This window comes from Rousettus aegyptiacus, unplaced genomic scaffold (genome assembly GCF_014176215.1).
Source record: "Rousettus aegyptiacus isolate mRouAeg1 unplaced genomic scaffold, mRouAeg1.p scaffold_m13_p_5, whole genome shotgun sequence".
Lineage (NCBI taxonomy): Eukaryota > Metazoa > Chordata > Mammalia > Chiroptera > Pteropodidae > Rousettus > Rousettus aegyptiacus.
Window position 1 is genome coordinate 94,009,238 of NW_023416308.1, and position 1,153,433 is coordinate 95,162,670.

Here is a 1,153,433-nt window from a genome sequence, read left to right on the forward strand (position 1 = left end):
ATAATTGGTTTATATTCTTTATACTCTTGAAATCTATAGGTTCCATCTAAATTTCAGATAAATGATCTCCCTACAATATTTGCATAAGAACAAGGAATGAACAGATGGATGTTTGCCTCAGTGTCTTTTGTATTCTGAATGTAGATATAATTCATCATCATGTATAGACTCTTATAGAAGCTTCAAACAATACAAATTGAGAAGACAAAAAACAGTCTTTGAACACTATATAGCTGTTAAAGTTTTTGAATTAAATTAAACAAATATTTATTGGTGGATAGATATTCTAAAAAGATACTAAGGAAAATTGAAAGGTGCAGAAATTTATGTGTAGTTAGTATGATAACATTCATGCACATTAGAACAATTCACAGAACCATACTTCCCTATGACTAAACATGTGGACCAAAGATATAAAACATGAATGGTAAATATATACTTTACTTTAAGGTCAGTGCTTGATTCTAGAAAAGGATTCTGAAGAAGTATAAAGAGGATTGAACTGTAACTGTATTATTTTATCTCTGAAAGAAAATATCTTTAGTGAAGATGACAAATATATTAAAATGTTAGCATTTCAATAACATAAACTTGTTAGTTAAAAAATATCTATATCTTGACCTAGTAATTTAACTCCTTGAAATTTTTACCATTAAAAGAGTCAATGCATCAATACTGAATTGACTCAACAAACTATGTTAATATCGATACTATATAATGAATTTTTAAAATATCAGATGACTTGGAGTGATTTCCATAACAAATCATGATTTTCATATTGAGGAAAAAAATCAAAAGTTTGACCAGTATGTATATGATAATCTTTTTCTTTAAAGTAATTTCAAGTATACAGTACATGTATATTATAATCTTTAAATCTGTCAACTTCTTCCTAGCCATGAGGCCTTTGAACCTGCTATTATTTTGCCTAAAAGTTATTGCAAAGCATAATTATCAGAGATAATTAAATTAACAGGTTTATGATAAAGAGATGTATATTGATATGTAAACAAAGGAAAATGAAAAAAAAAGCAACCTTAAATAGATAAGAATTTGTCTTGTATAGTAAGAAATCTGGTAATGTGTGGTCCAATGCTATGACAATTACTCAAAAATGTCATAAAAAATCCAGACGCCATCTAATTTTCTGCTCCCAAATCCTTAACATATGACATTTATTATCATGTATTAGGATATATGCTGTCATCTCCCAAAAATGCAATGTGTAAGTCATATAGTAAAAATGAATAAGGGTATAAAGGGCAATGTCAAATGCAACTTTCCTCAGATACTTCTGACTACATTACACTTGCCAGCACTTATTTATGATGAATAACTTGGCAATACCCAGCTGCAAAAAAGGTAAATAAATTGAGTATTTTATATTTCCAGGCTTTATTGTAGAAATCAAACAGAAGGTTATCTTTGGATATCTTTTGTTGTAGCCAATAGAAGAAAAACCAAGAAGGGGAAGAGGAAAGTGAAAAGAATGTGATGTCTTTACAAACAAACAAAAAAAACCATTTTCAAGATTGATAATCAATAGTATTTAAAGTTGCTGAAAGTTTAAACAAAACAGTAATTAAAATTACCTATTGCATTCAGTGACAAAAAGGCCAATGGAGATACATATTAGAATTGTTGGTACAGAGTGACAGTGAAGCGGTCAGACTGGACTGAAGAATAAGAGATTAAAACAGAAGTAGTAAGTGTATGTAATCCTATGTACGTAATCTCCTTCACTGGCAAATTGGCGGTGAAGGAGAAAGGATTATAATTTGGGATCAAAGGGAATTGAAGAGGTTTTTCTTTTTATTGTCTTTTGATCCATTTGCATTTAGTATGTGCGATACAAGCATGTTTGCATCCTAATATTTAACTCCATATGGATTTTCACAATGGAGAAGAAGAGGCTGACAATACAGGGGAAAGAGAATGAGCAAAACATATTTTTACATCCTTTAAGTGATGAAAAGATGTGACATTCAGAGCAGGTGGATGAGAGACTAAATTATGTAGACAGAGGACAGCTCCCCGCTCCTCCATTTAAAAAGTAAGGAAAAAGAAGAGTGTGAGCCCAATTTCAGTCACGTATGTAGGTTTAATAGTAAAAGTTGAGGATTCTACTATCTGATTGATAGCTAATTACTCTAGGAATAGAATATGGGATTTTCTACTAAGACTGTAGAGAATAATGTGCAAATTGGGAGGGAGAAAACATAAGCATTTTGAGAAGATAAGAGAGTGGTTAAAGCATTTGTTGAGCAGTAAAACAGGTTTACTAGAAAAAGTAATAGAATGTAATAAGATGGTACCAAACTAAGGCACCACAGGGATTCCTCCTTAATGCTGGGGATAAACTAAACAAAATAATTTAATTTGGCATGTTTTGTTATTCAAAAGTAAACTAAAATCCTGGGCTTTTTTTTGGTGTGTGAATGCGGGTAAAGAACATCTACTCAGTGGGGAATTAAACTGCTCAGTGTAACAAGTTTGCCTATTTTAAATAGCCATGGTATTGTGGAGAGTGACAATCATGATGACTGTGATGATCATATTTCTAGGGAAACTTGGAGCCTGGATGCTTGAAGCATATGTATGTTTGGCAGCATTTACATTCAAAAATAGGAATATTTTTCTGAACCCAGCAGCAGATTCAAAATGGAGGTGTTAAGGAGTAGTCAGTATGGATTCCTTACTCTGTAAAGGGACATGTCACATGGACTTGAGAACGAGTGATTTCTGATATCCAATTTTACATTTACTTTTTCTGTGTTTTAATTATTAGCTCTTTCTTTAAACAGTGACTTATTATTAGCCTACTATGTGAAAGGAACTTTTTCGACAAGGTGCTGGGATGAAGTCAGATGATTTCCTGAAAATTTAACAGTATTGAAGCTTTGAGGCTGCTCACTTAGATGGACCTGCTCTGACAGACATTAGGACTGTGTTCATATGGTCACCCTTGTGAGGTAATCATGTGTAAAATTTTGAAAAAAATGAAGTTATTTTTAATATAATTGGTTAAGACTCTTTCTCTTTCAATTACAACTTCCCCTGCATCATACCTCTCATCCTATACGTTGATTATAAAACAGCCACAGACATTTTTGGGATCGAATTAAGGAAAAGTTGAGTCTGGGCTTGAAGTGTTAATTTAGTTTGGGTTTAAAGGAGTACATTTTATAGTTAACCAAAATTTTCATATATAGTTATCTAAGAATATGTTTAACATGCAACTGAACTGAGGTAGCTTTATGTTTAGCTCCAAGGGATGTTTAAAAGTCTAACACTGACTCTTGGCCAAAGTAGGAATGAAATATGCTAGCTATTGACTTTTAATATGTTGTTGAAACCATATATATATATATATATATATATATATATATATGTGTGTGTGTGTGTGTATATATATATATATATAGTTTGTACTTACATAGCCTAGGTTTAGCCACATGACCAATAGAGTATAATAGCTCCTTCGGAGAACTCATACCTTTATTTCCCTTAAAGCAAGGTGCCTTTCCCATATTTTAGTGTTGGTAATCTAAAAACAGTACATGCCCTATAAGATTGTAAAGAACCCTTAGAGATTAAGCCTGGAAATCTCAGGACTACTTGACTATTGCCTGCACTCTCTCCTGCTATAATATTTTCTTTACCTTTATTAAATCCTATGCCCTAAATAGTCTCATAATTCCTTCGATTATTCAACTCTGTACATTTTAAACTATTTATGACAAAACACATGTATATCAAAATGACATCTGATAGTCAGACATCGACTGTGTTAATAAAATAAACAAAAATTTTGTGCTTTGTAGAACATCAAGAAAGTGAAAAGACAAACCACTGCATGGAGAAAAATATTTTGAAATAATATATCTAATAAGGGACTTATATCCAGAGTATACGTAGAATTTTTAAACTCCACACATACATATGCACAAAATATAACAACCCAATTTATAAAAATAGAGAAAAATTTGAATAGACACATCTCCAAAAAATATATACAAATAATAAATATGTGCATGAATAGTTGATTAACATCAGTAGTTAGAGAAATGCCAATCAAAACCACATGATACACCACTTCATAGTCACTAAATGGCTAAAATAAAAATTAGAAAAAAACAGCAATCATTAGTGAAGTTGTAGACAAATTAAAGCTTTCATCCATTGTTGGTCAGAACGTAAAATGTTGCAGCCACTTTGGAAAACATTCTGACAGTTTCATGCAATATTAAACATAGAGTTATCATATGACTCAGTAATTCCACTCCCACATATATCCTCCAAATAAACGAAAACCTACATCTACACAAAAATTTATACATGAATGATTCATAGTGGCATTATTTATAATAACCAAAAAAATTGAAACAGAACAAATGTACATTAACTGATGAATGCATGGATAAAATGTGGTATATCTATATAATGTAATATTATTCAGCAGTAAAAAGAATATAAAAAGATATGTTGCTAGTCTTTGAAAATATGGTAAGTGAAAGAAGTTGGTCACAAAATATCAAATATTTATGATTCTGTTTATATAAAATGTCCAGAATAGATAATATTATAAAAATAGGGGGTGCCAGGAACTGGGAGGAGGAGGAGAGAAGGAGGACTATTCATAAATCTGAGATTTCTTTATGAAGCGATGAAAATGTTCTAAAATTAGCATAATGATTGCCCAACGGTAAATATGCCAATAGACACTGATTTGTATAGTATAAAAATTTTAATGTTGTGGTGTTAGAATTGTAATTCAATTAAGTCTTTTTTTAGTTGGCTGTTGTTAGATTAATTTTATGGAATTACTGGAGGAACCTGTGTAAATAGTTTATAGCAAACCAATACCAGAGAGCTACAGTAGCCTAGAAAAGCTGTTAAATTTGATGGTGAAATTATGGATGATCAGGAGATATAGTCAAGAGCAGCAGTATAAAGTAACATTTGGTAGACGAACAATTAGGTAAATTCATCTTTGTTTACTTCGGTCTTTTATTTACAAAATGCTTTAATGAGTTGATAATGGAAAAATTTAAAAGGAAATAAGCATTGCCAAGAGTCATTTAAAATAGAGTCAGGAGGCTATTAAGGAAGTAGAGTCTATACAGCTTATGGACATATTGTGCCTCAGTCCTCAGAGCTGCTATTAAGTTACTAAATCTGTTAATAACTCAACTCAAGGCTGAGCCATAAACATCCTGAACAATAACTGCTGTAAGGACACATACCTCCATACAGCAGTCACCTCCCCCTGGGAACCCCCATGTTTACATACTGGAACTAACCAACCCCCGTTAACCTAACTAGCAACCCTTCATAATCATGAAAGACTTACACTTTGTGCTTTTGCCTTTGGAAACTCTGCTTTTCTTCGTTCTCTTTAGAGTGTAGTTTGGGTTGCTACCTGAATCTATGTCTCTTGGATTTGAACCCTTTAAGACTCCAGATTACCTTTTGCTTTACAGCCTCAAATCTTTATTGGTCAACAGAATGTATAATGGATGAAATGGAATTTAGTAAGTAGCTAATTTTCTCCTGTTTTCTCTGTTTTGTCCTGTTTGTGCATACAGTTGTTGTAGAATAAAAATAATAAGATTAAAACATTGATTCATCCTAGGGTAACAATAGAAGAAACTGAAGATTGCCATTGTCATTAAGAAAAATTTGTAAGAGGACATTATCTTACCTAGTTAATCAATTAGTTAATACACTTCGCAAAATTTAGAGTTAAAAAGTTAAGGATTTCTATAACACTCATATGACCAAAATCACACATCTTTACCCTAAAGGCACTTTTCTTTATAGAAGTGAAATTGCAAGACATAGTTTTTCAGTTTTCCTTGCTCTCATATGTCTACTTGTGAAAACGAATCAGTAATCACTAACTTTAGGGGGTATCTTGCTCACTGCCCAGATCACATTCCTATTTCTTAAGTAGTATTCCTTTCTTGTGATCATTCTACTGCTTGCAACATATAAAATATCTCTAACTGCCAGATGTCAGGATAATCTCACTTTGAACTGACTGTCCTACCGAAACAGCAGTAAAGCTTTCTCTTTCCTCATCTGTTTCTTAGTGGTTTTACTTTATAACTTTCAACAAAGAGAATGGTAGAGTATCCTTTCATCCTGATGATCACAGGACTGAAAAGTACGGTTGGAGTGCAGCCAGAGAGATTGAAGGTCTTTCTAAGTTTAAATCTGTAAATGCCTACTATTTTCTTGTTGCCATAAAGTTAGTCTTAACTAAAAAGTTTTATTCCTCAACGTATGAAATTTTAATGTATATTAAATGCTCACTGCCCAGATCACATAATGACCTAACACTAGTAAAATATCTTTGCTATAGGAAACTGCATCCTTGATTTAGCTATATGTTTTGTTTCAGGAAGTTGTATTTGTACTTTTAAACTGCAAACATTTTCACCACATTTGTTATAATTTACCCAATATTGAAGGGGATCTAATTATCTTTATATACTTGGCCCACCATTACATCTAGCTTCTCTTATTATTAGAAAGCATTTTCTTTCTTTTCTCCCTTCTCTCTCGCCTTCCTTCCTTCCTTCCTTCCTTCCTTCCTTCCTTCCTTCCTTCCTTCCTTCCTTCCTTCCTTCCTTCCTTCCTTCCTTCCTTCCCTCTCTCCCTCCCTTCTTTTTTTCACTTTTTTCCTTTACTTTCATCCTAGAGAATAAGATAATTTGAGTCCTTCTCCCATATTCCAATCCAAACACTTGAAACTCCATATCTGTATGAGAAGAGCAGCAGTTCAATCTGCATTAAGTTAAAAATTTGTAAATACTCAGCAAGGGGTTAGATCTTTGATGGACAAGGCAGACTCTGGGACCACTGGAACTTTGATCTGCAACTCTTCAGAAATTACTTGCTAAATTTATTGTCTAGATTCTGAAGAGTATCTGTGCTTCCCAAAATAAAAATTATACTGTTCTAGAGAGTATTTCAATACATTATTACAACAGTGGTGGTGTTGGTAATGGTGATGGTAGTATTCTAGAAAGATGATTCTCTAAACCTTATATTATATCATGACTGATGTCGTATGTCTGAGCTGAGGCTTTGGAATCTGTTATAAAACATCCATGGAGTATTTTCTTGCAGCCAGTAAGTAAACTAGCAATTAGGAACAAACCGGCTAGATCTTACTACACCAATAACCAGGAGTCTCTTATTAGCTTGTATGTATTTTAGCACATTTATTGTATAATTTCTAAAGAAATTGTATACTCTGTAGGAATTAAGATTCACTTATAGCTTCTACTATAAAATGTTTTCTAGATCATCACAAATATAAAAGAAGACTCAAAATAAAGACTACATCATCTCGTATGTATTTTTTAAATTATTTTTCTATCTGAACCAGTATCTTTCAAGAACAAGTTATAAAATCTGTATTAATCAAAATTGAAACTAAAACCATTGATATGATTTAACAGTGCCTATTTAGAAAAATTTACAAATCAGCAATGGGGTCAAGAGAAATTATATGACTTTTCCAAAGTCACTTTCTTGGTTTCGGAATTGGGATTTTAACTCTTGAATTTCTCTTAATGTACCATAGTGTTTCTTATATAATTTAAGAATTAGAAATTTATTTCTTGAGTTATTTTCTGATATAAAAAAATCCAGCAACTTCTTTAAAAAAAAACAAAACTTGTCATAAATATCATATCCACAAGGAATAGAAGAGTCTGCACATTTAATAAATCTGTAATAATGCAAGGTTTTCAACCTTCGCTATTTAAGTTTCCTTCACAACCTCTCCTGACATGTTGTCCTAAGACCCATCAACACTGTACTTTAAAGCTCCGGAATAATTAATTTATATTATTATGAATTAATTGAACGTTAACTATCTTATGCCATTCTTAGTCATTTAGAAATGGCTTGTCATTTTTAGTAAGACTGTATAAGAAATAAAACTTTTTCAAAAGTGATGACATATTTATAACATAAAAAGATATGTATACATATGTACTCTAATGCTAGTATTATTAAAACACAATATAAATGCATTTTATGAAAAAAGTAGTTGCTTGGAAAATGGGCTTTAACTATTGCAGACAATAAATCTTGAAGGTGGGAGTTGGCCCACTAGAAGTATTCAGTGGGCCTCTCCAAATAAACATTCAACATTTGTTACTTTAGTCTGAGTCTGTATGAAAACATCAGCGATTCTCTGGCTTCAGGCTTCTGTTTAGATATGACAAATGGTGAGTACTAAAAATAAATAGAGAGAAAAAAAATAAGACCAGCATATTTATTTCCTAGGCTTCCTTCCTGGAGGGCTACCTGGTAAACCATGATCAAAGCTTGATCATTCCTTTCAGATGGTTCTCACCACAGAGGTCTGTCTCCACATTCAGTTAGTATCTGCCTGCCTTTATGCATAGGGGTTGTGACCATGGCTTGCTGTTAAAAACCCATCGGTAACTCACTGTAGCTTATGACTTATCTACAACCTACCCACCCCTTTGTATATTGTTTATTGTAAATTAGCCTTAAATTACCTGAATTTGAGTATGCCTTCTGTTTCTTGCAATGACAGTGAATGATACAATGCATATCTTTTGCTTTGCAAAACCCCTAAATGGAGCACATTATGTTACTCATTTTCCTGCCCTTCCCTCCCATTTCTGTTCCCCTGTTTATGCTGTTTTATCGCTTCATTATCCACAGAAAGTCTGAAACTGAATGTCATTCTAGACAGTTCCCTTTTTTCTCTTCCATCTACTACTTATCCACTTATGATTGATACAACATATTTTAATGCTCATTATTCATCTTAGATATTACTCATCTTAGAACATCTTCTTTGTTTTCTTGGAAACTTACTCTTTTAATTTTAAATACAACTTTGGGTAAAGTGTCAACCAGAGAGTTGATCCTGAAACACTCATGCATGCCAGGTCTAAATGATGGCTCCCATTGTGCTTCAGAACCCCACTCTTATTTCTATATTTTATTGGTTTGCATTTTATTTGCATAGCATTTTTCCTGAACCACAGAACTCCCTGAAAACAAAAATCATGTCGTATTCACTTCCTCTCTCAGAGGTGTATCAAAGTACTTGGAAAGAATAATTACTCAAAGAACATTTATTAATTAAATTAGAGTCACATCGATAGCTGGTTAATTTTTTTCCATGCAACATTCTTCAGATGTTGGAATTCATGGGATCTAGTTTCTATAGATGAAGGAATATCTGGATATTCACTTCTTGACCTATGGCTCATAGTGGGAGGGTGTTTACTAAAAGGAGGCAGAGATACAAAAACGCAGGACTTAAGGATTACTCTAACATCTCCAACTGTGACAAAACTTGAATAAATAATGTTATAAACAATTCTTGCAGATAGTATCCTAACCATCATTTCAATATCACTGTCAGTTTGTTCTCAGAATAAAACTCCGGTACTTCAAATGATGTTACCTTTATGAATAAGGTGCAACCAAGTGTACAGATAATAACTTGTCACAGTTTCCACTTGATTTCACTGGGTCCTACCTCTCATGCTACTTTGCTCAAATATTACAGGCTAAGTAAATGTCATATTTTGACAACTACATAATTTATTTTGGCAGCGTGCTCTCTCCCTTGATGCCGTGTTCTGACAGGCTCTACTTAGATGATGTGTTCATGGGAAAAAAAACATTTTACAGTCAAATTTACCAGTCTTTTTGAGGTTTTAAAATATAATAAATAGCTCTACATTTTAAACAGTGTTCTATTTTTAGCAACTAAAGTAAATACTGTCTAGGGCACTCTGGCATTCCAGAACCATAAACCTAAGTAAAACGTTCAAAATCATCCATGTCCAAGCAGGGGTAGCATTTATTTGTGACCATCTGCCCCCCTCTCCCATTTACACCCAGGCCTATGCATTTTAATATTGACCTGTAAACCATTTAATCATTCAGTTATTATTCAGTTACGTTTATGTGAAAGTAATAAAAAGAAGGACTTTCTATAAACTCCTTACTTTACATTCCTGATCTAGGCTAGATACTGTGAGATCAGGAGTACTCACTTCTAATCTATGAACAATTTTTAGAAATAATGTAGTATCATAAACTAAGAATGCTTATTCCAGTGTATAATTTTCCCTTTGTTATATGATTTCAAAGGAAACATTTCTTTTTTATCATAGACAGCTTAAGTAGCAGCCTAATTTAAAATGACATTTTATGATTTTTTTCATATTAAAAAATAACAAAGTTAGATGCTTTCTCATGCTCTTTTATATTTAGTGAAATGAAGATGAAAATGACCAATTAAATGCTTATTGAAACAGAGAGAGGGGCTTTTAACTAAACTCTACAATCTGTCTCCACAAAGACATACAAAACTTACTTTGTAAATAGAAATAAAGTTTACTGGAGTCTTTACCTGACTTGTCTGCATATTCTCTTTACTTAATGAATTCAGTTGTAAATTTTTATTCTTATACTGTTTTCCTCCGAAGCTCCTCTTTCCTAGGCCTCTCCAACTTTACTTTTCATAAAATCTTGTTTTTTTTAAAAAAAAAAATCTATTTAATATCCATAATTTTTTTCATGACTCTAGGTTGCAAAAGCACTATTCTCTTTTGTGTTCTTCAGAAAATAAATGCAGATATTGATTAATAACATTTTCATACATGATATCTATTGTTTAAAATTCTAAAGAAAAGACCTCTTATGTCGTGAGAAATTCCATGATAAAAGCTTATAATAGGAAAGTAGAGAAAGATGAAAAAATAGATGGATAAGTGGATAGACACATAGATAGATGATAGATATGATATGATATGATATGATATGATATAGGGATAGATATAGACAGATATACATATATATACAGTATATATACATACATTTATTTCTATTATTTATTTCTGAAAGGACTTGTGAAGAAAAATTAAAGAATATATCATGCCTAACTATGATGCATTTAATGAATGTGTAAAAGGGAAAAACTAACATCATTTGAATGAACTCAGAATCCCTTTGGATTTTAATATCAAGGTAATTGAGTTTTCACCCAAAATGAGAGATGTGTCATAATAAATTCATGAATCAAACACCAATTCCAAATTCAAAACAATAAATCAATAATGGAGAATTTAATAGTAGAAATCAACAATAGTTTTTTTGACTTTCAGTCCTTATGATAACACATTTAAAATATTCCTTCAGTTTTTGATGATGATGATGATGATGATGATGATGATGATGATGATGATGATGATAATGATGATGATTAAATTCAGGAAGCTCCTGAGAGAGGATTAACTAAGAAAGATCATTGGTTTTATGCTGGAAAGAAATAAAGATAGAAAAAAACTTGCTATCATTCCCTTTGTGAACTATATTTTTGTTAATAAACGATACTCCCAAGAATGAGTTGACAAAACAATTTTAAACAGGATAATGCTATTTTGCAACCAACCACTAAACTATACCTTCCTTCTCACATACAGGTAATTTCTTCTGCTTTTTCCTCCACCAGAATGTCTTTCCACTTATTCTACTTATCTGGATTCCATTAATTCTTCACAGTTCAATAAAACTTTATGTAATACAACTTATTACTTGATTCATAAATTTTCCTCATGTTATCTCTTCAAAAATTAGATTTATAATATTCAAATGAATTTTCAAAACTGTAAATTCTTTGAAGACTGAACTTTCATCCATAATTATCCTTTATGCTAACATTTTTTCATCCTTCAGGGTCCATCGACATACTATAAACATAAACTTACACACAGGAAATCATACTCTAAACCACATGTAGGTGTAAAGCACCTCACAAAGTAGCTACTGTATATCAATCAAATACTTTCTTAAAATAAACATCATGAAATTATAAATAATATTTACTTAACACAGAAAGAGAATAAGAATGGTGGAAATGTAACAAGGTCAGATTTTGACACATGTCTTGTACATTGAGACAAAGTTTGAGATGAGCGTGAAGACTACAGGACCCCCAAAAGGTCTTCATTTTTGGCTAGGTTTGATTTTCTCTTTAGGAAGATCACCTTGAGTCCTATGTGGTGAGTAGATTCATGGGACATTTAGATGGAGGAGATAGAGACCAAAGAGATAATTATGATAGGATAAAAATAAAATCAGAAAATCTTGAATTATAGGAAATGGCAATGAATGGTATTGGAAAAGAACGAAAGGATATCAGAAATTTTGAAAAAAACAAAACCAATAAAATTTAGCAACTGATTGGATATAAAGTTATGACGGGAATAGGGAAATTTGAAATAACTTTTAGGGTCCTGATTTATGTGGCTCACTTAACGTTATACAATCCTGTAATAAAATTCTAGAACTTTAGTGAGAAGGAACATTTTCCTGAGGAGCTAAAGATGTATACTGAGTGACTCCATTCTTATCCCTTGAAATTCTTGTGGATTCTAGTTCAGGTTGAAAGCTACTGCCCTTGGTAGTTTAAGATGGTATTTACAGTTAATTTTCAAGTCCAATATTACAATATATTTCCTAAATGTGGATTGTAATTCCAACATTGGCTATGCAATTTTGGGATGGATTACTGCCTGCGTTTTTTTTTTTTTTTTTTAAAAAACAAAAAACATATATACCTATACTCTGAGACTGTAAAATCTTGCAAAGATGACAGGTAAACAGTGAGGCTCTTAGATAATTAAAAAAGGCAGTAAGTAACTAAATGTCAATGTTAATGGTTGTAAATCATGAAATCTACCACTATCACTGGCTTAAATGACTAAAATGTAAATGATAAGGACTGTCCTCCCAAATATATTTTCCTGGCCTATGGTTACTGAGCTCAATAAAAATCATGAAAACATTTTGGCAGTCTTAACGCTATTTCCTTTTTGAGAAATAGAACTTATCTTCTCAGTAAATAAATATTGATTCCACTTTCTATTTTGTTTTTGTTTTACTTTCTAAAATGCATAGGCCTGCCATGTAGAAACAAACCCATGCCTAAATTAAAATGAAGATTTGTGCTTATTAATACCTGCTGTTTCTGAATGATATATCATCAAGCTTTCATTCTTTAATTATTACTTTCAAACACAATAAGGACTAACATTATTTACAGAGTTGTTTTGTAGACATTTCTGTGTAACATAGTGTAATTACTAGAGATGAGCAATCCTGTTAAGCATATGAGTAAAAATGAATAATAGCATTATCGGTTTTTCTGGCAATCTAAATGGCATCCATAGAGAGATTTTGTTTTTCCTGGGATTCTCTATAAGGGCTGATGAGAATTTTAGTGTCAGACAAATGTCTGCTAGAATCATAAGAGCATTTCATCATTATGGTATTCTGTTATGACTCCCTAGATAATCAACCCACATCACCTCTTTAGAAAACAAATGGGAGCATTGGTGATGAAGTTCATCTTATTCAAGAATAGACCTTTCTGATAAGTCAAATGTTATGTGACAGAAGCCTCACTTGAATACAATTTAAATAGATCAGGTGTCTCATAAAGCTCTGAACAAGACAGGTCGTTGCTATGAAAGAGGTGTTACAAAGTTGCTGAGCGACTCGAAGAATTTCCTTAACTCTCTTCAGATAGGACTATTATGGGCTGAAATGTGTCCTCATAAAATTCATATCTTAAAGTCCAAATTCCTAGTACATCAGAATGCCGCAGTTTGGAGATAGGGCCTTTCAGAAGTTAATTATGGCGAAATGAAGTCATATGACTGGATCCTAATACAACAGGACTGGTATCTTTTTAAGAAGAAATTAAGACCCACACATATACAGAGAAAAGACCATGGTAAGACATAAAGAGAAAATGGCTATACAAGCCAAGGAGAGAGGTTCTCAGAGGAAATCAACCCTGACTGGACTTACAGCCTCCAGAATCTTTAAAAAATAAATTTCTGTTGTTTAAGCCACCCAGTCTGTGGTATTTTGTTTGGCAGTCCTCACAAAGTCATACATGAGCGTAAGCTCTAGCCCAGGTGGAACTTCATGTTGTCTGTCATTTAACCAGATCTTTATAGAGTATGTCTCCTAAGGAAGCAAGGACGTTGCCTCGAGTTATAGGACATTTGGTGTGACTCATTTAATTAAAACCATATGTCAGTGTCCTTAAATGCCTTTGCCAGTGCTGGCTAGGCAGTGACTGAATACCACCTCGTTTTTGACATTCTGAAACAAGAAAAACAGTCATCCTTTGGTTTTAATTGTAATTAGCATACCTTTGGTCTTTTAGACCTAACCAATGATGCTGTATATCTTGGCAACCAAACCAGTCTTGGAATTTAAGAATAAATTGCAGTACTGTGTTTTTATCAGCAAGCAAGTGTCCAAGAAAATTAACCTCATTTTGATTTATAAGGATTTGGAAGAGTATATCCCATAGATATGAGGAGAAAATAATAAATTCAGTGGAAGTTGCCAAATCTGTAGAATGAAGAGTAGGTATTAAAACACAGATGAGGAAGCTAAGGTACATTTAAGGAAGAAGCGTGTCACAATGCAGAGGTGAAAAGCAATGGGATTTAAGGAGTAGTATACGTAGAGAAATATGATTTTTAAAAAAATGTGTAATCACTTTCCAATGGTATTTCTACATTGTTTATATGAATCCAATTTTACATCTAGACTTATTTTCTTTCACCTGAACACTTAGGGTTTTTTGTTCGTTTTGGTTTTTGTTTGCTTATGATTTCTTCTATTGTAGATGTGCTGGTGAAAGATTTTGTCGTTGAAATATAAATTATTTTTGTCAATTTAGAAAAATAGTTTTACTTGATATAAAATTCGAAGTAGACTGTTTTCTCTCAGCATATTAGACAGGATGTTTCAATGTCTTTTGGATCGTGTTTTTTTTCCTAATGATAAGTTATTCGTCATTATTATTTGGTTCTGGTATTCATAGCCTACATTTTTTCTACTGCTACTTTTTTTTCCTATCATTAATTTAACAGTTTGGTTGTGAGATTTCTATTTTGTGGTTGTCTTTTTATTCTGGTTTGGATTTATTCAGTTTCTTAGATCCATGGCTTACTATTATTCATAAAATCTGGGATTTCTTCTGCCATTAGTTACTTAAATATCTTTTCTGCTCTTCGCTTACCCTTTTCTTCACTTTGAAAATCATTTTAAATGTTTGGTTTCTAATCCTGTCTTCAATTCATGAATCTTTTCACTAGAGTTTAATTTGGTATATGTTCCATTCAAATATTTTTTTACTTCAGACATCTATTTTAGTTTCTAGAAATATTTTTTTTCTTTTTCTTCATTATGCTGTTTTCCCATTTTTGCATGTATTTTCATTTATCTTTCAAACTCTTTGTCTTCTGATTCCGTTATCTCTGTCATTTCTGGTTACATATTATTATTATTATTTTTTGTCTCTGCATGCCTGGTAATATTACATTATACCCTGGATGTTATAAATGCTGTTTTTGATTGTCTGAATTTTGTTTTTTTTAAAGAGAGTTTTGGGAGTTGTTCTGCAAAGAAAACTAGCTTGGACCTTTCAAGGCTTATTTTTGGTTATGTGGTATTTATTTATTCATGTATCTATTTACTTATTTTTACAGCTTTATGTGAGGGGGTGGAGTTGTTAACTAACTTTATTGTAGTAATCAAGGTTTATTTTAAAGCTTTTTATAAGACCAGAATAGCCTATATTGTCAGGTTAGAATACTCTTGTCCTCAAGTATAGTCTTTATTTGTATTCTGAACACCGAGTGTTCCATGAAATCTCACCATTCAGATTGTTTAGAACTTGAATATTTTTCAACCCTATATTAGGGTCTAGGAATTTTTACATGCACTAAGCCTCAGCATTTTCCTCTCCTAGGCTTCTTCCAATGATCCTTCTACCAGAGCTTCATCTTATTGCCATAATTCGACACATTGGTCATGTTGCTACCCAAGGTGTTTTTTATTTCTTGTGCCTGGAATGCTTTTCCCTAGATATGACCTTGCCTTATTACCTAAGTATTTCAGGATTTTACTTAACTATCACTTTCCAAGTGAAAATTTTCCTGAATACTCTACTCTAAATTGGATTTCTCTTCCTGCAATTCTATAGCTGTTCCCTGATTTGCTTTTCTTTATAACATTTAAAACTTCCTGAAATAATATTTATTTCATTTATTTTGTTTTTGTCCTTTCTCTTTCTCACTTTCCTAGTTTCTTGTGACTCACAATGTGATTCCTGATCAGACCAGCAGCATTATTACTGGTTGGGGGTTTGTACTAATGCCGGATACCAGACCACATGCTAAGCCTACTGAATCTGCATTTTAACAAGATCCCAAGATAATAAGGGGATCACGGGGTGAACATATTTGTCTATTTTGTTTTTTTGTATGGCATATAGACAGTGCTAGTTCAATATCTGTTAAGTGAATGGATGAATTCTTAGTTCTCATAACATATGAGTATTATCAAATTTCACATTCTACTCTAATAGGAAGGATGAACTGAAAGGACAAGAAATGATGGTACTGAGCCAGGTAGGGACAGAAGGAGAATTATAAATCGAGCATTCTGTCAAGTTTGATGTGGCTTGGCCTTTTGTATATTGAAAGTGAAATTCTAAAGTGCATTCTCCAAACTTTAAGATCAGCATTGTACCCTGATGCAGTCAACCCCACATTATTTCTCTGTACCATAACTAAAATTGTAGAATTCATAAGCACATGAGCTGAGGTTGCAATCAAAAGAAAAAAAAAATCTAAAACAGAAATAAAGTATTCTATACCAAGACTGCTAAGCCCAAAGTCAACAAAACTGCGAAAGGCAAAGAATAATTTAAAAACAGTTTGAGCCTTAGGAGAAATGTATTGCTTTACATACTTAAAACTGAACCTAATTATCTTATAAATAACCAAGCATGTAAACACAAGCAGTGATCAATTTAGGCCAATAATAAAGTGGTTCAAACAATTATATTAAAGGAAGCAATACACCTATAGGTTTGTTTTCCAAAGGTACCTATCTGAACTTTTCTCCTAGGCTTCTAGTAATACATTTTTTACTTAGTGAGATTTTCATACCGTGTAGAATTTATTGTGTTCCTCTCCATCAAGTTTGCTAATTTTGGTCTGTTGATAATTTGCATTTTATTTTGCTGACGGCTTGGAAATTCTGCATGTGTGGTTGATACAGGATTCTAATAATTGCTCCCTCTTAGCATAGCACTGGCTTCAACTGTGAATAAATCGCCATTACTTAAAAGTGGGTCAACAATGGGCAGGAAATGAGATATTTCTAAATTGTCACTACCCAATTAAAATTAGATTTGCATATTTTCCCACCATTATTAAGAAGTAATATTTTTTAGAATTATAAGCTTTTTCAGCTATAGGAAAATTAAAGCATAAAAAGGCTTGGTTCTAACTTTCAAAATGTGTTGATTTTGATTATATACTATAATTGGTGGGAAACAGGAAATTGAAATTATTGATATCAAAATTTCAGTGTGCTGACACTGAAAATATTTATAATTATATTTTGATTGGTATTTATATCATTCAGAACAATACAGCCTAAAAAAGAAAATAGAGGAAATACTACTCCCTGTAGAATTGCAAAGTAACATTTAAGAAAATGAGAGGATAAAAGTAAAAATAACCAAAAAGGACGAAACATTTTGCCAGATAATGTATGAAAGTACTTACTGAGGAGAAGCTAATTGTGAACTTAAACAGGGAGATAGCAGTATCTGGTCTAGATTAGTGAGTGAGGTTAGAGGCTGAAATTCTATTCTGTAAGACACCTTTGCTTATTTTATCACATGGACTTATTTCTTAACCATGTCATCTTCAATTTCCTTTTCTCTAAAATGTGGGATAAAAACTCTACTCATTGACATTTATAAAAGTAAATGAACTATGAAAAGTTGTTATTGAAAACTAGACAGTACTAAGCTCATAAGGTTGTAACATTCAGGTTAAGGGAAAACTGAAGTTGAAAAGACTTTATGTTCAGTGCCTTTGTATTATCTGAGTTGTTATCCTTTGGAAATGACGAAGGTGAGAAGTTGCATAACAGAGAATAAGGGTTATCATAGAAACAAAGGACTGGAGCAAGAGGTGATCAAGAGAAATAAAAATGCCATCAGAATTTCCTGAACTATGGAGAGAAATAGAGTAAGAGCTGCAATGGGATGGGAATCTGACCCTATTTTTGAGCCATTATTACTCTATTATGTCAAAGGTGTTAAGTACTTCTAGGCAACAATCATTTAGGCCAACTTCTGATTAATATATAAGCCCCTATCATGCTACCAAATATTTAAACAACTAATCAAATAAACCAGATGAAAATAGTTTCAGTAAGCAAACTCCACACATACTTATAGAAGCACTTCTCATCTGACTACTGTTTACGGTTTTAAAATAATGTCTTCCGTTATCCAAGCATAAGGGAGAATGTTTCAGTATGTTTCACACAGAAGAATTGATAGCTCTGTGAAATTCTTATGCTACCTGTATGTTTATTAAAATTGGTGTTATTCTACTTAAGATACTTAACATTAGTATAAACTTAAGAGTGTGTAAAGACCTTTCTCAACTTTCATCTTGTCCACAAGGTAGGTTTTGCTATCCTCATTTTACATGTAAGGGAATTGGGACTCCGATGGTGAGATGACAGGTCCAAGAGTTATCAGGTAAAAATGTAAAACCAGGATTCACACATGGACCTTTTTACTTATATTAGTCTACAAATATTTTTTTTTTACCACTCGATTCATTTTTCCTTTGATTAATGATAAATTTCTGATTTTTACCAAAGTTAGTGCTGCATTTTTTCCTGAAATTATGGTTTATAAAGAGTCAATTTGATATTGGGGGAGACAGAGTGAGAACTTCAGAAAACTTTGTGAGTTAAAAATTCCAAATACCAGTAAAACATACTATTTTTTCCAAAAAGACAGTAAATTCTAATAGACAAAAAAAGTGAAACTATATACAATAAAACAACAGTTAACTTTATAGAGGAAAAAGAAGTTCATTGGATATGGATATTGTATGTTTCTTTAGACTGACCTCAGTCTGCCTTGCTGGGTACATGATTCAAATTCATTACAAGTTGAAAATAGTACATGCAATAAATTGTATTCTCTACAACTTCTACATGATGTTGTCACTAAACTCATGTTTGGATACTGATATATTTTTTTAATAATTTCATTCCCTCATTGTATCTTCTGAATAAAATGATATTTATTTTTATATTTTATCGAAATCTGTATCTTTGTTCTTCTCATTTAGTACCTTAATCAAGTCTTTCTCTAGTGTACATTTCTATTTTGCCTGAAAAATAAAAAAATAAATAAGTAAAACAATTGAGAGACATATAAACATTATATCATATTTATTTGCCCAATATATTTGCTAATTTTTTGGTTTAATCAAAAGAGAATATCCTACAGAATCCAAGGAAATATATTGCATTGTACACTCACGTTATACTATCATGAGAAATAGTTTCACCATCCTAAAAATTTCTTATGTTCCACCTATTTCTCCCTTCTTTCCTACCTCCTCATGTTTTTAGTGTCCCCAAAGTTTTGCCTTTTCTAGAATGTCATATATTTGGAACCATACGGTATGTAGCCTTTCCAGATTGACTTCTTTTACTTAGCAATGCACAAGTTAGGTTCTTCCTTGTTTTTTCACAGTTTAATCACTCATTCTTTTCATTATTGAATAATATTCCATTGTATGGATGTTCTGTAGTTTGTCTTTCCATAACACTTTAATAGTATTTATTATTCTATTCTTTAACATGGCACAAATTTGCATTTATTCAGACATTCTATAACTGCCCAGGGCAATAGTTTGTATTTTCAGTGAAATGTCTTGGATATCCTTTTTAAGAAATATTCATTGCTAAGGACTTCATATATTTTATCTTGTGAAGTGTGTTTTTAAATGTTTATCCCAATTTTACTGAGAAATGGTTGACATACATCATTGTATAAGTTTAAAGTGTATATAGCAAGATGGTTTGAATGATAAATTGATATTATGAAATGATTACCATAATAGGTTCAGCTAACGTCCATCTTCTCATATAGACACAATAAAAAGAAGAAAAAAGGAAAAGAACATTCTTGTGATAAGAACTCTTAGAATTCAGTGTTTTAACAACTTTCTTTTACATTATACAGTAATGTTAGCTATAGTCATTAGGCTGAACGCTATATTCCTAGTATTATTTATATGATAAATGGAAGTTTTTGTCTACCTTCTTCAAATCTCCCCTCCTCCACCCTCCTGGTCTGGTAACCACAAGTCTGATTTCTTTTTCTGCGAGGTTTTTCCTTATTTATATTTTTACTTTTTTTAGATTTTAAATATATGTGAGATCATAAAGTATTTGTTTTTCTCTGTCCGACTTATTTTACTTAGCATAATGCCTTCAAGGTGCATCCATGTCATTGCAAATGGTAGGATTTTCTTATTTTTTTATAGCTGAATAATATTCCATTATACATATATGTGCATGTGTGTATAGATGTTTATATATATGTGTGTGTATGTACATATGTGTGTATGTGTGCGTGTGTGTATGACTCACAACTTCCTTAATCATTTATCTATGAACACTCAGGTTGTTTTCATGTCTTGTCTATTGTAAATAATGCTGCTATGAACATGGAAATACAAATATTTTTCTGAGTTGATGTTGTTGTTTCCTGTGGATATATTTCCAGAAGTTAGAATTGCTATATCATATGATAGTTCTATTTTTAATTTTTTGAAAATCCTCTATATTGTTTCCATATTGGCTAAACCAATTTATAACCCCACTAACAGTGCACAGGAGTTCACTTTTTTCCATTCCAGCATTTGTTACCTCTTGTCTTTTTGATAATGGCTATTCTAACAGATATGAGGTGATATCTCATTGTTGTTTTAATTTGCATTTCCCTAATGATGAATGATGTTGAGCATCTTTTCATGTACCTATTGGTCTTTCACATATCTTCTTTAGAGGAATGTCTGCTCAAGTCCTTTGCCTATCTTTTCTATTGTTTTTGTTTGTTCGTTTGTTTGTTCATTTTGCTATTGAATGAGTTCTTTTTAGATATTAACCTCTTACCAGATATGTGCTTTGCAGATATTTTTTTTCCATCTCATAGGTTGTCTTTTTAGTTTGTTGATGGTTTCTTTTGCTTTGCAGAAGTTTTTAGTTTTACAATTATTTAAAACTTTTCTTAGTAATTGTTTTCTCACACAATAAGGTCTGCAATGAAGGTTTTAAAAAATACACACACACACACACACACACACACACACACACACTGCAAGGAAATCTAGCAAAATAATCTTAGCTAATATAAAAAAGAAATCCTGGCCAGAAAGGACAAAAAAAATTTTTTAAGTAAAATATAATTTCTAATATTATTGAAGTAGATATAAGTGAAGCATATATCTTGTAAACAAAAATGAGGCTACTCCTAGATTGTCATTTTGTGATGCATGCTTTTCCCAGAATACACACACACAGAAAAACACTTTCCTAAAAAGAGCAGTGGTGAATATTTTTCTCTTTTATCATCTTTCAAAGACATTTTATACCTGATTACCAGAAGAAGGCCATCTGAAAACTGAAGTAAATAGAACAGTAAATTATAAGAGTTTTTTGGGCATAAAAATTTTTAACTATGGAACAATGATATCAAGTTTATTTTAGTTACTGTTGAATTAAAACTGAAATATTTTTCCTATAAAAATTGTGAAATAATTTTCTTGGCATAGTAAATGATTAACACTGCAGCACTCTTTGGGGGCTACAAGCTTCTTTTGCTGTAGTTTGGAATGCCACCCATAAAGTCACTTCCAATGCATTCTATCAGCATCAAATTACTAAGCAGATGGAGATACAAAGAGAGAATTTAAATCCTATCTCTTAATAAGAGTATTGTCAAATAATTTTCTTCCATCTTAATTTACCATAGTCATATTTACCATATAACTAATAACTTTTACATTTAACAGTGTAGTATATTTTAATCATGTCCCAAAGTATTCCTACTATGATCTGTTTTGAAAATAACCTAGCATTTCGCAAGAAAGAGATAAATCAGGGAGAAAACCTTAATGTCAGTGAAAGTAATAGAAAACAGCAATAACAATCACAAAATCTTGGTACAAAGTATTGAATACTGCCTAGAAACTAAAACTTTGAAGAGAACAGGTACAGAAGAATGATAAATACCCTGTCAATCACATCTTGAAGGGGGAAAAGAAGCAAAAGCAAGCAGAGGCTCATATACCAAGTTGTTTATATTCCTGTTCCTCTCACTGTACATTGGATTAGAACACAATGTCTGGACATATTGGTTTTCGAAATTTTAGTGTCATACATCCTGTGATGGAGTGAAAAAGAGCTTATATAGTGCTTGGAAAAAATTATATGCCAGTGTAGTTGGTAATGACAAACTACCTCACCATCCTTCTCATACAGTAATTACAGATTTGTGTGGCAGTATTTCAAAATTGTGGATAGACTCAGAAACATAAGACACTGTGTCTCCTTTAAACCAATAAATTAATGAGTAAGAGAAAGATGGAGTACCTAGACTGTCTTTTAGTTAAGCTGTCTAACTAATCGCTTTGAGTAAATTCCAAAAAGAATACTCATATGACTACTTTAAACTATCTCAATGGCTATCTCCAAAAATACAAAGGAAAAAAGTGAGAAAGTGTATGGAAGAAATGCCTGATATAAGACCAGACACAAAATAAGTGATGTCAGCGGGAGCTGTTGCTTTGGAACATCTTTGAAAAGTCACTGATTTTAGATACCGAAACCAAACTCTTGTTGAATGAGATATCTGTATTATATTATGGAAATGCTTTGCCGCACTATGTAGATCAACATAAAAAAATAACAGGAGAGTTATAGTTTTATAACTTCTAAAACTATATGATCAAATAAATTATCCTCATTAAAATAGCAAAATCATAGATTTTTTCCCCCTAATGTTGACTAACTGAAGAAACTAGACAGCCACCAAGCATTTACTCGGTAAAGTAGTAAAGACAGCAACTAGCACTATTATTAACACTGTGATTCCAAAAGAACTAGAGGATTCAGTTCATCCTTACAAAGATTTCACAGTCTATTAGGAGGGAAAATAATTATAAGAGGAATTCTTAAAGATCATTTAGAATACCTGAAAAACATAGAATCTTGGAGTAAGGGAACACTGTAATGTACTTCAGTCATTCAACAAGCATTTGGGAAGTGGAGATACATATTCAGAGAGACATGGTTATGATGAAAGACAAAATACTCCCATGGATATTTTCACATTTCTGCAAAATCTGGGCTTTATGAGTGAATATCAGACATGCTTTGGAAGGTAGAGATAATATATCGCTCTAGAGGGATTTAAATCCATACCTCTCCTGGAGCATTTGCTTACTTCCGGAGTAGAAATGTTTCCTCGTCACAGAGATGTTTTGTTAATATTCCAAGGCAAAGATGTATCTTCTTTCTCTGGAAGAGAGGAGGGAAAGATGCGCTAGTGCCCTATATGTAAGCTGCTGAGTTTTATACTTTAAGTGTCTCTCTCCTCCTATGGTACATCTGGCTCTCACTGGGTCACCTGTAGTGAATTGGGAGTGGGAGAATGTCACAGGGCACAACGTGCTCTGTGATTAAATGATCAATTCTTTTGTCTGTATATACAGGCATATACGGCATAGTATGTATACATATCTATCACAAACATACATCACACACATACACACACACTACACACTATGGCAGGCTAACTTATTGAAAGTAGGATAATATATGTGAATCTTCACAGTTTCAAACTTACCAAGTTATCTTCCTCAGAGCTTACTGTTTGGTGGGGTTTAGGTACACGTGAATATCAAGGTAGCTAAAAGATTCATCAGCATTTGCTATGAATTCTGATAAGTGCCTTGGCAGAAATAAATATTCTACAGAAGGACAGGTAACACACTAATAATTCCAGGAGTAATGAAATTTCCTGTTTTTGTCAGTTTATTTCCTGAAGATTAAAAAATAAATAAGAGTAAAGAGCAATAAAAAGGAAAGAAGGCTTTCCTAATAAAATGAAATTGCATGCATAAAGGTAGGGAATGATTGTATAATTCCTTCAGATAACACTAGATATTAATTTTCTTCTCCTGTGGCCTGTGCTTTAGAGAGATACTTATCTTCAGTTGTCTAAGTGGAGTCAGATTGCATCACAAGGGAAAGAGAACATGCTATTTTCTGCTGATGTTTGCTTAGAAGAAAAGAAGGTTTTAGAAAAGGGAGCAAAAGGAATTTTCATTTTTCCTAAATAATTTCACTCACAACTTACTAGAGTAAATGGCTTCATATATATTTGAGACAAATGAGAGAAGAAAAAGCACATTTTGCTATCATTGTATATCTTATCATGATCTTCTAGGGGGAAAAAAAAAGGTAGATGGTTTTTATCTCAGCAAATATTCCTAGTTTCATGCCATCCTTAATAGAATACTCTTGTGTAGCTTAGTTCTATAACAATCTGTCCACTAAAGGAGATAATCATGGCTCCTCCCTCTTGAGATTTGTTGTGAAGATTAAGCTTGTGCCTACTACAGGATGAGTATGAGCTATTAAAGATGCCGAGCATATAGAAGATGCTCACTAAGGTATGAGAGGCCATTATTTTAATTGTTACTTTCCCTTGGAAGTTATTTCCAGATTCTACCTTCCAAACTGTTACTTTGTCTTTCCTGTATTCTATTTCCCAGATGCTCCTCCCTAGATGTTAGCATTATCTATCCTTTGTTCTACGTATAAATTCCCTAACTGGACCTGACTTCAGCCTGGGTAAAGAATAATACTTTTTCTCTTCTATCCACCCTACCACATTTCCACTAAAAATAAAACAAAAATTGAAATTAATTTTAATGAAAGTTATCTAAATTACTAAAAAAATCGATTTAGTCAATTTATACAACCAAGTTACAGAATGCTAGTTAAAAAAAAATGAGTTATTTTACTCGTTTTCCATGTTTGCATCTTGATATATATGTAATTCTCTACTTTACTTGAGCAGAACACTAAAATGACAATAAATACATTTATTTATAATATTTATAATTTTTTATTCAATAATGACCCATTGAACACTTGCTAGGTCCCAGATATTATTCCAAGTATGTGACAGATTAACATACAAGTTGGACAAGGTCCCTGTGTGTGGAGTTTCCTTCTAGTACTGAAAAAAAAAGTGTAATAAATAAGTGAATTAATATTCAGCACTGATAAGTGCCATAAAGGAAATATTAGTAACTTAGAGATGACGGCTGGAGGTGGGAGAGGATGGAGTGGACTTCTTTAGATGGGGCATTCAGAAAGATCTCTCCATGCGTGCATATGTCCTTGACACAACGAACTGGGGACATAGTAGTTCTGACAAAGGGAAGAGTAAGGAGAAGGGGAACACCTTGAGTTGGAGGAGTCCTTGACATGTTTGAGGAGGAGAAGGAATGTCAGTGGGAGGGTTGGAGAGGGAGTGGTTAGTAAAGTAGTAGAGATGAAGGGATCAAGGAAGGCAGAGTTTAGATCACAGAGCACATGGTAATGCAATGTTTCACTGTAGAAATTTTACACATATATATATAGAAGAAACTAAAACAGAAAAGAAAGACACACACACACACACACACACACACGCACAAAGAGAGAATAGAAAGATGAAACTTCACTATTGGGACAACTAGTAGCATCTCAACATATATTCTTCCAGTCTCCATCTGAGAATATTATTATGTTAATGTCTTCTCTAATTCAAACTCTTTTTTTTTTTTCTGTCTATCTCTTTCCCCATACGTACTTTTGGATCATAAGTTCCTCAATTGTTTTCTCTGACATCCTAACTTTTCAATGCCTCTACACTTTGTCTGTATATGAAACACAGAACTTCATGACTCTCCCCTAGAATCTCCTAGTTTAAAGCTCTAAATATAGATTACCAGTCATGTGCCTGAGCTAAGTTGTCTGAACTATACAAATATCTGAGACACCATTGTTGCCCTCAGAAGCTCATTTCTAGTTATTTATCTCTTTCTTTTAGGCATAGCCCTTACTTCAGACTCTACCAATGCTGGCATGAGCCAATGGCTTGGGCTTCACATATTCCCTTATTTCAGCCTAAAAGACAGGCCTAGATGGTATTGGCTTTATCAGATCATTAAGGACTTTAATTATATATACATCATGGTTTTGAGGGAGAAAACTCCAGAGAAGCATGGATTTTATCCTTACATGGCATTCAAATAAAATATTAAAACTATTATAAAATGATGGGTGTTATAATCTGTCACTTTTTTTACAGCTCATTTTGGACCTGTTTATAAAAGTATTTACTCTTTTAAGTTACTACAGACAGTTACTATAGAGCCACATCAGTTGAATATAAGTGTTTTTTATGTATTAAGTTTGAAATTTTGGGACTACATACTCTTCTTTGCAGATTCTGACAATTTTGATGTTACAGAAAGAGTATAGCATTAAACTTCCTTTTCAATTGAAGGTCGTTTACCCCTGCATTCCATCTCCACTTTCAACATTATAAGACTTTTCAAGTAATAAAAAGTGAAATGACAGAATCATTAATTTTAAGACGTAGAAAGGCTCTTAAAGGTCATATTGCCCTATGTTTTATGTGTTGGGTGAATATCTTCTATACCATAAAAATTCAACACAGTCAACTGGATGTTGGCAAAAACTTTCACTCTTACACCTTGTGATAGAAGTAAGGCATTAGAAAGACAACTTCTCTGAGAACTGTTAAATTATGTTAGTGTGGTCCTCATCTCCATCTTATCAGTATACCATAAATACAGGACAATTAACTTTGTTCTGAAATTTTTGGGTAATGCAATCTAACATGAACAAAATGGAATAAACTAACTATAATTTATAGTCATTTCTTTGGGGCTATAGAAAGATACTATTCCCTCAAATCTTAAAAACAAATTGACAGAAATAATATTGTTCTCTACCAGGTAAGTTGCAAGATCAATATATAATTGGGCAACTACTAATCTACTTTCCGACTCTATAGATTTGCTTGTTTTAGATATTTCATAAAAATGAATCATATAATTTATGGTCCTTTGTGACTAGCTGTTCTTACTTAGAATAATGTTTTGAAGGATTATCCTCGTTCTATCATATACAAGTATTTTATTTATTTTCATTGTCACATGATACCATACTGTATGATTATGCTGCATTTTGTTTATTGATTTATCAGTTGATAGATAATTGGATTGTTTTCTTTATTTGGTTACTATGCATAATGTTGCTAAGAACATTCATGTACATGTTTTTGCATGGATACATGTCTTCATTTATTTTGGGTATGTATCTAGGCATTGCTGGGCCCTAGAGTAAGTCTATGTTTAAGCATTTGAGAAACTGTCAAACCGTTTTCCAAAACTCCTGTATTATTTTACATTCCTTCCAGCAAAGTATGAGAAGCTTCCACTTTTTCCACATCTTCACCAACAATTATTATTTTATGTATTTTAAATGCTGTAACTTCAAAGACAAGTTTCGGGACTGAATTCACACTTATTATGATTTGATTCATAAAAGTTGATTTTAGCAAGAACAATCACAAATAATTCTGATTGTGTGTGTGTTTCAATCTAGACATAAAGACAAAACAAGTCACCAAGGAGCCATAATCCCATCTCCTAGAAAAACTTCGAGGATGTTGGTGATTTGAACATTTAAAGAAAATTAAAAATTGTTATGAAAAGTAAACGAGTCTACAGCAATGCCACCCTGAACAAGCTCGATCCCATCTGATCTCAGAAGCTAAGCAGGGTCGGGCCTGGCTACTACTTGGATGGGAGACCACCTAGAAAGATCAGGTGCTGTAGGTGTAAAAAATAAAAAAATAAGGGATTGTAAACTGATAAGGTCCTTGTAATCTGTAAGGTCAACCAAGGGTTGTATTGCCTAAAAAGAAAAAAAAAAAGTAAGCGAAAGCCCTTCTATAAAATATTAGTACTTTTATCTCAAAAGCAATCCCAATAAAGTTATTGTTTCTTGCTTTCAGAAGTATTCTGGTGTACATACAACATGCATATATAACACACTACCATACACATATCTACATTTTTCTCTTTTGTACAAAATATATCATGCTTTGCATACTCTTATGCCCCCTTCATTTTTTTAACTCAATAATATTTCTTAAAATGTATTTACTATCTATACAGAATGCTCTAGTTCACTTTTAAACTGTTGAGCTTAAAAGCTTTCATTGGAAGAATATATCATACCAGATTTAAACGGTTCTCTTTTGATGGACATCTTGGTTGTTTTAACTATTTACTGACAAAAAGAATGCCCTAATAAAATCCTTGTACCTATGTCCTGGATGTGTGAGAATGTATCAGAAGGGTAAATTTCTTTCAGTGGGGATTGTCAGGCCAAATGATATGAATATTTTAATTTCAGATATATAAAATTATTTTTTTCTTTCAGATACAATGTCTCAATTTATAGTTCAACTTTCTTTCCTTGATTATCATGAAAGAATATTTATAATGTTTGTAGTTGGCTTTACTGTTTAATTAGAGGTTTATAGTCTTTAAAGTGACACATTGAATAGAGAAGTATTAATAGTTCTATGTCTTTTTCTTAAATGGAAACTGTAAGATAAAATGTCAAATAGGATAAAGGCTTTATTAAAATTAATATTGGAACAAGAAGGATTTATAAATTCCATTTAACCACTTCCTAAAATGCATGGATTAAATCAGGGGTGAGAAATTTACCTTCCGCTTTGATCTTTATTTGTACACTTTGTTTAGTTATTTTCAAGCTCCAGCTGATTGGCACATTGTTCCAAAAATACTTTACATGGATTAAACAGCCATCATACAAAACATATATTTCTATAATTTGAGTAGATTAACCAAGAAACACAGAAAAATAGCAATGGTAAACATATAAATGCACACCTGGGGAATCATGGAAACTCAACTTGAGCATTCCTATAATGTGTGTAAGCTTAATAGGTCCCTTCTCCTCCCTGGTCCTTAATTTCTTCACCTTAAGAGAAACAGCAGATATGCATAACTCTTTCCCATCCTCATTATGACTCTCACAATGAGAAAAGGATATTCAATAATATTAGACTCTCGGCCACAGAGAACTGCTCTGGAATACACACCAGCCCTACTGCCACCATTTCTACCACCATCATCTTTTAAATATAAATGAAATGTAAGAAGATAATACATTTGAAGATTTCTTTGTCCTCCTAGGATTGGCAGCTTTAAAAGAAGATTTCCACTATGAAACAGACTTTAATCCTGCTGACAATTTGTGTGCTATTTTCTCCATATTTTTAACGAAGAGGAGAAAACAAACCCATTAATAGCCATGGCAGTAAAGATGGTGGTATCGGCATTCAAATGTGTGTCTGTCTGACTCTGGTCGCTTAAAAATCTGGCGTGTATAGCAAGACAATTGAGATCCCATCCCATCAATCTATGTTTTAGCTCAAAAATCAATCCAAAAATTTCTGACATATATTTATACAAAGTGCCGTCTTTGCTAGCTATACAAAAATTTGTTGGAAGTGATAACTAGAAAGATTTAGGGATAGAAGAAAAATACTTAGTCACATTAGATAGAAAAATTAACTGAAGTACATCTATCTATTCCACATTTCTTAGGAGTGTGTTAGCCACAGTGGTGGTATCAAACTGTGCAGAGTTTTTTTTCTCAGCCAGAAACAAACTGTGCATGGGGTTTTTCTCAGCCCTAGGAAGACTTCTTACTTTTTTAAAGTATTCTTTCAGGTTTTACCTTTTGCTTTATATTATAGGTATCAGAAAAGCATGTTTAATTATGATGATATAAAATTACACTCTGGGATCATTAACCTGTGAGAGTTTCTCATTCGGATATGTTATTTATCTTTATAGACACTACTACTAGTGGTATAAAGGATAATTTAAATGAAGGGTCTATAATTTCTTTAACGACTTATACCAAAATCCCATTCGCACTTTCTTTTTATGTCTCTCTTATTTTGCTAGTCTTTTGATTTATGTTTTCCTGCAAATGTTGCAATCAATTACATTATAAAGTGGTTATCTATGTTATTTGTGTTATATGCTCAGGAGAATTATTGTCTGTTTTTTAAAAATGTGTGTTTCAGGGAAATGGAACCTGTTTTGTTCCTTGATTTCTTTTTAAATGGTAGTGTTTAAGCTTTACCCTTTCAATTTTATTCTACCTTTTAAACCTTTTAAGCCCTCTCTAGAAGGCCATTTTATCTGAGGAGCTTCTGGAGTCATGGAAAATCCCAACATCTTCTAAGAAGTCTGTACAACACTCCCAGAAATCTTTCAAATCTCTGGCATCCTGTCATTATGCATCATTCATTTGAATAGATATATCAAGTCTGCACATGGAAATGCCAAGTCAATTCTTTTTTCTGTTTAACTGTTGTAAGCAGTTCATAATAACCAGATTACAGAGTAAATGTCTACATGTAATCTCCCACATTTGGTGCTAAAATTTGAAAAGTTAAATAAATGAAAAATGGCCCATTAACCTAAAAAAGGCAGATAGTAAATACACACAGTTAGAATGTTCACCTTTGAGAGTGACAATGTGTGTAAATGTACATGTCAAAGAAATATGTGTAAGTGCTATTAAGGCATTGATTTTTATACTAACAAATTGTAAAAAAAATATAATTATAGTGTCCATTGCTAGTGAGATGCAATAAAATTGAAGCATAACTATACTACTTTTTTAATTGTAAAGTTCTATAAACTTTGAAAAAAACAAGGCGATGAATATCAATAGTTCTAATTACTTCATAATCTCTTCCTAGGGATTTAAATTCAACAATTACGGTTCAACAGAAGCAGAAAGCTTAAAGCTCAGAATTGCTCACTACTTCATTATTTATTGTTTAAGAAAATTATGAAAAATTAAACTGTAGAATAGCACTGAAATCATATACACCTGACATTGCATGTCTATTAAATTGTAATTATTATAAAGAATAAAGAACGCCATGAAGGAAATGTTTTATAACGTTATAGGAAATCATAAAATAGTTATAATTATATAATATTACAATTGTATGTATATGCATGTGTATATATCTACATTTACACCTATATAATTGCATATTTTTGCATCTGATCTTCCCCATCAGAATGGATATAAAATACTATTTACCTCATAATTGTGTTGTAAAGCTTAAATGTGATAATGTAAATAAAGTGCTCAGAGCAGTTCCTACCTCATAATAAGCTTTCAGTAGATAATCTATTATGTTTGTTTGTTATAAACTGATAGAAGTCAATTTGAATTTCATCATTGTGAGTTATTTTGGGTAGATGTGCCAGACAAAGTCAGCCAGACTGCAAAATCACATAGACTACATGACAGATATTAATTTTTAATTTTAGTTAATTTTAGTTCATTTATATTTAAATAGCTGTATGAGGCTAGTTTCTATCAAATTGAACTGCATGGCTCTGCACAGGGTGTGCGACACAGGATCAAATCTGAATCCAAGGCTAAGAGTTTCACCTGGGAGAAGTGGCTGCTAATCTCACCAGATTTTTGTATTCTTAGTAATATCAGAGTACAATATGTTTAATTAATTCTCATATCTTAATAGCGTTTACTTCACCAATGTATATTTATCATCTCTTACGGTAATTAGCAAACAGTCTAGTGAAGACCATCCAACCATAATAAAGCAATAGCACCACTGGAGGGTACATTACTGATTAGAGAACTTCCAAAATTAACTATCCCGCGGTGAAGATGAGAACTATCATAAACAGGCATTTCACATCGCTTATATTGAAATGGCTTAAAGCAAATTACAAATAACATAACAAACACAATTATTGTTGTCATTTGCAATTTCGTTTCATACAGAAGAGTAGAAACAGTAAATAAACAACAAAATCCTGGGCCATTGTGGTGAGGAGAGACTTGATATTATAATATATGAAGTAATAGTGTCAGTAACTTCTGAGCAGAATGAGGTCATTTTATACAGATAATTCTATCTAGACATGATCCCTGTGTTAACTATTAGCTTCTTTTATATTTCCCAGTGCTGCTGAGCTGCAGAGCAGGTGCGAAAGGCACTTTTGAAAGGAATACTCTCCTAAGCTTATGCTTTATCAAATCTGCACAAAAGTTAATAAAGACAAGACTAGATAAGTCAGCATAAATAGCTACTGGAGACCTTGAGTAAACTACTATACACAGAGAGACGAATCTCTTTACAATTAATTCAGACACTCCAATATAAAAAAAAAAGCCATTTTAATGCAAAATAATGTGAGAGTCTGATTATCAATGGATGACATAAAACTATGATGAGTTAGAAAAGGATATGGGTAGCATGAACTTTATGCTATTTTCCTTTGTTGTATCTGCATAATGGTCTTAGCAATTATCTAGTGAGATTGTACTAGATATTAAAATAAAGACTTATTGAATATTATATTTAAAATTGAAGGTCTCTCTTTGCACATATGAACATACAGATATATACATACATACTTATATAAGAATTAATACAAAAGTATATAATATAATCATTACATGTGCTTGTATATGTTTGCATTAATTCTAATTTCACAATGGGAGCTCCAATTATTTTTATTTGCCTGTTCTAGTGATTTTATTATTTATTTATTTTTCTCCTCTTTAATTACACCCTCCCCCCAACACACACACACACACACACACACACACACACACACACACACACTTCCACCCCTGATCTAGGGATGTGCCATTTCTCTTTTTTTTAAAACTGGGTCTCTGAAGGTGGGGTGTCTCTTCTCACGCGCAGGCAGTGGGAACTTAGGGCCTGGCACCCCCAGGGCCCTGCACCCTCGGTGCACTCGGGGGTCCCGGCTCACTTGGGGGTCCCGGCGCACCTGGAGTATGGTCCGTAGCTCCATCTTGGGCTTGAACCCAGCACCTTCTGCGTGTAAAGCAGAAGTGTTAACCACTACACTATGGAGCCACCCCTTTAGAGATTTTTATATAGCACTGAACTAAATCACCTCTTTTGGTATTTCTAAACATATGTTAAATTTGCTGCCTACCAAAGGCAGAAAGATTGTTCTACTGTCAAGTTGTCTTATCTGTAAGTTGAGGATAATAATGATGCCTACTTTATAAGGCTGCCATTAGAAACAAGTGATATAGTATATGCAAATTGCTTGACACATAATAAGTGCTTTGTGAAGAATAGCTAATCTTCACAAAACATGATCATTACTTATTTGACTAAACTGAAAACATGTTACATGTTCAGTAAACACATTTGATTTTCTACTATGAATACTTTGTGTTAAAAGCATATACTTTATTACCTATAATAACTGTGATGTCTAAGTATAACTTAACTTCAATGTATTGACCATAGACTATTGATAAATGTTAGGGTATAATTTTATAAAACGGATCGCCTTTAACCTTGGTAGTAAAATGCTGTACAATAAATAAACCATTTTATTTAATTTAAATTTGTTTTATTAGGAAATAGTTAACTAGTGATATTCAACATTAATAACAAGAGCTTATTTTCATGAAGGTGAATGCCTTTTTCTAGTCTTATGCACAGAAAAATGACATTTTAAACAATTTTTAAAATATGCATTAGTATAAATTAAACATACTGTCAATAAAGGAATAACATCTCCAACTCTACTTGAATTTGTAAAAAGCGTGCCTTTACTTAGGGCAACTTCAAGGCAAACCTACGATAATGTTAATCAGTCAACTGTTTTGGAACATTTAGTGGAAAACGCTTCTGCTATTTTGGATCTGTTTAATAAGGACAACCAAACTGCAGAAGAAAGATTAAATAAAGTTTACTAGGTCTCACTACTCATTAACTTTCACACAATCTCACAATTCACAAAACATGCCTCTGCTCAATAATTCTGGATAATAGGAAGCTAAACTCATTTTCTATTTCAAACATAATGCATAATTATGATTATACATGCTTAGTATTTATACCTCATTTTCTCCAAGTCAAAATAATTTGGAGCAGACTAAACGAAAATCAAAATGCAAAATAGGGCCATTAAAAATAAAAGTCCAGATAAATAATTGAAATTGAGCTGAAGAATCAGAAGGAACAGATAAGTGGCTAATACCTTGTCCCAGGGGAAACTTGTGATTACAGTTTAGCACAGGGAACCCACTTCACACTTTCCTGGATGCTGAAGTAGAATTGTTAGATTGTAGTATATTGTCTGTATTGTTTAATTAATAATATCGTCTGAGTAATTTTGGATAGAAGAAAGCCAAAAGTCATTTAGAGCAGGGTTTGGCGTGAAGGAAGTGGACTATCAGGTAGTAATCCTCACACTTACCCACCATCCACAGACCTGGTTGAAATTACGTTTTCTAAAACTTTGTAAGCGGGAAATTATCATAACCATGTACTGAGCACCTACTGTGTATCAGCTATTTGGAGTTGGCTGGCCATTGTGCGTGTTGTATACTACACAGCTCTAGAGGACACCATTCACATATTGATCACTAAAATGATTTCTTATAACAATTTACTGAAAGACGGCAGAGGATGCTTCTTCTAAACAATAGAAAGGTACTATATAGGCCACTAGTTCCCTGAGCTGTGCTTAAATGTTACATACATTATCATGTTACCTTTAAAATATCCTTATAATGAAGAAATATTAAGGTTACTTTCTGTATTTATATATGTATTTATATAGTCATATATATATAAATAGTTGGTTACTTGACATAGCTAGGATTTGAAACCAGGGCATTGTAATTCCAAAGCCCATACTTTCAACTAAAGTTTGTAATTAAAAGGATGGATATAGAAGTTCCCAGCTATAAAATATTTTAGTATAAATGAAGGGTCTAGGATTATATTTAGAATATATCTGGTAGCATGTACCAAGGTACTTGGTACATAAAGAAGTTGGGAAGAGCATCGGCCATGGTGCAATATGGTGCTTTGTCATTCTAATAATAAGGGAATATCCACAGCAAGGTGGGGCGCTCTCTGTCTAGAGAAATAGATTGTTTCACATGGATTATTCTGAAGACATAATATTCTGAAAGAAGTCAATATGTGAATGAACATCATATTTACTTATCCAATATGACTATCTGTTCCTAACCTATATACACAAATTAATCCACAAGAGCTTTTGATAGAAGTAATAATTGTAGTTGCTGTAAGGAATGCTTTTCTTAGTATAGGTATCCTCCACTTTTTGAAAGTTTGTATTATGCTACTTCACTTTTATGAAAAACCTACATTTGTGCTTGTTTTAGCTAACTGAAAGAAATCCGGAAGAGAATATTCACTTTCATGGGGAAAAAAAAGGCAAAAAAGCAAAAACAGCATTTTGCATGTGTTTTGCAGCCAGCCTTTGCAGAGTCAGCATGGGCCCGAACACCCAGAGTGGCACCATCAAGCTCTTTCCCTGGAAACTACAACCAGGATCTCAGCATCAAGCTGCCAGAGCTTTGAACTGTGTCTGTGAGCATCTGTGCTTTCTACTGATTTATTCTGTGCATCCGTTGGCAAAATGTGTCCTAAGATAATTGCTTCTTCACGTTACATCATGTCAGCTTACCAGAGGTTTCATAGCAACACTCTACTTTCCGATAGCGGGGGAAACCTGCAGTTAAGGATTCCTGAACTACTGAAGGCTCAGGTTGCCAGAATGTTTCTGTAAGCATAAAGTGTATATTTAAACATTAAATGTGACCTTCATGTTCAAATCACATTGTAAGCAGATTGAAGAATAATGTAATTCTCAGTTACTATGATTCAGCTGAAGAATGATCTGTATTTAGAATTTCTAGAACATATTTATCCTTCATAGCCATTATCTGATGGTATTTATTACATAATGATGAACATTACGGTATTATGATAAATCATATTTCCTGAAATATAATTATTAAAATTTTTTAAATATTCCTAGGTATAGTAATTTGTAGCATCCACTCTGTCCACTAAGTACTCCATCAGATTTATTTATTTAAAAAGTGAAAACAAACCTAGGCTTGGTACTGATTAAAATTTTAATGATGAGGAAATTAAGACAGAGAGAAATGTGTAACTTAGTTAAGATCCCAAAGCTATTAAACGCTGGAGGAAACAAATATGATGTTTCATCATTCCAATACCCTTGTTATTAAACATTACTTTATGGTGTTTATATTTGCTTTCTATTTCATTTATCTTTTATTTAGATATCAAATCATGTAGAAACAGGTTTGAAATGTAACTTGTGCTTCCGTTGTTTCAATAATTCCCACATTAACCACTTTGTTTTAGGCCAGCATCATTCTTGCTGAGATGCAACTTCCTTTTCAAACTTTCCAAAGCATGGCCAATGAGTTGTTATTCTGAAAACACAGCTCTAATCACACATAATTCCCTTGCTCAAAAGATGTCTCTCGATTATCTGTTTAATAAAACTAACATCCCTAACTTCATGGTTTCAATCCTTCACTGTCTAAATATTGTCTAAATACTTGTAGGTAATGTAGAATCCCAAGCCATGTTCCTAGAATTTATGTTCAAGAATTTGTATTTTTATTTATTTATTTTATTTTATTATTAGTTTCACATATACAGTACATTGGTTAGACATTTATATAGTTTATGAAATGACCCCCCTGACTACTCTCCCGCCTCTGGCTGTACACCTAGCTATTACATTGCTGCTGACTGCATTCCCTATGCTCGTGACCATCTATCAGCTACTATTTTGTAGTTCTTTAACTCTTTACCGCTTACTCCCAACCGCCCTCCCCTCTGTATTTTTAAAAAGCAACCTTTTAAGGAACACTGCCCTAGCCTGGCATTCATTAATTTTTACCTAAACATCTACTTCACACATCTGCCTCAACTATATATCTTTTTTTATTATACAGTTTTTATTCCATCCTGGACTTTGAGGAGAACAATCATAAAAGGTAGATAGGGTTCTGGATTCAACGTCAGTTCTGATATAAGACATCAGCCAAAAAGACCCATTCCAATACTAGCTCTTCTCTCTTTCTCTCATTCTTCAGTGTAAACTTTGTAGCTTTCTTTTTTTGCTTGGCTTGAATAATTTTTTTGAATAATTTGCCACTTAAACATGCCCACCCCAAAGAAGTAATAATTTGTGCAAAACCTTTCACTCCATACTTTCATGGCCACCTGTTAACCTAACTCCCACATTATCTGCTCTAATGCCACTCCATTCAGATCCCAGAGCATCCAGTGGTCTCTTGATTCCTAATTTCTGTTTTCAGGAATACTCTACCATCTTATAGCTCCTCTAACATGATGTGTTTGTAGCTTCCTAACTAGCTTAATCTAAAAAGTTACTAAAAGGACTGAAAACTATAATTCATATAAGCCACCCTGCATATTGCTGCATTTTCTGCAATAATGGTCTACTATTTGAAAACAATGAAAATAATGGTTTTCATTGCTAATATCTCCACTGTAGATTTATAAAAATGAGACTAAGATATAAGGACTATAAGAATTTGATTCTTTGTGTTAATTTGTATACCCCCTTCTTCTGGACAACAAGCCTCAGGATTAGGTTTAGGCAAATAAGTGGAAGTAAGAAGAATTAGTAAGAAAAAAGTAAAAATATATTGAGTAATATCACTAATAATGCATCAAAAGTAACAATCTATGAACAGGGTCATAGAAACTATTTATGAGACTTGGAAAATATCTACTCTGAATTTATAAATTTTTGTTTATTTGTGTTAGGGTTCATTCAATGAAGGGAATCACTATAAATATTAAGGAGATAGTGGATTTATATGAGAATTAGATCTTATACACAAGTGGGAGTTGATAGGGAAGTGAAGGTCTGAAATAAAGAGCTGGAAGATAATGGACAGAATCCTTAAGTGCAGCACTGGCTTGGTTGGACAAGTTGGAGCCTGCAAAGAAATCTGAAAGAGAAAGGTGAACTATCGAATAACATGAAATCACAAAAGGGGAGTTTGGTACAAATCTGGCAAGCTGTTCCCTCTATGCAGGTGCTGCCTCTGTGGGTCTCTAGCCAAGCATCTGGTGGTGCACCTGGGGCTGGTATTCCTGAAGATGAGAAGATGAACTGGGTACAAAGCCAGGAAGTATGACTACAAATGGAAACTAATGAGCATCTCTGTGCTTGTCAGCTCTGTATCCAACTGCAATAACCTTCCAAATGTAATTCTCCTGCTTCACTTCTGCCTTCCAAATCTCATGGAAGTTCCTTTCTTTTTGGTCAACATAGCTTAGAACCATAAGGCAAAGTTGGTACCAGGAACAGTCTCCAGCTTCACAAATTGACACTGTGCAATCCATCAAAAGAACACCATAATAAAAATTCATCATGAACAAAATCATTTACCATAAGACCAGTAAAACCAATAAGTTATGGTTAACTATTGAAGGGTCTATGATATGGAAAGACTATGAACATAGATTTATATATGGATTTATTTTTTTATTTAATTAAGAAAGAACTGTGAAAAGGAAATAATATTTGTTGAATTGTGAAGTAGATGTCAATATACTAGATTTGCATATATTATCTCCTTAAAATCTAAAAAGAAACTTTCACAATTTGGTAGTAACATACCTTTTTAAAATCTGTCAAAATGAAACCAAAGAATCACATATGAACTTTGTTTGTTGTGAGATGACCTAGGCAAAACAAAATTGAAAACATTAAATTAAACATCAATAGCTTATTATGAATCCTCCTTACCTAAATAATGACAAAAAATAGAATTGTAAAACTTGTTTGTTATGTAGTTCAATACTATTATGCACAGTCTTTATATAATTCATCCCCAATGGATAGAAACTCAACTGTGACAACAAAATGATCTGAATTCATAAACTGCTTTTGACCTTTAGACATCTTGTAAAGTTACACAAACCTTTAGAAATCTCTATTTCCTTATCTATACAAAAAGGATAATATCACCACACATCTCATATCTGCCATGTGAATTAAATGAAAGAATGATAATTTCTCACAATATTAAACATTCAAACAATGCCATCCATTGCAAGTAAAATAAAAATATTAATACTTCATCTATCTATCCATTCATCCACCCACCCACCCTACCACCTACCCATTCATTCATCCTTGACTGCCAAGTAGCTCAGCAGGGGTAAGTGTAATGCCAAAATACAGTTATAATATCAGCCCAGCAGTTTCTGGAATAACAACACTCACATATTCTCTATGTCTTTTTATTTTATCTCTCTCTCACCCTCTCATCGGTACTACCCTACATATGTTTTATGATAAACTCTTTCTAAAAGTGTTGGAAAGAAGCGTGGTAAAATATCAGTAATTAAAGAAATACCATTAGTCTTGTCTTTAATGGGCAATAATTTTTCCCATTGAGCATATCGCAACTATTTTTAATTTGGAATATTTCTTGTGCTTGGGATTTATCATGCAGTCAAAGTGTTAGAAGCCTTCATAACTCTCTGAACCATATAACATCCAATGATGCATTTCTCATAATGGCAAGGGCAATGTTTTGTGACTCCCTCACTCACATGACTTAGTAATAATTTGCCTGCCTTCTTAGAGCTGATCTAAGCGGCCTGGGCATATCAAAACTTTGAATTGTGATCATTTGGAGCAACATAACAAGTCAGCGATGCATGCAATGGTGCCAATAGTTCCCGAAGCAAATTTGATTAAACCAGGAAGAAAACCTGGATGATCTAGTAGTGATGGTAGGAACTGCTTTTCATTAAATGCAATATCAGACAAGATTGATTTTATTTGTAATCATTAAATAGACTAATTTTCTATAGTTTTCTAGAATTCCTTGATCTTTAATTAAGCAACACAGTGGAAAAACAAGTCATACCATTTTATGGCTCAGTGCTACAAAATTGCTACACGTAATGGAGTAGTGACTGAGCCAAGGAGATATACAAACAGTTGGGAACAGTTTCAGGACACCCGAGGACTTAAGTGGTATGACACTCTAGATTTTTGCAAAGTGTGCAGACAACTCCCTTAAGAGTTACTGTCACACATCTAGCAGGCAATCAAGAGTTCCTGGGAACAGAAGTTCTTCTGGTTTTAACAGAATCAACACAATATCAAGTGACTGTTTTGGAAAGACTTTTGTCTAGCAGTTTATGGATAAAATACGTCTTTCTGGTTGCTTTCTATTGCGTATGCTCTACATAAGCTATTTCCTTGATCATCTCTTCAATATTGACTATTAATTTTCTCTTGTATAAAATGAGAATAGAAAAGGCTAATCTAGACATTTATGTCAATAATTAATTAAGCTAAATTTTTTTAATGTTAACTTTTTGTGCTCAATAAATAATCACTTATAATTAGCTGGGTTTCTTTTAAGATTGTTTTAAATCATAAGACAAGTTCTTTTCTTTTTTCATTTCTTTCTTTTTTTTTTTTTTTTTTTTTTTTTTTGCTTATCAGTGATTCATGAAAACAAGGAAACTTCTGGAGACAAATAAAGCAATTTGTTGAAGAAAGCAGAAAAAAAATAATACACCTTTCCTCACATAAGGAATTGTCAACAATCTGATATTATAGAAATGTAAAATAAGACTCATAGATACTAAATTGCTCTTCCTGAGTAACTATAAGAGACATAACTAGAATAACTACCTTCTGATTACTAATTATTATATTGGATATTCAAATGCTGATAATGTCAGATTTTGTACCTAGTGTTTCATATACTTTGTTAAATACTTAAGATTGTAGTCTGCACAACCCCATTTTAAATAATCATTTAAAAATTGTATAGTCCACATTTTCTGAGTTTAAGTACTCTAGCATTTTGAGATCCCCTTTTCCTTATTGTTTAGACAACACAAAGTTGTGGAGAACCATTTCCAATTTGATAGTAATTCTAGGTCTTTGCCAAGATATCTATAAGTTCCCAAAGAGGATACACTGGACAAATCTCACTCTAGTTCTATGTTATTTTTGAGTTAGTCTTTTTTTCCCCTCAACTACTCTATATGTTATCTTCTCTCTGCCTATTAACACAAAAGTAGATTTCCTTTAATGACTCCTCAAAAGCTCAACTCAGTAGATTTGTAGGTAGCCAATTCTACTGAAAGTTTAAAGTCATGATAGAGTTGAGATAGACATAGCATTATTAAATCATTTAATATGAGTATATAACAGAGATCGAGGTAAATTTATATAGGTATATATGAATATATACATGAGTGTGTGTGTGTTCATCCTAATGATACTCCTGCCATGACAGTTTCTCACTTGTCCACTTTCTCCAACATATCCCTAAGCCTCCATCATTACTATGATCGTGATCCTCACTCTCTCATCTCATCAGTGAACACTGACTTTACAATGCCGCAATGAAGAGCACTGTAGCATGCAACTTTGTTCATGTAATTCTTAGTTAAAATGTTTCAAGATTCTTCACTGCTTTCAGAATAATATCTACATCTTGCCTAACACACAAAACAATCTCGAATGATAACTCTGTGTGGTAACTATCTCAATTCCAGTAACTCTTATCAGAATTAAGTTCCTTTCAGTTAATACTTTTATCTAAGCTTAAAAAAAAAATCATATGAGTTGTGTTATATATTGAACATAGAATTTTAAGTAAGTGAATCATAACTTCTCTGCAGTCCCTTGGAACTGGGGCTTTGTGCCTGCCTCAGACCACAACGGAAGTCACAGTAGGGCTTGGCCATAGCAACATGCCGAGATTCCAAAAGGAGTATTTCATTTTATAGCAATTTAAACAGGCATTTTTCTTTTAGTATCAAGGAGCAAAGTGACCCACCTTAATACGTGAGTTATTAGAATTAATTGCTAAAAATTAAACAGGATGAGAGCAGCTGTTCATAAAGTAATATATAATGAGGACATATGAACACAGTTAAACATGCTAAATTGGTTATGAAATTAGACTTGATTATACTTAAATAAAACTGTGACAAAAAACTGTAATTAGTTATATAAAAAATGACAACATAATCATAATCAATAGTAATATCTATGTCCATTTTATCAATATGCCACATTTTATGTTTTTGATATTTTCTAACAGTAGAAATAATATGCAGTCCAGACAGGGACATACAGAATGCAAATGTTACGTTATGGAGTAGAAGGGATTCACAAGGCCTTTGAAGTAAACTTAGCTCCAAAAACTACCCACTTTCATTGTGCTATGTATATCAAACAACAGTGTAATTACTAATAGTTCTTTTTAATTGCTTTGTTTTTAAGGTCATCTCAAGTCACCAAAAGGGAATATCCTTTCATTTTTTTTTTTTGGTTAACATTTTTACTGAGGTTTAATTTATACATAACACATTATATATAAAAAGTAGAGACAGAATGCCTTGACATATGTTGGTTTCAGTGGAGCTAAGTTCTGTCATCCGTCTGAAGAGGCCATATCCTTGTTTTCATGAATCACCACACTTAAGGAAATGAGCATATGTGTCATCCGAAAGTTTCCCCGTGCCCTTTGCAATCCATTTGTTCTGTCCCTACATGGATTCTCAGCTCCATGTTGTCAATTCGGGGAGTCCACTAACTCTACCTGTGCTCCCATTTCCTAAGCATCGACATGGAAATTTTCTCAAGGCAGAAATATGGAACGCTTTAGAGATTTCCTCATTTGTTTCCCATCTCCTTGGGATTGCTGTTCTTTAAGATAGTTTTTAAGATAGTGGACATCTTGAAAACTAGTGTTTAACTTGTCTTTTTTTTCATTGCTATTAGTGGTAGTGGTTTGTTATTGCTTCAGATGGGAGCTTAAATATAGTCCCTGTTACCTTATCTTGTACAGAAGATATTTTGAATTAATTGAAGTCTTTTAGTATTTTTAGACATGTCACTTTATATAGGAGCAAAAACACTTCCATCAATCAGAAAATTACAAGGTCACAGAGATGACATTTCTCAGTGTTTGAGCTCCAAATATGGTTTCTGTAGGTACCGCATATTGACTGCCTACTCTGTAACTGACACAGTGTTGTGCATCCCCCAACATACACAAGTGCACACACTCATACCCATACACATTCACACATAAGCAGCCCAGTGCAAGGAGATCCTTCCTGTCTATGTTCATTGCAAACTGACCATGTCGCAGTTACCAATTCTGATCATTAAGATTTTAATCCAATTTAATCATGACTCGAGGTTATCTGTAATGTCATTAATGACCTTATTCAAGTTGCTTATGATTTATTGATATATGGTCCATATTTTAAACAACATTATGTATAAATTATGCAATAGATATTATGCAGTATATTTGTGAATGCAGTGTATTTAATTTCTTTATTTGATAGTAATTATTAAAATGTTTAGCCACTACTATAGAGAGAATTAAATCTTTTATGCCTGCCCTATAGTTGTATTCTAGTTTTTATAGATACTCTTTTAGTCTCTTACAATTCTTGTTCTACATCATTTTGTACTAAAATTCTTAATATATTTTAATTCAAAAAATATATTATTTATAATTCTTCACAAATTAATAATGCTCAGAATTCAATGAAATAAAGTTTTGATAAATAGATATTTTAGAAATTTAATATTTTATAATTAAGAAATATATAAAATACACAATTATCAAAAAATTAAAACCATAGCCTATATATACTTTTACTTCAGTTAGTAATTGCTAATATAACAGCCATATAATACACCCTATATGATTTCAGTTCTTTTAAACTTTTTGAGATTTGTTTTGTGGCCCAGCATTTATCTTATTTTAGTAAATAAAACATTTGCATTTTTAAAGAATGTGTATTCTTCTGTTTTTGTGTGAAAGTTCTACAATTTTTCATGAGGTCAAGTTGCTTTATAATGTTTTTGAAGTCTTTTCTATTCATACTGATTCCGTATACTTTTTCTACAACGAGAGAAGAGTTTGCAGTCTCTGTTAAAATAGAGTATTTGTCTGTTTCTCCTTTTAGATATCTAAGTTTTGCTTCACCTATAGAATAGCTCTTTTATTTATGTCCATGTAAGTTTGTTATGCAGTTACACTGAACTCACTCCATCATTTAATATGGCTCTCTTTACCATTAAATTATTCTTTAATTTGTAATACTTTTTGTATCATATTAACATTCCGCTGCATTTATCTTTGGTTTAGAGTTGGGTATTTCTCTTTGAAATAATTTGATATTCTCTGATCAGTTTTGTGATTGAATCACAAGTTTTGTTACCATACGTCACCTGTGTGGACCTCTGGGCTGATTTTGGAAATACATTTAGATAATACTCCTCTCTGATGTGACAGTAGGTCACATTTTGGCAACTATGCTATAATAAGTTTTTAATTTAGAAATACATCTAGCGTATAATTTCAGAAAATAAAACCCAAACTAAGATGTTACAGGGGTTAACATTTTGTCTTTTGCTTACAGACTTAAAAAAAAAAGTTAGAAAACTAGCTGAATTCTCCCATAATCCTTTCCTTCTCCCTTTCGAATATAATAAGCACCATTTTGAAGGAAATGAGAAATATAAAATTCAAAAGCCAGTTCTACAGTAGGAAATAGTTGGTTTCACTGGAGCTAAGTTCTGTCATCCATCTCAAGAGGCCATATCCCAGTTGCTTTATTGTGATACAATAAATCTGGACTAATTCCGTAAGTTCAAAGAGAAACACAGGCCAACAGAGGAACATTTACTCACTCAATGTCATCCAATCAGTGACAAATTAGAGACTAGACCCCAAGAGTTATAAGAACTGGTCAATGTTCATTGCCGTGATCACCATAGATGTGTGTGTTATGGTTAATAATATTCTAAGCAGCATTCTTAGTCTGCTTCCAACAAAGAGTAATCATTTTAATTGGGGATTTCCTTTTATCTCCTCTCTAAAGAAAATGCAGCAAACTTCGAAGTTCTGTGCTCTGAGGGTTGGATTAGTAAGCAGGTTGGATTTATAAGCCCCTAGGAGACGGTGCCGTGGTGAGAGATCAACACCATTAAGTCCAGCCTAGGCATCACTGTTCTGAGGTCAGATTTGACTTGGTGGCTCAGCTAATACCCACAATTCCAGTTTTCCCAGGTTCTAGCGCCATATGTGCAATGTTTATGTCTGCAAAACTGCTCCTCCTTAGAAGTTTCTCCTTCCTCATTTGGACCCAACTGAACCTTTTTCTAGGATCCTCGTTTATGAAGAAAAAAGAAAAGATACAGCACATGCCAGCTATCAAAAGGCTTTTTCCTTCTTCCAGTTGCACGTGTACTTTCCCAGGTCTTGCCAGTGTACCTTGGCTAAGTCCCTTACAGCTTTGGGTTGATCAGCCTTTAGATAAGCACTACCTTTAGGCGTAGTGATGTCTGCACATGGCCTAAATTCGGCTTCATGAAAAGCAATGTAATAATTAAAAGGAAACAGAATAAGTAAATCAATATAAATATCTGGTAATCATGTTTGAGTTACTATAAACAGAAGTTGACATTTACTTATAATTAATATAAAGGCCTAGTAAAATATATAGACATATCAACACAAAATGATTTAAAATCAGGAGATTGAGGATAGTAAGGAATAAGGAAAAATCAGAGAAAACATAATAAGTACATGATCAGCTTCTGCTGTTTTCCTCAGCCATATCCACCTGATAATCTCAATGAAGTTCTAGGGAAAAAGCATAAAGCAATAATTTCAGAACTATACTTAAAAAGTAGATTCTTTTTCTCTTCCCTGCCCTCTGTGCGTGTGTTCATGTTCAAATCATGTAAAATATATGCTTGTATCAACTTAAATTCCATAGAGTAGATTATTATTCTCCTAGTCCATTCTTGTGATTTTGTGTAATATTGAATTTAAAACCCCTTTTTAATGTAGTTCAAATACATATTTAAATTGCTGACCACCAACGGCATCAACATTTCGATGTCTCCAGTGACAAAACAACTGACTGCACTCACCACCTGCAAACTGTTGCTCCATCAGCCATTTTCTTTCTGGTTTGTCTCTTATTACATGGTCATAACAATAAGATTAGAATGGTGCCCTTCAATTGGCCTGTGAAAGGGAGTTTAATCTCCATTACTTGTGGAGCATTCTAGAACTGCACCTGTCTTGACTCTTTCTCTCTCCTTCCTGAGGTTCAAGTATATCACTCCAATCCTAGTGAGGTGGAGGCAAGGATGAGAATATTATTAGAATCTCAGCGTCTGTGTAGAATACTTGAAATTATGCAAATTTGAGCTCTTACTCTAAGGCTTTCTTTACTATAATTTTTTCCTTAAGATAATCTTTCTAAATTATAAGGACAACATAATATTATTAAAAGTTATATAACTCTCTGCAACAGAGTAGAAGGTAAAAAATCCTTAATCAAAAACATGTTTTGCTTCCAACTATATGAGGTTATAAATGATTTCATTCTTTTGAGTGGTGATACTTCAACTCAGAAGCAACAGAATTCTCAGACTTTGGTAAACTTCGTCATAACTTTGGTGATGAAGACATTTGGATTAAAATCTGGACTCTTTCACTTAGTAGTTATGTGACCTGAGGAAAAATTACTTTCTTTTTTGTGCCTCTGTTTCCTTATCTGTAAATTAGGGATTAAAAAAACAAAACAAACAAAAACCTGTCACATAGGACTACTATGAATGAAATGAGATAATGTATATCATTGTTTGATATATAGTAATTCTTTTATAAATTATAGCTTTACTATTATTTTGTGTGATTAAACTGAGATATTATATTTATAATGAAAAATATTTCTATGCTGATTTTATCAGACTCTGAATGTGATAAAAATGCACACATAGGTTATTTCCTAATACATTGACTGCATCAATTTAGTCATTATAGTTGGCATTAATAATAACTGATTAATAATATATTCTCACAGTGATTAAACACTAAAAGAAATTTTATAATAACTTTAAAGCTGATTGCCTTTAAAACTTTATACTAAATGTAACACAATGAATTGATCATATTAATTTTTATTAATTTCAATAAGATGTGGCTAGCATAAAATCTAATTTTAATTAAAATAAATTTTATCTTTATACAGTTAAATGAATTAATCTAAAGTTTGAGAAAAATAACTACAATTATCAATTAACTTTCTAAAGAGATTTAAGTTTTATAAAAAATGCTAGGCCAAAAAATATTCCCACTTTGCATTTTTGAATTTTATTGAACATGTCTTTAGTCTATATAGTTACAAAGTAACTATATGATTATATCAAACAAAATATTAATTTCATGTCATTCAAAGGAAACTACATCTACTTATTCCTGAATCTCAGCGTCAGAAAGTACAGGGAACCTAACTGTGGGGGGAAGATAGACTAGTTCGCTGAGTCCAGCTATTGCATGAGCATTTCTATACTCCACAGTTTCACGATTCATATAATACGTAAGTGCTAAAAAACTTCAGAAAATATGAAACCTCATTTATTTTTCACTTCAAATGTAATTTCTGTTTGTTGGTGTATTTATTTAGGATTTATACCACATTTTCTCTAAATCAAAACTATTTGAAGGAGCTTACAAGATAAACATAATGCAAAATAAAACAATTAAGAATAAAAACCAAATGGAACCTGGAAACGTGAGCTGAGGCTGCCTGCCTACTTCCTTGGGAAAGGCTCTGCTTACAAAGTTTGGCACTGGGAATCCACATGATTTAAATGACCTAACAGTGAAAAACTGAACACAAGAAATTTGAGATTTGATGAAGGAAGAGGAAACTGGGAACACCGAGTGTGTGCTGCTCTCCTGTACTCCGGAATTCTCCCATGCACTGGAACTGTAGTGTCGCTAATTCCTGCCACTGTTCTACAGCTTTCGTCACTAAGAATTGTTATGTGATGACACATTTGCATCTATTTTATGCCAGATATTTAATGTTACTACCTACATTTGGAAGAACATGTGCCCCACGTTACTGATGGTATCGTTCTCCTTGAAGTCATTATAAATTTATTCATTATGACATTTTTCTTGTTGATGGCAGAAAAGTGTTTTGGGAAAGAAAAATGTATTTTTTGTACTTACAGAAAAATATCATATGGTCAAATCATGACTCTGAATTATGTTTGAAGTGTTGAAAGTGGTACTATTGATTTTGTCTTTCATTTATGAGAGAATATTATCCTAATTTTCATATGAATAAATTGAGGTTCCCACTGTTTGATCTCAGACAAGTTTCAAATATACACAAAATAGAGAATTGTATTATTTACCCATGTACATGCACTTATTTCAAGAATTATCAATATTCTGACATTATTGTCTTATCCTGACCTCTAGTCATCAGTAGTTTTTAGTCATTTATATACTGAGCAGATAAAGATTGCACAATTATTCGTCTTTGACATTTTAGTGTGAACAAAAGCTTACCATTATATTTGTATTGTAGCCTGGAAAGTACATGAAGACTCTTCTTGATATCCAGAAAAACCAAGTGAAACATCAGTAATGATGATTAATGATTCTCTGTCACACACATGGCACTATCTCCAATAACAAGGTAGAGATTTATTAATAGATATTATTTTTTTATATAATTTATTTTAAAAAATATAATAATCTTAATAGGGCTCAATGTGAGAATACATGACAGTTATTTGTACAACAAAGGCGTGTATACCTAAACTACATAGAGGAATCAGTCCCACTGAGCTGAAATGGCAAATTATTTTATTTCATGGATATGCTATCGGATAAAATAATTTCAAATAATTTTTGATGCCAGCATGGAGTTCCCAAGTTTCAAAATTTATCTTTCACCCCCGTCCTAAGATTCATTCCTACAGTAACTGTTTTAGTTTAGGCCAACATCAGCTTTCACTAAAACATACACAGAACCTCCTAAATGATGTCCCTACTTCCATTTGATTTCCCTTCCAACGGTCCTGAAAGTGGTCAACAATTATTATTCCTAAGCCTAGCTCCGATCGTCACATGCCTGCTCAAAAGCCCAACTCTCATTGCCTACTGAATAAAATCAACTGCCCTTAGAATAAAATCCAGTATCTCTTACTATGCCTTTCACAGTTCTTCTTGATGAAGCCTCTTCCTACACTACAACCTCACTTCACTCCCTTTTTAATCCAGAATTTCCCAACCTTCTCTAAATAATAAAGTTTTAGTCTCCATCTGTAAATGGCTTCTCCTCTCATATTAAATGTCATTTGCCCATTGACTGGAATCAAGCTGAGGGAGGGACTCTTCAGTGTTGGACTCCTTGGAGTGGAAGTAAAGTGATGCTGGAGATTGGGTACAAACCTGAGATTTTTAAGAAATGATGCTAATTCCTCTGGTCTGTCTGGCTTTGTTCCTTTTGTTGAGGATACACACACACACATACATACATACATACATACATACATATGTACATACACACACGCATACATACATATAGGGCCGTATTCCAAGGAATATTTGCTTTCTGAACTCCTCCCCTAATCTCACATTTTTTTTCTGCAATTATTCATATTCCTGCTATTAAAGAAACTTTGACTGTATTTCTTGTGAATTAGTATCTCAATCAGTATTTACTGTGATAAGAGTGAAAATTAGCTCTGCTTACCCTGAGTTACATTACAAAGCCTTTAAAATTTAGGCACCTGCTAATGTTTCCCTCTGGCCATTTTATGTCAGGCAACACCAGGAAATCACCTCCAATCATCAGCAATAAAATCAAATAATCTTTGACATGTGTTGTTGTTTGTTTATTTGTTTTGGTAAAATACTCAAGTAAATTATCTCTGAGCAAAGGGGCAAAAATGAGTATGGCGTGTACATTTTATACGAAATTTCCTTTCTTCTTTCACCTGTTCTATCTCTGCCATTATGCTATGTTATGTATCGATTATATTTGGATAAGATAGAATAAGGGGCTGAGGGCTGAAAAAAGGTGAAGAGAAATTCAATCTATTTTGAAAAGCTCCCATCACCATGTAGAAAACCTCTTTCCTCAAAGCTGACCTTACTGACAGAGAACATTTCTCATGTCTGCATGCTACCCAGGCAATGTTCTATGATAACACTGTAGAAAAATCACAGAAAACCGTGACTTTAGGATGATGTTAATTTATTAGTGACTTTCAATGCCTAGACTAAGGAAAGAATTTACTGTTAATGGTGGGATTGTTTTTTTCTTAAATTTAATATAGATAATATTGACTTTGACCACAATAATCGAAGAATTTAGAAAACTGACTCAAACAAAATAAGGTTTTCAGGAACTATACCAACAGAACCCAAATAGTTTGAAGAAAAATCCACAGATCTACTCACATTCATGATGAAAATAACTTCTGGGGTCACATAGTCCAGCTATTGAATATCGTGCTCTACTTTGCTTCACAATTTATTTACCCCATTTGATTTACCATATCAGACAATGTGAACAGACACAGCTTAAAATGGCCATCAGAGGGCACAATCTGCTCTACACCAGGGCTCAGTCCCCTCAGGGTCGGCTCAGTGAAGAGTTCCTATAAATATCAGGAAATCATTCAGTGGCCGTAGAGAAGTCACAGAGCAAACAAAAATTTTAATTTTGGCAAAAAAGAGAGAAATAGATGTATGCCCAGCTCTAACATTTCTTTACCTCTTCCTTAATTTTTAGTAATACTTTAAGTTTTATAGTTTCTGTATAATATTGCATCTCAATAAATGCCTTCTAATAACAAGGACTTTCTCAATGTCAGTAATGTACTTTTTCCATAGGATGATCTTGCTACTCTGTTTCTGCGAAATCCTCCTTGATCTCCTGGATAAATATTTACTATATCCTTTTAAAGTACAGTATTTCTGATGAAATGAGTATAGATTTTACATACAGCTTCTTCACTTTCGCATCATTTAGTGTCTCTAGGCCTTAGTTCTCCTTTTATCATCCTACGAAAATATAAAATAATAATATATTAATTAGAAATGTGGTTAGCTACATGTAGCAACAAAAAGCTATCACTGACTTAAGCAAACAGGTCAATTTTCTTATAATAAACCTAGAAGTAGAGCATTGCAATTGTTGATTCCGCTTATTTTTGATGCAAGCAGAAATTCAAACATTTTGCAATCTTACCCTATCATCCTTAGTGTGCTATTTTATCCAAATATTTGTTGTTTCTAAGTCACCAGATGGCTTTTGCCACTCCCCATTTATTATTAGGGTTCAAGGTAGGAAGGAGAAGAAGAGAGATAATGCCAAGTTTGTCTGTTTCTTCTCCTTTTACTAGGAAAGCAGAGGTTTTGTCAAATTCTCCCTACCACTTAGAAGTTTTCCCTTACTTATCACTGCCCAGAATTTAAACATGTGACCAGCCTCTAGCTTCAAGGAAAGCTCAGAAATCACAGAACTTGACTGTTTTGACCAATCATGATATATCACAAGACTAAACAAATTGGAAGAAGGAACATATGTGAAGGTTAGTAGCAGTATCTGCCCTTTGTAGACTTTGAAGAGTCATTGCGAGGATTACGTGAAAATGGCAATACCATTCCAAAGTTAATACTAAATAAATGGTAGGCTCATAATATTACTTATCGTTGTGTACCTGCTCTGTTCTACCATATCTTAGAGTATTAATTGCTCTGTGAGGATAGAAAGCATATTTAATTTACTCACAGGTATCACATACTATCTAAAATAGTGAACCTGGAAATAATATCTTGGGAATTAGTGCATTTACACTTAAGCATTTAACTTCTGTGGTTGTCATTATATATCACTATATGTGGAATTTATTTGAAAATGCTTCAATTAGATTGTAAGCCTGTGAAGCCGGGAATACATGAGTTATTCTCTCAGCTGTTCCAGGTTGTGAATCTATAGATATCATTTGAATAAAATATTAAGTGCATGGCCAGCTATGTCTTATAATCAATCTTAAGTGATACTTGATACGATTAGATTTCAAAAAGTCTTTAATACACATAACCTTTTGTTTCTTGCTGAACTAATAATGCACTAAACTTCAGGTTCCCTACTTCTAATATCATCTTCATATGACCTTTCTGAGATATTTTAAGAAAAAAATCAATAATCCTGTAACTGACATAGATATTAATGTAATAAATTAAAATTAACAGTGATGTCTGCAGCCATGCCACCCTGAACAAGCCCGATCCCATCTGATCTCAGAAGCTAAGGAGGGTAGGGCCTGGTTAATACTTGGATGGGAGACCACCTAGGAAGATCAGGTGCTGAAGGTGTAAAAAGTTTAAAAAAATAAGAAAAGAGATTGCAATCTGTGAGGTCAACCAAGGGTTGCCTCACCTAAAAAAATAAATAAATAAAAATAAAAATTAACAGTGACTTTTATATCTTTAAGGTGATAACTACTACCACCGTTTTAAAGTATTTTTATCCAAGAATAAATCCCAATAGCAAGATATAAGTAAAACTGTAATTTCCCTGAAATAAAAATAAAACTGTAAAAACTGTACAACTGCATTAAAAAAGAAATGAGCATCAAAATATGTCAAATGACTCAATAACACAAAATATTAGACATGAGTATTTTCTAAACTCTAACCACTGAAATTATAAGAGATGTCATCCATGTTACATTAAACATTTATTATGGTCAATTAATTCTAGAAAAAATTATTGAGACAACGTTACAAAGATTTTTTTGTTTTTTTTTTTTGTTTTTTTTTTTGGTGTTGTTTTGTTTTTAAATGACAACCAAATCCTTTAATATGTTAAAACACTGAGAGTTTTTGGAGGAAGTAAGGGCATACAGTATTCCCTAAATTTATTCTGTCAAAGAAATCCTGCACAAATAAATACTGTACAAGACTAGTGCTTAGAAGAACACTTTTTGGAGAATATTGGCTGAATAATTCTGTCCAGAAATACTACTGCCTGAAAAACATTGCTTGCACTATTGAGCAAAAAAAGGATCCCATTTTCGATTATGGCTGTAAGCAAATGGGGTGCTTCTATACAAGAAAAATCCCATTATGTGGACCAAGAATATGAAATCAACTAACATCGGAGCAGAACATCTGATCCTATAGAGAACCTGCAGCCCCTGGAGTTTAGCGAGATTACTTTTCGAGTAGAGGACAGAAATTGCAGCAGCACGATGCTATTACCTGGATAATAAATGTTGAGAATTGTCTGGAGTAAGAACCCTAAAGTGAGAAGTGGGCCCTCAAATATAGAGTAGAACTTAAGAGATAAGACTATACAGTCTCTATGGGTCAGATACACAGACACAGGTTTAGACTGAACTAAATAGTTCTTTATCCGAAGCAGTTAGGACATGCTGGAGACATGTCTTAACTGCATACTGTTATCACTGTTGTTTTAGTCCATTGTACATTGAGTAGGATGGTTTATATGTTTCTTAATATGAAATGTGGATTCAAACATTTTTATAAATTCTTTGACTAGTATCATAAAATATAAGTTTAAACACAATCTCGAAATTGCCATTATAGACTGTGTTGATTTTACTTGGTTATAATATGTAAGATCTTGCATTTTAAATGTGCAAAACTTAATAGAGCCTCTCACAGAATTTTGTCTGCATTTCTAAACATTGCATCAATCCTGTATAGGTCATTATTTCTCATTAGAAAAAAATATATGTAAGTATTTAGGTAATTTCGACATTTCTTTCTCTCTATAATCCATGCAATCTACTAGGATAGAAACAACATAAGGTCATATACCTTTGCTGTGCTCGCTAATTCCATTCCAAATATTTAGAACAGAAATATTCAATGTTTTTGTTAATGAGTAAATTAATAAAATTTTAATCACGTGCTTAATAACAAGTAAACACAGAGGCACACAGACACCCATGTTTACACAGTTGAGAAAATTCCTGTTTTTTTAGATCCTTATTTTCTAGATCTTCAAATATACACATGCAGTTAATAAGCCTACACTAAATACTGTCACATGCAAATGTTTGGTAATTTGGGAAAAGTGCCAACAAAATTTATAAAATAAAAAGTATCTGCTTTCAGAGAAAACAGCTTTCATATTTGCTCATATTTAAACTTAGGTAATCTCAAGTAAATCTCAAGTAAACGAATTTAGGTAAGTTTCTTATTAACTCAGAAGTCAATTAACAAACCTTAATTACTGAATTGATGACAATCATTATACAAAGCCGGAAACTCTTAGTGTAAAAAATCCAACGTTCTCCATGAGCTTTAAAGAAGAGATGATCTCCAGAGTTATCAATTTAAATTGAGTTGTGGGGAAAAATAAATGAGATTTCAGATAGCTATTAAATTAGTGATTTTCCTTCTTGGAACTGCCTTAGAGATCACTTAGGATTTCTAGCCCCATGATATGCCTGAATTCTATCTGTGACATCCTTGACAAATAAGCCACTGACTCTCTATTCAAATAGTATGAGTGAAAGGTTATTGAGTCAAGTATTACTTGAAAATCTCTACGTCTTTTACTTGAATTTGACACTTAAAGTCAACCCTAAAGATGAATAAAATTCTATAAGAAAGCCACTTCACAGAATCATTTTTGCATGTGTTACAAATAATACACTCACATACATAAACATTTCACCCTCAAAATACTGAAATTAATTAGATGATTTTTTAAAGTTATTTTTACATTAGTTGTACAACATTCTAATAAGTATAGTAAAATAATAAAGGAAAAAACCCTGAATATTTTACTTCCAAGAGATTCTTGGTCTTCAAAGGGGCCTAGACAGATCATAAATCAAAAGCTTTCACTCCTATGTAAACTTTTAGCTTTCTGGGATAATTGCCAAAGAGAGAGTTCAGGATAGTCATTTTTACTACAGTGCAAACGTACTTCATATTTTCACATTTTAAGCATAAGTAGTCACCACTAATAACCATTATTCTCCAAAACAACCTCATAAATATGAAGACAATTATAAATATAAATTGATAAAATAATGCATTTATCAAAAAAGTCAAAAATCTCTTGATGAAAATAAAAGCAAAGACTCCAGTGGGCTTTACAATTCTGGATACCGATATAAAAATACATCACTAAATTATGGAATCTAATAATGAAAAAGACTGCTGGATATGATCCAGTCTACCTTTAATAAAACACTTCAATCCTGTCTCTAATCTACCGGACATATGATCATCTAGCCCTTATAAATACTCAAGGTGTGTTCTATAGTGAAAAGATGATCAAAAAAAAAACAGAAGAAGAGGCAAAGTTCATATTAAAGACATATCAAAGTTCAAAGGCAGTGAATATTAGAGTGGTATAACAAAAAGGAACTTTAATACTATTTTTTTTTTCAGAAGCCTTGATTAAAAAATGGTCTTACCAAGTATTTTTAATTTTTAAGACTGGTTTTCAATTCTCAATGTTCATTTGAATATATAAAATGAGTAAACACATTTCAGAAAATTCAATTTATAAGAAGGGATGGTGGTATATTATTTTAACTATTACTAGTTTTCTTTCTAAAGAAATAATTTTCAAGTAAAAATAACAAATTTGAAAGTAGTGAGAAGAATGTTGCACAAAATGTCAAGTCTATCAAAGAAAATCTTGCAAAAATTAAGAGATACTTCTAAATGTACTTATAGAGCCATGAAATAATTTGACCACACACACATACGCATATACACATGCATGCATGCACACACGTCACTAGTATACTCTGATAATTCTATAAAATAATAAGACCATATACAGTCATGCTTGCGCAATGACAGATAGATATATACATATACATACAGACACACACACACATATTGTTCTGTCATCTGCCAATACTGGTACTACATTTTTTATTTTAAAAAAGTAATGAATATTGTCAAGTACGTGGAAAAATTGGAATAATTTTACACTGTTAGTGGGAATGTAAAATAGTACAGCTTGTATAAAAATAAAAATTGCAGTTCATCAAAAAATTAAAAATAGAATTACCACAATGACTCATCAATTTTACTTCTGGGTATATATCCAAAAGAACTGAAATGAGAGACTTGAAGAACCATTTGTACACTCATGTTCACTGCAGCATTATTCATGGTAGCTAAGGAGTGGAAGCAATTCATTGGCAGATGAATGGATAAATTATACACACACACACGCGCGCGTGCACACATATATGTATATATGTATATGTATATATATACACATACGCAGATAGAATATTCTTTAGGCTCAAAATGAAGGAAATTCTGACACATGCTACAACATGAGTGAACCTTGAGGGTATTATGTTAAGTAACATAAGTTAGTCACTAATGGACAAATACTACATGATTCCACTTATATGAGGCACCTAGAGTAGTCAAATTCATAGAAGAAGAAAGTAGAATAAGGTCGATAGGGGCTGTGGGAAGGAGTAAATGTGGAATAACTGTTTAATGTGTAGTTTTAGTTTTGCAAGATGAAAAGAGTTCTGGAGATGAACGATGGTGATGGTTTCATGACAGCATTAATGTACTTAATCACTGATCTTCATACTTTAAACTGGTTAAAACTAAATTTTATGTAATGTGTATTTTACCACATTTTCTAAAAGGAAAGGAAATTAAATTTGGGGTTCCATAGAAGGCACGTATTTCCTCTGCTGCAACTCGATGTAGAAAGAGATGTTTATTTTCTACTGCCAGTTACTGCTTCCCACAGGCTGTGCAGCATGTAACACATGCATGTGAGGCAGCGTACACAATACTACAAGTACTTTAAGTTCATTGCTTTATTAGCTGGAAAACTTCTGAGTTATAATGCTGTCTCTATTAGAATGTATTTGTGCTGAGTTGTTTTTAATTTCACTCCATAAATTAAACATCTGCCAGGACTCTTCTCAGTGGAGTATTTTCCCTACTTTTATGAATATATACATTCATGTATATCCTATGTACTTGTCAATGTGACTAGTACTTTCTTTGATCTAAAAATATATATCTTTTTTATTTTAATTTTATTTTATTAGTTTCAAGTATACAGTACATTCATTAGACATTTATATAGTTTATAAAACGATCCCCTTAATTGCTCCTTCTCTACTCTGGCCCTCCACCTGGTTAATATATTAGTGTTAACTGCATCCCTTATGCCGTGCTCCCCATCTCTGTGACCATCTATCAACTACTAATTGTACTTCTTTAACTCTTTACCTCTTTCTCCTAGCCCCCCAACTCATCTCCCTCCTGTCCATCACCAAACTGTTCTCTATATTTGTGAGACTGTTTTTCATTAGTGTGTTCTCTTTGTGCCTTAGAGTCCACACAGTATATTTCTAATTCAAATTAGATGGAAATATCTCATTGATAGAGTTAATATATTTAAGAGAATTAAAAAAGATCAAAAATTGTAAAAGCAGATGGGAGACACACCTCTGTAACTTTTAATAGTCCTTTTGATTTATGCCATAATCATGCTATACTAAGGAAATAACTTCTAGCATTTCTGAATGATAACAAAAATAATTTATATTGAAATGATATATTGTTTCTTCCTGTTGGGAAACAATGGCAAGGAAACAAAATTACATCCTTATTATCAGATAAAAAGAAAATTTAAACTAATTTTATCACTTTTATTATCAGTACTGTGAATAACATCATTTATATCATAAAAAACAATAAGGAATCAAACAGATGTGTCTTTTTCTGTATGGTCCTATTTTGCAATTTTGTTTTCTAAATCAGTCACACCTTGAGCATTAAAAGATGATTAAATATTTAATCCTAGAAGCCACAAGGCATTAAAGTGGCTATTGGATTTTAAGCCATTTTGGAATAACCTCAATAATATCATTAATAAAATATATACATTAGCCTTAACTATGGGAAAAAAATGCATACAGTTTTTATCTGCTAAGCAAGGGAATTATTTCAAATCCTGTATGACCACTCTACAAAATGTAGCACATTTTCATAAAAAAATTTTTGAACTGCTTCCAAGTACAAAATATGTATGCAAATCCTTCTCACTTAATAAAAATTTTATTAAAAGCTCCTGGAGGTGGCTTATTCTCCTTTCAATCATACATTCTTTGTTGTCCCATAGCCATTGCTTCTTCTATTATATAACTGCATATAATAGGTACATATGAGTGCCATTCATTTATTTTAACTTGTAGAAAACAAATCTTTAACTATTTAAGCTAGTACCCTGTCAAAAGTAAAAACAGTTAAATAGCTGGAATAATAATAAAATAACTGTATGATTTTCATATAAATCAGTAACTCTCAACTTATTTGGGAGTACTGGACTCTTGATAATCTGATAAAAACTATAATTTTCTTTTGAGAATATATGTATACCCATATATGCGTTTGTGTGTATATATATATATATATACACACAATATATATATATATATATACACACTATATATACTATATGTATGTGTGTATGCACATATATGTGTGTGTGTGTGTGTGTGTGTGTGTGCGCGCGCATCCACATACCATCTCAGAAGATTCTGAGACACCCTGAAACTCAAAAATTGTCTCAAGGTTATCAACTTCTGATGTTTAAAGTTATTTATTTTCCTATTTACATGAGCATAAAGTTCTACACCCAATTTATCTAATAAGTAGCAGAACATGAAAGTATATGTTGAATGGAAGAGGTATGAGAAAAAATAACCTTATTTATTTATATCCCTGGACAATTTGGAGAAATGTTTGATTTATTCTATTATGTAAAAGTACTAAATTTAGGCTATCAACTAGAATCAAGTATAAGAAACTTGTGGCTACATGCCTTCTGCTAATTTAATTTATGAAATACTTAGTTTAGTCCAACGCTAGTGAGACTGAAATGAACAAAGCAAATCTGGCCACTGATATCATGATCCTTGAACTAAAGCAGAGATGTTAATTAGCAAATAAGCAACTGAATAAATTAGTAAGTTATTTATTTATTTTTTAATTACAAGTTCTATAAATAAAAGATAATGATGTGAGAGAGAATGACTGGTGGAGTTTATATTAGATCAAGTGATTAGAAAGGGGGTTTATAGAAGATGATGATACTTGAACAAGATCTGATGGATGAGAAAGCCAGCTGTGATATTATGATATAATAAAAAATACATATTTTGGTCTTTGCCCCAGCTCTTGGCCAGAGCTACTAAAACTTTTATAATTGTTTAAACAATGAAGATTCTAGGAGTACCTTTTGTTTTAACATTTGGTCTCTAACGCCATTCCTGACACAGACTTAGAAATTCCTTGGAATTTCACGGATAATAGGAGCATATTTTGTTTAAAAAAGTGGCTCTAGTTGGGCTTCTGGATAGCTTCAGGATGGGGGCGGGCACCAGAGAGACAAAGCCATGATTATAAGCTTGGAACTTGCAACCCTACCCTTCTTTTTCTTGGAAGGAGAGAAGGATTGGAGATTGCATTAATAATACATTATGTCTACCTAATGAGGATCCCATAAAAATCCCTAAACTCTGGGGTTTAGAGAGCTTCCTGGTTGGGGATCATATCTATATACTCCAACTACTGCAACATAAGTAAGCTCTTATGCTCAGAACTGTTTCAGACCTCACTTTATGTATCTCTTCATCTGGCTGTTCATTTGTATCCTTTAAAATACCTTCCATAATAAATCAACAATAGAAAATAAACTGTTTTCCTGGGTTCTATAAGTCACTCTAGCAAATATCAAACCCAAGGAGCAACTCATAGGAACCCTGATTTAGAGACAGTCAGTCAGAAGTACACGTGCCAATCTGGACTTTTCGCAGGCATCTGAAGTGGAGATGGTCTTGTGGGATTGAGCCCTCAACCTGTGGAGTCTGCACTAACTCCTGGTAGACAGTGTCAGAGCTGAATTGAATTACAGTGCACTCATCTGACGTCAGAGAGTTGGTCAGTGTGGGAAAACACCCACCAGTCTGGCGTTACAAGAGCTGTGAGTGTGAGAGTAAAGGAAAACACAGGAGTTTTCCCCAGACACCAGCCATACACGGATATCACAAAAAGTGTCCAGGCAGAGAGAGTATGTACAAAACTTTGAGATGAGGATAAGTCCAGTTTCAGTTACAGAAAGAAAGCCAATGTGACCACACATGGTTACCACAAGTACAGGGGCAAAGTGAGGCCAGAGAGAGAGGCAGAGCCAGATCATAATGTATCATTATAAAGAGTTTAATGCTTGAGAACCTGAATGAGGCAATAATAAAAGAACTGGCCTGTTAGCAGTGGGACTTGAGGTTAAAAAGTCCTTGTATTACAAGTTTTCATAATGAACCATGTGCAAACTCCAAATACTAATGTGAAAGAAAGGAACTGATCAGAAGAGTCAGAAAAATGGACTGGACCACAGGGAGAACTAAAGACACTGACGTCTAAGCCATATTACAAATGAAGGAAAAGTCATGAGTAATATGTCTCTAAATCTACCCTGGGTCTTGCCAGATTTTCTTTTCTGATTCTAATTATCATGCATCTGTATGGGGACAAACATTTGCTCCTCTAATTTAAAGTGAATAAATATGTAAGGGAGGACAGAGGGCACAAGTAGGAAGGAGTATTCCAGCAGTTAGAGAGCTGTGCTGATGAAGAGACAAAAAAGGCTGAGAATAAACTGCCAGAAAGAAAGAAAGAAAGAAAGAAAGAAAGAAAGAAAGAAAGAAAGAAAGAAAGAAAGAAAGAAAGAAAGAAAGAAAGCCTACAAAATGGTTTTGCCATGATAGCCAAAATGAAATTTTTCACTCAAAGAAAACTTCCAAGAATTTCTCCAAGTGGCAACTCCACACACTACCAAAGAAGACTACTTACTAAGTGCACAGTTCTATTTCAAAAGGATACAAAGAAATAACTAAAATATAAACCCTAGAAATCAAATTTCAATGCTAAAGTTGAAAGGGAAAAGAGAAATGTGATCTTCCAAGAGGCATCAGTGCATGGTAAATTCACTGCCCTTAGGAGTCTGTCTTACAGTCTTTCAAATTTTGTCAATATCTCTAAAGGATATTTACCTCTCAGGGACAAGCTAACATTGACCAAGATTCTGAGAATGTGTTAAACTTATCCAACCGTCAAAGGAAACGTCTTTAAAATATTAAATGCAATTACACCAAATTCTCTTTAGCAATCTATATCAGAGAATTAAAACAGAGTGAGAAAAGTGTGAGTTATGTATTTTACATTACAATGCATTATTGCCCACTCTTTAACAGAGGAAGATATTTTCAATCTTAATGAAAACATCCAGATAGCAAAACAGGGCACTTGCAATTTTATTTTGTATTTATACTTTCTGTATCAGAATATTTTGAAAACATATGTTCACAGGACTCTTGGGAGGTCAGTCGTATATAATTTTAGTTTAGAGAGGCAAAACCTCACATGACCAAAATATCTCACGAATTATTACTACATGACTGCAGAGGAGATAACCATACTTGTTAAAAATTTAAGCACATGATCACAAACTAAATTCTGAAATAAAAAAGTTAGAAATCATATGCCTCTAATAATATTTGGTTAGGGATTTAGCACAGAAGTAAGCCAAAGAACAAAACCATCACATGGCAATTAATTTTGAACAAATGTTAATGACCCAATTAGTTAAATGTAAAAGCCATTTAGGAAATTCTGTCATGATTTAAAAATCAAAGAGTTAGTCATCAAACCGTTGCTGGATGACAGACTGTTTCCGGCAGAACAGCAAAAAAGCAGCAGACATAGCATTACATCATGAATCATCCATCATCATTAAAGCGCACACATTTACAATTTTTCATGGCTACAAGAATTGAACATCAGGGTATTGCAGCCCAAATGCCTTCACTTTTTAGGAATGAGTAGTGAAAAGGGAAAGACTAATCTTTTAAACATTGACTTTGAACTAATAAGCAATATAATAGACTCCTTAAATACGTTATCTTATTTTTTATATGTTGGATAATAGAAAGTTTTAAGAAAAGGAAAACTTACAGCAAATATCTAGGTCTTCTAAGAAATAATACGTAATTAAACACATTAACTATTTAATTAAGTAGAGGTTATAAGATAATTACAGTCTCAGCTGTAAAAGGTTATACTTTTATCCTAAAATGGTTGATTGTTGGTTGGGTATCAGCTAAAACATTAATTTCTTAGAGAGATTGAATTTTTGGCAGTTGTTTAGTGAGAAAAAAAAGGAAGGTGGGGTATCTAAGTATCAGAAGTTCCCAAAACTTTGCTCTATATTAATCCAAATAATCATTCACAATTTTCTTAAGCCATATTGAATAAATCTATTTTTCCTAATGTATACTTTTCACTGGATTCTGCCAGTTGAAAACTTAGTAAAAGAACAAGCTGATCTTTAAGCTCCATTTACAAGCATCAGATTTATACAGTTCTAGCATGCATGGATCTGCTGTCTATTTCTTCTATATTGAAATACAAATTGCTATGTCTGAGTTCTCTGGCAATAGTTCCAAAAGCAAAGACAGTCTATAAAATTCATATATTTATGTTATGGTTATTTTTAGAGCAATTGAAATAACAAAAAAAATGACATTATTTTTCCAATTTTTTCTTGACATATTATTAGTTAAGGAATCCTATAATTTCCCAGCACCCTAGAAATATTCCAGGTTTGGACTTTATATGCATAACCAGGTTTTTGAAAGTCCCACCTTTTTAGTTCAATAATTAATTTAGCATGTGTAGATAGAATAAAGTGAGAAATTAAGAGACATAACCTAACGCTGTCATGAGCAAGATTAACTAGAATTCTATATGTCTGATGCCAATATGTCTACAGGGTAATTCCATTCACCTGTGCCTTGCCACATTCTGCTTTACATCTTCCAACACAGTCCATTATCCTTCCCTGCCTGATCAGCATAATGCAGCTTTTAAGACTCAGTTCAAACTACTATCCTTATTATTATAGACTTTGTGCTTGTTCATCCTACCACTAGGATTCCACATTACTCGATATAACTTTAGACCCAATAACTACCATTTTTATAACAATTACTTATGCCAGAAACCATGTTTCCCCTCAACTATGTTACCTGGGAATAGAGATCACCTTCAGTGACTAGCAAAGATACTGGCATACATCATGACCAAGAACTATTTCTTTTAACCATACAAGGGATGTTTCATCACAAGTGATTATTAGGCTCAGAAATTATATTCGAGCCTCATCTACGGTTATGTTCCCTAGAAGAGAGAGAAAATTCCTTTTAACTCACCTTTAAGCAGTTATTTCTTTTCTTTGTTTAAACCACTACATACGTCTTTCAATTGTTCTTGATTATTAGGCCATCCCTTCTCTGCAAAAGCAAGACAATAATAACAAATAATGTAGAATTACTCATGAGCTCATTTCTCAAAACACAAATATAGTGAATTTCCTAAACTTTAAAAACAAAAAACACAGGGGCCCTTCATGAAACAGCATACGTTAACAAGCGTATGTAAACTAGAGCCATTGATATTGTGAAACATAAATGATTGCTTTATTTGTCCTATGAAAATATAAACTTGTCTTTTTTTCAAGATGGAGGACTTAAAAGCAGAGCTAAGCATGTATATACTATGTTAACAATAAAGTTAACTTCATCACATCAGATTGTGCTTTCCTCTACCACTCCCTACCCCCACCACCACACACACACAAAAAAATGATAGACTATTTCTGTTGAGGGATAACTTGTGTCATGGTCTTAATTCCCATTCTCCTCTCACCCAAATCTATGGTTCCATGTGCCTGTGCTCAGCTTTTTAGAGTTCAAGTTTCCAACTGTACATGAAACCAACAGGGTATATCTACCTAGAACAGAATAAAAGTCTATAGAATTTCATTTGGAGCAATCATGTCTGGGTTAATAATTAGATTTTGTAGTGTATAGTCCATCCATCAAAACTCCAGACACAGACAATAAAGCAAGACCGAATTTGGGGTCTAAGTCTGGATAATACTAAGAGCTGCCAAGACTAGAGTCTGTAGTACACCAGTGGCAGCAGAGCGGAAATGAAGTCAGAGTCACTGGGGATCAGCTGCATGGCCTAAGCTAGCCTGATGATGTAAGAAATGGTAGCAAACTGTAGGTAATAATAAAATAAATCATCCTCAAATTCCAGTGATGCATAGATGCCTGGGAATATGAGCTAATATTTTCTCCTCGTAAATTAACTCATTTTATACATACGAAACTCTGTAAGTTAATTATTTAATTACATTTCTTTGTACAGATGAGGAAAAGACACAGAGATTGTCCTAAAAAATTACAGTCAATAAACAAGGGCAGAATGTTTCCAGAACCCATGCAATTTTACATTATGCTATGTCATAACTGGCCTGAATGGTATAAAGCTATGCTTATTTGCCCTTCCTGTAATTGATAATGTAAAGTTGGCAACCGGTTTCTGGAGAAATATAAATATTGCCTTACAGTGAAAAGAAGGAAAGAGATTTTTGGAGAGAATTAGGTGTAATAGAAGGGCTTTCAAAACCTACTACCTGAGCAACCAAAGAAAGTATACATAATTTACTGTTTCTTAATAGATAAGTAGCATGTCATGGGGCTAACTTAGCCGGTATGTAGACCCGGGTTCAAAACATGTATCTTTTAGTTCCTTGAGATCCAAGAAAAGTAGTCACCTTTAAAATTCACTTTACAAAATTTCAAGGATAGCATCATCTACCTTTTACCGTAAGGAAGATTTATTTAGAATTTATGTTAAATTTATTTAGAATTTATGTTAAATATCTTGCAAATTCAAATTTTCCAAGAAATAATTGTTTCTTCCTTCAAAGTTGTTGTCATTGTAATAATTCCATGAAGTAAAATAATAAACTGTCTTCGCATGAACTCAAATTTTCATTAATATTAAAAGATACTAACATGGATGTCAATAGAAAATACAAAATTAGTCACGAATATTTTAAATTCACTGCTTTAGAACAGATAAGAAACAACATTTTACTTGAATTTATTATACATAGAAAACAGAGGTAATTATTACTTACATTTGTGCAGTTATGTAATAGAATTCTCTGACACCAACAACAAACAGTGTGGTGGAAACCAGAGGGGAACGGTGGTGGAAAGGCAGGTTTAAGAGGGTTGATGGGATCAAATCTATGGTGCCCGAAAGAAACTAAACTTTGGGTGGTGAACACACAATGCAATCTACACATGATGTGTTATAGAATTGTACACTTGCAACTTAATTATATAATCTTATTAACCAATGTTACCCCAATGAATTTAATTTAATAAAACAGAAAAAACAACAACAACAACAAAAATTGAGCCAAAAAGAAACCCATGCAATTCATAGAGTACACCTTAAGTTAGTAACCGCAGTTGCTTCTGAGGAGGGGTCGAAGAAGACAGGATGGTTTGTTTTTTATCATGTACATCTATGATGCATGAAAAATAAAATAAAAAATTATAAGCACAAAAAATAATAGAATTCAGACCTAAACCTTAGAGTCAATATCTTATATAGAGGAAGATACTGAAACCTAGAGAGGTTAACTAACTTCCTGAAAGTCTTATAGCCGATTAGTGATAGGTCAGGATTTCTCTTTGTTTTTGTGTCCAGAGTTCACATCAGAAGAATAATATCTTTGGGGTAAAACTAATAGCAGCAAAAGAAGATGGATTACAATACATAAAAAAAATAGAAAAAAAGGAAGTGCAAATTTAAAAAAAAAACTTCCTTTCAAATGTGGAAATTTATAGCATGGAGTAAGAATGCTCATTTTCTCCAATAAAGTTTTAAATAAAGGTTATTTTGTTTATAAATGTTCGGTGTAGTTCTGACTCAATCACTTTAGATATAGAGATAATAACATGTACGATAATTTGAAAGAATAAATCAGGTCAGCAGCTAAGCAAGATGGATGAGTCTTAATCCCACAATCTACTACGTTGCACTTAAAATAGAGAAAGGAGAGGCTGAGGGAGAGAGGGCACAAAGATTGAGAGAGAGAGATCGAGGGAGAATATTTCTGTGGTTGTACATATTTCTCTAAACTGCTCACTGTTTGAAAGTGTAGTATGTGTGAGTGCCATGGTACATAGCGTTCCACTGACAGAATATCCTACCCATTTAGAGAAGTTTGTCCCCAGTTGTCCTTTCACATCCAGCTAAAAATCCCCTCCTCCTTGTGGTATTACTTACCCCTAACTTCCAGGTGAGCACTTGAAGACTATGGGGCCTTTTATAATGAATATTAAAGTTCTCTACCCTTATGGCCTGGTTTGTCTAAATACAGGACACACCAAAACCTTTCTAATTAATGTGCAAGCAGCAACATATTTTATTTTAGGGTGAAATTTAATATATTAAACATGTATATCATTTACAACATATTTGGTTATGACTATCTGAAAGAGCAGCATGGATTCACACATCATTCTCAAACTATACAGAGCAGCTGCAGAATGCAAAAAAAAAAAAAAAAAAAAAAAAAGCTCCTGTATTGAAGCTAGGTAGACTCTAATATGAGTATTCTGAACATACTTATTTTACATGACAATTTCAGTCCATAAAAATTTAAAGCTGAATTTCTGTTCTATATTCACTTCTAAGCTCTCACTTCTAAGAAGCACATTCATCCACTATTCTATATAAATGCTTCATATTCCATTCCCGCAAGGAGGAATTATTTCACTTGCTCCAGTCTCAACAAATGCCTCCACTAAAGAATGAGATGATTTGCTTATCGTTAAAACACAATTCCTCATATTGTGCACTTTCTCATTAAAGGGGACTTATCTCTACAGAACTTAAAAAAAAAGGGGGCATTAAGGAATACACGAAGACTAATTCTACCTAAAACATCAAGAAATATTTTACAGGTATGCATTATTCTTTTATCACTTGGAAATGAGTTATATTCATTCGGCTAAGTTTTTGAGCACTAGATGAATAAGAACAATTCTCTGGGACTCCATAGTTTAAATAAAACCGGCAGTTTGCTTGTTCAAAAAACACTAATTATGAATATATTAATAGATGTGCAAATGTTTTATCTAAAATACAAGATGCCATTTTCACAGCAGTTTGATGGAAAAATGTTATTTGGATATCAGTAATAGTCCCAAATTAATGTCAGAGTTGCCTTTCACTTAAGTTTGTCTTGGCTCTATTTAATTATGAATAGTTTATGGTATATGAGCCATAGGGCTAAGAAACATTTAGAAGATTTATCATTCACAAGGATCTCCTGAAAAATAATAAAAGTTAAAAAATATATAAAATATCCTATTAGGATTTATTTTTTCTGTTTTAAATGAGGTCTGAATATTGTCTTTCTGAGGAAAACTATTTAGGCCAAGGAAAAGTATAACATTAGCATCTTTATTTTTAATAACCGATAAGGATTTTGCTAGGGAGAGATATACTTGTCACTAATAATAAATTAGTTTGTCTAAACTGTCACAACTTTTCAGGGGTAGTCACCTTAATGTCATCTTATACTACATCAGTGTTATAGACAAGGAAACTGAAGAATAGGGAGTTAAAAAATTTGCTGAGTTAGGCTATAGTAACATCATTAATCTCTCATATCACATAGAATGCAAATACTTTGTATATGACGATGTAAGATGCTTTTCTACCATTTTCAGTGTGTGCTCTGTCATGCTTCTTCAGCCGGTAGTATATATAATCTGCAGAGCTTGGACCAGAAGTCTGTTTCTTCTATCTTTTTCTTTTTACTTGTAAAAATAAAAGTGAGACTTGAAATTAAAGGTACAATTTACCTTTATTTTTCTTGATTCATGCAAATAGGTATCCCTTCAATTGTCTATCAAATGTGGGCTTAGTTATTCTAGAGAAGAGTTTTCTCAATGTTTTTTTTCTTTCAGATAACATTCTTTTTTTTAACTTCCAGTTAAAAATGAATAAAGTAGTGTCACATACATACCATTTCTCTGCTGCAATTTTCAAATAAATTGGTTCCATAAAATTCATTCCAAAAACAAATGGCTGTATTTTTTGCAAATCAGCCTACATACAGTTTAAAAATACACTACCTGTCTCTCATTGGTTCACATCTGGAGTGACATTTATAGCATCTCCCACTTATTAAACCTTCACTCTCTAGCAATTTCCGGCTCCTCTGTGTGGAATTATAGTGATTAATGGCTTCATTCTGACATGAACCTCAACCGTAATGAAACAAAGTTCATTAGCTGTAAGAAACAAATTCTACTTCAGTACAGAAGTAGAATTAAAGTATCTTTCAAACAAACTTTACTCAAACATATTGAGCTTTATTATATGCAAAATCTAGTGGAATATTAGTCAACACTATAGCAGCTAAGCTACTTCATGTCATATTAAAAGAAACATGGTATTTGGAATAATAAATTCTGCCTTCAAATAGTAGTTTTGTCACCTGTAATATTTTGACCAAAATTCATTTGCTGCCTATAATTTCAGGTTTATTTATAAAAAGTAAAGGTATCAACATTAAAATGAAAGATACACAATTAAGTGATATCATTAACAAAATATAAATATAGTCTTCAGACTATATAAAATATGCCTAGCAAAGAAAAGTTGCACAATAAGTAAAACCTGATAACCCAGCAAGGATCACAAAATATATATTCAATTACTCATTCATCCATGACTGTTTAAAATACTATCATTGTCCTCAAGGGGCTGATGTAAAATAGTTCTCACCTAATAACAATTATTATAAACTAATGAGATAATACCTCACATCTTATGGTATCAGTATTCCAAGACATAAAGTTAGAAATAATTATGAAAGTGACTAGATATAAATGAGGAAAAAAGGGGAGGGGAGAAGAGAGAAATTCATAGCAGATGAAGAGTAAATATTTCCATTGTAGTAAAAAAGAGCTAAAGGAAGTAGAGGAAAAATCCCATAACAATCCGAAATAAATCTTAGACTATTAGTTCCTGAGAGTTGGCACTTGTGTGTGAGAATCTAATGTTAGAACAATGTGGTTAGCTCTGGCATGGCAGTAACAGGAGGAGTGCTATGGAGATATATACATATATAGCTGTATAATGTGTAAGGGATGGGATTTAGGACTGCAGTTTTCGGAGAGAAAGAGAGCCCACTTATCTAGACTTGGGAAATGTGATAAGTTAGATTACTACATAAAATTATTAACTCAGTAATCTTAAAAGTATATACTCTATTGAAAATATATAGCATAAGTAATAATTCCCTTTATCCACAACTTTGCTTTCTGAGGTTTCAGTTACCTATAGTCAACAGGGTCCAAAAATAATAAATGAAAAATTCCAGAAATAAACAATTTATAAGTTTTAAATTGCGTGCCATTGAGTAGCGTGATGAAACCTCGTGCTGTCCTGCTCTATCTTGACATGAATCATCCCTCTGCCCAGTGCATCCACGCAGAATATGCTACCGGCTCATCAGTCTGTTAGTAACCATTTGGTTATCAGATTGGTTGAGAGGGAGAGAGAAAGAGAGGGACCATATTCATATAACTTTTATTATAGTATATTATAATTATTCTATTTTATAATTAGTTATTACTGTTAATTTATAACTGTGTCTAAAATTAAACTTTATCATGGGGATGTATGTAGAGGGAAAAATATAGTACATAGAAGGTTCAGCACTATCTGTGGTTTCGAGCATCCACTGGGGATTCCTTGTGGATAAGGGGGGACTACTGTATATTTGACAGATGAACGATACTGGTTAGGGAAAAATAGGGATATTGATACTCACACTTGACACTGCCATTCTCTTCCTGTGGATGTGACAGTGGCTATATTCTAAAGTATCAACTCTGTGAAATTGCCTAGATAAGGTATCAGTTTCCTGATGTGGTTAATCTGTGTCTGCCTCACCTTTTTTTTTTTTTTTGAACTTTTTTCTGTCTATACCTCTGTAAGATGCCCTAAATCAAATCTTTAACCATGATCTATGTTCCTTATCAGAACCCCTACTTTTACATAAATCAATCAATGAAGTTTTCTATGAACTCAAGATTTTTTTCCCACTAATATTATTATTATTTTTTAAATTTCTATGTACCTTCCATCTAGACTAAAATTCCTTTAGAGGGATAAAGATTTCAAGTATTTTATTTTTAAATAAATACATTCAGCTATAAGATAATTTACTTAAATTATGAGGTCCTTGAAAAACGACAACGAACCTAGGATTGCTGAAACTGTAGACAATGAAGTTAGGTAAATCTAGGGAATTTCTAGTTTCCTCAGAGGAATTTTCCTTCTTAATTATTCTACTTTTTATACTATTATACTTTTACAAACAGTATCCTTGAATTGCTTCAATTATTCTAATTCACAGATTCATTGATTATCAGAACAGGAAGGGGCCTGTCAATTCCTAGCAATCAGGAGAGACTAAAAAACAAGTACAATTTCCACAAAAGAAAAATAAATGAACTTGTAATTAAGAATTGTTTGCTTGTAAATAAGGTGTCTATTTTAAGCCCATGTTTCTGAAATACTACCATTGTATACTAAATGGATATCTTATTTATTAAAAAGTGCTCATTTAGCATCATTTTGATATTTTTTTAAATAAAAAAAGTTTACTGATAATAGAAGAGAAAAAGAAGTTCCAATGTGAAACATAGGCTTTCTAATGAAGGTGAGGCCTCTCATTCCAGTAGATGTAGTGGAGGGAGTATCAGACTAGGAATTGGTCCTTATGAAGGTAATGTTCCCTAACTTACCATCCTGGGCAAATGACGCTCTTCACCTCTCTTTGAAACTTAGCAACTTCACCTATAAAGCAAATGAGTTACAGTTATTAAAATGTATAGTCCCATCTATCCTGAAAATTTTGTATTTTGATTTGAAAAATATTAAGCTCTCAATAACAAGTATTTTGTGAGATGCCACGGGTAATCCCAAGAGTTTAATTGTTCCTTTTCTCAAATTACTTAAAACCTGTTGCATAAAATATAAGTAATAGCAATTGCAGAATAGATTGTGGTATAGGCTAAAATATAAATCCTATGAGGATCACAGAAGAAAAAGCTAACATTTTTCTTAGGGTAGGTCACAGAATTAGGATATCTGCATTTGCATGTCATTGATTTGGTAACCTCAACTAAAGTAACTTTGCATCGTATTCTCCATATTAATAAATTGACCTCCAATCTTTACAAGTCCATAAGATTAATTTTAAGAAAATACAATGTGTCACATTATCACAGACTCTAAAGCCAGGTATTTTTACATGATAGCTATTTAATAGGCATAGCAGCCAAGTGGACTTAAAGTGTGAAAACTAGTTACCAAGGTCTTCAATATCTAGAGGCACGACTGCTTCTTTTTAAAAATACCACACTAATGAGAAAGTTTTATATGAAGCAACCTCTTAAGATTGTTTAGTGTAGTGCAGCCAGAGTGATGTTTCTAGAAATGTGTTCTCTGGGTCAAATTACAGCAGAGCACAGTTGACCTGGAAAAAAATCAATCAAGCTTCTGTCAAAAACTCACGGAAGCCTGCAATCGTGACACACACTCTAACTATTGGGAATAAGAGCAAATGAGCATTTCACAAGTCCCTGAAAAAAAATCGGTTTTAACTTATAAAGCTTGGCATAATTTTCTCTCCTTCATTCCAGGACTTAAATTTTGCATTTTTTTTTCCTTACTGTCTCTAGATAATGATTTGCTGTGGAATAACTCCCTCTGCTAAGGGGGATGTGCACGTGAATATAACAGCAGGAAACCAAATGAGGCCTCCCGGTGGTTTCCATTTTTCTTTCCTTTCCCTTAGCTCATTAAGAAAAAGTGAATATTTGTGACACACAGGAGTTGAAAACATTGGAATACACATTTACATTGAGCATTAAGTCCTAATTCCTAAGTGAAAATTAAAATAAAATCACAATTTCTTTAATTTGTGCTATACTATTAAATGATATGAAACACAATTTAAAGCTGTAAGAAAATGGGATGGAGCAGGTATATCCTTTATTTTCTCCATGGGACTCCAATATTATTCTTTAAGAAAAGCTGCTGAAAATAACCAGTCATTTAAAAGTAATTTAAACATACCCCAAACTGAAAATTCAATATGCCCCTGAGGTCTCCATGATCAATTTCAAGTTTTCTAAGTCTATTTGAAAACTACCAAGGAATCCAAAGGCCATTTCCTAAGTGGCCCCACCAGACACACAGGGGTTATATGCAACGTGTGGAATGAAACCCAAAAGATATCGCAAAATAAGCACAACATTTGAGGCAAACCTTGGCTGTTGAAGATTCAGAAATCTAGAAAAACTGCAGAACAGTTTTTTGAGAAGTTACTGATAAGGACACTGATAATTATAATATTTATTTAAAATGCTATTATTTACCATTTATTATAAGTGACTGAATCTACAAGATAGTAACATCAATTTTTTCAAGTGTGGAAAAACATGGAGAGCAGGCACATAAGTATAAACACAAGTTTAGAGTGTATTTATAATTCATCCTAAAACTAAGAACATTAATCTACATTTTATGCATGAGGAAGCCTATATACAGAATAATAACCACTGTCCAAAGGACAAGCAAAGTCAGGATTCTAAGTCTATTTAAATTCAAGGCTTTCTCTCCTATATGACTTGGTCTCATATGTAACCCACATGAATCAAAACATCTCTCCTTTGCTATTTATTCACTAAAATATCAAGTGTGCTCCTACAACTTTCACTGAAGTCTCTCCAGGTCATTGAATCTTGGAATTGAAAGGAACTCTAACATCACCTAGTCTCTATATTACTGATCCTTTACAGGCCCACTGCGTTGAATATGAGTGAACATATTTTATTCAATAATACAATTTACTACCTCTGTATGTGGCTCCTTTTATTTCTAGATACATCTCAAAGGAGTTAATTTTATATTTAATTGAAATGTTCTCCATGTTGCTATTCCCACTGGCTAAACTCAATTCAGCTGTTAAGGTGTATCATATATAGTTCTACAATACCACCTGTATCACCTACTATATTTAAACTGATTTTAACATCTAACTTCTCCACCGGGGAACTGGATGTCTAGCATCCAGTGTTGTTACTGTAGGAGAGGAAGAAACTTTTCTCTAGCCTTGGGGTTCTCTCAGATGGTCTAAAAATTAAATCTACATGAGACAGACCAATAAGAAAAAATAATCAAATTTAATATATGTATACACATGTGAACCCCACATACATGAGAGAATCAAGAGATCACACATGCATGAGAGGTTCAGGGACCAAAAGTTAAAATGAGGTATACATGGCATTCTGAGCTGAGAATAAAGTAAGGTGCCTTGGGGCTTCAAAGGGTCATTGCAGGATAAAAGCAAAACTCCAGGAATTAGTAGTTTGCCTTGCCATATAGCTTATTATGGGCAAGGCTCTGAATTCAAATTCTTCTAGGTAATGAAAAGGGGGCTCAGAAGTTTCTCTTGAGCCCTCAGGGTCTCAGTTGCCTTGAGCTCCAAATAATCTACATACCATAGAAGTACATCTGGACTTATTCTGAACCCATAAATTACTGATATATGACACTAAACTAATTGAACTGAATTAATGCATGTGTCCATTGTTAAGTAGTAATTCAAACAATGCTACTATTCACAAAATAATAAGAATCTTATGAGGTTTAATGATTCTGATGTAGTCTTTGAGAATTGTGGAGGATGTGGTCATTGAGAATCTACTCCCACCATCCCAAATAAGTTTAAATTATGTTAGCTCTTTAACTGATTATTTCATCTCTCTGATGCACATCTCAAAAATGCTCAGGTTGTACACTACATATTACAGAGACCCAATAATAGTATCACTGGTTAAGTATATAAGGAAGAACGGAAAGATTCAATCTGACTCATCTAAGATCTCACCTTAGGTCCAATAGTACACTAAAAACTGCATCTTTGATTCTTGTAATATTTCCAAATGGAAACATCTCTGAGTCTTCGAAAATTTTTATGACTTCCTAAAGGCTTTTTCTTTAATCTCATAGTCCTCGAACATTTTTTTTTAAAAAACTATAAACTGGTATTCTGTATAGACTTGCCTTAAAAAGAATAATACACTGATTACTTTGATATTTTGGTCTAAGTACAGGTCTTTTTACAAGTAATGATTAATAATTTTGAGGTATTCATAAATTAGTATTTTCTGTTATTAGGAGCCATAGAAATATTAGAAAATCATATAAAAGAAGTGGACCATTTTTTTTCCAACAAATGAACTTATACATGCAAATCTATGTACAATGTTAAGAAAATTATAACCTTCCAGAAATATTTCCATGGATAGTAAGTAAAATTAATTAGAAATAAATAGATCTAACATGCAATGTGGTGACTATAGTTAATAACAGTGCATTGAGTAAAATTCGCTAAGGAGAATGTTGGATGGGTTGATGGCAGAGAGTCTTAAAATATACTATTTTAGGTGTATCTGTTTCTAGGGTACCACTTTCTGTGTAGAAGACAGACCAAAAATTAATGATTTAATTACTGCTACTTTTTTCTATTCAAGGCTGGTTACATAGTGACCATTTAAAAGAAATAATAATAATGATGCATTTTAAGGTTTAATACTATATAAAAGTTATAAAAGTAGGAAGGACAAAAGATGCAATAGAAGAAAATGAAGTATGTTGTTGCAAAATCCTTATTCTATGTGTGCAGTGGTATAATATTATAGAACATTGGGCTCAAAGATTTCCTAGGAGGACTCACAGGGCTTATTTAGCATGTGGTCAAATCTTGCAGCTTATTCTCTGCCAGACAGCAAAAGGGCCATATTTAGACTTGATCCTGTAGCTCAATATTAGTCAGGTTCACAATTATAAACTACAGGACTTAGATTCATGATTAAGAAAGGACGAAGCTGGTAATGTAGAGGAGACTGGGTTGAGGCAAGAGAGCAGAAGCACAATAACTAAGTGGGGAATATGGGACTAGATGAAATAATTGATGATTGGGGCTGAAGTCAACTCTTGGCAATTGGAACGCAAAGGCCAAAATAGATAAAGAGAGTCTATTTTGATCATAAATTATCAAAGCAACTTTCCTCTGAGATAAAAAGAAAATCCTTTGAATTTCTACTTAAAAGATAAAGAAAATAACAAATGTGCATTCCTAAATTAAAGTTGCTTTTCTCTCTAATCACATTTCAGTCCCACTCTTTCAGAAACTTCTAAATTAAACTGGGGGGGAGGGGAAAGCCTTATTTATCATTTCCAGAGATCTAAGAGGAAAAAAAATTAGGGGTAGCTTTTTATCCAAACTGGAAGATATCTTTTTGAAGTGAAGATAAAGTGAACACTGTTATTTTAGATTTAGTGTGTTTATTATTTGATCATTCAAATGTCATCTCCCTCCTTCACAGTTCTTAAGAACTGTCTGAGCAGTCTAGAATCAACAGAAACATTACCTCCCAAGTTACTACTTCAACATCAGAAACGAGTCTTTGTAAGGAAGCTGTACCTGACGTATCTGGGATTTCATTATCCAAGAAAATGCAAGATGGTGTTTAGAGATACTGATCTTTCAATGCTGAGCTTTTTATTATTATTATTATTATTATTATTATTATTATTATTATGTGTGATAAATTAGTACCATGTAGTGATTTGCCATCACTCTCTGTATATATCCGAAGCCTAGTGTGAAATCTGGCCTGTACTCTGAATATTTTACAGGAGTGAATTCATACTTTAGAATAAAAATACATATTAGAGAGAAAGAGAAAGAAAAAAAAAACTAATTGTCCATATTTCTTTCTCTTCGGTGTCTACTTCTCTGCTCATGGTTTGCGATGAAGTTAGATAACTATGAAAGCTACAGTATTCTCAAGAGACTAACTGAAGGACCACAGATAATTAGGGTAAGAATATAGGTGAACATCACCAGGTAGAAAGCATTAAAAATGTTTACCTTCATCATATTAGAAACATGTTAGGGAACTAAAGGCTGTGTGTCACTAATTGTAATTACTACTAAATAATGTATATCCTGAATTTGGTGAAACAAATAGTGCTTTTAATAAATTAAGCTATGATTATTTAATTTTTTTTTTCTTGAAATAAAGATGGTCGAGAGAAATGGTGGCAATGATAATGAAAATGCAGTTTAATTTTCTCAGATTTGTGAGTGTGTGTGTGTGTGTGAGAGAGAGAGAGAGAAAGAATGTTTAAAATGTTATGACTGAGGGCCTTCGGCTTCTAAACACGTGGAATAATAAGGAACAAATTATCCTCATTTTGTGGCTAAGTTCTAATAATAGAACCTATTTCATATGGTTTTTGTGGTAATATTTGTAAAGTTCTGGGACCAATGCCTGCCATTTTGTAAGAGCTCAATTAATGTTAGCTTTCTTGTTTTGTTTTCTTCTAACCTGCTTTTATCCTGTTAATTCCCAAGGCATTATTTAATATTCTGATAGGAATCAACCATCAAAGAGAATCTGCAAGCTTTTAAAAGTGGCTGCTATGTAAGATTAGAAATCTTCAATTTAAATAGTGCACAGAGAATTACGAAGGTGTGAGGAATTTACATGCTCTCTCTCAGCGCTGTGCCCCAAAGCCAGCAAACCTCACGAAGTTTTTGTAACTAACAGCTTTCTTTGTCCTTGTCTTCAAGGAAAAAAAGGTAGGCACCAAAAACAATGAAATAAAGTCACGGGTTTTATAGATAAATAGTCTTGGTTACCAAGTCTAACTTGTTAGCTATGTTATAGAAAGCAGATTACCTAAACTATCTGAGTTCCTAAACTATAGGGGAAATAAAACTTATTTGGGGCATATGAACATATATTTTAAATTTTAGCACAATTCTTAGCATATAAATATAATAGTACATATATGTATGTGCATGTATATATGTGTGTGTATATATGTTAGTCTAATTACTATGCCAAAGAACAATAGTCTCTCATATTGTGCTTGTTTAATGCTTAATTGAGTCTTACCTGAATCTTAAGTTTGAATGCTTGGGCATGCAAATCTTATCACTTGCTGCTATGAGACAAAGTTCCAATTCTATAATAAAGTTTCCTAATGTGTAAATTTATTTTCCTGAAATATAAGGTTTACATTATAAACCTACTTATTTTCCATTGTGATGTATATTAAATCTCACAGTCTCGCTGAATCCAAAGTAATTTATAGAATTTTTGAACCCAAGATAATCACATTTATTTATTACTAATTGTTCCACAAAGTCCTGAGTGTTTTAGTCTTCCCATGATGGCAAATAAATAACCAAAATTTTTTATAAGGGGTCTGGGAGTCTTGTGTAACTTATGACTTAACCTTGACATGTTAACTACATCCTCTAAGTAGTGCTTCTTTTTCGAGATACCTATTCTAGGCTCCTGAAACTTTACTTTAGTGGTCAGGTTGTGGGCATCAAACACAGGTTATCTGTATAGATTCTTTACCTTTGAATTTAATAAGAGTAGTAAATAAATTTTTCATAGTGATTGAGCCCCCGAAACAGCTTCATATGCAGTTGCACAAGGTCCTACACTTAGAAGAGCCCCATACTCAGTTTAATGATCTTGAAGGCCTTAATCATTTTTTAATAAAAATTTTACATTTTCAGTTTGCCCTGGGCCTGTTGAGCCCATAATCCATTAACACAAACTATTTGTATTCACTGTATATATTCGAAAATAGTTGTAATCCATCCAGATTAGGTCTTCTTGTATGTGTTCCATGTTATTTAGTTCTCTTAAAACTATTAAGCAGTGTTTCTGGTGAGTTATTATCCTTTGATTGTTTTGAAAGCCTTTTCTTCTCCTTGAAATACTAAGCACAAAATCTTTGCTCTGGGTCAGCAATTACTGTCTATTTTTGTGTTCTCATTGCCAGCTGTTATCTAAAATATTAAAAGTTCTGCTGACAAAAGTAATAGGAACATTGCTTTTAAAACTTTTTTGTTGTGTGTGTGTGTGTGTATGAAGAGTGATGTCTATTCTAAGTATAATCTAAAAATAATCCTCGTTGAACAGAAAATATGAATTGCATGGTAAGTATTTAACAATATATGAAAAGCCTACACCACAGAAGTTATCACTGAGAAATAACTCAGGCTTTGTTGCTGATTGTACCAATGGTTAGGGAGTACTATTTTTTTTAACCCATGATCCATTCCCTTTGCCAAGCAGTAGTATACCAACTTTCTTATGGGGTTCAACCCTTCCCCTAAATTTTATATTATTTGGTTCAGTTGAATCCCATCCACATATGGAGGTGACTATGTTAATGTGGAAACAATCTGACCCAATCCTAGAAAACTACCATAATCCCAGACGTCTATTCATGACAATTATTCTAGACCTGATTCTTGACTAATGTTGGTTCAAAGTGAACCCAGAGATGTATGCAGAAGTTATCATAAAAAGATTTTCTTTTCGTGTCAAACTGTTGGCAGTGAGGATGATGTAAATTGAAAATGTTCGAGGTCACTTTATAAGGCCTGAAAATAAAAACAACATGCTAAAGTGTAGGAATGCCATTGTTTAGTCCCCTGGATCATGGTGCCCTGATATTTTTATATGAAATTTAAACTGTTTACAATTTTATACACTCAACTTTTAGTTGTCTACTGTAATCAAATGAATGACTTCTAAATAATAACTGGTTAATCAACCCAACTCCATTTTGTATACATTGTTTTTGTTCGTATTTAGTTTATATCTTCTATTTTTACTGAGTCTCCCATGTCTGAATTCACTGTTTAATTTAATAGAATTAAAAAGAGGAAAACTTTTTGGTAATTCCAAGAATATTATTCTCCACAATCTATAATAATAATATAGTTTATTTTATTTGTGTAGTTGTGAAATTATCATTCTGATCTACTGAAGGTAGACTTAACATCTACCACTTGTTAGTCATTCGGTAATTTATTATCGACATGTTTGCACCTAGTACAGTTTTATAAGCCCTCAAAAGAAACTTTTTTCTAATCAGTCTCATCACACATACCCTTATTATAATCCTTGTTATTCCTTCTAAGTAGCTTTTTATTATGTAATATTTCTCAAATTTTATTTATTTTGGCAGCATATTATCTACATAACATCTGTGCTAGGTTTTAATATTTTTCTCTAAGCTGATTAAAATTGTAATATATCTAATTATATTTCCTTAATATATGTATTTAAAATAGATATATAGACCAAGGACAGTGGATTAGTGGTTACCAGAAGGTAGAGAGGAAGGGAGGAGGTAGAATGGGATACTGCAGGTCAAATATATAGTGCGAGAAGGATATTTAACTATAGTTAGTGAACACACAATGCAATAAACATATGATGTATTGTTGAATTGTATACTTGAAACCTACTTGATTTTATTAACCAATGTCACCCCAACAATTTTAATAAAAAATCAAATTGATGTATAACAAATTTTTAAGTTATTCTATATATCAAAAATAATTACCGTTATACAGAGATATAGGTGTGGATCTGTGACACATTCTCAAGTGGGAAATGATAGTGTTATTTTAAAAAAGTTTCAATTTTGATGCTCAGTGCCCCACATCAGCAGTTTGAGTTGATATATATATGTGTGTGTGTGTGTATGTGTGTGTGTGTGTGTGTGTGTGCATGTGTGTGTATACACACATGCACACACACACACACATATTTCTGTGGGGAGAAAGTTAATCTTTATAAGAAAGTATGTAATAGTTTCATAGTTTCCCAGTTTTAACCAGGTCTTTAATAGTGCTAGACATAAAGTAGATATTGAATAAATGATGTTGGATTGTTTTTATCACCTCACTAAATTATAGAAACTTTTTTGGGAATGCCTTCTGAGAATCATATTTAATTTTTCAAGTAGATAATAATGATCCATAAGAGATAAAAATGTATTTGCTAAAGTGACTTATATCCAAACCTGTTCTTTTTATCTTCATTCAATTATACAACAGAAAGCATGAAAAGAGACTGGCATAATAAGGTATCCTATGCAGCACTGTCTCGGACAGTTCATTTCAAATTGCAGCCTATATATGAGTCACCAAAGATAGAGCAATTTCAGTAAATTGATGTAATTTTTGTGCCCATCTTGCCTGATTGTTTTTCAAGAAATCAATATAAGACACTGTCTCTGACAAATGACACTAAAGCTTATTTATACTGCAGAACAGCTCTCATAGGATGCATGAGAATCTGTCTCAGTTACATAGTTCCTAGACTGAGACACAAAAAGTTTCAGAGTTTGAGAGTAAATGAGAATTATTTAGCCTGGTTCTCAGTAGCTGAAGCTTCATATCCAAGAGCAATTTATTCTTTTTGTTGATGTTGGCAGATACTGTGCTCATAAGGGAAAGATGATTGTGCCATGAGTATTTTGTTAGTTCTTCTAGATCCATTTTCCATACTGTCTACCTTTCTCTATAGATCAGGAATGTCCCAGAAGTAATTGTACAGTTTCTTTGTTCTCTTATTTCTATATGGTCTCGACCAATGAAAAGTACTCGAAAAAGACTGAAGAGTAGAATACATAAAAGGGGAGGTTCTTCTCTCCTTTTGGGGCTCTAGCTGGCAGTGAACAATTTCCACTATTAAAATTCATTTTTTTTTTTGACCGATGGTTCTTATCTACAGCTAGATTGCTCTGAGGTTCTGCTAAAGCCCTCACCTCCTGTTTCATTAAAACTAAAGGCAGCACTAGTTGCTTCACTCTGCTGCTAGCCCCAGGGTGTTGTACCAACATCCTCATAGTAGCCCTTCTATTAAACGCTGTTTAATAACCCCTTTTGAGCCCGCACTTTTTTTCCTGCTGGGATACTGATACAGTGATATCAGGAATAGACCCAAGAAACAGATTCTCAAAATGAGAATATGGGATTGGATTTATCACATATTTCACAACTTCATGAATATCATGAATGATCAGGGAAAATTGGACTCCAGTAATATATGAAGTGCAATGGCATCATGATTAGAAAACTTACAGTGATAGTGGTATGGAAAGTAGTGCATATAGAAGGAGTTAGAAGGAGTTAGTAGTGCAAATAGTGGGAGTTAGAGCATCTTTGACAACTCAGTGAGTATGACAATAAATAATAAAGGAAAACTGTTATATAGGATGCTGCTTCTGACAAAACTAAAGGCGCGCGCGCGCACACACACACACACACACACACACACACAAATGGACAAAGTAAGGGCTTTTATTGCCCAATTCAGGACAGGAGAGGAATGACAATTTACTAATTTTAATAACTGTGGACCAATCTCTGGTTCTGAATATAAGAGTAGTAAAGTTGCCAAATCAATTAAGTGTTCAATCTACCCAAGAAGAACTGGGCCTCTGAAATACAGGATGGGACATTTAATCTGACACAGTTAAGGATTTTAGTAATCTAAATCCTCTCGAAAGAGAATGCACGCATACCTTCTCTCATGACCTCTAAGCCCATACTGAGATCTAGATGCCAACAGAATTGGCACAGAAAAACAAGACCTGGTCCACAAGTAGTTAGCTTATACATAAAACAGAAGAATTACAAGATCTTGCAAATTTAAATCAGAAGGATTTAAATGTATGAAACTTTCTTCTTTCTTTTACTTTCCTTCCTTCCTTCCTTCCTTCCTTCCTTCCTTCCTTCCTTCCTTCCTTCCTTCCTTCCTTCCTTCCTTCCTTCTTTCACTTTCTTTTCGCTCTTTCTCTGAAACCCACTGAATACCTTGGGAACCTTCTTCACACTTTCTCACCAGAAGTACTACTTAATGGAAATCTGTGTTATACAAATAAAGACACAACCACCAAGGACTCATATTAAAAACAAATGAAGATTTACCATGTGTTATTTTTTCTTTGAACCCTATTCAAACCTCTGTAAACCTTCCATTCACTGAACACTTGTTTTTGAGTGTGTTGTCTCTTCCTTTTAGGGCCCATAAATTACGTAATGGCTAATGTAAGAATTAATGAAATCTAAGAGATAACAAAGTATGACATAGAATAATCCTTTCATGATTTAAAAACAAATGAAAAATAAGATTATTTCATTCTCTGCCTCAAATTGTTCAAAGTCCCTAAAGGCCAAGGATGATTTGGCTGCTGCTGCTTTCTCTGACCCCAATTCCTATCATTCCTCCCCTTTGCTCACTCTGGTTCAACTACACTGGTCTTGCCATTCCTGGAACATACTAAGCTCATTCCTACAAGGATGTCAACCTAGAAGCACTTATGACTTCTCATAACTTCCTACTTCACATTCCTTGAATAATGCTCAAATCACATCTCAGAAAAGCTTTGCACAGCTAAACTAAAATATGAGCCCCTCTGTTCATCAGGATCTATCCTCTCTTCCAGCTTTTTTATGCCATAGCACTCACCATTCTCAAAGTTATGCTAGTTATTCATTTGACTTTTTTATTTCCCGCTTCTTTGGAAAAAAATTAGTCTGTGGAATCAAGAACTTTGTTTGCCTTACTAACTTAATACTAACCTCTGGAACAATGTCTGGTACTTCACAGACACTGTTACCATTATAAATATCTTACTGCCTCTAAAGGTTCATAAGACTTTCCTTACTTCTTGTTTGGCTTGGCCTAGGGGCTTAAGTATTCTATAAACCTTTTGCCTTATCTATTAAAATTTGGAAAATTAATATAAGCCCTGACCATCTGTGATGATGCATGTGGAAGTGAATAAATACAAAAAAAAATCCTGCTTTATAATTCTCAGCTTCCTCTCTGTCCATACCTAAACCCTGAGGCTTGATTAAACCATAATATGCACCACTTCTGGCATATTATCTAGTTCATGCCTTTTTATGAGTAACCAGGGCTGTTTCAATATAAGCACTGAATTATGTTTAAGTCTAGTGTTTATGCTGTATAAAAATTCATATAGCCTATTATAATTGGAAATAAAAGTTGTAAAAAATCTCTGCCCTCCTCATTATGTTTCCTTACTACTATGCTTTCTTTGATTTTCTTAGGAATCAATATTTTATATCCAACAATGAATGATTAATTTTTATTGTCCTTGGGCAATGCTATATAGTACATTGATTACTAAGAAATCGGGGTTGAATCATTGTAGATTAATATAATTAGTGAGAGTAACTGCCACTACAATTTGGGTAACTGTCATAATCAATTGCATTTAGAGTGCATATATAAACAGGATTAGTTAAGAAGAGTTTTAAAAGGAACTCTAGTTTAAACTAGATCTATCCCTTAAAACCAAAATGTTAGAATTATGTTATATCCTGGTTTACTAACTATTCTAGGCCACCACACATATGAGGAAAGCAAGGGTTTTAGGGTTAGACTTAACTGAAATTTATTAAATGCCTATTATAAATGTCCTAATGTGCAACTTAACATACATAATCACTTAAAACCAAAATGTTGAAATTATATTGTGCCCTGCTTTACTAATCACTCTAGGCTACTACACATATGAGGAAAACAAAGGTGTGGGTGTTAAACAAAATAGAAATTTATTAAATGCCTATTATAAATGTCCTGATGTGTAACCTAACATACATAACCACCTTTAAATCTCCACAAGAGTCCAATGAGACAGATATTACTATACACATTGGAAACAGTAACTTACAATAACCTTTTCCAGGGGGCAAATCTATAGTAAGAAAAGGGCCTCTCTGATTCTGGAAATCAATTATATTCTCTCCATCTGAGATGACTTTCAGACTCTTTCCATTCTTGTTTCCATTTTAGACAAAGATACTAGTGATTAATCCACTTGTCCTGTGAAGAAAAGGCTCACCAATCCTTTTTGGCATCCCTGCCTTCATTCTCACTGTGTAATCTCTCGGCGATACAGAGATTCCTATCTTCATTGCATAGCGTACTAAGGTCAATGTAGCTAGTCTTTTCTCATCTTCTTATTCAGCTATTCAACAAAGTACAAAACAGATTTGGACTGCACTGTTGATCTTTATCAGCATCTGGTATCACATCATAATATTCACTGACAGGAAATCTTTTCATTTAATATCTGCTATTCAGTTAAACTTAATGTTTCCTATTTTATCAGCCATAAATTAGCAGTGCCTGCATTGTTGTACTACTTTCTTTTTACGGTTTTCCTATTTTCTTTTTAATATAGAGAATACATATCTCAGTGCCTTATTACTGAACAATTATTATTTGTAACATTTGCATGGTACTTTATGATTCATAAAATAGTTTTACCAAATTATCTCATGTTATCTCTGCCTATTACTATTTACATGCAGCAAATACTTATTCAGAAGTTATAACATCTTTGCACTTAAGGCTGTCACACTAGTTGGGGAAAACTGAAAAGTAGGAAAAAGAAATTGAATTACAGTGTAATTCAGGCTGTTAACACTGATTCCCATGACCGCTCAGAGAAGCCTAGGGTGAAGGAATTGAGATCTTACCTGAAGAGATCCTTAAAATGAGACTAAGAATTAAATTCAGGAAGGATGCAAGACAGACGTTTTTACCAGACCTAGATTCAAGTTTAAAGTCTTAAGAGATATGAATCAGGACAGCACAGATAACAGATTTAAGACTACAGGTGTGGAACCAGATGGTCTGGTTTCATGGAACATCTCTTCCCCTTACTCATTAAATGTAGAAATATGGGCAAGTTACCTCTCTGTGCCTTTGTTTTCTAATCTGTACAATGTGGATTATCATATTATAAACCTCACAGAATTGTTATAAGAAGAGTTAACACATGTAAAACACTGAGAAGACTTCTTGGCACATATTAAGCCAAGATAAAAATCAGCTACTATTTATTATGACTGGATTATACATACATATTAAGGTAATGGAGAGGAAGACGAGACTCCTAGCAGGGCAAACACTGTCTCCATTTTACACATGCAGAAACTAAAGCTCAAAAGTTCTAAGTAGAAGGTATGTAATTCATTCTCTTTTTGGTACCTTTTATTGCTATCTGTACTATTTCAGGTCACTTTTTTTCTGAAACATACAACAAGTATACTTTGTTTTATTGTGCTTCGCTCTATTGTACTTCATAGATATCGTGGGGTTTTTTTACAAACTGAAAGTCCGTGGCAACCCTGTATTGAGCAAGTCTATTCGTGCTATTTTCTAACAGCATTTGCCCACTTCATGTCTCTGTGTCTCTTTGGTATATCCGAACAGTTTAGCCTGAAACACTCATCATTTACATCACTATTTGTGAGATTATTTAATGTTTAGCTTTTCCTACTAGACTAATCACCCATCAGATTAGAAATTATGACACTTTTTTCATCTATATATTCACATTGCCTGACAAATGCTTGATCCATAGCAACATGTGATAAAATTTGTTGACTCCAACAAATTGGGTCAGCCTCTTTTACACTATCAGCCCTCTTGCCTTCACAGTTGGAGTGCAGATCCACACTGCCTGTGTGTGTACAAGTTTGCCTTTATTTTTTCCAGAATTAATGGACAAAAATATTTATTTACTCTAATTCTGTGATTCACATCCACTTCTTCAATATTCCTGTCCCTAATTTTTTTTTTAGCATTATATTACTGGTATCTCAAATGATTTCCAAATTATATGGGAATAAACTAGATTAAGCTACTAGAATATGGTCTAATCCAGAGTTCATTGTATAAACAAAAGTATTAAGAAAAATGTATTGGTTATTTGCCAGGCTGGGATGTTAGTATTTGGAAATTTGATAATTGTATCTCAGGGCAACAAGTAAATGCGTAGATTTTGTAGAACAGTTTACCATCTTTATCTCTTAACGGATTCTTAAACTAAAGTCAGAGTTATCCAGAGCTGCTATGAAAGCAATATGTCTCCCCAGCTCGAAAGAAAGGCATTATGGTGAAACAAATAAATTTCTTATTGTGTACTGAAAACAAAGGGTACAGTGGTTATAAGAACACAGGCAAAATGAAATTGTGCAACAAAGATAAGAAGACTTAGGTTACCTTCAAAAATCACTAGCCTTGGATCATTTAAAGCTTCAATAGCAGCATGGCAAAGCACAGTGAGGAGGCTGGACTGAATGAGCACTGCCACTGCCCCACACTTTCTCTTTTGTAGTAGAATCTCAACATCTGGGTCTATCAGTATCACCATCAATTCTTCTCTATGTGGATCTTCATCTTTACTGGGTCCTTGAATTTATTTCTTGTTTAGTGAGTACTTAGAGCATATGTAGCATTGTGAAGCACTGTGGTAAAGATTACTAACAACTATCTCCCAGTAGGAACTCAAGATGCGAAGAGGTGCATGTGTGCGCGTGTGTGTGTGTGCACACGCGTGTGTGCATGAATGAAACGATGCATGTTGTGACTTATTTTAGAGAACAACTTGTCTTTTTTCTTAAAACGAACAAACAAACAAACAAACAAAACTTGCAACATAGCATTTGATTTTGCCAAACTTTGTTTCTTCTTTTTAAATAAGATCTCTATCCTGGGTAATGCCAAGAGGACACCCTGAAAATAGGTTTATTTTCAGAGACAGAGGTAGAAATGATACATTCCCTGCTACTGAGCAAATCTGAGGCCAGCGGCACTGATTGTTGCTGGGTTTCCTCCTGAGAGCTCCATCTGGGCAATCTCCTCCACTGTATTACCAGTGGAAACAAATCACCGATGCATTGAATGTCAGGGTTTGGACTGCAAAGCTTTATGACTTCTAATCTTTCACAAGCTGTTTTATTACCCATGTCTTGACACTTATTGCGATAGTATTTTGTGAGCAGTGACTATAGTGTTCAGTAATCTGAGTTGTTTCTGTGGTTTGTCACAAGGATTTCTATCTGTATTGGTGGGGATTATACACAAGGTGTCGAAATGCAGCTGTCCTGACAGAACAATGAATCTTTCAGGATATGGGGCTCCCTGCATTTCACTGGACAGAAAATATCTATTATCTTTTGTTGCTTTTATTCATTAAGTGATAGAGAAAGGAATATTCTGAGGTTGTTTCAGTTCTCTTGAGGATTTCTAGATGTTATTCTAGGTGATTTTTGTATCAACCTGAACAGCCTAATATCTTTCTATCAATTCTTTCTTCATTCCAAACCATAATTAGCAGTAGTGAATATTAAACCAAGGTTTATAGTGAAATCTTCATCTCATATCCTTCACTAATCTCTAAAATTATTGGCCAAAGGAAGACTGATCACTGCTAAGAAAAAAAGTAATATGTTTACTTTCCTAATGCTGCATTAAATATATTTCTTCTATCTACTCTTTCTCTCCATTAATCTAAGTTTTAAATGACCATCACGATCTTTTCAGGTTCCACCTCCTGCAAGTAGTCGCCAAAAGATGTGATTTAAAAACTGGCTTTGAGTTTCTGTGTTTTAATTCACTCAATTACCTTCAGGTGTCAGATAAGCTTATATTGAAATCTTTACTCTACTTATTATTAGCTGTGTGACTTGAACAAGTTACTCAACTTCTCTAATCTGAAATGTTGACCCTCAGAGGCTTTCTGATAAGGTTGTTATGAGATTGTTACACAAAGTATCTAGGACAGTTAATAGCCCATTTATTAAATGCTGAATAAATCTTAGCTATCATCATCATCATCATCATCATCATTATCATCATCATTATCACCATTCTTAAATTCTATCTTTAGCTCCTATTATTTCCACCACTCTTTAGTTCATTCTTGCATTATTAAATTCTCTGTATATGCCCATTTTTTCTCTTTATCAAATTTATAACATCCTTAATAGCACGAACTGGATTTGTATGTATTACATGTCATGATCACGGAAAGGACAATACAGACAAAAAGTCTGTAAAGTCACTGGAGAAGAGGCTTCAAATGAATACAGAAGTTGCACTCTGTTTAAAAGAACAAATTTGCAAGTGCATGTATATCTACACGTACATACAAAAAAGAGAGAGAGGAAGGCAGTGGGATGCAGAGGCTATTGAATTATCTTCCATTGTATATCAGATTATATGAAAGAGAAAACAATTAAAACTATAGAGCATAACCTATGGAAAGAGGAATAAATCTAGTCTTCAAAAAGATGGGCATTGATGATGTTGATAAAGTAAACTGAGGCCACATTATGTGGTCATGAATGCTTCAAAGAACTCATTCACAATTCAATTTGGGACTGGAGTCACATTTCTGAGTAGATATTCAATCTGTACGTTATTGTTATGGATGCATCAATTAATCTGAATATTACAGATATGAATCCGAAACCCATAGTTGTCACTTATTAGTTATGTTTTCCTCATCTAGTTACTTAATTTCCTCAAATATTATTTATCTTAACTCTATACACTAAGTGAGATATTTTTACTTACCTCCGGTGAATCTGGTGAGGATAAAATAAAGTTCAAGATTTCAAAACACTTTTAAAGCTAATATAGAGGACAATCTGGTGACAGAAGGGAGGATGGTTGGGGACTGGGAGAATGGGGTGAAGGGTTAGAGAAATACAAATTAGTAGTAAATAAATTGTCACAGGGATGGGGAGCACGGCATAAGGAATCCAGTTAGGGTTAATGTAATGGCTAGGTGGAAAGTCAGAGAAGAGAAAGTGCAATTAGGGGAATCGTTTATAAACTATATAAATGTCTCACCAAGTACTGTATACTTGAAACTAATAATAAAATTAAATTTAAAATAAAGAAAAGAAAAATTAAAAAAAATAAATTAAATTAAATTAAAAACTAATATAAAGCCCTTAAACATAATTATAACACTGTTATTATCTTTTGGTGCTGCCAATGTTGTTATTATAAAACTATTATAATTAATCTGAGAATGAGCTAACAGATATACTGGAAAGAATAGTAAGTAGTGATAGAAAATCTGTAGCCAGACTCCTAGAGTTCTGTACATGTGGAGAAAGAAAGGCTTTGATTGAGTTATTGAGCCTTGAAGTAGCTAGCTTGCAATTGTCATTCACTACAACTGTACTGCCCTGAGATTGAAGACGCTACAAAGATGCTACTAGCTTCATTTATATTCTTAACATATCTAAATCACAAATTTTCTTATAAGAAGCATGTGGTTCAATATCGATCTGGAAACTATACAAATATTTCAACAAATGCAAACTAATACAGGAGTATTAATTTAGTTTTCACTCTACTTAACAATATTTATTGACCACTCGATGTAGCTACTACTCTATGCTAAGCACCGATAAGTTCAATGATAAAATATATGGTATATGTCACTATTCTTAGCCCTATAAAACCTAGAATGTATTGGAAGATATACATATTTTAATTAAATAACTGTGTAAATATGCAGATTCAAATTATGGTAAATAATATCAGGAAAAAATAGTGTGTTAATATGGTAGTTAATGGAAGGCCTGTCGAGATATGAAGGCTAAATAGGAAATGACTAGACGAAGAGGCAGAGAGAACAGCCTTGAGTCATAGTCTAGAAAGAAAGAGGATGTATTTGAGGAATTTAGAAAAGTAAAGCAGGGACAAAATGTAGAGAAATGCAGGATGTTTCTGAGGAACATTGAAGGGAATATTTTCTCTCGGTTTCATGTCTTTATAAAAGGAGACATAGAGTATCATGGACTAATTAAACTCTTGCAGAAGGAAAAAGGAACTGGCCTGAACCAATCTCTTCCTTTCTCCTTATTTCTGGGATTACTTTCAAGAAGTACACAATTTCCCATGTTCTTCCATGCTAAAAGTTTCACAAGCTGGCTTTTGATGGGTTTTGGCCTGCCATTTATAACTGAGCATATGTGGTTAAGTGTAACTTTGGAAGAAAATATTTGGATAACAGATCTAAACCATATATAGCAATTCAGGCATTATCAATAATAATAAAGGTGATAATTTAATCTCCTTTGCACTTATTTTATCTCTCTCTTTTGAGAAAAAAGTGGGGTATTAGGTATTGACTACTCAGATTAAAATGTAGATATAAGACCTGGTGTATGTTGGGCATTTTAGGTCATAGTAAAATTTTAGGTCTTCATTATAATTGCAATAAAAAAGGTAAAGATTAGTAAGAAACAAAATGACATGATTAAATCCTATAATTATTAACATTTACGCTGATCTGCAGAAATCAGTTTCAAAAAAAATGAAGTCAAAGTTATTAAAATAATTTTGGTAAGATGTTTATTGTGGCCATATGTAAGAAGAGCAATATTCTGGAAATTAAGATTATATGAATATATAAAAAAGCTGCCCATCATTATCATAGTTACCCATAAGGCATTTAAAATTCATTGTCTGATCAAAGTGTGGCACCCAGAAAGTTCTCAGCAGATATTGATGAATGAGAAAATGACAGTTGAGTATTTCCTGCAAAATGACATACATGGTATGAAATGATCATTGAAAAAGTGATTTAAAATAAAATATATATCAATGTACTTTTCATCCTTCACTCTATAAAATAATCCTGTTTTTCATTGCCAAATTTTATGCCCCCAATAAAATATAAACACTCCAGTAAAACTCAGCTTTTATAAGAGAAAGTTTTTGTTCCATAAAATAAATTTGATTAAAGAGAAATTTCCCTTTCGTTTTACCTTATAAAGACTTTAGATGACTTAATCTGAAAGGTTTAGAGATTATAATTTCTTAAATTTATTTCTTAAAACAGATAAGAGACATATATATACTGAGAATACTCTTTTCAAATGTGTATAGACACACACACACGTATATATATACACACATATACATAGATATCTGTGTGTGTGTGTGTACGTATGTATAAATATATACGTGTGCATGTGTATTAAAAAAAAATCTGGAGCACCATTTTGGAGGAGAACCAGATAGTTAAAGTGAAGTTGCCCCTCCTTTTATAAGGATATTGTCAGACTAAGGTGCCAGTGGAGGGACAGGGTAATAGATTGCTTATAAATTAACATCAAAGTTTTGATATCCAAAGTCATTTGAAGAAGAAGAAAGTCTCATAGAGCATGGGTACTCTACTGTGATCTATTTAAATATGCAAATATAATTAATAAAACATACAATCATAAGGGAGTTTGGCTCATCCAAGAAGGAATACACAATATATATTTTTGAAGAAAATGTGATCAGTTTTCACCTTAGCACCACAAAATATTTATCTTAACTATAGAACTTTGGGTTATTTCATGTCCTAGAGACATATCAACTCTAGAAAAAAGAAAACTAAACAAATTATAATTAATCGACTGAGTATTTTTTATACCATTGTTGAGGACATTTTTATATAGCGCAGTCTAGTAATATCTCTTTATATAGACAAATCCGGACATTATTTCTCACACGCTTGCTATCAAACTTTGAGAAAATTACTTTCTTAAGTCCCTCTGTTTGTTTCATTTGAAGAATGGAAATACTGACGAAAATAACATATTTCCTAAACTTGAATTAGCCTGTGTAGATGGGTTATCACAATATAGTGGTTCAAAAGCATGCAAAAGAGTTCTTATTATTAATTAGTTTAAAAATATGTTAATCAAGCTAATACAAGTGATTCTAACATAGGAATAAAGTTACAGTTGGTCCTCGAATAACACAGGCTTGAACCTTGCAGGTCCACTTGTATATGGATTTTTTTCAATAAATACCAGTACTGTTTTTGATCCACAGTTGGGAGTCTACAGATGCAGAAGGCCAATTGTATGCATTTTATACAGGTGAATGAGGTGCTGGTATCCATGGGAGTCCTGGAACCAATCCCCATGGATACCAAGATTAGTTAAGTTTTGAGGGAGTCAAAATTTATACATGGAATTCTGACTGTGTGAAGGTCAGTGCTTCTAAGCTCCACATTGTTCAATGGTCAACTGTATTTAACTTTTATAAATAAATAAATAAATAAATAAATAAATAAATAAATAAGAATTCAGGTTTCTACATTAATCGATAAACTATGGGCACAGGCTACTCAGTTATTTTAGAAAATAAAATATTAATCTGTTATTTAAGCAGAATCTATAAAACACTGGTATCAGAGACTCTCTGTTATAGAATAATAAAAATTTTATCTTACTCCTGGATGATCCAAGGTTATAATATTAAGAAATGTATCACAAAGATATTTTCAGTAAAAGAAAAACTTTCATCTAAAAGGAATACATTACATTATTTCACTTTCAGGAGATAACTGTGTGAACTTATAGGAATGAATCGCCTTTGAATGAGAATCAATTAGTTCTGTATGAAACAACAGACTTTAACCCTGACCTTTACATTCCACACTGAGAATGTACTATAGAATCTCTTCCAGGTGGGCGTGAAACAATTCACTGTGTAAATGCTAATGGGCACAAAAATTTTCATTGTTTAGCAATTTTGACAATCATATATATTTTCTGGAATGACTATTTTGTTTTGTTAAAAGAAAAACATGTTCTTATGTTAAAGCTGGTAGAAAAATAAAATCCAAAATTTGAGGATGATTTGAGAAATCATTTTCTCTACATTGAATCTAATTTCAACTCACAGACTCATTAACACTGTAAAGTGCCATGTCCAGAAAATTCTGTATCAGTTGGCCATGAAAACCTAATAAGAATAATCACAATTTATATATGGCAATAGCTACTGGAAAACCATACATCAGTTAGTAGGAGTGATAGATTATTGAAATCCTCACCATCACAGTGACAGGGTATGGGGCAATAAAGAAAAACCTGTAAAACAAAAACAAATTAAAAAAATAATAATAACTCTGTGGCAATGTTGAAATAAATATGTTCTAAACATAGTAGAATTATAAAAGTTCTCCAGTGTAGTTCACATGACCTCAGACCTCAGGGGATTATATGCTTATTTTCAAATTTAATTGGATGAGAATGTCCTTTACCACATTTTCCATGTCCTTCGAGCCAATATATTTTTTTTAACTTGACTCTGTAATTATCATCTTTGCCAACAGAAATAGTTCTGCATTAGCAAACTCGACATGCATCACTAAAGTATATAACATTTTATTTTAATGTATACTTTATTATTCAAATAAAATGCATTTACACCTTCCAATGAGTGTTTTTAATTACTTTATCTTGGCTTGTTGACATGTTAACACAGGCTATGCTTTTTCAATTAGACCTATGATTTCTATATGAACTGCTTAAGAAACTGCAAGACTCTGCAACTAGGATAGGCAACGAAAGCATACTAACTAGACCTATTGGGGATGCATTCTTGGCTACCAATTACTATGTCACTGTGGCTTTTAATAAGATAAAATATTTGAAAGGTGATTTAAACATGGACAATGGATAAATATTGCTCCTTCTTTCAATCTATCTCTAGTAATTATTTAGTACCCCTGTTCTATTCTGTTATTTTGTTTTGTTTCCACAAACATTTGCCACCATCTTTCTTTGGAGAAATTACTGCCTCCATGTTGTGTTGCCTTGGGGGGGCTGGGCAGGGGGAGAGCTAGTGTGTTATTGCATAAACCAATTATCTAATTTCTTCACCCCATTACTTGACAAGGAAAGAGGATGAGTTCTAATCTAAGCTTTTTAAATCATATATGCTCTACCTAGAATTTAAATCTTGAAACAGAAGCATGCAAAGATGGAAGAATATTTGCAATCCATTATATTTATCTATACCATTATATTCATCAATACCACCATAGTCAGATAATTTCTTTAAAGAAACCATTTCTGTAATTTCTGCTTCCTAAATTTCTGGAGCTTATTTTGGTTTTGATCATTTCTCTAGCCTTTATGTTGATAGTGTGAGGTAACAATATCCTTCTAATACAGTCCTTTTTGGAAAAGTTTTTTTTGGTTTTTGTCCTTCCCCCCTCTAAAACAAACAAACAAACAAACAAACAAACAAACTTGTTTCTGTAGCCAGTATATTGCAATAATGAGGGGGGATTTTTGTTACTTCACCCTAGAATTGTTTACCAATAAAAAAATTAAAAATAGAGTCCATAAGAATTCCATATTATGATCTATCAACATTGGGTACTACACACTTCTCTCTGAGTTTCCTAAAAAAATGAACTGTCAACTAAATTTCAGTGCTTATACCTTTAAGTAATCTGGAGACCTTTAAGTAATCTGGAGAGGAAAGAACAATGGAAGTTAGCAGTGACTTTGGCCTTTACAGAGATCGGGGTTCATGGGAAAGAGATCTTGCCTACATTCCCTGTGGTTCCTTGAACTTCACAAAGTGATGTAAGGGGGTACTCAAAAAGAATTATTCACAGAGATCAAAGGTCTGCTTTATGTACTAAACTATGGCCTGTACAGTCCAATCCATATGTTGAAGTCCTAATCCCCAGTACCTCAGAATGTGACTATCAGGAGAGCATCATTAAAGAGGTGATTAATTTTAAAAATGTCACTAAGGTAGACCCTGACTAATTTGAACAGCGTGCCTACATGATGAGGAAATTTAGACGGATACATGCGAAGGGAAGAAAATGAGACAGAGAGGAGACAGCTATCTTGAAGTTGAGGAGAGAGGCCTCGGGAAAGGCCAACTCTGCCAATACTTTGATCTCAGATTTCTAGTTCTAGAACTGTGAGAAAATAAGTTTCTGCCATTTAAGCCACTTTTTTTTGTGGCCGTCCTAGGAAACTAACAGTCTACAAGAAAGGGAAACTATCAGCTTACTCTCTAGTTGACTCACACAAGTCATGTTACTGAAGCATAGTGGACTATGGTGAGGGAGATCTCAGGAGAATTTTGATGTATCCCCAAGTAATGTTATTGTCTCACGGAAACATAAAGCTTGAGGCTTGGTCTTCAATTGAAGTTCCCGGCAGTAGGAGACTTATGATAATAAACAGCAGCAGAAAAATGATATAGAAATGTATATCTGAGAGAGAGGTGCACCCCTGTAAGTATCAAGGATATTCCCCAATCCTTAAAGATTTCATGGCACCACATGAGGAAGCACAAGGATTGCAAGGAAAGTCAGAGTATATCATTAATATCTCACTTGGAATTGGCATGGACTATGGTAAGGCTACTGGTAGATAAAGCTAGTATTCTTGGAATTGGCCTTTTTTTTTCATTTTAAAGTCTTTTTAAAAAAATTTATTAGGGCGATACTGGTTAATAAAGTTATATAGGTTTCGAATGTACAATTCAATAATATGTCATATGTATATTGTATTGTGTGTTCACCACCCACATTTAAATTTCCTTCCATCACCATATATTTTAATTGATGTCAGGAAGCAGGGCAGGTCTAAATGCCATCTCCCATCATCTACACAGACACCATCACACCAGAACAGATCAGAGAAAGACCAGAGTAAATGTTCTGTAGCCCTATCACCTGTGTGTAATAAGTTGTATAAAATATCCCTTATTTTCCCTATTCATTTTTCTTTCCCTAAACAAGAAAAATCTTGTCCAAAGACATATCGAAGACATTGCCTCAGATCCTGACTCTATCCACACCTACAATCCAAGGTGGTAGGAATGAGAGGAGAGTAAATGAGCATTCACCCTTTCAAATCCCCAAAGCCTGACAGCAATAGAGAAGAGTTAGAAAGATAACATTTAACTTTGTTATAGCTTTTTAATACAATAAAGTAAGGTAAAACTATAGGCTCTGCCTAGCGTATTTTTAAGGAACAGAGTGAGGAATTCAACAAAACAGCTGAAGGTAAGAATTATTTAGAAAGTTGTACACCACTTTAATAGAATCCCAACAGATATAACATTTTGACACAGTCTACAAGAACAATCTTTCTTTAAAATGATAAATTTTCATTTGTTTCTATTGCCTACTGGATAGAACATAAGGGTTTTTAATATCTTTCTTAAATATTATTTTGAAATATTCTTTAGGACACATTATTATTTGGTCTTAAAAAATTGCTGATGTAAGTATTTTGAGTACTTAGTATATTAAATAAGAACAAAAAACACTGTTAAAAGTTGTGAACAGCAATTGAAAGGAAATATTTAATTCATATCTACAAAGGCTTGATCTCTTTTATAGTTTACCAAGAAGAATCTTCTTGAGATCTTCTTGATATTTGAAATACTTCTCGAGAATATAATCTCTAGTATTAACTCATATGATGACTGCAACTAATTTTACTCAAGATAAATCTCTAGAATATAAATTACGAAATGAATTTACAAAGTATGTATATTGTAGAAAATTAAATTGTACGTGGAAGTCACCACATTTATTTTGGTCATTCCAGAATTATATAAATTTTTAAAGTTCTATGAGTCAAAAAGTTCCAGACTTTCCAGGATTAGATTATTTATTTCAGATTCACCAATAATAAAATTTTCTTAGAGAATCATCACTAAAATATACAAATACTGATTTAATTAATACCTGGTATAACCTACCTACTTAATTTTTATATCCTAAACATTGCTATACAAATTAAAAACCTGAAAACTCTTAGCAACCTACAATATTATATTTTTCAGAGCAGTAATACTTCTACTTCTATAATCTCTTTTTATGGAAAAAATAGGATAAATTCAAAAATAAAAAAGTAAAATGAAGTAAAATAAAAGTAGGATCATATCTTTACAGTTAAGGACTGCCATGGCAACCTGCCTAGCACCAGTTAATAATTACTTATAATGTAATATGTTTTGTGAGTGCTGAAAGCATATAAAAGTTAGAATAATGAATTATCTGCAGATAAAATATGAACACTAGCTTCTAGGTTGAAGATGAGCACTAAAGTTTAGGTGGCACAGAGTTAATATGTGTCAAAGCAAATCAGAAAAAAAAAAAATGATTCACTGAGAGACAGTAGTTGAGAAAGCTGCCAGGCTGGTTATTCACCTGGGATTAGAACTCATACAAAATGAAAACAGAAAAGAAATAAGCAAAAAGCTAAACATCTAACATGGAGAAAATCTGATTGCAAGTTTTTATACACAACAATGATGCCTATTAATTGGGGAAGTTGCAGATTCCTTATCCTTTTTGTGTAGTTTATCCAAAAAGATTTTTTTACACTTAAAAAATTTATTGTGAAACATAAATATGAAACAAAATCATAATTAATTATGAAACAAAATCATAAAATATATGTTCAGTTTTAAATAATTATAAAGTAAATACCTGTATAACTACCACCTAGCTCAAGAAATGAAAATAAATGCCAGCATACCAAAAGCCACCCCACTCATGGGCCCCTCTCTTGTTATAACTCCAATCTTCTCCTGTGGTAATTACTAAATTAAACCAAAGGGATTAATTTCTAAAATTTTTATTTTAACCAGTGTACACATATTAAAATAATCATTTTTCATAATTATAGATATCAGTGCCATTACACCCCATTTGGCAGGGGCATTAAGTTCACTGAATTCCCAATAATAATGCAAACTAGAATCTTTTGATGTAACTCTATTGGCTCAAAAAAGCAGAGCATCTTAATATTAGCATAACAATCAGATTGGTGATTTTTAAGCAAGAGAGTGAGAAAGTTCACATAACTTTCTATATACGTATATATGTATTCAGATACAGGACACCTGTATAAGTATGTGCATACAGACATTTATGTATCTATCCCCTTTCTACATGTCAATGAATACATAACTGTATGTGTGTATAACCCACACAAACATACACTTTAACACACAATTTTCTTTGTTTTATGAAAATATCAGAAGCTACTATTTGAAAATGCCAAAATATTTTTAATTCTTTATTATAGGTGGTTATAATTTTTTAGATCTTTATTTATAGTCTAAAATAGGCATAGATAATTTTTTAAAAAGAAAAAAATATCCAAAACACTAAATTTATTCACAAGAGTCCCAACATCATAAGTTTAAGTGTCTTTCTACTGTTTTCCCTAATATTGATTCTGAGCTATCGTTTGATTAAATCACAAAAAGTACTTCAAAATTAACTGTATCAACTACTGGTTTCTGGTTTCAGATTACTAAAGAGTAAACTGAATTACTGACCTTTATATATATATATATATATATATATATATATATATATAATCCACTGAGACTGTGCTGTACAGGTTTTTATTGTTAAACCTTGTTAAACTTTGCAGCATTATTTAAAACTAGAGATTTAATAAGTATTAGATAGAAATCTGTGAAGGTTTTGGTTCTGTTTACTGGATTATAAGCAGTAAATATTGATCAGGGAAATATTGCTATTTCTAATCCCTCAAAACATGGAAATGGAAAGAAAATGTCAAAGTAAAATGAAGATTTTTATTAAATTTAATGGAAGAAAGGAGGAATTGATTTTTATTTAATGTTAACTAATAAGAAAATTACCTTCTGATCTTTGTTTCTGGAGTCTGTTTAGCTATAGGCAAATTCTAGCTGACTATCATTGGGGTTTTGTTCACAATTTTTTAAAGATGATTTAACAAGTCAGCCAAATATAAATATATTCCCATTAGCAAAGCAAACCGAAGATAAATAGTGAAGGCAAATGAAATATCTAGGACACTAACACACAAATCGGGAATAATAAGAATATTAGCAATTGTACACACATAGAAAAGAAGATTCTTAAGATGACACATGTGCCCCTTAGCATAACAAGAAATAGAACTCAAGCTTTGCTCTCAGCAAGTCCCTTACCTCTCTGGCCCGCTGTTTCTTCATCTGTAGAGTAAGAAGGCAGATCTGCATATCCTCTTCCCATTCTGACATACTATATGCAGTCTCATAGGAAAGTATTTGGTCTTTGTCCCTGGTCCCTGGTCCCTGACACAGAGTTCCTAAAGCACTTGGAATATCCTAAGTGATAAGGGTGATAGAAGCACCTTTTGTTCTAATGAGCTATTGATGATGGGCCCCTAGATAGCCTCAGGATGGAGGTTGTTCTCCAGAACCTAAGCATATTTAGAGGTTTAGATCTTTTAGCCCCATTCCCTGACCTCCAGGGAGGGAAGAGCGGCTGAAGGATGAGTTAATCACTAATGGCCAATGATCCATTCAATCGTACCTACTTAATAAAACCTCCATAGAAATCTCTAAACTTGAGGATTCTGAGAATACATTGAAATGCTAGGAGGGTAGTGTACCTGAAAGGGCATGGAAGCTCTGTACCTCCCCTCTATACTTTGTCCTATATATCTCTTACATATGTCTGCTTCTGAGTTGCATCCTTTAAAACAAACCAAATAAATATAAGTAAAGTGTTTTATTGAGTTTTGTGAGCACTTCTTACTAATTATTGAACCTAACAAGGGAGTTGTAGGAAGCTTCAATTTGCAGTCATCAGAGCAAAAGTATGGGTAGCCTGGCACTCCATTTGTGGCTAGCATTTGAAGTGAGGGCAGTCCTATGGGACTGAGTCCTTTAACTTGTGGAGTCTGACTCTAACTCGGGGTAGTTAGTTGGAATTGAATTAAAATGTTGGGAACTAGGTATGACAGAATCAGAGAATTAGAGAATTTGAAGAATAGCTGATTGATGTTAAAAAAAAAATCCCAAACTATGAATCTTATAAGGAAAATATTTTACATGTTTTAGGACTCTTCAGTCACAGAAAGCAACTGTCCTTGAAATACACAGGAGTCATACTCTACTACTACCACCTATATCCTCTAGAACATATATGAAGAGGAAGGAAACATTGCATTTTAAAGGTCCCTTTTCCTGTTTTGGACAAGGCTTTTTATTGGAAGATTTCCATATAGGAACTCATTTTAATCCTCCCAACAATACCATGTAGCATAAGATGAGACCCAGAAAAATTGAAGAAATATGTAACCAAGAATAATGAAGTTGTGATTTGGATTTGCTTATATCCAATGCCAATACAATAAAAGATTGTGTGGCAGGATAATGGAGTACCTATCCCACCATTATCTCTTCTTTCTCGAAATGGTAGCCATAGAATATCCTAAAAGTATTCCTTTATCTATAGAACTCATTTATTAATAGTCATAAATGTCCTTACCTGCTTTACATCAATTGAAAAGGGGATGTGACTTGACAAACCTAAGGAGAGAAGACATTATACACTTTAGATGCATGATAAAAACAGGAGTGTCATACCTGCTCCTTATCCCCAAAGAACATGTCAGCTTTGTTTCAATAGAAGAGTATAACTGCAGACTGTAGTGTGTGTGTTTTATTAATTAAAGTGAGAGACCGACCTGTGGGCATTTCCACTCCTTTATAACATTCCTTCAGCATTTAGTGTTTACCTTACATACAACCATAGAGAAACATGCTAAATCATGACCAAATTAAAATTATACTGTAAGTTAATATATAGTTAAAATACAGTAGGCCAGTCAAATGTGTAGGGAATCTCCTAAGTATAATATTTATCAATTCTGGGACTAATGTTTAAAGGCTTTGGCAATAATCTGTCTTGGAAAAACAAGTGAGGCATTTAAAAGAATTAAGAATTCAAGATGTATCTTCATTTTTAATATCTCAGAATTAATTTTTCTGTTTCTTTCCATATGATTCACCCTGGTCTCTTGATGTGTATTTTCCTGTAAATAGCACAACCAATTCAGATTAAGGTCAACATCTATGTTATTTGTATTGCGTATTTCAAGAAAATTAAAGCCAGTCTTTTAAAATTCAGTTTTGAATGAATTATAACTTATTCTGTTTTTTGATTATTTTTTCCTTTTAAATGCTAGTTTAGTGCATTTTTTGCTTTTTTTCCTCCCTTTTAGTCATTTTGAGCACAATCAATAAGGCAGCTTTGGACAAAGAGCATCTGATACCATGAAAACTCTAAACAAGCTTTAGTGAGTTTTCTTCTCCAAGTTTTTCAGTCACCTATCAAATAAGGAGTTATTGTGTAATGATGTGCTACTCATCTTAATAGATTCACCGATGTTGTAAATAAAAATGTTAAATTAAACTGCTTTTATTTTTTTTTCACTTTTGGAACCAATTCAAAATTAAGCACTAAATATATCCTTCTATATTTAGTATTTTTTAAAAAGTTTAATGAATGTAGACAGGTAAATTAACAATGGATAAATGCAAAAAGGAAACACACTAAGAATATATTTGCCTTTTGTGTTATCAAAGAAGTATTTATTAAAATGACCTTGAGTTAACAATATTACAATAAAAATACTAGCAAATATTGTATTTATAATACCCATTGCATAAATTTGCAATAAAACTGAAGAGTAGATATACTACTATTAATGTTATAAAGTTATATAAATGAGGTACTATATATTCATGGCAATATTCACAAAGAATTTCCCCATGGAATTTACTATAGGGTTATAACTCAGAGGAATCCAAAATATTTGATGCATGGAGATGTTTATCAATGTATTATCTATAGATAAAAGGTAAGAAAAATAACTGAAATCGGCTGAAGTGCACAATATTAATAAAATAACACACCATTACTCTTCACTATATAGTCATTAAATATATAAGTATTATGAAAACTAATGGTACCCTCTCGGGAAAAAATCATCCTTGAAATGTTACACAAATCATAAAATTATAATTATATAACATAATTGTACAATGATATCATCTACAGAGGCTTCCCATGAACCAGACGTTTGAGCAATTTATGTAGATAATCAAAATTAATCCTTACAACATGTCCATGATATTTTGTCCCTATTTATCAAATGATAACTAGTATAGTTGTTGTGAACTGAACTCAGCCAAATTCGCTTTCAGAGATATTGGGTTCTTTTGGGAAGAGATTGTTGACTTCTTATGATTGTATTTTTCTGTGGGCAGTTTCACTACCATGTAGTATGTGTTGATGAGAGTTAACTCTCGGCTTGAATTTTGCTGCCCATGGCAACATTTATCAGTAAGAAAGTACACACATGTACACAAATGCACACACATAAAAGTTGCACATTCTGATCTTATAAAATAAGTAAAATCTCAGTTCTCTTTTTCAAAGAACTCTGAAAAGCCCTTTGAATGGTTTCTTTTAAGCAGATGCAATAATAATGTAATGTCGAGTTTAGCAAATTTTTTGGCCTAATCAGGGAAAAATCATCTGTTAGGTATAGATACACAGGACCCCATCTAAGCCCACAGCTAAGATCTCCACTCTGAAGGCACAGGCAGTTAAATCTTTCAGATTTTTATTACAGAAAGGCACTTTTAGAATCTTTATAAATAATCCACATACCCTGACTATCATAAATTTCCCAAAGAAAATTATTTTTAATGCCACTTAGTAACTAAAGAATAGTCAAGTGAAGATCATATAGTCAATGTTGAAGCAAGTTTAGTATGCCATTCTAAAGAATGCAAAACTGATTAAATAGCTTCAAATATTAACTTCCCTGAAGAATTGATTGGAACTAGTATGCATATATATTCTACACGAGCAAAAACGTGTCATCAGAGAACAAGACTAAGATCATCTACACCTTCGTATTTCCAGTTACTATGTGCAGATATAAAAGTTGGGCAGTTAAGATGGCAGCTAGGAAAAAACTTATTCATTTAAAATGTTGGAGGAGAGCTCTATGGATACCCTGGATTACCATAGAGATGAACAAGTAGGTCCTAGAACAAATTAAGCCTGAAACATCATAGAAGGCAAAAATGACAAAACTGAAGCTGTTCTACTTCAGACACATCATGAGAAGACAGGGTTCCTTGGAAAAGACAATAATGCTGGGAAAAATAGAAGATAGCGGGGAAAGAAAGGAACCAAATATGAGATGGATTGACTATAAAAGAAGCCATAGGCATGAAATCTACAGGAGCTGAGCAGGGATGAAGATAGGACACTGTGGACATCATTCATTTATAGTTTCTCTAGGAATTGGAGCTGACTCAAAGGCAAATGACACACAGATTTATATTAACGTGTTTTAAAACAACACTTTACAATTTAACCTGAAAATTATTTTGATTTATAATTATTAATGTGTATATGATGCATAAGAAATCCTAGGTTGTTGCATCAGGGAAGAGGGAGTGTACCTTTTTTTAAAAAAAAAAACTAATTTAATATTTTAATTGTAATATCAGTATGGATCTCTTTAGGTTCATCTTATTTTGGATTCTATGGACTTCCTGGATCTGGATGTCTGTTTCCTTCCCCAGGTTAGGAAAGTTTTTAGCCATTATTTCTTCAAATAAGTTTTCTGGTCCTGTCTCTCTCTCTTCTCCTTCTGGGACCCCTATAACGTATATGTTTTTCTGCTCAATGTTGTCTCAAAGTTCCTTAAGGTATCTTCACTTTTTTATTTATCTTCTCTTTTTGTTGATCTGTCTCTGTGAGTTCCATTGCTTTGCCTTCCAGCTCACTGATCTTTTCTGCTTCACTCAATCTTCTGTCGGACCCCTCTAGTGTATTTTTTAGTTCAGTTATTGTATTCTTCAGCTTTATAACTTTTGTTTGGAACTTTCTTATAGTTTCTCTTTGTTAAAGATCTTACTGTGCTCATCCATTCTTCACTTGAATTTGGTGAGCATTTTTCATATTACTTAAACTCTTTATCAGGTAGATTGCATATCACTATTTCATTAATATGTGTTTCTGATTTTTTCTTACTTTTTCATTTGGAACATATTCCTTTATCTCCTAATTTTGCCTGTCTCTCTGTATTTGTTTCTATGTGTTAGGCAAAGTGGCTACCTCTCCCCATCTTAAAAGAGTGATATTGGAGAAGTGACACACCTGGGGCCCCACAGCACAATAGCCTCTGAACACCTGGGCTAAGCATTCAAGGGGCATCTCCTGTTTAAGTTGTGCACACCTAGCTGCTGTAGCTGGGCTGTGGTTACATCAAGAGGTGAGCAATTCTCTCACCTGGTTCCCCTGTGGCTTGTGGCCTCTGGGCAGGGCTCTCAGTGGTATGTTTCCATCTGCTCTAACAGGTAGAGGGACAGTTCCAAAATGGCCCCAGCCAGTGCCAGCATTAGCAAAGTAGAATGAGATCAGAAAAATGGTTCCTTCCAGGGTCTCTTTCCCCAGAGAGAGTCCCAACAGCTTCCTGCCTCTCCAGCAGATGCTTTAAGATTATTAACTGGGTCTCTTTTACAAATGGTCTAGGTGCTTTTCAACCTGGTTCCCCCCACATCCCCCACTGGGTCCCAGGGTGAGCGAGTCTGTGTATGAGCCCTTTAAGAACCAGTTCTCTGTTCCCTACAGTTCTATGGTTTTCCTGGGCATAATACTCATTGGTTTCAAATCCAGGTATTTTGTGGCCTTCTCTCTCCTGTGCAGGATCTAAAGGTTGGGGTGTCTGATGTGAAGCACAAATCTCTCAGTCCTCATTAAAAGTTCTGTATTTTTTGCGATACCTACCAATTGTGGATCTCCATGCCTCAGATGTGGTTTTGTGGTTGAAACCACATCGCTGTCTCTCCTACCTGCTTTGATGCCACTCTTTTACCCTTTGTTGTGGCAGCTCTTTCATCCAGTTTTCAGCTTTTTCAGAGGAAACTGTTCCATATGTACATGTAGATTTGTAGCATTCATGGGAGGATGTGAGGTCAGTCTTCTTACATCACCATCTTGAATCATTCCCCATACATTTTTATACGTATATTTTTGTAACGGATAAATAGGAAGATGTCTTGAGAAAGGAAACATTTTCTAATTCACACACACATGCACACAATGCCATACTGGGAAATGGTGACTCTGAATTATGCTTAAATTATGAAAAATGTTATCTATTTTATCCTTATAGAACTCCTCTATAAAGGAATATTATCTTCATTTTATAGATAAAGAAACGGAGGGTTAGAAAGATTGAAATGTGTCCAACATCATAGAACCAGTCCCTAACAAACACCAATGTAGAACTTAGATCTGATTCCAAAGTCAATACTTTTTTTCCTTTTTTTAATGAGAAATTCTAAATCTATACAAAGTCAGTATAATACCTATTACCCTCAATAGCTCTCGACATTCTGCCATTCTTGTTTTATCTGTATCTTCACCTTATTTCTTGCCTTAACAATCAACTATTTTATAACCACAGTTCTATACTAACAAGAGGAATATTGAAGGATTATCTGTCACTTACACAGTAGTATGAATAAAGGTTCATGGTTATACCTAGATTATACTTGCATCATTTAATGAAGGGACTGGAGAATTGAGGGACAATCAGTAGAAGTCATATGCTTTGCTGTACATGTAGGACAGCATTTTCACTAATAAAGGAAGGCATCCTCAGCAAAAATAATATCGTAAAGAGATTACATTTCAGTAGAGGTCAATATAAAAATGCATGTCACATTTACTTATACAACATGGCTACTTACTCCTAATTTACATATCTGAAGTATTCCTACAGGGCACCTGATCAATACAATCACTAGAGCATCTAAAAGACCAATTTTATTAATACAGGGACATGCTGATAAGCAAAATAATTTTGTTTGTAGCAAGCGATACCTGCCCAAGTTTCTTTTCAGTGTACCTGCATTTTTATATCTTCATCTGTAACTAAATACTTCATTTTAAATCAAACTATTAATGAATAATTTAGGAGTCAACTTGCCAGGATGCCTTTGTAAGCACAAAATGTATACTTAAATACTAAGAATTATATCTAATAAGTATAATCTACTGCATCTGAAGATTTGACCTTCAAAATCTGAGCACCATCTTAGTGATTTGTTTGCAGAATGCACAATGCATAGAACTATGGTTGTTCTTACACTGTGCAGAAATGCAGAATTCTAGAAATAATCCTATTTACTTAAAATATGACTAATAACCTCCCTTATTGAAATAGCCATAGCTATATTATTTAGCACACCATACACACACTAGCATTTACTGAGCCTCTCTTATGATACATTTAAACTTCATAACAAATCTAGCAGCTATTTGTTATAATCACCCCCTTTTTAATGATTAGGAAACTAAGACTAAGAAAAGCATAAGACTTATTTAAGGTCATACACCTAGTAAATAATAGAATCAGGAAACCAACTCAAGTCTTTCTCAAATCAGATTTCTTATTGTGTTTCCACTCCTTATTTTTATTATCTTTCATTGGATCAATTATCAAACCATGTATGCTAATTTCTGAAATATACCTGTTACCTGTGTACTACCAACCATTTCCACTGTAGCTATTCTACTTCACATCATACCATCTTTACCTGAGTTATACCCGTGACATTCTACTTTGTCCCACTGGTTCCTGTTTCTTTCCCTGCAGACTGTTCTAAACATGGATAATTCCTAAAGCATAGCTCTGATGACTTCATTCTCCTTTTAAAAAAACATCTGCCTAATCACTGCCTTTTCAGTTATATCAAGAGTAAATGTTAAAATCGAAGCGCCTCCAACAATTCTAAATTAACAAATAAAATTTTTTTAAAAATTCAGTAAAAACACTACCATACCATGGCATTAAAAACATATAAAAAATTGTTCTACAATATTTCCTGCATATAACAAACTATCCATAGTTTCGATTATCTACTTTTTTTTTTCCTACTCAGCAATACTTAAAAGAGGCTTACGGGCATCTTACACAACCTAACCAGATAAATGCATCTATTCTTCCACTTGCTCTTTTCTCTTTCTTCATTTTCTTGGTGTAGAACTGTCCTGAGAGAAAGGATACCATTAGATTTCAGGTATTTGATGTTCTTATCTTCATAGAAAGGCAGTGAGGAGTGCTTGGTCTCTGGCTAAAAACCTACGTGTGACTTTGCAAGCCCAAACACAGGTAATTATAAGGGCTTTACCTGACAGGCATCGTGGGAGAAAGCCGCTCCCCCACACCAGACTTGGTGCATAACCAATGCATTATAGTTGCTAGGGGGAGCTGTAGTCAAGGCCTGAGGCCCTTCTGGCTGGTTATGTTCTTTTGCACATTTGCATTCCTAGTGCAGGTGCCTTCTGTAAATATAGAACTCTGTCCATATTGCTCTCTTTTTGTCCTTATCCCTCCACCATAAAACCAAGTCTAACCTTTCTATAGCATTAACATACTCTAATATTTTTCCAGGTTTGTATTATCTTATGAAAGTAGTGTAAAATAGATTATGTCATTTCCCAGAAACTTACAGACATACATACACACACAGAGTATATATATTAAACCCAATTTAAGTGTGTGAAACTGACAGATTGGGAGAAATTTCATTAGATCACACCATGCCATAAAAATCACATTTGTTCTATAAAAATATAAAGTTTTCAAATCATTCTTCAAGATGGAGAATTTTAACAAAATAAGTAGTAGCTGCAATTTAATACCATAAGTTTTCTACAGAGTTTGAAATATCTGAATGTTTTTTCTATACTGAACAACATACCAATTTATTGAAGGAAAAGAGTCCTCACTGAAATGTGAAATTAATAAGACTATATCAGGCCACTGAACCAAGATACTCCTTAACGATTTAGGAGTATTTAGTACTGCAAACTACCAATCCACTGAGCCATTTCTACCAGTGACATAGATGGTATGTCAAAATTTAAACTCACTCATCCTTACTGGTCTCTTCTGTCTTGCTTGTAGCTGTTTATGTTCTATTTCATTTCTTGTTAAAAGCCAAGGCATTTTAAAAACACTCAGATGTTCTCTTCTACAGAAATCTAATGACCATTATGTCAGTCTCTTTAGATTTCTCCCCATATTTGACATGCTGATAAATGATACCCTGAAAGACTGACATGGAAACACAAACTCTCTATATATGTAGATCAGAAACAGAATGAAAAATGACTCTGTGTTGAAGGTAGATTGAACAATAACATGAACGTTCTTCTGAATGTACATATCCTGCCTGACAAGTTCAGCCCCTGTGAAAATCCCAAATCTGGAATGCCAAGCTTATCGCTTATCTTTTATCTCTGTGGAAGACATTCACCCATTATTTTCTATGAACACTTGATATCCTTTTCATTGATAGAAGACATTTTATCTGCTTCATTCTCAAACAATGCTTGCTCTAAACACTAAGTATTTCAAAGAAGTTGTCTCTATTTGATTAAAACAATGTGTTCATCTTAATAGATCACCCAACTTATTCTTTTATACTAACAGCTGTATAGGTTTGCTCCTATAGAACATTTATCAATACATAGAATAGAGAGAAAAGAACCAGGATCATTCTATCTTAAATTTCCAGTAACGAACAGTATCTACTTATTGTACTTTTATCCCTTGAAAATGACTTGCTATATTAATTTAGCTAATTTTTACAGCACTTTCTACTTGCTAGATGCTGTTTTTTTTAGTGGGATACAGCAGTGAACAAAAAAGACATACTCTGCCCTAATGAATCTTGTGGTACAAATGGGACTACAAAATTAGACAAATAATTTCTAAAATAACTAATTAGTTGGTTACAATTTAAGCAAGTTATCCAAAGATGTTGAAGAAGCATCAAGATTATATTTAAAAATCTCATTCTAACATCTGGGGCCAAGGGGTCTTCTTGTGTTTAATGTGTGCAGTGTGCACCCCAGTACAAAAGAAAGGAGCTGGATAGCATTAGAAGACCTGACTCTTCTGTTTTAATTGTAGTTTTTATCCCTTAATTACAGTAACACTTGATACTAAGATATTTGTTTCTTGTGACTCTATTTATGTGTATTTCACAATCTGATTTTTTTTTCATATAGGTATAAATAAGTTGCTTTTAACAGCATATTAATTTGGGTTATTGGAAAAGGCACGAAAATAACAAAAAGCAGAGTGGCCATCTTATTTAGATCATCAAGCACTACATTAGTATGGTGTATGCTGATATTATAAATTATAAAACTACACACAAAAAAATTTTAGGAATAAGTAATCTCTATATACCAACTAATATATCTCCAAACCATATAGTTTTATAACTCTTTTAGGCCAATATATTCACTCACAATATATAGGACAGAAGTGAATTATGATTCATTAATAAGGTTCTCTGAATCATAGAATTTGTATAGTGTTGAGATTTGTCCCAAGACTCTGGAAGATCCAAATGATACTCAAACCAGCAATAGAAATGCCTCATCTTCAAACAACATAAGACCTCATCAATCTTCAATATCCTTAGTAATGGCAGCCTCCAGGGGAAGGGTCCTAAGAGGAAAGATACCTGTATTCATTACAGAAAGAAGCAAAGACATGTTTTTCTACCCTACATATCTACAAAATAACCCCTCTATAACTGACAACCCTCCCAATATACTAACAGATACTCATATATACACTCCTTCCTTCCAATCGCCTTTGAGGTCTTCTTTCTCACCATAAGCAAGACCTGCCTGCAAAGTCAGTACGTCTGTCTTTTAGTTAATCTGGAGTTGTTGACTATAATCAGGGCATATTTCTGGCAGACATTACTCTTATTATTCTTAATACCCTGGGTTCTGGATTTCCTATAAGTATTAATATAGAAAATAGAAAAAAAAAACACTATTTTCCCTGTATATTTTTATTCAATTGTACAATTTATATAACAAACTAAAATCCTTATAATCATTTCTAATATTTATAATATTTTTCAAAAGCAAAAACAAGCATAATCTGGAAAATTTGAAACTTCTCACTAAACCTTGAGGTAATTTCTCCTTTAAGGGAAGAATTCCCCACAAGTAACAGAAATACATTTTAAATGTGATTTATTCAATAACTATTAATCTTCACTTAATCTAATCTCAGGCCTCTTCTTTCTCCCTCTTTGCCCCAGAATTTTGGAAAATGCTTTATAATAATCCACTCAGGAAAAGGCTAGAATCTATCCAGGGATATAGAGAGCTGAAGGAAGAGTCATTCTCATCTTTATAATGAAAAAAAAAAGAGGAGTTCAAATGCAAGACTTTTTATAAGATGAATAAGGTCTGAGGAGGTAATGTATAACATGGTGACTATAGTTGATAACGTTGTTTTGTATAATTCAAATTTGAATTATACTAAGAGAGTAGAAGGTAAATGTTCTCACCATTGCCCTCCCCCACCGCATACACCCACAAAATATGTGAGCTGACGGATGTGTTAATTAACTCAACAGGGGGAAGGGATATTTTCAAAATGCATATCAAATTATCACATTGTACACTTTAAATATTATACATTTTTATTTGTCAATTATACCTCAATAAAGCTAAAAAAATAAAAAACAGGAGAAACTGATATGTTGAGGTTGTCACTTGTTTTAAAGTTAAACCATTTGTATTAACTTGTAAGGGCTACCATAACCAAGTATCACAGACTGGATGGATTAAACAACAGAATTTATTTTCTCACAGTTCTAGAGTCTGGAAATCAAGACCAAGGAAAGTTTGTTTCTTTTGAGGCCTCTCTCCTTAGCTCTGGCTTCACATGGTCTTTTGTTCATGTCTGTGTCTTAATATCTTTTTATGAGGCCAAGGGTCACCCTAATAATCTTGTTTAATTTTAATTGACTCTTCAAAGATCCTATCTCCAAATACAGTCATATTTTTAAGCACTGGGAGTTAGGACTTCAACATAGGGATTTTGAGGATAAATGGCCACCCTACAGTCAGCCTATAACACCATTATAGTTATTTGTTCTCAAGTTAGTAGACCTCATACTCATCCTGTCCTGCTCTCTAACTCTACTCTCTTCCATCCTTTCCATGGAACAGAGGAGGAAATTAGAATGCTTAACTGTATTAAACAGTTTAAGAATATTTAAACTGGTAGTACCATGCCAGTACCTAACCATGATCTGAATAATTTTGTCTGATTCCAAAGACTGTGCTATTCTCAACCTGAAAAGTGTCTACTTTTACAGCATTCTTTAGAAATTGGAAAAAAGCTCGCATGAGGTGGAATAGGTGTGAGGGTAGAATATGGGCATCAGACAGGTCTCTGTTCAGATTTCAGGCCTGCTGCTTACTTGCTGTATGGCCTTAGGCAAATTACTTAACCGCTTTGGACTTCAGTTTTATCATGAGGAAAAAATCAGGATAACAACTTTTATCATTGTTTTAAACGGTATAAGAAAAATGTTTAAAGCATTAGACATCTATAGTTCAGCCTTTCTTCCTTCTTTTTCCTCTTCTCTTCCTCTATTTCTTTCTTCCTTTTTAAAAAATTTTAATTGAAATTGAAATAACACAAACACATACCTACATATCTTTCCATCTATTTCTTCCTCCTTTAAATAAGAGCATGGTTTATCTACCATTTTCCCAAAGACATGGTTAGGTATAAAGCAACTTTGTATCTTTATAGAGCTGGCCTATAGGGCAATGCACAAATTCACCTATTTTCCTAAATATGATTTTTCACCTGGAACTATGTCTGGAAACAGGATCTTCCCACATCCTTTGTCGAACTGAACTCCAAATTAACTTTCTTAAAGAAAAGGAAATTTTCAGATCCCACTTTTCTTTGTTCATATAAGATAAAGTCAAAATATAAACTGACTCTATAAAGCATGGATATAAGTGTAATGATAAGTATGAGATGATTGGTTATACAAAACAATTATTAAAAATAATTATAGAATTTATTTTTAAAAAAATTAAAATACTGAAGCTTAAGCACTGTGCAAAAGAGTAGAAAGAAAAGGCACAGCTCTTCAAACTGCTTCCATCACTTCAATTATTTAAAAATTCAACTTAATTAGCAAACTACCTGCATCAGGAAATTCAAGTAATGAAGTGTGCAGTTTGATCAGGAAAGCAAGCACAAACTCAGCTGTTTCAATATGCAGCTCATCTATTCAATTATCCAGAAAACCTAGGGAAAGGCACTGTTGGGTCTGTAAATTATGAAATGAGATTAACCATGAGTGCATCTTATTAAATTGATTATACTCCTTCTCTCTCACATACATACCTCCACCAACATCACCAGAATAATCAATTTATTTCTGTTCCTTTTGAAAAGAAATTACTGTAGTCTGTCAAAATGTAATAACATAACCGGACACAAAGAAACAACAAAACTGTAGGTTAGTTAAATCTTGTTTTGTTAATTGCTTATCTCTTTGCGTGAAAACAGCAAACAATAACATGTAGTAGGGGATGGAGGTGTCATACTTTCTCATCCCCAGTGGGAACAAATATGGTTTGGAACCGCGCAAATTAATTTGAACCATAATGTCACCACATACTAGCTGTGATAAAGTGGTAAGTTATTCCACACAGAGTTTTTGGGAATATAATATTTTGTGAAAGAGTAAAATTAACTACTAATAACAAATAACCAACAAACAGAACAAAGACTATCTCAACACTATTTCAGAAAAAAAATGGGGGAATGGACATTTTAACATCCAAAATATTGAGAAGACCAAATTTCAAAATGAGTGATCATTCTTTAATTTGAAAGGTGAGGGAGGATGAGAGAGACATTGATCCATGGAAATGTCACTAGTATGTAATTACTTGTTTCATTTTTCCATGCCACTTTTCTATATCTCTGGACTGTTGAAAACTTCATCACATTTATCTGTGAATCAACTGACTGTAAATAAGTGCTTGAAATGCATAAACAGAATTGATTTGTTTCTTATTCCTCATCTGTAAAATAATAATACTTCCAATTACTCTCTAAATATTGACACAGAATTAAAATGAAATAATGGATGTTAAAATCCCCTGAAAAATACATAGTAAGTGCTAAAAAACTGAATTAATCTCTTGGTCCCCTTCTTGAATGAACACTGTTAAGGGAAAAAGGACAGTGCTTGATCCAGGTCAGAATTTATTTACTACTATTAGGTGTATGAATTTGGGAAAATAAATGCGTGAGTTTATAATAGGCTAAATCATGGACCCCAAATATATCAGAGTCTAATCTTTGGAATTTATAAATGTTATCTTTTTATGGAAAAATGGTCTTTGCATATATTATTAATTTAAGGATCTTGAGATATGAAGATTAACCTGGATTATCTTAGTGGGCCCTAAATAAAATCACAGGTGTTCTTACAAGAGAGAGGTAGAGGAGATTTCACACACACACACACACACACACACACACACACACACAAGGCAGTGGGAAGATGAAAGCAGAGAGAGATATGAAGACGCTGACCTTGAAGACTAAAGGGATGAGGCCACAAGTCAAGGAATGGAGAAGTCACCAGGAGCTGAAAAAAGCAAGGAGCAGATTCTCCCCTAGAGCCTCCAGTAGGAGAGCAGCCCTACTAACACCTCGATTTTGGCCCAGTGATATGGATTTCAGACTCTGGCCTCTAGAATCATGAAAGAAAAATTTCTGTTGTTTTAACCCACAAAATTTGTAATACTCTGTTATAGCAACCATGAGAAACTAATAAGATTTCTTAATATGATGGGATGGAGGGGTCTGATATTTGTGTATTAAGGAAATCAGGGAGGTGAGTAGAAGGATAACAAATCTTCCTTAACATAAACTTTATCCAAAAATGGCTGGAAAATTTTCATTGTGATTCATGCACATCTTTGTCTTCAACAAAACATCCCATTCAGTGATGACAAGGCCAGACACAGACCCTTCCCATTTCTCTCTAGCGAATTTCCCATTCTTTGTCTCAAGAGCAAGTAACTAAACTAACTGAGAACTCTGTGCCCAACCTTCACCCCACACTAGATAACACAGATAAGCATTTCTCATTTAGTTAACTGAATGAGAGACATCCTCTCATTGTAAAACAATCACAACTTTAATCACTCTTCCTGTAACTTGTTAACTTCTCCCTCTAAAATGTAAGGCAAACCATGCTGCTGAGACACTGCCATCTTAGCTTGGCATGCTCTCCCTGTTTTAGCCTGAATAAAATAAATTCAATTGCCCGGAGCATTTCTGTCTTCAATGGAAGCTGTTTATCAAAATAAAATTTGTAATTAGAAGGGCCTGTGTCAAAGAGTCCTGCTACTGAATTAGTAGCATTTCAAAAAAAAAAAAAGAGACATAGTGGTTTAACAGTTATTCTTGGTACCTCTTGGATTTTGAGTCTGTGCTCCCTGCCTGTTGCCCTAACCCCATTATGAGTATTAATCACTTTGTTCTACATTGTAAGAGAGACCAGTTAGAACTACTATAACCTCTTCCTTGTATTACACGCATAATTATTAGGCAACCAGAAATTCTAATAGCAAGAACTACTGTTAACACATTAAAAAACAGAACAAAATAAAACAAAACAAAAAACTCTCTAGTTCTAGCTACTCGTTTATTTGAGAGATGGAAGGGGCCACAAGTTAAAAACAAGCTCATTTTATTTCAAAGGAAAAAGTTGAAATTAAGAACCATACTGCTTCCTTTGTTTTGTATATGGAACCAGTATTCTAATACCACCTTTTATATACATTTTTAAAAATTAATGCTTTCACTCTGTATAACAATTAAGAAAAATCATAAATTGGAAAACAGTAGTAGGAAGAAAGAAATTACAAAATGGGAAATAAGATTTAATCATAGCAATGACTGTGAAGCCAGCTGAGAGAGCCAGGAGTATGAGTGTTAGACTGGGGTGGGCAGACGAGGTCCTGTGGGTTCTAACAAAAACTTTCCAGTGATTGTCCGGGTGACTCGAAGAAGGTGACAATCCTCACTTGTAAAGTTAGAGAGCTTCATTTGTTGAAATCTCTGATTTCTCTAAGTTGAAACCAATTCATTTTTATTCAATAAATATACTGTCTGCTAGGCAAGGACATTTATTGGTAGGTGCTGAAGTGAATAAACAAGTTATCAAATTTCTTTAGTCTATTTTAAATGCAAAAAAATATATATATATATATATATGCCGGTAATTGAGTAAATGAAGCCTTATACAAGCATATAATGTAGGTGGTGATGCCAGTTGTAATACTTAAATAAATCAAGAACCATGGAGACAGAGAGGAAGAAGCCAATATGTATTTTGGTTGAGTGGGTACAGAATAATGGATCAGATTAATCTATATAACAATTTGTACATTTGCACTTTTCACAAAAACCTTAAATTTTGCATACTTTTTACTTTGCTTTTATTCCCCCAAATAAATATAACTACTATTTTTAAGTCATTGGTAAGATTTTTGATAAGATCATAAAAATGCAATCACATCACTGCATGCTGTAAATCCATATGTTACAGGAGAGCAGATGTAAAGATTGATACTTGATGGGAAAAGCAGTCACTTGGTCCAGAGGCCTCAGAAACTATCTATCATGTCCGTAATACACGAAGGCGAGACTGCCTCTTGAAAAATACCTCAGAAGGGAAAATGCTGTGTGTGAAGCCAATTCTTTCAGATGGCTCCAAGCACTGATGAATTTAAGCTAGAGTGACAATGGTATGGTGATCTCTTTGACCAATACAGCAGGAAATGAATGGCTTCGGTTTTTTTTTAAAAAAGAAAATCAAATATCTGCCAACAATTAATCTGAGTCTGAAATGCAACACAATAAACATGGAATAATAGTACATAAGGATTTCATAAATTATTGCCAAATTCAGTTTTAATTTGGAAAAGCTGGCAGAACTTTTTCCTCCGCTTTAGGACTTATCTTATGCTCATTCCTTCCTGTTACTGTCCCTAGATAATGTTATGCTATTAAACAAACTCCCCTTTGTCAAATGTGTAAGCAAGTACCACACAGGAAACTGAGCATGAGGTCCTAGTGCTAATTAAAATCCATTGTTGCTTTTCATTCCTTCAGTACATATTTCATTTTTTTTTTTACACATAAGAGTTGGAAACATTGCAAAATCTATTTAAATCAAATATTAAAGCTCAATCTCTAAATTAAAAACAATTGCATAATTTAATCCTTGCTATACTATGAAACAATATGAGGTACATTTATGAGTTGAAGGAAAATGGGTTGGAGCAGATACATTCCTTTCTTTCTCTATGTCATGTCAATGTTATTATTTAAGCAATGTTGCTGAGACTATCCACCCATTTTAAAGTAACTTGAACATATCCCCAGACTGAAAATTTTACATTCGTTTAAGCTCTTGTTGATCCATTTCAAGTTTTCTTCAACTATCAAAAAGAAACCAGAGGTAAGATAATTTTCTAAATGCCCCTGCCAGGATTCCAGAAGTTATAAGCAGTATTGGAGCCCAGGGACATATCTAAGGCTAAGTATGTCTTTTAATAGAAACCTAGGAAATTTCATCATAGCTCAGGTATCATAAATATAATAGCAACCATAATGTTTTCAAAGATGGCAATGCATTTGACAGTGTTTATCACTAATCAGAGTTTCCTGGGTAAATTTAGACAGACCAAGAAGCAACAGTTTCCATAACTCCGAACAGTTTTTTCCCCTCTCTTCCTAAAGGCTAGAAGAATACAGCAGAATTAGCTTCATTCTAGTGGGAATTATTAGGAGAGAACAGTATGGCTCCCTGGTTCAGGATTGCTCAGACTGTGCTGCTTAGTTTGTGACCATTATGTTCCTCATGCAGTAGTCAGTGATTTGCTTAGGCAGGACTCTGCCTCAAGAAAACAGTCATGGACCAGCAAAGTTCAAGGCACGTGCACTTACTAGTTTTCTAAGAAACTTTAAAAGAGTGATCTATTATTAATTTAAGTGGTTTTAACTAGTATTTATTAGGTGCATATAAATCCCACTCACTAGGCATGGTCCTTCCTTTTAATATATTCTGTGTAAGATATTTTTACAAATGTTTTTTACTATTGAAAAATGTTATTATAAAACTTGTACAAATAATGATAAAGACATAGCTATGAAGTAAGTTGCAAAAGTACATTAAGTGGGGAAGAATTGAAATTAAAACCTAGAAATTCTGAGTTTCAAAAAATCTAATGTAGGTTTTTTTCCTACTAAAATATTTTGCTGCTAATTTGCAAAAGTTTCATAACTATTTTATCAAATTCAACAAATATTTCAGAATAGAATGTTTTAAAAGTCCTCATATAAATTATATTATTTTTAAGTTAATTAGAAGGATAATACATTCAGAAGTGAAGTTTTTATTTAAAAAATAGTAAGCCAGGCATAGAGTCTTTATTTCAGAAAAAGAAATATGTTTCATATGTTATATAGTATAGACCCTAAAGCCTACATAAAAAAAAAAAAATGAGGTTTATAAAAAACAAAAACTTAATAAAATCATCTAATCGAGGGAACCTAACATATCATTATGATGTACAAAGCTTCAAAAATAAATCCAGGTGTGGACATTTTTCTTAAAAGTTAATATACATGGGAGAAAAACAGAGAACTTGAAACATAATATGTTTGGGTGACTAAATGTTGAATGAAAGCTGAGAAGTCTGATAACAGCAGAATCCATTGTCTACTATATACACAACACCTTGAACATAACTTTTGAGAGATAACTTAAAGAAAGATTTTACCAAGGAAATGTAACTAAGATTCATAGTTCTGTAATAAATCAGTTATTTAAGTGAGAATATAACTTTGTTCTAAAAACTTCACATTTAGCTTCCATAGGTGATGTCTGAAAATAGGGATAGCTGGGAATTCTCCAAGATAATTTTGTTAAAAATGAAAAGGTAAGTAAACACTTTATTACATAATGGTAAATATAAGAATAAACTTCTAATAAAAACATCCTATACTTTAAAAAGCTCAAAAATTGCTAAGGTAGTATTAGATAAAGTAGAGAGGCTGATTTTATTCTCTCTGCAAAATAAAGTTCTTTCTTTTTCTCTCTCTTTCTGTATACATATGAAAGCTACTATAAAACTATTTCCACATTTATATTGTCCATTCATTTATACATAAAAATACACAGGTTTTCAGAAAACGCACTGTATTCTCCAAAAGGTCTGGAATCTTGCGTATGCCATTGCTGCAGTACACAGATGGTGGTTAGCACAGCTGGAATCTTTAGATATTCAAAAATGCAATGAGGCTTCAAATAATATTGTAGAAAAACAAATTCTAGGATGAAAAATCCTGAGGACTTGTTAAGCATAAACATGTTAACATGTGGAGCATATCACATTAGGTGAATCACGGAGCCATTCTGCTCATATTTCTGCCTCTGGTAGTTGCCACAGGAAACCTAAAAAATTAATTTAGTTAACCCCATAATAGCAGCTTTGAATGTGTACCGAGAAAATTCTAAGCTCAATAATGTAGTGGTTAGTGGATCAATCTGTAAATTATCGATCCCCCACTATGTATGTTTACGTTAGTATATTAAATGCTATTGATTAGAGGGGATAAATTAGAAAAGAAGGGAAACAATGGATGAACCAAAAAGAGTTTTATTTCCTCAAAGAAACTCATTTAGTAGAAGTGGATATCAGACTTATATCTATAATGTTATTGAATTTTATAAAAATAGAAAAAAAGTTGGAAAATTTTTCAGAAATGGCATTCCTAAATTAATTATAGTATAGCTATGTGACTACAGGACATGGCATTTTTAAAAGTATGTCTAAAATATATTTTAATAAAATAAGATTTATTTCCTATAAAATGCTAACTGCTATAAAAATTGTGTGATTTTTTCAAATTACTTATTTTCTCTGTGCTTCAGTTTACACGTGTAAAAAATGAAGATAAAAATTTTTACTCTACATAAGTTTCAGGATGATTAAATAAGTTCATGTGGGTAGCATTTTGCATAGCACATACTAAGAAATCAGTAAATATTGTCTGTTTTTATATTATTCCGATAATAATTTCCATGACAAACAAGTATTACTTTTATAATATGAAAAGAAATATTCAAACTTGATGTTTTTGAGTGGTCTTGTACCTTACGAGCAGGAACATAAAACAAACTATTATTACTCTAATATAAATGTTAAAAATATTACATTTATCTTGAAATGGGAGAAGAGTCCTAAAAATTTAAGGAGTAGTAACGGCGCATGCATTTTTATCTGTCTTAAGGTTGCAACTTAAAATGTATTCTCCATTTTGAAGCAACAGAATATTAAAGGTGTGAAGAAGCTGGGGAAGGTTTGAGTTTCTGTAAGTCTCAAATAATGAACGTAAGGTTATCTGTAAGGCTTTCTCAGTCCTGCCGTAATGAGATTTGGGGTTTTGATGGATCATCACTGAGACTAGGCCACATGTACAGGTGCTCTGAGGAGGAAGTGAAAATTGATACAGCAGTAATTAGAAATTTTGTCCCAGTTGTAAAGAATGGTTCTAGCTGGTGGTCCAGTGTATATAGTGTATAGTGCATACAATTCGTTTTAGACATGTTTGGGCAGACAACTGAGGAAATTGAGAGAAAGAAGGTTTAAGCAGCCAGGTGGGGCACAGCATTACAGGCAGCAGGAAATAGTAGAAGTCAGTGAGCATCACTGTCATTTTAGCTCTCTGATGATTGAGGTCAGGGAGAGAGAAAAAACAAAGGGAAGGAATATTGTATTTTCCCTAGGAGAGAAACTAGAAAAGTGTTAGATAAGGTTTCTCAAGTGTTCAGGGAAACAGATGGGCATTAAATAATGAGCCCAAATCCTAATAAGAAACTTAAATACTGATCTACAAAAACAATGAAACATTTGGTATAACAGATGGTAAAAATCATGGGGAAAAAAGCAGGTAGGGAATCCTGCCTCTGTGGCAGAATATAGAAATCCACTGGAACTCCAGGTTATGTAGGTCTTTTGGCAGCAAGGGCCCATAGTTGGTAGGAAGGATCATGAGATATATTCTGAAATTATCAGGTCTGACTCAGGAGGAAAATAGGTGAGTATCTGAATGTGATATGCAATGATAAATTCTGTCACAGGGGCTACGTGTCCTACAATTTAATTCTCCTGGATTTAGCATCAAATTCCCACAAGTTAAGGGCTCAGTTACAGATGATTCTACCTACTTCAGATGCTAGTCACAAATCCTGGGTTTCCCATACTTCTGACTGACTGGCTATAAATTGGGGGTTCCTATTGTGCCCATCTTGGGTTTGTAATTTGCTAGAATGGGTCACAGAACACAGAAAAAGTTTACTTACAAGTACTGGTTTATCATAAAAGATCAACTCAGGAATAGTTAAATGAAAGAAATGCATAGTGGAAGGTGTGGGTTAAGCAGCATGAAACTTCCATGCCTTCTCTAAGTGTGCCATCCTCCCAGTTCCTTGATATGTCCACCAACTTCCAAGCTCTCCAACCCCATCATGTAGGTGTTTTTTGTTTGTTTGTTTGTTTGTTTTTAATGGAGGTTTCATTACATAGGCATAATCTATTAAGTCATTGGTCAGTAGTGATTAACTCAATCTCCAACCAGCCCCTCTCCTCTCCTGAGAAGTAGGGAGGGGCTTGAAAGTTCCAAATCTCTCACTAAGGTTTGGTCTTCCTGGGAACAAGAACCCATCCTGGAATGATCTAGGGGCCCCCAGTTACCAGTCATCACAGTATCATACAAAAGATACTCTAATCACTCTGGAAATTATAAGGGTCTTAGAATCCTATATCAGAAACTGAAAATTAACATCAAATATTATAACAGAAGATGCTTCTATCACCCCATCACCCAAGAAATTACAAGGTTGTAGTAACATTGTGCCAAGAACCAAGGATAAAGCCTGTGAAAGAACTTTAATCAAAAATGGAACCAAAAGATATAAAATGGAAAATCTCATGCATATGCCTTCAGGAAAACAAAAATTAAGGACTGAAAGACTGATTTCCCATAAATGGCTGATTTACAGAAAACTGATAATGTTAAAATTTTCTTAAATGGTAAGAAGTTGGTCACAGGTTGCCTCTTATCAACCTTGAGAAGTTTGCTTAAGATGTCCGGAAGGATGAATAAGAAATGACTCAGGTTGGCCTGGTCTCACAAAACAACAACAACAACAAAACCTGAATAGAGCTTTGTTTGTATAGTTGGACTGGTTTTGTCTGTTCAGGTTATTTTCAAAGCTAGTCTCCATTTGTTTTTGACTAACAAACTCTAACCAAACTTTCCAGTCTTTATATACCCTACCCATTAAAACAACTTCTGTCAAATCCTCAATAGACTTGGTTGTAGCTTGCTACAGTTTGCTTGTCCCAGTCGTAATTCTTCTGCCATTCCTGAATAAACTCTCCTTTTTGACAATTTTGAGCTTGCCTCAGTTTACTTCTTTATTTATATCAACCAGATAAAATGTAAATATCTTACTATGCGATAAAATCACAATACTCAAAGTCATTCAGCCCCATAACGACTCACAACATGTACTCATTTCACGGATAGAACACTGAAATGATGAGAGTTGGAATAACTGTCAAGCATCACAAGCATTTGTATGTGACAAATCCGAATTCAAAACCTGACCTCTTTCTTCACGGCTTGAATCAATTCACTGTGGAATAAACCACTGAGTGTTTCTAGGTGGATAATTTTCTCAGTAAAATTCATTTCCCCAAATGTCATTTAAAAAATGTAGAGCAGTTGTCATCCTGTTACTTTTTATTCATGGTTCTAATGATTATGTCTTTTGTCCTCATCCCACATGTTGTTTGTTATTGATGGCCTTCTTTTAACAACTATCTCAGGATTCAAACAAACCATGAATACAAATGCGAAGATGTGTTGTGTTCTATTTGTTCTGAGGCTTTCAAGGATGTCCCCATGCATCTTTAATAATCACTGCTTGTCCCGACAAGCCTAGAATTGTCCTAGTGGCTTGTGCTAGCAAACATGAATACATTTTAAAAAATATTATTTAATACATAATCATCTGGAAATGTGTATGATCTATGCTTACTTAGACCACTCTCTCTGTCTCTTCCTTCCTTCCTTCCTTCCTTCCTTCCTTCCTTCCTTCCTTCCTTCCTTCCTTCCTTCCTTCCTTTCTTTTTTCTTTCTTTCTTTCTCTCTCTCTCTCTCTCTCTCTCTCTCTCTCACACACACACACACACACACACACACACATACACACAACACACGCACACACACATTAAAAGATTAAAATTTGGTACAGAACTGCCAGAAATCCCTACTATATATCAGGAAAGTTAGGGGTGTAGGTGGAAAAGGCCAGGAGACATATAAAATAGGTATGATGAAGGATGATTTAAAACACTGAGGAATTTAAACTCTGCCTATCATTCTTGAAAATGTCACAGGCTTTTAAAGACTTTATTCTTTTAAAAAGAATCTTTAATATACAGAAGTTGTTGGAAGAATAGTACAAAGAAAGTGCTTTGTTTACTCCCAGACCATTTGAGAGCAAGGGGTTCTGTCTTACTATCCCAAAGACTTTAGTATGGAATGCCTGTACACAAAGACATTCACCCCACAGATGGATTGGATCTCTCTTTGCTTTTAGTATCTTACAGACATTGGAGTTAAAGGTCCTCCAGAACAGAGATATACTTATTTTACTTATTCACTTATCTATTTATTCAAATATTTACTTAGCGTACATATGTGTGTGAGAACATCTGGAGTATTGGTAATGTATTATTACTTGATGTGGATCCTGGTTACATGGTTGTATTCAAGTAATGAACAATTATCAAGCTGTACACATATGACATGTGCTTTTATGATATGTATTTAAATGTTCTTTTACAAGTTCTGAAAATATGATACAATTATACTTTAATCTCATTGATAGTTTCACAACAGTGTGGTTGTATTTAGTGACACTGAACTGTGCACTTAAAAACGGTTGCAATGATAAATATTGTTATGTATATTTTACCACGATAAAAAATAAATAAGAAAACCTCATGAGTATTGTACAAGAGAGAACAAAAGAGAGAGGTAATGATTTCTAGTTCTTTCTGTGGGTCTTTGAATGAATGTGTAATAAAGAAAAAAACAGTTAAAAATTAAGTTTCTTCTTTAATTCAATAGAACTAAATGAGCTGCTTGTTATTGGCTTACGTGCTATTCATAAGCTCTGCTTTATAATCTAAAGAGATCATCATATACTTACTTGGAAAACATCTGGAAAAATTAAGATCTTATACATCAGTAACATTTCTTTGGTAAAAATAAGTGCTATTTCTCTCATACCTTTCTTCTTATCTTCTCTTTTTTAGCGACCTTTTCAAGAAAGCATCTGAGGGTATTCCAAAGGTTTTTTTGCAATTAAGAGCCCAATTAGTCTCATGAATAATTACTATACAGTTGATTGTACACATGAATTTCATGCCCTTATAGGTTTGAACTCTCTAAATAATGTTTAAAGTTGAATTTCGCTGTCTCATTGGAGCTCAAACTTTGAGACATTGTGCTAGACTGGGAAAACAGAGATGAGTGAGACATTGTGTTATTCTCAAAGTGTTTTTATTTGTCTAAAGGATAGATAATAAATAACTTCAATATAATGTGGAAGTTATGTCAGTCTTTAGTTTCTTCATTTATTTAAGAGGAAGTATAGCAATATGGTTAGTAGTTCAGGTCTTGAAACATACTTAGAATTTGACTCCTAATTCTGCCTTTGTGTAGTAGCTGTGGAATTCTGGGCAAATTACTAAACCTGTCTCTTCATCCCTAAAAAGCACAAAAATATTACCTAACTAAAGATTATTATGATTTAACATTTAATAGTTAATATTTAATAATTAATATATGCAGAGCTCTTGAATATCTGCATATAATACACATTCTAAAAATGTGTATTATTATTAATTCAACATTTGCTGTGTATCCTCCATGTGTCAGTTACTATACCGAATCCTAAGGATACAGTGGTGAAATAGTCATGGTTGTAGCCCTCAGTCAAGGAGGAATTATTAGCAGCTTCATTTTTAATTGTAAACTAGGAGGATTAAAGGAACAGTGAAAAATATGTAAGAAGGAAGCTCAACTCAGAAGTAGGTAAAGGGCGCTTATCAGCGAAATGGCTGAGGAGGAAGTGACATCAGAGCTAAACCAGAAGAATCGATAAATGGCAATTAATTGTTTTTACAGCATGAATTTTTTATATCATATAAATAAGTGTATTGGTGATTGAAACAATTATGAGAGTTTTTCCCTCTTATTTTTAAAGTTATTTTTACTTTAGAGAAAGTATATTTGATTTATTTGCCATTTGAGAGGATGTTCCAATAATCTACACAATTCCATTTTTCCTTTTTTCTACTTTTTTGTTTGTTAATTATTTGACTGAGTCTTTAAAAAACTCTTCTAAACATTACCATGCCTTGTTTACCACAGGAAGATCATTTTCTAAGACAGAAATCAGGAAAAGTCAAGTAAAAAATATCCCACATTTGCTACAAGTTCCATCTATCCAGAAAAGTATCTTGCAGGAAGCTATTGTATCTTATGGCCAGCTATTAACCCCAGGTTCCTTAAACAGCCGTCAGGTGCATCTCAACTCAAATCAAATAATCCAAAGTTGTCTAAAACTGCACAACACAACTTTTTCTCTCTGAAAACTTTAACAAATCTGCTTCTGCTTTGACATCCATGAGTCTTTGGCCAAAAGCCTGAATCTTTGCTTGCTTGATTTGTTCATTCATGCATTCATTCATTCATTTGTAAATATTTATCTTTGCACAGATTCATCTCAATTCCATCTCAGTGTCCAGTTGTAATGGGAGTGAGCTTGTCACAGCAATTGTCTCAGAGTGAATACTTTCTTTCCAGCATCATTCCTCTGTGTAGGGAAAGGAGAAATAATCTGTTTCCTATATTCTGTGAAAACATGTATAATTGTGAATCAAGCATTCTTTTAACTTAAATCCCTCTCTTTGTAAAAAGATATCTGTTTTTTGTGTTATGTTTATAATTTATTTTTACCAATCTAGAATTTTCTATTTATGTCTGTTATAGAGGGAAAACTTTTCCTCTGCCCTCTTATATCTTGTACTTAGGGGCTGCAAATTAAACTGATGAAAGACAGATTAGCAAGAGAAAAGGCAAATTTAATCACTTACATATGAGAGTTTGCAGAAAAATAAGATGAAAATGAGGTTGAATTTTTGAGGCTTACATTACAATCTTAATAGCGGCAGGGAAGGGCAAGAGGGGCACCTAAGGGAAACAAATGGCTTTTTGGAAAGATAATGAATGGTCCCTTAGGAGAAAAGATGGGTCATATGATACTGTTGTGACAATACCTATCTAGGTGTGATGTGGAGACTTCTGGTCTCCAGTGATAAAAGATTAAGAGTCAACCTTTTCTGGTGGCTCCCAGGGAAGGAATTTTTGACAATTGTGTTCCTTTGAGTTCTTTTCAGAGGCTCTACTTTTAGGTAAGAGATTTCTAGAACTCAAAAGCCTTCTGCTCAAAATAATTTTTATGCTGCAGTAGTGTACTCTGGATCCCTTCACTTCTCTAAAATGCTTGAAACACTGTGGCCACTTTTCATGATCACCCACCGGTCCTTTAATTTCTGCTTATGCCTCGGTATGCCTTCTCTCTCCCCAGCATCTTTCCAATTTCAAACCCCTCTTCAGGTGACCATTCCTTCACTACCTTTTGTTTGTTTTCTCTCTGTAGCAGATCCCACAGACATGTTTGCTTCCCTCTGCTCTACTTATAGGTAATACAAGAGTGAGTAATGGAACTGTTCTTTCTCAGCAGTCAGCTACTTCTTTCTGAAGATAATTAATGGGGGTTTATCATGTAAGAGGCTCTATTTAAAAAGGGCGCAGGAGGGCATATCCTTTTTCTTGCTCTTCCCCCTTTGATTTGAATTTGAATGCTAGGACTACTTACTGCCTGTCCTTTTACTACCGCGATCTTAAGAATTCCATTTCCCTCCTACTTGCTGACATTTTTATTAATCTGAACATTTTTTAAATGAACACATTAAACTAAAAATACAAAAAATGCAAACTGACTTTTCTTTCTGGCCCTCCTGACACACCAATGCATGGTTTTTCCAGCCCACCTTGAAAGTCTCTGGGCAGCTGCCTCCCTCTACCTCCTCTGATTTATAAAAAAACTGTGAGCTCACACTGAGATGTCATAGCTTTGAATTTTGCTCTGCTGTCCACCCGGGTTATGACTCATCACTCAGAAGCTGATAAAAATTTACCAGTCTACCAAGCCAGACAGGAAATATTAGGAGGCACAGTTTTCTGCTGCAGGGCTGATAACTGAAAAATACCTGGTGAGCAGGGGATTAAAAGTTAGGATATCAATAATTATTTTTGTCCAGCCATTAACTAGCTGTTTTATTACGAGTATTTTTTTTTGCATTCCAAAAACCTGTACATAAGAATTTTTATTATTTTAGTAGAGCAGTAAAAATAGTGACTATAACAGCAATTAAAAAATAATCTTAAGCTACCTGCAAAAGGATCTGAGTGCACTGAAGTATTGAACAATGAAAAGTACATCAGTGACTCCGATAGTATATATTCACTGTGACCCAAATGCTTCCATCCTTTTGGGCGATAGGGAGAAAATGTGACCTCCAGCAAGCGAGCATAAAAAAAAAAGAGCACTGTAGTGCACTCAGGCTTTGGGATCCAGCAATATTCTAAAAGATGAACTATACTAGAGAGTTTCCTGTGGTCTGGAGACTGGTCATTTCCTATAGGTATCCCTTTGTAGTTGCCCCTAATATTAATGGGTTTGCCACCAAGCCTGAGTTGCTAATGACAGTCACCAAGAATTTTTCATAGGTTAGAATTTTTAAATTTTAATTAATGTAGATAAGAACCATTGGAATATTTGTTATAAATGCAGAGGCCCAGACCCCATCCTCAAAAACTGCTGACTCAGAGGCAGAGTTCCTGCCATGACCCACAGACATAGCACAGCTGAGCCCTGTCCATCTCTTCCACCTCAGCTTGCACCAGGCTCCCCCTTCCTCTTCCTTCTCCAGCCCTTTCTTTCTGCCTGCAATGTTTCCTCCTGCTAAAAGTTCTCGGCATACGCTAGTCTTTGTGGATGAAACATCTTTTCCTCCTTACGCCACCTAGTAGACTCCTAGTCCTATTTTAGATATTAGTTAAAACATTCACTTCATGGAGAAGTAATCTCTGATTTCTAGGCTCAATTATATTTCGATTATAAGTTCTCTCTCACGCCACAGTTTCCTCTTAGTAATAATTTTATATGTTTATATGATTACTTAATTAATGTCTGATTCCTCCTCCAAAACATAAGCTCCATGTGAAGAAGTTCACCTCCATGGTATCACCAGTGCCTATCACAGAGTCCAGTACAGAGTAACTGTTCAATATAGGTCTAGGTGATGAGTTCAGTTTTATCAAGTTTTTTTTTTTTTTTTTTGATGATTCTCTGCCAGTGGTCTATAAATACAACTTTGAAAAATAAGACCTATGAAAGTAGTAACCTACCCTGCTCTTCTTCTAAAAACAACCTATAGGGAAAACCCACTATATTTTTTCAGGAATTAATTATATATCCTGAGAAAATTCCAACTCACAGAAAATTCAAAATACTAGTCCGAAGGGCCTGACCTGAATATGCTATACTAAATAACTCTGGAAATTAGTCAACCCATCATTCTATATTATTCGTCTTACATGCTCTTGGTTTACAAGTTAATCAAGTATATACGCCCTTTTGTGCAGTGTAGTTCATATTGGATATTTTCTTCTTGTTTTAATTAAAAATCAAACCTAATATAGTTTTTAATAGGCAGATCTCACATGAGTTGATACCTTCATGCCAGCACGACTTTAATGATACTATGGAGCATCTTCTGGGCTCCTTCCTCAAGTAAGTATCACAGCTGTGTCAGAATGAGACAATATGTCAACCTCCTTAAGCACTGTTTTAACCTTCCTTAAGCAATATTGAATTCCTCTGTTTTTAATTAACTATTAAACAGGGTCATTTGCTCAGAAAGTGTGTTTTTTAACTGTCTTAGAAAATGTTTTATCATTCAATAATTTCATAAGTAGGTCCTTTTTATAAGGATATGAACAATGGCAACATACATAGCAAGATCCCAGATGCCTCTAGGCTGGACACATAATTTGCAGGACCCACTGTAAAATGAAAATGTAGGACCCTTTTTATAAAAGTAGGGGGAAAATTAGTAGAGACTTTTCCTTTACTCATGATCTGCCTCTCAACGTGTCCTGGTGTTTTCATTGGCTATTTAATATCCCAAGTGAAGAAAATTTAAAATTTTAACTTATTAGTATGCTTTCTTTTACTAGTCATATATATTGTGCTAGGCCAATTTTGGATGCAAATATTCACAGAACTTAACTTGCATGTGGAATTACTGCAATTAAGAGAATAATAATAATTATTATTATTATTATTATTATTATTATTATTCTCGGCTCGACCAAGAAGGTTCTCTAAAACTGGCCAGAGTGAAAAACACAAATCCTACTCAGGAAGTTTGAAAAGAGGAAGAGAGAATTCCCCAACTCACGGAGCTGCTCGACACAGTTCTGGACAAGTGACACTTGTGAGGCAAGGACAGACACAGAAACCAGTGAGCTCCCCTCTACCAAAAGCCTAAGAAATCTAGGTCGACCCTTCTGCCAGCTGCTGGATTGATGTGCCATGTGCTTACTGGGAGTGCCACGTGTCTCTCCTTTCAATGAGCCAACACTACTACTTAAGGTGGATGAATGCCTAAATCTGTATGCTAAGACATACCCTATCCGGATTGAGGATAAGGAAGAAACTCACCACTGCAGAAAGGCAGCCTGTGGGTGACCACTTACCCTAAACGTCATGACGCTGCCAGCACGCAGCAGGTGCTGCACTGATCTGCGATGCTGTTGACCGCATGACTCAAACCTGACACTTTTCACACCCACTTCCAGGGCGACCAGGAACAGAGGGTAGCAACAGTCATGGGGTATAGCCAAGGGGGGCCAAACTCGTTAGGAAGTAGGGGAGTGAGTAGCCCAGAATTCATACAGAATCAGATTGGGCCATATGGGAATGTAAATTCTAAGCATATAAGTCTTGGTTAAAAATTTACTACTCAGAGGCAGGTGTAAAATCTCACAGAGATTATTTTCCATATGGCTTCTTGACTACAAAGGGATAATAAAATCTTCAAAATTACTGGCATTTAATTTGGTCTCTGTCTTCTTTATTCCATCCCAGGATCCCGAAGGAACACAATTACCATAACACAGTCAAGATCTATAAGAGTATGATTCTACAGTATAAGACTTGAAAGGTCAGTTACACAAACCTAAAGGGCTATAAGGCAGATCACAGATCCCTTAAATTACTCTCTACAACCTTCAGTTCAAATATTTTTAAAATGGCCTTGACTTGTATTTAAGATCTAGATGATTTTTTCAGTGAAAAATGAAACTGACAGAGATTTCAAAAATTATTCCACATAGGAGTGAAGCATTTGGTATCAGCCTGAGGAGCTTTTTATGACAAGTAAATGAGGAAGCATTAAAAGTTAAAGAGAGAAAAGAGAGAGAGAGAGAGAGAGAGAGAGAGAGAGAGAGAGAGAGAGAGAGAGAGATTGATTAATCCCTGAACTCAGCAGTGGAAATAATCATCACTCAAATAAAATTGTTAATGCTACTTAAATATACTATCCTATTCTCCCTATAGAGAAATAAATGACCCCATCCTGATATGATGTTTATTTTATCTTCAAAAGACATTGATATGATTTTATTGTCTATCTTTTCAAGGACAGTTCTCAAATACAGTTTCCTCTCTAAGAGAGAGATGTATTCAAATGTTCTGAAGAAGGATTATACTGTTTGAGCTCAGAGGGGAGGAAGAAGGAATAGAGAATGCTTGAGCTTGCATTATCTGGATGGAGGCTTGTGTGCTTATCAAAACATTCTTGAGGAAAACTTATTATAACAAGTCATGCAGACTGTCCCATGAGTTTTTTTCCCCCAATAGGGTAGAAATCTAGTGGGAATGTAAGCTTCCCACACATCTTTCCCTACTCAATAAATCTTTACAAAATAATATATTTATTATCTTGACTATCCTTTTATGTTTTCACAAATAATAGCATCCCCAATTATTCTCCATCATTGTGAATGTTAACATCCAGTTGTTCAATCCCAATCTTTTTTTTTTTTTTTAAGGAAGGCAACTAAACTTTACTGAGTATTTGGTGTATATGTGTATAGTTTTTGTTTAAATTAAACTTTCTGAAGATAATTGTAAATTCGTATGCAGTTACAAAAATACTTAAAAAAATCTCATGTACTCTTGAAACATCTTACCCTAATGATAATATTTTTCAAATATTATAGTACAATAGCCAGATATGTTAATTAACTCAATGGTGGGAATCTTTTCACAATGTATATGTATATTTAACCATCATATTGTATACTTTAAATATATTACAATTTTATTTGGCAATATATACCTTCAAGTAACCTCGAAACATGTGCTGTCTCTTGCAAACTTAAATGTTTGATACAAAAATAAAAGGAAGAAATCATTGATAAATTAAAAGGAGATTTTTTTTTTGAAAAATTTTTTTTTCAAGAAGGCCAGTTACAGGTGCAGAGGAGCCAACAGCTAGTGTCAACTATACAAGGGCAAGTCTAACACAAATCCTGTTTAATAGGACTAGCACGACCTAGGGTCATGTAAGACATGAGAACATTCTTATTATGAAACTAATTATTGTTTATGTTTATAGAATAGCAGTGTAAACTCAAGAAAATAGGGTCACAATTCCAAATAAGCCTATACTCTGACCTCATTTGCTTGCTTACAAATACCTTATTATTCCCTTCACCTATGCTAACTTTTTAAAAATTCCCAAAGCAATTTTATAAAGTAGATATGGTTCGAGCCTTATAGAGGTAGAAACATAAACTGAGCATTTATTTACTGGATCCTCATAATTGGGATTTTTAGCTCAGAAAATATCTGCTTAAAAATGTCTTCTCTTATCACCTTATCTATCTCTGCCAAAATTTCCTTTAATCACTATCATATAATCCTGTTTTATTTTCTTAATTAAAATTCTCATTTTATATTTCATTTTACTTTTTATGTGCTCTGACCCTACCATAAGAATCTAAATACTTTAAGGATACAGAATGTGTTTTTTCTTTTTTCTTTTTTTCCCCCTGTATTTCATTTATGTGCCAATTATAATTCTGGCTATTTATGTGCCAATTATCATTCTTGCCAAAAATGATAATTGGCACTTAAATATCATTCACTCTTTATTTTGGAATAATCAAACAACACAGGTCCTTTGGACCACAGAGATGTTTCTCATACATAAGAGAATTCAGAAACATACAAGATTAAAATCAGGCATTTACTTTTTCCCTGGTATTCCTTTCATGGAAAATATATGACATTTAGAAAAAAAAAAAAACTGTAAACTTTTTGAATTTGAGAAATGAAAACTTTAGCAACTTGTTATTTTTTTCTGTGCTTTTATTCACTTTAAATTTAATGAAACAGACTTGCTGATGAAATCTGGGAAGTGAAATATTGGTAATTTTTCAAGGCTGTAGCACATGACATAGATCTTTGTCCTTAACAAAGACTAGACATGGTAATTTGGTCTAATTGCAGAGTGAAATGCAGTAAAAATCATTGTTCTGAAAATCAAATTAGCAACTACATCACAGTTCCTTTATCTGCTTATTTATTACTTTCCAAAAATGCCACTTGTCATACAATGCAAAATATCTTTATGTAATATAAGCACATCTCCCAGGTTATTTTTGCAAATGCACATAATAAAATTCATTCTTTCCCTTTTTGCAGCTAGCACATTATAAACTCTCATGGAATTGGTGCTTTAAAAAATGTCAGACATGAGCCCGGTTGCAGTCCGGTAAAAATATTTAGACATTTGACTAGATAATTCCTCAAGTACTTTGAGTGACTGCAACATGGTTCCCTTAAACAGTATTGGCTGAATTCTCCTCAAAAGACTGGCATAATAGAGATACCTGTCAATGGAAATTTTTCAAAAATTCCTTTCAGATGATGACAAGGGGATCTATTTGTCTTACAGGTAGGTAATGTTCAGGTTCTTTGTGTCTAGTAAACAGACATCATAAGTGGTTTCCTACCAGGCAAGTGCCAATGGAAGAATTTATTTTGCCTTTATGAGAATAGATAATTCAATTTGCTAACTGAGTAGGAAATATCAGGCCCATAGCCAAAAAGTGGGTTTTAGTAATAGGCATCATTCTAGGATCCCTTTAGGTTTAATAACTAGTGTCCTAGGAAGAAGAAAGTCATACACAGACAAAGACATTGTAGAACCTGAAAATATTTGTTTTAAGAAGATAATTTCGATCACTTATAGGAAGTAACATATAAGCCTTAAAAAATAAATGTCTTCTAAAAAGTGTCAGGAATTAGAAGAGAGTATATTAAAAACTGGAAAAAAGTTGAATTTTGATTAGCTTATTTCATTCCTCAAATATTTACTGAGTGCTGGTTAGATGTCATATTCTGTGTTAGACAATGTTTATCAAGTCTTTCTATTGAATTATTTCTACTTTCTCTTCAGGCCTCAATTGAAGCATCTTTTTTTCATAGACAAGCCTTCCAAGAGTGGATCTTTTACGGCTTGTTCCTCTTGTCCTATATTCCTTTCATGAATCAATCATAAATATTATCATTATTCATTTATGATGGTCATCTTTCCCAATTCTTTATAACAATCAAGAGATCAAGAACTGTATCTGTGATGGTTATCAATCTATCTCCAGTATTTATTACTGACTGACATAACAGTTGGTTGGTAGTTTTGATATGTTCATGATGCATAAATGAAAATAATGAAAAATAAAATAACACATAAAGTGGAGAATTCCTAAAAAATTACAATAGAAGCCCATGATTTGGATAAACCCTGATATCCGTAAAAGTCAGTAAAATTCTAATAGGGATGAGGCAATAAGATAAAATTTACTCTGCAACAAAGATAACCAAGGCCAAGCAGATATAGGGGCAGGTGAAACAGAAAGAGCATAAAAGCCCACAATATTTGGGAAACTAGAAACTGGCCCTAAACTGTGAGGTACAGAAGTGCCAGGAAACGGTTCTAGGAAAGCAAAGTTGTCTAAAGGTCAAGCAGCAGTGCTGACCATAGCTGCTAGATCAGTATCCACAATTTCATATATTCTGCCAGTAAGGAACCAAGAAGTCAAACGGATTTTGACAGTTTAACATTCGCTATACAGCAGGCAGCATGAGCTTCATGCTCCTGCCAGTTTCCCTTGACACCAAGTCCCATGAGTACTATGTTAAGCAGGCCCAGGAAACAATGCACACACAGCAGACCTACGGCACAGCTGAGGAACCCAGGCTTAAAAACTCTCAGTTTTATAAAACGAAAACTGAATAGGGAGGCATTATTGTTATTACCCTGGTAAGGAAATATATCTCCCTTCTGACCAAGAGGAAGAAACTAGCTCTGGTTTCCAAGGTTATTTACTATGCAAACCTCCTTGTGAACAAACACTGTCACAAGGCACATAGAAATGTCTTGAAGAATTGCCTTCCAGCCATAGTAGAAACCCATTTTTGAAAAGGCTACATTAATAATAATAAAGGCATTTTTATTTGTATTTTTCCGTTGATGGAGAGATGATAAACTGTGTATGAGTGACTATGATCATATTTCTATATGGGAGAGCAAAAAAAATGCTCTATCAAGGATGATAGGTAAGAATTTACTTTATATCTCAAATATCCAAACATTAAATGCCTACAATATTCAAACAATGCAATCACTAGACATATCTATGTTTTGAGATATACATGGAGAAACTCTTATTAGAATGTAAATGTATAGTTATGACTAGAATTTAAAACTTTTCTGGGTTTCTTTAGGATTCTGTCAGTGTTAATGTACAACTCTTAAATTATTCTTCACACTTTATAGCATATAAAAACATTATGGCACATAATGTGGTTCTTTTGTTAACCAAACTCATATCACTTTCCCCAAAGTCAGATTTTCTTTCCTTTTCCAACTTTCAACATTTATTTCCTTGCAATGACTTATTTCAGAATGGTAACTTTTTATGAATCAACAATGTCGATTGCAAAGTTAAGTTTTAGAGTGGCTTTACACGTAGATCTTTCTGTACTAAAAATACTCCCACGATGAAGATTTTTCTCTTAGAAATGCTAATAAAGCAAAGGTAATGAATGATGTTAGGTGTAGAAAATGAGAACTGTATTCTTTGCCTCTGGATGAGTACTAAACTAAAATTAATCATAAATTTAATTCACTGGAGATGGTGGATATTTGAAGGCGAATGCGAAAAAGGATGCATCTAATTCATGCATTTGACATTTATTGAATGTTTTATACAATCTTGGCCTTCCCTTATGTTTTTGTGGAATCACAAGAAAAGAATAACTCTTGGTATGTGCACTCAAGGAGCTTTCAGTCTGGTGAAAGAAACAAAGGCAAAAAGCCCTTAAATTAAAGCATGGAAACTGTTATAATAGGTTAACACACACAGTAGCATAAGAATCTCTCCTCATGGAGTTTATCCAAAGTTGTATCAGTGAAACAGAATGAGAGTTTGGCTTTGAGGCATGAATAGAGATAATAAGATTGATCATCTGAAAAGAATGACAGGAAGAATGGCATGTCACATTAAAGGAAATATGTGAAAATACATGTCACATTAAGGAAAGCCTAGAACGTATGTGAGGAATGAGGCTGGAATGAAAAACTGAGAAAGTCATAACAAAAGAACAAGAAATGAGACTACGTTAGGTTGGAGCAGATAACGATTGGCCTTGAATGTTTTGCTGTAGAAGAGTTTAGATTTTATTTTTTAGAGATTATATAAATCAACAAGAAATCTGTAACCCCAATTTTAAAAGGGGTAATTCAAAGTTTGTGTGAATTATTGGGAGGAGACAAAATTGAATGCAAGGTATGCTACAGTTGAAATTAGGGCATTAGAAATTAGAAAGGTAAAAAAAAAAATTTGAGACATATTTCCAAAATTGATAATATTTGGTAATTGTTTGGTTGGAGTATAGGCATAGAAAATGGAAGTAAGAAAGTCCATGTGATCTGGAGCTCAGACTAGAAATACATTAGTATTCTAGGGAGACTGAAAATTGGAGGGTAGATAAGATAATATGAAAAAAGATCTTTGAGGTCACTTAAGTTGTTATCCAGATGCCATAAATAATTTTATGATGTAGAGAACTTTATTAAACATGAATGTATATTAGTAACTACAGTAGAAGATCTGAACCTAGAATACAGGTATGGACCATCCAATTCATGTCCCTCTTTATACTTAATCGATGAATTTGCAAATCAACAAACTGGAACAAATGTGAAACAATTTGGCAGTTTTTCTAGCAATGTTGTGAGGCTGTCAGTAAAATTAATGCATCAAATATCAAATCCTATCTTGCAAAATCAAAAAAAAAAAAATAAATCTTGTGTTCGTCATCTTCCCTTGTGGAGCAGAAAATGATTGGTCAATGTAATTGATATGTCATATTAATAATTAACATTCTTTTGAAATTTAGCACTAACAACTGTACGTCTTTCCCAATATTGGAGTACTGCCTAGAAAATATGTTTGTAGGAAACAAATAACCTTTCCCTGGTAGCATATATTATAGCACTTAGCTATTGAAAATTTACATATGACTAGTTTATAACCTGTAGTTCTGGTTTGATACTCATTGTAGGACAGCAATAGAGGCATTATGTCCCCTCTTCATATTTTGCCTATATATTTTGATAATGCACATTAAAATTAATTATATAAGATATATCTTGGTATTCATGGAAGGTAACTGATTCAGCTGAGTGGAGGTTAAAACACATGGAGGCTGAAACAAATCCATATATCCTAGATTTAAGATAGTTTTTTTTAAAGTTGCTCAGAGCTCATCTGAAAAAAAAGCAAATATTCTTCTTGAATCCATTAGAGAAGGGTTCTTTATATGCATCACTTATGCATGTGGCACCTTTGTAGTGAGCAATATCTATTGCTGAGGCAAACAATAATAAAATGAATTATCAAATTTATTCACTAAGGACAAATATCAAAATACTAAAAAATACAATTTAATTTTCTCCCGAACGCCTAAAGCTAAAGTATTAAATTATCATATGCAATGATTTTTAAGATTTATGTCAACATGTACAAAAGACAGTAGAAAGGTGCTTTCAGAAAAAATATAAGCAGCATTGGCTATGAGAACTAAAAATTTATGTCCTTTCACACTTATTTTACTTAATTCATAGAACTGATTTTATGATGTATTTATAAAAATAAATGATCATGAATATTGTCATTTCAATGAGAACATTTATGTGTTGTGATCTAATCATGGATAAATAAACACATTTCCAATCCAAATTAAGCAAGTAGTTTAAAAAAATAAAACAAAAGAAGTGATGAAATTTTTTTTAAACCAGAACTTTACTCTCATAATAAACTTATGATATCAACATGATTCAGGAAGTACTGCTGAATGGTAATTAATGTTGCTTCCAAATTGTAGCTATCAGAACAATGGAAAAATTCTGACACGTTTCACTATAAATCTCTCCTGTTGTGCTTCCCTAGTGTGCTAAACTGTAACTGCCAACAGCCATCTGGGATTTTTTTTGCCAAACAAATCATTTAAGATTTTTGGATCAATAAAGAAGTCACTTAGTTGGAAGCAGGGGAAAATTTCTCTGAGGTAAAACTAAAAGGAAAAGGCTCTTCTTCATTAAATATTCATTTCACAATACTAGGTAAAAGAGCATTCATTTGTTTGAGAAAAATAATTATCCTTTCAAGCCTTAGGGGTCACATATTTCCCAGAATTAGAAAGCAGTGATTCCTACCAAACTTTCTGGAAATACTTTCTGACAAACCTTCCTTGACTGCACTTTTCTTTCCTATGTTCAAAATATTTATTAAACATCTGTCTACGGCAGGTTCTGCGACAAAAAGTGAGGAAAATAAAAAAATAAATAAAACCTAGGTCCTAATTTCAAGATGCATAGTCCAGTTGGCAAGACAGAAACATAACACCGATCATCTCTGTAAATGCTATAAGATTATCTATAAATTACAGAAGATTGGTGCGCGTGCGCATGCACGCGCGTACACACACACACACACACACACAAGTAATTCTCCTGGTTAGTAGAGAAAGAAACGTAATTAAAAGAAAAAAAAAGTGAAAAAATAACCAAATTAAACCTTAAAAGATAAATTGCAATTGGCTCAAATACAATAATAATATGTAACAGCATCAGTTATGACTATATTCATGACATAATACTAAATGCTCCATAAAATTACCTGTGTCATTTTATCTGCCATGTTAAACCAGATGAAATTTCTAAGCTTTAACTCTTTTGATTTATAAAAATAGAATTTCATCTGGTTCAACTTATATTTAAAATAAGATTCTAAAATACACATGTCAACCTCGGGAAATATCCCATGAATAATATTGGTCAGTTGTTTTGTTTCTCCAGGCTGATTGGTTTTTCACTTCTGAAGTTTAAAAATCTAGTTTGCAAGTGCTAAAATCTAACTTAAGTGTATATTGGTAATTTTAATGACTAATGGGTTACCAAATACTCAGGATCCAACCACCTGTGATTCCATTACAACTCTGCAATTCCATGCTGCATAAATGCAGACGTTGATGTCTTAGTGGTACAGAGCTTAGCTCAGGCATCCATGTGCTTTTTCAGCAACATGAAAAGTGATCATTAAATGTCTATTTTTCTTCTATTATAGAAATATAAAAGGAAAAAAAATCAATATCATCCATTGGAGATTTTGAAATTAGGGTCCAGTTTTCATTTTCCCTTTGCAAGTCACTTTTGAGTACTTATCCACCAAGCAGATCAGTTAATTTAATATTGAATAAAACTCAACACTTTGTCTCTTTTATAGGGGTAAAAGCAAAAATAAGAAGGAGTTTTACCTTTTACCCTTCAGTGGACAACAAACATCAGGGAGTCTGCTAGTTATTAAATATATTTTTATAATAATAGACTAATAGCCATAGCTATGCTTTATCCATCATTTATTTTCAATCTACCTTAACAATAAGACAAGGACATTAAATCCAGCTCATTTCTCCAAGGGTAGGAAAAAACTTCAAGTAAGATAAAAATAAGAAAAAAATAAAACATCCAACTCATAGGAGTCAATAAGGTACAAGAAAGGGGAAAAAACATCATAATTTGTAATATGGGGAAGCAGTTTTAGATGGGGTATTAAATTAGTAACAAAAAGAAGATGACTAATGAGTGAATAACTAAAAAAAAAAGCAACATATTCATCTCTCATGATGTTATCAGTCAGGTAATAGTTTTTCCCTTAGCAAATCTTTTAGGTAACTTCTATCTCCATTTTTAACCCGAATAAATTAAAGGCAATAAGTTATTCAAATTAGCATATGTATTAGATATATAACATAGATATTTTATATATTTATAACTTGCCACAAAAATGATTTGAGAGAATTTTGAGATATTGAAGCTAATAGACAATGAAAGTTAATCTAGAATACATCTCTGTTTAATATAAAATTTTGTGCTCTGTTAAGTAAATTACATAATTATTTAGGCAGATGAAAGTGCGTTAATGGTTAGATAAATATTTGTTATGATTTCTTTTCTCAATTCAAAAGGGTTTCAAATTCGGTAGTTTGAAAATGTGGCCACAAAGGTAAGGTTCATATCATCTTTCTTCCAAGATTAAATAAAATTCATGTACATCATTAAAAAACTGTATTACTAAGTCATCACAATTCTAGGATGACACATCATCTCTAATGATTCTTGACCTCGTAGAGAAATATGTTTCTTCAGCATTATAATTCCTTCAATGGTAATTTCTGTAGTTCACAAACTTCAAAATTGTTTCATTAATTTTTGGTGTAAATTTCTAGCCTGACTTGTCTCGGTTACTCCAAAGGATATTGCAAAGTCAAATTTGCAAGAAAATCACCTTCTCTCAGTTTTTAGCTGCTATGGTCTACAGCTTTCAGGCATTTCATAAAATTGTCTTTTCTTTACATGTTCCAATTCATACATTTCTTTTCTGTAACTATTAAAAATAAACCAAAGCATATTTCTTCTTTAGCTTTAAGACAGTCTAATGTTAAAATATTCATGTTGATAGAGGGCCTCCTGAGAATATTATAAAGTAGAAACTTATCTGTATAATTGTAGGGATTCATTACATGTTAAATATGACTTTGAACATTTATAAAGAATATGCTTCTATGTGTTAAAATTATGTTATGTATTGGTTATATCATAACTATAAAGTACATTACTCTAGTACATGTCTATCTCCTAAGATTAATTTTTTCCTTATATTTAGTGTCAAAACTGATTTGTGTTAAATAGTGTGGATATTTGACAAAGTAAAGGTTTAGGAATATAGATTTTCAAATTTTTGTTGTATGGTAGTGAAAACCAACCTAAAAGGTAAATGCAAGCAAATTTCAAGCTAATGCATGGGCCATGTAAGTTAATTCCTGAAATACTTATTTTATAGTGATTCTAAATAAAATTAATCAAAGATTTGGTGCTCTGAACTGTGTATTTTAAAGCCTGTCATCTGCTAGGAGAATGTGGTGTTGGAATTTAGTTTCTGCACCATAGGTTAGTGTCCTGGTTCTGACAGTTTACAGACTGGAAAATGCCGACAAAGAAACTTAAAGTTTCTTAGCTTCATTTTATTAAATAAGGGGTAAGGGATCTGCTAGTGATAATTATTGTCAGCATTAGAATTTACCAACTTTGGCAGTAGTTTCCACATGTAGTAAAAAGCATTCTGATAATACATGGTAGACACAGTTGTGACATTTTCAGAGATATTAATTATACTTTTCCTCTCTATATTCAAATGTAATTTGAAGTAGTTGGGCTCAAGGATATAACGAAGGTGCCCATATGGACCTCCTCCCTCTCTTGCAAGAGAAACTTGAATAATTTGAAGTTGTATCATATGTGTGAATGTGCTTTGTAAATGGCAAATGGCTAAACCATATATGTGACTTATTTTTACCATTATGACCATAACCTCAGTTTTAGAGCTCTTTTAGCATTTTGATAAGGCAGCAGCCCAGCTTCTGGCAAAACCTTTCATAAAGTATTTCTGGTGTTACTTAAGCTCCGATTGATGTCTGTACTTTTATTTCTCTTCTGACCTCAGCCTCATCTTGTAAGGTTATCACTGTGACCACTGGGCTTTGCAGTCTCTGGCCAGTGTTAACTGTGAAAGGGGCCACAACCAGAAGGTGGCTTGGTATAACAGTCCCCAGAAGAAGCCATCAGCAATTATCTAATAGAAGTTGTTATATAAATTCCCTAGCTTCCTCACCCTTGGGTGGCTTTTATTGTTTCCTTGGTAGGGATAAGCAATGTGTGCCTTTATTGCTTTCTTGAAAACATATCCTGTGTTTGTTGCCATCCTTTCTTTTTCTCACTTTTTCACTCTTTTATTGGTGTTTCCTCTATTCTCAAATACACAATTTGTCCTCAAAGCTTTCTTAGGGTATATTTCTGGGTGAACTGAAACTAAGACACATTTTGGCTAGATAATCTCAATGGTCATATTCAGCTCTACATTTAAATGGCCTGTAGAGAATGTGTATGAAGACCTGACTTAAATGAATCATTTAGTAAAAGTTTTCTGAATAAATTAATTTGCTTTAAGAGCTATACTAACAGATGTTTGAAAAAGAAAAAAAAATAATGAAGTCGATTGTTGCCTTCTGTAATGTTCCTATTTTGAGGAAAATGTAATAAAAATTTAGATTTTAACGAGTATCCTGGTTGCTTGTCCACTGCCTTCTTAGTTGACCAACAGGTGAGCTGCTTCTTTATCTGCTTATTGCATATGCCTCCAGTAATTCCGTCTCTCAGTACCATTCTCTGTTGTCTTGTTTATTTTAGTTTTGATAATATCGACAAAATATTCATGCTCTAAGTCCTTAAAATCCACCTGCAATGCTGAGAACAAAAGGCTTTCTTTAAATTTAATAACTGTCAGTTTGAGAGCCTGCTCTATGTCCTGTAGTGGACATTTTTATTATATTTTACTTCATATTAATAAAAAACAATTTGAGGTAGTTAGTATTATATTTGTTTTGCAGAAAGGTATCAGGCTCAGACAATTTAACAATTATCTCTCATATCACCCAGTTATTAATTGAGAGGGTCAGGTTTCAAACTTAAGTAACTACATGCCAGAGTCCTTTAATTGCATTACACTTTTTCCTTATAAATGAACAAATGAATGAATGAATGAATGCATATATGCATATACACATAAAGTTAAGAACAATTTTTCAATACTTCATAGTAGGTATTTGGTATCCATGTCCTTGTAAATTGTGATGAATATCTCTGCAATGAAGAGAACTCCTAGTTTTACTAGTGGCAGATCAATTTTTCATTGACTGTGTTACATTGGGACACTTAATTTCTCTAGGTCTCAAAAAATGAAAACAAAACAAAACAAAATGGAAGCTAAAAATAGTACCCTCTTAATGGTATTGGTCTAAGGACCCAATGCAATAGCAAATCTAAAGTACTTGACATGATTCCTGAAGCATAATACACCAACCAAAACTAAAAATCATTATTATTCATAATCTGAATAAAAGATGTTTTAATGGTATTTCAAGAAGGCTTTGAAAAGACAGAGTATATGAGCCATAAAGGTAGGCAGTTCTATTTTTAGATTAAGAAAATAATATTCCCCAATTATGCTTGCTTAATAAAATTGTAACACCACTGAAGATATTTCTAAGAATTCTTTCATCAATAACTTCAATGTGATAGGTAGTATGCTGATTCAATAGAAGCGACAATCTCTTGGGATAGCATAAGCACTCAGAGAATACTGTATTATAAAGGTCCTTTTCACAAATTTAAATGTTGGAGCCATGAAAATTAAAAATAGAAACAAAACCAGATTTCATAATGTAGTATGAAACAAAGAAGCATTATTAAGGTTAGATCTACTCTATACTTTTGCTATAAATCATTTTCATTCTGGTGGCAAACACAGATTCAATTCACAATAGTCTTTTGGTAATACATTAGACACTAAAACTATAACCCTATAATCAGTGAAAATAGAGCCAAAAAAAAAAAAAAAAAGAATCCTTTTATAGAATTGTCTTCCAGGGGAGAGTACGAGGAAACATTTATGAAAAGCAAAGTTTACTTCAAATAGAAAACGGTTTTGAGAAGATACTACATTTTTTATTTCTCTTATGCTTTGGAAAAGTCCCAGCTGGGCCTTTAGTAAAATTTGTATGCATGGCACATTGTCTAAAATCACAGAGATCAGTCCTGTCAGATGCTACTCTTTCTCATAGCATGAACAGTGAATTGGAGATGACTGAGAATATGATATGGAAAGCAAGTGACACATTAGTTTTCCTAGAGTCACTGCTGGGTTGAATGTGAATGTAACACGGGAGGCAGAACATGCACACATTTCATCTCAGACCATTCAGTACCCCCTGCCTAAATTGTTGTCTGTATCTCATCCATTCAGCCAATATTGATGGTAACAATGTCAGAGACCTGGTTGGTTTTGTTACCTCAACTGAATTTGAAGTCAGTGTGCCACAAACATCATGGCATAATACAGTGTGACACAAGGTCGGGAATGTTAGCTCTATTCATTGTATACGACAGGAGGGTGCCTCAAAGCTCCCTCAGGGAGATTTCTAACAAACACCTTCTGGAAAGTCTGCAGCAGGGGAAGCTTTCAGTCTATTACCTTCAGGGCTTCCAGTGTGTGTCGGAGGAGGGTAGGGGGCAAAAAGTTGAACTGTTCTCTCATTCTCAAATTCTAACTCTGACAAATGATCTTCTTCCTTCGAATAAGAAGTGAGGGAAAGAGCATAGGATGAGATGGAGGAGAAAAAGTATGTAAAGGTAAAAGAAAGGAAAATATGGAAATATGTGATCTCTAAAGTGAAATGAAGAACATCCAAAATGTGCTCATCTCCCTTCATTACTACCATGGTTTCCACCATTGTCATCTAGTAGCTAAATTAATTTGACACTGAGAGTCTCACTGTTTTACAAAATGCACAACGGCCAAACCATAAATAAATATAGAACTCTGACCTATAACCTGCAGCAACCTGCCCAGGAAGACAAACCACATTTGCAACAATGCACCCAAAATGGATAAAACTTGGTCAATTACTGTCAGCTTCCTTAATTTTTGCTTCTCCTTCCAATTTAGGACCAAGCCAAATATGGTCACCTAAACAATCACTCAGATGCCCTGCATCTAGCTAGCCAATCTTTGGCTTCACCATATACACACTCTCTAATCATCAGTGTACTCTGAAGTCTTCCACCTCCTCCCACCCCACTATAAAGCTTCCCAACTTTTCTAGCTCCATTTGAATCTCTGTCAGGTAATGGTGGGCTGACTCTCTTGTTAAGAAAATACAAAATAAATAGTCTTTGCTTGTTCTTATTTAGGTGGTATTCATTTATCTTGACAACCATTTTATTGAAAAGTTTCCTTGAATGTAGCAATCAATCATAAGATTTTACCAGTACCTAAACTAGATTATAAGAGAACATTAAATTTCATTATTTTTTTCTGAAACAAACAAAAACAACAACAACAAAGTTTAATAAAGTTTTACTTTGGGATACTAACTCCCACGGCCAGACTCTATGCTAATGATTTTATTTAATATTTGTGACATCTCTAGAAGATATATATTATTTATTCCATTTTATGGATGAGAAAACTGAGGCCTAGAATGCTAAATAACTTTACTATAATTGGTTAAAAAATACAAGCTGAGATTTGGCAGAGCTAATATTTAAATAAACTTCAAACTGACTCTAGAGCCAAGGTCTAAAGTAATTCCAAGAAAGTAATATGGTGCAGTAATTAAGAGATAAACTCTGGAATCAGACATCCTGGACTGAATTTACTAGTTGTGGACACTTGCACAGGTTGCTTATCCTCTTTTTCCCTCAGTTTTCTCATCTGTAAAATGAGGATAAAATAATTTCTACTGTAAATAGATGTTATGACAATTGAGCTACTGCATGTAAAGTGCTTAGAATAGTGCTGGATAGTAGAAAGTACTCAATTTGTGTTACTTATTTTGAAGGAGAAGGAATCAGAAGAGAAGAGGAATAAGAAATAATGTTCTGTTTTCATCCTCTACTCATGGGCAAAACTCTCACTCCTTGGTGTTAGTTGTATCTCAAATCAAGAATGGATTGCTTTAAAGAAAATCTCAGAAAGGGTTATATTAATGGTGCAAAGGCTAGCCTCAGCCACAATAACCTAACTGTTGATTTATGGTTCATATGCTGGTCATAATGCTCCTACCACCCTTGGTCACTAGCTTCAATGCTGCTTCCATGGAAAATGCATTCTGAGGCCCACTACAAAAGCTGGGAATACAGCTTCTTCTCTACCCAACTCACACTCACCCAATTCTAGAGAATTTCTTCGCTTCTCCTAGGGGAATGCGGAGGGGTTCAGAGAATCTCCAACAGTTCTTCGTATACTTGAATATGAAAGTATATTTTGTTTTATCTTAAACCTCTAAATTGATTCTTCTTTATGTACTCTCCTTGGATTGCCCACAGGGTAGATAACATTCTAGAGGCATCTACTATAGCTTATCATTCTGGTTCTGACTTTTTGCAAGTCTCTAGAAACTAGCAAAATACTTCAATTTTTCAAAATGTGTTTATTTTGAAACCAATCTATTTCAGAAAGCATCAGTGTCAAAAACAAAATGGCTTAAAATATCCTTTGTATTATTATCACTTATATTTGGAAAATTTGTCCTTTTTCTCTCTCTTATTTGTGTCTTTCTTAATACCACTTCAGAGACCACTTTTAGGATCTCCCCTCACAACTAATGAAGGCTTTAAAATATCTTTAAAGAAACAAAGGGAGAAATGTATAATTCAGTAGCATTTTTAAAATTTTAATCCAAAACCCTAGTTAACATCTTGTCAGCAGATGTTTTAAGAGGCTCTGGCCAACAAATAGATCTCATGATTGATACTTTTGTAGATTTCTGTGATAAATCCTGGAAATGGTTGCTACCTCAGCAATCTGAAATTACAATACTAGTAAACAATTATTTTTCTCCCAAGTAATAAAAATTGTCTATGAATAGACAGGGAGCATCTTTGCTGTATATAGAGACTAATTGGAAAGAGAAAAACAGAGGATTAAATTCTGGCTGTGCAATGTGTGTGTGTGTGTGTGTGTGTGTGTGTGTGTGTGTGTGTGTGTATGTGTGTATAACACCTTAAAATATTAAACATCTCCATTTTAACTGGAGAAAAGTAATGATTAATTTAACATTGTCTTTAGAATTGTGTGATATAATGTATATATCACACTCATACAGTATATGCCAAATGTTATTTAAGAAAATGTTATCTCCATTTCCTCTTTATAATCATCATCATCATCACCATCATCATCATCTCTGGTTCCTAGAATGTCCAAGTCCCTTGGATTTACAAATCTAATTATAAATACTGAGACAAACCATGTTACAGCTAAACTGAAGAATCAGGCTTCTCTGATAAATAAAAGAGCATTTTCGTTAATTTGCACTACAGATATCTATCTATTCAGAGAAAATGAATTAATATTTATTTAAGCTCATTTGTCAGGAAGTGTCATGATATATTTTGAGGGACTTTAGCTCTTCTAGTAGCTCAATTCTAGTCCCCAAATCTCAAAATAAATATACAGCCTAGGGTGTAACAACAGTTTTAAGAAAAAAATATATACCCCCTGCCAAGTTCCAATCAGACTGCTCTCTACATATCATATGCATTTAGGTATTTAAGTCCATACTACCAGGTACTAAACATTGATTCACATAATTTAGTTTAATCCTCACAACATTTCTGCAAGTAGATGATATTTTACCTTACAAAAGAGGAAGTGACATTCAGAGATAACTAATTTGCCAAGAGCTATCAAGCTAAAATCCAATAGAGATAAGCGATGTGATACATAGTTGTGTACATGTGTATATATAAAACTATATATACAATTATATGTAACTGTAATATAACAATACTAGTTTTTCAGCGAGGTAATCAGAAAGGCTAAATAAAAAATGAGTATTAGATCATGGGCTACAATGACAACTCTCTCAAGCCAACATAAAAATACAGAATTCTTCATGAATATTTTTTTATACAATTTAGTATTTGCTGGGCACTGCTAAGTGTTTTAAACCTACAAATTAATTTGCTTTTCGCAACTTCACTGTGTAATATTATACTGTTGTCATCCCCATTTTATTCATGAGGAAACTGAGGCATAGAAAAAAACTTGACCAAGGGAACTCAGCTAGTGAGTGAAGGAATTTGATATGAACATAGATGACTGAATTCATCTTGAAACCCTGTCTACCATGCAATGTTGCCCCAGACATGCTCCTGATACACAGAATAGTGGTTCATCTTAAATGGTTGGCCCTACAGAAACATGTAGATAGTTTCAGCTGTTTTGTGAGTGGGGCTTATCTACATATCTTCACAATCTATTAATTTAACTTTTCCTAGATAGTTAAACAACGAAAACTCTTATCATCTAAAATACAACAAATAAAGAACAGTGCTTCATTGCAAGACACATTAGGAGATCTGAACTTCCGCTCAATCCGAACACAAGCAAATCCAACCCACTATATCTCATCACTGCCCTGGTCACAGACATTCCAATTAGGGCTGGCCTGTGTTGTGTGTATGTCCATGCCCCTGACAATTGTATACACATGTACATACAATGCTTGTTATTCCAAAGCCAAATCATAACAGTGGTTTGTTACCTTTTATAAACAACCTCTGATAAACAATTGATTGTTTAAATCAATTTAAAAAGTAAATTATAAACAGTCAGTGGTTATGTTATGATAAAGAAAATATTTTATTTTTATCCTAGGTTCCTGACACTGAGCTTCAAAAACCCTTGAACTTTCTCAAATGATAGGGGTATATTTTTTTCATTCATAATGAAGCTCTTTTACCACACTTGAGTTTATAGTACTTAGGTGATTCATGGAAGACTCTTACTTTCAAGAGAATGGCTGGCCACACCAGAATGACCAAATAAGTGATTAGAGGACTGGAACTTTCAGCCTCATCCTTCGATCTTATCTGGAACTCTAGGGGAGACAGTGACTGAAGACTGAGCTCAAATCAATCACATGACCTGAGTCATAATCATACCCCAATAAAAGCTGAATAGACAAAGCTCAAGAAGCTTCTTGGATGGTGAATACATCAATGTGCAAGGATGACACACTTGGCACAGGATCTCAGCATCTAGAATCCTCTCTAGTATCACCCTATGTTTCTCTTCTATTTGGCTGTTCCTGAATTGCATCCTTTACAATAAAACTGAAATTGTAAGTATAGTGTTTTCTTGAGTTCTGTAAGTCATTCTAGCATTTTATTGAAACTGATGAAATCATGGGAACTCCAAAATTCATAGCAGGTTGGTCAGAGGCGCAGGTGACCCTGAGACTTAAGACTGGTATCTGAAGAGAGGGAAGAGTCATGGAGGACTTCATCCTTTAAACTGTGGAGTACAACACAACTCGAGGTAGTTAGGGTCAGAATTTAATAGAAACGCAGACACAAGTTGGTGTCAGAGAATTGTCAGAGAAGTGGTTCTTAATAAAATAATAATATGATACTCAATGACCTCCTTACCAAATAAAAAGTTTGAGAGTCAGAGAACATAACCAAAGGCGGACATTTGAATCTGGTTACTCAATAAGACAAATTAATATAACTTTGGAAGGATTCAATTTACTTCACGTGTATTGTCTGTCTAAGATTCCGTGACACTAAAACTCTTTTTGTTTTAACCCCTATGAAATATAACTCTACTTAGTCATCAACTTGACTTCAAATGAATTGTGATTCTTTCCAAAAACAAACTTGTACTTTAAATACAAAATTGTGCCATATTTGAAAAATTCAAAATAATCTACTTAAGGAAAAGCTGAAGTTTGCAGATGACCGCTAATGTGGTCCTATTACTTTGACTTCTGCTGAGTCTGAGTTTAATGCATTTTCTCAAGCTGTTGGTATGACAGCTAAGGGGAGTCCCTACAACACTAACGAAGCTAGGTTTTCAGGTTAGACTCTTAACCTTCTACCTAGAATCCAATGGACAACTTGGCATTTTAAAAGCTTCCTATTCAGCTCAGGTTATTTGAAACGAGAATTCCAAGGCAAGGGTTAATGAAAATAGATTCTACTTTCCTCTCAAACTCAGTATGTTTCTCTCCTTTCTAAAAATAAAAGATTAATGATCATTTGAGTACAAAAGAGAAAGGAGAAATGCTAGCAAATGTAACTCACTGTGACATGTTTGAAACAGCTACAGTATCTCAAGGGAGCTAGTAAAAGCATGTTAGAGCAGCTGCTGTTATTATTTTTTTCTTTTTTTTTTTGTGGTCAAATTAGAGTCAGGAAGATACTTAAAACTCTTTTTACTACAGCCAATCCATGAGCAGAAAGCATCCACAGGCATTTTCAGGAAGTCAGTTCTTGTATCCATTTGAGGACAGTGCTCAAAAGCACACATACACCTCACAGTGTTACCCAAAATTGTTTAACAAAACATCAGAACAGAAAATTATAAACGAAATCAACATAAAATAAAACAAGATGCTATAAAACAGAAACTTCCTAAAATTTAAAGGCCAAACTTTGAACAAAGACCAAGCAGACCCTTGAAAGTCAATATGTTAACAATAACATAAACAAACAAAAAAAAATTGACCTGGTCCGCCAGGCCATTGTGGAACTTGGATCAACTTGGGGGCATAAAATCTCTTCAGAATCAAGTGAAATAAAATAACTTGTCTGAAACTGCTATGTTGTAAAGTAAAGATCCAAACTTAGGTTCTTTTGACTGTAAAGTCAAAACTGTTACTGCCATAACAGTTTGCTTTTTCACCCAGGAATATGACCAGGGGAGCAGAATGATCAAATTTAAAGCACTGGAATTAGTCAAAGCATAGGAGAATTATCAGGAATTATCAGGGATGCAAAAGAATCAGGGCCAAAAACACAACTAAGTATCAATAAAAAATAATGTATGAAATCAGCTATAGATAACATACAATGCAAATGTGTGTACATGTATGTATATAGCCATACTCAAAATATAAACTAATTTAAAAAAAAAGTTTGATTTTACAACACAAAAGTAATTTCTGTTTCCAGAACAGAGTAGAATGAGATAAACACAGAGCTCTAATGTAGGAGAAAAACAGAGGGCTTTATCAGAATTTACAAGTGTGCATTTTGACTTTTACTCTTGATTAATATAGGAAGCCATCGTGGGGTTTTGAGAAGAGGTGACATGTGTAACTTACATTTCAGTAGAATTCCTCTGATTTCCTATGCTAAGGAGGTATAAAGTAAATTCAGGGAGATCAGTTAAGATGTTCTATAATAATCCAGAGAAAAGAGAATGGTGGCTGGACCAGCATGATGATGTGGAAACTAAAACAGGATTGGTCGATGAACCCGCTGTGGGCACAAAAGAAAGAGAAGCACTAAAAACGATTCCAAGTTTTGGTTAGTTGTTTTGTTTGGTCTTGTCTGAGTAACTTCTACAGAGAGGAATCCTGCGGGAGGAAGAGTTTGGAGAAGTGCCATTTATTTTGGTGGTTCATGTGTAATTATGGGAAATGGCCTTGAGGAAGGAAGATGAATAAATAAATAGAGCATACTGTTCCACCAAAGTTGTTTCTCCGTCACAGGATCTTCTTGCTAACTGGACTTTGTACACACAGCACTTAAAGGTTGTGATTAACAGTGATTATGATGATGCCTCAGGTATACCGTAATCAAGTGTATTGTGCTGAGGAACTAAGTTTATGAATAATAAAGAAAAATTAACATATGTAAAGCCCTGATTTCTGTTTCGTGATAATATTTACAAATATAACATCCAGCAAAAGTATTTTTAAAAAGGTACAATAGGGATGTGAAAGATCAACAAAACTTTTATAAGCTAGGAACAAGTAAATTAGAACTATCAACTAAGAACCCACCCTAGCAACATGAGGATAGCACCTCTCACTGATTCTTTTAATAGATATAAATGAAAAACTGCCTGATGACAATATAGAAACTTTTTTTTCTAATTTCATATTAGGTAAAAATAAGAAAATAATTATTGTGAAGACAGCTAACATAAATGGATGCTAACCTTGCTCTGCGTCTTTTCTAAGCATGTTCCACACATATACTCTTGTTCTCACAATAAATTCACTAAGTGGAAAGTATGATTATCTGTTTTATAGATGAAAGAGCTGATGCAAAGAAGTTCTCATATACTGAAATATTGAATATGCTAGAATCAATAGACAGCTCAATCTCCTTGGACTGCAGCAGTTAAATCTATCATAATGAAATACAGTGGTAAGCACAAATACTGGAAAAGTCCTAAATTTTCAAGAAGTTTACTATTAAAGGAAATTAATCACCTGAGGCTTAGAAGGATTATAAATTATAGCCGTTATGAGAATAAAGGTATTTTATTTGCATAAAATGAGGAGGAAAGAAAGTGGGCTGAACTTGCGTTACTTTTGTTAACGAGGACATTTGATTGACCCAAATATTAATTTCAAACTCTGATTAACTAGGGATCAATTGACTGTCAATTCAGTCATATTTTAGTGGCACAGCATTTCTTGATAATTTAAATTATCTCAAGAATATAAAAATCTCTTCATTCTCTTTACCAATATTGTGTTTAGTTTTTAAGATTTAGTTTGTCACACACGCATAAAAAAAACACCATAAGAAAAGGTCAATATTTAATAGATAACTGGGATTGAGATGATTCTTCTGAATATTAAACACAGAAAGAACACATAAACAATTCATTTTAACATTTTGCTGGTAATAGAAACCTTCAGATGATGCCCACACACAAAAAAGAACTATATAGAAAAAGAATTAGCAAACTTCAGAGAATGGTCAGATGAGACAAATAACTATTTATAGGATATTTACCAAGAATAATTGATTAGAGAAGATTTTTATATTATATTAAGTAGAACAAAACAAATACGATTTATATATGGTAGTATTCTGATCATATTTTTAAAATATGTTGCAAAGGTATGCTAATATATCCTAAGTACTTATTTGTGTGGTGAAAAAAGGGGAATATAATTTTCTGTAATTTTCTTTTCATGTCATGTTGAAGTACCTATGGTTCTCTGAAGATACAATTTTAACATTTCTAGCTTTTGCACATGCAATTTCTGCCAGAAATTCCCTCCCTACTTTCACATTGGAAATAGAAAAAGTTGTATTCAAATCCCAGCTCCATCACCTTCCTAAATACTGTTCCTTATCTTTAAAGTGGAGACAATAATATCTATTTCAAGATCTTGTGTGGATGAAATACAATGTAATGCACTTAGAATCATGCCTAGCACTTGAAATAAGATTTATATTGCTAGCTACTATTATTTTATATTTTTGCCCATTTCAACTTATAATTTTTATCAGGCCCAGTTTGTCTTTTTTTTTTGTGGAATTCTTCCTATCTTGCTTCTATTCTTACCACAAGAACTAATGATTCATTCCCTTTGTTATCCACATTGTCTAGCTTGTAAGTATCCCATAGTATTCTATCACTGTCATATGATTATTATTACTTGTTTACATATCAATCAGTATTGCTTAGTAGAGTATTTTGAAGGTAGGACTCAGGGCTTGTTTATTTCCCCATCCACTTTATATGCCTAGACCTCAGAGCTAGGCATATAGGGGCATATAATAAACATGTTGAATAAATGAATGTACAGTAAAGTCCAATGAACTCTGTTAGGAAATACACTAGGGAGATGAGCAGGAACACATCTTTATTTTTTGGAAATATGTGGTCAACAAGAGATTTATATGAGAAATGGGCTTCTTTTTTGTGTGTGAATGCTCCATTTCCTTGTGTTATAAAATGAATTTTCTAGGGAGAACAGCTCTTTTTTATTGATATATTTAGTTTAGAATCAATAAGTTATTATATATTTATGTATGTATATTTTTTCTGAGAGCATTTTTCTCTATTGACTTCAGTGCACCTTGGAAGAAATATTAAAAAAATGCACCTCTGGAGATAATCAAGAGTTTAGCTTTAGGCATTCTGGAGAATATTAAATTGGATTTCCTAGTACTTCAACATTTACCCTTAGTGAGCAATTTTTAAAAATCATCTGTAATAAACTGTGTTTACCTCAGTAATAACGACTGCCCAGCCCAGCGGGACCGAATAAACAAGAGCAGAGAATAGAGAAGAAAACAGAGCTCCTTTCTGATGGTGTTTAGGATTTCTTGCTTTGTGAATAAATAGCCTTAAGTAGCTTATCACACCTCACTTAAAGAACAGATGGGTTTGATTTCCAGCTACCACACTTCTCAGCCTCCACTTAACTTAATGAATCGTCCTCCTGGAGAGCTGATATATCTCTTATCCCATGCGTTTACAGGTACTTGATGCTCTCTGTAGTATCAGAATAGCCTGAAAAAAATATTGTATAATAAGTGTGAATACCTCATTTTTCAACTCAGATTGAATACTAAATAGATCCACAGGCTATATAACCTGTGGTATTTAAACTTTTTAATAGCTAAGTGCAGTGTTGCAGACAGGAAGAGAGTATATGTGGCCTGCAACCAGGAAGATGGAAATGTTAAGCTGTCTACTCAGAAGTGCAGTTAAATTGTACTGACATATCTGTTTCATATACTTAGTCCTGTAAAATAACTATAGAATATAATTATGCATCTGATTCTTCCATTTACTAACTGCGTAACAGCAAGTTAAACATTTTGAGTTCCCTTGTTCATCTATAAAGGGGGTAAAATCATGCTAAACTGACAGTTTTTCAATGAGGATTGGAGAAAATTTTGTGAAGTTCCTTAGCACCAGACAAAGCTTATGATAAATACACTGCAAATGTTAATTAAAATGATTGGAACAAGACTCTTTCTTCTCTGAGGTTTTCTTCCCCTCAAGCTATGGTGATTAGATCCTTTTACACTGAATTCTTTCTCTGAGATCTAGCATTGCATTATAAAGATACATTGATACAGAGATATTTTGAAGATAAAAAGTTAGATTCCATCAATGGATATTTGATTTAAATGGAAGATAATAATTTTGGCTACTTAAGTTATACTTAAGAAGATACATAAAAATCTAGTCACGCTTCCTCAAAAAATCATAAAACTATGGTTTTTACACTCTTCTTTCTTACACTTGAAATATCGATCTTATTTAACCACATGTATATATTATTTTTTGAAAAACTGCTTAAATATGGAAATGTAAAAAAAAAAAAAAACAAAAAAACTAGCTCCTACCAAATCACAAGTTATTATTATGTTATAAAATGAAGCAAAAATTATCTGTGGGAAGGCTGTAACTGCTCCAGGGAGGTCTGTTTCAAATTCTCCTTGATATCAGATACTAATGGTGTTTAATTAATAAAACTAAGATAGCCCAAATTGAGACAGAATCACAATTCTACATTGTATTTAAGTATATAATCAGGGAACAAATTCTACTTGAAGACAGGCCTTCAAGTAGAGACAATGCATGGCTCAGTGAGAATCGCATCTCTAAATCCACTCAGCCACAGCTGGGGTGTCTCTAAGGCTGGGAACTAGAATTATCTGAATATTACTTCACTGAGATATCTGACAGTTAATTCTGGCTGTTGGTTATGGCTGAAGCTGGTACACAGACAGGTGGTCCCTCATGATGGTCTGAGTTTCCTCATAATTTGGTAGTTGAGTTTTAAGGGTAAGTATCCAGCAAGTGCCATGGAGAAGCGCAATCACTTTTTATGACCTAGGCTTAGAAGTCATGCAGTATTGCTGCCACTGTATTTGTTGAAGGCGACAAAAATCCCTGCGAAGTTTCAAAGAAAGGGGATACAGACTATACACCTTGGTCAAGACTGGTGATGCTCTGGAAGAACATGCAAGACAAAAAATATTGATGTGCCATTATTTGAAAGAAAAAAGCAGTCTGCTAGCTTTTGTCTTTTTGTTATCAATGAATGAATAATCAAATCAGTAGAAGCAATATCTATCCAGATATTCGACATAGTTTAAAAGATATGTGGATACAAAAACAAACCCTTACATTATTCTTGAAATGCAATTAATATCTCCAGTTTATACATGAAGAAACAGTCTCAGAGGTATAAAATAACCAAAGAAAATTAAAATTAATCAGTAGAAGATTTAGAATTTGAAATCAGAGCTTTCCGGCTTCAAAAAACACATTATTTTCCAAGTTGAATCTTGAAGATTTGGTAACAAAGGCTTTTGTAAAACAGACTGCACCTCTTCAAACTCTCTAATGACATAAGTCACTAAGAATAAATAAATTGTGTTTTGCAAACACTATGTGCTTATACTTTTTATTTAATTTGTTCACATTTTATTTTCCAGGAAAAATTATTCATGACTTCCTAAACCTGTTAACTAAGTGGCCACCTCACACTCTGAGATAGATATTGCTGTCTAAAGATCATTGAATGTAGAATCAGAAAGTATAAATGCATCTCAGTTAAGTAATGATAGAGTAAAAGAAAAGAACCTGGGTCCTTAACATCATCACTGAGTAGCTGAACTGACACTAGCAACTTTCATTCAGACTTCTTGCCATACAAGAAAGGTACTCTCCTTTTGTTTAAGCTACCGAAATGATGCTTTTGATTTTCTGCAACTTAATACAATTCCTAACTGATGCAAGCTCTACTTGTTCATCCTCAAAACACACTATTCCAAGAAATCTAATTTTTCCACCAGTTTATAAAGATGTTATGGTTCTTAAACAAAATGTTTCCATATTTCACAGGAAAGTGTTAAAATTGTTTAATTTTAATCTTAGTAATAAAGTCAAATGTTTAATATGGTGTTGGACAGGTTTTAACACTTCTTAAATAATACATTTATAAATCAGGAGAAAGAAAGTTACAATAACGATAACCCTTATTTTGGGTTTTGTGCCATTTTGTTCCCTAAGCATCTTATACTTTTCTCTTTCATTACTATCAACTACATCAGCATTGCCAACGACGTCCCAAGATTTTTTGGTGTTGTTTAATGCATTGTTCCATAACTAAATAGGTTTGGGAAATGTCACATATAATAGCCCTCTTTGGAGATTTACAAAGCTTATTGACATACTTGGAGATTCCAAATCATTAACTCACATCCCTGGATTGCTGCTGCTATTCCATGTATAATACTTATTATATTGTCCCTGGAAATCAATATGCACATTACAAGAGAAATTTCAGATAGAAAGAATTACTTATCATCCAGTGAATGGGAATTTCATCTTCCCCTTTGTTCAGGACAAAAACCTTGAAGCTATTCTTGGTATCTCTCTTTTTTGTCATATCCCACACCTAACCTGTCTTCAAATTCTGTTGACTGAACTGGATGAATTCAGATTCATCAAAATATATTTAAATGTTGACCATTTCTTGCCACCTACAGTACTACAACGAACATCTAAGCCATTATCATCTCTCTCCTGTATTACTGGCATGGAACAGCTCGATTCACTGCTTTGTGCCCACTCCAACCACAATATATTCTAACAGAATGCCTAGAGTCATCATTTTAAAATTAGAGTTCAAATCACATCACTGTTCTATGCAAAGCCTTTCAATGGTTCCAACTCACTCAGAGTAAAAGACAAATTCTTTAGGGCGAATTGTAAGACTTTCTCAAGTTACCCTCAGGTTTCATTCCCTTTAATTCTTCCTTTTAGAAGACTCTCTCCTCTATTGCAGTCACACTGGCTGCCCTGGTTCTTTTCACGTACCAGTTATACTTCCCTTGTGGAGCTTTTACACTTGCTCTTCCATCCACCTGGAGCGCTTTTGCTCCACTATTCACAGGACTCACTCCCTCACGTTCTTTAACAGGTTCCTATTCAAAATCCCATTTTCAGTGGGACTTTTTCTTACTACTATTCTGAAAATCATTTCTGAATCTTCTAATGCCCCTTATTTCCTTATTTAAAATTTATTATCATCCCAGTTCCTATATATTTACCTTGATTATTTTGTCTCTCCCCATTTAGAATATAATCTTCATGATTCCATAGATACTTGTCAGATTTATTTATTTTTGTTTGTTTTATCCTCAGAATGTAGAGGAATGCATGGCCACAGTAGAAATTTAAGTAATATTTTCTTAATATCTAAATGAATAAATGAACTATAGCTTTTCAATCCATACTTATGTTAGTCTCCTCAGCTTGCCATAACAAAATATCACACACTGTGTCACTTAAACAACAGACATGTATTTTCTTACAGTTATGAAGGCTAGAAGTTCAGCATAAAAGTGCCAGTAGGGTTGGCTTCTGGTGAAATCTCTCTTCATGGCTTGCTGAAGGTCACCTTCTTTCTCTATCTTGACATAATCTTTCCTCTGTGCAAGTGCGGAGAGAGAAAGAGAGGAAGAGAAAAAGAGAGAGTGAGTGAGATAGAGAGGTATGATGTCCTTCCCTTCCTATAAGAACACCAACCCCTATCAGATTATGGTCCCACCCTTAATCTTGGGGGGTCTCGCCCATCCTTATGACCTTATTCAACCTTAGTGAAAATCTTAGAGGCCCCATTTCCAAATATAGGGCTAATACAGCATATGAATTTGGGAAGGATACAATTCAATCCATAACTATACTCATTTGGAAGCCACTATTCCTACCCAAGAGAATGTAATATAATCTCACTCTCTATTTCTGCATATATATGGCAAACATATATGGGCATGATTATAGAATATTTTAAATCAGAGAGACCAAGAGCAGAAAGCTGCAGAAATAAACCGTTCTTACATAAAGTGTATAGCTAGAATATGAGTGTGCTAAATGAGGGAAGAAAAAAACTGTTTAGAAATATAATTAAGAAAGACTATTTAAATTAGAACTTTGTACATATGCAGATTAATAGATTTAGCATTCTTTGCAAATTTTATTAGTGACCTCAATACAGAGGAACAATAAATATTTCCATTGTAAAACTACATCAGATAGCAACAGTCATGTCCTGCAGTGAAAGGGCCAATCTGTCATGTTATTATGAATGACAGAAGAAATACAGAAAAAGGCCATAAACTATATCTTTACCTATCTGGTTAAATTTTCATTTTTGTCACTGTCATTGTGGTTGCTGTTTGTTTTTGCTTGTGTGTATGTGTATGTTTGCATAAGAGGGATTTATTTTTAAGGTATAATGGAAGACTTTATATTAGTTTGCTATTTCTGCTATAACAAATTATCATAAACTTAATGCCTAAAACAACTCTTACTTGTTATCTCACCAATCTGTAGGTTAGAAGTCTAGATGGGTTCAGCTGGTTTCCCTGCTCACAGTGATAAAATCAAAGTGTTAACAAGCCCGTATCTCTTACTGGAGGCTGTGGAGAAGAATTCACCCCCAAGCTCATTTGGCAGGAGATTGTTGGCTGAATTCCATTCCTTAGCATTGCAAAGCTGAGGTCCTAGTGTCATTTGATTGTCAGCTGGTAGCCACTGGGGAGCCAGACTTTATTCCTAAAGGCTGATCTCAGACTTTCTAATGTTTTCCAAGTAGTTCCTCCAGCAATGATGGTGAGTCCCACTCATGTTCCAAATCTTTCTGACTTCTCCTTCTGCCCCATCTCTTTGATTTCAGATGAAGAGGTTCTTCACTTTTAAGGGTTCATATAATTAGATGTGCCCACATAGACAATAAAAACTAACTCCCCATTTTAAGGAACTAATAACCTTAATGTCATCTTCAAAGCCCTTATTCTGGTCAACATAACAAATTCACAGATCATGTGAATAGAGTAATAGAAGATATTCTGTGACAAAGAAGTTGAGTGTGTGGCAGAATATGCATAGCCTTCAATTTAGCTAAAGAGTTTGAACTAAGTCTTTTTTTAAAAATAAACTTGTTATTTTAGAACAAGTTTAGCTTTAGATTTACAGAAAAATTGTGAAGGGACTACAGAGTCCCCTTATATCTCACACATTCAGTTTACCATATTATTAATATCTTACATTAATATGTGTATTTTTCACAATGAACCAATATTTATACAAACTAAAGCCCATAATTTATTTATCTTCCATTTCTTGTCTCTTGAAACACTCTCTCTGGGATCCCCGAGTCAACATACGAAAAGTCTGACTACCTTGAGTTGCCTGGCTGGAGAAGCATGTATAGACACACTAGAGACCAATTCCATCTGAGCCTAGTCTTCCAACCATCACTGCTAAAATGTCAGTATGTGAGTGAAACTAGCTTAAATCCTTCTGACCAGCCAAACCAACAGCTGAATTCCACTGAGTGAACTCAGTCAATGCTACATGAAGCAGAAGTTAGCCTAAATGAATCCTGTCTGAACTTCTAAACCATAAGATAATGAGATTTAATAAAATAGCAATAAACGGTATAATTTGTTACAAATCAATAGATTAAAAGAGCAGTTGCCTCATCTAAAACATTAGGATTCAAACAGATGCAAAACATATTTCACGAAACAATCTTAATTTCCTTTGTAGACTAGAATATTGCTCATTTGATTTTTTAAGTCCTTAGTTTTCCAAAAAGAAATCCAGCCTCTTTCCTTCAAAATGCCATGCCTTGCTCTCCTGTCTCTGTCAGAAGCAATGTTATATCAGTCTCAGAGGGAACATCTTATTATATTGGAGCCTTGACAATTGCAAGTTCTGGAGTGATTTAGGAACTGGGACTCATGCAGATCAGGGCAGTCATAGGTTACATAGGAAGCAGTGAGGCCAAGAAGAGAGACATGACTACATGACTACATCTGGGGGAAGGGATTTACAGGGATGAGAGAAACTAGGCCAAAGAAAATGAGTTGTGTAATTAGATATGAACCTGAAACATGGTCAGAATATGTTTGAGACTGTCCCCTTTTTGTTAGAGACAGTAAAGCCCTCAGATGTCACTGAGTTTAAATCTTCAAGGAGCATAAATTAGGTACAGCTTCCTGGGTGGCAAGAGAGAAAAGATGCAGAACCGCTCTTTATGTACCAGAACAATGGCATGATATTTATAGAACAGTAATACTAAAAAGTTGTATTAGCTGGACTTTGTTTTCCAGGACAAATAAGAAAACGATGGTGCAAAACTATTAAAATGTGACCCACCAAAAGTTATAGTTCTAGTTTGCCATATTTCTGAAACTGATTTTAGGTCTTTAACAAAGAGACTCATGGACATGGACAATAGACTAGCAGTTCGCAGAGGCGAGGGGGGAGAGGGGAGAGTAGAGATAGATAGGGTAAAAGGGGTCAAATATGTGGTGACAGAAAGAAATCTAACTATGGGAGGTGAACACAATGTAAAAAAAGAAATACACACACACACACACACACACACACAAACACGCCTTACTGTTAAAATGTACAGCTGAAACAGCTGAAACTTACTGAATTTCATTAACCAAAGTCACCAAAAAAAAAATAAATTAATTAAGAAAAAAAAAAGAAAGCATGAAAGTCAAGTCCACTTATTTTCTTTATGAAAGTTCTCTACGTAATTTCATCAACCTCTCCTGTCATAGAAAAGGAGTTTTAAAGTTGTTGCTAAATCATATAGATTGGAGGACCACCTGTTATATTTCACATATTTTTTTTTACTCAAAGTTAAGTGTCTAAAGTCAGTACAGTGTTCTCTTTCATTTCTGTGCTTTCAAGATTTCCTCTTGAGCCACACTGCAAAGAGCCCTTCCAGCATCACGTACGCTCTCAAGGGCTTGCACAGATAATCAAACAGATATCACCAAGGAAAATGTGTTTTAAAAGCGATTTGATGCCTTGGAGGATAAAAAGCCCACAAATGGTTTTATGGCTTTAATGTTGGGTGGCAACTGTTACTTCAAATGCTTTATTCCACTTGAAGCAAGTGTTATTTATGACAAATAGAAATGCAAAGGAATTGGGGTATTCAGCTTGGAAGTGATTAAAGTAGTCTATCCCCTTAATAGACTATTCTCAACTTCAGCACTGAGCAGAATGATTCTTTGTTGTGGGGATCTTCTGCACTATATATTTAGCAGTATCCCTAGCTTCTGTTCGCTAGATGCCAGAGAGTCCTCAGGATGGACCTACTAAACATATTTCCTGACATTGCTTCATACTCCCTGAGGTACAAAATCACACCCAGATGAGTACTATTTCCCTATAGGTTAAGAGAATGTCCCTAAAATAAAAAAAAAGATCATAGTTCCTATCCAAGCTCTATCATTGTGGGATCCAAGTTAAGCTATTACTTCTTCACATTTAGTTTCTTAGTCTGTAAAATAGGAATTGTAGGGAAAATTGTAAAAGAATTTTAAGTGGACCAAAAGATTACTGGGTATCTTCAATGGGAAACAAGTCATGTCTAGTATATCCTTTAAGGTTATCTTAGTCTGTGGGGCGGGGAGGGAGGATCTCTTTTTTTATTATTATCTTTGTGCTACTTTACAACTCTCACTTGTATAAAACTGAAAGTAATGTAAGTGACTCGATAGAAATCAAATTGAGTCTAGTAGAATGCAACTGATTATCGGCCTATATATAGAAGCAAGTTTTTACTGTTTTTGCATGTATTTTAAATTCATTTTAAATTTCTTTGACTACAGATGTGTGAAGTAGTCTTCTCTGAACCTGCTGTAATATCTTAGCGGTTCCCTCATTAATAAATTAAATGAAATACTTAATATGTGTACTCTTTATATCTATTATTAGAGTTGTGATTACAGTTGGCTTGAACAACACAGGGGTTGGGGTGCTGAATCCCTGCACAGTTGAAAATCCACATATAACTTTTGACCCTCTCCAAAAACTTAATTACAGTTAGTCCTTTGTATTCATAGGTTTTGCATCTATGAAGTAAACCATCTGCAGATTAAAAATTGCATTTTCAATCTGCATTTGGGAATCCACAAGTTTGGAGAGTGTACTAACAGCCTATTGTTGACCAGAAGCTTTACCGATAACACGGTCAATTAATATGTATTTCATGTGTTATATGTATTATATGCTGTATTCTTACAATAAAGATAGAGATAAGACAAAGTTATTAAGAAAATCATAAGGAAAATATGTTTACTGAATTTATGGAAAAAATCTACATATAAGCTGTTTAAATTCATGTTGTTCAAGGATCTACTGTATACATATATATGTAAATATACAGTTTATATATATATAAAATAATAATAATGACACTTAAAAGATTTGGAGGAGGAATAATTATAAAAATACATGTAAAGTGTCTAAATAGAATTCTAAAATAATTATTATTACTATCATCACTAGCATCGAATAATACTGAACTTTAAAGATATAGCAAAAAAAAACAAATTAATAGCATTAATTGCTAAAAAAAAACCCAGTTATTTCAAAAACTGCCCAAATCATGATATTGAAATATATAAATGAAGTATATAATAAATAAAAATTAGAATAAGTAAAGCTATTCAATTATCTTCTGTTTTCAGTATTTTCATTTCCAGGCAACCATCTATTTTGAACAATTATATGCCAACAAATTAGACAACCTACGAGTGGATATATTCCCAGAAACATACAACCTACCATTTAGAATCATGCAAAAATAGAAAACGTGAACAGACTAATTACTACTAAAGAGATTGAATCAGTAATCAAAAAAGCTCTCAACAAAGAAAAGTCCAGGACCGGATGTCTACACTAGTGAATTCTACCAAATACTTAAAGAATCATTAATACCAATGCTTCTCAAACTCTTCCAAAAGCCAGAAGAGGAGAGAACACTTCCAAACTCATTTTATGAAGCCAGCACTACTCTGATACAAAAACCAGGCAAGGATACAACAAAAAAAGAAAATTACAGACTACTATCCCTCATGAACACATGAAAAAATCCTCAACGAAATATTAGCAAACTAAATTCAACAATGCATTACAAAGATCATGCACCACAACCAAATGGGATTTATTACAGTGATACAAGGATGATTCAATATTCACATTGCAATTAATGTGAAACACTAGATTAACAGAATGAAAAGATAAAACTCAAATGATCATCTCAAAAGATGTAGAGAAAATATTAGACAAATTCAACATCCATTCATGACAAAAACTCTTAACAAGGTGGGTATAGAGGGAATATACTTCAACATGACAGAGGCCACATACGAAAAGCCCAGGGCAAAAATCATACTCAATGGTGAAACACTAAAAGTTTTTCCTCTAAGGTCAGGAATAAGACAAGGATATCCACTTTGGCCACTTTTATTAAAACAGTCCTGGAAGTCCTAGGCAGAGCAATTAAGGAAGAAAAAAATAATAATAAAAGGCATCCAAATCAGAAAAGAAGAAGTAAAACTCACTAACTACAGGTGACATGTTATAAAGAGAAAACCCTAAAGACTCCACCAAAAACTATTAGAACTCATAAAGAAATTCAGTAAAGTTGCAGGGCACGGAATCAATACACAAATCAGTTGTATTTCTATACATCAAACTAAAAAGCTTCTGCACAGCATAGGAAACCTTTTCTGCACAACAATAAGAAAAGGTGAACTATGAAATGGGAGAAAATATTTGCAAATTATATATCTGATAAGAGGTTACTATCCAAAATAAACAATAATACTTTCAACGTAATAGCAAAAATGAACAAAAACAATATGATTAGAAAATAAGCAAAGGATCTAAATAGACACTTTTGGTTTCCAAAACAGACATACAAATGCCAACTAGTACATGAAAAAGTACTCAGCATCACTAATAATCAAGGAGCTCTAAATCAAAACTGCAATGAGATAGCATGTCACATCTGTTAATGCCTGTAACCATTTGGTGGGAATGTAAATTCGTTCAGACACATGGAAAACAGTATGGAAGTACCTCACATAATTAAAAATAGAACTATTGTATGATCCAGCAATCTCACTTCTGGGTATATATCCAAATGAAATGAGAACAGGATGTGGAAGAGATACCTGTACTCCCATTCGCTGTAGCATTATTCGCTCTTAGCAAATATATAGAAATAACCTACATGTCCACTAACAGATGAATGAGTAAAGATGATATGGTGTATATATACAATGGAATGTTATTCAGCCACGAGGAAGAAGGAAATCATGCCATTTGCAACAAAATAGATGGACCTCGAGGACAGTATGCTAAGTGAAATAAGCCAAAGACAAATACTACATGGTGTCACTAATATGTGAAATTTAGAAAGAAGTCAAACTCACCAAAACAGAGAGTAGAGAAGTGATTGCCAAGGGCCGAGGAGTGGGAAAAATAAAGAAAGGTTGAAAAAGTATACGAACTTTCACCTATAAGATGAATAAGGCCTGAGAATCTAATGTATAACATAGTGATTATTGTTGATAACACTGTATTATAAAATTGAATATGCTAAGAGTATAGAACTTAAATATTTTCATTAAAAAAAGAAATATGTGAGGTAATAGATGTGTTAACAAGAATCCGTTCAGAACATCTACAGAAAAATAAATGTATGTATAAACTGAAGTGTGGAGGTTGTCACTTGTTTAAAGTTCACAGGCAGGATTATATACCCCAGGGCTTCAGGCTCCAGAACCATCACTCTCACCCAACCCATCACACTGGCTCTTTCTTTACCTATCTTAATTCTCATAATCCTTTGCAAGTGTATGTTATTGTCCCAATTATACAGTTGTTTAAACACGTTCAAAGGTCTAAGTTACATAGCTAGTTAGTAGCACTCTGCAGCATTAGAATGCCTTCTCTCACACTCTGCTCTTTCAAACTCTTTCTCTCCTGTATGATATTTCAAATTCATGTAGAGACTCCTATAATACCTATCTTCCTCTGAATGAGAAGATATCCTACAATGTCATGCCTGACATTTTAATTTGTTTATATCATTACTTTTGTTACTATTATTTCAACTGTCTCTCTATCTACAAAATTTTAAAATTAAAATTTTACTCAAAATATCTTGTCCAATTTCTATTCCAAAAGCTCCAAAAGTTGGATGGCAAATTCCCATTCAGAGCCATGCTCTCAACCTTAACATGACTAAGTGTGAAATCTCTGCCTTAGGAGCTATTCTTTTTAATTTATCTTCCTTTTAAAGAGTTTCATTTTTTTTCCCCCAGTTACTCAGACCTGAAACCTCTCAAACAATTTAACCCCTCCCACATCCAGTTATCTATCTCACTTTCTCTTCCTCCTCAATTGTCCACTGTTCTGTCACTGTTCTATACCAGAATAGTGCCTGGCATGTACAAACCATTCTGTAAATACTTGCGATTAAAACACAAGAGAAACAAAAAGTAGTGCTATTCACAAAAGAATAGAAATTCTAAAGCAGATTACTAAAATGTCTAGAATAAAGTAATAAAAGGACCAGGATTATTCACATTCTGTGACAACAAAGTTCCACACGGAGTGCTCTTTTAATCTTCACCAATACTCAGTAAATTAAATTAGGTACAACTATTATCTTTATTTTACAAATGAAGAATCCAAGGCTCAGAGAGTCAGATTAGTCTTCCTAAACAACACTGGTAGCAAATGCTTAGTGCTGGTATTCAAGCTTATCTATACTCAAAGCTCATTTCTCTTTTAAGGGCACTACACTCTTTCTATAATAATAAAATTGACCAGCAAACGAATCCAGACAAAAGTATACCCAATGAAACTGGAAGCATAAAAGGTCGTAATTGCCCCAAGATAAGATTAAAGGCTTATTTGGCACTCCACTGGTGCCACAAATGTTCCAGCATGCCTCTGGCTGGCCACTTAATCATTCTACGATATTTTAAAAAATGTGAAAACATCTAACTAGATGTCAGATCAGTGCCTCATTTAGGATAACATATAAGATGGCTGCACACATGATTACATGGAATCTAAATAATGGATTGCACGCAGTGTGAGCTTTGTAAGAGGCCAGGTGTGGATTTGAATTCTGGCTCATCACTTGGGCAAGTTCTTTACTTTGTTTTATTTGTTTCTTTGTCTGAACAAAGATATTAATATCTTCCTAAAATTGTTATCGTGAAGATAAAATAACTAAAACAATCAAATGGTTCAATGCAAGGAATGCTTGCTTCTAAATAGGTCCTTATTAAGCGAAAGTAACAATATGATTTAAAAAATTCTTACTTTAATGCCATTTTAACACGACTCAAATTTGACAGAAAAAGTCTGGAATTTAGACTGAAAAAAAATATTGTTAAAACCTGGTTTTGCTTGGTTGGTATGTATGAGTCCCCTGCAGAGTCTTTCCATGCTAAAATCTATCTCGTGTCAAGTTGATATTTACAAAGCATGGGGGAGAGTCATTTAACTGTGCCTGACATTAAAATGCATGATTGAAAAGAAGATTCTGAGTATTGCTTGTCTCCAATGAAACTAATCCTAAACTTCAAAAAAAAGAATGTTTATAAAGATAATTAAAAATCTCTCCTTATGATAAATACTGACTTTAAAAATAATAATAAATTAAAGGTTTCAGACAGAAAAGTAATATCATTTATTTTAATTTAGTCATTTTCTAAAAATAAAAGGTTATCTAGCTCATATATAGTTTGTTCCTCCAGCCCCATTTTCTACCTTTTCTATATTCATGTATATTTTATCTATCCCAGGTTGTTCCACTTAGAGTTTTGTAATATATCTGATTTTTAAAATATTTAAGCTCTCTAACTCAAAGAAACTGACTCAAGTGGAACAAGCATGGTTTTTGTTTCAGTGCACAATTTAACCTGATAAGACCTTTAGAGTAAACATTATAGTCATTCATAAGTCACTGGCCTGAAAGAAAACATTTCAGCCTTGTGAAGATCTAGTGCCGGGCATGTTAAAGTTTACCAGATGGCTGAGTTCAACAGAGCAAATCACAATCCACGTGTTGGAAATTCTTTTATGAATTTACAGCCTGCAGAAGAGCTTTGTTAACACTGAAATGTTAATGTTGAATATGCACACAGGAGACTTATATTTTCACCTTTCTCTACATTTGGCCCCAAACAACAACTATTATGATCATTATGATCCCTAATGCTAACCTCATTAACACCTAAAAAGACAGAACGAGAAAGAGCAGTTTTTGTCAGTGACTTTAAGCTCATCCTCTTCAAATTCTGCATTGTGATACATAATTTTATCTATCCCTCTCTCATTTCTACAAAAGCATCTGCCATGACAAGTATTACTAGTAACATAATGGCAAGTAAAACTTGGCTTCTCCCTGATGGAGCTCACGAACATTCAATGCAATGTCTAAGGTAGTTTCTGCCTTCTTTCCCGGGAGACAATGAACCACTGATGTGAAGAAGCCAGACTATGATACTGATGATCAGCTGCTCAAAGGAGAGCTAAAGCCCCCTGGATCAAAGTCAGGACCAAATGTCAACATGTATGACTTTCTAGCTAAAGTTATTAACCAACAGAATACAATTCCATTAGTGGGTCCAAGTGAAACTAGCAAAAGAATGCCTAACCAAATCAAATAAAGAGAAGAACTAAATTGCTATTTTAAGACACTAAGTTTTGAAAGTTTTGTTATGTGGTATTTTGGACATGATGGTAAATATTTCAGGTTTTGAGGGTCATATGACCTTTGTCATACCTACCCAACTCCGTGGCCATAGTGTGAATGCAGTGATAGAGAGCAAGTAAACACACTGCATGGTCGTGTTCCAAGGAAATATTACTTATAAAAAATAAGCAGGTGGACAGATTTGGCTTATAAGCTTTAACTTGCCGACCTCTCTTCTAAGTTAGCATCCTAAGAAAATGTATGTAATTCCAATTTTACAGTATAAATCCATGTATTAGTAAATAACCTTTATAGTGTCTTCAGAAAATTTCATACTGAAACCCTACAGACATTGTTATAAATAATATCAGGACCAACTACTGTAATTGACATCCTAGTTCACAGTGTGCTACAGGCAGGTAAACAGTCCTCATGCAGACTATTGTACAGAGCTTAAGAAATATAGATTTAGTATCGTATTTTGTAGAATCATAGTAATATTATTTTAAATACAGTGACAAAAAATTTAAGACAATAAAAAGGAATAATATATCAGACTTTCTCCTCTCAAAATTATCAGAGCAAACATAAACGTTAATTTATGAAAAACCATAAGCCACTTCAACAAAACATTTGTGTCTAGTAAATAACAAGTATATAAATAATTTAGCACCATGTATTAACTAATAAAGATGCATCGGAAAAGATCTTTTCAGTGAACTCCTATTTCTTTCACCCTTGGGACATCATTTGGCACAATTTTTATGCAAATTATCTAATTTTTTCATTGTTCACTGAATTACATATGTTAAAAAACAAACAAAAATAAATAACAATAGAGACACAAATTAACTGTCTTCTCACTGGAAAAAAAAATAAAAAATAACATGAAAAAGACCAGCCTGAAAGATATTAAGCTTTTAAACACTTCTTACATGCTCCTCAGTTCTAGCTTACTTAAATAATTAGCTCTTCTGACAAGCCTTCCCTGACTTCAAAATAGACATAGCAAAAAAAAAAAAAAAAAAAAAAAAAAGATGATAATTGAAAAAAAAAAAGACTAAGTAGAGTTAAAAATTTCTAGAAATATCATTTCCTAGGATTTCCAACAGTCCTTATCTTTATTTTTGAGTGACTGAAAAAAAGCAAAAGTACTTACAATTCTAATAGTCACTGAGTAATTGATGAAGACTACTTCCTGCAGATACTGGCACGTAAATAGATGAATAGTAGAACTAAAGAGAAATTTTTGAAATAATAAACTAAAGTAAATATGGAAATCCAGGATAGAAAAGAATCTCAAATCATTTAGGAAAAATTTACATTCTAATAACTTTTGATGAGTAATCTGATAGAAATTTGGTAAAAAGATAAAAATGAACCAATGCCTTGTGTAATACACAAGAGTAAACTCCAAATAGATAGGAGATGAAAGAAATGAAAGGAAGAAAGAGAGAGAGAGAGAGAAGCCACATATGTCCTGGAAAAAATTATTAATTATTTTATAATCTGAAGTTATGAAAAATCTTTTATAATTATGACTTAAAAGTTCAAACTCAATAGTGTGCAATAAATTTAACTAATTAAAATGTTTGCTAAGTGAAAAGACATTTCAAGTCAAAAGATAAATGAAAACAAGGAAATATTGTCAAACAATATCAATGATAACAGGATAATCTGTTAAACATAAAAGGAACTCATACCACTTAAAGAAAAAATATCAGCAACACAATTTTTAAAATGATTAATGCTATAACTGATCCTTCACGAAATATACACAAAATGGTCCTTAAACGTATAGAAAAAAGTTCACCTTCTTTCATAATAGCAGTAATGCAAATGGAAACTACACTGAGATGTCATTTCTCACCCATAATAGCAGAAATTCAAAAGCTTAACGAACCCACACTACAGGTGAGCCTGTTGGAAAAGAGGCACTTTCACATGTTACTCATAGGATCACAAGCCTTCTGTAGAGGAATTTGATAAAACTGCCTGTCAATTAACAATTTACTCAGTAATTCCACTTTCTAAGAGTTTTTTCCCAAAGGCTCATGATCAGGAGCATGAAAAAAATGTATAGATTTACTCACTGTGGCATTATTTTTAATGATAGAATATTGGAAAAAAGATAAATGTCCAACATAAATAAATAAACTGGATAAATAAACTGTGACATACCAACACATCCGTGTAATTAATCATTACCATTCCTATTCAATTGGCAAAAAGAATGAAGGTGACCTCTAAGACTGATCTGGAATGATTTCCGAAATATATTATTAAGTGAAAGAGCAAACTGCAAAACAATATATACCATATAGTATGCTCCATTTGTGTAAAAAAGAGGAAATAAGAATGTGTGTGTGTGCACATCTGTGTAAAAACCGTACACAAACATACATATATATGAACATTTTACATATATGCATATACATGTATATAGATATATGTTTGCCCATGCCTGTATATGCATATACACTTATTTTTGCAGAAAGAAACACAGAGGAAGATATATCAAAATGAGTAAGATTATTCACCTATAGGCAGTAGGCTGGTTCACAGAAGAAGAGATAAGAAAGAGAATGTGATATTTTTAATGTTATATAGTTTGATATTTGATATCCTCCCCTCAAAATCAATAAAGGTTGAAAAAAACCCTTATTATTTATTATGAACAGAAAGAAAATAAACCTACAGATATTTTTAACTGATAACCCAAGCATATAGAAGGAAAAAATAAAAAAACAAATCAGGTAGTTTTTGAACATAGTACGATGACTATATACAATCAAAGGGATGTATTTTAAAGAAAAAATAATAATAAAAGGAAATCTTGAATTTTAGTAGTAGTTTTTTTGTAGTAATAGTATTGGTTTAGTGATTTTCAGACTACTTAATGTGTATTGTAACATTAAACAAAAGATACAGATGTATTAAGGTTTTAGAGAACCCATGTTTTCTCTGAAAAGAAAGTAGAAAAACAAGTATGCAATGAGGGAGGAGAAGAAAGACGGTGGTTTAAGATCAGAATTAGAAGCATCATTATGAATTCAAAATTTAATTACCTAACTGAAATGTATATATATGAATTTCTTAGCTCTGTCCACAGAATTGGCCAAATAACAATCGCAGCCTAACTATAAAACACACCCAATATTGGTTCCTAAATCCCTTAATTCCTTTCACCACTGAAATAGCCAGGGCTTTTTGGATAAAGTATTGCTTCCTGAGCAAAGACAGAGAAAATATAAAATACGACACTTTGATGTGTCTCAAAGCATGAATATACTCAAAATATGATAAGGACATATCAAAGGATACACAGGACACAGTTTAAAGGGTCTTCCACTGTCCACATCTGAGATATTTTGAGAAATAAAAAAAATAATAATAATGAATTATAACACATTATATAGAAAAAGATCTATGATTTCATAGTGATAGAAGTAAAGCAAATAAAAACAAAGAGTAGAAATATTGAGAAGAAAAACCCAGCCTTTGTAAAGAATGTCAACTATTAATTCTGAAAAAAATGATTAAATTAGCAAATCTCCATTTTAAAATCTATAATAGTAAGTTCAAGCAGGCATTATCAATAAATACTAATATCACTAGGATCATTCCTCACATTACTTATTAATGATAAGAGAGAATGTACCTTTATAATGGAGAAATTTGAAAGACACCTTAATCCAGGGATCAAAAGTTAATATCACCAATAACAGGACAAATTGACATCTTAACGTAGAGAACAGCACATCACCTTTTAGAATTCTTATAACGTGAAACTAATTTACAAAGGAATAGTCAATATATAAAAATTTGCAGACATTAAAGATAATTTATCTGAAATCTTAAAATAAATCATTGTAGTGTAAGACAAAAAGGCAGGAAAACAGTTATACATTGGAGGAACTTAAAAAGAAGTGGTAACAAAAGGCAACATGAAATTCTTGATTGGAAACTTGATGAAAACAAAACAAAGCAAAACACTACAAAAGACATTATCAAGATAATTGGGGGAATTTGAATATGGATTGTATATTAGGTAATAGAATTATATCAACGTTAAAATTCATGTGATAATTATATTGTGGTTAGAAGAAAGCCCTTCTTTAGAACATAACTGGCTAGACTATTTAGGAGAAAAAGTGAGTAATGTCTGAAAAATTCTTTCAAACCGTTCGACCAAAGGAAAAAATAAGAGATAAATTGCTAACAATTGAAAAACCTAGGTGAAGTCTGCATGAGTGTTAACTCTACTATTCTTTCAAATTTTCTATAATTTTAAATTTTTTAAAAATCAGAAATACAAAGAAATAGTCCTACTTTAACTAGGATCCTTGTCATGGTCTTTAGGCATTTAGGTTCTTAGATATTTTGGTTCTGGATGTCACTCTGTCTTCCTTTCATGGGGCTGCAGGCAATATTGACACTTCATTTTGCATTAACATCTGAAGGTTTACATACAATAACCAACAGTAAAATCTGTTTGATTAACAGATTCCAAGTCTTCCACAATTTGAGATTCTGATATAGTAAGTGTAGAATACAGCTTAGAAACTTAAATACTTCAATGAGATTTTGAAGCTGGTGATGCAAGATCCATATTTTACATGGTTCCCAAAACTAGTTGATAGATTGACCTGAGGAAGTATTTTGTGGTTAATATATTTTTTTAAGTGCATAGATTACCAAACCGCAGTTAACCCTAGTAAGACTCTCCAGAACGATACCCAGAGTTTGTGTTTTAAAAACTTCGAAGAAGCAAAATAACATAGCTAACAATCTCTAAATTCCCCATGAGATTCTGACTTGAGGATCAATACTAGGTGACATTTTATGCTCATTAAACTTCTTGGTAGCTTTCTGTCAAACAAAGTGTGGTACAGCTTGTTTGAAAAAAGTTATAAATTCCAATAAGTCACCTTAAATTGTATTTTCAGGAACAAAATATAAATTCAGTCTACAAAATTGAATTATTTGTTTTAGCCTATAACTTTAACTTCACCTTCACAGCTACCATATAGATTTTTTTAGTAGTAGTACTAAAGCAAATCCCTTGTCCTTTATAAATCAAACAAATAAGCATGAAGAAAATTACCCTTGCAAGGTGCACATAATTTGGGCAGTTATTGCATGAAGAAAAAAAAGGAGAATTTTTCCTTTAAAAAATAATTGAAAGGGGAAAACAAAAGAACTGTTACATGCAGGCTGGCAATTTTGGGAGAAATAAGCATGCCCTTTTCTAAGTGAGAGTTTTCGTAGCTATTGTATGTAAGCAACAGATGACAGTTCTTCATATGCCATCTGCAATACTGTCACCTGGGGGATTGTTAAAAATGGAGCTGCTGCACCACACCAATGGGTGGCAGCGCTGGGGGAAGACACAGCAAGTAATTTAGTGAGTAAGAAATGATGACAGTAGAACACAGGACTACAAATTTAGATTGAGAGCACATTATATAGGGTATTAAATGTCAGCTGAATAAATTCACATGTTGTTTAGGTGGCAATACTGAGATCAAAATCTCCAGAGCTGGTAATCCTAGTCGTATGGATGTTATCTCATGATTTTGATTTATATTTCTCTAATGAGTAATGATAATGATAATCTTTTTGTGTGCATATTTAATTATCTGTGCATCTTCTTGGAGAAATATCTACTCAGATCCATTGGCCAATTTTAACTGGGTTATTTTTTCTAATATTAAATTTTAAGAGTTCTTTATATATTCTGGATTTAAGTCCCTTATCAGATACCTGATTTACATATAGAGAAGTTTTGTTAAGGGTAAGAAATGTGTCAGAGCAAATGGATAAGTCACCCAGAGAAGTAACTGTAGTTAACCGCAACTTGGTTATGGTTGTTAGGATTGGGGGGGGGTGGGTGGGAGGGAGTATTAGGGTAAAAACTGTAGAACAATGCTTAAGATTTCAGAATAAATCACCAGTATAAGAATTTAAGCATACGTAGGGGAAGTACTTTCTTTCTAAGTCCTACATCACACAAACTGTCTCACTGTTGAACCCAGGGCTCTTGGCAACTCTGTTTCAGAAATATGCTTTATTAAAATTTCACATAGGATATCAGAGGTAAGCAATTCTTTCTACACATATTGTTGCAATTTGAAAATCTTAAATATTAGTCTCCAAGACCATTTCCTCCCTCATGAAACATTTTGTTTTCTCAGTTCTGAAAAAATATATTGGTCTTTTGAAGCATTTTATATCTGGCTTCTCTCTTTTGATGATGTCACCGAGTCTGACCTCTATTTTTATGAGAAGCCTTAATGGACACATTTAGTAGAAATAATAAAGAATACCTCTCTCACAGATTAGTACTATTTTAATGTAAGTTTTGCAAAATGCCTGGGCCAAGAGAATTGTTATTACTATCATATTTTAAGTATGGTTAAAATTTGACTAATATTATTTACTCGGGGCAACCAAAACATTTTGTGTTCAGAAATGTGGAACAAAAATGAGAAAGTATACTTAAAGAGCTATTTCAGCAAAGCTTCATGCTGTCATTTCCTGTCTCCGAGGACCCATTTCAATGAAAAAACATTCCCACAAACATTACAGTACTGAGAAAAAGTACATTACAGGGGTTATAGACAACTACAGTAAATACAGATTTCAATAGTTACATATTCAGCAACTTTGACATGGCCCATCTTTACACAATTTTTTGTTTACTGCAATTTCCCAACCTAAATAGGTTTCTGAAAACAGCTATTCCTTCAAGAGAAACACTTGGTTGTAAATGCAATCTCCTATGTCTTTAGCCACAGCCTTATTATATATGCAGTAATTATTCCTGTGTCTTTTAATCATATGCACAGGTATGACTACAATGTTGATAATCACTATAAAAATTTAAAAGTAATAATTATTGAATAATTATTGTATATTGGGTATTTTTCTAAGAATTATGCCCTTATAAAATCACTCTGATGACTATTACAATTTTCATTTTACAGATGAGGAATCTGAGGTACAAAAAGGTAAATTTAATAGACTATCATCATGGAAATTTTAAATAAGTTTTTCAAGATAAGATCTAGAATTAGAACTCTAGACAGATCCCATGATTTTAGAATAAACAAAATTCCACTCTAAAATGTATTACTTCCTGAACCAAGAGTCAATTTGCTTGTGTTTACTCTAGGACTAATAATTTAACTACAGTGAAAACACTAAAAAGCAATGTAGCATGACTTATTTTAACCATGGACAAACATGGGCAATCATTCCTTTAACAAAATTATCTACTCTGTCCCTCTACTGGGGCTGCAGTTATAACCCTGAATGACAGACTAAAGCTTTCAGAGAGTTCCAATTATAGAATAGGAAAGCAATAAATAAGGAAACAAGAAGTAATTATTTAACTTCAGTACTATGAAGAAAATAAAACAGTTCATATGATAGATAATGTCAGAGAGGAGTGGATGGTATAAACTGTGTCAGAAAGATCTCTTTGAGAAAGTGGCATTTGAATTGAGATTCTGTGGAAAGGAGCCAGGCTAAAATTAACCCCGTGGAAGAGCTTTCCAAGTAGACAGAACTACAAGCATACAGCAACAAAGGGTGGGAAATGTTTGACGACAACCTGAACTTTGGTGAATTCAGCACTGAACTCAAATCACAGAACCATTTTCAAGAGTTCTGTGTCCATAGTTAACCCTGCTTCTTGTCCTAAAACCATAAAGTAGCATAAATGAGTGAACACAATTGTAATGTCCCATATGAGTTAGAATTTAGGAATTGTAGGCAAATCTCAGATCAATAGGTCAACTGCTCCTAAATAGTTAAATAATATCTCTTCTGAATATAAAAATAGGGTAATATTAAATAAATTAATATTAGCACCCATCATTGTCTTACTCTACTTTTTATTTTTCTTATTACCTTGTAATAGGCTATGTAATTTACCTTTAATTATATTTAATTTTTATGGATTGACTCATCATAGAATATAAGCTTCAAAAGTACCTAGTGGTCTGCTTTGTTCACTGAGGTAGTATCCTGAACAATGTTTAGCACATAATATACAGAAAGTAGTGAATGACTAAACAAATGTGTGAATGGATGAATATGTAATTGTATTCAATGACTGAAAAGTAAAAGTAAAAAATGTTTTGTGTTGACCACCAGTGGTGTTATTTTTCCCAGAGTGGCCTAGGGTGGAAACAGGTCATCTTTCAAGTTATTTTCAGCCTTACTCATATATGATTTGGGTCAAGATATAATTTTGAACACTGTAAAAATGCCATGCTAAGAAAATATTTTAATAGTTTTTAGCATTAAAAGAGAAGTTTTAACTATTCATGAATCCATAAAAATAGTACACACAGAGGATGAGGTGTTTTTTTTTTTTTGGCGGGGGTGGGGTGGGGGACTGGAACATCCCTATGGTAATTCAGTCTTCAACAAGCGAGTTTAATTGAGCTGATGCAAAACAAACTCTGAAAGTCTCTTTCTTTTGTGTCTGTATTTACAGCCATGTGCTCATAACTTTACATACAATATACAAGGGGTGATTCTGTAAAGGGAGATACACATTTTCATAAACTCTCTAAACGGTTTAAATGTGGAAACTTGTTTTATATGGTTAATATCCAGTTTAAGTAATTGTCTGTGTAAACTGTCCAGTTCTTCAGAACCATTCATCAAGAGGAAATATTTATTTTTGAATCACAGAAGTTTCTATTAACATGGGACATTCAAAATATATTAATTTAAAAATAAAATAATTTCTAAGTAAATAGAAAAGTAAAAAGAAAAGACTAAAGTAAAAGGCACTAAGCCCTAAAATAACAAAATACATGTTAGAAATAGAGAATGATGACTTAAATTCACCTCATGCCTTTTTGGCATATGTATTTTTTCCTATTCTTATTTTCTTCCTATTGATAAAAAATAAATAACTTTTCTGAGAATTTGTGTAACACTGAAGAATATTAAAAAGAATACTAGCTCAATGTAATATCCAGATATAAATCTCATTATTTTCATAGACATCTTCAGTGAGTTATGAAATTTTAAAAATAAAAATGTCTTCAAAATTATTAACCTATTTTACTAAATTTTTAAAAATAATTCCTTAAGATCTATTAAGTCTTATTTTTGTCAACCTTATTTTAAGTGCCAACTATTAAAATAAAAGAATCTACAAATCTTGCCTAATAAAAATCCTTTTATTTTAGCTAGCAAAAGAAGAAAAAACAATATTCACCTCGTTAATGAAAGTGTATCTGAATCTCACTAAAAAAAAAAAATTATAAAAGAAAATTTTTATGTCCAAACGAGGCCAATTCTATATTACTCAAAATATTTTGAGAAAGAACAGAGACAGACATGCGTTGAGATTTATTCTCGTCTAAATGTTTCAAGTAGAGAGTTTACATCTGATTACAAAGATTTTTACATAATTTCTCCCCAACAAATTTTCAAATGACACTTCAAGGAAATTATTATATAATTTTGTTGAAGAAACTGACACTAGAGAGACAGTGACAAATAAAAGATTTAAATATATTTGAATTACTATGAAATTTTAATGCTACTGCCATTCTCCACTTGGGATTGTGAGAAAAGAGAGAAACACCAAGAGGGAGAAGTGAGAGAAATGTCATTGATTTAAATATTTGGATAACTGATTTTTTGACTGAAAATGTTTTTTGGGTCGATGTTATAAAATTTTTTAGAAATATATTAGTCCCAGTTTTATTCACTAATCTGGGTATTTCTTGATAAAATTCATTGTTCTTACTCTGTGAGAAAAGAAATGTTACCTATGTTATTTACTACTGTTTGCCTGGTACATAATAGTTGCTCAATAAACATTCGTTAACATTTGAGCAGATATTTGCAGTCAGTAGGAGTGAACTAAGCTTGTGTCACGCCTATGAGTTAAAATGAGACACAACCCAGATTCAAGGAACTAACAGATTTGTTGGGATGGGGGGCGGGGAGGAACTAGGATGGTGTTAAGGAGGTGGGCATATGCCGAGCACATATGACCTTGTAGACTAGTGTCTAAGATTTGTAACTATTTTTCGAGGCCAACGTAGTTGAAAGAGTACAGGATAGAAGGCACTGTTGCAGTCTACGAGAGAGATAGCACTGTCTTAAAGGCAAGGGTCCTCTTTTATCGATCCATATTTTTCCACGGTCTATATACACTCTTCACACAAAGATATGAAATGTCAATGTTCAGAAAAGTATATTGAGAACTATTACAAAAATCAGTGAATAAATATGAATGTAATGATGCTATCACATTTTGATTATCCCAAACTGCAATCTGGTCTCCCTGGTTCCATTTGTACCTTATACAGTCTGTTCTCCTCAAGGCAGTATGAGTGTTCCCTTTACAACATAAATCATGTCATTAGATGCATTTTTCATTATCCCCCAACAGCCTCTCATGATACTTCAGATATCACATTTACTACTGAATTTATATCCCTGGTTCAGAATAAAGGTTTCTTAAATACATCACAAAATAATTTTTAACAAGAATGAATTAAAGCATCCAGGTGACCATCAAAAATTTTGAATCATGCTCCATTCTATAGGAGCTTTTTAGTTGTTAAATAGTTTTAATGTCTTTGAGATAATGTAAAAAATTATTAAAAAGTGAAAAATAAAATGTAGATGAAAATTGCAATAATACCTTACTTTCAGTTTGAGCACATGGCATCAGATTTGTGGCTTTTGGTGGAAATATACTTCACTGAAAATTCATAAGCCTTTGCAGCTATTTCTGCATTCCTAATTATGGGAATTCACGAAGGTTTCATATGTATGCCTTATAAATACCAAGCACTTACTCTTCAAACAAATAACGAATGAAGGAAAAGATAAGGCTATTCAAGACATTAGAAATGAGAAATTTGGTTCAAGAAAGAATTTTATAGAATATTCAATTTTTTGTGAATTATTTAAGAAACTGTATACTCAATACTTTGTGGAATCATCAAGGAAGGCCACGGCAGAAGTATCTTTTCCCTCTTGCATTCATTAAATATATTTTATTAAATTTCTGTTGTTTAACAGATATTACATTAGACTTTGGTGTAAAGCCTGAACCAGAGACCCATCCTCTCTATAGGATACTTTCTGGAAAGCACATCATCACATTTGTCATAATCTGCTTGGTATCTATCTTCCTTGTTGTTTATTATTAAATTAGAATATTTAAGTCAAGAATTTTCTCTCTCTCTTTCCACATATGTATTATACAGTGAATTCCACAAATAGTTATTCATTAACTATTAGTATGAGGGACGCAAGTCTCCTCTTCCCACCTCTCCTGAGAAAAGTGGCCATGTTTCCTGCATCTTTTAATTAATTCCATATTTTATACAATGTCTCAGACTTAGAAAGTACTCAATAAATTCTATGGGTTTATAAATAATATACTGTAAATATATTATAACTTACACGTTAGTCTACAAATTTTTATTCTTGTCTCCATTTCCACAATGAAGTGTTGGTTTTCAAGTCAGATTTTAAATGTGCCATGTAAGTAATTTAATGAGTAACAAGTGACTACCCTGCTGCATGGTCTGGGCGGGTCAGAGTAAATACATATGAATGACCAGCCATATGATTCCGAGACTGTTAGAAAGTATAGACATCCTCGGGCTGGTCCCTAGGTGACAAAGAAACTTGCTGCTAAGTGTAGGAAAACCAATACTGGTTCCTAAAAGCTGCTAAGCGGACTCCCAAATGGCATTTCGTTGGCAGCCATACCAAAATCCATCCATGGGGATAAGGAAAAGAATACTTTTTTTCTACGACCTTGCAGTACCTCCAGCGTTTTTTCTTGATGAAGCTTAATATCAAGCCAACATGCAAAGGAGGAATATTTTCAAGGTCTAAATGTTATAATACAAAACAAGGAGAAGGACTGTTCATTTGTACCTGGGAAGTGATATATTCACAACTGGCACAGGAAGTATTTTGACAGACTTAGAAGTCTCACCTCCACTATGAGGAAACCTGTGAGTGAAGCAACCATCTTGACCCTTGTAATTAGTCTTTTTGACAATACTACTATTTATGCTTTTATATTATGTGGACAATTATGTTTTTGAACAATTATGTAGTACCCTTGATATGGTCTAGAATATCAACCATTAGTACTGATAAAATATTCTGGTTCTTTGTTTTCAATAGATAATAAAAAAAATTCATTTGGATTTACCACAATGCCAAGAAAAGCAATTTGTTTTCCACTTAAGAAGCTCTTTATTCTTTCAATAGCCTTAGGTGACTCTAATTATCATTTAAAAATCCTTTAGGAGATGGGTAAGAGATGTTATACTACAAAGTCTATTCATTAACTTGCAGCTCTCAATTATAATGATGTCAGAAAAACTTTCAATGCTGCCACCTTTTTTTGTGAGAAAATACTTCTGAAGGATTTTCTCTAAATTGCATTATTCTTGATTATTTAAGTTAATGCATCTTCCGAATATTTTGGAAGTAAATATAAGTAATACAATAGAGAAAAGCAGAGATTATGAGGAATGTGAAATTAAGGGATATGAATATAAATGGTACCTAAATTTTTTTTGCAAGGTATCTTTAAAAGAAATAAATTTGAAGCAGTATCTTCATTCCTATTATGAACAGGCCTTAGACCCATTGTGGGTGGGTGTGTCTATGATTAAATGTATTAATTTATTCATTGATCACACATTTGTTTTCCTGTGACTCTACTACAGACCAAACACTTTGATAAACATTGAGAATAGGAAGAAACAGTAGTTAGCCTCACTGAGTTATGTCTGGCCAAAGACAGGCTTCAAATAATTCCACAAATGCTGATGAGATGCAATTATGACTGAGTGACTCACACCAAAGCATTCTCAGCATGCTATGATACCCTCTAAGATGAAGCAACTGTGAATTAAGCTAATATCAGAAAGCATGTGAGGGGTGGGGGGGGCAGATTAGATGCTTACTCTGTATCTATATGATTTTTTTTCTAATGCTTCTCTAAATGTAAAGCATAAAGTTACCTTGCATTTATTTATAGAACATCATATTCTTCTGCATTTCCTGAACCACAGAATAGAGAAAATAAGAGTTATCTAGAAAGATTAAAAGGCACTTGAGAACAGGTGAGGTATGGATTCTACTCATATCTCTCATTGTGCCAAACATAGTCCTGGTAACACACCGGCAATCCTAGCAATGAGGAATTCTTCCTTAGTCTTAGCTGATGCAGTTAATGTCATGATCGTTCTTCATAATCATTTCCTGAGTAATAGTTTGCATCTGGTACTCTAATACAGATTAATAAAATGATAGTTTTCTATATCTCATAGAAATTTTCAGAACTGCTAGCCCAAGAAAGGAAAAATATTATCAACCCCAGTTCTTTGATTAGTTTGTTGTATTGCCTTATTTACCCTTAGAGGCAAAGAGAATTGGAAGAGGCTATGCTCTCCATGGAAACAGAAGAGAATACTTAAAACTCGTGTGTCAGTTATTTTACATAAAATAATTTCAGTTTTATGCTAAGCAAAGAATGTCTCTGAACAAAATGTCATCTACATAAAAGTACATTGTTTTTCTTCAAATATATATCTTTTTGATACTATACTGTTCCAGTCAAAGTTTAGCCCTAGATTTTTTATTGCAATGGAAAAGAGCAGTGATTTGAATTAACTCAAATCAAAATAAACTTAATGAACATGTAAACTAATTAAGTCACAGACTGTTCCATATTATGTCCATTTGACCTACATTCACTATGTATATTATTTTCAAATCTTAATGAGATGGTTAAAAAAAAAAAAAACTAAGCTTGCATCTCCCTATATTGGGCACATATAGCTGGCAACTGAAATAATTTATGTGAGAAAGAGCTTGACATTTAGAAGTCTCTTGCATACATGAATTGATCTTATCGAAATTTAACTATTCTGGCACCAGGGGTCGAAGAAAAGAGTATAGATTGTGGAGTAAAAAAGGAAGTTTGAATGCTAGTTTTAATGTTTTTTTTTTTTTTTTTTTTAATATGACCTTTGGCAAAACAAGATCCTTATACTGCCTACAAGAGACTCCCTTCAGGTCAAAAGACATACAGAGATGGAAAGTAAAATGAAGCACAAAGATATTTTATGAGAATGGACACAAACAAACAAGCTGGGAGCTGGGTAGCAATACTTATCTAAAACAAAGCCTATAACAAGAGACAAAGAAGGACCTAGTCATTCCACTTCTGGGTATTTATCTGAAGAAATCCAGAACACTAATTCAAAAAGATGCATTCATATGTTCACTGCAGTATTATTTAAAATAGCTAATATATGGAAACAATGTTAGTGTCCATCAATAGATGAATGGATAAAGAAGTGGTACATATATACAATGAAATATTACTCATCCATAAAAAAATAATGAAATCTTTCCAACAGCAACAACATGGATATACCTAGAGGACAGTTATGCTGAGTGAAATAAGTCAGACGGAGAAAGACAATACCATATGATTTCATCTTTATGTGGAATCTAAAAAACAAAATTAATGTACAAACAAAACAGAAACAAACTCATAGGTACAGAGAACATTTTGATGATTGCTATATGGGAGGTAGTTGGGGGATTAAGAGGTAGAAGTTGGTAGTTACAAAATAGTCATAGGGATGTAAAGTACAGCATGGGGATATAGTTGATAATATTGTAATAACTACATATGGTGGTGTATAGGTGCTGTATTTGTCAGGGTGATCACTTCCGAAATTGTATTGTCAAGTCACTGTGTTGTGCACCCAAAACTACTGTAACGTTATATGTTTATTATAATTAAAAAATTAAAATTTATTTAAAAAAACATGATCTTTAGCACAGTAAGTATTTTCAGCTTCAGTTGCCTCTTCTGAAAAGCATGGATAATGAGACTGTACCAAATCAGGAAATGGGGACGATTAAAGGAATTCATATAGTATGCACTTATTTCCTTTGTACTCCAAATAATATTAGTTATCTGCTTATCACACATTTCTGCTTCATAATTAATAATTCCAATGTTACCTAAATGAATAATCTAATTGTCCTACCCAGCCCTTTAGTCATGTTGTTCTTTTTAGCAGGAAATCCTTCTACCCCTTTTTTCTTGACTCATTTCTTTTCTGTTCTTTGGTCCTCAGTTCAAACACCTCTTCCTGCAGAAAAGCTCCTATTAGCCCTAAAACTAATTAATATATTTTCTCTCTGCAGTCCCATAGTATGCTGAGACTATTTCTGTTTATACATTAATTGCTGACACATCTTCTGTCTCGCTCACTTATATATAAACTTCTCTAGATAATTAACCATATTTTACTATAATTCACATCCCATGTTCTCATTGCCATCAGCAGAGACAGCTTTTTTTAATCTACATACGATGTTTTCAATATTTTTTTCAATTCTACTAAAAATGCCTACATTAAATTTTTAGAAACCAAAATGTCCAATCATTTGAGTTCTGTTCCACTAAGGGATAAGAGGAACCTGAAATGTAAGACCCTGGTTGCCTTTGCTTCTGCTCCTCTACTGCCATCTTCTGACATGATCTATGTTTGCTCCTGGGGTCACTTGTCACTTCTCTTCGCCTCTTTCCTTCATAGGCTGAGTATCTAGGCAGCACTGAGGAATCTGAGCTATGGGTAGTGAAGCTGTTGTTTGAAGACTACAGTATGCTTTCTCTACTCAGAGGAAACTCAGAGCTTCCTCTGATTCATTTTCCTAATGGGAAAGGCTAGGAGACTGTCAAAATCTGTCCTAGGGGATATTTTGTCTAAAATTATTAAAACGAAAATGTAATACCTCATTCAATGTAGTAGCATTTATTTCCTCGGTGATGATTTTGTAGATGCTGTCTGAAAAGTCAAAGGACATAGATTCTGGCCAATTTGAACTTGAAAAAGTCTCACTAGGTCTCATTTATCAGTAAAATAATAAAATAGGGAGTAATTGTCTTCAATGTCTCCTACAGGTGTTCAATTTTATGATTCTCTTTTATTTCATGGGAAATTTCATTCTAATTTACCTAGAATGGTGCAAAATACATAGCTGTTATTTTACGAATACACACTGATTGCAGAGAATGTTCACATGGCTAATCTTATAAATACTTTTAACAATCCTGTGAAGTAAGCAGGGGAAATACTGCTTTCTTATTATTCAGTTGAGAAAACTTGCACATGGATTTAAAGTTAAAAAGCAAATTGTAGCTACAAGCCCTGTGTTCTTCCTTCCTGAGGGAAAATTATTTTGGTTCACTGTGACCAAATACATATCACTATAAACTTATAAAGTGTGGAAGAACTAAGGTACATATTAAAAATATATAAAATTTTGAGTCCACTCCAAAACGTAAGCCTACAAGGCATGTTTTAATTAAAAATGATTAATACCAATGAATATGCTGCTTAATGATTTAAAAAATTATTCGTGAATTATCTGAAAAAATTTACTAGAGGACTATATGCATAAATCATTTCCAATCCTGTCTCTTTATAGAGAGGGGGGGAAAAACAATAATGAAGTTTCCTAAAGGTACGATACCCCCAAAAACAGGTTCTATATCTCAGATAATTCTTAATTATGAATTTCTTATGTAGAAATCAAGGAAAATTGATGATCGATACCCAAATAATTAATACTGAGTTAATAAATGGACACTAGGATGTTAGTTAGAAAACCAGTCATTACACTTTCACATCTCAGATGTTTCATTCATTATCTTAAAAATATTTAACCATTATAATCAGAGATATCAGAAAGATTTCTATTAGATTGCTTGGTAAAAAGAGGGTACATACATTTTGTATTTTCAAATTATGGTTAGTTTGAGTTGAAACGGCTAAATACTATTTTTTGTTTTGCTTTGTTTTGTTTCGATTATAAAGTTGCTTTAGTGTAGGATCTAATGATGAACATAAGTTATTTCTAGATGATTAAAAATAATCATCTTTACTAGCTGATTATCTAGTAACTAGTAACTATTTTAGACATAGCCCTTCTTGTCTAACATATTTAGTTTAATTTAGTTTTAATTACTGAACATAGGATGAAGCTGTATTTATCACAGAGCATATATGTAAATTTTTTATTAAAAATAAATTTCTGTTCTCATTGTTATTTTTTATGTATGATAGTCATAATACAGATATTACAAAGGTGAATTTAATTTTTAGAGGTAAATGTCATTGCAGTTTCCTACTGCTAGATAACAAGTCAGCCTAAAACTTAATGCCTTAAGACAACAAGAATAATTTCATTATTATCTCCCATTATTCTGGAGGTTGATGGGGCTCCGCTAAGGGATTCTCATTCAAGATCTCTCGTGTAGTAGCAGTTAAATGGGGGCCAGGCTTTAATTCAGTTTAAAATCTTCTCAGTGTCTGGCAGTTGATATAGGCTGGCAGCTGAGGCCTAACGTTGTGGCTGCCAGCCAGAATACCCACACATGGCCTCTACACATAGCCTAGGCTTCCTCACAGCATGGTGGCTGAAATCAGAGTCTATGTTCCAAGAGAGAGAAAATGTAAGTTACCAGAATCCTAAACTTTGGGCCTAGAAACTGTCCTAGTGCCACATATCAATTCCACCATATTCTATTGCCAAGCAATGAGAGTTTAAGTTCAGGAGGAGACATAGAATCCACCTCCCAATGAAACAAATGTCACTGAATTTGGTGACTATACTCTGAAACTGCCAATGTTGGTCTTCTGGCCACAAGTTATTTACATATAAACCACATGCAAAAAACTCTCACCTACTTCTAAGACCCCCTATCACGAAGTAATATCTCTTTATAAAATCAGTCTCAAGCTTGAGTCTTGAATGTTGTAATTTACATTGGATCCAGATCTAGATGAACTCCTCAATGTGGTTCATAAAACAGATCTTTTTGAGAAGTTTCTCTCAATATGAAAAACTCTCAATTAAAGAGACAAGTTTTGTTCCTTCACATCCAACATGAAATATCAGAAAAGTCATAAAATACACTTTATTCCAAAAGAGGGAAAATAGGATTCACATAGCAGTCACTGATTTGTCCATAGATATTCTGAAATATATCTGGTCACGACTTGCCAATTTATTGATTAAGGCTCAGCCCTACACCCTAGGAATAACTATGCATGGGGTTAAGCATCCTAAAAAAATAGTACCACTTTTAAGTCTGAAGGGATGAGACAGGAAGTTGTTTTCTAAGAAAACTTCAGTTGCAAAACAACCAGACAGAAGCTGCAGTAGAAGAATTCATTACTGCCCACCACATACCAGAAAGGAGGAAGCTAGTGGAATAATTTATCTCTACCTCTTCCCTCCACCCTCTGATCTCGTACTGGTGTCTTCCATTTGCCAACCAAAGCATTCTAAATGGTAGAGCTCATAATGATAACCAGAACAATGTAGAGTGGGTTGTAAAATGGAAAGAAAACAAAAAGAAGATAAAGAGTAAGTCATTTTCACTTATGCGCTGACTGCTATATAGCTAGCAGTTCCCTACTCATCCACCACCAAAAATAAAAGGATGATGATGATTAATAATAATAGATTGCAATTCTGAGCATTAAGTGTACTGAAATTTCAGATTTGTAGAGTTAGGTCAATTTTCAATAATTTTTACATTCTGAAAATTAAAGCTTAAGAAGCTCTAATTGGGAACTAGTTCAGCTGGCTCACAGTTTCACATGCATCATATAGGATTTATCTGAAGGGTGAACGAGCTTTGGAGTCATTTGTCAGGAAGAGTTTTTTGTTCTTTCTGTCTTACAACAACAACAACATCAACAACATGCAAATTAGATGCTAAATTAAATTAATTCACAGAAATTTTCTTGGAAGCAATTCGAAATGAATTGTCAAAGGTAGTAAACCACAGACTCTCATATTATGCTAGATTCTTTACATAACTGTTTGGAATATAGTAGAATAAAGGTAAAATAATGGAGGAAAAAACACCTGAGCAAAAATATTTTATATAATACACATTGTGATTACTTTGTAGAGAAATGTATCATACTAAAGATAATATCTTTTTTTTTTTTTTTTTTTTTTAAGGCAAGGCAACCCTTGGTTGACCTCACAGATTGCAAGGACCTTGTCAGTTTACAATCCCTTATTTTTTATTTTATTTTTTTAATGCCTACAGCACCTGATCTTCCTAGGTGGTCTCTCTTCCAAATACTAACCAGGCTCCACCCTGGTTAGCTTCCGAGATCAGAAGAGATCTGGCTTGTTCAGGGTGGCATGGCTGTAGACCAAAGACAATATCAAGAATGATTGCCTATTCATGGGTGCACAATTCATTAGCATTAACTCAGCCTCAAAGTACAGGGAAACTACAATATACTTCTGCTTAAAAGCTGATTAACTGACTCTCAAATTACTTAGAAAACCAATAATCTCTTTATCATTCAGAGTTTCTATTTGAAAACAACAGAAGCTACTCTAGTTAGCTCAAGTGGAAAAGCAAGTTATTAAAAGGTATCTCACAAAATCTCACATATCAGGGAAGAATAAAGTATTAAGCTTAGAAGCTATCCAACTTACAGAAACACTTAGAGCTACAGTGCTGAAACTGGCCACTAGACATCAAAACCCAAGCCACTCTAATCCAATAACTTTATGTTTTAGTCACCAATATCACTAGAAAAAAAATGGATTTCTTAACCCATCCACTTCACATTGTGTTCTTCTGAATCAAGGTTACACATTGGTGCCTCTGAATGGTGGATCTAGGTTTTTGTTTTTCTAACTACAAGGAAGGATGAGAAATTGATGTTCCGGCTTCTTCTGTACACTCACATACAAAAAAAATATTATAGCAAAACTCTAAACATTAGAAAGTCATTAAAAAGGACTCCTGCATGATGAAATAACTTGGGCTGAATTTATTTCCCATTATAGAAAATCTAGAAAACAGATTGTAGGACATAATTATTTTAAACATTAAGTAATCCACTTCTAAATAAACCATAAGTCAAGGACAATATCACAAGAAAAATTACAAAATATTATGAACTAAATCAAAATGAAAGAACAATAAACCACAATTAATGTCACAGTTAACACAGCTCATATAGGGAAATTTATAGCTTTAAATGTTGATATTAAATAAGAAGAAAAGTCCAAAATCAATAATTTAAACTAGAAGAAACAAGAGTAAAGTGAGCACAAAGTAAATAGAGAAAATAAATAAATAAAAAGATAAAACTCAATCAAATAGGAAATGAATAAAAAGAGAAATACCATTAAAACCCAAACCAGCTATTCTGAGATCAACAAAACTGAAACACCTTTAGTTGGGCTGGTAATAAAAAAAAGAAAAGAAAAGAAAAGAAAAGTATTACCAATAACAGGAATTAAAAGGCTGCCACCTCAAATGCTACATACATTAAAAACATGAAAAGACATGACAAATTCATGCAAATAAATTTGACAACTTATATGAGTTGTAAAAATTCCTTGAAAGATACATAATAAAAAGTTGATGCTAGAAAAAAATTTCAATTCTTAATATCCTGTATCTATTAAGGAAATTGAGTTTGTATGTTAAAACCTTTCCAGAAGGAATGTTTCAGGCTTTGTTCCAATCTATCAGACATATAAGGAAGAATTATCAACCCTTCATTAATGCTTTAGGAATAAAAGAGGAACATAACCAAACTCATCATGTGTGGTGAGCATTATGATGCCAAAACCAGAACAAGGTATTTCAAGAAGAGAAAGCTAAAGACTGATATCTATCATGATATATACCAAAACAATCCTTGCAAAAGATTAGCAAATAGGATCCAGAAATATAAAAAAGGATAATAATACATTGGGACCAAGTGAGTTTTATCAGAACTAAAAAATTGGTTTACCAATTAAAAACGAATCAGTTAATTCACCATATTAATAGAATAAAAGAGAAAAACCATATGATCATCTTAATAAATTGCATGGTCATCTTAATACATGTTGAAAACATTTAATAAAATTAACACTTATTCGTAACAAAAATTCTCAAAAAACTAGGACCAGAGAAAAATTCAACTCTACGTGGCATATACCGAAACCACATAAAATCTCATACTTAATGGCAAAGGCTTTCCCATTATGATCAGAAACAAAACAAGATGTCCACTCATTAGTTTTATGCAACACTGTATGAGAAGTGATAGCCAAGGAAAGTGGAACGCAGGATTTTTAGGAGAATGGAACTATTCTGTATGATGCTGTAATGTCATGGTAGGTACATATCATTACATATTTGTTAAAATCACAGGCGGTACAAAGCACAGCTGGAACAAATGGAATCTCATTGATGCAAGATGTTAGGAAGTATGTGGGGTGGAGAATGAGGGAGCATATGGTAACTTTGTATATTTACCACTTAATTTTTCAGTATACTAAACTACTCTAAACATAAAGTCTATTAATACACATATAAATATGAAAGTGTATAAACATATATAAATACAAAAAATGTGAATCTAGTAAAGTGTAGAGGGTGTTGCTTTGTATTATTCAATTTTTCAAAATTAGAAGTTGGGAGAAATACATAGGAATATATGAAGATGTCTATAAAAATAATATTTAAGGATATAAAATAAAATTTGAAGAAATTTAAAAAAAACTATATCATTTTGGAAAAATATAAATGTCACACCTCTGCTTAATCTGTCACTCGTTTCTCACTCTTCCCAAGATAAAGACAAAACCACTTTACTAGGCGAATGAGGCCCAGCATGGTCCTGGGTCCTGCTTCTCCTTCTTCGTTACTGTGCACTGACTGGCTTCCCACGACTATCATGTCTGCTCTCTACGCTCCAACCATACCTAACTACATCTTATCACATGGAACAACTGTCACATTTTCTCCCTCCACCTGGTCTTGGCATACGCTGCTCTCTTTGCCTGCAAGGAGAAACTGAGAAAAGGAATTCTATGCTCTTTTTTGGACTGTTCTCTTAAATCTTCTGATGGAAATTTTCTCTGCACCCCAAGTGCCAAGTCCAGCGACATGTTTCCTTTATCATCCTATGGTTGGTCCCGCTGCAACATTTAGCACATTATGTTGCAACTATCTGTTCACTTGTTCATCTTTCCAATGTTCTGAAAACATGAGGACAGGGCTTGTCTTTATCTCTTAGCTTCCAGTACTAGCTCTATCACATAATAATTATGTATTCAATAAATGGACCAAATTCCCATTTTCTTTCATGTTAAATAAAGGAGTTTGACTAGATGATCTGGAAGATCTATTGGCAATAACTCAGATAGAATAAGCCCAACCCTAGTAAATACCGTTTTCCTTGTACTCCTTTGGTTCTGAGCATCCGATGCCCTCAAGAGTCTGGAGAAACACAGACTATAGTTCCCATGAATCCTTGGGCCCTCGCGTGGTCACGTCATGCAAAGAGGACTCCATTTCCCACCGTGCCTCAGGACGTAAGGACTATATTGGCCGCAGAGGAGTCTGGTCCCTGAGTGTGATTTGAGGCAGTAACTGAGCAGTTGCTGATGATGAGAGGGCTTCTTGCTAGTAGCCTTCTCTTGAAGACCAGTCACCTCTATCTCTTCTGGGAAGCTGGCTCCGAGGCCATTGATCTGGCCACAGCTACCATTCACGTAAAGCTGGAGCGGGACCTGAGCCCTAAGTTGAATGAAATCCGAGTCACGTGATATCATCAGGCAGCAAGATGTATTTCTGCATGTCTGTGGTGAGTTCTACTTGCTAGGGCCTGAGCCGGCTCATGCCTGTGCTATTCAAAGAGTCAACTAGGGTGGTCCATGTTCTGGCCATCCAGGTGCGGACCCCAGCCTTGTGAAAGGAGAACCGTTCACTAGACAGGAATCTTCTCTTCCTAGGTGGGAGCAAAAAGAAATTGAGGAACTCCCTGAACCCCAAGAGAGGCGGAGGACCGATATCTGAATGGCCTGGATAAGAATGTATTACTGGAGCCTTCTGCTCAATACTGTCCAGGATTTTTTAAAAATGAGTATCCCTAGACCCCATTATACTGGTGCACATTCAGCAGAAATAGGAACTTATTTAGGCTAAAACTAACCTTAGGAAAGGACAGGAGCATTTACTACTGCTCTTGCAATCCAGTCCCTGTTGCTCTTGTCCTGGACTATTCAGGAAGGACTGCCCAGTTATTAGATGTTTAATGGTGACTGAGAAACCACGCCTGTCATAGAGGAAATATTCTTCCATATTCCGAATAAGCATCAACGGGAAGTTGATTTCCTTTTACTTCCTACTTTCCCTAGTTAGAAGGGAAAGATAAAGAGAGCCTAAAACAAAACATTGGCAGGTTCATAGGGAACACTTGGAAGATGATGTGATTCTGCTACTGAGTAGACAGAGTCAGCAGATGAGTGTGATCTCCAGGTTATAGTATTATATATGCTAGATCTGAGGTACCTGTGGGATAATTAAGTATAGGCTGATACAGTTCTTTTATCCCTTCACCACGAAATAGCATTTTTTTATACTTCATGCCTCTTAAAAAATAAAAAATAAAAAAAGTTTCATGTTAAAAACTTTTTAAAATTGTTATTTTTCTCTGTCCTTTTGATATCCTCTCCTTTTTCTACTATAAAATTATTTGCTTCAGTATAGTAATTGTGTTTAAATATACACACATCAAATGATCTCACAAACACTTGTGTAACTCGCAGGTGTCCTCTCTTCTTTCTTTAGACCACACATTTTTTAAGGTCACTAGTTATAACTTTTTCCTTATTATGGTGACACTTGGTGACCTATAGTAACTTCTTAGACAAAATTGTTAAATAAAAGGGTGAAAGGGGATTGAAATATGTCTTTGATGGATGTGTCAGATTGGAGAAATGAGCTTTCCGACGTGCAATAAAGTCACCATTTCTTTTAGAGATGTGCTCCATGTAAATCTGATTACATTTCAGCCATGAAGTCCCATCTGGGCTTGTAATTCTTCTCTGTTTGGAGCCTGTCTCTCTTGTCCAGCTGGTGAGCTCAGGTGCATCTCTTGATCTTGGCAGATTTGTGACATATTTCTTAGCAATGATTTGTACAACTTAGTCCAATTATACTGTAGCCGACAGACTTTTTTTTTTTTTTTTTTTTGTCATGTAATATCCGATTTCTTTTCAGAAAGAATCACTCTGGAGCTTGGCAGATGTCATCTTCAATACTGCCATTTTATTTTGATGAGAGGCAATGGTTTGTTGCCTAGGAAGTCCATGACAGAACATCATAGCAATGAGATGTTCTGTTGATGCTATCAGATGTTTGTCTTACATTAAGATTCCCATTAACACTTGTAAAGAGTTCCAGAAAACTTTGCTTGTAAATATCATCCAAACTACCATGACATAAATCACAATTTTTACTCATTTCGTTCTCATATACTTAATTTCCCCTTTTAAATTATAGTCAAGCAACATTGGCACAACTGTAATAAAATGAGGCTATGCGCAGAAATACTTGAACAAAGTTTTGTTTTCCTTTAATGTGTTGTTATTTTATGACATAATAATTAGAATTAAAGACTAAATATGAGTCATTAAGAAACATCAGGTATTGGAAAACAGAAAACTCCATTTTGAATCTGTGATGCAAGAATACAAAATTTAAATAGTGACACAAGTTTTGGTATAGTAATACAAGATACATGTTTATAAAATTTTGGAATGAAAATAACAATGTAAAATAAAGCAGAAAGTAATGTCAATTTATACAGATGACCAAACACTATTAATTGTTTTTTTGACAAATGAATAATTTCTAGATAGTGTTGAGGTAACGACTTCTCTTGATGTTCTATAATTGTAGATCAGGAAAATGTCTTTGAGCAGGAGCATAGCTATTATTTGAATATTGGAGAGCTGAGGGAGGGATAGCAGTAGATTTCATTATTTAGAATTGCTTAGACAAGTTATCATTGCTGTGCTTTTAATTATCAAATAGTATCAGTGTTTATCAACACCTATTGGCAAGATCCTAAATTCTATGAGTTATGACTGCAGGTATATGTCTATAATGAACATGTACAGTGATACTGGTTCAGAATTGCCTAATCAATGCAGTAAAACATTACCTACTCAATAAATATTTTTTTTTTATAATGGATTGGAAACTGGTTTTAATACAATCAAACTCTAGAGGGCAGTATTTCTCAAAGTTTTGTCCGAAAGGATCTGAAGCAGAACTAAAATGCATTTTTTAAGCCTCACTGTAGAAACTTCTAAACCAGAATTTCTGAAGGAGCAGGATGAGGGACAGGAAATACATATTTTTAAGTAGCTTCTAAAGAAAATTTCTTCACACTCAACGTTTTGAGAAACATTGTTCAGAACTATGTTAGCTGAATAATGCAAGTTTTTCTGGAATTTCCTCTTAAAATCTCATAACTTCAGATCAAATTTGTCTCCAAATCTGATCAATTGCATCATTTTAAAGTTACTAATATCTACTTTTTTATCAGTGCCAGAGCTTACTGGAAATCAGACTCTTTATTTCTAAGTGACTAGGACTGAACTATTTAATATAGCAGTGAGCACTTGAAATTGTGTAACTGAGAAACTGAACTTTTAATTCTATTTTATTTAAATTAGTTTAATTATAATTTTTAAATGAATACTTAATTCATAAATTGGGAAACTTTTACGTGTGTTTACACCAATTTGGAAATATAAATCTACTTTTTCAACTGATAATTTTATGAAATCTCAATAGGAATCAAGTATTTTTTAATCAAATTTAGCATCTAGATTGAAATGTCGTGTAAGTTAAAATATGCCACAGATCTCAAAGAATGAGTATGAAGGATAGGAATGTAAAATATTTCAGTAATTTAGTATTGTTTACATGCTAAAATAATAACATGTATCTATAAAGTATATTTTTAACTCACCTTTACCTGTTTCTTTTCATGTTTTTAATGTGGTTGCTAGAAGAATTCTAATTCCATGCATGTCTCATATTTATTTCTTTTGGAGAGCAGTCTTAGAATGAAGAAGCAGATATTAAGTGTGAGCAGGATCATTTCTAAGCATTAGTAAAAGAAACATGCTTTCAGAAAAGCCTAGAAGATAAAGGGTAACAATAAGAAGAGCTAGAGGGCAACAGGGGGCTTGGGGGCCAGAAAGTTAAAATTATAGGAATGGGACAATTTATCTGTTTCACATTTTATTTAATTAGGAAGTAAAAAAGAAATATTAGTCCCAGATTTGTTTTGCTAACTATTCCTTAAAATTTTTGCTCAATATTGTTACCAGCAATCAGGTGTCTGCATTGTGGAAGTCAGGAGCTTGGTCCTCGTACCCTCCATAAAAGATTTACGTGGAGATGCAATGCTGGGTGAAAGAAGAGACAAAAAGCAATAAACAGAAATGACTTCATTAAGTAGATGGAGTAAAGTACACTTGGAAAAAAAATCCAAGCAGAACCTCAATAGAGGATTGATGACTCCAAGAAGTTGAGGGTCAGGGTTCACATGGACCATAGGGTTTCCTTGTTCTCCCTCTGTCCCTCCTACCTCAAATGGCACAAATTTTCTGCTCCTCCCTTAGACCCTCCTTCTCCAAGCTGAGGCCTGCATAGTAGTATGTGCCCATAGACAGGAAGTTATACACCTGCATTGTTAAACTTTTGAGGGTAGGCGCATGCCCAGTTAACTAATTTTGCCCATACTAGTTGAGTGTTCCTGGAGTAAGGTCATATAATGGTTATTTTGCGGTTAACTTTTTGGAAGAAGCCCAGGGGATGATGGAGAGGAAAGTGCCAGGCACTATTGGGCTTTTTTCCCCTGCCTATCTGGCTTCCTACTTTTGGAGAAAGAAAGAGGTTGGACAAGCTTGCCAGACCCCTGCTTGTATATTTTCTTCTGCTGAGCTGGTATCAGAGCCTCATTGACCCTCTATTGTCCCTCTCTCTCCGGCACATACCATCCTACCTACCCACTTACCCTATCAATATGTGTTCCTGAAGCAAAAGGGGTCCATTGCTTGAACACTTCTAAATTAATCTGTCTTGCAGCAAAGAAAGTAAGAATCTATTTTAGGGAGTTATAAGTTCTGGAGACACAGGCAAGCTCTTGCTCAAAAGGCCTGGCTCTCTGATGTCTCAGGTATGCAGATTATATAGGGAACAATCAGTAGTCATGAAAACTGAGGAAATAGGAGTTGTGGGTGCTAGTGATTGGATGATTGGGGCGGGGAAAGCAGCAATGATCATTGTGTCTGGTACTGGGGTCAGCCATGGTGCCAGTCCCATCTGGTCCCGTGGCCTGGTCCCATAGCCTGATGGGGTCGTTCTGCCTCAACAGACCTGGGGCCGAAACACATGGAAAGTCAGGATGTATCCTTAGTCTAAGGTTTAACTTAAACCTATTGTCCTCATGATTATAGACCTGAGGCTCCATTAATCTTATGTCCTAAGGCTTAATGATTAAAGGAATAAACTCACGAAGGTGAAAGGATAAGGGTGGAAAAAGCAAGTGAGTCACAATGCCATTAGCTGAGCAAAGCACTTGAATCAGATTTTTAAAACTATATTAAAGAAATGAAGTTTATTTGTAGTTACGTATGCAGGACTTTTTTTTCCCGTGCAAGACTGATATCCAGGAATAACAGTTAAGGAATCAAGGCTTGCATAAGTGACAACGACTTTCTTTACAGAGTAAGATACAGGCAATGTTCCAGTCATTCAATTTCATAATTTATATTGTCATTGAAAATTCTGCTTAAGAAGTATCATCTTCATAATTGCCCTTCAATTTTATTTAACGCTCATTTAAGGAGGACAGACTGAGAAGGGATAAAAAGTTGAGAGGAGGGCCAGTGAGACAAAAAAATTCGTAAACTAATCTCAATGCGTGTTAGTTAAAACCACTCTTATTTCACTCCTTTCTTTCCCTTTCCTTTCTGGCCATTTCTATGTCTTCCTTTTCCTTCCTGAGCAATACAGTCTTAAAGCTATTGGGTAGGGCCAAATAAGTCAGTATTCTTCACTAAATTAAAAAAAAAAAAAAAAGGCATGATGGCCTAAAGCAGGGGTCAAAGCCCAAGGGGATGAGAAAGGCATTCACAGAGGAGAGAGATGGGAGTGAGGAATGGAAGTCCTAGCAAAGTGAAGGGGTGTGGAGGCAGTCCTCTATGGGATACTGAACCTAAGTGAGGTGTGGTTGGTATCCACGAGGGCGGAGCAGGCAGCCCTTTTCAGGGCGCCAGAGCCCAGAGACCAGAACATGTGAAGAATCTTCTGTGCTGTGAAATTGTTTGGCACAGGATATTGAAACATGAGAAGAAGGATAGTTCTACATAGGTGGATCTTTGTTGAGGCTAGGCACAGGTGTCAGAGCTAAAATAGGATGCTATACTTGAGAGGGAGTGTGATGGCTATGGTGATATTAGTTAAGTAAATAAGAAAAGTCTGAAACACTTAAGTATTTAGAAATAATGGGGCATCATGTTCTTAGCTTTCTGGCAAATGATGCATGAACAAAAGGGGAACATGGTAAAAATCTGGATCTGGAAGGTTTAAGTTGACTTTCACCAGAAAATAATGAAGCAGGTACTTGATTGAACAGAAAGCACTCAAGTTATTTGAATGAAACATGTCACTTTCATATTCACATGAACTTCTATTGGTATGTCGATACTCTATCAAGATTAAACTATACTTATATTTCTGCTGAGGTAATAATACTTTGAGAGTCTCTTTGGCTTGTTTTTGCATTTTAACTAGAGTGTCGTTCATAGGTGTGTTAAAGAGAAAACCATGGACACAAAATTATGTCACTTGAGGTAAAGTCCGCCATACCAAACCTAGATTCAATACCTGCTATTCCAATCTCTCCCAGAAACATAATTAACCAGTCTGGAATTTTCTGGTCAACATTAATGAGGTAATCTGTCACTTGGGTTCTTTTCATCCCCCATAGAAAGAAGAGGCAATCTGCATGATAAAAACCCTTGCCATTCCCTTCCCGTCAATAGAAGATATCCTGGTCTACACATACACATGCACGCACACACACACACGCACGCACACACATTGTTAATAGCCCCCTTATCTCACCCTTCTTATAATACAACCCCTCGGAGTGCTCTTAATAGAGCCAATTAGATCTTTGAATTTACTCTGTTGAATTTTGTACTTTAGCTGACACAAGAACCATAACTAATAGACATTAAAGCACATCGAAGGACTTAAGCTTGGTTCAGCTGTTATCATAAATTTTAAAAAGCCTTTTTTTTTTTCCCCCAAATGAACATATATATAAATTTGAATAAAATGTGCAACTTTTTAAAAAAGGGTCATGGAGATTTGTGATTTTACTCAATGATAGCTAAAGGTCACAGAATGCCCGGTTAAATTACAATAAAGTTTCTCTACTTAAAATCTTCTTGATAGATAGCTCTGGGAACTTTGAATTTTCCTGGGAAAAAATTTCAGAGAATAGAAAGCAAAAGCTAGTAAACATTCAGGCCTCCTGCCAAAGGAAAATTATCTATGCCTGGAATGAACAAATTCCCAGCACATGCATATATATATTTTTTCATTTCCATGGCAGAGTCACATCTTATTCCAGGATATTGACAGTGTCTAGGAAATTGTTGGCCCACTGGGCATCATCACTAAGACTGCGTCTCCCTTGAAAACAATTGTACATGAAAGTCTTGGAAGTGATTTCTATTGTGCATACATGGTGAAATTTTTCATGACATTTAAAGCCTAAAATAATTATTTAGACTATAGGAGAAACTAAATACCTATCGAGTTATTGTTAATGCGTGATAGGGAGCGTGCTTAGCAATTCATGTTCTCCTTATTACTTGAGACAGTCCGTTGACCTATGTGTTACTATCTTGACTCTATAAATGAGGGAATTGAATCACAGAAGTTATGAAATTTCTCCAGTGTTATAAAGCTGATGACCGAGGCAAAGATTTGGATTCATATCAGTTGTATTGTATAGTATTAATGCTTCTACTATAAGAACCTATTTTGGAAATGAACATTTATTGAACACCTGCCAAGATGGACTTCAGAGTTAAAAGATTGAGAGAGAAAAAGAGACTGCATCTGTTTGCTCACTAGTCTGCTAAAAGGTAGCTGAAACTATGTAACATGTTCAGGATAATGTCTCTATTGAAGTGTATTTGTCATGTAACATTTTCAAAATCTATTGGACTTACTGTACCTTAAACAGTATATCCCGATTCTTACCAATTATCATTATTTTCACCAATGCCACTGTCTCCAGCCTGTAACACTGCAAATGTCTCTTTTCAACTCCATACCCTCTACACTCAATTTCCCAAAAGCAGTCAGGACAAGATTTTAAAAATGTAAATCACATCATATTGCAGTCTGCTCAGAATCCTCCAAAATCGTCCTGCCAAACTTTGTTTTGACTCCTGCTTTCTGCCCTGGCCTCATTTGTTATCCCTCTTCTAGTCCTTTACCATGTGGCAGCCATACTGGTCCTGCTGAAATACAAATCGGACAAAGCTCAGTCTAACCTCAGACTGATTTTTTGTTCACCCCTCTCCCCTCCCCTGTGTGGCATGCTTTCCCCTTGATTTGCACTCCCTTTTTCATGTAGTCTCTGCAGAAAGGCCCTCCATGATTATTCTATCAAGAAAAGCACCTCTGAGTCTCTATCTCTTGTCATTGTTTGATTTCGCTTCACAGCCCTTGTTGCTATTATAAATTGCATTATATACTTATTTAACATGTCTGGGCTCCCCAGCAGAATGCTCATTCACTTGCTCTGACACTCTCTCTGTCTCTCTCTGTCTCTGTCTCTGTTTGTCTGTCTGTCTGTCTGTCTGTCTGTCTCTCTCTCTCTCTCTCTCTGTGTGTGTGTGTGTGTGTGTGTGTGTGTGTGTGTGTGCGCGCGCGCGCGCGCATGTCTTGGTGTCTACAATACTGCATTAATGTCAGGGACATAATATGCTCTTGATAAATGTTTCTTGTATGAATAAATGAGTGGAAGAATGAAAGAAAAAAAAAGAAATCCTGTTACCATTTTTCTCATTTGATTTCACAAGCATCCTGAGCATTATAGAGGACATTATAGGAATACTTTTATCCCTTTGCCATTGTATAACAGTGAAGTGCTTTAACTCCAGAGGTCTTGGAAAATCCAGGACTTAATTATTTATTTTGTTGATTGGGAGAAGAGAAGCCATGAGATGCTGGGAGGCTGCTAGCAGTGACAGGAGAGAAGGCAGCCTAAGAGAACCAGAAAGAAACAGCAAAAACCTAATGACACTGAACCTCACTACGACTAGTGAACTTACCTTACGTTCTGCCTTTTTAACATTTATAACCTTTGAATTCTAAAGCCTTTGGGATGTTTATTATTCAAAATCAAAGGTTGGTTAGTTAATTCATGTTCACATCATATGTTTGATTATTTAGCAAAATAGTTCATCTCTAACTCCCTTTATTGTGGCCTGTGCATATTAGATTTTTAAGAAAAGGAATAAAGAATAATTAACCTGTATTTTCATAGAAGTTGTAATTTTTGAAGCATTTAGTGACTCATTGAGAGACCAGATCATTGGTTGGATTTTTACTGGAGTTGTTTTTACATTTTTCCTTTTTTTTTAATGTTTTCTTTCATATATTTTTAGTTTGTTTCAAAAAATTCCAATTCTAAAAAATTTTGCTATGTTTGAAGGTGCTCGTCATCACACACTAACTTGATCTCTTGGTTTTATGAGAAATAAGATTATTATTTCAAAAATAAATAAATCTATCTGCATTTTGAAAATGGATAGCATAAGCTATCATAGCAAGCAAAATTTGGGCACCGTATAAAAATAAGAGGAAGGTGAAACAAATTCATAAATAGGTACAATTAATTCCTTTTTCTTAAGGGACCATATGCAAAAAAAGTTATGAGGATGAAACCAATGAATTGTTGTAGAGAAAGATAAAAGTATTTGAAGTTCCACGTGATTTTATAAAGTGTTAGATAAACCCAGGATTGCCTACCTTTTGACTTGTTTTACCCAAGATAAAAATACTCTTGAATATTTAAAATGCTTTAATATTTAAATATTAAAAATTTTTTTACTAGAATCCAAGCACAACACTTCTCTGCAAATTTTCTACTGCATGTTTACTTAGAGCCTACTCTGCCCTCGTAACTATACTAAGCGATGTTTTTCAACTATTTTGTTGGTGACCCACAAGAAGAGTTTAATTTACATCATAATCCAGTATTTACACATACATTTCTCCTTATATATAATGGAAAAATCTTTTAAGAAATAATTTTATCTTTGTTATGTTCAATATATATTTAATATATCCAATACATCCATTCAATACATGTAATACTTGGAAATAGAGTTTGGTTAATCATGCCAAGAAGAACATAAAAGGATGATAGAAAGAAAAATAACGTTAATACTGATTTGAGCAAAGAAACGTGCTTCATGTAGAAAGAATGGGAAAGAAGTGTTGATCCCAAGACTCATTGTATCTCTTGAGAAGAGCTCCCAGTGGATAACTGGGCTCAAATTTATAAACAGCACCTAGCAGCCATTGCTAAACAGGAGCTCTTAATGCAAGCCATGCTTTAGGGAGAAGCCTGCACTAAACTAACTACCTGCCTGCACTGTCTTCCTGCTGTCTGAGCCAACCTTTATAAAGGAGTTCCTGGGATAGTATTTTGACACTTTTTCCATCCAGTTGGAGCTGTGCAACTATATTACAATTAATATTTTACAGAGACCAATCAGAGCAGCTGCATGTTGACCAATCGGGACAGTGCTTTTTGGACCAATCAAACGGTAGGAACAGGCCAATCAGAAACCAGGGTCAGGGACTACTCTCTATGGCTTGGAGAGTGTGCTTTCTCTTTGCCCTGAAGACTATGTTTCCCTGGCTGTAGCTGAGAGTGTGCTTTCTCTTTGCCCTGAAGACTATGTTTTCCTGGCTGTAGCTGAAACACTGAAGATGTCTCACTGGACCAGAGCAGAACAGGGCAGAGCAGGTGGAGTGGGACAGAGCTCTCTTAGCCGGAGAGGGCTTTCTCACCCGAGAGCTGCCTTGCCCAAGGGCTTGCTCACAGCCTCGCTGTTCCACAGCTGTGCTGTATCATAATTGAGATGTAGCACTATTGAGCTGTTGTTCTGAAATTGTACTGTATCACAGTTGAGCTGTTTGCACTAAATAGAGTTTACTTCTTTTCTTCTCTACACCCCAAATTGGGGATTCCTGTTGGCATTGAATTGACACCAATGACCATTGGTTGACAGAAGCTAACAATATAATAATCACTATATGCCTAGCAGGATGTTAGGTGATTTGCATAAGTTTAGCCCATTTGATTTTCATAAAAATCCTGCGAATTGAATTATCTACTTTTTTTTTTTTTTTTTTTGCAGGCAGGCAGTTGTAATTCTTTGAGGTGAAAGAACTTGCCTTAAGTGATGTAGTTAATGGATGCTAGGGTCAGGCTTCACACTCTGGTTTATTAGCCAAAATGCATTACTTTAAAGTAGTTAGTTCTAGAATTAAATATCTGGGTTTTTTTACTCTGATTTTTTTTTTTTCCTGTAAATGGTGCTTATTAGCTTGTTTCATTTTTATCCAAATGGTGCCATGGGAATTTTGAGACCTAAAAAAAAAAAAAAAAAGGAAATGAAATCAGGGAAAAAATATTTTGTTCATTTCTGCTCAAAGTACCTCTCAAGTAAGATCAGTAATGGACTGATTAAAAAGTAGTCCATGTTTAGTGGATTCGCTTTATGTCTTAAAAAGAACCGTGTTCTCTCTTGTGTGTTTCTGAGCATCACTGTGGTATTTCATTGGTCAGAACCTCTTGTTCTTCACACAATTTTTCTTGAAGTTGTGAATATGAAGCGCCAGCTCACATTGTACTTCATTGGCATTGGAGTCATAAAGACATTAATATAAATCTTGGTTCTAAATGAATATATCATCTTGTGCAAATTATTTAACTTGCTTCCTCCAATGTAAGATGGTGATATAAACACCCACTTCACATTATTTGTTTTAGTATTGTATATGAAAAGCAACAAACAGAATGAACATTTGTTAATGTTAAGTGTGCAAACTTCAGGTCACACAGATCTAATTTTACATTCTAGCTCTTTCATCACCACCTGAGTAAACTGGGAATGATATTTAACCTCCCTGAGCTTTCTTTTCTCTGTAAAATAAACATTAAAATACTGTTTTTTGTGATAGCTGAGAGATTATAAAAGATAATTCATTTGAAGTGCTTATTACAAAACATATTGCATTCAAGAACTCGAATGTTAGTACTTAACATCATTCTTCAATGGATTAATAATGTTTGTATATGAAATAGCGGCTCCTAAATTTTAACACAGATTTTTAGAACCCTGCTTGGAAAACTTATTCAATTAGTACAATAAATCTTCCATTTGGAGAATCATCCACTTCCACCTAACAATGTAAGTATCCACTTTCATAATCCTACAGAACGAGTTCTGGAGGAGTTAACTGACTTAAAAGAAAAAAAAGATCTAAAATGATTAAAGATTAAAGTGCATACAGACTTTTGAAGTACATTTCTCTGTTTTGATTTTTAAATAATTAATTAGAAACTGCATTCAATATAAAACTGAAAACAGAACTTTTCCCACCATTTGGCTCAATGTAATTTAGGTCACAAACTAATTATTTATTAAATTGGAAGCAAAGTTGAAAAATTCCATCTGGGACATAAAATATTCTTATCTGTTTTGGGAGATTTCGTCTTGTGAAGTCTTTAATATCTTGAGTCACTTTAATGAAATTTCCATAGAGATTAGATGATTTTTTCAACTGCCACTACTTCAAAAGATTCCAGTTATTGCTCTAGATTCATCTGTATTTCTGTTTGACACACACAGACACATGAGCAATAAATAAACATTAGGAAGTTGTTTGATACATAGCAAACCTAGTTAATACAGTCTGCTGCTTTCCCTTTCTTTAATAGATATTTTTTCTGATTAATTCTGTTACCTAAAGGCGACCAAATACTTTCATTTTGGAGGCATGTTTTATTTAAGTTTCCCATCTGGATTAATCCTTTGTGCTGGTACCTTACATTTAATCTATAAACACTGGTGTTTATATTAGCAAGATTGGAATCCATTTTGAAGTGTTAAAAAACTTCATCAAAAAGGGCTCACAAAGCTAATTTAGTGAGAATTCTCCCATCATTTTATTTTTTTGTAGGCCTAGGAAGTGAGATGGTCTCAGCAACTATTCAAAGCAACTTCTGGTTTGATTGAGATTTAAGACACAGATGATTAGTCATTTAAATTCTGCAGGGAAAAAAAAATCCTTCAAGGCAAATTAACTGTTGATGAAATAGTCTCCATAAATTCAAGAGATTAACCAGCATTTCCACACCAATATATATCTATATCTTAAATCACATTTACTGTTATAATTGGTTGTTTGAAATCCACTCATCCCTTTGTTCACTATTTGGTTTAATTAATCTAAAAAGCATCAGCTAAGTGATGACACAGAGTTATTTTGAAATAACAAATAGCACTATAATTTGGATACTTTAATATTAAGTCATATTTATGTAACTAGATTTTTATACAATATGGAAATAATTGCTAGTAACTACAAAATTGCCTTTATTTCCAGATTAAAATAATACCCCAAATATTATTACTTTGAAATCTACCAGATTGATACATATAAATGAATTATCAATTAATTTTCCACCAATATGTCTTATTTTAGAATCCAGAAATGGAACTATCTGGCTAGAGTCACATAAAACTTAAGATGAACAGAAATAACTGCATAATTTTATCAAGTTTTAAGGCTTCATTTCTGAGATTTCAACTTGAAAGTCCTGTGCAAAAACGTAGTTTGCAAATTGTTTTTTCTTTTGAGGGCAAATATAACTTTACAAGTTGTGCATGCATCTTCATTTGATATTTTTGTATTTCAAATTTTTCTACAAAAATATTACCACCAGAGAAGTGTGACAAGTTCTGCAGTAGAGGTAAAATCATCGTTAAGTATGACAGAAATCTCTGCCTAATGAATAGAGGAAGACATCTCAGACACTATATTTTTTAAAGGGCCTTGTATTGAGCCAGATTTTTATGAGGAAAGTCAAAAGGTGAGCTTCAGTTTTATCTATAATATTCCATGATTTCCACTGGAACTTAATTATTATTTTAATAAGTAATAACTTACTATATTTTTCCAAGATTATAAATAAAACTCTGAAAGTAATTGTATCAAAATATTAAGAGTAATTGATTCTAGGAGGTAACAATATGAATATTTTAATTTTTTATTTCTTGAATTTTTAATATTTAAAAAATCATCTAAAAAATGTACCCACTTCCAAAGAGAGATTATACAATTGGAAAATTAAATGGCAATTTAATGTAACTAAGAATAAGGCAGAAATACAGATAGAAGATGAAAGTAAAATTCTAGTAAGAGGTGCTGTGTTTCTGTTTGAAAGCAGCGACAGTAGAAGAAAACTGAGTTTACAAACTCACTAGTGTTTTATACAAGAGAAGCACCTGGCACAATGTGATCCTCTGTACTGCAGTGAGCTAGAGGTATTCCTTCATGTGACCAGAGGTATTTTTATGTTAAGATTTGTAGGTAAAATTTTTGTAGTATAAAATAACCATATATAATGTATGTCAATAATAAATTAATTCTTAGATTTTTGTGAGATCCAATCTAAATGTTCAAAAGAAAATTAATGTGCAGAAGGCCTAAAGCCAAGAAGTAAGAGAAATGAAGCCACCTTTTAAGGCATTAGATAAAGATGTTAACGTTAATTGTTTGAGAGGGAACAAAAAACAGAAAGATAAGAACTTCATGCTTGGAACATACAATGTAGTCAAGAAATGCAGGTGTGTATGAAGACTTTAGCAATAGTATTTATATCTCCCTTGACTTTGGTGGGTTCTCTAAGTCTTTACAGAAAGCAAATTGTACTGCATCACATTATTCAGGAGCTGGAACCTGCTATGGCTCTACCTCTCACGTTGCAGTCTTCTTTTTGTTCTTTCCTCTTTTGCGACTGAAGCAAAACTAAGGGAAAAAAACAAAAACATTTATTCATTTAGTCTATTCCTGGATACTACAAGAGAAGAACAGATTTTTAAGTTTCCTACCTAGATCAGTCAGAAGCAGATGGAATACATTGGATAAGTTCAAATCTTGGTTTAATGAATCAGAAAAGCAGTATTAAATATTGGGTCCAAGAGTACAGAAATAAAGATGGGAGATGATAGGTGAGGAGGAGTCAAGGACGTTATCAGGTGATAATGCAAAGCAACAGAATCTCTGGATTCAAGATCCAGGTTATAAATAAAGCAAGGGTATTGTGAAAGCATTTGTACCAGGTTATAAATAAAGCAAGGGTACTGTGAAAGCATTTGTACTAGGTGATAGCTGCATTGGTTGCTATTATCATTCTTATTTTATATAAAAGGGAAATGAAACTCAAAAGTTTAAGTATATTATCTAATTTTACATGTATATGCCTATAAGTAGCAGGGCTTTTATTCAAATCAAGTCTTTCTAACTTTGAGATCCATAATTTTTGCCTATACAATATTGACTTTAAGATCTTAAGACATTTTTAAAGTCTTAAAATACATTCAAGTTTGCTTTCTGGAAGGATCCTTTTGGCATAGTTTACTGGTAGGTGATACGTTATAGACCTTTTTCTCCTAGCTAAACATTTTCAATTATTTTATGTATTATGTATTCCAGTTCTTGGAGTGCGTAGTTATTCTGCCTGTTTACATTTCAGTTAACAAAGAGGGTGAAATATGTAAAATTTTTATTAGAGGAACACCTGTTGGAGAAAATAGGGAAGGAGTCAGGAAAGACTATGAGAGTAAGTATGAAGCAAATCTAACCCTGTCTGAAGTAGAAAGAGGGCAGAGGGAGGTTGGTAGAATTGTCCTACACTGAAGCACAGTTTAAGAAACTTTGGGCAAGATCAAAGTTCTCTCAGGTCCCAAGTCTTCCAAGAATAGGTCTGCCTTACTAGCTCTGCCACATTGGCATTGGCTAAGAGCAACAGCCATGGGAAGTGGCGTCTTGGCAAAAACACTGCCATAGGTCTCAGATGGCAATAGCTAGGGTTCTTACTCAGGCTCTCTGTTGTTGGAGATCTGCAGGGTACATTCTCATGGCTGCCACAGATGACTTTCAAGGCTATATAACTTTTTTTTTCGAGAATTACCAAATACCATCCACTCTATGCATTAAATTATATGATAAAGAGATAGCATTATTTATAAAGAATTTCTCATGCCTTTCCAATATCTCTCATATTCTTGGTTGAGATGCATAGGAAAATCTATGAACATCTAAATTTGAACTATAAGTGAAATTGATAGCAATCTATTACTAAGAATGAAAAGCATATTTTCTTTTTCAAAACCAAATAACTTGAAAGACAAACCAAGATCATTAATGGGTCTTTGGAATACTGAATTAAAAATGGAATTATTTTGGTTGCAAGAGATAATATACAATATTTGTTCAATTTATTCCAGCAGATGTGGGGTTAGGGGGTGAGGAACACTAACGGCGCTTTGGAATGGCCACAGTGTGCCAAGAACATGGTTGATGATTTATATTTGAAGGATAGTGAAATATGTCGCCTCAAAATACGACTGTAGTATTTCAGGACATGCCACTCAAAATATGCTGTTTTGGAATATTGATTATTTTGAACCATTGGGACTTCGAAAAACAGCAAATGCAGGGAGAAATTTTCTCTGAACTTCCCTTATCTGCTTAAAGACAGATCCCCCAAAAGGAGCTCAATTGTCATAAGTTCTCTCCCTGGAGTTTCATCAACCAGAGAATATTGATCCTTATCACAAGAGAGAAGATAAGATGTTGATGCCACACCCAGACAAACTTTGTACTCTTCCCCTAAGAGGGCTCCATCCTGTCCTTTCCCTATTAAAATGATATTTAAGCCTGAATTTTAAGCTACCTTGAGGAGTTAATTCATATTCCCCTGGGTATCTCCCATGTATACAAGAGATATACATATTAATAAACTGTTTTTCTCTTGTTAATCTTTTATTATACAGGTCTCAACTAAGAACTCAGAATGATAAAGATTATTTTTTTCTCTCTTACACATTCAATCTATATAGTGACCATGGTAGGGAGAAAAGAAGATATAGGGGCTCACTACAACTCAGGAACATAGATCTAGGAAGTGTTAGAGCAGATTTCAATTTAAATCTGTGTACCTCTAAATCCTGTAATCTTTTCAAGTGCAGATTTTTTAATTTGTTTATGAAAGATTTTCCAAGTAACTCCTACATGCCCAGACCCATTTAATAGACTATAACTATATACACATATATAGTTAAAATATATATACAAATATGTATGCAAGTTTATATACAAATATATCCATATATATAAAAACTATAAACTATATATAGATATGTAGATATAGATCTGTATATATAATATATCTTCAATCTTTCAATCAAGGAGTTTATAATCAAATTGAAAGAGATTATATTATACCCAAAGAGTTATAAAATATAAACCTAATATAAAATAGTAAATACATAAATACTATGAGTTGAAGCTCTTTGGTAGTTTGGGCTCTTTGGTAGATTAAGTTTATGCAGAACTAACAGAAAATGCTACATCTCTTTGATTAGTTGTTTTAGTTTAAGAGTGCTGTATAACATAATAGCAGAAACAAGGTAACATGTAAACATAAGAAATTTATTTCTCAGTTCTGGAGGATGGAAGTCCATGATCAGGGAGCCAATATGTTAGATGAGGGCCCTCTTCCCGGTCCTAGACTTCTTTTTGTATCTTCAAATGGTGGAAGACATTAGAGATCTCCCTTGGAACCTCTTTCATAAGGCACTAAACCCATTCATAAGGTTTCTCTCCTAATGAATTAAGCACCTCTCAAAGACCCCACCTTCTACTATCATCACCTTTTGGGGTTAGGATTTTAATAGATGAATTTGGGGTGGGGCACAAATATTCAGACCACAGCAATAAGGAATAAGTATTGGACTTAAGATGCCTAAGATTGAATTCTACTTCTAACATTTAACTTCACAGTTATTTTTAATTACTCTGTAAGTTTTAGTTTCTGTGTTTTCAAAAGGGTGTAAGTAATATCAACTTCACTATGTTGTTGACAGGATTGGATAGCAAAATGCATGGGAAAGCAAGAAGCAAATTTATAGTCTAAATATAAAAAACATTATTATAAGCGATGGTATCTGCATTTTATTTGAATGCCAAATTCCAGCCATATTTAAAGTAGATAAAAATATTTAACCCAACTATTAAAGTTTTCAAAAAGAAAACATAAAAACTGTTTGTTCTTGAATTTTAGATTCTTCTTTGAATTTTATGACTCATCAATCTTCAAAATATTTGTTTGTATAGCTCACTGATTTTCAAGAGATAACAAGCTCTTAAGTAGATTTCTGAAGTTTGGAAATAAACAAAATCCTGACTCTATTCAAAAGAAACCTAAAAATAAAACAAGAGAAGGAAAAGCATATTTCCAGAATAGAAAGCACCCATAAAATTTCCATGAACAAATATATTTCAAAATATCAAATCCAAGAATTCTAATTGGAATATATTCTTGGAAAGTGGAGATTGATTTTCCAGTAAGAAGAGCATTAGACTCTATTCTATGTTTGTTATTAATTTAAAAAATAATAGTTCTTTTATGTTTAATATATGGTTGCTCTTCAATATTTATTAATACATTTAAATCTCAGAACAACCCTAGGGGATAGTTGTTCCCACTTTACAGGTGAGGAAACCTAAACCCGGAAAATTAAGTGACTTGCAAAAGGTTGACGGAAGACACAGACACTGACCCTGGTGTCCTAGTTCTTAGCTTTAGAGTTTACTGTATCCTATTTGTTAAATTATCACCTAGTTTTCATTCTAGGGACATATGAACCCACCGTCCTAGAGCATGTACCCTATTCATGGATTTTTTCCTTTTGCCTGGAAGCTTCCTGCTCCAGATATCCACAAACCACTCCCCTTCTATTTCCCATGCAGATAACACCTCCCAAGAAACTTCCTTGACTTCCCTTTTGTGTGCTACCTTTACAGCCGTGTGTGTATGTGTTTTAAATAATGTTTACTGTTCTTCATATCACCTAGATTTATTGGCTTTATTTTATCATTTTCACTGTTTTGGTAAACAATACCTAAAGCAATGTGTGGTATATTGCAAACACTTAATAAATGTTTGAATGAGTAGATAGTCATGAGTTAGATATTATGCTAACAGCTTTGAATATATTATTTTATTTACTCTTAAAATAGTCCTTCTAGGCATGGGTATCAGTATTTTATGTTCACACATGGGAAAATAGATTCAAATATGTCAAGTAAATTTAACAGATGAACAGAAGTACTTAATATTTGAAACAGGATTGAATCAGGTCTATATGATTTTAGAGTTCCAACTTTTGCCATCACTCTGGTACCTTTCTAGTTATTTTGGATGAAAAGTAAAGACAGTGAAGATTTTATCCCTGCTGCAAGGCATTATTTTATAGCATAACAATATCTTTTAATATCAGATATCCATTAAACTAAGTCTGGAGTTTTGCAAGGGCATTTCTTCAAACCATTTCAATCAAGGCTCTAATTGTTATCTTTTGATAGTCTTTCATCTTTCTTAGTAACTCTTCTGAGATATGCAATTTAAGATTTTTATTAAAAAATAATGTGCAATTTCTTGAATCTAGGGACTTTGGGAGGGACATTTATTTGTAAACCTATGAGCCCCTGAGCCAAGTCAATCGTGAGGTTTTTTATAACACTGAATTAAAAGTCTACTCCACAAGTAGCCAAAGTTATCTCTGCTCCATTCCAAGAAAAACAAAAGTTTCCTTTTTCTTTTGTCCTTGAAAATTTATTTTATGAAGCCTTAATATTCTTGGAAAATATAATCATGATATTATCCTGGTACTTTCTGGTAGGTACTTGAATGCTTGGCTCTGAACTCATTTTTTAGGAATATCCATATACTCATTTATCTTGCATTAGAATGTACTTTTGGTTTAAGATAACAGTCATGTGATGTGATAAGTGCAGAGGTGGTCTGACAAAAAGGATTTTTGTGGCTGTAGTTCATAAGAGACAGAATGTGAAGCTAATGCATTCAAATAACAACTTTTCCATTATTTCTAATAAAACTTGAATATTTTTAACTCTATATAGAGTTTTTAAAAATACATTGGTGTGTGAGATTGTGTATTTGCTTCCTAACTTGCTCGTTAAGCAAGTTAGGAAGCAAATACTCACGGCTTAGGTTTATGCATTACCTATTTGAATATAAATGTAATGAAGGAGATTAGAACACTTTTTCCTCTCTCAGTAGTTGTTGGTGTTGGATGAAAATATATTTGGACGTGTAATCAATTTGATTGATTATAGGGCTTTGAGCAACTTCAATACAACCTGTGAACCTGCTGTATGTGAAGTATTGTATTAAAATGATATTTGAGAAATATCCTAAGTAGGTTAAAATCTTCAATAGATATAGAAAAATACTCTTCGTAAGGTTTAAATTTGTAAATCCCTGCAAGTTGAAACTGCAGGTTCAGGAAAGATTAGTTGCACACTGTGGGTCACACAGTTACTTAAAAATTTAAAACTGAAAGTCAATTTTGAAACTGTCCTAAAGGTTCAAGGATGTGTATGACCTTGTTTACGAAATGTATTAGTTACTGCAGAAGCAAATATTGTGAAAAAAATTATAAGGATCTACCCTCTAATCAAATGTGTTCTGTAATGTGTTCCTGGGACATTCTGTTTATGGCTAGTGTCCTTGATTTTCACTCAATTTAACATTTGTCCAAAATTTTTAATTCGTTAACAAATGAATAATCAATAATAATTATTAATATCCATATTTAAATAAGCCTGGAAGTGTTTGGTAAACCTTCACACCATGTTCCATGTGTTGTTATAGTCTTATTTGTTAGTGTGAGATCATGTGTTCTGAACAATTTCCTCATTTTCTCACATGGGTAAAACTGAAACATGATTCTGTTTTTATAGGAGAGTGCTTGCTGATAAAACAACTTTCCCTCAGATTAAGCAGCTAGAGCAACACAGTCCATCCCCTAATAGTCACGAGTGGGGGTTGGAGAAATATTCTTGGCTATTACCCCTGCCAGCTACTTTCGTGAACAAGTGTTATGGCATACAAAACCCATAATGAAGAAAATAATGAAGGGAGTTCTTTGGATTGAAGGATCTGAGAGAAGTCCTTGAAAAATACGAAAATGCAAAAAGAATTGAAAAACCTAGTACAGGGTAAATACTCTTAAAATAAATCACTCTACTTATCTATCTATCTATCTATCTATCTATCTAATCTATCATCTACCTATCATCTATCTTTTTATCTATTTATCATCTATCTACATTTAGAGTTATTACCCCAAAAGGCAGGAGAAAGATAAAGGAATTAAAAAAAAAAAAAAAAGAGTTCTAAGGTCTATACATTTTTCAAGAAATGGCAAAGTACCAAATTATTAAACTCAAATGAGTGTGCTGTAATTACTAAGCAAATGTATGATAATTACTAAGCAAAGATCTAAGTATGTATAACAACATTGTAGGAATATAGGAATAACATAAAAACAGAGCAGGAAAAAATAATTGATCTGTCCAAAAGGTGAGGCACATTGAAAAGAATGGTAAATTTAAATTCAAATGTATCGGAAACTACATTTAATGTAAATGCATTAAGTACAATTAAAACAGAAGGACTATCAATGAGATTTTAAAAATATTATATTCTCCTTAGAAGAGTCAAAACTGTAATATAAAAGTAGAAACTGAGATATAAAACAATTGAATAAGAGAGAAAAATCAACAAGAGCTCACTACTATAGTCCCCCTTTATCCATGGTTTCGATTTTCCTGTTTCAGTTACTCCCAGTCAACCACAGTCTGAAAATATCAAATGGAAAATTCCAGGAAAAAAAAAATCATAAGTTTTTAATTGCACAACTTTCTGTGTAGCATGATGAAATTTTTTGTGAGGTCCCACTTTGTCCCACCTGGGATGTGAGTGATGTCAGTCATCCTTGTCCAGCATCTTTATGCTCTATATTACCCACCTGTTAATCACTTAGTAACCCTCTCTGTTAACAGATCAACTGTCATGTTATCGCTGTACTTGTGGTCCAGTAACCCTTAAAGTATCCTAAAACTACATCACAATGTCTATGTTATTTACATCTCATCACAGACATTATATGATGTCACATTATCTTAAGAAGAATGTTGAGTACAGTGCAGTAAGATATTTTGAGAAAGATACTGGATTTACAAAACTTTTATTACACTATATTTTTTTAAATTGTTCTATTTTATTATGTTATTCTTACTCTCTTACTGTGCCTAATTTATAAATCAAACTTCATTATAGGTATGTATGTATAAGAAAAGAAAAACAGTATAGGTAGGGTTTGGTACTGTTCTCAGTTTCAGGTATCCATTGTATATCACCAACAGTGATATATATTCCCATAGCCCCAAAGGAAATTTTAATTCTTTTCGGCAGATAAGGGGAGAGTACCGTATTGGCAATTTTAAAAGATTAATAGAATCGATAATATCCTGGACAGGTACTGGATATTATCTCCACCTCTGTTCATATAAAAGAAAAGAAAGCATAAACTACCAATAACAGGAATGAAAAATGGACATAGATCCTACATGCATTGAAAAGATATTGAGAGGACATTATGAATAGCATTATGCAAAAAAAAAAAAAAATTAAGTAGATAGAGAAAATACCTTGAAAAAGACAATATTCCACATCTGACTTAGGGGGGGGGGGGAAAGCTATGTATCTATTAAAGAGATTAAATTAGTAATTAAGAATTTAAGAAGGAAGAAAACTCTAAACCTGGATGATTTCTTTAGTTTTTATCAAACATTTAAGAAAGAAATTCCACCAATCTATAAAAAAAAAATATTTCAAAGAATAGGAAACATAATAGTTTCTAATTATTTTATCTGAAAACATCTTACCAAGACTACAAGAAATAAAATTATGTCGATCTATCTCATAAATATAGATGTGATGTTAGCATTTGAATCCAGTGATACATAAAAACAATTGTTATATCAAGGCCAAGTTAAACTTTAATATAAAAATAAAAATTAATTTTATTTTGACACTCACTTTACTACATTCAAAGGCAAAAATAGTGTTAATCATTTCAATAGAAATTGCAAAAGTATTTGGTAAAAGTCAACTCATTTATTATTTATAAGTGTAATAAATTCTTATCAAATTAGGACTGTCCTTAATCTAATAACAGTATATTAAAAATATAGAACAAACTACATGCTTAGTGAAATATTAAAAAATTTCCACCGAGAGTGGGAATGAAATGAGAATATTCACTGTTACCATTTCAATCCACATGGTACTAGATTTACTAGCCAAAGCAGAAAGGAGAGAAAAAAGAAAGCATAATTATTGTAAAGTTTTCAGATAAATAATTGCTATTATCATATTGTCCCTTCATCAAAACTGATCTAAGAGTCATACCAGTTTTAATATCCTCTTATATTTGTTCTTAGCTATTATAACATTTTTGGTGACATAACTTTTTTTTAGTTTGAAACAATCTGTATAAATAACATTTCCACCTGGCAGTCAGAATGCAATTTAAAATGTGTTGGAGTTGAGGAGAAGAGGGAAAAAAGTGGGAGTGGAGAAATTCTGAGTCCCTATTTAACATGGTCATTTAATTCACATTCATTGATATTTTACTTATTTGCTGCCATTTTTATTTCTCATCATTTTTGTTTCTTTTTAATTAATTGGTTTTATATTTTTATGATTGATAAAAATATTTATGATTTGAAAAAAAATTAATTATATGGATTTTTAAATTATGAAATTCCCTTTTAATTATTTACATTGTTTCAGAACAGAATTTTCAGTAACTATGTAGTCATCAGTACATATTTTACCAGATTATTTTTGCTCTCCATTTGCTATAATTCTCTTTCTCTTATTCTGATTCTTTTGTTTCTTCATCCCCACCTCCACCCCGCTTTGGTTGGAGTATTTCCTGAAATAATGTTTTCAGAACTAACACTTGAGTTACATAATTTTGAGTCTTGCTTGTTTTATAATGTTTTATTATTTCTGTGTTTTTGAATTATGGAGATGTGATCTCTTTTAATAAGATAACTGTAAACTTTGCTTTATATCTTTCTATCATTTGATGTTGAAACTAAGAGTTCCACTTCATCAAATTTGCACAACACTCTTCCTCTGGCTCCCAACTTTATTTTTAAATTTGTTAGATAGTGTCATTAACCATGGAATTCACATTACATCAAGATAGGTTTGGTATCAAGGTATGTACCTTCCTTCAATATTGGCACCTTTACCTGGCATTAATATAGTTTTGAATTTGAGGTATTCCACACAATAAACCTATTTGTTTTCATTTCTTACATTTTCATCATTAGCTTCATTTTGTTTCTTTGAGTTTCTGGTTTATACATATTGTATTCTCTATCCTGTCATAATTTCCAACTTTTAATATTTTTGCTCTACATTCAATGTAATTCTTCATGTTGATTTTCTAATCAATTTAATGTGCTTTTTAGCAGCGGTTGACCTGTCATCCAGTGCTTCTACTGAGCTGATTTTTAAGTGTGCCTTTACTTATTGTAAGTAACTTATTTTTTACTCTGTTCCCTTTCCTAGTAGCCCACTTTATCATACGCAAATAATATTCTCTCAAATCTCACTGAAAATAGAGCATAATATCTTCTGGTTTATGCATTTCCATTGATACCGTGAAGTCTGAGTTAATCACTCAAATTCATTCTTTAAATTGTTAGTTCTCTTCAATTTTTTTTTTTTTTTTAATTCTGTGATGCAGAGATAACTCGAGTTGACATGAAATGACCTGCATTTTACTTAACGCACAATCTGTGCCAATCGCTTTTCCTGGACAGTCTGTATATATAATTTGTTAAAATTGGCCAACTCCTGTCACTTGTACACTGGCTCTGCTTCTGCTCCCACCACTGTTGTATGGAACTTGTGCAACTGCTAGTGGAAATTAAGGAAGGAGATTTTGGGGAGGCAGACTGTGTACTAATATTTCATTACTGAAAAAACTGACTTTCCTGTTTCTTGGTGCTCTCTGCAAATAGCTGGGGAATGCCCCCTTGTCTATCTTTCCCTTACATCAAACTAAGGAAATGATTGTTCACTGATCTCTTGTTTTCTTAGAGTGAAGCTAAAATCAAATGATGCGTAGGGACAAACCTGACTTACTTTCTATTTCCTGTTCCAACCTGAGGAGGGGTGGTGAAGGCTTGTCCATGACTGTCCTGGTAAAAATCTTGACTTATTCTTAAGTAACATCCCCTTTGCCTTCATGGAGATGGTCATTATTCAGTCTGTTCAGCACTCGCCACTATCATATATTCCAGAATTTTCTCAAATTTTCTGGTAATTTACTTTTTTGCTACTCTGAGATTTTTAAAATTTCTTTAGTTAATTTAATGATATTCTTTGGTAATTTATTCAGTTCAGTGATTAGTTAAATGGAAGGAAAAGAGGATAAACATGGTCTCAGAGTCATTCTAAAACCAAAAAATAATAAATATACGTCTAGCGAATTGTTTCACACAATGTTTAGGAATGCAAAGCATCTGAGACAAGGAAAATATATTATCCGACTTATAGTCCTAACAATTTTTCATTTTAGGACTCATAAGTATACTGAAAACTGTCTAAACGGCAAGCTTATTATACTTGTTTAAAAATGCAGTTACGATCTCGTTAAAATTTCAGTTATTCTCAGTAAATTTAGCTATTTTCAAAATAAAATAGTTAAATTTGCTTGTTAAGAGAACCAAAGACTGATTACATCAAGATTAAGTATGCCCGAGAAGGAGAAAGTTTGGCAAATGCAGCTTATATTTTGAAATGAATAAAGGACCAGGGACCTGAATTTACTGTAACTACTAGCAAGGGAGTTGTTTCTATAGTGACAGACACAAACTGATCCAGATTGAAAGAAAAATATTTTCTGCTGGACCACTCAAATGGGAGAAGGTTTCTGTATGGTGTTTCCTGCCATCTCTGTTTGTACTCTAAAAATAAAAATAAAGAAAAAAAATGGAAGATACATTCTGGGTTTTAGGAAGATAACAGGAGTAAAAATTCTATGCTGGTATTGCCTAAGACTTACAGAAAACTGCTAAATGTGAGTGTTAGCAAAGACATCATGAAAAATGCTTCACTAATGACTTTTAGTCTGCAATCAGGTTAGGTAACACCTCCGTCTGACACAGTGTCATATGTCAATTCTATGTCAGTAAAATGGGGGGGGGAGATAAAGTGCTAATTGACTTTAAAAAAGTCTTAGAGTCTTCTACTTTCAAATATACAATACAGTATAGTCACCATGTACTACATTAAATCCCCAGAACTCATCCATCTTATAACTGGAAGTTTGTACCATTTGACCAACGGCTTTTATTTCTGCCTGCACTCCTCCCCACGCCGACTCCCTGGCAGCCACCTGTATACTCTCTGTTTCCAAGAGTTTGGCTCTTCTATATTCCACGTAAAAGTGAGATCATACAGTATTTATCTTTCACTGTCCAACTTATTTCAAATAGCATAATGCCCTCAATTTTCTTTCATGTTGTTGCAAATGGTAGGATTTTCTTGTTTTTATGACTGAATAATATGCTATTTCTTTTCTCATTTTGTTTATCATTCATCTGTCAGCAGACATTTTGGTAACTTTCATGCCTTGGGTATTGTGAATGATGCTTCAATGAGCATGGGGGGTGCAGATATTTTCTTTTTAAGATAGTGGTTTCATTTCATTTGGATAAGTACCCAGAAATGGGATTGCTGGATCATATGGTTGTTCTGTTTTAAATTGTTTGAGGAACTGACAAAGGATTTTATATATATATATATATATATATATATATATATATATATATATACACACACACATATATATGTATATATGTGTGTATATATATATACACACATATATATATGATGTAATTATTTACATTTCTATGAACAACATACAAGTGTACACTTTTCTCCATGTGCTTGCCAATACTTGTTGCTTTTTTTTTTCCCCTACTCATCCTCCCATGCCAGCCCTCCTCTTTGGCAAATATCAGCTTGTTCTCTGTAGCTATAGGTCTGTTTCTGTTTTGTTTTGTTTTGCTTTGTTTATTTATTTGTTTCATTTTTTTTTAGATTCTACATATAAGTAGAATATACGGCATTTGCCTTCCTCTAATGTTTTTTATATTAGCATAATACCCTCTAGGTTTATCCATGTTGTCATAAATGGCAAGATTTTATTCTTTTTTATTGTTAAGTATGTGTGTGTGTATGAGTGTGATATCTTCTTTACCCATTTATCTATTGATGGACACCTAGGATGCTTCCATATCTTGGCTATTGTAAGTAATGGCTGAGGTGAATATAGGAGTGCATATACCTTTCCATATTAGTGTTCTCTTTTCTTTAGATAAATGCCCAGAAGAGAAAATGCTAGGTCATAAGGCAGCTCTATTTTTAATTCTTTGAGGCATATCTATACTGCTTTCCAAGGAGGCCACATCAATTTACATTTCCACCAACAGTGAATGAGTGTTTCCTTTTCTCCACATCCTCACCAATACTTGTTATTTGTTGATTTCTTAATGGCAGCCATAATGACTGGTATGAGGTGATAACTCACTGTGGTCTTAATTTGCATTTCCCTGATGATTAATGATGTTGAGCTTTTCATGTACCTGTTGGCCATTTGGAAGACATACAGGTTGTTTGCCCATTTAAAAAAATCAGATTATTTATTTGTTATTGAATTATATGAGTCTCTTATATATTTTGGATATTAACTCTTTATCAGATATATGATTTACATATACTATTTCCTGTTCTGTAGGTCACCTTTTCATTTTGTTCATTGTTTCTTTTACTGTGCATAAGCTTTTTAGTTTAATTCACCTTTTAATCTCCACAATCATAGTCATCTTTCAGGAAACAGCAGCACTACAGTCTCACAATCCTAACCCAGGAAATATCATTTTGGATTAATTTCCTTCTAAATTAAAAATTCCTCCCATGAGCTGCCCAGTAGAATAAAGTTGTATTCTCTGACAGTCCTTAGCCCCACCCAGCTGATCTTTTGTATACAGAAATGTGAATGTGAACCTCTAGTACCAAGTTACAAAAAGCATCTCTGTGCAGGCTTGCTTATGTCTTCACTTAGCTCATTTTACTTTTCACTGCAGCCTCTCTGAGATAGACTTAGTGCTGCTATCATTTAAAGGCAGCAAGATATCCTCTAGAAAAATAATTCTAAAATTCATCCATCTTATTGAAGTCAATTGCCTAGGAAAGGCGTGAATACAGAAAACTTAGAGAATCAGCTCTGCATGTTTGCTCTCTTTTGGATTTTCATGTGGAAAATAATTACTGGAAAGCCTGGAGTTATTAATATGGTGTTTTTACCCCTCCTATGATTTTTAAAACTTCAGTAGTGTGAACTTTGACTTACATAGCTCTCAATGAATTTTGCAATGTCAACTGTGAAGTTTGAACTGGATTATCTTTCTTCTGAAGGCTTCAGACATGAGCTTGCTTCCAATTCAGATTTTACTTTAACCTCTATGACTGAACTCTCCGGTGATTCTAGTCACTTGAAACTTCAGCACTCCAATTCTGTCCCTGCTGGTAAGCTAGACTTTACATTGATATTGTTGAGTATCTTAACTTACATCTATACTTCTTTAATGGCATATATGTAAAAAAGTAAATCTTGATGTCATTTTGGGGTGGTATAGCTGATTCCAGTTTTAGTTTCTTGAGTTATTTTTTTCCTAAAATATATAAATAGATTTTTACAAAAAGAACAGAGAGTTTTTCCAATAGAGTGAAATGTCAGGAAACAAATTCACTGAATTCAGAAAAATGTTAGTAAATGAAGCAGATTTTGTTTTTCTGAATGCGCAGGTCATCAAGACTTAGTTTTTTGGGGGGATAGCTGATGAAATCAAAGATTTTATTTACAAGCTGCAAAAAAAGGCCTGCCATCTTTAATTCATTTCTTTTATTTATGTTTAGTTTTACATAATTATGTGAAAAATAGTATATGCTTTCCCTTCTCATCAAGAACAAGAGAATATTCCTCTCGGTTATGTTATTTTATGACCTCTCTTAGATTCTATATGAGATGGCAGTATTGATAGATTTCAATGTGAAGAATTTCTGTTTTGATACCTATGAGTGTTACTTATCCAGTATTGCAGTTTTCATTCTTGCTCTGCAGATTTGAGTAAATAATTATATATACTAATAGTTTACAGTCATCAAAAAATTCTGAGGGTTTTTTTTTATAATGAACAGCTATGAGATGTCAATAATGAATTAATTATGCTTTGTAGAAGAATTTTGTATAATAAAAATATTTTAAATGCTGCTCTAAAGAAAAATTCTTTTACAATTTAGTTGTTTACCTTTCCTTATTTTAAAAAAAGGCAACATAATGTGATTTTGAAAGTTAAGCAAAGCCTTTAGAACTCTGCATGTTACTGGACATTAATCTTTTGTCCAATGAAAAGTACTTGTAAAAATAATGAATTCCATTTTGCAACAGAGAATTCCTCCAAGAGAATTTGGCGTGTTTATTTATTTTTAGATGTTTGAAAAAAAACTTTTATGTGGCTCTCAACCAATCTCTGATGTGTTGTTTGTAGATTTTTTTTTTGTATTACATTACTTATTTTACAGCATAGGCAGTTCTATAATGAAGAGATATAACATCCTTTTGTAAATTTTCTTTCAACTGTTCAAAAAGAGATCCCCATGCTAATATTACTATTTTTGAACCTACAATTTTACAAAATGGAAAAATCAGTTCTTTACAAATGAACAAAACCTATTATAGTAGATTTAGACCAGAAAAGAAGATTTATAAACAAAGCATTTGCAATTCAATAATGAGTTAAATACCCATGTTCTTTTCACCAGTTTTTGTCTTCTAGTTATTTTTCTCAGCACATCAATTACAGTGGATTCAACAGTTGTCTTTACACAGTTGACCTACACATCTATAGCTTAGATATGAACTTCCCCAGAGCCTGGGTGACATTTCCACATCAATACCCTGGCAGTGCCTCAAATTTAACAAAAATAAGCAAAACTTTCTAGAAATGCCTCCTCCTCCTTGCATTCTTATTTTCGTTAACAGACCTTTAGTCAACTCTAACATTCCTTAGCATTAATTGCAATATAAAGTTTGTGTTTATTTGTATGCACATTGGTTTAATATTTGGCTTTCTCTATCTCTTCCTCCATTGCTCTAGTCCCAATACTCAGTAAGGTGCCTGGTAATAAAAGGTTCTTTATGCTTTGTCTCACGGATTTCCTGGCTGAGGGACTGAAATCTTGACCCTCTTCACATCCCCTAAAGTATACACCCGTGTGGACTTCAAACTGATCTTACTCCAAGTTTTCTATAACAAGCCTCTTGCCCGTTGACAACCACAGAGTCCTTCACAAGCACAAGTCTGACCCATTCCTGCCGTTGTTTGTAATTTCTAGAACTCTTCGTGACCTGGGTTATAAACTCGATGCTGTATGATTGAAATCTGTTTTATTCCAAAACTTTTCCAGCCTGATATTTTACACAGATCTTACAAGAATGACTTATACTCCCAATCACTGTTCATATCACTTCAAAATAATTTTCAATATTTTCCCCCAACTGTATTTATTAAGAGCTCACCAAGATAAAATGCTGTCTTATTCCTACATGCCTGTAGTTAACTCTCTAACTTCTACAAAGTATTTGTCCTATATGTTAAAATGCTCTCATTCTAATTTTTATTGTAAATATATATGCCCATGGCTCTTCTATTAGGCTGTTTCTTGAGGATAATTTCCACCTTATAGTTGTTCATCCCTGCGCATATTACACATATAATAAATATGATTAAGTAAATAACTGAATAATACAGTGTATTTTATCTTTTAAGGATATAGGGAGTCTTTGTTAAAATCAAGTTATACATGTACTTTGCCTGCCAAAATATTGCATTGAAATTGTCACAAAATTTGTTGCCTGATAGTAACATTGTACAGGATAGTACCATTGTGGAATTTGTTCTTCATTTGAAACTTTATGGAACATTGAGCATTCTGAAATCAATTTTGTATGATTTATCTTTTCGCCTTATTTCCAATAAAGTTGTATTAATTCACTCAGAATACATTAATTGAATATTTAGTTAGTGCCTGGGGGCTGTCTACATGAAAATAAGGGGACAATAGAAATAGGGAAAGAGCTCTATCTTTTTAGTCTCAGTGGTGTGGCAGGATGTTTTTATATGCGTGTGCATATTTTCCTAGCTTAGGAAAATAAAGTAGAACAAATGAATGCTATTCTGTAGAAAGTTTTGGAAGTCTATCCTAAAAGGAATATGTTCCATTGTCAGCAAAAGCAATATTTACACCTTTCATTTGTATAATACTTTGAAGATAACTCATACCTACAAAATCTCAGTATGTCTCACAAGATGCCTATTGAGTAGAGTTCATTTATCTTAAACTTTAGTCGGTAGAAGGAGAATCCAAAGACCAAAGAAGTGATGTAATTGGACCAAAGTTACACAGTAATTGTGTGTGTGTGTCTGGGAGGGAGATGGTAGCAAAGACAAGGAAGTTAAGCTCTTAATCTATTTTCCGTCTCTAAATTTAGTGTTTTTTTGGTCCTCAGCACTACTTGGAAATTGAGTTTTAAAGCAGGTACATGGGGGCAAAATGAATCTTTGTCTTCTAGAAATGGATTTTATCAGCAATTGGTAATTAGAATGTAAATATCCTGCCTGGATTCTGGAATGTGCTTTAAATGACTTTTGAGGCTATGAATATTCCATTATCATGATTTTCATGGTCATCGTCATCATCTTTGTGATAATTAATAATAAGCTCATATATATCATTTCCTGTGTATCAGTATGTTTTATATATAAATATGTAATGTTATATATATAAGCATATGTTTTATATATATAAGCTTTACATATATAACATTTTATATATAAATGTTTTATATATAAATATATAATGTTATATTTAAACGTGTCATGTAAATATGTGTTTATATATAACATACTTATGTAAATATGTTTGTTTATATTTACATGTTTTTTAACCCACAATATTTAGCCCTATGAAGAGTTAAATAACAATATTATTTTCATGTCAAATTGCAAACCAATCAGCTAATAGTTCCTAGTCTTAAAGAAATTTGCTGAAAATCACATGATATCACTTAAGTATCATATATAAACCTAAAAGCAACAAATGAACAGGACAAACAAATAGAGAATCATGGACGTGGACTGTAGACTAGTGGTTACCAGAAGGTAGGAGGTAGGGGGAGAGGGGAGAAAGACAGGGTCAAGGGGGACAAATATGTGGTGACAGAAAGAAATTTAACTATGAGAGGTGAACATACAGTGTAAATATATATATGCCTTACTGTTAAAGTGAACAGCTGAAACTTATTGGATTTCATTAACCAATGTCATCACAAAAAATTATTTAATTAAAAAAAAGATATTTGCAGTGGAACAATGGGTCATTTTCCACTGTGAGATCAATAGTACATGTTTGACACACATGTGACACTGTTTCTTATGGCCAACATAATAATAAGCAAATTATTTGTACACAAATACAAACAGTTGTTACCACTGATTCATAGGCATTTATAAACTCTATACATCTTTTATTTTCCTGTAATAATCTATTATTCATCATTCATGGAAACTTCTCTGAACCTAATTATGTCTTCAATTTCCATTATTTTTTGGTGACTCTATTTGAAGCTTTGGCTCTATTTGACTCTATTTTGGCTCCATTTGAAGCTTAGAGAGCCAAAATTTGTTTGTTATTTTTAGTATAATATAGCAGAGAAAAGAGATGACTACTCTGTCTGAAGTTGTTCTAGGTACAATTTTAAAAGATATCCTTTCCTTGTCTTCAGTGTCTGCCTCTGCAGATGTATAATTCTTAGTTAGGCTGACTTATTACTGTGTCTTCACATCTGTTTTCTGTATACGTGATTCTTCCAAATGCTTCTGATGCTTCTTGCCAGCTTCTCAGAGACTCCTACATACCATTTTTATCTTTCATGAATTGTAGTTTCTCTGGTTATAAATTAACCTGTTACTACATGATACAGATATGATGTTCTTTGAAAATTTAAGTACCTCAATATAATTGGATAATAACATCTTAACAAAAATCTTATTTTATTTTTAAAAAATTGTTTTGTCAGTTATCTCAATTATATGAAAATAAACCTTTACCAATAAAAATCAAATTGGACCAATGGACTACATATTTAAATAACATAGATGTATACGTCACACTGGTGGTAAATACACAATGCTAATTCCAAAAAATTCAAAAAATTTTATCTTCTATCTGTTTTTCCTTCTAAAACAAGTATCATCCACAGTTAATCATATAATTTTATTATCAAAAATGAAGATAAGCTGGGTCTCATGATTCCTTATTCCTTGCACTTCACACTAACATAACAATTTCTTCATATCATGTCTCTCTGATACAAGATGAAAATAATTCCACTCTGCTGAAATATAACTGAATCATAAGACCATTAACTCCTGTGATTTTCTAAAATAACAGATTTTAAGGTCTCATGGTTCCAAACAAATGCTACATTTTCAAAAAGTGTTAACATGATCCAATAATAGCCAGAGAAGTAAGCATAAACCCTTTATAAAAATTATATAATATCCCTATTAAACCACAGTCTCGATTTTGATCTCCCTCTCCTTCCTTCTGTCTCCTCTCCTCTCCTCTCTTCGTCTCATGCACACACATATGCACACAAATTCAGTCATTGCAATTTTAAGAGAATTTGACTGTATTTATCTTTCTGAATATGTCATGGAACGCAGAAGTAACTTGATCACTCTGATAAAATTATACTTGTGCCAAAGTCAGCATGAAAAAACAATCTTTTTTTTCATGAGGGGCAATTTGAGGCTTCACGATTTGGCCTTTGTGATGATATTTGTTTGTCTAAGGAAAATGAAAAGCGTGACTTCTAAGGAAATGCAAGGAAATAAGAATATTCTGTATTTTCTGACCTTGGGATAGAGGATGAGCTTCTAGCTAACTGCAGCCCAGAAGATCGTCTCTGATCAAAAAATAAAAGACATGCCCAATGTGTAAAAAGATTTTTTCTCAGTTAGAAGGCATTTGAGGTCCTAAGTTCTTGAGATGCTAAGAACTATGACCGGTTGCCACAAGACTAATGATAGCTACGATGCTACCATCATGAACTATTTGTATTTATTAGATGTCTACTCTGTGCCCAGCTCTCTGCCAGTTTCTGTGTGTTTGGAAGGTGCAATGTCTGAACTAAATGTACTCTTGAAATCTAGTTATGAAAAATATACATATATGTGATTGAAGTAGATGACTCTTTCATCCTGCCAGTCTCATTCATAGCAGGAACATAACAGCTGGGTGAATAGTGCTTTAGCAAGTTTGTTCCCAAAGCCAAAGGATAGCCCATGAAATGCTTGCATTAGAATCATCAGAATACTTGCAAGAAGGTTCTAGGTTCTCAGCTCCTTTATATGTAGACTCTGCGGATATAATTCGAAATCTAGATTGTAGAAGTTGCTTGTGTTATGTCTATACGTACTAAAGTTTGCAAACTAGTTTTTGTCAATAATCATGATACGTTGCAGGGCTCCCTACAATAATCATTACATTGTGACATTTTTTCCAGTTAATTTCTATTGATAGTAATCTGCAATAAACTATGGCCCTGTGTCACCAGGCTTTTGTATGGTGGTGATTAGTCCTTTTATATACTTTACAGGATGTTTTCCTATTTTTTCTTATATCTCAACATTACTCTCAGATGAATTCAGATGCAAGCCCCTCTAAAAAGCCCTCCTCCTCATTCTGTACATAAAACATCTTGTTTTCTCTATATTGGATGCCCAGAGTACCCATTTCTGTGGCATTGATATCAATGTAAAACGTTTGTCTTCTGCATTTAAGTGTTTTAGCTGTTAGATATTGGGTGTAACTTTCAATGTAATTTTATCAAATAGAAAATAAATTCCCACAGTGTGAGATATGTTGTACTTCTATTCCCCAAAGAGGGATCAGTTGAGAGTTCTATGAACAGAAAGAGCTGAATTGCTTTTTCTAATATGACTTTACAGAGATGGGCCAATTGATAGAAACTTTGACTTCCTTTGTGGAATTTTTTTTAATGTAACTCTCATCTCTTAATGGCTCTGCCTAGGGCCTTTCAACTCATTCCGTCTCAAGAAAAGCAATCTAACTTTATATAATATGCATATATTGGCTGCCTTGGTAAAATGAAAAGTTAATGCTGATGTGATATTGTAAGGTGAAATAACCCCAACAACTATCATTTCGTTAAATGCCTGCTGAAAATATTCTTCTAGAAATTGAGTACATCAATTATAATTCAAAATCATGAATTAAAAAGTGGCCTTTCTAATAACATGAAAAAGAGTGCTAATGGAAGTATCGATAAGTGGCTTTGTGTTGCTGCATAATATTTGGTGGAGTTCACTAAACTGTATAGAAATATGGATAGATACAGATATATAAATATCTCTTCTCAAAAGTTTTCTGGTATCATCTCTTCCTGATACCAGGTGAAAAAATTTTACTTTGTTTTTTTTGGAATAGGCCTCAGTACCTTTGCTTACCCAATACTATATGCAAAAGATTCAGGCTTGTGATTAAATATTTATGGCATTCTCACATTGGCATGATGAAATGTAGCCACAGTCTTTATTCATAAAGTTCTTTCTGGGAAGCAGTGGGTGGGTTCTCATCTAAAGTATGGAATCTTATATGCTACCAATAATTTAGAGCCAATTATAGAAAATGTACAAGTACTAGTCTCTTTACAATACATTCAGGATTCTCTTGTTACTCTCACTTTAATGCCAGTGTTTTTATTTTTAAGGAGTATATAATGTAGTGGGGTACAAATAAACGCTGTGAAATTAGTCAAACCCTGAATGTATGAAGTACGTCCATGTGTAAAGGTAGAAATACAATTGAAAAGCATTGGTTTAGTTATATAAGTAAGAAAATGAAATTCAGCAAGGAAATTATTCTGGAAAGAAATTTGACATTATGTTTCAAATGGTTTTCAAATCATGCATAGACTTGGATCCGGAAATTCTACTTCTAGGAATTCATTTCAAATAAAATCAAGTAAGGATGCAGAAATGATGGTGCAAATATGCTCATTGCAGTGTTGCTTTTTTAATAGAGAAAATGGGAAACAACTTAAGAGTCTAATAACATTGAGTTTACCGAATAAGCTATAATATAACTCCGAAGAAGGGATATTTTAAAGACTTATAAAACTGGTATTATAGAAAATGGAAAATATTCAGGGCATAGCATTAAATGGTGCAGAAAAAAGTATAAGCAGACTTATACAATTTTTGTGTAGATGTTTATAATTGTGTAAGATTTGTGCAAGGAAAAAAAAACAGAAGAAAAATAGTAAAATCTATGAGTCCTAAGGGATAGGATTATAATAAAATTATTTTTTGTTTTTTGCTGAGATTGTGTATTACTTTTACAATGAGAAACATGAATTATATTAAATGAATTTTACCTTTATTACACACTTAAAAAAAATAACTTCCATGAATATAGACATAGAAGGAAGTATATTATGTCTATCCCTTGACTAAATACAGATTTCTTAACATCTGAGGGTTTTCAGGTCTCCACATGTCTCTCTCGCAGCATTTCTATGACCCTCTTTTTTTATTTTTATTTTTCAAAATTTTTACCTTTTTATTTTTAGACCAGAGGCAGTGCTTGGTTGACCTCACAGATTGCAAGGACCTTGTCAGCTTACAACCCCCTGTTTCTTTTATTTTTTACACCTACAACACCTGGTTTCCCTAGGTGGTCTCCCATCCAAGTACTAATCAGATCCGACCCTGCTTAGCTTCCCAAGATCAGACAGAATCAGGCTTGTTCAGAGCAGCATGGCTGTAGGCTACTATGACCTTCTTTATTCCAGTCTTATCTTTATGCTGGGGATGTAGCATATAACCCCACATGGAAGTATGAGATACTCAGAAAACAGTTGGTTAGGATGTTGAGAATATTAATCTATAGCACTAGTTTTGTAACTGTTGTTCTCTCCAATCCTATGAACCCCTAACCCTATTCTTAACAAGACTATTCCATATATAGAAATATCTGGTACACACACATAAATAGTCATTTATTGTATCTAAGTAAAAGCATGGCTATCACTTTTGTGAGCTTCATTATTTCTTATTTTTTGGAAAAATAAATCATTTAACTCCATTTAAGAAAGACAACAATTCAGGGAAGATAGAGGCACTGAGACAAACTAAGGTATTCTATACAGTTTTTAAAAGCTGGAGTTATCAAAAAGGAAAGAAAAAGATAAATAATGATAGCTTCAGACAACAAAAACTCAGTGAGCATCAAAAAGCAAATATAAGAGAGAAGAGAAAGGTACATGCATAAAAACTATAACAACTTTAAAACTATGAAAGCAAGAGAAAGAAAGTATTACAATGGATAAATCGTTTTTTATGAATCACAGCCTGTCTAAATGTAAAGAGATTTGTTAGGAAGATATTTTATAGCTCACAGAATCATTGCATCAGCTTGATATACAGGCCCTAAGCTAAGTTTTTAGGGGGGAAAAAAATCTATATATGTTGATGACTAGGCATGCCAACTCTGAAGCCATGCAAGATGTTTCTGCTGTGATTACAAAGCTTGCACCTCAGAACTACGCTGAAAATCACTGAGTAAACAGGAAAAAGACACAGTGATACCCCTCCCACTCTACCCCATGCCCTAATTGGTTTTCCTTGAGTCACTGCTGAACTCTGAAGTGGGATGAAATCCACACAAGATGCATTGGTTGAGTAGGCAATGAGCAGATCCAATAAGATGAAGCCACTCTGGACCTGTTTGTTTGTTTCATTTGAAAAACTAGGGACTTGGGCAGTCTATTCTCTGAACTTCTTTCAAAGGTTCTTTGATTTAATTTTTTCATAGGCATTTGATTTAAAAAATGTCTTTATTAGAAGAGTTTAGAAAGTTCTGCAAGTCACCACAAATTCTGAATGCTTACTGCTTAATATAAATTTGCACACTGGGGAAACTCGTAATAGGCTTCTGATCTCCCAACTTTCTGTGGCCATGGTCTTATCCATCATTCTTAGGTCTTTTCAAAGCTCATCGTGCTACATGAATTAGGGATACTTTTCATCTCTTTGAGAATACTGGCAAAACCATTGTTTGTCCCCTGAGTTAGCCATGGTGGATCCTGTTATTCATAGTGCAGTTTTGCTATCTTTGAATGACCAGTGAACTACCTTAATTTCCCATGTTTGCTTCTTACGTATTCTTATATGTGAATTTTCATTTTGCTTGTCCTTTGCTTTTTTCTGGTCTGCAATTTGAATTCTCAGAATCTAAAATACTTCTTTTATTATGTGAAAATTCTATGCAGAAGGTTCTTGCTCCAGTTTTTGAGTAGAAAATAAAAGCTACAATGATAATCTTAGATTTAATGTTCCCATTTACTACTTTTCAAATGTAGATCCAAAAGTCTATGACATTTATTTTTGTAATTTTCTGAGCTATACATTTTAACTGAACATGGACTGGTTGGTATAGAAGTACAAGTTGTCTACCTAGAAATGGAGCCTAATAAGATGATCCAGTGTTACAATGAAAACAAAAACTGTTATTCTGTATAGAAAGCAATAGAGTGGTAGTTGCTTAAACTCTAGAGTCAAGCTAGAATTCAAAGGTTTCTCTAATACTTTTTAGTTCTGTGACTTCAGAAAATTGAGTAAATCTGTGTGTTTCTATTTATATATATGTAATAATCTCTACCTCATAGATCAGTTAAGAATATTAAATGAAATAATATGCCCAAAAAGCATTTACCATAATGCCTGTCACTAGTAGGTATCTGGAAATGTTGTTATTCTAAATATATAATGTAGATTGCATACTATAATGGTGTTCAAGAATGTGGTGATTGACCATGTTCCAGGGATTAATCCATATGTTTAATCCACATTAATCCAAATTGCAGAGTCTATGTAGTGCAAATTAAGATTCTCAAATTCAGGTTGAGTTATCCACAGAAATGCATAACTGTGTAGAGAATAAACATCATATAAACATCACAAACTTCAGGAGCATTTATTTTACTTGATAAGTAGTCTCATTAATTTTTAATATTAAAATAAAGGAGAATTTGGTAGGAAAATACAATAAATACCTATATTAATTTGTAATAAAATATTAGAATTCAAGGAAAGTTCCTGTTAGCCTAGAGATATCTGTGAACATTCACTTTTCTCTAACAAGAGAGAAAAATCTAGAGGAAAGTTGGTGAGGCACTGGAAAGAAAACTGAAAGGTACTGGCTTCATCGAAACCCTGGTTTCTGTTGGCTCCTTGGGTGTTAATGTCTCATGATGATAGTGGGTTTTCAGTGCTTTTGACCATGTCAGTGACTTGCCTTGGATCCAGAGACGCTGTGTTTATTTCAGGCATTGACATCACGAAACAGTGTTCTCTTCTCAAAATATCATGAGTTTTCAGAAGCAGTTGGGAATTTTACTTTAATTCAATGTGGGTTAGGTAAGGGAAACTTGAGAGATGTGTGAGTGTGTGTGTGTGTGTGTGTGTGCGCGCGCACGTGCATGCGTGCATGCATGTGCACATGCTAGATTTTAAACTTCTCTATTTTGTTCCCACTCCAGATAAAAATAGGCAGAGGAAGGTCTTTCTTGTGTTCATCTTTGAAAGGTAATCAAAACTTGAGAAATGAGATGTCCTCTTTGAATGTTGAATAGTGTGTTAAACAAGGAGACAGATATTAGTGACTGTCACATATTATAACTTGTAAGTGAGAAAGGCTATATTCATAATCTTCTCTTATTAAGAATATGACAGTGAGGCCAAGAAATAACAATAGTTTATCTAATATCACATGAATAATTAGATATAGAGGTCAGTCGTAATTTTCTATATCTTGCATTAGAAGGCCCTCACATGTCTTCTTATTCCCAGCAGTCATAAGAGACATAAGAAGGGCTTTCTTATAGGACAGCTCTAGCTTGTGAAAATTACTTAATATGTCTCTGCCTGTTCTTAGTGGGACATCTACTTTGCAGAGTTGACTATGGGATTGAGAAAATGTGTGAAAAAAAATGTCTTATGCATGGAAGGGGCTTAGAATATATAATTAATAGCTATATCTACCCACTCCCTATTTCCAGTATTCTGCCTACTTATATTACTTCCTTATGGTTTCTCAACCCAAATATTGCTGGGCTATTCATATGAATTGCTATGAAGACAGGAGGTAATGAATCTGAACACCAAAAAGTGTTCTACAAATAGACATATCACTGTTTCTTAATTAATTCTTGAAACTACATGATTTTTAGACCAAACTCCCTTGAAAGTGATGTATTATTAATTCGAAAAAAGACAAAGATCTGGGAATATTTGTCTAAACATCTTTGATAACATAAAAGTCTTGGTCTCATCATTTGTTAGTTTATTTTCCTTTAACATTAAAGAATTTGTCTTCTCTATCTGTCCTGCATATGTTTATTTCAGAATTCTTACTGGACTCCATAGTGGAGAAGCACAATTCAGTGCTTCATAGTTCTTTCTTTCCACTGATTGTTTGTCTCCACTCGGTTAAATTTCAGATTTAGAGCTCTACTTCCAAGGAAGACAAGTCTTAGTCAAAAGTATTTAAAGAAGTGATTAATTCTGTAGCAGAGCTGAAAGAGTGGGTTTCTGAAATCTGACCTCTACCTACAAATGGTACATATTTCATAATTACTGATGAATACATGAATAACCCCAGAGAGCTTAGTCATTTTTTTCATCTTGTTTTGCCTTGAAAGCTAAATAAAATTATTATCAACAATTTACTTCACATCCTTATTATAGGGACTCAAAAAAATGAAATTTTAAAAAGTACAGTTTTATTAGTTCTATAAAATACATATACAGACATTTTAAAACTAGAGATGAGTCTTCTTCCAGGGCTTACCTTCTATGCTTCTATGTCATAATATCTCTTTGTGTTAGTCTTCCCTACTGTTTCTTTATAATATGCACCATTTCAAGCCCTGCCTTGGCTGTTTTAATCCTTATACACACTAGGCACCTTATCCCCTACAAATTGTATTCTGTTCTGCATCCTCTGCTCTCATGTCATCTCACTCAAGTCTACCTGTTGGAGCATCTGTGCCTCCTGCATGACTCCAGCCTTTGTATTGCTGAAGACCCTCATCAGAGTAAAGGAACCATTGCAAATGATTGGGAATGAACATTCCTTTCCACCTCCTAGGTCTAGTGAGGCAAAAGGCCGAAGCAGTATTCTTCCCTCTTCTGACATAAGTAGTAGATGATAGAATGGTAAGGGATTTAGGATGGTTCTGGAAATTAGAAATTAGAAATTTAATATTATACCTCAGTCACATAATAAATTAATCAAAATTTTCCAAGCTATCCTGGAACACTAATCCTCTGTATTATATCATTTCTTAGGGGAACAGTTTTCTATCTTTCATGCAGTGGACTTTAGAATTTAACTCTGACATCACATACACAGCTGCTTATAAGTTGGGACTGATCACTCAAGGGAAAAAAAATGAGGTGACCATTCATTATAATGTATGCCGAAGGAAAAATCAATGATAAAGATTATGTGTTCTGGACTTTGAGAAGACCAGTATGTCCCAAAGAGACTGAAAAGGAAAGACATTTTTAAGAGGGACAGACTTTTTAAAAGAAAGGGCATCACTGGGGAATGAGATGATACAGATTGACCAGAGAACATGGTATCATAAAATGTTCATTTGTGTGCCTGTGTATGTATGCATATGTTTGCTAGTTCATTTTTTTCCACCCCTGCATACATACCTCTTGCTTTTAGTATGAACACTCTATTTCTCTTTGTGTATTCACCTCTTTTCTGCTCCTAATTTAAGATGTGGCTGAAGTCAGCCTTTCTTCTAAGTATTTAGTTATTGGATCAATAGATTCCTTACTGGTTATTGTTCTTTTGATTTGACTCTTGTATCACTTACAACAGGAAGAGTTCTCAGTGATAAAGGTAGTGATAATTTCCCAGTGTTGGATAGAATAGTGACAAGGAAAGACCTGCTTGGCTAGAGTGGAAGTTCCATGTTGCAGGGTAGTATAAGTTAAGAATGGATGGAAAAGTAGGCCTCAACTGCTAAATTAATACTATTAGCCAGTAGAGTTGATAGACACCTTGCAGTTTGTGGGAGACCCATTTTTAGCATTACTTTTTTTTTTCTAGTCAGGGCCTGCTAACATTAGTCTGGACCTGCATCCAATCATTCTTAACTCACAGAAGTCTAACAAACTCTGGCCTTCACCTCTGCTCTCAAGGTTCCCGACTTTATATTCTTTTGCAGCTAAAATAGATGAAAACTAAGACTTATATAGAAGTTTAATGTGTCCCCAACGCAACATTGAGATTTTCTTTTCCTTTCACTAAAGAGAGATTTTTATTTGATTTGTAGGAGGAAAAGGAAGTATCTAATCTAAGGCTGTTTACAGAAACTCCTCAAGGGGCCTCAGACTGGCCTGGCCTGTCTGATTCAGTTCTATTTCAGGATGGAATCCATGAGGGCCCTTCATGTTTCTGTTTTTTATTTCATGCAGGGATGGGACCTGGACAAAAATTTATACTTGCATAACTACTAAAAGATGTCATATTTAACCATCTGGTTAGGAACTGAGCCAAAGATTCTTCTATACCTTGAGAAGCTATGGCTCTAGAGTTGCTGATATTAATGACTTCTTATGTTTCTATATTTTCAGGTTATCTTTGGAGCAAATGTCAGTGGATTTCGTCTTTCTTATATGAGGACTCTGATATTTTCCAGTAGATGGTTTTAGGACTAAATACATAAAACCTATCATGATAGTTGTAATGTATAACAATTACAATTGTTATTCATTTCTTTTAAAAAACCTTCCTTTGCTACATTCTAATCATGATATTAGTAGATAAAATCATATTCTCTGAGAGTTTGTCTAATTTATGATCATAGAGTATCTTACTATATTAAGCTTGTTCAATCAGAGTGGACTCTAGGACTTTAGGTAGGAATACTGGGCTTACCTTCTGGGCTTGGAGAAAGGGTATGAGTCAGGAACTGAAACTTGATGCAACCATGAGGAGAGAGCCTGGTGTTGTTGGGAACTCTCTCTGGAGCCTATGATGGGGGAAAAAAAAAAAAAAAAAACCAGCGTAAGCAGAGCCAAGAGATAGATACTGCTATCTCTCGAGTATGAATTGGGCTCTAATTGAAGCTAGACTGAACTCAGAGCTCAATTAAATTAAGTCCATTATGTTTTCTTAAACCGGTTTATATCAGGATTTATGTAGCTATTTATAGTTTGGTAATATAGGGACTGTGCTTCCCTCTGCCTCTTTCCTTGGAAAACTACTTTTCTTCAAAATTTCTCTGAAGTATTCCTTCCTCTGTGAAGCTTTTTTTTTGATACAACTTTGTAGTTGGTCAATCTGTCATAATCTTTATCATATAATACTATGATACATTTAATTATCTGTATTTCTCATATTGTAAATTACTGTAGTCCATGTTATAATATTGATTTAGCACCTATTCTGTGCCACATTGTGTTAAGCTTTGGGGATTTGGTGCTGAACAAAACAAACATGGTTTGTGCTCTGTGTGAACTATTGAGCTGACAAGTTATTGATTATTGAAGATGTGACATGTTTTAGCCAAAGGAAGAGCTAGGGAAGCTATGGAAAATGGCTAGTAAACAAATGATTAAATATGCCATGTATTTTGTGAGTCGCAAAAATGGAGAAAGCACAGTGCTCAGTATTATGATCCCTAGAGATCAAGATTGACCTCTTCATCATGGTGTTTTGTTGTGTTTTAAATCACTAGGGGCTATTTCAATTCTTGTATATAACAGAAATATGAACAGACTTGCTGAATTAAGATATAATTCAAAACATATTCATCTGTGAACATTTCTTGACTTACATCACTCCACAAAGATCTTAAATCTTTATTGACTATTTACCTTTGCCTGAATTTATTTCTTAATTTTTGAGAGTTACCGCTTGACATTCATAAACCATATGTCTCAGTTCTTCAGAGATTTCTTAAATCAAAACTACAGAAATATTTACCAAAGCAGATAAATTATTCTTGAATCATAAGGTCACCAAAAGTCACATATATAACATTATGTTCCCACAGCCTATGCTTGCCATTTTTTCAATTTTTACTAACATTTTTTTCTATGTTTTAAAAATATTACATTGACTAGAGAACTCATGGAAAAGTTAAAAAAAATCTTTCTTATTTTCATACACACCATATTGTAGATTATGTTCAAGTGATAGGTCAACTGAATTTCATAATTCTCTTTTGAGACTACTAAAACTATTATGCCCAGGCTAAGAACCAAGGATTTATTATATCTACTGGATTTATTTTTTCTCGTAACCCAGTGTCTTCAGTTGAACTTTTATTCAACTTTATTCCAGGGCCAAATTTTCTGGGAAAATTTGCATATGTGACTTTTCAAAAGTTACTATTTATTGAAGCGATGAATACAGGAAAGATGAGAAGAAAATAGAATATTGTGAGTTGATGCTTACTTTGATTAAAAGCTAAGTGACTCATTCAACTTTGTAAATTAATAAATTACAAAGGAGTAATTTAGTGGTTTTCAATATGGTCAAGAATATAGAAATCATGAATCTCAAGTTAATGAGTTACATGATTATGGAGCAAGATGTTTCATTCAACAAAACTGTGAGTAACTTGAAGTAATGGTTTATATATTCAAACTAGGTAAGACGTTGAGTATCTCTGGGTCTCAGTTTCTCACCTATAGAAGAGATATGTGAAATTATATTTTGTTGCCACCCCTCAGAGCCTGCCAAGTATTAACATATAGTTTATCAAATGAAAGGTTGACATTAATAAGATCCTATTGGAGTTATACTAATGATTTTAAACTGAGCACTCTCTTTTATGCTTATAGTCTATTAATACATTTTTATTCATTTATGCATAGGCCTTTTAGAGTTGGGATCCAATTGATGTTGGAATACAATGAAACAGCTTAATTCCTTAGTGATCGGGTTCAGGATATTAACTTCCATAATATTAACCTTAAGTCACTCATGCAACTAACTACCTGTGTCTAGTGTAGAACAGTCAGCAACCAAAATTTCTTAGAAGTGTCTTATCCAGAATGCCTAACTGACCTCAAATAATCTGTTATATTTATTTCCAGAATGCCATTCATTAATTATTATTAAAAAAATACTTTTTAGAATCTTACTTGTGAATCTTGATCGATGAGACATATTGTATACACTTTAGTGAGAAGACAGCCACTTAAACCTATTAAAACGCAACATGCTAGTAAATGTATGAGAAATGTGTTGTGGAAACAGTAGTACAAGCAATAAATTCTGATAGAGAAAGGTTGGAAGAAAACTGCAGAGAAAGTACAAAATGGAGGAGACATTTCAACAAACTCCTTATAAGTGGAACTTTTCCATAAAGTTGAAGTATGAGGGGGGAAGTTAGTCCAGGTAAAGACAATATCATGGTCAACCACAGGAAGGCATGAAAAAGCAACCTATAGCTGAGAAATCAGTTTCAGTCTTTAAAACCATGCCCCAACCCATCAGAAATATTCAGTCTTTTCTCTAAATTTCTAGAATGTTTTCATATAATTGGCAGAATAGTTTTTCATTTGTTTGTTTTTATGAGTCTCTTAGGGTAACTCCCTTCATCAGACTCTGGGTTCTTCAAGACAGGGACCATTTCTGATTTACCTAGCAAAACATGTAGTCCTTGGCAGCTGTTCAACAGATAGCTGTCATAGCTGGACTGGGTTATGTGAGATGGAGACTGATGATTACAAGGCTAAATTGGGCAATTCGTAATGGGATTTGAATGTCAAAACAAGCAGGTTAGCCTTTATTCTTTCAGTGAAAACAAGCCACCAAGGGAGTTTTAAGCAGGTTAGTGACAGGATCCCAGCTGTGCTACTGATTGATAGTCCCAAAAGAACAGGTATTTTCTTTGGTCTCCAAATGAGGGCTAATTGTCTTAGTAAAATAATCATAATTTAGGAATAATCACAGCAGGGATGGCATCACTATTAACTAACAGTATCTGGACATGTTTAACTAGATTCAGAGCCACAATGATACAATAGTTTGACTTCTCTTCATATTTCATCCACTACTCAATCTTTTTTTCTTTTTTTAACATGTTTTAAAATAAACTTTTTAGAACAGATTTAGGTTTACAGAAAAATTCAGAGTTTCCATATACACTGCACTCATTTTTCCCTATTACTAAGATCTTACATTAATATGGTAATTTGTTTGATTAATAAATCAATACTGATATATTTTTATTAACTAAATTTCCTACTTTATTCAGATTTCCTTAGTTTTTACCCATAGTCTTTTATTGTTTTAGAACTTGATCCAATATGCTATATTACTTTTATTTGTCATGTTTTCTTAGGCTCTTCTTTTTTTTTTTTAATTTTTAATTAAGTTTATTGAGGTAACATTGATTAATACAATTAGATAATTTTCAGGTGTACATTATCATTTGTCACCTATTGTATTTACCACCCAAAGTCCAGTTTCCTTCTGCTACCATATATTTGATCCCTTTTACCCACTTTACCCTCCCCCTAAACCCTATATTTGAACCCCTCTACCCCATCTACCTTCCCCTTCCTCCCCCACCCACTAGTAACCACTAGTCTGTAGTCCATGTCCATGAATCTCTGTTTGTCCTGCTCATTTGTTGGTTTTAGGTTTATATTCCACATATAAGTGATATCATATAATTGTCAACTTTTTCTGCCTGCCTTATTTTACATAGCATGATTATCTCGAGGTCCATTCATATTGTCACCAATGGCAGTATTTCATCTCTTCTTATAGCTGAGTAATTGTATATATGTACCACAACTTCTTTAGCCAATCATTTATTGTAAGACACTTTGCTTGTTTCCATGTCCTGGCCACTGTGAATAATGCTGCTATGAACATTGGTGTACAAATATCTTTTCAGAGATGGGTTTTCAAGTCTTTGGGGTAAATACTCAGTAGAAGGATTGCTGAATCACATGGTAGATCAAGTCTTAGTTTTTTGAGGAGCCTCCATACTGTTTTTCATAGAGGCTGTACCAATTTGCAGTCCCACCAGCAGTATATGAGGCTTCCTTTTTCTCTGCATCCTCTCCAATGTTTGTTATTACTTGTCCTGTTGATTATAGCTATTCTAACAGGTGTGAGATGGTATCTCATTGTGGTTTTGATTTGCATTTCCCAAATAGCTAGTGATATTGACCATCTTTTCATATGTTTGTTGGACTCAGGCTCTCTTGGTTGTGACAGTTTTATAGACTTTCCTTATTTTTCACGATATTTATAGTTTTGAGTTATAGTTTGTCAAAAGTCTCTCAATTTTGATTTGTCTTATACTTATCTTGTGTTTAGAGTGGGATTATATGTTTTGGGGAGAAAGTCTACAGAGGTGAAATGCCATTTTCATTGCATCATATAAAAGTTTATACTGTTAACATGACAATTTAACACTGTTGAAATTAACCTTTGCCACACTGTTGAAACATGACAAAGTAGTGTTTGTCATGTTTCTCCATTATAAAATTATAAAGTCTTTTTTCTTCCTTTCCATACTCTTTTAGAAGGCACTCATAGTATACCGTCTACACTTAAGGAAGAGGGATTTATGTTCCACCTACTTGGGGGAGTAATATCTAGACAAATTACTTGGATTTTTCTTCATGGGAAATGTCTCCCTTTCTCATATGTTTCAACATTAATTTATTTTTAATCAGTATGGATACCTGGATGTGATTTTATACTTTGGACTTTAATGTAATACTACTTTATTTTGTTGCTCAACATTGAGGGAAATAAATGCTTTGGCTATTTAGAGCTGTTTCAGTTGCCTCCTGTGTCACTTTGCTGTACTACTACCATTTTTTTTTTCCTTATGAACTATTCCTTACTTTTGGACAAAATAAGCTCTTCCAGGATTATCTTGTAGATGTCCTTCCCCAGTCCTATAGTGAGCCATTTCTCAAAACCTAGTTTCTTTTATTAAGGGATAGTATTAGAAACCAAGGTCTGCGTTTATAACATCCAACCCTCACAATGAGAAACTTGGCTCCCATCATCTCCCAACTTTTCAGTTCGGGTGTATATGTATGGTATTATCAGAATTGTTAACTTATACTCTCATCAGAGATGACTTTACCAACTAAAAATTTATGCTGATATACAGTCTCTTGCCTTTACTCTTACAGATTCCATTTATTTTTCAAACTTACTTAGAATAGCATTATTCCCCCCCCCCCACTCCCTCCAGTTAGGTTTTTCATATAACTACAGTACATTTAGATGTCTTCGTCACATTCTGGCCTCTATCCTGAAATACCCTGATGATCTAAAATACCTTTTTTTTTTCAATTTGCACATGTTAGGGTTTTCTTCTTTATGTCACAAAGTTTTAAGGGTTTAAACAAATGTGTAGTTCATGTATCCCTCATTGCAGAATGAGAGAGGAGTTTTGCTGTCTTAACTATCACTGTGCTCCACTCATTAACCTTCTTTCACTTCAACGCATGGCAACCTCAGATCTTTTTTACCATCTCTAGAGTTCTTCTGTTTAGAAAATGCGATGCGATTTAGAATACTACTTTAGGCAGCCTTTTTAGGTTGGCCTTTATTTACCAATATACATTTAAGGTTTGTCCATGTCTTTTTGTGGCTTGATAACTTATTTTATTGCTGAATAACATTCTATTGTATGGGTGTACTGCAGTTTATTTAGCCACTCATTTCTTGAATGCTTACAGTTAAGGATGATTTAAATAAAGCTACTGTAACTTTCATATACTACTTTTTGCATGAACATAAGTTTTCAATCGGTTTGGTAAATATCTAAGAGCATGGCTGTTGGACTTTATCAATATGGATACCTGGATATGATTTTATGCTTTATATTTAGCTTTGAAATAAATAGCCAAACTGTCTTCCAAACTGACTGACTGTCTTCTAAACTGGCTGTATCATTCTGCATTCCCATCAGTATGGAAAATTAAAACAATTTTTTTAGAAAGGAAGGAAGGAAGGAAGGAAGGAAGGAAGGAAGGAAGGAAGGAAGGAAGGAAGGAAGGAAGGAAGAAAGGAAAGAAAGAAAGAAAGAAAGAAAGAAAGAAAGAAAGAAAGAAAGAAAGAAAGAAAGAAAGAAAGAAAGAAAAGAAAAGAAAAATATCTCAAAAAATCAGCTACTTCAATGAGTTTATAGTTGTGTTTAATTGTTGTTTTAATTTACAACTCTCTAAAGATGTTGAACATCTTTCTTATGTTTATTCACCAACTGAACATCTTTGATGAGGTGTCTTTTCTGATCTTTTATCATTTGTAATTGTGTTGTTAGTTTCTTATTGTAGTATTTTTAAGGGCTAATTCTATTTTTTGTATACAAGCTCTTTATAAGATACTTGTTTTGCAAATACTTTCTGCCAATCTGAGGCTTAGCTTTTCCTTCTCTTCACACCTGTCTTTCTCAGAGCAAGAGTTTTAATTTTAATAAAGCGAAACTTATCAACTTTTTCTTCAGGGATGGCACTTTTAGTGTTGTATCTAAAAAGTTCTCACCAAATCATGATCATATAGATATTCTCCTATGTCATCTACTAGGAGGTTTATAATTTTAGATTTACATTCAGTTCTATGATCTATTTTGTGTTAATTTTTTTGCGAAAGATATAATATCTATGTGTAGGTTATAGACAGGCAATGAAAACTTGGAGTGGTGCTTGGATACAGGAGAGAGGATTTAAAATCCCATTCTCAGCCTGAATTTCTAGGAGTTTGAATGTCTATCTTGCCAACAGATTACATAAAAGTGGCCCCTGCCATGTGAGGTGCTTTTAAATGGGAGTTAGGTGGACCACAAACTAAGATTAGGGTGTCATGGTGAGATTGTAGGCTCTGGACTCAGACATCTGGTTAGAATCCCAAGTTCATCTTTTATCAACCAGTTAACATTGGACAAGTTTTCATAGCTTCTTGTATCTCAGTTTCCCCATCTGTATGAGAAAAATAATAGTACCTATTCATAGGAATGATGTAAAATACAATTAATATTTGTTACATGATTAGAACAAAACCTGTGACACTATATGCTACAAAATTATGTGAGATATAAATAAATTTAAATTCGAATTATCTCTAGATATTTGTTACTGTGCTTTTTAAACATTTTAACTTTTTAAAAAATCCTTAGTCATTAATAGGGTGTTTGTTTTGCTCTGTGTGTGTGTGTGTGTGTGTGTGTGTGTGTGTGTGTGTGTGTACACTCCTGTCTGAAGGACAAATTGGGAGAAGAGTGGGTGTCTGCATTCATGCATGGACCAAAATGTTATTTGAAGAAGGTCATCTCCATTATGACCAGTATGATGATTATGTACGTTGAACTGTGAGCAGGAGAATCTGGGCACAGCTGTGACTGTATGCCTCAACTATTCTACACTGTAAGGTACCCTTTTTAACAACAACTCTACCATTTCTGAAATATATTTATTTTCAGTAAGTGAGGTAGCATTTTTTATGGTGTACATTAACAGACATAAAGTTTCATAAGGAAGAGTAGTCCTGACACTTTATGCCAAACACATCAGGCCAAGAATGGCTATTGCAGACAGTTCTGAGTGCTGATCCTGGGAAGAGGAATGACCAGAGTAATGATACTGTAGCTGCACCTACTTGTAGTCATAATAAGATGGCCTTTTCCTGGGGCCATTTAGAACTCTTGACTTTTTTTTTTTTTTTTGGTTTGTTTTTTGTCTACTTTCTGTTTTAAATATCCAATCTCTTGAATTTTCCTTTTCTGTATTTTCCCATGTTGGTTCCTACATTTGTTTGGCCAACATTTTAATTTAATTTGTTACACTCACTCTCCCAGGGCTCTTCTCTGTTTTCTCACTTCTTCCCTAGATATTATATGTGTTCAGTCACAGTTCCTGACCTTTTATATCCCGAGTGGCTGCTTCATGTCAGCGTTCAACTTACTGCAAATTTGTATTTGTCAAACAACTGTACTGATATGAACTTGACCAAAGGACAGTATAAATAATCAGAAACTTTTACAAAGTAAATAAGTGTGTGAAGCTCTTGAGAGAACTAGAAGTAGGTAAAGTTCCAGACAATTGAAAAAAAGATTTGTAAACCTACAGTCTCAGAATATGGCATATATATATATATATATATATATATATATATATATATATATTTAGAAGGAAGTTTCAATGATGACTGCCACTCTCACTCTGTAGGACACATATATGTGAAAACAAACCTGAAAAGAAGGCAGAGGGAGCTGATGTCCTACAGAGTGAGAGGCGCAGTCATCATTGAAACTTCCTTCTAAATTGCCATATTAAATTTCAGATTGTGTGTGTGCTTGCCATCTACTTGAGCAGTATCTCTCAATCTTGGCATTGTTGATATTTTGGGCCAGAAAATTCTGTGTTGCAAGTGGTGATCCTGCTCGTTATAGGATGTTCAGCAGCATCTCTGCCCTCAACACACTAGATGCCAGTAGAACCCTCTACCAGTTGTGATAGGTAAAGGTGTCTCTAGGTATTGTCAGATGTCCCATAGAGACAGAATTGTCCTCAGCTGAGAACTGCAGCACTGCACATTTTAAAAATTATTTTCCAAGAAATGTTTAAACCCCTGGGGAAGAGATATGGTGAGATGGAGAACTTTAAAATAAATATTAGTTAGAAACTTGGGTAGAACTTCAAAGAGATATATTAAAGTTTTTGTGTTATCTGAGCCTGCTTAATCATGCCATTTTTGTACTTGGTGCTTGTTTTATTTGAGTAGAAATCTGCACTAACCAGCAGTGCAAAAGGAAATTATGTCTTGTTTTTATTGTGGTAGAATAAACTAAGCTTTTTTCCTTGGAATCACATATTAGTTTTTTCACGAATGCTTTCTTTGAGACAGAGTAATGCTAAATATTACACCTGTTTGTGAGGCTGAGGAAAGTGAAACACACAAAAGGCAATGCCTCATCTGAGTTGCCTAACCAGATACCCAGAGTTCAAGACAACACCTGGCATGCTAATGTCTGTATCCTTTGGCTTATAGCTTAAAGGCACTTACTGCTGTTCTTTTGGGTTATGTTTTTAGTGTAAGCATAAAAAGTTATGTTGTCTTTCCAGCAAAATTTTAAAATATCAATTTATTAAACATTCACCACTGAGGTCATATCAATAAAAGATTGTCTACTTAGAAAGCCCTCTTAACTCTTCCTAACATGTTGCATGTTGTAGGCACTGAACTAGAGTAATTCAGCTTTATTCAAGAAGGAGTAAGTGGCAGAAAAAGATAGAGACCATAAAAGTCTCGAAGAAAATTTAAATGAAAAATTATCTCTGACTTGAAAATAAGGAATGGTCCGGGATTTGTGGAGCCTGATGCTTATCGAATTTGTAAGACACTTTTCGAGAATTAATAATATAAAAGCATATATACAGTAGTTGGTAAGAAAGAGAACATTTATTTAGACTGAGAAAAGTAAATTACTATAATTGCACTTTTTTCAGTGCTGACAAATTGCACAAAAGCACACACTGCAAAAAAAAATAATAATATGTTATTTTTATTAATTAACTGCCTGATACCCTCTGTCATGTTTTAGTCCTATAATTTTTAGCTTCATGCTCTATGATAGCCTCTTCATATATCTTTGATTATATAATATTTTCTATAACAATAATTTTAAAAATAATTTATTCTTTATCATACTTGGTTAAAGTAGCTTATTTTCATTTAAAAAAGTTATTTTCAGCTACACAATAATGTTTGGTAATGCCATATAAATTTTTAGGATTAATATCAAGTTTGGAATTGCTTTTCTTCTTTCTTATTTATAATCTATTAAGAATTGGTATAATTTCTCAAACATGCTTCTGGCTTGGTATATTGCAAATATTATTTCTCCTCTAAACACAAACTTTTGAAGTGAAGCAACTTTGGGCACATCCATTTCACAATTATAATCATCGTCCTCACTCCTTCATGTCATAGAGGTGAGTGAGTTCACACAGAAGATGATGGGATTATAACTAGAAGCCATCTTTATATTGGGACTGTCAACGATAACTTTATATAGATATGACTGATAAGCCCATAATTATATCTCACTAACCTAAAAATAAATGCATTTCCATTTAAACGTCCCTTATTAGGTTATAAAAATACTCATGATTACACCAAGACTCAAGGCCCAATTTGATAAAAGGTAAAGGGTGACTGAGGGAACCTAAGGAAGACAGAAACAATAGTCCTAAAGTATTATGACCTTTGAAATTTTACAAAACATGATCATGGAACATATTAGAGATGAAACATCTTGAACTGGAACTTCATTATTTCATTATCTCTTTCTGCATGAGGAATATCTTCAGTAGAAGATAAGTACTGTTTTATTCTACCATTATACACAAGACATGTCACTGTTTGAGCTATTTCTTTGCATCTTCATTTCCCTTGAATTGGTTTACACTATGTGGCACAAACACGAACATGCCACGATTGTGTAAAAGATAGTCTGGATTTTGTGTCTATTCTTGGATTTTTGGTGGGGAAAACAGTAGACTTTAGGGGTTAGGGTTGTCAGCTATGAGTTTGCAGGCATGGATTTAAATCCTGGGTTCACATTTACTACTTTTGTGACCTTGGAAATGTTATGTCACTTTGTTTTCCTCCATTTCCTCATTCTCCATTCGGAGAAGATAATGCCTCCTAATATAATTTCATAAGATACTAGATGGATAGTGCTTACTAGAGTATCTGGAATGGAGTATGATTTCATGAGTAGTGAGTAGAGAGCCCTTATGTTGTCAGTATTGTGTTGATCTCTGTCACTGTGCCCCTAACCTTGGACACTGGAGACCATTGAAAGATACACTTTCCCCCAATTTTGGAAGTCAGTGTTTAGCCTTCCTGCTAACTCAGACTTTGCTTCAGTACTTGATGGATTTCCCAATTCCATGCCTTCTTCCTAGTCTTTCACATCAGTGCCCTGTACATTCTGTAGCCAGTACCATTAATAAGCAAAATCTTGAGTTGTTTTCCTGATCTGTTCTATCCTTTATTCATCAATGATTTCTAAATGACTTTATAAACTATTTTTATCATTTACACCTTGGGCTTGAAAACTTATTTGACTTCACTATTCTGGCCTTCAAAAATCTCTCCGTATGACATAGACTGTAATGTAACATTTACCCTCTGACTCTTTCTTCTTCTCATTCATGGTCATCTCATTTCAATAAGTCTTAACCATGTGGCCATTCTTGGGTCAATACCCATAAGCCCACTGGATACATTGGGTTGTCATATTTAGGAGAAATTTTAAGTGACTCTTACATTGTAAAGGTTTTTTTTTTTTTTCAGACTTTAACTGAAAGTCAACACCGCATGCTATCATATTTTTTTTTATTTTTATATGCCGTCATCAACCAAACAGGCTGAGCAAAGTCCCATGATGTTGGATCACTGGGAAATGGTGGTAACATGAGCCCAGGGGTCCTTTGTCCTTCTCCTGGTGGAGAACAGACTGTCTAAAAACCCAGGAAGCAAATTCTTAGTTGATTTGAAATAGCCTTAAATGGTTAGCAATCTAGAGACACATTTACTTGTATCCATTCATTAATTTATCTGTTCATTCATTCATTCATTTATAAAATACTTTGGAAAGCCTATTTTAATACCTACCACTGTGAAATTAGATGGAAATTAAGAGAAGAAAGGCTCTCTACCAGTTTTGATGGTCATGACACCCAATCAAAAATCAAGCTCTGTCAATTCTGCTTTGGAATGATCTTGTATACTGCCCATTTGTATTAACATTGAAATCACTCTCCTTACAAGTCAGAACCATCTAACCCCCAGTTCATTATTAAGCCTTTGAACTTGTCTCGTCATTTCTATTTATGTCCCTGTCCCTGTTCAAGTCATTCCACACAGAGGGTCAGAATGTTCTTTTGAAAAGCAAACCTGATTATGCCTCTCCTTTTGAAATTGCCACAGCCCTTTCAAAAAAATAATTTTTTTTCCCATTGTCCTCTGGATGGAAATCAGCTTCTTTGGCTTCATTATTTCTTGATGTTTCCCCTCATTCATGTCCTCCCATTGTATACCTACCGGCTAGCATTTAGTTTGGTTTTTTGATTGCCTCTGCCCTTTCTATTCTGCGTATTCTATTCATGAATCCTGGAACACTTGTTCCACCTCTTTCATGCTACCCTTTTAGCTAGCACAATAGCCATTGCTCTACCTTCTTTCAGGAATCACTTTCTGAAGGCAGCCTCATTGATTAAGTCATATCCAGATTTGCACTACCGCTTCCTGTGCTTCTCATTATAGTGAAATTGTGTCTAGTTACTTGGTTTTTCTCACTAGACTGTAATTTTCCTAAGGATACAGTCTATAGATTGGTCACAAGTGGACTCCTGGTACCTCACAGATTGTATACAGTGTCTACTCAGGAATGATAATGGCAAATGAATAAATAAATACTATTTTTTAAGGCCCATAGTCTAATAAAATGCTCAGAGAAGTAAACGGTGAATAAGAATTGGGTGTGATTAAAAACTCAAGAGGGACAGTGTGCAAAACAGCATGGAAGCGCAGCAGAGGGACATTCGAACTATCCTCTGGAGAGCCAGGCAAGCTTTCAAGAGGGTGAGTAGGAATGAGTCTAAAGAAAAGAGGGCTAGGCATCCCCCCAGTGGAAAGCACAATATATGATAAATAATGAAAGAGGCACAGAAAAAAGCAGTGTATTCAAGGCACAGCAAATAATATTCTACATCCGGGGCATAGGGTACACATGGGACAATAGCAAACAGTGAAGCAGGACAAGTGGGTAGGAACCAGAAGTCCAAGGTACTTAAATTTATGATATAAAATTACTTATAAATTGATATAAGGCATCGGAGAGTTTTAAGCAAAGAAGTGACAAATCTAACTTCTTATGTACTGTAACTATTCCTCACCTCATTTCATTGGTTCCAGTGCCCCGAGAAGCAATTTTTGCTTGTGTCACCTTAGTATGTGGAACCCCCTCAAGCCTCTTGTTAATCTCTTATTTCCATATTCAGTCTTTTAATGAAATGATGCAAAATTGTTACTCTGCTACACTTTCTTTTTAGATATTAAACACTTCTTGATCAGAAAAAGTTTTCTTTAAGTCATGTAAGCAAAGCTTGTAGATTACATTTCAACAAAAAGCAAGATAAATGGCATGGCATATCTAATTTTAGTTCAATGAATTATGGAATACCTAACTTAAATATATCATCCTTAAATTTCGATTTGTAAAAATACAGACTAAACTCTGAAAAAAGTAATTAAAATTTATATTACTAAAAAGTTTTACTATTGCTTCATGCATTTGCTATATTTCATTTTATGACTCCAGTGATTTTCATCAGACACCTGCCTCCATTTAGAAGCATATTCCTTTGAGCAACTGCTTTATATATAAAATGTGAAAGTCATTGCTGGATCATCTGTGTAGTACTGCCATCTACTGGTCATGGTTGAGAACACATGTTTACATCTTTGGTTCAAGAAATGTGTTGAGTGTTGATAAATATTATATAATGAAATCCATTTGTAGAAAACAGATGAGTTAATCAATGATTCATCTCTATAGTCTATAGTGATAAGTTCCTTCTCCTTTTGTCTTACAAGAAGCTCTCAGCTTTCATTTATTCTTCCTGAGCTATATGATGAGCAAAGACATTTCTTTGTTTGCAATATTTCACTTTTGTTTCCCATGTGCTTCTGGCAAGCATCTCTCTTCCTCTAATACCTTATACTCCTCAGCAAACAATTCAAACAGTCACTTCCAGGTGTGTATGACCAATGAGTTGAAAAGTTCTTCTACTGGTGTATACAACAATAAACTCTTTTAATGAGATTTTGATTTCTTAACCTATTGCTTACACCAATGAAGTTGTGGTCAGCTTTGTTGCTAAAGTCAGCCCTAAGAAAAAAAGGAAAACTGGCAAAAGAGTTTAAAAATGTAAGCCTGCCTATAAAATCTTATTATTAACCTGGCTTCAGCATAGGTAAGAGCTTCCCTGAGGGACACATAAGTTGCCATTTCAATAGTTCCGTCATAATATACCCTATCTTATTGAGATCCCAGGTTTTTAGACCTGACTGTAAGTTTGGGACATTGTGGTTTGTATCTTGGCTTACCAGAGAAGGTACAATTATTTTTAAGCTTATGCTTTTGTACAACTCCTAAGCTAATTCAGTTTATTGTGCTGAGAGATGTCAAATGCAATGGTCAGTCCCTGTGATTTGTGCAATCCACATATTTTTCAAATTCTTGATCCTCACATACAAGAGCTAGTGCTTCCCTTCTAGCAATACGCATCCAGTTTACCTCTGGCGAAAAATTTTAACCTGGACTTCCACATGGTGCCAGGGTACTATTATAAAGGTAAAATAGTCACTGCCACCTAGTCTAGCTCTAAGACATACTATTATTTTCTGCTTTCTCATCTCGTTCCTGATATCAATTGTCACAAGTTAGATCTTGTGATAAGCAATCCCTGAGACTGAGATAGACGCAGGATATTTATTATTTACTAAAGACTACCCTAAGATCAATACCGATGGAGGCAAGAGTAAGGAAACATATTGAGCAGAGGGAGATGTTGAAATGCTGTGATGAATGCTTGATGGAAAAAGTTAGCACTGCTGAGGGCTTGGAAATGTAATAGCCTGTCATGTCAGAGTTTTCCCAGGTTGAGCCAAAATGGCTGGACTGTAATTCCTGTACCTGCATCAGACATTAGATGTGGACCGCACAGGGAAGAGCATGCTCTTGGATGAGGGAGTGGTTCTCTGTAACTGAGATAATCCTAGAAAGACAAAAACTGAAGGGAGATATGGTGGTGAATCTTTTATCAAAGTAATATGTAAATTTTCAAATTTGGTTGATTCTATCTGTTCAGAAATTGTATTGATCAAGATTTTGACCAAGTAAGAAAAAATAATCTGAATGTCACCCTGTGGCAAAACTGCCATTTCCAGGCCAAAGCCATCTGGGTCTCAAAAAATATCTGTATTGTGCTACAGTACACAGCTTTTTTTTTTTTTTTTTTTTTTTTTTTTTAAGGCTCTTACAGCATCAATAAAGAGGACTCTTCCTCTGCATAGATACAAGCTCTACCATATTGGTTTCAGGTAGGAATTTCGCCAAGGTTTCTAATCTATCAATTCAAGTGGTGTTAACTCCCTTCAGCCTAGAATTCTCGGTGTTGGTAAGGTTCAAAAAAGATAGTGCCTTTTAATGCTTGCAAACATAATGTACAACACAATTATATAATATAATGATAACTGCTGTCAAGAGCACATAAATCTTTGAGTAATAATAAGCATGGCGTGATGTCCCAATCTACCAGGTTTTTTTTTTTTTTTTTCCATGACCTTAAACAAGCCATTTGACTTTGAGCCATTTACTTCAGTAGACCTTATTTTGTTAACTCAGTATATTAATATCTATATCATCTCTTTGTGACAGGGAGATAACCGTGAATATAAAACAGAAAAATGGATATAAAGGAACTTTGCCAATGGCAAAGTACAACATAAATCCCAGGGTAGCTCATGTGCCCCTCTCTCCTGTCTCATTTCACAGACCCTAGGTTACTTTTCTTTTTTAAGAATGCTCTGTTCTTTTTAAGTGCTAACCTATTTCCTTTCTTTCCTCTTAATTTTCTATCCCTAAAATCTTTATCATCTACCTCTAAATGATGGATGACCCTTGTCTCTCTTCAAAACTGACGCAGAGGTTCCCTTCTTCACAGTCTAGGCTAGGTGTTAATCTAGGAACTATTGCTTCTTAGTGGGCAGTGCTGCCTGGGGCTACAGCATGTATTTTTGTTGTTATTTAAATTCAGGATTCTGTACATCTATATACGAGATTAGAAAAAGACTTAATTTAAAAATAATCTATACATACACACAACTATCCAGTATTCAAGTTATTTTATCATCAATGCATTCATCTGAAAGGTTAATATACAAATAAATCCAGAATTAAAAAATAAATAACGGAATAATTATTAGAGATTTTCTGTCCTTTTTCATCCATTTACTTTGCTATAGTAAAGTCATTGCTACTTTCTCATGCTTTATTCTTAGTCTCATTCTTTTTGAGGGTCTGAGAGTCCTTGCTTTCGAAATCCTATGATCAGTGCTATGCAAAGAAACGTAGGCCGCCCGAAGATGAAAATGGACTGGCACAGACAGGATAGATGGCTGAAAGACTTGCCTTGAAGGTGTGTGTGACTCTTTCTAGACTCATTTATTTTAAATGAGTAAGATCATGGAAGTGGATAGTTAAACAAAATAGGTTAATTTATTTGTAACCTACTGTTTTTGAGCAGAGATCAAAGGTGAGGAAATGTACACAGATAGGAAGGTTTTTATAGTGAAAAGTGAGAAGGAGATAAACAGGAAAGTATGGAGGACTGAGGGGTGAAGGGTCTTCAGTGGAAAACACATATCAATGAGGACAAGTCAGTAGGTATACAAAAGGGTCTATAAAATAGCTTGACTAGAAGAAGAATAAGCAGGGAGTAGAGGATCTAAAGACAATTTCTATTCTTCATTGAGCCTGAGATTCTTTTGATTTCCTACTTCATCAGTTAGTTAAATTTTGAAGTAATATGATCCTTCAATATCATTCTTATTAAGATTTATTTTTTCCACAGGAATTTCCCTGATTCTTCTCCAAAGTTTTTTTTTTTTTTTTTTTAATGTTCCTCAGAATAAATAACTCTCATAGACAAGAGCATCCGGGGTTAAAGCCGAGGTCTAGCCTGAGGAGCCCTGGCCTTTGATCAGGGCCTTGGGCTTGGGGCAGGGCCCTTTTGGGAATGTGCTGTGGTCTGCTAAAGGCATTTAAGCTCTGTGAGAGTAATACCTAAATGAAGAAGAGGCAGATGAGTCACCATTCATCCACCACAGCCATTCATTTGTTATTCATGAGTGTTTTGATGGAGATTTAGTAGGCAAACCCATAGCCTGGCATCTCTGGTAAGGTGTCTTGTCCAGCTTTGCCTCTGACATACCGAGTGACAATGGTGAATCAGTCACCTTCAGTTAGTGGCATTAATGCTCATACATAGAAGAGTAATAGGAATAGGATGTGTTCATTCACATGAGGGGAAGTGAGGGTTATGAATAAGATCAAGCCTCCAGGACTTCTCATAAGCCACATTTCTTTTGGAAAGCTACTTAATTCTCTATCCCTCAGATTCTTCCTGAATAAGGTGGGAATAATGGGCCCTCTCTCATAGACTTATTCTGAGCATAGAATGCGGCTATAAAGTGTAAGATGCTTTTCATCAGATAGTAATCAGTGTTGTGTGTCATTCTTTTCATTATGTCATTATAACTATTATTTGGAATCAAATGGTTCTTAGTTCAAAGTATTATTCTGCATGTGAATTCAGACTACTTATAAATCTTTGACTTCATCTTTATTTAAGACACCTGATACAGAAACTGGCATGTAACACTTTATATACATGTCTTTCTTTCCTTTTGAAGATGGTGCTATCAAATAAACCTCCTTTGAGGAGGGGCAACTCCTTTTATTCTTTGCCTCAGATCAGTGAGCACATCTAATAAATGTACCCCAGTTTTTCTCCTAAGGAACCTGCCCTATTTAATGTCTCGGTGGTCTGGATGGAGATGGATCATATTTAGCATAGGATTTGTCACCTTGGTTGGTCCAGGGATGCGAGTGTAACTTAATCTGAACCCACAAGAGTTAAGTTTAGGGGTCCTTTCAAAGAATAGAGGAGAAAGTAAAACGGTATGGCATGCCCTCCTAGAGCTGCCAGAGCCATGAGCCCCCATTCTACAGAAGGAGCCTGCCTGATGCTGAAACTAAAGGAGAGCAGAATGAGGAGAAGGAGGAAAAGCGAACTGATTATATCGTTGGAGGCTCTTGACACATGTGTTCTTGAAAAAATACATAGTTCTGGGCTTCTTCATCACATGAGTCAATAATTTATTTTTGTGCTTAAACCAGTTTAAATTTGGTTTCTACCTCTGCAGCTAAAGATCTTGAACAATAAAATTTGGAGAAAGACCATTTAGTAAGGGTTGTCATTTTCTTCAGAATGAATAGCCACCTCTGATTTCAGAATATATTATGGATGTGGCATACCCATTTTCTTTTTATTCCTTAAGTACCGCAGAGATTAAGTTAGTGCTACATGTGGTACTTATATTGTTTTTGTTTAATACTTACCTCTGTCACATGTGCTACCTTGTATCTTTCACTCAGTTTGAATATTTGGGCTCAGATCGCCACGTAGACAATTACTTGGAGGTAATGATAGCCTCTAAATACACCACTAGGTCAGCTCTCCTAGAACTCATGAAAAAGAAAGACTCTATCTAAGTCCAAGTTAAGATGCTTGATTGTTTTTTTCCTGCAAGCGTCTAATACTTTTAATTCTTCACAAGCTAATATTCAAAAATCTCTGCCATAGATTTTGTTGAATAATGAATAAATGTATTACATTTAACCATGGCGACAATAAAAGGAAGAGGGCTTACCAAATCTGAACCTTTTCTTTCGGTAATTAGACAGAAAAACTAAAGGTACTAGTACCTTATATATGTATTGTTCAACTGATATTAGACCTCCAGATTTTACTTTTTAAAAGGTCCCCTTATTTTCAAAGCTCTTCCTTATTTTCAAATCTCTTTCTTATTTTAATTACTGCATGGGACAGAAAGCTGCATGGAATTGTTAAACACCATTAGATCTATTTATAGTCTCCTCACACTGACAGCTTGAGTGCAGTCATTGGCACAGGTCTTGCTTACCAACCCATATGTCAGTATTGAAATTCTCTCCTGGCTCAAGGTCCCTGACTAGGAGTAAGAAGATGCTGAGCTGGCTTCATTCTCAGTTTTGCCCTGTGAGAGGAGACCCTGCCCAGGTGGGAGCTTCATGCCCAGCTGCTCTGCTGTCTCCACGTGGTCCCCAGAGTGGACATAGTCCAAGAAGCTGCCATCTGTCAGCTCCACTTGTGAGAGGCCCAGGTAGATGGCCAGTGTACTGGGGCTTCTCCTTCACTGTGCACTTGTGACTTGTACTGACGTGTTTGGTGGAGGGCCATGGAGGGCCATGGAGGCTCCCCTAGGTTAGCAAAGTCTCTCATTTTAGATAATTGTAAGTAGAATGATGGATACCTTGGAAATTTTCAAAATTTCAAACTCTTTTGAGGCAAAAAAATAAATTCCCAAAACTTTTAGAAGTCTACTTGAAGTATAATAAATGATTGCAAATTGATGCAATCTTTTGAAGGGAATTTGGCAATAATTATGACTCTTAATTGTGTTTGTTTATTCTTTTTATTTACTTATTCCCGTCATCATAGTTTATTCATATGAAATATGGTTAGGTTATTTTTTTTTTTAATATTCCATTTTATGTTCCCTCTACCATTGCCATTCTGTTTACTCATTTGTTTGTTTATAAATGTGAAACATTACTCTGGTTCTAAGAGGTAGGTATATAAACAAAGATATACTCTAAGAAGTATCCCACCTATATTTTTCATCCCAATGCAATGTACCTTCTAAGGTCACCATTCTCAATAATGTGTGCTTTATCCTTCCTGCATTTCTTTTTGTACAATGAGCAAGTACATGTATATAATCCTCATTTCCTCTTCTTTGTTAAACACAGGTAAAAAACTATAAACGATCTTTCATGTAACAGTATATTTGTTTATAGAGCCCTCATTCTGTTTTTACAGTTGCATAATATTCCATCCTGAACATTCATTACAATTATTTAACTACTTTTCTATAAATAAGCATTCAGATCACTTTCAGTGCTTTACATTTATCAAAATGGCTCAGTAAATAAGCTTGTATATGTGTATTTTCATATTTCTATGGATAATTTCCTGGAAGTAAAAATACTGGATCAATAAGTAAATACATATATAGTTTAAATTATATTTCCTTTGGTGTATGTTGTTAGGATTTAATGTAATAACCTATGAAATTTTTAAATAGAGCATCTGAATAGGGTATGCTTCAAATTATATTTTTCCTTTTTCTAAAGCATGTGGATAATTAAGATTTTATTAAATTTTTATTTTTTAAATGTTTGCTTGTTTTCTTTTTATCAATGAGCATCATATAAAATTTTATTTGTGTGACTTTTAATTATACTTTTGTTTGTCAAAATTTTTCCTATTGCAATACATTTAATATAACATTTTTAAAATAAAGCTGACAGAAATCATATGTAAATCTTAAGAAATTACTATTTTAAAAAAGATTCTAATATATATCCGAACATCTTTTTCTAAAAAACATTAGTCATAGAAAAATAACAAAAATTATTTTGCCTTTATTGTTATAATGAGAGTTAATAGCTTTATTATTTCTGACTATCAGTGTAGGTAAAAGTTTCTATAATAAACATTTATTCTCTTTGTAAACTGAAAATAATAGCAAAAACAATACAGACCCCAGTGAACATTTCAAAGTTTAAATGTTAGTCCCTAATTCTAACAAGTATTCTGTAGTTTATAATTTAGTACATTGCATAAGTCTTTAATATTTACTTAACCATTGGACTATGCTTAAATGAAAATGTTTATAAATGTCATGAGTTGGTGTGAAATTTAAGGGCTGTGCTGATTCTAAAATGAATAGTCCTTCTCTTATGTATGAGTATGGAAGACAAAAACTGGACTGTTTCCATGGACTGTTAGATAAACCATGTAGCAATTTTGTAAACCAAAGTTTCCAAGTTTAAACCGTTTAAAGAATCTCTATATGAAAATATCTATCTCTATCCCTGCTATCATCCTTTGTGTAATGTACATGAAATTGTGTGTGTGTGTGTGTGTGTGTGTGTGCGCGCGCGCGCGCGTGTGTATAACACAGAATGAAATTTACAGGATTCACACCATATTAAACTCAGAAAGATCAGGTTGTCAGTTTAGTTTGTTGGAATCACACAAAAGAAACTTGCTCATTTACTTATTTTGTCAGCACAATTTCTATAGGAACAATTTCTATGGGACTCTCTTCTGAATGTAAAGCTAAAAAGTGATTAAGTAATATTTTATTAGTGTGACATACGATTATCTTTAATATGTTCAAAATTTGGTATTGAATTTAGTGCTCTTAATTTAGAATCACAAATTAAACCAGAAAAGGCATTAGGAAATAATTTAAACATTAAAATTCTCTAAAATTTGGATCCTCAATTTTTTTTAATTTAAAGTGTCAATCATTAAAAACGATTACATATTTATTTATTTATTTATTCATCTAGCCATCCATTTATCCATTTAATAATTATCAGGTGCCTGCTATAGCCAGGAAGTGTTCTGGGCCTCACATAATTAAACAAAATAGGCAATAATTTCTTCACTGGTAATGATTCTAGAGTAGAAATATCCATAAATAAAAAATATAATAAATATGAAAATTATATAGTATTTTAGAAGATGATAGGTGTTACACATAAAATATAATGTAGAAAAGAGAAAGGATTGTATGGAGTCCTTATATTATTACAAGTTATTGCAAACATCACTTTATTTGTTGCCTAAAAGTTAATTATATACAATTCTCATAACATATTTAACAGCTCCATTTTTGGACAGTTGTTTCTAGATTTATCCAAAATTTAGAAAATCTAAATCAAATTCTACCAACTAGAGATAACATCTTTTAGCATTTTGTTTCTACTATTTATTATAAATCCCAAGTAATGCCCTGCCTTCACAGCTCTCTACTGGCCATTTCCCCTGCCTGCAACCTTCTTTCCCTACATCAGCCCAGGGTGGCTCTTTCTCACAACCGAAGTCTCAACTCAAATGTCACCCCATCACAGAGACTTTTTCAGCCATGCTATTAAAGCATCCCTTCCCCTTGTTTGCTTTCTCTCATATCACTCATTCTGTTTTCCTTATAGCACTAAGGTTGATTTGTTTACTTGTTTATTGTCACCTTGTCCTCCTTCCTTAGCTCTCTGAGTGCCCAACTCTGTCTGTCTTGGTCTCTGCTATAACCCTAGTCTCAGTGAAGTATCTGGCCCCTCTGCATATGACAAAAAAAGAGCATAGGTGTAATGTCTACATGTTCAAAAATGTTGTGCATAAATTCAGATTGGAGCACTGTTAACATCTTTAACTGTATTGTTGCTTCCTTGATAGTATAACTATTTTCAAACATGCCTTTTGGTCAGCGCTATTGTAGAAAAATAAAACAGTGGGCTACTTCGAAGGTGCTGAGTTTGTGAGTGCTGAAAACTGTATTTACTGGAAATTATATAAAGCACCAGCGTTGCATTTTGTCCCTATGTTCCTCAGTCTTATGGGAATTTTTTTCATTGAAATCAGTCCCTAGCGACATAAAATATCAGAATTAGACTTTTCTAAAATGTGTTCTTTAAATATATATTTCTCTTTTTGACTTTAAGTTTTATAAGAAAAATATTTGGATTGCCTGGGTAATTGGTATGAGTCTAATTTTATCTAAACTTAATGTATGATAGCAATTTAATAATTCCCTTGACCCTGGCTCTCACCCAAATTTAAACTACGGCCATGTTGTGAAAAGAGATATCTCATTACACTTGATAATCCTGTGGGAAATTTTTCAGGGTTCAAACATGACCATTAAGTCATATCTTAAATGTAAAGACCAGATTCAACACCATAATAAAAATAGGAAGACCCAGAAAAAAAAATACTGCAAAACCTAGGTTTGTTTCCCAGAACTGAGATAATTCTATGCCTCATGAGAGCAACAATAAAATTGCTTACATGACAGCTGTATTAGAATTTCTAATCCATCCTAGTAATGGACATTTCTAAGCTATGGGAGTTGACTGTTCTGGATTTAGACAGAAAAGTAATTCTAAAAAGGACCTTTGTACCGAAGCACATCCCCAAATTTAGTCTGGGGTCTTAAGCTTCATCACAGAATTCTCATTTTCTTACTCTAATACTCGTAACACACCTAGCCAATATATATTGAGTACCAACTTCATGCAAATTAACCTTCTAGGTGTTTTTGCCCTTGTATGCTCAGATGCATTCCTGCTTTGAAGAAATTACTCTGTAGATGTAAACCAATAACTTCCATACAGACAATAAATGCTGTTATAGTAGAAATTAAAAGCTAATATTTGCAAGCATTTACTACATTATAGGAATGTAAGCATTTTGTAAAGCTTTTTTACGTTAATAATTCCCATAACTGTGCCAGGTAGTTCTAGTAATCTCAGTTTTACAGATAAGACCACTGAGGCACAGGGGTTCGAATCACTTAACTAAGGTTATTTAGAAAGCAAGTTATGGAACTGGGGTTCTAACCTAGGCAGGATCTGATTCCATGGCCCTTGTTTTTAATTATTCTGCTAGGATCAAGGTATGAATAGGATTCTCAGAGGATTAAGATAAGTAATATTTAATTAAGTTTTAAGTAAGATGCTGAGTAGAGAGCTTTCGAGGAAAATAAGATAAAATGAAAGTTGAAATGAGTTTTGAAGGAGGCATAGTTTTCCAAGCAGATGATCAAAGAAGGATATTTCAGCAAGGAGAATAGCTGGAACAAAAACAAAAAAGAGGAACTGACGATAGTACTGTTATAAACATTTCTTTGCCTCCTAAATAATGTTTAAATTAATTGAACTAGCATTTAAGAGCCAATATGATCTTCCCTTTACCTAAATGTCTAGTCCTGTCTTTTACCGTTGTAATTTACTATCTGCTTTACATACTGTAATATGTGCTGTTTCTTCTATCACCTCCGTGCTTTTCTGTTTTTCTCTTCATTCATACTATTCCATCCATATGAAGTCTACTTAATAGATCTCCACCTGTCCTTCTTTTACTTAATCTTCTAGTTTAGAAATGTCTTCTTCATAAAACATTTCCCTCCAGGGCATAATTTCTTGTTTCTCCTCTTATTCTATTCCATAGTGCTTTTTCTACAATTGCTACAATTGCCCAATTGCTTCCTCCATACAGTTTATCTGTGTATGTATTTCTGTATCATTCCATTCATCCATTAATAATCATATATCTATCATATGTTTATATACACAAAAATTTACCAAAAAACCATATTGAAAGGAAAATTGTAGCAGTTAAAGTCTTGGGCTTTGTAGTCTAACGCAACTGGAAGGAAATACTAGTTCCAAGTTTACTAGCTTAAAGACTAGCTAGCAAGTAAATCTGAAATTTAATCTTCACATCCAAGATGTGGGTTTAAAATATGTCCCTCAGAGCTCTTGTGAAGATTAAACAAAGTAGTAAATGTAAAGAGCTTGGCTCTGTGTGAGCACTAACACAGAGATGCACAGAAGTTCTCAGGAGCAGGCATTTAAGAATCAGATGAAGGACAGAGCAGCATTTCTTGATTTCTAGTGCTTATATTTATTGTATATAGTCATCACCCTAAGAGTTAGTTAAAATGCAGACTCTGTGGCTTTATTCGCAATGAATTCTGATTCTCTTAAGCCTGGGTATAGAATCTCCGTTTTTAAGAAGCAACCTGAGTAACTGTACTGCAGATGGTTTAGGAACTGTATTTCGAAGAATCTGAAGAAATGCCAAAGCAGAGATGTGGCCAATGAAAATTCTCAAAAAAAAAAAAAAAAAAAGTAAAAAAAAAAGGAGGAAGGGGGAATCTAAATTCAAAAGTTATTGTTTATGTAAGATTCACTTTTGTTTGATAAACTAAAGTGGTATTTTGTTTCTCAAAATGAAATTTAAATTTTCTTAGATTTTAACTATTCTCAGAAACAGAACATTTTTCTTTACTGAGTAGCCAACAGAATTTTTCATGGACATAGAATAAGATCACCTATTAGTGAATCTCAAATCAAGATGTCATGGGAAATGGATTTGTTTTTATTTGTTTTTATTCTGTCTTCTTCTTGGAAGTTTTGACAATTTGAAATGTAAAACCCTCAGTTCAGAGATTCTGATTCTTTATTCTCCTATATAACTAAACTAAAAGTATTACATTCAAGAATTTATCATTATTATGTAATATTTGCTCCACATTCAATTTTCCCCTATTGTCCCAATATCTTTCATAGTTGTTTATTTTTATAATCCCAGACAAGGATCATACATCACATATAGTTCTTATGTTTATTTCATTTTCTTTAATCTAGAAGATTCTCCTGCTTTTGTGTGTGTGTGTGTGTATGTGTGTGTGTGATGACCATTTCTTTTAAAGAGTCCAAGTTATTTCTTTTGCTGAGCATTTGCCCTATCATTTATAAAAAAGCAAATTTTAATTAGAAAAAAAATCAATATTTCAGAAAGCTATAGATATAAAATATCCTGATCAGGGCATTATATTAGGAGGAATATGACATCAACTAGTCCCACTTTCGATGATGTAAATTTTAATCACTAAGTGAAGGTGGCATCTGCATGATTTCTTTTTGTAAAATTACCTTCCCCTTTTGTGAATTACAAGTAATCTATAGGATGACTCATGAAGTTCTTGTGAATATTCTCTTTTACAACAATGTTTTACCCAATAACTTAGCATCCTTTGGTTACTCTTGCCTGAATCAATTATTATAATAATAGTCGTTTAATGACTGTTTTTAATTTAATCATCCCTTATTTTTTAGATGACACTCTTCTATAAAGTAGAACTTTTCCTCTTCTCCTTCAAACTCATTTTGTTATCTAGGACTCGGACTTTTCCTTTTCCTTTTTTTTTTTTTTTTTTTTTTTTATGCCTACAGCACCTGGTATTTGTAGCTGATCTCCCATCCAAGTACTGACCAGGCCTGAACCTGATTAGCTTATGAAATCAGATGAGGCATGTCCATAGATGACCTTTTACTTTTTAAAAATTTAATACACTTTCTTTAATATACACACTGATAATAAGAATATAACTTTCATAAACTTAACACATCCCTGTAATTACCATCAAGGTTAAGACAGAACATTACAGTACATTGAAGCTCCCTACAATGGCTACATCCCAAGGGTAACCACTATTTAGAAATCTAACAGTATTTACTTGAGATTAATAGAATCATATAATATGTACTTTTTTGTATCTGACTACTTGGATCAAAGTAATATTTATAAGATTCACCCACATTGTTGTAGATAATTCTTTATCCTTGCTTTCTGGCATTGCATCATCGACCAATATAAAAATCATTTTATGAACATTCTAGCATGCATGTCTTCTGGTGGATTTATAAACATGTTTGCTTTGTTAGTGTTGTTGTTCTTAAATTCAATGAGATATAACCCATTCTGTCATAATTCTTTCTGATGTTTAAATTTTCCAAATTTGCCCAATTACTTCAAGCAAAATTCTTTGTCCTTTAACAAATCCCGTCAGTTTTTCTGTATTCCTTTATTTTCTGAAACAATAAGATGTTCTACGCTTGCCTTGAATTTCCCCAGATCTAGACCTAGAATCAACCATTTTCCCCAGGACACTTGGCCTTTTAGTGCCCTTTCAGCGGACAGTGTTAGGAAAATATATTTTAATATGAATAATTAAATTGTATTAATATCTACAATATCAAACCAATACCATATTTTACTTTTTTTTTCTTTTTTGCCTATTCTGTGTTTGTATCTCCTGTCTCTCAGTGAGACCTTTGGCTCACAAAACTATTTTTCACATTTCCTTGGTACTACAACACATAAGCTATTTCCAGAGCTACTATACCAACAACCTAACCATTAATATTCAGAATTTCTTTGCTTTTTTCATTGTTGTCGTTTTTACTTATTCCACTGAGAGTGTACAGTTTCAATATTTGGGTTAATTATTTTATTTTTTTTCTCCTCCTTTCCCTAACTTTAGCATTCTTATATTATCGATTTGATCTTCATTTAAGATTAATCTTATCTGATTGTATTCAATTTTATAATTTCCCTTTATTCTCAGTGATCAACTCTTATACTTTGCATGTATGACATATTAACAAGGTTAAAAATAAAAAAAATGTACTCAGCAAAATTATATCCCTTTTACTATCCCTTCTTCCTTATTCCCTATAGACACTCACTTTAAATTATGGCTTACTATGTTACTATGTTTATTTTTCAAAAATAAGATTTTATGTATTTTTTCTTAGTTTTTCTCTATTTTATAAAACAAAAGTAGAGCAAATTGCTTTTTCGAATTAATAATATATCCTGGAAATTACTCCATTATCATTTTTTTTAATGCCAAATGAATAAAATTGTACATGAATGACTATATAGTTGATATTTGTGAAGGAAGATTTCTAGGGTTAATTCCTAGAAGTAGTTCTATTGGGATACCCAGTATATGCTGTAGGAAGTTTTTTTAAATTATATTTTTATTACCGATTTCTACTCCAGTGGGTGGTACCATGTTCTATTCCCATTAGCAACGTAAGAGAGACCCTGTTCACCTATGGACTCATAAACAGAATGTGTCAAACTTCTTAGATTTTCACCAATCTGATAAATGAAGACTGGTATCTAAGTGTAGTTTTAATATACACTTTCTTTTTAATGAGTAAAAACTGAACATGTCATCATGCTTATTTACCCAGACATAATTATTCTGTTGAAAAGACTTGTTGAAATTGGAAAGTTTTTTTCTTTCTTTGTAATATTCTTTATTTTGTGGAATGCCTCATTCTTTTATATTGCTTTTTGATTTCTGTATTCCTTTTAAACCAGAATTATAAACTTAAGCAATGATAAAATACTGACCATGACTTATATTTGCATAGCTCTTCAAAATATTTTGTAATGAAGGCCAATTACCTATTTTTGACACAACAGTTGTAGTTATCATAATAGATGATATATATAACACATGGACAAGAATATAGTGATATTCTGATATTAATTCTAAATTGCTACACAAAGGAACAGATGAGATGCCTTAGCCATTTTTGGCTAAGGGAATGAATTATGTGGTATTCTGGTCTCTACTACTTCTTGAATTATACAGCTCTTTCTATGTCTCTTCTGGTGGCCCATGGTGATTATACTAAACTAATTCATGTTCTTTTTTTTTTTAAAGACTGATCAGAAAAGGCACATATTTTGAGTATTGCCATGTCCTTAAATATATTTTATTTTATTTTATCTAATTTAATATGCTGTGAGCTATTTCTTTTTATGAATTTGTACAAATTTTACCTTAAGTAGTCTTTATTGATCTTTATAAAAATAATTTCCCTCCAATGTAAACTAAATTCTCTTGCAGGCCAAAATCAGAAGTCTTAGTAGCTTAACCCAGATGATGCCTTCATTTTCTTTTCATGCAAAGTCCTTACAGTTCCCTTCCAAGTAGTGTCTCAGGAACCCAGATTTATGAATCTGAGAGCTTTATTTTTTCACCATTTGACCTCCACACTCACTGCACCCAAAAAAGAAAGAACATAGAGAATAAACATCTGTTGTTTCTACTGACAGGAAGTGGCCCACATCACTGTGACTTGTGCTTACAGCTCACTGGCCAGAACTGTACACTTTGTCCCAACCTAATCATATTCTAACTACAGGGGAGGTGGGGAATGTAATCTAGCATATGGAATACTTGGTAAGCAGTAATTCTGCCACTTGCTCTGCAAAAGCCCTGCTTATAAATGTAGGAAAGGCTTTCTTTCCTATTTAGTTATTTGAAGTTTTCTTTTTTCTTGCAGCTCTGAGGACTTTATGTTGTCTGGTTGTTGCCTTTTTGTTCCACCAATTTGTGTTGATGAATATAGAGAAAGAGTAGAATATACTGTCTCTGGAGGACAAATTAACCGTTGCATTCTGAGCTGAAGAGGCCGCGATGGGCATAAATCTGGATGCCACGACATTCTCTGTGCAACATGTGTAAGGCCTCCCCTAGGTCAAGACATTTCATGTATTCCTGTTTAATCTTTCCATTTTCAGTATATAGACTACTGTTAAATGGTCAAAATGGTCAAACTTCCAAGGGATACTATTTTACAGCTTTCTATTGCCCGAGGCTTACATATGCTGTCAGTGAGCTGATTTTATGGAAAACTTCTGTTGGATTTATCACTGCCATCCTTCAGTGTTGAAGCAGTTTACCACCTGAAATAGAAGGCTGAGGCACTGAATTGATAATTATCAGAACTAAATTATCATTATAGTTCTGTCACTAGCTAGTTGTTTTTCTCTCTAGGCATGTCACCAAACTTCTTCAGACATTAGTTTCTTAATCTGTTAAATGAAAGTGCAATTATAGGAGTCATTTTTCATCTTCTGTATACATACAACCTGTTTTTAAGATAAAATCTTAAGACCTCTACAAATAAACAGGAAAATGAACATTTTCTAACTGAAAAGGGAGTGCAAGAAGGGGACAGAAGGCTTACCCTTATACTCTGGGTCACAATCTGAGGCACAGCTATCCAATTTTAGATCTTCAAGTAATAGCTTTTGAAATCTACTGTATCAGAAGTTTTCAGAAATTCCCACTCCTAATGTCTATGATTTTATAATTCAAAAGGAAGAATTTTTTTTTCTTTTCTCTGTAGATCAAAGTTAATAATTCACTGCAAACACTAAGAAATGTATGAATTGAATTTCCCTGCATTTCTCTAACATTTAAAATAAAAGGAAGCAAAGAGTATTATTTTAAGCAAGATTGTGCCATATGAGTTAAATACATAAAATATTCTCAAATATTTCTTGGATTATGTTTTTTTTTTCCTAGAGGAAACGGTGTCCTAAACTTTTATATCACAGATATAAATACTAAATTAGAAGAATTATTGTCTTATGTACCCTGTAAAGTATTTTGTTTTCATAAAACTAAATTTAACTTTAGCCTTGACTTCAAAGGAGACGCAGAAAATCACATTATTTAATACGAATTTTAAAACGATATGCTCTTTTAGTTACTGATTCAGTCTGATTCTGGAATATAAAATATCCAAAAGCATCATGAGAAAAGTGATTCTGGAGACACCAGCTTGCTAGCAAAGCTATGGATTATTGGAATTCCGATAGAAAATGCTTTTTACTCTCCAGATAACTTTTCCTGTGATTTATATACTAAAAGTTCCTAGTCTCGTACACAGTGAGGCCATTGAGGACCCTGACATGTGAATTTGCATTCATTAGTTTTCTATTATTTAAATTATCTGAGCAGTTTTCAAACTCTTTCATGTAATGCAACTTCTACCACCTCTTTTAGGGAAAGTGAGTTACTGTAATGAATAACATCAACCACTAGGTGTTCCTAATTATTAAATCTGTATTTTCTCTCTTATTTTATTCAAGGCTTTGCACACACAGATTCTTACAGACATGTGAACACCTCCCACCCGCAAACTCCTACTTATACATATTAGACAGATAGACACAGGTATTTTTATACCCTCCATGCCTATTTTTCTTTCCTTACCATTCACCCAGTAATCCAAAGTTTATTAAAGATCAAACTTCTTTTGAACTTTTTGTGTTATTTCTAAGTTGGAGCAAAATTCACACATAAGATAGAAAGGTGGTATGCTAGTGCCCACTACACCAGTTAAATAACCTGAGAGACTCTCATATATCACTGACCCTAAAAAAAGCACATGGGCAGTGTGAAGTGAGAGCTTCTGTTGTTAGATTTTGGTTAACCAAAAGACACATCCCACACAGACTAGTGATACTGGGGACCACAGTCATCTCATCTTGCATGGAAATGCAGGAAGCAGAGGGCTTCTTTTGCACTTCACAGGCATCATGATCATGACTGTGTTTCACAGCACTGTCCGGTAGATGGCATTGCTGTAGCCCATAGCACTTCTCTGCACACACCAGTCAGATGGCTGCAACAATGCTTTACAGCTCCAGGAGAGTATACTAAAACCTATAAAAATAAGAGAGTAACTTAACAGATACATTTTCGAAAACTTGTAATGAGAGAATAGTTTGACGACCTTAAGAATCCACTGAATCAAATGTTTTTTTTTTCTTTGCAGATGAAATTAAGAAATAATGACAGTCTTATCTAAGACCTAATGGCCAATCAACAGTAAAAATGGGATCTGAGGTTAGAAAACCCCATTGCTAATCTATTATGCCACCCCACCTTGTGCTTCTAAAGTTTGAAGTCAAATCTCAATGAGTTTGTGCCAATCCCTGCCTTATCTGGGCTTCAAGGTCAAGGCCTCTGAGATAAACTGCTCATTTGCTTGTCCTATCCATTCTACTAGACATTGGACAGATCATATAGGGACCAGAATGGTAGTTTGGGAAAATATAGGAAGGTATGCTCAACATTGCCATGCAATGCTAACCAACCCCTCTGCATTTTGCAATTTCATTTTAGAAGGGATTGCCAACACCTGGAGTGTGCTTTATGCTGTGGATCTGGCCATTTGGAAATAAATTTAACATGCCAGGTTTTTGACCTTCACAAGGCTGGAGTATTTCCTTTCAAGGCTATGATTTATGAGTGCTTGTAGAATTCTCTAGAAAGGTATTATCAGTTTATATCATGCACTAAAGTAAAGGTCATAGCTGCTCCTATTCAGTCAATTTGGGGAGATAGAGGGCCTAAATATTTTAAGATATAGTAGATTGCTATACCTCCTGTCTAACTAGAATGACCTGGAATGGAGACAAGATAAATGAACATACAAATGGATAAAATCAGAGCTGGAGAAATAAACTATCTGGGCCAGATAACTTATATTTAAAATGACTAAATTACAACAAATGAAATTGCAATCTGTCTATATTTTTCAAAACCATTACCAATATTGCTGTTATTTTAGGAGGTTTTGCTTAGAACATAGAGCAAAAAATGCATTTTGTAAACATTCAGTCCTTTCTCAAACTTGGAATTAGTCTTACTGGCTGGCAATACTCGGGTTTCTGCTTACTGTTATTCATTTTGTTATGTTCTTTTAAATGCCTCTCTACCCTTTAATAATTTGAAACAATAAATATTTTAACATAGAATGAATCTTTATAATAAACTTATACCAAGCAAATATTAATAAAATTTAATAAAGAATCATCAGCATAAACAGTAGGGTTTCTACATCCAGTTGAATAATATTGTGGTGACTGAAAAATGACTGCTAAAAATTTATTACTTGCAGGAAATTACTGCTTGGCTATCGCCCATGGAAACATGGCTATTGCCCATAGGAACATAACATTCTAATAATAAGCTTTCTGCTTCTGTACCCCCACTTCCACACTTGACCTGTGGGTTGACAGGTAATGAATAGAAGAAAAATAGACCTTTGTGTTTAGACGGAATGAAGGATGGGATTTTGGACTTAAAATCCTGTATCTCTATATTTTGGGGCTGCTTAATTTGGGGTCTGCGTACCCCTGGCAGACCCAGCTGGCTGAATAAAGAGTGTGTTTCCTACAACTCACTGAGTTCTGGTGGTCTGTGTGTCTTTCGGGGGCTGGTGGCTACAAAAATATAAGGTTAAAAATTCTGTAGAGTTCAGAATGTCTCACTAAATATTTAGAAGGAAGATGTTGTGTTTCAGGCATTCCTGCACAGCACTTTCAAAGTGTTTTACCTCATTTGGTCCTTAGCACAAACCATTTGAGTTTGGAATCAATATTCTAATTTATAGATGAAGAAATAAATTCATTAAAGTTAAAGAAGTTGCCCAAATTGAGTGATAGATCCGGAATTCAAGACCACAGGAAAGTACACACTGTATTCAGTCCTTCAGGCTGTTTCTCTGTAATCATCTGTTCAGCCATGTTATTTATTACCCTCCATGAGGACATGATCTGACAACTAGGTTAGAGTTTTGCATCTCTTTATGTATCTCTCAAAGAGATTAATTAGGAAAGCTGCTGAAGTTTCTGTGAGACAATTAATCTTTGAATAGTATCTTCAGGCGACAAAAGTATTTTGTTCTTCTAATTTCATTTTGTATCCTTCTGTCTGACATTCTTCCTCAGTTTCTATAGAGATAGCATGGTATCATTGGGGGGTGGGGAGAGGGAATAAGCTATGGGTTTAGATCGGATCCCAGCACTACAATTTTTAGCAGTGGTATGTGATAGGCTACTCCAACGCCGATAGGTACTTTTTGGACCATTTTGAGAATTAAATGTGCACCGTGTGTGGAACTTTGCTGGTGCATGTTAATCATGTTCCCTTTATTGCTTTATATTAGATGTAATAGTCATCTTCTTTAGGTAAATCATACTATTTCAGACAGTATCATCTTTAATTTACTTTGAATCTTATTAGCAGGAATCAGAACTGGAAATGCACACCTGAGAGGAAGTTGAAGTTACCAGTGAGACAGAAAAGATGTGAGGGGATTTTGGTGTCTTATTTACATCAAACATTTGCAAACCATACAGAAATTTCTCCTTAGAAAATCATTCTTGAATCCCAATATTTAACACTTTATTCTTATCTGCTTATATCTTCCTTTTTGAGATTTTAAAAATTTCAGTTGTTTTTTTTAAGTACCATCTGAATGTTATAAATGTGATGACAAATTATGTTATAAATGGTTTTATTCTAATTTCATGAATTAGACCAGCTATGTTTGGCTAACAGAATAGCACTTTTCAGTGGGACTTCTAGAATCTGGGCAGGAAGAAGCTTCTCCTAAAAGCTGCAAAATGAGATGCCTTCTTTACTTGGCTTGGCCCATAGGCCAAGTTCAATCCTTAGGAGTCTGGCATCCAGTTATCACAAAGGGTGGTAAACTGCAAAATATCATCAGATAACCCAGGAGATAAAGTTATGCAAGTAACAAAAAGATCCCCTGGATGGAGTCAGAAGTAGGATATTTTTAGGGCTTTAAGTTTCAAGCTTAAGTGATTTAAGGTGAGGTTTTTCTCATACGTACCCTCATTGGGAATAGGAGAATTTTATCATATTTATTGAGGATTGGTGAACACAACAAAGTTAAGAGTCATGAGGTTGTGATCAATAAACTATTGTCGATAAGGGAGATGTTTGCCAAAGTTAGAAGATTAGTGACTTAAGTGGTAAGAACTTCCTAGAGTTAACAGGGAAGTTATTTCTTAGTTCACAGATTTATTTTTCATAAGCATAGGTTTCCTGGAATAAACAAGTCATAATGATATAGGTTCTCTACAGCTATATCTAAGTCATAGTGACAAAATACTCTCCACTCTCAGCAAAATCACTCCAGATGTCACAGGGGGCCCAGCATACTCAAAACACTGTTGTAGTAGCCCAGAGACTTGACTAGAGAAGGCCAGTCACAGACTATAGACTTTGGTAATTTCACAGTAGGCCTCTGGAATGATTTTCATATGACTGGGTGATAAGTTATAAGAGGAAAATTAGAAAGGTGACAAATGGAAGAGATGAATGAGAGGATACAAACTATTAGAAAGCATGGTAAACATAGGGAGAATCCATTAACCCTGGAGACAGATGGTTGGGTACTATTTCCGGCACTCTTGAAATTTATAATAGAGTAGGGGGAAGAAAAAAAAACTGACCTTTTTAAATCCAAGTCAGTAGATGATTTTAGCAAATCTCTTAGCCTTTTAAAATTATGTAGTTTGAACTGTACCATGTACTAAAACTTAGTCTCAAAGAGGTTATGTTGGATTTGAGACTTAAATCTGGATGTTCCTACTCTTAGTTGTTTAATGGATGAATAAAACACCAACGAATACAAGAGAATCATCCAAGTGCTTTGGATATTGCCTTCCTCTGACTTTCAAAATTCTTCTTAAATTATAAAGATTATAAATCAGAAAAATTAAAATTATAAACTTTACTTCTTTGCTTACGTTTATGACTTTATTTATCTTCTAGACATATCATAGAATCATGGATAAAAACTTGAATTTTTTGGTTATTTATATATGCATACTTTGATTTCACCACTTACTAACTGTACAAGTTTGATCAAGTTACCTTACACTAACAGGCTTTATTACTTATTGTATAAAAATATACCTGTTACTCTTGTCAGTTTCTTAATCCATTAAATGGAAATGAGAACAGCTTACGTAGTTGTTGAATGAGTAACAGGAGATAATGTATGTGAAAGCAACTAACACCACTTTCCCTGTTACGAAATAGACATTCATGTATTTTATTTCTTCTTCTCAGCTTTTTCTCAGCTTCCACAGTTTTGCAGGGTATAGCTAAAACAAGTGTGTGTCACTTATTTTTATCCCATGCCAGCATGCTAGCTAAATAAGTGATCTCAACTGAAGAGATTTTTCCCCGAAGGGGACATTCGACACTGTCTACAGTTATTTTTGGTTGTTATGGTAGGAGAGGTGGATGCTACTAGTACATAATAAGTAGAGGCCAGGGATGCTGCTAAACACCCTACAATGTGCAGGACAGCTACCTACAACAAAATTTAACCAGCTCAAAATATCAATAGTGCAGATCAAAATTGTCCGATGATTATTGATTAGGTGTATATTTTATTTAAAAGAGATTTAGAATTGAGAGAATAATCAAAATCGAGATCATCATTAATATCACTAACATTTATTGACAATTGTATACTAAATATCTAGGCAGCTACATACATATGTATGCATATATACATGTATTCATATATATGCACATATATTTGTGTGTGTGTGTGTGTGTATTTAACTGTTAGTATCTCATTTTGTTTTATAACTTTCAATGGAGTTGCTTATTTTATATCCACCTTTATAGAGGGGACTTAATGGTTTGGGTCTTTGACTAAGAATTTAATCTTCTTGAGTTATAGTTTCTATTATCTAAAAAAAAGAAGAGAAAATAAATAGTAATTTTGTATTTCCATCTATGGTATAGAGTCACTGAGAGCATCAAAGATATGAAATCAATGAAAATTTGAAAGTAATGTAAATAAATGAAAATTTGAAAGTAATGTAAAATGCAAGCTGCTATACTTACTGATTGGCAGATTCATCTCATCACTGAATATACTTAGAGAATTTCAGCTCTGTGTTGCTGGAAGAATATTCTCTAGGTAGCTCCTTTCAGAAAGAGAGATAAACGAAAATAAAAATTCTGTTCTATTGAAGCCTAACTCCTGTTTGGATTAATGACATTTCTGATAAATCAACAACAATAGAGGGACAGCAAATACCTCTAAAAATTCAGTATTTTCTCCGAAAGTTCAACCTGTCATATATACTGATAGGATAATAAAACTTAAGTAGTTGAGAAAAAGTTCGTAGCATCTTCACATAACTTTAGCCACACAGCTTTCTTTCATGTTTTCTGTGACAAATAAATCCAAGAGTTATCAACAAAGACTTAGACTCTACTCACAGAGACAAATATGTGTGTTTTCAAAAAAGAAATACCCATTTCTGTGATGATTTCAGATTATATTAATGTCACAATATGTTCAAATAAAATTTCCTTACTAGTGTTACATTTTACAGAGTAAAAATTGATATATTCTGTTTCTTGTAAGAGTAAGTATGTATTAACTAACCATTTAGGATTTTTTTCTCAATTAACATCTCTATGGTGTAATACTTTTTCCTTTGTATGGATCAAGACAATTAACTTTCAGAAAGATGCTTCACTTAACATTACTATTGATCAAAAATGTAATATAGTGGTAGTCACTACGCAGTTACTAAGCAATTGTTAAACATCTGTAAACCATTTAACACATTTATGAAATATCAACTCTGTGCTCATCACTGTACAGCTATATGCAAAGACACTTGGGAATGAAAAAGTTCACTTTCTTTAAATAAAATTGAAATAAATGATTCAATAGTCTTTTAGATTTCTTTCTGGAAACTCGGAGTCAAGCTTCAAGCTGGGTTACAGCCACCCTGTAGGTCTTTAAAGTCCTCCTATTTGAGTTATTTACTGAGTCATAACTACCCTTTTTCTTTTTAGTCCATCTTGTCATAGTACTTATTCTCTGTTAGATTCTTGCATTTCACTCTTACTCCATGGTGACATTTATAATCTGATAGGATTCTATGCCTCTTAATTCTAAGTCTTACAGTAGTATTCAGATATGAGCAAAACTAGATTCATATTAAACAACTCAGTGTATAAGCAATGAATATTCGTTAAATCAATGTCCAAAGAAAGATCAAAAACTTCCAAATTCCCCTTGTAAGGTGACTCAGATTATTTATAGAATGAGAGATATGGTGTCAACAAATTAAATATGAATAAGTAGAAACATTATTTCAGTGAGTACCCTCTGGACATTGCAGCTCTCTTCACAACATCCGTCCCACTGCTCCTTCGTAGCGACACCTTAACAGAGTTTAGGCTACAATAACTTCAAGGTGAACTTTGACTGATGAAAAGTTGGACCTTGACTTTTTATTTTTGCCACAATGAAAGATTCAGGTAGTCCAAGCCTAAGGTCAATAAATGGCATTCCTCTGGCCAAGAGACTTTGGTTCTGGAATAATATAATCAGTGAAAAGCCTAGAATTTTATATGGCCCTGAAGTGATAGAAATATATTCTCTTCTTCTTTCATTGAACAGAGAAATAGACTGAGTTAGTTGTGTGTTTATATCCCTCTTATATGTATGTATATGTCTGTATATCTAAAAACAAACAGAAAGGGAGATGGAAAGAGTGATAGCACTCAACAATATTTAGTCATTAGTCGAAGGATAACAGAGTGATAATATATTATAACTCTTCAGTTTACAAACCACTTTTACATAAATATTATCTAATCTCCATGGAACACCTATGAGGTATAAGGATTATCCTATTTGACAGATTAAGACATTGAGACCTCAAAAAGATTTTTGTGTTTTATCCCATGCCACAAACAGTAGATCATTTAAGAATTGCCCACCACAATTTAGCAGACAGTAAATGAATAGAAACTCTGGAAAGAAAGAGCCCAACATATAAACAATTGGAGAAGCAGAATGACACTTTAGATGGGGAACAAGAAAAGCAACCAGAAACTAGAAAGAAGATATCCTGGAGCTGAACCAAAATCTGATTCCAGAGTCTTTGACTTTACCCACTCAGGCACTGCTTCTGTTAACCTCAAAAATAAATACCCCCAAACCAAGGAAGTAAGGATCAGACATTACCCGAGATAAAATCCACACAGCGGATTATGGGCTTTGTGTGTACATGTTTCCTGGTTTTAGATCACTCTAATCCACACAATGCACAGATTTTACTTGGTGATTTTCACTTTTGTTAATTCTGCAGGCCCTTGGTAGAGCCTCCTTTTGGTGGGTGGATTTACAATGCTGGGAAGACTCTTTGAAGTATCTCAGGAGGAAATCACTAAGACACGAAAAAAACAAGAGGATGTGCCTTTCCAGAAAATTAGCTTTGAATAGAATAATATGTAAGCAACTAATCTTACAGATCACATAATTTATCAGCAGCCCCTCTAAGATTGTCTCTGTGCAAGAAGAGAACTATTGACAGAGAACAAACGTGAACAAAATAAGATTCTGAGAGGCTTGAAATACCTTTTAAAGAAAATGTCAAACTAGAACTGTCAGTTTGTTTTTCAACAGGTCACCATGGGATGGCTTTTCATTATTTTTATTTATTTTCCTTAAAAAGAAAACATTTTTACATGACTTCAGTGCTGATCTATATACGTATTATGTTGCCCAGGTATCTAAAAATCAGCCTTGCATCTTTCCCTTTTTTGGTTTTCTCTCCCTCCATCAAAATGTTCCTTACAGTTCTTGAATAAACCACACCCTGAAAAACTTTCTGACCATGACAAGAAGCATATTAGGAGAGACTCAAAAATATTTTGACTCAGTTTCAAAATTATTTTCTTATTGCTTAGACTAACATCCCATTTCCCTTGCCTTTCCTTGTTCCTCTCTTGGATATTCGCCTCCTTATATGTTCCACTTTGCACTGTGGTGACAGCCCTCTCTACTTACTTGACCTATGACTCACCATGCTGACTCCAAACAACTCATTTTATTCCACAACCAACAGCTACCAAGGCACCGTCAAGACAACATGGCCCCTCTTAGATGGGCCTTAAGCTTTACTTTATCGGGCATTCAATAGAAACCTTGGCGTTTTGAAAGTATAATTACGAGTAATGCCTTAGCTTCATAAAGGGAGTTGAGAGCATTTTATCAAATAAATTTTGCATATATATAGTTATATCTTGAAACTTTTAGATTAGGATTCAACAGATGTTTATAAATCTTAGAATAATGTATGTTATTTGTTTTTTCTTATAAAGCTGACCAGAAACACAGGCTGTAAAAGAATGTTTAGTGGCATGATGTCTTTAAAATTGTGTAACTTTGAATCAAATATTCAAGTCTAAGGTCAGACAACATTGTTCGTGATGGCAGGTGCCACAAATCTACAGAGTGCTGTAAATGAGAAAGACAGCCGTTCAAGGCCAATGCTTGCCTGAGACAAAAGAATACAGGAATTTAGCCCACGATACTCTTCATGACATGGCCCATTTACATCATCTAAAACTACAAGATTTTTTTTTTTTAATTAATTCCAAACTTCTTACAGTTCTATGAAAATGCTACATTTTCCCACACTCCTATTTTTATGCATGTTCTGATTGAAGCAATTTCCCACTCTCTCAACACCCTTCTTCAGCCAGCTAAATTTCATTTAAACGAAAATCAAGTGGCACATTTGACTTCTGTCTAGTTACTCTTCCTCTGAGGACCAGTAATCCACTGTGCTTATTTTTATCAGCGTTTAAGAGCATGTATTAAAATTGATGTTGTATGTTCAGCTTCTATTATGCTGTGAGCACTATGAGACTACAGGGGTTGATATTTTATTACATTTGCTTCCTTGAGTGACACGGTACTTGAAATATAGTAAGTACTCATTGAATGCTTACTGAATAAATAAGTAACTGAATGAATGAGGTTTCTGAACTCTTTGCCTTTATTACCATCTGCAGAGTGATTTTCTTCTATTTTGTTACCCATCTTCTCCATTCCAACACCAAGTTTTCTTTCAGCTAGTCCCTCATAACCCTCTGCTTCCTTCATTGTTACCTTTTTGTCCCCTGCCCCACATTTACCCTTCAGCATCCTAAATGTAAATGTGTATCACATAAAAATAGTTTAAGGTCCAACTTGTTAAAATCCTATTCAACTGTGTAGTTATGTCCGGATGCATCCTTCCTCCTGCTTTGAGTCGCATTAACCAATCTCTCTTGCCATCGAAGCTTCTGCAGGTGCTGGCTGAACACTAGACAGCAGAAGGGAAGAAACCCGGGAATTCTCCCCCCACTTTCTCTGCGTGGGCTACACTCTTTTGTCAATTCAGTTCCTACCTGAAGGGCGTGTCCCAGTTTCAGATTCCACTGGAATACCCCATTCCTTGATTTCCAGTAATACTCTCTTTTCCTGTTGTCATTCTACTCCAAGAGTATTATTTCTTTCCTGATGTTATTGATATTGGAGTGCTTTACCACCTCTTGTTTAGCTTCTCCACTTTTCCACAGCCTGAGTATTTAGTTTACTGACTTAAATTTCCTTTATTTTTTAATACTTAGAATAGTTTATTTTTTTGTTTATTTTTCTGGTTGGGCCTTGACTAATAAAGTCAATTTAGAGATATGGGAAGAAAGTGGCTGAAATTTTGGGGGGATATATTTTTGAATTACAGTGAAGATTTCATGTTTTCTGAATGACTACAGTGACTGCGCAATTCATTCACATCATATTGATTTCAGTGGTTACTGGAGATTCTGTGGAAACTGAAAAATTAGCAAATGCAAATGAAAGTAACAACGAACACAGGATTATCATTTTATAATAACTAATATAACTTCTTACGCTGCCAAAGATCTAAGTTTAGCCAGAATATGTATTACTTCATGATTCTAGAATCTCAGATTTATTTTGAAAAAAGTAAATCAATCACATTTTGTTCCATATAAAATTATTCACCTATATTAAAAAGGTTGATATTAAATACTATTGGTTCTGTTCTGTGAAATGTCAGATAATGTATTTTCTTCAGCTACACAGGGTGAGGAGGTCATGTGGGCTGAGATAGTAAAAATAGATTTCCTGGAAGATTCTGCAAGTTATTCAAAGAAAAAATTTACAACCCAGTAGATTTTGTAATATTCCCAAGAAATAAAACTAGAACATTTAGCTCTGACTTAACCAGGAGCCCAACTTATTTGTTCATCTAAATAAAATGAATCAAATAATTATGAAGCTTTATCAAGTATTCTTTTATAGAAAAGGTAGAAATAATACTCTCAAACCATGTGCCTAGGTAAAAATGTGGCACCATACAATCCTTGAAAGAAATCCATAGAATCACACGAATGACAGAGCAAAGACAGCATACCAAGACCCAGGAGAAAATGTGCCAACTGCTCTAGTTCCATTTTTATGATACAAAATGAAAGGAGAAACTTTATTTTGTTTATTTTGCTACTTTTTGCATGAGAATCTACCTTTATACCAATAGAGGAGAGACACTTGTAATATTGTTTGTTGTATTAGTTCTGCTACGGCTGCCATGACAAAGTATCACAGACTGGGTGGCTTAAACAACAAAAATGTATTTTTTCACAGTTCTAAAGGCTACAAATCTGAGATTAAGATATCAGGAGGGTTGATTTCTTCTTAGTGTTTCTCTCCTTGGGTTGTAGGTAGCTGTCTTTTCCCTGTGTCTGAAGATGATTTTCCCTTTGTGTGCATCTGGGTCCTAATCTTCTCTTCATATAAGGACAGTGGTCATACTGTATTAGAGCCCACCTTAATTACCTCATTTTAAATGATTACCTCTTAAAACACTCTATCTCCAAATATAGTCACATTCTGAGATATCAGGGGTAAAGACTTCAACCTGTGACTATTGGGGGACACAATTTAGCCTATAACATAGAGCAATTGAATTTCTCTTTTGGAGATAATATATATTGGACTTGGTGATTTAGTTACTAAAGATGAAATAAAGGAGAGGGGAATAGGAGACAATCAAAAAAAGAAGATAAAGTAGAATTGTTTCTCACTATGTTATACTCAAGTACGTAGTAATGTAACATTCTTTTCCACATTTGTGTCATTTTCTGTCAGTAATCATTTCTTCATTTCTTATACAGCTAATTCCTAGGCATCCTTCAAGAATTAACTTTAGCACTTCTCCTATAAGAAACCTTTGATTTCCCACTTTTATTGATCTGAATTCAGTGGTCTTCCTTTGTCCTGCTTTAGCACCTGGGTGTTTGTCATCACTGATAAGATTATCATCTTGTACAGTAATCATATACAAATGTTCATTAACTTAGGATGGCACTATGTCCTGATAAATACATTGTAAGTTGAAAATACTATTGCGTGTTGAAAATGCATTTCATACGCCTAAGCTACTGAACACCATAGCTTAGCCCACCCTACCTTAAACGTGCTCAGAACACTTAGAGTAGCTAACAGTTGGTCCGCTGCTGCCCAGCATCATGAGAGAGTATCATACCACATATTGCTAGCCCAGGAAAAGATCAAAATTCAAAATTTGAAGTACAGTTTCTACTGACTACATATTACTTTCACACCATCATAAAGTTGAACCATTGGTAAGTTGGGGACTGTCTCTACCTCTTTTTCCTCCATTAAACTGAGAGCTTGAGGACTGGGGCCAGTCATTTCATGTCTCTGTTATCAGTGCTTGGCTTGGCACCAAGCAGGTCCTACATTAACATCATTCCTTAACCCAACAAATATTATTCAGCATTCTCTCTGTGGCAGACATAAAGGACACAATGATGAGAAGAAATCAACATTCTTTATCCTACTGACATAGTTTGATGAGAGAATTTCAGAATGATAAATACCGTACACATTCTTACCATTAGCAACACCACTATCCCTAATAAGGAAAAAAGGTATCTTATATTTTCTTCTTGAGACAACATAGAATTTTATGAGGAACATTATATACTTTGGGCAGAGATTTTCTTCCATTCTTGGTAATCTTCTATAGCATAAGTAATAGTAGTCCAAGATTTGAATTCTGTATTAAGGCAAATACTGTGAAATGTAGGGCCATTTGTCAAAGCTCAGGTGGGCAGAAATTCACATGGAGTAACTTTTCTCTTGAGTGGGATGCATGACAAATTATAAATCCCAAAACCCAGAGGTAAATGGTTAAAATTCAAAGGATGGCAATGATGAATGACATAAATGTCAAGTAAACTTTTAATTCCACCTGAGTAGCCTACTTCACAAGCTATATAATGGAAAGGGATATCCTGATAGTGTCAGCTATTTTTACTAGAATCTTTCTGGGGAAGAAATAAGGTATTTCAATGACACTCTTTTCCTCTCGTCTCTGGGATAAACTTTATGATCCCATACAATTTTATAACTGCATGTTTACACTTGGATTCATCAGATTCCTCTATGAATTATCTAGGAGGGCTTTTTTTTTTTTTAGTTTACCTCTGTAAAATAAAATTAAAAAATGTTGCTTAGCTTCAGAAATGATTTGCTTCCAAATTTATTCATAACTGGGACTCGATTACTCTGAAATCTCTCCCCTCTCTCATTCATCACTTAGATGAGTGAGATTTTAGATGGTTTAGATTTTAAAGCTTTAGTAATTAGAATTTATTCATTAATTTATTTTAACACTATTACTAGCACCTACAGTGCCAGACAGTACATATAATTCCTACTCTAAAGGAGCTTGAATGCAAGCAACTAAATGTTAGTTCAAATAACAAATGTAAATATTCCTAAGTAGTGGGTATTTAGTGATAAGTAGTTTAAAAAATCTTTCATGTATAAAATTCAAGATGAGCATGTATAAGAACCACCTTCCTTTATACACACCTAAATCTGCAATGGTCCAAACTAAATTTACCTGGGATTTTTTCATCATTCTCTAAAGCCACCAAAGCTTTTTCTTTGAGAGCATGTATGAAGAATAGTTAAAGTGACGCTCTAAAATACTAAATGCTTTATGTTACCTAAAATATTATGCCAGAAATTCATCACTAATTATTTATATTAATGGCAATTATTTAATTTCGTAGAAAATTCAGAGATCCTTATATTTTTATATGGATATAAAACAAACATCTTAAAATATTATTTTTCTTCTTTATCAATTTTTTTTATTTCATCTATGATTCACTAGATAATTTCATAAAATTCCTTTGCTCATGTTTTAGAAATGACTTAAAAACATCACCATCAGCTAAATGTATACATTTATTGGGTAATCACAATTGTTTCTATAATATTTTCCTCTTCTTTTGAAAGTAAGGACCAGAAATCTCTTTTCAAATCTAGCAGCAGATAAATCATTCCAAAGGGATAAATAGTATCAATGTCCAGTCTCTGGCAGTTTACAGAGTGGAGGTGACATTATCTACCTATGTGACTGTTGTAAGTGTTATATGAAATAATGTCGTCAAAGCCCCAAGGACGATGCCTTGCATATAACCAAAATATTCACCCACATATTTGTTCCTTCCAGAGATTTCTGGCATAACAGATTCTTCTAAAGGCAGAAAGGCTGCTAATGAGATGTCAAAGGCCCTTTTCACCTGAAAAATTGCATCTACTGGGAGTGTTAAGCCAAACGTGTCAGTCTTGACATATTTGTATAACACTGCTTATCGGTTTTTAAAATTATCATTTAAATTAAGAGGAGATTGCTAGAACTAATGACCCTGTTTGCTTCCTCTTTTGGCTGCCAAGCAGTTACAGGTCTCGTTCGTTCCAGATCAATGCAACCAAGCCCTGAGCTGCATCATGCTAAGCAGGTTCCTTTCCAAAATGATTCCACTAACAGTACTATTTCTCCATAGTCCCACTCACCATGGTAGAGGCATGACGAACCTGGAAAGGACTAAGAATAAGCCACTGCTGGAATGATGGTCTGGTCAAAGTACCTCAAAGGGAAGCTTACTCCCCACAATTCACAGGCTCGGAATCTTGGGAGAGGTTTCCTCAACTCTTAAAGACCCACTTACTAAGTAGTCTGTATCCTGGCCAAAAATCTATGTGTACCTCTCAAGCTCAACCGTAAACAATTATAAAAGCTTTATTCAAGGACACTGCCCTCTTCACACAGGATTTGGTGCACAACCAATGTATTACAGTCATTGAGGGGAGTGGCACTAAAGGACTTAGCTTTCCCATCCTCCAAACTGTCCATGCTCTTCCTTGTAGTCTGCATTTCTAGAATAGGCACCTCCATTTGGAGGCCTCTTAATCAGGGGACTTAGGCAGATGCCTTTCTTGGGCACTGCCAAGGTCTCTTAGGAGTTTGAGCGAGGGAGACTGAAAATATTTTTTCTCCTCTCTGGCTCAATACCCAGGAGTTGTCTACTCCTAGCTTTTTCCTATCTTCCTTCTCCTCTCCCTCTTGGGGCTCTCTCAGTAGCGAGGTAACTCCCTACACCTGTACTGATCTAGCTGATCCTAGAGCAGTACTATTCAGTGGGGAAACATGGAGTTGGGGAACCCAGTGTTCTCTGCAGTTTAGCCTTCCTTATACTATCAGTAAATGACTGAAGGCTTGAATGTTGCTTTCATTTTGGCTTATTGTCTTAACTGGTTATGCCAGTACCCAGCAACTCAGCTTTCCAGCTCCCAACAGTCATCATCCAGGTCCACACTGCATGGTACAACCAGGTGTCACCCAGAGCAAACAGGAAACCTGGAGTCAGATAACTGGATTCAAATTCATGTTCTGCCACATTTTAGTGCTGACAGTTGTTATGGGCTGAACTGCAATTCCCTCCTAAATTCGTCTATTGATTTTCTTACTCCTAGTGCTTCAGAATGTGACCTTATCTGGAGATAAACTGGTAATTAAGTAAAATAAAGTCATTAGAGTGGGCTCTGCTCCAAAATGACTATTGTCCTTGTAAGAAGAGGAGATTAGGGCACAAACACAGCAAAGACCATCTGAAGACGGCCATCGACAAACCAAGAAAAGAGGCCTCAGGAGAAAACAACCCTAGTCACATCTTAATCTTGGGTATGTAGCCTCCAGAAAGTAAATTTCTATTGTTTAAATCACCCAGTCTGTGGCTATGGCAGCCCTAGAAATATAATACAAGAGTGATCATGTTACTTTTTTTGGCCATAATTTTCTCCTATGTAGTTTAGGGATAAAATAATGATTGAGTCATAGCACCATTTTTTTTTTTTTAAATGATGTCAATCCAAGAAAAGAGTATTGCAAATAACCAAGAAATATCAGCTTTTATTTATATTCGTTTCAAGCTTTGAAATATATCTCCTGCCTCTCCTCCATGATTACCTTCCCTGTTCTAGGACCTCTCCCCTAGTGTTCTACATATACTGGAAGATTAATCTTTGATTAGATTACTCACCTACATCAAGTGATTTAACAACTGCTAATGTTCTGAGAACATATTTAAACTTCTTGACCTGGGTCTAAAAGCGGTCTCCTAAAATGGCCCCATTTTATCTTTCCAACTGTTTCGTCAAGTATTAGCCAGCCCAAATTTTCCACTTCAGTTACTAAAATATACTCTACTAGAGCCTATGATATTTTAGCATATTGGCTTCGTACATTCATTCTGTGCTTAAAATCTTCTCCCTCTTTTTTTATTCTCAAGCCTCTTCATTCTTTAGTGCTTAAGTTGAGGAAGCATTTTCTTAACATTCGTAACAACCTCAAAGATAAGGAATAGGAGTTAGGAAATGAAGTCATTTTAAAGATATATCACAAACTCATTTATTCATCAAGCAATTATTGGGAATTCTCTATTTGCCAAGAATTGAGCTAGATTTGGATATAAGAAATGAGAAAAATATAGACCTGTCTTCCAAAGATTTATAATTAGTGGGAGAGGCAACTACATTACACGGTGCTAAATATCACGTTTGATATATGAAAAGGATGCTTTTATAAATAGAAGGATGGATATATGCAAATAAAAGAAGGTCAGAACAGACTTTTAGGAAGAGAGAGCATTTGGTCTGAATCATAAAAAGTCAGTAAGCATAAACTAGGGAAAGAAAGAAAAAGTTTCTGGAATAGAGAGAAGCCTGTTCAGGGAACTGCTAAGTAATTCAGCACAACTAGAGTGTGTGAAGGGAGCAGCAGGAAGTGGGAGGGAGGAAAACCTTGGAAATGTTAGAGAGACATTCCTATGAGTAGATAAGCCTGCCTAAGGTCACCATGTGGCGTTTTTCCCCTAATTCCTGTCTAGTCTGGAGCAGATACATTTTTGGGGCAGTGCATCCGCATCTGCTGGCAAATGGCTGGCAATTACGGCGTCTCAGTATAGGGCATATTATTTATTTTTTATGTCTAAAAATCCTCAATTGAAGGAAAACCACAAATGGATATTCTTAAAGATTCAAGAATTTCAGTTACACAAGAAAAAATATGATACGGTGAATATTATTCAGGACAACGAATTAGTATAATGCCTTATTATTCCCCCCCCCTCTTCAGCTCTTTCTATAGAGTTTTTATCACTTTAAATTGTCATGTCATCCTTTATTTGACTTCTCATATAATTAATAATTTAGAGTTATAATGTTACTGCTTGAAGAAGTTGAGAAGATTTTTATGAGCATTATAAACTTAAAAGATTACTTTTAAAAGGCATTTTGATACTTTACTGTACAATTTTATGTTGTTTCCTTCTCAAATTATTTAAGGTAATTTTTTTGTTTACCTTAAGACAGTAATTTATGTAGCTGACAATTTCTAGTCAGTACTTAAATGTGAACATGCTTCCAAAATTCTGGATAAGAAAGAGTGAATTGTAATATTAAGTATTGAGCATGTGCTCTGTCCTGAGTACTTATAACTTTATCTAGTTGAATCCTCATAAATCTCTAAAAAATATTTTTTATATATTTTATACAGGAAGAAACTAACTATAAGAGATATTAAGTAATTGACCTTTGCTTAATAGTTTATAAAACTTCAGTGTTACTTCAGGTATTTCTGTTGACAAATCCCATAGTATTTGCATTGGGCTAAGATTAATTAAAATGTGGTGGTGGGAAAGGGAAAGAATAATAGACTTTACAGTGGACTTATTCCTGAATCAATCATGTCTACAATCTTAAAATCTCTTCTCAGTTTCAATTAAATACCATCTTTGTGAAACCGATAACATTTCATTATTTGGACTTAATCAGACTCAACTGATTTCCTTTGTTTTTCTTTGTGTTTTTGTTTTGTTTTGCCTCTGTTTTTGTTTCTGAGGTGGTGCTGAGCTGAATCCAGAAGGCTGTAGAATAATTCACTAAGGGAAGAAAAATCATATACTCTGCGTGACTACTAATTCATTATGATAAGCTTCATAATAATCAGTGACAGTGTTATTTTTCAGATTCACCATGTTATCAATAGCAAAATGGAGACAAAATAGGTTAATTAATGTAGGTAGATTATAACTAGTAAATGTATCAGTGACTATCAAGTCCAGTTGATATATCAAACTCTCTTCTCTGTCCAAATTTCCATGCTTTTTCAGATACAATATTACAAAAAGAATCTCCTTCTAAATAATCTTAACAGAATTTGTGACTCACATTCCATCAGTAGCAGTTTTAATATATTTTTCTGGTTGGGCAATGATTTTTCTGAATAAATTATAAAAATAGAAATTCATAATATATAAGGCTTCACAGTATATCTGAAAATAACCTCATGAATTGCTAAGTGAAGCTCTGTTCTGCACAAAACAGTATTCGTATTTGATAAGAATATATTCTAAAAAATATGTCTGAAATGAAGCAGAAACTGTACCAGAGAATAATCATTGTCAGGCTCTTTCCACAATATCTTTCAGTAAAATAAAATACATGTTTTGCGAATGTTTGTCTCTTACTTTTATTCTTGATAATGTATTATCTGTGTATAAAAATTTTAGCAACAATTTTTCTGTACTTGTTCCTATACTTATATTTTTGTGAAAAAGCCTAAGGTCAGTTTATTTCCAATTTCGTTTGTCTGTCTATCTATCTATCTATCTATCTATCTATCTATCTAATTGACCTTTTTTTTTGGCCACTCATAAAGGTTTTTATTCTTAAAATGCAGCCATTTAATCTGTATAAGTCTCATGATTGGTAATCTCTAAATTTTCCTGGAATACCATTGCCCTTTCAGATACATATTTTAAATTTTTCTTTCCTCCACCTTCCCACCACAAAGAAAAAATTTCCTTCTCATAAACCCTCGAATATCTTTGTTCTATATTTGTTCTTCTCTAAGTAGCTCGAATTCTTTATCTTTTAGTTGGATAATCTCTGTAATCACTTTTCTTTTGTGTCTGTTTGCTCATGTGTCTTTTCTACATTTTCCTCCTTTTATTTTATCTCTTTTGTTGTTTAATTATATGTTACTGGATTTCTTGGTCTCCACAGAATTTATAGCACACAGTACAATGCCTGCCACACTGTTGGGTTTCTATAAGTGTTAGCCGAATATATTATGAATAAAGAAAAACAAAAAGTTTTTATGTTTTTCATACTCTTTTATTAATGTTAGTGATTAGTGAATGCAAGCTCCTTTTCATTGTTTTTATGTGTTCAGTTTGTCAATTCAGCAGAATAGTAAAGGCTATTTTTTTTTTACCTAGTAAAATATTTAATGGTTTAGTCTGCAAACATTTCTATAGGCCATAATTATGGTATTTAAAATAATAGCTTTGTTGACAGATCGACCTAGTTTCAGGTCACAGTCCTGCCAGGTAATAATTGGGAGAATATAGTAACAAGACAGTGTTCTTTCATTAAAACATAAGTCCCACACCTTATCATGGTGTCTTTCAAATAGTAGATCCTCTGAAAATATTTTGGAATGTCTGATTGATGAATAAATTTAAAAATCATAGATATAATTTTTAGTTGCTCAGAAATGTTATCATTAATACATTTATACTTCACAAAATATAAAAATCTATTAAAACCACAAATAATATTGTAGATTTAAATAATATGTAAAGCCAAGTATAACTGTACAGTAATTTGAAAAAAATGCTTCCCACCATTTGATTTTGTTCATTCAGTGACATAGGAAAGTAATGTCATTATTTCTTTCATGTGATTGAATATTGGATGTGTGTTAGGGTTTGACACAGACATGGAGAACTCAGCTAATGATATCCAAATAACTGTAAAGTTTATAAAGAATTAATTCCTTATGCAACATGGGTCTGCCAGGTGAGAAAAAAAAGGGATTAAAATAAGTGTCAGAGGACAGCAGCATCATCCTTTCTGAACTTTTTCATTATAAAGAAATAAAGATGACTTCAAATTATAGCTTTCTGGCACAGATATTTTAAATGAGCTTCTATCAGTATTTTGATGAAAGAAAAGGATATTTAACCAAGCACGAATGATGTGCTATTTTGTAAAAAAAATTAAATAGAAAAAGAAAAAAAGAAAAAAATGCAGATATATGAAGAAAATACTTTGATTTTTATATCTAAAAAGTTCTGTATTATTTGTATTTATAAACCTAGTCTAAAAGAAATGTGTGCATAAGGGTTTATGTTGAAGTATGGTCAGTCCAGCATTATCAATGTTATTGAAAAATTAGACAAAATGTCCACCACCAAATTATGAAGCATTTATATAATCTAAATTATCAAGTCATTCAGAAACAAGTGTTAGATATGGTAAATAGCATCACTATTAAAAATGTACATTGTAATTTATATATCGCTACGCATATTTCCTCATCCTCCTTACACACCCCAGACCCAGTGACATGAAGCTTGACCAAAGGACTTAAACAGTGCAACAAAATGTGAGCAGAAGAGGTGTCTGTCATTTTTCAACAGAACAGCTCCTCCCTGTGCCTTTTCTTCCCTTTGTTATGATGCACGCAATGTCCCAGATAGTGTCTCTTCCCTCAGTCTAGTTTCATAGGGGAGAATTGATGGATTCCTGGAACAGAACTGTTACTCCTGTAGTCTACATATTGTAACTGTGAACGAAAGCCACTGGGGTTTTAGAATCATCTGTTACTTCCACAGCATAGTTTTGTCTGAGGTGACACTAAAAGAGTAAATTCATAATATGGCCGATACTGTGAACAGTCTACATTTCCAAACTCTGAACATAAATCGAAGTGGCTATATGCAAATGACATGTCATCTTCTGGTAACTTTGTCATCATATTTTTGCTTTAGGTCACAGCATCATTTTGCTGTTGGAAAATGTGTAAATTCAAATAAAGTATGCAGAGGCACTTCAGTGATATACAACTTTTTTTTTTTAAAGACTACTACTTAACCCTCCTACTTGTCTACCCTTCTTCAGCTGGTTAGGAAGGAGTGAAATGGGGTAGATGGAAGAGGAAACAATTTTTACTTTATACAAATACATATTTATCTCCAAATTCATCAGGTTGTATACATTAATTACTTATAGCTTTTTGTATGTCCAATAAGTAAATCAAAAAGCAGAGGGAGAAATGTCAAATATATATATTTAATAATTTAAAAACTTTTAAAAGCTGGCTGAAAATGCTATAATTTCTCTTTACCCCTGTGAATATTATCATGGATTTCAGAGATTTTTTTGTAAGTCATTTGATTTTTAAGACTTGATTTTTGGTATATTTGTTGCTTTATTCACATTTTTGTGAAGCTGACCTGTACTATATATTAAAAAGTGGAAATCTGGATTTGATCTCTGACTTGACATATATGAGTGCTACTAAAATAAAATATAATTTATCTAAAAAAATTTTTTCTTTATTTAATAGGAATGTCCAAATCCACTAAAAAGAAGAGAAAATAAGCTATACTTTGTTTTTATGTTACAGTATTTCATAACTACACTCTGACTAAAGTAAAATATGATTCTTCAGAGAAGTCTATAAAAACTACAGTAATTTATCCAGTTTTTTATTCACTTTATTTTTCATAAAGATGAAATGCCTGACCTTTTTTTGACATTAAATGCTGAAGCACATAGTTTATAAAATCCTACAAACACGTTTGTAAACCAAAGAAATCCATTTTAAAAATGCATTTAAAATGGATTTCTTTAAAGAAGAAAGTCCCTCCTCTTTTGAGATAGAGGCAGGAGTTAATGTTTTTCTTCGATGACATATTTTAAGTCAGAGTTGCTTTTCCCCCATGTCACTCTGAAGGTCAGTTCTCAGAACATCTGGTGAATGTTCAAGAATGGCACATTTTAGTGATATAGGAGGGTTTTCTGATATCTAGTCCAATAACTGAGGATTCAGAAATCAGAAGGAAATTATTACATAAATTCTAATAAACCTTTAAATACTTTCCTCCTCCTCACTTTCTTAGCTGAAGAACTTTACAGTTAAATAACTTTAGAGTTAAATAGATCTTGATTTTAATTCTGGTTTGATTGCTTTCTAAATGCGTGATCTTGGATGAATCAGTTAACCTCTCTGAAGCTATTCTCTCTGATTTGTATAAAGGAATAACAATACCTTCTTCACTGATTTGAGGGAGATGAAATCACAATAATCTACATACAATGCTTAGCAGAGTTTGTGACCAAATACAAGCACTCCACACAAGGGGGACTTTGCCTGCTTTATAAAAATGTGTATTTGCATGTGAGCAAACAGGTGACCGTTAATTACCTAGCTGCACCTAGGAACCTGAGCTAACAAAAATGCCTACCAGGTGTCAGTCGGGCATCTCAAGTGATGCCATATACTTCTTTGTCCTTAGATTTCACCGCAAATGAAAAGAATTGCCTGAGGCTCTTGCAGATGCCTAGACCCCACCTCAGAAGTTCTGATTAGAAAGATCTGGGAGGGAACCTTGAAATTAACATTTTAGCCACTATGGCCAGATGAGCCTGGGATAGGCGTCCCATCAGTCTTCCTTCAAGAAACTCAGCCTTCATTTTTACAGGTGAATTTGATATTTATATAACTTTTAGTTCTTTCCACAAATAATCCTAGTTTTTAAGCTGAAATGAGGCTGTCCTCATACAGACTATCTTAGTAGGGCCATACTTATGTTCAAATAGGGATCAGTTTTCCAACATATACATTCCAATAGACAGGTACCCCTCAGTGGTCAAATTTTAGCCATTACTTTCAGTTAAAACAGCACTTCCCAGTCTGTTCTATTTCTGTTAAGATTACACCACGTTAGAATACATTTTTAGTAGCCAATTTAATGTGTTTGAAAAATATCCCCACCTCTCTCATGCTGAGGTAAAATCAGTTAACCTGACTCCCTTTAGAGGTCATCTCCAGCAAAGTGACACTGTTTGCCTCTCTGGGGTTTTCATTATATTTGGGTTTGTATAATGGATCAGCTTGGCATCGACGACACTCAAATGATATTTCATCTCTATCACTTGATAGACTGACCTTTTCTTTTACAGTAATGGGCTCTCACTAACCTCTGATGATGTCGAGGTCACCTAAATTGCTCAATCATGCTCTGAATTACCTCAGGTTCTGAATTAAAGCAGCCATTTGATAGCTGGTCACGATATGAGGTAAGCATGCCCTCTAGTGGACACTGTTCAAAATGCGCTGCCTGTGTTTTCTGTCTTCACTCAGGGGATGAGGGACAATTTAAATCAGAAATAAATTCATGTACAAGAAAAATAGACACCTCCAGTTTCACCAAATATTTATGTTCTTGGTGTGAGGATTTTTCTCATCGTATGATTTTGAATGAGCTAATACAGAGCATTTCAATAACAATAAGCAGTTATTGACGAATGCTGTAAGAGTGTGTATGAGTGTTTACGAAAATGGCTATTTCCATCATATGAATGGAGAAGGGAGCATCTCTCAAGGAGGAGATAGAATTGTTCATGTTGTATCTAGACTTTAGAATAGATAGATTCTATTATAAGATACCTCCTTATGGTTGACATTAAAGAATTAATTTTGACTCCCAGGATGTCTGAATTTTTATCTCATCACCTAACCCCTCTGTTTAAAATCCCTTATTGGACCCTACTAGCCAGTAAATTAAAGTATAAACTTCTTAGAACATCATAAATAAGGCTTTCGCAGTTAAGGTCAAACAATCTTTTTAATCTTTTGCTACTCTTCATCGTGAATTCTGAGATTTTAGCAAAATCAAACTACATGTATCTAGAAAAGTATCAGATTGGTTTGATCCTGTATGTGTGTTAGAGAAAGGCACTGCCCCCTCCTAGAGGCAGCTGGGGACAGGGCCGCAGAGAAGGTGGGCTGTGTCTTACCTGGTTGGGCACCTGTGTCCTGGGCAAATATGCACATAAGTAGCCCTTACTACTCAACCATTATAAAGGAACAGTTATAACTTTTTTTTTTTTTTTTTTTAGGCAAGGCAACCCTTCTTTGACCTCATAGATTGCAATGACCTTGTCAGCTTACAGTCCCTTATTTTTTATTTTTTATTTTTTTCCACCTACAGCTCCTGGTCTTCCTATGCGGTCTCCCATCCAAGTACTAACCAGGCCCGACCTTGCTTAGCTTCAGAGATCAGACGAGATTGGGCACATTCAGGGTGGCATGGCTGTAGTCTGTTATAACTTTCAAAGATCAAGAAGCACAAATCAATCTTTAAAATTAAAAAAAAAAATTCATTCATGTTTCTATGCTTTTCCACATTCTGTTCTTTCTACTTCTGACGCCTTTCTTCTCTTCTTCCTTCCTTCCCTCCTTTGGAGATTTGTCCACAAAATTCCTTCTTCTTGACTTAAATATTATCTTCTCTGTAAAACTTTCCTAATCTTTCATTTTCTCAATTATGCCTTGAACAATCTACTTACTATAGTAGACTGAGTTTTTGAGGATTTTTTTAAAGCCTGATAGTGTACATGTGATCTAAAACATACTCGAGTAAGACATTTCTATGAATAAAAGATTGATTTAATATGTACATATGCTCCATTGTGTTTTCAAGTATAAACTGGAACTTAATTCTGAACTTAATTCTACCTATGGTTTTCCTTCTAAGATAATGTGAGTGGTATCTATCATTACTGCTCCGCACCCATTCCCACTCTTTAAGTAATGACTCTCAGCCTCATTATTGTTGTAACAATGCCCAGATTCCCTTTCGGGGCTTTTACATACTCCCGTGTGCTTCCAGTGATATGATGTCGATCTTACTGTTGAGAACATCACATTCTTCTAGCCTTGGTGATAAACTCAAGAATGGACAATGTTGAGATCTTTGCTAATTCTGGAAAAGAGACTTGTACTTTTCCACTAGCTATGAACTTTGAAAGATGTGAGGAATAGTACTAACATCATCTTGCTACCATGTGAAACCAATATTATGATAACATTGCAGAAATGCAGAGAAATGGGGGTGTTGGTGAGGTTGCTGAGAATGTAAATTAAGTTATGACTCACTGGAATGTATTTTGGAATGTGATCCAGTTAAGATTGAGTTTTTTATCTTTATGAAGTCCTGAAAGTCATAATCGATTATAAATATTTTATTATTTATCCTTATTCAGACTTTACTATTTATTTTTATTTAATTGGGCTCAAGCTGCAAGAAAGTAAGCATCCATCTATAGATAGTCCTCAGTAGTTGGCATAAAAATACTGTGATTGGTTTGGACATTAGGTGTCCTAATTCTGAGATAATTGAGTTTTTCACTGATGTCTCTGAGTTCCCTAATAGATTAAACTCCTATTACCCATGGTAGTAACTTTCTAGATAACATATTTTTTTATTATTTGTTTTCCCTATATCACTTCCCCACTTATTTTTAGTGTTCTCTGTACCTTTCAAGCAAACTACTTGCATTCGAAATTTTGTCTGAGTCTTCTTTTGAGGGAACCCAAGACTAAGACCAAGACTCTGTATGTTTGTGTGTGAGTGGCATGTGATGTGTATACTAGGGCTCTTTTATAATACAAGCTACTGTGTGGACACCTTTCCCACCTTTATGATGATCACATGTTGCCCAACAGCTAATTTAGGGAAATTCCAATATCCTGGAAAGAGGCAACTGTGTGTGAGGGATGGACTGAAGGTAGGAGAAACTAGAGGCAAGAAAGAATGCCCAGTGACAATTGTAATAATCCAGGAGAGAGAAAATAAATGCTCCATTCCTTGAGTCTCTAAGGCATTTTTCTTATGAGTTCCTATCTCAGTTAGTTCCCTTCAAGTGGTGAGAGATGTTTTCAGGTCCAAAAACAAAAAGGTGCTTCACGGTTTTGCCTAAGATTTATTATTTTATAACATTAGAAATAAGATTGTGACACAAATAGTACATTAAATAGATATCTTACCAGACTACTGCCTCTCTTAATTGTTTGTTTGTTATTATTGTTGTTGTTGTTGTTCTACATCTTGAAATGAAAAAGTGTCTTGTAGATCTAGAACTGTAAGAAAGTTTTTAAATCATATATCTGAAAAGGATTTCATATCCAGAATATACAAAGAACTCTTCTAATATGTGACAACAGAAAGGCAAACAATCCAATTTTTAAAAATAGTTGAAAGACTTGGGTAGACATTTCTCCAAAGAAGATATACAAATGTTTTCTCATTGCTTTTTTGGAGAGTTTTTTTCCGGAGGTCTTTATCATTTTTCATGACAATCTTTCCCACTTATTACCTCTTATAGAATTATAGTATAGCATCAAAATCAAGAAACTTACATTGGTATAATATGTGTGTATAGTTCTAAGTCATATTATCACATGTGTAGAGTTGTGTAATCACTCCTAAATCAAGATACAGAACTATTATATCACCGCAAAGATTTCTCATGTGCTATCTTTTTATAGTCACATCCACCCCCACCAACCCCCACTTTTCACCATCCTTAAACCCTGTTAACCACTAATCTGTCCTGAAATCGACATCATCTGTCAGAAACAGGTCACCATTTCCCAGGAATGGTGCTTCTATAATATTCCTGCTACACTCAGTTACTGACAGGGAGCAGCTGACAAGCCTCTCCACCAAAACTGTAATAGATTTTAGAGCACAGCAACTGGGCAGCCTGTCATTTATGCTCCCTGGAGTCAGAGTTCTGACAGGCTGCCAAAATCAGTAAGAACATGTATAACATCTGTCTCTGGTATTGTTTTTATCCCGAGCACTTGGCACATAATAGTTATAATACTTTATTAAGTTCCAAACAGTGGTCACAGTACTTTTTGTGTAGTGATTCAATTGTTATTACAATCATATGTAATAATTAACATTATTGTCTCTATTTGACAGGTGAAGAAATAAAGATCTAAAAAGCTAAGTTATTTGTCCAAGGTCATACAACTTATAAATTACAGACAAACTGGCTTCAGAATCTTCATGGTGTTTTATCTTTGTGTGTGTGTGTGTGTGTGTGTGTGTGTGTGTGTGTGTGTATGTGTGTGTATGTCATATATACATTTACATATACATATAATACTATAACAGGCACTCAATTGGTCTCTGTTAAAGAAATGAATGAGTGAATGAACAGAAAATAATTAGTTTCTCTTCATATTCATCTTCGGAACAGCATTTCTAATCCAATCTGAACTCCTGGTGAGAAGAGAAAAGTGAAGAGACTAAAATAATTAAAGTGGACCTAAAGGGCCCCTACTCCCAAATTGTTATTAGCTTAGACTCTGTCCAAACTCCACCTCAGATGACTTGAGATTCCTCTTCATACTTGCTTTAAAACATTATGGAAAGCTTTAAGCTTTACGAACTAAAATTTGGCAAAGATATTCTAATCAGGAATAATTGTGTATAATAACTTTTTATTCTACTACAGTTATTTTCACTTGGGGGAGTAAAGGTCAGCCCAAACATTTAGCGGAGATTTCATCACAATGGTTTGGCATAAAAACATGAAATATTTATGCTTATCGAAAGAGTTCATAGGATTATAAAGCCCATGAACTGGGTTAATGTGCTGATAGGTTTCTGAAGATATTGCTTGAAGAGACAGTTTTGCTCTTTGTCCTTCTATGGCCCCTGCTACAGTGTGAGCTGGGCAAGTTTTATAGTCAGGCAAATGAGTGTCTTTCTTAAGATCCTCATCTCTTTTGGAAGATGTCTGCCCCAGCTCAGCTCACGTGCATCTTCAACACATAGCTCAGCCATGGTAGGGCCACCTAGATTAGCCACAATTCATATCCTACTGTGCCAAGGTAAAAACATGAAAACCGTTACTCTGCATCTACACACTGTTTAATTTTAGAATTATTATTAGCAGTGGGGAACTGTGAAGCAAAGCTTGGGGCTACATTGTTTTGGTCATCAATAGAACTCTTTTTTTTTGTTTGTTTCCTGAACTTCACTTTTGTATTATACCATCAGTCTGAATTATAAGGTATTAGACAAAAATTTCTGGAACTCCTTGTTTTCAATTGAAAATATAGTTGACAGTGCTGTTTGTATCATCATGGAGGGTTCTCAGAATATACTGAAGAATAACATATATCCAAGGACCAGGAATCAATCTGAGCTGTGCTTTTCCTAAACAAACAGAGCCATTTTCTGTGTTCTTCAATATATTTAACTGATTCCTGTGTTTATCTCTTTTACTTAGTTGGTAGAAAATGCAAGGAGAAATTTGTTGCCAACTTCTAACGAAATTAGAGACTGCATTCTGCATATTCACATTTGGATTCATCTTTTCCTCAAAATATTGCCTTTCCTTCTATTTTTTCTCAACTTTTAAAATCTTACCACATGTATTTATTCCTTCCTGAAAAAGACAAGATAATATGTATTTTTTAAATTAAGAAGTTCATTATTCTTGACATTATGTAGGTCACTTTGTGGCATTAAGAAAAGAAGTTAAGATAACTAAATAAATTTGAAAAACAAGAATATATCTCACAGATACCCAGTTGAAAACAATACTTATTTTGTATCACTTCAACCAAGTTTCAGGAAAATTCAAGTTTCATGAAGCACCAATAGCCTTTAATTTGGAGGTGAGGGGGCTTTTGAAAAAAAAAATATATATGTATATATTTACATATATATATAATTACAAATATGGAATTAAGATTTGAGAAAATAACTATAATTCAAATTATGAATTTTTAAAAAGTCACACAAAAAAATCACACAATTCAGAAAAATAACATAGGTCCTAAGTAACTACCTGTCATGATTCTGTGTCTTATATTTTGACTATATTACTCTTTGAATATTTTTGAATGCATTTTTATAGCATTTTCTATAGAAAAAAATTGAAATATTACTTATTGCTTTCTCTAAAATGGTTAATCAAATATTTTCAATTATTATTGTTTTTAAACATTTGTGTCACAACTTGCTATTAATAGTGCCATGCAAATTTTTAGAGTTTTTATGTCACCCATGTGCCAATCTATTAGCATAACTATATCTTAAAATCTTTGTGTGTGTGTGTGTGTGTGTGTGTGTGTGTGTATTTCTAAGGTCCCTTTCTTGGTCTTGGAAATTCCAGGAAAAATGAAGGATACTGGTGTTTAAAGTTTATTATCTTCACTGTAAATTTGTTCTGCAAGCAAAGGCAGAAGCACCACATCTTTAGTTACTTAAAGCATTCAACAATTAGTTCAACATAAAGAGTAACTCACAATTGCTTCTTTTCCTGGAAAAGAAAAAAGATTGACATTTACTGAGGGACTACTCAGGCCAACCTATGCAGAGTAGTTTTATAAAAATGAATCCATCTTTATATCTATTAAATAAGTACTTAAAAACACCTATTCTCCAGGATACTAGACAACTTAATCACCAACAAGATAGGCCTGGAACCTTAAATTCTAATGAGGGATAATAAACAATTAAATAGGCATATATAATGGTTAATAAACGATAAACGGATAATACACAGCTAAATTAACAACTGCTAATTTGTAATAACTGCCCTGAAGGAAACAAATAGGGTGCTATAGGAAAGAAATTTGAGAAGTTGGAGACCAAGTCTAGATATAGAAATCTCTAAATCATTATTAAAGCTGAGACCTGCAAGATGAGAGAAAATCAAACATAAGAAAAATGAGAAAAGTGTGGTCAGGGAGTGGGACCAGTTTGTACAAAGACCCTGAGACTTAAGATACAATGATCTATTTGAGGTAACGTAGAGAAAAGCAATGAGCTGAGTTGAGTGGATAGGTGAGTGCTGCGATGTGACATGGGTGGCACAGGCAGCTCCCAGATCACTGCAGTCTTGGGGACCAGGGCAAGGAGCGTTGCAAGTGCAGTCAGAAGCAATGTCAGGGTTGTATCCGAGGCTGGCATGACTTTCTATTCAGTCTGCTGTGTGCGGCATGGAACGTATAAACATTAACAGAGGAAAGTGGAGAGGGCAGTTGGGAGGTTGATTCAACAGTACGTGTGAGAGATGATGGTGTCTTGCACTAGATTAAATAGATTGCAGATGGAGTGGAATGGCATAAAATAAATGGTAATTCCTGGTGAGTAGAATGTGAGGCAAAATACAGGAGAAAGAGGGTCTGAATTTGATTCCCTGGTGCTGCACACTTTTTCTGATGTGGAGAAAGTTTAGGGGAAAAACAGATTTTGTTTAATCCTGAAAGCAACCTTATAAGGTGTTTTTATACTCATTGTATGTATATGAAAGTGAATAAACAAGTGAGCTTTATCTTTCCTTCTATCCTTCAATTCAGAAGTGGAAGAATATAAATGGATTTCTTGTTATTTATTTCCTTAAGAAATAAACATTTGAATACTGATCTTCCTTTCTCCCACTAAGTTTTTCGATGTTTGGACTAGTTGGTCTCAAAGAATGGTATTAAAGCCTATGAAATGTTGAGCTATTAAATGCTTCTTCAGCATTTCCACTAGAGGGAGCTTCCACAATGCGTTTTATTTTCTCTTCCCTGCTCAGTTTTTCATAACTATGGTAAAGTCACCCACAGGCTTAATAAAGTTCACTTTAATTTTTAGAAAATTATATGCACATTTTGCATAAGAGTCTAGAGTTTCGATCAAGGAGAAATGTAGGAAATGAAAGAAAATGTAGGAAATGAAAAGAAAAAAAGAAACTCATATTTATATAATTGGCAACAAAGTATTCAATTTTAACTGTGGTAGAGGAAGAATCTGAAAGTATTTCAGTAAGGGCCTATATTACCGAATATAAAATTTTTCTACTATGAGGAGTTTTAGGAGCACTTGAGTGATATAGGGATTTAATAAATAACACAAAATAAGCATAAACCTAACAACAATAATTATAGCAACCACTTGGGTGCCAGTTGATCCGCTAATCACTTTTATAGATAGAGAATCTTACGTTATCATTCTATTAGATCTGAACTGTCGGTTTCAGATGCATATCAGTCAGGGCAATCCTGGGGTGTTCTAACCCTTTGTCATGTGCTGATCCATGAGATGCTGCATGAGGACAGTAGCAGCGCATAGCAGCAGTCCATGGAAAGGCATGAGTGATAAAAGCATCACCCAAAGTGGAGTCTCTAGGACGCCAGAGCATGAGTGTCCTATTACTCATTAGAAGCACGTGTATCTAATCTGGGATTGCCTTCCTCCTTGGGATCTGACACATAAGGTGTGATGAGTTTTAAAAGACCCTTGGATTTCATCTGTTGCTTCCTGATAGCAGATAAAGTGGAAAAGACCACCTTAGCTCAGTCAGTCTACTTGAAGTCGACCTTTTATTGCCCATCTAAAAATAAGCAGTTCTCCACATCCTGAAATTATAATGGGAGAAATAGCCCACGGGGCTCTGAAAACAGAATGTGACAATAGAGCCTGGGGAAGAAAATTTTCTTAACCACAAAAGATGTATATTTGATAGATCTTAACATTTTTGTATTCAGAGCACATGAAAGAAATCATTATATTTTGGGATATGTCAGAATTTAGCTCAGTGGTTGTGAATTCTGGCTATACACTGAAATAATCTGGGAAAGTGTTGAATCTCAGATGTTCAGGCCACACTTCATATTAATTAAAGCAAAATTGTGAGATTGAAACCCAAGCTTTAATCATTTTTGTTTGTTTGTTTGTTTTGTTTATTTGTTTTCCAAGTAATTTCAATGTGCAGCCAGTTCTGAAAATCACCAATGTAGTGTAGTGTTTCCGAAACATTTATGTATAAGAATCATCCTGAGATCTTATTAAAATACAAATTGTGATTCAGTAGGTGTTGGGTGTAGCCTGAAATGCTCAGAAGATGGTAATATTGGCATTAACACACCTCTCTCTATAGCAAGAATACCAGGCAAAGCGGGTGGGCTTTCCTCTCCATGATAGATATAGAGTTTCTGGAACATTGAATTTTAAGTATTCTTTATATATTCTGAAGACAAGTCTCTCAACAGATATTTAGTTTGCAATATTTTCTCCTTTCTCTGGGGTTATCTTTCCACTTTCTTGATAGTGCACTTGGAAATTAAAAAGGTTTGAATCTCGATGAAGTCAACGTTATCTAATGTTCTTTTGTCATTTATGCTTTTGATGTCTTACCTAAGAAATCATTGTCTAATCTAAAGTCACAATGATTTATTCCAATGTTTCTTCTAAAAGTTTTATAGTTTTAGCTGTTAGATTTAGTTCTGTGGTTCAGTTTATTTTGTCTGTGAAATAAAGGAAGACTCCACCTTTATATTTTTTTGCATGTATATCCAGTTATCCAAGCACAATTTTCTGAATGTTCTCTCCCCATTGAATTGCCTTGACACCTTTGTTGAAAATCAATTGACCATTAAAATAAAGGTTGATTTCTAGACTCTTAATTCTATTCCATTGATCTATATGTTTATCCCTTTGCCAGTTCTACAGTATCTTTGTTACTATAGCTTTTTAGGAAGTTTTGATACTAGAAAGTTTGAGTCCTTCAGTTTGTTCTTTTTCAAAATTGTTTTGACTACACTGGGTCCCTTGCATTTCCATATAAATTTTGAATTGACTTGTCAATTTCTCCTACACACACACTAGCTGGCATGTTGATAAGGATTGCTTTGAAACTATAGATCAATATGGAGACTATTGCCATCTTAATGATGTTAAGTCTTTTGATCCAGGTACATGAGATTTATTTCCATTTACTTAGGTGATCTTTAATTTCTTTCAACAGTGTTTATCCTTTTCATAGTACAAGTTTGGAGATATAGGAAAATAATTCTTCTTTTGTTCAGTTTTTTCCTAAATATCATGTACTTGCTGATGCCATTGTTAATGGAATTGTTTTCTTAATTTCATTTCCGGTCATTTATTGCTAGTGAATAAAAATACGACTTATTTTCTATATCATATTCTGCAAACTTGCCAAACTCATTATGTTTCTTAGTATATTCCTTAAGAATACACACACACACACACACACGCATGCATACATATATGTGTGTATATATATAATCTTATATATGTATATGTATGTATATATGATTGTCTACATTTAAAGAGTTTAACTTTCCAATCTGAATACATCTTTTTTTTTTCTTGACTAATTTTTCTTGCTAGAACCTCTAGTAAAATGGTCAATTGAAACAATAGTGAACATCTCTTCTTTTTGAATTTAGGACAAAAGTTTCAGTCTTTCACCATTAGGTATGTATTAGCTGTTAAGTTTTTCATAGAAGACTTTTCTAAGGTTAATTTGTCCTCTACTCCTAGTTTATTGAGTGTTTTTTTTTTTAATGTGAAAAGCTTGTGGATTTTATCAAATGATTTGTGTGTGTGTGTGTGTGTGTGTGCGCGCGCACGCCTATTGACTTGTTCATATGATTTTTGTCCTTTATTCTGTTAATATTGTGTGTTATATTGGCTGATGTTTATAAGTTATAGCAGTCTCTTTTGGGGGAAGAAATCCCATTTAATCATGTGGTATAATCATTTTTTATGTGTTGCTTGATTTGCTTTGCTATTATTTGGAGACTTTGTTGAGGATTTTGTATCTCTATTCATAATCGAGTACTGTCTTTAGTTTATTTTCTTATAATGCTTTTGTTTTTAGTATCAGGGTGACACTGGCCTCATAGAATTAGTTGGAAAGTCATCTATATTCTTCTTGTTTTATAAGATGTTCTGACATATTAGTATTAATTCTTTTTTATATCAGGTTTGCATATGCTTTTGTATGAGTTTATCTACAGGAAACACTAAATAAACACAGAAAACTATACCCAACTGAACCCAGCCACATGTGGATATAGGAAATACAATCCCCTACCCCTACACTCGAAACATTTACCAGCTACCTCAGTCACTGTCAGCGGTATGAGCCACATCTACTCACATCTTCATTACAAATACTCATTAGATTTCATATAACCTTCCTTCAACCACTTCCAAATCTATACCTCTTGCAATGACCACTTCCACAAGCAAACTTTAGGTCTCCGTCAAGTAAAATGCCACTTTATTGTAGTATTTATATATATCTTAGCCAGCATATATATATTTTTTTCCTTTTTAAGTTTCATTTTTTTTTGTTACCAAAGAAGTTTTTGAGTGTCGTATACCTAATCCCATTCTCCCATGACCCCTATAGTTTTAAATATGTATTTTGCATAACGTGGTAATTTTTAGGCATTTGTATATCTTGCTATAGCAAAATTATTTGTTTATGTAAAGATTTCAAGTTATTTATTTTTATTTCTTGTTTTAAAATTAAAACCACAAATATCTAAGAGTTCATGGTATTCTTAAGTTTAAAACTCAAAAGTATAAATCTGCTCCCTTCTATTCATTAACTACTAGGGAAATAATACTTAATCTTAATGGCAAAAAAGTTTGAAAGCCAAAGCCTTTGTATACATTATTCTCGCTTTAGTTCTACTCAGTGCTTCTCAAATCTAGATGTGTTGAATAATTATTATATATCTTATATAATCAAAACTGCATATGAATACATAAAGATGTTTTCAAAGTCAATTTGTTCCCTTCACATCATCATTTATTTTGTAGCGATTAGAGGAAATGGATCCATCTAGCATTCTGCTGATAAATAATTTAAAGCAGTAGCTTGAAACCATCGGGAGTCTCCAGCGTTATGAAAACCTGATGAAAATGATTGACTAACTCCCCAGAAACAAACATATATACTTATACACAAAACTCTAGAATATCATTTTAAGAGATTAAGAGAGTCCACAAAGCCCATTATGTACCTTAAATCAAAACAAATCCTGCTATTGTGAGGCTTAACACAATTTGCCTTGGAAGTGTGAGCTATTTTATATTCATTAAATTCTAGAAACCTTGACACCATTTGTAAGAAAGGAAGAAAAAGAATTATCTTATGCAGTAAGAATGAATTCAATCATCTTTATAGCCCTGTTGTACATCATCATACATCTCTACTTGATTCATGTCAAGAAGAGCAAATATATCACCATTAACCCATATTATGAAGTGAGGCTCTGCGTTCCAAGAATGAATTGCTTTCTAATTCTTACATGACTTTTCACTAGATATTCAGTTCAAAATATTTTAAAAATGTTATAATGACTATAAATGTTATAATGTTATAATGTTATAAAATGTTATAATGACTATAAATTTAGTAGCAAATATCTTTCTTTATGTAAGCATTACAAACGAGGTGAAGGCTTGTTCCATATTTTATCAAAATGAGCCTCACACGGGAGGAATTTCTTACTTAAAATGTTACATGGTAGACTATACTCCTATTTTAAAAAATAATTTGCAAGCAGTTTTTACATAATGCTTTCCATGATTCAAGTTCATTAGTTAGAACAGAAACTACTAGTAGGTAAGGGCAGAAACTGTTAGTTGCCTGCTTAAGAGCATTTTCTATTTCATACTTGCTCATCAGACTCTTCTTCAGCAATGAAGAGGCAAAGTGCTCAGGTAAAGTGGGGCTCTCTCCCAGAACCCTGATTATGAAGCAAGATCAGTTGTAGCAATTCACGATAATCCCCTACCCTTTAAAGAGGAAAACAAGAAGAGTGGTTGATGGTGTTGCTCTGAAACTCATTCTGTCACCCTATCATTTTAATACCTCCTTTTTTTTTTTCAATCCTGAGTGATTTTTCACAACTCAGCTTAACTGTTCTTCCCAGTAACTGCATCCAGGTTTTACATTGCTAGGAAAATATGACATCTGTGCTTCTGTAGGTTTTTCATTTTTGTTTGTTTGTAGAAAATCTTCGGTCTAGAGCAGGTCCATGGATTCCATTTTTTTTCTTATTGTTGTTCATGTTGTTTTTCAGTGTTTTGCTTTGTAATATAAGATACCTGGTGGTGTGTGTGTGTGGGGGGGGTTGTTTTATGGCAATATATGCTGAAATAATATTGCACACTAAAAGAGACCTTAAAGAAAACCTATGCAAACCCATCATTTTATAGATGGAGAAACTGAGCCCGAGGACAGATAATGTAATTAACCTTTCTTGAGCATCTATTATATATCCATGTGCTCTGCATATGTTATTGTTATTATTAAATGTAATCTCTGTGACAACTTTGTGAAATATTACTAATACCAATATATAGATGCGGACACTAATCCTAAAAATGATAACTCACTCAAGTGACACAGCTTATATTTTCATGTTATTCACCTAAAAGTTCTTGTTATCTTCTGTTACCAATATGTCTGATTATACTCCAGTGTGAGAGTCTGTGTATTTGGTTGGAGAGGCCACAGGAAGGCACATTTTGGAGAATTGTGGAGAGGTAGGTAGTGGAAGCAGGCTGTTGGAAATAAAATGTTTTTGAAGGACTGTTGTCTACAGTTTGGGAAATTATGGTTTATAATCTTTTCTTAGGATTCAGAAGCTGACTTATTCTGAATATATGATGATTGCCTCAGTACTATGATTACATTTTCAACATGGATGTATAAAACCAATGGAGAGCTATTGAGCTATTCTTGAACCCCTGTGTCTTCAGGGTTGATCTTCAATAATCACTATGCTGGTGCTTTGTATAGCATGGTCTTACTTACATAGTGCCCTTACAATGGCACTATGCTAGTTATTTTTATTGTTATTGTTATTATCATAACTATTCTAAAAAATCTCAGTAGATTAAGCAACTTTCACAGAGTCACACAGCAAATGTGACAGAACTAAGATGTAGACCCTGTTCTGATTTCCTCACCTCCCCACAATGCCTTTGCCTCTCACTGACAAAAAATGCCTGTGATTTTCCAGTTTATCATCCTCCTCTGAAACTTTAAAAAAATAAAAAAGAACTTCTTTCTTTCTTTCTTTTTCTCTTTTCTCTCTTTCCCCCTCCTTCCCTCCCTCCCCCTTTCTTTCTTTCTTTCTTTCTTTCTTTCTTTCTTTCTTTCTTTCTTTCTTTCTTTCTTTCTTTCTTTCTTTCTTTCTTTCTCCTTCCTTCCTTCCTTCCTTCCTTCCTTCCTTCCTTCCTTCCTTCCTTCCAAGTCTTTAAAAGACAGAAATAGATTGGAGGAGATAGGTATAAATGTCACCAATTGACAGCCTTCCACTTCTGTCATTTCTCTAATACATTTTTTAATAACCCCTTTGTGATAAAGCCTTTGTTTTACCCTTAGCAGCAATCACAGTTATTTGAGTGAAGAGAGTGGTAGAGAGTAGTATGGCTAATAAAAGGCTTTAAATGTATTTTATAACACTTAAAAGTATCATATAGCAAAAGAAAAAAAAAGTTATTGATGTTTCTTTAAAAAGTCATTTAAAAGTTATGCATTTCTATAAAAAGTCAAGATGTGAAATAGATTAACTCATATTTCAATCAGATATCAGGTCAGACTGAAATTTTCAAAGATATCTTTTAACATATTGCCAGATTTAATTCTTGCAGATGTTATTGTTCAGAAATAAGTCTGAGAAAACAGAGCCCAATGGACACTTTGAGCCACATGCCTCCCTTCCCCCACTCTCACCCATGCTTCTACCATCTGTGTTCTTCGTAAGATTGTTTCTCCTCCTGCTCAAACCGGAGTTGACTCCCTCTGATTCTGTTTTTTTTTTTTTTTTTTTTTTTTTTTTTTTATGAGCCCGGAAATTCTCTTGTGATAAGCACACTCCAGTGCTAACTGGAAAAGTAGAAACAGCTACTTAAACACAGTGCTGCCACTTAGGTTCACTGCCTGAATATGTGGGGGTTTTTAATAAAGAAAAGAAAATGAACTAGTTTAATATTCTCTGTAATAAGATGTCGGTGAGTCACAAGATTATTCTTTCTCTCGTGTTGGTAACTGATCTCATGTGCACTGATTTACATATAAAAATGTTCTTGGTATCTAAGAAAAACAAATGCTCATTACATGAGTGAGTTTATTAAAACCCTACTGCCTTGTGTAATTTAGCAGTTTCTTTATGAGTCACTGAATGTAAACATCTTTAAAATAAGATTTGAGAAAATGTCTATTTGAGATACCAGTGCTGGTCCTGGCCCTAGATTAATTGACCTTCCCTTTAATGCTTTGAGGGGTGAATAATATTAAGCAACATATTAAAGTCATTTAAATTTAAGCCATGTTTCTCTTTTATCACTCTAAATGGAAGAGAAAAAGTTAATATGCTCTCACAGTAGAGTCCTTCGAGTTACTCACACAGATTGAATTCCTTCTTAAGTCTGTGATTAGTTTTACCAGGAGACTGAAGATTTTACTGAGGTTAAAGGTTAGGAGAAGAGAAGGGATCAACATCCTTGCTATTTTTTGTGTTAGGTGATAGAAAATTATCACAAAGGTACAAAGTTGTAGATGCTTCACTGCAGTGAGTAATTATTGATAAATGATAGCAAAGGCACTGATTTGACAAGCGTTCTTATTTCCAAAACAAATAAGGCCTTAACAATTTAAAAAAAATGTTTTCATAATTTACATATAAACAAAGGAACCAGATTTTACTATAAAAAATATTATTGGCTTCCAAGTCACATAAATGTGGGTTTGCTCTGAGCCCTGGAACACTTGTAAAAACTATCTAGAATTCCTAATGATATGCATGAATCCTCCAGGACAAGTACAACTAAAGACCGTTCAAAGTATATTTGGGTATCTTTAGAGATAGGACACCACAACCAAGGTAGCTCATTCTATATTAGATAACTCTTAAAATTATCCACATGTTTAAAAGGTATACTTTAGGACTTAATTTATGAGATTACTTTCTGTAATTCACAGATAGCAATTACTGGCTGCTTTTTTTTCCCTTTCTTCTGGCCAGATATCCCTTGGTGCCTTAACTATTCCACATGTGAATTTATTTTTTCCTCCTTGGTATTTAACTGTTTCCTTCTGTTACCTAAAATACCCTTAGATATTCATTTTTTTTTTTTTTACTTTGCTGACATCTATGAAGAACATTTTAAGTTTTGTTTTATAAAAGGGTATTTTTTAGTAGTGAGTATTTCCATCAATATCAGACATAACCAGTGAGTGTCACTGTTCTAACACAGACAGGTACTTATTGGTTTGTTGTCACGTAATGATCAACATTCTTGCAGAAGCCATAAAAACTTGTAATTACGCAGAATACAGGCAGTGGGCTGGATGAATCAAGATTCCTCTTACTCCACTCACATCAGTTAATGTCGAAATTTTGGACAGATTTACTGGTGCTTTTTTCCCCCTTACTAGTCTATATCAATTTTGCAAGAAGATTTATTTTGCCTTCTCTTCAAAATAAAAGGATGGCTATTTTCCTCAAAATGCTACTACCACTCAGTTTTTTATGGTCATAAACAACTTTCTCACAACCCCTGGTAAATCATGTTATTTCTGACTTTATTTCAATCATTTATTCAGTGGATTATTGATAGAAGACAATTAATTCTGAATATACATTTGTACCAGGTAACCTGCTGGTCACTCATGTTTATTACTTCTTTTAACTCCACAACAATGGAGGAAGTTCTTTTACTTGTCGTTGTGTATATCACAGAAGAGAGGCTGAGTGGTATGAATAACTTGACTCGAGGTGACATAGTCAGTAAGTAGGCCATCTGACATTGCAAGGCAAGACCGTCTGACACCAGACCCCTATTTTTTTTTTCCAATAAATCTTCCTGCCCACAGACTATACATACAAAAATGGGAAGCTTAGAAACTAGTATCTCAGTCCTTGAACATGTTGGGATTTTAATGGACTTCATAGATATCACCTTTCTCTTCCTTATCTGAATTCTGAAACAATTGAGAAATAGAGCACTAGTGACTGACAGATGGCTATCATCAAAAGGTCAGCTGTATAATAGATTAAAGCTAGGAGAATGGAACTTTGATGTGTAGCCAAATAAGCTTGCCCAATTTCTTCTCCTTCTGAATCTGAGACCAACTCAACAAGTAACTGATATAGCTGGGAAACCTCAGGTACCCCCCCGCAATAGAGTCAGACAACATATTACAGTGGCAGGAGAGAGGGGAACACTCTAAAGTGAAGAAGAAAGAAGAAAATGCTGAAGCAATCATTCCTAGCTCCTTTTTTCTTCGAACTTGCAAATCTCATAATCCAGATAAACTAAAATTTTCCCAAAAGTATTCTCTACTGAAGTCTTTTTACACGGAAATAGTTGGAGTGTCAAAAAGTGGTTCCCTGAAACAGATGCATTTTTATGTGTGTAACGTCAAGGAAGATTGTTTTAGACTTTGTAGGGCTTGTTGTCATATAATAATTTCAAGGACTTGGGCTTTTACTCTGAGTGAAGTGGGGGTTCATTGAATGAGGAGTTCTAAGCAAAGGAGTCATATTAGCTGGATTTCATTTCAGATTCATCTGTTTCTTATGTATTTACTCTCAAACCAAACCTACCTTCATGCTGGGCAATAATAATAGAGAGACCAGTTAGGAGACTTGCAACAGTGGAGATGGTGACAAGTCATGGTTAGATTCTGGGCATATTTTGAAAGTAGATTGAATGTGTGTTATGAGGAAGAGATTTTCAGCTTAATGGTTTTCCTCATCTATTGAGGTGGAAAAACTTTGGGTGAATTTAATCTGGAAGCAAGCATCAAAAAGTTCATTTGGCAATGTTGAGTTTGAACATGATTCTTTCAGATCAAGTGGGATATGAAAACGACAGATATGTAATATAAATTCCTGGACTTAGAGATATCAGTACTAGAGATGTGCATTTAGGAAGTATAAGTTTATAGATAATATTTAAAACCATGAGTCAGGATGAGATAGCCAATGGTAGGGAATAAAAATTAAGAAGAGATGTGTACAACAATTGAGCCATGGGCATATCCAGAGTTAACATGTCAAGAGATGAGACTGAAAAGAAGCATCTAATGGAGTTGGGAAAAGCCATCAAGTGTGGTACCCAGGAAGTCAAGTGAGAAAAGTATATCAAGGAGGAAGGCACAAGCAATTATGCCAAAGACCCCTAATATATCAGATAAGCTGGGGGCTAAGAACTGAGTATTAACTTTGACAATGAAGAGATCATTGGTGACTTTAATGGTCTTAGTGGACTTATGGGGATCCCCCAAAAAACAATGTAGAAAACATTTAAGAAGAGGAATTAAAAAATAGTGACTATCGATTCTACTTTTTTGGAATTTTGGATCAACAGGGAACACCTAAATTGAGAAGAACTCACCAGGAGAACTAGAATTAAGAGAGGTTGCTTCCCACTCCCCTGCCCCCATTCTGTGTTTTTAGAAATTAAAGCAGCATGATTGTATGTTGATGGGAGTCATCAGCTAGAGAGAAGAGCAGAAACTGTATTTGATTCTGTAAAGAGAGAGCATGGGGAGAATTATTTATTGGACTGATGTACTGAAGTAGCTGAGAGAGAATGAAAACTGCATAAATAGAGGAAATGGCCTTAGGAGTGCAGTTAGTTTATCAGGCAGGAAGTCAGAATATATGAGTACAGATGTTGGTAAGTGGGTGTGGGCTGTGGACAGTTTCTTCAGATTGCTTTAATCTTCTTAGCGAAATAGGAAGCAAAATCATCAGCTGAGAGTGAGAACTGGAGAGGAGGTGTTGAAAGACAGTTTGAAGCGAGGGAATAAGATACGAAATAGTCTTGTAGGAGAGTAGGAAAATAAGACAACCAGATAAATGTATTTTGACTCTTAGGCAGCAGTAAGTACCCAGTTGAGGTTATTGTTATGAATTTGAAGATCGGCCTTCATTCTGGCATGTTTTTACCTCTAGTGTGGTTTAACTGTCCAGGTATAAGCATGGAATAGATGTCACACACACACAGACACACACACACACACACGCACACACACACACATGCACGCTCACACACACACCCACACGCACACGCACGCGCGCACACATACACACCTCATTTAAAAAGAAGTTGTTTTTCATCTCCCCTATTCTATTCAAAAGTATTTTAAGTAATATTTTTGTCATATTACAGCTCTATCAGAAATGGTATTTTTAAAAATAAGAATACAAGGCTTGATACTAAGGCATGTCTCTAAAGCAATAGCTAATATTTTTCTTCCTTTTGGCTTTTTCTCCCTCTCACCATTGACCTTGATTTTAAAAACAGACAAAACTGGAAAAAGCAGCACACCCAACTAATATAACCAAGTACATAAAAATTAAAAATCATTTTAACAATCGATTACTGCCCAATGCATTACATATAGAGAAACTAAAGCTCAGAAGAGAGGATTGGCCAGGGTACACAAGATTCTGTACAATTCTACCCATAGCATTTTCTAATTAACCGGTACCTTATTTGTTTTCTTTAGAGCTAGATCACAGATCAGACTCTGTCTTATGTTATGATAGGGCCAGGGGGTATTACCCTTTCAGATTTTGGCAGTCACGTAGGAACAGCTAGGAGCTTTCATTATAGATGTTCTTCTGCAGAACAGGTGTATAGAAAAAGTTTCATGCCAATTTCCAGCAGATGCTCAACCTCCCTTTTCTTATATACTCAACAGTTCAGCTGAAGCAAGCTATTATCCTTGCATAATATCCCTCATATCATTGTTAGGAAAATGGCACTACTGTTGCCTAGTTACCTCTTTATTTTCTTAATTGCTTCTTCAATAATGTGAGTTTCATAAGATATAGCAACCTCGTGGAAAATCCAGAATTACAGATGGTTACCCCTGTAATTAGCTTTCTAATTTCCATTTGGATTAAAAATCTAGATATCTGGATTCTTGTCCTATCTCATTCATACCCTTGTAACCCTGATTAGGTAACAGCTTTAGGGGCTTCAAGTTTCTTAAGCTAGTAAATGAATAAAATGGATTCAGTCAGTGGTCTAACATTTTTTAAATAGCAGCCTCCGTGATGCTATTTTAAACAAAAGTAAAATGAATTTTGTTAGTATTTAAATCAGAGCTAGAGTGGCCCAGCTGGCCACTATCTCAGCACCCTCCCACCTTCTTAGAGTTCCCTGAGACAGCTGCACTGAACCCAAATGCTCCAGGGATTGTGGTTTTAAAAGAACCAGACTAGATGATCTAATATCTCTTTGGTTTCATCAGTCTAAAACCATATGCTGTTATGTTAGGAGAGGGAGGGAGAGAGGGAGGAAGGGAGAGAGAGAATAATGAAAGTTTCGAACAAAAGATTTTTATGCGCTATAGTTAGTTGTAAAGTCTCTTATATACCTTATGCCATAGACTTTTTTCTTCCCTCCTATTGATGCAGTCTTAAAGAGAAAGAACTAGGCTTTAAAGGGAGATTGAGGTAGACCTTTGCCTTCTCATCTCATTTTTAACCCCCATAATATGAATCTGTTAGAAGAATTTTCATGGTAAAAAAAAAAAGTGGTATAGAGTGATTAATATTACAAATTGCAAAGTGGAGAGGAAACTAAGTTCCAGGTACTGAGCAGAGGCTGTGAAGGTACCAGCCAGGATCCAGACAGTCTGCCAGTTATCATATAGTATCATATAATTCCTTACATGCAAACTAAATTTTACTCCCATCTATGGAAAAGTGAGGCTAAAGTTTCCTTCATATAGATGTGGCAAAGGTACAAGAGCTCATTAAAAAATAAAGGAATGGAAAAAAATCACAATACCTCTGATTATTACAATGGATAAGCTAAGGGCCTTAAACAAACTCTACTTTCAAAATTCTTTTTATATTTACCTCACTATAGAAGTCATAAAGGTAACAACATACAAAGGCTGGAATGTATTTAAAGTCACAAAGAAAATAAAAAGTTTAAAATTTGGAGATTAGCACTTTTGATATTCTGTAATATCTACTTTCAACTTTTGTATTAATAAAATTATGATAATACCATGCCAAAAATTACCACCAGCAATATATAAAAACATCTTATGATCAAACCCTCACAAATATTAATAATTATTAATTTTACTTTTTATAATATGTTGGTCAAATTATGCCATATACTTGTTTTTATTTCTTTGATTACTAGTCAGGATTAATAATTTCTAGTATTCACATTTTTAATATTTTCATATTATAGCATTGTTTTTAGAAAAGAAAACTTCTATAATTAATGTCTAATTTTACTAGATTGTAGTCAGAGAATATACTCAGAAATATACTTTGCCCCATAAAGGTGAAATCCTATGGTTCTTCGTTTCTGCCAGCCTGGTGATGTATGCTGGTCTGTACTGACGTTTTGGGTAATTGCTATGACCTGGAGTTACTGTGGATAGAGTTGATATACTGTTGCAACCAACGAAACAACAAAATACTCACTTCTGAGTGTTTGTTTCATGAGTGTTAAAATCTATATTTTTTATATGTTGTGTTTACATTTCTATATAATATTTTCACAACACACTTACACACACACACACACACACACACACACATTACTTTGAGCTAACCAACTATGTACTCTTCTCCCCCTATCAGCTATAAGCTTTCCTGATTGGAAGCAGAACGTTTGCCTTCTTAGATTTCATAAAGTTTTGTATTTATTTTCCACATGGCATATATTTATATTTGTCTTTAAATCTCCCATAAATTACCTTTTTTAGGAAATTTATTTCACTCAAAACTAATGCTTACATTTGACGTATTACCAATGTCATATTACATATACCATATCCATTTCCATATCTATAATATAGCTGTGGGAAAAGTCAGGTAACAGAATGTTTATAAGAAACATATTATCACTGCAGTTCAATAATTTGGAAACTAGTTAATATTTTAAAGAGAAAAGAGAAAAGGAATTTTAGCTCACCCAGTTCAATCCTCTCATATACAGAGACAGAAATTAAGGAAAAGTGAGCTTCCCAAAGTTATTTCTGGTCATGACTCACTTTCATCTTGAACTGATTAATTAGTTTTGTTTGTTTGTTTTTAAGATTCGTATTTATTTCAAACACAGCAAGCTGAATCTCTCAGACTGAGATTTTGACATGTTAACACTTTTATTTCAGATTTATTTCCTTGGCCATAAGGTTAACGACAACAAGTACATTTTCATTCATATTCATTCCATGGCCTGTCAAACACTAATACCAAAAAAACCTCTTTAAGTCACTTTTTTAAAGAAAAAGGGATTCGACATCAAATTAAAAGTAACATTTCAGGGAAAACAAAAATCCCCTCTCCCATGAGATTCCCTTTGAAAAGAAAAAAGAAAAAACAACAATACTCTATACAACTTTAATCCTGATCAAGAAAAACAATTGTAGGTTAAGTTGTGTTTTACTGTTGATAGTGAATGATTCAGTCTGGTTTAGAAATCATCGTTCATTGAATTAGTGATTGCAAGTAACATTGAAAATTCTCGGCATTTTTATTTAGACTTCTGACACTGCCTGTCCTCTCTTCCTCCATTTTTTTTTTTGAGATTATATATAGCACCTCCATGATATTGGTGTTTGTATTTATCAATTTATTTAAGGGATTTAACCAACCTTAGTGTAAGCTTGTACACTGAGTCAGACTACAAACCTAATATTTCCCTTAGTCATAAATCCTGAAAAAGGGGTTTCACAGCAATAGCAAATTTGAGATACAACCTTTAACACATAGTCTGGAGAGACTTTTACTTAGAAACCAAAATTTTAATGAAATATTTCAATTCACTTTTGTGTTTCTGAGGATGAGCTAGTCTGACATAATTCTTTTCTTTCAAAATTTTTTATTAAACTTTTTATAACTGTTCATACCAGATATGGAATATTTGGCCAGATACACATCCTAACACAGAAACTAGCAATTTGAAAGTGATATACATAATGGATGGCCTCCCCAACTATGTATAACTATAGAATATAGAGTTCTCCCAAGATAAAGCTACAAATTTCATATTAATTTTCCCCCAATACTCCCCTTATGGCTCTTAACTCCCTCATTGGTTTATTATTTTTCTTCTGCCAACCAGCTATGAGTATGGGCTAAGAATCTGTTTTGATCTTTTGTAATCTTTTTTCCTGTTCTTCTCTTACAAGACCATATTCTTTATGTAGGTTCAGTCCCAACCTTTGTGTGCATAACATGTCAATCTATGTCTTCTACTCAACAATCTCTCAGGTTTCTGACTGATTACAAATGAAAGAATGTGTGTTTTTAACTATCATAACAGGTACTGAATTGTCGCAAATTCAGCTTAAAGTTGTCACATCTGCAACTGATCCTATCATCTCACGCCAGCCTGAACTCTCTCCCTACATCCCTTACTTGGTCAAAATAAAATATGTGTCAGGTTTCCTAATCCTGAAAAATTAGCACAAAATATGATATATTTCTTTTTATTTCTATCTCTCCCCTTTATTTACTCTCCAGCCAACTGTGGAATTCAGATGTTTCTTTTGTAATGTTATTTATATATTTTACTTTTTACTGTTACAACCTTGATTAAAGCTTCAACCTAACTTTAAGGATTCCTAGATAATCAATCTATGGGGATATATATTATGACTTTTTCATGCTATTCCATACACAATTGCTAGATTAATCTTCCTAAAACTTACTTTCAGTAATAGGGTCTATAACTCAATATACTTTGTATGTAGTTAATGATTTAGAGTAAAACACAGGATGTTTCAGTTTTGTTGACCATCATAGGATTGTATTGGACACGTTTCTAAACTTCCATTAATTATGCCCTTCTCTGCCCTTGTTTGTCTAAGTTCTACAAACCGCCTACTCCAGATCCATCTTCCTCTTCTCTCACAAAGCCTTTGTCTATTCTGCTTACACACCATCACTTATTATTTCCCACACTGGAAGTAACCTTGTAGCGTACTTGGTCTATCAAATTCTTTTATATAGCACAGCCTCAAATAATGTTATTTTGTTCAAAATCATTTCAATATAATGGTGATGAGATGCCATAAGAACTTAACTCTTGTTTATATCAGTTAGCCTATGGTAAAATTGGTTTCATTATATTTTGGTTTACTTAAAATCACAGGACCCATTGATGATATTAAGTGAGGACTTACTGTACTCTTGAAGTTCAGCTTAAATCTTATCTTTACCTGACTATATTCTACTCAAAATTATTATGGTCATTCTGAAAAAAATTTAGTCCTTGTCTACTCAAAATAATTTTTATCTGTTCTATCATAGTAGTAGCACAATTGGCAAATATAAATACCCTTTGATGAAGACATAGAAGTGCTAGGTAATAAAGAATAATGAAGAAACTCAGTTTCAAGTCTCCGCTCTCTAACCTTGAAGCTGCACATCCCCTAACAAGCCCCTTACACACATTGAGTCTTAGTTGTTCATTTACAAAATGAGTATGGTTGAATTAGATATTTTTCAAGTCCTTTTCAGTTTATGATCTATAAACAGATATTTAAAAAGTATTTCATACAACATAGTATAAAATATATTCTACTATAATAATAGAGACTCGTTATAAAATAGACTCTATTATATGTTTATCTGATGATCATTAAATTTCTGAAGCCTATGCCCTTATAAGAATATTCAAACTTCAGAACTAACATAATAAACAAAGTACAGAAAGGCAACTGTATGAAACCAATTTTATTCAGTTGACATGCTAGCAAAATGTGTGGTTAGCTAGATAATATAATAACTGAATAATCTTAGGCAACTTTTACTGAAATGAAAAATAAAAAGCTTGTTAACACATTGCTAGGTCATTATTATTCCTACTTTGTGGAGAAAAAAATGTGAGGTCAGAGATTTACTCTCCCCAAGATCACATAGCTAGAGTGATAGGAATGTACTATCTGTTACATCATTTCATTTTTTTAATTAGAAATTTTATGTAATCATGAATCGCCATCAATAACCAAAAATGCATCATGTTGTCATCATTAGTAGCAGCAGTAGTAGAGTGTTGTTGTCATTAACAGCAGCAGTAGCAGAGCGTTGTTGTCATTAGCAGCAGTAGTCATAGAGTGTCATTGTCATCTTTAGTAGCACATAGTAGTAGTAGTAGTAGTAGTAGTAGTAGTAGTAGTAGTATAGACCTCCATCACTACTGAGCAAGCTCCTCCTAGGAAAAATTGTAACAAAGTTCCAAATATTGGTCTAAGCCACCAAAAGCAAAACACAGGGGTTGACGTCACAGCTATCCGAATGAAAGAATGAAACTGTCCCACACTTTGCAGTCAGACCTCCTGGACTATGGGTTATGGCATCCAAAAGACAGAGTCTGAACTCCTCCCTTGAAATGTCCAGAGCAAGGAATTTACACATATTTGGGAAATTTAAGCGCATTTTCTTTATCGCCACCAGAATGCTCTGTCAGCAGGCCAGAGCAGGGAGGCCCGAGGCCTTTAGAATGGGCACAGAGGCTGCGCTAAGTCTGCGCTCAGACCCCAGAGCCCAGACTGCCGGTGTGCACATCACTACTGCAGCCCGGAGGACTTGAGTCTGTCACCTTCCTTGAGGTTCTCCTATTCCGCACTCAGCATCCTCCTCGTTTAAAGGGATAATATTCTACAGGCTTCTCCATTACATCTTATTAGGTTTTTTTTGAGACTTGAAAACATTTCTGTAGGAAGGCTTTTTAAAAGGAATGATTATTTCTAAATAGAGGTATCACTTGAAAAAGTGCCTTTGAAGTTACCCTTGGAGATGAATCTTCAAAGAAGAATAGATTTTTCCATTGACCTGGTGGATAAGCAAGGCATTCTAGACACAGAATATAGACTGAGCAAAATTCCAGAGGCAAGGAGATAGAGTTCCAGGGAGTTCTGGTGATTTAGCATGGCTACAAAGAAGGGTATGGAATGAGCAAAGGGAAAGATATTGCCTTTGAGGCTGGGTGGGTAGAAATTAGACTACGTTACTCACTCAGGGAAAAAGTAATTGGAAAATCTAGCCATCTTAAGCTATTTCAAAGATGACAGCTAAATCGGCTTGCATAACAGTAAATAGAACCTACCCACCTGCTCAGTTTCTAATGCAATTAACTGAAAGTTGTGTCTTCCTACACACTTCTTCATAACTAATTTGACCTATACCAGCTAGCAGTTTTACAGCAGCTATAGTCAACATGAAAAGCTCTTTTTTTTTCCATAATAATTTTTTGCTGTCTTTCTGGTCTACTGAGTTTCTAAGCAATTTTTTTTCTTGTTCTTTTGTTCCCTCTCACAGGCTTGCAAATGTGCTCATCTCACCGTGGGCTTGATAAGAGTACGTGGGCTGCCAAAGGCGTATACAATAAAGGTAAGTTGTGAGGATGGAATTTCAGGCAATCTTACCAAATTTGCTTTTCAATAAAATGGAGTAGCAACTCCAGACTCCATGCGGGGTGTGAACATTTAACACAAATTTGCAGCATCATATCTGCATTACTAATTTTCAGTGTGATAGTTTAGCTCATTATGTAGTTTGCAAAGCACATTCACATCTGTAATTTATTTAATTTTATCTTAAGCTTCTAGTACAAGATCTTACATATAAACACCTTTGCACCACTTGTTTTTAAGAAAAATGTTCACATGTAGTCGTAGCATATATCTAGTACATACATTTCCCAAAACACACATATCCATAGCACAGACATCCATACCACACACACTGGAAAACAGATTCTAATCCAAAGATTCCTGTCAAGCCTAGAATCAAGGCAAGGTATTGATCTGAAAAGTTAATAGCACTAGGCTATGATGGTTCAATGTACTCATCTCAATTTGCTGTTGAGACTTGGGAATCTCTGGGTCACAGTAAATTCTTCCATGAAAAGTTCTCTAAGAAGTACTGCCAATGTTTGCCTTTCTGTTTATATGTTTTCTTGCTCAAACTATCTACCTTCAGAATGATCTGTTCTCTGTCTAGCCCTGACAATTTAATTTATTAACTTTATGAACAAATAGCCAAACAATTGGTTAATTAATAGCCTTATTTTTTTAATGACTGGACAATCAAAAAAGAGTTGATTGTTAAGTATATTTTGCATTTATGTGATTTCATTTATTGCGTGCTGGTTTCTTGTTGACTTTTAAAACAGTACTATTTTCCACAACATAAGGATAATTTTATTAGTGTTGGTATTATTTTATTCTAGGTTTATTGCAATATTATTGACATATAACGTATGTAAGTTTAAGGTGCACAATGTGATGATTTAATACCTGTGTAAATTGTGAAATGCAATTTACACAGGTATTAAAATAAGTTTTTATAATAAGGTTAGTTAACACATCCTTCCCTAAACATAATTACTTATTTTTGTGGTGATAACTTTTAATATATACTCTTAAAAACTTTGAAGTATATAATACAGTATTATTAATTATAGTCATCATGCTGTACATAGGTCTCCAGAGCTTACTCATCTTATGGTTGGAAGTTTGTACCCTTTGACTAACATCTCCCCATTTCTTCCACCCCCAGCCCCTAGCAACCACCATTTTACTCTGTTTCTATGAGTTTGGCTTTTTTGGATTCCGTAAATAAGTAAGAACATATAGTATTTGTTTTTCTCTGTCTGATGCATTTTACTTAGCATAACAAAGGTCATTCATCTTGTCACAAAGGACAGAATTTTCTTTTTGTTTATGGTTGAGTGATATTCCATTGTATATATGTATCTTACACTTTCTTTATCCATTCATTCACCAATAGAGACCTAAGTTGTTCCCATGCCTTCACTACTGTGAATATTGCTGCACTGAACATGGGGGTGCTGGTATCTCTTTGATGATCTGTTTTCATTTCCTTCGGATATATACTCAGAAGAGGTGTTGCTGGATCTATAGTTATGTTTTTTAATTTTTTTTGAGACATCTCCATGCTATTTTCATAGTAAGGTCCCAGCTTACAATTCTACCAATAGTGCACAAGGGTTTCCTTTTCTTCACAGCTTCTTCAACACCTGTTGTCTCTTGTTTTTTGTTATTTGCCATTCTAACAGGTGTGAGGTGATAGCTCATTGTGGTTTTGATTTGCATTTCCCTGATAATTAGTGACGTTGAGCATATTTTCATGTATGCTCATTATCAAACGAGGATGCGATTAGTAAGTCTTCTTTGGAAAAAAATATTTATTCAGTTGTTCTGCCCTTATTTTAATTGCATTGTTTGTTTTTCTATTGAGTTGTGTGAGTTCTTTATATATTTTAGATGTTAACTCATTATCAGATAGATTATTTGAAATATTTTCTTCCATTTTGTAGGATGCCTTTTTATTTTGCTGATTTCTTTGCTGTGCAGAAGCTTTTCAATTCGATGAAGTTCCACTCATTTATTTTTTCTTTTGTTGCTTACACTTACTGCAATTCTTATCACATCCAAAAAATCATCGTCAAGGTCAATGTTGAGATGCTTTTTTCTTATGTTTTCTTCTGGTAGTTTTACACTTTCAGGTTTTATGTTTGAGTCTTTAATTCATTTTGTGTTAATTTTTGTGAGTGGTGTGATATAGGGGTCCCATTTCCCTCTTCCTCATGGAGCTATTCAATTTTGCCAACACAGAATTGGTATTATTAATATATTCTGTGAACTTGGTTACTATGAGTCTACCTTCGAAAAAGTTTCTACTTCCTTCTGTCAAAGTCAGATTTCTGAGACTATAACTGAAAATCACTGTCTAATCACATATAAGTAAAATCCACCATGCCTCTTGGCAATCAATAGGTTCATTTTTCTTGGTATGAGGTTTGATATTATCTTCTTTCTTTACTATTTAACAGCACTCATCATTTGCCTCTTATTGTTTTTCACATATTAAGTAATATATTCAGAAATTATCAGAAGTTTCTATATATCTAAAGAAAGGTAGATTATGGAATGGAAATTAGAAGAAGAAAAGGTGACTCTGAATAATAACGTGAATAAAAAAAGGCTCTGAATAATATTAACGGCAATAAGAATATTAGCAGGAGCTGGTGTTTACTGAGTTATTCTATGTGCCAAGTGCCGTGTTAAGCTCATTGCGTGGATTCATTGATTCCTCACAGAAATTCTATGAGTTCAGGACTACGATTGTATACAGATTTGGTGAATGAGGATTATACATGTGATTTCACTTGTCTGTGGTCCATCTCTATTTGTCCTCATAGTGGCCTGAGCCAGGACTTAAAAACAGATCTGTCTCAAGACAGAGCTCTTGACCATTCACAGATACTGGCTTGTTCCTAAAATCTAGTGACACACAAAATTTCTAACAACTATGAAAATCAGAATTAGAAATTTTCTAATTGCTAGTGCTATATGAGATAAATTATTAGTGTCCATCCACACTCAAGGCCAGGTTAGCTGAATCTAAAATCAGAACATTTTCCATAACACAGGCTGTTTTTTAAAGTTTTACATTAAATATCAGAGAACTGTGCTACAGATACTGGAACTAAGGCCCAGAGAAATAAAATGTATCCAGGCACATCCCTTAGGAAATGATAGAGCACAAACTAGAACTGAGATCATCTGAAGTGAAGGCTGCATACTTTCCTAGCTGTCTTCAGGTTTGGAAACCAAATATCAAGCATTATGCTATACATAACAATCCCTACACTAAAGGTACAATTTGATGATGCATCTGTTAAGAAAAATAGAAAACAGAACAGGACTAATAGTTGGGGAGACACAACTAGCTGGCATATGGTAATCGGAGAACAACTCGTGATTCTCTATAATTAAGTACTGAATAATTCAGTAAGGATGAAGCTCAGAAGAGAGTTCATGTGGGCTGGTATATTCAGGGAAGAGGAGGCGCATCAACTAGGCTTCAGAGAACATAGATGATGAACAGCAGGTGGAGTTCATTCCTAAAAGAAGTAACGAAGAGAAGTATTTTAGGCTATTTTTGCGAGACAGATAAAGGAATATATTCTGACCCGAGCTGAGAGTTTGCGCTGAGGAAATAAGAGAAATCTGCTGAATAAATTAGTTTAGGCCAGATTATGAGAAATTTTTTTGAGAATCTTTTAATGTTTAATTTTATTTTACACATGCATCTATATAACTTTACATAATGCATGAATGTGGTAATATACTTGCTTTTGAATGCATAGTCATTTTCTTTTTCCCCTTCCTGGCTTCCTTCTCTTCCTTTCCTCTTCTATCCAACCATATTAACCCACCCACTCATGTTAAAACCTAGTATGTGTATTTCTATATATATTTTTTTTCTGTTCAAATAATCAGACTTCATTGTAGGATAAATTTTAAGTTACCATATTGCTGAATATGAGTTTTATATCCAAGACCAATAATGCAATAAACACCCTGACATATAGGTCATTATTTATAAGTGCATTGTTTGGATAAACTTGTAGGAGATGGATTATTCGTTAAAATAGGCTCTAAAATTTTCACACTTCCAAAGCAATATATGAAAGAATGCTTTTCCCAATATCCCCTATGAAAAATAGGATGTGTGCCTTATAGTTTTAATTTATATTTCTCTGACTACCAGAGAAAATATTTTTCCCATTCAAAATAATTTACTTATAATTCTTTTTAGATTAGGATCTGATAATGTGGTCTATAAATGCTCTACATTTTTCTTTTATTTTTTTCTGTGTTTTTTTTTTTTTTTTGTCTGTAGCTTCTTTTTGTTCTTTATATCAATCAGGGTTCAATCAGGGAAGCAGAATAGAAATACTTTCAGCTTTATGGAATACAGATTTATTACGGGAATCAGAACTTATCCATCTTTAGGAGTTTTGGAGAACAATGGTCCAGGAATGGATGTTGCAGCATCAGCAAAAAGGCCTGTCTGAGGTAGCAGACAATTCAGAGCTTGTTAAAGAATTTGGGATGGGACCATGATGGAGTGCTGGTGGAGCAGCCTAAGGAAAGGCTATTGCCTCTGTATCTGCTGGTGATATGGCATTGGCATTTCTGTGGGGAAAAAAGATCTGGGCACAGTACCAGGAAGAACAAGAGCTAGCTGGAATCCGTCTGCACCTCTGTCATTCTCTCATTGCCTCTAAACACAGTGCGCTTCAGAGTGCAGTGACCGTTGCTTCCTGTTAATATTTCTTCTTGCACAAATTTCTCTTTTGATAAGCTTTAACCTGGAACCATACAGGGAAGGAAATTCAGGAAAACAAAATTGTAGTTTAGCGAAGTTGACATGAAACAGACATGACGAAACACATGATGAATGTTCATATATGACCACAAAATACAAAGATAGTATATATACTTATAACCATCTGTTAAATGAAGTTCATAGATTATAATAAGTCATCTAGATCTTGTTCACATAATGATATGCTTTATTTAAAATAAATTATTTTTTCTATTAAAGTACATGCTTCTAATTTCCTCTTATTTGATCGTCTCCCCAATAAAAGAAGGTCTTAAGAGTTTTTTCATTTTCCACTTTTCCTATCTCATTCTCCCACCCCTCATCATACTCCTGTAACATCTTTACTTCCCACTTCCAACCACCCGGATTTTTTGAGAGAATCGATGACTAATAAGAATTTAATTTTATACTGTTTCCTTTGTTTTCACTGTCTTTTTTATAGCTCTTATAAGTATCCCTGGAAAGTGTATTATTATTTGCTTGAATTTAATTATACAGATAAATAGATAAACATTTGATACTACTATATTTTGTCTTCTTATTTAATCTTGTGATCTCTCTTCTAATTCATCTTTTTTTTTCCCCAGTAGAATCTTTCCTTAAGTGTTTCCTAAAGACTTTTCTTAAGTCTCTCCTTAAGTGAGTTATATATTCCTCAAATTATTGCAAATCCTCAAATGTCTTCCTATACTTGAGAATAAGTCATGTGTTATCTAGGTATGTGATTCTGGGATGAAGTCATCTTTATCACCAATCTGAAGAAGCTATTCTAGCTTCCAGTGTTGCAGATTTAAAAATCTGACATCAGTCTCTCTTCTGCTTTTCTTAGCCAATATTTTACTGATTCGCAAGTGACAAAATCTAATTTGAGGATTTTAAAATATAGTCACTAAAGTTGACAGGCAAAATTTCCTGAAAGGAACCATATGCAAATCTCTGTTTTTATTGTATAGAATGTAATATTATAATTTTTCCCCAAATGTTCAATCATTGTTTTGCAATAAAACACCACCAACTTGGAAGACTTAGAACTGGGCTTATATAACCATTTTCTATCTATTCTTAAGTAATTATAAAGATGTACTGTTTCTTCTGGTATAAATCTTACAAAGACTGAAAATATATATCCTGACTGAATTTGGCATGTAGATTCCAAATATATATTTGTTAAATGTTAAATGTAGCTTTCTCCTATTACTTATATAAAGTAGAGGAAGGAGGAAGAAGAAATTTATATGATATAAAGTAAGATTTGCTGAATGTTCTTTAAGGTGACATGATGTGATCGATTATTCAGTGATGCTAATGTAGATTCGTTAGACTGTTTTTCATGATTACAAAGGCTAAACTGATACATTTATACATAATTGGTAAATTTAATGATGTCTCATTAGTTAAATAATTAATTTAACAATATTTTCATCATATAAATTTTATTTTGGCAAACTTTTCTTTTGGTCATAGTACAGTGTTTAATTTCAGACTCCATTCAAATTCAGATTCCCACAAAACTTCTCTTTGTAGATTGAACCAAGAGGATTTTCTATACCATTTCCACTATTTAACTTCAGAAGAGAAAGAGAAATAACCATAGTCAAACTAGCCATAAGGATCATATTTACAAAGTCAGAGCACATGAAATTATATTCCACTAGACAAGTATCCCAGAATATGAGGGCTATCTAATCCATGAGCCTTATACCAAAGAGGCACCTTGAGCCAAGAAGGAAAGTTTTTTTTTACACTGTTTGACAGCATGCCAGTTTATACAACAAGATAAGTGTGTAGGCTCTACACTCCCCAAACAATGCCTTCCTTACACCTTTCTCAGCTAGCTTAAAGTGAGGCCCTCCATGTCCAAGTGCCGATTTCTTTTTTATTTTTCAATTTTAAATATGAGCTATCATTGAATTAAAATGGCATGATGGATATTTTGTACCCAGATTATTTTTAAATACTTATCATTTTGTATTTCTTTTCTGCATTTATTTTTCTAACATAAGTAATACATATTTGAAAGATAAGGTGACCACTTCACTTACTGTCCAAACCAGCACCCTTTTTAAAAAGTTCAAGGCTATTAATTACACTGCAACAAAAGGCAACCCAAAACATAAGGTCCTTCTAAAAATGAATGAAGAGTAAGGTTGAAATATTGGTAAGCAAAATGAAAAAAATTTCAGTCCACTCATATCTCCTCAATGCAGACTTAGCTATATTTGAGTTGTATCATTATAGATATATCTATTCATATATAATTTTTTTTGTAAAATTGATCTCATACAGCAATATTCTTTGCAGTCTACTTTTATTAATAAGCAAAGTATAAGGAACCTTTATTTTAGTAAATAAATATCCATGCGCATTATCTTTTTAAAGGATTTCTTAGCATTACATTCTTCATCTCTTTGGAAGAATGACAAGCCATTAGACATATTCTTTACTCCAGGTGGACTGGTTATGTTCAAGTAGAGACCACATAACCAGTGTTCATAACCAGTCATTCCATCTTATCTGGGGTCAAGCATATATTATCTCTGAAAAGTAAATTGATAACTACAAAAGTGACCTTCATTTCTACCCTTTTACTGGCAAACACCCAAACAACCAATACAGCGTAGGCCTAGATCAATCAGCTAGAGGCATCAAGTTATCAGAAGAGACACTAACCATAAAGAACTGGCACCATCACACTCAGAACATCAGCTGCATATCATCTTTACTCAAAAGCATGGCAATTCACCAAAATGCGGTAGAGTTGTTGATATAACCAGAGTATAAATTTAAGTGCTTACTTTCCCCAAGCCCAACTGAGTAGACATAAAAAATAAATCAATAAGTATTACACTCTTAGATTTTCAAACACAAACACACACACACACACACACACACACACACACACACACACACACCAAAAACAGTCTTTATGAAATTATCTGCCTGAAAGAAATAAATCATAAAGCAAAGCCATAGTCTTGCACACTAATCTTGAAAGGCAATTATACTGGATTTTTATTTGAATGTCTTATTTTTAGACTCTTTTGACTAATAAAAAACAGTAGTTGAGGATCATGGAAAACTATTTATTCAGTAAATGTGTATTTGAATAGCATTTAAGTGTCAAAGATCATTTAGAAACTGTGGGAAATAGAAAAATGAGTCAATACAAAGTCTCCCTTAAAAGTATTTCTTCTGAACTAGGAGAAAAGTGTGAACCTACTTTTAAAAACTTAAATGCATGATACATGGTAGAAACATGGTAAAAATGCCATGAAATGATGTTATTCATATTCTATAGAAATTAGAGAAGGTTAAATCCACATCTAACTGGCTTCATGGTGGGTGGATATGGATGGAGGAAGGCTTCATCCTAGAAATTACATTACTTTGGGGTCTTGAAGGATAGATAGAGGTTGAGAAAATTTATGAGTAAGGTAGGAGTTTAGGGTGAAGATTCCAAGTGGAAAAAACAGCAGCAGCAAAAACAAAGAGATCTAGGAAGAAGAAAATTATCGTAGGATCAGAAGAGTTTATAAAAGATTGTTTTAACAAGATTGGAAAGTGCTAAGAGCAGATTATAGATTATGGAGCTCCCTGAATGGTAGAACAGTGAATATGCACTCGATTCTACAGACAACTTAAAGAAACAATATAAGTTTCCAGCGGGGGCATGAGATACAGTTTTGTTTAATCCATCATCACCTACTTTGTTCCACATATCTGCCTTCTCTTGATCCTGTCTTCTTAAGCAAATCATTTTGTGTTCCTGTCTCTTCAAAATACTATGTGGTAAAACCACATCAGGCTGGATTCAAAGAAGATAGAGGCTGCTAACTTTCCTTCATTGCTTTCTCTTAGCTTTTATCAATCAGGAATGTCATATCGGAAGGCTTCTCTGAGCATGCAATCTGGATATCAGCAGGACCAATCTGCTTAATTCTTTTATACTGTCCCATGTGGCCAGGAACCACAGGCTTTGGGGGAAGCAGTTGTTAAATTGTACTCCACCCTCCCATTTGTCACAGCAGGTGGTTTTCCGAAGAGCTTGTTTGTGTCTTGAATATAATATGAATAGCAACTAGACCCAAAAAACTGCTTAATGTATTAATATAAATATATAAATATCGATAAATTTTTAAAATATAAAATATTTTAACATATTTTCCTCAGGTTTACATGAGAAAGAAGACAATTGCTCAGGGAACTAAACAAGCATTTTTCTTGAAATCATTTAAGTTTTTAAATTCATTGATTTCTTTCCTTATTTATTAGTAAGCATTTATTAAGCTTGTATGGCAGGAACTATATTCAGATATTCTACACTCAATCTTCTCTCAAGGAGACCATAGTCTACCTCTAATCTATTCCTGTTTCCATTTAGGCAAGGAAAAGAAGACCTAGCAATTTCAATTTCAATTAAGTCAGAGATTCAAGATGCAAAGAAGCTATGACATACTCTCTTAGTACTTACTATAGAGCACAATACAGGGAAGCTTACAGTTAATTACCTGAGTTGAGGGTCATGTATCTGAGTTATCTTTAAAGTATATATATATATATATATACACACACACACACACACACACACACACACATAAACATACATACATTATATATATTAAATTTATTTAAGTATAGTTGGTGTACAATATATTAGTTTCGGGTGTATAATATAGTGACATTTGTATACTTTACATTGTGATCACCACAGTAAGTCTGGGAATCATGTCACCATGCAAAGTTATCACACTGTTGACTATATTTTGCTTCACTTTTTTTCGCCGATCAAAGAATAAAAAGCCTCCCAGTGACGTCAAGAACAGAGTCCTTATCTCTTTGGGGATCGAAATTAGCGCACAGCCTTGACATATTAATTCCTTAGGAGGACAGGAGACAGGTGGCGAGCTGTGGGAGGGCTCAGTAAGAAAAGAAAGCCGGGGTTCAAAACTAAAAAAGAAAAATCAGAACTGTAGAAAGATAGATATGGAGGGAGTCTAAAGACATGCACATAATAAATATAAAATCAATATATATCATTTATAGAAAGTATGAAAATGACAGAAAAATATAGAGGTATGAAAAAAATCAGCCTTATTCCTAACCGGCAAGTCTTTTTAGTCTTTTTTTTTTTTTTTTCTGTTTTGAAAAACATAGTCAAGATCATACTATATATGATATTAATCATACTGGGAATTTTATAAAACAAATATTTTCTCATCATTAAAATATGAACATGTTTGAAACCAAAAATAGTAAGAAAAATGAACCCAACGACTAGTTTAGCCTTTGTTAATGAAGCTACTTAATATTCATTCCTAAACTTTCTGTAATAGAGATGTCAGTATCAGAATATTTCCTTTTATCAATCAGGGGAAGATTTATTTTTCAGGAAGGTCTTTGCTCAAACGCCTTTATCTGAACTCCCCACTTCCAAAACATACACAGTATCTGTCTACACACACACACACACACACACACACACACTTTTCCTTCTCTTCGCATTGCCTTTCTTGTAAAGCAGATGGAGCTTGATTGTTCCTAGGCCCCTCACAAAGCTGTTCTTCTAGCAATCTTCCCTAAAAGACTGATTTTAAACCAAGCAGAGATGTTCTTTGAATCCCCTGCTAGTCAATCTGTCAGTCCAGCCTAAAATACTTCTAATGAAAAGCAATCAAAATTTATTTGAAGATAATGTAATCATAGCTGCACTGCAGAGGTTAAGGTGCAAAGATGTTAGAAATAATTCTGAACTATTTTTTGGAGGAAAATTAATTTCTAATGAGGTTCAAATTTTTCACTCCTGTCCAGCTCCAGCACACACATCTTGCTTCCTGCTGGGTTGTGGGTCAAGGATTTGGTTGGAGAAAATCAGACAACTGCAGAAAGAAGAGGTTCTCAAAATAAAAGATGTATAAAATATACATCAAAGTATAGAATATAATCAGAGGCTTTTAATTCTTTCAACTGTTCTTCCTAATTCAATCATAAATTGAATTAATGCTCACATTTCAAAAATATTTCTTATTCTAATCCCAATGATTCAAGTCTTTTTAGAAAGATCAGATCCACAGGAGTTATAATTATAATAATAGTATCTATATTTATTGGGTGATAATTTCCTGTTATGGACTACTCATTGAATACATTATCTAATTTAATCTTAACCTAGGAGGATTGGGTTGTATCAGAATCCAATGAGATGGTCATTATCAGAATGACCTATGAGTTGAGTTGTATTAGAATTTTAACTGCAAATGAACAAAACAAACAAAACACCCTCAGGTTAGTCATTATTGTTCTGGGTTTCAATGCTCTCTTCTATAAAATATCTGCAAAATGAATCTTTGTGGAGATGGTCTCCAAGGTTTATTCTAGATCTTCGGTTGGAGATAAATTCAAATGTAATTCATTCTCCATAACCAAGTATTTCAGTGCTTGCACTCTGAGCTCTTACTGATTACTCAACATTCGCTTTCTGGAAGCACCATTATTCTTCATTAAAGAAGGCTACACATTCTTTGCTACACTTCCCATTGAGAGTGCAATCCACTTTCTCTTTTCTTGCTTAAGATGACTTCAGGCCCAGACACTGAAAATTCAGGAGAAACCCTGAGTCAGAACCACCAAGCTGAGCCAAGTCAACCTATAGAATACTGTGAAAGAGAGCAATAAATTGTTGTTGAGCCTCTAGTTTCAGAGTGATTTGTTATGCAGCCTTATAAAACTGGAACATCTGCTTGTCTAAAGCTTTATTCCCTTTACTGCCCCTCTATCATATACAGGTGAAATCAAAGACCATCCAATAGTATCTCAACTTATTTGAGGTTCTGGAAATCTCTCTCTCTCGCTCTCTCTCTCTCTCTCTCTCATCAGCCTTTATTTGGATCTTTCACCTGAATCTGAGTTAATCTCACAAACCTTTAAAAATCAGGAAACCACAGACATTTTTGTTGTTCCTATTCAGTAATATCTTACATTTTCCAGGAGGAATGAGGCAGCAGTGACAAGAGGAAAAGAGACTGTACTGAAAATGTGTTGAGCTGACCCCTAATCCAATACTAGCTACTGAGGTTTGGCCTTCTGACAGTTTCTTCACCTCTTTGGGTAGCAGGTGCCTTCTCTTTCAAGTAAGGTGTTGGTTGATGTGGTCTAGAAAATTCTTTGGTGTTCTTGGCCTGTTTCTTTTACAATATTAGAATAATAATCTACCTACTTTATAGGACTTTTATGAAGATTAAATTACCATGAGTAGCATTTTATTCACCATCTGTAATAAGTTATCCAGTGTCAGTATCATATGAATCAAGATCTCAGTAGGTGAAGCACAAGAGGACAACTCAAGTGTAATGTACTAGACCTTTAATATAGCTTATCTAATAAAACCATCCTACCGGATAAGTGGAGGCTACCCATATTTTTCATGTTCAAATTTAAGAGGAAAAGATGAAAAATATTGCATCTGTGGCTGCCTTCCTCTACAAGAATTGCCCAACTCTACCCTTCTGTAAGTGCCAGTGTTCACAGCCTACTTTTGGAAAATTAATCCTTATGTCTGGATATAATAACCAGCCTCAAAAGTCGAAATAAGGGAACTTGCTATCGACCCTGGAGATTTGCTGGGACATACAGTCACTAAGAAAGGTCCTCCTTTCCCTCTCCCAGCAAACCTTGCGCAACTGCCACCCACGCTGCGGCACTGGAGGCAGGGGACGCGGGGTTATTCCTTAAGTAGCCACTAAGGGGAGCCGGACGGTGGACCGCCCTCCGACGTTGCCATGACAACACTGGGCGCGCAGTCTGGGAAGCGATGCGCGCGCTAAAGCAGGTGTCTGATTGCAGCGCGCTCGAGGAGGCTCTGGAATTGCGTGGAGCCAGGAATCCTCTCAGAAACTCTGGCTCCTATTTCTCCGCCTCCCTCTCAGACAGCTCCCTAACCCGACGGGGACGAACAGAGTGAAAATGGTCCACCATTCAGGCTCGATTCAGTCCTTTAAACAACAAAAAGGTCAGTTGGAATCTGTCCCCCCTCCCTGCGGGTGTCACGTCCCCCTCTGCATGCCCTTGCAGTTGTGTAGGAGCATCCTTTCCAGCTAATGCGACGCAGAGGTGGAGAACTCTGTGAAGTTTTTTTTTTTTTCTTTTAATTGTTCCTTGTTTTAATGCCTCTTCACTCTGCATCCGAGATGAGTCTGATGTCTGAGCCTCCGCACGGTACTTGAGAGACGCCGAATTCGTCATTTCAGGGACTTGATTTAATGTGTTTTTCTGCTAAGACTGTTTCAATGCATTGCAGTAAACCAGCATAGTAGGGTTCTCTTACCAGCACTCTGAGGTTTGAAGACGAAAGTATTGGACTGTGTTTCCCCAGTCTGTGATTCAAATGGCCAATAAGCTTCACACAGCAGATTTTCTATTTGGGAAGCTTTCAGACTATCCTAGGATAAATGAATTTTTGGAGAGTTCCAGAACTCGGTCTGTTGAGGAAGCTCTGAAACTTCTTGGAAAACTTTATTTTTTCATCCGTATCTTATGCTTGATTCTGGGTTTCAGATTTTTGTAATTGTTAGTAGGTTCCATTTGTAGAGGCTTTATATCATCCCTTTTCACTTCTAGTTCAAATTTCTCCCTGGATGTAGTAATAGGAGTCTGTATGTTTATAGTCAAATCAAGAATTTTTCCAAGTTATCCTTCTCACTCTTTTTTCCTTGTTCCTTATTTTGTTTTAAAGACTTTTAATGGACCACATTTATTTTGAGACATATTCCCAGTTTTTAGGATTTTGTCCAAAAACATTTATTAAACAGCAACAATGTCATTGTACTGAATTAATAATGATAGTTATTCCATAATTGACCATATGCTAAGGTATGTGAATTCCATAATTTTATATTTGTTTAAGACTTCTAGGTTCTTTCAAAAATATGTTGAATTTGAGAGTGAGTGAGAGTGGGGTGAGGGTCTGTCCAGGTAGACAAAACTTTGATCTAGTATGCAATTCTACTTCAAATCTAAATGTTCAAAAAAATTAAATTGCTTCAAAAAGTGTTGTTCTCTTTAATCATTATTTTAAACACATACAAACTTTCAGAATGAAGACAGATTATAGAAACTTTATACCAGCTTCATACGATTAATATTTTCCTCTAATGCATGGTTACATGTGACTCATTTCTGGGACCTGGACCCTTGAAATGGCCCCCACACAATTTATTAGGTATGGATACATATTATGTTTTTAAAAGCAAATAACTTAGAACTTTAGGATTATCATTGCTCAATGTGAGTGATAAAATTTTGCAAATCCTAATACTTCATGTTATTTCCTTTATGATGCTTTAGAGCCATTTTTTTCTTCCAAGTCTTTCTTTACTTTTTGGCACAAAAGGCAACTTTAGCAGAAGGATAAATGTGGAAAAGAAGAGAGGTAGGAAAGGCAGTGCCATTAAAGTGATCCGTTTAATTCCTTCTTAACCCTGAGTAGGCATTCGGAAAAGACACACCAAACTGAGGATTAGCTGTTTTAATTTTTCAAAGAGAAAGAAGCAAAACAATATTTGAAATGCTTTCTGACCCAGGAGGCATGAGACAGAAAACTTGTAGGGGTGCTTTTCACCATAATATTAACCTAAAAACTGCACACTAAGAGAAAATTCTGTATTGAAACCCTGAAATTCTGAATGTTAAGCTTGTCTTTATAACTAGCTTATAAGTGTTTAACTTCTTTGGCCTTTGCTTCATATAGGATATGAAAAGATTGAGTTCCTGACCTCTTGGCCTTTTCTGTGTCTCTTCCTCTGTTCTATGGGGAAGGACCCATGGCAATATAACAGCAGAGATGATTTCTTCCTGGTCCAGATAAAGAGGAAATCCCTGCTTTTAGTTCAGTTTTAGGAAATAATTTAGCTGAGTAATCCAGTTTATGGGGATTATTTTTGTTTTAATCAAATAAGGCCAATGTATTTTCTTATTTTAGATTTATAATACCTAGAAATAGCTTGAGATATTCAGAAAATACCCTTCTTATAAGATTTTAAAAATTTCCACCCTCACTTGGAAAACAGACACATTGTATTTAAACACTGCTGAAGGCATGGAGATTTTCCTATACATGTGAGAACTATGTGGTAATGTATCCCTGACCCAGATTCCCTCACTGATATTACTGAGTCTTTCTCAACAAATTAGTGTAGATGCCGGAATATCCATAAAATGAAATACAATATGTAAAACCAAATTTCTCCATTAATTTAATCCATGGTCTTCATTTTTAGCCCTGGATTTTAATCATCCACATCTTACTTACAAGTTATGTTCTTTAATATCTTTAAGCCTCAATTACCACATCAGTGAAATGAAAATAATAATATCTACCTTACAGATTTGGACTGTAATTTGCAGTTTGTTTGGCACACAATTGGGGCTCAGAAATTAGTGACTAATACTACTACTACTACTGCTACTACTACTGCTACTACTAATAATAATAGTTATGATTCTTCCCAGCTCATTCATCTTTTGTTGACTCCTTAGGAGTAAAAGAAACCCTTAATGGTTCCCTTGTAATTTTTCTGCCTTATTTTTTTCCCTCACTCAGTTTTATTTCTTTGGAGTTTATATTAAGGAAAACAGTGAGCTCAAACCATCTAAGGATAGTTCCTTACAATAGTCTGGAGTTACAATCACAAACTACCTGACTAATAGGCCCATCCCTCAGGAAAACTTCCAAATTTCCATAAAATAAACTTAAGATACCTAATTTATTTCATAATTTTAAAATTCCATTACAAAGAAATGGTATTTATTTACTCTCTGCTCAATCCTTATATACCAAGCTCCTGCTGCATGTCAGGCACAGTGCTTAGTGATGGTTTTATCAAGACCACATTCCTTCCTGAACTTACTTCTGCAAAAACATCCTGCTACAGAGAACTTTGTAAAGTAAGAAGTCTTAGCTTTGCTAAATACAACCTTTATGCGAATTGTAGGCAGCTCTGCATTTTTCTAGGAAGATGTTGATATTTTGTTTCTTGGCAATGTCAGTTAAGTTGCATTTTCTGGAAAAGATTTCTACATATATTTTTGAATTTTTATTCCACCTTAAGTTCTAGATTGTTTCATTAAGAAGCTTAATAAGTTAGGAAGTAAAAAGTGAGAATTTTTGAGGAGGAAATATTTATTTCTAAAGTCCCAAGGGTAAACTAGAGTGTGTTATGTTTACAGACTACTGGGAGTGTGTGTTTTCGCCTTCGCCTTTGCACATATTGGAGGAACACATTAGCTGGTAAAACGGCAGTGATTTCTGGTGTAAGTCCAATGGTACTTCCCAGCCTGGCTTGCTGTTTCACTTGATTTATGATGGATCCATGTGTCATACAATAGTGGGCGAGAAAAGGACAATGCTAGTTCTGGCTTCTGGGAGCTGTTATTTACCAATACATCTAGCAAGACTTTCTGAGAAACCATAGGTCACGTCAAACACAGCCTGTCCCAAAATGTTTGGGCTGATCCACTGAAGCTGTTAAGTGATTCATCATTATCCTAAAGGACATTTGTTTAAATATCAAAAGAGTGCTTTTACTAGTTCCACAGAATCAAACACTTCCTACTCAAATAAATGGTTTAATAATAATCGTCTTTACACTTACTTACCTGGAGATTTGTAGAACATAAAGTACTTCCATTCTCGTTTTCTCAAATCATTCACTATTGCTTCTATCAACCATCCTACTTTGTGTCCAGTTCCTACTCCACAATACCTAGAAGAGACTCTGTTGGGGAAAATACCTAGTTTCGGAATATCTAATATCCACTGTTTAAGCTTCCTTTTTTCCCACTGATATCTTTAGGATCTAGAACTTTCCTATACTCTTACCCTGGTAAAACCAGAAAAAAAATCTGAAGCCATTGACAGAAATTCATTCACATGTGTATATTAACTCTCCCTGGTATTTTGACAGTCTATTCTTTTATTTATGACTGATGAAGAGAAGACAGCTGACTGATTGGGAGAAGATATTTGCTTATAATTCCAAGCTTTATAGGAAAAATGTCAGGGAAGGTATTTTAGGTTTAGAAATTACACTTCTCTTAGGCTAGTATGGAATATCAACCTAGATCATTAAAAAGGATCAGGTGTCTAATTTAGAGCCCCTTGGGTCTTCTGCCCTGTTCTTAATGTCCCTTCTTTCCTTCCACAGGAGATTTCCTAGATATTTATAATCTAATTCCCCATTGATAATTTCTCAGTAAAGAGGACAAGCTAAGCTGTGAAAAGAATGGAGATATTTTAATCCCTAAAGAAAATACATACATCTGGAACCATTTCTTTAAAAGTCCTGCTTATCTCAAATACCTCAGAGGAAATACTGTATTTTTCAAAATGAGAACATTGATGTTTAAAATGATGACTTTGAATTAGCAAAAATAGTATTTATTATGCTATATGTATATATATATATACATATGTGTGTGTGTGTGTGTGTGTGTATATATCCTCTACTTATAATGTAAAAATGTGAGTGTTTTAAAGCTATCTAGAAGTTCAGTTATGTAAAACATCACTTTTCTTGAGGATTCTAGAGCACTGAAGTTTTCATTCGAATCTAGGATTTAATGTTATACTCTGCACATGGATATTGCTGGAAAAAAATATTGGGGCTAGATAATTACATAAATCAACTTATCAAAACAAACCCAAATCTTTTTTAAAAGCACCAAAAATGCAACCTTCTTCTGTTTATTATTTTGATATTTTATAATTGTGCAAATGCTTAGAAAATAAGAATGTAAAATTTGTGAATTAATGTCAAGTAGTTGTACCTTGATGAATCAAGAGCATTGACTCAGGGTTCCCTGCGACTGTACCCTGTCACTACCTCTGTAACTTTGGGTATTTACCTTCTCTTAGCCATAGGTTTCTTAGCCAGAATTTTGGAGTGATAATGCCCACCTCTCAGGACTGTAGTAGTGAAGGATGATAAGCACAGCAACAGAAACAGCAGCAGCAGTTAATATTGTATGGACACTGTGATTACCCATGTCTCAAAAGCTTAAAAGTACATTGCATTGTTTATACTCATTAAAGCTTTAGTAGTTAGATAAATTATTTTTCCTGGTTTTAAAGTGAGGGAATTGAGGTTTAAATATTATATGCATTACCAAGTTAGTTTTTAATGAGTGGTAGAGCTGAGATTTGAACACAGCGCTTTCTAAAGTCTACCTTGCTAACTGCTCTATACTCCATAAGGAAGCCTAGCTGCTGCAGGTTCTTTGGAAGGAAAAAAAAAAATTAAGCAGGTGGAAGGCATCTCACTTCCATGGTTGTCTGTAGTTTCTTCCCTTGCTCTACATCCTTCTACAAAAATATCAAAAAAGCAGAATTCTTTGATTTCTTGTCTTGATCATGAGTAGCTCACTGTCCCTTCTGTGGCCTTAGTAAAATGACAACTTTAGGCAGAATAATCTTCAGGGTCCCTCTGACTTTACAGTTCATCAGAGGTTGCAGAAGTATAAAATCATATTCTAGACCTGGCAGTGCATTAGTACAACCAATCCCAGCTGTCTCTTCATCTTCAGTTATTGCCTTTCCTCCTACATGGTGCTGCAAAGCAACAATTAATTTGAATTCTGTTTGGTTTAAACCCAACTGGCATGTAAGAAGTGTGAATCAGCTACAGGATCCAAGTTCACCAAAACATGGGTCATCATTTTCATATCCTAACTGTAACTGAGGAGAGGATGATAGGGCTCCTCTGTAGGTAAAATTTGTTGAATGTTAAAATATGTTGCTCTGAGTGTTTTACAAATGCACTGTATTAGTTGTGATCTACTTTTTACCATTATGTTTCTAGAAAGCAAATAGTCTAAGCAAAAGGCATCTCCCAAAAATAACTCCTAAAATTGGATGTATTTTATGTTTGGCTTTGGAGCACTATAATAACAGCAATTTAAAGGTAGGAGCTGCTACTTTGCAAATTAATGCACAAGGTCTGATTTAAACACAGTTTCCGTCACTCATTGGTATATTGATCATTTTGTTTCATCTACCTTAGGTTACTTTCCTCAACTATAAGATCAAAGTTTCCCAAAGTTTCAAGAGCTAAGGAATCAACTGGAGTTCCTGTTAAAATGTGATTTCTTCAGTCCTTCTAGACATAGAATATCATCAGGGGAGGATACTAGGAATCTGCATTCTTATTAAACATGCATCCTACGAGATTCTTAAAATTGAGCCCATTTGAGGAATAATTTTGTAAAGTAATAATATAACTATGTAAGCACTGAGTGAGATAATAAATTTGGGTTGAGTAGACTGTAGTAAGCTGTAAATAGATACTATCTATAGTTATTAGTAGAGGCAAACTCTATAGATTCTAGATACACTGAGCTATTTATATATGCATGTAGTACTATGAAGATATAATTTTAGTGTGTTTCTCGTGTTAACTATAGTACCTAATCTTTCCTTTTTAAGGTTTGACAAGATCCTAATGGGAATTGCTGTCTTGCTCATTTACTGGACATTTCAGTACATGAGTTATTAAATGTAGGACAAAACTCTCAAACTTTGTCTTAAGTTGTTCTGTTACAACCTTTATAAATACTTCAAATGCTGTCATTTTTTAACTTTGCTCTAGGTATTTTAGTTCCTATTTTTTTTACTGTATAACTTTTTGCAAAAGAATGGGATTTGTCGAATACTCTCTTATAATGAGATATCTCAGAATGCCTTTTTCTAATGAAATGCATGGTAACATTTTATAGTTCTTCCTTGATTTATGTAAAGGAAAGAAGATATGTGTTAGATTTGTGTTTCCTTATAATTCACTGTCATAATTTAAAGTCCCTGTGAGAAAGGTAATGTGCGAAATAGGAAAATTAATTGTACTTGAATCTTAAGACTATTACATAGTGATCATGAGCAAATTGACTAATTTCAATTTCTTTATGTATGAGATTAGAATAAGAATAAGTGCTATTATTAAATGATGCTTCTTTGCCAGACACAGTTTAAATTATTTTGTTTGGAGTAAACCACTTAATCATTGTAAAAAGAGATTTCTATTAGTGCCATTACATAGATGAGGAAACTGAAGGACAGAAAAGTTAAGCAAGAGTTCAAGGCCACAACTAGGAGTAATGAAACTATCTGGTGGGTAGAAATGTTGTGAGGGTTAGCAGCAATTGTGTATGCTTGCTTCCTCTTACAGGAACTGCTATATAGTAGGCTCAATACTTGTTAAGTACCACTTTTATAAAACAACAGTAATCTCTATCTACCCAGACTCCTGGCTCCAAATTAATGAGATCAAAGATTGTCCATTACTCAGCACAGGATTTTTGCTCTTTTCCTGTATAATCCCTAACTATCCATATGGTTACACTAACATGTCCCAGAACATTTTTGTTTAGCTGATTGCAAAGATTCAACTTTTTTTTTTTTCCATTTAGGTAAAGCAAGTTTAATTTACTAACATTAGCTCAAATTTATGCCTATTCAAAAGACATAAAAATGTATTTCAGCTGCGAATTGGTGAATCTCATAGCTATAGTGGTACACTTGTGGCCAGTGTTACACCTGGTCTACTTGCCTAAAATAACCATGAGTATAGACTGAACATATTAACACAAGACGGCTTCAGACTTACAATAAGAGAGAGATAAGTGGTCAGGATTTTGAGTGCAGGAGTCAAGCAGCTTGGATTCAAATGATGCTTCTGTATAATTTGCTATGTGTGATTGTATGATCTTTAACATAGATTTTCCTTCTCTAAGTTTTCCTTTTGCTCCTATGTAAATTGGGGCTGATTGGGTTGTTCTGGGGAAGACTCATTATAATGCATATTAAAAAAAAGACATCAATCTTTTTTCACCCTTTTTGCTACTTTTCCTGATCTTAAAAAGTTCTAGGACATTCTAATACAATATGCTTACAGTTGAAATGTATCTACAAAACATAGATCAGGAAAAGTCAAATTTAACACACTTCTTGTAGTTTGGCACTTAAGCTGATTTCTTTTGGATCATGAATTTCTATGAATTCCAATATAAGAAGCGTTTAAATTTAGAAAACAAAATTATCTAAAAATAGTCCACATATACCATTGCTCTCTGAATTCATATTTCTGATATAACATTAGTGCTTTCCGATATTCATGATTTGTTATGCTTATAAAATTATACAGCAGTATTAATCATGAAATAAAAGTATAGAAAATGTCAACTAAAAAAAATTTTATTCAGATAGGATACCAGTTACATCTTCTTCTTTACCATATTTTATGTCCATTATAATATGAAAAAAAAAAAAGATTTAAGATGCCAGTCACTGAAAATAGACCAAAAATTGAGATAAAACAGTAAATTCAATTTTCTTCTTGAGCAAAATACTATCTTTTAAAATACTGTCTTTGTCAAAGTGCATTTGGGCCACTAGTATTTTGATGATGCTTCTCTATTGCTTGCACATTGCTCCGATGTAGTGTGTTGGTGCTTCACACCACATTGAACAGCTTGCAGTTAGTCACAACTCTTCCCAGATGTGAAGAAATCGCCCACTCAGAGGCACTTCTTCCCATTTAGACAGCACTACTCTAGAATTTAAATTACGGACAGCAGTTACTTAAATATGTAGTCCATACAAATTCATGTTTTGCTAAACTTATTTTTATATGTTCTAAAAAACTATGTAAAGATATAAATGAACAATGAATTATACACAGGGCTGTTCTGTCTAACTAAAATGTTCAGGATATAAGTCTTAAAATTTTCCTCATGGAATCTGAGACTTGAGTACCACATTGTCTTTGAGAATCGCATGATGTGATATTAAAAAATGAAAAAGAGATGGGGAGATTCTGAACCTTTCTCTGCTTCAGAACTGGTCTTGAAAAACCTTGCAGAGCCAACTAGAAATGTGACAGTCAAGGCTTTCTTTGAAATTATGTAATATTTCTCCATTCAACTAAGATAATAAATCCCTGATGTGAATAGTACTAAACAGATATAAAGCTTAATACATGTGAATTTTATTTCTGCCAGTAATTTTTTGTAAGATATATATCTATTTTTCAGTTTCTCAGTAAATAAAAAGATGTCATTGAGTGTTTATTGAACATGTTTTAAAGTACGTGTCTTAAAGCCATGGAGGATTTGTAATTGAATTTACTGTATGCCACTTATCACTGTGTACTTGAGGTGCATTAACCCAGGGGTCCCCAACCCCAGGGCCGCAGACTGGTACCCATCCATGGCCTGTTAGGAACCAGGCTACACAGCAAAAGGAGAGCGGCTGGCAAGCCAGCGAAGCTTCCTCTGTATTTGCAGCAGCCCCTCAGCGCTAGCATCCCCGCCTCAGCTCCACCTCAGATCATCAGGCATTAGATTCTCATAGGAGCAACGGTCTCTGGTGCCAAAAAGACTGGGGACCACTGCTGATTAACCCATCTAAATCTCTCAATAACCCGTCAGAGAAGGTACTATCAGCTCTGTTTTACGGATAAGAAAATTAAGGCACGGTGTGACAAATAGTGTAGTTGACCCAGTAACAAAAGTTTTTAGCAGAGCCGGAATTTAAACCAGCAATATAGCTGTATAACTTGTTCTCTAAAAACAGTATAAAAATATTATCAAGGTGAATGAAAGGAGCTGATAATAGTTTGGGGCCTACTGTGTGTCTGTCAGTGTGCCGTCCATTGTATAGATGTTACATCACTTAATTCTTATGCTAACGCTTTGAGGCAAAAATATGTTTTACACACATAGGGAAACAGACTGAGAAGTAAATTGCACATGGCCACATAGCTAATATGTGGCAAATTTGGTAATAATTGTCATGGACTTGCTAATGCACCATAAGATAAATTATATTTAGGAATAGTTTGTTTCTGCCATAAATTACTGTGAAAAAATTGTATTAAGAAAAAAAGTTTATTGATAAACAGTTAATGGTGAACACTCCAGGATATGATCTTTGTGTGTCATGCAAAGTGAAAGGATCATGGATGCTTAGGAAATTCACTCAGGTACCGGGTACAACAAAGATATCAACAAAGAATCTTTCAGAATTTCTGTTACAGCTTATATCTCACTTTTTATAGGATGGTCATAATCTATAAAGATTTTCTTGCCATCTCAAAAAGACTCCCTTCCAATCCCTATGCTATTCTAAACAACCTTCTTCTAGAAACTCAATCCCTTTTAGTTATATATCCTCTACCATTCCCTTTTAAATCTGATCTTGATGTTCATTATTTCCCCTGGATATGAATATTGAGTGTTGTTTATGTGTACTGGGATATGTATACTGGGATGGGAAGTAACAGGGGACCAGGAATCGTCATATGCCTTACCCTAAGTTCAATGATTATGTGTTTCTGCAAATATTTATTGAATATCTACCATGTTCTAGGTAAACATTAAAAGTGCAACAGCTAATAAAATTTAACATCTGCTGAGGAAGCTCTTCTAAAATTTATGTCCTTTCCATCAATATTCATGTTGTTTCAACATAGAGCTATATATTAGTCAATTATTTTTATTGAATAAATAACTAGCTGTCATCAGTTTGGATACCAGCTTTAGTCATAAAATTGTTCTTATGGTCAAGAGATCATTTAAAATTTTGAAAGCAAGCAAAACAGCTTTAAAAGCAGATATAGTTAGCCTTATCCTTGGAGTAAATTCCTGGGAGCTGATCCAGTATTGAAATAAAAAATGTGCTGCCCATATTAATGTTTTAGATGTATTTTAAATAAAATATCACAACATCTAATTCATATAAGGAGACAGTATAAGATAGTAGTTGCATATGCCTTTTTTGATCTATCACTTACCAACTGTGTCACCCCGACAGCTTCAAAAATTATTCAAAACTTGACTCTTTCATCTATAAAATGACGCTTACTTCATATGGTCGCTGTGAGTATTAAGTATAGTGATATATGTGGAGCGATTAGGGCAGTTCTTAGTGGCTAGCAAAGGCCTGCCACAGGGTTGGCAGTCAATACCTATTTAATTATATCGAGGTTAAATCTTCCTTGGTGATCAAAAATGTGTATCCAATGATGATAAGGAAACAATAGATATTTATTAGGTATCTAGCAAGTGCAATGCAGTATTGATACTATAGAGCAGAAAAAGCAAATATCTGTGTTCCAAATGAGTATCCCTCTCTTTTGTTCAGGTCAAAACCAGACTTCGAAATACTTCTTCTCATGGCATTCTCAGGACACAGTTCACATAGAAATGAAATATTTCTGTCAAGCTTATTTTAGAGTCAGAAATTTATCTCTACCTATCACCATAGTGAAAACTAGTCAGTATTATTTCTTCCCTGTACTCTCCTTCTAGAATATGCTCTGCCCTTATCAGTTCCTAAAGTACTCGTGAGAGGAGAGAGGTAAAGACAGAGGGGGAAAATTAAAGAGGAATCAAGGCAAAACAAAAAAGTTTGGGATTGTATTTTATAATGTAGTTATGAAAGTAATCCAGATATTGTGTATTTTGTATCTTGAATGTTCAGATATTATTTTGGTTCTCTTGAAAACTAGTGGATTGTACAACACCTTGTATAAAACCATTCTATAGGGAGCAGGAAATGGGTCTTGGGCTAAAAGACCCTAGTTACCATGGATCAGTATAGTCCTTTCTGGCCCCGCTCATTGAGTACGATTTGCAGAGATGAAAAAGAAAAAAATGTATATAAATGCTCTCCCAGCTCTGTAATAGCCTCCTCAAAAAATCAATCATTTCATCTTCAATCCCACATCTTTCTTTTAAACATGTGGCTTACTTTTCAATATCTTTTCTCTTTTCTTCCCTCCTCATCTCATTCCATTCCTGATCCTGAAACAAACATAAATCCCAAATCATCACCACTTAAATGTCTGCTTTAAATATTTTATGAAATGAAGTATGATATAAAAAATAATTAAGCATGACTTATGATAATAATAATACTGATTTTTTTGAGTCAGATAGTCATATTCTCAGGTGTAAAATTACTAAGGATTAACTATATTCCTTCAAGAATCTCTGAACCATCTTTAATGCTATACTCTTGGAGGCCTAGCTTGGGATTCTGTAATGGATTTATTTTATAAAATATTGATGGAATTCTTACCATTCTCTATATTCTAAAGTTTAGAATCTATAAGCTGAGTTAGGCTTAAGTGTTATAAAGATGGCTAATTCATACCTGTCCTTAACAGAATCATAACAATGGGGCTAATAGACATTAAATAAAACTTTTGACCCAACTTCTATTTATCACATATTTATGGTTAACTCCTCTGAGTTTTGAATGAACAGGTTTTGAATGAATCTTAAAATATAACAAAATCACAGATTTCTTCATATTTTAATTTATTTAGTCATTCAGTGAATTTTAGTAGGCATGTGGAAGATGCAAGGGATTTAGAGAAAGTCAGAGGGGATCTTTATTCTCTAATGTCTGACATTCTCATGAAGAGACAGCTGGGCAAACGTAACAGTGGAATGTGATGAGAATGTTGATGGGATGCACACCAGGAGACATGGTTAGATGGGAGAAGGCATCCTACACTACGATGAGGAGATGGTTTTTCAAAAGAAGCATGCGGTTGCTCTTACGAAATTAATGAGTTTGGGCTTCTTTTGCTTTATTTCAAAATTTACTACTGAGGAGAACCTTCAATTGTTCATGTAAACACAGAGGTTTATGAGATTCTTTGAAAGAATCTCATGGATTTTCATGTTGATAAGAATTATTATTTAGTTGATTAACCTGGGCACATTAATCACTCTCAACTCAGAAAAGATAACTTATTTTGATTCACAGCATGCACATAACCATTAATCTGTGCATCATTATAGTGCCACAGTTACAAATTACTTTATCACAGCTTAGAGTTTGACCCATGAAACTGAGCTTTAAAATAACATTCAAAATTTAAAAGCCATGTTTAGATATTCCTTCCATATTAAAATAAAAAGTGGTAATATATAGTTGTTCTAATAAAGTATTACACTTGTACAAGTAACTATAATGTCTCACAAATATGATATAAGGATTATGCAACACACATATCTTAAGCACATGGAATTGTTTTTATTTCTAACTAACGTTTCCTAGTTTGCCCTAGAATGATACTAGTCTGCAGGAGCCCCTACTCACTGATATAACCCTTGTGAGAAATGAAAATTGTTTTAAAGAAACTGAGTCGGTAAAGAAATAATCTTCCTTAGTGTTAGAAAGAGCCCTATTAGCAGAAACTAATATTTATGCACAGTGACCTCCTTTCTTACTGGAGCAGAGATATTCCTCTGGTGATACCCACTTCACCTTAGAGCTTCATTAATCTTGGGAAAGAAGGAGGGAAGGAGAGATGAGGAGAAGGCAGAGGGGAGGAGGGGTTTACGAGGAGAGAAATAAAAGTAGGCAGACCTGTGTGGAAAGACCTGCAAAAGCAAACTAAAATTTAGAAGCCAGTCCACTGTTGATACTAAGAACTCAATTTTCAGACTTGTTTAGAAGGACTGTGAGTAAGAGTAAAAGCCATGTCCATTCTCCTTTGGGAGCCATGCATGAGTGAGGCCCATCAGCAGGGTATAACCCATCAACATCAGAATGGTGTGGGGAGTCCTGCACAACTATAGACTTGTGACTTATTATTTATTTGGGACCAATTTTTCAATTCCAGCCACTCACCAAGTTTAAGTAGGCTGCCTAGCGGGAACTTTATTTGTGCGGTTATATTTGCATATGACCTAAATTAAAAGAAAAAAAACCTATTTTTTGTTTGATAATAACACATGATCATTATAGAAAATTTGAAAAAATAAAATAAAATTGTTTACCTTTTAAAATTGTGCCCTTTCATTCTAGTTTTCCTTTAATAATTAGATTCTAATTTTCTAGTTTATCAGTAGTAGGCTTAATTTATTTATTATTTTTTAGTTTATTAATATTTTGCCTTTATTTTATTTGTAGGTGAATCCATTTCAATATTTTTACAAGTTTCATTTTTCAGTTTATATATATTTTTTATTGATCTCTCATTTGTAAAGTGTACAACTTTGTGAATATTTTTCAGAAAACAGATATATTGGTTGGAATACATTGTCATATATGCATGAAAACTTTTTTACTATAGACTACTTAAGACAGGAATGATTCCCCTAGATATTATTACTTCTCCATAATCTAATGTGATTGAGTACTATGAAAGAGAAATCTAAATTCAGGCCAATGTCTCTTTATTTGGGGGTAATCTGCTCTTTTCTGCTCAGATTCTTAAAAATTTTTCTCATTATCAATGAGATCCAAATTTCCCATGGTTATATCTAGTATCCAATCTCTTTCTATTGTTTTTGCCTCGTGTGTAGGGAATCCTTTTGAGATGCAGAATATTTTTTTTCAGCCCAAGGAGTTTATTGTACCAATGCTTTTTTATTTCTGATTTTCTCATTCTTGACTCTGTTCAACCATCACAACTAATTGTATAAACTCAAGGATCTATACCTTCCAAACTTATCTTTTCTCTTGTTATTGTCATCATCGTTATCTTTTTTTTCTATATTCTGGTCATGCTGCTTGAAACTGTCTCCTCTAGCAATGATTCAACTTTTTCATGGGTAGATTCTATTCTTTATTTTTTTGGAAATAAAACATTTTAAATGTCTACCAAAAATTATTAGTGACTCTAAATTATATCTTCAATTTACCTACATTTGTTTCTATTTTAATACATCGTAATTTAATTTTTTTGAGGATACTATTTTTATTTAAGAGAAAATTGCAGATGCTACCTATATTTTGTTTATGGTAGCATGTCTTATTCAAAGTTTACCCTTTCGTAACCTTTGAGACATATTATTTCTGCTTATACTGAAAAAAGAAAGCAGCATTTCACAAGTCAGGTATTTGACCAACACAGTTTGAGAAGATTTCAGTGCCCTCTCCAGTCTTATCCTAAAGTGGACACCTGTTCTCAGTTCTTTTGCTGAACACAGTAACTTAGATTCTTAAGATAACTTGGGAAAGAAGTGGATCTTTGGGCAATCTCTCTGTAGGTGCCATTGTTTCTTTAAAGTATTTATTCAGTCAGCTATGCCTCTGGCCACATTTACGAATAAAACATTTATTTTTGCCCTAGTTTCTACTTTAGGCAAATTGTGTGTTTTTGTCTAATTCATTCCTATTTCCATTTCCCACTGTATTAAAGTAAACTTTTAGTAGTATCAGTGAAAAACCCTACTTCGAATTGCTTTTGTGTTTGGTATAGCTATACTAGCCCTGGGCTATTGCTTCTAAGGCATTCATACCTAGAGATGAGGGATGGCTAAAAAGTCTCTCAGGCTTCCCTGTCTTCTTCTCCTTGCTTTATCAATCAAGAGATATTAATAAACTCAAACCATAATCCCTTCAACTTTCTTCCAGCAATATAGCATTAAAAATGACCACTTTAAACTTTATTTAATCTGGCTTAATGTATTCTATAATTCTTTCCTAGTTTCTAGCATTGAAGTAGGAATGAAAATTCATTCATTTACTTGCCTTTTCTTCTCTCTTCCTCATTCTCATCTCTCTTCGGTTATTTCATTTGGAATTTTTAGATAGAAGAAATTAGATCATTTTCCTTAACAAGTGAATTCCCCAGAATTCTCTTTCTAAAAATTTAATTGAAGAATTTTACCAACATATGAACTATATTTGTCAAATATAGTTGAATGTGCTTTGCTTGCCATTTTAAAATTTTGTTTTAATGCTTCCTGGATTTTAAGTTTCTTTACCATTTCCTTTGCTTTCTCTCTTTGCTATATTAAACTTTAGTTTGTTGATTTTCAACTCTTTCAATGATTCAGTAGGTATATATTGTTTCAAACTTGACTAATGGTCTGGCTTGTGCCTGCTGTTCAATAAATATTAGGTCATTCACACCTTTCCCTCTTCATTACATCAATTACAGTTGTCTATCCAAGTTCTATAAACTTGGAAACTATTCCAGTTTTGACATTTATTCATAAATAAATCCAGATGCCTTCCTCACTTCCTTAAGCATAAACACAGTGATTTTATGTTTACTTGCTGCCACTGCCATCCACCAATAAACTAATCTGTTGAGAAGAGGTTTTTATTAATTTTCATCACCAGAAGTAAAATAACTGCCTAACACACAGTAAATACTAAATTTTTATTTTATTTCTGAAAAATTGGTATGCAAGGGTGACGAAGCCCAGGCTTCTATTAAAAACATTTTATTTAATTATTTTTTCTTTTTGGCCATAAAGCATATTTTGTTGAAAGTAAATAATTCAGTATACGAATAGAGGCATATGCAGAGCTGCCCTAATAAGAGATATTGCTAAGACAACAATTGGTGATTTCTCATTAAACACTTTAAAATTAAAGTAATATATGTGTATGTTTTTTAAAAAATAGCGTAATAGTGACAAATGACTTTATAAAAACAACAATAGTCTGTCCCACACCTTTGCACTTCCTGGGCCCTAGTCCCAGATAAAACAACCTCTGATTGGATTCTTTTGGTGCAACATATCTTGGAATCTGTTCCAAGACAGTAAACTTTCAGAAACATAGTGCTCCCTCATTGGTTACTCGTCACTCAGAGCTTACTCTCCTTTGATGCCTAATCTCTAGTCTCGCAAACTATTGTTTCAGATGGGGAGGTATATCCAATTTCCATTACTCTTTCTAGGTCAGAATGGAACTATACTGCTAATGTGTGTGTTTGTATGTATATATACATATTATATATATACATATACATGTATATATAATATATTGTACAATATATAGTACAGTTTATACTTTAGATATATTTATATATATATATATTTATATCTAAATATATCTATACTTCATCTTCTGTCACCTTGTTACTATATTCTAAGAGTTTATTCACAACTCTTAGTTAATATTATCTAATCATGTTTTCCTTGCTCTTATAATATTAAAAACTATTTGTGTTCTTCTATTCTTTTAGAGAAGTTTGTGGGGGTAGATGGACAAGTGATAAATATGTTTGTGATTAATCTTCTGTAATTAAGTGGATAACCTGATACCTTTGTAGCAATGACAACTTTGAATAAGTACTAGGTGCATATCCAGAGTAGGTCTTGTATTGACATTGGTCTTGTCAATGATGTTTTGGATTTGACACCAAAAGCAAAGTCAACAAATGCAAAACAAATGAATAGGACTATATTAAGCAAAAATGTTTCTGCACAGCAGAGGAAACGATCAATGAAATAAAAAGGCAACCTAATGAATAGGAGAAAATATTCACAAATAATATATTTAATAATGGGTTAATACCCCCAAATATATAAAGAACTCACGCAACCCAATTGCAACAAAATTATCTAATTAAAAATGCTCAGAGGATCTAAATAGACATTTTTCCAAAGAAGACATAGATGGCCAACAGGTACATGAAAAGTTGCTAAACATCACTAATCATCGGGTAAATGCAAATCAAAACCACAATGAGATATCATCACATACTTGTCAGAATGGCTGTTATAAAAACATTATTCACAGTAGTCAAATCATGAAAGCAAGTTAAATGTCCTTTGATGGCTGAATGGATAAAGAAAGTGTAATATATGTGTATGTGAGTGTGTGTGTGTGTCTGTGCGCGCATGCAGTGGAGTATTATTTATCTGGCCATGAAATAGAACTCTTACATTTATAACATAGAGGGATTTCAGGAGCATTATGCTAAGTGAATTAAGTCAGAGAAAGACATATACCACATGATCCCATTTAACTATGATGTGGACTATTAAAAAGGCAAACAAACAGAAAACCAAGCTTATAAATACAGAGAACAGATTGGTTGTTGCCAGAGGCAGAGGATTGAGGGTGGGGGTAATAAATGGGTGAAGACAGTCAAAAAGTACAAATTTTCAGTTACAAAACAAATAAGTCATGGTGAATATAGTTAATACTGTACTACATGTTTGAAAGTTGCTAAGATAACACATTTTAAGTTCTCATCACAAGAAAAGAAAATTTTTGTAACTGTGTATGGTGACGGATGTTAACTAGACTTGTTGTGGCGATCATTTAGCAGCATAAAAAAATAACAAATCATTATGTCATACATCTGAAAGTATTATGTTATATATCAATTATACTTCAACTTAAAAAAAGATTCTGCATTAGGCGTATAAAAGCAACTTCACCCCTAAATTTCATCTTATTAAGTTTTATACCCAACACATGACTGCATTTTATACTTATTCTCTAAAGGCCTGGAAAGGCCAGTTTTATTTAAATTGAGGGATGATTTAACCATATCAAAGGTCAGGGCTTACAGCCTGGATAATGAAAAACCATCATTTGTAATGAGAGATATCCAGGTTTTTAATGAGTATTTGTTAAGAGTTACATTGTCTTGGGGATAAAGGTCCATGGGTGCTTTTGCAAACATTTTTTATTTACAGAAGTTTGGGAAATATTCGATCGTTCATTTCAAACACCTTATGACATTTTATTGTTTTGTCCTGAACCATAGCATAATAAAAGGAAAATGCACTTTGAAGATATTTATTCTTTATTGTGATATTTGTAGTAAAACATAATTGCATTTGATATGGAAATGTGGCCTGCTTTTTGTAATGTAACTGATGATGTAATTGTAATGATTTAGTTGAATCATTGTTGTTTATGCTTCTCTTATGATTGCCAGGCAAAAAAAGTAGAGAACATTTGCCACAAAAATATTCATTCTGAAGGTAAAGCAGAGATGATAATTAGGCTGCTCGTGTCAGCTGCCAACTTTGGTGCTTGCTTCACTGGTAATTTAGAAGGTAACATCTCTGAAAATATTCCAACTACTTTAAGCATGCCCCCAGGTAGTACAGTGGAAACCACTTACAAAATCATCAGTAACTATTCATCCTTAGTCCTTAGACTTAAAAGAAATTTTGAATTCCCCCTATTTCTTTAAGATTTTTATCTCTCCTCCATAGCTAGCTGTTGCTTGACTCGGCCTGTAGGTGGTGACCCTTATTCCAGATTTTGTAAAATTTCTTTTTTTTTTTTTTCTTTTGCTTTCTTCAACATATCTCCATCAGAATTTAATAGAACATTCACCAGTTCTTTGGACTTAGTGGCTGATTCACAGATTAAGAATAGTTATTGGAACTGAACATAACTCTCTCCATTTACCATTCTTTCCTTCAGATAGGACTTTTTAATATGAGGATGGCAATTAAGTGTGACTCAGGTTGCACCTTTTCTCTCTAATGCCCATGGCAGAAATTTCTCATTGACCATGGCCATAGATCCTGAGTCAAATTGCAGACTCATATTATTCTCATGATAGTGCTTCAGGAAGCCACAGCCCATCATTAAATATCATTGTGCCATTTTTTCTTTGAAATAAAATGATAATTATAAACACTTTGTGTGCCTACTGTATGTTAAATAGTCTGCTTGGAGTTTTGTTTATATTATCTCTAATTCTTACAATAACTGTACAAAATAGATAACGTTCTTCTATCATTCAGTTTTGGAACTTGAAGTTCAGAAAGTTTAAGTAACTTAAGTTTAGGTTGTTCTCTATGAACTCTAAAACAGCTATACTTGACCCTGAAATCTCTCTTGTTTCAGTAAGCAAGACAATTTATGTTAAAGAAATGACTGATGGCAAGCAAGCAAAGTTTGCAGATTTTTGAACAGATGGCCTTGTGATAATTATGAAATGATGCTAGCTAAGGCTGACCCTAACCAGAGGAATTTCACCACTGATTTTAAATGCATGAACAAATTGTGCTCTGGTATATGCCTAGGATTATCAGTCCATCTCCTAAATTAATTTGGTCTGTGAATTCTAGTAAAACATTATACTGTTTTTTTCTTATATTTATTAAGCAAATATTAGAATTTTGCTATAGCAACTAATAAAATATATTTCTTAGTTAACTTGCATAATTTTATCTATTAGTCTCTCCCATGAGAGAAGGTGTCATATGCATCTTTTTTTATAATTTTATTCTCAGCATCGGTGGTGCTTCACACATAGGATATGTGTAATAAATATTTTTCAAATGACTAAAGAAATTCATAATCTGGAATCTTCCCACAAGACTCTTATAGCTCAATTGATGAAACTAAAATATACATGTATCAATCAAGAACAAATAACTGGTTATTTGTTCTACAGTGAGTAATTGCTAAATGCATTTGTCAAGACAGTGGGAAACTTTGGTGGATTGGCATGATTAGGAGTAGCCATTCGCATTAAATTTATATTTGTGTATCTCTAAAAGTTCTCCATCATCCAGATAAAGAAGCTATGACCTGTAGAGATTAAATAACTTTTCATAAATTATTAGTTAACAGCAGAACACAAACTCATAGGTAGCCCATGTGTAAGTCTTAATTAGATTAATGTTCACTTTTAGAGTCTGTATTAGTCCACGCTCTTTTTAGCACTGCCGTAACAAAATAGCACAGACTGGATGGCTTAAACAACAAATTGAGTTCTCATAATAATTCTGGAGACTAGAAGTCCAAGATCAAGATGTTGCAGGTTTGGTTTCTTGTGAGGCCTCTCTCCTTGGCTTGTAGATGGCCATTCTGCTGTGCCCACACCTGACCTTTTTCTGCGTGCAAGCATCATTAGTATCTCTTCCTCTTCTTGTAAAAACACTAGTCATATTGTATTAGGAACCCATCTATGTGACCTCATTTAATCTTGATTACACCTTTATACACACTGTCTCTAAAAGCAGACACACTGGGGGTTAAGAATTCCTAACTAAATTTCGAGTGAACACAATCCTGTCTATGCTCTCCAAAGTCATGTCCTTGGTTTGTTTCATATTCTTGAGGCAGCCTATATCCTTTCCTAATGAATTTCTCTTTTCCTAAAGTCTCCTGCCAGCTTCAGTCATTACTGATTGATAACTATATTTTCTCATGTTTCTGAATAGAAGTTGTAGAAAGAAAGAGATGAAACCAATTAGCATAACCCATCCTTCAAAGGAAGAAGATAGCACAGGTCTTTAAGTAGATAAAAGATTGTCTTTTCAAAGTTCAATGGCCGAATTTTGGTCCATTCAGCCATAACTGAGACAGTCCCAAAAGGACTGCCTTTATAGTAGGGATTAAGGTATATTAATATCTAATATACCTTAGAATATGAGGTGGGCTAGTAGAAACTAATTAACATCTGCAATACAGATATTTTAATCACATTTTTTTATAGTTTCAATGTGACAGCAGATGTGCCGCCTTCTGGGGGTCCACATAGCTCCAAGGTCCTGGATACTGTTCCAAATCCAGATAGCTGAGAAGAAGAGATCTTAATTTGTCTTTTTTCACACAGAATTGGTTTGTTGTCAAACTTAGCCACATTTCTGCATGTCTTGCCCCTGTTTGCTGTGAGGATCATTGGAAGTATGGGATGTGAACCTTTCCTTTGGTTTGATAACTTTGCTGGTTGAACATTGCACTCCTTGCTAATGTTTTCAGTAATTTCTCTAGTAATTCTAAAACATCATTGCCATTTATCTGAAAAGGCCTGTCTCTGTGGATCTTCCCCGTGGATGCTTGCAAGGCCATCATTTAGAGATAGCATAATCTCCATATTGATTCTCTCTCCACTTGAAATCCTGAATTGTCTAAGTATTAAATTCTACCTGAGTGGGCAAGAAATCCTGGTGACAAAGAACTCCTGTCCAAAAGTGCTGAGAGAGCTCTCTGTGCCTTATCACTGTGATACAAATATTAATGACAGATAGTTTTGTGGGTTTTAAAGAGTGAGCCAGGACAATCTATGAGGTGTAATTTTCCTATAATAATTAAAAGTTATGTCTAACATCAGTTTCTGAATGATCTCTGTATCAAAGTTTATGTCAAGAACCTCGATATGAATGAAACGAATTTAAAACAAAATTATACATTTCCTGTAAATAAAATTAACAAAGTTTGATATATTTTAAACCTAATTTTGTATAAAATAGTACCTTTGGCCAGCGCTATATGTTAAAGGAAGGACTGGTGGCAGATGGAAAGAAGCAGAGGGAGAGCAAGGGAGAGAAAAGAAATTATTTTAAAGAATGTGCCTTTGTATGTGATACTTCGTGGTTCAAAACAGCACAGAGATCTACAGTCATGGCATCTGTCTTTGTACCCTCTCCCCTGGCAATATAGAGCCCATATTTATAGAAAATAAGGTCTTATATATTTTTCTATTCTAAATCAGATAATCACATGATACAGATCTCCTCTCTCTCTCACCTTCTCCATCTCCCCCTTTCTCCCCCACCCTCTGTGTGTGCTGTGTGTGCGTGTGTCTGTGTGTGTGTGTGCACGTGCACGTGTGTGTGTGTGTGTGTGTGTGGGTGGGTGGGTGACTAGTAGCAGTAAAGGTGGCAAAAGAAGCAGACGCTTAATTCTGAAATATCGGATTTCAGAAAGGAATCTAGGAAATCTTTCAAAGTCTGTGCTATTTGGATACATTTGAATGTCAGAGAAACTATACCACTTCTCCTTGGTATTTTCTAATTTTCAACTTCCTCATCCTATTCTATCACCTCCTCCTCAAAAAAAAAAAAAAAAAAAAAAAAAAAAAGGTCTCAATTTGAGAGCTCTGAGGCTTACAGGTATAACAAAAACTGATTTTTTCATGCTTTCTGATTTTTTAAATAGAAAATGACAATGCACTGTCAATTATAAATTGGTTTTTTTTCACTTTTGTTCTAATGTCTTTGCCAACCTTTAGGATACTCCTCCAATTTTAACTCTTATTTTCACAGAGTCTGATCTTGTTTTTTAATCTTAAATCACATACTCAACACATTTCCCTTCTCTATCCTCATTTTCTCTACTCTATCCTTGTATATAAAAAAGGATCTTCTTTCATTTTTAATTTTATTTTCAATTTAAGTTGACATTTTTTATTATTTTATATTAATTTTGGATGAGCAGCATAATGGTTAGACATGTATAAAGTACAAATTTGTACTTCTTAATCCCTTCACCTTTTTTGATCTGTCCCTCCAAACCCCTCCCATCTAGCAACATTAGTTTCTTCTCTGTATCTATGAGTCTGTTTATCTTCTTCCGTTTTATCTTCAAATTATATTTTCTACTTTTTTATTTACTGTTGTTTTCTAAATTGAAATCTTCCTAGTTTGGTGCATCACTGAACCATTATATGGGAGTTATCCTTGGGTGCTCAAAAGAATTTTAATTTGTGAACATCAATGAATCTACCTCCTGTACTCTGCTGATAGCCCAAAGAGAAAATGAAATTGAGCAGACGAACACCTTCTCACCTTTTCTCTTGGTCTATATACTCAAACCACTCTTTGATATGAGAAATAAATCTATGTACAGATAAAAATTAACTCCTTATTTAGAACAGCATATGCACCAGAAATGACCGAAACACTTAAAAATAGATTGATTGTTCACCTTTTTGTCCTTCGTGATGAAAAGTCAGTCCTGGATAAATGAACTTAAATAAATGTCCTTTTTAGTAAAAGAGGTTACTGCACATTTATAAAGCATCATCAATGGATACATTTTCCTTTTAATTCGAGTATGAATCTTTAAGTAACAGTACTTTTTATACTATTTTAATTACTTCTGTTTATTGACCAAATACTGATTGGTTTCATACAATGCATTATTCCAACAATAAAACAGATAAAAAAATGTATTCTCAGGGAATTAATATTCCACTAGTAGAGAGAGAGAGAGTATAAGTAAGGAGAATGTTTAATGCATCAAACAAATGGTGCCAAAGAGAAAATAAATTTAAAAAGTGGCCATAAAGTGGCATAGTCATTGTTGAAATTTTGGATAGTTTGGTCCATTCATTTTGAACATTTATATTCATATTATAAACATTTTTGTGAGTATGTTATTTTATGGAAATATAAGTAGTGCATGCTTGTTATAAAATATTTGTAAAATATATAAAATGTAAATGATAGCATAAAATCAATCATAAACTATTACCTAGAAATTACAACTTTTATCCTACTAGTTTATTTTCTTCCAGTTATTTTTCTAAGTATAAAGATTTATACAAACAAATGTCTGCATACGTGTATATTTGTATACATGCATATAGACAAAGATACATAGATGTAAGGGTTTGTTGAAAACAAACCCAGTGAACTTCTGTTCACTGTTGGTAGGTTATAGAGTATATTGGCTAACTTAGATTCTAGGCCTAAATTTTTCTGGTACAAATCTGAGTTCTGCTACTAACTAACTTTGTGATCTTAGACAAGTTATACATATATGTTTATTAATCAAATCTGTAAAATGGAATAATAATGGTGCCTGGCTCACAGTTTCATAAGGATTAAAGAAGTTTTATACAAACAGACATGAACAGGCATACACTCACACATACACAGAGTTTTTAGAACAGTACATAGCACATAGTAAGAACAATATTACAATTAGTAATTAATATAAATTAATATACACTTGTTGATGAAAAGTGTTAGTGAAACTGTTTATCTAGATTAGAAAATGGAAGAACAAGGTTTCTACTTTATCATATCTCAGTAATTAAGGAATAAGCCCCAAATAATTTTCCAGGAAAGGTGATTGAATGCAACTGTGATTTTCTGACTTTCTTTCCTTATCAGAACTTACTGCTGCTTTATTATTTTTTCACACAGATTTAAATCACATTGATAGGTCATACCTTCCACTCCCACCCCAGCAGAACAAAGTATATGAATTGCATCAATTTACTTGCTTCTAGTTTCACATCTGTGTCATAGGTGCTTATGTTTCCCAGATCTTACAGACCTGGGTAAATTAAGGTAGCATTGACTGAGGACATATTATAGAGCATCTAAAGACCCATCCATATTCTTCTTAGCTTCTTCCCTGTTTCCGGAATTTATCTTTTGTTTTTATTCATTGGAAGGAAGGGTTTCTTCATCGAATAAAAGTTACTCCTCATTTCTACTACTGTTTGAATGTCAAAGAAACCATTTAGGGCATCAGAATTTTTTGAGGTAATAAACATCACATTTAGAATTTGAAATATATTAAACATTCATGATTTGCTATGTCAGTGGCAAACAGAGGTGCTTCTCAGACCTATATCAGAGGTCTTAGAAGTGAAAGGACCTATAACTAGGATATATGGTAGATTACTGTTGACTCATTTTTCTGTAATGCTTTTGTCTTTTTCTGAAATTGGTCTTCATAATTGAGACTTTAAATATCAAGTAATATGATCATTAGGAAAAAATGAATCAAATTCAAATAGATCCAGAGAAAAGGTGAGTAATAAGCATTTGTCCACTTTAATTATATAACTTATTCAGAATGGCTATTGTAATTAAATATAGCATTAAGATCAGGGTCATGAAAATGATAGATTTCAATTACCTAGGAGTATGAAGAACTCTTTTAAAGAAATTTATCCATCTATGAGTAGGAAGTTCTTAATAAGTGCTTGGTGTTTGGCAGGTAAATTATTGTTAAAAGCATGAATTAGTTGATTATGGCTGGCTGCAACATTTAAAATAACAAAACTATGAAGAATTCAGAAGTATTTCCTCCCCGTGTTTTGAATGGAGAAAGAGGAGACAAGATGGACGAGCATGAAAAGTGAGAGAAAAATTCAACTGCAGTATAATAGCAGAGCTCTCATCATATGACACAGACTAGTACGAACACTGAATATTTTCAGCCAGGTAGGAAAATGTCATCCCCAAGGTCTCCTGAAAACAGCAAACAAAACAACAACAACAACAACAACAGAAAAACCATGAGTATAAAATTAGATGTTCAAGTTAATATTTAAATTGCTTTTACTTGGTGGAGGCAAGTGAAAAAAAAAATGAAGTTTTTCTAGTGAATGAAGTGTACGTTCTGAGATAAATACAATCGCATATCCAAAATTCAAAGAGTAGCATCACATTAAGGATAGTAATGAGAATACAGCCTAAGAGAAAATCTTTGTAGAGAACACTTGACTTTGAGGTAATTTAATTCAGATACCACCTCGAATGGTAAAGAGCATGTACTTCATTAACAAATGATAACACATCATTATAAGCACATGAATGAAAAAGATAAATAATTGTAACAGATCCATGAGCCTTTCTACAGCAGCCTCCACTCACTCATCACACCAACCTTTATAAAACACTCACTTCTTAATCACAGTCCCCGAACAGTTCCAACTTCTAAAACCATTAATAAGAAATGTACTAAAGATAGAAAAAAGAGATGGGGAATGGTAGCTACATCACAAATAAATAATAAGAAACTTTAAATTTCATATTAAATATCTCCGATCTTTCTCTTCAAATATAGTCTATCTTAATTTCTCACTTTTGTCCTGAACAAGTATTTACTCCACTCAGCAAAAAATAAAACTCAGCAGTCAGTTAAAGGGAGGCCATGAAAATATACATGTCCCTTGAGGGTCTCAGTCTTTATATAAACATTTTTCTCAAAGTTTATTCACCTAACCCTCTTTAAGGAAAGGATCTACTAATAAAAGCTGGATAAAAATAGTTCTATTTTAAGAAAATAAGGCTGACAACAGTACATTATTTGAAATGGAGGGATAGGTTGGAATGTATCAGAAAAACTGGTAAACTATATCACTTTTGTTTGATTTTAGTTCTACTTTGAGCATTATTACTATTCATTTCCACTGTTCTTAACATCTTTGTTGGCCAGTCTCTCTTTTGATTATCCATTTTTGTAAAATATTATATGGGTTTATCACTGTCAGGCAAAGAGGTAACACAGCTGGCACCCTTTGTTATCTGTGCATGAACTAAAATAACAGATGCTTCGTGACCCATAATAAGCAGATTTTGAAAGAAGTCATGTGATTAGTCACTGACCCTGATGCAAATCTGTTGTTTCAGTAGTGATTTGTGGATTGATGATCTACCAGAAAAGTTTGTACTTTATTCAGCTATATAAATTTAATATATCATGATAAGGGACTTTTAATTGTTTTGTTGGGGAACTGTTGTATTTAATTACACTGTGGAAATTGAAAATTGTCTGTTTTAGAGCCATGAAAAACAATGACTATCTGTACCATCATTGAAAAAATGGACGAGAAAAGTCACTTCTGCAAATAGAGGGAAGAAATATTGTTTGTCTCAGCTGTGCTCAATGAGGAGGAAAATAAAAAGCCCACTTTAAAAATTCATAAATCCACTCTACATTTACACATCACGATAAACACAATGTGTGCAACAAACCACAGTAGACAAGAATTTTCAAAATTTAACAGTGCCCCAGGGCTTCAGTTATTGAAATTATCACATGTAGAATATTATAATATAATTTCTATATGAAGAAATAAAAGAAATGGATGAAAGTATAAGCATAGAGATCATAAATAAAAAGATTTCAAAAGGAACTGCATGACCTTCTCAATTTATAAATATAGTTATTGTTATAAAGAATTCACTGTTAAATACAGAATTGATATAGATGAAGAGAACTAAATGAATTGGAATATAAATCTGAAGATTGCAAAATACAACTTGGAGAGCAATGAGTTAGAAACTATGGAGAATAGGCTAAGATATGAGGAATAGAAGGAGAAATATTAATATATTTCTAAGTGGAAACATGGAAGAAGATAATAGAAAGAATGAGGGAAGTTTCCAGAATGGTTGAAAGAGATCAGTCTTCAACCTCAGGAAGTTCATTGAATACCAAACATAAATTAAGATAAATACACATCTAGACATATTGTAATAAAACTGCGGAATATGAAAAGAGAACTCCGAAAAGCATCCAGAGAGAGAAAGAAATGATTACCAACAAATAAACAGTAATTAGAGATCTGACTTCTCATGGGTAACAATGGAACCGTCAAACAGTGGTACACTATCTTTAAATTATAGAGAAGAAATAACTGTCAATGCAGAATTGTATACTCTGTGATAAAACCATCTTTCAAAACAAATATTGAATAGTTATTTATAGAGGATCGAAAACCGAATTGGCTACCAAAAATTACTCGGTAAAGGATATTCTAAAAAAAAGATGCAATCAGAAGAAAAATACCCTGACTAAAGGCAAGATCTAATGTGTAAGAAAGAAAATGAAACATGCAGATAATGTAAATAAATGATAATAATAATTTATAATATCTTGAGTTAGTAAGTAAATATCGATCAAAGCTAATAGACAGCAAGCAATATCATTTGAAAGAGACGGGCATCAATTCACAAGCAGCTCTGGACCAAGACAAGCCTCCCCTATCACACAGTATTAGGATATAAGGTACTTGGCAACTTTTTTTATTATTTTAAGTCTTTGTGACATCTACTGAAACTGAGACCAAAAACAAACAAAAAAAGTTACATCTCATATTGTTTACACAAAAATCAAACCAAACTGCAAGAGACAGTAACTATTGCAGGGACTGAAAAGAACAGGAGGAGAGTGACTTAGAAGGCTACTCAATGTTGTCTGAGAAAGTGTCTCTGAGGGAGTAACATGTTAGCAAATAGCCGAATGACAGACTGATGCTGTCCCTGGAAAACGTGTGGAGAAAAAGCTTCTACAAATAACCTAAGAATGTAAGAACCTGACAACTTTGCAGATGTAAGAGAAGATGGTCTTGGTTGAAATGAAAAGAGAAAAGGTCAGAGTTGCAAACAACCCCATAGATCTTTGTAAACCTGGTTTTAAAGTAGGGGTTTCTTTATTCTGAGTTTGATAGAAGACATTAGATTGTTTTAAACAGAAGCGAGATGCAATCTAGTTTTCATTTCTAAATCCCTTGGCCCAATCTGTTGAGTAGGAGAATAAGAGTACGAGGCCAGGTGGGAGGCACTGCCATGCTCTAGGTGAGAGATGATAATAACTCAGTTTGGTGTTGGAGTAGGAATGATGGGGAGAACTGGGAAGATCTGGCATGTGTTGGCACCATGCTTGGGGTCATAAATTGGTTTTAGGAGAAAGAGAAAAGAAGAAATCAAGAAAAACTGGAAATTGTGCCTTGAACACTTGGATGCATTGGAGGGTTCTCTGCTTTGAAAGATTTTTACTTAATTGTGTTTAAACCCTATCCCATACAGCTCATTCAGAGGTTCTTGGTATTTATAATTTTTGAGCTATTCTGGATTCTAGGAGCTGATAAGCATGTTTCTTCTTGGCTTCTCCATGTAGTCTCAGCATTTCACCTACTTAATTTCTAAAGTCAGCTGCCAGTTGTCTACCTGGTTATCTAGATTCCAGAATGGTGAGAATGACTATTGTATTCATTATTGGAAGCAAAGCCCTTAGAAATGCTTGGCCTAAAGTGTGTGCTGTGTAAATGTTGGTTATTATTTGTTTGTTTGTTTTGCTATGTTATACTACTTGTTTTTGTGAGTTATCTTTAGGAATACTTTATTATTGTTTCCTTGCCAATTGTGATAAGATTAGAAATAAGCAAACATGAGTCAATGCATACTTAATCTGCAGTCTGAATTTTATATATATATATATATATATATATATATATATATATATATTTAATTCAGACTGAATTCTGAAGCTTGATTCAAGATCATTTCCTTTTTTCTTTAGTTTTTTTTAAAAGGTACCCTGACATTTTTTTATAAACTAAAGCCTAACATGTTAGCAGTCAGATTTTAATAATCTAAACTCATGTATAGTAAAATGATTCATTGTATAAATTGTTGTCAACCCCTAAAACCTTCAATCCGGTCCACTAACTTGAATTCAATTATCAGGAGCTTTTTAACATGATTATGGAAGGTCTATATGATACTACACCAGAGTAACAGTGATAGTGATTTTTCCCCCTACTGTACCTCTTGCTGTTTCCTCTTCCTAAAATGTTCTCTCTGATTATGCATAGTTGACTTCTAATCCTTCAGGCCTCAGTTCAATCTCAGTACCTTCCATAGGCTTTTTTCTGCTCTGACTACCCTTTCTAAATAGCACTCACCTGACATCCCATTCCATCCCATTATCATGTTTTGTTTTCTTTATAACATTTGGAATCATTCGTGTAGTATAGATTTTGTATTACCACTCTTGAAAGTTCCAGAGAACAATGTTTGTCTTGTTTACTGGTACATAGAACCGTACCTGACATGTAGTAAGGACACAACACATTTGTTGAATGAAAGAATGATTTCATTAGCTGCCATATACAGGTGGCAAAGTTTCCTTCCTACAGCATCTCCACCCCAACCCTCCATTCCTGTGTGTCTGATAAAGAATATTACGAAAATGTCCAAAGAATTACTTGTCCAAGGCTTTTCTCATCAAGGCCATTTCCCACAAATGCCAATTGTCAGTTGTGATTTGGAACTTAATAGTGACTCTCTAATAGAAAATGAGTGTTTTATTTTTGAAGGAAATATAAAATGTATTTATGTATAAAACTTTTTTCTTTATTTTTTGGAAAAAATTATCCATGATGACAAGAAAAATCATGATTTTTTTTTGTTTCTCAAACTGTGTTTTGAAGATAAGATCATACTGCAATTTTTATTAATATATTCTATATTTTTTCAATCTCTAAATTCTAGCCAATTGGGGTAATAAATTAACATATATACATATACATACACATATATTCAATTTGTGCAGTATACAATTTGTGTGGAGAGGTTTCTGTGCTCAGAGGTTATATTAGAAGTGAAATAGGCTACTCAAACAAGAGTAAAATTATAAAATATGTCAGTTTGTATTTCCCAAGTGAGAAGTTTCAATTAGGTTCTATTGATATAATAACAACAATAGTATCCATACAATAAATATAAAACTTTATAGTTTTCAAAGCATTGGTCTCTTTGTAATCGATGGCCAACCTGATCCCCTCACTCTCCAGTTTGCTGGGATTTCCAGAGATTGGAGTGTAATTGGCAAGAACATCTTCTGACACATTACACTTGGCTCCTCTACTCTTCTTCCTTCCTCTTCTCTCATCTGCCCACTCTGATAATCTCTCAGATAAAAAGAAGTATGAACTCCTACCTTAAGAAAATTTAATGAAATTGGGTGTTATTTCTTAAAGCTGGTTACCTAAGAAGAAACAGTTATAGAAGCAGGCTGAGTGTCCCCAAATGCTCCTCCACGGTGGAGTTAGTCATCATGTCTCAGAAACTACATAAATATTCCTTCAAAGCCCACTTCTATCTCGTAGCAAGCTTAGAACAGTTATTAACCTAGACTTGGAAACCCTAGTTTTGCCTCCTTGAAGATGTTCCAAGGTTATATAAATTTGTACTGCTTATATAATAAGTATGTATTACCCAGGCTGGGAGATTATCCTCTTTATTTGTAAAAGCACTTGCATTATTTGATGGGAAGTTAAAGAATTGCAGTCCCTGAACCTAACTATTTTTGAGTCATAATATCTTGCCTGCAATGATGAGTCTTTATAGGGATATTGCATTTATTCTAGTCTGTGATGTTTAAGACTTTGAGTGAACATTTACCTGACTTGAGAGATTTGAAAATACCATTATCACTGTGCTCTTCAGTACTAAATAGAAAGAGGTATTCAGTCAATATTATATTGCAGAATTTTTGGATGAAGTTCAGTCTATATCCACATTTTTCAAAGGCTGATCCTAGGGATTCTGTTAAATATTCAAAGAAAAAAAAAGGAGACTAATGATCAAATGAAGTAGGAAATTGTTTATTAATAATATTTACTATCCCTAGATCTCCTCTGAGATGTATATTAATAATAAAAAACATTGAATATCTAAATAGGTTAATTTTCCCAAGCTATAACCAAACTTGTTTTTAACAAATACATACTAACACACTATAAAAGAATTCCACAGACATGCTTTGAGAAATTTCAACCAAAGAGTGGGTCATTAAATCTGCATATTCTATTTAACTGTGAGTTTAGTTGTGAGAATCTTGACTTATTCACACTTTAGATGCTACAATATCTAATAGACATTCCACAATCACATGTTATAATGCTCCTGATGATTAAACTCAAGTTATTATAATGAATTGGCTGTTTTAGACAATTACAGCAAATTATAAAGGATAAAACCCCATTCTGAATGAGTTTCTACTGTTAAATTTTGACATCTATTATTTCAAACAATATGTTTTCACAGTTATTTCAGGTTGCCTTTAGAGAAGAACTACAATGGAAAACAAAACAAAACAAAACAAGAATAACATCCTAAAGTAAGTGCTAGAATTCAGCCTGAACTAGGAAGGAAAAAGAATACAAAACTCGGACTCATGATTAAATATGTACATTGACTAATGTTTACTTCTTTCTAATCCCAACATAACTGGCAAAGATGTGAAAGTAAAGAATTACAAGTAATAAAATACAACAGAACAATAATAACAATAGCTAACACATATTATATATGTTTGTTCCAGTCATGATTCTCAGTGGTTTACATGTAATAATTGGCAGTAGTTACTGGAATCTGGAAAAAACAGATAAAAAGTAGTGACTAACTTTAGACATGATAGATATGAGATAGGTGAAAAGCTGAGAGTAAATGGAGAAGTCAACAAGAATCATGCCTATCACAATAACTACATATCTATCGGCAATTACTTTAAATTTAATGGATTAAATGCTCCAGTCAAAAGATATAGGGTAGCTGAATGTATAAGAAAACAAGTCCTCTACATATGCTGCCTACAAGAGACTCACTTCAGATCGAAAGACACACAGACTGAAAATAAAGGGATGGAAAAACATATTTCATGAAAATGAAATTTAAAAAAAAAGCTGGGGTAGCGATACTTATACCACACAAACTAGACTTTAAAACAAAGGCTATAACAAGGGACAAAGGATCCAGCAATTCCACTTCTGAGTGTTTATTAAAAGATCCCCAAAAACCTAATTCAGAAAGAAATATACACCTATATGTTCATTGCAGCAGTATTTACAATAGCCAAGATATGGAAACAATTTAAGTGTCCATTAATAGATGAATGGATATAAAGGTGGTACAGACATGCAATGGAATATTATTACTCAGCCATAAAAAGAATGAAATCTTGCCATTTGCAACAACATGGATGGACCTAGAGAACATTAAACTAAGTGAAATAAATCAAAGACAAATACCATATGATTTCACTTATATGTGGAATCTAAAAAACAACTGAACAAATGAGACAAACTCTTAGATACAGAGAGCATTTTGATTGTTTCCAGAGAGGAGGAGGGTTAGAGAGATGAGTGAATAAAGGGAAAGGATTAAAAATTACAAATGGGTAATTGCAAAATAGTCATGGGGATGTAAAGTAAAGCATAAGAAATATAGTCAATGATACTGTAATAACTATGCATGATATCAGGTAGCGACTAGATTTATTGAGGTGATTGCTTTGTAAGGTTTATAAATGTCTAATCACGGTGCCGTACACCTGAAAATAATATACTATATCAACTGCAATTGGAAATACACACACACACACACACAAACACACACACACACACACACACACACACACACACATATCATGCCTATTAACCCTCAGAATAGCTCAGAAATTGTAAATGCCAAGAATTGCTGAAAGGGCTACATGGGGTAGGGCTTAAATAGGGTTCACTGAAAATCTTTTAAAGTGAAGAGACCCCTCCAATGCATCCAAGTGCTCACAGCACCAGTCCCAGTTTTCCTTGATTCCTTCTTTTCTCTTTCTCCTGAAAACAATTTATCATTTAGCTCTTTCAACTCTACCCCCAACATATGCCATATCTTTCTAGTTCTCCACGTTAATCTTGATCTAACATTATAGTAAACCACTACCATTTCTAACCTAGATTAAAGCAGAGGCCTCCTAATTGGCCCTTCTGCTTACATTTTTACTCCTTACACCCTATCCTTACTTAGTAAATTTAGAATTAATTTCAAAAAGGTGTGAAAACTGGCTAAACATGATGGGCCTAGTTCTCTGAAATTCTCCTTCTTTAATTTGGCATTTCAATCCTTCTGTAAACATGTACCCTGGCAACTCCACTGCTCCTGACTTTATGCTCTAATAGTTCTATCTTATTTAATCATTTTTTTCCTCTCTGGTTTCTTCACCCTTGTATGCTTAATCTTGAATGTATACCTTTTCTCAAATCATTTAATGCATTTAAAGTATCCTTTTTAAAACATACCTAAATCCTATTTACCCTTTGAAAAAAATTTTTACATAGTTCTGATATTTTTAACCTAAAATTATATAATATTCGATATAAGAGATTTGTATGAAAAGAACATTTAGGACAGAGCACAGGAATGAATTAATTGACATAAAAAATAGATTGGACAAAAAAGTAAATACAATGAAGATATTGGGAGCTAAACTTCTCACCTTAGAAGAAAGTGTTTATAAACATAGCAAAGATGAAAGCTAGAGATAACCCTGAGGTCTGTGGGCAGTTGTATTAGTTTCATATTGCTGCTGTAACAAATTACCACAAATTTAGTAGCTTAAAACAATACACTTTTAACTCTTAGAGTTCTGGGGCGGGGGTTGGGGGAGGTCAGAAGTTCAAAATAAGACTCACTGGACTAAATTCAAGGTATCTGTAGGACTGATTCTTTTTGAAGTCTATAGGGAGGAATTTATTTTCTCGTCTTTTCCAGCTTCTAAAGACTGCCTGGATTCCTTGGTTCACGACCCTTCCTCCTTCAAAGCCAGCAGCATAGCCTCTTCAAACTTCTTTTTAACTCTCTGAACTCTGCTTCCATCATCACATCTCTTCATTTGATGCTAACTACTCTACCTGCTTTTATGAGAACCCTTGTGATTACATTGGGTCTACCTGGACAGCCCAGATTTCTTCTTCCATCTCAATACCTTTAACTTAATCACATATTTCAAGGATTAGAGTATGATAATTTTGGGGAAGGGGCTATTTTTCTACCTCCCAAAGAGAAGAATTAGAAACATTAATATGTACATTTCAAGGTAAGATATATGTATAAAATCATATTTTTCCCTCTCTGGTCTGCAAACTTCCTGTCATCCTTGTATGCTCATTCCTGAATACATACATTTTCTCAAAAAAATGTTTAATGCATTTAAAATATTTCTTTTACCTGCCTAAATTTATCCTTCAAAACTTTTTCTATATGATAGTGACATTTTTAACTTAAAATTATAAAATATTCAATACATGGAAATTATATGAAAAGAATGTTTAAAGATGGCATATATGTTTATATATGCATACTTAGATATGTGTGGCGGTATATGCATTTACATGTATATGTATACTTATGTGTGTGTGATTTCTTTTCTGACGAGGGAACCTATAAGCAAGGGCACCCAGTGGCAACAAGCTCAGGTGCCCAGATCTTGGTTTTAAATACGATCCTCCAGTAAAAGAAATCTGGCTTCCTTAGAAATGAAATCTGTGGATTGTACAAGAGTAGTGTATTAATGTTGATTTCATGACTTGAATATTGAATATATTTATATAGCAAAGTATCTGATGCATTTTTGTGAAGAGACACACGGAAGTATTCAAGTATTTAGGGATGATGAGGAAGAATGACAGTAGCTTTCAGAGGTTTTGAAAAATTCTTAGAACAACGTGGAGGGAGAGAAGGAAGGAAAGGGAGAGATAGAGATAGAGATAGAAATAGAGATAAAGATAGAGAGATGGTAGATGGGTCCGAGGTAGTAATGATGAAGGTGATCAAAGAACCTATAGGTATTCTTGTAGTTAGAATGCAAAATTCAGTACCTCTAAGCAACTACTCCAAATACAATTTTTTTTCTCTCTTTATTAGGGAAAAAAATATATAGAAATGAAACAGTACAGCAATTTATAGACACATGTACTGAGACTGGGTTCAAATCCCAGCTCTACCACTTACTCTGTGATCTTGGGCCAGCTTAATCTCAGTGCCTCTGATTATAATGTGACTATCAAAAGTACCTATCTTATAAGGATCTTGTGAAGTTTAAAAGTAAGTGAATAAATGAGCGAATGAATGAATGAATTGATGGTTCCAGAGACTAACACATTATTAGCTCAATGGATGTGTTTTTTATTATATTTTTCTAACCTCAGCCAAGCTGACCTTCTCATTTTCTAATGGGCATTCCACAGATTGATAGTTATATATACCATTCGTTAGAGACTGTATGAACTTTGATTAACATTTGTAAAGAATTTTAATTGCTATGAAAAGCCTTACTTTATAATTATAAATATGTATTAAGAACCGCACGTTTGCTAATTTTGTCTGAAAGTTGAATATCTCAAGATAGTTTGTATAGTGCTCTAGCTTTTCATTATGCATACTGAAAAGGTATTATTTTATTCTTGAATAAAAGACTCTGAGGAATATTGAAATTCTAATTTTATATGTACTCTGCAAAATTCTAGAATTCAAAAGAGGTTTATAATAAACTTGATGTATTTTTGAAATATTATAATTAAAAAGTATTGTACACCACTGCTGCTTAACTTAAGAAGTATGTACTGAGCTGTCTTGGGAAGCTCAGTGTGTGTGTGTGAAGGTCTGAATTAGGAGGTAATACTTGAAAGCAGGTGTAAAAGTTAAATAAGAAAGAAAAAAAAAGAAGGCAATCAGTAATCAATAAACCACTCACTGTTTTCTGCCTCAGGATAGTTTTGTCTTTTATTAAGTATCTTCAAAATGTTCAAAATTATAGGAAATGGTATTGTGGTTGATAGAGAATAATCTTGGACTATCACCAGGAGTGTCTTTGAAATTCCTTTTAGTGAAGCTTTACAGAAATATGGACTCAAATTAGGCCTCAAGTATTTCTTTAGTATTGAAGTGTTGAGTTGGTATTAAGAAATAGACCCCAAGCCCTACTGCAAAACTATCTTTATCTTGAATCTTGAATTTTGTAGGAATTTGCATTATGTTGTGTGTGTTTGTATGTGTGTGTGAGAGAGAGAGCGAGAGAGAGAGAGAGAGAGAGAGAGAGAGAGAAAGGAAGAGACTAACTGAATTAAGAAGATTAGGTGACTTGTAATCAATCACTCTATACTTTGAGCCGGTTTGATTGTTTTGGTCTGGGCTTAAGTCCTAGCTCTGTTGCACATGAGCTGCGTAACTTTGGGTAAATGATGATTCTACTTCATTGTTAAAATAGGAATAAAGGTACTCAGCCAAATGAATGCAGTACAATTTATAATCGTATGAAAATGCTTTGTAAATTCTAAAACTACATAGATAAAATGAAGGAATCTAGTACGCATATCTATCTCTTATGTATCATGAAGATTTGCTTTAGAATTCCACTGAAAATACTTGAAAATTATTACTTTCTCCTTTCAATTATTTCCTTAGGATTCATTCCTGGGACTAAACTCATTCATAAGGGTAAACATCATTATACTCCTGCTATATTTTGCTATGTTATATTCTGCAGAGTTTGGACCAGTTTTTGAGGCTAGAAGTGGTATGTAATTTAACAGTTTCTCGGCTACCTCATCAGACTTGAGCTTTAGTGTTTTTTAGTATTTCTTTGATTTTCGTATTATTAAAGAGCCCTCAATGATACTCTAATTTATATGCATTTGATTGAAGAACTTTTACAGCTCTTTTTGAGCTCTTTGCATTTTTGAATCTTCTTTTCAGTTACTTTTTAAACTTATATACTGGTACCTTGATGTTATTCATACACATTATATAATAAGTTAATTATTTATATTAATATTTTATTATTAATAATTACTCTGGTCATTTTTATTAATAATAATGACTATCTTACATTGATAAAATTATGAATTAAAAGTTGACATTTTGTCAGTCACATTGGTATTAGTATTTTCCTGGCGTGTCATTTTCTTTTTAACTTGTTACTTTTATACATATCTTTAATTTATACATACAATTTATATACATACATGTATACTTTGTCTGTGATTTTTGTCTTCTGTTTCAAAATTAAATATAATATTTTTCCACAGAGCTGGTAGATATTTTCTTCTTTCACCTGTTATTCCTTTTCTGTACATTGTGTTTTATCAGTGTTTACCTTTTTAAATCATCTGGAGTTTGTTTTGAAATGCGGTAGAAAAAGTATGATTCTGACTTAATTGCCCACCAGTCTTCCTTGACCTCTCACCTTTCTAAGCTTCTGTGACATGCTTTTTCCTGGTTCTCTTTTTCATAATCTAATTTCCTTTCTTCCTTCTCCCCTTTCCTCTTTCCTCTTTCCTTCCTTATCTCCTCATCCTCCTCTTGCTCCATAAAAGCCATTATCTTGACTCAGTTTTCAACTTTTCTCACTTTATTATGCTTCTGAAAAGCTTACCTTCTCACACTTCATCGTTTACCTCTTTTTTTTTTTTTTCTCTATAACTATTACCTACAGTAGATCAGGTTCCCCGTTTTCATTTGCTCATCGGGAACTTTGCTTCTGAGATCTTACTTTTACTGCTGATGCAACATATGGAAAATAAATTTTACCTGCTCCTGCAATATAAGTTTTCCCTCCAAACTTCCTTAATTTTATCAGATTCTCCTTGTAATGATTTGTTTACACTTATGATTGACATTTGTTGCTTTAATAATCAGAAGTTACTTAATATTAAAAAAACAAATATAAGAGTAAATTTTGTTAATATTTTAGAAAATATATCAGTCTCAAACTTTTTCTTTTGATATCACAAAATAATAATTAAGAATTCTTATTGTCATAAAATATATTTTTAAAACCTCAAATAAATAAGTGGTTAATGTATATACTGTTAAATTTCTTTTAATGCTTTGGTAAAATTTTAAGGGGTCAATTTTACAATTTATACTAAATCTTTTCGCCTTAAAGTATTAAAGTAAATTTACTTTCAAGCTAATCTACTAATACTATCCAGTTGATTTATAAATGCACTTTATTAGCCATTCAAATGGATTTCCCCAGTAATGGAATGTTTTGAACAACTTGACAAAGCTGATTTAGCTTTTAGTATACCAAAAGTTCATTTTTACTGTCAAAATTTCACCATTTCATTGTAAATTCTTTCATAAGACAGTTGCTTTTATTTTTCAAACCACTTGCATAGTCTATTGTTCTCAATACCTAAGTAAAATTCTAATGATGTTTTCTAATTTATGATAAAATATTATCTACAGTGACTGCCAGATGCACTCACACAGGGCTTGAAAAATCCTTAGCTGAATTAGAATTAGAAAAGTCATAAAGTTAGGGGACTTTTGAGATGATTGGGTCTTAAATTGTAATTATGGGGAAACAGGCTCAGAGAAGATACACCACTTCTTTGAATCATGACAGAGACTGAAACCCAGATCTTTTGACTTGCAAATGATGGTTTTTCATCATCTAATACCCATAAAATCCATTCTCTAGACATTTCATTATATATTTACATCCTTACATATTATACTATTTCCTAAAAGCTCTCTTTCTGTGAAGTAACTTATCTTTCTAGCTGATTCAGAATAGTAACTATGTTATATGTTACAAATAGGTTTAGTAAGTCAGAAAACACACAAAACTTATGGGGCTAGAACACTCTCAGTGATAACATTGGCCAAATAACCAAAATTGGTCAAAACTCTAAATCTCTAATCTCTTTAAAAATGGTCTTTATTAGTGACTTCAGTAGTTGGAGCTGGATTGAAAAAAGATTTTTAATTGATTTCTGTATATTTCTACAATTTTCTACAGTTGTCGATCTTTAATAGTAATCAAATGAACAAACCTCGAGTTTCTCATTCTCCTCAGTTCATGAGACATTTAGGTGCAGCTACTGTCATCATGTTTCAGATGAAGAAACTTGTCATATGCTGCCTCAAGCTCATTAAGACTGGGGACTTCCAATAAATGGACAGTTCACATTTTTCAATCTAATCGGTTAAGCCGGAGAATAATATTGAATACCAAAGACAGAGTAATGTGGGTGTTTGTCACGCAGACCTGGGTTTCAAGCTTAATCTTAATATCTGTGACCTTAGAAAAAAGATACCTACTTACACCAAACCTCAATCTCCTCAGTGGTAAAATGACATTATAAATATTTTTTTTTCTAAGAAATGTGATAAATAAGCTCTAGCATCACAGCGTAGGCTTCAGAAGTTTGCATCTGGCATAATAAAATGTTTTTTTTAAGCCTATTTCTTTTTTGTACAAACAAGCGATATCTGGAATTGAAAAAAAAAAATCAAAACACTGAAATAGCAAAGGATCCCAAGATTATGTTAAGAAAGTTATTTATTTCATAACCGTGGAGTAAAGTTCTCAGATACAAAAAGAAAACATCTTGGAAAGACTGCCACTATATTTTGTATAACTTTTGAGAAGAGATGAAGGCACAGTTGTAAAATGTTAAGATGTTTTCTTTGTTCAGTCCCTTGTGGAGTGTGACACCTTCAGCCTATCTCTTATATTCTCCGTTTCTTAGATTGTTTCAGTTCTAAAATGGTGAAGAAAATCTGTTCTCTTCAATTTTTCTCAATCATTATAAGGATAAGTGAAAAAAAGCCCTTGAAAATAAAAGGTGCTGTACATCATATTGTATTACATAAGGAACTTGTGATAAAAATCTGTAGAGTGTAATAAATATTTAGGAAAAGAGCACTCTAAAAATACACTGGTGCCTTGCCTGGGGCAGCTCCGACTTACAGTCCATTAATGGTTCTGGGCACACTGAATTTTTGGGAAGCCAAATAGTGTAAGTCATTTTAAAAGCAATTTAGAGCAAGTTTTTGCAGGAAAATAAAAAACTCTCGGCTAGCAATGTAATCAAGGGGAAAAGGCTCTATGAATTTTTAAAGGACTCCTGTGAATATTGTGTTATTTTGGGAAAGGAATGGAGAGAAAGACTGGACAGAGGTAGAATAAATTTCCTGTATATGGGCAATATTTTATGATTTTAAAAGCATGACCCAAAGCAAATCTAACAAAATGTTAATATTTATCAAATATGAAATTTTAGTTCATGGATGTTCACTGTATTATACTCTACTTCTTTTGTGTGTCTAAATATTTTATAATTTTAAATTGATTTTCAAATAGGGTCATATGGTGGACTGCAGCATGAATGATTATTAGGACTAAATGAAAGTAACTGTGTAAGGCATGAATGAAACATAAGCAATGTTTTCACTGTCTCATAGGGGTAGGTCTTCCACACAGAGCTGGGCAGGATGTGCTCCGTAAAACCCTAGCGATGCTATTCACATGGATTATCATGAGACTTGTGCCTCCTGGGGTTGTTCCACTCATCAGTCCATGGAAGGAAAGATGAGTAAGATAAATAACCAAAACGTCATTAAGAAATTGAAGTGAGCTAGCCAGACAGGATGGGTTTCATGAGTGTTGTGACTTTTAAACGTGGTCTAGAAAGATGACTAAAATTCGAATAGGTAGAGGGGTACAAGAAGGAGATGAGCCATCTCAGATAGATGGATCGGTAAAGGCAAAGTCATAGAGTTGAGAATATTGGGTATTTGTACATTCCTCCATCTCAGATTTGTCCAATCCAGACAGTGTTACCTGGAAAAACTCAGAATTTAAGGAGATAAAATTGTGTCCTGACTCACTTTTTTGCTTAATTCCAGTGCCAAATTTAAGCTTCTTCCATCTATAATCTTTTCTCTTGAGTTTCAATGAGTCCTTTTGCATTAAAGTCTTAAGAACTATAGGTATTACTTCTCTTTAGGGGTATTCACCTTTGAAAACAGGACCATGAAGGATGGTGCTTTCAGTGATAGAATACCGTCACCAGATAACCTTTCTTAAACAAAGCTCCCCTTCTTTTACGAGGCTTCACTTCCCTCCCATACACAAAGTCTATAAAGTGCAAACTTCACAGAATGATTGCAGACCCCAAGTGATCTGCACAATTTCATCAAGTTTTCTCCTCTCCAGTGTGCTACAGCCACTCATATAACACCTGCACTTTCTTCTGTCTTCCAGAGAGGCCCTTACTCTGTGATTGGCTGGGAACCCAGGCCTCAGGTGCAAATGGAGCTCACTTACTGGCTTCACGGTTTACCAGCAGTTTTAATTTTGGCAAATTATTTCTTCAGGGAACTTTAATTCTTCATTTGCAAATGAGATCAAAGTGTTTAGTGTTCAACATGATTGGTATATTTAAATGAAGTAGATGTAAAGTGCTTAGATTTTCTAAAGACATCAAAATCTCAACAAGGTTAGTTCCTCTTTTCTCATTCATCTTTGAATGGAGTCCTTCTGTTATTTTTTTGAATGGTCTCAGTCTCTGTTCTTTCTCCCTTCCCCCCTTCACTCCAAGCACACCGTTTTTAATGGGTTTAACTGGACACATTTTATACTGCCCTTACACTTTGGAAAGTAAGGCATTTTTCTCCTTCTCTTTTTTTGTGTTTCTCCTCTTCACAGTATCAATTGCCTTCCTAGAATCTGAGATATATTATGTTGACATCTGGATTTAAATTATTTATATTCTGTAGTCTGCAAAGGCTAAATTCATGATAAAACACAGTATTTAATAAGGCTTAAAAAATGCATACAATTCTCCTAAGCACATATAGATTGGAAGTTATTCCTTAATCTTTCTTACATTTATCTTTATCGCCACAGTGACATCGTCCGTGTTCCTACAAATACTGATTCTACAAAGCAGAGATTATTTTCCTTTGTGCTCCTAATCTGGGGCATTAACCAAAACATCTGAGGAAACTAATATGCAAAATCATCAGGAGAAGTAGTTTCTGTTTGTTATTTGTTGTGAGCTTACAGTGGATTGCTGGGCATTTGTGTAATCAAATCTTAATTCTGAGAAAGCATTCAACTGATCATATATGCCAACACAGACATAAGGCAGGTCCCATGTGTACAGGCCATGAAAAAATATATATAGCGAACAAAAGGAAAAGATCATCCTGAACAACTCTCAATTTTTTTCAAAAATATTAAACAAAACAAAGCTATTTTGAAATAAAAAGTTGTTATAACAAATTTTAATGCATTTATTTTGCATATCACCTTCTGGTTCTTGAACAAAGATGTACATATTTGACAGTATCAAACATACACATAGTACATCTGTTATTTGGCATGCTGCTTTTTATTCCATAATTTTTCTTTAATGTTTTTCTTTCATTAGCATGGATTTCTATGAAGGAATATGCTAGGCATTGAAGATACAGCACTGAACAGTGTCCCAAGCCAATAAAATTACATCTACATAACACATACAAATATTGTATGCGTATATACGAAACAAAGAAAATGGGGATTCTTTTACTAAGGAGGGAAAGCATATGTTAGTAATTGACTTCCTAGTGTCTAAATTCAGGGATTTAAGGATGACCTTAACAGTTGAACAATTACAATTTTTTTTTTGTAACAGATTTTAGTCTTCTTTAGCATTCGAATTTCCTTCTAGTTTAGAATGCAGTTGATCATTTGTTTCCTGTCAATAATGTTGAATAATGTTGTTTTCTTCAATTCCTTTGAGTAATGTTATTTTCTTCAATTCTTTTTATAATGTTTATGAGGGAAAAAAATAATTGATTCCTGCATGGGGCCACTTTCTATGTGGAGTTTGCATGTTCTTCCCATGTCTGGTGGGTCTTCTCTTGGTCCTCTAGTTTCCTCTGCATCTCAGAGATGTGCACGTGGAATGACCTGGTATGTCTGGTTGTCCCAGTCTGAGTAAGTGTGGGCATGGTCCTGCGTCCTGAGATAGAAGGGCATCCTGTCCAGGGTGGGTCTCTGCCTTGTGTCCTGAACTGGTCGGAAGGGCGCCAGCTACCCACGACCCTGAACTGGAATAAGCAGGTTGAAAAATAATGATCTTACTTGTTTTTATTAACCTATCTTAAATGTATATGTAGCTCACTTTTATTTCAATATTTAATATTGCAAGTGGTTTGGGTCTTTATTTAGAAATGATGATGTTTCTGAGACCAGAAATATACTGTAGGAACTTATTTCTTGTTTACATCAATCAACCTACAGTAAAACTGGTTTTTATATGTCATTTCACTTAGTCGCAGTTTTCAAGAATGAAAGGATGTGAAGTACTTACCGTATAGGAAAATCACAGTGTATATAGGGTTCAGTCCTCTCCAAGGTTTCAGGCATCCATTGGGAGCCCCGGGTCTGAGGGAGACTACTGTATTTTATTCTCTCCCTGATTTTTTTTTATGAGCCAACTTTGTATAAATGTTGCCTTTTCTTGCAGGACTTTACTAAAAAAGCAGGAATCATATAGAAGCATTTTGCTTTCCTTTTTATTATTTCCCCTGATATTACATATTTCAGGAACAGGTGAAAATTAAGTAACTATTTCACGAGCTCATAACATGGGTAGTCATCTCACAGGCCTGACATAATTGGATCATCAGTGCCCTTTGCTCCATCAAGGAGTGGGCATGCTTTTTATGGGAAAAAAAAAACAACTAAAAAATATTTTTTTCCATTCTCATAACTGCTACTTTATTTTATTTTTTAAAAGTATTTCTTTCAATTACTGTTGACATACAGTTGTATATTTCACATGTACAGCATAATGGTTAGATATTAATATACTTTATGAAGTGATCACCTTGATATTATCAACTATATTGCCAATGCTGTACTTTACATCCCTATGATTATTTTTATGCCTGACAATACTTTGAGTTTTGCAAGTTATATGGTCTCTGTTGCAACCACTACAGCATGAAAGAGGTATAGATAATATGTAAACATAAACATGACTGTATATCAATGATACTTTATTTACAAAACAAGTGGAAATTTGGATTTGACCTGCAGACTATAGTTGACTGACGCCTGTTCTAACTCCTTCACTTATACAATTTCACTATTACCCTTATTTTTAACCTCTTGCCTTTCCTAATAAATTCTGATTTGACAATGAAAACAATTCAAAGCAGTAATAACAATGAGCAATTTTTGTTTTCTCACATAACCAGCAATTCCAAATTAGGGCTCTTTCAGAATTGTTTAATGCACTGATTTACTAGCTCAGTGTTGTCAACAAGGACCCAGGTTATATACATCTACCTGCCCTACCATCTTTAGAGTCTTGTTTTTGTCCTTATGCTAATGCCCATCATAATTGCAAGATACCCACAGCAATCCTTGCAGTTATACTGGGCACCACAGCCCATTGTAAAAAGAGTAGTATCTCTATGTCTCCTTTTCAGAATGAGAAAACTTTTCCATATGCCAAATTAACATGCCTCCCTTTACTTTCCATTGACAAAAATAAAAAGTAAAATAAAACTGATCTGCATACTCACTTTTAAGCATATTAGTCACAAGAAATGCAATTACCACCATTGACTTAGACTTCTCAGGACAAACCCCTAAGTAGTCATTTTTTGTAAATGCTAATGCCTGAACAGAATCTGGGTCTTATTTATAAAGATGTGAGAAATAGATTTTGGATAGAAAGCCCGTAATGTATAACCACTTTGAAAATTTGTGAATTATTTCTTTTGGAAATTTTTCAGAGAAGAAACTAACTCATCAAATATTAGGCACATACACACACACACACACACACACACACACACACACACATATAGTTGGAGTCCAAAGTCCAACATAATTATTGATCAGGAAATTGTAGAAATAAACATTTCTGTAATTTAGTGTTCCTGAATATATAACAAATATATCTACTTCCATGCCTTTGTTAATTTGTTCTACTATTTTGTATGCTCATCTCTGCTCTGTGAAAATCATATGCAGTCTTCAAGAGCCAACTTTTCTTCTACTACAGTTGCTATCCCCCCTTGGAATTAATGTCAGCTATTTCTCTGCTGCTATGCTATTGGAACTTACTCTAGTGTTGACAGAATGCTCCTTTATATTTAGTATTAAATGAATATTTTCAGTCAAACCTTATGGCCTATGAATTCTAATTTTCTAAGTTTTTCTTGAATCTGTCTACTTTACTATAGTCCCACAGCCACAACTGTAATTTTAAAGCCACTGTCTGTTCTCCCATAGATAACCGAAGCAGCCTATTCACTTGTTGCTTTGGCTTGACTTGTATCTTACTCACATTCATTCTCCACACTGGGAAGATGAATTAGATTTTGTCACCCTGCAGCTGAAAAGCTGGCGATACTTCTCCATTTCCCTTAAGATAAAATCTAAACTCAATAGACCATGTCAGAACATTCAACTGCTTATCCTTCCTGTTCTCTGTAGTCCTGTCTCTGTCCCCTGCCCTCTTTCCACCACTTTCTGGTTTACTTTCCAGTAATACCAAACTTTTTCCTCTTCCTCGGATGTTTCTACATGATATTACTCTCCAGAAATCTCTACTCTACCACTTTATCTGGATAATTTCTACTTATTCTTCAGGTACAGCTTAGAAATCACATACTCTAGAAGGCCTTCCATGCCCCAAACTCGCACTCTTAGTTTGAGTAAGAAGTCCCTCTTGTATGCTGCAAAGGCTTTGGATACGTCTCCTACCTTAACACTTCTCACACTCAAGTAGGTAAAAGTTCTTATACACTTCAAGGATTCTCTTTTACCTAACTTCTTTATCTCTTGAGCTTACACTACATTTGCACACAATTCAACAAGCTTGGAAGTACTGAAATGAAATGTAGTAGGTTCATGTTTTTCTTGGAAAATAAGGAAAGGAGATATTTCAGGGCTGGAGTCAGCTTACAGAGCCTTGAAGGATGCGCATGAAATTGTTTCTCCACCCCCCAGTGTATAACACTGGACCTCGACTCTCTACATCTGCTGCTCTGTATACTTTAATGACAGACAGACCTTGGAGAGAGAACACATGAATCATGCTAGTACATTAAATTCACTATATATGTATATTGTGAATTTAAGTACTTATATATATGTAATGAAATAACATGCCATTTCCACCATGAAAACAATGACTATCATCTATTTTTCCCACAGTGAATTATTTCTATCTAATCATCGTTTGTTCCTTGGCAGGGATATTAAATCGTGTATGAGTAGGATGGCAATTTAAGTGATGAGTTCTCCTTTTGCTTCTAGCAAAATGATGTAGTAATCCGGATGATGGTATAATACCCTTAAAAATAAAGCAGCCATATGGCTGATTGTTAATATAGTTGAGTAATTAAATGACTGTATCTCAGCAATAGTGATCAATGCCATAATTACTAATTAAAATAATTACTAATTATCTCTATATTTGTAAACCTTCTAATCCAGAATTCCTTTTCTTGACCCTGCCCGATTCAATATTTCATGAATTCCAAGGATGAACTGTAAAGTGAAAAAATGCTTTTGACATTTATAAATGTAAATAAAGCTTAAGTATTCAGTATTCAAATATCCCTCAGTAGTCACTGAATAAATATCTATATGGTATTTACAGAGTAAACTTATTGTGTATCTGTTATGTGCAAGGAATTGTGGTGACCTCAGTGGTAGGTTCACAATGTAGCTATGAGGAAGCCAGATCTGATTTCTGGGGCTTTACCATATGGCAGCTATATAGATAAGAATCAAATGATTATGGGGAGAACTATTTAATTTCAGTGGAGATACATGTCTATATGTGGCATAAGCAGGGAAACCACATCTATTTGAGGTGGGATCAGAAAATAAGTCCTAAGTAGCTGGAAGTAATTCCCTTCCTTTGTAATATTAAGAGCCAATGAAATGGGCAGAGTATAACACAGGGCAACTGAACACAAGTTAATAGTTGATTTTGAACTGAATCCCAAATGATCACCTTTATAGAAATTACAGGAGATAGTGTGGTTTTGCAACATCCCAAAAACCAGTTATAGAATCAATTTTCTGAAGAGCAGAACAAGGACCAATGTTGGGAACTATAGGAAGGTGTATTTCTTCTCTACAAAAATAAGTTATTTTCTTTTTTTATTAATTTAACAAATATTGATTAAGTGGATCCTAGATGTCAAAGCACTCTGGTGGGCACCAGAGGTACAAAGGTGAATAAGACACACTTTCCAGTTTTCAGGAGCTCCATTTATTTGTCAATCAGTCATCCATTCATCTACCCATCTATCCATCCATCAGTTCACATTTATCTATCCATCTATCTGAGGCTTCTTCTTAAAAAAAAAAAATAAGTTCTTAACAGTGAAAACATCTGAATGTGAAACAGGCTGCCGTGGGGGAGCCATTGACAGTTTTAAAACAGAGAATGATATAACCTAAGCAAAACTGCAAAGTCTAACGTTAGATCAGTATCAATAGAAATTTCCATTGTTTGGAGGATTGATATACACCATGTAATCAGGATACCACTGTCTATCAGAAACAATTTTGTCTTTCTGTCCTGGGACTTGAGATTCCTGATTTTCTGACAGAGAGTTTGTCTGGTTCTAGGATAAATCAATTGGCTTAAATTATAGTAATGTTCTACAAGAGAAAAAGAAGAAAAAGATATCTTAAATACCATGGAAACAAAGGTATCCATTTGTAAAACTTGTCACATGGAAAACCAGCTCACTTATAGCTGAGCACTGAAATATTTCACTCTTTCATTCAGTCATTTGCTTGCTCTGCAAAATATGCAGAGTATGGTGTCCGTGGTTCAGAAGATGTAAAGATAAATTTGTTGCAGATATTAATTGCAAATAGCTTATAGTCTGAGAGAGAAGACTGATGTGAATGAATAGTTGTAGTGCAGATAAAAATACATGAATTGTAACAAAATGCTAAGACTATTTAGATTAGCTAAAGAGTTGAAAATTTTGCCAGCATGAGTAAAGTGCTTATCATTTCCACTGTTTCCAATATTTATTACAAGCAAACTAATACTTCTTTTGGAGATATGTAGATCACAGGATGAATATTAGGAAAGACAGAAGTAGAGCTTATGAAAAAGGAATTATTGCAGATTTTTTTTAAATAAATTGATCATGCCAATTCAATTTTGTATTTCACCAAATACTGTTTTTTTATTTTCAAGTCAAAACACTCAAGAATATGTTCACAAACTTTATCCAGTAAGATCTCCAAGTCATATGCTAGCACGTTTGTCTGAATTTATCACATACTTCTATATTTATCTCACATCTTTATTCATCATCTCTATTCATTTGCTCAACCCAAGAAACTCACACCTATTTTTGCCTTTTCCTTATTCTTTATTATTTGTACTTTTACATAGTCTATATTATAGGTACAATTAATTGTATGACTGTTTAGACACCTCTTTGCATGTGAAGATTGAAGATTGCATTTTGACTTGTCCTTCCTCCTCCATAGAGTCTAAGATTAAATGTTATAACCCCACATCTACTGTCCTTGTAACTTTTCAAGAGAGTGTCAATGAAGTGGACATTTCCCATTGTGTGTTTTTCATCCTGAAAGTTGGAGATGTATTAATTGGAAAGTTAATGACATAAATTAGTCATGTGTCTGTTAATTTTAATAGGATCTCAACAACAAATATTTCCAAGTTATATACTGATCATTTCTTAAATTATAATTTAAAAAAATAAATATTTATAGGAAGAAGAGAGCTGTTGAGAAAATCTCATAGGATTTTGAGAAATCCAAATCTGGATTTGAATATCAGCTCAGCTATTTCTATTTAATTAGTCCATCTGAGCATACGTGTTCAGCCACTTATTGACACTCTTTATGTGATCAGAAAGATTGTATGTAAATGGTTTAAAACAGTGTCTAGAATATAAAATGTCCCTTGTGAATGTAATCATTATTATAATACTATTGACTAAACAAAAAGAACAAAGTCAGATAAAAGATTTGTTTTATAACTCATCAATATTCTAAAAAGCACACATGAGTAATACTCTTTGAGTATATGCATTTTAATAGGTAATTTAAAAGATCTCTTATAACTGTAATATAATGAAGCAATAGTGCTATTGATAAAATACTCTGATAGTTTTAAGATTTTTAGCCTTTGAAGATATATCTTGCATAATACTTTATATCTACATAAAGCTTCAAATTGTCCCAAGAATGTAAAGCACTGAGCAAGTGACTGTGGAAGAAATGAACAAGTATCTATGATCCTTGACTTCAAGGAACTAAGTCTAATGGTAGAGATAGAGTTAATCCACAAAAATTATAATGTAAATAGGAATTAACATTATTTGTTAAGCAGATTAAGTGCTATTAAAATTCAGAGGAAAGAGATTTTACTTTTAAGAGCAGAAAAAAGAAAGATTGTATGAGTGTATGGATGTTTGTGAATACACTATTGGGTATATTAAACTATAGAGAAGGTAGTGACACAGAAGCACATTCCTCATATTCCCCTTTATTCTGAATTTATACCTGCTCTCATTTTGTTCCCTATTAATCTCTAAAGTCAAAAAAGGAATCAGAAAAATCTCCTTGTACTTCTGAAAGTTAATGTCATCAGCAGTTACTTTTGTTCCAGAAGCCAGAAGTCTTTTTTTAGATATTCACAAGACAGAATATTTTACGTGTGCCTTACAATGGGAATGGCAAGAACACTCTAACCTCATCCTACAATCCCATGGCAGACATGAGCTATATTTACTCAGCAGTGCTAAGTTCTGCTTTGGCACTATGTTGCCCATGGTGTTCATAAAGGCAGGAGGAGGAAATAAAGGAGACTCTGTCTGGTTCAGTCACACATATTTGCAGAATGTCATCCTGTCATCCCTGAATGCCTTTTTTGTAGGTACTTCACTAAAGAAATTACTTCAATATTTTTTAATTAGAGATAATAATTACATTGTATAGTGTTGTTTTTTAAATCCCTAAATAAGAATTTTTGTAGGCAAATATGCCATGAATTTTGGGGAAAACTATTTGCTGAATATGACCTGAGTATATTTCCTTGAACTTGTCTAATTTTCCAATTTTAGTATATTATTTTTATTTTTGCAGAAAATCATATTATTTTAACCCATAGGGAGAAATATCATAAACTCAATATATTTTAATATACTAGAGAACCAGTTAAATTTTGTTTAAAATAAATTTAATATGAAACTAACTGCTGACTTGAGAAGGTGTATTGTAACAATCCCAGAACACTAATGTCGTAAACAATATTTTTTTACTCCTTTCATCAATTTAAAATTTTTGAGTTTTTCATTGTTGTTGTTGATGATGATGATATTTTCTTTAAAAACAGAACAAAGAGATTGGGTTGGTGGAGAGAACTTACACACAATGTCTCCTGCCCAACTTTATAAAAATATACCAACTGAGGTTATAGCTTTTTGAGGTTATAGCATTTATTGGCAGCTTCACAGTGGCACACTTAAAGAACTTGAAAAGAGGTTGAAGTAGAGACAAAAATAAGTGAATAACTTTTGAAATAAAGGCTTTGAGACTCCTTTTAGGAATGGAATAACAAAAGTTAACAACTGAAAACCATAGAATATTACAACATTGAATTGAAATTGTCCAGAATTTGGAAGTTAATCAATATTTAATGTTAGAGTCATCCCCTGATTTGAGATCCTTTTTCTTTTCAGTAATAAGCACTACTCTTCCTCAGAATTGACCATAAGCATTATGATCTGACCAATTTATTTGTTTTGATTTGGGGAAAATTATTTATGACTTAGAGGGATGACTTCTTTCATCCTGAAACCAAACTTCTAACCCCACCTCACACATTTGTGGCCGTGAAGAAGTAGCCACGGATACCAAATGTCAGTTAGAGTATGCGTGAGTGTGTGCGTGTGTGCGTGTGTGCATGCGTGTGTCTTTTGGAAGTGCATGAGAATCACTTTATCTTCCCAGTTCTACCTAGCATCAATTTCAGAGCTTCCGAATATTCCTAGAACTGCAGGCCATTGTACCCATTGGCGTATGGAAACCAATCAGATACCAAACCCACTAGGAATTTCAGAAGACGGTATTCCTTTTGGAAATGAGAGTCTCATCTAAATCTGTTGAATTATATTACTGTGTATGCTTAGAAGGACCTTTTCAATTCTAATGGAAGATGCTACATTCTGAGTGTATTATGGTACAATGCCCTGAACCGCGTTTGTGACCTGTGCAGATTCCAGTGTCATCTATTTGCTCATTGTTGCTTCTTTGACTGCAAAGGGCCTATAATCCAGTCAGTAACCTAAAAAGAAAGTAACCTTCACTGAAAATGCATATCTGAATCAGGAATTATGGCTACAGTTTCTGCTAAAAAAGACCAAACAGCTAGTGGGCTCCTGTCTTTTGAATCTTTAACTTTTCATTTCTTTGCTTTTCATTGTTTCCATTCCAAAAAAAAAAAAAAAAAAGTGGCACTTCTTTATTTATCAGTCCATTTCCCATTCAAGAACAGAACAGAAAATTCAGGCGCATTTCTTTGTTCTTTTGTGTGGCACTTTGGAAGAAAACCTACCCAGGACCAATGATTCCTTGAAAAACAGAAATAAAAGCAGGCACATGTTCTCTTTTTCTCTATGTTTGAATGGGCATTAAATCTCTGCACAACATGAGTGATTTTGAAAGCATTCTTTTCTATAATGTCAGTCTGTCAATTTAAAATACATTATTCATTCTATAGTTACAAGATTAGAACATTTATATTCATAAAGCTTTTAAAAGAAAATTAGAAGGCAATAAAACTCCTGTGAGGTTTTTGACATTAGACTTTGAGTAAATTTAATGAATTATTCTTAAATATCTTACTGTTTTCAGCTTTGATATAGTGATTGAAGAGCTCAGCACTGATTTTGTACAGATTGGCAATTGTTTTCTTATTAGCTTCCATTTTGCATAACAAGTGGCCTTGTTCTAGATAGTCTAAACATATTCTTCTCTACTTTAAATATTTTTATTTATTTATTTATTTATTTATTTTAAAGCACTTTTTTGTTTTCACTTAAACATTACTTGAATGTTCTTATATCTGTACAGTAGATAAGTTCCAGTAATGCTATCGAACTAGACAAATAATGTGATCATAGAATTACTGAGGATTCATAGGCATTTCTTGTGTTAAGGCAAAGATTTAGCTGAGACCCAGGAGATTTCTTTTCAAATCTCAAAATAGATTCATGAGAAAGATATGCAGAGAAGACATATTCTAACAAAACCACAGTGTGTTTTATTTTTTCTAACTAAGGTCCAGACCTAAAATTTCTAGGTGAAATAATTGGCTTTGCTGAGTCTATTATGGTACAATGGTACAATAACTATTAAATGGATAAAGTCAGTCTTTTCAACAAATGGCTGAACAACTAGCTGGAACAAGTAGACAGCCATATAACAAATATGATTACTGTTCCACGCTTCACGCTTATTTATTAAAAATTGACTTGAAATATGTGGTGGACATAAATGTCAGATAGATAAGTGTAAAAACCTAAGATGAAGCTTTCATAATCTTGGATTAGGTAATGATTTCTTAGATACAACACCAAAAGCACAATCTATAAATTTTACTTCATTGAAAATAAAAACTTTGCTCTGTAAAGGACACTGTTAAGATGAAAAGGCAAATCACAGACTGGGAAAAAATATTTACAATGAATAATTTACCTCTAGAATATATAAAAGTTAATAAAAAAGAAACCGATTAAAAACTGAACAATATATTTGAACAGAGACTTCACCAAAGGAAATATATGGGTGGCAAAAGATACATGTAGAGATGCTCAATATCATCTGTCATTTGTGAAATGCAAATTAAAACTACAGCATGTTGCCACTATATGACTATTAGAATATCTAACAACAATAACAAAAATCCTATTGGAAAGTAAAGGGTGCACCAGGAACTCTCTCATATATTGGTGGTAGTACAGCCACTTTTGAAAAAATTGGCAGTTCTCTAAAAGTTAAATATGCATTTATCATATGACCCAGCAAGCTCACTTTTACATATGTGTGAGAACTTAAAATGTCTCTATGAATGTTTATACTACCATTATTCATAAACACAAAAACTGAACACAATCCAATGTCCTGTGGATGAATGAATAATCAAATTGTAGGATAGCTGCACAATAGAGTTACTACTTCACATGGGTGATTCTCAAATGCATATTGCTAAGTGAAAGAACCTAATCTTAAAAGTTATATAATGTATGGTTCCATTTTTGCTTCACTCTAGAAAAGGCAAAAAATATATATATAGGTACAGAGAACAGATCATTGATTGTCAGGAGTTAAGAGTGAGAGGGGAGCCTGAACACAAATGAACAAGATGAGGGAATTATTTGGAATGTTGTGTTTTTCTGTACCCTATCTATAGAGTGCTTATAAGAATCTATGTTTGTGTAAAATGAAACACAAAGAAATGTACACAAAAATGTTAATTTATTCTTTGTAAATTAAAAAATAGATATACAAAATGGAAAAAAAAAGCACTTGGGTTACCCCTGAAAATACATATGATTTTTCTAATGATGAAAATGCTAGCACAAAGCAGCTTAGATTTTATTGATCTCAAAACTTCAAGAGCAACATAATCTTCCTGATGATAATTTTAAAAATATGATTTAAAAAAGATAAAGGTCAAATGATATTAAATTAAAATTCAAATTCTGACTTCTATAAAATAATTATCAGTGAGAAGAGTATCTGATAAATAATAGGTGGCTAAATTTGTTATTAGCAATACAAACAATAATTAAACATAACAATAATTAATAATAACATATACTATCCTAAGACAGCATTTTTTTAATGGATTTTTTAAAAAAACACCATAGTGACAGCTAAATTTTTTTCATCCTGAGTCTGTTAAAAAAATATCCAGAATCAATACTCTTTTTTCTGTTTTCTTTTCTAGCAGGAGTATACTAATTTTTTTTCCCCATTCCTAAGCTTTTCAAATGGGCTTTCAGTTATAAAATATCAAATTATGTGCCAGTCTTTGGCACACTGTGGAGAAACCTGTAAATAAGAACAGCAGCAGTAGGTGGCCAAAAAGGAGAAGTTCTATGGTTACAAATGTTCATGGCAGGCTAAAAATACAGAACGGGTGTGTCTAGCCAGTACTGCATCAGGGCACACCTGTTCTGTATTTTTAGTCATACTTGTATTTGAGTTCTGAATCTACATATTGGCAAAGTTGCCAATAGAGTAGTCATTTTTTACCCAAGGAAGAGTTGAAAGAGAAATGTAGAAGTTGCTGCTTTTTGAAGCTAGCTGCTGGGGTCAGTGGATTGAGGTGAATAGTATTATACAGTTTCTATCAAGGCCATTTCTTCAGTGTCCCAGGGGCCAGGGCTCTTCTGTCTCAGTTCAGCATCTTTACCATCAACTATCACTTTCTTCCATCTGTGTACCTTCCCCTTCTCCACCAAAAGATCGATGATTTATTATTTTACTCATATGTTCTGCTAGATTAAAAGGTTGTTCTCAACCAGGGCCCAGAAATAGAAAGCTTGCCATTTAATATTCTATATCGGTGTTTCTTAAAAGTATCAGACCACATTACAAAAAGATTCATAGACATAAAAACTTTCCAGGATAGATTTGTCCTGTGCTATTTCTTGAATGTAGTAAAGAAAATGCTAGTTGTTCTTAACCACAGGAGATTTATGATATTTTAGTAGGATTTCAGTGGACCTTGGAGAATTCATCTTCAAAATAGTATTTTCTTTCCTTGTCATTACAGAATCCTAGAAAGCTGACAGACTGTTATTCTTCCAGTCAATTCAAAATTCTTTCTTGCAACCCTTTCTAGTTCTCATTTTATTTGCACACTAAGAATTAATGTGAAAAATAAATAAATACATATTCTTATAAAACAGAAAGATAAAATCTCCAACCCTAGGTTTATCTGATTTTTTCCTTAGTTCTGTAGAACTTATTTCAAAAAACTATCGTATTACTTCTTTTCAGGGTTCCCATTTTGTCTTAAAGGGCATTGCATTGGTATCTCCGCTTGTCCTTATTAGAATTTATGCATTCGAAGAGTGCCTTAGAAACTTGGAGTTAATTCATGAACAGATTATAAATTAAGTAGCAAAACATTATTGACCTGAAAACTGTGAGTGAAATTTAAATGTTTCTGTTCTATGATAAATATAATTATTGAAAATGTATCTTTTATCTGTCTTCACCTCTTGTCCATACCTATTATGACCCAGATTGTACTCTGTTTTAAAAATGAAATCGAGACAAGTAACTACATGGCAAAAGTTTCATTAATTGAGTTCTCAATGTACTGATGCACTTGCATTATCCTTTCCACTTTCGAATTACTGCATTCAAAGTCTTCTTTAATATAGAGGATCCGCATATGGACAGATAAATAAGGAGAGTAGTAGGAGCTGATGTGTCTCCAGCTATGTTCTTTCTGTGGTTTAGCTTCTATTGGTATGGACTTTGCTGAGTGTTCTTTACATTTCAGTGTCTGTGAATTTGGAAGTGACTGGATGGTGTTCAGGAGTTTCAAACAAATTTATGATGTGATGGTTTTAGCACTAGAAACTACTTAGAATATAAATCCCTCTTCTCTTTACCTGTCACTGTGATGTAAAACATGTAACCTCTCTTCTCTAAGTCTCAGTTTCCCCATAGCTAATAGAAATAACAATATCTCCCTTGTAAGATTGTTGGAAAAGTAAATAAACACAAACATATATTATATGTGACATATAGTCACTAAAATGCTATGTATACACTACCTATAAACAATAAGAAAAACAACAGCAGAGAAACTATAAAATATCTTAGTCACTTAAGAATCATAATTGTCTAAAAAATATATGAAAACATGCTCAATCTGTAACATGAAAATTAAAGTTTTTTTTGTATTTTGTTTGTTGGAGGTTTTTTTTTAATTTTGTTCAGTATTAAAATAGTTGATACTCTCTAGAGCTAGCCAAGGTATGAGTAAATGGATTTCATCTTCTACTATTTATAGAAGTGAGAAAAGACAAAGCTTTTAGGAAGGGCAGTTTAGCCTTATTTATCTAAATGAAAAATATTCAAGTCTTTCCAACTAGCAGTTATGCATCTAAATGTTTCCTTTTGAAAAAATACCCAGTGTGTCCAAAAAAAGTATAGGCAAAAATGACATAATATGCAAGAAAAGGCATATGCCAGAATAATCGTAGTATTTTTTTTAAGTGAAATACTGAAAAGTTACTAAATTTCCATTGATAAGAGAATGAACAATAAATTATGGCTTATACATACTACGGAATATAATGCAATAGTGTAAAAAGGCTGGGGTAGATCTATACAGACTGAAGGAAAAAAACATTCAAGGCCTATTAAGTGGGCAAATGTGTAATGTGTCATGCTGGCTGGTCCCATTTGCGTAAGAAAACTATTTTATAGTCCTCCTTATGTATAGAAATATGTAGACAAAGAACAGGAAAGTGATAGCATTTGTTACATTTAGGGAAGAGATTAGAATTTTGGAATCAGAGCAAAAATGTTTTATTTTTTTTTAATTCTATTTGCCTCTATAACTAAAAACCTTTACAATGAAAATGTGTTGAGGCATTTACTTGCATAAAATAAATATTTCCCAAAAAGAATTTTTAAAAAATTCACCGAACATGGTTTCATAGTGTAGCGATTAGCATGTCTGCTTTACACGCAGAAGGTCCTAGGTTCATGCCTTAGTGGGGCTGTGATCCATAGTCTGTGGCCATGCCACCCTGAACAAACCCAGTGTCTGATCTCAACAGCTAAACAGGGTCGCGCCTGGTTAGTACTTAGATGGGAGACCACCTAGGAAGACCAGGTGCTATAGGCATAAATAATAATAATAAGTAATTTTTTAAAAATTCACCAACCCCCAAGCCTGATGTGTAATAAGCACACAGAAGTCTCTTTATCCTATTATGGCATGAAGCCCAAACCCAATGCCGAAGTGAGGGGAATCCATGATTTTATTCACGTCATACAGACTATGCATATCCAGCTACTCAACTTAGGTTTCAGTACTCTCTTTTTAGAGAGTACTTCAGGATCAAGCAGCTTTATAAAATTTATCTTCTACCAAAGTAAAATGAAATGGGGAAATGTGACAATGTTGTTTTTCTAAAACAACACCTTACAGTGCTAAGTTATTTGAAAATCATATAGTTGACCTAGTTCCTTTGTTTTTGCAGTTGGGCCCATAAAGATCTGTTTTATGGACTTGCTGAAGACAATGAGGTTCTTGAAAGAGCTGAGTAATAACCAAATATTCTCCAAATATTCGTTGAATACCCCTTATGCGCTAGGCATTGGCGGTTGCTGGTAGAGGTACAAAGAAGTTATGACATAAACCTGCCGTTAAGGAGTACACAGTGTCATAGGGGTGGTTGGCCAACTCACATTCTAATATCCTTGCATTAAACAAACGTTTGTTGACTGTCATGAGCCAATTACTATTTAGATGCTGAAGATAATGCAGTAAATAAAATAAAAATCAGTGTCTCCATGGAGCTTGCAATCTAGTGGGGTATACAAAAATAGAGTTGATAAATAAAATATATGCTGTGGATGAGAATGATAGGTATTAAGTGGAAAATAGCAAGAGAGAAGTGACTTAGAAGCTAAATTTTTCATGCATGGTGGGAAATAACCTGGAAGTAATAAATGAAGATGACAACAAGGAAGAATAGAGGAATAGCCTAAAGGCAGGAATTTTAAAGTTGTCATATTTTCTTGTTTGTTTGTTTAGAGAAGAGGGATGAATAAGAATGCAGAGATGAAAGTGAAAGAATACAAACTTTCAGTTATAAGGGGAATAATTTTTGAGGACCTAAGGTATAGCATAGTGACTGTATGGTACCGTATATTTGAAAGTTGTTGATAGTCGATAATCATTTTTACCACACGAAAAAAGGAGTTTAGTATGTGACATGATGGATGTGTTAATTATCCTGATCTCTGTACTCCTTCCATAACGTATATGTACAGTAGTCTCCCCTTATGCACGGGGGATGCATTCTGAGACCCCCAGAGGATGCCTGAAATTGTAAACAGTACTGAACCCTACTTTTTTCCTATATATATATACATACCTGTGATAAAGTTTAATTTATACATCAACATAGTAAGAGATTAACAACAATAGCTAGCAAAATAGAACAAGTATAACAATATACTATAATAAAAGTTATATGAATGTGGTCTCTTTGTCTTGTACACTCTAGACAAAGAGGTGATTGATGTCCCTGGTAGGCCACAGTGGGATGTGTGAGGTTTTGACACACTACTCAAAATGGCAGGCAACTTAAAACTTATGAATCATTTATTTCTGGAATTTTTCATTCGATATTTTCAGACCTCAGGTAACAAACCGTGGAAATCAAAACTTCAGAGAAAGGGGAGACTGCTGTATATCAAATCATATTGTATACTTTAAAGTTATAAAACTGTATTTGTCGATTATTCTTCAATAAATCCATGGCGTAGTGCAGGTTTGGGTGAGATTAGGAAAGAAAGTAGATTACCTATAGAGAAACCTGAGGATGAAATTAAGTGGGTTTTCCGATCTTTGACATGTTTCCAGGGACATAGTGACACAGTCTGGGTAGGAGATGCTGTCAGAAGTGGCAGTGACCAGAGACATTTGGGGATTAGACTTTGGGGATGAAGAATGACCTGAGATTGACAACAGGGATGGCAATGCATGGGGACAGGTTAGTGGGGCCACCCTTGCTGTAGTGTATCGTTGCTGGGGCTTCCACTTATGGAATCGGAATACTGTAGAGATGCATTCTAGCAGATCAGTCTTCTCTGAATGAGAGGAGGGACTCTTTCCCTAAGCACAGGAATACTCTCTCTTGACCCTTGCCTGCTGGCCAGTTTTTGTAACATACTATGTCATGTCTTTCCAGCTTCTTGGTCCCCATTAATGAATTTATTTATATGTTTAAGGGAGTCTAGGGTATAGAATGAAGGACTTCTTTTAGTAATACTAATTTGAATGTTTATGAATCAGGTTTTATAACTTTTCTTCTTGAAAACCTAAATGGTTAGTTTTATCCAAAGACAATTCAAATTATTGTTCTCATAATGACCCAAATGAACTTAAACATCTGTCTCTTTTATACAGAACCTTTTTGAATGGTGAAAGATCAAACTAGAAGAGGAACTGGTTATTTCTGAGAACTATTTGACAAAAATCTCTAAACATTTCCCCTGACAAAATATGGACAAAACCAATTCAATTCTAATTCCTAAATGATACTTTTCAAGAGTAGTTTCCAGAAAGATATATCACAAGAATTAAAATTATTTATTAACTTCTACTGATTGTTTCTTATTGATAACACTCACCAATTTGGGATTTTCAGGTATGAATTTAAGCAAGAGTGAGATAGCAAAAGAAACTTCCTTAAAACCATCTCGGAGATCCCTGCCTTGTCTGGCCCAGAGCTATGCTTACTCAAAGAACTTGAGCCAGTCTACCTCACTCTTCCAGTCAGCTGAGAGTGAATCTCAGGCTCCCACTTCTGTAACCTTAATCTCTGCTGACAAAGCAGAGCAAGGTGAGCTCTCTTTTCTTGTTCAACTTATAAAGGGTAAGTTTATTCATACCATTCCTTCTTTTCTTCATCCATTCCACTAGTATTTATAAAGCTTTTTAGGAAGGCACCTGACATAAGAAGGAGAGAAATATCCCATGCCAGTCAGATGAAAGGCCATTCGTTGGCCAGATGTGTTTTCAATTCTCTCTTGCCTTGAAGGTAGAGAACTCCATGTGAGCCTTGACCTAACACTTGCTGTTTTCAAGGGAAGACAGATCAGCTTAACTGAATCAACTGGTTACCATTCCTGGTGAAAATTTATTAACAGAAATGGAATAGAACATGTCAGCAATAATAAACTTAATTCCCTATAAAGAAAGACTAAAGACTGTAAATAATATTAGCAATAGAGCAGTGAAGATTTGGTTACAGGAAGATGTGGTTGGACAAGTGTTGGCAACCAAATGTTGACACCGGAGGCTTAGGTAATACGGGCCTGACACAGAGCTGGATGCCACATTAGAGAGACCCTGACTACACTTAGGCACTTTTCCACATACATCCACCCATCAGAAACACACCACTATGCCTTTAGACAATTTTTTTTCACAAGAATCAGGTGTCAAAATACAACCAGTCCCTGCCATCATTCAGTGGATGGGGGTACATTTTTATTTTCCCATCTGTCTCTAAGAGGCACATGTCTTATGAGAATACATTCCCTTATGATCCCTAAGATTGCTTCTTCCTTTAGATAATTAGAAAATACTAAGATTATCTTTTCAATAATATTGCGTAATCACTACCTATATTATAAGTAGTCATCTGACATCCATGTCGAATAAGGAAAGTGGCTTAATGTTCCAGAAGATGAAGATATTAACATATGGTGTAGATGTTTCTTTCCCTTACTGAGTGAAATTTTAAATAACTAATTTCAATTCATTAACTTAAAAAAATTATTTATGTTGTTTGGCCATCATTGAAATATCAGTCACCATGGTCATTTTTCTAATCGTTATACTTTTATTTCTCAAATCTACAAAAAATGTAATTTTTTTTTTTTTCAGTTAATGCTGAAGGGGACAGAAAAGACTCTGTGCTCAAATGCTCTTTCACTGACCTCAGTGACTTTTGCTTAGGTGAGTTGATTTCCAATATATACTTCCCCCTTTCCTTCTTTCTAAAAGTAAGCTGTCTTCTTAAAACCTAGAATATTATTATATTTTTAGAAAAAATGCTCGTTTTTGGTTCTTAACATTTGTTGGGCAAGTATAGTATTCTGAGGTTAAAAAATTATTAAAGAATTTCATATGTAGTTTGACATTCAGATAATCTATGAAGACATAGTGAATGACAATCTCATAACTGAAGAAAAATTAATAATTTCTGCTGTAGTCTTTTGGATTTTTTTTCAATTCTGTATGAATAAATACATTATACTACTATATGTCTAAATTTATCAAATTTCAGCATCATCGTTGATTTTCTATCGTGCTAGATAAAAGTTTACCCCACTCATATAACTTCAATTTCTCATAGTTATATTGCTTTTTTAAATTGAAACTTCTCCACCGAAACTTTAAATAGTATATTTTCACCTTTCTATCATGTTGCCACATTTCAACAACGTATCTAGACTCCTACTTGGCAAACATATTACAGCTATGAAAGCAGTGCCTTCCTCAGATATAGTATCACCTCCTTTTACACAGTTCCAACTCATTATGACCTCTGAGCCACTCGAGTATTCCTAGAATCAAGGTCATATTGATTTCCATTTCTAATCCTCCATCAAACACTCAAAATTACACATTATATTTTGTTTTTTATACCACAAACTTTTTTTAGTTTTACTTTCCTAGATTATCTGATTTTTTTCTTCTGGGGAGAACAAAAATATTTCTTCTTCTAAATATTCCCATTATGTTTTGGTTTCTTGTTTTTATATCCTTCATCTCACTCTTCTTATTTAAGAAATTCTTGGTGTCCACTGATTTTTCATTGGGTTATTGGATAATTCCAATTTCTGATGTCCTATATATTTTTTTTTGTTAGTTTTCATTCTCATTTTTTTAGAGTATATCCTTAAGCAACTACCTTTAAAGGTTGGTGTGAGGTGCAAACTTTCTAAGTTGTTATATATATAGAATGATTTTAATTTGCTCTTAGAATTGATTGATTATAAAATTATAAATTAAAAATAATTTTTTCTAGAAATCTGATGACTAATTTACTGTCACTTAGCATCTATTGTTACTGCTGTCTGATTCTTATTCCTTTGTAATTGATATTTTTCTTTATGTACATTTTTATTATTTTTACTTTTTGTATTATAGAATTGTACATTATGTTTAAGAGTGTGTATAAAAACACACATGTGGTTTTAATTCATCTTGCTCTCGAAATTGTGTCTTTTCAGTTTGTCTCATATCTCCTTTCTAGTTTGATATAATTTCCTCACAATTTATTCCCTTTTATTTTTTTCTTCCTGTCTTTCTGGAAGTCCAACTAAAATTTAGAAACTTTCCTTTCATCTTGTGGTTTTGATTTCTGTCTCAGTTCTGAGAAATTCCCTGAATTTTTCTTCCAAATATCTTTTCATGCGTGTGTGTGTACGCGTGTGTGTGGCAAAATCATGTTTATTCAATTTACAAGACTTTTTATATTCTTAGAATGTAACTTTTTAATTTTTATTTTTCAATTAATGTTGATATTCAATATTATTTTGTAGAAGTTTCGGGTGTACAGCATGGTAACGAGACATTTATATAATTTACAAAGCAATCTCTTCAATTAGTCTAGTACCCGCCTGGCAATATTATTGACTATATTCCCTATGCAGTACTTCATATCCACATGATTATTTTGTAACTACTAGTTTGTACTTCTTAATTCTTTCACCTTTTTTCACCCAATTCCTCAACCCCCTTCCCATCTGACCGTCACCTGTTTGAGGATTGATATTTCTTATTGGTCAAAATGAAAGCTATAGAGAAAGGAATATTCATGGTTTTGTCGGTTTAGAGCTGGGAATTTCTGCTAAGGTTGTCCAACAAGATTTGTAGAATAGTATGGATGAAGTGCTGTTTTCCCATCCAGATACTGGTCAAATCTACTAGCTGTGTGAATGTGGCATGTTATTAACCTATCTGAGCCACATTAATCTCATTTGTAAATTGAGATTAGTGATCTATACTTTGCAAGATTGTTGAATTAAATGAAGAGGCATAGCTTCATCACAGTTCCTAGTACATCATCATAGAGATTCAACAAACACTTGTTTGTTGCTTTATTCATTCACTCACAAAGCTTATTTTTCACATTAAATTCTGCTGGACTCAGAGATATTTTTACTAACCAGCTATTTCTGTTATCACCGAAATGTGATTCTTATGGCACAGCCTTATAACAATGATTTACTGAACTCTTATTGCACAACTCTCTACCTTCATTATCTCACTTAATTCTCATAACAATGTTTTTGTTTAGATACTATTATCACCCTCTTTTTACAGTTGAGAAACCTTATTCACTAAGGGATAAAATAACTTGCCAAATGCTGTATATTTTAGCCAATGGAGAACTGAGATTCCAACCTAAGAAGTCACGCCTTCTCTCTTAATCACCATAATAGGAATAGAAGCTTTTAAAGTGAAAAGTGCTTAGTGATGGTGAAGAAACACTAGCTCCGCAAGGTGTTGATGAGTATCAGGATGGAAGTCATGAAAGGTGGGGGTAGGGGTAACATTACATGGTAAAATGTAATAAAGAATTTGAAGTCCTGATGTGGCAATAATCTTGTCCATCAATCTTAGAAACTTTGCTACTATCACCTGCCCTTTTCTCTCATTTGTATTCTGAAAAATAATAACAGATTTCCGTATTAACAGGTAACTGAAGCCTGATTCTGCCCATGTCCAAATCGCAGTAAAATTGGGTAACTCGAAGTGAAATAAATAGGACTTACTAAGACCAACATAATTTGATTCCAATCAACAAAAATATACATCTGTCTAATCTTGTGAAATCAACATTTGGCTGATGTTATGAAATAACTCCTTCAGGAAGCGATTTATATTAGATAGTTAAGGCATTTGTTTGCTTTCTACAAACTTACTAATTTCACTTGCTGGAATGCTCATTAGTCCTATTTCATAAAACAATTATACTCAAATGAGTACATGGTGATTTTGCTTTCATTCTGTAGTATTAGATAATTTCCACCAATTTTCATTATTTTTTCCAGTAATGTTTTATATGAATATGGTATAAAAAAGAACTTTCTACTAATGTTACCAATCTATTTAAGGATTATAGAAATAAGAGAATTGCAGTGAAAAAACATACGATTTTCCAATTATAATAGGCTTACAGTCACTGTAAATCTATTTGTTTATTAAACACATTAAGTAAGTCCCCTTGGCTCAAGCCTCAAATTATATTCAGAATCTGACACTGCTCACCACTTTCTGCTACAAATGCTATATCCCCCGCTACACGTTGATCCAGTCACTCGCTCCTATCACTTGGTAGTCGAGTGTCATAACTCCTATTTGGTCTCTGTGCTCCAGCTCTTGCCTCCTTATAGTCTTATTTTCCACACAGAACTTACACAAAGCTTTAATCAAAGGAAAATTAAATGTCATTATTTCTCTACTCCAATCTCTCCAGGTTTCCTGTTATATTTAAAATATAAACTCTTTACTGTGGCCTTAGAGGATATCTGTGCCTGACCTCTCTAGGCCAGGTCCTAATGCTTCCTTTTATAATACTGCAGCCAATCCAACCTTCTTTAGTTCTTTATTCAGAATAAGCTTTCTCTTATCCCAGGTCCCTCACACTAAAAGTAAGCAAATCTATACAGATACTTTGTGTCTCCTACTCTTGATTTATTTTTATTCATAATACTTAAGTATTACCTGAAATTAAGTGATTTATTTTTCTCCCTCTTTCTGTTTCCAGAGGACAGAGACTTTGTCAATCTTGTTGATATCCGTAGCCCAGAATCCAGAACAGTACCTGGCACATGATAGGTGCCTAAAGAACATTTTTATGATCAGTGGAAGGGCAGACCAATGGATAAAAGACAGAATATTCACACACACACACACACACACACACACACACACACACACACACACACACTCGCACACCCCTTGGAGACTCTGCTGTAGAATTCACTCATTACGTTGATCTCCATAATGTCATTTCTCTCTGTGATTTTTCTCACCTATTAGGAATTAGTACTTTTTTATTTTTCTCATTGAGGGCCTAATCTGATTATGTTTCTTTTTCCTTTAAATTGTATTGACAAATCTCTTTGTAGAACATTTAAAGACCCATTAGTCATCACTCTTCTTAAGGAGTAGAAAAATGTGTTTTTAATATTGCTGTCATGTGAATCCTCCCTAATACTCAAAGTCATTTAGATGTTTTCTCCTTGCTCTTATTATTGTACTTTGGATATGACTATATTCATGCTCAGTTCACTAGGTGATTATAATTACTATTTATTTCTGTCTTATTTATATTGCCTTGCACATACTATCTACTGAATGATAGATGGAGACATGATGATTGGGTGTATTATATGGAAGGATAGATTTAGGTAGAATAAGCATTGATTCACTGACACAGTGGAAAGCACTTTATCTGCAGGATTTGTGTAGTTGTGGGGTTGGCTAAGTATAGCTCCAGTAGTGCTCTCACTGTGGCCGGCTAGTGTCAAAACTAGTGTTAGTGTTAGGGAGAAGTAGGCAACAAATGAACTGCAAAGGATTAGTACATCTGGATCATTGCTATCACCATGTTTTAACCACTGAGTGAACTATATATGAGCTATTAGATTTATTTTTCATGGGAAACTTTGATGGAATAATAATTTTAAAAATACTGAAATTTATCAGCCATCAGAAGATCCAGTTTCAGGTACTAATTCTTTAACTAACCACAAGAGTACACACCATATGTGCCTCAGTTTCCCACTTGTGAAATGAAGACATCAATATTATGGTTTGATTCCTTTTTGTAATGTAAATAGACATTGTTTGAGCAGAATTGAATTAAGAGCTTTTGAGACATGTAAGGGAATATATGTTGGAGATAGTATAAAAATTATAAAATATGACAATAACTTCAAATCATTATTATTATTATTTTAATCTTCAACCTCAGCTACCTCAACAGTCCTGGAACACACCATTATGAGCAATGTCTGAGATTAGCAGGTGCACACTAGTGGAGGTCAACTAGTAAGATCAGTCACACATATTTAAAATTGCCCAAGATTTACTTCATCCATTCTCAGATTCTCCAGCAATTCTAATATAATGAAACAAAGTATTGGAATAAAATAGCATTATAATAAAGAATGATTGAGCTGGAATTATTTGGCTGTTAAAATTACACTCCCAGAGATGACCATAAGGTTTCTGTTGCATTCGTAGTGGCCTCTGCTATACTGCTTGGGTCCCTTGAGCTTTGAGATGATGATGGTTCGCAACCAAAATTTAGAACATTTAATGGATTTCCACTCAACTCAAAAAAAGTTTTTTCACAAATCATTTTATTGATGATCATAAATGAGATTTATAATTTAATTTTAAATTGTTTATTGACATACTCAAAGTAATTACCGTGTTTCCTATCTACTTATGCTTTAAAATGGAAGATATGACTTTTTGGTAGCCCCAATTTACATACTTTATTTTGTAGATTCCTAAATACTAGAACTGTGAATTTAAAGAAGGGCCAAAGAAAAGGCATTTATATTTCTTCAGTACCTAACATGTTCAAGTCATTTAGATTGTCCTACTTAATCTTCGGAACGACGGGATTTTATTATCTCAGATTTTCAGATTAAGAAACTGAGCCACTGCTGTTAAACTAATAAATGACATAACCAGGATTTTAACTTGGGTTTGCTGAACCAGTGTTCTCATTCCACTGCATCAGGCTCCCTGCTTTAACACCTTAAATAGTGTTCTTAGGCTTTGAAAATCTTGGATATTTTAAGTATAACATCTTTCTTGAGATATAATTCACATACCGTACAATTTACCCATTTAAAGGGTACACTTCAGTGGTTTTTAGTATATTAAAAAACGTGGGCTTTCATCACCACAATCAGTTTTAGAACATTTCCATGACCTCAAAAAGAAACCTCATAACTGTTGGCAAACACCTATTATTCTCGTCCTAGACCCCAAGCCATAGGCAACCACTAATTCTCTATCTCTTTAGATTAGTTCTGGATAGTTCAATAAATAAACTATTCTGGATAGTTTCTATAAATGACATCATACAATATTTGGTCTCTTGTGACTGAGGTTTTTCACTTAGTATAATATTTCCCCGGTTCATCCAAGTGTTAGAATTATTCGATACTTCATTCCTTTCTATTAATAAATAACATCCCATTGTATGGATAAACCATGCTTCATCCATTCATCAATTGATGGATATTTGGATTGTTTTCATTTTTTTGGCTATTATGTGTGTGTGTGTGTGTGTGTGTGTGTGTGTGTGTGTGTGTGTGTGAATTTATGCTTTTATTTCTCTTGAGCATATACCTAAGAGTAGAATGTGGGATCCTATGGTAGCTCCATGTTAAAACTTCTGAAGAACTGCCAGACTGTTTTCCAGAGTAACTGTACCATTTTTCACTCCCAGCAGAGTATGATAGTTCAATTTTCTTACATCCTACCAACACTTGTTATTGCCTGTCTTTTTGATTACAGCCATCCTAGTGGGTATAAAATGGTCTCATTGTGGGTTTTATTGGAATTAAAATAAATAAAAACAATCTTGATCATTTTTTCATGCATTTGTTGGCCACTCGTGTATCTTTTTTTTTTTGAGAAATGTTTATTCAGATTCTCTGCTCATTTTTAAACTGATTTGTCTTTTTATTATTGAATTCTAAGAGTTATGTGTGTGTGTGTGTGTATGTAGTCCTTTATCAGATATACGATTTGCAAACATTTTCTTTTATTCTGTAGGTTGTCTTTTCACTTTCTTGATTGTATTCTTTAAAGCACAGAATTTAATCACCTTATTTAAAATTGCAAATCTTTGCCTTCTCCATAGTCTTTGTTAAATAATTTTTACAGCTTAAAGGACCCTTTGTGATCTTTTTCAAAACCTTCACTTTATAGATGGAGGGAAAGAAAATTACATAGTTAAGACAAGGCAAATTTAAGATGAGAAATAACGGTTTTCTGACCCACTAACCAGTGCAAAACCCTCAATAGCATGTGAAGTTTATCTATCTGCTTAAAATCAAAAGATGAAAAAAAAAGATGGAGGACCTGGAGGGAGAGACACAGGGAGATAGGGAGAGAATGGAGAAAGAGGAGTGGAGAGAAAGGAAAGGTAGGAGAAGGAAGGAGAACAAAGAAGAAGAGAAGAGAACAGAGCACTAAGCTTTCGTGCCTTACAAACCTGGGAGTTGAACATGGTGGAGTTTGGGAACTGCTTCAACAAATTAATCCAAAATTTCAGTTCCTTTCTCATTCATCTGACAAAAGTTCAAACCAAGTCCGGGGTTTGCATTTTTTATTTATTCCATCTGGTCCATTCTTCTTCCAGTTTACCTCCCACATGACTTACTGTCTCACTTCATCTGGTCTCGGCTCAAATGTTGCTACAGTTCTGTGTACTAAAGTAACTCCCCTCCCACTTTTGATACCTTCACTTTTCTTCACTACTGTGCTTACCGGAAAGCATACTAAGTATTTTACTCTGTTTGTTTTTATTTATTGTTTTTCTTCTCTTAGTTGAATGTTCTGTTTACTGCTATAACTCTTAAAAGAATGTCTGGCATGCCATAGGTGTTTAATAAACAATTGTTGAATGAATGAATTGTAATTTATTTAAATCTAAGGGAAACACTATTTTCACAAACATCTACTATGAAGTTAGATCCTGATAAGTTTCAGTTCTGGATGTACCTCTTGTTGGTTTAGTGACTTTGGCACGCTATTTAATTTCCATATGCCTAAATTTATTTATTAGTAAATGTAAATAAAAATCATATCCTCTTTATAGAGTTTTATAAGGGTTAAAGGAAATAATACATATAAAGATTCTAGCTCTTTGTGTGTTACTCAATAAATAGTAATCTTCCATCCATGTTAGCTATATTAATGTCTAGTTATAACCCTAAATACTTAGAGAATTTTAACATAATTGACAATTAATTTTATTCTAAGACATGTCTGATCTTTGTTCATACTGCTGTTAAGAACCTGGTACTACCAGCTATACCTGGCATAACATGTTATAGCAGATGCTAAGCTTTACTAATAAAAGAAATCAATGCATGCATTATAAACAAATTGTTTTTCCTTCTGTCATAATACTATGTCATGATCGAACTCTTTAAATTAGTACATGTAGTCATCCAAGTCAATATTAATGCTTAATAGGTATTAACAGATTGGAGGAAAAATAAACTCTCTCTAAAACATTTTAATTAATTTTTAAAGTCTAAATATATAGGAATCTTTTTGTTTTTTAATTTGAAGAGATATTTGCATCACATGGAATATGAATTTTTTGACGTGTGTCAATAGCACTTTTTATAGTTACCATAGAGATTTTCTATTTTATTTCCTTTTACACTGATTATAGCGTATTCGTTATTCATATATATGACTGATACTACAGAGTCTTACCCCTTGTATCATCTCAATGGTAAATATTATTTTCAATGACCTTTTTCCTTTTTGCAATTGTAGTTTGAGTTCAGTCTCCTAATATATTTTTTAAATCCTCCTTGTAATGTTTGTTAAAATTTCTTCTATAATTTCTCAGACTTCTTACACCCTTAAGCCAAATTCACATTTTACACTTTCCAATTTTTAAGAAAATAATTCTCAAACTTATACAGTTTTTATTAAACAAATAAATGCTTAAGAATCTACTGAATTCTTACAAATATCTGTATCTTCAACTTCAGAAGAGATGATGTGTCCAATAGAATTAGCATAATTCTAATTTTATTTTCAAACAGTTTTAAGTAATTAGCAGAGATGCATTTAATTCTTATGAAGTTACTGTAGTGTTCATATTAACTCACTAACAAACAAACTTTCGTGTTATTAATTTTTTGGCTTACTTATTGGATGGATGGGCCAAATTTCATTTGACTGAGCCTTTGGAAAACATTTTTAAAAGATTAGTATATGTTAAAGAGAAAGAAAAAAAAGATAAAAATGGATGTAATTGTCTTTGTCTCTTTTCTAGACCTAGGAAAAGATAAAGATTACATGGATGAATCAGAACATGCTAATTATGACCGATCTCGGCTCATTAAAGATTTTATCCCCAAAGATAATTCTGAATCCAAGAGAAGATTGCCTAAGGTAATGCAGATTATACTATCAGTAAGCCATTTGAAGACCATAGCTTCTAAAACCTTTCAATATTTTCAGTAGTAATCTATATTGTGCTGGAGAGTATAAGTAGGTACTCAGTTTAATACACATACTCAAGGACTCAAAAGTGAAAAGTAATATGTAGACATTATATTCATTTATATTATCAAACAGAACTTTTAAAAAATAATCTGAAATACAAAATCACTCAGCAATATTTTCTTTAAAAATTATTTATTTTTCATGTTTTTTGAAAAGCATCATGATTTAATGAGTACGTAGATTTTAATACCAAATGGACCAAGACTTGAATTCCAGTTCTCCTACTTAGTAATTGTGATACCTTGAGCAGGTTAATTAAACTCACTTAGCCTTGTTTTGCCTATCTGTAAAATTAGAATCATGTCGTCTGCTTGACAAAATCTTTTATGACTACATGAGATAACCCTATGAAAGTATCTGGAGCATAGTAAAAGCTGACTGTATGGCAGGTTTTTGTAACAACTTTGAGATTGAGAACACCTCATTAAAATTATGGTTCAATAACAAATAAGTAACTGGTCTAGAGTTCAGTCAAAGGAAAGAAACCTGGCTCGAGCAATTGCACTATTCTGCAAAAAGACTCTTCAAAGCTTTTGAGTATGGTCATCCAATACCCCTTTGATATGTTCCATCCAAGACAAATCCTGACTCAATCCAAGCTTACCTTTCTTTTCTTCTCGTTTTTATTGATTAAAAGAGAAATGCCTTTGTAAAAGCTAATTTAATACAAGGAATGATTTAGCTTTCATTGTCACAGCATGACTAACAATCACATTCGTGATTATATTTTTCTCTGTGATGTTTGATTTGGTTTGGCTTGGATTAACTTTGCAAATCCCTTTATTAGTCATCACAAAGCATTCGTGCATAAATGTGGAATGATTTAAATATCACTATCATAAAAGAGATCTGGGGATAATGCTTCTGCCAAATTTCTTTATTCCTCTTTGGTTTTATTTAAATAGGTCACTATTTTGTGACAATAATTTTTAGGTTATCTTTACAAATCAGGGATTTATCTCCCTGTATTTACTTTACCTCTCACTCTCTCTTTTTCTCTCTCTCTCTCTCTCTCTCTCTCTCATCAATACAATGGATTTTTAAAGAGTCTCTACTATCTGTAAAGCATTGATCCAATGAAGGAATTATAACATAAATTAAGGAAAAACAGAGGTTGTTCCTTAAGATGCCTTTATTACCAATAGGAAGACAAGCATAGCATACTTCGAATATTTAGAAAATAAACTAAGATTAAATAAAATATGTATATCTCCTTCTTTAGAATTTACCACATGCCACCCCATATTTACCCTATATTTCATTTCTTCTCTTCAGTAGCCAATTCCCAAATCTCTGACTAAATTTGAACTTTAGAATATAAAGTTAAGAAGAATCAGGTAAACCCACATGCATATTTTGGTTTTGACATTAAAATAAGAGATGGTGTGTGATGATGGTAAAAGACCACAGATGTTCAATTTAAGAAATCCTAGTCTAATGTCTTGGCAAATCTACCTGATGATATAATCATCTACTATTGCACTTCTACTCAAATTGTATAAAATTCATGACTCAGTGATGTTTTTGGATTCACTCTTCTAACTTCTATCAGAATATGTCCACTTTTATCTATTTCATAAATTAGGCCACAACACAAATTCCATTTCAGCCAATGGTTCCATTACAAAAAAAAAAAAAAAATGTTTAAAAGCCATTAGCTAGTTACTTGCTTGCAAAACTTATCTTTAAATGAAGGGCAAAATAATCGGCTTAGAATACATTTTTTTTGTATACATTTGCCACAAGGAACCTCAAAAGGCAAGATTATATATAATCCTCTATTTGAACTACTATCTAGATACCTTTCAATTTATAAATTTATCAACCTTCCTCTTCTTCTACTCTACCATGAAATAATATGAGTATATATGTATATATAATTATGTATATATTATGGTATGTATATTTATTCATTTATACCCCACAAAATAACAACTTTCATGTGGTTTAAATTAATAGATATTTATATATGTGAGTGTAATTGTGTTGCTGAAGATCTTTGCTTAGGATGATTGTACTGGTTGCAACTTGCCCCATGCATATTATGCAATGTATCTGATATTTTGTTTCTTCACAAAAGTTATTCAGTTGTAACGAGACCATTTTAGGGATGACAAAGCAGGTTTATAAAGAGTTAACAGGAAGAGAGCCTAAACTTGCGGGGGAAAGTGACTCCTAATGTAGGCTACATTGTGAGTAATTGACAATTTCTGAATTACAGAAAACAAGTAGAGCTTTCTCACAAAATTTGCCATTAGCTAAAAATTTAGGTTCATAGGAAATAACTCCAAATCCTCCAGGGTGGTGTCTTACATTGAATTTAAGGGGAAACTGTTAAATTTGTCAACTGTAAAAATGAACAAATAAATCTAGAAGCACATCTGACAAATTTACTGGGCATTGTGTTGATAGACTTTATATCTCTTCAATAATTTGTTTTGTCAACCATTGTGTAAACATTTTCTGAATGGTCTTGAGTCAGCATGGTGAATTTTTATTTTGATCATGTATCCACCACTTATGATAATTTAGTCAACTAAGTATATTTGTAAGGCACTATAGTTTGTTCTGGAATTAATCTTCAGAAGAATGAATTGTATCTTTGGAATATTTTCCTTCAAATCTTGAACTTATAGCATGTGCTATTTATTTATACTTAAATTCTTTAATATTTTAGAGATTAAAAGGACCTGCAATATTGAAAGCTAATATAATGAAGTGATATTGATAAAGTAATAGGGTAAATAGTACATATTTGAAAGCTACTGTGTGTGAAGTATGACATTGTAGGATGGAGAAATATGGCAAACACAGATATTGTTACCTAAGTACTGGGATGCATACATATAAATGGAGAAAGCTAAGAGCTCTAGAAATTAGAGATGACATTAAATATGGGATAAGTCTAGATTTAGCTAGCCTCACACTTAAAATGGGAGCCATATTTAAATATGTCAGGGGCATTGTGGTAGAAAGAAAATTAGCCACAGTTCTTTCTTTTCTGCATTCACTCTATTTTCAATGAGATTGCAGGTCCTCCCATCAAGACATAAAATCTATCTCTGGCCTTGGGACTTGCTTTGGCCAGTAGACTGCTGTAGAGGTAAAAATGTGCCAGCGCTGAACTTTATACTCAGATCTTGCACCCCCATTCTTTCTCTTGGGGTCCTGCCCCTACCAAGTGAAAAAGTCCAGGCTAGACTGCAGGAGGATGAGTCCCTGTAGACCAGAGCCTGGTGAGCCCGGATGCCCTATTCAGGCAGAGAAATAAGAAAATCCAGTGGCAAAGACCAGGAAACTCAGACTCATGAAAAAGCCAATGAGTTCTTCTGAGATCAGAAGAACTACCCTATTTGGCCTAAATAAGCTAAATAAGAATCATAAGCTAAATAAAAAGTGTTTAGGAAGGGTTTGTTTTTTAGCAATAGCTAATGGAGACAACCATAAAAGTTAAAGGATAGCCTATTAGCTGGTACCCATGATTGTTATTATAGAGTGAATTCTTTCTGTTACTAGGAGTATTTGCAAAATTGTACCTCTACAAAATACTCACATTATCTATTTAATTCTACAGAATCCAAGTATATTTAGGAATATTTGGAAAATTGTGCCTCCACACATACTCATATTATCTATTTAACTTCATAACCCAAGTATATTTAAATATTATAACCTAAATCTCATGGTATCTAGACAACCTTTCTAAAACTTTGTGAAATTATCTTTTTTAAAAAAAAAAAACTCTATCTACAAAAGTGCTTTCTTTATAATAATATTAAATCAAGATAAAATTTTAACGTTATTTCAATTGAATTATATGTGCATAGTTAGCAGCAGTCACAAAAACCCAATAAAAATGGCAAAAGACTAATTTTTTAAAGACAAGTTTGTTTTTTTTCAATGTTTTGACAAAATGGTTCCATTACACCTGTGTGGATAGGAAATTTCAGGAAGCAAATTTGTAATCTAAGAAAAGGAACAACTGCATAAATTCAAACTAGGGTACCTAGGCTGACTGCAAGCAAAGTTCTAGAGTAGAGAAAGATTGTTTTTAAGATAGTTTGGATAAATATTGCCTTTCTCTGTGTCATTAATATAGAGAACTCTGTGAATAACACCTGAAGATAAGATCCTATAGCCAACTGAATGATCTTCAGAAGCAAAATTTTTCTCTCCGTCAAGGAGCCATGCCATATGTACCAGCCAAGGCCTCTAGATATGGACAATATACAGGGAATGTGTACAATTAATCTAAGTTAGAAGGAACGAAACTGTGAAGCAGAATCCACAGTTCCTGTAGCAGCCATTAATGAAGAGTTTACTGCTGCTACTATCTCTTGGGATGCCAAAAATAACTATAGCTGTTGCCAATAATGAGTCTAGGAATATGAATCTGTATTCCAAATTACAGTGACGTCTCCTCTTACAGGATGTTGGATATTAAATTAGGAAAGAGGTTATGGACTAGGAAAATCTTGACATGAATATTTTAGCAATTCATTAAATTTAAATCACAAGGCCATTCAGTTTGACTGTGTCAACTGGCATTGGCAGATGGTGTTCCCCTTTAACTCAGCTGGTAATAGGAATAATTTTCTGATAAGACTGCCAATGATGATCATATGGAAGAGAAGATGAGAGAGAAAGCCTCTGCAGCCTTCTACAATGTACCTTTCATATGGATATTGGCAACTATTTCATTTGCCTCTATGGCTCTTTGCCTCTAAATCATGTATTTTGAACTTGCATATTTTTCCCAGCAATTGAAAAATCATGATGACTTAAACTACAAGACAAATGACTAAACTTGGCCCTATATGGCTGCTTTAATTGATGAGATTTTACATGAAGTTAAATGCTAATTATTTGCATTTATTGTGATAATTTCTAAAGAAAATGTTAATATTTTCCTAACTTAGAACCTGAAGTGATACTTTTTTAAAGTAATATATCATTATGGAAAATGATACCCTAATATTTAATTTTCATACAAAATATGGGACATACAGAAAATCATAGAAGTTTATTGATATTTTAAGCCAGTGTTTTAAATTTATTTTCTTGCCTAGTATTAAGAAAACTCTTTTCCAGCAGCTCAAAGGATGCATGGTCTTCTCTGCAGAATCTTTGATACTGAGGAGAGTATTATCCTCCTTGCAAACATAGGAGGCATCTTTCTCGTTTGTGCCACTTGATTGCTTACTTTGACCCTGAGAAACCCATCCTAGTAAGTAGTGAGGACATGTTCTACACTAACTGATTGCTAGTTTATATTTTCCAGAAGATTTAGTATAAAATTTTCCAGAATCCCCCAACTTATCTATGGATTGCTTAAACCCAAAGTGAGTGTGTTATAATAGAGATAGTATTAGAAATCAGTAAAGAAATATTGATCCTTCAAAAAATGTACAGATGTTCTCACAATAACTGGTCAGTTATTCAGAAGGGATTGAAATATTTTACCTATCTCAAATCTTACACTAAAATTAATCTAAGAGCTAAATAGATAATAGTAAATTCAAAATTAATATGTAAAAAAAAACATTTTTTAAATCACAGAATTAAATAAATGGCCTTTCTAATTGGCTTTTGTAAACCAACAATAAAATCAATCATGGAAAACTTGATAGATTGGACTGTATACTAATCAGTATCAAAATTACAATACAATGTAAAAGTAAGAGATAAATTTAAAATGTGGTGATGAACTGACATACTGGAATGTACATGCAAAAGGGTGGTTAATCTTAATCTGCAAAGATATTATAATCAACAAATGCAAAAGTAAAAAGGTAATTGAAAGACAATATAATTTTAACATGTAAAGTGATTAGCAGTACTAACAATTGCAGAAATACAAATGTAAGCAATGTTTTTAAACCAAACATTTTAAAACAAAATAAAGCCCAGAATTTATACTATACATTGGCAAACTGTTATTTCTTGCACACAGATATGTATATTGATCCAAATTTTCTTGAAAACAATTAGACATGAGGATTAAAAGCCTGAAAATAATCTTACCTTTTGACACACTCTAGGAATTTATCCAGAGAGTGTAATTAGATGTTCGCTCAAATAATTATGTTTAAGGATGTTTCTCACACTGTAATTTGTGAGGGAATGGAATATGGAGAATAATGCACTTAAATGTTCAAGAGTAAAAGATAAAATTAAAAATAGCAATGCCGTCAAACAAGGCAGTTGAAAATAAACCCTCCATTCAGTATGATTATGTAAGAAGGTGGTTATAAAAACAATATGTGCAGTTTGATACCAATTATATAAAAATCACTACCTCTTTTTCATTGAGAAAATACTAGAATTGTATACAATACTTTTTTATAGTGTTTATCACTGGCTGGTAAAATTCAAATGACAAAGTTTACTTCATGTATTCTTAAATTTAAGATATAAATATTATATTATCATTCTCATTTAAAAATTTTACACAGCTAGTAAATGACTGAGCCAGTGCTTGAAATAAGATGATCCTTTCCCAAAAGTATTTTTATACATTGCTATACTGGCAAGACAAGAGCTATTCAGGACTTCACCTTTCTAGTCTGGTAACTGTCATAAGTAGCATTTCAGTTTGCCCCTCTAATGTGTGTTAATCATTTATACAACAGTGCTGTTACAAACACTTTGTATGCATGATCTCATTTAATTTTCCTAACAACTCAATGAAAGTAAGTAGTAGTAAGCTCATTTTACCAATGAAAAAAATAATGTTTGAGAGGTAAATTTCTGGCCCAGTATCTGAGCTAGGCAGGAACAAAACTGGGTTGTAGTATAGCGTGGTTCTTTGATGCCAGAACTCGGTGCATCTCTGACTCCAGTTCAGTAGTTAACTGTAAGAAATATACTTGTGTATGTTATTCATACCTTTCGAAATCATACCTAAAATATTGCTCCGAAGTAGGCAGCTCTGCATTTTAATAATCGTGTGGCTAACTCATAACTTTCCAGAGGTGGATTGACCTGTTTATAATTTACTCTTTTATCAAAAAACAAATAAAAATAGGGAGTTGTTACAAACTTAATACTAAACTTCAACAAAATTAGTGAAAAGGGAGGAGGTGTGCATTCCTTGGGATTACATAATAATCAGTGGATTTAATATTTTCAGATGCATCACAGTAGAGTAGCTCCCTTTGTCAATCGGAAAATAAAACAAAACAGAGCAAGACAAAACAGTTCACCCCTCTCTTCCACAAAATCCCCTACAGCTTCCAACAGCTATGTCCAGAGCAGAATGCTAGGATATCAAGGTATGGAGACATTTTAATTACTAGAGTAAATTTAGGTACAGTATTGATCTGCTAGGGCAGTTGTCTTTAGTTCCCTCAAAAACTGTAGAGTTAAAAAAAATGTGCCCGTCTACTTAGGAAGTCTTACTTTATAACTAATACAAAGAAACAAACAAAATGCCTTGAATGTTTTCTGTCTCCTGGCACTAATGCCTTGATAATTAGACACATAGCAGGCTTCCCCAGTCACCCACCAACTTACTATTTTTCCCCATGAGGGTTGAAGAGCTCCTTTTGAGAGATCTATCTCCTAAGCCTCCCTGGAGGACATTAGGTCTAAAATGAGAGCTACAATAACTCGTATGCAGAAATTTTACATACGTTTTGGGGATATGAAAGTAAATTCAATATATTAGTGTGTGAACATACCAGTTAAATGGTACAGATAATTGTTCTACTTGATATTTATATATTTAATCAGTAATAAGCTCACATTAAACTGATTTTCTAACTGCTTAAACATGAAAGCAGCCAGAGAAGTCAGATCAAAACTAATGTTATTCGAGCACATTCAAAGTCAAGGCAACCTCATTAACCTCCCTCCTCCAGTTATGGAGGAAACCAGGAAACTAGGCCCTCCAGGTTATGTGTGTATCAGAAGGATCACAGGATTGAGAGTTGGAACATTCATAATAATGATCATCTGAAATAATTACAACGGCTAACATTTATTAAAGACCTCTCAGGGATTTTGTTGATGACCTATATTCTTTTAGCTTCAGAACAAATCCAAAAAGGTAGAGAATGGAAGCTCAGAAGGGTGAAATGACTCCCCTGTTATCATGCCTCTGGGTAAGCAGTCGGCAGGAATTATATGGAGATGACCATGCTGTTAAGCACTGTGCTGCGCTCTACACAAAGCACTGTCGAAGCCATAAGACAGGTAGATCAGGTAGTTAGAGAACATGTTTGCATTACTGGGAAATGATCATGTACACTAAGGACCATTTATATTGTGCTTTCCTTGATGTTTAATGCTTCAGAGAAAAATAATAAAATTGAAACTCCTGTGCTCAGATCCTGATAAACTATAAAACACTCATTATGATTCTGCTGTTTTTTAGTCCTTCACCTCCCCATGTATTTTTTTTTCAATTCACATGGGCATGCAGATTTCTTAATCTCACCAAATGAATCCACCAAAATATTCATATTCTGAGCAGCTATCACTGTCCTCAAAGGAAAAAATTTCAGCAAAAATAAAACTCTATTTATCAAATAATTTTTTTATGTTTGTGGAATTTTTAAAAATTGTTTTGTTACTGTTGATTTCTTTGGGAGAATGGGGTGAAGAGTTGAAGAAGTAAAATTAGGGGTTGATAGTTGGTCACGGGGATGGGGCGCACAGCAGAGGGAATGCAGTCAGCATTCATATGATGGCTAAGTGGAGGGCCAGGGGAGGAAAGGAGCAACTGGAGGGATCATTTTATGAACTATATAGATGTCTAACCACTGTACTGTATACTTGAGGCTAATTTAAATAAATTTTAAAACATAAAAAATCTGTGATAAAGGGAAAAATTGAGTAAACAAATTATTAAAGCACACATTGTATAAAAAAAGAAAAAAAAAGGATACAAATCAAGATTTTGGATAAAGGTCCCAGTCATGGAAACCTGTATGATTTTGTTAATCCCTTGATGCCATGAGCAGTTTAAACACAGGGATTATAGTAATCTACATTTTGGTGTTTTAAGGTTTCAAACTGTGTGTCAAGTTAAAATTTCCTTTTGTGATCCTAAAGGAAAATCAATTCTTAAGCATACTGATTAACTGAAGGGCACATCTATTAAGTGGCTACCTCTTAGTGTTTAATCAATTCCATTACAAGCTGTCCTGAGCAGGCTTTCTTAACAGAAATAAATGTAATCATTTTTGCATCTTATGGTGTAAATGGTCCCACAGGGGGACAAAAGACTCAATTTTATTATTTTTTATTTATTTTTACATAACATTTACTTCTGTTGATTTCAGATTACAATCACTTCATTATATTCAACCCAGAGCCAAAATAATATAATGTCTAGTTTAACAGATATAGAGTTTTCATAAACCACAAAGGTTTCTATTGTACCTTTCTCCTTTTTCATTTTTATTTTATTATTAGTTTCAAGTATACAGCACATTGGTTAGACATTTATATAGTTTATAAAATGATCCCTCTCATTGTTCTTTCTGTCCTCTGGTTCTCTTTAATGAACAAGAAAATGAGGCCATTTCCATGAAAAGCTAAAAAAAATCCATAAGAAGTCCTAGTGAACCCCACTCAGCTACAAAAAAAAAAAAAAAAAAATTGCCTCACTCACCAATAAAAAAGTTTTTTTTTTGTTTTTCGGGTTTTTTTTTTTTTTTTTTTGCCAAAGCACTTTATTCAAATTGAAACATACCTCCCACCTTTTATGTTAATCTGCCCAACTCATTCAAATATCTGAAAGTATAATAGATTATTTAAAACTGACAATAAAGTCATCAAAATGTCACTGACATTATATGACTGTCACTTAGATGAGTCATACATACGCTATTAACCAATGACACATAAAGGCAGCCCCCTATGGCACCCCATAACTAATTCCCTTAAAATGTAATAAAAAGCAGTACATATATCCTTATAAAGAGATGAATTGTCTTTTAAAATATATATATATATATTATTCAGACTCAAGCATTTCAAGAGTTGTCTAAAATCCCTCCAGTCGAATGCTTTGTACAGCAGCATTCAATATGTAACACTCTAGCTAATGGAAAAAGCAGGCGTGGAAGGGAGAACTTTCTGTTGTCATGCTGAAGAGTGCTTAAAAGAAGATTGTCATTTGAGACTGTTGTCAGCAATGAAGGATTCCAAATGCAGCTGAACCCAGAATTCTGACTGTGGTGGTATGTTTAAAAGTTCATCAATTTTAGGAATTCTATTTCACTTTTTGGTTTTCTTAAAGATATATAGAGAAGCCAATTAAGAATAATTGATATTGATTTTAGAATTGGGGATGAGTTTATCTGTTATTTCAAAATGTTAGAAATTTATTTTTAAAAATAAGAAATTTGGATCTATATTGTTATATTTTAAGCATTAGTGTTTATCTTGCATGAAAAACAAATGCCGCCTCTGAAGTCTTGACTGTTTTAAATACATTTGAATATGTTTCACTGAAATAGTTCTTCACAAATTCTACTCTAAATAAGTTCTCGATTCAAAAATATATAAAATAAAATTACTTGAAAAGTACTTATTTTTAAAATGTTCTTAAGAATTATTTTTATACAAGATTTTTTAGTAAATAATTCAAAGCAGAAATTCTGAAAAAAATCTGAACTTGTAGTATATCTCAACATTAAATGTTAAAACAACTAAGACAACTATGAAATTCACTGTGATCTAAGCTAGGTAACAAATGGTTTCAGCCTGCTGTTTTTATTTTCTCATGGTTTTAAAGGTGATAGGAAATTAATTTTGTGCCATTCGGAAGGCTTTATTTTAATTTCTTTGTTTAAAAATGTCAACAGCTTCCCTTTGGAGATCAGAGGTTCAATTTTGAAATCTCCATTCAAGGTTACAGTGCTTAGAATGGATAATTAGTGGTATAAAAATAAGTGTTCTTTTCTTTAAGAAGAAAACATACTTAAAAGATTCTGTATTTGGTATTTGAAATATAAAAATCAGTGAGCAGGAAAGGTATACTCTGATTTATTTTCTGTAAATTACTTCTACTAAAAGGAAAAGTAAAGCTTGTATATTTAAAAATAAAACACCAGTCTGTGCTCCATCAAAGACTATTCTACTTAGAAAGACTTGGCTTTTGTTTTCATTAGGCAAAACTGAAAATGTTTATTTAGAGTAAATGAAAAGTGGATAGAGAGAGAATAATAAAAGTTTAAAAACAGCACTATTACAATGCTTATTATATTATAGAAATTTAATTAATACTTTTTCTCTTGTCTTTAGTTCCCTTTTAACTTTTTAAAAGTGTATTTACACTTGCTTCATAACTCTTATTCTTGCAGTGGATATATGTTTTATTAGTTGGTATTCAGAGTCACACTTGATCCAGTTATGTAGGTCAGGTATCTCAGGTGTTTTGGATCCAGTCTGAAGTCTCATCTTCAACGATTAATTTCCTATCTTTTTTGTAACCCCATCGATACTGTGTTGCCCAAGAAACCATCCTATTCACATAGACTACTCCCAATGTGAAAAATGAATGATTCCCCTTAAATCAAATAATGAAAATCAGTATGGGAAAAATTTACCTCAAAGTCAAAGTGATAAATCATCTAGATCAACTCATTGTTTGAACCATCTTGAGAGAAGTAGGAAATCCAATTTTTCTATAGTTCTACCTGATTTAACTGAATTGATATTCAGCCATCTGAGTATAAAAGTAACTTTCCATTTAAAGACTCTTTTCAGAAAAAAATATGTGCTGCATAATTAGACTTAATGTTCATAAAAAATGTATGTTCTATAATCTTAAAACCTAACATAAGCAGAACTATCACTAATTGTTAGGTTAAAATAGTTTAAAATTATTTTTGGACCTTTTTTTCTCAGTGAAATTATAGATTACTTTCAGTGGCATTTAAGGCTCACATTCTAAGAAATTTGGCTGTGGAAATTTAAACAAAATACATACGTTTCTGTTTCTAAACAAATACTTTGCAGCAGTGACTGGGAATATCAGAATCACCTTATTAAAAGGGGCTTATTAAAAACAGGTGTCTGGGCTCTATCCCAGGACCTTCTGATAACAGTAATTCAATTTGAGGCCTGAGATTTGCATTTCTAACCAGTTCTCAGTTGGCATTAATGGTTGATAGTGCTGGTGCTGGTACCGCATGAGAACCACCGCCTTAATACTCCCCTTAATATCTCCTTTATAGTTGTTTTGAGAGCCCACCAGGTGCCAAACTCTGCATTAATTCTGGATATTTATCGATGAATGAAACAGGAAAAATCCCTACCCTTGTGAAGTTTGTATTCCAGTGGAGGAGTCATATGATAAATAAGTAAACCAACACATGCATATCTATTTACCAGTTGTCATTATGTAGGTCATTAGTGGAAGAGGAGCTACTTGGGGTGATCGGGGAGCAACCTCTGAAAAGGCACTAGAAGCAAGAACTGAGAAATGAGAAGTCAGCCAAGGGAACGGTGGGGAAAAAGAGGCATTCCAGGCAGAGAGTGGCCCTGTATGAGGGCACTGGGTGGGAAAGAGCTTGGTGTTTTGAGAAACTGATATGTGGCCTGTGTGGCAGGAACACAGGGACTGACCACCAGGATGGCTGAAATGAGAGGAGAGACAGAGGTAAGCAAGCACAATATTGCAGGGGTCCTGTGATGGAGAATTTGTACATTATTCTACATTTAAAGAGTTTTGAACAGATTTTTTGTTTTCATAAGATCACACCGTACATGTGGGTAGGGGAACAATGATGGAAATGGGGACCACTTTACAGCAGTCTGGCTGAAAAATGGCAATTGTTTAGTCAAGACTGGTTGCAGTTGATCTGGATACATCAGTTTCCAACATCAGAAATGTAGAAATCACTCAGCTATATAACTACAGAGGTAGCAGTTATTTAAAAAATCACGGCGGGGTTGATTATAATGATATGGGAACATGTCAAGGAAGTGGAAAAAGAAGGCAGATTAGAAAGCAAAATTATACTTTGTGTGTTGTGTGTGTTTGTGTGTGTGTGTGAGAGAGAGCCACTAATTTAAGCATGGAAACTATAGGTGATTTTTCTTCCATTTTATATGCAATCAAAAAAAAATGTACATTAATAGAAAATTTCTAAATTCAAATATTTCATTCAAAAGAAAAAAATGTGACTTTGAGACGACAAATCACAAGTTGAGTCATTCGCTTGTATGTTTTTGAATGTGTACGTGTGCATTCACATAGACATTCCAGGCACTGCACGAAGTATAAAGGATACAAAATTAATAAAATATAGTTTCTGTCCTCAAAAAGTTTGCAGTTTATTGGGGAGAATAAGAAATAGGAACATAAGAGCAGTGGGTCTCAAATGTTAGGGTGATTAGAATTTTTCTTTGTTATCTGACAGCCTTCCAGGCACCAGCTGCTCCCATCACAACCTGTGCCCTAACGGGTCTTGCATACACTCTCCCTTCATGACGTAGTGCCTTTGCATGTGGAGTTCCCTCTACTTAGGAATGCTTACACTTCCCCTCCTCTTATTTTTTAGGAATCAAATCCCGTATTTCTTTTTTAAAGACAATTTTTAAATGAGTTTTCCATATACTTCCTTCCCCCATACATGCATAGCCTCCACCATTATCAGTATCACTCGCTAGAATGATACATTTTTTTTAACCACTGATAAACCTACATTTACACATCACTCAAAGTCTATAGTTTATCTTTGGGTTCATTCTTTTTTATTTTTATTTTATTTTATTTTTTTACGCAAGGTAACCCTTGGTTAACCTCACAGATTGCAAGGACCTTGTCAGTTTATAATCCCTTATTTTTATTTATTTATTTATTTATTTTTACACCTACAGCCACCTGGTCTTCCTAGGTGGTCTCCCATCCAAGTACTAACCAGGCCCGACCCTGCTTAGCTTCCTAGATCAAATGAGATTGAGCTTGTTCACGGTGGCATGGCCTTAAACTCTTTGGGTTCACTCTTAGTGTTGTACATTCTATGAGTTCAAACAAATGTATAATGACATATACCCATGATTATAAGATTATACAGAGCATTCTCACTGCCCTAAAGATCCTCTGTGCTCTGCCCGTTTGTCTCTCTACCCCTACTCCCTTGCCAGCAACCACTGATATTTTTTTACTAGTGTTTTTTGGTCTTCATAGTTTTGCCTTTTCTAGAACGTTATATAGTTGTAATTATGCAGTATGTAGCCATTCCAGTTGGTTTCTTTCACTTAGTAATATGCGTTTAAGTTTTCTCTGTGTCTTTACATGAATTTATAGCTCATTTCTTTTTAAGTGCTGAATAATATTCCAGTGTCAGGATGTACCACAGTTTATCCATTTACTAACTGAAGGACATCTTGGTTGCTTCAGAGTTTTGGCAATTATGAATAAAGCTGCTGTAAACATCTATGTGTAGATTTTTTGTGTGCACGTAGCTTTTTGACCTCTTTAGGTAAATACCAAGGATCACAATTGCTAAATCATATGGTAAGAATGTTTAGTTTTTAAGAAACCCCCAAACTGTCTTCAAAAATGTCTATCATTTGTCATTTCCACTAGTAATGTATATGAGTTTCTGTTGCTTAAAATCCTCACTAGATTTGGTGGTGTTGTCTTCTAGATTTTGGCCATTCTAATACACATGTAGTGGTATGTCATTGTTGTTTTAATTTGTATCGAGCATCTTTTCATGTGCTTATTTGACATATGTCTGTCTTTGGGGAAGTATGTATTAAGACTTTCAGGCAAATTTTTAAACAGGTTGTTTGTTTTCTTATTGCTTAGTTTTAATAGTTTTCTATATGTGTTGGATAACAGTCCTTTCCAGATATGTATTTTGCAAATATTTCCTCCCAGTCTGTGGCCTGTCTTCAAATTCTCTTGATATTTTGTTTCATAGACTTTAATGAAGTCCAGTTTATGAATTATTATTTCTTTCATGGTATGTCTTGTGTATTGTATCATAAAAGCTATCATCCAACACAAATCATCGAGATTTTTGTCCTATGTTATCTTCTGGGAGTTGTATAGATTTGCATTTTACATTTAGGTCTATGATCGATTTTGTTTTAATTTTTGTAAAATGTAAAGTCTATGTCTAGGTTCATTTTTTACATTTAGATGTCCAGTTCTATCACCATCTGTTGGAGAGAACCTATCACTTCCGAATGAAGACTTTCTTCCTCTCTCTGGAGAATCAGTTTATCTTTGCTCTCAAAGCACTTGCACTCACCCATCCTATAGCACAAATCACACCAAATAGTAATTACTTGTCCTCCTATCTTTCTACCTGACTAAATTACCCTCTGTAAGGGATGAAGACCATGGATTATTTTTCTTTGTAATTACATTAGCACCTTGCACAGAGCCAGACTCATAATAGGAACACACAATAAACTTATAAAATGAGTAAACATGAAAGGGAATATTAGGAAAACACTACAACTTTAGATGCAATAGAGTTATTGGTATGGTCTTCAAGACTTAAGGTAAAGATTATAAAGGAGGAAGAAATTAATCTTGTGTTTAAAAAGGAATAAAATTTTTGAATAATTTTACTTCTAGGAATTTGTATTCATAAAATCATTGTAGAAGTTAACAGAGATGCATGAACAAGGGTATTTATTGGACAATTATGAATCATTACAAAGAATAATGTAGCAAAACAAGCCTAAATATCCTTCAGTAGAAGGTAAATAAATAACGATATAACCATAAAAAGAATAGCATTCAGCTATTTCAAAGTACAAGGCATACCCAATCACTAATCCTCTAGTGTGCCAATTGGCACGATGATAAATAAAACATGGGATTACAAAATTGTAGTATTCCCCACCCCTGGTTCTGGGATACCCTGACCCAGCAGATCAACTCCACACGAGTTGCTAAGACCACCAAGCCTTAGACACTCCTCCCTAAAAAGCAAGAAAAAGTTTCGGTAACCCTGGTATTGTATACCCTGGATCTCATGCATTGTTCTTGTTCTTAAACATCATTCTTACCTGCATCAGCCTTGGTTTTCTCCCTAACTCAAGAGAAATTAGATAAAACTTTATGTATTGATGCGGAGATGATTAATGGGTTTTTCCTGTTGTTTTACCCTAACATCACTTCCTTTGGAGTTCAGGTGAGACTCTCTCTCTTTCCCTACTATTAAGATAACCAGTAGAATTTTCCATCCTCTTGGCTATAACAACAGAAACAGTGAAAGACAAGGTCCTAAACTGAATTCCACTCTGGGGTGTTCTCCCAGAACTGTAAGGAAAGATGCTCCCTCCTCCAAATACAGGGAAGAGGTTATATTTAGAGAGAAATAATGAGACTAATAGAAAAACAAATGAAAAAGCAAACAAACAAAAACAATTAAAAGATGGAGAGAGAATAGAGACATACTAGCGGAGATATAGTAGTAGAGATGAGAAACTTGATAACTGCATTTGAATAATATCCAGAACCAGCTGTTCTTAAAGCTAACTAGCTCTATTCCTGGAATTTTGATAGGTAGAGAGCTGAATAATGTTTACTGTATGAATAGAAAAAGCCTTTTGGGGTTGGGGGAAGTTATGGTTGTCTGGTTTGTTTGGATTTCTTCTGTACTTTGGAACTGAAAGAGTCTTGATTAATGTAGATATCTATGGTGTACAGTTGAATAAGAACAGATTTTATAACCATATATATAACTCTTTGTGTGTTTGTATTATGTATCAAATATTACATATCATATATAGTATATATGCATACATGTATACATTTACATCTATATTTCAGGGAGAGCAAGGAGAAAACAAAACTCTGAAATTGTAATAGCAATAATCTCTGATCTTTTATCTCTAGAAATACTTTCACTTGCTCTTTATTTTGTATCGATCATGCATTATGAGGAAAAGAAAACAAAATTGGGAAAAATAAAAGGAGAGTTGAAAAATGCTATTGTTAAGAGCAGAGAAAAGGTAGGGACAATTGGAAAAGCAGCTTAAGCAAAAATACAGTCTGGAGTAGATTGTTATGTGCAGCAGCCAAGGCACTTAGGGGTAAGTTGAATACAGATATTTTATATATGTGTATCTAGGAAAACTTCCTAATGAGAAATTATCTGACTTTAGGTGTTTCATATCTATATATAATGAAAGTTTATATATGCATATGAAGTTCCATTTGTATTTATTTCATTGTATTGTCTAAAAGATCTATCTAAAGTCTTTTAAAAGACATGTATGCATCAATAAAGCAAATATTCTTTAGGAAATTTATTTTTAAAAAATCACAAAGGGGATTAAGTGGTTAGAATTGAATGTTTTTAGGATACCTAAATAGAGTCCTCTGGATTGACATTTTCTATAACTATATTTATGCTTTCCTCTTTGGTGTCTCTGCATTGGAAAGCAGTATTTTCAAACCTGTAAATGCTCACCAGAGTGTTCAAAATGTTTAGGTATTTATAGATGTAAATTTTCATCCTAGTCCTTAGGTAAGCCATTCTTCCTCTGATAACAAGAAGGTAATGCAGGACGTTTCCTTTAAGAGATTTCTCATCCTGACATGAGATCTTAGAGTTCAGCAGAGGCTACTGGCATTTTTGACACTTAAGTAAAATGTTTTTCATTAATGAATGTAAAGCAGCATGGACAAGATTAGAGAAACTACTACTCTTGATGCATTTGGACCTTGGAATCTGTCATTTTTGTTTAATAGGCTCTTAAAGTTGTACTGGGTCAAAACGAGCAGACAGGAGGGAAGGCTTTTAGTGGAAAAAAAATAGCATTATCTGAATATATGTTGAATACTGTTATTAAGAGTCATTTCTAATGTTATGTGCTTTTAGTTCACTGTTAGCACAGTTGCCACAGCCCTGCATACTCCAACCTGATTTGTAAGGACTCTTGTGACTTACAATTGTTTGGCTTCCAAAGTCTCCAAAAAGTCAGTCAGAACAATCTCTTAGGCCATTCTTTTACTATTGCATTTTTATTTCCTTTATTTCTATACCGTGGTGGTTTTAATAGCAGGATGTTGAAAAGCAACTTTGAAACTCTGCATAGATTTGAAAAATCCAGGTCCATGTACCTAGTTAAGAAGCAGATTCAGAATTCAAATCCAGATCTGTTTACCTCAAAAGATAAACATTTAATTCTAGGCTGCACAGGCTCCCATATGATGGAAAGAAAGAACTAAGGTAAAGAAAGACACAATTTTTAGCATACAGTAGATGCTTAATAAACTTATTTTGTTCAAACTAGAGCATACAGAACTTCATTTTAGTACTCATTTTATTTTCCTAATTGCTGTTCTACTCTCTATGCCAAGTCATTTGAACAAGTCTCTGAGGCAAAGTAGGCATAAAAAAAGAGGTCTGTTGAATGATAGATGCCTCTTTGTTTCTCCAACATGTAGCTTAAAGTAGTACATTAAAGGTGCGTGTGTATGTGTGTGTGTGTGTGTGTACATTTTAAGTTAATGAAAGTCACACCACTGAGTTTTAGTTATCTGGTTTTCACGAAATGTGATTTGTTTCCATCCTTGATTATTGAAATATATATATGTATTTTTTTTTACTTTCTATACCAAAGCATACTGGATAAGTACTGCTCTGGGCAGCTCTAGGGTCAATACTGGCTAATAGATAAGCAGTGTTTTAATGGTCTTCCAAATCCTTTATGGAATTACAACCTTGTGCTTAGCTTTTAAACAGAGGTACATTATAAAAGATTTGCATCATTAAATCATCATCAAAGACCCAGTTTTTCTGCTTTTCAAGCTTTTATCCTCACCAAGCCAGCATCGTTTTTGTTTCTACTGTAAGTGATGAATTATCTGTTACTTCTTGCCAGCTTTAAAATAGTTCAGCCATTAAATAAAGATGCAGCTTTTACAAGCTAGTCCACCTCTGGACCTGAGATCATTTAAATACAAGCATCTTCTGTCCTGGCCTCCTCCTCTTGTTCTTCCTTGCTCACAGCCTTCAGGGTCTATAACTCACTGACTGAACATCAGATGCCTAAGGTATTGCTACCTGGCCTCCTTAGGGCATTTCCTTCTTCCCTTTCCAACTTCAAAACTCCAACCACCTTGTCTAAAGTCTTGCTCTTGACCAGGGAAAATAATAAATCTAGATTAGGTGTAATTTAAGCTAAGGTTTAGTGGCTTCTTATAGCTATATGTTTGCCAGAGCATAGTTTTCAAAATAATTTTCAGCTTCACAGTAACAATTTAAACATTTTATTAAATATGACTTTATTTTAATGTGTGTTAGGAAAACAACAAGCATGCTAAACTTGTTATTTTTTGGTTAACATATTTTTGCAAAGGCTATATTTTTTTAAGAAAGTGAAATCTAAAGAAAAAAATTAAATGGGTGATCTGTGGCTATGGCAAAATAAACATATATTTTAAAGTTTGAGAAATAGTGCCATATTGTACCTTGTCTAAATACTTTCCAGGTGACAGTTGTCATTTACCTAGCACCTAAGAAGTCTGGCAGTCTTGCTAGTTATTTTACACACATCAGACACCATCTGCACAGTTTTTCAGGGAAATAAATAGGCCCTATTATTACCATTTTATAAATAAAGATGTTGAAATATTAATTAAATATTTGTGCATAGTAACACAAGATAAGAAGTAGAAGCAGATCTTCATCTGTGATACCTCAATATCATAATGTCTTCACAAAATTAAAGAAATATGAATACCTACACTTACCTAGGTTTCAAACACAATATGTGATATTGGTTGATTAGTAAATGAAAAGGAACTGTCCGATCTCAAATGCCCCTTTTTCTTATAAATTCAAACAGCTGCATTGTTAGTTTAGCTGTGGGTCTTCCTAAGTATTTTGAGGATTTGCCCCATAAGAGATTCTAGTCCTTTATGCCAAGGCTCACTGAGGAGGGCTTGGTTTACAGAGGCAACTGTTCGTAGAGCATTTTGAGACTGCCTGACCTAGAAGCTCATTCATTCTTTTTCTTTTTTTCCTTCCTCCCTCCCTCCCTCCCTCCCTCCCTCCCTCCCTCCGTCCCTTCTTTCCTTCCTTCCTTCTTTCCTTCCTTCCTTCCTTCCTTCCTTCCTTCCTTCCTTCCTTCCTTCCTTCCTTCCTTCCTTCCTTCTTTTTCTTCTTTTTCTTCTTTTTCTTCTTTTTCGTCTTCCTCTTCCTTCTTTTTCATTTTTCCTTTTTTCTTACTTTTACTTTTATTAACATTTATTTGATGCTGAATTTACTCCTGGGCCATAAGTTTTTGTTTCTTCAGATTCTTCTGGGATGAATACCTTTTCCATCCGTGCAGCCTCCTCTCCTGATTCAGGAACAATCTGCTCTTGTTCAGTGAGGATCATCTCTGTGTGTCAAGAAAAGCTTGCAACGGGATTCAACTGCCCACGAGCTCTGTCAGTTCTGTGCTGCATGTTTGGGGCTTTGTTCACCTGGATGTGCTCAGTGACTAAAATGTCTACATCTAAACCCTTAAGTCCAGCACTTCTCTCTGCATTTTTAAGCATGTGCAGCATAGATTCAGCACTCTTTTTGGGCCCTGTGTCTACCCAGCTGTTTGCTCTGGGCACACCTACCAACTCCACCATTGTAATGAGGGAATGGCACACATTTTCTGTAAAGATACTTGGCGGCTTTTCAGATATGCCTACCCTTGATGGCCTGGGCAGTTTCACGAGTGTTCTTAAAGTGAACACGAAAATTTGAAGATTCGATTTGCATGATTTTGTGGGGTTTTCTGGGTCAAGTGAATAGGGAACCATCTTCAGAGGTCACCTCAGGCTGCTTATAGGAACAGCCAGAAGTTCTTAGCCTGGTGTCCAGGGAGCTCTGTGGGGCTCCCACGTGAGCTCCAGGGAATCCGTGAACTCTCTGAAATTACATGCATGCATAATTATATAAATATGTAAGAATATATATATTTTTTCCTTGGGATGTTGACTATTACCAAAGAAGGATTAAATGCTAGTTTTGTCTTGACCTGTTCTTCTACAGTTTAGGAAACTAAACTACCAACACTGAGAAGCCTATACAAGTACAGACAGCCAGGGTCACAGTCGTAATTAACATCCATGGGGAACTCATAGAGTTCATCTTTCTATATCTTTAAAATATCTCACTTTTAACAGCATGAGTAATTCTCGTACTGGAAAGAACTAAGTCTGTGGTAAAATAGCCGTTCATACTGCATTGTATATTTTCAATGCCAGCTTTCCAAAGTTTCCATCATAACTTGATATATTTTTACTATGAGGAGATTACTTGTAGCTGACATGATAAGGTCATCTGTCTTATGATTTTAGCAAACATAGTTGTTTGATAAACCTTCTCTTGCTGGGTCTCAAGAGGTTCTTGTCTTATTAATAGAGCTTTTAAGGAGAAAGAAAGAGGGACATAAGACTGCTGGGTCATGAAAAGAAATTTTCTGCAAACGTAAAGAACATAGCCTAGGTCTCATCTTTTCTATAGGAGCCGATACATTTCCGATCAGATCAAATCCATCTCAGTCTGAAAGTTATGGAAGACTTTCTTCTCTGCTTTCTTGGAGTATCCGATTAATGATAAACACCTAAGAGTTTAGAATAGTTTGCCTTGAAGTATATGTGAAGTACCCTAATTTCACGTATGGTCAAGGACACAGACGACAATACTAAACAGTTGTTCAGTGCCAGGAACTTTGATACCCTGAACCGAAGGTTAGCCATTTCAAGTTAGATATTCAAGTGAAACAGTAGCCTTTGGCCGGGGTAATGTACCCCGTGTTTCAGGGATGTTTTTCCTCATTCTGTATTTTGACTTGACATTTTTATTTTGCAGAAGAAATGTAGATGAATTCAACCTGCCCTTGTAGATTTTGACCTTTCTGTGTTGAGCTTACCCATTTTTTTTTTTTTTAGGCGTCTGCCTGTGTTACGAAATCTAGAGCCAAAACAAGGGAGTATCTTAATATTTCAAGTACACTCACTACTGAGGTGTCCTAAAAATATCTTGGGCAGACTGGGCTGTCTCGCTTAGTCACCATTGTATTCTTGGCACCCAGCACACAGAAAAGTGCTAATACAATAGCCTGCATTTGCAGGATCTGTGAATATCCTTGGTAAAAGCAACCTAGATGTACAGGTATGCTGTTTAGCTCTCCATTTCTGATTCCCACTGTGTCCTGGGCTTGATCTAGCAATTCCTTACTACCTTGTGAATTCTTTAATGCTTTTTAAGATTTTGCTTTGCATAATTTTTACTTGTTTTCATGAGATAGATTGATCTGAATAACTGGAAATAGTGCAGCATTCTTTTAGGAATATATTCATTGGACTTGTAAGATTATCAGTCTTTTAAATTAGTTTTCTAAACACATGTTGGAAATCATCAGAGTACCCTTTTTATGAACACTCTTGTTTTGTTCTGTTTTGAGAGTTCTATATAAGCATATGGCATTCATACATTCATGCTACAAGTAATTACACTGATATTACAAGTAATCAATGTGGCATTCGAGCAGTGTTACTGATTTTTTTCAAATTCCCTACAATGTTCATTTTCTCAAACATTATTATAATAAAAATGACATTTGATTTTGTTTGGCATTTAAAATTTGATCTTTTAGTCTAAAAATCTTTATTTTCAAACATTCAGTAAGTTCTTAAGAATATTTTCTTTGTATTTCCAATTGAACACCGACAAGTGCAGAATAACTTCTGGGTTTTAGAGTAATGTGGAGAGTTGTCTCAGGTGGCTGACATGGAAGCTAACAGGGTTCACATCTCTTCGACATGTAAGTTCTGAGGTGATCGTTTCTTCCCATTGATGCCCCTTAGACCTTATGGAATCCCTTCTGAATCGCCAATGATCTAATATGTCCAGTTTACTATCTCTAATAAGCTTATTTTACTGTATTTTATTTTTTTAAATGATGATTTGGGTTGAAGTATAGTGGACTGAGGGAAATATACTGTTTAGTGACCATGATTAAAATATGAGTTCTATTGTTTAAAGGTCTTTGACTATAGTGTGTATACAATTTTATGTTTCACTGTTCAACTCATTTAATTCTTAAAATAGTCATGCAAGTTGTTATTGCCCCCATTATGCAGGTGAGGAGACTGATGCTTAAGTCATAAGTAAGATTTTAACAGCGAAACAAATATACAATCCACGATTGTCGATTTCAAAGGTCAACAGCAATGCTGACCTTTCAAATTACTCTCATTATGAATACTTAGGACATATTAAAATCTGTATTATTAGACCACATTTAGTTGTAACCACCTGTGTCCCACACTGAGCTTAACTGGTTCTGAATTGCTTGCCACATTCGTTTAAGAATAAAGTAACAGAAACAAAATCGAAGACTCCTTTGTAACACTCCCTGATCCTTCTATCAGTTTGTCTCAGCAGAATTAACCACTATTCTGATTTTGGTGATTAGTTTTCTTATGACTGTTTTTATACTTTTACTGCATATGACATATGCTTAAACAATATGAAACATTGATTTGCAGGTTTTTAAACTATGAAGAATATTTCATGTATTTTATGTCGCTTCTTAAAAAGTTGAACAACTCTTTAAGGGCTACTTCATACATAGTAGTCCCTTGTATGACTATAAAACAAGTGGCATTATTTGTATTTACTTAGACTATTTATTTACTTTCTGATTAATGGGAAGTTTTATTTGTTTCTAATCCGTTTCTGTTCCAGATAATGCAACTTCTTTTCCCCTATGGTAAATATCTATTAATATCATCACATTTTTATTTCTATTGGATTATTTGCTTTATTGATTAAGAGGAGTTACTTATATATTCTGGAGACTAATCCTTTATTTGTGTTTTATGGAAATATCATTACAGCTTACATTTCACATTCTTTATAACTTTTAATGTACAGAAGTTTTATTCGAATATAGTTGTATTTATCACAGTTCTACCTTTATTACAGGTGCTGGTGCTTTTTTTTTTTCATGTTAAAAACAAACACATAGACAAAACTACTTTTCTACCAAAACCATAAAAACAGCCTTCTACATTTTATTCTAAAACTTAAAAAAAATTTCTTTTCATCTTTGTCTTTAATTCTTTTTTCTTTTTTTTTTCCTTTTTGAATATTGTATCTACTTTTTTTCCATGAAAATAACATTTTCTTAGCGCCACTAATTAAAATGTTCACCCTATCCATAATGAGTACACTGATTTGTAATTCCATCTCGGTCACATATGTGTAGGTCTTTTTCTGGGATCTCTATTGTGTATCTAATATTGTCTACTCCTGCATAAATACCATGCTGCCTTAATTCCTATAGAATTGTAATAAATGTTGATATTTTAAAGGATAAGCTCACTTACCTAGTTCTTTTTCAAAAATTTCCTATCAATAATACTTTGGTCTTTCATATAAATACTAGAATTATCTTGTTAAGTTGCATACATACACATAAAATTCTGTTGAGATCTTCAGTTAAATTATATCAGATTTATAGATGAATGCGAGATTTATAATAACGAGTCTTCCTGTAATGAACAGAAACTTTGCTTTTACATGTACTGTAGGCAAATTTATCCATCTTTTTCTTTTCGTGTTCTGTTTAAGAACTATTCACTACTCTGATCTGCTGTTAGCTTCCAGAACCATTATTTTGTGCATTTCACAATCAATACTTCATCTTTTATTGATTTTTAGAGATTTATTGAGGTAAAAGTCACATACCATACAATTTATCACTCATTTAAAAAGTACAATTCTATATGTTTTTATTATAAGATTGTACAATCATCACCATAATATCATTTTAAAACATTTTATCTCCTCTAAAAGAAACCTGTACCCATTATTGGTTAATTTCTACTCTACCCATTCCTCCTCCAGCCCTGAGATATAATTAATCTATATTCTTTCTCTTTATATTTTCCTACTATTGAATTTCATATCAATTAAATCATATAAGGTCTTCTGTGACTAGCTTCTTACACAGTGTAAAATTTCAAAGTTCATCATATTGTAGTACGTGTTAATATTTAATTCTTTTTTAATGCCTGATAATATTATAACATATGAATATACCACATTTTATTCATGTATTCATGAGGCAGACATTGCATTTTTCTTTTTTTTTTTTTTACTATTATGAATAATGCTATTATGAATGTTCATGTATAAGTTTTATATGGATGTGTATTTTCTTTTCTCATGGATATATACCTAAGAGTTAAATTGGTGCTGTGGGAAGTCTATGTTTAATGTTATGAGTAATCTCCAAACTTTTTTCCAAAGCTTCTGCACATCCCCACCAGCAATGTCTGAGGATTCTAATTTATCCACATTCTTGCCAATGCTGGCTTAATTTTTGTCTTTTTGATTCTAGCCATCATTATAGGTAAAAAGTGGTATCTCACTGAGGTTTTGACTTGCATTTTCCTAACAATTTTAATTATTTTGAGAAAATTTGTGCTCTTTCTCCAGTTGTATATATTTTTGGAGAAATCTCTATTTAAATCTTTCACCTTTTTTACTCATCCTGTAGTTTGCCTTTTCACTTTATTGATAGTATTTTTTTGCAGCATGAATATGTTTAATTTTTATATAGACCTAATTATCTATTTTTCTATTTGTTGATTGTGCTGTTGGTGTTGTATCTGAAATTATTAAATAACCCTGAGTCTCAAATACTTACCATATGTTTTAATGTAATAATTTGATAGTTTTCTTCTAATACATTTATGTCTATGATTCATCTTGAGTAAATTTTTGTGTATCATTTAAGTAGCGATCCAACTCATTTGCATGTAGATTGATACACAGTTCTGCACCATTTGTTGAAAAGACCATTTTTCCCTATTGAATTTCTTTAGTGCTCTTGTTGACAAGTCAATTGGTCATAAAAATATGGATTTATTTCTGGAGTAGAAATGATGTTTGAATAAAAAAGTCAAACTTTTTTTTTCATATGTATATTTAGTTCATCTGAATCAGCATAATTGTGTAGAGACCATATTTTTACTTTAATAATTTTTAGTTTTCATTGCACTTTACTTCTTTAGCTTATTAGTTATTCAGAAGTTTTATTTTTAAATTTATGTTAATTTTCACTGTTGTTACTTATTTTTAGATCCTACCTAGCAGCCACATTATCAACTTGCCTGCATGTTTCATGATTTTCTACTTCTTTTTTTTACCTGGAAGCTAGAGTTTTACATACTTTCCTGCTACTTCCTCTATGTATTTCAAAATATGTATGTTTTATTTTATCAGTTATTTCTAGGTGTTCTATTCCATGAGGGTTTTGAAATTATGTTGTTTGCTCTATTGCCGGAATCACAACCTTGCTTTTGTTTTTATGCCCTGCTTCCAAAACTTGATGCTAAATTTCACTTAAAGGATTTTGCATCTCTTCATTTTCTTCTTCAAACTTTATTTCAATGGTCAAAAAAGAGTGCCACATTTCAAACTATGTGCTTTGTATTCTAATTGATTTGTGAAATTTGATAACATTGAATTAGATCAGAGACTTGCTTTTCATTTTGGAATAAGAGAAGCCCTTGTCTTCTAATTTTTCCCTCATGATGTTAATGGTGCTTACTCAGGTAGAGGTAAAACAGATCTCAATTGTCACTTGCAGTTTTCCCTGAAAAAGACCTTTAGAGCACTTTATAGAGTGAATTCAGCTGCCAGATATTTATGTGAACATCATTCTTTACAGAAATAAAAACTCTAGCCAGAGTTAGTTTGAAAGATTTGAGAGATATTAGGAAACAGCCTCTTGGAAAACATTTGCGGAGAAGAAGAACATTGTGGGATGTCAGAGTTACAAGAATCCTTACTTGTAATAGCACCAACACTTTGATTCACAGTAGGAGAACTGAGTGACAGGGAGGAGAAGCCAGTTGTCTAAAGACATGTCAGTGGGGATAGAACCATGAGAAAAATCCAGATCCCTTCATTTCCATCTTTTTCCCTCTGTTTTTATTTCTTCTGTCATGGTATTTTTCTTTTTTTAAAATTCTTTTGTCGTGACATTTTCCAAACGGATAAGTTATCCCCCAGTTGTTCCATGAAGAGTTTGGTGAACAAGACTATAAGCCTTGCTTCTCTCATACTGGATTTCATAAAACATTTTTAAAATCAACCTTTAAATCTTTTAAACCAATGATTTAACTGTTATCTAATCCATAAACCTTACTGCAACAAACTCAAGGATGGCCTAAATGATCCCTGCCTCCTGGTGTTCAGACTGGCTCTGTTCACTTAGCAACTCGGTCATTTTTAAAGCGCTTAAAATTTTAATATGATTTAAAAATAAACATTGAAACTGAACTCTGTGAAGTTACCAAGCAATAGGGAAAACAGGCATGTTAAGTCCTACCCATTTGCGAGTGCCTTTCTTCCTTTAAAAGTTCTTTCTGGGAGAGTGAAACTCAAGAATTAGATTGGGTCAAGGTTGGCATAAGGCCTGGACTGTCTATGGTGCTTTGTTATTCTTTTGTTTTTGTTGTTCATATGAATGCTATTTTGAAGCTACCATTTGGAGCAAATAGCTTTGTCTCATCAGATACTTATCCTGTGGATGGGCGAGGCTGTAGAATCCATCTGCACCTGCCTCTAGGTCAGGATAGCGGGCAGTGGTTTGCCTCTTTTCCTATATTTCCAAAAAAAGCAAAACCAATGAGTGAGACAGAAAAGGTCCTGTCCTGCTTCTTCAAAACCTCATCCCTTAATCTAGGGGTTACACAGAGCTGCACAGCTTGCACAGCCACTAAGTGTCAAGTAAAAGGGAGATGAAGTGAATCCTTGTGCAAATCCCAGATGGGACAAGTTGCCCTTGGACCACTACAAGAGAATAAGCTTTATGTCTGAATTTGGAATTCTGCTTTCAGCCCACCTTTTTTCCGTAGCTGTGCCTTTGAAAAAGCAATCAGCAACTTCTCTCTCTTCTATGTGCTAAGCTCCATGTATACCATTATCCCGCCAGGCCTCAGAAGGAGCTTTCTGTGGTTTTATGACAAGGTGTGGTTTATGGGTTCCTTCAGTGATGTACTATTTTGTGAATCTTAAAACATTTTTTTTCAAAATCTGTGGCATTGCCTGCTAAATAGTAAGAAGATCACATTGTAGAGGACTTGTCACCAAGATATCACTGCCTCTGAGGGAAAATTTAATCAATACCTTTGTTTTTGTTAATTGTCACTTGATTATTGTCTATTGACTGAACTCTATGGTCAATAATGATTTTTAATTAGTAACATGCCACACTTATGAAACATATACACTTAAAATAGAGTCAGGGGTACAGATAGTAAAATGAAAATCAGAAGAGCCTCTCATTGAACACAGAGAGATTGTAAAATACAATGTTTAGGAGCTGATGCTTCAAGTCAGACTACCTGGATTCTAATCCATGCTCTGCATCTGACTGGCTCACTGACCTTGGGCACTGTTGCTTTATATAAGTAACTGGGCTAATAAGAACTGACATATCAGGTTCTTATAAACATTGACTTAGTTGACATATAATTGCTTAGCTAAGTGCTTAACATATAGAAAGCCTTTAATAAATGTTAGCTATAGATATGACATGAATCAATTATATATATAATGTTTTAATAATTTTATTAAAAATTCTGCATTTCCACAGGCAGCAACTTCAGTGACAATCATAACAGCAATATAAACTGTATTATGCTTTGCAGTGTACTTTAATATTATATCTCAGCAGTGAGAATGTATGTATTTTAAAGTCTGTCTCAATTTTAGCATGTATTTTAAAGTCTGTCTCAATTTTAGCATCTGTGAAAATGAAAAAAATATCTCTCAGTTTATGTGAGCATGATATGTGTCAATATATGCAGTGTGTCAAAGAGTACTTGGTTTCTGCTTAGCTGATCTTAGTATTATTACTTTTTAAAATGTTACTTTATTAATTACTTTCTCAAATAGCAGTTTTCTTCAGCAGATTGGAATTGGAACTGAAATATAATCACTTAGAGATTCTGCCAGCCAATAAGAGAACTCCATAGTTAGTGATTTAGAGGATTTGTGTTTCTGAAGACCATGTGCTCTAGAGGTAGGGTAGATGTTCTGTTAAGGAGACAATAAACCTTGCCAGATTTTCATCAGCAGTGAAGTCCACACCTGTATAGTACCGAGGTCAGATTTTTTTAGATCCCTAAGATTCCTAATAAAGGATGATTTGCATAAGAAAATTTGTATAGTAATTACATTTCTAGCATATTTTAAGCTTGAAATAAGCTTGAAATAAGGTGCATTAAAATATATATGCATTAATATACTTTTTTAAATCTACCAGGATACTTAGAAAATGAAAACATTATTTTTCTTTAAGTATTATTTTAAAATGAAGTTTCTCTCAAAAGAAAAAAAAAACAGAATTTTTATTAATTCAGTAGCACTTACTAAATTTCCACCCATGTCTAGAATTTCTTTTGAACCACAGTGTGATGTTTTCTGTTTGATTTTAATAGGTATTGTTTTCATTGTTGTAAATATGTGATTTTGTTGACAAAAAATGTTTCTCATTTGTCAAATAGAAAAAATTAAATAGCTTTTTTTTTTGTTAATAACAAGAGCTATATTATGGAATGACATTAACTCTGAAATAAAGTCACATAGCAAAGCTGTTCGTACATTTCTCCAATTAAAAAGTGTAAAATTAGAACTTCTGGGAAAACATGGCCTCAGACTAACAGCATCTAGACTGCTATCTTTTCCCTTAAAGATTGCCAAAAGAAGATACAGAAACACACACATGCACATGCACACACACACAAACACCACCACTGGGATCCAATGAAAATGATTTTCATTATTTGAAGATTTGGTAAAATGAGATTGAAAAACACAAGCCTGGTACACAGACACTTGACCTAATTAACTGAAATCAATGTGGTGTCCACCAAATTACAGAGGAAAGTTGGACTAATCTGGCCCATTGTTTGTCCTTATCTTTGGGCTTCAAGGCCACATGGTCAAGGAAACAAGGCATCCATTGCCCCTCTCGACAGGAGCAGTCTTCTGAGCAGGCCAGAGTCATACCCTGCTCCCTCTGCCATGCCTCTCTAAACTTGAACAGAAATAGAAATACACAGTAAATGGGTGTGGCAATAATTGGTTGCATTCTGAATACCAAAATTTGGGTAAAAGGAGTATTGTGTGTAGGAGCAGATAATGGCAGCACCTGAGTCCTATGAATACTGGGATGCTATATACTATGACAAAATAGGTCATTTTTTTAAACACAAGGCAGTAATTGGTAACCAAGAAGATTCCATCTGTAAATAACCATGTTCCATGAAATTTTAATAAGACACCAGAAATTGCATCAGGGCCTGTACACAGTAGTCTCTATTCTTATGTCAAGATCAACATACTTCTAAAGTTGAAAGTAAGCATCTCCTATGAAGCAGCAATTTTTCTCCTAGGTACGTACCTAGAAATGCATGAAATGATAGAAATGCATGAACTTGTTTGTATACTGCAACATATTCGGATGAATGTTTATTATAGCTTTATTTGTACAATAGACTCTCAACAATCAAAGAGTTGGTGAATGAACTGTGAGAATTCCACAAATATATTTTTTAATGGGAAACATCCTTATAATATTCAGTATTCCCATTTAGGACAAAAGCAGGACTGCAATAATGGGGAAACATCTTTTGCTGCAGGGTGCTGAAACAATGGGATAAGCACAGAGAAATAATTATAAAATGTCCCACCTGCCACACATCTTATACAACAAGATCAGTTCTAGCAGACTTTGAATCTAAATGTTAAAAGACAAACAATAAATCTTCTAGAAAATAATGGAAGAGATTATTTTCATGACCTTAAAATACGTAAAAATTTCTTAAACAGGAAGAAAACCATGAACTATAAAAACTCAAAAATAATAAATCTGACAATTACAATTAAGAATTTCTGTATATTTCAAGACATTATAAAATAGTCAAGCCACAGACAGACATTTGAAATGTGAATACATATGCATGTCAAAGGGCTTGTTATTCGGAATGCCTATGGACAAAAAAAATCATTAGAAATAGGCATCAGTAATCATGGAAATGCAAATGAAATCTCAATAAATTATTACTAAGCACTCCTCCAATCAAATGTCTAAATAATAACCATTTTAAAGACTAAAAGTTATGGAAAAGGAGGAACTTAGGTGTTATCAGTACAGTTGATAGAAATGCATGCACATGTGTATTGTAGTATATATACCATCAAGAAAACCTGTTGAGGAGGTGACTCCATAGTGTAGTGGTTAGCATGTCCGCTTTACACGCAGAAGGTCCTGGGTTCACACCCCAGGTGGAGCCACAGGCCATACCCCAGGTGCACCAGGCCCCCTAACTGCGCTGGGGGTACAGGTTTCAGGGGTGCCAGGCCCCAGGGGCACATGCATGGGAGGAGACACCCTGCCTTCAGAGATCTAGTCCTTAAAGGGAAAAGGCAACATTCATAGGTCAGGGGTGGAAGTATTTGGGGGGGAATTAAACAGAAAGGGGAGAAAAAAGTGCTTTTATTAAAGTTACAGCAAATAAGGATATCACCTGTGTGGTGTTAGTAGTATTTCAAAAATGTGATATTTTTCAAAGAGTTCTAGGATCTGGGCTCGGAGATTTTACAGTAAGTCTTGCAAGGCAGGAATTTGGTTGAAAATTGGGCAAAGTCTGAAAAATAGCTGTGGGCACAGTAGTGTGAGGACCTTAAAGCAGTCTTGATAAGCAAGGGAGCTGTTTTTGTTGGATTATAGTCTTATATTTTGAGAGCAAATATTTCTTAGAGCAAACAGCTCAGGAATTGTTCTCTGGTTTATTGTCACTGAACGTAGGTCTAAGGAAGCAATGTTTTGTCTGAATGTTATTTAATATAGGAAATTATGTTGTTTTTTGTTGTTGTTGTTGTTCTCTCCATATTTATGTTGTTTAAACCTTAGTGTCTTTATATTTAAAATGCAAGTTGTGAATATAAAATCCAATAAAGTAAAGCACTTTGTCTGGTCCCGATGTTAAGTAAATACTCAACAAATGTTAGCCTATAGTATTTTTTTACAGGGCCTTATTGAATAAAACCTGTGCATTTGATGCCTAGCTTATCTCCTACAGTAAACTGCAGATTTTTAAAATCATCTTTCCCCATGTCATAACTGGAATGTAAAAAACACATTTTTTGATATTGGATTGCCAGTATTTAAACAGAAGTACTGAAACCGAATGTATGTACTTGTCTAACTCACTATTAACCATCATTGTTTTATTTTCAGAATGACATGAATTACATAGCATCCAGTGGACTTCTATTCAAAGATGGCAAAAAACGGATTGATTACATCTTGGTTTATAGAAAGTCAAATATACAATATGATAAAAGAAACACATTTGAAAAGAACCTCAGAGCAGAAGGCTTGATGTTGGAAAAGGAGGTAGGTACTTTAATAATATTAGTTACTTAATATAACATGCTGCAAGAGATGCTATCTCTATGTTTTTGTATAGGAAGTGTGTAACACATGGTTTTATAAAATGTACAGTTATTTTCTACTAAACGGAAAAGAAATACATATGTATAGTCCCATTTAAATATGCATTCTATTTTTACTCTATACATTTCTGTAAATTTAAATATTTTTCAAAGGGCATAACTATTTTTACAATTTTAAAAATTGAAGAAGGAATAATTATACCTATGTGATGTATAAAACTGAATGTTGAAAGAAGAGAGTTTGCCAAACTGTTAATTTCTAGATTTTAATATTGCAACTATGGGTGATTTTCTTCCCAATCTTTTTTCTTTTATGCTTTTTTTTTTTTAAAGACTCTTTTTCTAGAGCAGTTTTAGGGGTTCAGCCAAATCGAGACGAAGATACAGAGAGTTCGCATATACCCCAAACCCTCACACTTGCATAGCCTCCCCATTATCGACATCACCTCCCAGAGTAACACATTTGTTACCACTGGTTGACATAAATTGACACCTTATTATCACTGAGTCTATAGTTTATGTTAATGATCTCTGAATTTGAACAAGTATACAATAACATGTATCCACATTATAGTATTATACAAAGTATCTTACTGCTGTAAAAAGTCTAAGTTCTCCGCCTATGTGTCACTTCACCACCCCAACCTTTGATCTTTTTACTGTCTCCATAGTTTTGTCTTTTCCAGAATGTCACCGAGTACATGCCATACGTATGTAGCCTTTTCAGATTGGCATCTTTCACTGAGTAGTGTGCATTTAAGGTTCCTCCATGTCTTTTCATGGCTTTATAACGCATTTCTTTTTACTGCACAGTACTGCGCCACTGTCCATTCCCCTACCGAAGGACACCTTGGTCGCTTACAAGTTTGGGCCATTATAAATAAAGTGTCTATAAACATTCTAATGCAGGTTTTTGTATAGGCATAGATTTCAATGTCTTTGGGTAAATACCAAAGATTGGATTGAATGATAAGAGTATGATTCAGGTTTGTAAGAAACCTCCAAACTGTCTACCAAAATGGCTGTACCATCTTGCATTTCCACCAGCAATGAATAAGAGTTCCTGTTGCTTCACATCTTTGCAACTGACTGTTGTCGGCGTTCTGAATATTGGTCATTCTGATAGGTGTATAGTGGTATTTCATTTTTAAAATTTTCATTTTCCTAAAGACAAGCGATGTGGAGCAAATTTTCACATGTTTATCTGCCATCCATATATCTTTTTTGATGAGGTGTCTGTTAAGATCTTTGACTCATTTTTTATTTATTATACAACTTTAAGAAATCTTTGTATATTTTGGATGACAGTCCTTTATCAGATATGTCTTTTGTAAATATTTTCTCCCAGTCTATGGCTTGCCTTCTCATTCTCTTTTCTTTGTCTTTTGTAGAACATTTTTTTTTTTTTAACTTTAGTCAAGTCCCGCATAACAATTATTTTTTTCATGGACTGTATCTTTGGCATTATCTTAAAAGACATTGTCATACCGAAGGTCATATCAATTTTCTCCTATTTTTCTAGGAGTTTTATAATTTTATATTTTACATTAAGGTCTGTGATCAATTTTTACTTAATTTTTTAAAAGTGTGTAAAGTTTGTGTCTAGAGTCGTTTATTTTTTTCATGTAGATGTTCAGTTATTCCAGAGCAAAAATCGGTTAATTGTATAAGAGGTATGATTTGGCTTACAGTCTCCACCTAGTTTTCTTGCCAGGGCATCCAGATTCTCTTTTAAGTCTTCCTCTCCCTTTTTCCCCCAAATTTTTCCTAAGGATAATACCGGATGTCATTTACCCAAAAGAGGTCTTATTATGCTTTTAAAAAGAAGTCCATTTATTCTTGAGCTCTCACTCTTTAGTCTCTGCTGAAAGATGTATGTTTATATTGTGTTTTTTGTTTTGTTTTGTTTCGTTTTTATTTTTATCTATATTGGTTCTCGGCAAGAATGTGTCCATATGTGTACTGCTATTCTCGGATAGACAGGATTTTCATTCTGAGTTTGACACTTCCAACCCTATTAATTCACATTCATATGATTAGGATGTGGTCCTCCCATTCAGCACATCAAGACAGGAGGTGTACTTAACCTTAGCTGCGCATTTCATCAGCACCTAGGATCCCCACAAACTGTAGCCATTGTATTGAGCCCAAGTTACCAGTCTCTGCTCCGTTTTTCCTCCCACTTACCTCCGCATTTGATAAGTGGCTTCATTTCCTGACAATGGAAAGGGTTGAAGCTACTACCTCAGTTCTCTAGCACAGTTGTTATTAGTTTTCAAGCAGAGTGGAGGGATTGGTATGTCTTCCCTTTAAAAAAAAAAAAAAAAAAAAACACAATAAACCTTATGAAGTTTGATCCAAAATACTCTAGGGAACTCTATCTACCTAAGCAAGAGAAAGTCCTAAAAATTAAAAAAAAAAAAAAAGAGAGAAAGAGAGGAGAGTGGGGAGAAAAGGAAAGAGGGAAGGAGGAAAGGAGGAAGAGACGGAGGGAGGGAGAGAGGGAGGATGAATCTTGTTACATTCTTTCCACTTAACTAATATTTACATAACTTATAGCATACTTACTTAAGTGGCTTTGAAGACTAAAGCTATTCGGAGCCAAGGTGATTTTCAGTCTCTATTTATTAATATAATGTCTAAAATTCTGCTTTATAAGGATACCCATTATAGTTTCAAACTGTGATAAGTATCCTAAAGGAAAAGCACATGGTGCTAGAATGGCTTATAACAAAGGCAACGGTGTAGTCTGGAGGGTGAGGGAAGACAAGAGGAAAATGTGAAATCAAAGAAATTAACTTCAAACTGAGATTCAGAAATAAATAGAAGCAAAAGTAGGTGAATAAAAGAGCTAGATGTGTTTTTCAGTATTTGACTGCACATTGGAATTACCTGGGATCTTTTACAACTGATGCCAAACTCCATCACAACAAGAATCAATTGAATATCTGGATGGTGATGGGAGGAAGGATGCTGGTATTTTTCAATTCCAGATAAAAAGGGTACTAGTAGAGCTTACAAAAAAATGACAAAGGCTAAATAATTGCATTCATACTTTAAGCTAAAATTTTTGATGATTTTCTTAAGAAAAATGGGAAGCTATTGAATAATTTTAAGTAAGGCAGTATCATGACCATATTCTTTTTTTTTTTTTAATTTAAAATTTTTAAAAAAATTTGGCGAAAGAGGGTAGATTTGAAGAGCAAGACTGAGTGGTAGCATTAGAGATAGTGAGAAATTAGTAGACTTGAGAGATATTTAAGTTAAAATATAGGTACTTGGTGTTGCTTTGGAGATGGTGGGAAAGAAAGGAAGATCTCAGAATTAACTTGGGTTGAGCAATTTTTTCATTCATTCAATAAGCATGAATGAAGCACCCATATATACTACGTTCTAGGTATAAATAGGAAGCAATATAAAAATGGGCCATGTTCTCATGGGAGGAGAAAAAAAAACTATAAACAGACAAGAAAAATGACATAGTGAGGAATATTACCCAATAATTCAAACAGATTGTTATATAGGGAGTGTGACTAGGTAGCTGTTACCATGTGTGATCTGAAGGAAAGTGATCTAAATGAGGAGTGCATCCTGGGAGGAGAAGGGGCCAGAATATTCTCTGTAGAATGAGTAGCCAATATAAAACTACTATGGACTCGAAGGGGGCTAATTTGGGGCAAAAGTGAGATTATGGAAATGAAAATCATAGACTAGGAATTGAGGCACCAGTAGAAGTGTTTGAGATGTCTGCGAGCCTAGGAGTGAACCTGTAAAAAAATAGAAGAGAACAGACAATTAAAAGAGTTTGAGGTAGGTAGAAAAAGGAGAGATGAGAAGTCACAGGGTAGAATGGTTATCAGGGCAAATTACTGCTGAGAAATCAAGACGTGAAAGAGGCTCGTTCCAATGAACTATGTGCAGATCTTTGGTGAAAGAGATGAGGAGATGGACTTACTTGTAAGTTAGACTGGCATGAGTTGAAGAACTAATGGATAATGGAAAAGTGGAGGCAGCAGCAGAAGCCATAACGTGCTTACCTTTGAATGGGAGGATGAAGAGCAGTCGTAAAGAGAGAAAAGAGGTCTTGTAAAATTTCATTTCTTTCTTTCTTTTTTCTTAGATGAGATGTTTAAATAATAATGGGGAAGGATGGACAGAGGGAAGAAGAGAGACAGGAAGAGAGAGGAAGGGAATGAAGGGGAGGGAAGAAAGATTGAGTAAACAGAAGACAGATGAGAGGGAACAAAAATTAAAAGGTCTCTGGGTAAGGGTGATGGGAAAGATTCAGTGTATAGTTAGAAAGAATATCAAGGAAAATCAAGATTCATGAATTGTATTTAAAGTTAATTTTCTACAATAATTGCTTTTACTTGTCAAAGATTTTTTTTCAAACGGACTACCTTTTCTCTGTTTCTAATTCTAAAAGTAATAACATTGTTTTTTTTTTTAAATGGCTGAGTTAATTAAGACTAGATTAATTATCTCAATGTTAACATGTAAAATCAACCTGCTATGACAAATGCAGTTTAAGTGAACAAAAACATGCTTCTATAATAAGCATTCTAACATTATATCATAAAAATTATTGTCTTAAGTAAGGTATCAAATCAAGATTTAACACGGTTTGTATTAGGTTTCTATTACTGCTTAACAAATTGCTACACATTTAGAAGCTTAAAACAAAACCCATTTTTTTTTAGCACACAGTTCTGTAGGTCAGAGATTCGAGCATGACGTGGCTGAGCTCTCTGCTCGGTTTCTCACAAGACTTAAATCAGTGTGTCGGCCAGTCTGCATTCACACTTGGAGTTCAGGGTACTCTTTTAAGCTTAGGTGGTTGTGGCAGGATTTAATTTCTTGTGGTTCTAAGACTGAGGTTCCCATTTCCTTGCTGGCCAGGGACTGTTCTCAGCTCCTAGAGGCCATTCTCATTCCTTTTTACATGCCACCCTCTCCATTTTCAAAACCGACATTGTAGAATCTTCTTTGTATCCCTTTGCTATTTTGAATCTCTCTTGCCAGGAAGAGCGCAGTTCCTTTTAGGGGCTCCTTTGCTGTAGAAAATAACCTCCCTTCTTAACAGCAAATGTGACATATGACATCACCTAATCATGGAGTGAATACGCTGTTGTATTCACATTACCCCAGGATTGTACAGAAGAGGACAGCAGGGGACAGGCATCTTGGAGATCTTCTTAGAATTCTCCCAGCCAGACTATTTAAAAGATTAGCATCATGAAAAAGTGCATTGCGCCTCTAAATAAACTTAGAAAGAAACTTAACTCTATGGCGGCCAGTTAAAATCTAAGTATATTTTTAGTTTAAATCTTACATTAACTGCTGGCTCACTGGTATGTAAATGCTTACAGCTCTCTGAACTATCACTGCCAGCATTTGGTATTACCATAAACTCATATTTTCTCCCAAAGTCTCTCTTATTAAATAAAGGTGGTGGCCTTTGGTGGCACCTTAATTTTAATCAATAGTATTAATTGGAACTATTTAAGGCTTGTGATGGGAGGAAAGGAGACAATGAAGTTGTGAAAATGTTCGCAAGATGAGATTTTTAGCTGAAAAATGGGAGTATTTCTTAGCGAACAAGTCCTTATTTTTAAAATTTGCACTCACCTGAGTTAAGCACCGAGCCTGGCCCAGAGAAGATTTCAGATCTCTGTTAAATTGAATGTTGATATGGACAGTTTCTAGATGACCATATCAGCAGCAGACAATAATGTGTATTTGAAGGACAAGTGAATGAATAGGTGTTGATCTATAACTGTGATTTTAGGTGCTTTGTTATCCAGATACATTTCCAGATCATATCAGCAACTTTGCTTTATCTCAAACTGAAGACGTGAGCTACCACAGTGTATTTTCTTTCAACTCTCTGCCACCAACTTGCAGTGACTTTGTGAAAACACGAGTTTTAAATTTCCTCTTCTCCCAAGAGTAAATGTTCTACCTCTTGAGAATTGTGGATGGTATAATTAAATAATAATTGAAATGTGAAGGCAGTGGGTGTTTTGTTCCCTCAGAAAAGCCTGCCTTTATCAGAGCTAAACAGAATAGTGCCAGATTGAGAGCTTTTGATTTCAAGAGAAAAAGTAATCGTTCTCCCTGCCAACACCATCCCTTCACCAACCCCCTGCTCAGTAGCTACAAGAAAATGAAACTACTTTTGTTTTGTTTTGTTTTTTAAGTAAAGTTATATAAAAAAGAAAGATTATGTTAAATTATAAAATAATACAGTTCATGCTGCTTGGAAAAAATCTATATACATTTAAAATTAAAACACGAAATTAGAAATGTTCTAGCTCTATGTGCACTTAGCTTGACGTTTCACTCATTGATGATAAAGTTAATACAGAAACATCTTTCTAAAGCATCACTTTTACCTAAGTGTCTTTGATTATTTCACATTTTAGAGATTGACAGGAATGAATTAATAATTAGTACCAAGCCATCTATTCATGATGCTAATTTGATTCCTCACATAGTACTTCTTCCAGAATAATTCTGTCTTATTTTCTTTCTTGTCTCCATCATCTCTTATTTAGGTCCAAGTTACATAGAATGTGTACTCCATTCAAGAAGTGCTTAATGAGTGACTACTGTATGCCTGGTATAGAACTAGGTGCTTGGTATATATAAATGAAGAAAAGGAAGATCCTGTCTCTCACAGCACTTACATTAAAAAAAAGATAGATTCATTTGTTAGAAAATAAATAGTATAAGAAAAAGAATAGTTCAAGGTAAGAAGGATAGGGGTGAGAGTAGGCAAGTAGTAGCAAGTGACCAAATGATGGAAGTAGACTGTAGGAGAGGGAGAATAGTAGGAATGGAGGCTGACAAGAGGTTGAGAGTGAGGTTCTATAAGGCTGTGTGGGTCACTGAAAAACCTGTGATTTACACTCTGAGTGAATGGGAAAAATCACTGGCCATTGTGCAATGGATAGATTATTTAGGACAAGAACATGCACGAGCAAAGGCTCTGTAAGGAAGCACTCTAGGAATCTAGGCTGGAGATGGCAGTGGCGTAGACCAGGGTGGTAGCTGTGGAGGAGGTGGGAGTGATCACACTGGCTGCACATACTCTAAGGTGGAATGAATCAGGAACCATCTGATAGTGTGGAACCCAAGTTCTCCTGCCGTGGAGGTCAAGCTTTCCCAGGTGTCTCCCAACCTCGGTACATGTTCCCGTCGCTCCCTCTTCATGCTGCTACTGAGCTTTGGCAACCAGCATGCCTGGGCTTCAGGAGCCATGATGCACTGAGGAAGACTGACATCTCCACTTATACCAGAATAAGGCCCAGCTCCTGGTGGCTGTTATTTCCTGGGACCTGCCCACTCCACAATAGAGATCTCTACTTTCAATTGCTTGTGGAATGATTAGAAGAATGCAATGATCAAACATCAGTGCATTTCTCAAGGTCTTCTTTATTCAGTCTTAAATCGTGCTACATGTGAAGTGTGTCAGTCTGGTACAGATTGATTTTGAATGAGTCTAGACTCTTTTATTGTCACTACGGTCTTTCTTCCAGATTATGGGGAAAATAAGTGCTAGATAGGTTTTCTGTAGTCTTGAGGGTCTCAGTGTGTCTCTCCTCCAATTACTGCTGAAAAAGAACTCTCATCTCCCCATGAATAAACAATAACAAACAGGCATGAAACCATTGAAATATATACAGAGGAAAGAGATAAATCTTCCAAAGACTCTGCAGTCTACCAAAATATAGTTTTCTTACAACTTATACACTGTTGATAATACCAGAATAAATATTGAACTCATCAATCACTTGAGTCAAGTCACTCGGCCTCAGAGTTTTCCACAAAATCATAGGTTATTTTTGGCTTTATACTTACATAACTTAAAGGCATGTTATAGAAGGCTTATAAAATCAAGGGACAGGCTCCGCCAAAGGTGAATCAGGTAGATGAACAGAAAGCTACTTATTGAGGTAAAAAAATAATAATAATTCTAGTGAAGCTTTAAAATTAGCCATTATTTTAGGCTAGGGTCTGATTCGAGAGACATGCTGTCAACTGAGAATGAGTAATTCTGGAGAACCTGTTACGTGTCAGCACTTTATATGTCCAGTTTCTCATAATAGTCACAATTCTATGAAGCAGAGGTAATTCTATTTCTCAAGAGAGAAGACTGAGGATTGGAGATGTTAGATAATTTCCCCAATGTTATAGAGCTAGTAAATGGCAGAGATAGAATTTGGACTTAAGTCTTTTGATTCTAAACAGTTTTCTTTTTATTATACCATGTGATTTTATTTAAGTAAGCAGTTAGGTTTGAAATAATTTAAATAGTACTTGGTAAGAGAAAGGCAAGTTAGTGTAACTCCAGTAGCCAACACCATAATTTCAAATAATTTTTCATATAATAATTTCAAATCATAATTTTATAATCATTTTAAATGTAAGAACTTTATGTGGATAAGGCATGAAAAACTATAATAAAACATAAAATGCTTCATTCACTTGCCTCAGATGAGAGAACAATTTAAATATTGGATGCCTATGCCCTTTTAATGTTTTAGACAGATTTTCTTGTCTTCACCACTTCTGCACAGAAATCTTTCAAAGAACTTGGGACAGTCACTAAAAACAGCCTGGAAATAATTGACGTCATAATTATTCTCCTTTTCCTTGATCTGTGAAAAATATCTTTCTAGTTGAGTGAAAAATATATTTTTAAACAAATAATTGTTTGAATGAATTAATGTTCATTTTTAAAAATGATACACATCATTGTTCATAGCTAATGTGTACAACTTTGATCTGAATTCAAAGGACTATAGATTTAACACATACTATGTCATCTTCTATGATTGTTGATTTTTGTTTTTATCATTTTTTTTAAATTTTGTTTTATTATTAGTTTCAAGTACACAGTACATTGGTTAGACATTTATATAGTTTATGAAATGATCCCCCTGATTGCTCTTTCTCTCCTCCGGCTCTCCACCTAGCCATTACATTACCACTGACTACATTCCCTATGCCGTGCTCCTTACCTTTAATTTTAAACAAATATCTTCAAAGAAAAAAAGTCCTTTGGTGATTGTACTAACATGAAAACATCTTTTTCTATTTTCCCTGTGGTAATTTGCAAAATACTAGTACCCCAAAAGCTATGATAAAAAAACAATGAACATTTTGGAAATTCAGTTTACTTTTTTACCATCTTGCATATTTTCAGCAAATATATGCATATTAAATTGTGTCACAAGTTCATTAGTGAGAACCCGAAAGTTTACTTGACCATGGAATGTCCCCTACACTTTGGCAAATGCTGGTCCGTGAAAGTGTCTGTCAAAGGCATTGGTGGTCACCTGCCTTTTACAACTGAATATTATTAGTCCAGTTCATGTCTCATGGTTCTTTAACAATGCATTTAAAAATGTTGCTGATACAAATTTGAAATGTTATTCTGACAAACTTGTGAAACTAACCATATCTAAAATATGTGGCTTTATGAATATATGAATGTAAAATTATACACTTTAATTTTAAAAGATGTGATTTTAAATTAAACTGATAAATTTATTTCACACTTTTGAGTTTTTAAGATTGGTATGTTTCCTGAGAAATTTCATCTAACTGAAATTTTAATGGACAGTGTTAACTAGATAGAATCCAGCAGTGTCTCACCTGGCAGGTGTGTCTAAATGGAAGCAGACAGCAGTTTCTCCTTTATATATATTCAGCTCCTCTAATCACGTTAAGGAAAAATTCTGTGGGATTTACTGCTAAAGTAGCCACAAACTTCTTCCTTGATCTATGAGCCTTAATATTGTAGGAGCTTCAGAAAATAACTGTCTAGGTTTTGTTTTTGTTTTTGTTTTTGTTTTAATAGAATATGAACATGAATGATATATAATGCCAAAGTAGACAATTATTTACTACTTACTTTAGACTATTAAACCACATCTAAGAATCTTGATGATTATTTGGCTAAAGGAGACATATGAAAATGTTAGTGATATAAGCAAAACGTTCAAAAATAATGGGATCCAATTCTGGGAATTCTTAAGAACTAGACCAAGGTACACAATTTTGTTAAAAGCTCCCCTCTGCTTAAAAATTTCTTGTGTAGATAGATCAAAGACACTAAAGTTCTTATGATCTCTTGACAAAGGAAAAAAGTGAACTAAAAGGTTAGAGTAAGTGTGCATATTTGACAACTTCGTAAGGTAATGGACTTATATGATTTATTTTCCAATCCCCCCATCCTAGGATTTTCATAATACCTAAACAGTAATAATTACTCAGTAAAATATACTAAATGAAAAAGTGAATGAATTAATGAATGTCTGGTGGCAATGTCTGTTTCTTCTGAGCAGAAATGAGAGAATAATGATAAAGGGTCCAACAAAAATAACTCCAGATTTTCACTTGGCTCACAATTTTTCTGATTGGGAATCTGGATCTTGATAACAATCAATATAAGAAAATATGCTAACTCACATAGGTGATTATTTCTTGTATATGATGTCGTTATTACATTTTTATCAAGGTTTTTATGTACTAAAATTTTTTATTTGTGTACATCCCTTTTATTTTTATTTTTTCATTAAAAAGTGTGATACAGTTTTAATGCTTAAATTTAACCATTGAAGTGTCGTGATAGAAATCTTTTACTCCTATCAGTGTATCTCTCTAGCTATAGTTTTTAAATTTTATTTTATTATTAGTTTCAGGTATACAATACATTGGTTAGACATTTATATAGTTATAAAATGATCTCCCTAATTGCTCCTTCTCTCCTCTGGCTCTCCACCTAGCCATTACATTAATGCTAACTGCATTTCCTATGCCGTGCTCCCCATCTCTGTGACCATCTATTAACTATTAATTTGTACTTCTTTAACTCTTCACCCCTTTCTCCCAGCCCCCAATCCCTCTCCCCTCTGGCTGTCACTAGATCGTCCTCTATATTTGCGAGTCTGTTTTTGATTAGTTTGTTCTTTTTGTTCCTTAGATTCCACATATAATTGAAATCATATGGTATTTAGCTTTCTCTGTCTGACTTATTTCACTCGGCACAGTAACCTCTAGGTCCATCCATGTCATTGAAAATGGTAGGATTTCATTTTTTTAATGGCTGAATAATATTCCATTGAATATATGAACCATAACTTTTTTCTCCAGTTATCTGTTGATGGGCATTTAGTTTGCTTCCATATCTTGACTATTGTAAATTGTGCTTGCCATCCCTTTTAAATGTGACAATGATACATCCCTTTTAAATGTGACAATGATTCATCCGTAGACAAGGGGACAGTGTTCTTTCCTTTCATATCAAATTGTCACATATAATCAGCTCTGATTCTAAATAATGATGCCTCTTCCACTGTCCTTTGCAGCCAGCTGTTGCAAATGCTGATATCATGTTTATTAAAATTCACATTCCATGGGACACGCTGTGCAAGTATGCAGAGAGGTTGAATATCAGGATGCCCTTCAGGTACTTTCAAATTTTATTTCATTCTATCTCAATGTATATTTAAAAAAGTCTTTTTTTTTTTTCTCTCCAAAAACCTTAGAGCAATAAATGTAACCCTTTCTATAAAAGAAATGCTTTTTCTTCCACAGGTTAAGTAATCTTAGACACTTGTTTTCCCCTCTAATTTGCTTGCCTAAACTCATAATCTGTTTCCTTAGATACTTTATATCATTTCTAGGTGGATTTACCTAAAGGGAAAGGAAAAACAATTGTTTTTAAATTTTAACTAATAACATAATTCTAAGATCAATCTCATTTCTTGTTTCATGTAGGTAGACAGAACTTTAATTATTTTTGTAGAAGGCAGAAAGTGTAAGTTTATAGCATTATTATATATAAATACAGTGTTTTCTCTATAAAGGTTAGCAAGAAGCATTCTTAGGCGCAGTTCAAGGAGATGGTTTCTTCACTTCTGTCCTCAGTATCAAAGGATAAATGGTAATGAACGGTTTGTTCAGTTCAGAGATTTTTCAGTTCTTCCAATATGCAAGCAAAAATTGAATACACATGTTTTCCTATATTGTGTATCTTATTTGTACACTTCCCTCCATCATTTCTCAAAATAAAATTCAACAATATTCCTACTATGTGCAGTGTTAATTTTCATTGAAGATGTGAATATTTACACTTACTTAGAACTCAATGTGCTTTACCAGCTACTGAAAAAATGTTTTAAAAGGTTCAGAGTAACAGGATACCTAGGAAAAGAGCCTCTAGATAATGAATATGAATGAACAGTAAGATTACAATTTAGAAATATGGAAAATTTCTCATATCTGGTAGCATGAAATAGGCCAACTCTGGTAAGATAGCAACATCCTTAAATCTATGGCAAGCTGCTGTGGTATTCAAGATAAATTAAAGTATGAGATATTGATCCCTACAGTTTTAGCAAAATACTTCACTAATGTGTTTTAGTGAAACACATCAGACTGAAAGATGCAACCTTGAAAAACAGAAATGGCCCACAAAACAGAAATTGATTAAGCATTGGCAATATAGAGGAATCGTACTGACAATATTAGAATCAGATACCTAAATTGGCTCACATTCATGCTTAGCTAAAAGTTTAAAAGTTTTCTATTCAGGTGATATTTAGACGATAAGCAAATACCTCTAAGCGCTTGGCAAAAAAAAATAATAATAATAAAATAAAAAGCAAAAGAACATAAGAAAAATATTTCTAATTTTTTAATATTTTCTACAAATGATAAATAAGATACCTAAGAGAACCTAAAGTTTGTACATTTTTATGAAACTTGGTCCCTGAAAGTAGCAAAAAATGGCCTATGAGATACTATTTGTGTTATGTATGATGAGATACTATGAAATCTACAAAAGGCTGCTTTCGATTCAGGTCATTATACTAAACTAATCTTGAAAGTACAGCTACGTAAGTATACACTTATGTTACTCTCTATATTTCTTGACTTCTGAGGAATTTTTCTCTGTTAACACTATGTCACCATCAAAACAGTCTTTTGAAATACTTGCCTGGGACTTATTACAGACTGATAACAGGCGAGCACTTGCCATTTGCACTATGTGATTTCTTCTTGTTTGGTCTGTACCTATTCATGCTACACAAACTCATACAGAATCAAAACAGTGAGGGAAATTTTATCTATGAAATAAACAAATAATTTCACAAGAAGTAATATTCAAACCTAGCATATGTATGGTAAATAATCACCTTTATTTATGGTAGGAGTAAAACTTCATAAGATATTCTGAAACTCAGTTTGAAAATAATTTCTATGAGTCTTAAAACTTTTCATAGCCTTCACTTTTTATCTTCAAAAGATAATTGAAAAATGTGTAAAAATATTTCCTGAAGTATTACTTATAATTGTGGTAAATGGAAATTCTTTTATGTTCAGTAGTAGAAAATTTAAGTAAATTAGAATATACCCTTACAATGGAATGTAATTTATTTATAAAATGAATAGGTACAAAGATTTCTTAATGATTATAGGGAAATAATTAATATTAAAATTTGTATAATGCATATGACATAAAATTATTCATACAATGTAATTTCAATAATGTAAAATGCAAAGGAATAAAATTGAATGAAAATATAATATGCTAAAAATAATGAGTTGGATTATGCATACCTGTAATTTTTGTTTAGATTCATACACAATTATCTATTTTTAACAAACTCTAATTTACTTCGTGATGTAAACACAGGAGGCAAACGAAGTATGATATTCATGATATGATGTACTCTCTGATGTCAGAACAAAATTGCTAAAAAATTTTCCAAAATAATCCTAACTAATTTTAGGTACCTTCATGCTGCCCTATTCTTATCATTTCACCATTGTTTCTAAAAAGAGTTGTAACTGAATTTATGCACAGGCTAATTTCCTTGTAGATCTAAAAGGATGAAACCTTTAGTCAGTGGGTTTTAGTGTCCAGGTTCAGTTCAGATTGAGTGAACATGTAACATCTCATCAAAAAGGGAGCATATCTTTCACCTACCTCCTCTGGACTTTATACAAAACAGATGTCTACCAGCAGTCCAGAAGATTGGTTCCTTTTTTTGCTCTCCAAAGAGAGATTTGGCACAATTTGACTTAGACTCTGGCAAAGACACTTATTATTAAATGTCCTGTGACAAAATATGCTTCTGAATTTCTGAGATAAACAATAAGTTTCTTTACTGTAATAATTTTAGAGAAGCAGTTCTCATTCTCAATCTTTAGGGTATGTCAAAATTACCTTGGAAACTGAAAATGAAGTTTCCTGGAACCTATACCCAAAGATTCTGACATGTTAGATCTGGGTTAGGCTGGAGTATATATTTATAATGCTGCAGATGATAAAGAAATATTGTCTTGAAGATATTACTATTTTAATAATTCTCATATTTTTATCAATTTCAAGAGGCAGTTACACAGCACAGCCTTTCTCAAATCTTCATCTGATAATCGATTTTTTAAAAATTTTAATATGATTGTGTTCTTGGAAAAGTAATTTGAGAATTTCTAAAAAACAGTTCTTTGGGAACATCTCTCCAAATCTGTTTAAGTAACAAATATAGCATTAACTAAGTAACTAACTTCTCATTTATTTTAAGATACATGTGGAATTGGGAATACCTGTCAGCACATAAAAGGAGAATGCTGTTCAAGAATAATCTAAATGGCAAAATGTTTTCATGATGGCCATTTTCAGTTGTCAACTGTTATCACATTTAAGAACATATAAACTGTCTTTAAATTAAAGTACACAAGAATAACAAAGGACATAAACAGGAAACATGCATATCTCTTTTTAGGATGAGATATTAAAAACATTTATACATAAAAATTTTACCCATGCTTAGTTGATATACATATTTATTGAGTGTTGAAAACTACATTTTGCATTCCACAAAGAAAAGTTGGAAATTTATTCAGAAAAAATATTAGAGTTATAACCCTGGCTGCAAAAGTTTTCAGCTAACTTACTATATGAACATGAATCTTGAACATTTTATCTAAATTTTCTACTTGAATATATGTGTAGAATTTTATAAACCTTTATTTTCTAGCTATTTCTTTTCTTGATTATTCTTCCAAAGTAAATGTGGCCTATATATTGGACTTGATGTTCCAAAACTAATCAAGAAAATTTCAGAATTAAAATAATCAACATTTTCTAGATTTATTCTGCCAGGAAGGACTTAACCTAACCTGTGTCCTCTACATTCCAAAAATGTCAAATCCCAATTATCTTTTTTTCTTTTGGTTCAAAGGTGATTCCTATTTATTCTCACCCTCTTTCACATTAAAAACATCACTTATTTTAGGATGATTTATTCATCGTGCAGTTTCTCAGGTTGAGTTAGTTCCAAGATGAGACCGACTTCCGATCTATCCTCAAGCTTCTCTTCTCACGAATATCTTAAACATAGAAAAATTAGAGGGATATTTTTAAAACAGTAAGAACAGCCTTTTTATCACAATTAGAATTAAACTAACATCACTTTTTATGCAAAGGATAACTTACTCAAAAATAAAATAACATAATAACATCCAGGGCGCCCATTATGTAGAGTAGATAAAAGTGGAGTAGCTCTGCTTGACAAGAAGCAAGGAAATTAAACAAAGGCTCCCTCATTTGTTCATCAACTATCTGAGTGCTTATTATTCATCAAACGATTGTCACATATACACCAGACATACAAAGTCAAATTAAATGAAGCTATTATTTTTAAGAAGCCTGCTGTCCTACAGAAGATAGTCAGTGAACAGTTAGATAACAATGAGGTAAATAGTGAAAGACAATCTGTGTAGAGAAGGTTCAGAGAGATGATACGTTTACAGTCCAATGGGGATTGAATAATGTATGCACACAAATGTTTATGTTTCAAAGATATTCAAGTTTGTCAAAGATTGTCAGTTTGGAATAGGCATAGCAAACCTTGAAATTCCATATTTGAATTTAGTGTTGGGGTATGGAAGAGACAAGTTAAAAATTATTTTCTAGTAATATGACCAGTGATTGCAATGAAATATAGTAGCTCAGAAAGTTTTTGAGTTTTCTAATCAGTTAATAATACAGTTATGAATACATATCAATTGCCATGGCTCTCGGCCTTGCTTTCCACATCCCACACTATGGAGGACTTTACGGATCCTCTGATGTGTATTGATGGGTGTGGATATAGAGACATTTTAGAAGGCCCAGAATGACATTTCTAAGCTCCATGATGAAGATGTAGTGAGAATCTTTTAAGAGATTAATTAACCTCTGTCACTAGAATTTTTATTTTCTCTAAAATCAGACATACTACACAACTACTAAAACACACAATATCTTCTCATTAATTTTCATCTAAAATCTTAGCATTTAGTGTTAAGACCCGTCATCATCTGCACCTTATTCAATATGCCCACTCCTCTTTTATCACTATCCTCAACTTGCAATTTATTTTCCAGAGATTGCCAAATTAGTTGTACTTCCCCGAATCTTACAATGCTTGATCTGCTCTCATAACCATTTCACATCTTGCCACCTCTGCCTAGAATGTCATATCCTAAGTATTTCATGTAAAGGACTGCTCCCACTCATGCCTGAAGTTTTAACACAGATAACACATCCTCTGGGAAAGGCTTCCCTATCTCCTTTCCTCTCCATCTACAAAAACTGAGATCCCTTCCTGTCATCCTGGTACTTCCATAGTGTACTCCGTTTTCTTGCATTGTCAAACTAACTATTGCTTATTTCTTCAACTGTAAAAGAAGCTCTTTGAGAGTAGAGACCCTCTTTATTCTCTAAATTTTTAGTGATTATACCTTAACATTCTTTGCAAAATCAGAAATATTCATTACATATGCGTTTAGATGGATGGATGGATGACTTTATAGAACAAATAAGCAAGTGATATGGTTAATATAAATTGTGCAGCAGACATGACACTTTCAAAAATAGAACTAAAAATCAAATATTCAAGTGATTTATCGATTTATGATAGTGTTTGTTGTTGTTAGTAACTTAGGTTCTGAAATTAAAACAATGGAAATTCAGAATCCTTTTTTTTATACTAACTGTTTTCATCTCTTTCTTAAGCATGTGGAAGTGGGAATGTTGAAATGTTCAATATAATTGAATGTTGTCACTCACTAGTTTCATTATTTTTATGTGACTTTCCTCAGCTGATTTCTTTTATTTTTCAGGAAAAAATCCTATTACACTGACCAGAGGACCAAACCAATGGGCAGGTTTGTGGGTGATATGTAATTTGCTTATGACTAATTTGTCATTGGGGAAAAAAGACATTTGTTTACCCTTATCAGAATTTGGGGGGTAGGGGGGAACATTTTATTGATTTGTTCAAGAGATTCAAAAATGACTTGTGTTGAACTTAACAATGTTTAAAATCAGATCATTTCTTTTTTCTATGTACCATTGACATTCTTGAAATTCTCACTAGATATAATGTGATGGAAGGAGGATTTTAAATGCGAATTAGTAGTCAAGGAGATTTTAATCAGTGGAGTAATAGAACAGACCCAACAGAGATCATCTAGATCAATTTAAACCCTTATTCGCAGAGGAAAGATTAGTATCCAGAGTGATCTAGCATCATATAGAATCTTTTAAATTGCCAACTGAAGGTACCTCTCCTATCCTGGTATTGAAAACAAACTTATTTTCGAGAGTTTCATCTCAGAACAACATCTCTTTACCTATCTTGGTCAGAGTAGCTATGACAAAAGATTTAACCAAACCACATCCCTGAGACAGAAGAAACTTTCCCACTTGAATCACCTCAGCTCTGTTTCAGTGGATGAAATAAGCTTCCATTTAATGAACGCTAAAACAAAAAGCTTCTTACACTTGGCTGTTTTTCTGCTCATTGCAAAATAACAACAAAAACAAAATGTAAATGTAGTAGAGTATGCCATATTGAGTAATGTTGCAGGATATTACAAGCCAGAGTGACACAAAAACTAGACTCGTGTAGTGTAAATATCGTACCATTTTAGGAACAGATTCAGTAAATCTAGATCCTTTACCAATTTAGAACTTTAGAGGAGGAAATTTAAAAATTTTATAACAGAAGAATATTGGTCTCTTTTAAACATTAAATTTAGGTATGTTAGGAATGGGTGACAAGTAAATAATGGGAGAGGAGGCTTGATATTAGAATAAATATTAAAGGAATTAGTCCTCAATTGGCTCTTTTAAAAATATAAATTAATGATGCTCCTCACCCAGGTCAGATCTTTCTGTTTGTTAGGTAGCATGCTTGAACATAGAATGAGCTTTCATCATTATCCTTGAGCCTATTTGGTCTTGATCTATGCAGCAAATTTCCAAAGTTATTTTTGCATAATAAAGTTGTTATTGGAATATTATATAAATTTATAACTACAAGTTTTTTTTTTCTGAGTGTGCCTGCTTAATGTTGGATGTGTTGAGAAATGTCGTTGAGTTCACTTCCATGTGCTCTATAGAATTAGTGAGATTTTACTACTGTATGATTAATGGGTTTTCTGATAAATAAGTATCTTTCTTTCAGAGGTTTTCAGAAAGATAAAATCCTATATATTAAAATGGCAACAAATATCTATTTATGTAATACTGTCATAATCTACTTTTAGAATAAACTCGTGTCTAGAATGTCTAATAAACATGTGTTTATTAAATCCTAAAGAAACAACATTTTTAATAGTGGGGAAAAAGTTTCTTTTTTTCTATTTTGGTCAAAGTTAAAAGTAAATTAGAAAAATGAACACTATATTATGGTATATTGTATGCCATGATATGTTGGGTTATCTTTTAGGTTTATTATTTTCTGTTTAATTTTGTGAAATAAAAATTCACTTATCAGTCATTCAAAATGATTATTAAAATATATTAAACATTACCATAGTCGGCCTCTATAATTTACTTATTACAAATGTTCTGTTTGTTCCTTTATTTTGTGGATGCATATGAGGAGGGTAATGAATAAATAGGAAAGGCATTTATGAAAGTATATGACATATTAAACTGAAAAAAGGAAGTCATGTTATTTGTCTGAATTTAGATTTTCAATTAAGGGAATTACTGATATTGATTTTTTTGTTTACCTTTGAAGTAAAAAATTTAAATGGTGTGTAGGGGGCAGTGGTTCATCATACTGATAAAATTATAAAACCCAATTTGTAGATAATTGGAAAGAGGGAAGCAAAAATCAATTATGTGTATTTACATTTCACTTGTGTTTTTTTTCTTTCCTGAAGTGAGAAACGTTCTATGCAAGGGTGGTTTAAACAATAAACATCAGGGGATAGTTACTGTACAGGCAATTATCTAGCTTTTGAAAAATCATCACTTCTCCAGGCAGGATGATAGGAAATAGCTATAGTTTTATTATTGCTGCTATTTATCATTTGCTTACAATACACTTTAACATTCAATTACCAGAGTATCTTCAAAACAATCCTTCAGGAAGGCAGTACAAAGAGTAACTTGTTTTGCAGATCAGGGAAAATCAATGACTCCATTATCACTATCTACCACCCATGCCTCATTCCCCACCCCCACCCCCAGCTTTTTTAGCTCGTTTGGCAAAGTTCATGCTCTGACCAAGTTCTTCTGACCCTTTAATCCAGATTTCTTTTCAATTTCTTTTCCATTCCTCCTGTAAGTCAGGGGGAATGCATGTGTGTGGGTATGAGTATGGATGTGTCTGTCTTTTTAAACTCTTTGGAACGGCAGTGGAAAGTAAGCATGACTCTGGAATGCAATGTAATCTAGTTCTAAAATGTGGCTTTGTTCCAGTGTACACAATTATTTTAGAAGACTCAAAAAATGGATGTCCCAGAACCCAATGGTTCTTGACAAGTCAGCTTTTCCAGACCTGAAGGAGTCAGACTGCTATAATGGCCCCTTCAGTCGTGCTCGGATTCACCAGTGAGTTTCCATCTCTTTTATCCCATTACCTACCTGCCTTGGTACCTTTCATTATCCGGGAGTTGTCGATGGAATAAAAATGCATGGATCAGTTCCATGGTTGCCAAATGAGTCAGAGGATGTACATTTAAGTTATGAATAACACTCGGTGAACATTATTAATTCTTTATCAACTATGATTTAGAGATTTTCAAGTAGTGAATATTAATTGTAAACTCATGGACTTATTAGCTCCCAATTCTTTCAAAATAATTACTATGGTAGTTACAATTACAAGAATAATGATGATAATACTACTAATAAAATTATTAGTAGTATTATTTAATAAAATTGCTATTAAATAACATGTTCGAATAATGGATTGTAGTAATTAATAAATTGCTATATTTATAGTTATATTTAATTACTGTGTACTTACTAGTTTTATCCATTATAGGTTAAGCTTATTAAACTAAGGTGAATGAGAAATTTTTTAAGGATTTGTTTCATGTCTATCTATCTATGTACCAACATGTCTCTATTCACTTATTTATTCAACTACTATTTTTAAGTTTCTACCTGATACAGATTGAGGTTATGACACTGTCCCTGTCTTCACAGTATTCCCAGTCTACTGGGTAGACAAAAATGTAAATTACTAATTAAATATAATAGGATAAAGGTATATAAATGCACAGTATATAATATATCTATAGCTGTAAGGTATACTTTGTCATACATAATTCTGGATTGACCTATATTCTAGGATGTAGAAAGTTGAGAGGCAGGACGAAACAATTCTAAACCACCAAGCATGTCGAAGAGCCAGCAATCAATGGGAAACTTTCTCCTTCCAGATGTTTGATTTATGTCATTATTTAGACTTAGCATCCTTCTGGGAAGTAAAGGAAGGAATGGAAATCCAAATGACTTCCTGGGTTAGAGAGAGGTTACAGTTTAAAGGATGCTTCTTTAGCTTTTTGCTAAAGAGCCTTTTTAAGACTGTGTGATGCACCAAATAAAAAAAATATTCTGGTTTCTTTTTGAACCCAAGAAACTAGAGTGATCTTTGAAAAATCTCAATCAGATCATGTTACTACCTTGCTTAAATGTCCCCCAATGGCCTCCCATTGACACTTAAAATAAAATTCATGTTTCTTTTCGACTACTATGTGGAGATAAATTCTGTGGTCCCTGCCTGACACTGTCTTCTCATCTTCTACAATTTTCCACACTATTTACTTCAGGTACAAAAGCTTTGGTTCTGTGCATCAAAAATTTTATCTTAATTCTGTCTCAGAGACTTTATTCTTGCTGTCTCCTTTTCCTAACATGCTCTCCCCTCAGATCTTTACATATATTTCTTTGTTTCATTTTGCTTAAACATCACCAACTCAGAGACCTTACTAAAAATGTTCTCTAGTCCCCTTATTCTGGTCATTCTCTATGCATTGTACTATTCCCTTGTTCTTCATAGCAGTTTCTGAAATTATGTAACTGATTTGTTTACTTATATATCATCTATTTCCTTCCTTTATAATGCGAGTCCATAAAAAAGGGACTTATCTGCTAATGAAATATTTGTTCAGTGAATTCTAAATCAGTCAAATGGTAAAAGAATTGGTGGACATATTTTTTTTGCAAAACTTATAATTAACAGGACACAGAACTGTTAATTTGGTGCATCTAAGTACAAAAATAAAAAACATGATATCAGAATACTAGAAGAACTTAGAGTCTAATAAGATGGACAGGTATACTGGTTACCATAATACAAGGCTAAGTAAAATCAATGAGTCAGGAAAGACCTAAGTAAAATACACATTTTTATAAGAGAGAGAGAAGCTACATTCAGAGGAGAAGAGCCAGGAAACCTTTATGAAGGAGCGAGTCCTTTTTAGCAGTTAAAAATGTGGAGAGCAATGAGGAGAGATGGAAGAACAGATATCAGAGGCAGAGAAAAATCCCCAGGAAAAGAAACATGGGATTCCAAGGTGATGATAAGTTCTACAGTTTGACAGACTATCAGATACAAGAAGCCAGAGATATACGAAGTAAGACCTAGGAAAATGTTGAAATTCAGGAATAGAGAACCTGAGAGGGAAATAAGAAACTTAATTATGCGTCATGGAGAGCTGCTGACATGTTAATATTGAGTGCTGTGAATGTCGAGCTGTGCTTTACAAGTCAGGTGGGAAACTGCATGGACAGTTAGGAGAACATTCTTTTCATAACCTAGGCAAGAGGCAGTGAGACCCAGAACAAGAAGGGTACAAGAAAGTCAAAGAGAGGCAGTTCATGGAAACTAAGTTACTTAGTTTGTTAACTCTCTGAATATGGATGGCGAAGAGAAAGGAAGGATTACAGAAGACCAGATACCTCCAGACTAAATGTCTGAGGAAATAGAGGTTTATCATTCACAAAGATAAAGCAACTGGAAACAGGAATTGTCAGAAGTTGAGTGAAACACAAGATGCTTCCTTTTTTTTTTTTCTTAAGGCTCCCGGTATATACCAGACCCTTCCTTTCCTCTTGTGATTGCCCCCTTTTGCTCTTTACGTCATTGACTCTAACATGGTTCCTCCTTGCCGGTCTTCCTACCTGCGGACAGAGTAGAGAATGAAGGGGAAGAGAGAAGTATCGCTCATTGCTAAAGTTCTGTAAATAAGATAAGCTAGCTTGGAAAGTATGGCATGGGAAAAGTACATCAATTTTAATGTGTTCGATTTGGAAGTACGTTGCTTAATTAAAATGTATGAAAGCCAATGGAAACTATTCTTGTTCCATGCTAAACAAAAAATATAAAGACATCTTGGCTTTCTTATGAAATGAAAGATATCAAAATGAATATTTGATAATGTTCTGTATTATGTTTATTTCTTCTGTCAGCTGGTTTTTTAAAAAGAGAATGGTTTCCTTTCTGATTTACTATACTTTACATGCATTAGTTTAAAGGAGAAAACAGATGGAAACTGCCCAGGAAGTTGTTACTGTTGCTGGATTCTTTGCTCTGCTTTGAATATTAATCCCCTTATCTTACCAGCTTTATTATAAACAATAAGGACACTTTCTTCAGCAATGCTACTCGAAGCAGGATAGTCTATCACATGCTGCAGCACACCAAATATGAAAATGGAATATCAAAAGTGGGTAAGAACACTAATTAAAAATTTGTTCATTGTGGCTATGTAATAGAGTAAAACTGGAAATATTTTAATTGTGCATCATTAGGAACTGACAAATAAGTTAGGCTACAGCCATATAACACATCTTTTAAAAATTTTGCAACATTTATTCATTCGTAACTCAAATTTATTGAGCATCTATTACATGTTATATGTTATAGACAATATTTGACACAGACCTTGACTCATGATGTTTAAAAATTAGGGCTCAATTCTCTATTTATTGACTTCAGAAGATATCTACAATACATTATTAAGTGGAAAAAAAAGTTTACAAAGCTATAAGCCTAATGGAATCCCACTTCCTAAACACATACATAAAAAGAAAAAATCTAGAAGGATATAGATAAAACTTTTGAGAGGTTATCTCTGGAAGGTGCAATAACAGCTAATTTTAACTTTCTAAATTTCTGTGTTGCTTGAATGTTTAGCAGTATCCTATTACATGTATTATACAAAAGAAATTGAGAACATTTCACACAAAATAATTAAAAGAATTGCAAACTTTATGTAGAGCCAGAACAGAAAACAACATGTATCAATGAGCTGGCTTTTTAATTGTTATAGGGTGAAAAATACAAGATGGTCAAAGAGACCAAATGTTAGTCATCTCCTCAAACCTTGAAAATAAAAAGACGGTGGAAACTCCAGCCAGTTTCTACTAATTTATATTTAAAAGGAATATCACATAAGTAAAATGAACTGTTTCAAATCAGCCATTTTTTAAAGTGTAATGTTCGGACTTTTGTTGTCCTCTAATTATCTATTTTTGAGCAGTCAAAATAGTTAATTTAGATGCTATATCCCTACAAACGAATTTTGACATCAGAAGTGTTGTAAACAAGAAATACAAATAGAGAAATATAGACTATAAACTAAAAATATGTCTAAATCATAGCACTATGTGCTTATGTAGTCTTAAAAATATAACATTTTAAATGATTGTGAACATATCATGCCCTTTGTAGAATGTACAGTAAAACACAGAATATAAAAATAAAATTTAAATTTCTTTAAATTCAATTGTCACTGTTACATATTAGTACTGAAACAATATATGTATATCATAATTAAAGTCATTCAGTATTTACAGTTTTCTGTCTTTTTTTAAAATTACCATTATAAGTATTCTTGTAAGCCTTTTAGTATGCCTGAAAACATTATTGTAAGTAGCTGTACAACATTCTAAGAATTCATCAAGTCACAATTTTTTATCAACCACCTAGTGTAATTGATTGTACCAGAATAATTAAGTGACTCGCCAATTTTGGATATACAATTATTTCTAATTTGTTACTAATAAATAATATTGCAACAAAAATTGCTCTCCAGAATTTTTTTCAAAATATTTTGTCTTATCAGGTCTATATGAGAGTATCTCTTTCACTGTACTCTAACTGAGATGGAGGAGATTTTAAGCGTCATATTGCTATTTATGACTCTTTGGCTCAGTATTAAAGAATTCACAGATTTCTCCATACCAGTATCCTTGAGACATTTTGTGGGAGTGGGGAATTTCTCTGCTTCCTTGACTAAATTTTGTTTCAACAACAACAACAACAATAATAATAACAACAAAAATGCTCTTGGTTCAAATGAATGAATATTAAAATGCTCCCTATTTCATGATATGACAAGGTGAAATCATATGTTGGCACCTTGCAAATCCTCATTTATTAATGTCATAAGGACATAATTAGACTCTTAGTATCAGCCTCTTTTATAACCTCACTGTCCTTATAGGCGATATGGTTATCGAAGTCATTTTGGTTATCTTGAGTTTTTAAATCAATTTATTGTTCAAAGTATATATATGTTGTTTCAGAGGGAAATCTTCATTTAAAGTAACTCAAGAACTATTTTTTTCTTCTCTTTTCAGGTATCTGTAAACTTATAAACAATGGTTCATATATAGCAGCTTTTCCCCCACATGAGGTAATTTTGAAATACAATTTTCATTCATTAAAAAAAAAAAAGTTTCTTAAGTTTGGCTTTCCTCTCTCAGGAAAGTGCAGTCAGCGACTGGCCTTGAGTCTTTCGGAGACTTCCGCTATAATTCTGTGGCTGGACTGGCTCCACTGCGCCGGAACCCTCCTGCAGTTTGCCCACATCAGGATCTGGCCTTGGGATCCACACCACTCCTAACACAGTGCAGGTTCCTCGTGTGTGCATACTGCTTTGGGATACCTGGAAATCTAACTCAAACCCACACAAAACGTACAGCCCATTATCTACTTGAGTCTCTGGCAGATTATTACCTCTCCACCAGTTCTAAGTAGAAAAGCCTGCACCAAGCTGTAGCGGGCTTTGCCTGCTGAGTCATGAATGACATTTGAATCAGTTTTAACCACCCCCCACCCCGACACACACACATTGTATTTATTTTATGGTAATTTTGCATCTTAATATAAGAACAGGTCTTTAGAGGTTTCACTTCTGCATTTTCAAACCCATCACTCTTCTATTTATAAAAATTTAGGACTCACAGGACATAATCCCTATGCTTGTGGAATTCACACTCTAGTATAACTCATAATAGATGAAAAATGTGTTGAGCACTTAACTATTTGGCACTGAGCTAAATGTTTTATATGGACAATCTTATTTAATCCTTGTAACAGCCTTTTGAAATAGATGGTGATATTAACTCTGTTCTATAAATAGATCATTGAGGCATAGAAAGGCCAAGTATCAGAGCTACAGTTCTGAGCCTAGGAAGCCAGACTCCAATGCTCACATTCATTATTGTAAGCCTACTTACTGTAGGAAGAGGAATAATAATAAGAGGCTGTTAGTGTATTTCATTCAATGAGCCTCGTGCATTTATCTTCCCGTCGACCTGACAATAACCCTAGAGCAGTAGATATTATTAGTATTCTCATTTTAGAGATGTGGAAACAAGGCTCAGAGACATTAAACACCATGTCACATTTGAACAGTCAGTAAGTGGTAAAGTGTTCAGTGTGGCCATCCTAAGCGCTAGGGGAACTTCTGCAGCAAAGGAAGGTTTGGTTTGTTTTCTGTGTAATTAGTCTCCATAACTAATGTGTGTTCTTGCAGTTCATTTGACAGTTTCTTGTGTGCAACTTGGAACCTATTAGGAACAGCTTGTAAATAATAGTTATTTTCTCACTTATTCTTATAATTCAGTAGAAACGCTAATATCAGGAACACATACACAGGATGACTGGAAAATGGTTTTGTTGGAATAGGAGTAACTAAAAGCAGAAAGGCAATAAAATGGACTTGGAATTTTCTATCGATTTTAAATGCTGCTACTTGAAGAAAACAAGGCTTACTTTCAGGAAAAGGGAGTCAATGGCACTAACTTTAATTTGATTAAAAATACTTCACAATTTATGGCCTCTTACTTTCTGGATGGAGGAGTATTGCTAGTGTCAGTATCATATTTTTCACCCATCTTTGAGATTTATGTTTTACATACAAAGGGACAATGGCTAAAAGGGAGAGAAAGATATTTCCAGCAAAATTTGGCATGAAAAGGAAGGAAGAAAAGGAAAGAAGAAGGATAATATATGTGAGAAAGAGTTTGCCTGATATACCGATAGTGGAGACAGAGGAAAAGTGTGTTGGTTGGAGGAAGGGGTCTCTACTGGGGATGGTGCAGACTGGTGAATGTGCATGGTCTCTGTAAAGGGGTGAAAGTATATAGGTGGGAAGGAGTTGTCATTTCAGTCAGTTTTCTCTGGCAGCCCCTCTCATGTCAGTGTAAACCCAGAAATGTATGGGAGATTGCAATTATTGAGCAGAGTTAGAACAATGATGCACTAGAGAATCTGAAACTTAACACTTAAAACCCAGGAAATGTTTATGTCTGATCACTGAAGCCAGAAAGGAAAGACATGTATTTAAGAAGAATTATCAGTAATGATTGAAAGAAAGCTGAGATTTTGGTTCACCCGCCAATACTTACTCAGTCTCAAGGCAATTTGGTCTACCTTAACAAGTCGATCCAATCTCACAAGTAAACAAACCTTTGCCAAGTGGTTGTCTCACACTTAGAATGTTGATCTTTGCTTTCGTCTCCTTACCTTCCAATTTTTAGGCTTTAAACACCTTGGTCTCCCTTAGGGAAGAAAACCCAGGGACTATATACTTTAACTGTACTTCCACCCTTACCTAATTATTTTGTTAGCCAGAGGTGAAATCCACATGCCTCTCTTATTTCAGCCTTGAGACACCTGCAGAACATAGTTCAAGGTATCCTCTTTCTTCATAGGAATTGACAGCTCTGGTGTCTGAGACCATTCAAATGATAGTTTTGCACTTCTAAATAGCCACAACACATCAAGCACCAAAAATTAACATTGATTTCATGCTTTCTACATGCCTGCACTTTATAGTAATTACCCAAGTGGGCCCTCACAAAATTCTTCTATATTGTGTGTGTCATTAATATTTATGCTTATTCTCATAATCTAGGTGAGGAAACTGAGGCATAATTCCACTTGTTTTAAATTTTCATCAAATTTTTCGTAAAAGTGTAATCAGACATTGGAGTGAGCAAGGGGGACTTTGTCAAATCCTATGTCCTACATTTTGGTTCAGAATATACAGTCACCATACCTATTGCTCTCTTTTTTGATTATAAAAGCGGAGCAGTTTAGTCTTCAGAGAATACTTTTCTCCATAAAGCATATATATTCTATGTTTTTGAAACTGCAACACGCATGACAGATTTTTGAGAGAGGTATATAAAGAATCTGAAAATATGCTTTAATCTTTTGGAATATCTTATCTGAAGTAAGTTTTAAAGCTATAGAATTTTTTAAAAGTCATCATTAGTACTGGTGACTTAGGCCTCTTAACACTTTTGAGCATTCGTTCTCTTCCATGGCCTCAATAAACGAAGTGAATATTTTTCTGAGACTTGATCATTTCTTAAAGCAAAATAATACTCAATTTATGAACTAAGATCATAACAATTTCTCTCAATGATAGTGAAGATATTATGTTTACTAAAAGATTTTAAGTTCCAAACAGTGAGACCTGAAGTCTAGTTTACTTTAAATGAACAGAATCTCATTGATTTAAAAAAGGAATTTGAGAAAGGATTTTAAAGGAACTATCAGAATATTTTCAATGAAAGAGATATATTAAGACATTTACTACACCATTCCAGAGATGGACTTGGCATTTACAATTTCTGAAGCTTTCAGTAAGTTGTTAAATTATTCTGTAATGGGGGAAAAAAAGAAAAAGCAATTCTATTTAGTTCAAATTTCACTAAGGGAATGGATATTGACTTTTCTTATTTTACCTGTTTTAGGGAGCCTACAAGAGTAGCCAGCCCATCAAAACCAATGGACCTCAGAATAACAGACATCTATTATATGAGCGCTGGGCACGCTGGGGAATGTGGTACAAGCATCAGCCCCTGGATTTAATCAGGTACTGTAGGTAAATCAATAATTGAAGACATAGAATGCTATTCTGCTATTATTTTCTTATATTTAGAATTATTTAATTTACCCATCAAATCATCTGTATCAGTCAGGATGTAATCAGGAAATTGTTTACACAGGGGATGGGTAAACTGAGAAATCAAACAGGAATAGTGAGGCAACCAGAGATTAACAACAGCAGGAAATTACTAACTACCCTAAAACTGGAGGGGAAAATAGGATGAAGTGTATTTCAGAGCCCAATACTTGCCATGGAGCAGGAACTATACAACCCATGATTAGGACTGCCTGCAAAGTGAAAGCTTGGGAGCAGAGCAGTGGTGAAGGCTCCCCTCTCCCCTGGAGACAATCCTGAGGACCACTAAGAGAGAAAAGATCCTATGTCTCTTTTCTCTCTACCTTTGAATCTTCTACTAAGTACCGCCTTAACCAGGAGCTATTTACAAGGGAATCAGTGTAATCTACTTCTCTGTGAAAACAAATCAAAACAGGAAAAGGCAGAAAATGGATCTGAGAGCAAAGAGGAAAATGACCAACATAGCATCCATACATATATTTATCTTTCAGTAAAAATTTAATGAGTATCTGTTCTATTCCAGGAAGTATATTCTAGCGATTAATTGCCCTCAACTCAAATTAGTCTTGAAATACTGTTATGTTTATGATTTATTTTATTTTGATGGAGGATAATTTATTTTTTAACCAGAAAATATTTATTAAAATGACTTAATCATTTCCTAAGCTAACTAGAAATATTTATATAATGAAAGAAAAAAATGTTCATATTATAAGGTAATTCTGTTGATATTTTAAACTATTCATGAAATATAAATATCAAGAATCACTCATACTTATATCAGTCATTGTCCCAGTAGGAAACCAATAAATAGGCATATTTGAAGAGAATTTAATAAAAGAATTATACTCAGAAGTATACATATGATCAAGCAAAGGAACAAATAATGAAGTTTCCAGAAACTAACAAAAGTTGGGAACTGTTATCACATTTAGGCCTGCAGGAACAGGGAAAGAAAGCAATTGGCAGAACCTGTCAAAAGCTGTAACCATATAAAGGGAGATGCACAACAGGAGCTATGGCCGTAGGAAGAAAGCAGCTACAGCCAAACCTTAACACAAGAAGGAGAAAGTCGGGGTAATAACTACCCCACCAACTCTCTTACCCCAGCCTCTCATGCCGATACTTTCAGTTGACCAAGAGAAGGGAGGAGTGTAGGTGATAACTGTGCATAGAGGTGAGCGTCTTGGGGCACATAGCAGCAAGGAAAGGGGTAGAGCACAGATCTGGATGTACAAAGCATAATATCCAGCACCAAACCATTTTTATTTCAAACATTAAAATACTTGGCTACATTCAAAATCAAGATACTTTGATTCTAATTCTGTCCATCACAACAAAATACCAGATATTTATTTATTCAGTGAAAGAAATATTGTTGTGGAAACATGTGAACACAATGAGATGTGCTAGTTCACAAAATCATATTTATTAGGAATTGAAACATGAAGTCGAGATTTTCAAGCAAGCATTTCAGTGTTCATAATCTCTCATCTATAGGAGACATTATGGTTGCCGTTTGGGTAATTTCAGCAAGCAAACTTTATCTCTAATAAATAAAGTTATTCATATGCTAGTACCAATTATTTGACTGTTGACATAAAAGGGAAATTTTGCTTATGAAAATCGTATGTTTCATGTTCAAGTGGCAGAGGGGAGAGGGATGTAGTGAAGGGCCCACCCAAGACGAAGACCATAAAAGAGTAGAAATGGTGTTTGAACAGGTTCCTACTCTCTAGCAGCCTGCTCGTTACCAAAATTAAGGTGTAATGAGGCAGACACGCATCTTAAACTAGACAATCTCATGCATAAAATTTCATACAAGGCCCAGTTTTCTACAACCAACCAGCAGGAAAATTACTTTAAAATATGTGACTTTTATAAATTATTTAAAGTAAAGTTGTTCTTAAGATTACACAATTTTGAGGACACGGGTCTCTTTTTATGTTGCTTTCTATCAAATAATATTGTTGCTCCTCTAAACCTTCAACCACGTGTAATTAAAAATCTTGGTATAATACTGTCTATATGAGGGGTCTCTCTGTGCAGTCCTCTATAATCACTATTATAAAGATAGTTCAATATATTAGTAATATGTGCTAAAAACTTTACTCCAACCCACAAAGCAACACTTGTTTAAAGAAACAAAGGCTTTTCTGAATACCTGTTAACATAATTAGCTTTTGTCTCAAAGTAGATTACTATATAAAAAAAGAATAAACTATTAGTTCATGTCTTCTAGGAGAAATAAATGAAAAAAAAATTAAATAAGTGATGCTTAGTGGAGGATGACTCCATGTATACACTTGGTAAAATATAAACAAATTATAGTTGGCACAATACAGAGAACAGAGTGGGGGAAAAAATGATTTTTTAGAAAGGGAAGTCTTATTAAGGAAAAAATAAAAAGAGAATGTCCTTCCCAGCAAGAATCACTGCCCAGTGCAATATTTCCAAATGAACTGCAAAAAAAGAATTTTAACTATTGCTGAGACAAAATTGTGTGTTGAGTGATCATTTTTAGAAGACGGAGACCAAACAATAGTAGAGAATTTGAGAAATTATTTCTTACCAGAGCTTTATGAATTGTGTGACAGTTAATATTGACAATAAACTTGATGAGGAAAGAATGACTGAGTAGTCATTAGAATCGCTTTATTCATCTACCATTTCCATATAAACCGTATCTTTCAGCTAAAGGGAGATAAAATTCATTCATTCCCTTAGCTTTATTTAATATTTCCTGTGGTGAGAGCTAGTGACACAAGACAGAGGTCGACTTTCCAGCAGCTTGCAGCGTAATGGGAAGAGAGAGGAATGAATGGAGGAGTGACTGGTAATTGCCATAAAGTGCTTTAATTTAGGACACTGAAATGTGGGTGAAGTCAGCGTGGGAGCAGGAGCAGGGGCATATAACCCAGGGTTGGAGTAGAAATCAGGAAAGTGAAGGATAAGTACAAGCCAGACGGGGGAGGGAGGTGAAATGTAATATTCCAAAGCGTTAACCAAGGAAAGAATCGTGTGCTCCAGGAGCTTCAGAGCTGAACTTTGTTGAGGAAGATGTGACATAATTGTGCAGATTGTGTCTGGCATAAGGGAGTCTGGCCAAGGGTGTAAATGGAGACTGAAATCGAATCTGCTCTTAGCATCCTCCTAGAGAGGAGAATTTTTATTTCTAATTTATGCAAAAGCAGTATGATTTAGCACAGCTCTGTGTGCGGAAAACAAAAAGGGATTCTAGTAGGAGGATGGGAAAAAGCAAGAATTAGCTTTTATAAAAAGCTTCATGAGCTATATTAAGAAGTTTGACATAGATATAAACACATTTTATAAAATTGTTTCTATGAGGACAATGTTTAAAGATAAAAAATGTCACCATTATTAGATTCATTAACAACCAGGAATATTAAAATATCCTGGATGGAACTGACAAGGAACTGAGCTGGTAGCCTCAAGTGTCTGTCTGAAATTCTGACTAGGTGTGACATCAATATTTGTAGTGTCACTTGTGTTGCCTTAAGCTAACAATTTGCTTTATTATGCAGGCTATATTTTGGTGAGAAGATTGGGCTATACTTTGCTTGGTTGGGATGGTACACTGGAATGCTGATTCCTGCCGCACTGGTTGGCTTGTGTGTTTTCTTCTACGGAATATTTACAATGAATGCAAGTCAAGTAAGGTAAGCTGTTAACAGACTTATGAAAATTACTGACCTTGCTTCTGATTGAGCAAAAGCTTTATGGTAATGCTGACTATAAAGAACAAGTGATATTACTACAATTTATTTGCTGGGGTTTTTTAATTATCGTTTGGTTTTTTTTTTTTTTTTTTTTTTTTTTTTTGTAGCAGAGCAGCACTATAAAAAAAGGTCATTTCCCTACATTTTCTTTAGATAAATTCTAAGATTGTTTCTCTTTATGCCAAATTTCTCTTTCCTAGTATATCATTCATAATAATTCAACAATGCAGTAGACAGTTTCACATAATTTACACTTGCATAGCACTTAGAAGTCTAGAATGCCCCCTCAATGCATTACTTAAAATAATTACATAGCTACAATTCTTTTAACAGAAGCTTTTTAGTTTGATGTAGTCCAATGTATTTGTTTTTTCTTTTGTTGCTTTTGGTGTCAAATTCTAAAACTATAGCCACGACTGATTTCAAGGAGCTTACCCCCTATGTTACTTTCTAGGAGTTCTATGGTTTCATGTCTTAAATTTAAATCTTTGATTCTTTTACAGTCATTTTTTTTGTATATGGTATATGATAGGGGTCCAGTTTTATTCTTTTGCATATGGGTATCCAGTTTTCTCAACACCATTTATCGAAGAGACTATTCTTTCCCCATTGTATATTCTTGGCTCTTTTTTTAATAGTTGACCATATAGGCATGGGTTTATTTCTGGGTTCTCTGTTATATTCCACTAATCTATGTGTCTGTTTGTATACCAGTACCATGCTGCTTTGGTTACTATAGATTTGTAGTATTGTTTAAATTCAGGAGGTGCGATGCCTCCAGTTTTGTTCTTCTTTCACTAGATTGCTTTGATTACTTGTGGTCTTTTGTGCCTCTACACAGATTTTACAATTTCTCTCTCTATTTCTGTGAAAATACCATTGAAATTTTGACAGAGATGCATTGATTCTGTAGATCTCTTCAGGTAGTATGGACATTTTAACAATATTATTTTGATTTATGAAAACAGAGTATCTTTTCATTTTTTGTGTCTTCTTCAGTGTTTTCATCAATGTCTCATAGTTTTCCAGTGCAGATGTTTTTCCTTTCAGGTTAAATTTATTCCTAAGTATTTTATTCTTTTTGACGTAATTATAGATGGAATTGTTTTTTAAGTTCCCTTTTTGATAGTTCGTTGTTAGTGTATAGAAACACAACTGATATTTGTATATTGGTTTCGTATCTTGCAACTTTACGGGATTTATTTATTAGTTCTAACAGTTTATGGCAGAGTCTTTAGAGTTTAAGAAAAATACTCTTTATAATGAATTGATACAGACAAAATGATTCTTAGATAGCTACTGTTCAGGTTGATTCCTTGGAGAACATATTCACAAGGTTTTACCATGTCATGTAGACTCCTCCTTCCACCCCTACAAAGCTGAAAATGAACAAAAGTCAATAAAAGAAATAGGTTTGCTGTCCCTATTGATTTATGTGCCAATGGAGTAAATTAGGGTCTTTTTGTATGAAATAAGTATTCTTTAACCTTTAATACAAGAAGTGTTTTAAAAGACATTAGCAAACTCTTTTCTTCAGTGCTTTATGGTATTATATTCCTGCTACTTCTGTCACACTGTAATTAAGATCTTGTCAGACTTTCTATTCTAAACCAATGTAAGTTTCACTGAATATCTTGACTTTCAAAATTTCATAGAGTTGAATTTTTCCATTCAAGGTGTCAGACGTGATTAAGTTGTAGATGTTATCATGGTAGGTGGGGGGAAGGCACAAGTTTTTATTTTGCGTTGCTTTTAGTATAATATTATTAAGCTCTTTTTGTTTATTGCAAAAACACGAAATGTTAAAAATCTGAGAATTGAGTTACATTCATTATGTTTCTACCAGCTACGTTTATATAAATTAAAGTCATATATCTTAATTGCCCTGTAGTTAATTATAGAATTATATAACAATCAAGTTGTAAATTATTTATTATATGCATGTGTATGTATATATCTACATGTATGTGTTCATTCGCATAACATAACCTAATGTGGTCAGATTTGTGCCTGGGAGAAGACATATCACAGGGAGATGAAAATGAACAAGCAGACAGATATGGCCTACTTCTTGTGCTCTGGATTTGGGATCCAGGGCAAAGAGCTGAAACCCCAACTTTCTGGTCCATTCTTTCTGCTTCAGCATTAGACTTAGCGAAGAAATTGCAGTGGCTCTCAGTACTGACCAGGTTTTCAAAAGCTGTTGAGTCCTAAAGGACCTCTCAAAAATCTCTCCTGACAAACATCATTAGCAGCAATGGTTTCCTTCATTTATTAAGTGCCTATGATATGCCAGGCATATTATTAATATTACCTTTGGACAGTTAGATTTTACCCCCATACAGAAGAAGAAATTGATTCTAAGAGAGGTAAGTGACTTGGTCAGGGTAATATGTCTGATAAAAGGTAAACCGAGTTTCAAACCTCTATCTGATATGTGTGTGTGTATGTGTGTGTATTGTGATATGAACATTTAACATGAGATCTGTCCTCTTCAAAAAAATTTTTAAGTGCACAGTTCAGTATTGTTAACAATAGGCACAACATTGTACAGCAGATTTCTAGGATATTTCCTGCATAACTAAAAATTATACTTGTCAGACAGCAACTCCCCATTTTCCCCTCCCCTACTCTCTGGCAACCAACATTATATTCTGTTTCTATGCATTTGACTGTTTTGACTGTTTAGATGCCTAGTATAACTGGAATTATGAAAAATATGTCCTTTATTACTGGTTTATTTCATTCAGCATAATATCCTCCAGGTTCATCTATGTTGCTACATATGGCAGGATTTCCTTCATTTTTTTTTAAGGCTGAATAATATATTACTGTATGTTTATACCACATTTTCTTTATCCATTCACCTATAAATAACTATTCATTTTTTTTCTATATCCTGGCTGTTATGAATAATGTTTCAATGAATATCGGAGAACAAATTTCTCTCCAAGATCCTGATTTCAGTTCTATTATATATCAGGATCTTGGAGAGATCTCTGTTCTCTAGATATAGATAGGTAGATATAGATATAGATGATATATAGATAGATATAGATGATATAGATAGATAGATATAGATATATAGATATAGATAGATATAGATATAGATATAGATAGCTATAGATATATATAGATAGATAGTTATAGATGTAGATTAGAAATAGAGATGAGAGACAGAGGGAGAGACAGAGACAGAGACAGACGCAGAGAGATCTACCCAGAAGTGGGATTATTGGATTACGTAGTAATTCTGTTTTCAATTTTTTGAGGAACCTCCACAATGTTGTCCATAGCAGGTGCACCATTTTACCGTCCCACCAACGATGTACAAGTGTTCCAAGTTCTACATATCCTTGCAAGCACTCGTTATCTTTTGTTTTGTTTTATTTGATAATAGCAATCTTAACAGATATGAGCTACCTCATGATTTGATTTGCTTTCCCCTGATGATTATATCTGATTCTAATATTCATGCTTTAATCATGCTTTCACATTGCCTTCTCTTAAACCTACTTAAACATTTGCATGAGTCCCCAAAATGGACATCACCAAACATCATGTCATGTACTTTGTCACAGGAAGTGTCAAGACTCTGGAGAGAGATCAGACATCCACCCCAAAATGGACAAATTGGACCCACCTCCCATTATCTTAAATGATGATAATTGTTTTTTCCTTTGAATCAGCCCTTGATCTGTATATCTAACAGTAGATATAAAACAAAAGAAAGCCACAGTTCAAGTGGTGGTTTATATTATCAGCCTCCGCAAAAGAAATTGACAATCCGGGCACTCTTCCGCCCTCTAGTGGTAAAGTGAAGTCAAAGACATTTGTGTTAGTCTCAAATCCCTTATTTTAGGCTGAAAAAATACATTGTCAAAATCGTGTAATATATTTTATATTACACATCAAGTTAAACTTTGAGAAATTTATATAAAATGAGTTTAATGATTCTAGAATTAAAAACAGGATTCAATCTGATAGCCAGAATTCTAGATTTGGTGCTTTTGTTTGACCATTTAGAAAGTAAGGAAGGTGATGTAGTATCAACCAATTTCAATGCCTTTTGAGTATGAGATTTCAATGCAAGACACATTGTGTCATTCTTGAAACATAATGCATTATGATAGCAAGACCATTTTAATCAAAACTTCCTTTAAGAAGTGTGTTAATTCTACTTGTTTTTACAAATTAATAGTAGTAGTAAGAAAAAATATATTCTCTGTCTTTGGGGCTTTTAAAAATATATGGCTTATGTGCTTCCTCCCATTTCATATAGACATCCTGATTACTAGAAATACGTTGAGGATAAAAGTGGGAGAACTATAGTATATGTAAGACATCATACCATTATCATTATTGATAATTTAGTTTTTGATAGGTAAATTCTTTTAATATAAAACAAACTTACCCTTCTTTTAGATACATTATAGTTGATGGAGAACTGGACCCAAAATCAAAAGAACTGAACTCAGTTCCCTGAAGTGCCTTTTGTTAACTGTATGTCCTTGAGAAAATCACTTAAAATTAAACACCAGTTTCTTCTCAGTTGTGGAGATAAATATCATTGCAGGAGATTTTAGTGAAAACTAAATTCAATTGACGTGAACCCATCTTTGTTCAGTGTAAAGAACTGTATCACTATGTAGTGTTCTTAATATTTATTCTAATTTTGGCTTGAGATTATATACATCCAGCACTTGAAATACACATGCATTCTGTTTTGCTTCATTTGAATGAATATATTTTTAAAACCAGTAAATCTTATTGTAAACACTGTCAATTAAATTTTTATTAGCAGTTACATTTCCAGACATTTTCAAAAATCCTGAAATTATTTTTAACATTTTCAGAGCAGATTTACTTAATGATAATCTATTTTGGGGATACTAAGTGGGAAGAACCATGTGACAAGTAAAGGCACAAACCTTTTAAAAATATGATGCTGTGAACTGAAAAATTTGAGAAATTTCTGATGCCCTTCTCCTGTCACAAAGTCATCTACAGTATATGCTGAGATTTTAAAATGTAGTGACAAAAAATTGCAGAGACAAATATTATAAAGTTATATTTTAAGAGGATATATTTCAGTAAATAAAAACTATGTCATGTTATTATGATAGAGCGTGTCAAGGCAACCACAAAAAAAAAAAATCAACTCCCTCAAATTTCCAATGAATATGATGTATCATTTGACTACAGTAGGGGTTATGAAGTTGTGTGAATTATGGAGACTGTTCAGTTTGGTGATTCTAAGGCAGCAAGATCCAGGGGAAAGGTCAATAGACTTAAGAAATCAGAATAGTCAGATTTGATTCCAGCTCATCTATTTCCAAGACTGTGAGCTTGGTTAAAACTACTTTGAGTATTCTTCACAAGATGATCCTGTGTGCCATGAAATCATGTTTAAAAGTGTCTTTGTAACAAAGCCTCATTAAGTGTCTCCCAAGTGTAAAATATGGCCTATGATCATCACAATATCTGGATAGAGATTTCCAAAAACAAGAAGCAAACAGAAACCTCTATATCGCAAATATCTTAAAATTTCAAGTTGGAGCCACAGTTTTTAGTTCTTCCCTACCTGTCTGCCCCTCCCCACTATTTCTATTTCTTCTTTTCCTCTCTGTCTTTCTGCTTCCCACAGGATTGTCCGTAGAGTCCAGGCACCTTCCTAAACACAGAGGTTCATGTTTTCTTTTTCTTCTTTGATTTCTCAAGCCAAGAAATTTGCAAGGCTACTGAAGTCTTCATGTGCCCTCTCTGTGACAAGAACTGCTCACTACAGAGACTCAATGAAAGCTGTATCTATGCCAAGGTCAGTGTGCGCCCGCACGTTCTCCCTCAGCTCTACTTTTTCTACGAAGCAGATAGTAAAAAGTCCTCCAGTTAATTGCTTTTTACCAAAGTTTAATATCCCCAAGGGTTTAACAGCCAATCACTGACAACGGAATAAAACATCACTCTGCGGCAATTACAAGGCGAATATATTTTTATTTGAATTGTTGTCTTTGTTTTTATATCTGACTATTACCATCATGGACACAAATTTCCACTTGGAATGATATCTATATTATTTTTAGGAGAAGATGATTATTTTTGTTGCTAATGATTACATTTGAATCTTCCATGAAGATTCATGAAATTAAAATGCTTTTAATTTTACAGAGAAAATGAAATAACACACCAAAGTTCTCAGATTGCTGAATCACCTGAAGGTTTTTAAAACTGCTAAAGCCCAAGCCACTCTCCAGAGCAATCAAATCAGAATTTGGGGGTTTGAAATCTAGGCATCGATTAGCATATTTTAAAACTTGCCAGATAATTCCAACGTGTACATCAGGTTAAATAACTGAACTTCATAATGATTATTATTTATTTGTAGAATAGTTTTATTAAAGTATTATTAACATATAATAAAATGTACATATTTAAAGTGTATATATATATATTTATATACATATATATGTATATTCATACCAGTGAAATCACCACCAAAATCAAGACAAATGAACATATCCATCACTTGCAAAAATTTCCTCATACCCTCTTGTAATCCCTGCCTCCCACTGTCCCAACCTCACCCCTGTGCCCAAACAACTAATTGCTTTTTATCATTGGAGATATTTGTACTTTCTAGGGTTTTTAGTAAATAGAATTATACTCTGTGTGATTTTTTTCTGGCTTCTTTTATGTAGCATAATATTTTAAGATTCATCCATGGCATAACATTTTTCAGTAGTAGATCATTCCTCTTTATTGCTGAGTAGCATTGCATTATACGGCTATACCAGAATTTGTTTATCCATTCATCTGTAACTGGACTTTAGGGTTGTTTTGAGTTGTTGCCATTTTTTAAAAAGCAGCTGTGAACACTTACCTATTAATCTTCTTATAGACAAGTACTATTATTTCTCTTGGGTAAATACCTAGGAGTAAAGTAACTAAATTATATGATAGGTGGATGTTTAACTTTATAAGAAACTGCAAGCTATTTTCCAAAGCATGTATACCATTTGACATTTCCTCCAGCATTGTATGAAAGTTCCAGTTTTCCATGTAGTCACTAATCTTTAGTATCATCAGTGTTTTAATTTTAACTGTTCTGCTATAGAGTATATGTAGAGAGAACTCAGTATGATTTAGTTCCTGGAAAATAATTTAACCCTTTTTGGGTCTTGATTTTAAGATTTATGTTATACAATTGCACACTTAACTTACATAATTAACCAATGCTTCCCCCAATAAATTAAACTAGATGAAAAAATATTTGTGAGATGGACTCACAGCAGTGCTCTACCTAGCATTACTACCCACAATAAAAGCAAGATCATTTGTTCTGTGTACTCTACCCAGTGCATTCTGGATAATGAGGATTTCTAGTCTGGCTGCTAGGAATACGTGCTATTCCTGTCTCTGAGTGAGCTCCTTACACTGTTATCTCAAATCCTTTCAGATGGTTCTTCTTCCCTCAGTTTCCTCACATACATGCTCATTGAAGCACACTGTCTGGGTTGTCCTTCTCTGCACCCTGGTAACTCAGTACAGTAAACTGAAGCAATTATAATGGTCACTTAATTGGCTTCCTACCTCTCAGGGAACATTGCCCTTCATTACCTAATATCCGTTGTCTTAAAATCTGTTGCTTTGTATCTTTTGTATACTCTTTGGTTGTTTCCAGAATGGGGATAAAATCAGTCACTGTTATTCCATCTCGTTCAGAAGTAGAAGTCTCTATATAATTAATTATGACAAGGCTGGGCATAAAATCAAAAGCCACTCAATATGCTACTACTACAAGACCTACTTAGTAAAATTAGCTTTTGAATTATTTATTATGAATCCATGGCATGTAAAAAGTCGGTTTGTTTATGGTTTAACTTCCAACATATATCTAGCTTTGAAATCTTTTAAACTTTCCACAAAGATGACTCATTTTGGGAAGCATTTTCTCAACACTTTTTGCAAAAACCAAGTATATTAGAGTTATTAGATGTATATACACATGTCCTTCTCCTAGCCCAAGACACATGACATCCTTAGGGACACCAACAAATTCATATATATATTCTACATTTACTTGGACAGATGTAATAAAATACACTGGCATTATCTGAACCCTAAAGATAAGAAACATCCACATATGACGGGGTGATAAAACGAAGAAATCTATCCAAGAAAACACTAAATTTAAGGGACTTTTGCCATCATGCATATCTACATCCCTCTTTCTTCTTGGTAGAAAAAAATATGCACAGGGACAGGTAAGACTCAGAAAGAATTCATTTAATAACCATTGTAAGAAAGGTGGACAATGTAGCTTGCAGAGGAGAATATTGCCTTATGGAATAATAAAAGAAATAAAGCCCATCAGGATGAAATATTTCATTTGTCCTGTGTTAGTTCCTCTGACTAAGATAAAATGTAGCTACCTGTTTTATACCTTAAAAATCTAAATCGATCATTTATTGGACAAAAATAAACATTCTTTTTAAATATAGTTTATATCCTTAAACATCTAGAAGTTACCTTGTGGGCAATGTCAGAAATAATGGAGAAGATTTTTACCAAAGAAACGAGCCAACCAATGTAGATCATCTAGCTGCACAATCACCTAGCCACACCATCTAGGAGTTTTTTGATTCCTTATGGCGTCAATCACCACTTGCGACTAGTAATAGGAAATTATATCTGCCACATGTATTGAAAAGTATATGTCTCCATGTCATTATTCCCTTAATAATTTCAAAGATGTGTTTCATAAAAAAACTAGTACCTACATGTGATAAAAGTTATATTTAAGTACATTAAATTTTTTTATTTGATGACTATTTTAATATTTAAAAGTATGGGAATTGAGCAAATTTTGCAATTAAGCAATTCGATGATATTTATACATTCATTTAAAAGTACTTGATACCACACTAAGCTAGGACTTCTCATTTAAGGTGAAATCATTAGATAGAAGTGTTGTTTTTTTCACATAATTCTAAAAATAACTCAACCCTCGAAGTTAGCATTATTCATAATAGTTATTAGTTTTTGGAGTTTTTTTTTTATTTGTGCAACATCCATTTATTCAATACTTGGTAAGAATTTTAGACTACATATCAACATTGAGCCTACAACAGAAATAGGACAGAGGGTGTTTCTTCTTTAAGAAACTTCATAGAAAAGTCTGTGTAAGACCATACATCAGAATAACCTAGAACATTTGTTTAAAAGCTCATTTCTGGGCCTCAAGAGTCAAGCTTAATGAGCATCTCAGGAGATTCTGATTCCTGGGAGCACATTTTAAAAAGACAGTGCCCTAAATAAGAAGTGGGTTGAGGGAGAGGGGAAACTAATAAATTTTGCACATTTGATGTAGCTTGTGCCCAGGTCCAATGGGCACGATTTTTCCCCATCCAAAAATTAAGAACTGAGGAAGTGAGAGAGGGCTGAACTCCAGCCTAAATTCCGAATCTCTGTGCCTCAGCCTCCTCCCCCTGTAATAGCCTGGTTTGCAAGATTGAATCTGCCCAAGATGCACATTATATTCTTTAGCCCAGGGAAGCTTTACTTGAGTATAATTGACATTTTCTAGAGCCTTATGTTTTTCTGAATCCATCAAACTGTTTTAGAGAGAAAGCTAGCAATTACAGAAAAGGAGAGATAGACTTTAAGCTTCCAACCCTATATAAAATGTATCTCCTTAAAAAATACCCACATTTATTAATTTCTAGCCACACTCAGCTCTGTAAGAGAAATCGGATAATGGCGCATTTGTACTTAAACGCCGCTTTATTTGAGGCTCAGTTTGCTTCTGTTTTCCTATATTATCCCTACTCACATCAACAAATGTTGAATAAAACGTTTACCCATAGATCTCCCTATGCAAAAAAGCAAGCTATTTTTTTAATAAAATAATTCATTGCAAATACACATTTATAGATAGGATAAGCTTGTTTTTGCTTTTCAAAAAAAATCTATTATATTGCTTTGGTAATTTTTTTGTGATTTCACCTGGAGTTGTTTGTTTGTTTGTTTGTTTGTTTGTTTTTATGGAGAAGGTATTCCTTTCCTATTAGGCAGAAGGCCTCTTCCAGCTTTATTCTCCTGCCAATCACCTATGATCTAACCTTGAGCCATCTACACTGTGCTTGACTCTTATTTCTCCCTCTTCCCCATTTTCACTCTGCAGCTCTTATGTCAGCATCCTAAATGAAGCCCTTAACACCTCAAGCTATAACCACAGGCTTCTAATTGCTCTTCTCATATCCACGGTCTCCCATATCATAACACATCCCACATGTCATAGCTTAGTGGATCTAACACAGTGATTTTATACTTTTACAGTCTTCCTCAGGGCAAGTTCTGAAGTCTTTCCTAGCTCTCTCATTCTAGCTTTATCTCCCACTACATGCATGTAATCTCACATTATATGAATATAATATATATATGTATAACACAGTGTCCCATGGATGTATTCTAAAAAGTTAACATTTTAATTTATTGAGTTAAAAAAAAAAGCCCTGAAATGTTTATAAACAAACTTCGCAAGAAAAAATAAATAAAAAGCTTTTTCAAGGGAAATATTGCATGAATGATGACAAATGCCCATACAACACAATTGTTGTTAAGTATGGAGTTTTACTTGCACTTTTATAAAAAGTATGGCTGTTTCTGGAGCAGAGAAGAGCCACTTTTAAGTCCCCATTTGTAAAGTCTCTGTTGTAATACTCTAAAAGGCTGTTTCCTGCACCAGGCCTGTTTATAAAGGAAAGCAGACAGCGGTTCAACTGGTTGGGAGCGGCAGGCATCACTGTGGATTGCCTTAGAAACAGAAAAGCTGAATTCCCCTGCTGCGTAGAATTTTATGAGTTGTGTTGGAGAATTTCTTTATGATCCTTTTCTCTCCTGTATTTAATATATACTGATGATTCTTATGAACACCAATTTTTATAGCACTTTTAGAAATTTCAAACTTTAGCAATCATAGAAGTTTAGGGCCAACAAGTACAGCTTGAGCTTATCCACATACCATCGCAATGAGCACATTTTTGTGTGCGTGATGATATTTTAAATAATGCTACATTACAGGAAAATATACCCTACCTTTATCTGTTTAACATATTGTTTTCAGTGTGCTCTAGGTATTACAATTAAAATACACGTTAATGTTGTTTAAATGCTCCTACTGAGCGGCCTCTGAACTGTATGGAGACTTAGCAAAGAAGATACCATTCTCTTCTCACTTTCTTTATGATAATGTTCTTTAACCTCTCCTATAAGAATAGCACACCTATTTTCTTCATCGTTTCTATATTTATATGATTGCCAAAAATGTATTGTCTTGACTGTATTCATTTAATCTCCCTCAATAATTTATAAATGCAATGAGAACATTATGCAAATGAAAAGAAGTAAAGGCCAATTGAATTTACACTTTATTAAAGTCAAACAATCCTTGTGACCCTGAAAATTGTATTTAATAACATCATATAACTGTACAGTGTTCTTTATAAAACTTCAGGTGATGTCTGATTCAAAAACACTTGGACTATTACATGCCCAGTGATTTATGAAACTTCTTAAAAATAACGAAAAGGAATTCATTACCTCTTAGAGCCACTCCTGGACCCATGGACCATTCCAAAAGACATCAGAGAGTAGAAACACTGTGATACCTTTCCATAGTACTACAAGCTCACTAGGGGAATTCTCCATTTTTTCAATTTCCCCAATCCTGGAAGTTTTACAAAGAAAAATTCCAATTAGGGATGCCTCAACCGAAAGCTGACTTCTTACAGCTCACACTGTAGTTTGACCCTCTGTGGCACACAGATTCTTCCTCTTGGAATAAACCACTTCTGAGCAGAAATGAAGGTGTAGTCCACAGGGAATGAGAAAGAAGAGAGAAGAAAAGGGGGAAATACTGATCCCTTAACTTTCTCCATGAGACAATCACATGAAATAGTTTCAAGATCCATGAAATGACCTAATATCTTATATTTACAACCTATAAAATAATGTGATTCCATTGGGAGAATAAAGCAGAGTACCTAAATACAAACAAACAGCAATCACTGGATTGTTATAACCAACAGAATGACTAATCGTTTTGTTTGTTTTCCATTAAGGTGACATATTTGTTTGATAATGGAGGGACAGTCTTCTTTGCTATTTTTATGGCAATATGGGGTAAGTATGTTCTTCCATTATTTATTTCCTAGCCCTCATATGCTAAGACTATTGTTGTATTTCTTCATATATACATGCGCACATACACATACGTCACTTATTAATTCAACAAGAAAATCTCTTGCTTTGTGTGCCCTCTTCACACATTCACTGATTTTTTTGGGAGTTTACCTCTTCATCTAATCCTCTGACCCCTAAAGCCTTGGACCTTTCTGTACTAAGGAGAATATTTTTTCTTGCCAAAAGCAGGTGGTAATTAAAAACAAACCGAAACATGCTGGAATCCAAATTAAGCTTCCTATATTTTCGATCATGAAAGTGATACTCAGAAAATGTTTTGTTTGCTTAACATTTCCACTCATCTATTTTTAACTTTATACTTAATATATTTAGAGATGTAGAATCCATTCCGTATATGATTGAGCAATAATGTCTGATACAAAATAAATTCTGTTCCTACCTAACATCTTAAAACTGTAAAACTTATGTTCAGGTACATGCTTTGGCTGACTCTTTCACCATGTTTCTCATTGAATTTTTAAAGTCACTAATTAATTGATGCCTAAAATAAATTGAATAGGTTGAAATTCCCCCATCCTTTGAAGAAAAGCAATTACTTTCCTGGTTTAGTTCAGCCTTCCTAACATGGCCCTGTTGAATGCAAAATTATTATCAAGTTGGCAGCTCAGAGATTTGACCACGTATGTGCTGATCCAGAAAAGTAAAATGTACTATAATATCGGTCTCTCGCTCCCATTATTATAGTTTTCCAGAAAGGGAAATTTTGTGCCATACATGCTTTTTAGCTTTAAGTCAAAAATTAAAAAAAAAATAAATTCCTTCAATAGAATGTCAACAGTGATATATGGCATTAGGACCATAGAAGGAACAGTGAAGAGTCAATCCTTTGATTTTTGCCCTCCCCATCCCGCCTCCCTCAAAAAAAGGTGAAAAGGTAGTTTGGGGTCTCCATATTCGTTGAGGGATTTTTAAAATTAAATTATCAAGCAGGTCAATTGAGGTGAAACATTTTAGTCTTACCCGATTCCACAAACATGTCTTACTAAGAAAAAAAAATTGACCAAAATACAAATTTACAAATTAAGGTTACTCAATTGTTACTTCAGCACAGCCAAAAATGTTAAGAAAGAAAATCTGTTGAATGCTTTATCTTCTCTTTATATTTCCAATACTAGTGTCATGCTTTATAGTCCTTGGCACAAGCCACATGACAATGATCTTGTTTCAGCTTTTGGAAGATGGGTTTGTGCAAAGGCCAGGTTGTAGATGAACACTTGCCATCTGAAGCCTTCTTCTCCTTAGTTTTATATTGAGGTACGAAGTGGAGGTATGTCATCCATAGGAATCCCATCACGTGCATTTTCTGGTCCTGGTGACATGGATGAATCATTCACTGTTGGGTTGTAATAACTAGCATTCCCAAAACTCACATCATAAGGTTCTGGTGCATTGTCTAATCGCAAAACTAAAAAAGTAACAACAAAAAAATTTGTTTTGTAGTGACAGTCTGAAAGATGCTTCCCTAGGCATATGGCAGACCATAGGAATTGTTCTAGATAAGATGTCTATCTTTTATATAGGCTTTTCAGATATTTTAAAGTTTTAAATAAGGAGATATTTTTCAAGCCACATTTTTTTCTAAGACCAAGGGAATAGTTTAACTTCTAAAATGTCCATTCCGGTAGACCAAAAATAAAGGAACTAATGAGGATATCACAGGAGTCAAGCACTACTTTGTATAATGAAATATAGATAAATGCCTCATTGACTTTTGAATCTCAGGATTTCAGAGGCTTGTCAATATGCTCTGAATTTTTTTCCTGTGGTAAAAAAAAAAGAAAAGTAAAGTAAAGTAAAAAAAAAAAACTTTAAAAAAGTTAAGGGTGTTATTTTTAAAATCAGTGTCATTATTCTAACACGTGTCTCCATATCTTTATAATTGAGCCCTTGAACATGGAGAGAGAGCAAACTATTTGTAAAAGCTTATATTTCCTTCTGATAAATCCAAGTTATCTTGCACTTGAAGCTTTCTGACTAATATAGGGATATTTTCTTTTTTAACAAACAACCAATTATTTTCTTAATGATTTTGAATTTATTTTCAAAGAAAAGTTGGCATGCAGAAGGTACTTTTAAATACTAAAATGGTGACTAATTACTAGATTAGTAATCTAATTATTCAGTGAGGTATCTTCACATCCTACCTTTTCCTTAAGCCATCTATTTACAAACTGATCTAGAACATTAGGGATTTGGGAGAAGTGTCACAAATCTGTCTTAAAGGAGGAAAATAGGTGATGCGATTGAGTTATTTTCTTATGCCTTAATAACAACATCTTAAAGTATATTAATTTAATAGACTAAGTTTTGTATGTGAGTATAGATTAAAAAATTCTGAGTTTTAAGAAATAAGTTTGGAAAACCCTGTTGTTCAAAATCTTATCCTTTAATTTTGAAAACCGCCACTTTTTAGTTTATATGGATTGCTAGAAACCCATAGACAGAATTCAGTTAAATTTCTAAGAAGTGGATTTGGTTCTGAAAAGAAGTATATGTCAATCACAATGTGAATGCATCAGAATCAACCTGACTTTATCAGTGGGACTAACCAGGGACATTTAACTACTTTTATGGTAGCAAGAGTCCCTTATGTAAACCAGAAGACAGTTGTGGTTTTTTTTTTTTTCCCTAAAGTATAAAAAAAGATGAGTCAAGTATGCAAAGTGATTTCATTTTTCTTCTAAACACTGTATTATTAATATCAAGCTCAGTTCTTTATTTTTAGCAGTTACATTCTTATTCATAAGTATTATAATTCTTTTCCATCACAGAAGTGGAAATTTCCTGAATTATGGTATATTGTGACTTTTAGTACCCAAATATGCAACTTTATAGAAGTTCCATTTTAGGGACTCGTTAAAATAATAAATTGAGGGCAACTGTATCTGTGAAACTTGGGAAAAGCTCCAAATTAGAATTCATCTTTGTTCAAATCACTGCTACTAATGAATCCAATTATGGCAATCAATGGCTTTACAGTTACTTGCTAACAAAATTGGCCATTTTTTCCTTAATATCATACCATTATCTTCCAATTCTATAGATACATTTTAGGTTCTAGGATTATTATTTCAAGCCAGTTGTCATGCAATGAACAACAATTTCAAATGTCTTTAAAATTTTATTTATAGGTCCATAATTATTTTGGTTATGTTATTTGATAAACAGAGAGTTGATCAGAATAAATCCGCTCTGTTTTTGTCGCATGAATCCCTTCTATAAAACGTAGTGACCATTAGTATCCTCACTTAATTAAAACCACTGCGTGCAGATGAAGTTCTGAATGTTGTTCTTACCTGGTTCGTTTCTGTCATCATAAAGTCGCCGATGGGAAAATGAATTGGTTTTCTTTTTTCCACACAACAAGTAGCCAACAAGACTAAGCAACGAAGCACCCAGAATAGCACCTAAAATGGTCCCAAATACTACACCTGTATTTCTATTATCTAGAGAACAAAGAAAAAAAATTATAGGTAAGAAATAAAAATTGATTCAAATAACAGAAATATATACATGTAGGCAGAAATATATATATGTATATATACATGTACCAAAAATAGTCCCACATACTACACCTGTATTTCTATGTTAACAATGCTTTTTAAACGTTATTAACAATGTTTTTTAAACATTAGATAAAGGTGACAATGCGTGTGTGTTATAAAGTACTGAGTATTTGAAATAGATTGATAAAATATTCTTCCTGATAAAACAACACTTTAAATTTTGAATTCCTTAAAATTCTTCCAACTCTTAGCTTTATAACTGTGTCTCATTACTTATCAACACCGACAGTACAGAAATGCCATGTATATGATCCATTAGGACATCCTTTCTCTCTTGAATGCTATAGTGTTTTTAGTCAACTTTGAATCTCAAATGAATTTGTATGATGAAATGAATTTTGACCTTGTTTACATAATTCAAAAGTGAAAAGCTAAGGGAGAAAGTGGATAATAGAAAATAAATTCACAAAACTCCAAGGGAAAAGGTACTATAAGGAAAAAGCAATATATACTGATAAGGATATTTTCAAGTACAACAAATAACCAAAGGTATTTACAATGCCTTGCACATCAGGAACAGATGTGTAAGTCTGAGTTTAAGAAAACCCAAAATTTCATTCTATCATCCCTTTTACCAAATACCTTATCTGAAGACTGTCATCAGTAAATTTACTGCTCATATTCACTTACACTCATATTCAGTGGTATCTTCACCACTGTGATTTTATTTTTAATTTTTTAAAAAAATTCCTCAAGAAGCTTACTAATTGGGTAGACAAAGGGTCTTATAGAATCTCTGATTCTGTATGAAACCCCATTTATTGAAAAAATTAACCTTCACATGGAAAGTTAAACAGCAAAATTATTACTGAAATAAAAGGGAAGCAAAGTTAACTTTTTTTTTTGTTTTAATTAAAGAGCAATGGTAGAAGTATTCAGTGTTCTCAATATGTCTGTAGGATTTAGGAAGAGAAATATAATATTTATTAAAAATATTTCTAATGGAATATCAGAGTACGTGTAAGTGAAATGGCGTGTCAAATTATGTGTGATAAAATTATAGCTAGAATGAATACATGCAATATATTGATTGTAGTGATTCATAAAGTCTAGATTTCAAAACTTTTCCCATTTACTAGCAACAACTTTCAACTCTATTTTGCTGTTTTGTTGTTATTGTTGTTTCCCACAGTGGATAGGGAGTTGGATGGATGAATATCATGGATTTTTAAAAATGCACATATGAGCTTTTAGTTATGTCCTCAAAATCTTGAATGTTCTAAGGTGAAGCTCACTCACCAGAAAGAGAACAATCTCTCAAAACTCTTTACACAGAAAATTTGTATATATGATTTGTATATATGATTTGGTGTTTACATCATAATATAATTCATAAATAAGTTATATTGAAAATCGGCGAGTTCATGGAGAAAAAAAAATATTTTTTTAATCTCAAGTAAACAGAGACCTGCTAAAATAAAACATAATGTTTTCTCATTATTAGAGGTCTTTTTTACATGGTTTCAAAGCTTAATGTAATCTCTAAAAATAAAGCATAAAAATGTCCCCATAATACATTTTTCTTGTGATACTCATGGCTAAATTTCATTTTCATGGGGGTCATTAGGTATTAAACTAAAAACTCAGGAGGATTTCCTATTGCTGAGTTTATTTACTTTTAAAAAAATATCAACGTTCTGTTTTCTTATGATTGCTATGTGGTATCTGATAATTTACAAATTCATTTATTTCAGTCAATTGCTAAAACCCACATATGTATATATTTTTTAAATATAGTTCTACAGTATTCCTAAAAGCATATGAAATTTCTGGTAGTCTTTCTAAAATTCAGTAAAAATTGGTATACAGTATCTCAAAACTGTATCGATATATGAGTCTCTATTTCTATTCAGCCTAAACTACTTCTTATTTTGCCCCACTGCCTCGTCTGTTCCCAAACTTCTAGGGCCAGTCATGTTATTCACTAGAAATAGTGAAGGGATTTTAGAACTTAAATCAGTATATACTAGAAATGAGAACCACCTGCACTATTGCAGTCTCCTTTTTTTTCCTGGTCTGGCACATTCCTTCGACGCAATCTGTATGATTTAGAGATTATTTCAAACAAAATCTGTTTATATTTACCTTCTTGGGGGTCTGATGTATTTTGAAAAGTTTTTGAATTATTGGTGAATTTTAATGTGGGCTGAAGAGTCATTTCCTTATAGGGGGTAAACCCCGCCGAGTTATCACTGGTTATGGGAGGCCATCCGTCTGGTTCTGTTGTCATGGGGTTCACAGATATGGCAGTGGGTGCTGATGAGAAGGTGCTAACTGTAGTGGAACTGTTATCAGGAGTTTTCATGGTAACATTGACTGAAGACCAAGTAAACTTTTCTGAAGACACAGCAGAGGTAGCAGTGGGAGGTGTTGAGACTGACAGAGGATTTTCATCTGCTACAGAGGAGTTCTGAGGCAATGTAGCAACAAAGCTGTGAGTCAAAGGAGGGCTTGTGGAAAATACCGGTGTGGGTCTCGAACTCCTGGGAGAATTGTCTGTTGGCAAATTATTGATGAAATCTGTTGTTTCTTGGATTTTATTTGATGGATCCGAAAGAAAGGAATTATTTGCTTTGGCGTTAGAGGTTTCTATGTTTTCTATATTTGATTTTAAGTTTGGTTCACTTTCCAAAGGAACAGATTTATTTGCCATTGTTTTTAAGCCTTCTGTGATGTTTTGTGTTGTGTTTACGTTGAGATATTCTTCCCCATGGCTTCCTAGGAGTAGTAAACTAAACAAGGTTGAAATTGACAGAATTTGGGCTGAGGTTAGCATTGTAGCCTTCTTTGGTATTGGCGTTATTAAGGGAAATCTGGAAGAAAATAATAATATTTTCAATTATTAAAGTATTGAAGTTTTTTTAAAAATAGATGTATATCTTTAAAGTGATAAAAATCTGGAGACATAATGCTGAGATGATATACCATACTCTTAATTCCAAAAGTTTATTTTCTTTGAATTATATACTAAAACTATCATAATTGAGTTCTATTTTCTGGATAATATTTTATTCTTCCTTCCTCTAGAGTGATGCCATGCAAAACCTGTGTCAAGCCAGATACTACTCTCCACTATTTTAAAGATCATTTAGTTTGGAATAAGTTAGAATACACATACACACAATATATGGACTGCTAAGTAAAATTTTTAAGATATTGTAAATATAGTACATATAGAGCTGGCTGATTTCTTCAACCTATTTAAGAAAACATGTTCTTTACAAAGATGTAATTTGGCATATTTATCATGAAAATGAAGTTACTTAGTATATATTAAATGTACCACTTTGAGTCAGTCACTTGAAAAGATTTTAATGCCTAATTTAATTATTTGAATTTGAAAGTAACATCCCTTTTTTCACAAGGCTTTTCACTTCATGATGTCTTTCTTTCTATTAATTTTAAATTAGGGAAAATCAGAAAGACTTAGATTTTATGATATTTTTAATCGTATTTTTTATTGTGTAAATGAAGAGTCTGGTTGGAAGTGTGATATTTTTAATTATATTTTTTATTGTGTAAATGAAGAGTCTAGCTAGATAGTTGCAGGTTTGGGGTTTGCAGTCATGGTCTTGACTTTCAATCCAGGCACATCATTTTGCCTCTTAAGTGTGGAAGTGCCCCAAGTTCATAGGTAGGAAGGACAGAGGAAAAAGGGTTTTGAAATTAGTTTCATACTAAAATTCTGGCTGATTAATAACCTGTGAAAAACAATCATCATAACAAGCAATTGTTTTATCATCATCATCATCATCATCATCATCATCGTCATAAACATACCAACTTCACATTGTTGTTCTGAGGACTAAATGAGGTGATTTAGCTAGAAGAACTCTGAATGATATCTGGCCTAAATTAAGCAGTTAATAGATACTAACTTTGTATCTTATTAAAATATAATATTTTGTGTCTTACAGTTTACGGAGTTTACAATATCATCTCACTTGATAATCATAATGATCCCTTGAGACAAAAAGAATAGCTCGTATTATCCCCATTTTGCATATGAAGAAACTGAGGTTCAGAGTGGCTAGAACTGGAGGCTGGGAAATGCAGGAGGCAGCACTGAAAGGCGAGTCTTCCAACTCCAAGCTAATTAGGCGCCAAAATTTAGTGTTTTAATTGAAAAAGTTATTCTTTAAAAAAATATTAAACTATTCTTCCTCAAACAATAGAGTGAAAACTGATGTACTTTGCACTGAACCTTAGGGCTTACTTTTCACTAAAAGCCTCCAGGATCACTAAGATAACAAGAGAGGATATGCTACCACTATTATTTAGGTCCAATATTACTAGCTATTTCTTAAAAGTTCTTGCTGATTTTTTGTTAGGGTCTGAGGAACTTCTAAGCACTCCCTATGATTATCTTTTGGTTTTAAGTACCCCCTCTACCTTTGATTAATGATTTCTTACATAATTGTACAACTTAAATATATCTATAATACATCCTGATATAATTTTTTCTTCAAAAGCTTTTAGCAAAGCAGTCCATAGCTATAGATTCCTGACATTTTAGAGATATAATATCTCTCGTGTCCTATGCTTATCACTTAAGAAAAGCTATTTAAAAATCAAGGCAATCAGAAATATAAGAACAATCACAGGGACATTATTTATAAGTGTCTCCATCCTAAACATCCATCAGTAACAGACTGGATAATTAATTGTGTGATATTTATTTCTGGAAATCAACAAACACAGAGCTTAAAATGCCAGTTGTACTGTGTAATTCCATGTATATAAAGTTCAAAAACAGGCAAAAAAAAAAAATAGAATGGAAGTGGTTACTTGTGGGAAGGAAGGAGACAGTATTAATTGGGCGGGCATGGAAGGGCCTCTGTGTGCTCACGATATCCTGTTTATTGACCTGGTAGGGATTACTTAAGTATCGTATCTGTATTTTCATAATTTTGCTTATTTATTTTACATTCACTTTTCCGTCATAACTAAGAAAGTTGACTTAGATACTAAAGATTGTTAATATACCTGGAAAACATATTGCTATTATGCATATATTATATCAGATGCTTTGCACGTTCTCTCATTTAATTCTTATAATCAAACAAATGATGTGGAAGGGATTATTAATGCTATTTTACAGATGATTAAATGGGGAAAAATATAAATAATGTGTGCAAAGACACTCAGCTAGTAACTAAGATATAAGGTTAGAATTCAAATCTTGCCATTAAAGCTTGTAATCTTATTCATCTGTGTGAAAAGTTACAAAGGAATCTAAATTTTGGTACTTGGCTGGTTTTAAGAACTTTTTCCTATCAACATTTTCTTAACACACCTACCCCAGATTTTATTATTTTAATCAGAGTAACTTACAGTACCACTTTTAAACACTTGGAAAATAGGGCCTTCTACTATAAATACCTCTCAAACACACTAAATATCCTAATTTAAGAAAATCTGAACAATTGTCTATATGGTTTCTAGATGGACACTTTTACTCTGTAGTTTACAGATTAACATTAACAAAACACAAATGATTATCCCCAAGACCTATAGTTCACCAACATTTCATTAAACTGATCCCTTACATAGCACTTTTAAAATACAATTCCATTGAGGTTTAAAATACTCACATGTGCTTTTTTAGAAACATCTTTCTCCTGCGAACTCTGTCAGGTTCATGGCACACATTTATAGCCTTTTCTTTGGGTGCTGCCAGTGATCTGATTGGTTTATGAATTGTATTTGGCCACCCGTCTCGTCATCATCATGCAGCTTGATTTGTTTTCCCTATACCTGAGCTTTCTAATTATTTTCTCTTCCTAATGAAGAAGTCACCAGAGAGGGAAAAGCAGCCCTTTGCTATTATAATTTTCTCATAATATGCCACGAGGAGCATGGCATTGAGCTTTCGCTTCCTTCCCGTAATGAAAATACACATATCAAGCAAGAGTCAACAAAGTGAGTTTTGTTGTTCTATTTCATTTTACTCTTAACATTGAACCACCAAGGGGATGTCTCTACCCTTCACTCACCTTTAGATCGCAATGTGAAAACCTAAGGTAGCAACACCCCAAATGAGCCAAGCATTCTGTTACTGGCTATAATTTATCCCCAGAGAAAGGAAAGAGAAGAGAGGGACAAGACAGTGTGTTGTGAATACTATTTACAGTTTTGTTTTTTGTTTTTTGTTTTTTTTCAAAATTAAAACAGTTGTGGGCATGGCTTTTATGAAAATTGACTTATTTCTGTTGTCTCGATGTGGCAGCAAGGACAACTTTGCTTCTGCTCCCTGGCTTCTAGGGAACCAGGTTACACCTTTTACTCAGGTCCTTTCATCTTAAAAGGATAGGAGCAGCCGAGAATTGAAGCCATCAACTGTTTAGAATCCCAGCCCTGGACTTCTGCTGGAGCAAAGACTAAGCAACTTTAGTTAAGTTTGATTCCATTCTTAGCCAAACAAAAAACACATTGTAAGCAGCAAAGTCTAATGGAGGAGGAAGCACAGAAGTTCCAGAGGACAATAAAATGAAATCTGTATTTCTTCTCTTTGCACTTGCCTCTCAGCCTCTCCCCATCTGTAGCGTTTAAATACTTAAACTGTGTTATATCCTTGTTGTGTAAAGCTAAGTTACACTGGATGATGGATGGCATACTTGTGTGTGCCCAAATTCATCTGTCAGCCAGGTACAGTGTAGAGGCAGACAGAAGGTGGCATGAAAGAACAATGAAATTGTAGCGGGAGAGATCAGGAGAACCAGGCACCATCATTTCCGCTCCTGTTCTTTGCTCTTTCTTGCCCCTTGGTGGAAACTCCTAAGAGGAATTTTAAGGCATATAACATAGGAACAGAGCTAAGATCACTACAAACTTGAAAAACTTTAAAGATTAGAATTATTATAAAGAGAACAGAAAAAGAAGATTCCCATCCACTTTGTGATACCTTAGCACAGATTCTAAATATTTCTGTATATATTGTTTTTAGTATTTAACAATTTAAACTATACTTTAAGAGAATGTGAGTTTTACTTTTTTTTTTCAAATAATTTCTTTACACAGAAAAATGAACACTTTTCTCTCTTTGATGTTGGCACTAAAAAGTGGTTTCACATTACTACTTTTGTATGGAGGGGTGCAGAAGGTGGTGAGAGAAAAAACACTGTGGCCATTATGAGAAGCAAATCCGCATGTTCTGTGCATAATTTTGCTTCTTTTTAAATGCATAAGTTCATTATCCTGCCCAGCTTTCCTGTTGTAACTGAGTTATACCCATTTTAAACCAAGCTTCGAAAATGAGGAAGTATCCTGCTTTGTGTCAGGTAATCGACCCATGCAAGGGAAGAGAAATGCTAGTCATTCTAAACTCCATCAAAATCAAAAATTTTAAATAAAAACATTAGTTCAGGAACACCACAGGGATAATATAAAAACATCTTTCTGCAGTAAAATTACTGAAGAGTAGACACTGTGCTACCTCTCTCCATTTGTTTCGACTGCTTCTTGTTAGAGATCTCAGGCTACAGAGTCAGATGGGTTTTGTCTGTCTTTGTCACAGGAAACTCAGTCTGACATGTAGCCAATATCCCAAGCAGATGCTGAGTGTTACTATGAGTGGCCTTTCCAATCTTGGACTATAGTTTTCTTTCCCTAAATGAAAGAGCTACAGTAAAAGAGGACATAAGGAATTATACCTCTATAACTGCCTCTTTTGTGAGGGTTTTGAACAGGTGAGAAGATTTAATTAGCCATAAAGTAAGACTGTACTGAGAACCTTAGGCATATCACTTCACTTTTGTTTGCTTTAAAAAGAAAGAAAAAAAGAAACACTTGACTTTCCTTCAGGAAAAAAAAAAGTTTCAAGTTTGAGAACATCATTCTAATTAAAAAACTGAGATCTGCATAAATCCAGGAAAATATATAGAATGTCATACTCCCTGCTGACTTGGGCATTCTCAGTCATAACTGTTAATACTGAAATAATTAAAAGAGGGTCAAGCTTAGAAAAAAAGAAAGATTGTGTCTCCACAAGAAATATTTTGGACCCAAATTCCCAAACATGGAGATTTCAGCCTTCTATCAAGTTTCATTGTAAAAACAGCCTCTGTGGATCGGTAGAAAGTGGGTGAATGGTAAACTGACATTCCCTTTAATAAAAGGAGCCTTACATAGCCAGAAACTGAAAATAATTTCAAGAAACTTTATTCACATCTTTGTTGCATGGGATTTCTTCTGTGGCAACTTACTTAGGCTTTTAGATTTCCAGTGTGTAGTAGACATATGCATATATCATGCTAAGTAATTATATACCCAAAATGTTGCCAATTTTTAAAGAAAGTCTTTGGGAATATAATTCATTATATTAAAATGTTTTTTTTTTCGGAAACTATCATATTCTAATACTTTAGCAACAACCTTTAAGTCCAAATGCATAATTTAAATCTAAATATTCAATTTATATTCACTATTTCTATTTTAAATATTTTGAAACTTTTACTAAGATATGACCTAAGGAAATTCTTTTGTAGCCATATATGTTTTAAGTAAGGTTATTTTAGTTTCGTAGCTAGTTTTATCACCTAGCAAATTTGGTAGTAGTTCTTAAAGTTAACTCAATAGTGCAAATGCTCATTCGGAAGGTAATTGCTCAATGAAACAACTGCCTCTCCTACAGTTCTCTGTAGCTACTTGCCAGACTGTTCTGTCAAAAGTTGAGCCTGCTTTGATTCTCTTTAGAAAATAAATAAGAGAGAGAGAAACAGACACACACAGAGATGGGGAAGGAAAAATTCTATGTAACCCAGCAGCTGGCACACGCTTACCTTCAGGTCTAGGAGGCATTTACAAACAGGAACTGAAATACCACAGCTGTCCTGGCTGGAATGAGTCTGCCTTGCCTTAGAGAAAGCGGGTGGGTTAAGTGTGATGACGTCCCATTAAGCAGGAGGGTGCCAGAGAAAGAAAATTAGGTAGGGCTGGCTGTACCTTGCTTGTGTAATAGAGCACCCAGGAACCTGACTGACCTGCTTCTCAGCTGTCAGCATGAAGATACCACCTCATTCAGGCCTAAGAAAAACAAGTCCAACCCTCCAGCTTTCATAGGTCGATTGTTTTGACTTCGGGGCAGGCTAGTTGTCTTGAGTGGTGGCAAACAAGGGGCATTCATTTCTTGTTTTAAAAATAGGACAAAGACTTTGGTAACATTTCTGGTGTATCAGGAATGTCTGACATGCTGGATTCTCCCTTTGCAGGTGAGGAAACCAAAAAGAGTCACACCCTGCACCTGTTGCTGTGTGCTGAACTCATGGTGTTCTCCTGACTCAGAAACGAATATTTCCCATAGTAGGACACCCTGTTTGTGTACTTAAAACCTAAATGAAGAAAATGTAGTGGAGTCAGTAGTGAAGGGCCTGTCTGCAGTGCACTGAAATCAATTTTATAGAAAGTTTTGCTAAACACAAGATGAATTAGTGTGTATTGGGATCCTTGAGAAAGCTGTAATCTTTAAGTTAAAAATAATCACCAGGATTGAGATGGAGATTTTTTGCTGACTTTCAGGAGTTTGAGGAGTAACTTGGTCCTGTCTGAAAATGGCCACATGATCCTGAGTAATCCTGGGAGCTTTCTGGATTAAATAGTTTCCATCCTGTATTCTCTTTGCTTTTATTCTCAATTTAGAAGCTGTAGAGTTTCAGAAGTGCCCGGGAAATGCTTGATTAAATACTAGAGTCGAATAACAACCTGGCATACTTCCTCACTTCCTTTCACGGCTTATGAAAGGGAGAAGAGTGAAACTGCACTTTCTGGGATTTTCTGCACATCAATATTTGGGGACTGGCGCCAAGGTCTGTTCAGCTCAGTATGCCTGAGGTTCATGCTTAGTTTCTGTTGTGCAAGGAGATATGTTTCCAGTTGCTGAGAGAGAAAACGAAACTTTAGCTAAGGTTCAGGAGCTTCAAATTGAATGCAAAGAATCTGCCCAGTTAATTGGCCCCAGGAAAGAACAAGGTAATTCTATAGTTTTACATTTTCTGAAGCCCAAAGTCCTCTTCAGAGTTTGATTATAAATTAAGCCAACCCCTAAAAAAAAAAGGTTACTCAAAGGATATTTAAGCTGTATCTGCACTGATATGAAGAAAAGCAAGCTAAATTTAAGCAAGCAACTAGTTATTAAGCAGTGGTTTAATAGAATTCAATTATTTATTTTCAGGTTAACCAGTTACTAGGAAAAAATCCAACTGAAAAAAATATTTTGAGTCTGTACTTAGAGAAACGCACATGGCTTGGCAATATTTGGTGTACTGTATCCTTAGGAATTTTCCTAGATACGTATATGAATATCATTACCATTTTCTGACCTGACCTTAGTAATTATAGTTTATGCCGTAATTACAAGGTACTTTTGCTGCAACTCTGCTTTCACTGCCATAGAGTCAAGCATGATTCTTTTCTGAAAGTTCTAGCAATGGCCTTGGAATCCTTTTTATCACTGCCCTCCTGACAACCATAACCAGTTGATTAGAACTGACCCTAGAGTTGATCCTATTTACTCTCCCTGTCATGAGCACATCTGGAAATAAAGTTATAAATGAAAACTATATATAATTCTAATGCCTTAGTTACTACTCTGCTCACTTCGTTGTGATCAGAAACCTTGGCAAAATCACCTGAGTTGGAGTCAAAAAGTAAGTTCTTGCCAAACAAACAAGTCTCCCTGAGATACATTTCCAGGTATATACCATGTTCTAGGAAAAACCAGTTCCATTTTGGACCTCGTTTCTCCAGAGTAAGTCAACAACAAGGGACAATTATCTGAGAGTTTCATCAGCCAAGCCAGCTGAGATGACATGACACACAGTGCAATGCTTATATAATTTCTCTGTACTTACCAACTATGGTGCCTTTCGTTTGGCACCCGAACCATTTGCTTTACACCCATTAATTAAGTCTCACAATATATATTGGAAGAAGAAACACCTCCTCTTTGTCTGAAACAGTGGAACTACTTGCAAGTAGATTTTCCGAAACATGAGCTCACTTTATTGTCACTGATGGATCTGAAAATAGACCGAGAAAATAGCTTGGGACCTTTCCTCAAATAAAATGAAAGCATTATTCTAGATCCAAAATGGCATCTCTTTTACAAATACTATAGCATTGCATGCCTGATGCTGATGTCACGCATAACAAATTCATTAATAGCAGGTTATGAGTTTGAAACAGGATATAAATCAAATTCATAGTTTGTCTCCACGTTGAAACATGGACACTTTAAACAATAAGACATATTTGATCATTAATAAAATAAATAACATCATGATTATATTCTTTAAGGGTATTTCCATGATATTCTTTATGAAGACAATAGAAATTGATGGCTATAAAATTTCATTAGGGATGCTGGTAGTTGTTTCAATATTCTGTTAGAAGCAGAAGAATCATTCATAGGAATGCTAATGGTTTTTTTAACATACAAGCTACTGTTTTTCCTATTAAGTAATATGATGTGATAATATGGTCTTATTTTAACTATAACTTTATGTAAAGGTTAAACTTCATTTCGGTGCTAAGGGCTATCTAGGACTATGCCCGTTGTTAAGTAGAAATTCTGACATAGCATATACCTATATTCTTAGGTTCATACTTGCACACATACGTACATAAATGGGAAACTAAGGAAGGTTGTAATGCTGATAAATCACATAAAACTTTAATTCACACATGGTTCAAAAAAGTAAATGACATAACTATAATGAAACGTATTGCATTTCTTCAACACTTTTCTATGAACATGTTTTTTCAGTAAATAGCTTCATAATGACAAAAAAAATTAGAGTTGATATTGAAACCTATCTCACTGTAGTAAGAAGTAGTGGGTTTCCATGGATGCCTAAACTAATTAAGAAACAAACAAAAAGCCCACAGTATCCTTAAGAGATATTTTTATAATAAAATCTTAGATTTCATTTTTTAAATTTATTAAATTTTGTAAATTAGTCTGTTGCTTTATTAATTTTAATAACTCAATCTAGATTGTTTTTTTAAAGTAAGTACCTCATGTTAACAAGAGATTGTTAAGACAATTTTAATTTCTATCTATATTCTTTATTTTTTCAGAGAAAGAAGTATGACAAGGTAATAATCACAAACATAAATATAAAGGATAACATTCTGAGATAAAAATAGAATGGAAATAGATTGAAAAACCTGTCTTATCTCTTTTATCTAATTATTTTCCCACAACACTTCCTTCCATTCAAAACATCTTTTCTTATTTATTTGCAATGTATATTGTCTGTTTCTATACTAGAAACCTCATGAGAAGAAGAGTTTTTGTTTGCTTTCTTCACGACTTTATCCATGGAGCTAGAATAATTCCTGACATGGACTAAATGTTCAAGAAATGTATAAATGAATGAATAAATAACTGAAAGATATATGAACAAGTAAATATATTTTAAAATGATAAAAATATAAGTGAATATACTCAGCATAAGACATCTGTAAACTCCCCCTCCTTCTGCCTATAATATTTTTCTTTGTGTTGGCTCATTCAGATTTGAAAATTGCTTTTTTTTTCACTTAAATATATTCCTTGGATATCTTTATATGGTTTTACCTATAGATCCTTGAGCTGTTTCCTTCAACAGATGATAAGAGAGAGAAGCTAGTTTATACGAATGATTTAGCCAGAGATGCACAAGTCTTGTTATAGCAGATGAGGAGGATATAGAGGCTGTGGGCACAAGTGTAGATAAGTGGGTAGTTATAGTTTGGGTGGATAATTTCTTTTGACTACTTTATTTTTAATGATGAGATAGACAGCAAAATTGCAATTAAGTGATAGGAGTGCAGGTGCTGGATATTAAAAGAGAGAAGAGAAAGTGTGACACTGTGGCAGATTCAAGGATCCACTCAAATTATTTTAAGATAAAACAAGTTACTCAACATACCTTGTTTTTCTCCGGTGATGTTAATGTTCATGGGTGCAGATAGACAGTAGGTAGAGTATTGTTTTTCACTAGGGTTGAAACTATGGGTTTTTGATAAACTGAGGCAAGAGTTAGAGAGTTGAAGATACATGCAAGTGAATGAATATAGTGATTGACCATTAAGAGACATAAAGGTGGAAGTGAGTATAAAGGAAGGACAGTGAAAATATGATGAAGTCAGTGGATTGAAAATCTTGGTCAAGGGAATGTCAGAATTGGAGTTTAAGAGTAAGCTAGAAGGATGGAGGTGATAATTGGAGATTATAGAGGATTTGTAGCCATTAATCAAAAGTATGCCATGGGAGTACATGAGTGAGGTAGAGTATGAGAAAACTTAGAAGATAGAATTGAGAAGTGAAGACCCTAGAAAGATTATCTATGTAAATTGTAATTGCAAAGAATTATTTTAAGAGTCATGTTGATGAGTTACATTAAGCTAAAAGTTTAAAAATCTTCAGAGAAGTTGGAGAAATGTCCCAGGGAGCTTTAGATGACTTCCCCAAGAAGAGATAGTACAAAGTATGGCCTAATAATGTGAGACTCAAATCTGTGAATCTTTGAGAGAAAATTATCTTGAAGTATCAATGAGGAACAAGAAATTCACTACTTCATCTTCAGTACTTATTGTATGAAAGACAAATAGCCATCACCTGAGAATGTCACTTGGACAGTGTGGTTTCAGGGGCATCCCAGTTAGATCGAGAAGGTGAGGGGACATAAAAGACATTGCTGTGGATGACTTTAGGTAAAAGAAGGCATTGTGAAAGGATCTCAAAGAGTAAGGAAGGAATGGGAGATGATCACAAAGGCAATCACCATTTCCCTGGAAATCGAGGATCAAAATCTGAGGGTTAAGGGGTAATTTGAAAATTCTGGTTTTATAGTAACTAATAGGAATAGGATTGAGTACTACAATGATTTAGTGCTGAGGGACCAATGTGTGAGTGAAAATAGGACAGAAAGGTGTAAATGTAGAATGGGGGCATCTTGACAAGATGGAGAATTCTGGGCTTCCTCTAGGCTCCTGCCAATAGACAAGATATGAAGTGAAGCCTCTTATTCCTAGCATTGAAAACAACTTTTCAACTCTCCAAGCAGTAGCCTGCTAGGAAATGACATTGATCTCTTTAATAAGTGAAAGATTTTCTGTTGTGCAGGATACCACACAACTGATCGATTCCTGTATGATGGACTGTACTCTTATACAAGTTTCCTTATTTTAGTACCCTATTTTAATTTTAGAGGCTAACCTTTTTAGATTACTGTTGCCTAATTTATCAACTATGTAACCTATTTTTATATGTACTTAATTAAAAGAAGTTACAACCAGGCATACACGTAATATAATTGCAAAACTGGCAGATTGATAATACAACTTATTTTGACACCTTTATGGAAAAAATCCAAGTGGTTTATTAATGCTTTCTGATAAAAGAAAAAATCAAGGCAGATAATTAGAAAATCCCAGCATCTCTAATTTGTTTCTTTCTGGTTAGAAAAATTATAATAGCTAAATAACAAGCTCAGCAGAAAAAGTACACAGAATTTATTAGCTAAGTGTTCTCAGCACTAAGCCATGACCTGGAGAGGGGTAGAGTGAGGGAAGAATGAGATGCCTGTGATGTGTCAGTACACTCTGCAGAGGAACCTTGATTTGTCCATTGGCTCAAAAGCTGAGGCAGAAGAAAAAGGAAACTTATTCATAACCTGAAGGGGATTTTGAAATCAAGTTCATGGGCAGCAAATAACAATAAGTAGCTTTCACATCTACTTAAAGGATCATAAGCACCTTAACCACTTTGTAGAGAATGATGAAAACATTATTTTTAAGTAAGTTGACAGTTCCTAGAAGCTCTTAGCTACAAAAATAGAAAAACACCTTTGTGTTGAATCAGGAGAAAATCTTTAAAAAAGGACATCTAGGGTTGTTGTAAATCCCTTCCTTTGAATGAATACTTTAAACTGCTAACCTGCCTTAGGAGTCACAGTGACCTGGGATGGAGTCAAGTTTATTTAGGGGAAAATTCATTATTAGTGAACTTTAGTATCATTACCAGTAAAATAGAAATAATATCATTTCTTATACATGAAGCCGTTGTGAAGTTAGGGAGTAAATGTGTAAAACATTTAGCAGGATACCTGGCACATACGTGTTTAATGCATTATAGCTGTTCGTAGAAAGAGATACACAATTTTGTCTTTAAGAAAAGAATATAAAATTATGACTACAAAATGAAGTACAAAAGTAACTAAACTGGGAAAAATAAAAAATTTACAAATTTAAAAAGTCTCCAATTATATAAATTCAAAATCCAGAAAGATAGCCACTTTTTAACTAACTTTCTTAATTCATCTCTGGAACACGTTTTATCCTACATTTTTGTCTACATTTTTATTACCTCTGCATATGATGTTTAAAAAATACTTCATAGAAAGCATCGAAAAGTAATTTAGTCTTTTCCTCTAGCACAATTAATTGAAATTATTTTTTTATTATTGATAATTTTGAAAAGTTTATTTCCATTTTGTAATTTATTATGGATAATGTCATATGCATTTTCAATGTTGTAAATCTGAGGAAATTTCTAGTGTATTTCATATGTGAGTTGAAATTTGTGAAATAATTTTCCATAAAGTAGTTTCTGGATCTATGTATTTCAGACTTTATTTCTCTTCCATTATTGGTGCTGAATACCATAAATGTATAGGTCTTTACCATATAATCCCTGGCCTGGCACTTGAAACGGTCAGCATATAAACTGGAAGGAATTTTCTCAAAATCCATTGCTACATTAGGATAATTAGCAATAATTGACAAACACATGGAAGTACCTGCAAAAAACATAAATATATGCTACTAAACTCAAACTATGTGCGTCCCTGACTCAACATTCCATTAGTCAACTATCAAAGGCACTCAGGGCTACTCTACTACCCAATATTCGGGAAAGCCAGAAATTCCGGCTGTGTCTATGGGGAGCTTTTAGGTGCATTGAAATAATAAATATAAACAATTTAATTACTCTGTGACTAATTGAGTATTTGCTTAAAGTGTGGAACAAGAAGCATTCTACATGTCTGTTTCCACAAAATTCAGATATAATGATCTAATAAAAGAAAAAAGTAATCTTTTCAGGCAAATAAGTTATAGTCGTGTATCAGAATTTTGGTATAGTTCATTCTTATTATTGCCACATTACACTGAAGTTGTTTCCTCAAAAAAAAAATTATTAGTTTTTCTAGAAAGGAAAGTTTCTCTAGAAGACATGTGCAAAGATTTGTCTTGATAAAGGCATTTATGAGAAAAGAGAGTGGTTAGTAATCATTTTTAGACTCTAAACAGAAAGAAAGAAAGAAAGAAAGAAAGAAAGAAAGAAAGAAAGAAAGAAAGAAAGAAAGAAAGAAAGAAAGAAAGAAAGAAAGAAAGGAAAGAAAGAAAGAAAGAAGAGAGAAAGAGAGAAAGAGAGAAAGAGAGAGAGAGAAAGAGAGAGAGAGAGAGAGAGAGAGAGAGGAAGGAAGGAAAAGAGAAGAGAAGCAAAGCGAAGAGAAGAGAGAAGAGAAGAGAAGAGAAAAAAAGAAAAAAGAAAAGAAAAGAAAGAGAAGGAGTGGAAGGGGAAGGGGAAGGGGAAGAGGAATGAGAGGCACAGGTGGGAGGGAGAAGGATGTCAGGTCAGGGCTTTAGACTGCTGATTGATGGACTACCGGGTGAATGAGTAAATAACTTCTAAAAAGTTCTTAGCCTCATTTAGGTCTATTAGAATTTTACTTAACCATTTTGTTTGTGGTTCTAATTCTTCTGAGAAGGATGTTGAAAATTATATAGTTCAAATATTCCAAACCATATTTGGAATAATTTTTTCTTTGGCATGGAACAAGGTAAGCATTTGGATCTGGATTTGAATTTCAGCCAAGTGACTTCCTCAGGGAACTTAACCCCTAAGAGCTTCAATTTGCTTGTCTACTGACTGAAATTAATAATTTTTATTTTACTTGGGTCATTGTAGAGATGATATAACTTAAGTTAAAAATATCTAATACAAAATCTGGGACATTGTAAGTGCTCAATAATGCTAGCTCTCTTCTTCCCATTCAGGAATACGATGCAATTCATTTTCACTTTTTCGTATAAGCTCTATAAGAATAGAGAAACATTGTGCTCTCAAAAACTGTTTTGAATTGAATCATTTACTCTAGAGGCAGCTATATAGTCTTAAATTAAAAAAAAAGAAAAAGAAAAAGAAAAAGGACAATATAAGTCATTTTGTTGGGTATGTGCAAAAATATAAATTATTATGTGGAAACTGATTATAATGGAATTTTATAAAACAATTGAAATATAAATAATTGACAATAGCTCTATTTTCCCTGAAGAAAAATATATAATATCTTAAAACAGTGGAAACCAAGAACTTTGTATATAAAATTTTGCAATCATAACAGCTAAAAGAATGTTGAAAAAATTGGTTATCATACTTTACTCTTAATAGGAATTAAGCATAGACTACTGAAATGTACTCTCATACAATATGAATTGAAGATGATTTTACTGTTCTCATTGTTCAGTTGTGAATATGGAGACTTATCATCACTTAGTCATTTGTCCAAGGTCACACAATTAGAAAAGAACATAGGCACCTTTCAAACTCAAAACATTGCTGTTCCGTGCCATGCTCTTTCCCCACATCACATTGCCTTTCCGAAGATGTTCCTTGAGGATCATTGTAACTTGCTCGAGAAGATAAATTTTATTGTATTTATTATAAAAGTGAAGTTAGTAGTTTATTTTATAATGGTTGACATTCACCTGTGATGCCAAGTAGAGTTCTAAGCATCCAGTTCTAGAGGGATGCTTATAGGTGAAAGGCAAATACTTAATGTCTAGGGCTCTGGCACTGACCAGTCAGAATGGATACAGACCTTAGTTCCGGAACACTATCCTGGAGGCCATAGCTGTTCCGAAGGTTAACAGGATAGGTACCATGTCCTGGCAAAGGTTTCCTGGAGAGGACAGGCCAACCTATGATGGAGATGAGAACTTTAACAAACTCAGTTACAAGTCTTTGTTTATTTTCTGTCATAAATTAACAACCTGCTTGGCCATACCTCTGGGTATCAGTCTTAAATATACTATTCAAGAAAAATACCTTGGATGGACTTTCCAAAATTTTAATAGTAGCTGTTTATTAATGGTAAGATTGTAGGTGAGTTTTTTTTATTTTTTTCTTTACAGTTCTAATTAATTCATTCAGCACATATTTATTGAAAGCCTAGTTTTATGGCAGGCTAGGCACCTGTATTTCAGAAGTGAACAAGATAAGGTACCATTGTGGTAATTTTTGCTGGTGTTAACATCTGTAATCAGCAAATGTTCAGCAGAATTAAGGAGGGAAAGTGTATCAGAAGGTTGATTTGTAAGATGAGGAAAGGTCCTGAGAAAAATTAATCCTGAGCTTTAAAAATATTAAATTATATTTCATAAAAAAAAGTACATGGCAAAAGCTGACAAGTTTTTATTTGTGTGGACTTCTCCATTTTTTTTAATCAATTCAAAGTATCCATTTAAATTTGAACAGATACTATAGAAATGTCTAATATGCAAATACCAATAGCATATTGAGTGATGGGAAGAGTTAGCTTTAGGGAGATTCTTTACATAAAAGTTAAGAGTCTGCTCTGGCCAAGATTGTGGTGAGAGTTCTCATTGTATTTTGATATAACATGATGCTGTTTGCGTGTGGCTCCTTATTTCTAAATGAATTTTTCTTAGGAAAAATTTCATCTGATTTTAGGAATTGGTGAAGATTTTCAGTGCTTAAGATTCAAACACTGGCCTTACCATGTTCTTAGAACCTAGTTGTTGTTGTTTTTTTTTTTTTTCCAAATATTCAAGATATGCTGCCTCACTCATATTTATAGCCTCTTTATTTCAATTAGCATACTCTAAATTCGTGTACAGAAGTCCATTAATTTCATTTCTGTAAGGTGTTAACAACAACAACAGTAACAACAAAAGCACAGTCACTTTCCCCAGGCATGGAAAATGTTCCACAGTCATAGCCTCTCTGCTAATTGTAGAACCTGTTTAGTGAGATTTCTATTTCTACCTCATATATTGTGATATTGCAATACTATGTGGGCAAAGCACAGTGTGCTTGTGGATGTTGCTGAAAATGAATCTGGGAAAAGGAGTAAGTCTTTAGTACTATGTGGGTGTTATCCCAATTGGCAAGTCACAGAGTCGTTGCTCTGATACTGTTGTTTCAGCCTGTCTTGCTTTGAGAAGCTTTAAATCTTTAACCTTTCTGATGAAAACAGTACTTGGAATTCCTTTTTGTTCTCTCTATTCAAATATATTTAAATTCATTTGAGTTTGGAATCAACCTCTTCCTTCTCCCCCATCACTCTCCCATCCAAAGTATAGTGAGGAAGATTTCAGAACTTTTAAATTAATAATTATTTCCTCAAATAAAATTGAACTTGATTAGAAATACATAAAACCAATAAAGAATGGGCTTCTCTAGTGAGAGAACTTTTTTCTTCCCATATCTTCAGTGAAATTTCAAGGAACATAATTTGAAAAGCTCTGTAATAATGGAAGGAGCACTTGACCGGGAGCTAGTCGCAGTCGCTAGATTCTATTCAGTCATTCAGTTCAATTTAACAAAACTTTATTGAGCATTTCCATTATGCCAAGCCCTAAAAATACTAAGGAAGAGAGGCACTCATGAAACTTACCCTCAGATGTAAGAAAAAGCAGGTACAGGTACAAGTGTAACAAAGTGTTGCAGATGCTCTGGCAGATTTCTGGACAACAGTGATACATGTCAACCTCTCTGGGCCTTATTTTCTGTAAATTTAAAATAAGTAACTTGGAACAAACTATATATAGAATCTAACCTCTTTTACCTGAATGACCATGTGATTCTGTTACTTGGTGTCATTGACTTGAGATAACAAGGGAAAGACACTGGATATGGACATGAGGAAATGGAAGTACAAGGACAAGAGGCATCATGTGCCTTTGAATTTTTTTTTGAATTTGAGAAAAGTTTGTACTTATGTCAGAGAGGCAAGAGTAAAAAAGATAAACACAGTGTATGATTGCTAAGAACAGAATTATCCAGTATCATCTTCAGTTTGTCTAGAATACTCTTTCTATCTCTGTAACTCATGTGAAACCTGGCTTTCCTCTGATAACGAATTGCCCTTATCCACAGGAGGCCCTTTATCCTCCAACTCCATCTCTAACCCAATTTCTGGAGACCAAGGGGAAGAGTTTATAAACTTGCCACTTAATGGTAAAAAGAACATAGGCAGTGCATACCATGTATACTTTGTAGAAAGTAACCATAATCTACTTCCTAACGGACAATTAATGCTAACTCTTTGGTATATGTTCTTTTGGGCATTATATATCTATAACTATAATATTCTAATTTATCTATATATGTCATATATATACATATATATTGCTTTATCTACATCTATATCTGTATTGACACTTCTTTCTTTGTAAGTGAAATGACTTTCACTTTATACACATTATTCTTAAAGCATTTGTATTCTAATGTTTAAAAAATTTAATTCTCATTCTGCTTTTCAGCATCCCACACTCTTTGTCACTGTGCTCATTCTAAGCCATTGTTCTTTGCCCTTATACATCATGGTTCCCTCCTTTGAACCCCAGACTCCGATTTCTGTTACTTTCTACATTCATATCTATGTATCTCCAGAAAGCTTCTTTTTTGAAGACTTTCACAGTTTGTTCTCATATTTCCATTTCTACCTATTAATATCTCCAGTCTCAAGTCAATCCATTAGCGTTCAGGAACCATTGTGGTATGGTAGAAATACTATCAGCTTTTGAGTTAAAATAGTTTAGGTTCCAACCAGCTGTGTGACTTTAGCAAGTCACTTAACCTTTCAAAATCCCAAATTTCTAATCTTTAAAAATTAAACTAACAAAGCCATTTTATGGCACATTTCATATGTACTAGGTAAGTGTAGTTGCCATTCACGTTTTTGTTAACTATTGATAAGTGTGATAGAGATTAGAAGTAATGTATCTAAAATGATTGCTAATATGCTTTGCAAATAGTTGGAAATCATAACAAAATGAAAGCCATTATTTCCGATGAGTCGACATTACAATTCTAGTGTTAACATCCTATTGCCTCAATAACCTTGACTTTGATTTCCATTTCACCTCTTACATCAGAATAACTGCTTTCCTCTAGGTAATGGTGATCACCCTTGGCTACTGTACATTGCTAGTCTTTGGGAGCTTTAAAAATATACCAATGCTGGGTTTGGTCCTGAGATTTTGATTTAATTGTTCTGATGTGTAGCCTGAGCATGGAGAATTTTTACAGCTCTAAGATGTTAAACTTTATTAATCCCCTTGGTTCAGTTCTCTAGCACTTCCACCTTCCCCACGTTCTCACCTTTGCTAAAACCTATATGGGTCTTTGTCCTTAATGCTTCTCTATTCTTTCAGTGTTCTCCTTGGTTCAGGGACCACCTTCTCCAGCCAGGATGCCAACTTTTCACCATCAATTGTAATAAGATGACTAATGTTTGCTACTTTCATGGTTTATAGATACCTTTTTTAAAGTCACTGATTCATAGAGTTCTTCAGATTCTTCTTTTTTGAGATTTTTATACCCAGTAATCAATCCTCAACTAGATACCAGCTCAGTGCCTTTTCTCATCCTGTACTATTAAGAATGAGGTTAAATTCATAGAACTCGCTGTGAGAACAAAGTGACTGAATTGAAGCCTTAAAAGTTGTAGCCTTCCATTTCACATTCATAATCTATAACTTTTTTTTTAATAGTCTACTTTTTAGTCCAGGGGACAAAATGTGAGCCAATAGGACAAATTTTGCTGATGACTTAGGGAAGCATAGTGTTTTATTTCATTATAGATTATTGGAATTTGATCGTATTTAGATAGACCAAGAACTTTCTAGTTTAGGGTAGGCCCTAACCTTTCTTACCAGATTTATACTAGGGGACATACATTGACCTACCAGAGAGGTTTGAAAATAAAGAAGGACTTTAAATCTGACATTATGTCTAGTTAGATTTTGTAAGCTTTTAAGGTTTAAGGACCAGGCCATTAATCTGGTTCATCTTGAGTGTCATTAGCACAGGTGCATATCTAATAGTCAGTATTTGGCACAGTTGAATAACTGTTCGATTGCAGCAGCAAAAGGGTGTCGAAGGGCAAATAGGGTAGTCATTATGGTAAGCAGACATAAGAATCTGAGTGTGTTCATCTTGAAATTAGACTAAAGAGCTAGGAAGAGGAAGAATGTTTTCTCAAGAATTTTGTTTAGGCAAAAATCATAATAGCAATATAAACAGTAAATGAAACAAAGGTGGTCAAAAAGAGGACCAAGTTAAGAGTAGCTGGATGGAATCATGTATGACTGTTCTGGTCTGGGCTCTTGGGGGATCCATCTATGTCAGGTGTCATCTGCTTTGATCTCGAATGAGGATCCTAGTGGTGGTCTTGGGTAGTTTAGAGATTTTCAGTTTAAAATCTCCAATAGGCTGAGGTGATCACTCAGGTGAGGATATTCTTTTTAAATGAGAAACATGAATCCATTAGCCCGTACCCTTAAGTTTAGCAGCATAAGGGTTAGTTAGTAATTCCTCGTATATCCCTTTCTATTGGGGCTGAAGGGCTTTTTTATGGAGAAGCCATTTCCAATAGTCTTAATCTCCTGGTTGGAGACCATGATGTTGTAGATCTCCATCTCTCAGAATTACGTTATGGAAAGATTGCTCTACAAGTTGTAAGTTAGTCTTAAGGGCCCTTAAAAGTTTTTTACAGTATAGGAGGAGGTCTCCTTTCATCAGTACAGGCTCATACATTCCTTGATCTAATCTCATAGATCTGCTGGTAATAATTTCAAAAGGAGACAGTCTATGTTTGCTGAAGAGAGTAGGTCTTAGGTTGAGCAATACCAAGGGGAAGAGCCTTAGGCCAAGGCAAAAGACTCCACCAGTTTTTCCAGTTAAGCTTTAATAATGCCGTTAGTTCATTCTAAAAGACCAGAAGATTGAGGATGATATACGCAATGGAGACATTGCAGAATCAGCTAGATCTTACAAAGAAATTGAATCATGAGTCCTGTGGTACAAGTTCCCTGGCTGCTACAAAGCTCTGCAGGGATCTCGAAATAGGAAAGCTTTTCTGAGAGTATTTGATTCATTGTTGAAGCTGTGTCTCTGTGACATGGAAATGCTTCTGCCCGAGGAGAAAACATACAAATTATTACTAACATATTTATATCTTTGAGAAGGGAGCAACTGAATAAAGTCCATTTGCCAGACCTAAAAGAGCCTTAAAGGGAAGGGGAAAATGCCCTTTAGAGGTATGAATGGGTTTTCCAGGGTTGTGCTTTAGCCAGATTTGGCGCTTTTTGGTATTCCTTGGAAGCTATCTTTAGAGATAGTTTTCCAGTATTATTGTTTTCCCATGAAACCATGTTTTCATTGTTTCAGTGAGTTAAGTCATGTAAATATTGTAATATGTGATGTCACATGTAATCAGAGAGGAGTGGTCAGTTGTCTGAAGCCACTCATAGTTTATTTTAGGTCAAATGTATAGTTTTCCTTGTTTTAACTATATTTTTTTTTTCCTATTTTATTGAGCAGCTAAATGCTGTGCTTCCATGTTGGCTTTTAAATCCCTAATCACTTCATCCAGTAGTGTAAGTGCCTCCATTAAGGGCTGAGATTGTTTTAATGCTACTAACTTAGCAGTAGTGTCAGCCAAGTGATTACCTCTATTTTCCTTGGTGTTTGCCATCAAATGTCCAGGGATTTTTATGATTGCTAAAATTTTAGGTAATTGGATAACCTTTAAGAGTTTTAAAACATAAGAACTATTTTTTTTAAATTTTTTTTTTCTGGAAGAAGTCAAAAATCCTCTCTGATTCTAGAGAATACCAAAGTCATGAGAGACACCAAAGGCTTACATACAGTAAATGTTAGCTATTTTATCTTTGGCCAAATTTCAAGCTCAAATTAATGTATAGAGCTCTGCTTACTGAGCAGAAGTTGCCTGAGGCATTAGCCTGGCCTCAGTGCTTTCATTTAAAGACAACTGCATAGCTTACTTAATAATGGTCTGTTTCTTCTTTTAGGTAACAATCATCAGAAAACCAAACTCACTGAGCATTTTCAAGAGATGTTTTCTGTGAATTAACTTGGGGAGCTAGTAGTTGGTATGTTAATGGCCGGCAATCATGAGGGGTTTTGTCAGAGCACAGGTGGAGGAGAGCAGCAGAATTCAGAGTATTACAGTGAGCAATAGTCATGTTAGATGAGGACAATAAAAAAACTTTATAAGAGGTTAGTTAGTCTACTAGCAGAGAGATGCTGACTGTGATGAGAGTTAACTAACACTTTTACTAAATGAGGCACGTAATGAGTCAGTGGCCTGAATGTCAACTCTAATGGAAAATTTGTGATGGGGGGGAGAAGGTGAAGGGGAGTAAGAGGTTCAAATTTTCAGCTACAAAATAAATAAGTCATGGGATGTAATGTACAGCATAGGAATATAGTCGATAATATTGTAGTAACGTTGTACGGTGTCCAATGGTTACTAGAGTTATCATTGGTGATCACTTCTTTAGGTATATAAATGTTGAATAACCATGGTGTATGCCTGAAACTAATATAACATTGTATGTTAGCTATATTTTAATAAAAATATTTTTTAAAGAAATTTTTACAAGAGTCAGTGGAGTCCATATTATTTCTTCTGTGCATTGCAGTAAATTGATGGTAGCTCTCACATAGGGAGGGAGACCTTTGGCCAGCAGATCTAACTGTTGACTGAAGAAGTATCCAATGGATAGGTTGGCTTCTATGTCATCGGGTCAAGATATCTAAGACATTTCCCTCCCTTTATTGGACAAAAAGGAAAAAGGGCAATTGGCGATTAGAATGTCCTAAAGGAGGCAGATCATCAAGACTGCCTTTTATTTCACTGAAAGCTTTCTGGGATTCCTCTGTCCATGTGAAGGTCTCTATATGGTCAGCCTTGAGAAGAGAGTATAAATGTTGAGGCAGAGCAAAAAGTTCTACAATATCTGGCCGAACCTAGGAATCCTCTGAGTTGCCTTTTAGTCTTGGTATTAGGAATTGTTAAAATACCCTGAATCTTGCTGGAATCTATTGGAGATCTTTACCAATACTAAATATCTCAGATACTTGAATTTTATAGCACTGAAGTTTTTCCTTAGATATTTCGTTGTTGTTGTTTTTTTTTTTTTTTTTAGTTGTCGAAGGAGATGGAGGCTACGTTCCAGGGACTCTTCCTCAGAGGGTGAACAGAGGAAGAGGTCATCCACATATTGTAAAGAGGGGGGACAGGCAGGCAGCAAAGAAGCATAGGTTCAGATAATGAGATGTCAGAAGAATATTTAGAAGTTCTCTCAAGCTTAGTAAGTCTCAGATAACTCAGCATTTTTTTTTTTTTGGTTGATTTAGAATTTGTGTTTTGGAGGAAAGCAATTTTGAATCACTTATATGTTTGGAGGCACCAAAATGCCAATTAAAAAAAATATGTGCTTTTCTTTCAAGTTGCTTAGTTAGTTTTGTGGTCTTTTTCTAATTGATTTTGTAGATAGATTAACTTGGGGATTTCAAAAGAGCCCTAAGTTGGCCAGTTTAATTGGAAATCATCCCAGGTCATTATGGTCCAGTGAGGTAGAAAGTTGAAGAAGAATTACCAGGCAAATAGAAGTTTTAATTGGTGGTATTTTTTTAGGAATTGCAGTTGAGGAAACAGATTTGGGTATAAACCCAACTATCTTCAGAGCAGGAGAGAAAGAAACAGAAAAAGACAGAAAAGTGGAGGTGGGGGTGGAAGACGCTTTTGAAAGGATTCCCTGTTACTTTGAAAGAGTTGTGACTGGCACTGGAAAGCAGACTTACACTGTGCTATACGTGATTAATTGCTCATGTCTTTGCTAAGTGAAAATTTTTAATAGAGATTTCAGAGATGCAGAGCCACTTCCAGGAACTGTATCAGGATGAAGCCATTTATTATACCCCAGTTCAAAAGTTCAGTTTCACATGGAGGAAGTGTATAATTCAGCTTCCTGGAAGCCTCCTGGCTCCGTTTTAGATTGCTCTCTTAACAATTCCAACTCTATTTTGCTGTTTTGTTGTTATTGTTGTTTCCCACAGTGGATAGGGAGTTGGATGGATGAATATCATGAATTTTTTAAAATGCACATATGAGCTTTTAGTTATGTCCTCAAAATCTTGAATGTTCTAAGGTGAAGCTCACTCACCAGAAAGAGAACAATCTCTCAAAACTCTTTACACAGAAAATTTGAATCATGGTCCAGGTATTTCTTTGCTTTTCCCACTGAGTCTCTGTTAATCCATGCTAAGTCTACCTAGAATATGCATCCAAGAGTGTCTTCTTGGCTCTCTGTTTTTCTCCTTCCATCATGATAGCCTTGCTGTTTTTCTTCTCTCTCCCCAATCCCATCCCTCTCTGCATCCTGGAGAAAAAAGCATCTGACCTTTATTGTCATTCCTGGAGAAGGCTTCATTTAGCTCTTTTAGATAAGTTTGAATAAGCAAGTATTCAAACTTAACAATAAATATTCAAAAGGAACAATAAATATTTAGGAACAATAAATATTTAGCTCACTAATAGTGACCTTTTCTCATAGCAATACTTTGATGTGTCATGCTTATGTAATCCAATGAAAAAAATTACTCCTCTCTAGGAGTACACACTGACAGCAGTATACAGAGACAGGGAGAAAAGGGTGAGGGAAAATAAAATTCCCATTGTATGAATTTACTATAAATTTAATTAATTTCAGTAATTTAACAATATAGTGAAAACACACCAATCCAAAGAAAAAAAGCAATAATGAAGAATGTGATATGGTTGGGTAAAGAATTATAAAAATAATAATATTATTATTTATAGCCACAGTCTTTCTGGAGTTTTGGAAAAGGAGAAGAAGTACACTGACCTATACTTGGGACCTTGTTGAATGGGAAGAAGAGGAGGTAAGATGCTAGGAAACCAGAAGGGAAGGAAACTAGGATGACAAATGGTGCAGAAAATTATTTACTACCCTAATGTCTAGTTGGAAGCAACTAAACACCATTAGATTTTTCCCTTGATGTGTTTTTACTAACAAGATTTTTTTTTTTGAAGATAAGATAGATCAAGGATGAAGCAATGTAATTTTTTCAAAAGATCTCTATGATGTTTCCTTAGATTATATTAGTGGAAAATTGTGCTAATTAGAATATAGTTTAGGGTTTATTTGAAAAGTAGTTTGCATCTTATCTTTTTAAAGTTGCTTGTTTGCCAAGATTTAATATAAAAGTAGGCCAAATTCCAGGAATTTTGTGTCAACTCTTAAGATAATTTAAAAAAATATTTTACTTTGATATTTCAATAACTTTAGTTTCTCTCGTAGGAAACACCTCGTCCACAATTTGAAGCAAAGTATTACAAGATGGAGAGGGTGAATCCCATCAGTGGAAAACCTGAGCCATATCAGCCTTCCTCAGACAAAATCAGTCGTCTTCTTATTTCTATCTCAGGAATATTCTTCATGGTAAAGTATAACCAGTAATATCAGAATGTTGTGGGATTCCAGGATTAGAAGGAAATTCTAGGATATCAGCTCATTTTGTGACCCTGAGGATACAAGAAATCGCATTCTGTTCAATATCTTGCAACACGTACTGCTAAAAAAAAATAAAACTCACAGCAGGTCATGGAGTAATTACAAAGGGAGTTTGTGTGTGTCTTTGGGAAAAACAAAGATCATCAAACATAAAATGGAAACTGAGTTGCCCTAATGAATTAGATATCCTGTTTTAAAACCAGGCATTTCATTTGCAAGTGGACATTTGAACAGAATTTTGGCGATAACTTTCTATAGTGTAAGATTTAATATAACTTAGTTTCTTAATGGAAAAAAATAAATTTATGTATTCTTTCTTGGGAAAGTAAACTCCTTTAGCTCTTAGGGGCAGTGTGTTGGATCTCTGGTTTTGCTTCTTTCATTAATGATGAAAAACATGGATGTCTCTTTTGGTTTTCCATATCATAGATTTCTTTGGTGATCACTGCAGTCTTTGCAGTTGTGGTATATCGCCTGGTTGTCATGGAACAGTTTGCATCTTTCAAGTGGAATTTCATCAAACAACATTGGCAGTTCGCAACATCTGCTGCTGCTGTCTGTATCAATTTTGTTATCATTATGGCACTGAATCTTGTAAGTGTTTACAGTCTTTCAACGGGTACAAAAAGGAAGCAGTCTATATTTCCTTTATACTTGGATTCTATTTGCAGAAAGCCAAAATAAGACCAAGCCACATGTTTAGCAAAGGCAATTCAGTTGAGCAGAAAATATTCTATCTGTGTGGTTTAGATGATGGATTTCTTTAGAGTTATATTGTCTTTCTTTCCCTTTGAATTTATCATATTGATTAATGATAACTTCTATTCCTAAATGTCTAGTGTGTGCTAGTAATGAAAGGTACTATGTTCCTTTCATTCAAATAACAGATTGTCTGGACTAGAAAACTATTCCAATAAACTCAAACTCAGGAGAGAGTTTATTGGAAAGGTAAAGGAAAATCTGTTTGAAAATGAAGGTTTCTTATCTCGAAGGCCTCATGTGAAAAATCGCAGCTACTCCATTTTTCTTTCTCTGGGACTAAGCACTTTCCTTCCTTTCCATTCTTTTTGGTTCCCTTTTGTTCCCCTCCCCTCCTTTCTTTTCCTTATCTTTCCCTTCTTTCCTCCCTCCTACCCTCCTTCTTTTCCTCTCTTTTCTCTCTTTCTTTCTTTCTTTCTTTCTTTCTTTCTTTCTTTCTTTCTTTCTTTCTTTCTTTCTTTCTTTCTTTCTTTCTTCTCTGTCTCTTTCTTTCTTCCTTCCTTCTCTCTATCTTGTTCTCTCTCTCTTTCTTCTGTTATCAGTGCTTCTGTTTGCATGTCTGCTCTGTCCTGTCATTCCTGATAACACTTTGCATAATCATGACCTGTCTTTCTCTCACAGTCCAGTGTGCTGTAGCATTGCTATGTTTTGTCATCATCTTTGATTCTAACTTGCGACTGTGTTGGTCAGGTTTCTGTGTTTTATTTAACTTAGGTCACCCAGTGTTTTAATGTGCTAATATCTCATAAAAAGCATCTGATTGGTCCAACATCACATATACTGTTTGATACGTGAACCAAATGCCTATGGCTGAGAGAGCAGCATTAAGCTGAGGCCTACCTCTTTAGCAAGGTCTGTGGATAGGGTACTGTGTTCTCTGAAAACACTGATTAGCGTATTTAGGATAATATCTTTAATTCTTTCAACAATACCACAAGGCCAATATTCTCTCCGTTATGTAAATGAGGGAACTGAGGTCTGGAAAGTTTAATAGCTTGCCCCAAGTCACATATTAGTAAATGTTAGTGCTAGTATATTTGTGTCATGAGATAATTCATGTCGATAGATGAGCAATACACAAATAATGCAGTTCATTTTAATTTTTAGAAGGAGAATATTATTTAAAACATCTCCAAACAAGCCATACAATATTTCAATTTATTCCATTAACTCATAGATTAAAGTGAACAATAAACACTGAAAAAAATACAATACTAGAACTGAGAGGCTGATTTAATAGTATAGGTAAGGCAGTATTTGTTGTACGTTACACAAAGTCACCACATTGAAAGAGGAACCATTCATAGCATAAACAGTGTAGTTTTTTATGTTTATGATAATACTCTCTTGGTCGATAGTGAAAGATCTTGTTTGTAACAAAAGTACGTATTATGACAGTTTTCCAGTAGACAGAGGTTGCTGTGGTTGGCCCCATTATCTGAGGAAAAGGATGCTAAATAGTTGATGTGTTTATTGCTAGGTAACTCTAGCAGTCAGCCAGCCTGATCTTAAATTGACTCCATTTCTCATCCTTAGTAGGTTAGTTAACATAAAAATGACTGGTTATAGTTCTGTTATTCAGAATCTTATTGTCTAGTGGAGAAATAGGACTGAAGGCACAATGAAGACTGTGTCACACTTGAAGCACGAACGGCCCCGGGTAAGATGAGACAGAAACCATCAACTGCACCTGAAAGGTGGTGGGGTTGTGACAGTGGATCAGAAGATTCAAAGGGAGGAGAGGGTACTTACTCTGATGAGCCAAGAGCAGAAAATGGATTGTCATTAAAATAAATTCAACCGCAGGTGTACTGAGGCACAGAATTGCATGTTCTTTGTCCTAAGGAAACAGTAAAAAGTGTCTCTGAAACATACATTTATGGAAGACTGAAGAAAAAGAGATTAGAAAAGTAGAGCAGTGTTGATAGCTATGGAGATCTGAAGTAGCATGTAATAAATTTGTATATCATCTCTTCTTTAACCCCTGTGGGCAATGGGGAGCCATTAGTGTGGATATTTGATGGGTGATTAGCCACAAATCACCTTCTCTGATATATTTATAGATGTAAAAAATATTAAAATACTATAATATGTAATTATGTAATTACTAGGCTGATAAAATTTTTAACTCTAAAGAAAAACTGGGGAAAAATTAAATGGTGAAAATTGCTAAATGTAAAAGATATCTTGAATAGATTATCAACCATGAAAGAAATTGAAAGGTAACTTTTACAGACTAGTAATACTGTCTCATCTAAGGCATTGTATTAAAGACATTTTTTTTTACAATTCTAAATAAAAGATCATTTCCCATTGTGTTAATTAATTCAGAATTTAGGCAAAGATGCAGTGTTTCTTGAGCAAACATAAACCTGATATTAAAAATATATCTGGTAAGTATAGTATTAAAAATCAAACTAAAAAGCACTTATCGCTACATATATAAAAAATGCAAGTGTACATCAAAACGTTATCAGGAGTTACCTCTAAAAAGTATAGCTGATTTTTATTTTCTTTGTACACTGACTAATGTTAAACATATATTTTGCATTTTCTAAATTTTCTATAATCATATTTCACTTAAAACTAGTAAAGAATAAATATTCAATATTAATTAATTTCTAATTCTATTTTTAAAAAATCATCAATGATGGCAGTCCAAGAAAAATATAGAAAGGTTTTTATTTGATTATTATTTAGAGTAGCAAAATGGGAAAGAGACCATTTGACAAAAAATAAAGACTATTAATTCAAATTCTATATAGTGGATTATCACATAATCAATTAAACTTCTGTTTTAATATTATTTAAGGATGTGACACACAGTTACATAAACATGGCATATGATTTCACTTGTTTCCCATTGGAACAAACCTGCATTTTGAAACTGTAAGGAATGACAATAAAATATTAACAGTGGTTATCTCTCAGTAGTGGACTAATACTTGATTTAATATAACTTTTTCTGTTTATTCGAATATTTATCCTTATATATGTTTTTATTTATAATCAGAAAAAAAAAAAAAAACTTTACTTCTGAAGCATTCTACCATGATGAAAACTTGGAACAAATTAGAAATAAAATACACTTTATGGATGAGTCACCCATAAAACCACAGCCATCCAGGTAGCGACTTTAAGCCACTTTTTAAATTTTATCTTTGACCAAGAAAGAAAAGATTTATCAGTAGCTAGCAACATTACAGCACGCACGCACGCATGCGCACGGGCGCACACACACGCGCACGCACACACACACACACACACACACACACACACCACTGTTCCTCTGTTCTCATTTCTGCCCTCCCCCTCTCTCCTGCCCCCTGAGCGATGCCCAGGGTTTATCATTTTGCATTGTCAGTTCCTCAACACTGTGTCATGATAAAAGGCAGTGGACACTGGACACAGACAAAGCAGAGATTTGCTACTTGAACTAAGTGATCCTGGCTACCCCATATGACATCTTTGAACTTTAATTTCTTGATCTTTCAAATGAGAGTAATAAATACATAGAGGAATTGAAAGACGAAATGAGATCTGTTTCTAGTGCATAGAAGGTGTTCAGTGAATATTAACTTTCTTACTGATTGCTTCTCTTCAGTATTTCGATTTTTATTTCTCTTTATAAGTCTATTTATACTCCTATTTCCTTTCTTGCAAAATACCAACATTTTTTTTTATTTTCCCTTTTTCCTTATCTTTAAATAATACAGTTAGTTTATTTATTTCCCTTCAGTCCATGACGTAGAAATGCAAATGATCTTTTCTTTGGTCTTTCTAAATTCTTCAGTCCACATCTGCATCTATTTATAATTTTTCACACCTTTTTAAAAAAATGTTGTCTATTATTTATTCATGAATTTTTAAATACTCTATCGTTTGTGGAGAGATATACATATAAGTAATCATGTCTTTTATCAAATGTATCTAAAATATAAGAAAATTTGAAATTTGTTCATGCAGAAATCATACCTACAATCCTAATTTTCAGTAGCCTCACCTGTTCCTTTTAATGTCTTAATTTTATTTTCTCCCTTTTAAAGTAGATTCTCTTTCTTAGCTTTAAAGTATAAAATTGATAACATTATTAACAGTATAAAAACATTAAAAATATTAAGAAAAGTTACTTGTCTCGACCCAAAATGACACTCATCTCCCTTCCTACCATAAACTAATTGTACCCATTGGAGGTAATCAGTTTTAATGGTTTCATGTCTATTTATTCCCCACCCGCCCATCAATTATTATTGCCTTCAAAAGAAAGAGTACCCTGTGTTCCTGTGTTTATTTGGCAATTTGTTCCAAAGACCTACTGATCTTCAAAACATCCCAAGTGAATTAATGAACAGACCTAATATTTCTGAAGATGGAAAATATTTCACAAAGAAAATAAAGAAGCCAAATGTGGTTAATTAACATTTGTTTGGGAGGGCAAGCATGACAGCTCTGAGGACAGAACTTCCAGATCCAGTTTTCAGTCCTTAGTTCCTAACCTAAGTTCTTTTCAGTTAAAACAAAGACTTTGTCACGATCAGATCTGCATTTAAAAAAACATTTTCAAACATTTTCCTTATAGAAAGGTTGTTTCTATTATCATTGATATTGCAAAAATTGAAATTTGGCTGAGGTTTCCATTGGTGTACCAAACTCCAGTTTCATAGTATTCCAGTTGCTTCTTAATCACCAGTTCCTTAAACTATGACTCTTCTCCACCTTCAGTCCCTAGCCTCTGCTACCCCAGACCCTAGAATCACAATTTACCCTCATATATACAGTCCTCTCTCTCCTAAGGCTCACATCCAACTTGTTCTAAGTTTATAGGTATGATGAGGCTTAATATATTCTTTCTTCCAAAGTACTGCATTTTACAGATAGCAAAGGCTGAACAGGATGGAGTGTATCACTACTTGTAGAAATAAGACCTCCATATTGAGGTGAGGATAGTATTATTTTCATCATAAAAATAATCATCTGAGATCCCCAAAATCCCACTAGCTCTGCTTAATTAAAGACAAGAGCCCGTGCAATTTCTCGGTGTTATAAGATAATCATACACGGTTGCTGGGAGAAGATAGGACTGACTTAAATTTTCTAAATGTTTATTTCTACTTCTTAGATATTTCAGCATGAAGATTAAGGAATTATTACAAGTAGAATAGACTATCAATACTTTTCCTATGCCCTTGCAGGTGACTCAGGAGAAGATTTTAAAATGGACTTAGCATAAAGGACATGTGTGAAGTACAAAGCCAACTCAACAAATGTAAAAAGAATGTTATAGTCTTCAGATTTAGTCAGTGTAAACGATAACGCCCTTCTGAGTTTAATGCCACTCTACTAAGGATGTTAAGGCACTTCACAGATTACTAAACCACACTTCTGACTCATCTGAACACACATGATTTTTTTAAGGGCTTAAATGAGTATAGATTAAAACCAAAAATATCAAAAATGCCAGACGCTCTTAAAAATATATACCACCAAAAAGACTTACCTAGAAAACCAAATAATATTTTTTGGTATTTTTGAACCAACACTAAATATACAGCTAATAAAATGGACTTTTTGTTTTTTAATAGCTCAAATTTGTGATCCCTATGCTACTATATTCCCCAAATGAGGGACTTCACCTGTCAAAATATTTCATTAATCTAATATGCTTTACAGCTATAATCTATATGTATGAAATTATGACATGGCATGGCAAAATAGTTTAAATCAGTCAAACAATTTTTTAAATAAGGAACCTTTACTGTTTAATGTACACAGCCAGAAACCTTAAGTCATTCTTCATGCATTTTTTTTATACCCTTCATCATCTCAGAGACTTGTGAATTTTGCTTCTGTAACATCTCTCTCTTATCCATTCCCTGCTCACCATCCTCACCTCTACTTGTCATTTCTACTGTCTTTTCAGCTACTTGTTATTTCTAGCTTGGACTAGTACAGCAGCCTTCTAACTGGTTAGTCATCCTGTTTCTGTTTTTCAACTCTTCCCATCTCTGTTTCGTACTACTATTGTAAGGATCTCCCTAAATTGCAAGTTTGATCTATTTATTTTGTACCTGAAACTGCTTCACAGGTTCCCATTGCCTCTGATAAAAAGTCTGAATGTATTAGGATGGCATGGGAGGCCCTCTGTTATTTAAAGCCAGCTTTTCTCTTCTTGTCTAAAGTGGTGTCTTGCTTCCTCCCTTTCATATGCTACACAGCCACAAAACCACTTCTGTTTGCTAAGGCATTCTTCTGTTTCACAAGCCTGTCTCTTAGTTTAGTGTTTCCTGGATCCACCGATTTTTTCTTTTGTTTCCTTGAAGAATAGCTCTTCATCTTTAAAAATCCCATTTAAGGATTTCTTTCATAACGTTTTTCTCAATCTCATACATAAAATTGAATAAATTCTTCTTTGTGTTTATTCTTCTCACAAGGTACTTGGACATGCCTATTCTCCCTTTTTATCAGAGTCTCATGGTAGAATTCAATAATCCCTCTTGTGAATATTCTTCTGTTACAGTACTTGGGACATGCCTTTTCTCCCACTGTTAGAGTGTAAGTTCCTTATCGGCAAGAGCTATAGCTTCTTCATTTTTGTATCTTCAGGTCTTTGCCTAATGCTTAAAAGATATTTAGAATACATTATTTGAATAATTTTTACCTATTCTAATATTCTAGCATTCTTAATACTTCATGTTCTCAAAATTACTTTTATTATTGAAATTATATAATAGCATCTTTCAAGTTTGCAGTATTTGTTTTCATTCAAGATAATAAAAAAAATTACATTTTTTAAGCCTTCGAAACAAGTGGCTTGTGATATCTCTAAATAAATATTTTATTTGAGGGAAAAATATGAGCTAAAATAATCAAAATAACCAAGCCCCATTCAGAGTCTCCTTTGTGGAGCTAGGCAATCTGTATTTTTAAAAATGCATTTTAAAAAAATACAAGCGATTCTAATTCAGTCAGTCCCTAAAATAGCATTAGGAAATCGTTGATTTAAGGGATTTAAGGTAATTTTGATACATAGCCAAGATCAGAAACCACATTTGCCAATATAAATTCCAAGTAATTTAACAATGTTTAAAACTCTTATCGTTTCTAACATCTTGTGCCAAGCATATAACTAAAATTTTGCAAAGCCAGAATGTGAAACCAGGAGTTCCTCTTTTACTAATTTCATCCTTCTCATTTTTATTTTGGTGACCTGAAATAGTAATGCTACTTAAAGGTAATATGGTTATTATCATACATATGTTACCATCATATCAGGAAATATTTTCAAGAAGATTTTAATAAAAAATTCAAAATATACACTTATTCCAAAATGTATACTCCTATAGCTTGACAACAAAACCTTAATTAATTTAAGAATAGGTCACAGTTGTCTGGTCTCATGATTTACGTGTAGTTTTTAAGAAAAAATAAAAATATCACAACAGAAGTACTTTTGTACTTTGAAATATCTAGGATTAATCCAATTAAACCATTTCAGCACTGTCCATAAGAGCATAAACTCTTTTTGGTATTTCTTCTGTCATTTTAAAATCCATGTACCATGCAATGAGTACATTATAAGAACAACAACAACAAAAAAAGGCCTAAATACATTTGATTGAGTCAGTAGTCTGTGCTGGTTCCAGACTCTTCCACGTTATTTATATGTTTCCCTCTCTGGAGTCCAAAGTATGGATTCCTATGTTTCTTTATAGGCCTGATCTCTGAAGACCTCAAAATGTACCTAATTTTCCTTAACACCTGGTTACCACTGGTTAGTACAAATAGGTTATTATGGAATAAAGTGGGTCAAAGGGTTGGACCACACATCTTAACCTAGAAAGGAAGTAATCCCAAATGACTCATTTAATAAGAAGGCTGGCTTTTAAAAAATTATTTATTTAGTTTGTTCACGTCTATGTCCACAGTTTCTAGAAATTCAGAAAGGTTGATTACTGGAAAAGAGCAGTCTCTTTTTGATTTTGCAGAAGTCTGTTTGGAGCTCATTTTTACAGTGAAGGTTAGGTTGTGAGGCTCCAAATCTGAAGCGAAGAGCGCTAAAACAAGCATAGAACCCCTTAATGCTCCTCTCAAACAGCCTTGCCCTTTTCCTGCCTTTGCCGTTCTTATTTTTCCCCAACTGATTTCCACATAACACCCCAAAACAAAGCATTAGTGGGAAGGTAATGATTGTAGCTCAAAATGATTTCTAAAGTTTTTACTATGGCCTTCCAGGCCCTGAAATATTGATTCACTCTGAGATCTCTGTGACTCATTTCTTCTTACTTTGCTCCTTTACTACCTCCACTCCTGTCCTGCAACTTCCTTGTCCTTCCTGAAGCACTGCAAGCACATGTCAGTCTCAAAGCAATTGCCCTTACTGTGTCTCAAGCTACTTAGCCCAAATCTCTGCTCGGTTTCCTCCCTCACTTCATGCAGTTCTCTACTTAAATGTCACCCTCTTGAAGAGGCTTCCCTTACCACTCTGTAAAACAATACTCTGCCCAGGATCTCTCTCTATCCACACAGCCTGCTTCGTTTTTCCTTGTAGAACTGTTTGTTTCCTGACCAGTTACGTATGTGTTTGTTGTCTCTTCCCACTGGAATTTAAGTTCCATGAAAGTAGAGTATAATATCTATATCTATATATCTATAAATATAGTGACCAGAACAGTTGACCCTGAACCCCTTATTCTCTTCTCCCCCAAATATGTGTCTATTTCTCTTCAGACACAAACATGCATGCGCACGCACGCGCGCGCGCACACACACACACACACACACACACACACACAAAACTTGCACTGTCAAAGCGATTGCTGTCATACACCATGCAGCTGGATATACTTACGCTATGGTTATTCCTGCACTTTGTGATTGACAAGTCAATGCATGGACAGGTTTTGTGGCTCATCATGCTGATGGTGCCCTTTGGCTAGCATTAGGGCTTGGATGATGCAGGTTCTCAAGTACTCCAGAATGCTTTCCAAGAGCTGTATTTCCAGAGGTGCTATGGCATCTCTGTGATTTATAACATTCCTCCAAAAGTCATTTTAACCCCTGGGGCATAAGCTGCAGATATTACCACCCAAGCTTGCAGACAGATTTTATGTAGTAAGTATTAAGACAAAAATCTGAAATCGTTTCTATAACAAGGCATAGCAAAGATGGTATAAGAGAGCCATATTGCAAATTCTGACTTTGCTACTTCCTTAATAATGTTATCTCAGACAAGGTACCGGACATTCTAAATCTTAGTTTCCTCTTCTGTAAAATGGGGATCATTTATACATACCTATTGGATGAAATTGTTGTAATATGTATATGTATGTAAAGCATTGCTTGGAACTAGCCAAATACTGTAAATGGCAGTTATTTAAATAAAATTTTCTTTCAGTCCCCAGAAGGGCACTTAATTCAGTGCTAGAAGCACAGTACTGCTCAAGTACTATTTGCTGATTGACAAGTCTATCTTATACCTTTTGTAAACCCTTCTGTATTCATCTTACTTGATAAAGAAAACATTTTAAATCAAGATATTTGTGCTTGTGAATTCAAGCTAATTTTCTCCTAAAATTTACTTGTGGGTATAGTTAAAATAAAAATCTACACTAGAGATCGAATAAGACTATTATATTCAATGTAATCTTTCTTTCTTAAGAAAACACTTTGAATCTTAAGAAGAGGTAGATTTGAATTATGACCAAGATGATAATTACAATTGTTCCATTGAAAGAATAGGTAGTTGTTAAAGTGACCAGATACCTACCTTTAAATATCACTTGCCAACAGGCAAGGTTATTGGAATTTATAATCTAAAGGATAAATTTTAGAATTATAGGTTATGTCGTAATATTTGCATGTAAGCACATATATCCACAAACACATGTCACCCTTCTCTCTGTAGTAAATATAGTTTTCCCAACTATATAGTTGGGAAATATAGTTTTTCCAACTCTATTTACTTGGAATATTGTAATTTTTTTCCGTCAAGTCTGCATGAGTGGAAGGCAGAGCATGTCGAGCAGAGAGAAGGTGGCAGAAGATGAAAAATGTTATTATCTTTTGTGCATGTGCCTTGCTTATAGATCACATAGATTTGACTTATGAATTTTGTTTTAAAAACCACCAAATCAATTTTGTTCTTTAAGAATGCAAATTTGCACACTGTCTTTGTCATAGTTTGGAAAATGCTTTATCAATAGTAAAGAAGTCAAGTTTCCTCTTAGCCTTCCAGTGTTGTCAAAAAGCACATATGATTTGCTGATCAAATCCCAGGTCAGTCATTGACTAGTTAAAGGATTTGGGGATTTTTTTCAAGCCTCATTTCATTGATTTATTAAATAGAAATAAAGATAGCTACCAGAAAAGGCTTTGTTATTACAGAAAGCAAATGTGTCTATATATATACACATATTTACAGCATATTTATATTGTCTGCATTTTGTGTGTATATGTAAAGCTCTACATAGTTTTAAAACATGTTTCTCCTTAATTAAAAATGTAGCCACTTTGTAGAATACACTTTAGATGTTTCTTCAAATAGTGTAAATAACAGCTTTTCTAAAGAAAAAAGTAATAGTAATTGTATTCTTTCTTATTACAGGCCTATGAAAAAATTGCTTTCCTTCTCACTAATTTAGGTACGTCCATTTTTCTTCACTCCTTAGTAAGAGAATAACATATGAGCATATCAGTCTGTAGTTGCTTTATGTATTTTAATGTTTTTAATATCAACTTCAGTTACATAACTGTCAATTAAAATGAAAGAGGTGGCATAGAATATTGGACTACATCCCATGACTATAGAGAGGCAATGTATATAGTCATAAAATCTCCTTACTAGAAATCAGCAAATTTCATTCTTCCTGCATTGGAGTGCTTTTTTTCTCTGCCTTTTCAGTTCTTTGGTTTTTTTTTTTCCCCTCCCAAGTAGTTTACTTTAATAACAGGCATCACATATTTGTAGCTGTTGGAAAGTCTGAAGATTGTCCCATTGGATCCTTTTATCAACTCTGTAGAGCGGATATTACCATACACATTTTACAGATGCAGGTACTAGAACACAGAGACTTTGAGTACCTCACAGAACTAGTAAATGACTGAACCTGAACTTAAACAAGAGGTTTCAGATTCCACATCCACATTTCTTGTCATTCACTTCATCTATGTAAACACACCCTTTATTTCTTTTAGAATTTCCTCGAACAGAATCTGAGTGGGAAAATAGCTTTGCCCTAAAGATGTTCCTCTTCCAGTTTGTCAATTTAAACAGTTCTATCTTCTATATTGCTTTCTTTTTGGGAAGGTAAGTCAACTTTATACACATTATCTTTACAGAATGAAAAAAATGGTCTACAATTTCATTGCCAATTTGTTAACAAAAGTGGCACTTTTTTATCCCCTACCTTGGAAAACTATGCTAATCAGTTTTCACATGCATTTTTCATCAAAAGACTTCTCAGTATAGTGCCTTCTGGTGCATTACCAATTAAAGTTGACATAAAAAAAAAATAATAAAACCTATGTGCCATACTTGTTTTGAATTATGACTATCCAATCATCAGTAATGGTTTTGTTAAATGAGAAAATAATTTTTGTGTAACCTTAGGTTCTAGTATGGTTCCTTAATATGGAAACTTGTGTTAAAAAGGTTTTTTTTGTTTTCTGTCTTTGCTGGAAAATATGAAAAAGAAACATTAAACTACTGGTTCTGGCTTGCCATATGCTTATCAGACCAGCCAGTGTCATGGAAACATACTGAAGCTAGAAAGATTTTACACTAAATAATTCAGCATATTATATTAATATTCATTAATTAAGTCAACAGACATTAAAACTGAAAAATATCATTCGGTTGGTTTGTCTGTACTTTCCCAACCCATTGGTACTGAATTTACACATCACTTTTCTCTTTTTAAGTCAGGTACTTTGATGTATAAGCATGGCCTAAGTCAACAGTCTAGGGACAGATTGCACCAATGAACATTTATATCTACCCACACATGCACTTGTTGTGATGCATTAGTAGAGGTTCTTCAGTCAATCCCACATAAATGCTAATGAATTAAAATGGCTTTTTACAGATTTGTAGGCCACCCAGGAAATTACAATAAACTTTTTAACCGGTGGAGACTAGAGGAAGTAAGTAACCTTGTAAGGGTGGGTGTGGAGATGTGCATGGATTTGGGCCAATGACTGGGAGGAAGGGGGGTGGGAAGAGAGAGAAAAAGGTAGAAATAGGGAATTTCAGGTATGCTAAAGAGAATACATGGAGAAAGCCTAAAACTTTGTAAGAACATATACTTTCTATTATAGAAAACTGACCTCACATGTTAACCTTGCTACTTATTAATTTATTGCCCTTAATTTAAACTCTCTGCATATTTGCATCCTCATCTGTAAACTGGCAGTAGTAATCTTTAGGTTGCAAAATTGATGGTAGCTGAGACAATTTTCATAAAACAATTAGCACAACCCCTGGCCTGTGATAGGCACTCTGTGAATTGTAGTTGATATTTATCTGTGCTCTGTCTCTGTAGCTATCCAGGTATTATTTTATTGGCCAAAGGCAGACTAAGGTCTTTCAAAATCCCAGGTTTCTGGGAAGGCTTCAAATTGAACTTGTAGTTTTTCTTCATAGCCCAGAACTACTAAATCTGCTAAAAGGCTTTTCATCTACCCAATTTGAGAATCAATGCTTACTTTTTTCCTTGAGTGTCCAACTGGAGTTAACAAGGGTAGTTTGGAGAACAGAGTGGTTACAGGCAGGTATATCTGCATTTTGATGCCATCGTAGGGACCGCTACCACAAATAATTTTGTTGATTTGGATATTCTTACTCTTAATTGTGCAATTATTGAAAGTCATGATTCTTCTTTGAAAATCCCAAGGAAATATTGACAATACTGTGTCAGGAAAAATGTTTAATAACCATCCTAGACATCTTCCACAATGTATGTGACAGATAGTGGCCATGTTTTTCAACAAAAGATTACGTATTTTTATTTAAAAAAAATCAGTGAAATGAAAATATGGGTTTGTGATAGACCCTAGAAATTCTTGAAGTGTAGATAAAAAAGGTATAGATAATGGAAGATAAGAACTGACTCTCTGAATTCAGTCATACAACAAGCACATATTGACATGTACTCTCTTTTAGGCCTCTGCTGGGTAAATGGGGTGTACGAATGAAAAAGTCCCTTTCTTTTCTTTGATGATGTTAATAGTCTTAAAGAAAAGAACATAACCATGATATATAACAAATATTTTGTATTTTGAATCTACATTCCAATTCTGTCCTACCCAAATGCATGATTTTCTATATCTCTAAGTCTATTTTTTCTTTTGTAAAACTGTGATATGAAAAGCTATTTCAGTAGTACTGGTGATGGGTGGATTAAATTCGATTATTCGTGTAAAATCCTTGGCATGAAAAAATGGTAATTGTTATAAAAAGAAAAAAAAGCACTGTACTACAATTTAGAATATTTATGAACAGTTATACTGGACTTTCCTCATACCCTGATGTATAATATCTCACAAAAATGTTTTGTAAATCTATATAAAATGTTAATAATAGCTAATATGTAATGAGTGCTTACCATATGCCTGCACATTTTAGCAGTTGTTTTTAAGTGTTCTACACATATTAATACATTTAATCCTCACAAAAATTCTATTATTATACTCATTTTACAGATGAGAAAACAGAAGCTTAGAAAAGTTACATAATTTGCATATAATTATAGTAACATACTGATAAACTTATGAAGTTATCAAATTGATACCAATTTTACCCAGGCAGCCTAGCTTCAGAGTCTGTGCTCTGAATAGTGTGCTTTTCAGACACCATTGGGATAGCAGATAGGCCCAATTGAGAACATAATGGAAATTGATTTTCATAAGAGATTCCTGAATGATTGCTGGCTCCCACACGTAAATTGGATTTGGAATAAACATATAAAATCGGATGAAGTGAAAGGAACATGGATATTGGAGTCTGATACTAAACTTTATCATCTACACAATGGAGATACCAACACCCATCTTACCAAATTCTTATGAGGAGCAAATGAGAAAAATATGTAAAGGCACTGAGCTTCAGGTTGTCCATGGTCACATGATTTTGAGTGGTGCAATGACAATGAAAGTCTGGGTCTCCTACATACTCACCCATGGTTTTTATTTATTCTAAGTATAGGCTCTTCTCTACCAAATGAATTTTAGAGTGTTGGAGGACTAGATTTAGCTCAAGAGAATCATTAGATGAGGGGAGCCAAGCCACAAAAACTATTGCACCTCTTTCACTGCCCTGTAAATCACAAAGTTATCAAGGCTCAATTTCAACAAAATTAGAAATGGCCAGTCACTCAGCCTCCCCACTTTGACTTACCATTGTGAAGAGTGATTCAACCACATGGTTCTATGGTGGTCTTCTTTTTCTCTTCCCACATAATAATATGCGTTGCTAAACCAGCCCTTCAAGGCAACAAACAAACACATTTGGTAAATAGAATTCATCCTTAGCATTATGGAAAAAAAGCACTGGATTAGGGTGCAGAAGACCAAGGCTTTTATTTCCATACCACCAGTCAGCATTGTATGACCTTGGCCAAGTTAATATGCTTCTTTGAGAGTCTCTGCAAAAATTATGAGTTTGACCTTACAGCTACAACCTATGATCTGCCTCTGCAGCTTAGTAATTATTCTGCCTCAGACATATATACACACACACACACACACACACACACATGGCAGAGTTCAGGGGGTCCTAAATTCATCGAGGGGCATGCTTGGATGGGAGAACTGAGACTTCACACAATAAAAATTACCGCTGGAAAACCTTCTCTCTGGCTCAGATTAGGGAGTTTTAAATTACTGGGCTGGAACTGGAAAAGCAGGCTCTTCGTGTCCTAATTATTTGTTCCCTTTGAAGTCCTACTGGTACTGATGTGATAGAAATAGAAACTGTGGATCAAAGCTATGGAGTCTATCATCTTTATGAGCAGGACATGAACCCATTTCCAAAGAAAGAGACCCACGCTTTCCTACCAAAATATCTTCTACAGTGCAAAGTTTTCAAGTAAAATGCATTGATTATCATTTTCATTGTAATCACATTTTTGTTTGTGGAGGTTTCTGATGATAACTTATACTGAACATCTTAAAAAAAAAAAACAGAGAAGCAAAGAGAAAGCAAAATTGGGATAGTGCTAGCAAACTATTTTGTGGCATGCTGTTATTACTTAAAAATATGTTATGATATATGTAGGTACTCCCTCTCCAGGAGGGAGAGCTTAACACCTGCCCCCATCTTGAGAATAGCCTAGACTTAGGCACTTCTAAAGAAAAGACTAGAGAAAGGGAAAAATGAGTAAATTTGTGGTAGAAACACCTGGAAAATACTAAATCAAGTGATAAAGGTTAATATAACTATTAACCTCGGATCATGTTGGGTTGGGTACTAGAGCAGAAAGAAGATATAAATTGAAAAACTGGTGAACTCTAAATAAATAAAGTCTAGAGTTTAGTTAATAGCAATGTTGGCTTCTTAGCTTGGACGAATATATGTTGGTAATGTAAGGGGCAATAGAGGGAATTGGGTGAGGAGTATATGGATGCTATACTATATTTGCAAATTTTCTACAAATTTAAAATTATTCTGAGAAAATTATTTTAAAATAATCATTATAACCATTTTGTCATAGAATTAAATAATTTTCTATTTCCTGACTCTCTCTCTCGCTCTATGTATATATATACACACACACATACATAAATATGTGTGTATGTATATTAATATGTATATTATGTATAATATGTGTGGAATACATAGTATTCCAGAGCATCCATTAAAGGTGTTTGTACCTAACACAGAACTTGGCAGATAATAAACGCTCATTAAAAGTGAGATTTGTTGTTATCGCTATTACAATTTCGATTAATATTCCCGTATAAATCCTGAAAACTCCCATACCAAGTGTCCTCATCCATGCCTTTCCTTTCTTGTTTCTGTTTTCTGTATTCATTGAGATAATGTGACCTAGTTAGAGTTTGCTTTACAATTTGAAGGTGAGGATGTCGAAGCCAACCAAGAAGGGAAAGATAATGACTGTTCTTGTCATCCTGTTTCAGTGCCACCCCAGTGGCTGTTTGATCGACCTCTGCCTCCAGATGGGAGTCATCATGTTTTTGAAGCAAATATGGAACAACTTCATGGAACTGGGATACCCGTGAGCACTTTATTTTTAAGCTTGCCTTATATATAGTTACTAAGAAGAAAGACAGAGGTAGTGTGAATAGTTCTTAAAAATTTAGGCTTGGCCATCAGAGAGATGATGGTTCAGTTCCTGTTCCACTTTTCATTAAGTGTGTGTGACAGTGTGTATGTCGATAAGACTTTCTGAGCCTCAGTTTTCACATTCCTATGAGGGGATCAACCACTATATCAACCTCGAGAATAGCTGTAAAGACTAAAGGAAACAATAGATGTAGAGTAACTAGTACTCTGCTCAACACATTAAGATTTGTTTCTATTCTTCAAACATTATTGATAGTATAGGGTTTTGAGGATAACAATAACTTTCTGGTTTTTTTTGGCTATCAAAAGACCAAGGTCATTGTTGTTTAATAAAAAGAGACTCCATTTCTGCGCGCGCGCGCGCGTGCGCACACACACACACGCACACACACACACACACACACCCAAAATCATTAGAACAGAATCGATTGTGATAACATCAAATCAATAGCACTATATTTTGTCCCTTTAGATGAGTTTTAACCGTCTTTGAAATGCTGACATGGAAGAATACTCAATACCCACTTTTAAATCTTTTAAAATATATTATTACCCTTCAGAATACAGTTAAATATATGTTTAAAACAATGTGGTTTGGAAACTTTGAGGCCTAAGCAAGGTTAAAAACGTGACTATTTTGAAGAATTTCCTGACTGTGGGGGAAGAACAGGTTACTTGATTGATGATATAAATAACTTAGTCTTAATTATCAAATTACATCGTGATTCTTTATCCTGTTGGCCCACAAATGGTATCAGACATTCCTAAGCATAGGCCTTAGGATTGGAGAGGTGATATTAACCCTGAAATCTGCCATAAAGTATTGTGTTAAATTACAGGCAGTCTTCGATTGTGGACTATGAAATTACCAAAACCCAGTTCAAATTCCTTCTCTATACTTTGCTTAAAGATGCTGATAATTTTCTTGACCTCTCTGAGACATCTTTTTAATTTGTAAATTAAAAGACTTGTAAAGATTGAGATGACTCAATGCTCGTTAAACCTTCATCAATAAATGGCAGAACTTTTCTGTGAAGAGATTTTTATATAGATCCTCAATGTTCATAACAGATTAAAATAAATATCTTCTAAATGAAAACAGAATAAGGGATGAAAGATTGGAGAACCTCATCTGTTCTTCATAACCCTTCCTATCCTTGGCTTGCCTTTTTGAAACATAGGGTTTGGGGAACATAATTTGAAAATACCTGAGGAAATTAGTTATTAAGTGCCTAGTACAGGATCTGACATGCTATGAATACTTCATAAACGCCATCAAGACCGTGTAGTGATCATTACAGTACTAAAAATGATTTTTATAGTTATTATTATCTGTGGACTTTTATACATACCATACACTTTGGGCAGCACATTTTTACCATGGCCTTGTCCAGTGGTCAGCCTGGATTATGCACATCAAATCCAGAGTATATGATAGCAAGGGACATCTTGGTGGTATTTTCCCAATAGCTGGGCAAAGACATTGCTGAAGAAAATCTAGCAGGTGTGGGCCAGTTACTAAAGCAATGATTTTCAAACTTTTAAACCATAATTCTCTTTCTTCAAGTAAAATCTTAAGTAGAACTGAAATAAATAAAAAAGAAAGGTGCACACCTGCCTCAGTCCCACCCTCCAGCCCCTTTCTCGTTGTCATGGGGCCCCAATGGCAGCCTCCATGGGACTCAACAGTGAAGCACTGCTTGACATTCTTGTCCATATGTGGTTGTTCTTCCAATTCTCACTGAGTTCCTAGGCCCATGATTAATTAAAATTGAGAGTGTGTATTAGTCACTGAGTCCTCTGAAATTTATTTCATTCTACAGGTAATTTCATCTAACACTTAATTTATTACTCAGAAGTCTACAATGTATGCATACCAGGATGTTTCTGAGTCAGATAATTTCAAGACTATGCTGAGCTAGACTCAACACAGAACCATTGCCTATAAATTATTGTTCACTATAATAGCAGAATGTAATCACTAAATGTTCAAATCCTTTGTGAAGTGACTTGTTAAAAGTCATACAGCTGATGCATTGCAGGGTGGGAACTAGAGCCTACATGTCTTAAAACCTTATCTAAGGCTCAGTTATTTAATATGAAACATGATTTTCTCATGTTCAGAGAGCACAGCCCAGAAGATTGTGGGTTATGGGCAACAAAGGGCTCAGATGCAATCATAACAGGCAACATAGGAGTTTAAGTATTTATGTAGGTGGGTATAAGGGGGAATCATAGAAACATGTTCACCTAAGCAATATCAGGAAGCACCTAGGTATATGAGGGGATTAATTTCTAGATAAATATGTAGATGCTAACAGGGTATAGTTGAGTTCCAGAAGACTGAGGCCTGTTCTCCCATGCTAAACTTAAAAGATGAGAGCATACACAAAGGTATTCACTTCCTAAGAATGCCTAGTGTAATCTCAGGGAAGTTGGTGTTTCTCTTTTCTTAATACACTACAAATTGTTCACTAAATGCTTAAATAAGAGCTCAAAAGCCCTTCGTCTGCTCTGTCGTGTAGGTTGATCCAGAACTGGTGGTCAAGACATAAAATCAAGCGAGGAATCCAAGATGCATCTATACCTCAGTGGGAAAATGATTGGAATCTGCAGCCCATGAATATTCACGGACTGATGGATGAATACTTAGAAATGGGTAAGGAAGAACCTTCTGAGGACTTCCTGATTCTGTTTTTCTATTTTACTCAGGCTTTGGCTCAAGAGAGAAAAGCATCTCTCTCCTTTTCAACTCCAAGCATCTTAAAAGACATCCGCACCTTTATCTAAGCAGAACTAGAGAAGAGATGAAAGCAATGCCCTTGGAAGGCTCACACATTTTGTCCTCTGTCAGCCATAACATTTAACCTAAGTAAAGATTTTTCTCATAATGAATCACCTAGCTTTTGAGCAATATTTTAAAAGAACAAAATAAAGCTGAACTCATTCTTATGTTGAGAAACATACTATCCCACCCAAATAAAGCTATAATTCTTTTTCACAATATGTCTTTGCACAGACCTAGTCTGAGCCTTAGCTTCTTTGAGAAACATATTTATATTAAGAAAATAAGGATTCCCATTCCAAATATTTAAAAAATCACTGTGTGATTTTTAAAATCTTGACATTTGCTCATTCTCTGGCCTTCAGTTTTTTCATCTATAAAAAGAGAGAAGGTTAAGTCTCTTGGGTCCCTTCTAGAGCTCAGTATTTTTATTCAAGGCCTCCTCCTTAACTCCTTCTGTCTTTACTCCTCCTTCATGCTGCGTAGCATAGAGGTGGAGAGAACATAGACTTTCAATGTATTGAGATCTGAGCTTGAATGTAGGTTTTAACATTTTCTAGTTTTCTACCCTTAAGCAAAATTACTTAACACAGAGGAGCTATCATTTTCTCAACCGTAAAATGAGATAAATATATTTACCTTATAGGGATGTTGAAGGGCAACTTATGCAAAGCACCTAATATGGCACAAAGAAGGCATTCGATAAATGATCCTGTTTACTATTTCTCTCATGTTCTCCCTTTACAGTTTTGCAGTTTGGTTTTACCACCATCTTTGTTGCGGCTTTTCCTCTGGCCCCTCTTTTGGCTTTGTTAAACAATATCATTGAAATCAGACTGGATGCATACAAATTTGTCACACAGTGGCGAAGGCCTCTGCCAGCTCGAGCAACTGACATAGGTAAGATTCAGGAATTAAAAGTGTTTGCATTGCTAAAACCAAAATGTAACTTGATCTTATTTAACACTAATTTGTGTTTCTATCACTGGGGCTCCCTTCCAGCCATAACAAAACTGAGCAGTTTTAGTTAACAGAAGAATGAAATGAATACTAACTTAGTTAAGAGTAGGTTCATACTGAGCATGCTATTTCCTAAACTTGTTTGTAACTACAAGGTATCTCATAGATATCTTTCTAAGTTAATAGAGTTCTACATCATTCTTTACAATTGTACAGATTTCTATTATATGTTGTATGACATTAAAAAAAAATCAGTCCCCTAATTAGAGATGTTCAGATTGCTTCATTTCTTACTATTATAAACAACAGTGAGGTGAACATCTTCATCCATACTTTGTCTAATTATTTCTTCAAGATAAATTCCTAGAATAGAACTCCTGTATCAAAAAGCATATACATTTAAAATTTTGACAATTTGTCATGTTCTTCAGAAATATTGTGTCAACTTATACTCCTACCATAAGTGAATGAATGCCCATTTCTCTATTTCCTCAACAACTCCAAATGTAATAAAGTTTTTTGTTGTTGTTACATACTCAGCAATCTGAAAAGGAAAAAATGATACCTTATTATACTTATTTGCATTTTTATAACTAGAGATTAAATATATTTGTATTTCTTCTTTACTAATTTATATCCTTGTATTTATATCTTTTGGCCACTATATCTGATTTGGTAATCTTTATCATATTAAGATTATTCACCTTTTATATATGTTGTGAACATTTTCATATGCTAGCTTTTAATTTTTTTACTCTATAATGAATAAGACTTTAAAATGCATATAAAATAAAATCATTATATAGTTATTATTTATGGTATTCTTAAAAAGGTCCTCCCAATTTCACCCCTTGTTTTAATTGTTATTTTGAATTTTAGACCTACACGTGTTATTTGACTTTTGTTTGTTGGCATTTTATGATTTTATTTAAAATTTTGATCTATCTGGAATTCGTTGTTAATAAAAGATATTAAAATTCAAATCCAGGTTTTTTTTTCTAAGTGTTAGCTGATTTCGCCAAAATAATCCATACTTTTTTAAAAAAAAAAACTTGTTTGAATTATCTCTGTTATAATAAATAAACTTAGGTATGTTACTAGAATGTCTATTTGTCTCATTGATCTGACTACTTATTCTTCATATACTGTTTTAATAAACTGTAGTTTTGTAATAGGAATTCTAAGTATAGAAAAGCTAATTCATACTTTTTTGGTAATTTTCTTGCTAAAAGGTTACCCTTTCAACTGATATTACCATTTATATATTTCACAACCATTAAAGTCTATTTAGAATATATTAATCTGTAGAGATTTCATGCCATTCAATCTGAGTTCCCATTTTTTGAAGCAACTAAAATTTATTATTTTAATTTGATGTTATTTAATTTGGATATATTCATTATTTCATTCTTTTAAAAATGTAAGCACCTTAAAGAAAATCTAAACAATAAAGAAGAAAAAATACAAGTTTAGCTTAGTGTTTGTTGCAACTTCCAATGCATAGATTATTATTTTTTAAACGTTGCTAGATTGTCTTGTTCAAACCAGACAACACTAAGATATAAAAAGAGTCAATAATAATCCTCTCCCTCCATTTACCTTTCCCTTCTACCTCAGGTAATCAATGAAATCAATTAGGCATGTATCCTTTGTCAGTGTTTTTCTTATCATACAAATACACACAAAAAAATTATGAACATATATAAGGTTCTGCTTTTTTCTTCATGGATATCCTCTAGCTCAATACATTTAAATAAAGAGAGTAGTAATATTCATAATATGAATGTATCATTAATCTTATGGTCATTTACTAAATTTTCCCAGTACAAACAGGAATAAGCATAAATAAAGCTATAGATATAGATATAAATATAGAGAGATAGATATTACATATATATTACATATCACATATCCATATATATGTATGTATAATGTATTTGTAGTATAGATCCCAAAAAGTAAGAGAACTACTTGATTAAAATGTATTCATATTTTAATTTTAAAAGATATCAAATTGCCACAAATATTGTAACAAGTCATATTTCAAACAACTATGTAAGAGTTTCTGTTTTCTCAACTCCCTAAATAGCACTGGATGGTATAAGACTTTCAAACCTTCAACAATCTGGTGGATTTAAAAAAAAAAAAATGTTTTTCTTAAGGATATTTTTCTGAATATCAGTGATTGAAAACTTTTTAAATATATTTATTGGTTATTTACATTTCCTTACCAAATTCTCTTGGATTCTTTGTCTATTTTTTTCTTGCTTTATAAAAATTTTAATTCATTTTTGTATATTAGGTATAATAATTATTTTTCTTTTTTTGTGTGTGAAGCAAATATTTTCTCCCTGGCTATTGTTTTCTTTTGATTGAATATTGTTATTTTTATAAAAATATATGTTAACTTTTGATGTATTCAGATGGTGGTTTTGTTTATGAATTCTGTTATCTTGGTCTTATTATCTCCCCAACCAGGGAATGCTAACACCATTTTTGTTTTCATGTTTTTATTTGCAACTGAATGTAGCCGCACTATAAAGATTTTGAAAAACAAAAACTGTGTATAGGGGAGGACAGACAGAGAGAAGTTGTCATGCTATCCAGTCACCTTTATCCACTACTTTGAATATTTTTTCCAGGACTTTTTTTTTTACATAATATTTCAGCATTTTTAAAGCTAAGTTAATCCTATTTGAAATCTAATCTTATCTATAATCAATAGTATATTGTTATATGCAACTTCGAAAGTTTTCTCAATGATGTCAGATTGGCCTCTTAAGAAGTAAAAAATGTCAATTAGTGATTTTTAGATCTTGACACAAAACTAGTTTTACTTTCTTATGTTTTTAATTTAAGAAGTCACTTAACAAAGATAAAGGCAAAACCTATGGTGAATACAATTATTTCAGAATTTGTCCAACAATGGAGAACTTGAAGAGTTTTGTTTGTTGTTTTTATTACCTCAGCATGTTCTATGTAGGCTTTGGAGCAACTGTGCCATGTTTCATTATTACAGGCATGAACCATTCCCAATGATATTTTAATTTTCCAGTCTTTCTAGATAGAGGTCTACCTTCCCTCTCTGGAAGAGCATTCAATAGTTGTTTTATCTGTAGCGAGATACTATACCAACAAATTAAATAATGGACAGAGCTGTGCTTCCAACATAAGAAAAACATTTTTTCCAATGTAAAATTGGTTAGAGGATTTTAATTTTTTTTGTATTATTCACTATTTTTAATCTTTCTCCTATTAGGTATCTGGCATGGAATTCTTGAAGGAATTGGTATATTGGCTGTGATTACCAATGCATTTGTAATTGCTATTACATCTGATTACATCCCACGTTTTGTCTACGAATACAAATATGGCCCCTGTGCAAGTCATTTTGAATATGGTGTAAAGTAAGGTTGAAATTTACACATTTTCCTGACATATTTTATTTTTGTAATTAAATGAGAACTTATTGGGAAGTTTTGTTCTGTAACCATTAAGGGCAATGTTTCTGATCATTGCATTTATACTGTATTTATTGAAATCAAGTGGGGTTAAAAGAGCAATGGTGTTTTCCAGCAAATAACTTTAGAGTCTCTCTGTATTTTGACTTGGAAGTGTATCACTGCCATCAGAGTATTAAAGAATGTTATAATGTATTTAAGAGTCAAATTTAGAATTGAATAGACTGTAGAAATCATCCAATGCAATCTTCTGTCTATGTAAATGGGGAAATTGAGGCCCATACTGTTCAATCAAATTTGGTGAAAAAAATACAGAATATGACCAGAGATTTTTCTAAAGGAATTTACAACTAACCATCTTGTGCATAACAGTATGTTTAAAGGCCATCTTGACCCCAATCCAGTAGATACTGATAGCAACCTCCGTACTCCCCAAGTTGTGAGAACCAAAAATGTTTCCAGACATTGCCAGATGTCACCTCAGAGACAAAATCACCCAGTTTATAACCACTGCTTTAGGGGATATGGGTATTTCAGCTCTTTCCTTCCTGAAGGCAGGAATTAAGGAAGAATGCAAGAGAGTACTGGACTCAGGGAACAGAGAGAAATTGGAATTTTAGCTGATTAACCTTAGTAAGTTGCGATAGGAGATAAAGCAGTGAGAGGAGAAGCTGCTTCTCCTTCTTCCTTCGGGAGTAGTTTTGGTCATGTGTCTTATCTGGATGCAGGACATGTGCCCTAACAGGCTGAGCCCTGGTTTAGGATGAAGTCGACCCTTAGCTCTGCTGATGAACCGATGTTTTCTCAGAACACTGAAACACTTTTCTGAAAATAAACGTCTCAGTTTTTCAAAAAGAGATAATAAAGCATGAGATTTTATTTCATATTTTGAGTCTTGTCAAAAGATTGTCAATTGAAATCAAACACCCCTAAGTTCAAGTTCTAACCTAACTTTGCCTTTTACTCAAAGGTACCTCGTCAGTCTGGGCCTATGATTAAGAAATGGTGCCTGAAGTTAACATTTTTTGCACTGTAAAACACTATAAAAATATAAAGTACTTTTAGTATTAATATTGAAAAAAATCCCATTTCTCTTAATTCAGAATTCTCTAGGAGCAGATTTTAAAGGTTTAAAATATGTAGACACGTTTGGCAGCCTTCTTTCTTAACTGCATTGTTTGCTGGTGTCTTTCCTGCCACCTAGTGGAACAAAATTAGACTGGTTGGGTGTCCATTTACTTTCAGGGCCTGCCTTTCAGGTAGATTGCACCAGACTCTGTCTCCATGTTGAGTGACTAGAGATGCAGAGGGTTTATGCGAAGTTGAAACTACGCCTACGTAGGGTCCCTGTTATTTATGCTTAACAGCTAAATTGGAATAGATTCATTCAGACTGGAAATTTTCAGAGCAAGGTGACAAAAGGATAAGAAGGCAATGAAGAGGAGGGTGCTGGCAAGTTGAAATCATAAATTATGAGGTAGGCAGGGATAGGAGTGAAGCTAGTATAGCTCTCTAATTAAGAATTCAGGGTTTAGAATGAAACAGATGTGCATTGGAATCAGGTTCTGACAACCATTTATCCTGGCATTATCTTTCAATGTGTGGTCTGCAGATCTCCTTCAGGGTCTGTGAGGTCAGTACTATTTTAATAATAATATTAAAACATAATTTCCTTTTTTCACCATATTAACATTTGCATTGACAGTGCAAAAGCAATGGGGATAAAATTTTCTGGTCGCTTTGCATAACTCAGGACAGTGGCACGAAAAACTACTACAGATGATTGTATTTCTCAGCTATAGAATCACCATTATAAAAGCACCAGTAAGAAATTGCAGAATGTCCTTGATCAAGCAGTAATAAATATTAATTTTATCAAATCTTTACCCTTTTCAGCATTCTATCTGACAAAATGCAAAGTGTGTATGTGTAAAGTACTTGTGTGGATTGCTACAGTTGCAAAGTCAACAAACTTTTTTTTAACACAGAATAATTGTCAAAGTCTAATTATTAAGACTTGTGTATTTAGCAGACACTTTTTCTTAAAATGCACAAAACTAACTTGTTCTTTTAAGGAGACTAATTGACAGTATTTTTGCCATTAGTGTATTTCAAGCTTTAAAGTGAAAATTAGAATTTTTAATAACATTTCTCTACCACTTTGAGATCGAAAGTTTCCCAAAACTTATAGATTTTTTTTTCTGATGAAAATCAATGGTTGTATTAACATATGTGGCTTTTAATAGTCTATAGTAAAATATATATTAACATTTGGAAGATCTGAATAATTAATTTGGGAAACAAATATTTTCCAAATGACCCATATTTGATGTTAAAGATGAATTAAATAAAAGATGAATTAAAAGTTTAAGATAGACATGGATTTTAACATAAAATTCATATGAAAACTTCATTGATAACACTTAGATTCCACATCACACCTAAACTTTAAGAAATGACCATGTTTGGACTTTATGTGTAATATCAAAGAAAAATATTGACAGTTATCAGAAATGCTATTAAAATAGTCCTCTTTTTTCCAACTACTCAGCTTTCTGAGGCCAGATTCTCTACTTGCTCTTCAACCAAAACACTGTATGGCAACATTTAATGCAGAAGTAAATATGCGAATCTACCTGTCTTCTATTAAAATAGACATCAAAGGGATTTGCAAACATGTAAAACAATGTCATTCTTCTTGCTACAATTTTCTTTTGGAAAATACAGATATTTTTCTTTAAAATATGTTTTTAAATTAATTTATAACAGATCTGATAGTTATTTTAAATGAATTATTACATAAATATTTTCTAAATTTCTCTTTTAATTTCTAATGTTAAATAGCAGTAGATATAACCCTATGAAAAAAGCTCTCTGATATCCCCAATAATGTTTAAAAATGTAAAAAGTACCCGAGACCACAAATTTTGAGAATTATAGGACCTAGAATAAAGTTAATTAGTCTCTCTAAACCTTAGTTCTTTAATCTATATGATAAAAATTAAAATATATATGTCCTAAGGTTATTGTAAAAATCAACCCTGGCCACCAGGATAGGGATTTTTGCCTGTTTTGTTCACAGTTGAATACCAGGCATCAAGAATTTTTCTAACAAATTGAGATTCTCAATAAATATATATTGAATAAGTTAATAAATAAATCACAAATAAACATGTTTATTGATTGCCTGCTTAATTATAATTAACCAAATAGTATTATATGCGTATTTATAAAACATATATTTGTAGTGTTTTAATCCATAGGACGTAATTACCACAATGCCTAGTGCATAGTAAATAATAAATGTAAGCCAAATGAAAGGGTAAGATAGAAACTGAAAGTAGCAGACAAGAGTCTGCCTCATAAAGGTACAATTACAGATGTAACGGGAGCTAGGAAATAGAATCAGAGAGGCTGAGATGCTAGGAATTTAGAATTAAAGGAATAATGGCACTTATTAAATCCTGTCATTCAGAATGAAGAAATTGGACTAGAATTTTATGAATCTCTGAATCACATGATACATTTCTTTTCTCCCAGTTGTTTAAAGGGATATGTCAACAATAGCCTGTCCTTCTTTGACCTGAGCGAGCTTGGCATGGGAAAGTCTGGTTATTGCAGGTACTGACTTATGAATTATAGATGTCTTTTCTTCTTGCTTTTGCTGTTCCATCTCTCCCCTCTGCATGTTAATGAGTACATTTAAACTGTCATTTTGGATTTTAGCAAATCAAGAACACTTGTAATCTCCACACTTTGGTCTGTTTTTTCAATTTTGTCTATGTGTGTGTGTATTTTAGATACCGAGACTACAGAGGTCCTCCTTGGAGTTCCAAACCCTATGAGTTCACCTTACAGTACTGGCATATCCTTGCTGCTCGATTGGCCTTCATTATCGTGTTTGAGGTTAGTCAAAAACTGACAAAATTACTGTAGGTAAGCGCTTTTCCAACTGATTGATATAGTAGTTGCCTCTTTGAAGTCAGTTCCTCACTGACTTCCAGAAAGGGACTTGAGTGTGTCCCAGATATAATGAAATTGCTATAACAAGTGCAAGAAAGAACAAAAGCTGATTAGCATAAGGTAGGTTAGTGGGTCCTTTTACCAGAAAACTAGGATAAAAGCTACTCGCATTTGAACTGACAATTAGTATTGAGCCTCACAGTAACCAAATTTTAAAAAGAAAGAATGGTTTTCGTCATCTGTTAAAAGAATCCATATCTATTTATCACGATGGAGAAACTTATTTTCTGAACAATCAACTCTGTAATTAGAGTTGCCTGGGAACGCTTTTATAAAAAGTACATAGATTTTGATTATCAGGGCCATGCAATAATATTTGATTGTAGTCCCATGAAGAAATTTTGGAGAAGCTAAGAATTATTGCCTTGCTTAGCATCAAACCAGCTTGATACAGTGAAGAACTCGGCACTGGAATTTACGAAATATCTATTCTCTAAAGTCCCCAAAGGTCTATGGAAGAACTTTGAATGTATCTGTTTCCTATGGCCAAAATTACAGAGAGAGAAAATATTTTCTATGGGGAAATATGACCTATTTTACTATGATTCATTGTGCAATGCAGTTCCCTAGGATACATATAGCAAGCTCAGTTTAAAAAGTGCCTTGAATTCTTCCTTTCCCTGTAGAGACTATTGTCACAAATTCCTTTAAGGTAAATGGGTTCTTTTCCATAGATCTGCCTAACTCTATCATGTATCAGATTTTTTTAAATTTTCTGAGACACTGAAAAATCAGTCCTTCTTCATGGGAGAAGAAAAGGGGTACATTTATAATAATAATAGGAGGTAATATTTAAGTAGTGCTTATACTGTGTCAAGTATTCCTTTAAATCCTTCACATAATTTGTTCATTTTATCCTCATACTAACCTTGAAGAATACTATTATTATCACTATTTTAAAGGTGAGACAGAGAATGTAGGTGATTTGCATAAGGTTACACAGCTAATGAGTGACAGAGTAGGGTTCAGACATAGGCATTCTCATTCAGCATCTGTACTTTTAACCAAAGGCATATTATCTTCTGATTTTTGCTCCTACTTTTTTATATATATAATACTTTTGTCAGTCTACTTTTTAAAACATTTTTATCATAGAAGAATTATGTAATAGACATAACATTTTTAAAGCAGTTATAATAATATAGAACTTAGCAGAGTAGATGTTCTGAAAAATGTATGTACTGGAGGTTGAGTCTAATCTCACTATATTCTATGTGGTTTGTAGATTGTGTATTACCATCTATCAGACATGGGGTTTCAATGGATATAGTCTTTCTCATCTATGCATAACAATGCATGTCATAATAGTTTTCGCATAATACATAAGGATTTTATAGATGTGAATTTGATTCATTCAGTATTTAAGATGATTTCAACGATTCATTCAGTATTTATAAGGTGATTTCATCATGTGGCAGCCAAAGAGGAAATAATTCTTTGTTTCCTCCTAATACTTATGTGATTTAAGGCAATAGTAGTAGTCCAATATAATTTTTGAAAATATTAATATTCTAGATGATACATACTGAGTTCTGATGATTGTAAAGGCAAGTGCGACATTGTTTATGATTGTTGCTTTACAATTAGCGTTTCAGAATTTTTGAAAAGTCTACTTTTCTTTCTTAAATTTGCAGCACCTTGTTTTTGGGATCAAGTCATTCATCGCATACCTGATTCCAGATGTACCAAAGAACCTATATGACCGAATACGACGGGAGAAGTATTTAGTCCAAGAAATGATGTATGAGGCTGAACTAGAGCATTTGCAACAACAGCGGAGAAAAAGCGGTCATCCTGTTCACCATGAATGGCCTTAGTTGGTACCTGTTGCCCAGTAGAGGCAATGCTATTAGTGGGAATAACAGCAACTTCAAAGTCTAGGTGAAATCTAGGAGGAAAGTATGCCTGGTATACCATATGTATAATATTCTACTTGGAAATGTATCACAGCCATCTCTGGGATTTGGAATATCCAGGCTTCTGGGGGTCGGGGGGAGAAAATAAAAGATGACTCATGATCTTAAAAAATGGTTATGTTGCCATTGCAGGAAACCAGGATCTAATTCTCAGAACCAGCCTCAGGGAGTTGTGTGTTTGGAGACCTTCACCTTCCATCTACTTTAGTGTAATAGGAAGGGTGATGGTAAGGTTTCTAGAGACAGATTTCCATGTAAATGTTCACAATCCAGGCATGTAATCACATAGTAATCTGACTTTGGAACCTTGAGTCAAGTCGAGAGACTTATGAGAAATGACTTAAATCAATTATTGCCTTTGCTGCCAGAAATCCTTGTCCCTTCAGCTTACAGGTTTATTAGGAGTTTCCCTTGTTTCTTGCTGAGATTATGGATCTGTGCCACAGTGAATGTATGCTGCTCTACATTAACTATGCAGTTGAAGAGTTGCACATCACCTTTAGTCAACCAAAAACCTGAGATTCCAGAAAGAATACCATTCATTGAAATAACATTCCATTGCATTGGCTACATTCAAATCTGTTGTATCACAGGCAGAACCAGTTGCACTAGATTTTTTTTTTTATGAAATGCCAATAGAACCACATACTTATAAAATTAAATATAGGTGTTAGTTCTCATATTATTTAGAACACTACTAATTCATATGTTACTGTGGAAGGCAGTTTTATAGTATGTTAAATTTTTTCCTTACTGTTTTATTCCATCGACACTCACAGAATAATTTGAAATGCTGTAAATATATTGGTTTTCCTTAGACCTCTACACCTTGACTATATGTAATGCAAGTTATAGTTTATGCAGCTCCAAGACCAGTTACACAGTAAGCCAATGTGACTTGTTTTTATTCAGGAAAACAGAAGCCAGATGCTTTGCAACTCATGCTTTTCCAACAATGTGCACTCTTGCTAATGAAAGCAATGCATGAATATAAATTTATGTTTTTTGTACAAAAACACACATATTTTTTAGTTGTACTTTCTTTTCATCACTGAAGAGAGTTTTCTGTTATTATCTCTTTGATAGATTTGATTTATATTTGAAAACTCTAGAAACAAAAGCAAATCAATTGTGAAAGACATCACTTTGCTTTATTGTGGAGTTGCTATTTCGGTGTCAACTCAGTATCTGTGAGTGTGACTGTTCACAGATGGAAGAGGTGGGAAGGATGGGACATTCAACTACAGAAAGTCTGGTGAAGGCATAAGCACTGGGGGCAGGATGGGAAGAAAGGGAAGAGTTGAATTAAGGAAATGTAAGGTAGGAATAAAGACACTTTTCATTGTAAAACAATCAAAACTAATCTCAGTTTTTCTCTCCTGGGAATGGAGTGAGAAATAACACATACACATTCATACATATTTGTGGTTATTATTATTACTATTTGTCCATTTAATTTTTGTTCTATTGAACAAAGCACAATTTTTTTCCAAAACCTATAACGACGAGATCGAACACAGTGGAACTAAAGCACTTTGTATAATGCTAGAGTTTCTCTAGCAAGAAAATCATAATTTCTCTTACTGGGAAAACTATTTTTATAATTCTAACACTGAAGAGTTTTTGTTTTTGTTTTTTACTTTTCTCTCTTTCTTTCTAGGGGAAAACTGATAAATTATAGTTGTTGGTTTGTTTTTAACAAAAACATTCACTTCTCTGCTTGTCTTCTGATTCTCAGCAAAGAGGACAGCAGACTCTAAACATCCTCACATGCCCTGCCACATGGGACTCTTCCAGTCAGATTCCAGAAAGGTTCTCTTTCTGCCACCTGGTTAGTTATGGCATTTAATTCCACTAAGTCAACAAAGGAGTTTTAAACGCCTTCATTTTTTGTAGCATCTACTTTTCTTTTTCATTAGTCAAATGTATACACATGCCTGAGAATAAATACTCTCTATGCCTGTTGAAGACATAAATGAACCTGACATTTGTGTCTTTTTCACATTAGAGACATGAGACAAAGACGTTTGTCTTAATGATAGTGCAAAGAATCATGATAGCTGTACCTTTGAGAATTCTCTTTCTGAGTTATTTTTATATAAACACCATGAAGGTTTAAAAATCATATTGATAGCCTAGAGAGAAAAATATAAAAAGAGAAAGGCAGTTTTAATTAAAAAATTATAATACATTGATTTAGAAGATACCTTCTCTGATATTATTTGAAACTGTTGGAAAATTGGAAAAATAATGAAAAAAAATCTGAACTTTTCCTTCTGTGAAACAATGCAGTAGAATTTGACTATTCTTTCATCATTGTTAACAGGAAAACAGTGACAGCCCTTCAGAGTATGTTAGTTTTAGATCACTCTGCTTTAGTTGAGAGAAATGTTTTATATCATGGTTTTCATATGAATACAAATTATTTCTCAAAGATTTATATAGCACACACTGTTCTCAGGAATTCTGTATTACATGAATGCTGCTTATATATTTTCATACTCTAAATTGTCGTCTTTTCAAAAAATTATACGTGCATGTAGTCAACCTTGACAAGTTGTTCAAAGCTGAAGTGCTTTCACAGTATGTGTGTGGAAAATTGCTTGAAATTGTAACGGAAATAGTTTGTAATTGTTTGAATCTGTGCATGCACTTTTAGATAAAATGTGCTGAGTGACTGCATGAGGTACAATTTCCAAACACTGCACTTTCTTCCAAAATGACTCTTGGCACAATCTATTGTAGAATGGAATGAAAAGACACCTTTTTCACTCAATAAATTATCATGTGATATTTTTTCCTATAATGTGTATGTTAAATTTAATGCTCTTTGATTTTTAAATATTAAGTTGGGATGTTTTGAGTGTGTGTGGGGAGAGGGGATTGCTCTACAAAGTAATAGTTCACTATTCTTGCAAGACCTTACCCTACTCTTAAAAAAAGTTTTGCCTATTTATTTGTCTTCTGATAAACTCATTGTCATCATCAAGGCATTTGCGATCGAAGTGCAGATGGAGTATCAGTTTGGTCCTAATAATGTTTTGTGCCAGAAACAGATGGGAGAGGAAGCTTACTTTGTTCTTAAGAGGGTAATAATTCTTCTGTTACACAGAACCATTTTCTTTTTTCATGCTTGGGCTGCCTCTACTAGTCATCATCAAAATCTCCTTAGGATAGGAATCTTAGTATAGATATAGCTCATGCCGAGGAAGGAAGACATATAGGGGCACTGTAGCCAACTGTCAACAAGAAGCTACCAAATTGACAAATGTTTTTTACACTTGATGGTCAAAAGTGAAAATTCAGGTCACCTGTTGAGTTAATTAATTGAAGTGACTGAATTGATCAATCAATTGGGGGCAGGTAGACACAGGCCCAGGTGTGTGTGTGTGTGTGTGTGTGTGTGTGTGAGCACATGCAAGCATGCTCACATACCTTGTGTGTAAAAACTTGTAAGCCCTTACCATCTGTGAGATATGCCAAATTCAGTCCTACTACAGTCACCACTCTATTTCCTCCCAAATCACAGTATTCTCAGTAGCTCAGAAAAGAACTTTTTGGAATGGCATGAAAAGGCCAGCTTCTGATGAAAAGGTGACCCTATCCTAATTTCTGTTAAAAATTAAATGTGCCAACAATATGTTGTCCAAAGGGAAGATTGATTGAGCTTTAGCTTGAATCATTGACCATCCTAGGTTCCTGCTAGCTAGGATTTATATATTCATAAATATATAACTTGGTGACAAGTCACCTTCAATTGAACTTGCCATCTGGTTTCATCCAAAATATCACCCCTATGACCACATTAGATAGTTTTCTTACTAGAGAACACAAGTATTACGGCCATTGTGTCCTGGCCACATCCACATTAAGGCTTCTTTTTTCAGGAAAGTAAAATGAAAGCAGACAGGTTGGTAGAGAAGAGACCTATTAGGGACCAGATCCAATTTCTTGTACCATCGAAGTTTCTTCTCAGGAAGCAGAAGCCTAGACACCCAGTCGTACTGCTTCATGACCATACCAGTGAGTCCCCCAGCACAATTCACCCTATAGAAATTTTGTTCCATGTACACTTGACCCAAACTAGGAGTCTAGAGCACACTAAATAGCTATGTAGATGCTGCTTTACACTTTTCCCTAAGAAGGAAGGGATTGATATTTTCAGGTGTGTATCTATTAACTTTTTCAGAATATTTATTTCCATTACAGTTCTCACTCTGTGAATAAGGCAAAAGTTTCCTAAATTTTTGTTGAAAAACGAAATGAGATTTAGATGTTCCCCACAAAATATAATTGTCACATGGCTGGCTGGCCCCATGTGGTATTCAAAACATTTATAATTATTTGGTCAGTGTCCATGCCACTCACTTCCGGGTGAACACTGCAGGCCAAATTTAATATCTTTTCTGACAAGTAGTATGAGCAGACTTTTTTACTGACTTTGAACTCAAGGTAGTTTTTTTGATGATTTTTTTTCTAACTGAAAAAAAAAAAGATTAAATGGTCAAAATAGTCTGATGGCAAAAATAATTGGAGAAGCAATGTTTTGGGCATGGTGGAGGGAACATAGGGAATTTCCTACCTAAGCGAAAGCCTTCAACTTGCAAATCCTACTTCAGGACCTGCTGTGCATATACCCTGTTTTCTTTCTACTGAAAAACAACCACAAGTTAGTTCATCTAACATTCAGAAGAAATGAAGGGTTTTTCCCTTTTTCTTTTCTTTCCTTGTCTATTTTAGTATTTACAAAGCTAAATCTAGTATGTTTAGATTTCAGTGAAAACTCCAGCTAAAGAATAAATGCGTCACTTCTCAATGGTGAAGTCAAAAATACATTTAAAAATACAAGTAATTTTTCCTTCCTTGGATATGTGGCCATTGGCCTCTATTTTGGACTTCTCAAGTGGAAAAGAGCTATTAGGGGCTTGTAATTAAAGAAGATATATGGGGAAGGCTGGAAGAAACAGAATGGATTTCTCCAATTGTGTTTTGTTCTCAGTAAGAGAAATTAGGTTGCAACCATATAGTTATCCTGATGATTATAAATATCTTTCTTTTCATGTAGATATATATTGATAAATATAGAGAGATTTATACTGAAAATATTTAGATATAGATATATGTTATTGTTAATCATTAAACATTATTTCCAAACTCATGAGAAATTTGAAAACCAAGTTAAGGAAACTTTGCTCTGTCAAAATAGACTGAATCGGTTTTAAAGCTGGTGTCTTCAGGTCAGCTTTCTTGAAAATAAACAATAAAGATACATAACCTTTTTAAGGTTGATTCCAAATCAGTCAGTACCATTTCTCTACACATTCTGCCTGACTATATTATACTGTTACATATAAGAGATTTAGGAGTTGGTCATGTATTTTCTTACATGGCAATTACATTAGAATATCAAATTAATACACCACATGAAATTATTCTTAGCTTTTTTAATGTGTCAAAGTAGATTTTGTAATTCAGAACTACCTGGATGCTCTGAACATCTGCATATACATTTGGTTTAACATTAAAAACATAAAATGTTGTTTTTGGAAATTCATAAGGGCAAAAAGGTCAAGATCCACAAAGGATATCACCTTTACATATTGCTTTTCTTGGTTTATAATAACAAATTAAGTCATAAAATCCTCTTGATATCAACTTCTGTGCATATGCATGTGTTCAAGCACACTTGTCCTAAGCCTTTGGTGGCCTAAATATTACAGGTATCACCCAAAACACTGAAAAAGAAGTCATTTTATATAGTAAGTCAAACTTAACTTTGATATATGTGACATATATTTACTTGGTCACTCGGTAGACCAACCTTAATCTATTAAGTTTATATAAAATATTTTAGGGTAGATAACTATTTCACACCCTACTCCAAACCCTGTAGAGAATATTCACATTGATCATTTGAAAGCATTTCAATCTGAACTTATTTTTAAAAGAAGTAATTAAAATAATTATATATCTTAATTATATATTTTCATTCTAGTATTCCAGGGCTCTATAAAAAAGCCAAATAAAATTTTGGAAATATAAAAATATCTTAAATTTTCTATTAATATACAGAAATATCATTGTGAACTCACACTGTCTTGAAAGTCTGATGAGGGAGCAACTGATTTACAGACACCCCATAAGGACAATGTCATGATTAAGTAGCTAGATATTTATAAGCTTAACTCTCTCTTCTGAAGACAGCTGATATTTCAAATGCACAAAGTGCAGTATTAGAAAATGGGCCTATGAGTATTTGTTATTTACACTGGTGTTTGTAAATCTAGGTTGATTTGGTCAGGAAATTGGAATGGATGAGGAAATAATAGCATAACTCTTTCCAAGAATTACAAATAAAAATAACTCATTAGGTGATTTAATATCAATTATGAGTTACACTTGATTAACTTAAAAATTTATTGTTTTAATATATATCCTTGATATTCATTACAAATTTAATTTTTGGAAATAGACTATACATCAAGGTTATTAATACTGGAAAAAAGATGTTAACTCTACAGCAAATATAGCTACCTTGTAATATTGGGATTGAGCACATGAGTTTTCTAAGTATACAAATATATATATAAGCTAAAATTTCCATAATTTTTAAAATAATTGATTTCTAAGAGAACAATTAAAGAGACTCCTTTATTTTTTCTATTTATCAATCTGATCTTTATAACACTGTTTAAGATTGTAATACCATAAAACTATTTCAGTTAATATTCTCTTTTAAATACTGTTTGCAAGCCCCCTGTTCTGTGGTTTCTTTTTCTTTTTAGAATGAAATGGTCTAACCTCATGCAATTGTGAAATAATGAAATTTATATTTAAGAAATATTATTTGAATAAAATGAAAGAACCCTCCACCCTCCTATTGTTGTTTAGAGAATCACAGTTGCTTTTAACTATGCACTGAGTCATAAACTGGGATAAGGTACTATGTACTTATCAAGGTTTACATTTACAAATGTAATACTTAACAAATCATAGATATGAAAAGTGCATTTTTAAAGTAATAAACTTGTCTATTACAATAGTTTTTTTATTTTTTTCAAGAATTTAGGACTCTTAGGAAAAACCATATTTTATTTAAACTAGCATTAAAAAGGCTACAATTTAAAAATTTATGGTATGACTTCTCATTTTTACCATATGTTCTTTGTAATTCTCATACTACTTCAGCAATATGTGTATCAAGCCATTATCTTTAAGATCCTAAAGAGAAACAGTGAACCAATTTAACTTAAAATGAATACCATAATAGATACCATTTTCTTCAAATATACTGCAGACTAACAAGTACTGAATGACCCATGCAGGCCATTCACTACACTATATGCCTTACCTCTGTAAATCCTTACAACAACACTATTAAATAGGGAAGGTTTTTGCTGCTATTAAATTGTGAATAAACTAAAGCTTAAAAAACCTTGCCCAAGCCTACCAAAATAATCTATGTCAGAACTTAAGTCTAAACCTAAGCTGTTTGACTCCAGTCTCTCACTTAAGTCAATAAGCCATACCTCTTTCTCCAAATGGTGACAAAGAGAATGTCAGTCATCAAAGTGCAGTCATTCAGAATGAATAAAAGAAGCATTGAGGTCGTGTCATTCCATGTTTACCAATATTTGTGATTGCATTTAAAAGACAGAGGCTGACATCAAGTCTGGCACGTTTTAGGCCTTCTTAGGAAATCAGCATTCATAGCCCCATTTATTGAGAATATCCCTGGTCTGAGCTGACCAGGAGGGGTGAAGGTAGAGGATGTGCACTAAGACTAACTAGTCAAATCTATTGACTCTGCACTCCATAGCTCCTTTTTGCATCACTATGCAACAAATGTGGTTTCTATACACTGTGGAAATGGTTGTCCCGTGGATTCCCATCTCTCTACATGAAGCCTTACATTTGTGCATGCTTGTTCAATTATGAAGAATGTGGGAAAGTTTATGTAATAATATAATAATAGTATCTTTCATTTGTAAGTAATTTTATCCTTGATAATATTCCAGGTAAGAGAATTCATGACTAAAAAAGAAAAAATATCCTGAAAAATTTTCTGGGAAAGTACTGACCCACTGCTTTCCACAGCCTGATTCTTTCTCTCCCTCTAATCTCCTGTCCTATTTGAGAGTAGAGGGAGAGATGACAACATTGGGTTGTGGCTTATAAACTCCAGTTGCTGTTTATTAATTCCTCTTTTGATTTTTTTTTCCACTCTTTCTATCTTCTTTCCCTAGTAATAAATACTGGTTACATAATTTTCCCCCTATCTCATAACTTTCCCTCTTCCTGGGTAACATTTAGACAACCCAACCTCCAGGAGTCCTTATCCTCGCCTATTTGGACCATTTCTTCTTATTTAGCTGACATAGTGTTTCTAGGCCTCTTGATCTTACCTGACCACAAAATAAATATCTGACACCTTCCCTAAGATACCTGACACTTTGACATAGTTTTGTTTCCTACTATTTTCCCTCTGATCTAAACCCTGTGGCACTGGTTCTTTTTTTTTAACCTTTTAAAGATTTCATTATTTTACTTCTGCAAAGCTTTCACTGTCTCTCATTTGTTAACTCACCTTTTGATTTGCATTCCCCTCTTACTCCAGAATTTGAAAAATTATTTACTAGAGTTTAACTACTAAGGTCTTTACTTCTGTCACCTTGGCCTGATGGAACACATTGAGCTCCCATGTATGAGCTGAAAGTACAGAGTATAAATCCTGGGAACGAGGTATTTTGTACCAAATAAGTCCCTCCGATTTGTGAAACCTCCTGTGGGCTGGTAAGCTATCTGCAAGGTTCTTTTACACAATTCTATCCCAGCAGACTCCTATAAGACATTGCTCTTTACCCAGGCCTGGAGAAAGAATTCAAACTTTCTGTTGAGTACAGAGTCCATTTTTTTTCAGTCCATTTTTTTTTTTTTACTGTAAGGTGATAAAAAAGGAAAAAAAAAAAACACTACACTGAGAGCACAAATGGAAAAGAGTATTTAATTATAATTGTTCCCACTAACCAGACATACCAGTCTCTCCTCCTGTGCTGAGCAAAATTATTTTTAAGGCTTGGTCAGGACTGCTGTATTAGCAGGAATGACTGGAAAAGGACTTAAAGATGTGCATGTTAATAGCACAGCAGTAAGTGTTCCAACTGCAGCTGCAGGGTGGGGGGAATATGAAATGTGTCTACATATATGGGAGGTATGGGTTTTGGTATGGATGTCATTCCCTTGTTTTATCAGCAGTAACAGAGAAGTATTTAATATGCATGTCCCCTTCCTCATTCTGCCTGTAAACTCCAAGTTCTTTGATGGTTTAAAGACACAAAGCAGAGATTGATTCCTTGTACTGTGATGAAATACAGTCCTATTTTATTCATGAAGGAAGTCACCAAGACACTTAAGGCTTGGCTGTTTTTCTCACCTGAATAGGTCTTCCAAAGAATATCTTGAGAATATCCTGAGGAACAGTAATTTTATTTGTAGTTATAAATAAGTATAAATAGACATTAGATATCCTTGTCTTCTAGCAGTGGCAACTACACAAGTTTACTAACCAAGAGGCAAGAAGTATGTGGACTACATATATATGTGTGTGCACATGTGCGCGCGTGTGTGTATATGCACGTATTGCCTTAGAAATGTGTAACCTTCTCGAAGGCCAGGTTGTTGTAGCTTTTTTCCTTGGGATCATAGCCTGGAATATGGACCAGGCTTTCTTCCCTGAGACCATTCTGTAAGACAGATTCAGCCCCTTGTTTCCAGGTACCGCCATTCTCAAGGTTTTCCTGAGGAAAATGTAAAGACACATATAAGTGAGATAGCCTTGATATATTTTAAATTGAACTAAGAGGCTCTTCCTTGGCCTCCCTCTTATAAAAAAGAGCATATAAATATGAACGTAGCACAAATAACTTTGAACCAAGTCACATCCTAATTGATGACTTTAATGCCTCAATCTATGTAGGTACTATTTTAATGATAATAAAAATAGAACAATTTTGTAAGCATTTATAATACATCTCATGTCGTGTGAGGAAATGTCTACATCTCTCATTTAATACAGAAAACCTGTGACACGATAGTATTACCTCCTGAGAAGAGACAGCCTGTGTCTCGGTGGAGGCCCGCTTCTTTCCTGTAAACAGCAAGCCTCTTGGTCATAACAAGGGAACCTGTATATAGATGCCCCTGGAGGCTGCTCAGTGATATTCTTTGGCAAAGAAGCCCGATCATGACAGCTAAGTGTTCGCTCCCACTCTCAACTCAGCCTTGAGAACAGACACTGCCTGCATCAACAGGTTTTATCATTTATTCCAGGAGGTCTTTCCCAGGAATGTAAGTCTGTAAACCAGTAAATAACTTGATTTTTTCCTTCTAAAACTCCCTCACAATCCATTTATCCAAAGGATACACTGCTCAATCAGCTGCTCTCTCAGCAAAATAGACTGCCTTCTCCCTCTGCCCCCTGTCATGGTGGTGTTCTCCTTACTGAGTAACTATGAAACTCAATTTTACTTGATATACGTGTTACTACGGTGTTTTGGGGGAAGGAGAGCAATTGACAACTAGATGATGTGATGAGGGTGAGGAGCCTTCGCCTGAAGTACTAAAAAAAAAAAAAAAGAAAGAAAAAAAATCTGAGACTGAATTATAATAAGCCCTAAGTAGAAAAGAAATAAAAATATACACCTGCCCTTAGGATGAGAGGGCAGACACAGGTAAGACCAGCTGCAAAGAGGGCAAGAAACGTTGCTTCTCCCAATATCATGCAGTTGTCAATGCAGTAAGAACTCTGACGGATTTTCGATTTTTTGCCGGTGCTGTTCCAGATATCTTTATTTTCATTCCCACTTCCCTGAGACCCCTCTCAGAATCATTCAGCAGGAACCCAACTCCAAAATACGTGTCCACCTTCCCTTTTGTTGAGGGCGGCATGTCATGGTTCCCCTGGAGTGCCCCCCACCCCGTGCTGCATCCAGTCACGTCATCTAACTTGATCTGACCACAGGCTGTTCCTGGGTCCCCGGCTGATGTGGCAGCGTCTCCAGCCCCGCCTCGCCTCAACACAGTTCCCAGTGGGATAAGGAGAGCTGGGGTTATATGCATCCTGCTGCTGCTTTACCTAAGAAGTTCCCCTAATAAATCTTATTTTACACTGATGCTCCATGGAACTAGTGTTTGTGTCTGGGTCGTGCTGCACGATCTCTCCCCAATTTTTGGATAAAAGCTAAAGTTCAGCGAGGTTAAGTAATTTACCCATGGGAAGTAAGACATAGAACTGGGATTAAACCCTGGGCTGACTCTAAAGCCCATGCTTTTCACCATTATACTAAAATGGGCTCCTATTTTATTCCTTTTCTATGATTCTTTTTCATGTTATTCCTAGAATTCATCCTCACAAGAGTTAAAGAAGATTTTTGAAAACTGATCACCTGCCATGTAACAATTCAACCCAAAGGCACTATCAGCATAATTACATGCTTAAAAATTAATCAGCTAAGATAACTGAAGTTGTAACCCAGACTCTTTCAGATTCTAATATTCACTACCTTCTGTCCCCCTTCTCACCCTTACACATGGTTTAAATGGGCAAAAATGGAATCCCTTTAAGCCAATGTGTATTTCTCAGAAGCTCAATCATCAACTCACCTGTTCTGTCTCACTGTCATGTTGAACTCCACACCAGCACAGTGTTTTGTATTTCTTAGACCAAAAGCAAAATAAATTGCAGACTGGTCTAATTAGCATTGGTTGAACATCCTTGCCTTTTTGGTGACCTATTAATGAAAGAACAAATGGATTAGGTGCTTGCACGCTTCAAGGACTTCCTTTAAGGATTTAAGCTCTGTCAACTTGAGAAGTCACTTCTTAGTATAAGGGTAAAAGCAGGCCTGACTGGTTAGTAGACCTTAATTGGTAACCTCTCCAAGGGGTGGGAGTTAGTTTTCGAACATCCACAGGCTGTCAGGTCAGTTAAACTAATAGCTGTAGAGTTAAACGAATAAAGACAACACATATAGTACAAAAATTATTATGGAAAACTCTGCTAGTATCCTTTGTAGGCCAACAGAAGGGATAGCAGGAATTATATAATTTCTTCCTTTAGGAGAGTTTTCTGTGTTCAACCAAATCAGATACATTAGAGGCCATAGGAGTCAATATTTATAAAATTAGAAAGATTATTTTTATTCTTTCTTCTTCCTTCCACCCCAGCATTCTGAACAAGCAATACCCTCATGTTTCTTCTAGTTTCTCTAGACTTTCATTACCCTTCCTTCCCTGGCATTAAAAGATACCTGTTCAATGCCCCATTTCTTCCCCAAATCTTGCTATGGAACAAGTCTCTAGCCAGCAAAGCCTAAAATATTTACTGTCTAGCCCTTCACATGGAAAGTTGTTGACTTCTGTGTTAGATCTTTGATCTTGTCAGAGATCTTTCATGACTAATATTCTAAGTTGTCAGGAATCATGTATTATATGGACTGTAAATACTTTGGGCTTTGCTGGTCAAAGGGTCTTTGATGAAACTGTTCAACACTATGTACAGTGAAATCAGCCAGAGACAATAGTAAATGAATGGGTATATCTGTGTTTCTATAAAACTTTATTTATAAAACAAGTAGTGGGCCATATTTTCCCTTACTTTGACAACCTCTGACCTAAGATATAAATGTAATGAATTGATAACTAAAGTTTTTATATTTGAGACCTACAGCCGTATGATAAATGAGAAATAAAAATTGGCAAGATTCAGATGAGTAAAAACTGCTGCCCACTGAAAGAACAGCATAACTCTATATGCCATATTCTCACAGTATGATGTTCTGGCTACTTGGTAAGTCATCAAGGACATTGTTCTTGATTTAGAAAATGGTATTTTATTTTGCATTATTAAAGGGATAAAAAAAAAAAAAACTTTTAGCTTCCCAGTAGAATTTTACCAAAATAACAGATGCTTTAAAGTGTATCTCAGGCCAAGATCACCTTTTAGTATTTGATACAGGGAATGATTGATTAACAATGTAAACTGTCAGAAGATGCTGATCCACACAGACTAATTCTGTTTATCAATATGTATGACTAACATGAACAGTATATCTTTGAAGTGCTAGATTATCTGGAAGAAGGTGAATTGAAATTATCACCTAGTAAAGCCAAGCATGACAAATAACAAAACCAAGAACAAATACAACACAAGGTGACAGGCCTACAGCAGGCATCTGGTCTTCCAAACTAACACTGGCCTACAAATATTAAACATTTTAAGACAGTTTAAAAAGATTCACTGAGTATTATGGACGGTTTCACCAAAGATGAATACTTTTCCCAAAGATTTGATGGAGTGGCATAATTAGATTCTGGTAGTGCTTCCTTTTGGTCTTAAGAGTTTTTCACTAAGATTTGGGACATTTATAGAAAAAGAAAACATAAGGATTGATACCAGGACAGTTGTTCATGCTCAAGATGCCAAATAATTTTCAATCCAAATGTACCATAAGTGCTGCTACACCAACACAAGAACATGTCAATTTCGATGTGCATCTTAAAAATACAAGACTGGCAAGCCACAGCGTTTAGTGTGCACGCATTTCCTGCTTTGGAACCAGGCGGCTAAAACTTGGGCTGTCTTCTAAAAGTGAGTTGACCTGACTGATAAGCCTGCATCTCACTTGCATCATGAAGTGTCCACTGTTTTCAGGGGACTAAAACAAACATCTAAACACAGTAAATGAACAACCTTTCATCTGAGCCCATTTATATAAAGATATTGAGGAGTTTTTACTACATGAGCACATGAAGTTACAACTTTTATGTTCTATTCCTTATCACACCTCAGACTGGCTAACTTTAAGTGACTAGCTGGTGATATCATGCCTAGAATAGCAAGTCACTGGAGCTCACACATAGTGTTTCCAGTACACAGTCACCAGAATTATGACCATTCAGATTATGTGTTGAATAAAAATCTTTACTTCCCATTGTCTATGGATATATAATAGTAGTGGAAAAATAGACTATCTTAATAATTTATTCATATTTTGGTGGGCCCAAAATCACACCAGTAAAACAGCCACCTTGTTCACTAATGCACAAGACTAACTCATGACATCACTGGCCCCAAAGACAGGAATCCATGTACCCAACCTGTTATGAAGCTGATGATTAATCCTGCAGCAATGCATCCTAGGCAGCCCACTGCACTGAAGTAAAGGTAGGAGAGTGAATACCAGGTATCAGCGAGCACAGGTCTGTGAAGGACAACAGCACATGTCACCACATCTGCAGGTTCTGAAGTTAGATTCACAGTGACTCAGAGAACTGCTGAGTGTTCGTTTTAGAGCCTGGCATCTTCCAGATCCCCAAAGCTTAACTTTTTGTCATTTTTTGAAGAATCAAAGGTAGACTACTTGTGCTTTGTATTCTACTCTATTCAATCCATCTACAAATTACAAATATTGCTACTGAATTTCAATTGCAATGAGGATGTGTCTTACATTTCTTTTCTATTATTTATTATTTGGACATTTATTAATCTCAGATTTAGTGCCAGAAATTGTGACAAACATTAAAGATTAAAAGATAAGTAAGTGAGAAAGTCTACATATAGGAACTAACAATTATATAATGAAGTGGTAATAACTTGGTGTAATATGAACAAAGGATTCTGTGAGTACTAGAAAGAATACCAAACCCAGGCTGATGTGTAAGATGATATCCCACCTCACTTTAAAAATAAATGATTAGAAGTTAGTCAAGCAAAGAAGGTAGTCAAGGATAGAATTTAGCATTCCAAGAAAAGAGAACACTATAAACATAGTTAGGAAGAAAGAAACAACATAAACCTGATGACTAAAAAACAGCTTGATATTGTTTGTTCATAATATTTGTGAAGAGGAATAACTCTAAACTAATTGAAACTCAGAGACAAATGGAAGCAAGATAACAGAGTGCTCATATATTATATAGAAAGGACCGCCTACTCAGGAGCACAATTAGATGCAAGAATGCACATTTATTAAAGTCAGGTACAGTGCCCCTGGATATCTCATTTAATCCTCTTAAAATCCCAGTAAGGGAATTATTACCTTCATCTTTTTGCCAAAAACTGTGAGAATTCAAGGAATTCAAGGAGTGACAAGTTACTAATTTATGCAAAGATACAGCATGGATAAATGGTAAAACCAAAATCCAAACCCAGGTATTTCCGATACCAAAATCCATGGTCTTGTCTCTACACCATATTATCTCTTGTATTAATTATCCTGAATTAATTATCCCAGCCAGAAGTAGAAGGGAAAATCCTTTGTTAACCTCTGTATAGTTTGAGTCAGAAACCATAACTTTGTAACAGCGCTTCTTACTCAATTCGTCCACATTCTCTGTGTTACTCACAAACCTATCAAACTTAGAGCCTTTATTCTTTTAAGGACACTATGACCTCCATATCTACCTACCTATTTTCAAACTTTTCACAATTTTTTTTATGTTCTGCACTCATACCTCCAACTAATCCTTTTGCCTTGTTTATCTTGTACACCAGAACACAAAGGAACGGTGATCTGCTGGAGCCTTACAGGGCACTTGGCAATACTGGGTGCTGCTCACAGGGATCCTTAAAAGAAAGCAAGATCTGTCTTCTCAGACTCATCACTGAAGAATGCACCTTCCTCTAACCTAGCAACTCACTCTCCGGGGCTTACTGCCATCTTTAGGGTCAGCGTACCTGCTAGATAGCACTGGAGGCACTGACTTCGTTACATTTGATGGGACACATTGCTCTGTCGATAAAGGCAAGGGCCATGTCTTGGAGTTTGATGCAGGGTAAATGAAGGACCCAATGGCCACCCAAGATGACAAAGTGATTCCAATCAGAAGGCCCCCTAGTGCTCCCTTGTTAAAAGAAAAAAGAAAAAAAGTTAATGAGAAATTTGACAAAGCCGTTGAAAGAATAATGAAGTAAGGAGTATTGTGCCTCAGAGATTCTGACTTCCCACCCAAAATCTTAGCCACACATTCTGGAAACACCCCACTCAAATTGCATTCCTCCAACTCTCACAATGCAGCTTTATTTAGAAATAATTTTTCCTTAAATAAGACACTGAATAATTTTATACTTAGATTTCTAACAGAAATATTTTTTTGTTCTCCTTTCGACTTCTTTTTATTATCACTTAAAAAGCTGTTACAAACTCAGTTCCCAGTAGCAAAGTTTCAGAAGTTTAGGAGACCCTCAGGTAATGGACTTCAAAAACAGCACCAGAACATTCATTTCATCATTATTGGAGAGAAACTAAAGCAATGTATATGATTTGAATACCTGTACTTTGGTCTAAACCAAGGGTTTACAAACTTCATAGAAACAGCCCCCTATTAAACATTTTAGGCTTTGTGGGCCACACGGGGGCTGTCATGACTACTCGATTCTGCCACTGTAGCACAAAAACAGGGACAGACAATATGTAAACAAAGAAGAGTAGTTGTGTCCCAGTAAAATTTTCTGGGCACCAAAATGTGAATTTTATTTAATATTCATGTGTCGTCAAATAGTGTTCTTCTTTTGATTATTTCCAACAATTAATATTGTCAAATCATTTCTAGCTTGCAGGCTATCCCGAAAACAAGAAAATGACTAGATGTGGTTTGAAGGGTATAGTTTGCTCAGCCCCTGGCCTACAAGTAAAGGGTGAATGGACTTCAGTAGGAAGTTCAACCCTTGCTAATTTAGAGTGGCTGCATGGAGAGCCAGGCTGAGAAGGATTCTGTGGTCACATCCACAGTCTGTGGAAGGAGAGTCAAGAGTGATTAGTAGGATCGACATGGCCAAGGACCGGGGGTGGTCCAAACTGACAATATTCATTATCTTCTCTCTAGAACGAGGTGGTTTCCTGACTAAATAGAAGTACTGTAATTCACTAACATAGATAACAAGTGTTGAGAATGTGTTAAGATGTCATGTAGCTAGTTATTAGGCTTTTTTATTTTGTTTTGTTTGGTTTTGGTTTCGGTTTTGGTGGCTAAGAAATGGCCTTCTATCATACTACCTCCCCAAGGACATAACTATCCTTATCAATCTCGATATCAGAAAAGCAGAATCATATAAAGTATCTCCTAATAAGACCTTAGGGGAGGCACTGCAAATTTCTAATGTTCCCTACCTACCCACTCTCCTTACTTAATCACACAGGATTTATTTGGCTAATAAGGGTCAGGTAGGCACAGAGACCTAATTAGGTATATCGTGTTAACTCAAGCTTTTTTGAGCACCTCATAACATGTTACAAATATTTATAGAGTCAGGTTTCATGGAGTCTAAACACTTTCTGCATGTAAGTGTATGAATGGCAATTATAAAAAATAGCAATTTTGCTAGATTGAAAAAATTATATTTAAATATTTAAAAATATTATTATATTATCCTTTCAAATAAATGTTTATTTTGATTTATACTTACCACAGAGTCATTCAACTAAAATTTACTTCAAGACATTATTAGCTTGTCAGCCAACAAAGCAGAGCAACTTTCAGAATATATAGTTTGTCTACTCTCCCCTCCTTAAATTAGTTCATTAACTTAAATTAGTTATAATTTATGGAAAATATAGAGTAAGATATTTACATTTTTTTAAGTTTTAAAAATTATATTTTAACTAAATAATTTCTGAATTCAATATCAATTTTCTGAATTCAAACTCAATTTTAAATTTCATTCACTTTAGAAAAGACAATTTAAACCCTAAAGAATCAGCTTGAATCCCGTGACATTTGGTATTTCATGAGTGCCTCTTACTTTCTACTTCTGAAGTCAGAGATAGGAGGGCTCGGGTTTTGTTTAGTTCTCCTATGGAAAGAAGCCATTGTTTTCTTCTGGCAAAAACAAATGGCCTTTGCAAGGAGGAATGAGAATTGAGAAAGGAAAGAGGGGTACAGGATTCTTACCTTCCAGTTCACAAAAGGACACATAATTCCCAAAGAGAACAAGCCTAGCATTGGTCCCCCACACATGCCATGGATGCTGAGGGCAGCCTGCAGGGAAAAGAGATCAGAATCGTGAATCCGTAGCCCATTGGGAACCACATCTTTCATGGACCTGGAACAAAACTTAGTCCTTGTCCTGACTGTGCCACTCATGAATCTTATGCTTTCTAGAAATCATTTCTCTCTTCTGAGCTCAATGATAAACATTGCATGAAAAAGTAAAAATATATACAAATGTGTGTGTGCATGTGTGGGTGTGCATATGTGCATGTGCATGCGTGCGTGTGTGTGTGCGCGTGTGTGCGTGTGTGTCCACAGGCACAGATAATTTGGATTTGGTAGAAGTATCTTGACCTCAATCTGGAACTCATTGACTTGTTTGTATTTTCTATCTTTTCAAAAAGTGTTTTTTATAATGTACCAAATAAATACATCTATAACCTACATTTCATGTCTTATGTAGCTGATCTGCTATTCTAATTTACTTTGAATAGACAATAATAATTGTCTGTTACCCCACCTCTGCCACTCCACTCAGAATACCTCAAGGATGTAGAAGGATTCTTGGGGAAGTCACTGGACACATATCTCATTTCTCACTTTTACGGCTCTATCTTTTTTTGGAAATTAAGGGAATTTGACAAATGTATTTCTTAGCCGCTAAGCTATTGAACCTAGTGAACTAGTGAGAGAGTTTCATTAAACAATTTTCTGTCAAGCCACAGTTTTGTTCCACGGCCTTCCAAGAGTATTGAACATACACAGTCGGTGACATGCAGGCAATTGAGAACATACATTCACACAAGCTACTCTGCAGTTGACTCTAATTCTGTTAATGTAACTGTAAGGTCCTCAGATCAAGGCACTGAAATGAAGATGCTCTGAAGACCTTATGTAGACAGTATCTCATGTTTGTCAGGCATAGTAAAGATTAACTACCCAGATATTCCAAATAAGTGACTTCATTCAATCCTTACAATTACTCTGTTTAGTAGATAACACTAACTGAATTTTATAGATGAGAAAATTGGACTCAAAGGAAACATATTAAAGATGTAATTTCATCTAGAAAGTGGCAGAGGTGAGCTTTAAGAGTTTTATGTCATTTTGTCTTGCTCTAAAACCCACATTTTCTCTCCTAAAAACAATGTTTAAAAAGAAAAAAAAATCAAGAGCACAAATCACCTTATGAGTCTTCTATTTTTGTTTAAGGGAAAAAAAATTTTTGAAAGAGTCCATCACTAGTAGACTACTTGAATTCAAATTATAATCTTTCCACAAATAACTATGATTTGGTGAACCTTCTTTTATAACTCAAATGGATTCTACTTCAGAAGAATCTTTCTTCTCTATAAAAAAATAAGGAGATATGACCTTCAAGTCCCCTCCACCTATAATGTAAGTTCTTTTGTACAGAAGTATGAGCTACAGGCATTGTTATGATGGTTTTCCTAGGGTGATTTTTAGGGAAGTTAATGCCACAGATAAGTCTTGGACAAGATAGAGGCAGATAAGATTAAAGTTGATACTTTTCCCCAGTGTAGATACTTAATTTAATATTCTTGATATTGTCTCTGCTAATTGATAGCATTAATTCATAGTTGCTGTGGTTGCTGAATTTGGAAGACTTACTCACTCTTACATGAGAGACTCAATAACTTAAGAAAGATGCTTATTTCCCCCTGATGAGGGGTGGGGGGGCAAAATTAAAAATCTCTTAGACACTCACTAGTCAATGTGCTTCAGGAAGAACAGGTCTTACATAATAGAGAGAAAAAAATAATCTGAAAGTTTCTAGATTTAAAAAATATATATTTCCGTAGTGTGAAAAACTAACTAATCTTAATTTTTATCTTTATTTCTGTTGTCATTAGCATATTTTATTGGAGAAATTTAAAGCTCATCTAAGCCATTCCTGAAAGTTGGGGGAATGACTAAAACATGTGTTTGGGGGTTGGGGTTACCTTGCTGTGCCTTAGCTTTCTCATATGTCAAGTAGAAATTCTCATACTTGCTTTCTGTTTTTTGTTTGTATGTCTGTTTTGTTTTTTTGGTGAGTATTCCAATGTAGAATCCAAGAGAAAGCTCAAAATGGTGACTGAGCAATCCGGAACACATGATAAGTTATCTAATATTATTATTATCTTCTGATATTGTCGTTATTACTTATCCGTTAGTGAGCTTTCTGATTCCTGAGGCTCGTCATTTGATTGTTGAACTGTTTTGAGATCTAGAAAGCACTTCGTTAAATAGAGATAAGAATGGCCTGAAAGTTATCATAGCCCTTAGCAGAACTAGCTCATGATGGACAGAATGGCCTTTCCCAAAGGGAGCTCTGCAAATCACTAGTTAACAGTTCTTTGCTGCCGTTTCCTGCCTCTTCTCCCTGTCTCTTCCCTCTCCCCACAAAAGGTTCTATGGTCATATATTTCTTTACTCTAGGTCTTCCCAGAACTTTAATACGTTAATAAATGCTGGAGATTTCTAAAAAGGGAATGTAGTGTGCAGCATGTCCCAAAAAGTCTTTGACTTTTATCTCTTGGAACATTTCACAGGATGAAGGTCTCCAGAACACACTTGGTAAAATCCTAAACTAAAATATTGAAAAAGCCTTCCTTTAAGTAGCATCAAGCTGTATGTCCCTAGCACCACTCAAAAACACACACTGTGAATATGGATTGGTTTTGTAAACATGAAATTAAACCTGGTTCTATCCCTCACACCTATGGCACTTGAATTTCATCTTTCCATATGTAAAAGGTGAATATGAATGCTGTTCCACTGTATTCATTAAATATAGTGAAGCTGTTTGGAAAATTAAATAGAGGAATTATAGTTGCCTTTCTGCACCTGTCTATTCAGACATGTTCAGAGAAATGAGAGGGCCATCTTTCAGACAAATACCTTTCTCAGGAAACAAAAACTCGGAGTTTTCATTTCTTGCCTATCAGCATATCCTAAACTGTAAAGTAGGGGGCACGCATTTTAAACAACCCAGAATGTGGACTCAACATTCTTGTCTGGATAATGACAAGAAGAGAAAGACCATCACTCAAAACACCTTCTTCACCGTAAGCCAGTCTTGGAGGCATCCTTGTCTTTCTTGAGCTCTACATACCTCAATAGCAAATAAGCTTAAAATGCATATATCTCTAGTGGAAACAATTTCATGATTTTCACTAAATTGAACATGATGATACTTCCTTAAAGGTAATTAATATTTGAATACAGGTGAGAAAGCAATAGGGGACAAAGCATCAGAGACAACTTGGAAATGTAATCTCTATGAATGAAGGAAAAATAAACCTTAAAAGATGCTGCTGAAATCAATAAAGACAAACCTCACCAACTTGCCGGTGAGAATTTGAGCAAGATATTTTTTTCTCTTTTCTGTAATCATCTACAAAATGAAAAACATTACCCTTAAGGCTTCTTCTAGTGCTGACATTTTTTGGAACTGAGAGTTGGACATATGGGAAGCAGTCCAGCCTGGTTAGCAGGTAGACAATGGGTGAGTCATAACCCAGCTTTACCACTCTTTAGTTATGTGACTTTGGGACCATTACTTCACCTCTCTACATTTTAGTTTCTTCATCTGTAAAATGAGTATATTAACCATACTACATCTTAAAAAAATGATGAAGATTAAATGAGGTAATACACTTGGGTCTGTACCTAGAATATAATAAATACTCCATTTATGTCAGTTGTTATTTTTTGTTTTTACTATTATAATTATCATTCCTACTTTTATTTCAGGATCATAAATTCCCAGGCTGAATTTTAAGAGTTTTCATTTTATTATAGTGTACCTGTCACTAAGTCCCATCATTAGTTTTTAATAGTTCCCCCTTCTGAAAGTAATTTTGGTTGAATTTTAACATGTATATTTAATTTGGACCTGGTATCGAAGAATGACTTGGAGGAACAGGCAAAATGGTTTTCTTTTCTATTGAAAAGAAAATGGGTAAAAAGTTGCTATGAAATCAAATGCGTCTTTTTCTCTCATTGATTACCTACCTGTAAAATGCTCCCCATGAGGGATGCAGCCACAGCCATGGAAGTGCATATCACACCAAATAAGATACCTGAAAGAAAGAAAACATGTTACCATCATCCGAGCTGGCTTTGAGAGTTTCCTTTAGTGCTTGCCCAAGACTGTCTCTGATATAAGCTTTATTGGAAGAGGTGTGCATGAGAAATGTCCTCCCACTCAGCCATCATGAGCCCCAAGAAGGACATTTAGGAGATTTTTGTCCCAGGGACATGCTTTCCTAGGTCAGGAGGAATGAGCTGGAATCTACTGTTGAGTAGTTTTCCCTCTAAGATTTAAGAAGAAAGCTGTCATGTGGAAGCAGCATGAAACTGTGGAAAGGGCATGGGTCTAGGCTAATCCAGACTAAATTAGCAGGAACTAATTTCTATTGGACTATGCACCAGCATTCAACTGAAGAAATTATTAAACTCTCTGGGAGTTAGATAGTTTCTCATCTTGAAAATTGTTAAATATCTATGCATTTTACGCAATAGTCTTCGCAAATCTTAAAAGTTTGTCTGGTCTCTTCCCTTAGTGCTTTATTTATACAATCCTTATGGCCCTTAGTATATTGCATAATGAATTACTTGCTTACATATCTATGTTGGAGAACCATAAGCATCATCAGGGTGCCATGCTCTGAAGCATCTTGCACTGTACCTCTACTATCACAGGATCTTGCTGAATGATCAGCATATATTTCATAATCTTCTTTTAAAGATAATGCCTTCTTTTAAACCATCTTTTAAAAAATAATTCTTTTAGTACATCTTTGTTTAAAAAAATCACCTTAAAAATACATTCAATGCCCATTGATTACCCATAAACTAAATAAGAGAGAGAGAGAGAGAGAGAAAGAGAGAGAGAGAGAGAGACAAAGAATTGGAGACAGATATAGACAGAGATGCAGCAACAAAAACAGAGAGAAAATGGTTTCCCCGTTGTTTTAGAAATTGTGTCTCAGCTGAATATCTGAATGTGACTATTAATTCAATTTTACTGAGTACTGACAATATCAAGCACATTGCTAGATGCCAGTGCTATAACATCAGAACTTGATTTCTGTCCAAAGATCTCGCATCTTAGAAAGGGACTATATATAAATAAATAAATTTATCCAACAGTGCCTGATACATAGCAAGTACTATGTGTTTACATTATTATTATTGTTATTATTATTATTATTATTTTATTTCAGGTTTAGTACATGATATTCATGATATTTATTATCAGGGATTCACTCAAAATTAAATCAAGCTAGCAACTTTTGATGCTGTACTTTCCGACTTCTTAATAAGACACAGAAAAATAAGGAAACTCACAACACCAAAAACGGAGTTCGATCAATAAACACATTTTAGAAGTTTAACATTGTTTCTGTTATCTTTAAAATTAATAGATTAGCTTGCAGAAAACAGTGTTTTCCCTTGATTCTGTATGCTTTATGAGTAAGGAGAACTCCACTTTTCTGAAGAAATGAACAAAAAACATGTTTTCTCTCTACTAATGATTACCTTCTTCCTGGGCCAAAAAGTATCTGTTCAAATGAAATTCCAGGCAGCCATCCCTCAATCGAGAGTTTCTGCACTTTTTGTGTTGACTAGAAATTAATTCAGCTCACCCTCCCAAAATCTTTATACCTTCATCAAATTGCAAGGCAGGAAGTTTAAGGGAAATTGGTAGACATTCCATAGAAACTTAGAGTGCGTGGACCCACAGACAAAGCAGTAAATGTGGGCGGGAAAGAAGGCTCCTTACTTGCAGCAAATGCTGTGGATTTTCCCACTCCTACATTAGCTCAGAGGATCAGACAATAAATCATAGGCCTAAAAGAAACTCCTGCCTCAATCCAGAATATGCATCATGAATATTTGCTAGACATTGAGAATTTTATGGGGAGTAATACCCATCCACCAACTTTTATGTCTAACTCATTATGCAAGATAGTAAATAGAATACAGATAATTCAACTACCCCATTAACAAAGATGTGGTCAGCATTGCTTCCTCCTTTTTAAACATTAGTAAAAAGAAGAATAAAAAAGGAAGGTAAAATGTTGTCAAACAAAGGAATAAATATATCAACCTAAAAGCTCAAATAAAGAGTAAGCTTTCTGGAAATAATTTATCTTAAGGATCTGAAAAAAAAAAGTATTTAGAAACTGTTTGGCAATCTCAATGTAATGCAAAAACATATTGACTCAATAAGGTAAACAAGTCCAGGTCAAGAGAAAAGAAATGAGACGAAAAAATCAACAGGACAGGGTACAACACAGGTATGCTTAGGTGAAGATGAATCCAAGGAAAGACTACAAGGAAATAAAAAACACGATAATTGATCTGGAGGAGAGTAGGAACAAGGATTAACTGGAATGAGCAAGACAGAACTTTCCCTGGTTATGGTAATGATTTACATCTTTAAAAGCTGGGTCACACAGGTATATGAATTTATCAAAAATCAGCAAATGTATACTTAACATTTGTCCACTTCATTGTAGGTAAATTTTACATTAAAAAAAACAACAACTTTAAACAGACATTGAATTCTAGTTAATAACATAATACTAAAATAATTAGGCAGAAGTATATTGACATCTGAAATTTATTTTAAATGTTTCAAAAATAGAATGCGTTAATGGATGGTGAGAGAGCTAAATGGATATGTGAAAAAGCAAGTTTGGGAAAATATTAATGGAGAATCTAGGTGCTATATTTATGGGACCTTATGATAAAAGTCTTTAAACTTTATTGTATGATTTAATTTTTATAATAAACTCTAAGGAACAAAATACAGTAGCAGTATTTAAATTATTATTATTAAAAACTTTACTTTGTGGATAACTCAAAGTAACATTGAGAAAAAATTTAAGTTCTTTAAGTATACAGAATAGAAAAAACTTATAAAATTAAAAGAAAAAGTGAAGGATATGGAGAACAAACAACGCAAATTATAAGAACATTTAAGAATAAGACATTAAAACTACCACTTGTAGGCAATAATACACTAACTAGAAAATCAATTAAAAATTTTTAAATTAATGAGAGTTGGATAAATAGCTAGATACGTGCTTTATAAAACAAAAACAAAAAGCTATAGCTTTTCCACATTGATAATAAACAGTTTAGAAGATATTATGAGGAAGGCAACCCATTCACAATATCAATAAATGAAGAGGAGGAGAAGGAGGAGAAGGAGGAAGACATGATTATAATTAACATGTAGGATAGAAAATATGATATTATTAAATGGGAAAAATAAATACTTTTGCTAGGTGGAAAGCTTATAAAGATGTCTGTTCTTCCGAAATACATTTTTAGGTGTAAAGCAAACTCATTAGGATGGGAGAGAGTGTAGCTCAGTGGCATGCAATAAGTTATTTTAAAGTTAACCTGAGAGACTTAATAAATATACATAGCCAAAAAAAATTGTTTGAAATTAACAATAGAAAAAATTTTAAACTAAAAAAAGTGACAGGAATTGTTCTACCAGATACTTTTTAAATAAAATGCTATAAAACTATGATATAAAACAAGATGGTATTAGTCTTGCGATTGAGAAATAATTTAATGAAAATAAGTATATAATATGAAGCAAATCCTTAGAGTCGAAAGAATTTTATATTGTATTTTATTACTAAAAATATTAAAAACTATTGAAGACTATTGGATTAATGATAATGATAAAATTGGCTATAGAGAGAAAAAATTTAGATCCCCATCATAAATCATAAATCAAATAATTTAAATTATCAAATATTAAATACAAAATGTAAATTTATTTACAATCTAAAAAATATAAAAAATATATAATTGATTTTGAATAGGAAGAAATTTATAAGCATAAAAAATTTGATGAAATAGTAAAAAATCCTATATTTGATCAAATATAAAACTATGCACATAAAAATGTAGTTTAAAAACTCTGGGACACATTCTGCAATATATAAAAACCACATTTACATGTGAAGAACTTTTACAAACAAAATTTCTATTATCTCATTAACAAATAAACATAAACTAAATTTTCATAAAAATATACAAATGATTATCAATTTAAAAATGTTCAAATTCACTATAAATCAAAAAAATATAAATTAAAGCAGAAATATGATGTTATTTTGCCCATTAAATTTGACTAATTTTAAAAAATATTAATATAAAGTACATAGAGAAAAATGTCGCTACTCACTGCTGCCACATATAAATATTAATTGAACCTTGTTAGAACTATTTTTCTTAATATTTACCAAGAACTCTCAATTAATTTGTTTATTTGACCTGGTAATTTATTTTTAAAGTTTATTCAAAAAAATAAAATTATAGATGCAGTCAAAGATTTATGTATATGTGTTTCACTACAATGTTACAAAAAATGTAAAAGAATTCAAAAAGTAACTAACATAAAACTGAAGAAATAAGCCATTTAGTTAAATATTAAGCAATTATTCAATAAAAGTTTTTAAAAAATACATATATGATGCAGAAAATGCTCACTATAAAATGCTGGAAAAAACAACAACCAGGAACAAAATTAGATAAATTTGACTATTTAAAAAGTACATATATTTTTCTCCAATTATCTACATTTTCTATAACTAAATAAGCATAAAATTTGTTTATACTTAAAAAAGTAAACTTTGTAAAACTATACTTCAAGATGATAAGTACTCCAAGATTATAAATGTAATATGCAATTGTACGATTAAGCAAGAGGCAATTATTCTAAAGGATTATATCTAAAGGATACATTCTTAAGGATTATATCTAAAGGATTCTTTCTAAAAGAATTTGGCTTTATTAGACAAAATAACTTGCCATAATGATCAGAACATTTTCCCATTTAGAGGAACTAATATGATTAATAAATAGTGATGTTGATGTGATGAATCTGGCATGTAGGGTGAGCTCAAGAGTGTCAAAAATAAGATAAGTGAATGGTAAACTAGCTGATCTTTCCTGGTACCCTCCTAGTGTCTTTGTAAGTGTAAGAATCTATATGTGAGATTCCTTGTGTATCTCAGTGTGTTTTTGTGCCTGTATGTGTGTCCTGAATAGCATGTGCAGGATTTTGATGCATGCCACAGAAATATTTCATGATATGGAATAGAAAATTCACAAGCTGTACCTACATAAGCCTTTACTGATCCAAGTGCTCAGCTTATCGGAGAGATGGGGAAAACAGCTCTTGATGAAATCCTCAAAGGTCACTGTTGCTAAGGCATTAATGCTGGCAGCCACGGTGCTATAGGGAGAGAAAAGGGAGAACACAGTCCAAGCTAAATAAAACTAAGACACCAGCATGGTGAGGCAGGGCTCTAGGAAAAAAAATGATACAAACATATATCCTTATTTGGGGATTCCAGGGGAATTACTTGGCCTGTCTACTCACTCCTTCTGTGCTTAATGCTATTTCTGTTCTTATACAAACTCCACTGAAGAAGCTAGGCTTTCACAAGATGTTAAACGAGTTAGCAAGCAGTAGCAGAGAGATTATGTGTGCATGTGTGTTTGTGTGTGTAAGTTAGGCTGGACTTGAAACAGGAAGTAGTGACTACTTTAACCCAGGTGTCAGTACACTGGGCTATTCGTTAATAGTTAATTAATTCCTTAATATCACTCATGCATCTATTTATTCATTCTGGACACTAGGCATGCAACGGCTAATGAGAAGTTCCTTCCCTAAATGATAGATAGAACAAGTATGAACTTCCCAAGACCCATTCCTGAGAATTGAAACTCTAAGTACTTTGGGGTACCATTCTTGTTTCCCAAGAATCAAGATCTGGTATACATTTCCTATAATATCTATGTTCTATCTGCTGCAGCTCCATGGAAGTCAAATAAGAAAAGCAGATGATCAAATAAAAGGAGGTCCCATGTTTTCAACAGATACATCTCAAAATTCATCACATGAAATTTTCAAACATTGGGATTAACCCTTGAATCCATTGAGAAGAAGGGAACAAAAAGCTGAATTTGGCCCAGAAGAATCAGATTTATAGAACTTCCACTTGGTTGCTTTTGGAGTCAGGTGTATTACCTACACATCAATTTCTCAAATTCTAAAACTGCTATAAGATGGTAGAAATTTTTTTTCTTCCCCCTACCCCTCAATTACCATCTCTTTATTCTACCCCCCACTCTTGTCTTTCCCTTTCCCTAACCCAACACCTTCCTTAACATTGTAGCAGAAGTAATCTCTCTAAATACATACTCTCTAGGGTGTCCTTTTCTTGGAATTTTTGAAGTTGAGCTCTAATGAGTTGATCATTCCCTTATGGAGGATTTAATTTGTTGACAGCTATATTTTACCAGTCAGCTTTAGAGTAAGAGAAAAATAAATAAATGAAGTCTGTAGAGAAAAACAAAGCGAAAGCTAGAGTGTCCCTCCTACTTGTGTTTAATCCTCTAGTGTTCATTGTTTCTGTCCTTAGTTTCCTTGAGATCTTAATATCAATGTCACAGAACAATATCACTTTGTATTTGTGATAGCATTCTAAAAAGAGTATCGATAAAGATAGTTCAAGAGTACACTAAATTAAAATTAAAGTTACAGTCATTATATGAATTCAAATGGATTGCTATTTTGGAAATGTGTCAATATATTTATACTATGTTAAATGTTAAAATTTTTTTTAAATACCCATTTCAAAAATGCCAAAATTTTACCAAAATCTAATATTCTCCCTGATAAGAATATTTTCTAAAAGTAAAATAAATAAATGCATTTTTGTTCTTTTTTATACTGTTTAAAACTTCAAATATTTTAAAATATAAATAATACTTTACAAGTCAAAATCAAAATTCATGTTTAATGGTAAGATTTAAGAATAATTCCCTTTAAAGTAAATAACAAAACAGGATTTTTACTATCTTTTCACTGTTTTTCATTGTTCTCAAAACACTATAACATACAAAAATCAACATGAAAGTGAAATTATTAGAAAAGAAGAGAAAAACATAAAAATATTTGCAAATATCGTGATTTCAGTATAATCAAATACTAAAGAATTAACTGAAAATAATTAGAAAAAAATAGATAGGAAGAATAGTCTGTAACAAAAATGTAATAAATAAGTATGAACCTAATAGGTATTAAATCATATTTTAAAGCACCGTCACTAAAATTGTTAGTATTGATATAGCTGTAGACAGATAGATCAAAGGAGTATAGAAAAGAATCAAGAAAAAGACCCAAATACATAGAAGAATATAGGCTGTACTAAAAATAGCTTTTAAAGTCAGTGGTTAAAAGATGCTTTTTTCCTTGCTAAAAATAAATAAATAAATAATAATAATGATGGAACAGTGGCAACCATAGAAGGAAAATAAGGAAAAAGGTCCTTATGTCATATGTATAGTCTAGATGATTTAATAATTTTAACATTTAATAAGAGCATAAATATAAATGGTGTCTGGATAATTACTTATAATCAAGAAACGGAAAAACCTTTCTGAGAGCAATATTAACCCAGAAACAATAATGTAAAATAATTTATTAATATAAAATTAAAGTTCTACATACTCAAAATTGCCATCAATAAAGTAAATACATAAAGGACAAATGCGAAAAATAAGACATATGTCAATAAGCTCTTTTATATAAATAGAGAGAGAGATAGGAAGGTAGGTAGGCAGGTAGACAGGTAGACAGACAGACAGATAATAGAAAAACTCAAAAGAAAAAAGTAACAAAATAAATTGGCATTTTACAAAAAAAAATACTAATGGCCAATGAAAGTAGGGAAAGTTAGCCAAGTCCACTATGATCAAGGGAATTTATATTTAAATTAATTACTATTTTTTAACTATCAAAATGGCAAGTTTAATAGTTTCATAGTACCCAGTATTAGTGGTTGTATCGAGGAAAGAGGCACTCTACCGATTTTCTTTTCAGTGTGTAAAATGATACACATTTTTAGAGATCAATTTAGCAATGTCCATGAAAAGTTTAAATGAATATGTGTTTTGACACAATAACTCCAGTTCTTAGACTGTAATCTACATATAACCTTGCACAATTTCACAAAGCTATACCACGTAGTATGCTATGGACTCAATGTTTGTGTTCTGCCAAAACTCATACATTGAAGCCCAATGCACAGTGTGATGGTGTTCGGAGGTGGGGCTTTTGGAACATGGTTAGGTCATGAAGGTAGAGCTCTCCTAAATAAGATTAGTGACTTTATGAAAGAGACCCCACAGAGCTCCACCATCCCTTCTACCATGTGAGGATACAGCAGAAAGACAGCTATATTGGAACCAGAGAATGGGGCTTTACCAGACACCGAATCTACTGGTGCCTGAGTCTGACTTCCTAGCCTTGAGAACTGTGAGAAATAAATTTCCATTGTTTATAAGCCACCCAATCTATGATATTCTGTTATAGCAACAAAAATGAGCTAAGACATAAGCATTGTTATTATGCCTTATGTTAAAGAATGATCAATTAAATTATAGTAGATTAGAAAAAGAATTAAATTAGGTCTAATGATATGCAAGATTTCTAAATGATATTAACTTAAAGAAATGAAGCAGTATATAAAACATAATCTATTTTCTATATGCTAAAAGGTATATATGTTCACGTAAGCAAAGAAATTTTCTGATTCATTAGTGAGTGGTTAATTCTGTGGAGTGAGACAAGGGATTTAAGGAATAAGATAAAAGTTTTTACTTTTATCCCCTGATATTGTTTGAATTTTGACTCTTCTCTATCCTATGACTGATTCTTTGCATTTGAGGTCCAGGAAGGGAAATAAGACTTTTCCCACCAGCTGAATTTCTGATTCATAAAAGCAGAAGGTCTGGCTTAAAGGGAAGTAATGATCCTGTCTTAACGTTTTAGTATATTGCTTTCAATACTGTTGCCCTTACCCTTCTCCAAGTCACTATCATCTCTTGTCTCAATAAAGGCAAATACCTCCTAACTGATCACTCATTTTCATCACTCATGCTTTTATTATAGTTTTTTCTCCACCTAGAAAACAGTTTTCAATTGTATGACATTGCTCGGTCCCTTACTCCAAAAGTTTTAATGCCTTCTCTTAATTTGAAGTTCAAATTCTTTACCATTTCATGAAGGCTCTGCATGATCTGATGCCTGCTCACACTTCAAACTCATCCCCATCTGCTCTCCTCCCAGTTCATTTGGCTTCAGCTCTTCTCCTTGTTCTTAAAATACTCCATATAATTTCTCTCTTGGGTCTTTGGAATTTGCTCTCCTCACTGCCTGTAAAGCTTCCTGCCTGTGCCCGTCACATAGCTGGCTTCTCTGCATCCTTTAGATCTCAATACAAATGTCATATACTCAAAGAGGAGGTCCCTAAAGACCCTATTAAAAATCGAACCCACAGGCCTCACCAATCTCAAGGATATCGCTGTAATTTCCTTTAAACTATTTTACGTTATCAAACAGTATCTTGTTTATTTTGTTTACAAGTATATTATTCATATTCCTTGTAAATTAGAATGTCAGCTCTTTCTGAGCGCAATGCTTACATCAGTGTCTGCATTCTCTGAAGTATCTCCACTGTCACCGACTGTGACTGGCATAATATAGACCTTCTAAAATATTTGTCAGAATAAATATATGAATAATTTTTTATTTAGAATAATGTTTACATGTGGGGGATGAAAGTTATTAGCTACCTGAGTGTGCTATTGAAGATGGGGGTTATGGATTGCAAAGGATAGATCTGCAGAAATACATTGCAACTGAATAGTAAATGCCATGAGAGTGGGCTGTCTTGTGTGAAAGTGATGTGAAATTGTGAGGGCAGCTGGCATGGAAAAAGGTTGAGAAAATAAACAGAGAGGTCTAGCATATGGGCAGACCCAGGTTTTCATCCTGCCTCTGCAGTCTACTATGTCACCATGGGTAAGTTATTTATTTTGCTAAATTTTAGTTTCCATATCTGCAAACTGATGATAACATGAGCTATATATATATATGTGTGTGTGTGTGTGTGTGTGTGTGTGTGTGTGACAACTATTGAGCAAATACAAATAAAGCATTCAGCTGTGTGTCAGGGAAGTTGACACACAGTAAGTACTCAGTAAATACTGACTATTCACTATTACTACCACCCTTTCATCCTGGTTGTCATCATTATTATCATCACAGCAGTTTTGTCAATACTAACCTCAGAGTTCCACTGAAGGCACAAGCCACAAAGAGTCCTGAAAATCCGGGCATTGTGGCAAATATCTCCATGACAAAGTATGGCATCAGCTGAAGAGGAGGCAAAACAACATAGGATTAGTGGTCTCACTAGCAGTGTTCGAAATGTGGGAATGTAGCTTTTTAAGACCAAAAAAAAAAAAGGTGAAAAAAAAGGAAAAAAATGCAAAATAAACAATAGAGGAGTTTGCGTAGACTAAGGCTGTTACATGCTGGCAAATGAGGTAATGATCAAACCAGTTCCATGAATCTGAGGTCCAGCTATAGGAGAGGGGAAGAGGTACAGTCAATATTAGGAAAAAGGGTTGGATGAATTTTAGAAGTTTCAGAAACTTTTAAAATTTGTCTTTTGTTTGTAATGTTTGCTATTTTCTTGCCTGTTTACCCTTAGAGTTAGCAATTAAACTCTAAAAATATATGCTTAAAATAGATCTTCAGAGAATATAGGTGCTATAGTTCTACTCTGTAGGCGAATTTGTGGGAAAGAAGACCCCAGAAAACAGAGTGAGACAGTTGAATATATAGGGAAAGAGATTGCTCCTCCTGAGCATAGTCCCCATAAATAAAGTTTTTAAGAGCATGTTTAATGTAGTATAAAAGGATAATGTTGTTTAAGCTGAGATAAGAAGACATGAACAGATGCAGTATTATAGAAATAAGGGTCATTTTGTTCAATTTGAGATGAAAGCTTTTATTAATCAACCTTCAGATATATAAAAAGAATTGAAAGGTACCATTGACAACAGAAACCATAGGTTCATGTCCATCTTCCTCTCTCCTCAGCCTTGCCCTGGCTTCAGGCCCTGTCTTCAATGGCAAAGTGAGGTGACTTCTTTTTACATGTTCACTTTGTCATATTATAACTTAATGTGTGGTGATATCACCCAAGAGGAGAGTCCTTGGGGTGTGGAAAGTAGCTAGATGTCCAGGTGGAAAAGAGAAAGACCCCACATCATCCATCAATGGCCAGAAACACGCTCATTCTAGCCATTCCACAGGCTCCAAGGGAATATGTACCTGGTCTGGTGCTGAGATGATACCAGAAGTCCAAGGGTCACAGTCTTTGAAGTAGGAGTACATGATTAAGCCAGAGAAGATGGCACACCCCACAGTAATCCAGAGACCCAACAAGTTAAAGTACAAGGCTCTGAAAAAGAACACATGGGTCTTTTAGTAGCCTCTATGCCATATTAGAGTGTGGGGAAGTCATCATCAAAGACTCAGGTAAAAAATGTTTTACCTTTTTGCTGGAAAATAAAATTTACAACCTTCAAGAATTATTATATTTTATTTATTATGTTTTTTTTTTTTTTTGGTCGAGAACATTACATTCTTAGACTGATTATGAAATTTGAATGGAAGCTAAGCAGGGTCGGGCCTGGTTAGTACTTGGATGAGAGACCACCCAGGAAGATCAGGTGCTATAGGTGTAAAAATTAAAAATAAAAAATAGGGGACTGTAAACTGACAAGGTCCTTGCAAACTGTGAGGGCAACCAAGGGTTGCTTTGCTTAAAAAAAAAAAAAAAGAAAAGAAAAGAAAAAAAAAAAGAGAAAGAAATTTGAATGAGGTAGATTTTTGATATATTTTCTTTTGAAACTAGTTATTCTGCAAAGCCTCAATGTATGTGTGAGATCTATTTTCTTAGATGAAATTTCACATAATAATCACTGATATTATGTAACTTCAAATGATGTTCTCCCCACTCAATTCATGAAACTGTCAAAAAGCCAACTTACATTTTAACATCTTTTGTTCCACAGGGATAAGGAGATAAATGTAGACATAGACAAATTTTGAAAAATATTCACTTTGGAGACTAATTTTGATAAAATTTAGCATTTAGGTTTTTTTTTTTTTAAGATAATAAAAAGAGTGAAAAATCTAAGGTCATTTTACCCATATTTTTTGGAGCAATTATTTTTATTCTACAACACATAGATATGCTTAATTCCAGTGTGAGTGTTTTTTCAGTATCCTATGATTTTTTTTTGTATTTGTTACTGTTCTTTTAAAGCCTAAATATTACTCGTTTTCTTAATCTCAGGGAAGACTTGAAAGTAGGCTGGCCTTACATTGATCTGAGAAAATAAACAACCTCATTCTGGAGAGAATTGCAGGGGGGCCAAGAGAACACTGGGCATTTTCTTGGATCCAGTCATTGTTTGAAAAGAATTAGGTGCATCCACATTCAATTGTAAGAACAGATATTTATTTCAAAGTCCTTTAAAACCTATACTGTACAGATGTACCTGATTTTCAGAAAACTCTTAAAGTATTTATTTATGAAGCAAATATGTTAAAAATTATCCCATTCATAAGTTTTTATTTTATGTTATTTACATTAGAAAAAGATCTTATCTTAGAAGTTACTCCCTCGGGAGCATTCCAATAATGTTTATCTTTGAGTTTTATTTGTTCATTTTTGTTTGGAGTGGCTTGACTTAGAGAGAGCCTTTTGGGGATACAATCAATACATAAGGTGGTCAATTCCTATTCATTGCATTGGTTGTACTCTTGCTATCCCTCTACTTAGGAAAATTCTATTCAAGCTTTTACTCAGATTTTTACTTAAGCTTTTATTCCCTAGAGAAGCTTCCCTAACCATCTTTATCTGAAATAGCCATTCTCTGCTCTCTTATTAGTTTCCACCCTTTATACAGCTTTATAACTTTATAGTATTTGTCATTATCTGAAATGTGTAATGTATTCATTTTCTATTATTTGTTTCCCCCACTCAGTGCTAGGTGCTCAGAGCATAGTAATGCTGGCACATAGTAGACATAAGTTATTTTACTTTTAGTAATAAATAATTGGATGATTAAATTAAAAATGGTAGAAAGTCATTGCAAAGTAATTAAACTCTCTAAATTATTTCTTTTTGAAAAGAGCAATGGACCTAGAATCAGAAGATTGTTCTTAACGACCATGTGATCTAAGACAAGCCACTAACACTATGAGCCAGATATATCATCTGTAAAAGAGAGTATAACACACGTGACTTACTTCTTAATATACAACTAATGAGGATTGAATGAGGTACACTCTGTACAAATATATATAGGTTCCATAGCCACACAGAGGACATCGATACATTATCCAAAACAATTTTAAAACTTCACCAGTCAATACAGGAAATGAAAAATCAACGACAAAATTGTATAGAATGTTAAAGCCCTTGCATTATGAATTTATTTCTCATTAGAAATAAACTTTAATTCTCAACAGGATTAATTATCTTGGTTGTAACTTAAGCCACTTCATTGATTCATTCAGATACTATTCATTAGATATCATTATGTACCAGGCACTAACTTAGGTTCAAACCCCAGCTCTACCACTCTGTTGCTGAGATGGGACTAGTAATTCCTGCCTCAAAATATTGTTGGAAAGGTTCAATGACTCTTTGTTTTAATTTTTCTTTCACACACACTCACACACACACACACACACACACACACAACATTAGGAAGCATATAAGTACCCAATAAAGGGCAGAGAAAACAAATGTTTCTTTATGAATAACTTACAGCTTGGCATGTTTTTCTGTTTTGCAAGAAATACATCGCTGGATGGTTGACTGATTAACTCCATAGATCCCAAGGTATGTAAAAGTTCCTCCCACTGCCAGTGTCCAAAAAGTGTGCCGCCTGAGGGGATCTACATCAAAGCTACAAAGCAAAAAGAAGTAAGTGAACAAAGGTGTTTCTTTGATGCCGTGATATAATTTTGGGTGATGAAGTTAGGCAGCTAAGTCTTTACAAAACATGAAGAAGTAGCATTGGACATACTCAAATATATTGAGTCGAGATCCATTTGTTGAATGCTCCAACACATTGTGAAATCCACCAGTTTGAGCTGATCCTTGAATGAGAATCGTTAAGAAGCCCACAATCATGACAACCATCTGAAATGCATCTGACCACACCACTGCTTTTAATCCTCCCTGAAATGGAGAGAATGGATGTGAGTTCTTAAAAATTAAGCATGCAACCCTTCTGATTCTGCACAACCTCACTGCTAATGTGATTCTTTGTTTTCTTTTTCTTTCCTTTTTTCTTTCTTTCCTTTCAGCACGGATGCTGAGCATCTTTTATGTGCCAAGTAATATATTAAGCATGGCAATAAACTGGTAAATAAAAGAGACAGATTTCCTGCTTAATTTCGGAGTTTATAATCTAGACGGAGAAGCAGTAACGTGGCTCTTTACTTAAAACAGCGAAAAGTGCAATAAGAAGGACGGGCTACTATTGGAGCATGTTGCAGGTAGTCCTGACCTGGTCTTGAGAAGTGGCATTTGTGTTAAGCTTGGAAGAATGAGTAGGAATTTATCAGGTACAGAGAACCAAGAGGAGAGGGGAGCAGCATGTGTGAAGGAAAGAGAAGCATGGCTGTCTCAAGAAATGAAAGAAAGTTAGGATAAATAGATTGAGGAATATATAGTGCCCAAAGCAAGATTTCTGAATTTGCTAGAGGTCAGAACACACAAGTTTTGACAAGGCTGCTTAAATGATTTCTCAAGAGCAATAAGGGAACATTAAAGATATTTATATGAAAGATTTTGTTCGTTTGTTTCACAGTAGTTTCAGTGGTGCTTATGTGAACAATGAATTGCAAGGACCATAGAAGAAAAGGAGGTGAGAGACCAGCTCAGGGTTTATTTCAGTAGTCCACATGCAAAATGACTGCAGTCTGAGATAGGATAGAGATACAAAGAAGCTGATGAATTTGAAAGATATTTGGGCTGCAAAATCAGTATAGTTTGTGTTTAATTGGCTACATGTGATGACAAGGTGCAAAACTCAGAATAATCATGTCTGGCTTGTACAACTTGAGATACCTTGTAAAACTACTGACAGTGAATAAAATTTGGAAAACAGAGATAGAAAAATACTTAGAAAAAAATAACTAGGTAAATGCTAGATTTCAGACATTCACAGAAAAAGGAGTTTTAAGATCTGGAAGATGGTCAACTAGGGAAGCGAGCAAACCAAGGTCCAGGAGGCTAGATCTCACAGAACACAGGACCGTATGATTGGGCAAGAGGCCAGAGCTGTGTTTTCAAATCTGGCACCTCCTTAGAGTCACTTGGGGAATTTGAAAACAAACAAACAAATAAACAAAACAATATCTAAGCCCTATCCCCAGGGATTCTGAATAAACGTAGGTCTGAGAGTAAAAACCAGTCATCGATGTTTTTTGAAAGTTCCACAAGTGATTCCAACATATAAGGCTACTTCAATGATTTCTCAAGAGCAATAAGAAACTATTAGAGACTTATTTTAGTTGAGATTTGTTCTAGTTGAGAACATGTGGATAAGAAGAAAAGAGGAAAGAAAGAAGCTGACGGAATAATCTAGGTAAAGAATCCCTTAGGACTCTGGTGAGGGTGGAATGAACAAATTAGGAAAGAGTAAATGAAATAATATATTTTAAAGTGCTTTGAAAATGAATAGCTCTATGAGAATGAAAAGACATGGTATTTTTAATAATGAAAATTAGAATTATCTTCTCTAGTTACTCCTCCGGAGTGTCGAAAACTTATTTGAAAAGATGACAGGCTTCATCTTTAACTTGAGAAGAAAGATGATGTTGGGGTTATCCCATCATTTCTTTTTAAGTTAAAATGCAGTTTAAAAAAAAATACTAAAGTTCCTGCCAGAGGTATTGTATTTATATATTCTGTTCAAATCCTGATTGAGAAATAATCAATTTTTACCTCCCACCTCCCAAATAGTGATATTTTGATTTTTAAAGACATTTAGACTTCCAAACCCAAATCTGAACATCAGATTTTAGTGATATGAAGATCAAATGTCAAAGACCTCAGTTTTCAGAGGCTACTTCACATTGGTTATGCAAAACTATGCATAAACCTGAACACCTAGACATGAAGCAAGAGAGAGAAAAAAAAAAAAAAACATTTTATCAAATGTTCATTGAAAGACAGATTATAGCCACCATGAACATTGCTTTGACTCTGACTTCTTCATACAGCAAGACACACACACACACACACAAACACACACACACCATTGATCTATAACCCTGATTGTACCCTGAGTGTCACTTAAATATTTATTTAATCAGTTTGTGTGGTTTTAGATCTAGTGCTTACTTCACTGGATTGCAAACCCTTGGATTCTTATTTTTTAAATCTCTTTCACTAGTTATTTTAGGCTAGGCATCTACAGGATTATCAGTGTAAAAAGACTACAATATGAGCAAAAGTGTTAGATAAATAAGCTATTATGTTAGTAAGACATTGAAACCTCTAACCTGGCTAGAGAGAGAGATGGAACAGAGGTGCGATGAGAAGAGATTAGATGGGTAGATTTATCCACATAATGAAAGATTTCCAGCACCAGGCTAAGAAGCTTATACTTTATCCTGTAAACAATGCGAAGCAAAAGGGGAATTACCTCAGTCAATTGGCATGAAGGAAAATAGACATTTTAAGAAGATTAATCTGACAGAGGCATGCAGGGTAGAAAAAAAGCACTCAAACCAGTTAAGGGGTGTAAATTTGGTTCATTTTAGCTTGTGATTGTTCTGACATCTTACTTTTTGGTCTCTATTTGTTCTGTTTTCTCTATGCTTTTTTTCTCTTCTTTTTCTTGTTTAAATCAACTGAAGTTTTGTTTTAATTCTATTTTCCACTTTGACTATTTTATTTGAATGGATTCATTTTGAAACTTTGCTTTGAAATTATTTATTTGGGTCTAAATTTAAGAAATGTCAATTCAAGGGTTATAAAATCTTTACATCTGATTGCTGGCTTCCTGATTTTACATTCTATTGTCATTCCATTGGAGGTTATTCTTTTTCCTAAGCTCAACATTACATGTAATAATTATTATATTTTATAATATTATAAATTATGATATATAATAATATGTCATTAGATATTATATAAATTATACTATACTATAAATTCATTAATTTATTATTATCATTAAGCACCAAAAATTATTGAACTAGATTTACTAAATATTTCCTAATTTTATCATCTTATCATTACATCTTCCATCTAAAACTGGATAATTTTCCTTCTTCCCTCTCTAAGGAAAGATTTATTAGTGGTAAATTATCTTGGTTTTTGACAGTCAACTCCTAAAATATAGTTTTGCCTAATACACAAATTATATCTCAACAATTGCTTTACTTCAGCACTTCGAAGATGTTGTTTCTGGCTTCCATTATTGTTGTTAAAAAGTCTGCTTCTAGCATCCTTAGCAACACATCTAGTTATCATTCTACTGGCAGGTACTTCACAGCACTAATCCGTCAGATAAGGCCAGATGCTTACAGAGCAGGAGCCTATTTTTAACCTAGGGAGGATTTGTGTGTCTGGAATAGAATGGTATGCTAGTGAGAATGGAATAAAAACAGATTAAGATATAACTTTGTAATGCAAAAAAAAAAAAAGTGGGATTTGCAAGTATGAAAAAGAGTTGAAGACACTTAAATTGTATATGGTCATGACATATGTTAAAAGTGTGTGGTATGCACATATTGCCAATATACATGTATGGTCTGCTATATGATAATATATCAAGTACTTTATTTTTCTCTGTAGAAGAGAAAAGAAAATCCAACTATCTGAGAACCATTGCCATATTCTTAACTGGATACTTAGAGCCTCCATGTATGATGCCAATGACGCAGAAGAATGAAGATTCTCATTACAGAACAAACAGGTGCTCAATGAACGTTTGCTGAACTAAACTAATTATAACAATTATATAAATATGTTACCAATACTAACCAGGTTTCTCCCTTAAAAACTGTGATGCGTAAAGCCAAATGTTACATATAATCTAAATTAATCCATAAATAAGAGACAAAAACAAGCTGAAATGCTTAGGTTTATAAAATAGCCATTCTTGATCAGTCATACATGTATTTTGTATTTCTTAATCAGTAGACACTGGTTTATAATCACTGTTAATGAGTAATTATTTTTTTCAGAAGTTGCATCTAGTCACTTAATCTTCTAATCAGGAGATTTTTTTTTTCATTAAATATTTTCTTAGCTGTGACTTTCTCGAAAGAGCTCAGATTCTAAATTCCACTAATGGTTGATACTAAAAATAATTTTAAATAAAACAACAGCACCTTCCTCAGGAACCTGTAACAGATAAACTAGCATACTTCTGTTTAATTTTAGAATAGCAATTTCTGCTATATTTAGATGTCCTGTTTTTGGAGATTTGCCCTTATCCCAAATTAGGAGATAACACGCTAAATCCTTTTTCACAGCTAGATACATACCAGAGTACAGTAGAATGTGCAAACAATTCCTGTTGCTAACACAGAGCCCCAAAGATCAAACCCAGTCACTACAAAAGGAAAAAAAAAATTTCAGAAAATTTTTGAGGGAAGTAAAAGAACAGGTTTACAAAGAAAAAGGCAAGACATTTTTGTCAATGTTCTTTGCAGGCAAATGAAAATCAACTTAGGTTTTTTCTTATTAAATTTTCTCACCTCTGATAAAGATTAGTTTGTTATATTATTATACCTCAACTCAGTCCATAAATTTCATGTAATGTTAAAAGCTAAATTTTTCCTACTAAAGTTCTGAAACTTCCAATCTTTGCACTAAGTATTTGTGTTTGTTTTTTTTCTAAACAAACTTAGTCCTGGTACTTCTAAACAAATTAAACATCAGCCTTGAACTGCTATTTCTCTATGTAAGTAGATGGCACGATTAAATTGAATATCGAAGACTTCCAATATTATAGGTATCATTATGAAATTTATTTTATTTTTTTCCTTTTAGTTTCCAGGATTCTAGTCTCTTGAAAAAGTCAAGTATAAATCTTAAAGTATTTACTACAATCACCTTTTATTATAGTACTCAGATTACCTACTTCATGAAATTTCTAAGAAATCACCATATATTACAGTGACCTTACTTAGAGGTTGTGCATAAACAATACCCAGACTACCATAATTATAGTGATTAAAAAACAAAAGAAACAAACAAACAACAATCAAATTAGGTATTTGAAACCATGTGGGCAAAATCAAGTAACTCATTGTTTGCATTACTTTCAGAGCTTTATTTTTGTGACCCCTACAGAAATTCAGAGCACTCTAAACAAAGGAATGTCTGCCCAAGATGTTTTATAATTCTCAAGGTGAGAATACAGGCATAAACATATTGCAATGTACCCAGAATAACTCACCTTGATTGAGTGCCAGAGCGGGAGCATATACCACCACCCCCGTGTAGAGAATCTGGTGGAGAAACAAGAATGAGGCGAAAATTGAGAAAAGTGAGAAAAGTGACATAGAAGGGAAAGTGGCCTAGAAATTTCTTTATGGACCTTAAAGATGCATGTCCTTCAACTTGTTTACCAAACATTTCATTCCTATCCACTCTATTTTTGAATTTGTAGAATTTGTATAATTAAGGGATACAAGAATTAGGGATGCAGAAGGAGTATAAGCATTAGATGGAGGAAAAGGGTTGGGCTTTTAAGATCACTGCAAATTATGAGGTTTTATGTCTAGATTTGGTATATTTCTGAAGGTTAGAAAAATAGGCTTTGAGGTAAGTATTTTTTCATCCTCCCTCTACTCCTCTCTCCTCATACATATATCATAATGATATGAATATGATTCAGCAGTTTGGTGAAATATGGATTTCAGAGTGGAGATGGAAAGCATCTGTGAGGAGAAAGCACTGTGCAGAGACAACTAACAATGTAGGTGGCCTGCCCAGTGAGCAGACCTTCTAACTCACAGAATCACAACCACAACATGGAAGAAAGCAGGTGCAGTCCTATTTTATTTTAAATGGAATTTCACCATTTAAACATTCTTGTGGGGGTTTTAAAAGGAAATACCTATGGACAGGTCAATAAACATTGTTTTCTTCTTTTTCTGTATCTCAAATCCTTCAGTCAATTAGTGGGAATTTGGGTTAAAAAAAAATGAGAGTAAGTTTCTTTTAGCAGAAAGTACTTTATGAGTTGTAGGAAACACACAAATGGTATGCCACAGGCAAACCTGAAGCTATGTGAAGGCACCCCAGAAACTAGGAGGTGAGAATAGAGTCCCAAAAGGAAAATGGAGATACTGGTTTGAATATACTGTTTTAAAATAATTTTCAGCAGAATGGGTATTTCTAGTTCCACTCAGCTAACAAGTAAGAAGAAAAAAGAAAGAAAGAAAAAAAGAAGAAAGAAAGAAAGAAAGAAAGAAAGAAAGAAAAAGAAAGAAAGAAGAAATAAGAAAGAAAGAAAGAAAGACAATCCGAAGAAAGAAACCCTCACCGCCATCTCCCAAAAAACGCGTTTTTAGGGGGGAGGTTGATTGGGGAGGGAGGAGAGAGGAGGAAGGGAAGGAGGAAGAAAACCACCAATGAACAGGCAATTTTACAGCTTCATATCCAAAGCAAATTGTACAGCTTAAATAACAATTTAAATAAATTTTAAGAAAATGTTTTGTTTTTCCCCTTTATGGTTTATGACATACATATGGGTATATGCAATGTACAGCTCTTGATGTGATCATATATCAGGAAAATGCTATCTCTGGAAGAAAGTAGTTTCCTCTTAAAAAACAAAAGAAACAAACATGAACAAAAATCAAATGGTGTATATGGAACCATGTGGGCAAAATCAAGTAACTCGATGTTCGCATTACTTTCAGAGCTTTATTTTTGTGACTCATGTAGCAATTCGGAAGCTTACTAGTAAGCTTCTCCTTTAATTGAATTAACTACCCCCTGAAATAAACAAATCTGTATCTTGTCACCCCACATTACATCAGCAACAGCCCTTACTCTTACCGTCTGCACAGTGTAGACAATTGTTGCTGCGTAGCGAACTAATCTATTGAATCGTAGTTGCAAGTACTAGAAAGAACAAAGAGAAGAACATGCAAAGTCAGTGAGTTTCACATAAGAGCTGCTAAGAAGGTTCTTTTTTTCTTGGTATTCCTCTGACTTTAGTGCTTTGGACTTATAGTGTAATTTCATGCTATATGTACTTGGGAGAATAGGACAAATACATAGATTGTTTAAAGTCCAAAATACGTTAAAGATCAATTCTTGCTCAAGTTTCTCATGATGGTCAGAGAAGATAAATGAGTTGCTTGAATAAAAGCTCAGGGGTTTTCCTTTTGGCTTTCTACCCAGGAATCTCCTACTGGATATACTGAAGCCATTGTTTTATTTTATATCCCCACAGCTCCCAGATTTACTTCAGTTCTTCATTTCATCTTTCCAGATTACTGCAGTAGCTCCCAACTGATCTCCCAAATTCCAGTTCTTCCCACCTATTCCATCAACCACACATCAGTCACATTCTAAACAGAATTCTGATCATGCATGTCACTCTTTTTCTCAAAATCTCCAATGATTCTCTTATCATTGGCATAAAATGCACATCTCAGCTTGATATTTTAAACCCTCTCCTGCTCCATCCATGCTCTTTCTAGCTAAGTCAAACTAGAGAGACAGTATGGAGAAAAATATTTTGAAAAGGAAAAAAACTGAACCAGAAATAAGACTCCTTGAATTTTAGTTTGAGATTTGCCACTATCTTACTCCTTGATCTAAGCCACTGGTTTCTTATTCATGATATGAGAGACTTTTCCAACTGCATAATTCTACCCCTGAAAGGATGTATTCACTCATTCTGTCAGTGTATTTTCTTACTCACTCAATGGTCATCTTTGGTATGTGTATAGCTATTACTATAGTCAAAAGTAAAATGAAAGTTCAACCCTTCACAGGTAACATTTATCATCATCATGTTTGATTATTTTCAAGACCCAGCACTTAATCCAGCCGCATTCTTTTCCATCTCAGGAAATAGCAAGTCCACGCTTTCATGTTGGTTCAAGCCCAGATAACATGGAGCTATCTTTTACTCCTTTCTTTCTCTCACTGCCCACATCCAGTTCATAAAATAATCCTAGTGCCTACCTCCCACTTATAAAATATATCTACTTGCATCATCTCCTCCGTTGCCACGCTAATACCATCACCTCTTTCCTAGATTACAGCAATAACTTCCTAACTAGACCCCTCTGCTTCAGCAGTTAAACCCTATAACCATTCTCTACATTCAGCTAGTGTAATACTAAAAATCCTCTGCCCAAACGCTGGAGTGACCCATATGACAAAGAGTAAAAACCAATCCTTACAATGACCTAAAAGGTTTCATAACATTGGTTCAGACCCTATCAGACCCTAAATATTCATTCCACAACAAACATATTATAACATCATTTACTATATTCAAATAATATTCAATAATGATCTCTTATACCTACACACTAATATCCCAAAATTTATATAACTACTATAATACTACTAATGTAATTTAAAAGAGAATTAAAAAGAAAGCCATTTACGAAAAAAAAAAAGTAATCTATAATGCTTAAAACCACAGTAAAAAAAAAAAAAAAAAAAAGATATAGAAAAGTGGTATTCTGTGCATTACCACAATGAAAAAGCTTGGATTAAAAAGAAGTAAGTTCAGAAGACATTTAGTTTAAGAAGTTTAAGAAAAATGAGAGAATGAGTAGACACCAGCCTCTAATCTAGTATTAAGGGTAAATAATAACAGACTGGATTTATTATGGGTGATAAGACGTATAAGAAAATAACAATAACTGAAGTGAGACAAAATGATGAGACTAATTATAAATTTTCTAAGTGGAGCTAATAAAAATGTATGATATTGTAAATGAGCTGATCCTAATTTATAACTTGAGGGTGAGAACAATTCCTTATGCTTTGACATGGGACAAGAGAGCAATAAAGTAGCACAGATGGCATATCTAACTCTTGAAATATCATTATATAAACAATTAAATCAGTAGAATATTGCTGTATAATATCCACCCCCAAACTCAAAGACTTAAAAATCAAGGATTTATTATTTCTCATAATTTTGAAGATTGGCTAGGTGATTCCTCTATTTGTTTCCCCAGGGCTCTTGAATAGGCACCATCAACTGAAAGATTGGCTGGGCGAGAAGGTTTAAGATGACCTCAATGACATGTCTGGTAGCTGGTGCTGGCTGCTGGCTAGGGGCCCTCTATCTTCCTGTAGGCTTCCACTTATGCTCTAAGATAGACCCACTGGACCAGCTACATGACATGGCAGCATCAGGACAACATTCTGGGAGAGCAAAGGCAGAAGCTATGAGCCTAGTGAGGCCTAGGCCCCACGTATCACTCTGTTGGTCAAAGCAAATCACAAGGCCAGAATTAAGGGGTGGGGAAATAAGACTCTACCTCTTTTAGTCTTTAGCACTTAAAAAGATCCTAGAAAGAGTATCTATGGATAGGTAACAGGGAATGGGGGGGGGGGTGAACAAAGAAATATGAATTTGAGCTTCTATGGAGGGATTGAGTTGTGGTGTGAACAACAACAGCAACCATAATACAAAACTCTTATGTGGCATTTACCATTTGCTAGGCTGTGGTAAAAATAATTGCATATAATATCTTATTAATTCCGCACAGACATCCTCTGAGATAAATGCTTTCATTATCACTCTTTTACATATGTCAAAATCAGATACAGAGAAGTGAAGTCATTTTCTCAAAGTCATGCCCATAGCAGGTGTCAGAGTTAGCATTCAAACCCAAATAGACTGAGTCTAGAGCCTATGTTTTTAACCCCTATGCAACACTGCCCATTCTTACAATGCAAGAGGCAATCCCAAAATATCGTCATATGTACTTTACATAATCTTGATTTCTTATTATTGGGATATGAAAAATTTAATAACATATAGAGGGCAACAAATTTTATAAATTAAATTCGCATATTATAATGTCATCCTATAGGCATTCTCATATATAGATATATTTTAAAACAAGAAGCAATTAGCTTCTTCAACCCACGTTTGCCCCATGTAGGCACTGATATTACAAATGTTTTTTTATAGCTGTAATAATTTAACAATTAAAAAGGAGTCTCAAATCTCCACAGTTACATATCTGCTGTTGGTTTAATATAGTAACTAAACCACTTTACTAAACCCAGTTACAGCTAAGTAGGAATTGAATAACACAAATGGAACAGATGGATTGCTCAGTAAATTTTTTATTAATTTCTAGACAATGTTTTTATTTCATTTTAATTTGGGGAAAATACACTAATTTATAGTGTTTGTATAACTTCTTATTTTAAGCTACTAATTTATATTTGCAATAGGTCTTAAGCATGATGACATTATTAAGCCCATGGTACAATTACTCATTGTATATGTGCACCTTACACACTGCAAGATATCTGCTTCCTAAATCCCATTCGTCCCCTCGATACCTGAGTCACTGTGGCAATAAAATTGCCCCACAGATATACAAAGGACTCCCTCTCTCTGACAGCATACCCACTGGAAGTGCTACCCAATGTAACTGGGCCTTCCCACCTCTGTGATCTCATCTGTCACTTCTTTTCTTGGCTCACTCTTCTCTGAGCATCCGATATCTTTGCCGTCCTTCAAATATGCCAATTACACTCTTCTTTTAGGGCCTTTTGTGGCTCCTTCAGCCTGGAATGTTCTTCCCATGTATGATGTAATCTCTTGCTTTCTCCAAGTCTCCACTTAACTGCTTTATTATCATTGAAGACTAACTCAACCACCCTGTGTGAATTCTTGACATTCTCTACCCAAACCAGAACTCCTTCTCTACCTTTTCTTATTTTAGTAAGGCAGGATAGCATATTGATTCAGCATATGATCTCTAAAGTTAGATTGCCAGGTTTTAAAAACTGCCACTGCTTGCTGTGTGACACTAAACGAGTTACTTAACTGTGTGCCTCAGTTTCCTAGTGTTAAATAGGGATGATAATAATAGTACCTACCTAAAAGATTATTTTTAATGTCAAATGAATTAATACATGTAAAGTACTTAGAGCACTACTCAATACACAGTAAAATATAAATTTCCATTATTATTGTTTATATAGTATGTTTACTGACTACCCTTCTCTGCTCTAAAGTAAACTTCAAGAGAGTAGCAATTAGGTCCAGTGTTGTATCTCCAGGACCTAGAAGTGTGCCTAGAACATAGCAGAGGCTTAATGGATATTTATCAAAGGAATGCTTAGTGGTAAAAATGATTTTTCACACTTCAGCATTTTTTTCTAATTAAAAAGATTTTTCACACTTAACTAAATCTTCAAGAAAAGGGGAGCTATTATTTTCTGTGTGGAAAGTGAAGCTTGATAATGCTAAGTAAGTTACACAAAGTCATCTGCTATTAAGCAATGAATTTAGAAATTGAACTTGTATTTTCTAACTCCAAATTCTCTCTCTCCTTCTCTCTCCCCTCCCCCCCACCTCTCTCTCTCTCTCTCTCTCTCTCTCTCTCTCTCTCTCTCTCTCTCTCTCTCTCTCTCTCTCTCTCTCATTACTTAGGCAATTCTTTTTAAAATGTTGTCTAACAATGCCTTTGGAAGTCAAAACTTAATAGTTGAATTGAAAAACCTAGAATATATTTATAAGTTTAGAATGAGCAACAGGGATATCTGTACATATATTTTATTTTAGGACTAAGTATAAGTTTAGTTATTTTTTCTTGACTATATATCCCAGCTGGTAGCTGTTGTATAACCCAAGACTGATTACTTTCTTTTGGGAGGAGAGAAAGTTGATGTTAGATATTTGGAATATGAACATCTGTGGAATTGTAAGTTTTAAAACCATCTAGAAAGTATTCCTTTTCCTGAAAGATTTTTGAGGTCTAGAGTAATCCTTTACAATCATTTACCTTATAAATTTTTTTTTTAGAAAAAGAAAAAATAAGTCTGTTAAGAGTTTCTGTTATGACTTAGTAGGGATGATGTTGAATAAGGAAAATAAATACCTTTTCCATACAAACTGATTAATAATTGAACATGCAAAATTAAATTTTTAATGTGATATTTTGATTGAAATAATTGCAAAGTAAAACACTGCTGCCTCATTTTCTTCTCATTAAAATAATCCCCATATTTATATCATTTAGGAATTCCTCCCCATTAAAATATTTCCTAATTTTTCAAAAACATTACCATTTCCCCACTAAAAATTGGCAGATAGTAATCATTTGAATTAAAGTGCTCGGCTCTATTATCTGATGGAAAGAGATACAAACAAAAACGGGTTCTCAGGACGCTTTATCCACTGTACAATCTTGACTAAGTCATTTTATCTGTACTATCTTTATTTTCTTACCTGGAAAATGACAATAATTATGGTATATTTTCTGCATGATTTTAAGAATGATGTTAATAACAATACAAATAATAACATCAGCTCTCTTTCACTGAAAATCTCTTACAAGTTAGGTAATGCATTTGGTGTGCCCCTACAGGTTCTCATTTATTTATTTATTGAAATAGCCTCTGGGGTCGACTTCATTATTTCCATTCTATAGGTGAAAGAACAGGTGCGTCTGCATCCAAAGCTTAAACTTTTCCTAATAACACTGTAATTTTTTCCCCGTAATATGTAATTACTCTGAATATAGGTGAGTGTTCTTCAACTACCATGTCTTGTCATCTTTTAGAGAAAAAGGCAAAAACAACAACAACAACAACAACAAAATGTTTAAATGAAGAGAAAATAGCAACTCGCTCAAAGTAAAGAATAAGGGAGTCATTGCCTTACCTCATAAGTGCTGGTGATGCCAGATCTGTAGAACACAGGCAGAAGGAGTTCTGCTGTGAGGATGATGACAAAAGTATATGAAAGAAGGATGATCAGGAAGGAGGCTCCGAAGCGATAGGCCTCGGCAGGGGTTCCCAGGACAGTGACAGCTGACAGAAAGCTGGCTGTCAGGGACAACGCCACGGGGCCACAGCTCATTTGCCTTCCTCCAACCAGGAACTCCATGGAAGTCGCCTTTTTTCTCTCTTTAATAGCAAAGAACACCCCTATTCCAGAGGAAATGATAAAGAGGCCTGCAAAGACGACATAATCCCAAACTGAAAAGTTCTTCACCCCCATGCTGGGAAGTATGGCACCAGAGAGCTGCTCTCAACCAGGTCTCAGGGAAAAAGTTGTTTCTGAAGGCAAAGCTGGGTACAGCAGATGCTTTGCTGAGAGAGAAGACTGATTCTGTGAAGAAAATGATGACCAGAGGCTCCTTGGTGGATCTTCAGACACCAAGTTATATTCTTGGAAGATCTCAATAGTTGACTACTAAGAAGAATCTAGTAATGGTATTGGTACCAACGAATAAAAATTTGAAATCTGATCCTGACCAGGAGCTGTCTGTTCCTCTACTCAAGTCTATACCACAGAGAAAGAATTCAGATGTGTTCTGAAATTAATAACCCCTGGGGATGGAATGGACTTGCCAGATAACATGCTCTTTTATCTCCTAGATTTTTTTTTTTAACTTAAGGTTAAACATTACTGGGAAACAGAAGTGATACAAGCTGACCACCTCAGCATTTTAAATTAGTGAAATGGAATCTGTAAAATGCAAACACAACCCCTAGTGGTGTCTTTCTCCTGCATAAGGGAGGGTAGAGGGTATGGACCTGCAATTGCCTAAGGCAGCGTGCGCAGAGAGAAAGGAGCAAAGAATCAGGAGAACTTTGCTCAAGTTGGCTCAACCTTCACAGAGCTGTGTTATTGTTAACAAACCATTTAATCTTTCTGAGACTCAAGTGACCAGGGGAATAATCTCGCAGGGTTTTCTTGAGCCTTTAGGTGTCTCAGACTTCTTGACCCCTTTCACCTGATCTGCAAAATAGAAGATAATAGAAGATAATTTGCCTTATTGGCTATTATTTATGTTTACAGGGGAGCCCTACTGAACATAACAGTTGATTCTCTCTTGACTTTAGGCCTCAAAAAACGGATTTACCAATCATTAATAAATTGTTCGTAGTCCCCCAGGTTATCTTCCCCATCACTCCTTTACTTTGACCAGTTTATAACACTTGTACCCAGAAGCTTAGTTAGAATTAGGACCAGGACAAATGAGAAAAGGAAGATGAAAGTCCAGTTATAAGTTCTTGTTTCTGCTCTTGTTAGACTCTAGATTCTGTTGACTGTTCTGAAGTATCTCCAGTAAGCCTTTGGGGACAATTTTTCTATGTTGTTTATGCTTCTCTTTTCTTCTGAATGGTCTTCCCCAACCCCCACCTCTACAAAGCCTATCCATCCACAAGATCTAGTTCATGTCTCCTCTGCTCCATGGAGCCTTTCCAGACTCACATTTCCTGCTCCCTATTCCCGCCCAACTCCTGTAGGAAGCAGCCTCCCTTGGTACTTACTTTGTACTCTGCAAATACCCTCAACTATTTTAAAGAATTTCTATGTATATGTTTGATGTCTGCATGAGTTGGTCAGATGTTGTAGATGACAGAGGCCAAAGTCCTTGTTCCTCAAGTCCAATGAAGAGTAGCTATTGTCACAAATTAAAACATAATTTAAAAGCAAAAGAAAACAAAAATTGTCCATAATGCCCAAGTCTAGAAACCTTTTTTATCAAACAGAAGAAACTCTTAAGTTTGCTTTTTGAGATCTAGTTAACTGAATAAATCTTTGATTATTTATTTAGTCTGGATATTGTTTTCACTCCCTACTTTGCTCCATTAATTTGAATTAGGTCATAGAAAACTTTGACAGCCGAATAATGCTTTTAGTTACAAATAAACATGCAAAAACTCTGCCAGGAGATATCTGTGACCTGTTGTTTAAATTCCTCCTCTAACCGTGTACAGTTGATATGATCAGTGTTAACAGAAAAGTAGGTCTTTAATATTTTTATCTTAACCTAGGGCTTTTGATTATTTTTCTCCTGAGGTATTCTAATTATACAACAGGTTTTTGCTTGTAATGGTCTCAGCAGAAAATCAGAACTCTGGCTTTCAGAGGCTTGGTTACCTTATGTTTTAATATTAACACCACCTAAGTGTTAATATTAAATCCACAAGGCATGAAAACAACAAGTACAAATCAGGCGAATAGTGTGCTATTCAAAACACTATAGTTATATCTGTGATGTTCCAAGGTTAAATACCAGAAGCTTATAGTTGTAGACTTGATGAGTACTACTGGTTTTAATTAACCTTTGTCAAGAAACAGTACTGTCTACATGATTTCAATTAGTCTTGGATTTCAGAACAGTGGGGAAGTAGAACGACTAATGATCTGGGATGTGAAGGAAACGTCACGCCTCTCATAATAAAGTATTCCTTGCTTCCAACATTTCGCTGATTATAAGAAAAGCATCAATGTATTAATTTAATTCTCAGTTATTTTCTATATTTTCATGCTTTGAGGAAAATGTATAAAAGAGAGGCTTTCATAGCATTCCATGTCTTCAATTTCTCTTGTTCTTTACCATTGAAACTCACTTTATGCAGAGTTTATGCTGATTATAAGGCATAATGTCAATTTATTAATTAATAACTTTACAAGAAAAACAAAAGAACCAACATATTCAATGGCTATGTCAGCTAGAACATATGTTCATATACCAGAAATATTAATATGGGGGTATAAGAAGGGAAAACATGCTTTTTTGACTTGAAGAAACCCCAGTAATTTCTGCACCTTCTTGTAGGTGCTTCAAATGTCATCATCAATACTGTATTCCTTTAGTGTAATACTGGAAGCCTTGTTAGAATGTAAACACCAACATCTGCCTCCCCCCCCCACACACACACACTTCCCTAATAAGACCCCACTATCCATACAATTACCTACCTGCCTAATAACTTAGATTTGTAATTGTTATCATTAATAATCTCTGTAGTGTAAAATAGTTCTGCACCTTGCATACAGCAAGTTATAATGAGAGAGTTCGAGGATGTTGAATGCTACCAAGGAGAGGAAAGGGTAGAGAAATGGAAAGATGATGCATCCAAAGTAAAGACATTATTGTTGCAATGCTGTTAATAGTGGACTACACACACCATGTTTATTTTGGCCTGGGATAGAAAGGAGGAAAAAATATACATGGACAGGCCTTGGCCATTCTGAGACTGCACTATCACTAGATTACCCTTATCTCATCTGTTCTAAAAGTCAGTGAGAATAGGAGTAGAGCAGTGGGTTAAAATGTCTGTTTTTTGTTTTGTTTTGATTTTAAACAAGGAAGTGGCAAGATCCATAATGTGCCTCAGAAAAATTAATCTACTGTAATATTACATGATGATTTTCTAAAATTTAGTGGACATTATTGAGGGTATCTCAAAGAACATTCCACAATGTGGATAAGCTGCTTAAATTGGGTAGTGAAAGCTGTCCCCTCAAAAGAATTCTTCTCTTAATGAGTGTGTGTATCAAACAAATCCCTAGGTGACGAACTGGTGACAAGTTATAGCTGAACAGAAATTGTCGGTTTTTGCAAACTGCAAAGAGATGATAGCCATTTCTGCCTTCCAAGGGGTTCTGAATAATTCCTATTTTGAAAAAATAATTTATTTTGATTCATTTATATATCTTTTTTTTTTAAATCAAAGCTTGCTCTTTGTGTTTCTGCTTATGATTTTGGAATAATTTAATAAACTTAAATTTCATAATTAAGTGATTGATGCATACACACATGTCAATAAGTGGAAGCTTTTATTATTTACTAAGAAAGAGAACTAAAGGATTTGAGTCATAGATAAGCTCAAATTTTTGCTCATTTACTAATTTTATCACCTTAATGAGCTATTTTGTTCTTTGATACTCAATTGCTCATCTTTAAAATAGAATTGATCCCTTTTTACTGAATCGTTTTGAGTATTAGGGATATGTGCCAACTACCTTACACAAAGTTGGCATATTATAGGAACTTCATAAATGGTATCTATAATATTACTATTAGTGATAGCCATCACATTTTAATATTTGCACCAGGAACTTGCAAATACTATAGGAAAATAACACAGGAAATACTATAATATTACTTGTAAATATTTACTTCTCAGTCCATGGAAATGAAAGTCAGATCTGATTTGTAGTTCCCTTGTTTTTTGCTCTATTTCGTATCTGTAATGTCCAGATTATGGACAGCCTCCTGATTTCATTGCACTGATGTAATTTATCATTTTGTACATTTCGTTTCTTTTTTTTTTTCTTTTTAAATTGGCTCTTCTGTTTTGGGATGGGAATGTTCTTATAAAAGGGTTAAAAATTCTAGCTCTGTTGAAATCCATCAGGCAAGCCTGAAGCTCACTTTGTTTTGTGAAACTGTAGGTATTTGTAGCCATTATAATTTCTAAATAACTTCTTGTCCTTTTTTACTCTAGAAAAGCAAGTGTATGGCCCATTTTACAAATGTGTTGAGCTTCCCTCATGAAGTAAAAAAGTTATGGAATATCATAACTAGAACTTAGAGAAGAATGTAAGAAAACATTTGCAAATGATCCTCCTGTGTACTATATTTTAAAATTCTAGAAGATTAGAAAGAAAAGTTTATGAAAAAAACATTTATAATATCAGTGCCTTTACGGGACAAACATAAGTTGAAGAAGATAACTTCCACTTATTTTAAAATATATCTATGAGTGGACAAAATTACAGTATGTGTTTACATATTACATTTCAAGTTCAAAGTCCTGCTCCTTGACATTGCCAAGTATCTTTTCAAATTATTAAACTTTGTTTGAGAGCTATGAGGTCTGCCTGGGATAGTTAATGTTTTTCTAATAGGAAAGCCTGGGTTAGTAGCAAAAATTATCAAGTGAGAGGGATATACTGTGAAATTTTTAATTATGAGCATTTTTATAACAACTTCAGGAAAATACATTGCAAGAAAAATAAATGCAGTATTTTTAAGAATTCATGATCTATATCAATGAAAAGGTTGGATGTAGTATTCCCAAGGAAGAAGGGGTGGATGGAGTGGGAATTTGAAATTAATCCTAAAATGCTAAGAATTTCACCAGGTGAGCTATTTCTCCATTTTCAATATTAAAAAACATATATATGTACATATATCTGATTAAAGGAATTTGGGATTTAAAGCAAAAGAATTGAATCTGACCATAGTTCTGTTGCTGATCTGCAGCGTGATTTTGAGTTAAACAAAAACAAAAACTTTTGTTAAAATAAATATAATATAACTTACTTCAAAAGGCTGTTTCGAGGTTTCCATGATATTATGTATTATAAACTGTAAAGACATTATACACGGATATTGGCATATGAAGTCGAGGAGGAGAAAGGAGAATAATTATAGAATCTTCGTCTTAGTCATCTATAGAACTGAACTGCATTTTTGTTATATTATTTACTAACTACATAACTTTAATCTTTCTGAGTTTCCTCTTAGGTAAACTAGAAATACTTTCGAGGGTAGTTACGAGTACCAAGAGAGATAGTACAAATTAGTGCCTAAAACTTTATCTACTACACACTAATTGTTCTATACATATTAGTTGCTTTCTTTATTGATTATGGGAGAATTAATATGGGAATCAATTTAATAAAACAAGTGTTAAGTACAAGCTATGTAAAAAAATTCAAAGCTAAGCGCTAAGGAACTATGCAAGAACAAATGAAAGCTGCTTCATATTCCCAAGATACCTATAATCTAGTAGGGGTGTGGTGATGGAAAGATAGGAAGGTTGTCATCTATAACTAAAGACATCATTTAATTTATAATTCATCATCTTAATTGAGAACACTGACAGTGAAAAGAGTAGTGCTATAATACTGGGGCAGAGATATAAATTGAGGCTGTCCCAAGCAAACCAAGACATATGGCCACCCTATCTACAGAGGGTATGTCAGGCACTAGAAAGGGAGAATAAATTGAACTGACTTTCTGCAATTGCCTCAGGCCAACTTTAAGACCAGTGATTGGTACTTTGATCACAGGGGGTTCCAAATGTTCTGCTTTACAGCCTCTACTCCCTGTCAATGTCTCCACTGGTGAAATGCTTGAAATCAGGAATGAGCATATCCTTCAAAATCTTGTGAAAAAGAACCCTCCCATACATACACAGCATTCCCACTCAGGTGGAAGAAAACCTATATGCTATGGCGGATATGTTTTGATACCCTGATCTGTGTGCCACTAAGCCTTTTTAATGTGTTTATTTTTAGTTACTAATGCCCCAAAGGCCAAAGAAATTAAAGTCCACCTCACTGTCAAGAGGGGAAAAACCTTGCATAAAATTTTTTAAAAGGCAGGGGGTGGGGGGACGTCTTTTAAATATCAACTAGTAACTTTGTAAGGCAGAAGTAAATATTTAGTTTTAAGAAGACAGGGTATCAAGGTGGACATATCGTGGCTTTGGTCAAATCCAGACTTGACCAAAGTATTGACGAAAGCTATGAAAACATTGAGACTTAACTTCCTCTGCTGTCAAATGGAGATAATGCTATGAAAGGTAGTTGTGTGGATTAAATAAAATAATGCTTTTAAAATATTGAATGTAGTACCAGGCATACAGGTTTGGTTCAATAAATGATAACTCAATAAATGCTCTGACAACTGAAGATATAAAGTTTATAAATGCGGTGGCTGAAAATTGACCGTTAGAAATTTATTACTTGCAGGAAATTACTGTTTAACTATCGCCATAGGAACATAGGCTTTTTAATTAGAAGAACATAACATTTTAATAACAAGCTTTCTGCTTCTGCCCTCCGTCTTGCATACCTGATCTGTGGGTCGACAGGTAATGAAGGTAACTGAAGGATAGATCTTTGTGTTTAGACAGAATAAAAAATAGGATTTGGGGCTTAAAAACCCTGTACTTCTGCATTTGGCTGCTGCTTAATTTGGGGTCTGCGTACCCCTGGCAGATCCAGCTGGCTGAATAAAGAGTGTTCCCTATAACTCATTGAGTTCTGGTGGTCCAATATCTTTCGGGGGCTGGCGGCTACAACAATAAATACACAACTTATAAGAAAATCTTCATTAAAATTTTAAAATCTTTTACTAAGCAATTTACACATAAACAGGTCTATTTTTCCTTTCAGTTGTACATTTATTTTTGAACTTTGGCTTTTCTCAGGCATTATTTTATCTAGTAATAAGATATTACTGCCTATATATACCAAAGGTCGTGAATTATAAAGTTTCAACCCAGGGAATAGTCATTCTGTGTGAAGAAAAACTTGCATTTCTTATTAGAATAAGAGACATTCTCAATAATTTTTAGGATCTGAATCATTTTGGAAGAAATCTTCCTATAAGCTGATTTTACATATCATCTTTCCGTAGAATAGAAGACTCAATTAGGGAGCACAATGCAACCTTGTTCCCAAAGTCAGCCCATGGAAAAGAGCCTACAGAAAGGAAAAGAGAAGAAAAGAGATGCATCTTTGTGGACCACCTTCTTACTATGTGCCCCTCAAAAAACCCCTTGCTTCTCAAAATCCTAATTTTCTCAGAGCCCCTTTAATTAAACAACCTATGGATATTAAGAGAAACTCCATAATGTTGTTAATTCTCTAGAATCTATCTTTTCTACAGTTACCAATACCACCAGCCAGAACACAAGACTGGATAAGGACAGTTTACTGACTTGGAGACACTCTCCTAGTATATAATATTTAATACTTTGGTTAGGATCCCAGGGACTGGTGCAAATTCTCTCCTAGAATGGTTTCTAGAAGACTGAAAAAACTAACAGCTTATGATGAGTGAAGCTGAAGTGTATGAGACACCATGACAGATGGTAGAGAAAGGGACTAAAGGCTCAGGACCCCAGTCTAAAAAATAGTAAATACAAAATGAGGGACATTCTACAAAACAAGTGTTCTTCAAAACTGTCAAGGTTATCAGAGACAAGGTAAGTCTAAGAAACTGTCATTGTCTACAGGAGCCTAAAGAGCCATGATGAATTCATGTCAATCAGTATTTTGGATGAGATCCTGAAACAGAAAAAAGGCATTAAGTGAAAAGTAAGGAAATGTAAATAATGGATAAACTTTAGCAACAATAATGTCGGTTAATTAGTTGTGCCAATTATGGATAGTAATGTAAGAGGTTAACAGTAGGGGAGACTGGCTGTGAGATATATGAGACCTCTATAATATCCTTGTACCATTTCTCTATATCTAATACTATTTTAAAATTAAATATTTATTACAAAAGAAATATGCTCAGGTACATGAGAAAGCTGTACAGATATAAAAGACCAGAAACTCAGAAAAGGATTGGGTTTCACCAGAATGCCTAGAAGTCATACTATTTACCAAAGCTATTAGGAATGTGATGTGGAAAAAGGAATCAACATCTTTGAGCTCAGGTGGGTGGAGAGGCTGTCATGGATTTTGGCTCACTGATAGCAATGGAGAAGATGGGGCTCTAAAGTAATAGAAGTTACATAGCAGACTTAACTGCCAGAAACTAGAATGTCACGACTGTTATAACGAATATCAAGGTCAGAATGGCAGTCAAGGGGACTTAAGTAAATGACAGTTATGGAGATCATAAATTGAAGACAGTATCTTGAAGGGCACTAATATCTAGAGGGCTGAGGCATCAGTATGTTCCCCAGTTCCAGTGAGTCCAGTGACTCCATAAACTCACTGAAGTCATTCCCTCAGTCCATGACTGTGTACTCGAAATTGACATCTGTAGCAATTGAAATAACCTTTACACTGGGTCCTTGGCCTATGGGGTAATTGCAAGTAGATTGGGGAAACCAGGTGGAAACTTCTGAAACTGCATCCCATGCCTGACCAAAATAGTAAATCAAAAACAATATCACATCTCAAGGGAGATGGAAGAGAGATTAAAACATTACAAGATACAAAGAAGTCAGGAGTGAGAGTCCTTCTTGTAGTTCTACTTCACTTGCTGCTCTGTGCTACTGTAAAAAACAGATGGATTTTGAAGAATGATATAGACTCAAAAGCTTGACCAAGGAGTAACCACAATCAGAGCTGTTATGTCAAACAAGATTTATTTTTTTTTTTTGCTGGATTAGATTGATATAATATGGCTTGAGGTACATGGTATGTGACCATTAATTTGGTGAATAATTCCTTTTAATCCCATTATGATTCAGGATCAGAACAGTTGGCAATCACAGTAAGTGGACAACAACAAATTAACAATTTTACCCCAAGCTTATGTTAATTCTCTTTCTCTCTGTCATAATATAGTGAAGTGATCTGGACGGTCCTAATATTCTGCAGAATATTACATTGATCTAATACATCATTGACATCATACTGATTAACCAGAATAAGCTAGCGGTGACTAATAATCAAAAGCATTTAAGATATAAGTGCAGGAGAGGCTAGTAGATAAACCCCATAAATATTTAATAAAACAGAAGTTGGGATGCGTCAGGACATCCCCTTAAAGTAAAGGACAAACTGTGCATATTGCATCTTCCACCAAGAAATCTAATTCCTGGAAGTCTCTTTTCTCTGTAGGCAACCCATTTTACACCTAAGAATTATGCTCTCATCCACATTTTGGATGCCATGAAAACATGTCAGCTTTGATGGGGGCCCAGAGAAAGAAAGACTTCTCCAGCAGATCTAAGCTGCAGTGCAAGTGGAACTGCCACTTGGGTCACATGATCTAGCAGATGCCATTTGTGGGAAAAAAAAAATGCACTGAGAAATATGTCAGGCCCCAGCGGGTGAATCATGTATAGACTCCTGGGTTCTAGACTCTGGTAGAGAGAAAGCTCAGCCACAGAGACCAAGTGATCATATTTTTGGAACTTCCCATCATGAACTGAGCTCATTTGGACTGACCGCGTGACAAAGCCAGGCAGTAATTGCAGCAGAAATCCATTATAAGATAGAAATTTTTATTTAGGATTGAGCACAAGCAGGACCAAGTTTGGTTTAAGGATGGATTATCATGGTATGCGAGTGGAAGACAAAAATAAACAGGGACTGCAATACAGTCTCACTCAGGGTGGCCTCCGGGAAAGCACTTTTGCTCAAATATATCAGTAAGCCACTTGGTGAGCAAGTTGATTACTTTGGGCCACTTCCATACTGGGAATGCCCAGTGGTTTGTTCTCAGAAAAATGAATATTTAATCCAAGTGTGGTTTTTTTCTTTCCTGTCCACAAAACCTCAGACAGCATCACCCCCCAAAAAGGGACACTGCCTTCTTTTCTTAATTTACACACACGTAAACTTGCGTAGGGCTTGTAATAAGGAGCTGACTCTACTACAGCTTTGGGAAGATGGGGGTAGAAGGACTGTTTACCTCGCCACATGCAAAGGACTTGAAAGTGAATACCAGCCACCCCATTCTTAAAATTGTTTGTTTGTTTTTTTCCATCTATTTCGGTTAGTCATTCCCTCTCCTTTCTTTTCTCTCCTCCGTTCTCTCTTTTTCTCTTCAGAAGCTTAATCCACCAGCTAACTAATCAAATAAAAATCCTCCTATTTTATTTTTTGGAGTAATTCAACTTCATATAGTTCTTACCCCTAATTCAGTTCTGGGCCTCCTTTTGACCATTAAAAATGTAAAAAGTCTTTGAGTTAACACTGTACAAACTCAGCTTTATATGATATGGAAGAAGAAATATTTAATCTTCTCGATACAGATATAATAAAGTTCATATTGATGATGCTATAATCAAAACATTTGAACTTCATTTGTTAGGAAATAGAAACGAATATAAAACTTAATTATATGCTACGACAATTCTAGATTTAGGTGTACCTGGTGTCTATATTGCCTAAAAGATAGCACTTGTACAATCTGGGCATAAACTGATTTGAGTGAGGGTCAAAATTTTCAAACTTTTCAAATGACCCAGAGTAGAACAGTCCATGGTTGGATTTGGGGAGACATGATTCAAGTTCTACTAATTAGTTTCATCTTCTGCAAAATGAAAACATGTAAATAATAAATGCTTACCCCTCTTGCTTCATGGAATTGATATGACGCCTAAATAAGAGAAATAATTTGAAAATGAGAAATAATTTAGAAGGATTCAGTTTACTAAATTAGATTTGAATAAGACTTCCATCATCAGAGATGTTATTATAGCTATTCCTGTTTTTGCTAACAGAAAGGAATCCTAAGAGAATTTCGCTTTCACAAAAGAGTTGTTACCATTCTAACGTAGGTTTTTCATGAAAGCTAAATGGCCTAATGCGGACTTTTGGAAAGCAGAGGATACTCCTCAGCTTATGCCATTTTGGTTTATGAAAGTTTTATAGGAATGCTCTACTTTCGATAAGGGGAAAACCTGTATATATATGCACCCCTACACATATGAACATGTTACCTGTATGTGTAGACTCTATTGAAAAGTATTGGTGGTGAAAGATTTTTGGAACCAGTAGTTCTAAATTAGGGATCAACAAACTATGGCCCTCACGACAAATTCTACCCTTGTTCAATTTGACTGTTTTTCTTTTTCTTTTTAGTTAAAAATTTTTTTTCAATTATGGTTGACAATCAAAATTATTTTGTATTAGTTTTAGGAAAACAGCAGTGATTACATATTTATATAATTTACAAAATGATCCCCCCGAATAGTCTAGTACTCTCCTGGCACTATACATAGTTTTTACAATATTATTGACTATATTCCCTATGTTATACTTCACATCTCCTTGACTATTTTGTCACCTCACATCTGTAGAATGACTGTCATTAATAAAATCAACAAACAGGCTTTGGCGAGGGTGTGGAGGAAGGGAACCCTAGTGTACAGTTGGGGTTGCAAATGGTTCAGTCACTATGGAAAACTGTATGGAGTTTCCCCCCCGTTTGTGCTTTACAAGTAGGAACTGTTAGTTGTTTCTTTACTCAACATGTTATAACTTGATGAAAGGACTTTAGTGACCATTAAGAGAAGAAAGAGAATTTACACTTCACAAGTAATTTGAAGTTGAGTAATTCACAGATTTTAGACTTCATTAAAAAAATAACTTTTGATCAGAAACAAAAAATATGTCAGACACACTCCTGTTGACAATTGGAGATAAAGTGTAAGCATCTGACAAATATATCACATCTCCGATGTTTCAACTGTCAGTGTTCTGGTTTTCACAGAAAGCAATGGTTATACATGAAAATGAAGATTACCCGGTCTGCCGACTAGCGAACTAATGGGCTTCTTCTTTGGACATGTCAATTTCTATGAAATGCTGCTCTCCATTAAAAGGGCTAATTATAACTCGAAGATTAGCTGTGAGGCTCAAATAAGATTGGGTCTATGAACAGATTTTAAAAATTGAGTTTTGCCAAGTGTGACAGAATTACTAGAACGAGACTGTTTCATGCACTGTAATGTATGGAATGACCAGATAAGATAATATATGTAAAGTGCTAAGCCCAATGTCTGATGCATGAGAAGCATTTAATAAATGTTACCAGTTATAATAATAATTATTATACAGGCCCTCCATTATGCTCAAGTAGTGGCTTATGCTATGATTCTCCTGTACCAAATATTTACTGCTATTTTTAAGAGTTCAATTAAAGAATTTTGAAGTGGTATCTTAAAACAAACTAAATATTATTGTGCCAAGAAAGTTATAAATTAATTTCCAAACTTTATTTTTAATTTCATAGTTCATCAGTAAAAAATTTCCATCAGTTTTCTAATATAGGTATATTTTGTCTACTTATAAATTATTTGCATGTACTAATATACTATACATTAAATATACTTTAGTATATTTAAATATAGACATTTAAGAGAAGATGTGATATATAAGGATATGTATTACATTTATATTATCTATTATATGTTAATATAATAAGAAATAAGACATGTATATTGAGCATATATTATATAATATTTATAATAAGATATATGTATATATCTTCTAATATTTTTTCCTGTATTCCAGTAGATTCACTAGCGAAAACAACTCCCTTTTGTTTGCAGACAATTGTAGCAGACATTCAGAAGTGGGTTTGGCAAGAAGGCCATGAATATGTTTGATTGTCAGTGTTGAATGTTTGAAAGTGTATTTACTGAACTAGCATATACTTCGTGAGTAATAATAACAATAATAATTAAAATACATTAAATTTTAAGTATTTTCAGGCATAGTGTTAAATAAATTACATATTTTCTCATGCAATTCATATAACCACCCTCTGAGGTAGATACTAAGTTTATACCTTGTTTTATAGACGAGAAGAGGAGGTTAAGTAATTCCTATCTAAGTAAACAGTAGAGTGATGCTTTGCAACCATGTCTCCCTCCCATGATCGGTGTCTTACCCTTTGGTAAAATCATAATAATGATAATTACTATCTCCATTTTTCAACTCCATTTTTAAGTGCTGTGTTTATTGAGCACATGTTATGTGCTGGAACTTTACTAAGTGTTGCTCATAGGTAACAGGATAAAATATTTGTTTAGAAAACTTCTTTGATAAGAACATTTTTACTTTGGAGAAAATAAAAATCCTGGGGTATATGTCAGTGGAAGTAAAAGAATCAAGAGTAAAATAAATTATATTAGAGAATTGTAAATGAAATTATAAAGGATAAGGTGATATGAGAAAGAAGGAAAAGCAACAAATTAACTAGATTGTTTGAGGTTGAAAGGTGAGATGATAAGTAAAAACATCCCTTACTATGAGGACTTTAAACAGCAGGAATATCTAATGTTTAACTAGAGATTTTTTAAATTACTGCCATGTTAAGACCTCTTTTGTTCTCCCAAGTCTTCAGCAATTCTTACTACACACTTAAGTGCCCTATGTTTACTGAATATCTCTTAATTTCCTGGCATCCTTGCCTCTCACCCTTCCTCTTTCCTGATATTCAAAGAGGGGACCTAGAGTCTGAGGAAACTATTGCACAATTGACAAGAGCATGAAGGAGAAAGCAAGAGTGTTTATATTCCCGAACAAATTAAGAAAAAGCAAAAATCTCAGCAGTAGAGTCAGCCATGAGAATGCAAAACTCTCTCCCGCCAAGGAGCAACCAGAAATTCCAAGGAGTATAAAATGGAGTCCCAATTAAACCTTCCTTGGATCAGAAGGGTTACAAAATGCTATATTCTTCATTTATTACCACAGTGCTTTGAAGTGGTTACTGCTATCCTGACCACATTGTACATTAAGTACTGGACACAAAAATGAGTGTGATCCACCAGATCACATGCCCTTGACAAGCTTATATGTCTAAAGATAACCAAAGAGAAACTCACCTGCGGTCTTCTGAAATGAGGTCAGGTAATAAAAAATGTGCTGGAAAGTGAAACATCTCTGAGAAAGTCTATTCAAGTTAAAAATCCTCCCCACATGATCACCTTCTGCAACAGTGATTATGTAGCTAATGTTTACTGCTCATTTACTGAGCATCAGGGACAGGCATGAGGATTATGTGTCTATGCTATGTTTTAATTCTTACAACCTTTTGAGTAAGTACTATTATTATTATTACCTTACAGATGAGGAAACTGGTACCGTGGTTTAAGAACTTACAATCATACAAAAAATGGTTGTGGAATTCAAACTTAGGTAACTTGATTTTTATTCATGTGTACTTAGCAACTACTCATATTGCCTCAATTGATAACAATAGCAACTGTAAAGATGATACACACATTAGATTTCATAACTACCATTTATTGAAAAATTATGATGTGTCATGCTAGTTAATATGCATGTGTTTTCTTATTGGACATTGTAAACACTTTCAAGACTGTTAATTTCATCATTTTATTGTCAGTAAACTGATTCTAAAAAGGATGAAAGAACCTGGTCGAGGTTGCATAGCTGACATCAGAAGTCAAATTCAGACTCTGGTCTGTCAGATACCCCTCCCCTCAAACCTATGTTCCTTACATAAAACAATGCTGTATGTTTAGTTTTAGTCAATAATTCCATCCAGTAGATTAAAATTTGAGTTTATTTTGCCTTTTTCATCTCAGAGGAAATGTTTTATGCATGAGAAATGTATAGCTATAGGTCGAGTGCCGTCTTTGGCCTTGGGGTGTAGGGTTGAAGATCATGCTTTGTCTAAAGGCATCACGGAGACCACCTTTGCAGTATAGAGTGTCAGAAAGACCTTCACAATGAAGACCATACCAATACGCCTAGGATCAGGATCTTCATATTTCTTTCTTTAAAGGCAAAAAGCAAATCAGAAATTATTTCAAGAGGGTGAGAAAATTATTGTAAAACATCAGGTGAGGTTTTATGATCAAATTACTGTAAATCCTTATTTCCACTCATCTAAAACAGCATGGGATAAGTTTAGTAATGACTTAATCACTTCCCAAGAATTAAATCAACTTTGCTGAGGAAATTTACATTAGTTAGCCTCAAGTGCCCTCTCAAAACTCATACCTTCTTTGGTATCTGAGACATTACTCATCCCAGGTTCTCCTTTTACTTTCTCAAACACTCTCATTCTCTTGCAATGGCAATGCTTCTTTACCCTGTCCCTTAAATATGGTGTCTTTCCAGAATTCCATCTTTGATCCTGTTTTATGGTTACTCTTTTTGGTAAATATTGTTTTTCTTCCCAGCAGCCCCTTTTCTTCCCCAAAAGAACTTAACTTTTCAATCCTAAATTTGAAAATAATCAATATTTGTATCTCCAAAGTAAGAATAGGCCCTTCTAGGCCTTCACCAGTAAGCATAATTCCATCTTCCTTCCTGGCTACAGTGGCAGGTTCGCAAAGATGCACATGAAGTCAGGTGTAAGCGAGTTAGCATATCATGTTCCTCCACTCAAATTAATTAGGAGAGAGTCAGCCTATGATTTAAACTGGTCAATCAGCAAATCCGTAGATAGCAGAGCAGGAATCAAATGGAAGCTGGTTCTTATGAGACATTGTTGAGTTTCAGGGCCCAAATCCACTGGACCTACCCTAGTTTTGAACATTTTAATTATGTGAATTAATAAATTACAGAGTTAGAGTTTAACTTACTGTTGCAGTTAACAGCTTCGTAACTGATCCTATATGCTTTCCCTCTAAAGATTGAAATCCATTTATGTATAGTTATTTAGCTTCTCTGAAATTTCTCAAGATAAACAAGAAGATACTGACAAAATTAAATAAAATAACGCTTTAAAATTTTTAGCATTATGACTGGCACACAAACAGTACTCAATAGCAGCTATCTCTGTTATTGTTATAATTACTTATATTCATTTACCTTTTATCTTTATCTCTGATTCTTGAGCTTCAGACCAAAATATAATGATTTATTACACACCTCCACTTGGATGGGTCCTCAGCACACAAATTAACCTGCCTAAAATTAAATTTAACATTGTGTCCACAAAACTGCACTTCTTCTCTGTCGGAATGATGATTATGCTCACAACACTTATTATACATGTTATCAAAACGCCCATCACTTTACTCTCCAATATCCAGCTGTTAACCAAGTTCTGTTGATCTGCCTCTGAAAACTTGGTCCAGGCAGTTATTATTTTTTACATGGACTATAGCAATAGGCGATTTACATTTGTCTCCAATCTTTAAATTCTCCAGTTCTTGTAAAGAGTTGTCAGATTTCCTTCTAAAAGAAATTAAATGAGTTATTCCTTTGCTTAAAATTGGAAAAAAAGAAAAGAAAAAAAAAGAAAAAAATCCACAGTTTCTACTACCTAAAGACAAATGGTAAATCATTAAATCATTAGCAAAATATATTTTGCCTTTCAAAATATAACTCTAATTTAATTCTCAGTCCTCATTTTTTTTTCCTTGTCCCCATTCACCTTTTACTCTAGAGTTTTCATACATTCTTATTTTTGTTCAGGCCGAAAATGTGAAATATCACTACTCATGTTTAAGACTGACTCAAATGTCATTTCCTCCAGAAAACTTTCTCCAATTATCCAGAACAGAATTATTCACTGTTTAGCCTGTGCCCCTTTAGAACACTATACATGTTGCTACCCTATATTTATCACATTGCTTCTTAATTTAAATAAATTTACCTGTTATATTCTGCATTCATAAAGATAAGAACTGTATTGTTATACTCCCAGAATCTCCCAAATACCTTGGAATTAGTAAAGTTGTCATTATATATTGATTACCTCCTGTGTGCCTGGTTTTACATGAGGTGTGTTAAGTAGTGTGTCTCCTTATTTCTTTCATCAACTCTTAGAAATAGATATCACTAATCCTATTTTACAGATGAGGAAACTGAGGCTGAGAAAGTTCTTTGACTTTCCTAAGGTCATACTGTTAATAAGTGCCAGAGCCAGAACATAAATCCAGACCTGTATAATTCTAAATCTATAACCTTTCCACTATGACTTTTTGCTCTCCTACATATACTCTCTTCCAATTTCCATATAATGAATATATTTGGATGTTACCCAATATTTGTATTTACTTCTTTATTTGATTTCGAACTCTAATTATGGTCAAATTTTTTTGCCCCCTATCTGCTCATAAGATTTTTATTGAATAATCTCCATGAAACTCTCCCTTGCTAATATAACATTCTTTCTATTGTATAAGCTGTAATTTCACTTTTCTCCAGCTAGAAAGACAGAGTCCTTTGGGATTTGAGAACATCCCAAGACTTTGGAGTGGCTTGCTTATAAAAGCAGGAATCCACCACAGCCTTATTGCAAAGTACCTGATCAAAAATACGAAGCAGGAACCCTGAACTTTATAAAGAGCCCTCTCTTATTTGGGGAACTCACTTTGGCATGGGTTTGCACATAAATTCCTCACTCTTCTAAGACCATGGTACCTAATTAAACAGTCATTGTACTTTACTATAAATAGCATCACGTTCTTATTTCTAAATGTTATTTCAACTGGTATTTGATCTTCGCATTTGACTTGCAGGAGTTTTCTAATCTTTCTTCAGGTATGCAACATTATCTGCCTGCCAAATTTAGATAACTTTTGGAACAGATTCAGTTAAATTTCATGGTGTAACCCTATTACAATCTAGGTCAAACTTTGGCTTATGATTAAGTTTTTAGAGCATAGAAAATATTTAGTAGAATATCCCATTTTCCTTCTCTCTCACCCTGTCTACCTCTAAGTTTTTAATTTTATTGAGTCCATCACAAGACATAGCATTACAATAATTCTATCTTTTTATCTCAAGGGAATAGTATCTGGGATTTTTGTTGTTGAGGAAGAGAAGGAGTGTTGAATTATTATCCATCAAAACTAGTCAATATGTTCAAAGTTAGACATTAGCTATTCTTTAATTACTATTAGCTCTAGTACTTTTTGTTGTATGTATGTCTGTGTGTATAGTGTTTGTGTATAAGGAAGAATGGTGTAGAGAAAGAGAGAAACAGAGAGACTTGTTGCAGAGAATAATAACTTACACCTGAAATACACATAATGAGAGGTTATCCTGCTAAATTTAGATTACTTAAAAAATTACTTAAAATTCCATCTAGTAATTCATATGGTTTTATCTGATGACACTAGTTTTATTTAATTGCCAAGTTTCCCCTTTTGACATTAGCTGCCAGAAACTTTAGAGCCAAATTTTCTGGCTCACACTCATATTAAATATGTGACTCATCATAGTATGATGACTAGCCTTATTTATGGTTCCATCTTATAGCCAAATTTTTATAATCTTAAAATCTTTTCTATATTTTTCCTCACTTTTAATCCAGGTTAATTTATCATATTTTATTGTACTTTACAACTGATTTTTAAGCTTTCTGAAATAGTAAATGGTATCGATATGAAGGTCTTTGATTTGTAAATTAACTGAATGCCTCATATACTCATTAAAAAAAAAAAAAAGACATAATGAGTTATTGTGTGAGCTCACTGTCTGCCAGGAGCCAGGAATAGATTGGATGTGGAGCCTAGCTGCTAGTCTGAGAGGTCCTCCTAACCTACTTGGAGTCTTCCTCTAAAATCTCTTAAACAAACTCTGCCTTTTGCATTCCAAGGAATTTTAGTCTGTTTCTGGTTCTGCTCCATGTTTATAAGCCTTTGTATTATACCTTCTAGTTTACAAAATATTTTAGTGTTTGTTAAGCCATGTTCCTGCCTTACATCTCCAATCATTTTAAACCATCCTACAAATTTATACAACCTTATTTTCTTGAAATGTTATTTTTATTTTTCTCAAGAAACACTATCTGTCATCTTAAGGTGAAATTCCTTTTTCTAGACTCCAACAATTCTCATTAGCTAGCCCCATCTTACTTCTACTAATCATTCCTCTCTTTGCTCTCCAACATGAACCTTCCTCTTCAGTCGCTATTAGTCTAATTTTCCCACAGCATTGCCATTTTTATTCCTGCTTCCCACATGCCGTTCATACAATTTTCATTACCTAAAATACCTTCCCTGCTCCCTGCCTCCAATTCAAATCCAATCCAATTTTTAAGACTCAATTAAGCCAAGATTCCTTCACAAAGGTCCTGAGTCTCAGAGCTTGTTCCTCATCAAACGTTCTAGTTGTTTCATTATTTTTCCTCACTTTCTCCAACTGAATTATGTGTACCTTGATGGCTGGCATACTGTTGTATCATTTTCTTGTGTCATGTCACTAAGCACAGCATTGAGAATTAGTACAAAATTTGTGGAAACTCAATGAGCCTTAATTCACATCATAATCAAATACTCAGGCAAGGCTATATATTTTAGAATTAGTGAAACCCCAGAATTTCATGACAATAACACTAAATTAAATTTGCGGTACAATCAGAGTATCCAACATGATACAGATGAAAATGTCTATGACCTGTGTTTGGTTACTATAAACTATGATTGAACATGGTCATGGGAAAATATCTCCATAAAGAAATGTCAGAAAAAAATGTAAGAAACTCACATTTATTCTCAGGAATTTGTAAAATTAGAGCTTTTGAAGATTCATAAGGCCTTAATGCCTCATTTCCAGGGAAGTCAATTATACGATACATATATATATATATATATATATATATATAATCTCCTCTTTCCCACATTTAGCACAGGCATACCTCCTCATTAATGTCATTTGTATGACCAAGTATGGCCAAGTAGGCCAGCTTGCTAAGAGGTCATGATAATCTTTTTCTCTTTGAAGACCCCTCTTCCTATCACATAGATCAAAATACAAACTTGGAACTAAAACAAACCAAGAACAACTGACAGGTACATTCTGTAAAATAACCCTTCTGTATTCTTCTCTTCAAAAATGTCAGCAAAGAGTGATCCTGTTCCCATGTTGCACCATGATTATAAGTGAATGTTTTTGTTCTCCTTGTTCTTAAGAGTTACAATTTAAAGTATAGTCATAATTTCTGCCACTGGTTTTTAAACACTTCATAAATAATATTTATAAAGTACATATATGTGTAAATATAATACACATAATTATCTATACATATAATATGCATATATTTATATTGTCATATATATGTGTAGATATAATACTCATAGATATAAACAGATATATAGTGAGAAAAGTCATGATGGTGAAGAGAATATGAAAGTTCACTGTACTATTCTAGTGAATCTTTTCTAACTCCATGTAGTAAGCAGAATAGTGATCCCCTAAGAATGTCTACATTCTAATTCCCAGAACATGTGAATATGCTAGGTTGCATGGCAAAGAGGCTTTAATATTATTGATGGAATTGAGGTTGTTAATTTGAGATGAGGAGATTATCATGGATTATGTTGGGCCTCATATAATCATTAGGGTCCTTGTAAGTGGAAGAGGGAGGCAGAAGAGGCAAAAACGCTAAGCCACTAGTTCATGAAATTTATTACAGCAGTATTACAAAACATACGCTTTTCAAAATAAATGATTAAAAATAGAGAGTTATCATTTGAATGATTTTTAAGAGTGCTACTTTGGAGGCAGAGTGTTGAATTGGGAAGGTAATATGTTATCTACAGGATTTGTAATCTTTCAGAAGCTTGATTTGTCACATAAATAAAAATAAAGAACCAGGGTAGTGCAACTGGGCATCACCACATTGTGGAAGTACAATGGAACTAAGAGGCAAGAAGGGAGAAGAAAGTTTTTATCCTGAGATTTCTTAGGTATTTATCAAGAGACAGAGAGAAGAAAGAAGATAGCTTCAAATGTATGTTTATTTACACATTATATATTTGTATTTGTAAAGTGTCATTTGGGGCATATGTTATATTACAGAGAGGATTGAATCTAATCTTGTCTCTGCCATCTTATTTTGTAGAGCTGGGAAATAAAGATTCTCTGAACCTCAAACTGAACCGTATAAAAATAATTATATCTACCTCAGTGATTGCTATAAGAATTAAGTGAAACAATGCAAATATCTAAAAAAAAAAAATGGTTAGTATAAAATGAGTGGTCAGTATAGAATAGTCAATATATTTGTTATTGGTGGTGGTGGTAGTGGTGGCATTATTTTTGCTGTTGCTTATGCTACTGTTTTTGTTACTCAAGGACACTGAACTCTCTTGGTTCTTTAAGTTTTTGGTCCCTTTCTATCAGTCATTTTCTGCCTCTTCTATCTCTGTCCTCTTACATTCGGGCATTTCTTAATCTTACACCCTCAACCTTCTTTTGTTATCAAACTATATTCATTGCCTGGATGACCTTTTTACTTCAATGACCTAAAATATTGCCTATTAATAACATCTTAATATATATATATATATATCTCAAATTGAAGTCACATTCCTAAGTCACATCATGAAAGTCATAGAAAGGCAGAAATGCTAATTATACCTTAAAGAGGTTTAGAGGGAAAAAAAGAAAGTAGAATAAGAATGGTGGCTTAAGAGGAATATATAATTGAGCAGAACTAGTTTTATTATTTTGCTTTGTTTCACTGTATTTTTAGGAATGAGAGCATTTTAATTTGTACACTTAGGGGAAGTTGCTGAAGGAGATAATAAAAATAAGAAGAGAAAGAAGACTGAAGAGTCAAGACATCAGAGGAGATTTAAAAACGGGATCAAGGGAGAAAGAACTGAGTGTGATGTATATGATAAGTAGGTAGGAATACAAATGCCCAAGAATTGAATTAAAATTTAGTTAATTTTAATCTCTGCTACAGAGATAATTTGAAAGATAAACTCCGTCCTTTAAAATTTTTGTTTCCAGAAGCTGCAACTCTCAGGCATTGGTTGACAGTTGGTGTGCATAGTGCTTCTGAAGCCCAAGGAGCCTGCACTGGAATAGATTTGAAACCTTTTTCCTAATGCCAATATTCATTATTTGACCAAGGAGACATCTGCACATCAAAGAAAATGACACAAGGCAATTTGAGGCCCACCTCGAATATTAAAAATGCAAATGAGTAGGTGAATTGCGGGTGTCTGTGTGTGTTTGAACAGAACAGAACCTCCAGATAAAATTTTTTGCACACCATGAAATTCTTTATAATATTTCTCTGTTAAGCTAATACAAGAGAGCCTTCTGTGACTGTTTTTCTGGTAACAGTCTTTGGAATGCAGCAAACAGTCACAGTAAGGTGTACTGTGAATTTCCGAGGCCTCCAAAGACTGAAGACAGTAGGTCATTCAGAATAATGTTAATAGCAAAACTGCCAGAAATGGGCCACATGACCCTTTCTTTTTAAACAGTCATAAAAATGACTATATAAGAACCGAATTCTGTTCTAAAACATGAATGGGATTTATATTCATCCTCTATAGACTATAGTCTGAAACAAACCTAATAGGAACCAGCTGTGTTGTATAACAACACAACCAAGTGCACATGGACAGCGGTTTCTAAACTGCCACAAGATGGCAGCCTCTTCATGTTTAACTCGTGTGTGGCTTCCGGCATCTGCTGGGTTTTGATTTTAGGGCCGAGAACCTCAGGGTAGAGAAGAAGACTGGGAGTACGAATTCAATCAAGGACTACAAATTAGTGAAAAACAATTTATTTTCCTTTTAAATTTTATTATATATGTATATATTTCAATTTATTTTGTTTTGTCCTCAAAAATGCTGAAAGCACAAGTGTATACAGGGCTCCGCCCCAACGTTTCATCTGAACTGATTCTGCTGAGGCTGGTGGGCCTCAGGCCATATGGGGCCAATTTGAGGTTAGAACAAAAATAGAGTAATTCTCTTCCTGGTTGTGGCAACCACCTCAACTCAAAGGTCATGTTTGCCCTTGCTGGAAGAATTCTTTCTTTAGTCTTCTAGTAAATGAAAAGTCACTTTATCTTTTATTTACTTTAAACTATGATTTTAATTTAATTTCTCCTTTTAGTATTCATTTTAACTGTATAATTTATCTTAGTGAAATATAGTTGAAGTTCTCTTATAAAACCATTTTATTTGACATGCCATATATACTAAATAAGGAAAAAACTTAAAATACAAGAAAACATAAAATATATAACTGTATTACCTCCTAAAGGTAAGCCCTGTTAACTGCTTTAGAACATCCCACATCTATACAAATAGAATTATCTTTCAAAATGGGATATGTCTATATAGTGATGCTGTTTTGTAGATTTTCTAAAAATTTATGATGTATTATATTCATTTTTCTATGTGAAAAATGTATTTCCATACCATAAAATTTAAAAGTTACATAGTAGTCCATTGTGTCAATATGTTACACAACAAATGTGCTTTTAAAAACACTACAATTCTGTAAAATGAACACTTCAGGAGAAGAGTAAGAAAGGATAGAAAAGAAAAATGTGAGCAAAGGACAAAAAGATGAGGAGAAAACAGAGGAAAGAGACAAGAAAGGAAAGACAAAAAACGCAGAGGAGAATATGTGAAAATGAAAGACAGAAAGAGGTAAAAGTAGAGAGCAAAAAATGCGGAAATGATTCTCAATAAACCATCATTTTTCATCTGGGTTAGAAGTTTCAGACTATCAGGCTTTACCTTTGCCCTTTGAAATATTGTTTCTAACAGACAAATGCTGTATAATTGTCCTTTATCTTAAAGGCTGGTAAGTTCTCACTGGAGGACATAATAAAAAATGATAAGAGCAGATATTAATATTAAAATTGTTCTCTGATTGCAAGTAAGGAACAGAGTAACATAAGTCTATGATTTGGAATTAAGCCAAGGGCCAAGTATCCAGTGGAAAAGTGAAAAATACAAAAAATTTTCTACCTCTAGTTTATTTCAACAATAGGATTTTGAAGAGAATATTTATCCCTGACATGATAATTAATATGAAATGTCTGTGAAATAGAATTATATCATATTTAAAATGGGAAAAAAAGTAGATAAAAAACCAATAGGCATAAACATTTTAGTACATGCAGACAAAAAGAAGTGGAAGGATACATACTGAATTGATACTGGCTGCAAATCTGGAAGTCTAAGAGGATGGTGAAAAAACAGAGTTTTTACTTGATATTTTTATAGTTTTGGTATTTTAACAGCATGCCATATATTATTTTCACAAATAAAAATGAAAGAATAAAGAGAAAGTATCAACTCACTAAGCACAGATTATTCATGAGCAGAAAGGAAGGGGGATGATTCTGTGAAATGCATAAGTCATAGCTGGCAGGAACAGACACTCTTCTCACTCCACTGAGTGTGTTCCCCAGCAGCCTGGAAAGGCCTTATTCCCAGCTGCTGTCATGTGACTCTCATGTCATACAGTGCATTTTAAGACTACCTTGAAGAAAATTCTTTGTGAGGCTTGGATCTGGACCTCTTTATCTTCAAATGGTTGCAGATGGCAGGATCAGGTTTCTTGAAGGAATAGGGTAGATTAGCAGACCTGAGTCATTAACATATGGGTGGCTTCAGAGGAAACAGAGGATTTTAAAATGAAGACCTTTTTCTCTGGGAGTAAAGCAATAGGATGAGAAAGTAAAGCTAAGAAAAATATTAAGTTCCTCTTGTTGCAAAAATAAAGGTGAAAGAATTTAGATTGATCCACTCAAATGATTCCCCCAAATCTTAAAGGATCCTAGAAATCTACGAAGAATATAATAGGGAGCTGTAAGCCATTTTTAATATCTCTTACAGTCTAATAGTAATCCTATATTTTATCACAATAAGGCTGCATAATTTAGCTAAATATCAAGTTTTCCCTTGTCTGGAACCAGCTCAGCTCACATGGATACATCATTCTGCGTCCTGACATAGAAATTCTTATATTTTAATAACAATAGGAAAATAATTACCACTTCCTTAAGAAATGAAACCTTTACCCTCCTTTGGACATTGAGTCTCATTTATTTCTTGAACTCTACCCTGTGTTTAATTGTCTAGCTTGTTTCCCTCCCCATATCTCACCTAGTAACTGACCACACTGATTTCTCCTCAAGACCCTCATCTGTACCTGACACCTCTAAGCCGCTCTGGTAAGATTTACCCGGAATTCCAGGCTTCTCTTCCTGGCTCCTGCAGAAGTACAAGGGAATCTACATTTTCTTGATAGGGAACATGCTCTTTCCTCTAGTTAGGCAGAATCTTTGCTCAGGACTCTCACCAAGTATCTGAGGTAAGAGTGATTTCCCAGCAGCAGACACTTAAGTGCTAATCTGGAAAAATAGTATAAAAAAATCTAGATTATTAGTTATCCCATTTAAGAACTTGGTAAGACTCAGATGGCTGAGAAAAGCTTTTAATAAAGATTGTGGGGGTTTATCTTAAAGATGAACATTTTGAATGAAGTCTCACTTTTTAGTTCTAAAGTAACAGGAAGATATTTCTCCTTTTACACAGTCATTGTGTCTCTGTAGGGGAATTTTCAGAGGATAATTTAGCAACTGACCTCTTTGGAGGCAACTAAATTATTTTCGAGACTCAGGTATTCAATATGAAACAACTTAATTCTTGATCTCTAGCAGCTTACAAGTATGAAAAGCTGGTCTGTATAATGCAACATAAAGTTGACTAAAATATGTGCAAAGGTCTATAAAAGTACAGAGGGATAAATGCTGAAAAGATTTTATGTTTCTTAGAAAAATATTTAAGCTGGTTCCCAGATATGTTTTACACACACACACACACACACACACACACACACACACACACACGCATATTAAAGAATGGAAAAGAAGAGCATTCCAGCTACAGGAAACAGTATGAACAAAGGCTTAGAGGCATGAAAAATGCATGGTAAAATGGAGGACATTAAATATGGTCATATTCCTGGAGCTAAAGTGGAGAGGACTGTAATGGGAAGAAAGTCTGAAAAGAATTTCAAGGCCAGAATATACAGTGCTGTAAATCCTATGCTAAGATTTCATTTCTTTCTATATTCAGTGAGAATCCATTGAAGGATTTTAAGTGAGAAATATTTTCAGAAATGTGCCTTAGAAAGATTTCTCTGGCAGCAAGAGTAAGATAGTAAGATTGGGGGCCAGGAAACCAAATATTAAAATAATATCAATGGCAGATGTTGAAGACCTAAAATAGTACATTATGGAAAAAAAGGGACTGCACTTTGGCCACAAAACTTCTGTAGCTTGAGAAGGTGGACACTGAGATTTTTCCTGTAGTTGTCTTTGCCCAGAAGAAAGACTGAAGTAAATATTTCTATTATAAAAAAAAAAAAAATGCTTTTAAAAAGAAACCTGAAGCAAAAAATTCTTGGTCTTCTTAAGGACATCAGGAGTGCCCTACAAAGAGGGAAACCCTGGCAAAAGAAAGGCCTAGTGTTCACATTTCCAAACTGTTTATTTTTTAAATTTTACCTACCACTCAACCAAAGAAGTAGAATTGAAAATTTACTACTTCTGTAGAGAAAATGTCATCCACTGACCTCTTCATGGACGTGAGAGTTTCACAAGTTTACCCTGGGAAATTAGTTTTAAGTAAATAATTTAAAATACAACCATGACAAATTTAGTTTACAGAAATCAGAAACCTAAAACTGAAGAATATGAGGACTTGAGGGACAGTTATACATTGCTTATTCTAGAGTTTCCTATCTTTTCATGAATGAGGATTTATTTTATCTTTTCATATATTTATTAGAGAACTTCATTCTTTGGTCATGGTCAAGGTGACCATGTTTTGTTACCAATTTCTGGCCACCCATCACATTCCAGAAAGTCTTTTAAAATTATCAGTAGCTGGTTAACAGTTGCCATCACGTTTAAATAATCAGTATGATCTCAATTCATTGATAAATTCCAAAGTCAAGTTCAATAGTGATTACTTTTATGGCCTTATGATTTCCTTTAAACATCTAGAGATTTTAAAAACAATTTTATGATTCTTGTCACTATCTAAATCCTCAAGGATCACAGGGACCTTAGGTATGCAACAGTTCTTACCTTATTTCAGATGAAAAAGAGGCACAGACAAGGAGAGTGAGATCCAGGGACATATAAGTGTTCGCAGCATCCTAGAATTTAATCTTAAGTAGTTTTTCAGTCCAAGGAAAGGAGACCAATTTTATGATCTGCTTCAGTGGTTCCTTGTGTCCCTAGGTCCTGAGTCTGATATATGTTGTCTGGTTTCTGACTTACAGGTAGAAGGCCAATGGCTCCTCTTGAGCCCTGCTCTTTCTGTAGGTTTTTCCCCTAAAAGTGTTTAATTATGCCAAAAAAGCAGCTGTCTTTGATCCCACAATCTACTTAGCTAATTTCCCCAGTTTGCTTTAACCCTGCCATCTGGACACATTACTGCTGTCTTTGGATCACTTTTAAAATAACCATGACAAGGAAAATTTAAAAATAAAATGATCAGAAAGAAAACAAAAACAAAAACAGAAAACAGAAACGGAAACAATGGAAAAAAGCAAGACAGGGTTGATTTTCCTGGAGGGAAAACAACTGCTTGGTAATTTCATCTTAGCTGTGGGAAAAGAGCCCTGGCCATGTCACATCACCCTTCCTTGCTCTTCCTCTGCTTTCTTTTCATCTCCCTTACTCTACTCCTACCCTCTTTTCTTTCTTTGTGTATGGATGGGACCTGAGGCATTTCAGGTACCAGGTTTCTATTAAAGGATTCCTATCAGTGCAAAGGAAGAATACAATCAGATAGTTTGATTCTTAACTTATGAATTTGATGCCAGAGATTTAATTCCAGCTATAAATTAATGACCAGAAAAAATATTTGCAATTACTGGGCATTGTGTCAATGTACAGACTCTATGTCGCCTGAGTAAATAGGTAGAGGATGTATTGTTTCTTTCATTGTTTTCGAATACTCAAAATAGTGTGTGCTTGTAGTAGGGAGAGTCAGAAACTCCTATCTGGTCCCATATTGTAAGATCAAATGTACTTTATAACTCTCATGCCAAATATTTACTGAATGTATTTCTTAATGTCTTCTATGACAATAACAAATATTGGTCTGCTTTGACTTTAGAAAAATCTTTTTTATAATAAGCAGAAATTGGTCTCCCTGTGGGCTCTTTCTTTTGTCCTAATCTTTCTCCTCTTAATCACATAGAATAAGTGAAATGCCTTGCTCTTCTGGTGCATCTTTCTGAAATTTCAGACATGCTATCACAGGTTCTTCTAAGTTTTCTTTTATCAAAAAAAAAAAAAAATTCCCCTACTTCCTGAATTTTTTTTTCATAAGACTTGTCTCTAGATTCATTCTGTGTGTTGGTCTTCCTGTCTTTTATATTACTCAGAACTAAACGCAATCCTTTTCTGAAAATAACGTAAGTCTTAAATGAGTATAGAGGAAAATAGAAAGCACGGATAGGCAAAAAGTCTTTTTTTTTAATTACATAGGAAGAATTTCTATGCAAAAAAGAGGGCTGCTTTTAACATTTTGGCATATAAAGTAAAAATGATTCACAGGCAAAAATGCGCTGTTAAATATTAGTAGAACTGGTGGCATCTATCTCTGAAAATGGACATACAAAAATCACTGCAGAGTAAATCTTTTTCCAGGAATGTTACTTAACTTATTCCTCATAGTTGTGTAAATTTAAGGTTTATTCTAACTCAATTCTCTAAAACAGAGGTCAGTAAACTTTTACTATAAAGTTTTAGGGAATAGATGGAGTGAATATTTAAGCCCTGCTGCCATGTGGGTTCTCTCTTGCTACTGCGGCTGCTTTTCTTTCTCTTTCTTCATTCCCTTTCTCCTCCTTCTCCTTCTTCTTTCTCGTTCATATAGAAACTTATTTTTTAGCTTACAGGTTGTACAAAAACAAGGCACAGATCGGACTTTGCCAGCAAGCTATAGTGCGCCCAACCATACTCTAAGGGAAGTATTTAATGCAGACTCTCAACTACTCACAAAGCTGCTTCCTCCATACTTCTTGGTATACAGAGCTGATCCTTGTGGAGGAGTTGGTAAATTTGCATATTAATCAAGGAGTGTCCTGGGAAGAAAGGAGTGGGGACCTCAAATATTGCCCTTTTAAAATAAAATTTTATTGGAGTTTCTCTGATAGGTTGAGGTGGTCCCAAATGAGGTATGATAACTGGAAAGTAAACCAAGGGCTCCAAAGCTGAACTAGCTAAGAGAGAGATCAGCTTTTGGATCATTGGCCTGGCCCCTTAAATGGTTGGAGAAGAGAACTGATTTCAACATGGTTCATGACTAACTAAGCTAGTTCAGTGGAAAGATTATGCTTCCTAACTCAATCCCTGAGGCCAGCATTACCCTAATACAAAAATCAGAGACATTACAAGAAAAAAATAAAAATAAAAACTATACACTAGTATCTCCAAACTACACATCAGTATCTCTCATAAACATGTATTTTAAAATCCTCAACAAAATATTAGCTCAGAGGTTGGTGGGAGAAGGAATGAATAGGCCAGGTATATAGGATTTTAGAGCAGTGAAAATATTCTCTGTATGATACCATATTGATGGATACCTGTCATTTTACATTTTTTCAGATTCATAGAACATACACCAAGAGTGAACCATAATGTAAACTATGGACTTTATCTGATTCTTATATGGAAAAGTAGGTTCATCAATTGTAACAAATGTACCACTCTGGTGATGGATGTTGATAATGGGAGGTTGTGTGGTGCATTCAGGGAAATCTCTGTACCTTCCCCTCAATTTTTTCATGATCCTAAAACTTTTCTTAAAAAAAAGTCTTAATAGAAAAAATAAATTAAGACATTAGATTTAAATTTTTAAGCAAAAACTAGGATATCAATAACCTTGTATGGCACCATGAACTTGATAGCTTTCTAATACTTAAAGATTTTTCTCATAAGCTATAATATTTGCAAATGAAACTTTTTGATATCTTATTATGAACTATGTCAGCATTTGAGAGCTATTCATAAACCAGTTAACCAATATTAACTTGATGATCAATAAATGATATTACGAAATCATTTCTAAATAACTTTTAAGAAACTACCAGTTGTCAGTTTGTAGTGTATCAAAGGTTATATGCAATATTTTGATTTTTCTTTCTTCTTCAATCAAAATATTATATTACAATAAATTAAATACAGAAGCCTATGTGACCATGTAACTTTTGTATTAATCTAGATATTAAAGAGATAGGAAAAGATATAACACAATGTCACTCGTTGCACTAATTCTCTTTGTATGTTTTGGAAAATATAGGTTTTCTTTAATAAAAGAATTATTTATGTTAGGATACAAAAAATTTTACTATTCTTTTTAAGTGACTTAATAAACATATTTTTTTTAATTTTTCAGTGTTCTTAATATAGTAATTATAGATAGATATAATTCACATTAGTAAAACTCTTTGAGATCTTTGATAACTTTTAAGAGAAATACTACCTATCCTGCTTCTCAAAAATAAAACAGAGTGCTTACTATCTTGCCTTCAGATAACTTGCCTTTTAGAAGGAAGGAAAAGCTAAACAAACAAAACCAAACAAACAAAAATATGCATACAAATAAATAATATATCTACAGTTGTAGAAAAATGCTTTGGAAGAAATAAACTCAGGATTGTGATGATAATAACTAGAGGGAGAATAGGAAAGGTGTTACTTTAACTGGACTGGTGAGGAAAGGCCTCTTTGGAAAAGCGACAATCAAGCTGGAATGTGAAGAATGAAAAGATGCAGCAAGGTAACAAACTAAGCTAAAAGAACAGTGATGTGGGCATAGGGAAGAGCAATGCAAAGACCCTGAAGCAGTAAAAAGTTTGAACTAAATTCTAGAACTGTGTCATCCCAAAGCCCATGCTTTGCTTTCCTTCTCATAAACCACAACTGATTTCTCTTAGGTCAGCTATGCTCTGGCCCTTGGAACAATCCACCCGGAAAATGGAGTCGAGATTGTTTTGAGGCTTTCTAAATGATGGCTTCAAATTCAGTTAGTTGGCAGGTTAATCAGGAGTTCACGGACAGTCTCCCATTCCTCTAAGGAGTAGAATTCTCAAGAGCAATGCTTGTCAGCAGTGCCAGAAAACTGCTGTTGCAAAAAGATGTAGGAAAAGGGTCGAATTTAATTTTATAAAGGAAAGACTTAAATGAGACCTATAAATTAAGCAGCTATTTTTCTATACCTTGGCCAAAGTCTGGAATTTTTCAAAATAAATTATCTGAGCCAATTTCACTGTGGTTGTGAATATTACATTGTGTACTGTGGTCTCTGAAAGCTTGTGTCTTTTGCTGAGCTGGCATTTTGAAAAACTGTTGTGACCTACTGAAGACAGTGGTAGTTTCCAGTGAAAATGTTCTGTCATCTCCCACTCCCCAAGACAATTATAGAGGGCTCAGAGGCAGAAAGCTACATGACATCTGTGCAGTCAGTGAGGGAAACTAGAAGAATTATCTTACTAAATGATGGGATTTCCTTATATTTCTGAAAGTCAGAAAGTTATAAATCACCTCTCCTTCTGGAGTTTGCCTTTATAAAGCAGTAATGAGTCAGTATCACAATTCATCCTGCATTTAGAAGCACTAGATCAGATGCGGTAGATGACCATGAAGAAGGTACATGCTGGTCAACACAACACAAAAACAGCTGGGTGACAACGACGATTCAGACAATCAGTGACATGATTTATAAATCACACCCTTCATATAGCTATGCAGGCAAAAGAGCCTATGTCCAAGGCTGGATGTTGTGTAGAAGAGATCACAGGTACTTGCTCTCCTATGATAAGTAATGATACAATTTACCTCAGCCTTTCTTTCCATTTTCCCCTTCATTACTCTTTCCTTCATAAAAAAAGGATGTATTCTCAGAGTTTCAGTTATCACCCCTATGCCAGTGACTCATAGATTTAGCTGCAACCCCGAACTTCTGAAAGGTGCCATCCCTCATGTTCATCTACTGGATATTTCACCACATAGCCACATGTCCCAAATCAACCACATATCCCAAACCCGTGTCATCACCCTGCCCTCAACATTGATGTCATCTTCCATAGTCCCATATTTTGCACGTGACCGCTTTTTTCCTAATTTTTTGAAGTCAAAATCTGGAAGCTATTGATGGTTTGTATACTTTATTACTCACATCAAATCTGCCAGTTCCACACTGTAAATAACTGGTGGAGCCGACATTTAAGGCTCGAGCAAGGAAAACCTAGAGTTTGTAAGCTTAAATCCAGGCATCATAAAATGATCCTGAAAAAGTTATCTGCATCTAGCTGGGGTTGATTCTCTGTTCCAGGACAATAAAGTTGTGAGAGAGCAACTCCAAGGTGAGATTCCGTAGAGTAAAAAATCACCTTAATGGAGACACTCTAAAGAGGAAATTCATGAATTTCAATTTGCTGAACTTTCTGAAATGGACTTGGAATTTTTATCTTTTCTTGAGGACTTAGCTATGTCGGTTACTCCTTTAAAAATATATTTTATTCTTCCTACGCCTACCTACTGTCTCTATGACCATTCGAGTCTAAATACATATCATCTCACACATGAGTTTTATTAATATAGTCCTAATTGTTCTCTGTTTACAGTCTGTACCCATTCCAAGCCATCCTGTAAACATAACCATGTATGGTCACCTAGTGCTCAAAAATCTACAATGGTTCCATTCTTCTATTGCCTCAATGCCAAGGTTCTGCATGAATTGAGTAACTGTTGAGGCAACTCTGGTTTTAATTACTTCTCAAAATGTATCCTTCAATGAGAACAGACTAGGAATCTTACAGTATGGACTCAATTTTTCCAGCCGCTGTCTTTAATCAAGACTTCTCTCCTTTAGAGAACATCTTTCTCACTTCTTTACATTTTCTCTCGCTTTGTTGTATTTTTATGAAGAGCCAAGAATCATTATGAAGAAATAAATCTATAGAGGAGAAAGATAAGGTACATAAACTATTAAAAAGAGGGATACCCAGTTATAGAGTGAAGAAATTTATTTTAGGGCAATAGTGGTTGAGCTGTTCATATTATCTATAATTTCAATCTTTTTCTCTAGGAGCATGTGCCAGGGTCTTGAGTAAAAACAATGGTTAAACATAAAAACAATTCTTCTAAAATTTCTATTGAGACCTTGAAAGTGATACTCTATAATCTATAGAGAACATGGAAGAATAGAGAATAAACTGAAGAAAAGATGACAAGATGATGAGAATACTGTAAATTCATACAATGAGGGGCAGAAAACAAGCTCACATCAGTAAGGAAAAAGAAACCAAGAAAATATCGGAGGTGACAACAAAAGATGTGCCAGATTGAGTAAAGTGAAAATGGCTGGTACTATACATGACAGTGAAAACTGCTATATTCCTTACACACGCTACACTTGTTTGAGGAAATGGCAAAAAATTCCAAAGTTAGCTAAGAGGAATAAATTCACAATCACTAGAGTTACCCTCTGAGGACTCCATATACCAGCTGGAAAGGAGCAAAATTCAAAAGGCACTAATCCCGTGATTCTCATAATTGTGTTAGAATAGATTTAGAGAAATTCAACTTCGCTACTGCGTTTGTGAATTGATTTAAGTTATAAGCTAATGAGGCCTAGGAAACATGAAGGTAAGCTTTACCTAGGGTAACTACATATGTCTTGTCATGAGTAGCTCTACTGTGTGTGGGCCTCCCACAACTCATAAAAGTGCTTCAGTATAGAAGAAAAGTTACAATTTTTCACCTAGTTTTTCCTTCTATTCTATAATATTCACTTCCTGAAATGAAAGATGTTTAATTCTAATCTGGCTGAAGACTCCAAACTTGCAGGGTCTAGATGTGGGCTTCAACTTCAGAGCTTTTATGTAACCAAAGCTTAAACTGGAAAGAAGTAGATGGAGATTGGTACTGAATTCTTGAATGATATAATTTTTTTTCCTTCAAGTTCTCATTGGGTGAAAAGTTCTTCAGAATCTCTTCTGCTTCTGTCTTGCTTGCAAAGTGATTTTCTTCCATTCTCACCTTTTGCTTTGCTTTCACAAACAAAGCAGGTGTTGTGACATGGTTAGGGGAGGATAAACAATCATGATTGCTACCATCGATGATGGTCCTTGGTGCCAATTCAGTGACAACAGGAACCCTTGAATTGGGATTTGGTGAAGAAGGAAATTTCATTTAGTGCTAACAGCTCAGTTGTAATACAACACATCTGTAAGAGCAGCTCGATAGTGTTGCAGTTCAGTTATGAAGCAGCATGGCTGTGAAATAACACATGGTCCTGGAACGAGTTCCCTGTCCAACTAGATGCCTCTGCTTTACTCTGGTCTGCTCCACATGTTCTGGTTCTTCCCAGTCTGCTCTGCTGAGACATTTTTGTTTTCAGCTCCAGCCGGGAAAACACAGACCTCAGTGGTTGGTGGAAAGGGAAAGTTTGCTCCTCAAGCCAGCACTAGATGTGACTAATATAGACAGAAGTCTCTGCTCATGGGTTCCTGATTAGTCTATTCTCATGCTAATGACGACTCCAAATTTGTGCAGTTTGATTGATCCAAAAAGCAGTGTCCTGATTGGTCTAAATAACACCACTCTGGTCAGTGAAGATGCTAATTGGAGATATAGCTGTGCAGCTCTGATTGGAGGGAGAAAATCTTAATGTTATTGGTTGAAATAAAATTCCAGGAACTCCTTTATAGGAGTAGGCTCAGATGCCTGGAACACAGTGCAAGAAGGCACTTTAGTGCAGGAGACAGGCAGCCTAATACAGGCTTCTCCCTGATGTGCAGTTTGCGTGAGAGGCCTTTATGTAGAAATGGCTGAAAGGCTCTGTTTTTTGTTTGTTTTTCATTTTAGCCCGTTTAGCCACCAGGAGCTCTTCATAGTAGGTATCTTCTTTCTCAGGGTTCACACTACTAGTTTCCCTTATATTTTAACAGCTAAAGTTTCCTATGCCATTAGAATGCTACAATTATCTTGCCACTAAGAACAATGTATCCCCCATTTCACAGACGAGGAAATTAATTTCAGAAATATCATGCGAAAAAGAAGTAGCGTGGGGAATCTAAGACAAGTCCTCACAATTTTAGACGAGATTTCTTTCCACTATATAAGTTTGGCTGAAAATTTCCCCACAGTTTCCATCATCTTGAGTACTTGGCGAGGGAACTTCTGTAAAGTTAGCACATGTTTCATCTTGTAATACACAACTCGGCAGTTAATTCTCTGAAACAGCAGGGCTTGTAAGAGCTCAACTAAAGAGCACAAAAATTACTTTTCTATTCTATGTTTCCAACATCGTTTAAATTGTGTAGTATATTTATGTCTCTATTCAGACTACAATTTGCATCAGTTTCACACACTTTCAGGGTACAGGATATATATCTTATCTCACACACACACACACACACACACAATATATATGTGTGATTTTTATTTGTGGTTTGTAAATATGTGAGATATTATACACACACACTAAAAAACTACTACACTAGGGATATATATCATTATTGGACTCTACCAAATGGCCTTATATAATTATTATTTAGTTTATGCCAGACAGATTTTTTGAGTTCCAGGAATAAATAAGCATCTTAAAAATGAAACATTTGGGAAAAAATGATATATAGCATGTGAAATGGGCTTTGTTAGTATTTCACCAGATAGTTATTGGTTTCTGTCAAGTATATCTTCAACTTCTATTAATAATAATAATGGATGTTTCATATGCTTTGAGAGAAAAAAGTATATTCTTTGGCATAACAGAAATGCAATTCTCTAAGAGACTGAACTCCTAAGAAATTCTGATGGCAAGAAATAAAAGTGAAACACAAATTCACAATTAAATTATTCTGGGCAAGATATCCTGGTTTCTCAGACAACTTTATTTCTTGGACAGCAGGTACAGAGAAAAAAATAACTCATTCTCCTCACTACATTGCACGTGATACTTAATTATCTCATAAGGCCTCTTTCTTATTTTTTAAAATTGTATTTATTTTATTATACTCTCCTGCATTCCTACCCCACTGTCAATTCCCTAACCCCTACTTTTAGGGTGAACCTATTCTAAAGTGTTCAGTGGGGTCTTAGATAGAGATAGAGATAGAGATAGAAATAGATATAGATATATCCCTCAAAGATTTATAGTATTATTTTATGTATATTTATGTTTAAATCTATATAAAAACTATTAGCTTCTAGATCTTGTATCAGTTCTCTTTTTTTTAACTCAATCATTTTTCCCTTTAAATCTATGTTGTTGTTGTCATCGACCTAGTTCATTACTTTTAACTGCTGCATAGTACTCCATCACTACAAATGTATCCATTGCATTTTATTTACCCATATCTGCAGTAAGGAACATCTAAGTCACCCCAAATTCCCTGTTTCCCTAAATAATGCTTTGATAAACTCCCTCATACCTGTCTTCTTATGAACTGGATGAGAGTTATTGTAGTATACACATGTGAAAGTAGGAAAATTTGTTTGTGAGTGATACCATATAACTTATTTTACTAAACCATGCCAAGTTACTATCCAGAAAGGCTCGAACTGGTTAAACATTTACTAGCAGTACGTGAGAGTTTCTCACAATCTCAGGAGCATTTGACATAATCCAATTTTATATTTTTGTGTTATATTTTTGGGATGGGTATTAAATTATTGCTTTAATTTGTATTTTTCAGATTATTATAAATTTGAGTATCTAATATAAGCTTTGTTGAGTTCCATTTCTTTTTGATTTGTTTATTCATATACTTTTGAAATTTTTATCTTTATTAAATTGCTTTTCTACTATATTTAAATATTCTCTCAGTCGTATCATTCATCTGCTAATTTTGTCTAAATTCTGATTTCAGTCAAATCATTTTTCGTCTTAAAGTTTGAGTCTTTCTAAGTGTTTTTTAAAAATTCTTTCCCACCTGGTTTGCGAACATATTTTCCTACATTTTCTTCTCTTAGTTATTGATTTGTAGTTTATTTTTCATATTTAGATCTTCATTTATTTATGGTTTATATTTGTAGGATGTGTGAAGTAGGGATCCAACTTAATTTTCTTAATTTTCACATAGTGCATCTCTTTTCCCCAACAACATGAACTAAAAATGTGTTTTTTCCACGGTGATTTTTATGCCTCCCGTATTATACAAAAGTATATGTGAATATGTTATCTGTGTTTATATGATATTTGTTTCAGTATTCTGTTTTTTTTTTTTCACTAATCCATCTTCTTATAAACATATCAGTACCACATCATTTTTATTAATACTGTCTTTTTAGTTTGTTTTAATACTTGGTTAGTCTCAAACGCCCAAATTAATGTTTTTATTAGTAGTCTTTGCTATTCATGAAAATTTATTCTTTATATGCATTCCATTCTCAGTTTTTAAGTTACCCAAAAATGTCTGCTGTAATTTTGAATAAAATCACATAGAATTTGTTTATTCTTTCGGGAGACTTAATATCTCTATAGCGTTATGTTATTGGATTGATATAGTATTTTTCTCCCTTTATTCAGATTTTTTCTTTTTATAATCTTTAATAAATTTTAAAATTGTCTTCATGAATACTTTTTTACTCTTTACTGAAATAACTATTAGATATATTACAGATTTGTTATGTTCTTTGATAGTATTCTTATCGCCAGAGCCAAGCTGATTCAGAAGGGAAGGTTTTGGTGGTGAGACACCCAGCTGGAAGAATGCATGAGGGGCTGACATGAGAATGAAATGGCAGGCACCAACTTTATTGCAGGGAGTGCGCTTCTGTTGTGGGGAGTGCGATTCTACTGCAGGAAACATGCTTCTGCTCCCACTCTTCGTCTGCTCCCCAGGGGACCACATGGGCTCCATATATTCAGAGTACAATAGTGGCATTCAGCCACACATGTGTGATACAATAAGCTGAATTATGTTTGCATATTTTTGGCACAAACACCCTACTACAGAAAGATAACATTCTAAATCTGGGGTCCTATTCTTACCTGTGAGCCTGGATGACGGCCAGACCTGGGACTAGCCAGGCTTGGGACACACACTTATATTTTATATATCTTTAGTAAAGAAATCCTATTGATTTTCTTAAATTTATTTACTCTTCAGCAGTCTTGTTAAATTTTCTTGTTAATTCTGATGATTCGTCAGTTTATTCCTTGAGCATAAATGCAGAGGGTCACATAATCTATAAATAATCAGAGTGTATTTTTGTTTTCCAAAACATTTACCATTTAATTATTTTTTTCTTCTTATATTACGTTAACTAGGACACCTAGGACTCTCTTGATTAGGGGTAGTAAAAGCTGCTAAACTTATCTTGTTACAGATTTAAAGAGAACATTTTGTTTTCCCATTAAGAATCATAGTTGTTATATTCTTTTATTTCTAAATGTTATCAAATACCTAGTATTTTTAGAGCTTTTTTTTTTTAAAAAAAGGTAATTTTTATGGGACATTTTCTAATTTTCAAAGAGCTTTTTAGAAAAACTATCAATAAGAATTCATTTTTAATCCTGTCTTTTAACTGTCATATGATTTTCTTTTCCCTTTTGGACTACTATGGCAATTAATTTTACTTGCTAGTTTCTCCAATGTTGAACTATTCTCACATTTCTGGGATAAATTCTCCTTAATCTTGGTCAATAGTTTTGATACCTTATTGAATTAGGTTAGTCAAGGCTTTTATCTGAATATTTATATTTATTAGTGAGATAGGACTATAATATTATTTACTTAATTGCCCGTACTAAGTTTTGGAATCGAGTTTCTACTATCTTTACAAATGACTTTACTTTTTTTTCCTATTTTTCCCCAATAATTTACCTAAGATAAGGCTTATATCTCTCTTGAAAGTTCAGTAGAACTCACCTTTAAAAGCACTTCTTCGGTGCCTTTTGGGAATGGTGGTGAGAAAAGGTGGTTCGAGAATCAGTATTTCTATTTACTTAATTAATTAACATATTCAGATTTTATGTTTTGTTTCACTCTGAGTATTTTATGTTTTACCAGACAACTTTCCATTTTACCAAAGGTTTTCATAGGCTGTATCTCTCTATTAAACATTTTATGAACCAGCAATTCGGTTTCTTCTATAATACTAACTCCTTCAAAGGGACACCCCTACATTCTTCTGTCTTACTTTTCACACTGAAAACATGTTCTTATACTTTTATAAATTTCACTTTGGAATTAGTTTTAAAAACTTACAAAATCTGTGTCTTATTTGAACAATTTGCAAGAAGAGTCCATTTAAAGTAACAGAAAGAAGACAGAACATATAGGCACCAATACAGGTAGGATAATATATTAAATGGTAGGAAGATGAGAATGGATGAGAAAGGATTTTGGAGTTTTGAAGAGAGAGAGAGAGAGAGAGAGAGAGAGAGAGAGAGAGAGAGAGAGAGTTGAAATCTGGTGGTAAAGTAGAATGAGTTTTAAAATAGTCATCTTCATAATTTAAAGTGCAAAAAAACTCCAGGGAGCTTAATATTCGGAGTCCTATGGCCAACCCCCTGATAATTCTGCAACAGTAGTAGATCACACTCGGAGAAGCCTTGAGCTAATAAGAATGAAATAGAGCAATGGGTGACATCCTTCTCTAGGTTGGAGCAATGTCAGAGCCATACATTCTAAGGGGTATGGCTCTCTCTGGGTCTTGGTGAAGATGAAAAAGCAAGTACGTGGATTTCATTTCTAGGAAAGAAGGATATCCAGATATTAGCACTAGATCCAGATATATGTGTGAGATGGGATAAGTTTTAGAGCCAGGAAGTGGGGTCAAATGCATTTGAAAGTTAGAGTTCATTACAAAACAAGCACATAGTCCAAACAAGTGTCTATTCAGAAGTCCAGGGTGATAAAAACCAATAGGAGGCAATGGAACTGCAAGTGGAGACAACGAGATGGAGACCAATAGCTTGAAAAGACAGAAAAGAAGAAAACTGAGACTAAGACCCTAAGAACTCTTTATGGCATTTTACCAACTTGCCCATTGATTAGGAGGGAACTGTAGGAATACCAGAGTTGGTTTACACCTCAGGTATATGTATGTGAACTGTGCCTTCTAGATCAGAGACCTAAGAATGCCCCAATGTAAGTACCGAGATCCCTACCATCAGCTGAAAGGGGTACCTAAAGGTACTCTTCCTTCATTTCATAGACTAGACCTGAAATTCATTTTAAAGTAAAATTTAGTGATAACTAATGAATGCCAGCCAGTTTTCTAAATAACTTACATAGGCTTTTATTTAAACTCACAACAAACTATGAAGTTGATACAAGTACTACTCCATAGGAAACTGAGATACAGACTATGTATATATATAAAGAGATAAATGAAATTCTATTATTTTAGTTACTATGACACATGAACTGCTAGAGAAATAAGAAATCAGATTAAGAGAGAGGAGAATCATAACAAAATGTGACCTGTTGAATAAAATTATGCTTTAGGAAATATACAAAATAAGTTAGTGCAAACATTAGGAAACTGCCTACTTATGTAAACCTTATAGAGTTGCCCAGAGTTCTGACCTTAGATCTGTTTTTACAGGAACTTGTAGACCATTTTAATGTCATTTCTAGTGGCATGAGTTGTCACAAGTTATTTTCATCCCTCAGAAAACTATGGCGGCATTTAGAAATCAGGAAATTGGATTAAAAAATTAAACCTAATTAAAATTCTTATTAAGATAGGAAAGAATAAACAAACATGGAGCCAAGTTTGCCTCGTACAGATACTTTCTTGACCCATTTGCCTATGTACACCCTGCTCATCCACCAATTTCCTTCCTTTCATGAAATGGAGACAACGAGGGACCCAGAGAATACTATTTTAATCAAACATGTCAGGGTATTTGACTAAGTCAATATGTTTCACAAAATATGCTGGTTGCTCATCTTGATATGGAAGAAGTTGTGATAAGTTCCGAGTTTCAAAAATACCATCATGATCAATATCACACATAAATTTTAAAAAAATAGAATAGTACCTTTATCTGGTTTGAGCAAGTGTAGTTAGTTTAAGAATGGCTTAAAGGCTGAATTGAACAGGAGTCTGGGTTATTGCATAAGTTGACATTTGATTATTGCAAATGTTCGATAGGTTAAAGTGAATAGGCACTCCCTTATCAGATTCTTTCCAAACAGAGAGCTGAAATAATGAGGGGACAAGATTTTTAAGGAGAAGACTAATATTGTTTTGGGCATTGATTAGAGAGGCAAATGTGATATGAAGAAAAGGCTCTGGATGAAAAATTCAAGTTCTGGCTCTGTCACGATCAACCATATAGGTCTCAGTTTTTTCAGCTATCAGTTGAAGCTGTTAAATTTTATTGTCCCAAGGTTAGGGTAACATGGCATAGAAATAAGAACTCGGGCTATGGAATCAGACTTGACTCTGGATTTGAAATAGTCTTTACTTGTCAAAAAACAATATAACTCACTTAAAATTTACCATTAGATAAAAGCACTAGAGTACCCGGGATTGGAAGACAAATCAGTAACCAGGATGAAAGTCACATGCCTTCAGGGCTGACCTTTATTTGACATGCTACTGCATATTTGTACCGTAGTTAAGATTTTGAAATACTGCCTTTGGTCTGTAAGAGTCTCTGCCCCAAGTCAGCCTACAGACTTCCCAACAATCTAACAACTATAGATACAAACTTGGAGTAGCTAGAGAGCTCTAGAATCTAATCTAAGGTTAGCCACGATGTCCATTCTGACTGTTGGGCGTCCAAGCTAAACCAATTAGTAAATATTTTTATTAGCACCTCTGCATGTGTGACTAAGGTGTCCCCTGGCTCTTTTACTAACCAACTGAAGCTCAGCCTAAGAGACTAAGAGTAATAAATTTACCTTCTTTAATCACTTCACTCCCATGCGACCCCACCCATGCTACCCCCAGCTTCTCACAAGGAAGGGAAGCTGGTATAATGAAACTGAACCTGGGTTTTCCACAGCAAGAAATTGTAAAACATGATTGAATACATCATTAGATGTTTTTTGTTTAAAGCACTATGGTGAAGTGAGTATCCAAAGGGTTTGGTGCTAGGAGATCTGGATCCAAACTCTGTTTCTTACTTTTTACCAGCTGTCTATTTCAAGTGACTTACTTAAACTTTCTGTGCTTCTGTTCCTTTGTCTATACAATTTTTAATAATAATCAAAATACTTAATATATATTCAGAGGTTACTAGGTACTAAAGGGTTTATATGAATCATCTTATTTAATCCTCACAATAACCCTATATTGTAGGCACTCTTTCATTTTTACAATGAGAAAAAGCAAAGTGTAGAGAGATTATGTAGCTTGTTCTTATTCTAGATCACACAGTTATTAATAGGCAAACCAGAATTTAAACACTGTTAGTCTTGTTCTTGAGTTCTTACTCTTAAATGCTGCCCCAAGAGAATCTAAGATAGTTTCTGTTATTAAAATGATACCCCAAATCTCTAAGAATAAGAATCTTATTTTTTAATAAGTGCTTATATGTTTATAGTCACAACAGAACCAACTCTTTGAAAACTACCCTAAAAAATATAGGCTGTACGTTTTCATATCTCTAGGCTATTTTCCAGCTGGATTATTTTACAACACCTCAATGTCCAGCATCATGTCTTCAGAAGCTTCATAAGCACAACTGCTTCTAGTACTTGTAGAGCTGATTACAGTGCTTGTGGTCATTGTCTAACGCTTCCAGACTATGGAATTCCATATGTTCAATGCCAATGGAGAAGATTTGATCAGGTTGGAATAAAAAGAAAAAATAAACTTCAGATATTGCAGTACATAACAAAAAGCAGCTGTCACACGAGAGTCTGTTATGACTAACTGTGGAGTCCACATATGTACTGAGTTTCTTAGGTTCTTATATTCAGTATTTCAAGCATGCCTGGTCTGCTTCCTGGGTTATTTAGCTAATACCCAAGAGAGTTTCTTTCTCTAAGTGCAAATATTATTTACTCATGTGCTGTCTAATTCGAAGGCAAGTTACTTAGGGCTCACAAAAAACATGTAAAAAAAGAAAACAGAACACTTTCATAGATCTTCTCTATTCCCAGTGAAGGGAGGGACACTCATGAGAAGGGGAACAGCTCAGAATAGGTGTGTAGCCTCAATGCGGGTGAAAGATGATAGAAATATGACCCAAAGATAGAACATTTACCATATTGATTCTATGGAGCAAGCATGTGTATTGTTTTGCTAAAAGTCTTGGAGTGGTTATTTTCCCAATAAATTCCATATCTGTGTCATGATCTTACTCAGATCCACTGGCTACATTAAATATATTAACATTTTGTTGCTAGGCCAATGTTAGATTCAGAATGTGAGTCATTCATTCTTTCAGTAAGAATCTATTACCAGCCTCAGGTCTTATTCTCAAGGAGCATATAGTTTGAGAGACCAAATTAAGTAAGTACATAGATGCCTAGAACACAAACTCTGAAAGAGTGTATAGGGGAATGGCAGAGAGAAAGCTGCCAAATAGACAGATGATCCAGCATAAAGGATGCTACGTGACATGCACAGCAATTATTTTTAGCAAGAAGGTGAAGGGGAGCCATTAAGCTCCCCTTTGTGTGTTAGATGACTCTTGTAGGGAAATAAAACATGGATTAAAAAGTAGAGAGACCAGGAAGAGATTTTAAAGAATAATTCAAACAGGAAATAAGGGAAACTTCAACTGCAACTAGACATATGTAGATAGAAAAATAGCTAGAGAAGGAGGTAGAGGCAAAGATGGAATAAGAATTTTGGAAGATGAAAGATGATAGAGCAGCAAGAATATGTGCTGAAGGGGAAGAATCAATAGGGGAAAAAAATGATGAGGATTCAGGGAAGAGAGATTATGTGACAAATACAGTTGGCTGAATAGATAGGATGTTCTAGAATCCAGACAATGAGCAAAAGCATATGCTTTGGAAAAAAGTAGGGGAGCTTCCAAACCAGAGGAACAAAAGCAAAAATGTTCACATGTGTGTCTTTTTTAAAACCTTTCTGTATTGGCTGTTTAATTTATTTGCTTTCACTCAGCACATGACTGCTTATGTTCCTCTTGACCCCACAAAAATTTCCAAAAAATGCCTTAAGAGTCTATGAGACCCACAATGTGAGGAACCTGGAATCATCAAGGCTGTGCAAACAGCATTCCCAAGGCAAGAACTTCTCTATATTTTTTTAAGTAAAAGATTTAATTCTTCTACCCCCATGAATTGATTCACAAATTATAATTATTTCATATTTATAGAATATAAGGGTCTTATTAAACTAAAAAGAGGTGTTCCCGTTTTCCCAAAAACTCATAACTAGCTGATTTTTCTCATAGTTTAGCTTTCAAGACTTTTGAGAGAGACATTTTTTGAGACATATCATAAAGTGAAAGGAAGATGGCAAATTATTATATTCATAAATTAAGTTTTGAAAAAAGGTATCTCTCTTTATATTTAAAAGATTCAACCCTGTTTTCCTTGACTCAAAGAAACTCTTTGTAAATTCAAGTCAAAGGACTGAGAAAATTATGTGGCTGAGGTAAATTCTATTTTATCCAGCAGATTATGTGAGCCAGCCTTTGTACCTATGAATAAGTAGAAAAAATGGTGTTCAGAGCCTCTGTTAGTTTTCTAATGCTGTGTAACAATATTCCACACATTCAGTTAACTCAGAAGAACACACATCTATTATCTCGCAGTTTCATTTATTTGCTTTTATTTGCTTAATCAGGAGTCTAAGCCAAGCATGATTTAGGCCCTCTGCTCGGGTTCTCACAAGGCTGCCATCAAGGTGTCATCCAGGTTGTAGCCTCGTCAGAGGCACAAATGGAAAAATATCTACTTTCAAGCTCCCTCAGGTTGTTGGCAGAATTCATCCCCTTATGGTTTTAAGGCTGAGGTTCTTTTGTTTGTTTGTTTGTTTTGCTGGCTCTTGGCCAGAGGCTACTCTGAACTCCTGGAGTTGCAGTTTTTCCCTACCAGGCCTTCTTCATAGGCCGTTTACACCTGGCAGTTTACTTCTTCTAACCAAGAGGGGAGAAAAGTCAAAAAGTCTCTCTCATGTGTGATAGCAAGATGGATACATATGTACATACACACACAAAGTAACAATTACAAATTTCAGGAGTGACATTCCATCACATTTCGTGATCTTTGCCATATTTTATTTGTTCAAAGCAAGTCTTAGGTTCCAGATATACAAGGTGTGAACATGGAGCCCACACAAAGTTTTGTCCACTACAGTCCCCAAGTCACAAACGGTTCTTTGGCATGTGAAAAGAAATTGTATTTATTTTAATGTAATTTTAAAATCAAGCACATGTTTTCACATTATATTTCAGCAATGATACTGTTTTGGAATACATGCATGATCAGCTCTCATTTCTTACAGTTACCTTTTATAGATAAAAATTTACTATTATCTTTAAAGAAAAGAAGCAAAAAAGAAAAATGAAGACAAAGAAAAAAGAGAGTGTAACATGATTTCTATATTAAGAAAAAGGAGCAAAAAGATGATAAAGAGGTAATGTCTCTTCCTTACTACTGAATTAAGTAGGCCCATAACTTGAAGAAAGACAAACATAAACAATAGTCTATCTAGTGTTGGCAAAGAGTATTGCAAATGACATTGCAAAAAAAAAAAAAGAAAGAAAAACTCACATATCTACTTATTATACAAAATTCTGTATTCCCATCTGGAGCTTCTCAGGGACTCTGAAGCTCCTCCAAGAAATTCAAGTAAAAAAAAGTCATGCTGAAGCTTGAAAAATATATGACATATATACAGAAAAATAGTTAACCAATTTATGTTCCTATATGTGATATATTTTCAATTAAAAAAAAAAAACTCGAGAATGACACATTGAATAGTCTAGAAATACAGAGACACATGCACATATATACATATGTTTAGATATACACATATCAAAATATAGATACATATAGCTATATATTTCTAGAAGACTTTTCCAGTAGGGCAGAGATAAAATCAAGCATGTTTGAGAATGGTATACTAAATGGATGTCAGAATGGCCGTGAGGGAAGGCCTAAGGATAAAGTGCTAGGCTTATCGGCAGCTCTGTAGCAGCTGGACATTATATTCAGTTACTTCTAGGCTGAAATTTCATATCTTAAGTACAGATGTCACCTTTTATATTATTTTTCTCTGCTCCTGATATGTACAGGTATATAAGAATTTTTAGAACACTTTGAAGTCAGTGAGATTTTAGAACCAAGAACATACCTGAAAGTATTAAAAAGTATTTTATATTTACATTCTATTTTTGCTTAAAAGAAATATATCTTCTTTATTCTAGAATGTATTGACAAAGACAACAGTATCATGTCATGGTTAAGTCGCAATCAGATAAACTTGGGCTTGAATTCCATCTCTAAAAATTACTACCTAGATATTTTTATCAGATGAATTTCCTTACCTATAAAATGGAAATAATAATACTAGAGTTGTTATGTTTCTCCTAAAGTAAGTAACACATACATATAGCAATTTTTGTTGTGGTAGCGGTTGTCATTAATAACACAGTAGCAAAATCAACACCATTATTCAAAAGCAAATTCCTAATAAGGCACACAAAGTTGTCTTTCAACAAAGGAATAGAAAGGAGATATGGTGGAATTATTGAAAAGAGTGGTTAATATTTGATAACTATTTTAAAGAAATATCAACTAGAACTCTACCATCATTTGTTTATTGACCATGAGCACTGTACATGAATTACAAAATAAAAAATAAAATTCACATCCTCTCTAGGATGCTATTTCATAGTCAAGTTAGCAATATATACATTTTTTTATTAAGAAAAACTGCCTTAACACAATCTACCCAAACAATATGTGTTAATGTTACACGTCCACTGTTGGCAACTTCTAGTACATCTGTCTTGAGAATGAGCTGTTTATGTTGCCTCTGTATCCTGTTTCTAAAATGAATTATACAGGTTTCCTTTTTCCCTCTTCGACTAATTAGACAATTTTAAAAAAGAAAAACACAAAACCCTTTACACCTGCGATAAATAATCTAGCCTCACAAACAACACATCTGAAAAATGTATCTGGCATTCCATGGGAAATAGATCTGGCATTTGAAGCTATAAATCATGGTGTTTTGAATGTTTGGATTCTAGAAAAAAGTACATTATTTATTTTTTTAAAAATGAAGTTTTTAAAAATGGTCTTTTTCCCCTGATAATTTTTCCATGGACTAATAATTCATGGTGTTTTGTTTTCTTAGACTCTGGAAAATTAAGAAGAGAAGGAAAAAAAGAAAAACATAAAAATTATTCCTGTACAAGTCTTGACAGCTGTGTTTTTAATTACACAGGGGTAGGCCTTAAATGACCACTTCTAAGTATTTCGCTGTCATTGGAAACTACAGAAATGTATTATTTTTAATCTATTGGGTTGTTGGGCAATATATTTTTTTCATAATAACAATAACATATTTCAATTATTAATTCACTATAAATTTATTTTAAACAACATGGTTTTATATACGTATAAAGAAAGAAGATAAAAATCTCCTACAATACCACCCTATGCATAATCCTTATGTACATTTTCATACCTTTATATAAACTCCCTACTTCTCCCAAACATATACATGCATTTCTTACTAATATGAGATTATAATAAAAGTGGTATTTTTAAGACAGCTCGTATACTTTAAAATACATTGAGTTCATCTACAGGTCAAAAAATGCAGATCTCAATGGCTTTTTAATGGCTGATAACTAAGAAATATATGAGTAATTTAGAATTTATTCTAAAGTTTCTTATGGTGAACTGTATTATAAATAAAGACTACGATGCTGTAATTTTCATAGATTCATATTTTCACAGAAACCTGATTATTTCTTTAGTAAAAACTTCTAGAAGTAGAGCTGAAAGAATGTTTTTGTGAGTTTTAATTATATATAAACAATTGTCAAATTACTCTCCAAAAAGGTGTATCAGTTTAAATCTCCATTTTCAATTTATGTAAGATCCATTTGGCCATATCCATGCCAATGGTGAATTTTACTCTTTTTGAAAAGAAACATGATACTCAATCTGTTAGTTTTAACTTGTTGTCTCAGTATGTGTTAATTTTATATATTTGATTACCTGTTTGATAAAGTATCTTTATTAGTGATTAATAGTTCTTCTTTTGAGAACCGTTTAATTATGTCATTTTGTGATTTCGTTAGCATAAGTTTGTTGTTTATTTATTTTAAAGTGTCTATTGAAACACTTGAAAGTCAAAAAGTTATTAACTATTATTTTGTTGTAGTTGCTGCAAATATTTTTTCCAGTTTTATATCTTTAATATAGTTTTTACATGTTTGTGTGCAGTATTTCTGCTGATAGAAATTACACGTTTTATTTTTTCAATTACAATATAAAAATATAGTTTCTATTTTTGTTGTAAACCTATAAAAATTTGTTCCTAAACTTTCAATATTGATATATTTACATATATTTTATTTTTAAATAAAAGTATAATAGTCTTAAATTCATCTGAGAATTATTTTAGGGCGTGATATGAGATTCTAGTTCTAGTTTTTTTCCCAAAATTATTATCTAGTTTTGTGAACTTTATTTATTGAAAAAAATATATATTTTATATCTTTAGACAGTCTATCTTCTTTTTATAGATTTACCTGTCTATTTTGGTATCATCTGGTTGAATTGTTTATGATAAAGTATGATTTAATTGTTAGTAAGACAAGTGAGAATGAAAGGTAAAGCAAAAAAGAGCAATTCAACAGATGGTGGTGAGATTTAGCATCTAGAAGTAGCATAAAAAGTAAAGTGACTCATTCTGATAAAGAAGGGAGGCAGGGAAAGTAGGTTTTACAGAAAAAGATGACATTGGGGTGGATTTTGAGGGACAAATGAGAGTGGGCAGACAAATCAATGGTTTAGGAAGAGCAATCCAGGAAGCAAAAAGCCTTTCTTAAACTTCCTATGAAGAAGTTTTCTCCTATGTTTTCTCTTTTTTGTGCATCAAAGCTTTTTACTCATATTTCCATTATAATCACAGTTAACATTTATCAAGATTTTACGATGTTCCAGAACTTGTTTTAAATAATTTCTAAGTATAAAATAATTAGATTATGCCTCTCAATCACCTGTCAGATAAGTACTATTATTAATGCTACCTTATAGAGAAAAAAAAAAACTGAAGCACAGAGATCCTAAGTAACTTGACCAAGCTGGTAAATGTTAGTCAGGATGTTGACTTAGCAGTTTGGCTTGTGGGTGTACACTGAGAAGTATTATGCCATACTGCCTCTTAGCATATGCCAAATTTGAGAATATTTTTAGAAAACTCATATTTACTATTGAAAATAAGTGTGATTGTTATGTATCACCTTTTCCCTCTGTAATTTCTATTTATATACAATCATATATATTTGTTTTTGAATACACATTCAAAATCTAGATATTACAAGTACTTCTCTACATTGTTTCGGCAGCCAGTGTGGCCTCAGCAACTGCCAAATTTGGATCTAAATCCTTGTTCTTAGACCTGAATTTTAACTTCCCATTGCAAACAAACTACAGACATTCATACATCTTAGAGAATCTCATATTGATCCCCAACATTAAACATGTTATCAGCTTCCCTAAACTCGTTCCTCTTTATTATGTTTCTTTTTCTCAGTTAATGCGTACATCATCCTCTGTGTTACATAAGCTAGAAATCTGTGGTCATTTGTGACATCTCTGGTTCTTATATTCTCTCTCCATTGGCTATTGCTACCACCTCTACCTTCAGGTAAAAAGTTTATAATGTTATTATGTGTGAAGCTAACAACTCTATGGCTGAGGAGTAGATGTTCTGGCCCTAATATGTCCCTCAGTAAGTGAGAAGTGTTCCACAGCCACCACTGTCCATGGTCCTCCTGTCAGATATAGATAGAATAAATAGTTTCAGTTTTTTAACTAACCTCCCAGTTTATAATCACCATGGTACAGAACTCTCAATCTGTCCAACACATATTTATTCAATATACACTCTGAAGCTCTAGAAGCTGTGGAAAGCTGTCATTGTTCTCTTAAGTTAGATTAAAATGTCTATCGTCATAATAGTAAGGGCGTAGAACCATGACTCAAGAAATCTCAGCTAGTTCCTGGCTTGACTACTTTACTAGTTGTGTGACTGTAAGCACATTACTTATGGTAACTACGTTGATAAGTAGCTGAAAGAAAGGGATAGCATAGCAGCTGTGAAAATGCTTAAGATATTATTACCAAAGAACCAAGAGGCAATGATCCAACAGTTGTTGAAACACCCCTCATTTCTCCTCACTATATGTACACTTCATTGAACTGTGATTTTCTGTACAAAATTGCAACTTGGAGGCCATAAACAATAACTATAATAATAACGACACTTTAGTAAACATGTTTTTATATCTCAAGGCACTACATCTAGAAAATCATCCCTTTTAATCTTACAACATCCTAATGAAGTATGTAACACTGTCCTCAATGTGTAAATGAAGACATTAAGGTTTAGAGCAGAGAGTGGGAGGACCAGGATGTGAACATGCTCTACCTGGATTCAAAATACATGTTCTTTATCCCATACTTTGCTGCTTAAAAATTTTTTCAAAGGAAACATAGCAAAATTAAAAAAAAAATTTTTAAATGGAAGCCACACATAGTCTATAAAATCTCACCATGAATGTCTAACTCTAGGAAATTCCAGTACAGGCAAAAATACACCTACTTCTCTACCCAGGTCTTAAGCACAAGGAAGAGAGAAAAAATGTCATGCATTTAACTTGAGCTCTTGGAGGTGAGCCTAAGTGGTTCAGTTGCAGAGCCAAAGGCATGCCATTCATTGCTCATGCTCCTTTCTTTCTGTGGGAGGGCTGGCTTCTCCAATGTCTACTTTAGTTTTCTCAACTACCAGATAATTTTAGGATAAATGATCCCAAGCTTTTTGGAGGGTAGAGCCAACAAGTTTCCAGAACATCATAAAAAAATACCTCCTCATGCTTTAAGGGGAAGGCCATATTTAATTCTAAGGTTAGCAACGATCATAAATATTTGAGTTCATGCAAGTTTCCAAAAATGTCCTGTGAATGTGGAACCAATTTTAAAGCAAAAAAGTAAGGACTAGTTTATAAAACTATTAGCCCAACATCTGTGATCTATAATAAAAAGAAAGAGAAACTTGGGTAAAACAGGAGATGGAAACACAGAGGAAGATAAACACTGGTGATTTGGAAGGAATATTTTGTCTTCTGAGTGATGTTCACTTGTGCGAATATTTACTTATAAAGACTAGGGTGTATATTTTATTGTATTGTGCTCCAGACAGACTCTAATAAAAAAATCAACATGATAGATTCCTCCTTGTTGGGACCACTAATGGGCTATAAAATAAATATTTGGATTCTTTAATAATTTTTATAATACGAATGAACTCAATAGCCTCTTACTTTATATACAAAGAATGAAAGACATACACTAAAGAGATGACACATTTAAATCTCAGAATGAACTTTATACTATTGGGCCAAAGTGCCCCTCAAGATAGAAACCTAGATGAGCTCTCTCTTTCTCTCTCTTTCTCTCTCTCTCTCTCTCTCTCTCTCTCTCTCTCTCTCTCTCTCTCTCTCTCTCACACACACACACACACACACACACACACACAGACATACACACACACGATCCAGTTTACAAACAAAGAGCATGAGCTTTATTTTATTAAATCTTCTTGTAGCGGATAGAGGCAGAGTTAGAAGATATAATCAATTGTTTCTAAATATAAAAAAACAACAGAATTTACCTAAATGTTATGATGGTGTAAGTAAACACATTTCCCATTCACTTGGAAACTTATTCAATGTGTTCTGAGGCTCCAACTATGTTTGCTGGATATATTTTTACTAATGTACTAAATCTATTACATTATATTTACTTTGGAGATAAAATAAAACTTAGACAACACAGACTCTCATTTTTTCTTCTTCATATAGGTAAAGAAACCCAGCACCCAAAGACTTGCTCTGGGTTATACACCTGTTGGTTTCAGATTAAGATCTAGATACTAGGAGTTTTGACTTTTAGGTTAGTATGCAATAAATTCTACACACTTGTTTATTCATTCATTTAAATATAAATAACATCAGTATCTATACTGCCAGGGACTATGCTAGGTTACTGTTCAGAGGGGAACAAAATAGATTTGACTCCTGTGCTCATTAATGTAATAGACTACTGAGAATTACAAAAAAAAAAAAAAAAAACATAACCATACAAAGATTTAAATAATTTAAAACTGTTAAAAGTACAATATGAAAGAAAATATTAGGATGCTTGAAAGAGTATTTTAAAAGGACTTAATTTAGATTAAGAGAAGAGAGCTAGGAAAGATCTCTCTGAGTGAATGACACTTTGTTGTTGTTGTCGAATTATATAAGTTCTTTATAAATTTTGGATATTAATCCCTTATTAGATGTATCATTAGCAAATATCTCCTCCCAAACAATTGGTTGTCTTTTAGTTTTGTTGATGGTTTCCTTTGCTGTACAAAAACTTTTTAGTTTGATGTAGTCCCGTTTGTTTATTTTTGCTTTTGTTTCCCAAAAACATTCCTTTACTCTGCTTTAATATTAGTGAAATCTCCAGCTTGAGGCTGAGGTCTTCTTCAGTCTTTGGAATGTTTTCTCCACCTTCCCCTGTGTCCATCATGAGGAGTTTCTGAACAACAATTACAGTTTTTTTTTATGCAAGTACACAGTCTCATCTCCTAGAGGGGCGAGAGAAGGTATACTCTGTTTATTATGGTAGAAGAAAGTCCAGACACCCTGGTGGATGCTGGGATCTAGGGGTGGAATAAAGGAAAAGTAGATAGTTACAGATTCCAGGTCAGGTTTGACCTGAAGTATGAGACCGATTCGGTGACAGGCACAATTAAGGAAAACTCTACTCAGGGAGATCCACTTAGCTTTATAAGCCAGTAAATATTAATTTTATGAGGTCTTCAAAGGTATTAAATGTTGTAAGTTCCCTATAAAAAGGGTTTGACCCATTAGACCATTGAATTAGTTATTAAAAGTAATCACATTATTGGTTGGGGCAGGGAAGGAAGATAAGTTAGAGCAACAAAATATTGTGTTAAGCTGAGTGAGAGACATTGAAGGAAGTAATGAGAGAAACCAAAGAAACTCAGAAGGCAGCATGATTAGAAACTGGGACTCCTGAGTTGTAGTTCGAGCTCTGCCTAAATTAACTGTAAAAATGATTCAAGGCCTTCTGGGTACAATGAGATGTTATTATTCTTCTACATAGTAGATGTCAAGCTTCTTCTATGTCTTCTGTCTTGTCCTCTCTCCGACCTGTAGCCATTGGTCATGTCTCCCAAATTTTAGGAGAATGCAAGGTAACGTGAAGCTACAAGGAGAGAGATATAGATACCGTGATGTCAAACCCAATCCCCTCCCAAATTAATTGATGTTATTCTAACATTATATTGTATTGCATAAATTGCACTGATATTATAGAGACTGTAGTGGCTTCAAATGAAGATTTAGCAATTGACTATTTATGCCTAGGGCTTTGACATTTTCATGCCAGGAGTTTTTAACGGTATAATCCGAAAAGTAGCTCTTTTTGGAAGTCATTCTTCTAGGATAGAAGGAAAAAAGACTGTGAAAAGAGGATATAATTTAGTGAAGAAATACAAGCCTGTGAATCATTATGTGTAAGTGGAAATTGCCAGATGACATAAAAAAGAAGCCAAGAGGAGATAAAATACCCGTTTGAATAATCCTGCGTTTGTCGTCATTTAAATTCTCAAGAAAATAACCTTAAGTGGTTTCCTAGCCCTTCACAGGAGTAAACAGTTGTACTTCATGATTTTTAATCCTCTGGAGCTTCTAATGACTTGGCCAATTAATTCATTTACTTTAAAAATGATTAAATGAAAGACTCAGCCTAGATAGGAGCTTGGAATAGAGGCTGGCATATTAAAATGGTTAAAAATCTGTTTGTTCACATTTTCACATTGTAGCATTTTCTGACGGTAGTTGAGATTATCTGAAAGGGAAATTCATGGAAACTGAAAAATTAGTTGCATTCACTGGTTTAAAAAAAAAATTTGAAAATTACTCAGTTGACAACACATTCTAAAATAAGTTCTCACAGTGTGATTCTCATACCAACAGCATAGGTGCACCTAGAAACTTGTAGAAATGCTAATTCTCTGACCCCACCCTAGACCTCCTGAATTAACACTTGGGAAGTGGAGTCCTGCAATCTGTGTTTAACAAGCCCAGTTGAATGGGATGCCAATAAAGTTTGAAAACAATTTAGAGGAATAAATTTTCCTCTTCGCTGGAATGAAATTCCTCTTCTTCTTGCCAGGAAATAGTATGCTGTCTCTCCTCATCTTCATGTCCTTGTTCTTTTTTTTTTTTTTTTTTCTAAGATCATCAAGTTAGTATGTGGCATAGCCAAGCATTATACTCAGGTCATCTGAGTCCATGCCCAGTGTTGTCCCATTCCATCACTCACTCTCGTGGGTTTATATCAGTCCCACAGTGTGCATTGGAGAGACATTCCCTGAATTTTCACTCATCACATGTAAATAGGTACAGAGTGGTTTAGTGGCTTACCCAATAGCCAGAAATAGGGCAGGGATGCCAGGAACATTATGACAGCATGAGAGACCTAAGAAATAAATTGTTTTATGAAAGTCTACCACTGGAAGGGATTTTGAGAAGCCACACAATCCCCACGTTGTACTTGTTTTTTAGTTAGCCTTTCCTGCTTCTCTCTGCCTGGAAAATGTGTGTTCATCCTTTAGGTTTTAGTTTAGATAGTAATTTCTTTGTGTATCTCACTCCTACTGATACTAAACTAGATAAGATATTCCCTCCTTACTGGCCTTCACTAATTGTCTGATAAGCAGCCTGAGACTCAATCTGTCGTAATCAACAGTGTATCTCCAGAACTACTAAGTATAACACCTAGCATGTTGTTATTTGTAAAAAATTAATGTATTCTGAATGTTTATCATTCATATCCTCAAATATTTGTATATGTGTATAAAATATCTTCTCTTGTTCTGAGAAAAAAGTTACGTGTAAATAATTCCTTTGAAAGAACATAGAGAGCTCAAAACATCTTTTAATTATCTGTTCCAGCATCCTTCAGGCTTATCTGCTGAGAAATCCAGCCTTCTTTTGGATACATCTTGTGTTAAGGCTTAGTTTTTTGTTTTTTGTTTTCTCTTTTTCTGATGTCAGAAAAGATGGAGAACATGTTAGCTCTAGTAACTGTATGTACTCATAATTTGTTTGTTGGCTTTCTCTTCATTACAAGGTTCATCCAACTTCCGTTCTGTTCTGGATTTTTCCAGATGTTCCATTTCCTGCATCATTTAAAAACTACTTGTAGACCTTAGACTAGTCACTTAATCTTTGGCCCTCAATTTCCTCACCTGTAAAGTAAGGATAGTAGTAATGTTTCTATATATTTGCTAATAGTAAATTAGATAATGCATGTGAAAATGATTTACATGGTGACCGACACATAGCAATTATTCCAGAATTACTTATTGTAATTATTTTATTTTACTCCTTTTCTTTGTGATCGTGTCTCTGGAGCAATTTAGGCAGAAGCTACATAGAATCACTTAGTGCCTTATGGAGTCTTCAAAGTAATGTCTATAAATCACTTTCCATTTTATGGTTGTGTTTAAGTGAAATTTCCTAATCCAAACTCTTTAGATTGTCCTAAATTGCTATTTTCTGAGTTTCAAGGGATACTCTTTAGTCCTATCCTAGAATTTTGAAACTAAATCTTTGTTCTTTAACATTACTATAGAACCCAGAGGTATTCTGTTTGACTGTTTTTGTACCTCTTCTTCCATCTGGGTACCATGCACCACTATCAGCTCTGAGGTTGAAATGAGATTTCAAGCAGCATATCTTTCACAGTTTCTTCAGATCTCCTTCTACTCCCTCTGTACTAGAGATTCAGGGCCTACCTTTCTGAACATCCATCAGACTCGGTTTCAGTGGTTCTAAGCTTCTAGCAAGTACAGAAGCTGCCTATGATAGGGAACTTCCTTGGGTGTTTTAAATAAAAAGGTGAAAATTTTATTACAATCTGTTGTAGTAATTCCTGTTTGAGATAGATAATTAAATCTGTCCTACTGAATTCAAAATGATTGCTGGATCTATATCTTGTGGGTATGTAAGACTATTCAAAGCCCTGGAAAGGAGATGTTAATTTCCTGGTCTAGAAGATAGCCATTGGATACAAAGAAGAATGTGTGTGTGTGTGTGTGTGTGTGTGTGTGTGTGTGTGTGTGTGTGTGTGTGAGGAGAATGGGAATTCAGTAATTCATATTTGAAAATATAGTTCTCACACAAACTACTTTACCACTTAAGACTCACCATATAACATTACTGTTTTGTCACCTACATTTTGCTTTTAATAATGCAATGTTCATTTAAATAACTGACAATTATTCAACACTATAAACTATGTATGATGAACATTTTATGAATGTATATGGTGGAACATGTTCTATCATTTAATTAGTACAAATTATAAGAATTGTAATCCCCTGGTCAAAGGAAATACACATTTAAAAGTGGTTTTATTAATATCCATATCTACCTAACATATAAAAATATGTAGGCCATTATAAGAGAAGAGTTTGAAGCCTTCGAAGTTGTAGTTTATTGGCTTTTGGCTAGCATTTTGGAATAATTCAGAGCAGGGCTAGGCTATGATTCTGTATAAAGGAGACAATACACATAGTCTGCCAGGGCTCTGGGAAGGACACATACTTGGCTATCTGACTGGCTATCTGACTTGGCTATCTATAACACAGTGGATTCTTCTCCCTGGTCTCTTCCTACTCTGCATTAGAGTAAACTCTAAACTAGCTGCTCCCAAACTTTTTAAATAGCAAAACTCTTTATAAATCTTTGACATTCAAGTAATTATATTTTACTACAAATTTGTTTTGAAAACACACTTTTATCAAACCACTGCTTCCTTTGATTTTTTTTTTATTTTATTTGTATCTTGTATTACAGAAAATTTCAAAGATATTCAAAACTAGAGGAAAAAAATGTCAGCCCATCACATAGCTTTAATAATTACCAGTCCTTGGACAATCTTGCTCACCTTTACCTCCATTTATTTTACAACTTTCCTAATCCTAAAAAACAAATTATGATGAAACTAGTCTTTAACATCATACCATTTCATCTGTAAATATTTCTGTAAATGTCTTTAAAAGATACGAGCTCTAAAAAATCCACATAGTATTAGCTGATTTAAAAATCAGTTTCTTATTATTGATTCGTGTTCAAATGTCCCTCTATTTGTGAAAATATTATTTTATTTTTAGTAGTTTGTATCCTTGAGCTGGGATCTAAATAAGGTCCATATTTTACAATTGATTAATATATCTTCAATCTCTTTTAAGTTATCAATTTAATTCTATCACTTTATTTTTTTCTTGTAATTTATAAACCATTCCTTAGAGATTTCTGGATTTGGGTGATTGATCCCTCATGTTATAGCTCCACAAAACTTTTCAACCTTATATTTCCTGAAATTTATAGTTATATTAAGATACTTGAGTAGGTCCACATTCTATATTTTGAGTAAGAATAACTCAGAAGTGGTATATAATGTCTGACTGTCTCTCTGGTAATTGGATTCTAGATTAGTAATGCATTTTTTAAAGTTTGTGTTTTATTTATTACAAGCAGTTTGTATTTCTATAGCAGTAAGCACAAGGCAAAGAGTTAACTCACTTTAATCTAGTTTGTATTTCTATAGCAGTAAGCACAAGGCAAAGAGTTAACTCACTTTAATCTAGTTTGTATTTCTATAGCAGTAAGCACAAGGCAAAGAGTTAACTCACTTTAATCTAGTTTGTATTTCTATAGCAGTAAGCACAAGGCAAAGAGTTAACTCACTTTAATCTAGATTGATTCCTTACCACTTTACTGAAACTACAAATCAAAACCAGTCAATAATAACTTTCAAATTTCCAAATCTAAAATTCTTTATTTAATCCTCATTTAGATGATTGGCACTATAAGTGATGAAAGATATCAGTGTAAATTGAGGGTACAACTCCTAGTTTAGCCCACTAAAACCACACCACTTTGAATTACCTCTGTGACGTAGAATAGCAACAAAGGAATATTCTCAGTTATGATGAAGCATAAAAGGCATGACAAATAGTCATACCAAGTCACAATTCAACCAATCAAATCAAGAAAAATTGGGAGAGTCAAAGCCTTTGAGGAGTAATAAATAAGTCAGTTAAGTTTTTGTTCTCTACTCAATCTTAGGAAAAATAAAACAAAACTAAAAAACATATATAGTTTAGATTAGAGGCCTAGTCCTTCAAACATTTATAAAAAGCCTAAGAGATTTGCTAAGATCTGAGAAAAATCAAGAAATGCTTCATAGAAGAAGTATGATATAGAACTGAGCCAAAAGTTTGAAGTCTGATAGGTGGAGATGATGGAGGAGAAAGTTCTAAGTCAGAAAGGTGTGGAGGTTGAGATAAAAATGTAGCATTTAAGGCACACATAAGTATCTTCTTCTGACTGAGATGAGAGCTCCCTTTTGGTATAGGGGAAGATATAGTTGACTAGACAAGGTAATCCTAGATTAGAAATGCCAGAATAAATAGTTTAGACTTGATTCAATAGACACAGGTGGTTTAAGTTTTAAGAAGATTAAATAGAAAGGATAGATTGAGAGTAGAAACAAGACATAGGATGAGAATAAGAAGGGAAGATAGATAGATACTTAACTTCATTGCGAAATAAAAAAATTTATATTTTCAAAGAAAAAAATTTCAAATACATTGTATAAAAAGGGGTCAAATATATAATGACAGAAGAAATTTAACTTTGGGTGGTGAACACACAACATAATATACATATGACAAATTATTGAATTGTACATTTGAAACCTATATAATTTTATTAACCAATGTCACCTCAATAAATTTAATTCAACAAATGAACAAATAAAATTTTGAGAATTTTTATGATTTAAAACTTCTGTATATTCTGCCAGTGGCCTAATTATATGGCATAAATGATGGAATCATTCCATAGTTTCAGATTCAGAAAACATTGGAATGTATTTTTTATTCGATCTTACTTATTTTAAAAGAAGAACTACAGTAAAGTGGCCTGCTTCTCAATATGAAAGAATATTGTTCTGCTTATTAAAGTAAGAACTCCATCTTAAAATTTAGAAGCCAGATATGTAATTTGAAATTGGCAAAACTTCTTTCATTATTTTGGCTTTATTTGTTTATAAATCATTCTTATTCTGTGCTACTAAAGCTAGACATGCTTATCCAAGGATACACAGCAAGCTAATGGAAGAAATGGGATTAGAACATGAGTCCCCTGGATCTCACTTTGATATTATTTCCACTACGTGCTCACATCAGAAAGGATGCCAATTTTTCCCTTGGCTGCAATGAATTGGGAAAAAAATGTGGAGTTCAATTGAGAGCCCCTTTGGAAAAATCCCTCCCTCACTTGATGGTAGAGCTTTCAAATGCAATGACATGACAGAGGCATCAACATTTAAACAATGGTCTAAAACAATGGTCTCAGCTAAATAAGTAATCCTTATCTTGATCTAGGGCATAAATTTAGATTAAAGATGTTTAAAAAAAAAAAAAGAGTAGAAAGAGTGTAAACCCCTAGAGGAATGCTGAAATTAATGTGAAAAATGTATCTGCCTTTTTTGTCAATAGTGAAGGCTGAGATGATATTGATAGGGTTCCACTGCAATAAATAGCATCTCAATAATCCTAAACCTATAAATAGCCTTTGTGTCTCATCTAATGTACTAATTTTTCTATCAAAATTTGACAGAGAATGGTATATTAAGGGTTAGGAGATACGTCTACATGTTTCTGCACATCTTGCCTTTGTCTGAGATTATTTTTTCAAGGATATTGGTATAGGATACAGCATTAGATAAAGATAATGTCTCCCTCTAGAGCAGAAGGCAAATATGTTTAGTGTCAAGTATAATAAAGATAATGTCTTTCTCTAAGGCAAATATCAGGCAGTTTTGCTTGGCATCTATTAAATGGGGTTTCCTAAGTTTGAGGCTGCTCAACTGTGATGCAAACCAACTACATGTGCAGAACCCACCTGGGTTATTCCATCTCACACCCGTGGAACTTCAAGGACAAAGGGAACCAGCACAAACATACAGCTCATGTTATGTGCTATGCTATGAATCATGCAATTTGGGACCTAAAATTATCACGTCTTCTGCTAGCATCCATGAAACTGAGGAAGGCTAACTTGTTAGTTTATAAGTAGGATGAAGTCTCAGACTCTTCACAGTTCTTGACAAATAATTTTTAGTTAGACCTCAAAATAACCATGGGATAAACTGTTTCTGATGTTCATGTATAAATAGGTTTTTACTCAAAGAGATCTTGAAAAATAAAGAAATTAGGGGTTAAATAATGTATCTGACTTGAGTTACTAGACCTCAAAATAGACATCTATACTGGGAAGTCAGCCTGAAAGTTTCTATTCTCGGTTCAATAAAACCAATTCTGACTAACCAGCTACATATGGTTCTAAGCTGGTGTGGTAACATTATACTATAATATAATCGCTTTTACTCCATGGGCCAAGGGATCAATGTGAGGGCTCTGCTGGCTACATATATGTCCATTCCAAATACATATATATATATACATATATATATGTGTGTGTGTGTGTGTGTGTGTGTGTGTGTGTGTGTGTGTATATATATATATTCAGAAACCAGATAAATGAACACTGGGTACACCCCAGATACAGTGACCCCACTGTGAGACAAGCCAGTACTAGAACTCTAGTTATTACCTGACTCCTATATACCTCTACCCTAATAGGAGAGCCACAGTGGTGCTCAGTATTCATATCAGGCTGAAACTTGTATTCAAAAGGCCTTGAAAGTATGATCTTTTTTTCTCCTTTCTCATTATAAATGGTCATAAGTCTGTTTGAGGGAGACTTGGGAGAATCACCAGTGAGAAGACTTGAATTCTCTTACAGCAGATAGGTTCCGAGGATTAGAACTGGAATGAGATTAGAAACTGGGCAATGAATGGATTGTGACTTATTATGAGGGTGGCTAAATTTTATTGGCTGTCCATCTATTTTGACTTAAGAACACCACGTTCTATAAGGCATATCCATAGATCCTTAATGATCAGGATCTTTTAGTGGTCATCAGGATCTTGCTGCCCATTGAGGAGATTATGTCCACCTTGCCTCTGATGGTTAAGTGTTACCACCTGGTCTCTGCTGTTCCAGAATTCTATCATTCTCTTGCTACTATGGATCTCAGTTCTGTAACAGCATCTTGTGCTGTCAGCACAAAGCTGGAACACTTATACTAGCTGACTTCAAGTACTACTACAAAACTTGTGATACTATCATGAGATAGACAAATAAATCACAAAATGAAATAATAAGCCCAGGAATATATCACTCTTATACAGTCAAATGATTTTTGACAAAGTGACAAAGATATCCTCTGAGGAAAGGAAGGGCTTTTCAACAAATGGTCCATAAACTCATATGGAAAAATATCAAACGTTGCCACCTCAGACCAAGCATAAACTTAATTTTATATGAATTACATAGTTAAACTTAAAAGTTGAAATTATAAAGCTTCTAGGAAAACATCTTTATATCTTAGGAGTAGGCAAAGAATTCAAGGCCTAGAAAACAATAAGTATAAAAGAAAAAAATGATAAATTAAATGTGATTATTTAGTATCTATTTAAAGACAATAAATTAGAGCCATGTATTCTTATCCTCCCCCTCTGGGAATCCTACTAAAATTAGTATACGAGAACTTTTTAAGTTTTTTAATTCTAAAGAATGAAGATGACAGAAAACATCATCGGTGGATGAGAAATTCAATAAAACTGACAAAAGCAATGACACTGTTGGAGTAGGGCAGAGGTTAGGGTGTTAGCAAAAAAAAACACATAGAGAAGAAAGGAGCAGATTTGCCACGAAGACCAGGGAGCGATGAAATCCAGCAAAAATAAGTATAGTCATGGAAGATAAGAATGAGATTTGGGGTTGGAAACAGTAGGAGGAAATTAACTGTGAGATGTGATAGACATTCATTTATCTCCGTTTTGTTCCTTTCCAGTACCTGGTAGAAGTGTACTGCCCTGCCTTCCTTGAAGTCAAATGGGCCATGTGACTTGCTTTGTTAAATGTTAGTTGAAGTGATATATATCACTTCTTTTAATATCTGTGATACTTTAACTTCTGTGATACATTACTCTCCTGGTTTTACCCAACTCTCTAACTATAGGAACTTATTTACTTTCTTCTTACCCATACCTTGCATTTTCATTATTTTAATAGTATCTTTGGAAGACCATAGGTTTTTAACTTTGATAAAGTTCAGTATATATATGTATCTTTTCTGAGGAAAGGAAGAGAATATATGTTTATAAATATATATATATGTGTATATATATTTGTCTTTTATGGTTAGTGTGTTATGTCCTATTTAAAAAATACTTGCATACTTTTAGGTCATGAAGATTCTCTCATTAAAGTTTGAGTTTTAGTTTTCATATTTATATCAATAGTACATGTTTAATTATTATTGTATGTGATGAGGTAGGGATTAAAGTATATTTTGTCTATGCAGATATAATTGTTATCTTTCCTCTATGAATTACCCTGTTGCCTTTGTAAAAAATCAAATAGCTATATATGTGTGGGTTTATTTCTATATTCTCTTTTCTGTTTCATTAATCCATATGTCTATTGTTCCTCTAGTAGCACACTGCAGCTACTATAGTGTAGCATATTTGATTACTGCAGCTTTATAGTATATTTTGAAATCAGGTAGTATATATCCCCTACACTGTTTTGTTCATTTTTCTTTTTTCATTTTCAAAATCGTTTTGTCAATTCTAAGTCATCTGCATTTCCACATAAATTTTAGAATCATTTTGTTAACATCTACAAAAATAGTAAGCCATGTGGGATTTGGGTTGTTAAATCTATGTCATTTGAGGAGAATGAGCATCTTGAGAAAGATGCTGAAACTTTTAAAGCCTCTGATTCTTCATCTGAAAAATCAAAAAACAAAACTTGCTTAGATGCGTTTATAGATTAGGTAAGACATTTAATATAAAATCATTGGCACATAATACATACTTATCATTATTACTATTATTATTATTATTATTATTATTATTATTAACCAAGAAGTTTCATATACATCAGCTCATGGGATTCTGACCATAATCATGTAAGGTAAAAGGCCAACTCTTTGTGCCATCAAGTATTTATTGAAAACTCTTAACTAGTTATTTACTTTATGAATAAAGAAATTAATATTTAGGTAGGGAAGTATCTTGCTCAAACCCACACAGCTAGTAAGCGGTGAAGACTTGATAAAGTCTTCTGATGCTCTTGTTTACTATAATAGATATTTAGAAGGTGTGAGAGGAGTTAAGGAAACAGAGAACTCAGAACAAGGATTCATTCTAACCAGAACCAGGATAGGAATTGACAAAAGAGACTCTGGATCCGTAGTTCTTTTCTGTCTTCACTCCTGAGTCTACCATACCTTCTGTTCCCCTGTCCTCACTGGCTCCTTTCATCCAGAGAATTGTTTTGTCAGCCTCCTTGCAACAGACCTAAAGGCCTAAGCACTGGAGGAGGCCTGGCTTCCCAGCCATTGGGTCAGCCAAATAAGCTGGAAGCTCAGTTAGCACTCCATCTGCAACTCTGTTCCAAGCACCTCCTCCATAGCAGCCACATGTGGGTTGGCCCTCAGGCTATTTTCTGACAGCCGACATGCAGTTGACAGAGACCAGAGATGTATATTAGGGTGCAAATAACCCTTCTGCTTGGCTATCCTTGCCTAGTTTGATAGTTTCCACTTTTCAAGATGACCTAATGTTGGCAGCTTCTGGATAATTAATAAAGTTCTTCTCTCTCAGCCCCTTTCTGGCATCCTGTCCATTTCAGGTGCTTTTGCTAAAAAAATTTTTAGCTATGTTTAGTCATTGAAAGAATAGCCTAACTGAATTAGCTGAGAAAGGTTATGAATTGAGAGTTTTCACGCCTGGCAGGTCTATCATTTTGTAGAAACAGCTGAGTTAATTTTTGAAGGCACACATAAACATTTACTTTATGGTTTAGTGCCAAGTTTCAGTGGAATATTAATTTTTATGGACACACTAATAAACTTGTGCTACTTTGGGGTAAAAAAAAAGGAAGGAGTGTAATGGAAACACTGACATATCCCTGAACGATTCTTTTTTACCCAACTCAGAACTTATAAACACTTCACTGGGTAAAAGGCCTGGAATGAATTGTGTAAACTGTGGGATACGTTTTCTAATAAAGATTTCAATAGAATGGGTTTTGTTTCTTAAAACCAATTATTCGTGTTAAAAGTCATGCTGTAATAGTGCCTTTTCCCAAATTGAACGCATATTAACATACATATAATGCAACAGTGAACAGCTCTCAGATGCTAAGATTCATGCAATGGCAGTGACCATTGGAAAATCACAGCCCCTGCTCCCAAAAGACTTTGTTCAAAAAGCTGCTTTTGACATTCTGAGAAGTCGTCAGAGCTCTGGAATTTGGAGGAATGTTCATACTTTACAGAATGGATGGCTGGTGTTATAGAAAGGCCCCAATAAATAAAACTGATCTTTGAACTTGAGGTAAACTTAAAGCCTGCTCCCAATGCACCGGAAAATTCCCTGGAACGTTCTTTGAATGTTTAATGAATAGTGCCTCACATGAAACACACAAACCATGTATGGTGGTTCTATTACACGTAGGCCTGTCATTTTTATTTAGCTGGTTGTATGGGAGTCAAAGAAAAGGAATACAGGTTTAATTAAAACAAGTTTTCATTTGGGTCAAAAATAGAATTTGAGAAGATACTAAGAATACTCTCCTCAGGGACCTATTTTTTAAAGCATATTCTAGGAAGAAAAAAATTTTTAAATATTGCTTTATTTATTTAGGAAACCTAAATTTAATTAGTTCATTTTATAGCATATTCAAATCACAGACTCATTTAAATTCTTTGAGTTTTTTACATGGGCTACTACCAAGACATCTTTTTCCTATTCTACCCTATGATTAGAAGGCCACATTCTCCAAATCCTGGAGAGACAAAATACTGAAGCTACTTTAAAAACAAAAAACAGAAAACAAAAACAAAAAGCCCATCTAAAGCAATCCAGGCATATCTGATACAAACTATCACTATATGTGGACCAACATTTGGAACACCTGTTGGAGCCCAGCCTTTTATTTTTGTGTGGATGGTGTACATGATAGTTGAATGTAAATTTAGATATAAACACATACAAGTGTGGTGCTTTCTGTCATCTTAAATTAGAATGAAAATTCAAATATAAGCACGAGAAGGAAGCAAAGGAATTTAATTCCTTTGAGCTTCAGCTTCTTTAAAAATAATAGATACAGCATTGTGTCCTTTGGGGTAGTGTCATGAGAACAAACTAAGATGACTCGTGTATTTTGCTTAGCACAGTATGTGGCACTTTGCTAACACACAAAAGGACACAGCCATTTTATTTTTTAAAAATTGGGCTGAATTATGTTTTACTGACAAAAAGATGGTGTGTGGGGTCTCCCCCATCTAGATTCTATTCTCCAGACGTCTTGTTAAAGTCTACTTGGGATCGCAGGTACGGTATGGGGAAATCTCTATCAAAAAAAAAAAAGCAGTTTCATGATGCTGTAACTGACCCCCTGAGAATACCTCATGATTCTAACATTAGACAGGACACAGCTTTACTTTTCTGAGATGTGTGTAAGAGTAAAGACAGTTCTGAGAGGTACAAAATGAGGACGATGATGGGGCAGCATAAAAGAGGCTGTCAGACCAGGGAGCTAATTTGTCTACTTAAATCATAGACCTGTTGACTGATAAATAGATGTCTTGTGGCTCTAGTGAATTAAAGTTCTGTTTCGTAGATGTAAAAAAGAAAAATAAATTTGCAAAAGACATATTTCCAGTCTACCAGGGAGCTGCAGGTGTAGAAAGCTGTAAAATTTGACAGCAATCAAAATTAAAGCTCACTTAATAACATTAAGGGAATGATTCCATGAGCTTCGTAATGGAGGGTTATTTCATGATCTTCACAAGCTTCCCCTGGCTGCATGTCAGGCTACGTGTGTGCATAAGAGAATTTGTCTAGGTCATCCTTTCATTACTGTTAAGGGAGCCAGTGGTGGCTAAAATAGAAGCAGAAGATTGAAATAAGATTTGTGTCAAATCCAGATTATGTAGTACTATATCAGGCTCTGTCCACTGCACAATAGGTTTCACATGTTGCTACATAAAAAAGTCTGCGCTTTAAAATTTGAGATTTATATATATATGAGTGTGTGTGTGTATACACACACACACACATATACATATATATACACACATATATATATTTTACTACATTACACAGTAAGATCTCAAAAGTTGCCCATGTGGTCTTGAAGTTTGGAAGCAAGACAAGTGTAGATATTTTATATTCGGTATAATTCTATGTGTACATTCATCTGAATACAACTCAAATTAACTTCATGGAATTTACAGTCTAGAATTTGGTTCCAACTTTTCTTATCTCCAGCTGGGTTATTCCTTTTCATTCTTATTCCTAAGTATAAATATGGTTCTTTCTATCTGTGTTCTTAGAATAAACCCTTAACTATTATCTCTTTAGCCAACTTGACAACTAAAATAGTTGCTAGTTTTCCTCAGTTCTAACCCTGTAATCTTGTGGATATCATATAAGTTCTCTTTTCCTTATATTATATCTGTACTTTCCCATGTTAGTAGTTAGGATGCTTTAGGCTACAAGTAACAAAATTCACAATTACAATCGCTTAAACCATAAAGACATTTGATTAAACCTCAGATAGAACAAAGTTCATAGGTGGATAGTTTCAGGCTTGTTTCAGCAGCTCAATCAAGTCTAGTCACTTCCTAGACTCAAGATGGCTGCCACTGCTCCTCTTACAACTGCATAGAAAGGTAGGGAAAAAGTTATTTTTTTTCCCTTGTGCATCCCTTTTATAAATAGAAGAGAAATAAAGGAGGTAACTTTTTCTACAAACCCTTTAGTAGTCTTTCCCAAAGGTCTATTGACAGGATTAGGTTAACAACAATTGAAGTGGTCTGAATTGTAGCTCCAAAAATCTTACCTTATTTAGAAAAAAGACCTTTGCAGAGGTAATTAAGTGAAGCATTTGAGTTTAAGAGATCATCCTGATTTATCCAGGCAGGCCCTAAATTCAATGACAAATATTCTTATGAGAAACGGAGGAAAAGAGGAAGAGAAGACAATGTGACCGTGGAAGTGGTTGAGATTGAAGTGATGTGGCCACTAGTCAAGGAATGCCCACAGCCGTACACGTTGGAAGAGGCAAAGAACAGATTTTCTCCTAGAGCCACCAAAAGGAGTGTAGCCATGCTGACAACCTTGATTTCAGACTTCTGGCCTGCAGAACTGTAAGAGAATAAAATGTCTATGTGGTGTGTGTGTGTGTATGTGAGTGTGTTTTAACAGACTTTATTTTTCAAAAGAGTTTTAGATTCATAGCAAAATGAGCGGAAAATACAGAGTAATACTCCAAATCCCTTTGTTGTGCTGTCCCCTGAACACGGAAGAATGTGTACTGTAATCTTCATTAAAATTGGAATCTTTGTCTTAAACAATGCCAAGAGAAACTTATCACATGCTATGTATGAAAAGAATGTAGGTTAGTACTCAAGACTGAGTAAGTCTCTAGTGTGAGATTTCATGTACACTTACCTATATATTCCATGAAAACAATGGCATTTTGATATGGTCTGTCTAAAAAATAAGGAATCGGCCTGGGACAAGTCAGAGCATATGTTGTTTTATTTCTCTTCCCCAAAGACATTTAATATTTTGGGCAGGAGACTAGGAAAAAATTGTGCAAATAAATTATAGTTGTGGAAAATACACGAACATGTTTAAATACATATGTCTAGCCATATGCACAGAATTATAGATTTATTTTATTTTTATTTCCAGTTCTGCAAGTACTATCATTTTATAAGTACCATGGAGATCCACCATAGTGACATTTAGAAAGAGGAAATTAACATATGCTGAGGCTGTGCCTTGTGCCTTTCATATACCTATTCATTTAACTCTCACAATAACTCTGCAAAAATATTTATTATTATGCACTTTATGAATGGAGGACACTGAGGCCCATAGATCTTCTGTAATTTTTCCCTAAGTCATTCATCTCTTAATGGCAGAGTCAAGGCAGACTTGGGTCCGTCTTGATTCAAATTTTATTTTATGTTGGCAATATCATTTTCCTCGGAAAGAAATGTGGGTGTTTTGTCTAACAAAGTTATGCTGTGTATTACCTTAGTTAAACTAGAATGAGAATGAAGGGAAGCAAAGGCCAGAAAACTCTAATTACTCCACAAAGCCATACTTTCATTCCTGAACTGAAGTCAACCCTGCAGTTTCACTTAGCAGTCAAGTTTTCAGGTAATGGGCCAGTAGTGAATCTGGGCTTTGTTTCTGGATGGTGACCACAGGGAGCCTTGCTGGAATTTTTCTAGGAATTTATGCCAACTTAAGCAAAGTTTGGAGGTTAAGAAGAGTAATTCATGGATCTGAGAGCAGAGGTGGAAAACATACAGTGCTAAAAAAAAAAAAAAAAAGTACTTTAGAGAGGACAAAATCAAAATATGAAAAAACTAATTTTTTTTACTGTTCTGCAGGGTGGACGTTGCCTTCCAAAAGGGGAAAAGTAACCTTTGTGGTTAGATTGCATATACATTGGAAGAAGCTACAAAACAAATACCTTTTATTATATACAAAAGATATTAATTATTTTGATTACTTGTTTCATAAATGTAATCATTTGCACAAAAATGAAAATTAAAGATGTCCCTATCCCCAAAGAAGTCAGAAGTATAGAAAAATTTTATCCATTTGTTCAATGATAACAGTTTTCAAACCCCAAACTGTCAGAATACAGAAGAAAATCACTTGAGTTTCATTGGTTAGCTGGTTCTTTAATATAGCAATTTGCTTGTTGTGTGTTTTGGTGAGTTTAATACGACTCTCCAGAGATCTAAGTATATCTGAATTTAAAATGTCTCAAAAAAAAAGGGAAATTTAATTAGAAAGGTCATGCACACACATGTACACATGAAGTTAGTGGATCTAAAACAGCCGATACCCAATTGACATTCTGTGCTTCCAAAAAATAATTTTAATGAACTAAGTCCTGCTGGGACACATATGAAGACATATCTTCATATGTTAGAGTCAAAAGAGTGGAAAGTAGAGATATTTGAAAATAGTTTCTAAAATGCCTCAGAAATTTTAAATATCTGGTATACAAATTCTCAGCTCTTGTCTATAGAACTTTAATGTGCCTATGAATCACCTGCAGATCTTATTAAAATATAGTTCTTGACTCAATAGGCTTGAGATGAGGCCAGGATTTTGCATTACTAACAAGCTCCCAAGTAATATCAACGCTGCTGGCCTCTGTCATGGAATGACCAATCTACCGAGTTTATCTGGAACCGGAGGATTTTCCAGGGATGTGGGATTTACAGCCTTGGGTAAATCTGAGATGTTTAGTCACTCTGTAGGACATTTTTAATTAAATGGAATAAATTATGCCTGAAATTCAACAAAAGAATTTATGATTACACTCATGTGTTTGTTCATAAATGAAAGCAACAGGCACACCCATAAGCTTATATGATATTATATTAAAAATCTTCTTTCTTTGAAATGTAAATATGGACACTCTGACTGTGTCTGGTATAGCTTATGATTCCATCTCTGATCTAGGTCTGATTTTACTTTTTATTGGGCTTTTTAAAAAGATATTCTTATGTTATTAATATTTCTAGAAACTAACAGTTTTTTGTTCTTCATTAAGTTATCTAAATTACAAAATTTAGTGTCCTCAAAAGGTGAATAAATATTCTGTTAATATTTGTATTTCCCCAAATCAGAAAGGAGGATGATATGCACATGGGGACCCTCAAGAAATTGATGTTCAACTTCTGCTTTCCCTTAAGATGAAGCTCTTTCTGCCTAGGACTGAGTATCATTCTCAACCCCTAAATGAGAAAAGTTCAAATAAACTACATCCACACCACTTTTATTGAACTATTGGAACATCGAGGTTGCAAAGTTGTTGAATAACCCGAATTCCAAAGAAAGCAATGCTTCTTTAACAAGAGATGGTACATTAAACTACAGGAAAACATGAATCAAAGGGGTGGTCACCATATAATTGAGGAAATCAGATAAAATGCTAACAAATTTTTGATGGATAAATGTAGGCTGTCAGTCTAGAACAGCTGGGGTCCCAAACACAGGAGAAATTCATATTTACTCTCAGGCTCTTTTCTGTGAACTTGTACTAATGAGAAAGATTAAGGGAAGCACAGGACCTTTGAAGGTAGAAGATAGAAGACAGAAGCCCCTTTGGTAATGAAGACCTGCAAGAAGTGATCGACCGCTGCTGTAGAAGAGTTAAGAAACCTCACATTTCTTTTCAGAACCTTTTCTCATATGAAGACTCTAAAGGAGAAAAAATATCTGTCATCTCCAGGACACAGGTGAGCACCATTGCAATTGGTTGAAGGATAAAAGTTAAAAGCCTCAATTCTTGACAGTAAGATAGAAAGGCAACCTGGGCCCAGGCTCCTACATTGACACTAAGGAGACAGCAGGGGAAGTCAAAAAATTCCCACCAGAACCAACTGCAGATATCAAAAGTTGGCTGCTATTGATCAGAGGGCAGGGATAATGATAAAACCCTTACCCAAGCCTCAGCCTCACAGGGCTTATCTAAGACAGGATAATAGAGAATCTTCAGTGTTCCCACTATAAGCTTATCACTGAGTAAAAAATAACAGCAGTTTTCTACTTGGGGAAGGGCAAGTGCATGGATCTAGACATCCCATCCATGAAAGAAGTATAAAGAGATGACTGAAAACTAAGGGTGAAACACAAACACTGAGGAAAACTCTCTGACAGCCCAGTTGCAAACCTAATCACAAAGTCAGCCTTCTGGAGTTCAAACACTGTAGTATACTAGAGAAAATTTTAGCAGCAATAAAACCCTCACCCAAATCAACTCTTATCTAGATTAACTCAACCATCATATGAGTGATTTGAAAAGGGAAATGTAAGCATTTCTAGCTATAAATATTATTTATCTATGTCTCTACAGTCGCATCTATGATTCAAGGAAATTTACAAAATAAAAAAAAAGCAAGAAAAAGCTTATTGTTAATAGACAAAGAAATTAATAAGTCCAGACTCAGAAATACTGGAATTATGCGATGGAAACATTAAAATTGTTACAACAAACATGTTAAAGAATCTAATTGAAAAAAGCTGAGCAATATGAATAAACATATGGGAAATTTTAGTAGAGAAACAGAAACTGTAAGAAAAAGTCAGATAGAAATGTTAAAAAAAATACATACTATCAGAGAGGAAGAAATATTTCATGGTTCTTATCAGTAGATTTAAGATACCTGAGGGAAAAAAAATCAGTAAATTTTATTTCATTTATATGTGAAATCTAAAAAAACAAAACAAAACAAAACAACCAAACCAAATAGAAACAGACTTACAAATACAGGTAATCGGTGGTTACCAGAGAAGGAAGGTGTTAGGTGAGTGAAATAAGTAAAAGGAATTAAGAGGTACAAACTATCAATGATAAAATAAATAAGTTATGGGGTCGTAATGTATAGCATAGGGGATATAGTCAATATTTTAGTAACTTTGTATGGGAACAGATTGTAACTAGACTTACTGTGGAATCATTTTGTAATGTATATAAATATCAAATAACTATGACATACACCTGAAACTAATAGAATAGTACATATTAATTATTTGCCAATTAAAAAAATAGTGCAATGCTCAGCAACCAAAATAAATATACTATTTATACACACAACTCACATGGATCTCAAAAATTTATACTGAGTGTAAATGGGTCAATATAAATTATCCAAACCAAAACACAAAGAATATCAATGATCTAACATAAGTGTATTGGAATTCCATAAAGAGAAAAGAGAGAACACTGAACATATTTTGAGATAATGGCTGGGAATTTTCCAAAAATAATGACAGATATGAAACCTCAGATCTCAGAAGCAGAGATTCATAAATTAATAATTTATTAAAATATAAATTATAAATAATATATTACTTACAAATATTATAAGTAATTATTTTAAATAATTATTATGAATAAATAATAAACACATCTTGGTTGATTAAAAGCTATGGATGCAACAAAAATAGTACTAAGAAGACAGTTTATAGCAATAGACATCTACATTAAGAAAAAAGAAAGATCTAAAATAAACAACATAACTTTACACTACAAGAAACTAGAAATATAAGAACAAACTAAACCCAAGGTTAGCAGAAGGAAGGAAATAACAAAGAGCAGAGCAGAAACAAATGGGGACCAGAAAAACAATAAAAAGATCAACAATACTAAATAAAACCTGTTGTTTCGAAAAGGTAAACAAAACTGACAAACCTTTAGCTAGACTAAGAAAAAATGAGAGATGATTCAAATAAATAAAATAAGAAATAGAAGAGACATTACAACTGATGCTACAAAAAAAAAACCCACAAAAGATTATTAAAGGCTGCTATGAAAAATTATACACCAATACATTGGATAACTTAGAAGAAATGGGTAAATTCCTAGGAACATATAATCTACCAAGACTGAATTATGTGACTCGGTAATCAAAAAATCTCCCAAAAAGAAAAGTCAAAGACCTCATGGGTTTAATGGTGAATTCTACAAAACATTTAAAGAATACCAATCCTCAAACTCTTCCAAAAATTGAAGATAAAGGAGCACTTTCAAAGTCATTCTATAAGGCCAACAGGCAGGCCAACAAATAGATACCAAGCAGAATAGAGTCGGCATTAAGCACTATGGGGAATAAAGACAGAATGACTTACCTACCATTTGTTCTGTGGGAAGAGGAGGGAGGTCAAGAAAAGTTTTACAGATCAGGTGACAGTTAAAGTGGGCCTTCCAGAATAATTAAGTGCCATGGTTATTCTTCTTAAGGACTTTATTTTAAGCTTTTTTTCTCTCCCAAGTATATGAGAGGTTCATGAGGGCAAAAGCTGTTTCTTATTTAGCTTGCTCTTGTTTCGTGAGTATTTGTTGAACTCACTGAAGCTATGACTTTTTGATCACTGAATATTTCTTGGAGGACAGACTGAGGATATTGAGTGCCTAAAAGTTAAGTGACGAAAGTTAGGGTTAGAGGATCTGAAGAAACAGCAAACAAGTAGCTGATGGCAATATTCAGTCTAGTGCTAGAGGTCTATGTATTGCCCAGATCCAGTCTGCACACTTCTCCCTACTTTGTCTGTGCTTCAGAAGCCTAAACCTAAGGGGTATATGCCCCCTTAACCTCTGGCTTCCAATTATGTTCTGCCAGTGGGAAGCACCAGCAAGAGAGCAAGGCAGGGAGATGGTGAGATAGGATATTCACTCTGTTGGTGTCTTCCTTGCCAGTTTTGAATGGGTTGCCTGTGTTCTACTTCCCACCAAGCTTTTCCCTCCAAACAGCTAATCTCCTTCTGGCTCCTAGTAACTCTTTCCTCCAAACAGCTAATCTCCTTCTGGCTCCTAGTAATTCTTTCAGGTCAATGCATAGCCCCAGCTCCCCTGCTCTTACTGTCTCATGTGAATGCACGAGACCTTGCTGTGCTCCTTAACCCCTCCCTACTCTTTTCAAATTAGTGCTTTTATTAATTTCTCCTCAAATTACCCAGTTTGAGTTAGCCATCGATTTCCTGAAGGAACTCTGAACTTCCAGTACTATTCCAATAGAGGAACAGCCTATTTGGAAATTAACCTTAGCAAAAACACATGAAAAATAAAACTAGTGTTGTTGATTTATATGTACTTTAAAACAGTGAAAAGAACAGACATGGTCCTTGACGTCATGGAACTTATGACCAAGTGATTATCTCTTTAATAATATCCAGAGGTTTGTGTTTGGTTGGTTGGTTTTTCAAGAATTGGGTTTTAAATGCTATTAATAAGATTGAATGTAGGGGGGAAAAAAAGTTCTCTTTAACGGCAGACGAATTATCTCAGGCTAAGTGAAAAGAAGGAAGGGAAGTTCATTGCTACCTATGATTGGTGACAGCAAATGCTACAAGTAGCAATAGTCAATTCATTACACCGTAGAAAGGAAAGTAAGAAAACAGACTAAAAGCCAGCTATGTAGTTGTAGAGTCAGTAAGACAAGTATAGCAAAATATAAGAATAAGAAATGAAAGTTGCTGTGCACTTAGTGCCATGAACTACTCTGAGTCCTTTGCATATTGCATTATATTTAATCTTCTCAAAACCTCAGTTTTAAAGAAGGGAAATTGAGGCAGAGAGAAATTAAGAAGACTCTCTAACCATTCAGGGATTCTTGAAATGGGGGAACTGGTCACAAGCCCAAGACCCTTCCTCTTAACAATGACTAAATTAAGAATCAAGGAAAATACTGAATGACCATAAATTAAAGGTATTTATTTATTGCAACCAAGAGATAGAAAGCAGGACCTAGTTTTTGTTTCCCCATCATGTTAATTCTGTCCTTAGATTTGTGAAAGTTCATCCAACTCTTGATGTAAGAGCCCAATTTGAGTTTGAAAATCATGATTTCTTCTCTTTTCCTGACTCTACTTATTGGCAGGGTAAAACATGTGAAAAAAAAAAAAAAAAACATTTGCCCCATTTGCTCTTCTCGATTTTCCCCCTTATTTCTAGGCCTACAATCATCTATCAGCAATGCTGTGTCTGCACTGCCAGAACCAAGGTCTTGTGAATAGCAGTCAACACCTTTTCCATCGATGGATGGTGAGGGAGTTCTTGCTCTCGGCCCCTTTAGGATTTGCACATTTTGTTTTCTTTCATATTACTCATGGCCAGAAGCAATATCATCATCCTATTTATTTCTTTCCACTTGTGTAGACCTCACATTTTGTTTCGCCTTATGGTAGTGAGAGAGGAGTTTTGTAGTGAGTCTGGGTTGCCTGTTGTCCACCATGGCTATTGCCCAATTCTCATTTATGAAGAGTTTAGAAGACTTTTTTTTTCTTTCATAGTATCAAGGGATTAATAACAAGAAAACTGGCAAGAAATTGTAGTCTGCAAGCTGCAACCAATACGATTTGATTTAATCCAGATGTGAAAACCTCTCTCCACCAGCCTATGCCCTCCACAGTATAGGTGTGCGACCTCGGTGAAGGCAGGACCGGTAATTACATTTATTTGGAGACATATGGTCTCTCTTCCCCCCAATTTTCCCACTTTGAGGGAAAGAGTGATTTGGAATATATTTTTACACTTACTAAAAAGGATGTGGAAATAAAATTTTAATTACTGGAAAAGTTATTAGGAAGAAAATATATTTTACTCTTCCAGAGCCATGAGATTTTTAGGACAGAACTGTCTTAGATTTCTTCAGTTGCCACAACCCCAAGAATCAATGGAAACCTCACAAATTGGGCAGAGTTCCTTGCCTGCCCTTCACAGTGGTCACTTAGATTGAGGGATGGAATGTTCTAAGACATGGCTCATCTGTCTGACAGTTTGAACCTAACTGGGCTAAAGAAAAAAATAATTCCCCAATTGCCCTGTTCTTGTTACCATGGCTGCACAACAAATCCCCCTAAAATATAGTGGTTTAAAACAATCATTTATTATCTCTGTCACAATTTTGTGGGTCCAGATCTAAGAGCAGTCCATATTGACTTTCTGACTTGGGTCTCTAGTGAAGTTATAGTTAGACATTGGCGAGGGCTGGGATCATACTGAGGGTTTCTTCACTCACATGTTTGAATACCTGATCTTGGTATCAAAGAAGATTGGAGGTTAGATTAGCATAGACGGGGCTCCTTGGGCATGTCTCTTTCTCTCTATTAATGGCCTTGTCATATGTTGTCTCCAGGATGGGGGATTGAGGGTAGCTGGACTTTCTTCATGTTGACTTAATGCTCTGAAGGTATATGTCCCAAGACAGAATGAGGCTAGGAAGATATAATGTCACTCCTGGTATGCACTATTGGTTGAGGCAGTTATAATGGTCTTTCCAGGTTCAAAGGGAAGGGAGAGGGCATAACCCCTCTGCCTCTTGTTGGAGGTCTATCAACGTCACATTGTAAAATGAAAGTATGTGATAGTTATCTTTAGAAAACAATTTGTCCCAGCTCTCTAAAAGCTATATCTCTGAAAAAAATATCAGTAGCACCTGACTCATGACAATTGCTTTTTAATATACAAAATCAAAGCCAATTGATTGACTAAGGACTTCTTAAAATCAGAAGTAGGATTTTAGATGTTCAGTTTTTAGAAAGCAGGGCCAATCTAATTGGGAGTCTCTATAGAGTCAAGTTCAATACTCAATCAGGGATCCATGAACTTGTGTTGTCATGTAAGGGACATGGCTATAATATGAATGGGAAATAAAATAATACTTTGAGCATATACTATGTGTCAGCTACTGCCATATATTAGTCACCTAATTATGATCGTTATTAATTGAACAAATATTTACTAAATGCGTCTAATGTAGAAACACTGAATTCATTATAGGGAAGATAAATAAGACTGACATCAATTCCCTAGAAGCGGAACAGGGACTTGGGTTATAAACTCCAAAATAGTATGATATAATAGAAATTTTTGGAAAGACTGTAAGTCCAAACATGAGTTTGGAAAACGGATTGATCAGAAAAGGCTGGAAACTCAGAGTTAGTTAGCATTTTTTTTCTGTAGACATATGGGGTGGAACTTGAAACAGGAAGTAAAGTAAAGGTAGATATGCAGTCATGAGGAGAGGGAAGAACATCACAACCAAAGGAACAAAGACTGGTGTGAATGTGGTATGTTCTGAGAACAAAGGGTAAATTCCAAGTAATTTTTTTTAGTGTAATACCAGCATTTCAATATTTTCTTTTTGAAGCAATAGTCACATATTTCTCATCAAGAAATGGCATTCTTTTTAAAATTTATTTGGTAGCAATAAGTACCTAAGTCTTTATGAGGAAGGATAGAACCATTCCATTAGAAAACAAAATCTCAAAATGTTATAATATTTTTGAACTAACAAACACTAATGAAAGCTTAGCTTTTGTTTTCTTTATTTCTCAGTGATATTTTGTTTTCACAGTGATATCTCTTGCTCTATATAATTTATTTAAGACACACATATAAGATATTACATTAATAGGATGAAGAGTGAATTGGGAAAAATAGTTTTTTAAAAATTTGATTCACATATAACATTAGGACCTCATTTTTATAAAGACAAGAAACATCTGTACAAACCACTTTGAGTGGAAGTGAATATTTATAATAACAAAATTGATTATTACTCATTGAGAGTCTATGTTATATCCAGTTCTTTGCATAAAATAACTCAATTTTAAACTATACCCTTTAAAGTAGCTATTATAATTCCTTTTTATAGGTAAAGAAATTGAAATATAGAGGTTAAACAGGCTACTACCCAAACTATCAATTAGAAAATGCCAAAGGCAATATTCGAACCTGAGTCAATTGGCACACTCCAAGACTGCACTTCATTCAGTATGGAAGAGTTAATAATTTGAGTCATTTTCCCAATAGAGGAGTAATTTTCACTAATGCAGTCGACTACCACCTGCTGGCTAACAGCAATCCTTAATCCAGTGGCTGGGCTTTTCCCTTTACTAGCTGTACAGACTTGGGCAAATTAGTTAATGACTTGTGATAAAATTTATCCTATTAAAATTAAATGAGATAATTTATATAAAACAATTGTAAAAGGGGCTGTCCCATAAAAAGTGATCAATAAAAATTCTACTATTACTACTAGTATTAACTTTTACTATAGTCATGCTGTATATATTACTATTACTATATATTTATAAGATAAATGGCTTGTGTGAGTGTGGTCTAGGAGAAAATCAGAACCTCCCCAGGAAAATTAAGTTTGGCATCATTAACAAATCGAACTATTCATGTAATTAGCCTTTAGCACAAGCTCTTAAAAGGGCAGATGCTATAGAAAATAATTGTCCGTGGAATTTGTAGTTCCTTCTTGCAGTCCTATCATAAACAGGATGATTATCTTTAAGAGCAACTGTGATTTCCCCATAATACATCTCTCTTTTTCACCATTTGAGTTAACTTGAAAGTGTTATTCTAACTAATATAGCCTGTAATGAATCATACCCTATTCTATGAAGCTTCGATCCATAAATTAAATAAGAACATCATCAGATACTTATTTAATCAGAATTAAATAAGAACAAAAATCAGTGACACAGATTTTGCACTTGGTAAATTTACTGCCTAGTAGGAAAAATTGGCATTTGATAATTATAAGGGTAACATTTATTGAGATCTGCATGTCACATACTGTAATAGCCACTTTATCCATATTAATTCATTTAACCCTTATAACAAAACTTTTAGAAAGACACTATTATTATTATTCTCATTCTACTGATAGGAAAACTATATAAGGTAAGTTCTTAACACCTTTGAACCAAGCATTCAAAATATTGAGAGATTTGCCAAAAGTCAAATAATTAAGTGTGAAAATCAAATTTTAATCTCAGGCAATCTGACTGTGGAGACTAAGTGCTGACTCAATACTGAAATTCAGCATGATAAATGTTATTGCATAGTAGGGGAAGAACACAAAAGACTGGCTAGTTTTATTGGGGTGAGGATATCTAGAAAGTTTTCTCAGAAGAGGTGATTCTTGAACTAATTCTGAAAGAATGAAGAGTTATCGAATCACAAGGCCTCATAGGTCTTGCTAAGGAGATTATGTCTACTCAAAAGATGGCAAGGAGCCACTAAAGAGTTATGAGGAGAAATAAGAGGGTCCACCTCACATTCTTGCCAGGTTTCCCCAATAACTATTCTCAGAAAATACCCAGACCTGCTCTATGGTGCCAAACTCTTGTTTTTTAGAGAACTGAAGAAAGCAAATTCCTGCATGTAGACTTTCTGGAAGGAACCTACTTGTTCTGAACTCTTTGTGCTTTTTTTTGTTGTTATTGCTTCCTTTTTACTTTTGGCTCTCTGAGAAAACATTCCAAAATGTCACCATGTCAATAGCCAAATCAGACTTATGATGAGAACAGCATGCTATATTAGTAATAGAAAAACAAGGTTGTAAACTTTGCTTCAAAGACTTTATGTTGTTCTTGGCTTATACGTGGGGAAAAGTCTTGAAGCAGGCATTTGAAATGCTCAAGTACAAATGATGCTTCAAACAGAACAGTGATTTGGTAGCACAGTTAGACCTGAAATAAAGATCAAGATTGGCTCCTATGAGAGTGTCTGACACACAGTAGATACTCAGTAAATATACAAGGAATGAATTAAGACCAGAGGAGATTTTTTTCTCTCACTGTACTGGTACCAATGGATATAGATCACTCAGCGCATTCTCCCTAACTGTGTGTTTAGGTTGAGAGAAAGCAGGCAAGATAGTAAGAAGCAAGGTAGAACTTTTATTAATAACTTGTTTATTTGGAGTTTGCCTCCAAATCGTCTCAGTCACCAAACCTGAAATTGAAAATGAAACCTAAAGGGTCTCCATAAAGCCAAAGGTTAACCATTTTGCTTTGTAGAAAAGGTTGAAGCACTCACATTTGGCCAAAGTAGCAAAGATTACCTGAGAATGTTGAATGTAGAACACAGTACTAATAAAACCAGTATTCAGGGCTTTGTTTGCTATGTGGGCCATTTGGTTTTACTGTGCTTGGCACATTGTAGGCATTCAATAAATGCTTCTTCACTGAAATTATAAAGGAGAGAGGACTATATGGTGTTTAAATGAAACTACCAATTATATATGCTTGACTGTGTAGTTTTACTACAGTAGACAATTAGGGACGAGAGGCATGAACAAGGTAGAGTGCTGTAAGTGACACTGGTGTCAAGCAAGTAAGGAGCGTTCACATGTTAATTTGGCCCCTTCCTTGTAATGTGACATTAAGCAAGTTCCCTGGTTTTTCTAAGTCCTTTTTCTTCTGTAAAATATAATTTTACCTGAACTGTAATGTCATTTGAAGATTAAATTAGCAAAAATAAGTAAAGTAGATACTTGATAAATTCCAGACAGCTAGCGGATATTTAGTTTGAGGGTACTAACCCCTAAAGATAGGCCCAATAATCTCCAAGGGCTCACTAATTAGACTACATGGGTTATTCATTGTTGGTGTTCATCCTGATTGGCAGTTTTATTATGTACCATTGCTAAATACTTTGCCTCTTACCTCTGCCTAAAAAAATCATCATATCATGCCATGCAATACATCAATACATTAAATACGACCTCAGATCATCAAGGAGAGTACAGAGTTACTTTCAAAATGTACTAAGAAGAAAGTAAGCAATACTTTTAAAGAGAGTCTTGATCCTCTTCGAATACAAACTTTTTACTGCAGATCAAGTGGCCAGTCATGACTGATGTGGACCATTCATTTCCTAGAATACTGAAAGCCCTGATGAGGCTAGATCAACAAAGTGTGCTGGTAGTAGCTGTGCTTCATTAATTCTTGGAGAAATTTCTTCACAGGAAGGGTATGGGTTCAGATTAAATAAAGTTCTGTAAACAGGAATGTTTTGCTGAGATGAACTAAGTACTGAAGCACCAAGGCAAAGGCTCTTGAAAGCAGGGATAGGGTGTGGCCTTAAGAGAGGGGCTTTGCCTAAAGAGCAGTGCCATCTGGGTGTTATTTAACAAAGGGCCTTTTTAACTCCAGCAGGAAGCCCTAAGTCCAGAAGCACCCTCCTTCCAGACACTGCCAGGTAGCAGCCTGACTGCCTCCTTTCTTCTCTCTTCCCCTTGAAAACGCGACCTAAAGCAGATTTTTCCCTAACAGCCTGAATTCATTACATTTTTTTCTTTCTAACATGCTGTGGAGGTTGAATTGCCCTCATTCATAAGTTGATTCCAGACCAAGAGAAAGAGACAGCAAGATCCAGCTATTACACCTAATAAAATATGTCCACTGAAAATCAGGAGCGAAAATTGGATGAAAGATCCTAAATAACAAGGGTCTGCAGGAACCTGCACTGGAATGCCGATACTTTCTATAGGTTTATGAATATAAAGATGCTTTTGGCTTAGTATTAAAAAAATAAAAACTCCTCACTCTTGATCAGTATTTAATTCTAGTTCCAGTAAGGGGTTTCTTTACTCCAAGCCTTGCTCTTGCTCTTTAAGAAAGAAAGTGGATTGAGCTTAAAGATGGATCAGAGGAAAGAGTTTGAGAATTGAGTTGGTTTCAGCCAGAGCCTTCACTCCCTTTTCTCTGAGCCATCTCTTCCCAGTTGCTCACTAGCACTATTCATAATTATCTGCTGTCATGATGCTATTGCTTTTGGCAATAAACACTTAGCACATTGCTACTGGTTTTTGCCAGGACAGAATGCCCCACTCAGATTTATGGTCTAAAAGATGCTAGTCTAACTTTCAAACCACAGTTCATTCCATAAAAGAAAGTGATTATATAAAAAGCCACCTCTCTCCCTATGTTTACCTCCTCCCTTTTCCCCAGATCCCAGACAAGCTGCAGAATGTACAATTGGAAATTGCAAGGCTTTATATGCTCAAAAGAGCAGAAGCTTAATGCGATATGAGTTTGAAATCTGATTCGAGGTCTATTTCTCCTGTCAGAATATACTTTCCTTTGTCCTTCAAAAAATAAACCAAAGGCAAAATTATAAATAAAATAGAAATTTCCTATTAACACCTGATAGTCCATTCCCTATTTGTGTCTTTAGCACCTCAATTCACTCTTTCCCAAGCACCCATCCTATTCAAGTCAGTCTGGCAGAGAACACAGTAGGCTCTAGAATCAGATGCACCTGGGTTCAAATTCACTAAACCTCTTTGAGCCTCTATCAATATATTGTTAAATAAGTTAATAGCTGACATAATAACATTTGTGTGTGTGTGTGTGTGTGTGTGTGTGTGTGACTAGTATGAAAGTTAAATATAAACCTATGCCAAAGTGCCTGGTGCAGGACTGAAACTTACAAAAAAAATGCTAACTTTCTTTTTTCCTTTTCTTCTACCATTTTTACTGCCCATCCAATTTTCTCCATAAGCTTGTGTATCCCTTTATAAGCCATCTTCTCTTATGCTGACCTGCCCAAAAATGCTACAGGAACCAAACCTTACTGCTCTTGTTGTACCTGTTTCCTTTTCCAGCCTCTCAGGATATTGCTCTGTCTTTTGTTGTACTGACAACCTAACCACAGTTAGATAAAAATAAATGCACTTGGTCAATGTGTGGCTTCTATCAGGTGAGTTCTCATTTAATAAAAATGAAGATAAATACCTTAACCCAAAGTCCTAAGGTCCTCAAGTAATTTAACTCGAAATATTTATGGAATGTCTACTAATGCAAAACACTGGAGTTGACGTAGGAGATGACAAAGAAAAAAGACTTGGGCGTTGCCCTTACAGAACGTGTAGTCTGATGTGGAAGACAGACACACAGAAATAATTATTGAAGACTGGATTCCAGCAAGTTTTAAAATAGAAGTTGAATCAAGACTCAGGAGCAGTCAAGATGAATTCCAGCTTGAGAAATGCAGGGGCTTTTTGCACAGGAGGCATATTTGGGTTAAATTCTTAAGGATAGGTTTTAGGAATGGCATGAGTAGCTTAAGTAATACCTAGCAGTTAAAGAATAAATAGTGCTTTTGGAGCATAGCAAGTAGAATATTGTGGTTGTAATATAAGTTACAGGTTGAGAATGCATGCTATAGTGGAAAATAAAATTATAAATAAAATTGGATAAAAATAGTTGAGGACTCTGGTAGCTTGAGCAATCTGAATTTTTCTTTTATGGTGCAAATCCATTGTAGATTTTGAAGCAAGAGGGTCATGATTGTTCATGTTTGTTAGACCACTCTGCATTGGAATCAGAGAGGAGCTGGTAGCTGTCTGGCCAGTTAGAAAAAGATGACTGTAATTCAGGTCCACAGTAACATAGCAATAGCAGTCAGAAGGTAATGAAGTGACAGAAGGAAGGAACAGATGGCAGGGACATTTAGGAACAGAGACAACAGTGCTTGGCTTCTTCACAAAATATAGAGAGTTCCAGAGAAGGAAAAGTTGAAGATTAAGCTATTTATCCTGGAAGACTGGAGGCATGGTGATGCCATCAGTGAAATGGGTAAGTGATGAGTTTGGTTCGGGGCTTGCAATAGAACAAATAGAGTGCGGGCAGACCTTTCCTGATATTGGGCAGCTTTAAACTGTTGACATAAAAAATATCCAAACCTGCAGAGAATTTTTATGAGTTTATTTTAGTCAAACTGGCAATTGCCGGGAAGCAAAATCTCAATGGATTGAGAAAATGCTCCAAAGAATGGCAGTTCTGCAGCTTATTTTATATATTAGAACAAAAGGAAGAGATATAAGGAGAGTTACACAATATTCACTGGTGGTAGATTAAGGGAGAAGGAGAAAACAAAGTGGGGAAATCTCTGGGATTAGATAAAAAGCAAAATGGAGAAATACATACTTCTTTTATATTGGCATACGGGGTAGTTAATAATCAATATTTATAGCACAGAGATGGTATTCCAGGAATATGATAATAATGAAGGGTTCTGTGGTCTCATATTATAATGCCAGGGTTTGTGCCTTGAGGGGTCTGGAAAAGATTATTCTGACATTTCAAAGGTATGTTATCTTAGATGCAAAAAACAATAGACAGGCCCACTTAAGGTAAGAATCAACCTTTGTCAAGAAAACTACAAGCCTGGGACATGTCTACTCACCATGACTCGCTTTGAGTTAGGAATTTTTATGTTTAGACCATCTATGTGGTTATTTTCGGTCTCTGAGTTTATAAGGTCCACCATGCAGGACTCCCCTGAGCTTGTCAAGTTTAGTATGTGTCCCCTTTTTCATTCACAAAACTCACTAGGCCTCAATTTCCTCATACATAAAATAAGCATTATAATTTATGTTGCAATGATCTCACTGGGTTCCTGTGAAAATCAAGCAAGATCATGATTGTGGCTGCCTTTTCTAAAATGTCAAATCCATTCTCAAGTGGGAATCAACAAACTATTCAATCCTGTATTCTACCTATAGAAATAACTCTGTAGATTCAGTATGGGGCTTCCCACATTTTCCAAAACACCCTGACCTATAAGAAGATGAGTCGTTTAGGAAAGAAATCTCTAAAAAAAAATGTTCTCTAAATATCACATTTTTGTATCTGACCCAGCACTCTCTAATTTTTTACTACCTAAGTGTTCTGGATAGAATCAACTTCACTTAGGCTTTTGACCAAAACGTTTTCAAAATAAAAAAGGAGAACAAAAGCTATTGTTATGGAAGCCTGAAAGGTCTCCATTTCCCGCAGTTGACTCACATGCAATTGGCAGCTTAGGGTATAAGGCCAGACACCAAAAAGGGTCTGAACTGTGAATGTGAATTAAATTTATTAGTGTGAATGCTACCAAACCTTTATTATCAAGCTGCCAAGGGAAGTTGGTATATTTACACACCTATGTGTCACTTATATGTCTTCATAGAGTTGTCATTGGTCTGCTATGATTAGAATTTCTGCATGAGTTGCTGAGGATTCTGTTGCTGGGAATCCTGAGATTGGTAAGAGAATCAGAATGATATCTTTCTAAGAGGATGTGATTTCGGCACCTGACTCTCGTCTGGAAGTATAAGCAGCTGATAGAGAAAGGGGTGTGTGAGGTGATGTTACCCAGACAACTAGTTAAAGCATGACTATATTTATATAAAATTTAAGTCTAATTATAATTTTATATACATGACATTTTCTTTGTACAGTTATGTATGTATGTATGTATGTATGTATGTATGTATATGTATGTAGTCCCTTTATTTGTATATTTCTACCTGGCCTTTGGTCCAAAAGGAAATAAGGCAGATTTAAAACTAGTATTAAGGGTAAAGTAAACAGATGAGGAAATTGGAACACAAGAAAAGTGTTATGAACTGAATGTTTATGTCCCACCAAAATTCATATGTTGAAATCTAATCCCCAATGTGATGGTATTTGGAAGTGTTGGTGCCTTTGGTAGGTAATGAAATAGTTAGGTAATGAGGGTGGAGCCTTCCTGAATGAGATTAGTGCCTTTTAAAGAAGAGCAATGATCTACCCTAAACTAGCTCGCTCTCTTTCCACCATATGAGAATATAAAGAAAAGTTGGCAATCTGCAGCCTGAAAGAGGGTTTCGCCCAAACCCAGCCATGCTGGCATCCTAATCTAGGACTTTTCAGCCTCCATAAGCAATATTTCTGCTGTTTATAATATACTCAGTCTCTGGTAATTTGTTATAGTCACCTGAGTTGACTAAGACAGTAAGAGAAAACAAATAATAAATCTGGGGATAGTATGAAGAGAAACAAACCACCACATGTTCTTGCAAGAGTTTCCACCTACTTCTGGCTTTAGATTTCTTGACAGCCAAGGTAACATGAAAACATGCTTAATGTCCATGAGTATTCAGGAAGAACATAGCTATTCTGGTGGTAAGACTTGACACAAGTTTCTGCTATGGATTCTATAAAGGTGACACCTTAGAATACAGTGGACAACATCCTCATTGTAGATATTACAAAAAGTTTCATCTGATTGTGTTTATGACAATTTTCCTCAGTGAATGAAGGTCAGTGTGCTAACATTGAGGTAAAACAGTTCAGTGTGTGTAAAGATCGTTGTTGAGCAAATTGACAAAATTAGAATTCATACTACAGATAAAAATTACTATATCAAAATTAAATTTACTGAAGTTAATTGATCCGTGGTCATGCAAGAGAATATTTTTAATCCTTATGAACTATATACTAAAGTATTTAGAAGTAAAGGACATGATATATGCAATCTAGGCTCATATGGGGGAAAGAGAGCAAATAATAAGGCAAATGGAGCAAAATGTTAACAAGAGGTTAACAATAGATAAAGAGGATTTGAATGTTCTGTGTACTATTCTTATTCTTGTAACATTTCTACAAGTTTGAAATTATTTCCAAATAAAACTTTTTTTAAAAAAAGCAATACTTTTCCTTGGGTTTGAAATACAAAGCTTGTTTAAAAACAAGTATGCAACCCAAATTAGCTGGCACAATTACTTCACAACATAGAAGTACATAAAATGATGACTTGATTAAAGCTTCATCAGTAGAAGAAAGACCTCTTCTGAGATTGTTTTCCTATAGTCCACACTGGTAGGGATAGCCATCTTCATCAATGGAGAGAACATTTGGCCAAACTTATGTAGAGCTACAACTTAATTCTCCTACATTAACGCCCACGGGAAAACATCATTTACATTGTCAGAAGACCAGCACTATTGATCATTTAGCCTTTCCTAGTATTGATAACAGTCAACATTTGACATCAATGGTAGTTGATGTCAAACATGATTGTGAAGAATTGGAAATGTTTTAAGTGCAAGAAAAAATACTAAAGTAAAGGCAATAGTGCATTTAGGAAGCTACCAAAGTAACAAATACTACTTTGATTTATAAGTAAAAGTTACTGCTTTTCTCTCCCTGATCTGTTAGCTTAAATTTGTTCAAGACTATACTATATATGATGAAATATAAAATAGCTGAAAAAATTCATAAATGTTGTAATAACTCCACTTAGTTTCTAAAAGAACATTTTAATTCTTCATCTTTATTACAAAACTAATACATTTGGAATGCAGACATTTTAGAATGTAGAGACAAAATTAAAACCACTCATAATCTTATTATTCAAATATTTTGTATGTATGCAAATTTACAAAAATTGAATTATTTTATAATATAGTTTTGAAATTTGCCTCTTTTAAATGATATAAATTGTTTTTTTATAAAAGTTTATCTTTAAATAGCTGGATGTGATTCTTTACTATAACAGTCTATTATTATTCATTTTCTACAGTGTAAATTATTAGTTGAGTTGGTTTTATGTGTAGAAAGAAACTATCTGGTAAATTTTATATATAATATAATTTAGCAGCGGAAATCCTTTCTGAATTACTCAAATCAACCATGAAGAAAGCCAATAAATTATAATTAGCCCATTTAACCACTATGCTTCTATTTAAACAAAATAGCTATTGGGTGATTGGATTTCTACATTACTGAGTTGTTTTGTTTCCATCCACCCCCCCCCACCCCAATAAAAGTTAAGTAACAGCAATGCTGTAGCAATTAAAGGCAATTCAAACTTTCTTATAAAAACTTTTTTCAGTGAACAGGCATTCCAATTTTCAGTTTGCTTTATGGTCTGGTTTTTAGGCAAATTTAAAAATTAGAGGTAGATGATAAATAGGAAATGAAAGCATAAATAGAGAAAATTAAATCCTCAAAGTTTAATGAGTTCCCTGATTCCAGAATGCCTGGTTAATACTATAATGTGAATTCTATATTGGGCAAAGCAAGAAAGATTTCAAATAATCTATTATTTCTATCAGGGTACTTAAATACTTTATTCATGAAGATTTAGGAAAAGAAAACAGTAAGACCCCTTTTTAGTTGGGGAATAATTGCAACCTTCTCATACAACCCAGCTGTTCTTTAAAGCCAACCAAGCATTTACGATTACAGTCATTTAAGGTAAAATGGGCTGTTTGCTTTACAAGGAAGCCAAGTTGGAAGAAAGTAAGTTGTGGGAATGTTTCTACAACACAATTTCATGCAATTTGGGAATAAAATGTATTTTGAAGGAACCAAAGTGGTATATTAGTTTAGGCTGGGGAGGGGAAAAAAAAAAAAAAAAAAACCACAAGGAAAATTATTCTGGCCATGGACAGAATTATGTGATTTTATTTTGGAGACAAATTAAGTGTATCTTTCTTGCTTTAAAAATACCTGAGAGGGCCTTAGTGTTTTTAAATTCCTAATCCACTTTGCTTAATCTGATCTGCTCAGGAACTATCCCTAGAAATTGCTAGGTTCCGTTGCTGATTTTTCTTTGAGGCTGAAAAAGAGCTAGTAGAATAATAAAAAAAAAAAAAAAATTAAATTGTATTGTCTTGCTACTGCTTCTTCTTTCAAATCATATTTCCTGTGAAATTCCATTTCCCCAAATATCAGAAGGCCTGTCATCAATCTGCCAATGCCTCATATCCTGGGTCTCTGTTTACCAGCAAAATATGTTGGGAATCACAGAGTTCCAAACTTATACAAACGAACAAAGAGAAGAGATAGCTTAATCAGAAAACTTACACTTGCTAAAATTCTGATTCACTAATGAGTCCCCTTAAAAAAAATTATATGTTGATCAGCTAAAGTCCTTAAGAAACTTTTAGTTCCTAAGACTATAAAGAGAGATACCTTTTGTCCCAGAGTCCTTTCAATACCTAAATAGGAAACATCTTCTTCATCCATGGAAAAAACAGATCCGAATAAGGCCTTTATTTTTGAAGTTCTATTAATGAATATTGGTATCCTAAAACTTACAAGAGATTATAGACTTATCTCTTTTATTTCACAGTTAAAGAACCCAAGTTCCAAAGAGATTTATTACATTTCCAAAGGTCAATGAGAGTGTGTGCCAGCCGGGGTTTAGAATACAGGTCTTTGGCTCGCCTATTAAACAGATTTCCTGTAATGTCCTGCTGCTAAACTGGGGATTTCTAACAAGATTACAAAATATAAAGACTAGCCCTAGAGAATAGGAGATTTTAACATAAAACATTACAGATGTTTGGAATACAGCCTTCGAAATACTCTTCAATAGTCCTTAGACTGAGTACATTCTGATTGGTCTGGAAAATATATAGTAATCTTTAATATGATTATCTTCTCTGAGACTAATTCATTACTTAGATTTACTATATTATCTAGTTTGATTCAGCATTATATAGTCTTTGGAACAAATTTTGAAAGTTGGCCTAATTATTTGCTTAATCAGAGTAGCACATAATTTCCTGAGTGCTACCTTTTTTTATTCAGAGAAACTGGCCTAGAAAATGAACGCTACTATATAAATAATTTAAATGAATATATTTGCAAGTTTACATCAATATTCAACATTTTAGGTGAAAAATTGCTGCTGTCTGATATTATAAAGCAAATCAATTATCCACTTCATGTTTAGATATAATAGAAATATTTTTTGCTAATACCAATATTTTAAGAAAGAATGATAAAATACATTCGTTTTTCTTCTAATGTTTATATATTTTAAAAATAATATTTAATAATAATAAAGGAAATGGAAGGAAGGAAAGGAGGGAGGAACGGAAGGGACAAAAGATATTTATAATCTATACCCTGAATGCTAAAACTGTCTTTAATTTTTATATTTTCATCTCTAAATGAATAGTTTCATAGTTGTGAACATGAATAAATACTATATCAAGCTTAAACTTTTTGTCATAGATATAGGCATTGTTACAGGTATTATAATAATTTGGATGATTACTATGTTTAGAGGCTCTTTATAGTTCATCAAAATAAAGAACACAGGTCATATAAACCACTCTACTGTTGGGAATGTTATTGTTTTCCAAGTTTCGCTAATGTAAATAATTCCACAGTGAATATATTTGATCAAGTATCATTTGCTCTTATATAAAATATAAATTTCTAGAAAACATAAAAAAATGGCCTACAAAGATGCAAAGTTTTGTGTCTCATAATACATAGATCAAATTACTTTTAATTGATAATAATTTAGACCATTCTTAAAAATTTTCCCCCAAAAAATCTTCAAAAGTGACACAAATTATAATTTTAGGCATTTTCTAGTATAGGATGGCATTATATTTATGTCTACATGATTTACTGATTATTTACTGCTTTCCACAGATAACATATGAAATTAGAAAAAAGTAAATCATATCTTTCAAATCATGTAATTTCCTAAGTTCTCTTCACATTGGATATAAATATGATGAAAGAAGTAAGGCAAAAAAGGAAAACTTTTAAGACACATCCAGATTAGGGATGATATTTTTGGCAAAATGTAGAACTAAAAATAAAGCCTATGGATTTAACATAACCTAAGTTGGTCTGATGTGCCTATTTGTCACATAAGAAAAATTTCAGCAAAATTAGATATTTGATTGTGACTCTATCAAAATATAGTAAACTGGAGAATTAAAGGAAATTAGGTACAGAAAAATTAGCTGTGGTTATCTGAAGATATTAGGTGACATCTTTTACTCAAAACATAATATTCAAATAGCTTGCTCTACCATTGGATATATTGCAACGCTGATGTCTATGAAATCACTCAGTTTCTAAACTGCATTGTAAAAAAATGTTTTAGTCTCCATTCCACTAACCATAGCCATTGTATAATTAGAGATACGGGAATTGCGATTATAGGATTATGTATCTATAATGTAACTTAACCATGGAAAATTTGAAAATGTTATATTGATATTTATGAACTTTCAGATTTAAACATTTGTGGGGTTTGAAGGAAAAGACTATATGAGACTAACAAATTTCACTGAATTTGTCATTTTCAGTTACAGTAAAGAATAAAAGTTTCAAAAAATGACATTCCAAGCAAACTAATAGGTATTTTCAATTTAGCAACTAGACCAAAATTTAACTTCAGAACCAGCATATTTTAAAATAAATCTATTTAAAAAGAAACTGTTAAAGAATTTTCTGATATTGTTAACAAATTCTAAAAATATACGAAAAGTAAAATACCCTCATTTCAGTTCTGAAATTTCACCAATAAAAAATATAATTTTCTTAAATCTAGGATAGAAGATAACTTGAAAAATAATTGTTATAGACAAGTACAAAAAAAAAGGATTGTAAAGTCACTGAAATAATTCTTAACCTAAAAAAAACTTGACAAAATGCAAATCTAAACTATCTTTGATATAATTCAGTTAGCAAAATATATCTAGTGGCTGAGTTGGAGAGCTATGTTCTATTTAGAAGTGCTTCTTTGACATATTGATAATACAAAGGAAAACTAGAGAACGCTTTTGAGAAATAGCCAACTACTTCCCATTATGTACTAATTTGAATCATCTGAATTTTTTTCCAAAACTGAATCAATTTTTCCAAAATAAATTATTAATCGATTTCTAATTTAGGCTGGACTTCTCTTTTCCTTAATTCAACTTATTCAAAGCCAATTTATATTTGACCATCTCTCTATGCCTAATTTTTATTTTTAATAAAAATAAAATGATAATAATGATTATAAGAATAGTTAACAGTAATCGAAGTTGTATTATGAGCAAGACATTTTCCTTTGCACTCTATATGTATTTTCTTATTTAAATTTCACAACAACTCTATGGCAGATACTGTTATCTTCATGTTATTGACTAAGAAAGTGACATTAACAGAAACCAAGTGTCCTGTTCAGGGTCACAGAAGTAGTAGCTAGTTAATCTGCAATTTGAGCTCAAATCTGTAGCTCATCAGAATGATCTAAATCAGAATTATTATATGATGCTGCCTTCTGATTGTCACCCGTGAGGCATTATTTTCTCCAGTAAACCAGTGGGGTAGCAGAATATATAAACCTGTGTCCAAAGGCAGAGTCTTTAATACATTAGATAGCAAAGATTTGGAGGTTCTTTTAACATCATGAAGACATGCGAATTTCTGAATTGGTTGATTTAATGAAAAATATTTAAGTGGATACTTATAGACAGAATTTAAGAAAGTGATTCACATATTTTTGTGAAGGCCAGGAGTCTCTAAACAGAGTCAGAAGAAGAAGAAAAAAATCTTATAATTGACTATGCATTGGGAATTTAGTATAACATTTTAACATTGTTTAAAGATAGACAATCTTCAAGGCATGTGGGTCAGACTTTGGGTCCACTTCTTAGAGCTACACTATAAGAAGACAAGGTGTTCAGAATAGAGAGCAGAGCAGATAGATATATAATAGGTTCCACTTTGCACCAAAGCCAGGAAAAATGAGCCACAGTTGACTGCTTCAGCTGGAGCTTCTGGGTGGTCTAAAAAGGTAGAATCATATTTTCCTGATCTGATCTGGAGGTCCCTGTGTATGAAGGAAGTAAGTTTTGAGTATTCATAATAAACACTGCACTCCTAAGTTCTTTTTCTGTTGCTCCCAAGGATTTCAAAGCGACACTGGTTTCTCATTAAAATAATGCATATAAAATGAATGTTAGAAATAAAAAGAGTAGTGTTACCCTCAGGTGGTGAAAGGCAAGGGTTTTCTTCCCAGCCTATATTCTGAAATGAATATATATTGAGTGCTTACTACTACCAGTCACCATTATTAATTTTTTTATTTAATACTTCTTTCAACTTCTGAGGTAGGTAATAGTATCTCCACATTACAGGAGAGAAAACTAGGGTTCAATATCTTGTGACTCAAGACTACACAGATTGAAAGTGAAAGCCAAGTTTCTTTGTGACTCATCCTGAATCTTAAAGCATTCTGACTTCCTCTCACAGAGCATTGCCTTTTGTAGCATGGGAGAAGGAAAAGTCTGAATTGCCTACTCTCTTTACACTCATTCTACAGCCACTGAGCATTCCTGACCCTTCCCATTTGCTTTCTTTATGTCTCTTCTTTTCTCTCACATTTTTGGGGATAGTATTTCATCTTTGTACTAGTTTGCTTTGTTGGCTATAACAGCATTCTGGGAAAACCACAGTGACAATTCAAAACCCAAGTCAAGATACCAGTAATGTTTTGGGGACCCTTTCAACCCACGGTAACGATAAAGAGAAGCAATTTCCCTGTGACTTACTGAATGAGTAATTTCTGTTCTCTTAAAATTATTCATCCAATACACATTTCAACATGTATTTCAAAGGACTGATGCATAATTATTTTGGTCTTAATTGATAATTCTGTAAGAATTTGAAAAACTACTACACATTGTCTTTTAATAGAAAAAAAACCTTATAATTGACTATACATTGAGAATTTAGTGTAACATTTAGTTTAACATTGTTTGATGGCCATCAAAAAATTATATCATGCTGCTTATTTCTACATATAAGTATAATTTTTTGTGAAACTATTTGAAAACTATGTACTTCTCAAGGTATTCTATGAATTTTCTGGAGTAATAGTGCAGAAAATAAAGTCATTATTATGCAGTCATTGATAAATTGACAAATATTATAATCCTTGCCTGACAATTTATAGTTATTCTTCAAATTTTTTTTGAAAAGTAATTTTTAAAAATTTTCATGATCATCAGAAGAAATGCTTTAGCAGAATCATACAATTTCTACTATGATTCTGTAAATTACCTTTATTTTCTTCCAGTTGACTTATGAACACACGTAATTGTATACCAATGTGACTTTTCACAATTACTTTTGTATTTATGTTCCTACCTCTTCTGTGAAATAGTTAGAGGATGGTGATTTTGGTCTTATTACTCTCACTGAAGAGTTAAGAAAATAGCACAAAAAGTCAAGCAATTTGACAAATGTTATATTGTTGTTTAACTAGTAGAGAAATGATTATTGCCCAGATGTTTTTTATTCCTAGGCCATAAGTCATTTTCTAAAATTCTGTGGATTATTAGCATTCTGACATATGTGAATAGGTATTTTGATAAAAATAAGTGACTCAAGGTCAAATGAGTTTGAGAAACACTGCATAATACAATTTTACCATCACCTTTAGAATTTCACAACAGTCATAAGATATTAAAAGGTCAGCGAAGACTAACAATTAAAAAAAAAAGTTTAACTCAGAGTTTCTTCAACTTATTTGTCCATGAACATCCTGCAAACCCACTAGTATTCTGTGGTACACAATTTAGAAAAAAGTTGCACTAGCCATATATGTAAGTTTTACTTATCTCAGGACTGATGTAATTCAAATGTATTTGTTTTTCACAAATTTTAGAAAATGCTAGAGCTAAAAGTAAAAATTTAATAAACATTAAATGAGTGATAAAATCCATAATATGAGGATTTATAAATAGAAGATTAAATGTATGAATGTCAGTTTATTGAAAACATAAATCGATTTACTGAACCCTTCCTCTCCAAGAGAGATAAAAAGAAATTATAAAAAATTCTTTGCAAGCTGAATAAAGATATGTTTAATATGCTGCAATCAAAATACACATTGAAAAAGAATACAACAATGTGGAAAAATAAATTAATTAATAAATATGTATTGAGTACCTATTAACTTCTAGGTCCTATAAATGCTTCCTCATTTCATCTGCCCTGACCTTTTGAAATAGGTAGTGTTGTCATTCAGCAAAGAAGTTACTTAACTAAGATGTATTAATTATCTGAAATGTGCTTATGGACCTATTTTTCGAGGTTTATTTTAAAATTCAGGTATCTGTTAGCACTTAATAAACATTCAGTGAATACATGACTACATACATAAATCACTGTCCTCACTGGCTCGTATTTTATGATGAGATCTGCTAAGTTGTAGATCTCAGATCTATAAGTAAACTCTCCTTGAACCAAGGCTCATTCCACTGGACTTCTCCACTTTAGGAAGTTAAAAGACCATGATTCTCGTACTCAGTAATAATGAGCTATATAACCTTGCTTCTATTACATAGGTTCTTTGGATGTTATTTTTCTTGCTGTTAATTGTTGGGATTGTTTTGGATAGACCAGTAGACCAAATAGCTGTTGTTCAAGCAACGAACTTACTGGTATGTGTTAATATCTTATGGTTAGCCTAAATGCTTTTTTGTCTTTTATGGATCAATATTCATCTGTCCTAGTTGTTAAATATTTCAACTATCACACTATGTAGGGGGAAATGCCATTACAGGAAATTGAACTTGAAATTGCTAAGGTCCTAAAATTCCATGATTCAAAGACAAAGGATATGTGTACCTTTATTGATTCCTGATGGAATTTATGAAAATGGCAGACAGCTATGAATAACAATTTGACTCAAATTCTAGTCTTAGGAGTCCAGTCCTGTAGTTTAAAAGCAAAACCACACATTCCTATTGACACTCTGCTACGCAAATTACTTCACATCCAAGCCTGAGGCATCTCAAGAAGGTGGCAGCACTTGGCATGACTGCAAAGTTAACACGAATTCAGATAGTTTAAGCGTTTACAATTAAAGATAGATATCAGGCTAAATATTATACTCAACTTGTTTGGAGATCCAAATGAAATGATGGTTTTGGTTCTGAGATTTGGAGAGAGAGAGAGAGAGAGAGAGAGAGAGAGATCCCAAAAATTCAACAATGCTTTGCTATGCCAGAGTCATTTTGTTTCAGTTATGCAGTCAATAAATATAACTAGATGTTCTGGGACCAAAGAATCAAAAACATTTGTTGCTATTCCCAAAATACAGAGCAGGACTCACAGGTGTGCTGTGTCGGTTAGAACCCTTTCAACTAAATCAAAGCCCCATGTTCCCATCGGCCATTCATCATTGACCATACTTAGGGGTATCCCAGGCAGATTCCGCAGCTGTTGTGAGGTAACGTTTGATTTCTGCCAGCATCTCATGAGGACTGAATTACTGTGAGTCATGATTTCCCCAGAACTGGTAGAACTCCTTCTTGTACAACCAGGCTCATATATCTCAATAACAGCTTTTCTGCCAGGAAAAGTACAGGTAAATTTTGATACTGAAACATTCCTTGAAGTTTTATTTGGCACACACTAGTTCAGATTCTTCCATTGCCTTACTGTATGATTTTTAAATAATTTCCCATTGGGGAAGAAATGGTTATTTGTTCCTTAAATATGCATACACAATACCCTATTGCTATTACTCTCAAGAGCTTAGCCAGAAAGATTTATAACTTGAATCAGGACATTCCATTGTTTTCTTTTTATACAGGGGAAACTTCAATGGCTTTTGGGGTCCTGATTCTCATGACCATCTCTAACTTGGGTCAAAATATTTGCTTGGGTAAAGCCTGGTTTCTGTTCATTGCTGAGATCTAGCTCCACAAGTGATAACAGTGAATAAATCCTTGCATATCTTTCCACTCACATTGTTTTATTTTGTTGTTTTAATTGCTTATCTGAATCCTGATTCTTTCTACCGGCATCAGCTTGAGTCACTTCCTTCATGAAGTCTTCCTGCGTAGACCAGGCTTCGAAGGTCTTTTCTGCCTTTGTAGCAGTTAAGAGTTTTAAAGACAAAGCCATAAAATGTAGCTTCATAATATGTTTTCTTATTTTACATGGTTTTCTTCATATTCTTTCTTTCCCTCCAAGTCTAAAATGGTCTATAGTGCATGTGCTCTGGAATCAGAATTTCTGCATTCAAACTCTAACTTTTACCTGCTATTTCTTTTGCCTTGAGTAAGTTCTTGACTTTTCAGTGCTTTAAGTGCTTTATCTATAAAATAGTGATAATAACAGAATCTATCACATAGCATTACTGTCATTATTAAATGAGATAGCATCACAAACCCTTAGCATAGGGCCTGGAATAACAAGTGGTCACTTAGAGTTATTGGTATTGTGCCAGCATCTAGAAGTTAGGAAACACATCTGTTCATCATCTGTTAACCTCATAGATCTGGGGAGTAGCAGAATTGAAATTCAAAATCAAGCATATCTTAAATCAAAGTCCAAACTATCTGTATAAGTAAATATATGTTCAAAAGACAAAAAAAAAAAATTATGTTGTAATAATTCTTATGTTCTACCTAGTAAAATATGGCTGGCTTATAATTAGTGCTAGGGTCACAAAATTTTACATTATTTTGCATTATTTTCTCAAAGGTTACTTCTATTTTTCATCTTGATAGTCCTGGGGCTGTATTCGATTTTAACATACTTCTCTTTCTTCTTTAAGTCTGCCAACTGAAAAATCTTAATATATTAATATAAAGGGAGATGACTTGCCTTTGAACTTTTGTACTTCTCCCAGATTTCCTCCCTTTCTTTCCCCATGGGAGATAACGAATAATAATGATGAGAGCTAAGCAATCTTTATAAACGCCCTATAATTCCTATTTTACTAATATGGAAAATGATGCCTAGTAAGGCTAACTAGTTTGTCCAAGGACTCATAGCCAATATATGTAAGAACTCTATATGAACTCTAGTAGGATCCCACAACTATGATCCCAAAGCCTAAGCTCTGAACTGAGAAACTGCTGTTTCCTAAAGCATTAAAACCCAAGACAAGAGGATTTTGAGTCCTACCCATTGATACATCGTTTAAACCTTGAGGTTAAGTGTGCCTGTAGCAGTGCATATGTACATATGTACGTCTAAGTGTCAGTATGTGAGGTATAACAATATTTACCTGTGCTTTATTTCTCAGATTACCTGTTTATCCATTTTTAATCTCTCCCACAGTCACATGTGAAAGAGTCCCATGGTACCTCAGATCTCTCTCCCCAAACAAGGACCAGATTACATATATGGAATTAGAAAAGGAATCAGACAAATTACACACTATGGAAAGTTAACATATATCATAAACACCAAAAACTCTAAAACCTAAAACATAGTTTTATTATTATCTGTCTGATATCTCTTTATAATATTTTTCTTATATTTCTTGGTTTACATAGTCTTGGGTTGTCTATGTGACAATAACTTTTGTACTATCATTTTTCTGGAGGGAGAATAGAAAGAAATGTCAAACTTTCTTCTATTATTGTTGATCAAATTTTTTTGTTGTTGATAATTTAGAGAAGTTTCTTTTAGCTTCTGAAAAATTATTGATAATTTTGTGTAAATTTTAAGATGGTTGTCAAATTTGGGGGAAAAAAAGCAAACAATACTCCATCAAATATTTTTTTTATTTGTGGACTATCAGATTTGGTGACAGTTCAATTTTTTTTATTCAACAAATGACATTAAAATTTTTAAATTAATGATGACCTTTAACTACTTTGCCCTAGATATTTTCAATATAGTGTTTTCGTCTATGCTAGCATTTTATTTCAAATCAGAGGAGTAGCCGCTTCTTTTTGTAATGTATTTATGTGATTAATTTCACTATCGATCACTACCCGCATACTCCATTGCCCAGGTGCGTTAGAAAATTTTATATCCCTGTATGATATCTGGTCTACCCCTGTATGATATCTGGTCCTGCACCATTTAGTCTCACTACTGAATGAGATGGAACATTGGGAGTTAGGATTATTCTTACAAGTCACTAAAACACTGCAATGGCTAGCAAAAATTTAAGAATATATGGAGGTAACTGCAAAGCTACATAAATATATCTCACTAAACCCAAACTAAATATATCCTTGAGTCAATTTTCCCTTAGTTGAATCACCAAAATACCCATAACCATTTTAGCAGCACCAGACAAGAAATTTGATTTCTAATCTATTTAACTCCAATGTCTTTTTCTCTGTTGCCTGTTTAGAAAATTTGGGGGAGGGGGTTGGAAAACCAGCATCAGAATGCAAAAAATGAATGTAGGAACTCCACCCAATTTGGGAATCTGGAATTCCTGTTCCAATACATTTTTATAGCAATTCTACAGATGTTTAGTGTTAAGAGAAAGCGGGGCTAATGGAAATAACTTTTACTGAATAATTACAATTTTTATTTAGGAATTTATTAAAGTATAGTTGACAGACAATATTATATTAGTTTCAGATATACAACACAGAAATTCTACATTTATATAATTTATGATGTGATCTCCACATAATTCTATTAACCACCTGTCACCCTACAAATCTATTGATATTATTGACTATACTCCCTGTGCAGTACATTATATCCCCCTGTCTTATTTTATAGGTTTGCGTCTCTTTCATTTAGGATTTTTTACTTAAAATTCTGTTAAACTGTAATGTTACTAAGAAGGTAGATCTCATACTGATCATTTGTTTACTCAACCAATAAATGAGAGCATACCATGTACTAGACTCTAGTAATTCCATGATAAATTAGGTCCATGATTCCCATTTCCAGGTAAATCAATCTATTCCTTGTTTTTGAAACATTTTTTTCTCTTGTTCTTTCTTATTTCTCCTTGTTTGGTCAAGTGGCTATTCATTTTTTGCTGTAATTTTGGATTTCCACTGAAATCTTACATTCTATTTATAGTTAAATTTCCTTTCTAAACACAATAACTAGACACATATTTAACTATTTTTTAAATAATAAAGGCTATTCCCTTGATCAAGTTATTCTATTTCATCAATGATTTCTCTCTTTCTCCAGTACAGTTTGACCATTAAAGATGTTTCCTTCCCCACTGCATGAAATGTGTAAAAGGCATTTACTTTCTGTTTCTATCTGCCTCTTCAAACTCTTGAGTTTGCTGGGGTTTTTCAATACTTTTGGTTTGAGACAATTATTAGAATTTCCCCTCCAGTTTGTCTTTTCTAATTCAATAACTCTTATTTCATACTTAATTTCTACATTCCCTGTCACATTGATAATCCACTTAGATTTTGACCATATCTACTATACCTATTGCAAACCATAACACCCTTGTTTTTTCTCCAATTCTTTGTCCACTATCTTGAAGTCTCAATTCTGATTCACTTGTTTTTTGTTTAGAGCTCCTACATACATACTCTTTCAGATGTAATGAAGGTGTGGTATGCATTTTCTTGATATCTTGAATATCTTGGCATATCTTTTTCTTGTCCATACAAGTAAATGTTATACTTGGGTTGCAATCCTTTTTGCAAACTATTCTATACATGTTACTTCACCAGTTTCTAGCTTGCAGTGTTTCGTGTAAGAATCAGATGCTGATTTGATTTTTATTCTTGTAAGTAAATTTTTTATCGAATACTTTTTTATATCTCCTCTCATTACCACTATCTAAAATTCAGTGGATACTTTTCTATCTTCATAATAAATTATTAATTTAGTTGTTGTTTGAATTTAATTATTCTCTTTCTTCCTTTGCAAATCTCATTATTTTAATATGCTGTGTATCCAGGATCTATTCTCCAAGACTTCTCCGTAATAATTTCCATCTCTTGGCATTTTTTGTTTTGAGATATTTATTCCAAGCCCTAACTAAGGTCTCAGACATGACCCTTCTCTTCTTTATTTGACTAAACACTTTTTAGTTCCCAAGTAGTGTGTATAAATATAAAAAGTGTGGCGTTTTTTTGTATTCGACTCCTTATAGGTGATCTTTTACATTAAATATATATTTATATGTGTATAAATATTAAATATAAATATATATGGTTTATCTCTTCTAGTAATACCATTTCTCTGAGAGTTATCTGTTTTGTGTCTTATGTTTATTCTTTCCCTCTCTGTTTTCCAAGTTTATTTGCCTGATCGGTGAATCTCAGGTACAGGTTTTAAGGTGCACTAAGTGGCAGCAGTCCTTTGATTATCAAGAAATACAAAGGTCTCTACACATGTGACCTGAGCCACACAGTCAGTATCAGAAAAAAACCCTCTCTGCTTTACCATCTCCCAGGCTGCCGAGGCTGGCAAAAGCTGACTAGTGGCAGCGGGCACTTTTCCAGCTTCAGGAGAAGAGATTAAATTTACTTATTTGACTTTGCCACAGCTCTTGATACTCAAAATGTGGTCCTTGGGCCAGCAGCAGTGAATTGAAAAGTAAAAACTTTAGACCAGGAGCTGGGTAGTGGAGCTCAATGATGCCGGACTTGTTTGGCTGTTACTTCCATCGATCAGTTTGGATTGGTTCATGATTTGAGTGCTGTGCTATGCCTCAGCACATGCACGTACACTTGTCACAGTGTATTATTTCTGGTTGAGCTCAATCTGCCTAAAACGATTATTAATAAAATCAAATATAAGTAGTGTAACATGTAGTATATTCAAAGAGACCTGGGATTATAAAAAGTCATGTCCCACAGACAATTTGAGATTCAGAATTATAGTAATGCTTTTCAAGGTCTATAAGATCATGAGATTTATACTATCTGATAGATTTGTTGGAATAAATAGATTCAAGAGCCCAGCTCAAATAATTTTTATTAATGATTGCTGTCAAAAATTTAAAAAGTATAATTTTAATAAGCTTAAAGGGTCTTATGAAATTGAAATTGAGCTGAGAGGCATACAAATTAAGTGTTAAAGATTTGAAATTGATGGAACTTCACAAAATTCCTGTTTCCTTCAGTCTCATAATAAGTCATAAAGTTCTTAATTTTTCTGCTCTTTTTCGTCTATGGAAAGGACCACATGATCTGTTTTACATACTTTTGTTTTAAGATGTTTTGAAAAGTTAAATTGGGATCCTTTTTTATATGTAAAAGTTAAATAACCTAATATCTTTCATCCAACGAAGGACATAAGGGAAGAACTTAAATTTAAATTCATTTTAATGTAAGTAATATATTTGCTAACATTATGTTGGAACTGCTAGAATTCATCTGGAACCTTTTATAGTATTCATGGACAATATGTTATAAGATGACAAAAGCCCAAAAAAGGAGGATAAAAGTTATAGACAGAGCCTAAAAGCACATGCATTTTTAGTCTTCACTATTCCTGTCTCTGATAATGCCCCAATAATTATTTGTTATGGGATTTTGGATGGTTTTGGTGATTGGAGAAGGACAAGTTATAAGCTATTCCAACATAAATATAATAACTAAACAGAAATAACTTTATTTAAAAACACTTCAAACTGAATTTGCTATATTTTTTTGCCTTCTCCCATAAAACTAGTATGTAAAAATTTTCTAAGATTCCTCAAGCCACTCTGGTCTATCATTTTTTTATATCAAGTGACCCCAAGAAAGACACCCTTTGAAAAGGCTTCCCTTGGCAGCAAAAACATGATGTCTTAAATTATCCATAAGGTCCCTTAAACCATGAAGCAACAAGTATCAGCCCATTTCACGCTCTTGTGCTGCTCTCAAAATCAAGTACACAACAGAACTCTCACTATGCCTCCGGCATTACACCATATTCGAATCTCTGATTCCCTGGATAAGTCTAATTGTTCAGATACAGAAGTCATAGCTCCCATGGGTGGGAAATGACAAAAGTAAAATAAAGAGGAAGACAAGCAGATGATACACCCTCTCCTCGTGTCTGTCTCTAAGCAGAAAAGTCCTCCTTATTCTGTTGTATGAAAATAGATGCTACAGACAAAGCTGATCTATGCTTACACAACCTACCTCTTTCTTCTGCTCATCCCTGATCCTCAGGATCTGGAAACATTTCCGTTCCACAAAATTTCTTCTTCCTTATTATTTCAGTCTCTACACTCCCTGTACTGTATTTGTTCAAGGTGAAGCCTAAGCCTATATCCTCTAAAGTATCAAAACTTGGGAGAGCTATAGAATTTATCTGAATCCAGATTTCTCTTTTAGCTTGTGAAAAATTTGTAATTCAGAAAGAAAAATTCATTAGATCAAATTCACAAAACTATACTCTGGCCAGCACAACAATACAAGTTTTTTAACTTTCAGCCAAGTCCTCTTTCTACCATCCTCATGTCTTGAATAAAGTTATTTGAGTTAACATAACCTATCACATAAAAAATAATTTTTAATTATGATCTTATTATTTTTTTAAATTGAGATTTGGGGATCTCACTCTTAGTCTCCCACTTCTGCCATTCACATGGCTAGTGCAGAAGTAACTAGACAGACAAAGTACCCTGCTGATCATCAATATTAATTGCCATTTAGAAAGATTTGCCCCAGAAGGAAGATGTAATTTTACCAGGTACACTATCCATTTAGTCACTTGAACCTAACAAATACATTTGAAGTCATACCTTAATAGCAACTCATGAGCATTAAATATATAAACAGTCAACTTCTTGGGAAAACTAATAACTTGAAGAGTAATAATTTTTTCTGAAGATTCAACTCCTCTTGATGAAAAAGGCATTATGACACAAATAGAAGCTTCTTTCCTGCTTTTTGTTAATAAAGGAAGCCAATGTTAGAATGAAGGCCTTGGGGATGCAAAAAAAAAAAAAGAGTGGAACGGTTCCTTGGCAAGGCTGTCTGAGGGGTTTGGCTTCTTGACAGTGAAAATAGGCCTAAACTATATAAATTATGCAGGTTGGGACAGCCTGAATCTCAGCCTTCCTTGATGGAGTCATGTGGGAAAGAACGTCTAGACATCAGAAATCAAGTTTTTGCTTTTATAACTCCCTTTTTAAAGAACTGCTCAGAGCAATACCTGCATTAGACTGATGTAGAGCTGTGGAACACCAGTCAAATTTATGTCGGCAGCCATGTGAAGAAGGCATTTTGATCAGTTGGAAATAATTGATTATTCCAAATAGCATCACTATTTTAAAGAAATACAGCTTTGTGTTGATTAGAAGGTACAGTTACTTACACTCTTAAAAAAATGTGTTGTAGGAGGAGAAATTCAACAGACAATAAACTTGCATCTGCCATACATGAGCTCTATAGTGATAAGTTTTCTCAGGGCCTCCCAGGGGAAAAGAGCCCACCTTTAATGGTTTCTGGTATCTTCATTTGTAGTTAAAGAACATTAAAGGAACACAATAAATAAAACTGTCAGCTAGTATCAGTTTAAAGTGGCTGGCCATAATTAAGAAAAATAGTAAATATTCTGAGTTTTGGAAAGAATTCAAAATTCTGAAACAATGAACAAAAAAATGTTAAATGTAATAAGAACTGATGTAAAGTCATGAACTTTGGTTCTAAAATGTAATTGTCTGACCATAGCTTAAAGAAGTCTTAGGTTTACAAGAGCTCTTCTGAGATTTTCAGTTTATTATAATAGCTATATAACCTAATAATGTAGTAACCCAAAACACCTAAATTAGCCAACAAAAAAAATCTTCATTTCTTGAATAGAAGTAAAGTTTCTATAGCAGAAATGATATTTCCATTTTAATTCCTGAACGCATCTAAACCATACCTCATATATTGCATTGATTTTTTTAATCAGGTGCAAACAATTTATATACAGTCTTAATCCATTTTCACAAGACCTATTAAATATTACTTTTCTTCCCATTCTACAGTTGAAGAAACAGACACTAGAACATTGAACAACTTGCCTGAAATTACACAGACAGTAGATAGTAGAAGGCAGAGCTGGACTTCAACCCACATAGACCAATTCTAGAGCGTGTAATTGGAAGGCAATGATGTTAGTATCACATTTGAAAAAGCAATTTCATAAAGAACAGTAGAAAGAACTGAAACATTGTATTTTGGTTAAGATAAGGGGAAGAACTATAACTTTCTCCAACCATATGAAGCAATGCATGTCAAAGAAGAAACTGTTTTGGGATATAGAAATAATATCAGTAGGTAAAAGTGACAGACGTTCAGATCCAAATGAAGACAATTCTTATTTGACTAATCAACAAAGAATTATGAACTGTCTTACAAAACAGTGATATTAGCAAACATTGCCAACCATTGTTATTATTAGTCTCACAGGGAGTTATAGCAGAGGAGATTCTGGTATCGGACATTTTAATATTGGAGTTTACAGGGAGAAAAAGGGAGGAAGATCCTTTACAGGCCTCATTCATAATGCATGATTCCTAAACTTTCTGGTTGAAAGTAAATCTTCAGTTGACCACCCAAATATTTCCTTCATATACTGCTGTTCTTAAATATACAGATTTCTTAACACTGGGATGTATCAAGAAAAATAAGAAACACTATAGTTATTAAATAAATGTCCTTCCCTAACCATAGTCCTACTGTAGGGTCCTCAGGAGCATACGTTGGTGGAGACTTTGGCCAATGTAAAAGGATGCAAAAAATAGCAGAGTAAGAAGGTATACAGATCTCAGCACTCATTAGGAACCCACATCTAGGACATTGAAGAGTGAATTCTGAATAGGATTTCAAAATCCTGGGATCAGAAACAGACATCCAAAACTAGAAGTAGTGATAGAGAGAAGAGCCAGCCAATGAGAAAGCAAAAGAGAATGGATTCAGAGTAAGGAGAGAGGCAGAACTAGGCATGACTGGTTTTCTAAGTGGTGTTGTTCCATGCTCTGCTGCATGAGAAGTTACAGCATTTCAGGACAATGAGTCATATAGTAGTGCTATATTTGTCTTTTTTTTTCTTTTTTTTTTTTTTTACCTAAAAGAAGAGAGTAAACCTAAAAGAAGAGATCGGAATGAGCTACTCTAATGGTAAACCAAACAATTCCTGTTATTTATTTTGTAATCAATTAAATTATTATAAGATATATAAACATGACTCAGCCTCCTTTTCTTGTTCCCTTTCTTATTTCTGTTATGTGTGTGTGTATAAATATATACATATGTATATATAATTATTCTAAAATACACAGAATATGAGAAATGTCCCAACTTTCTGTTTAAGATAAATTAAATTCAGATCGAGGCCCATCAACAAGGTTGGCAAAAAGGTGGTAGTATTAAGAATTATCCTTCTCTTCACACAGTGTGGTATAAGAATATCCAGCACTTGGCCCCCTCAAAAAGAGAAAATAATCTAGTTCTAGGTCTCAATTCATTAGGATCATTCTTATTAATAAGTCTTTATAACTCCCAGGACCCATGTGAAAGTGGGTAACTCTGCAGAAGTTCCATTACTCCATGAGTAAAAACATAACAAGCTGCCCATATCTCCTAAGCTTAGTGTCCAAATGCCAGAAGGCAGTACCTCCTAATCCCTTTAAAATGGGAAGTCTACAGTAGAAATTAAAGACAGTAATATTTTTTCAATCATTATAATTCCTTCTTGCCTACCATTTCCTTCTTTTTTCCCTCTGTCCTACCTAATTTCAAAAGGAATTTATAATACCTTAATAAAAAATACAGCTTTAACAATACAAAATTTCTTTAAACTAGAGGAAAATACAAAAGACTAGTTATAAAGGACCAGGTAAGAATGAGGTGTTTAAATACAAGCATAGGGTCAGAGAGGGTGATGACAAGGTTTATACCATAATGAACATAGCGCAGCCTCTGTCTCAAGGAACTCAGAGTTCACCAGGAGAAATACTAATAATACTTAGTATAGTAGGGTCTCGAGTTCGTACAGTGGTTAAGCTTATAAATTGCTCTTGCATTCAAAGCCTTTGCTTACACTTATAGTGCCCTTGTGCAAATTATAGAAAAGTGTCCCTTCCAGGTGGATAAAAGTGTGCCTCATCCTCCCAACCTGTCTCAGAGTTTCTTATCTAAAACACGGAACACATTGATTCCAGTTGCGTATCAGCTCCAGACCCATGAAGGTGGAACCGACCTAACTGGCAACCTTTGAAACTAGACAGAACAATGCCAGGACTGATATCAGGACCTGATGCAATGATCAACTGCCTCCTACCCAGCCCCAACCAATCAGTAGATCCAGGACCCCAACTCCCTTAGCTACTACTGAGTTTCTCCCTATATAACTTATCCCTTAGATGCCAATAAGGAGCCAGGTGTTTGAGCACTAGCTCGCCTGTGTCTTCAGGCTTGGTGCCATTTCCTTAAATAAGCCTCTACTTTCTTTGCCGCAAACCTCTTTCTGTGTTTCCTGTGACTTTGACATATGCAGGCAAAATGAATCCATTGAGTCAGTAACAATAACAGAACTTTCAAGAGTTTATAACTGGAAGCTTGATGGTGCCATTAATAGAATCAAGGCTACAGCCAGTGGTTCGTGAAGTTTGAAAGGAAAAAGAAAACAACTGAAGAGACTTTTAGAAAACATTATACAAGACGATCTCACCTTTCCAACACAAACGTTTAATGCCATATAGTCCACCCAGCAGAACTCAGAGTTCCAGTAAAAAGTAACAAGTAAAAAGGTAAAAAGAGCTTCAGTCTTCTGTGGCCTTGTGGTCTTTAGCTCCTGGCTACCCAAAAATGTGGTCCATAAACCAGTACCATTTGAGACCCCTAGGAGCTCGTTAGAAGTGTAGAATCTTTAGCTTCTCTGCAGACCAAATAAGTCAGAATCTACATTTTAACAAGATTCCAAGGTGATTGATATGCAAAATAATTTCTAGAGGCACTGGTACATCCAACAATAGGAGTGAAAAGAGGGAACTGTCAGTTAATTAGATGACTGAGTCTCAGTTGTTTACTCTTAGACTCTAATCTAATTAAAGGAATTTTACTATGTTTGCTGACTAATGAATAACTTAAAGAATCAGTTTGTTCCATTTTAGCTTTATAGGCCCTTTATAGTTCTGGAGAAGAGACCACAACTAGAAGATATATTAATTGAACTAAAATCATTACAGAATGAAAATAGTCACATATTAAAATTCCATAAAAACATAAAAAAATTTTGCTAAGTAATGGTATTTTTTCTCATTAAAGAGATGATGATTTGGATCATAGCATTATGTTCAGATTTTAAAATAAAAAGTATTTTATTCAATTATTCAAACCATATGTTGTATTTTATTTATAAAATTTGCCATCATAAATCCATGCAGTTTTCTTAATATGCTTCAGGTGCAATATATACTGGATATATATATATATATAAACTATTTTTGGCAGTGGTAATTTAGAAGTCACTTTCATGAAAATGCCACATGAAAACATCTGGAATTACTCAAAGTCATAGTAGAAGTATTTTTTTTTATTGTCACAGCAGATCATCTCTATTACAAATTTTGCAGTGTATTCAATTTTGATTTATAAAAATCAAAGTTTAATGTTTTTCCTCCTGCATATGGAGAATATAAAATTTTAAATGTGGATACTGAAAATTAGAATTATATTTTGGAGAATATATTAGATTAACCAATATTTATCACTTTGTATTTTTGTTTTAAAGAGTCAAAAATCATTACCCATAATCATCTTTTATGTAACTGAATACTTTATTAATTCATTCAAGATACATTCATTGAATACCTATTTGTAAGGGTACTAGAGCCTGTGCATTGGAGACTAAAGATTCAATGGCGAGCAGGAAATACAGGTTAATTTTCCTTAGGGAACTTACAAAAATTGAACAAATAGTGTACAATGACAATCCTGAGAAACGTACATGATGCAGTGAGACTATTTGTTATGGGTATTTGAAATTCTCTGGAGGTGTCATCCTGAGGAGGTGATGATACTGGTAAGACATGAGGAGAATACGGCAGTCAATTTAGGCGCCAAAGGTGATAGAGGTGATGGTCAAGAGGAGTAAGAAGCCAAAGAAAAGGAATTCCAGGCAAGGAACAATAGAAGCCCTGTGGCTTGCTACATTAAAGGAAATGAAAGAAAGCATCGCTGTGACAGGTATATAGGGAATGAAGAGTATGTAGGATATATGAGTTTGGAGCAGTAGGCAGAAGTGAAACCAAGCAAGACATTGTGGACCATGTTAAAAGTTTTTACTATTTTATCCTGAGGATTATAACACGTTTGATTTGAATAAAAAGATGCCATTTCTTGTATTTGTACTGATGAATTAGAAAGGATTAGGAGCAAATGGGGAAAGACACTTTAGGAGGTTAATGCAATAGTACCAATGAATACTATAGAACTTAGATAAGAGAAAAATTCAGTATATGGCATGTTCATCTGTGACCTTTCCAGGGACCTTCTTTTAGATCTCATCTCTTACACTCTCTCAAGCTCACAACCATGCACTCTACACTTCTCACTCTTCTGGGAATGTTACGGCCTCTTTCTTTCTTCTGACTCTTTGTACACGGTGTTTCTTCTACTCCAAATGCCACTCTCCTTTCTCTGCCTCTCTTTCTTCAAAACACAGATCAAAACTTACTTCCTCAAGAAACCTTGCCAGTCCTCCTCAGGAAGAGTTCATGGTTTCCACCTCTTTGCTGGATTAACACCTTATAACAACCAAATATGTAATATTTATCATATCGTGCAGTGATTATTTTTGTTTTTCTTCACCAACAGATCAGTGGATTTCAAGTTGTTGTTTTAAGTCATTCAAAATTATTAAATGAACTCTGTAGTAATATAAAATATAAAACAAAAGCAAAGGGTTTGTCAGCTTAGCCAGGGATAGGGGTTTTATGATCCCTCTAAACTTTCCTTGATGAAGAATCAAAAATTACCCCAGGTTGACTCTATCTATAGAGTCTAAAATTAAATCATAAGAAAAAAAAATACACATCTTGGATTTAATATTGGTAGAAGTTAAATTACTCAATATAGCTATTTTGAGATACATAATCTAGAAAGCCGTAATTTATTATCTTTAGAGTAGTCAAGGCATCAAGCTAGTAGCAGTCTCTGTACTTCACAAACTCTAAGACACAAGTCAAGTTCCATAAATGATTCTTTTGAAGCCATTTTCACTTGGTTTGTGATGAAAGATAAGCAGCTTACTCCATCCAACCCCATGTTGGAATAATGGGATTATGTAGGGCAAAGTAGAACGTTGCTCAAGTCCAACAACCTTCTCCATAAAAGCCATCTCCAAAAAAATGCCTCTCCAACTTTTCAAACTTTGAGGTATTGTTGAAGAGTTTGTTGAACTGAAAATCACAAAACTGATTCTCAAGTGTTACCTTTGTGGATTTGCTTAGGTGATCAACATCTCATTCAAAAATGTGAGAGCACTTAGAATTTCTTGTATTGCTTTCTGACTTTGAGGTATCAATCAACACTAAAACAGAAAGAATATCAGAGCAGCATTCTATTAAATATGCATAGCTATCCCTTGGTGTAGGTTAAAGAGGAAATAAAAGCTGTTCATTTTTAGCAGGGTACACTTAAATATCTTATTTTTATGTATTGCAATCACATGGACAGTATCTTCCAGGGCCTTTCAAAAAATGTGACTGCTGACCACATGCCAGTCAAAGAATAAAATTAACATGGAACTGGCATTGTATTGTGGGAGAATGATAACAAACAAACAAACATATATTATGTGTTATAAGTGTTTTAAAGGGAAAAATAAAGTACAGTAAAAGATTAGAAAGTGATACAGGAAGATAGGTTGCCCTTTAAATTGAGTAGTCAGGCAAAGACACTGAAAATATGATCTTTGAGTAAAAACTTGAGTAAAGTGAGGGAGCAAATCATAAAGATAACTTGAGGAGGAGCCTTCCTGGTAGGATGAAATGCCTAAGGGAGGAGCATGCTTGGTGTATTCAAGGAGTAGCATGGAAACAGCAGTTTACCAGCCTTCACAGAGTAACCTAAATAGATTAGCAATAAAAAATGAGTTAGAGAGGTGGTGAGAGAACAAATTAAAGAGAGCCTTGTAAACTCTGGTTAAAACCTGAGAAATATGAAAATCCTTGGCATGTTATGAGTAGAAATGGTTACACGATCTGATTTAATTTTTTCAATGCTTTCCCTGCCTGCTTGGTTGACAATTAAATGAGGACGACAAGCTTTGTAGAAGGAAGACCAGTTAGAAGGCTATTGCAATAACCCAGGTAAGAGATGATGAACTTGGAGAGTTACTGTGGAGGTGGTAAGAAATGATTAGATTCTGTATATATTTTGAAAACAGAACTATTAGGATTTGTTGATGGATATTGCTGTAGGCTAAATAATGGCAATCAAAAGATATCAGGTCCTAATCTCTGGAACCTGAAAATGTTATCCTATTTGGAAAAAGGGTCTTTTCAAATGTGATTAAGTCAGAGATTTTGAGATGTGAAGATAATCTGAATTATTCGGATGGGGCCTAAATGTTATCATAAGCAAGATATGTGTGATAAGAAAGAGGTAGAGGGAGCTTCAATAGGCACAAAAATGAAGAGAAGGCAATATGACCAAGAAGACAGAGGTTTGGGTAATGCAGCCACAAGTCAAGGAATGCCAGGAGCCAGCAGAAGCTGGAAAAGGCAAAGAACAGATTCTATCCTAGAGCCTCTGAAATCTTGATTTGGGCAAGCGTTAAGGGTGGAAAATTTTCCAGTAAGCCAGCATTAAGGATTTACTTCTGATTCTGTTAACCAGGGTGTGGTAATCTGCTCAAAGACATGCTAACAGCCAGCCAACTTCTGCTTCTGTAATCTGCTTGCTTGATTGATGTTAACCAGATCTGCTAACAGTCATCTTCTGCTTCTGTAATCTGCTTACTTGTTCTAGGCTTTATAAACTGCCTCTTTTGAGAGCTTGGAGCTGATTCTCTAGTGGGGAGAATCAGTCGCCGGCCGGCTAATAAAGGCTCACGATTCATCTCAATTGGTAAATTGATTTTGGAATTCTAGAATTATGAGATAATAAATTCCTGTTGTTTTTAGGTACTAAATTTGAGGTAATTTATTACAGCAGTTCCATGAAACTAGCACAGACTTGATGGGATACATAAAAGAAAGGGAGAAGTGAGGATAACTTCAAACAATTTTGACCTAATTAAATGGAAGAATATTATTTCCAATTACTGAGATGGGGAAGTCTTAGAAAGGAACAGATTTGGAGAGAAAGAAAAATAAAGACATTTTTAGACATGCTAAATTGGGATTATTATCAGATTTCTCAATGTAGATGTTCAAAAGGAAAGTGAATATGTGAGTTTGAAGTTTAAAGGACAAGTTGGGGTTGGAGGTAAATGTTGTATTTATTAGCACATAGGTGATAACTAATGTCATGGTACAGAATGAGCTCACCTGAGGAGTACATGCAATAGGGAAGATGTTCAAACATCGAGTTCTGAGACACTCCAATGTTTATATAACAAGATTTGAAAGACTAAACGAAGATGCCTAAGAAGAAGTAGTGATTGGATTATGAGAAGAATCAAGAGAGTGGTGTCCTAGACTTCAAGAAAGGAAGGTATGCATCGCAGAAAGGAACAAGTGAGTAACTGTGTCAAATGCTTCTGAAAGAAAAGAAGATGAGAAAGTTTAGCTAGCAAACAGAGATATTTGAAGAGTTGTACTATAAATGTAAGCAAGGAAAGGGGTGGTAGTTGAAGATGAAGGGGAGTATTTTTTAAGATGAGAATTATAGCAATAGGAGGACATACTTAATAGAGTTGATGTTCAGAGCGTAGTGAGCAGATGAGCTGAATCAGAGGATTGTGAGCATCAGGAAGCTTTCTGGAATCAGAATGTTGACCTATAAAGCCAAGAATATGAGTTGAATCTAAGTGCTATAGGACATTTTTTTTTTAATTTGAGTATTATAGAATAGGATATTTAATAAAAATAAAGAGAATAAAATATCTAATGTAATAATTTATAGTTTGTGAGTCTTTCATGTACATCATCTCTTTTACTTCTTACATCTCTGTGAGGTAAAACATTAGCCAAATTTTTAAGAAGAATAAACTGTGGTTTCAAGAGTTAAAGTGACGACCAAAATCTGGCAAGCTGCTAAGTAATAAGATGAAGATATTAAAAGAAAAGCAATTCTGAATTATTATATCACATAGGTAGTTCTCTGAGAGAGAAAAATCACAAATGGGAAGAAAAAGGAATAAGATTTCTTAACAATCTGAATGGAAGATATTAAAGAAGTTAGCAAAGATAGCAGCCAACACAGTGAAGAGAAGATGAAATAAGGAAAAACAACAATACATTAATGTGATGGAATACCCGAGGGACTGAAACTCAGAAGAATTAGATCAGTCTAACTTACAGCATAAAGCTGTATATGTTTCTTGCACTTCTAGGCGTTGGTTTGCTCATCTTTAAAATCATGCCTCTTAACTAGATACTCTCGAAGGCCCCTTCCACTCTAAAATGTTCCAAAATATCTGGTTGAAATCAAGTGGTTTAATGTAGTTCTACTTTTTCAACAAAATTCCAAAGTCCTCTAGACACCTGAGAAAGCCAGTTGTCTTCCAAACAGTGAACATCTTATTTCCCAATCACTGGCAGGAACACTTCCAATCTTTTATAAATAGAAATCTTCCAGTAATATAAACAAAATTGATTGGACCTAAAGATTAAGCCTTTGGAAAATATGAACAGATTTCTCATCTCCTTTGAAAGATGAGTATGATTTTGAGAGGTTTCATCTGAAGTCAGTTTGCGCATGAAAATCCCACTTTGGATGTAAGTGGCACTTGTGCTTGGAGCCTTTCTGCTTAATCTCTAAAGTTATTTGCTAAGTTCGAAAGTATTTAGCAAAATAAGTATTTTTGACAGACTCTTTGCTCCTCTAATAGCATTTGGAACTAAAAAAGGCTTCTTGCTTATGGAATATTCATTATTGGCAATTTGGGGTGCATTCGCAAGCCACAAAAACCCTCCACTGATTACAGACTCTCCAATTTGTCATAGTGTGTTCTGGCAGCAGCCGAATTTGGTCAAATTGGAGCCAAGGTATAGTGGCCTTATACTTGAAACACACATGGCAGCCGAATATCATGTTAGGCTGCAACATGGGTGAGTAGGGAATATCATGTGAGACATTTTAAATACAGGAAGATATTTTTTAAGTTACTTTTGAGTCATGGTCAACATATTAAAAAAGCTGACATTAAGAGACTGTGAATATGGTAACCCAGTGAATTGGGTAACTATAATTACTTGTGTTTGTGTGACGGAATCAGCTGAGTTTTAGGATAAAGTCATTGATGATTGCTGACAAATGGCAGAAATTTAGCTTGCATTAGATATCATTTTAATCTCTTTCTGCTAAACACCAGCTTTCATTACTGGAATGTCTTTAACTGTGGTATAAAACGTATTCATGCCATACCTTATACAAAAGCAAAATTGGTTATATCTCATTATTTTCAAATGATTGAAAAAATAAGCTTAAGTAAAACATGTTCTAATGAACTCAATTTTTTTGAGCAAAACTTGTCTTTTATTTGTTTTAAAAGTAGAATACATCGAGAGATAAACTTGCCTATCACATGAACACACACACACACACACAGAGTAGCTCAGCAGCTGACCAGGGTCTTTCTTTAGGATGAAAAGTTTGCACTGGCACAAACTAGTAATTCAGCAAAAAGTTTAAAAAGTAGTTTGGTTAGCAGTTCAAATTATAAATCCCCGTGTGATTGTGTGATTAAAAGTAATAATTGACTATTTAGAGAATTTCCTGCAATTAAAAACAATGTGTGCATTCAGATAAAGCATTATTTCATTTTCCTTGGGTCATAATTTTTACAAACTCAATCCTCCGAATATTTCTTTACATTAAAAAATTTCCTTTACCTTCTGAAATAGCCATCACAAATCTCAAGCACCAAAAGCACATGCCGAGAGAGAGAGAAAACCTCTGAAAATCACAATTTATTGTTTAACATAGAAGAATACAAAAACTCCATGCAACACAAACTTTTATCAACATTAAATTCAATAACAGAGGTCCATAAGACTGATTCCAGTTTATCAGAAATATTGTTGTGACAAGTTCAGTATTCCCTAAGAAGGCAAGAAATAGAAAATACATTTTTGCATACCAATATTAACATTTTTCCTTCTTGGACATGAAATTAACAATTTCAAATATGAGAAAAATTTATTTATACACAAGAGTGGCTTTTTAAAGGTGCCTAGCCTAAAGAGCACTATTGGACATTTCTAAGGAAACAGTATACTGACAGGCCAAAACTATTTTATTTCCAAGAGACTATTGGTCACATCTGTTCAATGGAATTTTCTGGCTACTCCTCTGCATTGTTCCAATAAATATCTATCTTTTCCCCTCTTTCTTTCTGTAATGACTTTGCCATGGCCATGTGAGCCAGTTCCTGGCTATGTTTATTCGTGTCCATTAGCATGGAGGCAGCCACTTTAGCAATTTGGTTGGTGGAAATATCCTGATGGCATGGATGATGAACATGAAAAGTGAAAAGTAAACAAGATACCATTGTTTGGATTTACGCTTGAGAAACACAGGAAAATTAATAATGTACTTGGAGAAAAGACGATCTTCCCATGAAGCAAAAAGAAAGGCTTACTTTCATATTTCTAGGAGGAGAAATATTTTTAAGGTTTCTAATCAAGCTCATAGACAATAATGACATCAGTGGAAGACAATTCCAGTTGGAGCACCCGCAGCTCTCTGAGGATTGTGATAGATTAAGCCCCTCTTCTCTTCCTGAGCATGACCTTGCCCAATGTTTAAACAATCAGAGATGAAGTAAGATGTTCTCCTGAATCTCGTGTACTCTGCACTAAGGGTTCTAAACTTGTCAGTGAAGAACTACTGGTGGGTCTCCAAGCTTTACTAGATTGCTCACTACGTAGGTTAACTCTTTCCAAGAGAGAAAGAAGTGTCCTCATGTGTAGCTAAAAAAGTCCTGGGAGCTACATGTTCTAACCTAATGAGTAAATGGGAGAAACTGACTAATACCTTTGGCTTGTTCCCTGTTTTCTTCTCCCCATCATATGTTCATGATTCTTTCCACACTTTTCTTCCTCTTCTCTTTCTCTCTTTCTTCTCCCTCTCTTTCTCTACTATCATCTTCTTCTTCCATCTGCAGCTCTTTCATTTATTTCTTTCTCTTCTTCCTCTTTTAATATTTATTGCTTTTTTTTTTTTTGTCATAAACCTACTAGTGTCAGGCTTTATTTGGTGCAATAATAAATAATAAAATTTAAAACTCTACAGACTTGCACTCAAGGAGGTCACAATCTCCTGTTGAAGATGAGAAAGCATGAAACATTTTCACCAACTGAGTCAATCAGTTTATTATATTTAAGTTCGAGACTGTGAAGATTCAAAAATATCTCTTAAATAAAATATTATGAGTTATGGCTTTCTCAATAATATTTGGAATTAAAAGTAGCTTCTGATCAGAATTTACTCCTGTTCTGCACTATTGTCGATAAAAACAGTTTGTAATTATGGAATGTTTTAAAATATATCGACAGACAGAATAGCATTGAATATGAATGTCTCTGGCTCATTTCCCCAGGATTTCTTTGATAACAACCAATCTGACTGCTAAGTTGGATGCCCTTTATGGTACATACCACTGGTGACAAACTCAGATGTGCAAGAGACAGTGACTTTATTTTCTATAAATTAAATTAATTCTAAATTCAAACTTTCCCTGTTCTCAATATTTATTTTCAATATGCTGCATCTCTCTTGGGTGTTTACATGGTACCCCCAAAGCAGGAGATGAAGAATTTTAATCTCCAATCTATCGTGGTCGTGACATATCACACCACTGACTTAGTGTGTAATACTTCCTTTAAATATGACATTTCTGCTACCATGTAGTACCTTACCTCCCAGTCATCCACTCAGAGACTGGCCTTAACTTTACTTCTTCCCAGTGGAGGAATTATGTCTTCTTAGGTATAAAGCCCCTCAAGATGATTTTCCTTTCCCCTCTGCCTCCAAATCACTTTGCATAATTTCTTTGATGGGTTTGGCCTTCTATAAAACTAGAAAAGCTATAACCTTAAAGTTGCTTGTCTTCTCTATTCTTTGAAAATACCTGAAGCAAAACATTACAAAGATTGATTACCATCTGAAGTGAGAGAAGCAAGATGGAGGGCAACAACGTTTAAAGAACATGGAGACACAAACACAAATGAATTATGTCATAATTATTCCACCCAGAGATTACAAGCTTAAAAATAATAAGGCCTAAATAAGTTTGGCTTCTTCAAGAGAGAGAAAGAACGTCAGTGTGGCTAGAGCAAGGGGACTAAGGATAAAAGCAGGGAGACCAAGTTAGAAGGATATTGCTGTAGCTCCACAGAGAGATGATGGTGGCTTGTGCTAAACTTTTGAGTGAGATGGAGTGGTATGTTCATGTTCTAAATACATTGTGGTGGTATAGTCATCATGGTTCTTTATCCTTCTTTACAGATAAGGAAGGAGAAAGGACCAAAACCTAATTCGTTGATTCCTAGACTGTACTTCCCAGAAGGAAGACTGTACACTGAGAGAGGGCTAAAAGCTTTATTTAATTTTCTGAACTTCATTATCACAGAATGCTTTGCTGATCATTACCCTCCATCTGGCTTCAGTCACCAATCCCACTATGGGATGACATATGAAAAAAACAATGCTCCAAAACCTAACTTGTCACCATATTGCCTGGATACTTTCTTAAAACCGTAAGTTCCTGCGCCCTTCTCTGGATCTATAAAATCAAAATTCTCTAAGGGTGAGACCCAGGATATTCCCAGATCATTCTAATGATGATCTGGGAATATCTTGGATGAAAACCACTGAAGCAGAGTACAGGTAAGACATTCCTGTGGACTCCCAGAGATAATTAGATGGGACTTGGCAGGTATTAAAGCAGGAGTCAAGGGTCAGTAGAATGGTTGGTGTATTTACATTCAGAGATTAGTGAAGCTTCAGGAGAAGGCACGATATGTTATAAATAAAAACTTTTGGGATCTAAGAACTTGATAAACTCACATTCAGTTCCAGCTCACCTACCTATGAGCATGTAAATTCTCATTGCCTCAGTTTCTACACCTGTAAAATGATAGTAACAGTACCTAATAGAAGGCTACTGTGGGGATTAAATTGAATGTCCTTAGCATGTCTTTCGCCATATCAGGCACCTAGTAGGAGCTCAATTATCATTTAGAAAAGGAGATGAAAGTAAGGATCAGTAACAACTACAAATTGCTACAGGAAGAGAGTTTGGAGGGCAGTAGCCCATTTGGAACAATTTAAATGTTTCTTGTTTCTATCAGTGGTTTCATTTTGGCTGAAACTGGTTTAAAAACAGAAGATAATTCTCTAGTGGTATGAAGTTTTCTAATATGGGGAGTGGTTCTCTATGTGGGTCATTGGCCTCGCTTTGAGCAAAATTGGGACTTGGATGAAAAATGTACAAGGAAGTTTATCAAATCTGTAAATGACAGGAGTAAGGAGGGAGAGCTACTTCATGAGTTACCAAACCAAGATTCTAAAAGATGCTGTTGAGTTATTCCAGTTGACCAAAGTAAATAAGTTACAATGTAGCTGGTATAAGAGTAAACCCCAGGACTGAGATCCAGAATATCATTTGTTCAGATAGAGGATGATAGAGACTTAGTAATAGTTCCCGTGAAAATCTCCTAGGAGTTTTAATTCACTAGAAAGAGCAGAATTTGTTCACATCTATTTTGTGTTTCTACGGACTATCATTCCTGTGTCTATAATAGCACTCAGAACATTTTATCATATTGTTTATTCAAAATTTGTTTCTCATTTTCATCTATGTGCAATGCAAAAAAAAAGATTATATCTTGTTCATCTTTAAATATTCAACATCAATATCACACTTGACATAGAATATATGCTCACTAAATATGTTATATGAGTGGAAATATGTATGAATATAAGAATAATGATATGCATCAATGAGATATGGCTCTCAAAATCAGGGTATGAAAGACATGGGTGCCTAAGAAGGGATGGAGAGACAAAATATGTATTTATAAATCGATATTGATGAGATTTACTTCCAAAGATGAACTTTACTTGAATAACAATTTTCCAAGTGCGATATGATAGTGTAGCATTTCCTGAAGTGTTATCTTCATTTACAAGGTACCCTGAAGAAAATAAATATTGGTGGGATGAAAATGGTTCCTGTGTTCGAAAATCGCCAGTAATTTCTGAATACTCTGGTATCTTAAGATTCATAACACATTTTATAATGTCAAAAGCTCTGAGGAGTTCTGCTGCAAATAAACTATCTAGCCGTCTTTATCCTAGTGTTTAACCCTACCTTTGTGAATTAATTTGACCTCAGAATCACTTCTGTGTGTGAGAGAGACCTACCTATTAATCTCCCAAGGAAAGCACCCTGGAAATGTTATTAGAGTAAGAATTCTACATGGGGAGGCAGGAGTTCTGTGTTCTAGTCCTGACTTATTACTGCCCTCACGACCTTGGGCACAAATCCTTAGAGATAAGTCTCTATCTCTAAAATGAATTGTTACTGCTAGGTTACCATTCATCTTTACCACTGTTACGCTTTTATCTATGGAACAGGGAGCATGCTTCAGCCGTATTTGTAAGTATGGTAGTATGGTAGACATTTTTAATGCTCTCCAGTACCCAGTTCTCTTTTCCTTCTGGGAATTTACAGGAAACGTGTCGACACTTCCTAGTGCTTCAAGAAAAGGAGGGTCATGTGTCTAGTTCTGACTAATAACATATGAGTGAGAATAGGATGTGTCACTTCCAGTCTGAGTCAATAAAAAGCTCCACCTGATTTTCCAATCTCCCTTTCTCTGTCCCAGCAGTCATGGAGAAAGCCTGATTTACAGACAGCGGAGCCTCAGAATGAAGTAGTATGGACTGGTGCATCCTTGCCCTGACAGCTGCTCTGGATAGGTGCCTGGACTTAAGGCAGATTTTATATTAGTGAAGAATAACTTGAGGTGTTAAACCACTGAGATTCCAGGGTCGTTTGTTACCACAGCATAAACCTGGCCGCCCGCCCTCCCCCCGCCCTGGACTTGTAAAGTAAGGCAATTGCTTTTATTAAAACACCATCTGATCCCATTTTTAATGGTCATCTGAACCGTTTTATATGACTTCAGTTTCTAGCAATTAAAAGATCATCATAAATGAAATATATTAATTCTTTTAACTTCAAATAATGTCACTTAAGTCACAGTTTAAATGCCAAATTTCGGGAAGAAATCATAATACCATTCCTTGGGTCTGTTACTCCTGACTTCCCAGGAGTTCAGATTGCTTTCACACATGTCATCTGATATATGTTCCTGCAGTCCAGGGAGGTAGAGAAAGACATCATTATACCTATTTCACTAAGAGCAGGATGCGACGCTCAGAGAGGGTAGGTAATTTTCTCAGAGTCCCTAGAGAGAACAGATTCTATAATCATATTTCCAGCTAACCCATTCGAGGATTCTACCTAGTCATTTCTTGATATTGCTCCACTACACTACATTGCTTTGTGACATTTTCTCATCAAACTCCCACAGCAGTTTCTTTGGTTCTCTCTGGTGGCATATTTTGTTTACTCAGAATTTTTATTTTGTCAAGATTTATGGATCTCCAGCAATGTGAAAAATATGTTTCTGGCCAAGAGATGAGTAAGAAGCTGAGAAACAAAAGGCAGAGAAAAGGAGATTTAAATGAAAATTAGTCTCTCACCAGGAGTTCTCAGTCAAGTAGAATTGAAGGAGGTGGATGGAAGGAAAGCAGACAATAAACAATAATAGGTGGGAATGAATACCTAAGAGGCTGGATATGGAAGTTACCAGCTTGCAGGTCCCATGCAGAACTCTGTTAGATTGTGAGAGAGACTACTTTATCATTTAGTCCTTAAGGTGTGATTAATAGTAGAAATTATTCCCAGGTCAAAAGCTAATATAACAGAGGCTGTATCTTCCTAACTGTGCCTTACCCAGTGGATGGAATATAATAGTTACTCAATTAATTAATGAAGAGAAAGAGAAAGGTGGCAAGGAAGAGGCTAGGAGAAGAAGGGAAGGAAAAAAGGGGAGAAAGGAAGGGAGAGAGGGAGAAAATGGTGCATTGATTTTTAATTATCCATTCTAAAACCACAAATATGTGTTTTATTACAAATTTACCCAGTAGGAAATTAGATTATAAATGTTTTAGGGGTGTTAGTATGAAGTATAATGCTGGTGATGCTACAGAGTATAATGTTGCTCTCTAATGCCTATAAGGTATCTTGAACATCTGTCTAAAATATTTTTGACTAACTGGTATGAGCTACATAATTGGCATGTACGAATGGCGAAGGCAAATCTACGTTGTGTGTTTAACTGCAATTAATATGGATCTCTGCAAGGGGCTATAAAGAGAGAATTTTTTCATAGATTCCCATGAACTTCTGAGGTGTTATATAATTAATATAATTTTAGTTAATAGAAACTTAGTGTCTTTCTCATTCTATTTCTGGCCTAAGATAAATTATTTCTTTTTAGAGAGAGGAATGGATGGTTGTTTTTGAAGAAGCAGTGGATTTTATTGTGGTATTGACAGTGGAAGTATTTTACCAGCTGGTCATTTATACTCTTTTTCTCCCAGTAAGTCCTATTTGATAAATTGCATTCTGTTTTCAATGGTTCAAGTAACTAGAGAGAAATGGCAAAGATTGAATATCCCTCATTTAAGGTTAAAATAAAAATGATTGAGTTTTAATGAGCGCAGCCATCTGGCAGAACTGCAAGGGCCCGAGCAAAGATGCAAGGAGAGGATAGCTATGGTCAGTGGATGACCTGTAAGACATAACAAATACTGATTACACTGACTTTATGTAGGGCTCTTATTTGAAAATTTCAAATAATCAATTTATGAGGATTCCTCTCGGCCCTTAGTAAGCTAACAATCTCGTGAAGTAGATTATATTAACAGATAATCATAAACAATAGATAAACTAATATATCACACAGGATAGTTTTCCATCTATTCTGTGAGGTCTCTGATCTTTCTTTCTATTTTGCAACCAATGCTACAATCCAATTCAAATTAAATCTCTTATCTGAATTATTAAAAAGATGTCGTCAATATTTCTTGAACACTTATGTGCTAAGTATTCTTAGCACATGATAACTACACATGTTACACATGATATATATACATGACTCTTAGAGCGCTAAGGACTATCATGACTTAAATCATTTGCTCTTACTCTACAGACTATCCCTGGCTTTTGAGTATGTTTACAGTCTGAGTTCACTGTTTATTTACAACTTCAACTCTATTCTCATATCTGGAATGAACAACTGTATGAGTAAACTCAGAGAGATAAGAGAAGATATTGTACTCTGGGAAATAAAAAAAGAAGTCACTGGGAGGGGAGAGAGAAGGAAAGACAGAGAGAGAGAGAGAAGAGAAGAGAGAGAGAGAGAGAGAGAGAGCAAGTGCCTAAGAAAGAGTTTCCAAAGTAGGAGTCATAGTTTTTTTTATTTGGAATGTGACATCCCATTACTTCTGCTATATTCTGTTTGTTAAAAAATGATAATAGATAAATAAATAAATAAATAAATATAATAAAAACTGTTTCCACCCACACTAAAGGAGAGAACATTACAGATTACACCAGAGTGTGAATACCAAAAGACTAACTATCTAGGGGCTATCTCAGACGCTTCTCACTTCAGACACAACAACAGCTCCTCAATAGTTCTGTAGGAACAGCCTATTTCCAGAAGAAAAGCTTTTAAGGAATAATATTATGGTCATCGAAAACCAAAGATTTGAACAAAATTAGAGAAAGAGGTCTCCAAGGGAAAAATATCAAAATGGGACTGAGATTATTTAATCCATGTAATATTATATCAGTACATGTGGGAAAAAAATTGAGAGATATATTGGAACTGTGTCACATTCAGAAGAAACTATTTAAAAATTTCAGCAAAGGAAAGGCAATAAACACAAAAACAGGCAATTAACTTAAGAAAGAAAACATAAGAAAGAAAATATAATCATAGTATACTACTTGGCTCAGCAGCAAGTAATATTCATATGGACAAAGTAATGTAAGTGAGTACTTAACAAAATTATGCCATAACCAAGCTCAAAGGGAGAATAGGAATAGAGAAGTCAGGAGAAATGGAGATTACACACGACTAAATTCTCATTTACAAGAATAGGTCAACAGATCATTTTGAAAACAGACACCACGCAAATCTTAAAAACTGATAAGTTAGAAAAGTCGGCATTAATGTATTAGTTAGAACTAAGAAGGAAAATATCAGAAAAAATAGTCAAAATATTTTAAATTTGCTAAAGCTTGGAACTAGGGTGTAATGGGAGAAAGCTGGAGACTGCTGTTTTTTCATTATAAGTCTTAAGAGTATATTGACATTAAAAAAACTATGAGTATATATTTATGATGACAATAAAAATAAATTTGAAAATAAATATATTAAGTACAAATATACTTTAGGTACTGTATTAGGTGAAAATTATGCAAAATGAACAAAGACTATTTCTGATTTCAAATTCTCACATTCTAATATAAACTAGGACGTTGTCAGGATGTTTTTTTTTTTAATTGTTTTAGAATAAATTTGTCTTGTTAAGATTTCTCTCCTCCTGCTGAAATGGAAGAGAGTTCTTATTAATTGAAGCTTCTGATTAGCTGGGTTTTAATTACTCAGAAGAAAAAAGTCTCTCCACTCTGCCTCCCTTCGATTTTTTCTGTAACTTTCCCAGCACATCAGACCCACCTTCCTTCAGAGACACAAAAGGAACTGAGCCTGTTGTTTTACTCAGAATGAAGACAACTGAGAATGCGGTGAGCTCGGAAGAATGGAGGAGCCGGCACTCAGGATGGCTTTGCAACTGGCCTCTCACTGCGTAGCAAACTGGCTTCACTGGCCAGGAGTAGCAGACTGCACTTCCAGCTCCACGCTACTGATCTCATCTAAAGTGTTAAGCTTGAAACTCAGAAAACAGAGGAATGTACTTACTGAAAAATGTGTTTTCACCATAAAACTTCTGAGAAAGTATAAACTGTAAACTAGTTAATATTTTTCCTCTGGACAGCTAGTCAGATATAAAAGTGAGCTGGTGTTAGCCCTTGTAAGTATGATTTCCATGGAGGAGCAATTGCAGGAGCACAAACAGCTTTATAAATACCAACAGCTGACCAGTTAAAAAAGATAAACTTTGTCAGTCCTTCGTTTACTGGCTCTACGATCTTGGACCAGAAACTCAGTCTCCTGAAGTCTTGATTTCTTCATTTGCAAAATGAAGATAAGAATGTCCTTAACCTTTATAGCAGGGATCCCCAAATCCCAGGAGGCTGACTGGTGCCAGTCTGTGGCCTGTTAGGAACTAGGGCGCACAGTAGGAGGTGAGCTGCGGGCAAACAAGTGAAGCCTCATCTGTATTTGTAGCCACTCTCCAGCTCTAGCGTCACTGCCTCAGCTCCGTCTCAGATCGTCAGGCAATAGATTCTCTTAGGAGCCCTGGTCTCTAGTGCCAAAATGGTTGAGGACTACTGCTTTATAGGGAAGTTTAAGATTCAGGAAAGGTTCTCTGAAAGTACTTTGCAAACTGTGATACTCTAATCAAATATCAGCTATGAGGTTATTCTGACCCTACTTCTAAAATAGAAGTGTTATGTAAGAGAGCAAAGCAAAACTCATGCCAGTCTGAGAGCTAGAGTAACCAGATGGCCAGCATCTCCAGAAGAAAAGCTCTTGAAGACATAATATTATGATCATCGAAACACTAATAGTTGCCTTTTTATAGAGCCAACCAAAAGAATGTAATTCCAACAGTGGAACAATAGAAAGAAAGAAGTGAGAAGGAAGATTCAGAAAAAAGGAATCCACAAGATCTCTGTGGTCCTCTAAAAATCCCAACCCTAGAAATTTGAATGTTTTGTTTCAGTTTAGATGGGCTCATTTATGCTGTTATATAAGTAAACTGCCTGGCACAAAGTGGACACTTAAATGTCAATTAGAACATTGTCTAAAATATCAACAGAAATACTCTTGTTATAAGGTTGTGTGTTCGCACATAGGCACAATGTGAACCCTATACTTGTAAAGAAGCAGAGGAAAGAAGGATCTGTCAGCTGAAATCAAAGGTCTGGCCACAAATGCTGAATCATTAAGTCATTATTAACCACCATCCCAGGGACTGTCCAGGACACACGACTATATCTGCTTAAAGCTTTCATTACCTAGAGGCCGAAGCCCTTAGCCTTTACATGTAATCTGTTGGTTTCCTGGCAGTTATTATATTCTAACTGATGTTGAAGAGTCAGTAATCACTGTAGAGCAAGTAGAGACCAAGGAACCCTGGGGAAAGCCTTCAAGGGGAGGCTGGAACTTCAAGGTGGACAGGATTAAACAAGCAGAACAAAGAGGATATGCTGATGAAGCAAACAGCATGAATAAAGGGAAAACTGCAGGCCAACCTAAATGAGACAAGATTAATTATAATCTATTTTCAGGTAAGAAGGGCCAGCCGCCAGATGATATGGGGGATGAGAGTAGTCTCTGGAGAGGTCAGTGTGGCACTGGCATTTTTCTCTGTATATTCCTGAGTGTAGATGACTTCCAATAAAGTTGGTTGGAGAGAGTCATGGTTTTCAGTGGAGAAAACAGCCTTCTACTGTAAAGGCACAAACTTAGTATGAATTTATTCAACACCTACTCATTCCATAAGCGTTAGGTTTCAGGTTAGGTTGGAGGGCTTTGTTTGTCTGTTTGGTTGTGTTGTGTTATGTTGTGTTTTTGTTAACATCTTCTGTGAGTGAGGCTCTGTACTGAGGACTCTGGTTCCAGAAAATTTGTAATTCCTACCCCCAAGGAGCTTATAATAATCCTGCCACTGAGAAAGCAGAGGAAAGTACACCAGACAAGCTGTGTGACCTTGGAAAAATGACTCACTTTCTTGATGCTACAGATTTCGAAATTTTTAAGTGGAATAGTATCTAAAACCACTTCATAGGATGGTTAAGAGTATTTAATACAATAATACTTATAAAGCACTCAACACGGTGCCAGGCACGTAATAAGCACTCTATAAATATTAATTGTTGTTATTCCTAACCACATCACCAGGCTTGGCCTGGGCAAGAAAATGGAAGGAATAGGTTATTCTCCAGTGCTGAGACCACTGTTAGCACTCAACCATCAGGCTCTTCTAACCAAATGAACATGCACTTGGCTGGATTCCATAACTCTAACCTTACAACTTCAGTTTCTAAGCTTCTCCCTGAAAGCTGCATTCACAAAGTTGATGAAATGCGACTGGTCATGCTTACGGTTTAGGCCAACCAGTCCCTGCCATATGCCTGACATATGTGGTTCTGCTGTAAACAACCACGTACAAAAAGAAAAAAGGAAAGAAAATGACAGTTGTTGCCTTTCCAGTGGAAAGGATGGGGTAATATACAACCCAGACATTGTCATTTACAAGAAGTAAAAGGAAGCCTTCGACGGCTCATGCCAGAGTGTTTCCACTTGGCCATAGCAGCTGCGAACCAGATGGTTGCTTGTGGGCAGATCCAGGCTGGGAACCTAAGCATGGTTTGTTGAAGATGAGGAAGAGGAAATACAAACCAAAATTTGCTTTCTTTTGGAAAATATTGCCTCAGCCTGCTAACGATATTTACTTCATCAGTAATCACAGTCGAAGTGATGGTGGTTAACAAGAGACGATGAAGATGAGCCTCCTCCTTTCTATCCTTGACCAGAGGAAGCCACTGGACTCCCTGCTGCACTCTTATGTCTGACACTGAGCCAAGTGATGGGTAAGATTTGGTATTAGATGATTCAAAGACAAGATGACTTTAGTATTCAGTGTCTCTGGTGCTTAGGGATTTGGCTTCCTTAATGAAAAAGTTCTTTTGAGAGATTTAGTCTTTTTCAAGGCTGAAATTTTTGCTTTCACCTTGATGATGCAGGTCCCTTTATTTGAGAGCTCCTGAAGGCCAAGGGCCACATCTCAATGACTCTTGTAGGGCTGACACTTACTATGTGATCAATATATAGTGTGCATGTATTGGGGGTTAGGGACTAGGCAGGACAAGAGAATGAGAGAGAGAGAGAGAGAGAGAGAGAGAGAGAGAGAGAGAGAGAGAGAGAGAGGGAGGGAGGGAGGGAGGGAGGGAGGGAGGGAGGAAGGAAGGAAGGAAGGAAGGAAGGAAGGAAGGAAGGAAGGAAAGGAAAAAAAGAAAAGAGAAGAGAAGAAGAAAAGAAAAGAAAAGAAAAAAAGAAGAGAAGAGAAGAGAAGAAAAGGAAAGAGAGGAAGAGGCAAGGAGGATGTGGAAAAATGGAAGAAGAAAGGAGGAAAGGGATGAAGAAAGCAGCCTGGATCATGGACCATAGAAGCCGGGTAGGAGCACAGACCTCCCAACAGATGTAGACATGGGGAAGGTTCAGTCTTTTTAGAACATGATTAAAGAGAGGACTGAACAACTTTGCCTCCCAGAAGATGCCATGGTACAGAAACTAAGTGCAGAAACTGGGAGGAAAGGACTAAAGAAGATGGAGAAAATCCTGACTGGGCCTGAGTATTTTATTTGAATTGACTAAGATCACCGGGAAGTGACTAGATCAAGTGATCTGCAGTGAATAGAATAGAGGATCAGGATAGAAAAACCACTTACAGGAAAAATAGTTTTTGCATACTTGAAGTTTTGCATCGGCTACACACTGCAGAAAATATGTTCAGCTGAACTCAATAGGACAAGTATTTGTGGAGAGACTGCTATGATATATGAAAAGCCATGTTTTTCCCATGTGCAAAACTTTTGAGTTGGGAATTAAATCAACCAGGAATTTAATCTCAGTGGTGATTCAGACATTCCCTTTTCTAAAGGCAGTTACAATCTCTCAAATGTTTTCCAGCTCTGGGAATAATGATTTCAGGATTTCTTATCATGATGACACTATATATCTACATAGCACTTTTCAACTACAAGTATGAAATTGGCATTATCATCCCTCTACTAAAGAAAAAGAAAAATGAAGAGCAGAGAGCTTAATTCAGTTACAAGTGCTAAGTTCTTAAGTGCTAAGGACAGTTTCTCAATAGCAAAAGTAAGATCCAAGCTCTTGTCCTCTCTCATATGAAGATCATTGTCTTTTCTCTCTATCACATCTACTCCCAGATATGGTTTATGGTCACAGTTTTGCAGGTTCAGAAATTAGATTTTTAACAGTTCGCTCAGGGATGATTGGGTTCTGGAAGATGTATTTGCTAACCCCACTCACATAACTTGTACTGGGTTGGGGAGAAGAAACCCCTGGTTCCAGAGTGAGGAACAATTACAGTCATCCTTCAGTATCCAAGTGGGATACCACAGGGATACCAAACTCTGCTCAACTCCTTTATGTAAAATGGCGTAATATTTGCAGATAATCTGCATACATCTTCTCGTATACTTTAAATCACCTCTAGATTACTTATACCTAATACTAAATACATGTAAATGCTATTTAAATAGTTATAATATGTATTGTTTAAGGAATAATGACAAGAAAAAAGTCTACATGTTCAGTGTGGACACATCCATCATAGGCCTCACTACCTAGACATGTCAGCAACAATATAATAGTTTTTTTCAAATATTTTTGATCTGCAGTTGGTGGAATCCACAAGTGTAGGACCCATGGATATGGAGGGCTGACCATATCTGCCCAGGAATTCTGGAGCTATCTGGAAAACGTACAGGAAACGTATGTGTGTGTGTGCAGGTGCATGAGTTTCGATGTTTCTCTCTTTCTCTACTTATTTTACATGCCATACCAGCTGCTGTTCTTCTCTTAATACAATGATCTCCTGTGGACAATATGACCCAGCCAAATGGCTTATATTTTGTTTACATCATTTGCAATTCTTTCATGATGATGTTAATAATAACAAAAAAAGATTAAAAAGTATTTAGATATTTATCAAATGCTTATTATTCACTAAACAGTACACTAAGCACTTTACATGCACTATTTAATGCATTTCTCTAGCAGTTACTGTTTTTCCCATTTTATAATAGCTCAGAGAAGTTAAATTACTCTCCCAAAATCACAAAGTTAGGAAGGGATAATATTTGGAAATTTAATCAGATATGTTTAATTTAGGTACCTGGTAACTAAGATGGTATTCAATCTCTGTCTCTTGATCACCTTGACTAGACCTAAGAATGGTTATATATTATGAAAACAGTGAACATACACACATATCTTGGCCTAGAAATTGGGACAGTAGAATTATTTCTTAGAATCATAAAGATGCAAAGAAATAAAGTAGAGACAATGAAGCTAGCCAAAAGCATGCCTCTGGAATTAGCCAAATACTTGTGCACTTAAAGGATAAGACAAAAGCATAAATCAGAGGTTGGGGAGCTAGCAAGAAAATGATTTTCTTTGATGGGTCTCAGCATCTTTATTACTTACTCATCCCAAATATTTGGAGTAGACCCAAACTTTACAGTGGCTAAATTTCCTAACCAAAAATTGGTTACAGGAATTTGGACAAAGACTTTTTGCTCTTTGGTGAACAAATTTTCTGAAGTCTATAAGGTTATAAACATTGAATTACATTAAGCATTCTATTTTATATGTGTATATAGCATGTAGATATGTATTTTCCATACCACTTTTGTAAAAAGAATTCAAAGCACCCATTTATTTTAAAAATGTGTGTTAAAAATAATAAAATTAAATAAAGTTGGAACGATCTTATTTATATACTATTTGTAAAGCCTTACATAATAACTAGCATTATAATGTTCTCTTGTTTCTCAAAGTATATAAATTTGATCCACTGTTTCTATATGTTTCTAAACTGTTTCTCAAGTTTGTCACTAAAAACAAACCAAAAAAATTATAGATCTCGGATGTGGATTTGCATATTTTTAAGTATACCTATACTAAAGCTGTGTGATATATAATGTGTAGCATGTAATGTAAGATGCAATTCCATGATGATGCACTATGGTCAGACATCCCTCCTGTTCATCGGAAAGGCTTCAGCTGTCCACTCCTTCAGAGATTTTCTCAACTAAGAGGGCTACCTTGCCCAAAGTCATTCCCTTCCTAGGAGAACTCAGACACAAAGATTAGTTAAGGTAGGGAATAAAGGCTCAGCCATTTCAGTGAAGACAACTTTGATGGACCATTTTAGTTTCCACCTTCCCCACTGGGTGGCTAAGACTGTCATTGAGCCTGCTTTGCAGCTCGACTTTCCCTTTCTCTTATCCTGCTTCCTTCCTTTCCTTCCACAGATTTTGATACCATGAGCATCTCATAATAAGCCCTTAAATTCCCAGCCCTTAAATTCCATATCAGAGTGTGCTTCCCAGAGAATCCCACTTGTGACTTACAATGACAAAAATGGTTCTTGGAAGCAGAGATCTTTATCTTGCTCACAGATGCCAATATGTTCCCAGCACCTGTAACAGTATCTAGCAAATAATATATTCTTAATAATTGATGATCACATAAGACTTCATCTGCATGGTGCATAATGTCAAAGAACAAAATTAGATACTTATAAAAACAGGGTGGAACTTCCAAGCCAAGAGTCCCCCTATGGTTATTACTATAAACCAGCCAACCCAAAGAAGCATAACTGTAGAGATAGCATATGTTCCAGATAATCACTTCATTCATTCATTGAAGGCCTACAGTGTACCAAATACTAAGTAGGAGAGAAAAAAATGGAAGAAACAGTGCCTTCTCTCAAGTAGATCACCATATGTTTGTGGAAAGAAATTAAGAATCAGTGATTACAACATGGTGGTAAGTATAATGATAGTGAATTCAAGAGGCTATCAGAGCACATGAGAAAAACAAAATAAAACAGTAAACCCAGCCTTAGAGAGAAGTCTTCCCAGAGAAAGTGGCATCTGTGGTGTGATTTACTGAGAATATTGCATGCCATTAAGAGCACAGACTGAAGTTGGACTCCCTGGGTTCAAATCCAGTATTACACACCAGAAGAAGTGTGTGGACAAGTTATTTAACCTCTGCCTTACTAATAATGTTAAAAAATTGGAAAATAAGTGTATTATAAGATCTCACTGAGCCAACATCTGTGAAGCATCAAAAACACATCTGTCTAATAATAAACTCTCACTAAGTGTTAATTAAATAGATAAAATTAAAATGAATAAATAAGATTATCCCAATAGGAAAGCCCTTTCCAAACAGAGATTAGCAAGGGCAAAGACCAGAGATGTGAGTGAGACTGGAGGCTTTAGGAAGCCGCATTTTAGTTAGTATGTTTAGGACAATGGGGACAAAAGTGTGAATAGAGGAGGAACCAAAGAGAAGAGGTGGTTGGGTAGAAGGAAAGCCCTTGATGAAAGCCATCTTCTGAGAGCAGATGGAAGCCCACCAGGTTTAGAAATAAATTCTCTAAAGCGACAGGCTGTTGAAGGGTTCTAGTACTTGATTTCTAAAAATTTCTCTGGCAGTATTAACAAATTGGACTGTGTCTGAAATACTTAGCAAATATCACAGTCATCTGAATATGTCAGAGCTTCTATGAATGGGTAAATTGAATCTATAGAATGAGAACATAAAAATTTCCTTCCCATGGAAATTTTTTCCTCTCTGAAGACAATCATTAAGTGTAAGGCCAGTAATTTCTCTGAGGAAAAAGTATGATATCTAAAATATTTCATTTTACACGTACGTATATGACTGTGGAATCAATAAATTAGTGTCAAAATGTTCTGAAATATTTACTTAACCCTAGATATTTTAAGAGGATAAAAATGTGGGGTTAAGAAATAAGGAGAAATGTGAAGATATTTACTATCACTAATAACAGAGAAGTGAAAATTAAAACCTCATTTATCATCAATAAATCAATAAACAAGTGTTAGCAAAGATGTGGAGAGAAGGAAACTTTGTGCACCATTGGTAGGATTGCAAATTGTTGATGCAGCCACTATGGAAAACAGTATGGAGGTTCCTTAAAAAGTTGAAAATAAAACTACCTTATGACCCAGCAATTCCACTTCTGGGTATTTATCCAAAGAAATTTAAAACACTAATTTGAAAAGATATATGGATCCCTGTGTCTGTTGCAGCATAATTTACAATGGCCAAAATATGGGAGCAAACTAAGTGCCCATCAGTAGACGATTGGATGAAGGTACGGTACATATGTACAATGGAATATTACTCAGCTTTAAAAAGAACAAAATCTTATCATTTGCAACAACATGGATGGACCTAGAGAGTACTATGCTAAGTGAAATAAGTCAGACAAAGACAAATACCATATGATTTCACTTATATGTGGAATCTACAAAACAAAATAAACAAAACAGAGACAAGTTCATAGATACAGAAAACAAGCTGATGGTTGCCAGATGAGAAGGAGGTTGACGGGCTGGGAGAAAAAAGCGAATAGATTAAAAAGTACAAATTGGCATTTACAAAACAGTCACGGGGATGAGGGATGTAAACTACAGCATGGAAATATTGTAATGACTAGGTATGGTGCCAGGTAGGTACTAGATATCAAAGGGGTCACTTCATAAGTTACAAAATGTCTAACCACTATGCTGAACACTTGAAAATAATACAATGTTAAATGTCAACTGTAATTAGAAAATAAAAATAATAATCTTAAATATATATGTAAAGATTTCTACACACACACACACACACACACACACACACACACACACACACACACAGAAATGAGGAGAAACCACTGACTATCATTAAGGGAACACGGTCAGCTTCTTTCTTGGTTATGTCTTGACTGCATAGGCATCCCATTTTCTTCTTGTAAAAAATAAAGATTTTTGTATTAGTCTGCTCAGGCTGTCATAACAAAATACCATAGACTAGGTGGCTTAAACAACAGAAATTTATTTCACACAGTTCTGAAGTCTGAGAAGTTCAAGTTCAAGGTAGGTTTCATTCAGAGGCCTCTTCTCTTGGTTTGCAGGAAATCATCATCTTGCTATAGTCTCATGACACCTTTCCTCAGTGTCTGTGGTAAAGAAAAGTGAGAGAGGGAGCACAAAGCTTTCTGGTGCCTCTTCTTATAAGGACATTAATCCTATCAAATCAACACCCCACCTTTAAGACCTCATTTAACCTTAATTACTTCCTTAGGGACCCCATCTCCATATATCATATATTAGGGTTTAGAGTTTCAAAATATAGATTTTTGGGGACACAAATATACATTTCATCACATTCTACCCCTGGCTCTCCCAAATTTATCTTCTTCTCACATACAGAATACATTCATTTCATCCCAACAGCCCCAAACTCTGAACTACTTTCAGCATCATCTCTGAAGTCTAAAGACTCATCTAAATGTCATCTAAATTACATTTGGGTAAGACTTGGGGTACTGTTCACTCTGATGCAAAATTCCTCTCTAGCTACAAACCTGTGAATCCCAAGTTATGAGCTTCCAAAATAAAATGGTGGAAAAAGCACAGAATAGAGACATTTCCATTTTAAAAAGAAAAAGTAAGAAGGAAGGAGTAATGGGTCTCAAGCAAATCTAAAACCCAGCAAGGCAAATTCTACTAGATTTTAAGGCTCAGAAATAATCCTCTTTGGTTTGATGCTCTATCTTATACACCTTCTAGGACAATAGTCCCACCTTCCTGATCGGGTGGAGCTGCAGCCTCACTCCAAGGGTTATGCCTAGTGGAGGTCCTCTCCCCACAGCTTTGGGCAGAGGCTACCTAGCCTGTTAAAACCAAGGTGGTGGCTCCACCTTTTGCAACCAAGGAGAGGCAGCCCTGATGATCTCTGAATCAACTTTGAAAACATTCTTACTTGTTATTTAAGAACAATATAATTTTGCAGCTAAATAGCTCTATTATTCCATCCTGTGGAATCTAGGAAGTCCAAAAGCTATCTTTCATTCCATCCTGCCTCCATCCCCTTCAGTTCAAACAAGCAGTGTTTCTGCTCATATAATCCCATAATCTCATTTAAAAAATTGTTTTAGCAAACAATTAAGGTCTGACAAATATGAATGACTCAATCCATGCTTCCATATGATGGCTGAAGGATATGGTTGAAATGCCAACACTATAAATAACCTTCTCTGATAACTACAGATGTGTTTTATCACTTTGCTTCAATATAAAACAGATAGCAAATCATTGCCTTGAAAAACATAGTAGTTGGGCAGAAATGGCTGTTTTCATTTTTCTAGATAAACAGAATATATAGTCCATTTGTTAAGAGGATTCAAGAGGTTTGCACGATTCATGAATTATCTTGAGACAATGATTCATGAGAATTAGACTTCAAATTTTGATAGAAAGTTAGCATCCTTTCTCTTCACTGAGGGCCCAAGACAAGCCAAAGCCATCTTTATTTTGCCTTGCCGAGACTTCTAAGGTTCCCTTAATGAGGACCACTTTTGCAAGAGTGAGATAAAATCCTTGTCATGATATGTGAGATCACACTGGAGCAGAACCAGGAAAGACATAAGCAAAGCCAGCCCTCCTGTAGCAATGTAAAACTCACATTCTGCTCCTTTGGCCAGCACGCATTTGCAAATTGAGCCTTTCCATGTCTGTCTGTGAGGCAAAAACACTTTGCTCCTTATGCAAATGGAAAACCAAGGCTTTCCAGATTTGCTTTCAAATATGGCCTGGGACACAGAAGGATCTCATGCATTAGGCAATCTTTTTAGCAGAAAAACGTTTGAAGAAACGTCAGGATAAAGGCTGTTTCCAGTTCAAATTGTATTCCAATGCTGTGGTTAAAGCATGGATTCAGATGGTTTTGCTTCAAAATGCATAAGTCTGGCTGAAATAGTGTGACTGTAGCTTCTCTCTTCTCTTACTTTCGAATTTTTCTTTACTCTTGTTGTTCCACTTTTAAAATTTCCTTCTCTCTTCTCTCTCATGTTTCTCTCTTTGCTCTCTTTTTGTCCCTTTATTTTCTTTCCTTTTTCTTTTTTCAATTACTTTTTTAACTCTTCATTCTTTTTTTTCCCTGTCATTGATTTCTTTCCATACTTTGTTTTCTTCTCTCTTCCTTTTTTTCCTTATTTACTTCTTCCCCTATTTTTTTTCATTATATTTGGTAAAGTTTAATTTGTAAAATGAAGTTAAAGTCAGCCACAATGTTTTATTTGATAATGATTATACTAGATTCATATTAACTAGAAAAATCTTAGAATTTCAAGACAATCGAAAAAAAATTAAGACAGTATCTATCCTTTACTTTTTCTGCAAGGAGGAAGAGGATAGATATGTCATTGAGACATGAGAAAAAGGGAAAAGATTATGCACATCCTTTACTAATTTTTTCTTCCTCTTCTCCTTCCTTCTTTCTTTATTTTTCCCATTTTTATTCTCACATTTTTCTTACTATAATTATTCTTTAAAATGAGTACATAGTTTTTTGCTATTCCATATTATAAATCAGAAAACTAAAATCCTGAGGGATTATTTAGCTCAAGGGTGACATAAATTAGTGACCCTACTCATCCCCTTCATGTGGCAACAGAATTAACAAACCCTTCCCTCCGTGTCAACCCAAGTCATAGTTATACAAATTTTACCAACACCTAAGACAATCGGTGGCCTATCATTGGAGCAAAAGTAACAGTGGAATAATTATAAAATATTCTAAAACATAGGTATGCATTCATGGAGTTGCTTAACAAATGTTTACTGCCTACTTCTACGTGTGCAAGGTATTTAGATACAACCATAGATAAAACTAATCCATTTTTTATTTAGTAGATTACAGTCATAAAGCAGGATTTTTTTTTCCTCATTTGACAAACATTATGTCATATTGCCTAAAAATATGATGCTTATAGTCAGGCAGATCCTATTGGTTATGTGACTTCAGACAATTACTTAAACTAAAGCCTTAAGTTCTTCATTTATAAACTAGAAATAATTACTACCTTCAGAATGGTTATAATAAAAGTAATGTACTGATTACTGTGCATGGCACTGTAGATACTACTAAGTTAAAATGAAGGCAGACAGTTGTGCAGACAATTCACAACTCTGCAAACTTACTAAAAATCATTTAATTGTATATTCAAAATGGATGAATTTTATGGTATATAAATTATACCTCAATAATGCCATACACATTGTTTTTCAGGCTTGAAAAGAAATGTAGATATAAGTCTACCATCATGCTACTTTGAACAAGCCCGATCCCGTCTGATCTTGTGAAGCTTAGCAGGATCAGGCCTGGTTAGTAGTTGGATGGGAGACCACCTAAAACGACCAGGTGCTGTAGGTGTAAAAAATAAAAAAATAAATAAATGCAGATATAGTGATATGAAAGTTAGGAGGGAAAAAAAGTATCTTTTTCAGAAGGAAGAAAGACAGAGAGAAAGGCAGAAGGAGGTGTTCAAAAGATTCTTAAAAAATGGTAAGACTTCTGCGAGTTGACATGAAGCCACCAGATAAATGAGAAGCATTTTAATCAAAAACAATAAAGGGAGAATTTCAGATGTAACCAAGGAGATGGGAGAAAGCTTAAATGTTCTTGAGCCAAAGGTTTCTGTTTGTCTGCTGATACAGACAGGAAGACTAGTTAGAAACCTACTCAAAGCACAGTAGAGGTGAGGAGGACCTGAGTAGCAAAGCAGGCAGCGCAGGAGAAAGCAGATATAAGAGATCTCCCGATGAGGGGTTGAGGGCATGGATGACCTTGTCGGCTGAGCACTGACAGGAATGCTTACATGTGAAATTTTAGGTAGATTGAATTTGAATTACTGATGACTCATATGAATGATATGCAGTAGGGATGCTTAGCAAGTTGTTAAAATAAGAGTCTGAAACTCAAGACCAGAGACAGTCATTCATGTGAAAAAATAGTGTTCGTAGAGTTCTGAGCTGCAAATTAGACCTTAAATTTACATTGAGTTTCTAATTTCCTAATCTCCTTTCCTGATTGAGACTCTTGTTTGATTGGTAGAGTATTAAAATTGCTCATATGAGAATTAGTCTTTTTCTGAAGAAGATGTCTAAAGCTTTTATCAAATTCTGAAAGAAGTCTGTAATCCCAAAAAGTTTAAGAGCCACTGGTCTAACCAATGTCATTTGGATGAAAGAAATCAAGAGCTGTTTGAACTGCTCAGTGTCCTTCTAGCAAAAGGTCTGGCTCAGGTAAATGCATAGAAACTCGCTCCTTGGCTCTGTTGTTGGTGGATGGCACCATTTCCTCATCCATATTTATATTTCAGCTTCACTGTCATGCTCCAGTTTCCACATAATTTGTTTGTGGTTGTTCTGGTTACCATCCAAAGAAAAATATATTTTTAAAATGCTCTTCTAGTTTATATTTAATTGTGATGAAATATCTTCCAAAGCATTTCTGAGCTGGAACATCTCTGTTAATTGCAATGACACATCTAAGACCAGCTTTCTGAGGGTAAAGTACGCCTAAGAAATCCAGGATGTCATCTGAAGTGGGCATATGGAAAGTATTTTTTTTCTTTAATTATATCCAGATAGTTATTATTTTATGTCATTAGCATGGGCCTGTAAGGCAAGTTAGCAAAGAAAACGTAATACATTGTTTTATCAACAAGCAAGACTAAATAGAAAAGTTGCAAAAAAGCTCAGATGCTCATTTTTCTTTATTGCTCAGTTTTGTTTTCTCTCTCTTTGAGAAGATATTAAATCTAAAATGTAAAAGTGTTTTAATTAGGTTATGTGGTACAAAGCATGCTTTAGTGAGGTAAACACAGATGTTGGGGGAGAAAAGCACACCCAGTTTTATTGTCTTTTTAGCGATAGTACTGTTATCTACTTAGAAACTGTAGGATCGGAACCAGCTGAAGAATAGTCTTCCGAGTGGTTTGGGTAAAAGAAGCAGGCATCTTCTTCCTGAATAAGTGCACATCTCCACACCCTGGGGATCCACCTGACTTTGCATGAGACAAAAGATTGGGAGAATTTCTAGGCTGCTGCTAAATCTGTTCATGTGAGTTGAAGGCAACCTGCAGAGGGGGACCAAGAGAAAGAGATCTCAGGATGGAAGGGTCCCAGGCCGAGGGAACCAAGGGCTATGCTTGTCCTAGGTATTTAAAAGGCAGTGTAGCTGGATTAAGAAGAAGGTAAAGTGATAGTCAGAGTCACAGGACAAAAAAAAAAAAAATCATGTCTTAGGGCAGCAGAAGGGTTAGCTATAGGAGGATAAACAGCAAAATTCACTGCTGTGAAGGAGAGTTGTCGGATGGGAGCAGGTATGAGGAATGGTTTAAGAAGTGTGGATGAGGACAAAGATAGAAAATGGTAAGTGTATGTGTTGCGGCTGTGTTTGGGCTTAGAAGTGGCTGAGTGGTATCTGTAGAATAACCTAGAAGAAGGTCCATGCGCTTAACTACTTTACTTTCTGTAGTGTGTGAGAAAGCTGTTTCTTGAGTTCATATTTAAAATGCTCTGGAAAACTTTCCATGTACTAAGGCACGTTATATCTTTGAGCAACTCCAGCTTCTAGAAAGTCATCCTTTTTATTAAGCTGAAATCTGCCTCCCAATAAGAAATTGTAACAAGACAAGCCTATGTTCTCTGCCAATGAGGGAGATTCCAGCTCTTTCCATGAACTCTAGTACCAACTGCCACTGCCTCTGTTAGAAATAAGTGATGATAGAAATCAGTCAAATGGTTTTCATACTTTGAATATATTTGATTCTCTAGTTGCTAGGACACTCAGAGGCTTCACAGGGTGGTACCATGGATCTGTGGGTTTAGAGGCCCCAAGTTCTAAAGTTTAGATTTTATATAATTATTTAGGCTACTTTTCTGAGTGGCATGCTTCCTCTCTGGGATTCATTTTCTAGCTCAAGTTTTCTGATCAGGGGACAGGCACCAAATATTTTTCCCCAAGTAGTAACACATAAAGCTGTATCTCATTCAAAAAGGAATATTGAATCTTGTGCAATAAATACACATCCTAGAACATGACAACTGCAGTTGGGGTTTTGTGATTTTAGACTCAGCTCCCTAAGAGGCTGATGTGAGCTATTCCACAGAGCATATAAAGGAGGGCTCCCATCTCCACACTTGCCTATATATTTTTTCTTACCCACAAGTCTTAGTTCTTCCCCCATAAAGAGGCAGAATCCTTAATTCTGCTGCTATATGGCAGCCCTTCGGATATTTTTAAATAGCTATTATGCCAGCTTTAAGCCCTTTCTTCCTTAAGTAAACGTCTCCAGAGCATTGAGCCACTCTTTGCATACATAACATGCTTTCCAGGTCCATCACCAATCTTAGCCCTCTCTTCTGAATGTGTTCCATGTTGTCTCTATTTGTCTGAAGATAATAATGGGACATAAAAAAATATAACATGTTACCTCACTAATTCAGAGGGCTGCCCCACCCTGTTCTCTTGAGATGTTGATTCTGTTTACATAGCTAAGCCTACATTACCTCATACTCTGATAAACCTTTGCTTCTTGCCTTGGTATTCTCATTTGAGAGACTATCTTATCATGCCTATGGATAATAATTTACTGCATTAGATTCTCATAGGAGCACTGGTCTCTGGTGTCAAAAAGTTTGAGAATAGCTGTATACAAAGAGAAATAAGGTGCTATCCTGCCTGAAGGACATAGAGGTTAGCCAAAGATGTGGAGACTCATGTGTTGAAATGTATCCAATTACTCTCCATAGTCAGCTATTTCCAAAGTCGGAGGAGCTAGGGCTGCTCACAGAGGAGAGAGACAATATATGTGAGTAGCTGATCATTCTAGAGAGAACATGGCTCTTGGCAGTTGAATTGCTGCCTAGAGAAAAGTCTAAAAATTAATTCATTCCACAAATATTTATTTTTACACTTATTATATGCCAGGAACTAAAAGGGAAAATTAATTTAATTAGGACTCAGAGAATGTTGTGATGTAATCTACTTTCCAAAAGCAAAAAGGGTTCCCCAAGTGATTAAATTCTTTGCTAAATAGGCCTTCTGGAAAGCAGATGAGGATGACAAAATCAGTTAACACTTTCATTGCTGTAGTCCACGGAGAAGACAAAGGAAGGATATATGAGAACAAGCTATCTATATCTGTCCCCGATTATGACTGATTTTCACTCTGATCAGATGCTTTTATTGTGCATACCCCCTTGGCTTCTGAGACCAAGTCAGTGGCATTAGGCCTGAAATAAAATAGAAGATTGCTGGTTATTCAGAGGTTGGTGATTGTGCATGGGTTCATCTTGAAAAAGCTCACCCATTCCAGGGATCTAGACTTGATCTCTTCCTTATTGTGACCCTTCAAGATTAGAAATCTAAATCCAAACACAATGAAATCCCACTACAGAATTCTTAGAAAATTATAGAACGTAGAAGAACTTCAGGAAATATCCAGTACCTAGAACAGTGAAGGGTTTCTTTCGTTTTTAGGCTCATGTACATTCTTGGCACTTAAAAGACTCCAGCAGAATAGAAATGGCCTCTTATAGATTATGTTGAAATGAATTCTAATCCTGCATGTAGGTTCAGTGAGAATGAGTTGAGTAATTGATTAGCAATGTCTGCCTCAGGTATTGTATCAATAGGTAGTATAGGGAGTGCCACATATTTGCAATCTATACCCTCATTATGCTAATGGACAAACTGGGACCAGAAGGATAAAGTCTCATCCAAGGTCACACAGAAGGTGCAACATATTATTGATCCAATTGTTGATCCAACACTAGGATCAATAATTCCTTTTCTCTTGTTGTGTCGTCCTATGTCATCTCGATCTTTGCTTTGAAACAATTAAGCACATTAAATGCACTTAGACTCCAAGTCAAGAGATGTTAAATTTGGTCTCGGCTTGTTAACTAAAAAATAAGAAAACCCATCAGAATTTTTTAAAATATTAAACCTTCAGGACTGGAAGAGATCAGTTTTATAGATGAGAAAACAGAAGACCAGAAAGGGTAAACTAAGTCAGAGGCAGAGCAGGGATTAGACGATGTCTCCCAAGTACCATTCCCTGCTATTCTCTCATACTTTCTTTCTTCATTGGTAAAGTTCATTTATGAAATAAGCATGTGTTGAGAAATTGCTATGGACAGGCATTAGGCTATAGTAAGGGGTGGTATAAAGATAAGTCAGTAGCTTAGTGGAGAAACTGGTCATATGAACAATTTTTTTTTTACAGTTGGATCAGTGCCAGAATAAGTTTTTCTAAAGTGCCACATAAAGAGGCACTTGACTCTTCCTGAGTCATGGCAGACTTTACAGATGAGGTGAACGTTTTAGTGAGTCTTAAAATATGAATAGGAGCAAAAATACAGAGTAGACCAGGGTATTCTGGATAAGTGGTACTATGTGAGCTGTTTTAGCAACTATGTCACTTGGACACTAAACAGAAGTGGGCAATGACCAGAGCAAGGATCTTAGGCATCATTCTAACAGGTATGGACTTGACCTAGTAGGCAGTGGGAAGTTATTGGCATGTCAAAAGGGGAGTGACAAGATCTATTCCACATTTTGGATAGATCATAACAATATTGTGAAGAGGAGAATTAGAAATTTAAGAGACCAGTTAGAATATAATTGCAAGGGTCTATATGAGAGAAACAATGAAAATGGGTTAAGCTGGTAACACTGAGGATAGTATAAGAAATTCACTGGGGAACCATTGCAGAGGTAGAATCAATGGCTTGGATTTATATTGGATATAGGGATTGAGGGAGAGGAAAAACCAAGAAATAAAAATAATGTATTTTGCTTATCCTAACAGGTAGTAGAAATGAACTAAGATTGTGAATAAAAAAGTACCTGGAGAAAAAGTAAAGCTTTTTATATATGTATGTTATTTTTATTATCACAAGATCTTACCGAATATTATTTTAATTTACTCTTTAGCACAAACAAATGGATGGGATGTGGACAAAGTTAACCTTGACAAAGGAAGTTATGCAACATATAATTTTGAACATATCCATTTACTCCTCCAACCATCATAAACATTATTATGGACTAGGCATTGCAGAGCGGGAGGGACAGAGATCAATCAACCATATTCCCTGTGAAAGGATTTAAGAGGTTATTGTTTAAATTTTCATAAAGATACTCATCTACCTTGGGAAAAGGCAACTTCTCAGAGCTACTCCAACCAAATTATATAATGCCCTTAAATAGAACTTCCCTAGGTAGTGGTAGAAATGTTTAAATGTGTAAATTTGATTTAGCTACTTTACCAAAAAGCTGTCAATTTGAGCTGCTTGGTAATTAGTAAAACATCTGTAATAAGACTAGTGTCTCAGAAATAGTTGCAGCTTTCTTAGCCAGAGAAGGGGGTGGGGACATTGAAGAGGGAGGGGGTGGGGAATTTGGACATGGACTTCACTTTAGCCCAGCTGTTTCTCATTTAAAGAAAGGATAAAGGGTAGACACTGAGTCAGTGGGAAAGCATCAAGACAAAGGCGAGAAGGGACATGATATCAAACCACACTGACCCTAAGTTGACTCAAGTGCATGCCATCAGCATGCGGTGAACAAAGCTTCACTTCTCTCCACAGTTCTGGGAGCTAGCCTTCATTGCCAAAGGATGTCCTAGTAAAAATATTTATGTGAAAACAACACAGAGGCAATGTTAAGAGCACCACTGACCTCTTACAATTTGAACTCATCTCTCCATGGCAACAAGGACTTGGAAAATCTCCCTCTCTCTGTGAATGATGCAAGACTCTTGGTTACACTAGGTGGTTTGAGACTTCCTCCTGGCTTTGAGCCTTTGTGGATTGGGAGGAGCATGTGGGAAGCACCAGTGGGTTGTATGAATCCTTCTATGGAAGAGGCTGTTCTTGCTGTGGAAAGCTGGGCAAGTTAGGGTAAAATTTGGGCTCTGCTCTCTAACTGGGAAAAGAAACTAGCTGAAGTTAATCATTCTTTCAACCAACTGGCAAATATGTATGGAGCACATACAATGTGCAAGGTGGCTGTGCTAAAAGCAGGAAATCATGTATTCAAAGAGACAGACAGGGTCCCTATCCTTAGAGACCTCATAATCTAGGAAGGGTAAAAGACATGAAAATGAGCCTTGGACTGCCCATTCTCATTTCATTCAACTTTCTTAAACACTCTAGCTTTGGTCCTACCTGTGACTATTTTCTGCATTCCCCTCTTCCAATATCTACTCAACTTCTGACCCATTAGCTTCCACTCTGTGCCTTTTTGTTCCTATCGACCACAATTTTATTTCTCTGAGTGACTCAGAGTGAGCCATTAAGCATAGGACCGAGCAAAGACTTAAGCCAAATTATAAGGAAGACAAGGCTTGTTGATGGCATGCTTTCTTCCTGTTCTAGACTCCTTGGCTTTGTTCACTCTTTCTCTGCTTTGACTAATCTTCCTTATCTCTACCTTTCAAAATTATATATGTCCTTCAAATTTCAACTTAATCGTCATCCTTTCTATGAGGTTTTACTGCTCCCACTTGCCCAGTATTCACCTCCTTTAAACTTCCTTAGTACTTCATCCTATTCTTGGAACATTAGAGACTCTCATTTTGCTGTTATTTTACTTTGCTTCTGATTGGAATGGAACTGTCTTATTTCTCTCTGTATTTTAGCAGCAAGAAATGCAGAACTTTGCACATAGTAGGTGCTTAATTAGAAAACTTTAATATAGGCCTTCAGGTTAGAGAGAGACAATTTTTGAATCTTGGCACTGCTTTTAATGAAAAGACATTATCATTCATCTCTGAGTCTCAAGTTCATGCATCTCATTGAAAATGGAATAATAGTAATGATAGGATTTCTGAGAACAATAAATGTTATATCATATGAAAACCCCTAGCTTAGACTCTGGCTCATTGGAAGCATTCCCTAAGAGTTTCTCCTCTTTCATTCTCTCAACATGTTTTTGCTGAATTAAAATGAATTGAAAATAAACTGAAATTGAGAGATATTGAATAGCCCATAATTCTCCCAAAGTTCTGCTTTACTTGTTGTCTTATAATTCTATCATTTTGATTAAAGGTCTGTAACTATAACCCATGGACCAAAGCTGACCCCAAACCTATTCTTGTAAATAAAGTTTTATTGAAATACAGCCATGCCCATTTATTTACATTTTTCCTCCCTCTGGCTTTTTTATTATTACATCTGTAGGAGTTTAATAGTTGCAATAGAGACTATATGGCCATGGCTGGCAAAGCCTAATATAGTGACTCTCTCTGATCATTTATAAAAAAAGTTTGCCAACTTGTGGTTTCCAATTAAGTTAAGGCTCTCTTTCTTCAGAAAACTCCTATGAAAATTCTAACATGCTACCTCCACTAAGTGACATGTGGAGCAACTTGCACCATTACCACATTATCATTAATCAAATCATCACATGAGTTTCAAAAGCAGAGAATGAGGGAGGGACTCTCTGGCAGGGCCAAAAAGAGAGAAAAATTTGGGCCAAAATTTGGTGTTGACTCGTAAAGCAGAAAAGTAAGCTTCATTTCGTGAGTAGGAAAGTGGAGAGCTGATAATCAGTTGATAATCAAGTTAAATCTAAATAAGGAGCAGGGTAGTGATAATAATAATAACGCTACCTATCTTTACCAGAGTTTCCAAAAATACAGAGATTAGGACAGAAGTATTGGAATCACAATCCCAGAAAATGGGAGTCAAAGAAAAAGAGAATTGGGGGGGGGGGGGGGGGGCGGGGGGAAGAGAGAGAGAGAAAGAGAAAGAGGAGTGGAGAAGGGAAGGAAGGAAAGTAATTTTAACAGTATGTTCATAACAAGCACTATTGAGCACTGAGTCACGGGGCTTCTTAGAATTTCTACTCTCCAAAACTGTCCATCAAGAAGTGAAAAGGGAGGTTCCTAGCTCCTCTTAGTCAAAGTGTGCCCCAGGAGACACTGACTCCACCACATCTCAGGATTGTGACTCTTGGCCTGGAGAAGCCAGAACCCAGTAGTGACCTCTACTGTGGAAGCCATGGCACAAGGGGCCAACCTGTCGGTAGCCATGAGTCTCATCTGCAGCCTGTAACCAACAGCTTAGCTGGCCTGGCCAAGTGGATCAAAGCACACATGTGGGTACCGAATGAGTCTCAAAGTCTTCTGAGCCCCAGGGAAGCAGGGGAGCCCTGGAGCAGATGTAAGAGGTGAGAAAGGCACTGACAGGTCATGACTGTCAGGAACGCGAAGGACCAAGAAAAGTCCTCACAGTGGGCCTGGCCGACCAAATGACAGAATGCCCAGGTATCTTCATATATGTGGTGACCTGTCATATGGAAAAGGGACTAGACCCATCCCAGGTGGACTCAGGGAGCCGAACTGAGACTGATGGGGTAGAGATTACTGGAAAGCACTACTTAGAAAAGGGATTTTCTAGAAGTCTGAGCTGGTTTCCAACAATACAGTGAGCTATCACACAAAAGTAACATGTTCATCAATGGCAGTAATGAACACCTCATGGGTGCTTCTGGAAGAAAAAGCTAGGGTCCTCTGGTCTGGTAGGAGGCGGGACTAGATAAGGGCTGAAGTCTTCTAAGGTTCCTTTTAACGAAGAAAGAGTCAATACCAACGCACACATATTTTTACTCTTCTTATTTTAATTTCTATGCGGGAGGAAAAAAGATACTTATCAAATAATAATGTTAATAATAATATCTACTAGTATTTAGTTCTTAATATATATCAAGCACCTTGCCAATAGCTTTATACATATCACTTAATCTTCACAGCAACTATGAGGTAATTATTATCATTATCTCCAATTTACAGATTAGAAAACTGAAACCAACAGAGGTAAAGCACAGACACTTGCTCCAGGTCCCCCAGTTACTAAATGTCACCAGCAGACAGCTGGGGGCTGAAGCCCATGTCCCTTGCGGCTCTGCTGCCTTGATTATTCTGCATTTGCCTACTGTCGTAAACTCAAAACCTTTGGAGCCTGAGCTTTTGGGAAAGAGAATCATGTGGAAAGATACCAGAAAGGTCACTTTGATAGACAAAACTGCATTTGAAACAGCCTGAATATTTTTTCTGTGCAAATTCTCTGAAAATCCCTTCCTTATGAATCCCTTATTTTCCTGTTGCATTTAAACACCTCCCAGACTGTGTGCTGCCATTTAAAATGTTTTGAAAAGCATTTTTGCAAATTTTTTCCAATGAAAAATCAACAAAATCATGAAAAGACAGGCCTTTTTATTCCTCTCCCCTCCTCCCCACCCCCAGGGTGAAAATGACTTTGGAGAAGAATGAGACAATTGAAACAAGGGACAATAGCCTCGGAGCAAGATCTTAGTGCAAGGAAGGGCAAGGGGCTGGTAAAGTGTTTATGCAATACAAGGACAGTCCAATCTGCAGAAAATAAAGATAAAAATGGAGAGGAAATTCTGCGTTCCGAAGGCGCTGGCACTGAGAAGCCAGTGACAAGATAGCCCGAGACTGTATCTGTGGCAAATCACAGCTTCGGGAAACTGCAGGGAGATGGCTAAAAGCTTACCGCTGTGCTGCTTCCAGTCTCTGCCTCAGACAGTGCACATCTGTCAGTGGTCTGTAATGCCGCACAGCAAGAAAAGATCTTTTTTTTTTTTTTAATTTTTTAAAAATTAATTTATTAATTTATTTTTTATGGTGGCATTGGTTAACTAAATGCAGTAAGTTTCGGCCCTACACTTTAACAGTTAGGGGCATATATATTTACACTGTGTGTTCACCTCCCATAGTTAGATTTCTTTCTGTCACCACATATTTGACCTCCTTTACCCTGTCTACCTTCCCCCTCTTCTCCCACCCCCTACCCTCTGGTAAGCACTAGTCTGTTGTCCATGTCCATGAGTCTCTGTTTGATTGTCCTGTTCATTTAAGATCTTTAAATATTTGAACTATATTTTAATTTCAAAAGGACACATCTTGCTACAATTTAATTCTCTAATTTTTCCACTATAGTTGAAATGTTTTGTCTTGAGTTATGGTCTTACACTCTCCATGGTTTGGGATTATAAGTGTAAGCTTCAGAATCAGACTGATGGAATTTTTAGTGTTGGCTCAATCACCTACTAAGAGATGCAAACCTTGGATAAATCACTTAACCTTTCTAAATTTCAGGTTTTTAATCTATCAATTGAAAGTGGTTTTAGCCGATTCCTCAGAGTTGTCACTGAGTTAAATGAAGTAATATATGCAAAGCTCTTGAAATAGTTCTCACCACATAGTAAATCCTCTAAAAATTGTAACAATTACTATTACTTTTTACCCATTTTCGTCCATGTAAAAGAAAGAAAAGGTTATTTTTTTAAGGAAGTAAAAATCTGAGACTAGACCACTTAAAATGTTAAGGGCTAAATTTTGAAATAAACTTTGAGAAAAAGTTAATTACCCTCCCAGTTCTCCTGTGCCCACCATCCCCTCTGAATAGTCTTTTTAAGACATGAGATATTCTCATGCTGCCTCAAATTCTAGTCCAAGAAATATGTCCTCTGGGTGGAACACACCTTTTGAGGCTTTCTCTAGAGTTCACTCAATTTTTACCCCTTGCCTTATCTTCTAAACACAGCACCCTTTTTTGGTCTGAAACTTTTTTCTTCTCTTTTTTTTTCTGGAAGGTTCTTATTCTCAAGAGAATACTTACTTTATAGGACTGTTAGAGGATTAAATGGGATGATGCCTGTAAAGTTCTTAGAATACTTCCTGGCACATAGTAAAAGAAAGTGTTAGGTATTAATGTTTAATATTAACATTCCCTCTTTTTACCTGACAAATAAATTCTTCTACCTTTGTCACTTTCTGGCGTTTCTGCTTTCTGTTCTGATATCAGTAGGTTGCCCTCTGTTTGTTCCACCTGCTATAAAAGAATATCACAGACTAGATTGTTTAACATTTACTCCTCCCAGTTCCGAAGGCTGAGAAGTCTAAGACAAAGGTGCCAGAAGATTTGGTATCTGGTGAGAGCCTCGCTTAGTGGTTTATAGACTACCATCTTCTCACTCTGTCCTCACGTGGTGAAAGGGGTAAGGGGGCTCTCTGGAGTCTTTTTTCTAAGGATACTAATCCCATTTAAGAGGGCTCCACTTTCAATTTAATGACTTCCCATCTCCAAATAACAACACACTTGGGGTTGTAGGACCTCAACATATGAATTTGGGGGAAACATAAATACTCAGTCCCTAACATCTGTCCAACATGGTACATTTCATTTTAAACATCTCCAATGCCTGGCTATGGTGAGCATCTGGAATCTGATGGGCATCATCTCTTCCTGAAGGTACCTGCGATCCTTTTCTGAGTTTGTTAGATGTTCTGTCTTTGTACATCCTCCATCATAGCTCTTCTCACACTGAATTGCTCTTGCAGGTTATGTGTCGGTCTCTCCCACTATAATGAATGTTCCTTGAAAGCAAAACACTACTCTTATTTATCTATGTTTTTTTCCAGAACCTCATACAGAGCCTGGCATAGAGTTGTTAGCTAAATAATATACTTATTTACATTTTTAGATAGACGCGCGCTTGGGACCTAGTTCAAATCATACCACAAGTATAACTAAGTCCTGAATATATATAGGGGTCAAGCCATACCCCTTACATGTGGAAAATTTGAATGCATCTTATCTGTGTGCAAATAGTAAGCAATAGGATCTACTTTACTTTAAAACTCTGAACTCAAGAGATGCGTGACCCTCCACTGGGAAATGACATTGCCTCTAACTGAGTAGTTTACATATTTGTAGCTAAATTAATTGGGACTATTTAGCAGAAAATGCCAAAAGATTATAATGGAAAAAGCCTGTGGTTGCTTGTCTATGGTATTTGGTACAGGCTATCCTGGCCTAGGCCTCTTAGACCATTGCCCACTTTGGTCCAGAACCCACTGGCAGGCCTCAAGGCTAGTCACTTAGTATATTGAGCAATATATTAATGTTTATCTATAATATTGTCTATACTTTTGTTTCTGGCATCAAATCTTCTGGTTTTTGATTTTTAATAGAAACCAGACATCACATCATTGATGTGTCTCAAAAGCAGTGCCAGACTTCCTGTTCTCCTTGGGAAGGATTCAATGGCTAGTGAGAAGACATGGAGAAGGTAGCCCTGGGGATTCAGGTGACGTCTATGCTATGCAGACCAGAAAAGCAGCAGATCCAGGGGCCCAAGATGGAAAATCAATTTTTCACGGAAGAGACAGGGAAGCTTCTGAATTGAACTGCTCAGAAGTCTCAGATTCTGGCACTAATTCATTCTCTGGACAGAGAAATTTGCCAACTATATGCCAATGTCTGTGCTATGTACTAGAATCACAGAGATGAAATGTGTGTGTGTTATACACATATATATGGTGCATTTAAAAAACAAATATGACTGATTTAATCTTTCAAAATAGATTAAAATTTCAGAATAATAGAGGTGCCAGATGAATTATGACATATTGGTTGTGTAGATAAATAGTAGAAAATTGTAGGTACAGTCACAAAAAAAAATTATTATATGAAATTCTTCTGGTACAAACCATATGTGTAATTTTTCCTTTTTGTGATATTATAAAATCTTAATATCATTGACCATTGTGTTAAGCAACTTGTGCCATGTCTCCTTAGGCTCCTCTTGGCTGTGACAGCTAAATTTTAACAAATTCTTAAGAATCGAGTGAGGGTTAACATGCCAATTTAGAATAACTGGGAGTCCCAGACACTAAGGTATGTGCACTTACCCAAAACCTCTTTTCAATGGATCCTTCAAGTCATGGGAAATTTTGAAGTAGGACAGAAAATGAAAGAGAACCCCCTTTAGTGTCACAGGCATGCAGATGGAGACAGGCTGTTGCTGGGACGCAGGGAACGAACCTCATTCCCTTCCCCAAACTGTTTTCTCTTATGAAGAAGATGCCTTAAGCTGAAAACCCTTCTAACCTCAGAACCTAGACAAAATTCTTTGCTTCTAAGAGAGTAATAAAAGCAAAATCACATGGAGGGGCAGGAAACCCTTCTACTCCAGAAGTAAGCAAAGATCTATTGTTTCAGATAGAAGTAACAATCTTCTGTTCTTGGAGAGACTTCTGCACCGATACAAAGTAAAAATCCGCTGTTACTGAAAGACATTCAGGAAAATTTCTTCCCCCAGGAATTCGTATGGAAACAGTGCAGATTTTGGACTCCCTGGGGTGAGGGGTAAAAATTCTGAGAAAGCCACAAATCTGAGACCTAGGCCTAAAATTCCTACATCAGACAATTCCTTCCACCAAAACAAGTCTGGAAAACCAAATAAAATAGAACAAAAGTCTACTACTGGGGGTTAGGTGAGAGCATGGAAGAAAATTCCCACTGTAACAGGCATGCAAGGACTGCTGAAAGCCAAAAGTGGAACAGTGAATTGAGAAAAATCCTTTGCTCTCCAAGACACAGAAAAACTAAGAGCCCACTGCTAGAGCAAATTGAAGTACTTTGTGCATTGAAGGTGACTCTAGCAACAACGAAATCCAAACTGAGCTCACCTTTTAACCACATTGACTCAATCCCCCACATTATCAGCCTGACAAAGAATTATGACTATTTCAGGCTATAAAGTGTTCCTACACATGCTGTGCAACAGTTAATTAAAATTAATGACACACAAAACAGGTTGGCTACTCATATAGGTATGGAGGATAGGAAAATAACAGGTTTGGGAAATAAAAATGATAATTTATTTATGGACACTATATTAAGATCAGAAATTGTTAAACTGTGGACTTTGGACCAAATCCAGTTAGCCTCCTGTTTCTGTATGGCCTGTGAGCTAAGAATGGTTTTGCATTTATAAATAGCTGACAATAATTAAAAGGAGAATGTTTATGAAATGTGAAAATCATGTAAAATTTAAATTTCACTGTTAATAATAAAACTTACTGGAACACAGCTGTACTCATTCATTTACACATTGTGGTTGCTTTTGCACTAAAATGACAGGGTTGAAGATTTGTGACAGAAACCATATGGGGCACTAATCTCTTCACACTGCTCCTTGGTGTACTATAAATCACGGTGGCATAGTTACTACTTAACATCATTTCAAGTGTCACACGCATTGTCATGAAGTGGTATTTTATGTAATTTTTATTACCAGTGCATACCCATTATTTCAATAAAAGAAAGAAGTGGACTGGATGTTGTGCCTTTAAGGCGTAGTGAAATGTGGATTATTTTGTTATCAAATTGGATAACAAGGCACTGTGTTTATTATGCAATGACACTAGCTATAGAATATGACATGTGATGACATTACTAGATTAGGCATTTATCAACATACTCCCAATTCACAGAAAAGCAATAGTCCAAAAAATTAGAAAGTTTAAAACTGGATATTTCACCACAGTAGATCTTCTTCACACAAATAAAAGTAAGGCTACAACCAAAGAAAATTCTGAGTGGCTCATTTGTTAACTGGCCAAACAAGAAAGTCACTGATGGGGAATTAATTCAATCATGTTTGATTGCAGCAGCCAGAGAAATATTTCCAAAGAAAATTTGCTTAAGACTATTAGCCATTTAGCAAAAGTAGTTGCTAAGAGAATCATGAACGTGGGGAGCAACATCAATAGTCAATTAAAAACAAATAAATAATTTTAAGTGATTTTCATGGTTCTTAATGAGTCAACATGTGTCCTTAACACTACTTGGTTGTTGTTTATTCAAAGAGTTAATATTGAGTTTGAAGTGACTAAAGAATTAGCCTGAGTGATATGCATGGAATAACTATTGGCAGGAATAATTTCAAAATGAAGAAAATATAATTAAATATGACATGAAGTAAAATCTGCTAAAATGTATTACAACTAATACTGGTGAAAATACGAATGGAGCAGAAAAAGAAATACAGTTTTTTTAAAGTTTATAGTTAGCATATTATTCATCAGCAGAAACATTGCAGAAAACTTTTAGTAATCACGTATATTATACTAGTAGAGTCAATGGTGAGCTTCTTTTGCTCTCATGGACTTAATCATTGTTAGTTCTGTGAATTTTTTAATCAAAGCTATGAACTGCAGCTGAATGCCCTGACTTACCCTATCATACAGCAGTTTCATGACCTAGTAACATTCTGTTGCTATTTTTTTGGAACTAGTGGCCAAGATTGAAATTTTTTGAACAAAAATGAACCATCTCCAATCACTATTGTCAAACATCGAGCAGCTTTGAAGATTACTTTTTGCTGTATTCTTAATAATGTTTATTCATTAATTTAGCCTGAAATTATAAGGCAAAAGAACACTTGCTTGAGATACTTACCCTGCAGTAGTTGTTTCTATGACGACTAATGGTTGAATTATAATAACATTGATCTGCTTTAAAGACTCCTTGTGCTGTCAGAATTTAAAACAAAAATTAAGCTCTGCATTCCTCACACAAATTTGCAACAGATATGTTTTCTGAGTTCAAAGTAAAGTTTCAGCAGCTTTTATCAGACTTTAACGCAAGTGCAAAAGACATGTTCAAGTTTCAAAATCCATTTAACTATGCTATCAGAGAAGGTCCAGCTAAACTTCAATTTAAAGTGATTAATCTATAATATAATGACATGTTAAAAAGCAACTATGACAAAAAGAATCTAATGAAATTCTATAAATATCATCTAAGTAATGAATATGCTCAACAAAAATCATGTACACACGAGTTGATATCAGTATTTGGTGACATCTATCTCTGTGAAAAGATATTTTCAAAGACAAAATGCATTTTATATAAAATATTACAGATCAACATTAACAAGAAAATTTGCAAATTGATTTTGTTTATAGGAAAGACTGCTTTTGAACTTTAGTTAAGCAAAATATTACCCCCACTCAACAAGCAGAATTCTATTTTTATCATTGGTAGATCTATATGATAAAACTATCATATTAATATATAATATATTATTGCAATTAATATATAAATTATATTATTAATATCAATAATGTTATATTAATTATCATATTAACATATAATTACATTCATTAATTTAATCAATAAAAGTTTAGGGAAATTTATCTGCTCTATTGTTATAAGTACCCATAATATCTTCAATTTTGCCTCTCAACCTACAAAGTCTAAAGTATTTGATCCTTTATGGAAAAAGTTTGCTAATCCCTAGTTAAGAAAACTATGTTTTAGTAACAATAAACCCTAAAATCTCAAAGACTCAATATAAAAGGGGTTTATTTACTTTTCATGGATCAGTAGAATTGGGTCTTACAGTTTTTTTTTTTTTTGTGCTTTCCTCCAGCGGTGACTCAGGAATCCAGATATCTTCCATCTTGCGACACTGTCACTTTGGAATTCTTTATTTTCAAACCTGTATATGAAAGAGAAAATATGGAGAATTCACATCTACCATGGAATGAAAGTGACAAATTCCTCTGCTCAAAATTCGAAAGTCATCGGAATATGGATATTTAAAGATATGAGAATGAATAAGATCATCTACGAAGAAAATAGAATGAGAAAAGTCACTCAAGGAACATGCCTCAAGGCACTTAAATGTATACAGGCCCAGTCAACAAGAGGAAAATGAATATGAGAAGGCCATTGTAAGTGACATCTAGAAGAAGCAAACCAGGAGACTTTGATTTCACAAAAGCCAAATAAAAAGAGAGAGTGCCATGTATTGTCTGTAGTATGAGTTACCAACTGTCACTAAGGAAGTCACAACTTTCCTGGACTGAATTTCCCACACTTGTTTATTAACGTATTGATAAGACCTACCTCAAAAGGTCCATTATGAAGATAAAATCCAATAGTGTATATAAAAGTACTGTGATCTCTACACAAATTATGACATTAATTATCATCGTAGTCACATGCAGATGTTCCTCTCCTTTGCCACATCTTGGAGAGTTACGATTCTCCTGTACCTTACACCCATTGCCTTCAACTTACTATATCAGGTTTTACCAAACTTGTTTGGGTGTGGATAACCACAATCTAATTGAAACTCAGTGATTCCCAAGCTGAAGCATTTCAGAAGCAAGACCTAGCTAGGGATATAAATCTCTCTTTCAGTAAAATGGGAGTGGTACGTTAAATCCTTACGATCTTTCTAGAACAGAGATCTAACTCAAGCTGGCAGCTCCTGAGCCACCACAGGCCATAGGTAGACACAGTAAGCTATAGTCTGTAATTCTGGTAAGTAGTGTCTTAAATTTTGGGGAAAGCATAAAAGCAGCTGAATGAAAGCTGTGTCTAAAGCTCTCTGGCTGTTAGGCATAATCAACAGTAAAGGTAAAAATAAACAAATATAAATGTGTCTCTATTTAACTCTAGACCTTTCACTTCATAGATTTTTATTAAAACACGTTTTTACTTCTCACCAAAAGCATAAAGTTTAGATTGTGTTTTTTTTTTCTTCCTTTTTTTCACAATGATATATTGGAATTGTTCAATTGAAACCATATGCTGGCTCAATAATTCTCAATTGCAAAGTGTGTACCATTTTAAGACCTAATAAAAAAAAAAAGGAGGGGGCACTAACGTAGCAGGATAAATACTCTTAGACAGATGGAGACACTGTTGTTTCCAGTCTGTTGGAAAGGAGTAAAAGCCACCCCTTTGATTAATCACCTACAGAGAAGACATGTAATGCAACTGAGGTCATGACACCCTAGTATACTGGAGGAAAAAAAAAACACATAATTTGTAGAGAATCAAACCTAGTTTCAAATTCACTTTTTCCATCTGTTGGCTCTGTGTCCTTTTAAAGCATTTGTAATCTTACGAAGACTCAGTTTTGCTTCTTGTAATATAAAGACTATAATGCCTGCCTTAAATAATCGTCAGGCAGACTAAACAGACTTAATAGGTTAAAGCATACATTATGAAGATAAAATGCAACAGTGTATATAAAAGTACTGTGATCTCTACGCAAATTATGACATTATCATTGTAGTCAAATGCAGATGTTCCTCTCCTTTGCCAAATCTTCTTGAAGAGTTACAATTCTCCCTTACCTTACATAAGGTGGGTACACCTTAAAGCCAGTTCTAGACTCTGATGCTCTTCTTTGTTCTTTTTTGTTTTTCTAGACATTGATTACAGAGAACTAAAAAGTCAAATGGTATAGCAAATTCAATAAAATCCAAAACCTGAAGCATAAATAGGAATGAAAATGAATCTAATCAGTCAGGAGCACTTACTTTGCACCCCTCCACCCGGCCAAAGCTTCTCCAAAGCTAATGTGCACCTCAGTTACCTGGGGACCTTGATTCAGGGGGTCTAGGGACGGTTCTGAAATTCCATATTTGTAAAAATTTCCAGGTGATGTCAATGCTTCATCATTGGTGAGCAACATTTTTGCACAAGGAAAAATTTAAAGAAAGTAAAAATGTTTAAGACCTACCTTTTTAATTCTAGTAGCTTTATTGAATTTCATGAAGAAAAATGTTATTAGAATTTAGGATAATAGTAATAGCCAATATTATTGAGAACTTATCATACGCTAAATTGCAACATGAAATGCTTTACAAATATTTTCTTATATTAACCTCTCAACAATCCGAATGTACCTACTACTGTATTAGTATGTCAACAATAAGGAACCAGAAGTCCAAATCAGTGAAATAACTTGGCCACGGTCATGTATACATCAGAGCCAGGGTTTTAAAACAAATTTGTTAAGTTCTGAGCCTGTTCAGCTTTCTGCCTCTGGTTTTCTGAAAAGTAAAGTATCAGTGAGAAATGAGGCACCATACTTTACAAAAATAATATTACTGAAAGAACAAATTTAAAATGGAAAGATATAGAAACTATTTTCTCTCTCTTTAAAGAGAGCTTTGGAGTTCACAAAGGGCATTTTTATGTATGTCTTAGTGTATCTTTGAAACTCAAGTTCAATATTATTATAATTTTCAGTTTATATCCAGTACCTAAAACAGTGTCTGGAATATGATAGGTGTTCAATAAATACTTGCTAAGGTACAAATGTATAGATGATGGAGTGAATTTACTGGTAGTAATTGCCTGGTACCCTGTTGAGGGAAACATAAGCTAAGATATAGAGCAACTTGTGGTACATTTGTGATGTATGCCATGGCTGCAGAACAGCCAATATCACACAACTGCCACGTTTGTACCAGGAGATCAGCCCTGGAGGCCAAGACTGATTAAGCCCTAAATCCCCTGACTTAGTAGTGTAGACAAGATTGGGAGAAAATGAGGTAAAGTATGGAGAAATTGGTATAAATAGATTGGTCTCTGAGAATCTAATTTCAAATAAAGACACATTAGGAGATTAATGATTGAAACACACAAGTATTGGCTCATATACAAGTTAGATGTGGCAGTAACTTCCTCATGGTCTCATCTAAATGTGTTGATCAGAAAAGAGGCAGAAGATTGACGGTTGGTTCTCAAAGAATATAGTAAAAAAGGAGAGTCAGAATAGCAGCTCTTAAGAATGCCATCAAGGGCAATTCAGTGAAGACTGTGCCATGTGGTTAAGGGTGTGGTTTCTCCAGTCATTTTGGGACAGATAACACCCTAAGTGGAGATGGATGCCTCAGTTTAATTTAGCCTGGTAAAATTAAATATCTAAAATATTTATATCTAACTCATCTTACATCTAGGGTGTGCTAACTAGAGTACCTGGGTGTATATATTGGCTTCTCAGAATAATACACTAATAAGTTGACCTTCTCATGCACAGTACTTGATTAAGACATAAATCAGAGCAGAAATTTTCCCCTCTCAAATCTTTCAGAATAGACCAGGTTATGATGTGGCAACGAACAACTACAAATCTCAGTAGTATGCAAACCAAAAGTTTATTTCTCACTCATGCTAAATATCCAAATGGCTTGGCAGTGGGTTTCTGCTCACCGATGTCACTGGAAGTAACAGAATGATAGAGTCTCTATCTTACATAGCCTTTCCTTGTCACTTCAGTAGGTAGAAGGGATGACTTCAAATTAGAATTTCCTGGACCAAATTGTTCTTCAGGAATCCTCTCCCGAAGAACAACAGCATAATGTTTCTTAATTTCACCTTCTGTGGGTTTTGTGAGGAAAGACCTAGAATGACATTACTGACAATTCTATTTCAACTTGTCTGGCCTCTCTCTCTAGCAACATCCTACTACCAGATTTACCACATGGTATACTTGTGATTTCAGCAACTCATATCATCATCGCAAGAATGATCCTGCTTCCAGAATACCTCTTCCATGGTTCATTTCTGAAAGATATTTGTGCCAGATACATAATTCTTGGTTTACAGGTTCTTTTTTCTCTTTGGGTAGTTTAAAGAGGCTCTAGTATCTTCTGACTTACACTGTTTATTCACAATTTGTCTTTTTGTTCTAGCTGATTTTTAGATTTTCTCTTTATCTGTAGTCTTAAATAGTTTGATTCATAAATCTTTTATTGGGTTTCTTAAGCTTTTTGGATTGTGGGTTTATAGTTTTGATCAAACTTGGAAATATATTGGCCATTATACCTTCAAATATTTTTTTCTGTTTATTTCCATTCCTTTCCTTCAGAAACTTTAATTACATATACATAAGAATGCTTAAATTTGATGTTGTTTTTATATTTTTTCAATCTTTTATATTTCTGTGTTTTATTTTAGGTTTTCAACTTCACTATTTTTCCATCATTAGTTACCTACCTTTAATCAAGTATGGTTTATTTTACATCTCAGACTGTTTAGCTTTCCTATCTATAGTTAATTTGGTTCTTTTTTATACTTTCTGCGTCTCTACTTAATATCAACCATCTTTCCTTGATCTTCTTGAATAAAATGGAAAGTAGTTATAATAACCCATTAATGTCCCTGTTTACTAATTTAATCATCTCGATCATTTCACTTGTGATTAACTGATTTTTCTACTCATTATAGGTTCTATTTATATAAAATGAGAAATGCCTGGTAAATTTGTATGTTTGGAAATTTTTAATTAAGTGAAAGATATTATTAATTTTACCTTGTTGAGTGTTAGATATTTTTGTATTGTTATTGACATTCTTGAGTTTTTGCGGGGGGATGTGGGTACCTTACCTGGAAACAATGGGATCTTTACAGGTTTTGTTTATAAGCTTTTTAATCCTGGATCATAGCAGCATTTAGAATATATTTAATATTTCCCCACTACTGATGCAAAATTTTATTGAGTAATCCATCCAGCATTCAGTGAATTATGAAGTTTTCTGCCTAGTTGGAACTGATCCCCTTTTCAGCCCTGAGTGAGAACTAAAGATTGTTTACTCTAATCCTTTTGGGTGGTTCTTTATTTCTAGGAGTTTCCTTACATACATTTGCTTATCAAATACCTATGAATCTCTTTATGTTTACAATTCTAAGGCCAGTATCCCAATATACTATAATATCTGGAGTAAGACAAAAACAAAAACAAAAACATTTTGCCTATACATTGGCAAACACTTGAAATCTAGATGTATCCAAATATCCTGATGTTTGGTTTCACACAGACCTAACAACTGAATGCTTACTTTTCTTTTTCCTGTCAGCTGTTGGAGCTCAGCATTCACAGTGAATTCCACAATGCAGACCACAGTGAATTTACCATTCCAGAGCTAATCCTTTTTTCTCTTCAAGCAGCTTTGGAATGCAGCCATACCTGAGCCAAGGAGGGCTCTGGAGGTTAAACATAAGAAATATTTTTCTTTAATTGTAGATTGTAAAAATTATTCTACAAGTGGAAAGCAAATTTATAATGACAAACCACTTATCGTTATTTTTAAACTTGTTTATGAACTTGTTTATTATTCCTGACAGAATATTTTTCTTCTCTGGAGATCATCTTGTCCTTTTCTATTTGGCTCCTACTTTTGAGATAAAGCCATTATCAATAAACCATTTGGAATAAGAAAAAAGGAAGATGGCTCATCCTGGGCAGAAAGCCTCATTCTCATCTTATCCAAACATATATTGACCCAGTGACGTGCCCCAGAATGAAGTGGCTCAATATCCTTAATACTAACTAAAATCTCTATGAAAAGACTGAAAACATTTTTATTTTGTGTTGTCTCCATATTAAACATCTTCAACCCTATTGTATTACTGTGCTGTCATAACAGTGCTATTATTAATCACATGTCTTTCCACTATTTATAAATTATAATTTGCTGTCAGTTTGTACCAAGCACTGCTCTGTTTAGGGGGAAAAATGATTTCCATCTTTATAAACCGTTAGGAGTCTCTAAACACCAACAGTTACTTGGTTACTTGACAGACCTCCTTGGCAGTACATGCTCTATTTTTAAACTTTGTTAAAATCCAAACTACATTTTTATTTTTTATGGCTTTGCAAAAAAATACTTCAAAGGTTATTTTCCATGATTAATGTTAGGACAAGACAAATTTTGTAGTTAAATGTTATTAAAACCTGCGTCTTTTATTTGTCATCTTTGAGAAAAGGAAATTATACTTACCCCCTCTCCCCCATTTTCTTTGCAACATTTGTATGTGGATAACCACACATCTTCAAAGTTGATTTAACTATCCTCAAAGAAAACCTTCATTTATATGAAAAGAACTGCAATTAAAAAAATATGCTAAGTATCTATTAATGCAGACTATTTTTAATTTTTAATGTATATTATAGGATATATGAAGTTACCTAATAGAAATCCCTTCCATTTAGGTAATGATATGAGGTAAAATCTGGAAAGCGATAGTCTTAATAAATATACAAGGGACCTGGAAGCAAGAAAAAAAAATTAAAATCCATCTGTCTTGGATTATTTAGCTTGACTATAATTTCTGGATTTTAGGATTCTTGGTTAGAAGTTTTCCACTTAGCTTAGTATAGAAAGGCTTCCTCACAAAATAACACTCTACAATACATGGGGATCCCATCTCCTTTCACTTTGCCTCGCAGCCCAACTCATAACAATGGCAATAAAAATTCTGACCCATGAAAATCAACTAATTTAAAGTCAAAATCTATAAGAATGGAATATGCTGATTTTATTTCAACGGTGGGAGAAATCTATCAGAGTCTCCTGAATCCAAAGGCTTGTGTATCTGTCTTCAGAGACAAGAGGTTTAAGAGACTGATGCAAATGAGAATCTGTAGTCTGCAGACCCAGGTTCAGGATGTCAGAGAGGCATTCTGCCTAAAGAATGGGAAGTTGGGCGCTCCATAAGGTGGGTGCTTTCAGAATGTGGCCCAAGTTTTTCTACCTCTTTAAACTACTTCTTTTTCTTTGTTTATCTTTTTGCTCTTAAAATTTATATTATATATTATGGTGGAAAATGTGAGGAATGCAAACCAAATGAAAGAACATGGCTATTGCCTATATCCTCCCTTATCCATAGCTTCACTTTCCTTGGTTTCAGTTAGCTGTGGTCAAACCACAGTCTCAAAATTTTAAGTGGAAAATTCCAGAAATAAACAATTCATAAGTTTTGAGTTGCACACTATAGCATGATAAAATCTCGCACTGTCCCACTCCAACCCATCCAGGATATGCATCATCTCTTTGTTCGGCGTGTCCATGCTATAAATGCTACCCACCCGTTAGTCACTTAGTAACTGTCTAAGTTATCATATCGACTGTCCCTCTAAGGCAGTACCTGTGTTTAAGTGACCTTTGAAGCATCTTAACACTATGTCACAATGCCTATCTCATTCACTTCACTACATCTCACCACATAGGCATTTTGCCATCTCACATCATCACAAAAAGAAGTGAGTACAGTACAAGATATTTGAGAGAAAGAGAGATCACGTTCATATAACTTTTATTACAGTACTTTGGAATAATTGCTCTATTTTATTATTAGTTATTATTGTTAATCTCTTTCTGTGCCTAACTTATAAATTGAACTTTGTGAGAGATATGTATGTGTAGGGAAAAAACATAGTATATATAGGGTTCGATATTATGCATAATTTCAGGCATTCCCTGGGAGTCTTGGAACATATCTCCTGCAAATAAGGGCAGATTACTCTAATACCTTCATAGGAAAAAGCACGCCACCTACCTTTTATCATGTTACCATCATGGCTTTGTATTGTTTTTGTTGTTATTTTATTAACCATTTTTCATATGGTGTTGTGTAATAATTATTTCTCATTTTATTATAATATCTTTAAATTTAATTTTCAAAAGATGCAAAATATTGTCAAGATGTGGCTTCATCATGTATTTAGATTTTTTTTCTATTTGGGGCATCTTGCTTTTTTTCTAAATTTCTATCCTTAGAAACACTACAGCACTGAACATCTTTGCTCATAAATCTTTCTATGCACTTCTGTATCTGGCTCTGATACATGTTCTAGAAACAAGATTATTAGGTACAAAGATATAAAAATTTTTAAATCTCCCAGTGCAAATAACCATACTGTATTTATAGAAAAGTCAAACCCATTAATACCCCCACCTTCAACACATGAGAATGCTTGTTTTTCTGTGTCATATAGCACTAAGAAATATAATATTTTATACTAAAATATTGGGACTGACATCTCATTTTTATTTTTATTTTTGGTTTTTTATTATTTGCAAGGTTACCTACTTTATATGTTAAATAGGTATGTAATTTTCTTTACTGAAAACTGCCTATTCATGTCACTTGCTCATTTATCTTCTGGGGTCCTAGAGTTTTTCTTATTAAGTTCTATGAACAAAATACACACTAAGAATGTTAAACATTCCTTATAAAAATATGTTGTAAATGTTGTTCCAACCCATTTAATTGTGACTACAAATGACTTTTACATATTTTTTTATGGAATCAAATCTATATAATTTTCCTTTTATAGCTCTTTACATTGTTTTATTTGCTATTCATTTTTTACAGAGCTGCAGTAGCATGCTAAAGGTAAGACAGGCTGTGACTCAGACTCACTCCCAACAAATCAAGAGCTGTTTGTTGTGAACAAAAACTTTGCAGGAAAAGTTCATCAGTAAATGAATATGTTTCTCCTGTTTAAATAATATTTAACTACATGATATGTAAACACTGTTGAAGTCTTAAGCACCTTAATGAATTATGTCTCAAGTCTATACCATTAAGTCCTCTCAGTTTTGTGGTTCAAAACACACACTCAGTATTAAATTGGTAACCTCACTTATCTTATAATCATTTCTTTCATACTTCTGTCAACAAATATTTGATATTTTGCTGATCACTTATTCTGAACTTGCTGAGATTGAAGACCATTCCAGTTCAAAATAAAAGCATATTGTAAATTAAGATTCAATACTTGAAGAGCATTATTTAAGTGAATTGTTAGATGGCAAAAAACTAGATGAGCTTACTCTTCTATCTCCATTTGTTTGACATTTGAGGTCATCAGGGCCACCAGCTATAAGGGTCAAATGAAGACTAGGTTAAGGGAGTGAGAAGTAAAGTATGGGTATTCTTTAGGTGGCATAAATAAAACCACAAAATAAGAAGTGTAGTATACTGGGTCCACCCTGGACCTAGGATCTGGAAACAAGCTTTCTGAAATGTATTCATACTTCTCCCAAAGGCAATAATGACAAACCCATTTTGACTCATCGTGAAACTAGCCTCTATTATCCTGTTCCAACTGCATTTCTTTAGAATTAAAAACTGGATTTGGAGTTGGATTCAAAACATAATCAAGGACTTGCTTACTGCAGGACAATTTTTTGATCTCCAAGATCTTGAAGGGAAAAAAAGGCAGCCAAGAACCCAGAAACGGCATGGAAGGGTTCCTGTTTACTGACATAGAAAAAGAGAAATGCTCTTACTAACACTGTTACATCAAATCTCTCCATTCCCCACCCCAACTGGTGTCTGAGGGGCATCTGGTTGGTCATCTTGTGGACTTCTTTATAAATTTTATTAAGATCAGAAACAGCAGAATAAGGAGTCTGACTCAGGCCTGTTGTTCCTCAGTCAATTTAGTCAGCGGCTCTTGCCTAAAAATTCCAAGATACTTGTCCTGTTCTCATTTAGATGTGAGCCTCTACTCTCTCAAATCATCATAGGTTTTGTGGGTCCTCCTATTATCCTCACTTGATACTTCCATTCTCAGCCTCTTTCCAACTCGTGTGCCCTACAACCACAACAGATTGTAGAGCTGCACCTACTACTCGTTTTCCCACGTGGCTGCTGAACAAAGTGCTTGCAGAATTGAAGTGAGACTGGCATAATTTCTCTCATACCCTATCTCCAATTCGATTGGACCTGATGACTAAAATGATGAGAATAATAAAACACTGCCCAAAGAGGGCAAATAAATTAGGTCTGATTCTTCTCCAACCTAGCTGGATCATAAACCAGGGTGTGCACTTCCAACAGCAGAAAAGAAAACAAAAAAAAATTTGCCAGGCAAATAGCAAATTATTCTGCAGGGTGGTCTGATGCTTCTGTAGTTTACAGACAAGAACACTCTAGGACTATATGTACAGTCTGCTGCATAGTTTACTTAGGAAGGGTCAAAAGCCAGCCTTCTGAGTGATACTCCCTTCTGCATGTTCTGAATACTGGAATTCACAAGGCTCTTTCCCTTCTCTCCTGCCAGGATCATCTAGATTAAGTGTGAAACATCACTAGCTGACTTGGCCAGACAAAACATGTACTGAAATAGATAGACTATCTGACCATCATTAAATAGTAGAATTCCAGAAATTCTACAGTTTGGTTATCAAAGCAACTAACAGATATTTGGTGCATATTTGGTTCTGTGTTGATCACAGAAAATATAAAAGTAAACAAAACACATTCCTATCCTTGAAGAACTCACAGTCAGTTGGGATAGATAGGCCAGGTTAACAGATAACACAATAAAATGCAATACACATTATAGAACAAATAAACAAATAAAGAAAAAGTGCCGTTCAAACACTAACTACAAAAACAACTTGTTGAAGCACTGCCTAGGAAAGAACCAGCTTAATCTAGGGTGTTGATGTATATTCATCAAGTACCTCCTATGATCCAGGCACTGCGCTAGGCACTGGGGAGATAGAAGTAAACACAGCTTCTATCTTCATGGAGTATAACTCAAGCTTTAGAGAAAAACCTAGAACAAATAAATACATAAATTAAAGTACAATTTTAAATAGTGGCAAATGCCACTCGGAAAAAAAAGGGTAGTTTAAAAGGGAATGATAGGGAAAACTAATTAAAACCCAGAAATCAAGGAAAGACTTTTAGAAGAAATGACATTAAAGACATGAGAGGAAATGACATTACAGTTTAAGCATAGAGGAGAGTTACTGAGTCACCTTGCCTGGCAGTATACTTGAATTTGGTGTAAGTATTTTAGTGATGTTTGTTACCATAGTGTATCATAACCTGTTCTGAACAATAAAGAATGGGAAAACTGATCTCGCATTACGCTTGTTTCCTTGTAGGTATTCTCACTATGTTTTCGTAGGTATGTTTTAGTCCTTACATTTGAAGGGAAGTTTGTTTGTGATTGTTCTTGTTAATTACTTCTCCTCTTTCCTTAACCAATATTCTTATGGCAAATAATAATAATAACCACTTCACTGAATTAATGTGACAAATAAACAGCAGACTAGATAATCAAAATGTATTCTACTCTCTTCCTTCTTTTCTTTCTTCCATCTTTTCTTCCTTGCTTGCTACCTCCCTTCCTTCCCTAATTCTTCTTTCTGTTTCTCACACATTTGTCTTCCTCTCTCCTTTACACCCTTTGTAAACAATGGCTGCTCAATAAGTGCTATTGATTACTTGTTAATTGACAAAACAATCCTCAAACTGCTAAATACCATGTCCTTCTTCTCATTGTCTCCATTTTTTTTTTTTCTTTTTTCCTTTCTTCTCTCACTCCACACTTCCTACTCTGGTTCGGGCTAACTTCCTTTGTTCTTTTGTCTTCTTTGACATGGTCCAGGAATTCAGCCTGACACTTTCAGGGGGACTTGGGAATGAAGGCTGACACTTCCCAGAAGTTCCTTTTGGGTTTCTAGTGGAAGCCCATCTCTCCAATCTTCTTTATACTTAATGCATAAAAGCTCCCTTTCTAGAAAACTTCTACTATTACCATATTCAGAAATAGTCAGGGGATCACAAAAACCTTTTGCAAGTGGATATCACAGAACTTAAGGAATCTTACAGGTCTCTAGGCTCACAGTGCCAGGTTAAATTCTTGCTTCTCTCTCTAAAATGGTAACTGGACCAAAGAAACAAGATTTTAAAGTGCACTGAAAAGGATAAAGGATAAGCAAGTTTTAAGCTAGCCAACCCTGCTGGCCCTCACTGTATGGAAAGAACTGCGTGCAAGCAGCTGGTATCGGACGACAGTGCTCGCCCACTTATTTATGTGGCTGGCCACTGTTCCTGAGGTCTTCCTTCGTTCATACATTTACCCAGTTCCTGGCCTTCAACTTTGTCTCTAGTTTTGATCCCTAGACTCAACTGGTGTCTCAATCAGCAGATGGTGCTTTGTGGTTTTACTCTTTAAGGTCTTCTGTCTGCTATGTCTGTGCTTAGACATCACCTCTGGCTCCATTTATTTCAGGCCGACCCTCAGAAGCCCACCTTAACTCTGACTCTAACAGATCAGCCCAAGATGGAATCAGACACATATGAAGAACCTACAAATAAATAACTTTTCAAAGTTGAACAAGATGAAGTAAGTGTTTGGTGCAGAAGGCCATGGCATGCTGGAGCCCAGCCTGCCAACAAGTTCTCATGAAAGCCAATTGTTAAGTTTTAGGGAATTTTCCAAGTCAGTTGTCAAACATAGTCATTATTAAAAATTAAGTTATTTAAACTTTTAATTAAATAAAGTAAAAGAAATGCATATGTAAAACTTATCTCTTCCCAATCATTTTACTACATTTTACTATTTTCTATGCTCCTAGAGTCGTCTGCACCTAAAGTATCTATATGATGAAAAAGCTGTGTAGTGGTGTGCCATTGAGCATGTCTTCCCAACACTGAATCTAGTGACCTCAGCCGTGGGAGAGTAGTTACAACATGGAAATCAGCAAATGCTACAAAGGGAGCTTTTTCTCTCGCAGAGCCAGCTGTTAAATATTTATTAGCACCCGACTATAAAAGGGTGCCAGTGTCTTTCATAAGTGATTAACGACAAAGCATGGGCTAGGGAGATTATTTGTAGTTACTTCCCCAGAATTTATTCTCCTACTATCCCTTCCTAAACAGGACCTTCATGTTTACCAGCCATGTAGTTTGCATGGTACCTTATCTTTCGTTGCAAAACTGGGCCCTTATTGTCTTAAGCCCAGTGGCTTATTCCAAACTTCTGACTACAATCAGGTTTAAGGATGAATTAATGATCCAAATAAAGCCAGCTGTGGCCACTGAGGCTAATTTGAAGGACCTGTATTTAGCTACCAGAAAATTTAACCTGTCATTCCCATTAGACATGAAGGAGGAAGTCTGCAGCCCCGGGAGACACTGATAGCCATCTTGGAAACACAATTAAGGAGACTGACCAGGAATGAATAGAAGCTGAGGGAGTAGAACCAAAACATGGTGAAAGAAAAACTATATTTTGGATGAAGTATAGGCTGAAAATCTTTCTGTAAGTCAGTGAATTCCTTTTTCCTTTAATCTAATTGCATTAGACTTTCAGTTACTTGCACCAAAATGATTCTCTCCTGATACATGACACACAGATTTCATATCTTTAGATGAAGTAACTGCAAGAGAAAGTAAATACTCAGCCATTCTTATTATGATTATGTGTGTATATATGCTTGAGTCTCCAACCACATCGCAAGCTCTTTATTACACAACTTTGTAGCTAATAACACTGCCCTGCAGGTAGTAGGGGGCAAGTAGGAGTAAGTGCTTAATATAGGTTTGCTTAATTGAATTGGTTAGTAAGTCTGAAAGGGATTGTACAAGAAGTGGAGTGTATCGGAGTAAATTTCCCTTCCCTTCTTTGCCAAGCAGCCAATTTGAATTCATCTTTTGTCATCTGTGAATGTCCCAGGGAAAGAGAATGAAGCAATATGGTTCTTGAGTCCAAAACTCCAGGCTCTCAGCTGGAGAGAGTTGTAGTTTTCTACTGGAATACAGGTATCTCTTGCTTTTCAACACTTCACTTTACACCACTTCACTTTTATGAAAGACCTACACTGGTACCTGATTTAGCTAACTAACGAAAAGAAATCCAAAGAGAATTTTTGCTTCTATAAAAAAAGGCAAAAAGTGAAAATAGTGTTCAGGGTTTGCTTTGCAGGAAGCCAGTTATAGAGGCAGTGTGCACTTGTAAGTAAAACTACCCTGTACGTACATTATTCCTACTGTATATTTATTATATCATCCCCACTTTTACTATCCGTTAGTGTAACTTTAGGTTTTATGTGTTATTTGGTATGATTTGGTAAGCTATTGTGGGGGTCTAGGAATCCTCCCAATTTTTTCGCATATAAATTAATGGTATTTATTTCTTCACTTTATACCATTTTGGCTTACAAAAGATTTCACAAGAACACTGTACTTTCAAATAGCAGGGGAAACCCATACAGTTAAAATAAGTCATAGTCTTTTAGTGAGCATCGACACTAAGAAAACTCCTTTGTTCCATGCTTTCATAATGCCAAATACCTGGATAAGAATTTAAACGTGCAATAAACATCTCAAAAATTGATGCACGTGACATTACATCAACAACAAATCCATTTACTTAACCAGGCGTCTCATTGTCTATCCAGGAATCTGGCTTGTTCGTGTCAGTGAAACCAATGGTGGTAAGTGTGACAGTCCCAGAACTGTATGGCACTGTGGCGCTAAATGACACCAGCCCCCTAAGACTTGAAGAAAGTTAAGAATAAACACAAGCAAATCATATGAGCGTTTCAGTTACAATTCAAGTCAAAAAAAGACATAATCATGGGAATAGGAATGCTGCTCATGCTTTCCCATCCCTCCCTGTCTTTTCCCCACAACCCTATGGCCATCCGACATATAATATACGTTATTTATTTACATTAATTTAATTCTCTCTTCATTCCCCAGAATGTAACCTTCAGGAGGGCAAGGATTTATCTCTATTTTTTGTTCATTGTGCTATTTGCAATACTTTAATAGACTGTGGTATAAAGTAAATGCACATTAAACATCTGTCAAACGAATGAGATGGCCCAAAGGATGGCTATTTGCTAATCAACTTATGAATCAGAAACTAAAATGACCTAGTTAAATATATATATATATATATATATATATATACCTTTTTCCTCTTAAATTAAAAGGCCCTGTGACTTAATTAGTGCTGGTTCAACCACAGTCTAACTTTGTGACTATAAGCAATTTGTTTACCATCATGTCCCTTGGTTTCTCTGTCTGGAAAATGGAAAACAGTACCAGCCTTACATTCTGCAAAGACTTTTAAGTATCCTAAAAAAGACTACAGCTGTAACAGTGTTAATGAAAGGATGCAATGCAGGAGCTTAGCATGGATTTTTTTTTTTTCATAAAATTAAGCAATTATCTCAATTGTCTATTTACTTATTAAACTGGTAAAATTCCATTTCAACTTTTGTTCTTTCATGCAGCCATGCATTAAACAGTTTTCTGTATTGCTATTGCTTCCAAAGTAGTTATTATTCATTGTAATTAACCATCTCTAAATAAAACTGCCTTTCCTATACTTCAAATTTGCCTTCAAAGCCACAAGCTTTTTAATGATAAATATAGACATACTCATTGATCTCAATCTAACTGATACTTATTAATGTGAAAAGGCATTTCTCCAGGGTAATCACCCTGCTTCCCAATATGTTAATAGCAAACCAGTCTTTCCATCCTGAGAATTCTGTTTCTCCTGTTTTCATTTTCTTCTCCAAGCCAAATTCTATTTTTCAGGGTCTCTCTTCAATCTTTAAAAAGAGACCCTGTACCTTTAATAGCAGAGACCTGGTGAAAAGTTTCTTTCCAAACTTGTTCCCTGGCTTCCAAGTGACGAAACCAGCTGTAATTTGAGAGCAGAAAGATTCTCAGGATATCATTAGCCAAAGGAAAAGCTCGGCATTCCCACCCAGTGCAGGAGTTGAAATAGTATCAGAGGGCAAGAGCCTTTCTCTCCAGCTACAGGCTCCATCTCCCAGGAGCAAAGGGGAACTCTGAGAGTGGGCAACACAGCAGCGTCTGCCAGAGCCCTGAAGGAGGGGTTTCCCGCTCAGCTCGGCGATCCTGCAGGGAAAGAGTCGACTGAGTTCCAGCCACGAGCACAGAGCGCAGAGCCAGGGTACATCCTTCGCTGCTGCTGCAGTCAGTGCTACCCAGGCGCTGTTGCCACAGCCACATGAAGCCTGCTGGGGAGGGAGGGCCAGCATTCAGCACGCCGGCTGGAACTGAGGCCGACACGGTCTCAGGGAGGCACTGACTCTCAAGGGGACCTTCTTTCTCGCACCTGGGTGACAAGTCTTCTCCTGGGTCCCAGTCATCCTGAATATCCAGGATGGTGTTCCTGAAATTCTTCTGGATGGGTTTCTTCTGCCACCTGTGTCAGGGCTACTTCGATGGCCCTTTGTACCCGGAGATGTCCAATGGGACTCTGCACCACTACTTCGTGCCCGACGGGGACTATGAGGAGAACGATGACCCCGAGAAGTGCCAGCTGCTCTTCAGGGTGAGTGACCACCGGCGCTGCTCCCAGGGGGAGGGGAGCCAGGCCAGCCGTCTGCTGAGCCTCACTCTGCGGGAGGAGTTCACCGTGCTGGGCCGCCAGGTGGAGGACGCTGGCCGTGTCCTGGAGGGCATCAGTAAGAGTATCTCCTACGACCTGGACGGGGAGGAGAGCTACGGCAAGTACCTGCGCCGGGAGTCTCACCAGATAGGGGACGCCTACTCCAACTCGGACAAGTCCCTCACTGAGTTGGAAAGCAAGTTCAAGCAGGGCCAGGAACAGGACAGCCGGCAGGAGAACAGGCTCAACGAGGACTTCTTGGGCATGCTGGTCCACACCAAGTCCCTACTGAAAGAAACGCTGGACATCTCTATGGGGCTCAGGGACAGATACGAGCTGCTGGCCCTCACCATCAGGAGCCATGGGACCCGGTTAGGTCGGCTGAAAAACGATTATCTTAAGGTGTAGTTGGAGAGGCGCGCTGCCAGAAGGGGGCTTCAAATCAGCCTCTTCATGGAGGGTGGGGGACTGAAGACGGGCCTAATAGTTCCCTTATACTTAATATTTTTTATATTCAGATTTGCACTTGGAGAATGATCTGAAGTCATCGTTAAAAGGAAAGAAGTGAGAGTTGAGTGGTTTTGGTTTTGTACATTATTTATATGACTGCTATTGATTTGTCACCTGGAAAGAACAATTTAAAGCCATGCCTTCTGCCTTTCCTAGAGGCTCCATAACTCTGCAGAGACACCTGTTTCAGCCGCATCTAAAAGAACACAGTTTACACAGTGTTAAACTTGCCCAGCCTGGAGAGTGTTGAAGTTCGGGGAGAGCAGAGTGTGTAACTCCTTTTTGCCTTCAGGCTTCTCTCCTGGGCTCTGAAAGCTGTCAAAGCTGCCTGTTTTTTAGAGGAAGGCGTAGGTGGTGCTCTGCGTGCCTGCCGGCAGATGGAAGTTACCTGTTTCTTCTTCACCTTTTCTCTCTTATTTATTACCATAGTCTCCAAGGTGGTGTTGTTGGTTTTGTTTTTTCAATAGGTTTTTTTTTTAGTTTTTGTTGTTGTTGTTCTGTTTTTATTTTTGTTTATGTTTTTGTAAGAGTATTGGCTAGAAACTATACGCAAATCATCCTTTGCAGGGAGATGTCTGAAGTGCCTCTGTGGGTGTGTGCGTTAAAATGACCACATTTAAGAAGTCTCAGCTTTGTGTTGGTTGTGCACTCATGTCGATGTGCTGATGCTATGTCTCTCATTGTCTGTTTGAGTCATCAATGCTACAGTCCATTACAAAGAAGTAGATTGATTGAACACACCCCTAAATGCCTATGATTTAGATTACCAATGTATTGTTTCTCATTTAGGGGTTTTGCTTCTGTTTGCTTATCGGAAACTTGTACTTCAAGTAGGGGGAATTCTAATTCCAATAACTCCTTAACTAAGTTTTATTATTCAGCCAATAAATATGTTCTCATATAATATCGGTTTATTTTCTAATTTATATCTGTAATGTTCATACTGCACAGAGGGCGCAATGCAAAAGGAAAGAGAAGGATTGAATTTAAGCCAGTTATGGTACATGATAAAGACAAGGGAGAGCTACGTATTTCTTAATCCTTCCTTTCCCAGCCATCCTTACCTTCCTCAAAGGAAAGAAAGAAAAAAACTGGGCCATGCTGGAATTTGATTTTTGCTAATCTGCCTAAACACTCCAGTTTTCTCCAGTTTTTCCCATAGGATCAACTGGAAAACTTTATGACAAGGCTTGTACCTTATATGCCCTCATAATGCAGGAGGAGGGTTCCGTTCAAAGTTATAGGTACTACAATGAGGTTTAGTAATTTTAAAGCCAGGTCTGTGTTACTTAATTAATGGTTTAGAAAGGTAAAAATGCACTTTATTTCATGTCTTTCCCTGGCCAATCCTCACTCTCACTTAAATATGCTTTCTTTCCACGCATACACACAGATACACTCAGACGTGTGCGCATGCACGCACATGCACAAACACAAAAATAAATAAATGTTCATAATCTACTCTTCAACGGTGAGCCTTTTTTCTCTCCCATGCATGAAGAATCCAGTTTTCTATTCCTATGAAGTAGCCAATATCTTCCTATTACAGTAGGGGAAACTGAGGCCCAGAAAGTGGTTGATCCTCAGCTAGCTGTAACAACTTCAGGTCTCTTAGACTTAAGTACAGGACTTTCCCACACTGCCCTTCTCAAGGATGCTGAGAGACGAGAGGGAGTGGCCCGGGGCCTGAACGTTTGGATAACTATCTTTTTGTTAAAAATAAAAACGACATATGAGATAATACTTAAAATAATCATTTGTAATTTCTTTTCATCATCTAGGGTCCTGCTTTTAGCTGCCTCTAGACTGGTGTGTGAGAAAAAGGTAAATGATCATTTGCAAAGATTTCCTTATTTATTCTATGAAAGATGAGGAACAAATAACAGTAGGGGCAAAGGAGATGATATTTGGTACTTAAAACAATCGTAGTTTGTAGTCACAACTTTTTATGTCTCAAAACTTTCATATCACTTACTCCACAGTATTCAAGTCTAATCCATAGACATATTAAATGTCATCTCCTCAATTTTCCCAAGTGTAATAGAAGAATATTTGATACTTGATACAAGTGGAAAACTGGTTTTCTCACATATACTTGTTTTAATAAGTTGGTAATGGTTGCATACAGGATTACATTCAAAAGGCTTTAAAAGACACAGATGTAAAGCGTGCTGTACCCAATTAGAGATGTCATCTAATGAGGAGTGGTGACACATTTGCTACCAACTTGAAAACCCTGAAATAGATTATGGCTGAGATTCTTTCCAGTGTTAACATTCTATGTATGATTCCTATAAAACCAGAACAAAATTGTCTGACATTGAATCATCCATTCAAGGCTAGAAGTACAGCCAGTAATCCCACAGAATCTTATGTAAATGGCTCCAGATGATAACTGAGAATTTCCTGGGCTGGCAACCCAAAGGCTAGCATCACAAGGTTTTTCTAAGTCCTCTTATGGTGGGGAGCCAGCTCCACTCAAATCTTCCCTCCCTATTTCCCAAGTATACTTATTAGGACTTTATTACTCACACAATTACAAATTCTCTTTCAAAGTAATATTTCTTTATTTCTTAGGCCATGAAATATTTTGAGAATGTGAAAAAAATATATACTTTCTTTTCCAAGAAATCTACTTACAAAAACATCCATATAATTTAGAATATTTGTTATTTTTATAAATATTTGTTGATAACTTGCTGTGTATCAGGCACTGAGGTAGGTTGTGGGTAGCTCTGGGATACTACAAAGCCTTGGGACTTCATCTAGCCAAACAGTTTTTAAAGCCTCTCAGAGTTGAATTTGGAGTAGAATACACTTATTATTATTATTACAACAAAAAAAATAGCTAACTTTTTTTGAGAACTCAGTATTATTGATCAGGCCCTATGCTAAGAGCTCTGCATGAGTTATTTCTCTTAGTCCTAACAACAAACTGTTTGAGGTAAGTCTTTTATAAAAAGAATTAATACATGCCAAGTGCTTAGGACAGAACCTAAAACAGAGTGATTCCAAATATAAGTGTTAGTTGCTGTCATTATTGTTATTATTATTATCATTATTTTTACAACATAGGCCCAGAAAGCCTATGAAATTTTCCCAAGTTTGAATGTGTGTGATATATGATCAAATTAAAGAAAAATGAGGAAAGTAGGGGTCTACTGGAGCCACCAATTGCCCACTCCAAATGATGTCCTCAGCCTGCCTATAACCTACAGCAGTTTAGATGTCTGACTGCTGTCAGGTCAGAAGCTGAATGGCACCTATGTTTACAGAATTCCTCATTAATACTTTCTTAGTGTAATGCATTGTTCAACACCACTAACCCTTAAGCTCCCAATCTGATCATGTGAAAACTTCCATATACCTACTTCGAAACATTTCATAACTATCTGTCTATCTAGAGTCTGTTGACAAAGAACACCAGGCCATGTTACCCTCAGCAGCAACCAAAGCCACACTCCATGAAGCCAGCAGAAGCCAGCAGGTGTAGGTGTGTTATGGGCTATGGTGCCAAGTAGCTGTGCCATGGTTCACATACTTTTCATTGCCTTTTAAACTCTCATTTATAACTCTGCTAAAGAAACAAGCTTAAAAGTTTCTGAGAAAAGCCTGAAACTTATATTATAAACTATTTTAACAGGTAATAAAAGTGTTCATGAAAACCACTAAAATATCTAAAATCAGCCTAAAGGGTAGTATGTCCAAATTTCTCCAAGACATTTTTCAGAGAATGATTATTAAAAATCTTCCGGATAAGGAATACTTGGTTGTGAAATAGAAATGCTAAATGTGATTTATAAGTGTTTTCATGTAAAAGAAAAAAACAGTTGGAGACATAACGAGTCTTAGTTAGAAACAGAATACGGAAATGCATAATAATAATTCACCAGGATAAAGAATGAGAATTGGGGTGGTCCTTAGGAATACTATTTCCAGAGTCAGGATCCCAATGGGTGTATCATTCATCAAACATTTTTAAAGTGCTACAATACGAGGTACCCAGAATAGAAATAGTATATGAACATGTGAGGGAACTGACACCCACACACAGAGTTAGAATGTGGCCGTGTGGGGCATTGGCTCGTGTACCAGTTCTATGGGGTCTCAGAGAGAGTCTACACCAGAATTGTCTGAATGATGTAAAGCAGTGTAAATAAAACAAGGATGTGTTATAATCTCACATTCAAGAGATATCAGGGTGTCATTGCTGCTCTTATTATTGTTGTTGTTTCGTCTTTTAAGTAACATTTTTCCTTGTTATATAAGTCATACCTGCTGAATTCTAATAACATGGCAAACAGCAAAATACAAAGAAAATAAAACTGTTCTCTCAAATTCCCCCTTCATACACACTATTTTCATTTTGGTGTATGTTCTTTCAGTATCTTTCATATATATGTATTTGTACTTTTTTCCCCCTTAGAAAAACTATTATAGTAATACATTGTTTTGTAGCCAATGGCTATTCTGAGTATTACATATGTGTAATTGCATAAATTATGTAAAATCCTTAAATCTACCTACAGCACTTTAGGAGGCAAAAGTCCTAGGTTCTAGGTCTTGCCCCACAAAGTATCAGCTGTGCAACTTTGAAAAAGTCCCTTAAATGTTCTGAAATTCAGTCACTTTGTTGCAAAACGAAGATAATAATTGTTAATATTTATTGACTAGCCACTACTCAAGTTTTTTCTGCACATTATCTTTTCTAATCCTCCCAGGATTGTATTTCAGATAGATGTCATATTTTCTGAACTTTTTGGATGAGGAAACTGAGGCACAAAGAGGTTAAGTGACTTACCCAAAGTCTCACAGCTGGACAAGAATGGAGTCAAGATTCAAAGTCAGGCAGTCTGACTCCTGCACTTTCCTTGTAACCACTAATGATGCTTTTCCTTTCTGAAGGCAGGAGACAAAATGTATTCCTTAACTCCTTTTCTATTCTAGGATCTATGATAAATGGCCTGTGAAAGAAACATTTTCCTCACATGATTTTCTTAATTGGAAAAATTCAAACATAATTTCTCTCAAAGAACTTTTATTCTGCTTTATTTTGTACTGGGTGGAGTATAAATTCCTTACAACTGCATGCGTCACACTGATTCTTTGCCTAAGAGCAACTGGCCTCTTGCTAAATATTGCATTTTCCAAGTGCTTTCACATATATTAACACATTTGATTACAATACATATTTATGGATCCTGAACTGTCAGGACAGTTCATGATATTAACCATGTGGAGATGGTAGCCCAACATTCACAGCTAGCAAATTTTGTCAGTCAAAACTGAATCCACATTTAAAGATTTCTCATCTAGGTACCACTTTCCTTGCAGGTCTGATTTTCATTCATTCATTCATTCATTCATTCACTGTCCCAGGATACAGCCGTCAGAAAAAAAATTCATGTCCTTCTTGAGTTTACATTTAAATATTTTAATGCATTCATTATCACTCTTCTAGTGGGACAAGAGATAACAAATAAACTAATATGTATATGATGATAGAGTGTTAGGCAGTGATATGTACTATTTTAGATAAGATGGTTAAGGAAGACCTAAGTAGGAGATATTTGAACTGAGTCTTAAATCTTAAGTAGAAGGTCAAGAATGTAAATATCAGAGGAAAGAGTGTTCTTGGTAAAAGAACAGTAAGTAAAAAGTCCTTCAAGCAGAGACAAGTTTATATGCTTGAGAAGGGGGGGGGGGAACAAAACAGTAAATCAGAGAAAGAATTAAAAAGAATGAAGTTAGAGAGAACTGAGGCCAGGTAATGTAGGAACTAGACAGCCATCATAAATAATTTGGATATTATTCTAATTTCAATGCATTAGAAGTCTAAGACCAGTCTGGGTGTAGGGCAGCAAAACTGGAGGCAAGAAGGCCACTTGGTTAGTCACGCCAATGAGAGATGACAGAGGCTTGGTGTAAAGTATTAGTGGTAAAGACAGCAGGATTTGACCTTGATCCTCTACTGCTATGTCTCATGATTGCTATTGTCCAAGAAGAACGTGTGTCATTCTTCCCAATCTTCTTCTGTATCGATCCAGTTCCCCAATTCTTGGCTCCATTTCCTATCTGCCTCCCCTTTCAGATTTGATGTATGCAGTGCCTCTCTCAGGAGAATGCTCTCCTGACTACATTAGGCAATCTATAGACCCCAGCTGATCCCTCTGACTTGGAGCCCCAACTCTAGCTCACCAGCCCAAGCTCTATCCTACTTCATGGGCTGGGAAGAACAGACTTGTGAAGGTGGAGATTTGCACTAATCCACAGAAATGCCTCACATGTTCGACTATGACACAAAAATAACTGTGATTACACTAAAGTTTAGACATCTTCCCTTTATTAATGGACTCTAGAGTCACTGCATCTCTATTTATTCTGCATTTTTCTTCACAGGAACACTAAGCAGATAAGCTATATCTAAATATAAAACTTTTTTCTTGAGGTTTTCCAATGACTTCAGAATTTTCCATTGCCCTGTATTCAATAAGGTCACAGAACATCCTATTTTGACACTAACAAGCATTTACTTCAATGACTTGTACATTTCATCATCTCCTTTTTTTGTTTTCCATAAAAAACAGAAGATATTTTGTGTGTCAACAGCTTGCTGTTTACAGAAAGGAACCTGACAGCTATGATTAATGAGGTAAGGCCTCTGTGCTCCAGGGTTGGCAGTAACGGCTTGCATTTTCCAGTTGTGAAAAGTTTTCCCCTGCATGCAGTTAAAGAAATGTGTTTCCTTAACGTTTTCTCTTACTTTGATCTGTGCCCAGCTCTCATTCCAAGACCAAGCAAATGTGAGTGCTCCCCTCAACGTTTTCAATGTATGTTTTGCTGGCAGTCCCACTGAGTCAACCACTAACATTTTCCACGTAATTCTACTAAGGATTAAATTATAAAGACCAGAAAACCTAGTGGGTTCACTTTGCTCTGAGGTATATTTTCGTCTCCTCTTCAAGTGGCAGTTTTCTCCTGCCCCAGTCCCCCCTGCTCTTTTTGCCTTCGCCTAGCTTTTTCTCTCGTTTCCTGCTTTGCACACTCTCTCTCCCCACTTCTTGATCTTCTGAGCAGAAGAAACAGAGGCAGAATTCTGATTCATATTGTGCCTCTGAAATTTATTAGCTGCAGAACCTAAGCAAATTATGTAACCTCTTGGAGTCTCAGTTTCCTCCACCATATCATGGAAATTATGACATAGTTCGTGGGGTTCTCATGGTTATCTGATAAGCCAATGTATAGAGAGGACTTACTATAATACTGAGCAAAAGTAAGTGCCACTATTCTCACACAGTCTAGCCATGTATAGCTTGTCAAAGACCCTCTTTTAAGAAGGAATATCTTGTGTGTTCTTAGATCAAAATAAAAAGATGTGTTTCAAATAAGCCTGAGACAGTCTATGTATGTCCTATGAACCAGTATTGACCACCCCATTCTAGGCACCTCAGAAGTCGAAGACACATTTGTTCCCATTCAAGTAAGAGAAGCTGCTATGCATGTGATTACACTGCAAACATTCATACCTGTTTGGGCCAAGAGAATGGACAGGACGCTGCAGTAGGAAATAGCAGTTAGCAAACTTGTTTATCCTTTATTTCCAAATGTCAGCAGTACTTTTGCTTTATGGTTTGAGCATAGCAATGATGCGCAGAAAGAGATTCTGGAATTTCAACACCTAGGTGGCCACAGTGAGAGAACTCTCAAAACTTGGCAACAGGCCTACCAAGTGAGAAAAATAGAAATATTAATTCCTAATATTTATTGAGCACTAAATATATATTTGCTCCTGGGTACTCTGGGAAAGTCTGGATTTTAGGCCTATAAGACTGCAGGCCAGGCCCCACTTTTAGTGATATCAATATAGAAAGCATAAGGGTGACAACATGAGCTTCTTCATATAAAGCAGACTCTCACCATGTGATCTGCCATTCCTAACTGCCTGGTAGTTCTCTATGGTCTTTAGGTCATGAGCTTTCCAGGGTTGATAGACTGGACTGATCCAAGCCCTGTTTTAGCTCAGGTGTAAGTGGGCTTCACTGAGAGAACCTGGGAATGTTAATTAGCATGTAGCTTTGCAGACTTCCTGAAGCGAGAAGCAGTTTGGTAATTCTATCTGGGCTGCAAGGGACAATGCCGTGGCTCAGCTGAACAAGGACTCAGGACCCCTGCAACACTTGCCTAGAAAAGACCTGACTTTATGCCCTTTCCAACAGAAAGGCAGACAATTTGGCCCAGTGAACACCAGTATGAGCATATAATTAGCAATAAATATAAGGAATGAATAAGCAGTATTTCTTCTCTAATTAGAGGCATTTTGATCACTTGACAAACTTCAGAAATAGAACAATTTTTAACTGTTTGGTTCAAACAAAAACTCATTCAGACTTAGAAACTGGCAAAGACCACACTAATGATAAATGGTTATCCATAATCACATTTTCCATAGACCTTCCAATTTCCAGGTTTCACCATGAAAAAGAATGCCAGTGAAAAATCTGGACTGACAGTTAAAATAACAACATAATATTAACAGGATGTCGGGGTTTACAGGGCTTTCCCATTTCCTCTGTAAAAATCTTACCATTAACAAAATGTGCAGCCACCACTCTGCCTTTCGATCATTGTTAAAAATATTTTCAAAAGGGCTATTCATTCATTTTTTGATCATTCAACAAATATTTATCAAGTATCTATGATATGCAATTGCTGTATAAGATTCACAGGATAATAATTGTAATAATAATAATAATAATAATACAATAATAAAACAATTGACAATATTTTATACTAATTATTATGTGGCCAGCACATTATTCTGAATATGTCATATATATGTAACACAAATAATTCTTACAACAACCCATCACAAGGGTTACTTGTAACCTGTTAATCTATCTTTCCTGAATGTCCCCCGATTCCTATGCCAATCCTTCTCTGTTGCCTGCCCCCTGATCTCCAGCCTTGCTGCCATCCCACTCTGGCTACCAGTCTCTCCTGATTTGACACATCCTGTCCTCTAATCAAACCCTAATACTAGAAGGACCAGGAGGTCTTTAAATCAGAAGTTCAGGAATATCTGGAGAGAGTTATTCCTCAGTGGTCCAGGGAGACAAATAGAACAAACTTTGAATTTAACCGAGAAAGAAATGAGAAAATTAGCAAGAGAAGACCTCAATTCCAGGCTCAAGTTTCCAGGATTGAGCCAGACAACCTGACCAGGAGAACTAAGATCACAACATTATGTTAACTTCTGTCAGGCTAAAATAGTAATAAAACTATACTGTTAATTACATCCTATATATAATTTGGTGCTGATAGTTATATAGTCTGAGAACAGCAGAGCTAGAAATAACCTTCAAAAATGGAGAATCTGAATCTGAGGTCTAAACAGGTGAAGAAACTTATTCTGGCCCGATATTAGGGCCCGGGTGTAACAGAATCACAACCCAGAGGGCCAAGCTCATCCTATTCACCTATTCCTCAGCTGCCTGAATCTTGCCTACAATATTACAGCCTAACAAGTGATTATACAGGCCACACTTCACTCCAATTATGGAACACTCTCTTCCCTCTGGGGGAATTTATTTATCAGGAATTTCCAACTCTTAGAAAATCCTTCTATATTTTGAGCTATGATCTCTCTCTATGTGGCTTCCAGTGTTCAGGGATCCCCAGCCCCACCTATCCCTTTCCCACTTCAAGTTAATCAGGGATTTGACAGCTTCTTTGGCCAGGCTCAATATCCCCAGATCCTCCAGCCCTTCCTTCTGTAAGATAAACACAGTAACCGAGGTCTCCCAGCTCTACTTCGCTCCCAGGAAGCAATGATTTACAATGGTTAAAAGCATGGACTTTACAAACAGACAAACCTCTGAGTTGAATTTAAGTTCTACAGACACAGCATTGATGTCCAAGGGAAATTAACTTATTCTAAACACACGTCGATTCCTTCTATGTAAATTGGTGAGGATGACACCCACCTCGTAAGGTTGTTGGAGTGAATAAATAAAATAGTACACATAAAATTCCAAGACCCCATGTCTAGCACTTCATAGGACTTCAATAAATATGTTTAAGTGGATGAATAAATAAACCCCTGGTTTGGTGCTAAACTCAGCACTGATGAGTGGGTTTTGTCAAATGAACAGCAAACCTGAAGAAGACCTGATAAAGGAAGAATGAATAGAGAAGGCTCAATTGAGAATCAAAAGTTGCCACAGCTGACTAGCTTTCTGTGCAGGTCATCCTCAACCCATTCTGTTACAAGTTCACCAAACATGTGATGAGCAGTGTGCTTATACTTACAGCTCTGCTTAGTCAATAAGGGAAGAGAAGGGAACAGTCTGAAACTCAAGTATTTTTCAACTCATTCTGGACTTTCTCATAAAGATCTGACCACATGCTAATTTGAAAGTCTAAACACTAAGTTATTTGGGGGAATAGGAGAAAAGGTACTTTATATATCTTTTTTTTTCTCTCTCTCTTTCCCTCTACAAAAACAGCTGAACAGACTTTCCTAACTCTTTCCCAAAAGTTTCATGTTTGAGCTGAGCTCAGCTCTGGAAGGTCTCACTCTCAAGAGGAAGGCCTGAGAAAGTCATTAAAAGTAAATAAAAGTCCTGGAATGGAAATACACAGGGAAGATGAGAATTCAATTGGCTTTTTCTCTCAGGTGATCCATCTTTCAATAACAAGAAGATGAAACCAAAGCAAACTGCTTCAAGGATAACATCTCCTAAATCATTATACACTTTCAATGGTAGTAAGGAGGTACTCTTGGACATAGCCTGCCTGGCAGTGAATCATGGCTCCTCCCTTTGTTATCTGGGTTATCTGTGGCCAAAGGCTGACACTCCCTGAGCCTCATATTTCTTCTCTGTAAAATGGATATAAATAGTTATTATGGGATTTTGAGGAGCACCAAATGAGAGAATCAAGCTTGGTGTGTAGTCTGCAATATAAGTTACACTATTTCATTAGGTGTAAAATGACCTATAGCAGGTAGTCTTTGTCTGATTAACATGATGAGATCAAAATGTCTTCACACTCTTTCCTGCCCCTTGTCTGGCCTCCTATCTCCCACCTGGTTGTTGGTAGAAAGGAAAAACACACACACACACACACACACACACACTAACATGTTATCCACCTTTGATGAACAAAAAGGTTATCAAAGAGGAAGAACCACATGATTTGGGGGATAGAGTATGACATGAAAGGAAAGGGACAGGGGCTAGGTATACTGTTAAGCATCCTATTGTGCATTGGACAGGCCCCATAACAAAGAATTGTCTACTGCAATATCAATAGTGCTGAGGTTGAGAAACCCTGCTTTAGAAGGTGTGAAACATAAGGGAGTAGTGGTACAAGAGGGATATGGTAGTTTGATTGAGGATCTTGAATACTAGGCTAAGATTTTTCCCATTGGTGATGGGTATATTTTAGAATTCAAAGCATGAAGAAAATAGAGTTTTAGAAAAATTTACATTACAAGAGTTTGTCCACCCTATTAGACTATATAGATATTAAATAGTTCCAGGCATTCTGATGCAAATTCATACATTTTATATATTATTATGGTTATAATGCCCTAATATCTGGTTGAAAAGTGAAAGCATCTGTCAACAGACTAAATTTATCTCCTTGGCTTCAACAAATAAACTGGAGGTCTGGTTTTTCCATTGATTAGGGGTTCCCCTAAACTTTGGCAAGACAATTAAAGGAGATGAGAAGTGTTGATTTAGTCTAACTAATAGTTGGGCATGATGTAGACAAAACATCTGGTTGATTAGTGCTTTCATTTTTCACTTGGTGGTTTTGACATGGAGGAAACATAATCACTGTTGGATGCTTGCTAGTCAGTGTAAACCCAGCTGGTCTCAGGGTAGAATCAACTGGTCCTAAAATAAAGAATTGTAGGTATGAATCTTCAACCTGAAAGACCATTGCTTATAAGAAAAAAAGAGCTCTTGGGTTGAAAATGAAGAACTCAAGCACAATCTTCGTTTATGTTTCCCTATAATTGCTCTACTCCTGGAAACTCTGTACAAAATATCGAAGCAATAGATCAAGCCATATTCTGGATCAGGACTGCATCTTCCTGGAGAAAGAGGCTCATTTTTAATTTTTCACAAAGAAGTTGCTGTCTGTTCCAAATTCAAAAGGAAGCATCTACCTAAAAGGAGAGTGTTTTTTTTTTTCTTTTATATTCATATATCAAGAGAGGATACCTCTTTCTAATTCATCTGAAGAAATGATACACACTAGTGGAGGCCTTATCTTTTTTCTCTGCCTTTCCAGCTCATTCTACCTCCCTAAAGCCTTCTCTGGGACTCTCATCCATAGTGATATAACACATGATAACTTTGACTGGTAAAGACTATCTGGATCACTGTGTCAAGTAGGATATTAAGGTCTATCAGAGTTCAAGGAGAAAGAATGCTATGATCCATTAGCAATGCCTTTCATGATTACAAGATAGGGATGAGATAATATGCGAACCAAGTATTTGCTTTTCTCATCTTTTCCTGACGTTTATTGACATTATAATTCATTTTTGATACTAGTGCTAGACACTAATGTAACAACAGTGAGCAAAAATAGATACCAACCCTGCTTTCTTGGAGCTTAAAATCTAGTGAAAAGAGTCAGTAATCAAATAATTATCCACCTTTCAATAAATTAAAGAACCATAAATTCTTTACTACTTCTTTCATCAGGGGATGGCATTTTCTTTCCTCCCTTTGAATCTGTTGACCTTATGACTTGCTTTGACCAACAGACTGTGGTGGAAATGGTGCTGCCAGTTCTGGGTCCAAACTTCACAAGGCTTGGCAGCTTCCATCCTTGCTTTTCGGAAGCCACTCAATGAGGAGTAAAAAAACCTGGGCTAGACTACTGTCTACTGAAATGAAGGAACCACACGGAGAGAGATCCAGAAATGTTAGAAGCCATGTTGGACATGCCAGGACCAACCAAACTCCTAGATGAATGCAGTCCCATGAGTGACCTCATCTCACAATGTGAAACAGGAAAACCACCCAGCTCAGCCTAGTCAACCCAAAGAAGTGTAAGAAATCTAGATTGTCATTATTTTAAATCATAGATTATGGTCATTTATTATGCAGCAATAGATAGTTAAAACACATTATGTCTAAAGTAGATCACCACCACATTATCTTTCTATCACGTTACCCTGTTTTATTTTCTTTACAGCTCTTAACACTAACTAAAATAATTTTATTTACTTTTATGTTGTCTGTCTCCCCCAACAGGAGAAAAACTGAGAAAAGAGAAACTTGTCTGCACTATTTTCTGCTATAACTTCTGAGCCGAGAACAATGCCTGATACAGAGCAGAATGTGCAATAAATATTTACAGGTTAAGTGAATAAATGGATAGGTGCAACTGTAGTAAATGAGATAACTGAGAGTAGATGTTGCTATAACAATTTGTAATAAGGGAATTAGACCTGGTGAGGAAAGTCAGAGAAAACAAGATTTATTTTGATTAAAAAAAAAAAAAGTACACACTTTGTCCAGGAGGAAAGAGTGGGAAAGCAACTATTTTCTTTCTAGTTACTATTCAATTAACCATTCTCTTATAAGGGACAATATCACTTTAAACTTCTGTGGTGGCAGAATATAAAAGTTTTTTCAAAATATTTTTATAGCAACCTTCTGAGGATCTTGCTACTAATTAATTAAGTAGGCAAGGAATCCCCTAAATTATAAGAAAATTAATTTTACAAAAATTTCTCAAGAAAATAAGATGTAGAATCTGTTCTATTCCTCTGCTAGAAATCAACATTAGAGGAGAAATTCTTTTTTCTCAAGTCAAGGAAATACCACTTTTAAATATGAGGGCAACTTTTAAAAGAGTACTTTGTGTTTCCTAAGCACAGAGTTCATTTGGAAATTTCTTCACATACAGAAAGAAAAGGGGTTCTTAAAGGAAGGAGTCAGCAAGTGAGAAACACAGAAAGATCTTACTTGGAAAAAGGAAAGCAGAGGAGATCCGAAGTTGAATGACCCAAAAGCCAGAGTGCTGCAGACATATTGTTCCAGGGCTGTGAGTGAACTGCTGAGTAAGCAGCCAAGACCTGTCCTTTAAAGCCAAAAAGTGAAGATAAGAAAATAAAGATCAGAAAGAGAAAAGAATAAAATGAAAATACTTAAGAAATAATGGAGCTGACGTCAATTTTGTTGTGTATGTAAAATATGTATGGGGAGTTGTGGTGGAATTAAATAATTCTATATTCTTCTCTATACTTTCATGTATTTTATAAATGTTGGTTTTATAAGCATATAAGCACACATACAATACATATGTAAATATGTATGTATAGGTATATATATACATATAAAAATATGCACATGTGCACATGTACATATAAATGTATATACATATCTATAACTATATATTTATACAAATAAAGACAAATACATGTGTATATATATATGTACACATATATTTACACATATGAATTCATATCTATTAATATATAAGTATATCTATTTGCATTTTGGGTTTCCATCTGTTTTAAAATCATTGTTTTGATTTAATCTTCGAAGCTTAGTTTGGGCTTTTTTAACAGAGAGATAAATTGTTAGCAATGAGAATTATAAAATTATGAGATGAATTGGAACAGAAAAATACTATTACTCAGTACACAGAGAGACAAGATTCAGATCAACAAATAAACACAGACTGTGGATAAATTTGGGTCTTTGTTTGACTCTGATCCACCACTCATGAGCTCTAGAAATTAAGATCCTTATTTAATCATTTATCTCTAAAAGACAAGTTCTTTCCATTCAATTCAAAAAGTATTATGGAGTGCCTTCCATGCTAGTTGACACTACAGCCATGGGCAAGACAGCTAGCCATTGCCCTCATGAAGTTTATAGTTTATCCAGGGAAAGAAACATCTAGAAAGTTAGTTAAAAGTGGACTGAGAGTCTCCTCAAAAGGTTCTGATGTAGCAAATTTCCCTTACAAAGAAAATTTTATGAAATAATACATATAAAGTCTCTGGGACTGTGCAGTCATAGACATTCAATAACTTGAAGTTCCAAAACCCTTGGCCTTGAAGCAAACAGAAAGTAGATACCCAATACCTTCCAGATTTTGAAAGGTTGATGAAGGCAAAAATCATATCTGCCCATTCTCTCTTATAGTTCTAGTGCTTGGAATGGAGCAGTGAATGACTAAATCAATTCCTCTTGAAGTTCAAATACAAAGTAACCTGTGTAAGTGCGCAGTTTTGTAGTGCTGCTTGCCCTTTTAGGGTCAGAACTGTGTTTCCGTCACCACTTGCAATCTAACGGTGATCAGTACAAAGCTGAAAAAATTATGGAAAGTGTAGACCAATGGGAAAACACTGGAATGGTAGAAAAAAATACTTCTCTCTCTGCTACTTCTCACCCGTAAATCACATAATCTCAAAATGTCAGTATCCCTACTTTCCACTGGATTTTGAAATTCTTACTTTTCTCATAAAATCATGAAATGAGATAATATAAGTGAAAATGCTCTGAAAACTATAGGATACCACATAGGTATAAAGGAGTGTTATTATTATGACACTTTTATGCTTTAACTCCCTGTAGTCTGGCTTCATTTAACCATCTCTTCATTGAGACTCATTTCTTAAAAATTACTCATAACTTGGCCTTAGCAGTTTTTCAGTTACTTATGTTTTGGATGAAAACACATGCTGATTTGGATATATAAATGAGAACATGTATTAAAAGAGAGAAATAGAACTGTTGGACAATCTCATTCTGTTGCACATTCTCTCCCTATAGAAAAGCCTTGTGGAAGCCATTTCATTGGAATATAACTCAGTTAGCAAAGAACGGAATCTCTCATAGTCAATTCTCGTGTTTAGATTGTTTAATGACACCAGTGTATCTGCTTCCAGGATAAGGATGCATCTATCTATGAGAAATGGATGTTTATACCACCAAATCAGGCCTGTGTCTCTCCTCTTCTTTGTTGGCCAGCATTCTCGCTGAATGAAACACTTTTTCTTTAGATAAGGTAATGCTTCGATCAGATTTCAGTCCTGTCTTAACAGCCCGGACAACAATCTATCTCTTTTGTGCAATTTTGCCTATCTCTGACAGATTAAACCAATCAAAATGTTGATTATATGGTTTAGCTCATGTCTTTTGTGTTCTTTCACTTGGTATGTTCTTAGAGCGTACTTTATTCTTATTCCATCTATCACCAGTCATACTGGTTTTCTAATGCACCTTCAAATTTAATGTCCCCTACTCATCCCTCATTCTCCTTCATCTCTGTGTAGCATAACAATGTCCACCTTCCCTGTAATAGGCAGTTCCCAGCATTATTCCTCTTCTCAACAGTCCTCCAATTTTTTTTTTTTTCCTGGTGGAAGGTGGGGCATAGGGTGTATAATTACCTTTCATTGTATTTGAAGTTTTTGGAAGGATAATTCTTGGTTCGCAAATGCCCACCTTCTATTATGGACCCCAGATTCTGCTTCAGCCAGGGTAAGCCTATGTCCAAATCTCAGTCAATCAGATGATTTTGTAATTCTTATCACTAAGGAGGATAGAGTGGCAGTCACTATAATATTACCAGCATATAGAATGCTATTCCACTAAAGATATTTGCCAAATAGTCAAGCTTCCTGAATTTTGGGACTTTGGACTGATATATATAGGTTGATATATTTGGATTGATATATGTATTACATATTACATATATAATAAATATGAAGCATATAATATATAATACATTATATCTTCTATTATCACATAGTATATAATTTATTATATGTTATTTATATTATATTATATTACATTACATTATATATTGGTTTCTATTATTCCTAAGTCTTGTCTCTCTACTATCTTTTTTATGTTAGATTTATTTTATTGTATTTGAGAATATTTTCAATAAATATCTTGCGTTCTAAGCCTTGGATGGGTAATTCTTTTGCAGTAGAAATCAGATTTCTCTAATGCAACTTCATTGCCAACTACAGTATTTATTAAAAGTACAAACTATAGCATATTGACTATTTCAACATATCATTTAATTGTTCTATCTATTTCATTAGCTTTGAGATAAACCAAATATAAATTATATATACATACACACACACACACACATATATATATATAATCTTCAGATTCTTCACAGATGAAAACAATAAAGACTAATTTTCTACAACATATTTTTTAATTCTTCAATAATATTTCTTGGGTTGTTTAAGGATAATAACACTTATGCGCCATTACTCATGTTTTCTTAAATTCTTTACGTAGCTTCAAAAAGGTATAAATAAGAATGCATGTAGTCTGAATTGTTTTTATAAACTTGTCCTATTTATTTTATCACACACCTTACAAAAATGAACATATGGAGATAAGGACAAATGCACGATGACAAGTGTACATTTAAGTTATAAGCAGTTGTGTGAATTTTGTTTATATGGTCATTTTCTCATATGGGTGTTATTAATGACAAGATAAAATAATTCTATGATTCTATAACCCCCCTCAAATCCTTCCATTAAATTCATTTGTTTAAAGTAGCCAGAGGGATTTTTATTGCTTGCTGCCAAGAAGTATTTTTCATCACCACCCTCCAGCACAGTATCTTGTACATGACAGGTGCTTAATAAAGTCTGTATAATAGACCTATTGTGTGTTAGATATTAAGCAGCTATAGAATAGAATAGAATAGAATAGAATAGAATAGAATAGAATAGAATAGAATAGAATTAAGCAGGCTTTTCCCATAGCAAGTATGAAACAAATATTTCACCACCATTCAGAAAACTGTGCTCACAAGATTATGTTCTGGAATCTTGACAGATAAGATTTCAGCAACTCCTTACTTAAACACTTCTTAGACAAATTATGTGTCTAACTACACTACTAGGAGTTCTGTCAAAAATTTACAAGTGAAATGTTGTTCCAAAGCAACTGCCTATGTCTGTAAGTGGTGTGTCATCATGAAGTGGCTGTAACAAATGGCAGAGTAATTCAGGCCCCTGGTTTAGCCACAGACTGACTCAACAGCAACACTGGTTTGCAGAATCAGCTGGAGGAATGTATGCTGAAAAGAAATTGCAGAGAAAAGCATGGATGGAGCTTTTTTTTTCTTTTCTGAAGTTCTGGGAAAAAATGTTTTCTCTCTATGTTACTGGGTTTCTATAGTACCTTCCTTATCTAGCATCATACCAATTCCATCTGGCAGTTGTGTGAAAAAATCTGTTGGATAAAAACAAGAGATTTCAGCTGTGTTTCTGGGAAACTCTTCTTAAGCAACTTATTCAATAAAATACATTTTATAGATAATAAGAATAGACTTATTTTTTAAGTGGCCAGTATTTACGTGGCTCAACAGTTTACCAAAACAAGACTATATGCTAACTTTGTCAGATAGTATTTCTACTCGTTTCTGAGAATAAAACTCTCTCCCCGGAGAGAACTGTCTCTGGAGGCCACTAGTTATTGTTAACCACAGAGATCTGGATTTCATCAATGAGGTCACAGAACTTGCTAAACACCACCCCACACTTTTACTAGGTACACATATTCCATGCAGACAAAACCATCTCAGCAAATTTTTACTCTTGACCCAGCATGTCTTTCCTCAACTTTGGGAACACTCAAACTTATACTTTCTTCAAAGTGACTCTTGAATGTCCTAGATGAAACTTCCACCCAGGGAGACAAGATACTCAAGGCACAAATGCTTCACTGTCAGTCACTGATTGTGCTCTGGGAGCGGGGCTTTGTGGGGAATAACATGTGGCCTGGTCTAGGAACACCACTCAGAAAGAACTCCTTTGACAAATGGTTCAGAACAAAACAAATCAAACAACTTTGCCACTTAAATATATATATATATATATATATATATATATATATATATATATATATATGAGACAAAGTTTAGAGCATCACTGAAAAAAAAAATACCATTGATGAAAAGAGAAACTTCCCCCAAAGTTACAGTAATGATGAGGAGACTTTGTCTCTAAGGAAAGAAATTATGTGGCCCATTCTGTACCATGCGTGGTTTTAACCCAGGAAGAATGTCAATGCAAATCACAGAAAATATTAGTGATATCATAGAAAAATCATCACAAATTGGTGATCTATATAGAAAAAACAAATTGAATTTCTGCCTGCCCCACAAAAATGAATTCCAGATAAATTAAAGACCTAAATGTCAAAGGTAAATATGTTAGTGAAAAATCTGGGTGAATCTCTTTCTGACTTAAAGATAGAGAAGGATTTCCTAAAACACAAAATGTGCCATTGTAAGCAAAAAAATTTAATGAATTTAACTATATTAAATTGAGACCACTTGTTAATCAGAAGACACATAAAGAAAATGAAAATATGTATTATAAACTGGAAGAAGATATTTCAACATGTATAACCAATAAATGATTAATAACAATATCTAAAGAACTTTTGAAAATCATAAGGAAAGATAAAATAACCCAAAAATAAACAGTCAAAGGAATGAGTAAGCACTTTCAAGTGAAGAAAACACATGTGGGCAATACATATATACAGTAAGATTCAGTTTCATCAGATATTTGGAAAATACAGATTATGACATAGATACTATTTTGGATCATTTTGGCTGGCATAATAATAAAAACAACAATAATAATATTTGTCAGTACAAAGTGTTGAAAAGAATTCAGATTCACAGTACCGAAAGAGGTAAAGATTAACTTTCTAAGACTAAGGGAATGCAGGCTTATCTCTTAGAAAAAGAGCTGGCCTCCTACAAAGCTCCACGGAAACCAGCACTGACCAAATATTTAAGGCTGTCAACCAAAATTAACTATAAGATTTAGACCTTGGCCCCCTGATTATGCTCCAAGATAGAATTGTATTTTCACAAACATGTGTAGCATGTCATGTAGCAAATTCTGCCACTCGCTCCCGGTGTCATACATCTGCTAGACTGGGAATCTGACCTCCTGATTACTGCAAGCGAGGAGTTGGTGTTACTCGACCAGCAGTACAGGGCTCGACTAAAAGTTCTGCTATGTCATTTTTGTAACCATGGGGGAGAAACTACACTGACTGATGTAGTGTGTGTGAGTGCGTGTGTGCACGCACATGTACATTGGAATGAAGACAGTAAAATAATGAAAAATGGAAACAATCATAACACTGAAGTCAGTATATGTTGGTCGTCATCCAAGATCATCTTTCCGGATCTTTACTTCACAAAATATAGCATTTTTCTTTTGTTTATTTTTTATTTTTGCCAATTTGTCAATTAGAGTCTATTATTTGTAGGTTCTTTAAAATTAGGACAAGTGAAACGTAAGTTTTTCAAACAAAATCAAGTTTCTGCAGAGTATGACTAAGTTATTAGGAAAGAGGAGCAGATATTCTCTAGCCAACCATGTACATGTTGTCCTATCAATCACTTACCTGCTTTCATACTTTTCTAAATAATAATAGTAATCATTTCTTAAGCACTCACTGTGTGTTAAGAGCTTTCTACAATTAGATCATTTAACCACAGTAATGTTATCAGGTAGTTAATAGGATTCCCAATATGCAGATGAAGACACTGAACTTAAAGAGTTTTAATTGCCTAGGTTCACTCAGCTCCGAAGTAGAAGATCAGGATTAGAACATGGATCTTGATTCCAACACCATTATTCTTTTCCCTCATGATAAGCAGTCAGAGTTTAGCTCAGAGTCAATAATGTCATTCACAACATGTCAAACAAAATGGAGATTTTCTTATTTCGATGAGAGCATTTCTGGTGGAAAGGCTGTAGCTGGTACTATATATGGTGAGCATAAAAGATATCCTTGCACCTTGCATCTCAGGATGGTTCTAATTTTCCACCCAATTCTGGCCCACCAGGGTAGGCCACACAGGGTGCCTGACAGCTAAACTGAGAATATAGGAGATTAAGATGGATTCTTAGTTTAGTCCTTATGGAAACAGTACTCATCTTTAGGCTCCCATTGGTTTAGAATTTTAAAAGTGTACATTTTTAACCAAGGCAGGACCTTTCCAGGGCACTCATACTATATCCTGCAGTCATAACAATGCCCATAGTATCAGGGCTGCTCTTGATTGGAAATCCCAGTTTTATATATAATAAAAAATATAAAATTGAATGAAACTTTCCCCATTTTTTTAAAATTGACTCTTAGGAACCAATGTTAACAAAAAAATAAACCTGCAAAGATGCCCTATTCTATTTTCTTCCACATTAAAAAGACCAAGATAAAGAAAAGAGACAAGAGAGAGATGTTTGCAGGTGTGCTGGACCTGGGTCAGGCTGAAGTTGGGTGCAGAAGAGTAGGATGTAAACAGTAAATTGAACATGACATTGAAGTTTTCAGTTCACCTAGGCTGGATTGGTCTTCTTTGTATCTAAAATTTACTGGAAACCTGTGGGATTTGTCTAAAATAGTTTAGATTATTAGCTGTCTTTATATTATTTGCAAATGGTCACTCTCTCTCCCTTGACCTCCTCCATAGATGGGAGGAGAATGGCATGAATCCTATCCATTCAATGCAGGCTTGGCTCTCCAACTTGTTTTGACATATAGGATGCTGGCAGACATAATGCAAGCAAGAATTTAAACTGCGCTTATATGGATTGTCTGGCCCTTTTCCACTTCTATTTTTCACCATGAGAAGAATATGCCTCAAGCGGTCACTGATCCAAGGATGGGAGACACATGTAGCAGACATGAACCCAACTCATGAACTATAGCCAACCCCAGTTTAGAACAGTTAGAGCCCAGACAACTGGCACAATGTGAAAAATAAATAGATTGGAGTTAATTTAGCCAGTCTCCTTATTGATAAATATTAGCTTGTTTACCTTTTCATATTTTTTAATTCCAAGAATGCTATGTTAAGTAAGATAAGTCAGACAGAGAAAGATAAAGGCCTTATGATTTCGCTTATATGTGGAATCTAAGAAAGCAAAACAAATGAATAAACAAAAAAAAAATGGAAACAAACATCTAGATATAGAGAACAAGCTGATGTTTGCTAAAAGGGAGAGAATGAAACTGGGAATAAAAAAAAATGGTAGAGGGACAAAAAAAATGCTTCAGGGCAGGGTTGGGGCACAAAATCCAATCTCCAAAGCCCATGAGAATACCTATTTTCAGTCTAAAAAAAAAAAGTGCCGCAACAAACATCTCTGTGCATATATTGTTGTGCATACAAGAAAGTATTTCTATAAGCTAGAAAACTAGAAGTGGAATCTCTAGGCCAAAGGCATTTATATTAAAACTTTGTCATATACTGTCATAGATTCCCAGGAAAGCTATTGTAACTATTCATATCATCACTATTTACAATCCCATCTACTGGATATAGGAAGGCATATTTCTCCATGCCCTTTTAAAGACAGGCCTTTAACGATCTTTTCCAATTTCACCCAACGAATATGTAAAAAAACAGCAGTTGAAAATAGTAAGGTATTGCTACATGTGCACATATGGAAAGGTTTCCACAACGTAAGTGAAAAAGCAAGTTGTACAATTATGTATAATATGATCTCATTTCTTGTATGTACATATGAACTTAAACATATGTCATATATATGTAAATGTATGTATGTATATGACTGTGTTTGTAGGCATGTCTTTATGTAAATCTATACAAAATTTAAAAAGATATATTCCATACTGCTATTATGATTCTTACCTACGAATTAATTTAGGGATAGAGCAGTGAATAGAGAACTTTAGTTGTGAACTTTACATAGATCTGTATTGTTTAAAATTTTATGATCATGTAAGATTTCATAATAAAAGAAAGTGATACAGATGAAAATGTTTTTCTAAATATATGACAAAATTTCTCATTCTCCAGAATTACACAGCCATGATCTATGTTTAATGATTTATTTCTAACCTCACTGAAAAAAAGTTAGTATATTCACATGATATATCACAATACTTGTGTGTCTGGAAGTTATCATTAATGTTATTTAAGTTAGTAATACATCAATTATTATGTTATAAGTAAACAATATTTTAAACACTCTCTATTGATAAGGTAGTCAATAATGATAATCCTTTTACTAATTAAAAAGGGATAAAATACAAAGAAAATTTTATGCTACATGTATATGTGACTGGGCTTATGAAAGTAACCAAGTCATGCTAATGTACTATAAAACAAATGAGTTCCAGATTTCCATTTGTATTTCTTTCAGAAAGAGGCTTTCTGCCTCAGAGCTCTGTGTTTATCAATTTTTTTAAAAGCCATTAATGGGCCACCATAACCCTTTTAAGTAATTTATTTAAAAAATAAAACAATTTTTTCGTTGCCATGTTTTTATATCTTCAGTTTATCTATCTAAAAGCATCTCAAAATTAAAACTCACTCTTCTGTTGACAAATTAAGCACACATGTCTGGCTGAAGAATTTTTTTAGTGGCTTTTGATGCTCAAGAAGAAATATTCTCCAAAGTAGAAAAAAAAATAGAGTATTTTGAGGAATTCAGATTTGGCTAGACAAATAATAAACTCACAAATCATTGCTTCTCAAATGCTTTATTTAAAGGGTGTGTTAACTCTCTTCTCCCACTGTTGAAAACATGCAGTGAGTAAGGAGTTTCCTTCTTTATGCCAAAAATGCAGTCAGAGCCTTGTGAGCTAATTGGAAAAATGATCATGAAAGAAAAACAAAGAATGTTGTAGAAACTTATAAAGCTAAGAACAAAGAAAAAAGATTGTAAACACATCTAAATAAGGAATGTGAGATTTAAGATCTAGTTTCAAGTGAGCAAATGACATTAATATATTTTCCCAAATGCAAGCTTACCCATGAATTGTACACATTGGATCGTGTTAGCGAAGAGATTGCAATATAGCATATATTTTCTTCTACTCACATTCTAAATTCATCTTTCACAGCATATTATCAAATTCTAAATCTATTTGCCCAGGCATATGTTTAAGTCTTTTGTTGAAGTGTTTGAACAGCCTGGAGAGCACTTTATTTGTTATACAACAAATCAGCACACCAAATTATGTGTTACATTGTTGAAGTAACTTGATTGCTGCCTTGCAGAAAATGTTTATGCCAGAGGTATACTCATGAGAAAACAGCAAGGATATCTGAAAGTTACTCAAAGAGTAAATCTTAAAAGTTTTCATCAGAGGGCCTCCAGTCAAGATGTCAGAGTAGGTAAACACTATGCTTGCCTCCTGCCATGACCATGCCAAGATTACAAATAAACTACAAAGGAACTATCATTGAAAATCACCTGAAGTCTAGCTGAGCAGAAGCCCTATAACTAAGGATATACAAAAGAAGCCAGGTGGAGACTGGTAGGAGGTACAGAGACACTGAATAGACTAGCCCCACACCCATGTGAGGCAGTTAAAAATCATGAGGGATATCTCGGCTGTGGTGATCTTCCCTAAGAAGTGAGGGATCCCAGCCTCACACCAGGTTCCCCAACCCAGGGTTCCAGTGCTGGGGAGAGAAGTCCTCCCAACTGCTGGCCACAAAAATCAGTGGAGATTGTGGCTGAGTGAGATGAAGGGTGGCCAGAGTCCCAGGTGGTCCTCTTAAAGGGTCTATGTGCAGATTTACTCACTGATGAATTCACTCTATCTGAACTTCAGTGCTAGAGCAGCAGCTCAAAAGTTTCCAGTGACATATGGGAAGGAACTAATTTGTCTGGCTTTGGGGCGATGACTAGAGGGGTAGCTTGCTCCCAGACAGAAGATATTGGCAGAAGCCATTGAATCTTTGTTGAGCCCTACCCTCACCCAGTCTGCAAATGCAGGAAAGCGCCATAGCTGAGTCTCCATCAACACAGCTAATACTGTTTGCCCCACCCTGATGATTCCCTGAGAACCTGCCCCACCCAACTTGCAGGCCCACCCAAGCCTCTTTTGGTGGCCTTTTCATACAAATAAATGGCCTGCTTTGGCTTATGCTGCAAACTTTCCTAAAATCTCTCAAAGGTTATAAACCCCAAACAAGCAGCATATGGTCTCAGCATGCTCCACAGCCCTTGCTAAGCAGTCCCAAGCCTGGCATTAGTGGCAGCTGGCCTCGGTTCAGCTTAGCCTTTTCCAGGTACCTCCAAGCTCAGCACAAGTGGCAACCATCTGCAGATCACTCTGTAGCTCATACCAAATGGCTCCGGGCAGAGTACAGACAGCAGATGACCAAAGCCCTCTCCAAGAGGCCCTAGAATCAACACACCCAGTAGCCAGCTTCCGACCACACCAGAGCACCACCCAACTACCTTCACAAATGACATACTCAAAGGGCAGACTCTGTAGGCACCAGAGCTCTGCTAAAGTGAATCCTGCTACATAGAGTCAGTCCCTGAACAGCAACTCCTCCACTGTAGTCACACCCTGTTCTCACAACCAATCAGCCTGAGGGTCAATCCCTCCCAGTGATGTACCAACAGCAATCAAGAATTAACACAAGGGACACACTTAGAGCACCTGGCTCAGGTGACCGAAAGACTATACCACTGGGGCCCCAGAGAACACCTACTATATAAGGCCACTCTCAAGACTGGGAAACATAGAAGCTATACCTAATACAAAGACAAACATAGGGAGGCATCCAAAATAAAGAGACAAAGAAAAATGTCTCAAAGGTAAAAACAGAACAAAACTCCAGAGAAAGAACTAAACAAAATGGATGTAAGTAATCTCTACCAGATGCAGAGTTCAAAACACTGGTTATAAAGATGCTCAATAGTCTCAGTGAAAACTTCAATAAAGTGATAGAAAATATAAAAATGGAGATGAAAAACATTTTAAAAAACTAACCAGAAATAAAGAATACAATAACTAAAATGAAGAATATATTAGAGGGAATCAACAGTAGATTAGATAAAACAGGATCAGATCAATGGTTTGGAAGATAAGGTAGCAGAAAATACCCTATCAGAAGAGCAACAAGGAAAAAGAATCTGCCATCCCCCCTAAAAAAAATAAGGATCTTTTAAGAGGCCTCTGGGACAACATCAAGCATACCAACATTTACATCATAGGGGTACCAGAAGGAGAAGAGAGAGAGCAAGGAATTGAAAACCTATCTGAAGAAATAATAATAGAAAATTCCTAACCAGTCAAAGGAAATAGACATACAAGCCTAGGAAGCACAGAAAGTCCCAAACAAGATGGATCTAAAGAGACCTATGCCAAAACACATCATAATTAAAATGTCAAAGTTTAAAGACAAAGAGAGAATCATAAAAGCAGGACATGAAAAGCAATTAGTTACCTACAAGGGAGCTTCCATAAGACTGTCAGCTGATTTCTCAACAGAAACTTTGCGAGCCTGAAAGGATTTGAGTGAAATATTCAAAGCGATGAAAGTAAGGACCTACAACCAAGATTACTCTACCTAGCAAAGCTATCATTTAGAATTAAGGAGTAGATAAATAGCTTCCCAGACAAAAAAAAAAAAAAAAAAAAAAAAAAAGCTAAAAGAGTTCATCACCACCAAGCCAGTATTATAAAAAATGTTAAAAGACTTTGTTAAGAAGAAAAAATCAAAAATATAAATAATAAAATGGTAATAACTACATATCTATCAACAATTATTTTAAGTGTAATGGATTAAATGCTCCAATCAAGAGACATAAAGTGGCTGAATGGATAAGAAGACAAGACCCTTACATATGCTGCCTACAAGAGACTCACTACAGATTTAAAAACACATGCAGACTTAAAGTAAAGTGATAGAAAAAGATATTTCGTCAAAACAAAAACAAACAAACAAACAAATCTTATACCAGACAAAATAGACTTTAAAACAAAGGTTACAACAAGAGACGAAGGACACAGTAATTCCACATCTGGGTATTCATCTGATTAACCCAAAACACTAATTTAAAGACATGTACATCCACATGTTCATTGCACCATTATTTACAATAGCCAAGATATGGAAGCAACCTAAGTGTCCATCAGTAGATAAATGAATAAAGAAGAAGTGGTACATTTATACAATGGAATATTACTCAGCCATAAGAAAAATGAAATCTTGCCATCTGCAAAAACATGTATGGATTTAGAGGGTGGTATGCTGAGTGAAATAAGTCAGATAGAGAAAGACAAATACCTTATGATTTCAATTATATGTGGAATACGAAAAACAAAATAAATGAACAAAACAGAAACAAACTCATAAATACAGAGAACATTTTGACGGTTGCCAGATGGGATGTTAGTACAAATTAGTAGTTATAAAATAGTCATGGGGATGTAAACTGTAGCATAGGAGTATAGTCAATAATATTGTAATAACTATGTATGGTGTTAGAGGGAAGCTAGGTTTATTAGGGTGATCACTTTGTTAGTTATGTAGATGTCTAATCATTATGTTGTACACTTAAACTAATACAGTGTTGTATGCCAACTATACCTGAAAAATAAAAAAATTATCATTAAAAAAATGTTTTCTCATCTTTCAACTGACCCTTTCCTTAGATATCTTAATTTCATTTACCCTGCAACTACGTGGGTCTTTCTAATTCAGCCTGATAAGAGGTGGAAGAAATTTTTAGCCACTTGATTCTCTCATAATTTTCTAGAATGAATTTCCTATAATCATATTCTCAAAAATACTTTAAGGTCTTATCGTGTCTTTACTATCTGTGTCTATGAGCTTACACATTTGAAAATTGTCAAGGACTGCAGGAATCATAAGGATTGACGGACACAGGGACTGTTCAAAAATATTCCAGTTTTCTCCTTCCAATAACATAGCCAGCTGCAGTTCCTTACCTCCTCGAAGTGAAAAGTGACCATCCGACTTGCTTAACTAATGAAGGGAGTGGGAGTGATATGTGACACTTACAGATGGGAGTCTTTAAATTCCAGGCCTGATTAGCTGTGCTTACTTTCCCTCTGCCACAGCCTCTGGTGATGTTCCAGGTAATAGAGACTTTGTCATTCTTGATGCACAAGCTCTTGGAGCAGATCCCACTGCACACACATCGTTGGCACATTATGTGTGTAAGAAATACCCCTCACTTGTCTTAAGCTACTGAGTTTGTGCAGTTATTTATTCAGGCACCATAACCCAGCCCATTCTCACTGACATAAATGTGAACATCTCTAGAGTCCCTTGACGATATCTGGTTTTTCTTAAGTTTGGGAAGTATTCCAGATTCACCATCTACAAAATAAGATCATTGGATCAGAAGATATCTGAGTTTTTTCTAAACCATAAGTTATATGGTTGTGTTTACTGATGATTTTCCTGAGCTCTGCCTTTAAGTTGCTGTCCATATTGACAAATCTGTATTTTCATTCAGCAGCCGATACAGATGAGTTTTCAACATTTGAGTGATCTGAACATGGAGTACTTTTTTTTTTTTTTTTTTTTTTGGAGCTCCTTTGAAGAAGAACTATTTTTTGATGGTATAAAGGAAGGTTCCCAGACAAAGTCTTTACTATGTTTACAAGAAATTTATTTCCTGGGTATTTGAGTTTATAGAAACAGAACTCAGTCAAAAAACTTTTCTTGCAGGAAATGGTAGGTAAAATTAAAAGCTATTTGCAACACTGCAAAAATGTCTGTCTATCTAACTACTGAAAAAATATTGAGGAGAGGAAAAATGGCTCTTTGAGCTCACAGTAGCAGCATTGAAATACTTCGAGAGGAAGAAAACACCCCATGAGAAGTAAAATATCTTCTATTAGAAATTACTGAGAAAAAAAAATGTTTATACTAAGTGTATCGATTACCAACCAATGAAATATGTTCATGAGTGACAACTATTCCAGGTAGAAATTATCACTCATCATTAAGCTTTATTAAATTAGCCAAGCAAATGAGAGAGAAAATGCCACTGCTGAATTTTTTATACTTCCTTATTTCTCATGAATTCATCTTAAAAACCTAAAATATTCCTCATTAAGGGTAACATATAGAATGACTAAATTTCAAGGATTAATTGAAAGCCATTTTTCTCTCCACTATCTCAGGATACAAAATACAGCTGAGAACAAAATTAGAGCATAAAACACAGTCTTTCCTCCCCTGGGCTCAGATAACAGACTTGCAGCCAAATGGAATCTTACCAAACTTTCTAAAATGAGTAACATTGTGTGAACATCGTTCCCTTGGGAACTGTATAAAAATGAGATGTCTATCACAAAGGGTTCTCTAAGAAAAAACCTAAAAAAAAATGGGCATTAGTCTTGGCCTAGAGAAAAATGCAGAAAATTACGAACACCTAAGAATAGCTTAAATTAAAAAATATGTGTTTTCCCCAAATATGATAACAAAAAAGATATCAAAATAGATTGAATGTATATTATTCACATTTATTGATTGCATATAAGGTGCCAAGTACTGTGCTAGATGCTTTCACATGAACAGTATCATTTGGTTAAGCACTCTGTAAAATACAAATGATAGATGAATGGCTCACCTAAAGTCATGCAACTAGTAGAGCCTTTTATTCAAGAGGTATTTATTAAGGGTCTACTACATGCCAGCAGTTTCCTATGCACTAGAGTTCACCATTAACATTTGAGGGTCCAAGAATGAGAGTACAAATTGAGACTCCTACATCCCATGTCTAAATATAGTCATATGCCACATAACATTTGGTCAACGACAGACTGCATAAACAACAGTGATCCCATAAGATTAGAGCGGAGCTGAAAAATTTCTGTCACCTAGTGACATTGTAGCTGTCCTAACATCATAGTGCAATACATTATGTATTTGTGGTGATGCCAGTGTAACAAATCTACTGCAAGTACAGACATAAAATTATAAACAGTATATAATATTTGATAACGATAATAAATGGCTGTTACTGGTTTATGTATTTTTTATACTTTTGTTGTTATTTTAGAGTATACTCTTTCTACTTATTTAAAAAAAAATTGCTGAAAAATAGTAGGCCATGTTACACTGGCTGCAGCCACATATACCTCCTGTTTACTGTGTCTCTTGACTGAATCATTCTCTCTTGTGCTTGATTTAACTTCATGTTCTTTTATACAGAAGCATGCTGTACAGTCTTGTAACCTGGAAGCAATAGGCTATCTCACATAGCCTAGGAGTGTAGCAGGATATGACATCTAGGTTTATGTAAGTGCACTTGATGATGCTCACACAACAATGAAACTACCTAACAACAATTTTTAGGAAAACATCCCTGTCAGAAGCGGTGCATAACTGTATTTAAAATTATAAACAGTGGTGTGCTGGATTCAGCTGTTATGGGCTCAGGAGAGCCAACCGTATGCATCTCTTCCCAAATTCACATCCGTTAATGTATTGGGAGCTTGAAACCGGATGTGGCAGGAGCATTGACACCATGGCAGATGGCAAGTACCACAAATTGGGTCCTTGTAGTTGTTTTTATCAGAGAGCCTTTCGTTAAACAACTACCAGCCAGATGCCACTGCTTACAACAACCTAACTTTTGGACAAAGTATGCTCTAATCCCCCTTGAAAAATATACATTCACAATATCCTAAAAGACCAAGTTTAAATTTAGAATTCCCATATTCCTCGTTGTTCCACACAAAAATTTGGTAGGAAAAGGAGAACCATTCCCTGGACTCTCACCCCTACCCTGCAGCCTGAGGCCACAGCTCTCTCCACTTCTCATCACATTTTAAGTTTCATCCTACAGTGGGAAGATCATGTGGGTGGGCACTCCAGAACATACGTCTAAGCTTCATTTATCTATACATAACACAAGCATATAGAGCTGCCACTGGACCACCACTTGGGACTAGGATGTACAGACCAGAGGGGCAGTACAGCCTCAGTGGCCTGGAGGAAGAAAAGATAAGACTCGCAGATTCTGGAAGCAGATGCAAGTCTTCGAAGGTCTGAAATTTCAGGGTCTGGCTTGCAGAGTGTTATCTAGAATGGGGGAATGGTGCAGGCTCTGGGTGGGCCCCTCGTTCCCACAGATAAATCACTATGGGAAAAGGTACAGATGGAAATGGGCCAGAGTAGAGCCCCCTAAAACACAGGGCACAAAGAAGAGGTCTCTCTTACCTGTTCTAAGAATGAGACTAAATACAGAAGTCTTCAAGTTCTCATGATGGTCACGTTTCCATTAAGAGAAGACATAGTAGTTTAAACATTTAAATATTTAAGACAAATTGTTTTCAAGATCAAATTGGATTATTATCATCCCCCTTTTGACCCAAATAAAATAATATTAATAATTACCATTCATTGACAGCTTATTTACTCAGAAGTTACTAAATTCTTGGAGACCAAATGACTAAAAATGCAGAGCTTGGTTACTCATTTTCATTAGCAAAATGATTACTAATATTTATTATCATGATAGTTTTTGTTATTAGAAAGACTCAGAACAGCTTCCTACTCAATGCAAGTGTTCCTTCTATCTACCCAGCTGAATCCTTTTTCAGATTCTAGACTGGGCTTGTTTCTTGCTCATGGGTCCTATCACCATGAATAATAAAAGCACTTTCATTATTACCTGATAATTAAAAACACATGGGCACAGAGAGCTGGTTGTTCGATGCTTGCCAGCATACCACTGGGTTACACATGTGTGTAGTAAATACTTCAGTATGGGCCAAAAAAAATTATTAACAGTAATTACCTTTAGGAAAAGGAATTTAAAAGAAGGTTTTAAAAAAAAAAGACATACTTGTCATTTAATATCTTTCTATAATTTTCTTAATATGAGGGCAGTGGGATTATGGGCTATTTTGATTTTGTTCTTTACATAAATATATGTAAAAATTATAGTATCATTAAAACACTTGTTTTGTGTTTAAATGGTATAAAATTTTTAAACCTTTAGAAAATCCCCAAAATTGAATTTAAAAAAAAAATGCTACTACAAACTGTACGGGAAGTATCCTTGGCAAATCCTACTATTTTTCCTTCTTTAAAATAGGGAATGGTAGAAGCACCATAGGTACTAGATTTCACCAAAACTAAGTAGTTCTGCCCTCTATATCTTCTTATGCCCAGGACAGGGCCCTATGCACCATCATATCCTAAGAATAGTGCAATATAAGTCTGCTGCCACTAGAATCACCAGGATCCAGTGGCTTCATCCTCTGGAAACATCACCCGTCATTAAATCTCCAAGTGATGGGTGGACCTAGAGGATATCATGCTCAGTGAAATAAGAGAAGGCAAACACCATATGATTTCACTTATATGTGGAATCCAAAAAATGAAACAAATAAAACAAAACAGAAACAAACTCATAGATACAGAGAACAGACTGATGAGTGCCAGATGGGAAAGGGATGGAAGGATGAGCACAATAGGTAAGGAGGATTATTAAGAGGTGTACCTGCAAGTTATAAAATTAGTACCGGGATGTAATGTACATACAGCATAGGAAATACAGTCAATAATAATATCGCGATGACTGGGTATGGTGACAGATGATTACTAGATTTATCATGGTGATCACTTCATGAAGTATATAAATGTTTAATCGCTAAGCTGTACACCTGAAACGAATATAATATTATATGTCATGTAATTAAAAAATAAATTTTTAAAAGAATCTCTGAATGAGATCTTGCTCAATCTCATCAAATCCCACTGTTCAGACAATTCTGAAGAAGTCTTTCAAGTAATCCAGAGAGAGCATCTTTCATTCGTGCATGCTCGCGAATATAAGGGCAACACATTTCTGTTTAAAATGAACACTAAATTTTAATGAGTTTCTAATGTCTAATGCATTGGTTACACTTAAGTTCAATTAGCTGTACTTAAAATGGAATTAATTTTAAGAATAAACTTTTCTTAAATCTAAAAATAAATAAATTAATTAAATCAATTAATTAATTAAAAGGAACACATGGGCAAAGTGTCAACATTTCTTGCTCTCCTACCAAAGCCACATCCTGAACTTTCTGTGACCTTCTGTAGTTGATGAACCTCTATAGTCTCATTTTCTCTCACCTGAAATCTAGAATATTATCGTTTTCTACTTCCAGGATAGTACACTGAGAGGCCATCCATGAAAGCAAGCTGAAGACTGTGAAGGGTTAACACATAACTCAGGGAAATGTCTTTTTTTTTTTTAATCCTAAAGAGACTTTTCACAGTGGAGAGTAGGATTTGTTTGCTTGTCTGTTGTTTGTTTTCAATATGAGAATTAATTCTTTATGTGCCGGTTTTTAAACTTTAACTCTGACAGGTGTGTTCACTGTTTTTGTTTTGTTTTGTTTTACCCTATATTTAGAGACCATGAACATGCAAGACATTTTTCAACAACTTTCTTAAAGCTGAAACCAGAATTTAAGTCAATTTATTGCAGTAATTGTTACTAAGCACCAGGTGTGAAATAAAAATTAGTTGAGCATATTTCTATTATGTCGTCTGAATTTTTAAAATATAATTAACTGATTGCTTCTGGCATATCTGTAAACTCAGTTACTGTGAGTTTAAAAGGCTGGCAATGTTTAGGAAGGCACCTACCTCACAGAAACTCACTCACCTCCCCTACATAGGAAACAAAACCTGCTGTTATTGTCACTGGACGCTGGGTGTCAGTAATTTGACCTGGACTTGGAGGAAGGAAGGATGAAGATGGAGGAGGAGACTACAGGAAGGGGCACAGTTCACATTTCACTGTGAAGGAGCCAACAAGGCATCGCTGAGAGAGGGGATCCTGCAGTTCTGAAAGAGAGTGCTGTCCTGGGCAACAAATCATAGCCCAGGCCACGGGAGAATTGAGCTTCATTTTCTCTCTCTATGGCTAGCTCTTTTGTTCCTGCCTAAGTGCCACAGCTGTGAGTGTCCTTCAGGCGAGAAGCAACAAGTTGCAGTCTGAGGCTGCTTGGGAGTCCTGGGAAGAGTGGTGGTGGTGGGAGGAAGGCGAAGGGCTCACATGCCTCTTTCCTGGACTTTCTTTGCCACCTGCAGACTTTCTTTTAATGGAATCTGAACTAGGACTTGAGGCTTGTGCGCCAGCTCTCCCCCTGCACTGGGCGCTTCTCATCTGAATGCCTGGCAGCCAGGCTCTGGGTCCCTGGCACGCTGCCCACTCTGGCCTTTCACTTTTGTTGCCCTAAGAGCTGTGTGTTGTGAGTCAAGTCACTGGGCAACCAGGTGCCTTCAGAAACGTCCCATGCTCTCTGGCAGCTACTGTTTGTTCCAGCCAAAGCTGCAGAGAAAGGAGGGCATCGTGCTCAGGGAGACCCATCACCCCCTTCCCACCAGCCCCTGACAACTAATCTAGCTTCTTCTAAAAAGGCTCACATGGAAAATTCTATGGACAAGTAGATACCACCTCACCTCTTACTCAGGTGAGAGCTGGTAGCTCCTCCCTGTCAAATGTGTATCTCAATGCCTTTTCTCCAAGTGAGTTTTGCAATAAAAGAGCTGTCACTGTGAACAAGTGAGACAGGAGTGAAAGAGCTCCTTCACTTGCTTCTGTTGCTGCTGTTGGCTCAGGGACAGGAGACAAGACAGGTGAGACCTGCTCATCCTTCTACCAGGAAAGATTCTAAATTAAGGTAAGGCTCTTCTCTGAGTCCTGGGGTTTTGTGTTTTCAGGCACTTGCAGTCAAAGGATTTTTTCCTTTCTATCTGCTTCCTCTCTAGGATATAAAAGCTCTTTTCTTTTCTTTTTTAAAAATTTTAAATCTCCAAGCTCCTTTCAGTAGTTGCTACACCTTCAGATTGGGACATCCTTCCTCATTTGCAAACCTCAGCTGTGTCTGGGGGCAGGGCTGCAGTGGAGCTGCCAGGAGCAGAAAGAAAGGCTTCCAGGTAATAACACTACATCAGAATAGGGAAACCTGGGGCAGATCAATCTGGGGTGTGACAGGAACCAGGAGGCTCCCTCTCCAAAGGACATTTGGGATCAAAGCTGACGTTTTCATTCTTTGGTGTATTTTGCAGTTTGGTGCCTAAAGCACATCTGAGAACAGGTATGAGTGAGCTCAACCTTCCTTATTTCAAGAGCTTGTGGATTCAGGTCTATGCATTAGGGGTGGGGGCATCATCCAGTTGGAAATCTAGTCACATGGATCTCATAGCCACGCGGGTTGTGAGGGGGATGGTCCAACGGGCATTTGGAACAGACTTGACTTTGGAATGCAGTGGATCTGATTGCTTCTTGGCAGCTTCTCCTTCCCAATTATGTTTGGCTTAGTCTAGTAGTCAAATTACTTTACAAGCCCTAAGCTGGTCCAGAAAGCATACACAGGGGGACAGAGAGAATCCTGTCTACAAAGCAGACTGGGTGATAGGGGAGAAAGGGTTCTGGCTGGAAATGTTCACTGAATAATCCACGACCCAGCTCAAAGAAAGAGGTGACTGCATATTAGACCTTGGCCATTAGTTACACCTCAGAAGTCTGGTTATAACATTTGTTTTTTATAATACTGGTCAATAAAGGCCATTGGGCACTCTTTCAATTGTTTCACTCCCTGAATGTAGCATAAGAAGAAAAGTGACAAGTATTTTGAATTGATTTTATTAAAAACATAAAATTTCTCATAATGAATATATAGGTTCTAGTTCAAAGATTGAGAAATTTCCTTACAGTCTCGCAAGAGTACTCTGAATTGCATCAGTAAACAAATGCCTTGATAATTTGAGTTCCAATCTGAATGTGGCAATTCCTCCAGAGTAAAGCTAAAGTTTCCCTTTCTGTAATTTCGGAAGAAAGTGCACAAAATTAGATATTTTAAACAAGATAACAGGGAGAATGGTGAGCTTACTCAAGAGAATGAACAGGTTCTTCTAATGGTTTTATAGAATTTATTATTCATATGAGAATATATTCATGAATTATTACATGGCTCAGTCACTTATTAAATCAAGTTAAAGGGCCTTATGTAGCAAGTGTGTGTGTCTGTATTCAAGCACTATTAAAGTTCAGCACGACAAATATAGTCTGGTCACCCCTAACAAGTGGAAATTCATTTTGTTTCATGATTTAAAGATTGAAATATAAAAGAATAGTAATATTTTTAAACTTAATGTGTAATGTCTTGGAAACAACTTTCTGTCCTCACCTTCAGATGGTGAGGTCAACTAACAACCAACGGTCTTAAGATTGAGCTACTATTTTAATAGGACATTTTTGGTCAAGTGAAATTATTGCCTGGAAAATTATTCAGCCATAGATTCTCCATGATGTAGCTCTATGCGATAGTCAAGAATTCCTATTTCCTCTGCTTTCAAGTCAGTTTCTTCACCTCTCCAAGTTCAAGATCACCTATAAAATGGAAGTGATGACACCAAATTCAGGGGGTTGTCAGGAAGATTAAATAAAGTTAACACGACAGAAAGCATTAGCAGAGTGGCTAGAGCATAATAAATGCCCAATAAATGGTTTTATAGATATACCTTATACAAATACACTGAGACAATATGTATGTTTCTTACATTTAGATCATTTTCTGATCCTACCACTTAGAAGCAGGAGGTCAAAAGCATTAGAAGATTCTGCTAAATCATAGCAGGTCTGATGACCAACCTAAGAAAAGGAAGATGGAATTTAACTGACTTTGGTAACATCAGTTCACTCTACTCTTGTCTTCCATGTAAAAACAAACAAATGAAAAAACAATTCAGAAATGACAACTTTTTATTCTGAGTGATGAGTAATCTAGTAGATGAATCAGCCTTCTCAGTGTATTAGTCTCCATCAATTTTAATTTTATGTATAGTCACTATGAAGTTTCTGTATCAACTTCCTGAGAATTCCATCCAAAACCTATGATTCAAACTAGTTGTCATTAGCTTTTGAGAAATTTTTTTCACTCTCTTTTATTATACCTAGAAAATCTTCACTTTATATGTGTATACTGTACTGACAAACCTAGGTTTGAGGTAGCCTCTCCCACTAACAAGCAGTGTGGGCTTAGACAAATCACATCTAACATCTCTGAGCTTCCCTTCTCCTTGCACTGAACCCAGTGATATCACAGGTTGTTTCTTTATGGTTCTAGAGTTCTAGTTCTAAGTTCCTTTTATTTTGACTTTCAGAGCTACTTTCTTGATTTTCCAAACAGTGCTGGAGAACCAGCTGACAAAATTTTAATTTATCAAATTTTTTAAAAGACTAAAAAAAGACAAAAACCACACCAATCGCTGAGGTAGGATAATCTCTAAAACAAATAAGGTGCTTGTACAAAACAGGAATTCCAAGCAAACTTTCATACTTCTAAAGGAGAAAATTATGGTGAGTTAGGAAGGGACACACCACACACACACACACACACACACACACACTGATAGAATGAAATTAAAAGAAATCTATCCATCAGATAGGAGTCCCCCGCAATCCAAGCTCTGTTTTTTAGGACAGAAAAAACTAGTCCACCCTGTCAAAACCAATGTAATATTTCATAAACTAAATGATACTTCTGGAATAAGAAGCCAAATGATAATTAAGTGTAAAAAAATAAACGTATTCATTTTATAGGTGTTCCGTAATACAGCAAAGAGGTCCCACTAATACATATATACTTTCTTCTTTTATTTTCTTTTCTTGAAAAAAAAAGAAAAGAAAAAAAAAAACATAAGTTTATCAAATAACTAAATGGCCGTGATGCTTCAACAGGGCTCAATTTTTTGAACAGATCAAGTGGACTAGATTTCAACAAATTGCACTCATGTACAAACGTATACATTTTCAGGAAGAATTTGTTTTCAAATTCTGATATTCTTGCTTTTTTCCTTTTTTTAATTTTCATCACATTTACAAGAAAAGTTAAAGAGGGAGAGTTTTCTCATTTCTTCACGCTTTGTTTTGGATAACCACTTACATCTGTCTAAAGCCAAGAAAAGGATTGTCAAGAGTAGAAATGGCCCACCAATTTCCTTCACAGATACTCAAACAATCTAACTTCAGCAACACCCATGTCTTTCCAGTTCTTCCACACTCTCTAATGTGCCTAGGGCAGCCTTCCATCAGCCGTGGTCCTGATATCACTACCTCTCTTGAAATACCCTCTCAAGATACCAATTTGGCCAGGTGATTTGGAGGAAAGAGTCTCAGGTTCCCCTAATGTCTGAAAAAGTGCTTTTCCCTCTCCAGGTCAACTATGCTCTATAGAAGAAGGGGGGAAATGAAAATGAAAAAAAGAAAGAGACAGAAATCTTAAAGTGGCAGGTTAGATTATAATTAGCATTTGTTGGTACAGATGTCTGTAGGTGTGATCACTTCGACAGTAAGTAGGACATAGGCACAGTGCCATTTTATGTACAGAAACAGTGTTTATTGTGGTGAAAAATGCTTCTTTCCAACAATATATCTATTAAAAATCAATATATATTATTTCCAGTTTTATAAAAATCCTTTCAACCAAAACATTTCAAACCCATTAATGAAGAATTATTGAAAATGAGTTGATTTTAGAATATACACCAATATACATGAAACTTTGATGATAAAAATAAATGAGAATTTTTTTCTTGATAGTCTTATTCACTAGGAGAACTTAAGATTGCTTCTACTATCATCTCCATGCTAATATCCCTAACCTCTTTCTTCTGCTGCTTATTTGGATAATTGCAGATTTTTCATTAGGTTGTAATGAAGATTCAATGAGCTATTGTACATGAAGCATTTAAAACAATGACTGACATGAAAAAGGCATTCGGTAAATACAAACTATTACTTTTACTATTAGTACTATTTTGTAAATTTACCATCAATATAATTAAAATAAATATTCTTATTTTAGAATCAAATTAGTTGTACTAGCATAAGATCTCATATTCTTTCAAACTCTCATGGTAAAAAAAATAATAATAACAAAGCAAAAATAAAAAACCTTCTAGATAGTCACTACCTTCATAGAAGGCACTAATTTTTCTGTTTTTTTTTTTAATACTGGAAATATTACATCTATGGTATCTTGTGTAATTTAAATCCCCATACTTTGAAAGACACTTCTAAACTGGAATACATCCTGAAAGGTACAGAATCCAGATATCACATCTAATGAAAAATCATCTGGAAAATTGAGTAAATTTAGAAGAGAAGATAAAAGGGACACATGATTACAGTCTACGATAACTAAAGGACTATTATTGTGGGATAAAACATCCTACAGTCTTTTGAAAAATCAGGCCAGGACCAATTTGTAAAATGTATTTTATTTCAAGATGATAGTAATAACCAGTATTTATTGGGCAGCACCAAGCACTGTGCTAAATGCTTTACATACTCCATGCCATGTAACCCTTAATCACTGTGCTGATCTGCTTCTCTAAGGGAAAGAAGTCATGGACCATGTGCTCACTCTATGCCAGGCATTGAGTGTATCATTATATCAGTTTCCTTCCTAAGCAATTTTACTTGTAAATGTCATATGTGATCAACATAAATATTCAGACAACCCAAAGTTATATAATGTGAAACAAAAACAAGACAAAACCTCTATCTCCATATTAACCTATGTGATAATTTATACTCTTCCATAATTAAAAAAGTAATTATATCCAAAGCAATATAAACATAATAGCTGAACATTGTAAATTTTTATTTAAAAGTTTGATAAAAATGTAAAATGTATTTACAAAGGTAGATATGTTCTCAGCATAAAAAAGATGAGCTTGAAAGCTATATATGTTTATACTGTATATGTTGATATCTTGAGATATCTTTTGCCTTTGATTCTTGGCAAGTAATTTTAGCAAGTGGATAATCCATCAGTTTATAAATAGATCAGGTTAAATACCTAAAAGAATAACAAGATAAACAAAATAGAATATATGTGTATAATTTCTACTGCTTCTATTTTGCCTTTGAGCTCTCCATCATCACCGTTGACATTTTATGCTGTGAAACCAGATTCTTCTCTGTCTCTCTGCCTGCTTGCCACCCACTGAAAAAGCATAGCCTTGTGAAAAGAAGAAAACTTGGTATATTTGCCTGCCTGGTAAACATATCCACATTTTCATATGGGGATCCATGTGAAAAACAGTGTTATATATTGCATTTCTTGATCATCTTTAATAGATTATAGTAATTGCTCTTTTTAAAGCAAGCTCATAGAAGAATTTGTTTCTTATAAAAACATGGAACAAAGTCATTCTCTATAAAAGGACTTTTAATAAAAGAGCCAAAGAAAACAAAATTTTATGAGGGCATAAACTGAGGAGCAATTTCAAATATAACTTTGCAACATTGCTCACATCTATTTTCTCCCCTTTTCATTCTACACTTCCATTCCCACTGTTTTCATTTATTCTTAACCTGATTACTTTAAAATGCTTTAAAAATTTCTCTAATTCTAGTCCTTTTACCTGCTTCCAATACACCATAACTGTCAATATTATCCCCCTTGTCAATATCCTGTCTGAAAAAAATATTTTAAATTTCCCATTTATAACAGAACGAAGCCCAAACACCTTGGTGCATGATCTGGTAACAATACACCTTTTAATTTCTTTTAACCTGTTCTCTCTCATAGCCTTTTGCTCCAGCTAAACCAAGTATTTTCTACTGTTCAAACTCCATACTTCCAAATTTTAATTCCTTGGCTCATTCTGCCCCCTCTCCTTGGAATGACCTTTCACAAATGTTTCTCTTATGATCCAACCTATCCGTATCCAGAAAAGCTGGCAAATAGAAGTTTACTCCTAAGTAAGGAGTTTATTTTTCTCCTGTAAAAACAAGTCCAGACATGACTGTTCAGCACTGGTAATATGGTTTCACAGAACCATGAGGAGCCCAGGCTTTTTAGGTTTTCTTCCTTCTGCCTCTTGCCTCATGTTCACAAAACAACTGCTTCAACACCAATACCACATCTACATTCTGAGCAGGAAAAATTGAAAAGGGGAAACATCATAGGGTAGCTAACTCTATCTCCTTTGTAAAAATTTCTCCATGTAGTGACTCCCAAATATATTTGATTGGTTAATAGTATATCCCACACTAATCTAAGCTACAAGAGACGTGATGAACTATAGCTGATTACTAGTCACATGCTTGCTCTGAAGAAATCAATGTTGTATTAGTGAGGATGGAAAATGAGATGAAATCAATATGTATTCAGCAGCATTGGTCACAGATCCTTTAAGACTTACTCAAATAACCATCTTCTCTAAAGAGGTGTCCTGGACCCTCTCAGACAACTATCAATGCCATTTGTGCCTAGCTTTACTTTTGTTTACTTTCATAATTATCTCACTTCTCCTTAAGGTCTGGAAATTCATGGTGATCTTTGTACCCTCTAGTACAGCAGGCACAAAGAAGATAGCTAGTATATATTTGAATGATAAGTTTAACTTTATATGTGATAAGAAAAAAGAGAACCATTTTCTGTATTTAAGTATTGTTATAGTCCACTATAGTAAAAGCATGACTTAGATAACTTGATCAAGGATGGGCAAACTACTGTCTGTGGGCCAAATATGATCTACAACCTGTTTTTCTATAGCCCATGAGATTGTATAAGAATGTACGCATTCTTATAGTGTTCGAAAAAATAAAACGGGAATGTGCAATAGGAGCTGTATATAGCCTGCAAAGCCTGAAATATGTCCTATTTGCCCTTTTACCAAAAGATATTTGCCAATTCCTGACTTAGATAAAAATTTACTACAGTTCTTTTTGTCCTGTGTGTCATGTGTTATTTTTTAAAAAATGTTTATATTATCCCAGACTTACTGGAATCCTCACTGTCCTTTGAAACGACTTATATGAGGAAAACTACCAGCATCTCCTTTTATCAGGAAACTAAACTCCCTACCTATTCCACAGAGAATCTGATTTTTTGACTACTCAAATCTGTAAGCAAAACGCCCAGGTTTGAACTCAATTTTATTTTTAATGATATTTTTAGGTAATAGTGCTCGCCTATTGCTATATACATTATTAAGAAAAAAAGAGATGGGAATTCCCAAGCAGGAATAAGCTTGAAACCCAATGAATGGTGTTTTCTTTTCATTATTGGATAACTTTGGAATAATTGAGCTAAATGGAGAAAACAGTCTATTTTTTTTTGTCTTGTCCATACTTCATAACTTGACTAAATTATCCAAGCTAATGATTTGATGAGTATATGTAAAACAATCACCTAAAATCTGCTTTATTTGAATGTTTTACAAAGTATTTTTAAGTTCTTTTAATAATGTATAAAGTATTCTTATTTATAAGTTCAAGAAAGACAGGGAGCTATTCTGTCTTACTTGTCATTGAACCTTCCATTGTCTACTGTAGTGACTAGTACATAGAAGATACTCGTTGAGCAGTCACTGTATGTGTGTGTTTGTATATTTAAATGTATCCATGTATCTGCCTCCCTTTAATCCCAAGATAATTAAGCCTTATCTCCATTGTCACATGTCACTTTCAATTAATGATTAGCTAATCAAAATATGAAAGAAGTTAAGAAGTTCTACTTCCAGAAAAATTCTGCTTTTTCCATATAAATTCTATTTCTTCCATATAAATTGAGAGTCCTGAAAAACAATATATGAAAAAAGTGAGATTTAGAACATTGACATGTTCACTGAAGGTGAAATGTATCATCATTATTGAACTCGGAACCAATACCAAGGTTCTCAGCCCATAACACCATGGTGCTTCTCTTTCACTCAATTTCCTTTCCTGTAAATACTGCTTGTTTTGACATTTGGTGTATTTCTTAATAAAAAGATCATGTATTCCCAAGTAAAGTGAAGGGTCATGAAAGTACTCAGTAAAGGTTTAGAGTAAACTAACCAAAATATTCAAGGCACACTCTACTGAATTAGAAAATCTCAGAAAAAAAAATGAGTTCCTTGCAGGCCCTAGGAACTTTTATATTACTTCGAGAAAATGTACTATATATGTAAAAATAAGTGAATAAATGACAGCCTAGAAATAGTACAACATACTGGATTATAGTACTTCTGAAAATAAATAAATTACATTAGTAATCCCCTTATTATAACAAGTTTTCTTATTTAGTGTCATAGAAGCATTTTTTTTTTGAAAAAGTCTGGGTAATTAGGCATCAGTTAAAATAACACAGGTATAATTATTATGTTTTCAATTTGTGGATCATTCCTCACTCTTAAAAAATTCCAGAGCATATATACAAAGCACATGTGTCATTGGTTCTAAACTTATGTAAAATGTCTGTGAGAAAAACAAAAAAAAATCTTTTCATCTGGATCCTGATGCAGCACATTTATCTTACTGACTTTTAGTCACCACGTTTCTGTTTACAACATATGAAATACTCTCATCAGAACAAAGTTCCCAGCATTGATGAGTCAAACCGCAAACTGGCAGATGAGAGAAATAGCTGAAGCCAGAGCCCACTTGAATTGTTCACACTCTTAGATGTCAAGTTCAGACCTGGTCTTCCTGGGATTTCTTTTAACACTGATATGTCATAGCAGGTAGCTGACAAGATTTACCTGTAAGGACCAAAACATGAATTGTGCCATCCAGAAGGCAGAAGTGCTAGATGGGGCTCATTTAATGCAGATCCTCTGGCATGACGGTGAAGAGTCCTTCTACCCAGCCGTGTGGCTGAGAGACAACTGCCAGTGCCCCAACTGCTACTTGGATTCTGCAAAAGCACGGAAACTCCTCGTGGAAGCTCTTGATGTGAACATTGGTATTAAAGAATTGACGTTCAACAAAAAAAGGGTAATTATCTCTAAATCATTTCTCCTTTCTCTCCCAAGATAAAGGGGCTAGTCTCCAATAATTTAAATAATGATTTTTTTCACTTGATTGTATATATTATGTTTGTATAGGGCTTGGTGCAAAGTAAGCATGATCAGTAAATGAAAGATTTTGTTATACTATTTTTATTATTACTACTATTTTTAATAAAACTTACAGTGTTGTTCATTATTTCTTCAGCAAGTGAGAGCTTGAAGATATAATCAAACTATCTCAATAATAAGAATGCTCTGGCCCTCAGAATATTTATCTATAAAATAGGGATACTAACAGAATTTGTTCAGAGAGAGAATGTGAGGATTCAATGAGATAATATGGGTAAAAATGTTTACCTCAGTGCTTGGCATATAATAAGCACTCAAGAACTTGTATTGATTTATATATTTGTTAGTCAAATTAGTAAATAGATGTGCAAGGCTTGTTCTAGAATGCCCAAAATCATAGCTCTCCAAACCACGAATTAGATGCGGCCACCACCCTGTGTTGCTCCCAGATTTACTAGGATAGTTACCAGAAGAGGTGAATGTGACCAGGAAAGTCATTCTCTTCCCTACTCTTGTCTTCATCTCCCCTCCAGGACTTAACTCCCAGGGTTCATGGCTTGCTAGTTGTATGACCATATAAATAGTATTTGCTCTTACTTTTCTCACCCAAGAAATGTGAAGAATGGTAGTACCTCCCTAGAGTTGCATGATGATTAATGAATTATGTTTGTAGTGCTCATTATACAGTATGCACTCAAGATGATGTTATTTTGTATTGTTATTATTATTATTATCTGCCTGATCACCATCATTACTATTTCTGATACTCTTGGCAGGAATGTTAGGTAATATCGAACTTCAAATCATCACAGAAAATTTGGAAACCAGAGATTTAGAGGATAGAGAATTTCAGATCGAGCCAGGTCTTATTTCTTGTGTGATATTTAAGGGGCCTTGAACCTCAGATATATCCCCTAGACTTCCAATTTCCCTGTTTCCCAAAACCTTATTCTATGCTTGTGAATACATAGGTTAAAAAAAGAACAAAAATGAATTCCCTGATTATCTCAACTACCATTAACAGGATAATAGTAGAAAACTGAAATATATATACGTATAATGTACCTATACGTGATATTTACTTTCTTGTAACAAGGTTCATATCACATGGCCAAATGAGCATTCCAGTGATTTTGAAGCTGACTGGCTGAAGAAAAGATGCTTTTCGCAGCATGCCAGAGAAAAACTCCAAAGAGAATTGTTTTTGCCAGGTAACTCTGCCATAGTCTTCAGTGTCTTTTAAAAATCATGTGATAAGAAATTTGCTCAGAAGCAAATTCAAACTTTTGTGTTTTGGTTAAAGTATTACAGTAATTTATGTGAAATGTTAAATGATCATTTGGATAGAAATGAAAAGAGATATAGAATAGCTCTAGACATTCTAGAGACAAGAAGAAAAGAAGTACAGCAAACTTTTTATCCTTGTCATATATTGCAAAACCTGGCACACCACAGATACTCTGTAAGTGTTGGCTACAAAGGAGTAGAACAAACCAGAGGCAGACTCGCCCTTCTTAATATTTTATCTAAGATCAGTAAAACACCAAATCAACAAAGTGGGAATTCCTAACCTGGTACCCACAGATAAAATTATGTGATCCATGAACCCCATGAAATGATATACAGCATTGAGTATGTATATGAGAGAGAGAGAGAAAGTGTGTGTATGTGTGTGTGTGTATGTGTGTGTGTGTGTGCACGCGTGTGTGCGTGCATGTACACGTGCATGTGCACATGTACACAGAAAATTTGCTTGGGGAGAGTTTATACGAGTCTCAAGGGAATCTGTGACATAAATTTTCAGAAAATCTGCAATAGATGGATTTGATGGAAAAAGAAGACTTTATTCTTGAGTGGAAAGACAAAATAAAATAGTATAGGTAGGAAGTCCTTTTTAAAGTATGACTTTTAGGAGATATACAAATAATTACAACTCAAGCAAAGGCACTAGGAAAAGGTTAGAACCGTTTATAGTTCACTCTGTGTATTTTGAAGATTTGTGTTATAAGATTATGTGGGTCACAAGCAAATTCTAAAAACATGATGATTCTTACATATTTACTAGAATCTTGACTTCTACAAACACACTAACGAGATGAGTTTTCCTGAACTTTCTTTTCCACTATTAACCAGAAATATTGGGTCTCTGCTTCTTTAAGCAACTGATGAGCCTTATTGAATTTTGTAATGCCTCTCTGGGAATTCTGGGTCATACCCCAAGATACAGATATTACCTTACTCCTTTCAAATCTGAAATTCTCAAACATGTGTGGTAACTCTCTGTGGTTTTAAATGCTAGCCTTACAACAGTTAGTGGGTATGGAGATGTTATTGATTAACCAACTTGAACCACACAGCTTCACCTCGTCCTATGATTACCAGTAGAGTATGATATTGTCCCCTTCTAGTTCAAGTATAGGCCAGTCTGGTCAAGAACTTGGTTCTTCCACTCCGTTAGGCTCACCATCCTGACAACTGACAAGATTGTGTTCTAGTGCTTTCTATCTAACCATCAGGAATCCATTTTGTTCTTTATCTAGCCCAGCAGGCTGGTGGAATCCAGGGGAACATGTTTTTCTGTCTTCCCACAGTGAGGGCACTGCTAGATTCTTCAAGGAGTCTTCAGTTACATAACTGAGTAGCAGCTGGGTCAAATAGCAGAATCATAAATGTATTATTATTTTTATTTATTTTAGATTTCTTCTAGTACTCAAAATATTTTTCCTTAGCTATGCCCTAATTTTGTAATCCTATTGGATTTTACTTTCATTTCCTTCAAGTCCTTCTTTTCATTATTTCAGGGAATAAAGGCCAACTTTTTATTATTACAGCTTAAGCTTTTAAGCATTGTAAAAGGATCTGGACACTCCCCTCCATTAATATTTCTTGATGAGTGCAGTTTATAGCTTGCATTTCTAATACAATCAGGTAGTAGCAAAATGGAAATGATACTACACTCAGTTAAGTAATGGAAAAAACTGGTCACACTGACAAACTGCAATTGTGAATAATATAAGTAGAACTGGCTGCTATTTAGACACTGGAAAATATTTTAATGGTTTAAAACAAGATCAGATTTTCAAAATATATTCTCAAGCTGTTCAGCTGGTGTGTTAAAGGAGAAATTAATGGGCCATTTGGGAAGATTGCTTCTAGGGCTTTTTGCCTGTAAAATTTGACACCTTATTTCACGCCATTGAATATAAACAGGTAAACAAACTCAGTTACACTTGTGAAAGTATTTTGATTTCAGTCCTCAGTGACAATGTTTCCTCTTCTGCTCTTTCTTTAGTATGAGAAAAGCCTTTTAAAATCTGGTGTCAAGATGCAGACAACTGTTCCTTGATCTTCCCTTGGCACTAGATATTGAACTCAAAAATGAAAAGACCAATGATAATCAGATAGAAAAAAAACTCTTGTATGGAACAGACACAGCTGGAAGGAAAACACGAATAATAATCATTTCTTCATAAATTTCTGTTTAGCTACACATATATTGGTCACTTATTTTGTACTGGACTCTCTATAAGGAAATATCAAGTTTAAAAAAGACATGGATTCTGTCCCTGAGGATTTATCAAGCCCAGGAAGGGACACTAGCTATGAAAACAAATAAACATAATACATTACTTTCAGTATGTCACAGCATGCATAGAAGGTAAGTTATAACATAAAGGAAGGAATCTGAAGAGATAAGGATACTTGTCCTCAAAAGGGAGGTTTGAACTGGGTTTTGAAGAATCAATTTGTCAGGCAAAGATACAAAGTAAGGAAATTCTCAACAGAGAAAGGCATGTGGAAAATCACAGAAGTATAAAATAGCAGAGTAGGTTTAGAAAACTGTAATTAGTTTAATACTGGTGAAGTGAAAATTGTTAGGCTACAGAGAAAAAGGAAGGGGCCAAACCAGGAAGTGGCTTCGGTGCCCTACTGAATCTCAGGCCTAAACCCTTATGAAAGGACATTTTCCAACACAGAGCTCAGGCGTATTCTTTTAGCTCCCAGGCTGATTACATAAAGGCAGAGAAACAAGTTTAAATCTTTATAAATTTAAGAAGATTGTTTTATTTTTTAGGATGCATTTTAAATTTTCAGAAATTTATATTTCTGATTTTGACCAAGGGCATAAATTTTTCAAATGCCTACAAGTTAGGTCCATTTTTCTCCCTTTACATTTCTTCCCTCCTCTAGTATACCCTACTGGTTCTTGGTTTGTATTTATTTTACAAAAGACAGTGGAATGATTGGATGTGTGCTGTAGAAAAGTCTTGGTCTGGTCATCTGTGTTCGTTGCATGGGGGAGTGACTATGAGATGGGTGACCACAGCATAGCCCAGAAAAGATCCTATAAAAAACACTGAAATTAAACTAGGGAAGTAACAGAGAAGAAGTAGGTAGGATTCATATTCAAGAGAAATACAAATTGACCTATAGGGCAGAAGGTTTCTGGCCCTGTTCTTTACTCTCTACCAACTTAAAATAGAATTTTTTAAAACTACCATGTGAAAGTACCCAAACATACGGGTGAAAATTGAACTCTTTAAGAACACTTCGGAAATATGAAGATTTTGTTTTATGAAACAGTATTTTAGTTTCCATGTGAACATAATATAATTATATACTCAGTTTTGTGACTAACTTCAATAAGCAAAATTCCCACAACATAATCAATGAGAATGAAATGAAAAAAATCAACATTCAATATGATCTTACATATATATAAATGTAAAAATTTATTCTTTTTAACACTCCATATCAATAAATATTTGTTTTCCTATGTATCTCTTTGAATTGGTACTGAAATATTTGCATATTATCCTCTGATTTTATTAATATTTTTTACTGCAAATTGGGATTTTAAAAACTGTAATTTGAAGAATCTTTTTCCCATGGAAGCAGTCTGCTGAATCTTTTCAGCAATCCAGAGACTGAGTACATCACACTGTCAGAAAAGAACATTTCCTCTCAATTTGAAATGTCCCTCTTATAGCAGAGCAAATCTTTTCTTATCTACTTTATCAGCTTACATCCCTTTAGTCCATAGCCATAACCCCCTCCTTTGTTCAAAAGAAACATGCCAGAAGAGGGAATGAAAACTCTCAAATAACTGTCAGAATCCTCTAAAATCTTTGAGCCTTGTGCATGGAGAAAAAAAACTGAGCTCTCCTTTCTTGCAGAGGGCCATGTGTTTCCTTGAAAATGAAATTTTTATTGCAGCGCAAAAACAGAGTTGTTTTGGTGCAGAGGTTATGTTTACAAAGATTTGTTAAAAAAGAAAAGTATAATATCACTTTTCTTTTTTTAATTAGTAAGTAATGTACACAATAAGTATGCCTAACTTCCATGTGATAGTTCACTCCCGTGTCTAAGCCTTCCCCTGCCATATACCCATTCTCAAACCCCAAGAGGCGGGAGTCTGCAATACAAGGCAGTGATTGAGCAAGGGTATTTGTTTCACATATTGCTTGGTAATTATAAAAAGGTCTGGGAGGTTGTTGTTTTCAGGCTGTCTTAGAATGTCTCAACTGTATGAGGCTGCCGGGCCAGAATGAACAGCTCTGTTTAAAAAAAAAAAAAGCTGCATCAGAACAATCAAGCCATCATGTCACATACCCAAATGTATTATTCCCTTCCCAGGGAAAACCAAATACAGATTCCTTCCCTGAGGACACCCAGGCTTACTCTCTGATGCACAGGATGGAGAATAGCTCAAAGTCTTCTTACGTTTAAGAAAAAAGTCTCTATCCTGTTTTTCCTATTATATATGAAAAGGGCCTACTGACTTCCAGAGAAATGTCTTTGGGATTTTGATAGAATGAATACTGGTGTTTTAAATGTCTGTGAGTTTAAAAATGCATATTTTGCTTCATTTTTCCTCATGTAATATTGATATCTTTCCATGTTTTCTATTATTTTCTGAATTACATATCATTTATTATCATACTCAATTTCTACAATGTACTTGGTACACTTGCACATACTATCTAAAGGTTCTAACATTCTAGATGAGATGGGACCACTCTTGCTCTGTCAATGAGCCCAAGATGGAAGACTGACAGCCTGAGAATTGTCCTGTAGTGCCCTATACTCTTAGTGGTTGTCACCTATCTGGAGGTTATTCCCATAGCTATCTGCCTAGTTTCTGGTTCCACTTGTAAACTCCATCCATATTCTCAGCTTGAAAACACACATGCTCGGAACTAAATATTAAAGATAAGTCTATTTTACACTGGGATATATTAGAGTAATACCAAATGAAAAACCTGTATACTACATCTGTTACTTTAAAAAAAAAGAAATTCTTAGGTAAGAGTCATTCATTATATTTAATCAATTATATCTTTTTAAAAAATATTTTTTGTTACTTAACAACTTCATGAAACAAAGTATTGTAGTATCATCCAATGTCAGTGCTAAATGGGACATTACAAGCTGGTTTCTTTAAAAAACTAGTGTCTTAAGAGAGCTGTGTAGGAAGATCATAAATTCACTTCCTCCCATGGACATACCAAATCTACAGTTAATATGGATTGCTTCCCTCTGAAAAAGACCTTTAAATTATCTGAATAGCTTCTCCACAACAAAGGATAAAAGGACCACATGGAGACGAGTAAGAGAGAAAAAGACATTGACTCACCAAAGCCCCACCCCCGGCGGCAACTGACAATCAGGAGGGGTCTCACACACACAGAGCATCTCCCTGAAGGATGAAGGATCTGTGCCCCACAATAGGTGCCCACCAATGCTTAGGCCCTGCACCAAACAGACAACAACACCTGGCATTGAAAACCAGCTAGACTTATGTCCAGGGGACCCAAAAGGCTATCGGGAATGGTAAGTCCCCTCTTATAGGGCTCATGTGCAGACTCCTCCCAGCATCCAAAAGCAAAGCAATAGTTTAAAAAGCACCTAGATCATAGGTGAGGGCGATTCAGTAGTTAATTTTAAAAGCATCTATGACAGGTACAAGGGTTTATTGATACTTCCTCTGAGGACAAAGGCGCTGGTGCCCACTGTTTCCACTCTTCACCTTGATAGCTATAGAGGGCTTGCCACACACCCAGGCTATGCTTCTACAAGCTGAAGCCATTTGGTTTGCCTCATCCATGCATTCTCCCACAGCCCACTGCAGACTTTGGGCTTACGCTGGCCCTGAGCTCCCCTGTGTCACTGCTGAAGCCAGCAAGCATGTGAAATCCACACAGGGGATGCTCCATTACTACCTGGTTCTAGTGGCCAGAAGGAATTATATTGCTGGGACACAAAGGACTAAAACAATCAAAGAGATAGTTTGAGGCAGGCTACTTCCCCAGGGCCCAGCATAGACAGTAGGGTTTGGGACATACCTCAACAACTGAGACCAGTCAAGAATAAATCAGGCTGCTTAGACAATCACGAAGGTCAAGAGACATCAAGAGCCAGGCAAGATCAAATAATATGGTTCATTGCCTACACAAGTCTATTTCTTCAAGACTGAGAGAGGCAGCTGTTTCACCTAATACATACAAACAAACAGAAAGACAAACAAAATGAAGAAATAGAGAAATATGTTCCAAACAAACAACCAAACAAAAACAACAAGATAAAACCTCAGAAAATATACTTAATAAAATAGAGATAAATAATTTATCTGAATAAGATTTTAAAGTAACAGTCATAAAGATGTTCACTGAACTCAGGAAAAAAGTAGATGAACACAGTTAGAACTTCAAAAAAGAGATAGAAAATATAAGAAAGCACCAAAGAGAAGTCTAAGAGCCAATGAATGCAATAATTTAACTAAAAAATATATTGGAGAGTTTCGACAGCAGACCAAGTAAAGTAGAAGAAAGGATCAAAGACATAAAAGACAAGACAATGGAACTCACCCAAACAGGGCAGCAAAAAGAAAAAAAGAATTTTAAAAAGTGAAGATAGCTTAAAGGGACCTGTAGAACAACATCAAGAAGAATAACATTCACTTTATAGGGAGAACAAGACAGAAAACTTATTTGAAGAAATCATAGCTGAAAACTTTCCTAACTTGGGAAAGAAAGAAAGAGAGAGAGAGAAAGAGAGAGAGAGAGAGAGAGAGAGAGAGAGAGAGAGAGAGAGAGAGAGAAGGGAATAAGACATCTCAGGTCCAGGAATTACAGAGAATCCCCAAAAAGGTGAACCCAAAGAGACCCATACCAAGATATTATAGTGAAAATGTCAAAGTTAAAGATAATCTTAAAACAGCAAGAAAAAAACTTGTCATGTACAAGAGAATCCCAACAAGACTATCAACTGATTTTTCAGCATAAACTGCATGCCAGAAGGACATGACATGATATATCCAAAGTGCTGGGAAAAAAAGACTTCTAACCAAGAATACTCTTCCAGCAAGGTTATCATTCAGAATTGAAAGAGGAAATTTTTCAGACAAGTAAAAGCTAAAGGAGTTTATCACCACTAACACAAACTTACAAGAAATGTTAAAGAAACTTCTTTAAACTGAAAAAAGGCAGTAAATAGGAACAAGAAAACATGAAAGTAAAAATCTTACTGGTAAAGGCAACTATATAGTAAAGGTAGTAGATTTACCACATATAAGGATCGTATGAAGATTAAAAGAAAAAAAAATCAACTCTAACTGGAATATTTAGTTAAGGGATACACAAAATAAAATGTAAAACATGACATCAAAAATAAAACATGTGGATGAGGAGTAAAATTGTAGAGTTTTTAGAAGACTTTCAAGCATACGTAGCTATCAACTTAAAATTGAATGCTCTGTATACACACAATTATATGTGAACTTCATGGTAACTACAACACAAAAGCCTATAGCAGGTACACAAAAGATGAGAAAGGAATATTAACATAACAGTAAAGAAAGTCATTAAACCAGAAGGGAAGAAAGCAAGAGAAGAGAAAACTACAAAAACATACAAAAAACAATTAACAAAATTGCAATAAGTACATACCTATCAATAATTACTTTAAATGTAAGTGAACAAACTTACCCAATCAAAAGACACAGATTGACTGAATGGATTAAACAAACGAAAAAAAAAAAAACAAAGAAAAAAAACCAAGACTTATCTATATATTGCCTGCAAAAGACTCACTTCAGATATAAAAACACACAGAGACTGAAAGTGAAGGGATGAAAAAAGATATTCCATGAAAATGGAAATGAAAAAAATGCTAACATAGCTATACTTTAATCAGACAAAATAGTCTTTAAACAAAAACTGTAATAGAAGACAAAGAAGAGCATTCCATAATGATAAAGGGGTCAATCCAAAGGGAAAACAGAAATAACATTTGTAAATATTTATGTACTCAATATAAAAGTACCCAGATATATGAATATTAACATACCTAAAAGGAAAGATAGCAATACAATAACAGGAGACTTTAATTCCTCACCTACATCATTGGATAATTCATCCAGATAGAACATCAATAAGGAGACAGTAGCCTTAAATGACACATTATAACAGATTAATTTAAAAGACATATCTGAAACATTCCATCCAAAAGTAGCAGAATACACATTCTTTTCAAGTGCACAGGGAACATTCTACAGGACAGATCACATATTAGGCCATAAAACAAGTCTCAAAAAATTTAAGAAAGTTGATATCATCAAGCATCTCTATTCTGACTGAAATGATATGAAACTGGAAGTCAATTAGGAAAAAACTGTAAAAAATCACAAATATAAAGAGACTAAACAGGAACAAAACAATGGATGGGTAAATAAAAAAAATCAAAGGAAAATCAAAAAATACTTGGAGACAAATAAAAACAGAAAAACAGCATTTAGAAATCTATAGCATGAAGTTCTAAGAGGAAAGGTTATAGCAATAGAGGCCTGCCTCAAGAAACAAACAAAAATTAAAAAAAAATTAGAAGCCTTTAGATAGATTAAGAGAGAGAGAGAGAGATGGCTCAAATAAATAAAATCAGAAATGAAAGAGAAGTTACAACTGATGCCACAGAAATATAAAAGATGATAAGAGACTATCATAAAACAATTATATACCAACAAATTGGACAACGTAGAAGAAATGAACAAATTCATAGAAACATACGATCTTCTAAGATTGAATCACGAAGAAATAAAAAATTTGAATAAACCAACTACTAGTAAGGAAGTTGAATTAGTAATCGAAAATCTTCCAACAAAGTCTAGGACCAAATGGCTTCAGTGATGAATTCTACCAAACATTCAAAGATGTAATAACTATCCTATACGAACACTTTAAAATATCGGAGAGTGGAAACACTCCCAAACTCATTTTATAAAATCAGCGTTACTCCAATACTAAGACTAAACAAGGACACCACACACACACACACACACACACACACACACAAACACACACACACACACACAAAATTACAGCCCAATAACTCTAATAAACTTAGATTTAAGAATCCTCAATGAATGTTACCAAACCAAATTCAACAATTCAACATGATCAAGTGGGGTTTGTCCCAGGGGTGTAAGGATGGTTCAACATCTACAAATTAATCAACATGATACATCACATTAATAAAATGAAGGACAGAAATGTGGTTATCTCAAAAGATGTAAAAAAAAAAGCATTTGACAAAATTCAACATTAATTTATATAAAAAAAGAAAAACTTAACAAAGTGGGTATAGAAAGAACATACCTCAACATAATAAAGTCTAAATATGACAAAGCTACAGCTAAGATCATACCCAATGGTGAAAAGCTGAAAGCTCCCTCTAAGATCAGGTACCAGATAAGAATGCCTTCTCTTGCCACTGTTATTGAACATAATAATGAAGTCCTGACCATAGCAATTAGGTAATAATTCAAAAAAAATTCTTTATAAAAGAAGTGAAAGACATCCAAATTGGAAAAGAAGTAAACTTTCATTATTTGCAGATGATATAATATTATATATAAAAAACCCTAAAGACGACCAAAAAACTGTTAGAACTAATAAGTGAATTCAGTAAAACCGCAGGATACAAAAGTAATAAACAGAAATCTGTCACATTTCTATACACTAATAATAAACTATCAGAAAGAGAAATTAAGAAAACAATCCCATTTATACTTGATAAAGAATAATAAAATGCTTAGGAATAAATTTTACCAAAGAGGTAAAAGACCTGTACACTGAAAACTATAAGACACTAATGAAAGAAATTGAAGAAACCAAAAATAAATGGAAAGATGTTCCATGAACATGAACTGGAAAAATCAATATTGATAAAATGTCCATATTCATAAAGCAACCTATAGATTCAATGATATCCCTATCAAAATTCTAATGGCATTTTTCACAGAACTAGAAGAAATAATTCCAAAAGGTATATGGAACCACAAAAAACCCCAACCAGGCAAAGCAGCCTTGAGAAACAAGAACAGAGTTGGAAGTAGCATGCTCCCAGATTTCAAACTACACTACAAAGCTCTAGTAATCAAAAGAGTATGGTATGCACATAAAAACAGGCACATAGAGCAATGAAACACAGAGAGAGAACCAAAATAAACCCACGTGTCTGTGGTAAATTAATTTATGACAAAGCCAAGAATATACAATGGAGAAAAAATAGTCTCTTCAGTCAATGGTGTTGAAAAAACTGGACAACTACATGAAAATAAAACTAGACCACCGTCCTACACCATACATAAAAATCAATTGAAAATAGATTAAAGACTTGAATATATGACCTAAAACCATAAAACTCCTAGAAGAAATCTGGTGGTAAGCTCTTTGATGTTGGTCTTGTTAAATTTCTGGATCTGACTGCAAAAGCAAAGGCAACGATAGCAAAAACAAATAAGTGGGACTACATTAAACTATAAAAGCTTCTGCAAAGCAAAGAAAACCATCACCAAAACGAACCTACTGAATGGGAGAAAATATTTTCAAGTCATATATTCAATAGAGGGTTAATATCCAAAATATATAAAGAACTCAATAATAAAAAAAAACACTTAATTTAAAAATGGGCTAAATAGACTTTCCCAAAGAAGACATACAAGTGCCCAAAGGGCACATGAAAAGATGTTCAGAGAAATAAAAATCAAAACCACAATGAAATATCATCTCACATCTGTTAGACTGGCTATGATAAAAAAAGACAAATACATTTTGGAGAGGAGATATAAAAATGGTACCCTCATACACCTTTGGTGAGAATGTAAATTGGTGTAGCCACTATATAAAACAATAAGAAGTTTCCTCAAAAAACTAAAAATAGAACTATGACATGATAAAATAAAAACACTAATTCAAAAAGATATATGCACTTCTATATTTATTGCAACATTATTTACAGTAGCCAAGATATGAGAATAACCTGTATCCACTGATAGATGAATGGATAAAGAAGATGTGAAATACTATGTAGCTATAAAAAAGAAGGAAATCTTGCCATTTGCAACAACATGGATGAACCTAGAGGGTATTATGCTAAGTGAAATAAGTCACACAGAGAAAGGCAAATACCTTATGATTTCATGTATATATGGAATCTTAAAAAAAGAAATGAACAAACAAAATAAAATTCATAGATTCAGAGAATATATTGGTGGTTATCAGAGAAGAAAGGGTGGGGGTTGGTTGAAATGAGTGAAGGAGTCAATTGTGTGGTGACAGATGGCAACTAGACTTATTGTTGTGACCATTTGGTAGTGTATACAAAGATCAAATTATTATGTTGTACACCTGAAATTAATATGTTATGTACTAATTTTACCTCGATTTGAAAAAATAATACATACATATAAAAATTTTAAAATAAATAGAATTCTGGCAATGTATTTTTAATTTTTTAATATTTTTAAAAAGGTGTCTTTGAAAGCCTTGAAAAAGTTTAAGGGTATTTTTGAGAATCTAAAGCAAATCTGTTTTAAAGGAGAATTATTACAGTCCATTTCCTTTCCATAATTTTTTCAGTATACTTGCCACATCAAAAATTAAGGAAAATATATTAACATTTTTACTCTGAGAAAAAATTTTCAGTAGTTACACTAATGTAAATTTACTTTTCTTTTTCTTCTTTTTCTCAAACTGAGTAAAAGTAGAGTGAGCTTTCTTTAATGAGTGAAAAGCTTCCTTTTCTCACGAACTAGGCTTAGTTTCTCTTGCAGACCAAAAATGAGTTTTATAACATTGGCATTTGGACTCCAAATTTAGAATTTATAAATTTAGAAAATTCCAAAGTGTGATAATTTCAAGAAGTAAAATTGGATCACTTTATATGCTGGCTTCATTTTTATCAAACCTACACATACGTAATATATTTAGCCTACCATTTTTGCTTAATGCCTACACATCAGGAGATTCGTCAGACCAAAAAAAAAAAAAAGAGGACAAGTGATTTAAAACTATGATCTCTTACTTTGGGTTGTACTTTGCTTCTTCAAAATGGCAGAACATAAAACTATACAACTTTAGTTTAGGGAAGTAGATATCTTCATTGGTCTTATGTTTCTTCTTTTAAATTTCATTCCCAAACTTTCAAATGTGCCCATGGCAAAGAAAATTAATTTTTTTATTTTAAAAAAAAAGTATATCCCTGTAGGAAAAAGAATTGACTTAAAAAAATTGTTGTTGCCATTTATTCATTTTTTCGATTTACCTATTTTCTAGTTGAACAAATTAGATAAATAATTTTTAATCTCTGCTCTATTAAATGAATTCTCTAACTTTACTATATTCTTTTTCTCAAAATTTTGTATTTTTCTCCATCTGTAACTTTACTCTTAATCAAAAGAGCAGTGTATCACTGAAGTTAAGAGTGCTTTTGACTGTAGGTGTTGCTATGTCTGTGATATTAACCTTTCTATGCCTCCAAATCTTTACCTACACAATAGAAATAGTATCTATGTACATTCAGGGATAGTGCAATGTTGACCGAAGGCCAATATCACTCTTTACATATTAACTCACTTAATTTTCACCATGTTTCCTTGAAGGCAAGTGTAAACAACTATAGAGACCAATCCTGAGACAGGCTTGTTGAACTTCTTGAGCAGTACCCATTGGTATCCATTTACCAACTTCCCCCACCCCCCAAAAATGCTAATTTTTATTAATGAAATTCCTTTCTTCCATTGGCTGTCAAGTTTCCAAGCACATTGTCTCTTTTCCCAGAGACGATTGATACTCAACAGGTTATAGGGGGAAGAGATTGTATAGGTTGTCTCTCTTTCCAACAGTTTAGTTGGAGACTTTTATCATCCTATGTCTGGCAACTGGAAAAACATTGCCTCTGTGTTCACACCCAGCTTTCACAACTAACTCTGTAGGGTAATTTTTTTTGATGACTACCATCATCTCTCTTCCTCCTTGCTATATCTTGCTGTGGCAAAATAAAGTCCAAAGACTTCACTGGGGCTTTCCAACCATCCCACAGTCTGGTGCTCCCTCCACAAGCATGTGAATTCCTACTTTTATCCAAGCTCTGCCTGTTTCCCAGAGATCACTTATTCCATTCTTTCTGTCTGGCCAAACTTCACCTATTTATCCTGCAAGGTCTAATTCACATCCCAACAAAGCCCTTTACCAGGAATACTATCCTATATATTTATATTTATCCCTGATCCAAGCCATAAAAAAACTGATAGGAAAGGAAGTCCAGGAAATAGACGTAATTTCATGGTGACACTAAAATACAAGAGTGTAATATAACAATAGATGCATATATATTTTTCAAAAAAAAAAATGTTAGATTTGTTGGGAGAAAAAGTGAAAGAGTGTAGCATGCCAAGAAAGTTCTTCACCTGTGAAACTGCATTGTGTAATGGGAGGTTTGATGATAGAAAACATGAGCAACAGTCAGGTAGAGGAGTATGAGAGTTAACTAGATATCGGTGGGCATGCAATAAGATTAGTCATCACAGTGTATTATCCTCCAGTCATGTTCAAGTGCAGATTTAATCAAGGACACTACAGTGAGCTCCTTATAAATATCATCTTATTTAAATTTTACAACCACCCTACAGGTTGTTTTCATCCTGTAATTTCCAGAAATTGAACTAAGAAAATGTATCACTCTCTGAAGGTTACGTAGATGGGAAGTATCAGAGTTCAGATTTGAATCCCCAGAACTGTCACCTTTAAACCTTAAGTTATTAACTTAGATTTTATCAAGTTGGACCTGCATCCTCATCTCTGTATGTGCTTAGCACATTCTCAATGAACTAGCTTTGGTAAAGAACACTTGGCTGACAGGAAATTCTTACCTGCTTTGGTGACTGAAAAGTTAATATGAGTCCACAGAGTTGAAATTGCCAAAAAAAAAAAAAGATTAATTAGATTTGGGCTGTATGAATAAAAATATAGTAGCGAGTCCACTATACAGTTATGTGCCAAACAACTTGGAGTGCTGTGTCCGATTCGAGACACCAGTGCTTTCATGGGACATCAGCAAACTTGAACACGTCATCCAAAGGAGAGCAGGAGTTGTGAGATGTAAAACATTAAAAATACGGGGAAGAAAGAGGCCATTTAATCTTGGAAGGAAAAACTTAGCACACTGGCTGTCTTTGTACACATCTCCAAGATTACCATATTCTGTGTGACTCTGGCGTGCAGAATTAAGGCTTAAAAGAAAGGTGACAAAGGTCGATTGTGCCTCACAATAAGGAATAAGTTTGTGACAATTGAAACTGTCCTGGTTGGAGGCAATTGGAGAGTAAAGATATTACCCTCTTAAAAAGTAGGGGCCATTCCATAGGGAAATGTATGCTGTGTAATTAAAAGTGATCAAGAGGGTGTTCTATAACCTTTTCATATATGTCATAGGGGATAGTCACGACAAGGACGGATGATAAAACTGAATCTTCTGTTTGCCTTACCAACTTCCAGGAAATCTGGAATAATAATTTTTTTCCTATTTTTTTTTTTTGGTACTTGTTGTCCTTCAACATACAGCATTTTTTCCCCCTGAATATCTGGAGTCAAATTGTCTATGTGGGTACCCCAGCTCTGGCATGTATTAGTTGTATACTGTTGGGCAAAGTAATATCCTCATGCCTATCTCCTCGTCTATAAAATGAGAACAATAATAGAACCTCTGTTATGGGGTTGTTGTAAGGATTACATTAATTACTCCATATAGAGTGCTTAGTAGTGTGCCTGGAATCATAAGTGCTCAATAAATGTTAGCTTTCATTTTTTTCAAGTATTTTTCACACACTGCCATTTGGTGTCACTTCATTGTTTAACGTGTTCTTATTTTCTTTAATTAGATTGTCACTCTTGTCATAGGGCTGAGCATATAGAATATACAAGATACCTAATAGTCCCCCCTGCTCCCCCCAAAAATGTGCTTTTCTCCTTTCAAGCAACTTAAACTTGTTTAGAATCATCTTTTGTACATTGTAAAGAAGACATTCCAAGTTTTGTAGGAATATTTCCTAAAGAAAATTCTTTAAAAACAAACAAACAAATAGCCCATGGTATTGGTATAATGGATGCAAAAGTGGAAAATTTTATCAGAATGAAATAACGTTCTTGTTCTAATTGTTATGGATTAAATTAATGATTTTTTTTAAAAGGTCCTATTGTTTCCTTCATCTTTTAAAAAACTAAAGTGTGCTCAAATACAATTTCATTTTTCAAGGGTCGCTTCTAGTCTCTTGTCATCATTAAGAAATAAGCAAAAATTTATTCAAGATACACAAAATTTTGGTTTTCTGAAAAGCTACTGGGTGCCAACCTGGGCTATATATACAAGAGGGAGGGAGAAAATGAGGCAACAGTGGTAAGGAACTTAAAGATAAATGATATGATCTCCATAGTTTATAAGGAACTTAGAGTCTAGTGGAAGAGGCAGAGATGAGGTCCTACTTGACATACCCTTACTTACTTTTCTGCATCATCTGCTACACACCCCTGTGGCTTCATCCATTTTCACCTCAATGGGTTTCAGTTCTTCCAAAAAGCTAAGATATTCCCCATCTTCCTACTGTCCCTCCCACCTGGACACCTTTCTCCCTGCCCTTTGCATGACTGGCTTCTCTCGCCCCTCAGGATTTGACTTAATATCATCTCTTCAGCTAGATCTTTCATAACTGACATGTCTAAATAGGTTCCACATTCATCTGCCAATAATTGTCTATATGCTGCAGCTGTTACCCCCACAGCACTTACTACAATGTTTACTTTTATGTGGGTTTTTTTTTTTTTTTTTTGCTTCCTAGTTTATTCACTGTTTCCCTCACAAGGGCAGCAATCACATTTATTTTATTCTTTTGCTTAGCAAGGCTTTCAACAATTATTTGTGAAATAAGTGAAAGATCATTGCATCATATTGTGGCAAGCATTGTGACTGTGGTGTGTACCCCTGCTGTGGGACCAGAGAAGACAGCTATCTAACCCACTCTTGCAGATACTGAAAGAGGGCATTGTAGAGGCTGTTGGTGCCCCACCGGAGCCCCTCAGCACTCTCTCCATAATTAAAGGTTCCTCCCATACATACATTTTGTTGCAGGGTTGCCACTCTGCTGGAGGGCTTTCTCTGCCTGAGAGAGTATGCTTGGCCAGCACACATGGAAAGCCAGAAAGACCCATGAGTGAATGTCCAGAGGAGCAGCCCTCAGCCAGTGAGAAGTGGGCATGGGTGGCCTGTGTACCTCAGCTTCCTTGACCCTCAGTGGGACAACTCTGAAGTGTATTCTACAGTGTTGCCATGAAATCCAGCAGTGTTGAGCCCCTATTGCCAAAAGCGGTAACCCATCCATTATAAAATACCTTCCCTGTCTGACTTCCTCATCTCCTATTAGTGCTCTCAGGACACCTCCTTAATAAACAAATCCTCATCTCAGCGTCAGATCTCAATTTAAGAAAGGACAAGTGACCAGAACCTTGAGAGGCATGAAGAATTCGCTAGATGATAAATAAAACATCCAAAGAGGGCAGGATCCTAATAGTGCAGATAAGAGAATAAAAGCCATATGTTCACTCAAGTGCTTTCCTATACTAGGGGTCAGAGTTTGGTTTTGGCTAGACTCCTATAAGATATTTGTGGGAAAAGATAGTAAGAGACTGGCTGATCCCCGGAACATCAGATTAGCTATTTCAGAGCCAACAGCACAATTCAGTGCAGGTGGACAGAAGGTCCTAAACTCTTGAAATAACACATTGCAACTGAGCATGCTGCACTCATGAATCTTTAACTAAAGAGCTTCTTTGGGTCTTTTCCTTTTCTGAAATACAATTTAGGACCCAGGAATGTGATGCTTAACTCCGAAAAGGAAATCTTGTACAAATGGTTCCTTGAAAGTGAACATGTAGCCTGTTCCTAAACTTTATGATGTGTGAAGCACATGTTCAAGGAAGTATTTATTAGGAGGGCTGTAAGTTAAATTAGACAGAGTGGTTCATGCCTTAAATATCCCGTCATATTCCATACTGTTTATGTATTCAGACCAAGTGTGAAATTTAAATTTGCTTTTCATGTATTTGTCTGACAAATGATTTATTCTAGTCATATGTGTTCTCTTTTGGGTCCCCAGTAGTCATGTTTTCCAGTTGAAAAAGACTGGAAAATATTTTTAAATTACATTTTCAATGGTAAGGTTTCTGTGTAGGTATCATAGAATTACTTTACTGGTGGATTTAATAAAATGTAGTTTATTACTCATGAAAATGTGAGCATTTTATATTTGAGATGTTTTGATAAATTTGGAAACTGGTTAGTCACAGTACTTTCTCTGAAAGTCACACTTAGCATAACCTAGGATCAGAGTGACTCATGTTCTGCAATCAGCTATAGCTCTTGGATCCTAATTTCTGCAAAGCTTCTGTCAGGGCACACCAAAATGCAAGCTATCATTGGAAAAGTATAAACTTTGCAGAACTTAAAAATCTTTGCTACCACACTCTGATAGTAAAATCTAGTAAATTTGAATTATTTATAGTACATAATATGCTGTCTATGGTATTGATAGCCTTGTTTTATACTGGAGTATCTTTGTGTGAATATGATTAATTTTACACATGTAAACTGTAACATATTTATTAAAAGAATCTAACTCATTTTGTATTTTTTAAAAAAGGTATTGCATGTGTATGCATGTGTGTTCGAGGGCATGTTGTGTGTGTGTGCTATTCTAGAAAGGGAAAGTGACTCATGTAGAAACAAAAATTCACTGAAACATGCCATCGATGTGTACAGACAGACATACAGTGCTCTAAGCAGATGCTTCTTGAATCCAAAATACAAACTCAAAGTTTTAAAAACATTTATATCTAGCAAAAATGTTTTTTCAATCTCTCTTTATTATATTTCCTTACTGCACAGTCTCCAAAACTCTCTGGAAAGTGATAATGGCCTTAAGTAAAACCAAACTGGCATGGATCACTGAAATACAGTGGCATAAACTAAAGAAGAGAACCTAGCTGATTTTTAAGCCTTGGTTCATTTCACAAAAGGTGAATAGCAAACTTGTTGTAGTGTTGTGCAATGGAACCTGCCCATAATGTTTTTTCTGCATTTAAAATCCTGACTAAAAGCCAAGGCTTATCTTTAAACACCCATGCTTGAACAAGTTCAGACAAAGTCTTCCTAATTGTAGCTTGCCCTGCTTTCTTTTTTATCTAGTAGATTTCTTTCATAAGTAACAGAATAAGCTATGGACATTCAGACACAGGATGTAAAAATACACATGATGACAGTATTTCAAGGCATCAAATGTTTATTTTATAGTAGTTGTTAAAATTACAGACTTTGGAATCAGTCACCTGGATTTGACTAACTAGTTCTGTAAATCATTAGCTACATGTCTTGGCTCTCTGTTCCCTTCTCTATTACATGGGAATAATTAAGGCATCTATTGCCTACATTTTTGTAGATATTAAATGAAATAATATATGAGAAACACCTAGTACTGTTCCTGACACCTAAAAAGTACTCAGCAAATATTAGCTATTATTAATATTACTGTTATTATTAGTCTATTATGTGACACGCACTGTACTAGGCTCCTTGTACAATCTCACAATCAACAAAAGACCTGCACGGTAAATATAATTATAGCTATTTTATAAATTAAGAGACAGAGGCTCAGAGAAGATACCAAAAAAACTAGCTGGTAAGAGGTAAACAATGATTTAAACCCAGGTCTCTTTGCCTCCATATACTTTATTCATGTCTTATGTCTCATACAGTACCATCAAATGTGGCTATTTAAATTTAAATTAAATTATTTGATATTAAATAAAGTAAAAAATTTAATTCTCAGTTTCACTTGTTGCATGTCAAGTTTCAACAGCCATTTGTTGCTAGTAGCTATGCTACTAAAGAGTACAGATAGAGAATATTTCCATCATCTCAGAAGTTCTATTTGACAATACTGCAGTTTAGACCATACTTACTCTCTAGGCTGGGCTAGTTTATTCTCAATAGGGCATAAGATTTTCTTCCAAATATTACAACAAAGGTTCATCAATTACTTAACTTTTTGTAATAAAGACAGCACATTTGCTGCCGACGGCCATGTAAACAGTACTAATCTAGCAGTCTACACAGAAATAGAAAAACTTGCCTTTAACCAGATCATCATAGTGTCCAAGAACTAAAAGAACCCTCAACTGTGGTTTAGACAATCTTTTTGCTCAATAGTGAGAACTAATGGCAATGGGAAGTCATAAGGCCAATGTGAAAATGCCAGATGAGTCTCTAACATCACATCTACCTTTAATACTCTACGGAACTATAATTTTCACTTGGGGTCAATAAGCTTAACGCTGTTTTAAATATTTTTAAGTTTCTAGATATAGTCTACCTAAGGTAAGCTTTGGAAAGAGGAGATGGTGATTTGTTATTTATATCCTTAATACTGATGTTTTTCCCAGGGAATTTTTCTTCCAACCTCTAGCCAAATGACTTTTCTAATTAGGCAGCCAAAAAAGTAATATTTACGACATTCGTCACCTTGTTTTTGCAGAACTTTTCTATTGGCATCAGATATTACAATCTAGAAACTTTAAATGCAAAGAGCAAATGGGATGGCAAAGCAAGTGATCATATAAACCAACATTCAAAACAGAGCCCAATAGATTGTCTTTTTGAGAAGAGGCTCTTTCATATAAAACCAACCTTGTTTGGTTTTAGAAGAAATTGTTGAGGTATGAGGGACAGATCTGGGAAACTTTATGCATATAAAAGAGTAGCTGGCACCCTAAAAGGATCATTAGATAAAAGATAAGATCTGATATCTCTTCATTAGACTGAAAGAGAAGGAGTTAAAATGAGAAATTAGGAACCAGTAACTGGATATAAGATCAAATTCTTGAGAAGATGCAATAAGTAACTTGGGCCTGTGTAATATATTCAGTACTAAAGAATATTAATATTAGTTCAAAAGAATTAATGCAGCCACAAGGGAGGCCTAATTTATAGTTTGCAAATTAGGCCCCAGAGGTTCCGCCCCATTATGCAAGCTGTTATGCTTAATAACCCAGAAACTTTGGCAACATATGCATTTATAGTCTGATTAGGTCTTTCCACACATGCACACCTACTCTGCAAATGCCCTTATGCAACTATCTGGTAGAAAGGTGGGAAGTGGCTTTCTATACCTGCATATATCTTTTCACTACTAAAGCTACTATCTGACTCCTAAGAAATCCCTGTTTCTGCAAAAAAAACAGCCACATTAACAACAGAGAAAATGATTTCCAGTCTACAACTTCTGCAAGGCAACACTGACCCATTCCTCACTCTTAAAAGGGAAGGTGGGGGATAGTAAAGGTTTTCTGTAACATGACATATATTTCCCAGTTAGAACAGTAAGGCATTGCTCAGATGATATTGAGATCATAAATTCTCCTTCTGTCACTTTTTAGGAAGATTTACCTCCCAAAGGCCAGTTCTTTCCTAAAAAAAAAAAAAAAAAGAAAGAAAGAAAAAAGAAAAAAGAAAGAAAGAAAGAAAGAAAGAAAGAAAGAAAGAAAGAAAGATAAAAGAAAGAAAGAAAGAAAGAAAGAAAGAAAGAAAGAAAGAAAGAAAGAAAGAAAGAAAGAAAGAAAGAAAGAAAGAAAAGAAAAGAAAAGAAATTAGATGGATAAGCTAGAGTTAGGTCTTTCCTGAATGTAGTTGTCAATATCTGAGTTATTTTCCTTGGCAAAATTACATTTCCTGTGTTCCACCTCCTTTGAGAGAGCCTAGTTTGCAAGAAAATTATTTTACATTTGTTTTCCTTTAGGTTTTTGCAAGTAAACATTTTCATGAGCATTTAATCATAAAGAGCCAGAGAGCTAAGGAAGGCATTTGACTTTATTTCATGTGGCATCGTCATGAAGGAGTCTACACATCCCAGGGCTACACTTTTCATATTTTCTTCCCCATGGCAAGCTTTTGCTGATTCCAAAGATCAGTTTGACTCCATAGAAAGCTTTTTTTTTTTTTAGCTGAAATAAGAGAAAGAAGGAACTGTACCTATAATGGCAAATACTCCCCCTATCTCCAGGAATAGGCATATGATGTTCCAGTCTAACCTTCTGATTCTCTCATCTACTTGGATTTGAACAATACAATTTGGCCATTAAAACACACAGTGTCTCAGGGTTATTTCTAAGCAGTGTCCAGGCAGAGTCCCTAAGGGAATACAGATCAAGGGTCATCCATAAACTTAACTACATTCTCTCAATAAATGTGGTATAATAAATATCCATCATGGGTTAGGCACACTTGTAAGTAGGAGGCGTAGTAAGTAGACTAGCGTGGCTCCAGGGAAGGAAATTTGGTAACTTGGGGATTTGCACTATGATTAAAATTTAGTAAATTCCATGATAAATCAAAGGCCAACACCAGTCTCTTCTCCGATGTCATCATAGTGTGTAAAAATAATATAATCCCATCTAATTTCTTCATTATTTTTTTAATTTACAGAATGTCAGTACTGGGGCTCTGAGCTCCAGCTACCTACTTTGGATTTTGAAGACGTCTTAAGAAATGATGAGCATGCATACAAGTGGCTCTCTAGCCTCAAAAAAGTAGGCATAGTGAGACTCACAGGAGCATCTGACAAACGAGGAGAAGTTTTAAAACTTGGGAAAAGAATTGGTTTCCTTTATCTCACATTTTATGGGTGAGTCACTAATAGTTTATATTCTGCTATTATATATAAAGTTTGACATATTTCTCACAATGGGGACTCTTTTAGTTGGAGATACAGAAATTTCTATAATATCTTGAGCAGGAAATCAGATAAGAAGAATGAGTCTAAAAGTGGGATTTCTCTGAGAATGACTTGTTTAAGAATGTTTAAGAAGCCTAAAAACTCAAAGACATTAGATACCAAAGATATAAGGCTAGTTGTAGGTGATATATTATTTTGATAGGGCAGTCACAACAGAATACCATAGATTGGGTAGCTTAAACAACAGAAATTTATTTTCCCATTGTTCTAAAGGCCAGAAAGTCCTAGATCAAGGTGCCAGCAGGGTTGGTTTCTGGCAAGAGGTCTCTTCCTGGATTGCGGATGGCCACATTCACAATGTCTCCTCACATGGCCTTTCTCTGCGTACCCACACTCCTAGCATCTGTTCCTCTTATAGGGATACCAGCCCTACAGGCTCCAAGCTTGTGACTTAATTTAACCTTAATTAGCTTCTTATAAGGTCCTATCTCCCAATATAGTCACATTGGAGGTTAATGCCTCACCATAGGAATTTTGGAGGGACATAATTCAGTCCATAACAGGTGAGATGGAAGACTGTGTTCTTCCAAGATATTTATAAAATACTCAGCTTTACAATTGTTAAAGTTGATTAAACTTTTACCTCCCTAGAACTGGCACAAAATAAAATTGGGCCCTGGGGAATTGAAACCAGCCACTAGATGTGTTAGAAAAATAATAATAACAAAATAAAATTAACATGCAGAAAATTAAGTCTAGGCACTTAAGCAAGTAACAGGAAATATAATTGATTTTAACTTTGGAACAAGAGGCTGTTTCCATAAGAATTGCCTGGGAGGTAAAACTAATTATGGGTATTGAAACACTAACAACAGGAAACACTCATCTGGAAGTAGGGGTATGAGTATTTCTAATCTGTAGAGTGAGACTGTCATATGAGTTGGAAACAACTATTCTGGGGCTCATAGCGTAGAAGACATTTCAAGTAAAGAGAACTTTCAAAATCCCAAGATTGCTAACTGGTAGCACACTGACTATTCAGATGTGTTTTGTTTGGCCCAGTTAATGTTGAAAAAGAATGAAATTAGTCATCAGTACTTAAAAACTGGAAGATTTTACATTAAATATGGACCCGACTTTCTTGAAAAATCGAATCTGTCAGGAACTGAGCCTGAATGCCTGAATGCCAACAACCAGCTGGATGTAAATAGAGACTGCCCTTTGAAGAGAGCATATGTTCACTCTCCAGTTTACCAAAGTCCTTCCCCAATATCAGACCTGCAAGGGCCTTGCTAGCCTTCGAGTTCGCCACCCTTAATCTATAATAAGACTTCACCCATCAGTAAACAGAGTATCGAAAATATTCAACCACTTACCCCCAATGATTTGAGCAAGTTTATTCATGGCAGAAGACTCTACCATGTGTAGACTTGGATGATCCAGCCCCCTCTTCCACCCCGAGAACTTACTTTTACCATTAGTATATTTGTATCATATAAAATTTGTACCTTCCCTACATCTGCAAGAACTTGAATGGCCTTAGAGGTTATAGCGGTAACAATAAGCAAATGAAAGAGGAGGAAAGTCTTGAAATTACTAAGAGCTTCAACTTAATTCTTTGTTTTTTATTTACTTTCCACAACTTTCTGAAACAGATATTATCCCCAGTTCACTGATAAAGAATCTGAAGCCCAGTGAATTAAACTATAACCCAAGTTCTTACAGGTAGTTAGAAAGGAAACAGAGTTGGGAAGTGGGTCTGTTCTATCCCTAGACTTTCTAATCCACCTCATTATCAATAATATGAAGGAAGAACAAGGAAAAGATGTTTTTAGGCACTGGATATAAACAGAACTCTTCAAAATAAATCTCTTCTATGTTGTTTTACTCAGTAGACTTTTTGTATCTATGCCAACACATTTCACAATTTTGTAACAGGAGCCAAACTGGGGGCTCTTTGTTGTATTTCTCTAACTCCCACGCACACACACCCCATCATATTAAGGGTCAGATTCTGAGTCCTTGTGTTTTGTTTTGTTTTGTTTACGTTTTGTTATTACAAATCCTCCTAAAAAAAATAATTTGGCCACTGATCTAATATTGTGAAATTTATTGGAATAAATACTAAGGTTTGTTGTGAAAATAAATCAGACCTCCTACTACTATTCCATTTCCTTTGTCCAAGACCTCTGTATCTAACCAGATAGTTTTAACCTACCCAATCTCACCTTCTGCAAATGATCACATTTCTTTCCCAAATCTCTCAAACTATACCACAGGCCAAGAAATGCTTTGCTTGATACTCCCACCACTGATTATCAGGATCTCTCCTTTTTTTTGGGGGGGGGGGGTAGTTTTTAACTTTCTATCTGATAGAACAGTTTTGTTGGTGTTGTTGCTTTGTACTTGTTCATTTGCTTATTTGTGGGGCTTTCTGTTGTTGTTAAGAAAATGAAAAAACTGAATATTGTCCCTAAAGTTATTTTTTTTCTACTTCTTTCCATGGTAATGTGTGAAAGGAACATTAAAGTTTGGGTAACATGAGATTTAAAAGAAAAGGGGATATTTAGAACAATGGCTCTCAACCTAGGCAGCACATGGGAATAGCCCATTTAAAAAGTATTAATATCTGGGTCCATTCTCCAAAGATTTTTTTTAATGGGACTTGGATTTGGCCCAACTATCAAGACTTTTTAAAACTCCGCAGATGATTTTCATGTGAAGCAGCAGTTACAAACTTCTGGTTGAGAAGAAAGGGTACTTCAAGAGAAGGCAGATCTCAATTGGCACAGAACTTGGGTATATTACGTCCTGTGAGCTCTTACAATTAAATACATTAAATGGCATTTATAATGTTCTTCTTTGTACTCTGCTAATGCCTGGACATGACTAATCTTCACAACAAAATGAGTAACTGCCTCAATCAGGGTTCCTTTCTTTCATATTTTTGTTTCACCACTGGCAAAGTGTTTTACTCTTATTTGAAAAACAATTGATTGCTGAGTCAGTAAATGGAATGAATAAATGAGGGAAATAAACAATGGAGAAGAGGGACTGCCAAAATCAGAAGAGGGATAAAGAAAGGAAAGTGAGTAGAATTAAAGATAAATTTTCCTTTCCATGTAGATTTTTCAAGGTGCCTAATGTCCGCTCTGGCTCACATGCCAAAAACAATAACAGCATGGTGTTACTTTACACATGTCTCCCCTGTGACCTAATACCCACCTAAAACTTTGCCATATAAATAGGGTTATATTTGGAGAATTTGAATTGCATGGGTCTAAAATGAGAAATATAATACCTATTTTTGGTTTGGGGCTGTCATCTCAATTATTAAGTTGTTGGATAAAAGAAACATTTCAGCATTTTGTGCTGTCTCAGTATATAGTAGGCAAAGAATAAATGTTTAATGAATAAATGATTACCTAGATGTTTTAAAGCAGCAGATGAATGCAATAATTATTAGAGCATTTCATAATTACAAAATTATATTCAACTACTAAATCAAAAATGGTAATAGCTTTGAGGACAGAAGTATAATTTTACACATCTGCATTTTCCTAGATGCTTGTCATTCTTTTGTCAGTGCATCATTTAGATGATATTTTTTTTTTTTGTACAACTGTGTGAAATACACAGTAACCTCTGCCTTTATGATGAAAGCATTCCTGGGAGAAATGAATAAGAGTTGGTAAAAAAAATAAACTTGTGTTATCAGTGTTATCAAATACATTTATTTGTGGAGCTATGTGTAAAATGATAACTTCTTTAAAAGGATTGAAACCTTCGATCTGGGACAATGTAGCTTTTACAGAGTAGGGCCAAATGCCTCATCCCACGGCCCTGACACTCCCCAAAATTCAATAAAAAATAGCTTTGTGGATCATTTTTTATTGAAGAAATTATCTGACCTTTATGACATAATTTAATATAATGGAAAATAGTCATTGTAAACTATAATTAATCTATATACTGTCATCTTCAGTGATTACACCATATTAGAATGTTTTACTCCCACGGAGTAAATTGAAAAGTATAGTCACAGCCAATCAAACAGAATGTCTTTATCAGTGGTAATATTGTTTACTCATCTATGCGATAACTGTTTCTTGAATAATATTATGTGCAAGGCACTGTGCTAAGCGTCTTATTCTGAACTAGATTTGGGTTTCCACTTTATGGAAAACTATGTTTGGTGATTGCTGTATATGAATAAATATAAATACTTGAGTTGATTTCATATAAGTAATCTAGACTAATAAAAATTCCATAAAACCAGGAACAGACTGAAAAGTAACCCTGGACTTTTGACATTACGAATGAGGAAACATGACAGTCAGTGCATGCCAACAGTAGTTCAAGGTAGTGCGCAACTGAAAGGTGATGCTCTCCCAGCATGCTGCAAAAGATGGTCAAGGTGGGGCAATATCCAGCTAACAATATGGCCAGTAGAGAAAATTAAGCCAGAATCCTCAAAGTTTATACGAGCTATCATTGTGTAAACAGGTGCAGCATTAATGAATGTTTATTTAAACCTCCATAATGCCATACAACCCCTCTCCCCGTCCTAAGCTAATCCAATTTGGAAGCTAGTTTTTATCTTATGCCATGCTTCCCCATTCTAGCCATCCCACCAAAGAGAGCTGACCAAAGGCCCTTTCTCAGTTTTTTGCTCAGATTGCTTCCCTCCCTTCCTTCTTAACATCTTCTTTCCTCCAGATGAATCGCCCTTGTTTTTCCCTCTCCAGGTCTTTATTCTGCCCACAGACAATCTGCCCCAGGTCTCCTTTTTTTTTTTTTCATTTTTTGCCTTTTTTTCAGCCTTTCTTTCCTTTCATTTGACCTATTAATCTTTGACCTCCATCCTTCCAACCACCACTCCTGCAACATCCTCCCTCTATCTAGCAGCCTCTGAAGCTCTAGGAAAAAGAATCCCCCTTACAGCCTCTGCTCTGCAGGATTCCCCACAAGCATCTCATCCCTAAGCCTAGGGCATTATAATAAAACCAAGTATTTTAGTCTTACCAAGGGAGCCAGTTTTGCATTCTGAACTGCCCATCAGGAAAAAGAAGTGGAAATTCTCTTCTCTCCCACATATATAAGTAACATCTAGTAAAGCAATTTATAATTTTATGAAGATGCTACTTTTAGTGGTAATGCATGCAGGAAAGAAAATGAACAATTTGTTGTAAGATACCACTACTATTTGATAGATCATAGGAACACGTGCTGGTGCTGGTCTTTTAAAAGCATAACTCTGATGAGGCAATAACATTAAGAGGTTCAGATGCTCTTCCCTAAAAGAGCAAAATCATATACTCAAAATTCTTTTTATGATTAGTTGGACAACTACATAAACTGGGTGTCATTTTTTGTGTAAGCTCATGTATGTGGGTGCTTATGTAGGTGTGACACAGAGAGGTAAGGATGATTCCATGTCATTTTTTTAAAGACGTGTTTACCACCAGTACTGTGTATTAACTAGTTATACAGCTTGTGACTACCAGTCAGAATAATCTTTGAAAATAAGGCACGCCTATCTCATTGTCATTGCCCCTGTGTACTGAGCTACTTGTAGGCAAAAATAATGGCCTAATCAGGATGACACCTTTAGCATGAGCTCAGTGCCTCGCACACAGGAAATTTTAATGAAGGGGAATGTGTGCTAAGATAATGGGGACTTCCATTTTGTCATTGTTAACGTTTACCAGTCTTCAGTTAGAAAATTAACCTCATCAGCAATTCTGAGTCACCTTTCTTCATCAGAAAGTGAATCAGAATAGATTACAAATTTCAGCTTTCAGCAAGACTGCCTTCTTTCCAAACAGGACTGCCGGAAGTTAAGATTTTCTTCTTTCCATGAATGTTTTATTTGCTGGCCCAAGCAAGCTGCATTAATACATGTAGCAATGATTAGACTAATGAGGATAATGAGGTAAAAATGAAAAAAAAATGTTTTCTGAAACACTAATATTACAGATAAAAATGGTGAGAGACAGTGAAAAAAAAGGTCAAAGAAAAGAAACTTAGTCATAGTTAAATTTTATCTTGAGACAAGCATGGTAACTGTATAACTGCTGAATAAAACTTATAAGACCACAAATTGTAGTGGAAAATGTAAATAAATGCTGTGAAACAGTTAGTTCCAGAAAGTCTAGGAAAGAATTGAGGACCCAATGCCCCAGAGCATCTGTATTGATTGCAGTATTACTCGGAGAGCTGCCCGTAGAACCAATAGGGAAACAGGATATAAGAACAGCTTCACTGCTGGATATTTGTAAGGGCGAAGTTGACCTAACCTTTCAAGTAATTTCCCAGAGCTCTATGATTCTCCTTAACTGAAAACTTACCCCTCTTTCTATAGGACTCTTTTAATACCTGTCATGCCCTTTGAGGCCTTTGGATAAAAACATTGCTGGAAAAATGTAAAAGGCTACCACTACTGTCTGGCTTTGTATCTGCATGAATGAGTGCCTTGCATTCAGACTTCACTGGATGAGTAAAATAATGTCAAACAGAAAATAGTGGGCTGTTTGTCAAATACACCATACAGTCCAGTTAAGAGTTAACAAAATTGCCCCAATAAACATAATTAAAAAAATAAAAGAGTTAACAAAATTGAAATGGCTTTAATGAGTATAAGTATACCTCTCTTTTAGCATTCACTGGATTTCTGCTAGCATTTCTATAAGCCAGCCCAGCAGCATTTCACACATTAGGTCATATTAGAGATTGAGGGTGTATGAGTGAAATATATTATTATTCCTTGGCATTTGGCCCCTTAGAAATTGCTACTACCATTAGCACTGCCTCCAAATATGACTTTGAAATAGCTATTTGCCTGATATATGTATTACCAGAAAATGTTTGTGAAGTGTGGGAGCTGAACAGTGAAAGAAAAGACAAGTTTACACATTTTGCTGAAGTTCTAGCCAAGAATTTGCTTAAGAAAACCACACAGCCCATCGTGAATAAAAATGGCTTCTGAGCTATGAAAAAAAAAAAAACTAAAAGCAATTCAGACTTGGGAAGAAAGCAAAGAAAATGTGTCTGAGTTCTAAATTTAGTTGTAATTCCATCCTACTTTGTAAGAAATTCACACTGGGATTTCTTAATGAGTTGTTTTAAGATTTACTACTAACCATAGTGTTTGAGTTGGGGCAGGGACCTTTAAAATGTGTTTTCTTAGGAGTCATAGGGTTTCCTAAAGCAGAGTAACAAGCTACGCGTTTTCGGCCATTGTGAACCCAGCTTATGTTATCAGCCAAGAGCTGGTCCCTGGGGTTCCCTTTGTAATATTAGGTTTCATAGTAATTAAAGTTGCTGCCAGCAAAACCACTTGAGTATGAGGTCATCTCATGAATGAAAGGAAAAATAACTTCTGTGTCTCATGCTCCTCTAGAAATCATTTGAAGAAATTTATGAGATACCCTAATAAGGCAGGTGCTTCTCTACAAGCCCTTTAAACCCCAATGACTCCTTGGTTATACTCTGTGCAGTCAGGACAGGCAGCTGTTATTGGGATGGGAAAAATAATTTTTTTATTAAGCACCTTTTATGTGCTTAGCATTGAGCTCAGTGTTTTACCATCATTATCCAGAATCTTCACAATCCTGGTAAGAATAATTATCTCCATTTTAAAGATAAGAAAGCTGAGGCAGAACAATCAGTCTGCAAACCCAGGTTTACTTGACTCAGTAGTCAGCAGTCTTTCCTTTACATGATGATACTGTAACAATTTGTTATTATCTAACATTCCTTCTATAGACCCTAATGCCATAATAATCTTGACTGTCAAATGTGGCTTCTACTCATATTTATAGTTCAAATGCTAGGGAATAATTTAGTGAGATCATATAGAAATTTCTTAAACTAAATCCGAATGACAGCACCAGAATATTAATTCCCTTCTCCCCTATTAAGTTCAATTATAGCCAACTGTTTATTATGCAAAGGGAAAATGATAATTGACAAAGAATCAAATAGTCATGAGAAGATAAAGTGTATATTTTAATCTTCCACATCGATAATCTAAACTAGAATCCATTCTTGTTTAGATTAAATAAATTAAGCACAATTAGATCTCCAACCCAAAAAATACCTCTAAATATGCTTAATGTGGAAATTATTGTTATTGTTATTACTTTGCAATGGTTTGCATTCTAAGTTTTTCATAACAAAGGCCTTTGGGACTTTCTTTGGAGCAAATTGCTATAACATTTTTCTATATATTATACAAGTAGTTATTTATTATCTTTCTATCATTATCCATCTCCATTTCTATTATTAGGAATATCATTAACTTTTAAAATAAATTTTTAAAATACACTTCTCATGATAAAATAAAATACAAATACAGAAAACTCACATAAAAGTATAGCTCGATGACTTGTTATTGTAAAGCAAACACTTTTAAACACCATCCAAGTCAAGAAATGAAACATTGCCAGCCACTCTAAAACCCATTCACATATCCCAACCAATCTAAACCTCTATTTCTTCCCCTAATGTGATAGCTTTCCTGAATTTTATGGTATTCATCACCTCATTTTCCTGTTTTAAAGCATAATAATCCTAGTGTGTATCTCTTAGCACCACAGTTTGGTTTCCCAACTTTTCTTTCTGTTTTTTTTTTTTTCTTTTGGTATCTGTTTCTTTTCTCTCCTACAATTAAACACTCCTAGTAAGTACAAATTTAGTAATCAGGACCAGTACTGTGTCAATGTATCACTAACTCACTTTAGTTGTCTGAAGCCCATTCTCTTGTAAATTCTTCAGGAAGGACTCATGGGAACAATATTCTCTGAATTCTTGCATGTTGACAGCAGTTTAAGGTTTTTATAACTAGAAAATCAACTTGGCTAAATATAAAATTCTTGGCTCACAGCATCTTTAATATGTACTATAATTTTATTAGTTATCTAATTTTCTCTTTCTTCTGAGTAATTTGATATTTTTTTACCTGGACACTTAAAAGATTTTTTTTTAAGACCAGAAATTCATTGGTTGCTCTGGGGCAATTTTAAAGGGAGTATATCATTTGGTCTTTTGGCATGCAGTTTCATTTTTTTTTAATTTCAAGAATTTCTTTTTTTGAATTATAGTTTTTAGTATTTGTGCTGTTCTTTACTTTGGGTTTCTTCTTTCAAAGATGTCAAATATGCATATATTAAATCATGTTTGCCTATTCTCTGAATTCGTTACTTTCTCTCAAATCCTTCTTATCTCTTCCTTTTTCTGACATTTAAATTTTTCTCCCTTATATCTTCTATTTATCCAAAGGCATTATCTATTATGCTTATTTGACCTTGCATTCCTTCTAGTTTAGTCTTAACTTTTTTAATGATTTTTAAATTTTTTTCCCTGAATATATCATCCAGGTTTGATTCTCATGTAGATTATTCTTTCATATATTATTCCGTTTATTAAAGTTTTTTTGTTCATTAGAAGTAGATATAAAAACAGAAGTTAGAAATAGAAAAAAATATTTTCTGATATGTAGTCTGTAGGTGTGCTATTGTGATATTCTCTTTTTTTTCCTTAACATATCTATGACACTAGAACTTAATCGTTTTATGTTGCTGATTTTTATGTGAAATTTGCTTTCTTCAGATATTATTTAGAAATCTTTTGTAACTTACAGTTTTAACCTATATTTCAAAACTATGGCTGATAACATTCTAAGATCTCCTGGTTCCTTTGCTTTATTTTTACCTAGGCCTTTTTCTTTTGTCCCTGTAATGCTCAGTTTGGAGTCTGTTTCTCAGAAGGAAGTTTTATCATGGAAGGGAGTTTGGTAAATTTTTAAGAGTTTATGGGGCCTTTCCATGGATGGACTTCTTATACTCAGCTGTACTGAAAAGTGAAAATCCCCTTTCCAGTTGAACTGCCCTTCTCAAATTGCCCTACCTCACATTCCGGTAAATATATTAGTGATTTCGGAATTTTTCACATCCTTCAGGTACCTAGCTGCTTCCCTCTCCTTTCTCCTACACACTTGCTCATACCCCACATTATGGCTTTGGCAGGTTTATCTCTATACCCACTCATTTGGGGAGTTCACGGAAATATCGTGTCATCTAATTTTGATTAAATGTTGTCCATGAATTTTTGGGTGTACACACTAGATGTTTTGTAGGCAATATTCAAAGAAATTAAAAGCTATGCCACCACGATAACCTTAGAATTTCCCTTATTTACTTGTTTACTTTGCATCTTTATGTATCATAGAGATTTCCATATTAGTTTAATAGACTAAGTATGATATTAGATGTCAGAAAAGTTACTGTTATTTTTGTAGTTTGCATTTGGGATATTAATTCTCACATAAAAAATGGTATAAAAATTTTAATATTCAAAAATAAATGCAATGTAAATGTGTGTCCATAATACAAGTAGAACTGAAAATATGACTTTTTAAAACATAATTCTATCAATTTTGTCAAGCATTGTTTACAAACAAGCATAACCCTCTTGCTAGAAATAAGGCAACAACAATAATTGATGGCTAAAGTATTAATGGATTAAATAGACTTATAATATATATCTTAGGCTAAAATTAAAGTTAATAGTCAGACAATCAGGAAAATAACACAATTCACTATTCTAGAGTCCATGTTCTCAATTAATAAACATTTTTGATAGAGGATTAATTGCTATGAGATAAAGAATGTTCGAACTCAGTTCCCTAATGTAACAAAATATTTTTCTAAGACTTTACAGGATAATAAGAAAAGCAGAAATTTGAAAAGGAACCAAGAATAAACAGAGGAAACCCTCTCCACTCCAGCCCAAACTGAACTTCTCTTACTCCTCTTAGGCTATGTTCTCTCTCTCCATTGGGCCTTCTAACATGCTATTACTTCTTCCTACAATGACTTTTACTTTTCTAGGCAAATTCTATTCAATCTTCAGGCTGCATTTAATCTTCACTTCTTCACACTCATAACAGCTTGTACTTTAGCTTTGGAAAATAAATCATACTAATTTGTCTTCCCTACAGACTGTAAGTTTCAAGAGGTACAAGTTTGTTTTATTCTATTCTGCACCCTCAGTTCCTGGCCCATTGTATGTGTCTAATAAATGATAATGGGAAAATAAATGTCTGGAGCTCTGGTGAGTGATTGCTTCTGGGAAGTCATATGTGAATATGTTACAACTGTAGTTAGAAATAACATGCAAACTGATATTCCTTTGGATGGCTGACTATAAAAATTTTTGTTAATTTAGCTAGAAGATTCTTTTCCAAGTTAAAATTTAAAAAAAAAATAAAATGTGAAGCATTATGTTTTCAGTCCAATGGGTTAGGTAATGATGTTCAAAAGAAGGTATTCTTCCATAATCTGCAAGAAGAGCTTACAGCAGGTCAACTGGGGGTCGTAGCTGCTGGTGATAATAAATCCAAGTGGCAGATGTAGCACATCTTTTCATATAAGTAGTACTTCAGAAAAGGCAAAGATTACAGATAAATCCAGCATGATTTTCCAAGTGCGAGCCACTAACCAAAAGAGTATAAAATCTATCACCAAGGGTATAAAGGATAAATCTACAAAAACAACATTTAAGCATTTTATAAACACTGAAGTTTTCAAATTTGTGACAAAACACTATAAATATCATGAAATGTCATGATATCTATGACTGGATTTGGGTGAATCTAGTGAATTAACATTTAAGCCAAACCCATGAAATATTCTCTAAAACTCGTGATTTTAATGTACAGGAGCTTTTGACAAAACCCTTAAATAGATGAGAAAGAGATAAGGGAAACTTCTAATTAAATGTTGAAAATGACATGAATGGCTCAGTGGTTTTTTTGTTTGTTTGTTTTTAAGTAGCATCTTTATTCATTTAGCTTTGTTGAAAATTGCATCTTTGGCAAAAGCAGGATTATATGTAGCACAATACCAAGTCTATACCATTGGATTAAGATGCCTGCCTCTTTGGTTTTAGAAGAATCTGGCCCAGCACCTCTGCTTCACTCTTGACAATTTTTGATAATCTGCTTGAGTTGTTGCCTTACGTAGAACAACTTTAGAATGTGTCTCTAATGAGAGGTGCATGTAAGTACACCTTTATCTCACTAAAGCTCCACAAGAGGGCTTTTGAAAAATGGTTTCTACACAGGCCGCTGGATCATGTTTGCATTTATTTCTGCTGCGTTTCATTGGAGATTTGGATCTGGGAAGGTTAAATGAAAACTTAGAGTCTTAGACAATCAGCAGGAGCCTTCTCAGCATGATTTATTTCTATAAGGATGTAGAAAAGTAGACCAAATGACATTTCTAGGATTTTTCCAGACTTATGCTAAAACTATTAGGAGAATGTTTTATGATTGGAATTGGCTCACTCCTTTCCTGGGATTTATCATCATCCATGAGCACAGACTTTTAGACTATACATCTCATACCGTGCCTAAGATACTTTAGGGCTAAAAAATGTTGATCATCCCCTGCCAGTTAGTTCAGAGAGCTGAAGAACTGCTCTGATGAAGCCAAATCATAGGCTCCATTCCTGTAGAAGTGAGTTAATGTTAAACAAAGAGAGCTGTTCCCTGGCTAAAGCTTGCGCCTTGAATCTCAGCCAGCTCTTGGCTGTAGCAAAACTCAGTTAATTAACCCTTGATCGTAGGAGAAACCAGGAAAGACAACGTAGGTGAATCAATGCAAAACCATCATCACTCTTGAAAAGAAAATCTAAATATAGTCATTTCCTACTGACAGTTTCAACAGCATCATCTTCTTAGTCAAAAGTTATTATATATTCCACAACTTAAAGTTACTTTTTTGTCTCCTTAAATCCCTTCCTATGTGTTTATTCTTGGAATGCTGATGTTGACAGCAGTCTTTATCTGTATTATATATGGGATTTGGAGTGGCATGAACTTTATAGAGAACATGTATTTCTTGGCTATAGTCACTAAATGTAATGGATTGCCTGACTCATACTTGAAATGAGCTGCAGCAGGCTGTATATACTCCTTTTCTCTTTTCACTGGGTCTCTTTTCAGTTCATGGTCACATGTGGATAGCTCTTTAACCTTTACTAAAACATATACCAGGCTTTCCATCCTGAATTTAAATGAGGAAAAAAAAATCAGAGCAAAGTAGCTAGTTTTATCCTCAACCCCAGAGAATGGGGGAAGAAACACTACCTTTTCTTCAAATTCCTCTGCCTAAAATACATCTCTCAGAAATTCACAGTTTTCCTTTCCTGATTTTATTCAGGTTTCTATGAAAATTTCCAGCTCTTTCTAAAAGAGCACTTCCCAAAGCATCATCTCTGTCATGATATTCTTCTGACCTCCAATTCTTATCTTCTTACCTTGCTTTATTTTCTTAATAGCACTTATCTCTATGTGATGTTAGATTTGGTAATTTGTCTTTTTTGTTTCCTGCTCTATCTCTAAAGCAAAAACAATACCTGGAATAGAATAGGTATTCAATATATATTTATCAATAAATAATGTGATAATTGTGAACATAAATAAATAAATAGATATTACTATATATATATATATATATATATATATATATATATATATATATAAAATATATAGTGACTTTTCTTTCAAAACAGCTTTGGTTCATTTGGAAACACAACTTCCTTCCAATTACCCATTGTCTCAGACTTCTGAGGGAAAAGCTTTACAAAATCTGAATAATGGTTTCTTTTCTTGTCACAGAGTTGCAAGTAATCCCTAGTTCTTTTGTTAATTAACATCTTTTAACTTTTAAGCCAAGTTACATTTTTTTGATAAAACAGATAAAAATTGGCATAACACAAAATTAACCATTTTAAAGTGTACAGTTCTGGGTCATTTATTCCAATAACAATGTTTTCAAACAATTATTTCTACCTAGTTTTAATACATTTTCATCAATAATTTTTTTAACTAGTTAGGCATCTTGGAGGGGTAGAAAACTAATCCATTACATTGCCAAATACTAAATAATGGGAAATAATCAAGCATTTATCTCATTATTCCTATGTAGATATTGTATGGGGTAACCAAATAGTAGATGAGGGAAAGCGGATCTTTTAAAATATTTTTCAACTGATAAATAAAAAGAAATTATTCTTTTGTATTTCACTCTTTGGGACTCCTAGTGAATTGATGGACATAGCTGTGAGCAAACATCACAAAGAGAAAAAAATCCAGACATTCTGTATCTTGTAATAAAATAATGCCATCTAAGTTTTGCCAAGAATTGAGTCTGTCCAAGGCCCTACATTTAGCTGCCAATTTCCCAGAAACACAGAGGATGGGGGAACATGTTAAACTATACTATGACTATGCAAAATGGGAAGAAACTTTTTAATAGGTAAGAAGTTTTAATTTAGAGTAATGGAAATGTTTTGAAACTAGATAGATAGAGGTGGTGACTACCAAAATTTAAAGGTATTAAATGCCACTGAATCATTTATTTTAAAATGGTTGGTTTTATGTTATGTGAATTTCACCTCAATAAATTATTTATAAAAAAGCACTACAGCTATGAAAAAACATAATCTCCAATTTCACATATACCTCTTTATAAACTGTAGGCTAGACAGATGTATCCTAATTTGGAGAGGAAAAGAGCAGTGAGGAGATGCTAATTCGGAATGGTTACTTTAGACAAAAAAAAGTCAGCATATCTTTCTTGGCTGATGGTCATTAAGGTAATTATTTCATAAAATGAAGTTTCCATTTCCCCCATGTATCAAGTTCATTCTGACACATTTCCTCTGGCTTAGAAAGAGCCTGTTTAAACATATGTTTCTTGTATTTTACAGACATACTTGGCAAGTGCAAGACAAAATCAACGCAAACAATGTAGCTTACACAACTGGGAAGCTAAGTTTTCACACTGATTATCCAGCCCTCCATCATCCACCTGGGGTAAGGTGAGCTTCAAAATATTTTCCATAAGGCAGGCCAAGGACCAATATCCTATATTTTGAGCCTAGAAAATTATATGTTTCACTAGTTAATTTATCTTACGTAGATATTTCTTCAAACACAATCCAAACTCACAAGATCTCTGTACCTAAATCCTAAATAGCTTCACATTCCCAAGGGATAGAAGAATTTCATGTATGTTTTTTTAAAAATTTTTGTTTCTTCCTGGAAATAACCACTGGCACTTTTGCTTTGCAAATACATTTAACCACAGCGGTACATTTTGAGGTCCTTTTGCACATTTACAATTCCCAGGAGAATTTAAAAAAGGTCAAAGAAAACAAGGGAACATAAGGGAACATAATGTAGGATTTTTCCTACAAAGTCACATGGCCATCATTCATATTAATTAACTATTATTGCAAAACAAACAAACAAACAAAAAACACCACTCCATAACTAAATGACTTAAAGGAACATTTACTTAGGTCATGCTTTTATGTTTGGGCTGCCTCCATCTATCTGGGCAGTTCTGCTACTGCTGAGTTGGCTAGGGGCTAGTTAACCTAGGTAGTAGCTGGGATGGCTGTCCCTGCTCCACTTGATCTATCTTTTCAGCTGGCTATCCCAGACTTATGCATGTGGCAGCTGACAAAGTTTCCAGGGAACAAGCCAAAATATACAAGGCCCCTCAAGACTTAAGGTAGTGATAGACACAATGTCACTTCTGCCATATTTTACTTATCTATTTATTTTTTTGGTCAAAGCAAGTCATAAGTTTTGGTCAGATTCAAGAGATGAGGAAGTAGAGACCACCTTTTATGGGAAAAACTGCAAAGGCATACTACAAGGGGTCTGAATTCAAGAAGCAGAATAGCTCTGTCTATGTTTGGAAACTATCTGCTCTCCAGTCAAGATTTATTGTCAAGGAAGGAAATGTTGGACATGGAACCACAAATCCTCCAGAATTTCTAGGAGGACCCTCATTTTATAAAACCAGCAACATTTTACAAAAGCATTGTTTTTGCTAAACCAAGAAACAAATAATCAGAAAGCTACCTTTGAAAGGATATTTTGTTCCTATTTTTAGAGTTAAATGGGACTAAATGAAATAACTACACAGAAATTTATATCTTTAAAGATAAATAGACGGAGAAATTTGGAATTATTCTCTAGTTAATGAAGATAAGATAGATGAAAATGAAAATTACTCAGTTTTTTCCATCATGCTGACGGAACAAGTTTTTCCTGTGCCCTCATTTTTATCTATTGTCCTCACCAGTACTAACTAAGCTGGTCTAGTTAAATTTTAAATTAATTAAATTTTAAATTGACTTCACATTTTAAATTATTTTGTTGATTGTAAAATACCAGATGATTTCTTTGAACTAAATAATGACAGTGAAATGACTGCCATAGTAATTTTTGGAGATGGGGTTTGGGGGAGGAAAAGATACACAATGTGATTTACTCTAATTGTGGTCCAAAAATTTTCTAAAACATTATAAGGTTAAAAGCCAAAATAATCAGCTCAGTTTATCTGCTAAATATAGTTGGAAAGTTATATGGAATAAAGTTTTTAAAATTAGACCAGAAAACTAAAGCTTCTATTTGAATTTTTAAATTATCTGCTGGTTTTTTGTTTGTTTGCTTGTTTGTTTGTTTGTTTTAATGAGTTCAGGTTTTGTTTCTGGGTTAAAATTGAAAGCTTATAGTAAAGTGATTAAATGACTTCATAAATATTCCTAAAGTATAGTATAGTCCTTGACATTTTCATAGCATTTTGTAATCTTTCAAAGCATTTTTACTTACATTACTTTATCTGATCTCTCAGCATTCCTTTAAGGTAAAACAGGATGGATCATGTCTTTTTATGTCCAATGAGGAAATACACACAGCAAAGTTAAATACTTTCACGAGGTGACATCTGATTAACAGGGAGTTTGGAAGTGAATCCAGGACTCAATCTAGCTTTTTCACCACACCATACTGGTCTTGAGTTGGACTTTCTAATTTCCAAATTTATATAATGTGATGAATATTTATAGACATTGTCATATGTTAGAAACCCTTTAAATACAGCAACTGAATCTTATACTTTTCTGTATTTCAAGATTTAACCAAGGACCTTTCATGTAGTAGAGACTTAACTGACATGCTATCAAGAAGCAATGAAATGCCATAAAGTTGTACCTGTCTCCATCCGCAAATGAAACATCCAAAGCTACACGACTCAATAGGAGATTTTAAAAGATGATTCCTGAAATGTCTACATCCTAGTAAAAGAATAGTTAAAATATAGGCACCTCTTCATGTTATTGTTCAAGTTTCCATTTTGAATTTTTCAGGGGTTTTTGGCCCAAAGTTCAAGTGTTTTCATAACAAACAGAACAAGTCAATGTTCTTTTCAGTACAGACGAAATGATCTGGAAAAGTTACCTGCTGAGAATTCAGTTTGATCAATTTGGATCATATGGGTCAGGGACAAGGAAGCACATCTTTAATGAAACGCAGATGTTGCTTCGCTCACTTCTTTGTCTGGGCCAAAAGTCACATGCTGCCATAAAGTAACATTTAGAAAGAAAATGTTTTTAGTTCTGAATGACTTATATGAAATGAAGTTGGATTTTATACTCATCAAACATCTATTTACTTTTTGAATTAGCAGTGAAAGTGTTATCTGGCTCCATCATCTTTTTTCTTTCATAAGATTATATTAAAATATAAGTATATAACAGAAGATTATTACTTGGCCTTGCCATATGTAAAAGACATCAGATGACTTTTGTTAAAGATTTATATTTGAAATATTCTGTGACTTCATTATGGAAAATCTAAAAAACAAAATTAAAGAATATTGATTCTCCCAGAGACAATGTTATGCTATTGTTTTGCCTTCTTGGAGTTTGGCACATTAAGGCTGAGATTTTCATTTCATCTTCTTTTAATCCAGTTGCTTCACTCCTCAATGCCCTGGTGATGAGGTAGTTTCCTACAATGACTTGGTCAGCTTAGGCACATATTTTTTTGAGTTTAGAAAAATTAGCATCAGTTTAAGAGCTGAACAATTACCAACTTAGACCAGTTCTCTCCTAACATCAGAAAATAAGGCATCATCAATCTGAAGTGGAATTTTTAAGTTTACAAAGCGCATAGACACATACTACACAATACTGAATTATTAAGAGTACTGTAGAGAAATGTCTCTTTTTATAGGAAAGGAACTTGCTGTATGAAGATTTTAAGGCAAATAAACCAAAGTCTGAATACCAGTTTTACCACTCATTAGCTGAGATTTTACTAGCCAGACAATTTTTTTTCACCTCTGGGTATCAGTTTCTTCACCTTTAAAATGGAGATAAATGTATCAAATTCTAAAGAACATAGCGAAGGATTAGTAAGTGTGCATGACACAATCATAATTTGAGAATAAGTATGTATAAAATTTAAAACATTGAAAAAATTAATGCAGTTTTAAAAGGGTGGCAGGATTTGTGTTCTAGACCTGCATTATTTAATATAGTAGCCACAAATGACTATTTAAATTTTAATTTAAATTACTTATGTTTTGAAAAAAACCTAAAATTCAGTTCCTCAGTTATTCTAACCATATTTCAAATACACAATAGCCATGTGGGACTATTGATGACGATATAGGGCAGCGTAGAACATTTCCACCATTGCAGAAAGTTCTAATGAACTGCACTGTTCTAAGCAATCTATGGAAATGAGCAAGCTATATGGATGTTTTTCTCACTCATATTGATATCCCCCTAGTCTAGGCCTTTGATCGTATTGCCTCTTCCTTTCTGCAAGAACTGTGAGACATTGGTTTTGATTTTTATTTCACTCGGTAAGAATAAGATTGTCACAGCTGCATAGTGTTAGTTTTTTCAAGCAGGAAATTGGGGCCTAAATTTAGGTATTCAAAATCACTCACCCATGCTGACTTACCAAAAGGAGTCATATAACCAAGGAAAACAAACAAACTCCACTCGAGAAATATTTTTAAAATTTTACTATGTTTGCTTTTCAAACTGAAATAATATTAAACATTTTCCCCTAAATCATAGTAAAAACACCTAACACTAGCCTTTTGGTTTCGCATACCCAGTGTTTCTTGGGTTTATCTCTCCTCATAGCCCCACCCTACCTTATTCCCTTCTTATCCTTACATCTGAACTACTGCATTAGACTCCCAAGTAGTTACTCTCTCACTAGGTCCCCCTTAAGAAAACTTATCCCATGTAGCACCACTGGACTAATAGTCAAAATTCAATTTTGACTTCTATATTCAAAAGCCTTTAATGATTCTCCTCTGTACACTAGAGAAAGCCCAAAATCCTTCATCTGACATTTAAGACTCTCCATGATGAGGTTCCAAATTACCTTTCCAACTGGATCTACTATTCACAGGTGTGACCCTCTACTGCAGCCAAACTTTTTGATATACCCTGACATGTGCATTTCATCATTGCCACCTGATTTGCTGTCTCCATTCTATTTGATTCAAAATCTTATCCTTCCTCCTTTACCCAGATAAAATTCCACCTCCTTCATAAAGCCAACATCAACATATAAATGCTCCATCATGAAGTGCTCATGCAGCTGTTATCTGTGCCTTCATTTACTAATGAACATTATTATGCCTGTGCTCATGTCTTCAGTTATAACAAGGTCTGAATCATAAAATGTTAAGTACAAGCTACTTTTTCTCCCTACTCGTTCGTTCTCTGCTACACAAAGACAGGTGAAAAAGGTTTGTCAATTTTGGTGCATCCATATCCTTCTGTATCTTTCTTTAACACAGTGTCAGAATACGTAAGTGTATGTCATTTTCAAACATATTTCTCTTTATAGGTTCAGCTTCTGCACTGCATAAAACAAACTGTCACTGGGGGTGAATCAGAAATTGTAGACGGATTTAATGTGTGCCGAAAGCTCAAGGAAAAAAATCCGCAAGCATTTCAGATTTTGTCCTCCACTTTTGTGGACTTCACAGATATTGGAGTGGATTACTGCGATTACTCTGTACAATCCAAACACAAAATTATAGAGTAAGTGCTATTTATAAATTTCTCACAGCAATAAAACAGTTGAGAGTAAAAATGTCATGAACCTAAAGCTTAAACTGTAGAAAGCTTCTATTAACTCCAGAGTTTTACTTTTTATTAACACTTTAATCCAATTTTAAAAGGGAAGATAAAGAAAAACTTTTCACCATAAAAAGTTCTTTATCAAATTTCATAAAATCTCTATTCTTAATATGAGAAATAGCTAAGACTTCATGTCCACTTAATTTTTAAAATATAGATTCTATGTAGTTATAACCAGTGTGATTGTACCAGTCAGAAGTGAAAGAATCTAACACAAATTAAATCCAGGAGGTAAACGATGTTGTCTGAAATTGATCTCTTTTTACTTCGCCTCTTGGCTTTACCATCCTATGTGTTGGCTACATTTTCAAAGATAATCAATGGAAGCTCCAAGTTTTCATTATCCTTAGAGCTGGTAATTACAGCACACTAAAAGTACTTATTTGTAAATAGCTACAACAAAGCTGAATGATTCACTGCCCAATTTGTGTCCAAGTGTATCCTCAAGGCAATCACTGTAGACAAAATGTCAGACAATTCTGATTGGCCATTCCTGGATCATATGTTCATCTCTGGAGCAAAGTCAGCCTCATCCGAACCACACAGGCTAAGAATGAAACAGGGATGTCTCCCCAAACTGATGCCAACAAAAATCATCTGTTCCCTACAAAGAACATTTTGTGTTTTCTTCTCATTTGATAATTACTTGTTCATAATTTTTTAAGTATCTATGAAGGCCATAAATTTATCCTTTAATTTGAGAATTATAGTGTGTTTCTAGGACATGGTTTATTTAATTATCACTCAGTTGATGCAATTTGGGGTGTTTCCAATTTTAGAAGTGAGTTGTATTCTTTCAGGAGAAATAGCCAAATAATATGAAAATAAACACATTTAATTAATCTTTAAATCCTGTGTGTACTCATTCAGTTTTCTGATATACATATAGAGCCTTTGTTTATTCATTCAACAAATATTTTTTGAGGCCAGTCCTATTTCTGATGCATGGGATATGTCAGTGAACAAAAGAAAGATCCATTTAACAAATGAGTAAATTATAGTGAATGTTAAAACATTTGTAAGTGCTTAATAAAAAAAGGAAAAATAGGGCAGAATAAGGGGAATCTGTAGAGCTGAAGACTTAAAAAGGATGGAACTTACATCATTAAATAATGTGATGAGGAAAAGTTTTACTGAGAAAGTGATATTTGAGCAAAAACTTAAATTAGGAAGATTGCTCAGGAGATAAGCAGTTTCCAAAAACAGCTAGAGCAGAGGTCCTAAGAAGGCCCTAAAAAACATGTTTGGTGTGTTCAAAGAAAGCAAGGAGGGAGACCACCTAGGAAGACCAGGTGCTGTAGACATAAAAAAAAAAAAAGAAAGAAAGAAAAGAAAAGTAAAAAAGAAAGCAAGGAGGCCAGTGTGGAACTGAGTATTAAGAGAGGAAAGCCAAATGGGGATCAATTCATGTAGAGCCTTGTTAGCTAACGTAAGATTGTTGGCTTTCGCTCTTAATGAAATAGGGAGCCGCTGCAAGATTTTGACAAGAAGAGAGACACTCATATAAATTTATTTACATTTTAAATGGATCATCCTGGCTGCTGTGCTAAATGGGGTATAGAAAAGCAACAACAGGAACAGGAAGACTAGTTAGGAAGTTACTGCAGGACGTCACATGAGAGAAGACGATGCCTTGAAAATGAGTGGTCCACATGGTAATAGGGGGCAGTGTGGAGAAGTGTTCCTTTTCAGATATATTTTGTAGGTCAAAACAGTGTGTTTTCCTGACAGATTGGATAAAGGTTGTGAGAGAAGGCAAACATCAGAAATATATTCTAGTTCAGAATAACGTTCTCTGAGAGATTGGTCATTGAGGTGGAAGACTAACTCTTAGATTCCCAGTTTTAATATAACAGTTTTTACTATTCAAAAATTACCTTAAAAACCCATGAAAAACTGTAATTTTGTTCTAACACAATAGGGTTACTGATTCTTCAAAGCTAGTGAACAGAGGCAAAAAAAAAAAAAGTTTACTTACTGAGATTAACTAAATGTTCACCATCTGATTCCTCATTTAGCTTTGTTACTTTTGTATTAAAATTCCAAAATTTGCCTATTTTCAAGGCCTCAGGGACATCTCTAGAAAATATCAAATGGTTAACATCAATCCACTTCAAAATTTATTTTTAACATCAGGAGATGAAACAAAGAGGAATTTCAACTCATTGAGGGCCTTGGTCTCCTGTGTGTTTGTGTTTATTTCTTTTTCTTTGTGATAACTTTTTAATTGTTTTTGAGATGCTTATCTCCTATCTAGTACAAAAAGATCTTGGAGGCTTTGACAGAGTTAGGTATAATACAGTACAATAAAAAATAAACAAATGAAGAAACTCAAACAAAGATAATAATGGTGAGATTAAGTATAGCAGTGCTTTTTAGTGATTCCAAATTCAATCACGTGAATGCAACCCTTTCCCTTATTAATGGGGGGATCTTGGTGAAGTGACTTATACTTGCTAAGCCATCATAAAAGGGGGAGTAATATTAATATTTACCACATATAATCAAGGTAGGAATTAGATATAATAAATGGATGTCCCCTCTGACTCAGAAAGGGCAAAATAAATTTTAGCTAGCTATGTTTTCCATAAAGTTCAACACATTTACTGGTGATAGATTCTAATTTCAGCTCTGAGTTTCTAGAGAGCAAAGCAAGGAGGGAACATATTTAACTTGCAAGATTCAAGATGTTTCTCAAGTCTGGAATAAGTTTTTATTACAGATTCTCATAAAATGAGATGTAGGGGGAAACCCATAGTAACATTCCCACAACAAATTCAAGAAGTTCCATCAAACATCACATCTCTCGATAAAACATAATGTTATAACGAATAAAGAGTATTCACAGCACCAACTCTGATTGTAGGAGGTGATTCAATGGTCTTTTGATTGCGTTCTTTTGTTGGCATCACTGATGATGATTTGCTTTTGCCATTTTGAAGTCACCGTGTTGTTGGTTTATGTTCAAATGTTTGTCCTTAATGTATAGCTAATATATAGCCAGTTATTTCTTATTTTGTGGGGGAGAGGGGTTGTCCTTTCTCATCCTATAGCCTGCATTGGGACCTTTCTTTTATTCCATTGTTACATACAGAATTTCCTTCTTGTTCAGATTCAGTTTTGCATTTTAGATTGCTCTGCAAGATGCCAGCCACTTGTAACACTTTTCAGCCCTCAAAATAATACTTTCTCTAGACCTCATAATTAATTTGCTTGCTATTTCCCCTCATGTCATTGTTGAGGATGCTAAATAATAAACTTGGGCCTTGTTTTCTCAGGTAGAAATTTAATACCAGGTGAAAGGAGACAGAAACCGAGAGAGAGAAACAACGAGACAGAAAGGGAATTGATTATTTTTGCCTATATTTGTGAACTCTTGGAAATGGAAGCTTGATACGATGTACCATGGGGCACACACTTCTGATTTAATTTGATTAATGGATCACAAAGTTTCTGTCACTGATATATAAGGATACACGCATGGACTCTAAAAGAGAGAGCTCATAACTACCATAACCATTATCATTAAGAAATTATAGTGTTAGGGGGGAAAAACAGATCACCAGAGTGGCTAGAATGGAAGACCGCCAAGAAGTTTCAAAGTCATGATATTCTTGTGACTGACATAAAGGACGGCACAAAAGGTGCCATGGATAGATCCAAAGAATGTACCTTGGGCTAGACTCTCCTCTGTTCCTCACTTTCTCCATCTGTAAACTAGGGATTGAATTAGAAGAGTGTATTTCAAACTTAAAAATAAAAACAAAAACAAAAAACAAATCTTTCTTTCTAATAATGCTCAAAAAAAAAATCATACTTAAAACCCCAATAGATGAAACATAGTGATTGGCCTACAGAGTTATAAAAATATTTTGATACGTAAAATCTATTGTTTCAAAGAATGAAGAATGAATTCTCTTCCCTAAACATAAAAACTTTTTAACTGGCATCTCTCAGTAACATTTATTTTAAACTAATTTGAATCATTCTGGCACTTAGGTAGCAAGATTTCAAAAAATACTTGCTAGATGAATAAATGAAACAATAAATGAATACACTGCATCACACATAACCTTAATGTCTTCTGTACGTGTGTTTAGATTCTTTAATACTGTATTTCACGAATACCTTCCAAGACAAATTGACCCCTTGAAATGTAAATAGATGCTTTGTGACTTTTATATTTTAACTTTTTCTCTTTTAAAAAAAATAGATTAGATGATAAAGGCCAAGTGGTTCGCATCAACTTCAATAATGCAACTAGAGACACAATATTTGATGTACCTGTCGAAAGAGTTCAGCCTTTTTATGCTGCTCTGAAGGATTTTGTTGACCTCATGAATTGTAAAGAATCCAAGTTTACTTTCAAGATGAATCCAGGTCAGTGAACATATTTTCTCAAACAACTGAAGGGCTATATTATTTTCGGCCTTAACCATTTAGAGCAATATTTGGAACAGTTTTTCTCAAATATGGCATGTGGAACAGATAACAGTAGAATCTTGGTGAGTAACCAATTAATTTCAAGAGTAGATTCCTGGCCCTTGTCCCTGTTCTATTGACGCTCCAGATTTTAAAATATTCATTTTTAACAAACTCCTAGGTAATCCATAAGTAAGAATTATAAAGGTGTCTACAGGATCCTGCCAGGCTGTGTAGTTTAAATGTCACAAGGTCTAAAGCTGTTTGCATCCAGTGGCTTGATTCATGTGAAAAGTAAATGTACACTTTTATATAAAGAAATAAACATACTGTTTCTTGATGCAAGCTAAGTAACAATGATGTTTTGCATTTTGTACTTTCTAGCTCTGCAAATATTAAACACATGATTACTCATATTGAAAAAAATCTTTTGTCTAGGTGATGTGATTACCTTTGATAACTGGCGCTTACTTCATGGTCGACGTAGCTATGAAGCAGGAACTGAGATATCCCGCCATCTAGAAGGAGCTTACGCTGACTGGGACATGGTAATGTCCAGGCTTCGTATCTTACGTCAGAGTGTTCAGAATAGAAACTGAATCTCCTAACTATAATTTCAGTAAGATTCCAATGACAGCATTTGTAAGATATGCAAGGTTACTTGTCTTCACAGACCATGATCCAGTTCATTGTCGTATTAATTTCTTTAACATTGAACATGTCACCTTTCTCACAAGAATTTTCTTTGTAACCATTTAGAATGCCAGCTCTTTAGATGTGGTATCATTGTTCTCTTTTTTCCAAACAAAACATCCCTTCTGGCCTATTGCATGTATGATCTAATTTTTTCCCTATATATGAGAGTTGCCAGAATGCCTATGAATAGTTTTGTATCAAATAAAACTTTTCTTCAGATAACGCCTATTTTAAAGAAAGCTTTTGTTTCTAATAAAGCTGTGTTTCAAATAAAATTTGTCTAATGTAAAACATGTTTCCGCTCTGTTGCCTAAGGTCTCATATTTCATGACTGCATGTGACTGTATCATGCCTGGGAAAAGTCTTCATGTTTTCAAAAATCTGTTCTATTCACTTTATTAAACAATTCTATTACCCAGATTTCCAGACTTCACCAACCTGGTGATCTCAGCATTTCCTTTAATACTTAAATTATGATACCAAACACAAGCATGCCAGATTAAGAGAAATTCTAGTCTCCCTCACTTTCTCATACCCCAAAGGAATACTCCCAAGGCCTGGATAGCTTACACCCACCCAAGAGTCAGTTCTCCTCATTCTTTGCCTTCAATTAACAACTGGGAAAGGTACAGCCAAGATGCCTGCAAACTTCATAAAGAGACACAATATCTGTTAACCCGTGAACAGATTCACCTGTAGGTCTTGGCTTCTTCTACAGCCACTGCCTTGTCCCCATTGGTAGAACACAGATGTCACTACCAGCCTTGGAAATTCCACTCCGGTTGAGCTCAGTCCCTTCCCTACTCCTGCCAAAAAGGGGAGCCTCAGCCCTATCATTTGCTGAAATCCTGGCAGTGTGTAGATTGTTAGTCCATATATCTTGGGCCCTAACCAAACCTCCTATTTTGAAAGTCTTGATCACTGCTACCACTGCAGAGCTCTACCTGTTTCCTTCAGATCAAATGAAAACACTACTTCCAACCATATTTTAACTTTTTCTTCACACTCATTGTGTCCATGGCACTGGGAGTCTGGATGGAGAGTGACAAGGCCACATCATCACGCCCCTCTGATTCTCTGACTCTGGCATTGAGTCCACTTCGCCAGCAAAGACTCCTCTTTCCCTTATAACACCATGCCTCTATAGGGACTTTATGGTCCTTTCCTATCCTCTGGTCTTGATGGGGATTATTATAGTATATTACATATGTGTGATTCCTTTGAACTTCAAAAAAATGGATTGGGTTCTCCATCTCATCTGTCCTAAGACATTCTTAGAATGAAAACTGGTGTATTCAAAAGGGGCATGGCCTGATTCTCAGAGGCAGCGTTCAATACCTAAAAAATAATATTCTGGAGTGACTCTAGCTCCTTCCATTTATAACATCTAAACCCCAGGTACTTGCCCAGCTAATGTGACTTATTATACTTTCATTCACTCAGCAGATACTTATTGCATATTTAGTATATGCCAAGCACTCTGCTAGACTGAGGACACAGAAAGACTTGAGATGTACCTGTCCAGAGACTGGTAGGGAAACAGATAAGAAGATAGATGATGATGTGTTATGTTAACAGAATGGTTCATGGGAAGGCGAGCAAACTAAAATGGGGAAGAAAATGAAAGTTTCAGTCTGAGCTGAATGAGGGCTAAAAGTTTTCCAGGAAAAGATGGGGAAATGACTTTCCAAGTAGTCAAAGGGCAAAAGAGACATAGAGAAATGAGAGTGAACACAGAGCATGTGTTGCCACACAAATGAGAGAGAGAGAGTAGGTCATAACAGTGAGTTCTGGAATTGGATGCCTAGGCTCAAACTGTAACAATGATAATTACTTAACTCTTCTTTTAAGCCTCAGCTTTTCTATCTATAAATTAGACTAATAACAGTTTTCATCTCATTAACTTTTTATGAGTATTAAACAAAAGTTTATGTAAAGCATTATTTTCCCAAACTTCTCAGATGATAAAAGTCACCATGGTATCTTCAGGTGTGTATTTTTTCAATACAACTTCCCAGCCTCACTCCTTAAAGATTATGATTCAATGGATCTGGGATAAGGACCAGCAATTGTGTTTTTAATAAGCATCCCAGGTAATACATATCATCAGAGAAGTTTGGAAAATATTGATGTAAAGACTTTAGCACAGTTCCTAGCTTAGAATACGTACTCAATAGATGTTAACTATTATTAGGTATAATAACAGAGGTTGTAAAGAGAGAGGTTAGATTAGTGTTTGAAAAGATAAATGAAGCTGGAGACAGATATGGTGGCCAAGTCATGAAATGTCAAAAAGTATGTTTCACTAAAGAGTTGATGTTTAACCTTGAAAGCAGTGAGAAGCCATTTAAAGGTTTTTAAGCAATAAACTGCCTTGATCAGATATTCATTTTTTTAAAGATCTATCTGGCTTCATTATAGAGGGAATTGTAAATGAGAAAGACTATAGACCATAAATCCACTTATAAGGTTATAAATCTACTTACTGCAGGAAGCCAGATGAGAAGTTAAGAAGATTGAACTAGAATGTTGAGAGACAGAATGGAGATAGAAGACTAAATCTAGAAGACTTGATGCCCCACTGCACGTGAAGAATGAGGAAGATGTCTAGGATGTCTCCTAGGTATCTAGTTGGGAGAAATCACTGCTGATTCTGTTCTCAAGGAGAGAAGCAACAATAGCAGAAACAAACTTATGGTCAGGAAAGTGAATCCAGTTTTGAACAAACTAAACTTGCATTTCCCCTGAGCTATTTCTTTTGGCAGTTGAATATATATACACATGCAACTCAGGACAGAGACCTGTATTGGAGATCTACATTTGGAAAGTATATATATGGTAGATGAAATCATCACTTGTTTTGCTGGAGACATGCTGTGGTTGCGACAAAGGTTACAAGCCTTATAGTATAATGATAAACTAATGATATTGGCCTAGTATGTGGAATCAGTTACACTCTATATGTAAAGAATCAGTGGTGGCTTATATTCAAAATCAGCTAGACCTTTTACATATTATGTTTTGTTGCTAGAAGACAGCATTCCAAGCCAGCACCCTGTGGCCTGGCTGGTCCCTTCTCTGTTGAAAATTATTTCTGCCCTGGAAAGGAGAGACAGAAGGATTGGATACAGTTGCAACAATCTCTGAAGTATTATATAGGACATGACATATTATGAGCTATAGCAGATGGTGCTGACTAAAGATGATTAGATTTCCTGGATATAATAGTCTAAAGATTTGACTTTCCCCCAAACTCATAATAGATCTGATGTAACTTGGATTAGAATTTACCCCTATTTGGCAGTGAGGACTCATTATCTGTTCCATTTTTCTTATTCGACTTGGAGAATATTAACTTCTTGTCTAGTTAGTTGGAATAACTCCATGGGTCACCAGAATGACACGTCACAAAGTACCTTCACTAGCTTCTATTTCTCCCCCTAGCTGACCACTAAACAGTGAGTAAATAGATATCTACTAGATAGGTAGAAGGGATTTATGCAAAATAAAGAATTCTATGGAAAAACTGAGTGATACTGAAGGTAATTTCTCTGTTGAAGAATTTAAACTGAAAAACAGGAGACATTTTAAAAACAAAAATAGCTGTTTATGTCATCCTCAAAAAATATATCATTTTGACAATAAATCTGAACTAAAAGTCCTTGCAATTAAAATTTGATTTGGTTGGACTTATGGCGTAAAGCACACCTCTGGGCCTCTGAACATATTTTTTTAGCTGCCTAGAATAATCTTGCCTACTACCTTTTATGCCTAGAAATTTCCTCTCCCTCCAAAATTCAGCTTTAGTTTTACTTCCTCCATGAATCCTCCCCTCATTCTCTCAGTCAGGATAAGGGTCTGGTGAGAATATCATGCATTAATCAAATAATCAAAATTAAATAATTTTTATCTGTGGCAATAGAAGAAAAGTCCAAGAAGCAAAAAGAGCATAAAATACGAAGACAGGGCAAATCTGAGCAGGTGGATCTCAGGGAAGGCTTCCCTGAGGAAGTGATTTTTGAAGTATTTGATGTAGAATGATATATAATAATGATACTTTGGGCTTTGATTAATAGAAACTCTGAATCTAACAATAAGGAAATTTTTTATCTCACAAAACAAAGTCCAGGATATAAGGCAGGCTCCCCACATTATATATCCCCAGTCCCACATCTCTGTAGTTCTCTTGGTTCTGTCTTCCTTCAGGTGTGTGCTTGATGCTCAAGCTGGTAAAATGGCTACAGAAGTTCCAGGCGTCACATCCAGACATGGCTACATGAGGAGAAATAAAGAGGCCAACTTTCCTGTGTCTCTTTCTTGGAATCAGAGAATCCTTCCCTAAAACCTCACAGACAGCCTTTCTCTAATGCTTTCTCAACCATAATTGTGTCGAGTACATTCTCTTAAACTAATTACTGACAAAAGGAAATGGGATTTCTGTAATTAACTTAAACGAGTTCGAATCTGCCCTCAGGCTGGCGAGGTCTCTACCTCTGGTACACATGGTTGTACTGAGAAGTAGATAACAGGAAATTAGGATGGAGATGAATGTTAGATGATGTGTAGGCCACCAACTGTACCTGCTCTAGATAGGAGAGACTGGTCTAGGTGAAGAGGAAACGCAGGCAGGATGTACCAGGCAGAGCAAACAAAGAAAGGCCTCTGAAGTAGTAGGCCAGACAGCGTTCTTGAAGAAACAGATGAAGGCCATGAGTCTAGCTAAACAACAGTGTTCAATAGATAGTATATTTTTTAGGCAGAGATGTTTTCATTTATGTTTCCCCAGTGCCTGAATATTTATGGAATAAATGAAAGGAGCTAGGATGGTTGTTTCTTTGTATATCTCCATTTTACATATTTAGTGAAACCAATTCATATTCCCAGGACCTCAGATATCTAGAAAAGTGTGTTTTTGTGCCAAGCAGGACCTTATTTCGTTTCTCTCTTCCACTTGTATAACACATTTTATCTGTGCACATATGTAATTTTAGTCTCAGAAGCTTTCCCATTTTCTACTCACAGATAATTTCATTCACCAGTTTAAAACATCTCAGCAGGGAGCTTTCAGTTTCCAGACCATCATGTAAGGATCTTCATAGTCCTTACTCCACCCTAACAAGTAAAAAAATGAACACACTGAAAAATCAATAACTCTTCTTAGATTTATCAGACAAACCACCGTCCCTCAAATTGTAGAGACAAACAGGCAATTAATTATAAAGAATCACAACTGACCAAAGTAAAAACTTTCACAGGAACCGGTGCCAGGCTGGGGAAACCTGATTTATAATTAACAAATTGCTGGAGGCTCCATATGGACAAGCCTAAAAGATAAAATCTCCTGGGAGACTCAGACATAGGGAGGCCCTTACATTTTCATTTTACCTGCAGGAACTCTATAGGTCCTCACAGTAAATATTAGAGGAAGAAAAAAACAGAACAAACAAACAAACAAACAAAAAACCTGTCCTTCCAGTGGGAGATGAGAAAAGGGACCATTTTATTCTTCCTAATAAGCCTGCAGTCAGGAGAAACCATTTTACCAGAGCCTAATCCACATGGGGAGAGGAAAATACATAATTTTTCTCATCTAAGAGGGTGAACCTGAGATGCACTAAAGTTCACAGTCCAGAGACACAAGTTCACCAAAAGACTGAGACCTAATTGTAGGCCTGAAGAACTATGCCTTACCACTATGTTATTAAAGGCCTATTTACCACAGTTCCTTTTATCTAGTATATCACATCCACATTTCAACAAAAACATTACAAGGCATACTAAAAGACAAAAAACACAGTTTGAAGGGACTGAACAAGCATCAGAACCAGAGTCAGATATGGCAGGAATGTTGGGATTATCAGACCAGGAATTAAAAAAAAAAAAAAAACAATGATTAATAGCTAAAGGCTTTAATGGAAAAAGTAGATGATATTCAAGAACACACGGATAATGTAAGTAGAGAAATGGAAATTCTAAGAAAGAATCAAAAAGAAATGCTACAAATCAAAAACACTATAACAGAAATGAATAATATCCTTGATGGACTCATTAGTAGAGTGGAAATGGCTGAGAAAAGAATCCCTGAGCTTGAGGATATAAAAATAGAAATTTCCAAGACTGCAAAGCAAAGAGAAAAAAAGACTGAAAAAAAAATACAAAACAGAATATTCAAGGACTTAAATTTTAGAGCTTCAGGAACAGACTTTTAAAATTTTTTAATCATTATATATTTTATAGTTATGACTTTCTAATTACAGTAAGCGATGATTGGTTTTCCATTTATGGTAATGACATAAAAGTCCTTTTCAAATTAAACTTGAATACCTATTGAAAGAAAAATATTTCTAATAGTACAGGCGATACTATTTTGAAGGTAGTGAGTGCTCCGTTGGCTAAGGTTTGGAAAATGCAGATCATTTCTTGAACAAGCAAGCAGAATGAGAGAGGAGAAATTACTTTCCATGGCCATATAGAGTGAGCGACAGAGCCAAAATTCAAATGCAAGTTTTGGTGTCCAGTTCAGTTCTCTTTCCACTTTTCCACACTGTGAGGATTTCTTTTCCACGTGGAATGAGGTTGGCTCCTTCCTGTTTCCAAATGCCTGAACAATGGCTTTACTTTACATTCCCTGTAAAGTAATCCTGAAATCAATTCAGAGACAAAAGTGAAAGAGCACAAAGGCCATTTGAGCGTCTACTAAACATGAGAATCGAAATCAGTGCAAAAGTTCTCAAATTATGGAGTACATAAAAATCACTAGAAAGCCTGTTTAAAAGGCTGACTCCCAATGCACCCTTGAATACACTCCTGACTGAAAAGGTTTTGGGGAGTTTTAATAGCCACATATTGTCTGCTTTTGCTCCACTCTCCTTGCTCAAGATTTCCTTTATCTTCCTTTGTGACACCAGTAGCAAAAAAAAGATGTCACAGAAAGGGTCTCCTTACCCTACTCTGCATTATTAGGGGTTGGCGACTAGATTCCTCTTTCTGCCCCGGGAAGTGGTATTTCTTCCTCTGTCTCTTGCTCACCATAGATTCTCCTTATGAACTGAAAATTTCATTGGAAATTCTTACCATAACTGTAATCAAAGTGTTTTCTGCAAAATTAATTATGGGGTCTTTTTTCCTATTGTTATATTCACAATACATACCATACAGGGAACCCAGGAGACAATCACTGAACATCTGCTGAATAAACAAGCAAAGACTCACACTTTGGGGTGCAGATTTTTTTCTTTTAAAAAATTATCCAAATTTCACATTCGGGAGGGAAAAGAGGGGAAATTTTTCCTTTCCTTTTATTTTTGGAGAAAATGGCACTTCCAAAGTTTATCTTAAGATGTGGCCTGGAAGATGCTGGTTATAAATGTTTCAAACTGATGAAATCAATATAATGAGAAAACATTTGCAATGAGTACAAAATGGGTTCTTTCAGCTTATTTATGTGTAATATAAGCAGTGGCCCTGAGCTCAGCTTTACATTCTCTAGAAGACATATGGAAAATATCACTGTCAATGTACTCGATGAACCCAAATATTGCTATGGTTTCTCTCCAAGAAATTTCCATGTGCTGACCCAGCTGCTTAATGTTCATCGCATATTTAAAGACATAAATCACAAGGTTTCCCCTTTAATACATTTATGTGAAGTTACAGATATTACCACCCAAATTGTTCTGGGTTAAGTCATACACAAAGAGACCTAATTCTTCAACTGGTGGTGGCAAAGCAGGGTACAGAAGATGCAACACCTATAGATATATGGTTTCATTTTAAGACATAAATTACAGCATTTCCTTTTTAATACACTTGGGCAAAATTGCAGTCTTAGTTGTTTTGAGTTAAGTCATACATAGACAGGCTTAATTCTTGGACCAGTGGTAGGGCAGATGCAGATGGGAAAAGGATGAAATAAACATAAATATGCATATGAAAAGAAAACTTTTTTTAGTGGTTTCTGTTTTTCCCCCTATACAATTTGCATTCAAATTTTAGGCAGTGTCTGGAATATTGGATTCATCCAGAATTAAAATGAAACCCTCATGAAAGCTAGCATTTAATGATCTCTGGAAAAGTCCTGCACTTTTTCTTGGATACAACTGAAAGCATTGGTAATGAGGGTTCCTTCTTTCCCAGGAACCAAAGGAAGATTTCATCTCAAGTTTGAAGAGGCCCACATCTGAAGCCATCACCAAGCTGTTCCCCACTAGGATTATCTGCTGAACAAACTGAACCAGGATCCAACTGAAAAATCTCTTAAGACAATCTAGGATGCCATTTGCTTTCCCTTAGAAGCAATTGCTAATTATGTGGCTTTTAAAATTAACTTTAAAAAACAATGTAACATTTAAAAAAGAAAAAGGTACAATTTATTAATCTAATAGATCATCCAAACCAGATAACACATCAAATGTTGATTTTGGGGAAATTTTACCTTCTACATTTTTGGCACATACAAAAAAAGTGATTCAGCAAGTATTTTTGATTAAATTCATGTGCCATAGCCAGCATTAATGCTTCCGGACATGTGTCTCATCCTTGGTGCCAGAACTGTCCTAAGAGTCACTTTAATTGAGCCACTAATGATTCATGAAATTCACAACAAAGCCACTAAGGTATCAGTATTGAAATAGCCAAACAGGTCAGCAGAATGGACTAGAGAATCCAGAAATAAAACTTACTATGCAGAAGAATTTATTATATGACAAAAATGACAGCTTGATTCCAAAGTAAAGGGGTGAATTATTTATTAAATGATGACACAAATGGAAATTCTTCTGGAAAAATAAAAATAGAAACCTCCTATCCTAATCTTATACTATCCACAAAAAAATAAATTATAGATGGATGAGTAACAAATGTTTTTTTAAAAAATAAAATCTTGACAATAAACCTAGGAGATTACATGAGTAATCTGAACTGAAAAACCCAGAAGTTATAAAATAAAAATCATAGCCATTTGAGTATACAGAAAATTTTTTGCAAGTTTTTTGTCTGAATATCAAATCATTAGGCTCCCTTGCTGGCTCCCTGACAAATATCAAACCTGATAAAACCACAGCTATAAGGGGGAAATATGGATTCCTGAAACCATCACAAAAATGTGAGAAACCTTGGAGAGAATAATGTGTGTCTTGACCAGGCTGTATAGGAAATAAGAGAATGAATGCAACATGTAGCTTAAGATGAAGCGCCCTAAAAAGTAGTGGGAAGATAAACGGGGGAAAACTGTTTAAATTTTCTTCTTGTCTCAGGCTTGTTACCTTGGAAAAATCATGACCTTTACCCTCAGCACCAAATCGATGGGAACAGCCAGAGGCACAGGAGTCAGCTAGGTAAAATCAAGGCAGCTCAAAATCCTTAACGAGGTAAAGAATTGTTAAAAATGGGTACAGCTTCCCAGATGATCCTACCGTTTTACTTCCCAAATCCCCAGGATTGGCAATATTACAACCTACAGTGATTACCTCCCTACCACACTACGTTTTCTTAAGAGTTGAAAGAGATGCTACTGGAGAGAGTGGCAGAACACAATAACGATCTTCAGTGGTGCTATGGTGCCTCATTCTGCCCCTCTCCTCAAACTCACTGAGGTGGCCAGAGGCTAAGGCCTGGCCTTGGCGCTTCATTAGTACTTATTTCCAGAGTAACTGTCACCCCTAGAACAAGGTGATCTCACGAGACAAAAGAACAAGTCACCTGAGGACACTGACCACCATAAAATAAAGGCAGCAACTAAGAAACAAGACACAACCAATGGAACAATAATTTAAAACAAACAAAAATATATATATTTAAAGAGATAAGGAAAAAGGAAAAATAGTAATACGAGGCAATAATAAAAATTCTTAAAAAGAAATTAGTGAAAATAATAGGTATACAAAATACAGCAGTTGAAATAAAGAGCATAAATATGATACGAACAGTAGGGTGAATTAGGCTAAGAATGAATTTGGGAATTGGGGGATATGATTATAAAGAAATAAGAAGACAATATAGTAAACTAAAAAAGGAAGAAAGAAATAGGAAGGCAAAAATGAGTCCCAAAATAACTGCAATTACTATAAATATAAAAGGATTAAGTCCACAAATTAAACGAAAGGGACTCTAAAGAATTTTCTAAATACAATAATATGTTATTTATCAAAGACACTTAAAAGGAAACAACACAGGGAGGATGAAAAATATATATAAAGAAAATATGAGACAAAACGAAATGGGACAGCAGTCTTTGAAAATGGTATTTAAGACCAAAAAGTATATCACACTACACAAAAAGGAACTTATACTGTGCTATGCTATGCTATGCTATGCTATGCTATGCTATGCTATGCTGTACTGTACTATACTATACTATACTATACTATACTATACTATACTATACTATACTATACTATACACTGTAGGGTCCACCATATATAATATAGTCCAAGTTTCCTTTCATAATCCCAGTTACCATGAGTATTGACTGCTGACATCTTGTAGCTGAGAGCCACAAACTAAAGATTCTAGAAAAAGTGATTGATTCCAGAGCCATCAAAAGAGGATGATTTGAGATAGAGAAAATACATATTAAGCTAGAATATTTTGTGCCAGAAAGATGTGCTTTAAGAATCGTAATTCATGTCAAAAGGACAAAAGAGCCAGCTTAACGGGGTTCCATTGACCAAATATGGAAAAATTTGAGAATCAAATTACTTTGGCAACAAATTGAATGAAGAGTGATTGCTGAGTCCATACTAACATAAATGATAAAAGAACAATTAGACTTCATGAAAATGTAAAATGTCTATATAAGAAACATCAACATAAAGACAAAAATCAGATAATAAACTGAAAGAAAATACTTGCCAAATATTACACAAATGTCATTATAGGCAAAATATTAAAAAATTACAAATTAATTTTTAAATAACAACTAATAAATAGATGGAGAGAAATGGAAATCTGTACCTTTCAGTAGAATGCCAATTAATAATGTAGATGAAATAATGGAATTAGAAAACTATCATGATCATAATAACTGGTTCAAATAAAAATCATCAATGACTACTGAAACTAGTGGGTAAAAGTTTCTTTAGGAATAAGATATTTACATAGTCTGGAAATAGCTCACCATAAAATACTTATTAATTTCTTATTAATATAATTACTTATTAGTTCATATACAATACTTATAAGTGGACTTTAATGTAGAGAAATCTTACAGACATATCTCTACTAAGTAATAAAAGAGAGTATCAAAAGTGACAGTTCAAATAGATACCACGTGCTTCCTTGTATGCAGTGAGAAGAATACAGCATTATTTTGTGCTATTCTTGTCAAAGGAAAAAAGTGCACAACATTCACCTAAAAAGTTTTCTGACAAGTTTTTACTTGTCTCTAACTCACAGCGTTATTGTAACATGCAGGGATATTTCAGTTATAGGAATCTTGAAGAGCTTAAGTCTATAAAAATGTTTACTCACTTACCTTGTTTTCCAAGTATTTCAGTGAAAAGTACTGATAGTGCCTTACATTAATATAGTTCATATTTCCAAATACCATCTCACTTCCAATGACCCTGTGTGAAGCTAAAATTATTAGTCTCATTTTACAGATGAGAATCGGAGAACAAAAAGAAAGTTAAATGATTTACATATAATAAGTAGTAGGACACAATCCCACTTTTTTGCATGTGTGATTCTAAATCTAGTATATTTTCTTCCACTTAAAATTAATGTCACCATATTATTCAGCATGACAGAATCTTACATGACTCAAAAGAAATTAGTTTCTCTGAGATGAGTAAACTTTTGCCAAAACAAAACTGGTTTTATCAGTTAGAGAAGGCAATTTAAAAGGAAATGGGATGTGTAGGAATATATAAATCTTGCAACAAATATAAAAGATTTAGATGAAAAAAGTTAATGTTACTAAAGCACATCAAAAGACCTAAACAATGTACACCATGGTTCTCGTTGGAAAAGCTCAATATTATAAAAATGTCAGTTCTGTTCCAATTAATTAATATACAATAAAATCAAATTAGAACCATAGTTCCAACTGGATTGTTTATGAACTATGACAAGCTAATTCTAAAATGCATGTGAAAAACAAAAAGCTCACAAATAGCCAAGAACATGAGAAACAAAGTAAAGAAAGAAAAGCAAGGGACTTCTACCCTACGACATGTCAAAGAAAATTGTGTTGTAGTAACAAAAACCATGGTGTTGGCACAGGAATAGAAGATTCTTTTATGGCATAAGATAGAGTCCAGAAACATATCTATAATGTTATTTTTGATAAAACCGATATTGCATATCAATGGCAAAAATATGTTTATTCTTTCAATAAACAGCACTGAAAATTATTGGTCATACATTTTGAGAGCATTAAATTTAGATCCACCCCCCCTGCCTACCTCACTCCGTATACAAAAATCAACTCCAGATAGATTACAGAGTTAAAATAAATGCATAAAATATGAACATGCAATAAAACCTACAGAAGAATATTTCGTAACCATAGAGTAGAAAAGACCTTCCTAGATAAGACACAAAACCTCAAAGATAAAAGGAACGATTAGACTTCACAAGAATGTAAAATGTCTATACATGCAACATAAAGACAAAAATCAGATGACAAACTGAAAGAAAATATCTGCAAAATATTACACGAAGAAATTATAGACAATATATTTTAAAATTACAAATTAATTTTTAAATAACAACTCGAGGAAATTATAAAATGACATGAACAAGCAACTTATGGAAGAAATGTAATTAAACAATAAAAATATAAGAAGATGCTCTGCCTCACTAATGATAGGAAAATTATCATTTTTAAAAAAGCACTAAGATATCTTTGTCTATTAGATTGGAAGGCTTATTTTAAAAGACTGATCTCAAATGATGGGGCACAGATAGGGAAAAAGATACACTAATCGAAAGAGTCAGGAAGACAGGTTGGTGAGGGAAGGGAGAACAAGCAGAAGTTCTAGATGAGGAAAGATAGAAAAAAACAATCACTCCTCTTTTCCTGAAGCGAAGCCAACAAGAAATAGGGACAAAGCTTTCACTTTAAATTAAATCCAGGTTTTCTTGTTATTGCTTGGGACTTGACATGGTAATTAGTGCACTAAGATGTTATTTTCCAACTTGAAGTGGCTACAGAAGGTGTAAGCCATAGGTGTGCTTTCAACCAGGGTGGGGAAGAACTAACTCCCTAATTAAGACTCAAAAGGACAGTAGAAAACAAAAATAAAATTGCTTTATGATTATATCTGTGATTTATGCTTAATATATAGAAAAAAAAAAGACATATTCCAAATATTTCAAAGAACTTGATTCAGTTCTTTACCTTGGTTTCTTATTGGCTGTGTGATCTTGGTCTGGCTACTTAGCTTTTCTGAGCCTAGACGTCCTCATTTGTAAAATGAGGCTAAAATATTCAATAATCCAGAGATTATTATGAAGATGAAATATTATGCAAAACAAATGACATTTTGTTCAAAAACTAGCCCAATGTCTTAATACATGATTAACACAAATATTTAATATTTATGATTAATATAAATACTTAATACTTATATACTATATACATAATGATCAATATATGGTAGTTATTGATACTGTGAGAAATTTCTAACTAATCTCCCGACCTTCATTCTTACCATCTACTGGTCTCACTATGACAAAATTACCTTTCTAAAATATGTTATGTCATTTCCCTATTTTAAAATGTTATGGTGGTTCTTTATCACGCTTAAGACGAAGCCAAAAATCCTTAATGAATCATCCAAACCACATTTTCTTCCCCTTCCCCTACCACTTTATGACATCTTCACTCTCCTATAACAATATTCCAGTCTCTCAAATATGCCATATGCTTTGGAACCTCTCTGTGTTTTTGAGCCTGCCCTTCCTATTTATCTTTGAAAATTCGACTTGAACATCATCTCCTCCATGAAGCTCTCTCATTTCCTTCCACAATGTGGGAGGTGGTTCTTCTTTATTGCTCTTCTGTGTAACCCTCTGTTAGAAACTATTTCATTTTGCATTATATTTACCTAATATATGTACTCTCTCTTACCTGGTGGAGCTACACAAAGCGAGAGAAACTAGTATATACTGAATATCTCCAATATGAAAGGTACTGTTTAGCATTCGGCATACATTTTTCAGGTATTCTTTAACAGGTAAAGAAACATATGCTAAATATCGTAAGTAAATACAGGTCTTTCAGAATGAGCAAAAAGCACCCAAAGTAGTAAAAAAGTGAGTAAATTTAAAAAAAAAATTGTTTCCTATCTTTAAAATACATAAAAGTATTTAAAGCAAATATTGTTGCGGTGGTTAATGTTATAAATCAACTTGACTGGGCTGCAGAATTCCCAGATAACTGGTAAAACAGTATATCTGGGTGAGTCTGTAAAGGTGTTTCCGAAAAGGACTTTTAGGGCAGTGAAAGTTTTCTGTTTGCTACAGTGATGGATCCATATCATTATACATTTGTCAAAACCCATAGAATGTACAACAGTGAGAGTGAACTCCAGTGTAAACTATGGAGTCTGGATGATGACGAGTCCATGTAGGTTTATCAATTACAATGAACAAACCAGCAAGGTGTGGGAGGTTGTTCATGTGTAAGGGAGTATACAGGAGTTCTCTGTACTTTCTGCTCCGTTTTTCTGTGAACCTAAAAGTGCTCTAAAAATTGTTTATTAATTTTTAAAAATTAAGAATAATAAAAACTGTCTCCTAAAGCACATTTACGTATTCAACACATCTGTCCTTCTCTGGTTATGCATCTAATGGAAAGACAAAAACAGCAGGCTCTACTATTGTTACGTTACCAGCAAGATTTCGCTTTTCAGTATTTAAGTGGATCCAACCACTTAAATTTAAAAAAAAAAAAATGCACTGAATCAGAAAGTAAATTTTATTTGGAAATGTTTTGAAAAATTTCCATAATTTGATTCTTCATAAAGGCATTTCTTAAGCTCTTGCTTATTTTCTATTTGGGAAATTCCAGGCAGAGAAGGGTGTTCTGGCTACTGTATGGTCATTAGTGCTTACTATTATGGGAAGAAGGAAGACAAGGAGAAGGAACTGAGGGAGGAAGAAGACAAGATGGGGAAGGAGCAGGAGGAACGAGAGGAGGAAGTGGATTCAAATACTTTTTTTTATAACTTTGCCATCTGCTTCAATGGCAGATTATAATTTGATAGCTCCAAAATGAACTATTTTATTATTGTCAGATCCTGTCCTTATGGGGGAGGACTTTTTCATGATATTTCGGGTTAGAAAAAATATATAAGCCAAACGTTAATTTTGTCATGTGCCTTATCTGTGTTGTCAGGAACTTTCTCTGTGTAGAATAACAGTAAGTGGACCCAGCATGGATTGTATTATGGGGTTCATAAAACTTATTTTGAAGGAAAAAATAAATTATAGAAAATGTAACTCTTAATACAATCAGAATGGAAAAGGCTTTTTGTGATTTTATGTGTTCTTAAATACCACAAAGAACTATTTGGACCTAGGATAGAGCAGAATAAAGCAGACTACAGGGCTCCAAATTTAATAGCTATCTTCATACAGAAATCCTGGAAGGCCAGCAGAAAGGGACTTAGTAAATATTTATGTCCCCATCACAATGTGCACCCTTCCAAGCCTTCTGAGCTGGACTTACACAAAACAGAATGGTTCCCTTGATGCAGAGATGTTTGTCATTCCTGCCTAAGGGGGTCTTCTCTTTCCTCAGGTGCCTGTCATTTACTAAGCAATTAAAAGAGACTCCAGAGGTCAAGCAGAAGATTCAGCACCCTAGCTAAGTTGATTCTACATCTTCCTCACATACTCTACAGCAGGTTCTCCACTCTCTCCTAATGTAGTGAAAGTTTCCATTATTCACCTCGCTGCCCATGCCCCATAGCCTGTGAGCAATCCATGCCTCTCCCTCTCCCTCAAACATGGCATCCAATCACTCACCATACCCTTTAGATTCTACATCAGAAAGAGAGATTCTGTGAGCTCTCTTCCATTCACACTATCACTTTCCAAGTAAAGGTCCCATCATCTCTTCCCTAAACTAGTGTAATATTCTCCTCCACAGCCTCCCTTTAATCTCGTAAGAATATCTCCCATCTATTCTGGCCTTGACAGCTAGACCAACTTCCAAGACACAAATGCAGCCGATCTTCAGCCATTATGTATCCACATTGTTATAACAGTTGTTTAAGACTGAGTGGTTATTACATGTAGCAGTTGTTAAATATTGAATATCATCCTAATTGTAATCCTACCACTATCTTCCTTAAAACTTCCCTCCTGTTTAAAAAGTATTGCTTTCAGGATATAGTCCAAACTGATTAGCAATCAAATAAGCCAGGATAATTTCCTAAAATATCAATTTTTTCATCACTATTGCCACCTAATGTTTATTCCAAACTAGGAACCAAACTTTGTAATGTCTTGCCTTAGGGATTCTGATGGGAGAAAATTAGAAACTGAGGTGTTTTGTAAATGTTTAAATCTTAATTTTAAAGAAATTCAATGATGCTAGACTTCCTAAAAGATAAGAAAGAAAGAGAGAAATGATGAGGTCAAAGGAAACAATTGTAAGACATTAGGGAGAAAGAAGTTTAGGAACAGTATAGATCCAATCCCTGCACCTCAACAATAGAGCAGAAAGGTGGAGAGACCATGAGATGGAAGGCAGAATGTCTTATCCAGAAAATCTAGGTCCTAGACACTAGAGTTCCCACCTCCAAAAAGATTCTCATAGGTGACTGGGAAGCAACCAACCTGCAGGGACTGGGAAGGCTAGAACAGTGGTTTCTCCATGACAACCACTGTGAATGGATGACAAACACTCAAAGGGACCTCTCTAAAGACATGAACTTGAGAGAATGGGAAGCATTAAGAACAACCAAAGCATTGCCCCCTAAAGTATCCTATAATATATTTCCTATCATAGATCTTATTATACTCAATACAGTTACCATTTATTTGTCAGCTAAAGAAATGCCAAACTTTTCCTGTAAAGGGCCAGATAGTAAATATTTGAGCCCCAAATTGCAACCTATGCAGTCAGAGCCATTTAGCTCTGCCACTATAGAACAAAACAGCCAAAGACAATATGTAAATGAGTGAGCATAACAGTGTTCCAATAAAACTTTATTCATAAGCACAAGTGGTGGGTCAGATTTGACCCAAAGGCTAGAATTTTCAAACCCCTAGCTCAGTTTATTAACGTATAAGCTCACTGAGGTAAAAGATCACGTCTTTCCCTAATTCGACAAAAATTTACTGAGAATTTACCATCAATATCCCTGAAAAGGTGAATATAAGGGTTCAGCAGTTCATAATACAAATAAAGTCTATGCTCTAACATAGCTTAGATTATAGCACAGGGAGAAACAATTAATAAGCAAAACCAATAAAATATGAGAGCTATCATCTTATTCACCATGATATTCTGCTGCCTAGTTTAGTGTTCAATGCCCAGTAAGTACTGAGTATAAATTTATTCAGTGAACATGTCTGGTACTATGAAGTTGAGGATTGCTCAGCTACCTTCTTTGTAAGGAACCAGAGGCCTAAACTGCTGAGAATTCCAAAAGAAAATGGAATCCCAAGCTAGCTCTAAAGGAGCTGGCTCTGTCACTCATCACATAATAAAGTCATAAGTTAGTGTCTGCCACCAGGAGAATGGTGAGGACCAGAAGCTAAAGAACAGTCACCATCAATGTGGGTGATTCTGCAAGAACACTGTGCCATCCACTGAAACCATAGAGGATGAAAGCTCTTGTGGTAGACTGAAATAAAGCCCGCCGCCCCAAATGTCCTCGTCTTAATGCCCTAAATCTGTGAATGTATCTTACATTGCAAAGAGGGTTTTGCAGATGTAATCAAATTAAGGATTTCAAGATGGGGAGATTATCTAAGTGGGCCCAGTATAATAATAAAGGCCCTCAAAAGAGTAATGCAGGAGAGTCAGACTAGGAAGTAGACATAGGAGAGAGAAAAGGAGACATGGTAAGAGGCTGGGGGGCGGGGGAGTGGGGCGGGTTTGAAGCTACTACATTGTTGGAAGATGGGAAAAGGAGCCAGGAACCAAGAAGTGCAGGTGGTCCACTGGAATGAGAAAAGGGAAGACATATAGTCCTCTCTAGAATCTCAAAAAAAAAAAAAAAAAAAAAAACCTCGCCCTGCCAATACTTTGATTTTAGCCCCCACGAGACTCATTTCGGACTTCCTATCGCCAAACTAAGATAAGTTTGTGCTGTTTTAAGCCACTAAGGTTGTGGTAATTTGTTACAGCAGTAAAGCAGTAATAAGAAACTAAGACAGTCCCTCAGTCTGGAATGGGCACAACTGAACAGGCCTGCCAACCCTTTGGGTCTTACCATAGATGCCTTGACCTGCACGATGAGCTACGTGCTTGGGGCCAACTTCCTGGATGCAGCTGTGCAGAGAGCTCCAGGCACTACCTGAGAGGCAGAGAGACTCTGTGGCCAGCCCAAGATCACGGTCTGCTTCGCATCTTTCCTGCCCCTTGAGGAGTTTTCTCCAGCTGTTCCACCAAACACAGCCAAGGGTTCAGAAGGACTGTTCTCTTCCATCCTCCACCTCTGCATCAACCCTGACTCACCACAGGCTAGCAGGGCTTCCTCTGTCCTTGATCAGAAACTGCTATTCTTGGACACATCTCAGCTGTGCAGCTCAGCTCATCCTTTTGATGGCCTAAGTAATGAATCCCAAAGAAGCTAACTGACCTCAAGGCACATCAAATGCACCTGTGCCAATTCCCAAAGTTCAAGTACAAGAAAAAAAGAATTCTTTAAGAACGTGCTAAGAGTAGGGCCTCTAATTGGACAGGCCTCCTAATCAGACAGTGTTGCCAAGACAGTTTCCCTATGTCTCCACCCTCATCACGGAACCACACCTTTCTCTTTACACCTTTTTCTTCAACATAGGCCTTAGTTCTCATCTATAGAAAAGAAACTGAGCTGGATGGTTTTTCTAAGGAACCACCTACTGCACCTTGATCTATGACCTAAATAATCAAGGAGGCCTAAGGGAAGGTTTTTCTTAATAAATTTAAGCTGCATTCCTGCATTCACCTCAGTACTGAGGATCCTCTGCCCCAGAGTCCTTCTCACAGTCCTGCGAGGCCACTAGAATTTATAGGTCTGACTTGGCTAAGATTGTATTCCTACCACAGGGTGAGACAAGGAACTCCTAATGCTGCATTCAATCTTTAATTGATTTAGTTTTTATAAACCTAAATCTGTATTTACTTTCATCTCTTTTCAGCTTGATTTATTCTTTGAATCTCCTTTCATTTCAACCTTTTACTCTCTTTTTATTGACCTTGGTCAACTTCCTGTTTTTATATTATTTATACTGCTTTCTTATCTTTGTTCTTTTTAGGAGCTTATCATGATTCAGGTTTATTTTATTGTTTTATCCTGTCTGTTTTTATTCTAATTTTAATTGCTTTAATATTCTTTTTTATTTTTTAGTCGAGTTATTTTTTGTTTTACTTCTTCTGGTTATCTAAGTTACATAGTCAGAAAGCATAAGGATGTCATCTACAGAAATTACCCATAGTCCAAGCAAGAAAGTGAGATATTTTCTCTTCCAGAAACCTGTCAATTTCTTTTATGGATGATTTCTGAGATGTTAGTGAGAATTACTAGCAGTTTGCTTTCAGAGTGGGGGACTAAAATGAAATATAATACAGGGTCTCTTTGAGAGCTAGGGCCTTAAGTCACCCTACTGGGGAGATAAAATGTCGACAAGTAAAATTAAGGGAAGTTTGAGATGAGAGGCTATGTCCTTCCCTGTGGGTGCTACTGGGCAGCTTAGAGTCATCAGAGCACTTCTGACTATCACGGAAGCTCCTTGGGAAAGGTGTCTGATATTTTTTTTTTTTAAATACTTACCGATCGACAAATTGGCCTCATTGTATTACTAAATGTATAAAATAGATAATTTTAAAAAGACTTTTATTTCATTTTTAAAAGTTAAAATGACACTAAACCATTTTAAAAACTTTTTAACATTAACGTAAACACTTTTAAAAATAACCGAGCAGGATATTTTTGGAACATATACCTAAATCTAATACTGTGTTGTTGGTATGCTACTCAACACTTTGTTTTACATAATCTTATTTTTAATTTTGTATAAAATTATCTGCAAACTTCAAAGATGCATTTATGGTTAAAAGATTGGTGATATCTTTAATTGATTCTTCTCAGTAGGCCATTATATATTTAATTTACAGATGCTGAGTTTCCTAGAAAACTTAAATCGAAATCTGCTAAATAGAGGACATTAGTATTTCCTGCATTTTTTGAATTAAATGCATAACAATTCAGCCCATATATGCCCAAAGCCACTCTTTTATGCTTCCTTTTAAAAATATTTTTATTCGATAAATATTTTAATATAAGGCGACAGTTATCAAAAAAAAAAATGTATGATTCTTTCGAATGTGTCACCAAATTTAGATACTACAAAATTGTAGGTCTTTTTGTTTTCATCCCATTCTGGAACAGAAAATAGACACACCCAACTAAAATTAGAAGCTCTGTCAAAAGACTTCTCTAATTAGAGATATTCCTAAGCATCATTCAGTTCTTCCTGTGTTTTCGTCTTTTATTTGGAGAATTTAGTCTTTGGAAGGTCCTGATTTCCAGATTTTATCTCCCAGCTCTGTAAGACTCGTCCTCTTAAATGAACCTTTTCCTTGCTTTCTTCTTCCCCCTCCCTCACTTTCCCTCTCTCCATCTCCTACTTTCTACTTCCATACTGATTTTCTTCTTTTTGGCAAAAACCTACCAGGAAAACACAGCTCTAGCCTCTTATGATCTCCCAGCTACGATATCCAAAAGCAACTGACATGTTTCTGTAACCAATTCTAATTTCTGGAGGAAAATATTGGATTGGTCCTCCTTGGATGCTCCCCCATTGCACTTTTCCTGGGCCCGTTTGCCCTTCCTCTGCTTTGCTCTAGAGCCCAGGGCCTAGCCCCTGGAAGAAGAGTTTCCCAACCTCCCTGTTAGTTGGCTTCTGGTGAGGTCAACCAATGGAAGTCATTATTGGAAGATGGGGAGAGCCAGTGAAGGGAAAACCTGGGATAGTTCCCTCTCCTGCTCTGTGGTATCTCAGGTAGAGAAAGCATCTTCTCCATGGCTCCAGTTCTTGCTGTCAGGCCTCCTCTGGTTCTAGATTCTGATTGTTGATCCTCATGCTGGGGCTCAGGTAACACCACCTACTCCCCTTGCCCCTTCCAGCCTAGGGGTAGTAGAATGACTGCTTGCTATTGTTAACCTTGGGTTGTCTTCCTTCCCTCGTAGGCTTCTCAGTACTTTTATCACTTATGCAACCAATTACCTGCATTAAATTTCCTGTTTAAAATACTCAGAGTAGCTGTCATTCTGATAAATTCTGACAGAATCACCCTAGTCTAGAAGGCTGAGATAATAAGATAATGTTGCCTTCTTCCCAATTTTGGACAAGAGGTAAGGGCAGCAAAGCAGGCAAAATGACAACCATGTCTTTTGCTACTGTCTGCAAGGAATACAGAGGTAAAGGGAGCTAAACAGTTGCAGGGTCCCTAGCTGAGCCCTGAGGACACTAGAAAGAAATATCTTCCACTGCCAATTTCATTTCAGCTACCTTGACATTGATCAGCCCAGGAAGGAAGGATTCAGAGGCTACTCTGTATCATGATTTCCCAGGGCTAACATTAATGTAACCTAATTCTTCATCTGGATGAGCTAGAAAACAAATCACTCTTTGTCAAGTATAAAGTTGTTGCTTCATTACACACAAAAGGGAAACAGACAACCCCTATGAAGTGTGGAGCTTTTGCGTGTGTGTGTGAAAATTTCAAGTATCTGTGAGTTTATAGCTCATGAAATCAATCTATAGTGTGTTTAAATTAATGGAGTTTTATTTGCAAAATAAATGCACACTTGCTTCTAGTAATCCTTGAAATAAAAATAAAGTCTGTCCCAAGTTCCTTAACTATGGGGTAATCAGTGTCAGTCAGAAAAAAATCAACTCACCCTTGAAAGAGAGGTTAGCTAGCTTCAGATTTGTCTGAGTTTATGAACTGCCTTGCTTAGACTGTACAAGAAACAAATAACTCTTCGCAGGACTGGTAGCACTTAAAGCTCATGAAATGGAGAATAAAAGACAAAACTGGCCATCTGGCATCCAAAGGAAAAAAGCATTGAAAAAGTAAACATTCCTATGGTTGTCTAAGTGTAATGAAGCATGGGGTACCAAATGACCCACATTTGGGGCAATTCCTGAGTAAGAAAATGGCTGAAGTAGTTCGAGAGGAAGCATGTTCTACAACAAGACAAGATTATAGAGCCCTTTGGATAGACTGGGGTTTCACCTGGTGCCCTTCATTCACATTTCATCCGGAAGAAAAAACGTACATGTTTGACTGCCTGAGACTTCTAGCGTGTTCTTTAGGCACGAACTCCATCTAGTGGTTTGCACTGGAAATTATCCCACAGCCTTTCTCTCTCTCTCTCTCTCTCTCTCTCTCTCTCTCTCTCTCTCTCTCTCTCTCTCTCTCTCTCTCTCTCACACACACACACACACACACACAATTTCGATGGTTTAAGGATATCCCCAAAACCCATCCCTGATTTCTAGGTTCACTTGTTCATTAAAAATAGGCCTGCGACACTTCTTAGCACTGGTACAATTTCTCTCATTCCTGAGTATTTCCTTACTTCCACTTTTCAGTGTTTTTCAGGCCTTCCTTTGTGTGCTCTCACGTATCATTCAATTCCACTGACTCTATTTTCCCCATCACTGTTCATTCCCACTTGTGTTTTCTCTTTTTTATTTTTGTCTTTTCTATCTACATACTTTATTTCGCATGTTCTTTCAGTGACACTAAGAGCAAACAGTCTTTTTAAAGGAAATCTTTATGCTCATCAAGGAAAAATCAGAAAACATCCCCTGGGAAAGCAAATAAATGACAGTGGGAAGGGAAGGAGTTCTAAGAAGCCATGAGAGTGTGAAAATAGAGAAATATAGAAAGATACCACATAAAGACCCGTTAATTTTAAGGCAGCAGCTTTCAGCTTTTGCGAGTTTGTGGCACTTTTTGAAATGCTAGAAGTCTTGGCAGCAAAACTAAGGTGAATGTATGGCAGATTTTTTTCACAAAGATGACCAAAACGATGTTTCTGATTCCACAGACGCTTCTTAAAATGTGACTTTGGCACTCTGCCCATCAAAAAGTAGTCCTATGTCTTTCCCTTAAATCTGAATGGTCTCTGACTCACTTAGAGCCAACAGAATGCAGTGGAAGTAAATTCTAAAGTTAGATCAGAAAGGGTGAGGGTCTCTTTGTCTTGTCCACTGAAATACTTACTTGCACTGGGGCTTTTGGTCACTGTGTAAGCAGTTCAGTTGGTCTGTGGCCACCATGCTGTGAGGAAGCCAAACTAATTCACAGGAAAAGACCACATGGAGAAGCCCTGAGACTATACGAAGGAGTAGATGCGAAAGAGAGACACCTGTCTGGTCCCCAGCTGCTTCAGACCCCTAATGTTCCGGCTGCGGCCACAAACTGACAAACAAAATGAAAGACTCCTGGACCATCCGGCAGAGCCTTTTCCCAAATTGTTAACCCACAGAAACCAAGAGAAGTAATAAAATAATGGCTGTTTTAAACTATCAAGTTTTGGAGTAATTTGTTACACAGCAATAGATAGTTGAAACAGAATGAAAGACTTTCAAACAATACTGAATAACTCAGGAATCATTAGAATGCAGTCACTGTTACAGAAGCACTGTGTCTCAAAAGGTCTATAAAAACATGCCCATTTTCTTCCATAACTTCTCCTCAGCAGGGCTCCCTGTCAGGTATACTTGAACTCCAATACAGCAAGCACTTTCTTTGATCCTAGCTTGATATTTATTATCCTATCCCCTGCCCTACGGGGCCTCCCTGACCAATGCAATTCTATTTCATTTAACAGACATTAACATAACAGAGTAATATTTGGATTGAAATCTAGTGGCTCATCCGGCACCCACATCTTGGTTTCTAACAGCATTTTTCAATTAAAGAAACCAGGGGTCCTTGGTAAAATGGTAAATTCCAGAGCTGGGGCAGGGAGAATGCTAAGTGAGTCGAGGATCTTGCAGTGCCAGAAAGCGAAAAAGTTCTCAAACACAAAAGAATGGAGGCATGCCACGTCAACCTGAAGGAGCTCCCAGTGGCCACAGGCAAAACAATGCAACAAAATAACATAATATTAGATTATTACCCAAAGTACAAAACAAGTATTCATGAATCTTTTACAGATAATAGTTAACATAACAATTACAGTTAATAACAATAATTGCTTACATATATACTTACTATGTGACAGGTTCTGTTCTAAACATTTTGTAAATATTCTTTTAATACTTACAATACCCAGTGGGGTGGGTGGATACTATTGCTATCATTATTTTGCAGATCAGGAACCCAAGGTTTATCATGTCAATGTACAAATAGAAAAGGATACTATTTATATAGCACATTGTAGGTACTGGTAGCCATAAGAAACCATGTGTGGGGCACTGGCCACCTTAGGCCTTGTTCAGCCACCCAGGAGCTAGGGACATGAGTAAACCCTTTCAGGTATGCCAAGAGGTTCTGATACAATGTTCTCAATGTCCCACAACTTAGGACTTAAACTTAGATCTATCTGTCTCTTGAGTTCTCTTCCCTACAAGCAAAATAGTAAATGCCAGTAGTGTAATAATAATTATATTACAATTATGCAATTATACTAAGATTTGATATAGAGTCTCAGAAGTTGTACAAAGTATCTGAGGGCCCTGAGGAAAATGTAGTCTTTAACCTCTTAAGTAAAGAGTAAGTAATTTATGTGCCCAAGCGAGATACCCGGAACAACCCGCTCGATGACTCGACAAAACCTCTCAAGCAGAACGCAGTTAACCTGAACACTCTGTTCCCAGAATTTTAGCTGACTCATCTTCTAGGGCAAGAAACACACAAGGGAACGAGCTGATTTTTTTTTTCTTTGAATTAAAACAAAATGCACAACAACATCCAGGAATTTTCAAGGAATCGGAACAAGTGTAAGGTTCAGCCTCCAGCCCCTACCACCTCATGCACATTATCAGAGCAAAGAATAATGACACTGTGGGACATTGCAGAGAGCAGACAGTGGACAGGGAGAGGAACATGAGCTACAGAGCGCCAGCTGTGTGCTAAGAACTGTGCCAGACACCATCCAGCATCACTTCATTGTTTTCCATAGTGATGTTTTTTGAGAGAAGTATTATTAACACAATTTTACTGTTAAATCAAGGTTCGAAAAGTTGAAATAATTTGCCTGAGGTTCCTCAACTAATAAGAGATGTGTTCAGCTGTCACTGACTCCAAAGCCTTTGTCTCTCTTTGTAAAACCACAACAAAAGAAGGGTAGTTAAGAGGAGAGGCAGACTCCTGAGCTCAAGCGAAGGCTAGTTGCTAATGAAAGAGATTCAGAAGGGACCCCATGGCTCTCTGACAAAATGCAGGTCCCAGACTCCTTGTTTATAAGTAGGAATTAACCTAAAACTGGAAATTAATGGCATATCCCTCTAAGCAATGATGAGTAACTTAGCAGAAAATAGCTAAACAGGGAGATATTAGAGAATCTATCATAGAAAGCTAGATTACAGAACCAGGCTTCCTGTCTACGAGGAAGCAGAGGAAATTTCACTGACATATCCTTGAGTTCTCCCCTGACTACCACCTAACACTGATTGAGTGCACACTGTAGGCAGGATACTTACCTGCTTTTTCGCAATCCTCACAACGGTCTTATTATACTACTGTTATCTCCAATTCATAATGAGAAACTGAGAACCAAATTACTTTCTAATATAATGTCAGAAAGTCAGGGTAGAGCCAGACACTCTGATTTCCAAACCCAAGTTTTTAACCACTAAGTAGAAAGGAACTAAGTTCAAATACTGAGGGTCAAACCGTATCATTCAGTCTATTTAGAATATTAAGTTTTATTGCCATCATCGTACTGACTTTTATTTTATTCTAGTAATACATTTTTATTAGCATTAAGTTTCATTACCATAATTTGGAATCTTAGTATAACTATAATACTTGGCTTGTTTTTAATACTATATTGTATGTATTATCTTAGTCCTGAGTTTTATGGTGATGATTATTATCATTCTTACAGTTCTAGATTTTAATATTGCTACCATGTTTAGTGTTTTTAAATTAGTTTTATGGCCTAGGGAGAAATGGAAGTAAATGACAATTGTGATACGAATCCAATCTCATGTTTGCACATGTCAAATGAAGAAGAGGTAAAGTAACACCCTAGTCAGCAAATTGGTTTACCCAACATCTGTTCAAAAACTCTTCTCATGCGCTTTCTTAAATTATAACTGCAAAAAGTGGAGGAAACTATATTTCCCAGAATCCTTCGCAGCTAAGCTATGATAAGACTTAGAGTCTGCAAAGAGACATATCTACTCAAAACTTCAAACATAGAAGTGACACAAAGTAGAGTAACATGATGTACTGGCCACACACCATGAAACCAGATCTTCTGAGTCTTTGGTTCTTCTGTGTAGCTATGGTTAAGGTTTGGCACCGTAGGTGATAAGAGGTAGACATCATTGGCAGTGGGACTTCTTCTAGACAACCTCATATTGTAGTTGGGGGTTTCTCCTTGCTGTGTTCTCCTAGCTCTGTAGCGTCAAAAGTTCCCTGGCCCTCATGTAAATTTAATAAACTAATTAATGTCCTTGATGTTAATGTCCATAATAAATCCCTTTCTTAGAGTGAATTCTGTTATTTATAACTAAGAATTTTGACTAACAAACTGCAAAGTGTTAACTGACATTAACTAACATTAACTCCCATTAACTGACAAACTTTTGAAATGAAAAAAGAATAAATAGAGATTATTGAGTTTGAACTATCTTCCAATGTGGGAGAACTTTTTAGAGGAATCTTGATATGCAGCCTCCTTTTTATCCCTTCTGGGAAAAAGAGACTAACTTTTGCTACGTGAAATCTCATGCAGGTCACAATGCTTTCATCTGACATTCCCTAAAGTGACTCCCATAGGAAGAGTTTTGCACTCACATATTTAGGATTCCGTGTTTGAATAAACTTGGGGAATAAATGCTAGGTTAAATAAAAGGGAGGGGCAAAGACTCCACTTCTGGATGTGAGTTTACTGCAGAATTTCTCAGAGCCTTTCATATATTAATATTTATAGTTAATCTTTAAGAAGTAGATGAATTATTTTCCAAATATTAAACCAAACATTTTTCTTTGGGAGTGGAGCTTTCAGAATTACTGTTACATAAGATATTTTTTATGGTAACTTGCCTTAAATTAATGGATTATCTGAAGAATGAGAATTTAAGGTTCAAGATAGACCACACAAGAGGTCGTCTGGAAACTAAAGGTCTTCTGGCCCCCTCAGATAATATCACAGAAAAAGCCACCAACTCCCCAATCTTGAGATCAGTCCTATTTTCCAATAGCCTGAACTCAGGAGAGACTCTTCTTGGACTGCCTGAGCTGCTGCCTTTCTTTGTTCTGATGTTGTAGGTACCTACTGACTGCTGTTACAAACCATCCTGAAATTTAGTGTTACGAAAATAGTACATAGAGTTCCCATACAAACATTCCCCAGATTCCCCTAATGTTAACTTCTTATACAACCTTAAAACATCACAGCTAAAAAAATTAACATGGTACAATACTATTATTAAACTACAGACACTATTAAATTTCACCAGTTCATCTACTAATAATCTTTTTCTATCCCAAGAGCCTATCCAGGATCCCACATTGTATTTAACTGTTATTTCTCCCATACTCTCTTCCAATCTGTAATAGTTCATCATCCTTGTCTTTCAGGGTCTTGACACTTTTGACAAGTACTAGTCAGTGATTTTGTAGAATATCTCTCAATTTGGTTCTTTCTCATATTTTCTCATAATTGGAATTAGAGTGTGGTCAGACCACTTACATGATGTCTGGCTTCTAAAGAGGAAAAAGAGGCCGCTGCCTGTCTTCTGAAAGCCTGCAGAATGTTTCATTTGCACACTATTGGTCAAAGCAAGGAATAGGGCCATCCCAGATTCAAGGGAAGGGCCAACAAAATCCACTTCTGGATGTGAGGAGCTGATTGACCTACACGAGGATTCCCCAACCCCCATAATGGTTCATGGCCTGTTGGGAACCAGGTTGCTCAGCAGGAGGTGAATAGCAGTAGAGCCAGCAAAGCTTCCTCTGTGTTTGCAGCCGCTCCCCAGCGCTAGCATCACCACCTCAGCTCCACCTCAGATCATCAGGCAGTAGATTCTCATAGGGTACCAGTCCCTGGTGCCAAAAAGGTTGGGGACCACTGACCTACAGAAATGGAGCAATAGATGGTGGTCATCTTCAAAGACCATTTATCACAACCGGGTTTTCAAAAACACTTTAAAAATTCACTTAACAAGACAACATGAAACCTGGGAATCTGCCACTATCACACTGAACATTTTTAATTATCTGAAACTTTAAAAATAAAACTAAGAGTACCTGATCTGCCTGCTTCATAGGGTGTGGAAGCCATGGACCATTGAGGCTAAGATCTCCCTTAAAGAGGAAAAACTGCCGAGAGGAATATAATTAGCCACCAGTTTCCAGCTGCTGTATTTGGGGCATCTGCTACAGCATTCATACCAGGGCCACACCCTCCCCAGGCTGCTACCAGCCAGTGCCTGAGCATGGCAGTGGAAGTGGAACCAGACCATTGCTGCTTGTCACAGGATTCCTCTAATGAGCACACAGCTCGGGAGCTCCGCATCAGCCCATCAAGACTTAGTTACAGCTACACTGCAGTCTGAGGTTCTCCCTACCCTTTTTCCTCTTAACCTGTTGTGGCTGTTAGGTTGTACTTGAGGCTCTCCCTGCCTACTCCTGCTCCCCTTTACCTTTTGCAGGCATTTCCCTCAATTAATCTCTTGCACTTTTAATTTATCTTAGCATCTGTTTCCAGGAGGACCTGACTTGACACACAGGATGCTATGAGAATCAAATGAGATCAAGGACGTAAACATCCTTTAAAAAGCAGGAAGAACAAGTATTAGGTATTATCAGTTTTTAAAAAAAATACAGGGAAAATTGTCTTATTTGTTTCAATAGTCTTTTGTATAGAACTTACTATATTGCTAATCTATTCAGTAATTAATATTGATATTTCATTCAAAGAATATTGATATTCTTAATGATAGTGCTCAGTTTTTAAAAAAAAAAAAGATTATATAATATGTAATAGGCCACAGTGTAAGATGGCATCTAAATTGGTATTGAAAGAGATTTTAATCCAAAAGAAAATTTTATTTTTTAAAGGGATGCATATCAGTTATTTGAAATATTCATTTAGGGAAAAATCTGGGCATTTTCTGTATTTAACACTTTTCCTGGGACAAAACCTTTTCCTGGAAATTGGGAGCAGCTGGCCACCCTGGATGAGCAAGCTTTGATGGCTGAAGCTCCCCCTGAAAGAGAGCTCCCGAGATGATGAGTCTCATGCCTCCTCTTTTTAGTACAATAACTCACAAAGCAGGAATCCTCCACAGCCTGCCTCTTCTGGATCTGCCAAATTCATCCTGCTCTCACCCAATCTATTCTATGCTCAGCAGCAAGTGTTGTCATTCCTCTGCTTAATATCCTTATTAGCTTAACTAACACTTTTATGATAAAGTCAAAAGGGCTTAAGATGTTTGATCTGACCACAGGCTACCACCTGCCCACCTCACTCTGCTCCCTGCAGCACACACGCACACCTCTCTGCTTCATCCATATTTCATCATTCTTGGAAATGCACATTTTTTTCACAGCATAACCACACACACACCCCGCCACCACCCGGGGATTAGGACACATCTGAAAATCATTGTAGAACAGGCAACAGTTGTTAACTAATTGTTTCGGCCTTGCATGCGCAAACATGAAAAGCACCAGCTTTAAAACTGTCAGAATGGGTGTGAGCTTGTAAGAAGATCCCAGAAACAACAGTGGACCACCCTTTTAACCCTTAGGTACCAACTGTTGTGGGGAGTTCAGGGCAGGGGTGGGGGGCGGGGGAGTGATGAGTCAGAGGCATTTAGCAGCATTGCGCAAGTGAGAATCAAAAGAAGGCTAATTCCACATATGAATCCATCTTAAGAGCTCAGCCCCAATGGCTTTCAGTTTGCCCATGAACTCTTTTAAGAAATGCTACATTACCAATGCTCTTGATCATATCATGTGGAAAATGCCTCAGAATCAAATGTCTTTCAGAAGAATCTGACTTTAAAAGTGAAGTTTCAGGAATATTGAAAGCAAATTATTTTATCTATTTTTATTTTGCTGTATTTGATAGAGTGATATATGATAAAATATATGTCCAATTAGGAATTTATAAAAAGCTCTTTCAAAAAGTATTAAAACCCTTAATGATAAGAAAACTTTATGCCATACTTTAACTGGCATTTTTTTCCCTTAAGGGTGTATAAAATAAAGGCATCTCTTAAAATGAATGGTGTCTCAGAGTATATGAAATACGGCAGAGCCAATTCATTTTCTTGCTTTCTCCAATCGCTGGGCTTTTGTGTGTTCTCTCTTCCTAGAACACTTTTCTCTCTCTTTGCCTGGCTAATGCCTACCCATCCTCTGGGTTTCTGCTTAATTATCACTTCCCAGGCATCTCCCTTAACCTCCCCACCTCCACCCTCAGGCTGAGTTACCCCTGCTGTGTATCTCCACAGCACCCCATATTTCAGCTTACCATTCTTTAACTGCTTGTATAATTTTCTGTCTCCCACACAGGGTGTAAACTCCTTGAAAACTCAGGAAATCCTTTGTCTTCCTCACATTGTGCCTCGCACAGTTGGCACTCAATAAATATTCATTTGGCAATGACTGAATTAACAATTGAATAAGTATCTCCATTGTGTGGCATATAAATAAACTCATTAAATTTTGAACAGTGAAGCAATAAGAATTTTCTCTCACAGATGAGACAACTTGAAGCACAGAGAGTAAGAGACTAATTAGTGATAAAGCCAAAACTAAAATTTCTTAAAGTTCCAATAGTAGTGATACCTGACATTTATTGGCCATTTACTATGTGCCTGACACTGTTCTGACTTCTGTATGTGTATATGTGTGTGTGATCACACACACACACACACACACACACACACACACATAATCTCACTTAATTCTTATAATAGCATCATTAGGTGGATGTTATTAGTATTCTCATTTTATTAAAAAAAAAATTGGCATGCAAAGAAGTAAAACTTCCTAAGACAATAGAGCTAATAACTGGTGCAGCTGAGACAGAAACTGAGGCAGATTCCAGGAGTTGCACCTTCAACCACAACATTAGAGATGCCAGTAAATTGACTCAGAATGTTTAGTAATAGTAAATACGATTAGCTACTAGCAGATCACTCCTTAAGAATGTGTTTTCAAGCTGATCCCAGGCAAATAGCTTTATTTCAGGAGATGTTAATACCAAAAAAAAAAAAAAAAAAAGGAAAGAAAGAAAGAAAAAGTTTAATATAGTTGAAAGGAGCCCTCGGTTCTACACAGCTCACTTTTGAAGTAGCTATATAATCCTAGATGAATCATATATCTTTTTGGGAACTCAGCTTCTTTAAAAGATAGTGGGGTGATGCAAATATACTCACAGTCCTCTAATAGGGTCTGTCACTTTATCTCGAAGCAATTAACAGGTACACTAAGTGTGAGAAATCGCCAGTGATTATTCTCCTACGCCAAATACTGAATTCAAGGATATAACTTAAACTCCAATGTTGGTTCTACAAAATTCAAATAATGTTTGGCAAGGTGAAGGGCTCTTGATCTCCCACCTGAAAGCATAGGTTTTCAAATTCTAGCCATGGACTTTTTTCCTTTCCTGCTATTGACAATGTTTGCCTTGGTGGGGAGAGGGAAGCCCAGACTTGTGTTGACAGAGTTTGACTGTTGGGGAAAAGTACATACCTGGAGGGGGAATGGTGTTAACAAGAAACCAGGCATCCATCTTCACCTGACTCATTCCAAGTTGGGCTTCCCTCCACCGTTGCTTTGTCCCAACATTAGATCAGAGGCTCATGTGGAGACTTGCTGAAGTCAAACGCTATCAAAAACTCCAGCCCAGCTATGCTAGGGCAGAAAACAAGATTCTCGCCAGATGAGTATTAGAGCCAAGGCTGCTGAAAAGAGCTGGAGACACATACTAGGACCCCTGAGAGTAACCAGCCTTTACTCTTCAGGGTCAGGTCACAGGGCTGCTGAAACTATTCCTATTTATCTGAAACTTTAGGAAACGCTTTTCTGATAGTCAGTCAGTGGTACCTATTTTCTTGGCTTGGTAAAAAGTGAAAGGTTATAATAAGTCATCCCCTAGTTGTGCCTCTAAAGCTTTATTTCTATTCCAAGGCATTCAGTATTTTCAGGCTTTATGCTTGCACTTTGAGCTACATAAATTTGAGTGAATTGCTCACCCCTGAAAGGTTAAGTTCCCCCACCTATAAAATGAGTATAATAATGCTCACACTTGAGGATTAAATGAGATAACAAGTATAGCTACATGCAGTGTGCTCCATAAGAGGGAGCTTTTTTATAATTCTTTTCATACCCCAAGGTTAATCATTTTTAAATCCTCTAAAACCAACCAAATTTGTGGAGGAAGCTCTTGTACTAAATGATTTTCTAGGAAATTGTTTTTCTGTGGCTTAGAATAATTCCTCTTCACACAATTAGGACCAAAAATCATGCTGAGAGAGATGAGAGAGAGAAATTGCATTCCCAATTTAGTATATGTTTATTCAACAAACATTTAAAGGCACGGAATTTAAAAGAGGATAATATTGCTTCCTTGTTCAAGCACTCTTGACTTGCAACATTTTTTTTTCACAGACATTCACTAATGTTTGATCCTTTACCATATTCTATGAGAAGTGAGAGTGAAAGTCATAAAGAGCAGTCAGGTGAGCACTACACGATCAGAGAGTCCTTGATGTCAGACAGATGTGGGTTTCAGGCCTGGGTCTGATACCAGCTATGTGTCTCCTTGAGCAAGTAATGTATTTGTATCTCATTTTCCTTATCTGTAAAGTGGGAATAATATACCTATTTCATAGAGTTATTGTGGGGGTTAAAGTAGTGTAAGGTACTTATTACACACACTGTCTAATATACAGCTTAACAGTATCAGTTAATGATCATCATGGTCATTATTATATATTTAATTATTGTTCAAGGTGGTATAGCTGAAATAGCAGAATCAGGACTAAAACTTTCATTTGCTGGCTTCCAATCCAATATTTTCTGTCATACCAATAGTTTTCAAACATTTCAGAACACGGAAATCCCTCTCTAAGAAAATAATATCTTATGTGGTATACGAGTATGTAACACAGAAGAACCATTCTTGTTAGAGTTGGTTGGATGGGGCCTCAAGTGCCTTCCACCCAGCCCTACTTCCCATCGCCACAGATGAATCTGTCCCCCCGCTCCCCACTCCATCACTACCACATCTGCCGCTTGCAGTCACCGTTGCCTGGGATTCACCAGGGACTTGATCTCAAGGAGTTAAGAGGACAGCTGGGTAACAGTGCTTCCATTTTCCTTATTCTTTCTCCTACTCGTCTTGCCCCGCTCCTCATTTCCTGTCAATCTCTTGGTCCTTTCACCACCCACCTTTTTCTGTCTCATGAATTTCATCAGTTTCACCGGTTCCTGTTTCCTGACCTAGGCCCTCGCATTTTGTTCTGCCAACCAGAATCTCTGTCCTCCTAGTCCATGGAGGTTCATCCGCTTCCCACCCTCTCCTCATGCCATGCAAACTTCTGCCAGCCCCTCCTAGTTCCCTCCCTTACCTTTCAAGAGAGGCAGAGTTACAAAACTGATAGATCAAAATTCTAGTTCATTTTTCATGTCACATTTTTTGGGGGGGTCGGATTACTGTGTGTTAAAGGTACAAACCCATCTATTCCTTTACGTTCTCCATGTGGCTGGGAGTGGACATTCAGGCAGGCCAAATATATCTTCATAGACTTGCCTAAGCATGCTGGCCCTTGCCTCTCTATATAATCGAGCTGGTCAGAGGATTTATATTTGTTTGAAACTTAGAACCCCACTTGGTCTTTAAGCTTTTTCCCCAGTCTTCAGCATTTCCCCCAACACTCCACAATGAGGATTATTGGGTAATTCTAGAATTAATTAGATTCCCATCTAGCTGTTGCTACTTGCCTCTATTTCCACTGGAAAACTAACTAGAAGGAGAGTGTCTAATAGGATAGATCTAAGCCTTCTCATGTCCCTGGACATAAAACCCTTAAAAATCGCACCTTGATTCCTAAAACCTCTGTGACCTTCCTTCTTTAAGCCTGTCCCTTTCCTCTACTCCCAACCATTCACAGGTCCCTCACCCTACAGTCATCCCCTGGTGAGACATAATATTGCAGACACCGCAGCCTATGTGCCTCTGGGCCCTGAGCCCAGAATGCCTTTCCCCGGCTTCTATCTAATCCTACTATCCTTTAAGACATGCCACAAATCGCTCCTCTACCTAAAGTCTTCCATTATCCCTGTCGGAATAATTTCTCCTTCTCTTGGCTCACGTAGCACTTAATTTTTCATTCAGTTATAGCACTTACTTCATTCTGCCTCCTGTTTCAAAAAGTTGTTTACAACAGGTCAGTCTTTCCCACAGGACTGGAAGCGACTCAAAAGCAGGGGGACTGGTTTAGTCATTTCTGATATCCCTCAGCCTCTACCATTGTGCTCTGCAAACCACGGATGCACGATGATATATTTGGAAGCCCGATAATGCCCCAATAAACCCAATCAAAGGAATATATATATATATATATGTGTGTGTGTGTGTGTGTGTGTGTGTGTGTGTATAAAATACATATATTATATTTTTAATATAATACATATATTATATATAGTGTATCAGTTATTTGCAAAGAAGTATGTATATAATAGTTCTTTGCAAACAACTGATGTACTATATATAATTTAATATGTATGTGTGTGTGTGCGTGTGTGTCTGTGTGTATCTAGCTTGAAAAAATTTAACCTGGCATCAGGTTAAATTGTTAAAGAACCCAGTGTTAGAAAGTCCAGTGACATTGACCACCTTGTGGGCCTTCTGAACCATAAATGGAAAACACTTTGCCAGAAGCAGGAAGAAATTCATCAAAGCAACCATCATCTTTGGCCTGCCTGTGAGTCTACTTGTTTTCCTGTTTTCCCCTCATTTTTAATTACAAAACAGGCTGCCCTATGTGTTTCCTCTTTCTGCTACCAGCACACGTTGTCAGTGAGCTTCGAGTGCTGGTCCAAACACTGATGCAGGAAGTGCTAGTCAGCAAGGCTCGGCCTTGGTTTCAAAAGCGTGTGAAGGATTCCGGCACCGTGGGCCAGCAGCGGGACTTCATCACAGGTTCCTGCTTATCTCAAAAGGCCTTACATGGCTTCTAGGAGAGAGTGGACAGAGCACAAGTTGTGGAGGCTGGAGATTCCATTCTAGTCTGACCCCTGTCGCCTGCTTCTTAAATAACCTTGTGCAAGTTGCTTAACCTCAGTTTCTTCCTCTGTACACTGGGGCTGGTGAGGCTTAATTGAGTTCTTATGAAAAAGCAAATGTGGAAATATTTTGTAGACTCTGATTCTCTAGAAAATAAGATGTTGTCATTCTCCTATATTAAACAGCTTTGCTAAAGGGATGAAAGAGTCTCTCCCGGGAATAAACTTGCCGTGGTCCGGTTTGGGGTGGAGGATAAGTAACTACTACTAAAAGACAGCTGGGAAGAAAGGGTCAGATACTGTCTCCTCTGAGGACTCGCCAAAAATATAAGTGCTCAATAACTGGAAAATACGACCTTTTGTAAATAGGTCACTGCTTTCTCCTCACTCTTCTCCAAGTCTCTCTCCCATCATCGGGTTGGCTCTGAGGATAGAAACTCCGGGCACAAAGGAGCCCTGCCTCTGGAGAGACTGGTGTGTTGCTGTTGGCTCCCCTGCCAACTATCTGCTTTCAAGTTCAGTTAAGGAGGCCTGAACAATGAGACTGTGTTACCACCTGACATTTCTTCACTTGCCATATGCAGGCAGGTCCATGGAGGCAGCAGCCAACAGCTGTGTTTACAAGTTCCCATCGCCCTCATTAATTAACGAATTCTGAGCCTGCTTCTCACCCTGAATAGACTTCTGTAGCATAGGATGGTGGCAGGTTATCCCTACAGGAAAGCTGCTCAGCATCTGGGCACTGGTCTTAATTGGGGGCAGGCATTACCATGGGGATGGGTAAAACAGTGGCTGAGATATAGAAAGCAGTCTTTATGCCTTAGGGCTAACGATCGGCTTCTCCGATTCTGTAAACCCTAAACAAGTTCAAGGAGGCTCTCAGCTTTAGTTGCCGTATCTTTGAAGACGCTGAGTCCCAAATTACAAATATACAGAACATTTCAGATCAAATACCATATAAAGAGTCCCTGATGATGTAAACTAAAATTATAGTCACTTCCACAGAAATATCAAGTATTCCCTGGATTATAAAATGTCCTAATAAACCTGATCCTGAGGGTGTTAAGAGGCAGCTACCAGATCCCATGGCAATTCCAAGGAAGGAAAGAAGGTTGTCTCTTTTCTTAAAAAGTCCTGCTTCATAATAGACCCTGTCCTTGGAAAGCTCTAAAACAGGAAGTGGGGGAACTGAACCTGAAAGTGGCCTCTGCCTTTAGTTTTACTCTAGAAACAAAAATGCTTATTTGTGTGGCTGTAATGAAAAATAAATTGTATCCTAACACGAGATAAAACAGTGTACTAGAGTCAAACAAAAACAACATGATGGAACAGGATCATTATCAAAATATTCATGAAGTTTTGGAAGATAACCATGAATGGAGAAAATGGTTTTCATGAGAAAAGAGATTGTTCCTGTGTTTTAGAATACAATAGATCTAAGGAAGTCTTCATGATTATCTAATTGGAAAAAAAAAAAACTGTATTACTAGATGCTATATAAGCATAATAGAACTAAAAGTTTTACATTCTAACCCTGGTTCTATCACAATCTAGCTGTGTAACCTTTGACTACTCCCCTCCTCACCTAGTCTTCACTTTCATCATCTGCAAAATGATAGTTAGTAACACCCCCTGGCCTGGCTCCTTCACTTCCCAGAGCTGTTGATTTATAACAGAAGATGGATGGAAAAGCGATTCGCAAACATAAAGGAAGAGTATGGCAGTGAAGATTATATTCCAGGGTGGAATTTCTAAAGTGTTGTTATTGTTATTTTTGTTCTCCTCCTCACAAAGAGCTTTGAGAGCTCTTTGTTTCAGAAGATTTTTTTTTTATTTTTTTAAAAAGAACTTAAGTTTGTTCTGTTTTGTAATGTTTGGCAGGATGGGGCAGGTATGTACTTAAGGGTTCCGTCCAAAAACATGATTTACGAAGACAGCTAAGGAATACCATTCTTTAAAATATGATTAAAAAGAATAAAAACAAAGAAAATGTCAGCCTGAAAAGAAAATATGAATAAGCATTTTATGAAGTAGAGCAAATACCAAGTGACAGTTCAGCTCAAGACATCAGACTGAGTGCATCTGGAAAGTAAAGCACATGGTATCACATTTGAAACAGCATAGACAAGAATACGTTGATGTATTATTCCTAGAATAATATAGATTTTCAACATTTATGTGAGAAGTTACTATTTTTCTGTGGAATCACAAAATTTTACTGTACAGTATTTTCTTTACAGCTGGGAAACGAAGAAAGAAAAATGCTATGAAAACCCAGTTATGAAAAGCATTATGCTGATTGAAAGAACTCAGTCCTAAAAAGTTACATAATGTATGGTTCCATTTACATGACATTCTCAAAAAGACAAAACCGTAGTGACGGTGAATTAGTTAGTGGTCACCAGGAATTCAGGATGGGAATAGAGTGCCTATGGAGGGATGAAACAAGAGAGTATTTTGGGGTGACTGAACTGTATTGCATCCTGACTGTGATGGTGGCTCACAAGTCTACACATGTGTTAAAATTCATAGAAATAACCAAAAAAGAGGTCAATTTTATTATACGATCATTTTAAAAATTAATAAAAAGGGAGAAAAGAAAAAAATAATCATACCACTGAATCATACGCAGGAAAACTCAGGCCTTGTCCTCTGAAATGTCACAGCTGTATTTGCAACCAGACTTTACCTCAACACTTTCCTGACTTTAATGGGCACACAAATCACTTCAGGCTTTAGTTGCAATAAACACGCTCATTTGATGGGTCTGGAAGGGAGCCTGAGTTTCCGCATTTCTATAAAACTCCAAAGTGATGTCCTGGCTTTTGTGTCTGCAGACAACTCTGTAGAAAATAGAGGCTCTGGAGAATTTAGTCCACTTGGAGCAGTTGTGGGAAATATGTGCCATCATCCCAACCACCCCCATTCCTTACCCACAGCAGAGATCACTAATTGTTCAAAAACATTTTCCTCTTGAGTCCAGATGGGACCACCAGATAGAATGTAGTAGAGAGCAGGTGCTATTCCATAGGAGTGATTATGTGAGATGAAACCTACTAGCCACCTTGACCTAGTGCTGATGTGAGTCCCATCCATCAACATAAAAAAATCCACTTAGAAAACCCACTTCCTTTCTCAGCCCTTATTGTCCTAGCTCCAAAACTCTGTGCCCTAGACACATTAGCCACAGTTGATACAGATATATCTTTCCTTCCTGCAAAGATGAGCAAGCTTGCCTTTCTAGCTAGGCTGCAAATGGCTTGAGGATAGGGACATATCATCTACCTCTTTTTGTAATTCCCTTAATATCACATTGAGCCCATTTCTTCACATACAAAATAAAGACAATAATACTATCTCATAAGATTGTTGTAAGAACTAATGAAAAAATAAATGAGAAACATTTATAATAGTGCTCTGCAAAAACAAAGACTCAGTAATTGATAACCATTACCATTATTCCCCAACAATACCCAAAGCAGTGCCATGCACATGGCAAATGTTCAAAAAATACTGCTATAGGGAAGCCGAGATACAGAATGAAGCAAACATTGAGTTGAGAGCCAAAAGATGAAGGCCACGGCATCAGCCCTGGCCTTCTACCTCTCTGAACTTTCGTGTAATAAGTATAGTGAAAAATTGGATAAATTATTTTATAATTAAGTTTAGCTTTGAAAGTCTACCTATTGATAAATTATGTAACACTCTTTCACAGCATTCCAGCATTTTTTAACAATCTGTATGGAATCTTGAGGATTCAGATGAGAGCAAAAGAAAAAATATATAATACTTCCACTATTTAGTGTAGGCAAAAATTGAGTTCTCCATTTTCACCTGAATTATTGGTTTTCTACCACTGGAGGGCGTCTGGTGCTTGGTTGTAAAATATCATTCTACATTTCACCTCTCTTGTTCACAACTTCAATCTCCAATCAATTGAATTGGAATCAGAATTTTAAAAAATACTACTTCTCTCATTTGACAGACTTAACGGATGAGGTACAGCCCTGAGAGATTATGTGAGCTGGGAAAGTCAACGCAGAGAAAAATCTAAGTTCCTTTGTCCTTTTCACAAATCTCCAGCAGAAACTAGGTCCTGGACATTTTGAATATGCCCCTAGTATGTTGAATGGATTTGGTGCATACACAAACAGCCAGAATCTATTTAATGAGCTCTAGGAGATTTGCTTTATTCTTGATCTAGGATGCGAATGCCACAAAAGGTGAAAAAATGGTGCTTTCCAGCCAGCCAGTTTTTACTGAACTTTAGTGTCCACTGAACAGTAGGCAAGGATGGTGTCATGGAAATGAGACATAGTCCCATCCTTTAAAGAACTCCCAAACTACTTAAGGTGACTAAATATAGACTGAGATGGAAGGGACACAGAGAATGACAAACTTTGAAGGAACTTTAGATACCAGTTCCTAGGAATATAGACTTCCTCTCTCTCATGTGCAATGTGTGGTCAATTGGCTGAAGTTCTCTGTTGAAAACTGGCAGGCCTCTTCTCAATTCGAGGAGAATGAGTGCTGTGATCAAGTGTTCACATCTGTTAGGGCCACAGAATGGAGTAGGATATACATGTACTTACCAGCCCTGATTTTCAATCCAGACCCCACATTTTTTTTTTTTCAGGGAAACTAAGGTCCCAAGAAGGAAATTAACCTGGTCAAGGTCATTTAGCTAAGTGACAAGGGCTAATTTTTCAAATCATCATAGCCTCGAGGCAGATCAGTCCTGAGGTGGAGAGTGTGTAGAGAAGGAACAACCATGTGCTTTCTGCTCTGAAGCCCTGGGTGCTTCCCCTGCTTCTGCTGGTATTTCTGGCACCCTTTAGACCAATTTGTTTCTTCTTCTGAAAAGCTTCTACGATTGCTTCTTCCCTTTTCATTGTTTTCTTATACAATTGTTGATACCTAGGAAAGAATGTATTTAACACACATACATAATAAAGCATAAAATAAAATGAACACCCATAATTTATGAAATAGAAGCTTCTCGTGCGCCCCCTCCTCATGCACTTCTCTACCTCCCTGCCAAGAGGTATCCACTCTCTTGAATTTTGCTTTTTTTCCTCATTCCCTTAGTTTCTCTTTTGAGCTTTACTACTCATTCATATGTCCTTAGACACTGCATTTTTTTTGTTTGTTTGTTTAACTTGTTTTTAAATGCTATGTAAATAGAATCACAGTTTTCATTCTTCTGCATTTTTATTTTTCTCTTAAAATTACATGTCCATGCCCTTAACGCTGTTCCTTCCCATGTGCATTATTTTTTCCGATTTTTAAGGATACTGGGAAAGGTCTGGGACTTAATCAGAGAAACTGGTCCTTCATAAATAAAACTACTGGAAGAATTCCATTTGGTCTCTTCCCAACAAAATCTCATTCTCCCACTCCAGTGTCGTAAGTTCTTTGTGTGAGCGGGGCTCTATTTTCTCTCTGTGTCTCTGGCTATGCACGTGTGTCCCTCCAATTCTCCGCAGCAATTGTCAGAAATCTCTTAATCCCCTTTGGATATAATCTGTTCTATTTTAGTCTTCAGATATTTTTCAGCCTCAAAAGAAGCCTAAATTGGGCAAAGCAGGTTTGGTCAGTTCATTTTCAAATTTACCTGAAGAGAAATCTTAGTATCAATCACATAAGAAGATAATACCCTTCTTTCTCTTGCTTTTAAAGAGAACCCCAATTTCTGTTTTGAAATCCCAAAGCAAGATCTGGCCTTTTAAGCCTAACATTGCCTTTGGTTGTTTTCAAGATGCCCCTGTTGGACATATTCTGAAAAGTGTCTGTTAAATGAAGATGAAAAAAGTGCTTAATAATTCTACTATGACCATAAAGACAATATGCTCTGCCCTGTCCACACTACTCTGGGTTTTGCAAAGAATGCTCTCTGAATTCTTTCCCTTCCTCAATTATGATGCACATTGTTAAGAACTTTGCATTCTCTGTGAGTTGTCCATTAGGAAATTCCAACTGGATGAGGAGTCCTGACTTTGCCTCAAGTCCTGCCCCCACCATACTAATAACCTAGCTGGGTTGAAAAGTGATTTAAAACAGCTTTTATGCTCTGCAAGCTAATGGTAAACTCTTAAAATTTTCCTAATACATGTTCTAATATATTTGCAAATCTCTGATTTTGAGACCACCCATGGTATATAATTGTCCCTGGTAAAGGTATATTTAACCTTGCAATGAAATCCTCATCTTACCAGGTTCCAACTGATATAACTGACCACTCCTTCTTTTTTGTAATACTCTTTCTTTGAGTTCCATTCTCTGAGTTTACTTTATTGGCTCTCCCTCTTCTATTAACCTGATAGATACTGAAGTCCTCAAAACATAGTGCTGGGCCCTTTTATTTTCTTCCCTGACATTTTAATCTCAAGGGTTCTTACTTATTCCCAAGGATTCGAAGACCATCCATATGCAAATGACTCTCATATTTATATCTCTATTCCAGATAGTTCCTTTGACCTCCTAATCAATGCTTCCAACTGCTTATTGCATGCTTGTGCTTTGATACCTGCTTAACATATCTATAATTGAACTCCTTCAAGCCTGGCAGTCTTCTACATGTCAACAAATGTCACCATTTTCTATCTAGTTGTTCAAGCTGGGCATCCTTGACTCACCTTGGGTCATCCTTGACTCACTTTCCCCCTCATTCAATCCATTGCCAACCTGTAATTCCTTCTTCCAAAATATATCGCAAGTCCATCCACTTTTTTCTATCATCATTGCCACCCTCAAGTCTAAAATGCCATGGCTTCTTCTGTCCGCTTCCAATGCATTAACTACAAAAATATTAACTATATAAAGCAGCCAGGATGACCCTTTAAAATTACACATCAGATCATGTCACTATACAGCTCCAACCTCTTCAGCGGCTTGTCTTTGCACTGTAATAAAACCCCAGATCCTTACAAGGTCCACAGAGCATGCTCTCATCAGTCCATGCTGCCTCTTCAGCCTCATCTGCTCCTATCCTGGGACTCACTCTACCCAGCCACACTTTCTGTTCCTTGAAATGTACCAAATCAATATAGAAAAACCTTAACTAGGATGCTTTGGGTAACTGAGGAATAAGCAAAACAAGTTTTATGCTTCTGCTATTTTTGGTTGACAGTCTTTCCAGAAAGTATGACTCCTCTGTGGTGCTGGAAGTCAGAGTCAGCAAAAATGGCAGCAGTGTTTTTTGTAAACCAAAATTCTGACAGGACCTTGGCACCATTTTTCACCAGTGACAACTCCACTAGTTAACCTTCAGGGTGCAGATAAAAAGGCATAGGAATGAATTTTCACTGCTTTCACAAAATTCACTTGGATTGACTATTTTCTATTTTTGTTGACGTTTTAAAAGAAACTGTGCTACTTACCTAACTACCTATTGATTGGTAACTTTCCCTCTTTTTTTTTTTTTAATTCTAATAAAACTTTATTTTTTTAAACACAGCCACAGAGGCAGGACCTCATGTTTAACACACAGAGACTTATGGATTTTTTTTTTTAATATAAAACAAAGTTTACAAAAATATTTTTTCCACTCTTTGTATTTGTAATCCCATTAGCTCAGGGACTTTGGCAGCAGGTGGGAGTAAAGAGAAGCTAGAGCTGCCACTGGGTAGTCACCGGGCACAAGAGTGGTGTCTTGCTCTCAACAGTGGAGTGTGGACAGAGATTCTTCTTAGCTCATGCACATGGTTCATCAATCCCCCTTAGTCAAGGTAGCCTTTGTCTGGGTCTGTATGTGTATTTTTGTATGCAGCTCTGTGTCATGGAAAACCTATTGACATTTTCTGACCCTTGGTTTTCTCATCTATAATAGGGGATGATAAAATCAAGGTTGTGATAAGTCTACACGAAGCATTTAGAACAGTAAGCTCTTGAGTTGATGGTTATTATTAGCAAATGGAGAAGAGAAATGCATAAATAAATCTCCCTCTTATATTTTACCTCACTTTCTCCCAAACCAAGATTCTCAAAAAAGGACATTCCAGGGTTAGGAAGCGATTAGTAGATCCTGTTCGCACCACAGCGGCCATGCTTTGGCGCCTTGCAGAACTCCTCTTTCTGGACATAAATGCTTTTAAAACAGTATGTTGTTATCTCATGGCCTGGCCTCTGAGTTTTAGATAAGCTGAGACTTTCCATCAATCTTCTTTCCTGCTCATGGTAAACATCATGTCTCTGAGCACACCCTGCCTCTTTTGTAGGGCTCCAAACAAGTCAGATATTCAAACAGAAGGCTCCTGACACGGCCATGAAGAAGAATGGTTCTGGAAGGGTTTTTTCATGTTACATCAGATCTGAAGGTCAAAGGGTCAGGTTTGGCAACTCAGGTCCTCCATCAATAATCCATCCAGGACAGGATCATCTATTCCTTTCATCTCAACCAAGACCTATGGTCACTCAGTTGGAGGCCGAGCCAATGCCCTGGATAATCTAACATTCTTTCTCTTACTAAGTAAGTTTAGCCTCAACTAAAATATCGAAAACCAACAAGATTTAAAGAAACTTGAGTAGTTTCCAGCTCTACATAGAAAACACTTTTACAGTATAGGAGATAAAAAAGCAGGGGAGAAGTAGGTCTATTTACGAAAATTTATTGAACATATTTAAGGAATGGTGGTATAGGATTCAGATGTCTAAGGCAGGAGACCAGAGGAGAAAAGCACATGGATTGTTCTTTAAGTTCCATAATTAACTTATACCGAAAATCTGTGTAAATGAATTAATTACAAAATAACAGAATGCAAAGAACGACACTTCCATTTCTACAAATGAAGATTTATGCTAGCAGATTGTAGATCATTGACCGAACACAATGCTGACCATTTCAGAAATTCTTGAATGTAATGATTATGTCATTCCTGTTATTATGTCATTCTTGTTTACATTAATGTGTAAACAAGAGGGTCAGTAAGACCCTTGGTCAATGCGTAAGACATTATAAGATTAATTTGTAAAAGTTATCTGTACCGAAAGAGTCATAGATAAACCTGGTTTCAGTTATTAAGGAGGAAAATGCGCCCAAGTGAAACAAAACAAGTACGATCTGTAGTTTCAGAAGAATTAGAAACAGAGATATATAAGGAAAACCAGTTGTCCACTGCGCAGCAACATTGGTCCAACATGTACTTTGGGATTCATTCTGTTCTGGTAAATATGTGGAAAAGATGTGTTATGTCACTAGAAAATTTCTGTCCTGACAACAGATGACTGGTTCACTGAATCATATAGGGTGTGTGTTGCAATTTGTTATGTTAAATTAATCTAAAAAAGAATGATAATTTTTTAATCGTTTTCTTTTTACCTTCCAGAATATTTCCATATCTGTTTCCTTATGTTATCTTCTCTCCAGGGCCAGGAGAAGACCTACCTGTGAACTAAAAGATCAAGAATGAGGCACCAGGTGTTGCCTTGGCCATTCTAGTCACACGTCACATTGGAGGCCAGAGTTTTATGGCTCTTGAGCAACTTTCTACATGATCCCAAAGAAGAGAACACAAAGATACAGACACTAGGATTTAATATAATTTTGAGATTGCTATAATTTTCATTTTGTTTCTAACAGCTTATGCAGACAAGTTTTTTTAAAAAAATGCTCAGTTGAGCCTTTGCTTCAGAAAAAGGACTTGTAAAACTATATTTAAGCTCTCAATTTTCCTTTTGTTCTCCACCTCTTACCCTTCTTTTCTTCCTTTGATTTGCCTTTTCTCCATTAATATCCATATTTCTAACTTGATTGATTTTCAAATATAACATTTTTGCAGAACTGAACTGTAGTATTGATTTATCTTCAACCAGAATGAAATGCATAATATTTAATTTCCTGAAACATAAGGTCAGATCATTATTATTGAATTTAATGTTTTTTAAATTAGTAATTTTTTTTTTTTCAAAAATCGATCTCCATCTTTTTTGTCCCAGGGCAAAAAAAAAGTTTTTATTTTTAATGTTGCTAATGAGGTTATAATCATTTCTGTTTGCCCCTCCCACACACACATTTTATTCTTAAGCTCCCCTAGGTTTCTGTATGAATACCCTCTTTCCCTAACTTTTAATTTTAAGAAGTAAATAATGCAGACAGACACAAACAACCACGTACTCATTCAACACCCACTCTCTTCTTGCTTCCCAAAGGAAGCAGGAGCAGAAGAATGAAAAGGGAAGAAGGGCTAAGATGAAATGGGACCAGGATGATTTTTAAAACATCAGATCTACTCATAACATTCCTCTTCTCAGAAGTGTTCATGTCTATCCACAGCCATTACTTTAGAGGACAGCCCATAACCTTCGAGAGAAATTCAAGAGCTCCACGCTTATCTTTTCCGTCTCATCTCCCACCATACGTTAAGCTCCAGCCACACCACTCTGCCAGAGTTTCTCCAGACACACTCTGCTCTTTCACGTCCAATTCCCCCACTACACACTGGGTTTCTTACAGACCCAGGCCAGTCTTAACAGTATTTGCATTCTTGCCAGCTTACAGAATGCCTCACTCACACTTATTGTCCATGAGTGTTTATTAAATTGAGATTTCTGGACAATATTTAAAGTCTCCAATTTTGTCAGTTTTCTTATACTACTAATTGGTAGATTAAGCAGTCACCATGTGCAGGCTAAAGCGTGGAGGAAATGCACACTTGTGGAGAAACTGTAAGTAGTATAACTTTTCAGAAGAGGAATTTAAGCATATATTTTTAGAAGTGAAGTTGTCATTCCTGACCCAGCAACTCCACTTCGGAAAATTTATTCCAAGAAAGTAATCCTATGTACGTACAAGCAAGTTTATCACGGCAATGTTTATCTTATTAAAATGTTATACAAAAAGTCAAAATCCCCAACAATGAAAGGGTCATTATCTAAATTATGGCTCTTACATATGATGAAGTGGAGTGGAATCTAGCCTCAGCTCGACATCAGAGAGCGTGTACTCACTGAATGTGGAACAATAAAATGCAAATGAAGTAGAAGTATTCGCAGCCTTAGAAACGTGGCATTGTTATATTGATAAATAAAAATGTAGTCTGCATATTAAATTCAAAATTTTAAACAAAAAATATATTTTATTCATAGAAAATGTCTAAAAGAACATGTGATTTTTTTTTTAATTAGTTGGGTGTCTATGAGGGTTTAAAATAAGATACTACGAAGTCAGGTAAACAGTGACTTTTATAGGAACATGTCAAACTGCTGTAGGCAAGCTTCCATCTGAATGAAGCAATGCAGAAAGGCCATTAGCTTAATGTCTTGTAGCTTGCAAGCCATTGAAAAGTCTTAGCCATGTCAGTGGGACAACCCAGATGCACACTAGAAAACTGCCACAGAGAGCCGAAACACCCCATTTTATAAGCAGTAATAGTCTTTACATCAGGTTGTACATTTTGAAAAGAACTGAAATTTGTATCACTTTCTTTTTTTCAGAACACCTCCTCTTATTGCATCCACTTCACCACCCACAGGCTTAGCTCCATCATTTCATCAAGGTGAAAAAGAAACTGTTTTCCTACATCCTATCTATCCCCAATCCCATTTTAACAGTTAGTTTAAAACCCATTCATCAACCAGAAAAGTTTCAAATAGAACTTTTAAAAAAACATACAGAGAAAGATAAACAGAAAACTTAATTACACTCTCTTGGACATTTCAACCCCCAGTGGGTTTTTCAAATTCCATTTTAGGTCATTATTGGGTGGCTCCAATGATTTTCTACTAACCAGGCACCCGATGGCTTAAAACAGAGCTCTCAGACTGTGAAAATGAAGATGTTATCACAGGACAGCGAAGGGCCTGGGAAGCAGCTGGTTGCTTTTACAGAGACTGACATGTCTGGAAGGAGATTCTGCCTGGCTTCTGACTATAAACAGGAATTAGTAAGGTAGAAGCAGAACAAATAAGCACAGTGACTGAGAGACCTTTCCCAGAGAGAGGGCCCTGTGAGAGAGGACAAAACACCCAAACCCTCTCTGGGTTTCTGCCAGACTCAGATTTGGGAGTAGGGGGACAGGTTTAGAGTTGACGAGCCCAATTAGAATACTGGTTCAGTCCCCTGTAAGAGTATATGCTGAGCTAGTTGCAGAATTCCTGAGCATCGGCTTTCCTGCCAGGAAAATACTGCAATAACACCTACATCAGAGGGTCACTAGGAATAATTAGAGCTGACATAGGAACTCATAATAGCTAGCACATCATGGATACTAAATAAATGGTGATATTATTGTTTGAAGAGGGGGCGAGAAGCAAGGCAGGTTACAGGAAACATTTCTAGGGAAGAGAAGATTTCCAAATATTCTCTTTTAATTTCAGATCAGCCAACATCCAGCCACCAGAGTAGAAAGCACTAGCTGAACTCACTCTCCTCATCCAGCTAGATGTCAGTATAACTCCAGTCTCTGAGGATGAAAGCAGGAATCCTAAAGCCTATCTTTAGAGAATCTGTCTGTCTTTCCAGCCTCATGCTTTTCGGTGTCTTTTCCTGCAGTGTTCAAGATGGATTCACAATCACGGGTAAGTGTCTCCGTGTCATTAGAAAATTTCATCAACCCCCCCACTCATGGCTGTGATTTGAGGGATTTTGAGGCATAGATTAGAAAAATAAAGGGGGGGAGGGATTAAAGAGAACAAGAATTACCAGTTGAAACTGGCATTCTTCACGGATGGCGCGTTTGAGTTATTGAAGTTTAATCATAAACCTATCATTTGGAAATGCGAAATTCATTGACTTTCAGAGACTTGACATTTTTCAGCCGCCCTACTCCCTGCCAAGTGGATCTCATTTGCTTGAATGAGGCAAGAAAGGAGACCAGGGTCGTTTGCAGGGGACTCCTGGGTTGTTTCCCACCACCTTGCATGGCAGCAAAATCTCTTTCTCTCTGTCTTTCTGTGTCTGTCTCTCTCTGTGTGTCTGTCTCTTTCTGTCTCTGTCTCTGTCTCACTCTGTTTGTGTCTCTATCTCACACACACACACACACACACACACACACACACACACACACACACACACAGTTCCCCCATGAGAATGATAAAAGCAAAGGCTAAAGCAAAGTGACAAACAGCCTTCCTGGAGTAAAGGGCTCACTGGCCTGGAAGGAATCTCAGACATCATGTCCCCTATCTGTCTGATAAGATTTCATCTAAAATCCTTCCCGGGTGAGTGGAGATCAGGCCAGTCTAAATGATCACCACAAAGTCGATTCTCCCGTATTCATTCATTCATTTATTCATTCATTTATTCAACCCACCAACAGGCATTTATTAAATGTTAATAATAATAATAATAATAATAATAATAATAAAAGCTTCCATTTATTAAGCCCCTACTGTGCACAAAGCATAATGGTGAGTAAAAAATAGGCAAAGTGCACAGAGCTAAAGGCCGTTCAGGGAACTAAATTAAGGTCATGTACTCAGAGCAAGCAGAGTAGGGAGTCTGAAGAGGTGGTCAGGGGCTGGTCTCATTAAGCATAGAAAGGATTTTGGTCTTTATCCTGAGCAGTGGGAAGACATTGAAGGATATCCATGGAATCAAATTTTAAAATAAGGCAGAAAGCACAGTTTACATTCACTTCATTAGAGCTTGGGCCTCTGAGGAAGTGACTCAGAGCCCCGTAAAGCTAAACAGTGTCACAGAGAGATAACGTTCTATATGCATCCCCCATGACAGCCACACTTTCTCAGAGGCTATTTATGACCTACGACCATTTGAATCTGACACATTTATTGAGGTCTCCCCACATCCACCCTATGTCTGACCCTGCATTAGCAGCTGGGAAGAGGCAAGCAGCCAAAATAAGACACAGATTAATAATTCAAATCCCAGGCAAAATATATTATGGGTGCTGTAAAAGAGATAAGGTACTAAAAATGCAGCCAAGAAGGGCAGCAGAGTTCAAATGAAAGATGCAGGATCCGGACCCTGGCTTGACATTGTGACTGTGCCACCGAGTAACCATGTGCCCTTTGGTCAGGTTGCCTACATGAATCTAAGTTATTTTGACGCCCTGAGAGTTTTGTGTACTGAAAAGACTGTTAAGAAGTGGATCTTGGATTTATAAGTTAGTGATTAACTTATTAAATTAAAGTCACACATTTTAAAATATATTCTCTTTCTTAGATTTTACATTTCACTTAAGAATTTTTTTTATTATTATTTATAAGTGGAGCAAATTTTAATCATCACTTGTTTTTTAGTCACTTTTAAAGGGCCTTTGACCAATGCTTGGTTACACTTGCTACCTTAGATCATTAAATTCATTTAGTAGTTTACACCACATTTATAAATTCAATTTTCATCGTAAGCACGTCAATCATCTTATCAACAATGTTCCCAAATAGTTAACCTAATAAATTATCCTTATAAATATGATTGACATGAATTTCCACTTAAAGCTGTGTCTCAATAATTCATCAATTATATATTTAAAGTTAGAATTACCAGAATATCATTTTAAAAGGCCAAATTTTCTTAATTACAAGTACATAAAAATATGAAATATGGCCTAAATAACAAAAATATTATACTATAGTTCTGATAATTTTAAGCACATGTATATATAATCTAAAACTTCCAGGAAATGAAAAATGCTTACTCAGTAAGAAAGACGATCATCATCCTGTTAACTGAAATTACCTTGCGTAGATGCTTTTTACGAAACTAAGAAAACTATTAAATCACCCCACAAAGTATGGAGAGTTGCCATCTCAGCATTCTTGGGATGACTCATGATCAGAGATTTTGGTAACCTTGATGTGACATACAGAATTCTATTTTTAGAGGTTATATCAATGATTCTGTAACTTCAAAAGGGGCATGGTCACAACCTGGAACTCAGATTATATACATAACCCCAATTCTGCCTCACGAATGCCTGCAACTCCAGCTCGGCCTGATATCTTGATAAGATTATGCATTTTCTTTGGCTCTTAAGATTTCTCTCTGCATGTCTCTTCCATCTGATGTTATTGATTTTTTAATTTAATAGAATCCAAAGCTACATGAATGTCTTTTCTGTCTCTTCTGTGCTTCACTCTTTACTGGGGACTAATATTTGCACCATGCATTTCATTTCACAGAGTGACTTTCATGTGTGTTTTCTCATTTAATTCTCAGCAACTCTATGACACTAAGAATAGAGACACAGAAAATTGAGGATCATAAATTATGAACCTCATATGACTTCATAAATTATAACTACAAGTCAGACAAAATCATGTGAGATATCTAAAATTCAGTAGCCAAAGAATACAGGATTCTGTTCTTTGTTGTTTTTAACCCCTCACCAGAATTCAAGTTCCAGGAGAGTTCAAATCTCACCTGTCAAGTTCTGTGATGTATAGTATTCAATAAAGATTAGTTAAATGAATAAAATCACTCATTTCTTCATTCAACAACTATCCACTAAGAGTATTAGGTGCCAGGAATTGTGCCTACAAAGGAGAAAATTGTATCCATTTATGAAAAATGTCTTCCCACCTCTCTACCACTTCCTGTCTCCACTCCCACACTCTCCTTCGGTCCCCACAGACACATGCAGGCTGCCTCCGCCTTTGTGTCTTGTATCCCAAAGAAAAGAAATCCGAAGATAGGGCAACCTTGTCCCCATGGCCAAGTGCAATCAGAGCTGGCCCTGGCAGCTGGCCAGACAGTGGAGGCTGAATGTTTCCTGGGCCCGGCCTAGTAAATATTCAGCTGCAATAAAAGCCATGGTCCAGTGAGCAATTAAGAGAAAGAGGCCCAGGTGTCCATAGAGGAGCTGGTTCCTATTTACAAGAATACACAAAGGCTGGCTGGGACACGGCCCTCCTCCTCGACCTTGACTTTACCACAGCAAACAGGCCTGACCAAGAGCTTTCCTCCAGACACTTGCAGCTGGCTGGAAAATGAGCATGATAGTAAACACATGTTGCTTTGCCTGTGACCTGACAAATCAGATTACCTGCCTTAGACACACACAGGGGGTTTGCCATGAGGCAACCTGGAAATGAAGCCCTCTGAAGGTGCAACTGGCTTGTTGTTGCTGTTTCTTGAGGGTCTGAAGTGACTCACACTTTGCAGTTGTGTGGAACACAATAAATTTTATTTATTTTATTGTCCCCTGTTCCAAAGGAGCTAACATCAGCCTTGTTCTTGTCATGAAGCCCAAATATTATCATTCAAAGGCTGTATTTACAAATGAAGCAGGATGGCCATAAAACTGATGACCTTGCTGCTTCTGGAATCTCATAAAAAGTTTCCAAGCTGCTCCTCCCTAGAGTAAATAAGGGTGTTGCAGTTGCTAGTCCCCTGGCAGGGTTCCAGCTGGGCTATTACATTCCTCCCTCCTCAACTTTACTCTGAGCACCAAAAGCCGACTTGTCTATGTGTCAGGGTGCTTAACTCTGAATGTGCTGCTGTGCTTGGAGTATTCAGACCAAGAGGTGGGGACAATGCAGAGAAAAGGAGGGAAATAAGAGAAGAGGCAATCCTGATGGAGAAACTGTTATGTGCCAGGCACTGTGCAAAGGATTTTTCATTAATTTTCTCATTTAAGCTTTGGGATTTAACTCATAGGCTAGCCCTCACTGGAAGCTTTCACTCATATGTCCACATATTGAAAATATCTGTGGCAGACATGGCTCATTTTGTTAGAAGTCACGTGAATACCATTTATTACAATTTATGTATTCCAATGGCCTGTGCAGTAGAAGTGTCCATGTGATACAGATGAGGTCAATGAGAGGCAGTGAACACATATAGGGGTGAGGCTTCAGAGATTCTATTATTTTATTGATGAAGAGTCATACTTAGCTGGCATGTGTCTTTTCTCTTCCTTATTCTTCCTGCTTTAAATGAGGATGTGATTTTAGAAGAGCAGTATCATTCTTATGACCAAAAAAAAAATGAAAGAAGGTAAAACAGAAAGAAGTAAAGAGTCTAGGGCATGGATAGCAACATGGAGATGCTCCCTCAACCCCCATCGACCTGTGTTCAGTCTTCTTGTTACCATGAAAATATATCCCCCTTCCTTGTGATGGTGAACAGACTGGATGGTAGCCCCATGATCCCCATCTTCAGGTGGGTATGTCTTTGTGTGATCCACTCCCCTTAAATATGGATGGGACCTATGACTTGCTTCTAACCAATAGACTATGGCAAAGGTTATCATGTACATGATAACAGTTCTTTATATAGACTTCATCTTGTTAGCAGACTTGCTCTAGAGACTCTCCTTGCTGACTTAATAAAGTAAGCAGCCATACTGTAAAAGCCCACATGGCAAGGTGGTCTATAGGAACTTTGGGAAGCCTCTACAAACTTCAGGAAGCTTCTAGGAACTGTAGGCAGCCTTTAGGAGATAAGGTTGCCTACAGTAAGCAAAGTGCTAGGGCCCTCAGTCCTACAGCTGCAAGGAAAATAGTCAACCAACAACATGAATGAACTTGGAAGTGAATTCTTCCCCAGCCAAGCCTCCAGATTAGAATGCAGCCCAGCTGCATTGCAGCTTTGTGAGACCCTGAGCAGAGGACCCAACTAAGCCATTCTAGACTCTTGATCCACAGAAACTGTGACTAATAAATGCATATTGTTTTAAGCTACTGAGTTTTTTGGCAGTTTGTTATGCAGCGATAAATTACCGATACACTCATTTATACTATTCTGGTCAGCTTTCTGTTATATACACCCACATCGATACACAGTTGGTGCATATACAGATGTACAGCTAGGGAGACCCCCCCAAAAAAGTGTTGAGGGATGGGGGTTGACTCTTAAAGAGGGTAGAAGAGCAGGGGTTGTTGGAAGATGAAGAGAAAGCTGAGGTCTTCGATTTTTCTCCAAGTAGAAGAATTGAGTATTCTCATTCAAAAGGCTTTTAGCTACTGACCATTTAGCTGTTTCTCCAAATGTCATAGGTGACTAAGAACTAGAAACAAGAAAAATTATTATATAACTCTTTGGGATAAGTTTTTGACTGAATTAAAGGTAGGAGAGCACACTATATATTCCTCTTTTCAGTTTTGTTGGAGAGGGTTCAGCAATCTGAAAATAACAGTACTAGCTGGCATCTCTTGAACACTTAGTATGTACAAAGGGCTGTGTCAAGCCCTTCACTCTTTAGTGCTCACAGCCCAGAATGATGATTGCTCCCATATGACAGATGAGAAAACTGACATTCAGAGAAGAGGCAAGTCAGTAGGCAACAGGGTCCACTCCCTACCCAGTATACTATATGTTCATTCTGTTGTAAAAGATGGGAAATAACAGAAAAGAGTAATGAGAGGAACAGAACCACTTTCCATACTCCAAATGCCTGGGAGAAAGCAAAAGCACGAATAACTTTTTGATGTATTTCCTAACAACACAGAGATCAGACTACATATACAAATGTGTATCCTGCATCTTTGTTTTTTTTCAGGGAATATGCCATAAGCAGTTTCTCATGTTCTTCAAAGCTCCTTGTAAGCACTGGCTTACCTTCTATTTCATTAACTGGATGTGCCATAATTTACTAAGGCCCTCTCCTAATACAGACAATTTGAGATGCTTTCCATTTAGGACTATTATGAATAAAGCTGCAATTAACGTCTTTGTGCCTAAAGTTTTTTTCCACATTTTGAGTTTAGGGTAGAATCCTCCAAGTGGTGTGACTAAATCAGAAAGGATGAATACAATTAACATTACTGACACTCTATACCCAGTTGGCTCTAGCTCAGAGATGCCACTATGAGGCTTGGAGACAAGAGAGACTTATATTTCTTGAATAGGACTAGCCCCTCCCATGAACGTTACCATGACGGTCTTCAAAAGTTACTTGAGAGGCTATTTACTTGTCGAAGGCCAGATTTTTTTATTATCATCTGGAATATGGTGCTTTTTCCAGAAGTTCTAAAATTCTAGCCTGAAATTTGGTAAATTTCCCTGGTGTTTGTGTTTTATAAACTGCCTCATGGCCATAGCCTCAGGCAATTTTGTCTATTCCTAAAGAAACACCAGGGCCTCATATGGCTTTCTGATGTGAGCTGACCCCTGCTACATTCTGATTGGTACCCACCAGATTAACCATTTTTTTCTAGATGCTCGAAAGAACAAAATGTCTCTGATCCCAGAGGCACAAAAAAACATGCTTTATTTTGGAGGTAAAATAATGAAAGCTTTTTAAGAATTTTGGTGGGATGGCTAAATGACCCAGGAAAATCAGTTTCTCATCTGCTGCAGATGTATTCTGAATTGGGGTGATAGAGCCAGATTTTGACATGGAAAAGAATCTTAGGCACCTGATAATGAAAAAGAGCTAAGACTCGCTGGACGTTGACTATGTGCCAAGCACAGGGCTAAGCACTTTGAATAGATTGTTTCTTGTCACCTCAGCACAATCCTACCAGATAGATAGACTTATCCCCACCTTGCAGTTGGGAAAATGGAAGGATAAAGAGGTAATAACTTTCCAAGCTCACGGAGCTATTCTGCCAATCATTAGAAAAGATCTTGGAGACCGTGGAGGTCTTACCCTCTGCTCTGAGGCTCCAGGAACCACTGTGGAGGCAAGGGCACCCCAGGAAGGCAAGCTAGAGAGAGAGACTCCCACCCTCTCTCCAATTCTTCTCTCCCCTTATGTTAGGCAGAATAATAGCCCTTCAAAGGTGTCACTGTCCTAACTCCCAGGACCTGTGACTATGTTGTCTTATGGCAAAAGGAATTTTACAGATCTGATTAAATTAAGGACCTTGAGATAGGGAGATTACTGAGGTTTGTTCCAGTGGGCCCAGTCTTGTCACACAGGTCCTTAAAGTGAAGAACCTTTCCAGGCTATGGTCAGAGGGAGCTGTGATTATAGAAGAATGGTTAAAGAGTTGCATGCTGCTAGCTTTGAAGATGAAGGAAAGGCTATGAACCCAGAAATGTCACTGCTCAAAGCTGGAAAAGACAAGGAAATGGTGTTCTCCTGGAGCCTCCTGGAAGGAATGCAGCCTGCCAATGTCTTGATTTTTGCCCAGAGAGACCCCTCTGACTTCTAACACACTGAACTGTTGGATAATAAATGCATATCGTTCTAAGCCACAACCTTTGTGGTCATTTGCCACAGCAGCAAAGGAAACTCGTACTATGGCCCTGCTTCGGTCAGAGGCCCTCCCCTATTGCTTTTGTGATCAGACTTCAGCGTGATATTTCATTTGCAAAATTAAACAAAGGGGAATTTTCCTGCTTGAAAAAAAAAAGTTTAAAATTAATTCATCTCTCTCTTTTTCGTCGGTTTCAGTAAAAAAAAAGGTTGGTGCTCAGAAAAAGGACATGCTTTGCCCACAGTCACACAGTGACAGGGCAACTGGCCCAGTGTTTACTTATAGCCGCAATGAGTGCTCAGAGATCCCCTCCACTGGACCAGGGCTGCAGCTGCGTGCTCTGCCATGTGATCCGGCACTAAATATGTGATGAATAACTTTTGTCACTCAGCCTTCAACAAATATCCACCAGCATGGATCAGCACTGCACCAGACACTTGGCAATCAAGGAGTGAATGCAACCAGGTCCCACCACTGGGAAACCCAGAAGTTACACTACCGAGTGATTTAGAACTATGTCACACAGAGTGTGAAAGAGCATGGAGAAAGGCTACTTGGCCCAGTCCTGGACGCCAGGAAAGATTTTCCAGAGAAAATGTTCTGTGAAGAAGGTTAGCAGTGCAAAGGTGTGGAGAGAAGAAATAGGCAACTTCTACGAGTTGAGAATAGATAAAATGAAGGATTCGAAGAAAAGGCAGTTGCGAGAAGTGAGACAAGTGAGCCTGGGTGAGAACAAAGGGCCTTGTGAGCTAAGTTAAAAATTCACCTGAGTTTACCTTCCATGAGTTCCCTTTACCTGGTGACAATGAGAAGCCATGGAAGGTCTCTCCTGAACTGATGTAGATATAATATCAAGCACAGGACCAGGTCAGAGTAGGGACACAATAAATTTCTGTTGACTCTGAATTAAGTATGGTGATTTGTATAATCAAGGTGTGTGCAAAGTGCAATGGGAGTGAAGAGAAACCGGCCAGCTCTGCCTGGAGGGGGTTGGAAGGGTCACAGAGCAGGTGAAGACCAGGAACTCAAAGGATTATTACAACAAAGGGCACATTAAGTAATTTATTTTTTTCTGCAATCTTCTATTGGCACACAATGACAGTCTCTGGAATCCACCACATTCCTATAAACCTTTCTGTCTTGAAAATTCTTGAAAATTCTAAGGGTATATGGCAGAAACCATTCTTCTACCCCCAATAAATTTTCTTGCCAACAGAATATCAGTTTTACTCAAGACAGCAAGGTGCCCGGCCCTGGGGTGGTTGACTTATGTTTCGTCTAAGTCACTCATGGCTATTCCATTAACATTTGCCAGACAGTCTCTTTCCCAGACTCCTTTGCAGTTAAGGATAAACATGTGACCCAGTTTTGGTTAATAATATTTTGGTCAATTAGATGTAAGTGTAAGTTAGCTGGGAGAACTTCTGGGATATTTTCGTTCTTTCACTGATAAAATGGCATAGTCATTCCAGGAATAGGATTCTTTTCTACTCCACACTCCTGTCCCCTTGGCACCTTTCTATCTATGAACACCATTGTGACATCTGGATGTGCGGCAGCCATATTACAGTCATGAGGCAAACAGCAGAAGAATCAACGACCTATACGCATATGGAGGATGGAAAGGTAGAAGGATAGAGAAGCTCCTGGCATCTTGATAACACCACTGAGGTGCTGTTCTCACTTTAGAATACTTACCTCCAGACTCCCATCCTATGAGATAATCAAATATCTTCATACCTTAAACCACTATCAGGTTTTTGTTACTGGTAGCCAAATATATCCTAAATTGTATAGATGTTTCCAGAAAGAGTACTACCTTCTCACCAGAATTATGAAGCTCTAAGACTCTTAACCAAGTGGTAGTCTATGGCCAGCTAGCCACATGAAGGAAGATGTTTCCCTAGTCCTGGGAGCAGTAAATTTTCTTCCTCTAATCCTCCCTTCTCAACAATGACTCTTCCTTGGCTGGGAAGAGATGTTTGCTCTTCTGATTTCATGCCTCCAAATATCACCCATTGCTTCATTGCCCCTTGCACTTGGCCAGGTCTTTATTCATGGTGGTCCCTCTGGAGGGACCGGCTGGTTAGAAAAGTTGAACTTGTCAAAAATCAGAGTCAGATTCTTCTTGGCAACTGCAAAGGTAAGCTGTCACCAGCCCTGTCAACGGTCACAGCAGAAAGAGAGCTATTTATTCATCCAAGACCTTCATGAGTCACAGTCTAAACATTCTGTGAACCCTCCTCTGGCAAGTCATACCCTGCCTCAGTCACTCTGCCCCAGTCTCTGGAGAGAGTGCTTTCCACCCAGTGCCACTTCAACATAACAGACTCTTGGCTTTTGACTGTCTAATCTTTGGTGTGCACAAGTGGTCATGTTATTAATGACTCTGAGTCATCATTCAGAGCATTCCATCCGGAGTGTGTGTGTGTGTGTGTGTGTGTGTGTGTGTGTGTAGTAGGAGTAAGTTAGAGGTCTACTGTATCATAGATAATATGTGAGACTCCCCATGGCTCTGCCTCTGCCTTACCATATACCTTTCATAATACAATCCGTTCCTTGCATGACAAGTGTTTAAGTTTCTCCACCTCTTGGTGATCCCTCTTTTAAACACTCTTGTTTGTCAATGTGAATTAGGACTCAAAGAATTTAATCATACTTAGGTGGGTCTGCCCAGCACTAAGGGTGAGTCTTTAATCAGAAGTTCTCATCTTTGTTTTAATCTTCTGCCCAGCCTCTGCTTATACAGTAAATATGACTGTCCCCTTTGGAGTAAAAAATGCTCCCGCCTTGATGACACAATTCATAGAAAACTTCACTTTTTACCAACTCCTCACAAGTATGGACAGAGTTTAGGTGTTGCATCTTTCAGGAAGTCTTCTCTAATCTTGTTAAGTGGGGTTCATTCACGAGCCCCTTGGGGAAAGTGCTTGTCATATTGGCAATTCTCTATTCTTGTGCCAGTCATACCGAGGTCTGTGAAAACAAAGTCTATGTCATGCTACTAGAATCCAGAACATTCCTTGACACATAATAGGCACCTCATCTAATGTATATTGAGTAACTAAGGTATAGGGAAAGGACCACCTTATACAACTGGGCAGATCCCAAAACTAGCCATAAGGCCCCTTTACCTTGGAAGAAAGAATTGGGGACAGGACCGACCAGGGGGATGTTACTTATGTTCTATTCATCTATGTCCATTACAATATCAATGTCCTAAAGACATGGACCAAGTCTTACACTTTCCTGTCCAAGAAAAGGAAGTCTAATCTTACCTCCTACCTCTAAGTGGCCATTGGAGTATTGCCTGAAGTGTTCTGTTTGCAATGATAACCTACAAGACCTTGAGTCAAACGTTATAAGGACACTGGGATAGACAGGCTTCCTCCAGAGCCATGGGATAAATGGTGTAGAACACGGATCAACAGGCAAGACTTTTCAATTGGCAGGGACATCATTCAATAGAAAGAGAAAGTTCAAGTCTCAAGGTTCCATCCTGAAATGTCACTAATTGTTAGCAGGTTGGCCAGGTTTGTGAGGGACCCAGCATGGTGCTACTCAGGGTCCTCTAGCCTAACCTCAGGAAACTTGCTCCCACCCTGAAATCCTAACACTGGTGAGCGAAGCCCTCCATGGGATTAGAGGACCAAATGGGTGGGGAGAGAAAAGGCGTACCAAATCTTCGTTAAAAGCTCCCAGATGGAAGGAATGGCAACAGTCAGAAAAATGTTTTAGTTACCAATTAGACCACAAGGACCCTGCCAGGAAAAAAGAAAGGATGTGGATGGAGGAAGTCAGGAGCCTAGAAGAAAATGCTAAGAGAGGAAACCATGGAGTCAGAAATCACCATTCTAGCCTCCTGTTTTCTATTTGACCAACAGTTAGTCACACTGTATTCCTGAACCTCAGGTTCCTCATCTGTAAGATGGAGAAAATAGATCTTAATATTACAGGCTTGCTATAGAGATTAAAGGAAATTGCATGTTCACAGCACCTGATCCATCGTAAGTGTTCAATACACGTAATTATTATCACCACCTAGGTAGGGGCTGAGGATCAAAGTCAGTTTCTTTTTCTGTAATAATGTTATCTCCTCACCTGAATGTTTGTCCCCAGGCTGGTGTAGCCAGGAAATCCCAGGTTTTATCTGACTGTCTTCTAACGATGAATACACCACCTAAGCCCATCTTCACCCTCTTCCTCTAAACTAACACCTGGTACTCTCACATACTAGGTGTCCTCTTTTCCATAAATTAAGGTCATATTTATCTACATGGACTTATCTAAAACCATCCTTACTTGGATCTTGACCTTCTCCAGATCCAATCCAGCTTTTCATTTTTTAATACATACTCTCCAACCCTCCTGACCTCATTGGATTCTCTGACGAAAGACTCCAAGCAACCATCATGGACTTTGGTTTTGGTTTGTCCGTGACTCTTCTGGTTTCCTGTGTCTTTATGAGAAAGCTCTTGTTAGGTCCTAAAATCCCCCAGCCAAGGCCATAGACAGCCAGCTGGCTTACTGACTGAACAACCAAAGCCCTGGGTTCAGACATCTGGCACCAAGACTATGTCCAGGGAAAGTTTATGGAAAACAGTGGTCTCATGTTTCATGCTCATTTTCAGCCCATCACTGGAATAGTGCTGAGACCCTACCCATCAAGGCTAAAATGTCATCGAGAATTGTCATGTGCCTCAGAACAAAGGAAAAGGAAATTGCCCTTCAATAGACAAATATGAGTGTGGAAGTAAACCCAAAAACTGATCAATTACCCTGACCTGAAAAACACTTCCAACATAAAATGCGGGCTCTCTGAAGAACCCAAAGAATAAATACATTCCAAAGTAGTTTCGGGGTGTGATTGACACTAAATAAATTCATCTTCTTGGGACCATGATATAAAGGGGGAGGAAGAAACTCATTGACCACCCGCTATGTGCCAGCCATTTTCCACACTGCATCCTGTAGACTTAACACTACCATTTTTCAGGTGAACTATAAAACTGAGATCAGATTAGTAATTTCCCCTAATAGTCACACATCAAGTGGCCAAGACTGGATGGAAGCCCAGGGTCTCAGCACTCTCATTCCCCAATACTAGCCATAAAAAATGTAAACCTCACCTCCTGGAGGGGCAATTACCACAGAGACATCCTCTCTCTCCTTGGCAGCCACTCCACCCATCTCCTTCCCCCTAGGGACTCTCTTTCGAGATCCTAGCCAGCCAGCAAGCAATTGAGCTTTATTCTTCTTGAATCCCTTCCCAACCTATGTGCCCACTACCTAGAAAGACAGTATAGTACAGCACAGTCATTAAAACTGATTCCAGAGCCAGACAGTCTGGGTTCAAATCATGGCTCCACCACTTACCAGCTGTTTGACCTTGGGCCAGCCTCATCTGTAAAATGGGGGTAATTATAGTAATCTCACAGGTTGCTATGAAGATCAATGGAGGGAGTCCATAAAAGTGCTGACACATAGTAAGGGCTCAATGAGTTTTAGCAACCGTTATTACAAGCCAATTTTACAACACTTGGATGAAGAAATTTTTTCACTCATTGGGCAAATGAAAACTGAAGCAGAGAGCAGTTACTATTATGCCCATGGTCACACAGCTCATCAGAGACAGACTTAGGATTAGAAAGAAAGGTCCACGATTTCTCGTCCAGAGCTCTCTCTCCTCCTGCTCACTGAAGCGAGAGGCAGAAGAAGCAATTAAGCTGTTGATGCAAGGCGTAATCTCCTCTCCCCTCTCCAGCAGTCTGCCCTGTCACATGAACCACAATGAAGTCACCACAAACATCCATTTATTTATAAACCTACAACATTAACCTCGTCACTTAAAAGCCTCTTGGAAACTTGCTGGGTAAAAGCATTTCAGATTCTGTCAGGGAAACAAGCTCCTACTGACATCTTGTCTCCATATGCCTTTGAAAACGTGTTCGGAGCCTCCTAATCCCTCACCAAGGGACGTTCCCTGAACTACATTCTTCTAAAGTTTCCACAGTTGGGTGTGGGTATGCTCTAAAAGCTTTTTTGAAAAATTCCCGTGCTTTGAGTCATGGCAAAATCCGAGGGAAATGAATACTGCCAAAGTTTTCAACATTTACATAAGCTCTTAATCGGCCCTTCAGTTCATTACTGTATGATATATTGATTACACTGCTGTCCAGGCAAAGGAACGGGGTCTTGGAGTCTGCTGTTTTGACTCAAAGAACACAGAAGGACCTTGGAAAACTGATCTGTGAATGGTTCTTGGACCTTAGGAACGGGTTCCAGCTTCTCCCTAAGAGTTTCTTCTTGCACTGTGTTCTTGTTTATTCATGTATTTAGTAAATATTTATTGGTTTGTTTAATTATGGAGACCATCCTAAGTGCTGGAGGTACAATAATAAGTAAAACAGATACGACCCCTGGCTTCATGAATCTTATAGTCTAGATAGGAAAACAGATGCGAATCAAAACAAAGGGTACTATGAGAGCGTGTGGCAAGGGAACATAAACTTGACCACGTCTGAGGTCAGGGAAGGCTTCCCCTGGTAAATGATGTTTCACCTATGATCTGAAGATTTGGGAGTGGAACTTTCTAGGCAGTGTATATACAAACAGAATAGATGAAGTAATGAGAGAGAAAGATGAAGACAAGAGATGAAGCCAATTAATTAGGCACGTCGTTATTCTAGAGCAAAGGGAAGCTGCTGAGAAGTAGTAGACTCCAAGGGCATCATTAGCCTGGTTATTAAAAGATAGTCTCCTTTATATTAGTGTTGTTTCTCTTTCATTGTATACCAACCATTTTTTCTAATAATGTGTTTTATGCACTATTTACTTCACGTATATTATCTCAGTTAGTACTCACTCTAACACTATAAGGAATACACTACCATTATGCCTATTTTATAGGTGAGAAAAGAGAGGCTCAAAGAAGGCAAATAATTTGCCCAAGGTCACACAGATGAGATTGGTGAGATTGGAATCCAAGTCTCTCTGACTCCAGGTCCAGGTTTTTAACAACTCAATACTGTATGTTGCCTGTGGGCCTGAGTTCGGTCTTTCTGATTCTGCTTGGTTCGCTAGAATTCATTCCAGTTGTGAGTTGCTCACTTCTCCAAGCTTCCTGTACGTCATTCCCCACCTAATCATAGCTGACGTCTCTATGACACTTACTTACTGCATGCCACAGACCATGGAAGCACTTCACAAGTATTAGCTCATTTTAATCTTTATCACAACCTATGAAGTGGGTGCTATTATTTTCTTCGCATCCATTTTACAGAGAATGAAAGTGAGTTACAGAAAGGTTGATAGCTTGGGCAAGGACATTCAGCCCAGCGAGGATTCTCACCCGGGCACACTGAAGTCTGACCATGAGACTTATTATTACTATTCTCGCATCTGGCCACATGAAGCTCCTTCAATGTTTCTTGAAAAACCTTCGTCTCTTTTCTCTTCTAGCCTCATATATGCCAATACTTCTTCCTATACACTCTCCCACCCCACAGCCAAACTTCGTCTTCCCTCGGGCTCCCTTCCCCCTGTCCATCCTCCAGGACTCTGGTCAGGGTCTGCTGCCCCTCCTGCGCGTCACCCTAAACATCCCTTCACATAAACCAGACATGTCGACTGCTGGTGCACTTGTCCACCTCCCACACTGGGCAGGGCCCAAGCTGCCCAGACATCGCCATGCCCACAATGCCTGAGACCCGGCAGGAGCGCTATCGCTATTATGAAATGAGTAGTAAATACATAAGTGAGAAAACACTGAAGAATTCTTTTTTGTATCCCATTGTGCTTGGCACACAGCGGGCCTCATTTAATGTTGCCAAATTAATAACTGGCTGTATAGTCTTATTCCCAGATTTATTTTTTCCTTTTGGCTTTTTTTTCTTTTTCTCCCTCTTTGTTTACAAAGTGCACAGATAAGATGATAAAAGTACACAGATCAAGAGTGAGGCCGTTGGTTTACAGGAAGGTTAAAGGAAAGTGAGAATCCAGGAATTTTCCTCTAGCTTCAATGTGGAAAAAAATTATATGTATATGTATATGTATACGTGTGTGTGTGTGTGCGTGTGTGTGTGTGTGTGTGTGTGTGTTCATATATATGTATCAAGGTCTGTTCTAGACCCTGTAGGCAGCTGAGCAGCCTGAGCCTTGGCCTCCTGCACTTATCTCTGCCTGTCCCTCCTGGAACTCAGAGCCCATAGCAGCTGGCCTGGGGGGCTCTGCCCAGTGTGCAGGAGGCCCCGAAAAGGAGGCGGAAGCTAGTGTGAACTGTGATTGTTCCTGAGCCACGGGGACAGTGGCTGTTCTGGGCACTTCAGGAAGTACTTGTTCCAAGAGGTCCTTCCAGCTATTGTTGTGTGGGCCAAACCTGCTGGGCTGGCACCAGGACAGGCTGCCTCCTCCAGGCCAAGGGTGTATCCAGGGTACCGGGGGGCAGGAAGGTAAAAGGCAAGGGTCAGCAAAGGCCACTCAAACCAGGAAGGAGTCTTGGGCTTGTGCTTCTCCTTCCTTCAGGCCATTAGTGTCAGGAGCCACCTGCCTCTAGGTTTAGTTCTGTCTCCTCTTGCTTTGTTTGGCATTGATTAAAGATAGGCCAGATGTTGCCAGCAATGTCATGGCTGGGTCAGTGAGAACTACCACGTACCACAACAGGAGCTTGGGTGTTGGAGTTGCGACTCCAGGCTTGAATACTGGTTCTGCCTCTCTCTGTCTCTTGAGCACTTCCAAATCTCCTCTTTGTCTTCCTCTTCCTCTTGCATAAAGTGGAATGATAACCAGCTTGAGGGTTTATGAGGATGAGTTGAGCTAAGATTGATGACCTGTCTGGTACACAATGGCAGTGGGAAAATGCTAGTTTCCTTCCTTGTCCTAAGCAGCTGGACAAGGCCAGGCAGTGTGGGGACGTGGTTGGGCAGCAGATGTCACGTTCCACTGCATTCCTCCCTATCACAGGCTGCTGGCCTGGGCACTACACCCACTGTTGCCTGAATTCTCCTGACAGCTGCCCTGCTTTACTGCTTGGCCTTGCCCGTGACTCCTGTTTGAACCAGGAAAAGCCTCTGCTCTGCTCCAGTCACTAAAAAATAACAAGAATGATGCAATAAGTGGCTCTCACAGCCACCAACCACAGACAAAGTCCAGGCTTCCAGATCTCTAACCCGAATCCATGCTAAGATTGTAAATCAGTGCCCTTCCGTTCCCATGAATCCTGGGTGCCTCCCATGCAACTGGTCCACCTGGCAGCTACTTCCTTATCTCATGACCAAGGCCACCAATCTAGCCCCTGAGGCACAAATTGGCTGGGGGCAGGGAGTTTCTAAGTACCTAGTCCCTGCAACATGACCTTTCATAATAATAATAACAACACTGATTTTTATTGAGTATTATGTTCACAACACTGTTATAATCTCTTTATATTAGCTCATTAAATCTTCACCAACATATTTGGAGATAGGTACTGTTTAATAGCCCCACTTTACAAAAGAAGAAACTGAGTCTTGGGCAGCGACATCAGCATCGTGGTGGCATAAGACGTGCCTCCTTTCTCTCCCCATTTTTAACAACTGATTACAAAAGTGCCTCCATGGGAGCTGTGAGACCCAGCACCATACGCCAAGGGACCAGGAGGACTCATTCACGTGTGCCTCCGATAATCGGCAGAGACAGCTCAGGAAGGGCTATAGAAGCCGAGTCTCAGAGATCAGTCACTGGCCCAAGCCCACAGAACTGATGAGTTACAGGTAAAATTTAAATCCATTTCCGCAGCTGTCGAGTGTGATATTTTCTGTGTTCCCACCATGCTACTGACTACCAACCCAAACAAAACTGGGAGCCTGAACTCTTTCAAAGCAACACTGCAAAATAGAATTTTCTCCAGCAAACTCATCCTCTAAAACCCCAAACTAAGTTTGATGAGCAAAACAGGGGCCTAGGGGTTCTTCAAAGGGGGAGCAGACAGGAAGTGTGAGTGGTCAGTCCACCAGCTAGGAGAATGATCCTGGATTAGCCACTGTGGGTTCGGGCAAGATCAATGCTGACATTCCAGGATCCCGTGAAACAGTGACCAATCACTGAGTGTTTCCTTGGTATGAGGTCCTGGGCAGAGTGTTTGATATAGTCACAAACTAACTGTAGCTATTTGCCAGGCTTTGCTATAAGTACTTTCCCTTGTATTACCTAATTTAGTCTCCAGAACAACCCTGAGACAGATCTTGCTATCTCCTCCCTCTTCCAGGAAACTGAGACTCAGAACAGTGAAAAAATTCTCCCAAAGCCACCCAGCCAGTAAGTGATATTGGTGGAATTTGAACTCAACTTGTGTGAGTCCAAAACCCATGATTTTCATAAACGGACTACTTACAGCGTCTCCTCCACCTCACACAGGGACGGATGCCAGAAACAGGCACTGTTGTTTTTTTGCTTAATCCACTGTCTGCCCATCTGCAGTTGCTTTTTTTTTCCATTCCGATCATCAATCACAGCGTGACTTAAACGGGTCAGGGAGAGGGGGTCCCCTAGCCGCCCATCCATAGCTACCACAGCCCGCTGCCCACAGAGTCCTTCCTGTGGGCTCCATGACGACAGCTGGGGAAGCCCTATCTTTGAAAATAAACTTACTTGGTTGGGGAGGGGTCCCCCTTATTTGTTTAGTCACAGCCCCAAGGGTAAAGTGGTGGCCTGGCAGCTCCAAGAACTTCTCTGTGCTGAAAAGCCAACTCCAAGAGCTCGGCTGAGCAGGTCTGGAAACTTGAGAACCACACAAACATCAGGGAAAATTCCATGAGTGGTTACCTTTGATGAAAGGACTATACAGTCCCGAGTTCCTTCTCCCAGGGACATCCTGCAAGCTGCCCCTCTTTCCTTTCCTTGCTTTACCCACAAACTAGGTACACCAAGAAACTCTAGGAAGTATGTAGAGGGTGTGAGGCCCAGGAGCCATTTGTCTCAGGGCAGAGGGTCATTCAGAAGTCAATGACCTGCACGCCAGGGCAGATCTTGCTGGCCCGGGCACAAATCCTGCTAATCCTCTGGGCTGTACTGCCCCAGCTGAGTGCAGAGAGGAATAGAGATGGAATTCCTCCCAGTCAGAGGAAAGGTATCCTGCATGACTCCTGGAGGAACTATCTGGAAGCGGGCAGAATTTGAACTGAAGAAGCTTCCAACAAGAATGGCTTTCTGTGGGGTCGCTCATGACCACCAAGTTTACCACACTGCACTAACTGTGCTTCACTCTCTGAGAACAGTTTCTAACATTCATTTAGAGCTTATTTATCAACTGAAATTTCGAACAAATGTTTAAACAAGCGAGCAGTAATTTCTGGGACAAAATCACTTTCACACACAATGTGGACATGGCAAGAATTCGATTTCTTAGCCACAGGATGACTAGTCTTGACCCCATACTGCGTTTTGGGTTGCACAAGTCACCAAATGTTTGCTCAGCTGTACAGGGACATATCTAGACATCACTTGGTACATATTCATTGGCCTTCAGCCACACTCATATAGTTTCATTCCTGTGCCTGAGAGAGACAGCTGGCTTTGGAGTCACAAGGGTCTCATTTCAAATCCCAGTTCAGTCACTGTATTTCTTCACAATCCTAAGCAAGTCCCCGACACTCCCTGGGCCTTGGTCTCCCCATCCACAAAATGGAGTTAGTGCTATCAATTTTGAAAAATTGTTGTAAGGCTCAAAAAATATAATGTCTGTAAAAAGCAACTGGCATATAGTAAGTACTCTATAAATTTAATTTCTTTTTCCTTGTTTCTCACACTGGCCAAAGGAAATCCTATTAATAAAGGACAAAGAAAATAAAAAGAAAGCAAAAGGGAAGGGAAGGGAAGGGAGGAGAGGGATGGAGGGAGGGGGAGGATGGGGAGGTTGGGTTCTGTGGGGCGTTTGTTGTCTTTCTTTTTGTGTTTGTTTCTTTTTTGCTTTTATTTTAGTCTAGAAACACTCCTTCACACTGCGACCTCCATTTCCCTCAAGATTTATTGTGATTCTATCTTTATTTCCTCATCTCATCACCTATGCCCTAAACCCCCACACTCTGGTCCCTGTGCTAAGCTAGGAAAGTATCTGAAAGGCTTCTCCTCCCCCATGTCTGTCAGGGTGGTAGCTGTTAAGTGAATGCAAGGAGAAGGCTAGGGATCCAGGTCATCAAGTCCCTGCAAAAGCTTGCAGCCTCACGCCCATGCCGCTGCTGCAGATCTGACGTCACCACGACTCAGGGTTCTGCGGAGATGCCCCCATCCCTGAATGCCAGAGTAATGTTTACCAATATCCCTCTTTGGATGACCATTTCATATATTTTAAAAGACGGTCCCATGTATTTCTGCCCAACCTCCCCCACACGCCCCAAGAAAGGGATTAACACCATGAAGAAAGACATCTTTTAGCAAAAATGATTAATAGTTCAGGCTCTGAAATGAAATAGATTCAGTTTGAATCTTGGCTGTCACTCACCTGCATCACCTTGGCCAGGTTACCTAACCATGCCAAGCAGAATCACAGGATAAGGTCACTACAGTGCACCTCATAGGGCTACTGTAAGAACTCATTAACATCGTTCATTAAAAAATCTTCAGCACAGTACTGAGAACACAGTAAATGCACAGTATACAATCATGTTTTTATGACAAGGCTATTAAAAATTTCTGGACTATTTATATTTCTAAAATATCAATTTTTGCAACACATACCCCCCCCCAAAAAAAAAAGTAGGAGAAGGATAATACAATGCAGAAAGAAAATTTTTCTAAGTCTTTTTTAAAATAAAAGCATGTGGATTGACCTGTTCTGTTCTAGGTGCTATACATAAATTTTCATTAAATCTTCATGATTCCTTTTGGAGGTGTTTCCCCCACTGGAGGAGTAAGAGGAATGGTTAGGGTCAGACTATGAGTCTAAACTCTGACTTGGCCAATTAGCTGTGTGACCCCAGGCAAGTGGCTTAACCTCTCTGGGCCAGTTTCTTTGTCCAGGAAAATGGGAATAAAGGTCCTATAATGTGGTCATGAGGATTAAGTAAGTTAATATACACAAAGCAGTGAGAAGAATGTTATGTACCCAGTAAACAAACACTCAATACATAATGGCTACTATCACCTTTTACAGAGTCCGAAACAGAGGTTCAAGGAGGTTAGTTAATTTATCCAAGTCACATGCTGCTAAGTGGCAGGAGCAGAATTTAAATCCAAGCCAAACTGACTCTAAAGCCAATGGCATGTTTATCTCACTATTCTTTATCACATACCCAGAAAGAAAATATTCAGGACCTTTTGTAGGCAGAAAAGATGGAGGCAGAGAAAGTGGTGCTTGGGCAATAGGGAGAGTCAGGATCTTTCTTGCAGAAGGGAAAAAGATAGGAAAAGGGAACTGGTTTGGGGAGAAAGATGGTTAGTTACATTATGGCATCAGAAGCTAACTCTGCACATAAAACAACATTTTTAGGCCATATTACGGCCTATGAATACAGCTGGCATTTGAACCATTTTGAATGCCCCATGTGGGAGTGTTCCAGACACTCTGTTTAAATTCTAATGAGAGGAGGGGAGGAGAGGGGGTTCGTGGAGGCTGTGTGTTTCTACAGAGCTGGTTTTCCTGTGCACAGACCCTGCCCGGGGTCCAGCCCTTAGGGAGGCATTGCTCCAGAGCACTAAAGCAAACACGCCTGTGTCTTTCTGCCAGGCCCAAATGCCTTCAGTTCACAGAACGTGAAATCCCGGCGCGTGGAAACAAAGCAAATGTGAGGAAAGGCAGCAGGCTGGGCAGCCGGGGTGGGGCAGGGCATTCAAAGGCTTCGTGTGACTATCATCGGCTGTGGGATTAGCAGTGATTAATTTTTCTTTTGAGTGTTTGCTTGAGCATTGGGCATATATTGCTTTGGTGATTAGAGAAGAAGTTGTTGAAACAAAACAGCTAAAAAACTGCATGTGGTCACCTCTGGGCGGTGGGATTACTGGTGACTGTGTCGCTGCTTTTTTCCTTTGTGTGTTTTCTGTTTTACTACATCTTCTGCTTTGAACATGTAATGCTTAGATCTAAAAGAAAAAAGAACAAACATTATTAAAAGTCAAACAAGAATGATTTCACGTGAGTGTGAGCTCTAATCACCTAGGCTTCTCTGGCTCCTGTCACAACAAGTTGAAGGCAGAATTAAGTAATGTCCTCCCTCAGTGAAGAGAAAGAGAAAAACCTACCAAGAGGGGGTGGCTGGTCTCCCAGGGGTATCGAGCACAAGTAATTCATTCCACTAGCTGGTAATTTATTCCACCAGCACCAACAAATTGTGAAGCTAGTGCATTTTGTTGTTGCTGCTGCTGTTCAACTGACTGACGTGATTATTTTTTACCAAACTAAAAAAAAAAAAATGTGTTTCTATCCAATCGCCATTCGTATTGTGTCTATCAGCCCTGTTCTTTCAATCAGGAAGGAAATGTTTCGGTTCCCTAGAGAAACATTTAAGGGCTGTTGATTCAAATATGAACATACATGAGCTCCTAGGAATATAATTTCTGCCAGTAAAGAATAGACTGGGCCAAAGTCAATGGTTTCATTTGTGTGTGTGTGTGTGTTTGTGTGTGTGTGTGTGTGTGTGTTTCTTCTCTAGAAAGAAAGAAAAAGAAGGGAAGAGAAGGAGGGAGAAAGGAAAGAAGGAAGAAAGAAAATGAAAAAAGTGGGAGGTGAAAGAGGAAGAGGAAGAGGAACAGTGTGAGCTGTGAAAATCAAGGAGAGTAGTGTTGACAATTAGACTACAATGGTAATATTTAGATCAGAAGGGGCCAAAAATAATTCTTTCCACTCCCTTCATTTTCCCAGATGAAAACTCTAAGCCTGGAGAAGTTAAGTAATTTGCCCATTTCAAACAGTTATATGATGATAGAAGCAAGAATAGAAGCCAGATTTCTCAAGTCTGGACCTTGCCCACTTTCGGCTCTACAGACACTGCCTTCAGGTGTGACCTATTCAATGTATTTCAAAGGCCTTGACATTTAAAGGGTTAAACATGTGGATATACTTTGGGAATATTCCTTCAAAGATAGTTCAACAGAGGCAGATCGAAAAAAGCTGGTGGGAAGAGGGGTTTATATCAGCTATTGGACTCAAATTGGCTTAAGTAATAAAGAAAGGTTCGTTGAAAGTGGCACAGTTTGACCACCGTCAGAGGTGGCTTGTTCCCAACAGCTAAATCTAATTACCAAAGTTCCAGTTTCTCTCCACCTCCTCACTCTGCATTTAGCAGTGTAATTCTCCTCCAGTTCACTCTCTTGTGGCCCTAACTCAGAAATCCTCAGGATAGATCCCTTCCCCTTCCTAGACCTCAATTCTCTCATGGGGTTGGTCACGGAATGAGCTCTAAGTGCCCTTCCACCTCTAACAGTATTTCTCAAAAGATGGACCACAGCCACCTACATTAGAATGGTCACTTAGGATGTTTGTTAAACCATGCAGTTCCTACACTATAGTCCAATCCCACTAAATCGTAATACCAGAGGAGCACAGGAATCTGTGGTTTCAACCGGCTCGCCAAGAATGGTCTTGTGCCCATTGAAGTTTGATAAACATTTGTTCCCAAGGCAAAAGAGCCTAAAAGAGAGAGCAACCAGTGGCTGGTGAGCCCAGTTTTGCACAAGAGTTAAGACTGATTTTTACATTTTTAAAGGATTGTAAAAAAAAAAGAAAGAAAGAAAGAAAGAAAGAAAGAAAGAAAGAAAGAAAGAAAGAAAGAAAGAAAGAAAGAAAGAAAGAAAGGAAGAAAAAAGAAACAGAGGGCTTACATGGCTCACAAAGGCAAAAATATTTACTACCTGGCTCGTTACAGAAAAAAGTTTGCCAACGCCTGGCCTAGAATAGTGAGGTCATTGGATGGTGAAAAGAAGGCAGGGGGTGGATCTGAACAGTTTATAAAGCTGATGAGGCCAAGAATTCCTGGGAGCAGGAGTTTTCAATGTTCCATGAGCTTCATGGAGAATCAAGCAAATAAAAAAGTAAAATGTGCTCAAGTTCTGGAATCTAATTTTAAAAACATCTTTTCCAAGAGACCTCCTGCAGTCTCTCGGATGGGCCACCCAATGTCTAATGCTGTCATAGGGCCAGCAGGGGTAAAGGCTCAGGAAGATGAGTTCAGCATGCAATCCCTGCTCTGAAAGCCACCAGTAAGCTCTCATCCGTACCATAGGGAACATTTTGAGACTAGTTGGTTGTAGCTCTGTTCTATGCCTTCTCTCCCACCACTAGGAAAACACTAATAAGCTAAGGATAGAGTGCCCAGAGAGCCATCCTGGATCAAGAGGTAATTTCCCAGGGACTTGACCTGGAAGAGATCCCAAGTCCTTCCCAGACACTGGGCCAGAGAGTCTCTGTGTTAGGAACAACAGTGGGCCAGCCCATGGCTTTGAAAGTCAGACAGACCTAAGGTCAAGTTCTGTCCTTGAACTTACTCACTCTGTAACTTTAGATCTGCACTGTCTAAGATGGTAACCACTAGCCTTATGTGGCTATTACATTTAAACTTATTAAAATTAAATACAATTTAAAATTCCATTTCTCTGTCACACTAACAGTCACTAGTCAAGTGCATGTGGCTAATGGCTCTCATATCAGACTGTGCACATGCAGAACATTGCCACCATCATAGAAAGTTCCATTGGACAACAGTGCTATAGACAATCTCTGGCAATTGTTTCATATCCATCCTCTGGCTGTCTTTCCACCACCCTATGTCCTCATTATTCTAGGCTTCATTGCCTTGGGAACAAAGGTTTGTCAAACTTCAACCCAAGTCTCAATTTGCGCATTTGTAAAATAGGCGTGACAGTACATCTACCTGTCAGCGCTATTGTGAGAATTACAGGAGATAGAACAGGTAGAATGATCGGTACGACACCTGGCACATAAAACGTGCTTGATAAATGACTCTTACGTTATTGTGTGCAAAATTTCATCCTTGGTTATTCCTAATACTCTCCCACCTTCCTTTAGGCCAGGGGTTCTCAAACTCTAGCAGGCATAAGACTTTCCTGGAAGGCTCCTTAAACCCAAGATTGCTGGGAGTGCCCTACCTCCAGAGTGCCTGATTCAGTAGTTCTGAGACCCTGATAATTTGCATTTCTAGCAAGTTCTCAAGTTTCATTGATATAGTAGTTCTGGAAACCACACTTTGAAAACTCCTTCTCTAGACAGCTCTTCCTAAGCCATTGCTACCTCTTCGTTAGGAAGTTCCTATTTCTTTGTGAATTTTGTCCTTTTATGAACATATCACGCTAAGTTATCCACCTGCCTTCAGTGAAGCTATTTCCTCTACAGGCCAAAAGCCCCTTTCTCTGCCAGTTTTCCAACTGCAACTCAGACTCTAATAAACCTAGCCAACAGCTTCTCTCCATCTCTCCATCCCCAAGTTTGTCACTCATTTCTCTGCGTTGCCTCCTACATTTTGTTTATTGTTTGCTGTACCATAACAGTTCTTTGTTTCCCAGTCTGTGTTTCCTAAAGTGTAGGTATTCCACTGGTGGTATATGAGGCCAGCTTTTGGTATATCAATAATTTTAGATGGTACACAGAGAAACAAAGTACATTAATAAGGAAGTTATTGCTTTCAGTTTTTTTTCTAAGTCTGATTACATCAGAGAAAAAGCTCCAGTCTGAGTCTGATGTGTCTCCAGCCCTTTGCTAATAGCCCTTCAGCTCAAAACCTGAGTTAGGTAATTTAATCACCACCACCATCATCAAAAAGACAGCTTAATTTCAAATAGTACTATCTGTGTGCCTGGCAGTGTTCTAAGGGCTTTACACATATTCTCTAGACATATACATAATTAATAAATTCATTCAACCAATCCTCACAGCCCTATGAAGTAGTCAGATTCGTGATTCCCAGTTTACGGACGAGGCACAGAGAGGTTATGTGACTCACTCATGGTCACACAGCTGAAAAGCAGGAGGACCTGGATTCCAACCTAGACAGAGTATCCAGAGTGTGTGCCCTTAACCGAGTAATACTGAACTAAAATTTAACAAAAATGTTTTGTTTTACCTTTGTCTTCTATTTTGGGCAAGTATACTTATTTTATATTTAGATGGTGATAAAAAAAAGTCTCTTGTTGTAGGCTACATGTCAATTATAACTCAATTTAGATAGATGATAGATGATAGAAAGATAAATAGATTAGCAGACAGATGATAAATAGAAATGAGAAAAGTCACTTTTTTACTTGAATTAATGTGTGAGAAAAAACAAAAGTGAGGCAAGCTAAGCAGAAATATTTAGCGTGTAATAATGGAGGCGGTCTGGGCTGTAACGGCAGCTGTGAGGACGTTCGGGATAACTAGTCTAAGCAGTCCGTGAGCTTCTCAGGGACAGGATCCTGTCAGTGTCAGTCAGGGTCTAGCCAGAGAACAGATGGCACACTCAAAGTCTTAACTGGAAAGAGTGTAATGAAGAGGTGCGGGCATGCAGGACAAGAGAACGGCAGGAGGTAATGACATGTCGCAGACTGGCCTCAGAGGGAGGCTGTTACCACTGTGGAAGGGACGAGGGGAGAAAACGATATTACCAGATTACGGTGAGAGCAGCCACAACAGTGAAAGGGAGGTCACTAGACAGAAACTATAGCCAAAGGAGAAGGGAAGCTATGAGCAAGGAAGCTGACCTGTTTCCCTCCTGACCTCTAACCTCCATCCTGTCACCCCCTGTCATAGGCAGTCTCCACCAGCTAGAGGCCGGAAGGCAAAGATGCTGGTGATCTCTCAACAATAAAAGTCAACCTCCCTGGTGCAGAGCAGGGCAGAGGAAAGTAGGAATGAGCCTGGCGTGGCCCACAGAGAATAACCAGCACAGCACGGTAGCTGGCACAGTGCGGTACACAGAGGTTGTGGCTTCGAATTGAACTGAACCCAAAGGAGAAATTAGTTTCACATAAAGGGTACAGGCAACTGGACTCTGGACCACTAGGGTTTCACTTTCAGCTTCTCTGGGTGAGTGAATCGTCAGATTTCAGCGACCTTTTGGGACCTGAGTCACATACATGCAGAAGAAGCTGAGTTGCTGGTGAATGTGAAGTGTTTCAAGTTGTAATTATATCCTCCACCTCCTCAGAGTGTCTAGACTAGATTGCAAGAGCTGGGGGGGAAAAAAAAAATGACTGCAGCTTTCTGTGACCCTTGAACAAATTGGAATTCCTGGCAGAGGCCCTTTTCCCGAAGTACATGGGAGCAGCAAATCCCAGAAGCAGCAGCAGGCTGAGCCTGGAGGATGATGATAAAAAGGGAAAAAAAGTGCCTCATTTAAGAGGCTCAATAGGAAAGAGTCCTGTCAAGACTGGCAGTGGGGATACGAAGGCATCCTGCTGGCGCTCCCCAGAAGAAGTTTTCATATGACTTATTATTAGCAATATTAATAGTAATACTTCATATTTATCATGCATTTATTATGTGCCAGACACTGTGTTAAGCATCTTACATATTTTTCTGCATTTAATCTCCACGACCACTCTATAAAGAGATATTAACCCTATTTTTAAAAAGAGAAAAAATGATGTTTAAAAATGCAAGGAAAACAGGGTTTTAGTTACAATTAATTGATGGAACATTTATTATGTGCCTGGCATATAATAAGTGTGCTGATTATTTCAGGGCTGAGTATCACGGTGGTTGTCAAAGTAAGATTTGTGACCCTGACAGGGGATCCTCAAGGTCAAAACAATATTAACAATTACATTAAGACATCAGTTTCCCTTTCCAACATTTTTACATTTGCAACGATGGTGAAAAAGGTGAGAAAAACTGCCAGTGTCATAGGATGAATGTAGTGTACCAAAGTGCATCAGTGGTCACTGCATTCTTCAATGCAATCCACTCACGTTAGAAAAAAAAATGCTGTTTCACTTAAGCATGTCTTTGATGAAGCAGAATAATTAATTTTATTAAATCTCAACCATTGAGTACATACCTTTTTCAAAATTGTGCATGAGGAAATTAGAAGATGGCATAACAGACTTCTACACACGTCCAAGTACCACTATCGTCTCAAGGAAAGGCACCTGCACAATTGTTTGAATTGTAATCCTAACTACACTCTTTTTTCATTTGTACTTGAAAGAACAAATGAAAAACTGTGGGCATTCAAACTTAGGTCATTGGCAGCAATGTTCTCAAAAACTAATAAGTGAGCCTGTTTCGTAAAGGAATACAACTAACAGTGTTTGTTGCCAATCATAACATTTGAGTTTCAAATGAAAATTAGAATTTTGGAAAACATACATGCCTCTGTTAACTTGCCAGCTTTTCAATAATGAAAACACTTTTCCGATGAGCTCTTTGGTGGCATTCATGAATGTGATATTTTGATATTATATTTTTAAAAAGTATCAACGTTCGGATGATCTGCATACTTCAGTGAGCCAATATTTTCCAAATGTCCAATGCATCATGTTGCAAAAGCATGCACAGGTAAAACATTGATTTATAGTTCAAAATAGCCCGTGGATTGAAAGTATCGTAATAATATGAAAATTTCATTGATATGGTTTCAGATTCCACATTATGACTAATTTTTTAAAAATTGGCAATCAAGTTTTGACTTAGTGTCAAAGAAGTCTATTAAAATACATTTCCCTTTTCCAAATCCATGTCTGCATGAGGCTAAATTTATTTCTTATGCTGCAAGCAAAATAAGATACACCACCACATTGAAGGCAGAAGATATTATAAGAATCTGTTTTCCATTATGTAAAATGTAATCAGCTTATGATTGTTATTTTAAAATAAATTAGTAGAAAAATGATTTTTAAATTTCTCAGTTGTTATTTCTAGTACAATAAATATTAGCAGATAAATCTGCATTTAAAAATAAAAAATAATAAAGTTCTTTGGGATCCTCAGTCATTTTTCAGAGTGTAGAAGGGTCCTGAAGCCAAAATGTTTGAGAATCACTATTGTATAAGAACTCTCCCAGTGCAATGAAATCCCAGAGGCAAGAGCTTTACAGGGGCCTAGAAAAATGTATGAGACCCAGACAGAAAAGCAGTTGTTGGCTTCGAACCTACCCTAAGAAAACAATAAATGTAAAAATTAATAAATGTTTAATTAAATGTCTACAAAATGTACCAGCATGCCAAGCTTCATTCACTGTTAAATATAGTTTTCATTAGGATTTCATTCCATCAAATACAATTTACAGGTTCGATTTTCTCACTTTACGAATTCCCCTACGAATACACTGTAATTGTCAGGAACTCATAGCCAATCATAAATTAAATGAGTATTAGAGCACCAAATAATTTCTAATATAAAATCCCTTACAAAAATTCATAAAACAAAAGGTATATTTAATGTGGGATATGAGTGCAGCTGGTATGTTTGCTATGTTATATGGCGGGAACTCGACAAGTCAGGCTCGTGAGGGTCTTGCTTTTAAATACAGCATCTCTTCGCCTTTCGATTATATCCCCACTGGAAACATTTCACTGAAAGGAGATAAGTTCACCAGGCAAAGGCAATGTCTTCACCAAACGAAATACTTCTCCCTGAGGAGAGAAGCAAAAGAACAAAAGCACAGGGGAGAGAGCAGGTGCCTTGCTGTTCGGATCTGAGCAAGGGCAGGGCTGGCCAGGCCTCCACCTCCTGGTCAGGAGGCGTTAACACTGCTCTCACCCTGGCTCTCATCATTCGATGTGAGCAAAGTGGGGCTGGCGGCTTAGAAAGAGACCTGGGCTCCTCACCAGGAAAGAAAAAGTCTGACAGAAAAGGCTAGGTGCATTTTCTAAAGGACAGCCAGCTGCAGGTAAAAAGTTACTCAGTGATCCTGCCCACTCCGGTTCTGGGATGCCCTTTTCCCCTCACTGGTACCTCAGAATTATACTCCTTTATCAAGGAGCAGTGTCCAGTAATGCAAAGGCCTCTCTTACCTTCATTCCCTTAAGAAGTATCTTCCTCACCTTGTTCCCGTGGCCTCAGCCCCACTGACCGGAGTAAAGCAGAGTAGGCCGCTCATTCAACTTAGTGGTATCATGTCTCTGAGTATTTACAGTCACCTTTTAACAGTGATGAGATTTCCTGCAGTATTGTAGCTAATTTATTTTCTTTCTCTTCTGATTTTCCTACAATCTCTGCTATAAATACATTTACTTTAATTTTTTTTTTAACTTTAAAGGATATAGGTAAAGTAACTGACACAAAATAGTTCTTCAATAAAGAGCAGTCATCATTAATGGTAATTACTCAATGCCCTAACATTTCCTACATCACAATCAGGAGCTCTCCACAGTAAAAAGAGGACAGTTTCACTTCCATTTCTGGAGCTGCCTAGGTTAGTATATAAATAAAACGAAAATAGAAAAATGGAGAAACAGGATTATATAACATACAATATGTTTGAAATGTTTCACTTAGATCAATACTTTAAATATGCGTACACATTCAAAACCACAATACAATAAATATGTGCAATTGACAATATAATTACAATGTTATTTGTTATGAAAAACAAATAATACATTGAGCATGCATTGTGTAGGCAATGTGGCCTGGTAAGGAGATCAAACTGTAAAGTTCTGTCATATACAAAGTCTTTCAATCATATCAGTGAAGCTCTGTGACTCAATGGTATCAGTTGCAGATAAAAACAAACATTTAAAATTAGATTTTGTTACCAAATCACCTTCCTTAGGAACTTCCTCTCTTCATCAACACCAATAGATTTTCATTGCTATTGGCTTATATTCCTTGTTTTAATATGAGCATTTTTCTATGCAAATGCCTGGGCTTCCCAACCAGAGCAAAAGGGCCGCATGGCTCTATCTGCTGTAACTTTTCATGCTCACGACAGGTAAATAACATACTAATTGAATTATTGATATTTATAAAAAAATTTTTAAGTACTAGCTAACAAAAATGCACTTCTTCTCTCTACTATAAATGCATATTTTTTTACCCTCCCAACTCGTACACATCTTAGAGATCTGCATCTATTTTCCAAGCCTACTCAATCATATTAAAGGAAGAAATCTAAAATCAATCTTTCTTCTTTGCTTTCTGTCTAAAGCCTCTTGAGCAAGAACACTGCTCCTTCGTTCCCTCCCCCAGAAGGCTGGCATGGGTCTCTCGTCAGCTGTTCCTTTCACCTCTCACAAGGCAGACACCTCCTTGCATTGTTATTTCAGTTGATCCAGTTGTGACTAAGGCAGCAGATGCACTTTCTCTGAACATTCAACCTCTGATCACTGAAAAGCAAAAGGTTTGGATGACAGTCTCTTCTGGCAAGAATCTTTTTCCATCTGGTTCTAGTTCAGGGCTGGCCTTAGACAGCCCTCCCGTCTCACACCATGATTCTAAGTGGGCGTGGAAACTGCTTGGCTCTCTGGCAAGCTGAGTGGGTCCAAGGAGAACTGTTTAGTATTCTAAGCAAGAAGAAGGAGGGATTTGGTGTTTTAACATCATGTAGATTTAAGCTTATTACCAATTTCTCTATAACAGGTGTATGTCTTACTTGACATAAAGAAAGATCTGTTATCAGACACAGAGGCCTTCTAAATTATGACTTTGCTTTAAGGGAAGAACAGTAGTTTTCAAGCTAAAAGCAACTGGTATCTCCATATAGGCTTTGAGGACATCATAAAAAGATACATCCCATCCTTACCATTTCCTCATTCCATTCCCTTAGTTGAAGCCATTACTTTTTGTCTAGAAAACAGTAGTAGCTTCCTAATTGGTCTCCCTGACTCTTTTCTTGCCCCTTACCATCTTCCTTCTTTCTACTTGATGCCAGAATAATTTTTTTGAAACACAAATCTGAGTGGGACCACCCCCTTTGCTCAGCTACTCGCAATAGCTCCCCATTGCTTATAGGAGAAAATAAACATTCCTTAGCAAGCACACAAGGCTCACGGTAATGGAAGGAGATAAAACAATAAAAACTGGTGGAATTTGTGAATGCAATTCTTTTTTTAAGAAGTTGGGCCACACCATATATACACGGTATAAATTTGGCGCATGGTGAGAGTTTAAAACTCTCCCACCCTCTAGGTTTTCACTCATGCCAATCCAAGTGCCTGGAAGGACCTCGGTGTTGCTCACCACTCCTGCCTCTTCTCTTAGCTTATTATTTATCTCACAGAACTGGGTTCCAATGTAGTCTCCTCCAAGAATCTCTTCCTGGTAGTGAGTCTGGGTTAGATGTCCCTCCCCTGGATCTCAAAGCCCTTCTGTGACAGCAGTAACCACTCTGTTACCTGCCTGACATTGTTGTTTGCCTAGGCTCAGACTTGTCACATCGTCATTTTCACTGCATTCTGTTGACCAAAGCAAGTCACAGAACCAGCCCAGGTTCAAGGGGGTGGGAACTAGGCTCTATTCCTTGATGGGTGGGGCTGCAGAGTCACATTGCAAAGGCTGTGGATATAAAAAGGAGCGGAAAAGTGTGGTCATATCTGCAAACTACCACAGCTTTGCTATTCGGTTCTTGCTAATCTTCCAATATATTCCTTTTAAATAAAGTTAGTCAAAGTCAGCTTCTGTTGTTTGCAATTTAACAACCAAAAGTTATACACGCTTGGGAATGAATGAGTAAATTACTGAATGAGGCTATGTCACAGTGGATCGGACGCCATCTAAGGGAGAGTTTTAAAGAAGGTAGGGTGGAAGGGTGACAGATCCTATCACGGAGCTGAGGGAGTTGCAGAGTGTGCTGTATGCTGATTGCCTGTGAGCACTTCAGAAGGTGGGATACTACTTTCCCTTCCTAAGTCACCCTGTGATCACAGTGACCAATAGCTTGAACTTTAAGAGCTAGACAAGGAATAATAAGCCATTCACTTGAACTGCTGCTCTCTTGTCACTACCTAAATTGAAGTGGAGACTCTGTCAGTAATAAGTGACTCGCCTCAGGTGTGTATTAATACAACCATATATTATATTTCGGATTGGCTTAAATATAGGACACAATTTTTTTTAAGGAAAGGATTATTTCAACAAGGGGAAACTCTTAATACTAAAGGGACCCTTAATATGGTTTGATGTTCCCCAATTTAAGTCCTTCCCACCCCCTCTCCCACTCTTTTCCAATAAACAATAAAATCTCCATTTACTTAGGGGCTGATCATTGGATGTTAGGAAAAAAACAAGTTATATAATTAAACAACAGTGAACTGTTAATGGCTGCTATCTCACATACCTCAATGTTGAGGATAATTATAATGTTAAAGGGAGATTCGTAACTCAGAAATATCTTTTATAAGTAAAATGCCAGGAAATATGAAGGAGACATTTTTAGGCAGCCATAGGCAGTTTTGTTTTGTTGTTTTTTTGTAATGGTAGTGATGATGTAAATAATGAAAAAATAATATCTAGGTATAGATATGACAGTGCATTTTTGTGATGTTTAGAATTTTCTTCTCTTTGAAAGGCATAATGACTTTGGCCTTCAGAATATTTCAGAAATTACTCATTATGATAATTTATAATAAAGAAATGCTGATAAAAAGAAAAACTCTTCAAAGTTTTGCAGTCTTAAACTTGACGTTTGGAGTTTAAATACACCCTCAGATAAAATGATTGCCCTTCAGTTCCATGAGCACTTCTCACCATCTGTAAGCCACAAAACTGTCACTCAGAGTGCTGAGATTCACATCTTTATGGGTGAGACGAGGAGGAGCCATATCTACTCTCACTATGTCTCAAGCTTGGGACACGTGCCAGGGCAGCCAGATAGGACCTCCAGGGCTGAGTGGGTGGTGTGATGTTCCCTGTGTGGGAGGCCTCCTGGGGAGGCAGAGTGGTGACCTCACTGGGAAAATGAAAACAGTCCAATAAAAAAATGCTTATCTTGGAAGTGATCTGTCTGAATGTGAGACCAGTGAAGGTATTGTATTTCCAATACCCTTTTAAAAAGAAAAGCCATTTTCCATTAATCCTGTATGGGGAAGAAACCCCACAGTGCTTCTTCTTGACCGAGAGATGATGATTCAGGCAAAAAGGATCTCAACTCCAGGTCTTCAGAAAGACACAGTGAGGGAGTCAACTTTAAAAGAACCAATCATAAAGTTTTCCTTCTAAAACCAGAACAGAGATGTGCTCCTGGGAAGCGCCGCTCTGGAGAAGACCCAGCCACATAAGTAACCTCAGCTTTTAGCCTCTGGTATTTACCTCCCCCCTCTAGGATTTGTCTCCTGATACTTCCGATGCTGCCCGTGAAGATTTAGTGTTTCCCTGTCTCTACAGCCTAAATGCAGACAAAAAAAAAACAAAGGTTAGATATTTCAAAAGGACTTTTATCTAAAATGCAAAAACACAATAGGGAGATTAATCAAGAAAATGTCCAGACACCCTGGAAGTAACATCAAGAATCTGATTCCACCATGGTTGTCCTTTCATGTTCTGTTCTGGGCCCTGTTCCTTGCCTAAAGGGATCTCTTGGCAGTTCTCAGTCCTACAGACCTTGAGCATGTATCTTTCAGGGGACTGGGGAGACAAACTCCGATGATAGACAGTTTAGTGAGGATTTAACATTCTATCACCATTAATACAACGTTATCACCTCTTCGAGTGATATTTACAGGAAATTAACCTACCCAGACACATTTTAATGCGCAATATCAAAAAGAGCTACCTCTCTTCTGTTTGGTTTATAGAAGGTTTGGACCCATGGCCTTGGTTTAATTTGCAAAGGATTCTGAGTAGAAGTACCTAAGAGAGTAGTTTGATTTAAAAAAAAAAAAAAAAAGCTTGGACTTTATCTGAGGTCTCTTCTCATCTCACAAATTTTTCATTTTCTGAATCTACAAACATTTCTGTCGATGACCTACCAACAGATCCTTTTTTTCCTGTCCGAATGAAAATTCAAACCCACAGTCTGTGTATTTCAGAACTATCTACGAACATGACAAATATTAGGAGTCCCCTAACTCTATCTTTGCTCTGAGTTCTAGAAAGCTAATAGTTGAATTTGCCATTTGCCATTCATCTTTAGAAGTTGTGCAACATTCTCAGGTATAAATTTCTGAGTCTAACTTTACTCCTGGATTTATTCTATTCTTACTTTTCTCTCAAATTTATCTCTTTAACAATTTTTGTCCATTTCCAACTATATAGTTTTGTTGAATATCTTACTTATTTTTTTTCTTTTTTATCAAGTCAATATCAGAAAAATTATCTAAAACTTGAAAAGGGATTGCTGGATGTTTTCCCAGCACCTCTTCTTAACAATCTATTGTCTGAGATATTTTATAGCCCTATAGGGGCAGAGGCTAGCTTATACATTTTTGTATGGCTGGGATGGAAATAATTTCTCTCCCATGGAAAAGATAACCTCAGAATTTATGGTTTATGACCCAGATGAACAATAACCAGTTTTGTATCTAATTTAACACTCTTACCCTAATATTGGTTTCTGAAATGCTATTTGGACTGGTTTTAATATCTTAAAATTTCCTTCGGTAATTAATAAATTAAATATGATCTTTGACATATTTTATATTTGTATAAAAATAATGTTTTAAAAATCATACCTTAACAGCAAGTAGAAAAAATAAATAGGCAACACTAGGTATTTGTTAAAATCTGTAAAACTTTTCAACAGAGTGTGAATTTTAATATATGTAAATTAAAAATAAATCATTTAGGAAGTCAGGGAAATCCCAGATGAAACACAGAATGTGACAAAAAGCAAATCTACCTGAAATGCAAATGAATGAAACAAAACTTAATGAAGGGTATGGGGCAAAAGATGTTGATCTAAGTAATGAGACTAAGGGGGCACATAACTGTACAGAACTCTGTGCTCTAGTTGATAAAATTCTTTTCCACAGGGATATAGGTTAACAAATCTCTAACCACTATACAGGTATACCAGAATTCACAATTAAGTAAATGAATGGCAGATGATAGGATCCAGGTTTCTTATTGTTGCAGAGAGAATTTATAAATAAGCAAAGAAAGAAGGCTGGATTAGAATTGGAGACATCAGCACAAATTCATGTTTGGCTTAATATAGATACAGATAGTTACATACGTAAATATTAATAGATACATGGGGAGCTACACACACACACACACACACACACACACACACACGTATATTTATTTCCTTCTTGGTCAGCTGAGAGGGCCTGGAAGCAACAACACCCCATCAGCAATGAGCATGCCTAGCACTCAGATCTTAGTTTCTAATACTATTCTCTAATAAAGGAAACCAGAGCTTTTGGAAAAATGGCTGATTTTAGAACTGAGGCAGGAATTATGTAGGATGAGCCTGAAGCATCTTATAGTGCCAGAAAGTGAGGAATGCTCTAATGAATGAATGAATGAATAAAACAAAATGATGGAATTGTGTCAGGGAATATGGGAGCCAAGTGACAGAGCTCCCAATGACCAAAGTTAAAACAATTTGAGCAACGCAACAAGAAAAGTAACATTGGATTATAACCCAAAATATAAAACAAATATCGAGTCCCTATTGATATAAACAAGTAGGAGAGATTAGACAAATGCAGAAGAATTCCAAATAATATATGTAGATACTCTCTGCCCTCAAGGAGGTAGAGTATAACTCCCCACTCCTTAAATCCTTAAATATGTACTGTGCATAGTGACTTTCTTATAAGTAATACAGTATGGAAAGGGGGGGGTGTAAATTTACAATGGAGAAACCTAAGGAACACCTACCTTGGCCAAGATACTGAGGTCAACATCATCATTCATAAATTATGTTGATAGCATGATGTGATAAGAATGACACTTTATACTCCTCCTCCCATCAAACAATAACCCCAGTCTAATTATGAGAAAAATGTTAGATAAATTTCAACCAAAGGACAATCTACAAAATACCTGACCAGTAGGCCTCAAAACTAGAAAAGTCTGAGAAACTGCCACAGACCAGAGGAGCCTAAGGAGAAATGACAACTAAATGTAGTTTGGCAACCCAGATGGGATCCTGGAATAGAAAAGGGATATTAAGCTAAAAACTGAAGACATCTAATAAACTATATCATAATAATATAAGATGTTAATAAGAAAAACTGAGTGTGGGTTATATAGAACTCTCTGTTCTATCTTTGCCATTTTTGTAAGCCTAAAAATACTATAAAATTTAAAAAATTATTGAAATAAATAGGTACATCATTGAAATAAATAGGTAAAAGCCCAAATAAAGATATATCCTGCAAAATATTTATCAATGTCATGAAATAAAAAATAAAAAATAACTCAGAAACTATCAGAGATCAGAGAGGACTAAGGACGTGTGACACTCTAAAGATGTGAAATCCTGGATGGAATCATAGAACCAAAAAAAAGACACTAGTGGAATAACTGGTAAAATCCAAAAAAAAAAAAAAATGTGCGGCTTAGTTAATAGCATGGTACCAATGTTAACTCCTTAGTTTCGACAAACGTACCATAATTGTGTAAGATGTTAAGGAAAGTCGAGTGAAGGTTTATGGGAACATTATATTATCATTGAAACTTTTATGTAAATCCATAATTACTTGGAAATTAAAAGTTTTTAAAAACATTTTTTTTTTTTTTAAGTAGGTGAACCAGGAGGAATAACAGATACGTGCAAACTGGAAGCGAGGTATACTGCTTTCATTTGGCCAAAAGAAATACAAAACTGCTGCCACTGGAACTAACATGTTTTAAAGAAGGAGATGATCAATAAGAGCATCAGGAAGACTGCCAGAATCACAGTAATTCTCTCCCCAGGGATGGGAAAGTATAATAATCTGGATAATAAATCTTATATTAGCATTTATCCGAGTACAGCTCAGGCCAAGGCTCAAGAAATTCTGCTTTTCTTAGAGCTCTTGCTAACAAAATACACCTCTCTCAACAATCTCAGGCACTGGGTGTTAAAGATAGGGATGCAACAATTAATGAGATTCCCCTTTCCTACATGATCTAATCATCAGCCCCTTCTATACACAGGAAGCCTAATAGCTGTTCCTTCATAAACATAAGAACAGTTCTTATCTCACTGACCAGTTAGAAGGCCAGTCCCTGCAGGATGGCCACAAATGGCCAAGATCCTGCAAGGACTGGGAAGAGCTTCTGATCCTTGCTTGGCTGAGTTACTTCTCCAAGCTTTTCCCAAGGTAGCTAGTAAGAGGTTTCCTGGAATTGTTTATGAGGACGCCAGAAGGTCAGCCAGAGTTCTCAGCCCAGAGAGTCATTTGCTCCTCCTCCCTTATTGGAGTAATAATACCATATGTTGCCCCAACAGAGCTACTCACACATATTGAATACCTGTGATGTGCCAACTACAGTGCTAGATACTGGGGAAGAGGGAGTAGATTCATTTAAAAAAAATAATAATGATGTGATGATAACTGATGACTGATGATGATGATGACATATATGTGATAGCATATATTTCCAACAAAGCAAGCCCTATGCTACAAGCATTAACTCAATCCTTACACTAATTCAATGAGATATATTATCTTCATTTTACAGGTGAGAACACTCTTCTCCCTCCAGGAGGCAAAGATCAGAGTAGCTTCTCTAAGGTCAACTAGGAGGCTCAAAGTGGTTAAGAACATACTTGATGAAGTTCAGCAGACCTAGAATCAAAGCCCAGTTCTGCTGTGTGACCTTGGACAACTCATATTCCTTCTTTGTCAAGTAGACAATAAATAGAGGATAAAAGCAACACAAGTTTATCAAGTGTGTTGATCCCTTAATAATGACTGCCACAAGTTTGGGGATGGGAGGGGACTCACATGTGCCCAGAATTTGTCAAACTACACCAAGTTCCTTACAGGTATGAACTCATTTTATCCTCACAATACAACATGAGATAAGAGCTTCTTATTTTACTGAGGAGGAAATAGATGTTCAAAGAGGTTCAATTAATTTATCAAAGGTCACACAACAAGTAAGTGGTCCAGCTGTAATTTAAGTCCAGTTCTGTCTGTCCTAGTACATGAAGTCTTAACCACTCTGCTGTGATCATCAAGAAACTCCAGACAGCTCAGTTTCTTCTAGGTAATATATTTTTCATTTTAACTGAAGGCCTAACCCAAAAGATTCATCGTAAGTGGTTTAGATCTGGCTGATAAAGTTTCAGTTGGATTTGGTGGGACTTTTAATCACTGACAATAGGTAGCCTGGAAAATAGAGCTCCTGCCCTGGGAAGCTAGAATGCATTTAAAGAAGAGGAAGTGGGAAGGTAGATGAAAGAGAGAAAGAAGGTATGAGAAGCCTAAAGGCCTAGGAAGGGGTTTCTTCTGGACTCAGAAGCAAACCTTCAATTTCTCCAATTAACCTTGCCTTTGACCAAGTTTCTACCAAGCAGGTAGTGCCTTCTGGGTCTCAGAGCATTTTAGGGTAAGAACAAGGATTTTGAATAGATTCCAACCCCTACACCAATCTCGATTACTGGTAGCAGCTCCTGGGAGTCTCACATTAAAGAGGATCATGAATCCACTAATTCCTCCTCTAGGTATTTATCTGAAGAATATAAAAACATTATAGATAGATAGATAGATAGATAGATAGATAGATAGATAGATAGATATCCCTATGTTCATTGCAGCATTATTTACAATAACCGAGATATAGAAATAACCTATGTGTCCATTAATAAATGAATGGATTAAAAAGATGTGGTGTATATACATGTATATGTATATATATATATATATACACACACTTATATGCACACACATAAATATACACAATGGGATACTACTTAGCCATAAAAAAAGATGAAAGAGTGCCATTTGCTACAACATGGACAAATCTTGAGGGTACTATGCTAAGTGAAATAGTCAGACATGAAAGACAAAAATCATTCTTTCACACATAATTTCACTCATATGTGTAATATAAAATAAGAAAGTAACAAACAAACTTAAAAAAAAATCTCATAGATACGGATACAAGAGAAAGGTGGTTACCAAAGGGGTGGGTAAAATGTGTAAAGGGGGTCAAATATATGGTAACCAATGGAAATTAGACTTTTGGCAGTGAGCAAGCAATAGAGTATACAGATATCAAATCATAATGTTGTACACTAGTATTACCCCAATTAAAAAAAATAAATTAAAAAAAGAAGAAAGTGAGAATCATAAGATTTTGCCTAGGCTTAACTGGAAAAAAAACAAACAAACAAACTGCCTTGGTACATAAGTAATTTCTGCCACAAATTTGAGAGTGGGAGAAGCCTCACCTGTACCCAGAATTTGTCACTTCTGCTTTAGGGGATGTCATACTCTGCAGGAGGAGTTAACTGGGTTCAGATCCAGGTAGGGAGCCAAAATGTCCTAATGGCACTCTGCTTCTGCAGACCTCACAAACCAGGGCAAAACAGCACTGACAGCAAGAAAGGACCTAATTTGAATTTCGTTGGTTTTAATTATTTTTGAAAAGAGAGACAGGCCATCAATGCCAAGATCCATTAGGAAGAACTCAAAACCAAAGAGATTCGGGCCAGCTGGAGGGGGTAGAGGAGGGAGTCCCAGCTAATTAGCCTTCCTTTGTGACATGGTCACCCTTCACCCCTCCCACCAGAAGCCTTAATAACACTCATGTGTCAACAGGATCTCAGGAGAGGGGAAAAAGCTGTAAGCCAAACCTCAAGAGTGAGTCAAAAAAAAAAAAAAGCAAAATCTGGAATTTCAGCTCAAAGCTGGGCCCTTGAATGGCTTAACTGCTGTTATTATTTTTTATAGAGCCTTCACTGGGCTTTCCTGACCACCAGGAACTTGGCTTCAGAGCTCAAATGGCCATCTTCCCTCTGTAGCTTTGCTACTGGTTTGCCAAACAGGCTCCACCACCATCTCAAAGTCCAGAGTCGTCCACGTCAGATGTCCCCAAGCAGGTCGAACTTTCCATGGCCAGACTATTAAAGGGAGAGCAGTCCTACTGTTTCCTTTAATAAGCAGTGTTTACAGAGTGCCAAATGCCCTTTAAGGAGCCCAAAAGCCCAAAGCAGTCCTGCAGGTTCCAGAAACCCCGGCCTTGCCCAGAGGCAGGAGTAGGCAGCAACCTAGACCTAGTCCCAGTCAAACTAGTCTTCAGGGAATCTGCCTGATTCGGGCTGTCAGGGGAGGCGTGGGATGCTGGAGTTACCATTAGCAATGATCCAAGGCTCTGCAGCGTCCTGGCAGAAATGAGCCCAGTCTCTCCAGGGTGGTGACTCTAGAGAGTGTGGGACAGGAACTTTCTACCATCTGTCTTCTAAGGAAGGTGAAATCTGTTATACGAAAAGCCCTGTGCACTCTTGAGCACCTTGATGGATTTGGATTCACAGAGGAGAAAAATGAATGGCTCCACCTAATAGAGTAAAAAAAGAGAAAAACTGTAGAGTTTGGTGGGGCAGTCCAGGACAGAGATGAAAGTGTCTAGGAGAGGAGGTGGCCTGAAGCTGGGGCAAAGCACCCAGGTCCTGGGGCTCAGTGGGAGGGACGGCTGGCAACAGGGATACCTGATATTGAATATGAAGTTCTTTGCTTTTTGATAAACAGTTCTTTGATAAACACTCCCCAACCACATCTCAAAATTTCAGTATAATCTAGTAAATACCTACAAGGCTTTGTGTGAGTGAGACTTCTGTGCAAGCACAGGAAAGACTGGGTTTCACACCTGGGTCAATGAGAAAAAGAGACAGCTTGCATGTGTTGATACACTCAGGTTATAGGGCTTAAAGACCATGATGGCACTCGGTTCAATCCCTACGAATTGACTAAATCTCCCAGTGTCTAAGTAGAAAGTGAATTGGATTGATAGTCTCCCACCCTTTTCAATTTTCTTCTCTATAGTAAGACATATTAGGATACTATAAAGAAATGTCAAAGAATATAAAACCCAGGATTTAAATAAATATAGGTCTCAAAGCTCCACTTTCCCGACTATGTGATTCTAAACCTCAGCTTCCTAATCTATTAAATGAGAATAAACAATGCATTCCTTATGATCATTCCTTGTAAAGGATCAGTGTGATAAACTATGTGCAATGTTTGCCGTGATAACTGAAACATATTAACATTCAGTGAATGGTGGTTGCTCTTATTCACCTGTTGGTAATAATGATAAGGACGATAAGGACGATGATGATGAAGGTCACACTGACAATGACTATTCCTGATTGTAAAACTCCCATAGTTATGATGGGGAAAAAGGACTGGTTAAATAGATTTTAAGACAAAAGGAAATAAATCTTATAAATCTGCTCTAATGATCTTCATTGGACCATGAAGTGAACACAAAATAAACTTTGCTGTATTTGTCCCTGAGACGGGAAGATTGTTTCTTATCATGTGCTAAGTAGGCACCATCCCACATCAGCCAAGTTTGATAGGATTATTAAAAGGAAGGAGGTTGATGAATCTAATATGAATTTATACAAAGAGACAAGTGAATGATGATCTCTGTCCAAAGTCGTATCAACTCAAATATATTATATCTGGATTTTTTATCATACTAGTTAATCTTTCCCCTATTAGGTTCCAAATGAATTATTTTTCTCCGTGGAAGATTTTGTGTGCATGTATGTATGTGTGTGTATATATATATATTTTTTTTCTTTTCCAAATATATATTTTTCCTTTTTCCAAATATGCATTTAGTAAATTTATAATTTTGTATGCTCAATGTTTCTTTTTGGATATAACCATCATTCTTTTTCAACTTTTCTCAAGATATAACTGACATTTAACATTGGGTACATTGAAGGTGTACAATGCGATGATTTGACACACATATATTGCAAAATGATTACCATGGTAGGATTAATTAACACATCCATCTTTTTTATGGTGAGACTATTTCTCTCAGGAACTTTCAAGTATATAATACAGTATTGTTAACTAGAATCCCCATGCTATGCATTACATTCCCAGAATTTATTCCTTTTCTAACCAGAGTTCATACGTTTTGACCAACATCTCCCCATTTCCCCAACCATCCAGCCCCTGGCAACCACCATTCTACTGATTCTCTGAGTTCAGCTTTTTAAAATTCTGTATATAAGTGATATCAATACATTATTTGTCCTTCTCTGTCATATTTTTTTCACTTAGCATAATGCCCTGAAGGTCCACCCATATTGTCACAGATGGCAGGGTTTCCTTCTTTCTCATGGTTGAATAATACTCCATTGTGTGTGTGTGTGTGTGTGTGTGTGTGTGTACATACACACAGTGAAATCCACTTCAAGTTAAGTTTTGTGAGCTGTGTTAGACTGGGGTCCAATTTCATTCTTCTGCATGTGATTTCCCCCCCCCCCCAATATCATTTATTAAAGAGACTATCCTTTCCCATTCAGTTTTCTTGGCTCCCTGGTCAAGTATTAGTTCACCATATCTGCAGAGGGTTATCTCTGGGTTCTCAGTTCTGTTCCATCGGTTTATATGTCTGTATTTGCGCCAGTACCACATGGTTCTGATTACTATAGCTTTGTTATATAGTTGAAAAATCAAGATGTAAAAAAAGAAATTACGAAAATTTAAAATCATGATATGTGACACTTCCAGCTTTGTTCTTTCTCAGAATTGCTTTAGCTATTTGGGGTCTTTTGTGATTACATATGAATTTCAGGGTAATTTTTTTTATTTCTTCCAAAAATGGCATTGTCGTTTTGACAAGATTGTGTTCAATTTATAGGTGGCTTTGGATAATACGAACATTTTAATAATATCAATTTTTCTGAATTCGGTGAGAGATAAATGGGCCTCCCTGACAGAGTCCTGCACAAATGAGGAAGCTGGATACTCGCTTTCCCCAGTAGGAGAAATCACAGCCAAGAAGGTCTCATGGCACTGAGTTGTGCTGCCTTGGGAGAAGAGTGGCAGAGTAAAGTCAAACTGTTCCTCTTACCCTCTCCTCTACTTCCAGACTCATTTCTCTCCCTTTCTTTTCTCTCTCTCTCTCTCTCTCTCTCTCCCTTTCTTTTCTCTCTCTCTCTCTCTCTCTCTCTCTCTCTCTCTCTCTCTCTCTCGTTCCAATAGTGTATTGCAACTTCTCTGCTGGACTCTTGAGCATCCACAAATCCTTTCTTATCCACAAGTGATCACCTAAGACAGTGTTCTCCAGAGCTCCCAGCTGGAGCCAGTTTATGGGCCACTGCAGAGTCTACAGCTGGGACGGAGGCCCATGTGCCTATTCAACAACACGACAACACACAGGTGGGCAATACACCTCATGGGTCCCTTGGCATATGGTGCTGGATCCCATAGTTCCCACAAAGGCACTTTTATCTGCAGATGAATGCCAAATTGTTGTTATTGAGGGGGAATACAAATGAAGGGCATCTTATTCGGCCATCTTGCTGCTGTCTGCAACCATCATTCTTCCTGACACTGCTACTCTGCACCCCCTCCTTCTGGTCAAGCTGCCACAGAGGAGACTGTTGAATAGAACTTGGCACACATATTTTACTAGGTTATCTCTGTCTGGGGCCCATCATTCTGTTTTCAATCTGAAAGATAATACCTCCCCGAAGCTATAGAAGCCAAAAGGGGTTTATTTCCTTCAAAATAAATTAAGGAGACGCTGTATCTCTGGCTTAGACAAATCCAGTTTGATTACATACATTTTCTCCTTGTCTCCCCTCACGCAACAGTCAGCTTGTTAAGTGAAGGTTTAATGTAAAACTGAGCCCTTCCAGTTTCATTTTTTCATCTGACTTTCAGGACAAAAGCCCTACCTTGGAAAATGAGAATAAGAACTGTTTCATTAATCACATGATTTCAGATCTTTTCAGTAGACAATGAGGAAGATGAAAATAGTCTTTTGCCAGAATTAAGACTTGAAGACACAAAAGGGAAAGGTCCTTGAAGGCAAAAGAAAAATCATTGGCTTAAAAAATATATAAAAATATAACTGACAAGCTTTTTTTGGGTGGAAATGCCATATTTCATGGCAAGATTGACATGACATCGGTTTCTTTAAAAACAAATCTACTGAATAGTCCATCATCACTAGAGTATTTCAGTATGCTTTTTACTAGCTATTAATATTATTATTTATTCTCTCTCCTTTAGGTGAGAAATCTCATTTTATGCAATGAAGTAAAAAAATAGCTTCTGAATTTGACCTGGTTTTTGAATCATAATTCTGTTATCAAAATTTCATTAGGCCTTATTTTTTTACATATATAAAATAAGAAAAATAATACCTACATTATAAAGTCATTTTAAGAATTAACTGAGAAACTTTACTTGCTATCAGTGCAATAAGTGATATCAATACTTATTATTACTATATTACTTACTATGTGCAAAGTACTATTATACATGTTAATTTGTTTAATCTCCCAACTATCAATCCCATGTGGCATATAGTAATACCAACTCCATTTTGCACATGTGAAGAGAGGCACAAAACAGTTAAGTGCTTGCACAAGTTCGCTCACTATAACAATTAAGGAGGTATGCATGTTCAAAGGGGAACAAAATATTTAATGTGTGGCAGAATTAAAGGAACAAATGTAGTAATGGATCCAGTGACTACCCAACAGAAAGTCATTACCATCTCTAGGCTTGAAGGGACAAGAGAAGGGACTGATACAGGGAAGCCCCGTGAGAGCTGTACACATGGAGAGAGAGCCATAGATAGAGAAACCCAGCCACTACCAAAACCACAGCGTGGCAGGAGAGGAGAGAGGGAAGTAATATTCTGATCTCTCTTTTCTCCCATCCTCTAACCTTCTGCCAGCACCTTCCATTTCATTGATTAAACTCAACTGAAAGTCAGAGTTTGGGGAGCCCAAATGACATAGGACATAGAGGTCAGCCTCCCAGGGCACAGAGTAATGCTGAGAAGAGACCAGGAAAGGCAGATGGAGAAAAACTAAAACATGGTAGAGCTAGGATTCAAATCTATATTCTTAATCACTCTCTGTTCCCTCTTGAGCATAAACCAGTTATTAGCCTTTCTCCAACTTATTTGCAAAACCTGAGTGTGTAAGCTAGAAGTCCACCTTGAAACCAAACAGCATTTTCTTTGCAAATCATGACTCATAATCATAATAAAGAGTTGTCAGCAAGAGGGCTCACAGTAAAAAGAGTATAAATGATTCCCTTGAAAGAGTCCCCATTAGACAGGTTTTATTCTCAAGTCCCTCCTCCTTGTTCAAACCATGGATGTCTCTTCTTCCCTTACCTGCTACATACAACAGTTTTTGGACCTTCTATAATCTCCCTTTTATCGTGCTCAAAAACACAGAAAGTCTCCCTTATTTTTAAACCTGAGAACAGCCTGACACCTCCAACTCCAGACTCCAGAAGCTTCCTTCCACACCCAAGTGAGCTGAAGAAACTTTTCTGCAAAAGATGTCTCTCTCCACAGAGAATTCCACATCATCTACTAAGAAAATACCTGTCCTTTATCAATGCATATGTATGTATATGGCTTGGAATAGTGCTTGCATAAAAGAGGACTCCTTAAATAAGAAGTAGTAGTAGTAGTAGCAAAAGTATTAGCAACCTCTGACACCATAATGCATTTCTACTCAATCTCTTTACTATGGCTTTTGGCAACATTCTTTGGACTGCTTTTCTCCAGAATCACTCTCCTAAGCACCTTCATCAACCAGGAGATCTTTTAAAACAAGTTACAGATGTTTCTCTTTACATAAGAAACATCCCAATGCATATTATTTTTCAAAATGTTGAGTTTCATACCATGAAAATTATATTCCTGGTCTTCAGTTAGCATGATATAAGAAACTTGAATAACCATGACCAATGGCAGGATAATCTTTTGTTTTTTAACTTTTAAACAGACATATTTTGAAATTGTCCCTAAGTCTTCTATACTTTCAGACATTTGTCTAAAACAAAGTGTATCTTCACATCCAAATATATAGCAAGTTCAAGTTTGTTCCCATTACATCACCTTCATTCACCTGTACAATCTATCAAATATGTTAAACAAAGTAGACATATAAGGTGAGAGACTTGTTTGCAGGTTATTAAAGCTTCATTCATCAATTTCTTTTCTTTAAATGGTAAACTTTGATGCTCACAAAATGGATCTGTCCACTCTCACCACCTTACCATTGCTATCCAAATCTGAGCTCCCATGATTTCTCATGGCATCTGCTTCTGTATCAGATACCTCTTGAGTGTAACCTTCTCTCAGCTGCACCACAGAACTCTTGATACTGGCCCTACATTGTGGAATGTGGGATGCTTGTGGGAACTATTCAGTCACTCTGTCTCATGTACAAACCTGGCAGTGCAAGGGAGTTAACATCCCAGTGGGTGACCCTGGACCAGTGGGTTACAGAAACTTTACAATTCAGAGGTGAATTCCTACTTGACCTCTTAGAGGTCCCTAGTGGAATATAGCCCCAGTTATCCGTAGAATATATCAGAATTGTCCAAACCACTGACTTGATGTTGCCTTCTTTCTTGTCTTATACTTCCCAGTCCTCCACTTCTGTTCCTTGGATCATTTCCCCGAACAAACTACCTACATACAGCCTCTGTCACAGCTCAGCTTTACGGAGGAACCCAGACTACGATGGTCTCCTAACTTTCCCTATCTTTGCTTTTAACCTCTATAATATGTTCTAAAGTAGCCAGAGTAATCTAAAATATTAATATATTGTGTCATTCCTCTACTCAAAAACTTCTAATGGCTTTCATCACATTCAGAATAAGATCCATAGTGCCTTCAGTGCACCCCAAGGCTCAGGATGATCCAGCCACTGGTCCCTCTCCAATACTATTTTTTTTTTCCTTACCACTTATACCACATGACATTCATTATATTGTGTATTTATCTGTTTATGGACCATCCCATCTCCTCCATTGGATTATCTCAAACTCCGTGATAGCAAAGGCTTGTCTTTCTTGTTTACTGCTATATCCTCAGTGCCCCGCTCAGTGCCTGACCATGTAGACTTCAAAAAATAATCGCCAAATCAATAATAGAACATGTGATTTTCATTATGCACATTATTGTAATGCTAGAACTAACATTGTATCAGATAAAGAGAAAAAAAAAACTTGCTGTCAGCTGCTTTGAGTGATTTTGTGATATGTTTATACAACAATGGGTGGAAACTGTGATAAAAATGGCTAAAAAGCCTTTTGCCGATGATAGTCTTGGTGAGGATTGAAAAACAAAGGCCATTCCTCTTGATCAAAAGCTAGATGTAATCAAAGCTGGATTTGCCCAGGGATATTTAGCTTTATAACTATAGACTTAAAGCTATAAAAACACCAGTATTATTGAAATGCCTGCAGGCAAAATTACTCTATTATTGTAAATCTAAATGATCCAGCCCCAAATCCCCTATTTTCTCTTTGAAATAATTATTTTTAAAGTGATTTTTATAAAGAGGCTTCTTAGGAATGCAACTGTAACACTATAGCATAGATCATACCCCTGCCACAGTGAATGAGAGAGAGAAAACGGAATCTAATCTATAAGAAAGCTTTCCTTGACACATAAAGGGGAGTCTCAGACAGAGTAAACTATGGCAAAGCCTCAGAATTCATGACTATAATCTTAAAAGGCGGGACCAGAAGAATATGTCACCTGTTGAGGCAATAATTATTGAAGTTAAGCATGCATGGCTCACGATCTCCAGAGGGCAATCAGGCATTTGATTGGCAACCACTAGGGTGACCAGTCCTCAGATGTAGCCCCAGATCTAACACACTGACTACCTTCGTGAGCCTGAATAAATCATGCAACCATTGAGTCGAATGCTCTTGAGGGCAAGGACTATCTCATTCCCCCATTGATCCCAGCGTCCACTACAGTGCCTGGCACAAAAAAAAAAAAAAAAAAAAGGACTCAACTGATAGTGCTATATGCATGTGTACTTTTAGCAAGAATCAAAGTACAGCACAGGGAATATAGTCAATAATATTGTAATAACTGTGCATGGTGTCAGATGGGTACTAGACTTATCGGGTGATCACTTTGTAAGTAATATAAATGTCTAATCACTATGTTATACAACAAAACAAATATAATATTGTATGTCAACTATAATTTTAAAAATATTTAAAAAAAAGAATTGGTATCAATTATTTCTCTATTCCTTCTGAAGATATCTGTATTTTTGCCAACATTTTATTTCCTGGGCTCAGTTAGCTGTTAATTTCTATGGGCAACATGACTTCATGAGATATTTAAATTATTTCGAATTAGAAAAGAATCATGTCCAGTCAGCAGAGATTGTTATGTGAGTAGATAAAAACTGTTATATATAAGTTGGACATCATGACATGATTTCGGTTTGAAATTTCCTTTGAAACTAAGATATTCTGAGGTCTCTTTATGAAAGGTACATTGGATGCTCATTGGAAGACCTAAATGAGTGATTTTGGACAAGTTACTTACTCCCTCTGAGCCTCAGTATTTCCATCTATAAAATGAAGACATCTGAAGAGATGTATAATCTCTTCCCAGGCTACCAAAGGCTGACTACTGTAAAAACTAAGATTTTTTTTGGAGATATATGCTTTCATTTGGTCTGTCCATGGGTCCTGAGGGAGGAAAGAGATTACGTATTAATTATCTATTGTTAATACACAAACCACCCAAAATTTGATGGCTTGAAGTAACAATGTATTGTGTTTCAAGTCTGTGGGTTGACTGGGCTTACCGGTGAAGTTTATCTGCTCCTTAGAGCATATATCTGAGGTCACCTGGGCGCTGCATTCAGCTGAGCCCAGCTGAAGCAGGAATGCCTAAATTGGTTCTCATCCTTCAGGGTCTTTTTCCACACGGTCTCACATTATTCAGTGGTCTATCCCGAAGCCTGAATTGTAAGAGGAAGTATTTCTAGAGGATGTGCTCCCACATGCAAGTGTTTATCAAGCCTCTGCTTGCTTCATATTTATGAATATCCTATTGGCCACACAGGTCAGTTGGCCAAGCCCAGAATCAAGGGGAAGGGGCGGGGGAATGGGGACGGCACACAAGCATGATTACCAGGAGATGTGATATGGTTCACTGTAAGAGCAAGAAGTGCAAAATGGGAACAGGACTTTGTAAAGTTAAAATGTTTCTGCAGAGCTTGATCATTTTCTCTCAAGGAATCTGTTTCCTTCTTCTCCAGATTCCATTGGGCCACTAGAGGTCATTGCTCTGGTTGGGGCAGACAGACTTCTTGAATTCATTATTTCCTTCCCAGAAATACATCCATTACATAAATGGAAATTTTATCATTATAGGAGTTATCTGGCATCTATCATACATGAAACATTTTTGCCACCATTAATCAGCTTCGCTTCAATAATCCAGCAAATAATGAGGAAGGCAGTATTGTCTGAAAGGCTAGAAGAATGAAAAGAATAGATTTAAATTTTGTCTTTAGAAGGGCACAGCAACAGATATTTATTGAGGCCCTGCATTGTCCTCAGATGTGCATTGGGCAATCAGATTGTGAAAACAGAGGAAAAGTATAATAGAAAATTCAATACACTAAAATATAACTAGAAGGAGTCTTAATTTACTGGCATTACATACTAATAATGATAGCAAGTATTACGAAGATTACTACTATTGCTACTATTTTACTTTTTAAAAATCACTATACTCTGCATTTTATGTGCATTAGTTCATTTTCCCTCACATACAATCCTATAAGGAAGATACTAGAATTTTCATTTTACAGGTGAGAAAACCAGGGCTTAAAGAGATTAATTAGCTTTCCAAGTTCAGCCAAGAAATTAGAGGCAAAGGCAGGGTTCAAATCTGTGTAGTAATTTACCCAGCCACCTAATATTTATTGAATGCTTTCTATGTGCCAGACTCTGAATCTTTATACTACATTTTTACCTATTACATGTTCAACAGTAGCTTCTCAATCATATGTCAGAGAAATTCAAAAGAAAATGAATAAATAGATGTTGGGGATAAAGGGAATTGCAATAAAATGAGTTTCTGCCCCAAGTCAAGAGTTGAGTCTATGGGACCCAACACCTCAGTGCACCACCCCATACATACCCCCATGAAAAACTGCACATGATTTACACTAGTCCTTGGAAGCTCAATGCATCAAACTCCCTAATCTGGAGCTGCTGCCATGCTATCTGCCCCCTAATCACATGAGAAGGTCCTGCTATGCCTGAAATGCTCTTGCTTCACTGACATCACTTTCATCATCAACTTAGACACCTCGAGCGCTATTGATGACTAAAGGCCAAGTCCTGCAGATAAAGAATGAGAGGAAAGATGCAAACTTGGATCCTATATTCTTGCTTCAATGGTAAATTTTTGGCAATAAGAACCCTTTTCAGAATGCTGAAACTGTAAGTACTTCAAAAAGTATGGAAATTTTTAAGATATTCTCTAGTCTTTATTATTGTGACATGAAAGAAAAATCAGCTGTCTTGAGTATATTGTGGTGTGGGGGGATCCGATTAGTTTTGATTATACATTTACAGTAAAATATACCAGCCCTAAAGTCCTCAAGCATTCTGCTTAAATAAAAATTTTCTGTGTAAAGCACAAATTTGGCCCTTGGAGTCATGCATAGACGAAAGGCGGGCCTTCTTTTTAAGACACAACTTGAGAAAAATACGTGGCTGGAAAAAGGCAACTAGAAGAGACAATAAAGTATAATAGGGATTCAGAGAAGATTCAGACTAGCTGGGTGGCCTGCCCTAATAAACATCCCTGGGAATTGGAGAGCTGCCTAGGAGTGGAAAGTGAGGACCGAGATGAATAACTGAATGAAAAAATAGGGGAAGGATATTAGGTTGCATCTTCTCTACATGGGATCTTAAAGAGAAGAAATGTGTTTTCAATAGGGTGGAGTAAGCAGTTGTCTTACTGGTTTCATTTGAAGAAGGCAAACAGTCTCCCTAAGAAAATGCTCTGGCCGCCCCATTAATTACAGTAAATAAAATGTCCACCAATAAGTCATGACTTAAAATTCAGGAATTTAAAGACCAGTTAGTTTTGAATGAAAAAGAGTTACCACAGGGGAAGGAACGACTAAGGCATTATCATCACCCATAAGCTCCTTACACCAAATAGATTTATGATTTTTTTTAATACAGGGGCTTTTTCTGGGTGATTGTGCAATGAATGAGCGATGTTTCCCTCTTCTTTATATTTTTCTGAACTTTGTAAGTTATTAGAATGATCAATATTACTTCTGGAGTCAAGGAAATATTCCTAGTGGGATGGAGATAGATATATGCTATGAAGAAATAGTACGCAAAATACATAAGTATTGGTGCATGTCAGGAGAGCTGAAAAGGTGGTCTGGAACTTAAAGGCATGGCTGTAGTGGGGGCAGTATGAAGGCATTACCTGAGGACAGAGAAAAGGAAAGGGACATTTAAAAATTTTTATTTCACATTTTTTCCTAAAAATAAGCTTCATAGACAAAGTATCAGTACCATTAAAAAGAAAGAAACATAAACTTATAAAATGAGATGCAAATATATTAAGCCCTCTGGGTGATCGAATAGGAGGGAGCTGATTCAATCTTGAAAAGACTGTGTGCCTTCTATTACCTATGGGGCACCCCCTAATTCGTATTTATATGACAAGGAGAGGTTCTATAATAAAAAGCACTGATTTTTTTTGAATAGGAATATAAGTAAAGTCTTCCTATAAATGTATGTTTTTCAATATAAATGCAAAAACCACATATTTCAAAATAGAGAAAATTTGCTTATAATTTTGTATGGTGCTTTTTACATTAACTGTATATCACACAGCAGAATAATAATTTTGTGTTCCTACGTAGTTTTCAAAATGACCATTTAAATGGCCACTTATTATGTATCATAATCTATAAGTTTCTTTTCAAATATGTGTATGAAGCAGGCAATACATCCAACTGGAAATATCATCTAGACAGCTGTGGAAAAATTTGTTTCTTGGTTGAAGTCTTAAACTCTTTGCTATCTGTTTACATTCAAGGATCTCTCATTTTTTCCATGGGCTCATTAAGGTTTCAATGCCTGAAGAAAGAACTCTCTCTAGAGGCATTCAACATATTTGCTTGTGAATTGGATGAGGGCTTAGCTAGCATATTTATCAAATTTGTAAGTGGCCCAAGAGATGGGAGGCATAATCATTGTGGTAAATGACAGACTGAATCCAAAAAGAATTTGCTAGGCTGAGAGAACAAAAGGCTGAATCAAACAAGATGGCACTTCACAGGGTAAGAGTTAAAAGAGCTGGGGATGTTTTGACTAGAGAAAATAAGTCTTAAAATGGATAAGAAAATATTCTTCAAATACCTGGGGGGTAGGGGAGTAGGTCTTCATTATGAAAAGGAAATTCCAAAGAGAACTGTAATAAAAAGTAACCATAACTATAAGGTTCAAATTTTAAAATTACTTTATAGCAAGTAGGGCTGTTAAACAAAAAGTTACTACTGCCATTTGTTCAGCTGTTCCATAAATACTTACTGAGCACAACTACCGTGTGCCAGCACTGTGCTAGGTGCTGAGGACACAGCACCGAACAAGGCAGTCAAGATCCCCACCCTCAGGTGTTCACATTTTAGCCAGAGAGAAGGGCTGAAACAAAACAATCAAATAAACTAATTAAAAATTATAAATTGTATGCTATGAAGTAAGCAGGAAAAGTTCCTCAAATAAAGATTAGTAAGAGGGACCCACTGTCAACAGATGGCCAGGAAAAACCTTTTCTGTGTAGGTGACACTTCAACAGAGATCTAAAGAATGAGAAGGAGCCAGTTACATAAACAGTCATGAGAAGTGTGGCCCAGGCAACAGCTTTGAGGCAAAAAAAAGAGTTTGTCTGTGAAAATGAAAGGAGGCAAGTGGTACTGGAGCATGTGTGAGAACAATGAGAGAGAAAAGGGTGGAGATAGAGGTAGAAAGTAAGACTTTGTGGACATAGTAAAGAGGATTTTAATCAAAAGGCAGTGAAAAGCTGTTAAAAAGGCTTAGGCAGGGACTGACTTGCCTGACTTTTGTTTAAAAGTGTACTCTGGTTGTCACATGGAGGACCAGTTAGAGAGAGGCTGAAATGAAACAGGGAGATGGTAGCTAGGACCAAAGTGGTGGCACCAGAGATAGAAGTGAGCAAAGCCAGGATAGAACCCCAGGAGAGACTGTGTTTGAGGGCCCTACAAGCTTTCAGAGCTGGGACAACTACCCCTCAAGAGACCATAGAAGGGATTGAGATCTCTAAAAGCCCTTCCAACTCTGTGACTCTGCAAGAGACAGAGAAGACATTCTAGAAGGGACTTCAGCATGTGAACAAAGCCCCTTGTGAGTCCAAGACATGGTCCTCACTGATTTATACACACAGGGCCTGTTTATCTAAAAATTTTAGCAATGAAAGACACTAGGTTGGGCCAGGTTCCTCCAAAGAGTTAATTTCTGGCCCGGCCCTTGGAGGATCAGTATAAAACAGGAGCATGTGGAAGGCATCAAGCTTACAACGTGAACACAAGCAGCACTAATGGGAACACTCCAGTGCTAGGCTCCATCCCCATCATTCTACAAATTAGCCAGAGCCTCTGGAATCCCAGTTCTGCAGCTGCTACACAGATGTGTGCTGAGCACTGGGATGAGAGTAGAGAAAGAAGATTGGAGCATAAAGAAGGTTTATCCAAATCAAACAGGGACTTTTGGCATTTAAGGAAAAAAAAAACACCATTCCTGTCTCCAAAGCGTAACTGGAAAGATCTTTTCAAAATACAAATGTCACCAAGTGCTCATTCTCATCTCCAACCTTAAACCCTGCTTAGCATTGCTTTTAGGATGAAGACCCAAATCTCTAGCATGGTCTTTAAGTCAGAGGAGGGAACATCCTCGTTTGCCCAGAAGAGTCGGGATTTATGCCAAGTTTGGTTGTTACTGATTTTTTTACTCGCACAAGTGTTTTGGTTTGAGTGATAAACGACGTGGTCGCCCTACGTACCAGGCCCCTTGTGGTCTGTCCATCGCTGATGCGTCTGTTCTTTCCTGCTGCGCTTTGAGCAGCAGGCACGCTGGACTTCTTTCTGTTCCTTCGACTCCCAGTCATCCCTCCTGCTGTAGGGGCTCTGCAGAACCTGACCTATCCCTCTGGAAAGCTCCTGTGCTCCCCTCTCCCTAACCAAACCACTGCTGCCCTCCTTCAGATCCTCCCTGACCAGGAAAGTTCTCCTTCAGACTGTTTCCTAGCTCCATTGTGTTCCTCTCCTCTATGGCACTTATCACAGTGGGCTTCTTTCTGTTGGCTTTTATTTGGTGATTCTTTGATTAATATTCAACCATCTCTCCCATTTGATCAACGGCAATGACCATGTCTCCTTTGCCCCTGAAAGTCAAATACCAAGCAGATTTTGGCAGACTGAATGAATTAAAAAATACCAATAAATATCAATAAAATATCAATAAATATATGTTTATAAACAAATTACTGGTTTCTTATTGGCTACTGCCAAAAATAAACAAACAAAAACCGTCTAATAATATACTAGGGAAATGGTAAAAGGTGACCTGATTGAGATCTTTGTGATATATTTATTGTTGTGCATGGGTGTGTGTATATTTCAGACAAGTATTGAATTCTATAATGGTCACCTCTTCAGGCTGGACCCTCGTCCCAAAAACATGACAATAATTCAGTGAGTTTCTAAAACCTCTCTTTGGAACTTGCTTGAAAAATCTTAGCATATTCTATTTGAATATACTATTCGATAATGGCGAAACTACAACCTTTGAAGGGAACTTTTTATTTCTGTAAAAGCCAACTGCCATTTTGTAAACAAGTCTTATGAATGAGCCTGCCAAACAAGCCAGACAGAGGTGTTTACGTTAAATATGAGGTAAAACTTTACAAAGACCGAATCTCTCACTTGTCTCCTAAACTGGCTCCGAAGATAATTCCAAACACTCTGAGTCCTGGCAGCAAATGTGGAAGAAGGAGATAAGCCTACGATGGGAGTTCTGAAAGATAAGCCTTGTTTGGTCGTTTGAAAACATTTGAGGAAGATCAACCCAAACAAATTCCTTGGAATGACAATCCCTCCTCCCAACTGTGTAGCACTTTTGAGCTTGGAAAGTGCTTTCCGCAAACTGATCAGAGCCATCCTCTTCAACAAGGACCCACTCTAAGACATTTTGCTATTTTCATTGTGAAAAACAAGGCAAATGGAGTTGAGGAGGTATGGAGGTGGAATCTGAACTCTCCTAGGGTCATGAGTCATGAGGCTTTAAAGAAATCTAACACCTCTCAGGACTAAGCATGACTGGAAAAACGAATACCAGTTCCCTAAGACAGCACCAAAAGTGTTCCAGCCAAGCATAGACATCCCTCAGAGCCCACCTGTTTGTGCTCCCTTAGCCCAGATCTGCCAGAGCCTGCCCCAGATTGACAAATAAAACTTGTCTCTGAAATGTCATTAGCACCACCAGAATGTTCGCCTAGCTGCTTCGGGGTAGAATAGGAGAAGAGAAAACATTTTTTCTGAGCCCCACCTTAAAAATGCAGGAGTCAAGTTGGAGAAGGAGCTACAGAACCTAGAGTTGGGATCACGTAATCTGCTTTATGGCCCTTGAAATGCGTAGGCGAGAATTGAGAATGAGTATGCTGGGGAGTCCTGTAAGCTTGTACACTGAGGGCTCTCCATCATTCCAGTCTTAACCAACTGGTGTTGAATTGAGCTCCTGTTTCAGAATTTCAATGCAATATATTGATCTAAAAATGTTTTGCCTACTTGCTAGCACTTAGAGATTAGCCTTCTACTTCCAATCCAGAGTACAAGGCATTTCAGCTATTTGGAACACCATATTTCCTATCCTAAATATGAATCGGGAGACATAAAGACTAAAGAAACCATTTAAGATTTACAGAAATGCAGTCTTCATTGTGTCACTGGTGGCAACAGAAGTTCAAGGGAGTCAAAAACACAGTCCGGTCCTGGATGAAGAAACATAACCAAAAACACAACCAAGACTAGAGATTAGACCAAGATGACAGAATGGGATCTTAGAACTGGCACCATACTGGGAATTGTTTAAAACAGGCCAGGTGACCAACATGCCCCCAAGATATCTAGTACAAGGGTCGGTCACTGATTGAGGAAGGATGTTTTCCTGGCTTTGATGACAAATAGAACAAGGGGTGTTTATTTCTCTACCTTGTTAGATTCATTTTCACCCAGTCCTTAAGAAAAGTCAGCTCCCCCCTATAATCTATCATAACCAGTTTGACAATTTATTGTTCAGCTTGAGACACATCCGAACATGAAAGTGGCCACTATTAATAATTTTTTTCTGGGAAGCAGGTGTTAACCTTGGATTGTCTTGTAACAGATTCAGTCTCAGATGATGACCTCCAACTCATTCCATGTTTCCAAAGCGGGGAAAAAACAACAGAATGATGCCCCTTTCTGAGTCAACTGAAACCAACCAACATGTCCTCAGGCTGGCATCTGACAACATACGACAGGGCCCCAAAACACAAACCACATCAATTTCTGGACAAATAATGACCTGATATTTATCAAGACAGCCACACATTTGTCTCCATAACTAAATGTCCTTTATCAGGAGTTCAAGGGAAAGCCATGAACCGCCCCATCTAGGCATCGAACTCTCACATTTCCATACCTTTCTCACCTCTAATGTCATCTACCTTCCAAGGGAGTCGTTTCTTCTGTTGATACGAAGTATCTGTGGATAATTGGGTTTAATGGTTTGAAAGGTTAATTTAAGATGATCAATGCTACAGCAGTGCTTCTCACACTCCAATGCTCATAAGAATCACAGAGGCTCGTTAAAATGTAGATTCTGTTTCAGTGAGTCTAGGGCAGGGCCCGGGATGCTGTGTTCTTACAAGCTCACGAGTGATGCTGAGGCTGCTGGCCTTGGCCTACACTTTGAATATAAAGTGTCTACAGCATTTAGTTTAAGGGCTTAATGATATCTTAAATATCTTTTAATGTGACATGAGGGGAAGCATGCCAATTAAATCTGTACCCCCAAGGCAACATGGTAGAAGGAATGAGAGGTAGAGGGGGGAAAATAGAGGAGAAAATATAGGGGGATAGATTGAGAGAAAAGTAGAAGGGGAAAGAAAGAAGGGAAGAGAGAAAGAATAGAGAAGCAGCAATAAGAAGGGCAGGGAGGAATACGAATGCCCTAAATTAAGGTAGGCTGGAGAAGAGGAGAGTCACTAAGGGCTAGTGGATCCCTTTGGCAGACGTGCGAAGCAGTAGTTCCACTCCCGCTGCCTCCAGCCCCGGGGAGAAGCTGTTTCCATCCCGCAGCCCTCTGCTATAAAAATCTCAAATTCCTTTATTTTCACAATTGTTGGCCAATTACTTACAGACCCATCTCATACAAAGAGTCTTCTGGAGACTTTCAAACTTTCGGTCATGGGTCACCTGAGAAATATGTTTTCCAACGTGATCCACTAAATACAGGCAATAAACACTTCCTGAAGAACGAAAGAGTACATGAATGAATAAGAGGGTATAGCACAACCAGAGGTTCACATTGTTTCCCCGAATGTTTCGTTTCATTTTACTTTTTCCATTTAGACTCTATAGACAAATGATTATCCAGTGAATTGTGTTTCTTGCAAGCACTAAAAGGATAACTTCATCTGCCGCTTGAGTCACAGGCCAGGAATTTTGTCACATGGATGAACGTCCAGGATTTCCCAGAAGATTTAGCTCTGGTGAAAACAACAAGCTGTTTTTCCAAAATAAATAATTCCCAACAGCAACATTTATTTCATTTACTTTTATTTGAAATTTTTCAGAAGGAAGTCAGATTGCAGCTCAAGGTTCATGTTGAATTTTTTTAGTCTAAGATCCTGGGTTAAATAAATCCTCTCTAAAAAGTCTGCCAGGTTAGTATGTTTTAAGATAGTTTGGGGAAAATAGCCCCAGGATTTTAAAAAAAGGAACAAACAGCCTTTTTATGAAGATGGTACCAAAAGCAAACGATGAAGCCAAAGCAAAGGCTTTGAAGGAAAAGCAGGGCCAAAAGGCATCCACAGACACACACACACACACACACACACCTGCACGTTACCCACCTTCCCATGGCCCGAGACACTTTGGATCCTAAGGCATCCCATATATCTTCAGAAGAGCGCCCCCAAAAGTAACAAGCTTGATCACTATGCCATTATCATGTTCCCCTGACTACCGAGTCAGCCATGAAGAAGACAACAATACACTTTTGTTCATTGTGGATGTCAAGGCCAATAAGCACTAGATCAAACAGGCTGTGAAGAAGCTCTACGATATTGACACGGCCAAGGTCAACACCCTGGTCAGGCCTCATGGAGGCATATGTTCAACTCGCTCCCAACTATGATGCTTTGGATGTTGCCAACAAAATTGAGATCATCTAAACTGAGTCCAGCTGGTTAATTCTAAATATAAAAATTTTTTTCACTGAAAAAAAAAAAAAAAGAACAACAAACACTAGAGGGAACTACAACAAACGATGAGAGTGGTTAGCTCAGTGTAGTAGGATTACAAGTGTTTTTAAAATTATCTTCCTTTAATTTTTTTGTATGTTCTATTTTTTTCTAAAATTAATGTATGTTATTAGAATAATCATGAAAAACATTTATATTATTTTTTCCTGCCTTCCCATCCCCAAATAGCTCCTCCTCTAGGTTTCCTAGGTCAATGAATAACGCCATCATCCACACACTTTCCCAAGCCCAAAATCTGGGATCATCTTAGCCTCCTCTTCCACAGCCAATGGAGCACTACTCACTGATCTGATTGTTGCTAATTGCCTTACTCAGCTAGGGCTGCTATAACGAAATACCGTAGAACAGATGGCTTAAACAACAGACATTTATTTTTCACTGTTCTTGAAGCTGGGAGTCTAAGAACAAGGTGTCAGCAGATTCAGTTCCTGGTGAGAACCCACTTCCTGCCTTGCAGGTGGCCACCTTCTCAAGGTGACTTCACATGGTGGACAAAGAGGAGCCTCTTCTTTAAAGGACACTAATCCCATCATGGGAGTCCCACCTAATTACCATCTACAGGCCCTACCTCCTATTACCTTGCATTAGAGGTTAGGTCTTCAACTTATGAATCTAGGGAGGAAGGAGACACATTCAATCCATAACAAATAATCCCAAAATTTAGTGCCTCAAACATTTATTATTAATTCTCTTGGTTCTGTGGGTTGATTGGGATCAGCTGGGCAGTTCTCATTTGGGATGTCTCATGCAGTTGTAGTCATGAATCAGCTGGACAATGAAGATGGTGCATTCATATGCTGACAGCTGATGACAACTATCAGCTGGGAGCTCAGCTGGAGCTGTCAGCAGAAGTACCTGCACGTAGCTGCTCCATGTGGCTTGAACTTCTCAAAGCGTGGCAGCTGGATTCCAAGACAGAGTGACCCAAGAGCAAACATTCCAAAAGGCCTGGGTGACAAATAAGTGAACTCTCTATTGCCTGTACAATGGTAGTTAGATACAGAATCTTGATGAGATTTCAGCTTCTATCTTTTAGCAGGAATATTTCCTAGGTGGTGTTGTACTTCCAGTGAGAGGAACATAATATCTGGTTTGTTGTCTTTTTATGGTTACATCCATTGATAATCACATGCCTAGGTAAAGAAATTCATCAGGAGTTCAATTTTGCAATTTTTTTTTCAAAGATCATTTTGGCTATAGTACAAGTTATATTAAAAAGAAAAAATGTAACAGTCATGTGCAGCCTCATGAGAATACTATCAAACCAAGTCATAATGATATGAAGATTTATAGGGTAGCATCCTACTTTGGTCATTTTAATAGTCTATAAAAATAAATAAGTTCAAAGGAAGATGAAAAAAGGAAATATATTGTTCTGGCATACTCTCACTGATACTGCTCAAATATTTCAAAAAATTTTCCATTGAAAAAAAATTTAAATAAAACATCAATTCCTAAAGGTTAACAAAAAATTTGTTTACCCAGCAACCAGGATGGATAACTGTCATCTTAAAATAAACAGTTTCTACAAATGCTTGCTTTTTCTTTCTTCTCTCCTTTTTTCTTTCTCTACTTCCTACCTCCCTCTGCACCCCAATCTCTCTCACATTTTTTTTTTCAGGTAAGGAAATAGCCTGAGCTTTTTAAGACAAAGAGAAAATCAAAATGTAACAAGATTACAAACACTGTGATTAAAGCTGCTTTTATCCAGAAATTTCTTGAACTAAGGAGTATATACCCATGGTCAAATTTCTTACCAGAAGGTCAGATTGCATTTCAGCAATAAATCAAATCCTATCTGCATTGCCTGAGAGGAGGCGGAGCAGCAGAGGGGAGAGAACATGGGCTTGGAGTCTAATAAACCTCAACTGGATTCCCAGCTCCAACACATAGACTGTCACCACTGTTACAGTTCCGAGTGAAGTGATGTTTCTCAAGCTTTAACAGGCCTTCCAACCATGTGTGGATTTTGTTAGGATGCAAAAGCCAAGGCAGTAATCCTGGAGTGGGGCCTGAGATTCTGCATTTCTGACAGGCTCCCACGTGATATCCATGCTGCTAGACTGTTAGGGAGGCAAGGCTCTAGAATCCACAGGAGCCACTGTTTCTGCTGTGATGAAAGTCAATCCTTTGTAAGTTTTTCCTACATGGAACAAGTATTCTCCCTATTGGATCATGAGCATATCAAATGACATTGTCACTGCCTTAATGATCCCTATTAGTTGAAAATGTTTCCCAAGTAACTTTGTAATAAATGGTATCACTTACTCCTTGACCACAGGGTATTTATGGTAACTTACTCTAAGTAATGATGCATGTGAAAAGAGAGACCTGGCACTGCCCTATGCAAAGAGCAGACAGAAAGAGGGTTTGGAAGCCCACCAAGAAGCAATACTCTTGTCTCTGTCCAAAAGAAGCCAAGATTTTACCGCAGGGCTAAAATCTGGGTGGCCCTTTGGGTTGCTAGTCTGCATCACAGGAACACATTAAAAATGGCTTTATGATAATTAGGCTCCACAGCATGCTTTATTAGACCCATGTTAAAGGTGGAGAAACTATAGACATGGGGAAGTTATTTTTCTTATCCAAGGCCACCCAATGTGTCAGGGATGAAAACGAGGTCAAGAACCAAAGCTATGGGTAATCCCTCCTCAGCATAAGCCATGAAACATTTCCTGTGAGGAATGTTTATGCTCTAGTTAAAAGGTCTACATCAAAAGAGAAGGGCAGAGAAACACACAAGAGCTCTAGATAAAATATTTTAGTATTTGTTATAATTTTTTATGATCTTGAACATATCCATTGCCACAGATATTTTTCACAGTCATCATTTCCTGAATGTCTTTTATTAATTGGCCTGTGTGACTCTGTTTCCTTACCCATGAAAAACTGGAATAAAAATTGGGATAATTTTCTCACCCATAAATAATTGAGATCCTCTACAGATAAAATGAGTTCACACACAGCGGAAACTTCAGCGGAGCCTGTGGTAAGCATTATACACACGTTAGTTATTCCTACAAAGACATGCGGTACATCTCATCAATCATAAAGTGAGCTAGCCTTTGGCAGGAGCCATGGGCTTCACCATTCTTCTGTTCTCCATGATGCTGGAGTGATGGTGAACCTAGAGTGGACTTAAAAAATGATTTCCTGTCTGAATCCCAATGGCCAAGTTCTGTGTGACTCCATTCCCTTCCCAAGCTTCATAATGGGCATACAGAATATTTAATTTCCCAGAATAAATATTTACCATTATGTACATGAGATGCTCAGTTTCCAAGAATATTACTTAAGTTATCATGATTTCCTCATATTTTATAATATTCAAAGTGATTCCACAAACATCATCTCATTTAAACCTTATAGAATGCTATGCAGTATGCTATAACGTGTCCCTTTTATGGATGGAGAGTCTGAGACCCTCAAAGTCATACTAATAGTAATAACAACCCTTACTACCACTAACATTTTAATATTAGGTTAAACACATGAGATTGATATTCTATCATTTTAACCCACACAAAGTAAGGAATTTCATAGTTCAACCTAAATGCTAAGTGTATTGTATCATTTAAGCCTTATATCAACCCAATAGAGTAAGAACAAATTCTCATTTTATCAAAGAGGGGAATGAAGACTTAAAGACAATTGCCCAAGATCAAATAGAGGAGCCAGAATTCAAACACAGGCCAATATGACTCCCAAACCCATACTAGTTACTCTACCCTGCCTCCTCTCTAGTACATGACTAGGAAATGGTGCAGCTTGCACGGCTACTCAGATCGCTGTTGATGTACCATTTTTTTGTATGAAAAATGTAGCATATTTACATTCCCTGTCAACCACATAGGAATAATAGATCATCCTATATTAAAGATGAGAAAGCTGAGGCTCAGAAAGTTTTCATGGTTCCATCAGTCACACAGCTATTAAATGTTGGAGTTCAGACTCAAACCAGAGTTGTGCGACTTTGATGTACTGGCTCTTAACCACCACAAGAGTGGTTCTAAATGACCTGGGGGACATTTGAAAATTTCCAAAGTCCAGGTGATTATGCAGATCAATTAAATCACAATCTCCTGCAGCAAAATACAGATAAGAGTAGTTTTTGATGCTCTTTTGATGCTAGGGGATCCCAGGGTGCAGATGAGCTTGGGAACCACTACTACACTCCATCCCTTCCCACTCAGCCTACTGCCTCTTCTACCACATGGCCCCTACAAATCGACAAAATCTGGCCCTGAGGTTCCCCTGCCAGTTTAACCCCACATAATGGGCATACAGAATATTTAATGTCCCAGTAATTCTAGTAGTAATTCTAATCATGTCTCACACAGAGTGAATACTTATTTCCCAGACTCACATTCTTCAAAGAGCTCCCACCAGGTACCAAAACAAGCCACAGCAAAGGGCCAATCACAGTATCTTCCCATGGACAACCGTCAGCTGTTACTGAGGCTAAAATGGAAACTGTTTCTTCAAGGGAGGCATCCTCTCTCTTGAGCTTTTAGCTTTCTCTCAGTAGGCATTCTGAACCAAGACAGCTGAGCTTGCTATCTCGGGGAGCAGAGTTGGGAGGTCCTGGCCTGGCTTTCAGAGTGGGAGAGCCCTCTGCCTTCATCATTACTCAGATTCACCATAAGCAGGGTCAGGGCCATGCTCCTGAACGTAAATGAGGAGGTGTGGGTTCCCTCCCGATGTGTCTAGTCACCATCAGTTTAGAATACTTCATCTTTACAAACTTCACTTATTTTCAAAACTATGCTTCTTTGATTCTTGCAAGCCAAACCCAGGGAAAAATAAAGGAAACCAAATTCCAGAGAAATAGTGCCAAGGCAAACACATGTAAGCCCTGAAATAACAGGAGATACTGTGGTCACATCTGACCTTCTGAACTGTGCTATGGGTTGAAGCAAAAACAGCTCTTGCTGCTGCTTAAGGAGTGCACGGTAATAGTTTATTTGTAATGTGGAAGAGCATGGGTTTAGAGAGATCGCCTTTTGAAACTGTAGGGATTCAGCCAAGGGGCTAGAAATAACATCATTTTAAGGACTGACTTTTTTTTAAGCCACCTTTCACCTCCACGATCAACATAAACCCGGATTCTTCTGATTTTTATCTGTCAAATGATGACTATCTAAGACCTCCAGAGCTTATATAAATATTTCTCTTCTGGTTACCCCAATATTTTGGTTCAGTCTAACTTAGAAGCAAGAATACAAGTTCATTTGTTTCTTTCAGGAGCCTGCAAGAGACAAATGTGGAAGGACACAGATGGAAAAGTAAAATGATGACCCAGGGTCAAAAGTTGAGTACAGAGAAGGCTACTGGTTTCCACACTAACCCGTTCAGGCCGCAGGAGTACTGCATTGTCAGACCTGCTTGGGGTGGGGGGTCGGGGGCTGCCAGCAGTTACATTCTTATGAGACTCCAGTAGCAGTAGCGGCTTTCTCCCTGCACACAAAACAAGTCACCAGGGGGAATTTGTTCCACATTAACATTACCAAGAAAAGACCACAAGCCACAGAGTTCACGCAAATGAAGACTGGTTCCCATGAAAGAGATTCCTATATTAAAATAATAGCCGAGTTTGTCTAAGAATGAAATACTTATTTTCATGTTGTTTTTCAGAAAATATTCTCTCCCATTTGTTACATGATTTGCTGCATATCTGTAATATGTGTCTTAAAGAGAAAAAAATACATGATAATCATTGTGGGGAAAAATACCCTCCAAAAGAAATAATAATAGCAAATATCTAGTACTAAATCTTAACTGCTTTTCGTGTATTAATATATTTAATCCTCACAAACAGTAACTGCTGTTAATACCTAGAAGTTTTATTTTTACTTTAATGGTGTTTTTCCATCTGTCCTTTCTCTTATCTAGGAATCAAAAAACTAAAACATTAAGAATAAAAGTCTCCCAAACCATAAAAATATGTATCCTGTATTTTCTTCTACAAGTTTTAAATATTCAATTAACATATTTAGGTTTACAATTTATCTAGAATTTATTTTGAATTAAGACATGAAGTAGGGCTTTAAAATATATATATATATATTTTTTTTTTCAAATAGATAACCAATTTTCCTAGGCTCACTTAATTCCCAAAACCCCCATTCCTTACACACTGGTAATGGCATATTTCTCATATGTCAAGTTTACCTATCTGTGTGGGTTGACTTACTGTTCTGTCTATCTCTGTCATGACTACACATCTTAATTACTAAACTTTTATTATAAGTTTACATCTGCTAGAACAATTCTAAAACTCTTCCCCACCCATCTCTTTATTTTTTATTGACTTTTGCCCTTTCATGTCAATTTTAGGATCCTCTTAGTTTCAGGAAAAACTCTATTAAGATTTGTATTGTAATTTGCAAGCTAATTTGGGGAACTTAATATCTTCTTAATACTGAGTCATCACATCAATGACCATGGTATGTTTCTACATTTCTTTAGCCTTTTCTTTACCCCACTGACAGGAGTCTGTCTTGTACCCACATTCAAAGAAAAATAATTTAACATTTCATTCTTAAAAATGTTTGCTGTAGGTTTTTAGTAGACACTCTTTATTCAGTTTCCTTCTACCTCTATTTCGCTAAGAGTTGGCTAAGGGTGTGGTTAATTATGAATAGGTATTAAATCTTATCAAACGTTATTTAGAAAATCACATGGTTTTTCTCCTTTAACCTTTTTAATGTCATCATCCTTGCACTCCTATGTTAAATCCAATTTATTTTAATACTTTTATTAATTTCCTAGCATTTTATTTATGCACATATATTTATAAATGTGGCTGATTTATAATCTTCCTTTATTATACTCTACTTGTATGAGTGGAAAATGTTCCCTTATTTTCTATTCTTTGATGAAATTGTCATCAGTGTGCAATTTTCTGTTTCATGCATGGTTATCCAAACTTATCTGGTTCTATGGAAGGGCAGGGGATAAACTTTTATTAACTGATTCCATTTCTTTAGTGGTAAAGTTTGTACTCCTGTTTCCATTTCCATTTCTTCTTGGGATAGTTTTGATGAGTTTTATTTTTCTAGGACATTGATCATTTCTGTGTTTTCAAGCTTATTAACATAATACTCTTTTTAATCTTTATTCCATCTGTAGTTATGACTCCTTTTTCACTTCTAACACTTTGTGAATGCTGAGTCTTTTTTTCAAAAAAAGTTTGCTAAATGTTTATCTTTTTTTCAAATAACCAATTGGAGTAGATACTGTTCCTACCCACCCCCTCACCCACCCTCAGATTCCCTAGGGTCTTTTTATCCCTCTTCCAGATTCCTGGTGGTCTTGCTTCCAATGGCCAGGATCTAAAACTATTCTTCAGAGGACTGTCCTCAGACTACTGGAGTCACTTTGCCCACCTATGCAGAGAAATCAAAGTGTCTGGGGATTCACATCCCCTCTAGTTAACACTCAGCCAATAATCAACAGCTGTGGGAGTTTAGGAGCCCCCGCCCCCACCCCACCTGCCGCTGCTGCCACATGGAACAGTTCCAAAATTAATTCATACTTCAGAAGCCCACTGTGGGATCAGGCTGAGGCTGTTTTCTGTGAGGCCGGGCCTGAAATTATGCCATCACTTACCTTCTTTTTCTCTGACTGGCTTTCATCGCCCCCTTATGTGCTTCTCTAGGGTGAGAAGAGATAATAGGTCTATTAATTAGGGATAGAGGAATAGGTCTGGGACACACTCATCTTCATCGTAGAGTCTGCTTCTGAAGAGTCCAATAAGACAGCGGTTTTATTTTTTTGATTCTCTGTATTGTATTTTGTTTTGTTTTCCATAACTATTTAATTAATGTATCTCATCTTTATTGTCTTTTTTCCCACCATTTCTGGGATTCTTTATATTATTATATAGATGGTTAGCTCTTTAATTTTCAGTTTTCTTTCTCTAATATAATCATTTAAGCCTATAAATTTTACTGTAAGTACTGCTTTAGCTACATCCTGCAAATTTTAATATGCCACATTTTCATTCTTTTTAGGTATAAGTGTTTCATCATTTTCATAATTATTTTCTCTTTGTGTTAATCATTAGGGCCAGCCACTGATCTGTCCAGTTCTCTTCTTTCTGGTCAGGTCCTTACCCTCCTGAAGTCAGCCATAACAAAAGATGTTATTTGGCCAACATAATTTTAGTGAAAGTGATATGTGTCTCTTTGAGGGAGAAAACCTAAAAAGCTATGATAGATGACTAGATAAAGAAGCTGTGGTACAAAAATACAATGGGAAATTACTCAGCCATAAGAAGAGATGAAATGCTGCCATCTGCGACAACATGAATGGACCTCGATATTATCATACGAAGTGGAATAAGCCAGACAGAAAAAGGTGAAAATCACATGATATCACAAATGAACAGGACAAACAAACAGAGACTCATGGACATGGACTATAAACTAGTGGTTACTAGAGGGGAGGTGGGTGGTAGACGGGGTAAGAGCGGTCAAATATGTGGTGACAGAAAGAAATCTAACTATGGGAGGTGAACGCACAATGTGAATATATATATGTGCCTTATGTTAAAGTGTACAGGTGAAACTTACTGGACTTTGTTACTCAATGTCATCATTAAAATTTAATTATTTATTTTAAAAATAAAATAAAAGCCACATACTCTTACCTCCACCACTGCAACTGGCAATATGCCAGGTGGTGGACGTTCCATCCATTTGGGTCTCAGAGTGAGGAAAACGTGGAGTGGAGCCCCCTTTGGAAATGTAACATGAGTAGGAAATACATCATTATTTTAAGATACTGAAATGTTTTAGGTCTGTACATTATTGCAGCGTAATTTATGCTATTCTGACTGTTGCATTGACCAAATAGTCTTTAGAAGTGTCTTTCCTTCTTTCTATTTTCAAATAAGTAAAGTAACTTCAAGTATCTTTTTCTCTTCATATTTTAGTGGAGTGTGGTCAGAGAATATATCCTGTATGTTACTGGGTCTTTGGTATTTGATAAGATTTCCTTTGGGGTCTAGCAAGAAATCAATTGTTGGCTTACACATATGTAGACTAGATTAAGCTAGTTGATTGGGTTGTTCAAACCTTTGATAACTATACTAATTTTTAACTTTTTAGCCTATTAATTATTGAGATTTTTAAAAAACCTACTACATATAGATTTTCAAATGTCTCTTTATAAATCAATTGATTTCTGCTTTAAACATATTTGAGGCCATGTTATTAAATGCAGTTGACCTTTGAACAATGCGGCAGCTAGGGGCACTGACTCACATGCAGTTGAAAATCCATTTATAACTTCTGACTCCCCAAAACATAACTACTACAGTTGTCCCTCAGAATCCACAGGGGATTGGTTCCTGGATCCCCGGAAGATGCCCAAATCCATAGATACTCAAGTCTCCTATACAAAGTGGTACAGATCAATGTATATATTTGGTTAGGTGTAGATTTTTTTTCTAGACATGCTTTAGTGAAGACATAACCGCTTGATAGTTACAGGTTGATAAAAGAGTCTCAGTTCCAAGTTCACCTTAGGCAGGCCTATGGTCTCATCTCCCATCCCCACGTAGCAACAGCATCAACTTATTCTTTCTCCTTTGCTTTCCATAGTCTCTCCAGCCCACCCCCTTTATTCTCCCATGGGGAGTGTATCTGTTGAAATTACTAAAAGGAGCTTTCTCGTAAGAGGGCGTCAGGTTATTTAGTATTAGCAGGACTGAAAGTTTTCTAAATTGTACTTTATAACTGCATGCCTTTCTGAGCAAAGAGATCAAAAGGCTGAAACCAGGATTTGCGATAGGATGGAGAAAAGGGTAGTGTGTTCCTTTTCTTTGGAGGATATCTTAATTCTATCAACTCTGAAGGGGAGGGTGAACATCACCATTATACCCTGATTTTTTATATTCTTTTTGCTTTATTTTTTTTTCTTATCTCTCTATTTTTTCCCTGAAGGCAAAAATCAGGGACAGGAGATTCAGGGAGCTTAAGAGGGTAATCAGTGAAAGAACACTGCTAAAGATAATAACGGCATTAATAATGAATCTACATTTATTGACATTTAAATAAGACAGCACCTGAGCAAAAGCTTTACAAGTGTTCTCTCTTTGAAATCTGAAAAATCTATGAGGCACTGGATGTTAAAATGCTAAGACATTTGCTCAGGGACACACACCTAGGAAGTGGTAAAGATCCCAACATTAGTCATCCAAAGCCAGAGCCGGCAATAGCCAGCACTCCCCCTCAAACATTCCTGGTTGAATGTTTAAATTTCTATTTTTTACTTAATACTCACTTTATGTCCTCACCCTCTCCACATACATACACAATATCTATTTAGCTTTTACATCTAGATGGCAAAGCGATATTATGTAAATATATAGATTTCTGGAGGATTACTCCTAATTGTGCTTCAAGACACAGCTGAGGTGACACCTCCTCCAGGAGGCTTTCATGGATGCCTACAGGCTAGTTAGGTGACCCACTAAGGGTTTCTGTAAGCACACTGAATCACAATAATTTCATTCTATGAGTCTCTCTTGCTGGTCTATGAATTTCCCAAGAGTAGAGACAAGTTCTTCCTTTTCGTATACCAAGCACATAGGACAGGTTCCTGCACAGAAGTGACACTCGATAAATATCTGATAAATAAATGAATGAATAGATGAATGAATGAATGAATGAATGAATGAAAATTGTCCTTCATGGAGATCAGGGTCTCAGCTAAACATATTTCCAAGGATGGAGATGTTTATTATTCTCATAAAACAGTAATTCATTCTACCTTTATTCTGAAAACATGCAACTACCTCTCTGGAGATGGATATTTTTCTAATTTATGTGTAATTCTGATTCAAAATTACTAAAGTGTCACAGGAAAAATATGGCTCTACCTAGGGTCCTATATACCCTTACTTGACTCAGTGTTTTCCTGGGACTAGGGAGCTCTGTTGCCGCGTGGCTTCAGTATAACTACGTGTCTTCCATCCAGTTATAGGGAACATTCTGTTTTGCCCTGTGCCCAAGCATTGTTCTCCCCTGTTGTGACAGTATGACAACCAGATGTTGCTGCCTCTGTGGGTGGCCACTCTGGGAAATCCTGTGAAATTTTTGCAAAATGATGCATTTATCCTGAAAACAGCATTTTTATGTCTTTTTCTTCTTTGTCCCAAAAGGAGACTTTTCTGGGGCTGTCCTTTTAAAAATATATATAACAAATGTAGGGATAGGTATAAACCCACCTGCTAAGGCTAACACTGTAGCAACTTTGTTTCCAGTTCATTAAAGGGGACTAACCATCTTGCTTTCTCAGAAATAACACCAAGATGTCTCACAGTCACCTGAATCCTATTAAACCATACCATGCTTCATGCACCAAATAGTTGCTGGAACTGTTCCTTCCCCCATTCCCGCCCCCCTCACCAAAAACCCACATATACTCAGGAACACAGTGCTTTTTAAGTAAACCCAGATGGGATGTGTTAGTATCCCTCCTGCCATTCTATAACAAATCTTTGTAATTAAATAACAGATACTTATTCTTGTGCATGCAGAAGACAGAAGTTTTTCTCAGCATGGAAAAGTGAGAGAGGTGAGAGCTGAGAGGATAGGGATGAGCAGAGCGGTAGTTTCTTCATACTTAGGTGAAGTAGAAAGGTAATATTCAAAGTGGACACAGCAGGGCTTATCTGGGGAATCTCACTGATCTTAGGCTTCTGCTCTGTTAGTTGATCAAAGAAAAGGAGGCTCATGGTTAAGAGTACAGACCTCAGTCAGACCTTGGTTTGGACCCAATCTCTGCAATGTCTAGCTGTGTGACGCTAAGCAAATTACCCAGTCTCTCTGAAATGTGGTTTGCTCATCGGCAAAATGAGAATAAGTATTACTATACCACAAGGTTGTCATGAACATTAAGTGAGAAATCCGTTAAGTCCTAGGTACGGTACCTGGAATATAGTAACTAACTATAATTAATAATCACATGCAGTAAGAGCTGTTGTTGTTATTGTTTATGGAAAACAGAAGTAGTCTCATTTAATGAGATGCATTTTTGTGAAGCGGCACTAAGGGGCCCACAGACCAAAATAAGTTCTCATCCATGATCTTTTCGTGGTGCCTATCCCTCCCCACTAAAAAACCACTATCTAAGGGCCATCTGGAGATGTGGGTTTGACTGGATTAAGGAATTACGATGCTGAGGTGGGCAGATTCAAGAGGTATCTTATATATTGTTAAGGATTTATTAAGAGGACTAAAACCCATTACCAGTCAGTGTCACATTGGATAAGCCAGATGCTAAGAGATTCAGACAGAAAACAGGTGAGTTTGATGAAAGAAAAGGGCAAGGAAGAAGTAATGAATGGCCCAAGGGATAGAACAATAGATACTGCAAAGGAAAATCTCGGAGCTCAGGTCACCCATGGAGCATAAAATAGGAAGGAAGAATGTTTCTGAAAAGGGGCTAGGAGAAGACAGGATTCCAACTTTGTTAGCTTTAAAATTTGGCTTTAGGTGAGAATGAAAGAAAAGAGATATTTTGGAAATTGGAACCATTTCTAAGATTCCTATTGAATGATTTAGTTGTGTAAAAATTCATGAGTAATCATGAATCCTCATCTTGGATTTCATTTTAGGATTAATTCAGGCTGCATACAAGAATGAAATGCAGGAAATCTTAAGCCCCTGTAACGGACTGCGGTAAAATCCTATGAGCAGTAACTGTCTTGGCCCATACCTTGCCCCAGGTTTACTCATGTCTGGAGCTGAAAGCTATTCTGTTGTATGAGGAACTGCCCTGCAAGTTCTGGGCCCGAACAAGTCGCTTGCCCAATAATATGTACTATGTCCATATCCTGTTCAAGACAAAAGATTGACCCCAGTGAGTAAAACTGAGCTCGTGTGCAATAGCCACAGAGAGATAACTCTTAACCCAATATTAAGAAAGGCCTCCTAACAGAGCTGTTCAAAGGATAGAATATAAAGTAATAAGATATCCCCATCACCAAACGTTTCAAGCAAGAGGCTGGCTTATAGAAATTCATACATTAAAGAGGAAATTGGACTCAATGAGTTTAAAGTTCACTTTGTTTTCCAGTACTATAAAATAGAAGGCATGACCTACAATTACAATACATTTATAGTTTAACCAAAAAACAGAAATTATGGAAATAGCAGATCCAAAGCAACATATAGAATGAGCCAAATTAAAGGTCTAAAAACCCAGTATGTCAATTCCAAAAAAAGCAGCTTCCTGAGAATATTCAAGAAAAATCAGAAATTTCTTCACACCTGAAGGAGTTTCATTCTTTGCATAAGCAATAATTAGACTGGGATCCCAGCAGTGAGGGTAAAGACAAGGTACACAGAGGATTCAGAGCCAATGGAATTAGTACACAAACTTTCACGCATTCCCCACCAGATTTCAACTTAAATATAGTACTTGTCATAATGATTGCCATAAAAATAATAATGACCTCAAACAAATCATTGCTTTGCCAACTCATAAGAAAAATCAGATATGCTTAAATTCTGCCCTGTGGGTTTGTGCACACTACGGGTCTATTCTTAATATTCTGCTTTGCTTTGCAATAAATTAGAATTCAAAGTCATGATTTGCCAACTTAATTGCTAATTCGAAAGACAGAATCTGTGACCTCATGATTTCCTGTGGGCTTTGAAATCATTACTTATTCATTTGTCATTTCTGACAGTGTCTGAGAATCAGATTAGAAAAGGTATTCTTTGTCCTGCCAACATACATCAGCTGGAAACAGGAAATAGAGATAAAAATTAACTAGGATCTTGCTACTCAGTGTGGTCCAAAGACCAACCCACATCAGTATCACCAGCTCCTCCCACTTCCAGATCTACTAAATCAGAATTTGCATTGTAACAAGATCCCCAGTGATTTGTATGTACCTTAAAATTTGAGAAATCCTAAACTAGGGAACAATGATTCTGTTGCTCACCTTCTGACCTTCACCACCTGAAAGCTTTCAGAAGAAACAGCAACCTCTGGAAAACAAAAAAGGGAGGAAATTACTCGGATTGTAATCATTATTGGAATCATCGATCAAGTGCTGGCATTGTTTCACAAAATGTCCTATTGCTCACATGGTACCGCCAGGCTTAAAATGGGCTGGGAGAGCCACTGGCATGTTTTGGCCCAAATCAGCTGATTAGCCTACCTTATTTATTAGACTTCAGGAGAAAGGAGTGGTCCACTAGTGGTCATTGGCACCAATTCAACGCCAGCAGGAATCCTCTATTTGAGATGTAGGGAGGAGGGAAACTTTATTCAGTACAAACAGCTCAACTGTGACACAGTGCACCTCAACAATGTTACATCTCAATTACGAAGCAGCATGCCTGGAAGGTGTCCCTGGGGCCAGGCCGCTCTCCAGGAAGACAGCTCTGCTCTGCTCCACCTGCTCTGGTCCACTCCGCTCTGCTAAGGTGAGACATTTTAAGTGCTTCATCTTCCATGGTTCAGCTGCAGCTGAAAACCAGCAGTGTGCAGCCTCGAGTGGAAAGGGAGGTCTCTGAGCCAGAGGGCAGCTGACTTATATAAACAGAAGTCCCCGTCCCAGTCCCTGATTGGTCCATCCCCATGCAAATCAGGACACCAAATCCTTGAAGTTTGTTTGGTCCGATAGACACTGTCCTGATTGGTCAGAATAAAGCCACTCTGGTCAGTGAAGAAGCTGATGGGGATATAGCGGCTGCAGCTCAGCTTAGAGAAAGCCTCAGCCCTGTTAGTTGAGGTATTATTCCAGGAACTCCTTTATAAGGGCTGGCTCAGGTGGCAGGAACACAGGGCAGGCAGTTCAGCGCAGGCTTCTCCCTAAGTGCAGTTTGTGTGAGAGGCCCCTGTTTAAAAATGGCTTCTAGGTTCTGTTTTTACATTTGAGTGGAGTTAGCCATCAGGAGTCCTTGGCAGCTATCTTCTTTCTCAGGGTCCACAGAGCGGAAAGGCTACAACAAGTGTCTCTACAAGGGAAGGCAGCTGTTGCTCATAAACTGCAATGAATGAGCCTAGCAGGGCTTCATCCTTTATGACTTGCAGCCTCTCTGTCAGCAGAGAAGAAGTCCCTTCCTGTTGAGGTGACTTCTGAACAAGTACTTTTCCATGAGCCGCAGTGAGAGCATGAATGTGGCAACAGAGGGGAGCTTTGTGAGCCTCCAGGTGTGAGAAAAACACAAAACAAAAATAAAGTATTTCCTAGTACACTTCCTCAATTCAAAAAGGCCAATGGTTGCAGGAAACACCACAGATTTAATAAATAGCTTTTCAGGAAGGTTGCTCAACACTTCTTTAAATAAGTCACAGTACAGATGTCAAATTATAATGTATACCTGAAAATTTCATTGTATTAAACAATGTTACCCCAATAAACTTAATTTTTTAAGAAAAGAATCTAAAAAAAAAATAACAAGTCACAGACATGTCCCCATTTTTGAAAAGTAAAATTGAGGAAGGCAGGGGAAAACCTCAAAATCAAGAAAACTTGGCAGATCTGCTTGACAATTTCATTGGCCAGTTTTGCTAATGGTTATTAGTGATGAAGTCATTACATGGATCCATGCAAGTGTATGGGAAAAAATGATTTTTACTGTTTTCTGCAGGCATCTGTTTTGTTTCAGGACTGAAAGATGACCTAAAGGCCTACAAAGATAAGAAATAACAAGACTTCACCTTCTTCAAATAAATTTGGATTGAAAATCTGATAAATCTAAGAGCTTCGTGCTCCTACAAAACTTTGCCTGTCATGATCTGGGGCCTGATTCTAGTCACCTAAAAATAATCTGACCATGGGCATATATATGTGTGGGGTAGAGAGGATGATAGTGGTCAGAAACAGAGAGAGAAACTGTGGTCCTAAAAGGGGACAAAAATTGTCCCCCAAACACATAGTGTCAGTGAAATTCTGCCTCCCTAACTGCAGGGTTGGTGTCTTTCACTCTCTCATACCTCCTTTACACCATTCTGAGTCCTCCGGTGTAATAGTCAAGCTCTTTTAAACAAGTAAGATTTCTCCCACTTTAGCCCTAACTTAAGAAAAGTGCACCAGTTGAGAACTACAGGGAGTGCCACCAGGAAATGCAAAGAGTTCTCAGTGCATGCCAAAGCTACGTGATGTACTTCCCCATCCTGCCGGGGTACACAACTCCTGAAGCAATCACTGTCATGTGTCATAGAATTCACCATGAATCGTTTTTGCAAATGGAAAAAGCATTTTCTTTCCAGGTCTTCTGGAAAGTTGTTTTCTACCTTTTGCTTTTAGAGTGATTCTACATAAATACTAGAATGTTCCATAAACTAAATTTATCATAAAGTCAGAAGGAAGAATCCTATTGGTTAATGGGTGGGGAAACAGGTGTCACTAGGAACTGTGGTCATATTTGCTTTTATAGACCTTATGTAAATTTTAAAAATAAAGAAAAATCCAAGTGGATATTTTTAAAAGGCAGAAGTTTTTTCACGAATTCCTTTTAGAGGCCTCAAACTTTCAAGGAGAGACATCCCTAGCTTCTCTTTCCCCTGAATCCTAAAGCTCCCTCTAGTGACCAAGATCATAACGCTGGCTACAGGTACAAACAGTAAATATTTTCTAAAGCCTCTTGCTTTTAGATAGCACCTTGAAGTTTCTATAGCATTTTTTTTCACATACATCTGATCATTTGACACAAAAACACTAGGAAGTAAAAAGCAAAGTATCCTTTCCCCCATTTAATAGATCAGTAAACTGAGTCTCAAATGGGGCCCAGACTTGTCCAATGTCACACAGCTGGTCGTAAGGAAACTGGAATAGATAGAGGCCAGGCCTTCCTTCCATGTGGTTCTGCCTCATGTTCTGTGATAATTATGTAAACTTATCCATGAATATCGTCATAGAAAGCACTCATGGAAGCACTTTCAAGGGATTTCTAGGATTCTTGACTTAGGAGGGTTCCTTTGAGAATCTGAGGGTTATGGGCCCACACCTACGCATTTTTCCATACAAGACCAGGACATCCGTGCACCACCCTGAAAAGACCCCGAGTTAGGAAACTATCAAAGTCTATCGGATATAATCTTGAGATGTCAAGAATTCAAAGAATATGAACTTTGAAGTTTTTTACTTTCTCTCGTTTTCCATGCCTATCCTGTTGTTCAGAGTATTTGAAACAATTGAACAAATTAGTACATATTTGCTAACATTTAAGGAAAAGCCTGAGGATACTGCCATCAAGGCACTCTAGGATTCCCATAGGCATGCCTGGGATTAGTGGCAAACTAGGATGGTTCTAGGAAAGTAGCAATTTGGGAGCACTTTTTCAAATATAAGAACATACCACAGTCTCACCAGCTGGCTCTGTGGAGAGTCTAAAGAAGCAACATAGTAAATAGACAAAGGAATTTTTTCAGTGAACAAAAACCAGTACAGCCTCTAAATTCTTAGCTCTTTTCATCCTGGCATTTCCAATGGCTTTCGAAAAGGCTAAATGAACACTGATGGTTTGCTAGTTCACATAAGTCTCTTCCATGTAAGCTCCACGTCTATTACAGATCAGTCGTATTCCCAACTAGCACTAGTGCACAATCAAAAGATATTTGATGAATGAATATGTAAAGGTCCTCCCCCTGGAGTCAGTCCCTCTGGGAACCTGCTCGCTTCCCTCTCTGATTAATCAGTAGCCTCTGGTTGCCTGGGCCATTCCCCTAGGACACTCTGCACAGGCAACCTCAGGTTCCGAATACGTGGCTGCTCCTATGAAAAATTCTGTTCTCTATTCTGTGACCTACTCCCACAGTCGACATTGGGTTACCAACGAATGTAAGCATGATAACAGTTTCCTGCCTTAACCCTTGCAGAAAATAGTTCATAGTATTAAAATATGAGTAAGAATACATCACTCTAGTGACTAGAACAACATTTATCCATCAAGACAGACTAGTAAGAGTTCATCTCGTTAGGAAGGACTTTTTGGATCATCTCTCATACCCTCTACTCATCATACCCTTCCATGCCTCTGAGCTTTTGTCTCTTGTAACTTTCCTGCACACCTGGTTAACTATCACCTCAAGTGTGTCTTCTCCAGCTCTCCTCGTTAGCAACTCTCACCTGTTTCCATAGCAGAGTTTGTACCTTTATGACTGCTAATATTACAGTCATACTGTAATATTATACTGTTAATATTATACATGTTGCCATCCCCTCCTCTCCCACATGCAGCCCAACGGGAGGCTAGAGTTGCCGAATTCAAGAATGTACTGTTTCACTCTCCAACTTACTTTGCTTATCTTTCTGGCAAATACAATTTTTTTTTTTTCAGAAGTTACTGACAACATCCCCATGAAAGCACAGGAGCTTCTCAATGAAGAGTTAAGGCTTGAGCCCCTGCAAAGCCTTGCTTTTCGGTACAGTTGGGGTCTTAGCTCTACTCACCGGTCTTTTCACTCACAGTGTGCCTCTTTTCCCAATAGCCCTATTGGATATTTTATGTATCAAAGTTTCCCCAAATTTTGAGCATCACCTTTGGGATTTTCGCCGTATCAAAGTAGCACCCGAGCACAACTAAACAACAAAAAAACAATCCTATTAAAAAATGGGCAGAACACCTGAATAGATACTTCTCCAAAGAGAAAATACAGATGGCCAAGAGACATATGAAAAGATGCTCAAGGTCACAAATCATCAGAGAAATGAAAGTTAAAACCACAATGAGATATCACCTACCTATCAGAATGGCTATCATCAATAAATGAAAGAATAAGTGTTGGCAAGGATGCGGAGAAAAGGAGCTCTCATACACTGTTGGTGGGATTGCAAATTGGTACAGTCACTATGGAAAACAGTCTGGAGGTTTCTCAAAAAATTAAAAATGGACATACTTTTGACCCAGCAATTGCACTTCTGGGCATTTATCAAAAGAAAACCAAAACAATAATTCATAAAGATCTATGCACCCCTATGTTCATGGCAGCACAATTTACAATAACCGAGATATGGAAGCAACCTAAATGCTCATCAACAGACACTGGGATAAAGAAGTTATGGTTCATATATATGATGGAATATTACTCAGCCATTAAAAAAAATGAAATCCTACTATTTGCAATGACATGGATGGACTTTGAGGTTATTATGCTGAGTGAAATAAGTCAGACAGAGAAAAATAAATACTATATGATTTCACTTATATGCAGAATCTAAGAGACATGAAGAACAAACTAAACAAAAACAGACTCACAAATATAGAGGACAATCATGACAGCCAGAGGGGAGGAGGGTTGGGGGTCTGGGAGAAACGGGTGAAGGGTTAAAGAGGTACAAATTAGTAGTTGATAGATGGTCCTGGGGATGGGGAGCACAGCACAGGGAATACAGTCAGCATTAATGTAATGGCTAGGCAGAGAGCCAGAGGAGAGAAAGAGCAATTAGGGGGATCTTTTTCTGAACTATATAAATGTCTAACCAATGTACTGTATACTTGAAACTAATAAAATAAAATTTTTAAAAAGTAGCACCTGAGCTATTTACTGAATACCTTCTTCAAATTAACTCAGTTTTTAAACAGCACTTTTGCTTTATAAGTAATTTCCAAGAAATATTTAATTATGCTCATTGTTTTTTCTTAATATATAATAAAATTGAAAATCTATCAAAATTTTTTAAAAATTTGCATTAAAATAAACTCATAACTATTAAAATTTAAAAAACAACTTCTCCTAGGTAACCATGAAAATCACCTCCAGGTGTCATTGGTGACCTCTTTGTTCCACTGTGAAATTCTAAGTCTTTGCTACCTAAGTCTCAGCACTCCTTCGCCTCCTACATCCATGAAAAGAGAATCAATCAGACAATCCCTCAAGCTTCTCACTGTATCTTCCCACTCAGAACACACCCCTGAAAACACACCCACCTCTGCTCCCATCTTGCCTCTTCCTGCTCTTCTTTCAGAGGATGCGTTGTCCTTCTTCCTGTTTAAGAAACGTCCATTTGCTTGTTTTGAAGCCCATCCTGATGCATTGCCACAAGGATCTTAATCAACTTCTCTCTTGCTTGAATCTATCTTAGCTATTTTTAATTGTGCATATAAACATATGTGTTTAGATTAAATAATAATAATAAAAATACAAGCACATGTATGCTTATCACCCAGGTTAATACAGCGCTATTGGCACCTTCAAGCATACTTTGTATATATCTGTATTGTTTCTCCCGCCCACTCAAGAGTAAGCTCTGGCCTTTCTTTATAGTTTTAACACCTATGTATGTAGATTTAAGCAACATATACTCAGTTTTTAATTTTAAGTAAATGGAATCGTACTGATTTATATGCTGTGACTCACTTATTTTAGTCAATATTATGCTTTGAGATTAACCCATTTGGGGTGCGTATAGTGGTAGTGCCTTTATTTTTACTTCTGTTAAATATTTCATTTCATGACTAATATACAAGTTTCCTTCGTTTTTATTTCTGTAGAATATTCCATTGTATGACTAATCCACAATTTATTTATCATGCAACTGCTGTTGGATATTGAGCTGTTTTCAGTTTTTTGTTATTATAAGCAATACTATTAATAATTAATACTTTTAATTGTGTCCTAGTGCATATAAAGGATATCTTGAGGGCAGTGACTTTGGAAGTTTTTAAACACAACTCATAATATGAAATACATTTTATAACACAACTCAAAATGATTAACAGAATATGAAACCTTACTATTAGCAATCCAAAAATTTAGCAAAAAAAATATAACATTATATATATTCTGATTGTTTATATTTCTATTCTGTTCTATTTCTAGCTTATCCTATTTTCATCTATTTAAAAAAAAAAAGCCTATTTCACCCACCAGTGTGTTCTGACCCCAATCAAAAAAAAAAAAAAAATCAGAACTGCTTTAGAATACATACCTATGAGTAACATTGCTGGGTTGCAAAGTATATGCATGTTTTAACTTGCCTAGGTAATTATAAACCATGTTCCAGTGCAACTCTCAATTTTTACATCCACCAAAAGGTCATGTAAGTTATATTGCTCTATGGCCTTGATGACTTGAGACAGATGAACTTAAAATTTTTTTTCCAATTTGTTAATATTACATGATAGCTCTTAGTTTGAATTTGACTTTCCATGGTTACCAATGAGATGGAGTACATTTTCCTGTTTATTGGCCATTTGTGTTTCCTCTTCCATGAAACCCCTATTTATATATTTTGACAATTTTTCTGTTTCGATATCTACATCTCAAATATTCATAAAAGTTATTTATATTTTTGAGGTGTTGATCCCTTGTTGGAAACGAGTTAAAAATAGCTGTTACTTAATGTCTTGTCTTTTGACTTTATTATGTGTTTTGATAAACTGAAGTTATGTACATTAGATGAATTTATCAATCTTTTCCTCTATAATTTGCATTTTATTTGTTTAAGGTCTTAAGAACTCCTTCTGTATCAAGAGGTTGTAGTAAACTAGTCTTCTAAAAGCTCTGTGCTTATGCACAAAGTCAAGTCTTTCATCCACCAAAAATTGATTTTCATATATGATATAAAGAAGGTACCCAATTTCATTTTTTCACACTACATGGATCATGCCAGCACCATTTATTGACTAGCTGATCTTTTTCTTCAGTGATTGCAGTGATCTCATCATGAATCAAACTTGTATGCATCAGTGGTTTTTATTTCTAGACTCTCTATTCTGATCCACATATCTATTTGTCTACCTGTGAGTCAGTATAATGTCTTAATCATTATAGCTTTATAATGAGTCCTAAATCTTGATAAGGCAAGCCCTTCCACACCTTGTTCTCCTTAATAGAAATGAAGTAAGTCCCTGTTACTCTGTCTTGGCTGGAAGCAAAAGTCTTAAAATGTGTCCTCATGTATTTTGTGACTTTTAACTGTGAGCTGCAAATTTTCCCTAGAACTTTGGGAATAATTGAGGTTTGTTTTAGAGCTGATCTCCTTCAGAAAAAAAAAAAAAAATTTATTTGCTTTTGTCAGTAACTTGGAAACACCATCAGGTAAGAACCACTTTAAAATAAATTCCTCACTTGCGCTGTACAGACAAATGTGTACTTACAAATTCTCGGGTGGTATTCTCCACCTCCATTCAGCACCACCATTGAGAGAGGGAAGCTTTCATTCTGCCTCCTTCTGCATGGCAAGGGTCCTTTCTTGTTCACCTTTATATGAAGTCTTTATCTTTTGGAGTCACAACTTCATGCTTGTTTCTTCTACTGGGAATGCTGCTCGGGCAGGACCTCAGTGTTAGTTTTTGTACCCCATGTTCAATGCAGCCTTCAAAAGAGAAACCTGGCTTCTCCAGCGTTCAGAAAAACTCAGAGCAGAAGCCATCTTTGGTGTTGGATTATCATCCAGGGTTCTTTCTTTCACATTGTTTTAGGTATTCATAGATTCCTTCATTTCATGGCAATTCAGCATTTTTTTTTAAAATTTTACTCCTTAATTTTAGCTGTCTCAATTTCAGGATGTCTATCTTGACTTGCTGATGGAATCAGGACTATCTGCATCCTCCTCTTCTCTACACGCTCCTTCTCACCATCCAATAACATATTCAAGTATCTGTCATCTTTAAAAACTCGCTTAATCCTGGATTCTCTCTCTTAGCTACAGCCTTCTTTCAGACCTGCCACATTTTTAAAAAGTGTTGTCTATATTCGTCTGTTTTCTAATCTTTGATTCATGCTCTAGCCCATTGTAGTCTATGTCTGCCTCCACATCTCCAATAAAACTGGTCTTTAGAAAACCAATAGTGATGACCTCCACCTACCAAATCTAATGGACATTTCTTATTTCTTATGTAATCTCTGACACTTTTTCTCTTGTTGGCTTCATCACTTTCTCATTCTACTTCTTCCTCCCCAATCATTCCTTCTCAATGGATCCTCTTCCTGTTTATCTCTTTTCATTACTCTGCAAAAGATTTTTTTTCCTTGATTTTCTCTTTGTGGCATCATCTTTCACCAAGTCTCATGAACTATACACTACTAGATGCCAGAATCATTCTTCTTCTCTACCTGCCTCCACAGTAAAAAACCCATTTTTATCTGGTACAATGCTGCCCAAAATTCAGCTGGGGAGGGCCCATCTCTATGCTTCTGTCTTTTTTCTATATTCTGTACTGCAAAATGGACATAATGTTGGATGACCGGAGCTCAAGCATTCATCTTGGAACAAGTCTTGACTTTGAGGCTGGAAGCTATACAGTGAGAGAATAAAACAGAAAGTATGGGCATTAGTTCCTACTGACCCTATGAAGCTGTATCAGTCTAAACCATCTATCTACCTCTGGACTTCTTTTAAGGGAGAGAAGTAAAAGTGTTTTAGCCTCTGTTATTCTGGAGAAAGAGAGAATGTTACCACCACTGAGACTAGATGTAGGTAATACCTCTCCTGACTCTAAAACTTGTCATCCTAGATTCTTTTCTCTTGCCCTCTACATCAAAAAAATATCCTGCAGGTTTTGAACCCTAAATATCTCTCAAATCTTCCCTCACCTCTCACTATATACTACCTAAGTCTAACTTCAAAGCCTCAAGTGCTTTTTAGACTAACACAGTGACTCTTATATTCTATTAAGTTTTCTAAAACGTAAGCCATTCTTGTCTCTCAACCACTGAAGACCCTACACAAGCTCATTACCTATGGAATAAAGTCTAAACTCCTTAATACTGCTTCCTTGGCCCTTACAATCAGATACCTACCTTTTTTTCCTTCCCTTCCACTTTGAACTTTACTGTCAATAATATATATGATATACTGGGTTATTTATATCATATATCAAGTGTTTTCATGCCTCTATGCCTTTGCATATGTTGCTTGCTCTCTGTGGGATGCCTTTTCCTTTTGCTGATCTGATTAACTCTTTTTGTCCTTTAATTTCTAATTCACAAAATAGCTCATCTAGAGTCTCCTTTGATATCCTTCCTTAATATTCACATTTTCTCCTCTCTGCTATCTCTATAACTTACATGTTTCTATCACTGAATTTATTATGCACTAATTTCTGTGTATATTTTAACTTCCCTCCTATAAATGAGCTCTGAGGATGGGGAAAACACCCTCTTGATCACTGTATTCCCAGTAAATAGTATAGTGAGAGTTCCTAGCTCATAAGTTATGAAGTAATAAAAATGTTTTATGAAAATTAAGGAGAAATTAATAAGTAAAGCATAACAATTATGACTTTCAAGAAAGAACATTTTCTCTAAAAACTTAAGAGTTGGGTAACAGCATTTTAACCAATTTTATACAGACAAAAAGTCACCAGTAAAATGAGTATAACAAACAGCACCTACCCAGTGGAGGTATTAAATGAATTCTGTGAGCTATGCTCATAAAGGGCTTTGCAAGGTACTCAGAACATAGTTTTTCCCACTAGTTTTAGCTATTACGATTATTATTATTGTGTAATTGTGTCACAAAGCATCGAAAGAAAAGGTTATGAATGTTAAAGAAATTCTCAAATAGTAGGAAGACATCTAAGATGCCTTTAAGATACTGCTTGGAAATTAGTTTCACAAATGTAAAAACTGGGGATTTCCTTCCTAAGAATGAATTCACTACATAGCCTCCTGAAGTGGTAGTTATTGCTGGGTGTGGAAGGTAGTCATTTATTTGCACAGGACCATTTGGTTGTTGAAACTGGAGCCATAAAGCTAACTATGTAACCTTTTTTTTTTTTTTTTTTAAACTTGTTTGAGGAGCCAAAACTCTGAATCTCCTTCGAGAACTCAAACCATATTTCCAAGAAGTTGAGGTTGGGTGTTTGCTTGCATTTTATACAACTGTATGTATAAACAAAGCAATGTTTTAGCAGGATATAGGAGGAGCGTGTATGGGAATTTAAACAACGGCACACTGTCTAGGTTTTCCCTGGAGTGAGAGATTAAAGGAATGATCACAGCTTCACACATACTGCATATTTGTGCAGTAATTATGCTTTACAATTGGTTCTGGTTTCTCTATTAATACCAAAGATTCTTTTTTAGAATGTGATAAACCTTTTGGCTCCAGCATACTGGTTCCAAAAATTCCTTGGCCTTTTTATGCTTAATGATGGGAGTTTTAAAAGCTATAGTTTCTATAACTCTAGTGCATGTGTGTGTGTGTGTGTGTGTGTGTGTGTGTGTGTGTGTGTGTGTGCGTGCGCGTGCACATGCTAAGGGCATGAATAGGGCTGGGGATACAGGAGAGATAAAAAGAAAATTGGGCTTGGAGGACTGACTATGTTTTAAAAGTAAACTCACATAGCAACCATTCAGAGTCAGAAAAGATAACAAAATGTGCAAAAGAAAAAGTTGCAAAACATAATTTTAGGATTCGAACTAAATTCACTTAGGTGACAACAAAACCTGGTTATGCACAAATATGCAGATACTGATCTAGATATGATTGTCTATTGCTCTTCATACTTTGCCCAGGTACAACTATTTGACTGGTCCCAATGATGAAAAAAGTAGCAGCAATTGTTTTAATGTAAATTGTGTAATAGGGTTGAAATTCAATTTGCTAAAAATTAGTTTATTCCTTTTTGATTTCACTCTGAGGCACAAGTTTAGATCACCCTAAATAGGCACCATGAACCTGGTATTTTTCTTCTCTTGTCTTTCTCCAATATTTATTGGTAAAGGCATCATGAAAAAGGGGAGAATTGCTGGTATTCTGATATATTGCAAACATTTCCCTTTCTCTAGATATCAGTAATGTAGTTACTATTATCAATGCCTATCCTATTGCTTGTCAGTTTTGCTAGGTATTTTGAAACCCAGTTCTACTCTTAATTAGCAAGTCAGCTTCTTTACACTGTTTTCTTGAGAATAAAAATGGAGATAATAAAAGTTGTTGTAAAAATTAAATGAACATAGTGCTTAGAATAATGCCTAGCACATAGTAAACACTCAATAAATATGTTCAGTATTGTTTACTATTATTTAAATACTCAAAACCATCCTTTGAGCAAATATTATAATCCCATTTTATAGGTGAGGATGTTGAGATTTGGAGGCTAAGAAATGTGCTCAAAAAACGAATAAGCATCACAGCTGGAATGTGAGCCCACTTCTCCATGACTTTGAGGTCCATGCTCTACATTATGTCACATTGCCTCCTCGATCTAATAACTTTTCATTCTTACCTTAAGCATATGACCTCACTCCCTGTATGCTTCCTTATCTGTAAAATGAGGATAATAATAGTACCTACTTCCAAGGGTTGTTAGAGTAAGCACTCAATAAATATTATTATTCTGATACTTTTCCTACTGATGATATTCCTTTGTAAAATTGAGGGCTACCTTGAGACTTTCTATGCAAGTTAAGAAAAAAGCCTGACTGGCTATACCAATTTTAACCTCATCTTTTACCCAGTGACATGATCATTATACTAAAGGTCCTTTTAATCTGCTTAACGTTTTCTTTCTAAATTTCTCTTTGAACCTCTCTTGGAAGAACCCTAACATCTTTATGTGAAAATAACAGACTCAAACCACCTGAAATAACAAAAGTGGGAATTTTTTAAAGGGGATCTGTTTGTTCTGGAATACCATGAAAGAAGTCAGCTAATTCAGCAGATTACTAGCTTCAAAGCAGTTCAACTTGACCAACTTGGAAGCCCAAATGGTCCTCATGGTCAGCATACAAATGTGAATTTAGCAACTGGCCTGACAAGTGCATTATATAAGTTGTATGTAAAAGAATAATGTGGGGGGGACATGGAAAGGGCGATTGTTTCATTTTGATGGGAGTCTAGTTTGTGATTTCTAACTTGTTATTCCAACAGCCATAGTTTATACTTTATGTTGTCCAGTCTGTCATAAGTTGTTACTCCCAGTGGAACTCTTTTTTTCTGAAACATGACTTAGTCTTCCTTCCCTTAAATATCTAAGCATTTCAAATGACATTCTATAATTCAGAGGACTGAATGGGGCATTCTTCAAAAATAGGCATGTCATAACCAAAACTTGTAAAAACAAAAACCCCTACAAGGAATTACACATCACATTTTTTCATCAAAGAATAGTTTATCATATGTGGTATCTATCATCAGCTCTGGATTAAACACATTAGTGGAGAGGACCCAGTGACCCAGATAATCCAAAAATCACTTACTTGGTTTTGGAAAGTGTTATTTATATTTATTTTGATCCTGGGTATACCTGGAGTTCTTGGGATTGGAAATGGAAACAAAAATAATAACACTGTCTCACTCAAAGAACCAGGAAAAGCAATCCAGATTCTCAAACTTGAACTTGTCCACAGTTCTGTTTTCAGTTCTGACAGGAGTTAAGACTTGATTTGCCAGACTACCAACCTAAGTAGACCTTCCTTTTTTCAGCATGCAAATGTTTGTAGCTTTATGTCGTCCATTAAGCAAGGGAGAAAATTGAGTTTGGGAGTGAAAAAGCCCCCCTTCTCCTGCCAATAGGGCCACACGATATATAAAAAAAAGCAAAAATAAAAAAAAAAAAACAGATATTGGATGATCTTAAATCGGTTACTTCACTCTGTCCCCTAATTTTCCTTTCCGCACAAGTTGATTCTAGTGAGGGTTAAATGAGATGGTGTGAGAAGCCACTCTCAGCCTTGGTACATATTTAGGTCTGTATAAATGACAGCTCCATTTTATTAGCTTGAGGTTGAAGGAAGCTCTGCTTCTGCCAAATCACATAGTGAATAAATTCATCTGTAGAGAAGAATTAAATATAATCCCACGAGAAAAATATATTGCAAGCATCTTTGCAGAATAAATGAAAGACACCATTGCTACACTAACCCAAACAGGGCCTACAAAAAGTAATATGTTTAAGAAGTCAACTGTAATTGGAAAATTAAAAAATATATATTTAAAAAAATTTTTAAAGTGCAAAATGTCAAAAGGTCAAGAGGGAGGAAAACGTTGTAACACAGATAAAAAACACAGCCAGAAAACTCCTGATTTTTCTAACAAAAACCCTTGCTCAATGGCTTGCCCTTATTCCCTTATATTATCTTCATTTAACAGACTTGTTCAATTTGATTACTTGCTACCATCAGGCAATGTACTCTGTCACTTTAGTTTGGTGATCGGTTCATTATAGTGCTGGATTACTTATTAATGGTTTGTTTGTTTAACTCCTAGGACACAGATAAAGTCGGCATTATCTGAAGGCAATACCTTGAAAAACCTCTGCTCAACACATTCCAGAACTTCTTTACAATAGCAATAAATGATGCAGGATTTTAAAATTATCAATAAACACTAACTATAACTTGGAGGGCGTCATGCAGTAATTTTTCAACTGCATTTTCAGCTTTTGAAAGAGTAGCATTTGATTAAGCAATTATGACCCAGGAGTAACTTAAGTGTTAATCATATACAGTGGTGTTTCTCAATGATTTTATTCTGTTTCATCTCAGTATTTCTCAGGTTAGTTGAGATTTGGTAAATTTCTAGAATTTTTAATTCCACGCCCTTAAAACTATACATCAGTAACATTGTTTGGTAGACTTGTGTTAAAAAAATTTAACTTCTCAAATCATCAGATTAAAATTATCATTCATTAAATACACAATTCCATTATTTATTGTACCCATATACCAACTTAAGTTGAACTTCCAATCTACCTGAATTATTTATTCTGAATGAAGGTATCATCTTCTCAAAGGCATCAGTTATCCAAATTTAAAGGACATAAGACTCCGGGAGAGCTTTTTAAAATTCAGATTCCTGGGCTAAACCATTAGACTGTATTAGTGTATAAATTCAGGGAGGAGGTTCAAGGATCTCCATTTTTAACCAATATCACAGGCAATTCTGATGCAGGGGGTTTGCAACATACATTTTTAGAATCACCAACTTACACTAACACATCAATTAGATTTAAAAATTGTTTCTATAACTTAATGATGAGTATTATACTAAAAAACGAATTTGAACACTTTCAAACTTGCTCAACTGAATGATCCTGAGAAGTTAGGCATACTTAAAGGGGGCGTTTCTTTGATTTGGTGAGTCACTAGTTCAAATATTTATTGCATGTTTATTACATATGTTCTGCACTGAAGCATATAAAGAATAAACAAAACTAGATTTCATTCAGCGGGGCTTTATAGTCTAGTTAGGGAGGCAAGATACAACCATAAAGAAGTTAAGTCATATTACTTAGAGTGAATGATTAAATGGCAAATAAGGGGGAATCAGTGGGAGCACTGATAGGGATTGAAGTGAAAAAGAGGTATTCCCAGGAGTGTGGGGGCAGGATGAGGGAGGTAACACCGACCTCGAGGCCAAGTTAAAGAAAGCCAGAGGAGTGACTATACATTTGAGTAATTATACTCACGGACTGCCAGGAACTCATGACACCTCAGCAATGCATATTTCTCCTGAGTTCAGAAATGCCAACTATAATTAAACCCAGATGTGTATATAAAGTCACTTCTTACTGTAAAAGGGGCAAAGCTCTGGCCCCAATTGCAGATCTTCTTAAACTGTCCAATGTTTTCATGTCAAAAATAGGAGAAAATAAAAACCCTCATCCGCAATCAGAATTTATCAGAGAATGACCAAAATTGAGGGAGAAAAGACCCAGACATCTAGCATAGAGGTAAATTTTTGGAAAAATGAGGAAAATTTTTCATGAATCAGTTCAAGTTTTGTGCTGGAAGAAACTGAAGGAACGGAGGGGAAATGGATAGACCCAACCCTATGACATGAACCAGAAAGAGTAAATACAAAAAGCTGATGGGACAGGATGAGAAAGCAAGTGAGCAGAGCAGGCCAGCGTATGGGGCAGTGTAAGAACTGTGGCTGACACAAGTGTAGTGGCCACAGAAAACATCAAAAATATGATATTTGTTCAAATGAAATCTGGTACATAAATGTTCATAATAGTACTATTCGTAATAGTCAAAAGGTAGAAACAACCAAACATCCACGACAAATCTATAAACAAAATGTGGTATATCCATACAATGAAACATTAGTTAGCCATAAAAAGTACTGATAAATGCTACAACAACGATGAACCCTGAAAACAGTAAGCTAAGTGAAGGAAGCCAGACACAAAAGGTCACATATTGTGATCCCATTTATATGAAATATCCAGAATAGGTAAGTCCAAAGAGAAAGAAAGCAGATTAGTGGTTAGTGGGGGCTGTGGGAGGAAGAATGGAAAGTAACTACTTATTTGGAATGGAGTTTTAATTTGGGGTGATGAAAAGTTTTGGAATTAGATGGAGGTGATGGTTGCACAATATTGTGACTGTATTATGTGCCCCTGAATTGTTCACTTTGAAATGGTTAATTTTATGTTATGTGAATTTCACTTCAATTTTTAAAAATCTAGATATAACAACAAAGGAACCATGGCAAGTGGGAAAGGACACACCTTATAACAGACATCTACTACCTCCCGTCCTTGCCAAGTGCTGTCATGTCAGACAGTATGCTCAGTGCCGTCAGATTTTACGGTGTAAGAGAGAATGGAAACTCAGGCCTTCATGTAAAAACTCACTATTTAAAATAGTGACAACTAATTAAAAAATTTTAAATTGTGCTAGACGATGAAAACATACCTCAGGGTTAAATACAGCTCATGGACCACCAATTTATAAATTCTCGCATTGCCCATCCTAATTTAAATTGGAATGTTTTAATAGCCTATAAGCTATGTTATTTCATGATTTCAGATTCTTAGAGATGATTTAAGTAAAAAAAAAGTTTTACTTGAATTTATATGTATATAGTTACATATTAATATATTTTTAATAGAAGACACTATGATATAAAAAAATAGGCTGAATTTCCACCAAGGAGTGCCCCCCTGTGAAATTACAGTTCTCTTTTACATGTTTAATCTGAAATTATATTTTTCTCTATGACATTCTATTAGGGATTTTCCAAACATGAGTTCTTCTCTGATCTGTAAAACATTATGTCGAATGAAATGTAGCCATCCGTGCACATTCATAACCTAGGTTGCCTTAGCCTTGATTTTTATTCAATTTGACTTCTGTTGTATTTAAGATCTACAAATAAAGTACAGTGAAGCCCTTACTTTAAATAAGTTGCAAGCATTTATATCTATGTCTAAATGCTCTCCTACAGAATGACAAGTTATGTTAAAATAGAGTAACAAAATATTCTGTATTTATAAGAATAAACAAACAAAGCCTCTGAATTTGTAAGTATGAATTTCAAGGGCAGCATAGTTTTTAGCTTTTTATTTTAAACTAATTTTGATTTATAAAAGAGCTGGAAAGGTAGTATTGAGAGTTTCCACATACACTTCATCCCACTTCCCCTCAGATGTAACCATGGTACATTAATCAAAACCAAGAAATCACATTGGTAAAATACTGTTAGCTACACTTTCGGCTTTGTTGGGATCTCTCTTCCAGGATCCCATCCAGGGTACTACACTGCACTTGGTTGCGTCTGAGGCTTAGAGTTGTGGACACTTATCTAGTTCCCACCATGTAGGTAGCAGAGAACGTATTCAAATTCAGGAGAATGTCTGCTGCTCCCCAGAGCCAGGCTGCCTCCTGGTAGAAGCTGGGCCTGGTTGTTTTTACATCACGGTCTAAGAGGGAAAGGATATTGCCCTCACCATCCTTAACCAGGGATAAGCAGTGACTTAAATGCACATTCTAAAACTACAAAAGTGAACTACTCAGAAGAATAGAAACTTAGAGCAGAAAGGGGCCTTCAAGATCATGTAGTTTAATGTCTTCACTGGACGGCTAAAGAAATTGGTAAGAATCTCCTCTATTTCATTGAGGTAGATGCCTTTTAGATTTACCTATGGAGCACTCTGCATCTCAGCCTACACCAAGAGAGAAAACCCTTGGCTGAGGGAGTGGGGTGGGAGTTGTAGACCGGATGGTTGTTTCAGTAAACATTCCTCTCCCACGCCACCCTGGGCTGCCGCCACCAAAGACAAAGAAAGATCATTTCCATCTCCCTCTGGCCCTCAGGTGGTTCCCAGGACCATGAAGCAGGTGGAAAGGGAGAAGGTGCCTCTTTTTATCCAAGCTCCTGCGCTAGTTGTTCTAGCAACCGAGAGACACTAACGAAATAAAGGGAAAGGAGGAAGCTCTGTGCTTTCTGGGGAAAAAAAGGGCAGTGTTCCTCCTGCACACAAGGAATAGCATTCTACTGACAGAGAATTGAGTATTTTTCCTTGAGTATCCTACCCCCTTCTAATTTTAAGAAGAAATTCAAGATACCACTCACTGCCCTTTCTGAAAATGTTTCTCTCCCAGGCAGATTGCCATTATCAACAGCAGTAGGTAAATATTTGCTGTAAAGTAACTTCGTATATTTTATTTTTTCTCAAGCGAACACATGAATTTAATTTAGAATACTAATCGGCACCGTAAACACTAGAATATTATTCGCTGTGTTCTTTTGTGAAGGTAGAAAAATTAGTTTTTAGTTTAAGTCATAAAGTGTAATTCGTTAGTGTAATAGATACTACTCTGTATTTCATTATTCATCTAGGCCATGGGTATGCGAATAGGTAAGTCTGTGAAAGTCCAAACTTTGAGTTGCTCATTAGATCACTAGCAATTTATTCATTAAATAGCCCCATTTGTATTACTTCAGACCCTGGGGCCTCAGATGGTCTGTTCTTAGCATCAAACTTCAAAGTTTACTTCCCCATGGAATTTCAAGATTTTCTTTAGAAATGACTAAGGTTTTGGAAATTTCCCTTGTAACTTTGTAGCAGTGTGTCATGTATACAAGCTGTCTGAAAGTGCTTTTGACATCCAAAAGCTGTCTTATCACCTTGGTCTTTGAAAGAAAGGTTACACATGGAATCACCATTGTTCTAAGCACATTAACTAGGCTCTAGTCTCCAAAATGATACAGATGCTGTTTTGTTTATGTGGGTGACTAAAAACTAGTCAGCTTAATCACTTCCTCCTGGAAGCATTTCCTGACCCCAAAAGACTTAGTTTCCTCCTGATATGCCCTCAGAACTTGTGCTTTAAGGTTTGTACTGGTTTAACTATCATCTCCACTGGTACATAAACCCTGCCAAGTTTAAGATAGGGGCAATCTTGTTGACCACTATACCCCCAGAATCTAGCACAGTGCTAGAAAGTCAATAAATACTAGCGAAATAATCAAAGAAGGCTTCATTCATTCCATTTGAACCCTTATGCAGCATTCAATATAATAGAAAAAAAGTCCACTCTCCCTTCCTTAAAACTTCCCTCACAGTAGAAGCACTCTCTTCTTATCCTCTTCCCACCTTTCTTACTGTTCTTCCAGTGGCTTCCTTCCCTGTGTTCCAGCCTAGTCCATCTTCTCCCTGCCAGGACACAGTAGGCACTTGATAAATATGTGTTGAATGAATGAATGTCATGCTTCAAACTCCCCTTTGGAAATGTTATCTACCTCCATAGCTTCCATAATTATGTTTAACTGAAGATCTGAATATCTATACCTGACCTAAACTTAAATATCTATCCCTAACCTAAATTTCTCACCTGGGCAACAAACCTGACCCTCTATGAGCACCCTTATGTCAATATGTTCACAACTAAACATAGGATTTCCAATTATGCAGCAGATTAATCACATATGATTACCTCTTTTCCTTCCCCAATCTCTCCTAAACGATGGCAAAGGAATTTCTTTTAAGGAAAAAAAAAAAAAAAAGGTACAAATCCACAAGGCAAAGGTCAAAAACAAAATGAAAGACAAAACAAAAACCAGAAGAGAATACAATAACTAAAGATTTTAATGTATTTTTGGAGGGTGGAAAGTGAATAGAAGTGAACTGAGGAGAATACCGGGGTTGGAACAGTATGAATATAGTACTTTTTTCTCATCTCTGAGAATATTAATGATAGCTGCAAATCTTCTTTTTTAACTGGCTGTTTCATCCAGTGCCTTTTATCCTTCCTTTTCTCTTTTACCATTTAAAGGTTTCTAAATGCTAAAATAGACATTGGTGGGCGGAAGGATGGGGGCACAGATTCAGCCTACAGAACCTTGGAAGGGCTCAGCATATGGAGACACAGGTATCAAGGAGAATCGGACTAAGCACTAGCTGGACTGAAACACAGGTAAAGTGGCAGTTTACATGACAAACTGTGATATACATAGTCACCTTCCCAAACTCTACTCAGGAAAATTGGCACCTGGCTTATATCCATCCCTCAGGAAGATTAGATTTTTCTCTAGGAAACTGAATAGCCTAAAGGGAAGACTCCAGGCATGTAGAAGTTCCCTCGAAACCAGATCCACCATTGGCAAGCCCTACCTGAGTTCAGAGCTTCCATTCAGTTTTTTGTTTCCCTATTCTTAAATGTGAACAGATAGAAATTCATATTATGAACAGAAATGTCACACAAGGATGAAGAAACATTTGAGGACAAAAAAGAGGAAACGAAGAATGTAAAGACACCTGGAGGAAAGAAAACCAATTAGGAAGAAAAAAATGTAATGTCCTTAGAGATGAGAAATATATATTATACTCATAAAATAAATATAGGATTCTATGAAAAAGGAACAAATATAAAAAGAGCACATGAAACTTAAAGTAGCCATAAAATTTTATTCAAGAATTAGAAGATAACATCAAAGAGATTTCACGGAAAGTAGTCCCTCTCACCAGGAAAAGTTTTAAAAAGATTGAAGGGGGAAAAAAGCACTTAAAAAAATAGAGAATTGATTTAGGGAGACTAATAATTATTTAAATGAATTCCAGAAAAAGAGAACAGAATAATTGAGTAATTGTGGGCAGGAAATTAGCAAAGAAATAATACAAGTAAATATTCTCCTGGGAGCAGGATTGTGAGTTAGTGAGAAGTGAAGCAAAACAGTTTTCCATCGAAAAATTTTTTGTACTATTTGATTTTTTGACTTTTCACATATGGTTGCTTTCATAAAGAAAAGGGGGAAAAAAAATGAACCCTCCTTTTCTTACACCCAAATCTGTTTACTGTATTCTTTTTCTCTGTTAATATTACCAACACCAATTAGCTTTAAAACAACTCTTTACAAGTTCTACTTCGGATGGATTTTTCACACATTTCCTTTCCTCTCTATCCCTACTGTCCTCATCTGATCCTGCTGCCTCTCCCTGGAATGGTTCCACAATATCGCTACTGGTGGCTCTGTCCTTGATCTCTGCCCATCTGAGCCATGCCTTCAATGCTTTTTAAAGCTCTTCATGCCTGCAATAGATTCCAGATAATGCTCTACCTTTGCAGATCCCACCTGCAGGGTCTACACCTGGGGGCTTGGAGGAAGCAGGTAGGTGTTTTCCCCACTACCACTTCCAAACCACTTTATCTCCTACCTGCTTCAGAACTCCCAGCTCTTCTGGAGAATATTCATCTGACCACACTAGTCAGTACTGCTCTTTTTAACTGTCATCTGGCTAATAAGTTACCTTGGTTCACTGAAATTCTAGCCCTCAGCTCACCATCTCTCTCTCTACCACTACCTCTGTAATAGTTCTTGGCAATTTCAACACACATATTAAAAAATCTAATATCCTGGCCTCTTAGTTTCTTAATATCTTCAACTCCATCGATGTACTCCATACGGGCCACCCAATGCCACAGCCATGCTCTGGACCTTGTCTTCACCACCCTCCAACTACAAGCTCTTACCTTTCCAGTTTTCCTCATGTACACAGGACCCAATATTCTGCAAGAGCACTGGAAACATGCATCAGCTGAAGGCCTCTTCCATCCATCACTTATCTCTTGTTAAGTACCACATTTCGAAGCTAAAATTACTCCCTTGGAAACACTCTTTAAATGCTTTGTTCCTTTCTCCTTCCATCCTACTCGCCCTTCTTGTCCATCCCTAATTAAGCCTTACTCTCCTCCTAAACTCAAATAGCTAAACTTTTATCCAGAAGTGGTGAAAAACATGACAGAATTTGGTTCCATTTTGGACCAAAGTAACAAATAGCAAATCTTGTCAAGTCAGTCCCCCTCATTTCTCTGGTAAATTTGTTTTCCCCTCTCCAAGATGCTTATTTTTCTATCACCTTTTCCTTCTCTCTCCTACTTGCAACAACTTATTTTTCTGCTGATGACCTTGCCTCCCTTTCATACTTCATTGAGAAACCAGAAGCTATCAGACAAGAACTACCTGTGTCATCCTCTAACCACCAATGCTGTCACTCCAACTACTTCTGAACCTATGTACTATGTGTTCTCTCCTGTTAAAACAGAATTTTCTTGCTTCCATATAAGCCACCATTTTTTGCATTTAAAAAAATGCATTCCAAAAACCACCTTTGGTCTCTCCTAAATCTTCAAGATCCGTCTTTCACTCGGATCATAGACATCAGCAAAAAACATGTATATCATCGGTCTTAAGCAAACAAAGAGAAAATGTCATTGATGTATTCTTCCAGCTCCCATCCCATTTATCTTCTCTTTACTATAAAACTTCTCCCAAGGGTTGTCTGCAGACATGGCATCTACTTTCTCACTTCCCATTTTCTCTTCACCCAACTTTGACTGTAGTTTCAAACCAGTTTTGCTTATCATATATACTATACAGGAGGAAAACAGAATATGGTTCTGCTTGGACTTGGACATCTTCAGTTCTAATCCCTCTTCTGCAACTCACTAGGTATAAGAGCAGTGTAACTTTTATGTGTTTCAGTCTCCTCAACTATAAAATGGGGATAATAATAGTAACTATCTCATAGGGTTGTTGTAAGGATTAAGAGTTAGCACATATAAAAGCACATAGAATACTGTCAGGCATATAGAAAGCATTCAATATGTTTGCTGTTGAGGTCATTAACGACCTTCCTCCACTGTACCAAATCCAATAATGAAGGCTCTTTCCTGCTCTTACTTCTCTCTCAAACAGCACTGGACAGAGTTAACTACTCCCCACTTGTAACACCTCTACTTGTGGTTTCTGCAACATCAAAACCTACTGGGTTTCCTTCTACACCACTGGCTGCTCCTTCTCAAAATCCATATTGGCTGCTCAATTTCTAAATATTGGAATACTCAAGTCTTTTTACTATCTAAACTCTTCCTAAGTAACTTGATCTAGTCTTATGCTTTTAAATACCACCTACGTACTGATGTTTATATTTTATCTCCCCTGAGCATCAGACACAAATATCTAACTGGCGTTGCCATTGGGATATAAAGCTGGTAATACAAACCTAACAGATCTAGGAAGAATTCTTAAGGATGCCCCGCTCCCCACCTCAGCCCACATACCTTTCCTATCACATCTTCTAATTTATCATCATTCACCCAGTTGATCAGGTGTAAAAACTAGAAATAATCTCTCGTTTTCCTCCTTCCCTAACAGGAAGTCCAAATGTTAGCAGTCCTGTTTGTTCTACCTGAAGAATATATCCCAAATCCACCCTACTTCTTACCATGTCACAGCTACCATCTTAATCCAAAGCATCATTATTTTTTTCCTGGAGACCACAAAGTTCTCCTAATGAGTCTCCTTGCTTTGATTCTCTGTCTCCAACAGCCAATTTCCTCACAGCAACTGGAGTATGTCAAACTATAAACCAGATCATATCAGTTCTCTACTTAACACCTTTCAGAGGCTTCCCAATACAATTAGAATAAATTCTGAACCATTGAATTCAGGATTATATATGATCTGGCTCTGCCTGACTTTCCAACCTTAACTCCTACTGTTTTCCCCATTGCTATCTCCACTCCAGGCAAGCTGGCCTTTTTCAAACACACCAAGTTCATTTACACCTTAGGGCCTTTGTATTAGCTGCTCCTTCTTTCCCCAGATTTTAGCAAGAATAGTTCAGCATTGTTAACCACCTCAGAGAAGCCCACCCCCCTAAATAAAGTAGTGGACTTTTCTCCACACAATCACTGTTCATCACAATATTTTCTTTATTTTTCTCCTATTTTATTTTCTTTATAGCACCCCCACCCAAATAAATTGTTTATATGTTTAATACCTGTTTCCTATCACTGTCATTGATCTTGTAAGGACAGCAGGGACCCTCTCTTATTCACAGCATCTATAATTCTAACTTGCCCATAGCGGGTATTCGATAAATATTTACTGAATCAATTTGAAGGAAATGAAAACAATAATATTCCCTTTTTAGTGTTAGGATAAGAATGAAAGTCCACTATAAGCAATGAGAATTTAACTTATTTTTGGAAATTCATCAGTCAAGATTGGTATGTTAATCAGTCACTTATGATGTAAATCAATTATCACTAAAGTAAAAGAATATCGGTTTCTCCTGTCAAATTATCATCAGATAAAAAAGAAACAAATTTTCATTTTTAGGTACTTTCACTTATCCCCATAAGTTTTTAAAGTAAATAAGTTATTGAACACCGAAAACAATGAGGCACCTTCCAGGGAAGCAGCCATAAAGCCAAGACTCAAACACAGACTCAGGTCTATAATTCTTATGTCCCTTCCATCAGATCACGAACTTGCTGACATTATAGGTTACCCAGATATTTTAGAGCAGTTTCACTCAAAGTAATAGTAGAAGTCAAAGAGATATTTAAAAACCACAACAGAAATTTTTAATGTTGTAATGTAGTTTGCAATGCCTGAAATATCAGGTAGATTGACTTTAAGAATTGATTCAGGTTAAAAACTCTAATCTCCTGATAATCGGGTATGTTGATTAGTTTGAAGAAAAATGAGATTTTAATAATGAGTTTAGTAGTTAAGATCTTTTTAAAATATCTCATTGGGGTAGCAAAAGAGGACTTTGCAAGCCTCCACACAGGACCAAGTCCAAATCCTGCAGCATATATTGCGTGTTCTGATTCCTGCTCCTCTCCTATTTTTCACCCCGTGTCCATGAGTGTGGTCAGCCTCATAACTACCTAGAAAATTCCTGCTTAAGTTTTACCAGCTCAAATGTCACCTCTTTGTAGCCTTTCTTAATCCCTTCACAGGTGGATTTCTTATCTATGTTCTCAGATGAACTCTGAACATAATTTTACGTATAATGTATTACAGCATTTATTCTGTTACATATTTTCCTGGCTAGGCTGTAAATGTTTGCTGAATTAAAGAAATATACAATTTAAATTCCTAAATCGATATGCAAAACTTCTGTCGCAGAGTAAATGTTCAATTAATATTGGTCAAACTAATTACTGATTAAATGAAAACTTTTATTAGGATTATGGCTATAGCTAAAAAATGCTTAAATGACTCAATCTACTGTGTGAAATTGAACATGTCTTGGATATAACTGTATCTAAAACTCCTGGAATTCAGGCTTATGTGTTCTGTTTTTTACACACGTTTACTGCTACCCTGACAAATTCTACATTCTCTCTACATAGGTGAATTTGCCCAAATAGAATGATCATCTGCAAGGTTCACTGTATCTAAGAGGTTCTGAAAAAAATGGTCAGGCCTACAAATCTCACCGATATTTTGCCCTGACAACCCCTATTGGCTCTTCCCAAACTGTTCTCTGCTTAGAATTTTCCTAGATTTCTAAAGACATGAATTCCCTTTAAAGATCCTCATTCTGTTTTCCTTGCATTGATTAACCACTCCACTGCATGTTAATCACAAGAAACCTGGCAGATGACTAAAACAGTATGAAACATGAAATATATTCTAAATAGAAATCGCTTTTAAATGAACTTACTGACTTTACATTGCCACAAATTTTCATTTCTTGATGATCCCCTAAAAAAAGATATAGACTTTTAAAATTTAACAAAAAGTGCTGAATGCTATTTTAGTAATCCTTTGAATATCCTTAACATTTATTTATTAATAAGATCTGTGATCTCATCTTCAGTAAAATATCATTTAACAGTTAACATCAAAATATAATGCACTGACGATCCTAATTTCAAAATTAACAACCTAATATAATTAGTATTTGTACAAAGTACAGCAAAATACTATTAATGTCTCAAGATTGCTAATAACAATCTAAGATTCAGAGCATAAACGATGTTTTTAAATTTTCCTTTCAAAAACCCAACTCTCATTTATTTTGTTACAAAACATGCCTCCAGTTAGTTATTTAAAAATATTTACATAAGGAAAAATATACCAAAAGCCATCAAACAAAACTGTTTTTGATTACTCTAGGATTTAGAGTCTTCTAAGAGTTATCTTGAGCTTGTAGTCTAGAAATGCTTTTTTGAACAATTTAATCTTAATTTTATTATGTTCATAAACATAAACACAAACAACATAGAGTATGAAAGAACACAAGAAAAACTGTTGGTTTTATTGGTATCACAGTAGCTTTAACACAAGTTAAATACAAACACAATTGTTAGATATCCAGTCATTTATTCTGCGAAAAAATATGCCAAGATCAATCTTGAAGCATTTATAAAACGGAAAATGTATAAAATATCTTCCTTAATTAACTCTAAGGACTCCATATGTAAATGCGAAAATTTGAATCTGTCAATCACAATACCAAATGTTGAACTACTGACTGAGCAGTAAAAAGACAATTTCTGATTTTAAAATTAAATATCTATATGTAAAAGCATGTAATTTCTCATGTCTATTATCTCTGTATTCTGCACAGAGTTCCAAGGCAAAAATTGCTTCTGGCTTTATGAATTACCAGAGATGATGACCTATGTGGCTGACTTATCACAGGCCTTTTAGTCTTCTTTCCTGATAGATCCTTAGCTTCTTTGGGAGGAGGCATATGAATTGGTTTCCAGGGAATTGGATTATAAAAGGCTGGCTCTGGATAAGAATTTCCACTGTAAAAACCTAAAATTGTTAAAAAATCAGAACAAAGCAAAACAAGAAAAAAATTTCTTGAGATCAAAGAAACTAATTATTTTAAAATTCCTAGAAAAATGTTAAAATATATGAGGGCAAAAATATCATTGATAAACCAATTTGACTCATTTAAAATGAACTCGATATTTTCAGGCAAGTAACTCTTTTCAAATATAGTGAATGCTGTAGTAAAAATTAACATGTAAATGGTAATTCTAAGATTAGAAAAAATGTTACTTTTAAAATATATAAAAGCTCATAAAAATTTTACTAAAAAATTAAATTTAGAACATTTAAATAAGATCTGCATTTTCTTAACTAAATCTGGGAAACCACTGTGTACTTGTATTCCCTAGTCAGACATAAAAGTTCACAGAAAAAAAAAAAATGTACATTGTGTATATAGCTATAGTGAATCAAGATTCTTGTTTAGAATCACTGAAATTCTAAATTACTGTCACACAAACTACTAAGATTTCATAATATCACTGTTACTTTGATTACTAATTATGGAGTATTCTCCTAATATAATGTATATGAAGTATTTAATGAGTTGTGACACCCAATATCTAATAATTCTGAAGGAAGAACATTTTCTAAATCATATTAAAATCTTCCAGTCCCTGTGTGCACATAAATTTCTTTCATAACTTGTAAAACTGACTTGAGCATAAAGAATAAAGACTTGAGTATTAGAGCATTTGCAAACAAATATGCTGCTTATTAGAATAACAATCATTAAATATGCAAAATAATAAAACAATCCATTATTTTAGCAATTAATTTCTAGTCAGTATGTATATTCCCACCTAAAGTTTTAACTTTACTACCCAATCATTTGGTTAAATCACTGCTTATTACTCTTTTCTCAAACAAGAAAGAAAAAAAAATGGAGCAGATCATGCTCAGTAGCTCTAACAGATGACCCTTGTGACATGTAGGAGAGGCCTAAATCCTGACAGCAGGAATGTGTCATTCAGTCACTGGCAGCCCACTTTGACTGCATAGATATGTCAACACACACTTCACCAAGATGGTCAAAACAAAGTCTGGAATATGTTCTATTGTGTGAACAAAACAGAATGGGAGTATTTTTAATAATAAATCACTTAAATAAGTGAAGGCAGCTGTCAGCAAGGTATGAGCTTCCAACATAAAGTACAAAGGAAAACATGCACTACCATTTATAATCAGACCAAGCCTAAAGGCTAACCAGTTTTGTGTATGGTTCATATGCTGTCTAGTATTCTGCCCTGCAAAAAGAATGTGTCAAGGACACTGGAAGCTCTGCCTCAGAGAGGGTTAGAAGAAAGGGAAGAAAAATCACCCCTTAGATACATCCTGTTAAAGCTTTAAAATCTAAGAAACATAAGAAAATTTAACTTGTTAATGTTAGAATAATCACTTTGCAGTTTGTAACTACTGCCTTTAAAATATATCTGATTTAAAGAAAAAGATAATAAATTTGTTGTATTTCCCCAGAAACATCCTATGTTATAATATAATCTTCCAGAAAATGGTAATTTGAAAAAAAAAATGATTTTTACACATTTCTATTTCGGTCAAAAGAAAATATAATGCATAACATTTACTCCTGTAGCACATATTTATGTAAGCCACATAACATAAAAACTAACCTGTAAGTTTTCCATTGGCATAACCATAGCTCTTTGCAGCTGGACGAGGTTTATTTTTTGCATTTTCCAACCATTCCTTAAACTTTTTTTCTGCTATTTCCTTTTTTTCTTGTAATTCAGCTTGCCGTTGTTTTTCTTTTTCCTTAAAATGACAAGACCAAAGACTCTCCAGGAATATTCTGGAACTAAAAATTATACTGAAATTCTACTGATTCTTTTCCCTATTAGCTTGCCACTCTAATGGCTTACTGATGTTAAATACTGAATATTTCTATAATTTGAGAACAAAATTTAACATGATCAGGGATATGATATGAAAGTGGCTGCCTCTAAACAAGTCATTAAAAAAAGCAATTTGCTGTTTTAAAATAGAGTAGTAATTAACAATACTGTAATAAAAGTACATCAAAATATCTGAAAACATTCACAATGATAAAAAGTTTGAACCTAACTGAAAAAAATATCAACAGGAATATTAAGATTTCTTAAACTAAGAAAACCATAAATGAATATTCATTTCTGAATTTTGAAGCTTTAACATAGTATAATTAAGTAGGGATAGCTTCATTTATTTTTATGTTAAAACAGTGCCAATTTTAGCACATATGAATACTAAAGCCATGTATTCTAACGGCTCACTTTAATAATACCTTTTCTTTCTTTTTCTTCTCACATTCTTCAGCATTTTTTTTCTTTAACCATTCTTGATATTTTTCTTTTGCTTTTTCCTGCAAATGTTCTTTCTCCAGTTCCTTTGCTGCTTTTTCTTCCATTTCTTTGTTAACTTTTTGTTCCCTTTCTTTTCTTTTCTTAAATAAAAATAATGAATTTTAATTGAAATATCTATAATTATCTTCATACTAGAAAAAAGTGTTATACACAATAATTTTCTAAACCAGTTATTTCTTAAAATATATAACAACACAGTAGTTGACACAATGTAGCTTATGAAAATATATAACATACCTGCAATTACCTGGTCAAGTTTAGTCTACTTGCTTGGTTATAAGACTCATAATGGCAGTAACAAAGATCTTGTTCATCAAAGTATACTCAGAGCCTGTGACAGTGCTAAACAAACAACAGGCACTCAATAAAGATTTGTTGAAAAAATTAGTGAACAGAAGTTACAACCTGTTAGATTGTCCTGAATCTTAGTATGTTTTAATGGACGTTTAGCCTCTAAAATAGGAGCCATATATGTACACATTTCCTGGACATTCTGCCAATAAGAATACTTGAATAAATCTTCACCATCAGTGAGTTACGGAGGACAAATAAATAGTCTTTTGGTCCATTAACTGCTATAAGGGCATATACAGACAAATCTTTGGCTCTGCAATTCTTATAAGTCTTACACAGACCAGAGGTTCTCAAGCTATAGCCTGTAGGCCAAATATGGTCTACCTGCCAACCATATTTTTAAATAAAGTTTTAACGAAACGTGGCCATGCTCATTTATTTACATATTATTGTCTATGGCTGCGTTTGCACCACAACAGCAAAGCTGAATAGCTGTAGCAGAGACTGTATTGGCCTGCAAAGCCTAAAATATTTATCTGGCCCTTTCCAGAAAAAAATTTGACATGGACTATAACCCAATGTTTTTCCTTTCTCATTCAAAAGAAATCTACCAACATAGCTAAATTCTAAAAAAAACAACGACATGGCTAGCTTTATCAAAGGTTTAGAAAATAACCCACAAGGCACAAAGTGTATGCGATACAAATGTCATATACTTCACCCCTCATGGAGAGGAAAATATAAACCAAGAAAAGAAATTCTTCCCTTGAAAGTATCTTCTAGAATACTTTATTATAAGCAATTTGATTAACACCCAAGTAATAAACATCAGTTACATACAATATACCTCCAGTGCTGTTCAAGAAAGACAGGTCTTAAAAATCAAAATCCAATCATTCCCTTAGTAGCTATATTTCCTTTCTGTTGGAACAAAAAGGAATCTTTTCTTGCTGAGAACTCAATATCCACTGACTTTTACCCACTAAATACTGGGTTTTAACTACTTCATATTGTCAGAAAATCTACAAGATTACAAACGACCTTGGAGTACATCTCGCTCAATCTGTCTGACTCACGAGACTCCACGACCTCATCAATAGGAGTTAACCAGTGCCTACATTGTTTTCAATTATAACAGCATTTATCCAGTGCTAACTCTGCCTTTTACTCCTTTATACACTTTATATGCATGTACTACATCAATTTATTCTTATAACTACAATATGAGGTAGACACTACTATGATCTCATCTTACAAATAAAGAAACTAAGGCACAGAGAGGTTAAGTAATTTGCCTAAAGTCACACAGATGGTGTCAGATCACTATAGATTATATAGACACTGAAATAAGAGAATGTTAAAAACAATTTTATGCCAATAAATTCAACTTAAGTAAAATGTCAAAATTCCTTAAAATATACTACTTTCCAAAAATGACTCGAGAAGAAATAGAGTATCTGAATAACCCTCTACTTGTAAAAACAATTCAGAATTTAAAACTTTCCCATGAAGAAAACTTCAGCCTTTGATAGCTTCATTGATGGATTCTATCACACATTTAAGGAAGAAATAACACCAATAGTACACAACTTGTTTTAGAAAACAGAGAAAAAGGGAACACATCTAAGCTTGTTTTAAGAGCCCAGTATTACTCTGCTATCAAAACTAGGCATAGAAATAAAAATGCAATATCATGAATATGGCAAAATACTGCTCTCATCATCAAAAACATGAAATACTTAGGAGTACATTTAACAAAAAAAATGTATTAAATCCCTGTACACTGAAAACTAAAAAACATCATTAAGAGAATTAAAGATGACATATATAAATACAAATTAAAATGTTTATACATTTAAAATTTGATGTTAAGTCAGCGATTTCCTCCAAAATGATCTATATATTTACTGCAATCCCAGTGGTATCACAGGTACTATTCAAGTAAGCATGACTAATGAAGAAAATCCAACTTGTACATGGAAAGATGCAGAGTAATTAAAATAATTTTGAAAAAGAAAAAGATGGAGGATTTACTCTATATGATTGAAAGAATTATAAATTTAAGAATTATAGAGCTATAGTAACAGGCTAGTAGTATCATACTGGCATAGAATACAGATCAATGGAACAGAAGAGAGTCCAGAAATAAACCCACAGGTACATAGTCAACTGATTTTAAACAAAAGTGTCAAGGTAAGAGAAAGAATACCTTTCAATAAATAATGTTGGAACAACTGAATATTCATATGCAAAAAAAAAAAAAAAATTTAACCTTTACCCTTAACTCAAACCATACATTAATATTCACCCAAAATACACATACAGGTAAAAAAGTTATAAAACTTCTAGAAGAAAACAATGAAGAATATGTTTACATCCTTGGCATAGGTAAATGTTTCTTAAATATGACACAAAACCCACAAACTATAAAAAAAAAAACTGAAATATGGAACTTTACTAAAATTTAAAACTTCTGCTCTTTAAAACATACCATTAAGAAGATTAAATGGCAGGAAATATTGGCAATACATATATGTAACAGGACTTAAAGGAATATATAAAGAATTCCTAAAACTTAGTAAGATACACAATCCTTCCACAAAATGGGCAAAAATTTAAACACAAAATAAAACAGGAAAAGAGATGCTGAAATGGTCCATGCTGCTACCACCCAATTCATATGGCTGGGATCTTTAAAAAGATAATTAGGTAATCAAGGTCTGGTGTCCTTAAGAGGAGAGATGCTGAAATGGTCCATGCTGCTACCACCCAATTCATATGGCTGGGATCTTTAAAAAGATAATTAGGGAATCAAGGACTGGTGTCCTTCTTAAGAGGAGAGACATTGGGGCTGCACAAGCACAGAGAAAAAGCCATGTGAAGGTAGAGAGAGAAGGCATCCATATGCAAGCCAAGGAGAGAGGCCTTAGATGAAACCAAACCCTGCTGACATCTTCACTTTGGACCTCTAGCCTCCAAAACACTAAGAAAATTAATAGTTTCAATTAGTAGTTTAATACCCAGTCTGTGGTATTTTGTTATGGCAGCCCTAGTAGACTAGTACAATAAATAAGCTTATAAAGAGATGCTAAATATCATTAGATCTCGGGGAAATGAAAATTAAACAACAATGACACATCATTACATGCTTACTAGAATGACTTAAAATGAATCAGACAGACAATATTAAGTTTGGCAAGGATGTGGTACAATTGGAATTTCCATACAATAGTAGTGGGAATGTAAAATGGTACAAGCACTTTAAAAAACGGTTTAGCAATTTCTTATAAAGTTAAACACATACTTACCATACAACCCATCAATTCAGTTTCTAGGCATTTATCCAAGAGAAATGAAAACCAATGTCTACAAAAAGGCTCGTACATAAGTTATCATAAAATTTTATTCATAATACCCCAAAACCAGAGACAATACAATTGGCCATCAACTAGTGAATAGATTAAAACAATTTGTGGTATTCTGTCAATAGAATACTACTCAGCAATAAAAACACACAATCTTAATACATGAAATATCAGGGAATTTTAAAAACAAAAGAAGCCCAACACAAAAGAATATCTATTTTATAATTCCATTTATATGAACTTCTAGAAATGGCAAATCTGCAAGGACAGAAAGCAGACTAATGAGTTCCTTGGAGCTAGGGCTAGCTGGGGGTGGGGGTAGGGGGGGAGGGGAGAGCAGGGGTTGAATGCAAAGCAGCAAAAGGGAACTTTTCAGAGTGATGGAAATGTTCTTTCTACATTTTGACTGTACTGCTGGTTATACAGCTATATAAGTTTATCGAACTTCATCAAACTTAAAATAGGTGCATTTTATTGTATAAAAATTATAGCTCAAAGAAGTTGATTTGAAAACATCAGACAGGCTCTCTGTAGGATTTAAACTAGAGAAGAGAGAATGGAATGCCTTTAGTTAGCAAAAGGAGAATGGAGCAAGCACTCAGAAGTGCCGAGAGAGTAGCCAGCCACTAAGTGGCTTCAGATCTCTGGCACTCCAGTTCTATACCACACAGAACACAAAAATAAATCTCCCTTTTTTAAAGATGGTGACCTGAGGGAACCTTTGTTTCTTGAAACTAAAGGAAACTAACAAAACAACTGGCTAAAGTTTCTAAATTTCTACTCTGTTTCCTTTAATAGTACCTGACACATAGTAAAAGTGTTGAATGCCTAAATGATGCATGGATAACGGTGTTATCAATCACATGCTCCGCTGATCCGAATTTATTTTTAACATTCAAAAAATCAGTTCTATGTTTTGAGAAATAAAAATCATTTTATTTTTCAATAATTTTTAAAAATACTGAAGATAAAGGCCCTTATATAAAACATGTGGTAACACACTGCAACACAATCTAAAAAATGAATCAGTATGGCAACATAAATATAAGAGTATTAAATGAGATAAGTCATTTATTTGAAACAGATTTAACAATTTACAGTCATAGTATAAGAAACTAGCTTTGCTAATGGATACATAAATTATTTTTTGTCTGATTTTTTGATAGAACACAGTGAAAACGACTTAGAGAAAATAGCGCCACAGATACAGCTAAAACGTGAATGAAGCTGGAGGCAGCGGAGGACCACACACAATGAAATGTAAACAGAGGAGAAAAAAGCTAGATGCCAGAAGCGGAGAGAAGAACCAGGAGAGCAGACTTTACAAACAGAGGTAAATGTAACTAAGACTGAAATAAGAATTCTGATAGGTCTTAAAGAAAAAAAAAAAATGTCAAGCAATCAATTATTCTTTAACATGCACAAGAGTTCTGCAGAATAAACTTAATTTCTCAGGGTTCATTTTTGAACTATTCTCAACCTTATGGATTCTTGCTTTCAATAATTAGTGATTTATGTCAGGGCAAGCCATTTCCCCTCCAAAAGAAAGAAATTTTTTTCTCAAATAATTGGATTAGATCTACTACCACTAATTAAAACAGTATCTTACATTCTTAGACAAACAACAACTATGCTTGATTGGCATGGTAAAATGAGTTTAATGGAGTTAGAAGATAAGAAAAGCTTTTAGAGGAGAGAGCATGCTATTCTGTACATGTAAAACTATTTTATTTTAAAGTTATAATCTTCAAAAAAAGTACTGCCCAAACCTTAGTAATGGTCACAGAGGCTTACTTTGGTTTTGGCATTTATTCACAAAGAATATTTAGGATGATATAAACTTAAAATTAATAATAATAATAATAATAATAAACTTCTGAAGTAAAGAACAAATATATTAATGGCTATAACACACACATGTGTAGTCAATTTCCTTCTTACAATACCTAGATGAAGAAACCTGTCATCTTCAATTTACCTAAATGATTTACTAGGTACTCTTTATTCATACCACTAGGCATCAGATATAACAATACTTAAGGATTAAAATTTAGAATTAAAAATTAAAATTTTGTCCTATGATTGAAACATTTGACTAAATTCATAAAAGCAGATAATAAAAGATGTATCATTCTAAATATGTAAATGTTACAATAAATAACAAACAGTTAAGTATTTAAAAAATTTTTAATTTGTGATCCAGAGAGTGCTTGATGTAGTAAATGCTCCAAGTTGAATAATAAAGAGAAAGGTAGAATGGAGGATATGATCAGATTCCATGTCAATGAAATACATTTAAAAAAATAAGGAAGTAAAAAACAGAACAAAAATGTTTTTAAAATTCTCATGAATACATATCCCCAGAGGCTGGAGAACACGGTCCAAAGCTCAAGATTTCTTTGAAATATACTGTGTATCTTAAAAATCATATAAAATTTATGTTCTACTCCATTAAATATCTGTGCTTACTTTAACATAAAAATAACATTTTTCCTCTCAAAATTTTACAGTAAAACCAATACTCCAAGAACTTAGGCTGTGATTATCCTGTGTGTGTGCACCCAAAAGAATGTCAGTAGGAAGCAACAGCATAGAATGAAGAACCCACAGGTGGAAGAAAACATGGCTTCGCTAGAATTGTTAAAACATTATTCAGAAGTCAGTGAGGAGTCATGCAAAGCATATTTGGAACTAGGAAATGACATCCGACTGTTTCAGCAAGATTAGTTTGGCAAGAATACAGAGGATGGATTCATTCATTTGACAAACATTTTGAGCCATCTATTATGTGTCAGGTACTGATCTAGCTGCTAGACAATAAACAAAAGAGACAAAAATCTTTGCACTTATGGAACTTACTTTCCAGCATGGGAAAATAAACAAACAAACAAAAAACGCTGAAAGATGTAATGAGATCAGACAGAAAGAGATCACAAACAGGAGAGTGGTCATTTAAAGGAAAGAAGAGGATGACTATAAACAACAGAAGAATTATGATTATGCCTGGGTGACTGAGATGACAGTACGACTAATAACAGAAATCAAGGAATTCTACCAAAGAATGGGAAAAAATGGGTTGTTTTAGATTTGCAGGTTCAGAGGTGCCTGCTGACCTAATGATGGAAATCTAAGATTTTAAGAGGTCAGATCTAGGGACAGACTTCATGATTACCTGTAACCAGATACAAGACGGAGCCACATGAGGGAAGAGGGAGAGCAGCAGAGAGCAAAGGGCAGAAGAAAGAGACTTCATAATGTCCATGAGGTTAGGAAAAACCTACTTAATGAGGAGTAATGGGAAGAACATAGCAAAAAAAGATGTCAGTGTATGTGTGCATTTTTTTCTCCTTACCTCTTCATTCTTTTTCTGAACCCATTCCTTGTGCTTTTCTTCAGCAATTATCTTTCTTTTTTCACGTTCTTCCATTTCTTTCCTTTTTTCTAGCTGTTGATTTAGTTCCTGTGAAATTTATTCAAATGAAAGGCAACTTTTAACAGAAGTATTCTAATCACATATTTTTAAAAAGGCTAAAGTTAACCAAATTAAACAAGAATATAGTTCCTTTATAGAAAACATACCATTAGTGACAATAACTTACTTAACTAGTCTATGATGAAAAGAAAGCATTGGTAAAAAGTATGTCATTTTTTTAGAAATGCAAATAATTGCTTGGCAGCAATACACTAGTTTCTTAGACTAAACTTCAGCTAAATTACCCTCATTGAAATCAACTTTCCCACACATAAATTTTGGCATCACTGTACTCTATTGGCAGAAGCTCAAGGGAATTGCAACGTTTTTTAGTTATAAAAAGCTTCAAGATTCTTGATGAAGATAAAGAGTAGGTATTAAATAATCCCTAAATTTAAAAATTTTAATTCAGAGTCATTCCAAAGAAGAAATGCACACATGCCATTCAATTTCCTTTATGGAAAAAAAGAATCCAGATTTTTCTTTGCTGATTTTATAGCTGCTGGAATATAAAACAAAACCACATTCATATCCCAGATTATTTAACTGCCTTGCTGTCGCTCGAATCTACACGTTTGGGCACTTCCTCAGGAGAAAGAATGTGTAAGGTATGGCCAAATAAAACTACAAGCTGAACGCCACCACTCTGTCACTCATCAGTTAAATTACTGCATTAGTTGAGAATGCTGTTAAACTAGACTCCTAGGACTCTACTATCACAATTACTGGTTATTTTTCTTCTTTCTTCTTAGGTACTAATAATCAGATACTTTTATATATATCTCTTCCACTGAAACTCTCTCCCTCTCCCCGCCCCTCCCTTTCCCAAAGACCTACCTACTTGAGCATGGGTGGTAATGGGAAGGACAATTTTTCAATTCTCAGACAATTCCAGTGTGTTAAATGAAACGAAGATAAAACTTAACACCAAGAACATATCTTTTGCATGTTAGGACAACTGTATGCAGGATACCTGTCTTCCATGATCTTTCATCCTAAAATTCTGCTGCACAGAAAATAGCTGCCATCACTCATTCAGAAAATCTTCCAATTTTTAAACACTATCCCCTATCTCATCCCTCAAAGTAAAATAGTCATCTTGGTTTTAAAAAGATTCTTCATTACATCTGCAGATGCTATTCCTTGATTATTCATTTAACACTTTTTTCTTAATGAAGCGCCTGCTATAAAGATAGCATGAACTGAGAGATACAGGGATGAAATTCCAGAAGTCTCGGATCTAATTTCCTTCTAGGTACACAAAAGAATTAAGTGCTACATTGTGAGGTAGTTGTCTAATAGGAGTCTAGAAAAGGGAAGAGAAAAGAAGATGAGAAGAGAAACAGTGTGGACCAGGGTGGTCAGAAATAAACACTGTTAAGAACAGTGAGGAACTGGCTTGACTAGGATGGAGAGAAGGGATGGTGGGGTGGTGGGTGGTAACCAGATAAAGGTCTTTTGAGATAGGCAGGATAAATCGAACACTATGAAGCAGGAATACATAGCAAAGGGATGATTTAGAACTCTTAATGATAAAGGTTAAAGACTACATTAAAGGGAGACTGATTAAGGAGGTTGCCACAGTATACAAGCTGTAAGGGAAGAAGTCTGGACTTGTGTCAGGAAACAAAAAGGGGGAATACATGTCTGTATGTATTTATGTATGCCTGTATGTATGTGTATGTGTATGACAGTATAGATACAGATCTGACAACCATATAGCCAACTGACTTTCCTACACAGTCCCAAATTTTATTTTCAAGAAATTATTTAAATATATAGCTAAAGATATGATTGATTATATTTATGTACCCTTTTAAGATTCTTCACATAATTAAACTCAAAAATCAGGAAAAAAAAATCAGACTTTGTGTTTCTATTTTATGGCTCACAAATTTTAGTTAATGTTGACATCAGAGTTAAAGATAAAGAAGGGTCAAAAGTACCTAGAAAATACTACCACTGACCCAGACGGTGCTCTAATCTTAGGATGTCTGTTCAAGTAATTTGCCACCCCAGAATATACATCACATTCTGAGACACAACCCTCCCTTCCAAGGCTGGCCCTCTCAGAATTTCCCACCCTGAATGCCTCCATCTGTTCACCACCAAGGCAGACCTCTTCCAGACACAGCTGGAGTCTTCTCTCACAAGGCCCCTATGTCGTCTTCTGGTACACCGCTGAATTTCAACAGGATTATAGCTGTTTTCCCACAGAATAAACACTTGATTATGGAAAACCAAAACCCAAAGAGGATCCTAAACAGCATTTTTTATTTCAATGGCTTTTGTCGACTTCCAAAGAACTCTTTACCACTGAAGGTAACAGAAAAACTGACAGTTTTGAGTTTCATGAACTCTATATCCTACCTCATTTCTTCATTAAGGGCTGATGCATAAAATGGCCAAAGGCAAGGTGGTGGAAAAAAAGGTAGATTATTCATAAACTAGGTACATTTTATAATTTAGAACAGATTGTACTAAAATGTTATAGCAAATGTTAAAAATCAGAATGAGCCCAAAGCCATAGAGAATTTAGGGCACTCTATTACAGAATTTTTTAAAATAAAAAAATTTTAAATAAAATTTATATGACCTACAAAACCAACATGTTAGTTTTTCATAATACTAATATTCAACATTTATCATATTTGTCATCTTAACAGTTACAAATGTAAAAAAAGTTGAAAGCAGGTAATTTTGATGGGTTTATGCCATTTCTTAATCTTACAGAGATCTCTAAAATAAATCTGTCTGTTGATGAAATCAAATTTAAGAGAAGGAATGATCTTTTTAATGATACAACTATCCTTTAAATTTTCCTTTAATTTTTCAAGGAAGAAAATAAGAAAGCCAAGGTAAATTCAAAATTAAATACTAAGTCTGATCCATTTATTTCTAAAATACATCTTGGTATTGTGGAAAAAACACTTATTAAACTGGATATCCAAAGAATAGGATCGAGTCCCAGCTTAGCCACTAACAGAAACCTAGGCAAAATTATCTTCTGGTCCTCTTGTTTAATGGGGATCCGAGATGAAATGTTCCTTATGACTAAAAATCTGTGCTTTTAATGATATGATCTGTAAGTAAATTAGAGAATATAATAAGAACAGAAAAATAAGGAAAGCATGACTTAGAAAATAAAACAAAGAGAAAGGCATGAAAAGAATGTGAATACCACAATAGCTTGAAATAAGCTTATGATAAAGTGAGTAGTTGGCTTATATGTTAATAATATCCCTAGCATGACTGATACGATCGGATTTATGCAAAAATATTTTAATTGCTTCAGAGTTAAGTAAGTAATGATGGAGCCATAAGAAATGTCATATTACTAAATACATGAAAAAGTCTTAATCTTTCAACTAATTATACTCTGTTACATGCTTAATCATTGTGGTAGGGACTTTATATTCATTACTTTAGTCTGTTCTCAAAACAAATCTTCAGTGGTTTATTATTATCTCCTTTAACACATAACAACTACTAACTTTTATTCAGTGCTTCCTACATATTAGGCCATTTCCTGATACTCACTTATTCCTCATAACACCAGTATGAAGTAAATATTATTTTCTCTTTCACTGATAAGAAAAGTGAGGTAGAATGAGGGTAAGGATTTGCCCAAGGTACAAATTTTGAATGCAGCCAGTAGGACTCGAGAATTTACGCTTTTAACGACTCTACTAGCTTACAGACAAAAAGGCTGAGGCTGAGAGAAGTTAAGTAACTTTCTCAAAGTCACAGAGTTAGAATGCAAAGCTAAAATTTCAGGCTTTTTCTGTATGACTCCAAAGCCCAAACTCCCTTATGAATTTAATTAACTTCTTTCATTATATGCTGACTCTAAAAATGACCAGAAGTGATCCTCCTTTTCTTAATGTAAAAATGACTTCTAGTGAGACAAGAGATGAAGCTAAATACTATAAACTGAGCTCCACTTTACCACCGACTCACTATATCAGTGTTTTCCAAACTGTCAGTCTAAAATCAATTTAATGGATTATGAACAGTCTTTACAAAAAAATAAAGGAAAAAAAAGAAATAAAATAGAATACCAGGTTTTGCAAAAATTAAGATGTTATTTCAAATATGTATGTGATGTATGTATGCGCGCCTGTGTGTGACATGAAACAAAGTAGATTTCTCACTGTGAATAAATATTTTGAAAGGTGCTGCACTAAGTAATGGAATTAGTAATGTTAAAACTTGAGATTGAGATAAGAGAAATAAGAGTCTGGGATTTCAACAATACACACTAATTCTGAAAATAAATGAAAAAGCTTTAGTGAGGCTATGAGTAACGATGATACCAATAACCATGAAACACCACCAACAATACTTTCATTTAATCCTCACAAAAATCCTGTGACATAGATATTATCTTACACTTATTTTACAGAGTAAATTGAAAGAAGCATAAAAGTTTAAATAAGGCTGCCTCACTTGATCAAACCATAAGGACCTTCTATGATGAAACAAATATCGCTGTGTACTTTTCCAGGAATAAATCTGTATTTTAGATACAAAGTATCAAGCAATAGGCAATGAGCAGAAAGTACTGGTTACTACAATCATTTGAATCATGCCAAACTTCCTGATTAGAAACACATCACAAAATAACAAGTAGTTTCAAACTGATATGGAAAATTAATTCCAAAGATGATAATGGAGGGCAAAGTTATAGTTTTAAGAATTTTTATGTCAACATTGTTACTAATATATTAGAATAAATTTAAATTTCTAACAATAACGAACCTGTTAACTATATTCTAATATACATTTAATATTTTTAAAATATATTTCAAGAATCTTAGCCAGCTATTTATAAATGATGTAAAAATATTTAATCATATAGAAATATATTAATGTAACAAGTGGAAAAAAGCAGGTTACAAAAGAGTCTGTTCCTATTTCATTGAAAACAAGAAGTGTCTCTCACCACTTAAATCTACTTGTTTTCTGTGTTCGGACAGGGAAAATTGAGATGAGTTTGGATACTTGGGGATGCCAAATTATCCAAATCTATTTGGCTGCTAGGTTCAAAAAAGCAAATAGTAAGAGTTCAAAGAATAAGGGATTCTTGTGAAATGTATCTCAAACTATTTTTGGAGTTTGGAGAGTGAGAGTTCAGAAAAAATCACAAACGCAGAAATGTCCACAAGCAAGGCAGGGAAGCACAGTGACAGTGAAAAGCTCTCAAAGTCCAGCAGATTCCTATCTCCCAGCACAAACTCACTCTAGGGCATGGGCTCTGAGTGACATGGGGGTAGATTCCTACCCATTTCGACTTTTGTTTCTCTGCTTTCCTAAAAATTTTACTAAGTATATGCAGTTGAATTTATTTCAGTTAAACATATGATGCTGAAGCTCCACTGTATGTACTTGTATATATACACTTGTATATATTTATTTTTTAAATTTATATAGAAGAAAATCTGGAAAGCTATACACCTTAATATTAACAATGGTTATCCCGAGGTGGTGAGATTAGAGATTTTAATTTTCTTAATTATGCCTAGCTTTGTTTTTGAAATGTTCTGGTAATAACCATGTACTGTTTCTACCATAAGAGTTATTAAATTGACATCGCTAAGTGACACAAACAAATGCAAAAACTGTGTTTTGAGGGATGATAACGTTAACACTTTAATTTAGACAGCAGCTCTACTTTTTGAGCCCATGGATTAAATAAAAAGAAAACCGTCTAGTTTTACCTCTAGAGCTCTCTGTTGCAGACGGTCACGTTCTTCTTTTTCTTTGCCAACAAACCACACTTCCCATGGTGTCAGGCTGCTTTCTGGTAAGCGCACCTGTTTCTGTTCTTCTTGGTTATCTTCAGATGCAACCACACTATTATAAAAGAGAGGACGCTATATAGCACTTGAACTCGAAACTCTTTAGCTTAACAATTGAAATCACTCAGCAGTACAGTGAAAGCAAAATTTAACAATATATTTAGAATACTATGGTTTTTATAAATAAATATATATGAATGAATCATATATAGATATGTTTGAAAAATCATGAAAAGAAACACCAATATTTAAATTAATTTATCAAATTGCCTTTGAATTCCTTCATCTACTAAAATCACATTATTTTAAAAAACCTATTGGGACAAACCACACCTGGTCCATATGCCTCAATGATAATTTTTTATTCTTAAAAATCATACATATATCTAGATAACTAATTACGATACATGATCCTAATCAGGTCCTGGAGCAGACTTTTCCCTTTTCCTTGCTTAAATAGTTAAGAAAAAGAATATGTATATTTACAGACAGAACAATAAAGCAAATGTGTTAATGAATGGGGATTCTGGGTGCAGGGTGAACAGAAGTTCTTTATATCCTCAACTTTTCTATAAGTTTGAAATTGTTTTGAAATAAAAACTTATAAAAAATATATATGTGTCTGTGTATATATATATATGTGTGTGTGTGTATCTCCCTGTGGCACTCTTTAAGGGTTTGGTTGATTCTCTTTTGCCAGTTTTTAGACAAGGCATGTATGACTCTCCACAGTTTGGTCTTCTCCCACAACATAAGCACCTCTCTGTCTCTTCCGAGTAAGAGAAAAGTAACTACTCACTCAAGCTAAAAAGGAGTAAGGCCTTCACGCCTTATGAAATAATGTTTGGAAGATCTCCACCTCTCCTCCCCAAGTTAGGGGAGGAAAAGCTAACAGAAATTCATAATTTTTCACTGCTTAAATCTTTGCAAGCTCTCTCTCGCGCACGACAGAAGACCCACCAACTGGTCTCTGCTACCAGAACAGCTGCTCAGCATCCAGTCCAGCCACACAACCACGCTCCAGGTGATTGGATCTGGGTGAGAAAGGTACAGCTTGCTTCTCTTGAGCCCTGCTGGGACAGACCTTTTCCTGTCATCTTCACAACACCCACAGCAGCCAAGATAGCTGGACGCCGTCATTGGATTCACCATACCAGAATCAAGGCTGTGCATCCACCACAGACATCAGAACAATGGACTCTGCGTTGGACGGAGAACCCACTAAAATAAGACTGTCAAGGGTTCAGTCTGGACCATCTTGATTCTCTCCATCCTAAAATGAGGGGGTTTTTGTATGGCTTTAGATGAGGCCTAGACCTACTGTTCAATGATTTGAATTCCCCTAGAAAACTAGTGGGGAATGTTATGGGTGGACAATTTTCCAGTGAGCCAGTATTAAATATTTACTTCTGCTTCTGTTAACCAGGGTGTGGTAATCTGATCAAGGAGATGCTAATGGCCAACTACTAACCAGGGTGTGGTGATCTGCTCAGGGATGTGCTGGTGGCTATATAAACTGCCTCTTCTGGGAGCTTAGGGCTGATCTCTTCTAACCCTGCGTGGTAGAGAGTCAGTTGCTAGCTGGCTAATAAAGGCTCACAATTCATCTCGATTGGCTTCGTGGGTCTTGGATTTGAGTGCACCACAACAGTACCTTGGGCTTTCTGTCACTTGTCCATCTCTGCCATAGGCCATGAATTCCTTACAGACAGAATACATGTCTTAACTCATTCTTTATTTCAAGAGTCTAGCTTAGAGCCTGGGATATAGTAGGCTCCTAAAAAATTCATATTGAAAGAAGAAATCAGTGACATTAGTGTCTTTTGGAAAATGACACTTTCAATATTAAATTTCTTCCCTTAACATTTTTAATGAGTATGTTCAAAATGTTTAGCATGTATAGTATAGCTCTACCTATAATCAAGAGAGGCTTGATAAGCAGTTGTTTATGATCAGGACATTTATAAGTTTTCTAATGGATAGAGTGATACAAAAAACAGGATAAAGTTGAATAAACAGCAAGTCCAACACAAACTATAAGACTCCAAGAAAATACTTCTCTTTATTTTGTCTGAATGCAACTGTGGACTTCACCTCAGTCCACATGAAGGTCAAGGTATCCTCTAAGCATGACTCTATTTTCACCTAAAATACCCTGAGCTCATATCCATCATGTACAGCTGATGCCTAAATCTAGCTCGGAAAAGTTTTATCCTATAAGTTTGCCACAGTCAGATCACCATGGCAGCTGAAGGATGAAAAAAAGGCATAAAGTCCCAGGAAGCTCTAAGTTCACTCCCTGGTCCACAAAGAAGATGCTCATTACCCAGAACTATGGCTAGACTAATCGTTTAGACTGCCTGCTCTCCTCATCCCATCACCCCAAGTGTCTAAGGCATCAACTTAAGGTTAGAAGTAGGGATGAGAAATGAAGAAATTTCCTCAACATTTATCTTTACTGAAAAGAAGTGCTAGGTTTTCTAAAGTATTTAAAATCACTGCATCTACCTGTAGGAAACTGGCCTTCACTCATAGCACACATTTATTGAGCACTGAATAAACATCTCACACTTGCCACACACAAGGCCTGACAACTCCTGCATTCTTTCCACACCACACCCTACTGATTCCTTTGATTCACAGGGAATGAACTGTGATAAGGAAGGCAGCCTTGGCCCCAGGATGCCACCAGCTCATTCCACCTTTGGCTAAAGGGAGACAAAAATCTGTCTGCCTCCTCTCTTGGTAAGCTATATCTGGTGGTCAGGGGCTCTGGTTCTTGGAAGCTAACGCAAGGTCTTAGTAGCTGCACTGCTGTTTTGATGGCCACCATTCCTCAGGCTGCTAAACTTTTCTACATTGTCTTGTTAATCAGACTCAGAAGGTACCTTAAAACTTATTTTAAAAATCTTTGGGGTCAACTCAGTGCTGAAGAATCCCTACAAAGGCCCACATGAAAATAAATTCCTGAAAGTTTAATTCTACCATCAGTTCTACTATCAGCTTGATCAAAGGCCTGTTTCTTGTTGCTAAAACCAGTCTGGACAAGTGGCCTGCTTGGTTACTCTTACTGATCTCCATTCCCACCAATGTACTTACTTTTACTTCTCATTCTGAAGAGACTCACTGTTGTAATTGAGTATATGAGTCACTTCATATGGTTCTATATTCCAGTCACTCACTCTAGTTATGAATGCTTTATTTGAAGTGGGCTACCTTGCTGCTCACATATAAAGGGTGGGTCATCTGGTCTGTATTTCTTAGATCTCTTGTACTATACCTTACACATATTGACAATCTGAAACTTGTAAATGTTTTCTGAAGATGACATAATGAGCCTATCCCAGAATGGACCTGCTTTGCCAGGCCTGCCTCAGAAAAATATATTCCTGCAGGGATAGGCCCTTGGCTCCTATTTCTATATATCCAATTATAGGCACTAGTATAGAGAAAACACAATCTGTAACTTGGTGCTAGGCCCAGGTCTGCTAATAACTAGGTGTGTCCCTTTGAATCAGACTTTTTATTTGTATTCTAAGCCACAGTTTTACTATTTGTAAAATGAGTGACTTGATCTAGGTTTTAGTTTCATGAAAGTAGAGACCATATCTATCCTGTTTATAGTCCCCAGTGTACTAGTATGTGACATAAACTGCTGAGTGAATAATTGTAGAAGTAAACAAATTATGATGGTTTTAATAATCTCTTTGGTTCCAATATTCAATTCAATGACTTCTATTCCACTGTTAAGTGCTCAGATCAAACCCAAAGTTGTCTCTGGATGCTGAGGTTGACATTGCTAACCTGCGCTTTAGCTCCTTATTTATGAAATAAAAAGTATACTGCTTACTACAATCTACTCACTGGCATTTTTTTCCCCCCCAAAATAGCTACAGGTACTACTGAGATGCAGTAAACCCTATTTTGGTGTTGTGGGTGTGGACATGAGTTATGGTGTCCACAATCAGACCATATGACTATTCATCAAACTCTTGAAGCGGTAGCAAATGTTTCAGACTACATGCGTTTTAGTCGGGATAGTGCAGCAGTCATCATATTCTCAGTTTGAAAAAGAATTGAAAAACTATAGAAAATGTGAGGTCACTTGTAAGGACTGGCTCAGGACTCTATGTGCAAAAAGGAGCAACACCTCACGATGCAGGTGCTTGCACAGCCTTTGAGGCGGAAGAGAGGAGGGTGTTTGGCCGGCAGAAGGTACATAGAAGGGTCTAAGAATCTTGAGAGGCTGAATCGGCCCAGCGGGCCTCAGGTTTACCTGGCGCACCCCCGTAAATCCATTCCTCTCAGGCTCGCACCCTTGGCCTCTGAGTCATGGGCATTTTCGTCCACTTCTTCCTCATCTTCCCCGTCACTATCGTCGTCGTCGTCAAACGGGAAGCTCTGGTGGCGGAGGGGAGACAACAGCGACATGGTGGAATTGCTGCAGCTCAGCGGTGGAGATGGTGAGCACAACACCACCGCCTCCAGCCCCTGCCCTCCAGCGTCCGCCATGAGGGCGGAGAAAGAACCCGAGGCGGGCAGAGACTTGGCCCTGCAGTCGGCCGGGTACCGGGTATCAGAATGGGACGAAGCAGTCCCGCACGGTCCCGCCGCCCACATCTGGCCCGCCACGTTCAAACCGGCGGAGCGGCGGCGGGGACGTGGTCTCCCAGCAGCCCCCGCGAGGGCTGAGCCCGGCCAATCCAGGAGGGCCCAGGCCCCGCGTTGCCATGGCGACGCGTGGAGTCGGCGCGGGCTTTGTCCCAGCCAGCGGAGAGTGGCTTCCTCCGCGAGGGCTTCTGTGGGCTACCCTTTCCGCCCCCGCGCTGGGAGTTCAGGTTAGCTCTGCGCCTCCGCTCACCGGCAAGGTCCTGCTCCCCGTTGACAACTTTGAGGGCCTACCCTTTGTTTGTGGTGTTGCAGTTCACTTAGTATCTGAAATATGCTGTCATTGAATGTGGCAGATACTTTTAAAGGAAAAGAGGCAAAAGCTGAAACTACCCCCACATCATTACAAGATCAGGATGATAAGCATCAGTCTTGATTTCTTTCAACACAGGGCCACAGTCTAGGAGAGGCTGGGGCGAATTTTATCGAAGTTTACGAATGTGCCCACGAATACATTTTCAGGATAATTTTTCACTTTTTGGTTAACACCTCGTTTGCCTGATGTCTTAAGGGAACTAGTTTTTCTATGTATGTGAATGTGGGAGCCTCTTGGAATCCTTTAGTGTACTAAGACCTGTACTAGGCACTGAATAGTGATAAATCAGATAAAAACCCGGTACTTAGAAGTTCTCTATTCTCTCTATTCTTTCGTGGTGAAAACTACACAATTAAAATATTCTACGATATGAATTTTATGAGGAAAGAAAAAACGTGAGTCCTCAGAAGACGCACTCTTAGGGTAGGGATGGGGATGAAGGTCACAAGGGGGAAGTGATAGACAAAACTGTATATTTGTAAATATGGATTTTATCCAGCTCATAATGCATATTGCTGGTAGAAATGTCACAAAGGAAAACTGACAATGGGTAAAACAGACCACAAAATTTATTGACCCAAGATACAAAATCTTTGATGAAATTTTGAACTGCAAAATTCGACACGAGAATATGGTATAAATAATACCAAGGGCAATTCAGAGGCAGAAGCTATGATAAAATATATGATTAAACTATTTAAATGGAATACTAATTGTTATAATTTTCAGTAAAAACAAAATGGAAATGCACTAGGAGCAAGTTAAATAAGTTATAAAATTGATCAAGGAATAAAACTGGCTTAATGGAGGTTTCATTCTCTACCCTAATTATTCACTTATCAGCATATCTGATTAATACCTTTCATGAGTCTCTCTAGAATTGATGATGACAGAATCAAAAGGCCCTGGGCCACTTGAGGGCTTCAGGAGGTGGTAAACTTGAGAAGCTATTCCCAACAGACAATCCGACATAACTGAAGCATTGGGGGGAAAAAAAAAAGTTTCAGTATGAAAGGGACCAGCGTTTTAATCAGTGGTTTCCTCTTACCCATTAGGTTTCCTCGAACAAGCTGTTTGGCATTTCCAAGTCCTAACTTATCCGTCTGGCAAACAGGGAAATAATCCACCTCCCAAATTATCACATTAATCTTCAGTTTCTAGCATAGGACCTGACACAGAAAATGGTAGATATAAGTTATGTCACTTAAACTCCAAAACTTTTATGCCTTAAGCTCTTGGCATGGGAATCTAAAACATGTACCTCTGCCTCCTTAAAATGTTTTACTAAGCAAATCATGCTCTTGATTCTTCAGAATCTTCATGACCAACTATGGCATTATGCCATCGCAACACTGGAGCTATGAGGCAAAGAGTTGCAAGGTGCTGGTGTTGGAACATTATCTGGTCCAGTGGTCTCCTATTACAGTGCCTTTTCATTACTGAGACTGACAAGCCATAATCAAATTTGGTAGATTTATATATAAATGTATAAATAGTTCAAAAGAGGGCTTCTCCCCTTAAGTTATAGGGTATTGACTTAGTAACTTCACTTCTTACTACTTGTTTATGTTCATTTTCATGGTATATTTAATTTATATTTGCTGGCTTTGTAACCATGTATAAGTGCAGGGCGATTTTACTTAAAAATCTTTTATAAAAATAATGTCATTACCAGTTAGCCCTGTGGCATTATACAACTTAAAACAATTTACCCCTGAACATATTTAAACATTTACAGATGAAACAATATATTTTAGATTTGCTTCAAAATAATCTAAAGGGCAGAGGGATTAGAAAGGGTTAGTGAATGAGATGAAGATGAAACTATTTAGCATGTGCAGTTGATAATTGCTAAAGTTTGGTGGGTGATGGATACTGGGGGTTAAGGAGTGAAGACTGAGAGGATGGGAGGAGGGGTAAGTATACGATCCTACTTTTTGTTATAGGAATTCCAAACCTATACTCAAGTTTAAAATGAACAAAAACAAACAAAAAACTGTCTCAAATTAAGAGGAAATGGGTGCTGGTTGGGTTTAATGTGCTGTATAACTCAGGTGTTTACTTAAATTTCATTTAGCCCTCTGTCTTCTCATCTAGAAAAGGACTTGATTATGAATATTGAGTTATGTCTAAGAATTTAGACAACTGACTACACTTAGTATCATGCAGGTTTTTTAATCATTTGCTGTTAAAGATCTAATTGATAGTATTCTCTTAAATTGTACAATTTGTTTTCTGTAAGCATGATCCACTTGACAGAATAAAATCTAAATTTCAGCAGTGTTCTTCTATCATTTCTTCTAATACTCTTTATTTAAAAAATGTTTCACTTTAATTTACCTGCTTTAACACTAGGCGAATTCATTATTGTACCAGTTATATATTAAGGCAAAACAGATTGCTTTCTAGAAACTTTAATAATTCAAAACAATGCATACAATTTTGTACTTCCAGCTGTACATATAGCATAGTTTAGTGCATATTTTATGTATCTGCTATTCTATTTTTTAAATGAATGCAATGAAAAGTTTTCAGTAACAATTTTTGAAGAAAAACTTTTAGCTAGTATATTTTTACCAAGTAATGATTTAATATTTATCAATGTGTAAATATACAAACATGATAGCAATTTTAAAAACTTGTGAATAGTTGGCCTTACAAAATTACAACACACTGTAAATAAATCCCTCCTACATTTTATACAAACTACATGATTTTGATATACAAAGATTCTGTTTTTATTACACTGACAATGTACAACCAAGACTATTTACAATGCAAAAAAAAAAAAAGTATATAAACCACAATTTAACATTCTGCTACTGGCAGCCACTATAGTTTAGGAGGTAGCTTTAATTAAACAAAAATGAACAGAAGCCACATTTCCCAACTTGTGTTCTAAAAATAATTTACATAAGATAAAAATTCATTATATGCACAGTATATACAGTTTAATTGTTAAACTGCAATCTAGTTTAATGTTTTTTAGTATATCCTGAATAACTAATACGGCAGTGGGTTTGCTATTGATTTAGCATATTGTTCAAAAAACATACTGAACATTTATAACTTTTAAGACTCCACATAGTGCCATGTCAAAAGTCTGTAGATAAGGATCAAGTAAAATTTTTAATTTTTAAAGACATAGGCCTAAGCTTTATTTTTCTTTCTTTTTTTTTTAATGACACATTTGTCTCACAAGAACACAATATCTGAACTGTTCACAGGCTCTTTTGTAAGTTACAGTAAAGGGAAAATGTATGAAAACTTCCATATAATAGCACAAGTTCAAGAGAATCCAGCTAAGAAATAAATGTAAGTGCTTTGTGTCATAATCACTCCCAATTTCTTTCAATTAAATGTAATTATTTACCACAATTTACTCTCTGGATAATTCAAACTATAAGTAGATAATATACCAACAAAATTGGAACATACCGGTAGAGCCAATGATATTAGGAAGCATTTATTAATGGGAATATTACACGGAGCCATTGAATCCCTCAGATACTATTAAAATCCCATATTAATAGTTTAGCCAAATCTACTAAACCCACAATGCAATTAGCCCTTTACTTTCCCCTAGTAGTGTGATCACAAAACACTGAGGAAAAAAATGACTGCAGTTGCACCAAAGCAATGTAAAATGACTGAAAACAAAAGTTCGGTTACTCTATTAAAATCTAACAGTTGTTAATATTGTTTTTAAAACAACTTCAGGTTTAAGATTTATAAATGACTTCAACAAATTTGTGATTCTATTGTGTCAAAGATGGAAACAGAAAACGCAAAAAGGTAATGCCTACATATACTCTCACAGTCCTAATTGGGAGATGATCCCTTTTTTGGCCCTGCAGTAAGTTGTCCTGAGATTAATGATCAGACATTAGGTAAAATTAGCAAGACTTTTTCTTCAGTTGTATAAAATCACATTTTAAAAGTCTTAAAAAAATATTAACAGCTGTTCTTTATCTTGCGCTTAATTCAGAAATAGGTAAAATTTTGCTTATGGATCAGAAAAACCTAATGTTATAATGTTATGATATACATGAAATCTTTTCAAGTTACAAATTTGTTCCAAATAGACCACACATTGCTTGGACACTGTAGTTTTCACCAATCGATAGTTTAGGCACTTGTTCTTTGACAATGTCTGGTTTAAGAAGTAAACTGCCACCTTCTCCTCCTTCTAAGGGACACTGGACAGTGGTCACAGAAGTGCTTCCAAGATGAAAGATCAGAGTAGAGTTCACTCTATAAACACTGTGATTTTGGATGATGGGGAAACAGTCTCAAACACATTAATTCAGTCTTTAACTCTTGGTAGATTGTAAGCATAGCGCACCAAAGGGAATCCTCGACTCTGATAGAAGCAGGCTCGTCCACACGCCTGCACCTGGTCAGAACTGTCTGAGACAAAGGAATCTTCTTCATCTGCATAATCAGAATGGGCCGACTGTGTGCCACAGTCGGACCAATAGCCATCTGGTCTTTGGCAAGAACCCACTGCCAACGCAGGACAGCTGTGTGATTTTATTAAGTGTTTGCATGACACTGGCTTTGTCAAAAGAAATGATTCGCAACAGTCACACACAGTCAGGTTACCCTGCAAATGTGAGTACATGCCACAGTCATAGTAGAAATCCTGTTCCACACAACCAGCTTGGCTACTGACGGAAACTGAAACCGATCCACTTTTCTTGGTAATATGGCGCTTCAGTAACTTCCAATCTTCTTTAAACTTTGGGTTGAAGAAAACATACAGGACTGGATTCAGGCAAGCAGGCAATGGGAAAAATATCAGAGTAACAGACTTCATTATTTCAGGGCTGATGGAGATGGCCGTGATCAAAGGCGCAAATGAGAAAAATGCAACAGGGCAGAAAAAGATGCAGTTGGTGAAGATGAGCCAAGCAACATGCTTAATCATGCCAGAATGTGAGTTCTCCGAAAGGTCTTCTTTTTCCAAGTTGCAGTAAAGTTTAGTGTAGATAATGGCCATTAATAAAAATGCTAGTGAGTTCAACAGCACTAAGGTTACGGTAAAGCCTAGCGATGGCGATTCTCCTGTGGGAAACGGCAAGCACAGGGGGGATGCAGAGTATTCCCCTCCATGGAAAAGTGGGAAACAGCCTGCCACTGCAGCACCCACAAAAGCAAAAAGGGCAGCAACTCGGAACTGTTTGAGATGATTGCTTTTCCCATTTTTCATGATCTCTTTTGCAGCTAAGCTTCTTTCGATAGCTGCTAACATTAATAAAAATATGGCACTTTCTGAGGAGAAAACGGCAAGAAACCCAGCTATTTTGCAGCCACTGCCAATCTCCCACCAAATGCCAAATTCAGCAAATCTGCCCCAGGACACAGCATCCAGAAAAGTTAAGATGCCGGTATAGGCTCCCATGAATAAGTTAGACACAGAAATCAGGCCTATGAACAATTTGGAGGAAGGCAGTGATGTACACGAGGCAAATGTTGTTAAAATGACAAGCAGGTTGAAAAACAATGCAACCAAGAAAATGAACCACACAGTAAGACGGATCATCCAACTTCCCAGTAAATATTCACAGGGCTTAAAAGCACCTAAAATGAAAAACGGAGAAATAAAAAAACAATTTAGAAAATGTCATACTCCATAAGATATGGTTTAAGAGAGGAACTAAAGATAGTTAATCTAGGATAATTAAATCTGCTACCAAACTGAATTGAACCAAGTTGAAAAGATTACTGTTTCTTAGATATTTTAGTCACTGGACTAGGCTATTTTAAAAACGACTTTAATTTTTTTTTAATCCATATAGTGATATTTAAAATAAAATTTTCACTTTTTCTTATAGCTAAGTTAATATACATAGCACAGTGTCTAGCACATGAAAGGTACTTGATATACTAAGGTTTTAGAATCTGAAAAACTAGGCTTGATTAGGGTTCATAACTTGTTATTCTTTTTCTTGAGAAAGCAATATAAACCTTTATAAATTTCGTTTTCTCACTTGTGGATAATAATGCCTGTTAATACAATTGTGTAGCTTACGTAAAATTACATACATAAGGTCCCTAAGCAGGCTCCTGGCACATAGTTGGACTTAACTTGAGGTCATCCTTTTCTTCTTCCTTCCTAATACTAGTATACTTTATAATAATTATACATGTGTATGTATGTATACATATATTTTTTACACATTTCTTATGGCTTTAATAGGTAATCTGATGAAGCAAGTTAAGTGGAATTATCCCATTTATCATCCATTGAAACTGAGATTTCAAAGTGTTTGACTGACCTGACGAAGGTTATTCAGTAAGATAGTATAGGGAGGGTTAAACCACACTGATATTAACTATTCATACAAAGCTATATCCAGCCAACTCTGCATAGCTTAAACCAGGATTGCAAGAATTAATTTAGCTGCTGAATTGTATGAACCAGTAACTAATTTTGACATGCTAGTTATGTCACAAATGACAACTGTTTTACTTAAAAATTAGTAAATAAAAACAAAATTTTGTCTATAAAGCATAAGAAAACTATGTGTCAAAACTGCCTATGAGACATGTTGATTTATCTTTCTGAAGGGTCATGAAATATAATATATCCCATAAAGCATTTCAATCATTGAGACAGTCACAGACCTAACAAGCCAGTACTGTACCATTTATATCTAACTTCCACGTAACGCAAGAAACTTTTTAAAATTGTTTCTAATTAGTCAATTTTTAAAATTTCCCTCTCAGGGAAGTGTTAAGAGGAATCTTTCACCTTCGTCTCTGTATCCTAATGCATCCTTCTTCAAAGAATAGCTCAACTGATCTGGGAAAATTCTGGGAAGTGTTTGAGTAGTGGGAGGAGTTACTTTCTCTTAAAAGACTGGGAAGCAGATCCACCCAATCTGTCTTTGGATACCAGCTGCCTCCTCCAGAAGGATCCTGCTTTCCTCCACTTCCTGCTTCTCAGTTAGCAGGCACATAGATGTCTCCGTGTTATTACTACCAAGTGGGGGAGGCAGGCCTGCAGTTCCTCCATACTACAGCCTGGGGAGATGAGCTCAGGTCAACTTTCCTCCTGTTTGACCCCAAGGTTTAAATTCAGTGGGGAGGAAATAGAATCTCTGCATATTCAGGTCTAGTCACCCCTTTAATAAAGCTGCTCCTTTCTCACTGGGTTGTCAGTTCCTTATGCACATTATCCAAAACAAGAACCCCAGGGGGGCAAGTGCATGAGATGCACTCCTTGACTTCTGATGATTAATATAGAAACTAGATAAAATAAATTGCATAAACATAAATGATTCTCACTAATCCCATTCACTCATATAGTTGCTTTAAGCTTCTTTTCTACACAAGGTACTGTGTTAGGTATTAAAAGCATATATACACAGCCCCTCAGGTACCTCACAATTCAGCAGTAATCATTTAAGAATCATAATATATATGATTCTGAATTAGAAAATAATGTCTAGATCATCCTATGTCAATATACTAAAAAAGGAATCTACTTCATAGCACACAATTTAGCCAACTATCTTTTTCTTTAACGGTGAAATTCTAAATTCATCTTTTCTGCGAGATTAGGCAGAATACATTATTACAAGTCCCAAAAGTCAGTTTAGTAACTTTCCCAAGTCTACTAACTTCAATGAATACAACAGAAACGAAAGGAAAGGTCGCATTAAAAAAAAAAAAAAAAAAAAAAAAAAAAGGATAACACAAAATCCTTGTAGAACAGTAGTTAGAGTTAAAGGATCATTTAGAAAGTGCATCTCAATCTTTAATGTGCATAACCCTCATCTGGGGAGCACGTGAACACAAAGATTCTCATTCAGTGGGTCTGGACCAGAGATTCTACAAGAGATGCCTAAGCTTCTTGTACACAGACCACATTTCGGGTCCCAAAGCCTTATGAGATCATCTAAGCCCAATCTTATTATAGAAATTACATCTATTTCCAGAAGTTTTAGCTATAGTTGCCAAATGTTCATTTAAAGCAAGAAAGTACAGCAAAATGCATTGAGCATACCTGTTGAGGGTGTACAGTGGATAATTATTTGACTGTGTTCTTCATTTTCAGCACTGCCAGTGACACCTGCTGTATCAGCAGGACCTGAATATAAAACACAAACTGTTTAATTCAAGCTTCCTGCAATTCAAAAAAAACCAGAGTTTTTCCTATAATTTTCTTTCTAGTACATGATGTAAGTTCAGCTTGTATGAGGCTTGATAACACATTAAAGATGGCAACAACACAGTAAATGCCACTTTCTCAGAGATTTCATACTGACCCTTCACAAACTGATTATAATAACAGAGACTCTGATTAATGCCATAAAGAGTGTTCTATTTCAAAAAGTATATGCACTTACCTTTATCCTTTGCCACATTATGGTCTTGAAGGCTCTTATCTTCTGAGTTTGAATGTGTATAAGAGTCACAACCCCAAAATGCACAGCACTGATAAGCATATGGTACAGATAAAGACCTGGAAAAAAATTATACATTCTTCATTGAATAGCAACTTCACAGACATGCTTTTGTGTTGAAAAAATATTTTAATTCCTTTGAAAGCTCCAGCCTAAAAAAATCTGACTGTCATAGCTTTAAGTTAGTCATTCTCCTCTCTGGGCCTCAGTTTCCTCATCTGTGAAAAAAACTCTGGTATCGGATGACACCATGGGTTTCTGTATTTATATAAGATACACTTTTAAAGAATAGGACTTGCACCACAGTAAATTTTAATAGCAATATTACAATTTAAAGTAAAATCTTATCAGGCTCCTTTTATAAATGAATTAACCACACTCAATTTATCACATAAAATTGGTAATTTCATTTAAAATTAATGTCTCAAGTCATTTGTGACTTTACACCATTAAATAAACTTTCTTTGTTCACATAGTATAGTGAAAAGATATCTCTTCTCCCACAATAATATTCCAAAGCCCTCTCCACTACATCTAATGAGGTCCCCACTCTTACGATATTATAGCATTGTTCAATTTTCTGTAGGTTCACATCTATATGGTTTCTGCCATCTTGTTGCTAATGACAAATCCACTGAATAAAAAGACCACTCTGATGAGTACATTATCTCTTTCACAACATCAAGGGCTCATATTCGTGTTCTCAAAAACTACGGAATAAATGCTCACGTTCTATTTTTTTTTTACCTAATCCGAGGACTGAGGTAGAAAATACCCTTAAATTATAGCCTCCCAGAAAAATCTAGAAACCACGGCAAAAAAACTGGCACACTCTATAATTTTGGGGCCTACCAGAACTTCAAAAAAAAAAAAAAAGAAAAAGAAAAAGAAAAAGAAGCAAAAAACACACCTGAGATTAACAAAGTCTTTTGCTGCTAAGGCTTCTTTCAGCTGGAAGTTGCCCACAAGTTTCAGTTGATTTAGCCCATTCAGGCCTTCCGTAGGAAATGAAGTTAATTCATTAAAACTTACATCTCTAAAATGTAAATGAGACTTTAAATTAACTCCTAAGACACAACTCACATTAAACAATCTTTACATGTGTTAACGTCATAAATAGCAGAGCTCCAAGAAACTTAAGTATGCTAAAGTAACAGATCTAGCATTCATCTTGTCATCTTAGTAGTTGGTACTATATCAGTGCAGCTTAGCATTTATACAGGAAACAGATAAACAGAAAAATAATTTGCCAGGTCAATACTAAAACACAAGTTTTTATAGACTGTTCATTACTTTCCTGATACTGCTGCTTAAAGTTGTCAACTTACAGGTTGGTTATTGACCCAAGCTTGGCAAAAGCTCTGTCGTGAATCTCATGGATCAGGTTTCTACTCAGATCTCTGCAATTATAAGAATACCATGTTAACCGTTTCAAATAAACTCAAATTGCAGTTACTTCAACTATACTTTAGAGTTTAGAGTATGAAGTTGTCACATTGTCCTTGATAAGATAACAAAGTTCTTTAATCTTGTCTGACATTTTTATGTTTATGTTGAATGTCTCTCCTTCACAAAAATCTATTTCTTGGAATGTGTTCCATGCAGCGGTAATTCCACTTGGCGTCTGTTTCAAAACAGTTGTGAATTTTCTCTACCTTATCATTATGGTACCAGTTCAAAAATATAAATGATATATAACCTTTGGAACTATTAATTAGGTGAGGAAAAGCCTGGCTCCTAACAAAGCTGAAAATAAAAACAGGGTTCATAGTATTTGCCTTCTCAAAGGTTAGTGATAAGGCCTTGAGGGAAGACAAATAATCAATATGCAAACAAGAACATTCCAGAAGAGCTTCAGATATCATTTTTTTTCCCAAGCAGGAAAAAAATCATATCAATACCTGAGCCATACTGTATTCAGGAACACACCCTGAGGAATTCTCATATTATAGAATTAAACGGATAATCTGCAACCACACTTAAATTGAGCATTAATGGAAATTTAGAGATTGGATAAATTTATTCTATGACACATCTCCTGGATAACAGGAAAACTCGGTAAACTTGATTCCAAATCATGAAAAGGCCAGCTTTTCATTGTTGTCGCTTACTGGTGGTCTAGAAGTAATGGCAGCTGGGAGCTAGTCCTTCCTCACCAGTGCCCAAATCCACAGTAAGCCTGTCAGCAACAAGGAAAAACCCAGTGACCCAACCACCAATAAAATGTTTTCTAATAGAATGTGTCTTTCATTTCTTAATGAGGATCTACAGAAAAACAGGAGTCAATATATGTAACTTCATTTCACTGTCCGTTTTTCAAATTTGTTCATATTTTAAAACTGTTCACTATTTTAGTGAATTATGTTTTCTGCACTCAAGTTCTAGGAAGGCAATGACAAAGTTTGTCTTAGTCACCTCTATACTCCCAAGTGCTAAATAGAGTACTTGGCATTAATATACACTCAGATACAAATAATTTTTTAAATGGATGCTTCTGCTGCATATTAGCTATATCTGTTACAATGGATATCCCAGTACAGGGGTCAAAAACTTTTTCTGTAGAAAGCCAGATAGTAAATATTTTTCATCTCTGGGGGTCACATGGCCTCTCTACTACAAGCCTTCAACTCTGCCAGTATGATGAAACCGACTTTAGACAACACTCAAACCAAAAGGATATGGCTGTGTTCTAATAAAACTTAATTTACAAAAAAAGGAGGCAGGCTGGATCTGGCCCACAACTATACTTGGCCTACCCCTACCCTTATGGATTCTCTTACCTCATATACTACTTGAAAACAAACAAGCTGCATCTCTCAGGTTATACACATTATACTTTTTTACTCATGAATGTACAATATCAGATATTAGCTAAGTTAAAAAATACTGAAAGATTATTTGTAAAGTACCATATGCTAAAGTTTGAACAACAATATTTACACATAATAAATCATATCTTTAAGTATATCTATTAAAATGGGAATTGTGCTGATATATTTAATTTATAACTTGACAAAAATTTTACTTTAAAATTATTCTCTAATAATCATAGAGAAACTTACAGAATCCTTAGGGATATCAGGCCTTGAAAAGTACCTTCTTTTATTTGGTGGATCTGATTGCGTTGTAAAGAACTTAAAAAAAAAAAAAAAAAAAAAAAAAAAGGGAAAGGAAAGAGAGGAGTAAAAGAGAAAAATTATTTTCTTTTTTGAAAAAGAACATTTCTTAAATGTTTTCTAAGTTTAAATACTTATTCATAAGTAATACTGATTGATCTTGTTGAACCTAAAGGAAATTACTATTTCCTCATCTGTAAGATGAAATGGTTATTCTAATTGATATTCTATGCCAAATTAATGCATATATTATCTAAATTCTTTATCAACCCCACTCAGGAAAAAGAGCAGGAAGACAACACAGTAAGAAAGGATCCAAGACAACACAACCATACCAAGTACTAGAGAAAGAAAGTTAGAAGAAGGAGGGGATCGGAGGCAATGCCTCATTCTCCCCACCTCCCAGCAACCTCCATAAGAGCTGTCCTACATATGTACACAGTAGATACCCCTATCTGGTTTCCCTCAACAGCCAGGTCGAGTTTTTGTTTGCGTTTTTTCTTTTTTCGTGTGTGTGTACACTGCCTTCCCCCCACGGTGTTTCAGAGAATTGCCTGATAAGTAGGTGCCTAATAAATGCTGCTTGTATGAACACACTTGATACAATGGGACATTTATTCATAGGAACAGCTAAATACATGAATCTCTAATTTCTTAATATTAAAACCATGCTCAATGAATTAATAAGACATCACAGCAAAAAGCGTAAGTCAAAGAACAACTTACATTTCTTCCAGAGCATGGCAACCATTAAAGCTTGGAAGGTCTTTAATATTGTTGTAAGACAGGTCCCTTAAAACAATAAAAATTAACAAATTATGTCGTGTTATTTGAAAAATCTATTCAAAGAGCTGTACTCCGAAGCACTGAAAGCAGTGCTAAGATCTATAATAAAGAGATATGGCCGAACAAGAAAAGAAACTATTTTTTTCTAAAACTTATAAGCTTCTAGAGCACCTCAGTGATATTACAAGCTTAAGATTTGTACACTTCAAGTCCATAATGTTGGATATAGACAATATAAAATATATTTTCAAATATAAGTATATGAAATTAAATATATAAAAATATAATACAGAAAATATAAAAATTATGTTTAAGTGACAGTTATGGATTTTTTAATTTATATTTTTATAACATTGTTTATAGCATAGGTAATTTCTATGTTGTTATTTAACTACAAAGCTGTAAGAGTAGTGGTATGTGTACTCGCTTTTAAGAAACATTTATATTAAATATTGGGACCACTTAAATCTCAATTAATCCCATGGCAGTTTATTCTCAGTGGTCATCACTTTGTTGATACTTCATAACACCATTTTAATTACTTGCTTAATCAATCAGTTACTTATTTTGTTACCATCTCTTTCCATTGAACACTTATTAACAACTTAGTAACTTAATTATTTGCTCTTGTGACATTTTTACATCATTTATTTACTTTTAATTTCTTGGTTAGCTTAACGTTTTCGGAAAGCTCCATGCTTTGTTGATTCCTGATCCAAGAAAGATTTGGACTCTGCTTAGGTTATGGATGAAAGAGCACAATATGGAGAGTTAATACCCCTGAGGAAACTAGAATAAGGACGAGAAGTCAGGATAAGGGGGAAAAAAAATCAAAGGAGAATCTAGCTTGGTTTTACCCTGTTCAAAGTAAAGTCACAAGATGTACGATGTATACACAACTCTAAAACCAATTTTTAATGCACATTACCTGCCTGGGGCTATTGAAACAGTCACTCATTTCCACAAAGAAAACGAATCAGAAATAATTATACTTTAAAATCACCCAATGAAAATAGTTCATTAAAAATAAAACTTAACATATGTGAAGTACATAAAAGAAAGAGGTATGCGAAGGGAAGAAAAATCCAACTTACAAAGTCCTAAGCATCTTTTGTTCTTGACACATATTACTGGATATACTGCTTATCTTTGTACCTGTCAAGGTCCTGTGGAAAAACATCATTCATCTAAGAAATGATTCAAGTTGAGATGGTAAACAAAATGTTATTCTCAATTCTCAACCAGAAAAATAAATGCTCACATGTTTGCTTATGGCTTAGAGTCTATGTATCCCACTGGCTAATGACTTCCTAAAAATAGGCATGTGGGAAGATGAATTAACCTTCAATACTGGTATCATTTTCATAGTAATGCAGAAAAACTTGTGAAACTAGATGTTACTACTGTCCAGACAAAAAGCTTGATTTATCACATGAACCAATAGAAAAACACTAACCCATAGTCACAGCCGGACCACAATCACCTGCAAGCTCTGTCAACAACCCTCTCACCCAAAACATTTGAAACCAATTTGGCATCCTGCCCCACACCTTGTTTCTGTCTTTTCTATCAATTAACCTGACTCACTGTTCTCAAATTTTCTCTTACACCCCTCCCTTTCTCTGTTCCCATCTGCAGTCCATCACCAAGCCCTGGTCTGTATTCCTCTCTGTACTGTCTCCAGCATCTGACCCTCTCTCTTGATCTTTCCTGCTACTATACAGATCAAAGGTAAAATGATGCAGAAAGGGGTGGAGGAATCTCAGACAGGCCACATGGAAGAACTCCAGTGATGGACTGCAGTCAAAGGATTCTCATGGTTAAATGTACTCATTTATCCGAATAGATTATTCCCATGGCCTCCTCTTCCTCCCTCTCATCTTTCTTATTCTCGTCACACCACCTGCTCCATCATTCTCAATTTCCCAACTTCTTTTTTCTTATATCTTGGCACATATGGAAATCATAACATTTATGTGATATAATGTGGTAAGATTCCTTGTGGCTGGAGACCCTGGCCACCTCAAGCCCCACCTGGCTGTCTCGAGGGCCAAGGTCATCAAGATCTTGAATGCATGTGTAACCCATTCACACAGCGCCAACTGAGAAACTTTGCCATTAACCAAATGTACAAGGATTGCCATTTTAAAATTACACCCAAATAATTTTCCAAATTTCTCCATACCACTCCTCATTGCATAATAAACATGCAATTCTAGCTATATTTGATTATCTGTGTGCCATTCTTAAGTATATTTTCTGCATTTCCCATTTTACTAAATCTTGCCTTTCTAAATAAAAGACCCAGCTCTGGGAAACCTGACAGTATTCAATACTGAAACACTGCACCTCCTCCATGAAGCATTCTCTGATGGTCTACATTGATTGCTACAACTTCTGAATTCCTAAAGTACTGCTTCTGATTTGGCACTTGGTTACTGCCTTATATTTTAAGTGACATTTTCTGGTCTTATCTCCACATACAAGGTTGTACTCTACCTGAACCAACTAACCCCAAACCCAATATATCTCTCTATATGAATGATATTCACAAAGGGAGCTTGTAAGAATCAGCCTAACGTCTTCATCATCACCAAAAACATTGGAACCCTACTAGCAGACCAGTGTGTTATCTTTACATGACTCTTCCTCAAAGGGCCAGCCACACTTACAGACTCTCCAGATGGACAGTTCCGGTCAGATTGGGGAATTGCTGCACCATGCTTGCACCTCGAATGACTCTTTAAGAAATTGGGAGAGAATAAGTAATTTAAAATAAAAAATTTTCATAGATATTATAGGCATTTTATTTTTAAAATAGCTTAAAATTACGATACTACTAAACCTAAAAATAAAATTGCTTTCATCTCGTGAATGTACCTGATGGTGTGATAATTTGGTCAAGTATTTACCTAACTAAAAGCTATCATAAATTTTCAGAACTGTCCTTTGGACTTATACCCAAGGAAAAGAATATAAAAAATGTTGTTTTCTGGAGCTATGATAACAAATTCTAGTTTTCCGTTAAAGTAAATATATAAACATAGAGGTTTGTTTTAAAGTTTGTATAATACTTACAAGGAATGCAGATCAGATAAATTGTGAAATGCTGAGTTCCCCACAAAAGACAGAGGATTATCATACAAATGTCTGTAAAAATATCCAAAAAAAAAAAAAAATCAGTTTTCATAGTTCAAGGACTCCAAAACTAAATCTATGTTCAAAAATTCCTATTTCTAAAAGCCTGATTTTTTTTTTCATCATCCAGATGCTTGGTTGGCATCACACTGACATAGCTATACATAATTATATATTACAAGAAAATTTCAAACCTACTTACATAGTTCTTAAGAGTGGATTACCATCAAATGCTCCATCAGGAATAACAGAAATAGAATTACTGTGAAATAACCTAAAAAGATAGAAGAAAATTATTTTGAAATGCATATCCCCTTGTGAAACAAGCTAAAACTCAACTACCTACTATTGTTCAGTATTATATAACACACAACTGATAACGACTGTATGAAAACTTCAAAAATGTGGGGAAACTGAATTTTTAATTCTATCTTATCTTTTTCAGGACATAGATAATTCTTTTTAAACCCACTGCTTAGCCTATTATCAGTTGCTTCATATTTACTTAACTGTACCGTCATCATCAAAGAACTTTAGACCATAAGAATCAGGTGTTCTAACCCCAAAATCTCTCTATCTCTTGCATTTAGTCTTTAAGCAATGCATCTTAGAGTTTTAGCTTTCAACTCATGATACATAATCTCTGTTATGCCATATACATTCCTATCTTTGCCCTTGACAAACCCAGCTTCTAAAATGCTCCACCATCCTTTTTATTTATTTAAATATTTCCACGCTTTCAAATCCGGTCAAATTCCTTCTCTTTAGGGATGCCTTGTCTAATGACACAAAGCTTCAATGAAGACTTTTTCTGTAATGTTTTATTCATCTTATCATTCAGCACTTACTTCTACGTAGAAACTCTGTCTGTCTGTCTTACATGGTCAGCCTCCCCCACGAGACTAGTTCCTACACAGCAGAGACCGAACAATACATCACAGCTTTTGTTTCACCAGAATCTAGCCTTATACAGTAATCCATGCTCAGAGCTGTCCATGCAAGCTAATATATTTCCAGTCTATATGATCATGTGTGTCTGTGTATATGTGTTTTACAGTGTGTGTAATGGAATGAAGATGTTCTGAAAATCTCATCGTTGGAACATTAAATGGTGAGTCCAAGGGATATTAAGGCATAAAGAGAAAAGCAATACTCACAGCTCTTTTAGGCTTGGAAGGGCTTTAATTGCCTGAGGAAATTCTCCCAAGTTATTATAATTCAAGTCCCTAAAAAAAAGAAAAAAAAGAGTACAGTATGTAAGAATACTAAAGAGTGGTCACAATTTATGACATGTTTTGGTACAAATGCATTTTTTTTTAAATCCCATCCTCTGAATGGTAATCTTTACCAACCATATCACCATGCAAAACCCTGTAGGAGTTTAATTGAATTTACAGCATTTCTTAGAATACCGAATAGAAAAAAAACATAATTCTTCTACGATGTTTTTAAGTTAATTTTAAAAGTTCAAAGGTTCTCAGAAACATATTGCATTAAATAAACAAATCATCTGAATGGGATTTCTCAGGAAATTTACTGTAAAACAGAACTTATTGAATATCCATTTATAAGTGATAGCCTGCAATAGATGTTTCCATTTGGGGTTTAGAGTGGCTTCCTGAAATTCTGGCATCAGGGCAGCTGGCTCAGCCCTACCAACAGCAGGATGACCCAACATAGTAGGAATAAGGACAAGGATCAGGATGGGGGTTCACAGAACTATTGTGCCTCTGGTATGTTACGAATTGTTGAAACAGATTCATTAGGGAAGAGAAAAGCCATAGTGATCTGTACTAACAAGTCTTAATTCTGAGTATGTTTAAATTTTAATTTTTTTAACCAAACCAGCATGTTTGCCTATGATTAGCATGGTTGCTTTCAGAATGAAGAGTAAAACAAAATCAAATGTTCAGCTCCTTGGAGATCTATTTTGTTTTCCTTTACTATATAGAAAGATAAGTGGCAAGTAAAAAGTTAACTAAGAAAAAGAGGTTTAATTTTAACATAATTGGAATAGTATACATGGTCGAGGATCAGAGACCCGTGTAGTTAGTCTCCTGTTACACCGGTATTTACATACTTAGAAAAGGAGAACCGAATTTGGAACCATCTTCTTCAAGAGCTTCAACTTTCAAATACCCATTGATGTTAACCATCCTTTAGTTCTTTAGACAAAAAAGTAGATTAATAGAGTACTAGATTTTCAGTCTTCTCAGTAACCAACAGTTAATCAGAAAATTCAGTTAAAATATTACAAACCCTAAGCATTCCAATCAATTGTCACTTGCCCATCTAATTGGGACATTCTCTGAATCACTTACTACACAATGGCAAATACTATAAATCTTGGAATACAGTCATCTAATATAAATTAAAACAAAACTAAGGGTCCTATTCTCCATTATATACAGCTGAACAAAGTCTTTTGTTCACAGAGTGGTGCAATGTATAATTGAAACAGACAGAATCCCCAAATACTTTAACTAGTAGACACAACTAAACAATCCTAAACAAAATTTTAAAAAACCCAAAACATCACATAGCATATGAAAGCTGAGACAGTATTCAAACCCAGTGTCAACAATTAGCAAGGCAACTGAGAAAATGGAAAACAAAAAACAAACCACAACAACAAAAAAAACTTTCTCCGGAATTAATTTTATAAGGTTCAAAGTTTCAAAATTGTCTATCATACATTTTAACAAAACAAAGTTTTGAAACATATACAGCTTGGCCAACTGAGCTGCTTTTTATGTGTATTTTTGAACGTAATCTCAAGTTCAAACTTGTGTGTACCATTTTTAACCATAAACTTAGGTTAGTATTCATAACTGTGTTATGTGATGGCAAAATTTAGTCAGGTATTAAAGCAAGTTAATAATGAAATGAACTCAAGAACATTCTTTTTTCTTTTTTTCTTTTTTTTTTTCTGCAATGAAATACAAAACTGCACCATCTACATCATAATGTGACCATCCAAAATATGGGAAAACTTACAAGGTCTCCAGGTTATCTAGTCCATCAAAACAGTGTCGCCCCAGGCTTTTAATTTTATTGTTATGAAGATGCCTAGAGAAAAAAAAAAAAAGCGTCAAAATGACTTTTACATCACCCAACAGCAACTATTATAATGTTTTTATGCATCTAAATTAGTATGTATGGCTTAAAGCAATGGTTTAGCTAAACATTTCAATACTTGACTGATAGAAAACAAAGAGCACTGGGTAGTTATCTATTCATATTTACTTTATGGACTCAGATTCCCTGGACAGAACACCAATGACAAAGAAAAATATCTCTAATAGAAAAAAGGTATGCACATTAAGATTCCTCAGTCATTTTTGTCAAAAGTTTTGATGAGCTCTTAATCATATAAAGTGAAACTTTGGTGAGTTCTCCTATGGGCAGGTGGGGAATGGCTTGGAGGGGGGCAAGTGAGCTTCTATTGAGAATTGTTAACAGATTTTAAAAGAAATGCTATTTTATTATGTCCAGGTTTTCAAAAATTAAAAACACATTAAATCATATACTGTTTGAATAGATAAGTTGGTAAAAACATAAAATATCACTGAAACTTTTCTGCGTGCATCTCAAAACGATTCTGCTTCTTTTAACATTGAATACATTGCTGATACACAAGTAAAAGCTGCACAAGTATTTGCTGAATGACCCAGTTTCTTCTCATGATTATAAATGGCCATATATTTGAGAGAGATTCACAAGTTATCTATCATCAGATGCTAATTTTTTAAATTATCCTATTTTGTATTTTTAAAAGTCATCACATTTAATTTTGTAAAAAAAGCCAGCTCCCCCAAACCCTAGTCATCAGGAGTGTAATCAATGAGGTACTTTCATAATAATTTGTCATAAGAAACCTGTTTTTGCCCCCAAATTAGCACAAATATATGGTATTATAAAAGAGGTAGATGCTTACAGAACCACCAGGCTTGACAGGTTGGTAAATGCAAAGTCAGGGATGCTGGAGATTTTGTTCAGAGCCAAGGTCAGCGCCTGCAGAGTCGGCAGATTGCTGAGGGGGTGCACAGGCACCTCCGTCAGGCTGTTGTCATCCAGCCACAGATGCCGTAACTGAGCAAGCCCCTCGAAACTGTCCTCGGGGACTGAGGTAATATGGTTGGCATCTAAACGCCTGAGAGAAACACAAATGACCACATTCAAGAACAAGTTCTAGCAGAATGAATCAATCCAACTCACACAACTCTGAGTTTTCAAAACAAAAAGGAGTTTAAAAAACAATCAGGGCTGAGGCATCCTAATGTCTTTAATTTCACTAGAAGTTCTCGTAAAATCTAACAACTTTTCTAAGACCAGTGTATGGAAGTCAGTTCATTCCTTTGCTTCAAAACAAAAGGAATAAATCTAAATCTGAATTCTTCAAGAATCTTTGGCTTAAAGCAATTTTAGAGCAGAAAAATGTTAAAAGAAAAAAAAATCCTCACAAAGTTCAAGCTGGAATTTGTTTCAGAATATATTTATCAAAAATATAAAAAAATATATAAAACACTAAGTTAAGCAAATAAAACTACTTACAATTTTACATCATAACTAATATTTGATATTAATTTTAATTGCTATTCTGACTTGGCACCAAAAGGGAAAAATAAGAAAATATTTTTAAAATCTTTTTTTATTGAAACGAATCATTTCAATAAATTCTTAACAATCATGATTACCACCAGCCAAGTTAAAAATATAGGTAACATATACTGGCAAAGCAACCTCTTCTCTTAGCACTAAGTACTTTTTAAAAAAATTATTTTGTCAAAATTCAGTTATTAAAAACAGGACAAACTGTCCACAGAAAAAGCTGAACAGCTACCCTGATCGGTGTTATTGTGGCTTTCAAGTTTCTTCAGTTTTTCCAACTTTTGAATTAAGCACACATTACCAATAGGATTACTCATACTTAAAATTAAGTCTCCATCTGAAAATCTAAAAAACTAAGTCCTAAGTGCTATTGCTGGTCCAACCAGGCCTAATTGTTGGAATAATCGCTTTTCAACACAAATAAAATGTGGTATCAATACGATAAGGGACAGTATGGATCAGGCAAATCATAACTTTCCTCATAAACCCCTTGTTGATATATCTTCACTACTTAGATTCATACCTGACAGGCTTGGACCTCTTGGTGAAAATTAAGGGGGATGGGGGGAACAACAACAAACTAGGGAAAAGTCAAAATGACAGCATATTTTTAAAGAAATCGAGTTTGACAGCTTTCAAGTTCAGGAAATTCTTTTTGTGCCTCCTGTTTCTTTACACTGCTCCAATTTCAGATTCTGCCATAATTGTCCCTTTCCCCTCCAGGCAAGTAACGAGCTCTTGCTCCAGCTAACCACCCCAGCCCTCATGCAGTCTCCTTCCCGCAGGCAAATTAGCTGGGGTTAAAGGCCCTTGGCCCTGATGAGGATCTGATGGAAGCTTTCTTTTTGATAAAATCAAGATAACTGATAGGGCATGGAAAATGGAAGAACTCAGGAAACTCAGCAGCTGTCTTAAGAATCTACTTAGAAACAAACATTTTTAGGCTTGTTTATTCCTTGGGCTTTCTAGAACCTACACCTGAGAAGAGACAGGCATCCTTTGTATAACAGACTGGTAAATTCCTGGCTACAAAGCTACTTAGATTCACTTTAGTGAGGAGATAGAAATGTACACATGTGCGCGCGCGCGTGCACACACACACACACACACACACACACACACACACACTTCACAACCTTAAGAAACTTCCACTTAGGGATACTGAACATATAATCATACAATTAACCATATAATGTAATAGTCAATGCAATTAAATTCTACTTGTAGCTAATTTATCTGCAATTCATTTGACACATTTAAGGGGATCATCTCGTTAGGCACAAAAGATAAAATGGTGAGGCCTGTCCTCAGAAGACTGACATTCTAGTGGAGGTGATATACCATATGATAAACAAATTAAGAGTGTTAAAAGTGCTACAAAGTACATAAACATGGTACTGAGATGAAGATGAATAGGGGTGGAAAGGGAGGGCAGCTACTTAAACTGCACGAGTCAGGAAAAAGATCTCTAAGAAGGTGCTGTAAGGAGCAAAAGCAAGTGAGCGAATGGCAGAGGGAACTGGGCCAGGAGTGTGAAAGGCAAAGGAAATAGTGAGGGCAGATTCAGGAGCAGAAACCAGTTGGGTGTGGTCCCAGCATCTCCCAGAAGGTCAGAGTGGTTAGCAAAGAGGAGGAAGGGAGTGGAGGATCCAGAGAGACACAGGCCCGGAGGCCAACAGGGACCAGATTATTCAGACCCCTGTGGGCCAGCCAGGTAACGGATTTGGGTTTTAAATACAAACTGAAGTCCCTTCCTTAGTTTCTCAGTGCTATAGCAGTTTAAAAGTTGAAACTGCTTATGTTATTATACTGATGATAATCTGCATTCATATTCAACAAAATAATGAGCAGTGTTCTCCCTACATGCACACAGATATCCCCACTGAAATGTTTCATTGCAATGTGGTAAAATACCATAATAAATTGTCAGTACCTTTTTAACCTAAGTCCAGTATTACATGCATCATTTATGCTCCTGCAGAATTCTGTGCCATATAACAAAACATCAAAGGAATAGCCTTAACTTATAGCAAGGTGAGTTTTGGGCTAAGATAGTAATGAAATGATCTTCTAGGCAAAATAATAACAAAGAACGCCAAGGCACAATTTCTGCTGTGTTAAAAATTTCCCCAAATTGCAAAGTCACACACATAAGTTGAGATCAAAAGGAAGAACTGTGGAAAAATGAAACCCTTAAATAGGAAGTAAAATGAGAAGGGTTTGTGGTGACTCAAATGATTAATCCTTATACCTCAATTCACATGTGGGTGTTGGTGGCAAGCCCATAAAGAATTGCACTTACACTGAGATTAATGTTTCACAGAGATTTGTCTTAGAGCTGTGGCTTTGTATCAATGGCCTACATTATTAATATTAATCCTAACAAAGAAAATACTATAATTGATTCATTCAGGAGATGTAATGAATGGCATCAGATAGCTCACAAAGTTGGAGAAGATGTGGGCTTGGTTAACGTATTCTATCATTTAAACTCCATATAGCTATTATTTAAGTGCATTTTAGTTGTTAAAAGGTTAACAGTGTATTAAGTGAATTCTCTTAATATCCGTCTTTAAAACATGCATCTATTCTCTATTCTCAAAATCCTTTTTACCTGTTAATGAGACCTGCATACTTTTTTTTTTGCCTTAAATGCAAGTACAATACCAAATAATTCTATAAGCAGATATTTACTGATGAATATCTATGCTATCGATAAACACTTGTGTAACTGACAGCTCTCTCTTTTTCTACTTTTAACTTAGCAATAATGTAAATACATTTTGTTACCAGTTTCTAGTTTAAAATAGTTAAGAAATTCTGCTATTGTGGAAAACCTAGAAAACTTAGTCTTTGGAATCTTTTAATATTCAACGTAAATATGATATAATACAAAGAAAAAAAATCTAGTGGAGCAAATTCTGACATGTCATTTTAATATCCTCCTCAGGCAATGCTTTAGCCATTTTCATGGCTTTGTGGAAGAATGTTACACACTGTCTTTATGAATATGAACAATTCACTTTCAAATTTTATAGTCAGCATCACTCACTTGCATCAAACCACTTCTGGTCAATTTCAAACCCTAATGAACTTTGCACCTTTTAAGCACTACTTCAAAACCACAAGGAAATCTCTCATGTAATTCAGGTCTGAAGATCAGATTTGCAAACTGACTCAAGTACTGATAAGACTGTTTTACACAGTGACAGAATTTCAATTCTATCTAACTTGACCACTACACCCACTAAGCTAACAAACCCATGAACATTTCCTTCTCAAATAAAACAGGCCTGACACATAGCTCCTTGTGTTTCTGATACACATAAAAACATCTCAATGCCTTTTTTTTTATAACAAAATATTGTTTTGACTCCTCTCCTCACGCCAACCCTCCATCCTAATTTTGGACATAATTTAAACAATGCAACTCGCTCAATGAGTAATGATCACAGTACGCTGGTTTAAAACAGTATTTCAGAGGAAGAAACCAACAATTCCTGTGAAAAACACATTAAATCATCTAAGATGACAGTAAATGCCTTTAACGTACTTATTGACTACAAATTACAAAGAATCTATTTGTATGTTTTCTTGGTAATTTTTCTCTTCTAAAGTTCAAAGATTATTAGTCTTCTCATTCTTAGCCTTTAAACTACACAAAATGATTGAGTCTTGGGAAATAAAAATAATTCTGTATGGAGGTCTTGAAGTAAAATGAACTCTGAAGAAGCACAAGAAAATGGGGGACTATCTAAAATGTCTAATGAATTCAGATCTGAGTGAGGAAAGATGGCTTCCTCTGTGTACATCTGTCTGAGGGTGGAAAGGGTGTAGAGGCAGCAAAGCCCCGTTTCTGTAAAGGAGCTCGTTCCAATCAACTCACTGAAAGTCTACTCAGAATCTGCTCAATTCGTTATGGTGAATAACAAATTCTTAGATTCCATAACTTGGCACTTTGGTGAAATGAACTACTTAATATACATATTATTACTTTAAACTTTTATTTCAACTAGACTAACCTTGGATACTCCTTTTTTATGACATTAGATACACTACAAAGTTTAATCTTTACAGCAGAAAATATGCTTTATTAATACATATTTTTATTAAACATTTACTTCCCATTAACTACTAGAATATCTAGTCTAAAATCAGAAGGTCATTTATAATTTACAGCTTCCAGTGATGTGTTTTGAGTGCAGTTAAAATGGTTTTGTATTCGCAAGCTGATGGGTCAAGTGGTTCAATTGTTTTCACCTGAGTCTTCTGTAACACATGCATCTCCTACAAAGCTTACAGTTATTTCAAAGGGCAATCAATTAAAAAAAGAAAACCCTATGGAACAAATTAGCATACAAATATGTGATGTGGTTAAAATCTAATTTTATAACCCAAAACACATAAATGTGGTAACTATTACAACTTTTTATTCAGAGCGATTCTCAAAACTTCCACGTACATGAGAATTATCTGGGCAAATTTTTTTAAATAAAGCTTTCTGGATCTTTAAAGAGAAAACATCACCTCTTCTAGGATATGGCCAAGGGATCTGCATTTTAGCAATTTCCCCCTAGTGATTCTGTTGCAGGGTCAAAGTGCCATACTTTGAGAAACTGCCCTAGTCCCATTGTATTTAGTATTAGAACACGAACAAAAGCAACGGTATTTGTATTCATTGTTCTAGTAGAATAACTAACAAAGTTCCTTGTTTTGAAGAATGCTTTTTCATTACTTTCAAAGACATTCCCTTCAGCTAGTTATGCAAATTGGGTAAATCAGTAATGAAAGAGCTGATAAAATATATCATCATTATTAATATTAATAGATTCTGCAAATGTTTATTGAGCTCTTACTACCTGTCAGATATTGTCAAAAGTCTTTGCATGCCTTAAAGTGCGTGGTGAGTAATGAGCAAACTACTGTGTAATTTTAAATAACTTGCCCAGCATCACACAAACAGTAAGTAGCAAAGTGGAAATTCAAAACCAAATAGGCCTGTTTCAGAATTCTAATAAATGTGAACTTATCTGAATTTCTTTTTGTAAATGATGCAAACATTCTGACAGACAAATATGCACAGGGCTTTTCTTAATCTTGGCAAAAGTTTAATCGCAGTAACCTTATGTTTCAGTTCAGTGCTTCTCACCCTTTTCCTTCAAATTCCGTCCCCTCTCTCCTCAACATAGGACGCTGATCTTCTACCCCAGGAACGGAGAGACCTAAAGGTGTGGTCGCAACACTAGTCCATAGCATGTATGCTAGTCATTAACAAATACCCGTGTATTTAATAGAAAAACAGTTGTATCTTCAAAATCTTCTGTGGATTTGCATGGTCCCTGTGATACCAATATTGCTTACCTGATCCATCCAACAGAAGGGGAAGAAGGGTGTACATACCCAACCCCAGCAGCAACGATACCCATTCTTCAGGTTTACATATGCACACACACAAACACACACACACACACACACACACACGAAAAAATGCAAAAAAGAACAAAGTGAAGTGCTATATGAAAAAACTTCTGAAATTAGTGGCTGAACATGGTAAAAACCAAATGCTGAAATCTTGAACACGCCACATAAAACCAAACTTCCCTCAAAAAGAAAAACCTGAAAAGAAGGAGATTAAATTACCGCCCTCAATGTGTGTTCAATGTCCACAGATAAAGAACTATAATCAATTTGTTCTGATTATCATTACCACCTGAAACAGAAACCTCTTTCTGACTGTTTCTTGACATGGTTCAAGACACTGGGCCTTGTGTACACATATAACTCTAATTCCAAAGAAGTGATGATCACCTGCCACATACAAGCTCATGGAATTATACCCAGCCATGTACACTTGTAGCTTTCTCTCACCCTTGAGACAAGAGAGGAGGTAAAGTGAACCACCCGCTTCTTTCTCACCAAAGGATATTTCAATAGTAGCAAATGGCCAGCCCCATTTTCATTCCAGATGAAAGGATAAATCCCTCCTTTCCCTGAAATCCCAGTTCTTTACACGTTTAGCAGCCAGATGGTCTCCTAATGAGTCAAAAATGCAGAAAACCAAAAAGTTACTTACAAAGACTGCAAAGCACTCAGTCCACGAATGGCTTCGCTGGGTACTGTTTTCAATTGATTGTTTTGGAGGGTTCTGGAAGGAAATTTTTGGTTAGTAAATAACAAACAATTGTTACCATTTTTTCTTAGAAGAATTCGGAGTCATTTCTTTCCAAAAAAAGTATTTCCAATGACAGGGATGAAGGGGGGAAAGATCAGGTAGAAAGTACCCAAGACAAGAGAATTGCAAAAAAAACAAGAAGCATTTGTTGTAAAGACAGAAATGAAACGCAAGCCATCTCCTAACAGACCTGCTGCGAGAGCTACATCTCCAGGGGCTGTGTCACGCTCAGGAATTAATTAACATGCATCACCCTAGGTCGTCCTGTTCATGGTAACTGGGAGGCGTAACAAGTTAACTGGGAGGAATAACAGCAAACCCAGTGGAATCTAAGGCCTTTTCAAGACAGAATAAAACAGAGCCTGGAAACACGGACATTAGGTAAGGCCAATTTTGCCAAGAGGATAAAAGACTCTGAGCATTTAGTGGGCAGTAGCCATGTCTCAGTAAATGCAGGGTCACAGCAAAAACAGAGCTTTAATCATCTAATAGTTAAGGACTGGATCAGTATGAAAAATGAAGTCCTTACAGTTTCTGCTTAAAGCTATACCTTGTTACATTAATAAAATAACGGCTTGTCATAAATCATAAACACAGAATGGAATGGTAAAGGGCCCACGTAGCTCACTGAACCAGAGGGGCCTAGTGACTTGCAGGCAGTCACCCAGCAAGGCAGTGGCAGTGGTAGAAGTGGGGCTGGCAGTCAGTGGCCTGGTTCCCAATCCTCCACCTTCCAAACTCCTGACCACTCCAGGAATTTATGTCCTGGTCACTCACAGGCTATATAAATCACAGGCATCTCAATGTTCTCTAGCTCTAAAATTATTTTAACATTTGGAGCTCTTGTAAGCCTTCTTCCTTTTAGGGTCAGCTAATTCAAAGTTCTTATAGCTAGAAAACAGGTATAAACAAAATCCTACTAGTAGAGCTTAAATATGATTTTTATTTCATGCATTAGCCACACAAAAAGCCTAACCATAATGCACTATAGGTCAGAATACCTATTATTTAGATTTTAACTTTTGTTATCTAGACCGAAGGTTGTCTAACTCAACCTCTAGCCTCCCACACTACCATTGGCCACTCCTTAAATCTTTTAATCCTGAACTAAAAGAAACTGTGCTTAACCTAGCTCCAAGCATGTTGACTATGCAGAAAGAAAACACACAGCCAGCTGTGAAACTCTAAAATTGCATTACTTACAGAACTTTGAGTTCTTTCAACCCAGACAAGGCCTTTGGGTGGATAAAAGAAAGGTCGTTGCCAGCCAATCGTCTAGGGGGGAAAAAAAAAAGTAGCAAGCAAGAGAAAAAAAAAAACTGTAATTCAGACTCTTAAAATTCAGAACTCACAATTACCTAATCTGTGATTAAAGCTCTATGTTAAACATTTCTCAAGTCTATGTGACATTAAACATGGACTTAAACCTCTGCAAAAGCAATCCTAAGAGTCTTCCAGTGAGATGAATGTCTCTAGAATTTTTTTTAAACTCCCAATACAATAATTTAAACAGGCACATTTTTATTCTGGTGAGGTCAAGCAAGCCAAAACACATTAAACCAAATTAAGTTTGCTATTCATGGTCACTCTCTGTAGCTTGCAGTGTTTTCCAAGTGCCTCATAAATACAGAATACTGGTCGGTAGACAGTCCTGTTTATTCAGATCAGAGCAAACCAGTCTGTCAAGGAGGAATGCCTTCAAGAGTCAAGTCAGCCTGTTATCTCTCCATAACCTAGGGCAGCATATTCCATGCAAAAGACAGGCAAAAAGCAAAAGTCATTGTAAGCACAGCTTTCCAAACAGAAGGCCTACAGGTTATTTCTTAAATCAACGTTGCTGTAAAGAAATTTTGAAGTGACAAATTTAAGGGGGAGTAAGAATAAGGACAAGAATTTGAGTCCTTTCGTAAGAGATCTGAGCACACCATTCATTCTGATGCCTACGTTTCCCTTCCATTTTCCCAGACACATAAAAGGGAGAAAAAGTTGAACAGAGGACTTGAAGGAGAAGAAGCAGGAAATAGGAAAGCAACTCATATAAGTAACTTATAAACAGGTGAACTGAAGGAAGTTTTTCAAGTATTGACTTAAAATGATAGTTGTGTGCCCACATGATTAAAGTCAGCACTGTCTCGGTTTCCTGATTCCATCGGGAGTATTCTCCCAAGTGACGAGGTTTGTCATATATAATTTTTTTTTTAAATGCTCTCTCCCTCTCATATGTTGGGATCACATAGTCACCAAGTCATATTAATTCCTCATTTAAAGCTTCTATTTCCATCATCCTTTCTCTTCTCTGTGTAAGCACCCTGCACTCTTGAGCCTTATCCATCAAATCATTCATTCATTAACAAATACGAGTGCCTACTAAGTGTCAGGCACTCACCAGCCTCTTCTTAGACTTGAGGTGTCCCCCTCCTTCCAATCTGTTCCTCTTACACACCTGAATTTTAGAAACACAGGAAGGCTCCTTTATCCTTCCTAAAATCTGAAGTCACCGAGGTCTGAAACTCTAGATGCATTGTTACTTTCTTGAAGTTTTTTTTCCAGTTAAAATGCAAACGGCTTTGGAAAGGATAATACTTGATCTTCACCTAGTATTAACATAGAAATGTGTACTGAAGATGTGTGTGTGTGTGTGTTGGGTGAGGGTGTGGTAGAGGAGTGAAAAAAGGGAAATAAGCAGAAGACTCAGAAACCAAAAGTGAGTCTGTCATTTCTTTAACAGCAAAGATAACAATGCTGGATTTTCAGACACCACAGTTTTAGCAGAGGATTCATGCCGCTAAACTAAATTCCTAAATTTAGTTTAGGAATTTGCTTCTCATAAGGTACCCTAGCGCCTGAGCTCTCTATACTGCCTGCCTTTTGAGGCTTCCCACAATCTGGGCTCATAGCATTTTACCTCTTAGAAGTCATCGTATGTAAAATGAGGGATTGAAGATGGTTTTAAGACCTCTGCGGGACTACCTTCCATTTAAAAATGTTTCTCCTCAACAAATCCTCTTGGTTCTGAACTAGCCAGCTTCATTACTATGTCCTTAAATGCTTCACACCTCACCTTCTCATCTTCGCCCCTTACATATCGAATTTCAGTGTTACTTTCCATGAAAATTTCCATTCTTATGTACAAATTCTTAGAACTCGAACTTGATGACAAAGTAACTTCTACTGGCTGTTTCTTGCACAATAGTCTCAGAGGCCAAGTACAAACACTCCCAAGAACAGGGCATGCATCTCACACCGCTGTTATTCACCAATAGGCGAACTCATTACTCAGAAACTGCTTTCACAGAATTTCTTGTGCTTAGCACCCCACAGTCTATCTTGGTGCAGGCTTAGTGCACACTCTCTCAGGGGACTTTCGATTGATAATGCTCACAGCTGTAATGCAGTGTTCAGATCACACCCTTAAAAGATCAAATTGTACCATAAGGACTACAAGAGGCAACAGCCTTCTCCTTCCCATAGGTCTGCAAGTAGCCACGTAACTATGACTGCTCCTCCACATTATCTGCAAGACCAGCATTAAAATGTCGAGTCTGCCAAACAAACAAACACTATAAACAGATCGAGGTTGTTACAGGTTTCTTATTCTTTTGTCACTAATATTAGCTCTTTGACTGTCCCCATATCTATGGGCTTTCCTTGAAGAATTCAGTCTATTGTACTGGAGCTCATGAAAAAGAATATTTTATAATTTAACAAAGGAAGTGGCAAAATGCAGAGAACTTGATTACCTTTACTTGTCAAGAGAAAAGAGTGTTTAATCACATGAGCCAAAACATTTGCTTCCTTTTCCTAAATCTCTGCCCCTTTATAAGTCGTGGGAAAACAAAAGTAACCAACTTCAAAAAGCATCCTTTCTTTCTCCACTATTTATCATTACTGGAAACTACCAGATGAGCTCTCTGCATGTGGCTTACCCTGAGATGCAAGCCCACCACCTGGAGAAATCAGCATTACTAGGATGCGGTGGGTGGTGGTGATGCTGAGAAGGGGGCCACTACCTCTCGCTGCTTTAATTACTTCCTTTCTTACTGGAGTACACATACTGTGTGGAGCCTTCAGGAATGCATCTACGCACATTCGCCAAGCTGCTATGCTAATGAAGAATCAATGCAGCAGCCAGGTAAAGGCTCTGCAGCTTCAGCAACTGCACCCTCCAAAGCCTCTTTTGCTTATTTTATGAGCCAATGTTTCTTAGAGCAGACCTTAAGGACGCTTCACATCCAAAATCGCAGATCCAGAGAAGGAAAGTGAGTGAATAACAGGGTTAGGGACGAAGTCAGCATTTCTGGAAGGAAAAACCCACTCTGCAATGAGCCCACAGTAGATACAGGCACCATGATAGGGGTTTACAGACATTCTTTTTCATGTTAATCATCTCATAACAATAGCCCACTTCTCTGAGTCCCTAAGAGGTTAGGTGTCTTGGCATAAGTCACACAGCTGGTGAGCAGAGGAGCAAGCATTCCAAGGCTTATCCACTTTCTCCTGTACCGTGATACTTCTGAAGTGTCACCAAAAGGTTGGGAAATAATTCCCAGAGAAGTGGAAAAAAGTTGGACTTGGGCAAGTTAATAGCCTTGTTTGAGCTGCAACAGCTCTCACCCAGCAGATAAGCGCTCACAAGCAAGGATCACGGCATCGGGTGCTCAGAACTGCAAGTTTATACAGGAGTTTCCAGTGCCATGTCTCCCACAGCCAAAGATGACCAGTGGGAAGGGGAAAGGATGGAACCTCTGGGTGCCAAAGGTGGGGGATTATAGCATTCTCCGTTGTGCTTTTTTAGCAACTCCCAAGGAAAAAGAGGTGGCTGATCTCAAGAAAGAGTTTGTCACCAATGGTCCTTTAGTACCGAAAACCCACTACTTCCATTCTATGCCTGAGGTTGTCTGTGCTACACTTAGTTTTTTGTAAGCTTTACGCGTCATGAGAACCTATTGGCTCGCTCCAGAAAAACTTTTCAATTTGGTAAATGATGATATTTATAAATTTTTAATATTCTTTCAATTTCTGTGAAGCCCTGAAGGAAAAAAAAAATCAGTAAGGTGAGAACACAGAAATTAAAGTGGTATACTTGTGTGTTTGCTGAGAGTATACAGTCCCAGGAATCACTTACATCTCCCCTCTGTACCCTCAACCTTCCCAGTCTCCAAAGGCCATAAAGACCCTGGCTGTAAGGTGTCAATCCACCTATGCTTTTACTCTTCCTGTTGTCACCTAACTCCAGGCCCTCATTTATTTTTCCACCTGGGTTATTGCCATGAATTTCCACAAGGCTCCTGCCTCCAACCACTTAATTATAATACCGTTGGGATCTAAATCTTAAAAAGCACAACTCTGAGCATTTTCCCAAAGGCTTTTTTCCCTGCTGAATAACCCCTTCAATATGGTCCTCTTCTTCCTTTCCCATCTAGTTCTCCAGCGTTTCTTGTATCTGCAATTTAATACACTATGCTTTTCCGTCTCTGACTCTGCTCATGACACTTCCTTCACCTGAAATACCCCCATTCCAGCCTCTGCCAATTGAAACCTTATTCATCATCACTGTCCAAGTAGGATACTACCATCATATGAAACCTTTATATCACCTCCCTTTGACTCTACAAACCTCCCTCATTGTACACATCTTATATTGTTTCTAGTTACTATGACTTTGTTGCAAATCCTTCAATTGAGTTATATGTCCGTTAAAGGCAAGGACTAGGTTATATTAATTTTGTAACCTATTGCATGGGGCCTGACAAGTAGAATACCCTTGGTATTTGCTATAATGCCTCAACTAATCCCCAAGATATGTCTCTGGATTCAAAAAGGTAACACTGCTACTTAAAGAGTAGAAAAACTTACTGATTCTGATTCTCTTCACTTTCTGGGAGGTTTTCTTCTCTTGTTTCATTTCTACTCCATTCTTCTAACAAGAAAGAACTATTTGGCTAGATTTTAAAATGCTACAGCAACAATTCTCTTTCTTAACATATTATGGTAGTATACTTTCTTAAGGGGAAGGAGGCAGGGTGGACTTTAAACACAGGCACATCAGTCCAGTGGTCAAGAGTATTAGCTCAACACACTCTGGGTCACACACATGATCACACAGAATTAAGACAAGTATAGCAGGACTTCATATAAGGACCCAGGCTACCTCAAGGCAACTGCCATTCATTCTGCTTGTTACAACAATCCCAGAAGCACAGAGAGCCAAGACTGAGAAAGGGTCGAGGAGAGGAAAACAGTAATCCACTAGACTTCCGCTCCCCCTGTGGATTTGGAACCCTTCCAGGAAACAGGATACAAGTGGCTCAGTGTATAATGTCTTTGTGAATCAGTTTTGTGTGCATTTATTATTCATAAGGTCTACAAATTCATATTAGGGGCTCCTTCCAGAGGAAGCTAGAGTTCAATTATATCCTGTATTCTAAATGCATATGCTACACGATATTTTCTATCTGCCATCCTTCCAGAGGGGGAAGCAGTGACAGGGCTGGTTAAATGGATGCTGGTCAATGGTGTGTGTGAACAAGTAGGCCACATTTCAGAAGGTAATCTACGTGCTGAATTAGACTGGGATTTCTTCACTTGGGAAGCCATATAAACAAACAAGACAGGCAAGTGTAAAATAGAGAATAAGCCATTGGTGTTTATTTCTCTGAGAAATGCCTGGATTTAGGTTTCTTGTAGTCTGTTAACAGAAATTTCATTGTAGCCATGTGGCTGGAATTCTAGCCAAGAATCAGAAGAGTACGGACTACAATCTACACTGACTAGACATGTGGACCGAGATGGGGGAAGGGCAGGGGAGGGTTTGGTAGCTTCCAGCAGCTGCTGTTAGGAGCCTGGGGTGGAGCAAGCAGACGAAGGCAAAGCAACTGCGGCAGGAAGGTCGAAGCACACTTCTCGTACAAACGAGAGGGGCTTTACTCCTGGCAATTTCTCTAACACATTATGGAGAGTTTGAGGAGTAGATGAAAAACCAGAAGAGTGAGCAGCCACAGACGCCCGTGCATTCATATGACTACCTTCATTTTGCAGAGGTGCTTACTTACCAGGTGGCCCGGAATTGTGCTATTCTCGAGTCCTCACAGAAAATTACTTTGAGAACCACCCTTCCCTTCTGAGCTACCTTTATCTACCCCTCACATACAAACTACCACAGACTGTACACAAACATGTCTAGGCTGCCTCTCTTGCAATGCCATTCAATTTTCTCAAGTAGGTGGATCAGCACAGCATAATGCTACATGCAAATTACAACAGACACAACCACCAGCCCAGGGCGCTGCCTTCAGAGAAAGCATTTCCAGATCAAAACTGAACTGGGCAAATATGGCCACAGGAAAGCATCCAACAGGAGGTGAGTGACATTCTCTTATTAAATATAATTTGAAATCAGCAGGATCTAAAATTTGGACAAGCCTTATAAAGTAAAAGCAAAAAAAAACATAATACATACTTCTAATATAAGTCCTTAATCAGATATTTATTTACATGTTAAGGCCCTTCTTCCTGCTCAGAATTCTGCTGCTGCCTGTGAAAAACAAAGACCTCAAGAGGTCTACTGGTTCCCATCTAGAGACATTTAGTGCCAATACATATCAATGAAAACCTGAAATCTGTGTAGCACTTTTTATTTTCATAATCCTACTCTACTGGCTTTTAAAACAACCCTGGATAGTGGGCCAAGAAGCCTTATTGCCGCACCCTCTACCCTGTTTTTTTTTTTTTTAAAACAAATGAGGAAAGTAAGCCACTTTTTTCCATGTTTTTTGTTCAAGGTCCTATAGAACCACTTAAAATGTAAATCCTAGAAATAACACAAAGTAAATAGAATAATGTAAATTCTAGAAATAGAACAATGTAGTCTTATGTTATTTTCTATAAATGACTTTAGGAAAACCAAAGGATGTAATTATTTTCTTAGTGAATACAGAGGGCTAGCTAAATAGCTAAATGGCATCCTTTTCCGTTAAATAAACCTCATCTGGTACAATAAAACAGATTCCTGAATCAACTAATGTTTTACTTACTTACCTTATTGTTTCACATACCAGGAAGAGATTTACATGTTCATGTAACTTTTGTGTAAATATCTGTAAAAAGTGAGTATGCTTTATGAACATGTGTGTATTGAGAACCCCTACCATGGAAACTCCTAAGTTTTTAAAAGTAGTCTTCCTTTATAAAGAGGATAGATAGATATAGATAGATAGATATAGATAGATAGACATACAGACAGACACAGGCAGGTAGACAGACAGACATCACAGTAAATATTTCTGTTTAAATGCATGAAAACCAAAGCAATACTGCTTAACAAAAAAATAAGTCTGTTCTTGCTGAAATTCAGTTTACGGGCCATCTACAACTCTTCTACATACTAAAAGAGCCTTATTCAATTTAAAGATCCTTAAGTTGCACCTGCACCAATTGGCCTTTGGATCTTCCATTTCCTCTTGTAGCAACCCACAGAAGACTTAGTTTATAGATAAAGAAATAAAAACCTTGGCAGTGGTTATATTTCCTGAGCAAAGTTATCTTGACAAACTAGTCATTTATTCTCTTACAATAAACACGTACAATATCCACCATATGAGGAAATATGTTACAGCTTTAAAACATTTTTACAGCAAATATCAACCAACAAATATTGACCTACTCTTAAAGGCCAAGCACCAAAGGTACAGCAAAATAAGTACTGAGTTTTCCAAGGACATTTCTCATTTCGTTTCTTTTAAGTAAGGCTAATTTATTAAACATAAAACTTCCATGACATTTAGTTTTTATATAGTCTGATAAAGTCTCTGAAACCAATAAATTAAAAATAAGAAAAAACACTGTAACTTAACACCTCCCTCAAGTTTAATTTCAAAAATGTGGTTCCTGTCACCAAAGATCATACACAAAGCATGTGACAACAGGCTTTGCCCTTAGAAAAAAAAGTGAGTGGAGTTGAAAAGGCAAATACACACTGATACACCAAGAGCATAAAATAACAAGGCACTCAATCCAGCAATAAGAGGTGAGGAACAGAAAATGCAAAAGGAACTCAGAAAAGAAAAACCAGAGGAGGCTTCCTGTGGCAGACATTCTTGGTTGCCTACCAAATATCCTGGATTTGTTCAGATATTGCTTCCTTCACATGACTCAGTTCCATGAGTAAATGACTGGTCTTAGCCAATCATGCTGATCCCATTCTAGTGAATGACTTAGAGTTGAACATGTGACTCCAGTTTTGGTCACAGGAAGTTTGCTGGGAGTTTCTGGGAAAGGTAGCATTCTTCCTCAATAGAGACACACTGGAAGGGATGACACTTTTCTCTTTCTGGATGCCGTCATGTCTGAATATAGTATGTGGAGGGACTGTAGCCATGGTGCTGTCCATGCTGGGGAGAGCAAACTAGGAAGATGGAGAGAACCTGAGTTCTTGAGGTGGCTTAACAATTCCATTAACCAATCCTGTAGGATTGGTTATGGGTTGTTTTCCTGCTATGCAAGATAGTAGTTTGAGTTGTTTTATTTGTAGCCAAAAATAGCTTAACTAATTGCCTAATCAATAACCATTGTTAGTAATAGAACCCATATTTTAGTCCAGACAATATGTCCATCTCAAAGGTCATATTTCCCAAGATTCCAATGTGAAGTGTGTCATGTGACTAAGGTCTAGACAATGACATGTAAGCAGAAGTGTCATATAGTATATTCAAGATGGTTCTTGAAGCTGGCTACTGTAAAATATCTACTTCTTCCTTCCTTCCTTCCTTCCTTCCTTCCTTCCTTCCTTCCTTCCCTCCCTCCCTCCCTCCCTCCCTCCCTCTCCCTCCCTCCCTCCTTCCCTCCTTCCCTCCTTCCCTCCTTCCCTCCTTCCTTCCTGCCTCTGAGTACTGGGTCATGATGGCTGCAGCTCCAGCAGACAGTTACCTTTTTGACCTTAACATGGTAGCTAGCTATACCCTAAAACTGCAGAGCTGTGAATCAGGTCCTACTTCCCTGCTGACCTTGTAACACAACAATAGTAGTGGTGTGTGTGTGTGTGCGCGTGTGTGTGTGTGTGTGCGCGCGCGCGCCGTACATGTTTAAGCCACTGTTATTTTGAGTTTTTTATATATACACACACACACACACACACACGTATATGTATATATAATACAAACAATCAAATATAATCCTGAAATGAGGCTTTAGAAAAACTACACAACAGACTGTGGTAAAAGCAGTGTAGAGATACTGCATTAAAGACACAAATACAGGCAGAATAAGAATGTTTATAAAATTGGTGTTTATAATGATACAGAGTAAAAGAAACTCTTGATTAGTAGGAGATGGTTACATAAAATGTGAAGCATCTAAATGATGAAATTCTATATATTAATTTAATGAATGCAAAGACTAGATCTATTAATATGGAAATATAATGTGCTAAATGATAAGTATAGCATAAATGATCAATATAGTAAAATTCTATTTTAAAAAAGAAATTACATACATATACTCAGCAAAGTCTGGAAATATATGTAACAAAATATTAACCAAGGGAATCTCTCAGTAGTGAGATAATGGGTGATTATTTTTCCTCTCTCCTTCTTTTTCTATGAGTCCAGATTTTTAAAATGGAGTATCCATTAATTTTACGGTCATTTTCTTAAAAAGCCAAATATATCTGTAATACAAATATTTCTAGCATCTCCAACATAATCTTATTTGATGTATACATATAATACAAACTAATTGGTAGTGAACAGAGGAATATAATAAATTCTGAGTTAAAGGTTCTACTAAAGCATATAACATTGTATTAAACAAGCATAGCTTGACTTGGTGTGAACAATACAAGAAAGGAAATGACTTAGACTGTTTCCTTGCTGGAAAATTCAAACATGCTAGTAGAAAATCAAATATGTTTTCATTTACTTGTCATCCCTACTATTTTTCGTCAAAGAACAAATCGTTAGCTTTGATTAAAATAAATAAATGAGCCAGCAAACCGTGGTTTCATTTCCCTCTCTACACTTTCCGAATCCATGTCAAACACTTTAACAATGAATTGCTTGATTTCCCCTAGTCCCCTATGAAATCCTGACTTCTCCATCCCAAATTCTGAGTACATCACATCTTTCATCACCTCTACTTCTAGGCTACAAGCACTACAAGACAAAGTTACAGAGCCCTTTGGTTCTGCTCTAAATTTAAATTACCTAGGCTTTAACTGGGACCTTTCTATTCTTCAGCAATCCTTTGTTCTTTTCAGACTAACCCAGTTAAACAAGTTATTTCCCACAGTGTGCCTAATCACCAGATTCTAGTGGGCTATGACAACTCTTTTTTCTTCCCCCTTCTAATTCATTTGGGGAAACTTCTCCATTCCAAGTAGTCCTAGTGGAGATGAGGACATGACCCATGCTGGGCCAGACCACTCTGAACAAGAGTAGCATGGTTGGCTCAAGGACAGGCACATGAGGGAAGTCTGGCCAACCAGAGTCCTCATAGTTTTCAGCTGAACGCAGGGAGGAAGATTTTAGGTATTCATTTTGGATCTCAAGATGCAAAGATGTGCTTGGGGCTACCAAAGGTTATATTTCCCATTATATAGAGACAAGCTATTTGCAACACAAAAGAATGAAGCCAAAAGCCAAAATACAAAAGTAGAGCCAGTTGAAGCTAAGAAATGATGAGCAAGATAAAACTCTCATGACATTTAAACACTAAGATCCAGTACCATCTGAAGTCAACCCCACCTCTGGACTTTCTAGTTCTACATGAAACAATAAATCCTCTATTATGCCTCAGCTGGGTTTCTGCCTCTTAAACTGTGGACTCCTGTCAAATAGAGTACATATTCCAAGCTTCATCAACTTCCCTAAACCAGAAACCATCTACTAGCAGTCCCCAAATGTCTGCTTCTTGATGAACTTCTTTACCCCCAAATCACTCAAACACCCACTGAAATGATTCTCAAGAAGCTTAATCCCCGGCCTTTTCTCAGTATCTGGCCATGGGCCCCTTTCTCCAGCACGTCAGTGCTGATTTTTCATTTCTGGTGAAAAACCTCTCCTCCCACAGCTCCTGGGGCATAGTTCTGCCCTAGTTCTCCTGCTCCTCTGGCACTTGGTCTTCTTCCCACACCCTGATTCAAGTGTTTCCCAAGGAGTTGTCTTTGGCTTCGTTCCCTTTTCATCTACCCTCTCTCCCTTGGCAAGCTTTTTCAATCTAATGTTTCCAGTAATCATCTCAAAATAAAAGGCTCCAAAATCTATACCCATGATACTCTATTCTATAATCTAAAACCCATGAATCTCTGTTCTACACTCTACACCTGCATGTCCCCACCCATATCTCACCTAAAGTCAATTATGTATATTCAAAACTGCATGTAATAACTTCTCTTCTAAAACAATTTATCTTTCTGTATTATCCTTAATTTTGTCAAAGCACCGCCAGACTGCCGGTAATCTTAAAATTACGTGTTATCAGTGACACCTTATGTCATCCCGGCTGAGACATCCTTGATTCTATTTCCACAGTATCTTTTGCACAGGTTCCTCATCCCCCTCAGTCTCTCGTCTTCCCTAGTTCAGATTCTCATCATTCCCACCTACACCATTGCCATTAGCATCTTCATTTGTCGCCCTACATTCTCTCGATGTCACCCTACTCTCTGCAATAAGATTACATTAAATGAGAGTCATATCTGATCAAGTCATTTCCTAGCTCAACAACCTTTAATAACCACTCAAAAGTTGAAATTCCTTGTTAGTCAGCTAAGAAAGACCTCTCAGTCTGGCCCCAAACTCCTGTCTAGTTTCCCATAACTTCCTTTCGAGAGTTCAGCACTACAACCAAACCACATCATTCCTCCTACCTATCCCAGTCTGTCTCCATGTCTTTGCTCCTTTCCCTTATCTCTTTGTAACTCCTACCATCTCTCAAGGCTCTCCAGAAATGTGAACTCTTTGATGAGACCTTCCTTAATCCTTCTTATTAAAAGTTATTTCCCTTCTCCTTGGAACTCCCATAACTCCAGGACACTGTTCATCTCTCTTGAAGGCAAGAACCTCATTTAATTCGACAATGAACAGTGTTTTACCTAATAAAAGTTTGCTGAATTAACGAATTGTCTAAAAAGTCTTTCCTCATCTTCTCCATATCTACAGGAACATAGTCAGACCTGAGGTCCATTACTAACAAGCTGTGTGACCTTGGGAAAGTTACTTAACCTAAAAAAAAAAAAAAAAAAAAAAAATGAAAGATCACCAGCCTCCTCATCAGCAAAATAGGAACAAATATAGTTCACAGAGTCTTATAATTAAAACCAAAAAACAAAAACCAAAAAGTTTGTTCTAGGAGGACCTATCTGGTACATAGTAGGTCCATTTAGCACAGGTTCCTTCCCATTTCTCTCTTTTCATCCTTACTCCTTAATCTGAGAATTCCCTCAAATGACACATTGAAAAAGGTATGAATGAGGCGACTAACGCTCTGTGAGCTCACTACATAAAGGCGGTGATCTTCACTACCAAGTCCTCCTAGCAAAGCTCCATAAAGTGAAACAAGAAAATGCTTCCAAGAATTTAATATTTTTAACTGTCAAATATCACTGGAGCAACTGAGGAACTTTTTTGCTTTTTCTGGGAAATTACTGCAGTTGATAGAGCCAACCTGAGAAGTCTCCATCAAGGGAGTATTAAACGACTCAAACTTTAGTTTAGAGGCAAAGCAAATTCTTTGTATTAGAAGAGAACAATAGTCAGCTACTTTCAACAGCTCCAAACAAGCCAGTAAGAACGTTTGAGATCACTTAATATCTCAAAAATATGAAAGCTGATAGAATATAGTGGAAATGGCATTGAACTATACAGGTCTAATTCTGGCTCAGTTACATACTCACTGTAGTACCTCGGACAAGCCACTCATCTACTGGACCTTCATATTCTCATCTATAAAATGGTATGTTTAGTCAAAAAAAAAAAAAAAATCTCGTTCTAGGAATAACTCTTTGTTAATAAAATTTTTATTCAATGAACTAATTAGGGGAAATGTTAAGCAGCCAATCACCTCTGATGATTAGCTATGGACATACTTAGAGCAGTAGGTGATAGCGAGTGCATGGTCTCCTAAGCTCCCTTTTAATCCTATGCCTCTTGAGGATATTATAACTTAGAAATTAAGAAGAAAGACTTGAATCAGATCAACGTAGACTCAAACTCTGGCTCTGCTATGACCACACTGAGTTTTTCACCTCTCCAAAGCCTTCATGTCCTCATCTGTAAATTGGAGTGATAATAAATATCCTATGCACCCCATAGGGATAGGGGCTTTGTGAGCATTAAATCAATCAGTATGTATTATGTTTTCAGCACATAATAACTTCTCAATAAATGTTGGCTGTCGTTTATTCCTATTGCATCCTAAAAGAGTTTCTCTTTGCCATGCTTGACCAATTTTAATTACATGCATTAACACAGAGACAACAAAAAAACAGCTTTAGAAATTTAAAACAATTATCAAGAAACAGTAACCAGATGCAACTTGTTCTAGATTGTATCCTAAACCATACATTTGTTTCTTTTGCTATAAAGAACATTAGTGGAACAGCTGTTACATTTGAATAAGAATCACAGATCAGATGATTTTATATATAGATACCGATATCTATCTATCTATCTATCTATCTATCTATCTATCTATCTATCTATTGATATACATCAGTACTAATTTCCTGAGTTTGACAACTGAACTGCAGTTATTTAAGCAAATATCCTTATGTTTTTAGAATTGACAAGAAAGACTTAAAAAGACAGACTGCAATATTTGGAGGTAAAGGGGTATTATGACTGCAACTTACTCTCAAATGGTTCAGGAAAAAATATATTCATGTATTTCACATTTTATATTGCATGTGTGTATATATGTAGAGAGAGACAGAAGAATGTTAAAATTTGAGAAATTTAATTTAATGCTATGTGCAAAGATTCTTTAAGCCTACATTTTGTAAGTCTGATTTTGTGTATTTGCGTATACATATATACATATACTGCCAATATTTACATAATATTAAACTATTCAGTTTTGACCCACTGTTTATACTTGATTTGAAATCTCCCTGTTCAAATTATATACCAGTCCTCTTTTGTAAAGTAATGCCTCTATTTAGAATTGTCCTATACATTAAAAAAATATATATAGTCATCTTGAATAAGTACTTGGAGACCTCTAAGTTTCACTTAAGCATTGTGAAGAGTTCCAAAGTCAAAGCACATTTTGAAATGAACGGAATTATCCTTATCTTAAAGTACGTGTTAAACAATAACTGTACAGGTGCCAAAGCTGGCAACAGTTTCCACTGCTGTTATAACACTTAAGCTCAAAGTCACAACCACGGATTTTTCTTGGTCACCTATGGAAAAGTAGTTGGACATACCTTCTGCTGTTTTCTAATTAAATTCATTTCACAACTCCACATTTCAGCCACTCCCCTGCTGGCAGGATTTAAGGAGAACCGAAAACAGTTGTTGGCAGCATCATATCAGGTAACAGATCCTGCCGATGCTAAATAAATGTTTTCTAAGAATTCTGACTTTCCTTTCACATCGTTAACAGAAACCTGTAGGCCCACTCCAACTCCCAACCCCAAATACAACAATCTTTCTCCCAAACACTTGAAGAAAAAGAAAGACTGCAATATTTATGAGAAGTAGTAGAATTTACCTTACTCTTGTATATGGTCACACACTTTTACAAAATTTACCTCATTTTCCTTTCACTATAGTCCCATTTTAAAGGGTAGAAAACTGAGGTGCAAAAATCAAGATTTCAGACTTTGTATGTATTGAATTTAGAGCTAAAACCTATGTTTTAGTATACCCGGGAGGAAGGGGTGGTTATGATTCTTATAAATTATAAAAACTTCAAAAGTAGGTTACATGTGAAAAAAAAAAAATAACTAACTGGCAACGGTAGTATCTAAAGTATATTTTGCTGAAAAAGTTGGATGAAACAGCCCCTAAGAAAACATACACATCACTCACATCACTCACAAGCCTTTGGAGATCTGACCTCAAGTCCCAGTAAAACTACAAACCAGGCGTATGAACTCAAATGAAGCTCAGCTTCTGCTTTCATAAAACTGCTTCTCCTCACAGAGTTATGAGAACGGACTTTCATACCTTGTAAAGTTCTATGTGCATGCTATTAACCATCATTATCTTTATAAAACTGAATTCTTCATGCCCCAAACAGGTAGGCTCTCCAGGCTGCCAGTCTCAGCGAATGTCACCCAATCTCAGAGCAAAAATCTTACTATCGTCTCCATTACTCACCCTCATATCCAATTCAACTCCTTTAAGATAAAGTCTAAACTCCTTAGCTTAAAATGTCCCTTCATGAACTGGCCTCATCTCCTGACATTTCTCTATTTTTCAATATTTCAAATTTCTCGGTATTTCGCTAGGAAAAACTAACCACTTCATAGGTTCCAATGTTTCTGAAACGTCTACCTCTTTGCATATGCCGTAAGGTTCTTCCTGAAGCTCCTTTACTACCCCTTCTCATCTGGCTAATTCCTATGTGCCCTTTAAGACTCAGCTGAAGCGACTGCGGGAAGCCTTTTTCAAACCCTACAGTCTCAAGTACATACACTGCTTCAGGCTTCCACTGACCCTGCACACACTTCTACGTTAGTTCCCTCTCTTCCTCTAGACCAATATTGTCCAATTGTACTTTCTGAAACATTGGAAAAGTTTTCTATCTGGGGCTGTCCAATACAACAGCCACTAGCTACCGGTGGCTAGTGGGCACTTGAAAGATGGCTAGTTCAATTATGGAACTGGATTTTAAATTTTAATTTTAATTATTTTAGATCTAAATTTACATAGCCGCCTGTGACATGTGGCTATGGAACTGGACACCACAGCTCTGGATGGACTGTCAACTCCAAGGACAAAGACTATACTTATGGGTTTCTGTATCCTTGGTACCGACCACACTGGCATGTAGCAGATTCGGTATTTGTTGAAACAATAAATGAAAGTCTAAATATCTATAAATACTTCTAATGTATGGTTGGGAAGTGATTCCACCCAATATTCCAAGCATTCTGGATTATCATATAGTATTTGGACAATCAGTCACAATTTGTAAAGCACACCTCATTAAATATCATGGGGAAAAATTCGCAGTAAATCATTCATTTCTACTCAGGGTACTTCGGCTTCACAATCACTCTTAAATGACTTCCAGATGACTTCTTGACTAATGGTTACGCTGTTTATGAAATATTACAATAGTCATGGCAGCATCATTTTGGAATGTCAAAATCAACTACAATGTTTTATAAAGAAAAAACGGGCTATTTTATCATGCTTATATTAACATAGAAAAAAATGCCCTTGAATGTCTGAAGTATTCCCAGACTAAGAAACACTACTCTGAACCATTCGTTAAAATTAACCATCAGCTCTCCTAACCGAACGTACTTTTGAAATCCCATACAATACTTGGAGAAGGCTTACTGACTTGATTTGATAGGCTCCCATCACTGTGAGAGCAGAATACAGAGAAAACATGACCTAGCTACAAAGAACTAGTGGTCAAATTCAATTCGGTGCCAATTAAAAGACTCGGCTAACAGAATTCATGAGCCTGACATATGCTTGGTCATTTGAGATTTTAAGAAATCCGAGAGATGAACTTCACAAAGCAGAGATTAACCGGGTTTGACTCCACATCCGAGTCCTCACTACAAGACCCCTCAGAGTGGAACTGGCAATCGAAGGCACATAATCACCCCACCCAAAGAAAAGAACGTCTCTGCTTCCTATCTGGTATGTCACACACATCCCACAGCGGGTCACACAATGGCAGAACGAACCACTTGTTAATGTTCTTTCAGTGCATAATTACTTCTGTAAAGGGACACTAATCCTAAATCTAAAACTATATGTGAAATAAAAAGGAATTAGGTAAAGTATCTCAACTCTTGGTTAAGAGTGGTGAGGACTCAGGCCTCAAAAGCACATAGTTCACGCCTTTTAAATTCAGTTTAACATTTTAATTAAAAATAAGTATTTATTACAAAATAATTAATATTCACTAACAAAAACACACAAGCCAAAATAAAATAAAATAAATATTTAACCCTTTTACTCAAAGACAGCATTTGGTATGTATTCCACTGTTTTTTCTAATGCACTTTTAAATAGTAATAGAAATACTAGCTAGCATTTACGTAACTGTCCTAAGCATTTAACGTCTATCAATTCATTGTTTTCACCACAATACTACAAGAGAGGGACTGTTGTTATCTGTACCTTACAGACAAAGAAACTGAGCAGAGGGAACTTAAGTAACTTGAACCAGTTCACCGGCTTGGAAGTGGCAAATAATCTGTTTAATTTTTGCTGTGGGAACATTATGCTCAGCTAAGTACTGTGGGAAGAAAACTCTCCCCTTAACTTTATTAAATCCTTAACTGCTATTTCAATGCTCAGTCAGAAGCAGGGAGCACAACCTGACTGTCTTATATTTGATTCCTGTGCCCCAGCTTCGGGAGGGGCTGAGCTAAGATGGGAGAGACATTTACTGACTTGCATCTAATACTCAATAGCTGGGCTGTAGGACTAAGTCTGTTCTATGAATTTAGATTCCTCCAGGGCTGTATCTCTTTATTGTTCTTAGTATCAAACTGTAATCTTCTTACCTCTACAGACTACATAATCAATTAGCTTGGTCATTAAAAGTCTATATCTAACTTGATTCAAGTTTGATTTTATTTCTTTCACCTGGATTCTGCAAATAGATAGATAGTTCCCAAATCCTTTAAAATCTAAAAGTGCCTCTTTTAACTATGAATTTCCCAAAAATGTGGAGAACAAAACACATTAGAGTTTAAAACAAGTGAAAAGAAATTTTTCGCAATGTAAACTGTTAAACGGGAAATATGATATGCAGCTGACAAGTTCCGCAACATTCTCAAAGTTACAGGTGTTCCTAGAGACCTGGAAGACGACTGTTCCATGCCTTCACCCCATCCGCACAAGTCCAAAGGGATCTACACCCAGTTTTCTGCTCACTTGTGTTGATATCGTCTGCTGCATCATGACCCTGAAATGCCTTGTATTATTCTTTATGGTTGTGTTACCCATACAGCAACTCCTTTGACGACAATAGTAATTACACAGCAGCCTTGTTATCTCAGGATAGCACTGTAATTAACTTGTGTCACTGCAGCATCCACAGTTATAATTTCAGCAAAAAAAAAAAAAAGTCATATAAGTAACCTTTTTAGTCCTGGCTTTCAAAAATAACTTCAGCAATTACACTGCTTAAAAAATCCAGTGTGTTTCTCCCCCAAACACATGATTTCCTTTGTATAAAGCCCACTGAAGCTATCTGTCCCCTAACAGGAAACATTAGACTATATCTGTTGTAAGGGCTTCTGAAGAGAAAAGGAAAAACAAACAATCATTTCTCAAAGTGATACTTACAGCTCCTCTAGAAAAGGGAAGTTCTTAAATGCATCTTCTGGTAACTGAGTGATGTTGTTCATACTGATATCCCTGGAAAACATAAAGTTAACAAGGTTGTTAACTAAGTGACACTAGACTTAAAGCACTTAATTCAACAGAATAATAATTACATGCTGAGATTTTGTAAAGAAACACACAAAAAAAAATGATCACAGAAGACAGACACAGGAATAGTCATAATTTGGCTTCAGAGTACAGAAAAAAGAGAAAGGTTAAATCTTTTATTATAAATTATGTCCCATGATTTAGAAACATACCCAGAGGTCTTGTGATTTCCTTGGGAAAAAAGTCTCAAACTATGTACGATGGGTGGGCCAGTGTGGCTTCCCGGCACTCTGGTATCTGAAGGGCTATAACCTAATAAAAATGAACAAATACCCCCGAACGTCATTTTAAAAAAAAATCATTGGCTCCTTAAAAAAAAATAGGTGGCTCTTTAAGCCAGTGTCAGAAACAATAAAACAGGTCCTAGCTGTATACTCCAGTCATATTTTCTGCAAAACCTATAAAAGTCCTCCAGGTAATAGTTGTAAGTGGATTTCATTTTTAGCCTACGAACAGATGCAGCCTAGAGACAAGTGCATACATGACAGGTATGCAGTCCATGTCCAGTTCTTCCTTACAGAGGCAGCAGAAAGGAGAGAACTCACTCGACAAAGTACCTCAACAATTAACTGGTTCAAACAGCTAAAAAAAAAAACCACTTTATTAGCTACTTCCTTCTTCTCTGGCAGCTGCCTGTAGAACTGGCTTTCTCCTTCCATACTTCACTTAATATCGACACCGTGAAAGGCAGGTTAAGGCAGCCTCATAAGGGACAGTTCCAGCCTGTGATGGGTTGGTAGCTTCACTCGGGTTTTTCTGCCTCTCACCTTTTAACCTTGTGTTAAAATCTTTGAGGGCTGAGCCGTCAAAGTCTCTCCTTTCTAGAAATCACCATGAAAATTCACACATGTGACCTTCCCTTTACAAGGTTAGATATATTGGCATAAGAGGGCAGAAATCAAGCATGAAAAATAACACTGTAATTTTCATTACTTAGGTAAGGTAGAATTTTCCCTTAAAGGTGACAACTTCAGTACCAATGTAGTTCTTCTCCCCATATTTCCTCTCACTAAAATTTAGAAATGGAATCTGCATCCCTTCTTACTAGCCCTGCCCATGGCAGGTCTAGAAAACTTTTTGTCTTGGGAGTAACAATCATTTTGCAGCAGCAAAAACAGTAACCACGGTAGCAGTGAACATGCAGAGAACTCTGATAACATAAGACTGCACACACAAAAGCTCACTTTACAAATAGGGAAACTGAGGCTGACTGAGGTAAATCATCTCCCCAAGGCCCCTCAACAAGTGGTATAACAACAGCAAATGAAAACTCCAGAGTCCCTAATCTTATCTACAGACCCCAAGTCTTCCCAAGTATCATTGGGAAGTGAATCCTGTCACTTCTCTCCAGGGGTAGTCAAGATGCAGCAAACCTGTCTTACCAAGGTTAAGAAAAAGGGAGCGATACTGCCCCTAAGACCTTGGCACCATCATTAATGAACCTCAGAGGAAAACCACTTTTGCTTGATGACTTAAAGAAACTGTCAAAAGCTTTAGCAATTCAGGAATCAAAGTTCATATAAATGTCCTAGAACACAAAACTTTTCTTGATATGAACCCTATGACCGACCATATTTACATGCATTCCAAAATTTTATATCATTGAAAATGACTCAAATTCTATGAAAGACAACTTCAAAGAAAAATGAAATTAATATACTTCTTAGGAATAATTCTTCTCCAGGGTCTCCATATTTACAAACTAATATATGTTAAACTAACATGTTAGATAATTATTTATTAACGCAAGCCCTGATACTATAGTCCGCTACCATTATTGCTGGGGAAGGGGAAGAGAATCTTTTGTTTTCAAGAAAGATACTGGAGCAATGGCAATAAAACAGGGGTCAGAAGAAGCAGGCTCGGCTCCTGGCACTGCCACATCACTGCTGTCATCCTAGGCCTCAGTTTGCTTATCTGTAAGAGGAAGAAGCTGAAATTGGTTGAGTGGCTTCCAAACCTAACATTATATACTTCCATGATTTACCTTTTTCTGCAGTTTTCATGTAAGCACCCACCCTTCCTGATGAAAATCTAAGAGCTTCATTTTATGGAAAGGACATGTTTCTGAAAAATTTACCATAACCCAAAAGTTAAAGACTATTAATTTGCCATTATAAAACTGGGTCATTGCCACTGCAAACACATTTGGCCTTAACCAATAAAATCACTAACAAGAATACAACAAAACTTTTAATCATATTGAAAGGCAAACTAATAATCTGAGTAAGCAGTGATTCAATAAAATATCACACAATTTTTGGTACTCTTTAGTCATTCCAATAAAAGGAGGAAGAAGGTAACCATAATTTATTACTTTACAAAAGGAGGCACCCTATACAGTTGCTTCGAAGTTCGGCATACCTGAATTCAGGTGCGTACCACAGTAACAGAAAAACTGATTAATTACCTCACATAAAAAAAAAAGAACCACCATAATTAGAGAGAATTTACACCACACTATTTTCTGCATTCCAATTTTTTAAAACACATACACCTATATAATTCTCTCATTTTTTTTTCCCTCAGAGTAACAAGACATAACAGGTAGTTCTGCTGTAAGCTATAAATGCAATTAGTGGGACTCCATATTTACAAACTAACCTATGTTAAACACGATTTGAAGTTTGTTTCAAAGCTTCAGATTCAAGAGCAACACTTGTTTCCAAATTGTTCTAAATTTCTCATACCCAGAGAGTTTTTCTCTTTATATATGTTTTCTCTCCTACTTTCTGGGCTTCAGTTATAAAACTTGTGTGAATAAGGTTGAAAAGGAGAGGGAGGCTGCTACAAGATGTTATCTGCAGAGAAGCGCTGGAAACATGTGGTTACAGAGTATAAGGTGGGTGGGTACTCATTTAAAATAATGAGGGCTAATGGTGATAAACAACCGACAGACAGCCTTCAGAGCCGATTCCAGACCTGACATCACCTACACCAGCAAAAGAGCTTAAGTAGGGAAAGGACGCTGGTAGGGATGAGTTAACTGTAACAATTTACAGATGGAAGCCCTATGTCAACAATTATAAATATATGAGGCCCATAAGCCATAGAAATGAGTAAAGTACATAAGTAAAAGAAAGGTGTATGGCAAATTTTCAGCTAGAAGATACACCTTGAGATCAGGGCTCTGATGTGCGTATGAGCGACACAAGCTTACCAGTAACATCTGAAATTGTGTAGAAAAGATACATTAAACCAGTGATTTGCCATGCTGGGTTTAGGAAAAAAATAAATGTAACATAGAAACCAAAAAAAAAAAAAAAAATCACACAGAATCACAACACCACCCACTCATTAACATCTCTGAAGGGTAATTTCAAGGGAACCGATGGCCTTACGTGGAGGTAGCCTGGCAGAGCTGGAAGTGTTCAGGCTTGGGAGCCAGACAGACCAAGGTTCACCTGTGGATTCACAGTGGGCAAGCTGTTCAACTCGGAGCCCCAGCTTTTTCATTTGGAAAAATGAAAGCAGTAATAACTAAACCTTTGTAGATTGTTATGAAGATCAGAAAACGTCAAGTGACACATTAGCTAAGTAATAGGTATTATTATCCTATCATCGTCCATGTTTTAGCTACTCCTGGAAGCTGTAAGAATCCAGTGGACCCAGAGTGGGCTAAGAGCAGACCAAGCATCCCATGGCCTTTGGTGGACTTTCCTTCCCAGAAAGAAACCCCTTTTGCACAAGAGAAACACTAAATGGTGCAGAAGACCTAGAACCTGGAGTTGTTCCTAACTACAAAACTACATTCTGAACTCTAGAACTCTAAGTGCCAAAGATTTTAAGCTGGAAGAACCCTTCAAGATCAAACACTATTTTAAAAGAAAAACTGTTGACAGAGTCAAGCACTCTTTTAAAAAATTAGTCTAATAGGAAATTTTTGAAACAAGGAAACATAAGAGCCATTTTCAAAAAGATCAGGATGACCTCAAGCAGTTTAGTGATAAAACGGGATAGAACTTTTACTGGGGAAGGCAGGGCGGTTTTTGAATGTATCTTTTCTATAAATATTATTCATTTTGTAGCAGATTTCTTTATTGTTAGGTCTCTCAAGGTACACTAACTGGAACACAGTATCCATCTGCATATCACACCCACAAAATTCAATACTCCCCAATTTTTACTACAGAAACCAACAATGCAAAAGCACACCACTAGAAAAATAAAGCTGAACACTCAACACCAAGTCACTGATTTCAAAATTAAAATTTAAAGGGTGTGCTTGTTTAATTTAAACTGCTAAATCTCTCCAGTAGTTAAACTCTCATCTTTTTTCCCCTCATAAAATTTACTAATGCTGAAGTATCTAGAGAGTAAAGAAGGAACATCATGTTTCAACAAGGTACCTTTTAAAATCCATGTAAAAGGCTCCCAAAGCGAGCCTAACCTGTTTGCTGATGGCCAAGCGTGTACCACTGTGGGCTCCACCACTTCATGCTTGTCATGTCTGGGCCTTTTGCCACAAATATACTGTGGCAAAATATACTGTGACTGACTCAATGTTATCTAGATTTGAGTAAGGCTTCCTATTGGTATTAGATAAAACTGTATTGCTGCTGCTGTATTATTATCTCTCAACTATTACCCAGTAGTTTAAAAAGTCAATTACATACAGGTTCTAGAAAACACAGGGTTCTCGAATATGTTCTCAAGGAAATGGTGGTGAAGTCTTTAAACTCAACAAATACAAGCTGATAATGACTAAGAACTAATACTATTCCAATGACCCTTCTAGGGTCTTTTGTAATTAACCAAAAATTTCAGGCCAATCTCCAGTTAACAGATAGGTAGATGTCTACAGTATAAACAAAAACAAAAAAACTAAAAGTAAATTTGAAAAATTCCTCTGGTGGAACAAATCTGAGGAAGTATTACTTGTCCACATGTAATATACATATAGATACACTTAAAACACCAAAGTTCTAGTCAAAGCTTATGAAGAACTTAATTTCTTTTCTGACAAGATTCCATATCTTTGGGCAAAGTATCTTTGGGAAAAGTATTCTCTTTTCTTCCTGAACTTTTTCCACTAACAAAAGTAACCTATGTTAATTGTTCTTTAAAAACTGAATTACAAAGAAAACCACCTACAACATCAATACCCATAAGTAACCACTGTCATATTTTTGGGTGTCATTATAGATTTGTCTATGTATGGTTTATACTTTTTACAAATATGAAATCCCATAGGTCTGAACACATTTCTATCTTGACACCTAAGATTCTTTATCTGCAAAATGAAAAATAAATCTTACGTCTTTTAATGAAAGTGTAAGTATTAGGATCTAATATATCTCAATGCTATTTGTCAGCAGACCACACACCATGGATGGGAACCTCTTTGCTACTGGAAGCCGCCATGCCAAAAGGAAAAGAGGTTAATTAGGATTTTCCTTTACAGGAGGAAAGGAAATATACTGTTGCCTATTTAACAAACATTTACAAAGTATCCACTATCTGCTCAGGTGTAGGCACTATGCTAGGATGATGAACCTAAAATGTAAGTGATATAAAAGATATGTTCACAGTTCACGTATCGGTTCATTCAATTCTTAACTTGTTATTACTATGTAAGGCATTGTGGCAACATTCAATTAAATTTAACCTTTAAAAATGCATTATTGCATTTTGAAAGCAATAGGAAGAGCTACATATATGTGAAGATACTGTTCTTTGCTAAACTGCTGAAATGGGGCCAAAACAGTATCTATGCCATTTAAGTCAGATTTTGCTCCAGATATTTTTCTGACCTTCCCTGTTTTAGTGCCGCTAGAACCCAACTCAATGTCACGATAGATACCCTTCTCAGATTTCTAGTGAGTTTTAGGCAGCAGGATACACTGGCTCCATGCAATCTGGCACCTTCTCTAGTGTTTCAAGCATTAAGGCCCGGTGCTCTTCAGTGGAAAGAAGTGGAAAGAATCCAAAACTTGCTTCTCTGCACCCTTGCAATCCTTAAGAGCATAGCTGCTACAATTACCATGCTAACACTTAACAATTAATGTTAATTACTGCAGGGAAAACTTATCACCTTGCAACATCATTATCTATTTAAGGTGCTTCAACATCCTAGTAGATAATCTTCCTAACAACACAGAAGGGCTAAAGAAAATGCCAACTTAGTATCTTGAAAAATAATAAAAATAAAAACTTTCCATAGAAGAAAATGTTTAATTCATTTTTCTACTTTTGTGGATTAAAATGTCTATTTTAGGACATTTTAGAATTTTTCCATTAAACACTTTCGAAGTACATTACCATCGTTAAGAAAATTAAAAGATGAAAAATACACCAAGAAAAAATACTTGCAAAACATATATTAGAGAAAGAATATGTATCTATAATATAGAAAGAACTCTCAAACCTCGGTAAGAAAAGGAAATGAATTTCAAAATGGGCAAAAAGATCTGAGCAGACACGTCACCAAAGAAAATTACACAAATGGCAAAAAGCACATAAAAAGACAGTGAACGTTTAGTCATTAGAGAAATACAAATTAAGTCACAATGAGATACCACACAACTATTAGAATGGCTAAAATGTAAGTGATAATAATAATAGCTGACAACACCAAGTGCTGGTCAGGATGTGGGACAACTAACCGCAGCTCCCACACTGCTGGTGGGAACGCAAAATAATATCACCACTTGGAAAAAACAGTTTGGCAGTTTCTTATAAAATTAAACATATGCTTCTGATCATATGGCCCAGCAATGCTACTTATATAATTATAAAAAACTGGAAATAACCTGAATATCCTTCAACAGGTGAATGGATAAAGAAACTTTGGTGTATCTGTACAATGGAATAATTAAAAGAAAGCAGAAAGGAGCGGACTATTGATACAAGGACCAGCAAGCATGAATCTTATGCTAAGCCAAAGAGGCCAGACCCAAAATGCTACCTGTTGTATGACTCCATGTATGTGGCATTCTGGAGAAGGCAAACTTTTAGAGACAGAAAACAGATCAGTGGTGGCCAACAGCCAGGAAGATGGGCTGGCAGAAAGGTTGATTACAAAGGGACACTTTCTGGAGTGATGGCAATGTTCTGTATTCTGATTTTGATGTTGGTTACATGATTGTTGCACACATTTATTGAAACTTAGAACTGTAATTAAAAAGTGCAAATTTTACATGTAAATTAAACTTGTATATCTGCATTAGCCTTTTATAAATAACAGCATATATAATATTACTTCCTCACATTTCCCACACACACAAAAAAAATTCATCCTTTGGCTAAAGGTCCTCTTTCCTAGCTCTTCTCAAAATCTAATAATATGAGTGGTAGCAATGGTTTGAGTCAGGAAAACGGCAGTGCTTTTTTAGGGCTTTTTGCTTTTGTTTGTTTTCTTGTTTTTTTTTTTTTTTTTTTTTTCAACCTCTGCTATCCACTTGCAACAGGACATTGGGGCAAGCCTCTTCATTCTCTCTTTATTAAGCACCTTTTAGGCTGTGTCTGTGTGCAGGGCACCGTGTATATAAAGACAAGAAGACATCAGTATCTCCCCTGGAGAGTCTTGAGGCAGTGAACAAGGCAACAATAAAACAAGTAGATAATGCAATCCACGCAGCACAGCAAGGGAAGATGCTCGACCAAGCTTAGAACAGGAGAAAAGCTCCTAAAGATGGGGCTGTTATGCCGAGGTGTCAAGGACACACATTACTTTACAAAGAGATGCTATTTCGACCTGTGGTCTCACTCGTGGGTTTGGCACTGTTTCTCAGCAGAGACGCAACTAGCATGTTGAGCAGGATAATTCTTCATTATTCAAGACGATCTTGCTCACTATAGGGTGCCTGCCATCTCTGTTTCCCTGGCACGTGCCTATTATTGCAACCCAAAACATTCTCCCAAACACTTCCAGCCCTCCCTTAGCAAGTTGGCAGCACAGAGAGGGACATGAAACCTATTTGGAGGGTGGCAAATGGCATTTTTTTAAAGAAATATAATGAATAGTTAACATCAAAGTGCATCACATAAAAAAATAGGTATTGCTTCATGACAACTATTTAGATTATGTATACATATATTTACAAAGAGAGAGAGAGGGAGAGAATACATAAAATGTAGTCCTGAGTTCATAGAGAAAAAGACAGTACATCCCAAGAGGCCTTGCATGTGATCTCTAGAAATCAGAACTTTATTCTAAAAGCATGGTAACCTGCCAGAGAAGTTTAAGCATGTCAAGTTTGCTGTAGAATGATCATTCTGGCAGCCATAGACTATGATGGGACCAAAAAGGGGAAGAAACCCAGCCTTACAATAGAGGAACTCAACTTCCTCTATTGTAAAATATTTTGTACTAACTTCTCAAGTCCTTTCCAAATCTATCATTATGACTCCAACTTTGGCATCCCTGCTCCTGCACATTCCATGCATAATTAGCAGAAAATAAGAAACCCTCAGATTCACGTTTTTCCTATCTGTGTAGAGACATTTGCTTGTGTTAGCAAGTGTGTGAATGAGTACAGACTTAAACATACCCCCTTCAGAATTACAAGGGTTCGGTAATTAAGAAAGACGCATGACTTCATCTCCAAAGGTAATATTTTATGCTGTAATTGTTTATGCTCTTGGTGAAGCAATACAGCCTAGGAGACATGTAAGGGTGTGTTCTTCAAGGAGATGCTAATACAAGTTAAAAATGAGAGCGAACAAGACACTGGTGTGTAAATATCATACCACAAACAAAAGGTATGTATGGCTGAAATCACGCATCCTTAAAAGGGCAACGTTAAAAAATAAAACTAGTCAGGCTAATGCAATATTTTCTAATAATGAAACAAGTCCTGTTTTCAGGGCTTTTTTACTTTTATCTTTAAAAACAGAACATAGTTTTCAAGTGTGGGATGTGTTTTAAAGAGAAAAATATAAAATGTTCTAAAGCTTGAGAATGTTTACTAAATGGCAAAGAAAAATGAATTCCAAAGACAAAAAGAACATAAACTTTCCTTTCTATAGTTTGACCAAGTACCTAACATCTGGAATCACATGGGACAGATAAGGGTTAAAACTATATTCCTTGTTTTCCTCCAACTTAATGGGTGTTCTCAGACATTCCTTGGGCATCAACAGCTGTTCTGGTAACCCTAACGATGAAAAAACAGTGCTCATTACCAGCCAACACACTCAGACGAAATGCTATTTCCATAGTCCATTTAACATCAACAAGAAGTATTGTAAGGATTGTCGTCTGCGCAGATTAGAAACACTCAATTACTTCATCCTAGCAGACAAAATGCACTATTCATAAAGAAATCAATCCAACAGCATTTATTATGGTAAATATTCTAATTAACTAAACGGTTTATGTTTTACTATGGCTACACTTATTAACACCACTGCTAGGAAAACATTACTTCATGGCTCTTGCCTTCAAACATGCACTCCCATGAAAACTTCTGTTTTGATGTGTATTTTTTAAACTTCGGCTCACAACCAATTAAGGGGTTGTGAAATCATCTTAATGGGTCAGAGCCAACTTTTTTTAAAAAATTGAAATAAGAAAGACTAGAATAAAACAAAAATATCAGAATGTACCAATGTAGTCAAAGTAAGTTTTAGCAAATTTTGTTTTAGCATGTGTGCGCTTCTGTCTTCCTGATTACAAAGTCTCAAGTCTGTATACTATATCTCTTCGTCTCAGGTTCATATATATTGTCTGTGAAATATAGTCAGAACCATGAGTGCAAGGAATTGGTTATGCAAGCCAAATATTTCTTATTCCCTCATCCAAATGGGAGTGAAAGCTACAGCTGTCTTCCCAGCACAACAAGGTTAGCCAATGGCTTTAGTAACCTTTCAAATTTTCCTTCATTTTTGTTAGTGCCCCGGTACTTCCGTGTTTTAGTGACACTGGTTCTTTAAAACTGACAGCAACGGTATAAGAGACTGTCACGTGGGCCTACCCTGAAATTTCTTTGTTAAGAGTGACAGAAAAACAGACACATACACTTAAAAAACTTGATTATACAACTACTTCCAATTGTTTCAACAGAATTGGCAAGTTTGATTCAGCTGAATTTCTATTTGACTACCCTGTGTTCTACTGGGGTTTTTAGAAGTGTATGATAACATGACATTTTTCACGTACTGTGCATAAAACATTTAAAATAACCTAACAAAACCATCCTTGGATAATGTAATGATTTAAAGGATAAACAACAACAACAACAAAACCCAAAAGACAAATCTACATTCTAGTAAATCCCTTCTGAAGCCCCAAATCCACAGTAGTCTCCCAATAAGCACTGATTGTACATCCAATAATCAAACCAGGCAAGAGGTATCCCAAGTTCTAAGACAATGACCTCATATGCTGGGGCAAGAGGAAAATGCTAAATGAGGCAGTCTGTACCTGGAACGCCAGTTGCCAATGATAGAGGCCTGAACCCAGAGGAAGACTCTCTGGGATTTCACCATCCCTGTATGGCCAGCTTTGTGAGGTGATCGCTTGCCTTCAGGCCACACACAATACCCCTCCCTAAACACACACACCACACACTTTCCCCCTTCTCCCCTCTGATGGCCATTTTTTAAAAGGCTTATAAAACATAGTCTATCTTTAAAGAAATGACTCAAAAGTATTAAATGGGTGACACAACCCTTTCTGTTGACTATAAGGCAACAGATATTGACAATGAGTTTATAAAAATCATTCAAGATATTTATTCCCTGACACAATGATAAACAAGAACTTCACCTCTTAGGGAAAAAAAAAAAAATATTCTCTTCCCTTGAGAATGACTTACAACTCATTAAAGTCACTTACTGTGTATAGACGAAGCTATGCAATCAAATCTGAGATGACCATGAATCTTTGGGAGCAAAGGTTCTCAAATCTGGTTTTGTAATACTCCTAAAACAGCTCCATTTGTAAGAAGGCTTTGAGTTCTAAAATGTCCCAAAACAAAAAACTTCAATTCCTTTCAATTTTTGCAATCAATGTGGGTCATATGGTCCTTTGTTACCTACCTGGGACAGAAAACAGTGGGCTATCCTTAATTTTTTTTTATTAAAATGAAAGAGAGAGAGAGACAGACAGACAGACAGACACATACCCTAGGAACTCCAAACACATTCCAGGTTACTCGTTTTAGGATGTTCTTCTAAGAAAATCTCTCAATTCTTCAGTTAACTTAATGTTTTATTGATGCAGTTTTGTTACTAAATTGGTACACAAAGCAGAAATAATGTCTGAGAAAATAAACTCCTATAAGGAATAGAATATTTCATTCCCCCAAACCCCAGTGAGACCAGATACACAATTCTAATTCATGCCCTCTCCCCTTCCTCTTCCCCTCCCCACTAGCTCTCCCTCCATGAAGAATGTAAAATTAGAATTTCAAATAAGATGCCAATAAGGAGGATCACAACACACTCCAGTGTTCCTGGGGCAATCCCAGTTTATTATATCTATTGTCTCAGCATAATTATTAATAGTGCTCTTTCTCAGTCTCAAAGACATGGTCATTCTGATGATAAATGACCATCCCACTAACGAGCAGCAGATATGATTGAAACACATTGGATGAGTTGTGATAGGATAAAGTAGAGATCTTGGTTTGGATTGTTTTGGTGTGAGCTTGAATAAATGGCTAATTCCCTATCTGAATAATAATAATAATAATAATAATAATAATAATAATAATAAACAAAACAACTTATCATGCATCTGTATGTAGTTTGTAAATATCACTTTGATCCGTTTCCTGCTTCTCCACCTGGACCCTATGCTCCATTAGGGCAGGGGCTGTGTTTTGTTCACTACTGTATCCCAAGCCTCCAGCACAATGTATGGCCGCAGTTGAATGAATGGCATGCCAGACACTGGTTAAATGCTTTAACAGTCATGTTAACAAGTACTTATTTAGCTTTTCCAAAGAAATAAATTTTTAAAAAGGCTTAATTTCCCAGCGATTTTTGTAAAGGAAGTCAAAAGGCATGGCTACATGAGGAAATAAAGAAAGGGCATATAAAATATCCTCATTTGTACAAGTGGCACCCGATTGGCTTCTGGGACAATCACGAACACAACATTTCTTATGGACAGCAAAGAGTGTTAATGACAGATTTCCTCCCAAAGTCTATCACTATAACCAAATAATAACCTTACATACCAAGCACATTTGGGGAAAAGCAAGAGAGCAAAGCTTTCGTTTAGATACAAGTTCCTGGATTTAAAAATAGCTTGGGAGGAATGATGTAAAATTGGATTTCAGTAAAACTAATTTTTCCTCCTCAAAATTTCAAAATACAGGCTTTGTCCTATAAATAACATCTCACAAAACCACTAAACTAGAAAGCATAGTGGTTAAAAGTTCCTCCCAGAAGCCAGACCAAGGGCCCTATTTTGAATACAACTCTGCTCTCACCAATTGGGTAAGTCCCTTCATCTCTCTGGGCCCCGGTTTCTTTGCACGTAAATGGGATAACCTTTCTGATTTCAAAACACTGCTGTGAAGCTAGATGATGTGATCTCCAGCCAGTGCCCAGCACAAGACCTAGCCACTAGTGCTCAGTCAAAATCAATTATTATTTTTACTATTATCATTATCACCCAATCACCATCTACTCTAACCATCTCATTTTAATAATGAGGCAACTGAGGCCCAGAGGGGTTAGATAATTAACTAATAAAAGAGTCAAGATCAGAATCAAAAAGATAAATGCCAGTCCAGGGTTCCTTCTACCACCTTAAGCTGGAGTGTGTGGCAGTAATGTTTTAACAACATGCTTTGGAACTTGGGAGAACAACCTGCCCAGAAGCCCTGTGTTAAATGGCGCTTAGAGGGTGAGGTTCATGGGAAAGAGCCGGCTGAGCCCCTTGCTGTAGCTCAATGAATAAACAAGTGTTATGAACAAAACCTGGAAACAAAAAAATCAATACTACCTGTACTTAACCAAATAAATGTATGAAAGTTCTCTTCTTACTGAAGAATACTGGCTCTTGAAGAAGTAATAAGTTTAAAATAAGGCAAAATTGCTAAAGTGGAATTCTAGATATCTTTAATGTTGATCTATTAATGATAGTATGTTCAGTTTTACTTAAAGAACTCACAGATTTTGTTGTTGTTCAACAAATCTTTGATGGCCTGATGAGTAAAACAGTCCCACTGATGTTAAAAAAAAAAAAAAAAAAAGGCACCTGTATGCAAGCTTGACTAAAAGAGAGAGAGAAAAGGGTCCTCAAAGCTTAAGGAGCAGCCCACATGAAGGTGGATTCTAATGAACAGAGCCTGTCAAGAGACAGCAAATAGATTGGCCCAGCTGGGATGTGGAGTTCAGGGATCAGGGGCAAACCCAGAAAAGATAACATAGACTCAAATGTCCACATAATAAACAGTCTGAGGACAGGAACGAGAAGCTATGGAAGATTTTTTTTAAGGAACATAAAGAAGGCTGTGTTATGAAGAAATTCTGGCAGATGGGCAAATTTTTGCATTCTCTATACCTTCACAACAACCCTTATTGAAATTACACATTGGTACTCTGCTACCGGCCACACTGAATGTTAGAAGCAGCAGCTCCATGAAACTTGCTTGCTATGGATACTGTAAGAATGCGATGAGGTTATGATTCATGAAGCTACACAGTCTTCCCTTTATCAGAGCCCTTGAGAAAAAGTTCTCTCTGACCTCGATTCCAGGAACAGCTGTGTTTCTCCTGCACGACGTGTCCTTTTCATCTTTCGGGCAATATATAATCACAGAAGTGGATTCTTTCTCCCTCTTGCTATCAGCTACTAAGATTCTCCGAGCCCAAACTGTAAACCTCCCTTTTCACAAGTGCATGCATTAGGCTGGTAGCTTCAGTAATTTCTGTCACCGGTTGATCTTTTCTTGCTCTAATCTGAGCATAGGGGGGGACGTCAGTCTTCTCATCCGCTTATTTTGCATTGCATCGTATACATTTTTTGTAAGCTACCTTGAATTCTTTTTGGAATAAAGTGGATTATCTTAGTATTTTGTGAGCACTCCCTAGCTGCCTGGCATACATAAGCCAACAAATGCACAAACACATGTTGGTTGGTGACAGTATAAAAAGAGGGACCATAGAGACAAGAAGGTTGAGGTTGGAAAAATTGACCATAGAGGAAAAGAAAGTTAAGAACCCTTTCGGAGTCAGGACTTAGTGATTAGAGGATGAAGAAAAGGAAAGATGACCCTAGAAGATGACACTATTTATTTATTTATTTATTTGTCCACGGAGCTGAGAGGGTGATGCCGCCATCAGCTGGGGACATAACAGGAGAGATATGTGTGTTGGGGTCTGCTTAGGTCAGGTGTTATACAGTTGTTGGTTTTCAATTCAAGCCCAGAATTAAGGAGAATTGTCGGGAGAGGATAAAGGTGTGGGAGTCAGAGACAAGGAAAATTAAAACTGCAGAAGTAGATGGCATTGCTCTGTGAGGACATGCAGAAAAATAAAGAAGATGGCTGAAAAAAGTTTTTAGAAAGAACTCAATATGAAGGGAACAGAAACAGGAAGGAAATGATCAGGAAAACGAAGGAAGAATCTGAAGGAAAAGTTTCAAGGAGATCAAGTGCTGTCAAATGAAGCCAAGTAACCAGTAACTATTTGCCACAGGATTTGGTAATTAGATCATTTGTCAATAGATTTATCATAGCATGAATTTCATGAATATTAACCATGACTAGAATTTTTCCCCCCCTTATTTTGGCTCCAGGAATAGAACAAAGAAAAGGAGAGAATTTCCTGAGGTAACTGGGCAAGATTTAAAAGAGAAAAGGAAAAGAAACACAAGGTTTAAAGAGGATGTGTGTAAACATGTGAGAAAGAGACCGCCCGAGGTGGAACTGACTGGGCTAGGATCCTGAGACAGGAAAAGGGGGACCGATAATGTGACTCTCTCTCCAACAAGGAAGAGAAAGGGCAGGAGGGGTAAGGAGGACAGGAAGGTGGGTTCCCCCGTCAGTGAGCGGGTGGGACTACCGGCTGACCACGCCTCTTCTGGTGCATGGTGCAGTGCAGACAGGGCCCCAGGTGGCTGTGAGCTCTTGGCATCTATTCCTTTATTCTCTAAGCCCAGGAGCATTCATTCTAGGCTCTCACACTGAATGTATTCCTCTCACTGCCACATCACAAATGTCCTTTTTTTCCCTAATGTGTTTTCCCAACTCTTTCTCAGTTACAGTAATTAATTCAAATACACCATCACTTAAGTGCCAATCAAAGCTCCATCAAGATCTAAGAAGAACAATAGTGCACTTATATGCACTGTCTATTAATTTAAATTACCAATTGAGTCACTACATGCCAACAATTAAGCAATGACACACCCAGAGATTATATTCCACATTAATATAGCTAAACCAGAAATTTCAGAAAACAAGCTGTCCTGGGTAGCCAAGTTTTCCAGATAGCTGAAGGTTGTTCACCCTCACGGGAATGAGGTGCGGGCATTAAAATAACTTTTGATAACCATTATTTTTCTAAAACGCTCTTAGCACTTCCCGGCTTTCTACAACAGCACATATGAAATATAATTTAACTGTTTCATGGCCTCCACGGTGAGCATCTACACTGTGATAAACGCCCGGACACAAAGCGGGTGCACTCCTCCAGCTCATGTCCACCCCCGCTTTGCCCCCACCCTAATCCAAGCCATCCCATCTCTCCACGGACCACTACGGCAGCCTACAATCTGGTCTCCCTGCTTCCAAGCTCGTCCCTCTCCAACTCAACCCGCACCAATCAACCAAAGCAATCTTTTTAAAATAAGAAACAGTCCGTGCCACAACTCCCTGCACTTCTCCCCAACCTCATCCCAAACCATTCATTTCCCAGCCCCCAGCTCACCCGGGCTTCCTTTCTGCTTAACACTCTGAGCCTTTCCTTCTCCAGGCCTTTTTTTTTTTTTTTTTCTCTCTCTCTCTCTCTCTCTCTCTCTCTCTCTCTCTCTCTCTCTCTCTCTCTCTCTCTCTCTCTCTCTCTCTCTCTCTGTGCCTTCTCTGCCTTCATTACTCTTCCCCAGCCCTTTCCATAGCAGGCTCATGCTCACCTTCTGGGTTCATCTCAAAGTCGTCCCTTCAGATAGTCCTTCCTTGGCCCCCTCACGGCAGCTCCCAGTTAACCCTTTCTTACCATCCAGTTTATTTCTTCTTTCTAGCAATTTATTTTTAAAACTCTCACAAAGCACTTACTACGTGCGAGCACCAACCACTCAACCAGGGGATTTCAAAGTGTGGTCCAGCATCACCTGGGACTACGATAGAAATGCATGTTCTTGGGCCCTGCTCCAGACCTACTCATTGGACACTCTGAGAATGTTAACATGCTCTCTGAGTGATTCTGATTCACATGCAAACCTGAGAGCCACTGCAGTATATCATGCTGCCTTCTTAAGGGGTAATGGTCTTCTCCACTAGAGAAGAATATATATGAGGGCAAAGATCGAGTCAGTCTAGTTCCTCCACCAATTTTCTAACTCCTAGTCCAGGACCTAATACATCGTAGGTACTCTTGGGGAGGAGGCATCTCATTCCATAACCAACATCCAGGCTAAACTACACAAGCTTCACGGATGTTTAAATGGCCTGCGGTTATTCACCATCCTCCAAAGACACTGCTGTGCTTGGGTACGCTCTTCCTTCTTGATCCTGAGGTCACGTTTTCCCTCATGTTTCTCAGCACTCGGGATAAAAGGATTATCCTTTCACAGACCAGACTGATCCATGCAAGATGACCAACCCTCAGAGCATCCCCTTCACACTGTAAGATCACTCCATCTCAGAACATAACGGGTAAAAAGCTGGCTTTGCAACAAGGCTGCCTGGGTTCGAATCCAAGCTCCACCACACATTAGCTGATCAACAAACTGATCAACTTCTCTGCTTTAGCTTCCTCATCTAAAGATTATAAATAATGACATTGACCAAACAAGGTCTGTGAGAATTCAAAAAAGCAATGCATGTAAAGTGCTTAGGTCACGCCTGTCTTCCAGAAAGCGCTCCATACACGTGGGCTGTAATATGTCACATCTTGCTGGTTACTAGCCCTATGTCTTTGGCAAATTCTTGGTCATAGTAGTTTGATACCAAAATTCTGGTCCTATATAGCAGAGGTCCCCAACCTTTTTGACAACAGGGACCAGTGCTCCTATGAGAATATAATGCCTGACGATGTGAGATGGAGCTGAGGCTAGCACTGCAGGGGGGCTGAAAATACAGATGAATCTTTGCTCACTTGCCCATCGCTCATCTCCTGCTGTGTGGCCCAGCTCATAATAGAGTACAGACTGGTGGTACTGGTCCTGCTGTGTGGTCTGGGGGTTGGAGACCCTTGTAATACAGCGGAACACAGCCATTCCCTCATGGGCAAAGAGTAAAAAGACATTCCACACACCAGGCACACCGATTCCACTTACAATGGGCTATCTTTACAGTGCCTGATAAACACTTCCCGGAGGTTCCTACTGCATTTCAGCAGCCTTTTCCACCTAAACCTCTCTCTCTCCAAACCTCATCTTTGACCTTGCTTTCAAAATACTCAGAAATTTAACAAGTATTTGTTTAAAAAATTAGAAATTTTCTGGAAGACAACTGTAGTTGAATGCAATTGCACAGAGGTGGTAAAGCAATAGGAGAGGGAGTGTGGGAAACAGACTGACCTACTCTAGGCAAACGTCCATCCATCCCAAAGAAGGCCCATTTGGCAAATTTCAAGGAGAAGGGTACTGCAAAAGCAGCCCATTTCTGCTCTTTGAATGATTCACAGGAAAATGAAGAGAAACAGAAACTATGGAGGAGTGACATGCAACTAGACAGACACAGAGTTTACAGACAGCAAATATCTCAGAGTCATTGGGAATATCCGAGAGCATCCTATAGCACAGCCCTGACAAGCCAATTCCCCTGCTTAAGAACTTGCAGAGGAACTCCATTGCTCACAGCGCCAAATTTACACTTCCCTATCCCCCTCGAAGTTGAGATTGTCGATCAGCTAACACCACCTTAGGTTTCTTTTTCTTCCCATGCTTTGTCTATACTCCTCTGCTCCGGCTAGATCTTCCTGCTTCAGGCCCCCTGTGCCATCCCCTCCCAGACACCGCAGCCTGCTTCTTTCCACTCGTGTTCACATGAAGTCACTGCTACTCAAAAGGCAGGGCCAGTCTATAAACTGTTAACAAGCCACAACGAGACCAGCAGAGAGATGGCAAGTTCACATCGTAGCAATCTGACAAAGTAATTTTATGTCTTAAAAGATAAAAACTTTGGGCTTGTATTTTTCCATTTTATTTTTTTCTTTACTTTTCTAAAAATTAACCTTTATTATATTTTACAGAAGTACCAAGCTACATCAGATCAGAAATTAAACAAAACTGGCCCATCACCATAGATATTGTAAGGAACACTACATTCGACTCCTCACGTGGGACATTCTTCTACTTTTTTCTTCCACGATCAAATTTGATTTTCTTCAAGGTCTCGTATAAAATATTCTCACTGAACAGTACCACTCAACGAGGACTTTCTTCCTAAAGTTTCTGCCCATCGTCACTTCAGCTGCTGACATTTTTTAAGGAACTAAGCAGAAAGGCAAAACTAATCACTTGCCTTATTCCTATGCAAATGGCTTCTGCTAAGAAATGCGTTTTTATTCGCTTCAAGCTTCTCTTAACTCACTGCACAATACAGAGGCAGCAGAGTGTAGTGAGTAGTTCAACTTCTGGACTACAACCAGACTTCAAAATGGAGCCCAATTCCCCAGGGCCATAGCCAAACTCTAGCCATGTGGTCTGAAACGAGTCTCTTAACTCTTCTGAGCGTCCAGTTTCTCTTCTGGGATGTGAGGCTGGCATGGTATGCAAAGCCTTCCAACTCTAAAATTAAATGATGTCTTGTTTGTTCTTAGAAAGGCTCTCAGGTTCCTCATGGGCCAGTGGGAACACATCTACCCTGCCACAGGGTAGGAGAGACAGGAAAGCAGTTTTAAAACTACAGAGCCCTTTGTGAACTTGACGTATTATTATTACTGCTCTGCATGTACAAGGTACCCACGGAGAATGCACGAACTGAATATAGAAACCTAGTCTGCCTCCAAAACTGAAAGCTGGGTTGGTGAGACGCCTCGAAACTCTGACTAGGGGAGCCACTGAAAATATAGGAGATTTGGTCTGGAGAAAATAAGATTGAGGAAAAAAACAGAAAAGTTCTCATGTAGATCAGAGCTGATGCATTGCTTTTGCTATAGATGAGAGAATTAGGTACAATGAACAGATGTCATAGATGGGAAAGAAAAAGAACAATTCCTAATATGTGCTTAATGTTTATATCTGCATCCCTTTTTAATGTTCATAACTCTCGCCTTATGTACCGAAAGTAAAATAGTATTTGTAGAAAAAGCCAATGGTCTTTCTACTATACAAAATTGAGAGGAAGAATATATCACAAAATATAACAGAAAAGAATACTGTTAATGCCTTAGAGTTGTTCAATAAGAGAAGTCTCTGCCTTGTCACTGGAGATACTTAAGTAGTGGCTAGAAGACCATCTGTCAAGGACACGAGAAGACTTCTACTATGGATGCAACTTCCAGAATTCTGGTACCTTAAATCAACAGAGCACCCAACCTCCGACACCCAAATTCCACACACAGGGAGAGACAAATGCAGGGTTGCCAACTTTCTGACACGTGAGAACATTTACAATACATTCATCAACACATTTTAAAAGGGGAGAGGAAATTTAATACCAAAATAAGCCAAAAGGGCATAATCTTAGAATAAAAGATGGCCTTGTAAAACAACTAAAAGTAGACTTATTTTAAAATCATGACATTACCCCTAGTTTCCATATTTCACCATGCAATTTGTTACACAGGCAGGTGGGGATTAATCCTATTACATCTGATGGACTTTCTGACTACTTATAATTGTAAAACTCAGAGATTATGATACTATAACTGGACACAGACTCTTTTAGTTTCTCTTAAAGGATCAAATTCCAAAACAGCATAATCATCTCCAGATTACATTTATCTGACCAAAGGCCCCTCCCACTAGTCGATACTACTTTCAGCAACAAAAAAAAAAGAGTCGGCATTTAATGAGTGCCTGGCACTGTGGCAAATGATTCTCAAGCATTATTCTCACAACAATCGTAAAAGGCAGACACCATTGCTATCCCCATTTTATAAAACTGGAAATAGAACTGTCTCAAATTGCTTGGCAGAGGTGTCGGGTCAGGGTTCTAACACCCAAGCAGCCTATCTCCACAATCACTACACTATAATTCTTTCAAAAATAAAATGTCAGGCACTAACCAATTATTTTAAGAAATGCTCCCAAACCATCCACTTACAGAGGAAATTAATCCTATAAGAACGAGCCCTTTGGTTTGGTGGAAAGTGATGCCAATTACATAACTAAAACATTTACTGCATAGCTTTTCTACCATAGTTTCTCATCATGGGGAAAAAAAGAAAAATCTCAGGAAAATAAATCATGATAGCAGTAAAGATGTTTTCTAAGAGTCCTACAATTTCCGTAATTATAGTTTATAACATGGTAGTAAAAAAGGCACTATTGGACGGCTTGCCTTTGTCACAGGTGTTAACTTAAAATATTATTGGTTCATAATGTTATCATGCAACTATCATATACTTATGAGTAACTCTGGGTCTCAATATCATGTGTTTGCAAATCCTATATCTGTATTAGGGCCCTCTCACTTGGCTGTACCTAAACCGGCCTTTGCACTGCAACCAGGAGAAGAGGTGGGGATAAAGTGGCATGTTGAAAGGAGTTTGAGAGGGTGATTTGGGGGGGAATGGGGGTGTCACTAAAAACCCGGCAAGGATCTGCATGTTTGGTTTGATTACTAACTAGTTTTAATTTCAAATCCCCCCCTACTTTATTTTGGTTCTTCTCTTGTTTCTACCCAATATTTAGACAGCAACATGAGCCATAAAAGTTGGGATGGGTCTAAACTTTGGGGGATGGCAAGGAGAAAATGCTTGGCCCAGAGTGCAAACTACCACTTATGTGGCTGAGCCAGGACGACCAACGTAAACATGTAAGTTGGTCCAAATATACACATACTCATTTTTATTTTAAAACTTATTTTGCATCTTAGTAATTTCTTCCTTAAAAATAGCCAAGGAACCCTACTGTTTTGGCCAATTTTTTTTTCTATAAATTGCTATTTTGAAAAGAAATCATAGTTATCTATGTGCAGTGGACAGACCAATGATATGCTATTTTCTAGTGTTGAAAAAGTTTCAGAGTGGTACCTAGGAGCAATCATTAAAACCAATGTTATCTCCATAAAGTGCACTTTTTACAAAGTGCTTTATAAGTAAATAGTGAGTTAAAACTAGGGAAGAGTGGCTACTTTTTTACTGAATGACACCTGGTCAGGTATTTCCTGCAAGAACAGAGACTAAATCTATTCTTCCAATTCTTGTCATGCTAGACATGGAAAGTAGACAATTCTACTTCTAAAGTCTTTATGGATCTTTACCTAAATCTCATATAAAGAACAGGGTGTTTGTGTGTATGTGTGTTGAGGGGTGTATTGATGCTAAAAGATGCCACAGAGATGATCTAGTTCATCCAACCCCACTGCTGCCCCAGAACTTGTACTGATGGCCTAATCTAAGGCCCAAAATGGGAGAAATGCTTTTCCAAGCTGCACAACCAGAAATAAAACCAGAATCTAGGCCTCTGCATTTCCTATATTCCCCCCAGTACAAACTGGTAATTAATGTATATTAGATACAAACATCAAAATCTTAAAGCATATGAGAAGACAGCAAAACAAATGCAAGTCTAGAAAGAGTATCTATTTTCCTTACCTAAATCTGAAGAATGTATAGCCAACGGTTCTCAACTGGGGGGGGGGGGGTGGCGGGTGGTGATTTTGCGTCACCCTGGGAGACATCTGTCAATGTGTGGAGATATTTTTAGTTGTCACAACTGGAGAGATGGCGGGGGGTAGGGGAGGGGGTGTTATTGGCATCTAGTGAACAGAGACCAAGAGTGTTGCTAAACCTCCTATAATGCACAGACAGAACCAATAATGGTTAATTGTATGTGTCAACTGGGCCACGGATATTTGAATAAACATTATTCTGGATGTGTCTATGAGGGTGTTTCTGGGTGAGATCAATATGTGAATTGTATACTGAGTAAAGCGGATTGCTCTCCCCAGTGTGAGTAGGCTTCATCCTATCTGCTGAAGGCCTGAATAGAACAAAACGTAGAGTAAGGGAGAGTTTGCTCCGTCTGCCTGTCTTTAAGCTGGAACATCAGTCTTCTCCTACTTTCAAACTCAGACTGGAGTTATACCACCAGCCCTCCTGGGTCTCAGGCCTTCAAACCATCTGCTCTCTTGGGTCCCCCAGCTCATCAACTGCAGCTCTTAGGCTTCTCGGCCTCCATAACTGAGAGAGCCAATAAAAAATACATATCTCATATATATTTCCTACTGGGTTCCATTCCTCAGAATAACCTAGACTATTACAGGGCCCCACAACAAAGAACTACCCAGCTCAAAATGTTAGTGCTGAGGCTGAAAAACTCCAATGTGCAAGAACACTGACATTTTCATAATGGAGACATTACATTATATATAACATAAATTTTACCATTTTAACCATTCTTAAGTATACAGTTCAGTGGCATTGAGTTGTGCACAATGCTGTGCAACCATCACCACCATTCATTAACAGAACTTTTTCATCTTGCAAAACTGAAACTTTATACCCATTGAACAATATTCCCCAAGTCCTCACCACCCCCAGCCCTGGCAACCACCATGCTGTGTTCTGTCTCTATGAATCTCACTATTCTAGTAAAGCAGCTCATATGAATAGAATCATAGTATTTCTCCTTTTTCAACTGGTTTATTTCATTTAGTATACAATCTTTAAAGTTCACCCATGATGATGTAGCATGTGTCAAAATTCTCTTCCTTTTCAAGGTTTAATGATATTCCATTATATGTATATGCTGCATTTTGTTTATCCATTCGTCTATTGATAGACACTTCAGTGGCTTCTACTTTTTACCTATTGTGAATAATGCTGCTATAAATGTGTGTATGTGCAAATATCTACCTGAAACCCTGCTTTCAAATCTTTAGGGTATATACCCAGGAGTAGAATTGCTGGATCATATGGTAATTTTGTTTTTAAATTTATGACGAACTGTCCTACTACCTTCCATAGTGGCTGTAACATTTTGCATTCCTTCAGGTGCATTTTGAATTGGCAAAGCTCCCAATATCTAGTTTTCTTCTGTCTATCCTTCTCTGCTCTACTTCCCTCCCTGTACCCTGGCCCTTTCATGAAGCAGGCAGTGAGCCAATACTTTAAAAATTGGAGTACCCTTAAAGAAACCCTAAGGAATGATTTTCAACATGAATAGTCACCACCTAAATTCCCACATCATCTTGACTTCTCTAAGGGGCTCCTTCTTTGAGAAAAAGGGTCTTACTATTTTTGAGATCTCTTATTTATACTTTGTGGGAAAAGATTCTTGTTTTACAGGGTATAATACAACTGTTGAGTAGACTTTCAATCCAAGTTCAGTCACTTCCATGAGTTAATTCTTAGAGAAATGTAGTTTTACATAATTACACCCAAGACAATTCAGGAGGAGTCTGAATGTCAATTAATTTGTAACTTTGTTCCCACAGGCGTATCCTGATTTCTAACTAAAAAGTATGGTTAACATACCTACATGGAACTTTTTAAAAGGCTAATAAGGTAAATAGCTTGCACATCTAGACCCCCTGAAAACAGAGGTTCTCAAAGTGTGCTCTCAGGACTAGCAGCATCATATCACCTGGGAATTTATTAGAAACGCAAATTACTGGGCCCCACTCAAGGTCTATTAAATCAGAAACTCTGAGAATGAAGCCCAGCTATGGGAGTTTTACACAGCCCTCCTGGTGATGCAAATGCACATTCAAGTGGCAGAATTGAGAACCAGGGACTAGATCTTACTTACAAAGCAATTTTATACTCTTGATATTATTTGAACTTCACAACAACCTTGTGAAGTAGGCAGGGCTGGGGTCCTGTCCCTTTTTACAAATGGGGACACAGGCTCAAAACAGTCGCCTGACTTATTTAAAGTGACCTAGCTAAGGAAATGAAGAGTTAGAACAAATTACGTTTAGTACAATGTAATGTGAAGGGCTAGAAAAAAAAACTGAGGATCACACAGCCAAATAGTCTTATTATATAGATTAGGCAACTAGAACCCAGAGGTTACAGGATCTGAGTAAGACCACACAATATCAGTTTTCATCTGAGCAGTAAGCCTCTGATATTACCTCTCTCCCTCAAACAATGAATAGCTTTCCATCCCCTGAGGCTCTTGTGATAAGTACTTAGTTTGGGACCTACTAAGTATTTCGCACCGATAAGGCAGTAAGATAAGAAGGTTAAGGATATTGGGCAGAGAGACTGAAGGCATGGACAGTGGACCTTAATCTGATCAGAAAAGAAATGAACAAATGATGGAAAGTAAAAGGATCTAGGGACTTCAGGATTTTATGAGTTTGAAAATTTTGAGATGATAATAACAACAACTATGTGATCGAGAGGTATTTAGCAGTTTTAGGTGTCAGCAAAGGTCCAGGACATGGCCATGAGAGATGGCTGAAGAAGAAGTAAAACAGGGCTCACCATTGTGGTGGAGAGAAATAAAATGAGAGGTAAGGGTGCCTGAAGGATTAGCCATGTGAGGTGTCCAAGAGAACTTATGCTAGTATAGGGATGGCAAAAATGAGAAGACCATGAGCTTAGCACCTAATTTTCCTTTAAAGCAGACCAAGAAAGAAGGCAGTAAATGATAGTATTAGTGAGGGGTTGGAACTGAAGGTCACACAATACAAAAGGAGCAGAGGTGGTATGAGAAGATAAAAAGCCTACCGACAGCAGAGAGAAGTTGCAAGAATGTCAATGCTACTCTTAATGCTGTAGAAAGATGAGCAGCATCTAAGCAAAAGGCTGCTGAGAGGCAGTGTCCTCAAAGAACAAGTGAAGAGGCTGAGGATGCAGGAAAGTGTATTAACCTGAGAAGCGGTGTTTCAGAGAACATAAGGCAAAGGTTTAAGATGGGGAGGAGCAATGGGAAATCAAATCAGGAAAGAAAGAACATAAAATCCGGCTCCAATACCACCAACTCTAGGTAGTCTACAATCATGGCAGAATAACTCACTTTCCCATGGGGATGAAAATGCTATCCAAAGATCCCAGTAGCTGACAAATTGAACATCAGTATTAAACGGCTTGCTCAGCTGAAACTTAATCCCATGCAGCTACACAACTAGGTTACTTGGCTTGCCATAAGATTTTATTTTGTTTTGTTTTACCATTTTGGAGATCTCACCTTTCCATTTTAATGTAGTGACTTCTACTGAGTTCTTTAAAACCACCTACGATGTAATCATCTTCAAAACATACCTGAAAAGTAGGTAGTGAGTTAAGTATTATCACTATGTTGCCAATAAAGAAACACAGAAGTTAAATGACTTTCCCAGGGTTACAGAGCAAGACAGAGTCAGGCCAGAGAAGACTCTTAAATGAAGTACGACAATGGTTCTCAAAGATCAACTCAATATTCCAGGCTATTTGTAGATGGTCTACAACACCGGGGGGCAGGGGGAGCAAGTCATGATAGTTCTGTCCCAGGACAAGGAAGAAGAGTAAGAGAAAGAGAATCGGCATAGATCAAACATTCCTGTGTGCCAGGCACCGTGCTAGACACATAACATGCTCGATTCATTTAATTCTCACAACCGCTATTGTGAAAGACAAGTATTATTAATTCCAGTTGAGGTAATAAACTGAGGCTCATAAATGAAACTTGCTCAATGACACTGGACACAGTACTGTGCACCAGGATGCCTCAAAAGATAAGACCTAGAGTCTTACTGAAGGAAATCACGGCTGATCCTCTTCCCACAAGCCCTAACTCCTACCCCATTATCTAAGAGCATATCAGAGTGGGGTGGATCCTGAGAGCTCACCCGTGTGCCACTCCCCCAGCTACATCCCATTATTACACATTATTTAATACCAAGGCACCATGGGAGATTACTCCCAGGTTACATTCCTACCCTGAATGTTGGAGAGGCTGGAAGTTTGAACTAATGGGTAAGTGGTCTCTGAGATTCATTTGTGTTACCTTAAGCAGTCTATATATCAAAACAGCTTGAGACTCAGGCAATACCACTCACTCTGTCTTCCTCCAATTATTCTACAACTTTAATAATTAATGGGGGGAGGAGTTATTAAAATTAAAATAGGGGCAAGATGAAGCAAATGTACATATAACGAACATATAACTTTAATGTTGGAATCCCAAGAATAAAAAGCTGTTAAAAAATATGTGCATATGTGTATTACATACCCACACACACATAAATGTTATTCTTAAAAAGAGAACTGTGGAACAGCTAGAACATTAAAATTGCCCTTTCATAAATTCCAGGGCATATTCATAACAGGAGTCAGACAGATTTTGTTTTCTACCACATAGTTCTATAAAAATAAACTGTCATCACAACATCCTTGTGGTAGTAAAAGGCCATATTTGCCTGCAGTTAAATCCAACAGCAGCTGCTCTATGGAAAAAGACGGCCCAATAATTGGCTTCTTTCACCTCTGTTAATCACGAACAAAAGTGTCATTCAGCTTCAAAATGGACAAAATGCTCCAATGGATGGTCAGCTAGCTGAGCCAATGGGGTGGAATAACAATAACCCTGTAGCATTTTCCTTTTTCCTTTTGTTTGGTCTTTCAAAGCCCTTAATTAAGACCTGCACAAAGCACCCCTACAGGCTTTTTTCAATGAGGCATTACATGCCTGTTTTCTTGTATTTAAAGAAAAAAAAAAATAGCAGGGATTTTCTGAAACACATTAAACAGAATACACAATTTCCATTTATTTGCAACTGAAATACTGTTAAAATTTTAGAGCTTAAATATTATCATCAGTAACAAAGCGAGTTCTTTCCATTTCAGGCCTGGGGACTGGAGGGTGAATGAGGGGTTGTTTAGAAGGAAGGTGGGGAAAGCTGGAGCCGGGATGGAAGAGAGTGCCAGACTGAGGAAGTGTTGTAGAACCATTTCTCCAGAAATAAAACTGTGATCCGACATCATTTAAAAAGATCTAGATTGGTATCTTAAACCTTTTAATAACTTAACATGTACACATTGAAAGAAACAGCAAAGCTCATGAGCTATTCTTAAAGCAAACAACTAAACGACTGAGACAAAGGGTAAAAGTCGGAATTGAACTTGTTTCTTACAATCTCCTTTTAAAAACTACATGGAAAAAGATAGAGTATTTTTACAATTAAACCATCTCTATAAGGACTTTGTACAGGTCTTTAATTGATTTCTGCTTCTATTTTTTTACTCCCCATTTTGGCCTAAACAAAGCTTCATATAATTATGGTGGATAAAAATCAGAATGCCTTAGTTTAAAAATATCCATAGCCTCATTAGCTTTTCATTATTCAATTTTCTCTTTGCACAACTTAAGAAAGGTTGTTGTGCTCATTTTTAAACACCCTGAAATATAATCTTTCTGGGGTTCAGACTGTTCTGAAAATACCTCATTCTGCCCACAATTTGTTCTTCCCTCTCCCTCTCACAAATATCCTGAGTGACAGCTTAATGTGACAGCTTTCTTGCCACAATTCACCAAAGGGGAGTGGCAGGTAGGGCTCTAGGAGAACAAATACCTAACAAAGCCATCATTCTGGGGAGTTACTTCCAAACTGTCAATCCAATCCATCAAGTGGAATGTGCTCCACTGTTCTCTTGTAAATGTGCTTATTTCAAACCAGGCAGAACTCAGGCAGCTGCCCCAAAGAAGACTAAATGACCCAGCTCAAATGTCACCTCTGCTGTGAAGCCTTACAACTCCCCAAGGCAGAGCAAGCTCCTTTCCTTCTTTGCTCCCACAGCCCTTTGTTCATCCCTCCTTATGGCGCTCCCACACTGTATTTTATTTGTGTTTATGTCTGTCTTCTCCACCAAACCAGATCACCCATGGACACTGGTGAGCTAGCATGACAGAATGGAGGTGAGTGCAGGCTCTGGAGTAAAACCATTTGGGTCCAAACCCTCGTTAGATTTAAAACACATGATCTTGGACGTGTTAAACATTCTATGCCTTGGGGCTGCTAGCTTAAAATGGGGATAAAGAATACCTTTTTCCTACAGTTTTTGTGATGACCAAATGAACGAATAAATGTAAAGCTCTTCCCACAATGCCTGGCGCACACCAAGAGCTTGATCGAAATTAAAACAGGAAACATAGTCCATATCTTCCCTTCTCTCCCAGCGAATATCGTAGCACAACCTAAAGATTGATAGGCGCACACTCGTATAAATTCGTATAGACACACACTGGTATAAACTTTTGCTAAGCAAGTGTCATCAGTTAAAATGTAAGTTCCAAAGTGAACCTTACCATGTCCTTCAATGTATTCAACATTTAAGAGTATGGTACATGCAAGGCCCAGAGAAAGACAAGAAAAGAGATAAGACGCTGAGTGAGACTTGATTCCTGCCTTCAGAGAGCTGACAAGCAATTCTGAGCATGAGGCACATGGAAATATGCTGCATTAATGGTCGATGCTACCCTTTCACAATATATTTGATTAATGTGCATTTTTCTCAACAATGCATTAAATTGTCAAGCATTTAAAAGATTTATGTACAACCAAATTCTCATTTCAATAACGGAAGAGAAGAGCGCTTAAGGATATTATATTTCATAAACTTCAATGAGACCTGTAATTCTTATTAATGCTCCACATTAAAACAGTACATGTGTTGGTGGCAGGTCCATAACCTGCAGTCTACGATAACAACTACTGTCTCTGGAGCACTGGAAGAGTCAAAACTACGTATGCATGAAATTAGAAGAATCTGCATCATAAAAAAAAAAACTGTAGCAAGATCACTGTTTCCCTCATGCTCTTCTCAAAAATTTAACATTAAATACAGGATCATTTCTTAATGTAGCAATTCTGGTGAGACCTACTTTAATGAAACCACTATGAATTAAAAACCATTATTAAAGTAAATCATCCAGAGTTTTAGTTATTCTTTAGTTGAAAAGAATGTGATTTTGCTACACAGTTGTTCATGACCCAAACTTTTATCATAAAACACTAATTTCATGAGCGTGTGAATAATGCATTAAAGCTACCAGTATGTTTGCATTTGACAGTGTTAGGCAGATTTACTATATCCCGTTCTCTTTAAAGGAGTCATAGTAGACTAACAGAAATGAGCTACTTATATCAACCTCTAGAGCAAGCCTCCTGAGGGCAGAAGAGACCACCAACACAGATCTTTTCTTACTCACTCATGGATTATTTCAAATTCAAATAAAACAACAGCAGAAAACCATACCATGATCAATTTTGGTTGCTTTTCTAATTTTTCTATAGAAGTATGCAAATAGAGTGGGGACACTCACCTAGTTGACAATATCTAATTATCCTAAGTTAACTAAGCTATAATAAGTCAAACTATGTCAAACGTCTTAATATTTTCATCCAAGAGAAAGTGGAGTGTCCATCACTTTAATATGATCCAGATATTTCTTGGCTGTCTGTAAAATAATCCCTACTGAAACACAATGAGTCCTTAAAATATCCCTGAGAGTTTAAAAAGGATAATATAAAATTTACTGCAGTATCAATGTAATTAAAACTTAACAGAAATCTATTTCAATCATTGTGTGAAACTCTGAAAATATCATTTATGGGCAAAATTCTGTTGCTAATGTCTGTACTCTGTGGAATGTTTTAAACTCTAAGAATACTCTAGGACATACACTGCAGGAAGGCTTCCGGTGTTTCTGCTGTGCTTCCCAATCAATTCTTTAACAATCGGAAATGTTTTACGACCTACATCTCTAAGATAATGCTTCCTCCCTTTTACTTTTATGTTAACAAAATTAAGTGGTTCTCCTAAATACTGATTTAAGGCAAAAAAAAAAAAATGTCTTGTAAGCATGGAAATTAAAAGGAAGAACGACACCTCCCTTAAAAATATTTTTAAGTAATGTGATAAATGTGATAGCCTACTTTCCAACAGTGTAGCTGTACCCCCAACAATCAATTAATTAGCATACAAGTATTTTTACTATAGAACACCCACGAGCCCATGATGCCATTGTTATTCTAGATTCTCTCTGAGAGAAATAAATGGAGCTGTTAATTTTGTTTAAGAAAATGGGAAGAAATACAGTTTTGAAGCTGCATGAAAGAGGTCTCACCAGTAAAGCTCTAAAATGATGTTACCAAAAACAGTGATATTAAAGAAGCTTTATAGATTGTTCATAGAGATGTGGACATTATCACTTTACTAGGAACAAAGCCCTGGATAGAATTAATAATTTCAATTACTCCTGGTAGAAAACAGTCTTTGAATTCCACAAACTTCCAACGTGGAAAGTGAAACAGAACTTTACATAATGTTGTTGCTGTGATATTTAAAAAAAAAAAAAATATTCACATAGAAAATTTTGCTCCCACCTCCATTTCTTGCTTCCGGGCTCTAGATGAAATTACGCTTACAGTAAAAACTAAACAAGATAAAACAAAGACATTCCTTTGTAGTCACTGCAAAAACCTCTCAATTTCACCCAGCAAACCATATCTTCATGTTGACAGTGACACATTACATCATGATCTCTTCTGTACTGTGACTACATGTGACTGCCTTGCAAAAACACTTTTTAAAAATACTAGAGTGTTTTGAAGAGTCTAATCTTATTTCAGAAGTTGGCATAACTTTTCACTTAAAATAAGGAAATGTTAAATTGAAAAAGAGAGACCAGAAGAGAACCACTTAGTACCGTTAAGTCACAAATGTTTTTTTCCTGCAACTTCAGACAAATGCATCGCACCACCATTCTAATGAAGAGCAACCACCAGTCACAACATTCAAGAACTGAAGCCTAAGTCACTATGTCAAAGGTATAAATTATGGTCCAAAGACAGCTCCAGGCACTGCTGAGCTTGGAATTGCTCACTGAGCAACCATGTTGTTCCAAACAAACTAAATGCTTAAGAGGCTAAAGGGCAGTGGAGGCAATTATTGGAAGGAAATTTCTCACTAGGCCAGAAAGGAATAATTAAGTCTTTGCATGCTAAATCACATCACTGGGGTTAACAATGAAGTAATCAAGTGTAAATGGTGACAAAGCCCATCTATAGGACTCATGAAAGGAAATTAAGGTTGTGAGTAATCTAGGCTATTGTTGCTTAAATACCACAAAAATTAGTCCCTAAAACTTCATTCATTTATCCTCTCTTTATACAAATGTGTGTGCTCTTTGTGGGAGGCAAGAAATTGGTTAATCCAGCAATTAAGGCAAATATACTGAATCATCAGAAGTAAAACACCACTCAGCTACTAATTCACAGGCAGAGATCCAACATCATTCCCATACTACTCAGACTGTACCAAGTGCTCACTAATGAAATACCTCCATAATAGGAGATACATACGTGTTTTACTCAAATATGTGGCTAAAACCATTTAAATGATAAACCTAATGCATACTTTATATATGACACTTTCTATGCTGTAGGACAGAGAAAAGAACTCACACACACACACACACACACACAGCTACGGGGGAGATGGGGAGGTCAACTGGGGAGAAAGATGGTGGACACACACACAATCCTGCAACAACTAACTGCTCAGTAGTAATTGTTATTCTCTAAGGGAGCAAAATAATGTTGACCTGACAGTAAAAAGGTCTAGCCTCCGACTCTGGATCTGCAACCTCGGGTTATATCATCTCACCTCAGAGACTCAGTTTCTTCATTTTATGTAAGGCATGAGGCCAAGACTAAAATTTCTCAAGACTCTAAACTGATTTGGTGTATCTGCACCAGAAAATTCACCAGAAGCAAAAATGAAATAGTATAGAGAGTTCCTATGCACCCTTCACCCAGCTTTTCACAGTGGCAACATCCTGCATAACTGTAATACATTAGCTAAACCAGGAAATTTACTTTGATACAATATTATTAACTAAACTATAGACCTTACTCAGATTCCACTACTTTCATAAGCACTCATATTTTCAATCACATGTACAGATTCATGCAATCAGCACTATAATTACGATAAGGAGTTACTCCATTACCACAGAAACAAAACAAAACAGAAAAAACAAAACAAAACAAAACAAAAAAACTCATAGGCATATTACTCCACTTGAACCAAGGCCCTAGGTAGAATATTTCCAATTCCTCCTGGCAGAATATTTTCAGTTCCTCACAGAAAATAGACACTATCAATTCCGCAAAATTCCACATAGAAAATGAAACAGATCTGCCCCTGTTATTGCTATGAAATAAAAAAACACTCTCAAGGAAAATTTTGCTCTCATCTCCATTCATTCCTTGCTTTAGGGCTCTAAATGCAACTACACCTATACTAAAAATTAAATAAAACAAAGACATCTTTTTGTGGTCATTGCCGCATCCTCTCTACTGCTACCCCTTTATAGTCAGTCACCCTGTCCTCCCATCTCTATGCCTAGCAACCACTGACCTGATCGCCATCACTGTAATTCTGTCATTTCTAGTGTTCTAAATGGAATCATACTGCATATGTAACCTCTTGAGATTGGCTTTTTCACTCAGCATAATGCCCTTGAGATCAACCCATGTTGTTGTTATGTATCAACAGTTTGTTCTTTTATTGTTGTCTACTATTCCACTGTATTGATAACAGTTTGTTATGGCATATTGAGTTTATTCTTTTTATGTTTTAATCAAGTTATCACTATGAGGTAGGGAGGAACTTTTTAAATCTAGTTTGCCATTGCTTAAGATGAATTCATATTCCAATAGATACTATCTTAATTGGTAATTATCTTAATCACTCCATTCAAGGTTTCCCTGACTCCCCTATTCAGTGAGGCCCCTTCATCCTGCTTTATTTTTCTTGACAGTACTTAACATTACCTGACCTTATATTCTTATTGTGTTTATTTTTTTTATTGTCTAACATCACAACTACCCCACTTCATGCCAGGTGAGCTACACCAGGGCAGGGACACTGTCATATTGTTAGATATCTATACCCCCGACACTAAGAAGTTTTTGGCACATAAAGAACTTAAGAAATTTATGTTGAACAAATCAGTTTTTTAAGTACTAACTTACTATCTCAATAATTATTACTTTAAATTTGAAAGACTATTGATTCCATGAAACATTTTACAAATATTAGTAGCTCTCAAAAAATAGTTTTAACTGATCAAGTTATTTCCATGAAACCTTTTTATTCACCTCCACAAATTAACTACCTCCTCCAATTTCATAAAGAACTAGGCCCAAGAACAAATGAACAAAAAAGACAAGAAAGAAGCACAGGAAATGTTATCATATGACAGGCAACTGACTCAAAAGTCTTACATGTTAAAGTGTTTACACAGTCAAAGAAAAGACTATCTAGTCACATCATGAGCTTCCTTCTACTTTGTGTTGTTTTTTAACATACTCTGGAGGGTTACCGATGATTCTGGGTAACTCATAAAACTAAATGTAACTGGATTTCTTCCCTGTTAAATGAAGAATTTGAGGCAGATCAACTGTTTCCCACCCGTTCTTAAAAGAAGTGAACTGAAAAGAGGGAAGATCTGAAAAATAATAGCAAAACTTTGGTGTTATGATTTATGTAAATGAAAAGTTTAGCTAATAACAAATAGATATTATGTCGATAAACATGTAATTGTAAATATATGTTCTTGGGGAAAAGAGGCTTTTCATTTCCCCTATTAGACCACTGTAACAGATAAACTTTAAGATCCAGAAGAGTTCAAATCTACATCCTAAGGAGCTGATAACACTTCAAACAGAGGACAAAGCAGATGTAACCCTCTCCAGAACTAATCCTCATGTATAAAATAATCAGTTCATGATATCCATGACATGCAAGATAAGGAGCACCTGTATCAGGAGGAGCACTACAAGACACTGTCATCAACCCACTCGTCTGAAAAACCAAGACCCAGCAACCCACCTATAAACCTGTGCGCCCTGACCACCTGTGGTTTCTCTAGCTCTAAAAGGGAGAAAATAATGGTATGCGCTTTAGAGGGAGTATTAAAGAGATAATGCACATAAAACATGTCACATAATGCCTGTACTCGATAACATTTATTCTTATTAGCAACAAGATGATGAGGATGGTTTATCTGAATGGCAAGACAGACCACAATGAAGCTCTTCATAACGAAGAATGCAAAATAAGTGAAATGAAAAAGCAAAATGGTTCCAGGAAAAGACGACCTTTGGGTCACCAACTAAATGACTGTCAAGGATAGGGCTGGCTATCACCGGTACATTCAAAATCAGAACTGTGGTCAAAGAGTCAATCATGAACAGCCCTGCTGCTAAAGGAAAGAGCACATAGATCCAAACAGGAACTCATCCAGTCTGTAAAATATTAACAGCTTAATAAACATCAGCTCACACCATCAACAAACACAGTGTTCAAGTCAACTAAAGTGTACCAACTAAATTAATACCAAGTTGACCAGATGAAATGCCTTGGGGGGGAAAAAAAGGCTCATGGGTGATTCACTTTTATGCTGACTTCCCTATAAAAACATCTTCAACAGGAGAGGCAGGAAATTCCAGTGAAAGGAAGGGGGCAGCTATATGGAAACCATCACACAGCACACTTTGCTTTTTAATTTACTTCGGGGTTTTGGTTTAAAGAAGCACATTCAGAAACTTGCTCCTTAAGAGAAAAATGTGTATGCTAAACGGAACTGATCCTCACATACCATCTGTGTGAATTCTGCAAAAGAAAGAATAAGCCAGCCCAAATGCATGATATTTCCCTGACAGAAGAACACTATTAACACAGAAAATGATAAAGCTCTTCAAGGAAGATGTACGAAAAGCAAAGAGACTAAGTGAGAGACACTTTAAAGTTCTGCTATGAAGATCTTAACCTTACGAAGTAAGTGGATTTTTCAATATAGTTTACACCTCAATCAAATCAGTCTCCTACTATATGTACACATGTGTATGCTTTTTCAGGATGTTTTATTTTCTGTTGTTTTTTTCCCCCCTGTAATAGCTTATAGGTTCTCGCCATTTTGTTTCTCATATTACTCTTTCCTCTATTGATATACTCTGTCAACCATCCAAACAAACTACAAATAATGATCTCCTGAGCTTCGCAGACAAACTACCACCCCCTAACTGTGGGACCACTGAGCAAGTTACCTAACCCTTTCAGATCTCAGTTTGCTCAGCTGTAAAATGGAACCCATGCCAGGGATCTAGAATAGTTTCCATGGAAATTAGGGTTAACACATGTAACGTGCCTAATACAGAGACCTAGCAATTCCTCACCAAATTTCCTTTTTTTTTTTGAGTCAGACTTTCCAAATGTGGACACACTAATAATTCAGTTTTTTCACTGCAAGGAAAATTGTCCACACTGAGATCACTTCAAGTCCTTGGGGGCATCATAGTAACTGCTGGGTAGCAAAAAAAGGGGCAAGGAATTCTATTATTTAAAAAGTACAGACATTTAAACAAAACATTTTTAACAGCTTTTGCTAATACCACGTACATACCATGCTAACAATATATTGAAGCTACAATGAGTGATCAAACTTCATTACAGCCTAAAACATTAAGACCTAGACCAAAATTTTCTTATTAACATGTATTAGCATATGACCCAGGATCTCACTCCTCAGTATTTATACAAGTGAAATGAAAACCTATATTAGACAAAAACCCCTATGTGAATATTTATACTAGCTCTAGTTTTAATTGCCTCAAACTGAAAACAAGGCAAACGTCCTTCACCTGGGTAACGGATAAACAAATTGTGGCACATCTATATAATGTGATACTCCTTAGTAATAAAAAGGAATATTATACTTTGACACATGCTATATCACAGTAGAATCCCCAGTGCGTAAGTAAAAGAAGCCAGGCATAAAACGACATTCTGTTTCATTCCATTTACAGGACATTCTGATAAACTCAAAACAGTATAGAGAGACCTAAAGTAGAAAATAAATCATCAGTTGTCACAGGTGGGGAGAGTGGCTGCCTACAGAGGACACAGGGGGAGTCATGAAAATATTCTAGATCTTGACAGTGGTTGCGATTACATTACTGTATGCATTTCTAAACTCACAGAACTATATACTAAAAAGGGTGAATTTTAAGATTGATAGATTTGGGGGAGTTTTCCCTACAAATTCAGAGTTGTGAATGTCAGTTAAGTAGTCAGTTAAGGAAGGAAGGTGGAATATCCAAGATTAAACTACTTATTTTAGGATAAAAACATGGAAGCACTAAAAGAAAGGGGGACCACAGAAGATTCATTTGTGAGGAACCATAACTAAACATTTTAAATATAACCTTCCAAGAGCCAACAGATTTGAAGGAAATCTATTATCAAGAACTGCAAAAGGAATTACTCGTGAGAAAATGTAACAGGCAATACTTTCTAATAGCACATTGCTTTACAGGTAACATTCAGATACCAAGAACCATCAGAAATACCTTCTAGATGAGATACATATAAACACTGAAATATTTGGCTTTATCTGGGATAAAACAGGAGCTCACTTCTTTTTAGATAAATCATCAACTTCTGTCAAAACCAATCCACATGTCTAAGAAAAAATGAAACTAGAAATTCAGGCTGGGGTAACTTGAGGCCTAGAAAGGACCCTGATAATATGTATGTCATTATTTCTTCCACTAAAGTCATGAATCTTCTTATCTTTGGATGTTACAGTGTTTTCTTTAGTTTTCTCATTCTAGAATACCACCTCAGTCAGGGTGACGCAAAAGGCAAATGCTTTTATTACAGAAGAAGACCTGAAAAAGACAGCAATTAATTTACCCCTTTTCCATGTTCTCGGCCCTCTCGTGCCACACCTGCTGACAAGCCTCCACACTGTGGCTTCAGAAGCCACAAAGCTAAGCCATTAATGCTCACGGAACTGAAACCAAGTCCCCAAGTAGCAGGCTGATTTTATGCAATAGAAACCTTTAAAGGTCATTGCAGCAGTGCTTGGCTAGCATGAGAATGATAAGTTGATCTCTTTCTGTGAACTGACAAGAAGATAAACATAAAAGCAGACAGTCCTCAGGCATGTTCTAGTGGGAATGAAGCATCCTCATTCCCAATGTGTATCCATCAGACACACAGTACACATCCAACCTGGGAGAATAGCATTTTAATGTCATACACACACACACACACACACACACACACACACACACTCTCTCTCCCTCTCTCTCTCTCTCTCTCTCTCTCTCTCTCTCTCTCTCTCTCTCTCTCTCTCTCTCTCACTCCACACACACTCTCTCACTCTCTCTCACACTCTCTCTTTCTCTCAACCCCCCTAGCCCTTTGGTAAAATACATGATTAAGTAGGAAACCCCACCATGAAAGCATATCATACAAACTCATTTCAATCTATTAGAAACTTATTTATTCCAAACACGAGATTCTCTTTTCACAGAATGAGACTTTGGAAAGCACAGTTTGACTGCTAACAGCAGAGCCTGTGGTTAGCGCACAAACTTGCCAACCATGAAGTATGAAGCCTTCTGCTGCATGCCCTTACTGCCTCAGACTGTTTGCAAAGGACAGGAATGAAATATTCCATATGTTTTCTTTGTCAGTGACATGGCTATTGAAAGCGAGGCCACGGGAGACTCCCTACTGAGGGACTGGGTCAAGCTATTCAAGTGTAACCAGGCAGACGTCAAAATGGTAATGGGAAAAACATCTCAAACATTTTTTTTTTTTTTAAGAAAGAGACGCAGGGTAGAAAATATGCACAACTGTATTTGAAACACTCATCCAATCTAAATAGGTTGTGAGCACTGTTGCATACATTAGCTGCTGCACTGGCTTTCTAATTCATTTTCCAATCAGGTCTGAATCAAAATCCAGAAGAGTTTTTCTCTGAAAAAGATTTAACTGTGCTATATAACTTTTTAGAAATATCAAATAATTTTAAAGACAAGATATTCATTCTAAAATTACTTTTAGAAAAGCTTTCCTTTATATACAAAAAAATAAGCATTGGTTTCGAATGTAAAAAAAAGAATACATAGGTATTCCATAACCAATAAATTATCATTCTCAAAGTACTTAAGAAGTTTTCTCATAATCTGCATATTTCTAGAAACAAAATGATGTGAAGAAACAAGAACACAGCTAAACTGTCAGTCCTGAGTAAAGCTTTGTCATCCCCAACATGAAAAGGGACATAAAAACCAACAGTGAGCACTCTCTGGCGTGAGGGTTCCCCAAGAGTTTGTGTGTTCAGTGAAAATCTTCAGTGTTCCAAAGTCTGAAAGCAGAAAATTAGTATCTGAAGACCAAGCTGACATGAAGGCCAGTTGCCCATTTGCTGTGAGGAGAAACACAGCTTCCATGTCAGGACAGTACCTTTCTATCTGACCAGCAGAATGGAATCACAGAGAACAGAGGAAGTATGATTTCCCCCTAGTATCTCCTCCAGAAAAATTAACATCCCACTATCGGGTTTTCTTGTTAGAAGGGGAATATCACCACCTATCAGAAGGTATCTTGATAAAAACATATGTCCTACTCTTCCTCCACCAGGATCTTTATGCTTTTCTAAATGGAAAATCTGTCAGATGCGTAGCCTTTTTTTCATTAGCACAGCGGCTTACCTGTGATGTCTACAGCAGGCTTTGAACGTGATCTACATCCAAAGGACTAGAGAAATAGGCTTTCGAATTTTAAATCATAAGATGATAACACACATATACAACTGCTTAGTCACTCCCAAAAGAATTGACAAATTGGGTTCTCGCTGTCACTCAAAGACAGGTCATGCTTTAGAGTTTCCTACATGTGACCCTTGAAGATAAAGTCAAGCCATCTTTTTTTGCAAATGGGAAAGCCAGTGTCCTAACTGGTTAAGTGACATGTCCAAGTTCACAGATTTGGGAACTCAAGAGTCTTAAATCCCTGTGTCACATTCTCAAAAATGAAACCATTTTTGAAGGCCTGTTCACAAACACACGCCTGTAAAAAGAAGACTGGAAAGTAGATAGTGACATAAATAGCTGGATTACATGACCATGGACTCAAAATAACCTTGGAGAGAACAGAAGGCCAACAAGAAAATTTTTCTTTATTACAAAGATAGGAAAATATTAAGATTAAAAAAACTAATCAAATGAGATGAACTAACAGATGAAGTTCGACAAGGAAGAAAACCGGGATAATGATAAACCGCTAAGTATCAGTTAGTAAACCCATAATGTATAATTTTTAAAACAGGATATTAAAATATTTGAGATATATTAAACTCATTTAATATTCCCTTCACTTTGGTCAAATTATATGAGAATTCTATATATGCTTCAATTGACATGAGATAAGGAGAGCTTAAAGGTGATCCAATGGGCAATTATCACATTCAGAAAAAGCAAAGACTGTAATTAATTTAGTGCCTAAAACAGAAGCACGCTGGAAGACTCTTCAAGTATATTAAAAAACCTAAAGGTTAGTCGACATTACTTGTTTTCTTCCCTGCCACTACCAAAAGAAAAAAGAAAAAAAAGAGTCGATAAACTTTAGAATACTGAGTTCCTAACGTATAAATTACTCAAGAGATAGTGCTCGGTCTCTGGAAAATTCTCCTGCAAAAAAGCAGCCCTCTGAGATGGCTCACACACACAGGTACGGTGACAATCTAGAGCAGAGTGGCAAGCACAGGTCTCTCTACTAAGAAAATCTAGTCTGCCAAACCCTTCACATATTATCCATATAATTTTCCCAAGGATCTCCAGGTATGAAGCTTATCCCTTAGGAAAACGGGCAAAATCAGAAAATTAATTAACATCATAGCCCACGCCCTCAAGGTGGAGAAAAGACTGCCAACTTGGAGATGCACCTCCTATTATCCTGCCCCTTGAAAATAAGACCCATGAAGGGAGTGAGATTTAACAACATCTATCCACCTTCCTAGGAAATAGGAAAACAGCTCTAATCAAGCTCTTCCGGGGAGTTTTGATGTCACCACTTGTACTAAAGTTATTCTGTGGTTTACACTAAGAGCTACAGTAAGAACCTCACAGCCTGAGGGGAAGGGAGAAGTAGGACCTGAAGCACTCCAAGCACATTCCTCAGCCCTGCCTAGTACGGCTCCTAGGTAAAGGCGCCATCTCCCTGCCAAATTTATGTCACTCTTCTTAGGAAGGAAAAGTTCCCCAAATAAAACTTTAAAAATATACTGGAATGGGAAGAATCTAACTCAGGATTTTTCTGGATACTGGGTTCCAACCTGATTCAAATATCAAAAATATTTTCTTGTCAAAGTACATCGAGATTTCATTCTTTTAATAGTCAACTTTATATTTAAAACTTTTTTTTAAGGCTACATCCTTCTAGTATAAAAATATAGGGGGAAAAAAAACTAGCTAAAGGGGCTTACATGACCTTTACTTATATTGACTCGGAATATTTAAATGCAAATTAAATATGAAGGATACAGGGTCATTAAATATCTTGTAATATATTAGGTATGTTTTCTCCGCACGTCCCTAGCATAGACAACAAACCCGCAAAGGACCTAAACATATACCCAGTCTTGGTCCAGCTGCCTCTCAAAATATCTATTGTTTACATTTCCTTACAAGGATATTCTTATATTCTAATGGGCCAACATGTTGCCACCGGGCGGGGGGCGGGAGGGGGGGTTTGGGGGGGGGGGGTTTCCAATGCTTTCCCCATAAGATCTTCCAGCACAGAAAAGATAGAACTACAAAAATGTATTTTGAAAAATGTTCATTTCCTAGACTATTAGAAGGGCATTTCTGAACTTTAATTGCTGGTGTCTAAAATAAAATGCATAATGCCAAATCTTGCTCATGTGCTTTTTTGACAATTAAAATATGTAATGATATCAAAACATGCTTTAGAGACTAAGATCATGCTAAATATTCTGAATTTTAATTGCTTGTACGTGACACAGAATACTTCAGTATGCTTTAAGAAACTTGCTAAAAATAGTCCTAGCCATGTACCTAGTTTAATAACAAATATTTGTCTATGGATAGGTGAATCCAGAATATATACCACCACATAATTCCATCTTGCCATTTAAAGGGGGCGCTTAAGTACTAACTTGCTAACATCTTTAGAAAGTTGTATGTTATTAAATGTACAGGAACTATAAAATCATGATCTGTCTCCTGCTAAAACTGATTTCTAAACTCAATTTTGAACCCACCCAATTTCAGACAATAGAGTTGATACCTCGCCTACAGTTTGACCATCAAGAGCTTAAAAGACACAAAAGAAATGTCAAGAAGAGCAGACAAATTAGCCATTGTGTAAGAGTACTGATTTGCTAAATGCCCTAGATTTTTCTTCTTCACTGACATAATTTAAAAATAGAGCATTTTATTATTCTCAATGAAGCTTCTAAAAACTATTTCACTGAACAAAGTTGGGGGCAAAAAAAGAAAAAAGTTATCCATATTATTTTATATATAGAAAAACAAGCTTTTAGCATTGCCAAAAACTTGAAGGCTGGAGAAGGCTTTTAAAGAGCAAGCTGGAAAATGTATCTCTAAAGCCAAAACCTTGAGATCTAGTCTACAAAATCAAAAGAACTAAGCTTTCTTATCAAGAACACTCTTAAGTTATATTAGATACATTTTTCAGAGTTAAGGGCATATTTGGCAGAATTTAATTTTTAATCCAGGTATACCAACAAATATTATGCTTTTATGGAAATTTATATCTTTTTTATAGAGAAAAAGTGACAGTCTTAGAAAAATTTTAATGAGCCACTAAACGATTCTTAAGCTTTACTTGCTTAATATTCTACACAAATTCAGACAAATGCGAAGCATTGAGAGACATTAGCCATCATCTACTCCAATATCCATTATTTATTGGTAAGAACATGAAAATACAAGGATAGGCACAACCAATGAGATCAGAAACCAAAATCCAAACTTGCAAGCTGTCAGTATTTTCCACTATTATAAAGATTACTAAAATAAGAATTTGAGAGATAGACTGACAGAGGACAAGAAAATGCCTAAACTTGCCTGGATCCACCTACCAGTACAGAACTTTGATCTTCCCTAAGAGATTAAGTTGTCAAATGTTACCTTACAACTCTAATGTTAAGAGCCAAGTCCCTGGACAATAAATGCTTGTGATACCATAATTGTCATTAGCATTTAGTTTGACTGGAAATCTTAAAATGTTAGTGGTTACTACAAGCCTTAAGAAGCCCAGAATGAGAGAATTACTGGTTCAAGTACTGGGAATTGCTCAGACCACACCCAGCACATTGTTGCCATGTGAGGCAGTGAATTACCCATTCAACGGAAATATTCCAGTAGGGATGGATAATTGGAGGTTTCCAGGGTGGGTGAAAGTCCAGGATTTAGGCTCCCCGATAGTTCACTTAACACAACATAGAGATCTGAGAAATGTATTTTTTAAAAAAATTAAATAGAAAACGCTTGGCAGTTAAGGGCTGTTTACTTCTTTGTTTTAAAGGTGAACAAACAGAGACCCTGAAGGGTTAGGTGTGTGACCGTCTCAAGATCACTTGAGATTTATTCACAGATCTGGAACCCAGCTTTCCATAACCCCAGCAGAAAGCTCTTTTCTCTCTTGTATTTAAAGAGAACCCAGAAGTTCACTAGTTTGTAAAATAAAGAATCTATACTTAGAAGACATTCATATATTGGTCTTATTTAGAACCAAGCTCACTTGTATATAACATTAATACATCTCTAGAAAGGCACCACACAAACTAAGCTAACATTAAATTACAGATAGTAATTCAGTAATCAAGAGGTTATCAAAACTCTACCATCAAAAAAGATATAAACATTTAGCCACTGATTACTGACCTGCCAGGGAATACAGCAGACATTGGAAAGACATAAGAAAATACTTTCAAATGATACTATTAAAAGAAGAAAGGTGTTTGGTGTAGTGAAAAAAAAAAAAAATACACCTTAGGCAAGAATCTGAGATGATGCTTCCAAAAACTGAAGAAAAAGCAACAGATTATTTTTAAAAACACTTCAAAGTCCCTCAGGTAATCATCAATTTTATATTGAAAGCTTGATAACCTGCCCATGTACAGGATACACACACACTGAAGGTTAAAGAGATTATGACTAATTATATGGAAGTAAGGACATTGAGTAACTTTTTGTATAGTATCCAAATTACTGAAACAGGGTGATTTTATTTTCCAAGTGTTAAGCCATACCCACAGGAAACAAGCAGGGCTATTCTACCCTAGAAAAGCGCCTTAGCTAGTCATGCATTCTGCAACAAGTCTCCATGGCAAATTTCCTAACACGAACTTCTAAACACAAAGAACTCCTCCAGGTGAATGGTATAGTAAATGGGCTTGTGCAACTTCAACTAAGAATAATATTCTGATACTCTTGGGATCTTTTTATAAGAGGATCACAACATTATCATCACCTTGCCACCCTAAAATTATGTAAGAATTATAAAAGCACGAAACTTCTGGAAGCTAAAAGCAGCCTTACATATAATCTAGTGGATCCAATTACTTCATTTTTCAGATGAGAAAATTGACACAGAAAGAAAGAAAGAAAGAAAGAAAGAAAGAAAGAAAGAAAGAAAAGAAAGAAGAGAAAAGAAGAGAAAAGAAAAAGAAAAGAAAAGAAAAGAAAAGAAAAGAAAAGAAAAGAAAAGAAAAGAAAAGAAAAGAAAAGAAAAAAGAAAAAAGAATGACTTGCCCAAGGCCACACAATTACTTAATGGCGTGGTCCAGACCATGATCAAGGGTTCAGGCCCTCCACTGGCTCCATGAAGCCACAGGAACAGCCTTTATAATCTTAAAACTGTGCACCACACATAATCAAGGATGTGGAAATTCGTGTTCCAGGTCTATAGTTCTCAAACTTTGTAGCAGTAACACACAAACCAGAGGACGCATGTAAACAATCCCCTCCCCAATGCCCTTGTGACTTCATCTCTTTCTCCCCTAATCGAGACTCTAGCAACGCAGGTGATTAAGAGTGCCCTCATTACCATCATGTAGGAATAACCCTCAACCCTTTTAATAAAATAAACTTTAGAATTTTAATGCTAGTAAGTAAAAGCACTTCCTTTAAAACACCTCAGGGTGAATTTGGCAAGCCAGTGCATTGTGACACAAGGTTGAGAACTGTTGCAAAATATAAATACTAACTACAGGTGCAGCAAATGGTGTGAACATGGGAATCCCATCAACAATACTGGGGATTATATCTGACTCTGCCCCCAGCCTCGGATAAAGCAGCTTTCAGCAGGAAACAGACACTGTTAGACTGAACAAGTTTAAACGAGCCTAAAGGAGAAGAAGCAGGTAGGTGTCTTCTCTCTCAGGCCTTCTCAGATCTGGACAAAAGACTAAAATGGTGATAATGCTGAATTTGGCAATCTCGTGTGGGAATGACATCTGAATTCCAAGCCTCAACTCTGCCCTCAGTGTGGCCTGAGTCCTAATTTATCCACAGCAATATTTTTAAGTGCCTCCTATGTACTAGGCTCTATGGACTCCAAAAGGGAGTAAAATAAGATCCCTGCTGTCAGTCCTGGGGTGTCCAAAGTAAGATGCGCACACCCCTAGGGGAGGTGAGGGTGCACCACTGAGGAATGAGAGGAAAATAAAAGAACTTTGATAGTAACTATAGTCTCATCTTTTTAACTTCCGTTTTTGTGTTTGTAATTTTATATATAACTAAATATGCCTTGATGCATATGCTCCAGAAATTAAGAATCTGTGAATAGAAGTTTGGGGACCGTGTAACTGGTCCCTTGGTGTCTAACTGTGGCTCCCTAAGGCTGTGATGGGAGAGCAGACTTAGAAGAGGACCTCAGATGATTTCAAGGTGTCCTGTACGGTCCACTGGAGTGTGTAGACCCACAGCACCTGTCCCTCCTCAACTTGGCCTCTGAGAGTCACTGGACTAGCTGGTTTCCCAAAACACAAATATAGTGCCCTTGAAAAACTTTTGAGAGTAAAATGAAGAGTTTTAGAGTGAAATAAAAAGTTACCAGGATATACAATCACTCCATTCATAGGTCACAAATGGGAAAGGAAAATATAACACACCACCGCAGCTCTGAAAAGTGATATGATGATGCTAGTTTAGGCAATCTAATCTGGACCGGTGCCAATTATCTTTCTATTTCCCAAAGCCATGAACAATACATTTTGTAAGGCTCAAGGTTGAGAATACAGCATTGTATTACTTTCAGTGAGTTTTACGGGAAGATGTCTGATGCTCCACAGAGTGTGTGCTCATAAAAATGTGATATTTCTTTGTGGTTTTAGGTACTAATGTAAAACAGCTCTTTTCCTTATAGGGCAAGCCTACTCATAAAAACTCGAGGAATCTGCTAAACAAGGTTTTTACAATGGGTCAAAATAGTAAAATCATGCTTTTCTATTATAGAGAGGCCTGACAGAGGTTTCAGCTCTCCTGCATGAATTCCCTAAAAGTTTCAAGAGAACTTGGAGGAAAAAATAGCTCCATCCTCTGTTTCCTTTACTTCTTCTCACTCCAGCTCTAACTTTCCCACTTAAAGTACCTTTGTGAGCAAACTGTTCTTCACTGAAAAGTTAACTTTTTTCAGTAAAAAGTTAAATTTCACCATATTGAAGGAAAATTACTTCAAATGTGTAACTAACACACCTGAGGAGGCCCAGGGAGGTGAGAGAGGGGCCTGCAAGCCAAAGAATGAGACAGGTTCCAAGTCACCAGGCCTACTCAATAAAACCCTATTAGTAGACGGCAAGCAGAACACCTCCCACCACCCACCTGGAAATACAGCAACTACTCTCGCCTGCAGAGAAAGGATTTCTTCACAGGGTCGGTTATTCCTTTAAAACTCTATTTCTAAGGTCCCTTTCAGCAGCTATAAGGTAAAAGGAAATTCCCTTTACCCAAGTGACTCTCAGAATCCCTTCCTCTCTCAAACAATTCTTTCACTGCTCTTGATTTAATCACTCATCTGGCCACACAACTGCAAGAGCACTCACCAAGCCCTGCACTCAATTACTCTATTCTTTATTGGTGGCATGTGGCGATGCCACCTCCAACACCAATTTCAGATTCCTCTTATTCTCTGAAGGGAATGTCTAAAACTCCCTGGTCTCTATTTGAAGAGGGTGATTTTTAAGTCAGAGCCATTTGAGATTTTACCAACTGCAGGCAGCCCAAAAGGAAAGTTCTGCTGGTTAAGAAACAAGACAACTGCTGCCTACCTTTCCAATAGGGCAGAGCATATGTTCTGGAACTTTTTCTTCAAATATCTTGTACTTCAGGTCAGAATTTATTTTTTAAAAGGCCTTGTTATGAGTATTTCTACGAAAAGAAACCTGCGATTTCCCTCTCCCTCTCCCTTGCTTGGGCTTGGTTCCTCTGTGCGCTCCAGAACCCCGGGCATTTAAGGGTGAGGCCAGAAGGAACTGGACTGAGGTGCCAGGTCGCTCTACCTGGATAGGGCCAAAGTGGAAGGCAATTCGCCCTGAGGTACAGGTGTTTCTTCTACCCACATGCTGGAACCCAGGAGGCTCCAGGTGCTTCCCCACGGAACGTGCCTGGGTCTGCAGACTCGGGCCAAGTTCTAGGCGCCCTCACCCTCGTCCATTACAAACCTCTTGCCAGCTGAACAGGGGCCCTCGAGAGAAGGGAAGGTCGCGTGAAAAGGCTGCCAGGGGCAAGCGTTTCCAGATTCCTCCCTCCTCCCTGGCCCCAGATGCACTTGGGAGTTGGGGGGGGGGGAGGGTGATTGCACCGGAAAGTCTGGGGAAAAGGAGCTACCCAAGGCTTGGATTCGGACTGGCCAAGTTTGGAAAGCCCGTGGCGCGGGAGTGGGTGCCAAGCACCCACTCACACAGGTGACCGGCGTCCCCTCCTCGGGACAATGGGGGTGGGGATGGGATTGACCGCTGACTCCGCCCCCCCCCACCGTCCCTCAGTTTGCCCCTCCCAGGCGCCCCCACCGCCCGCACTTACAGCGCTTGGGTGAAGGCGCTGAGCCCCTCGGGCACTGTCGTCAGCCCCTTCCCGGAGCAGTCTACCCGACGGTCGCCGTCGCAGCTGCAGGGCGCCGCGCAGAGAGGCGGCGCTGCGCCGCTGGGCTCGGCCGAGCCGCGAAGCCCCAGGGCGAAGAAGCAGAGCAGCCCCAGCGGGCCCGGCATTGCTGCGGCCGCCTCCCGCGCCGGCCTTTCCCGCGGCGCAGCTCGCTCAGCGTGCCTCCGCTACCCTCCGCCGCCCCCGCGCAGCCGGCCTGCGGGCTGGGGCCGGGCTCTCTCGGCGGTCGTGCGGGCTCGGCCCCTTTAACAGTCCACAGCAGCAACGCAGGGACGCGGCGCTCCGGAGTTTCGCCCTTCCCGCTGCTCCATGGAAGAGCAGAGGCAGCCCCGCTCCTCTGGCGGCTCAGGCCAGCCGGCCCGGCCGGGCGCAGCTGCGGAGACCGCACTCTGCCATCGCACCCGCCTCCGGGTCCCCGGCCTCCTGCCGCAGCCGCTCTTCAAGATTGCGGAGCACAGCCTTCAGCCATGCCGGCCCCTGAACCCAGCCCCCGCCCGGCTCTCGCACAAACACCCGGGCTCTTTCTCGTTCGCTCGCCGCCGCAGCTCAACCTCCTCCCGTCCTTTTCCCTTCTAGGGTTGCACGCTCGGGTTCCCAAGCCCCCAGCCGCTGAGTTATGCAAATCACTTAGGTACATGCAAAACTAACCCTTCTCCTGGAGCGTCATTGGCCGGGGGAGGTCTCGAGCTCATTACTATGCAAGAAGGGTAGTCGCCATTGGCCAACAGTAGGACCAGAGGGGCGTGTTTATCAGGCGTGAGTGACAAGGTGGTGGTGGTTCAGTGCAATATCCCTGACTTGGCTCCATTTGCGTGGCAGGTTGTGGGTTGAAGGTGGACAGATCTGAAGAAGTAGAGGGGGACTTTTCCCTCCTCACCCATCTTCTTCTGCAGAAATTGAATCTCCTAAATTGGATGACGTGAAAAATAGAACTTGTCTCGGCATTCAATTAAGTTTCAAATGACTCTCCACTGTTCAAAGGGCTAGGACTTTGGGAGCTGTGCAAAGTGGAAAAAAGATTTTAAATTAAAATAGGAGGGGGAAAGTGTCCCTTAATCTGACATAAATATTTAGATTTTAACTGTATACCAAGTTGTGCTCCCACAAGCCTTTCGCTTCATCTGCGATCTTTATACCTATCTTGATATGCACTTGGTAGCTAAATCTTAGCAAATAACCATCAACGATACTGAGTTTTGGTGACTATAGCTCAGACTGTTTTCTCACATACTTTAAAATCCTAAAACACAGGTATCTTGTAAGGGTCAAAGCAGGTGCTGTTTCTGAATACTGGATGATTTTTCCAGACAAAACGTTTGCATGCTAGGAGACTACCACTGAGAAGCCAGAAGCAACTGACGGTGTTAGGTAATTATCAGCATTCCTTCCCCTTCTGGACTTTTGTGGTTTAATAGACCCCACAGAATCATTACTTGCACCAAACGCTGCTTTATTGGCACCTCCTTTTTTGTTTTCTACTGTGACTTTGGTTTGTTTTACTCTATATTAGAGACATTTTTCATGACTAAGGCAGACAAGGTTAAAAATGTCACTGCCATAAAGTTGACTACTCATGTCATGTAAGTAAAATTAAAATGAAAAGTTGATGCAGACCTAAACTGAAGCATTTTTATTGTTTTTGCATTCGGGAGTTTATCTTTAAAAATAATGCCCGTTTGGGCACATGAGTAATATACAATAAATTTATTTACATGCTAGAGAGTCAATGTATACAGATATGCCTTGACTTCAAGTTTTAGGGACGGCATATTTCCTCTAATTGTAGGTGTGAAAGAACTTAAAGATAGGTGGACAACCCTTTGGTTTTATAAATAAGAAATCTGAAGCTCTCAGATATTGTATTCTGCCAGAGATTAGCACAAAACAACTCCCAGCTCCCGGCTCCTTGGTGCCTATGTAGTCTTCCCTAACCTGGCTTCCATTGTCTAAACTATCTCCATTATTTTCTAACAACTCTCATAAGCAGGTGAAGTGAGGAAAAATTATAAATTCGTATTCTTTAATCAATTCCTTTAAGACCTCTTTTTTCATAACGACATTGAAAGAGAACAATTTCTCTTGCTGAGACATCACTTTTTTCTGCTGTTTTAAAATAACAATTTTAGACTATACTGATTGGTTTTATTTTACAATTGATTCATTTTTTTTTCTTTTAAAGAAGTGTTTTTCAAACTTTAGTGAGCATAGGAATTGCCTACAATGCTTCATTAGAAATGCAAAGAGATTTAATATGCCTGGGGTGGAGCATCAGCAGTTCGATGCACATCACATGAAAGTGATACAGGTGGTTTATGAACCACACTTGCAAAACTTTATTCTTTGCTTCTGAGGAATAAAATCTTAGGGCTGACAACTTAGGTGAAATGAGAGGTTTAGATTTTGAAGAAAGGAGAGATTTAGATTTTATTAAAGATTAAATTGCTACTGTCTATCAGATGAAGAGGATAAGAAAGTATTCAAATTTGCAGCTTGTCCAGAACGATATATAGAAGAAGAAAGGACTTGAATAGATAAGAAAAGGAGTAATCTCTGTTAATGTGTTAGTGTTTCTTACAGTTGGCTACATTACATGTGCTTTGCATTAAAGATAAATTGGCAATTCATCTTCACTTTTTGGATAAGACATCCTGAGAGAACAAAACAAACTAATTTTTAAGAAATACTCCCAGATAACTAGGGAAAAAAATCATTGGCTCTCACATAAACTATAAGAACCTATAAAAATATCAAGATGAACTAAACTTTGGTGGCAAGTAAAAAACTTAATAGAGACTCTGCCTTCAAACTGGTTCCTCTTTCTAATTTTCCATGGTTCTGGATGAGTACATTTGTAGCATCCACCAGCTAGATCAGAGAAGGTGGAGCCTGTCTTCAGCCTTTCTGCATATACTGCAGGGTGCTTTTGGACAATGAAGAAGGCACCCACTTTCAAGTAATGCTCACCTTAGGTCCTTTGTACAAAGGGTACAAGGCTTGTTGCCTGGTAGATAAGTTGAGCTTTGGTCTCACTCACTCCCTCACCCACTCATAAATCTAAAGACTACACAAGTATATTCAGAGGCCCTACCTGCTGGGTGAATGGACTGAAGGAGCTCCATTAAGGAAAAAAAAAAAAAAAACTTGAAAGATTGGGATGGTGGTGGGGCTCTCTGGCAATGCTATAATGATTGACTGGAGTAAAAGTCCTCAAACATAAAGAATTTTACTTTTTATGGAATATTTCCAATTTACAAAAAGAACAAAAATCCAAGTTCACAGCAACTAGCTTAAGATATGTTACAAATGTAATTGAAGCTTCCTTTGTACCCCTTCCCAACAATATGTATTTCTTTCTTTCCTTAGGAAGTAAGCCTTTTCTTAAACTTTATAATTAATTCCCATGGATATTCTCAGGTTTTTCATATGTGTATCCCTAAACAATATGTAGTATTGTATATAAATAATACCATTCTGTACTCTTCTGCAACTTACTTTTTTCACTAAATCTATAAGCTTTATTCGTGTGGCTATTGTTCATTTTCATTATTATACAGTTTTTCATTTAAAAATTATACTCTGTATTTATCCATTTCTCATTGATATTAAATTTGTTTCTATTTTTATAACAATGTGACAATGAATATTCTTGTACAAATCTCCTTGTTTGTATATGCAAGAGTTTCTCTAAAATGCCTTTCGTGTATGTGTGTGTATAGGATTGAAATTGCTGGGTTATAGATTTTGAGCTCTCACCATTATTGGTTACCAAATTGCTCTCAAAAGTGACTATACTTATTTGTGCTTCCTTCAGGAGAGAATTAAAAACCTCACTACTCTACATCCTACCAACACCTGATATTGTAAGACAAATATTTGTGAATCTGATGCATATAAAATGAAATACAAATATAGTTTTAACTTATCATGTATGCATTGGATATTTGGTGTGCTCTTTTATGCACTGCCTATTTATTTCTTTTTCCTGTTTGTTTTCTATTGGGTTGTTTATATTGTTTTTGTTGTTTTGGGCCAGGTAATAAATATTTCAGGCTTTATGGGCAATAATGTCTCTATCAGACCTATTTCACTCTGCCATTGTAGCATTAAAACCACCATGAATGATACATAAATAAATAGTTGTGGCGGTGTTCCAAGAACACATTTTTGGCAAAAACACATGTTGGACTAGTTCTGGCCCATGGCCATAGTTTCCAATTCTCTTTCATAAGTACTTATACTGTATTGAAATCTGATTATTTTTTAAAACCATATTCAGGATTATGTAAAATTAGAAGAACACGCCTCAAAGGTGACTACTTTTTCTTGCGAGTTTAGAGCAAGCACTTTGAAACTTCTGGTCCATGGCAAGTTCACAATAAGATTTATATCTCAGAATGAGCCAAAAAGAACCAATTACAAACTTTAAAATGCACTTCTTTCTAAAACGAATGACCCAGAACTTGTCCTAGGCACGTAGGGTTTATCATACATTTCAAACAAAAGGCACCCCAAATACTTGACATGATGCAACCACATCATCTTTGAAAAATAGCTATTGATTTTATAAAAGCGCAAGTGCCAAACCCACCACCTGAAGTTAGAAGTTGAATATGTATATTAACAATATATATGTATCTATGTATATGTACACATACATATATATTGGTATCTATATGCACATATACATATGTAAACATTTTAAAACATGATAGATTCACAGAATATGGAAAGAATATCAGGTCTAATCCCTACCTATCAGACATGATATGTACCTATTCTAACAATTGTGTCCTCAAGACAAATGCTATTGTTTCTATGCTCTGATGCCTTCATATTTGCATTTGGGGCTTTGGAATGGAAGAGCTTCCACATTGGGCCCCAGTCTGAAATAGGTGCTTTTACTCGTCCTTTCCTTCTGAGTCTTAGTGTCTCTAGAGTGGTCCTAGTGTGTAGGAAATAGCACCTACTTTTAGGGATAATATAAAATAATCACTTCGAAGCACAAAAAAATAATATAAAATTGTCAGCAAATTCAAAACATCCTTTTAAGCTACTCAGTTGCTAAATCTGGCCTTCTGGGCCCTTTTTCTTCTACTCCACTGGGTGCTTGAGCAAGGTTTGAGGATGGCAGGCAGCAGCAAATACAACTTGTGTAGAACAGATGGATTTGGGGGATGTGAGGACTGACAATGAGGCTTCTGGTATGACTGGCTGAAGGCTATTCTTGAAGACAGACTTTTTCAAAATATCACCAAAAAGTTTCTTAGTCTCTTGACCTACTTTGATAGCCTGGGGTCAGCTATCCTTTCCAATGCTTTTGAACGTCCATATTGACCTCAAATTTCAAAACATTAGGGTAAATATCAAAAAAGTGTTCCTACCTATTCCTGATTCTTTCTAAATTTGATTTTCTTTTTCTGATCTTTCCCTTTCAAATCTAACCTAAGAGGAGAATGAGCCTCAAGGGAACAACTTCCGAATTACAGAACCATGTGTGGATCCCAAGGTCTGAGTGTATAAACTACTGGTGAGAAAAAGATGAGGCAAAAAATTAAAGGAGTGTTAAAGGAACCAGACAGTGTAATAGGAAAACGAAGGTAGAAAAATCAGAGTAGAAAAATGGGAATATCATCACCTAGTCATGCGGAGAATTTGTTAGGATCAAAGTATTAATACGAAGTTCAGTCTGAATTGGGTTCCTTTTCACTCCCTCAGAATTCCAAATAAAACTCTAAACATTTTAGAAAGATCTTAGCATGAGACAATTACTTCAAAAAAAAAAATCTACATGCAGAATCTGTGTATCCCACAAAAAAATAGTATGCACACAGAAAAGCAGCCCTTGCAGTGGGGTGGGGGTTGGTTCTGCGGTTGCTACTGAAATATTCTGGAATCTCTTCTCTGTCTACATGAACATATTTGGAAAGTAGCCTAGAAAAGAAGGCAATAAGAGATTTTAGACTCAAGGAGAAGCTGTGGTAAATGTCTTTTTTATCCTGACCTAGACACTTCATGTCTCAAGAAAAGACACTCGTTAACACCTCTTGTATGATTCCCAAAACTTCCTTTTTGTCTAGTGACAGCTACTGTGTCAGAATAAAACATTTAACAATCCTAAGGTTTTTGAAAATGTCTTTTAAAAAATATTTTTTTAATTATAAGGAAATGCTTTTAAAAACACAAGCAGACTGCCAACCATCTCTCATTTTCAATAATACCTTGGAAAGGGGCAAAGCAAAGAAAGCTATGGAGATTAGGTCAATGATGCTGGATGTTAGGTTGATGTCAAAAATGCTATTCTTTGGGTCTAGTTGGCAAAATCTGATACTATTTATTCAACTTTTTTTTTTGCCTCATGTTAATGTTAAAATATATGTATTAATTTCATGGAACACTGAGGAAAGATTTTAAAATATTTCAATATCAAAGAGAAAATGGAAGACCTTGAGGTGATAGGGAAATACATTATAAAAACTTTGCCAGTTTATTCCTTTCATTCCAGAATAACACAAACTTCTCAAGCTTTTCAATACTTTATTTTTCAAGGAATATTTACAATGCATCGACTCCTCAGAATCTACTCTGTTAAGGACGGAAGAATTTAGATTAATTCGGGCCAGTCTCCATATAAATCACCTAGAAAAGATTTCTAAAACAGACATTCCACCTCCACTGATTCTAATATAGTAGGCCTGGGATAGGGCCTTGGATTATGAACACCCCGATTTTGATATAGTACCTCCCCACCCCGCCCAATTTATGTCCCTCTGCTAGAAGATTGTGCAAGTTTGGGTCCTTTGGAAGCAGACACCAATACGGATTGTTCATGCAAGAGACTTATTAGGAGAAATGTTTGTGAGGAAAAACAGAGAGGCAGAAAGGGAGCTGAGGGAGACACAGAACCATGAGACCAAGCTGCAGTTTTGATTCCCCATCAGGGAGAGAAGGAAGGGAAAGGGTTTGGCTGAGTTTTAGATGACGGTACAGTTCTATCAAAATTCAGTAAGACCAACAGGGAGACCCCAAGACAAAATGAGTCATCAGAGGAATCCGTTGGCTCCCGAAAAGACTGGCTTTGTATTTCTGCTGTGCTCACTCAGTGACTAGGAGCAGCCTGTGGGAAATGTGACGATTTTCCCAACAGGACTGTTAGTCAGTTAGTTACCTTATAGTCAGAGATTTGAGAGTTGCTGCATTTTCATGGCAGCCCCAAGATATAGGGTGTGATATTGGAGTCCTTCCTTCGACTAGCTTATAGTTCAATTTAACTTATGGAATTTAGAAGGTTAGAGTTACAAAGGAACTTAAGACTAATTCGGTCATCTGCCCAAGGCTTAGGAATGCTCAACAGTATCTCTGCTACTCTTATATACATCGGGGCATATTCACATTGCCACTGGAAGTAGAGTCCATTTTGGGGCAGTTGTGGCTGTTAGAAATTGTCTCATGCTGTGCCAGACTTTCCCCCATGATACTTTTAAAATCTTCAGAAAATAGAAGGAGTTTTGGGGATCATGTGTTAAATCTCATTTGCTGTGAGAAATCAGACCCATAGAGGATATCCAAGGTGACATACCTAGTTATTGGCGGAACTGGAGCTAATATCTAGGTCAATTGAGCTTTCTACTCTATACCTGTTTTAATTAATATTTTTAATTTTACGGAAAAAATTTTTTTGACAAATTTAGTGTCAGGCAAAGCAAGTTAATTTAATGCCTCAGATGAGTCTTTGGTTTAGTAAGAGGAATTTGCCATGTCCCTTCTAAAATGACTTTTCTCTTGATCAAATATCCTATTTGAGCTTGGGTGAAGATATTTAAGAAATGTGAAACCAAAGATAATTTCTAGTCAACTAAAGTTGTTCATACTTTGTACAAGGACCAAAACAATACTAAATCAATCTCCCCCCTCCCTCCTCCTGCAAACTTATATATGGAGTGGTAGATAGACATCATGTAATTTGGTAATTTATATAGGTTTGTTTTGTTTTCTTTTAGGGTAAATTTGGAAAGAATTTTCTCTCCAGATTTACAAAGCTTTGAATTTCCTGAAGTACATTTAACTATTCCTTTTTAGTTTAAAAGAAAACATTGGTACTATTTTAAACTTAGGCCTGATATTTACTTAGCAAGAACTGCTAGAAAATCTGAAAACAGAAACAATAGCACTTTGGTGCCACCTTGTGGTAAAATATAAAAAGGTAGGAGAAAAAGGTTATACGCAGTGTAATAAATAAAACTAAGATTCTGTGTACTTACAGAAGGAGATGGGGAAAAAAGATGTATGTGTGCTGTCGATGCATTCCCTCCTTGATCAGCTTTAAAATAAAAATATTTATAGCCCATAATAGGTCAAATTTGGGTTTATAATCCAATTCTGCCAATATTTGCAAATTAAAAAATGATTTAAAAGGTGGTTTGAAAATTTATATTTTAATTTTCTTACCAGCCATTATGCTTATAAAATTATTCACATGTCCATATATTTACCTGGCTACTGGGACACCACACTTTTTGGGCTCTACTTCTACCTCAGTGGCTGCTTCTAACTTGACACACTCACTCCAAGGGAGATGGGGTGAGAATCTGATTGGCAAATGTGAGAAGAAGGAAGACGCATTAGTATCACTCCTCTGCCGTTATCCATGTAAGAAGTGAGCAAGTTTTACTCCTGAAATCTGGGGATGATGAGAATTCAGTCATGGTCCAGAGTAGGTGGTTCAGTCTGGCTAATTTGAAGGAGCACATTCTTTTTTCTCAAGTCTAGGGCAGGTGTGCCTGCCCAGCCTTTAATAGGAAGCTCCATGAGGCAAGGATTTTTTTTCCATGTTCTGCTGTATCTCTACCCCCGAGGACATGGCTAGCATTCAACAAATATGTATAATATAAATGGATAAATAATAAAGATAATATTTTGGTCCCCCTCTGCCAAGTTGTTTTACTTCCCGCTGTATTCAGAACCAGAGTGGGAAGAAAGATATTATATTGGGCCCTGTCAAAAACCTCGATCTCCACAGATAAACAAGTGGCTTCAATTCCCACCATTCAGGTTTCTCTCCAGCTATCATTTTCTCAGAGAGAACTTCTCTGATCCTCCCTAAAATAGCACTGCTGCATTCTTTGGTATTGTTTTCTCAACAAATACTGTCAACTACATGCCAGGCACTTTTCTCAGTTCTGGATCTAGGACAGTGAACAAAACAGAGACCTGCCTGCCCTCAAGTTTATCACCTTGGGGAGGGGATGGACTCACAAACTAGACAAATATAAGTATCAGCAGAGGGGGAAGGAGATTTCAAGCAGAGGGAACAGCTGGTGTAAAGGCTTGTCGTGTTAAACACATGTGAGGAGTAGAGATAGTGATGGATAGGGTATGAAAGAAGGCTGGGGAGGAAGGCAGAAATTGTACCAAGCAGGGAGGGCTTGGTGAGTCATGGTGAGATGTTTAGATTTTTATTCCAAGTGCATTTGAGGAGGTCAATGGACATGATAACTGATAGAAAAGGATCATCAGCATGCAATAGGTGCTTTGAAAATAGCACAAACATTTAGTAAGCATTGCAAGTATTATGAGAAGTGCAGTTGGTGCTGTATGGAGGTTCCAAGGACAATCACCAAGCTAGCCGGTGAGATATGGTGGAGCTGTGTCCCCGAGCCCATCGTAGACAGCCTACTATGAGAAAAAACTGTGGAATCACTAGTTGTGAACCTCGACAGTGATTTAATGTTCCTGAATCTTATCTTCCTACAGCTCTCTAGCTCTCCTACCCTGTTGAACTACCTGTCACTCACCACCACCTGAAAGTGGGTTGTTTTCTTGTTCCTCTGGCTCTCTCACCAGAACATGAGCTTCTTATCAGCAGGACTTTGTCTTGTTTACTGCTGTATCCTAAGTACACTGCCCAGTACATAATAGATGCCCAATAAATACTTGTTGAGTGAATTAATAGCTTTTATGATTTCTACTCAGAGACTAAAAATCAAAATCATTTAATTGAAATGAATAGAACCATAACTGATAACTTTCTTCTTCCAACTTTCTCATTGTCATTTCTTTAGCTAGTTCCTTCTATCATTCTTAAGCAGTTGTTGCTACAATCTACTGTTATTTCTAATTTTGTGACACAAAGTAATCCAACAGGTAGAAAGTAGTATTTTCAACATGCTAATGTAATTTAATGGAATACCTATGTAATGAAAAGATGCCAACTTAAAAATGCCCACGTGAATACTGACATAATACACTGGTTAAATTTATTCTGCTTTTTTTGTGTGTAACACAGGACTCTAGTTCAAAAAAGAAAACATCTGAACAAAAAAAGCCAAGAAACCTAAAAAAATGAATGAGGAAAAAAGTAGTTAAAAGTGCACTGTGGCATTGGGAGAAAAGTATAGGTTTCAAAAATAAATGAGATTGAATCTTGGCCATGTTGATCACTAACAGTGTGATTCTGAAAAAAACTATTTGGTCTCTGATTCTATGTAACTGGGATAATACCTATCACTTTTGGGTAGTTTTAAGGATTAGATTCAGGGCCTGGTAGATGCTTAATGAAAAGCAGCTATTATCAATATTTCTGATAGTATAGCAAATACTTCTTTGTGTGTAGTTTATATGTTGTGTGATAAAAATCATCTGCTTTACCAATAGCATTTTAGTACCATTGAACTTTGAGAACAGAAATGGACTTTAGAGATCATCTAATACAGAAATTTTCAAACTGCACTCACAGGAACCCCCAGATTTTGGGGCATGGGATGGGGTGTCAAAGGGGTAGCATCAAGGACCCCCAATTCCTTGAACCAGAGTAGTTCTGGTTCACCACATACGAAGAAATAAATAAAAGGCAGGCGGGCAGGCAGAAAGGAAGGAAGGAAGGAAGGAAGGAAGGAAGGAAGGAAGGAAGGAAGGAAGGAAGGAAGGAGATTGGAAATTACATACTCCCATTATTATATACAATTGAGAATTGGACTCAAGAATCATGTGTTAAGTGGCAGAACTGTTCATTTAAGCCCAGTGTTCCTTCCACATCATTACTGTTACTTATTTAAAAATTACACAATAGACATTTAAAAAAGCAGACCTTAGCGAGCAGTGCGCAATTCTTTGTGTAGTTCTGGTTGTGGTCATTAATAGCCAACTAAAGAAAATCTTTACTTAAAAAAATCAGACATTAGTTCTATACAAATTTCAGCTATTATTATTTTTACATAAAACACAAGGTTAAAATAACCTTCATTGTTGTTCTCCACAAATGGGACCCATAATTTTAAAGGAGTAAGGGGATGAAAGATTGACAATGGTATTACCCCTTTAAAATCTTGGTCCTCTCTTGAACACTTGTTTTAACAAGATCAGCTAACAAATTCGGTGTCTAACTTAGGCATGTGTCATTGTTACTGTTTTTATATGGTCCCACGCAAATTCTTGATCTACCTGTGGAATTATGGAAAGGTCAATTCAACAATGTATAACACCTCCCCACTAGGTTTTATGCACTATGTAAGGTGATGGGAGGAACAGATGTGAATGATACAATTGTGATCTTTCTTGCTGTCATGGAACTTAAATTCTAATGGGGAAGACACAATTAAGCACAAAATAAACACATTAAGCACATTAACAGGATGAGGGTCCTACCTATAGATGAAATGGACAGAAGGCTTAACAGAGGTGGTAACTTAAGCTTACATTTGAATGGCAGCAGTCGGCCAATGGAAGAACCAGAGGGAGAGGCTTCTAGCCAAGGGAATTTGGTGTGGACTAGAGCAAGTGAGGCAGTGCGATGAGATAAGGCTTGAGTGGAAGCTGGGAAAAGATTCGGCAGAACCTTTGCAATCACGGCAAGATATTTAGATTTTATCCAAAGTGCAATGGAGAGTCTTAAGGACAGAGCACACAATTGGTTCTGGTTGAATACTTTTGCGTCAGGTACATGGACCATAAGGAGCCCACTAAAATCTTTAATGGGTGAAATATCCCTGGCCGAAAACAAATTCTCATCACATTTCCACTGGAGCAAGGGCTGCTGCAGAAACATCTCTCCTCAGTGCTGAATCTTCTCCTGCCACAGCCAACTCTTGGGAAGTCCTTGAATTAAGAAAGATGCAGCCATGCAGTAGTAACTGGCAGCCTAAAATGAGGGAAAAAACTAAGTTCTAATGGGCTGATGGGTCCAGGTGGCCAACTGGAAGCACACGCTTAGGTGCACAGGTGTCTAAGGTAGCATTTCAACCACAGAAAACAAAGAACTCAGCATTTCCCTCTTACCACCAAGGCCAGGAATCTCATCTTTTCTGAACCCAAAGCACTTCTACTAAAACTTTATTGCACACTTTTCATTTTGGGAGAAGCCACATTTAATTTTGTTTCAGTACCTATTTTTGATAATGATGCCACCAGAATGTGTATTCTCTTATGCATTGGTTTTCCAGGGTTACCACTGATAGGTGGCTTAAATAAGAAATTTATTGTTTCATAGTTCTGGAGGATATAAGTTTGAACTGTGTCTGTCCTCAGAGCTGGTTCCTATTGAGGACTGTGAAGGAGAATGTAGTCACGTGTCTCTTCTTGCTTTTGGGAGTTTACTGGCATTCTTTGGCTTGCAGAATGATCACCCCAATCTCTGGCTTCATCTTTCCATGGTTTTCTCCCTGTGTCCAAATTTCTTTTTCTTTTGTAAGGCCACTACCACATTAGATTGGGGCCCACCCTAATTATCTTACTTGACTATCTCTATAAAGACATTCTGAGGAATTAGGACTCCCAGCACATATTTTTTTGGGGGGTGGAAGGGGGAATTCAACTCAGAACACCTCAAACACAAAAGTCAAATATCTGTTTCTAAACTCTGGGCTCAAATTATGTCAAATAAGAGATACCAGAAATTAGAGATTTACCTTGGCTATTTTGTGCTTTCAGATCGCATTTCTTTGCCAAATAAAAAAATAAAAACAAAATAAAAAGTTTGAGGTTTTTGTTACTTGATGAATTATTTTTAATCACCACCATATAAAGGGAACTTATCTGCAAACAATGGCTATTTTCTTATCTTTATCTAATTGAACAATTCTGGAGACTGTAACAAACTAAAATTGTTCCATACTTCCTTTCCTAATGAAAACTTTTTTAAAGGACCAAATCTTGATTGTGTGCAAAATATATTTCTGTAGGTGATAATTAGAGGAGCTCTCATACATATCTTGTTGATATAAAGCTGTCTTTTTTTAAAAAAAGTTTAAAATCAAAGGAATAAAATTGACAAGTGGATTCTGTATGAATCTACCTTTTGTCCTATATATAAAATCTTGAAAGATTTCATCAGGTGGAGGTTTTCTGCCAGCATGGAAATATATGTACAAATTTCTGTCACCACTCCATTATATTAATGCCAGAATAATCGATGTAGTGAATATAACAAAACCAGAATTGGAAGATTCAGAGAACAGGTATTCTGGTTTACTGCAATTTTGAAGAAATTGAGGAATAACAATAAATGCTTTCTGTTGTACCCCTGGTTGTTTGGTATATTTTCATACATTTTAAAAATTCATGATGGCGAATTACACCTTGTATTGTCTCATCTCCATTCTAATAATCCATTGTCCCTAGAGCTAGACATAGCCTCCTTATAATTTTTTCTGAGCAAATTCTTTACTGAGACTTACAGTGCTGATTTTTATTCTGCATGTGACTTCAACCCTTCACCCTCCAAACTCCACTAATTTTAGAATTCCAGGAGTTTCTTTGATTGGATTGGACAGAGCTCTGAACATTTCTATGAATCTTATTTTTTTTTAAAGTTTTAAGCACGAATTAAACATCATGTTTTCTAGGCATCAAAACTAAGAACTTATTATCTTAATTACTGGCCATAACATCTTCCTTTAGTTAATAAGGTCCCAATGCTATTTTACATAAAAATAATAGCAAACACAAATAGCACTTACTATGCCAGGCACCTTTCCAAGGGCTTCACAAATAATGATATTACACTTACAGGCATTCTTATTACACATGACAGATGAGGGAACTAAGGCTCAGGGAAGTTAAGTAACTCATTTAAGGTTATGCAGTGATGGTGAACTTTGTATTTAAACCACCGTAGTCCAGCTCCAGATTCTGTGCTCTCAAACACATGCCATACTCTCTCTCTTAAAATAACACAAGAGAACATTTTTCTTAGTTATATTTTATGAAAGACAAAATAAAATATAAGAATTTGAAGTTTCATTCCAGTAACCAGCATAGATTTTTCTTTTACCTCATTTGTTATTTTATACTATACACAGCTGTCAAAAAACACACCTGTCGTGCAGTTATTTCATTTTTTTTTCAAATCCAACGAACAAGAACACAATACAAATTTATTTTAAATAAGCCTTAGAATCAGAATTCAATTGATAAATGAAATCATCTATTAAAGTGTTAAATTCACTTTGGGTATTTCTTTACCTCAAAAAAGAATTAAAGTAGAATCATACTGTTTGCTAATATTTTTAAAAACTATATCCAGATACGAATGTTTGGAAGTTCTTGAAAATCAATGAATAAGCAATTTGTTTTTTTCCACTATTTAACCAATTACAGAATCGCAATGACCTTTAAAAAAACACTATTAATTAAATTTTGGACAATAAAAGTATAAAACCAGATTGTTAGCAGGAGACAAGATATAAATTAGAAAATTCATAAACATACATTTATTCAGTAAATACGATTATTAGAATCCTTGATATTTCAATGATCATTCCACATTATAAAATAGTCACAACATGTATTTAAGTCTACAAGTCATGCTGACATTCTTTTCAGATAAGCCATAGACATTTCTTCTATTAAATGCTATATCTATTTAAATTGTAAACAAAGTACTTGAGTCAAACTGCTTAAGTACTTGAAAATAACTCAAAAATTCAAAAGATAATGATTTTTTAAAAACCACACAGCTGAATTTCAAACCCCAAAGAACTAGGCCACTATAATCTAGTATTATGCTAATAAAGTGGCCTTAAGACAGCATGTAATTATCAATGACATTATTTCTCATCTGCAATTTTAAAACGTGCTTTCTCAAATAATGAACATTTATCTTTAGGTTTTACTAAGGCGAAGGGGGCAGAAAGATGAAACATCAAGTTTACATTTAAACTAGTGGCAAATTTTATTTATTTCTTTTAAAAAGACTAATTACTTCTTAAAAAGGGAATGCCAAGTACCTTTTATTCCTAAAGAAATTAAGAAATATAACCAATCATTATATTTGCTGCTACTTAACAGTAGCTGTAAATTGAATTATTCTATTGATACTTCCAAACATAGTCCAGTGTAATTTTATAAAGGGGAAAACTAGTGGTTCTTAGCCCTACATGCCATGTCCTTCAGAACCACCCAGAAAACTTAAAAAAAAAAAAAAAAAAAGTGTGTAGACTCACCCTCAGGGATTCTGATTTAGCTGGTGTGGATGGAACTCAGGTATTAACACTTTTTAAAGTTCTGCAGGGTGTTCTAATATGCAGCTAAGGTTCAGAATCACTGAGTTAATCCGTTTTGAAATACCAAGAAAATAAATGGAAACTGGGAAGCGGGGAACAATTATAAATTACAAATCAAGCACCTACTATATATACTTACTATGTTCCTAGTTTTGCTCATGAATCATACATTTACTTACATGACGGAAAAATGCCTTCATTTCCTCACTAACCACTACTGTACATCTTGGCCACTGAATGATTAAATGTTTCTATGGTCAGGATTTAAAACTCTGGGATACACTGCAAAAACTGCATTAATGAAAACAAACTACTGCTACTCATGCTCAACAGCAGCAAGCAAAACCACTGTATTTGGCTCCTTTAAGCTACCTTTATTTTAAGAATTATAATTAAGTGCCAACCCACACAAAGAACAGATTGTGGATTACTGTAGAAGAAAAAAAAAAAAACAGCTTACTCAACTTACTAAGTTTCAACACCAAAAAAGATTTAACTTGGCTTCTAGTTCTGAAACAGCTGAGATACTGAACGAGGAAGCTATAATTTATAATGAAATGTTGACACGCCCTTAAAAGCTACTGCAGCTGTAGCCATGCTTAAAATAAGATTTCTTCAGGGTTTACTTACTCTGTAATGCAAGAATACGAGCATAATATTATTACTGTTTTTATATGCACCAATACCTCTCTTTAATATATAAAGCTCTACAACAAATATCTCTAATAATTTTACAATTAAATTAAAATAAATCCATAATTCTATGCTACTTTGGTCTCAACATTTTAAAAACAATTGATTTTGAAACTATACAATTTAACAACATGATCCTATCAATAACAAGCATATTTTGTAGTGGACTAAAGACACATTCAACCATGCAATCCAGTGTTCAAAACCTAAATGATAAATAACAACGCTGATTATATTCTGAAAATCTCTGAACACTGGAATAATCTTTTAAGACTCACAGTGCTCACAACATGCAGAAAAAGTTATACATTTCTAGTCTTCCTGAAGGAATGTTACAAAATGCCCACTTTTTACACAGGATCTAAATTCCTTATATATTTCAAACCATTATCTTCTTTTTAGCATCTGTCAGTTAAAAAAAAAAAATACAAATGTTCCTGTAAGTTGCGACTGAAAATTAACTTCAACTCTAATTTCAGCCTTTAAAAAGATCTGTCTTGCACTAATAGCTGCCTTTTAGTAAAATAGTGACATCCAGTGGACAATCGAAAGTATCCCTCAGAATTCCCATCATATTTGAATGATAAAGATCGTTATCTCTAAATCTAACCATTATAAGTTCCTACTTATTTTGACAGTCTACAGATTCTTATGAATTCATTACCCCATAATTCCTAAATATCTTAAATAGATCCTTGCATAATCTTCCTATTTAAAATCAATTCCTTAAACCACGCTAGTGTGTGTAACTCTGGAGGCTAATGAGGTTAAGTATTACTTTTTCTTCTTTGCTTCTGCTATTTCTCACCATAAACTCACTGGCTCATCCCTAGGAATAGAAGGACCAAAATATGAGAAATGTATTTAAATAAAAATGAATAGCATTAAAAAATTTGCAAAAGATGAAACCTGAAGCTGTTTTGTATTTGTAATTTGATATACTGTTGAATATAAAGAGATGTAATCAGTAATGCTAAAAATCAAATTACATCCTTTTGCCTTGCTGCTCAATTATGAAAGAATACATATTTTAGCAATGATTGTTCAAGTGTTTAAAAACTTACTTTTATAAATCAGTATAAATGAGTCATCACTATCCATTTATGTTTAAAAGTAAAAAACTTCCACTGTGCTATGATTTATCAATTATGTGTATTATGTGTGTGTTCAAAGTACAAAATGCAGCAGTGATGTTAACACTGACAGTGTAATGAACTGCTGTAGCTGAAACTGTTATGTTTAATTTCTTGGAAAACTGTAAAGAAATTTTACAGGTTAAAAAAAATAGAGTAAGCAAAAAAAGAAATGGAGAATGGTTATTTTTAAATAAGCAGCCAAATGAAGAAAACTTTTTTTCCTAAAAAAAGATTAAGAATGTAAAAGTACGTCTGAATATTAAAAAAGCATTTTTAAAAATCTGTAACAACTTTATGACAAAATCTGCATTGGAAAAAGGCCTGTAAAAAGAGCGGGACAAAATTGCCCTCATCACCTTTTACTTTTTCTTGTCAGAAAAAAGTGTATGCATCTCTGGAACCATAAGTGATGTTAAAATAGGCATTTATAAAACGGCAAGGAGCATTTCATGGAGAGTTTGTTTTTTACAATCACTGGCACTGCGGCCATCAGTAGGTCACAAGTAAATCTTCTCTAAGTATAAGCAAAATGGAATATAAAGTTTTGAATGGCATTAGGTCTGTTGCCTGCGTTTGGCTGATCTCATTTTTTCAAAACGTGACTCCATTTCTTCTAAGACCTTGGGTGTGTATCGTACTACTAATTTAACCTTTCCTTGAGCCGCTTTCAGCAGTTCTACAGCTTTTTCATGATGCTCTCCTTCAACACTCTAGAAAAAAAATACACAATTAGTATCTAGGTTTCGTAAGTCAAAATGCAAAAATGCTTAAAATACATGTAAGTAAAAAAAGTTTTAATGTTATATCATTTCAACACTATAAACCAATGAAATACCCAGGTTTATTATGTTAATCAGTGGGAAATCCTCTGCTAAGTCATAATCTGTTTGTAGTCCAGGAAATGGTTTACAAGATACAAATAATTAGCGTACCAATCTATCTGCCCCATTATTCAATAAATCAGAAGACTAAAATGAGATAAGACTTCTAATTGAAATATTGCCTCAACTACTAAACAGCATACTAACTTCATAAAAATCATACCAAGAAGTGGTAATTTACATTGGAAAAAAGCAAAACACACTTAAAGTACTTTAAAATGTATCACCATATTAAACAGTACTGCCTAGAATTCTCCCATGGGATTTCTAAACTACAAAGCTTTTTTGTTCTTCCCCCTACATCGCCTATTTCTCTAACTCATATACACCCCCAAGTGGTCATAACACATTACAACAAATAGAAATAAAACATCCTTACCACTCCATTAACAGAAAGAAGTTGATCTCCTCGCTTGAGGCCCCCATGTCTATCTGCGATTCCACCTGGAATTATTCGAGATATATAGATTGGAGAGTTTTGCTCTTTGCCTCCCATAATATTGAATCCAAGGCCCTCTTCTGTTTTTGGTAGCTCAACAACTCGAGGATGAGAATGGCCTTCACTGGCAGCAAACGCAGCAACAGTAGCCTAAAAAAGAATTTTACTATTTAAAAAACATGACCTTTGTTAACCTCAGTTCTTCAGTCTCTTTTTAGAAACTACCTTCGAAGTTCCTACTTTTGATGTCTGAATACCCACAAACTGGCAGTTCTGAGGAGAAGGTAAGCTAAGCAGATGTTTTAGAGAAGAATGGAAAGCATACTGTGGGACTATGTAGGACATGTAAAGATTGTTCAGGTCAGTCCATCCAGGGCTCAGAACTTCTGTGAAGCAAGCTTGTTGGGCAGACGAACATTAACGTTAAAGAGGAGAACCCCTACCCTGACATGCCAGCAGTCTTGAGCTCTGGGACTGGATAGCCCAGCTCCTTCAAAGGCCTTTGTGTAGAACGCAACCTATCTACATAACCTATAAGGAGGCAGGTGTAATTATATGCAGGCATTTTGGCTGCTGTACTATTTTGTTTCTTATACAAAATAACTCATTAACAAATAACTCAGAATCAAGAAAAAGAGTACATATAGTCAACATGAATGTTTTTTGTTTGTTATCTAGTTACTACTAAAACTGCACAGATCAAAGAGAGCCACATCTTTAAAATTTTCAAATTTAGACTCATCCAGATTAATTCTAACACAAAGTTAAGATATTTGGTTTTATTTTTCTTTTAAAGGTAATTAAGTAACCTGGTACCATTTTTCGTGATAGATCAGGATGCATGAGCAAAAATGGGAAAGGGGAGAGGAAGAAAATCAAGATTTGTTGACTACTACTATGTTCTAAACTCTGAGAGAGGTCCCATTTTGCAGATATTGGAACTAAGGCTCAGATATTCATTAAGCTACAAAGGTCATATAACTCAGGAATTAAAGCCAAATTTCTATGTTTTTTTCTATTCTGTCAAACTACAACCATGTTTAAGTGTTTGTATTCAGCACAAAATCCAGTATTTCCTTTTGTGAACCAGTTAACTGTCAATGAAAAATTACTTGCTAATGACAAATGTTAGTATAAGTCATCTAACCATTTATGATGGATACTGAGATCAATGTTGGAATTATTAGAGGAAAACACGTACATAAAGCACATAAAACCTGCCAGCCACAGCTCTGCAGGGATAACCTACTACTGACATTACCCCATAATTGCAGAGTTAAGGTAAAAAAGAAAGCAAAGAACAACCTGGGGGAGTACCGGAGTTCTACCATTTAATGTTTGTATGGTCTGAGGCAGATAACCCAGTCTGATACTTCCTCGCCAATAAAATAAGGATAGTAATTCATACCTCAGAATTTTGATGAAAATTTACATAATACATGTATACTGTATATAACTATTATGTGTATAACTACTTGTATGTAAATGTGTTTTTAATATATTATCTAACTGCATGATAGATTATCTTTTGTAAAGACAATTAAAAGAAGGGTCTTGTTTCTTAGTAGTTGAGACATTTAGTGTAGGTTGAAGGACACTATGTTAGTTTTCAAAGTAAGCCTATTATGAATTTAATAATTGCATATTTTAAACCTCTAATTTATAAAGAATCTCTCAGTTTTAGTAAATGAAAAATTTACCTTTGCAGTCGCGTTCGCTCTCACTTCAGGACTGCTACTGATGTCCACAGTCTCATAGACATGTTCATATACCTATAAAATCAAAGTTATTATGATTTTAAATCTTGGAATATGCTAGGTTTGAGTTCTGTGAGGTTAATGAATGTGTTAAAATTTTAGGAAAAGTTATGCATCTTTGTAAAATGTTTTTCTGTTAGAAATTCCAAAAATGAGGACAGATTCTGATGTTTTTTAAAGTTTGTTAAGAAATTCTCAAACCAAATTTCAAAGTATTATCTAATTAACTCAAGTTTTTAGTAAATTTTAATCTCATTTACTCACCTCTCTTACAGCATTGCAGAATTCACTTTGAAGGACTCTTTGTAAAGCCTGAAGCTTCTGTGGTGGTACTTCTCCACTCCTTTGTAGTTTTTCCAACAATTCAATTGCTCTACAAATATCTAGAGTTAAACAAGCACACAGTGATAATTTTCTCCAAAGAGTCTCTAAATACCTATGTAACAGTGTACCAATTCGGATTCTCAATAACATATGCAGAACACAGAGAAAAAAAGCATAAGAGTACGAGCATGTGTGTGTACACATATGAGGATGGGAATGTAAAATATCAGAAGGCTCAATTTTACAGTACATTAGAAATACTCATCTTGCACATGTATAAAATCTGGGAAAAAGCATCACTGAGACAAGAAAACTGAATACTAAATGTCACAGGAAAGGACTGGGGCTCAAATGTGATAGATTGATAGATAAACACTGTACTGCTTCAGAAAAGCTGACAGTGTTATCTGTAACTATTTAGTCAAAACTTACCTATCATTGTTAGCAATTAAAGCACTGAACAATGGAATATACTGTGTGCTAGTGAAATCACTGTTCATTTTCCAAAGGAAAACACGATATATATATGGTAGATACCAACTGTTCAATTACAGATACAATTAGTCACCAGAACACAAATTAACTGATCGGTTTTCAACTTAGGAAGTGTTTTAAGTAAGACAACCAGATACATATAATTACAAAAGGGAAAAAAAGTGAATTTTGTCAATCTGGTTTCAATACTAGCTGGGTGATCCTGGGAAAATTACTTTACCTCCCTGTGTCTCACTTTCTTCATATAAAATGGGAATAACACTACCTTTCTTGTAAGAATTACTTGATAACTAAACCAAAAAACATACAGAAAATGGTCTGGCATGTAGCAAGCATAAATGTTGTTACATTTGGCACCATTGGCACCAATTAATCATAAGAAACATTAAGGGGTGGTACCCATTTATACAAATATACTAAGCATGTTAGACAATTCTCACTAGGAAGTGTGAGGATAACTGTCTCATGACTTAAGAAACTTTATGAGATTCAGAATCATGCTACAACACTACTAATGACTGTCTACTATTTTTTCTTTTTCTTTTTTTTTTAACTGGTTTTGTACTTCGAGGGGCTAGAATATCTATTATTTTATATCTCACCTCCTCTCAATGGGAAGTTGTTCTGCATTTTATAATATATGGAAGGACTAGAACTTTTTCTTTATATAATATGACCTTTGTGTTTGCAACTGGAAAACTAGAAATAAATGTAGTGAAGAAAAAATATTTTCCAACTTTGGTAATACAAGCTTAAACTGATGTTAAATGCAATGGAAACAAACTTTTCATTCTGCTATCCAACCAACAGAACGGCTGCTGAATGGAGGCTACTGGTTCATCAGTGATTTTAACTGGCAAAGTTACAGTACACAATTAAAAATTGAAAAAAGTAAAATACTCTTTACAGAATTTAATCTGTACCTAACATATGCTTAAATGTGTTCACTGAATCATGTTTTGAAAATTTCTAGAAAGAATTAGAGATCCTGATCATATGCACTGATTTTATACTGAAAGATTGTTGGGAACGTTTAATAGAGCCTGTTAAACAAAATTCTAAATAAGAATAAGAATTGATGTAATCTGACTTCCTCACCCTACTAAATGGCAACCACTAGTAATCCATTCTAAAAGGTACTGAGCATTCTACTGTGGAACTGAAGAAAACTCTGAAACAGCAAAAAAAAAAACAGAGCCATGACTATCAAAAAACTAAATGCTCGAAATTAAATTTCACATTTTGTGTTGCACTTAAAAATGCAAGACTGCCAACAATTTAGACTCTTACAACTGGATTTCAAAGAAAAACACCTACTCCTGTTAACACCAAAAAGATTTGTTCCCATCTACAAAACAAAATGCCACTGTGCTCAAGAGGAAGATGTCACAGAATTAGGCCTAACTTAGAAAGTCTTCCAAGAGAAGCTACTCCTCTGTCAAAAATGATGCTTTAATTAATGGTCTGGTGGGTTGTGAGGAAACAATGTTATTTACAAAAGTGAACGCCATAAGTTAAGTGCCCAATTGTTTGTGTGAAGAGGAGAAAACTGGTTTCCAAAAACACAATTATTCTAAAAATGTATTCCTTTCTTAGAGCAGTTTTTTATATTATTAAATATTCAGACTATAACTGCAAATGTTAATATTTGTAAGATATTTTTAATCTCCTTCCTAAACTGTTTACTACTTACTAGTATGCAAAATGTTTAGTTTGAATCTCTTCAATCTTAACCCATGACTTCTAATACTGGTTTATCAAAAGCATGCCTGAAATTGTTTAAAACAAAGGATTTGGGGAGAAAAGTGGAATGCTGAAAATCTGTAATAGGACCCTGACAGGGGCATAACCATTAATTTTCATTGACTTAGATTTCTAATTATTCAGCAGAATAGGGTTTATTTTCCTTGACGGTCTGCTCTAAACAAGGAACCGGCAACAGTTTGAAATTGTAGTTTGTAAAGAAGGAATACAGCTGCACTTCAAAATATTTTACATCTGTCCGAACTGGGTGTGTGATGTTTGCGTCTCGAGCTAATACGTCTCCGAACGCCGCGCCTGCTGTGCTCACGCGAGTGTGCGGCATGTGTCTGCGGACGCGGGCAGGTGGTATTCAACAGGGCTCTGCCCTGGGACAGTTTACGCAAACAGAAAAGTCGTCTGAGTGTCGGTCAAGAGGATCGCAAGCGCCCACCCTGGGGCCGGACGCAAGGACGTCGACGGTCACCGACGCCAGCTGGAGGGACAGCCCGGCTCCGGGTCTCGGAGTTTGGGCCGCTCCTCCTCCCCTGTTGCGACACGGCACTCCTCCACCCCCTCCGCCCTCCTTGGTCCGCGCCTCCGCCGCACTCACCCCTCTCCAGCCGCACAGGTTCCCCCAGCGCCGCCATCTTCTCCCTTTGCCTACAGACCCACAGGAAATGACGACAGAGGGGCTGCGGTGAGGGGCGGGGCCTAGAGGGAGCAGAGAGGGCGAGGTCCGGCCAGTATCGCGAGAGGTGGAGCGAGGTCTGGGTCTCACCCAGGCCTCTAGGGGAAGAGGTGCGTGAGCGCAGGTGCTGTTTGTAGGTAGAGGCTGTGCATTACACCCTCAGTGGTGTAAGGTTCTCGAATATCCTAGCTTCAAAGTTGGAAAGAGCCCGTTTCTCGGCTTTTGTTCCCTGCCTCGGGATTCAAGCCTCATCCCACCTGCTTGGAACCTTCGTCTCATGTGGCGGAGTCCGGATTCTTATCCAAGTTTCACCACCGATGGCTCTATCTTCACGTAGCCGCTTTCGTCCTCAGTTTCTCCATCTGTGCAACAAAAAGTCCTATCTCCAAGGTCCTTTCCATTCTTAAACCCTGCGATTCTGTGACACCTAAGTGTGTAAATGGTATATTATAAATTTTCCTTTTGTGGTAGCTGCTTTAGTTTAAAAAATTCAAGGCGCAAATCATCCCTACAAATTTATTTGAGAGTGAGGATGAAAAGTAACAAATTATGAAATACACTTGAGTGACAGAGAAAATAAGGCACTTTAGCACACCACAAAGTAATATTTTAAAGTCAATCTAGAATCTTATGTAAATAAAATATGAAGCGAATAATATTCTCAATGCATTACTGATTTTTAGGGACACTTGAAAACTTCATAAACCTATAAAATTTTAGTCCTTAATTTAAATGAAATATTAATTTGCCCAGTATTTAAATTCTAACATTTATTCAAGTCCTAGGCTATGCCAATAAGTTATGTGCTCTCCGATATAAGTTTTCAACACTTCATGACAGGGTTGTTTAAGCAACCTCCTGGTGGCCCCGGCCCACCCTTTCCATTCGACAGTAATATTTTCTTCTAATTCACTATGAACATCACCACTATACTCTTTTCTCACCCTCTCGAACTCTGAGTTCATCATCAAAGTTTTCTGTTCAGAAGCTTTCATTGATTTCTCCATTCCTATTTTTAAAGTCTTTTATACTCTGACCCTAATTCACTTAATTTCATTTCTATTATCCCTCAAATGCTACCACTGCTCCAATGGAGGTGGTACAGTAGCCCCCCTTTATCTGTGGCTTCACTTTCCATGGTTTCAGTTATCTGTGTTCAACCGCAGTCCAAAAATATTTAATGGAAAATTCCAGAAATAAATAATTCATAAGTTTTAAATTGTACACCGTTCTGAGTAGCATCATGAAATCTCACATTGTCCTGTTCCTTCCCGCTCAGAATGTGAATCATCCCTTTGTCTAGTGTATCCATGTTCTACACACTTCTGCCGATTAGTCATGTAGAAGCTGCCTCAGTTATCAGATCCATTATCCCATTATCACAGTGTTTGTGCTCAATTCACCTTTATTTTACTTAAGAATGGCTCCAAAGCACAAGAGTAGTGATGTTGGCAAAGTGAATATGCCAAAGAGAAGCCATAAAGTGCTTCCTTTAAGTGGAAAGGTGAAAGTTCTTGATTTAATAAGGAAAGAAAAAAGTTGTATGCTGAGGTTGCTAAGATGTGATATGAACAAATCTTTTATCTATGAAATTGTGAAGAAGGAAAAAGAAATTTGTGCTAGTTTTGCTATTGAATCTCAACTCACAAAGGTTACGGCTACAGTGTGTGGTAAGTGCCTTGGTTAAGAATGTTAAAGGCATTAAATTTGTGGGTGGAAACCACGAACAGAAAATATGTTCTGATTGATGGCAGCGTGTTGCACCAGAAAGCATTGAGTTTATATGTTACTTCAGCAAGGGATCCCCTGAAACAAGTGATACCAAGCCATTTATTGCAAGTAAGGATGGCTCCACAGATTCAGAAATAGGTTTGGCATTTTATCATCTCACATCATCATGAGAAGAAGGGTGAGTACAGTTATAATAAGATATTTGAGAAAGAAAAGAAGAGCAATGCAGAGACCACATTCACATAACTTGTGTTATTATATAATGTTATAATTTTTCTATTTTATTATTAGTTTTTGTAATTATCTTTTACTGTGCCTAAGTTATAAATTAAACTTTATCATAGGTATGTACGTATAGGAAAAAACAGTATATATAGGGCTTCGTACTATCTGTGGTTTCAGGCATCCACTGGGGGTCTTGGAATGGATTCCTCACAGATAATGGCAGACTACTGTATAGTCAAAGCCATGTTTATTCCTGCTTCCAAGTCTTCATTTATGTTGTTCTTATGTGGAATGCCCTTCTTCATCTCCTCCAATTCTTTAAACTATATACACTCTTAAGCTGAGCTCATCCTTCAGGTCCCTGCTGAAGACATGCCACTTCTGCTAAGCTTCCTTTTCTGAATACTGTTTCCCTTCTTTGGTCCCTGATGGCCCTCATAACAGCAATAGTGCACATATGCTTATCTCTTATCCAAATCTCTTATCACAAATGTGTTCAAGGAATGTTTACTGAGTGTCTAATGTTTACTAGGTGCCTTCCTAGGCACTGAGAATACCATGTAGAGCTAGACAAATACAGACATTGCCATCATTTCTTGAAATGTTTTCTCTTCCCCATTCTCCAGCTCTTCTCCTTTGTTCAGTTGACTTACATGTATATTTTGCTGCCTGACACTGTCTCACAGCTTACTGATACTCTGTTCATTTTGTTTTTTTCAAGTTTTTCTGTTTCCTTTTCTCAATACCTAATATTCTCTTAATCCCATCTAGTGCATTTTTTATCTTGGATATTGTAGTTTTTCTCTCTAGAAGTTTGATTTATGGGTGCATGTGTTTCTACATCTTTATGTCCTTACTTAACATGCTTAATCTTTCCACTAGCTTCTTGACTACATAGAACACAATTTTAAAGACAGTTTTAGCAACCTAGATTCTATCATTTGTGCTATTTCTAACACCGTTTCTATTGATGATTTTTTTTCTTCATTATGGCTCATAATTTCCTGCTTCTTGCATGACTGATAATTTATATATAAATAGGATGCCAGGCTTTATGAAATTTACTTTTTTGGGTACTAGATATTTTTGTAGTCCTATAAATATTTTTGAAATTTGTTCTGATACACAGTTGGATACTTGGAAATAATTTTAAGCCTTGTTTTTAAGTTTTGGTAGGTGGAACTAGTTCAGCCTTTTGCATAGGACTAATTATGTCCCACAACTGAGGCAATGGCCTTCTAAATTCTTTACTCAAGGCCCCATGAATTGTGCGTTTCTGCTCTGCCTACAGGAACAGGAATTATTCTTATTAATTGGGATTGTAGATTGTTTACTTTGCTCCTTTCCTTTGAATGATTCCTTCCTTGTCCTTGGTAATTTTTTAACATACATAATTATGATGAAATTTCAGAATTCCAGGGATAAATAAAAGATCCCAAAAATTTTCAGAGAGAATAAAAAGAATAAAAAGCCACATTCTAAGGATTGGAAATGAGAACAGTTATATATCATTAATTAGTTGAAGCATAGATAAAGAAGAAAAAGAATGTTTTAGGAGCTTTTTATTAAAATATGATTCAATTAACTAACCGCTCATTTGTATTCAAATGAACAAAACAAATGAAAGAATCAGCTATTGTGTAAGGAGAGATCTTGTAAAAATGTCCCTCCCTAATTCACAAATCCTTAAGTATTAGAGATGGGAGAGACCTAGAAAGTTCACCTCCTTCATCTTATAGAAAAGACTGGTGTCTCATGTTTCTAAGGAGGCCATTGTGAGTATAAATGAGGCAGAGCTGCTTTAGTTTCTATGCCTCTGTCAGGTTATTGAATCACCAGGCTTTTTAATCTAGAACTGTTTCTACCTATGGAAGAACTCTTCACCTGTTGCTTCAGCATATTGCTTCTCACCTTAGAGATGAAGAGGATGAGTCAAATTGGAATAGGAAGACTGAGTCTATAGACAAACCCCAGATCTTTTATACAAAGATTAAATTAAGCAAATATAATCTTTGTATAAAAAAGTTAAAGTCCTAAGTAGGCTAAGTATGAAAGCTTTCTTAATCCATTGCAAATACAATGGACAGAGATAGCATCAATTTAGAGAAAAGGGGAGTGGGTGGGGAAAATTAGGGGTAGGAGGTTGTCTAGAGAAGCTAGGAAAATGGAAAGTAGACTGTTTTACTATTTTATTGCCTATTGAATCATATGCAAATATGCACTATCCTGTAAATAGATATCTTAAGACAATAATGTCTTTTTGCAAAGTAAAACATTACTCTTAATTAAAAGGACCTTATTCAGACTTCTATCATTCAGGCTTCTTTCTCTTTGCAACAGTTTCTATAATATACTTCTCAAAAAAGTAAAATTTTAGATGAATGACTTCCTTTATTTAATATGAACAATATTGTCGAATATGAATTAGCTTGCATTTTAAATAAATTAAGCAATATATAAAAAGACATTATCTAATCAATTAAACACAATAATATGAGGAAATCTCATTAAAAACACCTTTTGAAGGGAAATTTTTTCATCACAGATCTCAGATCAGAACACAAAGTCCTATCTTGGAGTAGTACCAGAGATCTAAAGTAAACCCTACTTTTTGTTAGGCTAAGTTGCAGATTATATTAAAGTGTAAAGGTTTACTTTTTTAATGTCAGTTGCTTCATCATCACTCTGTAGTACATGTAAAGGCACAGATTGATGTATTTTTCTGGCATCTCCCTGACGCACCCTTGCCCTAAATAAATCTGTTTGCCAGGATCTTGTCGCTTAAATTAGCCATCTCAAACTTTTGGTCCTGCCAACACAGGCAATTGTGCCAATGTTCTCAGCATCTACTGGCACACGAGCTGTTGCCTTTTCTTTGGTTTTCTGTGTGTACCTGGGGCCATCACCCTTCCTTCACAAGATAGCAGTCTGGATTATGTGTCCCTGAGACAGACTTCAGGATTGTTTGGACTCACTCTGGTTCTCTCCAGGGTGTGCATCCTGCACAATATATTTTCAGCCACACAATACATTGTTCAGAGTTTGTCATGCACATACTTGCAGATTGGCAGAGCCACCTGCCAGAGATGAAAACCTTTTAAGTTGTTGTCAAACGTCATAAAATGTGTTCCATGATTAATTTTGTGGGCACAGATTGGTTTTTGCACAGAGTCCAAAATTTGGGATATGTCACAGTGACTAAATGGCACCGGCATGCTGAATGAATTTGGAATTTGTTTTGTCAAGTGTGGGAGCAGGCACACAGATGGGCTTTGATCCAGTGGTGCTGCTTGGAATTCTCATTATAGCAATGATGTCACTTGTCACGTGGAGTGGGTGATAGCCCTGCCAAATTATGGACAAAGCAAGGCAAAGTACACAATCTAACCGAAAGGGCTTATGGTAGGTAGCACAGGAAGCTTTCACTATTAGCTGACCTCTGCTTAATAAACATTGTGTCAGTGTTGTTAAAAATATGCTTAGTAGAAATGCAGGCAGAAAAGGAAACTTCCAACTGAAAAAAGCCCTTTAAGAAGGGCCCATATAACTCAGGAAATCTTCACAGAGAAGACCAAGTAAAACAAACATGCTCTTGCTTTTTACATTAGACTGTGAAAGAAATATTTGAGCTACAAGCGAGAGTCTTACTGCAAACTCAACCAAACTCAAAACAAGGCATTTTGCTTTATAAGAAAACCTATGTCTTCCCAAAAAGCCAGCAACCATCTTGGGAAATAAAACAAACAAACAAACAAAATCTTACAATGGCAAGAAGTACAGCATGTTTCCACCAAGCACTGCTCATCAGAATTCTCTGCAGGACTTTAAAAATACATACATGATGAAGCTAAAGCAGTGTTTACAGGGAAATTTATAGTTATCAGTGCCTGTGTTAGAAAAGAAAAAAGACCTCAAATCAATAACCTAAATTTTGTCTTAAGACACTCAAAAAAGAACAAAGTAAACCCAAAGCAAGTAGAAGGGAGGAAAAAAAAAAGATTCAAGCAGAAATAGATTTAAAAGATTATAGAAATTAAATATAAATTAAAATACATATAACGGAAAAAATATAATAGAAATAGCAACTGAGAAAAATCAGTGAAACCAAAATTTGGTTCTTTGAAAAGATCAACAAAACTGACAGGAAAAACAAGAGAAGATTCAAACTGCTAAAATCAGGAATGAAAAAGGGGACTTTACTACCAGCTTTACAGAAATGAAAAGGGATATAAGAGAATATTATGAAAACAATACAACTATATATGTACACACACAAATATATACACTATATAAAAATAACTATGTATATTCATGCCTAATAGTGTGTATATATGTATATATATTTTTTCTTTTTTTTTCTAATGCCAGAGGCCCACCATGTAAATTTTGATTCAGAAAGTCTTGAGGATGACATCAACACTTGCATTTTCTGAAAACTATAAAGGTTTTTGTTGAGAACTACTGAATTGGTACATAGTAGTCATTTGAAAATATTATTGAATTACAGTTAAATATTTATGTATCAGTTAATATTAAGAACAGCTGCATTGAAACACAAAAGTCCAAAATAATAGTGCATTTAAAATAAGTAAAAGAAATCCAAAGATAGGTAATTTGGGGCATCATCAGGGATCCTAGCTTCTGTCATTTTGCAGCACCATCCTAGGACATGTCTTCCATCAAGTTTACTTATGATTTGAGATGGCTGCAGGAGTTCCTGTTATTACATATGAGTTGCAAGACAGAAAAAAAAGAAAAAAAAGAAAGTTACTGCAGAAGGGTGAAAATCACCCTTCCTAGTTGTGTCATCTTTTAAGCACCCTTTCCAGAAGTCCCACATAATATTTTGACCTGTCAGAACTTTCTGGCGCATTCTAGGTTAATAGATTTATTTTCTTCCATTGGAAAGTTTCAACCAATTAACTCAAAAGTATTTATTTAGCAAGAGCTGTGGGAGAGTGGAGAAATGCCAGATATTCCTATCCCTCAGGAACTTTCAAGCAATTTGGGCAAATGAAAACTATACAAATGAAACAATCCAGGATGCTATCTACCAGTATCTTCTAAAGTGCTATGCTTTATAGTTTGGATCGCTACTTAATATTTACATTTTAAACTTAAAAAAAAGTTAGTCTGCAAATTGACTCAAACTAAAATATTTATTGAAATAAACCACATTACTATATTAACCTAAACTGAGCCTGAAAATTAATATTTACTCAACTACAAACCATTCCAAAAGGTGAAAATTAAAAAATGAAACAAACTCTCTGGGCTCCACTGTTCTTAATGCTTCTTATATCTTGCCAGGTTTGGATAGAACCTTGCAAAACAGCATTAGAATAATTAGCTTCTTGATCTTGCGGTGGATGTAGTCATCAAATGGCTAGTCAGAAGACAGACTGAAACAATGGCCTTACCAAAGCAATTCAGCAAATACAACCTGATTACCCACTGTAGCAAGGTGCGATGCTGGGGCCTAGAAATACCAGGAAGATACCTGTCTCCAAGGAGCTCACAAACCCAGTGGAAGGAGACAGATAGATAACCAACCATAGAAACAAAAGAGAGGTTGCAAAATGCTGCTATCGTTGCTACTCTTGTTGCTTTAGCTGCGGAAGTTTTAATACAGGTGCAAGGTGTTCTGGGGAAAAGAGCGGAGTGAAACAATGTCTTGTGACATTATTTGAAGCCCTGAGAACATCTGGATTTATTTTTAATTTCGTGACTACATATGGTACGGTAGCGGGGAGTATTACTTCTGGCATCTAGTGGGTAGAGTCCAAGGATGCTGTTAAACATCTCATAATGCATGGGACACCCTCACTCAATAGATTACTCTGCACAAAATATCTGTGCTGAGGTTGAGAAACTCAACTTTAACAAGAAGGAAACATTTGTACAGGGATGATTAGAATGTTCACAAGTGGGTAAGTGTCTGGGATTGGTAATGTCAGAGAGAGAACTTTGTGAGCAAAGCCATGCAGGAAAAAAAATTACGTTACACATAGGAAATGAGGAGGGCTTCAACTAGGCTTGAGGAGGATGTAAGATAAATGAAGGGTTAACATTTAAGTTGAGATAGATTATGAGAGCTCCTAAATGCTTAGTTTTGTTCTTTAGGCTTGAATGAGCCACTAAAAATTTTTAAAAATTGCAGTGCTAGGATTAGAACTGTGTTTTAGAAATATAATCACAGGGAGCTTCGATTATTATAGCAGATAGTAAGAAAATTCCTTTAAGGGGGAGTCAACTTTGGGCTTTGTCTGTTGTTAAAGACTGATTGTTGGAAATTGCCAAAACTTCGGAGAAGAAAGGAGAAATTCTGCATAAGTGGGCCAGGCTGAGATGGTGTGTGTTGATGTGGGATGAATAGTGAAGAGGTGAGGAGGGACAAAGGGGCAATAGAGAGGTGCTCTGCAGAGTTTTATACTGTGAGACTCTTCTTTGTGGTCTCTAAATCTACAGTAATGTTTACAAAAGTCACCACATACTTGTATTTGGATTTCTATTTGGATTTCCTGTAGCTTGGGTGGAGGCAGGATGGTGAGAATGGGGCCATCCATGGTGGCTAGAAGTGGGGCAAAGAATTTGGATACTTATTCAATAAGCAGCGCCATCTACTATTCGTTCCATTCAAGTTTCTGTAGTCCTGCCCTATAGAACTGCTCATGCCCCTCAAATATTCTGTCTGCTTGGCATGCTTTTCTTTTCTTTTTTTTAAAAAAATAATTGACAAATTTACTAGGGTAACATTGGTTAATACCGTTATATAAATTTCAGGTGTACAACTTTATAATATGACATTTGTGGTCTATTGTATGCTTACCCCTGAAGCCTAGTCTCCTTCCATCACCATGTATTTGATCCCCTTTACCATTTCTGTCCTCCCGCCACTCCCTCTTGCCCTCTGGTAAGCACCATTCTGTCACTTGTATCTCAGAGTTTGCTTTTTTGTTTGTTTTGTTTGTTCATTTGTTGCTTTTTGTTTTATATTCCAAATACGAAGGAAATCATACAGTTCTTGTCCTTTTCTGCCTGACTTATTTTACTTAACATAATATTCTTGAGATCCATCCATGTTGTATCTTCACAAATAAATGTTTTCAAATTTCTCTGGTAGATACCCAGAAGAGGGATTGCTGGGTCATGTGGTAGTTCTATTTTTAATTTTATGAGGAAATTCTGTAACTTTTTCCATAGTAGGTGCACCAATTTACATTCCCACCAGCAACAAGTGAGGGTTCTCTTTTCTCCACATCCTCACCAACACTTATTTTTCTTGTCTTCTCAATAATAGCTATTCTAACATATGTGAGGTGAAATCTCATTGTGGTTTTGATTTGCATTTCCCTTATAACTAGTGACATTGAGCATCTTTTCATATGTCTGTTGGTCATCTGTATGTCTTTCTTGGAAAAGTATCTATTCATGTCCTCTGCCCATTTTTTAATTGGACCGTTTGTTTTTCTTGTTGTTATTTTTGTTGAGTTATATGAGTTCTTTAAATATTTTAGTTATTAGCCCCTTATCAGCGATATCGATTGCGAATATCTTCTCCCATTTGATTGGTTGCCTTTTTGTTTTGTTGAGGGTTTCTTTTGCTGTGCAGAAGTTTTTAGTTTAATGTAGGTCATTCATTTATTTTTTCTTTTACTTCCCTTTGGGCATACTTTTCTTCTCTCTCTAGCAAATTTCTACTCATCCTTCATTCTGACTTAAAATATTCCATTCTCTGTGCTGCATTTAACACATATTACCAATATTGTATTGCATTATGTTTACCAAAGTGTTTGTCTTCTCCAATCAGATAGTGATATAGTATCACTAGAGGAGTGAGAATGACATTTTTTTTTCTCTGACTCCCTAGTAGGTAGCAAAATATCTGGCATATTATACACACCCAGTGATTTTTCATTGTATGAAGAGTGGATGAGGTCAGTGAGCTGTAGAAAGATTGTAGCTCTGTGTCTACATAGCCTTGTCATGGCTATTGTTAAAATTACACTTTTCCTTCTTATTAATTTTATGTTTTAAATTTCATCTCCTCATTTAAATATTTCCTTCTGATAGATGATATTTTTTTCAGGAAGGAAAAAACCAGAGTAGGGCTTTAAGCCTTGAGTGAATGGACTAAAATCATGTTTCAATATGCTTTTTAGAATGCTTCCATGTCATTAATTTAATATTGACCTGCCTGTTAAGATTCCATTATTAAGGAAGCAATTGTAACAATCATTAAGAGCATTTCTACAGATCTTAGACACTGACTCATCTTGCTAGTTCTCAATTAACTTGACCTGAACATCCCTCATTTAGAGTATCAGGTACAATTTTATTTTTCTAATTATTAGGTGACATTTATCCTGGGCTGATGTGTGTGTGTTTTTATTGTTGTTTATGATGAGAAGAACAGCTGCACATATGGGACAATGCTCAGGTATGGTTTAAATACCCTGTTCCAAAACATCTTTCCTACCCTGGTGGTATGAAATGCCTCTGGTCTCAGCAATTAGTAAGTATTTTCTTTGAATTAAACTACGAAGCTTTTAGTTATATCAGCTTATTTTGGGATAGGAGAAGACCGTTTTAGCATCAAAAGCCTATATTTGGAATATAGATCTTTTGTTCTTTCCGCTTGTTATTTTATCTAACATTCTCCTGTTGAGTTTAGTGAACCTCTTTATGAAAGTATAAGCTGGCTTAGTTAAGGGGTTTTCAGTTCTTCTGGAGCAAGGTTTACTTGCAAGGAGGTACTTATCTTAGGTCTTAAGAAGTAGTAGAGATGGTACCAAAGTTTCAGGAGCCCCAGATCCCTGGTAAGGTTCTGGCCTGACTCTCACCTTCCTTCTTTCCTCAACACTTAGAGCCTCCCCACCAAAATCTGCCCAGATACCATCGAGAAAACCCCCACCAACTCCTTTATTCCAAACTACCAGGTCATTCCTGGTAACCTAGACCTACATTCTATCTGTACATTCCCTATCCTGATCCCATTCTCCATTCCCCAGTTCTCCCCCTCTTCTGTACTCTGTGGTCCATCATCAGCAAGAGCCCTCGTACCCTCAACCTCTTCTCTGAATGTTCATTTTACACATTATTGTTCTAAATGAAACCCAGACCTCCCAGAGTCTTGCTTTCTTATAGCTTAGTCAAGTGGTGCTTGTTCTTGGTCCCACATAACTTTGAATTACTTCAGGAAGCCTGTAGTCATTCTAGCTTCTTTTGGTATAGAGTATAACTCTTGTGGAATTAGTAATCTATATTTGGAAAGTGCATTTGGAATGAAATTCTGTACCTAGAGGTGAGGGACATGATTTGGGAGACATGATGAGTCTTTGGGTATAATTGCTCCTCAGACCAAGTTCTCTTCTCACTTACAGAACTGGAGTGTGAAGTTTATGATGTCATTATCAGATCATTACCCCTCATTATGGCAGTCCTCTGCTAACTTTGGGTCACTCCCTCACATTCCTTGAAGATTGGCTCTCCCAGTTCAGTCTCACTCATTCCAACAATAAGCCTGTCACAATTTTTAGGATTTCAATCTTCATGTAGATGATCATTTCAATACTCTGCCTTCTGACTCTCTTGACCTCTTTTCCTCTAATCTTCTCTTTCAACACCAGCCACTCATCCCCTACTATACTTTGTCCTTATCAGTAACCGCTACTCTCTATATTCTGAATCTCAAGCATTCCACTCTGGGACCACCATCTCATATATTTCCAGTTCACTGTCCCTAACATTCTGACTTAAAAATTCTTTAATCAGACAATGTGTTTGTCCTGCTATCTTTTCACTGTCCCTCATACTTCACTTTTACTTATCTTCGTATTTGTCATAGATTTTATAGTCTATTCTAATAATGACCCATTCTATGCACCCTTAGTTTTCTGGCACCTTTCTCACTTCTTGCTCTCCTTTGGCAAAAGTCCAATCATGGTTATTTACTCTCTCTACTCTGCATCCGTTTTCTGGTTGTTGACCTGGGCTAGAGGAAAATACCTAACCTCGCCGCATGGTCACATTAAGCTCATGAACCACTAAACTCAAATGGCCCCACCAATTCTAACCCATTTCCCTAATCCAGTCACTCTTACTTTATAAACAAGATTTCAGACCTTCTCCTTTTTCCTCAAACTTCCAGCATTTTCTCTTTCTTTATCATTCTCAGCTGACAGCCTTGATTACTTTTTCACTGAGAAAATATGAACTATCAGAAGAGACCTTCAACTAGCTACTTCTACCAGTCTACTTGCATATATGCCCATGTTCCACCTTCCATTCTGCTACTCTGAGCAACTATCCATGTTCCTATCTAAGGCACAACCCTCTTCTTATACACTAGGTTCCAGGACTTCTCATTTACTCATGGATATTTAGCTAGCAATTTTAGAGAGGCTCACTCTTCTTTATTATCGATTTATTTTCATCAAGCTTTAAACATGTTGTAGTTCTTATATTAAAATACTCCCTCTTAATCCCATGCTTTCTTCCAGCTACCATTTCTCTCATTTCTCTTATTCTCTCTATAGCAACATTCCTTCAAAGTATTGTCCATACTTATAGTCCCCATTTTCGCTTCTCACACTCTCTTGAACCACTAAAGTTAGACTTTTATCTATACCATTCCCTCAAAACCACCCTTACCAATATCTTCAAAGAATTCCATGTTGTCAAAGCTCATTGTCAGTTCTCAGTCTTCATCTCATCTGAAACAATTGATCACTCCCTCCTTAGAACATTGTCTTTATTCGACTTCTGGGATGTATCACCTTTCAAGTCTTCTTTGACCTCAGTGCACATTTTCTCAGTCTTCTTTAATGGTTCTTTATCTCTCTGGCCTCTGAATTTTGCAGGGCTGCCAGGATTCCTTCCTTAGACTTCTTCTGTTCTCTTTATGTACTCACTTCCTAGATGATCTCATCCAGTCCTGTAACTACCTACTATCTATATCTGCACCATCCAATAGAAATATAATTTGAGCCACAAATGTGAATCATAGATGTAATTTTGAATTTTCTAGTAGCCACATTTAAAAAAGTGAAAAGAAACAGGTTGAATTATTTTAAATAAGATATTTTGTTTAACTCAATATATCCCAATTTTTAACATTTCGATATGTAATCAGTATAAAATTAGTAATGAGATGTTTTCCGTTCTTTTTTCTGTGATAAGTTTTTGAAATCTAGTGAACACTTTAAACTTAGAGCATATCTCAATATGGACTAGCCACATCTTAAGTGCTTAGTAGCCACAAGTGGTTAGTTAGTGGCTACCATGCTGGATAGCATACATGGGTCTAGATGCTGGACATTGGCTTTTACTGAGTAAGATGAAGAATCACTGGAAAGTTGAGGGTAGAGAAATAATTTGACTCACCTTACTTTTAAAAGATCATTCTGGTTGCTGTGTTGAAAATAGACAAAATGGGAGCAAGGAGGAAGCAGAGGGACCAGGTAGGAGGCTAATGTAAGTGAAAAGAAGGAGATAGTGGGGGAGTTTATTATAAGAAATATAACAAGTGGTTATATTTTAAAGGGAGAATGAAGACGATTTCCAGACAGAATGTAGAGAAAGAAAAGAGTCCAGGATAACTCCTGGGGTTTTGGTCCCAGCCACTGGAAAAATTGGAAGAATGGAGTTGTCTTTAAGTGAGATGAGGAAGACTGAAAATGGAGCAGGTTTAGAGATGGCACATCAGTATTTCACTTTTGAATTTGTTAAGTGTGAGTTTTCAACTAGGCAAATAAAAAAATAATAAAGATAGCTTCAGATAGTGTTGTGTGTCACAAAGAAAATATTTGTGAAGTGTCCTTAGGTAGGTTTGTCAGTGGAAGGGGCTCTAAAGAAGGAGCAATTTGAACTGAATCCTCAATGATGAAATGAGGCCAGCCAAAAAAAATCTGGAAGAAAGGCATTTCACTCAGAGGATACTACAAAGATAAAAGCCCTGAGGCAGGAATGGCTGAGGAAGAGAAAAACAGCCAAAGTGTCTGACTTGAGTAAGATGGAAAAGTAAGCAGGGAGCAGCCATGTAGTAGAGCCTTGTCACTCACTGGATTCATTTTATGCTCATAGGAACATGAACATAATGGGAAGCCTTAGAGGGGTTTTAAGCTAGAAGTGGCAAGATCTGATTTATGTTTTACAAAGAAAACTCTGGCTCTGGAGTGGTGAATGGAATTATATCATATCAATTATTATTGTTTTTATTTCAGGGGACAGAAACAGTTAGAGGCAGAGAGGACAGTTGGAAGCTTTTACTATAACTGCTCGAGACATTATACTTGGTTCCATTACACAGCTCTACATCTCTTACCTCTTAAGTCTTTTCTTGATTTCAAGTAATTTCTGAAGGTAGAAAATTCATATTCCCAATCTCTATATCCTCAAGAGTGTCTTGCTCACAGTAGGAAACTCAGTACATGTTGAGTGAATGATAAAGCTCTTTTCATCTAAGCTCAGAAATATCTTATATATTAGTCTTTTTTGTCTGCCACATTTTGTCTCTCCTGTAATTAAGACTAAGTAACTGTTCGTTGGGGTAGGACAAGGCCTTGCATCAGATAACAGGTTGACTGAGAGGGATCTTGGATAGCCAGAGGCAATAAGGAGGGTTCAACCTTGCTGAAGTGGAAAGTAGGAAGAAGACAAGAGAGAAGGTGGAGCAGGTTGAAAGAAGGGAAGTGGGTAGAGAGACACCCAGCTTTGAGTGTGCCAAGGACAGATCTCGCCTACTTTTTAATTTGGCCTAGGGTTGGCCTGCTTCCACTGATGTGATATGATCCCTCTGTGTGGGAATGGCTGAAATGGTTTGATCACCACGAGACCATAATCCATCATCCAAATCCTTCATTAAGGAGACCTTTCTGTTCAGCCTTGTACAAAGCTAAGCTTACAGGAATTTGCCATCCAGCATCAAAATTCTCTCTGCTGGTACTGATGCTGCAAGTCCCAGCAAACACAGGATGGCAGCCTGAATTCAAGCTTTCCAGCACTCCTCCTTTCTTAGCTGCGACAAGTGTCCTCAGGTCTACTCAGGCTGGCAGAGAGTTAAATGCTGGGCTGGATCTGTGCTTTGTTGCTTTTGCCGGGCTTGAGTTTCATTTTGTCCCAAAGAGATCTGCGAACCAGAGGGATGACATATGGCACCAAAAAAAAGGTGTCTGGCTGGGTATTAGTCTCAAAAATCGTGTTCTTTTACTTCAAGTCTCTTGAAATTAATTGCCCATCGCCCAGAAGTTTCAGTGCCTTTAGATTAGGGATCTACACTCACAACTGATGATCCACTAAACTCTCATTTTTGGCATCCAACCAGAGCCAAGAGGGCTGATTATAAATTTGTTATTAATTACTATATGTAATCATGTTAGACCCAACGTTGGAGACACCCTGCTTTGTTGCTGTTTTGAATCTGAACCGTTTACACTTTTTTTTGTTTTTTAAAAAAGTACGTTATTTTTGCTTTCTAATTAGCATATGGGGTTTTGGAGTGGCATCATTATGTTGTTATTTAATCATGCTTTTTCTGGGGAGGGAAGAAGAGGAAAAGATTTTCCTTTTTCTATCAACAATTGCTTTCATTTCTGCATAAGAGCGTAGATTCTATGATTCAGATTCACAGAGGTTATGGATTTTGACTTTGGGTTGCCCTACTCTCTTTTTTCCCTTGTCTCATGCTATCTAACAATAGATAAGTCCTTCCAGACAACAATCCCTATGGGTGGGTAAAAAAGAGCTCATTTCAGTTTATTTTTCTTAAGCTTTGGATAATATATTTTTATATTCACCCAAATAAGCCGGGCTGGTGGCATATTCTCCTTTGTCCTTATATCAAAGATAAACTTAGTTTAAATGGTGCCTGAATGAACTGCATTGCTTGCATTCTTGTAATTAACTACAAAACATCCCAGGCTAGAAGACCAAGAACTCATGGAAGATGTCATGCAGGCAGTGTCACTGCTGCCGTATGTGTATCACTCTGCTAAAAACTTACCTTTATTACCTACTGCCCATCCCCATGGAGAACTGATGCTGTTCTAACATCATTCTTGCCATCATCTCCCTCCTTTGAGAGAGAGTCAGCATTTCCCTTTCCCACTGCACCCCCATTCACACTTCCCAGTTTTACAAGCTGCTGTATAATCTTACTGAGCCTCAGTTTCCTCATGAATGAAATGGAGATAACAAGACTTATTTGCCTTGCCACATGCCATAGAGTAAATGAGAATAAAATAAGAAAGTGGCTAGAAACTGTTTTATTTCTACAAATGTAGGTTATCATTATTTTCATTTGCTCACCACTTTGTTAGCTAGTTACATGGTGTAGCCTACCTTATGTTTCAAATGCAGGAGCCCTCTTGGTCTTGGTAAAACCCTGATAAAATGACTGGAAATGAATCAGTGTAGAAAAAATCTTATTGGATAGTTCATTCTATTGTTACATATCTTATTTATATTCTTTTCATTGGGATATAGATTGAATTTGACTGTCAGTGCTATGAAATAAAAGGCAACATTACAAGTCTTTTTGTGATTAGGTATTTCCATCCAAATGGCCATCACTCAAAATTTGATTTCTCCTTGATTTTTAATAAATGGAGGGCAATAGAATGTGATTCATTCTAATTATGCAGCAACAGAAATTCTAAGCATTGTTTTACAAGTAGCTGCTTTTATGTCATAATAATGAATTTTGAGGGGAAGAGCTTTGAGCCTTTTAGTATATTCTTTGTTTTCTCTATTTTATCCCTATTAAAAAGGTGGATAAACGGCAGCATAAAGATGAGCATAAACTCTCCAAAGCCACAGAATTATTGTCTTAGTTGTGACAGCTCCTCACCTTCCTTTCATTATACATTTTAAATGTTTTCTACAAGCTTTATAAAAATAACTGAATAAGTCTATGTTTACAATTTTCACACTGACTTTTAATTTATTTTATTTTTGGTTAATGTTCTGAGCATTTAAAGCTGCTTGCTAAAAGCTGTTTTCTCTCTCTCCAAAGAATATTTAAACCACTTCTGTAGAATTGCAGTCTGCTAGGTGAGGTCTAGCAAAGGAAAGCCTAGCTAGCAAAGGGAACTAATATTTATCTAGTGTCTGCTCCATGCTGCATCTCATGCTAGGCTCTTTACACAGGTCATTTTATTTAATCCTCATATCAAATGCACAAATTATACTATGCAATTATCTTCATTTTATTGACAAGTTAATAGGCTAGTAAGTTACATCATCAGGATTTAAACATACCTGTGTTAATATCTACCTATGAAATGTTTAATTCACTGTATGTTCTAGTCTACAGTATTTACATTTTTGAAATATTTAGTATTTTCAAAATTATAGTCATACCCCCCACCTTGACAGACTTCACTCTTTTATTTAAAAAAATAACCATTCCCTCCATCTGTAAAGTAGTAAAGATTCAGTTGTATTTTAAATGTTAAATATAAATCTGTAAACTGCTAATAAAACAAGTAACTTAATTAATATTTTTAAATCAAATATAAAGATAAAATAACATACTAGTGTTCCTGCATACATAATTTTATGAAGGTTTAAATTTTTATTATGACTTACATCAAATACCTCAAATGGCATTACATGGTTTTAATAGAGTAGGTGTACAAATAGTACACATAAGTGTTCTTTGAATTAAAGGATTTTCTGCATACAGAGATTTCCTGTGGTTGGGGAACTACCAACATCCATACTGACAAAAATGTACCGAATATATATAGAGACCATCATGTGGTCTGCAGCTTTCATCACTGAAGCAGCATCAGTGCATGTATCTGCCTCTTCACAGGTGGGAAAGTTGTATCATCTTTGCCCAAGGTAAGCTCCAGCCAGGATTTATAGCCTGCTTATAGTTAGCGTTATGTTTTCGGCCAAATCTGAGCTATGTAGAAATAAAATGCTGCTTTGAGCATAGTGCGATCACCCCCCATGGAAACTTGCAAGTGATGTCGGTACCAACAAGGCAGAAGAGCAGATGGACCATTTTCATTTTTTTTTTTTTTCAGGAGGAAAGAAAACTATCATTTGTTGGACAAATACTATGCATCTAACTTTACAAATGACATCTAATTTACATCTCATAATAACTCTATAAGTAAAGTGTAATTATCTCCATTTTTTAGGTAAGAAGTGATTAAGTATTTTACCCAAAGTCATGTGGTGGTTCAGATTCGAACCTAGCTCAGCCAGGTTTCCCCCCCCCCACTGTATCAATAGTGGCTCCTTAGGGGAACAAGTTTCAGGACTTTCTTTAAAGAAGAGTTGTTGAATACCATAAAACAAATACCTTAAAAAAAAATAATATGCAAGTTAAAAATGTTTACAAAAAAACATTTGTAGTCAAATGTTGGACTTTTTGATGTTTTGTGTTAATATCAGATAGACCTTTTGCTAATGTATTTTATTTCCTTCAGTCTGCCACAAGCTGGAGCTACTGTATAAAAGCCAGTCACTTAGTTCAAGGTGTGACTCTGGAATATGGAGCCGATTGCCTTTGCCATCAAACAGCTTGGGTTAAACCCTGGAGAATTAAAGATTGAGAAATGCAGTGTCATAATGGGCTAAGTAATTGGACCTGGCTACTTACTACTTATATGATTCTGAGCAAGTTATTTTGACTTTTACCCCCAATTTTGTTAATTGTAAATAGAAATAACACTATCAGTCTTGTGGGGATCATTGTAGTGAGAATTATATGTTAAGAGTTTAGTACAGAACCTACCACATAGTAGATACTTCATATATGGTCATTAATATCACTCGTATTTTTACTATCATCAGTATCACAGCCCAAGGATGCCCAATTCATTGCAGTTACAATTCATATTATTACTTATCAGTGTACAGTCACATATCACCTAGCATATGGGAAATGCTACATGACTCCCTATTACTCAGTGTATGATTTGGGGTGGTTGGACTAGGTGTTGGATGGTTATGGGATTATTATACTGTTGAGCTTGGAAATGACCAGAGCATTCTGTGTTTCAGAGATTAGGATCACACCTAAACAGTGAGCTCATTTGTTAGGTAAATGACTGAGTGAGGCTAGAAACCCAGGGAATGGCAGGACCCAGAGGAAAACAAAATTAATATTTCTCTTAGATGAAATGTACCAGGAGACAACTTCAATGCCATGGGTGATAAGATGGCACCCACACATGGAGGCATTCTGCTTGGAGAAAGGAAAGGAAGTTGTTGAAGATATTTTAAAGGCAGTCTGGATCCTTTGGGGAAAGAGCAGTGTTTCCCAGTATGTGGTCTGTAGAATTCTTGTCCCATGTGGCTTAAGTTTCTATGGTCAAATAAGAATGAGAAATATATTGTGTTATATTCTTTCCCCACTTTCGGGAGTCACAATGCCCACGAGTATATTTAAAGCTTTAAAAATACTGAGAATCAATCCTTCTATTTATGCACGATCATAAGTGATTCTTCCATTTTCCTCATTAAAATTAAAAATAAAAAAGATTTGGGGACGCATACACATGTAAACTTTGGAGATGAGAGAAATAGTAATATGTCTACTTCTAACATTTAATTTATAAATTTAGATGAACATAAGTATTCTTAATGACATAGAAAATATGTATTTAGAAATATTCCTTTTTAAAACTCAAATTTAATGAGTTTTTTTCCTCCTCACACTTTATGAGAAAAACATCAATGTTTTCTTCGTTATTAGGATTGCCTTTTGAGTCATCTAACATTTTTCCAGAGCAGTTATCTTCTCACCCTTTTAGGCACAGCACTTTTTGAATGTGTATTATCTGCCACAGTAGATTTTATTCCTAATTTCAAATACCCACTTGTTTAACACCAGAAGGTTGTTGTTGTTTTTAAAATATTCATCCTATTGGTATATACTTGTGATTATTACAGTAAATGATCTTAAAATAATTAAAATTGTGAGGTTGCAATCCCATGAATAATTACAAATTTTAGTGAAGTGCTTTCTATAATTTCAATGATTTTTGTCAGGTACAAATTAGACACCCTAAACTAGCACTGATTCAGTTAATGTGTCTGTCCTAAATAGTATATTGCTTAAAATAAAACAATTATAAGAGAGTCCAGTAATGTGAAAGACCATGTAAGAACTGGAATATACAACAATTCTTTATTTTCTGAGGAGTAACTTGAGAAAAAAATTGGCTCATTCACGTTTGTCTATCTGTGTGTGTGTGCTGAAATACCAACTTATGTTCTGGAAACACCCCCTTGGCAACGGTGGGCTAGTGGGTAGCTGTCGCCATCAGAATTTTTGGTGGACACAGGCTGCTGGCAAAGACTATAATCAAAAATTTTTCTTTATAACCCTTTTGATTTCTTATGTTTTCTTGGTCACTGTACTTTGTTTCCCCCTCAAAAATTAGTCGTCTTTTTAAAACATATCACAAAATCACTCCCATTCCTAAAACAATTGGCCCAGAGCTTTAAGTGAGGGTGGATACTCTCTTGAGGTCAGAACGACAGAAGGTTGGCAGTAAGACCACAGTAGAACGCCCAGGAGCAAGTAAAGGCCTGGGGATATGGACTTGGATTATTTAATTCTGTCATCTCTCTCTTGGAGTTTCAGGACTATGTATTTCAATCTCACTGGAGGCTTAAAAACTGCATGATACCAGCTGAAAACATTTAAGTCAGAATCTCTGGGGGGGGGGGGTGGATCCCAGTTATTAGTGATTTGCAAAGTCTTTTATAGGGATGAAGGGGTTAAAACTCTTACAATGTCATCAATTCCCTTTTGTCGTTCTCCTGAAAATCTAAAGAGTAGTGACCTTTTGGAAGCTAGGAGTTGAAACTGAACTGAGAAAGCATCTGTAAAATGTGTTCTGTTCCTTTTTGTATCTCCTCCCCACTCCCAAGTCACTTCTAGTATTCCCATTATAGAGTTAGACACAGAAAGCCCTGGCATAACCCAAATGAAGAAGCTGCAGGCTCCCAATGGGATGAGATGTTATTGGTAATGGGCAGTCGTATTTCTGAATTGAATTTGAGTGCTGGGAAAGCATATTGTCTAATGTTTCAGTCCTTTGGTTGAATTTGTATCTTTGCCAACAATGCCTGTGGTCAGGGCTATACAATTCTCATCTCTTTCCATTTCCCTTCAACTGGAATAAGCTTCCTCTATGTATTATTTCCTCTAATGTGAAAGAGAATCTTCAGTTACCCTTTTCTCATCTGTAGGCTGCATCCTTGTTAGTTATGAAGAGGAAAAAAGAGAGAGTAGGACATGAAGACTAGAATTCTTCTCCAATGGAGATGGGCTCTCCAGAAGGCAGTCATTTTTATAGGTAAAACCCAGGGATACTGGTAGAGTGCAATAATAATAATACCTTACAAGTGTAGGTGTGTTAGAACTTTTAAAACACTTAGTATTCATTACTTTTCCTTTGAACATTTTAAAGAGATTGATGAAACAAATATCAGTAGTCTAAGTTTAGGATAAAGAAACAGAGGTGCTGGGAAGATAAATCAATTCCTATGAAAACACGTGTGAGGACAGAAGTGGAACTAGTGCCTGGATCTTCAAGGTATTATTCACCTTGAGCATCTCTAAAGGTCACATAATAGACCAGTGGTCCCCAGATATGGCTACTTAGAATAGCCTGGGAAGATTATAATAACAATACAATTCCCCAACTCACTCGTGGGACTCTAATTTAGCAGGCCTACACTGGAGCTCAGGGAAATTGTAATTTAAAACAATTTACCCATAGCAATTCTCAGTTCTGCCTACACATTAGAATCACTGGGGTGCTTTAAAGATCTTAGAGTCCAGATTATAACCCAGACCAATTGGGTCAGAATTTCTAGTGTTGGAGTTCAGACATCAGGGTTTGTAAATATTTCCAGATTATTTCAATGTGGAAACCAAGGCTGGAAAACACTACTCTAGATTAGAATTTTACAAACTCTCCTCTGGCACCACCCCGAATTTCATCACAGTTAGTAGGGAAAGGCAAGTGTAGGAATGTGAGTGAAAAGACAATGATTCAATCCTGTTTCTGCCTCTTGGGAAAGTCGCTTCATCTCCGAGCCTCAGTTTTCTTTTTCTCTTGAATAAGGAAACTGATTGTACTTACCTCTCAGGAATACTATGAGGATTAGATAAGATAATGTATGTAAAATCACCAAGTGTTATACAGTGATTACCAAGTTCCCAAAGAGCTGCCATTCCGAACATTTCCTAAAGAGCTCCTTTAAAGAATGTGTATATTTTCCCCCCATCCCCAGATGCTCCCTTTGTGTCCAAACTTTCTACCCTCAACCTTATATGGAGTTAGAATTCTAGGGCATGAAGCAGCACTCTAAGTTTCCACTAATGAAATAAGGTTGGGAAATTGGAGGTATGTCCTCAAGGCTTCTTTTTGCTGTTGCTATTGGCATATTCAGCCCTCTGCACACTGGAGTTATGAATCTGCCAGTTTGCTAAATGTTTACTCAGAAGGGCAATTTTGTTTTCATAACACAGGAACACTTTAGCTATTACTATACACCTTCCCCATTTCTCCATCTAGCTCTTTGAGTTCCCCTAAATGTGCCCCCAAGCACCTCTTGTTTAGTCCCATTCAGCAAATTAGGGAAGGTTCTAGAATGTGTTTCTTATTCAGTAAATGCTGAGTTCACTGTAACCCAGGTCTGCTGGAGAACAAATAAACCCGTACTATAAACACCCACTTCCTGGCCTAACAATCTGTACAGGTTAGAATGGAACCTTCTAATATTAGGAATGGTAGCGTGAGGATTATTTCATAACAGCAAACACAGGCAAAAGCAATCATGAAATTATGGATGACTCATTGTCAAAGGAACACTTGAATCATGCTGAATAACCCCCTAGGTTGATCAAATGGTGAAACTTCTGCACCAAACTCACTCTGTGCCATTTAGTCTTCTCTCTAATTGATTGTTATTGCTGGGTTTGGCTCAATCACATCAGATCTATTTTTAAACGTCTCAAAATTCCTTCACTAAGTAAAATATTTTTGATGAGTACCTTTCTCTTATTTCTTATATACTTACTGTTTTTTCCTCAAACTAGACCATGAGGTGAGAACACAGATTATTTCTTTTTTTATCTTAAATAGTACCTGACACATTGTAGGTACTAGTATACACATGTTAAATATACCATTAATCCTACATTTTTTTTTCCCCCAATGAAGGGGATTGTTTCTAACAAGTTAAGATTTGCTTTGTATATCACTTTCTCTAGGGTTCTGGGAACACAGAAAAGTTACCATGATTATATATATATACACACACACGTGTATATTCCAGGGAGGAGAGGAGAGAGGAAGGGAGGTGAGGGGAGGGGAGGAAAGAAGAAGGGAGGGGCAAGGAGTGAGAGAGGGTGAGAGAGAATAGTAGGTGCTAGATAATAGTCTAGATTTGGGGATACAACAATGAACAAAACAGCCACAAATCCCTGCTCTCACAGTGTTCCCGTGTGTGTGTGTGTGTGTGTGTGTGTGTGTGTGTGTGTGTGTGTACTTGTGTATTTGGATATCAGATAACAACAACAATAAAATAAGTACAATATAATACTGTTAGGTATTGATAAATATCATAGAAAAATAAAGTAGAGTAAGGGAATAGAGAATACTGGATGGAGAGTAGGCTGTTAGAATTTTAAGTGGAGTGAACAGGGAAGACCTAGCTAAGAAGATGAAATTTGAACAAAAAGTTAAAGGAGGTGAGGTAGGGAGGCCTAAGGCTATTGGGGTGAAGAACATTCCAGGTAGAAGGAATAGAAAATGTAAAGTCCCTGAAGTCAGAGAGAACATGGAATGTTCCCAGAATGGCATGGAGGCTGATGGGCCTGGAGTGGAATTGGCAAAAGCATAGAAGAGATCATTGGGGTGGCTAGTAGGGTAGGATGGGTGGCAGAGGTGGATGAACCTTAGAAGAATATTTTAAGTCATTGTAAAGACTGGCTTTTACTCTGACTGAGATGGGAAGCTATTGGAGAATTTGATCTGACATATTTAAAAGAGTCATTCTGGCTGCCTCAGGGAGAACAGTGTGTGGGAAGGTAAGGGTAGAAGTGAGAAAACCAGTTAGGAAGTTAATAGGAAGGCAGCTCAGACCATGATAATGGAGGAAGAGATAGTAGGGGTAAAAAAAGTCTGAATAGACTTTGAAGGTAGTACTAATGAGATTTGCTCTTAGAAATTGTGAGTTATGGGGAGAGTCAAAAACTACCCAAGTTATTTGATCTAGATAACTTAGAGGATGGATGGAGTTGCCAGTAATTGAGAAGGGAACACCTAAAAGAGTTTTGTGGTGAAAGGGAAGATGATCTGTCCATATTCCTGCATCTGTCTGTCTGTCTGTTATCTACCTATCTATCTGTCTGTCTGTCTGTCTGTCTGTTTATCTATCTAATAAGCCCTATTTCATATAAGATACCAAAACTCAGAGATTAAGTAACTTACTGAAGGTCTCCTACCTAATATTTGGTGATGTTGGGTTTGAAAGGAAATACTTCAGACTTTAATACCCATGCTTTCTCATCTAACTAGGCCCTTTTCATGTATTAATCACTTTTAATTCTTACAGCTTTACCCCATTTTTCAATTTTAAAAACCCCTAAAGTTCAGGGGTTAAGTCATGTTAAGTGTGAGAGCAGAGATTCAAACTTAGTTTCTGACTCCCAAACTTATATCCTACATTCTTTCTATGAAACTATCCTCCCTATTCTCTGTAGCTTACAGGATGATAGTAGAGATTAAGTGCATGCAAAGTACCAACACATACACTGTCCGGAACATAGTATGTTTTAGTTAAACAACTGCTATTACTGATTTATATAGATCTCATTGGTATGTATAGTTCCCCCTAAGGGAACTGGGATTTCATTAAAATTTGGGGCTTATAATAATTCTTTTGTAACCTCAAACACACCAGAAATATCTATTAAGCAAAATCACTTAGGGTGCAATTGAGTATACTATAAGCACCATACTGTGGACACCTCCATAATGCATATTGTTTCTTAGTAGAAGAGACATAAAGGTAGGAGCATGTGTGACTGAAAATAATACATAGGGTGATCAGAGTGCCTTTTGGTAAAAACAGGCTTGCAGAAGAGCCTCCTACCCTGTTGCACAGATGCTTTGTTCTTTGCTCCCTGACAACTCTTGCCTGTTATAACTCTGTGATTAATTCTGCACTGGACCATCTAAAGCTTTCACATTTGAATCATTTTGTTTCCCTCTCTAAAATGATATGATGGATTCATTAATTAAAAAATAATTTGTCTTACATTCAAATTAAATCTGATACACCCTAACACAGGTTCTATTTTTCTATTACACAGAATTTTTTACAAACATTAAAAAAAAATCAGTAGCATTAAATGCTTGTTTAAGAAAAGAAGAAAATTCTCAAATCAATAACCTTAGC

The 1,153,433-nt window shown here is 35.2% G+C and overlaps 8 protein-coding genes, 4 long non-coding RNA genes and 5 pseudogenes across 23 annotated transcripts; 5 read left to right on the forward strand and 12 right to left on the reverse strand.

Moving 5' to 3' along the window:
• Positions 1-23,446: 23,446 nt before the first annotated feature.
• LOC118602822 lies at positions 23,447-188,552 on the reverse strand. Its single transcript, XR_004950840.1, has 6 exons — positions 188,505-188,552; positions 155,959-156,075; positions 99,835-99,875; positions 63,243-63,323; positions 38,706-38,770; positions 23,447-23,520 (listed from the first exon to the last, which is right to left on the reverse strand). It is a non-coding gene; the product is annotated as an uncharacterized LOC118602822 (long non-coding RNA).
• LOC118603479 lies at positions 27,811-27,929 on the forward strand (annotated as a pseudogene).
• Positions 52,184-52,302, forward strand: LOC118603469 (annotated as a pseudogene).
• On the reverse strand, positions 185,353-185,471 carry LOC118603065 (annotated as a pseudogene).
• A 146-nt stretch (positions 188,553-188,698) lies between the features above and the next one.
• Positions 188,699-535,814, forward strand: ANO3 (anoctamin 3). 7 transcript variants are annotated; one of them, XM_036220667.1, is made up of 29 exons: positions 188,699-188,920; positions 189,069-189,141; positions 310,912-310,983; positions 383,902-384,096; positions 385,146-385,217; positions 394,327-394,445; positions 426,810-426,968; positions 438,406-438,506; positions 444,215-444,259; positions 446,811-446,942; positions 449,965-450,071; positions 451,986-452,041; positions 455,397-455,518; positions 459,154-459,288; positions 465,070-465,166; positions 471,471-471,531; positions 502,103-502,185; positions 502,605-502,745; positions 503,247-503,411; positions 514,180-514,216; positions 514,770-514,881; positions 515,660-515,717; positions 519,711-519,808; positions 522,402-522,535; positions 523,409-523,561; positions 526,881-527,028; positions 530,623-530,703; positions 530,883-530,988; positions 532,740-535,814. In XM_036220667.1, the coding sequence occupies exons 3-29, from the start codon at positions 310,920-310,922 to the stop codon at positions 532,920-532,922; spliced, it is 2,964 nt and encodes a 987-aa protein (XP_036076560.1). In that variant the 5' UTR covers positions 188,699-188,920; positions 189,069-189,141; positions 310,912-310,919; the 3' UTR covers positions 532,923-535,814. The 7 variants fall into 7 exon arrangements, with proteins under 7 accessions (XP_036076560.1, XP_016002911.2, XP_016002910.2 ...); XM_016147425.2 differs by lacking the exon at positions 189,069-189,141; XM_016147424.2 differs by lacking the exons at positions 188,699-188,920; positions 189,069-189,141 and adding an exon at positions 216,557-217,021.
• LOC118603454 lies at positions 285,950-286,068 on the reverse strand (annotated as a pseudogene).
• LOC118603631 lies at positions 408,390-408,509 on the reverse strand (annotated as a pseudogene).
• MUC15 (mucin 15, cell surface associated) lies at positions 467,200-484,438 on the reverse strand. Of its 4 annotated transcripts, none has more exons than XM_016147430.2 (4): positions 483,959-484,438; positions 477,264-477,991; positions 474,909-475,058; positions 467,200-473,017 (listed from the first exon to the last, which is right to left on the reverse strand). In XM_016147430.2, exons 2-4 carry the CDS (start codon positions 477,952-477,954, stop codon positions 472,857-472,859), a joined length of 1,002 nt encoding a protein of 333 aa, XP_016002916.2. In that variant the 5' UTR covers positions 477,955-477,991; positions 483,959-484,438; the 3' UTR covers positions 467,200-472,856. The 4 variants fall into 4 exon arrangements, with proteins under 4 accessions (XP_016002916.2, XP_016002918.2, XP_016002915.2 ...); XM_016147432.2 differs by lacking the exon at positions 483,959-484,438 and adding an exon at positions 480,773-482,998 and having other exon boundaries at positions 467,200-472,921; XM_016147429.2 differs by lacking the exon at positions 483,959-484,438 and adding an exon at positions 480,773-482,998.
• A 3,790-nt stretch (positions 535,815-539,604) lies between the features above and the next one.
• Positions 539,605-582,221, reverse strand: SLC5A12 (solute carrier family 5 member 12). Its single transcript, XM_016147428.2, has 15 exons — positions 581,859-582,221; positions 576,029-576,094; positions 574,419-574,470; positions 573,502-573,569; positions 569,019-569,173; positions 568,758-568,898; positions 566,245-566,374; positions 565,190-565,278; positions 560,174-560,286; positions 555,030-555,097; positions 550,971-551,057; positions 548,758-548,924; positions 547,179-547,282; positions 544,683-544,810; positions 539,605-542,818 (listed from the first exon to the last, which is right to left on the reverse strand). The coding sequence occupies exons 1-15, from the start codon at positions 582,195-582,197 to the stop codon at positions 542,666-542,668; spliced, it is 1,860 nt and encodes a 619-aa protein (XP_016002914.2). The 5' UTR covers positions 582,198-582,221; the 3' UTR covers positions 539,605-542,665.
• A 167,970-nt stretch (positions 582,222-750,191) lies between these two features.
• Positions 750,192-755,713, forward strand: FIBIN (fin bud initiation factor homolog). Its single transcript, XM_016147423.2, has one exon. The coding sequence runs from the start codon at positions 750,638-750,640 to the stop codon at positions 751,271-751,273; it is 636 nt and encodes a 211-aa protein (XP_016002909.1). The 5' UTR covers positions 750,192-750,637; the 3' UTR covers positions 751,274-755,713.
• A 29,745-nt stretch (positions 755,714-785,458) lies between these two features.
• On the forward strand, positions 785,459-843,609 carry BBOX1 (gamma-butyrobetaine hydroxylase 1). 3 transcript variants are annotated; one of them, XM_016147421.2, is made up of 8 exons: positions 785,459-785,874; positions 794,714-794,969; positions 796,149-796,263; positions 817,916-818,114; positions 832,944-833,049; positions 837,910-838,106; positions 842,419-842,585; positions 843,066-843,609. In XM_016147421.2, the coding sequence occupies exons 2-8, from the start codon at positions 794,751-794,753 to the stop codon at positions 843,224-843,226; spliced, it is 1,164 nt and encodes a 387-aa protein (XP_016002907.1). In that variant the 5' UTR covers positions 785,459-785,874; positions 794,714-794,750; the 3' UTR covers positions 843,227-843,609. The 3 variants fall into 3 exon arrangements, with proteins under 3 accessions (XP_016002907.1, XP_016002906.1, XP_016002905.1); XM_016147420.2 differs by having other exon boundaries at positions 794,717-794,969; XM_016147419.2 differs by lacking the exon at positions 785,459-785,874 and having other exon boundaries at positions 793,772-794,969; positions 843,066-843,448.
• Positions 843,610-904,023: 60,414 nt separating this feature from the next.
• Positions 904,024-910,760, reverse strand: LOC118602786. Its single transcript, XR_004950766.1, has 2 exons — positions 909,341-910,760; positions 904,024-908,056 (listed from the first exon to the last, which is right to left on the reverse strand). It is a non-coding gene; the product is annotated as an uncharacterized LOC118602786 (long non-coding RNA).
• Positions 910,761-939,860: 29,100 nt separating this feature from the next.
• Positions 939,861-948,520, reverse strand: LOC118602787. The gene is made up of 3 exons (XR_004950767.1): positions 945,803-948,520; positions 944,146-944,197; positions 939,861-943,204 (listed from the first exon to the last, which is right to left on the reverse strand). It is a non-coding gene; the product is annotated as an uncharacterized LOC118602787 (long non-coding RNA).
• Positions 948,521-950,985: 2,465 nt separating this feature from the next.
• On the reverse strand, positions 950,986-964,625 carry LOC118602785. Its single transcript, XR_004950765.1, has 4 exons — positions 964,509-964,625; positions 958,980-964,335; positions 957,938-957,982; positions 950,986-955,783 (listed from the first exon to the last, which is right to left on the reverse strand). It is a non-coding gene; the product is annotated as an uncharacterized LOC118602785 (long non-coding RNA).
• A 25,418-nt stretch (positions 964,626-990,043) lies between these two features.
• CCDC34 (coiled-coil domain containing 34) lies at positions 990,044-1,011,017 on the reverse strand. Its single transcript, XM_016147418.2, has 6 exons — positions 1,010,633-1,011,017; positions 1,006,276-1,006,411; positions 1,000,436-1,000,543; positions 993,346-993,504; positions 992,696-992,837; positions 990,044-991,046 (listed from the first exon to the last, which is right to left on the reverse strand). Exons 1-6 carry the CDS (start codon positions 1,010,974-1,010,976, stop codon positions 990,832-990,834), a joined length of 1,104 nt encoding a protein of 367 aa, XP_016002904.2. The 5' UTR covers positions 1,010,977-1,011,017; the 3' UTR covers positions 990,044-990,831.
• A 2,721-nt stretch (positions 1,011,018-1,013,738) lies between these two features.
• On the reverse strand, positions 1,013,739-1,104,998 carry LGR4 (leucine rich repeat containing G protein-coupled receptor 4). Its single transcript, XM_016147417.2, has 18 exons — positions 1,104,308-1,104,998; positions 1,057,062-1,057,133; positions 1,038,781-1,038,852; positions 1,037,479-1,037,550; positions 1,030,732-1,030,947; positions 1,029,792-1,029,863; positions 1,027,952-1,028,020; positions 1,026,997-1,027,068; positions 1,026,735-1,026,806; positions 1,026,329-1,026,397; positions 1,024,751-1,024,822; positions 1,023,597-1,023,662; positions 1,022,817-1,022,888; positions 1,021,083-1,021,154; positions 1,020,665-1,020,790; positions 1,019,698-1,019,813; positions 1,019,355-1,019,438; positions 1,013,739-1,016,923 (listed from the first exon to the last, which is right to left on the reverse strand). Exons 1-18 carry the CDS (start codon positions 1,104,490-1,104,492, stop codon positions 1,015,647-1,015,649), a joined length of 2,856 nt encoding a protein of 951 aa, XP_016002903.2. The 5' UTR covers positions 1,104,493-1,104,998; the 3' UTR covers positions 1,013,739-1,015,646.
• Positions 1,104,999-1,117,614: 12,616 nt separating this feature from the next.
• Positions 1,117,615-1,128,026, reverse strand: LIN7C (lin-7 homolog C, crumbs cell polarity complex component). Its single transcript, XM_016147416.2, has 5 exons — positions 1,127,958-1,128,026; positions 1,125,050-1,125,168; positions 1,124,729-1,124,800; positions 1,122,969-1,123,178; positions 1,117,615-1,122,418 (listed from the first exon to the last, which is right to left on the reverse strand). The coding sequence occupies exons 1-5, from the start codon at positions 1,127,992-1,127,994 to the stop codon at positions 1,122,263-1,122,265; spliced, it is 594 nt and encodes a 197-aa protein (XP_016002902.1). The 5' UTR covers positions 1,127,995-1,128,026; the 3' UTR covers positions 1,117,615-1,122,262.
• Between the last annotated feature and the right edge of the window lie 25,407 nt (positions 1,128,027-1,153,433).

Coding starts and splice junctions, on each gene's coding strand:
- ANO3 (XM_016147424.2), top strand. CDS start 216,856: ATGAATTTTGCAATGTCAACTGTGAAGTTTGAACTGGATTATCTTTCT. Junction 465,167..471,470: donor AAAGCTGTATCTATGCCAAG/GTCAGTGTGCGC, acceptor TTTTCCATTAAG/GTGACATATTTGTTTGATAA. Junction 471,532..502,102: donor TATTTTTATGGCAATATGGG/GTAAGTATGTTC, acceptor TATTATTTATAG/CCACAGTCTTTCTGGAGTTT.
- MUC15 (XM_036220670.1), bottom strand. CDS start 479,176: ATGGGGATAATACGAGCTATTCTTTTTGTCTCAAGGGATCATTATGAT. Junction 475,059..477,263: donor TACATCAGACCCCCAAGAAG/GTAAATATAAAC, acceptor TTTGTTCTCTAG/ATAATAGAAATACAGGTGTA. Junction 473,018..474,908: donor TGATGACAGAAACGAACCAG/GTAAGAACAACA, acceptor TTACTTTTTTAG/TTTTGCGATTAGACAATGCA.
- SLC5A12 (XM_016147428.2), bottom strand. CDS start 582,197: ATGGGGGTGAAGAACTTTTCAGTTTGGGATTATGTCGTCTTTGCAGGC. Junction 551,058..555,029: donor TCATGGGGAGCATTTTACAG/GTAGGTAATCAA, acceptor TTTTCCCTGCAG/GCTGCCCTCAGCATCCATGG. Junction 548,925..550,970: donor GTCCTTTTGTGAACTGGAAG/GTAAGAATCCTG, acceptor TCTTTTAACAAG/GGAGCACTAGGGGGCCTTCT.
- FIBIN (XM_016147423.2), top strand. CDS start 750,638: ATGGTGTTCCTGAAATTCTTCTGGATGGGTTTCTTCTGCCACCTGTGT.
- BBOX1 (XM_016147421.2), top strand. CDS start 794,751: ATGAATTGTGCCATCCAGAAGGCAGAAGTGCTAGATGGGGCTCATTTA. Junction 794,970..796,148: donor TGACGTTCAACAAAAAAAGG/GTAATTATCTCT, acceptor TCTTGTAACAAG/GTTCATATCACATGGCCAAA. Junction 818,115..832,943: donor CTTTATCTCACATTTTATGG/GTGAGTCACTAA, acceptor TGTATTTTACAG/ACATACTTGGCAAGTGCAAG.
- CCDC34 (XM_016147418.2), bottom strand. CDS start 1,010,976: ATGTGGGCGGCGGGACCGTGCGGGACTGCTTCGTCCCATTCTGATACC. Junction 1,000,544..1,006,275: donor TGCAACAGAGAGCTCTAGAG/GTAAAACTAGAC, acceptor TAAATTTCACAG/GAACTAAATCAACAGCTAGA. Junction 993,505..1,000,435: donor TTCAGAAAAAGAATGAAGAG/GTAAGGAGAAAA, acceptor TTTTTATTTAAG/AAAAGAAAAGAAAGGGAACA.
- LGR4 (XM_016147417.2), bottom strand. CDS start 1,104,492: ATGCCGGGCCCGCTGGGGCTGCTCTGCTTCTTCGCCCTGGGGCTTCGC. Junction 1,038,853..1,057,061: donor TTCCCTTTTCTAGAGGAGCT/GTAAGTATCACT, acceptor TTTCCCCCCTAG/ACGATTGGCTGGCAACGACC. Junction 1,026,398..1,026,734: donor TTATCTGATCTGCATTCCTT/GTAAGTATTATA, acceptor AATTTCTTAAAG/AGTCATTCGAGGTGCAAGCA.
- LIN7C (XM_016147416.2), bottom strand. CDS start 1,127,994: ATGGCGGCGCTGGGGGAACCTGTGCGGCTGGAGAGGG. Junction 1,124,801..1,125,049: donor TCTGCAATGCTGTAAGAGAG/GTGAGTAAATGA, acceptor TTGATTTTATAG/GTATATGAACATGTCTATGA. Junction 1,123,179..1,124,728: donor GAGCGAACGCGACTGCAAAG/GTAAATTTTTCA, acceptor ATTCTTTTTTAG/GCTACTGTTGCTGCGTTTGC.